This window comes from Carcharhinus amblyrhynchos, chromosome 26, assembly GCF_965287045.1.
Source record: "Carcharhinus amblyrhynchos chromosome 26, sCarAmb.v2.hapA, whole genome shotgun sequence".
Classification (NCBI taxonomy): domain Eukaryota; kingdom Metazoa; phylum Chordata; class Chondrichthyes; order Carcharhiniformes; family Carcharhinidae; genus Carcharhinus; species Carcharhinus amblyrhynchos.
The window spans coordinates 6,710,094-7,797,655 of NC_137349.1; the positions used below are offsets into that span (position 1 = coordinate 6,710,094).

Consider the following 1,087,562-nt stretch of genomic DNA (forward strand, 5'->3'; position numbering starts at 1 on the left):
TTTGATTTGATTTTGTTATTATCACATATTTTGAGATACAATGAAAAGTTTTGGCTGGAATGATCTGGCCATTCACATGGGGTTTCCAGCCAGCATCAACGGGAATTCTCAAGACAGAGGCAGGACCAAAGAATCCCGCCACTAGCAAACAAGGGAGGCCGGAGAACCTTGCCCACAGTTCCTTGCTTGCTATACAGACAGAGCATACCGTTCATAGAGTACATAGGGGAGAAGGAAAGGAGAGGGTACAGAATATAGTGTTACAGTCAGGTGTAGGGGAAGATAAGCTTAATGCATGGCAGGTCCATTCAAAATCTGATGACAGGGAAGAAGCTGTTCTTGAGTCAGTTGGAATGTGATCTCAGGCTTCCAGAACTGACAGACGAGGGCGAATATTCCAGGCTCCAAGACCGAAAATTCCCGCCCGAGCTCAGACGAGCTTTAAATGTTCCAGTAAAATTCCTGTCTTGCCTGCTACGATTGCCATGGCAGGTGAGACAGAGAATTTTGGTCCTAAGCACTGTCATTCTGCTGCATCCAGTTGTGAACAGTGGTGAACAATTACAGAGTGAAGGATGAAGTTTCATAAACATCCCCATGCTGTTTTCTCTGAGATAGAGTGCTATCCTGCATAACTCTCTCTAAATGTTTATCACTAATGCTGTGAAGTTATAGCTGAAATGAATAAATAATTGGGATACACCGACAGAGCAACTGACTAGAACAAAATAGAACCCCTACTGTGCAGAATGAGGCCATTTGGCCCATCAAGACTGCAGCAACAATGATCCCACCCAAATCCTATCCCTGTAACCCCATATATTTATCCTGCTAATCCCTCTGACACTAATGGACAATTTATCATAGTCAATCAACCTAACTCGCACATCTTTGGACTGGAAATAAAGAGGTAATAAACTAAGATGAAAGGGTCTATCTGAATTTTAAGGGCATGTACATACAAACATACTAATTAGGAGCAGGGGTAGGCCACTCGACCCATCAAACTTCTCCCCCATTCAATAAAATCATAGCTGACCTGATTGTAACCTCAACCCCACATTCCTGCCTATCCTCGATAATCTTTCACCACCCCCACCCCTTGTTAATCAAGACTCATTGCCTTAAAAATATTCCAAGATTTTGCTCCCACTGCCTTTTGACAAAGAGAATTTCAGAGACTCAAAACCTTCAGAGGGAAAAAAATTTCTTCCCTGTCTTAGATGGGGCAACCTCTTATCTTTGAACTTAAAAAAACTCCAAAGTATTTCGTCAAAAAAGAGGAGACTTCGTTCACAGTGTCCTAGACAATATGATTGACCGTATTCTTGTTCAGGGCCTTGGCTAGACCTCAGGCAGAACACTGTCTGATTTGGTCGCATGGTAGGCAGGGATTGAGGCTTTGGAAAGGGTGCCTTTAGGTTAATTATATAGTTACTAAGGTAGGCTCAGAGAGAGCTGGAACTGTGCATTTTAGAGAAGTACAGATTTAGAGGGTGATTTGATTGATGTTTCTACGTTGATGAAGGGAACAGATTGTGCTCACATGGATCTCTGTCCTGGGAAAAGAATTGAAGGTCATGCTACCTATGGTCCTGCTAAGCTGCGCAACTGCCCAATTGCTCAGCAACCCAAAAGCTCCAGCACAGGTCGGACTCAAGCCTTTAGATCACTGCACATGCATGACCAAGCAAGATAATTTAAAGGGATATCAATTTAAAGACATTTCCCATGTATTAACAAGAATGAGGAATGTCATTCCCTGGGTGTTTTTCCCAAATACCCTACCAAACTACAAGTTGCATTTTGGTAAATTGAACCAGGGCAGGATTGACTCAGTTAATGGTAGGGCGTTGGGGAGATTTATAGAACAAAGAGGTCTAGGGGTACAAGTTCATAGCTCCTTGAAAGTGGAGTCACAGTGGACAGAGTGGTGAAGAAGGCATTCGGCATGCTTGGTTTCATTGGTCAGAACATTGAATACAGGAGTTGGGATGTTTTGCTGAAGTTGTACAAGGCATTGGTAAGGTCATACTTGGAATACTGTGTACAGTTTTGGTCACCCTATTATAGAAAAGAAATTATTAAACTAGAAAAAGTGCGGAAAAAATTTACAAGGATGCTCCTCAGGCTTGATGGGTTGAATTATAAGGAGGTAGAAGGGACTCTTTTCCTTGGATCATAGGGGATTTTGGGGTGATATTGTAGAGATCTACAAAATAATGAGGAGATCAGTTATATAGTCAACATTTTTTCCCAAAGGTATGGGAATTTAGAGGGCATAGGTTTAAGGTGAGAGGGGAGAGATATAAAAGGGTCCAGAGGAGCAATTTTTTCACACAGAGGGTGATGAGTGTCTGGAACAAGCTGCCAGAGGTAGTAGTGGAGTCGGATACAATTTTGACTTTTAAAAAGTTTTAGACAGTTACATGGGTAAGATGGCTACAGAGGGATATGAGCCAAATGCGGGTAATGGCGACTAGCTTAGTGGTTTAAGCTTGTCCATGCCATGAACAAGTTGGGCCTAAGGACCTGTTTTCATGCTGTAAACCTCTATGACTCTAAGTCTTATTTGGAGCAGGGCAGTGGAAAAAAATACAGCCCCTAAAATCTAGGAATACGCATTTCAGCTTTGTGGGTTCAAGACTTTCTATCAGCATTTAATCCAGGCTGACACCCCAGCACAGTGCAGAGGTGGTGCTGCATTGTCTGAGGTGCTCTCTTTCAGATAAGCTTAAATAAATGCCCTGTCTGCCTGTTTGGTTGCACGTAAAAGACCCCAAAACATTTCTTCAGAAAATGAGCTCCCTCCCTCCACCCCATCCCCCAGTTTAACTAGGTTAATGTTATCTGATCTATTGTTTGTATGACATCATACTGCGCAAAATAGCGACTGCGTTTGCCAACACAATGGTGACTAGACTTTATAGTCAATTTGTTAGCTGTGATGTTGGTTGAGGGATAAGTATTGGCCTGGACACACAGGAATATAAGAACAAGAGTAGGCCACTAAGCCCCTTGGACCATGTTGTGTCATTCAGTGGGATTATGGCTGATCTGCATCTTAACTTCAACTGTCTCTTGGCTCCACTTCCTGCAAACCCTTTGGAAAACAATCTCTGATTGAATATGAATAATTGTGCTGGCATCTACTGCTTTTTGAGGGTGAGAGTATCACTTTTATTCATCTTTTGAGCATAGAAATATTTCCTGATCCTTTTTTGAATGGCCGATAACTCCAAGTTTAAGGTTATACCACCCTTGTTGTAGACTCCCCCACCAACAGAAAGGTTATTTTCTATTTATACGCTATCAATTCCTTTCAAAATCCAAAAAAAAACTCAATAAAATCCCACCTTAACCTTCAAATTAATTTGTTAGATACGGGGCGTGATTTTCCTATAAAGAAATTAAGTGCCCAGCTGGTGGGAAAACAGGACATGCCCCATGCGTTTTTTGAGTGTACTCAGGGGGATTTCCAACACTCTGCGCTTCACAGTATCTGCCGGAGGGTTTCATGCCAATAAGAGTGTGGGACACAGTGGCACAGCAATTAGCACAGCTGCCTCACAGTGACAGGGACCCAGGTTTGAATCCCAGCTTGGGTCACTGTCTGTGCAGAGTCTGCACATTCTCCCCATGTTGGCGTGGGTTTCCTTTGGGTTCTCCGGTTTCCTCTCACAGTCCGAAAGTTGTACTGTTAGGTGAATTAGCCTTGCTAAATTCTCCTTCAGAGTATCCGAACAGACAATGGAGTGTGGTGACCAAGGGATTTTCACAGTAACTTCATTGCAGTGTTAAAGTAAGCCAACTTGTGACACTAATAAATGAACTTTAATAAACTTTATATTCTGTGAAATACAAGTCCAGTTTGTGCTAATTGTCTTCATGATCTATTAAATGCCTAGTCATTCTAGGGAATCTATGTTGCACTCTTTCCAAGGCTAATATTTCCAAATAGAAAACATAGAAAATAGGTGCAGGAGTAGGCCATTCAGCCCTTTGAGCCTGCACCACCATTCAATATGATCATGGTTGATCATGCACTTTCAGCTTCCCATTCCTGCTTTCTCTCCATACTCCTTGATCCCTTTACGCAGAAAGGCCACATCCAGCTCCCTCTTGAATATATCTAACGAACTGGCCCCAACAACTTTCTGTGGTAGAGAGTTCCACAGGTTCACAGCTCTCTGAGTGAAGAAGCTCTTCCTCATCACAGTCCTGAATGGCTTACCCTGCCTTCTTAGACTGTGACCCCTAGTTCTGGACTTCCTAACATCGGGAACATTCTTCCTGCATCCAGCCTGTCCAGTCCCATCAGGATTTTATATGTTTCTATGCTATCCCCTCTCAATCTTCTAAACTCCAGTGAGTACAAGCACAGTCTCTATTCACATGTCAGCCCTGTCTGTTCAGTCCTGTCTGTTCAGTATTCCAGGTGTATTCTAACTAGTGTCTTCTATAATTTTAGCAAGACTTCCTCTTTTTGTGTGTTTGATTCTTGTTAAAACAAAGGCCAACATTCTACTTACCTTCCCAATTACCAGCTGAATTTGTATGCTAACTTTTAGTGATTTATGCACAAGGACCCTAAGTCCTCTGGCCTACTGCTTTCTGTAGTCTTTCTCCATTTAAATAACATTCTGCTCCTTTATTCTTCCTACCAAAGTGCATAACTTCACATTTTCCTACATTATATTCCATCTGCCAAATTTTTGCCCACTCACCTAACCTGTCTATATCCCACCGTGGACTCTTGGGACGGAATTTTCCCACCCCACTTGCCACAGGTCGGGGTGGACCATGCAAAGATCTGTTGACCTCAGGTGAGAGTTTCTGGTCTTGGGGTAAGCAAGACCAGAAAATCCTACCCTTTATGTCATCTTGACTGCTTGCCTTTCCACCTATTTATTCCCAAACTTGGAAATAGTACATTCATTCCCTCATCCAAGTCATTAATATATACTGTAAATAACTGTGGTCCCAGCATTGATCCCTGTGGCACTCCACTAATTACAAGTTGTCAGCCTGAAAATGCCCTTCTTATCCCACCTCTCCGGCCAGAATTTTACCAGAATGCTCACCCTGGAATTGGGACGGGCGAGGTGTGCAGAATGGCATTCTCCATTGGCCTTGGGTGGGATTCATGAACTTTGGCTGGACGAGGTGGTAAAATTCCAGGGTCTGTCTTCCTATCAGTTAGCTAATCCTGTCTCCATTCTAAAGGACGAAAAGCTTTAGGCAGATCACCACTCTCTTTCATCACACATTTCCAGCATTCTCTATTTTTACCCCTGAGAATGGATCCAAAAAGCCAAAGTCAGCGACTTATCTGCGAATGATGTAATCCACTCCTGACTCTAGGTCTTGCCAGATGACAATAAATAAACAGTTTATAAAAAGAAAGTGTTATCTTGCGCTAAGCTCTCCCCTTCACCTCATTAGCTTGTGACATTTTTCACTCCTCCCTGTGGTGTTATCTGTGAGATAAATACTTTTTATTGCATACCTGCATGAACTTCAAGTGAAATAGATTGCTTATCTCTGCAATATAGATAAGCAGGTATACTGTACCTGAGATAACACCGCACCTCTGAATGTCTTACTTATTACGGAACATCAAACAATCGACTTATTGTTATCTTAATGGCAATGAAACTCTGTGACACTCACTTCTTATTTGCTGGGCAGAGTACAGAACTTAATCAAGATTTAATCTTGACTGATCTCAAATTTTCTACCTAATCCTTTTGATGCAGCCAGAATGATCATTCAATATTTAATCACATGATGCCCCTCCTGTAAATGTGCCATGAGCAGAGTTAACCCCATAGATGCAACTGGGAACCATCCTATTATTAACCAGCTTTCAGTTCTGCTTCTCCCCAACATCTCGGGGGTCACCATTAACCTGAAATTTACTGGATCGTAAGGATGGTAGATTTGGCGTGGCTACAAAACTAGTTCAGAGGCTGGGTATGCTATAACAAGTGACTCACTTCCTGGACCCCTCCCCCCCCCCCAAAGCCCATCCATCATCGACAAGGCACAAGTCAGGAGTGTGATGAATACTCTCCGCTCGCCTGGATGGTTGGGGCTCCACCAGCATTCAAGAAGCTCAACACCACCCAGTACAAAGCAGCCTCGCTTTAAGATGCCACTGCTGCCTCAGAGCGCCAGGGACTTGGGTCCGATTCCCGGCTTGGGTTACTGTCTGTGCAGAGTTTGCACGTTCTCCCTGTGTCTGCGTGGGTTTTCTCTGGGTGCTCCGGTTTCCTCCCACTGTCCGAAAAGGCATGCTGGTTAGATGCATTGGTCGTGCTAAATTCTCCCTCAGTGCATCCGAACAAGCGCCTGAGTGTGGCAACTAGGGGATTTTCACGGTAACTTTGTTGCAGTGTTAATGTAAGCATATTTGCGACTAATAAATAAACTACTTTACTTTGGCAGCCCTTGAACATTCACTCTTGTAATCATTGGCACACTCACCATGAGACACTGAGTGAGAAGACAACAACAGTAACTTGCATTTATATAGCAACTTCACAGAAGGAGGTTTTTTAAATGGAGTGACCCCAAAAAGAGTATTCCTGAAACTCCTCAAGAGAGGCGATGGCGTAGTTTTATCATCACTGGACTGGTAATCCAGAGAGCCAGGGTAATGCTCGAGGGACCCGGGTTTGAATCCTACCATGACAGATGGTGAAATTTAAATTCAATAAAAATCTAGAATTGGGAGTGTAGTAATTACCATGAAACCATTGTCAGAAAAGCCCATCTGGTTCACTAATGCCCTTCAGGGAAGGAAATCTACCATCCTTACCTGGTCTGGCCTACATGTGAGTCCAAAGCCACAGCAATGCGGTTGACTCTTAAACGTACTTAGGGATGGGCAATAAATGCCCATCCAGCGGCACCTACCTCCTGCGAACAAAAAAAATAATCGCTGATGGCTAGAAGGTGTTTCTGAAAAAAACATCATGTATAAGGTGGGATGCGAGTCCAAATTATCAGGTAGTTTTACATCATTCACACCATCTCTCATTAAACACCCCACTTCACATCACCTCACCTGCCTTCAGTTATTAGGGTGTCACCTCTGAAAATCCCTTTCTAAATCTCCCTCTCCCTCTCCTCCTTTGAGAAGCTTCTTGAAACTTACCCAAGGGATCATTAGCTCAGTTGGCTAGACAGAGCATGGTACCAAATGATGCCAATGGCATTGTGTGCTTGACCTGGAGAGTTGCATCTCTGGCTACATAACCACTTGTCTTCAAACTAACAGACAGAGAGATGCCAATGGCCTCTTGTAAACTATGGTATACCTAAAATTCTTTGGCTAAGCTTTTAGTCTGTCCTACTGTCTAGTTCTTTATCTCTGCATTTCTTTTGTCTGATAACACTCCTATCATGTCTCTTGTGAGACTTTACTACTTTAAAAGTGCTTTATCAATGTGGGTGGCATGGTGGTATAGTGGTTAGCATTGCCACCTCAGAGCGCCAGAGACCTGGGTTCAATTCCAACCTTGGGTCACTGTCTGTGTACTTTCGAGTGTGTGCTCCTTGCCCTAGCTCTTTCTATAACTTTGTTTGCTTTGTTCTGAGTCCACACCTAGATTTAACTAATTGAGGATAGATCAGTCAACAGATACACATAATTACTGAACAACTGAACCACTGATGACTACTCTTCTCCTGGGGTTCAATTTCAAATTCTTTTGATATTGCTCCCATGAAACACTCTGGAGGTTTGATCTTGCATGGTGGCACAGTGGTCATCACTGCTGCCTCACAGCACCAGGGACCCAGGTTTAATTCCGGCTTCTGTATGGAATTTGCACATTCTACTCATGTCTGCGTGGGTTTCCTCCGGGTCCTCCAGTTTTTTCCCACAATCCAAAGATGTGGGGGTTAGGTGAATTGACCATGCTAATTGCCCCTTAATGTCCCAGGATGTGTAGGTTAGGGGGATTAGTAGGGTAAATAAGTGGGGTTACGGTGGTTCCGACTTCTGCTTATGCCCACTGACCGTAATATTACATGCGTTCTCGATGATGTCGAGATGCATACCTGACATCTTCTCACGCAATTTCACCTGAGTTCGGGTCAGGCACGCATTGGCTTTAATCATGCAAAATTCTGACCCCGCATTTCCACAGTATCATTCAGAGCCTCAGCACATACCCAAGCACTTTACACCCACTGAGGCATTTTTGAAGTGTAATCACTGTTATTTTGTAGGAAACACAACAGCCAATTTGCGCACAGCAACCTCCTGCCAACAGCATTCTGATAATATTCAGATAACCTGTTTCTGGTTGTGTTGGCCAGGAAGAATTCATAGAATCAAAGAGTCCTTACAGTGCAGAAGGAAGCCATTCACCCCATCAAGTCTGTACTGTCTCTGCCAGAACATTCTATCCACGCCCTATCCTCGTAACCCCACATATTTATCCCACTAATCTACTCATCTTGGGACAGTAAGGGGCAATTTAGCACAGCCAATCAACATAACCCACACATCTTTGGTGCGTGGGAGGAAACTGGAGCACCCAGAGGAAACCTACGGAAAATCATGCCTTGGGATCTTTAAATCCCCCGACAGGACATCGATTCCAAAAGATAGCACTTCTGAGCGTGCAGCACCCCCTCAGTCCTACACTGCGAGTGTCAGCCTAGATTTTACCCTCAAGTCTTATGTAATGGGACTTGAGCTTAACAACCTTCTGACTCTGAGGGGTGAGTGCGACCAACTGAGTCACTGGTGCTAACTCGAGAGGTGACACTAAAACAGGCCACTGTGAAGAACAGGGGAGCTATCAGTAGAAAGTCAGTGGGCTCCTGATTTCCTGATGTAAGGGGGAAGGGGGGGTGGGGGGGGTGTTGTTTCCTGGACTGCTGTGTGCCCTTATTAAACCCTTATTAAATCAACTCTATATTATAAATGGACAGAAGTGTTTTAAATGTTTCAACACTCCTTGCCAGCAGCTCCTCAACACACACACAAACACATACACAACATCCAATAACTAGTAAAATGAGTTGACAATAATGACTCTTTGTCTCCAATAAGGTGCCAACAGATCATGGAAACCGGACTAATTAACAGCTACTGTGCAAAGCAGACTTTGGCTCTTTGGGGCTTCTGGCTTTGGAAGTGGTTCAACAGATGTTGACAATTGTCAAAATGAGAAGTGTGGAGAAGACAAATGAGCAAGAACATTCTTCTTCCATGAGTCATACATAACATTGAGGCAAATCATTGAGGAAAAGTGACCTCACCAAGATGTTATAAAAGAGCCAATCAGATTTTGACTCAATTTCCCATGCTCCCTCCATCTGTCCAGGGTGGAAGGGCGGGGCCTTGTGTTAATAGCACACCGTTCGCCAGCTCAGGGCATTCCCGGTAAAGAGCAGATCCTGTTGAAACGTAAAGCTGCAATTCAGAGTCCTACAAACAAGACGCATTTTTATTTAATTATTTCGTGAGCTGTGGATGTCCCTGGCGGGCCCAGCATTTTGTCATCCCTAATCGCCCCTTGAGAAGATGGTGGTGAGCTGCCATCTTGAACCGCTGCAGTCCACGTGGTGTAGGTGCAGCCACAGTGCTGTTAGGGAGGGAGTTCCAAGATTTGGAACCAGCGACAGTGACAGCACTGCGATATAGTTCAAAGTCAGAATGATATGTGGCTTGGAGGGGGGATTCCAGTGGTCCAGTCGTAAATAGGTTTGGAAGGTGCTGTCAGATGAAACTTAGCAGGCTGCTGCAGTAGATGATGCAGACTGCAGGCAACTGAGCTATGGTGATGGAGGGGTTAAATGTTTAAGGGAGCGGATGGGGTGCCAATCAAGCAGGTGGCTTTGTCCTCATGAGGATGGTGAAGAAGTGAAGGAGTTTGGATAGGAAGGGGAATAAGTGCCACCCACTGACACATTCCGGCTGCCTCAGCAAAGCAACCAGCATAATTAAAGACCCCACAAACCCCAGACATTCTCTCTTCCATCGGGAAAAAAATACAAAAGTCTGAGGACACGTACCAACCAATTCAAGAACAGTTTCTTTCCTGCTGCTGTCATCAGACTTTTGAATGGGCCTACCTTGCATTCAGCTGATCTTTCTCTATACCCTTGCTATCACTGTAACACTTCTTTCTGCACCCTCTCCTTTCTTTCTCTGTGTATGGTATGCTTTGCCTGCATAGCACGTAAGAAACAATATTTTTCATTGTATACTAATACATGTGACAATAATAAATCAAATCAGAATGGTACAATCACCACTGGTGGGGAGATAGGGTTGGTTGGGAAGGTATACAAGAGGCTAGTGCGAGAGGAATGGAACGCAGGTGGGTTCTGGGAGGTAGTTATAGTGATGGAGAAGGATAAATGAGATACGAAGGAGTGAGACAATGGAAGGCTTTTGTTTTAAGAGAAATATTTTATTGCTATTCACATTACTAAGAATCAATTGCTGAGCAATGTGGTTATTAAGGGTCATGTTTTACTACTTTCGTTTGAAAGTATTTTCTGTCATTCCTGGGTTCTACTCACGGGGGCAATTTTGATCCAGCACACTCTGCGTGATTCATGCTGGTGAGTTTCCGAGTTCCAATCTTACTGGCCCCTAGTCAGCGGAGTGGTGTGAAACACATCGCTGGACCACAGCAATGTGGTTGACTCTCAACTACCCTCAGAAAACTAAGGCTGGGCAATAAATGTTGGCTAGTCAACGATGCCCACGTCCCATGAATGAATTAAAAAGAAAGAAAGTACATCTTAGTACATTGGCATGTCATTAGCGAGAACTCTTTCCGGGGCGTCCCCCCTTGCCGGGTATTCAGTGGGTGTTGGCATGATGTGGTGTTGGTGCCACTTTCAAAAGTGTAAACTTTTTGTAGGGGTCTCCCCAGGGACATAAAGGTAAGTATAACCCTCAGGAGAGAGGGACATAGCCAGACAGTGGCCTGTTAATGACCCCCGGCACTCTTCCTTGGCACAGGTTGGCACTATGCCACTCTGGCAGTGCCAACCCAGTTGTGCCATCCTGTGCCAAGCGGCAGACCCCAGTGGAAGTCTTATTGGTGGGAGAATGTGATTCACTCAGGTCTGGTTATGTCTGGGCAGACGGAGGAGCAGGGAATGCCTTGGGTGAGGAGTGGGTGCTGAAGGTGGGTGCCGACTCAGACTGTGCTGGGGGGTCAAGGGGTGGGGCTGAAGATGGGAAGGTGCTGATGATTGGGGGGGGGGGGGTGGTGTTGGAGGAGAAGGGGCTGATGCTCAGCGGGGGCAGAATGGTTGGTGGGGTGGGGAAGCCAGGGAGAAGGGATTGATAATCGTGGCAAGGATAGAGAAATGCCAACTCTAATCAGGGGTGGGGAAGGGGGCGTCCTTGAGACCTCTGTGTGGGCTGTGGAGTGGGAGGTTTCCTGAGATTCTGATTGGGGCATCCTATAAAGATAGCACCTTGTTTGCTGAGCAGTGGGGTTTTGCTGGCACGTTGAGCCCCCATCCCCCTTGATGTTTTTTTGGCAGAGCATCATAAGATCTGGAGAGAAAACCAACCAGTTTCTCTGGAGAGCAACACACCGGTTTTCTCACCAGAAGCAACACTCCACCATTTTTTGGTAAGATTCGCCTATAGTCTCACGCTTAAGGCATCAACGTTCCCCTGTACAGGCCTAGGCTCTGCCCTGGATTCTGGCCAGTGATCCAAAAGTTGGCGTGTGGACATTATGGCTGGAATTTCACAGTCCCGTCCACCATGGGAATCGGAGCGGGCGAGAGGCCGACCATGGAAAGGTCCATTGACCTTGGGTGGGATTTAATGGTTTCGGGATGAGAAAGGCAGTAAAATCCCACTGAAAGAGTGGGCTCAACTGTAGGGACCACAGAGTGACTGGTCTCCAAAAATAAAATAAAAGAAGGCTGAAGTACAAACCAAAAGGAAAGCAGAAGCCTCTTGACTGGAGCCAGTAATCCCTGTCAGAAAGGGCCTCGGGTCAGATGTGTTGCTGTTCCTGTTGACTACACATCAGTTTGGATTATTGACGGCAGTAAGTGCGTCCACAACTCGAATAAAGACATCGCCTGGGAATGTCAAATTCACAAAGGCCCCGTGGAACTAGGTCAACTGTCCTGAAGGTATGACAAATCAACAGTGGCAGCTGGAATGAGATTACAGGATCTTCTTGTCTCTGTCTTTCATAGGTTTGTTTCGTAGCTGTCCCCGTGTTCATCAAAGACTCTGATTCCAACTTTGCCCTTTATAAAGGCTCTGAAAAGGGATGATTCTCTTTCATTTAGTATAAACAAACACACCTTGCAGTACGTCTAATCCATCCACCAGTACAAATAATCTCCCCACAGGGCATTAACCTATCCATTTTGGGTGCGAGATTCCATCTTTTCAACACGTTTTCATTTCTTCCTCTTTTATGAATGTCTTTATACCAAGCCAGAGGAGAAGATCTTCCTGTGGACTTGGAGCAGTCAGTTCACACCAAAGTGGCAGTCATTGTCTTTCGTAAAGGAGGCCATTCAGTCCATCGAGTCTGCACCGACTCTCCGACAGGCAATATTCCAGTAGTACCACATATTTACCCGCTAATCCCCCTAACCTACACATCTTGGGTCACAAAGGGACAATTTAGCTTGGCCAATCCATCAAACCTGCACATTTTCTTTCTTTTTTTTCCTTTTATTAGTGTCTCAAATAGGCTTAGTAAGAAGTCTCGCAACACCAGCTTAAAGACCAACAGTTTATTTGGAATCACGAGCTTTTGGAGCGCTGCTCCTTCATCAGGTGAGTGATATTTCTTCTTTTATTAGTGTCACAAGTAGGCTTACATTAATACTACAATGAAGTTAGGGGATTTTCACATTAACTTCATTGTAGTGTTAATGTAAACCTACTTTTGACACTAATAAAAGAAAACAACATTCTTGGGACGCTAAGGGACAATTTAGCATGGCCAAGCCACCTAAGCAGCACATCTTTGGACTGTGGGAGGAAACCGGAGCACCCAGAAAAAATGCACGCAGACACTGGGAGAACATGCAGACCCCACACAGACAGTGACCCAAGCCAGGGATTGAACCCAAGTCCTTAGCACTGTAATACAGCAGTGCTAACCACTGTGCTACCATGCCGCCCAAGAGAGTCAAGCAGAAAATTTGGTGGGGTTTGATGTGGAGATGTGGTAATGGTGGGGGGGTTGCCAATGGTAATTGTTACTACCTCTGCCTGATGGAGACTTGTCTTCAGCCAGTTTGCTATGTTTCCGAGTGCATAGTGTCAGCCAACATGTTGAAGGCACAGAACTGACCTCTCAGGATCAAAGTGCGGACACAATACCCATGTACAAACAAAGCAGCTTCATCTCCATGTAATCAGTACAAGCTACGGGCAGTTAAGCAGTGGACAGAAAAGCTTCAGGTCGGATTAAGACAAGCTGGCTAATAGCCTCGGGTTTTAAGGATATTAATGTTCCTGACCAGTTGTTCATCCATTTTGAATGTTAGCTGGTTAACCTGCTGTTGATGGAGATCTGAGACTTCATTAGAAGAGCAGGAATGTTGAAAATGACTGCAAAGGAGGAGATGATGGCCTAGTAATATAATCGCTTGACTATTAATCCAGAATTTTACCAAATGTTCTGGGGACCCGGGTTCGAATCCCACCACAGCAGATGATGGAATTTCAATTCAATAAAAGATATCTGGAATTAAGAACCTACGGATGACCATGAAATCATTGTCGATTGTCGGAAAAACCCATCTGGTTCACCAATGTTCATTCGGGAAGGAAATTTGCTGCCCTGATCCGCTCAGGCCTACATGCGACTCCAGAGCCATGGCAATGTGGTTGACTCTTAACTGCCTCCAAGAGCTACTAGGGATGGGCAATAAATGTTGGCCAGCCAGTGACACCCATGTCCCACAGTGGTGGCATAGTGGTTAGCACTGCTGCCTCACAGTGCCAGGGTCCCGGATTCAATTTCTGGCTGTGTGGCATTTGCACATTCTCCCCATGCTTGCATGAGTCTCCACCAGGTTCTCCCACATTCCAAAGATGTACAGGTTAGGTAGATTGACTAAGATAAATTCTCCCTCAATGCATCTGAACAGGTGCTGGAGTGTGGTAACTAAGGGATTTTTACTTTATTGCAGTGTTAATGTAAGCCTACTTATGACTAATAAATAAACTTTAACTTTAAAAAATAGTCTAGCAATACCCTGACTCATTCTGCACCCTCTCCTTTCCTTCTCCCCTATGTACTCTATGAACGATGTGTTTTCTCTGTATAGTATGCAAGAAACAATACTTTTCATGTATCCGATTACATGTGACAATAACAAATCAAATCAAATCATAGAATGCCTACAGTGCAGAAGGAGCCATTTGGCCTATTAAGTTTGCACTGACCACAATCTTACCCAAGCCCTATTCCCATAACCCTGACAGTCAGGGGTAATTTAGTATGGCCAATCAACCTAACCCACACATCTTTGGAGTGCGGAAGGAAACCAGAGCACCTGGTGGAAACCGACACAGACACAGGGAGAACGTGCAAACTCCACACAAACAATGACCCAAGCTGGGAATCGATCCCAGGTCCCTGGTGCTGTGAGACAGCAGTGCTAACCGTTGTGCCGTCGTGCTGCCCCTTATTTTTTACCCAAAAGCAACCACAGGCGTGACTTTGTGTTAAGGCAAAAGGATTTGAACAAGTTGTCCCTGACTGAAAGTCAAGATTTCACTAATGAGGCAGGTGTTAACCCGTCCACTCTCAGATACACATCACCCAATGGTCTCTCGCTGATAGCCTTGGTGAAGGTGCTGCAGTAAGCTTCTCCTTTTGGTTGTGAATATTATAATGTATCACGTTACGGTGACAGTGTCCCATGAATATTATAATGTATCACGTTACGGTGACAGTGTCCCGTGAATATTATAATGTATCATGTTACGGTGACAGTGTCCCGTGAATATTATAATGTATCACGTTACGGCCACAGTGTCCCGTGAATATTATAATGTATCATGTTACGGTGACAGTGTCCCGTGAATATTATAATGTATCACGTTACGGCCACAGTGTCCCGTGAATATTATAATGTATCACATTACGGCCACAGTGTCCCGTGAATTATTGATCAACACACAGCTGTTTTTTTATAAAATATTTAGTTTATTTATTAGTGTCATTAACACTGCAATGAAGTTACTGTGAAAATGCCCTAGTTGCCATACTCTGGCGCCTGTTCGGGGACACTAAGGAAGAATTTATCATGGCCAATGCACCCAACCAGTACATCTTTTGAACTGTAGGAGGAAACTGGAGCACCCGGAGGAAATCCATATGGACATGGAGAGAATGTGCAAACTCCACACAGATAGTCACCCAAGCCAGGAATTGAACCCTGTACCATACTGCTGTGAGGTAGCAGCACTAATCACTGTGCCACTGTGTCACCCCAAGGAGAACAGCATAGGTGATTGGCTGCCTGTAACCTTGTAGAACTCCGTGATCTTTAACTTATTCCTTCACAGGATGTGGGTGTCACTGGCTAAGCCAGAAGTTAGTGCCCATCTCTAATTGCCCTTAAGAAGGTAGTGTTACATGCTCTTAAGCTGTCACAGTACACTTTTTTTTCCAAAAATATACTTTATTCATAAAAATCTCAAGTAATCCATTGCAAATGTACAGGGCTTCGAATAGCAAAGCAATGTGGAATCAAAACATTTTTACAGATCTGTCCAAATTACAGTGTCTACATTTCAATACTTAAAAAACTATATCCATGTCTCAAATATTTACATATTTGTACTAATTACAAGAATTACATTTCAGTTCTTAAAAATATATACATGCCTCAATAGATTTCTGTGTGCCGTTACTGCTCAGATTGGCACACAGTTACGCAGGTCGAGGGTATTCTGCAGTTCCCGGGCCCTCAGTCTGCCTCCGTTAGAAGGCCTTACAGTGTGGCCTTTCCCCATTGTGCCTTTGCGGCGGCTGCCCCAAGCTTCAGCCCGTCCCTCAGCACGTAGTCCTGGACCTTGGAATGTGCCAGTCTGCAACACTCGGTCGAGGACAGTTCTTTCAGCTGGAAGATCAGCAAGTTTCGGGCGGACCAAAGTGCGTCCTTCACCGAGTTGATGACCTTCCAGCAGCAGTTGATATTTGTCTTGGTGTGCGTTCCCGGAAACAGCCCGTAGAGCACAGAGTCCTGCGTCACCGAGCTGCTCGGGACGAACCTCGACAAATACCACTGCATCTCGCTCCAGACCTTCTTTGCAAAGGCACATTCCAGAAGGAGGTGTGCGACCGTCTCGTCAGCCCCGCAGCCGCTTCGAGGGCAGCGTGCGGTGATGTTGAGACCTCGAGCGTGCATAAAGGATCTGACGGGGAGTGCCCTTCTCACCACCAGCCAAGCCAGATCTTGGTGCTTGTTTGTCAGTTCTGGTGATGAGGCGTTCTGCCAGATGACGCTGACAGTCTGCTCAGGGAACCATCCGACAGGATCCGCCGTCTCCTTTTCTCTCAGGGCCCCAAGGACGTTACGCGCTGACCACTGCTTAATCGCCATGTGGTCAAAGGTGTGTTTGCGGAAAAATTTTTCTACGAAGGACAGGTGCTGCGGTACGGTCCAACTACTCGGAGCGTTCCGCGGCAGTGTGGCCAGACCCATCCTCCGCAACACTCGGGACAGGTAGAACCTCAAAAAGTAGTGGCACTTGCTGTTGGTGTACCGAGGATCTACGCACAGCTTGATGCACACAGTACACTTATTGTAGGTACACCCACAATGCTGTTAGGAAGACAGTGCCAGGATTTTGACCCAGTGACAATGAAGGAAAGGCAACACATTTCCAAGTCAGGATGGTGCGTGGCTTGGAGAGGAACTTCCAGGTGGTAGTCTCTCCATGCAGCTGCTAGCCTTGTCTTTCTAGATGGCAGAGGATGTGGGCATGGAAGATGCTGTTGAAGGAGCCTTGGTGAGTTCCTGCAGTGCATCATGTAGATGCTTTTGTGGGATCAGTAGGGGAGAGAGGGAACGTTGAAGGTGGATGGTGTGCCAATCAAACGAGCTGCTTTATCCTGAATGGTGTCACTTTTTGAATGCTGGTGGAGGCCCCTCCACCCCCACCCCCGCCCACATCCCCTCCCTCCATCTCCTTCTCACATAAACACTTCTTTTACTTGATGGAGTGAAAATGTAAACTATTGCAGTGACTGATTTCTCCTGCAATGTGCAGCGATGGTCTTGTTATGTAAAGCGTCAGGTTACACAATGGGTCAGTATAGCAAAGAGCTACCTTAGAATGTGAAAGATGTGTGGAATGCTCGGTCCTGCGCACACCTGCACGGACCATGGAGACTGGGATGAGGTGAGAAGATTAAATAGACAAGGGCCAGGGACTAGTGATATGTTATTTTTTAAGATTATTTATTGTATTGATGGTGAGAATGGGAGCTTCAGAAAAACAGGAGAGAATATATCTCAAGTTCCTGGGCCTATCACCAAGAAGGTGTCTGAATGTGCTGCCCAGTGAGATAGGAATGACTGCTGAGCTCTTCACAATTGAGTTTCCTCCCACAGTCCAAAGACGCGCTGGTTAGGTTAAGTATATTTATTAGTCATAAGTAGGTTTACATTAATTCTGCAACTAAGTTACTGTGAAAATCCCCTAGTCGCCACACTCCAGCAGCTGTTCGGGTACATTGAGGGAGAATTTAGCATGGCCAATTCATCTAACCTGCGCATCTTTTGTTCTGTGAGAGGGAAGCGGAGCACCCGGAGGAAACCCATGCAGACACGGGGAGAATGTGCAAACTCCACACAGACAGTGACCCAGGAATCGAACCTTGTTCCCTGGCACTGTGAGGCAGCAGTGCTAACCATTGTGCCACCATGCCGTCCCAATTAGATTGCCCGAGCTAAATTGCCCCTTAGTGTCAGGGGGACTAGCTAGGGTAAGTGCATGGGGTTATGGGAATAGGGTCTGGGTGGGACTGTAGTCAGTTCAGACTCAGTGGGGCAAATAGCCTCCTTCTGCACTGTGGATTTTAATTCTATGAATTGTAACGTGTTGAGGGAGTCTTTTTATTTGAACAGAAAAGCTTAGATCAAGGACCAAGGCCCAACGTGCAAATCTCCACCAAGATCAACACTGCGCTGAAACATTGGCCAAGAACAGAGTATGATTTAAACCCCAGCTTTCTGACCCAGGAAATGATAGTTCTCAGACCAACAGAGCCAGGAAGACACTCAACCCCTCCCTTTAAGCACTTTCTTCAACTTTCTAGATCTCCCTGAGCAACTCAGTCTAAATAAAATTAGAAACAATTTAAGAAAATCCACAGCCACCCTGGCTTGTGAGTGTTGATCCACCAGTCCATTGCCATTTCCAGCTGGTGTGCCTTGTCCATAAGGCACCAAGAAGGAACGCAGTCGGTCAGAGCAGTGGCAGATTGGCAGACCAACAAAACCTGAATCTCCTGTGCTACACCTGGGCAATGACCATAGAATCGTACAATCCCTACAGTGCAGAAGGAGGCCACTTGGCCCATTAAGCCTGCACTGACAACAATTCCATCCAGTCCCTACCCCTGTAATCCCACACATTTATCCTGCTAATCCCCCTGACACTAAAGTGTAATTTAGCAGGGCCGATCAGCTGGACAATTGGCCAGTATTGATATAAGCTTACTTGTGACTATAATAAATAAATTTAAACATTAAGATGGTTGGGCTTAGGACACTGCCCTGAGGAAATCCTGCAATAATGTCCAGCTATTGATTGAGATGATTGACCTCCAATAACTAAAAAGGGGGGCACAGTGGCACAATGGTTAGCACTGCTCCCTCACATCACCAGGGTTCCAAGTTCAATTCCAGCCTGTTTATGTTTGCACATTCTCACCATGTCTGCATGGGTTTCCTCTGGGTGCTCCGGTTTCCTCCCGCACTCCAAAGATGTATGGGTTAGATTGATTGGCCATGCTGAATTGCCCCTTAATGTCCCAAGATGTGTAGGCTAGGGGGATTAGCGGGGTAAATAGCTGGGGTGACGGGGATAGGGGCTGGGTGGGATTGTTGTTGGTGCAGGCCCGATGGGCCAAATGGCCTCCTTCCGCACTGCAGGGATTCTGTGATTCTGGCCATCTTCCTTTGTGATAACAATCACTCCAACCAGTTGAGGCTTTTCCCTCTGATTCCCACTCACTCTGGTTTTGAGGGGGCTCCTTGATGCTGAGGGCAACTTATGAAGCTGCCTAGGAATAAAATGTGATGACATTGTTGCTGACACTTCTCTTTCTCTCTCTATGTTTCCCTTTCAGGTGATAAGGAGCATGGCTGAACCCAGGCGCTATCCATTGCAGTAAGTTTGTTTTGACTCCCCCAGAGTTCTGCCTCGCTCTGGATTCCATGAGGAAGCTTTCAGGAATAAAGTTGCTGCATAGGATAGAGGGTGGGGGAAGTGATGTTAAGATGTCAAAGCTGAAATGACACACACTCCCTCCATGCATACATACATACTACCATGTACTCACATTCCCTCCTAATCTACTCACTCGAATGCAGCAGCAGAATGGTTTTATTACTGGATTCACAATCAGAGGCTCAGATTAATGATCAGAGACGTGAATTCACAATCCCAAACTGGGAAATTTAAATTCAGCTAATTCAATAAAATTGGAATAAAAAGCTAGTATTAGTAATAGTGACCGTATAGCAACTGGGATTGTCATAAAATCCCATCTAGTGTCACTTAGGAAGGAAACCTGCCATCTTTACCGGGTCTGGCCTACATGTGACTCCAGTCCTACAGCAATTAGGTTGATTCTTAGTGGTCCTCTGAAATGGCCTTAGCGGTGACTCAGTGAGATGACTGACATTGACATCGTTTGACTGAGTGTGGCATCAAGAATCTATGGGAATCAGGGGAAAACTCTCCATTGGTTGGAGTCATACCAAAAGGAAGATGGTTGTCGTTCTGGGAGTTCAATTGTCTCAACTCCAAAACATCTCTGCAGGAGTTCCTCAGGGGAGTGTCTTGGGCCCAACCATCTTCAGCTGCTTCATCAATGACCTTCCCTCCATTATAAGGTCAGAAATAGGGATGTTCACTTAGGATGGAACAACGTTTTCACAGTAACTTCATTGCAGTGTTAATGTAAGCCTACTTGTGACAGTCATAAATACATTTTTTTAATTTTAACTTAATAAACTTAAAACTTAAAACAACTTAAAATGTTCAGCACCGTTCATGACTCCTCAGGTACTGAAGCAGTCCGTGTCCAAATGCAGCAAAACCTGGATAATGTCCAGGCTTGAAGAGTGGCAAGTAACATTTGTGCCACACAAGTGCCAGGCAATGGCCATTTCCAACTAAAGAGGAACCTAACCATCACCCCTTAACATGAATTGCCATCGCTGAATCCCCCAATATCCTGGGGTTACCATTGATCAAAAACTGAACTGGACTAGCCATATAAATACTGTGCCTACAGGTATCCACAAGGCACAGGTCAGGACTCTCCACTTGCCTGGTTGACTGTAAATCTAATAAGACTTGTGAAGTTTAACATCTTCCAAGACAAAGCAGCCTGCTTGTTTGGCACCACATGCACAAACTCTCACTCGCTCCATCACCGACACACATTGCAGTGTGTACCATCTACAGTGGCACAATGGTTAGCACTGCTGCCTCACAACACCAGGGACCTGGGTTTGATTCCCTGCTTGGGTCACTGTCTGTGTGAAGATTGTACATTCTCCCTGTGTGGTTTTCCTCTGGGTGCTCTGGTTTCCTCCCACAGTCCAAAAATGTACAGATTAGGTGCATTGGCCATGGTAAATTGCTCCTTAGTGTCCCAAGTGTAGGTTAGGAGAATTAGTAGGGTAAATATGTGGTATTGGGGGGATAGGGCCTCAGTAAGATACTTTCTAAGAGAGATGTAGTCTTGATGGGCCATTTGGCCTCCTTCTGAACTGTAGGGACTCTATTTCTCTATGATCTACATGATGCACTGAAGGAACTTACCAAAGCTCCTTCAACAGCACAATCCAAACCCATAACCACTACCATCTAGAAGGACAAGGGCACAAACACAAGGGAACACCATCACTTGCAGGTTCTCCTCCAAGCCACTCACCATCCTGACATGGAACTATGTCGCTGTTCCCACACTATCACTGGGTCAAAATCCTGGAACTCCCACCTCAGCAGCACTGTGGATGTACCTACATCACATGCACTGCAGCAGTTTCAAGAAGGCAGCTAACTACCACCTTCCCATGGGCAATAGGGATGGGAACAAAATCTGGCCTTGCCAGCGATGCCCACATCCCATGGATGAATTTCAAAATGTTTTAACAAACAAAACCACGGTGACAGTGTGTGACAGAAATCGCTAGGTAACCAAGATGCCTGAAATTTGCGTTTCCACATGTTGCATAGCAGCATTCTCGATGTGGAAATAAATAAAACAGAAAAACTTGCATTTATACCATGGGTGGGATTTTCCGATTTGGGATTTCACCCCAAAACAGGAAAATCCCACCCGAGGTCAATGCATGGTCTCACAACGCTACGATTCTTGTGGCGGGTGGGACAGAAGAATTGTCTCTCATGTCTTTAAAGATCACAGAGCATCCCAAAGCGTTTGACAGCCATTAAAGTGCTTTTGACATAGAACCCTATAGTGCAGAAGGAGGCCATTTGGCCCATCAAGTCTGCAGCAAACACAATCCCACCCATGACCTATCCCCATAAACCCCATGCGTTTACCCTAGCTAATACCCCTGATACAAGGGGCAATTCAGCATGGCCAATCCACCTAACCTGTGAGAGGAAACTGGAGCACCCAGAGGAAACCCACACAGACATGGGGAGATTGTGCAGACTCCACACAGATAGTGACCCAAGCTGGAATTGAACCCAAGTCCCTGATACTGTGAGGCAGCAGTGCTAACCACTGTGCCACCCTAGTAGTCATTGTTGTTAAATAGGAAACAAATTGTACACAGCAAGCTCCCATGAGTAACCAGATCTGCTTTTCTCTTGGTTGAGAAATAAAAATTTTCCAGGACACCAGGAAAACTCTGGGGCTTTTCTTTGAATTGTGCTAGGTGGGATCGTAGCAAACAGGGCCACTGTTTAATATCACATCCAAAGGATGGTGCCTCCAACAATGCGGCACTCCTTCAGTATTGCACTGGGAGCATCATCCTCCACCTTTGTGCTCAGATTTCAGGGGGAGACTTGGGTGCCACAGCCTCCAATGCTGTCAAATAAACCACAACTGATACCAAAAGTTAGAGTTTCAAACTTCTCAGGAAATTCCTAAGGAGGTCAGCACGTCAGGACATTCACTGGATCTAAACACACATCTTGTGTCATGTGCCCAGTCTCCAACAATTTGGGAACTGGGAAACTTTCCCTCCATCGACTCTGTGACAAATTTCCACCGTCTCAAAATCTACTCTGGGTCACCTCATAACCCTCGGCTCCAAGAAGAACAGACCAACTTAGTTTGTTTTCATTTGAACTTTGGGGGCTGAGGGGTGACCTGATAGAGATTTAGAAAATCATGTGAGGCATGGATAGAATGGATGTGCAGAGTCTTTTCCAAGGATAAAAATGTCAATTACTAGGGGACAAAGGTTTATGGCAAGAGGGGCAAGGTTTAAAGGAGATGTGCGAGGTTAGTTTTTTACACAGAGGGTGGCGAGTGGCTGGAATGTGCTGTCAGGGAAAGTGGTAGAAGGAGATAAATAGTAACATCTAAGAGACATCTTGACAGATACATGAGGCAGGGGATAGGAGGATATGGACCACGCAGAGGAAAAAGGCTCGGAGGGCTGAAGGGCCTGTTCACGTGCTGTACTGTTTTTTGTTCTTTGTTTTTCAAACTCTCTCCTTGTAACTGAAGTCCCTCATCCTGTGTAATAATCTGACAAACCTCATCTCCAACCTTTCGAAAACATCTCCATTTTCCTACATCCTTCACACCAGCCGCCATCCCAACTCACCTCAGAGTTTGCAATCAATGCACATTAAGGAGGTTTATTCAACAAGATAAAACAAAATGTGAATGAGAAACAAAACATATAGGTAAAGTGGAAGATGAATAAAAGGGGTGATCGATAAAGATGATGGCACAATAGGATATTTGACAATTTAAAGTTTATTTATTAGTGTCACAAGGAGGCTTATAGTAATACTGCAGTGAAGTTGCTGTAAAAATCCCCTAGTCAAGTTTTTTAGATGTCCAGATCACCAACACCTTGTCCTGGCCCACCCCATGCCGACACTATAGTTAAGAAAGTCCATCAATGCCTCTACTTTCTCAGAAGACTAAGGAAATTTGGCACGTCAGCTACGACTCTCACCAACTTTTACAGATGCACCATAGAAAGTATTCTTTCTGGTTGTATCACAGCTTGGTATGGTTCCTGCTCTGCCCAAGACCACAAGAAACTACAAAAGGTCGTGAACGTAGCCCAATCCATCATGCAAACCAGCCTCCCATCCATTGACTCTGTCTACACTTCCTGCTGGCCTTGGCAAAGCAACCAGCATAAATAAGAACCCCACGCACCCTGGGCATTCTGTCTTCCACCCTCTTCCGTCGGGAAAAAATACAAAAGCCTGAGGTCACATACCAACCGACTCAAGAACAGCTTCTTCCCTGCTGCTGTCGGACTTTTGAATGGACTTACCTTGCATTAAGTTGATCTTTCTCTACACCCTATCTATGACTGTAACATTACATTCTGCACCCTCTCCTTTTCTTCTCAATGAATGGTATGCTTTGTCTGCATAGTGCTCAAGAAACAATACTTCTCATTGTATATTAATACATGTGACAATAATAAATCAAATCAAAATAGTTGCCTGTTCGGGTACAATGAGGTGGAATTTAGCACAGCTAATACATCTAACCATCATGTCTTTCAAACTGTGAGAGAAAACGAGAAGCTTATTTATTATTGTTAAAGTAAGCCTACCGTGAACACTGCAATGAAGTTACTGTGAAAATCCTCTAGTTGCTACACTCCAGTGCCTGTTCAGGGACCCTGAGGGAGAATTTAGCATGGCCAATGCACTTAATCAGCTCCTCTTTCAGACTATGGGAGGAAACCGGAGCACCCAGAGGAAACCCACGTAGACACAAAGAGAATGTGCAGACTCTGCACAGACAGTGACCTAACTCAGGAATTGAACCTGGGTCCCTGGTGCTGTGAGGCAGCAGTGCTAACCATCATGCCGCCATACCGCCCTGGAGGATCCATTGCGGTTAGAAAAGAACTATGCACAATCTTCCCTGCACCTGTTTATTTTAACAATCACTTCCTTATTAAATTTTGAAGAAGGCCGATTTCCTGTGAAGTACTTCCATATGGCTGTATCCAGAGATTTCATTATACTGTGGGGAGTATGTAACATAGCATTATCAATGATTTCTGCTCCTTCAATTTTCCTTGTGTTTCTAGGTGCCTGGAAACAACTGTTTCAAACAAATTTCCACTCCCTGTCTGTTTTTTACTGTCTAAAGATGTTAGTTTCCCCTTTTAGTTTTATAGTCAATTCCTGGGTTTACTGGACTTTGCTGTCAAAACCATTTCTGCCCCTCTAAAGCAAACCTTTTCCATCCCCCAGTTACTATCAGTTCAAGCATGTGGGGTTTGGCATCCATTTCAATCTTAGAATCACAGAATTCCTACAGTGCGGAAGGAGGCCATTCGGCCCACGGAATCTGCACCAACTGTCCAACCTCACCCAGGCCCTTTACCCATCACCCCACTAATCCCTCCTAACCTACGCATCTTGGGAAACTAAGGGGCAATTTAGCACAGCCAATCCACCCAACCTACACATCTTTGGATTGTGGGAGGAAACAGGACCATCAGGAGAAAACCCATGCAGACATGGGGAGAACCGACAATTTTGTCTTTTAAAAAGCATTTGGACAGTTATATAGATGAGATGGGAATAGAAGGATATGGGCCAAACGTGAGTAATTGGGATTAAGTGGTTAAAATATAAAGGCGTCATGGACAAGTTGGGCCGAATGGCCTGTTTCCATGCTGTAAATCTCTATGACTCTCTATGACCCTATAACATGTAAACTTCATACAGTTAGACACTCAAGGCCGGAATTGGACTTGGGTCCTTGGCACTATGAGGCAGCATTGCTAACCACTGACCCACTGTGATGCCCAAAATCTTGTTGAGGTTGGCCCCATTGATCCATGGATTTTCATGGATCGTCCTTTCAGTAGGATCCAGGAACCGTGTCCCATTCCCAACAATGCACAGTGCCTCTGCGGAACTGAACCTGTGGTGGTTCTGTTTGGTGTGGTCCTTAACGGATATAATTCACAATGATATCTCCTGGTGCTTCAGGCAGCCGCATACACCAAGATGCACATTTCTATTCCCTTTTCTTACTCATCAACTTTTCTAGTACTAATTTCTAAGGGTCTAAGTTGTTCACTTCCACCAGTTCCTGGTTATATCCAGTTCCACCTTCTAACCACTCTCTGAGTGAAAAGATTTCTCTCTACTGGATATATTAGAAATGATCTTGGATTCTTGGTCCCAAGGATTCCTCACAAGTGGAGAGATTCTTTTTTCACCTATCCTGCCCATTATATTTGTAAATTTTAAGGTCTCTATCAGATCTCCTGCAGGACCTAACTTTTCTAAAACAAAACTTCAATCTTTCCCAATATCTGTAATCATAGATTCATAGAAATTACAAATCGGAAGGAGGCCTTTTGGCCCATCATGCCACTGCAACCTATTTTTTTTATTCATTCGTGTCGCTGGCTGGCCAGCATTTATTGCCCCTCCCTAGTTGCCCTTTAGAAGGTGGTGGTGAGCTGCCTTCTTCAATATCTGCAGTCCATACGCTGTGGGTTGACCCACAGTGCCGTTAGGGAGGGAATTCCAGCAATATATTTCCAAGTCAGGATGATGAGTGACTTGGAGGGGAACTTTCAAAGGGTGGTGTTTCCATGTATCTGCTGCCCTTGTCCTTCTGGATAGAAGTTGTTGAGGGTTTGGAAGGTGCTGTCTTGGTCCCATATGCCAGTCACCCAAAGCTGGAATTGAACCCAGGTCCCTAGCACTGTGAGGCAGCAGTGCTAACCACTGTGCCACTGTCATGCCCACAATCAAGTTGAAGTTGATCCATGCATTTTCTGTTGTAAATTGAGTTTGTATCTATATATGCCCTGTTTGTGAACAGAATTCCCACTCATCTGATGAAGAGGCAGTGATCCAAAAGCTTGTGGCTTGTGCTACCAAATAAACCTGTTAGATTTTAACCTGGTGTTGTGAAACTTCTTACTGTGCTTACCCCAGTCCAACGCCGGCATCTCCACGTAATGTAGGAAGTGCAGCAGTCAATGCATGCACAGCAAGATCCCACAAGCAGCTATAGAATATTGGTCAGGACAATGGGTGAATCTCCTTGACTTCAAAATAGTCCCGTGGGATCTCTCTGAAATGGCAAGCGGGACCCTCAGGTTAACTTCTCATCCAAAAAACACAGTCCTCCAATACTCCATCATCAAATATCGGCTTGGATCATAGAGCTCACATTGTTTGAGTGAGACGTGACAACACCAGTATTACCCACTGGACCACAGCAACAAAGTGACTGGTCGGTATGCTTTGATGGTGTTAGTTGAGAGCTAACTTGTGATCAGGATGTCAGGAGATCTCAGCTGCTGCCCTGGGGAGGCAATGGCCTAGGGGTATTATCACAGCATGGTGGTTAGCAGCGCTACCTGACAACGCAAGGGACCTGGGTTTGATTCCTGTCTTGGGTCACTGTCTGCGCGGAGTTCTCCCCATGTCTGCATGGGTTTCCTCCAGGTGCTCCGGTTTCCTCCCACAGTCTGAAAGACATGTCGGTTAAGTTCATTGGCTGTGCTAAATTCTCCCTCAGTGAGGTCTAAGCACATGTACCAATTGACTCAGCAACAGCTTCTTCCCCGCTGTCATCAGACTTCTGAATGGACCTACCTCGCATTAAGTTGATCTTTCTCTACACCTTTTACTTGACTGAAGGTCTCAGGGAGGGAAGCTTTACCTGAGAAGAAGGTGAACAGGGAGCAGGAAGTGACCCAAAGCATGGTCAAAAATAGAGCAGTCATCCTGACAGAGGGAATGAAAGAGAGTGGCGGTGTGATCATTATCTCAGCCAACCAAAGGGTTAAACAATTGGAAGTGACCACTTTTCGGAGGCCAGTGACATTTCTGCATTGCTCTAGAACATCTGTGCTTTATGGTCTTCAGCAGATGGCTGTCGAGAGGTTTAAAGAGACAGAATCTCTTTTGTTTGGCCCACAGTGGCTGTTTGTTCCAAACTCATAAAAACAAATCTCTGTGACAGTCCCTCCCCTTGACATAATCAAACCTTTTATTTAATGCTTTTTTCAAAAAAAGGTAATTGAATATCTAAAAAACTTCAATTTAATTTGAAGAGTAATGTCCATAAATCTACAACAATTTTTATTTGCGGTTAAGAGCTCAATTTTTCTCAGTGGTTGGTTTCATTATGATAAGGGTAAGATGTGAGTAGTCAGGCGAGCAGGAGAACACCGTGCCTTTTAATTCTTAACCCCGACTCTAAGGGGGAAGTTTTACCAATAGTTACTGATTTCAAGCTGGTGCATTCAGCAACAGGGATTTGCACTTCCATGAGATGCCACGGGGAATTAGCTCAAATGGTAGAGTGCTCGCTTTGCATGTGAGAGACAGTGGGATCGATCCCCACATTCTCCACATTGATTTGGGTGGCACAGTGGTGCAGTGGTTAGCACTGCTGCCTCACCGCGCCAGGGACCCGTGTCGGATTCCCGGGTTCTGCATGTTCCCCCCGTGTCTGCATGGGTTTCCTCCGGGTGCTCTGGTTTCCTCCCACAGTCCGAAAGATGTGCTGCATTGACCCAAACAGGCGCGGGAGTGTGACGACTAGGGTAATTTCACAGTAACTTCATTGCAGTGTTAAGGTAAGCCTTACTTGCGACTAGTAAATAAAATAGAATAAAAATGCAGCCTCAGAATCCTTGCAAAGTAGTAAGCCAATGTGTCGCTTTCCAATATGTGGAGCTGGTCATATAGATTAATATGACACACATCAGGTGCATTCCTCAATCCAACTGTGCAGGGACCAGCACCTCCCCTCCACCCCCACCCCCTGCTTATTAAATAAACTGTTTTTTCTTTTGTGGCCAGTTAATGACTCGTGATACAAGGGCCCACCCCCCAGGGCTATTGGTAGCAAATTTTAAATGGTGCACAATCCTTCCCACTGCAGCCCCTATAACCCCTATGCACACTGTGTAATCCACTCCTATAGGGGAACGAAGGAATCTGAGCAAATACTTCCACAGACAACATCTGAATTTTTACGTCACACTTGCAGCAGCCTGCTTCGCTTGAAACATATCTTAACACCGCGACAAAGCATTTTCTTTTGGCAGGATAAGCAAGTGATATTTGGATTAATCCATGTTGAAAGGAGCAAAGAAAGATGTCACTTTCACCTTTGCAAAGTCTTATGGAATCAAGAGCGGATAGTTGAAGTTAAGGCACAGATCAAATGTGGAATCACTGAATATTGACAACTACCACTGTATCAGCAACACAGTGGCACAGTGGATACCGCTGCTGCCTCACAGCACCAGGGACCCGGATTCAATTCCGGCCTTGGTGACTGAACCTTAGAATCATAGACATTCTACAGTGCAGAAAGAGGCTATTCAGCTCATCGAGTCTGCACCGACAACAATCCCACCCCAAGCCCTACCCCACAACCCCAGGCATTTATCCCGCTAATCCCTCTAACCTGTGCATCCCAGGACACTAAAGGGCAATTTAGCAAGACCAATCAACCTAACCTGCACATCCTTGGACTGTAGGAGGAAACCTGACCACCCAAAGGAAGCCCACGCAGACACAGGGAGAACGTGGAGAGTCCACACAGACAGTGATACAAGCCAGGAATTGAACCCAGGTCCCTGGAGCTGTGAGGCAGCAGTGCTAACCACTGTGCCACCATGCCGTCCCACTGTCTGTGTGGAGTTTGCACGTTCTCTCCGTGTCTGCGTAACTTTGTTTTTGATAAGAGAGGGGATTAAGGGTTATGGGGAGAGGGCGGGAAAGTGGAACTGAGCCACGACAGATCAGCCATGATCTTATTGAATGGCGGGGCAGGCTCGAAGGGCTAGATGGCCTACTCCTGCTCCTATTTCTTATGTTCTTATGTTCTTATGTTTCCAATGGGTGCTCCAGTTTCCTCCCACAGTCTGAAGATGTGCAAGTTAGGTTAATTGGCTGTGCTAAATTGCCCCTGAGTGTGGATTAGCAATGAAAATATGTGGAGTTCCAGGGGTGCGACCTGTGTGGGACGCAATGTCAGCGGGTCAGTGCAGACCCGATGACTGAATGGCCTCCTTCTACACTGTAGGGGACTCTATGAGCATTCTTCATCTCCATGTTAAGAATATTTGGGTTGGCCATTGAAAATGCTGTCAGCCAACTCGTATTTTCCCCTTCACTGCATCTCATTGAATCTTCTGTCCGAAACAGCACTGAGCACCCTTTAGCTGGGGTCTGGAGGAGTGATTGTGGGTGATAGGGATATGGCAACAGGATTAAGCTATTCAGACCCTTAAGCCTGTCTGCCATTCATTGACAATGTGGTTGATCAGCAGCCTAGCTCCGTACATCTGTCTTTGCCCCACATCTCCTTTGGATGACAACGGTCTATCGATTTCAATTTTAGAACTTGAAATTCATCCAACATCAATTAGAAACTCCTGCCACCCTTCATTCCTGAAAGGTTAGATCATATCTAGGATATTGTGAACAGTTCAGGGCACTACCACCTTAGAAAGGTACAGTGTGGTGGGTGTACAGTATAAATTTACCTGAATGATCATAGAATCCCTCAGAAAGAGGCCATTCTACCCATCAAGCCTGTACTGACAACAATCTCGCCCAGGCCCTAGCCCCATAGCCCCACCTTTTAACTCTGCTAATACCCTGACACTAAGGGACAATTTAATATGGCCAGTCCCCCTAACCTGCACATCTTTGAACTGTGGAAGGAAACTGGAGCACCCGGAGGAAACCCACACAGACACAGAGAGAACATGCAAACTCTACACATAGAGCCACAGAGGTTTACAACATGGAAACAGGGTCTTTGGCCCAACTTGTCCATGCCACCCCTTTTTTTTAACCCCTAACCTAGTCCAAATTCCCCGCATTTGGCCCATATCCCTCCATACCCATCTTACGCATCTAACTGTCTAAACTCATAAAAGACAAAATTGTACCTGCCCCTACTACTACATTTGACAGCTTGTTCCAAACACTCACCATCCTCTGTGTGAAAAAAATGCCCCTCTGGGCACTTCTGTATCTCTCCCCTCTCACCTTAAACCTATGCCCTTTAGTTTAGACTCCCCTATCTTTGCGAAAAGATATTGACTGTCTAACTGATCTATGCCCCTCATTATTTTATAGACCTCCGTGAGATCACCCCTTAGCCTTCTATGGTCCAGAGAAAAAAATCCCAGTCTATCCAGCCTCTCTTTATAGCTCAAACCATCAAGTCCCAGTAGCATCCTAATAAATCTTTCCTGCACTCTTTCTAGTTTAATAATATTCTTTCTATAATAGGGTAACCAGAACTGTACACAGTATTCCAAGTGTGACTTTATCAATGTCTTGTACCACTTCAAAAGACGTCCCAACTCCTGTATCCAATGTTCTGATCCATGAAACCAAGCATGCCAAATGCCTTCTTCATCACTCTGTCCCCCTTTGGCTCCACTTTCAAGGAGCTTTGAACCTGTACCCTTAGATCTCTTTGTTCTGTAACTCTTCCCAACAGCCTACCATTAACTGAGTAGATCCTGCCCTGCTTCAATCTACCAAAATGCATCATGTTGTGTTTATCTAAATTAAACTCCATGTACCATTCGTCAGCCCACTGGCCCAATTGATCAAGATCCTGTTGCAATCCTAGATAGTCTTTTTCACTGTCCACTATGCCACCAGTCTTGCTGTCATCTGCAAACTTACTAATCATGCTGATTAAATCCAAATCGTTCATATAAATGACAAATAACAGTGGACCCAGCACCGATTCCTGAGGCAGAGACCTCCAGTTTGAAAAACAACCCTCTGCAACCACCCTCTGTTTTCTGTCATCAAGCCAATTTTGCATCCATTTGTCACCCAAGATTGGAATCAATCTCGGATCCCTGGCGCTGTGAGGCAGCAGTACTACCTATTGTGCCACCATGCTGCCCAGGACTCAGGGATCAAGTTATGAGGAGAGATTACAAAACTAGGGCTGTAATCCCTGGAAAGTTACAAAGTTAAGAGGCGACTTGATCAAAGTTTTCAAACCATTTAGGGAACATTTAGGTGATTCTAAATTGGCAGACAATGTAACCCAAATAAACAGTGCAGGCAATGGCTAGCACTGTTGCCTCAAAGTGCCAGAGAACCAGGGTTCAATTTGGCCTCAGGTCACGATCTGTGTGGAGTCTGCACATTCTCCCCATGTCTGCGTGGGATTTAAAGTATATTTTGTTAGTGTCATAAGTAGGCTTACATTAACACTGCAAAAACACTGTGAAAATCCCCTAGTCGCCACACTCCAGCACCTGTTCGGGTACACTGAGGGATGGTTTCCTCCAGGTGCTCCGGTTTCCTCCCACACTCCAAAGATGTGCAGGTTAGATTGTCATTTTCACAGTAACGTCACTGCAGTGTTAATGTAAGCCTACTTGTGACACTAATAAATAATCCTTTTAAAAATGACACTAGCTGAACTTTGACTACGAAAAAAACCACAAGTCAAAGGTCATGGAATACAAATATGATAAATATATATAATAAATACAAAATCGAGTGTATTCTCAGAGGCTATTTCCCAGGGCTGAAATGGTTGCCACAAGAGGACACAGGTTTGGGGTGCTGGGGAGGAGGTACAGAGGAGATGTCAGGGGTAAGTTTTTCACTCAGAGGGTGATGGGTGCGTGGAATCGGCTGCCGGCAGTGGTGGTGGAGGTGGATTTGATAGGGTCTTTTAAGAGACTTTTGTTAAGTACATGGAACTTTGTAAGATAGAGGGTTATAGGTATGCCTAGTAGGTAGGGACATGTTCGGCGCAACTTGTGGGCTGAAGGGCTGTAGTTTTTCTATGTTTTAAAATGTCATTATTTCCTCAGGGGGACTAGCAGGGTAAATATGTTGGGGTCAGGAGGATAGGGCAGTGCAGACTTGATGGGTCAAATGGCCTCCTTCTGCATTGTAGGGATTGTGATTTCCACAGGATTTGCACATGCCAGGGTCTGAGTAACACTGGGGAGCATGAATAAAACAGGCAGACAATCCAAAGATTTCAGCAGAATTGGAATCATTTTATTATTTATTTCATGGTGATATGGTTTGTAAGTATCTAATGGGCTTGCATCCCTCTTAAGAAAAGGTCTCTCGTTGAAAATAGAGACATGCAAAGTTTGCTCCAAGGCCCGCCTCTCAAAGCCTGGCAAACTTTTACACCTCAGAGGCCCCCAGTGCCTTTGAAGACACAATTGCTGCGATGATCGCCTCTCACCCAACAACCATCCTTGTCTGATCCTAGTCCTGATAAGGCGTTCGCGGGGGTTGTGTGCGCTTGTAAAATACTCAAAGATGGTGTTGATTGCACCCAATGGGCTCTTATGAAAAGCTGTTGAAGGGTGAGAGTTGTGGCTGTGAGGCGGAGACTGTGCAAGGAAAATAGAGGTCTCAGCTCCCTGAGCCTGAGCCTGAAGTGTTGGTGCCATCCCCAGTCTCCGCCCCACTTCACATCAGAGCCAGACTCCAACTCACAGCACTTAAAGGGACATCCCAACAAAACCCTTGCAAAGTTAGCAAAACAACATTCTTGAACGTCGCAAAAACCCAACATTACATTATTCTAAAATATTTGGGGAAATAATGACATTTTGTATTTATCATATATTTTTGTTTTTGATTTATTATTGTCACATTTTGATTTGATTTATTCCTTCTGCACTATTATGCATAGAATCCTCGTATCACTTGCATTAAGTTGATCTTTATAAGACCCTTGTCAGACCCCACTTGGAGTACTATGCGCAGTTCTGGTCACCTCACTATAGGAAGGATGTGGAAGCTATTGAGAGGGTGCAGAGGAGATTTACAAGGATGTTGCCTGGATTGGGAGGCATGCCTTATGAAGATAGGTTGAGGGAGCTGGGACTCTTCTCCCTGGAGAGACGAAGGTTGAGAGGTGACCTGATAGAGGTTTACAAGATGTTGAGAGGAATAGATAGGGTGGATTCTCAGAGGCTATTTCCACGGGCTGAAATGGTCACTACGAGAGGACACAGATTTAAGGTGCAGGGAAGCAAGTACAGAGGAGATGTTAGCGGTAAGTTTTTCACTGAGAGGGTAGTGAGTGAATGGAATCAGCTGCCGTTGGTGGCGGTAGAGGCGAACTCGCTGGGGTCTTTTAAAAGACTTCTGGATGAGTATATGGGATCTAATGGGATTGGGGGTTATAGATAGGTCTATGGCTTAGTAGGTATAGATGTGATTGGCGCAACTTGTGGGCTGAAGGGCCTGTTTGTGCTGTAGTGTTCTATGTTCTATGTTCCTTTACACCCTAGCTGTGACTGTAACACTACATTCTGCACTCTCTCCTTCTCTATGAACAGAATGCTTTGTCTTTATAGCACACAAGAAACGATACTTTTCATTTTATGTTAATACATGTGACAATAATAAATCAAATCCAATCAAAGAATCCTAAAGTGCAGAAAGAGGCCATTTGGCCACAATCCCACTCAGGCCCTATCCCCATGACCCCCATGCATTTTCCGTTGCTAGTCACTTTGATGCTAAGGGGCAATTTAGCATGGCCAATCCACCTAATCCGTGCAGCTTCGGAGTCACATGTATTAGTATACAGTGAAAAGCATTGTTCTTGCACACAGAACAGGCAAAGTATACCATTTATAGAGAAGTAAAGGAGAGGGTGCAGCATGTAGTGTTATAGCTAGGGTGCAGAGAAAGATCAACTTAGTGCGAGGTAGGTCCATTCAAAAGTCTGATGGCAGCAGGGATCATGTTTTGTGGTTTTCATCAAGTCCATTTTCAGCTAGCTTTCTTGTTTTAAAACTTTTAAAGTTTATTTATTAGTGTCACAAGTAGGCTTACATTTACATCGCAATGGAGTTACTGTGAACATTCCCTAGTTGCCTGTTTGGTACCTGTTTGGGCACACTGAGGGAGAATTTAGCCTGGCCAATGCGCCTAACCAGCATGTCTTTCAGACTGAGAGAGGAAACTGGAGCACCCGGAAGAAACCCACGCAGACATGGGGAGAACATGCAGACTCCACACAAACCGAGGCCAGGACAGGAACCCAGGTCCCTAGCGCCGTGGGGCAGCAGTGCTAACCACTGTGCCACCATGCCGCCCCAAAGCGCAGGATCCATTCCAATTTCCAAGCAATCCTAAACAGGAGTGGTTAAGCCGAGAGAAGCATTGCTTTTCTTTTTCTGTCCGCCCACAATTTGAAATGTCCTGGCCCTCCCCTTTAACGGTGGGATTCCCTGCTCTCTGTGATTTGCTGGGCTGGGTGTCTGTCAGGCAGGCCCTGCAGGTTGGGGGTGGTCCCGGGACCTTTGAGCGACAGGTTGGGGCTGACATTCTTGAACTTTTCTTCTTCACAGAACGGGTGCCGTTCACTTTGCCAAGCAGTCGATAGACTCAAGCTGCGCTGGATGGCTTGGTATGGGGAAAGGAAACCGCCACCCTTTGGTTAAAAAACTCTTCTCGTCTTTTTTCACCATGCTCATTTTCTCCCTGTGTCTGAATTCAGGTAAAACTACGACAAGAAAACTTTGTTTTCTCTCTCTTGTCGCGCGATTTTAAAAAAAAGTTGAGGACTTTGGCAAACGATTTGCAGCACATTGGCAAAACTTGTTTTCTCTTTTTAAAAAAAAAAGTTCCCTAAAATCTGCAGGCTTCTCAAAAGTAACAGAACCTGCAGAAGTTTCAAAGAGTTGGGGGGTTGTGGATTTCTAGTTGGGGTTTGGAGAAATTTTTAAAAACATACTGAATTTGTGGAAGTCCTTTTTGTTTTAGGAGCTTGGAGTTAGATGTTAAATGAGTTTTTTTAAAAAAAGTTTGTTGAAATCTTTCGAAATGAGTTTAAAAAGAATTCTACAAACTTCAAAAATGAATTTGTAGTTTGTAGGAATCTTTGAAAAAAAAGTTTGCAGAATTAAAGTTTGTATTTGAAAATGGTTTAAAGTTTGTAGACGTGTTTGAAAAGGGGAGTTTAAAGTTTCTGGAGTATTTGAAAAGGGGAGTTTAAAGTTTGCAGAAATCTTTCTTTTAAAAACAAATGTTTATGAAACTTTGCCACCTCCAGTTAAGATGTTTCTTTTTGCTAACTCTCTTCTTTGCTGCTCGCAGTACATTGCCAGCAGTGTAGGATCCAGAGATGTAACGCCGAGTTTGTGGCTGCCACTTCTCCGGGGATTGGATTGCAGGAGGAAGCGGAGGGAGGAGGAGGTGGAGGTGCTGGCGGAGGGAACGGTGGAGATTTCTGCATCGCTCTGCGAGCTTACTCGCAATGCACCAAGAAGACGGCCAAGTACTGCCGGGGGGACCTGGTCTACCACTCGGCCGTGCTGGGCATCAATGACCTGATGCTGCAGCATAACTGCTCCAAGACGGGACCCACGGCCCCGGTCAAGCCGGCGGCCACGGAGCGGAGCCCGGCCTCCGAGCTCTGCAGCTTCCGCAGCAAGGCCAACTCGCTGCGGGAGGAGGGCGGGCAGCCGCCCGAGTTTGCACACTGTGGCTTGTTTGGCGACCCGCATCTCAGGACGTTTCGGGACGAGTTTCAGACCTGCAAGGTAGAAGGAGCCTGGCCCCTGATCGACAATGACTACCTGTCTGTCCAGGTCACCAATGTGCCAGTGGTGGAAGGCTCCAGCGCTACAGCCACCAGCAAGGTAACTGTGTGTGTGTAAATATGCAAAAACATACCCATAGCCACTAACAAGGTAACTGTAAATATGCAAAAAAAACCCATAGCCACTAGCAAGGTAACTGTATGTGTGTATAAATGTGTCTACAAAAAATAGTATGTGTGTGTGCAAAAACATACAGCCACCAGCAAGGTAACTTTGTGTGTAAATATGCAAAAAAACCACACAAAAACACTGTGTGTGTGTGTAAAACTGTGTCTGCAAAAAAATATATAGCTACCAGCAAGATAACTGTGTGTGTGTAAATGTGCCTTCAAAAAAAGTCACCAGTGTGTGTGTAAAAAAAAATACAATCACTAGCAAGGTAACTGTGTGTAACTGTGGCTACAAAAAAACATACACAGTACCCTGCTGGTAGCTGTGTGTGTGTGTGTAAATGTGTCAGCAAAAAGCATACAGCCACCAGCAAGGTAACTGTGTAAATGTGTATCTGCAAAAACAATCAAACATTTTTTTCCACCACTAACACCTTCCCTCCTTCTCCCACCAAAAAAAACACATTTCTTTTCCTTTCCCACATTGCTTTGTTACCAAAGGAATGGATTAAGACTGCCCTCTACTGAATAAGTTTGGGATCATGTATCCCGAGGACATGGGTTAATTGGCAAAAGAACAGCTTCTTCCCTGCTGCCGTCAGCATGTATTAAGCTGATCTTTCGCTACACCCTAGCTGTGACTGTAACACTACATTCTGCACCCTCTCCTTCCTTTCTCCCCTGTGTATTCTAGGAATGATGTGGGTATGCCGGCGTTGGACTGGCGTAAACAAGCGTAATACTCACAAGCTTGTGAGTATATTATCAAATAAATAGGTTGGACTAAAACCTGGTGTTGTCAGACTTTTTACTGTATTCTAGGAATGGTATGCTTTGTTTATATAGCGCACAATACAGTCCACTATATCCCAATACATGTGACAGTAATACAGTGAGTTAGAAATAGCCCCCATGATTGGTGGTGGGTGGAGGGCAGAATGATTTGTGTCTTTTTTACATGGTGAAGTTATAGTCATCTGAAAATGATGGGATCCAGATCATAAGCAACTTTTCAAAGGGACTGAAACTTGTGAGAGAGGATTGCAGGACCGAGGTGGGCTTAGAGGTTGGAGCTAATAGAACAGCTTTTACGGAAGGGCTATCACAGCACACAAAGGGACAAATAGTCTTCTGTGGTGTGTGGTTCTGCTGAGGCGGGGGAGGGAAAATATCAACAGTTGTATCCCTGAGCAGAATAGAATTGGGAAGAGATTAGATTTTTCACTTTTCCCCTCTTGTCAATTTTAGCATCTAGCTTTTGAATATTAACCCTGTTGTGTTAAATAATTCTTGTCAAAAAAGTCACCCTCTTTTGACCATAATTGCAACTTGTTCAAGATTCTGCATTTCAAGTTACCTTCGGTGTTGATTCTAATTTTTTTGTGGGAAAATTAATCCAGAATTGTTTTTGAAGGTTGTGTATTTGAGAAGTCCTGAGAAACTAATTAGATTTCATTTGCCCAACCTTTTAAACAGCTATTTATTGTTGAGAATTTGCCTAAAGCACGGTGGCACAGTGGTTTAGCGCTGCTGTCTCACAGTGCCAGGGACCCGTGTTCACTGTCTGTCTGTGTGGAGGTTGCATGTTCTCCCCGTGTCTGCGTGGGTTTCCTCCGAGTGTTCCGCTTACCTTCCACACTCCAAAGATGTGCGCGTTACATTGATTGGCCATGCTAAATTGACCCTAGTATCGGTGAACTAACTTGGGTAAATTTGTGTGGGATTACGGGAATAGGGCCTGGGTGAGATTGTGGTCGGTACAGACTTGATGGGCTGAGTGGCCTTTTCCGTACTGTGCAGATTTTAAGACACTGTCTTAAATACGTTTTCACTTTGTATCTGAACAAATGACTCTTGCAGTGGGCTTGATTCTCTTTGGCTGTCTTATCCCCACCACCTGTTATCATTCAAAAATGTGACAAAACAGCTAACAGAACTGTAATCTTGAAGCTTTAATTGAAACTGTGACCTTGTACTGAAGCTAAACTGCAAAGGGTTGTGATGGGCTTTTTGAAGAAAACACTTATTATTCAAACAGCAAATGACTGCAGTTCCTATGCCACTTAACCCACTGATGTGGACACAGTTTGTTCTACACGCTTTGTAACTTTTAAATTACGTCAGGAGACTTGCTCCCAGCAAAGCGTGGTTGCCATGGGAGGCAGCGGCAAATACAACTAGTCCCTATCTAAACCCGAGGACTTAGAGAAGCCAGGGAAGTAACGGTTCCAATTTGAGGTTCTGCCTGAGAATTGGAAATGTGAAGCGTTCTTTTCCCGCAGCAATTTAGCCATAAACAATTCTTGAAAATAGTTACAAATGCAATCTTAAAACTATCCTGCTCTGATGATTTAAAAACAGTTCAAAGATACTTGTAAGGTACTTCATTCCAGGTTCAGCATCGATGTGTTTGGGTTTTTACACCAGCGAGTGTGACATGTTTTTATCCTCTTTTATTGACGTCTTACAACTTTTTTTAAGTTACACAGGTGAGGCCACACCCTGAGTATTGGTCAGTTTTGGTCTCCATATCTGAGACAGGATGTCCTTACTATAGAGGGAGTACAGCAAGTGTTTACCAGGCTGGGATGGCGGGTCTGTCATATGAGGAGAGACTGAATAAGTTAACATTGTAGTCTCCTATAATTCGATATAGTTTCTGGGGATCTGTGTTCCCCTTCAGACTGACTGAAGATTATCAGATAGGATAGTCCTTGGAGCGCAAGAGTCCTGAGATAGATTTGACAAAATCTTTCCCATTCTCTGAAATCATAGAATCCCTACAGCGCAGAAAGCGGTCATTTGGTCTATCAAGCCTGCACCAACAACAATGCCACCCAGACCCTGTTACCGAAACTCCATGTGTTTACTCTGCAAGTCTCCCTGATGCTAAGGGACAATTTAGCACGCACAATCCACCTAACCACCACATCTTTGGAGTGTGGGAGGAAATCGGAGCATACGGAGGAAACCCACGCAGACACGGGGAGAATGTGCAAACTCCACACAGGCAGTCAACCATTGCCAGAATTGAACCTGGGTTCCTGGCACTGTGAGGCAGCAGTACTAGATGCTGTGAGACAGCAGTGCTAAACACTCTGCCACCATATCTCCCATTTCTTTCCCCACCGCATATTTTGAAAAATACTGGAACGTTGAATTTAAATTTTCTTGGGGGATATTATTAGCAAGAGGCTTTGTCAAGTGGGGAAGAGAAGTCACTGAAGGAGTAACGTTTAGCAATAGCCTGACTAATGAAGTTTTAACAATGGGGCTATTTTATAGAAAATTAGCGTTTGAGAAGTGCTTTATATTAAATGCCTGATTTGAATAAAATCATTTTGTTTATAGAAGGGATTTGTAAATGTGACTAATTTGTAAAAATGTCTCATAATTGGGGGCCACAAAAAGTAAATGATTTATGCTATTGTGAAATGGTACTTTTGAAACAGTGTTGAGTTCTACCCAGGAGGTTTGATCCACCTTTAGTGGTGATTGCTATGATTGTAGTTTTTGATGTGCCATCTATCTAATTATCAATCTCGTAAAACAGTTCACACCTTGGTCAGAGAGGTAGCTGCTGAGAAACTTCTTAAAAGGAGAGGAGCGAGGTGGAGTGGCTTGGGGAGGAGATTTCAGCACCTGGGGTCCATTTAATAAGCAAAGTAATCTTCCCTTTAATTATTGGATAACACATATAATTTTAGAGGGACCGTTTGACTCCAGGGCAAGAGAGAAATCATTTGAACCAGTCTGGCATAATACGGAGGCATCTGAAATTAAAGGGGAGGTTTCTGGAGGGTAACTTCTCTGCTTTTCACTGTGGATGTGTTTTATTCATTTGTGGGATATGGGCATCGCTGGCTGGCCAGTATTTATTGCCCATCCCCAGTTGCCCAAAGGCAGTTGTGGGCATCTCTAGACCAGACCAGGTAAGGACAGCAGATTTCCTTGGGGTAAAAGAGTAAGTGGTTGGGAAGAGACATCAAACAGAATGGAAAGAGGCCATTCAGTCCATCCAGTTACCATTTGGTGGACCCAACTCATCAGCTGAATGGAGCTGAATTTCAGCTCCAACCTATTATTCTTGGCCCCAAACTGCCACAAAGGAGGCAAAAAACTAACACTTAGTTGAGGGTACATAGATGCAGACACAGACCATACAAACAATACCAACAGCAACTTTATATAGCAACCTTTTTTAATGTGGAAACATATCCCAAACAACTTTTTTAACGTGGAAAATCTTGGTTGGGGGCCAGGCTTCAGGAAAGAACTTGAGTCACTGCAGTCTCAATGGTCCAAATGGCCTTCTCTGTACAGGAGGAATTCTATGGTTCCATGAACAACTATAGTTTAAGGAAGGACTTCCAAAAGTTGGTACGTGGAGTTTGATTTTTGATTTCATTTATTTTGTCACATGTATTGGGATACATTGTTGCACTATACAGACAAAGTGTACCGTTGATAGAGAAGGAAAGGAGAGAGTGCAGAATGTAGCATTACAGTCACAGCTACGGTGAAGAGAAAGATCAACTTAATGCAAAGTAGGTCCATTCAAAATCCTGATGGCAGCAGGGAAGAAGCTGTTCTTGAGTTGGTTGGTACGTGACCTCAGACTTTTGTATCTTTTTCGTGGAAAAGGGTAGCAGAGAATATGTCCGGGGTGCCAACAGTGGGTCAAATTAATGTCATTCATGGCTTGAGTTGAATTGGATCGGAGAAATTGGAATGGAGTTCGAGGAGACTGATTCTAGAAGATGGCAACTCTGTACAACCTGGAGTTTAGCATTGGTCCCACTGTTCTTGAAACTAATGATGGTGTTTTTGCGTAGTGAAGATGAAAGTATTTTTGAGGAGTGTGCTGGATTTAATTGACAATTTGTCCACAAACTATATCATTGATTGCAGCAGATATCTGATCAGCTTGGTTATAATTAACCCTAGTTACCTTGGCATCCATATACACTGAAACCAAAGGACTTTTTATATTCTAGCATGGAACACGTGTGTATATAGCAGAGTTTACATGTATTGTGGAGAGCGAGCTTTACTAAATAGTTTTGGCTGACTTGAGCAGATACACCATAGAAAGCATCCTTTCTGATTGGTATCACAGTTTTGTATGGCTCCTTCTCTGCTCAGGATCACAAGAAATACACAGGGTTGTGAATGTAGCCCCATCCATTGGCTCTTCTACACTTGCTGCCTCCGCAAAGCAGCCAGTATAATCAAAGACTCCACACACCCTGGACACTTCCTCTTCCACCTCCTTCTGTTGAGAAAATGATACCAAAGTTTGAGATCAAGTACAAACCGACTCAAGAACAGATTCTTCCCTGCTGCTGTCAGACTTTTGAAGGGACCTATCTCACACTAAGTTGATCTTTCTCTACAGCCTAGCTATGACTGTAACACTACATTCTGCACTCTCCCCTTTCTTTCTGTATGAATGGTATGCTTTGTATCGCGTGCAAGAAATAATACTCTTCTTTGTATACCCAATACATGACAATAATCAACTTAGAAAATTCTCTGCTTTCAGCAGGCACAGTATTGTATTTTCTCTTGAGTTATTGGCTCCTCTGAGACAAATTAACTTTTTTTCTAAGGTGTCTCTCCTCTCTCAAGGCTAACCACCTCTGGCTGTACAACTTCCAATAAATTTAGGTTGTTGGGCATATCCTGGAGCTGGGTGGAAGCAGATGGATCTTTTTGGGAGTAGACTGGGGAGATCGTACAAGTGGTCTGTAATCACTACCCAGGAATCAAGGCTGGGGATTGGGGTAGAGAGGAGATTAGCAGAAAGAAGGCAATTGACTGGGAGGAAACCATCTACTATAACCACTTAGTTGCTGACTGACACTAGAAGATCTAAGGGTGCCAATGTAGGAACAGCAGGTTGTATTTCCAAGTGGGTGCAATTTGGGAATGGAGTGCATCCCAGATGTGATAAATACAAAATGTCAAGGATGCTGGAAACTGAAACTAAAACAGAAAATACTGGAAAATCTCAGCAGGTCTGACAGCATTTGTGAGGAGAGAGAATAGAGCCAACACTTTGAATCTAGATGACCCCCCAACGCTGCTCTTGACACAAGGTGATCTAGATTTGAAACGTTGGCTCTATTCTCTCCTCTCAGATGCTGTCAGATCTGCTGAGATTTTCCAGCATTTTCTGTTTTCATCCAAGATGTGTATTGATTTGATTTATTATTCTCACATGTTGGTATACAGAGAAAAGTATTGTTGCTTGTGCACTATACAGACAGCATACCATTCACAGAGTACAGAGAAAGAAAGGAGAGGGTGCAGAATGTAGTGTTACAGTCATAGCTAGGGTGAAGAGAAAGATCAACTTAATGTAAGATAGGTCCATTCAAAAGCCTGATGGCAGCAGGGAAGAAGCTGTTCTTGAGTCAGTTGGTACGTGACCTCAGACTTTTGTATCTTTTTCCCGATGGAAGAGAGAATGTTCGGGGTGTGTAGGGTCCTTGTTTCTGTTGGCTGCTTTTGAGTCAGTGGGAGGTGTTGACGGGGTCAATGGATGGGAGGCTGGTTTGAGTGATGGATTGGGCTACATTCACAATCCCTTGTAGCTTTTTGTGTTTTGGTCGGAGTAAGAGCCATACCAACAAACCGAGATTTAACGGGCCAGTGGTATTGTCGATCCACCCAAATCCCTGTCTGTACACTGCTTCTGATTCCACTCACCCCCAGTGAATGGGTCACATTGCGGGCTGTTCCTCTTCATTTGCACTTCCATATTGGCAAGTGGCAGCAATGCCCAGATGTGCGGAACTTGATTACACAGCAGCTGGAACACAAAACAATCTTGCAAACATTGGCTAAGACCGGTAAATCCCTTCTTTGAAGAAGAGGAAGAACCTGTTTGCTTTGGCAGGAAGAATAGAAACGGAGAGAGATTGCTGAACAAAAGTACTAGAGTATCCTGGTACATAAATCTCAAAGTTAGTGTGCAGCAAGGATTAGGAAGGCATACAGAGTGTTGTTTATTACAAGGGGAATTTCTGCTGTAGCTGTACAGGGCACTGGTGAGACCTACATCTGGAGTGCTGCGTACAGTTTTGGTTACCTTGAAGGATATAATTGCAGGAAAGGTTCATTGGACAGGTTGGGCCTGTATCCATTGGAGTTTTAGAAGAATAAGATGTGATTATATTGGAATGTATGGGTGTGGTTTGTGGGTGGTGGGTTTGGACAGGGTGGATGCTAAAGGGATGCTCTTTCCTCTCTCAGGAGAGATCAGAATTTGGGGGGGAGGGGGTGGGGGGGGGCGGCACCATTCAGAATGAAGGTGGAGATGAGAATTTTTTATATATCTTGAAGGTTGTTAGTCTGGAGATTTCTTCCTCGGAGCACAGTGGCAACAGGGCCATTAAATATTCTCAATGCTGAGTTAGGCAAAATTTGTTCAGGTGCACTGAGGGAGAATTTAGCATGGCCAGTGCACCTAACCAGCAAGCCTTCTGAGGGCTGAGTTAGCGTGAGTCGTCAAGGGGAGGTCACGTCTGACAAATCTGTGAGAGTTCATTGAGGGGGTAACAAGGACGTTAGTTAAAGGGGAACCAGTGGACATGATTTATTTAGATTTCCAGAAGGCCTTTGACAAGGTGCCACATAGGAGACTTAAATAAGTTAAGAACCCAGGGTAAGATCCTGGCATGGATAGGGGATTGGCTGGCTGACAAAAGGCAGAGATTGGGATAAAGGAGTCTTTCTCAGGATGACCGCCATTGACTAGTGGTGTGCCTCAGGGGTCAATGCTGGGACCACAAATTTTCCCAATATCCATAATGATTTAGAGGAAGGAATTGAAGACACTGTTGCTAAGTTTGCAGATGATACAAAGATATGTAGAGGGACTGGTAGTATTGAGGAAGCAGGGGGGCTGCGGAAGGACTTGGACAGGTTAGGAGAGTGGGCAAAGAACTGGTAGATGGAATACAATGTGGAAAAGTGCAAGCTTATGCACTTTGGAAGGAGAGATTCTAAATGGGAAAAACGTTTTGGAAATCAGAAACACAAAGGGACTTCGGAGTCATTGTTCAAGATTTCCTTAACATTGATGTGCAGGTTCAGTCGGCAGTTGGGAAGGCAAATGCAATGATTGCATTCATGTCAAGAGGACTAGAGTACAAAAGCAGGGATGCACTTCTGTGGCTGTATTAGATTCAGATCAGGCCCCATTTGGAGTACTGTGAGCAGTTTTGAGCCCCGTATCTAAGGAAGCATGTGCTGGCCTCGGAAAGGTTCCAGAGGAGGTTCACAAGAATGATCCCTGGAATGAAGAGCTTGTCGTATGCGCAACAGTTGAGGACTCTGGGTCTGTACTCGTTGGTGTCTAGAAGAATGAGCCGGGGGGGGTATTTTATTGAAACTTACAGAATACTGTGAGGCCTGAATAGAGTGGACACGGAGAGGATGTTTCCACATAGGGAAAAACTAGAACACGAGGGCACAACTGCAGACTAAAGGGACAATCCTTTAAAATAAATGAGGAGGAATTTTTTCAGCCAGAGAGTGGGGAATCTAAGGAACTCTTTGCTGCAGGAGGCTGTGGAGACCGGGTCATTGAGTGTCTTTCAGACAGAGATAAATAGGTTCTTGATTAATAAGGGAATCAGGGCTTGTAGGGAAAAGGCAAGAGAATGGGGATGAGAAAAATATCAGCCATGATTGAGTCCGCTCTGCCATTCAATGGGCTGAGTGGCCTAATTCTGCTCCTATGTCTTATGGTCTTACGGACGGCGAGGAAACCGGAGCACTTGAAGAAAACCCATGCAAATTCCACGCAGACAGTGACCCAAACTGGGAATCGAACTCGGATCCCTGGAGCTGTGAGGTAGCAGTGCTAACCACTGTGCCACCGTGTTGCCTGTTTCCTCCCACACTCCAAAGATGTGCAGGTTCGGAGGATTGTCCATGCTAAATTGCTCATTAATGCTCCAAGATTAAGGGTAAATACATGGATTATGGGGATAGGGGAGAGGGGGTGGGGGGGTGGGCCTGGGTAAGATACTTTTTCAGAGAGTTGGTGCAGACCCGATGGGCCAAATGGCCTCCTTCTGCACTGTAGGGGTTCTATGAGGAAAGTAACATTGACGCCACAACCCAAGCAGCCGTGATCTTTTCAAATGAACGAGGGGCCGGGTATCTACTAATTCTTTCCTTTTCTTGGCACACCTTTTTGCAGTTGTCATGGTTGAGTTAACTTTCTGTGGTTACACATTGGGCAGTGTGCTCAGTCTGTCTACGTGTAGCATGAAAAATTCCTTTAAAGAAACTTACTTGAATCCAAAAGAGAGTTGAGTCAGTATCTGTAATATGGAAGGAGGCAGGTACTGCCCTGTCTCAGAACTGAAGAACGAGTTAATCTGAAACGATCGCTGCAACAGAATCCCCCTAACACAGGGGAAACGCAAACACACGGATGCTGAAGCAGGAGACCTAGATGATGCAAGAGATAACTCCGAGACAATAAACAGAGGTTTAAAGGCGCAATAGGGCTTTCAAACTAATGAGGCACTCCCTTTTGGAAAAGGTGAGGAAAAAGTAGGGGGAGCAATCAACAAGAGGTGTTGGAATTAAATTTAAAATGGAGGTAGGGGGCTAATGTCTGAAGTTGCCAAAGCAACTCTGTAATCTCTCGTCTCCCTAATGAGCGAGTGAGAGGTGGGGGGATGGAATTTCGGCAGGCTGTTGAAACCTTTCTCCTCTTACGCTGCATGCGAACAGAAGCAGCATTTTTTACGACCGTGTCAAGGCAGAAACTGGATATTTGCCAATTTTTTTCTCCCCCCATTGGGACGTGGGACCCTGTGGTACTAAATTGGTAACACAAATGAGCTTCCAATTAGTGGTGAATAAGTAGTTTTGTGCTCTGGATTCGAATCCATTGGGAGTTGGCCCCACGCTCACTCCACTAAGAACTAATCTCTGTCTCAGTGCACTCAATCCAGGCTGTATTCATGTAGAGGGTCCCAGAAGCAAAATGGCAATGCATTCAAACTTCAGTCCTTTCCAGGCAAGGTTTGGACACAGATGTTTTCTGCTTCTTAATGGACCTTTTCAAGTGTGTTTTAAGAAAAATATATTTTCTGTGCCCGTATGTTGCTTTTAGCCTCATTCCCTCGTATCAAATATCTGGACTTTCTACAAGGGATGGAATTGCTTACCATGTTCTCAATGGCCACCACAGTCTACTGCAGATCAATCCAGTTTGAACTATAATGCTGGAAAGTTGTACGGGGTGGGGAGATAAATATGTTTACATTTCTTGAGAGTTTAAATTGAGAGGCGTAAACAAACTGCGGGATGTTTTTTTAAAAAAGAATGAAAACAACTTTTAAAGTTTTAATTCATACAGTTTAGTGTCTTTGACTGTAGTGTGCAGTGTAATTTGCTTTAAATCAAAATATTATGGGTGGTGTAAATTTTAAATTAAAAGTTAAATGCAAACTGGTTTGATGGACTGTCAGATGAAGAACCACTTTAAGGTTTCTGATGCCGTGGCTGCTCTGTACTACGTTCCATGGTTGAATAGCCCAGTGCATTATCTATGCAGCACAGATGAAAAATGGTCAGGTTCGTAGAATAGAATCTCTACAGAACAGAAGGAGGCCATTCGGCCTATTGAGGCCATCTAACCTACACATCTTTGGACTGTGGGAGGAAACAGGAGCTCCTGGAGGAAACCCGTACAGACGTGGGGAGAACGTGCAGACTCTGCACAGACAGCGGCCGGAGGCTGGATTTGAACTGAGCTCCCTGGTGCTGTGAGGCAGCAATGGTAACCACTGTGCCACCGTGCTGCCCAAGTGACAATGTGTTGGAGGGTGACAGACCTGTGGAACCAATGCTAGGGGACTGGTGATGGTTAAAGTACTGGTTACGATGTTGATTATAAGTAATTGGAATCTAATGGCAAGATTGGCTTGCTTTATGCAATTTTTCGACATCAAATTTGAAGCTTTAATTCTCCATCTCCTGTGGTTTTCAGGAATTTAAAAATCATGATTCATAAAGAGGAAAAAGTGCATTCCAGTGTTTCATAAACCACAGGCTATGAAGGAAAATAAATTGAAGGCTTTCCAAGTGTTTCTGGGAGGTGGTGGTTTTTTTATTCATTTATGGGTGTCACTGGTTGGCCATCATTTATTGCCCATCCCTTGTTGCCCTTGAAAGGCAGTTGAATCAACCACATTGCCGTGACTCTGGAGCCACATGTAGGCCAGACCAGGTAAGGACTGCAGATTTCCTTCCCTGAAGGACATTAGTGAATGGATTTTTTTTTTCAACAATTGACAAAGGTTTCATGGTTATCAGTAGATTCTTAATTCCAGAATTCAAATTGAATTTGAATTCAAATTCCACCATCTGCTGTGGTGGGATTTGAACCCAGGTCCCCAGACTGAGTTTCTGGATTAGTAGTTGAGCGATAACATCACTAGGCCATCGTCTCCCCCGTTGCAAATGAAGGTACAGGAAATGGCCATTTCCAGCTTGTCTAACCCTGTACGGCACACGAGGATAAAACCCCAGGGTCATAGATTCAAGGTAAGGGGTAAAAGGCTAAAAGAGGAGTTGAGGAGAAACTTCTTCGCTCGGAGGGTGATGGGAGCCTGGAACTCGCTGCCTAATGGAGGGTTGAGTCTACATTTAAGAAGTGTTTCGATATTCAGTTGCGCTGCTGAAACCTTCAGGGCTATGGGCCAAGTGCTGGATGTCAGATCTTTGTTCTTTGACATGGACCGAATGGCAGCCTCCTGTGCTGTGGACGTCTATGAATCTATAATAACAGGAAGTGGAACAGGGATAGCACTGCAGCCCAGCCGGTTTTGGTGTTTATCCTGATCTTGGGTAAATAATTCACCATGCTTATCCATCCTGCTCCCAAATCCTTTCATCCTTTCCCCTTACCCCACCTAACCTAACCTTGGATTTGCTTCAACCAGGAAGTCCCAGATGTGAATTTCAGAGCCTCCCATCTCGGAAGCGGTTTGCCCCTGTGCACTTTTCTAAATCCTGCAGTGATTCTCTGTGGCCTCCAGATCTAACAACTGGGAAAGGTTTGCCCCCATTCTACCCAGTCCTTTCAAATGTTTCTGCTATCATACACTGTCTGTCTCAACTTAGAGTGGATGTAGAATTCTGAAGTTTGTTAGCTCGCTTCATGACATTGTCGATTAGATTAATGTTCTGCAACATATATTCGTAGAATCCCTACAGTGCAGAAGGAGGCCATTCTGCCCATCAAGCCTGCACCAACAACAATCACATCCAGACCCTATCCCTGTAACCCACGTATATTTACCCTGCTAATCTCCTTGACAGTAAGGGGCAATTTATCATGGCCAATCAAAATAACGCACACATCTCTCGCAGAACAGGAGTGACACGGTGGCCCCACGGTTAGCACCGCTGCCTCAACGCCAGAGACCCAGGTTCAATTCCCGGTTTGGGTTTCTGGGTGGAGTTTGCACATTCTCCCCGTGTCTGCATGGGTTTCCTTCAGGTGCTCCAGTTTTTTCCCCGCAGTCCAAAGGTGTGTGGGTTAGGTGGATTGGCCATGCTAAATTGCCCCTTAGTTTCAGGGGGACCAGCTAGGGTAAATGTATGGGGATAGTGATCGGTGGGGACTCGATGGGCTGAATGGCCACTTCCTGCACTATGGGGATTCTATGATCTGTGATCTTTGGATCACTGGAGATCATAAGTACAGGAATTTTATTGTTATTAATGAAATAATATAGATGATTGAAAAGGAATTGTGATCTGGCAGTCAGGATGCTGCAGGGCGTCAGTGTATGGTATGGGGCTGGTATCTGTAGTGTTCTGCTGCATCTGGCCCACTGCTGCAGTGGTTTGGCAAATCGCCACAATCCTGTTCAGGTCCCAGAGTGAGATGGGAATGTGTTGGAAATGCGCTCAGCGATCCAATGGGATTGGTTAGGCCCCAGCTAAACATTTTCCCTCGATTTGGAATTCATAAAAGCAGCAGAGAAATGACCGTCAGCCACAGCCCAGATGGTAAATGTACGTCAAATACAAGAATTGCTGGATCTATCTGGTGTGTTCGTCTTGGGATTTGACTGGTTGAAAACCTACATAACAGTTGGGTGACCAGGGATTATTTAGCGCTAGTTGTGTATTTATTTCTCCTATCTACAGTGCCACAGTGTCCCTGGTGAGGTATTTGTTGCCCCTATCTAAACCTACAGTATAAAGGAGATCCCACAGTGCTCCTTGTGCTATGGGGCCATTTCTCAGCATGGTAGACACTCTGCCTCTGGCAAATGCTGCTGGTAGGGCTGCCTGCCCTTCTGGGAAATGTTGGGACTTCTGAGCTGGGTGTACCCTCTCTAACCCTCTATGTAGGAGGTCTGTCCCAGCCAACACCAACCATTCGTACGCTTCCTGAGGCACTCGGGGTTGGGGGGGCGGGGGGGGGGGGGGGGGGAGGTGGTGTTATCCTGTGCCCCCTATAGATGCTTCTGTAGAAGCTTCCTTATTTGGGACTGAGGGGATGCTGTACTTCAGCCAACACTAGTCATTATTCAGTGTCAATGAGGCATTGCTGGATCAGGAATTCTGCACTGTGGGATTTAATGGGAAGTGGTTTGACTGCATGGAGATTCTGTGTTTGGATCAGATAGGCAGCTATCTGGAGTTAATTCAAGTTGACTCTTTTTTCTCTCTCTCTCTTTGTCTGTCTCTCTCTCTTTTTGTCTCTCTCTCTCTTTGTGTCTGTGTCTCTCTCTCTTTGTCTGTGCCTGTCTGTCTCGCTCCCTCTTTGACTGTGCGTGTCTGTCTCTTTCCCTCTTTGTCTGTGCCTGTCTGTCTGTCTGTCTCTCTCTTTGTCTGTGCCTGTCTGTCTGTCTCTCTCTCTCTTTGTCTGTCTGTCTCCAGCCCCAGCAAGTGTTTTTTCATTCTCTCCCATGGAAGATGGTTTGTTGGACACTGGAATAGTTGTAATTTCATACTTTTGTGGAAAGATTTGTGAATCATTAAAGTGTCCCCCCCCCCCCCACCCCCTCTCTCTTCCACCACCACCCACCCCACCCCCAACACGCACACGCGCACACACACACACACATGATTCCAGCTTGGTCCGGTTGCTAGTTTTTAGCTGGTTGGGCTAAACTCCAGCAATAACAAGTGTCAGACAGGCCGAGGGTTGGAGAGGCACACTGGGGCTTTTCACAGACTTTTCAAATTCGTTACCCGTGGAAAATTTAGTGCCTGTGTGTGAACATGTTTACTGTTCCGAGGTAGCCCCGTGCCCCAGTCAATCAAAAGTTAGAACTGTAGAATTGTTCAGTGGGGAAAGAGGCCATTGCGCCCATAGACCCTCCGAAAGAGCATTCCACCCAGGCCTTCCCCTCCACCCGATCCCCGTTATCCTGCACACTTACCATGGCCAATTCACCTACGCTGCACCCCTGTGGGAGAAAACCCACACAGACACGGGGAGAATGTGCAAACTCCACACGGACAGTGACTGAGGCCAGAATCAAACCCAGCTCCCTGGCGCTGTGAGGCAGTGGTGCTAATCGCTGTGCCACTTTAGAAACAGCAACATCACACGTGATCCTGTGGCACCTGTCACCCTCTAGTACCTGCTGTCCAGTTATAAAGGTGGCGAGCTATTTGGACAGGAGTGACATCGCAATCAAATCAATTCCTTATTTGAAATCCAGAAGGAATTGGTGGATATTGGTGAGGAGTTCGTCCCCCTCACTCACTCTCCTGCCCATCCCCTGTCCAAACAGCTCATTATTGCCCGTGGAGCTTTGCTGTGGTCAGAATAGTTGCTGATTGGGTAACGTGATGCGTTGTTTGGGTGCTTTGAAGCGGTTTCTGTGGTAACTATAAGTAAACAGACTTTTCAAACATTGAAGCTCCTAGAATGGTGTCTGCATTGAGTAACGTTCCCAGGAGTAGCACATCGATTGGGTGCGCTGTTGGTTCATCTCTTGGAAGTCAATCCCATTCCGCTGGGATCCCACTGTCCCAGCCAATGAAGTCATTTTGAAATGTAATTGTAGGAAACATGGCAGCCATGACAGCAAGCTCCCACACGCAGTGCAGTGATAATGGGTGGGTGATCTGCTTTGGCGTTGTTAATTGAGGGATAAATATTGGTTAAACACCAGGGAGAATGCCTTTCCTCGTTTCACTAGAATCATAGAGGTTTACAGCATGGAAACAGGCCCTTCGGCCTAACTTGTTCAGGCTGTCCAGTTTTTAACCACTAAGTTAGCCCCAATTGCCTGCATTTGGCCCATATCCCTCTATACCCATCTTAGCCATGGGATCTTCAGCATGTGCCCAAGAGAACAGACTTTGCTTCAGTTTGAAGCATAGCAACTAGAAAGAAGCAGGAGTAGGCCATTCAGCCCTTCGACCATTCTCCGCTGTCATTATGATCATGGCCGATTGTCAAATTCAATGTCCTGATTCCTCCCTTCCACCCCATTATCCCTTGCTCCCTTTAGTCCAAAGAGCTATATTTAGTTTCCTCTTAAACCACTCACCTGACAAAGGAGCGAAGCTCAAAGCTCGTGATACCAAATAAACCTGTTGCACTTTATCCTGGTGTTGTGAGACGTCTTACTGTCCCACCCTAATCCAACGCCGGCATCTCCACATCATCATTTCCTCTTGAAATCAGACAATGTTTTGGCCTCAACTACATCCTGTGGTGGTGAATTCCACACGTTCGCCACCCTCTGGGTGAAGAAATCTCTCCTCACCTCATTCCTGAAAGGTTTACCCCTCATCCTCACTATGACCCCCCAGTTCTGAAGAACCCAGAGGATGTAAAAAGACCCAGTGGCCCTATTTCAAAGGACGAGGAAGAATTTCCCAGTTTGAAGTTGTGAATAAAAACGCAAATCTTTCTTATAGCTTCTTGATTTGCCCAAATATTGCACAAAGTACACTCGTAAAGCCAGAAAGATCGCCTTGTCCACATACAATCATTTGAGCTGACTGATCACAAGGCAATGTCCTGCTTATCCAGGATATTGGGTGGCACAGTGGTTAGTATTTGCTGCCTCACAGATCCAGGGACCCGGGTTCGGTTCCCAGCTTATGTCAATGTGTGGAGTCTGCACGTTCTCCCCATGTCTGCGTGGGTTTCCTCCCACAGTCCAAAAATGTGCTGGTTAGGTGCACTGGCCACACTAAATTCTCCCTCAGTGTACCCCACCGAATAGGCACCAGAGTGATTAGGGGATTTTCACAGTAACTTCATTGCAGTGTTAATGTAAGCCTACTTGTGACACTAATAAACGTAATTTAAACTTAATTTAGCATGGCCAATCAACCTAATCCACCCATCTTTGGACTATGGGAGGAAACCCACGCGGACACGAGGAGAACGTACAGACTCCATACAGACATTTATCCAAGCCCAGAATTGAAGCTTGGTCCCTGGCGCTATGAAGTAGCAATGCAACCATGATAAATGATAAGATGGTGAACATTAAATCAAATAAGGGATTGCCAGAGGGGCTCGTGTCCCCAGAGTGGTGAGAATGCAGAGCTTGCTTCCACAGGAAGTAGCATGGTTGCATTTAAGGCAAAGCATGGTCAGAGGCAGCACAGTGTCACAGTGGTTAGCACTGCTGCCTCACAGCACCAGGGACCAGGGTTCGATTCCCGGCTTGGGTCACTGTCTGCGTGGAGCCTGCACGTTCTCCCTGTGTCTGCATGGGTTTCCTCTGGGTGCTCCAGTTTCCTCCCACAGACCAAAGATGTGAGGGTTAGGTTGATTGGCCATGCTAAATTCTCCTTAGTGTCAGGGGGGTGTTAGTAAGGTAAATGGGTGGGGTTGCGGGGACAGGGCCTGGGTGGGATTGTGGTCGGTGCAGACTCGATGGACCGAATAGCGACCTCCTGCACTGTAGGGATTCGGTTCTATGAGCTCGTGAGAGGGATATGAGGAGAATCACGTGGAGCATAAATGCTAGGCTGTGCCATGTGGGCCGAATGGCCTGGTCTCCACTCTAAACGTGGAATAAGTCCGTGAAATCTGTTCTCACAAGCAGGCTAATAACAACATTGAGTTGTTCATGGTGCCCGAGGCCCCATAGCACACTCTGAAATCAACAACAATGATTAAGAATTAGTCAATCCTTCGGAGGAATACATTTGGAAACTTGAGTTCCCAGCACATTGTGTTGCTAAAACTGTTTTCTGCAGCAGTGTTTTTGTTTGTCGGGTGATGCTGTCATTCAGGAATTAAATGGCGATATTTAATCCTGAGCATTAATTAATCGCCCTGGGGCTACATCAGGAGGCTTTGATTAAATGCCATTGTGATCCGAATTTGTATTGAAGTCACTTAATCCACAGGCAATCTCGGGAGTGGGCAAATTTCATCTTCTTCACTTATTCCTGCCTGTCGTTCAATACAGGGTCCTGTTCTTCCTCCAACCCCATAGATTGGCACAGCGGTTAGCACTACTGCCTCACAGTGTCAGCGACCTGGGTTCGATTCCCAGCCTGGCTCACTACCTGTGCGGAGTCTGCACATTCTCCCCGTGTCTGCGTGGGTTTCCTTCAGGTACTCCGGTTTCCACCCACAGTCTGAAAGCCATGCTGATAAACTGCTGAATTCTCCCTCAATGTGTCCAAACAGAGACCAGTGTGTGACAACTAGGGGATTTTCACAGGAACTTCATTGCTGTGTTAATGTAAGCCTATTCGTGATGCTGAACTTTAAGCCAGGACTCCCCCTTCCAAATGTGGCCACGTTCAGGAGTCTCCCATTGCGAGTTGGGCAAACCAGAGGGTTTAACACCATTCCAGTTGGGTGTTTGAAAAAGCGATTAGTAATCACTGTGATCCCCTTTTATAAGAGGGAACCTTAGTTCACACGGACGTCAAGTTATCAGTGAACTGGGGCTCAGTTTACCCAAACAGGTGCCAAGGTGAGGAGATGTCAAGGGTAAGTTTTTCACTCGGAGGGTGGTGAGTGAGTGGAATCGGCTGCCGTCGGTGGTGGTGGAGACGAACTCGTTGGGGTCTTTTAAGAGACTTCTGGATGAGTACATGGGATTTAATGGGATTGAGGGTTATAGATAGGCCTGGTAGGTGGGGATATGATTGGTGCAACTTGTGGGCCGAAGGGCCTGTTTGTGCTGTAGTTTTCTATGACTAGGGGATTTTCACCAGTACCTCATTGCAGTGTTCGTAGAATCCCTGTAGTGCAGAAGAGGCCAGTTGGCCCATCAAGCCTCATCCACACAATCCCACCCAGGCCCTATTCCTGTAACCCCACATATTTACCCTGCTAATCCGCTGACACTAGGGTCCTCCTGCACTGTAGGGATTCTGAGTAGAATAGATGCATTTGAAGGGAGCTAGGAGAGAAAGGAATAGTAGGTTAACGATGGTAGACTTAGATGAGGAAAGAGGCAAGGAGGCTTGAGTAGAAGCAAAGAGCCAGAAACTCAGCTCATGTTCTAAAGACTTAGGTTCAAATCCCACCACGGCAGATGGTGGAATCTGAACTCATTAAACCATATCTGGAATTAAGAGCCTACTGATGACCATGAAATGGTTGTTGATTGTCGGAAAAACCCATCTGGTTCACTAATGGGAGGGGAATCTGCTGGCCTACATGTGGCTCCAAAACCACAGCCTTGTGGTTGACTCTCAGCTGCCCTCGGGCAATTAGAGATGGGCAATAAATACTGTCCCAGCCAGCGACGCCCGTGTCCCATGAATGAATAAAAAGACCAGGACTGTTGCCAGTAACTGAGATGGTTCATATGATTTAAATCATTTTATGATTTGAGGATGATTTATAGAACCAATTTGCTGGATTTTGTGGTTTGGCCAATTAAACCTCCGGGAACTCCCATGGGGAAGGGCTGCCTTCTGGGTGACACTGCGGTTGTTGGTCAGAATGGGCTCCTGTGGTGAGACTGGCACTCTCTCACATCATGGGTGTTGCTGCCCACTGAAACCTCACAATCTAACGGACCAGCTTTGTTTTCAGTTGGTGTGGAAGTTAGTGACGAAAGAGAGTTGGGGCATTAACATTGTTACTTTAAAAGCCCAAAAATGTTCTCCAGTCTCTTGCGCTTTGGAATTATCTTGTTTTGCTGCTTTTTTTTTCGCACAAAGTTTTGCACTCGGTAGCAATCCAGGTTGGTATTGTCTGCCCTCCCCCACCCCTACCAACTCATAGCATGTTTCCCTGTGGTGGGAGGCAGGCAGCCAGCCCACTGATCTTCCAGTCCTGCCGCAGTCGATAGGATTTCCTATTGACTTCACCCCCTGCCGTCAGGACACCCAAGGCACCCTTGGGTGCACCCTTGACGGAACCAGTCCAGGAAGAGCTGAGAAATCCACCCCCCTGGCTTCCTTTTCAGGCTGAACTCATTCATTCTCATTCCCAAATGGGAGCTGCTCCTTCATGGTGCATTTCCTTCCTGAGTGATAGGTTCAAGCCCCGCTCCAGGACTCTAACCGAATACTGAATGGTGAGAGGTCCAGGGTGGGTTATTGGCTTAACAAAGGGGTGCACTGTTTGTAATAAATATTTTAGACTGCTACAGATGCCAACTGGCCCACGTACCTCCACACCGTTCTGCTCCTATTTCTCAAAAAATAATTGGCCACCCTCAAGTGATGATGTGTCACTGTATGTCCCCCTATTGCATCCACATCTCAAACCTTTTCCAAATCCCACAACTGGCTACCGTATATAAAGGCAAATTACTGCAGATGCTGGAACTGGAACCAAAAGAGAAAATGCTGGAGAATCTCAGCAGGTCTGGCAGCACCTGTAAGGAGAGAAAAGAGCTGATGTTTTGAGTCCAGCTTTGACAAAGGGTCATCTAGACTCGAAACGTCAGCTCTTTTCTCTCCTTACAGATGCTGCCAGACCTGCTGAGATTTTCCAGCATTTTTTCTTTTGTTCTCTCCTTGGGGTGGGGACCTGGCAGCTTCTCCTCATTCTCTGGAATTCTCTCCCAGAACTTTCCACCTCCGCGTCTCTCCAAAACACTAACTTTGACCAGGTTCAACCCACTCTTCTTGACTTTCTCTTGGCTCCTTTGAAAGTGGAGTCACTGGTGGACAGAGTGGTGAAAAAGGCATTCGGCTCGCTTGGTTTCATTAGTCAGAACATTGAATACAGGAGTTGGAAAGTCTTATTGAAGTTGTGCAGGACATTGGTTGGGCCACACTTGGAGTGCTGGGTGCAATTCTGGTCACCCTAATTGTAGAAGGGATATTATTAAACTAGAAAGAGTGCAGAAAATATTGACTAGGGTGCTACTGGGACTTGATGGATTGAGTTGTGGGGAGAGGCTGGATAGACTGGGACTTTTTTCTCTGGAGCGTAAGAGGCTGAGGGATGATCTTATAGAGGTCCATAAAATAATGAGGGGCACAGATCAGCTAGATAGTCAATATCTTTTCCCAAAGGTAGGGGAGCCTAAAACTAGAGGGTGTAGGTTTAAGGCGAGAGGGGAAGAGACACAGAAGTGTCCAGAGGGGCAGTTTTTTTCAGAGGGTGGTGAGTGTCTGGAACAAGCTGCCAGAGATGATGATAGAGGCGGGTACAATTTTGTCTTTTAAAAAGCGTTTAGACAGTTACATAAGTACGATGGGTGTAGAGGGATATGGGCCAAATGCAGGCAATTGGGATTAGCTTAGAGGTTTCAAAAAAAAGAGCAGCATGGACAAGTTAGGCCGCAGGGCCTGTTTCCAAGCTGTAAACCTGTGTTCTGTGTTCATTTTGTCCAATGATGCCACTGTAAAGCACTTCAGAATCTCATGATAGGATATTGCAGTATACAAGGAGGCCAATCGGCCCATAGTCTGTCCAACTAGCTCTTCTCCCGAGTATGGAAAGGGCCAAGGAAGCGGTTTATGATGCACTTTGGTAAAGGTTGTCTCAAACTTTCTATTGTTAACTTTTAGTATTTCTTGTCTTTCTTTTAACAGATTACTATCATATTTAAGAGCTATCAGGGATGCACAGAGCAGAAGGTTTATCAAGCAACAACAGATGACCTCCCATCAGCCTTTGTGGATGGTACGAAAAGTGGCAGCGAGAGGGAGGGCGAGAAGAGCTTGCGAATACTTGAGAAAGCTGGCAGCCGCCAGGTTGAGATCCAAGCCCGCTACATTGGCACCACCATCATCGTGCGCCAGGTGGGCAAGTACCTGACCTTTGCCATCAGGGTCCCCGAAGAGACTTTGAACTACGCGGACGAGAGCGTGTGCCTGCAGCTCTGCCTCCACGGCTGCCCCAGGAGTGAGCTCATCAAGGAGCACACCCTGTCCAGGCGGCTGGCCAGCCCCCGGCTGCAGGGGCCCCGGCAGACGTACACGGTGGAGAGCGCCACGGCCAAGTGTCGGGAGATCCTCCAGGTGGAGGACGTCTACTTCCACTCCTGCGTCTTTGACCTCCTGACGACGGGGGACCCGGCCTTCTCCATGGCTGCCCACGGAGCCTTGGAGGACCTGAAAGCACTGCACCTCAATGTTCTCAAATTGCACACCTCCTCCAGGACTGAGGGGGGCAGAAATGGGGCTCCCGCCCATCGCCAGATAGCCCCCATTTACTTGGCATGTCTTGTTTTAGTACTAACCCTCATGTAGTGAATGTGTATACCCTCAGATTGCAAATTGTCTATATAATAATATATTGAAGTGTATATATGTGAAAATGATGTGTAAAGTGCCTGTACATATAGTTATATTGTATGTTGAGAGCCTTTTGTTAGTAACTAGAGTTTTTGTGTACTCCTGTTTTTAAAAACCTTTTTCTCGGAGTTGTGATCAGATGGGCATCTCAACTTTTGCCTATTAAAACATCCCTCCTGCTAAAGGCTTAAACAGGTTGTCCTGTGTTTAATTTTTACAGCTGCATGTGTTGAGGAGGCTATTGGAGGAGATACTTCTATTTGTCTCCATGTCGTATCTCTGTGTTCTTTTACCCGCACACTCCAGCCCTTCAGTATCTCCAGTCAGGGCCCCTGTTCTCTTTGAGATTTAGATTCACCAGATGTAGGTCAGAATTTTACCGTCCCCCCACCCCAGGGAACTGCACTGTCGGAGGTGTTGCCAAGTGGATGTTATCTTATAGCGAGGTCCTATTTGTCCAATTGGGTGGATGTAAAAGATCCCATGACATTATCTCAAAAGATGGGATAAGACATTATCCCTGCTAAAGTAAAAGTTTATTTATTGGTCACGAGTAGGCTTACATTAACACTGCAATGAAGTTACTGTGAAAATCCCTTACTCGCCACACTCCAGCACCAGTTTAGGTACACTAGTCATGCTAAACTCTCCCTCAGTGTACGTCACCAGCACATCTTTCAGACTGTGGACTAACCCCTGTGCCACTGTGCTGCCCCTCTGCATGTGACTTTGTGACAAATCCTTAAGAGTTAATTTTATAAACATTGAACATTTAACTTTTTTATTTTGTTTTCTTGCAACTGGCACTAACGGGCAGCACAATGGTTAGCACTGCTGCCTCTCAGCGCCTGGGATCCAGGTTCAAATCCTGCCTTGGGCCACTGTCTGTGTGAAGTCTGCACATTCACCCAGTGTCTGCATGGGTTTCCTCTGGGTGCGCTGGTTTCCTCCCAAGACATGCTGGTTAGGGTGCATTGACCATGCTAAATTCTCCCTCAGTGTACCCAAACAGGTGCCGGAGTGTGGCGACTAGGGGATTTTCACAGTAACTTCATTGCAGTGTTAAAGTAAGCCTACTTGTGACACTAATGAATAAACTTTACATGTGATGCAAGTACAGAACATACGAATAAGCATCAATTAATTGAGGAGCTGAGTTTAATTCGTCAATACCAACCGTACTTTAAAGGAGTGGCTCAGATTTACCCTTTGATTCTTTTTGATGCACTGCTGTTGACTCTGATGTTTTTAACATTGTGTGCCATTCCTTCATCTGGGGCTTTAGCGTTGGCCAGAATCGCCACGCTCGTTTCGGTGCGTAGCACCTAATTTAAAGCTGTAAATAATGGAGCTGAGGTATTAAAAACATTGTCAGGTGAAAAAGGCCATTCAGCCCAGTGAGTAATTCTATCACCCCTTGGCTCTGTGGAGAAGCTGCTGGAATTTGCGAGTGAACAGAGAAAATTGAGATTAGCCAAGAGTTGCCCAAAGACATGAGAGAGAAAACCTCTGTGGCCGAGGGGCTGGGAATCGGAGGACACCCGATCCTAGGTGCCTGCCAAAGAAACCATGAGAAAAAGGAACTTCTCACGCAGCTAGTCATAGAATCCCGAACAGTGCAGAAAAAGGCCATTTGGTCCAACTTACCTGTACTGACCACAGTGCCGTCCAGATCCTATTCCTGTAACCCCACACATTTACCCTGCTAATTCCTCACACTAGGGTCAATTTAGCGTAGCCAATCCATCTAACCTGCACATCTTTGGAGTGTGGAAGGAAACCAGACCACCCAGAGGAAACCCACGCAGACACGGGGAGAATGTGCAAACTCCACAAGACAGTGACCTGAGGCCAGAAATGAACCTGGGTCCCTGGTGCTTTGAGGCTACAGTGCTAACCACTGCACACTGTGCCACCCATTAGTGCCAGTTGTAAGAATGCAAAAAATAAAACCTGGTTAAGAGAGTCATTGAGGTTTAGAGCATGGATCAGGCCCTTTGGCCCAACTTGTCCATGCTGCCTAGTTTTTACCCCTAAGAGGGGTTAAGTTCTGGAACTCACTGCCCCAAGGGTGTAGTGGCAGCAGGTTCGATCGTAGCTTTCAAAGGGGAATTGGATAAGAACGTGGAATCAGCTTCACAGGGCCAGGAGACTGTGTATCTGTCAAAAATGTGCGGGTTAGGTGGATTGGCCATGCTAAATTGCTCATTAGTGTCAGGGGGTCTAGCAGGGGTTGTGGGGAGAGGGCCTGGGTTGATTTGTGATGAGTGCAGCCTTGATGGACGAAATGGCCTCTTTCTGCACTGGAGGGTTCTATGATTCTATGACAGGAGAGTAATCAATCTGCAACAACTACACTCCTGCACAAAGGGTATGATTTTCCGGGATGTGTGAAATGGGCAGGGATGAGCTGAGCTTTCGCAGCAAGACAATATGCCAAATGGCTCTCTGCCATGGTAACTATCCGGTGATTCTACATACATTCTTTTGGTTTGGAGATTAGAGATAGAACATGTACATACAAAAGCACACACTGGGAACAGGAGTAGATACGCTGCCTTCCACCACCGGGAAGCATGCGCCTGGGAGGCTGGAGAATCTCATCCTCTGATTCTGTAATGGTGACCATAAAACTGTCATTAATTGTCGGAAAAACCCACTTGGTTCACTAATTGGCCTCTAGGGAAGGAAATCTGCTGTCCTTACTCGGTCTGGCCTGCATGTGATTCCAAAACCACAGCAATGTGGTCAACTTTCAACTGCCCTCTGAAATAGAACATAGAAACACTACAGCACAAACAGGCCCTTCAGCCCAGAAGTTGCGCCGATCATATCCATACCTAATGAGTGAAACACCCAATTCAAGGGAGGGGCAATTAATGTTGGCCCGAACCTGCAGACTCCAGCCCTTCAGTATCTCAGTATCAAGGGCCCGGTTGTCTTTGAGATTTAGATTTACCAGAGGTAGGCCGGAATCTTACCACCCTGCCCACCATGGGAATCAGAGCAGGCGAGCTATGGACAATGGAAAGGTCCATTGATCCTGAAAAGTTACAGTTTCGGGACGAGTGAGCCTGTAAAATTCTGCCTGTAGTGTCCGCAGTGGCTCAATGATGGAGACCCTGGATGGGACTTTCCAGCTAAACTCGCCCCAAAGCTGGAAAGTCTCACCTGAAGTCAATAGACCTTTACATGGCCCACCCCTCGCCTGCAACAATTCCCGTGGCAAGTTGGATGAGAACATTCTGCTCCTTGAGTCAACTTTTAAAAAGGTGCCTCCTGCAGCAGTTATACAGTGCAGAAGGAGGCCACTCGGCCCATTGAGTCTGCACCGACTCTCTGACAAGAGTCTGCCCCACCCCATTCCCCATAACCCTACACATTTTACCATTGCTAATCCATCTAATTACACATTTTAGGACACCTAAGGCAAATTCAGCACAGGTAATCCACCCAACCTGCACATCTTTGAATTGTGGGAGGAAACCAGCAGCACCCGGAGGAAACCCACGCAGACACAGGGAGGACATGCAAACTCCACACAAACAATAATCCAAGCCAGGAATCGAACCTGGGTCCATGGTGCTGTGAGGCAGCAATGCTAACCACCATGCTGCCCTCAGGAAGGTGGCCCAAACCTCCTGCCTTACCAAGCCACTGCAGTACCTCCACTATCCTGCAGGTGGTGACATTGAGCCACCAGCTGCTCAATGGCACCACCTGCAGACACCAATAGGCACTGCAGTGCAGAATTTCAGTTGAACGAACAGCAAGACAAGATCCTCTCCAAAAAAATTCTAATTGTCAGATTCGCATCAAAACTGGAGTAATTCTTGCTGATTTTCTCAGTGGGAATTTCAAAATGAATCTCCCACACTCTGCATCACAGAGTGCTCCAGCATGAATCACGCTAAAAATCAGTGGGTCTATTCTTGCTCGGGAGGATGGCAGCATAGCGCTGAGTGAGCCATTGCGCATGTGCTGAACTGTTAGTGCTGATATCAGCACAGATGCAGTGGCCCCACAGGGGCTTTCCTCCGAGTGTGTGGAGTTTGCACATTCTCCCCGTGTCTGCCTGGGTTTCCTCCGGGTACTCCAGTTTCCTCCCACAGTCCAAAGACATGGTAGATTGGCCATGCTAAATTGCCCCTTAGTGTCAGGGGGACTATCTGAGGGTGAATGTATGGCGTTGTGGGGATGGGACCTGGGTGGGATTGTGGTCAGTGCGGACTCGATGGGCCGAATGGCCTTCTTCCGCACTGTAGGGATCCCATGAAACAGTGGCTGTCAATAAGGATTAGGAATCGGTGCAGGCTTGATGGGTCAATGGGCCTGTGCTTATGCTCTCTTCTCTGATCTTAGCTCTTCTTTGACTTATTGCGCTGCTGTTTATGGGATCTTGCTGTGTGCAAATTGGCTGCTGCATTTCCTACATTGCAACACCTCAAGACAATACCTGTCTGGGTATAAAGTGATCTGGGGTAGCAGTGTTCAAGGGAGCAAAGAGTTAACCTAACAGGCAGCAAGTTCCACGTGAGAATCCACGCTCTTATTAGCATTGGACCTCAATTTGATTCACTCGAGAGGTCAAACCCTGATCACATGACTCGGGAAAGAGGCAGAGGAGGGGAGAGGTCTAAACTGAAAGGCAAGCAAATAAGCAAAGAAACTTGTTCCATACCAATGTCCAGAGAGGGTGAGAAACTATAAAGAAAGCTTGTCAGCATTTGCCACGTAGGTGTCCCTCTGTAGTGCATCAGGATTGATAACCTTGTCAGTGTACAGCCTGATAACTGTTTCAGAATTACCCTTGTAACCTTGTCCTGATAATCCCTCTCCAACAATCATTGTTGAAGCCTGGTTATTATGACAGGCTATCAGAGTGTGTAGCCTTGCGACATCCCTGATAACTCAAAGCTGCCAAGTGTCACTTGGTTGGAAGTGACATTCACCCATTTTGATTTAGAAACGCTATCTGCTTTTAATGTGTCTGTCATTTTCTTTGGACGGGACAAAAAATGAACGCTGTCGCATTGCCTCAGGGACACCTTCCGGCAGCAATCAGTGGGCAGTGATCATCAGCAAAAAGCTATCCCCGAGCTGTTTTCAACAACATTCGCCATAGACCGAGCGAGTGTGGAGTCTGCACATTCTCCCCGTGTCTGCATGGGTTTCCTCTGGGTGCTCCAGTTTCCTCCCACTCTCCAAAGATGTGCGGGTTAGGTGGATTAGCCATGCTAAATTGTCCCTTAGTGTCCAAAGATGTCTAGGTTGGGTGGATTAGCCATGCTAAATTGTCCCTTAGTTTCCAAAGATGTGTAGATCAGGTAGATTAGCCATGGTAAATGCGTGAGGTTACAGGGTAAATCTGGTAAGAGTCAGGGGCAGGTGCAATGGGCTGAATGGCCTCCTTCTGCACTGCAGGGATTCTATGGACAGAATTTTACAGCCTTACTTGACCAAGACTGGAAATTCCCATCCGAGTTTAATGGAAATTCCCATTGTCCGACTCTTGCCCTCTCTGATTCCATGGTGGGCATGGCAATAGAATTCTGGCGCATGATTTTAAAAGGACTTGCATTTTTATAGCGCCATTCATGACATCCCAAGGCACCTGACAGCCAATGAAACACTTTTTGAAATGTTGGGTGGGATTTTCCAGCCACTCTCGTTGGTGGGATCTTCTATTCCTGCCAATCAATGGCATCCAACCCCACCATTCCCTACCCCCACCACCCCTTACCCCCCCAACCCACCACCTCCGACCCCCACCACTTCCCAATCCCCACCCCCACCAACACCCCCCACGCCCCGCCCCCATCATCCCCCACCCCCACCATCCTCTAAGGCCACAACTCACCACCCTCCCACATCCCACCCCCAGCATCCCTCATCCCCACCACGCCCTACCCCCACAACCCACCACCTCCCATCCCCCACCCCCACCATCCCCCCACCACCTCCCACCAAATGCTGCTGGAAATTGCATACAATAAACACTCACTAACAGCAACAGACAGTTGATCAAGTTTAGGTGTTGTCTGAGGAACAAATATTGGCAGAAAAACTTTTCCATTCCTCATTGCTTAGTGCCACTGGGCCTTGCGTGCCCACTTGCAGGCGGACCTCAGTTTAACGTTTCATCGCAAGACAGCCATTCAAACACTGCCTCCCTCCCCCGGTGCCGCAGTGGAAGGTCAGCCTGGCTAATGTGCTCATATCTCTGCAGTGGGAGTTGAACCAGCACGCTTCTGACACAGAGATACACGAGTGTTACCGACCTCAGCATCTTTCTCCACTGGCAACAGATCTTTTATTCCACATGCTAAACCAAGGCCCCAGATCCCTGGTCAGCTGGGCTCAGGGAGGCGATAACCTAGTGGTGTGATCGCTAGCCTAGTAATCCAGAAAGTCAGCTAATGTTCTGGGGACCCGGGTTCGAATCCCAGCAGGGCAGATGGTGGAATTCGAATTCAATAAAAATCTGGAATTAAATAGTAATCGTGAAACTATTGTCGATTGTTGGAAAAACTCATCTGGTTCACTAGTGTCCTTGAGGGAAGGAAATCTGCTGTCCTTACCTGGTCTGGCCTACATGTGACTCCAGAGCCACAGCAATGTGGTTGACTCTCAACTGCCCTCTGAAAGGGCCAGCAAGCTACTCAGTTCAAGGGCAGCGAGGGATGGGCAATAAATGTGGTGCTGTTTGCAGAGGAGGGGAATTCTCCCACAACCTGGCCAATGTACAAACACTGCCGAAGAGACATTTTAACTGGTTATCCATCTCATTCATGAAAGCAAAATACTGCGATGATTAGAAATCTGAAATAATAACAAATAACAGTAACTTCAGCCCAACCGATCCATATCGACCATGGTGCCCTGCCAGCTAGTTCCAATTGCCCACGTTTGGCCTCAGTCCCTCTAATCCTTTTCAATCTGTGCACTTACCCAAATGCTTATTAAATGTTGCTATTGTACCTGCCTCCACCACTTTCTCTGGCAGCTTATCCCACATACGCACCATCCTCTTCGTGAAGAAGTTGCCCCTCAGGTCCCTTTTAAATCTTTCCTTTCTCAAGATAAAGGGGGGGCGGTTTAGAACAGAGTTGAGGAGGAACTTCTTCACTTAAGGGTGGTGAATCTCTGGAATTCTCTGCCCGTTGAAGTGGTGGAGGCTGCCTCGCTAAATATTTTTAAGACGCGGGTTGATGGGTTTTTGATAAGCGAGGGGATTAAGGGTTATGGGGAGAGGGCGGGAATGTGGAACTGAGACACGACAGATCAGCCATGATCTTATTGAATGGCGGGGCAGGCTCGAAGGGCTAGTTGGCCTACTCCTGCTCCTATTTCTTATGTTCTTATGTTCTTATGTTCTTAAACCTACACCCTCTAGTTTTCAATTCCCCTTCCCTGGAAAAAAGGCTCTCATCCTATCTGCAACTAGCTAAAGCTGTATTGAACCAATTAGTCAATAATCTACAGGTTCGTAGCCAATTAAAAAGCCATGCAGTTGTCTGTTAAGCACAAAGATAAAAGATGTGGAGATGCTGGCGTTGGACTGGGGTGGGCATAGTGAGAAGTCTACAACACCAGGTTAAAGTTCAACAGGTTTATTTGGAATCACGAGCTTTCAGAGCACTGCTCCATCATCAGGTGAGTGAAGGAAGTTCACCTGATGAAGGAGCAGCACTCCGAAAGCTCGTGATTCCAAATAAACCTGTTGAACTTTAACCTGGTGTTGAGAGACTTTTTACAAAGATCAAAGTATTTCTAGAATGTGCAACTACCCAACAACAAATCACTTAGAATCATCAAAAACTTACAGCACAGAGTGAGGTATTCAGTACAATATGTCTGTGCTAGCTCTCTACAAGAGCAACTCAACCAATCCCACTCCCCCGTGCCTTTCCTGCCAATTTCTTTCTCTACAGGACACAGGTTTAGGGTGCGGGGGATACGTACAGAGGAGATGTCAGGGGTACGTTTTTCACTCAGAGGGTGGTGGGTGCGTAGGATTGGCTGCTGTCAGTGGTGGTGGAGGAGATAGATTCGATAGGATCTTTTAAGTGACTTCTGGATGAGTATATGGGACTTAGTAGTTTTGAGGGTTATAGGTGAGCTTAGTAGATAGAGATATGATCGGCGCAACTTGTGGGCCGAAGGGTCTGTTTGTGCTGTAGTTTTTCTATGTTCTATGTTCTATAATTGTCCAATCCCCTTCTGAAAGCCATGATTGAATCTGCTTCCACCACACTCTCAGGCAGTGTGGTCCAGACCTTAACCACTCGCTGTGTGAAAAAGTAATCTAAACTATGCCATCAAAACTATAGAACAACAAAGAAAGAAAGAAAATTACAGCACAGGAACAGGCCCTCCGACCATGCTGCCCATCTGAACTAAAGCCCCCTACCCTTCCAGGGACTGTATCTCTCTATTCTCATCCTATTCATGTATTTATCCAGACAGCCCTTAAAAATCACTATTGTATCTGCTTCCACTACCTCCTCTGGCAGTGAGTTCCAGGCACCTAACACCCTTGTGTAAAAAGTCTGTTTCACACATCTCCTTTAAACCTTGCCCTTCACACCTTACATCTATGCCCCCTAGCGATTGACTCTTCCACCCTGGGAAAAAGCATCTGACTATCCACTCTGTCCATGCCCCCCCAATAATCTTGTAGACTTCTATCAGGTCTCAATTTCCATCCTTCCAGTGAGAACAAACCAAGTTTCTCCAACCTCTCCTCATAGCTAATGCCCTCCATACCAGGCAACATCCTGGTAAATCTTTTCTGTACCTGTTCCAAAGCCTCCAGGCAAGTCACGGGGGTTACAGATAGTGCGACATGAACCCAAGATCCCTGTTGGTTGCCTGGGTTTGCAAAACCTCACTCACTGTACTGTCTGGAGACGATACACATCCCTTTAACCTGTGATCAGTGCTCCTTCCACTCACATTGTCGGCCACTTTAAGACTTGAACAGCAGGTTAGGTGCAAAGATTCGCATTCTAATCAGTAATCTCTAAACTGTCTGTGCTTTATATGCTCTGTCTGAGGCCAGAACTCTCCATTCACCTGAAGAAGAGGGAAACCGCTTGAAAGCTAGTGAGTTTACTATCAAATAAATCGGTTGGACTTAAACCTGGTGTTGTCAGACTTTTTATTGACTTGAAAACCCACAGTGGTAACTGATTCTGTCTGACTCTGCGCGACCAGGAGCCACCATCTTGAGGGTTCTCCTCACATCTTGGTGTTTTCCACTTGGAGGGGGCTGTTAGACAGGGTCTGACCACCTCCTGCCCAGAAAAGTATTTTGTGGCCCCTCGGACAAAAGGTGCGCTTTGGCCTATTTACAGTTTCTCCATTCCACTTTGTCCTTCTTTTTGGAAAGTGTGGCATCGGCAAGAATGGTGTGAGGGGCATTGTTGAAAAAAACAAATGATGCAGAATTTTTAAGCGTTTAGCAAGAGGCAATAATTCTCAACCATCACTGATACCATGGGGTTACTTGACATCCAGCAGGGTAAATGATCCGTGGCGTGAACAGGATGGTCTCATTTTGACCCCTGACCTTTACTCTGTTGGCCCAGTGGCATTCAGGTGCTATGGTTGACCTCAGAATCTTGGGTTAGAACAAAGAACGACGGACAAAGAACAAAGTCTGAGTTGGACAGAGTTTTGACTGACAAGCGAGTTAGACAAGAAAATGGAGTTGAGACCGCAACCAGATCAGCCTTGATCTTCTCAAAGGCGGAACAAGCTCAAAGGGCTGAATGGTCTACTCTTGCTCCAAAGTCCTACGTTCCTTTGCTCCTATCAGAGTAGAGAGAGACTACATGTATCCTGTACAGGAATGAAATATGAACAATGAAAGGACCTTCCCACATATACAGATTTTCAAGTGTTCAAGTCTTGAATCAACTCTGACCCTGTTCTAGAATTAGGAACAGTTAAATTACAGTGATTCACACATTGTGCTTGATAGATGTGACCTTATTGTTTGTCATTCCAGCAGACAGCCCAGAAGGAGGATGCTCTTCAGTTGTGACAAAAGTGTTGCTAGGCAACCATCAACGATTAGATTTAAAATAGGGAGAACAGAATGTCAATGAGGTAATAACAAGCCACGATTCATTTTGAATTCAGAAGTATTCTTTTTATTCATTCGTGAGATTTGGTTATCATAGGCTGGCCAGTATTTATTGCCCATCCCTAGTTGCCCTTGTTCAGAGGGCAGTTGAGAGTCAACCACATTGCTGTGGTTCTGGAGTCACATGTAGGCTATACTGGGTAAGGATGGCAGATTTCCTTCCCTAAAGGGCATCAGTAAATTCGATGAGTTTTTCCGACAATCGACACTGGTCTCTTGGTCATCAGTACATTCTTAAGTCTAGATATTTTTTATTGAATTCAAATTCCACCATCTGCCCTGGAGGGATTTGAACCCAGGTCCCCAGAGCATTAACTGATTTTCTGGACTAATAGTCCAGTGGTAATACTATTAGACTGTCAATGATTTAAGTTTAAGTTTATTCATCAGTGTCACAAGTAGGCTTATGTTAACACTGCAATAAAGTTACTGTGCCACCTACTTGGATTATGTACGTCAATCTATCATACAATTACATCATAATTTAGATGAAAATTTTAAAGATTTTTCTCCCCAGTATTAGGTCATACAAATCCATGTATAAGCATTGCCTCTACTTTTCCCAGGGTCATTGTCCTGTCTTGCACCCTCCTCTCCATATTTTCACTGCGCTGTTTGTTATATTAACATAAAGAGTCGTAGAGTCACGAAGGTTTACAGCATGGAAACAGGCCCTTCGTGCAACTTGTCCATTGCTGCCTCTTTTCTTAACCCCTAAATTAGTACCAATTGCCTGCATTTGGCCCATATCCCTCTATACCCATTTTACACATGTAACTGTCTAATTGCTTTTTAAAAGACAGAATTGTACCCACCTCTACTACTACCTCTGGCAGCTTGTTCCAGACACTCACCACCCTCTGTATGAAAAAATTGTCCCTCTGGTCCCTTTTGTATCTCTCTCCTCTCACCTTAAGCCTATACTCTTTAATTTTAGACTCCGCTACCTTTGGGAAAAGATATTGACTATCTAATTGATCTGTGCCCCTCATTATTTTATAGATCTCTATAAGATCACTCCTAAGCCTCTTGCGCTCCAGAGAAAAATTTCCCAGTCTATCCAGCCTCTCCTTATAACTCAAATCATCAAGTCCCGGTAGCATTCTAGTAAATCTTTTCTACACTCTTTCTTGTTTAATAATATTCTTTCTATAATAGGGAGAACAGAACTGTACAGTTTTCCAAGTACCAATGTCCTTTCTAATGTCTTGTACAATTTCAACAAGATGTCCCAACTCCTGTATTCAATGTTCTGACCAATGAAACCAAGCATGCCAAATGCCTTCTTCATCACTCTGTCCACCTGAGACTCCACTCTCAAGGAGCTATGAACATGTACCTCTAGATCTCTTTGTTCTATAACTCTTTCCAATGCACTACCATTAACTGAGTAAGTCCTGGTTTGGTCAACCAAAATGCATCACCTCACATTTATCTAAATTAAACCCCATCTGCCATTCAGCAGCTGATTGGCCCAATTGATCAAGATCCTGTTGCAATCCTGGACAACCTTCTTCGCGGTACACTGTGCGACTTATCTTGGTGTCAACTGCAAACGTACTAACCATTCCTACTAAATTCTCATCCAAATCATTAATATAAATAACAAATAACAGTGGACCTAGCACCGATCGCTGAGGCACACCATTGGTCACAGTCCTCCAGTTTGAAAAACAACCCTCTACAACCGCCCTCTGGCTTCTGTCAAGAAGCCAATTTTGTATCCATTTAGCTACCTCACCCTGGATCCCGTGAGATTTAATCTTATGCAACAACCTACTATTCAGTACCTTGTCAAAGGCCTTGCTAAAGTCCATGTAGACAACGTCAACTGCACTACCCTCATCTACCTTCTTGGTTATCCCTTCAAAAAACTCAATTATATTTGTGAGACATGATTTCCCATTCTCAAAGCCATGCTGACTGTCCCTAATCAGACCTTGCATTTCTAAGTGCCTGTAGATTCTGTTTCTCAAAATACCTTCTAACAACTTAGAAGTTGGCGGCACAGTGGTTAGCACTGCTGCTTCACAGCTCCAGGAACCTGGGTTCAATTCCCAGCTTACGTCACTGTCTCTGTGAAGTTTGCACATTCTCCTCGTGTCTGCGTGGGTTTCCTCCAGGTGCTCCAGTTTCCTCCCACAGTCCAAAGATGTGCGGGTTTGGTTGATTGGCCTTGCTAGAAAATTACCCCTTAGGGTCCTGGGATGTGCAGGTTAGAGGGATTAGTGGGTAAAATATGTAGAGATATGGGGTTAGGGCCTGGGCGGGATTGTGTTCAGTGCAGACTCGATGCGCCAAAGGCTCTCTTTCTGCACTGTAGGGTTCTATGATCTATGAACTTGCCCACTGCAGATGTGAGGCTCACTGGCCTGTAGTTCCCAGGCTCTTCCCTGCAGGCCTTCTTAAACAAAGGCACAACATTTGCAATCCTTCAATTTTCAGGCACCTTATCTGTGACTATCGATGATTCAAATACCTCTGCTTGAAGTTCTGTCCCAGAACCTCAATACTGTGTTCTTCAATTGTCTTGCTTCTCTCTGAAACTGCCAGCCTTTAAGACAATGGGTGTTAAAGCTTGTATTTATGTAATGCCTTTAACATGGTAAAACATCCCATCGGACGCTGAACCACATGGGAGATATTAGGACACCCAAAGCTTGATCAAAGACGCAGGTCTTAAAGAACACATTGAAGGGGGAGGTATAAAAATAGGGCAGTGTAGGAAAAGAATTCCAGAGCTTAGCACCTGGAAGACATGTCATGTTCAATGGTTTGATTGATCTATGTTTGATTATGTCAGTCTGTTCATTGATCCATGTTCATTGTGCTTGATTGATTAAGTCTGGATATAGCTTCTGAGTGCTAAATGGAAGCTTGCAAAAAGACCTGAGAAGCCAGGGCTGTGAACAAGTGTGGAGATGTTTTCTCTTTCAAGAAGCACATTCCACGTTATAAGGAGAGACCAGGGTAATGCTTTGGGGAACAGGGTTCGAATCCTGCCACAGCAGATGGTAAAATTGAATTCAATAAAAATCTGGAATTAAAATTCTAATGATGACCATGAAACCATTGCCAATTGTTGTAAAAACCCACCTGGTTCACTAGTGTCCTTTAGAGAAGGAAATCTGCCATCTTTACCTGGTCTGGCTTACACGTGACTCCAGACCCACAGCAATATGATTAACTCTTAACTGCCCTCAGGGGTGGGCAGGAAATGCTGGCCCAGCCAGCAGTGCCCACATCCTATGAATGAATAAAGAACTTACTATGTAAAAAAAAATCCCAACTCCCCTCTGGTTCTTTTGTCAATCTTAAATCAGTGTCCTCTATTTTCCAGCCAGCCTGCCGGTAGAACATGTTTAGTGTTTAGCAGTTTCTCTCTCGGTTGGATAGAAGAGAACCAATGGAATAATCTCAAAGAAGAACAGGGGAAGTTCTCCCTTGTGTCTTGGCCAATATTCATCCCTCAACCAACATCACAGAAACAGACAATCACACTGCTGTTTGTGGGAGTTTGCTGTGTGTAAATTGGTGCTGCATTTCCTGCAAAGGACTTAAAAAAACCAGTTCATTGACTACATCCAGCATTCCAGAAAGGCGCTACATAAATGCAAGCCTTTCATTCCTTTTCTCATATCGTTGAATCCCCACTGGGAGAATCCTGGCTGTTTTTCCACCTTTCTAACATAAGGAACTTACAGCTCGTCATATTGGAAAAGATTTGCAGGGTTTCAGGGAAAAGGTGGGGAAGTGGGGCCAGGTCCTATTATAGAGAGCTGGCACATGTAAGATGGATTGAATGCCTGTCTTTTTGAAGTAACAACCTTATGATTTGACTCCACTATTGCTAATAAAGTGACTATAACTATTGAATTGACAGCAGGAGTCAAAGTAAAGGTCACTGTGAGTTGCAGCATCAAGTAGCAAGTTCACTAATCAAGGGGATTAAGAATGCAATACCAGGGCAACATGGTGGCACAGTAGTTAGCATGCTGCCTCACACCACCTAGTAATGCTGCCTCACAGCACTAGGGACCTGGGTTCAATTCCTGAGTTGGGTAACTGTCTTGTGTGGAGTGTACGTTCTCCCCGTGTCTATGTGGGTTTCCTCCAGATGCTCCAGTTTCCTCCTACAGTCCAAAAGACGTGCTGGTTAGGTGCATTGGCCATGCTAAATTCTCCTTCAGTGTACCTGAACAGGCGTTGGAGTGTGGTGACTAGGGGATTTTCACAGTAACTTCACTGCAGTGTTAATGTAAGCCTACTTGTGACACTAATAATAAATAAACTTTAGATTGTAATGTAGGATGATGCATGAACGACAGAAAGGGGAAACTCCGTTAGGAGAGATTTTGATGGCAATCAGACTTCTCTTCTCTTCTTGGTAAAATATCTTTACCGAAAATATCTTGTCCTGAGGCCTTTCACCACCTAGATCAAGGACAATAAATACATGGGAACACCATCATCTGCAAGCTCCCTCCTTAGCCACTCGCCATCCTGATTCGGAAATATATTGGCCGTTCCTCTGCAGTCGCTGGGCCGAAATCCTGGAATTCCTTCTGCAATGGCATTTGTGAGTCAACCCACAGCGTGTGGGACTGCAGTGATCCGAGAAGGCAGCTCACCATCACCTGCTCAAGGGCAACTAAGGATGGGTAATAAATGCTGGTCCAGCCAGCGACACCCATGTGCCAGAGATGAATGGGAAAAAAGATCCAGTATGCTGGAAGCTGTTGGTCAAAGTGGCAGAGGATCTGGGCCAAGGACTATTCACAGAGGTGAATAATTGGGCAATTATCAACATAGTTGTAATGGAAAAAAATCACTGGGCAATTAAAAGCCGTGAAGGGAGGAATGTTTGCAGGAGAGATTTCCCGAGGGTCCTGGCCAATATTTATCCTCCAAACAACTTCATTAAAAATAAAATGAACGAACAGATCATTATCTCATTGCTGTTTGTAATCAAACTCATGACAAACTGTCAGCATGGTGTTTACCTCAGTAAATATCACCTCCATTTTAAGCATAAATGGAACATTTATTCAATGTTCCTGGGATGGAACATTTAAATTATGAAGAGAGGTTGGATAGGCTCGGGTTGTTTTCATTGGTAAGAAGTCTCACAACACCAGGTTAAAGTCCAACAGGTTTATTTGGTAGCACAAGCTTTCGGAGTCTCGCTCCTTCATCAGGTGAATGAGGAGCTGTGTTCACAAGCAGGGCATATACAGTCACAAACTCAATTTACAAGACAGTGGTTGGCATGCGAGTCTTTACAGGTAATGTGAGCGGAGTGGGGGTTAAACACAAGTTAAAGAGATGTGTATCGTCTCCAGCCAGGACAGTTAGTGAGATTTTGCAAGCCCAGGCTAGTCATGGGGGTTACAGATAGTGTGACATGAACCCAAGATCCCAGTTAAGGCCGTTCTCATGTGTGCGGAACTTAGCTATCAGTTTCTGTCTGTACTTTTAAGATTTGATTACTCGCATTCCAACCATTATTTTGTAAATTGAGTTTATCTCTATATTTGCCCTGTTTGTAAACACAGCTCTTCACTCATCTGATGAAGTAGCAGCGCTCCAAAAGCTTGTGCTACCAAATAAACCTGTTGGCCTTTAACCTGGTGTTGTGAGAGCCTTACTGTGCTTACCCCAGTCCAATGCCAGCATCCCCATATCGTTGTTTTCATTGGAGCAGAGAAGACTGAGGGGCGATCTGATTGAAGTGTTCAAGATTAGGAGGGGCATAGACAGGGTGGATAGGGAGCAGCTGTTCCCCTTAGTCAGGTATGAGTGGACACCAGTTAAAAGTGAGGGGTGTGAGGTTTAGGGGGAATTTGAGGAAGAATATTTTATTCCAGATGCTCTGGAATGCATTGTCTGAGAGGGTTGTGGTGGCAGGATGCCTCACATCCTTTGGAAAGTACCTGGATGACTACTTGACACGCCATAACATTCAAGGCTATGGGCCAACTGCTGGCAAGTGGGATTAGGTGGGCAGATTAGTGCAGACTCGATGGGCCAAAGGGACTCTTCTGCACTGTAGTATTCTGTGATTCTGAGAAAACAAGATTTCTTTTCTACTGAGGTATGCCGCTCGTTATATTTTATACAATTTCATACAACCAGCTTAAGATAAGACACACTGTGGTGGTACTTAGTGAATCGTTAACATAGTGAGATCGGATGACATGTCACTCTTAGGGTTATCAATCCTCCAGGAATCTTTTCTAGAGCCCCCAACAATTGGCAACTCTAGTGAGTAATCAGAGGAAGCATTAGTTTAAAACAAGACAGAGGTACCAGTGGAAAGGTGCGTTTCTGAATGGAGGGCTGTGAAAAGTGACATTCCTTAGGGATCAGTGCTGGGACATTTGCTGTTTGTAATATATATAAATGATTTGGAGGAAAATGTAATTGGATTGATTAGTAAGTTTGCTGACGACACATGGATTTGCAGATAGCAATGAGGACCATCAGAGGATACAGCAGGATATAGATCAGTTGGATTCTTGGGCGGAGATGGCAGATGGAGTTTAATCTGGACAAATGTGAGGTAATGTATTTTGAAAGGTCTAATACAAATAGGAAATATATAGTAAATGGCAGAACCCTTGAGTATTGATAGGTAAAGGGAACTGCGTGTACAGTTACACAGGCCACTGAAAGTGGCAATGCAGTGGAGAAGGTAGTCAAGAAGGCATACGGCATGCTTCCCTTCATCGGTCGGGGCATTGAGTTTAAAATTTGGCAAGTCATGTTGCATCTTTGTAGAACCTTAGTTAGGTTGCATTTGGAATACAGTGTTCAATTCTGGTTGTCACATTACCTGGAGGATGTGGAGACTTTGGAGAGGATACAGAAAAGATTTACCAGGATGTTGCCTGGTATGGAGGGCATTAGCTATGAGGAGAAGTTGGAGAAACTTGGTTTGTTCTCACTGGAACGATGGAGGTTGAGGGGCAACCTGATAGAAGTCTATAAGATTATGAGGGGCAGGAACAGAATGAATAGTCAGAAGCTTTTTCCCAGTGTAGAAGAGTCAACTACTAGGGGGCACAGGTTTAAGGTGCGAGAGGAAAGGTTTAAAGGAGATGTACGAGTCAGATTTTTTACACAGGGAGTAGTAGGTGCCAGGAGCTCATTGCCGGGTGAGGTAGTGAAAGCAGATACAATAGTAACTTTTAAGGGAGCGTCTTGACAAATACATGAATAGGATGAGAATAGAGGGATATGGTCCCTGGAAGGGTAGAGGGTTTTAGTTAAGTCGGGTAGCATGACCAGTAAAGGCTTGGAGGGCCAAAGGGCCAGTTCCTGCTTTGTAATTTTCTTTGTTCTTTGTTTCAAATTTATTTATTGGTGTTACAAGTAGGTTTACATTAACACTGCAACGAAGTCACTGTGAAAATCCCCTAGCCGCCACACTCCAACACCTATAATGAGAGAAAATGATGAGAGTATTATGAGAGGGTATAATGAGAGAAAATTTACCATAGCCAATGCATCTAACCCACAAACTTTTCAGTCTGTCAGAGGAAACTGGAGCACCTGGAGGAAACCCACACAGGAACAGGGAGAACATGCAGACTGCACACAGTGAACCATACTGGGAGTTGAATCTGGGTCCCTGGCACTATGAGGCAGCAGTGCTAGCCATTCCGCCACAATGCTGCTTTTTTAAAAAAGGCTTTAAAAATTTCCTTTTAACACTTCTTTATGAAACAAACAAATAGCCCCCTTCGAGTTGTATAAATAATCCAATGCAGGGCTAAATGCGAATCAGTTTTGGAGCTCTTCCTAGCATTCATAAGGAAGCTCTCTGACAAACAAAAATGTTTGGCCATCTGTTCAGCCTGTCTTTGCTGATACAGTTATCAGATGGCCTCATTATGAATGTTTCATGGAGCTTTAAGACTGACCAAGGCTCTGCTAGATCAACATAATGGGAACTGCCAGGTTTGTTTGATGGCTTGTAATAAGTTAATCTTCCTTTTAAAGTGATTTTTCACTGCTTATTTGTTTAGTTAGACAAGATGGAAAAGCGTTATGAGGATTAATGGTTTCTTCAATGGGACTTTCACTGACTGCTTGATTGACAGTTTTATGAGAATGTAAGAAAGCAATTTTTTCAAATGGGTTTATGGATGGCTGATTTTTAAAAATTTTATGTGCATTTCAGAGACTTCCAGTTCTATTCTATGGCTCATTAATCGTGTACCTAGTGAATTTGGATAGCACGGTAGCACAATGGTTAGCACTACTGCTTCACAACACCAAGGACCTGGGTTCGATTCCCTACTTGGGTCACTATCTGTGTGGAGTTTGCACATTCTCCTCGTGTCTGTGTGGGATTCCTCTGGGTGCTCCAGTTTCCTCCCACACTCCAAAGATGTGTAAGTTAGGTGGATTGGCCATGCTACATTGACCCTTACTGTCAGGGGGTCTAGCTGGGGTAAATGCATGGAGTTATGGTGATAGGGTTTGGATGGGATTGTGGTTGGTGCAGACTCGATGGGCTGAATGGCCTCTTTTTGCATTGTAGGGGCTCTATGATTATATAATCCAGGGACAGGGAGACATGAGGAAGCGGGGGGAATGGAAAGGAGCGTGGGCATCTGAGGGAACACGAAAGGACATGGAGTGCGATTTAGAGGCTGTAACGAACATTTGAAGACTGAGCTGGTGTTCCAGTAAATGGAGATAGGCCCTATAACCTGCAGGCCTCAACAAATTCCCACCTCAGCTCTGAGTTTGCGGGGTTTGTCTCGGGAGGCAGTGGCCAGCATTCCAGCCCATACCCAACTCCCAGAGCCCAAAATACCAGGAGAACGAACCATCATTTGGAAATTGGGACCACGGGTGTTGATTGGCCTTTTCTTCTGCTTCTTAAACTGAAGCTGAAGATCCAGCTCTGTGTCTCTGGATGATATTGCTGAGGGCCAGCACGTGGAAGGGACATGGGAGGTGTTGGGGGAGCAGGGTGAGGGAAGATAACTCCATCAGCACTGTACAGGAGGAGAAGGGGCTACTTAGAATATCGACTTGCATCAGGCCAAGGAACAGATGTTGGGTCAAAGAACAAAAAAACACAGGAACAGGCCCTTCGGCCCAGCGAGCCTGGGCTGATCATTATCTAGACCCATTGGCAAGAGGGAACCTGGGGTAGAACTCAGTGGGACAGGGAAAAACAGGGAAGTGGCAGAGGTAACTGAGCACGTGGTCCCAGTCATGTAGACAAAGTTCAGAGGCTCCTCTCTTTATTAGAAGCGTAGAGTCCCTACGGTGTGGGAGGAGGCCAATCAGCCCATCAGGTCAGCACCGACCACAATCCCACCCAGGCCCCATCCCCTTAACCCCACACATTTACCCTTATCATTTGAGATGAGAGGTGCGAAGGGCAGAGGTTTTTGGGGAGATGAGTGGCTATGGAGAAAATAATCTGGTGTTTATCCTTACATTCTAGGAGCTTTTGGGAATAGGGAGAAGTCTTGTGGGAGGTGGGACAGATCCCAGGATACTGCTCGATGTGGGCCAGCCAAAAAAACTCCACGGAATTGTTCCAGCACAGAATGAGGCCATTCAGCCCATTGTGCCTGCACCCGACCCTCTGAATCAGCAATGCACCAAGTGCCATTCCCCTGCCTTCTCCCCACATTTTTCCTTTTCAGATGATAACTCAGTTTCCTCTTGCAAGCCTCAACTGAATCTACTTCCACTATGCCCTCAGGCAGCACATTCCAGATCTTATCCACTCGCTCCAAGCTGGGGTTGACGACCCGAGCTTTGTGCACCAAATCTACATCCCTTAGATGTGAGGGAGCAAATTCTGAGGCTACATCAAGGGGCAACAGAAGACCCTCCCACCACCAAAACTCACACACACATAATCACACATACAATCCCAACATGGTACTGATAAAGAATTCCCTCTATCAAACCTGTTAATAGAGAGATTTTAGTGAGTCTATGAATTCTGGGAAAACTCTACCTCCATTGCCTTTCTGTTACTTTCTCAGCGTCTCAAGTCAAAGTAAGTACAAAGGAACACCTCCAGACTCTGAGAAGTCCAGGGAAAAAGAGAAAAACATAGGATATATGGGCAGCACGATGGCACAGCTGCCTCACAACGCCAAGGATCCAGGTTCAATTTCCAAGCTCGGGTGACTGTCAGTGTGCAGTTTGCACGTTCTCCCCATGTCTGCATGGGTTTCCTCTGGGTGCTCCGGTTTCGTCCCACAGTCCAAAAATATGTGGATTAGGTTGATTGGCCATGCTAAATTTACCTTAGTATCAGGGGAGTATTAGGGTAAATGTGTGGGATTACGGGAATAGGGGCTGGGTGGGATTGTAGCCGGTAGAGACTCAATGGGCTGAATGTCCTTGTTCTGTACTGTAGGAATTCTAACCTGATTTAACTGTTGGATGGGGGATAAATATTGGCCAGTGGAGACCCCTTGCTGTTCTTTGAATAGCGCTGTGGGATAGTACGGGGTAAAACACTATTTCGGAGAGTTGGTGCAGACTCGATGGGCCGAATGGCCTCCTTGTAGCCATGGCGGCCAATGTGTGCCACAATGACACAGTGGTTAGCACTACTGTCTCACAGGCGTCAGGAACCTGGGTTCGATTCCCACGTTATACATGTCGATTCTACACGTTCTCCCTCTCCAGGTGCTCCAGTTTCATCCCATGGTCCAAAAGCCATGCTGTTTAGAATCATACAATCCCTATAGGGCGGAAGGAGGCCATCCGGCCCATTGAGTCTGCACCGACCACAATCCCATCCAGGCCCTATTCCCCTCATGCCTCATATTTACCCAACTAATTCCCCTGACACTAAGTGGCAATTTAACACGGCCAGTCAACCTAATCCGCACATCTTTGGGCTGTGGGAGGGCACCGGAGCACCCGGAGGAAACCCACGCAGATACAGGGAGAATGTACAAACATCACACAGACTGTGACCCAAGCCAGGAATCGAACCCAGGTCCCTGGTGCTGTGAGGCAGCAGTGCTAACCACTGTGCCACCGTGCCGCCCAAGGTTCATTGGCCATGCTAAGTTCTCCCTCATTGTACCCAAACAGGCGCCGGAGAGGCGTGACCAGGGGATTTCCACAATAACTTCATTGCAGTGTTAATGTAAGCCTATTGAGAGTCATAGAGTCATAGAGGTTTACCGTATGGAAACAGACCCTTCAGCCCAACCTGTCCATGCCACCCTTTCTTTAAATCCCTAAACTAATCCCAATTGCCCACATTTGGCCTTTATTCCTCTATACCCATTGTACCCATGTAACTATTTAAATGCTTTTTAAAGGATAAAGTTGCACCCGCCTCTACTATAACCTCTGGCAGCTTGTTCCAGACACTCACCACCCTCTGTCTGAAAAAATTAGAACATAGAACATAGAAAACTACAGCACAAACAGGCCCTTGGGCCCACAAGTTGCGCTGATCATATCCCTACCTACTAGGCCTATCTATAACCCTCAATCCCATTAAATCCCACGTACTCATCCAGAAGTCTCTTAAAAGACCCCAACGAGTTCGTCTCCACCACCACCGACAGCAGCCGATTCCACTCACCCACCACCCTCTGAGTGAAAAACTTACCCCTGGCATCTCCTCTGTACCTACTCCCCGGCACCTTAAACCTGTGTCCTCTCGTAGCGACCATTTCAGCCTCTGAGAATCCACCCGATCTATACCTCTCAACATCTTATAATTGCCCCTCTGGACACTTTTATATCTCTCCCCTCTCACCTTAAACCTATGCTTTCTAGTTTTCGACTCCCCTACCTTTGGGAAAAGGTATCGACTATCTCGCTGATCTGTGCCCCTCATTATTTTATAGACCTCTATAAGATCACCCCTCAGCCTCCTACGCTCCAGAGGAAAAAGTCCCAGTCTATTCAACCTCTCCTTATAGCTCAATCCATCAAGTCCCGGTAGCATCCTAGTAATCCTACCTTTGTGACACTAATAAACTTTAAACATGAATAGTGTTGTGGGATAGTGCTGGGTAAGATGCTACTGTTAACAGTTGGTGTAGACTCGATGGGTTGAGTGGCCTCATCTGCACTGTCGGGATTCTATGATTCTGATATATCAACGTCGCTCTTGTGACGTGCACTGATTGAACCATGAACCGTGTTTCAAAGGGGAACCCTGGACTTGAGAATCTCACCTGCAAAGTGGTCCGAGTACATTGCTAAAGACACTCACACGCTGCTGCCTTTGTTATTTAAATTCCTTTAATGTATGATACAGTATTTGTCGTCAGCCTGAGTGAATAGAGCATTGTTTTGCTTATGTTTTTTTTCAGAATCTCATCTGTCATGAATATGTAACACAGAAATAATAACACATTATACAAATAATTCAAATATATTTATATATAAAAAAAGTACTGTATCATTGTCAAGGACAGCCAAGAAGTACCAATGAAATAAAGCTCTTCAGCAACTCAACCATTACAATAAATATATAAATTATAAAGAGAAGTCAAAGTATGTACAGAGATAACCACCCAGGTTAAAATATCCAGCTAATTACAAATTGAATGATGCGGTCTCGAATTCCTTGAACAACGCGGCAAGGGAAAACCCTCCCACAAACTTTCAATCTGCAGAAATTGTAACTCATAAACAACAGAAACTAAGCGGAATTCTCGGTGTAGCACTTTTCGGAGAACACCCAGTAGAGAAGTGAAGGGGGGAACGGTGTCAGCAGCCACATCAAGCTTTGCTTCACCCAACCCACTGAAAAATATCCACGGAAATTAGCTCAAATAAAAGCAGGCTGGCGGGGATTGGGAGGCCGCAGCGAGTCTGTCACTGTCCTTTTGACATCCAAGCTTGAATCTGGCCCGGTTGATGAGGACGAAACGCGTTGTTTGGCGGGCTGGAAGGGATGGCAGAGCGGATCCGACGGGCCGAATGGCCTAATTCGGCTCCTCTACCTTATAGGTCTGATGGAATCTTATTTCGGATGTTCTTGTGGACTCGGCGCAGGTCTCACAGTTAGGGGAAATGGTGGAATGGCGGACGGCAAAGGGTTGGGGAGGGCTGGCGGGAGGGGGGAGGCGGTGGAGGCCCAGAATCCATATTTAGCACTAAAATTGGCCATCTCACTCTGAGGGGCCACATAGATGGATGACGTGGCGACTGGGGGCAGAATCAATGTGCTACTTTGGGCTAGTATGTGAGTGTGATGCCCGCTCTTTAGACTGTGGCACACTGTCAGTCAAGGCAGAAGTTGGGGGGGACATTGTGCATAAACCAATGTGTGCCTGACCCAGGTTACATACCGAGGTTATTTGGCACCTGGAGCATTGAAATTGGCATCGTGGGTAACCCGTCCGTTATCAAAGCTGTCCAAATTCCATCTCCAACTTGGAGATGTTGGATTGGACAATCCTCAAAGGTAGGGTTTTGAAAACCTTTCCAGCCCTCCCTAACACTCGTTCGGACGAGTTCATTTCACTCTAGCTTATAGTCTTGTTGCCTCTTGTACCCTGCTGCCTAAGCAGTGAGTCCTCAGCAGACCCTCTTGGGGGTCAACTAAGCCCTGACAGGCACACAAAGAGAAACCCAGGAAGTGAGGCCGGAGAATATCTGTAAGTGTGCACACAAGATGCAATAAATCACAGAGTTAAAAAGCAAACCTCAGGGTTTAGCCACCAATTGCTTTTGCTTAGTCTTTACACGTGGGCATGGATCACTGATAAATTGCCAATGGCGTTCCTTGAGGGAATTTCCTCGGAAATGGGCTCTCCTTCAGTCAGTGTATCTGAGTGAGGTGGAGAACTCCAATCTCACGCCCAATGCAAACATTTTAATGACAGCACTACTAAATTTCACACAATAACCCACTAACTTTTAATTCGAGGAACACACAGTGCAGACACTCCGCTCCATCACCTTTCATTCCTTCAGGTGACCAGGGAACCAACGGGTTCTTGGGAGAACAGAAGCGTGCCCTCGGGGTTAAGACTGCTAGTGTAAGCGTGATACTTGCAGTCTCCCAAGACCATCCCTCCATCCCTCACATTCACACACCTATTCAAACCATCAGGTCACACACAGTGGACCGAAGAGACTTCCAAACACTTAAGATGTTATCAAAGGGAAGGATCACGGGGACCAGCATGCCAAGGGGAGAACAATTTCCCAGGTAAGTATAAAAGTGCTTTGTGCATTTCAGCTACAGAAATCCCTGTCCAACCAACTCTACTGGTTAAATAAATAAAGCCTCAATTCAGACACCAGAGAAAACTAAAAAGCTAAATACTCACTGAATTATGAAACTTTGGAAGGTGGAAGGAAATATGCCTGCAGCTCTCTCCTGCTGTTTAGTAACACGTTTGGAATAAGTGCAGTGGAATCAATGTCTAATTGGCACAAAGCTCAGAGTGTGAATGTTCGCAAAGAGTGGCACTCAAGAGGGCTTCTGCTTGCTCTGTTGTTACTCTTGACAGACTCTATCTCTACCTTGCATTCCCTCCTGAAAACACAGCATCATCCTTTGTATAACCCAAACACACAAAGTATACATTTATAACTCCCATTGTTCTTCAGCAATTCCTTGGGATATTACATGAAAATAGCTTGATTGGTCCATCTGCTCCATGTTAATGTTTATACCTCACACGAGTAATTGTCCTTGTCTCATGTACTCACCCTGTTTTCATGTCCCCCTCTCCTTTAATGATCTAGCATATCCGCAGCCCCAATTCGAGCCACTGGTGGAGAAAATGTACCAACACAACCTTGCATTCGTTTCATTTTTCATGTTGTAAAACACACCATAGAGTCATAGAGGTTTACAGCATGGAAACAGGCCCTTCGGCCCAACTTGTCCATGCCACCCAGATTTTACGATTAAGCCAATTGCCCGCATTTGGCCCATACCCCTCTATACCCATCGTACCCATGTAACTGTCTAAAAGCTTTTTAAAATACAAAATTGTACCGCCTCTACTACTGCCTCTGGCAGCTCGTTCCAGACACTCACCACCCTCTGAGTGAAAAAATTGCCCCTGTGGATCTCTCCAATTGTATCTCTTCACTTTCACCTTAAACCTAATACTCCCAACTCACTAAACTCTTATTTCCCAGTGTTTAAGCGGCCTCTGAGACACTGAGTGCCGTCCAGTGACTCTTGTGTAGGTTTCCTCAGTCTTAGATCTCTGACATTGATCCATTCCGATGATGTGCAGTTTAGGTTGATTGACAATTCCAGTAAACCGAGAGGGTAAAATCTGGTGAGGTGGGGTCTCTAATTAGATTTAAATTTATTAAAATGTATGCAAAAGAGGTTCACACCCCTGGCGAGGTGTGGTGAGAATCATGGTATTTGGATTTTGTTGGATCTGCTACCCCCGCTGCAATCCCACAGACGGAGAGTGCAGGCTCAAAATCCTGCCCAATGTTTCGAGTCCTCATGACTTTTCTTTAGGGCTGTTTTCCCTCTCCACAGATGCTGCTGAGTTTTTCCGGCATTTTCTGCTTTTATTTCAGATTTTTAGCAACTGCGGTATTTTGCTTTTATCTCAGCGTCCAAATGAAGCTGTGCTCAGCGTCCCACTGATGGTGCAGAAGACCAAGACCACCACACTACTGATCGCAAAGAACCCCCTCCCCAACCCTCACTTCCTCCTCCCCAACCCTCACTTCCTCCTCCACAATGTCCCACCCTGTCTTGTACTAATTTTGGCACAGGGCAGGGTCAGGGCTGCCCGTGATGCCCCACGTAGCAGAAGAGCACACCAACGCTCAGTGTCTGGCATGACACAGGAAGGGAATGGGCTCGGGGAGAGAGGAGGAAACCAAAAGAACTCAGCTCCAGTGGAAGTTGCTGCTTTCATGCAAGATGACAAGAAAGCACACAGAAATACCTGTGAAACATAGGAATATAGAATCTAGAAGTATGGGGAGACCATTCGGCCCTTCAAGTCTGCTCCACCATTCATTATGATCATGGTTGATCATCAAATTCAACATCCTGATCCCACCATCCTTCCATATCCCTTGATCGAAGGGCTAGATGGCCTACTCCTGCTCCTATTTCTTATGTTCTTATGTTCTTATGATCCCTTTAGCCCCATAAAATTTCTCCTCAGTTCAGTTCTAAAAGGTCCCTTAGCCTCAAACTATGACCCCCAGTTCTGGACTCCCCACCATTGTGAACATTCTTTTTGAATCTACTCTGTTAGAAATTTTATAAGTTTCTATGAGATCCCCACTCACTCTTCTAAATTCCAGTGAACGTAATCCTAACCAACTTAGTCTCTCCTCATATGACAGACCTGCCATCCCAGGAATCAGCTAGACAAACCCTCGCTGCACTCTCTCTATAGCGAGGACATCCTTCCTCAGGTAAGGACACCAAATCTGTACACAATACTCCAGGGTGTGGCATCACCAACACCCTATACAACTGCAGTAAAACATCCCTATCCTTTATCTCAAATCCTCTTGCTATGAAGGCCAACATGCCCTTTGCCTTCTTCACTGCCTGCTGTACCCGTGCATGTAAGTTCCAAATGAACTTATAAAAAGCAAATAGCAAAGTCATTAGACTTCGAGTGTTATTGAGGGAAACACGGTGAAGAGTGTGAGTCTTGGCACGATGGCACAGTGGTTAGCACTGCTGCCTCACAGCGCCAGGGACTCGGGTTCGATTCCCAGCTTGGGAGACTGCGTGTTTGCACATTCTCCCTGTATCTGCATGGGTTTCCTCCGGGTGCTCCAGTTTCCTCCCACAGTCCAAAGATGAGCAGGTTAGGTGGATTGGCCATGCTAAATTATCCCTTAGTGTCCAAAGATGTTAAATGGATTGGTCATGGGAAATGTGTAGGATTATGGGGATAGTGCGGGGGAGAGGGCCTGGATAAGTTGTTCTGTTGGAGGTCAGTGCAGGCTCCAATGGCCTCCTTCTGCACTGTAGGGAGTCTATGATTCAAATATGACACCAAAATAGCAAAAATGCTGGTTCAGTCTCAGGCAGTTGTTAAGAAGGATGAAGTCGGTGGCTATGGAAATGGAGTTTGCGATACGAGCAAAGAATGATGTCTTCCCAATGTTTAGACGGGAGAAATTTCTGCTCATCTGGTACCGGCGTACCCCAAACACACAGACTGCCAGCTTAGAAACAGCAGAAGAGGGAAGATAGCTGGCAGTGAGGTAGAGCTGGGCATTGCCAGCGTGAGTGTGAAAACCAAAGCTGGGGCAGCACGGTGGCACAGTGGTCGACACTGCTGCCTCACAGCGCTAGGGACCCAGGTTCGATTCCAGCCTCGGGTCACTGTCTGTGTGGAGATTGCACGTTCTCCCGGTGTCTGCGTGAGTTTCTTCCGGGTGCTCCGGTTTCCTCCCACAGTCCAAAGATGTGTAGTTTAGTTGGATTGGCCATGACAAATTAACCCGATGTGTGGGTGAGGGGGAGTAGCAGGGTGTAACATGGGGCTATAGGGATAGTGCCTGGGCGAGTTGCTGCTCTGTGGGAGAGTCAGTGCAAACTCAATGGGCCAAATGGCTTCTTCTGCACTGTAGGCAGCCTATCACACACATGGCTTAAGACAGGAAAGAGAAAGCGACACGTCGAGAGAATGCACACGGATGCATCACAGAGAGAAGGGAAGGAAAGGGAGACACAGCAATAAAACAGAAAGCAGGCACACAGCAAGAGATGCAACAATTAAAGTGAAATAAAAGCCAAAAATATAGAGAGACCGCGGGCAAAGGGAAATCAGTGGTGCACAGCAAGAAAATCCACAGCAATGAGGCTGATCTCACTTCCCCAAGCAAGGGAAGGGCATTCCAGGGATTTAGCAAAGGAATTGGTGACAATCAGCTTCTATTGTCAATATATTACGGAGCAATGTATCCTTCTCCTCAGGCAGCACCAATAGCTGCCCCCAACCTTTCCAGCGACACATTCAGAACCAATCATCGAGTACGACTATTAGCTTCATAATCCATTGTTTTCAACATGCTCCTGGGAAATGTCTTCACTGGGATAATCAAGTCCTCTTCCCAGGTTGGGCTCTTGAATCCGTCAACACCGTGGCAAAGTTAACTCCATTCAGCTAAACACTCAGGCGTTGCCCTGGAAACGTGGCTACTCAATGCTCTTGGGCTTGTCCTCCGCACAGGCTCGTGGACAGGATAGCGGAGCCCTCATTGTTTCCAAACGGAGACGTGACTTGATTCAATTGTTTCCATCTCCCTCGGGAAACGACAGCACCTTAATACCACAAACCGGTCATCACAAGTCGTATATCCAAAACCAGGAGACCAGGGATGGAATTCTCCGATCTCGCGTGCCCCACTGTCAGTGGCGCTCAGCCAAATCTCCGTCCACAGCAGCTTCAACCGGAGAATCCCAGCCTCGGGTGGCATCGGAGATTTCCCACCCGTGTAATCAGTTATTGAGGCTGCAACCCATGCTCCTGTGGTCGGCACGGTGGTTAGCGCCGCTCACAGCACCAGGAACCCGGTTCAATTCCCGGCTTGGGTCACTGTCAGTGTAGAGTTTGCACGTTCTCCCCGTGTCTGCGTGGGTTTCCTCCGGGTGCTCCAGTTTCCGCCCACAGTCCAAAGATGTGAGGGTTAGGTGGATTAGCCGTGCTATATTGCCCCTTAGTGTCAGTGGGACTAGTGAGGGTCAATGCTTCTGATTATGGGGATAGGGCCTGGGTGGGATTGTGGTCAGTGCAGACTTGATGGGCCGAATGGCCTCATTCTGATCTGTAGGATTCTATGTACCTGGCTGCTAGTGTCACAATATTGCGCTGGGTTTGTGTTTAGGTCGCTGGTCTTGGCTGTGGCTCAGTGAGGTAGCATTCTCCCCGCTGGCATCCTCCCAGGAGGTTGGCTTAACTACATAGAATCCCTACAGTGCCGAAGTAGGCCATTTGGCCCATCCAGCCCGCACTGACTCTACGTACCCTGGGCTGAAACTCCAGTTGCAAACTGAGGCTCTGTTTTTCAAATGAGATGTTAAACTTCACTCCTCTCTGCTAGATGTCTGACACTCTTTCAAAGAAAAGCCCTGGTCCTCCAGCTAATATCAGAGCATTCCCATTGTGCTGTTTATGGGATCTTGCTTTGCTCGCACTGGCTACTTCATTGACTGTATATAACAGACAGTAAAATCAGTAACAACTTGACAACACATCAGTAACAGTGCAAAAGACGTGCTGGTTAGGTACATTGGCCACGCCAAATTCTCCCTCAGTGTACCCGAACAAGTGCCGAACTAGGAGATTTTCACAGTAACTTCATTGCAGTGTTAATGTAAACCTACCTGTGATATGAATAACTAAACTTTAAAAGAAATGGTGGGGACTAGTCTTCTTCTCTTCCTTAAATGGAACTCCAATTCAGGCCACATTTAACTACTTTTACAAAGAACAGTACAGTAAAGGAACAGGCCCTTTGGCCCTCCAAGCCTGTGCCGAACATGATGCCTGCCAAAACTAAAACCATATGCACTTACGGAGTTCATATCCTTCCATTCCAATCCTATTCATGTGTTCACCTAGATGCCTCTTAAATGCTGCTGTCGTACCTGCTCCCACCACCTCCCCGGGCAGCACCTTCCAGACATTCACCACCCTCTGTGTTAAAAAACTTGCCTCGCCCATCTCCTTCTTTATAAATCGCAAACTGTTTTGCTGCGACGGGGCTCTATATAAACGCAATTTCTTTCTTCCAGTCGGCCACACGTCGGTGGACACGCAGTGACAGACAGGACAATCATTTTGTGCTGACGAATTGCTCGGCACACGGCCACTAAAGCTTCTTAATTCCATCCTCAATATTATCAGTTCCAGTCTCATTCACCCCCCCTGTGCCTTGCTGAAGAGGCAGCCCATTGATAAAGGCCCGAAGACTCACTGAGCTGAGGACCACGTTGAAACTGATGAAATGTAATTCACGAAAGGTCATTTTGCCCGACACACAGAGAGAGAAATCTTTCATCCCATTAGACTGGGCTGCAATCAAACACAGGCCCCAGAGGTAAAAGGACAATTTATCAATCTTGCTTTGTCAATCTGTCCCAAATAAAATGGATTCTTGTCCTCAGAGGAACCAGAATAACATCACATTAATTCCGAGCAACTCAGAGAAATTAAATGCTACCTACAAAGTCCCTCCTCTGATTAGTGGCTTCCACCAGGGAGCCGTTCTCTCCTCGCTCTGTTGCTGTCAATGATCCCACTGAGATGTGATTAAGGTTAGTCGCGACAGATAAAAAGAACACAAGCTCCATCGAGTTTGCCTCCTACCATCCTGGTGGACGGATGATGCAATGATAATGGAGTTGTTGACTGATCATTATCATCAATCTCTGTCGACGGGTGGGATTTTCCAACCCTGCCTGTCGACTGCATTGTCCAGTCCCGCTGAAAGTCAGTGGACGTTTGGGTGGCCTGCCACGTCCCCGCGATGGTGGGGCTGGAAAACCCCAGCCTACAATGGAGGGAAGCTCACCACTGGGGTCAGGTGCTGAGTGCAAATCACTCACTATTCCTACCTTAGGTAAGGTCTGAGATAAGAGCCAATCACTGCCCTTGCAGGGTGTTACCTGGTACAGGTGAGGATTTCACCAGGTATGTGGTTCAGGTAGTAACAGAGAGCAGGAGAAACAGTTCGGGCAGTATGGGTGCCAGTTATGGCCTGGAAATAGGAATGGCTTCTGGCTGGCTTGGTAAGCTTAATGTGTGAGGTTAGTTAATAGGTCTCGCAATCCAATTCAGATAAATAATAACAAAATGGCACGGTGGCGCAATGGTTAGCACTGCTGCCTCACAGCGCCAGAGACCCGGGTTCAATTCTGACCTTGGGTCATTGTCTGAGTGGAGTCTGCACATCCTCCCCATGTCTGCATGGGTTTCCTCCACACGCTCTGGTTTCCTCCCACAATCCGGAAGCCATGCATTGGCTGAGCTGAATTCTCCCTCAGTGTACCCAAACAGGCTCCGGACTGTGATGACTAGGGGATTTTCACAATAACTTCATTGTAGTGTTAATGTAAGCCTACTTGTGACGCTAATAAATAAGCTTTAAACTTTAGATGGGTGGCAGCAGGGTGGCACAGTGGTTAGCACTGCTGCCTCACTGTTCCAGGGACCCAGGTTCAATTCCGACCTTGGGTGACTGTCTGTGTGGAGTTTGCACATTCTCTGCATGGGTCTCCTCCGGATGCTCTGGTTTCCTCCCACAGTTCAAAAAATGTGCGGGTTAGGTGGATTGGCCATACTTAATTGCCCCTCAGCGTCCCAAGATTTGTAGGTTAGATGGATTAGCCGTGGGAAATATGTAGCATTGCAAGAATAGGGTGGAGGAGAGGGCCTGGGTTAGATACTCTGTCAGAGAGTCAGTGCAGACTTGATGGGCCAAATGGCCTCTTCTGCACTGTGGGGATTCTTTGAGATCCAAAGAATAAATTAGGAGTACCCCAGCAGTGGAGAGCTTTGTGAACTAAAGTTCTAAAGTCACCTATCCCTCACAAACTTGTTACACTTATCTTTCGCTGTCCAATTATTCATGTAATGTTTCCCAACACGTTAATATGACCAGTCCTTACCAATTATTCACACATTCTCAAAACAAACAGTAAAATGACATTTTAAGCTATGAGTTGGATACAATGGCTGTCTCAGCTGACAATTCTGACCAAGAAGTTCAGGAATATACCCTGGAATCAAAGTTCATCATTTAATGTACAACTCGCGTGTTGTACTGTTAAGTGCCGCATTGTTAGATGCTCTTCTTAAGAAATGATGTGAAAAAAGGGCCTCACCTAATTTTTCCAAGAGATTTAGAAGATGCTGTTCTACTTGAAGAAGTGCGAGACTATTGTCTGCACTGGATGTGATAATGGACTCGTAATCACTGGCTCAAATCCCATTATGTTAAATAGTGGAGTTGAACTCGATTATTTTGGTAATGTGTGGGTTAACCCCAGGAAACAGTGATGATGAGCCACCCGTTTACTGTACAGACTCAAAATACATCACTGATATCCTTCAGCGAAGGCAACCTGCCACTGCTACCCAGCCTGGGCCTGGTCTGGGCCTACACATGACCCTGTCTCACACTGTGGGGTAAAGGCATTTGTTTTCCCCTGCCTGCTCGGTAATCGGGCCGAGTAGATTGTAGGCAGTGTAGTGGCACAGGGGGTTAGCACTGCTGCCTCACAGCGCCAGGGACCGGGGTTCGATTCCCAGCTCGGGTCACTGTCTGTGTGGAGTTTGCACATTCTCCCCTTGTCTTCATGGGTTTCCTCCGGGTGCTCTGGTTTCCTCCCATAGTCCAAAAATGTGCGGATTAGGTTGAGTGGCTATGCTCAATTGCCCCTTAGTGTCAGGGGGACTAGCAGGATAAGTACATAGGGTTACAGGGATAGGGTTTGGTTGGGATTGTTACCGGTGCAGGCTTGGTGATCACTAGCAACTTCCCACACGAGTCATAACCACTCCCTACTTCCGCATCCACAAGGTGTCCCAGCTGACCAGATGTACAGCCCCATTTTACACTGTTAATTGGACAGTCTCCCCACCTGGCAACCCACATCCAATGCTTGATTCGCTGAACTGAGACAGTGGGACAGTGGTGGTGGTGGTGGTGGGTGGGTTGGGGGGGTGGGGGTAGTGTTTGGCCCAAGCAGACCACTCACTTCCCATTCTGTCTCCCGCACCCAGCCAAAAGCCATCAAATCCAGCCCATAGAATCAGACTGAGACAGCCAGGGAGAAGGCCATTCACCTCATCTTCCATGGCGGGGGTACTTTGACAGAACTATTCAATTAGGCTCACTGCCCCCCCCCACCTAACCCCACACCCCCACTCCCCCACCACCCAACCTGCTCCTTCCCCATATCCATGGAAAACTATTCCCTTAAAGCATTTATCCAATTCCCTTTTGAACATTATCACTGAATCAGTTTCCATCACCCTTTCAGGCTGCAAATTTCAAGTCACAAAATTCTCTTCTGTGTTCTCTGGCTCTTTCTGCAAGGACCTTGAATCTTTCTCCTCTGATTTCCACCCCTCCTTCCCATAGGAAGCCGTTTTCCCCGATCAACTCCATGTGATTTTGAAGATCTTTATCAGTAATCTCCTCCATGGCTTCTAAAGGAGAATAACCCGATCATCCAAAATAAATCTGACGTTTCAAGCCTGGATAACTCTCTGTCAGATCATCCAGACCCGAAACGTTGGCTCTGTTCTCTCTCCGGAGATGCTGTCAGACGTGCTGAGATTTTCCAGCATTTTCTATTTTCGATTCAGATTCCAGCATCTGCAGTATTTTGCTTTTATATCGGTAACAAATCAACTGGACAATTAGTTCATCGATGTGTGGCAGTGGCCTATGTAGCATCAAGAGCTGCACTTCAAGGATAATTCCTTACAATAAGCACTTCAAACAGATCAAACACCTCGGGTGGGATTTTCCAGCCCCTCCACCATGGCGCATTTTCCAGAAGCAGCAGAGGTGGTCTGCCATTGGCCGGCATTGGCATCTTCCAGTCCTATCGGTGTCTATGGGATTTTGCAAGCCCTGGACCCTCCGTCACAGGGAACACTGCTGCGGTGTTGGGGGGGGTGCGGTGGGGGGTCACCACTGATGGGACTGGAAGATCCCATCGCAGGAAGGGAAGGTCATTTTGGACCAAGTGGAAGATTGTCACATTACGTCAGAGGTTTGAGCTACAGGGCATGATAGATGGAGTGAAATACTGTCAAGGAACTGTCAATAATTAAGTAAAATGACCATTCTATCACCAAGCCATTCAGACTAGATGCAACCCAGTTTCCAAACCTGCCTGTACTGAGCTAGTTCAATCAGACAATGCGGGGTGAGGGGATGGTGAAAGGTGACACTGTTGGTCTCACTCCCTTACAAAGAGAAAGCAAAATCATTCCAACTTCCTCCTCTAGTCTACTGTCAGTCACTCATAGAGTAGAATCCTACAAGGCAGAAGGCCCATTGAGTCTGCACTGACCACAATCCCACCCAGTCCCTACGCCCTTAACCCAATGTATTTACTCTAGCTAGTCCCCCTGACACTATAAGGGCAATTGTAGCATTGCCAATTCACCGAACCCGCACATCTTTGGACTGTGGGAGGAAGCCGAAGCAGACACGGGGAGAATGTGCAAACACCACACAGACAGTGACCCAAGCCGGGAATCAAACCCAGGTCCCCGGTGCTGTGAGGCAGCAGCGATAACCAGTGTGCCACCGTGTCGCCCATGTCAAAGCAGCATCCATCACTGCCTCCCATGTCCCCGTGCTGCCCGACATCTCAGTGAACATCCCTCTGGTCTCAGGTTGTGAAGCTGAGTCTCACTGCAGAGAACTGAGCTCAGTGCAATACAGAAGAAGTGCTGCATTGTTGAAGGTGCTGTTTTTCCCATAAGGTGTTGAATCAAGACTCCCCCCCCGGCTCCTTGTCTTGTCTTCTCAGGCATGCATAGAAGATCCCAGGATAAGATGTTTCAAGAAGAGAAGAGGAGATGCCCCCAGTCATCGTACCAAATGAGTGCTGCATGTCCAACATTACAAGCGATGGGTGACTATCCCTTCCAAAGAAGAGCTTTGGGAATCTCCTGAAATGGGGAACGTTACGGTATAAATCCATCTCTCATTGTTTCCCTGCATGAAACTGGCAATAAGTTTCAAACTGAAGGTGACTTAATGGTGCTACTAATCATTGGATGGTGACAGACTGGGAATGGCGGATTGGGTGGGGCGGGGGGGGGGTGCGATTTTGGGGGGAGATACAGATCTCCAGACTCACTTAATGGAAAATTCTTGTGTGGGGGTTGAGGGTGGGTAAGGGAGAGGGGGTGGGGGAACGGGTGGGGGGGAGGTGGCTGGTGGGTGAGTGCGCATTGTTTCCCCTCATCTCCACTGCTGGACCGAAGCTCCCCCCCACCCCCCCCCCCCCCCCTCCGTGGAGATGAGAACGGGACGGAGGTGAAAGTTTGAGTGTTATAAACCACGACCTTGTCCGACAGGCAAACCCACCCCAATGACTCCTGTGTTCGCCCTACCGGCCAGAGGGGGTGAGCCGTTGCCCCTACACACCAAACCATCCTGCACATTTTGGTCACACCATTCGACGTTTAAATTCCTCAACGCTCAGAGATAGGGACTCCCCCCCCCCCCCCAACCCCTTGCGTCACCCCTCCCCACCCTCCCCAACCCCGCCAATTATCTGCAACAATGCGCTGTCACTCTGGGGATTACTCGCAATGGTTTGCTTTCCCCCGCAAAGCTTCACTACGAGGGATTCCAATCCCTCTGACCTTGTTTAAACCTACTCCGAGCTTACCCCTCGAGTTAAATCATCCAAGAAAAAAGGCAGAAATGAATTGATCCGGAGAAATGCGGCAGGAACAGGTCCTCAAATAGTTAATGAAAGCCCATATTCACCAAGAAAAAGGAAACAGCATTCAATTTCTCTCTCTCTCTCTTCAAAAGCAATCTTCTCAGAAGTATAAGGAGCAATATATCTATACACCATTATGTATAATTATATTTTCAGTCACATTTTGCATGCAGTACCACTGTGCCTCCTAAGCAAGAAATGAGGCACAAAGTACATCTTAGTCTTTGTTTTCTTAAAACTAACTCCTGTAAGGTTTCTACTGAAATTTGCTCTCTGTATAAATTTTCCCAGTGTATAATACTATTCTAAGACCACTGAAGCGTTGCTTTTTTTTTTAAATTTTTAAACAGTTTTAGCTCTTATTTTCCCATGTTTTCACTATCAAGATAAGTAAAGAAAGCTAAACTCATATATTATATACACAGGCCCCCATAATAAATAAAAAAAATCTGTTTGGTCCTTTTCATCCCTGAATATCGAGGATTGAGAGATAAAGACTCAATGTGTTCTGTGTAACCATGTCAACCATATGGATTCAAAAACACACACGCACGCAGACACGCACGCACACGCACACACGCACACACACACACGCACACACGCACACAAAAAAACCCCCAGCCATGGCAACCATCGCCTAGGAGACCCTAGCTGGGTGCTCGATGACACAGAACTGCGCCAAAGCAGCTTCCTCTGTTAAGACAGCCATCCTTCCTACATCGTTACATGTGCTATCGTCAGATCCCAAGTCTCCTTAAATAGCTGCAATGAAATTTCACATTTTCAGGGTTCTCGGAATGCTTCCCCTCCAAGTTTTGTTTTTCGTTGTCTCCTCCTCAGCGCTGAGATCTGAGGATCAGCCGTCTCAAAAGGTTACCTTTGCCCATTATCCACACCGTCACTGCCCTGGTGAGAGAGGAAAGCAGCGTCAGGGTTGGAGCCGAACATTGTCATCAGAGACTGCATAAACAAAGCACCCTGGGCTCCCCGCGGCCAGAGTTCAGGGCACGCACGGTGACACGATGGTTAGCGCCTCAGTACCAGGGACCCGGGTTCAATTCCCAGCTTGAGTGACTGTCTGCGTGGAATCTGCATCTCCTCCCCATGTCTGCGAGGGTTTCCTCCCACATTCGGAAAGATGTGCTGGTTAGGGTGAATTGGCCGTGCTAAATTCTCCCTCAGTGTTACCCGAACAGGGACTGGAGTGCGGTGACTAGGGGATTTTCACAGTAACTTTATTGCAGTGTTAAAAAAAGGATTATTTATTAATGTCACAAGTAGGCTTACATTAACATTGCAATGAAGTTACTGTGAAAATCCCCTAGTCACCACACTCCGACACCACTGAGGGAGAATTTAGCATGGCCAATTCACCCTAACCGACACATCTTTCCGACTGTGGGAGGAAACCAGAGCACCCGGAGGAAACCCACACAGACACGGGGAGAATGTGCAAATTCCACACAGACAGCGACCCAGGCTGGGAATCGAACCCGGGCCCCTGGCGCTGTGGGGCAGCAGTGCTAACCACTGTGCCACTATGCCACCCATGTAAGTCTACTTGTGACACTAATAAATAAACTTTAAAAACACTCTCTTCTTTCCCTTAAAGTTAATTTAAGATTAAGAAGAATAAATGTGTACAGTTTTAGTATTGATCATACGGTCTCACATATTGGTACATTGTTTGAACAGTCTGCTGAAAGGCCCCAGGGGGTTTGGTTGGATCAGGAAGTCTAACCCTAGGGGTCATTATTATTCAACACGTGAAACTGGGATCTCCGCCCTCACCCACTGCTGCATCTGGGCACATTGAGTGGAGTTCAGGATGAGAATTGGGGACCCTGGCTCAGTTTGCTGGGGCCCAGCCAAGGACCCCGCAACCAACAGCAGACCCTGGACTGTTGCCCAGGTTGAGACCATCGCATTGGGTAGTATCGGAACCTTCCCAGAATCCTTGCAGTGCAGAATGAGGCCATTCAGCCCACTGAGCCTGCACCGACCACAATCCCACCTAGGCCCTATCCCCACAACCCCATGTATTTATTTACCCCAGCTAGTTTCCCCTGACACTGAAGAGTAATTTAGCATGGCCAATCCATCCAACCCGCACATCTTTGGACTGTGGGAGGAAACCCATGCAGACATGGGGAGAACGTGCACACTCCACATAGACAGTGACCCAAGCCAGGAATTGAACCCGGGTCCCTGGTGCTGTGAGGCAGCAGTGCTAACCACTGTACTACTGCTTCATTCCAAGGTTGGCCTGGAATATGACCACTGCTCATTGTTGCAGACAATGTCAGATCAGTTTAATACCAGCCACGCACCCCTTCATTGTCCATCCTGAATCTGCTAATGTCCGCTGTGTGGAATTAGGGAGGAGAACATTCTGCAGGATCATTAAAACTGTTAGTCACACTGGTGCTAATTATTGGACAAGGGTGTTGCCCAGAAGGGCCCTCATGACTTGCACCATCTGAAGATGTCTACCCCATTGGTGGTTCCGTGGCCATTCAGTGCGGAGCTAGCATTTCCAGAGCCCAGTGAACAGTATCATAGAATCCCTACAGTGCAGAGGGAGGCCATTCGGCCCATCGAGCTTGCACCAACCACAATCTCACCCATGCCCTATTCCCCTAACCTCACACATTTACCCTGCTAATCCCCCTGTGCGACACCCTGAAAATGAGATGAGATGCCAGATATTACTCATTGAAATATTGAAGCAAATATACAGAAAGACAGTAGGCTGTCCAGCCCATCAAACCTGTTCCACAAACTAAGTAGGCCGACAGGAATGCTAAACCCATTTGTCTTGCTTAATTCTGGAACTCGCAGCGACTCTGCACTAATCTCAGTTTTGATGCCCTTGTTCCAGCCTCAACTGGTTATCTTTGGAAAGGGAGAGCAGAAAGATTCAAATTTCCCACTACCCCTTGGCTGAGAATAGGGCATACAAACAAAGGAATTAGGAATAAGACTAAGCCATTCAGCCTTCAAGCCTCCTCCACCAATCAATAAAATCATGGCTGTGGTCTCAACTCCACTTTTCTGTCTTTCCCCCATAACCCTCGGCTCCCTCAGAAATCTCTCTAACTCAGGATAAGTTCAGTGATCCAGCCTCCACTGTTCTCTGGGGAAGTGAATTCCATAGAATTGGTGCTATCTGGGAACGTGATGTACGCAGGTTGCCTCACATCCTTTAAAACTAGGGATGGCACGGTGGCCTCACAGCACCAGGATGGGGTCCCAGGTAGGGTCACTGTCTGTGTGGAGTCAGCACCTTCTCCCCGTGTCTGCATGGGTTTCCTCCGGACGCTCGGGTTTCCTCCCACACTCCAAAGGTGTGCAGGTTAAGTGGATTGGCCATGCTAAATTGCCCCTTAGTGTTAGGGGATTAACTAGGATAAACGCATGGGGTTATGCATATAGGGCCTGGGTGGGATTGTGGTCGGTGCAGGCTCGATGGGCCAAATAGCCTCCTTCTGTACAGTAGGGATTTTATGATTCTAAAGCACCTGAATGAGTACTTGGTACATCGCTACATTCAGGGCTATGGGCCAAGTGCTGGTAAATGGGATTAGGTGGGAGGTCAGGAGTTTCTCACGTGTCGGTGCAGAATCGATGGGTCGAAGGGCCTCTTCTACACTGTATGATTTTATGATTCTACCACTACTGAACCAACTGAGAGAAAAAAATTCTCCTCATCTCAACATTAAAAGGGAGGTCTCTTATTTTAAACTGTGTCTCGCCTGGTTCTTGTCTTCCCCATGGGTTCCCCAGGGTAAATTTTCCAATCCTGTCTGCTGCAGGCAGGATGGATGATTTAATGGACTGTTAAAAGTTCTGTTGATCTCTGGCAGGAATTTCCATTTCCTAGGTGGGCGGGACTGGAAAATCGCACCCTCCCTCCCTGGCACGCACCCTATTGAGATTCCTCAGGAATCTTCTATAGATCAATAAGATCACCTCTCAATCTTCTGAACCCCAATGACTATGGGGCTAACCTGTTCAACCTTTCTTCATCGGGTAAGCCCCTTCATCGCTTGGAATGAGCAGAGTTGAACCTTCTCTGAACTGCCTCCAGCACTGTTTTATATTTGTTCAAACGGGGATTGTATGCAGTATATCCGGAGGTGGTCTCTCAAATTTCCTGTGCAGCTGAATTGCTCCAGACAAATTCCCGCACACAACCTCGGTCAAATAGTCCTTCTTCTATTCTGGCTTTGTAGTAGAGGGGTCAGAGGTCAGACTTTTCATGCTAAAGGTAAAAGACAAGAACAGTTGGTGCCTTACCTAGAAAATCAGAAATTCTTGCCCTGAATCAGTCAGTCAGTCAGTAGGGGCGACTGGTATCCTTTGGCCGTTTTAACTGGACTTTTAACCTCTTCATGCCAATCTGAAAACCATTCATGGCCTGGATGGCAGCCTGGGCACTAGTGGGGTTATCAAAGCTCACAAAACCTTCAAAAAAAATAAAAAAAGATAGAAGCAGTTTTCAAGACATGTCAATGTGAGCTAAAGGTGAGGTAGGGGTGAGGTAGGGGTGAGGTAAGGGTGAGATGTAGAGTGAGGTCAGGATGAGGCAAGGGTGAGGTCAGGGGGAGGTCAGGGTCTGGTAGGGGTGAGGTAAGAGATGAAGTAGGGGTGAGGTAGGGGTGAGGTAGGGGTGAGGTAGGGGTGAGTTCAGGGTGAGGTAAGGGTTGAGGTAGGGGTGAGGTAAAGGGTGAGGCAAAGAGTGAGGTCAGAGTGAGTTTACGGTGAGGTCAGGATGAGGTAAGGATGTAGTAACCCACTACAGAAGGTGTATAATTTATTTTGCTCCCCCCCTGTTTTGTCCTCAGTACAACTGGAACTGGAGGTTGACTGTTTTCTCACTAAAGGCCGCACTGATCCTCCCTGTCTCAGTTCCACAGCCAGAAGAAGACCGAGGTCACACATCCCTCACTGGGTTCACAGGCCGTGCAGGTGCAATGGTGAATCCCAGAACTGCACCAAAGGGGGGACAGGAGGGTTCTTACTATTGCCTGAGGTAAAAACTGGGGTAAAATGTGAAAGAATATCAGACAGAGGTTATAAACATATTAACTAGAATCAGGAGAAGGCCATTCAGCCCACTCCGAATCAACATCCAGTGTCTTTGCTGCAAATCGGGTCAGGTGAGAGCCACTTTGGGGTTTGATTGTGATGTCCTGTCTAATTCTGCACCTTCCAAACTTGTGACTTCCATCAGCTAGAAGGACAAGGTCAACGGGTGCATGGGGACTCCACAACCTCTATGTTGGTCTCCAAGTCACGCACACCCTGACTTCGATGTGCAGCTCCGCTCCATCATGGCCTGCTGGGTTAAAATCCTGAAACTCCGCTCCTCACAACAGTGTGGGAGCAACTTCATCGCACCGAGTGCAGTGGTTCAAGACAGCGGCTCACCACCAACTTGTCAAGGACAACCAGCACGGATCAGAGCTTGTCACTGCCGCTGATGGTCCAAACCTGGGTGAGAAAAGTCAAGCAGCCTTGCTCATTGTTGAGCCTTCCACATCAGAAACGGGCCCTCGGGGAAGAAACAGGAAGTCTGTCGAGACTCGCTAACACACACCCAGAGAGGAAGAAGGTCAGACGGGAAATAAACTGGAGGAAAACCGCTAACCAATTATTCTCCTCCGCCTCCAACTCTGTCAAATTGGTTTGGCCTTGAAGACGGACCTTTTGAGATGATACATCACTCCCAGTGCTGAATGATAAAATGAGGCTGGGAATGAGGGAGTGCTGCACTGTCACGATACCAACCTTTCTGTTGGGACACAATGCCCTGTCTGCCTGAGGTCAGAGAACCCAATGGTCCAAAGATGTATGGGTTAGGTTGATTGGCCATGGTAAATTGACTGTAATGTCAGGAGCGTTAGCATGGTAAATGTGTGAGATTATGGGAATAGGGCCTGGGTGGGATTGTGGTTGGTACAGACTTGATGGGCCAAATGGCCTCCTTCTACACTCTCGGGATTCTGTGAATTACTCAATGGAGAGGCAGGAGCTTTCCTAATACAAAGGTCAATGTTTCACCCTTGGTCAAGAGATCAGAAACAGCACAGTGGTTAGTACTGCTGCCTCACAGCGCCAAGGATATGGGTTCAATTCCCAGCTTGGGTTACTGACTGTGTGGAGTTTGCACGTTCTCCCCCTGTGTCTGCGTGGGTTTCCTCCGGGTGCTCCAATTTCCTCCCACAGTCAGAAAGACGTGCTTTTTAGGTGCGCTGGTCATTCTAAATTCTCCCTCAGTGTACCCGAACAGGGTCCATGGCGTGGTGACTAGGGGATTTTCACAGTAACTTCATTGCAGTGTTAATGTAAGCCTACTTGTGACCCTGATAAATAAACTTAAAAGGAAAGAGAAAACCTGGCCATTGTGGGATCTTGCCGTGCACAAAATGGCAGCCATATTGGCCTAAAGGAGAGCCTTCTTCACTTTAAAATGATTGATTAAGTGTGAAGTGTTCTGTGAGATGTGACAGGGCACCACACAAACATAAATCCTTCTTTTAGTTAGCTCCAGTCTGGCAGTGAGCATCTTGCCCAGCTCATGGCTACATACTTTATGTGGAACAGAGCATCAAAGTTTTTTAAGTTTTTATTTATTAGTGTCACAAGTAGGCTTACATTAACACTGCAATGAAGCTACTGTGGAAATTCCCTGGTTGCCACACTCTGGCACCTGTTCGGGTACACTGAGGGAGAATTTAGCATGGCCAATGCACCCTAACCAGCACATCTTTGGACAGTGGGAGGAAACCCGGAGGAAACCCACGCACACACGAGGAAAATGTGCCAACTCTGCCCAGGCAGTGAGCCAAGTCGGGAATCGAACCCGGGTCCCTGGTGCAGTGAGGCAGCAGTGCTGACCACTGTGCCCGAGAGGGCAAGAAGGGAAACATATCTTAAACGGGAGAGAGGAAAATTGAGGGTATCATCTTCAACGTAGAAAGAGAAGCGTCGGATGACGCCAATGGACTCATGACACAGCAAATGAGGCCATTCAGCCTCTCTTTCCTGTGCTAGCTCTTCCCTGTTCTGTCTCCATTGCCTTGTAAGTTGGTCTCCTACAAGTTTTTATCCAATTCTGTCCTGAATGTTATATTTGAATCTGCTTTCAGGCAACGAGATCCAGGAAGATCTATCCTTGGTTCCGTTAATCTCCTCAGACGCCTCTGTCCTTGAGTTCCTGCACTTTCTGTCATTATTTACCCAATCAAAACTGTTCCTGATATTGAAACACCTCTGCAAAACCACTCCCAAAGCATTTCCTCTGGACGGGGTTATAGTAGAAGTGTAGGGGGTTGAGATGGCAGGGAAGGGTTTATTTTTGCACAGAAACAAGTTTTGTGGAATTCTTCACTTGTTACTGTTCTTCCGCATTTTTTCATCCTGAATATGATGTGGAGATGCCAGCGTTGGACTGGGGTGGGCACAGTGAGAAGTCTCACAACACCAGGTTAAAGTCCAACAGGTTTATTTGGTAGCACTGAACATTGTGCTGGGAAACTGAATCTTTAATCTGAAGTATTGTTTTACTGGGGTCTTATTGAAAGTGTATTCTTTAGTTGCTGCCTTCACTTGTCACCTATCTTAGTTTGAATTAGAACCGTAGAACATTACAGCACAGAAACAGGCCTTTTGGCCCTTCTTGGCTGTGCTGAACCATTTTTCTGCCTAGTCCCACTGACCAGCACCTGGACCATATCCCCCCCACACCCCCCTCTCATCCATGTACCTGTCCAAGTTTTTCTTAAGTGTTAAAAGTGAGCCCGCTTTCACCACTTCATCCAGCAGCTCATTCTACACTCCCACCACTCTCTGTATGAAGACCCCCCCCCCCACTTAATATTCCCTTTAAACTTTTCCCCCTCCACCCTTAACCCACGTCCTCTAAGTTTTTTTCTCCCCTAGCCTCAGTGGAAAAAGCCTCTATCCATACCCATCATAATTTTATACACCTCTATCAAATCTCCCCTCATTCTCCTACAGTCCAGGGAATAAAGCCCTAACCTATTCAATCTTTTTTTTGATTAAGCGAGCATTCTTTTTTACTGGCTTCCCCTTTTTATTTCTGGATATCGAGGCCCCTTGTTCAGACCTTGGCTGCCAAGCTGGCAGAGGAGGAGGGAGAATGTTTGCAACCGTGTCAGCCAGAACTGGACTCGCTCACCCCAGCCACCATCATCGGCTGGCCAACAGGAACAGGAAATCGCTTTCCAGACTGAAAACCCCCAACCTCTGATCAGTGTCCCAGGCGTTGGCTTATATTTTACCCCGTTAACTGTTCAAATGTGTAACGCGGGGGACCTCGGTCTGACGGCGGGGCCAGAATTCGCCGAGCTCGCCCGTCACCACTGCCGGCGGGAATCTGGCGCTCGGCCAAACCGCCACTCATGGCAGGCAGCAGGAACGGAAAATCCCAGGCGCGGGCGAGGCTGGAGAATCCCAGCCTCAAGGTTTGCATTGGGCTCAGTTTCTTCACTCTGCCACTGGGTGGCAGCATTGGCCGCGGTGGTGAAATATCCCAGCAGCGAAGTCAAGGTGTCTGACTGTGTGTGTGTGCGTGTGTGTGTGAGAGAGAGACCGGGGCAGAGATTGGAGCTGTGTGATGTGAGCAGGAGAGAAGGAGAGGGATAGATCGAGCAGCAGTCATGCAGGAATGCAGGCTGGTTACAGCGCACGAAGGAGGCCACCAGTGCCATTTGGCAACGCCAGTCTCAGATCTTAAATCGTCACTTGCAGCTCACAGATAAAATTAAAATACTCGTTGGCTGATGAGGGAGTAATTTTCTCACGGCTCAGCTAACTCGCTCGCCTTCGAGTCAGAATGCTGTTGATCCAAATTCCGCTCTTGGGGAATTAACACAGAAGAGCACCACGGTGACACAGTGGTTAGCACCGCTGCCTCACAGCGCCAGGGTTCGATTCCAGATTAGGTCACTGCCTGTGTGGAGTTTGCACATTCTACCTGTGTCTGTGTGGGTTTCCTCCGGGTGCTCTGTTTCTGTGCTGTAATGTTCTATGGTTCTAATCCTAACTAAGATAGGTAACAAGTGAAGGCAGCAACTAAAGAATACACGTTCAGTAAAACCCCAGCGAAACAATACTTTAGATTAAAGATTCAGTTTCCCAGCACAATGTTCAGTGCTACCAAATAAACCTGTTGGACTTTAACCTGGTGTTGTGAGACTTCTCACTGTGCCCACCCCAGTCCAAAGATGTGCTGGTTAGGTGGATTGGCCTTTGGTGTTGGGGGATTTGCTGGGATAAAGACACAAGGTTATGGGGATAGGGCCTGGGTGAGATTGTGGTCAGTGCAAACTCGATGGGCCGAATGGTTTCCTTCCACAGCGTAGGATTCTATGAAGGGCCACACGATGGCACAGTGGTTAGCACTGCTGCCTCACAGTGCCAGGGAGCCGGGTTCAATTCCAGCTTGTGTGGAGTTTGCACATTCTCCCCGTGTCTGCGTGGGTTTCCCCCGGGTGCTCCGGTTTTCTCCCACAGTCCAAAGACATGTGGGTTAGGTGGATTGACCATGCTAAATTGCCCCCTGGTGTCCCAAGGTGTGTAGGTTAGGGGGATTTGTGGGTGGTGTTACAGGAATGGGCTTGGGGTGGGATGCGCTGTTGGAGAGTTGGTGCAGACTCGATGGGCTGAATGGCCTCCTTCTGCACTGTAGGGATTGTATGATTCAGGGTGACATTACAATGCGGTGCTGTGGGCCTGCTGTACTATCAGGGATGCTGTGTTTGAAATCAGACACTAAACTGACCCTGTCTGGCCCCCCTGTTTTTTAAATTCATTTGTGGGACATGGGCATCGTTGGCTGGCCAGAATTTATTGCCCATCTCTAGTTGCCCGGGGGCAGGTGAGAGTCAACCACATTGCTGTGGCTCTGGAGTCACATGTAGGCCAGACCAGGTAAGGATGGCAGATTTCCTTCCCTAAAGGACATTAGTGAACTAAGTGGATTTTCCTAAAAAAAATCGACAATGGTTTCTGGTCATCAGTAGATTCTTAATTCCAGATATTTTTTATTGAATTCACATTCCACCATCTGCTGTGTTGGGATTTGAACCCGGGTTCCCAGAACATGAGCTGTGTTTCTGGATTAATAATCTAGCAATAATGCTCCTAGGTCATTGCCTCCCCAAATTCCCCTTTGGGTGGGGGCTTTCCATTCCCCAATCAGCATCACTGAAAAAAGAAATAGGTGATCTGGTCATTAGCCCATTACTGTTGGTGGGATCGTGCTGTGCACAAATTGGTTGCCAAGTTTGCTGCATAACAACAGTAACTAGACTTCAAGGCAGAAAGTGCTTCTTTGGATGTAAAGGGCTCTGGGATGTCCAAACGTTGAGGAAGGTGCTATACAAAAGCATGGTCAGGTTTGCCTGGATTCAGACCGATGCCAACATGATTCCCTGGAGTGAAGGGATTTGGTGATGGAACCAGCCACAGGTAGACACTTCACCGAGAGATGTCAATGCCAACCCAATGAAGCTGTCTCGAATTGGCCTTACTCTGGGATCGGGCCTGAAACACCAGTTGGTAGAGGATTTATCTTATTGCCAACTGAAGAGGAAAGTGTCCTGTTTGCCAACATCACCCTTACTTCTCTCAACTTGCTGAAATATTTGATCCCATTCCTTAGTGAATGGAGAATGTGGGACAGTTCTGTTACAATCTGCATACAATCAGTTACGGCGGCAACACAAGTTTGATACATTCCTGGGGGTCCCACCTCTAACTGCCTCAGCCCCTGCATTCCCGCTATTGATTTACTGTCCAAATGCATTGAGGGGCCATTCAGAAACCACCCCCTTCCCTCCCTCTCTCCCTCCCTCCATTTCACACTCTCTCATTCCCCCCCTCCCTTCCCCCCTCTTCCTCCCTACCTCCCTCATTTCCTCCTTCCCTCCATTTCTCCCTCCCTCATTCCCTCCCTCCCTCCCTTTCTCCCTGTCTCTTCCTTCCTCCCTTTCTCCCCTCTCTCCCTCTCTACCTCCCTCATTCCTTCCCTCCCTCTACTTCTCCCTTTTGCCACCTCTCTCTCTCCCTCCCTCCCTCCATCTCTCCCTTTCTCCCCTCTCTCTCTCCCTCCCTCCTTCCATCCCTCCCTTTCTCCCCCTCTCTCTTTCCCTCTCCCTCCCTACCTCCTTCATTCCCTCCCTCTCTCATCCCTGTTCCATTATTCAATCAGATCATTTCTAATCTGCCATTTCAACTCCATTTTCCAAGCTACTGATTGGTCGACCTCGGTCGTGAAGGCTTCTCATGAAGACCATAAGACGTAGGAGCAGAATTAGGCCATTCAACCCATCGAGTATCAATGCCACTCAATCATGGCTGATATGATTCTCATCCCCATTCTCCTGTCTTCTCCCCTTGATCTCCTTATTGATCAAGAATCTATCTCTGTCTTGAAGACACTCAATGACCCGGCCTCCACAGCCTTCTGCGGCAAAGAGTTCCACAGATTCACCACTCTCTGGCTGAAGAAATTCCTCCTCATCTTCTTTTCAAAGGAGCGTCCCTTTAGCCTGAGGCTGTGCCCTTGAGTTCTAGTCTCTCTCACTAGTGGAAACGTCCTCTGCACATCCATTCTATCTAGGCCTCTCAGTATTTTAAGTTTCTATTAGATCCCCCCTCATCCTTCTAAACTCCATCGAGTATCGACCCAGATTTCTCATATGACAAACCCTTCGTTGCTGGGATCATTCTAGTGAACCTCGTCTGGACCCTTTTCAAGGCCAGCACATCCATCCTTAGATACGGGGCCCAAAAATGCTCACAATATTCCAAATATCCCCAAGGGGAGAGAATGCCAGATTGCGTGTGTGAACTTGTATTTTCCTCATCTCAATCCCAGCCTTAACTTATAAAACCGGTGATCTCAGGCACACAGGAATTTCACTGCATCCGGTATAAAGTTGTTCATCGCCATGTTGACGCCACACAAGAACCCAACACGTCGACCGAGGGCCGCTTAGACTCACCAAAGCATTTACTCTGATTGGTCGCTCGGTCCATGAAGACCTTTGAGGAGATGACGGAGCCAAAGGGAAGAAACATTTGCATGAGCTCGCTGTCTCCAAACTCCTGGGGCAGGTGATAAATGAAAAGATTGCAGCCTTCCGGCCCTGGGAAAGGAAAAGGTAAAAACCCATATCAGCGTAGGCAGGAACGGGAGAGACGGCAGCGAGGAAAACAGCAAGACTGATCCCAGTGACAGGGGAATGAGGAATTCAAACATTGCGACTAAAACGGGACCCTCACTGAAATTTATAAACTGCTAAATAACGCAGACAATAAATCCAGTGTAATCTCCGTCCAAGGGAGAAGGGTCAGTCCATTCAATACATTCAATATAAACATTAAGAATTCTCATTCATTTCCTAATAGCCATGATAAGTTGATCCTAGTGTCAGGGGGACTTGTAGGGTAAATATGTGGGACTACGGGAATAGGGCCTGGGTGGGATTGTTGTCAGTGTAGGCTCGATGGGCCGAGTGGCCTCCTTCTGCATAGTAGGGGTTCTATGGAAAGCTTCAACAAGGGGAGTTAGGAAATTGGAGTTCAGTTGGAATGTTATACTCCTGGGCCAGGACTCTAAGTTTCTGGTAAGATCCAGTTAGGGACCAATAACTTTTTCACAGACAGAAACAGAAAATATCGGAAAATCTCAGCAGGTCCAACAGCATGTGTGGAGAGAGAGAATAGAGCCAACATGTCGCGCGAGGATGATCCTTCATCAGAGCTCAAGCAAAGGGTCATTTTGACTCAAAATGTTGGCCGGGATTTTCTGATCTCACTTGGGCGAGGCTTATAAAATCCCGCCTGAGGAGGATTCTATTCTGCGAGCCTTACCCACCCCGATTCTGGGGTAGACAAGCCAGTAAAATTCCGGCCATTGACTCTATTTTCTCTCACAGGTGCTGTCAGACCTACTGAGATTTTCCAGCATTTTCTGCTTTTGTTTCAGATTCCAGCATCCGCAGTATTTTAAGAACATAAGAAATAGGAGCAGGAGTAGGCCATCTCGCCCTTCGAGCCTGCCCCGCCATTCAATAAGATCATGGCTGATCTGAAGTGGATCAGTTCCACCTTCCCGCTTTCTCCCCATAACCCTTAATTCCCCTGTCTATCAGAAACCAGAAAGAAATTTTGCTTTCACCAATAATATTTTGCTTAAAGTAGGCAAAGTTTGAGATATGAGATACTTTGCTGAGACAATAAATATTTGGTGTGGTTTTGAAAGACAGTAAATTTTACTGTACAAGGTCAGGGAAGTAAAACTATTTCCAATAACTATCTTACACCCCGATATTCAGGGTTAATATGAGGTACATGTGGATTAATTGTGATCAAACACACTACACTGCACAATCAATGGCAAATGTGACCAAGACGGATTCCATGGATTTTTCAACTACCCAACCAGACATCAGTAAACTCTGTGGGTGGGATTTTACCACAAGCCTGCCTGAGGCCAATTCAGAACACCGCTCTGTGAGCCTCACCCACCCTGATTTCAGGGTGGGCATGCCCTGGGAGGTCATCCAATCACACTGAGACTCTGTCACTCTCTCTCTTTCATGAAGGATTCCAGTTGTCACCTTCAAAGGTTTCAGCTGGAATTTCACTGCCCCGCCTGCCACAGAAATTGGAGTAGACAAGGGACAGACCTTGGAAAAGTCCATTGACTTTGGGCAGGATTTTTGGGATGAGCGAGGCTGTAAAACCCTGCTTTCATTCTTGGAATTCTCTATAAAGGCACTGGAACTCAAAGCAGCTTCAACATCTGTCCACCAGAGTTTCAATCTTGTGGCTCTTTCAAGCGTTGGAGATTCCCAAGTCTACACACCAATACCAACTCACAAGCACATCCACAGCTTCCTGACCATACCAAATAGAATATTACTGCTCCAACCTTTGCCCCAGCAGCCTGCAGTTTGGAATCACCAACTGCTTAAAATTGTCAGGGCTTTTCCCTTCTATAATTCTCCACTTAAGATTTGCTAATCACAGTCCTCTTTTTGTTAGAGCCTCTTTCTCTGCTCCCCTTTTTAACTGGGATCTCTCCCTGTCCCCTCTTACTGTCTCCTGTCTTGAGTTTCCATCAGTTATGGTAATCTGCTCAAAGATCACATCGAGTCATAGAGTTTACAAAATGGGAACAGGCCCTTCAGCCCAACTTGTCCATACTGCCCAATCCTACCCATGTAACTGTCTAAATGCTTTTTAAAAGACAAAATTGTACCTGCCTCTATTACTGCCTCTGGCAGCTCATTCCAGACACTCATCACCCTCTGTGTGCAAAGATTGCCCCTCTGGATCCTTTTGTATCTCTCCCCTCACACCTTAAACCTATGCCCTCTAGTTTTAGACTCCTCTACCTTTGGGAAAAGATATTGACTATCTATCTTATCTATGCCCCTCATTATTTCATAGACCTGTGCAATATCACCCTAAGCCTCCTATGCTCCAGAAGAAAAAGTCCCAGTCTATCCAGCCTCTCTTTATAACTCAAACATGACTCCATTTTTATGCCATTTTCTTTTCTCTTCGCACAGGTGCACTGGGCCTACCTGAGGAACCAAGTGTCAAGAGTATGCATGTACGCCCACTCTTGGCCCACACATGAATGGAACCACTGAGGCTCATCGAGACTTGGAGACCCCCAACCTCTGCTCTATGAGAAGATAAGGTGGAGCTCACAGCACCTTACTTACACCCTTGGAGGAAAGGATGCTTCACCACAGAGAAAGTTTCTATACGATTTCTTTCCACGTTCTTTGCAAGACCTAATTAACATGATAAATATCTAACAGATAGTTTTTACTATACAGACAGTCTGTTCGCTTTGTTCTACATTTATATATATGCTAATATAGAAGTACAAAGATGTAACCTCAACACAAAACTAGCACACAGGATTTCAACAACATAGAGTTATCACAGCTCAGAACCTGCTTTTTCTTTCACAACCTTTCTTTAAACTGTGGACAAAATATTAACAACTGGGGTTTTCCCCTAATCTTTTCATAGTGAAGATACATCAATGTTTTCATTCAATGCATCTTGACGAGCTTGTATTTCTAATTTGTACCGTCTGTTTTCAGCCTTGTTGGTGTAACTGCAAACCTACAAACCATAGAAACCCGACAGTGCAGAGGAGGCCATTCGGCGCCCATCGAGTCATCACCAACAACAATCCCACCCAGGCCCTATCGCCATAACGCCATGTATTTATCCTGCTGTTCCCCCTGACACTGAGGGGCAATTTAGCATGGCCAATCCACCTAACCTATACATCTTGCTGGTTAGGTGCATTGGCCATGCTGAATTCTCGCTCAGTATGCATGAACAGGTGCCAGAGTGTGGTGACTAGGGAATTTTCACAGTAACTTCATTGCAGTGTTAATGTAAGTCTACCTGTGACTAATAAATAAACTTTACTTTATTAAAAAGACAATTGCTGCAATTCAGGCACCACCATGTTCCTGTATATGCTAGCCTAACAACAAGTCTACACTTTTAATAGCTAAACTGGGAATACTTCCCACACTAACAATTCAGTTCACTGAGTCACTTCATAAACTGACTTTACACAGGGGAGGATGTTTATAAGCCCCATGAATATCCCCTTTTAATACTTATTCCTTCATCAAACCATCTGGAGCACAATTATCTAACACATAATCGAGCCACATTATGAGCTCGACTGATTATTGTAAAAATGGATTGTTGGTGTAGTAATTAGCACACTCAGGATTGCTTAACCAGTGCTGCCCAATCATGGAATCACCTCTAACCCAAATGAGCCACGTTACGAGTTCAACTGATTCTCTTAATAAACCGTTGTTTGTGAAGCTATTAGCACACTCAGGATTGTTTAACAAGTGCTGTCCAATTTGAAACTGCATCTACCAGGAGATGTTTTGCTTTGAGTGTTGCGATCGTGGGCTGGTTGAGTGCAGTTTTACTACACAAAGGCTTGATTCTAAATGCAAGTTGCTGTTGTAACCATTATGAAGTACGCAAGCCATAGCTGAACTGTCTGGAGGCATCTCCAATGGTTTTGAGCTATTGATGAGGTAGGCAAGGTGTGAGGGTGTTGTTGCTATGGAGATGTGCTGGTTTAACTCACCTTCTCGCTGTTGTGTTATAACCGGAGGTGGCTGTGGAAATGCTTGGCTGATCTGAGCAATCGCTGTCGGATACATAGCTTTCCATTAAAAAAAGAAAAGAGATTGGTGAATAAGACTGACAAACTTCCTCTGCCAAATTATCACTAACCCATCCATGTTAATCCCTGTCCATTACTGCCTAACTTGTAAATGGCATTATCCCTCTATATAATCTCTCTGATGACATGGTGATACAGTGGTTAGTGCACTGCTGCCTCACAGTGCCAGGGACCTGGGTTTGATTCCCAGCTTGGATCACCATTTGTGCAGAGTCTGCACATTCTCCCCATGTCTGCGTGTGTTTCCACCAGGTGTTCTGGTTTCCTCCCACAGTCTGAAAGACGTGCAGGTTAGGTGCATTGGCCATGCTAAATTGCCCCTTAGTGTCCCGGGATATGTATGGTTAGAGGGATTAGTGGGGTAAATATGTGGGGTTACGCGGATAGGGCCTGGGTGGGATTGTTGTCAGTGCAGGTTCAATGGGCCGAATGGCCTCATTCTGCACTGTAGGGATTCTACGATTTCTATATTTTGCTTCTGATTTCAGATTACTCTTGCCTGACCTGGTTACAGGCAAGTCTAAGCAGTCCAGAAAGTGAATCTTCATCACCACAACCATTCTTCCTCCCTGTTGTCAGCTCCGTATTCCTGACAAACTGACTTTAAACGACATAAGGAACATATAAATTGAAATGACAAAATACTTTTTGCAACAGGAGTTCCGATTTAAAGGTTGAATATTCTCTCATTGATTAGGTGGCACAGTGGTTAGCACCACTGCCTCACAGCTCCAGGGACACAGGTTTCTTCCCACACCCCAAAGATGTGCGGGTTAGGTTGATTGGTCATGCTAAATTGCCCCTAAGTGTCAGGGGGACTAGCTAGGGTAAATACATGGGGTTATGGGGATAGGGTCTGGGTGGGATTGTGGCCGGTGCAGACCCGATGGGCCGAATGGCCTCCTTCTGCACTATATGATTCTATGATTGAATGGAAGCATGGTGGCACAGTGGTTAGCACTGCTGCCTCACAATGCCAGGTACCCAGGTTCAATTCCTGGCTTGGGTCACTGTCTGTCCAGAGTCTGCATGTTCTCCCCATGTCTGCGTGGGTTTCCTCCGGGTGCTCCAGTTTTCTCCCACACTCCAAAAGATGTGCTGGTTAGGTGCATTGGCCTGCTAAATTCTCCCTCAGTGTACCTGAACAGACACCGGAGTGTGGCAACTAGGGGATTTTCACAGTAAACTTCATTGCAATGTTAATGTCAACCTACTTGTGACCATAATAAATAAACATAAACTGGAAGTAAGTGTGTTAAAGCAAAGTTCTCAATTCTCTCTGGCTAAAAAATGCTCCAAATGGGTAGTATCCACTTCATAGGAGAGATGTGATAGCACTGGAAATGGTGCAGAGGAGATTCACTCAGATGACGCCTGGGCTGGAGCGTTTTAGTTATGAAGAGAGTTTGGATAGATTGGGATTGCTTTTCTTGGAGCAGGGACTGAGAGGGACATGATTGCGATGTATAAAATTATGAGGGGCATAGATAGAGTAGACAGGAAGAAATGTTTCCTCTTGTGGGAGGCAATCAATGAATCAAAGTTTATTTATTACTCACAAATAGGCTTACATCAACACTGCTATGAAGTTAATGTGAAATTCCCCTAGTCACCACAGTCCAGAGTCTGTTCAGGTCAATCATCTAACCAGCACGTCTTTCAGACTGTGGGAGGAAACCGATCACTGGAGGAAACCCATGCCAACATGGGGAGAACATGCAGACTCCGCACAGACAGTGACCCAACCGGGAATCAAACCTGAGTCCCTGGTGCTGTGAAACATCATTCTAACCACTGTGCCACCGTGCCATGCAGGGGCGGAGTTTTGAAGGGGATGTGAAGAAAACCTTTTCATTCAGAGAATGGTGGGAGTCTGGAACTCACTGCCTGGAAGGGTGGTGTAAGCGAAGACTCTCATAATATTGGAGAAATATTTTGATCTGCATTTGCAATGCCAACACATACAAGGTTATGGGTCAAGTACTAGGAATTGGGATCAGAATAGTTAGGTGGTTTGTATTTGACCAGCGCAAACATGAAGGGCCGAGTGGTCTTCCTCTATGCTGTATATCTCTATAATGATGACTATTTAAAGAATATACAAGCAAAATACAAATGGAATCACCTGTGTACTGCTGAACTCCAGTGAAAGCCTGCTGCAAAGCATCGGCTGCAGAAGGACTTTGTGCTGGAAATGAAATGGGAGAGATTGGGGGAAGGTGGGAGGCGGGAGAGATGGAGAGAAGGATGGAATGGGTAAGGTGGCGAGGAGGTGAGAGATGGGAGGTGTGAAGCAAAGGTGGGAGATGGGAGTGATGAAGAGATAGTGAGAGACAGAAAATGGGGAGATGGTGAGGGGCAGGAGATGGAGAGATGGTAAGAGACAGTGGATGAAGAGATGGTGGGAGGCAGGAAATGACGAGATTGTTGAGAGACAGGAGATGGAGAGATGATGAAAGACAGAAAATGGAGAAATGGTGAGAAACAGAGATAGTGAGAGACAGGAGGTGGAGAGATGGTGAGACAGGAGGTGGAGAGATGGTGAGAGACAGAAAATGGAGAAATGGTGAGAGGCAGGAAAGACGGAAAGGATGAGATCAGAGAGAGAGAGAGAGAGAAGATGAGAAGTGGGAGAGATGGAGAGATGGGCGACGTTAACAATGGAAAAGAGGTAGCAAATTGTAAAATAGAGAAAAAGGGAAAACGAGTGAAAGTAAAACGAAAGAGTAAAAGCCAGGAAAAAATAATGGTGAAAAGGGAGAATTCAAGAGCAAGCCCAAGGAAGAACAGGAGTGAAAAGGGGCAATAAGAGAGCAGGTGAAAAAGGAAGAGCGTGCGATAAAAGGGAGAACGTGAAAAAAAACAACAAATAGAACAGAAAATGCAAAAAACGGAAAGCATAAAAGATGGATAGAGAGAATGTGAGTAATGAAAGCAAAGAACCAGAATACAGGAATTTCAAACCCAGAACGGGAAAGAAACATTGTCCAGGAAAGAGGTTGGGGGAATAAGGAAGAGGAAAGAAGCAAGTTACAGCAAAGGCAGACAATAGAGGAGAAATGAGTGGGAGCGAGGAAGGGCAATGAGTGAGAAAACAGAGGACAAAAGGGGTGGGAAAGAAATGAAAATAAAGGAGGGAGCGAATGAAGATTGAGGAGGCAGGAAGATGAAGAGATAGATTAGTGTATGCCCCTGATTGTCATCAAGTCATTTATCTTCCGCAAACAGTGTTTAGACAACGTCTCATTCAATATAAAATTCGCAGACAGTCACATTTTTCATTGACATATCTTATATTACTGTGCATTTTTAAGACAGGCTACACAGCTGTTAGCTATTTTCCAATGCTAGAGTTCTCTGCAGAGAAACTACTTCACTGCACAAAGCTCACATGATATCACAGAAGCATAGAAACTAGAAGCAGGAGTGGGCCATTCGGCCCCTCAAACCTGTTCCACCATTCATTTTGACCATGGCTGATTATCAAATTCAATATCCTGCCCCCCCCTTTCCTCCCCAAATCCCTTCAGCCCCATCGGAGGGCAAATTGTTATATTGAGGCCGTGGGCTGCACTTACCTGGATACGGGTGAATGCCGTTAGTGTAGACAGCCTCGACAGCAGAGTGTCCGTTATGCTGGGCAGAAAGTCCAGTGTAACCATTGACCCCAATGGGAGAGACAATACTGGGCACAGCCGGAGCAGCGATCCCGGGAGGGGAAGACAAGCCTGAAGGTATAAACGGCAGTGATTATTCCGAGACCTTTCATCATCCCGGCTTTCCTTCACTCTCAGTGTTCCCCAATTCCACCTGGGACAGGGACCTCCCCACCTCCAACCGACTCCACATGCCAACCACCTCACACATACCAACCACCTCACACGTACCAACCACCTCACACGTATGAACCGACTCATGTTCCAACCAAATCACACGTACCAACCGACTTATACATACCAACTGACTCACACGTAAAACCATCTCACACGTACCAACCAACTCACACGTGCCAACTGACTCACGCGTACCGACCCATGCATACCAACCAACTCACACATGTCAACCAATTCAAGAACAACTTCTTCCCTGCTGCCATTAGACTACTGAATGGACCTGTGAGGAGAGAAAGGAGCTGACACTTCAAGACCCCCTTTTCTTACCTTTTCTCCCCCTTTGCTTCCCTTTTTCCCCCTTTTTCTCCATTTTACCTCTCTCCCACCATGTCCCCCCTCCCCCCACATCTTCCTCTGTCCCAGTTTACCCTCTGATTTCAGCTTCTCTGCCGTTTGGCCATTCTCACCTTCTATTCTCTCGATGGGCTGCCATTAGCAGCCTTTCCCCTTGTTTTTGTGGCTATGACTCATCTTTCATTCTCCTGCCCTACAGTATAAATATCTCCCACTTTCTGTGTTTTTAAGCTTTGACAAAGGGTTGTCCAGACTTGAAACATCAGCTCTTTTCTCTTTTCATAGGTGCTGCTGAGATTTTCCAGCATTTTCTCTTCTGGTTTCAAATTCCAACTTTGCTTTTATTTTGAATGGACCTACCATATATTAAGTTGATCTTTCTCTACACCATAGCAATGGCTGTAACATTATATTCTGCAGCCTCTCCTTTCCTTCTCACCTATGCACTCTATGAATGGTATGCTTTGTCTGCACGCAAGAAACAACACTTTTCACTGTATACTAATAAATCAAATCAAATCAAAACTTAAGGCCATACTTGGAATACTGTGCACAGTTCTGGTCACCTTATTACAGAAAGGATATTATTAATCTAGAAAGAGTGCAGGAAAGATTTACTACGGTGCTACCAGGATTTGATGACTTGCGTTCTAAGGAGGCTGGATAGACTGGGACTTTTCTCTCTGGAGTGTAGGAAGCTGAGGGGTGATCTTATAGAGATCTATAAAATAATGAGGGGCACAGATCAGCTAGATTCAGTATCTTTTCCCAAAGGTACGAGAGTCTAAAACTAGAGGGCATAGGTTTAAGGTGAGAGGGGAAAGATACAACAGTGTCCAAAGGGGCAGTTTTTTCACACAGAGGGTGGTGAGTGTCTGGAACAAGCTGCCAGAGGTAGTAGTAGAGGCTGGTATAATTTCGTCTTTTGAAAAGCATTTAGATAGTTACATGAGTACGATGGGTATAGAGGGATATGGGCCAAATATGGGCAACTGGGATTAGCTTCAAACTTTTAAAAAAGGGACGGCATGGACAAGTTGGCTGAGGGGTTTATTTCCATGCTGTAAACCTCTTTGATTAAAACCCCATCAGCAGGTAAAGCGTTGAAAGAAAATCTTAAGACAATGCAGACTTCATTTTTTTCTAATTACCCCTACGGATTTTTGCTCTTGGTTTATGGTGTTGAATTCTCCATTCACGGAGACTCCAGGGGAAGCCTCTGGAGAGGTGGCAATGTAAAGACCACAACTGGCAAGGGAAGGGCAACAGTAAGATGACGGGAATCGCCAAGAGCTCGAATTCCACTCCATTGTGCCGACGTGGGCACATCACAACATTCCTTCGTCATCGCTGGGTCTGTATCTTGGATTTGACCAGTCAAGCCTATTACAAACAAATTAGGAGCAGGAGTAGGCCATTCGGCCCCAAGAGGCTGGATCTGAATGGAAATCTTTGACTCCTTTCTTAGACTGGAACTCCTCACCCCATCCCCCCACCCCCATCCCCACCTCCGCACCACCTCCTCACACACCTTCTGACGGCAGTGACGGGCTTGCTATTGGCTGCCAGTGGGATCTTCCAGTCCCGCTGACGTTTTGTGCATTGTATCGTTCTCCCTCTCTGCCACCCATCGTGGAGGGATTGCGGGGGAGGGGGGAATCTCCTTCGGTACGGACCAGAAGATCCTGCACCTGGGAAGGGTCAGAAAACCCCATCCTTAGTCAAGAATCTATCTACTTCCACCATGAAAACATTGATTGACACTGCCTCCACCACTCTCTAGGGAAGAGAGTTCCACAGAGGAGGAAGGGGGAGAAGGGGGAGGGGGAAGTGAGGGTAATGAGGCGGAAGGGAACGGGGGATTTGGGGTGGGTCAGAAGCTGGTTGCCCTCAACCCTCTTTCCTGCCTGATCTTCCTGTCCTTTCCCTGAGAGGGGAGGGGTTTGGGGGGGAAGGGGTCCTTTGGCTGGGTCAACAAGCCCAAGATATGTCTGTACCCACAGCTATGTCCCTGAGGGATCCTATACTTGCTTCATCAATACAAAGACTTCATTTTTAGATATTTCTGTCTATGCAATTACATTTAAATGCTCAGCTTTTCAAGCTAACTTGACTACATTTTAAACTCAGCAGGCATGCTGGGATTAGCTTGAAAAATTGATTGCATTCTTTGAAATTACAATGCAAGCAGAAACAGATCTTTTCATAAGTCAGAACAAAACTTGCAAAAGCAGCATCTGCGTGTTGCTTTGGTAGTCATGGTGTGGAGATGCCAGCGTTGGACTGGGGTAAGAAGTCTCACAACACCAGGTTAAAGTCCAACAGGTTTATTTGGTAGCAAAATCCACTAGTTTTCGGAGTGTTGCCCCTTTGTCAGGTGAGTCCTGAGGAAGGAGCAGCAAGCACTCCGAAAGCTAGTGGATTTTGCTACCAAATAAACCTTTTGGACTTTAACCTGGTGTTGTGAGACTTCTTACTGTGTTGCTTTGGTAGTCAGAGACAGCATGTACCAAACAATTTCATGACACAGATGAGAATGAACATATATTGTAGTCACAGATCTATGTTATTAGGTCAGTCCACAGTCTGTTTTGAGACCTGTTTAGTATGTTTTGAGTTTTGGTGACCTGTACAGGATTGGCTTTTGCCAATATCTCTCTCTCCAGTTTCTTTTCGCTTTCTGCAATGTGTTTAGTTTAAGACCTGTTCAACAAAAGAAATTCAACTTCGTATCAGTGCCGTTTCCGTCTATTCAGAGGAATGAATGGACCCGACAGTCCCCAAGTAGGGTACAGGGGCCTCACCTGATGTGGGTGTGAGTGGCGCGGCTGCCAATCCATTCAGGTTGATGGCTGCCATGTGATGCATCTGTGCGGTTGGAAAGGCAGCGGTGGGGTTCAGGTACCCGGTGTGTGTGGTGGCTGCCATAATGGCTGCTTGTTGCTGCATCAGCTGCGGAGACAAAAATGACAAACACACGTTGACTTTGATCTTTCCTCGAAGATGTCATTGTAGTGGCATTAATCCTGCCAATCATACGGCATAGACGGGAACCATTCAGCCCATCATGTCTGTGCCAGCTCTTTGAAAAGGTGCTGCCTCACAGAGATGGGACCTGGGTTCGATTCCTGGCTTGGGTTACTGTCTATGTGGAGTTTGCACATTCTCCCCGTGTCTGCCTGGGTTTCCTCTGGGTGCTCCAGTTGCCTTCCACAGTCTAGAAGTTGCGCTGGTTAGATGCATTGACTCGAACTGGTGCCAGAGTGTGACGACTGGGGGAATTTCACAGTAACTTCTTTGCAGTGTTAATGTAAGCCTTACTTGTAACTAATAAGTAAACTTTATCCAGCTCATTTTTTTGAATTAGGGAAACCAAAAAGTACCAAATAACACCAGTGACTATCTTTTGCTCTCAAGATAAGGAAAGGTCAATTGGAAAATTTGCCCACCCAGATGCAGAACATTCAGACACAGACGCTGGAAATCTCTGCCCTCATCCGCAGCCGGAATTCTCCAATCTCTCACGTCCCATCACCCCTGCCAGCGGGAATGGAGAATTTGGCGCTCAGCCAAGTTTTCATCCATTCCAGCGGGACTGGAGAATCACAGCCGCAGGCGAGGTTGGAGAATTCCAGCCAGAATAAAATTTCTGCAACTCTGCCACAAAATGGAGTTTTAAGAATAACCAGAAAATGCTTCTTTTTAAAAAGTTTATTTATTAATGTCACAAGTTACTGTGAAAATCCCCTAGTTGCCACACTCCGACGCCTGTTTGGGTACACTGAGGGAGAATTTAGCATGGCCAATTCATCTAACCTGCACGTGGGAGGAAATTGGAGCGCCCTGAGGAAACCCACGTAAACACAGGGAGAATGTGCAAACTCCATACTAGACAGCGACCCAAGTCGGGAATTGAATCCGGGTCCCTGTGAAGCAGCAGTGCTAACCACTGTACCATCATGCCCATCTACTTAATCCACACCTCCCCCAGATCCATCATTTTTTTTTAATTTGGCCAATTAACATCTGCTTTCACCTTCATCCCTTTTATATCATTCAATCTCTCCTGCCGTTCGCTGATCACAAATCTTCCCTTTCGTTTTTCTCCACTTTCCCCGATCATTCTTTTGAAATATTGGGTGGTATTTCTGCTCCCACTCGTAGTGAGTTCAATTCCGAGACAAGATTCCGAGGGGCAATATTGGAAGTTGACAATCCAGGATGGAATAAGTTAGTTGAAGAATAGTGGTCAACTTTTGTGGCCATTTTGTGCACAGTAAGATCCCAAGCAGAGCAATAACCAGCAGGATGGCTCAGTGGGGGATCTTTTGAAATATTGACCTATACCTCTGGCCATAGTTTTTGTTAAGTTTATTGATAGTGCCATAAGCAGGAATCTGATGGCAAAGAAAGCTTGCTGTTGGGATCTTCCAGTGTCCCTTAGTGTCAACGATGCTTCGCTTTGATTGCTGGTTGTACCGACAGGGAACCGCACCCAGGGGAGGGGTTGCCATTGGCAAGACCATAAATTCACACTGGCAAGACGGACTGGAAAATTTAACTCTGTTCCTCTCTCCATAGATGCTGCCAGATGTGCAGAGTACAGTACCACAGCGTAGGAGGCTTTGAGTTTTCAACTCATCAGGACCTCTGCAAAATCAGACAGAGGAGAACTTCAAAACTGCAGTCTGGGCAGGTCCTAGGCAGCAAGGTGGCAGAGTGGTTAGCGCTGCTGCCTCTCAGTGCCAGGGGCCCAGTTCACTGCTTGGGTCACTGTCTGTGCGGAGTTTGCACGTTCTCCCCGTGTCTGCGTGGGTTTCCGCTGGGTGCTCCGGTTTCCTCCCACAGTCCAAAGATGCAGTGGTTAGGTGCGTTGGCCAAGATCAATTCTCCCTTGGTGTTACCCGAACAGGCAGAATGGGGCGACTAGGGGATTTTCACAGGAACTTCATTGTGGTGTTAATGTAAGCCTGTTAATGTAAACTTAACTAAAATCTGAGTCCCAGAGGTATAGGCCAATATTCCAAAAGATCCCCCACTGAGCCATCCCGCTCTGCTTGGGATCTTACTGTGCACAAAATGGCTGTCAAAATTGATCACTACTCTTCAAACTAACTCATTCACTCTGGGGTTGTCAACTTCCAATATTGCCCCTCGGAATCTTGTCTCGGAATTGAAAATTAATCTCCCGGACACTGCTGGAAAATTGTCTCCAGGCAACTCTTGGATGGATGAACTAACCAGGTGGGGGATGGAGAAAGTGGTGTCGTAGGCATGTCTCTGGACCAATATTCCTCCAGCCCAGGCTGAGGTTTGGGGAGATGGGCTGGAATTCCACCCCCACAGACACAACGCAATTTAAACTTCAATTATTAAAATCTGAAATCTTCCATACTCTTTCCAACGTGTGCACAGCCTGCCTGGAGAGTGGCGTTCTCATCTATCAGGCGTTGTTGGGAAGCTTGTGCGAAAGAAGCAGAACCAGGAGGGAATGGGAAAAGCATTTCATTTTTACACATTGTTTAATTTTGCCTCCTTATAAATATATTGGGAGAAGGATTGAAAAAAAAGCTGTTTAAGAACATAAGAAATAGGAGCAGGAGTAGGCCATCTAGCCCTTCGAGCCTGCCCCGCCATTCAATAAGATCATGGCAGATCTGAAGTGGATCAGCTCCACTTTCTCGCTTTCTTCCCATAAATGAGCCAGGCATTTACAAAACCACTCCCCCCCCCCCAGGAAACTACTGGTGGTACAGTGGTACAGTGGTTAGCACGGCTGCCTCACAGTGCCACGGACCCAGGTTCAATTCCTGGCTTGGGTCACTGTCTGTGTGGAGTTTGCATGTTCTCCCCGTGTCTGCGTGGGTTTCCTCCGGGCGTTCCAGTTTCCTCCCACAGTCCAAAGATGAGTGGATTAGATTGATTGGCCATGCTAAATTGACCCCAGTTTCAGGTGGATTTGCAGGGTAAATATGTGAGGTACGGGGATAGGGTGGGATTGTTGTCAGTGCAGGCTCAATGGGCCAAATGTCTGTATTGTAGGGATTCTATGATTCTTTGAAAATATTCTACACGCAGTTTGGCAACTGAAATTCTCCTAGAAGTGCCCTGAAACCTTTGCAGGAGCTATAAATACCAGTCTTCCAATTTTTCTTGCAGTTAATGATATTAATGTTTTTAGGAGCTATAGCTGGAGCCACTGTTTGATTTATAACAGACTTTGTCAAGGATTTATGTTACATGCTCATTAACTTCTAGCTTTTCTTTGTCCTAAATGATAGACTGAGTTTCACACGCATGGTTTTGGGGTTGAACCAGTCGGCAATCTTTGTGTTTTTGCCTGCTGATGTCATTCACTGAAAGTTATTAGCCAATGACATAAGTGATAAACAACAGATTTCCTCTCACCATGGCAACTTGTTAGCCAGTGAGTTGTTGTCTTGCTTATTGCTGCAAGTGTGTATAATTTTCAAATTCCTCCTGTATGCTTTTTCTCTTGTGTTATAAATTGTGATCTTTTCAAACCTAACATTCTTGCATTTGTCCTGATGAGTGTAAGCTGAAAAGCTTCGACAACATGTCTCTCTATTCAGAAAAGTAACAACAGCAAGTGGGTAGTGAAAAAAAATAAACAATAAAAGATGCAAATGAACCGACAGTGAGGACAGAAGCAAAATAATGAATATTCTAAATGACTATTTCTGCTTTGTGTGTGCGCGTGTGTGCATGTACATGTGGTGTGTGTATGTAGTGCGTGTGTGTTTGTGTGTGTGTGTGCATGTATGTAGTGTGTATTTGTAGTGTGTGTGCTTGTATGTGCGTATGTAGTGTGTGTGCATCTGTAGTGTGTGTGGTGTGTATGTAATGTGCGTGTGTGTTTGTGTGGTGTTTGTGTGTGTGCACATGTGTGTGAGTGTGTATGCATGTGTGTATGCATGTGGTGGGTGTACATGTGTATGCATGTGTGTGGTGTATGCAGTGTGCGCGCGTGTGTGTGAGTGTGTGTGTGTGTGTGTGCCATTCCAAATGTGAAGATTAGCCTTCCAACAATAACCTCATTAGCAGCTGTCAAAGTGCACTGAAAAAAGGAAGTTCTTTCCTGATCTGATTGTGTTTTCTGAACATTTTGGGGAAAATGGCAGCTGAAGTGGATTGTGGGAAACTTCTGTTGGGGCAAAACCTTCATTTCCAAAAGATTCTTGGCAAAGTTTCAAAGGAAAGTTTATTGGTTAAGCTAAAAGCTGGTTCTCAGCCCTGACATAGTTTGTTGGACGAATAGCAGAGTGCACTTTTCAACAGCAAACGGTGGCACAGTGGTTCGTACTAATGTCTCACAATGCCAGGGACCTGGGTTTGATTCTCAGCTTGGGTCACTGGGTGGAGTCTGCACATTCTCCCCGTGTCTGCATGGGTTTCCCTTGGGCGCTCCAGTCTCCTCCCACAGTCTGAAAGACGTGCTGGTTAGGGTGCATTGGCCACGATACATTCTCCCTCCATGCACCCGAACAGGTGCTGGAGTGTGGCAACTAGGGGAATTTCACAGTAACTTCATTGCAGCGTTAACGTAAGCCTACTCATGACACTAACAAATAAACCTAAAACTTAACTAACTGCATTCAGGTTGTACTGGGTGGGATTCTCTGGTCACACTCGCCTCAAAACTGGAGAGTCCCACCCCAGGTCAATGGACCTTTGCATGATCTGCTCAGCAACCCCCCCAACCCCCCACCCCTCAGCTACAATTCCAGTGGCTGGTGGGACGGGAAAATTCTGGCCACTTGTCTTTACCACAATGAAACAGTCTCAAGGAGCTTCACAACAATGTTGCAAGCAAAGTTTTTGAGGAGTTAGGTGAGAATGGAAGGCGAGGATCGAAGAGTACTGAGTCTTACCTTGGTTCTTTCGAAGAGTTGTGCCATGAGTCCCACCCCCCTGACCTGCCCCCATCTTCTGTCCACAAAAAATCCCTCCCGCGACCACCGGTACCTTTATTTGTTTCACGTTGAGTCGCTTTGTGAAAGACTAGATTCTAAACTGTGACTCTGTGCAGATTAGACCCCCTGCCTGGCACACGTGCTTGTGCACCGCATCTACAACGTGCATGCCCGCAGCACCCGACATGCGCCCATGCACATTACACCCCTGCAGCTGCTGCGCTGATTGTCAGGCTGTAACTTAAGCAGCTGGAGCAGCTCAGGCAACACAAAAGTGGGCAATCTTGTCCAGAGTCCAACATGAATATAACTTTCCTGCTGTATAACTCTCGGTCCCTTGTCGCTCAGCTGTGTTCGTTTTGGCTTTTCGCAAAGGATTTTGTTTTGCTGTTCTTTTCAAACCTTCACTCCGATTACACACAACACTATATTTGTCAAGGATTGTTAGGCAGTTGCTCACTGGAGTGTGCCTTGTCTTTGATTAATGGCTTCTTGGCAATTGTGGAAGGTCCTTTTTTTTTTAATATAACTGTCCTCATCATTTTTAAATCTCTTGGTTTTAATGGCTCTGTGCACTCAAAACTGCATCTCACATTGAGTTTCTTCCATGTAGGAATTAACTTTCTTACCGGTGCCAATATAATCTCTGGATTGCAGAAACTTGCCCTAAATTCATTTCTCTGTACCTCTCCTGTCAAAACCGAAATCTTTTTGAAGTTAAAGTTTATTTATTAGTCACAAGTAAGGCTCACATTAACGCTGCAATGAAGTTACTGTGAAATTCCCCTAGTGGCCACACTCCGGCACCTATTCAGGTCAATGCATCTAACCAGCGTGTCTTTCAGACTGTGGGAGGAAACCAGAGAACCTGGGGGAGACCCACGCAGACACGGGGAGAATGTGCAGGCTCCACACAGACAGTGACCCAAGCCAGGAATTGAACCCGGGTCTCTTGGCACTGTGAGGCAGCCGTGCTGACCACTCTGCCACTCTGCTGCCCCCTTTTTTCTTCTTCAAGTGTTTCTATCCAAATTAATGACCACTTTCGACAACGCGTGTAGGACAGCACAAAACAAAGCTTCCAACAGCATTCTGTTTTCCAACTTGGACAACGCAGGAATAGACTGAAAGCAATCCCCTTATGAACTCCACCGCAAAACTAAGTGGCAACAACAACTGTTGTCGAGGAAGAGGATAGAGAACATGCAGCAAGTGTCCTCAAATCACACAAAATGACTGCTTTCTGGATGAATTCAAATCATTTGACAGGCTTTTATCACACCACCTCCCCCCCCCACACACCACCCACTCCCCCCACCCACTGATTTGTAGGTTGAGGGGGGGGGTGGCAGGAGAGGGTGGGCAGAGGGATAGATGATCTTTCCACTGGGTTTCTGTCCAGCCTGAGCTCTCTGCAGTTTTATTTATTAGTGTCACAAGTAGGCTTGTATTAACACTGCAATGAAGTCACTGCGGAAATCCCCCTAGTTGCCACACTCCGGCGTCTGTTCAGGAGAATTTAGCGTGGCACGTCTTTCGGACTGCGAGAGGAAACCCACGCAGACACGGGAAGAACATGCAGATTCCACACAGACAGTGAATCAAGCTGGGAATCAAACCTGGGTCCCTGGCGTTGTGAGACAGCAGTGCTAACCACTGTACCATCGTGCTACCCAGACGGGTGATGCCCAGGCTGGCACGCCACCCTTACCTCAATTGAGGCCCTTAAATGGCCAATTATTGACCACTTAAAGGTGGTTTCCAGACTGTTGAAAGGAGTTCAGGAGAAGCTTGCCAACCGTACCACCACAGAACCTGCTAGCCAAGGCGGGCTTCTGGAAGTCCCACCGTAGGGGGCGCGGGACGGGGGGGAAGGATATCCTAGCCAAAGTGTCTTTTCTTCCAGTTTACCACCCAACTCCGCTGAAGATGACAGCTCTTGTTTTTGAATAGCTCCATGGACACGGTCAACATTCATACAAGAGTTGGAAACTTCCTGCTCCATATAATGTAGAACCACGCCCTGGAAAAATATCTGCCCACTAAACACCGCAAATGTCCACCTGAGGTTTAGTTTGGATGTTCGTGTCAATCTTGCTCAGTTTGCCCCAATGGATCATGGGTTAGGGCCCCACCCCAGCTGAGCACAAAGTCTAGACTGAAACTCCGAGGAGCGCTGCACTGTCGGAGGTGTCGATTTTTGGATGGGCGTTGGAGCGAGGGTCTGTCTCCCATTTCAAATGGATACTAAAGATCCTGAGGCATTATTTTTGAAAAAAGAACAAGGAACAAAGAAAAGTACAGTCCTTCGGCCCTACAAGCCTGTGCCGATCATGATGCCCTGACTAAACTAAAACAAAACCTTCTGTCCTCACCCGGTCCATATCCCTCTATTCCCTCCCTATTCGTGTACCCAACCAGATGCCTCTTAAATGTTGCTAATGTATCTGCCTCCACCACCTTCTCTGGCAGCACGTTCCAGGCACCCACAACTCTCTGCATGAGAAACTTCTCCCGCACATCTCCCTTAAACATTCCCCCTCTCACTTTAAACCTTTGTCCCCTTGTAACTGACACTTCCACCCTGGGAAAAAGCCTCTGACTATCCACCATGTTTACGCCTCTGAATATTGTAGACCTCTATCAGTTTTCCCCTCAGCCTCTTTCTTTCCAGTGAAAACAATCCTAGTTTATTCAACCCTCCTCATAGCCAACATCCTCCAGACCAGGCAACATCCTGGTGAACCTTCTTTGCCCTCTCTCCAAAGCTTCTCTAAGTCCTTCAGGTAATGTGGCGATCAGAACGGCACGCAACACTCAAAATACGGCCTAACCATTCTCAAGAAGAGCTTGGGAATTCTTCCGTGCCACCAGTGAATATTCCTTTCTCAGCCTTCATCACATAAAGAGACGTTGTGGCCACGATCACCTTGCTAATTGTGGGATCTTACTGTGCACAACTTGTCTGCTGAGTTTCCCATATTCCAACTCTTCTCTCCGGTTCACTTCAGATGTGAAGCACCTTTGGAAGTCCATAAGAAATAGGAGCAGAAATAGGCCATTCGGCCCATCGAGTCCGCTCTGCCATTCGATCATGGCTGATACGCTCCTCATCCCCATTTTCCTGCCTTCTCCCCATAACCTTTCAACCCATTCCCAATTAAAAATCCATCTAACTCCTCCTTAAAGTTACTCAATGTCCCAGCATCTGCTGCACTTTGGGGTAGCGAATTCCACAGATTCACAAGTTTAAGTTTATTTAGCGATGTCACAAGTAGGCTTACATTAACACTGCAATGAAGTTACTGTGAAAGTCCCCTTTCGGAGAAGTAGTTTCTCCTCAACTCTGTTTTAACTTTGCTGCCCCTTACCCTAAGACTGTGACCTCTCGTCCTAGAATGCCCCACATCCGCTCCACGTTTATCCATACCTTCTATCATCTTGTATATCTCAATCTGATTCCCCCTCATTCTTCTAAATTCTAGAGAGTGTAGAGTATTTTGGGATATCTGCGGTTACGGCTAAATGCTTTCGAAGTGTAAATCTTTCTTTCAGTGTTTTTTCTCTTTGAAGAAGTTTCTGATTTTGATATGCGGACCCTGGCAGGGGAAGCATCCCCCCTCCCACCCTCCCCGCCACCCCCACCCTCCCCCCTCCCCACCCCCCCACCCCTCCCCGGCCCCCCGCCTACCCACCTTCCCCCGAGAGCCCTGATCAACGTCTCAACAAACAGAAACCAGAGTAAGAAATGAGAAACAGATTAATCCCACAACAGAAAACAAAAAGCACAACAAATGGGAATCGAGAGCGAGCGGTTCCACCGAGAAAGCTTGAAGACTGATCAAACAAACAATAATGAAACAAGACATCGACAAATAGAAGGTGCCCGTTCCAGCCAATCAAAGGATTAGCCCACAGCTCATCAGAATACAAATACTCTTCAATTAACCAACACTCCAAACAGCTACAAATTCATCTTCAGGACCCCAGAGAATTCTCATCCCACAACGACACTGCCGTATGTCATTTATCAGATAGTATTTACAACACACAAACAGGCCATTCGGTCCAATTAGTCAATGCTGGTGTTGATGCCCCACACAAGCTCCTGCCCATCCAACCCATACAATCGCACAGCGCAGAAGAGGCCCTTCAGCCCATTGAGTCTGCACCGACACGTCAAAACCAACTGAACTCCTACCTAATCCCATCAGCTAGCACTTGGCCCATAGCCCTGAATGTTATGATGTGCTCATCCAGATACTTTTTAAAGGATGTGAGGCATCCCTCCTCCACCACCCTCCCAGGCAGCGCATTCCAGACCCTCACCACCCCCTGGGTAAAAACTTTTTCCCTTACGTCCCACTAAACCTCCTCTCCCTCATCTCGAACCTATGTCCCCTAGTGACTGATCCTTCAACTCAGGGGAACAGCTGCTCCTTACCTACTCTATCCACATCTTTCATAATCTTGTACACCTCGATCAGCTCACCCCTCAGTCTTCTCTGCTCCAACAAAAGTAACCCAAGCCTATTCAACCTCTCTTCATAACTAAAATGTTTCATCCCAGGCAGAATCCTCTGCACCCCCTCCAGTGAGATTACACCGTTCCGATAATGTGGCGACCAGAACTGCACAGAGTACTCCAGCTGTGACCCTCACCAAAGTTCTATACAACCACAAAATGACTTCCCTGCTTTTGTAATCTGCCTCAATTAATAAAGCAAATGTCCCATATGCCTACTCCTGCTCCTATTTCTTCTTATGTTCTTTTTCACCACCCCACCAACATGTCCTTCCACTTTCAGAGATCTGCGCACAAACATGTCGAGGTCCCTTTGTTTCACAGAATTTCCTAGTGTCCTACCATTTATTGAATACTTCCTTATTAAATTAGTCCTTCCAAAGTCTATCACCTCACACTTTTCAGGTTAAATTCCATCTGCCAATTATCTGCCCTTTTGACCATTCCGTCTATCCTTCTATTCCTTTCATTTTCATGTATTTATCTAGCTTCTCCTGAAATGTATCTTAAGTTAAACAAAATGTTTATCTTTATTCCATGGTTAGGTGTGCACCATGGAGACACAGAAACCCCCATGTGCAAAGTTTAACTTCTAAAAGTTCGTTGATAGGATGTGGGCATCTCTGGCTAAGCCAGCATTTATTGCCCATCCCTAATTGCCCCAAAGAAGATGGTGGTGAGCGACCTTCTTCAACTGTTGCAGTTCATGAGGTGTAGGTGCACCCACGGTGCTGATGGGAAGGGTGTTGCAGGATTTTGGGAACACAATGATCCCATTAAGCTGCAAAAATTAAGGACCCCACGTACCTCGGAAATACTCTCTTCCACCTTCTTCTGTCGGGAAAAGGATACAAAAGTCTGAGGTCACGTATCAACCAACTCAAGAACAGCTTCTTCCCTACTGCCACCAGACATTTGAATGGACCTACCTTATATTAAATTGTTCTTTTCCTACACCCTAGCTATGACTGTAACACTATACTCTGCATCCTTTCCTTTCCTTCTCTGCGAACGATATGCTTTGAAAGTTAAAGTTTATTTATTAGTTACAAGTAGGCTTACATTAACACTGCAATGAAGTTACTGTGAAAATCCTCTGGTCGCCACACTCCGGTGCCTGTTCAGGTACACTGAGGGAGAATTTAACATAGCCAATGCACCCTAACCAGCACGTCTTTCTGACTGGAAGGAAACTCACGCAGACACAGGGAGGATGTGCAAACTCCACTCAGACAGTGACCAAAGCCGGGAATCGAACCCAGCTCCCTGGTGCTGTGAGGCAGCAGGCTAACCATTGTGCCACCCGTGTATTGCGCACCAGAAACAGTACTTTTCACTGTATTCCAATATATTGTGACAATAATAAATCACATCAAAAGACATCTCAATTTGCTGATGCTAAAGCCTTTCAGTTTAGTGAGTTCAGATTCACCCACCAATGTGACACCAAAGAGCCGTCCTTTCAAACCTCCATCTCCACAAGCTTAAAACACATCAGTGAATAACAAATATAGCGGAAAACCTGCATTGAAATAGCACCTTTTCTGTCCTCAGGATGTCCTGATGTGGCACACAACCAACTGATTATAACCACCGTGGCTAAATTGGGCAAATGTAGGACAAAGCAAGATCCCATAAGCAGCGATGAGATAAGCAAGCAGATTAACTGTCTGGAAGATGGATGGTGTTGGAATGTTAACCAGAGAATTGTGAGATCTCCCTGTTCTTTTCCCAAAAACAACACTTTGAAGGGATCTTTATCTTTCACCTTGACAGGGCCTCCACTCAATATCCCATCCGTAAGGCAGTAGTTCTAACTGCAGAGGGTTTTGCTGTGTGCTGCATTGACATCAGCCCAGATTTTGTGCTCCAGCCCTTTGTTATTTTTGGTCTTTTTTTAATATATGTGTATGTTGGGGATGAATGTTTGGATGTATCTGAGGGTTGGCCAACCCATGGACCACTATATCTGCACATGCTCAAACATGATGCTAACAAGAGGATTTTCAGAGAAATCCAATTCCTTTTGCACGATTCTTTCTCTTTTATCATTTTCCTCCCCTCAGCCCAACATGTCTGAGACAGCTCTTGGCAAGAACAACAGAGAAAGATTCACTGTTTGGCTCCAAGTGCAAACCTTTCTCTGAATCTGCCTCTATTCAAAAAATTTTTGGCTCTTTAAAGGCAATGCAGATTCAGGTGCATTATTCTTTCCTAATTCCTTTTTTTCTTTGTGTGTTTATCTAGTTTCCTCGTAAATGTGTCCATATTTGACACGATGTTTATCTTTCACTCGATGGTTAGGCATGCAGTGCAGAAACACACAGACCTTGTATAACAGCGATGGGCAATCTAGGCTAGTGAGTGGGCCGTTGAGTGGCCCTCTTCCACCTCAAGCAGGCCGCTGGTTGCCCACCAAAGAACAAAGAAAATGACAGCACAGGAACAAGCCCTGTTCCTCCAATCCTGCACCAACCCTGCTGCCCAACTGAACTAAAACCCACTATCCTTCCAGGGACCATATCCCTCCATTCCCATCGTATTCATATATTTGTCTAGACGCTCCCATTGTTTCAGCTTCCACTACCTCCCCCAGCAGCAAGTTCCAGCCATCCACCACCCTCTGTGTAAAAACTTGCCTCGTACATCTCCTTTAAACCTTGCCCTTCGCACCCTAAACCTATGCCCCCTACTAATTGACTCTTCCACCCTGGGGAAAAGCTAATGCAGTAATTCATTAACTCAATGATCTGCACAGGGGTACAGCGGCACAGTGGTGAGCACTGCTGCCTCACAGCACCAGAAACCCGGGTTCAATTCTGACCTCGGGTGACTATCTGTGCGGAGTTCGCACATTCCCCCTGTGTCTGCGTGGGTTTCTTCCAGGTGTCCTCCCACACTCCAAAAATGTGCGGCTTAGGCTGATAGGCCATGCTAAATTGACCCCAGTGTCAGGGGGAACTAGAGTAAATATGTGGGATTACGGGGATAGGGTCTGGATGGGATTGTGGTCGGTGCAAGCTCAGTGTGCCAATAGGCCTTCTTCTAGACTGTAGGACTTCTGAGATTCTATCCTATTAATCTGCAAATATCTCAAGTTGCTGATGCGAATGAGTCTCAGTTTTCTGATCTAACTTTCAGAATTTCCTGATTGAAGCATTCTTTGTGGAGTAATTTCTCCAAATCTCTGGATTGGGAGTCTAGGATGAGGGGACAAAGTCTAAAAATTGGAGCCAGGCCTTTAGACAAGTGCAACTTGAACCACTTTAAAGCACAAAGTGGAGACCATAAGACATAGGAGCAGAATTAGACCCATCAAGTCTGTTCCGCCATTCAATCAAGGCTGATATTTTTTCTCATCCTCATTCTCCTGCTTTTTTCCTATAAGCCCTGATCCCCTTATTAATCAAGGGGGGGGAGGGGTTGAAGTTTGGAACTCTCTTCTGTAACAGCAATTGATGTTACAACAACACCTTATATTTATATAGCACCTTTACTTTTATAGTGAGTGGCACGGTGGCGCATTTGTTTGCACTGCTGCCTCACAGCACCGGGGACCCAGGTTCAATTCTGGCCTTGACTGACTGTGTGAAGTTTGCACATTCTTCCCATGTCTGTGTGGGCTTCCTCCAGTTGCTCCGGTTTCCTCCCACAGTCCAAAGATGTGCAGGTTAGGTGGATTGGCCATGCTAAATTGGCCCTTAGTGTCCAAAGATGTGTTGGTTAGATGGAGTGGCCATGGTAAGTGTGTAGGTTTGCGAGGATAGGACAGGGGAGAGGACCTAGGTAAGGTACTCTGTCAGAGTTGGTGCAGACCTGATGGGCTGAAGAGCCTCCTTCTGCACTGCTGGGATTCTATGAAAACACTTCAAGGTGTATCACAAAGCATGACACTGAACCACAGAAGGAGATATGAAAGCTTGGCCAAAGCAGCAGGTCTTTTGTTATGTGAGCTTGTTTATTATTGATTCTCACTCTGCTTGACTGGTTAAGCCTGGGTGTGGACTCAGAGAAAAGTATACAACCTGTAGATGTTGCTGGGAGTAAAGAGCTAGAAGCGTGGAACAGGCATTGTGAATAAAACCTGTTACACGCACAGAAACTGGTGTCATCTCTACGTAGATCCGGAGCATATAAAGTATACAACATCAATCAACGTCAGTTCTGACATTTTCAATTGACCCCCTCAGTCTCTGCAGTTTTTTTTGGGAGAGAGTGTTCCAGATTTCCACCATCCTTTCGTGTGAAAAAACACTTGCTGTTATCATCCCTGAATAACCTATCTCTGACTTAAAGATTATGAAATCTCATGGACTCCTCCCCCCTTCACCACCCACACCACACATCCCTCACCCAAGCCCTTCACCAGAGGAAATGTTGCCTTAATAATCTTAAAACGTATCAATGAGATCACCCTGACTTGGAAATATATCACTGTTCCTTCACAGTCGCTGGGTCAAAATCCTGGAATTCCCTCTCCAACGGCACTGTGGGTTAACCCGCAGAACATGGATTGCAGCGATTCAAGAAGGCAGCTCACCACCACCTTCCCAAGGTCAACTAGGGATGGACAATAAATACTGGCCTAGCCTGTGACACCCATATCCCATAAATGAATTTAAAGAAGTTAATCTTAGGATGGAATGCGGCACAGTGGTTAGCACTGCTGCCTCACAACGCCAGGGCTCCAGGTTCAATTCCAGCTTTGGGTCACCATCTATGTGGAGTTTGCACATTCTCCCTCTGCCTGCGTGGGTTTCCTCCGGGTGCTCCGGTTTCCTCAAACGGTCCAAAGTTGTGCGGGTTAGGTTGATTGGTAATATTAAATTGACCCTAGTGTCAGGGGAATCAGCAGAATAAATGCATGGGTTTGTGAGAAAGGATTGTGATTAGTATAGACTCGATGGGCTGAATGGCCTCCTTCTATACTGTAGAAATTCTATGATTCTAGTATGCTCATTACAGCATTATTTGCACAGATGTGGCATTACAAGGATTCTTGAATTGCATGGAACAGGAGATTAGTGTTAGAGGTTACTACGCTGGGATGATATTGCATTCTCGTGACAGCTTCCTTTCTCTATTACTTGAACAGATTTTAACCCCAAACTCTGTTGAAATGGCGGAGAGAGGAATTTGATGTCAATGCATTAAGCATTTTGACAATATCATTCCCAATAATAATATGCAGCACACAAGCTTGGGAACAAAGTCTTTGGTGGGGTTCTTGTTCCTTCACAAGAAACCAGTGAACACAATGGTTAGGGCATCTCTCTTTCCCTGGTAACTGTTTAACCAAAGTAACAACTTCTGTCTTGTCTCAACAGCATGTTACAAGAGGATTAAAAACACACAAAAGTATTGCCTCAAATTAGTGCCTTGTCTTCAGTAAACAATTACTTATGGTTTATTAAGACTGTCACATAAGCAAAAGAGACTGAGACTGAGAGAGAGAGAGAGAAAAAGAGAGGGAGTGAGAGCAAAAGAGAGAGATGGGGAGAGAGAGGGAGAGAAAGAGAGGGTGGGAGAGAGGGGGTGGGAGAGAGAAAGAGAGGAGAAGTGAAAGAGAGAGAGCGAGAGAGAAAGAGAGTGAAAGCGAAAGAGAGAGACAGAAAGAGAGAGGGAGAGAGAAAGAGAGAGAGATAGGGTGGGAGAGAGGGAGAGAGAGAGAGACTGGGAGAGAGAGAGAAGGGTGGGGGTGGAGAGGGAGAGAGAGGGAGAGGCAGAGAGAGAGCGTGAGAGCGCGAGAGAGAGACAGACAGAGACAGAGACAGAGAGAGAGGGAAAGAGAGAGAGGGGAGAGAGAAGTGGAGGGGGGGAGGAGAGAGAGAGAAAGTTGTCTGGTTTGTGCTTGACAAAACCATCATCTGCATTGTATCATCCATTAAAACAAGACGCGGTGAAACTATCTATAAACTCATTTATCATTTGCATAATTTTATCATCTTGATGAATGAGGGACATCCGTTGTCTATTTACCAAGATAAATTAGTGTGGAAATGGAACCTGATGGATCCGTGCTGATATGCATTTTAATTGCTTATAGGGTGATTGTTCCCTGGCTTGTCTCGATGATGTCAGCACCACTCCGTGGATCATTATGAAGTATGGATGTTTGTCATTTTTAATATGCATAAATAATGTTTGTTATAAAGCTGACAACAGGCAGCTCTCTATTGTTAAAAAGGGACAGGCCAATTAACCCTTTCTGCGCTGAGTCCCCCTGAAATCCTGCTTTTGGTTTCGTGTATTTGTCTGAACCCTCTTTGCTCACTATTCAGCAGAGACAAAATAGCCTGACTAAAGGGTTAAAGCCTTTGCCAGAATGGGAGAGAGAGACATTCAGGACAAAGGAGTCTGCTGCTCATACATTAGTGTCCCAGCACGATGCTAACACTAACATTTACATCTCCATAGCATGAATCCACAGCTCGAAACATATTTTTCTGTCCTCACATCCCTCCCCGCCGCCCCCACCCCCCGGTTCCCCTTCAGAGCCACTCCCTTTGCTTTCCTAAGAGGTCGCTATCTCAGGCCACACCTACTCTCAGTCTCCAAACCACAATTCACATCTCATCTCCAATAATCTGCTGATAAGCAAAAACAGAAAATGCTGGAAAGTCTCCGCAGGTCTGACAGCCTCTGTGGGGAGAGAAAAAGATCCAACATTTTCCGTGGCACGGTGGATGGCACTGCTGCCTCTCAGCGCCAGGGACCCAGGTTCAATTCCCGGCTTTGGTCACTGTGTGGAGTTTGCATGTTCTCCCAGTGTTTGTATGGGTTTCCTCTGGGTGCTCCCATTTCCTCCCACACTCCAAAAATGTGTGGGATAGGAGCATTGGCCATGCTAAATTGCACCATAGTGTCGGGGCATTAGTTAGGGTAAATGCATGGGGTTACGGGGATAGAGCCTGGCGGGATTGTGGTCAGTGCAGACTCGATGGGCTGAATAGCCTCCTTCTGTGCTGTAGGGATATGACTTTCGTGTCTGGATCAACTCTGACGAGGGGGCATCCATGGTGACACAATGGTCAGCACCGCTGCCTCAACGTGCCAGAGACCCGGGTTCGATTCCCGGCTTGGATCACCATCTGTGCACATTCTCCTCATGCCTGTGTGGGTTTCCTCCGGGCGCTCCCGTTTCCTCTCACAGTCTGAAATGCTGGTTAGCTGCATTGGCCACGCTAAACTCTCCCTCAGTGTACCCGAACAGGCGCTGGAGTGTGGCGACCAGAAGATTTTCACAGTAACTTTATTGCAGTGTTAATGTAAGCCTACTTGTGGCACTAATAAAAAAACTTTAAACTTAAACTTGAAATGTTGGCTCTATTCTCCATAGGTGCTGTCAGACTTGCTGAGGTTTTCCAGCATTTTCTGTTTTGTTTCAGATTCCAGCATCAGCAGTGTTTTATCTGCTGAAAAGCCTTTCTTTTGGCCAAATCTCCAGTCTTGACAAATCACTTTCCCTTTTCTCAGTTTTGTCTTGTTGTGCTGACTCCGACCATTTCTTAAAGTGAGCAGAATTACTGTTTTTTAAAAACCTGTCCTTGGGATGTGGGCAGCAGCAGCGAGGCATTACTAATGGCCCTTCCTTAGTTGCTATGAGGGCATTGGGAATCGAACACCTAACACTGGACTGAGGCACCCGACTGGGCAAAAGGTTCTTTATCCCACAGGTGAACCAGTTGGATTTTTTAACAACATCATTGCAAATATCATGGACACTTCCCACTGCCTCGGCAAAGCCACCAGCATAATTAAGGGCTCCACGCGCCCCGGACATTCTCTCTTCCACCTTCTTCTGTCGGGAAAAAGATACAAAAGTCTGAGGTCACGTATCTACTGACTCAAAAACAGTGTCTTCCCCACTCCCATCAGACTTTTGAATGGACCTACCTCACATAAAGTTGATCTTTCTCTACACCCTATTATGACTGTAATGCAACATTCTGCACTCCCTCCTTTCCTTCCCAATGCACGGTGTGCTTTGTCTATATAGCGCGCAAGTAACAATACATTTCACTGTATCCCAATACATGTGACAATAATAAATCAAATCAAAAATCAGGTTAGATGGATTAGTCATGGTAAATACGTGGGGTTATGGGGATATGGTGGCGGAAAGGACCTGGGTAAGATGCTCTGTCAGAGAATCAGTGCAGACTAGATGGGCCGAATGGCCCCTCTTTCAGCACTGTAGGGGAATTAGTGGGGCAAAGATGTGGGGTTGCAGGTTTAGGGTCTGGGTGGGATGATCTGTTGGAGAATTAGTGCGGTGATCTGTTGGAGAGTTGGTGCAGACTCAATGGGCCGAATGGCCTACTGCAAAAAAGAACTTCTTTTCCAACAACATCTTCGGGATCTTTCACATCCTCCACAGAGTGGAGACAGTTTACTGACCCACCCCCAAAGGCAACACGAGAGTATCAGTTTAGAATCTGTGTTCATGTCTCTGGAATGTGGGATTTGAACCCACATCCTTCTGACTCAGAGGTGAGCATGCTACCAACTAAGTTACAGCTAACAGCAGAGTGCCATTATAGCCCGTGCACTTAGCAAGTGAGCCATCTGTAAAATCACCTTTCAGCAATGGACCACACACACACACACACACACACACACACACACACACACACACACACACACACACACACACACACACACACACACACATCTACACTCTGAAGATTCCCTTCACTAGGCTGCAGTGTTTGTATTTCGACTCTATCCAACAGAAGGGTGTCAACTAGTTGACATTGAATTAACAGTTCTGACAAGGTAATCTGTTAGGAAAGAGACACACTGAAGTCTGCTTGTTATCATATTGCTTTGAATCATAATCCATTCATCATTATTAATTATACAATGCCAGATCATTCCATCCTGATCAGCTACAGCCTCGACTCTGGAATGAAAATCCCAACTCAACACACGACCTTGGCTCAAGTTTACCAAAGAAATTCAGCCTTGCATTTGCATTGCGCCTTTCACGCGCCCATTACACCCCCACAAAGCCGTCTGCAACCGGTGAAATACTTTGTAAGTGTAGCCATTGCTGTAATGCAGAAAAGCAGGCAGAGCAAGCTTCCACAAACAGCAATGTTGTAATGACAAAAAAAAACAAGCTTATTTTGTGGGGATGTTGATTCAGGGACAAATATTGAGCAGGACCCCAAGGATAACTCCCTGACTTTTCTTTGCAGTGCAGTGGGATTCTGTAGTGGGGGAGAAAGTGGAGGGGGCAATCGGCTGGGGCCACGATCAGGGGGGTTGGAGCAATGTCCGTGTGGCGGGGTGGGTGACAGATCTCCCAGTGCATTGGGTATATTATGTGCGCTGCGTACACAGTTTACTGGGAGATTGAGGCACCTACACAATGGTGAGCCAGAACTCAGCAGCCAGACTCAAAGGCAGGCTGAGACTCCACCTCCCCCTACTGGCAAGCTTTGATTTGATTTGTTTTATTATTGTCACGTATATTAGTATACAGTGAAATGTATTGTTTCTTGCGCACTATACAGACAAAGCATACTGCTCATAGGGAAGGAAATGAGAGAATGCAGAATGTAGTGTTATAGTCATAGGTAGCTAGGATGCAGAGAACGATCAGCTTAATGTACGGTAGGTCCATTCAAAAGTCCGATAACTTTAGAGAAGAGGCTGTTCTTGAGTCAGTTGATACGTGACCTCAGACTTTTGTACCTTTTTCCCAACAGAATAAGATGGACGTGAGAATGTCCGGGGTGTGTGCAGTCCTTAATTATGTTGGCTGCTTTTCTGAGGCAGCGAGAAGTGTAGCCAGAGACAATCATGGGAGGCTGGTTTGTGTGGTGGACTTTGCTCTGCTCACAACTCTTTGTAGTTTCTTGTTGTCTTGGACAAATAGGAGCCATACCAAGGTGTGATACAACTGAAAAGGATACTTTCTATGGTGCATCTGTAAAATTTCACATTACGGCTCCTGTTATGCACAGAGTAACAGAAATTACCACAACTTACCTTGCTGAATAAAAAATGGTGAGGAAAGCTCCCATGTTTTCGCCTGTTTTACATTTAGAATTTTTTGGAGAAAATTCTGCCAGCGCTAAAGTATCAGCTTCAGGTTTTTGTGCTCACGTCCTGGAGTCAGTGAGACTCGAACCCGCAAACTTTTGCCTGAGAGGCAAGTGTGCTACAAGCTGTTCCCTGGCTGGCACTTGTAACTAATGCCGGCATACCCACATCATGACTTGTAACTAACCCATTGTAATCTATAGGAACATTCTGACAGCTTTGAAACATTATCATTCACACTGAAAATAGAAAGTTAAAGTTGACTAAAATGATCATGCTTAAACGTTAAAATGAGAATTAAGATTCCTGATGATGTGGAGATGCCTGTGTTGGATTGGGGTAAACACAGCAAGTTGTCTCACAGCACCAGGTTAAAGTCCAACAGGTTTATTTGGTAGCACAAGCTTTCAGAGCGCTGCTCCTTCATCAGGTGAGTGCCTGATGAGGTGAGGCACTCACCTGATGAAGGGGCAATGCTCCAAAAGTTCATGCTTCAAATAAACCTGTTGGACTTTAACCTGGTGTTGTGAGACTATTTACTATTCTTGATGAAACAATGAGATAAAAGTAATTGTTTTCAACAGTAAATGCAGCAATGCAGGTGGAGAAGGTAGTTAACAAGGCATACGGCATGCTTGCCTTCATCGGCCAGGGCATTGAGTTTAAAAATTGGCAAGTCCTGTTGCAGCTTTATAGAACCTTAGTTAGGCCGCACTTGGAATATAGTGTTCTATTCTGATCGCTGCACTACCAGAAGGATGTGGAGGCTTTGGAGAGGGTACAGAAAAGATTTACCAGAGTGTTGCCTGGGATGGGGGGCATTAGCTATGAGGAGAGGTTGGAGAAACTTGGTTTGTTCTCACTGGAGTGATGGAGGTTGAGGAGAGACCTGATAGAAGTCTACAATTAAGAAGTCTAATTAAGAACACCGCACACCCAGACATTCTCTCTTTCACCTTCTTCCATCGGGAAAAAGATATAAAAGTCTGAGGTCATGTACCAATCGACTCAAGAACAGCTTCTTCCCTGCTGCTATACGACTTTTGAATTGACTTACCTTGCATTAAGTTGATCTTTCTCTGCACCCTAGCTATGACTGTAACATTACATTCTGCACTCTCTCCTTTCCTTCTCTAGGAATGGCATGCTTTGTCTGTATAGTGGGCAAGAAATAATACTTTTCGCTGAATGCTAAAACATGTGACAATAATAAATCAAATCAAATCAAATCTGATTCCCGGAATAGCAGGGCCGATATATGAAAAGAGTCTGGATCGACTGCTCTTGTACTCACCGGAATTTAGAATAATAAGAGGGGATCTCTTAGAAACATATAAAATCCTGATGGGACTGGACAGGTTGGATGCAGGAAGAATGCTCCCGATGTTGGGGAAGTGCAGAACTAAGGGTCACAGTTTAAGAATGCAGGATAAGCCATTCAGGATTGTGATGAGGAAGAACTTCTTCACTCAGAGAGTTGTGAACCTGTGGGATTCTCTACCACAGGAAGCTGTTATGGTCAGTTCATTCAACAGGGAGCTGGACGTGACCCTTGTGGCTAAAGGGATCAAGGGGGATTGGAGAGAAAGCGAGACCTTGATACTGAAAGTGCGCGATCAACCATGATCATATTGAATGGTGGTTCGATGGGCTGAATGGCCTACTCCTGCGCCTATTTTCTATGTTTCTAATGAAAAGTAATGAAGTGAGTTGATAATGATGGTACCTTTTAAAACACAAGGGTAGACCTTCTAATCGGCTGAGGTCACAGCTCAACAAACACATACTGCATTCCATGACGCATGACGTGTAGGTTGGAGAAAATTAGCACCCATTTAAAAATAGCACACACGCCAATATAGTATGAGCACTTTGAACAGTTGCTGGTTGGAATTCTGCCCTATAAATTCTCAGATAATTCCAGAAAAAACTTGATTGAAAATATGGAAAGCTTTAATAAATTGTTAGATTTTTTTTAAAAAGACACAGATTTTGGGAGGGTGATACAGTGGTGTTGGGTTAATTATACATTCCAGCACCTTCATCTCAGAAGCTTCACTGAACCAGAACACAGAAGAACCAATTCACTGCAGACCACAATCTCTGACCCATGTTTCCCTCAACTGTGGTGATTTGCTGGGAATTCAGGAACATATAAACATAGAAACTAGAAGCAGGAGTAGGCTATTTGGCTGTTCAAGCCTGGTCCGCCATTCATTTTGATCATGACTGATCATTGAGTTCAATATCCTGATTTCCCCCTTCTCTCCAAATCCCTTGATCCTTTTAGCCCCAAGAGCTATACCTAATTTCTTCTTGAAAACAGACAACATTTGGCTTCAACTACTTTCTGTGGTGGTGAATTCCACACATTCACCACCCTCTGGGTGAAGAAATTTCTCCTCACCTCAGTTCTAAAAGATCTTATCCTCAAACTATAACCCCTAGTTCTGGACTCCCCCCACCATCAGGAACATTCTTTCTAAATCTACCCTGTCTAAGCCTGTTAGAATTTTATAAGTTTCTATGAGATCCCCTCTCACTCTTCTAAACTCCAGTGAATATAATCCCCTTGTCAGATGACAGGCCTGCCCTCCCAGGAATCAGCCTGGTAAAACTTCGCCGTACTCCCTCTATAGCAAGGACAAGAATAAGAACAAGAAATTCTATCCTCCGCTGCCCCCTCCGGCCCACCAATGGTGCCAGCTGTGGCACAATAGTAACACACTTGCCTCTCAGTCAGATGGTTGTGTGGTGAAACCCCACTTCTACGAACATAACCTAGGCTGATGTTTCAAAGGAAGAGGCATGGCCCATTCAGCTCCATCTGCCATTTAACCAGGTCATGTCTAACTTGTGACGCAGCTCCATGTGCTCTTAACCCCATCTCTTAATATCTTTGGAGAACAAAAATATCCAACAATCACAGTTTTAAAATTAACAGTTAATTTGGCCAGTTTTTTTCATTTTTTTAATAGGATGAGAACATCGCTATCTGGCCCAGCATTTAATGCCCGTCCTTAAGTCTATTCTAGAGGGCAACTGACTGCCAACCACATTGCTGTGAGTCTGGAGTCACATGTAGGCCAGACCTGATAAGGATGGGTAACAATGCCAGACTGGGTAAGGGTGGCAGATTTGCTTCCCTGAAGGACATCAGTGAACCAGATGGGATTTTATGACAATCGACATCAGTAGACTTGTAATTCCAGGTTTTTATTGAATTGAAATTTCACCAAATTGCCATTTGAAGAAGAGGGTTCCAAATTTCTATCACCCTTTGTGAGAAGTGAGAAGGTCCACAGCAAAAACCATTTCCCTGGCCCTGTACTCAACCTTGGAACATCTAGATAACAAGGACACCTATGTCAAACTCCTATTTGTTGACTACAGCTCAGCCTTCAACACTATTGTTCCCACGAAACTCATCTCCGAACACCATGGCCTGGGCCTCGGCTCCTCTCTCTGTGTCTGGACCCTGAACTTCCTAACTCACAGAACACAATCAGTAAGGATAGGCATCAACACCTCCTCCACAATCATCCTCAGCACCGGTGCCCCACAAAGCTGTGTTCTCATCTCCTACTATGCTTCTTATACACCCATGACTGTGTGGCCAAATTCCCCTCCAATTCGATTTTCAAGTTTGCTGACTACACCACCATAGTGGGTCGGATCTCAAACAATGAGGTGACAGAGTCCAGGAATGAGATAGAGAATCTGGTGAACTGGTGCGGCAACAATAATCTCTCCCTTAATGTCAACAAAATGAAGGAGATTGTCATCAAATTCAGGAGGCATAAAGGAGGACATCCTGTCTACATCAATGGGGCTGAAGTAGGAAGGATCGAGAGTTTCAAGTCTTTAGGCGTCCAGATCACCAACAACCTGCCCTGGTCCCCCCATGCTGACACAGTAGTTAAGAAAGCCCACCAATGCCTCAACTTTCTCAGAAAACTGAAGAAATTTGGCATGTCAGCTATGACTCTCACCAACTTTTACAGATGTACCATTGAAAGCATTCTTTCTGGTTGTATCACAGCTTGGTATGGCTCCTGCTCTGCCCAAGACCGCAAAGACTCCAGGCTGTGGAGTTTGGAGATCTACAAAAAGTCATGAATGTAGCCCAATCCATCATGCAAATCAGCCTTCCATCCATTGACTCTGTCTGCACTTCCCACTGCCTCGAAAAAGCAGCTAGCCTAATAAAGGACCCCATTCACCCCGGACATTCTCTCTTCCACCTTCTTCCTTCAGGAAAGAGATACAAAAGTCTGAAATTATGTACCAACTGACTCAAGCTTCTTCCTGGCTGCTGTTAGACTTCTGAATGGACTTACCTTGCATTAAGTTGATCTTTCTCTATAGCCTAGCTATGACAGCAACACTACATTCTGCACTCTCTTGCTTCCTTCTCTATGAATGGTATGCTTTGTCTGTATAGCGCACAAGAAACAATACATTTCATGTATACTAACATATGTGACAATAATAAACCAAATCAAATCAAACCAAATTATATCAAGTGTTTTCTAATCTCACTCCTGAAAATATGGCTCTCATTTTTGATAAATGCCCCTAATTCTAGACTCCTAAACTGGCAGAAATGGGCTGGCATTTTCCCAAAACAAAACTAAGTGTCCAACAGGCAGCAAAATGGATATTTGCCAATGCTGATTGCCCCTTCTTCCCTCCCCCACTCATCCCAAGTATGCCCCACTCTCTCTGCCAGATGTGGTGAGGCCAACATCTGGAATGGTGATTTGATGCGCAATAGTGCCTGGGTGGCAGCAGCAGTGGCATTGCCTCACTTTGGAAGATCGCTTGCACAAGGATGAATAATGCAGACTGTAAAATAGGATGACTACCCTGGAGTTTGCCTGTCCAAGAGGAAAGGATGTTTTACTCAACTGTCGTCAGGAGATTAAATGGACTATCTGTCATTGAGCAATAATGACTGTGGAAGAAGGTTAATGAGCGAGTCACGTCTGTATGCCCCAGTGCATTGGCACTGAGTTACCCATCCACAGTATTGAACACTTTTAATTTTGTTCGAACGATACAAAGGTGACACTCAAATGCTCGAAGCGTTCAAAAATACAAACCTTGTCAAGTCATTGATTCAGCAACAGATCATTCAGCCCCTTGAGCCTGTCATATTATCCAATCAGATCATGGCTCGAATGTTATTGTTTTAATTCTCATGAAACAAGTGCCAAGGCAGTTTAAGAGGGGGGGTAAAGGACGGAGGTAAAGGAGGGGGGGGATAAAGGGGGGAGCACAAAATTACGTGACCCAATGAAGCAGAACAATTAAATCGGAAGTGAAACAAAGGACAAAGTAATTCACCAAGGATCCTTAGACAGCACCTTCCAAAGCCACAACCACTTCCATCTGGTCTCACCACCACCACCTGCAAGTTCTCCTCCAAGCCACTCATCATCGTGACTTGGAAATATATCAGCTGTTCCTTCACAGTCGCTGGGTCAAAATCCTGGAATTCCCTCCCTAACGGCATTGTGGGTCAACCCACAGCACGTGGACTGCAGCGATTCAAGAAGGCAGCTCACCACCACCTTCTCAAAGGTAACTAGGGATGGGTAATAAATGCTGGCCAGCCAGCGACATCCATGCCCCACAAATGAATAAAAAAGTTGACAGCAAGGCTGTATTGCTTGTTACTCATTTAGCGCACCATGTTAATTAATGCACGGTTATCCAGGTAATAAAATAATCACATCATAAGAAATCGGAGTAGGCCATTCAGCCCATTGAAACAGCTCGATCATTCAATAAGATCATAGCTGATCTGATTGTGGCCTTAACTCCACTTTCCTGTCCGTCAATTCCACCCCCCACCCCCCATAACCCTTGACTCCTTTGTCAATTGAAAATCGAGAGTTCAGCCAAGAGTATTTTCAGATCTAGTCGCCATTGCTGTCTGGGGAAGAGAATTCCAAAGATGACCAACCTTCTGAGAAGAAATTCCTCCTCATCTCCATCTTAATTGGGAGATTCTGCATCTTTAAACAGTGCCTCCTAGTGTTAGATTCCTCCACAGGAGGAAACATCCTCTCAACCCTGTCAACCGCCCATAATCTTATACGTTTCAATAAGGTCACCTCTCAGCCTTGTAAACTCCAATGACATGGTACAAATTAAAGAGTTTTGTCTACTCCACAAGTGAAAAATTTGGTGGCTAACACACATGGTAAATTTATGTTCTTCATTAGGTGAGGGATTTTTATCAATTGGACATTTGGTCCTATTCAACTGAGAACTCGCAGAACATGGGATGTGGTTGTCGCTGGCAGGGCTAACATATAGTGCCCATACCTGACTGTCCTGAAACCGAGTGGCTTGCTGGAAGGACATTTAGGAGTCAATCACATTGCTGTGGCCATGGAGTCACATGTAGGGAAGGCCAGACCAGATACGGACAACAAATTTACTCCCCTAAAGGGCACAATCAGCTTCCACATCAAAAGTGTGATGAGTCTTTAAGAAATGTATTTTAGTCATGTTTCTCCCTGCAGGATGTTTCTAGCAATCCCTGGCATTTTTCTCTGAGCCATTTTGTCTAAACCAGTATCCTCTATTGTTATTGGAGCTGTATAATTGATACCATGCTTGTTTTAAATCGGCACTAATGTTGTTTTAGTGTTCCCCTGGGATTGCAGAGTAGAGCTTGATTGGAAAGATTGACAGGTCAGGCCATATGACTGGGAACAGCTAGGCTTTCATAGGGAATTCCAGCTTAGTTGTTGTTTTCAGGTGTTGTTTGGAGTTGGAGGGAGCACAGACTCTTTTTTCCCCTCTCTGGAGCTGGAGATTCTTGCCGGAATTTTAATGCCTCACCCACCCAAGGCTCACAAGATCCCGCCCGAGGCCAATGGAGAATGTCATTCAGCGAGCCTCGCCCACCACGATTCCGTAAAATTCCAGAACCTGTGGCTGAGTGTGACTTCTTTGAAAGCTGCAGAGAGAGGGAGAAGTATCCTATTGTACCTCTGAAATCTGAAGACTGGAAGCTGCCAGAGATTGGGTTTACTTCTCCATTTTGTTGTCTTGAGGGTATATCCTCCTCTGAAAACTGCTGCTTGGATTTCTGTCCGTAGGTGATAAAAAATCTGGAAAGCTAGTATCACATGAGCATACTTGCTTTCAAGCTAACTAATTCTGAAGAAGGGTGTCTGTCTATGGAGAATTGCTTTAAATTGGAACAACAGAGATAGCTAGCTGTTCAGAATGATACTGTATGATGTTTAAGTCTTGTAATTGGTAACAGTTATGTTAATTCTTTTTGTTATATTCTAACTATGTTCTTAAACACATTTTTTTGATAAAAGCTTCCTAGTGCATCACCTGAATCATACCTGGAGTGAAACACTTTATGCTCATCCTAATGCTTATCCTAGCCAAATTCAAGAGGCAAAACTTATGGTTCGGGTGGGCTTCATAAAACACTTTGGAGTTTCTGATTAGGTATACATAGTGACCTTGGTTAAGCACTGGAATCCTACTGGACAAAACATTGAGCAGAAGTGAACAGGAGCCATGACAATTATCCCAACATGGCCTTGGGTTACCCAACAGTCAGGCTGAGCAGCAGTGGGCCGAGAAATCACGCACAAAGTAAAGTAAAGTTTATTTATTTGTCACAAGTAGGCAATGAAGTTTCTGTGAAAATCCCCTAGTCGCCACACTGTTCAGGTACACTGAGGGAGAATTTAGCATGACCAATGCACCTAACCTGCACATCTTTGGAGCATGGGAGGAAACCGTAGCACCCGGAGGAAACCCACGCAGACACGGGGAGAACGTGCACAGACAGTGACCCAAACTGGGAATCGAACCCGGGTCCCTGGCAGTGTGAGGCTGCAGTGCTAACCACAGTGCCACCATGCAGACACAAGCTGGTTATCAGGGACTGAGCAGCTGCGTCCCAGCTGGTGAATCCGTACGTTGGATCTTTGAAGTGTTAGGAATCCGAGCGAAGTGAAAATTACAGTGAAATTTCACTGCAGCAGTGTTGTGGAGGTGGAATGATAAAAGAGCAGGGGGCATTAGTTATTCTTTCTGTGTGACGGATGCCTTGTGCTGCCTTCAGAATGCCTAAAATGTGTATAATTTTCATACAGAACACATGCTTACACTATACTCTGTTACTCAAATAGTACTGCCTTCCTTTGACTGTCTAATCCTAATTCTGATAGCTCCAGCCTCAGGTTACAATGCATCTGTTTGTACTGCTCAGATTCAATGCATAAAACAGACCCTTCTCTAAGAATGATCCTTGATGGGGAAAATATGAAATGGCATCAATTTTATAATTGATATTTAACTTTACTTTTTAAACAGACTTTGAGGTAGCAATGCTGGCCAGGATTTTTGCAGCGTCAGAATGCAGAAGCTGCTTTTATATTACAGTTTGACCATTGCATTACATTGTTTTTTACTATTTTACCTCATAGAATTGGACAGCAATTGGAGTGTGTCAGAGATGACACTGTGAGATATGAGGAATGAAAGACTTACATTTATATATCGCCTAGCACAACATCAGGGTGGAACGCCTCATGTCCTCTGGAATTCAGTACCATGGACAGTGCAGTGCTCCCTCCGACTGCGCTGCAATGTTAGCAGTGATGAAGCTAACCACTGTACCAGGTCTCCCAAGGGTGCCCCAGAGCACCGCAGGGGCATATAGCCACAGCTGCCATTGCTGGCACCTCAGCCTACTCTGCGACGATGGGTCTGGGCAGGGGGCAGGTTGGCTTCCCAGGACCAACCAGGCACGTTAGCAGCGCCAATCTGTCTCAGCACTACCCCCACTCCCACCCTCCCTCACCACCACCAACCCCCCACCCACCCCCATCCCTCCCCGCTTCCCACACCCCCGATACTGAAGCCAGACTGGCACAGTTGTGAACAGAACATTTGCACAGGTCGCAGTACAGGCTCCATGACTCGCCTCGCACACGTGACCTGCTGGTGAATCCTCTCCTGCAGAATAAATGGCTTGGGTAATCGGCAACGAGAGAATCCAGTTAGAAAGGAGTTTGGGGTCCAATGGAACTGGTAATGCTCAGAATTATGGGTGGCACGGTGGCACAGTGGTTAGCACTGCAGCCTCGCAGCACTGAAGGCCCAGGTACAATTCCTGGCTTGGACCACTGTCTGTGCAGAATTTGCACATTCTCCCTGTGTCTGCGTAGATTTCCTCCAGATTTCCTCCCACACTCTGAAAGATATGCTGGTTAGATGCATTGGCCATGCTAAATTCTCCCTCAGTGTACTTGGACAGGTGCCCGAGTGTGGCAACTAGAGGATTTTCACAGTAAATTCATTACAGTGTCAATGTAAGCCTACTTGTGACACTAATAAATAAACTTTAAACTTTACATACAGGAAAGAAACAGGCCATTCGACCCAATAGGTCTATGCTATTTATGTTACACAAGAAGCTTCAAGGGTATGATAGGTTATGATGGAGTTAATTAAGAAGAATTTACAGCGCATTGACAGGCAACTTACCCATCCACGCTGATGTTTCTGTGTCACATGAGGCTCCACCTCACCAAATCTCGTCAGCATTCCTTGCTTGATGCCAACAGTGCGGGTTCAATTCCCATACCGGACTTTTCATAAAGGACCCGTCTTCTCAACTCTTGCCTGAGGCATAGTGATCCTCTGGTTAAAATCGCCACCAGTCAGCCCTCCCCCTCAAACAGGCAAGCAACCTCTGGTCATCTGGAATGATGGAGACTTTTTATTCCCTTCTCCCTCTTAGAAGCTTATAAGATTATGAGCGTTATAGAAAGGGTGAACAATTGGAAGCTTTCTCCCAGGACGGAAGTGACAATTACAAAGAGGCACAAGTTCAAGATAAGTGGGGGGGAAGGTTCAGTGGAGATGTGCGGGGGAAGCTTTTTACACAGAGGGTGAAGGGGGCCTGGAATGCACTGCCAAGTGAGGTGGTTGAGGCAGTTACCTAAGCCACATTTAAGATTGATCTTGATTGACTTCTAAGTTTATATATTAGTCACAAGTAAGGTTTACATTGACACTGCAATGAAGTGACTGTGAAATTTGCTACACTCCAGTGCCTGTTCAGGTCAGTACACCTAACCAGCACGTCTTTCAGACTGTGGGAGGAAACAGGAGCACCCGGAGGAAACCCACATAGACACGGGGAGAACATGCAAACTCCACACAGACAATGACCCAACTGGGGAATCAAACACAGGTTTCTGGCACTGTGAGGCAGCAGTGCTAACCACTGTTACACCCCGATTAATGATTATTATCACTCCATGTGGTAGAGTTCTAGATTAAAATGATGCTCATGTAAAGAAGTTCTAGTGAATTTCTGTTGGATTTAATGGAAGCCATCTTGTACCTTTGGCGTCTAGTTTTGGGTTGCCCTACAAGTGTAAATATCTTCTCTGTGACCATCCTTTGATCCAAATCCCTTTCATCATCTTAAAGACCTCTATCAAGTCGCCACTCACTCTTTTCTAGAGTCAGAGCAACGGCTGTCCAGCTTTGCAGGCAGAGTCATGTCTTTTGTATGGAAATTTTGGGGAGTTGTGCAGTGTGAGGCACCTCTCTTCCACAAACTCTTTGGGAGACTGATGCTGACACAATTCGTCCCCAGTTAGTGCATTTTCTGGAAAGACAATGACTTGAAAATCATCATCGCTTATTATCTGTGAGCTGTAATGCTTTGCAGAGGGATTTCTGCAGTTCCCAAAGTGCTTCCCTCCAAAGGTGGGGCTCAAACCAAGCCCCCCAACAATCTTCTTCTGATAGAATCCCTGCAGTACAGAAGGAGGCCATTTGGCCAATCAAGCCATCGCCAACAACAATCCCGCCCAGACCCTATCCCCATAACCCCATGTATTAATCCAAAGACGTGCAGGTTAGGTGTGTTGGCCATGCTAAATTTTCCATCGGTGTACCAGAACAGGCGCCGGAGTGTGGCAACTGGGGGGATTTTCCCTTCATTACGGTGTGAATGTAAGCCTACTTGTGACTAACAAACAAATTTTACTTTACTTTATTTACCCTGCTAATCCCCCTGACACTAAGGTGACATGGCCAATCCACCTAACCCGCACATCTTTGGACTGTGGGAGGAAACCGGAGCACCCGGAGGAAATCCACATAGACATGGGGAGAGTATGCAAATTCCACACAGACCCAACACCAGAATTGAACCCGAGTCCCGGGCGCCTTGAGGGAGCAATGCTAACCACTGTATCACCATGCCACCCCTCTCCCACTGGCTGACGAACGTGTACATGCTCCCAGGTAGGGAAGAGACACGAGGTTCCCCCCAGTCTCCTGGTCAGCATTGGTCCCACAACTAATACCCGCCAAAAAAACCCTGAACATCGTTGCCCTGGGATCTTGCCGTACACAAAATATTCTAGCGCATATTCCTCTCCACAACATTGCAGAAGTAATTCACTGCACCAGGTAAAGTTTTGGGGACATTTCCAAACAGGAGACTAAATCAGTGCACACAATTTTTTCCATAACTTGTTATTTGACACGTGTGTGGTTCTCTCTGTTGGCTGCTAGCAGTGATGGATACAGGATGTTGTTTTTCTGTTGAGTCTAATGGGCTGCATTTTGCCAAGTTCATGTCACAGCCCTGAATGGTTAGAGACTTCCATTCTCGTACGACGGGATTTTAGCCGCAAAAGCTGCAATCTTGGGTACGAGATTGCTTGAATCTTACCAGGCATCTGACAAGTGGACGCAATAATAAGCACACTGCTGGTGGCCAGAGTTAAGCAGCGAATGTTTACACAGGGATTAAATGATTGCTGACGAGCGTTGCCAACTATAACAAAATAACATCTGTTAGCCGCCCTGTTTCTTAAAGGCGCAGCCATCCAGCCATCGCTAACTGCAGTAATAAAAATAACCAAGTCATAATTTGAGAACATAGGAATTAGAAGCAGTTGTAGGCAAATTCAACCCTTCGAGCCTGCCCTGCCATTCAATCAGATCATGGCCGATCTTTCCCTGGACTTAAGTCTGAGGTCACGTACCGACCGACTCAAGAACAGCTTCTCCCCTGCTGCACAATTGCAACAACAATTTAAACTCGGGTATTTCATTAACTGCAGTCAAAAATCTTTTTAGGAAAAGTAGCGAGCAAGGAGATTAAAGATTATAGTATGCAGTTAGAACGATCCACTTTCAGAAACGTCATTAGTAAACAAAGGGTTTATTTACAGGGATCTACAAGAGCGACAACATGGTGAGTTCTGGAATCGCTCCTGCCTCAGAGAGCCTCCCCCCGCAACGGTCCCTCCACTCTAAGTCCCATTTGGACACGCATGCCAGGGTGACCCTTAGAATCAAAGGCGCACTAATCCCATTTTCCTTCACTTGTCTCATTTCTTTGAATGTTAGGATATTTCAAGTGCTCATTCAAATTTTTTTTAAAGGTCGTAAGGTTTCCAGCCTCCAATCGGGATTCAAGAGTGGAGGGCCCCAGGGGGAGGAGTTCTCTGAGGCAGGAGGGATTCCAGAACTCGTTGCAGACATGCTGCTGCTCTTGTCGATCCCAGATGAGACCTTCAAGGGCCCGAGGAACAAATCTCCCAAGGCACACGCCATCCTAACTTGGACAGATATCATGGTGCCTCGGTCAGATCTCGGCCCTGAGTCAAAGTCTCAGAAGTCCAGCATTGTGGGGTAACTTTCCCCACACGCAGCTGCCAGATTAGTGAAGAAAATGAATCGCTACCTCAACAGTCAGGTCAAAACCTGGGCTGCCGCCCCCGGTCTCAGGCTCCGGGCAATCTATGATGCACCCCGTGGTTGAATACCCCACCAATGATTACGATCATGTGAGGGACAGTTGCTTATGGAAGGCAGCGTAACCCCTGGCAGCCATGAAACTAGCAGCACAGATAAAGCCAGTATCTTCAGGGCAACACAAGGATTAAACCAACACTTCGTGTTTTGGGATGTGATAGGTTAGAGGGATGAGCAGGATAACTAAGCGGGGATAGGGCCTGGGGGAGATTGGCAGACTCGATGGGCCAAATGGCCTCCTTCTGCACAGTAGGGATTCTATGATTCTATGAACTCTTCAAGGTGCCGAGACTGGAGGTCATGGGTTCAAAGAACAAAGGACAAAAAACAATACACCACCATCTCAAGGGCAACTAAGGACAGCCTTGTCCCTCCCTATCTCTGCAACTCCCTTCATCCCTACAAACCTCCGAGACATCAGCGTTCCATGATGTGGAGATGCCGGTGTTGGACTGGGGTAAGCACAGTAAGAACCTGGTGTTGCGAGGCTTCTTACATCAGCGTTCCCCCAGCCTTGGCTGCTCGCCAGTTTAATTTTTCCACTATTGGCAGCTCCCTCTAGGCCTTGGGCCTTGCAACTCTCTCCCAGTACCTTCCACTCTCTCCCCTTCTCTTCTCTAATTCTGCGTCAAATCTTGCTTGATTACGCTCCTGTGAAGCATCTTGGGACATTTCACGGCATCTAGGTAATATTAGATAATATATAATACATATATACTGATTCCTGGGATGGTGGGACTGGCGTATGAGGAGAGATTGAGTCAGTTAGGATTTTATTCACCAGTGTTCAGAAGAATGAAGGGAGACCTCATAGAAACCCATAAAATTCTAACAGGACTCGACTGGGTAGACGCAGGAAAGATATTCCCAATGGTGGGGGAGCCCAGAACCAGAGGGCACAGGGTAGGCCATTTAGGGCAGAAATGAGGAGAAAATTCTTCACCCAGGCAGTGGTCAGTCTATGGAATTCATTACCACAGAAAGTTTGTAAGGCCAAAACATTGAATGTTTTCAGGAAGCAGTTAGATATAACACTTGAGCAGGAGGGGATATTATAGAGTAGTAGAAGTTTACAGCATGGAAACAGGCCCTTCGGCCCAACTCGTCCATGCCGCCCTTTATTTTTGAAAACTCCTAAACTAATCCCAATTGCCCGCATTTGGCCCATATCCCTCTACACCCATCGCACCTATATAACTATCTAAATGCTTCTTAAAAGACAAAATTGTACCCATCTCTATTACTACCTCTGCAGCTTGTTCCAGTTATAGGAGGAAACGCAGGATCAGGCTACTGAGTTGGATGATTAGCCACAACCATACGGTGGCACAGTGGTTAGCACGGCTGCCTTACAGGGCCAGGGAACCAGGTTCAATTGCTGGCTTGGGTCACTGTCTGTGTGGAGTCTGCACGTTCTCCCTGTGTCTGCGTGGGTTTCCACCGGGTGCTCCAGTTTCCTCCCACTGTCAGAAAGATGTGCTGGTAAGTGCACTGGCCATGCTAAATTCTCCCTCAGTGTACCCAAACAGGTGCCAGAGTGTGGCGACTAGGGGATTTCCACATTATCTTTATTGCAGTGTTAATGTAAGCCTTATTTGTGACACTTCAATCATAATGAATGGCGGAGCAGGCTCAAAGGTCTGAATAGCCTCCGCCTGCTCCTATTTCTGGTGTTTCTATATGTACATATACAAATTATTGATATTGATGTATGCCAATAGATGTCAGACTTGTCATTGACATTTATATCTCCAGTTCTAAAACAGGAGCTACAAGGTCCTGCAGGATCGTAAAGTCTAAGCATTCCCAAGCTGCGTCTATGAAAGTTACGCTGCTGAAATAACTAAGCAACTGAACATGAACAGACTGCGAAGCTCGCACGAGCAAGCAGTCATCAGCCACCAGATTAGGGAAGGAAATGAATCACCACCTTGACAGCCAAGTCAACATTTGAGCTGCTGCCACCGATCTCAAGACTCTGGCCAGCCTATGATTCACCCCGTGGTTGAATATCCCACCAATGATTACTATCATGTGAGGGACGGTTGCTTATGGGAGGCAACGTGGCCCCTGGCACCCATGAAACTAGTAGCACAGAAAAGCCAGTGTCTTCAGGGCAACTCTTCAAGGTGCTGAGGCAGAAGGCCACGGGTTCAAAGAGCAAAGAACAATACAGCACTGGAACAGGCCCTTCGGCCCACCAAGTCTGTGCTGTAATCGATGCCTCACTAATCTAATATTTTAGATTAGAGAGGCATCTAATATTTCCTTGCCTCTACGTGATCCATATCCCTCTATTCCCTGCCTGTTCATGTATCTGTCCAGGTGCCTCTTGAACGTTGTTATAGAATCTGCTTCCACCACCTCCTCCGTCAGTGCGTTCCAGGCATTCACCACCCTCCATGTGAAAAATTTGCCCCTTACATCTCTTTTACACTTTCCCCCTCTCACTTTCAACCAATGCCCGAGTAATTGACCCTTCGACCCTGGGAGAAAGACTCTGACTATCCACTCTATCCAAGCCTGTCATAATCTTGTAAACCTCTATCAAGTTCCCCTACATCCTCTGGCACTTCAGTGTAAACAATCCAAGTTTGTTCAACCTTTTTTCATAGTTCATACTCCAAACTAGGCAACATCCTGGTAAATCTCTTCTTTATTTAAAAGGTCTATTTACTTATTAGTCACAAGTAGGCTTACATTAACCTTGCAAGGAACTTACTGTGAAAATGCCCTAAGTGCCACATTCCGGTGCCTGTTGGGGCCAATGCACCTAACTAGCACATCTTTCATACTGTGGGAGGAAACCGGAACACCCAGAGGAAGCCATGCAGACAGAGGGAGAATGTACAAACTCCACACAGACAGTGACCCAAGCCAGCAATTGAACCCAGGTCCCTGGTGCTGTGAGGCAGCAATGTTAACCACTGTGCCACCATGCCGCCAATGCATCCCCTGCACCCTTTCCAATGCATCAACATCCTTCCGATAGTGTGGCAACTAGTTTTGTGAACAATAATCCAAATGCAGCCTAACCAAAGTCTTATACAGCTGCAACACGATTTTCCAATTCCTATACTCAACACCCCAACTGATGAAGACCAGCATGCCATCCGCCTTCTTGACCACCTTGTCCACCTGAGTTGCCACCTTCAAGTCCCACTCCAGAAATTTAGCGGACAACCTAGGATGTCACTGCAGTACCTTACATAGGAGGTGCTGCACTGTTTTAGGTGCTGTGGCGGTGAACTGAGGCCCCATCCGAAAGGACGCATGAGCATTAGAGATCCCACAACACTATTCAAAGAAGCAGGGCAGTCTCCCCTGGTCAATATTTATCCCTCACCCAACAGTTAAATCAGATTATTTGGTCCTCATTGCATTGCTGATTTTGGAAGTTTGCTGAGGTACAAATTGGCCACCTCATTCCCCACATTGACTAAAGCACATGATTGGCAGTAAAGTGTGTTGGGACATCTTGAATCATAGAATCCCTCCAGTGCAGAAAGAAGCCACTGGACCCATCGAGCCTGCACTGACTCTCTGAAAGAGCATCCCACTCAAACCCTTCCCTTCGCCCTATCTCATAACCCTGTGCATTTACCAAAGCTAATCCACCTAACCTACGCACCACTGACATTAAAGGGCAATTTAACATGGCCAATCCCCCTAACCAACACATCTTTGAATACTAAGGAACAATTTAACACGGCCAATCCGCCTAACCTACATATCTTTGGTTACTAAGGGGTAGTTTAGCATTGCTATTCCACCTACCTGCACATCTTTGGACACTAAGGGACAATTTAGTATGGCCAGTCCACCTAACCTACTCACCTTTAGGCATACTAAATTGCTCCTTAGTATCCAATCTCCCTAACCTACACACCTTTGGATGCTAAGGGGCAATTTATCATAATCAGTCCACCTGACTTGTACATCTTTGGAGTATGAGAGGAAACTGGAGCATCCAGAAGAAACCCAAGCAGACACGGGGAGAACGTGCAAACTCCACACAGGTTGTCACCCAAGGCCAGAATTGAAACCAGATCCCTGGCGCTATGAGGCAGTAGTGCTAATCACTGTGCCAATGTGCCATCCTAATTACAAATCTTTCCATCAGAACAGACGGTTACAGAGAACTGGGAGAATGAAAATCCTGCAGCATTTTAGCATCAGGGGTGTCTACATTCAGCACAGACAGGTTGACAGGGATACATACCGCATGCGCGTAGGAGCTGTAGGTGTTGTTAAACTGGAGTGGGATTGGATTGAACATCCCAAACTGACCCACCATGTGCTGCATGCGCCGCAGTGTGCGCTCCTTGTCCGTGTCCGCAAACTTCACCACCAGGCTGGAGGATGCTCCCTGAAAATACACACAAAATATCAACGTCAACAACAGGAGAGCCATGCATCCACCTTCCTGTCTCCAGGACTCACTCCCGACTAACAGAACCTACACAGCACAAAGAGATTTCATGCTCAGTTAAACCTCCCTCTCTCAGCCTTGGTTAGCTAATGCCGATTGTTTGTCTCTTTGTGGAAGCCACCACAACTCAGTCTATGACTGGGAATCATTCCGTACCCTCATCCTAGCTATGGTTCAGATCCATAAGCCTCAAAGTTCTTCCCACACAGCAGACAAGTGGCCAGAATGGCTGGGTGGTTGTTTCAACGCAAAGAAATCAGGGAATGTACCCCAACAAACCAGTTACACTCACTTTGGCAATTTTACCAGGTTTACCAGGCTTATTCCAGGGATTGCAGGGCTGATGTATGAGGGGAGATTGACTAGGTTAGGATTGTGTTCACTGGTGTTCAGACGAATGAGGGGGAAATCTCATTGAGACTTAAAAAATTCTAACAGGACTAGACAGGGTAGATGCCAGGAGGATGTTTCTGATAGTGGGGGAATCGAGAACCAGGAGTCTGAGGATTCAGGGTAGACCATTTAGGATGGAGGTGAGGAGACATTTCTTCACCCAAAGAGTGGTGAGCCTGTGGAATTCATTACCACTGGAAGTAATTGATGCCAAAACATTGAAAGTATTCAAGAGGCGGCTGGATATAGCGGATGGGGTGAATGGGATCAAAGGTTATGTGGAGAAAACAGGATTAGGCTATTGAGTTGGATGATCAGCCATGATTGTAATGAATGGCAAAGCAGGCTTGAAGGGCTGAATGGCCTTCTCCTGTTCCTATTTTCTATGTTTCCATGGTTCTATGTTTACAGGGTTATGAGGTGTGTAATTGCCCCATCGTGGAGAGTTTGGACACATCATTAACATATTTAAACAAGACTCCGACAGTGCAGTTGGAAGTCTGCATTCAATTTAACCCTGTGGCACTGAGGGCAACTGTCGCAACCGTGGGCACGGCACAATGGGCCAAATGGACATCATCCAAGCTGTGTCATCTTAAGTCAATTACTCCCCCAACACCCAAAACCCAGAAACCCCCAACACCCCGAAACCCCCCTACCCCAGAACCCCCCAACACCCAGAACCCCCAACACACAGAACCTCTCAACACCCAGAACCCCCCCCCAACACCCAGAAGCCCTTCCAACACCCAGAACCTCCCCCACACCCAGAACCCCCAACACCCAGAACTCCCCCAACACCCAGAACCCCCTCAACATGCAGAACCTCCCAACATCCAGAAGCCCCTCCAACACCCAGAGCCCCCCAACACCCAGAACCCCCCCAATACCCAGAACCCCCAACACCCAGAACCCCCCCAATACCCAGAACCCCCAACACCCAGAACCCCCCAACACCCAGAAACCTCCCAACACCCAGAGCCCCCCCAACACCCAGAACCCCCCAACACCCAGAACCCCCCCAATACCCAGAACCCCCAACACCCAGAACCCCCCAACACCCAGAAACCTCCCAACACCCAGAGCCCCCCCAACACCCAGAACCCCCCAACACCCAGATCCCCCCCAACACCCAGAACCCCCCAACACCCAGAACCCCCCCAATACCCAGAACCCCCAACACCCAGAACCCCCCAACACCCAGAAACCTCCCAACACCCAGAGCCCCCCCAACACCCAGAAGCCACCCCAACACCCAGATCCCCCCCAACACCCAGATCCCCCCCAACACCCAGAACCTTCGCAAACACCCAGAACCCCCCCAACACCCAGATCCCCCCCAACACCCAGAACCCCCCAACACCCAGATCCCCCCCAACACCCAGATCCCCCCCAACACCCAGAACCCCCCAACACCCAGAACCCCCCCCAACACCCAGAACCTTCGCAAACACCCAGAACCTCCCCAACAACTGGCACCTCCCTCCAACACCTAACTCCACCCCACGCCAACAAACGGAACCTCCCCCTCCTCCACATCAGTTGAGGAACATTGATTTGATTTTTGGTTTGATTTGATTTATTATTGTCACATGTATGAGCATACAGTGAGAAGTATTGTTTCTTGTACTCTATACAGACAAAGCACACCATTCATAAAGGAGGAAATGAGCAAGTGCAGAATGTAGTGTTGCAATCATAGCTAGGGTGCAGAGAAGGGTCAACTTAATGCGAGGTAGGTCCATTCAAAAGTCTGACGTCAGCAGGGAAGAAGCTGTTCTTGAGTCAGTTGGTACATAACAGAGAGCACAGACGGAACCTTCCCTTATTGTTATAGTTTAATTCCAACTGGATAAAGTACTTAATCAAAACCACTTTTTAACATAGTATTAAATTATTGACAATGTGAGCATTTGTTGCCCATCCCTAGTTGTCCTTGAGAAGGTGGTGGTGAGCTGCCTCCTTGAACTGCTGCAGCCCATATGGTGTAGGTCCACCCACAGTGTTGTTTGGACAGGAGTTTGACCCAGCGGCAGTCGCAAGTCAGAGCGGTGAGTGAGTTAGAGGGGAATGTGAAGGTGACGATGTTCCCCTGTGTTCGCTGCCCTTGTCTTTCTAGTCGCAGAGATCACGGGTTCGGAAGTTGCTGCTGAAGGGGATTTGACAAGTTGCTGCAGTGTGTCTTGTACGTGGCGCACGTCAGAGCCACTGCGCGGAGGGAGCGGGTGCTTAAGGATTGATGCACTTTGCAACGAGACACTTGCACTGTACAACTGTCCGGTTATCTAATGAGGCCGGGCTGCTCATCATCAACTCCAGAAGCATGAATGTCTTGGCTGCAGTCCCAGCTCTAAGGGGCAGCTCCGAAGGTGGAGGGAGTGACCTTACTTGAGAAGGATCTGGCTGCCTTCCCGCCAAGATGCAACTCATCCAGTCTGAGGTCAGGGGAGCACTGAAGCCAATGAACCAGGCTAGATACTGAGCAGCTATTTAATTAGTTAATGTGCTGCTTGTTGGTGTGTGTCCTGGTATCTTTAGCAGCCAATTGCTTCTCAACACTTGGGCTATTAAGCTGAACATTCTCATTTCAAAATATTATTCTAGGCTTTGCAGATTAAGGCTCATCCCTCTGTGGAAATAGGAATCCATTGAAATGTGCAGTATGCGGATAACAACGAACAACAAAAGGGTATGTTTATAATTGGTTTGGGTGCTGAAAGGCTGTAGGTATTTCGGAGCTTAGGCCCAGCTAAATGAGTTCATTATCACCGTGAGATTATCCGATTTGCATTCAACGTGAATTTTGCACTCCCGGATTATCTTCGTTTGGTTTTGAGTTGGGGGACTTGCGGTGCTGGGGGGAATGGAACGCCTTCTACTCCGAAACCGGAGTGCCAGCAAAGAACGCTGCCCGTTCCAGCATCCCTGCCTCCTCCACAGCCTTCCCCGGAAAGCCGCTCCCTTTGTTGAGTTGTCTTTTAAGAAAGAAGCATTTCCTAGCACCAGGCACTTAAAGTTGTCCTTCACAAGCTGCCAACAAGTGCCCCTGCCTTGGGGGAGGGGGCGGGGTGGGGGCATGAAAGTTTTGTTCCTCATTTATTTTTTTGTGACGTTGGTGTTTGTAAAGTTATTTTAAAAAGTCATAAAATGCTAAGTGTTGTAAAATTGCATGGTCCCTTTGAAAGGAGGTACAGGTACATGCAGTTCACAGACCGAAACATTATATCGCGAGGCCAGGCAGTGCTGTTGCCAAGACAACACTACTGAATTTTGTCCAATCAGGTTAAACTTGGCACTTTGCTAACAGCAGCCTATTAGATTTAAATTTGATGTTTTGTTAACCTGAGAACCAATCCTATTGTGGGTATGTCATCAAGTGTATAAGAGTCAGCTCCCAGCTCCAGAGAGACACAGCCAGCAACTGCTCTTTGTCACAGCTCACAGCTTTGGAAAGAGAAAGAGAAAGAAAGAAAGAAAGAGAAAGAGAGAGAGACAGAGACAGCTACTGCTGTCTGGCACAGCTCACAGCTTTAAGAGAGGGAGAGAGGGACAGCTACTGCTCTCTGCCACAACAACTATCCCTGCCACAGCTCATAGCTTTTAACTCAGAGTCTCATCTGACTAGAAATGGTACCAAAAGGAGCCAGAGATTCCATTGAGAAGAAAGAAGATGGAAGATTCCAGAAGATAAAACCTGGTTGTAGTTTGAGAGTGACTAAAAATATTCCTTTTTTTTGTTAATAAGTGGGAATTGTATTTATCTAAACAGTATTCCATTAGTATAGCGTTTTATGCAATTTGTAATAGTTTAGTTAACCTGTCCACTGTTAGGTAAATTAAATGTTATTTATTGATTTTATAGAGAGAATCTCAGGTAGTTATTTTGATTTAACCAGTAAAACTTGCTGAAGGGCCGATCGTAATACTTCTCACACACTCTTTAACGGATTATGAGGTAAGGTACTCCTATTTGAGTGGGTAGATGTTAGCTCTCAGAGAGGGCATCAACCTCTGCTTCATGACACTTACAAATGCCTTATCAACATAAAAATCACCCCCCCCCCACCCCACTCCCCCCAATAAAAAAAACAAACAAATTGAAAGACATTTTGAAACCTAGTCTTGTCAGCCATAGAAAATACCATCACACTGTCCTTTTATTTTATCTTTATTCATGGGAGGTGGACGTCACTGGCTGCGCCAACATTTATTGCCCACCCCTGAGGGCACTTAAGATGCTGTGAATCTGGAGTCACATGTAGGCCAGACCCAGGTGAGATTTCCTTCCCTAAAGGACATTAATGAACCAGATGACAATCTGATAATGGTTCCGTGGTTGTCATTAGACTTTTAATTCCAGGTTTTTATTGAATTTAACTTCCACCACCTGTCGTGGTAGGATTTGAACCCGGGTCCCCATTATCCTGGGGTCTCTGGATTACTAATCCAGTGACAATACCACTACGCCATTAATTTAGTTGAACAGCTGGATTACAAACAATAACTTTTAAAAACCATTTTTTACTCCTTCCTTAAAGTTACAAAGGCAGAATGGACCGGACAAACCCTATTCCATTCCTCTAGCTCCAAAAACCCAATTTAAATTCCAACTGAATCCAACTCATGGTCCCCAGAAGAAAGACAAACAAGATACAAGCTGACAAGATAAAGTGTTGCATCCCATTTTGGGCTTAATCTGACGCTTGATCTTAGCCAAAAGGCTAAGCACTGTGGGCGCACCTACCCCAACCGGCCTATAGTGGTTCCAGAAGGCAGCTTACCCACAACCACCTTCAGGTAGGGATGGACAATTAATGTTGGCCAACCAGAGACACCCACATCCCACAAATAAATTTTTAAAAACACACAGTAAGCTCACACACAACATCTCCTGATTTGCTATTAGTCCTTGCGAACCACTTGTGTCACCTACGCCTCATCCAATCACAACCTCCCAAGTTATGCTGTCTCCTTCAGAGCAGCTGATAGAGCAAAACTCACCGCCATTGTTTGACTGCCGTGTAATGCGTTAATGGCTGCCTGGGCTTCAGCATGCGTGGAGAACTTCACAAATGCACAACCTACAAGAGGGCAACAAAGGCAGAATTACATGGCATGTATGGCAGAGAGACAGGCCATTCAGCCCAAATGGCCTATGCTGGTATATATGCTCCATACCAATTTCATCCCACCACAAATTCACAAAAATAATCCCCGGAATGAAGATCTTGTCATATGAGGAACGGCTGAGGAGTCTGGGTCTGTACTCGTTGGAGTTTAGAAGGATGAGGGGGGGTCTTATTGAAACTTACAGGATACTGCGAGGTCTGCATAGACTGGATGTGGAGAGGATATTTTCACTAGTCGGAAAAGTTAGAACCAGAGGGCACAACCTCAGGCTAAAGGGACAATCCTTTAAAAAAGAGATGAGGAGGAATTTCTTCAGCCAGAGAGTGGTGAATCTGTGGAACTCTTTGCCGCAGAAGGTTGTGGAGGTCAGGTCATTGAATGTCTTTAAGACAGAGATAGATAGGTTCTTGATTAATAATGGGATCGGGGGTTATGAGGAAGAGGCAGGAGAATAGGGATGAGAAAAATATCAACCATGATTGCATGGCGGAGCAGACTTGATGGGTCAAGTGGCCTAATTCTACTCCTATGTCTTATGATGCCATGGTTTAAATTCACCCCCCTCTGTCAATGTTTACAATTGTTCCTCTTTCCTTCATTGTTTCTCCAGCTTCCCCTTCAAAACATGTTGCTATTTGCTGCAAACGGTAGCATGTTCCACACTCCTACTGCTCTCTGAGAAAGGAGGTTTCTCCTGAACTCCATTTTGGATTTGGCAGTGACTGTCTTACATTTATGGCCTTAGCTTTTGTCTCTCCCACAATTGCTGGGTTGGGTATTCCTGGCAGGAGGGACACCCCAGCTGTGTGCGAGCGTTAAATACAGCATGATAATGTTAGGTCATTCACGCAATGTCATTGCGCCAATCGGGGCTGAGAAATCAGGAGCCCAGCCGCCATTTTGAATCATCAATCTATAAATGACTCAGCTTGTTGAAGAGCCAATTGTACGCAACTGTTTTTGTTGCTCACTGCATTATGTGGGCATTGGTCCTGAAAAGGTTTGGGAGTGTTTTACAGCAGGTACGATGAGGCTTCACAAAGGGGGAGGAGCGGGACTAGAGAACTGGGACCATGGCTGTCTGTAGCAGCGAGATTTTGCTGGGGAAGGTGGCATCCTGTTTTGATATCACTGACTAACTTTCCTGAGCCTGCTGCAACACAGCTGGGCAGATTCAGAGGGCAGGGTCCCTTTAAATTTGTAACTATTACTGACTTCCTGTTCATGGCATTATCACCCCTCACCACCCCCCCACCTCCCCTCCCACTCCCACCCCTCCCCCACCCCCCGCATCCCCCCACCTCACCCTCTGCCGCATGACATTACACAACATGGAGCACTGCCCCCCCCCCCACCCGCCCCCACACTGTCAACTGGCTGCCTTCCCTCTGGATTGTCCCGATCAGCCATCCGATGCTTGATCCAATGATCCGAAAAGCTGGGGGAAGAGGGTGAGCAGTCTACCCACCCTCTGTTCCACCTCCCTCCCTGCTGACAAAAATGTAAAATCTTTACAATGGCCACCCCTGTTAGAATGTAACGGGTGACAACTTTGATTGGATGTAATGTGACCAAACGGAATAAGGTGTAAGAGTCAGCTGACCCAGTAAGCCATGGAACCAATTACAGATTGACACAATAGTCAGCTGATTCACTATAAATAAGGAACTACGTGGAATTATGGGGAGCTTGGAGTGGCCCAGGGCAAGGCCCCAAGTTTGGAGTAATGATGTTTCTTTATTAAACCCTTTCTTTGATTTATAAGTTGGAGTAAGTTTTGTGGTATTTTTGTTAGCTGCATGTTGAAGAGTTCCTTCTGAAGAAACAACCGCATCAAAGTTTATTTATTAGTCACAAGTAGGCTTACATTAATACTGCAATGAAGTTACTGTGAAAATCCACTAGTTGCCACACTATGGCACCTGTTCAGGTCAATGCACCCAACCAGCACATCTTTCAGACTGTGGGGGGAAACTGGAGCACCCGGAGGAAAACTACGCAGACACGGGGAGAATGTACAAACTCCACACAGTGACCCAAACTGGGAATCGAACCCAGGTCCCTGGCGCTGTGAGGCAGCAGTGCTAACCACTGTGCCACCGTGCTAAGGTGAGAGCCCGTTCAGTCTTTCCTGACAGCTGTAACCTCTCAAGCTCAGGTCGCGTTCTGACACACCAACATCCAACACTCAGTGATAATGGTCTCACCTTCACACTGACTTACCTTTGCTGTTGCCGTCAGGTCCTCGTAGAACTGTGCACTCTTCTATGACACCGAAAGATTCAAAGAGTCTGTACACGTCATCCTCTGTCTGTTGTTTGTTTAACATGCCCACAAATAATTTTCTGTCTTCTGAAACAAAGAGATATATTGTTTAGTGCAGTTCAGAGACTGCGGATCTGCATCCAGGGACAAGGCTGTTTATATCATTTTCTGTTAACTTTCTCCTCATCGAGGCAAAAGGCATCAATGGTTATGGCAGCATTTCTCATTTTTGGGCCGTTCATATACCAAACATTACCGGATCAATTTACCCACCCCAACCAAACTCTGGAACACAAATCATAGAATAGAATCACAGAACAGTTCTGTTCTGTGCAGAAGGAGGCCATTCAGCCCATTGTGTCTTCACCAGCTCTTTGCAAGAGCAACACACCTGATCCCTTCTTTTAATTTTAAGTTTTAAAGTTTATTTATTAGTCATAAGTAGGCTTACATTGCAATGTAGTTACTGTGAAAATCCCCTTTTCCCCATAGCCCTGTGTTTTATATATTTAAGTGGTTGTATGTTTGCTGTCAGACAGGTCACATGATTTGCTGGTGATGTCACTGGGTTATTTCACAGGCTCCTGGTTGAGTGTCAGTTTCTGTTCTGTGGAGAAAACATCTTCAATAAACCGACTCAAGAATAGTTTCTTTCCTGTTGCCATCAGACATTTGAATGGACTTACTTTATATTAAGTTGATCTTTCACTACACCCTAGCTATGACTGTAATACTACATTCTGCACTCTCTTCTTTCCTTCTCCCCTACATACTCTAAGAATGCTTTGTCTGTATAGTGCACAAAAAAATACTTTTCACCGTATCCCAATACGAGACAATAATAAATCAAATCAAAATTAAATCAAATCAAAAAAAAACTTGTTCTGTGTTATTGTGAATCTACATGTGCAACCCATATCTTTTCCTTTTAGTTTTGAACCCACAACCCCAAATACAGTTTTAGCACAATACACCCAGTAAATGTTTTCTCTTTGGATAATTATCCAATTCCTCTTTTGAAAGTTCCTGCTTCCACCACACTCTTGGAGAGTACAATCCATGTCCTGTAACCACTTGCTGTGTGAAAATGTTTTTAATCATGTCATAAGTGTTTTGTGTCGCAAGTCTATTGCCAATCACCTCAAAATCAATGGTTCTCTAGCAATCAGTCAGTGCCTATCTAGTCTGGCCAGACCTCTCATGGTTTGAAAATCTCCAATCTATTTCCCCTTAATACCCCAAGATACATCATAGAATCCCTACTGTGCAGATGGAGGCCATTCAGCCCATCATACCTGCACCGACAACAATCCCACCCAGACCCTATCGCTGTAACTCCACATATCTACCCGGCTAATCCCTCGACACTTATCATGGCCAATCCCCCTAACCTGTACATCCTTAGAATGTAGGGGGAAATTGGAGCACCAGGAGGAAACTCATGCAGACACAGGGAGAACATGCAAACTCCACATAGACAGTGACCCAAGTCCAGAATTGAACCCGAGTCCCTGGTGCTGTGAGGAAGCAGTGCTAACCACTGTGCTAACAGTGCCATCCACCATCCCATCCAGACTTTTATACTTTGCGGACTGTCAAACATTTAAAGTAATTCTCTTAATCTATTTAATACATGACAAAAGCCATCATCTAGGATAGATGGAACCACCATTTTGTGTAGAGACTGGGGGAACCGTATCCTAGAGAGAAAGGTCATGAATGCCAACAATCCCACCACTTTTTCATAGACTGATCCAGCCTCACACTTCCTCAGCAGGGTGTTAGTAATATTTCTGGGTAGGCGAATGTAGGACTGCTGAGAGCAGCACTGAGTGGCTATGGGCTCATCTGGATGGCCCTACACATCTGCAATGAAGTCACCACACTTTCGGAAGGATGTGAGGGTCCTTGAGAGGGTGCAGAAGAAATCTTACCAGAATGGTTCCAGAGATTGTGGGGATCTTAGAGAAGCTGAATTGTTCTCTTTGGAGCAAAGGAGATCTAGGGGAGATTTGAGAGAGGTGTACAAGAATTGAAAGGTTTTATAAAGTATAAAAAGTTTACTTATTAGTCACAAGTAAGGCTTACATTAATACTGCAATGAAGTTACTGTGAAATTCCCCTAGTCGCCACATTCCGGTGCCTGTTCGGGTCAATCCACCTAACCAGCACGTCTTTCAGATTGTGGGAGGAAACTGGAGCAGCCAGAGGAAACCCACGCAGACACGAGGAGAATGTGCAAACTCCACACAGACAGTGACCCAAGCCAGGAATCAAACCCGGGTCCTTGGCGCTGTGAGGCAGCAGCTCTACGCACCGTGCCACCATGCCGCCTTTTGATAAGGTGTGCATGGAAAAATGGTGCCATCTGCTGATTGTACAAGGATGAAAGAAGATGGATTTAAGGTTTTGGGCAAGAGATGAAGGGGAAATGTGAGGAAAAATACATTTTAAGCAGCAAGTGTTTAAGATCTGGAACTCACTTCCCATGTGAGAGAGGAGAAAATGAATGATTTCAAAAGGAAATTGGAGGTGTATGTGAAACCTGCAAAACTACAGGGATTGAGTGGGGAATTTGGGACTGACTGGAACACTCTGTAAAGAGTTAGCATGGGCTTGATCAGCTAAATTGAATCCTTCTATGACATAAACACCTCCATGGATGGCATTTTCCCAATTGGGACTAACTTTCATGAAGTGGGAATGTAGTGTTTCCAGCTGTGGAGGTTAGCAGGACATTACACCACATTAATTTGACAAAGAATTGCTCAATGAATGGTAGGACATCAGGAAGTTCTGTGGAACAAAGGGACCTTGGCGTTTTTGTCCATAGATCACGGAAAGCGGAAGGGCATGTTAGTAGGGTGGTGAAAAAGGCATCAGGTTCACATTCTTTTATCTATCAAATCATAGATTACTAAAGCAGGGAAGTCCTGTTGGAGTTGTATAGAACTTTGGTGAGGACGCAGCAGGAGTACTGTGTGCAATTGTGGTCGCCACATTATCAGAAGGATGTAATCGCACTGGAGGAGATTGACCAGGATGCTGCCTGGGATGGAAAATGTAAGTTATGAAGAGAGGTTGGGTAGGCATGGGTTGTTTTTATTGGAGCAGAGAAGACTAAGGGGCAACCTGATCAAGGTTATGATGGACATGGACAAAGTGGATAAGAAGGACCTGTTCCCCTTAGTTGAAGGGTCAGTTACAAGGGGACACAGGTTCGAGGTGAGGGACACGAATTTGGGGGGGGAATGTGAGGAAAAATGTTTTTACCCAGTGGTGATAGTCTGGAATGCGCTGCCTGGGAGGGTGGTGATGGAGAAGGGTTGCCTCACATCCTTTAAAAAGTATCCGGATGAGCACTTGGCACATCACAACATTCAGGGCTGTGGGCCAAGTGCTGGCAGATGGGATTAGGCGGGAGATTAGATGTTTCTAATGTGTCGGTGTGGACTCGAAGGGCTGAAGGGCCTCTTCTGCACTGTATGGTTCTATGATTGACATCCTGTGGCCCCAATCTCATTCACTAAGCAGCTTGGAGATTTAGCGGCGTATTCTGCGCCAGGGATCGCGGGCTCGTTGGGCCGAAGGGCCTGTTTCCCGCGCTGTGCTGTGTTGTTCTTTGATGACACGAGTAATCTCAGGGTGCCATATTGAAAAGACACTCAGCATGGCTGACCTACCGTTGAAGAAAAAAATGGACCTCCGCCACTGAACCTGCCAGCCGAATCATGGCAGAATTCCACCCTATAACTCTAAGCATTTATATTATGGTTATTTATTTGTTGGAGTGGCAAGTAGGCTTACATTAACACCGCAATGAAGTTACTATGAAAAGGCCCTAGTAGCCATACTCAGGCCCCCGTTCGGTACACTGAGGGAGAATTTAGCATGGCCAATGCACCTAACCAGCACGTCTTTTGGACCCTAGAAGGAAATCAGAGGAAACCCACGCAGACACAGGGAGAACGTGCAGACTCTGCACAGACACTGACCCAAACCGGGAATCGAACCCGGCTCCCTGGTGCTGTGAGGCAGCTGTGCTAACCACTGTGCTGTAAAGAAAGATATTGAAGTGCAGGCTAAAACACTGAGAACAACAAATCCTTAACTGCAATCTAATGTCTGCAAGAATAATACAACGCAGTAAATGTGACCACCATTTCTCACTCTCCTCCGATTGTCATTCATCATTACAAGTCCCAGTCGCAATGAGCTAAGGCCCCTCGACGGTAAAGACTGCCTCGTTTCTATTCCAATGTCACTAACCCCCGGAGCCTCAGTGAGGGCACCTCACTTCAATTTAAATCCTACATTCCAAAGCAGATCACACACACACACGCCATTAATAAGGACTGCAGACTGGGATCGCACCCAAGAGGCTTTTAACCGAGAACTTGCAACAAACGCCCACAATGCTGGACGCGCCAAGGTTGAAAATAGTAAAAGACAAGAACTTGGATCAGGAAGTGATATATAATCAGGCAATGTCATCCTCAAGTTTAAAGAGAGCTTCAGGATTTTCGGAGGGGAGACGCACTGAGGACGGGAGCTGCGGCTCAAGTCGTCTCGTAGAACAGCATCATCAATCTGCTCTACATTAAGTTCCTTTGACAAATAATATCGTTGGGGGGGGGGGAAGGGGGGGCATTAAAGAGCAATTATGATATAAGCACAGCTTATGCATACATTAAAGCAATTTCAGAACTGCGGGAGATAATTGAATGGCACTCAAATAGTCCCGATCTAATATCATGTGAATCAAATGGAATGGGATTTGGGATCAGATAACTCAAGTGGGATGATGTACAGCCTTTTATGCATTCATGGGATGCGGGCATCGCCAGCATTGATTATCTGTCACTAATTGCCCTTGAAAAGGCAGTAGTTAGCCACCTTCTTGAACAGCTGCAGTCTATATGGTGTAGGTACGCCCACAGTGCTGTTACAAATGGGGTTTCAGCATTTTGACCCAGTGACGGCGAAGGAATGACTATATAGTTCCAAATCAGGATGGTGTGTGGCTTAAAGGGGGACACGCAGTGCCACCATTCACAGGCATCTGCTGCCATTGTCCTTCTAGGCGGCAGAGGTCATGGGTTTGCAATGTGCTGTCACCACAAGACAGACTGGAGGGACCTCCTGTCACATGACTCAAGTGATATTAATCTAAAATTTTATTTGGCAGTTACACAACAAGGTTCAACAGAGCTGTCAGTGCACCACGCTCAGTACTTCAGTAACAGATCTCTACGGCACTCACCCAGGTTTACAGCACGGAAACAGGCCCTTCAGCCCAACTTGTCCATGCTGCCCAGTTTTACCACTAAGCTATTCCCAATTGCCCACACTTAGCTCATATCCCTCTTACCCATATAACTGTCTAAATGCTTTTTAAAAGACAAAATTAGACCAGAAAACTTAGGAGCAGAATTAGGCCACTCAGCCCATCGAGTCTGCTCTGCCACTCAATCATGGCTGATATTTTTCTCATCCCCATTCTCTTGCCTTTTCCTCATAACCCCTGACCCCCTTATTAATCAAGAATCTATCTATCTCTGTCTTAAAGACACTCAATGACCTGGCCTCCACAGCTTTTTGTGACAAAGAGTTTCACAGATTCACCACTCTCTAGCTTAAAAAAATTCTCCTCATCTCTGTTTTAAAGAATCAGCCCTTCAGCCTGAGGTTGTGCCTTCTGGTTCTAGTTTAGTTCTGGTCCTAGTACCTGCCTCTACTGCTATCTCTAGCAGCTCATTCCAGACACTCACCAAAAAATTGCCCCTCTGGACCCTTTTGCATTTCTCCCCTCTCACCTTAGACCTAAGCCCTCTAGTTTTAGATGCTCCTATCTTTGGGAAAAGATGTTGACTATATACCTTATCTACGTCCATCATTATTTTACAGTGAGATCACCCTTGGGTCTCCTATTCTCGAGGGAAAAAAAAATCCCAGTCTATCCAGCCTCTCCCTATAATCAAGTCCCAGTAGCATCCTAGTAAATCTTTTCTGCAAACTTTCTAGTTTAATAATATAACTTGTATAATAGAGTGACCAGAATTGTACACAATTGTGGCCTTACCAATGTCTTGTACAATCTCAACAAGACACCCAACTTCTGTATTCAATGTTCTGACCAATAAAAGCAAGCATGCCGAATGCCTTCTTCACCACTCTATCCACCAGTGACTCCACTTTCAGGGAGCTATGAACCTGTACCCCTAGATCTCTTTGTGCAACATTTTGCTGACTAGAAAATGCTGAAGGCCGCAGCTCAGATACTTGTTTATAATGAGAAAAAGCATTGAGATTACACTGAGAATTCCCATGGAAATATTTGTAGACTCCCCAGTGTATTCTCTCAGTCGTACCAGAACACGCTACCAATTACCTTGGGAATGGATTAAATACACAAAGGGGAAAAATTGGCAAGACTGTGAGGAAAAGAGCAGAGATGCAGGATTAATACATATTGTAACAGCAGGAGCAGGTCTTGAGTATCTCCTGAGTAACTCATCTCCTGACTCTCCAAATCCTGCCCACCAGCCACAAGGCACAAGTCTGGAGTGTGATGGAATATCTTCCACTTGCCCGAATGGATGAGGCTCCAGTAACACTCAAGAAGCTCCAAACCATCCAGGGCAAAGCAGCCCGGCTTGACTAACACTCCATCCATCATCTTCAACATCCAGTTCCTCCACTACTAATGCACAGTAACAGCTGTGTGTACCATTGACAAGACTCACTGCAGCAACTTGTCAAGGTTTTCTTTGACAGCAGCTTCCAAACCCGTGACGTCTACCACCTAGAAGGACAAGGGAAGCAGATACATGGGAACACCACCCATTGCATGTTACTCTCCAAGTCACTCACATCCTGACTTGGAACCACATCACCATTCCTTCACTGGATAAAAGATCTTTAGCTAACAGCACTGTGGGTGTATCTACACCATGGTCGGAATTCTCGAGCCGTTCACGCCGGTGGGATTCTCCTGTCCCGCCGGATGCGTACCCCCGCCTGCGGGTTTCCCACCAGCACAGAACGGCGTCTTTGGAAATTTCCATTGACGGCGATGTGACCAGAGAATCCCACCACTAGCAAACAGCAGCTCGGAGGCTGGAGAATCCCGTCCCGCATATCCTGCAGAGATTCAAGGAGGCAGCTCTCCACCACCTTCTCAAGGGCATCTGGGGATGGGCAGAACATGCTGGTCTGGTCAGCGAAGCTCACATCCCATGAATGATTCCTTTTAAAAATTGCATTGAGCTTCCAACAACCCAGCACAGGCATAAGGGCCAAATGGCTTCCTTCTGAGCTGTATCGTTCTGTTATTTTATTTCCCCGTTTAGCAGAAGATTGTGTGTCACTAAGATGAGATGGATTTTAAAATGTCAGTGTGACGTTAAACAGCAGCCCGAAATAAAACAAGACGTTTCAGAGCCCTGTTGAGTTTATTGCAAAGAAAAATGTGCTCACAACAAAGAGAGAACAAAGAAAATGGTTGCTAACCACACACGGCCAGTTCCCAAACTAACACCCAGAATTGCTCAGTGTCATTGGAGAAGTGTTGTTGAAATATCCACATGCAAGGGATAAAAGCTTCATGTAAAGCCCACTGTCTGCCCACCAGGGAACGTACCCTTCACAGATTCCAAATCGAGGTTCCCCCACAACACCTCCCTCTGTAACTCCAGTTGTGCCACCTCCCTCATTATGTCTTCCTCCTACAATTTACAGGCAGAATTCTCCACCCAGCTGTCAATGGTGTTTCATATTCTCCGCAAACCCCCCCCCGACCCGCGCTAAAATTCCAGTGGAGGGCGGGATGGGAGAATTCCATGGAAGAATTCCAGCCAATGTGTTTCTGAAATGCAAAGTTGAGCATCAGTCAAAAGGAAAGCAAAAGGGTGACTTGCATTCATGCAGCACCTTTCAAAACCTCAGGATATTTCAATGTGCTGTACGGCCATTCTTGAAGGGTAATTGCTGTCCCAGTTTAGGAAATGCAGCTGCCAATTTGTGCACAGCAAGCTCCCACAAAAAAGGACAACGTGGCAATGGGCAAGTCGTCTGTTTGTAGGATGTTGGTGTCGACGTCTAATTATTAATCGGGATGCCTGCTCCTCTTTGAAAGATTACCGTGGCATCTTTCACACCCATCTGAGCAGATGGTGGGGCCTTGTCTGAAAGGCAGCGCCTCCAAAAATGAAGCATTGGAGTGTCAGACTGGATTGTGTGCTCAAGTTTCTGAAACGGGACTGGAACCACAACCTTCTGGTTCCCAAGCAACCCAACAAGACACAGTTTGCTACCCTATTAATGTGAAGAACATAATTAAGGAAGGTTACAGCACAGAAGGCCATTTGGTCCATCGGGTCTGTAAAGCTCTCTGCAAGAGCAAATGTAGCTAGTCGCACTCCACTGCCCTTTCCACGTCACCCTGCACATTTTTCAGATGCTTACCCAATCCCCGTTTAAAAGCCACCAGTAAATCTGCTCCTACCATGCTCTGAGATGCATTTCAGACCCTATCACAAAATCCCCCACTACCAACATCCTGGGGGTTACCATGACCAGAAACTGAACTGGACTGGACTTGTCATATAAACACCGTGACTACCAGAGCTGGTCAAAGGCTAGGAGCCCTGCGAAGAGTAATTCACCTCCGAGCCAACACTATAGTTAAGAATGCCCACAACCCCTCTACTTTCACGGGAGGCTAAAGAAATTCAGCACATCCGCCACAATTCTCACCAACTTTTCCAGATGCACCACAGAAAGCATCCTTTCTGGTTGTGTCACAGCTTGGTATGGCTCCTGCTTCATCCAAAACCACAAGAAACTACAAGGGGTCGTGAACAAAGCCCAGTCCGTCACGCAAACCAGCCTCCCACCCATTGACGCTGTCTACGCTTCCCACTGCTTTGGAAAAGCAGCCAGCATAATTAAAGACCTCACGCACCCTGGACATTCTCTCTTCCACTTTCTTCTATTGGGAGATACAAAAGTCTGAGGTCACGTACCAACCGACTCAAGAACAGCATCTTCCCTGCTGCCATCAGACGTTTAACTGGACCTATCTCATATTAAGCTGATCCTTCGCTACACCCTAGCTATGATTGTAACACTATATTCTGCACTTTCTCCTTTCCTTCTCTATGAATGTTATGCTTTGTCTGTATAGCGCGCAAGAAACAATACTTTTCACTGTATCCCAATATATGAGACAATAAAAAATCAATTCAAAAATCTGTTGGGTAACAGATAAAAGTCTAGTTATGGAGCAGAGAAAGAAGATTGGAAGTTCCACCCGGGGGAGTGTTTTTGTGAATCTTTCCTGCATTCTTTCTAAAGTCTTCACATCCTTCCTCAAGTATGATGCCCAAAATTGAGCACAATGGGTGGGATTTTACAGCCATATTCCTCCCAAAACTGCCCCAGGTCAACTGATCTTTCCATGGTCCACTCCCTCGCCTGCTCTGATTCCCGTGGTGGGCAGGCGGGTGGTAAAATTCCGGCCATTATTCTGACTAAAGCAGGGTTTTTAATAGAAATTCCTCATAACTTCATCAGCTAACATGGCAACAAGCAGAATCTAGCCCTGGTACCCTGCTGAGTTGCACGTAGCACCCACCTGAGTGACAGGAGATGCCACTGTGGAAAATTATCCATAAGCTGCACAGTGAGAAAGGTTTGACTTGCTGTTGACAAGGACAAGGATATAATCCCTGGATAAAAGTCAATTCCTGCGGATGCTGGAATCCGCAACCAAAAGAGAAAACGCTGGAAAATCTCAGCAGGTCTGGCAGGGTGCCACAGTGGCAAATGGTTAGCACTGCTGCCTCACAGCGCCAGGGATTTGGGTTCTACTCCCAGTTTGGGTCACTGTCTGTGCGGAGTCTGCACATTCTCCCCGTGTCTGTGTGGGTTTCCTCCCACAGTCCAAAAGATGCGCTGGTTAGGTGCATTGGCCACGCTAAATTTTTCCTCAGCGTAACCAAACAGACACCGGAGTGTGGCAACTGGGAGATTTTCACAGTAACTTCATTGCAGTGTTAATGAAAGCCTACTTGTGACACTAATAAGTAAACTTAAAACATAAAAGCCTCTGTCAGGACAGAAAAGAGCAGCAGGATTTACTAGCTAAGGTAGACTATCATCTGTTTCTACAGCTAGTTTTTGATTTGATTTATTATTATCACATGTATTGGGATAAGTGAAACATTGGCTCTTTTCTCTCCATACAGATGCTGCCAGACCTGCTGCGATCTTCCAGCATTTTCTCTTGTGCTTTCAAGGATATAATCTGATGTCTAACTACATAAAGCCAAAATGAATTTACCGAGTAAAGCAAATAAGACACACAACGTCCCACCTCGGTCCCTTAACATCCTGTCAATCATAGCAGTCCAAAGCTGTTGACTCGCTCACTGGGATACACTGAAATCTACACTGCGTATAAATATTGCTAAGAGATTTCTGAAGGTGCTAAAACATTTTTTTTTTAATCCTTATTGCTTCTGACAGTATCAGAGTGAAATGTCACAGTGCGCATAAGCGGTTCTGGCTTCTGTCACACAGAATAATCAAAGATTTGTGTATCTGCATCAGGGGCTGAACTTGGGAATGGGAGGTCATCTCACAGAGTTAAAGCTGGGGTTCTGTGAAACACAAGTTGCCGTTAAAATCAAGGAGGAGTAGGAGGTTTTGGCTCTGATAATTCCCTTTCAGGAGCACTTACTATCAATCAGCTCCTTTGCTTATCTCCTGCATCTTTCAACATAACATTCATTATTGATCCCTCCTGACATTCCCTTCCTTTCTGAAGGCATGTGATCCTTGTTTCCTACAGACAGAATATTAAACCCACCCTCCTGAAAAATCCTGCCCCACACCGTCCCACACACCCTTTTCCCCTTGTCTCTCACCCCCGCCACTGGGTGTATTTTCAGTGGGAGGGAGAAGGTGGGGGTGGGGGGGGAGATTACATGATACGAAGGGTGACAAGCCCCCCCCCCCCCCCCCCCATTTCCCCCCGTAGCCCTGAGCTGTCCCCCATGACATGCAAGGTGGGCAAGCATCAAAATTGGCAGCCCAGTTGACAGGGAGTTTGCACTGCCCAAGCCACAGTATGGTGGGTGTGTAAGGAATGACTAGCTAAAGTAGACTTTTGTCTGCTTCCATAGCTAATTTTTAATTTGATTTATTATTGCTAGACGTATTGGGAAAAGTATTGTTTCTTGTGCACTATACAGACAAAGCATTCCATTCATAGAGAAGGAAAGGAGAGAGTGTAGAATGTAGTGAAAATGTCATAGTTAGGGTGTAGAGAAAGATCAACTTAATGCGAGGTAGGTCCATTCAAAAGTCTGATGGCAGAAGCTGTTCTTGAGTCAGTTGGTACCTGACCTCAGACTAATGTGACAGAGAACAGAGATGGAGCCTTTCCTTGTCACTACAGCTTGATTCCAACTGGAGAAGGAAAGGAGAAAGTATAGAATGTAGTATCACAGTCATAGCTAGGGTACAGGAAGATCAACTTAATGCGAGGTAGATCCATTCATACATCCTTGCTTCACCAGCAAGTCAACCCTTCTGACTGGATGGGCTATGGATAATTTTCCACAATCACACCTCCTGGGACTGAGCTGTAGGAGGGGCATATCATTTGGGGATCACCCTGTGCTCATCAGGAGCAATCCCCTGCAAGATGTCAACCCACTGCCTGCCCTCCAAAGCCCATCCCTCCCCTCTTTCCTTCCTTCCTTCACCCTTAGCTCTTGGATCCTGCCCCCTCCCCTAAAGATTTTCCCATCTCCGGCAGATACTGCACTTCTTCCTGTTCCTCCTCGCAGTCCCAGCATTGTCCACGACTGAACCCTGGCGCTGCCAGGTCTGCTCAAGCTGGCAGTCGATCAAGTTCACTGGCCGCTCTAGAGGGTGGGTCTCCCCCCAGGCTGAAGGGGGGGGGAGTCTCACCCTCATCTGGTTTGGGTCGCCAGTGTGTCAGTTACTCGCTGACTTTTTGGTGGGAATGGGGGGCAGACAGTCCACACACACCCCACCTCTAACCTCCTCTAACCTCCTCCACTCTCTGCAACCCTCTGTAAAAATCAACCATACGTTACAATAGTGACTGCACTTCAAAAAACTCTTAATTCACTGTAAAGGTCTTTGGGATATCTGAGGTTCTGAAAGGTAATTGCAAATCTTTCTTTTCATTTCATGTTTCTGTTTGGTTTTATAAAGGTAAATGGGGTCTGTATTGCATCAATATAACCACAGACTGAGCAATGATATAAACAGAGTGTAAAAAGTTAGCCAAAAGAGAAAATGCTGGAAAATTTCAGCAGGTCTGGCAGTATCTGTGAGGAGAGAAAAGTTTTGAATCCAGATGACTCTCTGTCAAAGCCAAAAAGCCACAGAAAGTGGGAGATATTTATACTGCAGGGTGAGGGAATGAAAAATGAGCCATAGCCACGAATACAAGGGGAAAGGCTGCTAATGGCAGCCCATGGAGAGAATAGAAGGTGTGAATGGCCAAACAGCAGAGAAGCTGAAATCAGAGAGACGGTAAATGAAGATGTGGGGGAGGGGGGAAATGGGTGAGAGAGGGTAAAATTGAGAAAAGGGGCAAAGGGAAGCAAAGAGGGAGCAAAGATAAGGAAACGGGATAAAATGGGGGGAAGAGTTGGGGGGGAATAAAAAATAGAACGAAAGACCAAAAGAAATAAAAGGTAGATTTGGGGCAGTTTCTCAAGCTCTCTTGGTAATGTTCTCAACAGAAACACACAAATAAACATAACTGAATATGGCAATGTTCCCAGATTTTACTGTACATTCATTCACAATTGCTAGAAATTCGATCCTAAAGGTTTGTCAACTCTGCCAGCCTTAACCTATTCAGCAGGGACACAGGTTTCAAGTGCAAGGGGCAAGGTTTAAAGGAGATGTACAAGGCAAGTTCTTTGCACAGAGGGCTTGGGTCCCTGGAACTCACTGCCGGGGGAGGTAGTGGAAGCAGATACGATAGTGACTTCTAAGCGGAATCTTGACAAATACATGAATAGGATGGGAATAGAGGGATATGGTCTGGGAAGGGTAGGAGGTTTTAATTTCGTTGGGCAGTATGATTGTACAGGCTCGGAGGGCCAAAGGACCTGTTCCCGTGCTGTAATTTCTTTGTTTTTGTTCTTTATTCAGACGCTCATATGTGAGTTGAGACAGTGGGGGTCTCTTTAGCCGTGGGGCAGGAATGTGAGTGGTCAGCCTGTCTGGGAGGCCCAGGTTATTTTCGAGTCTGGTCTCACTATCCTTCTGTTGGGCAATTTCAAGGGATGACAGCTGACAGACTGCTGAAATCCACTGCAGATGTCTTCAGTACTAGGGTAAATAATTAGTGGGGGGGGCAGCGGGGCAGGGAAAGATGTCAGATTGATTGGGAAGGGACTTCAGTTGGGCCAAAGGAAGGAAAGTCCTAAATGGAGGTCAATTTTTGATAGACAAAGGAGTCAAAGGTTGCAAAAGGCAGACAGGAAAGTGGCGTTGAGACCACCACCAGATCAGACGGGGTCTTATCAAATAGCGGTGCAGACTCAAAGGGCCAAATGGCCTACTCTTGTAGCTAAGTCCTATGGCAGGCCTAACATCCCCTCATGGAGACTGAAAGAGCACTTCTACCATAGAATCATAGAATCCTTACAGTGCAGAAGGAGGCCATTCAGTCCATCGAGTCTGCACTGACCAGAATCCCACTCAGGTCCTATTCCCATAACCCCACATACTTACTCTCCTAAATTCTGACCTGCTAATTCCCAGACATTCCTCCTATGAGCTTGGAGGAGAAGGAAGAGGTGGCTGAGGACAGCAGGTTGACACAGTGGTTAGCACTGCGGACTCACAGCCCCAGGGAATCGGGTTCAATTCCAGCCTCGGGTCACTGTCTGCATGGAGTTTTGCACATTCTCCCCATGTCTGCGTGGGTTTTCTCCAGCTCCGGCTTCCTCCCACACTCCAAAGAAGTGAAGGCTAGGTGGATTGGCCTTGGGAAATTGACCCTTAGTGTCAGGGGATGTGGGGTTACAGGAATAGGGCCTGGGTGGGATTGTGATCGATGCAGACTCGATGTGCCAGATGCCTCTTTCTGCATTAAAGGGATTCTATGATACTGTGGCTGGAATCTTAACACCATTCACACTGGTGGGATATTTCCCATCCTGCTGCAGTGGGACCGTGACGTGAACGGTAGGTAAGATCGTGCCCCATGTTTCAGAGGCAACAGCGATCCCAACTGAACCACAGCTGACACACAGATGAAGCCTCCTATTTCTTGTTTCCAAAATGCCGTGGGATCTTCAACACCCACTGGATGAGGTAGACCGGGCTTGGGGGGGGGATGCTCCAGGCTGGATTACGAGACTCTCTGATCATCTTTTGTTTCCAACACGCATTCTGTGGCGACGGCTGCAAGGTTCACACCTTGAATATTTAACAAATGTCATGCAGAAATATTGCTTTCTTTCTCTGCCTCAAACAGGTAGCATTTCTTTCATTCTCAGCTTTAACCTTCTCCCACTCGGCACATCAGAGTGTGTCCGTCACACTCAAATCCCCATAGGCCCCACAGATGGGCTTCCAGACGTCACCGTGCTTTTAATCTCCGTCCTGTTCCACATTTTCAATTTGACGTGACTGCAACACATGGCTTTATTGCTTTATTAATTTGAATCTGGCAAGGCCATCGTCCGGACAACACCGGGTTCAGCTCATCTGCTGGGAAGGAAGCCACGTAGCCACTTTGGGAAGTTGGGAGAAGGTTAGCTCGCCAACATTCCAAGGGCACTTCCGAAAGGATTGATTTATCACATTTGAAGATCAGCGCAAAAGAGGAGAAAAGAAAGAAATCTCACATTTAGACCTGTCTACGCTGCCCGCTCCCTTGGAAAAGCAGCCAACATGATCAAGGACTCCCACACACCTCGGACACTCTCTCTTCCACCTTCTTCCGCCGGGAAAGAGATACAAAAGTCTGTGATCACATGCCAACCGATTCAAGAGCAGCTTCTTCCCTGCTGCTGTCAGACTTTTGAATGGACCTATTATACATTAAACTGATCTTTTCTTCCCCCTATCTGTAACTGCAAGGACTCCCACGCATCCCGAAGATATTCTCTTCCACCTTCTTCCTTCAGGATAGAGATATTTTACACATTTATTTCAGTCACCCTGGGTCGGATTCTCTGACTTTGCCCGCAGTTGGGATTCTCCAGTCCTGCTGCAGCGAACAGAGACTTGGCTAAACACCAGATTCTCCATGTTCGCTGGCAGTGGTGGCAGGACGTGATCAGCCAGACAGATCCAGCCCCCATCTCAGTATCTCAAGGCCAGGTATGACATATGGTTTAGATGTTGAGTGAAACATCTCTCTGAAACAGCCTCCCATCCATTGACTCTGCCTACACTTCCCACTGCCTCGGAAAAGCAGCCAACATAATCAAGGACTCCCACACACCCCGGACATTCTCTCTTCCACCTTCTTCTATCAGGAAAAGATACAAAAGTCTGAGATCACATACCAGCCGACTCAAGAATAGCTTCTTCCCTGCTGCTGTCAGACTCTTGAATGGACCTATTATACATTAAACTGATCTTTGCTTCTCCCTATCTGTAACGGTAACACAACGTTGTGCATTGTCTCCTTTCCTTCTCCCCTATGTACTCTATGAATGGTATGTTTTGTCTGTATAGTGTGCAAGAAACAATAGCTCTCACTGCACACCAATACATGTGACAATAATAAATCAAATCAAGTAACGCCTATCACAGTTTAAAAACGGGGCTGATTTTAAACGAACCAGCCTTACAGGAAGCTATTTGACAGGAGAGGGATATCAGTGAGGGGTGTGAAACCTTCTTCCAACTCCAATTCCATTAATTTCCCAACGAATTGGAAGTTCTCAGTACTGGCATTTCAGGGTCTCCTAGACCAATACATGAATATGATGGGAATAGAAGGATATGGACTCCGTAAGTGCAGACAATTTTAGTTTGGGCAGGTACCATGATCAGCGCAGACTTGAAGGGCTGAAGGGCCTGATTCTGTGCAGTACTGTTCTTTGTTCTCGAATTCCTTGCTCAATGCTGCCCACCTCGCTATCTCTTCCCCACTTCAACACACTCCTTCAAACCTATTTCTCTGAACAAGCTCTCAATCATTGTGAATATCTCCTCATGTGGCACAGCATCAAATTTTCCCTGAATTATTGATTCTGCTTTTTCATTATTCATTTTTACATGAGCGTCGCTGGCTGGATCAGCATTTATTGCCCATCCCTAACTGCCCCTCCCTTTCAGAGGACAGTTAAGGATCAGCCACATGGCTGTGACTCTGGAGTCCTACGTAGGCCAGACTGGGTAAGGACAGTAGATCTCATTCCCTGAAGGACATTACTGAACTAGATGGGTTTTTACGACAATGGTCATCTGTAGGCTTTTAATTCCAGATTTTTATTGAATTCAAATTTCACAATCTGCCATGGTGGAATTTGAACCTGGGTCCCCAGATCTTGCTCTGGGCTCCTGGATTACTAGTCCAGCGACAATACTACAGCCTCCCCAGCTTGGGACAAATGTAAAAGGCATAAATAATCCCTCTGCATTATTCCAAGGAAGAATTCTCACAGTAACCTGACCAATATTTATTCATCAACCAAACTCAGTGAAAAAGGTTATCCTGTCATTAACACTTTGCTGTTTGTGAGATCTTGCTGTGTACATTTGGTTGCCATGTTTTCTACGTTACAACAATTTATTCTTTCAAGGAATGTGGGTGTCACTCGCTAGGCCGGTAGTTATTGCCCATCCCTAACTGCCCTTGAGAAGGTGGTAGTAAGCCGCCTACCTGAACCGCTGCAGTCCATGTACTGTAGGTACACGCACAGTGCTGTTAGGGAGGGAGTTCCAAGATTTTGACCCAGCGACAGTGAAGGAATGCTGATATATTTTGAAGTCAGGACTGCTTTTCAAAAAGCACCTTAACAACTGTCAAGCATTTTGGGAAGTTCTGGATCCCTAAAGTGCAGAAGGAGGCCATTTGGCCCATTGAGTCCGTGCCGTATCTCTGACAGAGTATCTTATCTCCACCCTCTCCACGTAATCATGCACATTTACCATGGCTAATTCATCTAACTTACAAAACTTGGAACACGAAAGGGTGATCTAGCATGGACCATCCACCTAACCCGCACATCTTTGGACTGTGGGAGGAAACTGGAGCACCTGGAGGAAACCCACGCAGACACGGGGAGAATGTGCAAGCTCTACACAGACAGTGATCCAAGCCTGGGTCCCTGGTGTTGTGAGGCAGCAGTGCTAACCACTGTGCCACCATGCTGCCCTTGAGATATATAAATGCAAATCTTCTTTGCCCCTTTTGCTCAGATATTTAAATGTGATGAACTGTCACATAGATTTAACTATGATTGATCTTTGTCTTTCCATATAGTTCTCGTCAAACGATCTTGGCTAAAAGCAGCAACCCACGTGCCACCAAGGCACCCAGACCAGTAGATCCAAATTGGGTACCTAATCTGTTCTAATTCTGATGGGACACATCATCACAGTTGACCTCAGTGCCAATGGGATTGTATTGTGGATGGGGTGTGGGGAATCCCCAGTTTTGGTGCCTGGATTCAGACGTTGGGATGACTGGGAAGGAGACAGAGGGCAGGCTCTGCAGTGAGGGCTCTGACAGTCAAATAGCCTGTTGACACTTGCTGTCTGGACCCAAGCTTTAGAGGTGGACACTTAAGGAAGGCACCAGGGAGCCACTGGGAACTTGTGGAACTGTAGGCCGCAAGAATCACACCATCACAAGAAAAGTACTAAAGCCAGCACTTATTCCATTTGCCAGGAAAGTATTAGAACAAAAAATTCTTTAACACTAACCTTGTTATATTTAAGGACTGTTTAGCGTTCATAAGATTACAGTTCACTGTCTTGCAGCCTTCAAATGGAACTGACAAAACCTAGCAGGCCGTTTGCCCATTTGTCAGTGGCAGTTGTCATGGTAACTTGCTACACCGTGCCTGTCAGTCCATAAGCAGAGTGTGTGAAACAGCACCATCCGTCTAATGCTGACTCATTGTTAAGGAAATTGATCTCTTTCTCTCAGACAGATACACATGTAACCAGAGAATTACCAGCATTAATTGACGTGAAGAAAGATTACACAAGCACATGGTTCCTGAGCCTCTGAGGCACGTACAATGCAATAGGGGCCATTTCCACAAAAACCCTACACGGTTCACAAAGCCTCCCATCGGGCCAGAGCTTTCTCTTCCTGCCCCCTCTCGAGGCACACAACCTTGTCGAAAACCACCAAGGTTTTCAGAAGGTGCGGCACGGTGGTTCGCACTGCTGCCTCACAGCGCCAGGGACCCAGGTTCAATTCCAGCCTTGGGTGACTGTCTGTGTGGATTTTGCGCGTTCACCCTGTGTCTGCCTGGGTTTCTTCCAGGTGCTCTGGTTTCCTCCCACACTCCAAAGGTGTGCTGGTTAGATGGATTGGCGATCTGTCCCAAGATATGTAGATTGATTGGATTAGAGGGGTAAATACATGGGGTTACAGGGTTGGGCCTGGTTAAGGTGGTCTGTCGGAGAGTTGGCCGAATGGCCACCTTCTGCACTTTAGGGATTCGATGATTTTGTGATTATTGTTTAGCAAGGGGAGGAAATGGAAGTTAAGGACTTTCTCGCTGGAAATTGAGGGAAGGAACTGTTAGAGGTTTTCAGATTATGGCAGATTAGGATGGAGGTAACTGCAGTGTATTTATCAGACTTCCAGCCGGACAACTCCCTATTGGTATCTCCGCTCCATATGAACATCCTCCAACCCTGCTCCATCTCACCCATCAAGACCTCCTTCTATTCCTATTCCTTCAGCTGTTTATCCATCTTCCCCTTAAATGAATCCATATTCTTCACCTCAAATACTCTTTGTGGCAGCGAGTTCCACACATTCTCTGAGCGAGGAAACTTTAGTGAAATTCACTATTAGATTTATTAGTGACTATCCTCTCTTTCTGGCCCCTTTCACAATCAGCAAACTCTTGATGTCAACTCAATCCCTGGGCTTTCCCACAACTGGAAACACTTTGACTGTGTTGACTCCGTCAAACATTTTCATAATTTGAAGGATGCTAGCGGGGCCAGCCCTCACTTTCTCTTTTCCACGGAAAATACTCCTCAGCCTGCTCCACTCTTCCCTGAAGTGAGAACCCCTCAGTTCTGCGTCATCCTTGCAAGAAATCAGAGTTGGAAGAATTGGCCTTTCAGAATTCCTCTGCCACTCAACAAGATTGATCTTTTATCTTAATTTCCCACAGGGCAGTACAGTGACACAATAGTTAGCTCTGCTGCCTCACAGCACCAGGGACCCCTGGTTCAATTCCCGGCTTGACTGTCTGTATAGAGTTTGCATGTTCTCCCAGTGTCTGCATGGGTTTTCTCTGTGTGCTCCAGTTTTCTCCCACAGTCCAAAGATAAGTGGGTTAGGTTGATTGGCCATGCTAAATTGCCCCTTAATGTCAGGGGACTAGCCAGGATAAATGCATAGGGTCATAGGGATAGGGTGTAGTCAGTGCAGACTCAATGGGCTGAATGGCCTCCATCTTTACTGTAGGGATTCTATGAAGAGAGATGCTTTACATATTAAAGTTTTTTGCTATTGTTGTTACGTATGATATACCGTTTGGCACACGATATGGCCTCCGCATTAATGATGTTAACACCCACTTCTGCCTTTCTACTTCCAGAAATTATTTTTCCACTGCCCCTGCACTGACCTATTCCCATTATACAGTATCAAAAGGGCCACAATTTCACCCAGCCAAAGACTGGGAAAACCAATAGGAAGGATGTTATTAAACTGGAGAGAGTGCAGAAGAGATTTCCAAGGATGTTGCCAGGACTCAAGGGACAGAGTTATAGGGAGAGGTTGGACAGGCTAGGACTTTTTCCTTTGGAGCGCAGGAGACTGAGGGATGATCTTCTAGAGGTGTATAAGATTGTGAGAGGCATGGATAGGATCATAGTCATAGAGTCATAGAGGTTTACAGCATGGAAACAGGCCCTTTGGCCCAACTTGCCCATGCTGCACTTCTTTTAAACCCCGGAGCTAGTCCCAATTGCCCACATTTGGCCCATATCCCGTTATACCCGCCGTACCCATGCAACTGTCTAAATGCTTTTTAAAAGACAAAATTGTACCCATCTCCACTACTACCTCTGGCAGCTTGATCCAAACACTCACCATCCTGTGTGTGAAAAAATTGTCCCTCTAGACACTTTTGTATCTCTCCCCTCTCACCTTAAACCTATGCCCTCTAGTTTTAGACTCCCCCTCCCTTAGGGAAAAGATATTGACTATCTAGCTGATCTGTGCCCTTCATTATTTTATAGACCTCTATAAGATCACCCCTCAGCCTTTTACACTCCAGAGAAAAAGTCCCAGTCTATCAAGCCTCCCCTTATAACTCAAACCATCAAGTCCCGGTAGCATCCTAGTAAATCTCTTCTGCACTCTTTCTAGTTTAATAATATCCTTTCTATAACGGGGCGACCAGAACTATACACAGTATTCCAAGTATGGCCTTATCAATGTCTTGTACAACTTCAACAAGACATCCCAACTCCTGTATTCAGTGTTCTGACCAATGGAATCAAGAATGCTGAATGCCTTCTTCATCACTCTGTCCAATGTGACTCCACTTTCAAGGAGCTATGAACTTGTACCCCTAGATCTCTTTGTTCTGTAACTCTCCCCAGTGCCCAACCATTAACTGAGTAAGTCCTACCCTGGTTCAACCTACCAAAACGCATCACCTTGCATTGATCTAAATTAAACTCCATCTGCCATTTGTCAGCCCACTGGCCCAACTGATCAAGATCCCGTTGCAATCTGAGATTGCAGTGGGACGGCGGCGCGGGCTCGTTGGGCCGAAGGGCCTGTTTCCCGTGCTGTGTTGTTCTTTGTTCTTTGTTCTTTGTTCTTTGAGATAACCTTCTTCATTGTCCACCATGCCACCAGTCTTGGTGTCACCTGCAAACTTACTTACCATTCAATCCTATACTCTCACCCAAATCATTAATATAAATGACAAATAACAGTGGACCCAGCACTGATCCCCGCTGATCACAGTTCTCCAGTTTGAAAAACAACTCTCTACAACACCCCCAACTTCTGTCAACAAGCCAATTTTGTATTTATTTGGCTACCTCACTGTGAATTCCGTGAGATTTAACTTTACGCAACAACCTACCATGCAGTACCTTGTCAAAGGCCTTGCTAAATCCATGTAGACAACATCAACTGTACTGCCCTCATCTACCTTCTTGGTTACCCCTTCAAAAAACTCAAATTTGTGAGACATGATTTTCTACTCTCAAAGCCATGCTGACTGTCCCTAGTCAGTCCTTGCATCTCTAAATGCCTGTAGATCCTGTCTCTCAAAATACTTTCCAACAACTTACCCACCACAGACGTGAGGCTCACTGGCCTGTAGTTCCAGGTTTTCCCTGCAGCCCTTTTTAAACAAAGACACAACATTTGCCACCTCCAATCTTCAGGCACCTCACCCATGACTATTCATGATTCAAATATCTCAGCTGGAGGACCCGCAATTTCCTCCCCAGCCTCCCACAATGTCCTGGGATACACTTCATCAGATCTCAGGGATTTATCTATCTTGATGTGCTTTAAGACTTCCAGTACCTCCTTCTCTGCAATATGTACACTCCTCAGGACATCACTACTTATTTCCCCAAGTTCCCTAACATCCATGCTTTTCTCAATGCACTCAGATTTTTCCCCCAGGGTTGGGGAATCAAGAACTCGAGGGCATAGGTTTAAGTTAAAGAGGGGAAACAATTAATGGGAATCTTAGGAGCAATTTTTCTACACAAAGTGTAAACTTTTTGACATGGTTGTACACATGTGAAATCAGCTGCCAGAAGAAGTAATTGAGGGAGGGACATTGACAACATTTAAAAGGCATTTGGACAGATACATGGATAGGAATATGGGCCAAATGCAGGCAAATGGGGTTAGCTTAGATGGGCATTTTAGTCGGGCCGATGGGCCTGTCTCTGTGCCGTAGATTCTATAAAAAAAAGTCTTTGGTCCGGTACTCTCAACACCAATCCCTTTCCCTGCCTCTAACCATCTATCAGCACCTTAAACCCCAAATGCTCTTCCTTTCAGAAGAATGCCTAAATGCCTAGCCCCGCACCCCCGCTAACCCCTCATCCCCATCACCCCTACTCACCCCACTGCCCTTGGAACTAACCTCTTTGACCAAAGGTCTCCTTCATTTGTTCATTGCCACTTCTTGCCCTTTTGTCTTTGTGAAGTGCCTTTGTGAAGGGAAATTGTGCCGAGGTTTCAGACGCAATGAAAATGCTGTTGGTGCCTGGGAATCAGATTGAATGGGGAGAGAAAGCGAGATGTGGGAAGGCAGAGATGGGGAGAGTGGGGAACTGGCTGATCTTTCACACTTAAGTTTTCTCTGGCTAACAGTTACCCCTCAAACCAACACCTACAACAGCTCTGAAGAACCACACAGACCAAAAAAAGTTAACTCTCGTAGAATCCCTACAGTGCTGAAGGGAGCCATTTGGCCCATCGAGTCTGCACCTACTCTCCAACAGAGAGCATATTACCCAGGCCCACCCCCTGCCTTATCCCTGGGATTCCCCCGAACCTACATATCTTTGGACACTAAGGGGGCAATTTAATGTGGCTAATCCACATAACCCAAGTGTGGGAGGAAACTGGAGTACCCGGAGGAAACACATGCAGACACGGGGTCATCCAAGGCAGGAATCGATCCTGGGTCCCTGGTTCTGTGAGGCAGCACTGCTAACCACTGTGCCTGTCAGAGAGCGAGATTGAACAGAAAGGAGAGAAACAGTAAAATAAGTAAAAGAGGGGAAGGGGGAATCAATGAAATAAACATGATGGAGAGAGAGAGATAAGGCTTGATTTTTAATTCACAGTCAGCGCAGAACTGGCTTTGCAGATCAGTCGCCCATTATAAAGGACACTTGATTTTCATTTTAATTGAACTGTGGAAATGAATATCGATCGGTTTCTATAAGAAGCAGCTGGTCACAATCTCAATTGAAAATCTAGCCCGTGGCAGACAAGTGGACAAAGGGCCAAGGTTCAACCGAGTGAGAGGCAGGCTGGACTGATTCCAGCAAGTTCTTATTTAAAGGAAAGAGCGTTCAGCACCCTTGGAGCGGACTCGGAGTAAAGGTCTCAGAAGCAAAAAAAAAGCTCATTTCAGGAAAAGTTGGCGTTTTTTCTGAATGAGTAAGCAAAGATGAGCAAAATGACGTTCCCCCCTCCCCACTGTATGGATCTTGTAACGATGAGAGGCTGTGACATTTTGGACGGGCAAAATAAATTAAAACCGGTATACGTCTCATAAGGGTGCCAGCCAATCTCCTCTCTGTCATATTTCAATGGCAGTTCTTGACCATGGTCTAACGTATGCAATGAGAGGGCATATTCTGGGATTGGGAATGATTACATCTTTGAGAAGGACAAGGATTATGGGCTTTTCCTGCCCATAATCAGTAGGTTTTTAATAAAAAAAGGTGTATCCTTTCTTAGTTCTGAGGAATGTGGAGGAACAGAGAGATCTTGGGGTTCATATCCACAGATCTCAGAAGTTTGCCACTCAATTGGATAAAGCCGTGAAGAAGGCTTATAATGTGATAGTGTTTACTAATAGGGGGTTTGAGTTTAAGAGTCATGGGGTTATGCTGCAACTATACAGGACCTTGGTGAGGCTACATTTGGAATACTGTGTGCAGTTCTGGTCACCTCACAAAAAGAAGGATTTGGAAGCATTGGGGAGAGTACAGAGGAGAATTAGCAGGATGCTGCCTGGTTTGGAAGGATGTCTTATGAGGCAAGGTTGAGGGAGCAGGGGCTTTAGAGCAGAGGAGGATGAGAGGTGACTTAATACAAGTTTATAAGATGATGAGGGGGATACAGTGGACATTCAGAGACTATTTCCTCGGGTGGATGTAGTTGTTACTAGGGGGCATAACTATAAGGTTCATGGTGGGAGATATAGGAGGGATGCCCGAGGAAGGTTCTTTACTCAGAGAGTGGTTGGGGTGTGGAATGCACTGCCTGCTGTGATAGTGGAGTCGGACACTTTAGGAACTTTCAAGTGGTTATTGGATAGGCACATGGAGCACACCAGAATGATAGGGAGTGGGATAGCTTGATCTTGGGTTTGGACATAGCTCGGCACAACTTTGAGGGCCGAAGGGCCTATACTCTGCTGTACTGTTCTATGTTCTATGTTTTATCTTTGGAATGCGTATTCCAATTAAATAATTCAGCAGCAAGCTTCTGTGAGTTTAAAATAAAGATTATGTATGCAATGCTGCACACTTGGTCTCAGGCACGCGCGCACGCACACTCACACACACATACACACATACACATACATACACACACATATGAATGCACACATGCACATGCACACACTACGGGTCGCACAGTGGCACAGTGATTAGCGCTGCTGCCTCACACCACAAGAGGCCCAGGTTCAATTCCCAGTTTGGGTCACTGTCTGTGTGGAATCTGCACCTTCTCCTTGTGTCTGCATGGGTTTCCTCTGGGTACCCCAGTTTCCTCCCACAATCTGAAAGAGGTGCCAATGCACTGTCCCCAAACAGGCACCAAAGTGTGGTGACTTGGGGATTTTCACAGTGACTTTATTGCACTGTTAGTGTTTAGGTTTTTTTTAAGTTTATTGTGAAAATGTAAGCCTACTTGTGACACCAATAATTAAACATTAACACACACATGCGCACACACACTTTATTGTTCTTTGTTGTATGGATTCAATGATTTAAGGTTGAAGTGAAGATCTTGAAAAGAGAAGGGTTGACAGCGGGTTGGCAAGGTTTCTTGCAGCAGAATGTCCAGAAGGTTGGTTCACAGGTTAACTTTGAAACTGGAACAGTTTCAGTACTTGGGTGGCTTGATGGCTTGCAATGGATCTGTAGGGGTGCAGTGCCTGAAACTAGCTTCAATCACATGAACATTGAGTCTACACTTCTGAGGCCCATTCAATCGAGTAATGGGGGAGGCCATTGTGATGCAACGGGAAGTTCAAAGTGGCCACTGAGTTTCAATCTTTATTTTTGTCCAGTGTGAAATAAGGCAGGCAGTCTGAAAACCCTGTGGTCCTTAGTTGTTGACCCATCCCTAAATGATGAGATGGGTGAATTCCATAAATAGCTGTGACGGGCCCTCCTCAATGTCCATATTTAATTAGGCATTCTCCGGAGACTTGATACTATCTATGGTCCAAATCCCAAAAGTCACATGATTTTCAGCAACCATCTAATTACTGCATTAATGTCCAACTTTTAGCAGTATTGACTGATAGTTAATAACGTGAAACCAAAAGAGAAAATGCTGGAAAATCTCAGCAAGTCTGGCAGTATCTGTAAGGAGAGAAAAGAGCTGACGTTTCGAATCCAGATGACCCCTTTGTCAAAGTTAAAAGGCATAAAACGTGGGAGATATTTATACTGTAGAGTGAGGGAATGAAAGATGAGTCATAACCACAAAAACAAGGGGGAAAGGTTGCTAATGACAGCCCATAGAGAGAATAGAAGGTGAGAATGGCCAAACAGCGGAGAAACTGAAATCAGAGGAAGACTTGGGGGGGGGTGCGGGGAGAGAGAGAGAGAGCGGTGAGGGGGGAGAGAGATAAAATTGAGATAGAGAGGGAAAGCAAAGAGGGAGAAAAGGTAAGGAAAGGGGGAGTAAAATAGGGGGACAGAGTTGGGGGGAAAGAAAGTTAGTTAACAATATGACATGTCTGTACAGGGTGAGGCATATTCGTACAAGGTGAACCATGAGCATAATCTTTCACCCCTAGAGTTGCAGGGAGACAAAGGGAAACACAAGTGAGAGAGACAATGTGGTAGAGATTGGCCTGCTCCGCCAACCTCATTGGTGTTGTTGGAAAAAATCAATGGAGACTCACAATGTATTCATCACCCCTCCTCCCTGCCCTCCAACCCTCCCAATAAAGTTAGAAAAGGAGAGGGAGAGAGCAGAAAGAAAGGGCAGATTTTGAATTCTAAATATGTGTCTTTTAAAAAAACTGTGATTTGCAATGCTTCATTAATGTACTGTTGCAATGACATTACATCAAACTGGAAATGAGCTGCTATGTTGGCTTACTACTAAATCCACTGTGCCAAAAGCAACCTCAGTGTAGGTGGACTGACTCAATATTATCACGACTGGTTGATTTACCTGTGTCATTCAATGATATTCAGAGGAACAGAACTTGGAACCGAGAAACATGTCAACGAGTCCATGCCACTGTTTATGCTTCACACAAACTTCTTCACCTAATCCTATTAGCATATCCTTCCATTCCTTTCTCCCTGGCGTTATCAACCTTTCCTTGTGTGCTATTCATCTCTGCATCAAAGCTTTTCCCACACTCTAACCACCAGCCCCCCTGCCACCTCCACCCCGGGTAAAGAGGTTTTCCCTGAATTGTATTTATGATACATCACTCTGGACTCCCCGTAAGTGGAAAAACATTGGCTGGAATCTTTGGTCCAACAAAATGTCCATTGACATTCTGGGAAGGATGGGGGTGTGGATGATTGCGGCAGTGGGCAGGGCCAGGAAAATCCCACCGATCCCAATCGGTGTAAAAGGTTTGTACCAGTATCCTTATTTCCCAGTTTTAACTGTTTGTTTTATTTCACATTGGGCATCTCTGTAAGTATTAAGGAGTTAGTCATCGACTTCAATTCATGCAGTGCAGGAAATGCTCCTGTCTACATCAACGGGGACAAAGTAGAAATGGTCAAGAGCTTCAAGTTTTTAGGTGTCTCAATTACCTACAACCTCTCCTTGTCCCTCCATGTGGATGCTATAGTTAAGAAAGCCCCACCAACGCCTCTACTTTCTCAGAAGATTAAGGAAATTTGGCAGGTCATCTACGACTCTCACCGACTTCTACAGATGCACCATAGAAAGCATTCTTTCTGGATGTACCGCAGCTTGGTATGGGCTCCTGCTCTGCCCAAGACCGCAAGGAACTACAAACGGTCGTGAATGAAATCTAATCCATCACACAAACCAGTCTCCCATCCACTGTCTCAGAAAAGCAGCCAGCATAATTGAGGACCCCACACACCCCACATTCCACCTTCTTCTGTTGGGAAAAAGACGCAAGTGTCTGAGGTCACGTACCAACCAACTCAAGATCAGCTCCTTCCCTGCTGCCATCAGACTTTTGAATGGATCTACCTCGCATTAAGTTGATCTTTCTCTACACCCTAGCTATGACTGTAACACTACACTCTGCACTCTCTCATTTCCTTCTCTATGAACAGTATGCTTTGTCTGTATAGCTCGCAAGAAACAATACTTTTCACTGTATACTAATACATGTGACAATAATAAATCAAATCAAATCAAAAAGCCTATCAAACCCTTTAATAACCTTAAAAAGCAATTAGGTCGCCTCTCAACCTTGTCTTTTTAATATAAAGAGCTCTGTGTTCAATCTTTCCTGATAGTTATAACTCCTCAATTCTGCTACTTGTGCTCCTTCCCTGGTGCCTCTATACTTCTCTCAGACAGAGGCTTCACATTGCTGCCACTGGTGAGAAATATTAAGTTTATTTATTAGTCACGAGTAAGGTTTACATTAACACTGCAATGAAGTTACTGTGAAACTCTCCCAGTCACCACATTCCAGCGCCTGTTTGGATCAATGCACCTAACCAGCACATCTTTCACACTGTGGGAGGAAACCCACACAGACACGGGGAGAATGTGCAGACTCCACACAGACAGTAACCCAGCCAGGAATTGAACCCGGATCTCTGGCTCTGTGAGGCAGCAGTGCTAACCATTGCACCACCATGCCACTGCATATTCCTCCTTACGACTATTCCCCACTCCCCCCTCAAATTGCCACTCCCCCAGTAAGACAATGGCTGCGATGTTCCGCCTGTTCAGGCCAGCAGGATCTTCTGGTCCTGCCAGCAGCGGGAACCTCCCCGACCACCCCAAATAGCTTTCCCCACGGCAGGTGCTGGATTCAATGGGAAATCCCATTTTGGTCCCACCACTGTGCCTCCTTCTGTCCCGAACTTATCATATGGAGAAACCAGAAAATCCACCCCCCACCTCCCGCAATGCTCCTTCAGACATCTTGAGTGAACATAATTCTGAATGAGAGTTTATTGTGCAGTCACCTTGTTGAAGCTAAGCCTTTTCTCACAGGCCTAACTCATTGCCAAGTGCACTTTCTTCAAAGCAGCCCTCATTAAAGAACTGCTAAACTGAACCTCACCAGTTGAGCAGAAATGTCACATATCATCGGTCATATCTGTCTGCTATTTTGGCTGTCGTACAATTATGAAATCATATTCGCTCCAGGAGTGTCATACAGCTGTTCGGATGCGGGCATGGGGTGGGGGTGGGGGATGGGCGGGGGGTGGTAACAGGAGGGGGAATGGGGTGGGGGTGAGGGGCCGGTGGTATGTGACAATCTTGCCTCTTGGTTGAACTTGAAGGTAATGGGATACAAAGCTGCCCAGAATGAATGCTTGACCGTTTGCGTATCACATGAGCAGTTAGGGTTGATGTGCTGATGGGGTGGACAGAACAGACTCTCACTCCACGAGGCAAATTGTCCCATTCTGCCCACCAATGGAATCGAAGAGGATGAGGGACGGACCATGGAAAGGTTCATTGACCTCGGGCGGGATTTTCTGGTTTCGGGGCGAACTTGACCGGAAAATTGTGCCCCACCTGTCGATAGTCTGGCAGGAACTCTTCAGTTGTCAGCAATAAAATAAAACAGGACTTATTCCAACTTATAAATCAAAGAAATAGGTTCGATAAAGAAACTTCATTACTCCAACACTTGAGGCCTCACCTTGGGCCATTCCAAGCTCCCCCCCTCCCCCAATTCCCAACAGCTTCTTATTTAAACTGAGTCAGCTGACCACCACACCATTTTGTCATTGGTTACGTAGTTTACTGGGTCGGCTTGTTATCATTGGTCACACTACAACAGATCCATTGTTATCATTGGTTATGTGCTAACACCACATGTTTCGCCAGCTGTGAAAGCAAGCCTTGCATTGAAAGAGCAACCTCAGACATCCCAAAGTGCTTTACGGTCTACAGAAGATTTTTGCAACATAGTGACTGTTGTAATGTAGGAAACACAGGAGCCAATTTACACTCAACAATCTCCGATAAACAGCGATGGGAATTTTTCTACTCATTGTTACGGGACGTGGGCATCGCTGGCTGGGCCAGCATTTACTGCCCATCCCTAACTGCCCTCCACTTCAGGGGATATTTGGGAGTCAGCCACATTACTGTGGTTCTGACGTCACATGTAGGCCAGACCAGGTAAGGAGGACAAATTTCCTTCCCTAAAGGGCATTAGTGAACCGGATGGGTTTTTACAACAATTGACAATAATTTCACGGTCATCATTAGACTTTTTATTGAATCCAATTATCACCATTTGCTGTGGTGGGATTCAAACCCGGGTCCTCATAGCTTTATCCTGGGTCTCTGGATTGCTAGCCCAGTGATAATTCCACTGTGCCACTGCCTCACCTAATGACCAGACAATCTGTTCCTTAAAGTGATACTGGTCGAGAGACAAATATTGACCATGGCACCAGGGAGGAATTCCAGACACTTCTTTGAAATACCAAGAGATCTTATAAGCCCACCTGAGATGGCAAATGGCTTCTCAGTTTAACATCTGTACCTGGAAAGTCCAAGTATCTCTGAAAAGTTAGTTTGTTGTATTTTATGTTTAATAACAACTTGCATTTATTTGGAGCCTTTAACATGGAGGGACGGCAGTGATGGGAATGTAGCACGGTCACAGCCAAAGGTAGATTTTCCAGTTCTGTCAGCGTTGGGCATCATCACAGACAGGACAGACAGATTTGGAGAATGGCCAGACATCTTTTGGTTGTTCTCCAAATTTTCCAGTCCTGCCCACTCGCCACTGACGGGATTGGAAAATCCCACTCAATAGAAGAACAACTAATTTTGGCACCGTATGAACCAGGTGAGATATGAACCCTCCTTCACTCTGCCGCAATCTCAGGCAAAACATTAATATTGATTTTTGCAAATTTCCCACATCAGCTATTCTGCGGCCTCTCCGAGAGGCTGACTATTTAAGGCCAATTAGTACAGGAAATATAGGCAGAGACTGCACCCATTAGGAAGTGGTTTGGAAAAGTGCCCCAGGGGCCTCTGTAACATTCTTATGACGGGAGTTCCATCTCATCAAACTGAGCACAAATTGGATGAAGATGTTTGTTTAATCCAAGGATAGGATCAATCCAAATATTGAACACACAGATTGTCAGTAAACTAATGACATTGGTTTACTGAAGAAAGCTTGACAGTGCAATAACTACACTGGGTCCTCAATGTCAGCATTAAACACTGTCACTTGTGTAGAATCTACTTGGGGTTAGTTTTTAATTGTGGTCAATATTTCAATAATAATGAGGAACAGAGAGAGGAACAGCATCCAGCTAATACATGGGTGACCTGTAAGCAAAAAGAGACTGGCATTTATATAGATCTCTTTCATGAGGGTGGCACGGTGGCACGATGGTTAGCACTGTTGCCTCACAGCACCAGGGACCTGGGTTCAATTCCTGGCTTGGGTCACCATCTGTGCAGAGTCTGCACGTTCTCCCCGTGTCTGTGAGGGTTTCCTCCGGGTGCTCCGGTTTCCTTCCACAGCGTGAATGGAGTGCCAGTTAGGTGCACTGGCTGTGTTAAATTCTCCCTTAGTGTACCCGAACAAGTGCCAGAGAGTGGCAACTCGGGGATTTTCACAGTAACTCCATTGCATTGTTAATGTAAGCCCACTTGTGACATTAATAAATAAACTGAAAAAGGATATTCAAAAGAACTTTAGAGCAAAATAAATATTTTAGAAATGTCGACACTGTTTCAGTGTAGGAAACACAGCTGTTAATTTGTGCACAGCTAGCTCCCACAAATAGCAATGCACTCAAGACCAGATAGACTCCTTTCCTAAGGTGATAATCGTTGGGGTATAAATATTGAGGAAGACACTGAGGAGGATGCCTCTGGTATTCTGCACAATAACGTCATAGGATCTTTCACACCCACCTGATGGATGGGTTCAACGTGGTGTTTGAAAGACTGCACCTCCAGCAGTATAGCACTCCTTCAGTGTTGAATTGGTACATCAACCAATAGGTACGCAAGACTCAGGAGTGGGTCCTGAACCAGTAGCCTTCACACTCAGAGGCAAATGTGTTACCCGCTGGTCCACAGCTGAATACCAGGAGCCAGACAACTCTGCCCCTTTAATGTTGAACTCGAAGGGGTGTTGGAGTCTTCTAAGAACTGGATTGAGATTTAAAGACTGCACGTCCAGATCCCAGAGATCTTTCCAATTTGCCACGAGAATATACAATCCCTACAGTGCAGAAGGCCCATTGAGCCCGCACCGCCAACAATCTCACCCAGCACCTATCCTCGTAACCCCACATATTTACCCTGCTAATCTCCCTGACACTAAGGGTCAATTTAGCTTGGCTAATCCACCTAACCTGCATATCTTTGGAGTGTGGGAGAAAACTGGAGCACCCAGAGGAAACCCGTGCAGACATGGGGAGAACATGCAAACTCCACACAGACAGTGACCCAAGCCAGGAATCGAACCCAATTACAAGCAAGCAACTAACAATGCCAGTTTTACACTCGGGGAAACAAGCTGAAAATCAGCTTTCCATTGTCGAGCCAACCTTGCCCCTAGAGAGGCAAGAAATAACTTTATTGAAAAAGACCAGGTTCTTTCCTCTGTCTTTTAGACACAAATAAGTTGCCAACTAAAGACACACACATTTTGATAATCTGCTCAAACAAGGTGAAGAAAGGATTTTTTTCACACTAATTCATGGGACATGGGTATCACTGGCTGGCCAGCATTTATTGTCCATCTCTAGTTGCCCTTGGAGGGCAGTTAAGAGTCAACCACATTGTTGTGGGTCTGTGGTCACATCTAGGCCAGGCCAGGTAAGGATGGCAGATTTAAGCATGAGAGGCTGGGATTAGAACCTATTAACCATAGAAACTCCACAGTGCAGAAGGAAGCCATTTGATCCATCTACACCAACAACAATCCCACCCAAGCTCTATCCCCATAACTCCACATATTTACCCCACCAATCCTGGGACGCTAAGGGACAATTTAGCACGGCCAATGCACCGAACCTGCACATCTTTGACTGTGGAAGGAAACCGGAGAACCCGGAGAAAACACACGCAGACACGGGGGGCATGGGCAAACTCCACATAGGCAGTGACCTAAGCTGAGAATTGAACCCGGGTCACTCGCACTGTGAGGCAATAGTGCTAACCCACTGTGCCGCCATGCCACCCATAAAGAGGAGTGGGGCTTGTCTGGGATTTCACAACATTCCCTAAGACGAGACGCAGATCCCTTGACCAAAGAGCCAATTAGCCAATCATCTTGATGGGAAGGGAGTGGGTGGTAGTCATACAAGGGAAAGTGGAATTCTAGAACGTTCATCACCAAGACATTAGGGATCAATTACAAATTTCAAACTGCGACTGAGATGTTATTGTTGGAGAAGGATATTGACAATTACAGAACAAATGTGGGTTAATGAAGAAAAGGTCCAGATTAGCCAATTCTGCTAACTCAGTTAACTCTGTTTCTCTCTCCACAGACACTGCCAGACCTGGGATGAGGTCCTAAAAGCAGAATATAGGGAGTTCAGAAGCAAACTGAAAAGTAGGACCTCAAAGGTAGTGATCTCAGGATTACTGCCTGTGCCACGTGCTGGTAAGAGTAAAAACAGCAAGATTAATAGGATGAATATGTCGCTGAAAGGATGGTGTGAAGGGGAGGGTTGCAGATTCCTAGGGCACTGGGGTGGATTCTGGAGAAAGGGCGACCTGTACAAACTGAACAGGTTACACACAGGCAAGATCAGGACTGATGTCCGAGGTGGGGTACTTGCTAGGGTGGTTGGGGGGGGTTTAATATAGCAGGGGGATGGGAAACTTTGCAAGAATTCAGAGCAAGGGGAATTAGGAGCAAGAGGAAAAGACAGTAAGGAAAATAAGGAAAGTGATCGGCAGAGAAATCAAGGGTCAGAGTCAGATAAGGACCAAGTAAAAAATAGTAAGAAAGAAAAGAAACAATTAAAGGGCTCACCTTAAAGTTTTGTACCTGAATGCTCAGAGTATTCAAAACAAAATGCATGAATTTGTTGCACAGATAGATGTAAAGGGATATGATATAGTTGGCATTACAAAGATGTGGCTCCAAGGTGGGAAAGGATGGGAACTAAACATTGAGGACAATTCGGTGTTTAGGAAGGACAGACAGAAAGGAAAAGGTGGTGAAGTTGCATTGTTGATTAAAGATGATATTGATATGCTATTGGGGAAGAATATTTCCACAGATGATGTGGAATCTGTGTGGGTCAACATTGCTGGGGGTGGTATACAGACCTCCAAACTGTAGTGGTAAGGTTGGGAAAAGCATTCGACAGGAAATCAGAGATGCATGTGTTAAAGGAACATCTGGGACTATGTGCGACTTTAATCTGCATATAGATTGGAAGAGTCAAATTAATCACAGTACGATAGAGGAGGAATTTCTGCAGTGCATACGGGATGGTTTTCTAGAGCAATACAGTGAGGAACCAACAAGGGAGCGGGCCATCTTGGACTAGGTGTAATGCAATGAGAAAGGATTAGTTGGCAATCTAGTTTGATTTGATTTGATTTGATTTATTATAGTCACATGTATTAACATACAGTGAAAAGTATTGTTTCTTACGCACTATACAGAGAAAACATACCGTTCACAGAGAAAAATGAGAGCGTGCAGAATGTAGTGTTACAGTCATAGCTAGGATGTAGAGAAAGATCAACTTAATGCAACATAAGTCCATTTAAGTCTGACAGCAGCAGGGAAGAAGCTGTTCTTGAGTCAGTTGGAACGTGACCTCAGACTTTTGTATCATTTTCCTGAAGGACGAAGGTGAAAGAGAGAATATCCAGGGTGCGTGGGGTCCTTAATTATGCTGGCTGCTTTGCCGAGGCAGCGGGAAATGTAGACAGGGTCAATGGATGGGAGGCTGGTTTGTGTGATGGATTGGGCTACATTCACAACCTTTTGTAGTTTATTGCGGTCTTGGGCAGAGCAGGAGCCCATACCAAGCTGTGATACAACCAGAAAGAATGCTTTCTATGGTGTATCTGTAAAAGTTGGCGAGAGCCATAACTGACATGCCAAATTTCCTTAGTCTTCTAAGAAAATAGAGATGTTGGTTGGCTTTCTTAACTATTGTGTCGGCATGGGGGGACCAGGGTAGGTTGTTGGTAATCTGGACACCTATAAACTTGAAGCTCTCGACTTTTTCTGTGTGAGCGAAACCTTGGGGACGAGTGAGCATAATATGGTAGAATAATAATGATGCTGAGACCAGGGTCCTGAATCTCAATAACTGTAATGATGATGGACTGGGAAATGTTACTGAGAAGAAAGACAGTGCACAGGCAACGGCAGGCATTTAAAGAACAAATAGGTGAACCAAAATTTGTTTATTCCTGTTTGGTGCAAAAGTGGTAAGGGAATTGTGGCCAAACCATGTCTTCCACCGGAAGTTAGAGATAGTATCAGATTTAAGAAAGAAGCATACAAATCGGTGAGAAAAAAGCAACAGGCCTGAGGACTGGGAGCAGTTTAAAATTCAGCAATGGAGGAACAAAGGATTGATTAAGAAGGGAAGAGTTAAGTATGAAAGTAAGCTGGGGGAGGAGCATAAAAACTGTCTGTAAAAGTTTCGATAGATATGTAAAGAGAAAAAGATTGACAAAAACAAATGTAGGCCCCTTACAGTCAGAAACGGGAGAATTCATAACAGGGAATAAAGAAAAGGCTGAGGGATGTACTTTGCGTCAATCTTCACAAAGGAAGACATGAATAATGCACCAGAAGTGCTGAGAGAAACATGTTTGAGTGAGGAGCTGAAGGAAATCAGCATTAGTAGAGAAATGGTTTTGGGGAAATTGACGGGATTGAATAAATCTCCAGGTCCTGATAATCTTACTTAAGGAAGTAATCCTGGAAATAGTAGATTTATTGCTGGGTATTTTCCAAAATTCTTTGGACTCTGGAATAATTCCTATAGATTGGAAGGTAGCTAATGTAAGCCCACTATTCAAAAAGGGATTTAGAGAAAAAACAGGGAACTATAGACCAGTGAGCCTAACGTCCGGACTCGGGAGCAGGAAGTTACTCGAGTCTATCATCGAGGATTTCATAACTCGGCATTTGGAAGGCAGTGGTACAATCAGACAAAGTCAGCATGGATTTACAAAAGCGAAATCATGCTTGATGAATCTATTGGAATTCTTTGAGGATATAACTAATAAAGTTGACCGAGGAGAACCAGTGGATGCAGTTTATTTAGACTTTCAGAAGGCTTTCGACAAGGGTTCACATAACAGACTGTTTTGTAAAGTTAAAACACACGGGATTGCAAGTGATGTCTTGAGATGGATGGAAAGCTGGTTAGCAGATAGGAAGCAAAGAGTTGGCATAAATGGGTCTTTTTCTAATTGGCAGGCAATGCCTAATGAGGTTCCGCAGGAATCTGTGCTCGGACCCCAACTATTCAAATTACATATTAATGATTTGGTAGAGGGAACTAAATGTATTATCTCCAAATTTGCAGATGATACAAAGTTGGATGGGAGGGTGAGCTGTGAGGAGGATGCAGAGATGCTTCAGTGTGATTTGGACAGACTGAGTGTGCGGGCATCTGCTTGGCAGATGCAGGATAATGTGGATAAATGTGAGGTTATCCACTTCGATAGCAATAATAGGAAGACAGATTATTACTTGAATGGGTGTAAATTGAAAAGGTGGATACCCAACGAGTCCATGTATATCAGTCACTGAGAGTGAGCACGCAGGTACAGCAGGCAGTAAAGAAGGCAAATGGTACGTTGGCCTTCATAGCGAGAGGATTTGAATATAGAGGTAGGGATGTTTTGCTGCTGTTGTATAGGACGTTGGTGAGGCCACACCTGGGGTATTGTGTGCAGTTTTGGTGTCCTTATCTGAGGAAGGATGTCCTTGCTATAGAGGGAGTACAGTGAAAGTTTGCTGGGCTGATCCCTGGGATGGCAGGTCTGTCATTTGAGGAGAGATTAAGTGGGTTAGGACTATATTCACTGGAGTTTAGAAGAGCGAGAGGGGATCTCATAGAAACTTATACAATTCTAACAGGGATAGACAGGATAGATTCAGAAAGAATGTTCCTAATGGTGGGGGAGTCCAGAACTAGGGGTCATAGTTTGAGGATAAGGGGTAAACTTTTAAAGACTGAGGTGAGGGGAAATTTCTTCACCCAGAGGGTGGGGATTGTGTGGAATTCACAACCATCGAATGTAGTTGAGGCCAAAATGTTGTCTGGATTCAAGAAGAAATTAGATACAGCTCTTGTGGCTAAAGGGATCAAGGTACAGGGGTGGAAGGGGGAAATCAGAATATTGAATTTGATGATCAGCCATGACCATAATGAATGGCACTATACTGCACTGTGGGGATGTTAATGTTAGGGGGTCTGGCTAGGGGAAATACATGGGGTTATGGGGATAGGGCCTGGGCGGGATTGTGGTTGGTGCAGATTTAGTGGGCCGAATAGCCTCCTCCTGCACTGTAGGATTTTCTGATCCTACTCTGCCTCACTTCCTCCAATCCCCCCGCCCCCTACTCCAACAGTAACATCCAACCCATCCCTACCTCTCTTCAGCTCTGAAGAAGAGCCACACGGATTTGAAACCTTAACTCTGCTTCTCTCCACACAGATGCTGCCAGACCATTGAGCTAATCCTGCATTTCTGTTTTTATCTCAGATTAGCCACGATTTAATTGAAAGGCAGAAAAAGCTCAGAGGGCCGAATGGCCTCATCCTGTTCCAGTAATCTGTACATAATTCCATCGCCAAAACACATGAACTAAGACAAAAGACCAAATGTAATAAAAGGATGCCAGAAATGGATGGTATTTGGAGAGAACGTGGGATTTGGATTCTCAGCTATTTCACATGAATGAAGATCTCTCTGGAAGAATTACAGTGGATGATAAAATATTAACGCCTACACTGCTTATGCCAGCCTTTGGCTGGTTTCGAATTTGGAAAATAATATTTTTATTTGCCTCTGTTTTTTTCTCCCCCAGTCGAAAAAGTCATTCATCACGGCTGAAAGAGAGTGAATTGCTACAAACAACACGAAAGGCTTTAATTTGCACTGTGCCAGTGAGCCCTCGAGGGAGATAATGAGTGCCCTAGTGTCTATGGAAACATGAGATTGCAGGAATGAAGCATTTATTCCTGGGATGAGCATGCTAGGCGGGATTGGAGGGGTGGGGGGGGGGGGGGGGGGCGGTGGGACGGGTGCAAGATAAGAACAAGGGATCTCATTGGAATTGCACTACTCTCAAGGTCTAATCTGATCGGGAGTGATTTGATTTGATTTGATTTATTGACACAGTGTGCAGTGAAAAATATTGTTTCTTGCACACTATACAAACAAAGCATACCGTTCATAGAGAAGGAAACGAGAGAGTGCAAAATATAGTGCTGCAGTCATAGTTAGGGTGTAGCAAAAGATCAACTTAATGCGAGGTAGGTCCATTCAAAAGTCTGACAGCAGCAGGGAAGAAGCTGTTCTTGAGTCGGTTGGTACGTGACCTCAGGCTTTTGTATCTCTTTCCCGAAGGAAGAAGGTGAAAGAGAGAATGTCCGGGGTGTGTGGGATGCTTAATTATAGAATCATAGAACCCTACAGTGCAGAAAGAGGCCCTTTGGCCCATCGAGTCTGCACCGAACACAATCCCACACAGGCCCTCCCCCCATATCTCTACATATTATACCCACTAATCCCTCTAACCTACACATCCCTGGACAGTAAGATGCAATTTCTTGGCATGGCCAATCAACCTAACCTGCACATCTTTGGACTGTGGGAGGAAACCCACGCAGACACGAGGAGAATGTGCAAAATCCACACAGACAGTGACCCAAGCCGGGAACCGAACACAGGACCCTGGAGTTGTGAAGCAGCAACGCTAACCACTGTGCTACCATGCCGCCCTTTTTCGCCAAGGCAGTGGGAAGTGTAGACAGATGGGATGGGATAGGAGGCAGATGGTGGTTCAGCATGTAGAGGTTGCTTTCTCCACACTCAAAAGTTACGATTGTGCAGCTGGAGAAAATCTTGGCTGGGACAGCAATTTGTGAAGCTGATAGAATCAAATATAAATCTAAGAACAGAATTACAAGGCCGGTTGGCTCAGTTGTTTAGCGGATGGTGTTTAGTGGCAGCGCAGGTTCACTCCCATCTGCCTCCCACCCATTGTTCACTCCCTGTATCAGCTGATCTAGTTTCCTGCCTCTCCTCCTTGTAATATCAGAGCCATCGTTGAGCAGTGATTAGCAAACGTCAGAGAATGAAGGCGCACACACAGAGAGAGGGAGAAAAATTAAAAATACTTTGAAAATCTAAGACTGACGGTCAATACACAATGTTCGCATTTTCAAAATTCCTTCCCACTCAATCCCTCTTGGCTCATAACGAGCTAGGAACTCTAGCTCCTTATGCTTGCATGATTTTACCATTGTTAGCCACCCCTTAAGCCCAGGGAGGTGGTGGTGTAGCTGTAATATCACTGGACTAATTATCCAAAGCTCCCGGCTGATTCTCTGGGCACCCGGGTTTGAAACCCACCACTGAATTTGAATTTGGTAAAAATCTGGAATTGGAAGTCTAATGATGACCACGCAACCATTGTCCATTGGTTTTTAGGGTGCAGAAAAGATTTACCAGGATGTTGCCTGGTATGGAGGGCATTAGCTATACGGAGAGATTGGAAAAAGTTGGTTTGTTCTGACTAGAACGACAGAAGTTGAGGGGCGACCTGATAGAAGTCTACAAGATTATGAGGAGCATGGACAGAGTGGATAGTCGGAAGCTTTTTCCCAGAGTGGAAGAGTCAATTACTAGGAGCATAGGTTTAAGGTGTGAGGGGCAAGGTTTAAAGGGGATGAAAAAGGTAAGTTTTTTACACAGAATATAGTGTGTATATTCTGTGTAAAATATACAGAATTTATATTTTGTATAAAATATACAAAATATATATTTTGTACCTGGAACTTGCTGCCGGGGGAGGTAGTGGAAGCGGATATGATAATGACTTTTAAGGGGCATCTTGACAGATACATGAGTAGGATGGGAATAGAGGGATATGGTCCTCGGAAGGGTAGGGGATTGAGTTCAGTTGGGCAGCATGGTCGGTGCAGGCTTGGCGGGCCGAAGGGCCTGCTTCTGTACTGTAATTTTCTTTGTTGTTTGGTGCATTAATGACCTCTGGGGGGGATGTCTGTCATCCTTACCCTGGTCTGGGCCTACATGTGACTCCAGAGTCACAGCAATATGGTTGACTCTTAAATACCCTCAGGGATGGGCAATAAGTGCTGGCCCAGTCAGTGACACCCACATCACATGAACAAATAATAATAAAAAAAATTCTCACCCTAAACCTCGCTGACTCTCTCCACTCCTTTAAATTCACCATATAACGTATTTCTTTGTCCAGGTTTTTGGTCAGTTGTCCTCATATCTCCTCAGGCAACTTGGTATCAATTATTGTTCAGTTACATTCCTGTGAAGTATGGGATATTTTGCTGTGTTAAAAGGCAGGGTGGCACAGGGGTTAGCACTGCTGCCTCACAGCGCCAGAGACCCGGGTTCGATTCCCGGCTTGGGTCACTGTCTGTATGGGGTTTGCACGTTCTCCCCGTGTCTGCGTGGGTTTCCTCCCACAGTCCAAAGATGCGTGGGTTAGGTGGATTGGCCATGCTAAGTCACTCCTTTGTGTCAGGGGAACTAGCTTGGGTAAATGCACGAGGCTATGGGGATAGGGCCTGGGTGGTGCAGACTCGATGGGCTGAATGGCCTCTTTCTGCACTGTAGGGATACTATAACTCTATAAATTAAAGTTGTTGTTGAGTGAATGTGAGTATTTATCTGAGTGTGCTGGGCTTGTGATTGTAATTCTGCTCCATGTGGTAACTGTGATCGATGACCTGTATTTAACACATAAATATTCAATCATTTGATTTGAACTTTAATGCTGCCTGTGATTACACTGATAAATTTTTCATCTGGAATGTAATGGCAAATTGGTTCAGTTGCACAGCAGTGTCTGAACAAGCTCGAGGAAAAGCCCAGGCACCGGCTGAGATCGCAGCAGCAAGGCCGTTTCCTTCAGGAAACTAAGGTCAGAGGTCAGGGTTCAGTGGCTGGCTGCACCTGAGAACAAGTTGGCCGCAGCCACTGTAGGTCCCACCACCGCCTACGGAATGACAGCTCTCGCACAAGGGGAGATTGGGATGCAGGGAAGCAGCTGTGACAGGCCACCGAGTCCTTCCACACTCAGTCATCATGCCTGTCAGATCATGATTTCTATCCGTCCACTCGAAAAGCGTTACCTTGTGGGTCACTATCCTGGGATTTTTACAGCCGTCAGGACAATGTTTCATTCCGTGGCAAACTGCTTTTGCCAATGAGCGCAGGAACCTATCAGCAGCCTGTGTGCTTGACAGAAGAAGGTGGGACTGGAGGTGTGTTTGCTGATCTACCTTGGCTCTTGGTCCACCTACGCCTCCAATTAAAAATCCTCAAACTTATTTTCAAATCTCTCCATGGTTTCTGCCACTGCAACCTCCTTCAGGGCTTTAACCCTCTAAGATCACTGCATTCTTCCAATTCTGGCATTTTGCATATTCCTGATTCCAGGGCAGTACGTTGGCACAGTGGTTAGCACTGCTGCCTCACAGTGCTAGGGACCCGGGTTCAAGTCCTGGCTTGGGTCATTGTCTGTGTGGAGTTTGCAGCTTCTCTGCATGGGTTTCCTCCCACAGTCTAAAGATGTGCGGGTTAGGTGCATTGGCCATGCTAAATTGACCCTTAGTGTCAGGGGACTCGCCATGAATCAAATCTGGGTCCCTGGCACTGTGAGGCAGCAGTGCTAACTATTGTGCCACCATGCCTTTTAACAAAGCAAAATATCCCATACTTCACAGCTACCTCACAGGGACCTGGATTTAATTCCAGCCTTGAGTGACTGTGCAGAGTTTGCATGTTCTCCCCTAGACTATGTGGGTTTCCTCTGGGTGCTCCGGTTTCCTCCCACAGTCCAAAGTTACGCAAATTAGGTTAGGGTGTCCAATGGTATATGTAGGTTAGGGGGTTAGCGGGTTAAATACATGTGGTTATAGGGATAGGGTCTGGGTAAGAGTCGGTTCAGGCTCGATGGGCCAAATGGCCTCCTTTTGCACTGTAGGGATTCTATGACTGTGTGATTTCCTTTGACTTCCATTGGCCCAAGTTCAACAAACAGTGATAATATCATCAGTGTAATTAATGTTGGTTGAGGGATTCATCTCGGCCAGGACAGAAGGCAGATCTCTCTTGCTCTTCTTCTCACCAGTGTAGAGGGAATGTTCCCATCTGCCTGAGAGTGCAGATGTCGCCTCGTTTTAATACCTGAGCTAAGAGACAGTACAGCCCTCCCTCAGAATCGACGCTGAATTACCCGAACCTACAGTTACGGCTCAAGCCCCTGGAGAAGGATTGCAAACACAATTTGCCAACATTCACCACCGTGTCTGCATGGGTTTCCTTTGAACATAAGAAATAGGAGCAAGTGTAGGCCATCTAGCCCTTCGAACCTGCCCCGCCATTCAACAAGATCATGGCTGATCTGAAGTGGATCAGTTCCACTTACCCACCTGCTCCCCATAACCCTTAATTCCCTTATCGATCAGAAATCTATCTACCCGTGACTTAAACATATTCAGTGAGGTAGCCTCCACCACTTCAATGGGTGCTCTAGTTTCCAATCACAGTCCACGGATGTGCAGATTAGGTGGATTGGTCGTGCTAAATTGCCCCTTAGTGTCAGGGGGATTAGCTTGGGTAAATGCATGAGGTTATGGGAACAGGCCCTGGGTGGGATTGTGGCCAGTGCAGACTTGATGGGCCGAATGGCCTCCTTCTGCACTGTAGGGATTCTGTGACTCAGTTATTGTTTCCATTGGATAATGCATTAGTTTGAATGGACTTGCTTTGCATGCTGATGTTTCAGTGACCCTGTTCATCAAACCCTTGGCCGGGGTTCCCTCCACTCCCCCCACGGAGTGTTCTGTGGCAGCTCTCAATGGGGATTTCCCATTCTCTGCACCCTCCGCCACTGGGGAACTGAGGCGGTGCAGGGGTGAGAGGCGCTGCCATTGGTGGGACCAGAAGATCCCACCATCAGGAACGACCGGAAAATTTCAGCCTTTAACTTTCTTTCCCCAGTGTTCGTGCCTTCTGCCCTCTCCTCCACACGCAAGCTGAGGCAGTGACCGACTGGGTGGTGAATGTTGGCAAATTGTGTTTGCAATCCTTCTCCAGGGGCACGAACCATAACCATGGGTTCGGGCAATTCAGCGTCGATCCTGAGGGAGGGCTGCATTGTCTCTTAGCTCAGGTATTAAAACGAGGCAACATCTGCACTCTCAGGCAGATGGGAACATTCCCTCTGCACTGGTGAGAAGAAGAGCAAGAGAGATCTGCCTTCTGTCCTGGCCGAGATGAATCCCTCAACCAATATTAATTACACTGATGATATTGTCGTTGTTTGTTGAACTTGAGCCAATGGAAGTCAAAGGAAATCACACAGTCATAGAATCCCTACAGTGCAAAAGGAGGCCATTCAGCCCATCAAGCCTGAACCGACTCTTACCCAGGCCCTATCCCCATAACCACATTTAACCCACTAATCTCCCTAACCTACATATATCTTGGGATACCAAGGGGCAGTTTAGCATGGCCGATTGATGTAACCTCCACAACTTTGGACTGTGGGAGGAAACCAGTCCACTCACCTGGTGAAGGAGAAGTGCTCCGAAAGCTCATGATTCCAAATAAGCCTCTTGGACTTTAACCTGGTGTTGTGAGACTTCTTACTGTGCCCACCCCAGTCCAATGCCACATCTCCACATCATCGCTCTTTAATAGTGTTGTGGGTGTGCCTACATCACAGGGACTACAGCGGTTCAAGAAGGTCGGGAATTGAACCTGGGTCCCTGGCACCATTGCTAATCACTGTGCCACCATGCCTGGTGTGAGTCGAGGGATAATTGTGAGTCACGACCTGGGGATCTTTGTTATTCACTGATCGAGTAGACGAGGCTTTGGTTCAATGTCTCCCGCAATATCTACAGCAACGAGTGACTAAAACAAGGACCTTTCCGCTGTGTGCAACCTCATTAGTCGCTGCCTCCACAAGAGATTTGTTTGTGAAAAATTATATCATCTTTATTTGTCAGCTTCTACCTGCAGCTTGGGCTCCAAATGCCAACATGCCCTCCCCCACTGTGGCACGAGGGCATTTTCACAGCAAGACCAAACACGCAGCTTTCTCAATAGGTAATCTTAATGTAGGCAAAATATTATATACTGCGCAGTAATAACATCACAATTACCATCCTGATTGTTAGCCTTGGTGTTGTCAGTGGATAGCATGTCATCAGAAACTGGTAATTAGAAATGTATTACACAGAGAATGATGTGTGGGGGCGGTGGTTGGCGGAGAGGAGGATTCAGGACACTTGAGCTTTTGATTCTGCAGCAGTCTGGCTCGGCAGCTCACTGCTGGCGTGGTGCCAGTGTGTCAAATGTCCCTCTGGCAGCTGTGCCAGTGACTCTTGCAAAGCTAGCAACAGCAGGCAGCCTTCTCAGTCACTGGGCACAGTTCCCCAGCAGTATACCGTCCGTGATGCCCGAGAACAGGGCCTTCTCATGGCGTTGCCCCATGCCAAGGTGGCCAGTGCCCTGCCAGCCTGATGCCAGTCCATTGGCTGATTGGTGTTAATAAATAGTCCCTAAATTGGATCTCCCTTAATCTGGCGCACATTTAATTCCCTGTGCTGTGTTGTTCTTTGTTCTTTGCGTCGCAAGTTTTCCACTGATGTAAATCGGAGGAAATTTTAGTCTCCCATGTCACCGTGCCTGACAGCACAGGAGGTCGGGAATGTTGTCCATTCGGCCCCTCAATCCTGTCCTGCCACTCATTGAGATTACAGCGTGCACACTCAGGAGAGTCTTTGAAAGATGGATAGAAGACTAGCATGGAGGGTACATCACCATAAATCTCTGATAATCTTCTGGTGTGAATGACCCCCTGCTTTTCCAAATCCACGGAGGCGAGAGGTGTAGGATGTCGGGCACTGCCACAGGGAGTTAAAACCTCCAGCGATGGAACATAGGGGAGAGTCGGAGGATATTCTTGCAGTACACTCAGTAACATGGAGTGTAGTTGAAGCAGGGCGCTGTGTCTCACTCATGTTTACGGATGAATGTATAGAAATTTACAGACACAAAAGGAGGCCAATCGGCCCATCATGAGTATGCTTGAGGAGGAATTGGGGGGCTGGTCTAGCACGGTTGACTGGACAGTTGCTTCAGGACTCAGAGTGATGCCAATAGCATGGGTTCAATTCCTGTGTCTGCAAAGGGTATTCATGAAGGCCCCGCCTTCTCAGCCTTGCCCCCTCGCCTGAGGTGTGGTGACCCTCAGGTTAAATCACCAACAGTCACCTCTCTGTCTCTGAGGGGAGAGCAGCCTGTGGTCACCTCAGGACGATGGCATCTTTCGGAGATGAACCATAGAATCCCGACAGTGCAGAAAGAGACCATTCGACCCATTAAGTCAATACTGACCACAATCCCACCCAGGGCCTATTGCCATAACCTCACGGATTAATCCAGCTAGGCCCCCTGACACTAAGGGGCAACTTAGCATGGCCAATGTACCAAATGAAATGCCCACCTTTGACCCTGGTATTCTATGTACATTTGTGAACTAAACTGGGTTACCTTAGAAACACAGAAACAGGAGCAGGAGTAGGCCATTTGGCCCTTCAAGCTTGCTCTGCCATTCAATATGATCATGGCTGATCCTTGACTCCATATCCCCACTTTCTTCCCATACCCTCCATGCTATAAAAATATAAAAGAGGATCTAGCTTTATCTTGACTATATTCAGTGACTTGTAGAGAATTCCCACATTGCCACAGGGGGTGGCATGGAGGGACAATGGTTAGCACTGACAGCGCCTCACAGCGCCACGGACCCAGGTTCGATTCCCAGCTTGGGTGACTGTCTGAGTGGAGTTTGCACATCCTCCACATGTCTGTGTGGGTTTCCTCCAGGTACTCCAGTTTCCTCCCACAGTCCAAAGATGCGTGGGTTAGGTGGATTGGCCATGCTAAAATTGCCCTTAGTGTCCTGAGATGCGTGGGTTAGAGGTGTTAGTGGGTAAATATGTCGGGATGTGGGGGTAGGGCCTGGGTGGGTTTGTGGTCAGTGCAGACTCGATGGGCCGAATGGCCTCTTTCTGTACTGTAGGCTTTCTATGATTTCTATGATGTTCACATGCTGAATGACCGGGGTTCTCCATTTTGGAAAAAATGCTTGAGAAAATAACAGGAGGCATCTTGATCATAAAAATGTTAGAGACAAATGGCATTTTTTACAAAAGGCTTTGCATGTACCTTAGAACCAGAGAAAAGTTACAGCACAAAACGAAGCCATTTGGCCCATAGAAACTAGAAGCAGGAGTAGGCCATTCGGCCCTTCGAGCCTGCTCCATCGTTCATCCTGATCACGGCTGATCATCAAATTCAACATCCTGAACCCCTCTTCCTTCCATATCCCTTGATCCCTTTAGCCTCAAGAGCTATATCTAATTTCTCCTTGAAATATCAGCCATGATTGAAAGGCAGAGCAGACTCGATGGGCCGAGTGGCCTAATTCTGCTCCTATGTCTTGTGGTCTTATGAAATCAGACAATGTTTTGGCCTCAACTATGTTCTGTGGTAGCGAATCCCACATGTTCACCACCCTCTGGGTGAAGAAACATCTTCTCCATGCCAGCTTGAAGGCACCCAGGTGCCCTTTCTAATCCCACTTTCCGCATCGGGCCCACAGCCCTGTAGCTTACAGCACTTACTGTGCAGATCCAGGTACATTTTAAAAGAGTTTAGGGTCTCTGCCTCCACCACCAACTCGAGCAGTGAATTCTAGGCACTCACCACTCGCTGCAAAATAAATTTCTTCCTCATGTCCCCTCTACTTATCTTGAATTTATGTCCCCAGTTCAAGATTTCACCATCAAGGGAAATGATTTTGTCCTTATTATGCATTTGGAAAAATTCTCAACAGAATGTCTTCCAGACTTTTTTCCCCTCTATAATACACCCCTTGAATCTGTACAGCACATCATCGAGGTTAGGAGTGGAGGTTGACCAGTAGGGCCATGGGTTCAATTTTTGGCCTGTGCTGAGTAAACTGATCTCAGCTGGCAGGTAGTACGGGTGATATATCTGGCCTCAGTAGCCAACTAGACATGCGTCAAGAAGATTCAGCCAGGATCCAGTACCCAGAGGTGCCAGTCTTCAGCCAATTTGATTCACTCCATGTGATATCAAGAAATGACTGAAGGCATTAGATACTGCAAAGACTACAGGCCCTGATAATATTCCAGCAATAATACTGAAGACTGGTGCTTCAGGACTTGCCATGCCCCTAGTCAAGCTGTTTCAGCACAACTACAATATTGGCCTCTAACCGGCAATGTTGAAATTTGCCCAGGTATGTTCCATATGCAAAATGCAGGACAAATCCAACCAGCCAGTTGCCTCCCAATCAGTCTATTCAATCACCAGTCAAGTGATGGAAGTGGTCAACTGTTCTATCAAGTGATACTTGCGTGGCAATTACCTGCTCACTGATGCTCAGTTTGCATTCCACAAGGCCACTCTGCTTCTAACCTCATTACAGCCTTGGTTCAAACATGACAAAAAGAGCTAAATGCCAGAGGCGAGATGAGAGTGACTGTCCTTGACATTAAGGCAGCATTGGACAGAGTGTGGTATCAAGGAGCCCCAGAAAAACTGGAGTCAATGAGAATCAGGGAAAACTCTTTGCTGGTGGACTCACACATCGCACAAAGGAAGATGGTCATTGTTGTTGGAAGTCAGTCTCCTCAACTCCAAGACATCATTGCAGGGTAGTGTCCTGGGCTCAATCATCTTCAGCTGCTTCATCAATGACCTTCCCTCCATCGTAACATCAGAAGTGGGGATTCTCACTGTTGATTACACAGTGTTCAGCACCGTTCAAGACTCTTCAGATACTAAACCATGTCCATATGCAGCAAGTCCTGGACAATATCCAGGTGTGGGCTGCTCATTGGCAAGTAACATTTGTGTCCCAAAAGTGCCAGTCAATGACCATCTCCAACAAGAGACAATCTAACAAACACAACTTCACACTCACATTACCATTGCTGAGTCCCCCATTATCAAATCCAAGGGGCTACCAGTGATCCGAAACTGAACTGGAGTAGCTATATAGGATGGCACGGTGGCACAGTGGTTAGCACTGCTGCCTCACAGTGCCACAGACCCAGGTTCAATTCCTGGTTTGGGTCACTGTCTGTGTGGAATTTGCACATTCTCTCCGTGTCTGCGTTATTTTCCTCCGGGCGCTCCGGTTTTCCTCCCACACGCCAAAGATGTGCAGGTTCAGTGGATTGGCCATGCTAAATTGTGTCACAGTGTCCCAAGACATGTAGGTTATGTAGATTGGCCCTGGTACGTGCCAAGGGCTGGGCCTGGTTACGATGCTCTTTCAGAGAATCATGGCAGACTTGATGCACTGAATGGCCTCCTTCTGCATTGTTGGGATTCTATGGTCAGTGACAACAAATAAATATAAATATATAAATACTGTGGGTATAACAACAGATCGAGCCTAGAAATCCTGAGGCAAACAACTCATCTCCTGACTCCCAAAGCTGTCCACCATCGACAAGGCACACAATGTAATGGAATACTCCTCACTTGCCTGGATGAGTGCAGCTCCAACAACATTCAAAAAGCTTGACACAAAGCAACCGCTTAATTGGCACCCCATCTACAAACATCCACTCCCTCCACCACCGACGCTCAGTAGCAGCAGTGTGTACTATCTACAAGAATGCATTGCAGGAACTCACCAAAGCTCCTTGCACACAATCCACAATCATTATCATCTAAGAAGGCAAGAGCAGGAGGTACATGGGAACACGACTACCTGCAGGTTTCCCTTCAAGTCACTCACCATCCTGACTTGGAAATATGTCTCCGTTCCTTCACCGTCGATGGGTCAAAATCCTGGAACTCCCTCCCTAACTGCACTGCGGGTGTTCCGACACTTCAGGGACTGCAGCGGTTCAAGAAGGCAGCTCACCACCACCTTCTCAGGGGCAACTGGGGATGGGCAGTAAATGCTGGCTTTGCCAGCGACGCCCACATCCCTCAGATGAATAAACCAAAATTTGGTCACTGCCAACAACTGGTACTGGTGAAGGAGGAAGGACAGCAATGCCCGGGTACTCACTGCGCAAGTTCACATATTAATCCTACTGTGGTAAGATGGATGGCATCGGTGGAATTATCCCAGAATAAGACAAGTTCCTTTAGAGAGACATGGGGGGGTGGGTGGGTAGGGAAAAAGTTGGTGCAGCATTTTTCACTCAACAAAATTATTAATTTGTTATTCAGATATTCATTCAATAGTTTCAATAATTTATATAAGAGTTATGAAGAAAGAATGGCCATTCAGAATTCACAATGATTTGGATCCATTCCTTCAGTTTTTTATCCTAAATAATTAATATTATTTTAATAATTCTTTTCTGCTCTCAGGGACAAAAGGGGTTTTCAATATCCCACAGCTCTCCGTAAGAGCCAACACAGATTTTGCCAGATTGTTCCGACTTTTTCCGATTCTTGCTCTTTTTTTTAATAATTTATGGGACGTGGGCGTTGCTGACTGGCCAGCATTTATTGCCCATCCCTAGATGCCCTTTCAGAGGGCAGTCAAGGGTCAACCACATTGCAGTGGCTGTGGTGTCACATTAGGCCAGACCAAGTTAAGTATGGCAGATTTCCTTCCCGATAGGATATTAGTGAACCAGAGGGGTTTTTCCAACAATTGACAATGATTTCATGGTCATCGGTAAATTCTTAATTCCAAATACGTTTTTATTGCATTCAAATTCCACCATCTGCCGTGACAGGATTCGAACCCGGGTCCCCGGAATATTAGTTAAGTTTCTCGATTAGTAGTCTAACGATAATACCACTCGGCCATCACCTCCCCCTTGAAGGCTGTTCTAGTTTAGATGGACATTAACAATGTCATTGATGGGTGGGTATCTTCTGGTAGATTTACATCTTGTTAATTTTGGCTAGGTGGCAAGTGGCTGAACTCCAGAAAAGGCCATTGATTATTCAAAACACTCTGAGATGTTGCTACAAAAGGAGACATTAGATCCAATTATTGCCAATTATAAACAATCCCTTTCCCACAGCATTTCCAATCTTAATAAAATTAGAAAAGTTATGCTGAATCTGTATTTAGTCTTGGTTAGATCACAATTAGGATGATGTGTTAGTTACCGTAGGCGCACTCTCGAGAAGATACAGAGAAGGTTAAAAGGAAGGTACCAAACTAGCATGGATATATCTATCTTAGCTGGGCCTTTTAGCTAAGAACAAGAGTTGGATCAAGCCCAAGACGGAGGCAAATGCCTTATCTTGTCAGCTTGGACCTTGTTTGCCTCTCATAGAATTCCTACAGTGCAGAAGGAGGCCATTCGGCCCATCAAGCCTGTACCAACAACAATCTATCCCTGTAAACCCTATGGGTGTTTATCCTGCTAATCCCCCCTGGCACTGAGGGGCAATTTAGATGGCCAATCCACCCAATCTTTGGACTGTGGGAGGAAACTGGAACCCCTGGAGGAAACCTACGCAGATATAGGGAAAACGTACAGATTCCACAAAGACAGTCACCCAAGGGCAGAATTGAACCTGGGTCCCCTGGCACTGTGAGGCAGCAGAGCTATCCATTGTGCCTCCGTGCCACCCCTATCAAAGGTCCAGTTCAGTCATAAAGTCCAGTTTCAAAATAAGAAATCGCTATATTTTTATAGAAACAGACAGAATTATGTTCTGTTCCATCAGCATGAAGAATGTTGAGAGGAGGCTCAAGTGGAGTATGAAAACCAGCATGGTGTGGGTTGGCCAAATGGCCTGTTTTCTGTATATCTTACGTAAAGCCTACGTAATCCATCAGACATAATCTGTAGACTCCTCTCCATTCTTCATGTACAGTTGCCAATTGAGTGTCTATCCTGCCCACAATATAGAACCACCTTCAAGTTCCCCTCTAAGTCACACACCATCCTGACTTGGAAATATATTGCTGTTCATTCACTGTCGCTGGGTCAAAATCCTGGAACTGCCTCGCTAACAGCACTAACTACACCACGTTATATGTGCTTGATCCTAACAACGGTTGCCAAAAATGATCGATCTTCTGCAGTGGCGTCTCTCACCTTGCCTGAGCACCACATAGAACCATAGAAAATTACAGCTCAGAAACAAGCCTTTTGGCCCTTCTTGTCTGTGCCAAACCATTTTTTGCCTAGTCCCACTGACCTGCACTTGGACCATATCCCTCCACACCCCTGTCATCCATGTAACCGTCCAAGTTTCTCTTAAATGTTAAAAGTGACCCTGCATTTACTGCATCATGTTCACCCAGAGAAACGTCATAACATGAATCGAGACCATTCTGCCCTTTGAGCCTGTTCTGCCACTTAACATTATGGCTAATTTGGATCCTAACTCTACGTACCCACCCCTATCCCTTAATATCCTCAAAAATCCATCAATCTAAGGTTTGATATCATCAATTGAGGGAGCAGCAATTGTTCATTAAAGTCCTTTAGAGAAGGAAATCTGATGTCCTTATACGGTCTGGTCTACATGGGGGTGGCATGATGGCATAGTGGTTCGCACTGCTGCCTCACTGTCCCAGGGACCCAGATTCAATTCCTGGCTCGGGTCACTGTCTGTGCAGAGTGTGCACGTTCTCCCTGTGTCTGTGTGGGTTTCCTCATTCAGTCCAAAAGATGTGCTGGTTAGGTACACTGGCCATGCTAAATTCTCCCTCAATGTACCCAAAAGGTGGCCCAGTGAGGTGACTAGGGGATTTTCACAGTAACTTCATTGCAGTGTTAATGTAAGCCTACATGTGGCACTAATAAAACTTTATGGATCTCCAGAGCCACAGCAATACGGTTGACTCTCAACTGCTCTCGGGCAACTGGGGATGGGCAATAAATGCTGGCCAGCCAACAATGCTCATGGTCCACAAATGAATAAAAAAAGGGAGAGAGTTCCACACTTCTACCACTTGTGTCTCCTAACCTCTCTCCTGAATGCCCAGGCATTGACATTAAGGAAAGGGTGCCTTGTCCCAAACCTCATCGCCAGCAGACAAGGTTTCTGTCTACTCTGCCTGGTCAATTCCTTTCAGAATCTGAAAAAAAATGTCAAGTCAAATCATCCCTCAACCTTTCCAACAAAGGGCAGTCTTTGCTTCTTGCGTACTTAGCTGTTGTCATCATGAACCGCAGCTCGTTTGGACTGCGATAGTCTGCCAATAATGTGTCAGCAGCCCAAGTAATTTACTTGTTTAATTGTCACAAGGGAGCTATTTACACCAAGGCCCCAAAAACAGCAGCATAAATTGGCCGGTGGCTGCTCTGTTGACTAATATTTTGTGATTGCCGCTTAATTCATAATTTAAGGGCATCACAGATCAAAGGAGAGTTTGTTTGCCAAGTGGTTTGCCAATGCCAGGGTTAGGTGCTGAAAACCCACCAGAGATGTTTGACGCAAACAAAATGGATGCTCCCCGAACGCTTGGGGTCACTTGGCAGTTCCACCAGAGTTACCTGCAATCATTGGTCAACATTCAACGATCCCTTATTTCCCTTCAATTCCAGGGACAGATTCATTTCGTGGCACTTTGGAAAAGAAATTCAACAAAATGTCTTCCCTGGGTGCTAAAAGACTCCCACATTTGTCTACAAAAGTTGCACCTTCTCAGCAGTTCAAGCACTTTATAATTCTGGAAAGGTGATAGCTGTGTAATGTACGCGATGGCAAAATCTTACCATCAGCACGCCAGCGGGATTCTCCCATCCCGCCGCAGTTAATGGAGATTTGGCTGGCCCGCCCAATTATCCCAGCCCACTGCAGTGGGAGCATGGCCTGAATGGCAGATTAGACCACGCCCAATGACTGCTTTATTTATCCTGGATTTTTTTGCCATTCCTAAAGAGACACTGACTGTTTTGCACACAGAGTGGGAGTTTCATCTTCGTCACGATTATTTTCCTCAACTTCTTTGAATGAGTCGGCACTTCAACTATAGGTGCCTCACATCCTTTCATCAAACTCCACACCTATGCATTTCAAACAGGAAAGGGGTGAATGTGAATGATTCTCTCCTCCCTGAGGTTGAGGCATTGAGGCCAATGCACACCAACACTCCAACTGGGGCCAGCTAAACACTTTGAAAGTCGATTGTTTGGTATATGTTGCCAGAAGCAAAGACACACAATGACCATCTCCAACACAAGGTAATCTAATCTTCTCCCCTAACATTCAATGGTATTACCATCACTGAATCTCCCACTATCATCATCCTGGGGGTTACCACTAACCAGAAACTGAACTGGACCAGCCATGTAAATACTGTGGCTATCAGAGCAAGCCAGAGAATGAATTTCTGTGGTGAGTGGTACAAGTCAGGGGTATGATGGGACTATTCTCCACTTGCCTGAATGAGTGTATCTCCAACAACACTCAAGAAGCTCAAAACCATCCAGGACAAAGAACTTAAGAACTAGGAGCAGGAGTAGGCCACCTGGCCCCTTGAGCCTGCTCTGCAACTATTCAACAAGATCATGGCTGATCTATTCATGGACTCAGCTCCACTTACCCGCCCACTTACCATAACCCTTAATTCTTTTACTGTTCAAAAATGTATCCATCTTTGCCTTAAAAATATTCAATGAGGTAGCCTCAAGTGCTTCACTGGGCAGGGAATTCCACAGATTCACAATCCTTTGGGTGAAGAAGTTCCTCCTCAACTCAGTCCCAAATCTGCTCCCCCTTATTTGGAGGCCATGCCCCTTAATTTCAGTTTCACCCGTCAGTGGAAACAACCTCTCTTCTCCTATCTTATCTATTCCCTTCATACTCTTGTATGTTTCTATAAAATCTCCCCTCATTCTCCTGAATTCCAATTAAAGCAGCAGCTTCCATGTTTTGGGAAAGACTTTTTTAAAAAATGCACCCGAACGGCACAGCTAATGATGTGCACGAACCCATTACAGCACCAAGCCATAGTTGAATCGCTGGCTTGCATTGTGAGTTGGCTGAATATTACAGGGGCATTAGAAGGGGTGGGGAGGGGGGGTGGTGGTGGGGAGGAGATGCAACAAACTGATCAAAGCCCCACAAAGTTGGAGGGAAGAAAATCAGATCTCTCAAGGCTTCCCTCTCTGGATTGTTGTCATGTCCGCCCTGCCAGGATGGGGGGCTGCGAAGACCTCTGCAGTCAAAGAGCTCGTCGACCAGTCTCGCACGTGAAGGAAGGCCTCTCAGGCGAGGGACTGTAGGCCCACTAGACACTGAGCAAGAGCAAGCACAAAGCAAAAAAATGGGCTTGCCAACCTCATTTTATAAGGCAGCGCTGTCCCTTTAAGAGCTGGGGCACACAGACAGTGAGTAATTCATTTAGCCTTTGAAAACGTTATAGAATTCCACGTGGGATCTCAGACAGAGATCTGTGTAATTCTGGGTATGCATGAAATTGTCTGGTAGCGTCATCCCATGCCTCAGGGATTGATGATATAATTGTCACAATGCCATACCTGATCTAAGAGCCTTTAATATTGTCACTGGATGTTAAAGTAGAAAATCTCGCACTGCCTATTACTATTGGCTGCCTTCCCCTTGGGAGCTGGGTTCGAATCTGTCCCAGACAGTGAGGATGGATGTCTTCTCTTTCTGGTGGCTATTAAGGTTCAGAAGTGAAATGAATTGTGGCAGTCTCAATCCAGTTGCAAATGGGAATCAGTCCGAGGAGTCTGCTGCACAGACATTGTACCAAACGCGCCACTAATTCAATGGCTTCAGCCCTTGGCAGGTGAAAGCTGGAAGGTCTGACTAATGCCCGAGGCCAGGTTTAAGGCCACGCGGGGCAGCACCACTACCACTGCGAATTGGCCAAAACCCTTCCTGCTCCTGCGGCAGAACGGAACACGGTTTGGAGGCTGGGCGCAGAGTTAAAACCCCTTCCGCTCTGCGCTGCTCTGACCATGGCCCCCTTTAAATGCTGGTCTCAGAGGGGCATGAGTCCAACGCTGTATTAATCATTCCGCGGCCTCCCTCAGCAGGATTAATCCCCACTGCCAATGTGTGCAACCAGATCACTGATTCAATGATGCTCAGGTGAACTATGGTATCGGTGTTCACTCGGCTTTTTGGAAGGCGCTGGGTTAATAGATGTAGGGGAGGGGGAGACAATATTTGCTTCAAGAAAAGAAGGTAATGTATTCTTATGACACCCGATCACACCATCAAAATCATTTCACACAATGAGTAACCTTTACAATGGCTCAAGGCAGAGGTCGGCAGAGTTTTGGGTACTGGCTTCACACACCATAAAAAGATACTGAGGCTTTAAAAAAAGATGCATTTAAGATTTCTTAAGCTGCTTTTTGCATCTGGTGAATATGACTTTCGAATCTTTTCTCATGCGGACAGAGTAATATAACAGAGGATTTTGTAATGGTGACAGACTCGGATTGCCTTGCATACCAAATTAAATAGCAGCCGACAGCTGTCAGAGGGTAAAGAGGGTTGTGCAAGAGGTGAGAGATGCAGAACTAAACGCAAGAGATTTATCATGGTCGCAGGGTAAGGGGTCGGCCATTTAAGACAGAGATGAGGAGGAACGTCTTCACGCAGAAGGTTTTGAAATTCTCTGGGTGCGACCTTACCAGCCGTTAGCGCCGCACTCCCACCGCAGCAAGGCCAAGTGAATTTAGCAGCCAGCCGAATCTCCGTTCACTGCGGCGGGAAGGGAAAACCCCGCCGGTGTGAACGGTGAAAAGATTCCGGCCTCTGTTCCAGATGCGCAGTCACTGGGAGGGATCTTACAGCCGCACTCGTCCCAAAATCGTAAAATCCCGCCCGAGGTTAACAGACCTTTCCATTGTCCGCCCTCTCACCCGCTCCGATTCCTGTGGCAGGCAGGGCAGTAAAATTCCAGCCACTGAGCAGATGTACGAGGCAAGTTTTTTACACAGAGGGTAGAACATAAGAACATAAGAAATAGGAGCAGGAGTAGGCCATCCAGCCCTTCGAGCCTGCCCCGCCATTCAATAAGATCATGGCTGATCTGAAGTGGATCAGTTCCACTTTCCCGTTTTCTCCCCATAACCCTTAATCCCCCTGTCTATCAAAAACCTATCTACCCGTGACTTAAATATATTTAGCGAGGCAGCCTCCACCACTTCAACGGGAAGAGAATTCCAGAGACTCACCACCCTTTGAGTGAAGAAGTTCCTCCTCAACTCCGTTCTAAACTGCTCCCCCCCCCTTATCTTGAGGCTGTGCCCTCTAATCCTGCTATCCTTTCTCAGCGGGAAGAATCTCTGTACCTCTACCCTATCCATCCCTTTCATTATCTCATACGTCTCTATAAGATCCCCCCTCATCCTCCTAAACTCCAACGAGTACAGACCCAGTCTATTTAGTCTCTCTTCATAGTCCAACCTCCTCATCTCCGGCAGTGGGTGCCTGGAACTCGCTGCCGGAGGAGGCAGTGGAAGCAGATATGATAGCGACTTTTAAGGGATGCCTTGACAAATGCATGAATAGGATGTGATTAGACGGATATGGTCCCGGGAAAGGTAGGGCGTTTTAATTCAGTGAGGCAGCATGGTCGGTGCAGGCATGGAGGGGCAAAGGGCCTGTTCCTGTGCTGTAATTTTCTTTGTTTTTTGAGTATATTCAAGATTTATAGATTGTTGGGCAATAAGGAACTCGAGGAGATGGGCTGGGAAAGTGGGGTTGCTATAAAACATTAGCCCTGATCTTATTGAATGGTGGTGCAGGTTCAAGGGGCTGAATGGCCTCCACCTATTGTCTATTTCTTGTGCTCTTGCACTCTGTCTCACACAGAACAGAGAACAGGAGAAACTTCATTACACTGAGAATTGTCAGGCTGTAGAATTCACTCCCAACATTAGTGATTGAGGCAGGAAGGACATCAACATTCCAGGTAAGCGGATGATGGAGAAATGATTCTATTTATTTATGTATTAGTCACAATTCGGTTTGTGAAAATCCCCTAGTCATCACACTCCGGTGCCTGTTCGGGTGCACTGAGGGAGAATTTAGCATAGCCAAAGCACCTAACAGCACGTCTTTTGGACCATGGGAGGAAACTGGAGCACCCGGAGGAAACCCACAGAGACACGGGGAGAACGTGCACACACAGTGACCCAAGCCGGGGAATCGAACCCAGGTCCTTGGCACTGTGAGGCAGCAATGCTAACCACTGTGCCACCGTACCTCTCGGCAACTATGATGAAAGTTTATTTATTAGTCATAAGTCAGCTTACATTCACACTGCAATGAAGTTACTGGGAAAATCCCCGAGATTAGAACCTAAACTCAGGTGTGTTGAATGCTATGTGTGCATATTTTAACTTCTATGGAGGAAAATGCGAGAGCTAAAACACGTACCAACTCTGGTCAAACACAATGAGATGGATTAGAACGGACAGTGCTGGGTAAATTCAGCAGGTCTGGCAGCGTCTGCTGAGAGAGAAGCTGAGCTGACATTTCGAGTCCATGTCACCCTCGCACAGAACTGAAGAGGGGTAGAAAGATGTGCTGGTTAGGTGCATTGGCCATGCTAAATTCTCCCTCAGTGTACCCAAACAGGCACCAGAGTGTGGTGACTAGAGGATTTTCACAAACCTAACTGTGACTAATACATAAATAAATAAAATCATTTTTCCATCATCCACTTACCTTGAATGTCGATGTCCTTCCTGCCTCGGTCACTAATGTTGGGAGTGAATTCTACAGCCTACCAATTCTCGGTGTAATGAAGTTTCTCCTGTTCTCTGTCCTGCATAAGAATGTAACTACTGGGAGCAGGAGTAGGACATCTGGCCCCTCGAGCCTGCTCCGCCATTCAATAAGATCATGGCTGATCTTTTTGTGGACTCAGCTCCACTTACCCACCCGCTCACCATAACCCTTAATTCCTTTACTGTTCAAAAATTTATCTATCCTTGTCTTAAAAACATTCAATGAGGGAGCCTCAATTGCTTCACTGGGCAGGGAATTCCACAGATTCACAACCCTTTGGGTGAAGAAGTTCCTCCTGAATCCAGTCCTAAATCTGCTCCCCCTTATTTTGAGGCCATAGTTTGGGGGGGGGGGGTGCGGGTGGAGCGACACAGCACAGAAGGACAGGGGGAGGTTCACAACTAGGACAGATTGACAAAGACATCATTGGCAGAAGGCAGAGGGGGTGTTAAAGGTGATATTAAAGCTGGAAGAATCTTAATAGCGGCAAAAGGTAAGATTTCCCAGCATCCTCAACAAAGCGATGGATGACCAATCGATCTGTTTTTGCAGTATCAGTTGAAGAAAGAAGTTAGCCAGTCTACCCAAGAGCTCACAGTTTCTCTTCCAATAGTATGGTGCAGAATCAATCTCCAGTCAATGTTTCATCAGAAGGATGCCGCTTGTGACAATGCAGCACTCCCTTGGCACTGCCCTCGGAGCATCAGCTTACACCGGGCAGCCAAGGCATAGGACTGGGGTTTGAACCCACACACCGAGGCTCAGAACTGACAAGTGTTCACTCAAACCAAGTTCTGTGTGGAGAGGGAGAGAAAGAGGGAGAGGGAGAAGGAAAGGAAGGAGGAGAGGGAGGGTAAGGGGGAGGGAGAGAGTGAGAGGGAGGGGGAGAGGGAGAGGCAGAAGGAGAGGGAGGGGGAAAGGGAGAGGGAGATGAAGAGGGAAAGGGGGAAGGGGAATGAGAGGGATAGGAAGAGGGAGAGGGTGAGGGAGAGAGAGAGGGAGAGAAAGAGGGAGAGGGAAAGGAAGAGGGAGAGGAAGAGAGAGAGGAAGAGAGAGGGAGAAGAGAGGGGAAGACTGAGATGGAGAGGGAAAGGGGAAGAGGGAGCAGGAGGTTGAGGGAGAGGGTGAGAGACAGGGGGAAGATGAGGGAGAGAGAGAGGAACAGGGCGAGGGAGAGGGAGGGGGAGGGGAAGAGGGAGAGGGAGAGGGAAAGGGGAAGAGGGAGCAGGAGGTTGAGGGAGAGGGTGAGAGACAGGGGGAAGATGAGGGAGAGAGAGAGGAACAGGGCGAGGGAGAGGGAGGGGGAGGGGAAGAGGGAGAGGGAGAGGGAAAGGGGAAGAGGGAGCAGGAGGTTGAGGGAGAGGGTGAGGGAGAGGAAGAGGGAAAGGAAGAGGGAGAGGAAGAGAGGGGGGAGGGGAAGAGTGAGATGGAGAGGGAAAGGTGGAGGAGGAGCAGGAGGTTGAGGGAGAGGAAGACGGGGAAGATGAAGGAGAGAGAGGAACAGGGCGAGGGAGAGGGAGGGAGAGAGGAAGAGGGAGAGGGTGAGGGAGAGGGTGAGGGGGCTGATTCTTCTTATCTCAAGGCAGCATGGTGATGGGACAACTGGCCTCAGTTCCTGAAGCTTGGGTGCAGGGAAATCTAACTTGTGCTCTTGTAACTACAGTGACCTCCGTCGCAGACCGAGTTTGCCTGGATATTGATCTGGGACTGTAATGCTCACATCAACATGAGATGAGTAGCTCACAGTCACACAAAAGGGGACAGTTTATCCTAATCTGTCCTTTGGGAAAATGACAGGATCAGATTAATGCTCATTTTACAACCTGTCCAATGAAGTCAATAGAGTCAATATAAGGCTAACTGGCGTACCAAACAACCCTGCACATTTCATAGTGACTTAGAAAGAGGAGGCGTGAAACACATTGGAAGTTTTAAAGTTTAATGTTTATTTATTCGCATCACAATCACATTCACACTGCAGTGAAGCTACTGTGAAAATCCCCAAGTCACTACACTCCGGTACCTGTTCGGGTACACTCAGAGAGAATTTAGCATGACCAATGCACCCAACCAGCACATCTTTTGGGCTGTAGGAGGAAACCGGAGCACCCGGAGGAAACCCACGCAGACACGAGGAGAATGTACAGACGCTGCACAGAGAGTCACCCAAGCTGGGAATCAAACCGGGCCCCTGATGCTGTGAGGCAGCAGTGCTCACCACTGTGCCACCGTTAATACCTCCTCAATGGACTCGACAAGGTAGGCGTTGAGAAAATATTTCCCTGGCTGGCAAAGCTAAAACATGGGGGTCACCATCTAGAATTAGAGGCCAGCTCAGTTCGGACTGAAATCTTCATGCAAAGGTCTGTAAACATGGGAATTCTCTACCTGTGAGAGTTGTGGAATCATTGAATGTATTCTAGGCAGAGGTTGATCGATCTTTGGGTACTAAGGAAATTAAGGGAGAGTGTGGGAAGTTGAGGTCAAAGATCTTACCATCAAAGAACCCCTACAGTGCAGAAGGAGGCCTGCGGCCCATTCAGTCTGCATTGAATATCCAACAGAGCATCTTAGCCAGGCCCTATCCCCGTAATCCAACATATTTACCCCGCTAATCCCCCTAACCTGTATATCTTGGAAAACTAAGGTGGAATTTAGCATTGCCCAATCCACCTAACCTGCACACCTTTGGAGTGCAGGAGGAAACCGGAGCACCAGGAGGAAACCCATGCAGATGCGGGAAGAACGCGCCAACGTCACATGGACAGTCACCCTAGGCCGGAATCGAACCCGGATCCCTGATGCTGTGAGGCAGCAGTGCTAACCATTGTGCCACCTCGCGGCGAAGCAGGTTTGAAGGGTCAAATGGCCAACTGCAGCTGCTATCTAATATTTTCATGTTAAACAGAACGTCGTTTCCGGGAAGATGTCACCGAGAGAAACCTTTTGAAAGTGAAAGTTTTGAAACATAGCAATGCAGATTGCATTTTCCAGATTGGTTTTGGCTTGAAATTTCTTTATCAAACTGTGTGGAGTTTGCACATTCTCCTCGTGTCTGCGTGTGTTTCCTCCGGGTACTCCGGTTTCCTCCCACAGTCCAAAGGTGTGCGGGTTAGGTTGATTGGCCATGCTAAGAAATTGCCCCTTAGAGTCCTGGGATGCATAGGTTAGAGGGATTAGTGGGTGTAATATGTAGGGATATGGGGGTAGGACCTGGGTGGGATTGTGTTCGGTGCAGACTCGATGGGCCGAAGGGCCTCTTCCTGCACTGTAGGGTTCTATGATTCTAATCCCCATTTTGGTCATTCCATAATACATCATCATGACCTAATATATACTGTGTCCAGCGTCATAGAGAAAGAGCGGTCCTGGTGAGAGAGGGTGGGGCGAAGCAATGTCTGAAGGGTGCCTTTGACTCCACAGGGTAGAAGAGACAGAGGTCGGTCAGGAGGAACAGGCATTTTTTTTCGATGATCATCACGTTAATCGTTCTGAGATTGCTCTTTTCCACTGGGGCATCTCAGGTTTTCTGACAGAACGGTGTAAGCAAGAAGGTTCTGATTTCAATCAGTAAAATGTCACTCTCGATGCAAACGGACAGCATCCGTAAGTGCTGGGAAATACTGAGGGCCACAGCTGCCAAACTAAACTGTACGTGACATAGATAAATGATTGTTGAATTATATATGTGATCTTATTATGTTTCAAGCAGTTGTAGAGTATTGGGCTGAGCCTCAGGCGTACACTGGTATTAGCTGTTCTCTTGTACAGGTTATTAATTGCTCGGAATTAGACAAATGCCTGAGGTGAGGGGACAGGATAGCTTCATCTAACAAAAAAAAATGTCTTCCGCAGCAAATATTACTTGTCAGGTGGCACACTATTTGTCTGAAATGCTATCCCACTGGATCAGACAGAAACTTTATTTTTTAATCTCTCTGCACTTATAATTTTTACAAAAAGTTCTACAGGAATCTTCCAAAGTTTCCGAATCAAAAAATTTTGGCATTGAACTCATACAAGAGGTGGCAACGGATGGTTTAGCACTCCATCGCGTGGTGAGGTTATTCATGAAGACCCCTGTTTCTACGTTGTTGAAACTGCACTCATCCAGGCAAGTGGAGAGTATTTCATGATACTCCTGACTGGGGACTTGGTTTAGCTCAGTGGGCTTGACGGCTGGTTCGTGATGCAGAGTGATGCCAACAGCTCGGGTTCAATTCTCGCACTGCCTGAGGTTATTTACGAAGGCCCTGCCTTCTCAACCTTGCCCCTCGCCTGGGGTGAGGTGACCTTCAGGTTAAATCACCACCAGTCAGCTCTCCCTCTCAGAGGAGAGGGTGGCCTATAGTCATTTGGTGACTTTACCTTTAAAGCAAAGTAATCTCCCATTGATGTTCAATGATATAACCGTTTCTGAATCCCCCATGATCAATATCCTAGGGTTCACCATTGACCAGAACTAGAAGTGGCAGTAGGCATAGATATAGAAACATAGAAGATAGGAGCAGGAGGAGGCCATTTGGCCCTTCAAGCCTGCTCTACCATTCATTATTATCATGGCTAATCATCCAACTCAATAACCTAATCCTGCTTTCTCCCCATAACCTTTGATCCCATTCATCCCAAGTGCTACATCCAACCGCCTCTTGAATACATTCAATGTTTGGGTCATACCATGACTGCACAAGCGCGTCAACGGCAGGAAATTCTACAGGGAGTGACTCACCTCCTGACTGCCCAAAAGCATGTCCATCATTTCCAAGTCAGGAGTGTACGGTAATGCCACCATAGTCCCAGATAACCAGAGACTGCTCTCCCCTTTTGAGACAGAGAGTTGACTGGAGATGATTTAACCCGAGGATCTCCACGCCTCAGGCAAAGTTGACAAGGCGGGGCCTACATGAATAACCTCAATCAGTACGGGAATCGAACCCGCGCTGTTGGTATCGCTCTGCATCATGAACCGTCCCTCCAGCCAACTCAGCCAACCGACTCCCCAGTCAGGAATGCAATGAAATATCCTCCCCTTGCCTGGATGATTGCAGCTTCAACAACATGGGAAATAGGAGCAGGAGTAAGCCATTTGGCCCTTCTAGCCTGCTCTATCACTCATTTTGATTGTGGCTGATAATTAAATTCAAAATCTGTTCCCACCTTCCCTGCATTTAGCTCCAAGAGCTGTATCTAATTTCTTTGTGAGATCACACAACATTTTAGCCTCAACTACCTTCTGTGGAAGTGAAATCCACACATTCACCACCCTCTGAGTGAAGAAATTTCTATGAGATCCCCTTTCACTCTTCTAAACTCCAATCAATATAATCCTAACTGATTTAGGCTCTCCTCATATGACAGACTGGCAACCCAAGAATCAGTCTGGTAAACCCACGCTGTACTCCTTCTATAGTAAGGACATCCTCCCTCAGATAAGGAGACCAAAACTGCACACAATACTCCAGGTGTGGCCTCACCAATGCCCTATATAACTGCAGCAAAACATCCCTATTCTACGCTCAAATCCTCAAACTCAAGAAGCTCAACACTACCCAGGGCATGGCAGCCTCAGTTGATTGGCAAGCTATCCATCACCATAAATATCCACTGTTCCCCAAAGGGAAAAACAGTCTGGGAGTGAGAATATGCTTAAAAAAAGATTTCCCTGGGTAAATCATAGATCATTTTTTTACATTAGAAAGAAAGGTGTAACATACCATGAGCAGTGGCAGTCATAAGAGTTGGATATTAAGTAGGATGGTGAAGGTTTAATCTGGAGCACCATTTTAATTAGGGTGGCACGGTGGCACAGTGGTTAGCACTGCTGCCTCACAGCGCCAGGGAACTGGGTTCAATTCCCAGCTTGGCTCACTGTCTCTGTGAAGTTTGCACATTCTCCCCATGTCTGCGTGGGATTCCTTTGGGTGCTCTGGTTTCCTCCCACACTCCAAAGATGTGCAGTTTAGGTGGATTGGCCATGCTAAATTGCCCCTTAGGGTCAGGGGGATAGCAAGGTAAATACATGGGGTTACAGGGAATAGAGCCTGGGTGGGATTGTGGTCAGCTCAGGCTCAATGGGCCAAATGGCCTCATTCTGCACTGTAGGGATTCTATGATTTCTATAACAGGACAAGAGAATGTGGGTACTAACTGGCACCAAGTAAATTTAGAGCTTTGATCAATACCTGGAAGGGATGGCAGAATAGCGTGGCACGGTGGCACAGTGGTTAGCACGGCTGCCTCACAGCACCAGGGACCCAGGTTCGATTCCTGGCTTGGGTCACTGTCTGTGTGGAGTTTGCACATTCTCCCCGAGTCTGCGTGGGTTTCCTCCGGGTGCTCCGCTTTCCTCCCACGTTCTGAAAGACGTGCTGGTTAGGTACGTTGACCTGGCCAGGCACCGGAGTGTGGCCACTAGGTGATTTTCACAATAACTTCATGGCAGTGTTAATGTAAGCCTTACTTTTGACACTAACAAATAAACTCTAACTGTAAAGAGAATTCGATGGGAGAGGACAATTGTAGGTCACTGCGGAAGGATGAAGTCAGTGCGAGGGACGACCTCTCTCATCTGCACTTAACCTTGTGACAGCCGTGGATGCCTCTATGCCGTGGGTGCGCTGGCAATTTTCTGCCTTCACATGAATACTCTTGTGAGAAGCAACCTTGACAGATTGGACAAGGAATGCAAACTGCAGTGAAGGCCTGTGTGATCTAACCTCTCAAAGTGTTATCTTGCTTTCCATTCAGAATTACAAAAGACAGTGCAAAGAAAAAGATCTTCAAAACAATCTCCTTACTGCAACACTGGACTGACAAAACTGTTCAATATAATGATGCATCGTCTGATATTAATACAGTCCCAGTAAATACATCATTCAGAGAGGCATCAAGCTCAGTATTGACACGCCAGTGTCCACTGACTGATCATCTGAGAGCAATAACGTCAAAACAAAATGATGCATCTTTTGGGGTGATGCATGACCAAAAAAAGTTGATAATAGCAATGATGAGAAAAATAGACTGGGTGTGCATAAAAAGAGAAGATTCCCACAGAATCATTCATTGTGGGAATCAATATAACCTGAACACTTCTCACTGCCCCGCTCCAGTGCGGGCCAGAAGCAGAATTTCTTGCTAATTTCCACGCCGGTTACTCAATCTCCGGCTTTGCGGCAGCAGAGTTTTTGAACAGCGAGCTCACAAGGAAACGCCAGACTAAACACAACCTCATTTCAGCAACTTAAACGTCACAGCCGCGCTCCAGATCACCCAGAAGCTGATGCTTAGATACAGAACAACTGATGTTGATGCTCCAGTTTCCTCCCACGGTCCAGAAATGTGCAGGTTGGGTGGATTGGCCATGCTAAATTGCGCCTTGGTGTCAGGGGGAACAGCTAGGGTAAGAGCATGGGGTTATTTGCATAGAGCCTGGGTGGGATTGTGCTCAGTGAGACTCAATGGGCTGAATGGCCTCCTTCTGCACTGTAGGATTCTACGATTCTATGTTTACAGAATATGGCAATTTTTTAGAAGACTTTTTATTTATTAATGTCACAAGTAAGCTTACATTAACACCACAATGAAGTTACTGTGAAAATCCCCAACTCACCACGCTTCAGATCGGGTACACTGAGGGAGAATTTAGCATGACCAATGCACCTAACCAGCACGTCTTTTGGACTGTGGGAGGAAACCGGAGTATCCGGATGAAACGCACACAGACATGGAGAGAACGTGCAGACTCTGCATAGATGGTGACCCATGCTGGGTGCCTGGCGCTGTGAGGCAGCGGTGCTAACCACTGTGCCACCGTGCCGCCCAATTTGGCCCATTGTGATGGTGCAATCCACAACCAATCTCAGGGGGAGATGGTGGTGCAGTGATAATGTCACCGGACTTCTAATCTAGGGACCCAGGCTGATGCTCTTGCGAGATGGGTTCAAATCCCACCACTGCAGTTGATGGCACTTAAATTCATTTGGTTAAATCTGGAATTGAAAACTGGTATCAGTGATGACCATTGTCGATTAATATTAAAACCCACCTGCTTCACTAATGTCCTTACCTGCCCTGGCCTACATGTGACTCACAGCAATGTGATTGACTCGTAACTGCCCCCTGAGTAAGCCATTCAATTCAAGGGCAAAAAGGGATGGGTAACAAATGCTGGCCAGCTAGTGGCGCCCATGTCCCACGCATGAATAAATTTAACAAAAGGATCTTCTTCTGATTGGTAGATGCTGAAAAAGGAGGCACATATTGTCCATCCTTGCTTGCAGTGTGAAGTTGGAGATCTCTGAGTAATTGTTTCCGATGTGGGATACATTGATAGAAAGAAAACTAAGGAAGTTACTTATTACTTAGAAAATATAAATCTAAGGAGGTGGAAAGGCAAAGGATCTGGGAGAAAATACAGGTTAACAAGGCCAAACAAAAAGGTTTATATCGAGAGGAATAGAAGTGGAAGGTAAAGAAGTTAGGCTAAACTTGTATCGAATCTTGGACAGACTACACATGGATAACTGCACATAATTCTGGTGTCACATTATTAAAAAAGATATAGAGGCGCTGTCAAGGGTGTCAGAGGATTGACAAGGATGATATCAGGGATGAGCGGAGATATTTCTGTCAGGAGACGATGAATTGGCTGGGTCTCTTATCTCTTTTCTCTGAGGGGTGACCTAATAGGGATCTTTAAAATGATGAATGGTTTTGTTCAAGTGGAGAAAGCGAGAACGGGAGGGATTTTGTACCAGTGACTGGGATCTCTGTCACCAGCCACACAGTTGGCAGGATCCCCGCATCGCCCCTTTCCAGGAAGGCTAACCGGCAGCAGGTGCCAATCGGGCAGTTGTCAGGCCAACTGCAGGCCTTTCCCCAGGATCAGGACCCCAGGGTGGAGAGTGTTTGGCCAATCAGAGGCAGGCAAGAGGCAATGGCTGCTGTCAGAACTCTCAGAATCAAGGAGGGACCAAAGCCACAGGTGAATCATAGCTGGACGGGGGGGAGAGGATGATGAGGAGGTCATGGGAAGACAGGCACTCAGCAGGCACCTCCTTTTGATGTCTTTCTGAGGGGCCCCTCCCCTCCCCAACCTCTGACTACCCCTGGAGCCAGCTAGCAAACACGTCAGGGTTTTCTTGTCATGCACATAACATGAAGCCCCCTCTCCCAACCCTGCCACCCGCCATTGGGATGGTATCTCTGGTGGCAGGATGAGGCCCTTAAATGACCATCAATTGCCCATTTAAGGGGCATCAATTAGCAACAGGGCAGGAAGACAAATCATAGGCCTTGCCACACTTACTGCCTGACTAAATGCCCTCTCCGCCACCAAACTGACCTTGGGGTGGGCACAAGATTCTGTCCAACATTTCCTCTCATGGCAAAGGAGGTACCTAGGAGCCATTACTATAAACATAGTCATCAAGTAATCCAGAAAGGAAATTCAGAATAAACTTCTTTATTCAAAGAATATTGAGGATGTGGAACTCACTGCCAAAGGGAATGGTTGAAGTGAACAGTATGGATATATTTAAGGGGAAACTAAATAGGAATACGAGGGAGAAGGGAATAGAGGGTTAAACTGATAGATTTAGATGGGAAACATTGGGAGGAGGCTGAGTGGAGCATATACACTCGGATAGAGGCCAAAACTCCTGCTTTAGTGCGATGTATCCAATGTAATCTTATGGAAGTTAAGAATAAACATATTAGCCAGATTATATGGGGTCTAAAGAATTGATAATACTTTACGGTACAATGGCACAGTGGTTAGCACTGCTGCCTCACAGCTCCAGGGATCTGGGTTCGATTCCTGGCTTGGGTCACTGTCTGGGTGGAGCTTGCATCTCCTCCCCGTGTCTGCGTGGGTTTCCTCCAGGTGCTTGGTTTCCTCCCACAATCCGAAGGACGTGCGGGTTAGATGGATTGGCCACGCTAAATTCTTCCTTACTGTCAGAGGGACTAGCTAGGGTAAATGCATGTGGTTATGGGAATAGGGCCTGGGTGGGATTGTGTATGGTGCAGGCTTGATGGGCCGAATGGCCTTCTCCTGCACTGTAGGATTCTATGATTACACGATAGAAAAGCAGTTGAGTTTGAACAACAATTTATCAGCTTTCATTATCAAATTTCTTGATGCCAATCCACAAATTCATTGAATTCAGTTTGTCTGGTGGGATTTGAACTCAGGATCTTTGGCTTTCCAACACCAAAGCCACTTAGTGCCATACAACCTGGGTGATGGTTTATCGACCAACAGGGAAGAGCCTCTGGTTCTCGTGTGCAAGATTCCAGGCCATTGTGGGAGAGGAGAATGAGTTCAGCAGGGGGTCGGCCAGTGGACCAGGAAAATTAGCATATCAGCAACAGCACCCTCACTGCAGAATGGCTGTAACTGCATATACATGAAATAGACAGTGCAGACAAAAGGTGGATGTTTCACTCTGTCTATCAACAGGATGCAGCTGATTGTCCTTGCAAACAGCACCAAAACTGTAATAAAGACATGATTAAGTGACCCATTGCCTAAATGGACATTCCAACCGTCCACCACTAAAGATTATGACATTATCGAAGGGACTTGATTAAAGAGCCAATGTCTCAGGCCTACCTTATTGTATCGTATGTAAATTAATTAACCAGAGTGCATGAGTAAAAACAATTATCTTTACTGGAAGTTGTGCTCTATAAAAAGATTGACTGTACACAATTGAGCAGAGCAGACTGAAGAAGCCTTAGAAATTCGCCAATTTTCCTCTCCTTATGGATTTGAAGGCAATAAAGGATCGATCACTCGCAAACGTGGTGTCCGAATATCTTTCAAGCCCTGACACCATGATCATCATGGTCAACATGCCCGTGATTTCAAGGTACCCCCCCCCCATCTCCCCGCCCACCCCATTCCCCCTGCCTGCCCCCCGCACCCCACCCCCCCCCCCCACCACCACCTCCCCTCCCCCGCCACCGTCCCCTCACTGACCCTGCTGTCCCAGCTCCACCGGCAGCATGCCGCCTGGCACAATGGGTGCCCCCTCGGTTGTGCCACGTCACCAGGGGACGTCGCCGGCACATCTATTTCGGCCACGGGCTTCGAACCGCCCACGTTTTAAACTAATTGCGAAAGGAGCGGCGGCTTAATGTTCCACGGGGGGGGGGGGGGCTACAAATGACTGACAAACGTGCCATTACTTCAGATTGATATGCCAAGTTTTGGATGCCCGTCGCCTCTGCCTCACAGCTGAAGTCACTGCTGCAGGAAAATAGCCAAAGCTGAAGGAAATGCACCAAAATAAAAATGTTGAAATAATCATAATTTTGTATTTGGAAGTGGAAGAAGCGATTCGCTGTGTAGCAGGCTACCTTAAATAATGATGGTAAACAATCATTTTGATAGCAATTGTCACCTCACCGTCGGGAAGAATGTTTGATGTAGAGTTGCTGATCTTTGAATGACATTTCCCTGACTGGCGTTGTTAATGGATCGCTGGCCAACCTATTAGGATTTGCCTGATATATGCGATGCTGCACATATTATTAAGCAGCGAGGGAAGGCGGCGCAATCAGAGGTGCCAGCAGCCTGGCGAGGATTCATCAGATCGAGGACATTTCTCCGCCGACAACTTCAAGGTTGAAAAGAATCTCTTTGGAACGGCAGCGAACTCAGTTCTCCTCTCGACATTGCTCCCCACTACAATCTGCTTCCAAACCCCCCCCATCCCCACCGCTCACCCTCACCCCCCCGGACCATTTCTGTTTTGGAGCTCAAAGGCAACTGGAAAATGAGAGACTTCTATGCAGATAGTGTCTTACTGGACCATGTTCCAAAGCACTGTGTGGTTAATGAAGTGCTATACCACTGTAATGTCAGATGTACGGCTGCAAATTTGTACACAGCAAGCTCCCATTAACAGCAATGTGACATTGACCGGAAGTGATGTTGACTGAAGGGTAAATATTGGCCAGGATACCGGCCATAACTCTTTAAAATAGTGGCAAATGATCTTTTAAATGAAAAGGTTTTTCCTCAAATCCCCTCTAAATCTCCTGCCCCTGAACTTAAATCCATGCCCCTGGTTATTGACTAAGGGAAAGCGTTCATTTCTGTTGCCCCTATCTCTGGCCCTCATAATTCGGTGCACCTCAATCAGATATTCCCCCGTCCCAGTTAGAATGTAACCAATCATGGCATTGGAACTGTTGTAGTGATCAATGATAACGTGCTGTAAGGGTCAGCTGACCCCAGCAAACTATGCAACCAATGACAAAATAATGTGGTGGTCAGCTGACTCAGTATAAATAAGAACCTGTTGGGAATTGTTAGGTTGCTTGCAATGGCCCAGGGTGAGGCCTCAAGTGATGTAGTAATGATGTTTCTTTATTAAATCTTGTTCTTTGATTTATAAGGTTTGTTTCATTGCCTTCTGCTGGATCAACCTTCCCCCCCCACTCCCACCATCAACCCTCCCCCCAACAATCCTCCCCACCCCTCACTCTCCCTCCAAACCTCCTCTGCTCTAAGGGAAAAATCCCCAGCTTAATCAGCCTCACTTCATAGGTACAACACTCCAGCCCAGGCAACATCCTAGTGAACCTCCTCTTCACCTTCTCTAGTGCAATCATATCTTCCTATAACGTGGTGAGCAGATCTGCACACAGTACTCCAGAAGCCTACTGAGTCTTTTATACAGCTCGATCATAACTTCCCTGCTCTTATATTCTGTGCCCCAGTTAACAAAGGCAAGTATTCCATATGCCTTTTTACCAACCTTGTCTACTTGTCTTGCTGCCTTCGGGGACCTTTGGGCACCCCAAGGTCCATCTGGTGCTCTGTATTTCCTTGTGACCGATCATTCATCGTGTATTCCCTTGCCTTGTTAGTCCTCCCAAAATGTATCTCCTCACGCTTTTCATTTGCAATCATTCCGTCCATCTGATCAGCCTGTCTACACCATCCTGTAACCTCAGGTTTCCCTCCTTGCTATTTACACACCACCAATTTTCGTGTCATTACGAACTTACTGATCATACCCCCACATTCATGTTTAGATCATTAAATGTACACTACAAACAGTAAGAGACCCAGGGTTGATCCCAGTGGAACATCACTGGATCCAGACTTCCAGTCACAAAAGTAATCTTTGACTATTACCCTCTGCCTCCTGTCGCTAAACCAATTTTGAATCTAATGCCCCCCAGATCCCATGTGTACTTACTGTCTTGATCAGTCTCTCATGTGGGACCTGATCAAAATGTCCTCACACAATGAATTAGATAGGACTATCTAGAAAGGACAGCACCCAAACATTCTGCTGGACAAATCTCAGTGTTTATACTCCACATGTGCCTCCTTTCATGTTATTCAATTAGCATATCCTTCCAAGCTTTTCTCCCTCGTGTACTTACCTAGCCTCCCGCTGAATCACCTAGGCTATTCTCCATTATGGCACCGTGATTAGCACTGCTGCCTCACAGCAACAGGGACCCGGGTTCAATTCCGGCCTTGGGTCACTGTTGGTGTTGGAGTTTGCACATTCTCCCCATGTCTGTGTGGGTTTCCTCCGATTGCTCTGGTTTCCTCCCACAGTCCAAAGATGTTTGGGTTAGATTGATTGGCTATGTTAAATTGACCCTAGTGTCAGGGGATTAGCAGGGTAAATGTGTGGGGTTATGGGAATAGGGCCTGGGTGGGATTTTGGTCAGTGCAGATGTGATGGGTCAAATGGCCTCTTTCTGCACTGTAGGGATTCTACAATTCTTTGATTACTCCATGCCTCAGTTGAAGCCTTTTGTCCATTTAAAAACGGTGACTAGTACCGTGCAAGCAATCCCAGTTCCCCAAACAAAAACAATTAGTTAATCTGTTTATTTTGCAGTGTTGGATAAAGAAGGGACATCGAACAGCAGGCCAAGAAAACTGCTGTTCCTCTTCGAATAGTCCCCAGGAATCTTCACTGCCCAGCCGACTCATTGAGACAGGCAGAGCGGACATTGGTTTAATAAGCCATCTCGAAGAGTGGCGCCTCCAATAATGCAGCACTCCCTCAATGCCAAAATGGACTGTCAGCCGTGTTGCAAACTCCAGCTCCGATGTGGAAATTGGACTCGCAACCTTCTAACCCAGAGGGGAGGGAGCGACCAACTCAGTCAAGGAAGGAAAAAAAAATCTGCGGGGCAGATTTGCAGAGAGGCAATAAAGACACTTGAGTGTGAATTGTCTTCCAATGCACAGCATACGCTCACAGCCATTTAAGAATTCTTCCGGGAATTCATCAAAGTTAGAAGCACTTGTAGTCACGAATGAGAAGAGCAGACACTATTGACTTATTTTGTTTTTATGATTTAAGGTTGCTTGGATACAATACAATTGTGTTTCGAAAGCTGTCTGTACTGAGTGTGTTACATTCACACATCTCTGTTAGACGGTGTGATGTTAAAGCTCGTCGCTGTATACTGTGACCAAGTGGTATTGCTTTCTTTCCCGAAGATTGCAATATCATTCTGCAGGAAACTGGGTACTTCCTCCAACCAAAGGACTACACTTTCTGCATGAGCACACGCATCTGGCGGCACGGCGGCACAGCGGTTAGCACTGCTGCCTCATGGCGCCAGGAAGCGGGGTTCGATTCCCAGTTTGGGTCATTGTCTGCGTGGAGTTTGCACGTTCTCCCCCATGTCTATGTGGGTTTCCTCTGGGTGCGCTGGTTTCATCCCACAATCCAAAGATGTGCAGATTAGGTACATTGGCCATGCTAAATTGCCCCTAAGTGCCCCAAGATATGTAGGTTAAGGGAATTAGCAGGGTAAAGGAGTTCGCACCTTCTCTCCCGTGTCTGTGTGGGTTTCCTCCGGGTGCTCTGGTTTCCTCCTACAGTCTGAAAGACATGCTGCTTAGGTGAATTGGTCATGCTAAATCCTCCCTCAATGTTACCCAAACAGATGCTGGAGTGTAGCGACTAGGGGATTTTCAGAGTAACTTTATTGCAGTGTTAACCTAAGCCTACTTGTGACACTAAAAGATAAATTTTAAAAACTGAGTATCACTGGACTACATGAGATAGAGATCTTTGTGCCAGGACGTCAAACTGACTGCTCTTCCCAGCGAAGGGGGTCACTGGGAAGCCTGAGTGAAGCCCCTAGTCTTGGGCAATAATGAATCACCACATGGTTTGTACAAGGTACTAGCAAGGGGTTCCCACCGATCTACACCCTAGGCCAGAGTAAACAATTTAAACAGGAGACAAGAACTGAAGGGAGAGGAACCACAGCAAGATGAAAAATAATCACAGTTTATTAATAGGATTGATTTTGCATTCTCTATGCCAAAGCAAGAAATCAGCCGTTAGATCAGCACTTGGCACAGTGTTTTATGCGTTAAATGTTCAGCTCTGAACACTTCTCAATCAGTTTGCCTATCCATCTCACCCAAGATATCTGGGGTTTGCTATCCCTCTATAACAGCCACGATCAGTCAACTCATAGGCAAGCCATGGTCACGTCTCTTCGAATTAAAGTCAAAGATCTTCCAAACCAACTGGATCTTCCCCTCACTGCAGTGTTCAGTAGAAGCTCTTGGTTTTGGAGAAGGTGAAGCTCCCCGACAGGTTCTGTTTCTTGTCCATGTGACGATCCCAATGTTAGATCTTTTGTTTGCGTGTGGCTCCTGGCAAAAGCAACCTTACGCTGCCCACTCCTTCATTTTCAAACTGTGGCTGCTTTCATTACCTAAGTTTCAGGTTTATTTATTCGGCTCAAGTCGACTTAACACTGCAATGAAGTTACTGTGAAAATCCCCTAATCGGCACACTCTGGCACCTGTTCAGGTACACTGAGGGAGAATTTAGCATGGCCAGTGCACCTGACCAGCACGTCTTTCAGACTGTGGGAGGAAACTGGAGCACCCAGAGGAAACCCACACCTTAAACCTGTAGCCCTTAGTAATTGACTCTTCCATTCTGGGAAAAAGCTTCTGACTATCCACTCTGTCCATGCCTCTCATAATCTTGTAGACTTCTATCAGGTCACACTTTAACTTCCGTCGTTCCAATGAGAACAAACCAAGTTTCTCCAATCTTTCCTCATAGCTAATACCCCTCCAGACCAGGCCCATTGTCAAACATTAATTCCAAAAATGGCACAGTTAGGAAACAACAATCACTTGCATTAATATAGCTTCTTATTGTGGTAAAGTATCCAAGGTGCCTCACAGGAATATAGGTAGCCACAAAATTGACAAAGGAGCGACTGCGTGATTGCTCAAAGTGACAGTGAGGATAGCAACCAACGTAAACCTGCTCAAGAAGGTGCAAAGTTCAGACGCGTAAAGCCAGGTCTGGAACTGGACACAGAAGAGGACAGCAAGATGGAAGAGCAGGAGTGGGTGTAGAGGGGAATATTGCACTGCAGTGCTGTTATCAAGTTGACAAATCCATCAAACTTGGGACACTACGGGCCAATTTAGCATGGCCAATCCACCTAACCTGCACACCTTTGGACTGTGGGAGGAAACCGGAGCGCCCAGAGGAAACCCACACAGACATGGGGAGAACGTGCAAACTCTGCACAGACAGTAACCCAAGCCGGGAATCGAACCCAGGTCCTTAACACTATGAAGCAGCAGTGCTAACCACTGTGCCGCCGTGTCGTCCCATTAAAGTATTCTCACAGACAGCAAATCAGGAAATGAAAAACATTCATAATTAAAGTACTTCTTTAAAAAAATGTCATTGCCTGAAATAAAGATTTGGACATATACGTAAAATTAAGATATAATCTTAAACATCATGAACAAAATTTATTTTAAAAAAGTAATTAATAACATCTAATTTAGAAATTATGGTAATTTATGATAATTGAGAAATATTCCATTCATTTTTCAGAAGTAGGATGATTTTTCAGCAGGAGTTCAGATTAACAATCCAGTTTCATCTTACAGATCAACATTTATCTTTTTATGGGATTTCTATCAGTGATACCAGAGCCGAGGAAGGAGTGTGCATGTTAGATCCACTGAAGTAACTGCTTGCTGGAGCTGGGGGGAGTTTCACAATGCGCCATGTGGCAGTACCATGAATGACAAACCCCAAAGTCAGGCACTCTGGGCTACCCTGGTTCAATTCCAGCCTCGGCTCACTGTCTGTGTGGAGTATGCACGTTCTCTCCGTGTCTGCGTGGGTTTCCTCCAGATGCTCCGATTTCCTCTCACACTCCAAAGATGTGCGGTTTAGGTTGACTGGCCATGCTAAATTGCCCTTTAGTGTCAGGGGAATTAGCAGGGTAAATGGGTTATGGGGTTATGGGTATTGGGCCTGGGTGGGATTATGGTCAGTGCAGAGTCAATGGGCCAAATGGCCTCCGTCTGCATTAAATAGATTCTATGATTTTTATGAATCTGCACTTACAACAAAATGCTAAGGTTACAGTAATATTCAGAGTAACCATGCTGACACTCAAATAGGCTTATTTTGCCTATCAAATCATAGAATTCCTACAGTACAGAAGGAGGCCATTCAGCCCACTGACCCACCAGGCCCTATCCTCACAATCCCTTGCATTTACCCTAGCTAGTCCCCTGACACTAAGGGGCAATTTAGCATGGCTAACCTGCACATCTTTGGGCTGTGGGAGGGAACAGGAGCACCCGGAGGAAACACATGCAGACACGGGGAGAACTCCACACAGACAGTGACTCAAGGTCAGAATTGAACCCGTGTCCCTGGTGCTCTGAGGCAGCAGCGCTAACCACTGTGCCACCCCCCGGCGAGTATTCTTTAAAATCAGGATGGGTCAAATAGCTTCTCTTTGCTGCAACCTCCAGATGCCACGGTTTCAGCTGCTCCTATGGTTCAGGATGAAGATGCAACTGACCCGATGCAGTAGGTGTGTGGGCAGAATGGCAATTCTCATCCAGTGCCAACACATGGTTCTGAATACCCATTTACAGCTCGATATGTGGCAGCTCCCAGTTTTGTTCAACAACCCCAGTGACCACAATGTAGAGAGATCAAACCTGCAGAGGACTGTTCAATGTATTAGCTTTAGAATTGGCCCGCAGGACAGGATGACGGGTTACTGGGAACTCAAAACATAGATGCAGGCCATTTGGCCCAACTGCGCTTGGCTGTTGTTTATGCTCCACAGAAGCCTCTTCCTACCAAATTCATCTAGTTCTAAGTGCATTCCCCACTATTCCTTTCGTCCTCATATGCTTATCTAATTTCCCCTTTAAGTTATCTATATATGTTGTCTCACTGGCCATGTGTGGTAATGAGTTCCACGTTCAAACCACTCACTTGAATCCCTTATTTGATTCATTTGTTACTATAGGCTATTGAGTTATTTATAGGCTATTGAGTTAGATGATCAGTCATGATCGTAATGAATGTTGGAGCAGGTTTGAAGGGCCAAATGGCCTCCTCCGGCTCCTATCTTCTATGTTTCTACCTTATATTTACAGTCCCTTGTTTTGGCGTCCCTTCCCCCCACCTTCCCCCCAACTCCAACACCTGCCAAGGTCTATCCTCCCAAACCCCTTCACCATCTCACTCACCTCTGTCCGGTCACCCCTCACCCTTCTCCTTTCAAAAGAAATGTGCCCTATAAGCCCATTCATTATTCCCTCCTCGCTTCAGCCCCTCAGTTCTGGTATCATCATTTTATAAACCTTCATTGCCCCTGCTGTGGATCAGATCAGTCAACTTAACCAGATTTCCACATATCAACATGAGGTGGCACAGTGGTTAGCACTGCTGCCTCACAGTGCCTGGGACCTGGGTTCAATTCCTGACTCGGGTCACTGTCTATGTGGAGTTTGTATATTCTCCCTGTGGCTGCGTGGGTTTCCTCCCCCACTCCAAAGATGTGTGGGTTAGGTTGATTGGCCATGCTAAATTGCTCCTTAGTGTCAGGGGGATTAGTGGGAAAACACTTGGGGTTACGGGATTAGGTTCTGGTGATATTGGGCTGAATGGCCTCCTTCTGCACTGTAGGAATTCTATGAGAAGTAGTATACCGGCAAGGCTCGATTATCTTTCAGTTGATTTAGTAAACAACAATTTTATAACTATGAAGTGTGGTGGCATTGTACTGGATATGTGAGTCTAAGATAAGTGCAAAATGTTGCAGACGCTGGAATCAAAAAACAGAAAAATGCTGGAAAATCTCAGCAGGTCTGACAGCATCTGTGGGAAGAGAATAGAGTTAAGAGCAGGGTCATCTGGACTCAAAACATTGGCTCTATTCTCTTTCCACAGACACTGCCAGACCTGCTGAGATTTTCCAGCAGTTTTCTGGATGTGTGTTACTGTCTGGGCTATCTAATCCTTCGCTATTTTTATCACATTCCTGGCACAGAAGGAAGATCAGTGGGGTAAGGTGGAGGTGAGGAGACATTTCTTCACCCACAGAGTGGTGAGCCTATAGAATTCATTACCACAGGAAATAGTTGATGCCAAAACATGTATTCAAGAGGCAGCTGGATGTAGCGCTTGGGGTGAATGGGATCAAAGATTATGGAGAAAAAGCAGGATTAGGCTATTGAGTTGGATGATCAGCCATGATCATAATGAATGGCAGAGCAGGCTCGAAGGGCCAAATGGCCTCCTCCTGTTCCTATTTCCTATGTTTCCATGTGAAAAATCCAGCCTGTTGCAAACAGCACCAGTCAGTAAGACTTGCATTCAAGTTTAGAAAATAACGTGTGATTGTAACGCACATTAGAGAGATCCCACCTCCTTTGCTTGTGTAAAATTGTCCAAACAGTCTCTCAAATCTTTGGACTGTTGACTGCACTATAACCAAACGATGCCTCCAGTCAAAGTCGCTGGTCTCTCAGAACGCCACACATCCCGCTGTGTTTCAATGCAATTTCACGCAATGTCATTAATGATATCATACATGAGTATTTGAAGACTGTTGTACATCAGTCAGCTGTGAAAAATCATTTCAGATTTCAGCACACACATGAGAGAGCTCCTGGACATCTCGGCCTGACATTTTACTTTCAGATACATCCCTCGGTTGGCTCCTGCACATTTGCTTTGTGGACAAACAGCACAGGTCTATGTCTCTTTCTCCTCCACCTTGTCAAGTAATTCACAAAAAGGATATCATCCCTCGCTCAGTCTGCCTGTAATATGCTCGGAGAGCACGGTGGATGGAAGTGGTTTTGAAGCAAGCTCACCACAACAGTGTTTAATTCTCAGCCAGATGGCCGTGGGTTAAAGGTCCTGGTCGATCTGTACAGTCCGCACTTCTTGGTGTGTGTGTGTGTGTGTGTGTGTGTGTGTATGCGTCTGTCTGCATGTGTGTCTGTGTGGGTGTCTTCATCTGTGTGTCTGCGTCTGTCTGTGTGTGTCTTTGTGTGTGTACCTGTATGTGTGTGCTTGCATGCGTGTGGGTCTGTGTGTGTGTGTGTGTCTGAGTCTGTGTGTGTGTGTCTGCATGTGTGTGTGTGTGTGTGATTGTGTGTGTGTATGTGTGTGTGTGATTGTGTGTGTGTGTGTGTGTGTGTGATTGTGTGTGTGTGTGTGTGTGATTGTGTGTGTGTGATTGTGTGTGTGTGTGTGATTGTGTGTGTGTATGCATCTGTCTGCGTGTCTGTGTGTGTGTCTTCATCTGTGTATCTGCATCTGTCTGCTTGTGACTTTGTATGTGTCTTCACGTGTGTGTCTTTGTGTGTCTATCTGCATGTGTGTGGCTGTGTGTGTGTGTGTGTGTCTGCATGTGTGCATCTGCATGCGCATGTGTTTGTCTGTGTCTGCATGTGTGCGTCTGCATGCGCATGTGTTTGTCTGATTCTGCATGCGCCCTGTAAAAGAAAACAGGCTCCCTATTCTCAGGAACACCAGCACACAAACCACACAATTTTGAAATGTGCAATTTCACTGGTGCTAGTGGAAAAATAGCACTTGCCAAGGAACCATTGGACGGGAATAAATGTCAAAAATAAAGTTACTTAACTGACTGTGGAGTGTGCAGTATTCATGGAGAACAGTTTGACAGTAATTATGAAGCACCTGATTTAGCAACCCAAGTCAGGCTGCACTAGCATTGGGGAGAAATACATATTGGGTGGGAGAGCAAGGTCACAGATATACCGAGGAGACACAAGGATTCCCAGCCATGCTTGCCCCAAGACTGGAAAATCCCTCTCAAAGTCCTGCCCGCTACGATTCCTGTGGGTGGCATGGGAAAATTCCGGGTTGGAAAACTAGAAGAAGATGCACAACTGAACAAAGGGTAAGTGCTAATAATACTTGTAATATTTATAGACACGCATGTCTGACTGATGGCTAAAGATGCAAACTCCAAACTTATAAAGGTGGCAATGTCGGAGAACATAGAACACACACAGAAGTGAAAGTAACAATTGCATTATAATGTGATGTCGCTGTGGAAACCCCTTCACCAGATTGTCTGAAGCGACTCACCACCACCTTTTCGTGGGCGATTAGGGATGGGCAATAATTGTCACCCCGTGTCCATGATGCCCACATCCCACAAAAGAATAAAGTAGAAAAGTGGGAGCAGGAAGATTTTGTAGCTAAAGCTGACAAATTCCAGATGTACAGAGCAGTATTATTGCTAGATTATTAATCCAGAAACTCAGCTCATGTTCTGGGGACCTGGGTTCAAATCCCACCACAGCAGATGATGAAATTTGAATTCAATCAAAAAATATCTGGAATTAAGAATCTACTGATGATCATGAAACCGTTGTTGATTATTGGAAAAACCCATCTGCTTTACTGATGTCCTTTAGGGAATGAAATCTGCCGTCCTTACCTGCTCTAGTCTACATGTGACTCCAGACCGATAGCAACATGGTCAAATCGCAACTGCCCTCAGGCAACTAGGGATGGATAATAAATGCTGGCCAGTCAGTGATGCACATGTCCCACGAATGAACAAAAAGAAATATTCTCTGGCTTCTTTTTCTATGTTCCCTTTTCTCCTCTCTTTTGCCTCACTGTCTTCAGCTCCTCTCTCATTCACTGTGATTTTGCCCATTCTGTTTATTATTCCTGTCTGAGATTCCCTTACATTTTCCACTCTATTTTTCCAGCATTGTCTTTCTCTCTTTCATATACTTCTATTTTTATTTCTGTCTCTTTTGCTCTTCTCCTCTGCCTTTCTCTCTGTATCCTCTTCATTAGTCTTTCTAACCTCTCATCAGACATACCTTCTTCCCCAGTTTTGTCTTTCTTTATTTTTCCTCTTTTCCTTCATCTTTTTTGTCTCCGACGTCTTTACGGTTTTCTTCCCGCTCTCCCCCCCGCCTTCACTGTTTCCCCTCTCTCCATCTCTCACTTTTCTTTATGTTTCTTTTTTTCATTCCGCATCTTTTTCTCCCATAGTCTTAGGATAAGGGACAGCAAATTTAAAACAGAGTTGAGGAGATACTCCTTCTCCCAAAGGGTTGTGAATCTGTGGAATTTGCTACCTCAAAGTGCGGTGGGATGATGGGACAGTGAGTAAGTTTAAGGAGGAGTTAGACAGATTTTTAATTGGTCACGGTTTGAATGGTTATGGGGAGAAGGCAGGAAAATAGGGATGAGGGGCATATCAGCCATCATTGAATGGCTGAGCAGACTCGATGGGCCGAATGGCCTAATTCAGCTCCTATGTCGTATGAAAAACTGTGAAATCAGTGGAATCTTGCAAAATTCCTGAGCTGTGTTGGTCATTTTAAATGTAACTCCTTTCCGTAACAAACACATTTTATGGGGTGGTTTCCTCCGTTTGCTAATTCAGGTGCTAGATAAATAAAATGATTGTCACAGTACAATGGCAAAATGCTTTCTATACGAGATCGTAAAATGAGAGATTCTTCCTCCCTCCTTCAAGTAGCCAAGACATCCCAGTAAATTTCCGCATATCTGTCACTTAACCACAGCAATTACTAACTCGGGAGATTACACACAAGGTCATCTTCAAATAGATCGTGTCCAGCCATCCCCGCTGTTTCGAGATAATTTGTACTTGGTCTCAACTTTGTACTTTTCAAAGACAATCTGAACTTTTCTCGCAGACAAATTAATTTGGTTCCAGTTCAGCACATAAGGAAGTGACTTTTCAATTAAAAATGATGAGGTGAGTTGCAAGGAAAAATGTTAAAATGTGTAAGATGACAGAGTGAGGTCCATCAAACAGGGACGTCTCCTGGTGGGAGGCATATTAAAGTTCACTCCCTCCTGCACTTTCACATCCACTCTGACAAAGTGAATCTATCTCCTCCGACTAATGAGAGATTCAGGTAATAGTTTTTAGATCATTTGGAAAGTTTCCTGTTCCAGTGGAACTTTACATTTTGTTTTTATCTCAAAGGTGCCAGTATACTCAAATCACGCTCTCCAGCCCACTTGTCTTCATCAGACCGTGTGAGTTGTCAGTAACCCAGAGGGGATTGTTTATTGCCTGGAGAAGAAGTTTATTCTTCAATTCAACTACCCCTCCCGGACCCATCACCTGTGAGATGTCCATGTCCATGTGAAATTCTACCCATACCAGAATCTTCATGTATTCCCTTCCAGTAAATTATGTACATGTATAGAAACTAGAAGTAGGAGTAGGCCATTCAGCCCTTAGAGTCCGCCCTGCCATTCATTTTGATCATTGAATTCAATTTTCTGATTCCCCGCTACCCTTCCATATCCCTCGATCCCTTTAGCCCCAAGAGCTGTATCTAATTTCTTCACAAAATCAGACAACATTTTGGCCTCAACTACTTTCTGTGGTAGTGAATTCCACACATTCACCATTCTCTGGATGAAGAAATTTATCCTCACTTCAGCCCTTACCTCAAACTGTGACCACTATTTACAGATTCCCATCTATCAGGAACATTCTTTCTCAATCTACCCTGTCTAATCTTGTTAAAACTTTATAAGCTTCTATGAGATCCCCTCTCACTCTTCTAAATGCCGATGAATATAATCCTAACCGACTTAGTCTCTCCTCAAATGACAGACCTGACATCCCAGGAATCAGCCTGGTAAACCTTCACTGTACTTCACTGTAACCTTCACTGTAGGGCAGCAGGATGGCACAGTGGTTAGCACTGCTGCCTCACAGTGTCGGGGAACGGGTTTGATTCCCAGCTTGGGTCACTGTACGTGTGGAGTTTGTATGTTCTCCCCGTGTCTCTGTGGGTTTCCTTCGGATGCTCCGTTTTCCTCCCACAGTCCAAAGATGTGCGGGTTAGGTGGATTGGCCATGCTGAATTGTCCCTTAATGTCAGGGGGATTAGTTAGAGTAAATACATGAGGTTATGGGCATTGGGCTTAGGTGGATTGCGCAGACTCCGTGGGTCAAATGGCCTCCTTCTGCACTGTAGATTCTATGATTCTAACCAATAAACGTGCAATTTAAAGTTAATCTCAGTAATGTAACCATGATAACAATCACCGATTGTTGTAAAAACCCATCTGGTTCACCAATATCCCTTTAGAGAAGGGATACTGCTGCCCTTATATGTGACTCCAGAGCCACAGCAATGTGGTTAACCCTTAACTGCCCTCTGAAATGGCCTAACAAGGTACTCAGTTCAAGGGCAATTAGGGATGGGTAACAAAGGCTGTCCCAAGCAACGATGCCCACATCCCATGAAAGAAAACAAAAATTAGACAAAGAGTGACAGAAGGAGGTTCATGTGGAACTTAAACGCTGGCAAAGACTTGTTGGGCCAAATGGCCTCTTCCTGTGCCTGCTCTCACGTTTTATAGAATCATAGAATCCTACAGTGCAGAAGGAGGCCATTCAGCCCATCGAGTCTGCACTGACCACAATCCCACTCAGGCCTATCTCCCTAACCCCATGCATTTACCCTAGCTGATGCCCCTGACATTAAGTATGGCCAATCCACCTAACCTGCGCACCTTTGGTCTATGGGAGGAAACCAGAGCACCTGGAAGAAACCCACAGAGACATGGGGAGAATGTGCAGACTCCACACAGTGTGGGAATCGAGCCCAGGTCCCTGGGGCTGTGAGGCAGCAGCGCGAACCACTGTGCCACAGTGCCGCCCTCAACCAAATCATCAAATACAGAATGTTCTCAGGACATTCCTGAGAGATAAGTTTCTATTGGTACTTTCTCTTTCACCTTGAACTAATGAATGGCATTTTATTGAAATGTCACAGTCATACAGAAAATAATCTTTACAACATAAATCTTTCTGTGTGTGAGGAGGAAGCGAAACAATTCCATTCTTCAGGGCCACAGCTCTGCAGTGACTGAACCTGCCAAATTCCACCTGAATTACACTGGGGTTTGGGGCGTTGGTGGGGATGCAGGAAGGGGAGGGGTAAATTCCCGCTGGGTCCCATTCCATCACCATTCCTATCCTTGCCAGACAGGATTCTCCAGCCTTCTCGCCGGTGGGATTTTTTTTTAAGAAACCTTTTTTTAAAAGGGGCATAGATCAGCTAGATAGTCTACATCTTTTTCCCAAAGGTAGGGGAGTCTAAAACTAGAGGGCACAGCTTTAAGGTGAGAGGGGTGAGATACAAAAGTGTCCAGAGGGATAATTTTTTCACACAGAGGGTGGTGAGTGTCTGGAATGAGCTGCCAGAGTAGAGGCGAGTACAATTTTGTCTTTTAAAAAGCATTTAGACAGTTACATGAGTGAAATGGGCATAGAGGGATATGGGCCAAACGTGGGCAATTGGGACTAGCTTTGGAGTTTAAAAATAAGAGCAGCGTGGACAGGTCGGGCCAAAGGACCTGTTTCCATGCTGTAAATCTCTATGACTATGAGTCTATACGATTATTTTTCTGCACATCAACAGCTTGCAAAATTTGTTTTTGCTTTTCCTCAGTGGAAATGCCCAAGAGTAATTCTGATTCCAGGATAATCTGTGATCGGACACTTTGTCCACTGTGACTCTCATCAACTTTTACAGATGAAGCATAGAAAGCATCCTTTCTGGATGTATCGCAGCCTGGTATGACTCCTGTTCTGCCCAAGGCCGCAAGGAACTACAAAGAGTTGTGAACACAGCCCAGTCCATCACTCAAACCAGCCTCCCACCCACAGACTCTATCTACACTTCCCGCTACCTCGGAAAAACAGCCAGAATAATCAAGGATCCCACGCACCCCAGATATTCTCTCGTCCACCTTCTTCCATTAGGAGAATGATACAAAAGTCTGAGGTCACGTACCAACCGACTCAAGAACAGCTTCTTCCCTGCTGCCATCAGGCTTTTGAATGGACCTACCTTATATTAAGCTGATCTCTCTCTCTTCACTCTAGTGGTGACAGTAACGCTATATTCTACACCCTCTCCTTTCCATCTCCCCTGTGTGCTCTGTATAGTGCACAAGGGACAATACTTTTCACTGTATACCAATACATGTGACAATAAATCAAATCAAATCTAATCAAGGGGGAAGCTTTTGATTTTTGGGAAAATTGCTGGCCTGTTCATTGGAATGATCACAGACAGGATCATAGATTCCCACAACAGGTTATCAAAATGATTACGATTTCCATAATCTCCCGAGAAATGGTTCTTTCTGAGTGTCACTCCCGATTGAGTGTAGCAAACTGCAAAAATCTATTCATTTTACCACTTTGCTGAGGTTATTTTGGCTACATGAGAGTATCAGAGTGTTTTCCCAAGGCAATGTTGTACGGCATCAACAAGCGAGTTCAGCATCACAAACAGCGCTGGCTGCCTTCCGACAAGAACAAAGGAAGAAATATTGGCAGGATGAGTCACAATCTCAGCTCCCAAACTAAACGCAGCACCAACAGCTAACGCATGGAATAATGAATCCTTCAGAGGTTCATAAGGAAAATAAAGTGCAGTTTTTAAAAAAAAATGTAGCAGCAGGATTGAGGCTGAACAGATTTAGCAGTCCAATTCACCCCTGCGTTTGAAGGTGTGCAGGTCCCTACACTTCTGTAATCCTTTGTGCGATTCCAGAGTCGGATTATTTTGGTGGAACACAATCTAAAATGTTTTGTTCAGTGGGCTTCAACTTGCAGCGAGATGTTAATCTCACTCTGGTTGACAACAATCAGTAAACGGTAGAAGTCACGGGGCTGGCTGGCTTCCTTTGATTCCTGTTAAAGATCTCTGCAGGAAGCCTGTGTTTATCATCTGCAAGAGCTCCTCATTTCCATTCAGTACACCCTGACTGAGTGTGCAACAAGCTTGCCGCTTCAGCAGAGGACCCCTGCCAGGCCGAAAATTAATCAGCGCACAATAGCTAGCGCTGGCACGGTAGCTATTGTTAGACTAACAGCTTCTAGCATGCATAAGCAGAACGTTAGGCTAGGATCAGGCAGGAGACCATGGCCTCTGAGCAATCAGAGTGCCCATGCCAGGAAGTTAGACAACTGATAGTTGCAAAGACCTTGGCGCAGAGTCCATCTTGCAGTGGCGTAAAAGGAGTAGCCCATTCAATATCGCCTGTATTGATTTGATTTATTATTATCACATGTATTAACATACATGAAAACTACTGTTTCTTGCACACAGAGCATACCGTTCATAGAGGAGGAAATGAGAGAGTGCAGAATGTAGTGTTACAGTCATAGCTAGGGTGTGGAGAAAGATCCATCTTAATGCAAGGTAGGTCCATTCAAAAGTCTGACAGCAGCAGGGAAGAAGCTGCCCTTGAGTTGTTTGGTGCATGACCTCAGACTTCTGTATCTTTTTCCCGAAGAAGGTGGAAGAGCCCCCACCTGAGGTGGATTTCTGCCCCCTTATTGTCCTCCTCTACAAATGGCTGAACAGTGAAAGGCTTTTGCAAGACTTGGACGGAAGTCAGACTAGTGAGGGGCATCAGCCAGGGCAATCCAGAGGAACACTGGGGTGTGGCAAGATTTTTTACACATTGTCGAAACCCATCTGGTTTTCAGGGTACAGAGAAGATTTACCAGGATGTTGCCTGGTATGGAGGGTATTAGCTTTGAGGAGAGGATGGAGAAACTTGGTTTGTTCTCACTAGAACGACGGAGGTTGAGGGGTGACTTGTAGAAGTCTATCTACAAGATTATGAGAGACATGGACATACTGGATAGTCAGAAGCTTTTTCCCAGGGTGAAAGAGTCAATTACTAGGGGGCACAGGTTTAAGATGCAAGGTGCAAGGTTTAAAGGAGATGTACGAGGCAAGGTTTTTACACAGTAGGTGGTAGGTGCCTGGAACTCACTGCCAGGGGAGGTAGTGGAAGCAGATATGGTGGTGAATTTTAAGCGCCGTCCTGACAAATACATGAATAAGATGGGAACAGAGGGATATGGTCCCCTGAAGGGTAGGGGGGTTTTCGTTCAGACGGGTAGCATGGTCGGTGCAAGCTTGGAGGGCTGAAGGACCTGTTCCTGTGCTGTAATTTTCTTTGTTTTTTTATTCCATTAAGCGACAAAGAGCCTGCGTTTATACCGGGGCAGATAGAGAATTTTACAAAGGAAGATCCCACATCCAAGTGTCGATTAACTTTTTATCAATTTTTTTAAACTTCATTCATTCGTGAGACACAAGAATATGAACAATCTCTTGTAGCAGCGATTTTTGACAGGACTCTCAGCAAATAACTTCCATAGTACTGTGACATGGGATTCCAGAGTACTCATTGCTGCCCCAACCTTCCTGGGCAATATTCCATTCTCAACCAACTCAACCATACAGATTTTTTTTAAATATTCATTTGTGGGACATGGGCATCATTGGCTGCCAGCATTTATTGCCCATCCCCAGTTGCCTGAGGGCAGTTAAGAGTAAACCACATTACAGTGGCTCGGGAGTTACATGTAGGCCCCACCAAGTAACGACAGCAGATTTTCTTCCCTAAAGGACATTCGTGAACTAGATGGGTTTTTCCGACAATCAATGGTTTCATGGTCATCAGTAGATTCTTAATTCCAGATATTTTTCAATGAATTCAAATTCCACCATCTGCCGGGGTGGGATTCCAGCCTGGGTCCCCAGAAGTTGAGTTTCTAGTTTAAGAATCCAGCAATAATACCACTAGGCCTTGGCCTCTCCTGAGGGAGAAATATCGAACTGGATACAAGGACAATTTCCCACTATTTGAATAGTGCCAAGAATTATCTAATGCCTTTTCTGATCAGACAGACAGCGCCTTGACGTAACGTCTCATCCACAATCCACAACCGACAGCAAAGATTACCAGCTTAGGTAACGCACTCAATGAGTAAGGCCTGTAGAACTCAGAGGCAGTGACACTGCTGAGCTAACCTGACACTTGCAGGCGTGCTAGTAATGAATAAGCGAAGAGAAAACAGAACTTGTTGAAAACAGATTATTTCATTTTCTCAAAACCAGCCGGTTTCATCACTTTTTAAGGTGCTTGCCAGAGGTGTCAACAGAAGTGAAGAACAGGGGGAAAAAAGCTCCGTGAAATAACTCGGCAAATTTCCATCATCTGCTCCCGTGCCCTGAGCCATTTTATATGGATGTAAATGTGATGAGTTAGTGCCCTTGGTACAGAGAGGAAGAGACGATGGGGCAATTCGTAGAAATTTCTACATGATGTGAACTGGGTGCTTTGGACTCCAATAACTTCCCAATATGCATTCCCATTGAATGCAGCTTTTGTTTCCATCGGGAAAGGAATTAAAGCCAGGATACTGGGCTCTCTCTCTGCAACTACAGAGTTGATGAGAGCCCTGGATCACCTTCTTTGGGGAAGGCCCACCATATTAAGCCCGTCAGTCGGGCACTTATCTCACCCGGGTACAAGAACCCCAGGGTGGAAATCCCACCATCCTGAGAGCTGCCAATCAGAGGCTGGCAGCTTTGTCATCAATGCTACCAAGGAAGTGCTGCACCCATCAGTGACCCAGGAGCAGCAGAGACCCCAGATGAGTAAGGGCAAGCTGGGGGCTCGTGGGGAGAAGGATCGCTGATTGGAGGGGGATAGGATTTCAAGATTTGGCTTTCACTGCCCCCCCACCCCGTCCTCGAAGTTGCATAGATGGCCAACAATGTGGAAATCTTGGAATCCTGCAAGCAAACATGAAATAGAATGAATACCAGTAGTGGCAGGATGAGTCCTTTAAGTCAGGATTAATTGCCCATTTAAGGATGACAATTGGCTTTGGGGAAACTGCCCATGAACCTTCCCATCTTGGACCTAACTGAGGCAGATGAGGGTCCTCATGTGGCACCATGCTGTTCCATTAAATGACCTCCTGCTTACAAACCTGCCTTTAGCAGAACACCAAATTCCAACCCAGTAGTACAAATTGGTAACATTTACTCTACAGTCTCTCTTGATAGTTATTCTCAAATCTCCACCTTTTGTTAAAAACCTTTTATTTGTTAGTAACTCAGATCAGCCAATAGCAGTTTTGTTGACAATCTATGTATTGCCCTCTTTGTGAGTTACGCCAAGTCCATTCTCAAAGGGGCCAAAATGAACCATTGACCCAAAGCCAGAGTTGAGAAAATTGGCACGTCTGACATCTCCTACAAGGACTTCACTTCAGCATCCAGAAAATTATTGGTTGACTTTTTGAATAAATGATTCATAGAACCATAGAATCCCTACAACGCAAAAGTAGGCCATTCAGCCCATCGAGTCTGAACAGACTCTCCAGAAGACAATCCTATCCAGGCCCACCCCTCTCCCATAACTCCGCACATTTTACCACAGCTAATCCACCTAACCTACACATCTGTTTAGACACTAAGGGACATCTTAGTTTGGCCAATCCACATCTTTGGACTGTGGAAGGAAACCGGACCACCCGGAGGAAACCCATGCAGACACAGGGGGCACATGCAGACTCCACACAGTGACCCAAGGCTGGAATCGAACCCTAATCCCTGGTGTTGAGAGGCAACACTGCCAACCTCTGTGTCATCATTCAGCACCCGTTTATACAGATGTTTGCACAGATGTATTTGACTTTCCAACTCTCTTCAGGTATTGACACCATACAATCAAAATTGCATTTCCATGCCACTTGTCATGGCTGCAGGACATGTCAAAGCACGTTCCAGACAAGGGAGTATTTTTGAAGTGTCGTCTTCTCCGCCAGTCCCTGGAGAAGGGTTTGTTTCCACTCTGATTCAATGGGATTTGAAATGCCTGATAAACCCAATGCATGATCCTCAGTTCCCTCACCACACACTGCACGTCAGCTCTCATTAATTACCCACAGACATCTAGAGGACAAGTGGGAAAGTTTTCAACCTATTCCGTCTTCAGACCAAAACTAAAATCACCCAACCTCAATCACAGAGGGTCAGTAGACAGATTACACTTTTGTGTGTGCGTCCACTCAGAAACTGAGCTCCAGGCCATTATAAACATCTCCTCCAAAGCATGTGAAAATGTGAACCATTTTCTGCAACTTGGAAGCCTCCTCTTTTGTTAGATATTCAATGTTGGTAATGCAGGAAACATGGCAGCCAACTTGTGCATAGGAAGCTCCCACATTCAGCAACATGATAATGGATAGCTTAGGAGTGTAAGAGACTTAGGGATGATCTTACAGAGAACTATAAAATAATAAGGGCATAAGTAAGGTAGATAGAAAAGTTGGGAATAGAACATCTTTTCCCAACAGTAGGGGAGTCTAAAACTAGAGGGCATAGGTTTAAGGGGAGAGATACAAAAGGATCCAGATGGGCAATTTTTTTCACACAGAAAGTGGTGAGCGTCTGGAACGAGCTGCTAGAGGCAATGGTCAAGGTGGGTACAATTTTCTCTTTTGAAAAGCATTTAGATAATTACATGGGTATGATTGGTGTGGAGGGATATGGGCCAAATGCAGGCAATTGGGGCTAGCTTAATGGTTAAAAACTGGGCAGTATGGACAAGTTGGGCCAAAGGGCTTGTTTCTATGCTGTTTTTGTGATGTTAGATTGAGGGGTAGATGTCAGCCAGGACACTGGGAAGAATGCCCCTGTTCTTCCTCAAAATAATGCCATTGTACGTTTTTCTAGACAGGATTTCAACGTAATGTCTCATCTGACACATGGTACCTCGAACAGTGCAGCACATCCTCTCAATATATTCGCATTTCCATCCTAGAGCAAAGGAATGAGTTTGTTTTCAGGGGTTCTGTAAGAATAGGTGTAATCAGGGAATTAGGAATATTGGCCCAAATGCTCTATTATATCTGAAGATGGAACACCCGTAAACCTGGGAAATAAGAATACTGGCCTGAACTGTTTATTTAATTTCCTGCTGCGGTGTCTGAAATAATTTGAAAAAGTTCTCTTCAAGATTCAGCTGGTTAAGAATAGAGGGGAGGAACTGAGGTAAATTGGGGAGAAATTAGTTTGAAGAAAAATTATTGCTTCAATGATAGGTTCATGGTTAATACTAGGGAGGCGATGGCCTATGGTATTATTGCTAGACTATTATGTTCTGGGGACCCGGGTTCGAATCCTGCCATGGCAGATGGTGAAATTTGAATTCAATGAAAATATCTGGAATTAAAAATCTACTGATAACCGTGAAACCGTTGTTGATGGTTGGAAAAACCCACCTGGTTCTTTTAAGGAAGGAAATCTGCCATCCTTACCTGGTCTGGCTTACATGTGACTCCAGGGCTACAGCAATGTGACTGATTCTCAACTGCCCCTCCGAACAAAGGCAACTAGAGTGGGCAATAAATGCTAGCCAGCCAGCAACGCCCATGTCCCACGAACATGGTGGTATAGTGCTTCACAGTGCCAGGGACCTGGGTTCGATTCCTGGCTTAAGTCACTATCTATGTGAAGTTTGCATGTTTTCCCCATGCCTGCATGGGTTTCCTCTGGGTGCTCTGAGCAGTGCTAACCACTGTGCCCTAAAGTACTGGGGAGACTGACAGACATTTAGCCCACTTAGAATAAAATTTCACATGTAGAAGATAACTTCACATTCCAGATTAAGAAAAAGGAAGACTGGCACCCCTTGTATATGCCAATCCCCCTGCCCCCCAATGAATATTGCCCCCAAGAAAAGACATTTACAACTCCAAACACTTTATAGCCAATTAATGTTTCTTTTTGAAATATAGTCACTTTTTTTTAGTTTCGAAGTTTTATTACATTTTGGTTTCATGTTTTAGAAAAAAAATTGAGGATTTTTTCTCCCGTATGTTTTTGCTTGGCTTATTCATGACCTGTGATGCCATTAGAATAAAGGACCCAAACTGACGGGAAGGCAGGAGACCAATCTGCCACCTTTCTAGCTCCTTGCTGTGAATGTCGAATCTGGAGCTGGTGGCACTGCGTTTGTCCAGTCTACCTGTGAGTTTGACAACTACTTTCTCACCCCTGTGGTCATCAATAATCTCAAGCTCACCAATGTAGCCATGCTTCATCATTACAGTTGAGAATCGCGCAATCACTTTGATGCATGGTCAGATGAGAACCTGCTATTTTCCATGTTTCTCTACATTGTCCGTGCTTGTCAGGACTTCAGCGAGAACATTCATGCATACAATGATGCCGCTTAAAATCAGGAATGTGGCAGCCAATTTGCCCGCAAGTTCCAATAAAAACAAGGAGATAATATGATGATACTATGCCTTTAAGGAGTGTATTTGAGCCATGCATCTTTTACAGGATTTTTTTTATGGTCTGTTCTAACCACTGGGTGTATAACCAGCATCCTCTACTGTTACCACGGCAGTATAATTGCTAGAATGTTTGTTTTAATCTGAACTGATGCTGTTTTTAGTATTCCCCTGGGATTTTGCAGAATAGGGTTTGATTGATGGAAAGAATCAGGTGACTGGGTGGAGCTAGGTTTACACAGAGAACTCAAGGGCAGTCTACTGTTTGGGATCTTTAGACAGAGGTCACTTTTTCTGTCTCTCTCTCTAAAGATTTAGAGACTGGAATCTGTCAGGACACAAGTCTCTTTCTCTGAGATTCTGCTGTTTTGGGGTGGATCTTGCTCTGGAGGCTACTGTGTGAGAATTAAAAGACAGCGGTCTGTCTGGATCTCTATCCAAAGGTGTTAAAAGGCTGGAAATACAGCATCCACATGAGCGTATAGGTTTATGGTGCTAACTAGTTCTAAAAAAGGAATTTAAGTCTATGGGAATTGGAAGTATATACATTGTTAACTGTTAAGAATTATACTTTGTCATGCTTAAGTATTTTAATTGATAAAAGTTATGCAAATTCTTTTCATTATATTTTAACTGTGTTCTTAAATAAAGTTGGTTTTGATAAAAGCTTCTTGTGGGTCAATTGAATCATAGGAATTAGGAGCAGAAGTAGGTAAATTCATTCCTTCGAGCCTGCTCCACCATTTAATCAGATCATAACTGATCTCTCCCTGGTCTCAAATCCACCTGTTCCCCATATCCACTTTTCCCTTTTGTTTATCAGAAATCTATCTATCTCCTTCTTGAAACCATTCAATGATTCAGACTCTACTGCGCTATAAGAACATAAGAACATAAGAAATAGGAGCAGGAGTAGGCCATCTAGCCCTTCGAGCCTGCCCCGCCATTCAATAAGATCATGGCTGATCTGTCGTGGCTCAGTTCCACATTCCCGCCCTCTCCCCATAACCCTTAATCCCCTCGCTTATCAAAAACCCATCAACCCGTGTCTTAAAAATATTTAGCGAGGCAGCCTCCACCACTTCAACGGGCAGAGAATTCCAGAGATTCACCACCCTCTGAGTGAAGAAATTCCTCCTCAACTCCATTCTAAACCGCCCCCCCTTTATCTTGAGGCTGTGCCCCCTTGTCCTACTGTCCTTTCTGAGCGGGAAGAGTCTCTCCACCTCTATCCTATCCATCCCATTCATCATCTTATATGTCTCAATGAGATCTCCCCTCATTCTTCTAAACTCTAATGAGTACAAGCCTAGTTTATTCAGCCTCTCCTCATAGCTCAATCCCCTCAACTCCGGTATCAGCCTAGTAAACCTCCTCTGCACTCCCTCCAAGGCCAAAATATCCTTGCGTAAGTGCGGCGACCAAAACTGCACACAGTACTCCAGCTGCGGCCTCACCAATGCCCTATACAGCTGCACCAAGACCTCCCTACTTTTATACTCAATCCCCCTCGCTATGAAGGCCAGCATCCCATTAGCTTTCCTGACCACCTGCTGCACCTGCAGGCTGGGTTTTTGTGACTCATGCACAAGGACCCCGAGGTCCCTCTGCACCGTCGCCTGCTGCAGCTTTTCGCCACGTAAGTAATAATCCTTCCTACCATTATTCCTACCAAAGTGGACCACCTCGCACTTGCCAACATTAAATTCCATTTGCCAGTTCCTGGCCCATTCGCCCAGCCTATCTAGATCCTTCTGTAGACTCTCCACACCCTCCGCACAATTTGCCGTTCCACCAATCTTGGTGTCATCAGCAAATTTCGACACCATAGACTCGGTTCCCTCCTCCAGATCATCTATATAAATGGTAAATAGCTGAGGCCCCAGCACCGACCCCTGGGGCACTCCACTAGTCACCAACCACCAATCCGAATAGCACCCATTAACCCCCACTCTCTGCCTCCTATTTGGCTATGGAGCAGCGAGTTCCACACATTCACCGCCCTCTGCGAGAAGCAGTTCCTACTCATCTCAGTTTTAAATCTACCGCCTCGCAACCTATACCTGTGACCTCGTGTTCGAGGTTGCCCCAGAAGGTCTACATACCTGGAGTGAATCACCTCATGCTCACCTTAATGCCAAAACCAAAAGGAAAAGGTAGTGTTTCGGCTAACTTCACAAAATACCTTGGAGTTCTGGTCTGGTCTTTAACAAGGTGGTGGCAGTAGGTACGACATTTAAGGGCAAGTAGACAAATACATGAATAGGATGGGAATGGAAGGATACGAACTCTGTAAGTGCTTCCTGTTTTAGTTTAGGCAGGCATTATGATTGGCGCACACTTGGAGGGCCGAAGGGCCTGTTCCTGTGCTATAATTTTTTTTGTTCTTTGTTCTTAATAACGACCAGATCGTGTGGTACAGTGAATAACTACAATGTTTGATTGGCTGCGATCCCTAATTCAGCAGATAGCAGGAGTAGACAAACGGCAATTGAACTGAAACAGGCGCTGCTCTCCCTGACCTCCTCCACATTTCCAGCATTCTCATTTCTCTGTTCCAGGAACTAATCTGGAGAACCACCAATTCTGTTTGACGTGCGACAAAATAGGTGGCTTTCTGCCCGTTGAATCATTGAATTTTCCAGCTATCAGGTTCTCGGGTCTAACACACAGGCATTTGATCAAAAAGGCAAACTCAAGATCGGGCAAAACCTATCCCGACACAACACAGAACACCCTCAGCCCCAAAGCGAATGCTGCCCTTAATAAATGTCATTGGTCTCTCTTTCCCATGGCAGTGGTCGCTGGTACCTGGCCAAGTTGGTGAGTTTTGATGTGTGATCGTAAAGAGGATCAGTAAATATTCACCTACAGGAGAGCAAAGTAACAGATAACCTGCATGCAAACACACCCAGGTCCAGGAGTGGGGGCAGGAGCGGGGAGTTGGGGGGTTGGGGGGGAGGGGTCACCAGCTTTCAGTTGTGGCTTAGTTGGTATCACCCTCACCTCGGAGACCGAAAGACTGTGTGTTCGAGCCCCCCCCTCCAATCACATTAACACAAAACTCTAGGGTGGTGCTCCAGTGCAGTACTGAGGGATCGCTGCACTGTCAAAGGTGCCATGTGAGGTAATAAAACCTCATGCAGTGGATGCCTTGGCACTGAGGAGCAAGAGAGTTATTCCCAGTAGAATCATAGAGTCTCTACAGTGCAGAAGGAGGCCATTCAGCCCACTGAGCCTGCACTGACAACAATCTCACCCAGGCCTTATCCCCGTCACCCCACATATTCACCCCATTTATCCCTCTAATCTATGCACCCCGCGAGACAAAGGGATAATTTAACATGGCCGATGCACCTAACCCTCTTTGGTCTGTGGGAGGAAACTGCAGCATCCTGAGGAAACCCGCACAAGACATGAGGAGAACGTGCAAACTCCACACAGACAACGATCCAAGACGGGAATCGAACTCAGGTTCCTAGCGCTGCGAGGCAGCAGTGTTAACTAGTGTGCCACTGAGCCGTCCAGTGTCCTGGGTCGAAATTTATCTCTCAACCAAACGTCATGAACATCTGATGACCTGATCATTATCACATCGCCTCTTGTGGGAATTTGCTACGTGTAAGTTGGTAACTGTGTTCTCTACATTACGACAGTGGCTACACTTCAAAAACGTTTAATTGTCTGTAAAAACCTTTGGCCAGAATTTTCCAGCCCTTCACACTGGCAGGATCTTCCAGACCCGCCAACATGAACGGAGATTTGAATGGCTCGCCCCTCCCCCACCCCATAGGTTTTCCCCGCGGTGGATGTGCTGGAAAATTCCAGCCTCTGGATCATCCTGAAATTGGAAAAGTTCTGTATAAATGTGTGTAAGTTTGAAGCACTAAGCGATCGCAGTACCCAGAGAGTGCTGAATTGTTAGAGGTGCCATCTTTTGGATAAACTGAGGCGCTGGTTGCCTTCTCATAAGCGTTCAAGGAACAGATAATGAGCCAGAACTACCGTCAGCAGAGGTGAACCCGCTGCCCTTCCTTTCTCGAAGGCTAGTGCATTTCCCACTCCACTCGACCATTTTACAGCGAGACACACTGAGGTAGTTTTATTAGGAAAAGATGCTCAGGTAAAAATGTTCCCGCAAAGCGACGCTGGCAATTGAGAAGAATACCACGGAATTAAGTGTTTAGTTAAATAGTAAATGGCTCATTTATTTTCTCCCCTCTATTAAGAATTGCTAACACGAGGGCCATTTTACAGCGAGTATGAAAACTGAATCAGAGTAGTGGTGAGTCACATTGCAGATTTATGTCACTGTTGCACTCTGTGCTATTTTGTCATACAAATTGAAGCTAATTATGATATGAGTGTTATAAAATGCACTTTGAGCTTGTAATGGCCCTTCCCCTGTATCTGCAGATGAAGCTTTAATGAAGGTTTCTCAATTACCCAGAGCTGCATGGTCTGCTAATGAGGGCTCATACTGTTCATCCATCTGCCAATGGTCCAGTACATTAGCTGCATGATATGTTTGGATAAGGCCGTTCAGAGTGAACTCCACCAAGCACCTCGCTTTTTTTCCCTCGCTCATTATTTAACTCTTTGAGTGAAACAAAAAAAAAATCCTAAAACCTCAGGGAATCTCCCGGGTTTTCTGGTCTCACTGTTCCTTTAAGAGGGAGCGAGCTCTTCCTTTCAACCTCCGGGGGCCTTTCCTTTGAAGTCAAGCCTTTCATCCTTTATCCTTTGCGTGCGTCTCATGAGTTTTCCTGCTATTCCGAGCCTTCAGTTCCGGACAAATCTGAGGCGAGAGGTTCTCAGTTGCGAGCTCCCTCTTGCCTCTCGGTGAAAAGAGACATGATTCCGAGTGGCTTTGACGTGAGTCACGGGGAAAGCAGCCAATCTACTCATCTCGCCTCTCTCATCCTCTTTTCCCACCTTTTTTTTTCCTTTTTGTGTCTCTTCACTTGCCTTTTCCCTCTATTTGTCGTCAGGGGCATTCTCAGCCACTCACCCCTGTACCCATAGAAGCAGAGAGTGCCTACAGTACAGAAAGAGACCACTCGGCCCATCAAATCTACACCGACTCACCAAAAAAGTATCCCACCCAGGCCCTCCCCTGTGTCCTATCCCCATAACCCTTCACATTTGGCATGGCTACTCCACCCACCCTGCACATCTTTGCCACTAAGTGGCAATTCAGCATGGCCAATCCATCCAACCTGCACATCTTTGGCACTAAGTGGTAATTTAGCATGGCCAATCCATCCAACCTGCACATCTTTGGATAGTGAGAGACAATTTAGCATGGCCAATCCACACAACCTGCACATCTTCAGATAGTGAGGGACAATGTAGCTGCGCAATCCACCTAATTTGCACATCTTGGGACATCGAGGGGCAATATAGCATGGCCAATCTACCTAAGATACATATCTTTGGGCATAAAAGAACAAATTAGCATGGCCAATGCACCCAACCTGCACATCTTTGGACTATAAGGGGCATAGTATCATGGCCAATCTACTAAGCTGCACATCTTTAGACAGTAAGGGACAATTTAGCACGGCCAATCCACCTAACTTGCACATCTTGGGACATCAATTGGCAATTTAGCATGGCCAATCTACCCATGCACATCCTTGGATACTAAGGGGCAATTTAGCATGGCCAATCCACCTAACCTGTATACTTTGGGACACTAAGGGACAACTTAGCATTGCCAATCTACCTAAACTACACATCTTTGGACACTAAGGGGAAATTTAGCAAGGCCAATCCACCTAACTGCACATCTCTGGGCACTATGCAGCAATTTAGCATGGCCAATCTACCCTACACATCTTTGGACATTAAGGGGCAAGTTAATATGGCCAATCCACCTTACCTTTTAACCTTGGGACACTAAGGGGCATCCTAGCATGGCCAATCCACTCAACCTGCACATCTTTGGACAACATCCTGACCACTTTCAGATGAGCTGAACAATCCCACTCCATTGTGAGCCCAAAAGTAGAAGTAGGATACGCCAGTGCAGTACTGAGGGGGTGCTGTGGGGTTGGAAGAGCCATCTTTGGGATAAGACATTAGGCGGAGTCCCCATCTGCCCACTACAGGGAATGTAAGGACCCCGCGGCACTATCTTGAAGAAGAACAGGAGAGAGTTAATCCTCAGTGTCTTGCTCAATAGTTATCTGTCAGTCAACGCACAAAAACAGATTATCTGGCTATCATACTGTTGTTTGGGGAAGCTTGTTTTGCGCAAATTAGCTTCCGTGTTTCCTGCATTACACACTGACTTCATTTCCAACAGTGCTTTATCTCGTTGACATGTAGAAAATTCTGACAGGGCTGGGACAGGGGGGAAGCAGGGATATTGTTTCCTCTGGCTGGGGGTGTCTAGAACAAAGAGTCAGCATCTCAAGATACTGGATAGGCCACTTAGAACAGAGATGAGGAGAAATGCCTTCACTCGGAGCCTGTGGGATTCTCAACCTCAGGAGACCAAATCACCGAATACATTGAAGAAAGAAATAGATTTCTCGATACTAAAGGTGTCTTGGGGTATGAGGAGGCAATGGCCTCGTGGTATCATCCATTCCTGGAGTATAAATTCAGAAATTCAATTAATATTCTGGTGATCCGGGTTCGAATCCCACCACTGCAGAATTTGATTTAATAAAAAAAATCTGAAATTAAAATTCTATTATGAATCCATTGTCGATTGTCAGAAAAGCCCATCTGGTTCACTAATGTCCTTTAGAGAAGGAAATCTGCCATCCTTACCTGGTCTGGCCAACATGTGACTCCAGAGCCACTGCAATGTGGTTGACTCAAAACTGCCCTCAGGCAACTAGGGATGGGCAATGAATACTGACCCAGCCAGCGACACCCATGTCCCACGAATGAGTATTGAAAAAATATCACAAGATGGCATTGAGATTGAGAATCAGCCATGTTGCATTTATCAGGCTTGATGGGCCAAATGGCCTACTTCTGCTCCTAGTTTCTGAGTCTTCATTTCATTGGCTATGAAATGGTTTCAGGATGGTTATGAAAAGCGCTATACAAATGTAAGTATTTCTTTTCTGCTTCCCCTTCCCAGCTCCCATTTGTAAAGGGGGGCTTTGGAATTTTAACACAGCATGTTTGCTAGCCATAAATTTAAGATTCCTTTCGTTCTGGACAGCCTGCATTCAGGAAATCCGATCGGCAAAGTGCGGAGATAAATATGTCGAAGGAAAGACATTGTAAAACTGCCCTCCAACAAGCCCTGGCTGGTCATATTACACAAAGTAACAAAGATTGGTGTTTACTTGAAGAATGTAAAAGATCAGGACGGTGTTCGAACTGATAAATGTCTCAAGTATTGCTTTTGACAGTTTGTAAGGTTGCTTCAATTCTTCTTTGTCAAACCTCGTAATGTGCTCCAAGCCATCTGGAGGAAGAGGAAGTGGAGAGATGTAATAAATTGGCCATTCTCCAAGAAGTGCAAACATATTGGGTGGGGTCCAAGCCAACCCCCCACCTCCCCGTTCCCTCATGGGTGGGTTTTGCCCTGTGTTTGGCTGGAGATTCTGCTGTCAACGGGTTTTCCCATTGCTTCATAGAATCATAGAAAATTTACAGTGCGGAAGGAGGCCATTTGGCCCATCAAGTCTGCACCAACAACAATCCCACCTAGGCCCTATCCCCATAACTCCACAAATTTAACCCACTAATCCCTCTAACCTATGCATCCCAGGATACTAAGGGGCAATTTAGCATGGCCAATCAATCTAACCCGCACACCTTTGGACTGTGGGAGGAAACCCACGCAGAACATACTAACTCCACACAGACAGTGACCCGAGCTGGGAATTGAACCTAGGTCCCTAGAACTGTGAAGTAGCAGAGCTAACCGCTGCGGGGTTGCCATTGACGGGCTGAAAGGATCCCATCAGTGGAAAAGGCCAGAAAGTTTCAGCCATTATAACTGTACACTGCAAAACATTCTCTAAAAGCTATCCCTTTGAACAAACTCATTGGTTCATTGGCTACTTTCTCTGTATAAATTTGTCTGATTATGCTCCTGTGATTCGCCTTGAAGCATGTTGGTACATTAAAGAGGCTACGTAAATGAAGGCTGGTTTTGTTGTAAAACTAGCATCACTGGTCTTTCTGTCACAGAGAGAAAGACTTGTATTCATCTCCCACTTTCACGACCATCGAGTGATTCATCTTAGAACAAAGAACAAAGAAAAGTACAGCATAGGAACAGGCCCTTCGGCCCTCCAAGCCTGTGCTGATCATGATGCCCTTACTAAACAATAAAAAAACCTTCTGCCCATACTCAGTCCATATCTTTCTATTTCCTCCCTATTCATGTATCCATCCGGACACTTCTTAAATGTTGCTAATGTGCCTGCTTCCACCACCTCCTCTGGCAGCGCGTTCCAATCATCCACAACTCTCTTTGTAAGAAACTTCCCCATGCACATCTCCCTTCAACTTTCCCCCTCTCACCCTGAACCTGTGCCCCCTTGTAATTGACACTTCCACCCTGGGAAAAAGCCTCTGACTATCCACCCTGTCTCTGCCTCTCATAATGTTGTAGACATCTATCAGGTCTCCCCTCAGCCTCCGTCTTTCCAGTGAAAACAATCCTAGTTTATTCAACCTCTCCTCACAGCCAATACCCTCGAGACCAGGCAACGTCCTGGTGAACCTTCTTTGCCCTCTCGCCAAAGATTCCTCCTTTGAGTTCGGTGACCAGAACTTCATGCAATGCTCCAAGGTTTTATATAACTACAACATGATTTCCCAACTCTTGTACTCGACGCCCCAGCTGATGAAGGCGAGCGTGCCATATGCCTTCTTAATTATCTTCACCACCTGTGTTGCCACATTTAGGGAACTGTGGACCTGCACACCCAGATCCCTCTGTGTGTTGATGTTCCTAAGGGTTCTGCCATTTACAGTATAATTCACACCTAAATTTGATCCTCAAAATGCATCATCTCGCATTTGTCCGGATTAAACTCCATCTGCCATTTCTATGCCCAAATCTCCAATCTATCTATATCCTGTTGTATCCTCTGACAATCCCCAGCACAATCAGCAACTCCACCAATCTTCATGTCATCCGCAAACTTACTAATCGGGACCCCAACATTTCCCTCCAGATTATTTATATATACTACAACCTCGGCACTATCAGTAACTCCACCAATCTTCGTGTCATCCGCAAACTTACTACGCAGTTCGTGAAGTACTTATAAATTATTGTCACTGTTGCAATGTAGGAAATACGGCCGTCAATTTGTGCACAGCAAGCTCCCACAATGTGATACCGAGCAGATAGTCGTTTTTTTGTGATGTTGATTGGAGTGTAAATATTGGTAAGGAGCAGCTTCTGTTCAACTTTGAAACTGCACTTTGGGGTGTCTTTTACGTCCACCTGAAAGACAGCACTCTCCATGCGTCGCTCCCTCAGTACCACCCCGAATATTATTACACCAAAGTTCTGGAGTAGGATTTGAACCCACAGCTTTCTGAGGCAGAGGCGAACATGCTATCAACCGAGCCATGGCTGACAAGTGGATTGCTCTTCTCACACGCAGCCCTGTTCCAGGGAGAAACGGTCACAGATCCTGCTCCTGATCATTATCCAATGAAGCTTGCTGCATACGTGGACGGAATTAGGTTCAGGTATAATCCGCTCCCAAGTAACTAATGGACACTGACTGCATTGGTTCACAGATGAGATACCAGGTGCTTAAGAGAACCCATAGAATTCTATTCTGGAGTCAGCATTTTCAGCACAGGAATATAACTTTATTTTTTAATTCTGTCCTCCAGATGTTACTTACAACCTAAACTCAAGACCGTCACAGCATCCCTATAGTACAGAAGGAGGCCATTTGGCCCATCTAGTCTGCACTGACCACAATCCCAGCCAGGCAATATTCGCATAATCCTCATTTACCCTGCTACCCTGACATTAGGGTCAATTTGGCATGGCCATTTGCCTTAATCTTTGGAGTGTGGGAGGAGACTGAAGCATCCGGAGGAAACCCACACTGGTAATCTTCAGTGTATAATCTTCAAAGAAAACTGTCACCGCAGGCACTTACCCCACCACCCCAGCAATGAGATCAGTGGCAGTGAAGAGAAAGGACAGTGAATTCGTACTATTTCCAACAGATGAAAAGGGTCGCACTTCAAGATTGAGGTCGACTGAGAATGATTACCTTAAGAAATCGGGGCAGAAAGCATAGGCTTGGAAAGCACGCTCCTAACCATTCCTCATCCTCTACGGACCACCTTGTTCCTTGGTGCCTCCAATCCTTCCCGGGCCCTCAAACATAAGAACATAAGAAATAGGAGCAGGAGTAGCCCCTCGAGCCTGCCCCGCCATTCAATAAGATCATGGCTGATCTGATAGTGGTTCAGTTCCACTTACCCGCCTGCTCCCCATAACCCTTAATTCCCTTATTGGCCAAAAATCTATCTACCTGTGACTTAAACATGTTTAACGAGATAGCCTCCAATGGGCAGAGAATTCCAAAGATTCACAACCCTCTGGGAGAAGAAGTTCCTCCTCAACTCTGTTCCAAATTGATTCCTTTATCGAAGGGATAAAGTTACCTGTCTGTAAGCTCTGGGGGCTCCCATCTGTTACTGGATGGTGCTGAGGTGCTCAGGAAGCCGATGAGTCACTATTGGTGCAAATTTGCTGCCCCTGTTATTTTTACTCCTGCCACTTTCACTGAATCTCAAATTCTAATCACTTCTGTCAGTCGTGTTTTAAAATTTAAAAGCTGTTGTGTCCTGACCCTGTCTGTCTACAAAGTAAATAAAAACTCATAATGGTTAAAGGTTGGTGGTGCACATGTTACCTGGCACGACAAGGCTTTAATGCTGTCAATCTTTAATCGCACCTTGCATCACCCTGTCAGCTTTTCCTCTTCGTCCTTTCCTAAGCACTGCTGCCTCACAGTGCCAGGAGCCTAGGTTCGATTCCCAACCTCGGGTCACTGTCTCTGTGGAGTTTGCACATTCTCCCCATGCCTGCGTGGGTTTCTTCCGGGTGCTCCGGTTTCCTCCCAAAATCCAAAGATGTGCGGATTGGGTTGATTGGTTGTATTAAATTGAGCCTAGTGTCAGAGAGCTTAGCAGGGGTTACAGGGATAGGGTGTTGGTGGGATTGTGGTCAGTGCAGACTCAATGGGCCGAGTGGCCTCCTGCTGCACAGTAGGGATTCTATGATTCTATGGACTCTATGATTAAAGAGCTCTGGCTCTTGCTATGGTACAGCTGACAGTTCCTTCATGCATGAGGCTGGACAGGGAGTGCCAATGGGTTTTTATTAATTAATGGCATTGCTCCTCCCCTCACCTGGCTGCTCACAACTAACCATACAGATGTGATCGGATGGTGAAGAGACACTGGACTGGATTTTCCTCCCCCATTAACCAGACTGATTGTAGGAGAGAGGTCATCCTCAGTGTCTAACTCAATATTTATCTGTCAGTCAACATATCCTGGACGTTATCAACTAACACCACAGCCAAAACCTCCGATCTCGCCCGTGGCTGAGATACTTCAGTACCGCTGCAGTGACTGGAGTTTACTTATTACTGTCACAAGTAGGCTTACATTAACACTGCAATGAAGTTACTGTGAAAATCTCCTAGTCGCCAACTCCAGCTCCTGTTCGGATACACTGAGAGGGAGTGTGTCGTGGCCAATGCACTAACCAGCACGTCTTTCGGACTGTGGGAGGAAACCCAAGCACCCGGAGGAAACCCACGCAGACACGGGGAGAATGTGCCGACTCCGCGCCAATAGTCACCCAAGCCAGGAATTAAACCTAGGTTCGTGGTGCTGTGAGGCAGCGGTGCTAACCACCGTGCCACTCACCAACAGCAGGGGCAGAAACGGATGAAATTGGAGATCTCTGCCAAGCCTGACAACGAAATCCAGAACTTTACTGATAGATACAGTTCAGTTGAACATTTGTGCTTTCATTGGCCAAGTCATCAGACACTGCGGGGTGGTGTTATTTTTAGCAAGGAATCCTTATCAAACTTGTTTACCACGTCTGTGTGGGGTTTGCACATTCTCTCCATGTCTGCGTGGGTTTCCTCCGGGTTCTCCAGTTTCCTCCCACAGTCCAAAGATCTGCGGGTTGGGTTGACTGGCCACACTAAATTGCCCCTTAGTACTGGGGGGACTAGCTAGGGTAAATGGGCATCGGGCCTGGGTGGGATTGTGGTTGGTGCAGACACGATGGGCTGAATGGCCTCCTTTTGCACGGTAGGATTCTATGATTCTACCAGCTTTCTGGGTTTTAGATGGAAACCTCCCCCCAACACCCCCCCCCACCAGTGTCTCACTGCTCACCACGTTTATGCTCAGTTTATGTCTAATGCGTAATTGTACCCTGAAAGCACAACCTACCCCATGACAAACATGAGAATTTGTTACAGGGCGGATTTAACCCAGAGGTTCAGGTGGATTCTGCACAGAATGGTCGACATCGACCAGTGATTACCGCCTGCAATCTATTCAAGGTGCTTGTGGGTGGGGGGAGGGGGCGAGAGGAGGAGACCTAAGAGTCAGTTACAGGCTGGAGTCTGATTGAGGAGCTGGGATTGTTTATTATTGGGATAATGGATGGGACTATTCCATGTATCTGCCAAAACTTGTACTGGTTGTAGAACTGCTCATTAGCTAACTGCGAATTACTGATTGCACAATCATCAATCCTTCAGCGTGATTCATCATTATGAAAAGAACCAAAAAAAAAGCCATAAAAAAAGGCATGCATTGTCCTCAAAAAATACTGCAGCATGGACTCACTCCACGCATTCCTCTTAGCATCAGCGCAGCACAAATAGAAGTCCTCGATTAGGTATCAGACTGCAACTCATTCCTCGCTATCCATTAATCTATATATAAATGACCCTAACCTCCAATTCAGAGGTACAACTGGAACTCACTCCCGATAACCATTGTTCTGTACATAAAGTATCTAAGTCCTGGATTCAATTCCATCATCCAACACACTGGAGAATCCGGTGTTCTACATAGAGACCATTAAAACCACCCCAATAGATTACAGCCCTAGTTCATTCCTAGCCACACATTATTTGATATATAAACAATCTGAGCCCTTTAATTAGTTTCCAGTTCAATACTTGCAGACACCCTCCACAAAATGTAGAAATCATCTTCACTTTTCGGTAAGATTTCAGAATGTCATCACTCCTTGGTGTCCATGATTTTATAGAAACACCACTGAACCTGCCTTGGGTTGAACTCCAGCTCGTAAGGGGTATCTATTACTCCACCTAAACCATGAACCTCTCAGTTAGAATGCAGTTTCAGGGAATTTATAAATATATGCATCTGGAGGGCCCCTCTCATTCCGGAGGGAACAACACACAGTGGCACAGTGATCAGCACTGCTACCTCACGGCGCCAGGGATCCAGCTTCTATTCCAGCCTTGGGTCACTGTCTGTGCAGAGTCTGAACATTCTCCCCTTGAATGCGTGGGTTTCCTCCGGGTGCTCCGGTTTCCTCCCACAGTCCAAAGATGTGCAGGTTAGGTGGATTGGCCATGATCAATGTGTAGGATTACGGGGTTAGGGCAGGGATTGGACCTGGGCAGGGTGCTCTTTCGGCGGGTTGGTGCAAATTTGATGGGCCAAATGGTCTCTTCTGCACTGTAGGGATTCATAAGAACATAAAAACTAGGAGCAGGAGTCGGCCATCTGGCCCCTCAAGTCTGTTCTGCCATTCAATAAGATCATGGCTGATCTTTTAGTGGACTCAGCTCCACTTACCCGCCCGCTCACCATAACCCTTAATTGCTTTACTGATCGAAAATGTATCTATCCTTGCCTTAAAAAATCTAATCCATGATTCAGGATCCATTCTCTTGTATTTTTACCATGGATTCCGAGATGTGGGGGTTATGTGTGTTGGTCATGCTAAATTACTCTAGGGAACTAGCAGGTTAGATATATGGGGTTATGGGATAGGGTCTGGGTGAGATTGTTGTCGTTAGAGACTCAATGGGCTGAATGGCCTCCTTCTGTACTGTAGGAATTTAATGATTAGACTTCAAATCTGCAACGCACACCCAAGAGTACTCTTTATTCTAAGGGTAGCTCATTCAAACCCCCAATTGTAGAATTCAGGCAATAACCTACTCCTGGTATCCACAATTCTGTCTACAAGTGATCACTCTGCGGCACTGCTCACCAGTGTTACACTGTCGGGTGACATTAGGAATGTGGAGCTAACATCATTCTGTGGCCGGGCTGTGTTTAACCTGACCCATTCCCATTGAGGCCACACAATCTCACGGCTGGGCGATCAGGATCTCCATTAGTGGTTGACCGCTATTGCGAACGAAAGTTGGCAGACTGGGGGATATTTGCAAATTCCCTGTTCCAGATCAGACCAGGAAGATCTGTCCCTATTTCCAATTTTCCGACCAGTGCAGTGCAACCAACTAGGAGCTTTTAGATAGGATTAGGTTCAAGGGATATGAGAGGAAGGGGGCACCAGGATATTGGATTTAATGGTCTGCCATGATCAAAATAAATGGCAGAGCTGACTCGAAGGGCTGGATGCCCTACTCCTGCTTCTATGTTTCTATGAGCCGGCACCGACAATGATCCCACCCAGACCCTGTCCCCACTACCCCATACATTTACCCCTGACACTAAGGGACAATTTAGTGTGGCCAATCCACCTAACCTGCACATCTTTGGATTGAATTAAATTGCCCCTCAGTGTCAGGGGGACCTGTGGTCGCTCCAGACATCTCCTCTGCCTCCAGGCATTAGATTACATTTTACAAATGTTTCATAGAATTATAGTATCCCTACAGTGCAAAATGGAGGCCATTCAGCCCATCAAGCCCGCACTGACAACAATCCCACCCAGACCCTATCCTCGTAATCCCATATATTTATCCTGCTAATCCCCTGACAGGGGTAAATGTATGGGGTTGTGGGGATAGCATCTGGGTAGGATCATTGGCGGGGCAGGCTCATAGAAACATAGAACCATCGAAGCAGGAGTAGAGCACTAGGCCCTTCGAGCCTGCTCCGCTATTCACTTTGATCATGGCTGATCAGTGAATTCAATATTCTGATCCCTCATTCCTCTCATATCCCTTGATCCTTTTAGCCCCAAGAGCTATATCTAATTTATTCTTGAAATCAAACAATGTTTTGGCCTCAACTATTTTCTGTGGTAGTGAATTCCACACATTCACCACCCTCTGGGTGAAGAAATTTCTCCTCACCTCAGTTCAACCCTCAAACTAGGATCTCTAGTTCTAGACTCCCCCACCACCGGGAACATTCTTTCTGAATCTACCTTGTCTAACCCTGTTAGAATTTTATACGTTTTGATGTGATCCCCTCTCACTCTTCTTTGGTTTGATGGGCTGAATGGTCTCCTTCTGCACTGTTGGGATTCTATGATTGAGTTTAGCACGGTCAATCTACCTAACCTGCACATCTTTGAAGTGCGGGAGGAAACCGGAGTACCTGAGGAAAGGTGCATGGACAGGGGGAGGTAGGAGAGAACGTGCGCACTCCACACAGAAAATCACCCAAGGCCGGAATCGAACCCAGGTCTCCAGCGCAGTGAGGCAGCAGCGCTAACCACTGTGTCACTGCGTTTTATATTATCCTCCATTGACGAAAACCATATATTTCCCAGACATATCATCCCACTGGAATGAAATATTTTTCCAATCTTACTTCAGTGGAAGGATATTAATTTTTCTCACACTACATAAAGTGGGATGCACACAGCTCTATCGCACCATTAGTCTTACGGCATTGCACTCCTGAAAAGCCATTTAACAGTTTCAGGCATGTTTTCGTCAACTCGAATCTTTGCATTGATCTGCACCGAATGACCTAGATGCTTTCCATCATGCAGAAAGAGACCTTCCGGAGAAACTGTCTCGAGTTTGGTAATCACCTCTATCTTCATCATTCCCACAGCAATAAGGTGCACACTGGTGTCCATTGATATTCCTGCCCCCAAACGGACTCTTTTCAAAGGATGAACGACAAGATCCTGTTGCACCCCTAGAAGCTATTAAGATTTATTAAAATGCCTCCCCAGCACAAACCTGGGCAATGTCTTCCATTATAGCTGGAACAGAAAACAGAAACTCTCCTCAAAATTCACCAACTGCTTGCAGAAAATAGTTCAACTGAGAGGAATCATTGGACTTGCTCATCCTTATTTAGTCGATCGCAATGCCTTATTAATCAGGCCTAATGCTTCTGCCTGTTCCTGAACCCCTGACCCTGCAAGGCATCACAGTCAGAAATAAGGCCACAGTCCCTCATGTCTGAGTCGCATCCCATTGTCTACACTAGTGCCCCAGTTCCTACCCTGGCCAAGTGTGCTTTCCATCTCCCGCATCCGCCGTCCCAGTGACCTGTTTGATTAAGACTATCAATTCTATTGCCACTTTGTGCTGAAATAGAAACAGCTCTGGGCCCAGCTCTCCGCAGGCACATTCTGGTGTGAGCAAGGCAGGAAACATGTATTGTGAGGCTTTGAGTCTTGATTCAGTTTCTAATGCCTCAGAGACATTTCAGAATAACAGAAGCTCATGGGAACCTCATCTGCCCCCCTCCTCCATCGTTTACACTTTAACACAAAGGAGGAGATCACATTTATACAGGGCCTTTTGTTTTCTCAGGATCATAGAATACAGTCCCTACCTACAGAAGCCATTCAGCCCATCAAGTCTGCACTGACCACAATCCCACCCGGGTCCTATCCCCACAACCTCACATATTTACCCTTTTAAATCCCCCAACACTAAGGGTCAATTTAGCATGGCCAATCCACATGTCCAGCACATCTTCGGATTGTGGGAGGAAACCGGAGCACCCAGAGGAAGCCCACTCAGACACGGGGAGAACATGCAGACTCCACACAGACAGTGATCCGAGACTGGAATTGAACTGTGGTCCCTGGCGCTGTGAGGCAGCATTGCTAACCACTGTGTCACCATGCTGCCTTACACCATTGCTCAGGGGGTGCAGTTCAACAAATAATAACACATAGTTAAATTTAAGATGAGTTTGGTCCAGAATTATATTTGAATGATGAAAAGTATCAGTTGTTCGGCGTTGAAAGACTCCCATTTCCATATCATCTTTCACAGACTAAAAGGCAATCCAAAGTGCGATGTACTTGTTGAAATGCAGTCATTGTTATAATGCAGGAACCAACAGCCTATGTGAATTCATGTTCTTACATACAGCACTGCAATAACCAGATTCTCTGTTTTTGTGTTGATTTACGGTTATCTGAAGAGAATTCCCCCCCAGCCCTTCTTTGAAATACTACCTTGAAATCTATTACAGCCATCTGAGAGGACCTACAAAACCTTAACCTGATCCAAAGAAATGGCTTCTCTGACAGTGCAGCACTCCATCAGTGCTGGTCTGTCAGTTAAGGTTATGTACTCTCGTCTCAGGAGTGGGACTTAAACTTACAATTTTCTGAGTCAGAGGTGAGAATGTCAGGCTATTTATGGTAATGTTAGCATTTATACCATAAACATTATATACCCCAGGCATTCATTTTGTTACGGAACGTGCATTTTAATCAAATCACAGAATCCCTACAGTGCAGAAGGAGGCCATTCGGTCCATCGAGTCTGCACTGACCACAACCCCATCCAGGCTCTATTTCCTGTCACTGCATGTATTTACCCCACTAATATCCCTGCCACTAGGGTCAATTTAGCATGGCCAATCAACCTAACCCACACATCTTTGAAGTGTGGGAGAAAACTGGAGCACCCAGAGGAAACCCACGCAGACACGGGGAGAACGTGCAAACACTGCACAGACACTGACCCAAGTTGGGAATCGAACTCGGGTCCCTGGTGCTGTGAAGCTGCAACGCTAACCACTGTGCCACCGTGTAAACACTATTGATAATTTCCAATTGTAGCAAATCTCCCAAAAATACCTCAAAGCTCCTCACACACAGGAGTTTGCATATTCTTTCCCCGTGCCTGCGTGGGTTTCCTCCAGGTGCTGCGGTTTCCTCCCACAGTCTGAGAGACAGGCTGGTTAGGTGCATTGACCATGTTAAATTCTGTCAGTGTACCCAAACAGGCGCCGGAGTGTGGCAACTAGGGGAGTTTTCACAGTAACTTCACCGCAGTGTTAATGTAAGCCTACTTGTGACACTGCTAAATAAGTAAAAAAACGAATGAAATCTCGAGAGCCGTGATGTGAACATAACACTGCTGTGAAAGGGTCTCTCAGCAGGCTTATCTTCAAACTAAACAATAAAGGAAGAGCCTAAATTCCTACAGGAGCTGTCTCAACCTCAGGAAAGCTCAAAGGCACTTTGACAGCAGCAGGGCGCCATCACTGCTGTAATGTAGGAAATGCATTAGCCAATATGCGCACAGCAAGATCCCACAAACAACAATGACCAGATGATTAGTGATGTCGATTGAGGAATAAACATCGGTCAGGTGACCGGGCACAATCTTTTATCAAAATGGTGCTGGACGTTCTACATCATAAACCTCCTGAAAGATAGACAGTAGCCGGAATTTCACCCTCTCATCAGACCCAGACTGGCAGAACGGAATTCTCCCGTGGCCCCCAGCGGGATTCTATGAGCCTCGCCTGAGCGTGGGCATAAAATCCTGACCATAGGCTCAGTTTAACGCCCAGTCCAAACGGTCAGTGGTTCAGCAGTCACTCAGCGCTGCCTCAAATCGATGGTGAGAGTCTGTGAACCTGGAACTTTATGACCCAGAGGCGAGAAAGAGAGAAACCATCTCTGAGAATGCGAAGAGATACAGAAACCAAGATCAGCGGTAACTACCGACCTTATTAACAATGTGTAGCATGGTGAGAAAGCAGCCTGAGTCAAAACAACTATTTCATATAAAATACAAACTGTGCTGCCATTAGAAAAGCTTCCTGGGACCTATTAGCAACAGAACAGTTCCAATTATCAACAGCAAAAGACCTTTTCTTTTCTGTTGGCAGCCCAGTGGCTACTGTTGGCACAGTGGTTAGCACTGCTGCCTTATAGTGCCAGGGACCCGGGTTCAATTCCAGCCTCGGGTCACTGTCTGTGTAGAGTTTGCACATTCTCCCTGTGTCTGCGTGGGTTTCCTCTGGGTGCTCCGGTTTCTTCCTACACTCCAAAGATGTGCGAGTTAGTTTGTCTCGCCTGAGCGTCAGGGGGCTAGCACGGTAAATATGTGGGTGGGATTGCAGTTGGTGCAGGCCCAGTGGGCCAAATGGCCTCCTTCTGTCAGGGTTTAATGATTCGATTCTATGAATTGTGCCTCCCTGCTTTGCTACCAGGAAAGGTAGAAAGGAAGTTCAGGCTTATTCTGAGCCTGCGCACACGCTGACGAATGCACCCATGGGTGATGTTGTCAACGGCTGCATTCTGTAAGTATATCCTAATATTCCTAGAATAAACGTTCCAAGCTACAGTCCAAAACCTTCAACACCTTATCATTAAAGAGAAGTGATCTCCATATTTGTGTCTATGGATGGAATCCCCTGTCCCCAAAGTCCAGCGGCGAGGATGACTGCCATTGATCCGCGGCAGAGGATCTTCCCATCCCGCTGATGTCTACAGGGTTACGTGTGCCCTGCTGCAGGGGAACACACCACAGTGGGGTGGGGGCTGCCATCGGCAGAACCGGAAGATCCCAGCAGCAGAAAGGGGTGGAAAATGTCAGCTACTTTATTTGTTTCGAATATACAGGAGATGTCATGTTTGGTACCCAACCTCTGATGAAAAACAAGAGAAACGTTGATCTGTTCTATATAAAATCTTGATCTGATTAGCTTGGAGTGAGGAATAGGATTAAAAGGACTGAACAACAGAGAGCAAGCTCCTTTAATCTGTCAATTTTGTATCTTACCTCCCCATCATTTTTATACCTATAATTCTTAAGAACATAAGAACATAAGAAATAGGAGCAGGAGTAGGCCATCCAGCCCTTCGAGCCTGCCCCGCCATTCAATAAGATCATGGCTGATCTGTCGTGGCTCAGTTCCACATTCCCGCCCTCTCCCCATAACCCTTAATCCCCTCGCTTATCAAAAACCCATCAACCCGCGTCTTAAAAATATTTAGCGAGGCAGCCTCCACCACTTCAACGGGCAGAGGATTCCAGAGATTCACCACCCTTTGAGTGAAGAAGTTCCTCCTCAACTCCGTTCTAAACCGCCCCCCCTTTATCTTGAGGCTGTGCCCCCTAGTCCTACTATCCTTTCTGAGCTGGAAGAGTCTCTCCACCTCTATCCTATCCATCCCATTCATCATCTTATATGTCTCAATGAGATCTCCCCTCATTCTTCTAAACTCTAACGAGTACAAGCCTAGTTTATTCAGCCTCTCCTCATAGCTCAACCCCCTCAACTCCGGTATCAGCCTAGTAAACCTCCTCCGCACTCCCTCCAAGGCCAAAATATCCTTGCGTAAGTACACAGTACTCCAGCTGCGGCCTCACCAATGCCCTATACAGCCGCAGCAAGACCTCCCTACTTTTATACTCAATCCCCCTTGCTATGAAGGCCAGCATCCCATTCGCCTTCCTGACCACCTGCTGCACCTGCAAGCTGGGTTTTTGCGACTCATGCACAAGGACCCCGAGGTCCCTCTGCACCGTCGCCTGCTGCAGTTTTTTGCCATGTAAGTAATAGTCCTTCCTACCATTACTCCTACCAAAGTGGACCACCTCGCACTTGCCAACATTAAATTCCATTTGCCAGTTCCTGGCCCATTCGCCCAGCCTACCTAGATCCTTCTGCAGACTCTCCACACCCTCCGCGCAATTTGCCGTTCCACCAATCTTGGTGTCATCAGCAAATTTCGACACCATACACTCGGTTCCCTCCTCCAGATCATCTATATAAATGGTAAATAGCTGAGGCCCCAGCACCGACCCCTGGGGCACTCCACTAGTCACCAACCGCCAATCCGAATAGCACCCATTGACCCCCACTCTCTGCCTCCTATTTGACAACCAATCCTCTATCCACGCTAACACCCTACCCCCAACTCCATGCCCCCTTACCTTCTGCAATAACCTCTTGTGAGGTACCTTGTCAAACACCTTCTGAAAATCAAGAAAGACCACATCCACCGGTTCTCCTCTATCCACCGCCCTAGACACATCCTCATAGAACTCTAATAAATTTGTCAGACACGACTTCCCCTTAACGAAACCGTGCTGCGTCTGCTCTATCAAGCAATTCCCCTCAAGATGCCTCGCTATTTCCTCCTTGATGACGGATTCTAACATTTTACCTACAACAGACGTTAAACTAACCGGCCTATAATTCCCTGCCTTTTGCCTGGCACCCTTCTTAAACAACGGCGTAACATTAGCCGCTTTCCAATCTTCCGGCACTTCCCCGGAATCCAGCATCTCCACTCATATTTATGGTTCTCTTTGTCTATTTCTGTCTGAATCTGTGACTCTTGACAAGCTCTGTCCTTTCTTCATCTACTATTTTCTCTCACTCTCCTTGTATGTATCTGTAATTCTTTCTGTGAGAAAGAGAGAGGAACTTGGAGGAAGGGGTTAAGGACAAGAAGCGAGAAAGCACAAATCCCAGCCAGTGACAAGGACCAGAGATAGGAGGAGGGTGAGACATAACTGCACATGGAGAGACTCACTGTGGGCAAGTTTAACTCAGATCAATGGTAAAAAGCAGATAATATCGATGATCATTAAACATCCATCACCTTTCTATAGAAATTATGATTGTCCCTTTAAGGGCAACACAGCAGAGTAAGGGTCACCTGGCTTGGAGGAACCAACTGAGACGCAGAGTGGGTAATCAATCCAAGGGGTGGAGCCCCCACTTCAGCAGAAGACATCTCAAAGATATGCAGGGACCTGGCCATCCAGGGCAGCCGGGAGTGGAGGAGATGGGGGGGGAGGGGGATGTGATTTTGCTGCCGGTCTCTGTACAGATTGTCCTTATTAATAAATAATTTTGATGTTCCTGGTGAAGTCTCAGTGTGCATCATCACAGAGGCACAACCAGGCGGGATGCGTAACGGGCAGTAAACTCCACATTGTCCACTTTACACCAATGACCCAGTTCAACTCATCTGCGGTGAACGAAACACTAACGATATACTCGGGAATCAACAGTAAGTGCTTTTTATCACTGACCGTCAAGAGTGGACATCACAGGAACAAGCTGCATGCAAAATATTTTCGCTCCAGAGTTTCGAGATCGAGCTCCAATAAAGTGTTGACGTCACTGAACAATGCCCTCTAATGGGCATCCAATTCGACATTTCACACTTGAGCGGTTCGATCTATTAGGATCCACCGTTAATTAAAGACCGAATTGGCAACCAGGCTCAGTGAAGCCATAGGAAAAACATAGTTAAACATGAAGTGGAGGTGCCAGCGTTGGACTGGGGTGGGCACAGTAAGAAGTCTCACAACACCAGGTTAAAGTCTCAGTGACTCACCTGATGAAGGAGCAGTGCTCTGAAAGCTCCTGATTCCAAATAAACCTGCTGGCCTGTAACCTGATGTTGTGAGGCTTCTTGCAATGGTTAAACGTCACACTGATACAGTAATATAGAAGATAGGAGCAGGAGGAGGTCATTTGGCTCTGAGCCTGCTCCACCATTCATTACGATCATGGTTGATCGTCCAACTCAGAAGCTTAATCCTGCTTTCTCCCCAGAACCTCTGTTCCCATTTGAGGTGCTTACGCAGTACCGAGGCCAGTGGGGACAGAAGAAGGAGGACTCTGAATCGAAACATGTTGTTGGGGGATTGCTGGCTCCATGCGCCTTGAAATGGAGATTCCTCCATTCCATGGCATTTCGAGAAAAGGTGGGGGAGAAATGTTCCCTCTGGGTTCTGGGTTGGGTTTTCTCATTCCTGGGCGGCATCTAGTATCTCACACTCGACAGAATTAGTTCTGCCCCCTTTCATCCTGTCGAAGCTTTCTTCCTTCGCGCCAGTCATTAATGACACTGTCAGCCACTGTCTCAGTGGATCAAAGGGAAGAGAGGAAAAAAAAGAGACAGAAGTGGAACACCGCCTGATTTCAGATCCACCATTAGGCCAGCGCAGACAAGAATCCGTTATATTTGCACTAATCTAGCTAATGAAGCTCTCGCGCGCAGGACATGGAGGGAAGACAATTACCTCCTGCAAGCTCCGAGATGGAAATGAGACTGACATGACAGATGGAGACATGAGAATTAACAGCAGCCGCTTCCCATTCATTGCCTCCTCACTTCAACCAATGTCATTAGCAGTGGGCACAGGGGAGGAAGATTTAACTTAAAAAACACAGTACTTCTGCTCCTGACCTAGATAAAAGTCTTTTTATGAGAGGTCCAATCAGTTTGCTCCCAATCACAGGCAAGACAGATGGAATAGCTAAATAGCTACATAAGTTAGACGAAGTGATTCACATAAGCAGTCTGACACTCCTTCTTGACAGCTGGGACCAGCTTGCCGCCAGCAAATCTCCCTTTACTTGCAGCACTGAAAAAATGATCAAAATCAATGCCGGTGACAGTGTTGATGAAACAGCGAACAAGTAGTTGGCTTGTAGATACATCGAGCAGTGAACTTTATTCAGAAGAAGTTTGTTGCTAATTAGAATCAGATACACACAAAAACAAAACACCCTTTCCAACCAATCCCGGCCCTATCACTGTAACCCCGCAGATTTAACACGGCCAATCAACTAACCTACACATCATTGGGCACTAAAAGGCAATTTTACATGGCCAATCCACCTAACCTGCAGATCTTTGGACACTGAGAGGCAATTTAACATGGCCAATTCACCTAACCTACCCATCATTGGACACTAAGAGGCAACTTAGCATGGCCAATCCACCTAACCTACACATAATTGGACACTAAGGTGCAATTTCACATGGCCAATCCACCAAATCTGCACATCTTTGGACACTAAGGGGCAATTTAACATGGCCAATTCACCTAACCTACCTATCACTGGACACTAAGGGGCAATTTTACATGGCCAATCCACCTAAACTGCACATCTTTGGACACTAAGGTGTAATTTAGCATGACCAATCCACTTAACCCACACATCTTAGGACACTAAGGATGCAATTTAACATGGCCAATCCACCTAACCTGCACATCTTAGGAAACTAAGTGGCAATTTAATATGACCAATCCAACTAACTTGCACATTTTTGGATACTAAGTGGCAATTTAGCATGGCCAATCCACCTAACCCTCACATCTTTGGACACTAAGGGGCAATTTAACATGGCCAATCCATCTAACCTGCATATCTTAAGGGGGCAATTTAGCACGGATAATGTAACTAACTTGTACATCTTTGGAATGTGGGAGGAAACACGGGGAAAATGTGCAAACTCCACACAGACAGTGACCCAAGCCAGGAATCAAATCCAGATCCCTGACGCTGTGAGGCAGCAATGCTAACCACTGTCCCACCACATTGTGGCTGTGTGATACTTTCTCTGCTGCAGTCTGTGTGACCCAGTCTACCAATTTAAGCAGTGTTGGCAAAAGTTGTCCCGATGATGAAAGATAAAGGTGAGAAAGAAAGTGGATAATAGGTAAAAAGTAAAAGCACGCAAGAAAATGAGAGAGAGGAACCCAGTGAGAGAGATGGACTTTTGTTTTATCCATTCATGGTATGTGGGCAGATGTGGCCAGTATTCATTGCCCATCACCGATTCAGGGGGTATTTCGTAGCCAGCCACACTGCTGTGGCTCTGGAGTCACATGTAGGCCAGACCAGCTGAGGATGGCAGATTTCCTTCCCTAGGGACATCAGTGAACCAGGTGGATTTTTACAATGGTTTTCATGGTTAGATTTATAAATCCAGATTTTTTAAAATTAAATTCAAATTTCACCATCTGCCATGGGATTCAAACCCAAGTCCATTATCCCGGGCCGTTAAATTATCAGTCCAGTGACATTACCACTCAAGTGAAAGGCAAAGTGGTGGGGTGGAAAAGTGGAAAGAGAGCAACCTGGAAAGAACATGCAAAGGAAACCATGGGAGCTTAATCCCATTCTTTTCACTTGTTTACTCTGAATCCTTGTTCTGTCTTCCATTGTTTCTGCCAAACTATTTTTCTCTCTTTCATTCTCTCCTTTGTTTTGCTTCTTTTAGCCTCCCCCTTGTACGCTCTTCGACACTAACACTCTCCACTCTTAACGTTCCACGGTTAACGTAACCCGGGGCAACTGTGTCGGCTTGGTCACCAGTTATGCGCCTCAGCCGATTTTCACTGCCATTGAGCCAAGTGGAAAGCTAAATTGGGTAGAGGGCACCATTGCCCATTTTTACACCATCCCTCAGTGATAGGGTTACACCCATCTCCCCCCACCACCACCCCTGAACTGCCAAGTAGCAGTAATGGTGGTCAGATTGATGTTGTTCTGGAAGACTCTCGCCAACCAGACATCGCTGCACCTTTCTTCCAGGATCTCCTCATTTGGCTTTCACAGGAATGCCGTGTTCTCCAGGGAATTCCACCAGTGGGCAGCGCAGTGGTTAGCACTGCTGCCTCACAACACCAGGGACCCGGGTTCGATTCCCAGCTTTTGGTTTTCTCTGGGTGCTCCAGTTTCCTCCCACAGTCCAAAAGATGTGCTGATTGAGTTGATTGGCCTTGCTAAATCGCCCCTTAGTACCTGTGATTGGCTGTGTGGAGTTTGCACATTCTCTCTGTGTCTGCCTGGGTTTCCTCCCACACTCTAAAGATATGCAGGTTCATAGAATCCCTATAGTGCGGAAGGAGACCATTCAGCCTGTCGATCCTGCACCGACAACAGTCCCACCTAGACCCTATCCCCATAGCCCCACATATTTACCCAGCTAATCCCTCTAACCTATGTATCCTGGGACATTACGGGGCAATTCAACATGGCCAATGCACCAAACCCGCACGTCTTTGGACTGTGGGAAGAAACCGGAGCACCTGGAGGAAAACCCACGCAGACATGGGAAGGCTAGGTGGATTGGCCATGCTAAAATGATTCTTAGTGCCCCAAAATATATAGGTTAGATAGTAAATGTGTGCGGTTACAGGGATGGGACAGGGGAGAGCGTCTGGGTAAGATACTCTGTCAGAGAGTCGGTGCAGACTCGATGGGCTGAATGGCCTCTTTGCACTAATAGAGATTCTATGAGTAGAATCAAACCATGCCCCCTTTTTATTTTTTACAGCACTAACTTTCAGATGGTAAGTTTACAGGTCCGATGTTAGTGTCTTGGGAGTGAGGGTGATCTGGCATGTAGTTACGCAGGTGTTAGACCCGATTTTAATCTGTCCTTGGTAACGATGGTATGTGCCACCCACAACTGTCTTATGGGTGGCATAGTGGCACAGTAGTTAGCAATGCTTCCTCACAGTGCCAGGGACCCAGATTCAATCCCGGCTTGGGTCACTGTCTGTGTAGAGTTTGCACATTCTCCCCGTGTCTGCGTGGGTTTCCCCCAGGTGCACTGGTTTCCTCCCAGGATGTGCAGGTTAGGTGCATTGGCCATGCTAAATTGCCCCTTGGTGTCAGAAGGACTAGCTAGGGTAAATGCATGGGGTTAGGGCCTGGGTGGGATTGTGGTTGATGCAGAGTTGATGGGCCAAATGGCCTCCTTTGGCACTGTAGGAACCTATGATTCTACGAAGTTTCCCGCTCTAGCTCAGGCTGGGAGGCCTTCATTGGGCATCTGGACGACAGGAGGATTGCGCCTCAGAAGTTTAAACTCAATTCCACCTGGGTCCACGCATCAGGACTTCCACGCGATCCTAGCCTCCATGCTCAGTGCTCGACAATCGGGAGACCAGAAGATTTGACCCAATGTTCACATCACAAACAACTAAGGAAAACCTTCAGGATGATCATGAAAGAGAAAGAACACAGATACAAAGCAGGGAGAAACGTGGCAGAGGAAATGCCTACCGAGAACAAGTGTAAATAATTGATATACTTCCTAACTCTTCCAAAAATCATGAAAAGTTCAGAACATGAAAGAAGGAGAAGAAAAGGCATCTCAAGCAGAAAATATCAATGCTAGAGGGGGTTTTAGTAAGTAGAGAAAGGATGGAATACATTGCTAAGAGTGGGTTCAGTGACTCTGAAGGCAGGATTTTCCCTCTGGACTTTTGCACCTCTCGACTAGACCCAAAAAGTGGGATGGGGAGATCGGAGATGCTTCACTGCAGCTGGCTCACTGATCTCACGGCAATGCTCGGAGATCTTCTGGTTTGATTTTGATTTGATTTATTATTGTCACGTGTATTAACATACAGTGAAAAGTATTGTTTCTTGTGCGCTATACAGACAAAGCATACCGTTCGTAGAGTGCAAAAGGGAGAAGGAAAGGAGAGAGTGCAGAATATAGTGTTACAGTCACAGATGGGGTGTAGAGAAAGATCAGCTGAATATACGGTAGAATCATAGAATCCGACAGTGCAGAAGGAGGCCATTCGGCCCATCGAGTCTGCACTAACCACAATCCCACCCAGGCCTTATCCTCGCAACCGCATGCATTTACCCTAGCCAGTCCCCCTGACACTAAGGGGCAATTTAGCATGGCTAACCCACACATCATTGGACTTTTCAATGGTAGGCCTATTCAAAAGTTTGATGGCAGTAGGGAAGAACCTGTTCTTGAGTAGGCTAGCACGTGATCTCAACTTTTGTATCTTTCTCCCCAGTGCAAGAAGGTGGAAGAGAGAATGTCCGGGGTGCGTGGGGTCCTTAATTATGCTGGCTGCTTTTCCGAGGCGGCGGAAGGTTGCAAGGCCAATCAGAGGCCGACCGGCTTGAAAGCTGTAGCCTCGGCAGGGAAATGAGGGGGAGGGTGTTTCAAAATGGACGCGCCCTCTCTCCAACACTCTAAATTATGATTGGGCTTTGCAGCCAGCACAATAGGTTAGAGGCAGTAACACTCGATAGGGCTGCGGGGGCGCTACTGAAGCCAGGCAGGCAGACAAGGCCCATCGGACTGCCTAGAGTAAAGGTACCCCGGATCTCCACCGGGAGACCACCTCCAGGCAGCCAAGCTCGCTCCAGCCGCCTGCAGAATCCTGGCTGGAAATCACAGTCAGCCTCTGTTGGCATCAGAGGTAGGAGGAGAAGGAGGCTATTCGGCCCATCAAGTCTTGTCCACCATTCAATGACATTATGATTGATTTTATATGATAATCCAGGCTTCAGGACTTTCATCGGGTGGATTGGCTGTCCAATGTTTGTGGGATGCTCTGCCCCCCACCGTCCCACCTCTGAGAACTAGGGTGCAGGTTGGTTGTGTGGAATTTCACGCAATGCCACCTCAATTCTGGGCCCTATAGTGGAAACTAAATATTCAACCCTGAGTTCGGTTTTATAGGTCAATGATTGTAGGAGAAAGGAAACCCAGGAAGGAGATGGACTGTTTCACAGTTCATAGAATTCCTACAGCGCAGAAAGAGACCTTTTGGCCCATCGAGTCTCTGACAGAATATTTTACCCAGATCCTCTCCCCTCCCTATCCCTGTAGTCCCCCACATTTACCATGGCTAATCCACCTTGGGACGCTAAGGGGCAAGTTAGCACAGCTAATCCACCTAACATCCTTGGAGTGTGGGAGGAAACCAGAGCATCCGGAGGAAACCCACGCAGACAGGGGGAGAACATGCAGACTCCGCACAGAAAGTTGGGAATTGAACCTGGTCCTGTGAGGCAGCAGTGCTAACCACAGTGCCACCAAGTTTGACCAAGAGAGGAATGGAAGAGTTACAAATTCAACACATTGGATGGTAGGGCAGAGGAAGGCAGTGCACTGGAAATGACCAAGTGAGAGAAGGTCAGAACATACTGGTGTGGGTATAGGTTTACCCTGTCACCACTATCTCACAATGCTTTGCCGAGGAATAAGGGAGAAAGCAGACAGGTTGGTTTAAATTGAGAAGCAAAGAATTGGGAGCATTTTTGCTGATTTACTTGGCAAGCATTTTCACAAGCTCAGCAAACCTGCAAGAGGCAACCTTTGCAAACTGTTTATGAATATCAATTTAGTGTCAAATGCAGTATATAAAAATAAAATCCATCCCTGGCTGATTGCATTATAGTCTCTTTCTGTCAGTTAACTGTAAGAGTCCAAACCTGAAACAGGTTCGTACTCATTAGCTGAGCCGCCAGCGAGCCCAGCGCTGCTTAAAGCTGGAAAAGGACTCCCTGCTTGTGCAGTGAGTGGGTAATCTCACTCAGTGAGAGATAAGAGTGCTGGGGGTGGAAACCGCAATCCCACTTTTTATTTTATCCATTCATGGGCGTCGCTGGCTGGGCTGGGTCAGCATTTATTGCCCATCCCTAGTTGCCCTTGAGAAGGTGGTGGTGAGCTGCCTTCTTGCAGTCCACGTGCTGTGGGTTGACCCACAATTGCCGTTAGGGAGGGAGTTCCAGGAATTTGACCCAGCGACTGCAAAGGAACGGCCGATATATTTCCAAGTCAGGACGGTGAGTGGCTTGGAGGGGAGCTTGCAAGTGGTGGTGTTCCCGTGTACCTGTTGCCCTTGTCCTTCTAGGTGGAAGTGGTTGTGGGTTTGGAAGGTGCTGTCTAAGGATCTCTGTTGGATTTTGTGCCAATCATGATCAACTGAGGTTGGGCTAAGGTACTTCATTGCAGTAGCACAGAGGGAAGTCTATTCTGCAAAGTGCTTGGCTATATGATTCAAGAAGAGTCCAATTCTCCAGTAATAGTATCTCTCACCCAAGACCCAGGTCCAGATGACATCCAATCCACCAGGCTAAATATTCACTCCTTCCACCAACAGAGCACCATGTGTGTGTATATCAGACCCTTCAAATTTTAAAGTTTAAAGTTTATTTATTAGTGTCACAAGTTGGCTTACATTAATATTGCAATGAAAGATGTGCTGGTTCGGTTCTTTGGCCATGCTAAATTCTCCCTCAGTTTATTCACTTATTATTTATTTATTAGTGTCATAAGTAGGTTTACATTAGCACCGCAAAGAAGCTACTTGAAGATCCCCTTGTCGTCACATTCTGGCGCCTGTTCGGGTACATTGAGGGACAGTTCAGCACGGCCATTGCACCCAACCAGCATGCCTTTCGGACTGTGGGAGGAAACCGGAGCACCCGGAGGAAACTCACGCAGACACAGGAGAGAAAGTGCGGACTTCACACAGACAGTGACCCAAGCCGGGGACTGAACCCAGCTGTGAGGCAGAAGTGGTAACCGCTGTGCCACCATCAGAGTGGATAAGAAGTAGCCATTCCCCTTAGTTAAAGGGTCAGTCATGAAGGGACATAGGTTCAAGGTGAGGGGCAGGAGGTTTAAGGGGGATGTGAGGGAAAACCTTTTTACTCAGAGGGTGGTGACGATCTGGAATGCACTGCCTGGCAGGGTGGTGCCTCACATCCTTTAAAAAGTACCTGGATGAGCACCTGGCACATCGTAACATTCAGGGCTATGGGTCAAGTGCTGGTAGATGGATTAGGTGGGAGTTCAGGTGGTTCTAATGTGTCGGTGAAAAACCAACGGGCTGAAGTGCCTCTTCCGCACTGTATGATTCTAAGTCGCACACCATCCTGACTTGGAACAATATCTTTATCCTTTCATTGTCACTGGGACAAAATGCTGGAACTCCCTCTCTAACCAGGCAGAATGCAGTGGTTCAGGAAGGCAGCTCACCACCACTTTCTCAAAGGAAATTCTGGGCAACAAGTGCTGCCGTTGTCATAGCAACACCCACATCTCATAAATGACTAAACCAAAGTACAAATGTTAACCAAAAAAAATCCAAAAATCTGACTGGTGTATTGAGAGCTTTGCGACGATAGGTCGCAGGAACAACTGTCGTTCTCAGAATGTCGATATAAAAATCAATCCACTCACACCATATACACAACACACACCATACACGCACACCACACACAGTCACACAAATATACACACACACCACACACAGTCACACAAATATACACGCACACCACACACAGTCACACAAATATACACACACACCACACACAGTCACACAAATATACACGCACACCACACACAGTCACACAAATATACACGCACACCACACACAGTCACACAAATATACACGCACACCACACACAGTCACACAAATATACACGCACACCACACACAGTCACACAAATATACACGCACACCACACACAGTCACACAAATATACACACACACCACACACAGTCACACAAATATACACGCACACCACACACAGTCACACAAATATACACACACACCACACACAGTCACACAAATATACACGCACACCACACACAGTCACACAAATATACACGCACACCACACACAGTCACACAAATATACACGCACACCACACACAGTCACACAAATATACACGCACACCACACACAGTCACACAAATATACACGCACACCACACACAGTCACACAAATATACACGCACACCACACACAGTCACACAAATATACACGCACACCACACACAGTCACACAAATATACACGCACACCACACACAGTCACACAAATATACACGCACACCACACACAGTCACACAAATATACACGCACACCACACACAGTCACACAAATATACACGCACACCACACACAGTCACACAAATATACACGCACACCACACACAGTCACACAAATATACACGCACACCACACACAGTCACACAAATATACACGCACACCACACACAGTCACACAAATATACACGCACACCACACACAGTCACACAAATATACACGCACACCACACACAGTCACACAAATATACACGCACACCACACACAGTCACACAAATATACACGCACACCACACACAGTCACACAAATATACACGCACACCACACACAGTCACACAAATATACACGCACACCACACACAGTCACACAAATATACACGCACACCACACACAGTCACACAAATATACACACACACCACACACAGTCACACAAATATACACACACACCACACACAGTCACACAAATATACACACACACCACACACAGTCACACAAATATACACACACACCACACACAGTCACACAAATATACACACACACCACACACAGTCACACAAATATACACACACACCACACACAGTCACACAAATATACACGCACACCACACACAGTCACACAAATATACACGCACACCACACACAGTCACACAAATATACACACACACCACACACAGTCACACAAATATACACACACACCACACACAGTCACACAAATATACACACACACCACACACAGTCACACAAATATACACACACACCACACACAGTCACACAAATATACACACACACCACACACAGTCACACAAATATACACACACACCACACACAGTCACACAAATATACACACACACCACACACAGTCACACATATACACCATACATGCACACCACACAGTCACACATATACACACACACCACACACAGTCACACATATACATACACACCATACACACACAAACGTACATGCATACCACACACAGTCACACATTTACACACACACATACAAATATACATGCAAAGCACACACAGTCGCACAAATATAGATGCACGCCATACATACACAAATATACAAGCACACCACACACAGTCACACATATATACAAACATTGTGTACGTATACATATATGTATACCACACACACACACACACAACCACACTGACGTGTATATATACACATATATGTATAGAAATACATACACATGCCATACACACGCACACATTCTGCAATGAAATAAAAACACAGACACCTAGGGCATCATTGAATATTAGTGACACAGGTCCAGTTCAGGCTATCAGCCAATAGCTGGCCACATTGGGCCTCCCCTGGCATTCAGGGATGGAAACCCCATCTGCCTAAAGCTGCCAGCCAATCCGAGTCCACAGCTCCCCAGTATTGGCAGCACCACCAGGAGGGATGGCAGCTGCTGATAGTGGAGCCCTGAGTGCAGTGGAATGGGAGCCATGGGGAGTGGGTCACGGGTCGGGGGAGGTGGGGGAGAGGCAGGACTAGGGGGTCAGACACAAGGGCAGACAAATGGCTTTCAGCAGCTCACTCCTCTTCCCATTGGCAGCTCCCTTGGTCAGGATTTGAAAGCCTTGAGAGACTCCACCCTCCCAGAAGGCCGCAGGCAAACACGCTAGTCTGCCCGGGGGGCCTTCGCGTGGCAGAGGAAAGTCCATAACTCCCACTTAACCACCGAGTCTCCGCTGAATCGCGGTGGGCCCAAATGAGACGCTGCCACAAGTGGGTGGATTCCCTCAGGGACCCTTTCCAGCATTAACAATCACAGGAGATTTACACGCCATCAGGAGACTGATGTACAGCCTCAGCCAGGATTAAATTGTTATGTTTCCTGCTGCAAAGAGCTGAATTAAACACAGGCCATAGAATAACGGAATGTGTACAGTCCACAAGTCTGGCCCATCATGGTTTTTACAGATTTTCTTTTAGAAAACAAAATCCTACAGTGCAGGCGGAGGCCATTTGGCCCATTGAGTCTGCACTGACCACAATCCCACCCAGGCCCTACCCCCATAACCCCATGACATTTACCCTACCTAGTCCCTTAACACTATGGGGCAATTTAGCATAGTCAATGCACCTAATCAGCACGTCTTTGGAGTGTGGGAGGAAACCCATGCAGGCACGGGGAGAATGTGCAGACTCCGCACAGACAGTGACCCAAGCCGGGAATCGAACCCAGGTCCCAGGTGCTGCGAGGTAGTAGCACTAACCACTGTGCCACCGCGTCGCCCCCTTTTGTTGGCTCTTTGAAAGAGCTATCCAAATAGTTTCCACTTCCCTATCTCCTCTCCATGTCCTTGCAAATGTTTGCCCTCACGTATTTATCCAGCTCCCTTTGTAAAGTTGGACGGGGATTTTCTGGTCTCCCCGCGGCGGGAGATGGTACATCGTTTGCCAGCGGCAGCATCTTCTGGTCACTCCGCTGACAATCAGGTTTCCCAATGATTTCCATGCTGGCGGGAAAGGCGAACAGTCTGAAAATTCCAGCTATTAAATCTGTTTCCACTGCCCTTTCAGGCAGCGCACTCCAGACTACGTCAACTTGCTGCTTAAATAAAAGTCTCCCTCACCTCGCCTCTGTCTCTTTAACAATTTTCATAAAGTCTGTGTCTTTTGGTTACCGACCCTTCTGCCAATGGGAACATTTTCTTGCATTCTCTCTCTCAGCACATTTCTGGTTTTGAATACATCGATTTAGTCTTTCCTTAACCTTCTCGGCTCAGAGGTGAACAACCCCCAGTTTGTCTTGTCTCGCCATGTAACCAAAGTCCCACATTCATGAATAACTGTGTGCAGTTTGCACATTCTCCCCGTTTCTGCGTGGGTTTCCTCCCGGTGCTCTGGTTTCCTCCCAAAAGACGTGCTGATTAGGCGCATTGGCCATGCTAAATTCTCCCTCAGTCTACCCGAACAGTCGCCGGAGTGTTGGGACTAGAGGATTTTCACAGTAACTTCATTGCAGTGTGAATGATGCCTACTTGCCACACTAATAAATAAAACTAAAAAAAAAACTAAACACTAACTCAGTGTGATCCCCCCACTCCCCCTTTCCCCTCCCTTGGTCAGGCTCACAGATCTATTATGAATCTCCTCATTCATCTTCATTCACAGACTCATAGAATAGAAAAGCTACAGTACAGAAGGAGGCTATCTGACCCATTGAGCCTGCACTGACAACAATCCCACCCAGGCCCTATTCCCATAACTCCACATATACACTCTATTAATCCCCTGACTTACAGTGATACTGTCTCTCTATCCTCGACTTCAGCAGACCCGCTGAGTAACTATGAATCCCCCTTCCCCCATGCTTTTAATCAGATGCAGTTATCCCCTGTCTCCCACCTCTCTTTGCAAGGAGCTAAGACTGACTGTGACACCCTTCAGGAACTGCATCCTGTGATGCTCTCCCATGGTTGCCACAAGCAGCCTTCACCTGCATGCAGATTAAACAAGTGAGAGTTTCCAAATGTTAAGATGACATGCAGTCATATCCAAGTGTCAGCAGGCAACTCTGGCTGGGTGTGATAGCGTGTACATGCACAATTCAGTTAATTAGATGGGAGAATTCTTTTGGACCGAATGCCTGCGAGGATGTGAGCACAGGGACCCCTGTAGATGAAGGCAGAGGATGCGAAAGGTAACCTATGGCATCTTGGTGTTCCATGCCAAGGTTTAGCAGTGCCTTTAGACAGTGTGAGCGGGGCGGTGGTGGGGGGGGTGGTTCGTGCTGTACTTGCTTAGGACAGCACAGGAAGGAGGGGTTATTGTGCTGTGCGACCTTGGCTGAATTGGTCGAGGCGTTCAACTTTTTCCTGGCCCTGATCTCCCCTCTACTATTGCAATAGGGAACATGCAATCTCAATGCTAACAAGACAGCCCCCAGCTTTGCTCTGTCTTATTGACAAATCTCTGCAGCTGCAATGGAGAAAGAGACCGCACCTGACAATATTTCAGTCCCTTCCGATGTAGCTTTTGTGTATAACTGCTGTCCACAACATTGCAGGTTTGTGGGGTGGGGTGGGTAGATGGTGGGAGGGGGAAGGTGTGGAGTGGTGAGCGGGCACAGGGTGAAAAATCAATTATTAAATTTTGTTTTTTTAAGTTTATTTATTAGGCCTACATTAACACTGCAATGTGACTAATAAATAAACTTTACTTCATTGGGTGTCACGATGGCACTGCTGCCTCACAGCACCAGGGACCTGGGTTCAAATCCTGGCTTGGGTCACTGTCTGTGTGGAGTCTGCATGTTCTCCCCGTGTCTGCGCTGGTGGCCTCCGTGTGCTCCAGTTTTCTGCCACCGTCCAAAGATGTGTAGGTGAGGTGCATTGGCCATGCTAAATTACCCCCTCAATGTATCTGAACAGAAGCCAGAATGTGGTGACTAGGGGATTAACTTTAACTTTGTTAATTTAACAGTCTCAAATAGGCTTACATTAACACTGCAACGAAGTTACTGTGAAAATCCCCTGGTTGCCACACTCTGGTGCCTGTTTGGGTACACTGAGGGAGAATTTAGCACAGCCAATGCACCCTAACCAGCACGTCTTTCGGACTGTGGGAGGAAACCCACACAGACATGGGGAGAACGTGCAAACTATGCACAGAGATTGACCCAAGCATTCGAACCCAGGTCCCTGGCTCTGTGAGGCAGCAGTGCTCATCTCTCTACCACCATGTCACCCAAGGGTATAGAGGATTCAAAGTGGGTCAGATACATAGGGAAGGAGTCGGGGGTGGGGGAGAGAGGGGAAAGAGTGTGAGGGGGTGTAATGTGAGGGTACAGGAGTGGGGGGGTGTAAGTAATGTACAGTGGGCTCTCATTTTCCGTAGATATTAGCGTCGCTCATTCAGTCAGCAAGATGGAATTAATGAGCTACAGTCCCCATGTGATATTCAGCACGGGCCAATGCTTCTCTCTGGCTTTGTGAAGACATCCTGCCCTTTTAACTTCACCGTGCAAATTTCTCTAAGGGCATCAAGAGAGAGAATTGATTGTCCTCTCAACTTCCTTTAACACTGCGCAAAGTTTAAGATCAGCAACTGCTGGTGAATTTACAACGGTCTTACACTGTGTGCCAGAACTGTCTGGGACAAGATTAATGGACCCTTTACAGATCAGCTCTCTGAGTAGACAGGCTAATTTCCCATCAGCCACTAGCTCAAACCGTGGTGGAGGATTTAGGCAGAAATCCAAACAAAATTGGATTTTGTTTGAAGAAAAACCCAGACCTGTTTCACATCAGATAATTCCAGGATTGTGTGGGGGTTTTTTTTTATCCTCGTCCTTCAGAAGGTTTAAAACCGCGAGGCCGTCAATCTAAAAGCCAGCAGGCTGACTGGTTCTAAACACACAGCAACAAAGTGCAGGAGATGGACACAAGTGAAAGGAAGGAAGCGTAAGTAAAGCCTGTTTGTCAGCGTGTCGACACAGCCGTTATTTCAGTAATGCAAAGCGACAGTTCCACTTAATGGTAACCTAACCCACCGCGCACCCCCCCCACCCCCCCACCGCTCCCGCAACACCCCCCCCCACCCCACCCCCCACCACCATTGCAGAGCTGATGGGATCAGCAGTCAGTGCCCATCCATTGCTCCCCACCCCCCTCCACACTCCCCTCCCCATCCCCACCCCTGCCTCCCCCCCACCCCCTCCCGGATTTGAACTTGACAGAGAACAATATTTATCAGGGTGTAAATCTAGCATTTCACCCAGTCCCCTGGGTTTTCCCACACAAAAGGTTCAGTTAACATAGGCAGCACGGCGGCACAGTGGGTTAGCACTGCTGCCTCACAGTGCCAGGGACCCGGGTTCAATTCCAGCCTTGGGTCACTGTCTCTGCGGAGTCTGCACACTCTCCCTGTGTCTGCGTAAGTTTCCTCCGGGTGCTCTGGTTTCCTCCCACAGTCCAAAGATATACAGGTTCGGTTGACTGGCCGTGCTAAATTGTCCCTTACTGTCAGAGGATTAGCAAGGTAAATATGTGAGGTTATGGGGATAGGGCCTGGATGCGATTGTGGTCGGTGCAGACTTGATGGGCTGAATGGCTTCCTTCTGCACTGTAGGAATTCTATGATTCTATGAACATAGCAGCAATCCCATGCCACAGCTACCTGCTAAAGTGTCCTGCAAAGAACTTTGACCAGGTTTGCGATTTTGGACAAATAATATGATCAGCAAAGTAATGACAAAACTATACAATGCATTAGCCCACCTGTTCAATCTGGAAACAGTGAGGCTAAATAAATATAAGATAATGCAAGTTCGAACAGGAAACAAAAAATATATGTACCTAACAAAAGAGTACCCATTAGCAAAGGAAATGGATTTCTCTGTAAATATTCCAAGGTGAACTTGTTAGCTTCTGGGGTCAGGGAGTATTTATACAGGTCTTTCCCTCTCCAGATTAAAGGGTCGGGGGAGGGTTGACGATTGGGGAGATTGTATTTCGTGAATTTGTTATGATTTTAGGTGAGGAATTTCCTCGAGGGAAACTGTTTCGTCGAATGAATATGATTCTCGATTGTCCCTACATGTCCCGGACGAGGTGGGAACGGGAAGTGGGTTCATCCCATGAAACACACAGTGAAAGTAGTTCCAGTGTTAAGAGCAAGAACCATCTGTGCCAAAGTGACTGTGTATCTGTCTCCTCTCTAACCCAAATCTTAAAGGAGATGTGTAGCATTATAATCCCAATACAATTTGGCATGATGTACCTGTATTAAAACTCTTTAATGCAGTTATTAAAGTAAATCTCTAACAAATAAATCATCTTGTCAACTGAATGTTCCTCTCATGTTATCAAAGACCTCTGATGTTGAACCAGGATGGCATGGTGGTACAGCGGTTACTACTGCTGCCTCACAGCGCCAGGAACCAGGGTTCAGTTCTGGCCTTGGGTCACTCTCTATGTTGCATGTTCTCCCTTTCTCTGCGTGGCTTTCCTCTGAGTGCTCTGTTTCGCTTTCCTACAGTCCAAAGATGCACAGATTAGCCATTCTAAATTGCCCCTTAGTGTCCCAAGATGTATAGGTTTAAGGGAATTAGCGGGGTAAATACTTGGGGTTACAGGGATAGGGTCTGAGTAAGATGCTCTGTCAGAGAAACAGTGCAAAGGCGATGGGCCAAATGGCCTGTTTCTGCGCTGTAGGGATTCTATGAGACCGACTCTCCGTAAGGACATTCCTGCTTATCCACCCTATCTTGGATGAAGAGCCAGAAAACATGTTAACAGTGCAATTTTCCAGTCGGAAGAATGTTTATGACAATGACTTCTCCAACATGAGAAAACCAAACCAACCCCTCTTCCTCTGATGTTCAATAGCATCACCATCAACATTCTGAGTATCAACATTGATCAGAAACTGAACTGGACCAACCACATCAATACTGTGGCTACAAGAACAGGTCAGAGGCCAGGAATTCCGCAGTGAGTAATTCACCTACTGGCTCTCCAAAGCCTGATCACCATCTCTAAGACACCAGCCAGGGCTGTGACAGAATAACCTTCTCATACCTGGATGGAGGCAGCTCCAGCAACACTCAAAAAGTTTGAGACCATCCAGGACAAAGCTGCCCACTTGACCCATCACCTTCACCAGTCACTCCCTTGACCACTGGTGCACAGTGGCAGCAATGTGTACCATCTACAAGATACACACCAGCAAGCCACCAAGGCTCCTTCAACAGCACCTCCCTTTTTTACATACGAGGGCAGAAGATGCATGGGGACACCACCACTTGCCAGCTCCCCTCCAAGCCACATAGCGTCCTGACTTGGAAATATATTGATGTTCCTTCATTGTGGCTGGGTCAAAATCTTGGAACTCTTTCTTTAACCTCACTGACTACAAGAGCCATTGGGGAGGGATAACATTCTCAGCACCAACACAGCTTTTTACACCTCACACTGTGTATCAGAATTCAGAAGACCTTTGCTTGGTGTAAGAAAATGACTTTTGAAACTTCAGTGAACCAATGCATCCCTGTTGCTATTGGAGATGAGAGCAGAGGTCACGCTACAGTTCCTCAGCAATAGCAAGATGGCTGCCAGTTGGATCTGCTGTGAAGAAAGGTAACATCACAATACATTCCAAATCTGTAATGTTAAAACTATTATTCAATTCCTCTTCTTAATTGGATTTTGAGAAGGAATTGAAGCATTGGCACAGTGGTTAGCACTGCTACCTGGATTCGATACCTGCCTTGGGTCACTGTCTGTGTGGAGTTTGCACATTCTCCCCATGTCTGCGTGGGTTTCCTCCGGCTGCTCCGGTTTCCTCCCACAGTCCAAAGATGTGCAGGTTAGGTTGATTGGCCATGTTAAATTGCCCCTCAGTATCCCGGGATGCACAGGTTAGAGGGATTAGCCGGGTAAATGTGTCAAGTCAGGGGAATAGAGCCGGGTTGGGATTGTTGTCGGTGCAGACACAATGAGCCAAATGGCCTCCTTCTGCACTGTAGGGATTCTATAACAATTAGTGACTGACTAGAAAGGGAAGCTAAATGAAGGAGAAATGAATGGAAGGATAGGGTGAAAGGAGACTTTAGCAGAGCATAGAATCTGTTGGGTTAAATGGCCTGTTCCTGTGCTGTCAATTCTACACAACAAAAAGATGAAACAAACTTTGTGGCTATATATCTCCGGGTTAACTGATCACAAAAGGCCAAAGAATGCAGACAACCTTGGGCTTTAACTTGTTAGTAGTGGTCAGAGTCTGCAGCCTTAATCTTAACCACTTTCAGACTGGAATTAAGTAGAAGGCTATATACAGTACCGGGAGATTAGACTGGCACTAATCAAGGCCTGTGTGCTGTATGGTTGGATGCTTCAATTTGTGACACTTAATGGATAGTCAGGACTTTAGCTTTTTTTTGAGGATTAGGTGGAAAAAAAATAGTCCGTTCTCACACTGAGCCTGAGAGGATTTGGTCGCCAAACACTAAATTCCCAGGCTGGCTAGTTTATTCACAACACATAAACTGCACATCAACCTTGGACAAAATCCTCAGCGGCCAATCTTCTTGAGAATTGCATGATTTCCGATTTGCTGGGATTTCAGCGTTTCACCTTTGCAATCTCCAGCTCCTCATCAAATCCCTAAGACTTTCAAGTTATCATTGGGAGTTCCATCTCTGTGGACCCAGGCACAACATGCACTGTGAACAAGCCTCCCTTCTTATGCTTTTTTCTTGGCTCAGTTGGTAGCACCATGACTCTGAGATCGGAATACTTTTAAGCTCAAATCCCGGTAATACTGATGGAATTCTCTCGCCTGCGTTCAAGCTAAAACAAAAATACACAAGTCCTAATCACCCATCAATACTCGGCCCCTTGACACATACAGGCTCCTTGTCCACTAATGCCTCATTTTTAAAATTCTCATCCTTGTTTTCAAATTCCTCCTTGGTCTCGCCCCTCAGTACCTCGATCTCCTCCGGCCCTACGCCACACCGAGATCGCCGAACTCCTCCAACTGGCATATTCCTCAATTCTCTTTACTCCATCATTGATGGCTTCAGCTGCCTGGATCCTACACTCTGAAATTCACTCCCTAAACCTCTCTGGCTCTCTGTGTCACTCACATCTTTTAAGATAGTCAATAAAATTGGGCAGCACAGTGGTTAGCGCTGCTGCCTCACGGCGCCAAGGACACAGGTTCGATTCCCGGCTCGGGTGACTGTCTGTGTGGAGTCTACACGTTCTCACTGTGTCTGCGTGGGTTTCCTCTGGGCGAACTTGTTTCCTCTACAGTCCAAAGATGTGCATGTTAGGTGGATTGGCCATGCTAAATTGCCCCTTAGTGTCCTGGGATGCACAGCAGGGTAAATATGTGGGACTACAGGGATAGGGCCTGCGTGGGATTGTTGTCGGTGCAGACTTGCTGGGCCGAATGGCCTCCTTCTATACGGTAGGGTTTCTATGTTTCTATGAAAATCTTTCTGTTTGGTCAACTGTACAAACATCTCCTTATGTGGTTTGATGTTAATTTTTTTTATTAATTCATGGGACATGGGCGTCACTGGTTGGCCTGCATTTATTGCCCATCCCTATTGCCCTCGAGAAGGTGATGGCGATGCCTATCCCTAGTTGCCCTTGGAGAGTCGATCACATTGCTGTAGCTCTGGAATCCCATGTACACCACACCAGGTGAGGACGGCAGATTTCCTTCCCTAAAGGGAATTGTCCAACAGCTCTGGAGTACCTTGGGATTTTTCACAATGCTAAAGTTTGCCACATTTTCTGGACTAATACAAATGAAGGTGAAGCCAGACATTGAAGTTAAACACGAGATGTTTCATGGAGACTGTTGCTACATGTGCCACTTACTGCGCAAACAAAGATGGCTGCCACATCACATGACATTGCATCACTTCCTGAAGACGTAACATAATCATATGTTTAAATGAGTATACTTTACATATTAGCAGGCCCATAATGGTGCCATATAAGTCCAAAGATGTGTAGGTTTGATTGATTGGCCATTATAATTGACCCTTAGTGTCAGGGAGAGTAGCTGTGGCAAATTCATGGGGGTACGGGGATAGGGTCTGGATGGTATTGTGGTCAGTACAGACCTGATGGGCTGAATGGCCTCCTTCTGCACTGTATGATTCTATGTTCTATAAATGCAAGTTGCTGTTGTTGTGAGGTTTTAGTTTATTTATTTGTGGGACATGGGTGTCACTGACTGGGCAGCATTTATTGCCCAACCCTGATTGGCCTCCCGAAGGTGATAGTGAGCTGCCATCTTGAAACATTGCAGGCCACGTGCTGTGGATTGACCCACAATGCTTTGTTGAGACTGCCATTATTTGAATGAGATGCTAAAACAGGAAATGACTCTTATCCAAGAGACTTGGGAGGTTGTTTACAGATCACAGGGTGAGCAGTTAATCAGGTGCCCTGTCCAACGTTCCTGAATCCAACAATCCAATCACCCCAAATTAACTGGTCATTCATCCCCTACTAGGGACATTCTGAAGTTTCTCAGCTCCTACAAAACCTTGGCAAACCCTCCATGTCAGTAGAAAGTTACTGAAAGTAAAGTAAAAAGTTTATTTATTAGTCACAATAAGGCTTACATTAACACTGCAATGAAGTTACTGTGAAATTCCCCTAGTTGCCACACTTTGGCATCTGTTTGGGTCAATGCACCTCACCAGCACGTCTTTCAGACTGTGGGAGGAAACCGGACCAGTTTCAAGAGGAAACCCACGCAGACGAGGTTGGGGGGGGTGGAGGAAGGAAGGAATGCAGACTCCACACAGACAGTGACCCAAACCGGGAATCAAATCCGGGTCCCTGGCACGGTGAGTCAGCAGTGCTAACCACTGTGCCACCGCGCCGCGCCACTGCACAGGTACAGGTCAAGAGGGAAAGGCAGATAGAAAGGGAAGAAGAAATTAGGAGAGGTGAAAGGAGTCAAATTATTCTATCAAACAAGCTGAAGACAAGAGCATGTGCCCAGTCCATCCAATAGGAACAATGGCAAATGGGAACCACGTGGAAGAGGTTGAAGCACAAATGATGGAGGATAGACTACGGCAGAAACTAGCATCCACCAAAGTATTAATTTTCTCTCAACATTTCAGTGGTTCAGTCAATGAGAAATGTGCTACAACTTATTTGGCAGGAGAGCAGATGCAATGGTCCAATTACATCATGGAACTGAGAAATTATGGGCTGAATGGCCTGATGCTATGTGATTCAATGACTCCTTGATACATCAGATTAGCGCCCAGAGACTGGAATTTATATCCAACCCAGGCTATTGGAAGAAAATCTTCCTCTCACAGATTTAGGGCTTTTAATAGCTTAAACACACTCCTTAGCATTTATGAGTACGCATATGAAATTAAAACAAAGATTTGCATATATATAATAGCTTAACATGTCTCAAAGCAATACTATCAACATGACCTTCTCAGAATTGCACCGACCATTATTATATAGACATAAGAAGCAACCATAGCATCTCAGGATTATTGCAGCACAGGACGATTGTATCTGTCACATTGGCCCATTATATCTGCAACAGTTCCCCAAATGAGCACTATTGCTTAGTGCCATTCCCCTGCCGTTTCCCCGTACCCCTGCGCATTGTTCCATTCAGGTAATCAACTAATGCCCTCCTCGACTGAACCTGCCTCTGCCACATTTGCAGGCAGTGCATTCCAGACCCCACCTACATGTTATGTGAACATAAGAACATAAGAAATAGGAGCAGGAGTAGGGCCATCTAGCCCTTCGAGCCTGCCCCGCCATTCAATAAGATCATGGTTGATCTGAAGTGGATCAGTTCCACTTTCCCGCTTTCTCCCCATAACCCTTAATTCCCCTTTCTATCAGAAACCTATCTAACCGTGACTTAAATATATTCAGCGAGGCAGCCTCCACCACTTCAACGGGCATAGAATTCCAGACATGCACCACCCTTTGACTGAAGAAGTTCCTCCTCAACTCGGATCTAAACTGTCCCCCTCTTATCTTGAGGCTGTGCCCTCTAGTCCAGCTATCCTTTCTAAGCAGGAAAAATCTCTCTACCTCTACCCTATCCATCCCCTTCATTATCTTATACGTCTCTATAAGATCCCCCCTCGGCCTTCTAAACTCCAACGAGTACAGACCCAGTCTATTCAGTCTCTCTTCATAGGCCAACCCCCTCATCTCCAGTGTCAGCCTAGTGAACCTCCTCTGCACTCCCTCCAAGGCCAAAATATCCTTCTGCAAGTGCGGCGACCAAAACTGTACACAGCACTCCAGTTGCGGCCTCACCAGTGCCCTGTACAGTTGCAGCAAGACCTCCCTACTTTTATATTCTATCCCCCTCGCTGTAAAGGCCAACATCCCATTCGCCTTCTTGATCACTTGCTGCAAGAAGTGTGAAAAAGTTGTTTCTCGTATCACCTTTGCTTGGGTCGACTGGGCCTGAATTCACTGGAATTTAGAAGAATTAGAGAGGGTCTAATTTAAGGGTATGATGCAGAGATGCTGTTTCCTCCAGCAAGGGAAGTCTAGAACAAGGGGACACATTCTTAAGATATGGGGGGGGGGGCGGGCACATTTATGACTGAGGTGAGGAGAAACATCTTCACTCAGAGGGTGGGTAACCTGTGGAAATCTCCACCTCAGAAGGCAGTGGAGGCCAGGTCACTGAATATATTTAAGGATAGATTTCTACATTCTAAAGATTTTACATCTTATGAGGAGAATGCGTGAATGTGGTGTTGAGATTGAGGATCAGCCATGATCATATTGAATTCTGGGCACAGTAAGAAGTCTGACAACACCAGGTTAAAGTCCGACAGGTTTGTCACGAGCTTTCAGAGCACTGCTCCTTCATCAGGTGACTTGGAGGGCAGTTGCTGCGGCTCTGGAGTCACATGTAGGTCAGACCAGATAAGGATGGCAGATTCCCTTCCCTAAGGGATATTAGTGAACAAGATGGGTTTTTCCAAGAATCAACAATGCTTTCATGGTTCCCAGTAGATTCTTAATTCCAGATTTTTTTTATTTCAAACTCCACCATCTGCCATGGTGGGATTCGAACCCGGGTTCCCAAAACATTAGTTGAGTTTCTGCATTAATAATCTAGCGATAATACCAGGCCATCACCTTCCTGTCTAGCTATGTGGCCTTAGATTGTTAGATGCTAAGGCAAAAGCAGTAAAGATTCTATTTCTCAGGAGGGATAACACTCAACTTGTCGAGTATTTCAGAAAAAGACATTAAGGAAAAGAATCCTATAACTTTTATGCATAAGTTTTGGAAGATATGTGACCAGAATAAAAGATTTAAATAATTTGCTCTCGCCCGGAACTTAGACTTCTCGCTGATACTATAATCGTTAAGCAAATCTATTCCATTTTCTTCCGATTGCGAGGTTTCCATCGTCCTGTGCAGTCACAGGTACACTGACACGACACACCATAATTATTCTTCACTGAAGAGACCTCCGGGGAAACATTTTTCAAGGGGTTGGTCCTTACGGAATACTTTCCTTGAAAAGATTTATTCTAAATGTCACAATAGTGATTTTACAGTACCCTTGGCAGCCTCAAATCCTATAGTTTTATTGACATTTTCTGTGATCAAATTTATCGTAAAGAGACATTACTCTTTCAAGCCTTCAAGTCGCTGGAGTTTAAGCTATTAAGAATCAAACCTGTGTCATTCTCTCAGGCTGTACTTTTCCAAAGAAAGTGCGCGCTAAGTTTTAAGAGGTGTTGGCGTTCCATACTTGACTGACTGCCTCAGATGAGCCAGGGTGAACAATGGATGGATTGGAACTCTTGGACCTAGTGCCCTTTAAGTTTGGACTGGTCTTAAATCTGTCGAGGACCCCACCCACATTAAAGAATCTGGAGCAGCTTTGATATGCTGAGGTGTACCTGTACATTGCCGATTCCGGTCATTGATATTGCAATAGGTGGGCTGAGATGCAGCAAATTGTCTTCCTTGTGAGACAGTCTTACAAACTCTCCACTGAAATGAAGCTACAAATAAAAAGAACTTTTAAAAAATCTCCATGCAGCTTGTTTAGCTCATTTGGTTGGACAGCTGGTTAGTGTTGCAAAGCGATGCCAACAGCGCAGGTTCAATTCCCATACCAGCTGAGATTATTTATGAAAGCTCCACCTTCTCAATTTGGGTGGCACAGTGGTTAGCGCTGCTGCCTGACAGCACCAGGGACCTGGGTTCAATTCCCAGCTGTCTGTGTGGGGTTTGATGTGGAGATGCCGCCATTGGGCTAGGGTAACCACAGTCAGAAGTTTGGCTTTTGCTATTAAATAAACCTGTTGGACTTTAACCTGGTGTTGTGAGACTTTTTAATGTGCGGAGTTTGCACATTCTGCGTGGGTTTCCTCCGGGTGCTCTGGTTTCCTCCCACAGCCTGAAAGACATGCTGGTTGGGTTCAGTGACCTGAACAGACACCAGAGTGTGGCAACTAGGGGAATTTCGCTGTTGCTTCATTGCAGTGTTAATGTAAGCCTTATTCATGACTAATAAACTTTTGCCCCTAGCCTGAGGTGATCCTCAGATTAAATCATCAGCAGTCAGCTCTCCCCCCTCAAAGTCAGGAGTGGGGTACAGTCATCTGGGACTTTACCTTGTAGTAATACAGAGACCCCGGGGCCCCAGGTCAAATCCCACTATCGCAGATTGTCAAATTTGAATTCAACGAAAGAAAATCTGGAATTAAAATTCCAAAAGTTGACATTGGAACCATTGGTGTAAACATCTATCTGGTTCACTAACATTCTTTAGGGAAGGAAATCTGCTGTCCTTATCCGGTCTGGCCTACATGTGACTCCAGGCGCACAGTAATGTGGTTGACTCTGAAATGGCCTAGAAAGCCACTCAGTTAGGGATGGACAATAAATGCTGGTACAGTCAGCCATGCCCTCATCCCATGAATGAATAAAAAGGATTGGTAATAGCATGGGGAAGATTGTGTCCAAGTTTCTCAGGAACCTAGTGTCGAGTACAGCTCATGTGTTCTCTTCAGCTGAAGAGTCTGAGATAGCTCAAAGGATCAACCCTCACTGAATGGTGACATCTCCCTCCTGAGTTAGAAGGTCATGGGCTCAAATCGCCCTCCAGTGACTTTGGCACATCATCTAGACAGTGGTTAGCACTGCTGCCTCACTGCGCCAGGGACCCCGGGTTCAATTCCTACCTTGGGTGACTGACTGTGCAGAGTCTGCACATTCTCCCCATGTCTGTGTGGGTTTCCTCCAGATGCCTCAGTTTCCTCCCACACTCCAAAGGCGTGCAGGTTAGGTGGATTGACCACCTTAAATTGCCCCTTAGTGTCCAAAGACGTGCAGGTTAGGTGGAATGGCCATGCTAAATTGCCTCTTAATGTCCAAAGATGTGCAGGTTAGGTAGATTGGCCACGCTAAATTGCCTCTTAATGTCCAAAGATGTGCAGGTTAGGTAGATTGGCCATGCTAAATTGCCTCTTAATGTCCAAAGATGTGCAGGTTAGGTAGATTGGCCACGCTAAATTGCCTCTTAATGTCCAAAGATGTGCAGGTTAGGTAGATTGGCCATGCTAAATTGCCTCTTAATGTCCAAAGATGTGCAGGTTAGGTAGATTGGCCACGCTAAATTGTCCCTTAATGTCCAAAGATGTGCAGGTTAGGTAGATTTGCCATGCTAAATTGCCCCTTAGGGTCCAAAGATGTGCAGGTTATACGGATTAGCACGGTAAATATGTGGGGTTACTGGGATAGGATCTGGGCGGGATGCTCTGTCAGAGAGTCAGTGTCAACTCAATGGGCCAAATGGCCTCCTTCTGCACTGTAGGGATTCGATGGATTTTATTAAATTGCCAGTGCAGTACTGAGAGAGTGCCGCACTGTCGGGTGTGCCACCTTTCAGACTGATATCTGCCCTTTTAGGTGGACATCAAAGATTCTGTTGCATTATTGCAGAGAAGAGTAAGGGGGTTCTACCTTAGTGCTCTAACCAATGTTTTCTGCTTCAAGAAACATCACTGAAAAGCGATTACCTGGCTATTATCTTGTTGCTGCATCTCTGCCAACAGCCGCACTCTATATTCATACATTCAGCCCCTCGGTGAGGCGCCAGATGTTCTAATAGCTGCAGGCAGGCAGACCCAAGCACAAGTCAGGCATCAGTCTGGCGAAGCGCCTCCGAGTGTTACATTAACGCAAGCTGAGTCAGCACATTCAGGAGACAGAAGGAATTGAGAAGGATTAGCTACCCCCACCCCGATCTCTACCCCACCGCCACGGCACAAGGAAATCAAACTGGAACACTGAAGAGTTCTTCAACAAACTCTCAAAGTCTTTACAACAACCTTGACGGCTTTGCAATGACCTGACTGCAGTGGCGTTTGGATTAAACTACCTCCACAGAGCAGCGAATGCACGCGCTCTGGAAATGACTCCTCAGTCCCAGCGTATGCCCTCGTGTCCCAAGCCATCTGCCACCCTTACGCAGCCTGTCCAGAGAAAGGATGGATCAAATCCGGCTCTGCGTAACCCCCCCGGAGGAACGGAAGGCGGTCTCTCGCAGGCTCGCGCCAGTTTATGCCTGGCTGTAACAGCTTCCCTCACGCACAGCCCCGGATTATCGATTACTGGCATCGATCCTCTTTGCTCAGAGGAGGCAGAAAGCAACACGAACATTTGCAAAGACAGGCACCTGTATCCTAACTACTGATAAGCAAGTGTGACAGATCTTTTGGGTGCTGTAATGTTAAAATTAGCACTCTGCTGATCAATTTGGACATCGCATCGATTTCCATTAATTGCATTTAAAAAAAAATCTTTCAGCAATTAGTCATCTGCAGTTGCCCTTTAATATGATTCTCCAGCCCCTCTTCAGTGTTTATTCTGTTTGCTCGAGTCTGGATGAATCTCATCAAATCTGGGATTTAGAAAAAGAAAATCGAATCACAGTCTACAGCTGCTGGCCAGACTCGCCGAGGACCCCACGCACCCCGGACATTCTTTCTTCCACCTTCCTCCTTCAGGAAAAAGATACAAAAGTCTGAGGGCACGTACCAAACAACTCAAGAACAGCTTCTTCCCTGCTGCCGTCAGACTTTTGAATGGACCTACCTTACATTAAGTTGACCTTTCTCTACGCCCTCGCTATGACTGTAACACTACAGTCTGCACTTTCTCATTTCCTTCTCTGTGAACGGTATGTTTTGTCTGTACAGCACACACGAAACAATACTTTTCACTGTGTTAATATATGTGACAATAATAATTCAAATCAAATCGAGTGTTTCCCACATTTTCCAGTTTTATTTCAGATTTCCAATGTCTGCAGTATTTTGCTTGTGTGTCAATGCTGGAAACACAGCCAGGAATGTTGGAAGATCCGCAACGATGTCAGGGAAATTGGGCAAATACGCTCTGCTTCTTCTCTGCAGCCTCTCCATTCCTAGCTTCCACCAACCTTACAGTTCTCAAGAGATCTATACATTCCTCCAATCCTAATTTCTTGCAAATTCCTGATTTTCATTGCTGAGATTCCGATCCTAAGCTCTAGAATTTCCTCCCTAAACCTTGGCACCTTTCTATCATGCCACTCCTTGACTATTCTCCTTAAAACTCATCTCTTTTGGACTGAGTTTTTGGCCCTAGCACCTCGCTCTTTGGATCGTCAACAGATTTTTGTCCAGTTGCATTTCTGTGAAGTACCTTGGGACTTTGTCCTACGTTAGGGGCGCGATGGAAGTGCAAGTTATTGTCATTGGCAATGAAGTATGAACCGTGCCAACCTCAGGAAGGGGAGGTTGGGTATGTAAGGAACAACACAAAGAAACTCTGTGGAGAATCCTAGAACAATGCAGCAAAGAAGGAGGCCAAAATGTCTCTCGTGCCTGTGCTGTCTCTTCAACAGAGCTATCCAATTAATTCCTCTCCTCTGCTCTTTCCCTAAGCAGAGACAGGGAGAGCGCTGTCTTGGATTACTTGTAAGAATTCTCACAACACCAGGCTCAAGTCCAACAAATTTATTTAATAGTAAACCCACAAGCTTTCGGGGTTTGCCCCTTCGTCAGGTGAGTGGAGAGTTTTGGATTACCTGTACCAGTTATAAAATCATCTCCATCCCCTGGACATGTTGTAATGTTGTTTGGAAGAAATGGGAAGATTTGTTGTAATGGGCACCCTGCTTGTATTGAGAAGGGTGGGGAAGAGAGTCCCTCCAATTACCACCAGCTCAATTTCCAAGCGGCCTTTGAGGTGAATCGACCGTTGTCCTGCCTGAGGCAGGTGGAAAACTTCTTTAAATATTTAAGTCTGTGTTCTCGGTCCATTAATGTGCTCTCCTTGTAGCAGCAGTGTACATTGTACCCTAAGACCCTGGCTGTTGAAGGGGTTTTCTTTGAGGCTATGTATTGCTAAATATAGAGACTCATAAAACTCAGTGTACTGATTTTAAGATGTGACTTTATTAACCAAATGATCAAATGGGTGAGTAAAATCGGGCTGCCCGTGTTCTCTGCCTGAAGTATCATAGAATCCCTACGGTGCAGAAGGAGACCATTTGGCCCATTGAGTCTGCACAGACAACAATCCCACCCAGATCCTATCACCGTAACCCCACATATTTATTCTGCTGATCCCCCTGACACTAGGGTCAATTTAGCATGGCCAATCCACCTAACCTGCACATCTTTGGAGTGTGGGAGGAAGCCGGAGCACCCGGAGGAAACCCACACAGACACAGGGAGAATGTGCAAACCCCACACACAGAAAGACAGCGACGCGAGGCCGGAATCGAACCTGGGGCCCTTGTGCTGTGAGGCAGAAGTGCGAACCACCGTGCCGCTGTGCTGGGCTTGTTTAGCGTGGCCAATCACCTGGGTGGGATTGTTTTTGGTGCAGGCTCGATGGGCCAAATGGCCTCTCTCTGCACTGTAGGGTTTCTATGATTTTGTGTTTTGTATTAACGGGCTTTGTTATTTCTCTTTCGAAAGGAAATGTGCTCTCCAGCTTTCCCTTTGTCTATCAGCAGCAGATAAACTCCCAGCAATATCTCCTGGCGAGAAAAACCCGTTAACAATCTCTCCTGAGCATTGTTGTCACAGAGAAGGGAAAAAAACAGCACATTTAGCACTTGTTTTCTCACCGAATGGATGAATAAAAAGTGAATATTTTGTGGAAGGAATTAGCCACAGCGTAATAACAGCAACATGGCATTAATGTTTTAAACATTAAACACATAAACACCTGGGTGTTTCACACAGGGGAAATGGCGTAGACGTCTACCTCCCAGACAGGGCCAGCAGCCTGAGCCACGAGGTTCAGGAGAGGTTCCAGAAGGCTGGGAGATGGGCAGAGAGTGTTCTAGGTGTAAGCCTCAGGGTCAGGGTCAAGATGGCTGAAGGCATTCTCACCAGAGGTGTATTCGAGGGATGTGGAGGTCAGATTCAGAGGACGACAGGACATTTATTTTGATCATCACTGAAAGGGAATAATTCTCAGAGCTACAGGAAAATGGCTCTCAATCAGAAGGGCTGAAGATGACTTGCTGCATATAATAAGGAGTCTCACAATGCCATCTTAAATAAGGAGGTGATGGTGTAGGTGGTGGGGCAGCACGGTGGTGCAGTGGTTAGCACTGCTGCCTCACAGCGCCAGGGACCTGGGTTCGAATCCCGATTTGGGCCATTGTCTGTGCAGAGTCTGCACATTCTCCCCGTGTCTGTGTGGGTTTCCTCCGGGTGCTCTGGTTTCCTCTCACAGTCTGAAAGACATGCTGGTTAGGTCCATTGACCTGAACAGGCGCTGCACTGTGGCGACTAGGGGAATTTCACATTGCAGTGTTAATTTAAGCCTTACTTGTAACTAATAAATAAAACTTTAACTTTAGTGGTGTTATCGCTGGACAATTAATCCAGAAATTCAGCTAATGCTCCGGGGACCTGGGTTCGAATCCCACCCTGCAGATGTTGGGATTTGCATTCAATTAAGAAAAAAATCTGGAATTAGGATAACCATGAAACCATAGCCAATTGTTGGAAAATCCATCTGGTTCACTAATGTCCTTTAGGGAAGGAAATCTGCCATCCTTACCTGGTCTGGCCTACATGGGACTCCAGAGCCATAGTAATGTGGTTGACCAGAACTGAGAAGATATGCTTGTCAATAAGAGTCTGGGCTGTCTGGAGAATCTTAAATTAAGGCGGTCATGAATATGAGATAAGAAATTTGGGTCAAACACTGTAGCTTAAAGGATAATAAGAATCTGGAACTCACTACTATGGGGTGGAGCTTAATGTACAGATACAGTTAAGATAATGTAATTTGAGCCTAATGAGAATAGAAGGATATGTCAAATAGATGTAAAGGAGTGGGAGTAGAATCCTATGGGTGGTGATTCTGTGGAACTCATTGCCACAGAGGGTGGAATGCTCTGTCAGAGAGTCAGTGCAAACTCGATTGGCCGAATGGCCTCCTTTTGCACTGTCGAGATTCTATGATTCTTTATTTGGACAGGAGACGGCACAGGACAGCACGGTGGAACAGTGGTTAGCACTGCTGCCTCACAGTGCCAGGGATTCTGGGCTTAGGTCACTGACTGTGTGGGGTTTGCACATTCTCCCTGTGTCTGCGTGGGTTTCCTCCAGGTGCTCCAGTTTCCTCCCATACTCCAAAGATGTGCGAGATATGGTGGATTGGCCATGCTAAATTGCCCCTTAGTGTCATGGGGATTAGCAAGATAAATGCATGGGGTTATATAGGAGCTGGGTGGGATTATTGACTAGATCCAAGCTGACAAGGGCAAGCATTACACTTTTAGCCAAATGAGAGTTACATGGACAATGCAACTCTGGCCATTCAGGTCAACTGGCCAATGCTGGTGTTTATACTCCATCCCTTCTATTCTATCCCCTTACTCTCACCTTTTCAACATATCTTCCAATCGCCTTTTCTCTCATACTTGATAAGTTTCTTTTGAAAAGTATCTGTGCTGTTTTCCCCAACTACTTCCTGTCTTAGTGAGTACCACATTCTAACCTCTCAGAGTGAAGACATCTCTACTTATTCCAACCCCCCTAACCCCCACCATTGAACTTATGAATCATTATTCCCATTTGTGGCTCCTACTTTACCTAATGAAATTACCAGATGCAAATGAGCGTGGAAATGACATAGTGAGCCAAGCAATGAACTCAGTTCAATGTTGTCCAGTGCATAAACAGATGTCCAAATGGTGCAAAGTACAACCCGGGGGGACTTTTTGGAAAGGAAAGTGGCCACAGCAGAAATTCATAAAAAGTTTGTGGGTGGAAATTGCTGCTGAATGTATCCGAGGTCGTTAAATCTGGATGAAATATAATTCTGCGAAATATTTCCATTTTAATGGGGCTCTTTCGCTTACAGGAATAACCCTGGCTGCCTAATAATATCCCACTGGCCTCCTCTTAAGGAGAGAATCGTGAATGGCACTGAATTCCAGATCACTCAAGATTCTCCCTGTCAGTCCTGTGCTTCTCCCTCATTTCCAGGGCAATTAGCTGGCTTCCTTGGCTGCGAGCACTACCTTCAGAAGCAAATTAGGTCAAGTTATTACACAGCTAAGTGATTCTCTTTTGACAGGTCGATGTGTGCAAATGTGCAGACTGGGTGAAATTTACAAAACTTATTGAGGATCGTTTGACTTTGGCCGAGAGGGCAGAACAGGTGGTAAGGGCTCACATATTGGTAGCCGATCACTGTCTCTCGATCACACAAGGACCCCCCGCACACCGGACATTCTCTCTTCCACCTTCTTCCGTCAGGAAAAAGATACAAAAGTCTGAGGTCACGTACCACCCGACTCAAAAACAGCTTCTTCCCTGCTGCCATCAGACTTTTATGTAGAAACATGGATGATAGGAGCAGAAAGGGGTCATTTGGCCCTTCAAGCTTGTTCCTCCATTCATCACAATCATGGCTGATCATCCAACTCAATAGCCTAATCCTGCTTTCTCTCCATAACCTTTGATCCCATTCATCCCCAAGTGCTATATCCAGCCGCCTCTTGAGTACATTCAATGTTTTGGCATCAACTACTCCCTGTGGTAATGAATTCCACCGGCTCACCACTCTTTTGGTGAAGAAATGTCTCCTCACCTCCATCCTAAATGGACTACACTGAATCCTCACACTGTGACCCCTGGTTCTGGACATCCCCACCATTGGGAACATCCTTCCTACATCTAACAGTCTAGTCCTGTTAGAATTTTATAAGTCCGTATGAGATTCCCCCCTCGTTTGTTTTGAATGGCCTTATCTCGCACTAAGTTGATCTTTCTCTACGCGCTAGCTATGACTGTAACACTACATTCTGCACCCTCTCCTTTCTGCCTCTATGAACGGTATACTTTGTCTACAGAGCACACAATTAACAATACTTTTCACTGCATGCTAATACACGTGACAATAATAAATCAAATCAAATCACACAGTCTTATCCCAACGTTGACCCACAAGTGCCACCGCCTTCGAATTGGAAAAGATATTCCTGGCGCTGGCATACACAACACCGTAAATCAGCAATATGAATGCTCGCCCCCCCCCCAAATCAAAAAGAGAATGAGAAACAGAAGAATGAGCGAAGAAGAATGACTGAGCGTAGCTTGGAACATTTTCCAACTTTACAATCTCTGTGTGTGTGTGTACAAAGAGGCAGACAACACTGGCTGCCGGCTGGCACACAGCAAAGCTGTCTGGCTCAGCCCAAGTCGCTCTGGGACAAGACAGGAGGAAATCTCTATCAGTTTTAAGATAGAAAAGCTTTGCTATAGACCCCAAGCTGTCTCAGCTCAAGCTGTGTTTGCCTGCCTCTATTTCACAAAGCAAAAAAAAAGCTAATTTACTGTGTCCTCTCGGGCTTTCAACAACAATAAATCATCTTGATGCTCAAAGGCTACAGGAAAGGAATAAAGGTGGAGAATAGCACCCCACAGAACCGCGTGGTGTACAAAGCAGCCCCGGTCCATTCTGTACCATCGAATAATGGCGCAAGAAGCGAGTGCGGTGATGAGGACGGCTCATTGGAGTTGGAAGGTCAATTTGGAAAGGTCAGAGCTGCTTCTTTCCATCCTGCCATCCCTCATGGCTGAATAAAGCTATCTGGGATTTTTATTTCTCCCTGATTTACAGCTGGTAACCGCTACCGCACACAACACACAGCTGCACACGCTGCTGCTCGTGGAGATAAGTACAAATTGTAATCTCATTTTCTTCTGGTAATAAAAGAGTTAGCCTGCCGACTGGCCTCCGCAGATACTTTAGCCGCCCACCCAATGAATTTGCTTTGTCTGGCTGCTAAAGCAAAATATCGCACTGCGCCCATCCCTGTCTCAACAATGTGAATCTGGACAAGTGTGACATCTTCAAATGCTGAAAATATGCACCTCGACTTATTACTTTACAAACCCTTTGAGAGGCGCGCTTCGGATTCAGGAGAAGGGAGAGTCATTCCTTTCTTTGGAAATTTTCATCCATTTGGGGGTTAACCATATTTCAAACCTCATCTTTGGTCTTGTGTCTGCGCTAGATACAAATCAGTGGGTGGAATTCTCCAAACACACTCGCCCCCTAAACCAGAGAATCGCACCCGAGGTCAATGGATCTTTGCATGGTCCACTTCTCACCCACTACTATTCCCAGAACTCCCCCCCCAGTGTTCCTGACTCTCCTCAATTTCCTACTATCTCAGCTAAACTCTTGGATAATTCAGGTCCTGAAGAAACTTTGGGGGAAGGCCATTAATCCAGAGAATCCCTACAGTGCAGAAAGGCACTGTGGCACAGTGGTCAGTGCCAGGGACCTGGGTTCGATTCCCGGCTTCGGTCACTGTCTGGACGGAGGCTGCACATTCTCCCCGGGTCTGCATGGGTTTCCTCTGGGCGCTCCAGTTTCCTTCCACAGTCTGAAAGACGTGCTGGTTAGGTGCATTGGTCATGCTGAATTCTCCCTCGGTGTACCCCAACAGGCACCGGAGTGTGGCAACTAGGGGATTTTCACAATAACTTCATTGCAGTGTTAATGCAAGCCGACTTGTGATAAGCTTTCAACTTAAAACTCTTTTGAAAGTTGGGGCAGCAAAAGTGAAAACAAAAATGGTTCCTGGCTGAGTGATATTAATTCCAAAAACTGCTTTTTAAAGTTGATCTTTCTCTACACCCGAGCTATGACTGTAAACTACATTCTGCACCGTCTCTCCTTCCCTACGAACAGTATGCTTTGTAAAACATGCAACAAAGAATACTTTTCACTGTATCCCGGTATATATGACAATAATAAATCAAATCAAAATCAATTCCAAAATGCCAAAGTGCAACATGGTTCCATTCAAACCATGGGCCTCATCCTGTATTTCAGAATAGACACACTGTGCCCTTTAGCAAGCAGCCTTGCCCACGGAACTGATAATATGTCTGAAATAAGGTGGATGAACTATTAGGCTTCAGGATTAGGCTCTGGACCCCAAGTGTGTGGAGCATTGGCTGCATACTTAGCTGTATGATGTTGATGTATCTACTCTTATGGTCATTGTGTGAGGGGAGCGGATGGTGGTAAACAGTGGGATGGATTTCACATGTCTTCACCAGGCATGTTTCAGGCATGTAAAATAGGTATGGTGGATAGCCTACCACCTCCCTGCCCAACTCTACACCCTTGCATCTCCCTCCGCTCCCCCCCTCCCCACTTCTAACCAGCCCCTCCCCTCTCCCCCCCACCCCTCTCCCCACACCCCTATCATAATGTCAGGCGGCCAGGTGCCGATATCTGCAGCTCACCCACCATTTATAAATAAATAATTAAGCGCCATTTGGGCTTGTTGACAAGTCAATTGATCTGGATAATACTCTGCCCTCACTAGTACACAATCAGCCTGGACAGTCGGGTGGGAGTGGACAGCCTGTTTCTAAAGGCCCACATAAACAAAGCGAAGGAAGCAGGAGAGGAGAGAAGCAAGTGCTTTGCACGCATCAGGGCAACCCCCCCAAAATATCATCCTCGCACCCCGTCCTTCCTTCCGTGCCACCTTCCTGACACAACATGGACCCCCGCCTCCCCCCATTCCCTTCTCCATGGGTTCTGGGAGCCCACCCCACCCGAAAGCCCTGGGGACCTGACATCTTGGGGTACCCATGACCCTCTTTGGCCTTCTTCCTGCTCAGCTCTCTCTGGGTTGCCGGGAGCGATGGAGCTGCCGGCCAACCTCTCACGAGCAGGACCTCCCCCCCCCCGAGCAAGGGGCGGAAGTCCCATTCTTCATCAGTTTGGCCTATCGGGGATGTGTTATGACTGGCACGGGTGGCTTCTAGCTGACTGCACTTCTGATGGGAGGTGGGGTGCGGAGAGGTGGTGGGGGGCGGGGGGGGAGGTTGCGGCGGGGGGGGGCAGTGGTGAACAGTCCATGCCCCCTGCCCCTCCCTACCAACCCGCCCTCCATAAGATGCAGTGAGTCAGAAAGCACAATTTGTGGCGTGAAAGGTAACCTAATATCAAAGCGTCCCATCTTTATTAATTCCTCCTCAAGCCGGTTTGAACTTCCTGGCAATGCGGCCGATTTCATCTGATTCAGGGGCCTTTTACTGAATAAAACACGGCCAGAATTCTCCGACCTCACCCGCCGCCGGGGAATCCGGTCCCGCTGCAGTGAACGGGGATTTGGCTGGGCGCCCAATTCTCTGTTCCCGCGGGCAGCGGGGGGGGTGGGGGCCGCGTGACCGGAGAACTCCGGCCCCCATGTTAACTCCTCAGTTGCAAACACACGTGTTGTGTTTTGCAATTGCGCGCGTTACCAGCAGAGGGCGGTGGCTAGTCCCTTGCTGAGGCCTGTGGACACAGCAGGTGGGAGAACATGGGATAAGGACGTACCTCACACAAACCCCCTGCTGCGTAAAGAAATCTAAATTGAAAAGCAAGTAACAGCGTGTTGAAAAGCCACAAAGTTGACTGAATTCAATACTTGGAGGATTGAATTGCTTGGACTTCTCGAAGTAACTTTCTTTCATTGGATTATAGAGTGGACGCAAGCAGGCTTTTTCCACTGAGGCTCGGGGAGAAAAAAAAACTAGAGGACGTGGGTTAAGGGGGAAAAGTTTAAAGGGAATATTGGGGGGGGTTCTTCGCACAGAGAGTGGTGGGAGTGCGGAATGAGCTGCCGGGTGAAAGTGGGCTCACTTTTAACATTTAAGAAAAGCTTGGATATGGATGAGAGGGGGGTGTGGAGGGATATGATCCAGGTGCAGGTCAGTGGGACTAGGCAGAAAAATGGTTCGGCACAGCCAAGAAGGGCCAAAAGGCCTGTTTCTGTGCTGTAATGTTCTACGGTTCTATGGATGTGGATGGGTGTCGCGGGTAAGGCCAGCATTTGTTGCCCATCTCTCATTGTCCTTGAGCTGAGTGTCTTGCTTGGCCATTTCAGAGGGCAGCTGGCATTGTGGTAACGTCACTCACAATTCACAGGCCCAGGCTAATGCCGTGGGAACACAAGTTCAAATCACTGCTGGTGGAATTTAAATTCCATTGACAAACCTGGAATTTAAAGCTAGTCTCAGTAACAGTGACTATGGAACTGTTGTTGATTGTTGTAAAAAAAAAGTCTGGTTCATTAATGTCCTTTAGGAAAGGAAATCTGACATCTTTATCAGTCACCCACCTTGCTGTGGGTCTGGAGTCACATGGAGGCCAGACTGGATAAAGACATTAAATCTTCTAGCCCCTATCTCATTAATTATGCAAATGGATGTTTTGCGCCATCTTCAATGGCACAGCAGGATTGATGGCTTGTGGTCCGCCATCCTATCTGGACGCCATATTGAAAAGACACCCAATATCACTGACCCACTATTGAAGAAAGAAAGTAGACTTCCGGAGAATGCAGATGGATTCTTAGGCCGGAAGATGGACCCCCACCAGAGCACTGAATCTGCAAGGCCCACCTGTAGATGCTCCCCACACCCACTGCTGTGGTGTTCCAAGGTGGCATCCTGCACTCCGGAGGCAATCCCAGGCATTGTCCAGGCAAGTCCCGATATTTGCTCCGGACATGTTTTGTACCAGAGCGTTTTCCCACTGGCGCTGCAGAGAATCGAGTGTGGGTGGGCAGGTCTTCATCTATCTCTAATTAGCGGGATGCAAATGAAGTTCACGTCACCCTCCAGTGGGTTTTCCAATCCTCTGTGGTGGAAGTTCCCATGGGAAATTCACAATGGCGTAAGACCAATTTTTGGGCCTGCTGCCAAATTCTTCCTTGTTAGAATTAACCGGTGATAACATTGCATTTCTTGTATTGTGACCAATGGTAACAAGCTGTAAGGTTCAGCTGACCCAGTAAACCGTATAACCAATGACAGAATGATGTGATAATCAGCTGACCAGCTGACTCAGTATAAATTAGAATATGTTGAAATTTGGAATGGCCCAGGATGAGGCCTCAAGTGTTGGAGTAATGATGTTTCTCTCATAGAATGATCAAATCCCTGTAGGGTAGAAGGAGGCCATTCGGCCCACTGAGCCTGCACCAACCACCATCTCACCCAGGCCCTAATTCCCGTAACCCACATATTTGTTCTGCTAATTCCCTGACAACAGGGTTAATTTAGCACGGCTAATCAACCTAACCTGCACATCTTTGGACCTTTTCTTTGATTTATAAGTCGGAGTAAGTTTTGTTACAATTTTATTGTGTACTCTGGATCAACATTCCTCTTCGCCCACCATTGAACCCACTGGTGGGAGCATGGGAGAATTCTCCCCAAGCGAACTGAACAAACTGACCCTGATTTTAATTCCAGGTAGATTTTGGGAAGATAGGTATCGAGGAATTCACGCGCAGCCCTAGAACTTGAGACCGGGGCTACTTTAACTCCAGGGCAATTGGACAAATACATCGATAAATCCCTATTTTGGGACAATTAATTGTTAGAAACTCAACTGACTTTGTGATGGTGCTGAATCCCTAGCTTGGAGTCAATGCTAGGCATGAATAAACTTACATCCCACATTCTCAACACCCTCTCTCTCTCAACACCGTCCATGTTCGTCATAAAAACAAAGTCCAATAACTCAAGCCCGTTAGCACAGTTTTGGTTCCCTTATTTGAGGAAAGACATATTGGCATTGAAGGCAGTTCAGAGGAGGTTCACTAGACTGATTCCAGAGATGAGGGGTTTGTCGTATGGAGAGAGATTGAACAGTTTAGCCCCAGACTCTCTGGAATTTAGAAGAATGAGGAGGCATCAAATTGAGGTATTCGAGATGATAAAAGGTACGGAGAAAGTAGACGTGGAGCGGATGCTTCTGTTATGGGGCATTCTAGGTTGAGAGGTCATAGTCTTAGGACAAGGTGTAACAAGGTTAACAAATATAAAACAGAGTTGAGGAGAAACTATTTCTCCCAAAGGGTTGTGAATCACTACCCCAAAGTGTGGTGGGTGTGGTGGATTTACAGTAAGTAAATCTGAGGAGGAGTTTAGACAGATTTTTAATTGTAATGGTTGCAGAGTTACAGGGAGAAGGCAGGAAAATGGAGATGAGGAGTATATCAGCTATGATTAAATGGCAGAAGACTCGATGGGCTGAATGGCCTGATTCTGCTCCTATATCCTATAAAACACAGCTAGGGGATAACACAAAAATAACTTTTCAACATCAACGATGTACACTCAGGAATCTCGGAGCAGAGTGAAACGGGCTTGTAACAAATTGGCAGCCTGTTAGGCACTGCACCAGCTGTTATTCCCCATTGACAAGATTTTTAATTTCAAACCAAATCAAAGAGACATTGAAGCCAGGGTAGGGTTCTCTGAATGGCAGGATTGCCAAGGACTCTGTGGGAAACACATCCCCATTGATCACAGCAGTTCCACAACAAATGAATGCTCCAAGGAGGGTTTAACTTGCTGGAGAAGGCCAGCAGGAGTGGGAGCATCTGATACGGATAGGGGACCCCACCCCAATCCCCCCAACTTGAGGCCCAAATACGGTGACCCGCCATGATTCACAGAACCCTGAACCCTTTCCAACACTGAGGCCGAGACGGAGACAGCCCGTGGGTAGCTAATAATGCGCCTCAACTGTGACGAGTGTGGGTGGTGAGATGACTCATCCCCCCCCCACCCACAACTGTGGCAGCAGGAAGGCCACCTGGGGAATTTTACAAGGACCCCCTCCTCCGACCCACCCACAAACCCTGACATCCTGCCGCAGGATACTAATCTCCAACAAAAAATAAGTGAGCTTCTGTTCTGTGAATTTGAGTGAAAGGAACATCAGCTGCCAGTTCGCCCTGAGCCCGTCCCACTCTGCTGATGCCAACTAATTTCACTACCTGGAAGATTTGGGATTGTAACCTTATCAAATAAACACCATGTCATTCTGAGAGATGTTTCCAGAAAGGACTAAACCCTCTAAAGCTGCCACACTTGCTTCTGTCAACAAATTTTGCGTTTAACACGGAACGGTTCAAACACTTCCTTTGTTGATTTCCAGATTAATTTAGCATTTGAAAGAAGGCTCTCATTTTGTTCAACGAGTCTTAATGTTATTACGTATTTAATAAGATAATCATCACGTCTACAGTGGGCATAAAAATTGCAAAGTCTGTATGCCCACAAAATACCCGCACCCCTCCCTAGAAAACCTGCGATCAAAATATTTTTAAGAAGTTGCTAAAGTCTCCTGCAAGACACTGTATTACATTCATCTAAATGATGTAAATAATTATGGAATACTGATGATAAAGTCCATCCTCAACAATGATTTGAAAACATCAGCCACGGCACGGTGGCACAGTGGTTAGCATTGCTGCCTCACAGCCCCAGGGACCCGGGTTCAATTCCGGCCTTGGGTTACTGCCTGTGTGGAGTTTGCACATTCTCCCCGTGTCTGCGTGGGCTTCCTCCGGGTGCTCTGGTTTCCTACCGCTGTCCCAAAAAATGTGTGGGTTAGGTTGATTGGCCATGATGAATTGCCCCTTAGCGCCAGGGGAATTAGCAGGGTAAATGGGTGGGGTTACGGGGATAAGGTTTGGGTGGGATTGTGGTCGGTGCAGGCTGGATTGGCCAGATGGCCTCCTTCTGCACTGTAGGGATTCTACGATTCTCCCTTTATTTTTGTGTCTGGCTCCAGCGCGTCCTACCCTGTGTCATGAGCTTACATCGTGGGTGCGTTTGTGCTATCTGATCATGCAGGAATCACCAAATGAAGGGGGTTTTCACATTGCAGTGTTAGTGTAAGCCTTACTTGTGACTAATAAATAAACGTTTTATACTTTAAGTGCAATCCAATCATTAATCCTGTTGCAATGTGCCTTAAAGTGAGAACATGCTTTTCTGCAATGGAATGTGGCCCCATCAAAGAGATTACAGACTTTGCTCAGAACAAACGGTATTTATCGATAAGGCAAGCTAGATACAGGCGCGGCAGCTCTAGCCTGCCCTCGAGTCAGGCTCCAGTCTTTAACTACATGACCACTGGATGATTCTGCCTGAGAGAGAACTCCACCCTCTGGAGTAATCACTCGCTCTCAGTTCCAACTGATCCCTCAAGTCAGGTGACTGTCATCTTCTGCACTGTCTTAAAGGGACAGAAACTGCACACAACAATACTGCTACCCCTCAAAGGCACATGTACGTTGTGGGCTCATTTATCAAGAACAGGCACATAGGAACAGATACAAATGGACAAAAAGCTGGAAGACATCGGACCTGCAGGGCTGTGTGTGCTGTGTTCTGCTCCAGGTCAAAATGGAACTGAGACTGAATCGTAGGACACACCTCTCTTAAAACGATGACACACTGCTACCTTTAGCAGCATATCATAACAAGCTCCAACTCCATAATTGGGCACTTTTTTTTAGCTGGGCGTCACTACACAGCAAAAACGACCCTTAACCCATTCCCCTGGTCAGGCCTGCAGCCAACTCACCACAGATCAGCAAATCCAGTATATCCTGATCCTGTCCCTGCATACCTTAGACACACAGTAGGACTGTGGAAGCAGGTTTGAAAGGTAAGATTCAAAAGGGAATTGGATTGTACTTGATGAAGATAAAACTGCAGGGGTATGGGGAAGAGTGAGCAGCAAGGAGAAACAGGGTGGGGTGGGGAAACAGGGTGAGGGAGGGGGGAAATCCAAGTTGTTAATAATTGGAAAACTCTTTCAAAAAGCCAGCATAGGTACAATGGATGGGCGAAATGGGCTCCTCCTGTTCTTTTTGCCAACGGGACCAATAATTTGCATTGATATTGCACTTTCAATAGAGAAAAACATTCCAAAACACAGCTTGAAACTTTATATTAAGTTGAATGAGAAATGATTATGAAATATGAATATCACAAGAGTTCAACTCCAGCAGATACATTGATGCCATTTCACTATGTCACTTTTCATCACGGATTTCGCCATTGCCAAAAAGAATGCACCTCAGTCGAGTAGTCGCATCATAAACTAAAAAACATTTGTCTTCGCTCCCATGGATCAGTGAGTAACACACTTCCTGCTGTCGGACTGAAACATGTCCAATCGCAAGAACTCACGGTGGATATGACCAGCGCTGGTCTGGCTGACTTCTGTTGGGTCTAACCTACGAGCACCATGATTGGTCTCATTGGGTGGGGAAACACCCCATGTTCCTTGTTCCTGATTGCCTGGTGTGATATGGCAAGAGGTGGAATCTGCTTAGGGCAAGGGGTTGGGGGCAGAAGGTGGGGTTGCTCCACTATAACTCCTCCAGAAAGGCCTGGCAGAGTGGGCAATCGGATAAATCACTGATGATGCCCCTGCCCCACCTCAAAAACCAACAAGAGATTGCACCCCTAGAGGACGGGCAGCACGGTGGCACAGCGGTTAGCTCTGCTGCCTCACAGCTCCAGGGATCCAGGTTCAATTCCGACCTCGGGTGACTGACTGCGTGGAGCTTGCACATTCTCCCCATGTCTGCGTGGGCTTCCTCCGTGTGCTCCGCTTTCCTCCCACATTCTAAAGATGTGCGGGTTAGGTGGATTGGCCACGCTAAATGGCCCCTTAGTGTTGGGGCCACTAGTTGGGGTAAATACGTGGGATTAAGGGGACAGGGCCTGTGTGGGATTGTGGTCGGTGCAGAGTCGACGGGCTGAATGGCCTCCTTCTGCAGGGATTCTATGACAGTTTGGAGATGGGGTGGGCGGGTGGGGTTAGCACGGAGCAGGGAAAGTGAGGTGGGGCAACGGGGAGATACGGCAGCACAAACATTTAAATCCACGCCCAACCCAATCCATTCAGTTTACTTCAGTCGTTGTCTAATTAGAATATTTAGGAAGGCCCAGTGACTGATATTCCCCCCTGAATAAAACATCAGTGACAATTACCTCCACGACTCTCACTGTCAGCAGGCTTCACCTGAATGGGTCGATTCATCTAGAAGATAAAATAAAAGAGGAATTGGAGATTAGAATTTCTATTGAAAGTAGCATCTTTAGCGTGTTATAAATCACAATGTCACTTCAAGGCACCAGCTACACATTTCAAGTCATTGACAACGTCTTACTTTGCAAAAAAAAATTAAATCAACAGTCCTTGCTGCACTGTTACATGCGAGACATTACTAGTCCCACTGGGGAGGAAAAGAACGAGATTTGTATTGAGTTAATAAATATTTTCTTCAAGGCATATTATCTGGGGCCTTCTAATCAGCTTCATTCGTGAAATAGTGATTGATTGGCACAACTGCTGGATGCCTCAGCAGCCATTCACTTCCCTCCTACACAGGTCTGCCATCTCCCCAGGCTCAGGAAGGATAAAGCCAGGTACCTGTTGCTTGGCGTTAAACATGAAGCCAGGAAGAATTGCAATTTCCCCTCGGAGCTCTGAGGCACGACTTGGTGCACATTGATGGGGGCGGGTGCCATAGAAGCATAGAGTCCCGTCAGTGCAGAAACAGGCCATTCAGTCCATCGAGTGCACCTGTTCCCTGGATGAGCATCCCGCCCAGGCCTATCCCTGTAACCCTGTGTATTTACCACGGTCAAACAATCTAACCTAAGGGGCAATTTAGCATGGTCAATCCACCTAACCTACACATCTTTGGACATTGAGGGGCAATTTAGCACGGCCAATCCATCTAACCTACACATTTTTGGATATTAAGGGGCAATTTAGCATGGCCAATCCACCAAACCTACATATCTTTGGACATTAAGAGTCAGTTTAGCATGGCCAATCCGCTTGACCGCCGCATCTTTGGACTGTGGGAGGAAAACTGGAGCACCCAGCGGGAACCCCCATAGGCACAGAGAGAACTTGCACACTCTGTACGGACAGTGACCCAAGGCCAGAATTGAACCCGGGTCCCTGGCGCTGTGAGGCAGCAGTGCTAACCACTGTGCCACCATGCCACAGATATCCAAACTCATTTTTGTGATCATCCTCCCTCTTTCAGAGAGGTGGGCTGGCTATTTTCCTCTGTTGGGTGAAGATCTGTTTCTGTTATCACCCTGCCTCAGTTTTTTTGGAGCAAAATTCCTTTCCCAACCCCATCCCTTGCACTCAAACACTCCCAGATAGGCCACTCCAGTTAGATAAAGAGTAAACCACCTCTCTCTTCCCCAGCAATGTGCCTCAGTTACAATCCCGGAAGAATGACCCTGGCTGCAACAGTTTGACATTGTTCCACTTCCCACACCAACCATCCCAGAATCTTCCTGTGCATGATTTCCTATTAGAAAAAGCTTTGCACTGTCTGGCCTAGCGATCAAATCAACCAAACTCATTCTGTTTTGGCGCAGGAGGGTCAGTAACCAGAGGTTACAAACTTCAGGCAATTGTCAAAGGAACCAGAGACGACTTGTGGGAGCGTTTGCGGCAAGATTTCCTGCCGGTGGAAAACACAAATTGGTCGTCTCATGAGACTTTCTTCTCCCGTCACCAAACCCGCCTGAAAAGGATGGAAACAGAAAATCCCAGTCTCCGAGTCCTTTCAACCCATTAGGTTCAAGCCCAGGTCCCACACCTGAAAAATCCATGCCCAACCCATTATATCATCTAATTCTCAGGCATATTCTTGCTGAGGAGAACAGTTTATGGTTCAGTACGCATAGAGCATTGGTAAACAACTTCAGTCTGATTCAGTGTCATCCTTGGGGCACTGATGGAATGCTTGCTGATAGGTGATAAGCTCAAACCTGACCCGAGAACTGGAGCACATACCCCAAGCTAATATTTCAATGGAGCATTGAGGGAGTACTGCACGTTGTTGCGATGTTGGGTACAGTAATTGTAGATTGATGTAGGTAAAATTCCAGGGAGAAAGCATTGTGTGGTCTCTTTAAAAGGTGGTGCTTTTTCTGTGCTTAGAGAGTTAAAAAAAATGCAAGTCCACAGAGGGCCCAAACTGAAACATTTGCATTGAAAGGCCAAGCAGCAGTGTTACCAAGACTGAATTTAGCCAATCAGTTTGAATCTTAGCCAATCAATATGAATCAGGCACTTAGATCCAAGAGAGAGAGAGAGAGCGAGCGAGAGAGAGAGAGAGAGAGAATCGTTGGCTCTCACACCTTCATCTGTGACTTAGAGAAAGTACCATCTAGATAGCAAAGTTACCAAAGAAGAAAGAAGTTCCAGACAGATGAATCAATAGAAAAGGCTCAGAATATTCCAGAGGACGCAAAACCTGGTGGTAATTGAGAGAGTGACAAAACTCTACTTCTTGTTAATGAGGGAGAATTGTATTTATTGGAACAGCTCCTTCATCAGGTGAGTCAACAATCTTTGCATAGCATCACTTGTATGGACTGGGGTAGGTACAGTAAGAAATCTCATCTTATGAAGGAGCAGTGCTCTGAAAGCTCGTGGTTCCAAATAAACCTGTTGGACTTTAACCTGGTGTTATGAGACTTCTTACTGTGTCCACCCTAGTCCAATGCCAGCATCACCACATCATGTTTATTTAGTGTCACACATAGGCTTATATTAACACTGCAATGAAGTCACTGAAAATCCCCCAGTTGCCACACCCCGGCGCCTGTTCAGGTACACTGAGGGAGAATTTATCATGGCCAATGCACCTACCAGCACGTCTTTCAGACTGTGGCAGGAAACCGGAGCACCCGGAGGAAACCCACGCACACATGGGGAGAACGTGCAGATTCCATGCACACAGTGGCCCAAGCCGGGAATTGAACCCGGGTCCCTGGCACTGTGAGATAGCAGTACTAAGCACTGTGCCACCGTGCCGCCCGCATGCTGAGTGTCACCTGGAGTTCAGTTGGTAGCAGCTTCGCCTCCGAGTCAAGACATTGAGGGTTAATGTCCCACTCCAGGAATTATGCATAAGAATCTGGGCTGACGCCATAGTGCTGCAGAAATGGAGGACTGAAGGAGTGCTGCACTGTCAAAGCTGCTGCCTTTCCCATGAGCTGTTAAACTAAGGCCCTGCCTGGTGCTGGTAAAAGATCAATAACACTCTTCCAAAGAAGAACAGGAGAGTTATTCCAGTTAAGTAGTCAGTGTTCAGCTCTTAATCCACATCCCAAAAACAAATCACCTGGTCATTATCACATTTTTGTACAAATTACCCACATTTCACAACAGTGGCAATGCTCTTCACTGGCTGTAAAGCAATTTTGGGACATCCAGAGGCTATGAAGGGCGCTATGTAAATGCAGCACTTCCTTCCATAGAACATAGAACAGTACAGCACAGTATAGGCCCTTATGTCCAAACCCAAGATCAACCTATCCCACTCCCTATCATTCTGGTGTGCTCCACGTGCCAGTCTAATAATCGCTTGAAAGTTCCTAAAGTGTCCAACTCCACTATCGCAGCAGGCAGTGCATTCCACGCCCCAACCACTCAGAATCTACCTTGGACATCCCTCGTATATCCCCCACCGTGAACCTTATAGTTATGCCCCCTAGAAACAGCTACATCCACCCAAGAAAATAGTCTCTGAACGTCCTCTTTATCTATCCCCCTCATCATCTTATAAACCTCTATTAAGTTGCCTCTCATCCTCCACCGCTCTAAAGAGAGAAGCCCCAGCTCCCTCAACCTTTCCTCATAAGACCTCCCTCCAAACTAGGCAGCATCCTGGTAAATTTCCTCTGCACTTTCTCCAATGCTTCCACATCCTTCTTATAGTGAGGTGACCAGAACTGCACACAATATTTCAAATGTGGCCTCACCAAGGTCCTGTATAATTGCAGCATAACCCCAACGGCTCTTAAACTCAAACCCCCTGTTAATAAACACTAACACACTATAAACCTTCTTCACGGCTCTATCCACTTGAGTGGCAACCTTCAGAGATCTGTGGATCTGAACCCTAATTCTGTCCACATTACTCAGAACCCTGCCGTTGACCCTGTAATCCACATTCAAGTTTCTCCTACCAAAATGAATCACCTCACACTTATCAGGGTTAAACTCCACCTGCCACTTTTCTGCCTAGCTCTGCATCCTATCAATGTCTCTTTGCAGCCTACAAGAGCCCTCCACCTCATCCACTACTCCACCAATCTTGGTGTCATCAGCAAATTTACTGACCCACCCCTCAGCCCCCTCTTCCAATTCATTGATAAAAATCACAAGTTTCCCTGTGGGCAAACTGGCCGCTGCGTTTATGAGGCAAGAAGACCGACCACATTCCAAAAATTACTGGGAAGAGACAGCCTGAGAATACGAGAGGTGCAAAAATAGAAAGTGTCAGAAAATCTCAGCAGGTCTGACAGCATCTGTGGAGGGAGAATAGAGCCAATGCTACAAGTCAGGATGATCCCTTTGTCAGAGATCATGAAAGGTGCACCTTATATGACTGTTCTTCAAGTATTGTCTGATTTATGGAGCAGTTCAGACTAATTTTGTTCAGTGATTATCAATGGCATTTTTTGCATGTTGTACAGTTGTGATAGTTTGGCTGCTTTGAAGAGAGGATCTCCGAGGATCATGTGATTCGGCCAGACTCTATGGAGAGGGGGGGTGGAAAGCTGAGCCAATTGGGAGCAAGAGCGCGCATGTCCTGGGTTAGGGAGGCTCCTTAGTTGGAGTCAGGGAGGAGAAGAGAGTAGATATGGAATCATAGAATCCCTACAGTGCAGGAGAAGGCCAGTTGGCCCATCGAATCTGTACCAACCATAATCCTACCCAGGCCCAATTCATGTAACTCCATACATTTACCCTGCTAATCCTCCTGACACTTAGGGTCAACTTATCATGGTCAATCCACCTAACCTGCACATCTTTGGACTGTGGGAGGAAACCGGAGCACCTGGAGGAAACCCACGCAGACACGGGAAGAACATGCAGACTCCACACAGACAGTGACCCAAGGCTGGAATTAAACCCAGGTCCCTGGTGCTGCGAGGCAGCAATGCTAACCACAGTGCCACCGTACTGAGTGATCACTCCAAACAGTCACCCGAGGTTGGAATCGAACCCGGGTTCCTGGCGCTGTGAGGCTAACCACAGTGCCACCGTGCCTACATGTATTGCAGTTCTGCCAGACACTAATTGTTGGTAATAGATCCTTTTTATAACTTGAAGCCACAATGAGTAGCCGCCAAAGTTATTGCAACAGTCAAATTCACGTGCCGTTCCCTCTGCCCACAGCATGTTCAGTGAGTTACGTAGGATAAACTGCAAAGGAGAAAAGGTAATTCAATCCATCAAGAACCATCACTTTTATCCCTATCTCCCCAAAGTCGACGCCCATTCTCAGTGCCACTAATTTTCACTTATTCCTCCAATTTCCCAAATTACAGAAAACTGAAGCATGAAAAGCTACAGTACTATTTTTAACTTTTATTGAATGTCATGCAACACAAGTGATTGACACAGAGAAAGCGGTAGCTCATTCACAGCCTCTGTGACAGGGTCTGTTAAAGGATTCGCAATTCCTTCCACCCGCACCCATTGCCCACTCCCCCACACTCCCCGGGCACCGTCTGTAAATATAACACACTCCCCGGGCACCCTCTGTAAATATAACACACTCCCCGGGCACCCTCTGTAAATATAACACACTCCCCGGGCACCCTCTGTAAATATAACACACTCCCCGGGCACCCTCTGTAAATACTGACACACTCCCAGGGCACCCTCTGTAAATATAACACACTCCCCGGGCACCCTCTGTAAATATAACACACTCCCCGGGCACCCTCTGTAAATATAACACACTCCCCGGGCACCCTCTGTAAATATAACACACTCCCAGGGCACCGTCTGTAAATATAACACACTCCCCAGGCACCCTCTGTAAATATAACACACTCCCAGGGCACCGTCTGTAAATATAACACACTCCCCGGGCACCCTCTGTAAATATAACACACTCCCCGGGCACCCTCTGTAAATATAACACACTCCCCGGGCACCCTCTGTAAATATAACACACTCCCAGGGCACCGTCTGTAAATATAACACACTCCCCGGGCACCCTCTGTAAATATAACACACTCCCCGGGCACCCTCTGTAAATATAACACACTCCCAGGGCACCGTCTGTAAATATAACACACTCCCCGGGCACCCTCTGTAAATACTGACACACTCCCCGGGCACCCTCTGTAAATATAACACACTCCCAGGGCACCCTCTGTAAATATAACACACTCCCAGGGCACCGTCTGTAAATATAACACACTCCCCGGGCACCCTCTGTAAATATAACACACTCCCCAGGCACCCTCTGTAAATATAACACACTCCCCGGGCACCCTCTGTAAATATAACACACTCCCAGGGCACCGTCTGTAAATATAACACACTCCCCGGGCACCCTCTGTAAATATAACACACTCCCCGGGCACCCTCTGTAAATATAACACACTCCCAGGGCACCGTCTGTAAATATAACACACTCCCCGGGCACCCTCTGTAAATACTGACACACTCCCCGGGGACCCTCTGTAAATATAACACAGTCCCCAGGCACCCTCTGTAAATATAACACACTCCCCGGGCAACCTCTGTAAATACTGACACACTCCCAGGGCACCCTCTGTAAATATAACACAGTCCCCAGGCACCCTCTGTAAATATAACACACTCCCCGGGCAACCTCTGTAAATACTGACACACTCCCAGGGCACCCTCTGTAAATATAACACACTCCCCGGGCACCCTCTGTAAATATAACACACTCCCAGGGCACCCTCTGTAAATATAACACACTCCCCGGGCACCCTCTGTAAATATAACACACTCCCCGGGGACCCTCTGTAAATATAACACACTCCCCGGGCACCCTCTGTAAATACTGACACACTCCCCAGGCACCCTCTGTAAATATAACACACTCCCCGGGCACCCTCTGTAAATATAACACACTCCCCGGGCACCCTCTGTAAATATAACACACTCCCCGGGCACCCTCTGTAAATATAACACACTCCCCGGGCACCCTCTGTAAATATAACACACTCCCCGGGCACCCTCTGTAAATATAACACACTCCCCGGGCACCCTCTGTAAATATAACACACTCCCCGGGCACCCTTTGTAAATATAACACACTCCCCAGGGCACCCTCTGTAAATATAACACACTCCCCGGGCACCCTTTGTAAATATAACACACTCCCCAGGGCACCCTCTGTAAATATAACACACTCCCCGGGCACCCTTTGTAAATATAATACACTCCCAGGGCACCGTCTGTAAATATAACACACTCCCCGGGCACCCTTTGTAAATATAACACACTCCCCGGGCACCCTCTGTAAATATAACACACTCCCCGGGCACCCTCTGTAAATATAACACACTCCCCGGGCACCCTCTGTAAATACTGACACACTCCCCAGGCACCCTCTGTAAATATAACACACTCCCCGGGCACCCTCTGTAAATATAACACACTCCCCGGGCACCCTCTGTAAATATAACACACTCCCCGGGCACCCTCTGTAAATACTGACACACTCCCCGGGCACCCTCTGTAAATATAACACTCTCCCCGGGAACCCCCTGTAAATACTGACACACTCCCCGGGTACCCTCTGTAAATACTGACACACTCCCCGGGAACCCCCTGTAAATACTGACACACTCCCCGGGCACCCTCTGTAAATATAACACACTCCCCAGGCACCCTCTGTAAATACTGACACACTCCCCGGGCACCCTCTGTAAATACTGATTCACTCCCCAGGACCCCTACAAATACTGACACACTCCCCGGGGATCTCCTATAAATACTGACACACTCCCCGGGGACCCTCTATAAATACTGACACACTCCCCGGGTATCCCCTGTAAATAGTGACACACTCCCCGGGGACCCCTGTAAATACTGACACACTCCCCGTGGACCCCCTGTAAATACTGACAGACTCCCCAGGGACCCCTGTAAATACTGACACACTCCCCAGGCATCCTCTGTAAATACTGATACACTTACCGGGGACCCCCTGTAAATACTGACACAGTCCCTGGGGATCCCACGCAAATACTGATACACTTCCTGGAGACTCTCTGTAAATACTCACAAACACTCCCTGGGGACCTCCTGTAAATACTGACACACTCCCCGGAGACCCTCTACAAATACTGACACATTCCCCAGGGACCCCCTGTAAATACTAACACATTCCCAGGAGCCCTCTGTAAATACTGACACACTCCCCAGGGAAAACTCTGTAGACACTGACACACTTCATGCGGTTACACAACCAGCTACTCACAAGTTTTTCCCTTTTTAAACTCTCCGCATCTGCATCTGTGCAAAAATATTTACGACACCGTGCATTCAAATAAACACTGCAATAATTTGGACGTGACAACACTTTGACTAAATCCTGTAAATTGTGACACTGTGGGTGGGATTTTATGATCGAGGCCAGAAATTCCCAGCTGAGGTCAACGGGCATTTCCATCACCCGCCCCTCACCCGCTCCAATTCCGTGGTAGGCGATGCGGCAAAATTCCGGTCAATGTGGACTGTCATGCAAACATTAACACAATCTTATGTGCCTCCTGTCAATATTAACACTCTCCCGGGAATATCCCATCAATATTAACACATTCCCGGGAATGTCCTGTCAATATTAACACACTCCCGGGAATATCCTGTCAATATTAACACTCTCCCGGGAATATCCTGTCAATATTAACACATTCCCGGGAATGTGCTGTCAATATTAACACATTCCTGGGAATGTCCTGTCATATGAACACACTTCCAGGAATGTCCTGTCAATATTAACACATTCCCAGGAATGTCCTGTCAATTTTAACACATTCCCGGGAATGTCCTGTCAATATGAACACACTTCCAGGAATGCTCTGTCAACATTAACACACTCCCGGGAATGCCCTGTCAATATTAACACTATCCCAGGAATGTCCTGTCAATATTAATACATTCCTGGGAATGTCCTGTCATATGAACACACTTCCAGGAATGTCCTGTCAATATTAACGCATTCCTAGGAATGTCCTGTCATATGAACACACTTCCAGGAATGTCCTGTCAATATTAACACATTCCCAGGAATGTCCTGTCAATTTGAACACTCCTGGGAATGTCCTGTCAATATTAACACGCTCCCAGGAATGTCCTGTCAATATTAACACATTCCCGGGAATGTCCTGTCAATATGAACACACTTCCAGGAATGTCCTGTCAATACTAACACACTCACGGGAATGTCTTGTCAATATTAACACATTCCCAGGAATGTCCTGACAATATTAACACAATCCCAGGAATGTCCTGTCAATATTAATACTCTCCCGGGAATGTCCTCTCAATATTAACACACTCCCAGGAATACCCTGTCAATATGAACACACTCATGGAATGTCCTGTCAATATTAACACTCTCCCGGGAATGTCCTGTCAATATTAACACACTCAGAGAAATATCTTGTCAATATTAACACACTCCCAGGAATGTCCTGTCAATATTAACACACTCCCAGGAATATCTTGTCAATATTAACACACTCAGGGAAATGTCCTGTCAATATTAACATATTCCCAGGAATGTCCTGTCAATATGAACACATCTGTGGACTGACACCCTGCAGATATTAACACACTCCTGGTAGCCCTGCAAATATTGATGCACTCTTATGGGCCCCAGTTCAACATTCAATAGAAGGCTTCATCGGCTGAATGGAAGCAGTTTACAGCAGAGGGTTTTATTTGTTGCAACAACATGGGTAATGTTCCAGTAAGTCACAAGATAGCAAAAATATATTAACTCAGACAATGAATAAACAGAATTGTGAGATGTGTGGAACTCCCAGCATCCTGCTACGGGAATCTGAGAGATACGGGGGAATGTTCTTTCTAAGAGGGTTGTGCAGATTTGGAACTCTTTGCCTCGGCAGGTGGTGGAGACAGGGGCACTCAAACATTTAAGGCAGGGTTAGATAACTTCTTACTGGACAAGGGAATCAAAAGTTATCGAAGGGTAGCTGGGGAATAGGGAACTCAACACAAACTGATCAGTCGTGATCTTATAGAATGGTGCAGCAGGCTCGAGGGGCTGAATGGCCTACTTCTGTTCCTATTTTGTAAGTTCTTACAGTCAGTTTTGAAAACTTGTGATACATTCATTAACAAATTCTCAAAGGGAAAAATAAATCGCAGGGCTTTGAGGGAGAAAGCAACAAAGTGGAACTAATTGGACAACTCTTTCCAAGTGCCAGCACAGGCATTGATGGGCTGAATGGTCTCTTTCAGTGCTGCAGCATTCTATAGATAATGATGAGACTAGATAGCAGAAAGACTAGCTCAGTTCACTAGATGGAGTGTAATGCAGGCTGGTGGCAACGTGTCTTGAACGAAATGGTAGTTGGTGGGCAGCACGGTGGCACAGTGGTTAGCACTGCTGCCTCACTGCGCCAGAGACTTGGGTTCGATTCCTGGTTTGGGTCACTGTCTGTGCGGAGTTTGCACATTCTCCCCGTCTCTGCATGGGTTTCCTCTGGGTGCTCTGGTTTCCTCCCACAGTCCAAAAGACGTCTTGGTTAGGTGCCTTGGCCACGCTAAATTCTCCCTCAGTGCACCCGAACAGATGCCGGAGTGTGGCGTCTCGGGGATTTTCACAGTAGCTTCATTGCAGTGTGAATGTAAGCCTACTTATGACACTAATAAATAAACTTTAAACATTAGTTCTGTGAGGCTGGCCTCCCTCGCCTAAGCCCCATGCTTGATGATAAAGTTTACTTATTAGTGCCACAAACAGGCTTACATTAACACTGCAACTAAGTTACTATGAAAATCCCTTAGTTGCCACACTCCGGTGCCTGTTCGGGTACACTGAGGGAGAATGTAGCATGGTCAATGAACCTAACCAGCACGTCTTTCAGACTGTGGGAAGAAACTGGAGCATGCGGAGGAAACCCACACAGGCACGGGAAGAATGTGCAGTCTCCACGCAGACAGTGACCCAAGCCGGGAATTGAACCCAGGTCCCTGGCGCTGTGAGGCAGCAGTGCTAATCACTGTGCCATCATGCCACCCCTCAAGTTAGCGTGCTGTCCCTCAAGATACATAACTACTTGTCTCTCTTTAACAGCGAGAGAGATGCTCGTGGTCCCTTGTGTACTCATTAGTTTGCACCATCAGGCTCCAAATCCCTACCAGTGATAACAGTGGGTGATGCTTAACTTATTTATTTAACCCGAGGTCCAGCACCTGAACAGAAATATTCCCCATTAAAAGAAAGAACGTTCGTATCATTGGTGCCCTTCACAGTCCCAGAACATTCCAGAATGATTCACAAAATTACTTTTGAAGTGTAATCAACAGTTGATATGGCAAAGTCAATTCCTCCCAGTAAGATCCCACACAAGGGAAACATTGAAAGAAGTGACCAGTTTATCTATTTTTTTGGCTGGTTTGGTTGGACAAAGAGTGCTGGTTGGCAGGACACTAGATAAATCTCTCCTGCTCCTCTCTGAGCAGCCTCGGGGGATCCTGAAAGTCCACTGGGGTCTTCAAACGGGATCCCAGTTCAACGATTCTTCCCCAGGACAATGTGGCAATGTTGCACCCGCTCCCTGCCCCACCAGCTTATTGTGAAGCACAGAGAAAGAACCTGCATTCATACAGTGCCTCTCTCAGCCTCGGGATGTCCCAGAGCATGGTACAGCCAACGATTGTTGTAATATCGGGGAAACAGCAAAGAGCAATGTGATAATTAGGTGGCAGTCAACGCTTGGTGATGCTGGTTGAGGGATAGATATTGGACAGGACACGAGGGAGAACTTCCCTGCCATTCTTTGCAATAGTGGCCATAGAATCTTTTCTATTCACGTGAGAGCGCAGAAGGGACCTGGGTTTTTTTTAAATCCTGTCTGAAAGACAATGCTGCATTAAAGTGTGAGCTTAGATTAGGCACTCAGGCTGTAGAGTGGGGTTCTGCTCACTGTTAGAAATAAGTGGGTTAATCTCTCCCTTAAAATAGCCCGGAGAGAAGCGTGCTACAAATACATTCACCGCTCAGCCAATATTATCTTCAGCTGACAATTTCCAACCGAGGTTTTTTCTTTGCTACACATCAAGCCACAGGAAAAACAAGTGCAAACCGTAAGTGTTTTTGTTAATCGAATTCAGCCAGTTAGTGGGAACACAAATCCCCACAATCAAACAGTTACGTAGATATGGACCTCAGCTGCCCTAAGGGAACACTCACCTACCCTCCCTGATGCTGTTTCACCCACACACAGTACACTCATGGAGAGGGTCTGGTTTACTGACGTTACACTCTCAATAAACACTTCTCCAAGGAGAACTCCATTAGGAGTTTTCGCAATGCCCTAATAATAATCTGGTAGATGTAAGAGGGAGCGGGGCAAGGGATGACTTCGCTTATAATGCTGATAGTATCCGGCCTCACCTTGGAAAACGACCAAACCCAGAGTGGGAACGTTAGCCCATAAATCCAGCCCACCATTAAATACTCACTAGGGCTGCCTGCGAGTGCAGCAGTGCTGACATTGCTGGGGTAAAGCTCTGCGCCTGCAGAGTGAGGACTCAGTCACGTCCTTCCTGATGAAACTGCTGTATCCTGTCACAGGCTTTCAGAGGCTGGGAGTGAATCTAGGGCTCGGCACTGTTGCTGTTGGCAATGAGTGCTGGCACTGTGTGGGCAATGACCCAGATACAAGCAACAGCAGCGACACTGTCTAGAAACGGGTTGTTTACAGAGTCAAGTTTCTTCTGTGTGTACGCTCGCTGACTTCAACCTTGCATAGAATGATGCAGCGCAGAGGGAGGCCATTCAGCCCATTTGTACCCAGTAACATCTTTAAAAGGGCTGCCCAGTTAAAAGTTTTCCAGTTTATTTATTTATTAGTTGGTGACTAGTGGGGTGCCCCAGGGGTCGGTGCTGGGGCCTCAGCTATTTACCATTTATATAGATGATCTGGAGGAGGGAACCGAGTGCAGGGTGTCGAAATTTGCTGATGACACCAAGATTGGGGGAAAGGCAAATTGTGCGGAGGGTGTGGAGAGTCTGCAGAAGGATCTAGATAGGCTGGGCGAATGGGCCAGGAAATGGCAAATGGAATTTAATGTTGGCAAGTGTGAGGTGGTCCACTTTGGTAGGAAGAATGGTAGGAAGGACTATTACTTACGTGGCGAAAAACTGCAGCAGGCGACGGTGCAGAGGGACCTCGGGGTCCTTGTGCATGAGTCGCAAAAACCCAGCTTGCAGGTGCAGCAGGTGGTCAGGAAGGCGAATGGGATGCTGGCCTTCATAGCGAGGGGGATTGAATATAAAAGTAGGGAGGTCTTGCTGCAGCTGTATAGGGCATTGGTGAGGCCGCAGCTGGAGTACTGTGTGCAGTTTTGGGCGCCGCACCTGCGCAAGGATATTTTGGCCCTGGAGGGAGTGCAGAGGAGGTTTACTAGGCTGATACCGGAGTTGAGGGGATTGAGCTATGAGGAGAGGCTGAATAAACTGGGCTTGTACTCGTTAGAGTTTAGAAGAATGAGGGGAGATCTCATTGAGACGTATAAGATGATGAATGGGATGGATAGGATAGAGGTGGAGAGACTCTTCCCGCTCAAAAAAGACAGTAGGACTAGGGGGCACAGCCTCAAGATAAAGGGGAGGCGGTTTAGAACGGAGTTGAGGAGGAACTTCTTCACTCAAAGGGTGGTGAATCTCTGGAATTCTCTGCCCGTTGAAGTGGTGGAGGCTGCCTCGCTAAATATTTTTAAGAAGCGGGTTGATGGGTTCTTGATAAGAGAGGGGATTAAGGGTTATGGGGAGAGGGCGGGAATGTGGAACTGAGCCACAACAGATCAGCCATGATCTTATTGAATGGCGGGGCAGGCTCGAAGGGCTAGATGGCCTACTCCTGCTCCTATTTCTTATGTTCTTATGTTCTTATGTAGTAGGCTTACATTAACACTGCAATGAAGTCACTGTGAGAAGTCCCTAGTCGCCACACTCCTGCACCCGTTCAGGTACAATGAGGGAGAATTTAGCACGGCCAATGCACCTAACCAGCACGGCTTCCCGGGCGGTGGGAGGAAACCGGTGCGCCCAGAGGAAACCCATGCAGACACGGGGAGAACATGCAGACTCCACGCAATCAGGGACCCACGCCGGGAATCAGACCCTGGTCCCTGGCGCTGTGAGGCAGCAGTGCTAACCACTGTGCTATCGTGTCGTCCCCACTTTGTCCCACTAAGTTAGTCCCACCTTCTCCAGTAACTAAATTCCTCTCGAAAGTTAACGTGAATCTGCTTCCCCCATCCTTCCTGGCAAGCCCACTCCAGATTGTAGCAACTCGCTGCATCAAATGTAACATTTTCCTTTATTTCCTGGCCCTGTTGCCAAATATCTTTAAACGAGCATCTGAAAGCCTAAAGGGCAAAGACCACGATTGGCTTTCATAAACAGAGAGTGCTGGAAAACCTCAGCAGGTCTGACAGTACCTGCGGAGGGAGAATTGAGCTAACGGACGAGATTCTCCAGCCTCCCAGTTGTGTGTTTCCTGCCAGTGGGAAGTGACGCATTGTTTGCTAGTGGTGGGATTCTCCAGTCCCGCCGCTGTCAATGGGAACTCCCACTGATGTCACCCCACAATGGCGGGAAACCTACAGGCGGGAGTGCGCTGCTGGCAGGACTGTAGAATCCCACCGGCGTGAAGGGCCGGAGAATTCCAGCCAACATTTGGAGCCTGGATAACCCTTCATCAGAGCTTGTTCCATTTTAGCTCTGACCAAGGGTCATCTAGACTCAAAATGTTGGCTCCATTCTCTTTCCACAGGTGCTGTCAGACCTGCTGAGATTTTCCAGCATTTTCCATTTTCGTTGCAGATTCCAGCGTCTGCAGTATTTTGCTTTTTCCATGATTGGCTTCAATCTTATCCCCTTTTCCTTCCCTCCTTCCTCTCACCTCCTGAAGGCATGTCACTGTACGGAACACGATGGCTAATCCTTACCCATGGTAGCCTGGGAGACCGTGTATCAATAAGCTACTTGACCCATGGAGTTGGCGAACCATTGTGTGTGCACCATACTTCAGTGCAAATATCATTGTGATTGCACGCAGACTCCAGTAGATAAAGGACAGAAACAGGCCTCTTGGCCCAATAGCCAATGCTAATGCTCCAGCCTCCTCCCTCTCTTTGTCTAACCCTATCAATATAACCAGCTATTCCCTTCTCCCTAAAGTGCTTATTCAGTTTTCCCTTAAGTGCATCCTTCCCACCTGCACTTGTGGTAACCTAACTAAACATTGCATTCAGATTAAGCAACTGAATACTCAGCAGTCTCAGGGCAGTCAGGAATAGAACCCTTATAGTGCAGAAGGAGGCCATTCAGCCCATCCAGTCTGCACTGATCACAATTCCACCAAAGCCCTATTCCCAGAGCCCCACATATTTATCCCGCTAATCCCCCTGATACTAGGGGCAATTTAGCACGGCCAATCAACCTAAACTGCACATCTTTGGGGAGGAAACCCACGCAGACATGGGGAGAATGTGCAAACTCCACACAGACGGTGGCCCGAGGCCGGAATTGAACCCGGGTCCCTGGCGCTGTGAGGCAGCAGTGCTGACCACTGTGCCACCGTGCCGCCCTGATAATGCAGGTATCCACTCAGCCTCTATGTTAGCTTTCTCTCTGTTCCTATTAGACACTTCTCCACAATGTCTGCCCTGCCGCTCCACCAGAGACAGTTAGCCCTAGATGTAAATCGCCAGACACATAAATCTCAACACAACGACTTGCATTTATATAGCGCCGTTAACATGGTACCCAGTGCAGAAATCGGACAAAATCTGATATCAAGCCACACAATGTGATACTTAATGCAACTGACAAAAGGCTTGTTTTTTTATTCATTTGTGGGACATGGGCGTCGCTGGCTGGCCAGCATTTATTGCCCATCCCGAGTTGCCCTTGAACTGAGTGGCTTGCTATGCATTTCAGAGGGCAGTTGAGAGTCAACCACACTGCTGTGGCTCCAGAGTCCCATGTAGGCCAGACCAGGTAAGGATAACAGCTTTCCTTCCCTAAAGGACATTGGTGAATCAAATGAGTTTCTTATCCCCAACAATGGACAATGGTTTCACGGTCATCAGTAGATTCTTAGTTCCAGATTTTTTAAATTGAATTCAAATTCCACCATCTGCCCGAGAGGCATTCGAACCTTGGGTCCCCAAAACATGATGTGGGCAACTGAAGACGTGACGCCAATGATGCCAGACCAATGCCAGCATCTCCACCCCATGGCTACCATCGACACCACAAACCACAGGCTCAAAGTGGAGGGGAACCTGTTGGAATTTAACCTGATGTTTGGGACTTACCTGATGAAGGAGCAGTGCTCTGAAAGCTCGTGATCCGAAATAAACCTGTTGGACTTTTAACCTGGTGTTGTGAGACTTCTTACTGTGCCCATGATGGGAGCAATGCAATGGAGGATGTTTGGATTAGAGGAATGTAGGGGTCTTGAAGGTTGTGGGGCTGAAATAGGTTACAAAGATATGGAGGACCGGGTGGCTTATATAAGGACACTTGCCTTCAAGAGATCACAAGAGCCAGCCCCAGGGAGTAAGGCTTCAGCTCCAACCCTAGATTCTGGGTTGATGTTCAGTGAGGGATGCTGGGGGTGACCACCCTCTCCCCACATTGTCCCCCCTCCCCACGCCACTTCTCATCACAGAGGATGTGACAGTCCATAAAACTCACCACTAGACAACATGAACAACTCCCCAAAGCCCATTGCAAGTACAAGAATATTATACCGCAAGGCAAACCAGTTAATCAGTTTGCAAATATTCCCCCCCTCCAACCCGATTCCACCACCCTCCCCACTCCCCCCCAACTTCTGTGTGTCTTCATTTTCTCCCACTCTCTTGTGCAGTGCCTCGGGGCACAGCCTCCACTCAGGCCTCCGCAGGACAGCTCGCTTCAATACTCAGACGCACGCAAGTAGATCCCAAGTGACAAAAAGAAGAAAATCCCCAGGGATGAGGAGACCTTCCCGACTCTGAGTCCTCACTCTGCCTTGCGTCAGTTTTGAACCTGCCTTTTCCCTCTCCGCCTGCCACCACAGTCTCGTTCGAACGCTTGATGTAGTTATTCCGGTTGTTGCCATAGAAACCAAGCTCCGCTGCTGAATTCTCCTCGGGGGGGGGGGTCCAATCGCTGTGGCAGTGATTGGACGCAAGTGGCATGGAGCAGAAAGCTCTCCGGTTTTGTTCTGCATTCTGCGCCAGGAGAGCTGACCTCCTCAGTCTCTCCCTCCGGGTTGTGGGCAGGTTAACCACCAGGGGACTTACCCCCTGATCGCTGCCCCCTCTGAGCAGTCAGCCTGCAGCGCTGGGCAGACACTGCAGGGCAAATTCAAGCCAGCTGTGACACCCCTTACAGTCAAATAGCTAGCCAGCATAAACCATCAATCTCAGCGCAATGATTCCTACATAAATAAGGTACTAGATGACTACAACAACACTGCATATGAACGTAGCTACAAACATATGTGCAAATTAATAGCAGATGTAGCAGGGGTAGGCCATTCAGCCCCTCCAACCTGCTCCAGCATTCATGGCTGATGTGATTGTAAATTCAGCTCCACATTTCGGGTGGCACGGTGGTTAGCACTGCTGCCCCACAGCATGAGGGGCCTGGGTTCAATCCTGGCCTCAGGTCACCGTCTGCCTAAAGTTTGCACATTCTCCCCATGTCTGCATGGGTTTCCTCCAGGTGCTCTGGTTTCCTCCTACATGTGCAGATGAGACGGATTGGCCATTCTAAATTGCCCCTAGTGTCAGGGGGACTAGCAGGGTAAATATGTAAGGTTATGAGATAGGCCTGGATGGGATTGTGGTTAGTGCGGGCCTGATGGGCCAAATGGCCTCCTTTTGCACTGCAGGGAGTCTATGTTTCCTGCCTACTCCCGATTACCCATCACCCCCTCGTTAATCAAGAATCTATCTAGTTCTGCCTTAAAAATATTCAAGTGAATCCTACACTAGCCTTCATGAAGTGGCAGTGCTGTTATCACAATTAAATAAAAAAGAAATTTGAAATAAAATCAGAAAATGCTGGATAAACTCAGCCGGTCTGGAAGCATCTGTGGAGAGAGAAACGGAGTTAATATTTCGAGTCCATATGACCCTGCTACAGAAGCTGCTTTTGACTCAGTTCTGGAATTACGCTAATTCTGGGTCCTACTACCTATCCGAACTGGCATCATTGCCCCTTTAAATATAACTACAATTCTGGCAAACTATTTGTTAAGCTGTGACTTCAGGTTTGCAGCAACTATTACCGTCTGATACGTGATGAATGAAAGGGTCCAGATTGCAAATGAAAGCACCCAATATTAATTAGCCTCAAAAATAGTAAAATTCAGAAGTCAATCTATCACAGACTATCGCTGAAACAGGTCTCAATTATAAACAGCTGGTTGAGGGCACAAGAAAAATAATAAAACAGGGAAGAAACCCAATGTTAAATAAAATGAATGTAATCAATTCACTCCAACCTGCATTTATGTAGCACCTTTAAATTATTCCAATCCTGCCTCCTTACGTGGCTCAGTGTTAGATTTTGCTTGAGAAAGCTCTTGCGATGTGCCTTGAGATGTTTTACATCATTAGCAAGGAGGCGATGGACTCGTGGTATCATCACTAGACTATTAATCCAGAAACTCAGCTGTGTTCTGGGGATCCGGGTTCAAATCCCGCCACGGGAAATGGTGGAATTTAAATTCAATAATATAAATATCTGGAATTAAGAATCTACTGATGACCATGAAACCATTGCCGATTGTCGGAAAAACCCATCTGGTTCATTAATGTCCTTGAGGGAAGGAAATCTGTCATCCTTACCTGGTCTGGCCTACATGTGACTCCAGAGCCACAGCAATGTGGTTGTCTCTCAACTATGCTCGGACAACTAGGGATGGGCAACAAATGGTGGCTAGCCAGCGACACCCATGTCCCATGAAGAAATAAAAAAAAAGAGATAGAAGGCTATGTTGATGGGATTGGGATGAAGAGTGGGAGGAGATTTGTGTGGAGTATGAACACCAACCATGGACCAATTAGGCTGAAAATGCTGCCCGATGACCAACAGCAAGCTTTGCCATACATATCGGGCAGTTGGTGGCTGCTTACACTCGCGATCACTAGGGGCAGCACAGTGGTTAGCACTGCTGCTTCACAGCTCCAGGGATCTGGGTTCGATTCCCGGCTCGGGTTGCTGTCTGTGTGGAGTTTGCACATTCTCCTCATGTCTGCGTGGCTTTCCTCCGGGCGCTCTGGTTTCCTCCCACAGTCCAAAGATGTGCAGGTTAGGTTGATTGGCCACGCTATAATTGCCCTTAGTGTCCTGAGATGCACAGGTTAGAGGGATAAGTGGGTAAATATGTAGGGATATGGGGGTAGGGCCTGGGTGGGATTGTGGTTGGTGCAGACTCGATGGGCCGAATGGCCTCTCTCTGTACTGTAGGGATTCTATGAATATACAATCAGCAACCACAGGCTCCCAATGTCTTCATGTGTAACATCAACTCCCTCAGCTGACCCTGCGCATCTGAAGGGGATGCTTCAATGAGCTAAAGATGTCTAGACTGTACCAGCGGGTTTTTTTTTAAAAATGTATGTATAATTTTTTTTCTGCTCTGCTGCTTTACAATCCCCACTTTCTCCTGAAGGCACTGACTTCTCTGCTCAGCTCCTGTTTTGCAGGCGTTGGAAATGTGTCCAATTGGGCTTCCTTACACCTGCGAGCTTGTAAACTTTCAACCGTGCAAGCAGGAGTAGTGAGGGGAGAGGGGGATGTGACTTCAGGTTTGCAGCAACAATTACCATCTGATATGTGATGAATGGAAGAGCCCAGACACAGTGAGTAAAAATTCCTATTAATCACGTATCGATTGCAAATTTCAGGTTGGAAGAATCTAGAATGAATTGCCTGACTTTCTCATATTCAGAATAGTTTTGTCACTGACAATGTGCATTGTTATGAATAGTGGGCAGTATCCCATCCTCGACAGGAGGATGTACCTGTTAGGAATGATTGGCATCCAACCTAGAAAAGTGGGCAGCTTGGCAGCACAATGGTTAGCGCTGCTGCCTCACAGCGCCAGGGACCCGGGTTCGATTTCCAGCTTGGACACTGTGTTGTGTGGAGTTTGCACGTTCTCCCTGTGTCTGCATGGGTTTCCTCCAAAGATGGGCAGGTTAGATGGATTGGCTGTGCTAAATTGCCCCTTAATTTCCCAAGCTGTGCTATTTTTTATTCATTTGTGGGACATGGGTGTCGCTGGCTGGCCAGCATTTATTGCCCATCGCTAGTTGCCCCTGGAGGGCAGTTGAGAGCCAACCACATTGCTGTGGCTCTGGAGTCATACGTAGGCCAGACCAGGAATGGGCAGCAGATTTCCTTCTTAAAGGACATTAGGCAACAAGATGGGTTTTCCGACAATGGGCCATCAGTAGATTCTTATTTCCAGATTTTTTTTTATTGAATTCAAATTCCACCATCTGCCGAGGTGGGATTCGAACCCAGGTCTGCAGAACATTAGCTGATTTCCCGGATTAATGGTTTAGCAATAACACCACTCGGCCATCGCCTCCCCTGTGTAGGTTAGATGGTTACAGGGACAGAGCTGGGGTAGGGACTTGGGTTAGATACCCTTGTCAGAGGGTCGGTCCACACTCGATGGACTGAATGACCTCGTTCTGCGGTATGGGGATTTTATGATGCAGCCTAATTCATTTTTCTCTCTATCCCAACAGCACTGTAAATGCCAATCACTGCTGTGCCATGTCCAAACTCAATCTGCACAGTCCAGAGGCTGAACCTTGGATGTGGACACTCAAGCCTGTTTTAAGATATATATTTGCTTCCATGCGCAGTCACCACAGCATTTAGTCACTGCATCACCACAAAGCAATACCACAGCCTCATTCTTATGCACATTAAGTTACTCATGTATGAGTGACATCTTCACACGTTGAAGAGTGAGGAACACATGATTAATAGGAAACTGTACACAATATTTTATATTGCATCTTACATCTATTATGTATTTTTCAAAGTTTATTTGTCTCTGGCACGATTCATTACAATGCATATTTCACCCGTTGTCAGTGACAAAACTACTTTGAATATGAGAAAGTCAGGCAATGCATTCTAGATTCTTCCAAACTGAAATTTGCAAGAGTTTCACTCGCTGCCAGCGATTCACGACTAACTACAGACCCATAAAAAAACCTCAATCCGGGACCCTAAAGCTAGCAGCCAAACCTCACTGCCGGGATTCTCCCACCTTGCCCACAGCTGGGATTCTCCGCTCCCGCTGCAGGGAATGGAGTCTTGGCTGAGCACCAAATTCTCCGTTCTCACTGGCAGCGGTGGTGGGGCGAATGGCATCGGAGAATCCCAGCCTCTAGGTGAGGAAGATAAGACTGACGCAACACAAAAGAAGGCCATTCGACCCATTGTGGCTGTGCAAGCTCATTGAAAGAGTGCCACTCCCTCGCTCTCCCCCCACAGCACTGCAACATTTTCCTCTCCCAAGTATTTATCCAATCCCTTTTTGAAAGTTACTATTGAATCTGCTTCAGGCTCTCATTCAGGCATTGCCTTCAAGATTGTAACAACTGCCTGCAAAAAGCACAGTCCTCATCACCCGACTGGTCATTTCCTCATTGAAGAAAATGAAAAAATAGAAGCAGGATTAGGCCATTTGGCCCTTTGAGCCATTATCAAAGATCTTTGGCCTCAATTCCACATTTCCTCCCAATTTCAGACTCTGGTGTTCAAACATCTATCTTGATAATCTTAAATAAACACACTAACTGAGCCCTCAGGAGTAGAGAACCCTGAAGATTTGTAACAATCTGAGTGAAGAAATTTCTCCTCATCTCAGTCCTAAATGACAGACCCCCTAATCCTGGTACCCCACCCCCTCATTCTTGGCTCTTCAGCCAGGGAACCAGCCTCTCAGCATCCATTCTTGTCAAACGTTCTCAGGATGGTGTCTGTTTTGATGAGATCACCTCTTATTCTTCTAAACTCCAGTGAATTCTACTCAGTCTCTCCTCATAGGGCAGCCCATTCACCTCAGGTGTCAATTAAATGGGGCTACATTGCAACTGTCGTGCATCAGTGTTCCCTACTTACTGGCCCACCTGTTAGAATGTAACCCATAATAACATTGGATCTGTTGTAGTGTGACCAATGGTAACAAGTTGTAAGGGTCAGCTGACCCAATAAACTATGTCACCAATGGCAAAATGATGCACTGGTCAGCTGACCAGCTAACTCAGTATAAATAAGAATGCATTGGGAAATGGGGGGAGCTTAGAATGGCCTAGGCTGAGGCCTCAAATATTGGAGTAATGAAGTTTCTTTATTAAATCTTTTTCTTTGATTTATCTGTTGGGAGTAGGTTTTGGATCATTTCATTGTCTATAATTGAGGAGTATCTTCTGCTGGATTAACACTACCTACGTTCTCCCCATCTACCCTAACAGGTCCCCTAATATTTGCTCACCATTGGAGCCTCCGTTGTGATGTGTTGGTCAATAAGTGGAGGTCTGGGATTAGAGATGTCATGCATAGAATCACACAGTGTAGAAGAGGCCCTTCGGCCCATTGAGTCTGTACAGACACACGAGAAACACCTGACCTCCCATCTGGGCGGCACAGTGGCACAGTGGTTAGCACTGCTGCTTCACAACTCCAGGTTCGAATCCCAGCTAGGATCACTACCTGTATGGAGTTTGCATGTTTTCCCCGTGTCTGTGTGGATTTATTCCGGTTTCCACCCACAATCCAAAGATGTGTAGATTAACTTGATTGGCCATGATCAATTGCCTCATTGTGTCAGGGGGATTAGCACAGGTAGATATGTGGGGTTATGGGAATAGGGCCTGGATGGGATTGTTGTTGGTGCAGGCTTAATGGGCTGAATTGCCTCCTTCTGCAAAGAGATCTAGGGATACAAGTTCATAGCTCCTTGAAAGTGGAGTCACAGGTGGACAGGGTGGTGAAGAAGGCATTCAGTATGTTTAGTTTCATTGGTCAGAATATTGAATACAGGAGTTGGGATGTCTTGCTGAAGTTGTACAAGACATTGGTAAGGCCACATTTGGAGTACTGTGTGCAGCTCTGGTCACCCTATTATAGAAAGGATATTAAAGTAGAAAGAGTGCAGAAGAGATTTACTAGGATACTACTGGGACTTGATGGTTTGAGTTATAAAGAGAGACTGGATAGACTGGGACTTTTTTCTCTGGAGCGTACAAGGCTGAGGGGTGATCTTATAGAAGGTCATAAAATAATGAGGGGCTTAGATCAGCTAGATAGTCAATATCCTTTCCCAAAGGTAGGGGAGTCCAAAACTAGAAGCATAGGTTTAACGTGAGAAGGGAGAGATACAAAAGGGTCCAGAGGGGCAATTTTTTCACACAGAGGGTGGTGAGTGTCTGGAACAAGCTGCCAGAGGTAGTAGTAGAGGTGGGTACAATTTTGTTTTTTAAAAAAGCATCTAGACAGTTACATGGATAAGATGGGTGTAGAGGGATATGGGCCAAAGCGGGCAATTGGGACTAGCTTAGGGGTTTAAAAAAAAAAGGCGGTATGGACAAGTTGGGCCGAAGGGCCTGTTTCCATGCTGTAAACGTCTATGACTCTGTGTAGGAATTCTATAATTCTAATTCCATTTACCAGCACTTGACTCATGGCCTTGAATGTTATGCCCAGAGTTCATGTAGATGAAGTGCCAGGCAAGGGTTAATAACCACAAGAGGTTGCAAGGCCCGGGGATGGATAGAGCGAAGATGGCAACATGGCCAAGAAGTCGAAAATTCTGGCAGGAGAGAATCGGGGACTGAGTGAGTTGAATTTGTGCTGCGGTATTTCTTGGGCTGCTGCAGTCATTGAAAAACTCAACTGTAATGGAAGCAGAAAAAAGAGACAGAAAGATGGATGCATCAGCAAAGAGACAGAGATAGATAGACGATTAGATAGATAGAGAGACAGAGAGATAAATAAACTGACTTGGAGCCAGAGAGGCAGATAGATAGATATAGAAATTGCAAGAGGAATTGGTAAACGGACAAGCAGTGCTCAAATCCCATTGAACTTGCTGTCTTCATGTTATCAGGGCGGCAATTATAACAGTTAAAATATTAATCTGAAAAATAGTGTTTATTCTGCAGAATAAGTAGCAGACTCAGGGACACATCCCATAAAGAGTTGCAACATTGGATGAATTACGCATTGTTAGTCAAGAAATACAGACGCATAATGTAAAAAGTATGAAAGACGCATTGACAGACTGGTAAATATATTCAAACATAAAACAACTGCCCCCTCTTTATTAACCCACACCTTTACTCCTGCCATCTTTCCCATTTTTTTAACCACATGAGATTTTTTCTGAAAAATGTTTGGGTTAAAGAAGGCATCTTAGACATTTTAGTTTAAGGCACGGTGGCACAGTGGGGCAGCACTGCTGTCTCACAGACCCAGGGACACCAGTTCGATTCCCAGTTTGGGTCACCGTCTGTGCAGTGTTGGCAAGTTCTCCCCATGTCTGCGTGGGTTTCCTCCGGATGCTCCGGTTTCCTTCCACACTCTAAAGATGTGCAGGTTACGTGCATTGACCACGCTAAATTGCCCCTCAGTGTGCCAGGATGCATAAGTTAGAGGGATTAGTGGGGTAACTATGTGGGGTTATGGGGATAGGGCCTGGGTGGAATGGTTGTCAGAGCAGCTTCCATGGCCTCCTTCTGTACTGTAGGGATTCCAGGGTTCTATCTAGTCTTAGGCACAGTGGTTTGCACTGCTGTCTCAGCCAGGGGCCCGGGTTCGATTCTGGCCTCAGGTAACTGTGTGGAGTTTGCACGTTCTCCCTGTGTTTGCGTGGGTTTCCTCCCATAATCCCAAGATGTGTAGGTTAGATGGATTAGCCATGGGAAATGTGTGGGGTTAGAGAGATAAGGCCTGGGTGGAATGCTCTGTTGGAGAGTCAGTGCGGTCTCAATGGGCTGAATGGCCTCCTTCTGCACTGTGGGAATTCGCTGAGTAAGATTTTGTGATTCCCCCGCCACAGGGATCATTGTGGATGGGTGGAAAATGTGCTGGACCAACAACAGGTCTGTTAACTTTGGGTGGCAGGAGGACTGGGTAAATCCTGCTGACTCTGAAATATCAATGAAGAACAACAGTTGTGGCCAGCTCCTCTGCTGACCCATACAACTCACCCAGTGATGATCACAGACTCACGGCTAATACTGAAACAGGTGAGGGAGAAAGGCTTAGCTCCTCATTATATCCCTCAGAATTGTCTCCAAGTAATTTCCTCCAGCTTAGATATCTGCTCTCCTCCAAATCTGGCCTCTTGTACGTAGCTAGTTTTAATTCCTCCACCACTGGGGACCATTACATCAATTATCTTGAATCCAAATTCTGGACTATACTTCTGGACGGCTCACTGCCTCTCTATCTCACTTTCCTCATTTTAGACACTCCGTAAAACTTACCTCTTTGTCCAAGCTTTTGATCATCTGACCAATAGGGTTGTGACCTCTGAGCTCCCCAGCCCCGGGTTTGGGTAGTACCCCAAAGGTACGCTGAAGAATGCTTGGGGGGTGGGGGCGGCGGTGGGGATGGCGGTGATTTGGTGGTGCAGAGAGTCCTGTGGAGATTGGTCTGGATATTTCCATAGTTACCCCGGAGATTGAAAGTAGCTTCAATTCTTCTAACGTTTTCTGGGTAACTATTGGTGTAACCGTGGTGGAACCATCCAGAGTTTCCCATCTAAGTTGCATTTTCAGATGGTCCCCAGTGCAGGAAGCTGGCGCTTCCCAGCAATTGACTGGCAAACTGTACTTGGACACATTTGAGGAGCGTTCTCCAGTGTATCTTTGGGGTATCCACATTATGAAGAGATCCCAGCCCTCTCCTCTCCCCTTCCTCCTCCCCCCCAACCCCCCTCCCTCCATGCCAGCCATGAAGCTTACACAATACGTAACGCAAGCGCGAAACACGTACACATAGCAATACAAAACTCTGGTGAAGAATCAGATCCCTCACAGACAGTTTAATGCAGGTATCTACTGAATTAGGGGAACAATGCCAGGCTGGTAAAAGCGGCCTTCTATATCTCCAGGGTCTCACCCAGCCTTGGGCAGAAGAGAAAAACAGTTTGTAATTTTCCCATCTCTTTGTGCTTTGCCTCCAGCTATTGAAGAAGTTTAAGACGGCAGAAGTGAGGCAGTCATGCGGAGGGGAGGGGTGGTGGGGGTTGCTGCGATATAACATTCTGCTGATGCGCTGAGCTATCCAGAGACCAGATCTGCTTATGAGCTTTTACCCAAAGAGGACTCATTATGGAGACATGCCAAAAGACTTCAACGTGACTCTGGCTTGCCTCCTGACAGTACAGTATGCCAGAGGCACACTACACTCTGGATGCAAACAGGAAAAAAATATTCAACTGAAAGTATATTTTTACATGGTGTTCAGATAGAGGATGCAGCCTGTCGTGTGTTGCAATGGTTTGCCAGCTATTTACCTTTGAAAGAGAAATTCTGGGGAGAAAACCGAAGATTTCCTCAATTACCTTCCTTCCTGCAATTAAACTAAGAATCTACTGCTGCCTAGACCAGCCATTGAATGGCAGAGCAGGCTCAAAGGGCTAAATTGCCGACTTCTGCTCCTTATTCCGATGTAAATCTCTTCTCATTCTTCCAACTAAGTCCCACTTTGTGAGACGGCCATTTTGGGAATTTTCAGCAGTCGACTTTGTCTCACTGGGGCACGCAGCGGCCTCACAAACACAATAACTTCGGCAAAAACGAAGGATCTGGATTTACTCAGCCCCTTATTGCAGCGCGCAGAAAGCGAGCAGCTTCCATGGCGATGGGACTTACTTGGGCAAATGTGGCAGCCATTTTGAGTGTAGGATTCACAAACACCAATGGGGATGACTCAACAACTAATCTGGTTGAGAGACAAGTGTCTGATCAAGACAAGTCCCAAATCTTTCTCACAGGAATTAGGAGCCTGCTCCACCACTTAACAGATCATGGCTATCTTATCCTGGTCTCAACTCCACTTTCTTGCTTGCCCTTTATTCCATTTTACATCAAAACATAGCCATCTCTTTCTTGAATCTGTTGATTGATTCTGCTTCCACCGCACTCTGGGGCAGTGAGTTCCACAGATTCACAACCCTCTGTGCGGAATAGTTTCTCCTCATGTCCATTTCGAACCTACCTCCTCCCCCTCTATATCTATGACTTCTTATTTTAGACTGTCCCACAAGGGGGACAATCTGTTCAACGTCCACCCTATCAATGCCCTTTAACATTTTATATTCCTCGATCAGGCACCCTCTGAGTACAAGCTCAAGCTATCCAACCACTCCTCGTACGACAGCCCTTTCATTCCTGGAGCCGATTTTATTCCGGCCTCGGGTCACTGTCTGTGTGGAGTTTGTACATTCTCCCCGTGTCTGCATGGGTTTCCTCCAGTTCTTCCCACACACCATAAATATATGGGTTAGGTTGATAGGCCATGCTAAATTGACCCTGGTGTCAAGGGGTTAGTCGGGTAAATGTGTGGGGTTACGGGAATAACATCTGGTTGGGATTGTGGGCGCTGCAAACTCGATGGGCCGATTGGCCTCTTTCTGCACTGTAGGATTCTGTGAATCAATCTTCTTTGGATGCCTCCAGGGTCACCACATCCATCCTCAAGTAAAGAGACCAAAAGTGGACAAAATACTCCAGATGTGGTCTCATCAAAGCCTTATACAATTTTAGCAACACTTCTTTATTTTTAAAACCTAGTCCCTTTAGCAATGTTGTGGGGTGTTTAACATGGAGTCATTGCAGCTCAGTAGGCTATTTGGCCCATTGTATCCATGCTAGCTCGCTGTAGGGCAATCCAATCAGTCCTATTCCCCCGCTCTATCTCCCTGCAAGCTTATTCCCATCCAATTTTCTTTTGAAATCATTCATCATCCCCGTTTCCCTAGCTGGAGGTCATTGCCATATTGTGAAAAAGTATTCTTCCTCACATCAGCCCTGCTAATCATTGGACAGAGCCACAGCTTACTTTATCATCGACAGGGCAGTGCCTCTGGCTATGCAGCGCTCCCTCAATCCTGCAGCAGAATATCAGCAGAGATTAATAAGTGCTGGAATTCCTGGCTTGGAACCACAGTAAAGGCACAAAGGCTGAGCCAAACTGATATCACACAAAAACAATCCAGAGAGTCAAAAGTTGGAGACAGAAGGAGGTGGCACAGTGGTTAGCACTGCTGCCTCACAGCAGCAGGGTCCCAGGTTCGATTCCCGGCTTGGGTCACCGTCTGTGTGGAGTCTGCACATTCTCCCCGTGTCTGCACGGGTTTCCTCTGGGTGCTCCTGTTTCCTCCCACAGTCTGAAAGACATCTGGTTAGGTGAATTGGCCATGCTACGTTCTCCTGGAGTGTGGCGACTAGGGGAATTTCACAGTAACTTCATCGCAGTGTTAACGTGAGCCTTATTTGTGAATAATAAATTAACTTTAAAGATGGGAGATATTTACCTGGATTTCAACTGCAGTGGGAAGAAATCCGACCACCATATAGTGAGAAAAACATGAAATAAAGTGAATACTGCTGCTCTGAATCTTTTATGTTTTGTTTTATTTATGCAGTGTCCACTTGCGCTGTGAACATAAAACAACCGGATGAGAGCGGAGAACATAAAACGGAAATGGAGATAAACGATTCCGTCATTTGTTGAATGAATACGGCCACAGGATTGCTGCTGGGTTTGCTTCCTAACTACTGGTACGAAACTGAAGTTCAACTTCACTATTTCAGGGACAATGTATGAGCAGTGAATCCGAACAATCTCGCGTAGCAGCAACTTACGACAGGACTCTCAGCAAATAAAGGCCACAAAACTGTAGCATGGAATTCCAGACTACTCATTGCTGCCCCAACGTTCCTGGCTAATGTATTCCTCCCTCAACCAGCCCAATCAGACAGTTCTTTTTATTCATTCATAAGACACGGGCATCGCTGGCTGCCCAATGTTTATTGCTCATCCCTAGTTGCCCTTGAGAAGGGGGTGGTAAGCTGCCAACTGAGTGGCTTGCAGAGGGCAGTCAAGTGTCAATCACATTGCTGTGGCTCTGCAGTCACATGTAGGCCAGGCCAGGTAAGGATGGCAGATTTCCTTCCCTAAAGGACATTCAATCTGCACATAAATACTATCCCAAACATTATCATATGAGACGTGGCCAGCTAGTTGAGAGGGCCGATAATTGCTAGATTATTAATCCAGAAGCTCAGCTAATGACCTGGGGGTTCCGGGTTTGAACACTGCTAGTGAATCAGATGGGTTTTTCCAACAATAGTTTCATGGCATGAGTACATTCTTAATTCTAGATTTTAAATCACGTTCCGCCATCTACTGTGGTGGGATTCGAAACTAGGTCCCCAGAACATTTCTGGATTAATAGACCAGTGATAATACCACTAGGCCATTGCCCCCCCTCAACTAGCTAGCCACATCTCTATGCTAGTGTTTGGGGACATTCTTTATGTGCCGATTAAATGCTGTCTTTTCCACTTAACAGAAGTGAGTGTGCTTCAACAAAGTAATTATTTAGCCGCGTTATACTAGGGACAACCCCAAGGACAGGAAAGCTGCTATTTAAATACAAATTATTTTTTCAGGGTTGGAACCAAAACTGTTTCCTTCTTGATTTCAATGAAGTGATTCATCCGTTTAAAATATAATGGAATTCTCCAGAATTCTCCAGTCTCGTGCGCCCTGCTACCACTGCCAGCGAGAATGGAGAATTTGGTACTCAGCCACATCTCCATTCAGAGCAGCGGGACCGGATAATCCCAGCCACGGGCAAGGTTGGAGAATCCTAACCAACAACAAATTTCAAGTTAGTGCATTAAGCACTCGGTTTCAGGGCAATATTTGAGGGTCGGTACTTTGTGATAGATATAAAACATCCTTTCTGTTTGTATCATAGCTTGGTATGGCTCCTGCTCTACCCAAGACCGCAAGGAACTACAAAGAACTACATGCAAACCAGCCTCCCATCCATTATCTCTGTCTACACTTCCCGCTGCCTCAGCAAAGCAGCCAGAATAATTAAGAACCTTACGCACCCCGGACATTCTCTCCTCTACCTTCTTCCATTGGGAAAAAGATACAAAAGTCTGAGGTTATGTACCAACCAACTCAAGAACAGCTTCTTCCCTGTTGCTGTCAGACTTTTGAATGGACCTACCTCGCATTAAGTTGATTTTTCTCTACACCCTAGCTATGACTGTAACACTACATTCTGCACCCTCTCCTTTCCTTCTCTATGAACAGTACGTTTTATCTGTATAGCGTGCAAGAAATAATACTTCCCATTGTATGTTAATATGTGTGACAATAATAAATCAAATCAAATCAAATCAGTTGGATACGGAATTCCTCTGAGATCTCCCAAAGTCACGCTATCATTTTTATCATTTTTAACTGCAACAAATCGTTTGCCTGAAAAATAATCCTGTTTCTTGGAAATATTATTCCTGCTCTTTTCTCACAACTTCCCCCTCCTCACCCCCTCCCCTCCCCCTTCCCGCCCCCCCCTCCCCCACATGTACATCTAATACATGTTTTAACACTTTGCACTTTCTATTCATTTTCCCCATGCCAGGCTGCTTAGGGCACAATCTTAATGGTAAAGTTTATTTATTAGTGTCACAAGTAGGCTTACATTAACACCGCAATGAAGTTACTGTGAAAATTACCCAGTCGTCACAATCCGGTGCCTGTTCGGGTAGACCGAGGGAGAATTTAGCATGGCCAATGCACCTGACCAGCACATCCTATGGACTGTGGGAGGAAACCTGAGGAAACTCATGAAGGCGCTGGGAGAACTTGCAGACTCCACACAGATTGTGACCCAAGCCAGGAACTATCCATCGTGTTACTGTGCACCCCTGAGTATTGCGTGCAGTTTTGGCGTCCTTATCTGAGGAAGGATATCCTTGCACTGGAGGGAGTACAGCAGAGGTTTATCTAGCTGATTCCTGGGACAGCAGGTCTGTCATATGAGGAGAGGTTAAATCAGTCAGGATTATAGTCGCTGGAGTTTAGAAGAAATCTCATAGAAATTCTGACAGGGTTAAACAGGGTAGATTCAGAAAGAATGTTCTCGATGGTGGGGGATCCAGAACTATGGGCTATAATTCGAGGATAAAGGGTAAATCTTTTAGAACTGAGGTGAAGAGAAATTTCTTCACCCAATAAGTCCAATAACAAACATTACCAATGCAACGACAATGATCACCAAAGACGGGAGATGGGAGTACCTGTCTTCAAAGAAATGGCCGTAGTTTTTAAAGGTGGATAACAAGATGGCTCCCACATAGGTGAGTCCAGACCCTGCAGCCCAGAAAATAAGGTGTGGAATTCATTATCACAGAAAGTAGTTGAGGTCAAAATGTTCTATGCCTTCAAGAAGAAATTAGATACAGCTTTCGGGGTTAAAGGGATCAAGGGATATGGGGGGATCAGGATATTGAATTTGATGATTAGCCATGATTATAATGAATGGCGGAGTAAGCTCGAAGGGCTGTATGACCTACTCCTGCTTCTAGGTTCTGTATTTCTACAACTTCCTGTCAATGGGGGCACTGCCAAAGACAGTAGGGAACAGTTGACATGGGACGATTTCATACGGGCAGTTTCCATTATAGGTTTGGACAGAAGAATCTCCGATGGGAGTGCCTATGGAAAGATTGTTTAGCAGGGACATCCTATTATGTTAAAGCGGGTCGGATTACGTCGCTGCTCTTGCCTTGGTGAGCGTCCATTGAGGCAACAAAGTCTGACTGGCCTCAATGGATGAGTTCAATCAAAGATTAAAAGCTATTTGGACTGGAGGTTGGGAATCTGGCTTTTGTTTGTGCAAAGGTCAATTGAAAGTGTTGCAGACACAGTGAATGTGGTACATTTCATTCTCTCCATCATTCAAACTGACTGCCGAGTCATTAGCCTCGATATTTTTAAAAAATGCACAGAATTAGCCAAACCAAATGTGAAATGAGGGATACTGCACCCTGCTGTGACACAGAAAGTGTGGTTCTTATAATATTCACGGAAGGTAAATTTTTTAAAAATCTTGGACATCAAAATCATTGGGATTGGGGAATATATTGGTGCTCAGTGAGTAAACATTAATTCAAATGTGGAATTCTCATCGTAAAGGATACTTTCTTTTCCTCATTCATCCATGGAAATCTTTCACTCATAAAATCCCCTTTTTTGTTTTCTTTTCCCTTTAATCACTCACCGTTCAAACTGACACGATCACACTACACCCAGAACTTCACTGTGAAGGGTGAACATATAACTTACACTGGACAGTGAGACAGTCTGTTACTCTCCACTAAAACCAGCTTTCTCACCACGATAATTTATTCGTTTGTTAGTGTCACCAGTAGGCTTACATTAACACTGCAATGAAGTTACTGTGAAAATCCCCTGGTCGTCACACTCTGACGCCTGTTCAGGTACACTGAGGGAGAATCTAGCAGAGACAATGCACCAAACCAGAACTACTTTCGGACTGTGGGAGTAAACCGGAGCACCCGGAGTGAACACACGCAGATACAGGGAGAACACACAGACTCCACACAAGCTGGGAATCAAACCCGGATCCCTGGTGCTGCAAGGCAGGAATGCTAAACATTTAGCCACCATGCTGCAAATTGAAAATCAGGATACGGGAATAAGAGACGCCTAGGTTACTATCGTCCGATATATCCCAGCACTTGAAAGTGAAAAGATGCCCGAGTTTGCACGTCCTCCTCGTGTCTGAGCGGGTTTCCTCCAGGTGCGGCGGTTTCCTCCCATAGTCTGAAAGATGTGCGGGTTAGGTGGATTGGCCATGCTAAATTGCCTCTTAGTGTCAAGGGGATTGGTTGGATAAATACATGGGGTTACAGGGATAGGGCCTGGATGGGATTGTTGTCAGTGCAGACTCAATGGGCCAAATGGCCTCCTTCTGCACTGTAGGGATTCTATGATTCAGTGCACAGGCGCAAATTTTGTCGACTGAATGTGACACTCTCGAATCTTTCCATTTGGAAGATTCTTGATCAGCACCTTGGCCGGACCATTTGGGCCTAGACAGAAGGCTTGTTGTAGTATTGGCCTAGCTTGTACTAAAGGGTCCACAGTAGGAACTGTAACCATCACTAATGCTAAAGGTGCTGGCTTCTGCTGGGCAACAGTTCCAGAGTTACCAAGTGCCCCGAGCATGGTCCCTTGCTCAAGTAAACATTGTTCATATGCAAGTCTAGGCAATGTATGTTGGAAGGCTATTCAACTATAGGACACATCACAGTGGAGGGTGACCCTGTTCCCACCCAATGTCTGCCAGGCCACAGGATAGCAATCAGGGACAGGACAATAATTGCAGTATTTTAAAGGCCACCTTAGCAAATTCAGCACAAAAACACAGAAACTGGTGTTGGTCAGAGCCCTGGCTCACTGACAGGAACTCAAGTATTGAATTTCTACAGCTCATCTTCCACAACTCCGATACAAATTACATCCCACATTTTCAAACTGGAGGATAAGCAATGGAATGGTTTGTGGGATCCAGGTAAGTTGGGTGGGATTTTGCAGCCCTTCCCACCAGTGGGATCTTCCAGTCCTGCCGAAGCCATCCCCTGCCACAGGTTCCCCAGTGGCGGGCCGGGGAGCCATGCAAATTGCCAGCGACTTTGGCAGGACTGGAAAATCCCAAGGGAGAGCTGTCTCCACGGGGGAGGGGCAGGGACTGGAAAATTCCAGACATTGACCGGGATTTTACATCCTCGCTTGGGCGAGACCAGAGATTCCTGCGTGAGGTCAACAGAGATTTCTGTTGTCGGACCCTTGTTCGCTCCAATTCCATGGCAGGCGAGGTGTACAGTTCCGGCCATGGTATCCCGATTAAATTGTGGAAGACACAATGTGTTTTTTTTTCCTCCTAAAGGCGAATAAAGTTCTAGCCGGTACGCAAGACTGAGATGACATTGAAACATGCGTTCATCAGCAGCCAATGCAATCAATTGCATCATGGTGTCTTTCATCCAGCAAGATCAAATAAACTTACAGCTCAGAGGCCTTTTCTAGGGTCGAAATATTGGAGAATTCTCTCACATCTTTCGTTCTAGCAATGCATTGGAATTACACACACACACATGCACACGCACACACATGCTCACACACAAACACGCATGCTCTCACACACATGCATGTTCACACATACACGCACGCACATATACACATGCACACATACATACCACACATGCTCACACATACATCTCACATGCACACATGCACACACTATACATGCTTACACACACATGCTCACACACATATGCTCACACACACCACACATGCTCACACATACACACATGCATGCTCACATACACACATATACACATACGTATACTCACACATATACACGCTCACACACACATACACACACGCATGCTCACACATGCTCACACACACACACGGTCTCACGCACATACCACACATGCTCGCATAAACACACACACACATGCTCATGCATGCACCACACTTGCTCACACACACCACGCATGCACACACACACACTTGCACACACATCACACATGCTCACACATACATGTACCACACACACACATGCATGCACCACACATACATGTACCACACACACATGCATGCACCACACATACATACCACACATGCACACACCACACACGCCACACAGATATGCTCACACACATACCACACATGCACGCACCACACACACACCACACATACCAAACATGCTCACAGACCACATATGTACCACACATACATGCACATGCACCACACACGCACGCGCACACCACACATGCACATGTGCACATCATGAAGGCCTGCGAAAGATGATATCATCCAAAAATTGTGTAACTTATTGAACTGTGCTGAAAAAAAACCTCCTAAGAAGGATAATTCAGCCCCAAGGTCTGATTTTATCGATATTATTCTTCCGTTTTCTATCCTCAGCATGTTGCCATTGGTGTTATTTTATCCGTCAGGGAATCAATTTGACTTTTTTTTTGCCAGTGAATTTTGGGTTGATGTTGTAGCTTCTGAGAGAGTGAGGGAGACATCTAAAGCACCCTCTGTGATTTCCATTGGCCCAGGACACAATTACTGGACATCTCCCTTATATTCTCGGTTACCTCATGGTCACAGATCTCATTCAGAGACATCACAGTCTGGGTCAAAAACAAAGGCTATATTGGCCATGGAGGGAGTGCAGCATTGATTTACCTGAACGATAGCTGGACCTCAAGGGTTCAGTTACAAGGAGAGATCACACCAAGTAGGGTTGTACTCTACAGAATTTGGAAGGTTAGACGGGGGTGGGATTCGATCAAAGTCTGCAAGACAACAAGGGAAACAGAGAGGATAGATCGGGAGAAACTACTCCGGTTGTTTGAGGATTAGAGGAATAGTCAAAAAAACACAGCCAACCTTCCAGGAATTAAATCAGGGAATATTCCCACACACAGGGAATGATAGAAGTTTGGAACACTCCACAATTGATGCTGGATCAATTCTTAATCTTAAATCTGAGATTGTAGGCTTTTGTTAGCCACAGGGACATGAGGCAAAGGCAAGTATAGAGTTAGGTCACAGATCAATCTGCGAATAGAGGAGGAAGAGGCTTGAGGGGTGAAATACTGTGCTTAACTGAAGGAGATTGCAACAAACATATAGCAGAGTTAGGAGCAAGAGATAGATGACCAGGTGTAGTGGAGAGGGGGCCAGGGGTGGGGGTGGGGCTGGGGGGGTGGGGTAGTGGGGGTGGAGTTGGGGGGGGAGCTGTTTGTGCATTGTGACTAAACTATATGGGACATTAAAAAAAGGGTCACGATGGATGAGAAAGGCTACAGCCCAAAGTTGTTGGACAATCTGATGATCTATCTCTTGGTTTTTGCCTTCATTGAGTGTAAAAATTGGTGGGTCACGTTGCAGCTGTACAGAACCTTAGTTAGGCCTCATTTAGAATATTGTGTACAATTCTGGTCGCCGCACTATCAGAAGGATGTGGATGCTTTGCAGAGAGTACAGAAGAGGTTTGTCAGGATGTTGCCTGGTCTGGAGGGTATTAGCTGTGACGAGAGGGTTGGATAAACTTGGTTTGTTCTCCTTGGAATGATGGAGGTTGAGGGGGCGACGTGATAGAGGTTTACAAGATTATGAGTGGCTTGGAACAGGGTGGATAGTCAGACGCTCTTTCCTAGGGTAGAAAAGTCAAGTACTAGGGGACACAGGTTTAAGGTGAGTGGGGAAAAGTTTAGAGGAGATGTGCGAGGCAAGTTTTTTATACAAAGGGTGCTGAATATCTGGAACGTGTTGCCTGGGGTGGTGGGGGGGAGGAGATACGATAGCGGAATTTATGAGGCAGCTGGATGAATACAGGAATAGGATGGGAATGGGATGGATACAGAGTCCATCACTGCACACGGTTTTAGTTTACGATGTGGAGATGCTGGCATTGGACTGGATTGGGCACAGTGAGAAGTCTCACAACACTAGGTTAAAGTCCAACAAATTTATTTGGAATCACAATCTTTTGGAGCGCCGCTCCTTCATCAGGTTTTAATGTAGGCTGGCATCATGACAGTATTTTGCTTGTTTTAACCACATTTTACCATCTATACTCCCTCTTAGGAAATCTCCAAATGCCCCGAGGGCCTTGTAAAATCAAGGTTTCAAATTTAGAAGGGTGTCGAAACAGGGAGAGGCCACTCAGCCCCTCGAGCGCCTTCAAGCCCTGCAACTTGTTAGTCAAAGGATGCTGAGTATGTAACGCCAAACTTTGATTTAAAAAGTCTGAGGATTTCGGGTGGAAGGAAGATAGAGGGAGCGGCACAATGGCACGGCGGTTAGCACTGCTAACTCACAGCTCCAAGGACCTGTGTTCGATTCCGGGCTAAGGTTACTGTCTGTGCGGAGATGGCACATTCTCCTCGTGTCTTTGTGGGTTTCCTCCGGGTGCTCCGGTTTCTTCCCACAGTTCAAAGATGTGTGTGTTAGATTGATTGGCCATGCTAAATTGACCCTTAATGTCTAGGGATGCGTAGGTTAGAGAGATTACTAGGGTAAACATGTGGAGTGACTGGGGTAGGGCCTGGGTGGTATTGTTGTCAGTGCAGACTCAATGGGCTGAATGGCCTCTTTCTGCCCTGTGGGGTTTCTATGGAAGAAAGATCATACATAGAACATAGAACACTACAGCACAAACAGGCCCTTCGGCCCACAAGTTGAGCCGATCACATCTATACCTACTAAGCCATAGACCTATCTATAACCCCCAATCCCATTAGATCCCATATACTCATCCAGAAGTCTTTTACAAGACCCCAGCGAGTTCACCTCCACCACCACCGACGGCAGCCGATTCCATTCACTCACCACCCTCTGAGTGAAAAACTTACCCCTAACATCACCTCTGTACTTGCTTCCCTGCACCTTAAATCTGTGTCCTCTCGTAGCAACCATTTCAGCCCGGGGAAATAGCCTCTGAGAATCCATCCTATCTATTCCTCTCAACATCTTATAAACCTCTATCAGGTCGCCTCTCAACCTTTGTCTCTCCAGGGAGAAGAGTCCCAGCTCCCTCAATCTATCTTCATAAGGCATGCCTCCCAATCCAAGCAACATCCTTGTAAATCTCCTCTGTACCCTTTCAATAGCTTCCACATCCTTCCTATAGTGAGGCGACCAGAACTGCGCACTGTACTCCAAGTGGGGTCTGACAAGGGTCTTTCCCATGATATAAGGGTCTTTTATCACGGGAAAGATTGGAAGGGGGATGATTCAAGGACTGGATTTCAACAATGAGAGGGTGAGGGGAGAAAGATGTTTGAGGGGGGAAACAGTGAGTAAGCCACACCAGTTCAAACAGTGCGTGCACACGTAGCTACCAATAGTTGACTTGGTAACACAGTTTATTAAATTGAAGGATTAACGTTTATAGAGATAGATGGAACATGACTTATAATCCTTTGAGTACTGTAATAGCATTTCTGCACCATTTTAATAATACAACAAAGCTCAGATGTTCCAGCATCCTGTTAAACTTCATTAATAAGATATACGATCACACAAAAACCCTGACTAAGCCCCTACATATAGTCAAGTGGATTATGTTACAACCTCAATAATAGAAATATTTAGCAATAAAAGGCAGGTCTGTGAAGTTGATAGTAATGAGATACATTTTTCTTCAAGTAATTCTATTTTCTCAAGATCTTATTTATTTCCGCGCTCTCCTCCCACACACACACACATACACACACACACTTCGTTTTACTTGAGTGCCACAGACAGTTCATTCAGGATATAAAACTGCAATGGAGAGGGGGAGAGAACATGAGAGGGAGCGAGAGACAGCAAATGTTCAGATGTTGGCATTCCATGAAATTCAGGTGCCAATGTGTGATTTGTAGCACACACTCCAATTTCCAACTCTACCCATCAGATACTCATCTTGAGCTACCCAACAGCTCAATGTCTCTGCCTCCGATATCCTTCCTCTACCAAGCTACTCACACCTTATTTCTTGTCCAAACCTCTCCTTATTCTCCTATTATGAACAGTTTTATTGCTAAACTTCCAACTTATCTTCAAAGCTGTGCAGGTTAGGTTGACTGGTCAGAGTCGGGAGTTGGGGGGGAGCAGGGTAAATAGTTTAAGTTTATTTATTAGTGTTACAAGTAGGCTTACATTAACACTGCAATTAAGCTACTGTGAAAATCCCTGAGTCACCACATTCCGGGTACACTGAGGGAGAATTTAGCATGGCCAATGCACCTGACCAGCATGTTTTTCAGACTGTGGGAGGAATTTCTCTAATAGAGGGATATGGTCCCTGGAAGGTTTTAGTTCAGTCAGGCAGCATGGTCGGTACAGGCTTGGAGGGCTGAACAGCCTGTTCCTGTGCTGTAATTTTCTTTGCTTTCTTAAACCAGAGTCCCTGGAGGAAACCCACGCAGATACGGGGAGAAGGTGCAGACTCCACATAGACAGTGACCCAAGTTGGGAATCGAACCCAGGACCCTGGTGCTGTGAGGCAGCAGTGCCAACCACTATGCCACCCCGGTGTTAGGGGACATAGATTCAAAGCCAATTTGTTGTTTTGTTATTGGAGCATTCCATCCTGAAAGGGAATATCCTGGTGGGACAGAGAGGCTATGAGATGTGGAAACCATAGTCTTTCCCCACACCCAAATAATAGACAGCATGGAAAGAATGTTCCCAATGGTGGGAAAGTCTGGAGCTAGGGGTCATAGTTTGAGAATCAGCAGTACACCTTTTAGGACTGAGGTGAGGAGAAATTTTTTCACCCAGAGGGTGGTGAATGTGTGGAATTCACTACCACAAAAAGTAGCTGAGGCCAAAACCTTGTCTGATTTCAAGATGAAATCAAATAAAGCTCTTGGGGCTAAAGGGATCGAGAGATATGGGGGGGAACAGGGATCAGGATCAGCCATGATCAAAATGAATAGTAAGCAGACTGGAAGGGCCAAATGGCCTACTTCAGCTTCTAGTTTCTATTCCACCAACACAATGTCCTCCCTATTTAAAGCAGGTGTTTTCCTTACAGGAGAATAAAGAAGCCTGTTTACATAGTGGGCTTTGAGGACGGAACCGTGACTTGGTTGCGATGGCCAAGCAGGCAAATATCCCATCAACACTTGGGCCAAGGTGTTGGTGAGGTGGTTAGCAACATTGGGAACTGTAACTCCAACAGGAGTCAGAGCCTTCACAGAGCAGGAGAAGATTTGCTTCTTTTAGTCAGAAGTGGGGTCAGGTGATAAACCCCAAGCGGCCAGGTTAAATCTCCTTGGTGGACCCACAAACTGGCCCCAAGGACACAAAGAACAAAGAACAGTACAGCACAGGAACATGCCCTTTGGCCCTCCCCAATCTACGCCAATCATGATGCCTGCCTAAACTAAAACAATATGTACTTACAGAGTCCGTATCCTTCCATTCCCATCCTATTCACGGATTCATCTAGTTGCTCCTGAAATGCCGCAATCTTACCTGCTCCCACCGCCTCCCTGGGCAGCTCGTTCCAGATATTCATCATCCTCTGTGTAAAAAACTTGCCTCGCACATCTCCCCTAAACTTTTCCCCACGCACCTTAACCCTGTGTCCCCTAGTACTTGACTTTTCCACCCTAGGAAAGAGCATCTGACTATCCACTCTGTCCATGCCACTCATAATCTTGTAAATCTCTATCAGGTCAACCCTCAACCTCCGTTGTTCCAACAAGAACAAACTGAATTTACCCAACATCTCCTCACAGCTAATACCCTCCAGAACCGGCAACATCCTGGTAAACCTCTTCTGTACCCTCTCCAAAGCGTCCACATCCTTCTGGCAGTGTGGCAATCAGAATTGTACAGTTTATTTATACAGCGTAACTTCTCCGCCATCACATATCTCACCTCTCCAAAATTACAAAATAAATAGCAACACCGAATGAAGAAGGAGCAGCAACCAGCTAATCCCCATCATTTATCTTCTAAGCTTATTGAGGAACACCTTGTTCGGAATGACTAATAGCGGGGGGATCACAAGACATTATTACAGCTCACGAGGGCTCCAGCTCCAATTATACTTGCCGTTAGTGCTATTTAGAAGCCTCTTAAGAGATGATTCCCCAAAGATTCCAAACCATTGTTGTTAAATTATCTTCACTGTCACTTCCTTACTTTCCACCCTAACTGGATATTGCCAATGATGTGTCATCCTGGGGTCAGCTGTGGCTCCGCCAGTAACACTGTGTCCTCAGGGCCAGGTTGTGGGTCCCACTCCCAGGACAGTGCCGAGGGAGTGCTGCACTGTCAGTGGCATCACCTTTGAAAAGAGATATTCTTAGCAAGGGCCTCAGCTGACTCTCCAGATTGACATAATACATCCTATCTCAAGTTTAAGTTTATTTATTAGTGTTACGTGTAGGCTTACATTAGCACTACAGTGAAGTTACTGTGAAAATCCGGGAGGCACGGTGGCACAGTGGTTAGCACTGCTGCCTCACAGCACTAGGGACCCAGGTTCAATTCCCAGCTTGGGTCACTGTCTGAGTAGGGTTTGCACGTTCTCCCCATGTCTGCATGGGTTTCCTCCAGGTGCTCAGGTTTCCTCCCACGTCCAAAGATGTGCGGGTCAGGTTGACTGGCCGTGCTAAATTTCCTCTTAGTGTCAGGGAGATTAGCAGGGTAAATAAGTAGAGTTAGGGGGATAGGGTCAGGGTGTGATGTGGCTGGTGCAAACTCAATGGGCCGAATGGCCTCCTTCTGCACTGTAAGGATTCTTTGATCTTATCCCCTGGTCTCCACACTCTGGCGCCTGTTCGGGTACACTGAGGGTCAATTTACCTTGGCCAATGCCTCCAACCAGCATGTCTTTTGGATTGTGTAAGGAAATCAAAGCACCCGGAGGAATCCCACGCAGACATGGGGAGAACGTACAAACTCCACACAGACAGTGACCTGAGCCAGGAATCAAACCTGGGTCCCTGGTGCTGTGAGGCAGCAGTGCTAACCGCGCCACCTTAAAGAAGAGCAGGGGAGGCACCCTGGTACCCTGTCCAACATCCGCCCCTCAATCAGCACCACACAAGTAGGTGATCTGGTCATTAGCTCAGTGCTATTTATGGGATCTTGCTGTGCTCAAAATGGCTTCCACATTTCCTGCATCATGACAGTGAATACACTTCAAAGTACTTCATTGGCTGTAAAGTGATTCAGGACATCCTGAGGTTATGAAAGGTGCTACATAAATGTAAGTCTTTCTTTGACCTTTCAATCTGTGGTAGGGGCAGCACCAAGTGTGGGGGAGGGGCAGGTGGAACCAAGAGGTCATGTGATCTCCACAAATCTGTCCAATCAGAGTAAACAAGCCTGGTCACTGGGAAAAGGCCCCAATGGGTCCCGTTTGCGCTGGACAATCTTATGTTCATCTCACAACCAATCCCACCAAGCCAGTAATTCACAGTAAAACAGAGCGCTAACAGTGCAGAAGGAGGCTATTCAGCCCATCGATTTTACATCGACTCTCCAGAAGCACTGGTCCCATTCCCCTGCCTTTTGCCCCGGTCCTGCAGTAGGGCAGCACAGTAGCACAGTGGTTAGCACTGCTGCCTCACAGCTCCAGGGACATGGGTTCAATGCTGCCCTCAGGTCACTGTCAATGTGGAGTTTGCATATTGATTTGATTTATTATTGTCACATGTATTAGCATACAGTGAAAAGTATTGTTTCTTGCGCGCTATATAGACAAAGCATACTGTTCATAGAGAACATTCTCCACATGTCTGGGAGGGTTTCCTCCCACAGTCTGAAAGATGTGCTGGTCAGGTGCATTGGCCGTGTTAAATTCTCCTTCAGTGTACCCGAACAGGTGCTGGAATGTGGCAACTAGGGGTTTTCACAGTAACTTCATTGCAGTGTTAATGTAAGCCTGCTTGTGACACTAATAAATAAACCTTCCTTTGATTAAGGAGCAATTCTCCTCTCCCCTGCCTTCTCTCTGCATGTTCTTCCTCTTCAGGTAATAATCCAATTCCCTCGCGAGAGGCTCGGTTGTACCTGCCTCAACCGCACTCTCGGGCAGCACGTTTCACATTCTGATGCTCGCTGTGTGTAAACACTTGTCCTCATGTGGCCTTAGCATCTGTTGCCAATGACCTTAACTCAGTACCCTCCCCCCTCATCGCCATCCTTCCACCCTTGGATGCAACCGGCAATCAAACTGCCTTTGTTCTCATTTCCAATGTTAAACAATTGATTAATAGGATTTAAACAGAAGCACCCAAAAAAATTTAAAGCAAACACATTTTTAAATGTCCCTGCAGTGTATTTTCCCAGAATTTTAACAGATCTAAAGGGCACAGCCTCAAGATAAGGGAGGGGGCAGTTTAGAATGGAGTTGAGGAGGAACTTCTTCTCTCAAAGGGTGGTGAATCTCTGGAATTCTCTGCCCGTTGAAGTGGTGGAGACTACCTCGCTGAATATATTTATGTCACGGTTAGATAGATTTCTGATAGGCAAGGGAATTAAGGGTTATGGCGAGAAAGCGGGAAAGTGGAACTGATCCACTTCAGATCAGCCATGATCTTATTGAATGGCGGGGCAGGCTCGAAGGGCTAGATGGCCTACTCCTGCTCCTATTTCTTATGTTCTTAATTTTTAAAAGTTGAAATGTATTTGTTTAAATTATTTATTTATTATTGGCAGATCCCCCCCCATGTATTTATCCTGCTAATCCCCCTAACATTATCCAATTGGATAATGTCTGACTGTCAGCCTCTTTTTTAAATACTCATTTTCAGTATTTCCACATTTGATAAAGGGAAACATTCAGAGGGTTTCTTTTAAACAAACTTTTCTAATCTCGGCATGATTTTGCTTCAGGTTTGAGCGCAGCAGTCTCCCGAAGACTGATCTTCATTCTTGGAGACTCTTAGCCCATCCCGGAAGGTTGACGACTCTCCACCAAACAGGCTGGCCAGAACATGGGGAATTTTAACAAAATGGCCACACCAGAGTGAACAAATCCAACTACAAGGAAGGAAATAATATTCAGGTTTTATAAAACACTGGTGAAGCCGCAACTGGAGTATTGCCTGAAGTTCGGGTCACCATGTTACAGGAAGGAGGTAATTGATTTGGAGAGAGTGTGGAGGAGGTTTACAAGAATATTGTCAGGTCTTAAAAAAGTGTCGCTACGAGGAGAGATTGGATTTGATTTGATTTATTATTGTCACATATATTAACATGCAGTGAAAAGTATTGTTTCTTGCACGCTATACAGACAAGGCATACCATTCATAGCGAAGGAAACAAGAGAGTGCAGAATGTAGCGTTACAGTCATAGCTACGGTGTAGAGAAAGATACGACTATAACCTCGTTTGAGTTTCTTCACAAGAATCAACCCAGGGGGTGGGATTCCTGTAACAAGTGGGCATTAACCTTTGTTGTATTATGTTTATTCGGAGGGTTTTGTGTCGTGGATGTTGGCTTCAGTCGGAGCGCAGTAGAGGTATTTCCTTAAGAGTTATACCATATCATGGTTATTGTGCTTCTTGTTTATATTTGTTAAAAGTTCTTGCTCATTGTCTTACTATACATGCCAACAATATTTTTCATTCAGTTTTGTTTTTGATAAAAGCTCCTCGTGGGTCAGTTGAATCAGACCTGGAGTGAAACTTCCAATGCTCACCCCAGCCAAATTCAATGCAGAATGTTACAGGTCGGGGGCCCGCTTCATAGAACAGCCTGGAGCATCCAACCTGACTTGCAACAGTGTGAAGGGGGCACGAGGAAGAAGTCTTTTACGCAGGGGGTGGTGGATGTCTGGAATTCGCTACCCGAGTCAGTGGTGGAGGCAGAGATCCCAAACTCTTTTTTTTAAGAAAAGTACCTGGATCTGCACTTTAAGTGCTTTAAATTACAGGAAGGCAGGATTAGAAAGGGCACCTGGATGTTGCTGGGCTGGCACGGACAAGATGGGCCAAATAGCCTCCTTCTGTGCTGCAACTTTTCTATGGTTCTTATTGATCTATCATTTCACTGTCTACCTCCAGCTCCCCACTCTCTCATACAATTGTATTAAAATAGTGTTGCATGAATGGGTTAACTGGTGACGAAACTCAACTCCATAGAGATATAGGAAAGTTGGTAGGTTGATGTTATTTACCGAGAATAGCTGGGACAGCTCTGAGACACTGTTTGCCTTGAGCTGTGTATCATTAGTTACATTTGTATGATGACTACATGGCCTGATGCTCTGCTGGTGGATGGCATCAAAGCAATGTTAGATAGAAGGGACTAACAGCTTCAGAACAAAAAAAACAGCTGGTAAACCCACAAATACTAGCTCCTCAATAAACAACCGTCAAGTCAGAGCAGCATGGATATAGGTCTGTGACTGATCTACTGCTGTACAACTAACTAATTACAATTCCATTCTCATTACCCGAGATTCCAATGTTTTTGGGGATCCAATTACACAATTTGTTCCACTTGCAAATCAAAAACCGTTGGCCTTATAACATGTCAAAACACATTATTACACTGACAGCTCCGGGAGTCAGCTTGTCATATTTTAAGATGCAGATATAGCTAACAGAAGTCAATTTTCAAACCTATGCAAATGCACTTGAAGAAGAAACAAAATAAACTGCAGGGCAGTGGAGAAAGAATGGAGTTGGGCTAATTGGGTAGCTCTTTCCAAAGGGCTGGCAGAGGGATGATGGGCCGAACTGCCTCTCCATGTCATGCGTTACTCCATGACTTTATCACTCAGTCTCCTATCTTCATTCCCTGTGGGATTGGCTTCCGACTGTGTTTGGAATATTTCCCAACTTCCGCGTGCTACACGCACACATTTTTTAAAAAAAATTATTTATGAATGTCACAAGTAGGCTTACATTAACACTGCAATGGAGTTACTGTGAAAATCCTCCAGTCGCCACACTCTGGCGCCTGTTTTGGTACACTGAGGGAGAATTCAGCGTGGCCAATGTAACTAACCAGCACCTCTTTCGGACTGTGGGAGGAAACCGGAGCACCCGGAGGAAACTCACACAGAGACGGAGACAACGTGCAAAGACGGTGATCTGAGCCAGGAATTGAACCCAGGTTCCTGGTGCTGTGAGGCAGCAGCGCTAACCGCTGTGCCACCGTGCCGCGTCCTGTAGCTGAATGATTTTGACGTAAATAAGGATAACTTTACAAACTCACCCGCTCAACCCAGATTATCGTCCTCTGTAATTGAATGATGGGAAGTCAAGTCCACATGTCAGTCAGGCCTTTGTCGAAGGTTTACCAGCTCTGGCTGGGTGGGTTCTAGAAGTTTCCCATCTACTTAGGTTTGGCTGCTATCGCAAAGCAAGATCCCAGTGAAACCATGGTGTAATAATTAGTACACCAATAAGATGATGGACAGAAGCACATGTCACCTTGACAATTTAAATGTTGGACAACAATAATTCAGGGGGTTATGGATAAGAGCCACGAGAAGCTAATGACAAGAAAAATCTGATTCAATATTGATTCGGCAAATTCCTTACAATTTCTCCGCCAGTATTGGCAAATAGGTTAAGTTTCAAGATTTCGCAATTCCAGGAAAGTTTGTTGGTCCGTTCCGTATTAAAGGGAAGGCTTATCGCAAACTGAACATCCCAATTCCCAATATCTATCATCACTGGAGCCGTCACCACTATCGGGATGCATCCCAAGAGAGCTTATCACATGACCTCTGGCCCCACCCACACTCCTGCAATTGGTCCTCCCACACATCTATCGTCCCGGTGTCCCATCTTCTCCAGGACCAATGGGAAAGTGAGCAGGACCTGGCGTTACCCCCACTGGTCGATTCACAGGAATATCAGGATTGTTACAGCAAGGAAGCAGGCCATTTGACCCGTCAACTCTGTGCTGACTCTCCAAACCGCCAGGAATATATTTATTCACAGTTGGCAACCCGTCGTGAAGGGGCAGGAGATGCGCAGACCTGGATGTCAGGTTAGAATTGCGTTCAACTGTGATGCCTTCCACAGTCAGATAGCCTGCCAACAACTATTGCAGGGATCTGATGGGTAAAACAATGTTGAGGTGTTGGTGGGAATGAAGGTGCCTGGTCTGCCAATTGTGATTAAGGAGCAATTCTCCACACCCTGGTGTCTGCGTGGGTTTCCTCCGGATATTCTGGTTTCCTCCCACAGTACAAAAGACGTGCTGGTTAGGTGCATTGGCCATGCTGTATTGGCCATGCTGTATTTCCCTCAGTATCCCTGAACAGGTGCCGGAGTGGCGACCAGGGGGTTTTCACAGTAACTTCATTGCAGCGTTAATGTAAGCCTACACGTGATTAATAAATAAACATTTTTTTCTCCCTGTGTAGCTCTGCCCATTCTTCCTTTTCAGATAATAAGCCAATTCCCTCGTGAGAGGCTTGTTTTAACCTGCCTCACCCACACCCTCGGGCAGCACGTTTCGGATTCTGATCACTCACTGCGTGAAAATCCTCATGTGGCCTTAGCTTCTGTTGCCAATGACCTTAACTCCGCACCTCCCCTCATCGCCAACCTTCCATCCGTGGATGGAACCGGCAATCAAACTGCCTTTGTTCTCATTTCCAATGTTAAACAATTGATTAATAGGATTTAAACAAAAACATCCAAAGAAATTGAAAGCAAACACATTTTTGAACGTCCCTATGGTTTATGTTCCCAGAATTTTTAAAAATTTAAATTGATTTATTAGTGTCACAAATAGGCTTATATTAACACTGCAATGAAGTTACTGTGAAAATCCCCTATTTGCCACATCCCGGCACCTGTTCATTTTCATAGGAGAATTTAAGCATGCCAATGCGCCTAACCATTTGGACTGTGGGGGGAAACCAGAGCAGCCGGAGGAAACCCACGCAGACACGGGGAGAACGTGCAAACTCCACACAGACAGTGACCCAAGCCAGATTCCTCAGCGCAGTGAATGCTTTATCATTAACTTCTGGGAATTCAGAACAAACCATGAAAGATTTGGAGCCCTAGTTACCAGGCTGGTCTCAATTAAATCGTAGAATCCCTACAGTGCAGAAGGAGGCCATTTGGCCCATCGAATCTGCACCAGCTCCCTGACAAAGCATCTTACCCAGGCCCAGCAGCCTGCCCCACGACTAAGCCATCTAACCTTCACGTATTGGGAAACCAGGGGGCAATTTCTCACGGCAAATCCACCTAGGCCGTGGGAGGAAACCGCAGCACCCAGAGGAAACCCACGCAGACGTGGGGAGAACGTGCAGACTCCGCACAGACAGTGACCCAAGCCGGGAATCGAACCCGGGTCCCTTTATTGCCCTGGAAGGTTGAGGCGTTCCCAAGGAGGCAGCACTCCCTCGAGTTGAGTGTACAGCCTGTGGGGAGCCTCAGAACATAAAACTCCAAGGCTGTTTACGAGACCAAAGAGGGGGAGATTCAGCCTAAAGGAACACAAGGTAGTAACAAAGAAAATCAGCTGGCCAGGAACCAAGAAATCATTGGAAATGAACAAGGAGTATTCTGGCCAAAATCAAAGGAGAAAAATGAAAGTGAGTAGGGCCGGTCGTGTACTCTGCTCCAGATCCCAATTTGACAACCCTTGTGTTGTTATTTTAAATTCTTTCACAGGATGTGAATACTTCTGACAGGGACAACATTCGTTGCTCAGCTGTACATTACCCTCGAGAAATAGGGTTACCAAACCCTCCAGGGGTGGCCTGACATCTCCAGGATTTTAAAAAACTTTTAAGCTTATTTATTAATGTCACAAGTAGGCTTAACACTGCGATGAAAATCCCCTCGTCACCACACTCCAGCGCCTGTTCGGGCACACATAAAAAATAAGAAATAGGAGCAGGAGTAGGCCATCTAGCCCTTCGAGCCTGCCCCGCCATTCAATAAGATCATGGCTGATCTGAAGTGGATCAGTTCCACTTTCCCGCTTTCTCCCCATAACCCTTAATTCCCCTTTCTATCAGAAACTAATTCCCTTGTCTATCAGAAACTGATAGAACACTGATGGAGGATTTAGCATGGCTAATGCACCTAACCAGCATGTCCTTTGGACTGTAGGGGGAAAATGTGAAGAGGGGACACACATAGACATGGGGAGAATGTGCAAACTCCACACAGTGACCCAAGCTGGGAATCGAACCTGGTGTCCCTGACGCCGTGAGGCAGCAGTGCTAACCACTGTGCCACCGTGCAGCCAACAAAATCAACCCCCAGGACAGCACTGTATGCAACCCTGGAGAAAAATCATGGGGGTATTAAAAATGATCGGATGATGCTTTATTATCCAGAGTGACAAAGGGGTCATCCAAACTCGAAACGTTGGCTCTGTTCTCCTTCACAGGTGCTGTCAGACCTGCTGAGATTTTCCAGCATTTTCTGTTTATGTTTCAGATTCCAGCATTCACAGTATTTTGCCTTTATCTTACGAGATCTGAAGCCTGAGTTGTGAGAAAGTGGAAGGATTTGACATGGCTGGAACACTTGCAAAATCCTTCCCACAGGCTTGGATCAGCGTGCAGCTGAGAGTGAAGGCACATGAAGCTCTGACGCAGGATCCCTTGCAGACTCTGGCACTCACACTGACAGTTCTTGTAAGCTCCTGTTAATGGCCATCTGATCCAAACTTAATTTAAAAGGTCTCTCTCTCTCTCTGCATTGAATTCTGTGCAAGTGGCCGGGGAAGATCTTTGAGGCAACAGATGAATTGTTCCCGTAAACTATTTTCATTGTAATTAGATGATTAAGTAAATGATGAGAATCAACAGACAGAAGATTAAAATGGAGATTTTAATACAAAACAGAATGTGTGGGGGGGTGGGTGGTTCACGGCAGAGAGGGGGGAGGTTTGGAGGGATGAAGGGATGAAAACAGAAAGACCATTTGACTAAAGGAAAGGATTGCATTTATATAGCACCTTTCGCTGCCACTTACTATCTCAAAGTCCATTACACCCAATGAAATGCCAGCAAGGTACAGTCAATGTCCCCATGCCATAACCAATTGAAACACAGCAAGCTCCCACAAACAGCAATGGGATAATGACTGGATAATTTGCCAGGACACCAGAGAAAACTCCCCCTATTCTTCTTCAGAATAGTGCTGTGGGATCTTTCCTGTCCATCTTATTGCAGAAGGTCAGAGGACATGGAGGTTATTGCAGAAGGTCAGGGGACATGGAGTTGGGGGTAGGGTGTTAGCATGGATAGAGGACTGGTTGTCAAATAGGAGGCAGAGAGTGGGGTCAATGGGTGCTATTCGGATTGGCGGTTGGTGACTAGTGGAGTGCCCCAGGGGTCGGTGCTGGGGCCTCAGCTATTTACCATTTATATAGATGATCTGGAGTAGGGAACCGAGTGTATGGTGTCGAAATTTGCTGATGACACCAAGATTGGTGGAACGGCAAATTGCGCGGAGGGTGTGGAGAGTCTGCAGAAGGATCTAGATAGGCTGGGCAAATGGGCCAGGAAATGGCAAATGGAATTTAATGTTGGCAAGTGCGAGGTGGTCCACTTTGGTAGGAAGAATGGTAGGAAGGATTATTACTTACGTGGAGAAAAACTGCAGCAGGCGACGGTGCAGAGGGACCTCGGGGCCCTTGTGCATGAGTCGCAAAAACCCAGCTTGCAGGTGCAGCAGGTGGTCAGGAAGGCGAATGGGATGCTGGCCTTCATAGCGAGGGGATTGAATATAAAAGTAGGGAGGTCTTGCTGCGGCTGTATAGGGCATTGGTGAGGCCGCAGCTGGAGTACTGTGTGCAGTTTTGGGCGCCGTACTTACGCAGGGATATTTTGGCCTTGGAGGGAGTGCAGAGGAGGTTTACTAGGCTGATACCGGAGTTGAGGGGGTTGACCTATGAGGAGAGGCTGAATAAATTAGGCTTGTACTCGTTAGAGTTTAGAAGAATGAGGGGAGATCTCATTGAGACGTATAAGATGATGAATGGGATGGATAGGATAGAGGTGGAGAGACTCTTCCCGCTCAGAAAGGACAGTAGGACTAGGGGGCACAGCCTCAAGATAAAGGGGGGACGGTTTAGAACAGAGTTGAGGAAGAATTTCTTCACTCAGAGGGTGGTGAATCTCTGGAATTCTCTGCCCGTTGAAGTGGTGGAGGCTGCCTCGCTAAATATTTTTAAGACGCGGGTTGATGGGTTTTTGATAAGAGAGGGGATTAAGGGTTATGGGGAGAGGGTGGGAATGTGGAACTGAGCCACGACAGACCAGCCATGATCTTATTGAATGGCGGGGCAGGCTCGAAGGGCCAGATGGCCTACTCCTGCTCCTATTTCTTATGTTCTTATGTTCTTATCTGAAAGATCAGATAGGGTTTCGGCTTAACACCATTTATCTGAAACCTTCAGCTCCGTACTACACGGGAGTGTCAGCCTCGGGCTACATAATACTTATTTCAATCATACCAACAACAACTTGTACTTGTGTAGCACCTAACATCCCAAGATTCTTCACAGAAGCTTTATAAAGCAAACTTTTACACCAAGTGGCAGAAGGAGACATTGGGGAAAAAGCCAAAAACTTCCCCAAAGTGCTAGTTCTGAAAGCGGAGAAAAAGAGAAATGGAGAGGGATTTCCACAACTCAAAGCCTTGGCAACTGAAAATCAATGATCATAGAATAGAAGACCATTCAGCCCATCAAGACCACACCGACTCTTCAACAGAGCATCCCACCCGAGCCCTATTCCTGTAAACCCATGTACTTATCCCACTAATTCCCCCTAACCTACACAACTTTGATACTAAGGGACAATTTACCATGGCTAATCCACCTAAAGTGCACATCTTTGGACTGTGGGAAGAAACAGGGCACCCAGAGGAAACCCATGCAGACACGAGGAGAACATACAAACTTCACACAGACAGTGACTCGAGGCATCCAAGGACAGAGTGGTTAAAATCAGAAAAGCTCAAAAGATTGGAATTAGAGGAGCACGGATAGTCAGAGGGTTGCCAGAGGAGATTAGCAGGAAAAGGAGGGTGTTGAAAACACAGATGAGAATTTCTAAATTGAGGCATTACTTAACCAGGAACCTGTAGCTGGTGAAACTAGAACTAGGGGGCATGGCCTCAAAATAAGGGGGAGCAGATTTAGGACTGAGTTGAGGAGGAACTTCTTCACACAAAGGATTGTGAATCTATGGAATTCCCTGCCCAGTGAAGCAGTTGAGGCTACCTCATTGAATGTTTTTAAGGCAAGGATAAATACATTTTTGAACAGTAAAGGAATTAAAGATTAGGGTGAGCAGGTGGTAAGTGGAGCTGAGTCCATGAAAAGATCAGCCATGGTCTTATTGAATGGTAGGGCAGGCCAGATGGCCTACTCCTGCTTCTAATTCTTATGTTCAATGTTCTTATCAACGTAGGTCAGTGAGGTGTTAGGAATGTGAAGCTTTATAAGATGGTTATGTTTTAAACTGTCTCTTTAAAGAGAAAACAAAGTGCCTTCCCTCAACAAAATGAGGTGCTGGGACTGAAAGCATGCTGAACTCAGCCTGGAAATGAACCCATATAATGTGGTTGCAATGGAGATTGAGCTTAAGGTAAAACTCATAGAAAATCAAGTGCCAGTTTTCACACCTGGACTCAGAAGAGGGGCAGTTGGCATTGCTGGACTCAGACAGACAGAGACCCAAGAAGGAAGATCAAAAACAGCTGATACTGTGCCAGACAGAATGAAAGTGTGTGTCTGTATGAAGCTCCAAGCAGAATGCTGGTGGGAATGGATTCTCTGGTTCAAGAGTCAGGACATGTAGAGATTTAAACACCGAGGAGTCATCTGAGGGTGCCTTGATGCTGGAGACCAGTTCAATTTTACTCAGCACATTGAGTGAAGGGACTTTCAAAAGGATACTAGAAGAATTGCCCTATCATAACAGGGAGAAGAGGGCCTGTTGAATAACAGGGAGGACTTTGGGACTTTATCTACACGGCTACATATCTGCTGAGAGTGTGACATAACATTAAATGTTAGAGGAGGGTTTTCAGTTGTGTTAATTAGTTCATGGCAAAGAACCGTTTCTGTTGTTACTGACTAAGAAATGTTTAGTTGTTACTGATCTTAGTTTGGACATTGCAGTAAAAGGGTGGCACAGTGGTGAGCACTGCTGCTTCACAGTGCCAAGGACCCAGGTTCGATTCCCGGCTTGGGTCACGGTCTGTGTGGGTTTCCTCCAGGTGCTCTGGTTTCCTCCCACAGTCCGAAAGACACGGTGGTTATGTGCATTGGCCATGCTAAATTCTCCCTCAGTGTACCCGAACAGGGTGTGGTACTGGGGGATTTTCACAGTAACTTCATTGCAGTGTTAATGTAAGCCTACTTGTGACTAATAAATAAACTTTACTTTAAAAGTCATAAAACATTAAATCTTGTGAGGTTATTTCGGTTGGTTGTTGGGAAATTTGTAATTTTTTTTGAAGAGTTATCAGTCTCTATGGGGATCATAACAGAGGAAATGGGATTGAATATGACTTGGTACAAGTTGGAACATGGCAAAGTTTTGGGTAATCTCAAGATTATATGAAGGATGGAAAGGGGGAGGCTGGCTGGGAGTGTTACAGGAATAGTCAAGTCTAGAGGTAACAAAGGCATAGCTGAGAGGTTCAGCAGCAGATCAAATGGGGTAGGGAGAAACACAGGAATACGGTGGCACAGTGGTTAGCACTGCTGCTTCACAGTGCCAGAGACCCGGGTTCAATTCCCGCCTTGGGTCACTCTGTGTGGAGTATACACATTCTCCCCATGTCTGCGTGGGTTTTCTCTGGGTGCTCCAGTTTCCTCCCACAGTCTGAAAGATGCGCTGGTTAGGTGCATTGACCTGAACAGGCACCGGGGTATGGCTACTTGGGGAATTTCACAGTAACTTCCTTGCAGTGTTAATATAAGCCTTACTTGTAACTAATAAATTAACTTAACATTGGAGCGAGAATAGGCCATTCAGCCCATCAAGCATGGAAGGAATCGAGTTATATTAGAGAAATGCTGGTCCTAGTGATGGAACTGATATGTGGTTAGACGCTTGCTCGAGGTCAAATATTACACCGAGGTTGCTAGTAGATTAGTTCACCTCAGACAACAGCCAGAAAGAGGGACTGACGGTTACCAAAGAAACAGAGTTTATGGCAGGAATTGAACACAATGGGCCTGATTTTATCATTTTCATTCTAAATCTGGGCATAATGCAGATCCGATTTGGAAATCCGCTTTCAGGCGCCCCCTTACGCACTCAGCCTGAAAAAAAAACCACGGTCTGAATCGCAGTGTGGGTGGGGTTTAGCGCGCCCAAAACGTTCCGAGCTCCGAACTGCGCATGCGCAGTTAGCAACAAATTTGAAAAAGTGCGTCTGTGTCAGATCGCTCCCAGGCTGCAGAGAGCAGAGAAAGCAGGTCGGGGATGAAGAACAGGAGCGATGGCCCCCACAGACATCATATTCCCCTACTCCACCCACCCCCTCCACCCAGACCGATCGCGACCCTGCTATCCCCTTTCCCCCACCAATCACCCGCAGAGTAGCAGCAGCCTGACGATGATCAGTGCTCCCCCCCCCGCCAGCACCAGACAACGATCGGCCCTCCCTCCCTATGCGCCCCCCCCCCCCGCCGATTCCCCACCAGAGATACATCTGCCCCGCCTCCTTCCCCCCCCACCACCCTCCAAACCAGACAACAATCTGGCCTCACTCCCCTTCCCCAACCCAACCAAAGAATGATCTGACCCGCCTCCCTCAACAACCCCCCCCCCCCTCCATCCACCACCGCCCCCCCCCGCCCACCACCGATCTAAGTCAGAGAGCCATTGGAAGCTCTGAACGTGTCTCTTCAGCAGCTGGAGCACCCGATTCACACTTTTATTCAGCAGGTTAATTTTGGTGCGATTCCGGCTTGGCGAACGTGACGGTAAAGGGGGAAATGTTGATAAAGTTGGGTGGGCAGTTCATTAACTTAATTGAAATACATACAAATGCATTTAAATCGCGAATCGGATCACCGCCATTCCCGAGTCTCAGTAAAGTGGCCACCTGCGTGGACACGGGCACGGATCATGCTAATGGCCTCACACCCGACTTTACCGTGCCCAAAAATGGGTGCCTCGCAATGGTAAAACAGGGCCCAATCTCTTCCCAATATTTAGTTGGAATAAGTTTCTGATCATCATGAACTGGATGTCGGGCAAGATTTAGAGAGATTGGTGGGGGGGTGGCGATGGTTGGGGGCTGTGAGGAAGGTGATCATGAGATAGCGTGCGGTGGCATCAGAGGGCATGTGGAAAGTGGTTTTGGATGGCGTTGCTCGGAGGGGCAGCCTATAGATGAGAAATTTGAGGGAGCCAAGGATCGATCCTTGAGGGACAACAGAGGGAACAAAACCTAAATCCATGGAAAAGATTATCCACTGGGCAAAACCAACAGCAGATGAACTGCTGCACTGGGAAAGGGCAAAACATCTAGCCCAACACCAGCGCGTTGGCATCACATTATTCTGCTCACCACTTTAATGCATTTGAAAGAGATTAATGAACACATCTGTCCAAATAACTGACTCAGACAAATAGGTCAAGTCTTTGCCCACTAATATGGCTGCAGGTAGCAGCACAAGTATTCCCAGCCAGAAGGGAGATGATTGAGTAAGTGTCCCAATCAATCTGTTGTAAGTGACTAGGATTGATTTTCCACACATCATTTGGAATATGTAACTATCCTGCACTCACTGCAGTTCACTGGAGTAATCACCCTGCTTTTATCAGGGAAGTTGCTGCAGTTTCAGACATGGGTTCTGTTTGCCATATTTTGTGGAAACTTTTCTTAAATGGATGCTGTAGACTGATTGCGGCAGTGCATTGTTTAAACAGATCAAGGAATTGTAGAATCTCTACAGTGCTGGAGGCCATTCGGCCCATCGAATCTGCACCAAATCCCACCCAGCCCCTATCCCCAAAACCCCAGTTGTTTATCCTCCTAATGCCCCAAAACTAAAGGACAATTTAGCATGGCCAATCTGTGGTTAATTTATGGTTAGGGTTTGGACACTAAGCAGCAATTTAGCATGACCAATCTCCCTAACCTGCATATCTTTGGAGTGTGGGGGGAAACCGGAATACCTGGAGGTACCCATGCAGACATGAGGAGAATGTGCAAACTCCACACAGACAGTGACCAGAGGCTGGAATGGAACGCAGGTACCTGGCACTGTGAGGCAGCAGTGCTAACCACTGTGCCACCATATCATCCCTTATGTTGACTAAATAAACGTTCTTCAAATTCTGCCATAAGTCCCATCTTGTCTCTAATTCTTTGGCTGACCTTGACACTTGCACAATAATAAAGTAATTTCTGGAATTTTATGAATGCTTATCTTCCTTATTGGCAAATAGCGTACTGGGACACAACTGATAGAATGTAACCTTGTGTATGTAATTCCCCACAAAATACCTTTTGCTATTCTTGCCACAACCCAGGGGTTCGCTGCAACCCTCTCCATTGCCTAAGGACCACCTTATACAGTCATCCTAGTTGTCATCCTCTTCCCTCAGTTTCTCATCCAGCACTCTTCTGAAAGAAGTAAGTTATTTAAACACAAACTGGGTGTGTAAAGTTGTTGCCGTCTTTCAGATAAGATACTATACCAAGATGCAACCTGTCCCCTCGGGTGCGCTATTTGGAGCAGTCAATTTTTTCCTGGTTCCTGCACCAGTATTTATCCCTCAACATTGATAAAACAAACAATCTGTTTGTTATCTCACTTCTGTCTGTGGGAGCTTGCTGTGCACAAACCAGCTGCTGCTTTTCTGATGTTACAACAGTGACTGCCCCTCAAAATATTTTCTTCTATTCATTCTTGGGGCATGGGCATCACTGACTGGCCAGCATTTATTGCCCATCCCTAGTTACCCTCACTGAGCAGCTTGCTAAACCATTTCAGAGGGCAGTTGAGAGTCAACCACATTGCTGCGACTGTAGAGTCACATGTAGGCCAGACCGGATAAGGATGGCAGATTTCCTTCCCTAAAGGACATTAGTGAACCAAATGGGTTTTTCCCACAATTGACAATGCTTTCATGGCATCAGTCAATTCTTAATTCCAGATTTTTTTTACTGAATTCAAATTCCACAACCTGCTGCGGCAGGATTTGAACCTGGGCTCCCAGAACATGAGTCTCTGGATTAATAGTCTAGAGATAATACTATTAGGCCATTGCTTCCTCTACTTGGCTGAAGCATGTCCAAGTTTGCAAAAGGTGTTACATAAATGCAGATCTTTTTGCCTCTTTCTCTTCCCAAGGTTCCACTGCAAAACCAACAAAGCAACACTATTGTGATATTCTAACCACTGGCTGGACTAAATCTCTGTGGTAGTTATATTGGCATAGCTCCTTAATATTACTCTAAACCCACATATGTGACGAATAATATTGATATTGGGGAGGCAGTGGTGTAGTGGTATTGTTGCTGGACTAGTAATCCAAAGGTAATGCTCTGGATTCGAATCCCACCACAGCAGATGGTGATATCTGAATTCAGTAAAAAAAAAACCTGGAACTAAAAGCCTAATGACGACCATGAAACCATTGCCGATTGTCGGAAAAACCCATCTGGTTCACTAATGTCCTTCGGGGAAGGAAATCTGCCGCCCTTACCCGGTCTGGCCTGCGTGTGACTCCAGATCCACAATAATGCGGTTGATTCCGAAATGACCTCTCAAGCAGTTGAGCGAGCCACTCAGTTCTATGGCAATTAGGGATGGGTAATAAATGCTGGCCCAGCCAGTGACACCCATATCCCATGGACTTGTACTGAGTGGAATTTAGAAGAATGAGAGGGGATCTCTTGGAAACATTAAAAAAACCCTGATTGGATCGGACAGGCTGGATGCGGGAAGAACGTTCCCGATGTTTGGAACTAGGGGTCACAGTCTAAGAGTAAGGAGTAAGCCAGTCAGGACTGAGATAAGAACTTCTTCACTCAGAGAGTTGTGAGTCTGTAGAATTCTCTACCACGGGAAGCTGTTGGGGCCAGTTTGTTAGCTATGTTCGAGAGGGAGCTGGACGTGGTCCTGGAGGCTAAAGGGATCAGGAAAGAAAGCTGGAGTGGGATACTGAAAGTGCATGATCAGCCATGATCATATTGAATGGTGGTGCAGACTCGAAGAGCCAAATGGCCTACTCCTGCTCCTATTTTTTATGTTCCTTTGGATGAATAAGGAGAGGATGTAAAGAAACAAAACTGAGGGAAAATGACAGGCTGTTCAGGGAGTTATTACTGCCTCAAAACAGTAGCATCCAACATTTTTAAAAATTTATTTATTAGTAGGCTTACATTCATACTGCAATGAAGCCACTGTGAAAATTTAGTTGCCACATTCTAGCACCTGTTCAGGTACACTGAGGGAGAATTTAGCACGGCTAATCCACCGAACTTGCACATCTTTGGAGTGTGGGAGGAAAGTGAAGCACCCGGAAGAAACCCACGCAGACACGGGGTGAATGTGCAAACTCCATACAGACAGTGACCCAAGCTGGGAATTGAACCCAGGTCCCTAGCACTGTGAGGCAGTAGTGCTAACCACTGTGCCATCGTGCCACCCCTTCTCAACAAGACAGCCAAAAGTCCCATTGGCTCCAAGTCTTTCACTTTTATTCAGCAGGTACAACCTACTTGGCATCACAAAAGAAACAACTGCTACCGCTACAGATTGGACTCAAAGGTACTGTCATTCGGAGGAATGTTCAGGCTGCAGGGACAATGTGTCTCTTCCAGCTTAAGCTCGTTCATTTTTATTATCATTGGATGCTTAAAGAGGGCTAAATTCAAAGTATTTGATGTTGAGGCCATTAAAAGAACAAGATAGTTTCCCTCGTAGCTGGTGGGCCTTTCTGGAGTTTGAAAATAAATCTCCAGAGCGGTTTCAAGAACCGTCTCTGTGAGATATCTGCAGTGCGCCGGCACACTCAATCTAATTTCAACAGCTTTAGGACTGAAATCTTTTATCTGGGTGGCACGGTGGCACAGTGGTTAGCACTGCTGCCTCACACACCAGGGATCCGGGTTCAATACTGGCATCGGGTCACTGTCTGTGCAGAGTTTGCACTTTCTCCCCGTGACCATGTGGGTTTCCTCTGGGTGCTTCCTGTTTCTTTCCACACTCCAAAGATGTGTGGATTAGGTGGGTTGGCCATGCTAAATTTAGTGTCGGGGGATTAGCTGGGGTAAATACATGGGTACGGGGATAGGGCCTGGGTGGGATTGTGGTCGGTGCAGGCTCGATGGGCCGGATGGCCTCCTTCTGCACTTTAGGGATTCTATGAATTGCTGGGAACTCCAGGCTAATCCTGGGGGTTTGGCAACCCTCGGCACCATATGTGAGAACATCCAACTAAGCTGACTATGGACACAATGAGGTTCATCCTTGTAGACATGCTACTGGTCGAGAGGCCATCCCTTCTCTGGCACCATGTGCAGAGGCCACCATTCAATAGAGGCAGCCTTCCTGTAGCAGGCTGAAGTCCCATCGGAGCTGGAGGCCACACACCCCAAACAGGGAACAGGAAAGGCTGCATCCAGGGCTGGAATGATTCACCTGGAGGGATTTTCCTTTCTGATTTGCAGGAACTAACAGTTTAGCCCTGTTAAGATTAATGAAAGCATATAATGGAGAAATAACACAGCACCTTGTCCTTTTACCTTCACAGATATTTATTCCTCAGTGGGATAACAAACTCCCTGTGGTTCTCTCCCCCATTCCAGCTGTGACCAATTATTCCCTTTTGGAGATTGAGCCAATGATCATCACCTGTCTTTAACAACGCAATTAGCTTATCAATGTAACTGTCCAGGCGTGCAATTGCTGATACACTGAGATGCCCCACAAAATGTATCACTTATCATCTCCCAGTGAGGTTTCCCGGAACCCCAACTTGGACCTGGCATTGAGTTCAGCCATAATCTAGTTGAACAGTGGAGCAGGCTCGAGGGGCTGAATGGCCTAATAGAAACCATAGGAAAATTACAGCTCAGAAACAGGCCTTTTGGCCCTTTTTGTCTGTGCCGAACCATTTTTTGCCTAGTCCCACTGACCTGCACTTGGACCATATCCCTCCACACCCCTCTCATCCATGTACCCATCCAAGTTTTTCTTAAATGTTACCGCATTTACCACTTAATCCTGCTCCTATTTACTTTTGTCTTGAAGCCCATGAGAAAGCCCAGGTTCGTTTCACATTTTTATCCTCTCATATAATGTTCTCTTGTTTTTCTTATTCTGTCTCCCTCATTCTTCGTTCCCTTCTCTCTCTCTCTCACTCAGTTCTTCCCTGACTTCCTGTTTTATTTTCTCTCCTTCTCTATCCTTTCATTTTGCTTTCTCTTTCTGCCTGTCACTTCTGGTCTCTATTTTCCTGTTTTGATGGCCTTTCTTCCTCTATGGTATGTGGCATGAGGCTCCAGCCCTTCCACACTGGATCTGTATCGGTCGTTACAGTTTCTGTGTTTAATTATCTCAATTTTACTTAATGTCTCGCTGAAATTACCTCCAGCAGTCCCTGTGGTTTAGTCACATGTGGATTGCTGGTTATGGCATTTCTCTCCGTTCCTTATGTCTCCTGTAACTATGCCACGGATGGTCAAGAGTATTAACAGTGCTGCCATTATACCATCTGTACTTCAACAGAAGGCTGTTCAATACAAACACCCTGTGGTGAAAAAAAATGCTTCACTTAATCTTCACTCTCCTCTTAAAGTGGGCTTTCACCATGTGGGACCACCTTTTCGAATCGTACAAGGGCTGGGAAATTTTTTTGAATGTCCTTCACTTTCCTTGCATTTGTTACTTTAATTTGATTTGGATTTATTATTGTCACATGTATTGTGTACAAACCAAGTTGCACGCTATACAGATAAAGCATACAGAAGGAAAGGAGCGAGAGCAGAATGTACCATTACAGTCATAGCTAGGGTGTAGAGAAAGGTCAACTTAATTCAAAAGTCTGATGGCAGCAGGGAAGAAGCTGTTTTTTTTAATTTGACTTGATTTATTATTGCCACATATATTAGTATACAGTGAGAAGTGTTATGTCTTGTGCCCTACACTGACAAAGCATACTGTTCAAAGAGAAGGAAACAAGAGAGTGCAGAATGTAGTGTTACAGTCATAGCTAGGGTATAGAGAAAGATCACTTCGTGTGAGACAGATCCATTCAAAAGCCTGATGGCAGCAGGGAAAAACCTGTTCTTTGATTTGATTTATTATTGTCACATGTATTAGTATATAGTGAAAAGTATTGTTTCTTGCGCACTATACAAATAAAGCAAAACATACCATTCACAGAGAAGGAGAGGAGAGGGGCTCAGAATGTAATATTACAGTCATAGCTAGGGTGCAGAGAAAGATCAACTTAATGCGGGGTAAGCCCATTCAAAAGTCTGACAGGAGCAGGGAAGAAGCTGTTCTTGAGTCGGTTGGTATGTGACTTTTGTATCTTTTATCCGACGGGGAAGAGAGAATATCCGGGGTGCGTCGGGTTCTTGATTATGCTGACTGCTTTTCCAGCTTCAGAAATGGAAAACTAAAAAGTTGGCCCAGTACGTCCTCAATGGTTCTGTCGCTGAATGCATCGCATGTCACTGAGCCATGACCCCTGACCTTTCAGTAAAGTCATGACATAGGCACAACTCAATTTGAATCTATATGCGTGGATTAATCATGGCAAACGCAGCTAGACAGCAGCTTGGAGACGGGGAGGGATAGGCTGGACAGGTTTATCCAGCTGGATTTCTTTTCCTTTTGATCTGAAAGAGCTTATCATCCAAAATCCAATTACGCCAAGTGATAGCTAGGTTTGTGCAGCGATAGGTACAGTGCTGTAATGGTTACAGAACTGACCTTGTAACCCAAAGGTCTGACTTAATCATAAAGTCAAATCATAAAATCCTTACAGTGCAGAAGGAGGCCATTTGGCCCATCGTGTCAGCACCAACCACAATTCCACCCTGGCCTCATCCCCATAACCCCATGCATTTACCCTAGTGAGCCCCCTCACACTATGGGGCAATTTAGCATGGTCAATCCACCTAACCCGCACATCTTTGGACTGTGGGATGAAACCAGAGCACCCCCACGCAGACACAGAGAGAATGTGCAAACTCCACACAAACAGTGGCCCAAGCCAGGAATTGAACCCAGGTCCCTGGCACTGTAAGGGAACAGTGCTAACCACTGTGCCACCGTGCCGCCCCATATAACAGTCCAGAGAACGTGGCAGTTTATGAATGTGAACTCAGTTTGAAATAAAAATCAGGTGGTGAAATGCTATATAAACGAGAATTTTAGTTTGAGGTAGCACGGTGGCACAGTAGTTAGCACTCACAATGTCAAGGACCCGGGTTCAATTCCAGCTTCGGGTGTCTGTCTGTGTGGAAAACGAAGAACAAAGAAAACAAAGGACAAAGAAAATTACAGCACAGGAATAGGCCCTTCAGCCCTCCAAGCCTGCACCGACCATGCTGCTTGACTGAACTAAAATCCCCTACCTTTCCAGGGATCATATCCCTCTATTCCCATCCTATTCATGTATTTGTCAAGATGCCCCTTAAAACTCGATCATTGTTTAAGTTTGTGTCTTTATATGCCCTGCTTGTGAATGGAACTCCCATTCACCGGACGAAAGGGCAGTTCTCCGAAAGCTAGTGACTTTTGCTACCAAATAAACCTGTTGGACTTTAACCTGGTGTTGTGAGATTTCTTACTGCTTCTTTATATGGGTGGTGGTCCAGTTCAGTTTCTGGTCAATGATAACCATTAGGACATTGATAGTAGGGGATTCAGCGATGATAATGCCATTGAATGTCAAGGGGCGATGGTTAGATTCTCTCTTGTTGGAGATGGCCGTTGCCTGGTACTTGCATGGCATGAATGTTACTTGCCACTTGTTAGCCCAAGCCTGAATATTGTCCTTGCCTTGCTGCATTTGGACATGCATTGCTTCAGTATTCAAGGAGCCAAGAAGATGTTGATCAATGCGCAACCATGTCACTTTGACCTTATGATGGAAGAAAGATCATTGATGAAGCAGCCAAAGATGGTTGGCCCTGAGAAACTCCTGCAGTGATGACCTGGAGTTGAGGTGATTAGCTTCCAACAACCACAACCACCTTCCTTTGTGCCAGGTACGACTCCAACCAGCAGAGAGCTTTCCCCCTATTCCCACTGATGCCAGTTTTCTTAGAGCTCCTTGATGCCATACTTGTCAAATGCTGCTTTGATATCAAGGGCTGTCATTCTCACCTCATTTCTGGAGTTCAGCTCTTTTGTCCATGTTTGAACCAAGGCTGTAATGAGGTCAAGAGCTGAGTGACTCTGTTGGAACTCAAACTGGGCGTCACTGAACAGGTTACTGCTGAGCACGTTTTGTTTGATAGCAGTGTTGATGACCCCTTCCATCACTATACTGATGATTGAAGGGAGGCGAGGGGCCTCGTGGTATTTGCAATCCAGAAACTCAGCTAATGTTCTGGGAACCCAGGGTTGAATCCCGCCATAGCTGATGGTGGAATTTGAATTCAGTAAAAAATATCTTGAATGACGAAACCATGAAACCATTGTCGAAAAAACCCATCTGGTTAATGTTAATGTTCTTCAGAGAAGGAAATCTGCCATCCTTACCTGGTCTGGCCTATAAGTGACTCCAGATCCACAGCAATGTGGTTGTCTCTCAACTGCCCTCCAAGGGCAACTAGGGATGGGCAATAAACGCTGGCCAGCCAGTGACACTCATGTGTCACAAATGAATAAAAAAAGATTGAGAGTAGACTGATGGAGCAATAATTGGTTGGGTTGGATTTGTCCTGTTCCATGTGTATACGACATACCTGGGCAATTTTCCACATTGCCAGGTAGATGCCAGTGTTGTAGATGTACTGAACAGCTTGTCTAGGGCAGAAGTCTGAAATGAAATAAATTTCAGAACTATTGCTGGAATATTGTCACGGCCCAGAGCATTTGCAATATCCAGCGCCTTCAGCTGTTTCTTAATATCACCTGGAATGGATTGAATTGGCTGAAGACTGTGATGCTGGGGATCTCCAGAGATATGATAAAATGGTCCTAAATATCTGACCATTGCTCCCTTATATAATGATGGGTTTTTTCCCCCATGTGTTAATGTAATTTCAGGTATCGTTCTAAATACTCATCCTATTTGATTTAGCACACTCCCATTGTAAATGTGTAAATTTATGTATGGCAATTATATGTAATTGCTAGGTTTGTTACATGAGGATTTGGTTTTCTGGCTTTTTTTCCTACTGACACGTTATCATTCACATAGTTTCCCTCCTTTTTCTCCTCCGTTTTCTCCCTGAAGGAGAGTCAAACATCAAGCAAACACTTGTGAAGTTTAAAGTTTATTTATTAGTGTCACAATCTCCAGATGTTCCAAACACACTTTACAACCAAGTGGTGTACTTTTGAAGTGTAGTCACTGTTGTAATGTTGAAAAGGGTTATGGGTTCTCTAGAGATTATATTTATTAGTCATAAGTAAGGTTTACATTAACACCGCAATGAAGTTACTGTGAAAATCCCCTAGTCGCCACAGTCAGGCACCTGTTCAGGTACACTGAGGGAGAATTTAGCATGGCCAATGCACTCTAACCAGCACACCTTCCAGAGGAAACTGGAGCACCCAGAGGAAACCCACGCAGACATGGGGAGAATGTGCAAACTCCACACAGACAGTAACCCAAGCCAGGAATTGAACTCGGGTCGCTGGGCCAGTGAGGCAGCACTGCTAACAACTGTGCGGCCAGATCTCCGCACCCCAAAGAACATAATATCAACAATCCATATATTCTGACGTGCATGAATTGCTGTGGATGACGATCATTTGTATTGAGTGTGAATTGAATGGAATAAATAAATAAGTACGCTAGCAGCTCATGCCAAACATACAGCAGCTGGTGGTGACCCATTTCCACCAGGTAAAACAAGTGGATTTGGACAATTTCAGAGCTCATCCACCTTTTTCACCCGTGGTCACTGGTTTGCCAGATCCGAGTCTGGTTCCAGATTTCCAGAAGGTTTCCAAATGGATCAGATGCCGGCTGTTGACACTTCACACCTCCACCATCGATGGGGAACATTCTGCGCTGGGACTTTGAACACTGGGAAGCCTACGATTTTTCACTAATGCTGCAATATAATGGTGGGTTCAAACAGCCAGCATTCCCACAAGGCAGCCTCAGTCAGAGGACACACAGGTAGGCAGATTCAACACAGAGTGTTGTGGTCTTATCCCCACTCCACAATTCCTTTGTTATATAGCTTGCTCATTGGAAAACTGTTGTAAATAGTCTACCATTATGCCCCTGGTCTGAAAACGATATTGTTTTAATTGAACTGAAAGATCTGTCTCTCTCTGTACTGCTGCAATGCAAACTGACTGCAGAGACCAGAAAAGCTGATTTTCCTCAGAGTCATAAAACCCCTACAGCCATTCGGCCCATTGAGTCTGCACTGACTCTCTGAAAGAGTATCTTACCCAGGCCCAGCACTCTGCTCTATCCCCTTAATCCTGTGTATTTACAAAGACTAATCCACATAACCTTCACATCTTTGAGCACAAACAGGCAACTTAGCATGGTCAATTCACCCGACAAGCATATCTGACCTATTCATCTTTGACTAAGGGTCATCTGGACTTTCCTCACAGATGCTGCCAGACCTGCTGAGATTTTCCAGTGTTTTCTCTTTTGGTTACCAATCCACGCGGCCTGTGCATCTTTCGACTGTGGGAGGAAACTGGAGCACCCGGAGGAAACCCACGCAGACACGGGGAGAATGTGCAAACTCCACACAGATAGTCATCCAAGGCTGGAATCGAACCTGGGTCCCTGGCACTGTGAGGCAGCAGTGCTAACCACTATGCCACCTCACCCAAGGCATAACTTACAGATCCATCCTCCCAGATACCACTACTATTCTTCGCTTTAAAGATAGATTATTGCCCGACAGTGCACTTTCGAACATAAGAAATAGGAGCAGGAGTAGGCCATCTAGCCCCTCGAGCCTGCCCCGCCATTCAATAAGATCATGGCTGATCTGAAGTGGATCAGTTCCACTTTCCCGCCCTCTCCCCATAACCCTTAATTCCCTTATCGATCAGAAATCTATCTACCCATGACTTAAATATATTCAACGAGGCAGCCTCCACCACTTCAACGGGCAGAGAATTCCAGAGATTCACCACCCTTTGAGTGAAGAAATCCCTCTTCAACTCCAATCTAAACTGCACCCCCCCCACCCCGCTTTATTTTGAGGCTGTGCCCTCTAGTCCTGCTGTCCTTTCTAAGCGGGAAGAATTTTGCGAATCCTCGTCATCTGTTCTCTTTGAAATGATGCCGAGTTGTTCAGGCGGATGTTTTAAGATATCGAGGGTGAAATTCACTGCTTGTTCACCCTACTTTTAGGCGGTGAGTTGCACAAACCTCTGGAGGTTTTTTCCCACAGTTTCTGCGGCTGTTTTCTTCCGAGGTTATCGCCGACAATCTTTCAAAATTAATTTAAAATGAGATGCTGTGGAAAATGGTGGTTGAACATTAGATGTGCGTTTTTTGAGTTGCCAAGTTGATTGATGTAAATTGGAAAAAAGCTTCTTTAATATGGTTAATATTTGGTAACAAATATATATTGGAGCCTAGCGGAGGTGGGGTGGGATTTGAAATTCATTTCCACTATTGCACTGTCCACAGGAAGGCAGTGAATTCCATGATAAATTATACTGCGGAAAATGAATTTTAATGTAGGCAAATCTCAGGCCATCCACTTTCCAAACTGAACGAGGAGAGGACAGGGTAATTTGTAAATGGTTAAATGCTAAAAACAATGAAGGAGTGGCGGAAACCGCTCACCAATAAATTGTGCGCTGTTATCCATAATGATCTCTCCAGGCATGGCAAGTAAACTGAAAATAACACTGAGTGTGTGTGACAGTTGTGCTTGGCGTATCGTGTAACTGTAAAATAATGGGGTACTTGGTAAAGTAGTCAATCATGATGATCATTTTCATTTATTTATTAGTGTCACATGTCGGCTTACATTAACACTGCAATGAAGTTACTGTGAAAATCCCCTGTTTGCCATGCTCCAGCAGCTGTTTGGATACACTGAGGGAGAATTTAGCATGGCCAATGCATCTCAACAGCACAACTTTGGACTGTGAGAGGAAATTGGAGCATCCGGAGGAAACCCACACAGACACAGGGAGAACGTGCAGACTCCACAGAGACAGTGACCCAAGCCAGAAACAGAATCAGTTTCCCTGGTGCTATATGCACATAGAATCCCTACAGGGCAGAAGGAAGCCATTTGGCCCATCTAGTCTGCACCGACAACAATCCCATTCCAGACCCTATCCCACAATGCCGCACATTTACCCTGCTAATTCCTCTAACATACACATCCTGGGACACTAAGGGGCAATTTAGCATGGTCAATCAACTTAACCCGTACATCTCCCAGAGTGTAGGAGGAAACCAGAGCATCCAAAGGAAACCTACACAGATACCAGGAGAATGTGCAGGCTCCGCACAGACAGTGACCCAAGCAGGGAATCGAACCCAGGTTCCTGGTGCTGTGAGGCAATAGTGCTAACCACTGTGCCACCCATGGCCATGGAGGAGTTGGATGTGATTTTGGATCAAGAATGGGTCGGATCTCCATGTGGAATACATGTGCTGATTTGGCACGTGCTCTTGGCATGCCTCACACCTCTTGACAAACCTTCAATGTCACTGTTCATACCTGGCCAATAGTCTATCTCTCTTGCAAATCTTCTCATCTGATCTATGTCTGTTTGTGATGAAGTCATGAGAGAATTTCAGGTCAGAAAGATCCTGGTGTGAGGAGCCATCTGCCTTGAAATATGACTCCCCAGCCGAGCTCATCACGGTCAAGCCAAAATGGTGTCATGTGTTCATGGACATGTTGGATTGAACCAGAGCATCCGTTGAAGATGGTGTTTCCCAGTTTCCATACAGTGGAAGATTTAGCCGTTGCTTCTTGCAGCTGCTGACATTTGCTTTGTACAAAGCAGACCAGATCAATTGAGGGACTTGCATTCTCCTCCAAGGGAAACTAATTCTTTCCGGTGTTCGGAATACAGGACACGGAATAAGTGTAAGTCTGATCAGACTGGGGCTCCATTTAAAAAGTAAATATAAAGCTGAGGGGTGAGCCTTTATAGCTTTCTAAAATTACCAAGAGGATTTGATGGGATAGATGCAGAGAAGATGTTTCCACTGAAAGTAAAATTTATTAATTAGTCACAAGTAAGGCTTACATTAACACTGCAATGAAGTTTCTGCGAAATTCCCCTAGTCGCCACACTCTGGTGCCTGTTCAGGGCAATCCACATAACCAGCATGTCTCTCAGACTGTGAAAAGAAACCAGAGCACCCAGAGGAAACCCACGCAGACACGGGGAAAACATGAAAACATCAGACAAGACTGTGACCCAAGCCAGGAATCGAACCCAGGATCCTAGCACTGTGAAGCAGCAGTGCTAACCACTGTGCCACTCTTGTGGACAAGACCAAAACAAGGAACCAAATGTATAAAATTGTCACCAATGAATCTAACAAGGAATTCAAGAGAAATTTCTTAACCCAGAAAATGGGGAGAAGGTGGAACTCACTGCCACATGAAGCAGTTGAGGCAAACAGCGTAGATACATTCAATGGAAAGCTCGGAAAGTTCAATGAGGAAGAAACAGTGGATTCTATTCTTGGGCTTGGATGAGTGGGAGGACACTCATGTGGAGTATTAACACCAGCACAGACAAATCTGATCAAATGGTCTATTTTGTGCTGTAAATATTATACTTTGAATTCTATACAAGATCCATGTATTATTTTATTCATACATCCCACCTCCAGCTGTTTATTGATAACTTTATCAGATGATACATAAATGCAGTGTTTTTTTTACTTGTTTTACACTGTAACAGAGACGATAATGCCAGTACTGAGTGTGATCTGGGTCTTCCAGAACCTGTTTCAAATACTTGCACTTTATACATGCCACCCAAGGATGGGCAACGAATTCTGGCATTGTCAGCAATGCCCACAGCCCCTAAACGAATACAGAGGTGAGGGGAAATCTAAGTTGAAATGGTCCAAGCTGACAAAAGACCTCATCGTGGGCAGCACGGTGGCACAGTGGTTAGCACTGCTGCTTCACAATGCCAGGGATCCAAGTTCTACTCCTGGCTGGCTCACTATCTGTTCTCCCTGTGTCTACCTGGGTTTCTTCCGGGTGCTCCAGTTTCCCCCCAAATCCAAAAATGTGCTGGTTAGGTGCACTGGCCATGCTAAATTCTCTCTCAGTGTACCCAAACAGGCGCCGGAGTGTAGGGAATTTTCACAGTGACATCGTTGCAGTCTTGATGTAAGCCTACTTGTGACACTGATTAAAAAATATACAAACTTTAAACCATGCCACAGTTGCATGTTGGGTCACAATGGGGGTGGGGCTGAAGGAACCTGCAATGTCCAACAGCCACGATGCAAGGTCATTCAAAAGGCACCCTTTGCTATTCCCTGGAGGAGCCAATAAAACAGAAAGGGTAAACAGCCGAGACAAGGCAAGGCAATAATAAGTACTCTCACACGCATATAGGTTTTGTCACATCCTAACTGGGAAACGTTCTGTAAAACAGCCAGAAGCATCAGAGCGATTTCTCTCTCTGCCTCCCGCAACGGTTGCCATTTGCTGCGGCTCCGGGCGCTGGGAGCCTAGATCTCTCGGAGAGGTAGGGATTGTCAATTAAGTGGAAGTGAAAATGTCAGACAAGACTGCAGGCAGCCCTGTGATATCGTGTTCCCATTCAGTGAGTCAGCTATCTTCTACACACACACGCCGTCCCCAGCTGAGGTACATAACTCATTCCCCAGACAAACTGCACTGCAAACACAAAAAATAAAGACCTCCTGACATTTTGCAGAGGAGCTGTGGTCACCCCAGCGATTCGCAGGCTTTCTGAAAGAAAACACCGGCTAATAATTGTCTCGTCATTAAGCTTGAAAAGGGACAGTTTGAAAATAACACGAATGTTTACCCTAAGGTAGACAAAACTGATATCTGCCTCACACTAAATTTATGTCCCTCGCTAATTTAGACTAGCGCTTAGGGTTGCAAAAAGCTGCCTGGACTTAGTCCTGAAGGCTTCATCGCAGTAAACCACCTCCAAATGCCTGCCTAAATTAAAGTCTTTTCCTCCTTGGAAGGTCTGAAAACTCATAACATCCAAAACTGGGACCGTTTTTTGTGAATCTCATCGCCATGTAGAGCAGGAAGTCTTGCTGTCTGTGCTGCTTACCTTGTGAATTTTAGTAGTGAACATCTCAAAAAGAAATGTATTACAGATACCCTGTATTTATTATTTAGGCATGATGTGGAGATGCCGACGTTGGACTGGGGTAAACACAGTAAAAAGTCTGACAACACCAGGTTTCAGTCCAACCGATTTATTTGATAGTAAATTCACTAGCTAGGATGTGTATGTTAGAGGAATTAGGGGCTAACCCGAAAGCTAGTGAATTTACAATCAAATAAATCAGTTGGACTGAAACTTGGTGTTGTCAGGCTTTTTACTTTATTATTTAGGGACACAGCTTACTTTTCCAGCCATTTTGTTTACTTTAGGCTTAGGCAATGTAAAGTCGATATGTGGCATCCAAAAAACAAAATTATCTGGCATCCAAAATGAAATTGGCCCCAAGGGTTTTGGAGGATACTCGACACTCAATCTATAGTGACAGAAAGATACAAGGAACTGTCACAGACAGAATTGATGTGTTTCCTTTCGCTACCCACGGTCGGTATGTTTGTGTAAGAGGGGTGTGCGTTCTTACCCATGAGGCGGGATCTTCCAGTCGCATTTGCCCCAGAACCCTACCCGAGGTCAACGGACCTTTGCATGGTCCGTAATCCGCCTGCTACGTGGCAGGCGGGATGGGAAAATTCCCCCCACGGTGTGATGGTATCTCAATGAAACAATTTCAACAGCAATGAATTAAAAAAAATAAAGGTTATTTATTGTCACTGGCTTATCCTGAAATGTCGCAAAGTTTCACTCATGCATCTCACGCATAAAGATTAGGTACAGCTGTAGGTAAGATACAGTTATAGTTCATAATTATCTCAGTCTACTTTGTGGCAGGGCTGTAGTTTCTTGGATGAAGTCTTGAATGAGTCCTTGTGAGCCAAAGCAGACTGTGGTGTTTCTTTTGGTCGTACGTTTAGAAGGTTGGTTCTTGGGCGAACTCAAAGTTGAAGCAGAGTGGGGGGAGTCCTTCTTTTGGGGTTCCACATTTGCAAGTTGTTGATTTTGATCATCTTGGCTGCCTGATGACTTGGAGCTAATTCATTTGCTTTTGTTGGAGCTGTGGTTATGGCCAGGATTTTCTGCCTCCCCCCAATGGCTCCTGCAGTTGGTGTCACTAAGAAGGGAGTTCCAGGATTTTGATGGTGATACTGAGGGAACAGCAATACAGTTCCATGTCATGATGGTGTGTGACTTGAAGGGAAACTTATAGGTGGTGGAGTTTCCATGCATCTGCTGTCCTTGTCCTTTCACATTGTAGACTGCTTGTTAGGAAGATGCTGTCAGTTGAGACTTGATGAATTGCTGCAGTGTATCTTGTAGATGGTACACACTGCTGCCACTCTGTACCAGGGGTTTGCATTCATCCAGGCAAGTGAAGAGGATTCCATCACACTCCTGACTTGAGCCCTGTAGATGATGGACAGGCTTTGAGTGGGTCGGGAGATGAGTTACCCAGTACAAAATTCCCAGCCTCTTCCCAGCTGTTGTCACCACAGTATTTGTATGGCTGGTCCAGTTTCCAGTCAACGGTAACCCCAAAAACTTTCCCTTGGGATTTGCATCTAAATCTCTAACTCCTGGAGAATCCAGGCCAATCCTGGAGAATTGGCAATCCTACCAACCTTTAACTTTCGGTCACTACCTACAGTTACCTTCAATGAAAACACAAATTGCCTTGGATGGATACAACGTCATTGTTGTCCATTAGGAAAACTGAGAGAAAAATCCAATGGAAGGTACAACACCACAAGATGTTGAAAAGTGTAGCAGACAAAATAAGATGATTGAAATACCAATAGTTAGGCAAATGTTAAGCTTCGTTGCTGATGGAAGGAATGTCCAAGGTGGTTAAGGAGAGATGTGAGATTGAAAGAGGAATTACACAGCATTCCAAAATCACCTTCCATCATAGAATTCCTACAGTGCAGAAGGAGGCCATTCAACCCATCAAGTCGGCACCGATTCTCTGACAGAGCATCTTTAACAGATCCTATCCCCATAACCCCACATATCCACCCTTGAATTCCCCTAACTTTTGAGCATCTTTGGAAACTAGGGGCAATTTAGCATGGCCAATCCATCTAACCTGCGCATCTTTGGAATGTGGGAGGAAACTGGAGCACCCGGAGGAAACCCACGCAGGAAGAACGTGCAAACTCTGCACAGACAGTGCAAGCCAGGAATTGAACCCAGGTCCCTGGCGCTGTGAGGTAGCAGTGCTAACCACTGTGCCACCGTGCCTAGTCCAAGCCAAATCGTCAAACTATTGCAGGTTTACAGAAACATTCTGCAAGTAAGAAAATTACTCATAACCCATCCAACAATTAATAATCTTGTGACTATCACTTATATATCTGTCACACCTCTAAACATTGCACATTTATACTTTGGCTGTCAGACCATATTATCCGCAGATGTTTGTCTCATGCTTGTACCAGATTTATGAACTTGACATTTGAACCAAAGAGCTCGGCTGAAGATTATGGGAACATTTGAGTAAATTGTGAAGAAGATAAGCTTTCAACGAAGAACCGCTAAAGATAAATAAAAGTAATAAATCAGGCATGAGTATCTGGCAGAAAGGGGAACAAATTAAACTGGCCCCAATTTGTCCAGCTTTGTCAAAGGTCCCTTCGAATCACAGATCGGTTACAGCACAGAAGGAGGCCATTTTGGCCCAGTGGGCCCATGCTGACCCTCACTCACCCACCCTTCCTCCAGATCCCTGCAATTCTCTTCTCTTCAGATAATTATCTAATTCCCACAACCGAATCTGCCTCCACCACTCTTTTGTGCAATGCAACCCAGATCTTAACCATACATTCCACAGAGTCGGGGCAGCACAGCGGTTAGCGCTGCTGACTCACAGCAGCAGGGACCCGGGTTTAATTGGATCACTGAATGTGTGGAGTTTGCACATTCTCCCCATGTCTGCATGGGTTTCCTCCGGTTTCCTCCCGCAGTCCAAAGATGTGCAGGTTAGGTGCATTGGCCGTGCTAAATTCTCCCTCAGTGTATTTGAACAGAGTGTGGCGACTGGGGGATTTTCACAGTAACTTCATTGCAGTGTTAATGCAAACCTATTCATGACTAATAAATAAACACTTTCCACAAAATCTTGGCTTCTCTGCCAGTCTATGGATTCAATGCATTCTATGATATGAAGATTCTATGAATTAAGAAATGGATACAGGAGATGTGATAAATTCGTGGGAAGAATGACAAGGCTATATGGTAAGTGACACTGTGGATGTTCTGTTCTTTAAACGCCTAGAACAGTGTTGCCTCTTGAAGGTCTTTGACTAAGCCTTCAAGCAGTTAGCCATGCACAGGAATTGCAGGTTTCTCCACTGCTGACACCAACTCAGGACTTTTCACATGACTGCGCTCGGCTTGTCGATTTGTGAGGCCCACCTACTTCGTGACTTTAGTGTAGCCCAGAACAATGATAACTTTCAAAGAAATACTCAGTGTGGGGGGCGGGGGACAATGTTTGCAGTGGGGGAAGTGGTAGGACTCACGGATAGTACTTTCAGCATGAGCAATCCAATCAATGCGAAAGAGAAAAAGGCCAGTCACTGGCCTCCCGCCTGAAATTTACAACCGGTTTATTGACCTTCAGTTGGCCTCACTCCTAGGAGCTAGAATTACTTCAATTCCCACAGGGAGTATGCAGAGTGCTTGAAAGGGTCAAGACAAATTTAGGGGCTAAACGTGTCACCACGTGAGGCAATTTTCACAGAGCAGGACACTTTCGTATTCGAAAACTGGCTGGAATTTTCCCATCCTGTCCGCGGCTGGGATTCTCCAGTCCCACCGCTGCTGCCAGCGGGGATGGAAGATTTGGCGCTCAGCCAAATCTCCGTTCATTGCAGCGGGATAAGATATTCCCAGCGGCGAGCGAGGTCGGAGAATCCAACCTATTGTGGCCTTTTTCAAACACTTCAGATTCACAGCAACTCAATTCAGATTCCCAAACTGGTCAGACTTGAACTCATATTCACTGGATGATATAACCACTGTGCTACCAATCCTCTTACCTCCTTCAACCCTAAAGCCTCAGCTCCTCTGATTCTTGTGTATTCCCAGTTTTAATCCATCCTTTATTGAATCACGGAGTCACAGAATTCCTACAGTGCAGAAGGAGGCCATTCGGCCCATTGAGTCTGCACCGACCACAATCCCACCTATTCCCGTAAACCCACCCTGCTAATCCTCTGACACAGTAAGAAGTCTGACAATGCCGGGTTAAAGTCCAACAGGTTTATTTAGTAGTGAAAGCCACCAGCTTTCAAAGCGCTGCTTCTTCATCAGGTGAGGTGGGATTTCAGATCCCCTGACACCCAGGGTCAATTTATCATGGTCAGTCAACCTAACCCGCACATCTCTCTGGACTGTGGGAGGAAACTGGAGCACCCAGAGGAAGCCCACCCAGACACCGAGAGAATATGCAAACTTCACACAGACAGTGAGCTGGAAGTGAACCCAGGTCCCTGGCGCTGTGAGGCAGCAGTACTAACCAGCCTGCCACCATGCCATTGGTGGCCAAACCTTCAGTCCCAAGCTCTGGGTTTTCTTCCGAAACTTGTCTCTATCTCTCAGAGGATCTGCAAGAAATCGCCGGCTTGGTAGCCCATCCAGCCCTTCCCTATCTCCAAATGTTAGTTAATCCCTTCCCTTCATTCCTGTTGTATTTGAGGACTACACATCTATTTACAAATATAAACCCTCACTCGAATTTGCAAGGATTGCACCTTACTGGGTACCAGCAGCTGTGATAAAGAGCCTCCCCCTCTGCCTTCACTCCCCCGACTCCCAAACATACACCAAAAACACAATGTCAACTTATCTAGCACCTTTCAGGGAAGGCGATGGCCGAGAAGGCTATAAATCCAGAAACTCAGCTAACGTTCTGGGGACCCGGGTTCGAATCCCACCAAGGCAGATGGTGGAATTTGAATTCGATAAAAAAAATCTGGAATTCCAAATCTACTGATGATGGTGAAACCATTGTCAATTGTCGGGAAAAACCCATCTGGTTCACTAATGCCCTTCAGGGAAGGAAATCTGTTGTCCTTACCCGGTCTGGCCTACATGTGACTCCAGAGAATGTTATGATTAAGAATTTTTGATGACACGGTATGAAGGAAATGCTACACAAATACCAATGCTCCACAACTGCTCTCGGGCAATTAGGGATTGGCAATAAATGCTGGCCAGCCAGGAATGATGTGGAGATGCCGGCGTTGGACTGGGGTAAACACAGTAAGAAGTCTCACAACACTAGCTTTCAGGCCTCTGACCCTTCATCAGGTGAGTGGACTCACATGAGTGGTGAACTCCACTCACCTGACGAAGGATCAGAGGCCCAAAAGCTTGTGGCTTTTGCTACCAAATAAACCTGTAGGACTTTAACCTGGTGTTGTGAGACTTCTTACAGCCAGGAATACCCATGCCCCACAAGTGAATAGAAAAAACCTAGCAACATGTCCTAAGGCCCTGCATAGATGCATTGACAAAATGTCACATAAGGGGATATTAGGACATGTGATTGGACGTTTGGTCAAAGGTGTGTCTTAAAAAGAGAAGTGGAGAGGCTTAGGGAGAATTTCAGAGCTCATCGAGGAGCCTGTGATGCCAGCGACAGCTGCCAATGCTGGAGCGATAAGAATCGGGCATGTGCAAGAGGGGCTAGCATTGGAAGAGCTCAGAAATCTCAGAGGATGATGGGGCTGCAGGAGATTACAGAGATAGTGAGCAACGAAGCCATTAATCTATATTTTCCCTTTCAGCTGATTGCCTTTGCTGAGCTGTTCAAGGATTACAGTAAATTATTGAGAAAATGGCCTTTGAGAAAGTGAAGAGAATTCGAGTGTAGTTGGGAAGTAAGCTTGGGTATGTTAACCCTCATCTAACCTTGAAAAGCACAAACAGGACAACTCCACCCTGTTCCAGCCCCAGTTGTGCAATAACTGGCAGGCACGCTGGCACAGTGGTTAGCACTGCTGCCTCATAGCGCCAGGGAGCTAGGTTCAATTCCAGCCTTGGGTGATTGTCTGTGTGGAGTCTGTACATTCTCCCCGTGTCTGCATGGGTTTCCTCCGGGTGCGCCAGTTTCCTCCCACATTCCAAAGATGTGCAGGTTAGGTGGATTGGCCGTGCTAAATTTTGCCTTAGTGTCAGGGGGATTAGTTAGGGTAAATACATGGGGTTATGGGGATAGGACCTAGGTAGGATTGTGGCTGGTGCAGACCCAATGGGACAAATGGCCTCCATCTGCACTGCAGGATTCTATGATTCTATGATTATCACTGGACATAAATTTATAACTTGCCCTGTCTGAGGGGAAAACTGATATTGTGAATTAACCCCCATTATATCTTTTTTTCTGAAACTTTGCCAGTTCCTGAAATAGGTGGGAGAGCTGCTCAGTGGCACAGTGGTTAGCACTGCTGCCTCACAGTACCAGGGAGCCAGGTTCGATTCCCGGCTTGGTTCACTGTGTGTGTGTGTGTGTGTGTGTGTGTGTGTGTGTTTGTGTGTGTGTGTGTGTGTGTGGAGTTTGCACATTCTCCCCGTGTCTGCGTGGGTTTCCTCCAGGTGCTCTGATTTCCTCCCACAGTCTGAAAGACGTGCTGGTTAGGTGGTTGGCCATGCTAAATTCTCTCTCAGTGTACCTGAACAGGTGCCAGAATGTGGCAACTAGGGGATTTTCACAGTAACTTCATTGTGGTGTTAATGTAAGCCTACTTGTGACTAATAAATAAAAATTAAGATTTTCAGGATGGGATTTTAAGAACATAAACATAAGAACATAAGAAATAGGAGCAGGAGTAGGCCATCCAGCCCTTCGAGCCTGCCCCGCCATTCAATAAGATCATGGCTGATCTGTTGTGGCTCAGTTCCACTTTCCCGCCCTCTCCCCATAACCCTTAATCCCCTCTCTTATCAAGAACCCATCAACCCGCTTCTTAAAAATATTTAGCGAGGCAGCCTCCACCACTTCAACGGGCAGAGAATTCCAGAGATTCACCACCCTTTGAGTGAAGAAGTTCCTCCTCAACTCCGTTCTAAACCGCCTCCCCTTTATCTTGAGGCTGTGCCCCCTAGTCCTACTGTCCTTTTTGAGCGGGAAGAGTCTCTCCACCTCTATCCTATCCATCCCATTCATCATCTTATACGTCTCAATGAGATCTCCCCTCATTCTTCTAAACTCTAACGAGTACAAGCCTAGTTTATTCAGCCTCTCCTCATAGCTCACTGTGTTCATCTCAAAACTGGAAAATCCTGCCCAAAGTCAGTGGACCTTTACCTGGTCCATGTCCTGCACATTACGGTTACCATGGTAGGGGAGAATCAGGAAAATTCCACTCTTAATGTTAGTTTTATTTACAAATGGCAAATTAGAAATTTATCCATGGTATCTTTAGAAGATAGGTAATAACTGTCTGAAGAAAGCTCCATTAGAAAGAAAGCTCTACCCTCTGAGCTTGGCTGACACCTTCACAGTACTGACCCACCTACACAGCTTCAAACCATGTAATCCTGTACACAGCAAGATCCCACAAACAGCATGAAAATGAACGGCCTCTTATTCTATTTTGCCAGTGATGGTTAAGGACGACCAAGGGCACTGCAAAAAGAAAATCCTGCCCTTTCTTTGACTGGTGAAGACAAGGATCTAAGGTTCCTGAATCAACTGCAGGGCAGCACCTCCAGTAATGCAGCACTCCGCCAGCACTGCAATGGTGAATTTAATCATTTATCTCGGCGTCTCCAGCCTGGGTCCAGTGAGATGAAAGCTTCCCCATCCAGGTTCTGACCCTGTGTGCTGTGTGTCTCACTCAGCCTAAAGAGGACACAAGGGCATGTGGCACAAAACTATCTGCCAACCTGGTATTGGTCCCATTGCATTGACAATCACACTCAGGAGAGAAACATTATCAAGGAACAGGTCAACACTTCACCTTGGGAGATAGGTTATAACAACCCAAAAGCAGACAACCAACCACTACCTCTGTGACATCCAGGGCCAAAATACATCTGTAGACCAAAGACTCCCAAAAAGTAGAAAGAGGCCATTCAGCCTATCCAGTCTGCAACAACTCTCCAAAACAGCATCCTACCCAGTCCCAACCCCACCGCCCTATCCCTGTATAAAAGCAAATTACTGCAGATGCTGGAATCTGAAACTAAAAGAGAAAACGCTGGAAAATCTCAGCAGGATCTGTAAGGAGGGAAAAGAGCTGATGTTTCGAGTCCAGGTGACCCTTTGTCAAAGCTAAAAGGCATGGAAAGTGGCAGATATTTATACTGCAGGGGGAGGGAATGAAAGATGAGTCCCACCCTGTAACTGTGCATTCACCATGGTCAATCCACCTAACTGACACATCTTTGGACACTTTGGGGCAATTTATCATGGCCAATCCACCTAACCGACACATCTTTGGACACTTTGGGGCAATTTATCATGGCCAATCCACCTAACCTGCACACCTTTGGAGGAAACCATAGCACACAGAGGAATCCCACATTATTTAAACAGAGAAGAGGAAGCTTTAACCCGAAGCTAACTCCCAGCGCTGTACATCTGATCTGAAACTGTTTACTATAATGAGTGGCTGTCCACAATGTGATGAGGCCCTGCCTTGTATGTCCACTGACTCTGAATCACTCCCTTGCTTTCTTTTTATCCTTTGTCTTTTCCTCAGATAAGGATAAAGGACTTGGATAAAAAGCGCTGACTTTTGTAAAGCCTTGTGCAATCTGCAGGAAAAATCCTTGGCTCTCTCTTGGTTCCAAATACACCCAGACCGAGATGAGACAAATTTATAAAAATGTTCCTGAACTTCTGTCAGACTTTGACTTTAACCAGTGGTTTGACTGATGTTTGTTTATAATCCTCTATTTAGACAAATGTCCCAGGCACACAGCATAGTACATGTTGTCGAATTTCTCATTAATTTGCTTTTCCTTTGCCAAGAACAGGTATTATTCAGATTTTCTCTCTTCCATCTGTCTCCTTTTGAGAAAACTGAAGCCCATATATTTGCCGCTGTGTAATACTGATCCTTGCTGGAGTGGGGCTCGCTTACTCTCTTTTACTGCAACTAAACAAATTGGAGGACAACTTCTAAAAAGCCCAGCAAAAGGCTTTGCCTCTGCAACCCCCTATGGAAATAATTTATGTCCAAAGATGTACAGATTAGGTGGATTTGCCATGCTAAATAGCCTCTTATTTTCAGGGGGACTGGCTAGGTTAAATGCATGGGGTTATGGGGATAGGGCTTGGGTGGGATTGTGGTCAGTGAAGACTCAATGGGCTGAATGGCCTCCTTCTGCACTGTAGGATTCTATGAATCTATGATTCTGTGTCCACCTTCATTTCTGACTGCTGCCTCACAGCAGCACCAGGGGCCTGGGTTTGATTCCAGCCTTGAGTGACTGTGTGGAGTTTGCACGTTCTCCCCGTGAACGCTTAGGGTGGACCAGTTTCCTCCCACACTCCAATGATGTGCAGGTTAAGTGGATTGACCATGTTAAATTCACCGTTAGTATCAGGGTAAGTGTGTGGGATTATGGAGATAGAGTGGGATAGAGGGCCTGGAAAAGATACTACTGTCAGAGAGTCGGTTTGAACTCAATGGGCCAAATGGCCTTATTCTGCACCGCAGAGATTCTGTGATTCTGAGTGTCCAGTTTCATTCTGAAAATTACTGTTGAATCTATTTCCTTTCAGGCAGTACGTTCAAGATCAAAACTCAACACTTTTCTCCACATCTCCCCTTTTGTCGACTCTCTTAAATCTGTGGCCTCTGATTACCATTAAGTGCAATAAGATGTCTTACTCCAGGGAGTCTCGCTTCAGTAAAACCTCTCACACATTCCCGGATGGAATATGTTGCTTTTGCGTGTTTCCATCTCCCAACTCAATCGCTCATGCCCCTTTCTGACCATTCTGAATTTGGTTGTTTCTGTATTTTGCCTACACTGTTATGATTATTGGTCCTCTGAATGTTGCTTTTTCCTTTTATCTATGCCTCATTCCATGCCCCCTTTTGCTTCCCTCCTCCATGCATCCACAATTTGTTGGCATTAAGATCCATCAAACTTGTTTCCCTGTTCCCTCTCAAAGCCTCAGAACCTTCCTCACCCTTTTCTCCATGTTCAGATAATTCTGTAAGGTTTATAAACCCAAATCTTAGCATCACCAAGTACCTACTTATTAATTTATCCTTTCTTCTCTCCAGATCTCATCAACCTTGGTGGCATCTTAATTGGCCCTTCAGACTTCAGTGTCCTTGGGCTAAGGAAGAGTAAAGACTACCATCGTCCTAATCAATATCCAATTATTCCTGTTAGAAGATGCACATCAAGTGAGGTCAAAATCAGGTCAACTGTGATGTCTTGCACAGTTGAATAACTTGCCTTTGTCAACACCGGCCTATTTCAAATGCATGTGGCCAATTTTCCGTCCTTAATAAACTTCAGTGCATCCAAACTGAAATGGCTGCATCCTCCTAAGCCCCCAAGGCCCCGTACTTACTTGCAGCATTAATCACCGCCTCTTGCCCCACTTGTTCATCCTTGCTTCCAAATCCTTTCACGAGCTGACTGCTGCCTACCCTCCAGCCCTGCGACCCTCCTCCCTCTCCAAACGCAAGTGGTGCCAGCCTTGCCTGGCTCTTTCCTCGGGTAGAAAAGTCAAATTCTAGGGGACATAGGTTTAAGGTGCGTGGGGAAAAGCTTAGAGATGTGCAAGGCAAGTCTTTTTTACACAGAGGGTGATGAATGTCTGGAATGTGCTGCCCAGGGAGGTATTGGGAGCAGGTACAATCGCAGCAATTAAGGGACAACTAGATGAATACATGAATTGGGTGGGGATGGAAAGATATGGACTCTGAAAGAGCAAACGGTTTTAATTCAGGCAGGCATCAAGATTGGTGCAAGTTTGGAGGGCTGAAAGGCCTGTTCCTGTGTTGTACTGTTCTTTGCTCAGCACCCCCCACACCCCCCCTTTGCCCCACCACTGGCGACCATGCCTCCAGTCCGCCCATGCCTCACGTTCTGGAATCTATCCTAAAAGCCCTTCGCTTCCTCCTCCTCCTCCTTTCACAACTCTTTGCCCGAGCTTTTAATAACATCTCCCAACCTTTCCTTCTTTAGTCCGGCATATTCCCCGCTCCCGTCAGTGGGGATTCCCATTGACATCACCCTGGCTGGTGGGAACCCGTGGGCAGGGGGAGGGCGCACTGCCGGCAGGACCGGAGAACCGATCTTCACTTCTCCCACAGGCCGACTCCCGCGGATCCCCGAGGGTTGACTCCCTCCAATACAGCTTGGGCTGCATTCGGGCCTGGTGTCTTTGAAGCGGGAAGAGGGTTTAGTGAGTTCCCCGAAAGCCACCCACCCCATTTAAACCGAGAAAGATCCACGTCCGCCAAAGCCCCATGCCGTGTGAGAGATACAAAGTGAGACAATGGAAAATACATCAAACAGATTAGATAAACTGAAGGTCCCGACCCCTGAGAAAATAAAGCTGATGAAGAGATTTGTGGGATATTGTCGTCGCTGCGTTGTGACCTTTCTATCTTTGAAGAATGAGCCTTGCTGACATGCTGCACTGAATCAGTACGATACACACAAGAAACAATATCACTGATCAGAATTCCACGACTTTAAGAATTCAAAAATCCGAGCACCGGTATGTGGCATTTGCCAATATCTATCGGGGAAACGCTGTGCCTTTTTTGTCTTGCTGCAGGACGTTTAAGATGGAGTGAGGGTCTCGTCATTATTAACTCTGAAAGGTTTAGCGGCAGCTTATGCTGGCTGCCTTCATAAAGCTGAATGAAACTGCATTGTGAAAGTTACTGTACAAAATAATAGGAGCTTCAAGTCAATGACCTAAGCGAGGAGGTCTGATAGCAGCTATAATCCGCTCACGATTGAGTCTTCCAGTTTATGATTGCATTCAAACCCTCGATTAAATCCCAGTCTATAACTCATTCCTTGGCATCCATCATTCCATATATAAACCAACCTGACCCTTCAATTAGATTCCAGTCTGTAATTCACTCCCAAGTACCTGTTATTCTATATATAAACTATCTAAATTCCTCGATTAAATTCCAGCCTGTAACTCACTGCTAGATATCCATTATTTTATATTTTAACCATCCCAACCCTTTTGATTCCCTTGTAACTCATTCCCAGCTATCGTTATTCGACATGCGGAATCGCTCGATTAGATTCAATAACACAACTTGCATCTACATTGTTCCTTTAACATCTAGCAATGCCCACCCCGCCCAGCTCCTTTGCAGAAGTCTAATGAGGACAACATAGGTACACAGACAAAGAGAAGACTCAGATTTTTCAGGGCCCTCTCCCACACACCACGGTGTGTTTTCTGGCAGCTAGCCAATGGCCACCAGCGAGATCAGAAGGTCCCATCAATGTCAAAGGTGTTCCGTGTGGCTTGCCTATCCTAAGAGCCAAAAGCTAGAAACGCAAACAGTGGGGCAAAGGAAATCAGAGATGGACAGACTTAGAGCAGCACAGAGATCTTGGCCGGTTGTAGATCCTGGTATCATAGAATCCCTACAGTGCAGAAGGAGGCAATTCGGCCCATCAAGTCTGCACCGACCACTATCCACCCAAGCCCTACTCCCGTATCCCCACATATTTACTCTGTTAATCCCCCTGACACTAAGGGGCAATTGAGCATGGCCAGTCAACCTAATCCGCACATCTTTGGAGTGTGGGAGGAAACCCATGTAGACACAGGGAGAAAGTACAAACTCCACATAGGCAGTGACCCGAGACCGGAATTGAACCCAGGTCCCAAACACTGTGAGGCAGCTGTGCTAACTATTATGCCACCGTGCAGCCCTTAAAAGGCATCACCTTTGACAGTGTGGCACTCCCTAAGTCAGTAAAGTTGCCATAGTCCCAGAAGACCATAGGCTCAAAGGGGAGAGCAGATTGGTAGTGATTTAACCTGACGATCACCACAGCTCACACGAGGGACAAGGTTGAGAAGGCAGGGCCTTCATGAATAACCTCAGCCGGTGCAGGAATCGAACCCACGCTGTCTGGGTCGCTCTGCATCACCAACTAGCCGTTCAGCCAATTGAGCTAAACAACCTCCCATAGATCTGGAGAAGGTTACAGAGATAGAGAGAGGAGTGAATTCATGAAGGGAATTGGACATGAAAGATAGAAGCATAGAAACAGCAGGAGTAGGCCATTCGACCCTTCAAGCCTGCTACACCATTCATTTTGATCATGAATTTTTAAATCAAAAGACTTTGGTGGCCCAGAAGTGAAGGTGGGTCCACGAGCACGGGGATGGCATGCAAGAGAGACTTGGTGTGCTTTAAGATACGGGTATCAGAGGGTTGAGAGGGTTGGTTTATGACTGAGTAGACCAGGACCATACTCATCGGAATTCAGAAGAATGAGGGGAAATTTTATGGAAACATGTAAGATTATGAAAGGAATAGATAAGATAGAAGCAGGGAAGTTGTTTCCACTGGCAGGTGAAACTAGAACTAAGGGGCATGGCCTCAAAATAAGGGGGAGCAGATTTAGGACTGAGTTGAGGAGGAATTTCTTCACCCAAAAGGTTATGAATCTGTGGAATTCCCCACCCAGCAAAGCAGTTGATGCTTCCTCATTGAATGTTTTTAAGGCAGGGATAGATAAATTTTTCAACAGTAAAGGAATTAAGGGTAATAGTGAGTGGGTGGGTAAGTGGAGCTGAGTCCACGAAAAGATCAGCCACGATCTTACTGAATGGCGGAGCAGGCTCGAGGGGCCAGATGGCCGACTCCTGCTCCTAGTTCTTATGTTCTTATATTATCAGAATTTTAGTGCTACCTGAGGCTAGAAGATAGGAGCATCGGTATAGTTGAGTCTGGGGAAGACAATCACTTAGATGAGGATTTTGGTAAGAAACAGGCTGACTAGCTTGTAACTCACGCCCAGTGTCCGTAATTCCACACATAAACCATCTGAACACCTCACTCCCACCCACTTGATTGGATTCGAGCCTGAAATGGACTCCATGGTATACACTGATTGATAATTATTGACTGAGAATAGCCAGGAGGAGTTATTGAGCTCCGGAGTGTAAGCGAGCTTTATCAGGAAGATTGGAGATTCAGTCATTAACCCCAGGTGCTTTGAGCAGTTATAATTTAAAGTGTGCGCATTTTAATTCACGCCTGCCCCACACCTTAGTGACAGCCCAGTGTTTACGGATGCAAGCCTGTAGTATCAAACTCAGTAAAAAGCCAGTCCAACGCCGGCATACCCACATCGTATCAAACTCACCCAGTTTGCAATCTTACCCAGGGTGGATTCTTCCAGCACCAAATAAGATGAGGGAGAATGTCTGCTCTGGGCTTCAGAGGGTTAGTTTGCACAGAACTAATCCTTACATGGGTCTTTACCGTGTAATATTTACGTGAGGTTCTGGTCAGAGACCTTTCTTGTAACTGACAGCTGAAACTGAACTTGCATTATTAAAGGGGGAAAAAAAATTGCTGGCATTTAAATTTGTTAAGTGGTTTGACAGAGAATTAGCAAAAGAAAAACTTTATCCCAGGGGTACAATGTCAGCTCCACCTACAACTCTGCACTATTGACCTGAACTGTGCAAGACCTTGCCTGCACTGCGGTCTGGGATCTGTAATATCAGCGTGAAACTCCCAATGCTCTAATGTCACGTGAAGTGAGGTAGCCTGGATAAATTCCCAACAGCACAACGTTTCTTCAACATTGCAGTCCGGTGAAGGGCTTTTGACAAAATTGGTATGAAAATGTAGGGGATCCCCCACCCCCTCACCCAACCATCCCTAGAGGGAAGTCGTAGGACAGTAGACAAAACTCTGCGTCCGCACTCTCCTCTCTGACCCAGGTGCTTGATACGAACAAAGGTGAGAGATCCTTGCCAGAAGTTTACCACCTCACCCGCTCGTGAGATCCCATGCGAGGCCAATGGAGAATGCCGTTCTCCGAGCCTCACCGCTCCAATTCTGGGACAGATGCGATGTTAAGATTCCAGCATCAATGTATGCTTAGTTCTGTTAGCTTCAGCCTATGCAAAGACGTCATTTGAAGATATTTCTGCCTATGTACAATTGCATTTAAATGCTAGACTGAAGGGGTTAACTCACACTGCTAACTTGACTACATTTTAAAACTCAGAAGGCATGCTGGGTTAGCTAGAAATTAACTGCATTCCTGAAGAACATACAGTGCAAGCAAAACAAGGTTTTCATAACAGCAGCTGCAAGACTTGTTTTCCTAACAGAGACAGCATATGAAGAACACCGATAATAACGGGATAAGGGTTGAAATATATTATGGATTTTAGTGTGTGTTTTCAGTTTCTAGATCCTAGAATCATAGATAGAATTATAGAAACCCTACAGTGCAAAAGGAGGCCATTTGGCCCATCAAGTCTGCCCTGACAACAATCAGGATGTGGAAGCTATTGAAAGGGTACAGAGGAGATTTACAAGGATGTTGCCTGGATTGGGTGGCATGCCTTATGAGGATAGGTTGAGGGAGCTAGGTCTTTTCTCCCTGGAGAGATGAAGGATGGGAGGCTATCTGATAGAAGTTTATAAGATGTTGAGAGGAATAGATAAGGTGGATTCTCAGAGGCTACTTCCCACGGCTGAAATGGTCGCTACGAGAGGACACAGGTTTAAGGTGCTGGGAAGTAGGTACAGAGGTTGGTGAGTGAGTGGAATCAGCTGCCATCGGTGGTGGTGGAGGCGAACTCGCTGGGGTCTTTTAAGAGACTTCTGGATGAGTACATGAGATTTAATGAGATTGAGGGTTATAGATAGGCCTGGTAGGTAAGGATATGATCGGCACAACTTGTGGGCTGAAGGGCCTGTTTGTGCTGTAGTGTTCTACGTTCAATCCCACCTAGGTCCTATCCCTGTAATCCCACACACTTCTCCAGCTAATCCCTCTAAACTGCACATCCTGGGATGCCTAGGGGCAACTTAGCATGGCCAATGCACCTAACCTGCACATCTTTGTGATTGCAGGAGGAAACTGGAGCACCCAGAGGAAACCCACGCAGACACGGGAAGAATGAGCAAACTGGACACAGACAGTGACCCAAGCCAGGAATCAAACCCAGGCCCCTGGAGCTGTGAGGCAGCAGTGCTAATCACTGTGCCACCGTGGCGTCTGTTCAAGCTCACTTCAAGGACTGGCTTAGTGGCCAGTCTCTATATTTGCTTTCTCTTCACTTTTGTCATGTTAATCTTCTTAAGTTCTGTTCAATGAAAGAAACTCATTTTAAAACTCTGTACCAGTGCTGTGCCATCACCTGTTCAAAGGAATGAATGGACCCAACAATGGGGTGAGATTAAAAAGCAATCCACTTCTCACTGGCATCAAATGCCCAGGCTCAACCCTTTATAGACTTCAGTAAGTACAGACTGCACTGCAGTGTTTATCCTGCTGGACCAAACAACGCAGAGTATAACACCCCCTGCCAAACATCGTACAATACATCCCAAAACAGAAAAATGACCACAAAAGTTTTCCAGATTGTGAAAATACAAAAGGTTCATCAATATCCTTCAAGGAATTAAGGGAATTTGTCTCTAGTTCTATGGTTGATACTTAACTCTCACTAGAGAATTGTGACACGTGAAATGTACTTTTATCGTGTTTCTGGTAAGGGGTATGTTTAGAATTTAGCTCTGTTTACTCGGTGCTGATTTGTCTGCACCAGGCAGCTCACATGCTGAGAATGCTGGCTAATAATTGATCTTTAGCTAATACAATGTTTGTTTTAATCCAAGTTAATACACTTTTGTTTATTTTTGTTTTTTTTCCCCCTGGAGTTTCAGAGCAGGGTTCGGTTAGGTTAGTTGACAAGAAACAGTCATGTGTTATTGGATGGAACTAAGCTTGCAGGGTAAATACAGTTCTCTTTGATTTGAAAAACTGTTAGTTTTCTGCTTGGTTCTGAAAGAAGCAAGAGGTATACTGCTCTCTCTGTCTCTCTTAGAATCTGCTGTTTGGAACCTGCTTGGAGAAATAGGTCTCTCTCTCCAGATGTGTTCTGGAGGGTTGGGGGCTACCAGCCCAAGTAAGCCTGTATTGTTTGCTAATTGATTTTGAAGAGGAGTTCAAGTCTATGAGGAATATTGCTTAAATTGGAACTAATAGACATAGGTTGGCAGTTAAGAATTGTATCTTGTCATGTCTGAGTATTTCAATTGGTACAAGTTAAGCTAATTCATTCATTACAATTAAACTGCATTGTTACAATGAAGTTTGTTTTGATAAAAGCCTCCTAGTGTGTCAATACCTGGAGTGAAACACTTTATCCTCACATTGATGCCAAAATAAAAATAATAGTTGGAGTCTACTCTAACTTTACAATATACCTTGGGATTTCTGATCTGATCCCTAACACAAGACTTTCGGTTCAAGTCTCACTCAAGGGGCAGGATTTTCTGGCCTTGCCCACCCCAAATCCCACCCGAGGTCAGCAGACTTTTACATGGTGCGCCCCCCACACCCCTCCCACCCCCCACCACAATCTGCTGTGATCCCCTACCCCCCCCCCCCACTATGATTCTCATGGCAGGCGGGACGGGAAAAGTTTGTACTAGAACTTGAGCACAAAAATCAAGGCCAGCTCTCCACTGTAGTACTGAGGGACTAAAAGTGGGAAGGAGTGTCTTTCCAATGAGACATCTGTGGCTCTGTCTGCCTCCCCAGGTGGATGTCAAAGATCCCACAGCATCATTTCATAGAGGAGCAAGGAATCCATCAGGCAATCAACATCACAAAATCAGATGATCTGGTCATTATCACATTGTTTATGGGAGCTTGCTGTGCGCTTCCTGCAGACACTGATGACTGTGTAGTTGATTGGCTGGGGTATGCGTTGAGGCAACTGGTGGTTGTGAAAAGTGCAACATAAAGTGTAATTCTTTCCGTCAGGGACAATTCTGGTCTATGTTAATCTCACTGGATAAGGCAGTGTTACAATTGGTAACGTGAGAGGGGAAAATCAGTCAGGGTTCCCGTTCTGGGCTGCTAAGCAATGAATTCTGCAGGAAAATGTACTTATGTGGAATTGGCCGAGGAAGAAACAGAAGCAGCTACGATGGCCTCCGGGGTCGAATAGCCTTCTAGCACACTACCATGTGGTGACTTTTGAGACATTATCAGCAAGGTGAGGGAGTGGGAAATAGAGCAGGCATGACTGGTCTCCATGAGATATTAATATTTCAGTGGAATGGGTGGGCATTCTCGAGTATTTCTCCCTTGTTTACAGGGCATTCATTGCTTAATCGCAAATAACCATGTATTTAAAATTCACAACATTTTTGTACAGAGGGTGATAGACATCTGGGGAGGGGGTGGTGCATTGGTATTGTCATTGGACTAGTGATCCAAAGGCCCAGGCTCTGGGGACCTAGGTTCAAATCCCAGTACGGCAGATGGTGAAATTTGAATTCAATGAAAGACTGGAATTAAAAGTCTAATGATGAAACCGTTGTCGATTGTCTTAAAAACCCATCTGGTTCACTAATGTCCTTTCAGGAAAGAAATCTGCCACCCTTGCCTGGACTGACCTATATGTCACTCCAGAGCCACAGCAATGTGGTTGACTTGTAACTGCCCTCAGAATGGGCAATAAGTATTGGCCCAGCCAGTGACCCCCATGTCCCATGAATGAATGAAAACAAATTTAGCTGCCTAGGTTGGTGGTTGAAGCTGGAACGCTTATCCCATTTTTGAAAGTTTATTTATTATTGTCACAAGTAGGCTTACATTAATACTGCAATGAAGTTACTGTGAAAATCCCCTAGTCACTCCAGCGCCTGTTTGGGTACACTGAGGGAGAATTTAGCATGGCCAATGCACCCAACCAGCACTGTGGGAGGAAACCCACACAGACACGGGGAGAATGTGCAAACTCCACACAGAGAGTGACCCAAGCCAGGAACCAAATTTGGTTCCCTGGTGCTATGAGGCAGCAGTGCTAACCACTGTGCCACCGTACTGCCCTGATTTAAAAGGTACCTGGATCTACAGCTGAAGTTTTGCAAGGCTACCGGTCAGGCGCTAGCAAATGGCATTAAAATGAGCAGCTAGTTTCTGCTTTCTCTTTTTTTGGCTAGCACAAACACAGTGGGCTGAATGGCCCCTTTCTGCACTGTGGTTTTCCTATGGTTCTATTTTGTTTCAGATTCCAGCGTCCATAGGATTTTGCTTTTATCTATGGTTCTCCTGAGATACTGAGAGAGAATTCAGCATAGCAAATGCACCTAACCAGCATCTTTGGACTGGGGGACAAAACCAGAGCACCCGGAGGAAACCCACGCAGAGTTTTTGGATTGATAGTCTGGCTTGCCCTGTCCACTGATGTCCCTCACCACCCCCCTGCACTGGTAAATCTATAGCAGGAAGGGCCTATTGCCACACAGGAAAAATGACAAACAAACCTGTGTGGGAATCAGCTAATTGTCCCACCCTGCATCACATGAACAATGACTGAGGGCTGAGTTAGACCTGGCTGCGATGCTCCTGTGGTTAAATAGCCCACTGACATTCACTATTCAGGGAGACCGCTCTGAATAACAGCAAAGGAATCAATGTGTCCAACGGCAGGGTGTTTAGCACTGCTGCCTCACAACGCCAAGGACCCGGTTCAAATCCAGGCTCGGGTCACTCTCTGTGTGGAGGTTGTACATTCTCCCCGTGTCTGCGTGGGTTTCCTCCATGAGCTCCGGTCTCCAAGTCCAAAGATGTGTGTGCAGGTTAGGTTGATTGGCCGCGTTAAATTGCTCCTTAGTGTCAGGGAGTTAGCAGGTTAAAATAGGTGGGGTGATGGGGGAATAGGGTCTGGGTGAGATTGTGGTTGGTGCAGGCTCAATGGGCCAAATGGCCTCCTTCTGCACTGTAGGGATTCTATAAATAGAAAGGGGGAGGGTGCAGAAAAATGAGGGAAGGCATCCTGGATGCGGCACAACGAGAAAGCAAGATGTCTGCAAGAGTCAGCAGGTTTAGCTGCGGGGAGATGATTAGGATTGGTGGTGGGGCGTTGATTTGGAATCACTGGCAATGCACTTATGTCAGAAAGATTGGAAATATTGTAAATTTCAGCGGAATTTGTAAATTTCACCCTGCCTCAACCTCGCGTTGACCCCAATTTGTTTACAGCTCCCATCGTCTCTGCTTCTAGATGTCACGAATATTTACTGCGTATCACACAGGATGTATCAATATATTATGAGGGCTGAGTTTACCGGTAAGCGCGCTCCCTGAGGGAGTTCTCATGGACAGTGGTAATTTGTCTGGACAGCACAAATCACCTCCATCCCCTCTTTTCAATTCTGATTCTAACCAGAAGCTGCCAGGGTCAAATAATCCAGGGGTCTGCGCGAGTTTTTGTCATATTATCCAGGACGGTTTAATCGCAGCAGGGGGGTGGGGGGTGGTCTGACACTTGCTGAATTACTCACTTACAGGAGCGCTGCCTCCATCACTGCCCCCGCGCTAAACACCCCGTTGAAAATAGCAACGCTCCTTAACGGCCTGAAAAGACCATCCGCGATTTGAATAACTGCTCCGACATCTCAAAGAATGTTACAGCACAGGAAAAGGCCCTTCGACCCACTAAGCCTGCACCATCTAGAAGCAGAGACAACAGGAGCTGTAAGCAAATTGGGGTCAACACGGGGTTGAGGCAGAGTGAAATTTACGAATTCTACTGAAATTTGCAATCTTTCCAATCTTGCTGACACAAATGCATCGCCTGTGATTCCGATTCAACAACGCAGCACCACGCCTTTGAGAATGTTCTTTGTGAACCTTTCTTATGTTCTGAGAATAGACGTGCAAAAAATCCATCCTCTGTTACAAAATATTTGGTCTCCTGATGACCATCACTGAGAGCATCATAAACACAGTGGCACAGTGGGTTAGCACTGCTGCCTCACAGCGCCAGAGACCCAGGTTCAATTCCAGCCTCAGATCACTGTCTGTGCAGAGTCTGCATGTTCTCCCTGTGTCTGCATGGGTTTCCTCCGGGTGCTCCGGTTTCCTCCCACACTCCAAAGATGGGCAGATTAGGTGGACTGGCCATCCTAAATTGCCCCTTAGTGTCAGGGGGATTAACAGGGTATATAGGTGGGGTAATAGGGATAGGGTCTGGGTGGGATTGTGGTTGGTACAGGCTCAATGGGCCAAATGGCCTCCTTCTGTAGTGTCGGTTTCCTATGATTCTATCTCCGATCGGCAGGGCACCACGGTGGCACAGGGTTAGCTCTGCTGCCTCACAGTGCTAGGGACTCGGATTTGGTTCCTGACTTGGGCCACTGGCTGTGTGGAGTCTGCACATTCTCCCCATGTCTGCGTGGGTTTCCTTTGGGTGTCCGGTTTCCTCCCACAGTCCGAAAGACTTGCTGGCTAGATGCATTGGCCATGGTAAATTCTCCCTCAGTGTACCCGAACAGGCGCTGGAATGTGGTGACTAGGGATTTTCACAGTAACTTCAATGCAGTGTTAATGTAAGTCTACTTGTGACACTAATAACTAAACTTTAAACTCACCCCTTGAAGCTCTTTGGTGTGTCAATTGGGTGGGAATTTCTTTGAGAATGTCTCAATGAATAAAGCAAACCTAAATTTGTTTTATTAATTCTATTGAACAAATCATAACCTTTCAGCAATGAGCCCATATATTTGGGGCTTGGTTGTAAGTCTTTCCTCCCAAGTGGTTGGGATCTATAAATGGTACCAAAATAAGGGCTGGGGAGGAGAGACCTCCTTGGGATCCATTCCTGGTCACGCAGTGACTCAGTCAACAAGCCACCCCTCGCCCGCCAATGGGAAGGTCAGCTCAGGACATCTGAATGGACGTGATCAGATTCAGCTCCGACAGAGGGATAGTCTGCTCTAGGCTCACACAACCACAATGGTAACATCAGGAGAGTCACAGAAGCCTGTGGGGGTCAGCCATGATCTCACTGAATGCAGACTCAAGAGGTTTTTATTTCATTTGTTCAAAGGAAAAAGCCTCTTGTGTCTGCATTCAACATCTCAAAGAAAGAACAGACCCTTCGGCCCACCAAGCCTGTGCCGACATGAGCATTTATTGCCCATCCCTAATTGCCTTCTTGAACATCTGCAGTCCATATGGTGTAGGTGCACCATCAGTGCTGTCCAGGAAGGAGTTCCAGGAATTTGACCCAGTGACAGAGAAGGAACGGTGATATCGTTCCAAACCAGGATGGTGAGTGACTTGGAGGGGAACCTCCAGGTGGTGGTGTTTCCATGTGTCTGCTGCTCTTGTCCTTCTAAGTGCTGGAAGCCATGGATTTGGAAGATGCTGTCGAAAGAGCCTTGGTGATTTGCAGCGGTATATTTTATGGTGTGGAGCAGTGGCACAACCGTTAGCATGGGGGCCTCAAGAGCGTCAGCATCCCAGGTTCAATTCCAACCACGGGTGACTGTGTGGAGCCTGCATGTTCTCCCCATGTCTGCATGGGTTGCATCCGGGTGTTCCAGCTTTTTCTCACAGTCCAAAGAGTGGGTGGATTGGCCATGTTAAATTTCCCCTGAGTGTCAAGGGGTTAACAGGGTAAATACATGGGGTTATTGGGTTGGGTGGAGTTGTTTTCAGTGGAGACTCAATGAGCTGAATGGCTTCCTTCTGCACTGTAGGGAGTCTATATGGTACACATGGCTGCCACTGTTTGTCAGTGGGGGAGGCAGTGGACGTGTGAGGTGATGGGTGGGGTGTTAATCATTTGTCCTGGATGGTGTCAAGCTTTTTGAGTGTTGTTGGAGCCACACCCATCCAGGCAAATGGAGAGTATTCCATAACACCCCTGACTTGTGCCTTGTGGGATGATGGACAGGCTTTGGGGATTCAGGAGGTGAGTTACTGGCCTCAGTAATCCTAGCCTCTGACCTGAGTGGCCACCTCCTGTTCCCTTCTTCTCAAGCGCAAACTCCAGCACAAAAAAAGCAAGCTGCAAATGTGTTGGGCATAAAGCAGTCCACAAACGTCAGGCCAATTACACACCTCTGCTGTAACAGCAAATCCAACAGGCTGAAATCCACTCACACAAATTAATACCTTTAAATGAAATGAAACTAAACGGCATTAATTCAAGGCTTCAACTGGGGAAATAGGAAAGCCAAATGAAAAATAAATGATTACATTGAGTGCAGTGTTGCTTGGGGCAATTAGCAGCTGAACCTCCATCTCTGATTGGCTGCTTTTATTCTTGTGCATTGATTGGAGGAAGTGGTGGGGGAAGCAGGGGCTGGGGTGGCGCGGTAGCACAGTGGTTAGCACTGCTGCCTCATAGCGTCAAGGACCCGGGTTCGATTCCCGGCTTGGGTCACTGTCTGCGTGGAATCTACACATTCTCCTCATGTCTGTGTGGGTTTCCTCCGGGTGCTCTGGTTTCCTCTCACAGTCTGAAAGATATGCTGGTTAGGTGCTTGGCTATGCCAAATTCTCCCTCAGTGTACCCCGAATAGGCACTGGAGTGTGGCGACTAGGGGATTTTCGAATAACTTCATTGCAGTGTTAATGCAAGCCTACTTGTGACGTTAATAAATAAATAAGGAAAGCATCCTATCTCAGACTCCTGACAACTTGCAGCCACAGGGCAGGGGCAGCACGATGCAAAGTAAGGTTCTCTCCGCCCCATCCCAACACTAAACCTAAAGAGTGAAGCTCAAATTCTACGTCTGCCCCAAATTTGCCACTGGCCTAAAACTGCCGCTCAGGGGTGGGGCTCCTGATTCTGATCCGACAGCAAACTGCCCTCTCACCTGTGCACGAGGAAACAGCGCCAGCTCCTGAATCACAGTGCAGGAGAACACCCTCGGTACAGAAATCCTCGCAGAGAGCAGTGAACATTGGTGGCACAGTGGTTAGCATTGCTGCCTCACAGTGCCAGGGACCCGGCTTCGATTCCAGCCTTTGGTGACTGTCTGTATAGAGTTTGCATGTTCTGCCCGTGTCTGTGTGGGTTTCCTCCGCGTGCTCTGGTTTCCTCCCACAGTCCAAAGATGTGTTTGTTAGGTTGATTGGCCATTCTAAATAGCCCCTTAATGCCAAGAGGATTAGCAAGGTAAATACACGGGGTTACAGGGATAGAGCCTGGGTGAAATTGTTATCGGTGCAAACTCGATAGGCCAAACGGCCTCCTTCTGCACTGCAGGTATTCTATAATCCTATAATTCTGTGAGTCTAAGAGAATCTATGCAGGAGACATATTATCTGTTTACAACACAAGGGAGAAGTGATGCTATAGTCAGAATGTAGTAGTCCAGAGGCCTAGGCTTTAGGGACACAGGTTCAAATCTCACCACGGCAACTGTTACAATTTAAATTCAATTAATAAATCTGGAATCAAAATCTAGTCTCCGTTGTAGTAACCATGAAACCATTGTTGTATAACCACACCTGGATTAATAATGTCCTTAAGGGAAGGAAATCTGCCTTCCTTACCTGGTCTGGCCTACATGTGACTCCAGAACCACAGTAATGTGGTTTACTTTTAACTGCCCTCTGAAATGGCTGAGGAAAACACTCAGTAGTATCAAACCAGTACGGAAAAATGTAACAGGAATGAAACGCACCAGCCAGTATTGACCCAGGCACCAGAAACAACAACAGCAAACTCAGCCCTGTTGACCCTGCAAAGTCCACTTTACTAACATTGGAAACCTGTGCCAAAATTGGAAGAGCTGTGGTACCTTTTAGTCAAGCAACAGCCTGACTTGGTCAAAGTCACACAATCATACCTTACAGATAATGTCCTAGGAACTGCCATCACCAATCCTGGGCATATCCTGTCCCAATGGCAGGACAGACCAGTGAGAGATGGTGACACAGTCATACACGCTTGGGAAGAGTTTCCCTGGGAGTCCTCAACATTGACTCCAGGCCCCGTGAAGTCTCATGGTGCCAAGTCAAACATAGGCGAGGAAATTCCTGCTGATTACCATGTACCTTCCCCACCCTCAACTGAAGGATCAGCACTCCCCCATGTTGAACAACACTTGGAGGAAATGCTGAGGGTGGCGTGGGTGCAAAATGTACTTTGGATGGGGGGAATTTAAAGCCCATCACCAAGACTGGCTCGTAGCACCATAGCAGACTAAGTCTGTAGCCAGTGGTGAGGGAACCAACAAGAGTAAAAAATGACTTGACCATATCCTCATCAACGTACCTTTCACAGATGCATCTGTCCATGACAGTATCAGCAAGAGTGACCACCTCACAGACTGTGGAGGTGAAGTCCCATTTTCAGGATACTGTGATGTTAGTGTACCTGTAAGAGTTTTTTTTAATCATGCTCACAGTCTTAAGGTGACGTCATTGTTGGGAGGAAGGGAAAAAGACTGTGGGCAGGACAGGTGACAGGGATTTCATTTTTAGTTTCATTTGGGAGCTGCAGGTTTGAATTTTAGTTTCCGAAGGGACAGCGAGCTAAAAAAAAAGTGTTTTCCCTCTCTCCCTGCTATTTTGAAAATTCTGATGGTTCACTGAAAAAAAATCTTGTTTTTCCTGAAGAGTGAAAATCTATTATTCTTCGATATTATCGTGGAGATAATATAATTTGGCACTGCCTTTCTATTATTCTTGGAGGCTGGACCAGATCTCTCTGTGATTTGGGAAAGCTGTCTTATCTTCAAACTGTTCTGAGTCTCAAGAACATTTGACTGCAGAATTCAACTAATGGCCTCCATCCCAGTATCACGTGAGCATTAGTCTGTGCTGTATTAAGCCTGTGAGAAGGATCTATAGAGATTGGTTTTGATTGGGACAGCTTATATATATTCATTAAGGGTTATACATTATAGTGGTTGTTTTGTTTCTTGTTTGCAATTGCTAATTTTCTTACTATACATGTTAACTATATTCTTAAATAAACTTTGTTTGATAAAAGCTCTCCAGGGGTCACTTGAATCATACCTGAAGTGAAACATCTCATGCTTAACCTAGCCAAATTCAAGATGCAAAATTTATGATTCAGACAGGCTTCATAAAACACTTTGAAGTTTCTAACCTGAACCACAACAATATCCACCATCATTCTCACTTGTTTCCTTCTCTATGAACAATATGCTTTGCCTATATAGTGTGCAAGAAACAGTACTTTTTACTGCATGCTAATACATTTGACAATAATAAATCAAATTAAATCAAAGTTGTATGGCATTCCCCTATATGAAATGGAATATATTTTTAAAATATCTAGCAACTCAATACTGGGCATGCATGGGGTGCTGTGGGCCATCAGCAGCAGCAAAATCATATTCAATCACAATCTATAACCTCATGGCCCCACTTATTCCCCCACTCTACCATTACCACCAAACCAGGGGATCAAACCTGGTTAAAAGAAGAGAGCAGGAGGACATGGCAGGAGCAGCACCAGATATACCGAAAAGTGAGGTATCAACCTGGTGAAACTGCATCACAGGACAACAGGGACAGGAGAAGAACCTTATTTGTTTTTTTTTAGCCCAGCTAGTTATTATGATCTGGAGTGCACTCATTCAGTAGATTCAATAGGAAGTTTCAAATGGAGTCTGGGTTTGCGCTTAAAATCTATTCCAATTCTCTTTGTGCACCTAGTGGTGAACTAAGGCAGACATTTGCCCGTTCCCATAGCTAGGAACAGGTCTCTAGTCTGTAACCAGAGGCTTAAGGCTTGAGGGGCACCACTCCACATCACGTGTGGCTGAGGAGGGGTCTCACCTGCTCTTACTGCCAGCCATTGGCGTGTTTGGAAGGATTTTGCAGGTTAACTGTTTGGCCACATTATGAATACACCTTCCTTGACCATCAAGTTCTGGGGTGGTACTCGAACCCCGAGCTTCTGGCTCAAAATGAGGGATGCTAACCCACTGCACACAAGACCTCCTATACGCTTAACGGAGAATGAAAATAATTGATAATTCTTCCAAGGATCTGGCACAGGCACAATGGGTCAAAAGGCACTAACTGAGTGACAAAATCTTTCAGGCAATTAAATCCACAAGAGAAATCAGGGTGTTCCCAGCTATGTACCAGGGAGCAGAAATAATCCAATTGGTCTGATATCCAACAACAATGGAGAGGTTCATGTGGTTCATCCAGTGTACCTGATCCTGCTTCCTATCCAGTGACTTGTGCTGGAATGTGTGGGTATGTGTGTACAGATAGTGGGTGAGGACAAGATCAGACCTGGCTATGGCCTGTCCAAACACTCTCCAACACTCAGTTAACAGCTGAAGAGCCAGCCACTTTTGGTAAGCTACTGGCACCAGCAGATGGACATCCTGACAAGAAGCTGTGCCACTGAGAAGAGAGCATCATCTTTGAAAACAAGAAGACATGATTGCTGAAACCTTCCTCACCCAAACTCACTGCAAACGCACTTCCACGACAAAGCATGGCTGAAAGAAATAACCCCTCACACTGGCAAATGGAGAGTTATTTGCACTAAAATGAAAGTAGGCTATCACTGCCCTGGCCCTGTCCATTCTGATGGCCGGTAGGGTAACTGTGGCACAGACAGATGCCAACATTGCCCTACTACTGCGGAACTGCCAGACTGTCAATAAGAAGGTCTCACATGTGCAGGCACAATGAAAGGTCTTAGGTCACCTTCCATCTTGATGGCAAAGATATCTGTCGGTGCAACAAAGGATGATTATCTTGAGGACAATCCCACAAGCTCTCAGATCTGCCTCTCAAATTCATCCTCTAGTTCACATCTCAGCATCACTAGCTTCCTTCTGTGGCCTAGTGAGCCACTGAACTAATGAACCACAAGCCTGGAACAACGCGCCACAGTTTCAGGTTCGAATCCCACCACAGCAGATGGTTAAATCTGAATTCTAAAATAAACTGCAAAATACGCTCCTGGACTGGACAGCTAATTAATCTTTGCATACTCAAAGAACAGCATATCCTCTCCTCCAGGGAATCAAGAGGGACACAAGGATATATACGACAAGGAAATTGTCACTCAGTCCAGTCAGTCTGTCTGTTTTTGCACTCAATCTCATCCAATTACAAACTGCATCTCACCTCCTCAAACTGCCTCGCTACTCCAAAGGATGTGGTTAAATCATTTTCAATCTCTTGCACCACATTTTTTTCCATTTGGTTTGATTTATTATTGTCACAAAGATCAAACAAAATTACAGCAAAGGAACAGGCCCTTCAACCCTCCACACCTCGACCAACCATGCTGCCTGACTGAACTAAAACCTCCTGCCCTTTTGGGGATCGTCTCCCTCTATCCCCATCCTATTCATGTATTTTTCCAGATGCCCTTTAAAAGTCGCTATTTTATCTACTTTCACTGTCTCCCCCGGCAGCAAGTTCCAGGCAAACTCTGTGTAAAATACTTGCCTCGTACATCTCCTTTAAACCTTGCCCCTCACACCTTAAATTTATGTCACCTAGTAACTGACTCTTCCACTCTGGGAAAAAGCTTCTGACTATCCACTCTGTCCATGCCCCTCATAATTTTGTAGACTTCTTTCAGGTCACTCCTCAACCTTTGGCGTTCCAGTGAGAAGAAACCAAGTTTCTCCAACCTCTCCTCATAGCTAATGCCCTCCATACCAGGCAACATCTTGGTAAATCTTTTCTATACCCTCTCCAAAGCCTCTACATTCTTCTGGTGACAGCAGGGTAGAAGCTGTTCTTGAATCGTTTGGTACGTGACCTCAGACTTTTGTATCTTTTTCCTGATGGAAGAAGGTGGAAGAGAGAATGCCCGGGGTGTGTGGGGTCCTTAATTATGCTGGCTGCTTTTCCAAGGCAGCAGGAAGTGTAGACAGGGCCAATGGATGGGAGGCTGGTTTGCATAATGGACTGGATGGACTATGTTCACACTCCTTTATAGTTTCTTGAGGTGTTGGTCAGACCAGAAGCTCTACCAAGCTGTGATAGAACCAGGAAGAATGCTTTCACAATGCACCCGTAAAAATTGGTGAGGTCGGAGCAGACATGCGAATTTCCTTAGCCTCCTGAGAAACAGGAAAAAGTCTCATAAGACCAGGTTAAAGTCTAACAGATTTATTTGGTAGCATGAGCTTTCGGAGTGCTGCTCGTTCATCAGGTTCCTTCATCACTCATCTGATGAAGGAGCAGTACTCTGAAAGCTCGTGCTACCAAATAAACCTGTTGGACTTTAACCTGGCATTGCGAGACTTCTTACAGTGGCTAGCCCAGTCCAACGCCAGCATCTACACATCATGGCTTTCTGAGAAAGTAGAAGGGTTGGTGGGCTTTCTAAGTATGTTGTTGTTCGCCCATCGTCATCGATGAGGACCTCGACACCATTAATCAATGGTGTCACCATTAGTCTTAAGTATAGCGCCAATGATGATATATAAATTAGCTTGGACACAATCTCATGTTTATTCTGTTGAGTGCACACTTACTGACAAGTTAAGGCTCAGTCACAACATAAAAATTTCCTTCTTAGTGTCCAAGCAACAGATTGCATTTCGAAAGAAAGAAACTGGGTTAAAATAAAATATTCTTTTAGCGACTTATTATTGTGTCATCAAAATTACGAAAATTCTTTTCAAGTAATCTAATACATTTTGAGGAGGGGGGTGTAACTTTCTTTATGTTGCAGGAATAGAGGAAGAATAAATGTACACCAAAAAAAGGGGCAAAGGACTGATAAAGCAACAGAATGTTAAACTTGTGTCACAAATAGGCTTACATTCACACTGAATGCAATTCCCCTATCGCCACACTCCGGTACCTGTTCGGGTACACTGAGGGAGAATTAAGCGTGGCCATTGCACATAACCAGCACGTCATTCAGACTGTGGGAGGAAACCGGAGCACTCAGGTGAAACCCACGCAGACATGGGGAGAAAGTGCAGACTCCACACAGACAGTGACCCGAGGCTGGGAATCGAACCCAGGTCCCTGGCGCTGTGAGACAGCAGTGCTAACCACTGTGCCACCCTGCTACCCTTAGCTGGCTAATTCAACAGTTAATACAGTAGACAAAGGAAGAATAATGTCTGTTTTGAATTTGGTTCCTATCTTCCCCACACCACGACCCTCTCGCTCAGGCGGAAGGTGTGTTTACTGGCACAATAAAACGGAATATGCTCAAAAACAACTAAATCCAAAGAGAAAATCTCAATGCAGAAAGTCATTGAATGATGACTTCCATTTCTCTGTTATTTCCTTTCATGTTACAGTGACGTTTATTTGTACTAATTTATTTATAAAGCCATATTTGATGATATATTGATTTAATGATTTCATTTTTACATTATTTATTTAATGACTTATTCATATATTCATGGATATTGTGATCCTCTGTTTTATAATTTATTTGACAACCTTAAATTTATTAAATAATTGAAAATCCCACTACACAGCACCTTTTTAATAAATATAAAACTCACTGAGGAATGTATTGTTCCCAAGTCTTTCTTTTTGTGAATTTTGCGCTCATTATGTTGAAGTCCTGTCAGAGATGGGTCAAACAACGCTCTGAACTTTCCAGTTCGCCAGGAAGTGATTATCCATGGGATTTTTCCCTGCTTGTCTGCCCTAACTTGGGCAAAGGGTAGTGGTGACTCCGGGATAATGGTGGGGAAACTGCTTCTTCACTGTCCACTCTTCTTCTGCAGATGTTGTGGGAGAGAGTCGCATGTCAATCTCTTCAGAAATCCACCGCCACATTTCCAGCATCGTAAACTCCGAACACAGGGATAGTGGGCATTCCTCAGTTATCCCAGAACCAGTCACAATTGATGCTCAGTAAGAAATCTCACAACACCGGGTTAAAGTCCAACAGGTTTATTTGGAATCACGAGCTTTCGGAGCACTGCTCCTTCATCAGGTGAGTTGCTGGATGAATGGGCAGCGCTCCGAAAACTCGTGATTCCAAATAAACCTGTTGGACTTTAACCTGGTGTTGTGAGGCTCATTATGGCGCCCACCCCAGTTTAATACCGGCATCTCCACATCACAGTAGACACTGCCACCAATTCTAAAGGTGTAGGATTAAAGCACTCAGATGAAACCCACGCAGACACGGGGAGAAAGTGCAGACTCCACACAGACAGTGACCCGAGGCTGGGAATCGAACCCAGGTCCCTGGCGCTGTGAGACAGCAGTGCTAACCACTGTGCCACCCTGCTACCCTAAGCTGGTTAATTCAACAGTTAATACAGTAGACAAAGGAAGAATAATGCCTGTTTTGAATTTGATTCCTATCTTCCCCACACCATGACCCTCTCGCTCAGGCGGAAGGTGTATTTACTGGCACAATGAAATGGAATATGCCGTAATGTGACTGCATATTAGCACCTAAAGCACTATATCAAACATTAAAACAGGGGAAGTGTAGTGATTGTGGGCTCTGTCTTAAGGGACGGCAATGGGCTGGTGGTATTATCGCTCGACTATTCATCCAGCAACTCAGCTACTGTTCTGGGGACCCAGGTTCGAATCCCACCACGGCAGATTTGAATGCAATTTAAAAAGTATCTGGAATTAAGAATATACCGGTGACCATGAAATCATTGTCAATCGTCAGAAAAACCCATCTGGTTCACTAATGTCCTTGAGGGAAGGGAATCTGCCATCCGTACCCGGTCTGGCCTACATGTGATTCCAGAGCCACAGCAATGTGGCTGACTCTCAACTGCCTTCCAAGGGCAACTAGGGATGGGTAATAAATGCTGGCCAGCCAGCAACACCTATGTCCCATTAGGGAATAAAAAAGACAGAGGGTTACGAGCTTGAGGGGTCAATGGGAACCAAGACTGAATGATCACCCCACAGGGTGGGGTCCTCTCTCAGGAAGAATATATTTGGAAGCCATGTAGTAAGCTTGTAAGGACTGGAGCAAGGCAGCCCAGGGCTGCAAACCCCTATATATTTCCTCTTATCAATAAACACCTTTTCTTCCTAATTAACCCTGGATTCTCTTGACGATGCTAGAAATGCCACTACATCACAGGAAGTTAGTGGAGTAGTGACAATGTCACTGGACTAATTATCCAATGACCCAGGCTAACGCTCTGGAGGATATGGGTTCAAATGCCCACCACGTAGCAGTTGGTGGAATTTAAATTCAATCAATAAATCTGTAATATAAAACAAGTCTCAGCAATGGTGACCATGAAACTATCATCAATTGGTGTGGAAGCCCCCTGGGGGAAGATGGTCTGGTGTACGTGACTCCAGACCCACAGCAATGTTAACTCTTAACTGCCAAGCAAGCCTCTCATTTCAAGGGCAATTAGGGATGGCCAACAAAGGTTGGCTTTGCCAGCAATGCCCACATCCCATGAACGAATAAAGAAAAAGAAACAGTGCCCTCAGAATTCAACGACAACATATCCTGTTACTCCAGAAGTTTAATCCTTGATGTCGGACTTAGAAATCAATATTCAATTAGTTTTTTGCTATCAACACATGAGAGAGGCAGCAGTTCAGATAAGGTGTGGCCAAACATACAGTAAAATTCTAATCATCGGCTTCAGGAAGCGTAGTGAAGAACATGCCCCTGTCTACATCAATGGGGCAAAGTAGAAATGGTCAAAAGCGTCAAGGTTTTAGGTATCCAGATCATCAAGAACATGTGCTGGTCCCCCCATGCCAACGCTATAGTTAAGAGTCCTTACCAATGCCTCTACTTTCTCAGAAGACTAAGGACATTTGGTATGTCCGCTACAACTCTCACCAACTTCTACAGATGCACCATATAAAGCATTCTTTCTAATTGTATCACAGCTTGATATGGCTCCTGTTCTGCCCAGGACCGCAAGGAGCTACAAAGGGTCGTGAACGAAGTCCAGTCCATCACACAAACCAGCCTCCCGTCCATTGACACTGTCTGCACTTCACACTGCCTCAGAAAAACAGCCAACATAATTAAGGCCCCCATGCACCCCAGACATTCTCTCTTCCACCTTCTCCTGTCGGGAAAAGTCTGAGGACATGTACCAACTGACTCCATAACAGCTTCTTCCCTGCTGCTGTCAGACCATCTAATGGATCTGCATTGTTAAGTTGATCTTTCTCTGCATCCTATCTACAACTGTAACTTTACATTCTCTCTTGTTTCCTTCTCTATGAACAATATGTTTTAGCTGTGCAGCATGCAAGAAACAATACTTTTCACTGTATCCCAATACACGTGACAATAATAAATCAAACCAAATCAAAGGATTAAAGCATCCACGTGATTCGGAGTTGTTTATTAATTCCTAAAGCACAACATCAGTCATTAAGATAGGGGAAATGTAGTGATTGTGGGGTTTGTCTCCTTAAGACAGGGGGTCACTAGCTTGAGGGACCAATGGGAACCAAGACTGAATGATCACCCCACAGGGTGGGGTCCTCTCTCGGGAAGAATATATTTGGAAGCCATATAGTAAGCCTGTAAGGACTGAGGCAAAGCAGCCCAGGCTGCAAACTTTTATATAGTTCCTCTTATCAATAAATACCTTTTCTTCCTCATTAAGCCCATTTTCTCTTGATGATGCTAGAAGTGCCACTACATCACAGGAAGTTAGTGGAGTAGTGACAATGTCACTGGACTAATTATCCAATGACCCAGGCTAACGCTCTGGAGGATATGGGTTCAAATGCCCACCACGCAGCAGTTGGTGGAATTTAAATTCAATCAATAAATCTGTAATATAAAACAAACCTCAGCAATGGTGACCATGAAACTATCATCAATTGGCGAAAACCCCCTGGGAGAAGGTGGTCTGATGTACATGACTCCAGACCCACAGCAATGTTAACTCTTAACTGCTGAGCAAGCCCCTCATCTCAAAGGCAACTAGGGATGGTCAACAAAGACTGGCTTTGTCAGTGATGCCCACATCCGGGCGGCATGGTAGCACAGTGGGTTAGCACTGCTCCTTCACAGCTCCAGGGACCTGGGTTCGGTTCCCGGCTTGGGTTACTGTCTGTGTGGAGTTTGCACATTCTTCCCATGTTTGCTCCGGTTTCCTCCCACAGTCCAAAGATGTGTGGGTTATGTTGATTAGCCATGCTAAAATTGCCCCTTAGTGTCCTGAGATGCGTAGGTTAAAGGGATTATTTGGTAAAATAGGTAAGGATTTGGGGATAGGCCTGGGTGGGATTGTGGTCAGTGCAGACTCGATGGGCCGAATGGCCTCTTTCTGTACTGTAGGGTTTCAATGATTCTTCTGTGATTCTATGATCCCATGAGAATAAAGAAAAAGAAACAACGCCCCCAGAACTCAACGACAACATATCCTGTTACTCCAGAAGTTTAATCCTTGATGCCGGACTTAGAAATCAATATTCAATTAGTTTTTTGCTATCAACACATGAGAGAGGCAGCAGTTCAGATAAGGTGTGGTCAAACATACAGTAAAATTCTAATCATCAGCTTCAGGAAGCGTAGTGAAGAACATGCCCCTGTCTACATCAATGGGATAAAGTAGAAATGGTCAAGAGCTTCAAGTTCTTAGGTGTCCAGATCACCAACCTGTCCTGGTCCCTACATGCCAACTATAGTTAAGAAAGCCCATCAGTGCCTCTACTTTCTCAGGAGACTAAGAAAATTTGGCATGTCTGCTACAACCTTCACCAACTTTTAGAGATGCATCATAGAAAGCATTTTTTTTAGTTGTATCACAGCTTGGTATGGCTCCTGCTCTGTCCCAAAAAACTAGCAAGGGTCATGAGCGAAGCCCAGTCCATCACGCAAACCAGCCTCCCACCCATTGACTCTTCCCGCTGTCTCAGAAAAGCAGCCAGCACAATTAAGGACCACATGCACCCCAAACATTCTCTCTTCCACCTTCTTCCGTCGGGAAAAAGATACAAAAGTCTGAGGTCACCAACTGACTCAAGAACAGCTTCTTCCTTGCTGCCTTCAGACATATGAATGGACCTACCTCGTATTACATTGATCTTTCTCGACACCCTCGCTATGACTGTAACATTACATTCTGTACTCTTCCCTTTCCTTAATTATGAACAGTATACTTTGTATAGTGCACAAGAAACAATACTTTTCACTGTATACTAATACGTGTAACAATAATAAATCAAATCAAATCCACACCACCCTGCCAATGAGTCTAGACCCTGCCTTAGAAAAATGCCCAACTTTTAATTACTTTTAATGGCCCATTAATTTACAATTCCTGGAGCATTGGCGACACTAATGACTAACCCAGGATCTATATGTAGACTTTGCTGATCTGTATGGCTCACTGGTGGTGCATTTAGGCCAGTCCGCTACCTGATGGCCTATGCAGTTTTCGCAGTCCGATGTACAGGACACTCTTAATCCTTTGAGAATCTAGCGGAACATTTCCGCAGAAAAACAAATGAGAGGATAACGAAGCACTGTGGTGGACTAAAACATTTGAAGGTTCTAGCACTCCTTGGAGATCACAAAAACTAAGCTGTAATGGAATATCTTCCAATGAATAGTATCTAAGTCTCTCACCTTTTCTTTCTCTCTCTCTGCATTCATGCTCGCACCCCCAAGGGCATTCGGTCTACACCTGGACTTTTTGAACTCACACCCAATTAAGTGCTTTTGAAGTGGAATCACTCGTCACAATGTAAACCCAGCAGCCAATTTGCGCAAATCAACTTCCCATACATTATGTTTAAATAATTTTCTATTCATTCATGGGATGTGGGCACCACTCACTGGCTGGTCTATCATTTACTGCCCATCCCTCATTGCCCATGTTGGGCCATTTCAAAGGCACTTGAGAGTCAACTACATCATCTGGAGTCACATGTAGGCCAGACCAGGTGAGGACAGCAGATTTCCTTCCCTAAAGGCCCAGATGGATTTTGACAACAACAATGGAGAATGGTTTCATGATCATCATTAGACTTTTAATTCCAGCAGTGCAATTTGACCTGCCATTCACACCCGCTGCAGCGAGGTCAGAGAATTTGGCAACCAGCCAAATCTCCATTCACTGCGGCGGGATGGGAAAATCCCACTGGCATGAATGACGATAAGAGGGGTCTGGAGAGAAAGCAGGAGTGAGATACTGAAAGTGCATGATCAACTATAGAGTCATTGAGGTTTACAGCATGGAAACAGGCCCTTTGGCCCTTTGTCCATGCCGTCCTTTATTTAACCACTAAGCTAGGCCCAATTGCCCACATTTGGCCCATATCCCTCTAGATCTGTCTTACCCAAGAAAATGTTTAAATGCTTTTTAAAAAACAAAATTGTACCCAATCTACTATTACCTCTGGCAGCTTGTTCCAGACACTCACCACCCTCTGTGTGAAAAAATTGTGCCTCTGGGCCCTTTTGTATCTCTCCCCTCTCACCTATGCCCTCTAGTTTTAGACTCCCCTACCTTTGGGAAAAGATATTGACTATCTAGCTGATCTGTGCCCCTCATTATTTTATAGACCTCTATAAGATCACCCCTCAGCCTCCTACGGTCTGGAGAAAAAACTCCCAGTCTATCCAGCCTCTCCTTATAACTCAAACTATCAAGATCCAATAGCAGCCTGGTAAATCTCTTCTCCACTCTTTCTCGTTTAATAATATCCTTTCTATGATAGGGTGACTAGAACTGTACACAGTATTCCAAGTGTGGCCTCACTAATGTGTCGTACAACTTCAACAAGACGTCCCAACTCCTGTACTCAATGTTCTGACCGATGATTATATCAAATGGGGGTGCAGGCTCAAAGCGCCAAATGGCCTACTCCTGCACTTATACTCTGTGCTTTCTAAGATTCTGGCCCAGAATATTTTTGAGTTCAAATTTCACCATCTGCAATGGTAGAATATGAACCTGGATCTCCAGGGCATCACCCTGGGTTTCTGGATTACTAGCCCAGTGACAAGAGACCCCTCTCTGGTAATGATATAAAGTTAACAGGCAGGTGCAGCAAGCAATTAGGGAGGCAGATAACATCTTAGCCTTTATTGCAAGGGGCTGGAGTACAAGAGTAAGATGTCCTGCTCTAATTATATAGGGCTGGTGAGTCACCATCTGGAGTCCTGTGTACAGTTTTAAACTCCTTACCCAAGGAAGAATAGATTCGACTCAGAGGGGTGAGACAAGGGTTTTACTATCTTGATTTCTAGGTTGAAAGAGTGACCCTGGGAGAGAAACCTTTGAGTAGAATGGACCCATATTCCTGGAGTTTGAAAGAAAAAGAGGTGATCTCATTGGAACGTTTCTAAGAGGTGTCAAGAGGTTGGATGTCTATTGTCCCCTGGCTGGTCGGCCTAGAACAAGAGTCGCAATATCAGGAGAAAGTGATGGGGCATTTAGGATGGAGGTGAGGAGAAATTTTTTCACTCAAAAGGCAATTCTCTACCCCAGAGGCCTGTGGATGTCCAGGTGGTGAGTACATCCAAGTCGGAAACTGACAGATTTGGGCTTGAAGGGAATTAAGGAATGTTGGGGGGTGGGGAGAGGCCAGAGGTCTGGCACTTCCAGACAGGCTTTGAGGCCTTCCCCATCTCCCTGCAGTTACAGATTGTCCTGTGGAGGGGCTCTACCTCCACGATGGTGGCCTGGCTGCTGAGAGTACTACTTATTAAATGCTGATGTTTCCAGAAAATGGAGAGGGGGGGGGCTGCTTCAAAATGGAGGCTCCCTCTCTCTCTCCGTCTCTGTCTGGGCTGCTGCTTCTCATTGTTGGAGAACCTCCTATTGGCCCTTCAGCTATGAGCGTCCACCTACTATCTCAAATTGGATGGTGAGATCGTCCTTTCATGGTCACTGACTGGCCAATTCAGGGTAAATGACTGTTTCTCCATACTATGTGGGGCTGAGACCCCCCTATTTGACACCGACATCGGGGTCCTGACACAGAGGCCAAAATCCTGCTCCCAGTCTGAGACCACATGGGGAGCGGAATGCTGGGGGAAGGAGTCCGACTTGAGGCTTGGACCTTGGCGCTTGGCTTGTCAATGACAAAAATATATATTAAAAATCTTAATGGGTTCACCTTAACAATGCCAGGGAAATAAATCATTGCTTTTGTCAACTGGTTTTCTCTCTTCAGCGTGTTATAATTCACCCATCCAAAATTGCACTGGTGGCAAGTGACAGGACTCGGTCCACAGTGAGTGGCCCAGAGTGATTTGCCCATCAGACAAAAGCAGTGAGGATTTACATCGGATGCTGGGAGCTCTGGAAAGCAGACCCACAATGTGTCAGGCCATAGTTAGAACCGCAACACAAGCCTCTTAAGAGTACAGAGCCCTAACTTGGGACTAAATTGCCTTCCCCCACCCCAACCCTGCTCAGACTGAACAGTACCCTTGCAAGGGCAATTAGGGATGGGCAATAAATGCAGGCTGAATAAGCAGCACCCACGTTCCAAGGAAGTGGCTCGCCATAAGCTAATTATGGACGAAGGGAGACATAGAGCGAGATTTTCCTGCCTCGCTCGTCCTGAAACCGCAAAATCCCGTCTGAGATCAATGGATCTTTCCATGGTACCCTCACCCGCTCCGATTCCCAGGGTGGGCAGGATGGTAGAATTCCGGCCATGCAGTCCATCGGAATGGCTGAAAATTTCCCCTCCTGCCTGCCGCTGGAATCACAAAATCTCTACGGTGCAGAAGGAGGCCATTCAGCCCATCGGGTCTGCACTGGCAACAACCCCACCCAGGCCCTATCCCCGCAGCTCCACACATTTAACCCACTAATCCCTCCAACCTCATCCCGGCATACGCAGGGGCAATTGAGCACGGCCAATCAACTAACCCCCACATCTTTGGACTGTGGGAGGAAACCAGAGCCCCAGAGGAAACTCACGCAGACACAGGGAGAATATTTAGGCTCTGCACAGTTACCCAAGCTGGGAGTCGAATCAGGGTTGCTGGAGCTGTGAGGCAGCTGTGCCAACCACTGTGCCACGATCGTAGCAGGCTAGACAGAAAATTCTGCGGGCCACTTAAAGATCCATTGAGTTCAGGGCGGTCTTGTGACTGGAAAATCCCGCCCATGCATATCCATCCAATAAGATCCAGCGTATGGACGTATCTGGTCCTTTCCCATTTAAAAAACATAAACTTGTACTTTTTTTTATTCATTAATGGGACACGGGCATCGCAGGCTGGCCAGCATTTATTGCCCATCCTTAGCTGCCAAGGGCAGTTGAGAGTCAACCACATCGCCGGGGTTCTGGAGTCACATGTCAGCCAGACCAGGTAAGGAAGGCAATTTTCCTTCCCTAAAGGGCATTAGTGAACCAGATGGAGTTTTTACGACAATGGTTTCAATGGTCATCAGTAGATTCTTAATTCCAAATAATTTTCATTGAATTCAAATTCCACCATCTGCCGTGGCGGGATTTGAACCTGAGTCCCCACAACATTAGCTGAGATCCTGGATTAATAGCCTAGCGATAATACCACTTGGCCATCGCCTCCCTTGATAAATGACAAACGAAAAATAAAACTCATAATTGGGCAAATTAAAGTCTGATTTAATAACCTGAGAACGATCCCTTGAAGCACCCACTTCAGAGTTTCAGGATAAGGGGATTAACCAGATGTAGAGAGAATTACACACTCTGGAAAGACCTGATTTTCCACGTCGAGGATGGATGGAAATCTCAATCAAGTTAAACTCAAGACGAAAACAGCTAACATGTGGCAATTGAACGTGTAATTTTTCTGTGGTGAGACCATTACTTGAGCTCTTTAGTCTCAATATTACGGATGAGCAAGTGTTCAGATTTGACACGGCCTTTAATAAAATACGGACACTTCCCAATATTTTCATTAAGTGGTTTGAAGGATCTCATGAGGGCCATCAAAACAGATAATGAAAACACTGCAAAGTATCATTGCTTTATCAAAACTGACAACGTACCCAGCCCAGAGAAGGAAAAAATCTGTCACGAGAAAGATTCAGTTTTGTTATAGAAACCAGAAGCAGGAGTAGGCCATTCGGCCCATCGAGCCTGCTCTACCATTCATTTTGATCATGGCCGATCATCCAACTCAATATCCTGATTCCCCCTTTCCCTCATATCCCTTGATCCCTTTAGCCCCAAGAGCTTTACCTACTTTCTTCTTGGCCTTAACTACTTCCTGTGGTAGTAGTTAAGGCCTCTGGGTGAAGGAATTTCTCCTCACCTCAGTTCTAAAAAGCCTTGGACTGCACTGGGCCCAGTAAGAAGTCTCACAACACCAGGTTAAAGTCCCAACAGGTTTATTTGGTGGCACGAGCTTTCAGAATGCTGCTCCTTCATCAGGTGAGTGGTTAGCACTGCTGCCTCATAGTGCCAGGCATCCAGGTTCAATTCTGGCCTCGGAACAGTGTCCATGCGGAGTCTGCGTGGATTTCCTTTCGATCCTCCTGTTTCCTCCCACAGACCAAAGATTGATTGGCCATGCTAAATTGACCCTAGTATCAGGGGGAATTAGCAGGATAAATATGTGGGGCTACAGGAATAGGGCCTGGGTAGGATTGTGGTCAGTGCAGACTCAGTGGGCCAAATGGCCTCCTTCTGCACTGTAGGGATTCCAGAAGAACCTGATGCCTCCTGCTGGACTTTAACCTGGTTCTTTAACCAACAGTTCTAAAAGGTTTAGCCCTTATCCTCAAACTATAACCCTTAGTTCTGGATTCCCCCACCATCGGGATCATTCTTTCTGAATCTATCCTGCCTAACCCTGTTAGAGTTTTATAAGTTAACAACCAACACTGTTACTGACAGTCAGAGATCGGAGTGTGTCTGTCATCTTTTAGCTGGTAGCCTGGCCTGTCCCGTTAAGTAAGAAGTCTCACAACACCAGGTTAAAGTCCAACAGGTTTATTTGGTAGCAAAAGCCACCAGCTTTTGGAGCGCTGTTCCTTCATCAGGTGAGTGGGAGTTCTGTTCACAAACAGGACATATAAAGACACAAACTCAATTTACAAAATAATGGTTGGAATGCGAGTCTTTACAGGTAATCAAGTCTTAAAGGTACAGACAATGTGAGTGGAGAGAGGGTTAAACACAGGTTAAAGAGATGTGTATTGTCTCCAGCCAGGACAGTTAGTGAGATTTTGCAAGCCCAGGCGGGGTTTACAGATAGTGCGACATGAACACAAGATCCCAGTTGAGGCTGTTCTCATGTGTGCGGAACTTGGCTGTCAATCTCTGCTCAGCGACTCTGCGCTGTCGTGTGTCACGAGGGCTGCCTTGGAGAATGCTTACCCGAAGATCAGAGGCTGAATGCCCATGACCACTGAAACGTTCCCCAACAGAAAGAGAACACGCTTGCCTGGTGATTGTCGAGTGGTGTTCATTCATCCGTTGTTGTAGTGTCTGCATGGTCTCCCCAATGTATCCTGCCTCGGGACATCCTTTCCTGCAGCGTATCAGGTAGACAACATTGGCTGAGTTGCCACTGTATGTACCGTGTACCTGGTGGATGGTGTTCTCATGTGAGATGATGGCATCTGTGTCGATGATCAGGCACATCTTGCAGAGGTTGCTATGGTAAGGTTGTGTGGTGTTGTGGTCACTGTTCTCCAGAAGGCTGGGTAGTTTGCTGTGGACAATGGTCTGTTTGAGGTTGTGCAGTTGTTTGAAGGCAAGAAGTGGGGGTGTGGGGATGGCCTTGGCAAGATGTTCGTCTTCATTGATGACATGTTGAAGGCTTTGGAGAAGATGTCATAGCTTCTCCGCTCCAGGGAAGTACTAGACGACGTAGGGTCCTCTGTCTGCCGTATTTGTCTTCTGAGGAGGTTGGGTGGTTCTTCGCTATGACGCTTCAGAACTGTTGATCGATGAGTTGAGCGCCATATCCTGTTTTTATGAGGGCGTCTTTCAGCGTCTGGAGGTGTCTGTTGCAATCATCCTTGTCTGAGCAGATCCTGTGTATACAGAGGGCTTGTCCGTAAGGGATGGCTTCTTTAGGATGGAAGCTGGAGAAGTGGAGCATCGTGAGATTATCTATGGGCTTGCTCTGTCCCTTTAAGGCCATTGCTCTGTACACTGCATTGGGAGCATGGTCTAAATAAGTTCTGAGATGAATTAGAGGCTAATTATTGTTGCTGTTGGATATTTCGTTATATTGGCAGCTATTTGGTTCCTGTCGTTACCTCGACAACCTTCTTCAGGTTATCTCAAGGTCAGCAACAAATCAGCAGGAGATCACACCCTCTATTTCTGCAAAATTTTAAAAGTGGTTGGCAGTTGTGATTTGTTTGTTTTTTTTGTGCAGAGGATGACGTCAGGAATGTTTCATCTGGAGTGTGATGATTTTTAGTGCCACAAATGCTTATAAATCTGGGCTTGCGGTAACTTAGAAGATACGTTGTGTGAAGAGGACTATGCAGAGGCTACACTAGATCGCAAGAGATCAGAGCAGGAGTAATTCTGATGTCCTGGCTAATCTTGGGCTTCAAATCCACGGCACGGTGGTACAGTGGTTAGCATTACTGCCTCATAGCACTAGGGTCCCAGGTTCAATTCCCAGCTTGGGTGACTGTCTGTGTGGAGTCTGCACATTCTCCCCATGTCTGCGTGGGTTTCTTCCAGGTGCTCGGGTTTCCTCCCACTGTCAGAAAGACGTGCTGATTGGGTGCATTGGTCATGCTAAGTTCTCCCTCACTGTGGGAGGAAAATGGAGCACCCGAAGGAAACCCACACAGACATGGGGAGAATGTGCAAACTGCACACAGACAGTGACCCGAGGCCAGAAATTGAGCCTTGGTCCCTGGCGCTGTGAGGTGAGGATTGTGAATCTTCGGAATTCTCTATCCCAGAGGGTTATGGATGCTCCACCTTTGAACACATTTAAGGATGGGACAGATAGATTTTTGGGGTCTCGGGGATTTAAGGGTTTTGGGGAACAGGCACGATGTTTATTTATTAGTGTCACAAGTAGGCTTACATTAACACTGCAGTGAAGTTACTGTGAAAATCCCCCAGTAGCCACACTCTGAACAGGCACCGGAATGTGACCACTGGGGGATTTTCACAGTAACTTCACTGCAGTGTTAATGTAAGCCAACTTGTGACACTAATAAATAAACATCAAACACTTTCGTGCCTGTTCCCCAAACCCCCTAAATCCTCAAGACCCCAAAAATCTATCTGTCCCATCCTTAAATGTGTTCAAAGGTGGAGCATCCATAACCCTCTGGGATAGAGAATTCCGAAGATTCACAATCCTCACCTCACAGTGGCACAGTGGTTAACACTGCTGCCTCACAGTGCCAGGGACCCAGGTTCAATTCCTGGCCTCAGGTCACGGTCTGTGTGCAGTTTGCATGTTCTCCCTGTGTCTGTGTGGGTTTCCTCCGGATGCTCCGTCTTCCTCCCACAGTCCAAAGATGTGTGGGTTAGGCTGATTGGCCGCGATAAACTGTCCCTAGTGTCAGTGAGATTAGCAGGGTAAATGTGTGAAGTAATGGGAATAGGACCTGGGTGGGATTGTGGTCAGTGCAGATTTGATGGGCCGAATGGCCTCCTTCTGCACTGTAGGGATTCTATGATTCAAAGTAAGGTCTCCTATCTCCATGCTAAATGATTATCCTATTTTGAGACTGTGTCCCCCTGTTTTAGGCTCAGCAGCCCAGAGTAAGCACACGATATCTACCCTCTCCAGCCCATTTAGAACCTTACATGTTTCAATGAGATCTTCTCTCATTCTCTTCCAGAAAGTATGGACTCAACTTACACTCATTGTAGCATAGGTCTCTCACTCCAGGGACGAATCTAGAGAGCCTCTACTGTGCTATCTGCTCTGCTGCCTCCCGTGACCCAAATCCTTCCCCAAACAGGGGGACCAAAACTGCATGACGTACTGGGGATGTGGTCTCACTAAAACCCAGTACAATTGGAGCGAGTATTATTCTGCTGTCCATACTCCATTGAGTAAACATTTAATACATTTAATTGCTGCTGTCTTCAGACTACAGGGTACAAGGTGGCACAGTGGTTAGCACTGCTTCTCCCAACGCCAGGGACCCGGGTTCAATTCCGGTCTCGGGTCACTGTGTGGAGTTTGTACGTTTTCACCATGTCTACGTGGGTTTCCTCCGGGTGCTCCGGTTTCCTCCCACAGTCCAAAACTTGTGTTAGGTGGATTGACAATCACCAAGCAAGACTGTTCCCTTCCTGTTGGCGAACACTTCAGCGGTCATGAGCATTCGGCCTCTGACCTTCGGGTAAGCATTCTCCAAGGCGGCCTTCACGACACACGACAGCGCAGAGTCGCTGAGCAGAGACTGATAGCCAAGTTCTGCGCGCATGGGGATGGTCTCAACAGGGATCTTGGGTTCATGTCACACTATCTGTAGCCCCCGTGACTTGCCTGGGTTTGCAAAACCTCACTTACTGTCCTGTCTGGAGACAATACACATCTCTTTAACCTGTAATCAGTGCTACTTCCGCTCACATTGTCGGCCACTTTAAGACTTGAACAGCAGGTTAGGTGTAAAGATTCGCATTCTAATCAGTAATCTGTAAACTGTCTGTGCTTTATATGCTCTGTCTGAGGCCAGAACGCTCCATTCACCTGACGAAGGGGCTAACCCCGAAAGCTAGTGAGTGTACTATCAAATAAATCGGTTGGACTTGAACCTGGTGTTGTCAGACTTTTTACTTTGGTGGATTGGCCATGCTAGATTGCCCCTTAGTGTTCAAAGACGTGTAGGTTAGATGGATTAGCCATGGTAAATGCACAGTGTACGGGGATAGAGGAGGGGAGGGGAGGGAAGGGGAGGGGAGGGGAGCGGAGGGGAGGTGGGCGTGGGATACGCTTTCAGAGAGTCAATGTAGACTCGATAAAATAAAGTTTATTTATTAGTCACAAGTAGGCTTACATTAACACTGCAATGAAGTTACTGTGAAAATCTCCTAGTCGCTACACTCCGGCACCTGTTCAGGTACACTGAGGGAGAATTTAGCGTGGCCAATACACCTAACCCGCACATCTTTAGAGTATGAAGATAGAAGAAAGAACAGTACGGCACAGTACTGGCCCTTTGGCCTTCGATGTTGTGCCGAGCTATGTTGTGAGAGGAAACCGGAGCACCTGGAGGAAACCCAGGCCAACACCAGGAGAACGTGCAAACTCCACAAAGACAGTGATCCAAGCCGGGAGTCGAACCCAGGTTCCTGGCACTGTGAAGCAGCAGTGCTAACCACTGTGCCATTCTGGTGCCCCAAAGGGTCAAATGACCTCCTTGTGCACTGTTGGGATTCCATGCTTCTGAGATTGGGATAACTAAACTGTTCTCTCTAATTTTTCCATTCCATGGCTGACATTGACTTTCTAATACCCTGTCCACACTTCCACATTTCGTGGGTGAATGTAGATAGCAAGTGTTGGCAGGCTGTTTGGCTTTGTGTGGCATCACAGTGCAACACAAACACCAACAGGAATCATCGATGGCAACCGGCGGGAGAAACAGCACAGAGCAGAGAATAATTAAATCACTCCTTCCAATAATTGCCTTCACCTCCTCCGTTTGTAACATGCATTTTCCCTTACCTAACATCTGCTTGTCATGTGGGGGGGCACAATGGTACATGTTAGCTGGCTCTTCAACCAGAGGAAGCATCACAATCAAGCCTGAATCTCAGCCATGGTTTATTTTTGACCGATGCACTTTTTAAAGTTCATTTATTAGTGTCACAAGGGGAGGCGATGGCCTAGTGGTATAATCGCCAGACCATTAATCCAGAAAATCAGCTAACGTTCTGGGGACCCGGGATCGAATCCCAACACAGCAGAGGGTGGAATTTGAATTCAATGAAAAATATCTGGAATTAAGAATCTCCTGACGACCATGAAACCATTGCTGATTGTGGGAAAATCCGGAATAGTCAGAAGAGGTTCATTAATGTCCTTTAGGGAAGGAAATCTGCCGTCCTTAACTTCATGGCCTACATGTGACTCCAGACCCACGGCAATGTGGTTGACTCTCAACTGTCCTCGGGAAACTAGGGATGGGCAATAAATGCTGGCCAGCCAGCGATATCCATATCCCACAGACAAATAAAAAATACTTAAGAATCTGCTGATGGCAATGAAACCTTTGTCAATTGCCAGAAAACCCATCTGAGTCACTAAAGAACTTTAGGGAAGGAAATTTGCCGTCCTTACCTGGTCAGGCTGACATGTCACTCCAGGACCACAGCAACGTGGTTGACTCTCAACTGCCCCCACCAGGAATGGACAATAAATGCTGGCCAGCCAGCAACGCCCATGTCCCACAAATGAATAGAATAAAAACAAAGTAAGCTTAACGCTGCAATGAAGTTACTGTGCAATTCCCCCAGTCACCACACTCCAGCGCCTGTTCGGGTACAATGAGGGAGAATTTAGCCCGGCCAAAGCACCTAAGTAGCACACCTTTCGGACTGTGGGAGGAAACCGGAGCACCCAGAGGAAACCCACGCAGACACAGGGAGAAGGTGCAGAATCCGCTCAGACAACGACCCGAGCTGGGAATTGAACCCAGGTCCCTGGCGCTGTAAGGCAGCAAGGCTACCCACTGTGCCACCCACTGACTGGAACAGGAATGCTGGCAGATCTTACTCCCTCCTAATCAGCAATGGCACCGCAGCCGTGATCAGCTATGTCAGGGACAGAGCGGGAATCGAACCGGGGGCCTTCCTGCCCGTTCCACTCCGCGAGCCGATGCCTCAACCACTCGAGCCGTCTGGGACACTGGTGCTCAAATTTTCGCAGCTTTCCTTCTCGACGCACTGGTGGTTAACTAAACCGGCTTGTCACTTAGAACCTCGCAATGTCTTCGTTGGGCACATGACATTTCCCCACTGTATTAATTAGGCAATTGCAGATGTACATATGCATTGTGTTGCCAAAGTGAGGAGAGATTCGATGACTTAAGATCAAGCCAAAAGGTCAGGGCTGTCAATCATCCAGTCTATCAGCCTGGCAATTAAGACACTACATAAGGAGTTTATTATTGTTATTCAATTAAAACCTGAAAGATTTTTCCATTTTAATTAGTCTCTCTTTTTTTCCCTCTCTCTCCTCACCGTCAATGTTCTCTCCTTCCTGTCCTGGGGGGCTTTGGCTCCTCACTCGGGGTAAAGTTCCATAGGAACTGGCTGCCTTCAGGTACCTCATCAAAGTGGCCGTCATTCATGTGTGAACCCTGTCAGGAAGGGTCAGGAGGCTAGTCAAACACAACGGGGGGGGGGGAGGGGCCCGATTATACACCAACGGCAAAGCATTTGCGTTTGTTTCAACTTTGTATTCAGTGCAAACAGTGGTACGTGGTGTATACACTGCATCTCTCAAACTGGAACTGTGCAGAAGGAGGCCATTCAGCCCAGCGGGCGTACACCTACTCTCCAACAGAGCATCTTACCCAGGCCCTCCCCCCACCCTAACCCTGCAGTCCCACGCATTTACTTTTGATTTGATTTATTATTGTCACATGTATTGGGATCCAGTGAAAAGTGTTGTTTCTTGTGCGTTATACGAACAAAGCATACCGCACATAGAGAAGGAAAGGAGAGGGCGCAGAATGTAGTGTTACAGTCATAGCTACCCCACTACTAAATACCCCAATAAGTCCCCCTAAACTACACACCTTTGGACATTAAGGGGCAATTTAGCATGACCTTCATTTTTTGGATGTGGGCGGAAACTGGAGCACTGTGTTGGAATACAGTGAAAAGTCAAAGAGTCATAGAGGTTTACAGTATGGAAACAGGCTCTTTGGCCCAACTTGTCCATGCTGCCCTTTTTTTAAAATCATGAAGCTAGTTCCAATTGCCCGCATTAGGCCCATATCCCTCTATACCTGTCTTACCCATATAACTGTCTAAACACTTTTTAAACAACAAAATTGTACCAGCCTCTACTACCACTTCTGGCAGCTTGTTCCAGACACTCACCACCCTCTGTGTAAAAAAATTGCTCCTTTGGACACTCTTGTATCTTTCCCCTCTCATTTTAAACCTATGCCTTCTAGTTTTAGACTCCCCTACCTTTGGGAAAAGATGTTGACTATCTCGCTGATCTGTGCCCCTCATTATTTTATAGACCTTTATAAGATCACCCCTCAGCCTCCTACGCTCCAGAGAAAAAAGTCTATCCAGCCTCTCCTTATATCTCAAACCATCAAGTCCCAGTAAGCATCCTAGTAAATTTTTTCTGCACTCTTTCTAGTTTAATAATATTCTTTCTATAATAGGGTGACCAGAACTGTACAGTATCTTTGCTGAAATGATCAGAATCAGTACTGCAGAGAGGCACATCAATGGTATAACTGCAATTTGTGAAGAGCAGGTTTAGGAACTCCGGGTGTGGGGAGGGGGAAGGCTGAGAGCTTTACAGCTTCCAATTTCATTCTTCCAGTGCTACCTCTGACCCAATACTCGTCGAGAGTCTGGCTACCAGAAGCTAATATCTGAATCTTTTTCATGGGGTCATCCATCATGGCAAACCTCGCGTGCACTTGGCCTTCCGACCCCATCTAAGGTTAATTGAATGCGTGTCATATTTTAGATTGTCAGCAGAACCTCCTCTGGGTCAGAAGCTTCATCTGTTTGGGCCCCTGCACCAAGGCCTGAGCTCCTGCTGGCGCATCTGTGGAGCTCTGCGGTGTCCTTCAGCTGAGCGGCTAAAGCCCAGTGTTGCCCGCCTGTCTGCGATGGTTGTCAAAGGAGAAGTTGCCCAGCCTATTGTTTTTGAAAGGACAAGACCAGATGGGGGTCATATCTACCTGGCAGTGATAGCAAAGAACTTACCACCCCATCACTAACATCTGGCACTGCTGCTTGTGGGATCTTGCTGTGCGTCATTTGGCTGCTGCATTTATTACATTTCCACAGTGACCACACTCAAAATGTGCTTTAAGAACTAGGAAGAGGGCTCGCACAGTGGTACAGTGGTTAGTACTGCTGCCTCACTGCACCAGGGACCCAGGTTCCATTCTGGCCTTGGGTCACTGTGTGGAGTTTGCACTTTGTCCCCGTGTCTGCGTGGGTTTCCTCCGGCTGCTCCGGTTTCCTCCCACAGTCCAAAGATGTGCGGGTTAGGTTGATTGGCCATGATAAATTGCCCCTTAGTGACCCGAGATGCGTAGGTTAGAGGGATTAGTGGGTATAATATGTAGGGATACAGCGATAGGGCCTGGGTGAGATTGTGGTCAGTGCAGGCTCGATGGGCCGAATGGCCTCTTTCTGTAGGGTTTCTATGGGGGGGGGGGCGGTGTATGGGTTCAAATCCCACTTAAGCACATAACCTAGGCAGACTCCAGTGCAGGATTATTGTACAAGGGATTATTGTATGAGCAGAAATTGAGGAGACTGGACTGTATTCTCTCGAGTTTAGAATAATGAGAGAGAGATGTGTATTGGATATTTTCCCCCTATCTAGAGGTTCTAGAACCAGAGGGCACAGACTCAGACTAAGGCCATTTAGGGCTGAGAGAAGGAGGAATTTCTTCACTCAGAGGATGGGGAATCTTTGGAATTCTCTATTCCAGAGAGCTGTGGAGGCTCAGTCACCGACAGAGATTGAAAGATTTCTAAATATTAAAGAAGAGATTTAAGAATAATGCGAGAAAATGGTGCTGACGTAGATCAGCCATGATCTAATGGGATAGCCAAGCAAGCTTGAGGGGCCGAATGGCTCCTGTTTCCTGTGCTCCTATTTTCCTGAGTGCTGCACTGTTGGAACTCCCGGCTTTTGGGCGAGGCAGTAAAGCAGGGCCCACTCAGGCGAATGCAGAAGGTCCACGGTGTTATTTCAAAGCAGAGGGGGGGAGTTACCCCCAGCGTCTTGGCTAATACTGATCATAACGTCAAGATCTGGTCATTATCTTGTTGCTGCTTGTGGGATCTTGCTATGTGTAAGTGCAGGCTGAACTCCCCGGCATCACAACTGCAACAGCACTTCAAAAGCATATTGAATTGGTTGTAAAGTGGTTGGGACATCCAAAAGTCATGAAATGTGCTATATAAAAATGCTAACAGGGTTAGACAGGGTAGATTCAGAAAAAATGTGGGGGAGTCTAGAACTAGGGGTCATAGTGTGGGGATAAGGGGTGAAGCTTTTAGGACTGAGATGAGGAGAAATTTCTTTACCCAGAGAGTGATGAATGTGTGGAATTCACTGCCACAGAACGTAATTCAGCCAAAGAGTTGTGTGATTTAAGAAGCAATTAGATATAGCTCTTGGAGCTAAAGGGATCAAGAGCTATGGGGGGATGGGGGAATCAGGAAGTTGAATTTGATGATCAGCCATGATCAAAATGAGTGGTGGGGCAGGCACGAAGGGCCAAATGGCCTAATCCTGCTTCTGGGTTCTATGTTTCTACATAAATGCATTCATTTCTTCCTCTCTCTCACAATCTCTGACCTCGTTATCCTCTCTTCCACTTTGCTGAAGCAAACTAAATGTCAAAGTGAGCGCATTTTGACTGATTATAGAGTCCCGCCATACACGAGGCTAACTAGATATTGAAGCGTGGCTCACCCACTGCAAGGTGTTGCAGTCTGGCCCACGCCCCCGGTCCAGTCCGGCCCACGCCCCCGGTCCAGTCCTGGACGGGTCAGCGGGACAACCTCAGAAGGAGAGAGGTACAACCAGAAAGTAGCAGCATGCATTAAAATAAGAATTAAGCCTCTTTGAAGATTCCTTTAAGATTCATTGTCACAGGATGTGGGCACCGCTGGCTGGGCCTGCATTTATTGCCCATCCCTAACTGCCCTCCACTTCAGAGGGTATTTAGAGTCAACCACACAGTTGTGGCTCTGGAGTCACATGTAGGCCAGACTAGGTAAGGACAGCAGATTTCCCCCCCTAAAAGTCATTAGTGAACCAGATAGGCTTTTACGACAATTGACAATGGTCATCAGTAAATGTTTTAATTCCAGATTTTTTTATTCAATTCACATTTCACCATTTGCCTTGGTGGGATTCGAACCCGGGTCCCTTGAGCATTACCTTGGAGCTCTAGATTGTGCCACTTCCTCTCCTAAGAGGGGAATCAGGGGTCACATTTTCCACATAAAGAGTAGAGGAAATCTGGAACCTGCTATCCCAAAAGGCTGTGGATTCAGCTGGATCATAGAATCCCTACAGTGCAGAAGGAGGCCATTTGGCCCATCGAGTCTGCACCGACCACAATCCCACCCATAACTCCACTTATTTACCCTGCTAATCCCCTAACACTAGGGTCAATTGAGCTTGGCCAATCAACCTAACCAGCATGTCTTTCGGAGTGTGGGAGGAAACCGAAGCACCCAAAGGAAACCCATGCAGAGACGGGGAGAATGTGCCAGCTCCAATAGACAGTAACCCGAGGCTGGAACTGAACCCGGATCCCTGGCGCTGTGAGGCAGCAGTGCTTACTACTATGCCATCCATTATCGGTGAATTTGAAAGCGAGACTGATACAAGTTCTGTTTTGTAAGAGAGTTATTGTGCGAAAGGCAGACAGATAGAGTGAAGGTATAAATCAGCCATGAGTGGTGCAGCAGACCTGAGGGGCTGAATGGCCTACTCCTGCCTTCAAGTTCCAGAGGCAAGGGCATCAAAACAAAAACAGGAAGAGTAAAGCACCGACAGGTTCAATCCCCATCCTCTCTCACTAGGGTTAACATTGCTGCTAAAGCTATTCCTTTGAAAGTTGCACAAGCTTCTTGATGGCTTAACGAAACCTTAGTCAGGAGTTTTCTTTCTCACCAGCCAGTCTCCTGGCTGATACAGCAGCACTTTCCACCTCTTACCCTTCACAATGCCATCAATCTTCAGAGGGAAATGAATTGTCTAGATTGCTTTCCCCATCTCAGGCTGGATTTTCTCTGTCAACATCACTCATTTGCATTTCCATATTACAATCCCGTCAGCATGGAAATACACCATCAGCCGAGACGGCTTGGAGAAGTGGAAGGATGAAAATGCTGACATGGTAAAACTATTCACATCACTTCTCACTGCCACCCTTCCCCCCCCCCCACTCCCTCCCGCGCACTTAAATTAATTGAACGTCATATTTCCACCATCTCCAACCAATCCTTCATCCCGTCCCCCCCCCTTTCTTTCCATTTTCTTCCACTGCCCCCACCCCCCCCCATCTTTCCCCAGAGATGCTCAGCCTTTGCTGGGGTACAGGGAGTCCTCCAGTGCCTCACCGTTCTTCCTGTGTGAGCCTGCACAATAGATGCAGGTTATCTGACAGCATGGGGCTTTGTAACCCAAACTTGGTCCTGCCTTTGGGTGGCATTTATGCACTGTCCAGCAGAGGTCGCTGGATAGCAGGAATCCTGCCCGGTTGTGGTTGGCAACTGGCAGGGGTGCACCTAATTGGGGATCAGATTGGATACGAACCATTCCTGGGGAACAATTCTTCATTAAAATAATGGTGGGTTCCGGCAACCGACCTAAGAAAATGAAGAAGGAATATCCGAAAGACGTGCTGGTTAGGTGCATCGGCCATGCTAAATTCTCCCTCAGTGTACCAAACAAGTGCCGGAGAGAGGCGACTAGGGGATTTTCACAGTAATTTCATTCTGGTGTTAGTGTAAGCCTGCTTGTGACACTAGTAAATAAACTTTAAACTAAAATTTTAAGGAAATAGATCTTCGACTTTTTATTGAAGCGTCCAATTAAGTTAAAAAAACTGAGACTCATTCAATTTGAAGAGATTTTGTGAATGTGAAGGCAGCATTTCTTTGTCTCTCTCTCTCTCTTTTTGCCCTCCATATTTCTTCCAACACACTGAGACACATCAATGGTTCAGGGTTATACAGCAGCAAGCAGCTCCTGCCAGTGTTATCCAGGTGGGATGAATCACAGTCATGGACAGGAGGTGTTAGAGAGCAGTGTGTAGTAACTGACCAAGGGTGTCATGCAGAATCCTCTCCGATCAGGACCACTGTATGTTGTTAGATGTTAACATCAAAACACAACAGGGACGGATCATCCCGATCGTATTTAAAATGCACGGCAACTATAATCTCAGTCCTTAGAGTCAGCTAACAAGCACCTATTGGTGAGGAGAAACTGTGTACCATTTATTGAAGGTTTCTGCCTACTTATTTACTGGTGCCACAAGGAGGTTTGCATTAACACTACAATAAAGTTAACGTGACAATCCCCGAGTCGCCACACTCCAGCACCTGTTTGGGTACACTGAGGGAGAATTTAGCATGGCCAATGCACCTAAACCAGCACATCTTTTTGAGTGCGAGAGGAAACCGTAGCACCCGGAGGAAACCCACGCAGACACAGGGAGAACATGCAGACTCCGCACAGACAGTGACCCAAGCCAGGAACCGAACCCAGGTCCCTGGCGCTGTGAGACAGCAGTGATAACTACTGTGCTACCCATAGTTTCAAATGTTGATGAATGAATTAAGTTGCCAACCTTTTATTTATTTTTAAATTAAGATTTGAGAAGGGGGGAACGAGAGAGTGATTTGATCAAGGAGTTTAAGATTATGAAGGGATGGAAGAGAAACTGTGTTTCCAGTGATCGAAGATCTGGAACCATTTGCTTGGATGAGTACAGCTTCAACAACCCTCAAAAAACTCAACACTATCCAGGACAAAGCAGCCCGCTTGATTAGCACCCTATCCACTGCCTTCAACGTTCACTCCCCTCTGCCATTGATGCACACTGGCACCAATGTGTACCATCTGCAACATCCACTCCACAAACTCCCAAACCCACGATCTCTACCATCTAAAAGGACAGGGGCAGCAGACAGATGAGAACACCACCACCTTGGAAGTTCTCCTCCAAATCACTCACCACCCAGACTTGGAAATATATCAGCTATTCCTTCACTGTGAGCGGGTTAAAATCCTGGAACTCCCTCTTCAACTGCACAGTGGGTGTACCTACACCACATGGACTGCAACGGTTCAAGAAGGCAGCTCAGCACCACCTGCTCAAGGGCAATTAAGTTTGGGCAATAGAATCCCTACAATGCAGAAGGAGGCCATTTGGCCCATCGAGCCTGCGCCAACAACAATCCTACCCCAGGCCCTATCCCTGTAACCCCATGCATTTACCCCACTCGTGCCTTTGACACTAAGGAGCAATTTAGTATGGCCAGTCAACCTAACCAGTGCATCTTTGGACTGTGGGAGCACCAGGAAGGAGGTGCCTCTACCCACTGGGGTTAGCAGAACGAGAAGTGATCTGATTAAAACATACAAGATCCTGAAGGGTGGATATGGGCGGCACGGTGGTTAGCACTGCTGCCTCACAGTGCCAGGGACCTGGGTTCAATTCCTGGCTTGGGTCACTGTCTATGTGGAGTCTGCACATTCTTCCTGTGTCTGCGTGGGTCTCCTCCGGGTTCTCCGGTTTCCTCCCACAGTCCAAAAGACGTGCTGGTTAAGTGCATTGGCCGTGCTAAATTCTCCCTCAGTGTACCCGAACAGGTGCCGGAGTGTGGCAACTAGGGGGTTTTCACAGTGACTTCATTGCAGTGTTAATGTCAGCCTACTTGTGAGACTAATAAATAAACTTTACTGCAAGTTCTTCTTTTAGAATGAGGCACAATTGAAAAATAAGAGGTCTCCCCTTCAAGTTGGTGATGAGGAGAATCCTTTTCTCTCTCAGGGCCATTACCCTGTAGATTATTTTACCCCTCAGAGAGCAATGGAGGCTGAATCGCTGAATTGATTCGAGGCTGAGATGGAAAGACTTTAATTGACAAAGAGTCCAGGGTTATTGGAGGCGGGGGTGGGGAGGGCAGTCAGAAAAGCAGAGTCGAGTCCACAATCAACACGACCGTGATCTTTTTGAATGGCAGAGCAGGCTAGAGGGGCCAAACGGCCTACCCCTGCGCCTAAGTCCTCTGTTCAGTGATTGGGTTAGGGAGATGATGGGGTGAGGTACAGATCAGCCAAGGCTCCTGTCTCCAAGCACCAACCCTGCTGAAAGATTACTGCATGGAGGTAGAATGAAAGCGGAGTCAGGAGCGGATGTGATGCCCCACAAGGGCGAATAACCCTCCAGCTCCCCCAGTCAAATACTCAGATGAAAAAATGTTGTCTTGGACAAGATACAGGGTCACTGATGGTGTAGAAATGTACCTCAGCACCTCTGGAAAGAAAATTGGAAAGATATAAATTAAATTTGACGTTGGTCTTGATACCAGGCACTTTCATACACACACCACTCCCTTCTTTATCCACCCCCTCCCCCCACACCACATACACACACATAGAGACACACATATACACACATATACACATACTCACTCACACACACATACTCATATACACACACTCACTCACAAACACACACTCACACACATACACACACACACAAACACTCACTCACATACACACTCACTCACATACTCACTCACATAAACACGCACTCACTCATACATACACACATGCTCATTCACATCCACATACTCACACACACACACACACACACACACACACCCCGAGTTAAGTCAGTAATGATTATTTTTTTAATATTTCCTCCATATCCAGATTATTGTTATGGAACTCATGATACATCTTGTAAAAATAAGATAAATTGCAGTGTCCATGCTAAAACTTTTGGTGAAAATCGCTTTCCATAAACACACGCACCAGCTTTAAGGCGCACTCAGGGGGAATGAGGCAATTCAGGCCTGGATATCTTTGTTCATCAATTAGGAGATGACATTTAATCACCTCCGAGCCCCGCAGCCAGTTACAAAACCAGTGAGATCTGTCAGCCGCTGGAAGAAAGAAAGGGACAGTAAATTTTTCACTTTCCCCAACATGATTACTGCCCAAGGGGGGGAGAGAATGGAAAGGGCACTTTACCGCCTGCTCCTCGTGGGGACCTGCCTCTCAGGTTGATAGATTAAACCAAAGCAAGACACGGGCTGAAAATAACCAGACCTCCACCCCCATCCCCAACACTCCCCTCTACCCCCCCACCCCCACATGCAATGAATTGTTATACTCTGACAGAAAGGGATAAGTTGCTCCCTGGATGATTCCATGGCTGTTGAGGCCTCTCACAGATCAGGAAGTCCGCACTCCGATTCCCAGAGTTAGCAAAGACAGAGGCTGCAGAAAGGGACAAGAGGGGGACGCACACACACACACACATGCACGCACTCATACACATATAGACACACACATATGTATACATTCACATGCACGCACTCATACACACACATATATATATATACACACACGCGCATGCACACACACACATATATATATATACACACACATACATATACATGCACATGCACGCACTCATACACACACACACACATGCACATATATACACACGCACACACAACATGCAGACAGCATGCAAGCACACAAACAAGGACAAGACACACACACATACACTCACACACACACAGACACACACACGCGGAGATACAGTCAGCAGGGCTTATTGTTTATCGGTGCGAGTTCAGTAAAGGACCAAGTGGCTTCTCCACATTTCTAATTCCTTAGCTTGCAGAGATATCACCGTCCTCACCGTCAGCTGTGGGTGTGTCAAACAAAGGATTTTACAGCCACCTTGGTGTAAAGCCCCTTGGTGGTGTGGCCTCTCTGATGAAGAAAGTTTATTAATCAAGCTGGGATAACCTGCCTGCTGTCCCTCCGTAGGAAGCTAAAATAAAGCCTGTAATTTATGCGGCATCTCTCAGAAATGTCTCAAAGTGTGTTACGTACAATGGATTTCTTTGAAATGTTTCTGCAAATGTGATCCTCATTCCCCTGCAAGTCCCCAACGCTGGCACAATAGTTATCACTGCTGGCTCACAGTACCAGGGACCCAGGTTCAATTCCAGCCTCTGGTCACTGTCTGTCTGTGTGGAATTTGCACATTCTCCCCGTGTCTGCGTGGGTTTCCTCCGGGTGCTCCGGTTTCCTCCCACAGTCCAAAGATGTGCGGGTTAGGTGGGTCGGCCATGCTAAACTGCCCCTTAGTGTCAGGGGGATTATCAGGGTAAATGTGTGGGGTTATGGGAATAGGGAGTGGGTGGGATTGTGGTCAGTGCAGAATCAATGGGCCGAATGGCCTCCCTCTGTGCTATAGGGATTCTATGATTCTATTTCAGCCGGTTCCACTCCAGTCAGAAATACTTTTGAGTTTCGTTCTTCACAAATCAAAATGGCCGGGGAGGGGGGAAAAGAAAGCAAGTTTAACAAAAGTAATTGCCATTGCTAACCCTTCCACTCTCCAATCAGGCAATCAATATCCCAGTTATTATCCTTTAAATTTCACGGTCTGTGTTTCACTTTTAAACAATCAGGAGTGTGCTACGCAGGCCATAAGAAAGAATTTATGTGCCAGTAGATTGCACTGGAATATTTCAAACCTGTTATTAAGCTGAAGGTCAGATACAACAATACCGCAACTTTCTTCAGAAACGCATTTGCTTTTGTAGGAATAAAATCAGTTCATGATACAGTCCCTGTTTTTCTTTCCTCCAATGATCTGCTGTCCGCCACTAGAGAGGTCCCAAATCCACAGGCCCTGTGGACACCTCTGATTTATCCGAGGGGCCTGGGTGTCGCTGGCTGGCCCACCCTTTATTCCCCATCTCTAGTTGCCCGAGGGCTGTTGACAGTCACAGACATTTACAGCGTGGAAATAGGCCCCTCGGTCCAATTTGTCCACGCCACCCTTTTCTTTAAACCTCTAAACTAATTGCCTGCATTTCGCCATATCCCTCGATACCAATGCTGTGGCTCTGGAGTCACAAATAGGCCAGACTGGGTAAGAACAGCAGATTTCCTTCCCTAAAAGACCAGATGGTTTTTTTTCCCCAATAATGGACAATAGTTTCATGGTCATCAGTAGATTATTCATTCCAGATTTTGTTTCATTGAATTCAAATTCCACTATCTGCTGTGGCTGGATTTGAATCCAGGTCCCCTGAACATCAGCTGAGTTTCTAGATTAACAGCCTAGCGATAATACCACCAGGCCATCGCCTCCCCTCATAAGGCAACCCCTTGATCCCGACAATCAGCTGAATGAATCTTCTCTGAGCTGTTTCCAACGCAAGTGTTTCCCTCCTTAAATAAGGAGATCAAAAGTGTACACAGGACTCCAGGAGTGATTTCAGAAATGCCTTGCAAAAATTGTACTTCCCCACCAGCCTTGCAATAAAGACCAACATTCCACTTACCTTCCCAATTGCTAACTGCATTGCTCACGTACAACGACACCCAGATCCCTCTGCCCAGTTCTGTATCACCAGGCAACCTTGGCCATCATTAGTGAGGGACCAGGCATCATGTCTAAGGCTGAACAAATGAATGTTGGCAGATTTACTTTGCTCGGGTAGAGATGGAGACGAGTAACAGATAGTAGTTGACCAATCCAGAGCTCGTAAATTTAGTTCCTACCATGGCAGCCAGCGATGTTTTGATCGGTAAACCTGTGGCCTGATGCTGGGAAAGGTCCGTGCAACAAAGAAGGATGCCATTTAGCCCACTATGTTGATGCCAGCCCTTCAGTAAAGATGTCCCATCAATCCCACACGACCTGCTGGTTACCCATTGCTTTGCAAATGTCGCCTACACACCCAGTTTTGTTTTTGGAAGTTACACTCGAAGCTGCCCTTTCAGACCAGAACAACTGGACATGTGAAACACAAACTCTCCCCACCACCCTCACCCCATCTCTCTTGGCCAATTATTTTACATCCAAGTTCTCTGGTGACTGTGGAAACATTCGCCTTATTTAATGCATTAAAAGCCATCTTTAACCCTCCCTCCCCCCCCCCCCCAACACTTTAACAATCTAACATCTGCACAGCTCTGTGTAACAAACTGAGGGGGGGGGGGTGCGTCCACACACCGAGGCATCGGAGACAAAGACAAAGGCTGGAAATCTAAACAGACCCAAGCGGCTTTGTCTATAGTAGGTCTTTAGTCTCAAATCAAGTAAATGTTACAGAGGCAGATAAGGCCTCAGAGCACAAAGGGGGAGGGGACAATCGCAGATAACAATCGGACAGTCACTGCCTCGTTACTCAGTGACGTTCCTGTTAGGAGGAACAGTTGGAACTTCCACGTGGCGAACAGAGCTGTGTCCGGAGTCCACTGCAGCATTCCCAATCCCTGGGAACGGAGGGGATGACTTTGCCGAATTCACAAACAAAACCCCCAGCAAATGGTCTGCAGCGCCAGTGTGACGGACAGATGGCACGGAGTAATGTCTGTAATCCCCGTACAGACCTCACAGCTGCCAAAGCAGCTTAATGCATGTATTTACTGTGGCGACTTAACCTGCTACACACGCTTCAGGGAGGCAAAAAACTAGCCTGACCCAACAAATGCCGCGATGGCATTAAAATGATAAAACTTGCGCCACACCCTCACCACCATCATGCACCCCCCCCCCCCCCCCCACCTCCCCTCCCCTCCCCTAGCAACCCCCACTTCTCTGCCAACCCAAGTCCACTCAGTGGGAAGGGATGGCAAAAGGTCACACAGGGGTCAGCTGGGATGTTTCCTTTCTCATTTCCGCAGATTGTAATGCGACCTGAAGGCGCCTTCCCCTCGCGGAATACACGGGGCAGGGATCCGCTCGCTCTGATTCATCCTCCAGCCCCGTGTCACTCACTCAAAAACCTTCAGAGAGCTGAAAACCCGACAGGGCGGCTCTCTCCCCGTCCACCAGCGACCGCACCCCACTGACGGGCGACCGAAGGTGGTGAGCGGGGCCGTTCGAGTGGCCCTCCGCCAACTCAGCGGGGTCTGAAGATTGAAATCGGGCTTGTTCACTGACCGTGACCCCGTGAACGAGATTAAACACATTCCAAACGCGCTGAACACTTCCAAGCAGGGTTGGAGAAAATGCTTAATCATTCATGCATTAATAGAAATGTCATCAACTTCAAATGGTGAAAGCAGAAGAAATATCTACGCTTTGGAGGCAGAGGGAGCGCACGGCTCTCACTGACAAAGTTGTGAGCACTCAGCACGCACCTCACTTCACTTGGCTTCCCCCACCCCCCCCCCAATACGCTTATCGCTTTAGGTAGGAAAAAGCTACAAGCACGGTGATCAGTGGAATGGGGTAACCATCCACCCTGGTAATGGTGAATAGAACGCCCCGTGGGCTGCACTCAGATACTGCATGTGCCCTCTCTAACCCACCCACCCCACCCAAGCCATGGGCTGCCCACCACTACGCTCCTGCCTCATTATCTCCCCTGCTGTGCTGAAAGACTAACTCACAGGCCTAAAGTTTAACCAAATGCTGGGGAGCGCCCCACGCCCAGTTGACCGCTCCTCATCAATTTAGCCTGGAAAGTGAATTTCAATTTGTCCAACTGGGGAGTGGTAGCAGCAGGGTGGCACACTGGTTAGCGCTGCTGTCTCACAGCTCCAGGGACCCGGGTTCAATTCCGGCCTCGGGTCACAGCCTGTGTGGAGTCTGCGCGTTCTCCTCGTGTCTGCGTGGGTTTCCTCCGGTTGCTCCGGTTTCTTCCCACAGTCCAAAAGATGCGTGGGTTAAGTGGATTGGCCGTGCTAAATTGCCCCTTAGTGTCAGGGGGACTAGCTAGGATAAATGTATGGGGTTAGAGGATAGGGCCTGGGTGGGATTATTGGCGGTGCAGGCTGGATGGGGTGAATGGACTCCTTTGGCACTTTATAGAATAGTTAAAGGAACATCATGATTCCAATCTCACCGACCCCATTCCCCCAAAACGCACACACGCACAAGAGCGGAACGGAAGGTTTAATCTTAATCAAATCCCGGCAGGGAAGGGGAAACTGGGCTGAGGAGTGATTAGACAGCAAGCACAAGTTAACTGACTTCAGTGTGGAAATGATACCTCCCCCACCTCACCCGCAACCGCAGGACAGCCAGGAACCCTGGGTGATCTTCCCAAAGGATTCGGGAGGTTAATTATAAGTTGGCAGCTGTTGCCCTGACAGGGAGCAGCTAACCGCGGACAGAACAGAGAATTTCCAGCTCATTGCAACTTCCTATTGGGACTATGTGTTTACCTAATGAGAGGCCTCATTGTTAATGGCTCCTCGTATAATCCCCTGGGTCCCCTTTGCAGGTTGTACTACCAGAGGCAGGACCTCCCCAGTGACAAGTTTATCCCAGCACATTCGCTATCGCCTTTAACATAGTTTTTGACAAAATGGCAGTTGAAATGTGGAACCCGCTACCAATGGGGGGTGTGGGGGGGTGGGGGGGAGGTTAGTTGAGATGAATGGTATAGATGCACTTAATACAAGAAAGATGGAATCATAGACTCCTACAGTGCAGAAGGAGGCCATTCAGCCCATCAAGGCTGCACCAACCACAATCCTACCCCAGCCCTATCCCGATAACACCATTCATTTTGCCCTAGCTAGTCCCCCAGCAATGTAGCCTGGTCAATCCACCCAACCCGTACATTTTTGGACTGTGGGAGGAAACCGGAGCATCCGGAGGAAACCCACGCAGACACAGAGAGAAAGTGCAAACTCTGCAGACAGTGACTCGAGGCCAGAATTGAACCCAGCTCGCTGGTGTTGAGAGTGCAAACCACTGTGCCACCCAAAAGAAACAAACCCAAAAAACCATCCTAGTGACCCCAGCATCGTAAAATATCATTTCCCACAATAGCTGTCATTTTCTGTCAATCTTTCCTCCAGCTGTTCACTCTCATTTCTAAATAACTACCAAGAATTTCCCAATCGGACCCCAGAACATTAACGGAAGCTCAGAAGAAACCCTGTTTCCACAGTTAACCCTTTATCGGGAGGGGAGGGGGATTCTGCCATTCTTCCACTGAAGCTAGGGTATTGAAGACATTTCCAGAAAGATGTTTACATTTCTGCCCATCCTTTGTACCCGGCCAACACACGGCCAAATTGACCATGTTAAAGTGACAATTAACCAGACTTGAAGGGTCATTGTTCTCTCTCCAGGTTTGTCGATGTATATTTATGTAGTAGTGACCACAAAAACTAGAAAGGATCACAAAGGAAGCCCAATCCATCACTCAAACCAGCCTCACCCATTAACTCTGTCTACACTTCCCACTGCCTTAGAAAAGCAGCCAGCATAATTAAGGATCCCATGCACCCCGGACATTCTCTCTTCCACCTTCTTCCATTGGGATAAAGAGACAAAAGTCTCAGGTCACGTACCAATCAACTCAAGAACAGCTTCTTCCCTGCTGCCATCAGATTTTTGAATGGACCCACCTCACATTAAGTTGACTGTTCTGACTGTAACACTACATTCCACACCCTCTCCTTTCCTTCTCTATGAACGGTATGCTTTGTCGGTTTAGTGCACAAGAAACAATACTTTTCATTGTATTCCAATACATGCGAACGATAATAAATCAAATCAAATCAAACCAACTGATTTAAAAGCTTCTTCCCTGCTGCCATCAGGCTTTTGAATGGACCTACCTTGTATTAACTTATCTTTCTCGACACCCTAGCTATGACTGTAACGCTACATTCCGCACTCTCTTGTTTCCTTCTCTATGTATGGTATGTTTTGTCTGTGTAGCATGCAAGAAACAATACTTTTCACTGTATCCCAATACATGTGACAATAATAAATCAAATCAAATCAGTGATACAACAGCATTTATGTCAAACATTCATACAACACCCCATTGCAGTGAAGCGTCTCAGAACACCTCGCTAGGATGAATTACTTGTGGTTTTGGAATGCAGGCTAATGTGATGCAAGCAGATTGGTCTCAGATCATGTTGTTCTAAATAGCCGCTATGCTCTGTACTCACACTCTGCCTTATTTACCTGATATTAATAATTCCAGTTCTGTCGATGGACTTATTAAATCTCGCCTTTTTCACAGTTCACAGACAGCGTGCAGGAATCTGCTCCCATGGCAGAAGGATCATTTTTATACAACATTATTTTCCAACGGGGGAGTTGAGGGACTTTCACCCCCGGGGATCTTTTCCATTTTCTGTTCCCTCATTAATGCGCTTTCTCCGTCACTCCTCCGCAACCTCTGCACCGTCAACTTGCATTTGCAGGAAAATGCCTCCAGGAGCTTGACAAAAGTTCCAGACGAAGGAGGCTGATACTTTTAATTCATTCGCAGAATGTGAGCATAAGCAGCAAGGGCAGTAGGTATTGTCCCTCACTAATCGCTCTCGAGAAGGTAAATCACCCTCTGGAACCTCTACAGCCCATGTGGTGTAGGCACACTCCACAGGGCTGTTAGTAAAAGTTTATTTATTGTTGTCACAAATAGGCCTACATTAACACTGCAGTGAAGTTACTCTGAAAATCCCCTAGTTGCCACATTCCGGCACCTGTTCGGGTACACTGAGGGAGAATTTAGCACGGCCAATGCACCTAACCAGCACGTCCTTCAGACTGTGAGAGGAAACCGGAGCACCCCCAGTTGAATTTGCTAAGCCAAAGTGTGGTGGATTTTGGAACAGTGAGTAAATTTAAGGAAGAGTTCGACAGATTTTCAATTGATAATGGGTTGAAAGGTTACGGGGAGAAGACAGGAAAATGGGGATGAGGAGCACATCAGCCATGATCGAACGGCGGAGCGGACTCGATGGGCTGAATGGCCCAGTTCTGCTCCTATATCTTATGAACACCTGGAGGAATGTGCAAACTCCAGACAGACAGTTACCTAAGCCTGGAATCGAACCTGGATCCCTGGTGCTGTGAGGCAGCAGCGCTAACCACTGAGCAGGGGAGTTCCAGTTGAGCCAGTGACAGTGAAGGGACAGCAATATTATTCCAAATTAGGAAAGTGTGTGACTTGGAGGGGAACTTCCAGACGGTGCTGTTCCCATGTATTTGCTACCCTTGACCTTCTAGGTTGCGGGGATCATGGGTGTGAAAGGCCAAAGCGGCGTGGATACAGAGCAAAATTTGGATAATATTATTAACTGATCAAAGAGTATAAGACAATGGGTATTGGATAGAAGGGTAATTTGAGGATTGGACACTATTGAGTGTAGTCCCCAGGGGCTTACTATCAGGAATACAACTATTTCTAATTTGCATCAATGGCCTAGGTTTAGGATTGGTTAACTTATGGGTGTCACGGTGGCACAGTGGTTAGCACTGCTGCCTCACAGCGCCAGGGACCCAGGTTCAGTTTCAATTTTCACATGTTCTCCCTGCGTCTGCATGGGTTTCCTCTTGGTGCTCCAGTTTCCTCCCACAATCCAAAGATTCAGTTGACTGGCCATGCTAAATTGACCCTAGTGTCGGGGGATTAGTGGGGTAAACATGTGGGGTTACGGGGATAGGGTGTGGGTGGGATTGTTGTAGGTGCAGGTTTGATGGGCTGAATGGCCTCCTTCTGCAATGCAGGATCCTATAGAAATCATAGAAATTCTACAGTGCAGAAGGAGGCCATTCGGCCCACTGAGTCTGCACCGACAACAGTGCCATCTAGGCCCTATCCCCACTTAGCCACCCTGCTAATCCCTCTAACCTATCACATCCTGGGACACTTAGAGTCAATTTAGGATGGCCAATCAACCTAACTTGCACATCTTTGGACTGTAGGAGGAAACCAGAGCACCTGGAGGAAACCTACGTAAACACGGGGAGAACTTGCAAACTCCAGACAGACAGTGATCCAAACCAGAATCGAACCCAGGTCCCTGGTGCTGTGAGGTGGCAGTGCTAACCATTGTGCCACCCATTGATTAACTTTGGAGATGGTTCCAAATTAGGTGAGACTGGGGCACCGGTTTGAATATTGGGGTGACGGGTAGGGAGCAGGAGTATATGTTGGTCCAGTGTGTTAAGCTGTCCCCTCTTTATTGTAAGGGCAGATGAGGCTCTTACAGCCCCACATAGGAGAAGGTATTCTGAAGATAAAACCCAGAGGAAGGGCAATGGGAACGGAGCTGAGCTACCCTTCCCTTGTATCTCGCTGAAGAATCTTATGTACTAGACTGGGATTGGGACCTACTCTGAAATTTGTGTACCTCAAATCCAACTGTTAACAAAAAGATGCCCTACACAAATTACATTGCCATCATGGAAAAGCGAAGGCCTAGTGGTATTATCGCTAGACTATCAATCCAGAAACTCAATTAATGCCCTGGGAACCTGGGTTTGAATCCCGCCACGGCACGTGGTGGAATTTGAATACAATAAGAAATATCTGGAACTAAGTTACTACTGATAACCAGGAAACCATTGTGGACTGTCGGAAAAACCCATCTGGTTCATTAATGTCCTTTAGGGAAGGAAATCTGCCGTCTTTACCTGGTCTGACCTACACGTGACTCCAGAGCCACAGCAATGTGGTTGGCTCTCAAATGCCCTCTGATCAAGGGCAACTAGGGATGGGTTATAAATGCTGGCCAGCTAGCAATGCCATGTCCCATGAACGAATAAAGAAAAACACATTGGGGTTTAATTAGGTGTGCAAGTGAAAACCTAAACAGATCGTTGGACATTGCCCGAGGAAGCAAAACGTCTTGATTCTCTGTCTGAGTCTTTTTAACAAACAAGAGCTGCTCAGTTCCTTTATACAGAAGACCCAGGCAACAAGGAAGAACACAACCAGGGGGGTCCTAGAATCAATGAGTGAACAGGTCAAATACTAACTCATGAAATCTGATCCAGACCAGTGCTGCACACAGGATGAAAAAGATCATTATGGATATTTCATTAACGGGATTGAAATAGATCAGGCGGAAACTAAAAGAGATCTAGCAGACTCCGTACTCAATACACAGTAACAATCAACAAGGCCAACTGACTGTTTGACTGCACAGTTCAGATCTGATGGGTCCAATTGCCTCATCTATGCAGTAACTACTCAATGACTGTACAATATGAGCGAGAAGCAGTCATAGTCAAACTGAACAGAAGAAGTTTGACACACTTCTTCACAGAACACACGTTCCGTATTGGTCACCAAGTAACAAGGAAAACCTTCAACTGCCGGAGGCAGTGTAGCGAACAGCCATGAGATTAATCCTTACTTAATGTCAGAGACGTGGATTATAAGGAAAATCCGTCAATCCTTTGCACTTTTGGTCAGAGCAGGAGAAGTTTGTGAGGTGAGAATTTGGAGATGGCCAATGATATGGGGAAGGTTAATCTGAAAAATGGCTTCAAACTAAAAAATGGGAGTCAGACAACACAAAGGTTCAAACCAGTAAAAGGGTAACTTGAGGGAGGTCATTAATTCTTCACATGAGTGATCAGTATGTGGAGTGGACTTGCAGACTGGGTTGTGGAGACAAAATACTGGAACAGTTCAAGGAACAAGGAGGGCAGCAGGGAGGGGAAGGGTTCTGGGTGGTTGTATCACGATTGGTCACATCATCTTCATCGTTTGTAAATATGATGAGATTTTTAAAACTTTTTTTTTACTCCATCCGTAAAGTTACAAAGCCAATGCTGAATGGACGAGCCCAAATCCATTCCTTACTTACTCCAAAAACCAAATTCAAAATCGAATTGAATCCAAGTGATGGTCCCCGCAAGAGAGACAAACAAGATCCAGGTTGACAAGATAAGCCTATCCCGGGCTTGATTCAATGCTTGATCTTAGCCAAATATGATGAGATCGTGTCCAAGTGTTTTACCTGAAGGAGCGCTGTGGATACTGAGCATAAGGGACTCTAAAGATTGAGAGTTTGGGAGACCACCTTTTGCCTGATAGTAGCCATGAAGCGTGTGGTTTGAAAAAGGCGGGGGAAGGGGGGAAGCAAAACAGATCCCATCTCATGGGTCACAAGTAACAGCCTGCTTCACTAGCAGCTGAATGGGAAACAGGTCCCTTGTGCACACGCATTGCCTCTGAGGAGAACTGCAGGAGTTGATGAGCACACAGCACCAACCCAGCTTTCATTCCTCCGTATTGTTGGAAATTCAGGATCTGGTTCATGATTCATAAGGTCATAAATTTATAAGATATAGGAGCAGAATTAGGCCATTCAGCCCATCATGGCTGATATCCTCATCCCCATTTTTCTGCCTTCTCCCCATAATCTTTCAACCCATTACCAATTAAAAATCTGTCTAACTCCCCCTTAAATTTACTCACTGTCCCAGCATCCACTGCACTTTGGGATAGCGAATTCCACAGGTTCACAACTCTTTGGGAGAAGTAGTTTCCCCTCAACTCTGTTTTAAATCTGCTACCCCTTATCCTAAGACTATGACCTCTTGTCCTAGAATGCCCCACAAGAGGAAGCATCCGCTCCACATCTACTTTATTCATACCTTTTATTATCTTGTATACCTCAATTTGATCTCCCCCTCATTCATCTAAATTCCATAGACCATGCGCCTAAACTGTTCAATCTCTCTTCATGTGACAAGCCCCTCATCACTGGAATCAATCTAGTGAACCTCCTCTGAAAATTGATGGAATGGTCACCCCAGCCCCGTAATGGGGGCATCCAGCAGGGTCAATCTGGTTTAGAACAAGAGCCCCCCCGCCTCCACCTTGCAATGGAGCCACCGACATGTCCTGGGGAGCACAGTGTCCCCCAGGACAAGATTCTGAGCAGCCCAGCAAGTCCGGGGTGTAACTGAAACAGCACACCCCACCTGGGGGTACTGCACCACCATCCCCCACTCCTGAGAGAAGGAGGCAATTTTTTTTATAGCATCCACAGCTGTTAGTGCTGAAGTCTATTTCCTGCTAGTGGCAATAAACTGCCGACTGTTGCACGCCGGAAGGTTCCGGAGCCTTCACTCCAGCCCGGCATGATTTTTCCAACCGCTCTGATGTGCCTCCCTGTGATTTTTAATGCTTAAACCTTTGTAACCTATCAACTGTAACTAACCTCGGATGCCAGGCACTTAATCAATAACTGGACAGCTATTGGCAAGATTTACTTCACTATTTATCCATGAGGCTTCAACATTTTGGCCCTTTGTTTTAAGGCCAGTATGTGACAATGTCAGCCTCAGTTGCACCTGGAAATGCATCCCTCAGGTATCTGATCAGCCTGTAAACAGTCAGGTTGCTGGGCTTATATACATTTTTCTTTTATTCTTTCATAGGATGCGGACATGGCTGGCTGGTCCAACGCAGATTACCCATCCCTTGAACTGAGTGACTTGCGAGGCCATTTCAGAGGGCAGTTAAGAGTCAACCACACTGCCATGGCTCTGGAGTCACGTGTAGGCCAGACTGGGTAAGGTTGGCAGATTTCCTCCTCTAAAGAGGCATTAATGAACCAGATGGGTTTTTATGACAATCAACAACGGTTTCATGGTCATCGGTAGACTTTTAATTCCAGAATTTTTATTGAATTCAAATTGCAGTTGCAGCCATTGGATCTGTCATGTAATTCACCCAACCTGTCCCTCACCAACCATTACAGATGCATCACAGAAAGCATTCTTTCTGGTTGTACCACAGCTTTGTTTGACTCCTGCTCTGCCCAAGACCGTAAGGAACTACAAAAGATCGTGAATGTGGCCCAATCCATCATGCAAACCAGCCTCCCATGCATTGACTCTGAATACGCTTCCCGCTGCCTTGGCAAAGTAGCCAGTATAATTAAGAACCCCACACACCCCGGGCATTGTCTCTTCCAGCTTCTTCCGTTGGGAAAAAGATATAAAAAATCTGAGGTCACATACCAACCGACTCAAGAACAGCTTCTTCCCTGCTGCCATCAGACTTTTGGATGGACCTACCTCGCATTAAGTTGATCTTTCTCTACACCCTAGCTATGACTGTAACATTACATTCTACACCCTCTCCTTTCCTTCTCTATGAACGATATGTTTTGTCTGTATAACGTGCAAGAAACAATACTTTTCACTGTACGTTAATACACGTGACAATAATAAATCAAATCAAATCAAGCCGTCTGCCACAAGATTTCACCAACAGCTGGAAGGGCAAATGCACTGTCCACCACCAACAATAACAGTTAATCATGACCCCATTAAGTCCATGGGTGAAACCTACTTGTTACACATTCGTATAGTTTCATTATTCCACCGCCCCACCCCCCCACCCCCCCCCCCCACCGCCATCCCCCACCACCACCCCAACCTCCGCCAAACACACACAACACCTCAATTTCTTCCCACTCCTCTTCTTATACTGTCGATTAATTCTGGTTTACAGTTGCCTAGATACCACTTGCCGCTAGTGCAAGAGGAGAGACATTGAGAGTTATTCAGCTACAAGGATAGTGATTAGGTTACCAGCGAACATGATAGTAAAATAAAGGCAAAATACTGCTAGAAATCTGAAATAAATTCAGAAAATTGTGGGACTGCTCAGTGGATCAGGCAGTATCTGTGAAGAGAGGAATGGAGTTAATGTTTCGGAGCATTTCTCAGACGCTGAAAGGTTAGCAACCCGTCTAAATTCTTTAACAAAGGTTAGCCCCCACCAAACTCCACCTCTCCGCTGTCAATTAGCTGGACTGCGCTCATCTGTTTGCGTCTAATTGTAGTAAGATGTCTCACAACACCAGGTTAAAGTCCAACAGGTTTATTTGGAATCACAATCTTTGGGAGCACTGTTCCTAACTCACCGGATGAAGGAGCAGCGCTCCGAAAGTTTGCGATTCCAAATAAACCTGTTGGATTTGAACCTGGTATTGTGAGACTTCTCACCGTGCCTACCCCAGTCCGATACCGGCATCTCCACATCACATCTAACTGTAGCCAGAGAATCACTCTGTAATAATTTCACTTCCTGCTCCCACCTCTTTGGCATTCCCTGAGGAACAAATGGCACAGTGGTTAGCACTGCTGCCTCTCAGCTCCAGGGACTTGGGCTCAATTCCTGACTCGGGTCACTGTTTGTGTGGAGTTTACACATTCTCCCCATGTCTGCGTGGGTTTCCTCTGGGTGCTCCAGTTTCGTCCCACAGCCCAAAGATGTGCAGGTTAGATGCATTCGCTATGCTAAGTTGTCCCTTAGTGTTCTGGGATAGAGGGATCAGCAGGTAAATAATGTGGGGTTACGGGGATAGGGCCATGTGTGGGATTGTTGTCTGTGCAGGTTTGATGGGCTGAATGGCCTCTTTCTGCACTGTAGGGTTTCTATCACAATATTTCCCCACCCCCACATTCCTCACGAGATGATGTTGCAGGACGACAGCGTATAGAAGGCATGGTGTGAGTTTACACACGCACACTGAGAATGCATAGCTCTACCTCACAATCTTCACACATCACAGCCCTACCAAACAACTAATCTGCTTACTGACACCCAGCACTGCATGAGCAGAAATTTCCTCCAATTAAATATTGGGATGACTGAAGCCACTGTTTTTAGACTCTGCTGCAAACTGGATGAATAATCTGACAATAATACCACAAGGCCCCCCCGATACCAATCTAACCGATGGAGCCAAATAGCCTGTTCCAGTTCCACCAACCTTCAGGAATGAAGCGGAGGGCGGGGGGGGAGATCATTCCAGGAAGTGGGAATGAGGAAAGGTTGCCATATGTCTGTGGCAGTTGCATATATCATTGATAATAAGTTTTCCATAATGAAAGGATACACAGACCACGTACGGTGTTTGTTACTTATTCACTTCCTGTTGCTTCAGCACGTTCAATTATACATGATTGTGTTGTTAAAAGTGCAAAATGATTTTATATTTTTGCCTCAAAGAAATCTGACTGTGTGTCCTTTTTGGAAACCAGCGTGACCTTTGACCTTACAAAACACCAAAGAGCCAGGACTGGATAAATATTTGACTTTGCTCCGATCAAAGACAGAAATCATCAATTCTCATCTTAACACTCAGTCGATTTTTTTTTTGAAATGTCACCTCTCTCCTTCCAGCTGCTGTTTTCATTGATCTAACTGGGTGCAATGTGCAGCCAAAACACAGTCTATACACAGGAGTCTCTGATAAAAATGACAGAGGACCCCATTCCTGGAGCTTGTGGATTAAGTGCTGTGAAAAAGTAATAAGAATGTCGCAGAATGCAATCACAGGAGCTTTTCTCCTTATTAAGCAGTGGTGTGGAACCTCTTTATCTTGTTTTCGCTGTTCCTATACGTGGCAGTTTACATCTGACGATACGTTGGAAGTGGCTCAGAGATTCCAGGGGGAAATATTACCATTGGCAAAATGTCATCAGACAAATGTTTGACACTGTGATGCCAAATCCGTCCCTTGGTGATTTTTAAGAGGCGCTTTCAGATAACGCAAGACCATCGTAAAATGTCTGAAACACTTCCTCGACTGTATTAAAGCCTCTCATAGCCTTTACAGAAATGGGCGGCACGGTGGCACAGTGGTCAGCACTGCTGCCTCACAGCTCCAGGGACCCAGGTTCAATTCCGGCCTCGGTCTGTGTGGAGTTTGCACATTCTCCCCGTGTCTGCGTGGGTTTCCTCCGGGTGCTCTGGTTTCCTCCCACAATCTGAAGATGTGCTGGTTAGGTGCACTGACCATGCTAAATTGATCCTAGTGCCATGGGGCTTAGCAGGGTAAATAAGTGGGGTTATAGGAATAGGGGCTGGGTGTGATTGTTATCGGTGCAGACTCAATGGGCCGAATGGTCTCCTTCTGCACCGTAAGTACTCTATGATTCTATTCTATGATTCTAATCTGAATAGTATTGCAACAAAAACAGAAAATGTTGGAAAATCTTAGCAGCTCTGACAGCGTGTGTAGAGCGAGAATAGAGCCAACGTTTCAAGTCTGGATGACCCTTCATCAGAGCCCTGACCTTGTAACCTTTTATCAGGTCGCTCCTCAGTCTCTGATGTTCAAGTGAAAACAAGCCAAGCTTGCCCAATCTCTCCTCATAGCTAATACCCTCCAAACCAAACAACATCCTGGTAAACCTTTTCTGTATCCTCCAAGTCCTTCTGGTTGTGTGGTGACCAGAACTGTATGCAATATACCAGAACTATACACCATATTAAATCTTGCAAGTATCAATCTTTCCATCAAAGACAAGATATAAATAAAATATAAATACATAGAAGGATCACCCAACCTCAAAACGTTGGCTCTATTCTCTCCCCACAGATGTGGTCAGACCTGCTGAGATTTTCTAGCATTTTCTGTCTTTGTTTCAGATTCCAGCATCCGCAATATTTTGCTTTCATCTGAATTTTTTTTTTGTGTGATGACATTTTGGAATGTTTGTAATGGTCTCACAGATTAATGAATAAAATATATTTTTGGGTAAAAAAAACACCTCTGTTGGAATAAGAGCGAGATGAAGGCCTTGCGAACTTCCTCCTCTCATCTCCTCCACCCTCATCCCCAACAATAAGTGTGAGAAGCTAAAATCAGGATTACCCACTCAGTTGGAGTAGCTCCATCCCTCCCTTCCATTAGTCAGCAGGGCCAATCTTTCTCTAAACATCGTTCCCTGCCCTATTCCTCTTCAGCTTTTCCACAATTTCCCCTCATGCCTTGTCCATGAGATCCACGTCCTGTTTCCTTGCCAACCCCACACCCCCCCCCCCCATTCACTGAACTGCTGACCACCCAATTCCCCTCCTGCACCCCTCACTTTGTTGATGGTTTTCTCTCCTCAGCTGTTCTGCACCTTCTTCAAGAGAAAAAACCCTTGGTTCCGCTGTTCTTGCAAACTATCGTCCCATCTCCAACCTCCCTTTCCTCTCCAAAGATTCTGAACATGTTGTCACTTCCCAAATCTGTTCTTATCTTTCCCAGAATTCCACATTTAAATCCCTCCAACCAAATTCCTGAAATGTCCTAAGGAACCTAACTCCAGCTTTAACACTGATTCCAATGGAAAGACAAGATTCATTTAAAGTTGTTTCACTTAAAGTTGCAAAGGAGAAAAGTTTAAAGGGAATATTGCGGGGATTCTTCACGCAGAGAGTGCGTGGGAGTGTGGAATGAGCAGCCGGATAAAGTGGTAAATGCGGGGTCACTTTTAACATTTAAGAAAAACATAGATGGGTTCATGGATGAGAGGGCTGTGGAGGGATATGGTCCAAGTGCAGGTCAGTGGGACTAGGCAAAAAATGGTTCAGCACAAACAAGAAGGGCCAAAAGGCCTGTTTCTGAGCTGTAATTTTCTGTGGTTCTATGATAAATATTGGCCAGGCCACTGGGCATAACTCTCCTCTTCTTCAAAACAGTCCCATAGGACCGCTCACACCCACTTGATGAGGCAGACGAGATTTTGGTTTAACATCTCATTGGAAAAACGGCACCTCTGACAGTGCCGCACACCTTCACCGCTGCACTTGAACATCAGCTTTGAGCTTTGGGCTCAGGCTCTGGATTGGGATTTCAACTCAGAACCTTGTGACTCAGAGGCAGGAATGCTAAACTAGGCCACGGCTGTCAGTGAGAAGGCACTACACATCATCTCGACAGAATGCCTCAAATCTCACAACCTCAGATTTCGGAACTTGCCAGTTTTCAGGAGAAAAGATTTCAGAACCCTTTCATTCAGTGAATAGGGAACGCAGGAGAACCAAATGTGCTTGCAAAGTAGTTTACTTTAATGGCCATTTCATTGCTGATATTAATTCATCTAAGAACTCTTCTGTGCCTCCTCCACTTCCCTACATTGATGCACCCTGCTAAAACGAGAAAAGATCAATCAAACTAAAATTCTGCTAAAGACCTGTAGTTTTTTTATTCCTGCATGATTGTAAAAAAAAAGTATAGTATTATAATAATATAGTAGTATAGTAATGTATAGCATAATTTAAAAATTCCCTTTGAACTGACTTGGGTCAACTACAAGAAGGCAACTTGTGCACATTGCAGAAACTCCCCAAACCTTTCCCAGCTGGGTCAGGTGTGAGTCAAGGTTCTCTCAAGCACTGGATTTGAGGCAGCCTGTCTGTACAGAGGAACGTACATCATTTGTGTATTCACTGAACAAATATCCACCATCATTCAATGTTAAACATTGCAGTCTCTCTCTTGTGGAATTTTATTCATTTGTGGGATGTGGGGCATGGCTGGGCCAGCATTTGTTGTCCATCTCTAGTTGCCCGGGGGGCAGTTGAGAGTCAACCACATTGCTGTGGCTCTGGAGTCACATGTAGGCCAGACCTGGTAAGGACGGCAGATTTCCATCCCTAACGAACATTAGTGAACCAGATGGGTTTTTCCGACAATCAACAAAGGTTTCATGGTCATCAGCAGATTCTTAATTCCAAATATTTTCATCAAATTCAAATCCCACTATCTGCCCTGGCAGGATTTGAACCCTGGTTCCCAGAACATTACTGTGTTTCTGGATTAACACCACTGGGCCATTGCCTCCGCAGTGGTGAGGGCTGGTGGCATGAATTTATTGATCACAGTTCAACTTCTAACATTCTGTTCAGCAATTACAAAATGTGGAAAAACATTTATACACAGAAAGCAGTGAGGATGAAGACTGAACTGCTCGAGAGCGTGGTGGAGGCTGATTCAATCCAAACTTTCACAAGAGATTTGGATAATTATCGGAAGGAAAGATAAATTGCGGGGCTATGGGGGAGTGGAAATGGATACATAACCATTGCACACAGCCATCACGTTCACTGCATGCCAAAAGGCTCCCTTCAAAATTTTATTAGTCAAAAATAGGCTTACGTTAACACTGCAATGAAGTTACTGTGAAAACCCTCCAGTTGCCACACTCCGGCGCCTGTTCGGGTACACTGAGGGAGAACTTAGCAAGGCTAATGCATCCAACAGGCACACCTCTCAGACTGTTGGAGGAAGCCGGAGCCCTTGGAGGAAACCCATGCAGACACAGGGAGAATGTGCAAACTCCACACAGACAGTGACCCAAGCCAGGAATCAAACCCAGGTCCCTGACATGGAGAGGCAGCAGTGCTGATCATTGTGCTACCGTGCCGTCTACTAGTGACCAGTGCTATGACCAGTTTATGATTCCCCGATTATAAACAGTACTTTGACTTGAACAATCTGATCACTGAGAACGGTGATTTGTAATTCCAGATGTATCAGACTCGTCCCCAGTCTCCATTCAGAAGAGAGAACAGAGCCAACGTTTTGAGTGGCCATCAAAACTCGAAACGCTGGCTTTAGTCTCTTTCCACAGAGGCTGTCAGATCTGCTGAGGTTTTTCGGCATTTTCTGTTTTTGCCATATGAAAAGATTAAACGTTTGTGTGTGTACGCGTGTGAATGAATGCTGAGATCGCTACTCAAAATGCAATTAGCCACATCTGGATTGCCAATTAGCCACATGTAGCGAGTGACTATCACATCAGCAAACACAATTCCAGCCCAGAGCTATCCACTGGAGTCCTGAACCCTGGTACTTCTGCCTTCAAAGCTGAGATAAGCCATTCTTAATTCCACATATTACTATTTTCTGACTTTCTTGAATTAAGTCCAGCTGTGTAGATCAGCTGTTTGTAATGCTGTTTTCTCATGACTGGGCTAAGTCCTAAAACAAAAAAGGAAGGCTGCGCTAAATATTAATTAATGGAACCACGACAATTAAAATTTAGTATTTAGCTCATGTTGCTTCATAGTTTGCATATATATGGTTTATGAAGATTGAGACATCCCTCTCTCAAAGATGTATAACCTAACTGTAGCCCTTCTTGTAAGCGGTCTAGGGCGTTGTATCAGACTGGGGAAGATAATACACCACGCCAGCCCAGCCCTGGTCACACACAATCCCATTGCCCCATGGTGGTGCTCACCACAAGTATTCCTCACCCTTGTTTTTCTCCTCAAAAAATGTTTTCATCTCAAAACACGCACTGATTGGGTTTTTTTTATATTCGTTCATGGGATGTGGGCATCGCTGGCTTGGCCAGTATTTATTGCCCATCCCTAACCCCTCTTTAGCTGAGGGCATTTAAGAGAACCCACCCAAGAACAGCTTCTTCCCTGCTACCAACAGACTTTTGAATGGACCTACCTCTCATCGTTCCCTACACCCGAGCTATGACTGTAACACTACATTCTGCAGTCTCTCCTTTCCTTCTCTATAAACGGTATGCTTTGCCTGCATAGCACACAAGAAACAATACTTTTCACTGTATGCTAATACATGTGACAATAATAAATCAAATCAAATCCACATTACCGAGAGTCAGGAGTCATGTATAGGTCAGACCAGGTAAGGACAGCAGATTTCCTCCCTTAAAGGACATTAGTGAACCAGATGGGTTTTTACAATAATGATTTCATGGTCATCAATAGATCCTTAATTCCAGATTGTTACTGAATTTAAATTTCACCATCTGCTGTGATGGGATCTGAACCTCGAATCCCCAGAGCATCACTCTGGGTCTCTGGATTACTAGTCCATTGACAATACCACTATGCCACTGTCTCACGGCGATGGGACTATTGAGTTATCTGTGACTGTACTTTGTCAAGGTCACTACACATTTGGACACCAGGAAGTTTGCTGTGAAGTGCATTGGCTTGTGTCAGTTTTGTTTTCTGTGGAGTTAATGGGGGAAAAAGTCTATGTAGAATTCTAAACGGTAGCTAGTTCATTATCAGCCCTTTATTCACACACGTGCTAACCAGTTTCATCACACCCTCAACTTTATACACTCACAGGTTCTCTGTACCTCATAGAGGTTTACAGCAAGAAAACAGGCCCTTTCAGCCCAACTTATTCATGCTGCCCTTTTTTTTAAACCCATAAGATAATCCCAATTGCCTGCATTTGGCCCATATCGCTTTATACCCATCTTACCCATGTAACTGTTTAAATGCTTTTTAAAAGACAAAATTGAACCTGCCTCTACCACTACCTCTGAAAGCTTGTATCTGCGCCCTTATGTCAGGCTAACATGTTTCAATCAGCCATGATTAGAAAAGTGACCATTGTTATATTTTTCATTAAGTAAAAACATGTTGGATTAGGCAAATTAAATGTGAAATAGCTGCTTCCAGCTCAGCTCAGTCCACTTCCATCCCCGTCGAACAGTCCAGATAGAAAGGTAACGAATGTCAGACTGAAATATCAGACACTGCTGTGAATTAGGCCTTCTCTAGCGTGGGTTGTGAAGTGAGCGCCATCACTACCACTCCACCTGGCCATCTTGTCAAAAGTAATTTTCACTGGAAATGCCCTGAAGACTCTTCAAGCCCCCAATTCCTTCCAGCGCTATTAGCGAGCCTTTGTCCAGAATGTGCCAAAAAATAAACAGTTTTATTTCCCTGCATGACAGTCTGGTCTCTCAGGACTTGCTGAATGTCACTGAGCAGCATGGAAATGAGCTCAGCTGAAGCAATCAAAACGGAAAGGGCAGATTTCTGACTGAAAGTGTCTGGGTGGATTCTTCTAGAACCTGGCTATGAAAGAAGAGACAGCTTTCGCCTGGAAGACTCTCCTTCTCTCATTTTGAGTGTCACCTTCTATTCATTTCAATGTTTTGTTGTCCTCTTTGCTCTCTGAACTCTGGATGTTTGAACCAAGAATTGTTACACCGTCTCCGAGCCTAACATCTAGCTTGGGCGAGATTGTAAAATCCCGCCCGAGATTCCCAGAACAGATTTCTGTTCTGGGAATCTCGTCCACCCCGGAATTGGTGCAGGTGAGGTAAAAGTAAAGTTTATTTATTAGTCGCAAGTAGGCTTACATTAACACTGCAATGAAGTTACTGTGAAAATCCCCTAGTCGCCACACTCCAGCGTCTGTTCAGGTACACCGAGGGACAATTTAACATGGCCAATCCATTTAACCAGCACATCTTTCGGACTGTGGGAGGAAATCAAGAGCACCCGGAGGAAACCCACACAGACACGGGGAGAACGTGCAAACTCCACACAGCCAGTGACTCAAGCCGGGAATCGAACCCAGGTCTCTGGCCTGTGAGACAGCAGCGCTAACCAATCTTTCTTGGGACCTAAAATTCCTTAGCTCTCTCTGCAAAACGGAAGTTTGATATATCCCAAAATATGCTGCTTCCTGATTTATTCCATTTCATTGAATATTTCACCAAGTTCACTCAATGGCAAGAGGAGATGAACGGTTTCATACTTGGAACTGGGATGGGGAGCAGATGGAAAAGTTCTGCACAGGGACGTAGAACTGTAAACATGTGCTGATCGCAGTCCAACCCAAATGACATTTACAATTTTGTTGCATTTGCTTTTTTTTCCCCAAGTAAAACCAAGTTACTTAAGAAAGCTACCCAACTTTGGAGCAATGGGTTCAGCCCATTACAGAAATCTTTGCACGGATGATGAATCTTACCCCATTAAATCAATTACAACTTGTATTTATTTACATACTACCTTTAGCATCATATCATGTCCCAAGGTGCTTCACGGGAACATTATAAAACACAATTTGACACCGAACCACACGAGGCAATATTAGAATAGATGGTCAAAGACTCAACTAAAAAGATGCTTTAAGGAGCATTTTAAAGGAGTGGTAGAGATGCCAAGAGGTTTTGAAAGGGATTTACATAGAAACATAGAAAATAGAAGCATGATGGCACAGTGGTTCGCAGTGCGGCCTTACAGCGCAAGGAACCCAGGTTTGATTCCGGCCTCGGGTCACTGTCTGTGTGGAGTTTGCACATTCTCCCTGTGTCTCTGTGGGTTTCCTCCGGGTGCTCCGGTTTCCTCTCACACCCCAAAGATGTGTGGGTTAGGTTGATTGGTCATGCTAAATTGTCCCTTAGTGTCAGGAGGACTGGATGGGTAAATATGTGGGGTTTACAGAGATGGGTGGGATTGTTGTCGGTGCAGGCTTAATGGGGCAAATGGCCTCCTTCTGCAGTGTAGATTCTGTGAGGCAGCAGGAGGCCATTCGGTCCTTCGAGCCTGCTCTGCCATTCACGTTGATCATCAAAATCAACATCCTGATCCCCACATCCCCCCATATCCCTCGATGCCTTTGGCCCCAGTAACCTCAGCCAGTACGGGAATTGAACCTGCACTGTTGGCATCACAAACCAGCCACCCAGCTAACTGAGGTCCTCACCAGCTGAAAGCCACCAATGGAGGGGATGTGGAGATGCCAGCGTTGGACAGGGCTAGGCACAGGAAGAAGTGTCACAACACCAGGTTAAAGTCCAACAGGTTTATTTGGAATCATGAGCTTTTGATTTGATTTATTATTGTCACATGCGTTAGAATACAGTAAAAAGTATTATTTCTTGCGCTATACAGACAAAGCATACTGTTCATAGAGAAGGAAACTTCAGAGCGCTGCTCCTTCCTCAGGAGGGCCATTAAAATGCTCAAGGATCAGAATTAGATTAGCGGAGAGGGCTGCAGTTGATTGGATCAGCGCAAGATGCCACACGTCATGCGTTAGTTATTGACCGAGCATCTGTCCAAGATAAGCAACTCATTGACTTGGCTCTTTGGAGCGGTTATTTGTTGATGCAGGGAAACGAGCAGATAAGGTTTAAAATCTCATCAAAAAGGAGGGTAGCCACACTGGCGCACCATCGTACTGATATTTCGGCCTAGCTCATGTTGTCAAGGCTCGAGGGTGGTGTACGGAACCGGTAGTGTGCGAGGGGAGATGCTGCACTGGATTTTGGAACCGAGCATCATCAGATAAAGGTTAGCGCTTCCTACCAGCAAATGTATTGTGGGGAAAGCTCATTTACTCCAAAGAAGAATGGGCAATAACACGATCTCTCAAACGACAAGTAGACTTAATAAGTGTCCTTTGTAGCAAGAAACCACTTTTCACTTCCCAACAACTCGAGGCAGTTGCAAGCAACAAATTTTCCTACTCTATTGATCGCTGACAGAGTTACATGTAAGTAAATGCCTGTCTGTGGTAAACCATCTCATCAAATAACAGACATCTGCACATTACAACAGATAGGAATGAAATGGAAAAAAACTATTTAATCTGCATTGGTTTCCACTTTGAGGGGGTGATGTTTTCACAGAATAATCAATACTTATCCAGTTCATCAGGAGCACTTATCTTTCTAATACAGCAGCTGTTTATGTTGTTCTTGGCTCTGGGTAAATCTCTGGAATGAAGCACCTTCCTAAGCCTTTTAAAGAAGACAATATCTGGTTTTAGAGGCCCGCATGTCAGCCATATCTGAAAAACCATTGAGCAATCATTTTTGTCCATCTGTGCTCAGCAAGGTGGGAGATGGAAAAGCTGAAGGAGTGATAAATTGCTTTGCAGAGTGCACCAGTACAATGCCACAATGGCAGCCACAGCTTGCACACTGCGTGTCACCTTTAACATAGATTCTGAGAAGCATATAAAGAATTTGTAAAAGGATATAGAAAGGTTCATACATTAGGCGGATTGGCCATGCTAAATTGCCTCTTAGTGTCAGGGTAAATGCACGGGGTTATGGGGATAGGGCCTGGGTGGGTTCTGGTTGGTGTAGACTTGATGGGCTGAATGGCCTCCTTCTGCACTGTAGGATTCTATGATATTGTTTATTAGTGTCACAAGTAGGCTTATATTGAAGTTACTGTGAAAATCCCCTAGCCACCACACTCTGGCACCTGTTCACATACACTGAGGGAGAATTTAGCATGCCCAGTGCACCTAACCAGCACGTCTTTTGCTGTGTGGGAGGAAACCAGAGCACCTGGAGGAAACCCGCGCAGACACAGGGAGAATGTGCAAACTCTGCACAGACAGTGACCCAAGCTGGGAATCGAACCCGAGTCACTGACACTGTGAGGCAGCAGTGCTCACCACCGTGCCACCATGCTGCCCCATTTAGATTCACTGGGCGGGTACACCACATGCCCTGCTGCGGATCAAGAAGGCAGTTCACTAGTAAGGGCAATAGGGGCTGGCTACCCATATCCTGTGACAAAATATAAAAGAAAGTTAAGTGTGTGGGCAAAAAACTTGGCAGATGGATTATAACATTGGAAAGAATGTGAGATTATCCATTTCGGCAGAAAGAATAGAAAAGCAGAATATTCTTTAAGGAGAATGAGAGACTGCAGAGTACAGAGGGATCTGGGCGTCCTGATAAGTGGATCACAAAACGTTACCATGCAGGTACAGCAAATAACTTTTCCTTCTCCCCTATGTACTTCATGACCTGTATGTTTTGTCTGTATAGTGTACAAGAAACAATGCTTTTCACTGTATACCAGTACACGTGACAATAAATCAAATCAAATAATTAAGAAGGCAAATGGAATCTTGGCCATTATCGTAAGTGGGATAGAGTATAACAATAGGGAAGTTTTGCTATAACTCTGCAATGCATTGGTAAGACAGCCTCTGGATTACAGTATGCAATTTAGATTTCCTTACTTAAGAAGGGATATACTTAGATTGGAAGACATTCAGGAAAAGATCGTAAGGCATATTCCTGGAATGAAGGGATTGTGTTAAGAGAAAAGGTTAAGCAGGTTTGACCTATACTTATTGGAGTTCAGAAGAATGAGAATAAAATGATTGAGACATATAAGATTCTAAGGGAGCTAGTGGAGCCCATGCCGAGAGGATGTCTCTCCTTGTAGGGGAATCTAGAAATAAGGGACATAGTCTAAAGATCAGCTGTCCCGTGAGGAGGAATTTCTTCTACTAGATTGTTAGTCTTTGGAATCCACCCCCTCCTCCCCAAAAGAATAGTGGAAGCTGGGTCATTGAATATATTCAAGATTGAATACTGACCTATAAGGGACTCAAAAGTTACGGGGGACAGGTGAGAATCATCATTGAATAGATCACAGAATCCTTACAGTGCAGAAAGAGGCCATTTGGCCCATCGAGCCTTCACCACCAACAATCCCACCCAGTGAAAAGTGGAGTTAAGGATCAGCTGTGATCTCATTGAATGGTGAAGCAGGCTTGAGGGGCTGAATGGCCTATTCCTGCTCCTATTCATTATGATGTTGTAAAAAGTTACAGGATATTCCACAAGGGATGACACAATTCCAAACAGTAAATGAGAACAGTTATTACAGCTTTCTTTGAGGAGGTAGCTGAATCTGGCAGGGTGAGGAATTTTGGAAGAGAATGCCACAGTGCAGCGATGTGCCATTTTATGGCTCTTCCATTGATGGTGGAACCCAATCCCAATCTTTGTTCATAGAACATAGAACCCTACAGTGCAGAAAGAGGCCCTTCGGCCCATCGAGTCTGCACCGTCCACAATCCCATCCAGGCCCTATCCCCCATCCCCCATATCCCTACACATTTACCCGCTAATCCCTCTAACCTACACATCCCAGGACACTAAGGGGCAATTTCTTAGCATGACCAATCAACCTAACCCGCACATCTTTGGACTGTGGGAGGAAACCGGAGCACCCGGAGGAAACCCACGCAGACATGAGGAGAATGTGCAAACTCCACACAGACAGCGACCCGAGCCGAGAATCGAACCCAGGACCCTGGAGCTGTGAAGCAGCAGTGCTAACCCACTGTGCTGCCCTTCAGTAAATGTAGATGCTTCAGTAAATATACACATGAAATACATTTACCTGTACTGAGTGTGTGTGTGTGTGTGAGTGTGTTTGTTCGATGTTCCTAACTCTTGCAGCACGCCTGAACACAGATCTTCTGGAAATACACTTCTGATCTCCACTTTCCATTCCCTCACACATTGTTTTCTGCCTTCCATTGAGTAATATAATGCCCACTGATCCCTGTTCCAAAGAAATAAAGATCATAGAATCCCTACAGTGCAGAAAGAGGCCATTCAGCCCATCATGTCTGCACCAACCACTATCCCACCCAGGCCCTATTCCCGTAACGGTGCATATTTACCCCGTTAATTCCCCTGAGACTAGGGTTAATTTAGCACGGCCAATCAACCTAACTCACACATCTTTGGGTTTACCAAACCTTATCAAACTTTTGAAAAGACAAAGTTGCTGAGGTGCACAAACAACTGGGATCTGGTACACAAATGAGGATGGTAGAGTTGATGTATTGCTTTAAATGGGGGTTTTGCGGTTAAATATTAAATTGTAATTTGAAGTGAAAATGACATTTCAGATTATTATCCCAGCTGGCATTAACCCAATTTCATCAGGGATTATTCCATCAGGGAGTATCCCCACCCTGTCATCCCCAACATTGGTAAGCGTTAGATTAAAATGTCATCTTTACTAACTGGGGGATAAGGAATAATAATTTGGTGGAGTGCGGAAAGTAAGATGGGTTGCGGAAGGTTATGGAGCCCCTCCCGACTGAACCCACCTGATTTTTCTCCTCCACTCACTTCAATAGAAGCAGGCAGCTGGATTCTCTAAACACTTCTCCCTAATTGCCATCCCTTCCCTTCGGAGCTCCAGCCTATGCTCGCTGCCCAGGTGGCAAAGTTAAAACTCCGCCCCATCCAAGCAAAATCCTGTGGGTGCTGGAAATCCGAATTCAGAAAAGAAAATCGCTGGGATAACCTCAGCGGGGCTGGCCACAGCTGTGGACAGAGGAATACGGTTACCGTTACGATTCCACTGAAAAGCCCTGTAGAAAGATCATTTGGACCGGAAACATCAACTGTGTTTCTCTCTCCGCGGATGCTGACAGCCCAACTAAGCTCATCCAGCATTTTCTGTTTTTATCCCATCAAATTCCATTCCTGATTTTCCCCAAACTGAAAACGAGCAGCATTGTTAATCCATCCTCAGTGTCAGCCTCCCTTCGAAAATTATCTCTTCCCAATTTACAACAGGAGAAGGAATTGACAGCGAATCAATTCAAAGCAAGCCACACTGCCATTATTTCTTGGAATTAAGTCAAACTGAAAATAGCATAAACTCAGTTTCAGCACTGGAAACAGATGGGAGAGCGACACGGGCGTCATAGTGGCACAGCAGTTAGCACTGCTGCCTCACAGCTCCAGGGACCCGGGTTCGATTCCCGGCTCGGGTCACTGACTGTGTGGAGTCTGCACTTTCTCCCCGCGTCTGCGTGGGTTTCCTCCAGCACTACAAAGATGTGTGGATTAGCCATGCTAAAATTGCCCCTTCGTGTCAGGGGGACTAGCATAGAGGAAATGCATGGGGTTGCAGGGGTAACGCCTGGGTGGGGTTGTGATTGATGGGTTGAATGGCCTCTTTCTGCACTGTAAGGACACTAAAAGGGAGGTTTCCATGCCAAGATTATTAGGGTGCAGAATATTTAACCATACGAGGCTCCTGAATCAGAATTAATCCTGACACGCAACAGGAAATTCAAAGGGTGATACATGAGAGATGGTCCACAAAAATAGACAAAGATGCACACAATTCAATGTTTATCTTCCTTACTTACAAATAATCCTCATTCCAGTTATATATTCAATTCCTCCATCCCTTTACTTTAACCCTTTACCATCATCTCCAATCTAATCTAATGCTGACACAGCTTCTGCTTCCAGTATTGATCCTAGAAATGTATTCCATCACAACTCTCTATGTAGTTAAGTCCCTCCTACATACTGTTTAGGGTGTCAGGGTGGCACATTGCTGCCTCATAGCGCCAGGGCCCCAGGTTCAATTCCAGCCTTGGGTCACTGTCTGTGTGGAGTTTGCATGTTCTCCCCGTGTCTGTGTGCGTTTCGTCCGGGTGCTCCAGTTTCCTCTCACAGTCCAAAGATGTGCAGCTTAGCAGGAATGGCCATGCTAAATTGCCCTTTAGTGTCCCAAATTGTGCAGATTAGGAGGATTGGCCTTGCTAATTTTCCCCTTCATGTCCCAAGATGTGTAGGTTAGGTGAATTGGCCTTGCTAAATTGCCCCTTAGCGTCCCAAGCTATGCAGATTAGATGGATTAGTCTTACTAAATTGTCCCTTAAGTGTCCCAAGATATGTAAGTTAGGGGGATTAGTGGTAAATACATGGGGTTAAGGGTATAGGGCTCAGGTAGGATGGCCTGTCCATGAGTTGGTGCAGATTTGATGGGCTGAATGGCTTCCTTCTGCACTGTATTCTATGAAATATCTTACATCTTGTATCTACAAACACTCTTTCTAGCTCTCTAAACCACTGGAAACATTCTGGTTCTATTTACCCTGTCCCCATCCTTCTGTAATTTTAACCATTTCTATCACTCCATAATCTGAATCGTTCCGATGTGAAAAGACATGATTTTTCAGATCCTTCTTAATATCAGTAATTCGTCTTACCCAGGGAGCATCCTAATCAATCTGTTCTGTGTCGCCTTGTTTTTTATTATCTGCTCTACCAATCTGAAGCGTGAACTTCTGCCCTCTAACTCCTCTGCCCTTCCATTTGTCTTTTCTCATTAAAAGAGTGTTGCTTTGGGATATTTTACATTCACATGAGAGGGAGCTTTGGTTAAAATTCTCAGGTGAAAGGTGGCACTTCTGACAGTGCAATGCTCCAAAAGTACAGCACTGAGGTATCAACTTCTCAAGTCTCCAGACTGGGATTTGAACCCATAACCTGCTAATTCAGAGGAGCAAACAACTGAGTATGCTTCTTCCAAAGGAAGCCTGTTAGTTTGGGCATTCCCTCAAAATTACTAGTGGGGGTAGGCGTTGGGAGGGGGTGAGAACTGTTAATCCCAGATTGACAACGCTCTGTTTTATGGCAATTGGTGCATCATACTGGGGATTGGGGGCAAACTGGGAGTTGACTGAATTCAGCAGTTAATTATTGGTCATTGAAATCTTTCAGCTTGTGTCCTTCCAGATTGATCTGCAGGTTGCTCTCTTGCACTGACTTCTGGGAAATGAATGTAGCCAAATTCAGGGCACGTGGATGGACACAGGAATGCTGGGAATTTTGGCAGAAACACTAAACAAAAGATTCAGTTCAATCTAGCCAATAATAGACTTAAACAACCAACAATCTGTTCTGGTCCCCCAATACCGACACTATAGTTAAGAAAGTCTAACAATGCTTCTACTTTCTCAGAAAGTGAGTGTGTGTGTGAGGGAGGGGTGAGTGTGTGTGTGAGGGAGGGGTGAGTGTGTGTGTGAGGGAGGGGTGAGTGTGTGTGTGAGGGAGGGGTGAGTGTGTGTGTGTGAGGGAGGGTTGAGTGTGTGTGTGAGGGAGGGGTGAGTGTGTGTGTGAGGGAGGGGTGAGTGTGTGTGTGTGAGGGAGGGGTGAGTGTGTGTGAGGGAGGGGTGAGTGTGTGTGTGAGGGAGGGGTGAGTATGTGTGTGTGAGGGAGGGGTGAGTGTGTGTGTGTGTGTGTGAGGGAGGGTTGAGTGTGTGTGTGAGGGAGGGTTGAGCGTGTGTGTGAGGGAGGGTTGAGCGTGTGTGTGTGAGGGAGGGTTGAGCGTGTGCGTGAGGGAGGGTTGAGCGTGTGCGTGAGGGAGGGTTGAGCGTGTGCGTGAGGGAGGGTTGAGCGTGTGCGTGAGGGAGGGGTGAGCGTGTGCGTGAGGGAGGGGTGAGCGTGTGCGTGAGGGAGGGGTGAGCGTGTGCGTGAGGGAGGGGTGAGCGTGTGCGTGAGGGAGGGGTGAGCGTGTGTGTGAGGGAGGGGTGAGTGTGTGTGTGAGGGAGGGTTGAGTGTGTGTGTGAGGGAGGGTTGAGTGTGTGTGTGAGGGAGGGGTGAGTGTGTGTGTGAGGGAGGGTTGAGTGTGTGTGTGAGGGAGGGTTGAGTGTGTGTGTGAGGGAGGGGTGAGTGTGTGTGTGAGGGAGGGTTGAGTGTGTGTGTGAGGGAGGGGTGAGTGTGTGTGTGAGGGAGGGTTGAGTGTGTGTGTGAGGGAGGGTTGAGTGTGTGTGAGGGAGGGTTGAGTGTGTGTGTGTGAGGGAGGGTTGAGTGTGTGTGTGAGGGAGGGTTGAGTGTGTGTGTGGGGGAGGGTTGAGTGTGTTTGTGAGGGAAGGTTGAGTGTGAGTGTGAGGGAGGGTTGAGTGTGTGTGTGAGGGAGGGGTGAGTGTGTGTGTGTGAGGGAGGGGTGAGTGTGTGGAATGTCCACTACAACTCTCACCAACTTCTACAGATGCACCACAGAAAGCATTCTCTGCTGGTATCACAATTTGGTCTGGGCTCCTACTCTTCCCAAGACCACAAGGAGGTTCAAAAGGTTGTGAATGTAGCCCAGTCCATCACGCAAACCAGCCCCCCTTCCATTGGACACTGTCTACACTTCCTGCTGCCTCGGAAAAGCAGCCAGCATAATTAAGGACCCCAAGCGCCCCGGACATTCTCTCTTCCACCTTCTTCTGTCGGGAGAAAGATACAAAAGTTTGAGGTCATGGACCAATTGACTCAAGAACAGCTTCTTCCCTGCTGCTGTCAGACTTTTGAATGGACTTACCTTGCATTAAGTTGATCTTTCTCTACACCCTAGTTATGACTGCAACACTACATTCTGCACTCTCTCCTTTCCTTCTCTATGAACGGTATGCTTTGTTTGGCATGCAAGAAACAATACTTTTCACTGTACACTAATACACGTGACAATAATAAATCAAATCAAAATGGAGTGAGGACTTGCAACATGCTGAAGTTTGCTGAACTTTTTTTTCAAGATGGCGCCAAAGCGAGGCGACTTCTTGCAAGCTGTGCCCAGCATACCTTCTAATTCTATCTTTTACTCTCACTCTATCCTTCTAAAATTTCATTCTAACTCTTTTAAACTCTCTGTAACACTACATTCTGCTCTCTCATTTCCTTCTCCATGAACGGTATGCTTTGTCTGTATAGTGTGCAAGAAGCAATACTTTTCACGGTGTACTAATATATGTGACAATAATAAACCAAATCAAAGCAGTTTAGTGTATCTAATACTTAATGAGACCAAAATAAACTGAGAAAGGGGCATTGGTTTAAAGCAGGAACGCAAACCAAAATGTTCCCCTGAATTCACAACATCTCCAAATAATTCCCGATACCAAGTACAATTTAACAAATTTGGAAATGAGAGATCCTGTGCTAAGGTTTGATTTTTTTCAAATGAAGGCACGTGGAACTTTACTAGTTTATAGAAATTCAGCATCCTAAGCAGTTTCACGGCACTTGCCAGAGATGCAACACCGAAACACACTTTCCTTCCACCCCTACCTCGAACATATGGTTCTTTCTCCCATGAGTTTTTTTGCAGGAGGCATTTCTTCACCCAGAGAGTGGTGAGCCTGTGGAATTCATTACCACTGGAAGGAAGTGATGCCAAAACATTGAATATATCCAAGAAGCGGCTGGATACATCACTTGGGGCAAATGGGATCAAAGGTTATGGGGAGAAAGCAGGATTGGGCTATTGGGTTGGACGATCAGCCGTGATAGTAACAAATGGCCTCCTCCAGCTTCTATGTTTCTGTGTTACTGTTGCAAATAAGTTACAATTGTCAATTTTAGAATGCAGAAGGATTCTAACTGATGCATTTTTACATGTTGCATTTAAAGGGATTCGGTAAAATCAGTACAGTCAAACTTTACAGAGTAAACAGTTTCAATTATCAAAGGACTTGGGATTAAAAATTAAGGAATAGGAAGTATGTTCAGGCCAAATTGCTTTTCATATAGGAAACTACAGCTCAGGGACAGGCGATACGGTGGCACAGTGGTTAGCACTGCTGCCTCACACTCCAGGGAACCATGTTTAATTCCAGTCTTGGGTGTCTGTGTGGAGTTTGCACATCCTCCCCATGTCTTCATGGGTTTCCTCTGGGCGCTCCGGTTTCCTCCCAAGCTCCAAAGATGTCCGGGTTAGGGGGATTGGCCATGTTAAATTGTCCCTTAGTGTTCAAAGCTGCGTAGGTTAGGGGGATTAATGGGTAGATGTGTGGGGTTACAGGGATAGGGCGCAGGTTGGGTCTCTTTGAGAGAGTCGGTGCAAACTTGATGGGCTTCCTTCTGCACTGTCGGGATTCTATGATACCATAGTTCAGGAGCAATCCATCAGGAGATACCAATAAAATGGATTATGGAAAGTAGTTAAGAGATGGGGAGGAAAGTGAACTTCTATCAGCCATGATCTTACTATATGGCAGAGCAAGTGTGAGTGACCTCTCTCTTAACTCCTCTATATGAAACAGATAATAGCCTTTGAATTTGACCATACAGCCCCTGTTTCTCAGCCTACTAAGCCTACACAAGGGGCCTTAGGCCTACATCAGGCCCACACTGCAAGATTAGTTTGCCTTAAAACATTCATCGCTGTGTAACCAGACAGACTGCTAGTCAAACAATACCACTTTGAAATGTATACAAACTGAATGTGAAGGTGGGAGCAGGAGGGGGTTCACAATCTTTGTGCTAAAAATGTATTGCGACCTGGAACTAAATTGGAGCTTTACCAAGATCACTTCAACTCTGGACACTTATAGCCTCCTACGCCAGAGGTAAGATCAGTCACAATATTCCAGGTTGGACTCAAACCAAGGCACTGATCATCTGGTTACATTCCCCACTTGCCTGACTGCCAAATCCTTCTCCAGTGTCTCGAATGCAGAAAGGTTATTTGCAGCATTGTACAGCACTCTCTGTCATCAGCTGTGATTTAACAGTTTGTGTATGCATTCAAACATAAAAGCACAAGAAAGACATTGTAAGTCTTTTATTCAGTTCAGCATCTCTTTGATCTGCAAACATAATGTATGTGCGAGGGAAAAAACTCTGAAGTTATATCTTAAGATGCTTTCAAGTCGGAAAATTAGAAAGGAACCCAATGGGCTGTAACCACTCCCTTTGAGATCCCGGCAAATATACAGCTATGCAAGGGAATATATTAAAGCTCTTGTGACCTATAAAAACAGCATGTGCAGATAGAAATTATTCCATATTGTTATAAAATCAGAATAGGTTATGGCTTATGGGATTTGGACTTTTCTCTAAACCTCTTTGGGATTTATCATCATATCGGTTGAATTTCTGGAGGAGTTTCCCAATCTAGTATGGAATTCTCCAGCCTCGCTGGCAGCTGGGATTCTCCAGTCCCGCTGCAGTGAATGGAGTTTTGGGCGAGCGCCAAATTCTCCGTTCTCACTGTGGTGGTGGAGTGTGCGACATCAGAGAAATTTCAGCCTTAATGTCCAACTGCAGAATGGGCAGCCCAGTGGTTAGCATTGCTGCCTCACCGTGCCAGGGGCCCAGGTTCAATTCCAGTCTTGGATGACCATCTGTGTGGAGTCTGCGCATTTTCAACGTCTCTGTGTGCGTTTCCTCCGGGTGCTCCGGATTCCTCCCACAGGCCAAAGATGTGCAGTGTAAATGGATTAGAACATAGAACATAGAACATTACAGCGCAGAACAGGCCCTTCAGCCCACAATGTTGCGCCGACCAGTTAAAAAACAATGACCCACTAACCTAAACCAATCCCTTTTCGTCCATAAACCTATCCACAGATCTCTTAAACGCCCCCAAACTAGGCGCATTTACAACCTCAGCAGGCAGGGCATTCCAATCCCTCACCACCCTCTGGGTAAAGAACCTACCCCTGACATCCGTCCTATAACTACCCCCCCTTAATTTAAAGCCATGCCCCCTCGTGCTAGCTTTCTCCATCCGAGGAAAAAGGCTATCACTGTCCACCCTATCTAAACCTCTAATCATCTTATATGTTTCAATAAGATCCCCTCTTAGCCGCCTTCTTTCCAGCGAAAACAATCCCAAATCCCTCAGTCTCTCCTCATAGGACCTCCCCTCCATACCAGGCAACATCCTGGTAAACCTCCTCTGCACCCTCTCCAAAGCCTCCACATCCTTCCTGTAATGTGGGGACCAGAACTGCACACAGTACTCCAAGTGCGGCTGCACCAGAGTTGTGTACAGTTGCAACATGATTGGCCATGCTAAATTGCCCCTTAGTGTCAGGGAGACCAGCTAGGGTAAATACACAGGCTACGGGTATAGGGCCTGAGTGGGATTGTTGCCGGTGCAGGCTCAATGGGCCAAATGGCCTCCTTCTGCACTGTAGGTATTCTAAGATTCTAAGATCACATGGTGGCATAAGCAATGAGGGGGAGGACAACAATGACGCTTGGAAAATAAATGAAAAATAAGGACAAAAATCGAAGGAGACATTAGGGAACGGTCCATGAGGTACCATGGATACAAAGACAGGCAAAGTTGTTCTTGAGGTGTAGCTTAAGGTAGGCATCAGGGAATCAGTAATTTATTTTACACTTATACTGATCACTATCGCCATTTTATCTGACCTCCCAAGATCAATTTCATCTCCAATTGGAGTAAGGGAACAATCATACAAAGTTGTGAGATTGGTGCCTGGGATATCGGAAAAGTATACAAGTATTGTGAGCGAGGAGGGTAAGTTAATAACACGCTCAAACAGGTTGAGTGCGTCAACGTGCGAATCCTTCCAAACGTGCCAATGGCTGGCAATAAGAATGGGAGAGGCTCCTGGTCGGCCACACTTGATGTGTAGTGGCCCCCCCCCTCAAGAATTAAGACCCTGGCCACAGTCTAGCAGGAATTACCAGCTATGAACTCAAGACAAAAGTCTGCTTTAGTGCACCACTAGGTGCAGGAAGAGAATCGGAATTGGGGTGCAAGCACTGAGCATGTTAATGTGACATTGTACAGTATAACACAAACCCATCCCCCAGTAAAAACCTTAACCTGAGAAAGAGTGCAGGATAATCATCAGACCAGCCATCCCATAGGCAGATCATCACAGTCTGAGGATTCAGGGTAGACCATTTAGGACGGAGATGAGGAGACATTTCTTCACCCAAAGAATGGTGAGCCTGTGGAATTCATTACCACAGGAAGTAGTTGATGCCAAAACAGTGAATGTATTCAAGAGGCAGCTAGATAGAGCGCTAGGGATGAATGGGATCAAAGGTTATGGGGAAAAAGCAGGATTAGGCTATTGAGTTGGATGATCAGCCATGATTGTAATGAATGGCAGAGCAGACTTGAAGGGCCAAATGGCCTCTTCCTGCTCCTATCTTCTTTGTTTCTATATTTCTATGTCTCTTTCAATACTGTAATGGGATTCAAACTCACCTCTTCCAGGACAAAGAACAATATTTCAAAACCTGACAGTAGCCACCCCCAGAATCATTAGCCACAATAATACATCACCTCAAGGCTTTTGTTTTAGATCTGGCCGGCCTATTTATACTAAGGCTTCTTATCAGTTGGGACTTGCTGCGATTAATTAAAAGGCAATAGGTTATTCCTATTGGTTGGCGAGATGCTCAGAGGAGAGCACCGAATAAAAATAATCCAAAAAGAGAAAAGAATTTAAGGGAAGTTTAGATGAAAAGGAATTCTTACAAAGTAGGTGGTAGAAATATGGAATTCTCCACCACTGTTGAAGCAGATTCCATAAGTCCTCTAAAAAAGTGAATTAGATAGCTGCTTGAAAAAAAAGGAATATTAACATGTAAAGGATGGGGAATAGAATAGATCACTTGCAGATGAAAAGATCTGATGAGGCAAATTGTCTCTTTCAATGCTGTGACAGGATTCGAACCCAGCTCTTCCAGGGCAAATAGCAATATTGCAAACCCCAGAATCATTACCCACAATAAAACATTACCTCGAGGCTTTTGTTTTAGATCTGACCGGCCTCTTTATATGAAGGCTATTAAAATATGAAAAATGTACAGAACCAGCTAGAAGCAAAATCCGAATTAAAAAATCATATATTCCCATTAAAAGACTTGGATATGAAGCGAAAAGTGAATTCTTAATACCTACCTGAATATTCCATCTTTTTCAAGATGTTTCTGGCATTTGACTACGAGGAATCCAGTTCCCGTTTCATCCCCAGCAACTTTCCTCTGATACTTTTTTCTGCTGGCAATCTTCCTTGTAGAGAGCTGACCGGCTATCTGCTATGACTAATATACGCAAATAGCCTGTGTGGATGTGTCTACTTCACGATATTCTGCCTTTGGCCTGCTTTATATGTCATCTGCACTCACTCCATCTGCCTTTTGGACACATACAACCTGCTAAATGTGGTTACAATCAGAAATCACTGGGACAGAGGAAGACATTTAGCCCCCCTGAGCCTGTTCTCTGTTCCAGGGTTTCCTCAAACCGTTTCAATCACTGAATTCTTTCAACCTCCCAAGAGAGTTTACAGACCCTTGAGAAACATTCTTATTGTAATGGAGAGCTCAAACACAAAACTGTTTTCGTGCAATAGATACAAAAATGTAAAATCTTAATTTTGAGATGTCTTTTCAATTTCTAATATGGATCTGTTTATTATAATTTAAAAGTTCCCTTATTTCAAAAAGTATTTAAGCCTTACCTTTTTGGGAGGGGTGTTGCTGGAAAACTGGATTCTTATACTGGATATACAGACACACACATTCACCTCCCTCCCCCTCTCACACACATACCCACCTCTCCCCCCCCCCACCCAACACACACACACTGACCTCCCTCCCCCTCTCACACACATACCCACCTCTCCCCCCCCACCCCCAACACACACACACTGACCTCCCTCTCTCCCACACAAACTCATCTCTCTCTCCTTCACACCCACTCACCTCCCCCACACACACACATACCCACTCACCTCCCCCACACACACACCCACCCACCTCCCCCACACACACCCACCCACTCGCCTCCCCCACACACACCTACTCACCTCCCCCAACCACCCCCCCACACACACACACACCTCCCCCCGACACACACACTCTCACCTCCCCCCCCACACACACACTCACCTCCCCCCCCACACACACACACACTCACCTCCAACCCCCCCCCCCCCCACACACACACACACACACACACACTCACCTCCACCACACCCACACACTCACCTCCCCCACACACACGCTCACCCCTCCCTCACATGCACACGTTCACCATTCCCTCACACGCACAGGCTCACCCCTCCCTTTTACACACATTCACCCCTCTCTGACACACACACACACACACACACACACACTCATCTCTCCCTCACACCCACACACACTTACCCCTCTCTGACACACACACACACACACATTCACTCGCTCCAAGACTCACTGCAATCTCACTCCTGCAACATAATGGCACAGTGGTTAGCACTGCTGCCTCATAGCGCCAGGGACCCGGCTTGGATCACCATCTGTGTGGAGTCTGCACGCTCTCCGTCTACTGGTTAGGTGCATTGGCCATGCTAAGTTTTCCCTCACTCTACCTGAAAAGGTGCCAGAGTGTGGCGACTAGGGGATTTCACAGTAACTTCACTGCAGTGTTAATGTAAGGCTACTTGCGACATTAATAAGTAAACTTTAAACGGCTCCCCAGCCTGCTCTCCCTATTGCTTCACTGTCTGTGCTCACCCTGATCTGGAGCGTTGAATTTTGTGCTGTTCCCATAGCTCCATAGCATTTTTCAAATGTAGGCTCGGCCTACTGCGGAATCGCTGGAAGCCTGCCAAATCCTGGCGTTCCGCAGATCCTGACTTGGGAAACCCTGATCTATCTAATTAGATGATGGCTGCTCTGTATCTCAATGCCAATCTTTCACCATTGCTCCATATCCGTATTGAATAATAAAATCTATTAATCTTACTCTGAAAATATCGATCGGCCCAGCATTCACAGCCTCCTGGGGGAACAAGTTCCAGACTTCCAAATGCCCTTTGTGTAAGGAAGTGCATCTTGACTCTTAAGATTCTGCCCCTTGTTCAGGATTCCACCCAAAGGGAAAACAGTCGAGGGGAGGGCAACAAACACTGGCCTAGCCAGCGACGTCCATGTGTTATATTCTATCAAATCTTACAACAAAGAACAAAGAAAATTACAGAATAGGAACAGGCCCTTCAGCCCTCCAAGCCTGCACTGACCCTGCTGCCCATCTGAACTAAAACCCCCTACCTTTCTGGGGACCATATCCCTCTATTCCCATCCTATTCATGTATTTGTCAAGACGCCCCTTAAAAGTCACTATCATATCTGCTGCCATTACCTCCCCTGGCAGCGAGTTCCAGGCACCCTCTGTGTAAAAAATTTGTCTCGTACATTTCCTTTACACCTTGCCCCTCGCATCTTAAACCTATGATCCCTGAATAATTGACTCTTCCACCCTGGGAAAAAGCTTCCGACTATCCATGCTCCTCATAATTTTGTAGACGTCTATCAGGTCGCCCCTGTGAGAACAAACCAAGTTTCTCCAACCTCTCCTCATAGCCAATGCCATCCTTACCAGGCAACCAGATCTTCTAACTCTGTTCCTTGTTCTGAGTGCTAATAGAAGCTAAGGCTACCCAGCTCCCATACATTGACAGGATCATGACTAAAATCAAATCAATTCATAGAATTAGGGGTAATTAACGGGCTTTTTCTTCTATCCTTATGAAGAACCACCAATGCCAACTGACTCAAATGGCACCATTAATTTAGAGCTGTACTTCATTTCATTTACAGGATGTGGGTATCGCTGGCCAGGCTTGCACTTGTTGCCCATCCCTATGTGTCCCTTGAGAAGATGATGGTGAGCTGCCTTCTTGAACCACTACAGTCCCTGATGAGTAGGTACACCCACGGTGCTGTTAGTGAGGGAGTTCCAGGAGTTTGACCCAGCAACAATGAAGGAACAGTGATATATTCCAAGTCAGGGTGGTGAGTGACTTTGGAGGGGAACCTCCAGGCGACGGAGTTCCCAGGTGTCTGCCACTCTCGTCTTTTGAGATGGTAGTGGCCATGGGTTTGTAAGGGGCCTTGGGTGAGTTCTGTGGGGTTGCAAAGTGCAGATACAAGCCTGTGTCCCATCACTTCATTTCTGAGCTTGGAGATCCGACAGGAAATTCAGTTGACTCTGACGAAGGGTCATCCAGACTCAAAACATTCTCTCCCCGCAAGTGCTGACAAACCTGCTGAGATTTTCCAGCATTTTCTGTTTTTGTTTCAGATTCCAGCATCTGCAGTATTTTGCTGTTATTCACTCTGTGGAATTGTCCAACCAGTTAAATTTTTTAACTCTTTACAAAGTTAAAGAACTGCGGTACTGCCATCAAACTATTACAGAACACATTGCAAAACAGCCAAAGATCTGTGTGGAGTTTGCACAATCTCCCCATGTCTGCATGGGTTTCCTCCAGGTGCTCCTGTTTCCGCCCACAGTTCAAAAATGTGCGGGTTAGGTTGATTGGCCATGCTAAAAATTGCACTTAGTGTCCTGAGATGCATAGGTTAGAGGGGTTAGTGGGTAAATATGTAGGGATATGGGGATAGGGCCTGGGTGGGATTGTAGTTGGTGCAGACTCAATGGGCTGAATGGCCTCTTTCTGTACTGTAGGGTTTCTATGATCCTATCTAATCTATGGTTACAGCTGTGGTTACCAAAACCCCAGATGTGGCCCTGAGTCTCAAAGAATTGAAGGTTCATTGGCCGATGTCATCAGCTGTGAGTAAAACTCAGAAGAAAAATCGTAAGAATAATTTAAGAATTATATTTAGGAAACAATTAAGTCTTTGAATAAAAGCAAATTGCTGTGGATGGTGGAATCAGAAACCAAAAGAGGAAATGCTGGAAAATCTCAGCAGGTCTGGCAGTGTCTGTAAGGAGAGAAAAGAGCTGACATTTCGAGTCCAGATGACCCCCTGTCAAAGCTAAAAAGCACAGAAAGTGGGAGATATTTATACTGTAGGGTGAGGGAATGAAAGATGAGCCATAGCCACGAATACAAGGGGAAAGGCTGCTAATGGCAGCCCATAGAGAGAATAGAAGGTGTGAATGTCCAAACAGCAGAGAAGCTGAAATTAGAGGGTAAACTGGGACAGAGGAAGATGTGGGGAGGAGGAGGAAGGATGGGTGGGAAAGAGGTAAAATGGAGAAAAGAGGGGAAAGGGAAGCAAAGGGGGAGAAAAGGTAATGAAACAGGGGATAAAATAGGGGGAAGAAAGATAAAGAAAGGCTATAAAGGAGTAAAAGGTAAAAAGCAGTTAAAAATGAAATGAAAACAAAGGGGTGGAGCTAATCATCTGAAGTTGATGAATTCGATGTTGAGACTGGTAGACTATAATGTGCTTGGCCAGAGTCTTTGAATATCTTTAGACTGTGATCTTCCTTCTCCATCTTAAACCTTTTCTTTATAAATCCCATACATGAATTGCCTTAGTGCAAACCACACGCGCATGCACACTTGTCTTCTGTTCATAACTTTGCTACATCTTGTTGCAATCCCTCCCAGCTATACTTTAATATTCAATGTGTTTCTCTCTCTCTTTAGTTCTGTCAAAGGGTCAGGTGGACTCGAAACGTTGGGCGGGATTTTACAGCCTCCCCCGTCCCCGAAACCGTAAAATCCCGCCTGAGTACAGGCCGCTGCATGGTCCGCCCCGCTATAATTCCCATGGCGGGCAGGAGGGCAAAATTTGGCCCGTTAACTCTGTCTGTCTTTCTCTCTCTGTCTCTACAGATGCTGCCAGACCCGCTGAGCTTTTCCAGCATTCTCTGCTCTCGTTTCAGATTCTGGCAGCGTTTCAGTTACTTTGACCATCTTTCTTCACCGGCGATGAAATAAAAACGGAGGTGCAGGAAGACGGTTGTTTGATGGCCGATTGGGAATCCTTCGATTGTTCGCGCCGGTGGGATCTTTCCCATCCCGCCGCAGTGAACAGAGATTTGGCTGATGCTGGATTCTCCATCCTCGCGGCAGCATGGGGTGAACGGCCGGTGAGAGCGCGCCCTGAGTGTTTATCGGATTGGAGTGTGAAGGCGGTGATGGATGATTGTGAGTGACCAGTGTGAGGCTGGTGACTGAAGGCCCCGGTGTAAGCTGCAGAGACCAGCCCAAGCAAGAGTTGGCAACTCCAGTCACAGCACTCAATTTAGAATTGATAGGGTTTAGAATCAGTGACCCATTTAATGTCTGTATAATGATTGGGGACACTGAGCATTATTCCAAATCGGACTGTTGATATTGTGGCTTACACAATATTAGGTCAGTTTAATCAGCAAGCTAATCCAATCAAATTTCTATTTCCATTAACAGCCAGGCACTTGAGCCGCTGCAGGTCATAACATAATCCTGTACTTTATCTTTGTCTGTCTCCCTATCTCCACTTCTCTCTCTCACGCACACGCACAGATCCACATTACTTAAGGCTAGTTTATTCTGAGGCTCTATTTTTGCCCCATCCCCCAGTCACTGCTCTTTGTTTGGAATTAAAACTACCGTCAGGAAATCAGCAATTCCACCAACGCGCTCTAAGTCACAGATGCCAGTTGCAATGAAATAAAAGCAAAGCTCTCGTGCAGCGCATTAGCAGAGTCAGTGGAGAGTAGCTGTCTGCTCCGGTCTCTGAGCGCTCTTCCTTAACATTCAAAGCATGTCCCAGGACTTTAGATCCACATTCAGCCGGCAACACCTCAGCCCAGCGATGCAGCGTCGCTCCTCCCAATCTGAAACAGCCAGGCTGATATCTTATCCCTTATTCAGGCCATGCATTTCGATAGCCTGCTGTAAACAAGCAGGCTTAAACACTGGCTGGTCACTGGGGTCTAGGCGTCTGTGCACTTTGGGACCCCAGGCCACCCCGGGGCGCAAGCATTATTTGGGTAAAAGTAAATTGTTGCAGACTCTGGAATCTGAAACCAAAAGAGAAAGCGGTGGAAAATCTCAGCAGGTCTGGCAGCATCTGTAAGGAGAGAAAAGAGCTGACGTTTCGAGTCCAGATGACCCTTTGTCAAAGCTGAAAGGCGTAGAAAGTGGGAGATATTTATACTGCAGGGCAAGGAAATGAAAGATGAGCCACAAAACCAAAGGAAAAAGACTGCTAATGGCAGCCCATCGAGAGAATAGAAGGTGTGAAAGGCCAAACAGCAGAGAAGCTGAAATCAGACAGTAAACTGTGTCAGATGAAGATGTAGGGGGAGGGGGAAGATTGGCAGGAGAGAGGTAAAATTGAGGAAGAGGCGGAAAGGGGAAGAAAAGGTAAGGAAAAGGGAAATTAAATAATTTATTCGCGTGCTGACTGCGTGGGTCGTGCATTGAAATTGGGACATTCCGTGCGGGTGGCTGTTGGACGAGTTCAAGGATGTGCAGAACACATTTCATGACGCCCCCCCACCCTCCCCCCCACCCCCCACTCCTCCACGCCCCCCTCTCTTTGTGAAAACATCAACAACAAATTGAATTTATATACAATAACCTTTCATGTGGCAAAACACCCAGAGGTGCTTTATAAATTCACAATGTTGTGGCCAAACCACAGATCCATGACCCTAATTATAATCCATGTCATAACAATGCCTGCCATAAGTTTTACTCTTTGAGTTCAATGCTTTTTTAATGCATGCTTTTCAATAAGCAAGTCTTCTCCAGTTGGAAACCTGGTGAAACTTAAACAAGGTTAGTTCCTGTTCACTCTTGGATCATTGAATTGGTGTAAGTAATCTTCCCACCAACTATCTAACCAGCAACATTCACCCTTCATGCTCCCGTCCCAGAGTGAGTCATCATTACACTCAAACTTTCGAAGGGACAGAGAGTTACAACACCCTCGATTCTCAGACCCATCATTCTTATGAATTCAATCCATTGGTTGGGAGATTAGTGAACTGACGCATCTGTACACACCTCTGGTGCCTTGTTCGAGTGACCATGGCTCCTCTGTGCCAACTTAGTCTGCATGTTGGAAGACTGTTTGAATGCAGAGAGTAAAGGGGTCAAGCACTTTCCTGGCCTCACCTGGTGTCTGCACACACAGCAAAGGGCCACAAAAATTCTCAGCTTTCTTCTCATATATTCCCTTCTTGCTATGGGCGGCATGATGGCACAATGGTTAGCACTGCTGCCTCACAGCACCAGGGACCCGGGTTCAATCCCAGCGGCACGGTGACACAGTGGGTTAGCGCTGCTGCCTCACAGCGCCAGGGACCCAGCTTCAATTCCCAGCTTGGATCACTAACTGAGTGGAGTTTGCACATTCTCCCGGTCTCTGCATGGGTTTCTTCCAAGTCCTCCAGTTTCCGCCCACAGTCCAAGGATATGCAGGTTAGGTGAATTGCCATGTTAAATTGCCCCTTAGTGTCAGGGGCACTTGCTACGGTTAATGTATGGGATTATAGGGATAAGGCCTGGGTGGGATTGTGGTCAGTGAAGACTGATGGGTCAAATGGCCTCCTTCTGCACTGTAGGATTCTATGATTCTATGACTTCTGTAACCTCTTCCAACCCTTTAATTTGAACATAGCTCAGTCCATCACACAAATCACCCTCCCATCCATTGACACTATCTACACTTCCCACTGCCTCGGACAAGCAGCCAGCACAATCAAGGACCCTAAATACCTCAGACAGATTCTGTTCCACCTTCTTCCTTTGGGAAAAAGATACAAAAGTCTGAGATCATGTACTAACTGGCTCAAGAACAGTTTCTTCCTTGCTGCAATCAGACTTTTAAATGGGCTTACCTCGCATTAAGTTAATCTTTCTCGACACTCTAGCTATGACTGTAACCCTACGTTCTGCACTCTCTCGACTCCTTCTCTATGTATGGTATGCTTTACCTGTATAGCGTGCAAGAAACAATACTTTTTACTGTATGTTAATACATATGACAATAATAAATCAAATCAAGTTCCTCTAATTCTGGCCTTTTGGGCATCTCCAATTTTAATTGCTTCAACATTGGCAGTTATGGAATTCCCCCTCCAAGCCTCTCCATTTCTCACCTCCTGCATGTGAAGCCCATTGAGATATTTTACTCCACTGAAGGTGCCACATAAATGCAAGTTGTTGCCAGCATTGCATTATTTCTAGATGACCCTTCACACAGAACTGTACAAAATGGTGGGGGAAGGAGTGCGGGAACATAAGAACATAAGAACATAAGAAATAGGAGCAGGAGTAGGCCATCTAGCCCTTCGAGCCTGCCCCGCCATTCAATAAGATCATGGCTGATCTGTTGTGGCTCAGTTCCACTTTCCCGCCCTCTCCCCATAACCCTTAATCCCCTCTCTTATCAAGAACCCATCAACCCGCTTCTTAAAAATATTTAGCAAGGCAGCCTCCACCACTTCAACGGGCAGAGAATTCCAGAGATTCACCACCCTTTGAGTGAAGAAGTTCCTCCTCAACTCCGTTCTAAACCGCCTCCCCTTTATCTTGAGGCTGTGCCCCCTAGTCCTACTGTCTTTTTTGAGCAGGAAGAGTCTCTCCACCTCTATCCTATCCATCCCATTCATCATCTTATACGTCTCAATGAGATCTCCCCTCATTCTTCTAAACTCTAACGAGTATAAGCCTAGTTTATTCAGCCTCTCCTCATAGCTCAATCCCCTCAACTCCGGTATCAGCCTAGTAAACCTCCTCTGCACTCCCTCCAGGGCCAAAATATCCTTGCGCAGGTGCGGCGCCCAAAACTGCACACACTACTCCAGCTGCGGCCTCACCAATGCCCTATACAGCTGCAGCAAGACCTCCCTACTTTTATATTCAATCCCCCTCGCTATGAAGGCCAAACACGGTACGACTTTAAATCTAGCTGGAAATGAATTTTCTGTTGCTCCGCAGACAGTGGGACGTTGTTCAAAACTCTAAAAAAAAATTCGGGTCACTCCGAGGGAGGAAAACAAAACCGAGACTGTTGACCAATTGCACGAATTTAGGAGTGAAAATGATCGCTGCAAACAGTAATTGGTGAGTTTTAAACATCATTTTTTTGTCATTAAGCTGCTCCTCTCCCACCCAACAGCAGGGAGGCCTGGAAACACAATTCTAATTGCTGATAATTTACATATATGCAAAATAAATTAGACATATGTCAAGATTTATACTGTAAACATGTCAGAAGGCAAGTCATGCTAATGGATATATGTTACGAGTTCTTTCCACTAACATGGATCAGTTTGCTGATATTGAACTGAACACTAAACCACAAACACAAAGGGAGATGTTCATTCCAGGTCTCATTCTGAAGATTTATTCTGGATGTTTGGTCAATGTGGCAGGATTCAAAAAAATGGCCAGAATTTGGCGTCATGTTTGACAGTAACTGGGCCAGTAGGAGTCAGTCTCCTTCTTGTTCTGGGCTTGCCGCACCTCCACCACCCCCCACAGCAAATTCCTAATGCCTCCTTTGTGGGGGGGTCACTAGGTCCTTCCTCAGATGATGGGGGGGAGATCATGGCAGGGGTGTGGAGCTGTCCCAGACCAGTCCGCAGGCCCCACGTTGCTTTCCCTTCCCTTGATCCTCACTGAGTTGCAGCTGAGGCTCCTCACCCTCTGAGTCAGATGGATGTGGGTTCAAGTCCCACTCCAGGATTTGGACACAAAGATGAGGATAAAGATACTGAGGAAGTGTTGGGGCTGCAGGATGAACATGGCATCAATCGGATCAAACGCAATTCCTTACCATTTCAACAGAGGGAAGCAAAGGGCCTGATTTTTGTTTAGTGGGATGTGGGCTTCACTGGCCAGAACAACATTCATCAGCCAGCCCAAACTGCCCTGAGAAAGTGGTGAGCTGCCTTCCTGAATGGCATGAATCATGAGTGAAAAGAAGTGTTACTCCCATGGAGGAAAGGTGGTGGCACAGTGTTGGTGCTGCTGCCTCACAGCGCCAGGGTTCAATTCCGGCCTTAGGTCACCGTCTGTGCAAGTTTGCACATTCCCCCCGTGTCTGTATGGGTTTCCTCCCACAGTCCAAAGATGTGCTGGTAGGTTTATTGGTCATGACAATTTGCCCCTTAGTGTTCAGGGGGACTAGTGGGGTAGAGGGAATAGGGTCTGGCTGGGATTGTTGACAGTGCAGGCTTGATGGGCCAAACGGTCTCCTGCGCTGTAAGGATTCTATGATTCTAAGGTGTGCGGCATGAAGAAGAGCTCGATCCTTCTCAGGCACCCACACCTGCTTTCAACCAGGTTCCACCCAGCCCCCTGCTGGCAATATGTGCCCTCCAGCCCCCAGGTCATTTTAGACCCTTAAACTTCATACATTTTCCTTTCCACTCCTCCTACACTTTAAAGCTTAACTTTACAATCTACAGAATAATATAGCATAAAAAATTGTAGAGATACGTGAAAAGGGCTGGCATGGACCAGATGGATTGAATGGTCTTTTTTTGCATTCTATTCATTAGATGATTCCATTAACAGAGCTTCTTCAATTACATTCTTTTCATACTCTTTTCAACTTACTCCGAGTACAGGCGTGACTGTGGTCCAAAGATGTGCAGGTTAGGTTGATTGGCCATGCTAAACTGACCCTAGCGTCGGGGGCTTAGCAGGGTAAATACGTGGGGTTACGGGAATAGAGCCTGGGTGGGATTGTGGTTGGTGCAGACTTGATGGGCTGAATGGCCTCAGGTCTGCACTGTAGGGATTCTATGATTCCATGTACTGGTAATGGCAGCTGGTGGAATTTATAACCAATTAATAAACCTGGAATTAACAATCAGCCCCTTGACATTCAATAGCATTCCAATTACTGAATCCCCCACTATCAACATCCTGAGGTTACCACTGAAACTGAGCTGGACTCGACACATAAATACTGTGGCTCCCAGAGCAGGTCAGAAGCTAGGAATTCTGTGGCTGTCATGGCCACAATTCATTGAATGTATCCAATTGCATCTGCGCTACAATTTTAAAGACAAGAGTTTTGGGAACTTCCTGATGGACAGATCCCATCACCTGGACTCTCCAATCAACAACAGATTGATGTCAAACATCAAGTTTAAATACCCCCATAGCCGCTCCACTCTCTACCATCTACCCCTCCAGAGGGAGAACCCACTCCTTCCCCAAAACTCCCTATGCTTATGTTACCCCTCCAACCGTGGTCCCACCATCAGCTGCTGTGCCAGGTTCCACAGTTTGGAATTTCCTTCCTAAATCCTTTAATCTCTTCCATCCCTCAATCCTGCTTCAAGATTTTGATTTGATTTGATTTGGTTATTGTCGCATGCATTGGTATACAGTGAAAAGTATTGTTTCTTATATGCTATACAGACAACACTATATCATTCCTAGAGAAGGAAAAGACAGAGTGCAGAATGTAGCGAGGTCATAGCTAGGGTGTAGAGAAAGATCAACCTAATATGAGGTAGATCCATCCAAAAGTCTGATCATCCTTAAAATCCACCTCTTTGACCAAATCCAACCCCATCTCGGACTCAGTTAAGATACTCGCAATATGAGCATTTGGCTCATCATTATAGTTTGAAGCTAGGAGCTAAGTCCTGGTAAATGGGATTAGGTGGGAGGTCAGGTGTTTGTTACATGTTGGTGCAGGCTTGATGGGCTGAAGGGCTTCTTTATAGGGTGGCATGGTGGCACAGTGGTTAGCATGGCTGCCTCACAGCACCAGGGACCCAGGTTCAATTCTCGTCTTGGGTCACTGTGTGTGTGTGTGTGTGTGTGTGTGGAGTTTACACATTCTCCCCATGTCTGCATGGGTTTTCTCCAGCTGCTCCAGTTTCTTCCCACACTTCAAAGATGTGCGGGTTAGGTGCATTGCCCATGCTAAGTTGCCCCTTAGTGTCCCGGGATGTGTAGGTTAGAGGAATTATTCCGGTAAATGTGTAATACGTGGAGTTGTAAGGAAAAGGCCTGGAGTGGGATTGTTGTCGGTGCAGACTTGATGGGCTGAATGGCCTCTTTCTGCACTGTGGGGTGTCCATGACCTATGACTTCTGCACTGCATGATTCTATGATTTTCCTGCATTAAATACATTCTCTATTAAAGCGGGTTTGTGTTTCTGACTGATGTTACAAACTGGACTTTCTAGAAATAAAATCAAAATTGGCAAACGGGCAAAGGGGAGAATGGTCAAAAATGGAACATGGAGCCAACATCAGGAGATTTTCCAGACCTAACAACCTCCAGGATTGTCCAGTCCCGCTGACAGTGAATCTCCCACAGTGGGTTCCACCACGACGGGGCTGCAAGATCCCAGCCACTGCCCCGGCTGCTGTCATTTTGCTGAGGGGCCAAAAATTCTTTGTCAACAGAACTACAGTCGCCATTACCCAGATCCATCCATTGCATTTATAAAATACCTTTTAAGATATTCCCAGGGGCTTCACAGGGGCATTATCAAACAAAATTCTACACTGAGCCACCTTGGAGGTATTAGGAGAGGTGATCAAAGGTTTTGACGAGTTACAGTGGAATCAAATTTATTCCATTCAGATGTTGAATTCTTATCGTGAGACAGTAGAACAATTAGGATGCCTGTATCTTCTTCTCAGACTGCAGAGTGACAAAAGTCTGTCCTTCAGAGCTGCCCCTCGCTCCGCATTTCCTTCATGACCGGATCGTAAGCATTTTTCTTTTGACGTAGCCAAACATCCTTTTGGTGGTGGAGCGTGGAATTATACAGATCTCTCAGCATTCTACTTCTGTTCCCATTCACCTGCCCTTTTCTCTGTGCCCTTTCCAATTTTCATTTTTCAAATATTTATCTAGCCCTAAAGCAAAGGCAGATTCATCTTCCAACACCCTTTGTGGAAAGATGTTGCATTCGTTTTTTAATAATTCTCTGCAGAAAACAAATATCAGCCCAAAAGCTCTCCATTCACGGTCCCCACCAAAGCTTCAATTCCAGACGTTTAAAATGAACCAATTGAATTTAAATTCCGACAGGTGTTAGGGTGGAATTGAAACCCGCAGCCGAGGATATTAGCCTGAACCTCCGGATTACTGGGCCAGCTTGGAGATATTAACAAATATTTCGTGGAGATATGACGGACCACCTCACTGACCAAACGAAATCCCTTTCTCACAATTTTGAGGGTAGTGTTTGGTATTCGCATAACTTTCTCTGTCCTAATTTTAAAGACAAGATCCAACTTAGAAAAGTTACGGCACAGTAGGAGGCCATTCAGCCCATTTTTGTCCATGCCAAGCCAAGGACACCTTGGTGCCCTCTCTGCTGCCTGTGCAGAGTCTGCACATTCACGCGGGTGCTCCGGTTTCCTCCCACAGTCCAAAAGACGTGCTGGTTAGGGTGCATCGGCCGTGCTAAATTTTCCCTCAGTGTACCCGAACAGGAGCCGGCGTGTGGCAACTAGGGGATTTTCACAGCCACTTCATTGCAGTGTTAATGTAAGCCTTGTGACACTAATAAACAAATGTATAAACCACGAACAAATTAACAACTATTTAAAACTGGAACATGGTGAGAAAATGTGTCAAGAGTTACAGTGACATAGGGGTTACTCACAGCGCCAGGGACCTGGGTTTGATTCCTAGCTTGGGTCACTGTTTGTGTGGAAAGTGCACATTCTCTCTGTGGGTTTCCTCCGGATGCTCCCGTTTTCTCCCACACTCCAAAGGTGTGCAGGTTAGGTGGATTGGCCATGATAAATTACCCCTTAGTGTCGGGGGGCTAACTAGGTTAAATGCACGGGTGGGATTGGGGTTGGTGCAGACTCAATGGGCCAAATGGTCTTCTGCATTGTAGGGATTTTATCGTGTATCCTGAGTTGTGGATAACAATGAACAAAGATTTAAAAATGAAATAAATATTCAGAAGTTGGACTTTGGTCCTTAAAAGAACCGGTGATCAACTTGAAACATATTTGTTTCAATAAAATTGACTTGCAATATTCTCATATAAATCTATTCAGGGAACTGTTAAAAAATTTATTCACATTCAAATCAGTCTGCTGCAGTTTTTTTTAAGAACTTTCCTTTCTGCAAATTGCTGTAATTTAATGGAAGAGAAATGTTGGGGGTAATGATAAGCTGATCTTCTATCAGAGAAAGGAGTTACTAATTATTTGTTTCCATTGTTGAGGCGCACGAAAATGCTCGCAATCATTATGGTCTTTGATGTAGGTCTTAATTAACTTTCCGTTACCTGGGCAACAGCAACGTGATGTAACAGTTGCCTTGACACAAACATTTCCTACTGCTTCCTACCTCCCTTTTATATTGTGTGGAAAGAAACACTTCTCCAACAGAACCACACAGTGCATGCAAATTGCTGCATATTTAATCGCTTGAAGATGTTCCAAGCTTTGACAGAATCATTGCCCTACTACATTCTGACAGCCTCTCTCAAGAAAGCCCACATGGGGAATTGCAAACTCAAGTGCGTGGATGGGAATTAGCAGACACTGAATCCCTGTCAATCCAGCCCAACCTGGAAGGAATTTTCCATGACTCACCGCTTAGAAGTCCTACTTACACTCCGGATAATAACGCCTTGGGTGTGAGACATGTTTTCGGCATGTTGTTCTGTGGTCATTAACCACTCAGGATTCACCGAGGAAAGGATGACATAGCGGTAATGTCCCTGGATCAGTAAATCCAGAGGTTCAGGCTAATACCCTTGGCTATGAGTTTGAATTCCACCTTAACACCTGAGGGAATTTAAATTCAATTGATTAATTTATAAAGTCTGAAATTGAAGCTTTGGTGGGAATCTTCTACCCTTGCGGAAGGTGAGGCAGGAGGCGGGCAAGGCTGCAAATATGCTGGATTGGCATCAGGGCTGATAAAAGGGGTGGCACGGTGGCACAGTGGTTGGCACCGCTGCCTCATAGCGTCAGGGACCCAGGTTCAATTCTGGCCTCAGATCACTATCTGTGTGGATTTTGTACATTCTCCCCGTGTCTGCATGGGTTTCCTCCAGGTGCTCCAGTTTCCTCCCACATTGTGCGGGTCGGGCTGATTGACCATGATAAATTGCCCCTTAGTCTCAGGGGGATTAGCAGGGTAAACATGTGGGGTTATGGGAATAGGACCTGGGTGAGATCGTGGTCGGTGCAGACTCAATCGGCCAAATGGCCTCCTTCTGCACTGTAGGGATTCTACGAGAATCCCAAACAGCACTTACCTATCTTTCATTCCTGGAGCACTCTGTAATCCCAGGATTCTGGGAGCATCGTTCTGGCTGAACCCACGGCCTCCTCCACAGCGTTGCCAAATGCAAGAGCTGCCAGTCTCTGATTGGCTGGCAACTCTTGGTAGGTGATACACGATATTCCAGGGTCCTTAGTCAGAAGGAAGGCCTGTGCTGCCCACTTAACTGCCTGATGGACAAGATCTATTCAGCCTTCTTCTTAAGAGTCAATGCAGGTTCCTCGCCACTTTTTCAGGCAACACACGAGACATCCACTTAGAACAGAAGATTTTATCCTGAGTCTCAGTAATAGTGAACATAAACTATCATTGATCGCTATAAAAGCCCATCTATTGTTCTTCTGGGGAGGAAATCTGCTATTCATGGATAACCTGGCCTTAGAACTACAAAACCATAGAGGCTTGGAATCCCTACAGTGCAGAAGGAGGCCATTTGGCCCATTGAATCTGTACCAACTTTCTGACAGAGTATCTTACCCAGGCCCTCTCCTCCACCCTATCCCCGTAACCCCACACATTTACCCTGGTTAATCCCCCTACGCTACATCTCTTGGGACACTAAGGGACATTTTAGCACTGTCAATCCACCTAACCTGAACATCTTTGGATGTGGGAGGAAACTAGAGCACCCGGAGGAAACCCACACAGACATGGGGAGAATGTGCAAACTCCACACAGATAGTGACTCAAGCCAGGAATTGAACCCAGGTCCCTGACACTGTGAGGCAGCAGTGCTAACCAGTGTGCACCTCGTGCCTTCACGTGGCTCCCTACAGGCAGCAATGTGGTTGACTCTTAACTGCCCTCAGAAATGGCCCAGCAATTAGGGCTGGGCAACCAATGGTGGCCCTGCCAGCAATGCCCACATTCCATGAAAGAATAAGAAGGTCCTAGAGAATCGGATTCAGCTAAAAATGCTGAACTCAAACTGTTAGCTTCCCGAATGCCAGAATATATTCAGGTCAAAACCATTCAAGAGACATGAACACCAATTTTATAAGAACATGAGAACAAGAGCAAAGGGATTCCTTGAGCTTACAAGATTATGAGGGGCATGCACAGAGTGGATAGGCAGAAGCTTTTACCCATGGTGGAACAGTCAATTACTAGGAGCATAGGCTTAAAGTGTGAGGGGCAAAGTTTAAAGGAGATGTACAAGGCAAGATTTTTTATACAGAGGGTGGTGGGTGCCTGGAACTAATCTAATTCTGGTAGTGTGGTGACTAGAATTGAACACTATATTCCCTGAGCCTACTTTGTCATTCAATGCAATCACAAATGATCTTTGGCTTCAACTTCACTTTCCTCCCTGTTGCCCACAGCTCTCGATTCCCTGAGATACCAGAAATCTGTCTCAGCCTCCAACAGATTTAATGATAGAGGATTCACAACCCTCTGTGATGGAGACTTCCAAAGGTTCAAAACCCACCAAGTGAAGAAATGGTCCTCACCTCAGTCCAAAATGATCAACCCCTTATCCTGAGACTATGCCCCTCCCCACATTTTCGATTCCCCAACCAATCTCTCCATGTCTACTCTATCAAGCCCCATCAGTTTCTGCTAAACTCCAGAGATTACAAGCCCCATTTTATTTAACCTTTGATTTGATTTGATTTATTATTGTCACATGTATTGGGATACAGTGAAAAGTATTGTTTCTTGCACACAATACAGACAAAGCATACCATTCATAGAGTATATAGGGAAGAAGGATTTGATTTATTATTGTCACATGTATTAACATACAGTGAAAAGTATTGTTTCTTATGGACTATACAGACAAAGTATACTGTTCATAGAGAATGAAAACAAGAGTGCAGAGTGCAGTGATACAGTCATAGCTAGTGTGTAGAGAAAGATCAACTTAATGCAAGCTAAGTCCATTCAAAAGTCTGACGGCAGGAAAAGAAGGTGTCCTTGAGTCGGTTGGTACATAACCTCAGACTTTTGTATCTTTTTCTTGAAGGATGAAGGTGGAAGAGAGAATGTCCGGGGTACATAGGGTTGTTAATTATCCTGGCTGGTTTCCAAAGCAGTGGAAAGTGTAGACAGAGTCAATGGATGGGAGGCTGGATTGGGTTACATTCACAACCTTTCAGCATCGGACAACCCTCTCATTCCAGGAACCAAACTAGCTTCCAATACAAGCACATCTTCCTTCTCCTGACAAGAAATTGATTGATCGCACAAGCTAGATGACAATCTCCTCTGTGAGAAAGGCCTACCCATCTTCCTGTTTCAATCTCCTCATGAAAACACATCCAATGGTGCTGGATTATTCTCAATACTGAAATACTGGCCCAGATTATTGCTTCTGATCCTGTTCTGAGGCTGGAATCTATAGCCCTCTCTCCCAAGTGAAAAACTATCACCCACAAAGGCAAGATTGATATACACTCAAACAAATCAATTAGGAGCAGGTTTAGGCCATTCAGCCTCTCTGGCTTGCTCTGCCATTCAATACCATCATGGTTCATCTGATGACTTAATTCCATATTCCCACCTACCTCTGAGAAGCCTTGACTCCTATCAAAGACCAGCTTCCACCCCGCTGGACAAGAGAGTTCCAAAAACTTCTCCTACTTTATTTATTTACTTATGAGTGTTACAAGGAGGCTTACATTAACACTGCAATGGAGTTACTCTGAAAATCTCCTAGTTGCCACAGTCCAGCGCCTGTTCGGGTACACTGAGGGAGAATTTAGTAAGGCCAATGGACCTAACCAGCACATCTTTTGGACTGTGAAAGGAAACTGGAGCATCCGGAGGAAGCTGAGGCAGACACGGGGAGAATGTGCAGACTCCGCACACACAGTGACCCAAGCCAGGAATCGAACCAGGCCCCTGGTGCTGTGAGGCTGACTACAATCAAGGTAGTTCCCGTTCTCAAGTACTCATCTCATTTCCTTTAGAAAAAATCTTAGCTATTTGCCTCGACCACTTCCTGTGATAGTGAGATCCACGTTCTAACTATCTCTGAAAAAAATGAGTTTTTTCCCTTATTTCTTCATTGGATATATGAATAAGGATCTTATCCTTATGGCTCACAGTTTTGGATTCTCCCACAAGTGGAAAAAAAATTCTCTCCACGTCTATCCTGTCCAACCTATTTATCATTTTAAAAGATATTGGGCCATTGGTATTTTTCTCCCTGCACCTAGTGGTGCACAGATTTTCAACTGTTTCCAAGACTAGTTTTTCCTGGAACAGGTTGCTAGCAGCTGATAGCTTGAGGGGTGCCACTCTTCATCAAGCATAACTGACCAGGGGTCTCTCCCATTCTTACTGCCAGCCATTGGCATGTTTGGAAGAATTTGCTGGTTGACACTCAACCTGTTTGGCTGTGTTATGAATGCACCATCCTTGGCCATCAAGTCCTGGGGTGGGACTCGAACCCAGAGCTTCTGGTTTAGAGACAGCGATGCCAACCCACTGCGCCACAAGACTTGCCACAGTCTTAGTTCAAGTGTGGTAAAGGTTAGGAACGATCTGAAAATTGGAGTAGAATATAGAACAAAGAGGAGGCAAAATGAATTAGGAACATTCCAATGAGATTGAATGATGGGCAGCGAAACACAGTCGTATGGTTGCACAGTGGTTAGCACTGCTGCCTCACAGCACAAGGGTTCCGGATTTGATTCCCGGCTTGGGTCACTGTCTGTGCGGAATCTCCCTGTGTCTGCTTGCGTTTCCTCTGGGTGCTCCGGTTTCCTTTCACAGTCTGAAAGACATGCTAGTTAGGTGCATTGGCCACGCTAAATTCTCCCTCAGTGTACCCAGACAGGCAGCAGAGTTTGGCGTCTAGGTGATTTTCACAGTAACTTCATTGCAGTGTTAATGTAAGCCTACTTGTGACACTAATAAACTTTAAAAAGACCTTGGAGGGGCTGAGTGGCCTTTTCCCATCCTTGATCCTTTTCACATTGCCCTACTCATTTTCCTCTTAAGTTACAGCATCGCCACATCTAGTAGTGATGGCAGGTGCTCAGAATTAGCAAACTTTATGTGACATCTTTTGAATCTGAAAGATAAACAGAGCAGAGAACAGCTCTGTTACTTGTGTTCTGATAAAAGCATAGCTAGGGTTTTAATCAAGCCTGAAGATAAACATGTGCCATTTGACATGTCCACTTTAAATGTAAAGATGCCCAGCTGTGCAATTATGGATTACATCTTCCCAAACAGGAGTTGTGTCTGGAGAGAGCAATTAGCTGTTTAATGCTAGTTGCTTAGTTGACAGTCTGAAACTGGTAGCAATTGAAGGTGATGCATTAAGAGGAATATACAGCAAATATTCTACCATAAACATGTGCTTTTTTTGTGAGAAATATTACGACTAATGCATTCAATTTACCCCATTGCTAAGAAAAGTACATCTTTAGCAAAGAAACAATTCCTACCAGAGAATAATTCTGTCAAAAAGAAATGTTTGAAGATTTCCCTTTTGGTGCCTTGATGCCAATATCTTTCCACATTGCCCACTGCCCCCAACACTGGAAGCTCAGAATTCAATCACAGAAAATGTACTTTTGCCAATGGATTAATACCCAGGATGGCAAACGTTTGTTCATCCAAAACTCTGCTGCCCCCTATCCTAGCTTCCCGCACATTCCATTCACCCACCAGCCCTGTGTTCACTGAAGTACATTGTCTCGCAGTCCAAAAACATCTTGATTACACAATTATCAAATTCCTACATGGCTTCTTTCCTCCCTATCTTGGTATGGGCCACACGGTGGCACAGTGGTTTGCAATGGTGCCTCACAACACCAAGAGGACCCAGGTTTGATTCCCAGTTTGGGTCACTGTCTGTGTGGCATTTGCACGTTCTCCCCGTGTCTGTGTGTTTCCTGCGGGTGTTCTGGTTTCCTCCCACGGTCCAACAATCTGCAGGTTGGGTTGATTGGCCATGATAAATTGACCCTAGTGTCAATTTAGGGGAATTAGCAGGGTAAATAAGTGGGGTTACAGGGATAGGCCCTGGCTGGGATTGTGGTTGGTACAGACTCGATGGACCAAATGGCCTCCTTCTGTACTGTAGGGATTCTATGATTCTCATATCTGTCTCTTTTCCCTTCTTCCTTTCTCTGTTCTATTCTATACTTTCTGTATTTACAGTACCTGATACCTCCCCATGTCAGATTAAACAATAGCTAACATCGTATCCAAGGAGAGCCTTGCCGTCAAAAATGTCAAATTATGAAATATGATTAGACTTCACTCTATATGAGTTTTCAGATTCAGGGATATATGCAGTGAACCCAAGAGTCTCACTGAACCAACCCATCTATTATGAAGGGTTTGTGATGTATAGAAAAATCAATCCAATAATTATATTTTTCTGCACAAGGTATTGCAGCTGAGTTGATGTAGGTGGACTGCTACAATCAATATTTCACATTAGTGCGAGCTTATATTGTTTCTGGAGTAACAGACATATAGTAAACTGCCCAGACCTCAAACACAGCAAGTGTTCCACACAATCTGCCCTTACAATTGTGCAGGTACTGGTAGCCTTGGAATACTTCACCTCAAGCTGATCTTCATGGGCAAGCTTAGGTTACAAGGGCTAGAAAATTGGGCAGAGGCACAAAACAGATGGTATTGGGATCAGCTGTCCATTTGTGGAGTGCCTGAGATTTAATTTAACTTAATTCATTGACAGACTGCGATGGAGCTAAACATGATGTTCCGCAACATGGGTGACCTATCCAAACCCTGGTGTTTGCACTTGCTTGCCCAACTCTAGCACTGAAAGTTAGCGAAGGGAGTTGTCTGTCTTCCAGGATTGTTCCGGCTTCTCCGAGAATTACAGATTAAATTCATGGACCCTACTCTGAGTTTAGTACAGGGGAAAAATTATTGGGGGATTTTAAAAAGAAAAACGGGTACTTTCTTTTTCAGTTTCTTTTGGTTACCAGCCCTAAATACCTTGGAGAACTGGGACATTAAAAAGGTTGTTTGACATCCAACTACATGCAAAAGAGTACAAGCATTGTACAGATGATGGTGAGGGTGCAAATGGTGATGGGGGGATTAATGGTTGGGGGGGTGGTTAGCAGGGGTGAGGGGGGTGTGGGTAGGGGTGGTGGAAGCGAGGGTGTTTGGATACTGGAGATCACAAGATGAGAACCCCAGGTACAAGTTCAATCAAAGTAAGCTAACAACCGCATTAGCACATTGGTTAGCACTGCTGCCTCATAGCACCAGGGACCCGGGTTCAATTCCAACCTTGGGTCAACGTCAGTGCAGACTCTGCCCATTCTCCCTGTGTCTGTGTGGGTTTCCTCCGGGTGTTCCGGTTTCCTCCTGTAATCTAAAGATGTGCGATTTAGGTTGAATGGCCATGTTGAATTAACCCTTAGTGTCGGGGGACTGGCAGGATAAATACATGGGGTTATGGTGATAGGACCAAGCTGGGATTATTGTTGGTGCAGACTCGATGGGCTGAATGGCCTCTTTCTGCACTGTAGGGGTTCTATTGTATTCTAAATCCTTTCTCACTAGACATCTCAGGATGATGGGGTGTGTTGGGGTTAGGGTGGTGACAGAGTTGTACTGTCATTGGACCAGTAACCCAGGGGCACAGTCCAATGTTCTAGGTCTAACTCCACTGCAACAGCTGGCGTCATTTAAATTCAATCCATAAATCTGGAATATAAAGCTAGTATCAGTACCGGTGACCATGACAACCGTCACAGCTGGCTGTAAAAATTCATCTGGTTCACTAATGTTCTTTCAGGGAGGGGATCTGTCATCCTTACACAGTCCAGCGTATAAGTGATTCCAGATTCACAGCAATGTGGTTGACTCTTAGCTCTCTTGTTAACGGCCTAGCAAGTCATTCAGTTCAAAGGCACTTAGGGATGGGCATTTAATGCTGGTTAGTGATGCTCGTATCCCATGAGAAAACAAAAAATGTATACACTTTGTCGCAGAGGATTACTTGTTAGCCATTATGTGTTTCTGTTTTTCATGGGGGCAGCATGGTGGTTAGCACTGCTGCCTCACAGCGCCAGGGACCTGGGTTCGATTCCCGGCTTGGGTCACCGTCTGTGTGGGGTTTGCACATTCTCCCCATGTCTGCATGGGTTTCCTCCAGGGTGCTCCGGTTTCCTCCTGCAGTCCAAAGATGTGTAGGTTTAGTGGATTGGCCACCCTAAATAGCAGGGTAAATACTTGGGATTAAGGGGATTGTACTGGACCGATGGGTCGAATGGCCTCCTTCTGCACTGCAGGGATTCTATCTTCTATTCTACACCTCTTAAGGTCATTTGCTTTTATTATTAATTCATGAGTTCTAAGCATCTCACAAAGGGTCATCTCAACTCAAAACATTGGCTCTATTCTCTCTCCACAAATGCTGTCAGACCTGCTGAGATTTTCCAGCATTTTCTGTTTTTGTTTCAGATTCCAGCGTCTGCAATATTTTGCTTTTATCTTAACTATGAGCAGCGTTGGCAAGACCAGCATTTATTGCCCATCCCTACTTGCCCTTAAGAAGGTGATGGTGAACCATCTTCTTGAAGTGCTGCAGTCTGTGTGCTGAAGATACTCCCACTGTGCTGTTAGGAAGGGAGTTCAAGAATGTTGTCCAATTTTTAACAATGAAGGAACAGCAATGTGTTTCCAAATTAGGATGGTGTGTGGTTTTGTGCTGCTGCTGTCCCTGTGTATCTGCTGTCCTTGTTCTTTTAGGCAGTAGAGGCTGTGGGTGTGGAAATTGCTGCTGAATGAACCTCGGTACCACCATGTACTGGTGGTGGAGGGAATGAGCATTTAACGGTGTGAACATTGGTTAGCACTGCTGCCTCACAGCTCCAGGGACTCTGGTTCAATTCCCGGCTTGGGTCACTGTCTGCGTGGACTGTGCGTGACTTTCCTCCGGGTGCTCCAGTTTCCTCCCACAGTTCAAAGATGTGTGGGTTAGGTGGATTGGCCATGCTAAATTAACCCCAAGTGTCAGGGGGACTAGTTAGGGTAAGTGCATGGGGTTATGGGGATAGGGTCTGGGTGGGATTGTGGTTGGTGCAGACTCGATGGGCTGAATGGCCTCCTTCTACTGTAGGATTCCATGATTAAGGTGCTGGATGAGATGTCAAATCAGTGCTGCATTGCCCAGAATAATGCTGAGCATCCTGAGTCAGAGCTGCACTTATCCTGGCAAATGAAGAATAAAGCTGTCCCACAGACAGCAGATCAGATCCAAACCCTGCAGTCCTGTCACATTCAGTCATGAATGTGATGGACAATTAACCAACTCACAGGAGGAGATGGCTCCACCAATATCTTCATCCTCAACGGCAGGAGTTCCCAACACATCGACGGAATGGACAAACCTGTGGCATTTGATTTGATTTATTATTGTCACGTGTATTAACGGACAGTGTTGTTTCTTGCTATACACAGTTCATAGAAAAGGAAAGGAGAGAGTGCAGAACGCAGTGTTACAGTCATAGCTAGGGTGTAGAGAAAGATCAAGTTAATGAGAGATAAGTCCATTCAAAAGTCTGACAGCAGCAGGGAAGAAGCTGTTCTTGAGTCGGTTGGTACGTGATCTTAGACTTTTGTATCTTTTTTCGGATGGAAGACAGAATGCACTTGGGGCCCTTAATTATGCTGGCTGCTTTGCCGAGGCAGCAGGAAGTGTAGACAAAGTCAACGGATGGGAGGCTGGTTTGTCTGATGGATTTGCAACCATCTTCAGAAGTGCCAAATGGATGGTCCATCTTGGTTTCCTCCATCACAGATACCCATATTCAGCTGGTTCAGCTCATTCCAGGGTATCAGGAAATGACTAAAGGCTCTGGGTACTGCTAAGGCCACAGGCCCTCCTAACCTCCCAGCTCGAAGTTTTCTGCTTCAGAATTTGCCCTGCCTCTTTGCCAGTACAGCTTACATCATGGGCATCTACCCGACAATGTGGAAAATTGCTCAGATATGTCCTCCCTACGAAAGAAAGGACAAATCTAATCTGGCTAATCACCGCCCTGTCAATCATCAGCAAAATGAGGGGAGATGTTGGCAGCAGTGCCTCGAGGTCAAAAGAAGATGCACTCACCTCATAGCCCCCGGACAAATCAGGCTGCAACCACAGCAATGATTGACTAACAGGGAACAGAATGAGGTTCCAATCCATGGTTACATGTTAATTGGACAAGTGAATCCAAATAGGACCAACCACAGAACTGAATACTATCAAAATTATTGCATTTATTTTGTGCTGATCTAATTTTTATTCAATTCAATTCACCTGTAACTTAAAGAAACAAAACTGTCTACCCTTTATCCAAAATATTTTGACATTATAAGGTCTGTGGAAATATATATGGGGTTCTTGCAAACCCTTAGCCTCCCAAATAAATTATATTCACTGGAATTATGGACTGGATAATGAGGCTAGAATATTGCAGCCATTTTTCTGACCTGCACACCCTGTATTCATGGGATTTGGGTGTCACTGGGTTGCGATAAGAGGTCAAACTCCTATTTTTCTTCACTCCTTAGTCAAGCAACAGGGATTCCAGCTGCCATCACCATTCAGTTCAGTAGTTCATAGAAACTTAGAGGAGGCCATTCAGCCCTTTGAGCCTGCAGTGCCATTCATTATGATCATGGCTGATTGTCCAGCTCAATAGCTTGATCCCACCTTCCCCCTCCCCATATCTTTTGGCCTCCTTCACCTCAAGTGCTATATATAACGGCTCCTTGAAAAAGTTCAATGTTTTGGCCTCAACTACTTTCTGTGGGAGTGAATTCCACAGGCTGATCACTCTCTGGGTAAAGAAATGTCTCTTCATCTCTGTCCTAAACGGTCTACCCTGCGTCTTCAGACTGTGACCCCTGGTTCTGGATAATCCCACCATTGGGAGCATCCTACCCTGTTCAGTCCTGTTAGAGTATTATAGATTTCTGAGATTCCCCTTCATTCTTCTGAACTCCAGCAAATAGAATCCTTACCTACTCAATCTCTCCTCATACATCAGTCCCGCCCTCCCAGGAATCAGTTTGATAAACTTTCTCTGCACTACCTCAGATAAAGAGACCAAAACTGCACACAATATTCTAAGTGTGGCCTCACAAAGGCCCTGTATAATTACATCAAGACATCCCTGCTCCTGTACTCAAATCCTCTCGCTATGAAGGCCAACATACCATTTGCCTTTTTTACTGCCTGCTGCACCTGCACGCTTACCATCAGTGGCTGGTGCACAAGGACACTCAGGTCTTGTTGCACATTCCCCTCTCTGAATTTATGGCCAGACAAGTAATCTATCTTCCCATTTTAATATAAGAACATAAGAAATAGGAGCAGGAGTAGGCCATCTAGCCCTTCGAGCCTGCCCCGCCATTCAATAAGATCATGGCTGATCTGTCGTGGCTCAGTTCCACATTCCCGCCCTCTCCCCATAACCCTTAATCCCCTCGCTTATCAAAAACCCATCAACCCACGTCTTAAAAATATTTAGCGAGGCAGCCTCCACCACTTCAACGGGCAGAGAATTCCAGAGATTCACCACCCTTTGAGTGAAGAAGTTCCTCCTCAACTCTGTTCTAAACCGCCCCCCTTTTATCTTGAGGCTGTGCCCCCTAGTCCTACTGTCTTTTTTGAGCGGGAAGAGTCTCTCCACCTCTATCCTATCCATCCCATTCATCATCTTATACATCTCAATGAGATCTCCCCTCATTCTTCTAAACTCTAACGAGTACAAGCCCAGTTTATTCAGCCTCTCCTCATAGCTCAACCCCCTCAACTCCGGTATCAGCCTAGTAAACCTCCTCTGCACTCCCTCCAAGGCCAAAATATCTTTGCGCAGGTGCGGCGCCCAAAACTGCACACAGTACTCCAGCTGCGGCCTCACCAATGCCCTATACAGCTGCAGCAAGACCTCCCTACTTTTACATTCAATCCCCCTCGCTATGAAGGCCAGCATCCCATTCGCCTTCCTGACCACCTGCTGCACCTGCAAGCTGGGTTTTTGCGACTCATGCACAAGGACCCCGAGGTCCCTCTGCACCGTCGCCTGCTGCAGTTTTTCGCCCCGTAAGTAATAGTCCTTCCTACCATTCTTCCTACCAAAGTGGACCACCTCACACTTGCCAACATTAAATTCCATTTGCCATTTCCTGGCCCATTCGCCCAGCCTATCTAGATCCTTCTGCAGACTCTCCACACCCTCCGCACAATTTGCCGTTCCCCCAATCTTGGTGTCATCAGCAAATTTCGACACCCTACACTCGGTTCCCTCCTCCAGGTCATCTATATAAATGGTAAAAAGCTGAGGCCCCAGCACCGACCTCTGGGGCACTCCACTAGTCACCATCCGCCAATCCGAATAGCACCCGTTGACCCCCACTCTCTGCCTCCTATTTGAGAACCAATCCTCTATCCACGCTAACACCCTACCCCCAACTCCATGTCCCTCGACCTTCTGCAATAACCTCTTGTGAGGTACTTTGTCAAATGCCTTCTGAAAATCTAGAAAGACCACATCCACCGGCTCTCCTCTATCCACCACCCTAGACACATCCTCATAGAACTCCAGTAAATTTGTCAGACACGACTTCCCTTTAATGAAACGGTGCTGCGTCTGCTCTATCAAGCAATTCCCTTCAAGATGCCTCGCAATTTCCTCCTTAATGACAGATTCTAACATTTTACCTACCACAGATGTTAAACTAACCGGCCTATAATTCCCCGCCTTTTGCCTGGCACCCTTCTTAAACAACGGCGTAACATTAGCCGTTTTCCAATCCTCCGGCACTTCCCCAGAATCCAGCGACGAGAGGAAAATAACCACCAAGGCATCCACTATCACCTCCGCCATTTCTTTCAGAACCCTTGGATGCATTACATCCGGTCCTGGCGACTTGTCCACAATCAGCCCCTCCAGTCTGTCGAGCACTGCCTCTCTAGTAACAGTAATGTCATTAAGACCCTCCAGTCCTACCACCTTTCCATCTCTAACACCCGGCAAATTATTCATGTCCTCCTCCGTGAAGACAGAAACAAAAAAGTTATTCAAGACCTTAGCCATATCCCAATCCCCTACCACTAGGTCCCCCTTCTCATCCTCTAAAGGACCAACGTTCACCCTAGCCAGCCTCTTCCTTTTTATATATTTATAAAAACTCTTGCTATTCTTTTTTATATTAAGCGCTAGCCCAGCTTCATAGTTTCTCCTACCCTTCTTTTATCAACTTCTTTGTCAATTTTTGTTGACATTTAAACCTCTCCCAATCCTCTTCTCGCCCACTACTCTTGGCTACTCTAAACGCCTCCGCTTTTAATTTAACACTTTCCTTCACCTCCTTTGTTATCCACGGCTTATTACCTCTCCTCCTACTGTCCTTTTTGACCATCGGAATAAATTTCTGCTGAGCACCAAGAAAGATCTCCTTAAAGATCCTCCACTGCTCCTCAGCAGACCTACCTTCCAACGCGCTCCCCTAGTCCACATTCGCCAATTCTTCTCTCATCTTACCGTACTCCCCTCTGTTCAAACAAAGGACGCGTGTCCAGGAACCCACTTTTTCCTCTTCCATCTGCACCAGAAACCCCACCATACAATGATCACTCTCCCCAAGAGGATCCTTCACCACAAGGTCCCTAATTCTACCCGCCTCATTACATAACACCAGATCCAAGATAGCTCGCTCCCTCGTCGGCTCCAACACACACTGTTCAAGGAAACTATCCCGGCAGCAGTCCAAGAACTCCTCCTCGAGCCCACCGCGTCCAACATGGGTCGACCAATCTATATGTAGATTGAAATCCCCCATAACTGCGGCCGTCCCATTCCTGCATGCCGCACTTATTTGCGTGTTAACAGCCCGCCCCACCTCCAGATCATTATTCACGGTTATCCAAATTATCCTGCATCTGCCATTCATTTGCCCACTCACTCAACTTGTCCAAATTATAGTGAAGGATCTCTGCATCCTCCTCACAGCTCACCTTCCCATCCAGCTTTACATCATCCACAGAGTTCAGTATTAACGTCAAACCTAGAACTTTTCTTGCAAGATAGATTGATGTTGCATTTACATGGCACCTTTCACATCCACAGGATGTTGCATGGCATCACACAGCTAAATCGGTGCTTTTCACATATTGGTAATGATGGTAGCTAATTTGCCCACAGCAAGGTTTGCCCACAAACTGCACCAAGATAAACAGCCAGATAATCTGCTCCAATGACATGGGTTGAGTGATGGATGTCAGCCAGGGCTCCTGCCACGTTCGTCTTTGACTAACACCACTGGGGATTTAGCATGAATCTTGGAGATGGCGCCACAATTTAACATCTCATTTGAACAATGGTGCCTCCAGCAGCACAGCCCTGCACTGGAGTGTCAGCCTTGATTCTGCACCAAAGGGGGCCTTGAACCCTCAACCGGCTAACAGTGGCACAGTGGTCAGCACAGCTGCCTCACAGCGCCAGGAACCTGTGTTCGATTCTGGCCTTGGGTCACTGGCTGTGTGGAGTCTGCACGGTCTCCCCATGTCTGCACGGGTTTCCTCCAGGTGCTCCAGTTTCCTCCCGCAGTCTGAAAGACATGTTAGCTAGGTGCATTGGCCATGCTTAATTCTCTCTCAGTATACCCACCGGAAAGTGATCATAAAATTATAGGATCCCAATCATGCAGAAGGAGGCCATTCGTCCCACTGACCACAATCTCATCCAGGCCCTATTCCCTTAACCCTCATTTACGCTGCTAACCCCCCCGACACTCAGATCAATTTAGCTTGGCCAATCCACCTCACCTGCACATCCTCGGATTATGGGAGGAAACCAGAGCACCTGGAGGAAACCCACGCAGACATGGGGAGAACGTGCAGACAGTGACCTGAGGCTGGAATTGAACCTGGGTCCCTGGCGCTGTGAGGCAGCTGTGCTAACCACTGCAAGAGCCCTTTGCGCCACCATGCGGCCCTAAACTAGAAATAACTGGGGGATTTTCACAGTAACTTCACTGAAGCGTTAATGTAAGCCTACCAAACTGAGTGAGGGCTGACACTCAACCTGTGCATCTCATGTCCCAGTGTCTAATTGGCCTCGACCGTACTATCCCATGGAAACAATGGCCTCCAGCACCCCCAGAGCTTTGGTAAATGAAGGTATCATCCAATAGAGGACAAAGCAGGCTCTGGAGATGAGTCTCTGTCCAGTTAACACAACTAAGCTGGCAATAGCTTGACAAATAGCAAAATGGCACCACATTAAGCTTGAACTTAATATATTATTTTACTAACATCCGTGGTATATCTTATGGCTGCACCAGCTTACACAATTTGCACAGCATTCCATACATATATATAAATATATATTCAAATCCAATCAGAATTTTAAAAAGCTCCGTGTTAATAAAGCTGGCGATTTGATTGACTAACTCCTTCAAGCACAATGTTCCTTTGTGTGTTCCTAGTATCCAGCTTTAGTTAATGAGTAATCAGTGCGTGAATTCACAGCAGTCTAATTATTCATGCATCAGAAGCTAGGAACACAATACATTTATTAAACTAACCCATCTGCCAACCCAGCTATCCAGTCAAAGGTCTGGCTGCTGGGGTTAAAGCCCTCACCCGTAATAATGCTAATTATCTTCATTCTCTCCTGCTGTGATTATCTCGCAATTCAATGCAACCCTCTCTCTGGCAGATGTCATCATTTTTTCCACAGAGACACAATCTCACCAGGACTCTCCAACAAAGACTAATCCCAGCTTCCTTTTCTTTTGGGGAAGAGGGATGCGGTGGAGGGGAAAAAAAATTGGGTGATTCAACTGAAATAAACCAAAATTGTCTTCTTAAGGGGATGCAGGAAGAAAGAGAGTCTGCGAAAATGCTGTTTTTAATCGATTGATTGCTGAATACAGCGCACGGGAAGGGAGGGGGAGTAAGATATTCCTGTTCTACATATGTTTAATTTGCTGTCAACAATCTGTAGCAATTCCTCTGGTGTGATTTTCGCTTGACTGCGAAGATTACAGACCCGCGATCCATCTCATGTCGCTCCCCAAATCCTAACGTGTTCCATTTTCACATATTGGAGCAAATCATTATTCAGCCAGGCTTGAATGTGGAACGCTCTGGGTTTTATTCAGCCTCTAATCCTCACACAATAGTCTCGCACGCGTCTGAGGAGTTTTTAACAACAGTAATATTAAATTGAATGCCAACCCTTTTTGTCAACCTGCTCTCGCTTATTTTAATTGCTTTTTACCCCCTCCTCCCTTCTCGATTTTTCACTTCCCCCGGGTGACCTGACTCTTTCCTCCCTAGTGCCTCATTCAGATCACTCATTCTTCGTCCGAGTGCCCAGGCAGCTATTTGAGCACGTGAGGCAGCACAGCAGATAGATCAGCCCCAGATCTCTTCCTAGTGAATTTGGTGCTGGACAGCAAGCTGGGGTAAGGATCATGGGGGATTTTCCTGCACTCTCTCTCTCTGTCTCCCCAGAAATCAGTACAACCCAGGGCTTAATCCTTCCTGGTTTCCACTGTATCTACGTGGATGGTATGGTGGCACAGTGGTTAGTACTGCTGCCTCACAGTGCCAGGGACCAGGGTTCGATTTCTGGCTTGGGTCACTCTGTCCTGAATCTGCATGTTCTCCCCGTGTCTGCGTGGGTTTCCTCTCAGTCTGAAAGATGAGCTGGTTAGGTGCATTAGTTATGCTAAATTCTCCCCCAGTGTACTCAAACAGGCGTTGGAGTGTGGTGACTAGGGAACTTTCACAGTAACTTCATTGCAGTATTAATGTAAGTCTACTTGTGACACTAATAAATAAACATAACTTAATCTATTTTACACATATCACTGAGGCCAAGTCTTTGTGGTGCTGTGTATTAATCTGGTTTGTTCTAAGGGATGTTGGATTAATAGGGATTCAAAATAAGTCTGGCAATTGTTGTTTCCCAATCCCTGCCGGTGTTGGGTAACAAAGAATATGATGCAGACATTAATATGCCATCATCAACAAACTTGCCCCTCAATCCTCTCCCTCCTGCTTTAAATCAGCCACTTCAGCTGAAACAAACCATCAACAACAATGTTCCATTAAACAGTGCAGTAATCAAAGAAAAAAATAGACATAACTCAAAAAAGGGGATGTGACAATTTTTTATATAAACTGGATAAATTGGGGGTGGCACGGTGGTGCAGCGGTTAGCACTGCTGCCTCACAGTGCCAGGGATCTGGGTTCAATTCTTGGCTTGGGTTACTGTCTGTGCAGAGTCTGTACGTTCTTCCTATGTCTGCATGGGTTTTCCTCCAAGTGCTCTGGTCTCCTCCCACAGTCCAAAGATGTGCTAGTTAAAGGCTAAACTCTTCCTCCGTGTACCCGAACAGACACCCAAGTGCGGCAACGAGGGGATTTTCACAGTAACTTCATTGCATTGTTAATGTAAGCTAATTTGTGACTAATAAGTAAATAAATGAAAATTTTTTATGGGGCGGGATTTTATGGCTTCACTCACCCAGAAACTGTAAAAATCCCACCCAAGGTCACTGGACCTTTCCATGGTCCACCCCTCGCCCGCTCCGATTCCCGTGGCGGTAAAATTTTGGCCTTTGCTTTTCCACTCTAAGCAGAGAATTGCTCATAGCTGCTGCTGCTGCTGGTTTCCATCTTCCGTCTTTTGGCTAAGATCAAAGTGTCAGATCAAGCCCAGGATTTGACTGGAATTTGAATTCAGTTTCTGGAGTGAGCAAGGAATGAATTCGGAACAAAAACAGAAGACGCTGGAGAAACTCGGCAGGTCTGACAGTATCTCTGCAGAGAGAATAGAGCCAACGTTTCAAGTCTGGATGACCCTTTGACAGAGCTCCACAGATGCTGTCAGACCTGCTGAGTTTCTCCAGCATTTTCTGTTTTTGTTTCGGATTCCAGCATCAGCAGTATTTTGCCTTACAGAACAGATTGGGGTTTGTCTAGTCTACTCCGAACACTGGCTTTGCAATTTTAAGACTGGAGTAAAACTTATTTACAAAGTTTCCATTCTTATCCTGGGCACAGTAAGAAGCCTCACAACACCAGGTTAAAGTCCAACAGGTTTATTTTGGAATCACGAGCTTTCAGAGCGCTCAGGTGACAGATGAAGGAGCAGCACTCCGAAAGCTCGTGATTCCAAATAAACCTGTTGGATTTTAACCTGGTGTTGGGAGACTTCTTACTGTGCCCACCCCAGTCCAACGCCGGCGTCTCCACATCATGATCCCCTGGGCAATGTGTGCCTAGGATGTGTCCAGGTACCCATTCATCGCACCCCCCCTGCCAACTCCCCGGCACCACCACCCAGAATATCAGGTGGTGAATCTCAGGCCTCCTCCAGATTTCAGGGCACATCACTGCACATTCCCTAGGGCCTTGCTCAGTAACAGCAGACGATGTTGTTCCCAGCGGCCCTTCCGTGGCAGTTGCTCCTTCACTCACGCAGGAAGGGATGCGTCATACACAGAAGACTCCAGATTATAACAACACTCTTGGCACCAGTACAGACGAGCGCCTAATGACAAGTGGTAAATCTGCAGCATTCATAGCCCCAGGGGAGCCAAGAACTCCCATGTCAACCCCATAGGTGACTGTTATTCTGCAAATCTTGCAGCTTGCGAAGCAGTTTTTGGTGACTATCCACCCAAAAGTAAAGGTGCACTCAGATCCCAGACAGCTGGGGGACATCTTGAAGTGTTTGGGAGGCAGGATTGGATGGGAAGCACCAGCGGCACAATGTGGGCAGCATGGTGGTTAGCACTGCCGCCTCACAGTGCCAGGGAGCCAGGTTTGATTCCCAGCTCGGCTCACTGCTTGTGTGGAGTTTGCACATTCTCCTCATGTCTGCGTGGGTTTCCTGCGGGTGCTCCAGTTTCCCCCCACAGTTCACAAGATGTGCAGGTTAGGAGGATTGCCCATGCTAAATTGCCCCTTAGTGTCAGGGGGAGTAACTAGGGTAAATGCATGGGGTAAAGGGGTAAGGGCCTGGATGGGATTGTGGCCGGTGCAGACTCAATGGGCTGGATAGCCTCCTTCTGCATTGTAGGGTTCTATGGTTCCAACAGAGGGAAGGACAGCAAAAAGAGGAGTTTTTAAGCATCTTAGAGAGATGTAACAAAGTGAAAGGGAATTTCAGAATGGCAAGGATTGTCATGCTTGAAGCTTCGGTTCAGTTTGGGAGGGAAGATGTGGAGTCTGTTGCAAATTGGGCCCAGTGCAGAGGAAGGAAGGTGAGAAAGAAAGAGACCAGGTTGACTGGGCCACTGGAGTTTAGGAGAAGGAGAGGGGATTTGATTGAAAAGTATAAAATTCTGACAGAGCTGGACAGACAGGGATGTTGATTCCTCAGATAGGAATGGTCTACAGCCATAGAATCCCTACAGTTAAGAATAGGCCATTCAGCCCATCGAGTCTGCACCTACACTCCAAAAGTGCTTCCCCCCCCCAGGCCCTTCCCTCTGCCCTATCCCCTTAATCCCGTGCATTTATTGGAGTTAATCCACCTAACCTATACATTTTTGGGCACTAAGGGGTAATCTACCACAGCTAATCCACCTGACCTATACGCCTTTGCTTACTAAGGAACAATTTAGTATGGCCAATTCACATAACTTGCATATTTTTGTGAGAAGAAACAAGAGCACCCAGAAGAAACACACAGAGACACAGGTGAACCATGCAAGCTCCACACAGTCACCCAAGGTAGAAATCGAACCCGGGTCTACGTGAGGCAGCAGTGCCTCCCACTGTGCCACCTTGACATGGGGATCACAGTCTCAGGATACAGGGCAGGCTACTTAGAACAGAGATGAGGAGAAACTTCTTCACCGAGGGGGTGGCGAACCTGTGGAATTCCCTACCACAGAAGGCTGTGGATCACTAAATTAAGGAGGAAATAGAGAGATTGAGGCTTCAAAGGAATATGGGGAGAGCATTAGAGGATGACACTGAGGTAGAGGATTGGCCATGATAAATGTTAAATGACAGAGCAAGCTCGAAGGGCCAAATGGCCTACTCCTGCTCCTATGTTCCATGTTTCTAACTGGAGGTGGCTGCAAATGTAAAGCGGATTCCAGGGATGACCAATCAGAGCAGCCAGCACTGGATACTGCCTCACCAGCCACAGTATAACTCCAGTTCAGCTACGGTTTAAAGCTCCCGTTGACTTTGAAACTTTCCGTGGAAGATTTTTAACATTACGAGAGGACAACAGCCCGCTGTCCACTTTATCTTAATGCCACAAACTGAGGGAGCAGAGATCTGAGCGTGGATCCAAGATTGCAAGCACAGAGCTCCTTTATAGCTAACCTTATTGGCACCTGAATAGAATTAGTAGTATAACTGCGGATTGTACATCACGCTAAGGAAGTACCAGTGTGAGGTTGGTAGCTGCAGTATAAATACAGCCTATAACAGTTCACTGCAAACAGTTTCAACTTACGTGAACTGAATCCCACTCCTATGAATTGAATATCTTGATGCTGTAAATTCCCTTTTAGGTGACTACTTCTTGCCCAGACTGAACATTTCACTATATTTACAACCCAAATTATACTAATCCCTTTCCCACTGCAGTGCTGTAGTTAGTTTCAGGACTTTTAATCAACATTCAAGTTGAAATTATAAGGACAAAGTTCACACATCAAAATTCTTTTGATATCAGCTCAAAGTGATTCTCGCCCTTTTTGTGCTCTGGTCGGCCCTATAAAGCGGTTTTATTCCCCTGCCTGGCTGTCAACCAAAACATCCATCTACAATTCTTTCAGACTCTGTGTTTGTAGCTCTTTCTATTTATATTTCCAATTTTCAACCTTCACAGTTTTTCCTCTTGTAGCTTGCGTGTTGGAACAGAGACAGATAACAAAGATACTTATGATAATAATATACATTTCATACACCCCGAATGCGGCAACTAGGCATCTATCTCAGACAGCGAAAGAATAACTATCTATTTCTCTTTCATTATTCCACCTCCACAACACTGCTCTAGTAAAATCCCACTATAATTTTCACTTTCCTCCTGTCCTAATTTGTCAATTTACACTTTACATAACAAAATGCACAAGATGGGAAAAAAAAATCTGTTCACCAGGTAAATAAACTTCTCCCTCCTCCTTTCCAGAGGATTGGCTTCGCTAATTCTTGCACAAAACCTGTTGCTCACCATACAGGTCAACAAGTTGCATCAGGCCTCAAAGTAGCTCCGATCCTCCCCCCTCAACACCACCATTCTCTGTGCCTGACCAACTGATAGAGGGGGATGTTAGTGGACACCTGCACCAGTGCTCTTTGGTGCTCGACTGTTCTCTTACATAGAAACAAACAAAAGCCAGATTCCCAATCTCCAGTCCAAATAGCTTTTAATCTTTGATTGAACTCATTCATTGAGGCCAGTCAGACTTTGTTGCCTCAATGGACACACACCAAGGCAAGAGCAGCAACGTAATCCAACCTGCTTTAACATAATAGGATGTCCCTGCTAAACAATCTTTCCATAGGCACTCCCATCGGAGATTCTTCTATCCAAACCTATAATGGAAACTGCCCGTATGAAATCGTCCCATGTCAACTATTCCCTACTGTCTTTGGCAATGCCCCATTGACAGGGAGTTATAGAAACATAGAAATTAGAAACAGAAGGAGGCCCTTCAGCCTTTCGAGTCTGCTCCACCATTCATTAAGATCATGGCTGATCATCAAATTCAATATCCTGATCCCCCTTTCTCCCCATATCCCTTTAGCCCCAAAATCTATATCTAATTTCTTCTTGAAATCACTCAATGTTTTGGCCTCAACTACTTTCTGTGGTGGTGAACTCCACACATTCACCACCCTCTGGGTGAAGAAGTTTCTCTTCACCTCAGTCCTAAAAGGTTTACTTACCCCTTATCCTTAAACTATAACTCCTAATTCTGGACTTCCCCACCATTAAGAACATTCTTTCTGAATCTACCCTGTCCAACTCTGTTAGAACATAAGAACATAAGAAATAGGAGCAGGAGTAGGCCAACTAGCCCTTCGAGCCTGCCCTGCCATTCAATAAGATCATGGCTGATCTGTCGTGGCTCAGTTCCACATTCCCGCCCTCTCCCCATAACCCTTAATCCCCTCTCTTATCAAAAACCCATCAACCCGCGTCTTAAAAATATTTAGCGAGGTAGCCTCCACCACTTCAACGGGCAGAGAATTCCAGAGATTCACCATCCTTTGAGTGAGGAAGTTCCTCCTCAACTCTGTTCTAAACCGCCCCTCCTTTATCCTGAGGCTGTGCCCCCTAGTCCTGCTATCCTTTCTGAGCGGGAAGAATTTTAAGGTTTCATGAGATCCCCTTTCACTCTTCTAAACTCCGATGAATATAATCCTAACCAACTTAGTCTCTCATCAAATGACAGACCTGCCATCCGAGAAATCAGCCTGATAAACCTTCGCTGCACTCCCTCTATAACAAGGACATCCTTCCTGAGGTAAGGAGACCAAAACTGCACACAATACTCCCAGTGTGGCCTCACCAACACCCTGTATAATTGCAGTAAAACATCTCTATTCTTATACTCAAATTCTTCTGCCTTGGTTATTACCCACCCTCTCCAACACAACTCTATCTCCTTTATTAGGTATTCTCCCTACCCTTAACCTTCCACAGATAAAGGAAGTGACTATGTGGACTGGGTGATACACTCTGTCCGTCAGTTGGCTTCCTCTATCCTGAAGCCAATCAATTCCAAAACTCTTTGGGAAAAGGATTTTAAGGATCCTCTTGCTTTCCCCATTGCTGACTTTGATCATCATCACAGGGAGTAATTTTAGACCAAAGGGAATTTTACACGACATTAGCTTTGTGGAATGGAGTATTGAGCCTGTACTTGTGATCCGAGTGTACTCCTTAGCCCCGGCAACATGGCCAACAGAGCCAAGACAACTCTGTCCTAATTTTGCACTTATTTCTCATTTGCCCCTGCGGCCTGGAGATTCGGAAAGGACGGCTTTTAGTACTGCAACCTCACTGGTAGATAACCCCAACTGAGAACACCATCGTGGCACAGTGGTTAGCACTGCTGACTCACAGTGCCAGGGACCTGGGTTCGATTGCCAGCTTGACTGTGTGAAGTTTGCACATTCTCCCCATGTCTGCATGGGTTTCCATCAAGTGCTCCAGTTTCCTCCCACAGTCCGAGAAACATACTGGTTAGGTGCACTGACCCCCAACAGGCGCTGGACTGTGGCGACTAGGTGAATTTCACAGTAACTTCATTGCAGTATTGAAGTCACATTATTAGTCACAAGTAAGCCTTACTTGTGACTAATAAATAAACTTTTTAATGTGTTCGCCTCAGTGAATTGAAACATATGCAAGTTAATACAAGGAGTTAAACTTACCGTGAATTCAGGGACCATGTGTGGATTTACACAGCTCGAGATGAGAAGAATGTGGACACTTCCATTCTGGGCTACCTTGTCAGGTTCCAACTTTCAACAATAACAAAAACCCATCAATAACTTGCAGCAGGCTTCATCACTGAGGCAAAGATTAGGATGCGGAAGAGTTGCTACAGAATTTGTTGTGGGAATAAGTTAAAAGCATCGATATGCCTTATAAATATCCCTCAAGACTCCCTGACAAGATGATTCTGGCTCAATATGGAACTTTTAAGTTAGAGCCACTGGCCTCTCTTCAAATTCTTCTGAAGCAGCTGCTACATCAAGTGAAACAGTGTAAAATCCTTAAAAATATTCTTGACTCTATTCACTAAAGGTGCAATTTTAACTTTGCCCACACAGCGGAATCTAGGCAGGCAGTTACAATTGCAAAGCAGCTCATCTGCTAAAGTCCCCACCATGGCATGGTGGCACAGTGGTTAGCACTGCTGCCTCACGGTGCCAGGGATCCACCTTTGATTTCTGGTGTGGGTAACTGTGCAGAGATTGCATGTTCTCCCCGTGTCTGCGTGGGTTTCCTCCAGGTGCTCTGGTTTCCTCCTACAGTCGAAAGATGTGCAGGTTAAGTGGATTGGCTGTGCTAAATTACCCTAAGTGTCAGGGGGATAGGGTAAAATACATGGGGTTATGGGGATAGGGCCTGAGTGGGATTGTGTTTAGTGCAGGCTTAATGGGTTGAATGGCCTCCTTCTGCATTGTACCACAATTCTACAGACTTTGATCATAACCTACTCTTTTGAGGGACACAAGGGAATCCCATTGGAATCGCGCCTGGTCATGTTTTAAACATAGGGATTAGGCTCTGATTCTGACATCAGGTTAAGTCTGCTGCTTTAACTGTTGTGATGTGGAGATGCTGGCGTTGGATTGGGGTAAACACAGTAAGAGATCTCACAACATCAGGTTAAAGTCCAACAGGTTTATTTGGTAGCAAAAGTTACTAGCTTTTGGCTCTCTGACCCTTCGTCAGGTAAGTCTCACCTAATGAAGGGTCAGAGGCCCGAAAGCTAGTGGCTTTTACTACCAAATAAACCTGTTGGACTTTAACCTGGTGTTGTGAGACTTCTTACTGTGTTTTAACTGTTGGTCAGAGAAGAGAAGCAATTAGAAGTTCCAAGGGAAGTCTTGTCCAGAAGAGGCTCAAACATGTCCTTTATTTTGACTTGCATGGAGAAAATTTAGACCACCCCTGCCCAGGCTGTCAGCCCACTCCTGACTGCACCCTCTAAAGGGCATCTCTCCACAGCTTACCCGAGCACCAGGCATCATTCTCTCAAACCTGAAGAATGACAGATAGATAAGTGCAGAAAGAGGCTGCTAAATAGATCTGGAGCTGGAAAGATAAAGCTGTAGATAGACAGATAGATAGAGAAGGAACATCCATAAATGGATGCCCCTTCAACTCAACTGTTTGTGAAACTGATTAGGAACATAAAAAAGATGACCAATGAATCCATTGGAGATGGAAACTATTCACCTTCACAGCAAAATTAATCCTGCCTCTTAGAAACACTTCTCTTGGGAAAGTCTAACAAATGAAACTTTATCCAATCTCCTCAGATCAGCACCAAGGTCAGCTCCTTTTGATCAGTTACTGCTTGAGGTTCTCTCCATCATTCACAAAGCCGGTGGATTACAGGCTCTTCTTAGCAATAACTTAATCAAAAAAGTCCCTGAACATTACTTAGCTCTGGGATCCTGTCTGTCAATCTCCAGAGGGTGGCAACCAGGCAGATTTTCAGAGCTCCTCTTCATGAGAAAATGGGAAAACCTTCTGAAGGGACTGGAATCCTTGGTTGTTGGGACCTTGGAAACAATTGCAGGATTGTACTATCGCTGAGGTCAACTGCTCGAGTAGGCCAGGCCAGAGAGCAGTCATCAAATGCACTGTGATACCAGGGTGATTGTAAAAGTGTCCACATAAAGACCTATAGATAGTGTGAGCCTCAGATTAACAACTGTTGTGCTCCCCACTAGAAAAAAATGCAGCAATGCCAGGGACCCAGGTCTGATCCCTGTCTTGGGTCACTGTCTGTGCGGAGGCTGCACATTGTCCCCATGTCTGCACGGGTTTTCTCCGGAAGCTCCAATTTCCTCCCACAGTCCAAAAGTGCTGGTTAGAATCATAGAATCCTAAAGTGCAGAAGGAAACCATTCGGCCCATCAAGTCTGCACTGACCACAGTCCCACCCCAGACCCTTTCCCCATAACCCCATGCAATTACTCTAGCTAGTCCCCCTGACATTAAGGGGTGATTTAACATGGCCAATCCACCTAACCCTCACATCTCTGGACTGTGGGAGGAAACCAAAGCATCCAGAGGAAACCCACACAGAGAACGTGCAGACTCCACACAAACAGTGACCCAAGCTGGGAATTGAACCTGGATCCCTGGCACTTTGAGGTAGCAGTGCTAACCACTGTGCCACCGTGCCATCCAATAGGTGCATTGGCCGTGCTAAATTCTCCCTCAGCGTACCTGAACAGGCGCCGGAGTGTGGTGACTAGGGGATTTTCACAGTAACTTAATTGTAGTGTTAGTGTAAACCTACTTGTAAATAATAAATAAAAACTGAAGTCAAACAATTTTTCTCAAAGTCCCTGTCTTTTTCCTCTCTAGGGTTTCAGACCCAAGTTCGAACATCCCATCTGCTTCCCCATCATTCCCAAGGGACCTAGTTCCAGCAGGGGAATAGCCATTTGCCCCTTCTAACTAGCTATACAAATCTCCATGTGTCCTTGACAGTATAGAACTCCAGTATTGGCGATAAAAGAGACATGTGTTGAAGATTTTCCTCATACACAGATGAGGACAGATACAAGAATACCAAATTTCAAAGGAAACAACAAATTTATACTGCATCAGAAGTGTGCTGATTGGTTGAGATGCTGCCATGGTGAGTGAACCATGTTCCCCATGCTTTTCTTTATTCAGAAAAGGTACAATTTTACATCTTTGAATAAACAAAAGCATTTGTGGGGGGCCAGGGCTGGAAACAATAGCTCTCTGATGAATTCACTATTATAATGGAGGAAGTAGTGGTTTTGTCACTGGGTGAGTAATCCAGACTCCCAGAGTAACACTCTGGGGACCTGTGTTTGAATCTACCAGGGCAGAATCCATGATAACTATGAAACCGTTGTTGATTGTTGTAATAACCCATCTTCTTCACTAATGTCCTTGAGGGAAGGAAATCTGTTGTGTTTACTTGTCTGACGTACACATGACTCCAGCCACACAGTAGTGTGGTTGACTCTTAAAAGTACCCACTGAAATGGCCAAACAAGCCATTCATTAGGGATGGACAACAAATGCTGACCCAGCCAGCAATGCCCAAATCCCCTAATGAAGTGTCTCAGTGAATCAGAATTCACTTGCCAATCCTTTTCTCGTGCAGTATAAATTGATATTTGAAGTTTGGAGTATTGTGTGCTACTGGAAGGATGTTGATGCATTGGAAAGGGTGCAGAAAACATTTACCAGGATATGGCCTGATTTGGAGGATATACAAAGAACAAAGAAAGGTACAGCACAGGAACAGGCCCTTCGGCCTGCCAAGCCTGTGCCAATCATGGTGCCTACCTAAACTAAAACCACTTAGGGGGTCCATATCCTTCCACTTCTATCCTATTCATGTAGTCACCCCTTAAATGTCACTATCGCACTTGCTGCCACCTCCTTCCCAGATATGGATATTGAAGAAACTTGGATTATTTTCACTGAAACGTCAGAGGATGTAGAGGGGACCTAACAGAGGTTTACAAGATTATGACAGGCTTGGATAGAGTGGATAGTCAGAGTCTTTTTCCCAGGGTCGAAGGGTCAATTACTCGAGGGCATAGGTTGAAAGCGAGAGGGGGGAAAAGTTTAAAAGAGATGGAAGGGGTACGTTTTTCACACAGAGGGTGGTGAATGCCTGGAACATGCTGCTGGAGGAGGTGGTGGGAGCAGATTCTATAACAACGTTCAAGAGGCATCTGGATAGATACAGGAATAGGCAGGGAATAGAGGGATATGGACCACGTAGAGGCAAGAAAATATTAGATTAGAAAGGAATCTGTGCCAACACAGCCTTGGTGGGCCGAAGGGCCTGTTCCTGTGTCGTACTGTTCTTTGGCATTCTTGAATGTCACTTCTTTCAGCAAACTTCAGGCCTTGACCTTCAGTGAGGCCAAAGCTTTGGCCATTCCCAACGTCAGGTTCCCTAAAACTGGCCCCACTCCCTTCCAATCAGGAGCGGGGAACCACATGTCATTTCTGTCCTCTTCACTGCACCCATGTCAGACTAAAGGCTTCTTGTTAAGCACATCAGACCAATATTCATTATAGAACCTGAATAAGATGCTGTGCAGGTTTCATCTGATTGACAGATTTTTATCCTCACCAAGGCAATATTATTTTATCATCTAGTCTACAACAATTCAATAGTTAACTTCAGAATTCCTCCATTCTGAGTTTTAAAAAACATCATTGCCCTTGAAATTAACTGTTACATAGAATTCATTTCAGCCAATAGGTTAGGACTGCCCTGAAGGTTTTGCCGGATTAAGGTTACGGCTGGGAAACTCACATTTATTGTCAATACCTGGTTGCCGATGAAGGTGGGTTTTCTGATTGAACAGCTTAACTCATTGTGGCAATGAAATTCACATAATTGGTGGGATTTTCTGGCTGTGCTCACCTGAAGTCTGGCAAATCCACCCGAAGTCAATGGACCTCTGCATTGTGCATGTCTCACCCACTATGATTCCCATGGCAGGCAGGATGGGAAGATTCCACCCAGTATGTTTTATAAGGCATTCCTAGATTTTGATCAGTAGTAACGGAGGACTAATGTATGCATCCAAGTTTAACTGGTATGTTTATTGGGGTGATGTTGTCCCTATGATTTTGCTCCTCTTGCCACTCTACGTGGTGAACATTGTAGATGTGCTGATGTGTTATTACAGTGCTATTAATACAGCTGTGCTACCTAAAATGATGGTCAATGGTAACTACATGGACAAAACAATTAAATAGAAGTCAGAAAATTCTGATCAAATTGTACAATGCTCTGGTCAGAATACACCTCAAGTAGTGTGAAGGTTCTGGTTATGGTAACCATAGAATCTTGCCGTATGGCCCATCGAGTCTACATTGACTCTTCAAAAGAGCATTCCACCCAGGCTCTACCCCATAACCCTGTGCACTGACCATGGCTAATCCACCTAATCTACATATATTTGGACACTATGGAGCAACTTAGCATGGCCAATCTAAACTGCACATCTTTGGAATGAGAGAGAAAACCGGTGCACCCAGAGGTAACCCTTAGGAAGAATGTACAAACACCAGAATGTACACAGCCACAGCCACCAGGTTCAATGCTCCGGAGAACAAGTTAGGGGTTCCATTCGTAGACATGCAGGGTAGAATAGGTGTAGGGTGATGCGGCGGCACGGGCTCGTTGGGCCGAAGGGCCTGTTTCCCGTGCTGGGTTGTTCTTTGTTCTTTGTTACGCTTAGTTGAGCCACGCAGATTTGACAAGTCACAGGTTTGCTGAGTTACCTGGTGTTGAGTTTGCTGTTTTATTAACTTTTGATATTAGTAAACAAAAGAAGGGAAAGATAGGCAGAAGGTGCCCTCCTGACAGCAATGCGTGCAAATCTTTCATGGACACAACCCCTAAATTGATTTTCTTGTTTAAGTTTATTTATTAGTGTCACAGGTAGACTTACATTAATACCACATTGAAGATGCTGTGAAAATCCACACTCCAGTGCCTGTTTGGGTACATTGAGGGAGAATTTAGCATGGTCAATGTACCTAACCAGCACGTCTTTTGGACTGTGGGAGGAAACCAGAGCACCCAGAGGAAACCCACGCAGACACAGGGAGAACATGCAGACTCTGCACAGACAGCGACCCAAGACAGGAATCAAACCCAGGCCTCTGGAGCTGTGAGGCAGCAGTGCTAACCACTGTGTCAGCCTATGGTCTGTGATAAACCATTACCTGTTTCTCTTTCATTTCAGAATAAAAGGACAGCTGCACAAAGTAAATACAATGCACTCACAATACCAACAGGGGCACAGGGTGTGTGTGCCAGCGACAGCTTTAAACTGGTACATACCATGTGGTTAATAATATAACTTGTGTCAGGGCCAGCCCAGTACCCAGCATCTTTGCTGCCACTCAAATTGCCCACATTTCCTTGCTTACACCAAAATCTGACTTTCTCCTCAATAATTCTTCCCTCCCCACAATGTTGGGATCTAAGGTTAAAATATTGTTCCCACATGATTCAGGGAATCTCTGTATATATTGTTCGAACACACTCAACAAAGTACAAGACTGGCAGGTGAAATATGGATAATCCCTCCCACACCTCACTTGCACCCCGCCCCCCCACCCAATTACAACCTTTCTAGTCATTCCTTATTGCTGATACTCAATGTAGAGCTAATCCACGCCCACAAGGGTTCAATTCCCTTTTATGCAGACCTATCCAATCTCAGTTGGACCAACAGTAAGGCCACTGCAATTAGTCTCTGCTGTTGGAAGGCTGCTACATTATGTTAGAACCATTACAGGATCCCTCCAGTGCAGAGGAAGGCCATTTGGCCCATCAAGTCTGCACCAGCTCTCCGAGAGAGCATCTTAGCCAGCCCCTCTTCCTGTAACTTATCCCGCAAATTTATCAGAGCTAATTCCTTAAACCTACACATTCTGGGACACCTAGGGGCAATTTAGCATGGCCAGACCACCTAATGTACACATCTTTTGGACTGAGAGGGGAAACTGGAATAGCCAGAAGAAACCCACAAAGACATGGGAAGAACGTGCAAATTCCACACAGTCATTGACCCAAGGCTGGAATTGAACCCGGGTCGCTGGAGCCAAAGACGACTGTTGGAATTAATCCCTGCTTGATGTCAGCAGTGATGCCCCCCCGCAGTCGAGCAGTCTGCCAGCATTCGTAGTCCAGGTTCACAACCAGCAGGACCCGGTACAAGTCAGTTGCATCGGGGAAGAAGAGTAGAAACAGGGGGTGGTTTTGTGAAATTGACAGTGGTTTATATTATTACAGCAGGGTCACTGTGCCATGACACTTCATCAATAGTCCCATCTTGTTTGAATTTCAAATCTCCTGCGTCCCAGGGTGGAGCCTCTGGTCAGTCAAAATTAAACTCTGGGTGCTTAAAAACTCTTCATTGGGAATCGATTGAGAAAGGGTTCTGTTTGAATTAAGGTCACTGTTAACTGACATCAAGGTATCTTCTTAACTAATCTCAGCCGCCAGCAGGCTCAGTCTGACAGCTACCCATAAAATCAACTCACTGGGGTGTGAACAGACATGGAATATTAGTTAAATCCCTGCATCGCCCTTTACAAACCTGACCCTCTGGACGCTCTCAGTTTTTTTGGTACCAGTTCGAGGTACAAACAATTGTACAAAAGTATCAGACAGGAACAAACCAGCTGGTCCATCTAGTCTGAGCTCACAATACAGTTGTGCAGCCTCCAGTATCAGAACACAGACACTCCCTAACCACCTGGAGTCAAGTGCTCCCCTGGGAGAGGTGAAAAAAAACAGATTAAAAAACTCATTTGGTGGTGCCGGGTCTAGTTTCTACTTCACCACTCAATTAATTTAGAACAAAAACATTGCCAGCGTTCTGAAAATGATGTAAAGGTGGCACAGTGGTTGGTACTGCTGCTTCACAGCATCAGGGACATGGGTTCGATTCCCGGCTTGGGCCACTGTCTGTGTGGAGTCTGCACATTGTCCCCATGTCTGCGTGGGTTTCCTCCAAGTGCTCCGGTTTCCTCCCACACTCCAAAGACGTGCAGGTTAGGTGCATTGACCAAGCTAAATTCTCCCTCAGTGTACCCAAACAAGTGTTGGAGTGTGGCGACTAGGAGATTTTCACAGTAACTTCATTGTAGTGTTAATGTAAGCCTACTTGTGGCACCAATGACTAAATTTTAGGTGTATTTTGCACACATAGCATTCTCACACAAATAACCCCAAAGCCTTGGGAGCATGACGCCAAGCAGAATAGAGAGAGATCACTGAAAGCATAGGGGAAATGACTGAAGAGGCTTCTGAAGCTGGGTAGAGAAGTAGCAAGGGAGGCAGTTCCAAGGCATAGAGACTGGGCACAAAAATACACTCAACATTCCCAGTATAGCCTGTCCACCATGTGGAAGACAAGTCAGGAATGTGATGGAACACCCTCCACTTGCCTGGATGGGCAGAGCTCCAAGAACACTCAAGAAGCTCGACACCATCCAGGACCTCCTTGATTGATACCCTTTCCATAAGCATTCACTCCCTCCATCACTGACGCACAGTAGCAGCATTGTGTACAATCTACAAGATGCACTGCAGGAATTCACCAAGCCTTCTTAGAGACCACCTTCTAAACCCCTCACCACCACTGTCTAGAAGGACAAGAGCAGCAGATACATGGGAACACCACCAACTGGAAGTTCCCCTCCAAGCTACTCACCATCCTGACTTGGAAATAAATTCTTCCTTCACTGTCACTGGGTCAAAAGTCCTGGAACTCCCTCTCTAACAGCACTGCGGGTGTGCCTACACCTCAGAGACTGCAGCAGTTCAAGAAGGCAGCTCACCAACACCTCCTGAAGGGCAACCAGGGATGGGCAATAAATGTTGGCCCAGCCAGTGACCCTCAGATCCCATAAATGAATTTTAAAGAACTTTCCTTGTCGAGTCCATGCATAGGCACAAGTTGTATAAAGACCCAGAATTTTTCTCAAGATATTTATGGATCTTGATGCTCCTCAAGAATACAGAATCACAAAATCATAGCGTGTATGGAGGCTGTTCGGCCCATCACCGCTGTGTCAGTTCTTTAAGCTTCACAATTAGTTCCAACCACTTGTTTTTCCCCATTGCCCTAACATTGTTACTCTCCAGGTAGTTATCCAATTTGGCCACAGTTACTGCTAGACCATTAATGCAACAAATTCCCAACCATAACAACTCATTACATAAAATAAACTCTCGCCTCATTTCTGGTTCCTTTGCAAGTTACTTTAAATCGGTGTCCTCGATTCCCAATCCTTCTGTCAACTGCAAACCTATTTCTCCTTATTTGCTCCATCAAGACCGTTCTCCCTTTTAATCTTCTTTGCTCAGCTTCTCTTGACATTGCAGAGTTGTCAATGAACTTTGCTTCCAGTTAAATGACACAGTGCAAGGACCAACTGCTCCCCAGTCGGTTAGACCACCGTCACTTGTCTAAAACTCTCTCCACGCTGTCCCATCTCGGGGAAATGTCGCTCCCCCACCAGAATGAAGTTACCAGCTGGAATTCTCTGATTCCGGCAGCCACGCACCCTCTGCCATAGGTTTCCCAGCAGTGTGGCAGGAGATTCGGCTGAGTGTCAATTTCTCCGTCCTCGCTGATAGTGGTGACGTGGTGTGAACGGCCGGAGAATTCCAACCAAGGTGCTGTGGAGCGAAAATTCAACCTGCCAGAAACACTTCACTTTGGATCCCAGCAGCCAGGAAAGAGAAGACAGTGTTACGGAGGCACAGTGGTTAGCACTGCTGCCTCACAGCATCAGGGACCCGGGTTCGATTCCCGGCTTGGGTCACTGTCTGTGTGGAGTCTGCACGTTCTCCCCGTGTCTGCGTAGGTTTCCTCCGAGTGCTCCAGTTTCCTCCCACAGTCCAAAGACGTGTGGGTTAGGTTGATTGGGCATGCTAACTTGACCCTGGTATCAGGGGGATTAGCAGGGCAAATATGTGGGGTTACGGGAATAGAGCCTGGGTGGGATTGTGGTCGGTGCAGACTTGATGGGCCAAATGGCCTCCTTCTGCACTGTAGGGATTCTATGATCATGATCCCACAGCGTGAACTGGATTGAAACTAAATTCAGGGAGTCAAAGGACAGAGTGTTAACATATTGCACTATTCACAGCGTTGCACTATTAAAAGTTTGAATGAACTCTTACCAATTTTTTTTGTTTATTTTCATTACATTTTGATGGAAATATTGTAATTTAAGTAGTGAGTAAAGATGTCATCCCCGGGGTCTTATATAGGAGTTGTTGTCTATTACATCGAAAAAAAATGAATTATGAATAAAGATGGTAATTCACCTCCTGAGCCTCAACAATTGCATCATGTATATTAATCTATTAAATCATCCCTATTAAATAGTGCACCAGCATTATTCACCCAGATCCATTTCTCCCAATGCTGTCGTCAGCATTCATTGTTTAAAGAGCAGTACCTAGAATCATAGAATCTGACAGTGTAGAAGGGGCTATTCAACCCATCGAGTCTGCACTGACCACAATCCTACCCAGACCCTATCCTCATAACCCCATGCATTTACCCCAGCTAGTCCCCTCGGCACCAAGGGGTAATTTAGCATGGCCAATCGACCAACACCAGGGACCCAGGCTCAATTCCCGGCTTGAATCACTGTCTGTGAGGAGTCTGCACGTTCTCCCCCGTCTGCGTGGATTTCCTCCGGCTGCTCAGGTTTCCTCCCACATTCTGAAAGTTGTGCTGGTTAGGTGTATTGACCGAATAGGCGTCGGAATGTGGTGACTAGGGGGAATTTCACAGTAACTTCATTGCAGTGTTAATGTAAACCTTACTTGTGGCTAATAAATAAACTTTACTTTAACCTGCACATCTTTGGACTGTGGGAGGAAACTGCAGCACCCAGAAGAAATCCACGCAGACACAGGAAAAATGTGCAAACTCCACACAGACAGTGACCCAAGCCGGGAATCGAACCTAGGTCCCTGGCGCTGAGGGGCAGCATCGCTAACCACTGTGCCTCCGTGCCACCCCAAATCTCACTTGGAAGTTAAGCAAAGACACTGAACAATATTATTACAATATATTTTTTTCTTCCATCCCCAAGTTTCCTTTCCTTTGGAAGAACCAATTGTTCAGCTTAGAATGGAATTGGAATGGCAGTTCTACACTGGAACGTTTGTCAGCATCCACAATAAAAGGGGAGTATTAGCTCTGGCCCAGTTGGTAGCAGGTTCATCTCAGGAGGCGGAAGACTGTGCATACAATTCCCACCCCGGAAACCAGAGAACAAAACTCCAGCTAACACTCCGTTGTAGCACCGACGGAATCCAGCACTACTGTGGATACTGGCTAGAATTCTCCAACCTCGCCTGGGGCTGGGATTCTCCGGCCCTGCTGCGGCGAATAGAGATTCGGCTGAGCGCTAAAATCTCACCGTAGCAGGTAGCGGGGCAAGCAAGACCGGAGAATTCTGGCTTTTTACTTCTGATGTTAAACCAAGAGATGGAAACAAAAGGGCCCATTGTCACTATTTCGGAGGAGTAGGGCAGCTAATCCTGCTGTTCTGGTCAATATTTAATCCCTCACCGACATCATTAAAGCAGATATCTAGGCATCACGACATTGCTGTCGGTGAGAGTTTATCTGAGAAACTTGGCTGCGATACAACAATGACTACATTTCAAAGGAACTTCATGGGCTGTAACGTGCTTTGATATATGCTGGAATCTTGAAAGATGCTATATAAATGCAAGTTCTTCCTTCTCTATTAATCTTGGGTTGATGCGGAGCTCTCCAAATCATAGAATCCCTACAGTGCCAAAACAAGCCATTCAGCCCATCGAGTCTGTTCCAACCACAATCCCACCCAGGCCCAATTCCCATTATCCCATGTATTTACCCTACAAAGGCCGCCTGACATTAGGACCAATTTTAGCATGGCCAATCAACCTAACCCACACACCTGTGGACTGCGGGAGGAAACCGGAGCACCCGGAGGAAACCCACGCAGACATGGGGAGAACGTGCTGACTCCACAAAGACAGTGACCCGAGGCCCCAACTGAACCTGGGACCCTGGCGCTGTGAGGCAGCAGTGCCAAGCACCGTGCCACCCTATTGATTAAGGCTTCATAGGGAACAACAGCAGATGTTAGTGTTGGGAGCAGCAACATCATGGACATTTCAAAGTTCTTCACTCCTAATAAATTTCTCTGAAGTGCAGTTGTTATGAAGTGAACATGACAACCATTTTAGCACACAGCAAGGTGCAGCAAACAGCAATTAAATAATTGAACAATTAACAACTGCAACAAATTGCATCAATATAGCGGCTGGAACTTTCCAACTGTTGACGCCAGTGGCGTGATCTTCTGCTCTCGCTAACAGTGCGCCCCTGCCCAGGGTTTCCTGACAACAATCAGGTGGAGTCAATGGGAGATCCCATTAGCAACGGGGGGGACCAGAAGATCCCAGCAACTGGCCAATGGTGTGCTGCCTGTCGCCACCAGAAAGGCTCCAGGCGCAGGCCAGAGAATCTCGCCCAGAATCTTTAACAGAGTAAAACATTTCAATCCACTTCCTAGGAGCTTCATCAAACAAAATTTGACAGCTAGCCACATGAGAACATACTTAAATCATAGAATCCCTACAGTGCAGAAGAGGCTATTTGGTCCATCCAGTCCGGACATACTCTCTGATAGAGTTACTTACCCAAGCCCTTTCTCCCGCCCTATCTCATAACCTCATACATTTCCCATGGCAAAGCCCCCTAGCCTATACATCTTGGGACATTATGGGGCAATTTAGCATGGCCAATCCACCTAACCTACAGATCTTTGACTGTGGGAGGGAACTGGACAACCTGGATTCTGGCGCCGTGAGGCAGCAATGCTAACCACTTGCCAGCATGCCTCCCTGAAGACATTTAGCAAAAGAACCTGAGGTAACACATGGAAAGTATTTGTTGATTTGCAATGCATTGCCTGAAAGGGCAAGATGATTCAATTGTAGCTTTCAAAAGAAAATTGGATGAATACTTGAGGGGAAAACATTTGCAGGCTATGAGGAAAGCGCAGGGGGTCATGGGACTTACTGGGTTGCTCTTTCAAAGAGCCAGTGCTGGCAGGATGGACTGAATGGCCTTCTCAAGTGGTGCACAAGTTTATGAAGTGCATGTTTCATGTGTGAGCTGGAATTTTCCAGCCACTCATGTTCCATTACAGCTGCAAGCGAGGACAAAGAATTTGACACTCAGCCAAATCTCCATTCACTGCAGCAGGACTGGAAAATCCTGGCGGCATGAACGGCCAGAAAATTCCACCCTTAGTTTATACTCACGCGTCAGTTTGAGAATCACAAAGTGTTCCCTTATCAGAAAAGGGCAAAGGAATGAGATTGAGGCTCAAGGGTTAGCATGGCATAGGCATGATGGGCTGAATGGTCTCCCCTGCTGTCATTTGCCTGATTTTAAGTGCACTAACATGCATTACAACAATTCTATAATTATGTAACTAGTTAGATCCACAGCAAATTCAATCAGTACATAAAAGATAAAGATTGCAAGCATATTTATAATACAATGATTCTAGCATGAACAATGTAATTAGGAAATGTTAGACCTGTTTACATCTGTAAGTCAGTGTATAAAAAGAAACATGGACATTAAATTTAAGTAATGCTCTTTTCAACCATAATAAATCTTGTTGCTTTTCATTTATCACTCCATTATTGAGAACCTTATAAATAGTATAACACAAGAACATCATTTAGTTAGGTTTAATGAGTATATCATTAATGATTATTGAGCGACGTTATGCTGCCGGGCTTAGCAATTCCTCGGATCCATTTAATGGTGTCAAGATTCACTATGTGCACACAACAAAAATAAAATAAGCGAAAAGCACAATTGTTATTAAAATTAAATCCCTGTGCCTTCACCTGCTTGGATCTTTAAAGAGAAATGACGCTGGGACTCACTCTGCATGTCCCAGAATAGCACAGGCTTTAAAAAGCAAATCAGTATTCAATGCCACGGAGATAAAAGGAACCTGAAGATTCCTGTGCTTGTTTATCCGTGAGCAGTATGTCACTCACGTGAGTGTGACTCATGAGCATCACAATCTGTCAACAGCCTGTAGCCTCACTCATGCCCACATAGCTTAGCGGCAGCTGTTTACACACAGTGGGCGCCAACTAAACATGCACGCCTGATCCTTGCAGAATGGCAAAGTACCCAGGCCCTCCCCCACACCCCTGTCCCCCCCCCCTTCCACCTGCAGAACTCCAAAGAGAAAAATCATCCCCGTTTTAAATTCCCTGCACACTAAACAAGGGCTGTCCACCATTCAATTTTACCCAAGGACTTGTAGAATCGCAGGATCTACAGTGCAGGAGGCCATTTGGCCCATCGAGCCTGCACCAACAACAATCCCACCCAGGTCCTGTCCTATCCTCGTAACCCAACATATTTACCCTCCTAATCCCCCTGACATGAAGGGGCAATTTATCCTGGCCTAACCCGCCCATTTTCAGACTGTTGGAGGAAACCGGAGCACCCAGAGGAAACCCACACAGACATGGGGAAACTGTGCAATCTTCACATAGACAGTCACCAGATGCCGGAGTTGAACCCAGGTCCCTGGCACTGTGAGGCAGCCAGTGCTGCTAACCATTGTGTCGCTGCTCACTGTGGAATTGTTCCCTGCGTAAAATATATTTTCATCAAGATTTTTCTGAGAGCATTGAGAATGAGCTGTTCGACTACAGATCAACTCGATCATTAAGATGAGCAATCCAAGGTCTTTATCTTTGGAAACGTCAATACAATCAGAATCGTCAGGTAAAATCTATTCTTTCTAAAACATTTAGTTTTGTAGATTCAGCTGACTACAAAAGGGATTGTCTTCATGGAAGTGTGCTGGGGCAATTGTGGGTTATTTTGACCGCAGGCATTCCCACTGACTCTTCATTTTTTTTCACTAATGAATGGAACAAACAAAAAGGGTTTCCAAGCAGATCCACATGAAGGTGCTGCCCTCCTGAAGTAAGAAATGGCCCGCAAGAGAGGCTATCTCCACTCGACGGGAGTCTGGCAGCTTTCCCACTGACCGCAGACACCACACAGGCAAAGCACTGGAGTGGAGGGGCTTTCCTCACTGCTGCCACACATTGACTGGTGTCGATAGTGGGCAACACGGATCAGGTAGATTTTCCTTAGACCATTAACCCGAGCACAATAATTGTTGCGAGTATGAAGCAGGTTTCCTATTGTATACTCGGACTGATGCTTTGAGTCACGTTAGTAACTGAAAGGAGACTTGTTCCCCACAGCTGGAAATATCACAACAATAACTTGGATGATGCCTCCATTTTAAAACCCTCATAATTTATTCAAATCTTGGGGATGATGGAATGATGTCTAGTTCCAAAACCTGCAAAGGGCGTTTCATAGCCTCTGGGGTTCATTTATATCTGGAAATGTCCTAGAATGCTTTGTAAGAAATAAATTAGAGGACATTTTGAGAGTCCCTTCAGACACCTGAACAAAGCTTCCTGAGCTGATTCTCTACGATGGAAGGAAGGAGTTTAATCTAAAACAAAAACCCCATCACCGTTCACAGACTAGGAACTGACTTCAAGTTGGGGCAATGGTAGAAGGCAAACATTTAAGAAGCAAAACTTTGGTGATCAGAACACTGAGGTGTTTTCTCTCAGATGGGGAGTGATGAGAAATAAAAGCTTGTATTTGTATAGCACCTCTCACAACTGTGGCACAGTGGTTAGCACTGCTGCCTCACAGCTCCATGGACCTGGGTTCAATTCCCAGCTTGGGCCACTGTCTGTGTGGAGTTAGCACATTCTCCCCGTGTCTGCATGGGTTTCCTCCAGCTGCTCCAGTTTCCTCCCACAGTCCAAAAGACATACAGGTTAGGTGCAATGGCTATGCAAAATTGCTCGTTAGTGTCCTGAGATGCATAGAAAATAGGGATTAGTGGGGTAAATATGTGGGGTTACATGGATAGGGCCCAGGTGGGATTGTTGTTGGTGCAGACTTGATGGGTCGAATGGCCTCCTTCTGCATTGTAGGGTTTTGATCATTCTATGACATCTGAAGTCCCAAAGCACCTATTACACAGCTAATAAAGGACATTTGAAGTCTTGTCACTGTTGTAATTCATCACCACAGAAGTAGAGGAGGCCAAAATATTGAATGTATTCAAGAGGCAGCTAGATCTAGCAATCGGGGTGAATGGGATCAAACGTTTTGGGAAGAAAATAGGATTAGTCTATTGAGTTGGACAATCAGCCATGATCATAATGAACGGCACTTCGAAGGGCCAAATGGCCTCCTCCTGCTCCTATCTTTCTCTGTAATGTAGGAAATGTGTCAGCCATTTTATGCACAGCAAGATCCCACAAACTGCAACACAATATTGATCTGTTTTTGTGATGTCGATAGAGAGATAATACTTGGCGAGGGCACAAGGATAACTCCCTTGCTGTTCTTTGAAATAGTGTCATGGGACCTTTTGCAGCCATCTGAGAGAGCAGGCAAAGACTCAGTTTAATACCTTATCTGAAATATAGCACCTTCGACAATGCAGCACTCCCTCAGCACTGCACTGGAGTGTTACCCTTGATTGAGTTAAAAATCCATCTGGTTCACTTTAGGGAAGGAAATCTGCCATCCTTAACTGGTCTGGATTACATGTGACTCCAGAGTCAGAGTAATATGGTTAATTCTCCATTCAAGGGCAACTGGGGATGGGAAACATGCACATTCCATGAATGAATTTTTAAAAATTCCTGCTTCACAATTGCAATTGGAGATAAGTCCATCTCCGCATAGTCAGATCACCTCAACAGCAACAGATCCACCCAAGCTTCTTATATTATGTTAAAATGAAGCTGTATATAGCTCTATATTCTTCCTCTCACTTTCCTGGTTCGGTAAGGACCCACCTACACATATATACACACACACACACACACACACACACACACACACACACACACCAATATACAAACATAGACACACCCCCACACACACACCCACACAAACAGTAGATGAAGCTTTGGGCCTCTAATCTGCATAGATCATTCTGTTGATCTATTGGGGAGAGCACATTGACAGCAGAGGAGGACAATGTATTAACAACATTGGCGAGCTGTGACAGAGCAATTTGGAAATATTAAATTGTTAATCACTGTGTTAGGAGTGTTTTCAGGCAGGGCTGCTGCTAATTGGATGCTGAAAATAGATAAGGAAGATTTACATACCCCCAGGATTTCCCAAAGGTCACTCCAGCCAATGAACTATAGTCACTGCAGTAATTAGAAATCACTGGAGCCAATTTGTACACAGCAAGCTCCCATAGAACAATGACCAAATTATTATTTTAGGGGCTGAATTTTACCAGTAGGTCTGTGGATGTAGGGATGGCCTGGTCATAACATTCATCGGATGGTCTCCTCACCAAGTTCCCACCCCCGACCTCTCCATGATTTTACAGCTGGGACAGGCCTGCCCACCCCCTTGCTCAACTTGATCATTTAAGGGCTATTTTTTGCCCAACCTCAACTGTTCTTCAGTTCCCATTGTAGGACTTTCCTTTTCCTTTCCCTCCCCCACCTCTGATGGGAGAATTTCTGGGGCTGGCGGAAGGTGCCGGGAGTGTCCCTGATCAGGCCTTGGATGGACAGGCAAGGGTGGGACTGGGAGCCTTGGTCAACACCCTCCTTCCAACATTGGGCACCACCTCCCACCTTCCCCCACCCCCCCTCACCCCATTTCTATAGATGCCCCCTCCCCTATTGGTCTCTCCACCAACATCCAAAAACCACTCCCCCCATCCCCGCTCCAAACTCCCTAAGCCTGTCCTGAGACCACCCCCCCACACTTACTTGGCCCTGGATACCCAGCAGTTGGGTTTTGGGGAGCTGAGACTGGACAGTTCCCAGCCAATGAGACTGGCTCTCTGAGGTGGGACTTACACCTGACTGAGGTGCTGAAGTCCTGCCTCCAGATGAGTCATAGAGGTTTACAGCATAGAAAACAGGCCCTTCAGCCCAATTTGTCCATGCCACCCTTTTATTTTTAAACCCCTAAGCTAGTTCCAGCTTTTGTCCCATATTCCTCTATACCCATCACACCCATGTCTAAATGCTTTATAAAAGATAAAATTGTACCCGCCTCTACTACAAACTCTGGCAGCTCATTCCAGACATTCACCACTCTCTGCGAAAAAACTGCCCCGCTGGACCCTTTTGTATCTCGAGTATCTGATGGTGGCAGCCCCAAGTGTTAATTAACAACAGAGCTGCCAGTATCGGCAGTGATGAGTTTGCTGCCTACTCCTCCGTGTTAGAATGTAGCCGGTGACAACTTTGTATTGAATGTAATGAGACCAATGGGAACAAGATGCAAGGGTCAGCTGACCCAGTAAACCACGGAACCAATTAGAGTGATGTAACAGTCAGCTTACTCACGATAAATAAGGACTATGTCGAGTTGTGGGGAACTAGGAGTGGGCCAGGACAAGGCCTCATGTTTGGAGTAATGGTGTTTCTTTATTAAACCCACTCTTTGGTTTGTAGGTTTTGTAGTATTTTCTTTGGCTGCATTTTGAAGAGTTCGTTCTGAAGGAGGAACACTCCAATGGCAGGAAGGCCCTGCTGCCATCCTGAAAGTGTTGACCTAGATATTGGGTGAGGCATAAATGTTGGCAGGACTCAGGCTGAACACCTCAGCTCTTCTTCAGAATAGGGTCGTGAGATCTTTTACATTCCCGTGAGGGGCAAGTCAGGACCTCAATATTCCATCCTCTGACAAGGCAGTCAGCATTTCTCTCAATACTGCAGCCTTTTGTGTAGTGCTCACAAATAGCTGAGCTACAGCTGGGAGTTCGGTGGAGCCAGAGCAATGGGGATAATGGAGAACTCACTGAGCTTTACGATTCATTTTAGCAAGCACGATAGTGAGAGATACCTAACTAATAGGGTATCGACAAACTGTAAGCACAGGCTTTATCATTGCACTATGAAGAATACAGCCTTGCAACAATACTATATTAGGTAGGGTCTCCAATCACAAAGGAAACTTCAATCTATAGCTGTGGGATTAATAATCTGAAACTGAAAAGCTAATTGTTAATTGTCATAAGAACCCATCTGGTTCACGATTGTCCTTTAGGGAAGGAAATCTGCCATTCCTACCTGGTCTGGTCTCCATGTTGACTGTCAAGCCCCTCAGTTCAAGAGCAATTCTGGATAGGCCACCACCCACATTCCAGGACAAAAACACAACACGTCCTTTTAACATCGCAAAAACGTCCCAAATCGCTTCACACAAAGTGTGAAAATTTGAAACTGAGCAAAGCAAGGACTGGTGGCTGAATATTTGGTCAAAGAAAGTTTAAAGTTTGTTTCTTATTGTTACAAGTCGGCTTACATTAACACTGCAATGAAGTTACTGTGAAAATCCCCTAGTCGCCACACTCTGGCACCTGTTCGGGTACACTGAGGGAGAATTTAGCATGGTCAATGAACCTAACCAGTCTTTCGGACTGTGGGAGGAAACCGGAGCACCCGGAGGAAACCCATGCAGACACGGGGAGAACGTGCAGACTCCACACAGACAGCTACCCAAACCGGGAATTGAACCCAGGTCCCTGGCACTGTGAGGCAGCAGTGCTAAACACTGTGCTACATAAGGAGGTTTTAAGACGTAGGTTAATTGAGGAGAGGAACTGGGGATAATTCCCGTGCTTTTCTTCTCTTGAGCAGAAACCAGAAATTGTTTTTTGCAGCTCCAGTTTGCACCATTAACTCTGCAATCCCAGTGCATTTTGACGTTTCAGTAACCACCTGTTTTCTGAGACTGGCAATGAAAAGCAGGAATGGGGTTTGCAAAGCGGTTGATAAGTATTCATACCCCATTATCCCATATGCAGCATCCCAGTCCACAAATTAGCAAGCCACTAACAGAATTAAATTCTGCCAGAAATCTAACCTGGTTAAATATGTTTGAAAAAGCAGTTAAAAGCAACATACAAAAGGAACGTTCAAAAAACAGTTACAAAGCACAGTTTCCACCACCTTTGGAATCATTACAAAGATCTTCACAAACAACAAGCTGCTTTGAAAGGCAACCCAACTGCTCTATTGGATTTGCCAGGTCTTTTAAGCATAGCAAGATCCCACAAACAGCGCTGAAACACAAAGCTGGTTTATTTAGATACTCCGGTCCTATCAATGTTGAGGAGGACACCAGGCGGATTGCCCGCGTGCGCTCTTTCTACAACAACCAGAACAGATAGATGGTTCCTTGCTTTAATGTCTTCTCTGAAGGATGGAATGGTGACAGTACAGCACTCCCTCAGTACCGCACTGAAGTGTCATTCCAGATTATCAACTCAATTGCTAAATTGGGGTTCTCAAACTTATTTTCTCATTGCAAAAACAAAGAGAAGCTAGTGGAGGCCAAAAACCTTTAAAAAATATTTGAATGAGCACTTGAATTTTTGTAACATTCATGGATAGGGAACAAGTGCAAAAAAAATGGGATTGTACACCTTTAGTGGTAGTTCTTATCAGTATAGACTTGATAGGCTAGAAGGTCTATTTTGCGCTATATGACTCTATGACACCTGTAACCTATTACTTTGTCCAAACATCACATATCACTGTGTACAATCAGTGATTTTGGGATTACAATGACTAATAAGAACATAATAAATAGGAGCCAAGGCTGGCCATTCAGCCCCTTCAGCCTACTGCCCCATTCAATAGGATCACGACCAATATGATCTTGGCTCAGCTCCACTTTCCTGCTCGTTCCCCATGACTGCCCTATTGTTCAAAAAGCTATGTGACCATCTCAGCCTAGTCCATATTGGGTGACTCCAACTGCACAGCTCTCCAGGGGTGAGAATTCCAATGATGCACAAACTCACGGAGAGGAAATATCCCACCAACATCCCCATCTTAAATGGTTACATCAGAAAAATGTCTACATCAACAGCAAAATTGAGATTGTATTGCTTGCAATGGAGAGAATGTATTGGACTATGGGGACCTAGATCCAACCATCCACTGACCAGGAGTTAGAGTCAAAATCAAACCACAAACGAGGAAGGAGACTGGTCCTTTTATTTTTGTGCATATGACACTAAATTGGTCTCAAATTGGTGGCACTGAAAAGTTGCAAATGCCAATAAAAAAGCAAAAGCAGTTGGCCTCAAAACAGCCCTTTAATCATAATCTCCTGCAGTTACCCAGACTAAAATTATCCCTAAGGGACATCTACTTTACATTAATTACAATGGAGCCTCCAGGAAAATACATATTCAAGCCACACTTGGCTGTAAACAAGTGATGGAGCTGGTTAAGGTCTGTTAACCTACAAGCTGCTTCACAAAAAAAAAGGAGTGTCAGAATCCGGTTTAGACAGCAAAACAAACAAATGGCAACAAAAGAAACGAGAAATAATATAAATCTATTCAACAGCGCGCCACACTTACCCCGGGCAATGTCTTCTGCTCATGTAATGCATTCTGCGCCTTGACAGCAGATTCTCTTGCACAGTATGTAAGGAAGGCACAGCCTGGAGGAATAGAAATATGGTATGAAAAAAAAACAAACTAGAATTTCATTCCCTACGACTGTGATTATAAAAACACATGAAAAGGAGAGATCACTAGGCCCATTCATTAGAAGGTGAAACCTCCTGTGACCCTTTGCCTTCTTCCGCACATCTGCACTCCTAAATCCTCGGAGAGGCAAAAGCAACCTCATCACAGGATTCTGGGAATTTTGTCCCCATTAGGGTACCAGATCAGAAACCCTAAGGTATCTTATGAAGCCAGACTAGATCCCAAGAATTTTTCTATTTTGACATTAGTTTGAGGATAGAATGTTTTACTCCAGGCACGATTCTAATAACAAACCAGGGAGCTTTTATCAAAACACATGTTATTTAACAGTTTAACTATAACAAATGAATTAGCCTAACTATTACCAAGTGAACAATGCTTAAACATGACAAGATATAATTCTTAACTACTAATCTATTACTATTTGTTCCAATTAAGTAAAATTTCTCTTATAGACTTAAGCCTCTCTTTATAAATAGTGAGCAGAACACAGTGATATATGCTTGTGACTCGGGTTAACAGTCCTAGAGCTCTGAGAAAACATCTGGAGAGAGCCCTTGGCGGGGGGGGGGGTGGGAAAGAGTGAGAGGGGGGGAGGAAGAGATAGAGACAGAGAGAGACTGGTTTCTTCTGGCAGGTCCAGGCAGCAACTGTTTGTACTTTAAAATGAAAATGAAACTGGTCTTTTCTGCAAGATTAGCTTCTTTCATAAATCACATGACCATCCATCAACCTAATCAAAATTTACATGACTCGGCATATCCAAAATCCTAAGAGAACCTAAATAAACAAAAGATCCATTAACTTTACAAAGTAACATATTCCTAGCTAAAATCAGTTATTGTTCTGCTCTCAGCATTTGAGCTGCATGGGTTCCCAGACAAATTGACTCCTGTAACAAAACACTCCCTCTTAAAGCAATCCCACCTTACATGAAATATATCAAAATAACACAGTATCATCACAGTGCCTAACTCCCTAAAGCAATGAGGCATACTCCAGGATGCTACCATTAGCTTCCATCACTTAGCTTACTTTAATTAATCAAACATCCACTCCCCGATCTTTATTTCAGAAATATAATGACAAATAGGATCAGAACAATCATACCCATCTACCTCTATCTCAACTGCAACAGAGTTCCAAAGAATGTTGATTTTCTTTATTTAAAGGAAACAAAAAAAAACTCCAGACTTTTCCACCCAGGAATTTCACAATTCCATGTATTTCACAGTCTTAGAAAGCTCACTCGGCTGATCCCGGGTACAGAGGGATTTCCTTTGAGGAGAGGATGAGCAGATTGGGCCTGTACTCAGAGTTTTGAAGAATGAGACATAACCTTATAGAGACATGTAGGATTCTCAGCAGATTTGACAGAGCGGATGCGAGGAGGTTGTTTCTCCTTGTGGGAGAATCTTGGACCAGAGGACATAATCTTAGAGTGAAGCACAGTAAAAAGTCTCACAGCACCAGATTAAAGTCCAACAGGTTTATTTGGTAGCACGAACTTTGAGTGCTGCTCTTTCATCAGATGAGTGGGTATGAGTGGACGAATCCATTCACCTGACGAAGGGGTGGTGCTCCGAAAGCTCGTGCTACCAAATAAACCTATTGGACTTTAACCTGGGGTTGTGAAACTTTTTACTGTGCCCACCCCAGTCCAACGCTGGCATCTCCACATCATTCACGAGAGAAACGAGGAGGATTTTTTTTCTCTTAGAGTATAGAATCTGTGGAATTCATTAGTACAAAGGGCTATAGAGACATCTCAACACTGAGACAGATTTGTAATCAGTAGGGGCATCAAGGGTTATGGGGATAAGCTGGGAAAGTGGAGCTGAGGATTATCAGATCAGATCAATCATGATTTCATTGAATGGTGGAACTGACTCAATGGGCTGAATGGCCTGCTCCTGGTCTGATATATTCTGCACATTGCACTTGAGTCATCTAGAAAACTACAGGTGTCCAAAAACAACATCCCCCACATTTCCCTCTCTGTATCAGTTGACTTTGTTATGATCACAGTGAGCATAGTGAAGAAATCAGGCCCCAGAGCAAAACCTGCTTTGATAGATCCTCCCTTTTTTTAAAGAAACCATGGGGGAAAGTTATTGAACAAATTCACATGAATCTGCTAGTGAAATTTTAATACAAAGAATAAAATATTTATTTAAAAAATAAAAATCGATTATATTACACTAGACAAGAAGGTTTAAAATGATCTCAATACATTCGCAAGAGAGATGATTCAAATTCCTTCTATTCCTCTATCACAGCAATATCATTACAGACATTTAAACCAGTGAAGCATTACCAGTCACTTAACACTAAGGCTTCTCGCTTGAGACTGGCACAGTTGCATACAATTTTCTTCCGGTGAACTCCTGAACATTTTCACCCGACTTGTACCTCTCTCCAACACACCCCAGACCATATTTGAAACTTGGTGTTTTTTTTTCCCAACTACAGAGAGTTCCTAAACTCAGTCTTCAAGAAGCACCTCTGCTAAACTGATCACTTTACTGAGTCCAATAACTGCTTATTCAGTTAACTACAGTCCCAATAGCCCTGTCTTTCTGAAACCTTTAGTGATCCAAACCCCCAGGCATCAAGGTTCATAAGCAAAACATTAACAAAGAGTGGCACAATGGTTAGCACTGCTGTCTCACAGCGGCAGAGACCCGGGTTCGATTCCAGCCTCTGGTCACTGTCTATGTGGAGTTTGCACATTGTCCCTGTGTCTGCATAGGTTTCCTCCGGGTGCTCCGGTTTCCTCCCACACTCCAAAGATGTGCAGGTTAGGTGGATTGGCCATGCTAAATTGACCCTAGTGTCCAGGGATTAGCAGAGTAAATATGTGGGATTATGGGAATAGAACCTGGGTGGGATTGTAGTCAGTGCAGACTTGATGGGCCAAATGGCCTCTTTCTACACAATAGGGATTCTATGAAAACCTAAATTAAATTGAATCCATTTTTACCTTGTCTAATACGAACATATAAATATATAACATACTGAAAATTAAACATTGTTCATAACTGTGCCTCAAAATTGCAAGTGTTCAGCCTTGACTCAGTGGTAGGGCTCTGGCCTCTTGATTTGGAAGGTTCAATGCCCAATTCCAGAGGCTTCAGTGCGTAACCTATACCGACACTCCAGTGCAGTACTGAGCGAGTGAGCTCTGCACACAGTCAGAGGTGCAGTCTTTTAGACCATCTGTTGTTCTACATATAATATCCTACCAGCCATCTAGTCCCTGTGCAACTGATAGCCAGCTGTCTAGTGCCCTGCGTGTAACTCTCTGCCAGTCCTCTAATACCGTTTGTACAGCTTGTTGCCAGTTTGCTAATGCCCTTGTGTATGGCTGATTGCCAGTGTGTGATTGCCTTGAATTTAACTCAATGCCAGTTCTCCAATGCCCTGTGTGCAATTCACTGCCAGTTCTCTCATTTCTTTTGAGTCCCTGCTCGCCCATGGCATTACACGAAGAAGAGCAGGAGTGTTGTCTGGGCAACAACCTAAAATGGATGATCAAGTCACTTATTGAATTGAATTTGGTTTGATTTATTATCACATGTATTAGTCTCCAGTGAAAAGTATTGTTTCTTGCGCACTTTTCTTTAAAAATTCATTTATAGGACATGGGTGTCACTGACTGGCCAGCATTTATTGCCCATCCCTAGTTGCCCTCGAGAAGGTGGTGGTGAACTGCCTTCTTGAATCGCTGCAGTCCACGTGCTGTGGGTTGACCCACAGTGCCGTTAGGGAGGGAATTCCAGGATTTTGACCCTGTGACTGCGAAGGAACGGCAATATATTTCCAAGTCAGGATGGTGAGTGGCTTGGAGGGGAACTTGCAGGTGGTGGTGTTCCCATTTATCCGCTGCTCTTGTCCTTCTAGATGGAAGTGGTCGTGGGTTTGGAAGGTGCTGTCTAAGGATCTTTGGTGAATTGCTGCAATGCATCTTGTAGCTAGTACTCACTGCTGCTACTGAACGTCAGTGGTGGAGGGTGTAGATGTGGTGCCAATCAAGCAGACTGCTTTGTCCTGGATGGTGTCAAGCTTCTTGAGTGTTGTTGAAGCTGCACCCATCCAGGCAAGCGGGCAGTATTCCATCACACTCCTGACTTGTGCCTTGTAGATGGAGGATAAGCACTGGGAAATCAGGAGGTGAGTTACTCACTGCAGTATTCCTAGCCTTTGACCTGCTCTTACAGCCATTGTGTTTAATGTAGTGAGTCCAGTTGAGTTTCTGGTTAATGGTAACCCCAAGGATGTTGACAGTGGGGGATTCAGTGATGGTTACACTACTGAATGTTAAAGGGCGGTGGTGAGAGAGTGTCTCTTATTGGTGATGGTCATTGCCTGGCATTTGTGTTGTGCGAATGTTACTTGCTACTTGTCAGCCCAAGCCTGGATATTGTCCAGTCCATGTTGCATTTAAACATGGACTGCTTCAGTATCTGAGGTTATACAATGCTATACAACAAAGCATCCCATTCATAGTGAAAGAAAGGAGAACGCAGAATATAGTGTTACAGTCACAGCTAGGTTGTAAAGAAAAATCAACTTAGGTCCATCAGATAGGTCCATTCAGAAGTCTGATCACAGCAGCAGAGAAGAAGCTGTTCTTGAGTCGGTTGGTACATGACCTCAGACTTTTGTATCTTTTTCCCGACGGAAGAGACAATGTCCGGGGTGCGTGGGGTACGTTGGCTGCTTTTCCGAGGCAGCAGGAAGTGTAGACAGAGTCAATGGATGAGAGATTGGTTGAGTTATCGAATGGGCTTTGTTCATGACCCTTTGTAGTTTCTTGCGGTCAATTGTTGGACCTTGCCGTGCACATACATTGCCACATTTCCTCACGTGCTATAACTCAGAACAAAGGATTGGAAGAAATTTATTCATTCAAATGGTTACAAATCTTTTGAAGTTTCTGCACCAGGTGCGGATGTGGATGTTCAGTCATTGAAGATATCCAATCCTGGAGATGGATAAATGCTAACAGAGTCAAAGGGTGTGAGGATTGGAGAGATTGGAGTTGAGGTAGATCATCCAAGATCTTACTGAATGCCAGTGGATACCCAAAGGGTTGTACAGCTACTCCTGCTCCTACTTCTTAGGTTTTTATGTTTGAACTATGATTACGATCCTGACTTTCAACCTTCAAGGTCTGTCAATCCTGGAGACTGATTTCAGTGTCCTTCAGCCAAGACCAAGGCTCTGCCTTGCCTCTGTGGACCAGTCCACAATGGTGAGCTACTGCAGCTGCTATCTTTACTTCAAACCTGTTACCTACCATGCACATAGAGGCAGCCAGGAATGTGCCTATTGCCTAAGATGGTGGTGAGCTAACAGGTGCAACACAAGAACACAGTTGACTGGTGCTGAACTTTGGATTTGGATAGCAGAAGGCTAGCAGTGAGTTGTATGCAGGAAACGAGAGAACTGGCATGACTTATACACAGGGCATTGAAGTACTGGCATTGAGTTAAATGCAAGGCAATCACACACTGGCAAGCAATCATACACAGGGCATTGGCAAACTGGCAACAAGTTATGCAAATGGTATTAGAGAACTGGCAGAGAGTTAGACACAGGGCTCTAGACAGCTGGCTATCAGTTGCACAGGCACTAGATGACTGGTAGTGTAGTATATGCAGAACAACAGATGGTTGGCAGTAAGTCATGCACAGGGCATTGGATAGCTGGCAATGAGTTACACAGGGCAAGAGAGTTATACACAAGACACCAGATGGCTGGCAGTGTGTTACACGCAGTAGGGCACCAGATGCTGCCACTGACTCATATGCAGTGCACTAGATGTTTGTTAGTCTTTAATGCACAGGTCACCAGAGTCTGGTAATGAGTTACACACAGGACACCAGCTACGAAGGGCAACAGAGAGCTGGCAGTGAATTTCTCACAGGGTAACAGACAGTCTGCATTGTGAATCATGAAGGACAGCAGACAGTTAGCATCAAGATACACACAGGACACCAGATAGTTGCCAACTTATATCAAGGATAACCGAAGACCAGCACTGGTTTATATTGTTATATTAGGAAAACAGGGGGAAAAGGCGTAGAATGTGCACACAAGTGGAACGGTCTCTCTCTTTACATCCCCTGAATTTAAACATTGGACTCTGATCAGCTGTTTGAGATTTTTAATGTGTTATCAGTAAGAGGTGGGACAATAAAAGTCATAAGGTGATAAAACTGATGCATTCATTTCTTTGGAACAGCTCAGTACCCGACACAGGCAGAGTTAACATTTCTGCCCCTCTCAGGCTCTGAAGGAGAGTCACGCAGACTAGAAATGTTAATTCTGTTTCTCTCTCCCTCCACAAACTCTGCCAGACACTTCCTCAGTGTCACTGGGAAGATACTGAATCTTCCCAGTGTTTCCTGTTTTTATTTCAGATTTCCAACATCCGCAGTATTTTGCGTTTATTGTACTGGCACGCGCAGAAACCCTTTACCACAGAGAGAAATTGAAATCCTCAGAGGGAGAGTGATTCTGCTTGTTTGATGCAGAGTGCACTCTCACCCCTTAGAGAAACAGCACGCTTGCCAATAGCCAGGGAGCTTAGACATGTCAGTAGCCTGATAGGCTTCCCACCACACCTCCAGCCAAGACCAACTCTATCCCATGGCGTGTTGACAGTACAAGTTCTCCAAAGTGGAGTATCATAGAAGAAGAATCACAGAAGGCCTACATTGAGTGTGCACCAGCAACAATCCCACCCAGGCCCTTTCCCAATATTTACCCTGCTAGTCCCCCTGAAACGAAGGGGCAATTTAGCATGGCCAATCAACCTAACCCACACATCTTTGGTGTGGGAAGAAACCAGACAACTGGAGGAAACGCACGCAGATACAGGGCAAATGTGCACACAGTCACCCATCCAAGGCTAGAAGACTGCAAGAAACTACAAAAGGTTGTGAATGTAGCCCAAGCCATCACACAAACCAGCCTCCCATCCATTGACTCTGTCTACACTTCCTGCTGCCTCAAAAGCAGCCAGCATTACCAAGGATCCTGACATTGTCTGTTCCACCTTCTTCTGTCAGGTGGAAAAAGTCTGAGGTCGGGTACCAAGAAACTGTCATGTACAGGTTTCTTCCCTGCTGCTGTCAGAATCAAGTCTAACCCCAATTACAACTGGAACCCACTAGGGTCACACTGGTGAGCCTGGCTGGTTAGTTAATCGTTAACAGGCACCTGGGCTACTGCAGACCTACCTGTTTTGGTTCATGTATCATATGACAGTGGTTATAGTAAGAGTAATATTTCACTCCTAGCTGTAGACTCTCTCCTATATATAAGCACAAGAGAGTACAACAGAGTTTTTAAATCAAATCCAGAATTGGACTGCTTTTAATCTTCAACCAAATTGAAATAAAATGAACAAAACGCTGCTTGATGAAGCTCATTCTTCTGGCAATCACCATGATTGATAAATTACAGCCATATTGATTCTGTCCGGGGGATTGGGGGTGGATGGGTGGTGGGGCGTTGGAGAGGTGCATGGGTGGGCGGGGGGAACCAAGCTGCTCTGCCAAAGTAAGACATGCTGACCTTTGAACCCAATTCCTCACCGTAGCAGACAAGTAATGACTATTAGCACTAAAGCAGAACACTAATGAAGGTGGGTTATTAGACGAAGGTTATTGACCTTTTAACACACTCAAATCACACCCTGAATGCTAATTCAAGATCTGCTTAGTCCAGTAATTTCCAATACAGGGCACTGACTGAGCAACGACCACCAGCTGTGTAATGAAAGTGGCAACAGTTCATTTATTACACCACTCACCTCCACGCACCGCACCCCCCCCAATTCCCCAGCTAACAAAGTCTTTTTGCTCCCCTATCCTGACGACCCTGACATGCTGCAATACAGGCTCACGGACACCAGTAATTACAATCGCTCCCTCACAGGGGAGCCTGGATAATGGGTAGGAGAGGTTGTTTGGCTGGAAGCCAATCTGGTCCTCACCCAACACTCACACCCTTGCATTTTGGTACTGGAGTTTTGGAACACAAGAGCGATTGGGGATGGGGCACTTGGCTAATTTCCTCTCCTGGTGTCCCAACTGAGAACAGGTAATGTAGCACAGGCATCAAGTTCAACTTGGGAACCACTGATTTGCATGGTTCACTTTGAAGCTCACAGCTTACAATCCTGACTCTGACCTCCTTTGCATCCTCCTTCCCTATTTTTGTTGGCAAAGTGTTTCATGATGTGAAGCTTCTTCCTTTAGTCTCCTTAACTTGTCTCCCCACCTTGACATGGCTGATCTGCCACCTTTCATAGCTCTTCAGTTCCTACTCAAAGTAGAATCCCACAGTGCAGAAGGGAGGCCAGAGTCTGCAACCACTACTATCCCATCCAGGCACTATCCCCATGCAATTACTTTAGCTAGTCTCCCTGACACTAAGGGGCAATTTAACACGACCAATCCACCTAACTCTCACATCTTTGGACTGTGAGAGGAAACCAGAGCACCCGGAGGAAACCTCCGCAGACACAGGGAGAATGTGCACACTCCACATAGACAGTGACCCAATCCAGGAATCGAATCCAGGTCCCTGGTGCTGTGAGGCAGTAGTGCTAACTGTGCACCATGTCCATGCTCTCCTATATGTAGCACCTTGAGAAGGCGCTATTTAAATGCAAGTTGCCACTATTCCATATAAGGCAGCAAATTAAGGAAAACCCAATTCAATTTTTTTTTTAAATCCCAATAAAGAAAATCGATAATTGTGGCACCAGTAATAATGTGTCCATCTGAAGGCATACAGACCAGATTGGACAAGTTTTACTGGTGCTTTTCTTTTCCAAGTTTTATAGGTTTTCCTTTCAGAGCTTAACGATTTTTTGTCAAAGATTTAAGCTTTTCCTAATAGCTCAGCAGCTGAAGGTACTGCCTACTCTGTGCCGGGACAGGATGAATTAAGCCGTTGACTTCAGTGGCTAACATCTCCCAAGTCCATCTAGAAGGGCAGCTGATGCATCTAAACACCCCCACCTTCAAATTCCCCTCAAAGCCACACATCATCCTGACTTGGAAATATAATCGCCATTTCTCCGCTGTCACTGCGTCAAAATCCTGGAACTCCCTCCCCGTCCACACTGTCATTGACTGCAGTGGTTCAAGAGGCAGCTCACCACCACCTTCTCGAGGACAATTAGGGATGGGCAATAAATAAATAAATAAATAAATAAATAAATAAAAAATAAATAGTGGTCTCACCAGTGACAACCACATCCTGTGAAAGATAACAAAATGTGGTGTTCCCAATTACTTATTCCACATTGTACGATATTTCTTTCATTATGACCCATCTTAATTGTATTCTTTCAAGATAGAAAGACTAGGGCACTTGTATCATAGAATCCCTGCAGTGTAGAAAGAGGCTATTTGGTCCATCGAGCCTGCACTGACAACAATACCACCCTGGTTCGATCCTTGTAACCCCAAGTATTTACCCTGCTAATCCTGCCGATGATGTGGAGACGCCAGTGTTGAACTCGGGTGGGCACAATAAGAAGCCTCACAACCCCAGGTTAAAGTCCAACAGGTTTATTTGAAATCACGAGCTTTGAGCTCCAAAAGCTCATGATTCCAGATCTTTACCTTAATCCTACTGACATTAAAGGGACAATTTAGCACAGCCAATCAACCTAACCTGCACATCTTTGGAGTGTGGAAGGAAACCGGAGCGCCCGGAGGAAGCCCACACAGACATGAGGAGGACATGCAAACTCCACACAGATGGTGACCCGAGGCCAGAATTGAACCTGGCTCCCTGGCACTGCAAGACGGCAGTGCCAACCAACTTCAACTGCTGCTTGCAACTCAGTCCTTTGAAGTTTGGAGTTAATCTCCTGTTCTTCCTCCTTGAACTCCTTGTCCCTTAGCGCCCTAGAACCGGACACTGTAATCATGAAAGCATTGCCTGTGCAGAACAGTCAAAATTAAAATGAAAGAAGCATAACAAATCCTAAATCACCCACAACAGGAGATTAAGAGCATATGGATTACTAGAGGCTAAAGAAAAATCAGATCGTTTAGTACCAGCCTTAAGACACCCCACAGCAGAATGAATGATTAGGCTGTAAACTAATGGAGACAGACAAAAAGGCTACAAGCAAATGTAAAATTGTTTTTACAATAAGGTGCTAAAAGCTTTTTACAAGAACAAGGCAATCTGAAGTGATTTTACAACATACTGCAAAAGACCTAAACTATTGCTAAATGACTAAGTGGCTTTTACTAAAAGAACTAAGTGGAGTTGAGGATCAAATTAACCTTTTAACCTATGGCATGGTAACAGATACTCATAAAATACAAGATGTATTAAAGTCTCGGGAGAGGACTCTGGAAGTTGAGAGGAGATGAGCCGCAGCTTGGAGTTAGTTGGCTCACACATCACCCCAGAGAGGGACAGGTTAGACAGACTGGTGAGAAAAGCAATTTCATGCTGCCTGATCCCAGATTCAAATGTTTTTTTCTTCCTTCCAACATCTCAAAAATAATGAAACCTTGAAGAAGTTTTGAAAAGACAACAAACATGAAAATAACATTAAATTTGAGGCTCCTGTGACTATTTGGTGAATTCAACTAGTGAGAAACTCAGCCATTAATAACCAGAAGGGTCCTGGTTTCCAACTCTCTCGGTTTTGGGTTATTGATTTGGTTTATTATTGCCACGTGTATTAGTATACAGTGAAAAGTATTGTTTCTTGCACTCTATACAGACAAAGCATACCATTCATAGAGAAGGAAAGGAGAGAGTGCAGAATGTAGTGTTATAGCTATAGCTAGGGTGCAGAGAAAGATCAACTTAATGGAAGGTAGGTCCATTCAAAAGTCTGATGGCAGCAGGGAAGAAGCTTTTTTTCATTTGATTTGATTTATTATTGTCACATGTATTAACATACAGTGAAAAGTATTGTTTCTTGCGCACTATACAGACAAAACACTGTTCATAGAGAAGGAAAGGAGAGAATGCAGAATATAGTGTTACAGTCATAGCTAGGGCGTAGAGAAAGATCAACTTAATGCAAGATAAGTCCATTCAAAAGTCTGATAGCAGCAGGGAAGAAGCTGTTCTTGAGTAGGTTGGTACGTGACCTCAGACTTGTGTCCTTTTCCCAACAGAAGAGGTGGAAAAGAATAACCAGAATTTTACTGGCATGCCAGCCCTGGAATCAGTATATCCGGGGTGAGTGGGGTCATTGATTATTCTGGCTGCTTTTCCAAGGCAGTGGGAAGTAGAGACAGAGTCAAAGGATGGGAGGCTGGTTTGTATGATAGACTGAGCCTCATTCATACCCCTTTGTAGTTTCTTGCAGTCTTGGGCAGAGCAGGAGCCATACCACACTGTGATACAATCAGAAAGAATGTTTTCTATGGTGCACCTATAATAGTTGGTGAGAGTTGTAGCAGACATGCCAAATTTTCTCAGTCTTCTGGTTGACTTTCTTATAGTGTCAGCATGGAGGGACCAGGACAGGTTGTTGGTGATCTGGACACCTAAGAACCTGAAGTTCTTGACCTTTCTACTTTGTCCCCATTGATGTAGACAGGGGCATGTTCTCCACTGCGCTTTCTGAAGTTGATGACAATCTCCTTCGTTCTATTGATAGAGGGACTTTCAACTTTGAATACAAAATCAGGGACTTCCTTATGGCAAGGATTGATATGGATACAGTGAATGATCAGTAAAGGAGCATTGTGTCCTCATGGTAACAAAAGCAAACTACAATGAGTAAACAGCACAGTTCAAACATCATACAACAAGGAAAGTTTCAGGTGATACCTTTTTGAGATGTGCCCTGATCCAGAGAAGTTTGTTTGACAGACTGGATGCAGTCCAGAGTTTTGAATGACTTTGTCTTTATGGAGGGGAGAATGTGGGAGAGCAGACAGGAGTGCGTTTATTGATATATATTCTGTACCACTCCCCACTCGACACAAAGAAGAGTGGGGACTCAGCCTATTCAAGTCAAATCCCAAATCCTACCCCAGTCCCTGAAATTGGGGGCTTAAAACATGATCTTCACTTCTGATTCACGCAGCAGGAATTTCCTTGGAGCTTCAGCTCTTCTGTCACGATAACTTTGACAGATGTTTGACAGGGTGGGAGGATGCACCACCCCTGACCCTGCTGTTGTTGACCTTTTATGTTGTCCCCTCCTCATTGTTCTGGTCTAAGTGACCTTCTGCAGTGATGAAAGATACACGGCCAAAAATTTTCTCTCAGATACAGCCTGAGCTGAGGGGTAGGGGTAAGGGTAAGGGAGTTAGGGGTGGGGGAGGACCCCCTCCATCACAAAAGCACATTTATATTTTCACAAAAAGCTTAGCCTCAATGTCAATATCAACAAAACTAAAAAAAGAGATAGTCACTGACTTCAGCACACGCAGTGGAAGAAATGCCCCTGTCTACGTCAATGAGGACAAATGTAGAAATGGTCAAGAACTCCACATTTTTAGGTGTACAGATCACCAAAAACCTGTCCTGATCCCCCATGCCGATGCTACATTTAAGAAAGCCCACCAATGCCTCTACTTTCCCAGAAGACTAGGGAAATTTGGCATGTCCACTATGACTCTCACCAACTTTTACAGATGCACCATAGAAAAAATTATTTTTGGTTGTTTCACAGCTTGGTAAGGCTCCTGCTCTGCCCAAGGCCCCAAGAAACAGTTATGAACGAAGCCCAATTTCCATTGGGAAAATGATGCAAAAGTCTGAGGTTACGTACCAACTGACTCAAGAACAGCTTCTTCCCTGCTGCCATCAGACGTTTGAATGGACGATAGGATCTTGGCACCAGCGAGCAGTGCACCGCCTCTTGACGTCACACTGTGGAATGGGAGGAAAATCCCTCCCTGCTTTTTGTTCAATTTTCCATAGCTTTGACAAAAGAAGAAAATGCTGGAAAATCTCAGCAGGTCTGACAGCATCTGTAGAGCCAATGCTGAGTCTATATGATCCTTCAACAGCACCCTGATGAAGGGTCATCTAGACTCGAAACGTTGGCTCCATTCTCTCCCCACAGATGCTGTCAGACCTGCTGAGATTTTCCAGCATTTTATGTTTTTGTTTCAGATTCCAGCATCCACAGTATTTTGCTTACTTTTTCCTTATGTCTGAAGTTTATTGTTCTGATCTGTGATTTTTTTTATAATAAAAGCTTATTATTTCAATGGGTATTTCTGTCATAAAAATTGATTATGGTGTCTTGTGACTTTGTCCACTTATCTATTAAGCAAATCCTCTTAAGATACTGAAACTCAAACTAATAGCAATCCATTTTAGTCCATTTGTAAGGATTGCTTTATTAAAGGAGGACTTCTTAAGGAGAACAGTCATCATTAAAAATTCCACAGGAACCAAGTTTCCCACAGGGTTTACCATGGTGATGGCCTTTACCCTCCAAGATTTCTGCACTTTGGTCCCAATTCTGGTGTCACGCTCACTGCTTCATCATTGGCACTGAAGGCATGATTGCCAATGCCCTAAGTTCTGGAATACATCCCTAAGCCTCGCTCTCATTTTCTCTAAGGTGAACCTTAAAACCTACTTCCGTCATATCTGCTCCTGTGATACATTGTCAATTATGTCCTGTGATGCACTTTAGAATGTTTTACAATTTTAAAGCCCTTAATAAGTTATTGTCTCATTTAGCAAAAAAGAGGAAAGATTTGTATTTATATAGCACTTTTCACAGCCACCCGACATCTCAAAGCTCATTACTGCAAATGCATTATTCTTGCAGTGACTGTTGCAATTGCAGGAGATGCAGCAGTCAACTTGCACACAGCAACCCCACCCCCCCACACACAAACAATAACCACAATTCTCCACAAAAATGACTATGGCCGGGATTCCCATTTGCCCTGCTGCCACTGCCAGTGAGAACGGAGAATTTGGCACTCAGATAGGGTCCTATCAAAACATAACTATTGAACAGAAACACTGGACCTGGTTATTTCTGCGAGAAATTCACGGCTTGAACTTAATATGGATGAAAATGAAAAACTTGTTGCATCAGGTGCAGGGGCAAACCAACATCCTTTACTCTTTGCTATGACATTCTTTAGACTGACCTTCAAGATGGCAGTAGATCAATGGCCCTTAACCAAGACAGATTATATCCTTAAACTGTTCACTATCTTCCCATTTTGTGAATAATACAGAGGTTGAGTTGTTTCACTTTATCACCTTCCATCTCAGAGACCTGTGCTTCTATTTAATCCATGCTGAGGTTCTGTGATTCCACCAGTCTCAGAGAATGTTCTGACAGAAGGAAACATCTTCCAGATCACACATTACCCTCCATCATCCAGAGCCTGGGTGTGATTTCTGACTTACAAACACTCGTTCTTCATTAAGTCAGGGCGTTATCTAGTTTGCCTCTGAATGTACCAAATGAGAGTCTGTCCAGTTCCTCTTGAATGCAAGCCCCCAACAAAATCTTTGAAACTGCCTAAATTTGGCTCTGGTTTTAAGAAATTATGACTGAGAGTAAGGAAATAATGATCCTTTTAAATAGAGCACTGATTAGGCCACGGATAAAATATTGTAAGCAGTTTTTGGCACCCATTAAAAAAGACATTAAAGCCACTGATATACTCCAACATAGACTCAGCAAGATGATAACAGAAATGGGAAACTATATACTTACGAGGAACAACTCAATATACCGGAACAATTTCCACTGAAGCAGAGAAGACATGGGGAGATTTAAGAGGCATCTTTAAAATTATGATTTCAATGGAGTATAGGGAAAGACATTTCCTCTGGCTGGGAAGTCATCAATGAAAGGTCATCAATTTAAAACAAGAGACTTCCCCACACTGAAGGTTGTCAGAGCTCAGAATGCTTTGCCAAAGGGAGTTTGAGCCAGAGACCATTGCGTCATTCCAGAGATATCGGATAAATATTTCAAGCAAAGGGGGAAAAAGAGAGAGAGAGAGAGAGAGATTAATGTTTATTTATCAGTGTCACAAGTAAGCTTACATTAACACTGCAATGAAGTTACTGTGAAAATCTCCTAGTCGCCACACTCTGGCACCCGTGGGAGAATTTAGCATGGCCATTGAACCTAACCAGCACGTCTTTGGACTGTAGGAGGAAACCGGAGCACCCAGGGGAAACCCAAACAAACAGGGGGAGAACGTGCAAACTCCACACAGACAGTGACCCAAGCCAGGTCCTTGGCGCTGTGAGGCAGCAGTGCCACCATGTTGTCCAGGGCTCTGGGGAGAAAGGAGAGCAGGAAGATTAGTTTTGGTGTACATTAGTGAACTTAACATGGGAAATAGTCTTGCTCAGCACGGTAAGTTCCAATGGTTCTTTCCAACAGGCTGGTTGGAGACATTTGTCCCACTGCATTTGGCTGGGAAAACAATCATCCCACTAATCCCTTTTCTCTTCACATTCAGGGGCCCATCCCACCGGACTCGGTGTGTAAAATGGGGAGCCAATTGCAAATGGGACAAATTGGCCCCTTTCATTCAACAGCACATTTGTAGAGCTTACAAGAAGTTACAATGTTGTTCATTCTGGAAGTGTTGGGTTGATTAGCTACAATAGAAAGGCCTGCAAATGTTCCACATTAACTGCAATCTCAAAAATAAACAGGAATAAATCAAAATGTAGACTTAATGGGCCAATTATGCTGTAACTCTCTCTCTAAGGATATGAAAAGAATAGAATAGAAGCCCTCCAGTGCAGAAGGAGACCAGTCAGCCCATCAAGTCTGAATTGACAATAATTCCACCCAGGCCCTATACCCACAACCCCACATATTTACCCTGCTAATCTCCTGGACACTAGGGTCAATTTAGCATGGGCTAATTGACCTAACCCCCACATCTTTGGACTGTGGGGGGAAACCAGAGCACCTGGAGGAAACCCACACAGACACCGGGAGAGGGTGTAAACTTCACACAGACAGTGACCCAAGGCCAGAATTGAACTCGAGACCCTGGCGCTATGAGACAGCAGTGCTAACCACTATGGCACCATGCTGCCCAAATATATGAGTGATATGAGCTGACAAAATACTGTGTAGTCTTCATTTCATATTGTACATATGCAGAGAGTGAAACCTGCACATGTTTGTAACATTAGAATCTATCAACACTCGTCTTGAAATTCACCACCACCTCCAATGTGGCAGCTCAGGGAAGAAGAGCACTTGAGAGTCAGGATCACAAACCTGAGGCAAAGGACATGGTTTACCAGGCAGCAAAGGATCCCCACATTCCTAGATGCTTTGGAAATATAGACAACTTTCAGCAAGAACTTCAGAGCATTGGAGATGCACCACCAACTTTTGCAAAATCCTCCCGATCCAGTGGCGAGGAAGGTAGGGCCATCAGCAATTCCTCTCCCAAGCCAACATGCCCCCCATTGAGGCTCTAATCACTCAATATCAGCTCCGTTGGCTGGGACATTTTTTTCATATGTTTAACACCGGAATCACTGGAGGCAATACACCTACTTGGAACTCAGCAGAAGATTCCCAGGAGGATAGTGGGAAAGCCTTAAGAATGTCCTCAAAGCACTTCTGGAAAGGTTAGCCATCACCGACTCATGGTGAGTTGTGACCAATTCAATTGGAGAAGGTAGATTCTGGAAGGCACCAAGCACATGGAAAGGCTTCATTGGGAGCACACAGAGGAAGTTGAGGAAGAGAGAGCACACAAAACCTCTAAACAACCCAACTACCCATCCCTTCAAGCACCTCCTACCCTACACATGTCCACAGATCACACACACTTAGAACTCATCAACTCAGAGCAGAAGCAAAATCATCCTCAATCCTGAGGAAATGCCTGAAAAGGAGAAAAGATTCACCAACAAATGCAAAGAACGAAAAAGGGACCCAAGGGGCAACTTTTTCACACAGAGGGTGGTGTGTGTATGGAATGAGCTGCCAGAGGAGGTAGTAGCAGCAGGTACAATTACAGCTTTTAAAAGACATTTGGTCAGATATGTGGATGGGAAAGGTTTAGAGAGAATGGACCCAACACAGACCAACAGGACTAGTTCAGTTTAGGAAACTGGTCAGCATGGACGAGTTGGGCCGAAGGGCCTGTTTCCATTCTGTATATCTCAATGACACTATGAACCACATAAAGGCTTATGGTCCAAGAACAACGTTATTTCATCATTCTTACTTACTTTTTATTAATCAAAAACAGTCATGAATTTAAATTATTTTGATTTGATAGCGACTGAAACAGAAAAGGAAATAAGACAATGAAACAGTGCTGTTAGCTCAGTAAATATGTACAATATTTATATGCAATATGTACAATAAATATGTGCCCAGAGCAATGCAGATCAGGAAGTTACCAGATTCAATCATGTGGATATAGTTAGTCAAAGTGGGAAGTGAATACATGTGCTCCCAGCTCCCTATTACCATCCAGCTGGGAATAGGTGTGTCTGAATGTTGGCTGTGGTACGGGATTATGAAAGAAAAGGATGAGGTTCATCCACTGAGATTCTCTATGTTGCAGCCTGTAATTAGAACAAAGAACAAAAAAAAAATTACAGCACAGGAACAGGCCCTACAGCCCTCCAAGCCTGCATGACCATCTGAACTAATACCCTCTATCCTTTCAGGGACCATATCTATCTATTCCCATCCTATTCACATATTTGTCAAGACGCCCCTTAAAAGTCATTATTGTTTCTGCTTCCACTGCCTCCCCCGACAGCGAGTTCCAGGCACCCGCCAGTTTCTGTGTAAAGAAATTTGCCTCGTACGTCTCCTTTAAACCTATTCTCGGAAATAATTGACTCTTCCACCCTGGGAAAAAGGCTTTTGACTATCCACTCTGCCCATGCCCTTCATACTCTTGTGGGCTTCTATCAGGTCGCCCCTCAACCTCTATCATCCCCAAAAAAATCCCAATCCCAAAAGAAAAGTACATTTATGTATCACTTTTCACAACTGGAGGACTTCCCAGAGGATTTTGCAGTGAAGTATAATCGCTGAAAATATAGGGAAATACCTTGACCAGCTGCTGTACACCACATGAGTCCCACAAATATAAATTACACAAATGACCAGATAATCTGTTTTAGTGATATTGATTGAGGAATATGCATTAGCCAGGACACTGGGGAGAACTACCTTGCTCTTCTTCCAGTAGAACCATGCAAACACTTACATCCACCTGAGGCAGATGGAGCCTTGATTTAATATCTCTTCCAAAAAACAGCACCTCCAACAGTGCAGCATGTCCTCAGTACTGCACTTAAGTGTTGGCTTGGATCATACACTCAAATCCTGGAGTGGGACTAGAACCTACAACCTTCTGACAAAGAGGCATGAGCGCTACAACTGAGCCAGCCCGCCTGTGTTGGAAGAATGACCACTTGCTTGAATCACAAGAGGGCTAGTGGAACCTGTGGAAATCTGACCAGGATTCTCCAAGTCCATTTGCTTCAACCTAGAATCCCAATGCTCCATTGAATCGGGTGAGAGGTCCAAATTGGGATTTCTACTGGGCTTCAATCCTGTCCCGATTTTCAAGTGCTTTATAAACATTGCGGTTAGAAAAGAGGAAGTGAAACTTCATGGCTACCAGGCAGTCTTACCAGCCATTCAGGCTACGCTCCCACTGCAGCAAGGTTGGAGAATTTGGCACCCTATCAAAATCTCCATTCACTGCAGCAGGTTAGGAAAACCCACTGGTGTGAACGATGGAAAATTCTGACCAGAGTGTTTATAAACATTTTTGTTAGGAACAAAAGCAGTGCTTAAGATGCATTCAGTTGTGAAGAGGAAGAAAAGCAAAACTCCTCACTGGTGGGTAAGTGATCCAACCTGTCAATCAAAGCACTTCAAAAAAGGCACTAGGCACAAGATACTACTCTTTCAATATTAAAAAGGGGATCTTCCAAGTGAAGCTCAGTCCGTGGGTCCATCAAAGCACTCCAAAGGGGCCAGGTAGAAGAATGCAGATCTCTCCAGTGAATCTGGAAGCCCTTTGTCCATCAAAGCACTTCAAAGAGGTTTCAGAGTGGCTGGACCTCAGAGATAGCCAAGGATCTCCCTGGTAAAACTGACAGGTCCTTTTTATCCAAGCACTTCAAAGAGGTCACTTAACACCTGCAGCTTATGACATTAACAAAGGCCAATCTTCTCTGTGGTATGGGGTGCTGCAGTGATTTTGACCAGTTCTGGGTGTCCATGGGGTATGGACATCAAAGTAACTAGGATACTTCAAAGGTTTTAAAGGACAGAGACAATAATCTTTACTAGAATAGTATCTGAAATCTCCATCCTGAAAGTGATCACCACCTTTCCCAAACCAACAAGGACAAGTGCAGCCACCACCCCAGGGGAGAGTACTGAGGTCAACAACTTACCCCCAGCCTGAGCCACCCAACCCTCAGTTCCCCTTTGGGACCCTCTCTCTGCAGCTCAATAGCAGCAGAGGGACACATAAACACACCAATTATCAAACTGCTTCTCTGAGAGTCCAAGGTGCCAGGTCAGACTGTCACTGCCAGGGGCCAGTCAAGGTTGGCACTGCCAAGGAGCAAAGGGACCCCCATCTCAGAGTGTCTCTTGTGGAGAAGGGTGGTTGTAGGGTGTGGGGGAAGGTGAGGTCTCTGGCTGGAGTGTAGGATGGTGAGGTCAGGTCACCCTCATGTCTGCATGATATCCGGGGGGGGGTGGGGGGGGTGTGGTGGTGGTGGTGGTGGTGGTGGTGGTGGTGGCAGTGATCCATTCTCAGTGGTGAGGGGTTGGGGGTGCTCTCCTTGTCAGCAGGGTCACCATTTCCATTATGGGTTGGGGGGGGGGGGGGGGGGGGGGGGAGGTGGGGAAGAAGGGGGCCTGTCTCTCAGCACTGAGGCCATGGTGTCCCACTCTCTAACACAAGGCTGGCCAGCATGTTTTACAACATGAATATTCAAGGTGGGAAAATCCCACCTGGCGTGTTGCTAATGCCTGTAGTTTCATAAGTTCATAAGATATAGGAGCAGAATTAGGCCATTCAGCCCATCGAATCTGCTCCGCCGTTTGATCATGGCCATTTTCCTGCCTTCTCCCCATAACCTTTCAACCCATTACCAATTAAAAATCGGTCTAATTCCCCCTTAAATTTACTCACTGTCCCAGCATCCACTACACTTTGGGATAGCCCACTTCACATTTCCCGCTGGCAGGAGCAGTTAGAAGAGCATATTGAGGTGAATTGAGCCCATAATCCCAACGTAAGTAACAACTTTCAATGACAACATTTGGAGGGAGGAAGAAGTTGAAAATTCACGCAGTTAAAACCATCTCCAATCGAGTGGAAGGGTGGTTAGATCACTGAAACAGGCTTTAGGCCCGAATCCCACCATGGCAAATTTTAAGATTTCATAAATCTGACCGGATACCAGAAAAGTAAATAAGCTGTGAAAGTTTCTGGCTTGTGAGGATAAAGAACCCAGCTGATCCTCCGAGAACCTTCAAAGAAGGAAACTTGCTGCCCCAGACTGACCGATATGAAGTCTAGTTTACACTGCTCAGGGAGTTTGACAAGGTCGATGCTTTTTTGGGAGAGTTTAGGGCCAGAAGACAATTTCAGAGCAAGGGTTGGCCCATTGAAGACAGTTGAGGAGGAATTTCTTCTCCCAGTGAATCTATGGAATTCTTTACCACAGAGGACGATAAAGGCTGGGTTGTTGAGTATGTTCAAGGCTGAGATAGACACATTTTTAATCAGTAAAGGAATCAAGGGTTATGGGGATAAGGAGTGAGGATTATCATAGAATCCCTACAGTGCAGAACGAGGCCATTAAGCCCATAGAGCCTGTACTGACAACAATCCCACCCAGGCCCTATTCCCATAACCCAGCGTATTTACCCTGCTAATCTCCCCTGATACTAAGGGGTAATTTAGCATGGCCAAACAGCCTAACCCACACACGTTTGGAGTGTAGGAGGAAACCAGAGGAAACCCACATAGAACGTGCAAACCCCACACAGACAGTCACCCGAGGCTGGAATTGAACTCAGTCCCTGGCACTGCGAGGTAGCAGTGCTAACCACTGTGCCACTCTATCATAGTGAGAAGTCTGACAACACCAGGTTTAAGTCCAACCGATTTATTTGATAGTAAACTCGCATTGGACTTAAACCTGGTGTTGTCAGACCTCTTATTGTGTTTACCCCAGTCCAACACCAGCATCTCCACATCACCACTCTATCAGTCATGATCTCATTGAAATGGGAGAACAGACTCGATGGACTGAATGGTCTACTTCTGCTCCAATGTCTTATGCAGTTAACTCCCAATAACTTCTGAAATGTCGCTCAGTTGTACGCACCCAGGATGTGCAATCAACACAGTGTTGCTCTCATCCTGAAAGCAATGAACTAGAAGATTAAAATAAAATACATCTATGCTCCCAAATTCATACCTTTCCTGCTAAATCCCACATCCTACGTGAATTATTTTCCGGAGCCTCAGAAGGTTTTGTTGTGAATAGAATATCACACTCACAGCGGTGCCTTATAAAGACATTACTCATACCAGGCAGATTCCTAATTAATGCACGCCCACAATGTTCCTCATTGGCAAGCTTATCTCGCCCCCTCCAAAACATTCCCGGCAGCCATGGAAAGGAATCAGGAACAAAAGTTTTATTTACCGTTCAGAATGGATTTTCAGAGTTTCCATTGCCAATGGGACACCTCATCCACTAACCCAATCTGGCCGCTTCATCATAAATAGGATATGGAGGGACACTGGAGGAGGCGCAGATAACAAAAGATTTACAATGATGATATCAGAACAGTGATGATGTACTGATCAGGGAAGAATGAACAGCCTCTGTCTCTTTCCCAGAGAAAATTAAGAAATGGCTGATAGGTGACCTAAGTGGATTGCATGGTAGCACAGTGTTTAGCACTGCTGTCTCACAGCACTAGGGACCCAGGTTCAATTCCCAGCTTGGGTCACTATCTGTGTAGAATCTGCATGTTCTCCCCATGTCTGCATGGGTTTCCTCCAAGTGCTCCAGTTTCCTCTCATACTCTAAAGATGCACAGGTTAGGCAGATTAGCCATGCTAAATTGACTACTTTCAGGGGATTATCAGGGTAAATATATGGGGTTACGGGTGGGAATGTTGGCTCCATGGGCCAAATGGCTTCCTTTTATGTTATAGGGAATCTATGATTCTATTTTATGAAATGGAGCAGGGAGTGTTGCTGGGTCCAGAAACTGCTCCCAAAGGGGAAAACAGTCACTGGAATTTTAGGTGGGATGCCCCATAATTGGCATGGCGACAGGTTGCCTGTCCAGTTAAGAGCAAGAGGTGGGTTCTCAAAGATGGAGGTCCAGTCAAAGGTCTTCCAGCTTCAGAGGAAGAAGGTAAGTAACCCACCACGAAGGTGCCCTCTCAGCAGCTTCTTAAAACTTCAATTGAAGAATATGAAAGGCAGCCAGGCCACCGTCGTGGGAGGTGATGCGGGGAGGGGATAGCTGGCACAGAGGGCCTGCAGGCCTGTCAGGAGCAGCCTGCCTCTGGGTGCCTGACTCCACGCAGCCAAACTGCTCCATGCTACAGCGGGAACTGGGAGACTAACCGGAAAATTCCAGTCAGCCTCCTTGATCCCTGGGTAACAAGGCTGTCAGCAAATTTAATTTTCCTGCCCATCTCATGACGGCGAGCAGCCTACCCTGGCCCAGCTTTAACCAACAGCAGGGGCGGAATCAAGGAGCTGGCTTGTCTGCTGGCCTTGTAATTTTTGGGCCCTGGCTGCCTTCACTGCCAAGCTCAGGAAAGCCCAAAATTTCCACCCAAAGCATAGTTTCCTTTTTTGGGGAAGAGCAAAACTAAAGGGCATGAATATAAGATAGTCACCAAGAAATCCAGCAGAGAATTCTGAAGGAACATCTTTACGCAAAGAGTGGTGACATTGTGGAACTCGCTACCACAGGGAGTGTTTGAAGTGAAAAATATAGATGATTTAGGGCGAGGTTGGACGTGTATACGAGGGAGAAACAAATAGAAGAGTTGTGTTAATAGGTGAGGAATGGTGAGATATGTCTTTTAAAAAGACAAGAGACAAGTTGGGCAAGGTGGGTATAGAGGGATATGGCCCAAATGCGGGCAACTGGGACTAGCTTAGGGGTTTTAAAAAAAGACAGCATGGACAAGTTGGGCCAAAGGGCCTGCTTCCATTCTGTAAACCTTTATGACTCCACGACATGGCTTCAAGGCAGCATTAATGCTAGCACAGAATGGTTGGGCTGAATGGCCTATTTCTGTGCAGTTTCTCTCCAGTAACATTGCTGGAGTCTTCAGAAATCAAAGACAGACTTCCCGAATGTTGCAGTAGACAGCACAGGAGAAAAATCAGAGCTGCATGCTTTAATCTTTAAGTACTTTGCTTTATTAGAGATAAAATTATAAGAGATTGCGAAAAGGGCTGCTTCAGCCAGCAGGGCTTTTGGAGGAAGGAGATTGTGTGATTAAAACCTCCAGGAACACATCCAAATGGAGTTCACAAGACCTACTCACAGGCTGGCGAACTGGGCGGAAATGTAACAGATGAAATTCAATGTCGGGAAGTGCGAAGTGATTCATTTTGGTAGAGAGAACAAGGAGGCAAAATAAAGTGAAGGATAAAATCCAAAAGAGTGTAGGAGCAGAGTGAGCAGGGGGTGTATATGCACACATACACATAGACTGGGGCCTTTTTCTTTGGAGCATTGGAGGCTGAGGGGTGATCTTATAAAGGTCTATAAAATAATGAGGGGCATGGATCAGCTAGATAGTCAATATCTTTTCCCAAAGGTTGGGGAATCTAAAACTAGAGGGTGTAGGTTCAAGATGAGGGGAGAGATACAAAAGTGTCCAGAGGGGCAATTTTTTCCACACAGAGGGTGGTGAGTGTCTGGAATAAGCTGCCACAGGTAATAGTAGAAGTGGATGCAAATTTGTCTTTTAAAAAGCATTTAGAGAGTTATATGTGTAAGATGGGTATGGAGGGATATGAGCCAAATGCAGGCAATTGGGATTAGCTTAGGGCTTTAAAAAAAAAAGGGCAGCATGGACAAGTTGGGCCAAAGGGCCTGTTTCCACGCTGGAAACCTCTACGACATCATTACAGCTGGTAAGGCAGTTGAGGGAGTGGTTAATTGAGCATACGGAATCCTATAAGTGATAGATTAGCCTTTTTAATTAAAGGTATAGAGTACAAAATCAAGAGAGTTATGGTGAACCTTATGAAAAACTGATTCAACCTCAACTCTATTACGTCAATTCTGGGTACCACATGCAAGAAGGATGTGAAGGGTTAAAAGAGGATGAAGATACGATCACTGAGAATATTTTATAACTCTCTCATGGGATGGGAGTCTTACTGGCAAGGTTGGCATTTGTTGTCCATTGCTAATTGCCCTCAAGGTGGTGGTGGTGTGTCACCTTTATGAACATCTGCAATCCAGCTGATGCAGATACACAGCGGCACTGCTGCCTCACAGTCCCAGGGACCCAGGTTCGATTCCCAGCTTAGGTCACTGTTTGTGCAAAATCTGCACGTTCTCTGTATGTCTGAATGGGATTCTTCCTGGTGCTCTGGTTTCTTCCCACAGTCCAAAGATATGAGGGTTAGATGGATTGGCCATTCTAAATTGTCCCTTAATACCAGGGGGACTAGCTAGGATAAATGCCTGGGGTTATGGGGATAGGGTCTGGGTGGGATTGCGGTCAGTGCAGACTCGATGAGCTGAATTGCCTCCTTCTGACTGTAGATTCTATGATTCACCCATTGTGCCATTAAGAAGTTCTAGAATATTGATCATCAAATTCAATAGTCCAAGGATTTTGATACAGTGAAAGAACGACGGAGATGGAATTTTAGGTCAGGATAGTGAGTGGCTTGGAGGGGAACTTACAGGTGGTGACGTTCCCATGCATGTGCTGCCATTGTTCTTCTAGGTGGTAGTGGTATGGATTTAAGGTGCTTTTGAAGAAGCCTTGGTGTGTTACTGCAGTGCATCTTGTAGATGGTACACACTGCTTCCACTCTGCATTGGTCATTGAGGGACTGAATGGTTAAGGTTCAGTCCGTTAAGTAAAGCATTTACTCTTTCCACTGCAGAGAATGGTCTCAGGGAATGAGGAATTTCACTTGTGGGCAGACCGGAGAAGTTGGGGCTGTTCTCCTTGTGGAAGGGAAGGTTGAGAGGAGATTTGAGTGTTCAAACATCATGAAGGGTCAGAACAGAGGGGATAGGAAGAAACTGTTCCCATTGGCAGAAGTTTAAAGTTTACTTATTAGTGTCACAAATAGGCTTGCATTAACACTGCAGTGAAGTTACTGCAAAAAAAAAATGCCCTAGCCGTTGCACTCTGCTGCTGTCTGGGTACACTGAGGGAGAATTTAACATGGCCAATGCACCCAACCAGCACATCTTTCAGACTGTGGGAGGAAACCAGTGCACGTGGAGGAAACCCACACAGACATGGGGAGAACGTGCAGACTCCGTACAGACAGTGACCCAAGACGGGAATTGAAACTGGGTCCCTGCTGCTGTGAGACAGCTGTGTTAATCACTGTGCCACCATGCCACCCCATCAGCAGTAGGTCTTCTTGAAACACTGCATTATAGTGCACGCAGCAATGTTGGGCATCTATTTATTCTGCTCTTTGATGTCTTAAATGAAATTTTGGCCCTTGGAACAAAGCTGTCATGTTTTTATAATAGTATAATCAGCACCAGTAACTCAAAGGACTGTATAACCATGTTGTGGATCCATTCATTTAGACACAAAGACATATATCCATGGATAGAATGCTTGAAGACATAAGCAGCTGTGCTGCGTGTGCTGTGTTCTGCTCACAAGCTAAAGTGAAACTGAGCTGGATCACATGACACTTCCCTTCAAGTGATGACATGCTGCTATCCCTTAGAGGCATATAACAACACCAAGGACATCCATTTATAGTAACAGTCAACAAACCAAAGGTGGCATGAGGAAAAATTTGTTTTACATAGCAAGTGGTTAGGGGCTGGAATATACTGCCTGAGAATGTGGTGGAGGCAGATTCAACAGCAACTTTCAAAAGGGAAAAAGAATAATTAGCTGAAGAGAAAATACTTGCAGGGCTAAGGAGAGGTTCTAGCTGAGTGGCAATAGCAGGGAACTAACACAGACACAAAGGACTGAAAGGCTTCCATCTGTGCTATAATTATTTCATGAAATGGAAGCTATAAATATGTTGCCTTCCATTATCCATAATCTTGGAAAATTGGCCCTCAAAAGGTGCATTCCCCAACCTAATCACAATTAGCCGGGCACCACTTAATTGCAAATCTTAAAAACAAGTGACAAGAAGAATAAGAGAACAGTAATTCTCCGCAGTGTTATGATCAGGCTACCCCTTCAGGCTGATTCTCCACAATCAGGGGGAGCTTGTGATACGGAGGTTCACACCCTGGCTGCATATGTTGTGGGCATGTTGATGGCAACTTTCTGACCAATCGGCAAAACTCGCTGCTAAAAATTACTCCCCCTTAAGTGCAATGTTCAGTTTCAGTCTCTGAGGCGCAAGGGAAGCCATGTAGAGGCGTTGAGCGACTGATTTACGAGGGAAAGCTGGACAGGCTGGGCCTTTTTAGTCAGACAGGCCAAGAGGAGACCTAATAAGAATAAACAAGATATTAAATGGCAGATAAAAACTATATCCAGAGCACTACGTCACATTAAGGTGAGACACATAGGCCTGAACATTGGATAATTTAGCAAAAATATTGTGCCCAACTGGTCCAAACATTGATTATGTTTTACATCAGCCTTCTTCCTATCTTTCTACTCCTTTCTCACCCCTATGCCCATCTAGTATCCTCTTAAATGCATCTGCACTTGTCTCCTCAACAAACTGAGTCTCTGAGAAAGGAAGTTATCTCTAGTTAAAATCAGGATGAATTATAAATCAATTCCATGTACAGTACATTGCTCTTGTGGAGAGATTGCAAATTCTTTTCCCTCAAAAGGGTGGCACAGCAGTTAGCACTGCTGCCTCACAGCACAGGGACTCAGGTTCAATTCCCAACTTGGGTCACTGTCTGTGCTGAGTCTGCATGTTCTCCCCATATTTGTGCGGGTTTCCTCCCTAGTCCAAAGATATGCAGATTGCTATACTAAATTAACCCTTAGTGTCAGGGGGATTTGGATGGTAAATATATGGGGCTACAGGGATAGGGCCTGGATGGGATTGTTGTCAGTTCAGGCTCGATGGGCGAAATGACCTCCTTCTGTGTGGATTTCCTCCATGTTCTCTGGTTTCCTCCCACAGTCTGAAAGATGCACTGGTTAGGTGCACTGATCTGAACAGGTGCCTGAGTGTGGCAACTAGGGGAGTTTCACAGTTACTTCATTGCAGCATTAATGCAAGCCTTGCTTGTGACTAATAAATGTGGCACAGTGGGTTAGCACTGCTGCCTCACAGCACTAGGGACTTGGGTTCAATTCCTGGCTTGGATCACTGCTTGTGTGGAGTCTGCACATTCTCCCCATGTCTGCCTGGGTTTCCTCCCACAGTCTAAAAGATGTGCTGGTTAGGTGCATTGACCCAAACAGGCACAGGAATGTGGTGATGAGGGAAATTTCATAGTAACTTCATTGCAGTGTTAATGTAAGCGTTACTTGTGACTAATAAATAAATATCTTTTAAAAATTCCAATCTCTCCTTTTCATTCTTTGGAGTTGTCATCTTAAATTTACGCTGTCTTGCTATCCTGAGCAATGGAAACTGAACTATTGCCCTTATTCAAAGTAGCAACTTGGAAGATGTGAAGAAAGTGAGGTTACTAAACAATGGTCAGCCCTCTGTGAAAATGTGCCCCAGATTTATTCAGGGGAAAACTGAATGGAGAACGAATTCTACACAAAACAGAACAAAGACCGGACAAAACATGCAACACAACCCCATTGCTTTTTAAATCGGCAAACGTAAAGTTTAAGCTAATTTAACTAAGTGAAATGGTTAGTTGGAACTAACATGGATACAAGAGCTTTCTCTTTGAACAACTGTATAGGCCAGAAAGAGTGACAAGTTTAATTGCTGATCTAAGTGATTGTGTGTCTGCTGTCCACTCTCTGTTCTATGTGTGCAATTAGTTCAGCCTGGTGTGGTCCCTGGGAGGGAAAAAGGAACTAAACCATCAGCAAGTAGCTTGAGAGCAGACATTTTAAACAATCGGATAAAACTTCTGCTACAGACATATAACCTGGGGAATCATCTTTACATAATCTGAGGTATAAAACACAACATTCATGTCAATCAGGATACCAGGGAACAAATACAGACAATGCTGGAAAATCTCAGCAGGTCTGACAGCATTTGAGGAGAGAGAATAGAGCCAACATTGAGTCTGGATGACCCTTTGTCGGCTGATGAAGAATTCAACTTTGTCAGCCAATTCAGCATCTACAAGGCACAAGTCAGGAGTGTGATGGAATACTCCCCACTTGCCCAGATGGGTGCAGCTCCAACAACACTCAAGACACCATCCAGGACAAAGCAGCCCACTTGACTGGCATCACATCTACAAACATTCAATTCCTCTGCCACCAACGCTCAGTAGAAACAGTGTGTACTATCTACAAGATGCACTGAAGCAATTTACCAAAGATCCTTAGACAGCACCTTCCAAACCCATGACAGCTTCCATCTAGAAGGACACCACCAACTGCAAATTCATCTCCAAGTCACTCACCATCCTGACTTGGGGGGAAAAAAAAAAATCACCATTCCTTCACAGTCGCTGGGTCAAAATCCTGGAATTCCCTCCCTAATGGCGTTGTGGGTCAACCCATAGCACATGGACTGCAGCGATTCAAGAAGACAGCTCACCATCACTTTCCTCAAGGGCAACTAGGGATGGGCAATAAACGCTGACCCAGTCAGCAACGCCCATGTCCCACAAATGATTAAAAGAAAATCTCCGATGAAGGGCCATCCTGACGCAAAACGTTGGCTCTATTCTCTGTCCACAGATACTGTCAGACCTGCTGAGATTCTCCAGCATTTTCTGTTTTTGTTTCAGATTCCAGCATCTGCAGTATTTTGCTTTTATCTAGGATGACCAGGATGCTGCAATTGGTTCAAAATCTGAAGGCTGGAGAGGGAAACAAACAGCCAAGTGTTCTTGCTCTCAATTATCATCCAGCCATTGCTGCTGAAAAGTGGATGAGTGTGGCTACCAAGTGAGGAGGAGAGGGTGGCAATTTTGACAGCAGTGCCTCCCTCAGACATTCAAATGGTTTGCTGGCAGAGGGTTAACATGATGTGTGGTCAACATAAAGAACTCTCTCCTACCTGTCTCCCCCCACATCCTCATTTGTCACTCTACTTTTTATTTCTTTGTCTTTATTTTTCTTTTTCCACCCCCCACATTCATTCCTTCTATTTATCCCCCTTTCTCTCAATCTCCCCGACATCTTCCTCTGTCACAGCTTACTCTGATTTCAGCTTCTCTGCCATTTGATCATTCACACCTTCTATTTTCTCCATGGACTGAATCATAGAACCCCTACAGTGCAGAAGGATGCCATTTGGCCCATCCACAATCCCACCCAGGTCCCATACGTGCAACCTCTCATTTATCCTGCTAATCCCCCTGCCACTACAGTTAATTTAGCACAGCCAATCAACCTAACCCACACGACTTTGGACTGTGGGAGGAAACCCACGCAGACACAGGGAGAATGTGCAAACTCCACACAGCCAGTGACCCCAGACCAGAACTGAACCTGGATCCCTAGCAGGGAGAGACAGCAGTGCCAACCACCTTGCTGCCCCAAAACCGTCATTAGCACCTCTTAGCCTTTCCCTTTGTTTTTGTGGCTATGACTCATCTTTCATTCCCTCACCCTGCCGTCTAAATAGCTCCCACTTCCTATGCATTTTAACTTTTATAAAGTTTCATCAGGACTCGAAACGTCAGCTCTTTTCTCTCCTTACAGATGCTGCCAGACCTGCTGAGATTTTCCAGTGTTTTCTCTTTTGGACAAAGAACTGGAAAGTACCCAAAAGCTGCAGAACCATAACCCAGAGCTCCCAGGAGAGATGGAAGGGAGACTATTTTGAGGGAAAACAAACAACTTCAGATATTCTTCGTCACTATTTAAATTCAATGCAGCATCAAATTAGTGAAAAATAACCATTTCTCTGAAAAGTGATGAAACGATTGGATTTCAATTGGAGTGCACAGCACACAAACAAGTCTCATTAAACCAACCCTTTATTACAACATTGACTATACATCAAAAGTACTTCATTGTTAATTGTATATCAATTGTGTTTAATGATATGCAGGTGGAGGGCAATTGGGGAGGTGATGGCCTTGTGGCATTATCGCTAGACTATTAATCCAGGAAGTCAGCTAATGTTCTGGGGACCCAGGTTCAAATCCCACCACGGCAGATGGTGGAATTTGAAGTCAATAAAAAATATCTAGAATTAAGAATCTACTGATGATTAAGAGACCAGTGTTGATTGTTGGAAAAACCCATCTAATTTACTAATGCTCCTTTAGAGAAGGAAAACTGCCATCCTTACCTGGTCTGGCCTACATGTGACTCTCAACTGCCCTCACGCAATGAGGGATGGGTAATAAATCTCTCCTTTTCATTCTTTGGGGTTGTCATTTTAAATTTGTGCTGTCTTGCTAAACTGAGCAATGGAAACTGAAATATTGTCCTTATTCAAAGCAAGAACTTGGAAGATGTGAAGAAATTGAGGTTACTAAACAACAGTCAGCCCTCTGAAAATGTGCCCCAGACTTATTGCTGGCCAGTGATGCTCATGTCCCACAAGTGTATATTAAAAAAAAAATCAGAATTTCCCTTGAGCATATAAAAAGAGAGACTTACTGAAGCTGCGGGTGAGGCTGAGTTTGGAGGTAAACATTTCTGTAAATAACTATAAGATGAATAAAGATGGGCTCCAATATCATCCATAACCAACTGGCTTTCTGGAACAGAATATTCATTGTTTGTAAAGTGCTTTGGAATGTCCTCAGGTCAGGAAATGTGCTGGATAAATGCAAGTCTCTTCCTTAGTTCCTTTGCTCCAATAAAAGAAAAGTTTGCCAAGTACTTTTCATGAAGACAGGACAGAAAAAAAAAAAAATTCATTCGCAGCATAAAGACATCACTGGTAAGGGCACCTGTTTAGCTCAGTTGGCTGGATGGCTGGTTCATGACGCAAAGTAACACCAATAGCATGGGTTCAATTGCTGTATCAGCTGACATTATTCATGAAGACCCCACCTCCTTAACTCTGCTCCCTGCCTGAGGGGTGGTGACCCTCAGGTTAAAATCACCAACAGTGAGCTCTCCCCTCAAAAGGAGAGCGCAGCCTATGGTCACCTGGCACTATGGTGAATTTACCTTCAGGGCAGCATGGTGGCACAGAGGTTAGCACAGGTATCTCATAGGGCCAGGGACCCAGGTTCGATTCCTGGCTTGAGTCATTGTGCAGACTGCGCACACATTCTCTCAGTATCTCCGTGGGTTTCCTTTGGGTGCTCCAGTTTTCTCCCAAAGTCCAAAAGACATGCTAATTGGGTGGATTGGCCATGCTAAATTCTTCCTGTGTACCCAAACAGGCAGCAGAATGTGGCGACTAGGGGATTTTCACAGTAACATCACTGCCATGTTAGTGCAAGCCTACTTGTGATGTTAATAAACTTCAGAACTGATTTTTTAAAAACTCCTGTTATTTAATTAAGTTAAAATTTCCCAGCTGCCACAGTGGGGGTTTGACCTCATGATTTCAGATTATTAGTCCAGGCCTCTGCAATATTAGCCCATTAAGAAAACTACAGTGCTATCGTGCCTAGCAGGCGATTTTAGAACCTGCGGGTTAAATACAGTTTAGGAATAAATTTTCCAACCTTTCGGGTAGTTTCACAGACCAGCAGCACTGATCAGTAACTTGCCAACCACCCTGTCCAACAAAATGTTCAAGGGCTCATGTCACTGTTCAACAAAGAGCCAAGTATTCTCCCAGTGTTCTGGCCAACTTCCCGCCTCCAAATCACAGCCTTAGGAACTAACTATTCATCATGTTATTAGTTCAGGAATCTTGTCGTGCACAAAATCTTTACCAACATAACAAAATAAAGCACATTTCAAAATAATGCAACGCGTGTGAAATTGGGATGCGAGCTTGTGATTTCACCCCATTGTTGTGTCCAAATGATTTGTTTTGTTTATAGAAGCCGGGGGGGTCATTTTCATCTGACTTTCTGAGCAGGGATATCATGGAGTTAGCTGCCATGCAGGTTTCATAACAGCACAGAAACAGACCCTCCCGCCCTCCAAGCCTGTACTGACCACCTGAACTAAAAGCCCCTGCCCTTCCGGGGACCATTTCCCTCTATTCCCATCGTATTTGTACAGATGCCCCTTATAACTCACTATCGTATCTGCTTCCACTACCTTCCCCGGCACCCACCATCCTTTATGTAAAAACTTTGCCTTGTACATCTCCTTGTCCCTTGCACCTTAAACCCATGCCCCCCCCATAACTGACTCTTCCACCCTGGGATAAAGCTTCTGACTGTCCATTGTGTCCACTATAACGATAGCAGGTATTATGGATTTGGGAGCAGACGTTTGCACCCCATGACTTGCTGACCTCCACACCTGCATTCCCGATAAATGCTGCAATTGTTGTAAGCAATGTGCCAGGAGCATCAAATTTGCCCGTACCACCATTTCAGAGTCATGGTCCCATAAGGAAGAAATAGCTTACATTTTATTTAGCCTTATCTCATGAATATTTTGAAACCCAAGTACTTCTGATGTTGAAAACACAATGACATCTTACAAATAGTAACTTGTGATGGTGGTTGAGAGATAAATATTGGCCAATACACTGTGCAGAATTCCATCACTCTTTTTTCGATAAAGCTCTGGGATCATTTACATCCACCTGAGAGGGCAGACAGGGGCTCACTTTAATACCTTATAGGAAAGTCCTCCTCCTCCTGCAAGTACCGTGCCCAAAGAGTGTATTGGCAGCCATGGACCTTCACTGGATTGCTCCACAATTACACTCGGCAAGGTACTGCAGTGGTTTGCCATCACTTTCCATAGTGTGGATGACCAGGAAACTCTCCCACTCTTACCATGTGCCAAGAGATGTATTGGAAGGATTTACAGGCTTATGATGCATCATCTGCTTAGCCATATTATCACTCAGCTCACAGAAAAGATAGCTCCTCCAAACGTGCCATGCTCCCTTGGTTCTGCACTCAAATATCAGCCTCAATTCTGCGTTCGAGTTTCTGGACTTGAACCCACAACCAGAGGCGAGAATGCTGATAACAAGACACAACTGACACCTATGGTCTGACTCAGAGCTGCAAATGTTACCACTGACGCACAGTTGATTCCTACACCCAGTTTCTACTCCAGTCTAGTTTTATTCACCAAGTATCGCTTATTAGGAGCGACAGTCACACATTTTGGCTTTAAAATGTGATGTGTTTTGATGCGTTTCATATTTTAAAAAAAAACAGACACATGCTCCGTGTTTAAGAAATTTGCAATCTGGATCAGTCTCTCTGATTATTGGTGTTACTCCCAGCTGCTCTCCGGTGTTGGCAGTTCAGAGAAGATAAGCCCCAAGCCTACCATCATTGTTCAGCTTTTGTGGCACGTACCCTAATGCACACTCCCAGTGTCGAACAATGGGAGTAGCGACATCCAAACAGTACGCTTGCAGGTTCCTAAAACTTGGTTCTGTGAGCTTATTCCTAAATCCCTAGATTTAGAGAAGTGTGATGCTTCCTTATGGAGAGAGACAGCACACTTCAGGTAAACAGATCTTCACAGGTGTACATTTCTTAGCATTTTATAAAAGTTTATTTATTAGTCACAGGCAAGGCTTACATCAACACTGCAATGAAGTTACTGTGAAATTCCCCTAGCCTCCACACTCTTGCACCTGTTCAGGTCAATGCCCTAACCTGCACGTTTCAGAATGTGGGAGGAAATCGGAGCACCCGGAGGAAACCCATGCAGACACTGGGAGAACGTGCAGACTCTGCACAGACAGTGTGGAGCTGGGAATTGAACCCAGGGTCCCTGGCACTGTGAGGCAGCAGTGCTAATAAACTGTGCCACCATGCTGCCCCCATGTTTGAGGGCAACTTCAATGTAATGATGGATTTCTCCATGGACAAGATGCCTAATTAATCAAAAAATACAAGTAAGCTTTGCTTTCAAAACAGGTTTAACACTGACAATCAGCTTTTGCTCTCAACCTCACCTATCTTGGACAAGAGCACGTATAACGTTCTAGTGCACAAACCATTTCAAAATACAGGGATTAAATAAATAATTATCCAGATTCAGAAAGGGGGCAGGTTCTTAGAATGGTGCCAAGCACACATCCTCCAAACCAATCTGGAATCAGAGACGAATAATCAATAAAGAATCTCACTTTGTAGATCTTAGTCTATCTGATCAATGCAATCCATAAAAGTTGTTTCTCTTAAAAGCAACAAAATGGGTTAAATACATTTAAAACGGCAATTTAATATGATATAGTAAGGAAATATGCTTTCCAAATTAATAGGTACTTGAACTGATAGTCAAACATTTCAAGAATTGGCATTCAATTGAATCAATAATTTTTTTTGGGGTCGGAAACTGTGTTGGTCCCCCAGTGACAGAAAGAGTTTTTTTTTATTCTTTCATGGGACGTGGACAGCGCTGACAAGGCCAACATTTGCTGCCCCAGGCTAATTGCCCTTCAAAGTTGTGTGCCACCTTCTTGAATTGCAGCAGTCCATGTGGTGTAGGTACACCCATTTTGCTATTAGGTGTGGAAATGTGGGGTGAAATTGGTAGCTGCTTTTATATCTTGCCCGATTTTCCATTTCATTGACTTCACTTGAAAAGAAAAATCAGGGAGGGTGTAAAGGTTAACAATTAATTGTTGTTCATTTTACAGTGCTATTAAAGGCCCATTTCAACCACGATGCTTCCTGAGAGTGGGCCACCAATATGAATCAGATCGTGAGGAGTTTAAGCTACGAGAAAAGGTTACGCAAGTTGAGATTGTTCTCTCTTGAAAGAGAAGAGCTGGAGGTAATCTAATGGCAGCTTCAAGATTACAAAGGCAATAAATTGTCTCAGGGAAATTGTTTGTGGGGCTAAAGGGAGAAGGTTGGTCAATTAACAGAAAGTCAGATGTATCCAGACTGTCAGACAGAATCTTTTCATCCAAAAATTTATTAGTGTCACAAGTGGGCTTACACTAACGCTGCAATTAAGTTATGTGAAAATCCCCTACTTGCCACACTCTGGCGCCTGTTTGGGTACACTGAGGGAGAACTTAGCATGGCCAATGCACCTAACCAGCATGCCTTTTCAACTGTGCGAGGAAATCAGAGCACCCAGAGGAAACCCATTCAGACATGTGAGCATGTGCAATCTCTGCGCAGACAGTGACCCAAGCTGAGAATCAAACCCAGGTCCCTGGTGCTGTGAGACAGCAGTGCCAATCACTATGCCACCATGCTGCCAAAGGGTAACAAGCTTGAGGAACTAATTACCACAATGCCAAAAAAGAATTTATACATGACTTCATGTATTTTTGTTGATGGAAAGGGTTAACGGATAGATCAAGAACACACTTAGCAAGCTTTGTCCATCAAACGAGGAGCTAACGACATTCCTCTTCCTACCATGGAACACAAAAAAAACAAATCAGACACAGCAAAAGCACTGATATACACAATACTTTTGCTGTTCCCTACCACAGTTACATCTGTTCTACTCCAGAAAGCTGGAGCCTAATCTTTACACATCCTTAATTTACAGCGATATAAAGTGGGGTTGGTTAGCTGGCAAGCATGTTGTTCAGAATAACGCCAGCAGTAAGGGTTTGTCGGCCATGGCAGAATTGGGACCTGCCTCCTCATCTAGCCCCTGAGAGTAGAAGGCACATAGCAAACCACCACTGACAAAAACTGCCATGAAAAATGGTACAGAATGGAGCATCAGCAGGTAGTAAACCAAGACCGCGTTTAGACCAGAGTACACATTACAACCTCCAAACCCCCAAAAAAATTGTTTCAACCTATATATATATATATATATATATATATATATATATATAGGGCCACAAGTGAATCCCCAGTTAATGCCTGCCACTTGGCTAAACCCTCAATTAATATAAAATTAACAACATTTTAAATACAAAGATACAAAAACCAAACACGAGTAATATTGGAAAGAGTTGCAGATTGCGGTAATTGGCAAAAGCTTAAATATTCTCCATGTGAAAATCAGTTCATTGTAAAGGGAAGGGAGCCATCAGTGCATGGGTATTATTCCTACAACAATCTAATTCCCTATATTACTTTGGTCTTTCTATTCAAAGCAAAGGGCCAGGCCCTGATAGTACAGGACATCACCAAGGCAGGAGAAATAGGGAAGATTGAGTAAATCAAGCAGGGGCTAGGCGGTGCTGAGTCTGCCCTTTTTCCTGTAAAAAGGAAGTGTTAACTCCAACACATAAAATTGGGTTTGCAACAAGTACAATTAAAAAAAAAAACTTTTCTAAATCTTTGCAATAGGACAGCGATTATTCATAAAACCTTAAACCCAAGGAGAGAGACAGGACAGAGTCATCAACCCGACTATGTATAAATTGCAAAGTGGGTCTGAGCGAGCACATGAAGAAATCAGCTCAGCTGGGTACAGATGTCACAGGATGAATCATCAGATTCAAACGTTCAGGGGGAAAATAATGAAAGCCTTCTCCCAAATTTTAGGGGGAATGTCCACAGAACTTTGCTACCCAAAGGGGAAGTGGGTCAACCCTGTGCCTTCCTGAAATGGTAAGCAGCTTCCCGTAACATAATCAAGCAAGGGATAACAATTGTGCTGTCGTAAAACGGTACATTTTTGGGCTCTGAAACATGCCTGAAGCATCTTGTTTTAAAAACGGCAGCAATGGGAATACAGATTTTCCTGGCTGCTGTCTGGATCATCAGATCTACCGGCCAGACATCCTTGGCAAGTCGCCCCCACCCCCTTCCCTCAACATTGGCACACAACTCACATACACCTTTCACACCAGATCATAAAGTCGTTTGCTTCCTAACTCAAAACCGTGACATGAAGGAAATGAGTGCCCAGATTAAACATCTAGTAGGTGCCCCTCCTCAAATGGTAGGTGACATGACATAAAGCAATAGAATGGGAGAGACATTTGGAATGCTGTTTGTGTAAGTGTTTTCATGCAGGGAGCTCATTACTATATATTGTACCATTTGGTAAATCAGGGTTTTTTTTAAAAGCAGAAAATTGGCTTAAAAATTACACCACGTTGAATCACCCTGCAAATGTTTATCTGTAATATATCACATTGTAAATGTTCTGTTGCAAGCTAAGACAGTAACCCTGACCAGGACTCCTAGCTCACAGTTTCACAGTCCAAATGCTCTCTGATCAACTACAACCTTGGATGTAACATGTTGTTTATAACCAGTCTTGAATACAGGAAACAGACAGCACAGGTCCGCCCTATAACACACCCCTTTGCTCTAATACACAGGTACCACAAGCAATCTCCCCAGAGCACACATCATTTGTGGCTTGGGTTTGTAGGAAACAAAATTTTTTTTTAAGCTCACCTTTCTTAACAACCTCCAACATAACATGCAAATCTTGTCTGACCGGGAAGGAAGCTATGTATGAATTTGAAAAAAAATGAGATAAACGGCTGTAATGTGTTCCAATTCTTATTGTTCAGCCCAGAAATGCATTGCTTAGCTTTTACATTTAAAAGTTGAGCCATGCCTACATGCGCCCTTGCCTTTTCTTCTCTATGTAAGTCTGTATAGCCTGCAAGGAACAATACTTTTCACTGTATACTAATACATGTGACAATAATAAATCATATTAAAATAAACCTCCCCAAGCTTCGGGCAGGAAGGGAAGTGGAGGACAATATAAAAAGCATGCATTCAGATGCATTTTATATATATATTCCCTTTTTGATTTAGTATAATTCGGCAATGTTGGGAAATACATTGCGCCGAATACTGTGGCGTTGATAACACAGCCCCGAATCCTGCCGGATCTCACAGGCAAATAAAGGAATAACGCTCCCGACTGTTCTCCCACCGACTAAAGACGCTACCCTCGAAACTAAACTGCGATCGTGATCCCGGCTTCCCCCCCAAAAATGCAACTTGTAATCCTTAAAAAAATAAGAACTGTATAATGCGATTGCAGCAGTGTCCGTTTTAATAGCCTCAAAATTCATTTAAAATCACCCCGATTGAATTTACTATAACCGGGAGAAATTATTCCTTGGGGTTAAAATGTGATCCTTTTGCCATCTGCACCCCCTTTCAAACAAAAAGACTCATTCTGCAAATGGGGTTCAACTTGAAGGAAACCCCAACTATCACTTTAAATTAAATGAAAGATACAGCTGGAAATAAATGGCAGATGTGCAAAAGAAAAAAAAAATCAGTGGCGACATTTTAATTATAATTTTAATCTAATACCTTTGTGTCTTGGCTAATTCAAGTCTGACAATTTGACCCTCCTCATTTCTCACTGAATAAATACAGGTTGGTCAATATCGCCAATTAAAAGGAAAGCAAAAGAACAAGAAATGCTAAAAAAAAAATGTGTAATAATAAGGAATTATGTTTAAATCCATTAATACCAGCCCCTCTTTATGTTTCCCATTAACTGCCTTGCTGCCCTGTGCTGTAGGTGGTGCTGATGTTGATCAAACCTTTGTGCATTCCTGTGAAGCGGTCCTTTAGGACAGTTAACTCATATATCTTTCCAAATTCCTCGAAGAGGGGCTTCAGGTCATTCTCCTCCAGGTTCCGCGGGATTTGACCAATAAACAGCTTAATAGCGTCCTGGTCCTTCATCTGGCTGTAGTTGTGCTGGAGATCAGCTCCGCTCATGGGCTTGAGTTGGTGGTGGGGCGGCTGCTGCTGAGCTCTGACTGCTTCTCTCAGTCTGGCCATCGCTAACCAACAGAATGAAGAACACAGGAGGCATCACTCAGCTGTAGAGAGAGAGAAAAAAAGACTTCCTGTTCCAGCCTGTGTGCTCAGTGGTGACACCCCTTGAGGACTGGGGTTGTCTGCAAAAGCAGTTTGTATAATTCCCCTTTCAGTTTAGCAGCAAGCCAGGGTTTAAAGAGATCGCTGTTAATTAACCCTTAGACGCCAGAATTGTTCTCTTGTTTTGTTCGTCTGTTAAGCACGTGCACCATGTGCACCCAAGCAGGATAATAAATAGCCTGGCCAGGAATGCCAACTACAATATTAAAAACCAACAACAGTGTTATTATAAAATCCCTACAGTGCAAAAGGAGGCCATTCAGCCCATCGAGTCTGCACCCACTATAATCCCACCCAATTCATACCTCTTTAACCCCGTGATTATGGGCAGCACGGTAGCACAGTGGTTAGCACTGCTGCTTCACAGCTCCATGGATTCCTGGGTTCGATTCCTGGCTGGGGTCACTATCTGTGTGGACTTTGCACATTCTTCTTGTGACTGCGTGGGTTTCCTCTGGGTACTCCAGTTTCCTCCCACAGTCCAAAGATGTGTGGGTTAGGTTGATTGGCCATGCTGAGAAATTGCCCCTTAGTGTCCAGGGATGTGTAGGTTAGAGGGATTAGTGAGTATAATATGTAGAGATATGGAGGTAGGGCCTGGATTGGATTGTGTTTGGTGCAGATTCAATGGGCCAAAGGGCCTCTTTCTGCACTGTAGGGTTCTATGATTATCTCTCTCTCCACTCACACTGTCTGCACCTGTAAAGACTCACATTCCAACTATTATCTTGCATAATTCTTACATTATCTTGCAGTTCAGTCACTGTCTATGTACGCCGTGTTTGCGAACCCAACTCTCCACTCACCTGATGAAGGAGCAGCACTTCAAGAGCTCGTGATACCAAATAAACCTGTTGGATTTTAACCTCATGTCGTGAGACTTCTTACTGTGCCCACCCCCAGTCCAACATCGGCATCTCCATATCAATCCCACCCATACACTAAAGTTTAAAATTTATGTATTAGTGTCACAAGTAGGCTTACATTAACATTGCTGAGAAGTTACTGTGAAAATCCCTTAGTCACCACATTCTGGCTTCTGTCTGGATACACGGAGAGAGAATTTAGCACCTAACCAACTCATCCTTCTGGAAACTGGAGCACCTAGTTATTCCATAACCCCAAGCATTTACCCTAGCTGGGCCCCTAACACTAAGGGACAATTTATCATGACCCCAATGCACCTAACTCGCACATCTTTGGACTATGGGAGGAAAACCAGAGGAAACCCACGCAGACATGGGGAGAACATGCAAACTCCACATAGACAGTGACCCAAGCTGGGAATTGAACCTGGGTCCCTGACACTCTGAGGCATCAGTGCTAACCACTGTGCCACCATGCGGCTTCTTTATATAAAAGCAGACACCATGGACACTTGCATAGCAGGCTCAAGATACAGCAGCCAGTCAAGCAGGACTACTTCAATTGCTTGCCCATGTTTATATATTTAATATACACCTGAGTGATCATGGAATATGATCATGCGATGTCCGGTTCACTGGAAGCCTTATGGACACCACAGGATGCTGAATGCTTCACTGATCCAAATTTCAACATTGCGATTTAAATTTGTTTTACGGTCACTGCCTTTTAGTTCGGGCGAGCTGTCCTCAACAAGAGGGTTTGCTTGTAGCTGTTCTGGTGCTGTTGGGCAATGCCATACTGCTTTGCACAGAATAGGACCAGGGAAATCTCAGAGAAACTTCATTGCAGTGTTAATGTAAGCCTACTTGTAAGACTAATAAAAATACCTACAAGGTCTCCAAAATATCTATTCGCAATCCACCTTTTTTGTTTGTAGCTGTCAATCAATGTTTACATCTTTGCACCAATATAGTTGTTATCCTCTGGTACACATGGTGCAAAAAAAAAGTTCTTAATTGACGGATAAAATAAGGAAGCAATTCTGGTGCCTAATGGCTAAGTAACAGCTATCTTTTTAAACCTCGCCTGCTGTTAGTCACCTTTGGATAGGACAAGTGGCCTCCTTCTGAATAAACTAGGATTGTTTTCACTGGAAAGACAATGGCTGAGGTGAGACCTGATAGAGGTCTACACAATGTCCGGTGATGTGCAGATTAGATGATTGGCCGTGCTAACTTGAACCTTGTCAGGGGGTTGGCAGGGTAAATATGTGGAGTTGCGGGAATAGGGCCTAGGTGGGATTGTAGTCGGTGCAGACTCAATGGGCCGAATGGCCTCCTTTTGCTCTGTAGGGATTCTATGATTCTGTGATTCTAAGGTTATGAGAGGCATAGACAGGGTGGATAGTCAGAGGCTTTCTCCCAGGGTGGAAGTGTCAATTACAAGGGGGCACAGGTTCAAGTTGAGAGGGGAAAAGTTTAAGGGAGATGCGTGGGGGACGTTTATCACTCAGAGAGTGATGCGTGCCTGGAACGCACTGCCAGAGGAGGTGATGGAAGTAGCCACATTAGCAACATTTAAGAGGGACATGAATAGGAAGACAATAGAGGGATATAGTCTAAGTAAGGGCAGAAAGTTTTTTTAAGTTTAGTTAGGGCAACATGGTCAACACAGCCTTGGAGGGCCAAAAGGCCTGTTCCTATGCTGTACTTTTCTTTGTTCTGTGTTATAATTATTCCATTATTGCATGAGTTGCTCAGTACCTTCCAGTTTAAGTTTACTTAGTAGTGTCACAAGTAGGCTTACATTAACACTGCAATGAAGTTATTGTGAAAAAGCTTTAGTTGCCACACTCCTGTGCCTATTCGGTTAAACAGAGGGAGAATTTAGCATGGCCAATGCACCTAACTAGCACGTCTTTCGGGTTGTGTAGAGGAAACTGGAGCACCCGGAGGAAACCCTCTGGGGAGAATGTGCCGACTCTGCATAGACAGTGACCCAAGATGGGAGTCGAACCCAGGTCCCTGGCGCTGTAAGGCAGCAGTGCTAACCACTGTGCCACCTTGCCATTCCTTCACACCCTTGTTCCCTCCCCCACCTTTCCCTTCCTCCCCACCCGACCACCCTAACCCCTAGGGGTAACCAAGAGGAAAGAACATAAACAATAGAAAGACAGATTATGAGCAGAGTAAGGGCAATCCAGAGTCCCCGAGGAGGGAAGGGCGCAGGACAGTAAGCTCAATTGAATTATATTTGCAGTTTTCAAAATACACATGGTTGATCTGTTATAATTTGCTAAGTTTCCTTTGTCTGAACATAAAGAAAGAAATTGCATCTCCAATCAGTTTTTCTCTCCGTTATTTTACACTGACCTAGTCGAGGGATCACACTACTTGGCAATGGTGCCCTTTTCCAATTTCAGATGCCTAACATCAGCAGCAAGTAATCCTCAAAGCAGCAACTAAAGCTTTCACCACTCTGATCCAACAATGTGCCTCTGTACTATCCCTTAAAAGTATTTCCTGCATCATTATGGCTGTTCCATTCTGAAACGCCAGCAATCTCTGTGGAATATTATCGACTCAATACCATCCCGACTAAGTTCAGGGTTGAGACTGCGCAAACCTATCCCATACAGGACCCTTACAGCCAGCAGACTTTTATCAGTTTGGACCAGATTTGAATCCTAGCGCCAGGGATAAAGCGAGAATATCTGACTAAATGAACCATTAAATCCTCCTACTCTATTCCCAGCAACACTCCAGCTTGGACAGGCAAATCAGGCTTTGTCAATACCAGAAGGCGGCGGGGAGGTGGTGGCCTAGTGATATTATCGCCAGACTATTAATTTGGAAACTCAGCTAATGTTCTGAGGACCCGCATTCGAATCCCATCACGGCAGATGATGCAATTTAAATTCAATAAAATAAATCTAGAATGAAGAATCTACTGATAGCCATGAAACCATTGTCGATTGTCAGGAAAAGCCCCTCTGGTTCACTAATGTACTTTAGGGAAGAAAATCTGTCATCCTTACCCAGTCTGGCCTACATGTGTCTCCAGAGCCACAACAATGTGTTGACTCTCAACTGCTCTCGAAGGGCAACTAGGAATGGGCAGTAAATGCTGGACAGCCAGTGACGCCCATGTCCCATGAATGAATAAAAGAAAAAGAAGTATATTTCACAGAATCCCTACAGTGCAGAAGGAGGCCATTTGGCCCATCAAGTCTGTACCATCTCTTACTGTAATCCCTTGTATTTTATCCCATTAGTCCCCCTAACACATGTATAAGGGGCCAATCCACTTAAGCTGCGCATCTTTAGACTGTGGGAGGAAACCGGAGCACCTGGAGGAAAACCATGCAGACATGGGGAGAATGTGCAAACTCCGCACAGACAGCGACCTGAGGCAGCAGTAGCAACCACCGTGCTGCTGTGTCATCTCTTTAAACCTGTCGTCCTTTCAAACTTTACCTTCTCTTTCTGAAGAAAGTTAGTATTTGCGCAAAGTCATAATTTAGCTGGATTTCACACACCTTTGATGGCATCTTTGATGTTTGAAGGAGTGGGGTGGAGGTGGCTGGTAAAATGCAGCATGCCCACTAACACCTTGCCCAGCCTGACCCATCTCCCATTTTACAGGGAATGGTGGAGGCAATGGGGGCAGCCTGCTCACCCATGGACCAATTGAGACCATTAAGTGGCCAATTAATGGCTACTTAAATGTTTCATCCCACCCTTTGCTGCTATTTTACCCACCGCTGGGGAGGCCCAGGTCAAACGAGCAGCCCAGCAGATTTTTTTTTATTCATTCATGGGATATGGTGTCGCTGGCTGGCCCGCATTTATTGCCTATCCCTAGTTGCCTTTGAGAGGGTGGTGGTGAGCTGCCTTCTTGAATCACTGCAATCCATGTGCTGTGAGTTGACCACAATGCCATTAGGGAGGGAACTCCAGGACTTTGACCCAGTGACTACAAAGGAACGGCGATATATTTCCAAGTCAGGATGGTGAGCGGCTTGAAGGGGAACTTGCAGGTGGTGGTGTTCCCACTTATCTGCTGCCCTTGTTTTTCTAGATGGAAGTAGTCACGGGTTTGGAAGATTGCTGTCTAAAGACATTTGGTGAATTGATGCATCTTGTAGGTACTGCTGCAACTGAGCATCGGTGGGGCTTTTACTGGTGGGGCTGGTGTCAGGCACTCCCCAAGTATCACATCCACTCTCACCTCATACATGCACAGAAAACTATTAGTTTTTTTAAGAATGCAGAATTGAAAGAGAGGAGGTGGCAGGTGTAATTGAACTGGCTAATAACCTTCTTCTGATTGTATATGGTCCCAGTGGGAAAAGCAAAGGTAAGTTTTGTTTATGAAGCAGAGGCCAATTTGACACAACTCAAGTCTGTACCAGCAGCCTCAAGGTAATATTTTGGAAAATTACATATTTCATTCCAACTGGCAGTTGTGAATATAACACAAGGTTAATTAATATAATGGCACTGCTGCCTCACTATGCCAGGCACCTGGGTTCAATTCCTGCCTTGGGTGACTGTCTGACTGGAGTTTGCACATACTCCTCATGACTGCGTGGGTTTCCTCCGGGTGCTCCAGTTTCCTCCAACCGTCCAAAGATGCGTAGGTTAGGTGGATAAGCCATGCTCCATGGCCTTTTAGTATCCAGAGGTGTCTGGTTCAGGAGGATTAGCCATGGTAAATGTGAAGGGATACAAGGATAGGGTGGGGTGGGGGGATGGAGTAAGGCACTCTTTTGAAGGTGTGGTGCAGACACAATGGGCCAAATGGCCTCCATCTGAATTGTAGGGATTCTGTGAATAATGTTTCAGTTGTAGATCTTCCATCCATTTTTTTGAATGAGGTGCTAAACCAAGGCTGTATCTGCCCCCAAAGGCAGATATGAAAGTTTATTATTTAATAGTATCGCAAGTAGGCTTACATTAATACTGCAATGAAGTTACTGTGAAAATCCCCCTAGTCGCCACATTCCCCAGTGCCTGTTCAGGTATACTGAGGGAGAATTTAACATGACCAATGCACCTAACCAGCACGTCTTTCGAACAGTGGGAGGAAACTGGGGCACCCAGAGGAAACCCACACGGACACGGGGAGAATGTGTAGAATCCACACAGACAGTGACCCAAGCCAGGAATCGAACCTGGGTCCCTGGAGCTGTGAGGCAGCTGTGCTACCACTGTGCCATCGTGCCACCCCCACACTATCAGTACCTATGGTACTGCATCAAAGAGCAGGAGAGTTCCACTATCATACTGGACATCCTAAAACTGGTCAGTGATATTGCTGTTGCTGGGGCTTGCTGTTGGCTGTTATGTTTCCTACAATCCATCAGTGACTACATTTCAGTGAAGCAGTCCTTCATTGACTCTAAATGCATTGGGACATCCTGTGGACAAGAAAGACTTATATAAATGCAAGTCTTTCTTCCATCAGAATTAGAACTTTTGTGAAGAGTCTATTCCCAGAAACACTGAATTATCACTGACATACAGCGTGTTTCTAGAATCTTCTCTTTTTTATTTTAGTAAAGGCATGGCCCAGAAGTCAACATTGGTCATATCCAGCGGTTAACTGTGGTGACTGCAATTTTTTTTAACCTGTAATAAAGCACAATAGCTAAGCCCACACATTGAAAGATCAACAAAATAGGGAAAAAGCACCAATCTCTTTGGCAGCTGAACAGATAGTGGGGCTATCCTAAGAGCCACCAGGAGGGGTGGCTATGAGAAGTCCAGCATCATATGTGTCCCTTCTAGCTGAGCTGTACTAGGAAGAAGATGTGTACTAACCTTTGCTGAGAACTGTTTCTGTAAAACTGAGTTTCATGGAATGAAGATGTTTTACTGGCCAGACATTCCAAACCCTACTGCAAGAAGCCAGAGAGAGAAATCAATCCACCTTATAGATTTGCCAATTAGAGAGGTTGGCCAATCAACTTGGACCAAGAAGGCAAGTGGTATGTTGGCCTTCATAGTCAGAGGATTTGAGTACCATAGAATCGCTACAGTGCAGAAGGAGGCCATTCAGCCCATCATAAAACATAGAAATATAGAAGATGGGAGCAAAAGGAGGCTATTCAGCCCTTCAAGCCTGCCCCACCATTCATTACAAACATGGCTGATCTTCCAGAGAGTCGGCACTGACCACAATCCCACCCAGGCCCTATTCCTGTAACTCCACATACTTACCTTGCTAATCCCCTGACACTAGAGGCAATTTAGTACGGCCAATCAACCTAACCCACACATCTTTGGACTGTGGGAGGAAATCAGAGCACTCGAAGAAACCCACTCAGACACAGGGAGAACGTACAAACTCCACACAGACAGCGATCTGAGGCTGGAATTGAACCAGGTCCCTGGCGCTGTGAGACAGCAGTGCTAACCACTGTACCACCATGTCACCCCACATTGTCAGTATAGGGATAGGGATGTATTGCTGCAATTGTATGGGCCATTGGTGAGGTCACACCTGGAGTATTGTGTACAATTGTGGTGTCCTTATCTGAGGAAGGATGTCCTTGCTATAGAGAGAGTGCAGCGAAGATTTACCAGGCTGATTCCTGGGATGGCAGATCTATTATATGAGAAACAAAGTCAGTTAGGATAATATTTACTGGAGTTTAGAAGAGTGAGAGGGGATCTCATAGAAACATAAAATTCTAACAGGGTTGGACAGGGTAGATTCAGAAAGAATGTTCCCAATGGTGGGTAAATGCAGAACAAGGGGTGATAGTTTGAGGATATGACCTCAAACTATGAGATCATATCCTCAAATAAGATATTTTAGAACTGAGGTGAGGAGAAATTTCTTCACTAAGAGGGTGGTGAATGTGTGGAATTCACTACCACAGAATATAGTCAAGGCCAAAACATTGTCTGATTTCAAGAAGAAATTAGATATAGCTCTTGGGGCAAAAGGAATCAAAGGATATGGAGGAAGGGGGGGGAAAATCAGGATATTGAATTTGATGATCAGCCATGATCCAAATGAATGGTGGAGTAGGCCCGAAGGGCCGAATGGCCTACTCCTGCTTCTAGTTTAAGTCTTAAACATTAATTGGTTGGATTCTTTCAACGCCTTGTCTCATAGTTCTGAGTCCAGCTGACCCACCACCGCAGTTTGAGGGTGTCCAGTCAGGTTTCAGTCTTGTCCTTGCTGTAGTACCCTGGCTCTCAGTTTCCCCAGTGATCCCAATTTAAGATTCTCCTCCTTATTTTTTTCAATTTTTCCATGGTTTTGGCTTTCCTAAAATCCATAACTTCTACCAGTCCTACAAACCTCCTCCAATTTTCCATTCCTATGCACAACTTCTGAGCTTCCCTGCCTGCCCCTTCCTCCCCACTATGGTTAGCACAGTGGTTGACACTGCTGCCTCACAGCACTAGGGACCCAGGTTTGATTCTGGCCTTGGGTGACTGTGTGGATTTTGTACATTCTCACCATGTCTGTGTTGGTTTCCTCTGGGTGCTCTGGTTTCCTCCCACAGTCCAAAGATGTGCCGGTTAGGTGAATTGGCTAAGCTAGATTGTCCCCTAGTGTCCATGGATGCATAGCTTGGGTGAATTGGCCATGGTAAACACATGGGGTTGCAGGGATAGGGCAAAGGGGAGGACATGGATATGATGCTCTTTTAGATAGTCGGTGTGGACTCAATGGGCTGAATGGCTTCCTTCTGCACTGTAAGGATTCTACCTCCTCCAACCAATCAAATTCCCTTGTTAAATTCTCCTAATAATCCATAGTCCTACCTTCAGTATGAACCTGGAAGCCTATTTTTTAATTACTTTTTTGTCATTTCCCTGCTCCCATCCCTTTCTTTGGTTTAGAATTCAATTTTTTTTGTAAAAGGTGCTAAATAAATTCAAATCATTGCTGATATGTTATTGCCTTCAGAATACAAAGCCAAAGATGCTTTGAAAGTTGGTTCATCCATACTTTTGATTTCATTATTGGGCATTAAAACCTCCACTCAATCCAGGGTCTATACCTTTCGCAACCTCAAAAGTGCTTTACAACCAGTGAAATACTTCTGAAGTGAAGCGGTCATGTAGGAAATGCAGCAGCCAAATTACACACAGGAAGTTCCCACGAACGACAATGTGATAATGACCAGTCTTGGTGTTGTTCCATCCATCATCTCGTCCATGCCTACAGATACATTAGGCAGGCAGAGAACACTCAAAGTATGTCCATTCCCACAGCTAAAATTTCCGTGGACAAGTTGCTAGCCTGTCACCCTTAACCATCAAGTCCTGGGGTGGGACTCAAAGCTAGAGGTAAGAGCATTCCGGCCATGCTCATCCCAGTGTTGGAAAATCCTGCCCAAAGTCAAACCTGTTTAAAATATATCTGTTAAAGTCAACATTAAAATACTATTAGATGAGTTCACAGGAGCCTGTTAACCGCTGGGAGAGTTATACAACAGACATTGGATCTCCAAGTAGAGAGCTTGCAGGAATTCCCTGTTTTATTGATGTGTGTGTGTGTGCGTTGTAGATGAGATGGGAAAATTCCACCCACTATTTCATAGGTAGGGATCATAAGAACTGCAAGAACTATGAGCAGGAGTAGGCCATTCAACCCATTGAGCCTGCTCCACCATTCAACATGATCATGGCTTATCTCATCTTGGCCTCATTTCCACTTACTGTTTACCACAGCCCTTCAGACCTTATTAAAAATCTGTCCATCTCTTCCTTAAACTACCCAGTGCACTATTAGACCCCCTCTGAGCACTATTGATTGATAGGTATTGGCAAGGACACCAAGGAAAATGCCCCTATTCTTCTTTAGAATAGTGCCATAGGATCTCCTGCAGCTACCTGTGTTTGAGTTATAAGGAGAGGCAGGATAGACTGGAACTTTTTCCTCTGGAGTGTAGGAGCTGAGGGGTGACCTTATAGTGATCTATAAAATAATGAGGGGCACAGATCAGCTCGATAGTCAATATCTTTTCCCAAAGGTACAGGAGTCTAAAACAAGAGGGCATAGGTTTAAGGTGAGAGGAAAGAGATACAAAACGGTCCAGAGGGGCAATTTTTTTCCACACAGAGAGTGGTCAGTGTCTGGAATAAGCTGCCAGAGGGAGTAGTTGAGACAGGTACAATTTTGTCTTTTAAAAAATGTTTAGACAGTTACATGAGTAAGATGGGTATAGAGGGATATGGGCCAAACACGGGCATTTAGTACTAGCTTAGTGGCTAAAAAGAAGGGGGCAGCATGGACAAGTTAGGCTGAAGGGCCTGTTTACATGCTGTAAACCTCGATTACTCCATGACTCTACCTGGGAAAGGCAGGCAGGGCCTCAGTTTAGCTACAGGGAAAGGAGCAGAGTTCAGTTGAAACATGTCCTATGTCATTACCTTGGATTACCACAGCAGTAAATGCCAATAGTAATCTCTAAGTTGTAGATCCTGATTAGTGCTGGGCTTCTGGATCTCAGTGGGGTTGGTAACTGGGAGCGCTGCTATTGGCATCAGAGCCCCTGTGTAAGAATGGAAAAACGTCAAGTGAATTTTCATCTCCAGCATCAGCTGCGATGCTGTCCACAGCTGAGGAGCTGGAGGACATTCACTGTCTGGGCTGACAGTAGCTTTATAAAGAATGATCAGCGCTTGTTCTTTAGTAATATTCGGGAGGGAAAAACCAGAGCACAACAAAGCTAAGGCCTTCAAGTTTGACAACCTGCGATTATGAACGTCAATGCTGTGTGTGCAGTGGAAACGAGAGTGAAAAAATATGACTGTTAGAGTTGGGGGTGGGTGAGCAGGATAAGGAAAAGGATTAAAACAAAGAAAATTACAGCATGGGTACAGGCCCTTCGGTCCTCCAAGCCTGTGCCAACCATGCTGCCCAGCGGAACTAAAACCGCCTACTCTTCTGGGGACCATATCCCTCTATTCCCATCCTATTCATGTATTTGTCAAGACAGCCCTTAAAAGTCACTATTGTATTTACTTCCACTACATCCCCCAGCAGCGAGTTCCAGACATTCACAACCCTCTGTATAAAAAACTTGCCTCGTACATCTCCTTTAAACCTTGCCCCTCGCACCTTAAACCTATGCCCCTTAGAAATTGACTCTTCCACCCTGGGAAAAAGCTTTTGACTATCCACTCCGTCCATGCCCCTCATAATCTTGTAGACTTCTATCAAGTTGCCCCTCAATCTCTGTCGTTCCTCCGGAAGATTGTTGATATCTTCATGAGCGTAGGGGCTTTCTTGATGATTCAAAGGAATTGGACAGGAAAAACTAGCTATAAATCTGCAAATGAAGTTTCCCTCCCAGAAATGTTTGTCCTTTACCCACTGCCTCCTCTGAGGGCCTGGTCGATAATGGAAAATAGCCTCATGGGGAGTGACAGTACATGTTTTGCTGGCTATTTTGGATAACATTATTGTTCTATCTGACCTTAATGAGTGGAACAAAAATCACATTAAACAATTTCATTGTCTAGAGTTCACTGTTTTTTTTTCATATCTTCTGACGTTAAGACTGCTCCTCCGGGTGACTCAGTGGCTTAATGGACAGTGAGTGCAGTGAGGTATTGAGTCATAGGTAAAGAGCTAAATTTGACATGATCTTTGCTGAATGAGCTGATATTGGCAGCAGCAACATTGCAAAAACTACAATTCATCTCAGAATTGCAGTGCTTGTGGAGTGGTAGGGGGAGGGAGGGGGTGGGAGAGGGGGGATGGGGGCAGGAGAGACAAAAGAGTGAAAACTAACATTCTCCTCACGATAACTAAACAGTGACCCCTACTGGAAAGGGTACATGATTAGCAAAAGGAGATTTTGTCCATTAGGTATAATAAAATCACCATTCTCTTCCTGAGACTTCACATTAAATCAGTTCCTTCTGACGCACAGGGAATCTTGTCCACCCCCACCAGGGAGAAGAGGATAACATCCGATTGGACAAAGGAAAAAAGGCGAGTACAGGCCATCGGGTTCATTAATGCTCACCCTCGTGCATCATCCGCTCCAGAAATAACTTCTGGGAGAAACAAAACACAGAGGAAGACAAAAGCTGACCAAGATAATGGAAAAACAAAGATTCCTCCACAAAACACTCTTGAATGAGTCAAGAGATTACTCCCCCTAACATCACACTGGGCACATTTATATACAGATTTGAGACGTGCAAATGCTCTTAGGGCCTAAAGGGAGGGTGGGGGGTGGGATTTTCGTCATATAACAAGACTGCACAACCCGTAGCTCGTAATTTTCTGTTCATTAATGTCATTTCTGATTCTTGTCTGGCCCAAAAGGCAAGGCAGCTGCTCCATTTCCTCACTCATATCCTTCACAAAAGATTTGTTTTGGTTGTAATGTTCCCTACAAATCTAATCACTCCCTATCCTGGCTCACACACCAAATATCACTCCCATGTGGAGTGCTGCTTATGTTGATCACAATTTTCATAAGAGGAAGAAAACTTGATAAGTTGGGGGGGAAATATAGTGTAAATATTGTCCAAAAAAGGAAAGTCTTGCATTTATCTAGTGCTTTTCATGGTCATTGCATGACTCAAAGGGTTTTACAGCTGGTTAAGTACTATTGAAGGGTAGACGCTGATGTATTATGTAAGAATATAGGAACTGAGGTAGGCCATTCAGCCCATCGAGCCAGCTCCACTATTCAATACAGGAAAGAGATAGAGAATCTGGTGAACTGGTGCACCAACAATAATCTCTCCCTCAAAGTCAATAAAATGAAGGAGATAGTCATCGACTTCAGGAAGTGTATTGGAGGACATGCTCCTGTCTATGTCAATGAGGACGATGTACAAATGGGCGAGATTTACATGTTTTTAGGTGTCCAGATCACAACAACCTGTCCTGGTCCCCCCCCATACCAACACTAAAGTTATGAAAACCCACCAAAGCTTCTACTTTCTCAGAAGACTAAGGAAATTTGGTATGTTCATTACACCTCTCACCAACTTTTACAGATACACCATAGAAAGCATTCTTTCTTGGAATGGCTCCTGCTCTGCCCAAGACAGCAAGAAACTACAAAAGATTGTGAATGAAGCCCAATCCATCACTCAAACCAGCCTCCCACCCACTGACTCTGTCTACACTTCCCACGGCCTCGGAAAAGTAGCCACCATAATCAAGGACACTACGCACCCCGGACATTCTCTCTTCCACCTTCTTCCGTCAGGAAAAAGATACAAAAGTTCAAGGTCACGTACCAACCGATTCAAGAATAACTTCTTCCCTGCTACCATCATGAGTTTTGAATGGACCTACCTCGCATTAAGTTGATCTTTTTCTACACCCCAGCGATGACAATAACACTCCTTTCTTTCTCTACGATTTATCTGTATGGCGTGCATAAACAATACTTTTCACTGTAAATTAATATATGTGATAATAACAAATCATTCAAATCAAAATTAACATATTTATTGCTGATCAGACATTTCAGTGCCTTTTACCCACACCATCCCAATGACTGTTGATGTCATTGATGATTTCTGATTAACAATCTCTGCTCAGTGATTGTATTTCTACAGCCCTCTGGTGTCAAGAATTCCAAAGATTCACATCCCTCTGAGTAAAGAAATTTCTCCTCATTTTGGTCATGAGTGGCTTAGCCCTTATTTGGAAATTGTGTTCTCTGGTTGTAGTCTCCCCAACCAAAAGAAACATCTTACTCTCATCTACCTTGTCTTTTCCATTAAGTATTTTGTAGGTTTCAATGGGATCGTCTCTTATTCATCAAAACCCTAGAGAATACAGACCCAGTTTGCCCAATCTCGCAAGGGTGGCATGGTAGCACAGTGGTTAGCACTGCTGCTTCACAGCTCCAGGGACTTGGGTTCGATTCCCAGCTCGGGTCACTGTGTGGAGTTTGCACATTCTCATGTCTGTGTGGGTTTCCTCTGGGTCCTCCAGTTTTCTCCCACAGTCCAAAGATGTGCGGGTTAGGTTGATTGGCTATGCTAAGAAATTTCCCCTTCGTGTCCTGGGATGTGTAGGTTCGAGGGATTAGTGGATATAATATGTAGAGTCTGGGTGGGATTGTGTTCAGTGCAGACTCAATGGGCCGAAGGGCCTCTTTCTGCACTACAGGGTTCTATGGTTCTATCTCTCTTCATAAGACAATCTCGCCATCCTTGGAACAAATTTTGTGTTTGTTGCACTCTCTCTATGGCAATAATACCCTTCCTGAAGTAAGGGGACTCAGTACTCCAGATACAGACTAACCAAGCTTCTATACGATTGTAGCAAGACTTCACTACTCCTGTACTCAAATCCTCTTTCAATAAAGACTGAGCTTTGACAAAGGGTCATCTGGACTCGAAACATCACCTCTTGTCTCTCCTCACAGATGCTGCCAGATCTGCTGAGATTTTCCAGCATTTTTCTTTTGGTTTTACATTCCATTATCCTTCCTAATAGCTTTCTGCTGCTGATTAAAAAAAAAGAACATATCAAAAAGACATATTTTCTAAACAACCTGCTTCTACAGAACAAGTGTTCAAAAACAATGAGAGAGGTTTGTGCGGTTTTGTTTGGTACAATGAGAAATACATTATTTATAAACCATAAACAGATTCTTCAACTTGTTAATTTCCTAGACTTTCTAAACAGCATTAGGTGTCCAGATCACCAACAACCTGTCCTGGACCCCCATGCCCACACTATAGTTAAGAAAGCCCACCAACGCCTCTACTTTCTCAGAAGACTAAGGAAATTTGGCATATCAGCTATGACTCTCACCAACTTTTACAGATGCACTGTAAAAAGCATGCTTTCTGGTTGTATCGCAGCTTGGTATGTCTCCTCTTTGCCCAAGACTGCAAGAAACTACAAAAGATCATGCATGCAGCCCAATCCATCAGGCAAACCAGCCTCCCATCCACTGACTGTATCTACACTTCCCGCTCCCTCCGCAAAGCAGCCAGCATAATTAAGGACCCCACACACCCTGGACATTCTCTCTTCCACCTTCTTCCATTTGCAAAGAGATGCAAAAGTCTGAGGTCATGTTCCAACCGACTCAAGAACAGTTTCTTCCCTGCTGCCATCAAACTTTTGAAAGAATTTACCTTGTATTAAGTTGATCTTTCTTTACACCCTAGCTATGACTGTAAAACTACATTCTGTACTCTCTTATTTTCTTCTCTATGAACTGTATGCTGTCTGTATAGCAGGCAAGAAACAATACTTTTCACTGTATGCTAATACATGTGACAGTAATAAATCAAATCAAAGCATTCAATCCCAGCTTTCTAACCAGGGCTGAATTTTAAAAAAAGACCAGGCTTGAAAACAACTCAATTTATAGGAGTTTCAGACATCTGTAAACGTTTTCTGTAGAGTTTGAACTCTGGAGATGTACATGGTTTTCCAAAGTGGCCGTTGGAGTTTATTGCTTTCACCCAATTAATAATGATTGAGCGTTGCTGCACTGACTGAGCGGATAAACAGTCTAACACAAAATCCAACCTGTAGACCACCAAGTCCTGCCAATCTGGCTCTCCAAACTCAAGCAGAATGGCAGTAGTGTAATTATTTATTAATTGGTTTGTTCTTTCATGATTTTAGTGAGCCTAATGAGCCTGGAGATTTGGAAATGGCTGTTTCCAGCACAGTTATTGGTGGACATATGCAAAAAAAGTCACACGCAAATGCAACTTGAGATATGTGCAAACTAATGAGAACAAGACTTTCAACTTTATACGCAGCCCATGAAGACACTCTTGATTTCAACTAAAAGGTCCCAGGGTCAACATTTAATCTGTGTTAACTAATCTCAGCCATGGCATCAATTGGAGTTTTGCAATTTCTTGCAGCAGCCCACAGGGGAGGAGGAAGGGAAGAAAAAAATCATCAGTCTTTTACTCCTGATTGCTAAATAGTGATGGCTGATTCTACATGCGTGCACTGACCTACATTAGTTCCCAGTCCAGCAAAGGCTTGATTTTAAAAAAATCTCATCCATGTTTTCAGATTCCCTCATGGCCTCACTCATTCCCATCTCTGTAACCTTCTCCACATCTACAACCTCCCCTCTTCTGACTCTGACCTCTCGAGCATCCCAACGTTAACTGCTCCACCGTTGGCTACTGTATGTTAGCCCAAAGCTCTGGAATTTCTTTCCTACGATTCCCCGCCTCTTGATATCACAGCTAAAAATCGACTGCTTTCACCAAGTGTTTGGATGCCTTACTCGGCTTTTTTCTTGGAGAACGTTCTGGTGATGTGCCTCGAGATAGAATAGAATCATAGAATCCCTACAATGCAGAAGGAGGCCATTTGGCCCATTGAGTCTGCACCAACCACAATCCCACCCAGCCCCAATCCCTGTAACCCCGCGTATTTACCCTACTAATCCACTGACACTTGAGGGCAATTTAGCATGGCCAATTCACCCAACCCACACATCTTTGGACTGTGGGAGGAAACCAGAGCACCTGGAGGAAACCCACACAGACACACAGAGAACATGCAAACTCCACACAAACAGTGACCCAAGCCCAGAATCGAATCCAGATCCCGAGCACTGTGAGGCCACAGTGCTAACCATTGTGCCACCGTGCCGCCAAGATGTTTTACTACATTAAAGGCACTCTATAAATGCAAGTTGTTGTTGTATGTATGTGATAGTTTGATTAATCTCTTTGGTTAGGCATTCCAGAATCTGATTCTAACTATTTTTGAAAGGGATAAGAACATAAGAATTAAGAGCAGGAGTAGGTATCTGTCCCCTCGAATCTGCTCTGCCATTCAATAAGATCATGGCTGATCTTTATATGGAGTCAACTCCACTTACCTACCCATTCACCATAACCCTTAATTCCTTGCCTTAGAAACATTTAATGAGGCAGCCTCAACTGCTTCACTGGGCAGGGAATTCCACAGATTCACAATCCTTTGTGTGAAGAAGTTCTTCCTCAACTCAATCTTAAATTTGGTCCCCCCTTATTTTGAGGCCAAGCCTCCTAGTAATAGTTTCACTTGCTGGCGAAACAACTTCCCTGCTTCTATGTTATCTATTCCCTTCATAATCTTATATGTTTCTATAAGATCTCCCCTCATTCTTCTGAATTCCTCTGAGCATAGCCCCAGTCTACTCAGTCTCTCCTCGTAAGCCAATCCTCCCAACTCCGGAATCAACCTAGTGAATCTCCTCTGCACCCCCTCCAGTGCTAGTATATCCTTTCTCAAGTAAGGAGACCAAAACTGTGCACAGTACTCCGGGTGTGGCCTCACCAGCACCTTATATCCTCTCTATTTTTAAACTCCAACTCTCTTGCAACGAAAGACAAAATTTCATTTGCCTCCCATTTAAGAGAGTGCCCACCACCACTACAGAAATAGATCCCAGCATTACATAGTCACATTTGTATATCTAAATGGTGTCTGTTCCAGCCAAAAACTTCCAAGGATTCCCTCACGACTTGATGAATACAATACACCCAATGTTCTCCTTTCCTGCGTTCTCGAAATTCCAGCTCATCTCCTATCCTATCCCAAGTACATGTCTCCAGGTCTCTTTTGATCTCACTGATGAACGTTGGCCCCTAGTTCCCAGTGGCTCAAATTATCAAAGGTCCAGGGAAACATCCCTGGCCCAACCATCTTTATTTAAATACTTCAGCTACTTCAATGACCTTCCCTCTGATCCTTCAGATCATTGGTTGGGTTCTAGTTGGGGCTAATGGGGGGTTAATGGGTGCTATTCGGATTGGAGGTTGGTGACTAGTGGAGCGCCCCAGGGGTTGGTGCTGGGGCCTCAGCTATTTACCATTTATATAGATGATCTGGAGGAGGGAACTGAGTGTATGGTGTTGAAATTTGCTGATGACACCAAGATTGGGGGAACGGCAAATTGCGCGGAGGGTGTGGAGAGTCTGCAGAAGGATCTAGATAGGCTGGGCGAATGGGCCAGGAAATGGCAAATGGAATTTAATGTTGGCAAGTGCGAGGTGGTCCACTTTGGTAGGAATAATGGTAGGAAGGGCTATTTCTTACGTGGCGAAAAACTGCAGCAGGCGACGGTGCAGAGGGACCTCGGGGTCCTTGTGCATGAGTCGTAAAAACCCAGCTTGCAGGTGGTCAGGAAGGCGAATGGGATGCTGGCCTTCATAGCGAGAGGGATTGAATATAAAAGTAGGGAGGTCTTGCTGCGGCTGTATAGGGCATTGGTGAGGCCACAGCTGGAGTACTGTGTGCAGTTTTGGTCGCCGCACTTACGCAAGGATATTTAGGCCTTGGAGGGAGTGCAGAGGAGGTTTACTAGGCTGATACCGGAGTTGAGGGGGTTGAGCTATGAGGAGAGGCTGAATAAACTAGGCTTGTACTCGTTAGAGTTTAGAAGAATGAGGGAGATCTCATTGAGACATATAAGATGATGAATGGGATGGATAGGATAGAGGTGGAGAGACTCTTCCCGCTCAGAAAGGACAGTAGGACTAGGGGGCACAGCCTCAAGATAAAGGGGGGGGCAGTTTAGAACGGAGTTGAGGAGGAACTTCTTCACTCAAAGGGTGGTGAATATCTGGAATTCTCTGCCCGTTGAGGTGGTGGAGGCTGCCTCGCTAAATATTTTTAAGACGCGGGTTGATAGGTTTTTGATAGGCAAGGGGATTAAGGGTTATGGGGAGAGGGCGGGAATGTGGAACTGAGCCACGACAGATCAGCCATGATCTTATTGAATGGCGGGGCAGGCTCGAAGGGCTAGATGGCCTTACTCCTGCTCCTATTTCTTATGTTCTAACCCCCAAATTTCAAATTTATCTTTGAGAAAATGTGTGACCTGTCTATCTCTGCAATTATTTTACAGATATGGGGTGGAATTTTTCAGCCACACTCACGCCAAAACCAGAAAATCACGCCAAGGTCAACAGACCTTTGCATGGTCTGTACCCACCGCCCCCGCCACCGCCCCCCCACCCCCCCGCTACGACTCCCGTGGCAGGAGGGAGGGAAAACTTCCCCAAAGAGTAATAATTTGTGCTTCATTTGTTAGTCACACACCCAGTCAAAGGAGTCTTGAGAGCCCTGAGATTAAAGGGGGCTGCTTGAAATGAATTCAGTTATACTGTTCTACTCCAAATCTTGCAACTTCACCTCAACTTTCTCCCATTAAAGCAACACCACTTGACAACATAAAGCAACAAGAATGGGTGATCGCTTTATGTAACACTTCCACCCAGTCTGCAAGCATGACCACAAGCTTCAAGGGTGGAATTTTACTGGCATATCCACCCGAGGCCAACAGACAATGCCATTCTCTGAACCTCGCCTGCCCCCAGAATCCGGGTGAGTGTGCTGGTAAAATTCTGGCCTAAGTCTCCCGTCATTTTAATTCTCCACCTTGCACTCATGCCGACCTCTCTGTCCTTGGTCTGTGGCAACGTTCTGGTGAAGCTCAACATAATCTCAAGGAACAGCGCCTCAACTTTTACTTAGGCGGTCCAGACTCAACGTTGATTTTAACAACAGAAAATGCTTGAAAATTCGGCAGGTCTGGCAGCATCGTGGAGAGAGGAAGGAGAATTGTACTGGACTTGAAACATAAATCTCTTCCTCCTTCAAAGATGCTGCCAGACCTGCTGAGCATTCCAGCATTTTCATTTTTTAACATGTCAGGAATAACAGACCTGTCAATGTGCAGTGTAAACTGCATATCCTTCAGCTAGCCTTTGAATACACAAGAGAATTCACTGCAAATAGCATCTTCTGATGTTGGCATATTGATTGTATGTACTGCTGAAGAGTGTTGTAACATCTGAGCTGTATCTTGGCCATACAGACTTTTATCTTGCTGATATATACATCTGCTGAGCTCGCTTGCTTGTGAGAGTCAACGGGAGCAGATCGTTTACCAACTGCTGGAAGCGGCCTTCATTTCTCAAATGGAAACAAGTGGATCTACATGTGGTAGAGCTTCATGAGATTCAGATCCAGCAACAATGGATTGGTAACAGGTTTTGGCATTAATGCCCTATGGATAGCTGCAACAAACAGCTTGAAATTGTACTACTGTTTACTCATTGCTGCTCGCTGAACTGATGATATGCTGTTGCAGTATGGTGAGTAAATATGAATCGGTGTCTGCAGAGCAGGATACAGGGGATTTGATTTCTGCAACTTACTGTGTGTTACGTCAATTGGAATATTTTATGAATATGTACCGGGTCTACAGCTGGCTTGGGGACAGCACTGGGAGATTTGATCATTTTACTACAACACATTCTTTGTCCACTGCTGGATCATCACCATTAAGGGAACAATTTTCACCACAGTCATAACACACTCATTTAGTCAATTGTGTCTTGGCTGATCGTTCTCTAAGAACGATGCTTAACATTATTCCCATTGATAAAGGCTTGTTGCTTTGTTCCCAATTCCATTGCACGTCAGTCAAATAAATTCCATGGGTTAGTCAGTTCTAAGAGCTCAACAAAGATGTGCTCAGGTCTGGACAAGTTTAGATGATCATCCTTCCAACTGTGATTTGATGTCAAAATTTGCATCTTACATTGCATTACAAAATGCTCATCGGTTTAAATGGGTACAGAAGATACCTTCAAGCTCATATCTTGTACTTTGCTCATAAGTGAAACAATGAGTTAGGTTTCACAAGTCATTGTACCCTGCATCAAAATAAAAAAATTTATTGTTGTCACAAAGAGGCTCACATTAACGTTACAATGAAGTTACTGTGAAAATCTCCTAGTTGCCACACACCAGCACCTGGTCAGGTACACAGAGGGAACTTAGCACAGCCAACGCACCTAACCAGCACGGATTATGGGAGGAAACCCATGTAGACACAGGAAGAATGTGAATCGCAAAAACCCAGCCTGCAGGTGCAGCAGGTGGTCAGGAAGGCGAATGGGATGCTGGCCTTCATAGCGAGGGGGATTGAATATAAAAGTAGGGAGGTCTTGCTGCAGCTGTATAGGGCATTGGTGAGGCCGCAGCTGGAGTACTGTGTGCAGTTTTGGGCGCCGCACCTGCGCAAGGATATTTTGGCCCTGGAGGGAGTGCAGAGGAGGTTTACTAGGCTGATACCGGAGTTGAGGGGGTTGAGCTATGAGGAGAGGCTGAATAAACTAGGCTTGTACTCGTTAGAGTTTAGAAGAATGAGGGGAGATCTCATTGAGACGTATAAGATGATGAATGGGATGGATAGGATAGAGGTGGAGAGACTCTTCCTGCTCAAAAAAGACAGTAGGACTAGGGGGCACAGCCTCAAGATAAAGGGGGGGCGGTTTAGAACGGAGTTGAGGAGGAACTTCTTCACTCAAAGGGTGGTGAATATCTGGAATTCTCTGCCCGTTGAGGTGGTGGAGGCTGCCTCGCTAAATATTTTTAAGAAGCGGGTTGATGGGTTTTTGATAAGAGAGGGGATTAAGGGTTATGGGGAGAGGGCGGGAATGTGGAACTGAGCCACGACAGATCAGCCATGATCTTATTGAATGGCGGGGCAGGCTCGAAGGGCCAGATGGCCTACTCCTGCTCCTATTTCTTATGTTCTTATTTCTTATGTTCTTATGACTCGGCACAGAGTGACTCAAGTCAGGAATTGAACTGGATCCCTGGCACTGTGAGGCAGCAGTGTTAACCACTATGCCGTTAGTATTAGAATAAGATGACAGGATGCCATTTCCTGCATTAGAAGGATGTCAAATTTATCTTGACAATGTGCCCCCTCACTGCCCACCACCTACCACCCCCCCCCCCCCCACCCCACTGTTATAAAGAATAAAAATCGCAATATCCATTCACATTTTACTGTGATATCAAAAACTTGTCACGAAACACTCTTTTTCTCCCATGTTGAAGGGATTGGAGTTGATTGGGGATAAGTGAGACAATCGAGAGGCTATATTACTAGTAAAACTGTAGTTACTTAGATGAATGCTGACACACGAGATGCAGGAGATTTATGGCTATTGACTCATTCAAGACATATACAGGCAATATCTAAGCAAGGCTGAATACCTTATGGGAATTAATCAATCATATTCACACTTTTTGAACTAATCTTCAAGTCCTCCTAAATTATCCATGAACCTCATTAATATTCATAGAATTTTACAGTGCAGGAGACTGCTCAGTCCATTGTATGAATGTGGGTGTTCTCAAAGAATTATCCACTCACTCTTATCTACTTAGAGTCAGAGGCTTACAGCATGGAAACAGGTCCATTGGCCCAACTTGGCCATGCCACCTTTATTTTTTAAAAACCCCCAAGCTAATCCCGCATTTGGCCCATATCCCTCCATACCCATCATACCCCTGTAACTATCTAAATGTTTCTTAAAAGATAAATTGTACCCGTCTCTACTACTAGCTCATTCCAAACACTCACCATCCTGTGAAAAAACTGCTCCTCTGGGCACTTTTGTATCTCTTTCGCACCCAGAGGAAACCCACGCAGACACGGAGAACGTGCAGACTTCGCACTTATACGTATAGGAAGTTGAAGTCTCTGAAATATCCAAAGCTCCAGGTAGTAGCAGAACTTGGCAATTGTAGGTATGACTGTGAATAAAAGTAATAGAGTGGCCAAGAGAGTCCAGTGGTGGGCAACCTAGGCTAGTGAGTGGGCTGCATCAGTGGCCCTCCTTCATCTCAGTGGGTCGCAAGATTGAAATCAGGCAGTTCACTAACCAAGATCCCATGAATAAGATTAAATACATGCCGAACATTTCATAATGAGTTATAAATAATGTTTAATCATTCATACAATAATAGAACTTTTAACTTCAAATGGTAAAAGCAAAAGAAGTATTTATACTTTGGACACAGAGGGAGCACACAGCTCCCAGTCAATGTCGTGAGCAATCAGCACACACCTCACTGCACTTGCCCTTGCCCTACATGCAAATCACTTCAGTCAAACTGGTTGGGAAAAAAGCTACATGGACAGAACCCAACGGAATGTGGCAACCTTGCGCACGGACATCGGCCAACAAAATGTGTCTCAGCCACACTTAGAACACTGATGGACTGCATTTAGCCCCTGTGTTACAGTTTGCCCACCACTGATAGAGCTTGTTTCACAATTCAAGTTACCTCAACTCCACTGTCACTGATTCCCCCAACCAACCCGCCCCCGCCAACTATTCCCTTACCCCCGATTCCCTTTGTGACCAAAGAGAGTTCTGTGTTTTCCTTCAAAATGCCACAGTGGAATCTTTTGAAGCCTCATTTTAATGATGTTTCATCCAGATGTCAATAACCCCAACAGTACAGGAATCTCTTAGTGCAGCATTGGCATGTCAGCTGAGATTGAAGTTTAAGGATCCGGCGTGTACAAGGTTAATAAGGAGCTGAGTACAGTACCACCCACACAGCAATGTCAGGTAATATTTTTTTTTATTCCTTTCTCAGAGTTACAAAGCCAATGTACAGAGTGGACAAGGCAAGCCCTTAATCCACCCCCTTACTTGCTCAAAAAAAACAATTTAAATTCAAATTGAATCCAATTCATTTCATGGTCCCCACAGGGGAGAAATACAAGATCCAAGCTGACAAGAAAGTGACCCCAGACCCAGGGGTCAGTGTGGTGTTGAGCAGAAACAGGTGAAGACTCAAACATGGAGACAGTTGCTCAACTGTACCCTTCACTGCACATGTGTAAATAGTTCTAGTAGTTAATGAAGACTACAGTTAACCTACTGAAGACTACAAAGATTATATGCTCAAGTTTCTGGAGTGAGACTTGAAAAAACTAAGAGGCCAAAGAGCCACTGACTGATCTGCCGCTCAGTGGTACAACTGTCTACTCAATTTGCACAATGATACATCCAAACAAGGAGTGCATGTTTAATATATCAGAGATGGAAAAGCCCACTCCTTTAGCATTTCCTCACAAGTGTCCGCCACTCCTTGTGTAACCTCAAGCTGCATTTACTGCCAAAATGTCATGGTTGCTTTTATCAATATGAATTATTTATTTGCGCAAAAAATCTTTGGTTATAAGTGTGATACTTCATTCCAACAAAATAAAACTTCAAGTTCTGCCTCTAACGTCTGGATGACAGCGACTTGATAAGAAAAGTTTAAAATTTAAAAAACGTTTGAAACAAATTGGAGTTTAAAATATTGGATTGCAATAGCAAATGCAAAAGTTTGAGAGAAGGCAGCAAAACATAGATCTGATTTTCAATGGTTCTAATGAACTAACCCCTGGTGATGATAAAACTTAATGTAATGTGATTTTTACAAACAGGTTTACTAGCAGTCTTTAATCTTACTCATAATTACCATGATGTAGGTCTGTGAAAGCAGTTTTTGAGTCTAGCGCCTGTCAGCTGCAACCAGATTTTGCAAACCAACCTGAATTATTGACCGAGAGCTTGAAATTTACAACTGTTCTGATTTACTCTTTACACAAATAGAGTAATAAAGCAACATTAAATTTATCTCAGCTATTTAGAGGTAATTATAATTGCCTGAATCTACCCATTTACAGCAATAAAAAGGAACAGATCGTCTAAAGAAAGGCTTGCATCTATATAGCACCTTACATGGCCATTGGACTTTATTCATTAGTCACAAATAAGGCTTACATTAACACTGCAATGAAGTTACTGTGAAATTCCCCACGTCGCCACACTCTGGCACCTGTTCTGTTCAATGCACCCTAACCAGCACATCTTTCAGGCTTTAGAACCAGTGAATAACTTTTGGTGTCGTCACTGTTGCATTGTGGGAAATGTAGCAGCCAATTTACTCACAGCAAACTCCCACAAACAGTTGTGTGATAATGACCAGATGATACGTTTTTTCCTGAAGTTGATCGAGGGAGAAGTATTGGCGGGACACTTCGGAGAACACCCTTGCTCTTCTTTGATCTAGTGTCTTGGGAACTTTTACGGCAACTCTAAAAGGGCAGACAGGACCTCGGTTTGACATCTCATCCGAAAGGCAGAACCTCCAATAGTGCAGTACTGATGTGTCAGCCTAGATCTTTGTTTTAACTCCATCAATGGGATTTAGAGCCAGAATCTTCTAATTTATTCATCCAAATGATTGTACCTTCAACAGTGCAGAAGTATCTCAGTCCTGCACCGGAATGCTAGCTGAGATTATAGTACAAGGGTCCGGCACATCGAGGTAATGTCCATTCACACAGCGATAAAAGATGACACAGGACTGAGACCTGGGGGTCAGTACGGCATTGAGCAGAAATGAGAATCCCTCCTAACTCTCTTCATCTCTCCCAATCTAAGAAGTCTCAAGTTTAAAGTTTATTTATTTATTAGTCACAAGTAGGCTTACATTAACACTGCAATGAAGTTATTGTGGAAATCCCCTAGTTGCCACACTCCGGCGCCTATTTGATTACACCAAGGGAGTATTTAGCATGGCCAATGCACCTATCCGGCACATCTTTTAGACTGTGGGTGGAAACCGGAGTACCCGAAGGGAAGCTATGTGGACACTGAGAACTTGTAGACTTCGCACAGACAGTGACCCAAGCAGGGAATTGAACCCAGGTCCCAGGCGCTGTGAGACAGCAATGCTAACCACTGTGCCACCCCTGGTGTCATCTCCTCAATCACATCAGAATCCCCCTTTCCCCCCTGCAGTCTTCTCCCAATAGTACTCAACTTACCATTAGTTTTTCTGAGAAGGGCCTTAATATCTTTTAGTGCTTTAAGATAAACATTTATGTCTGACTTAATTAATAAAAATAACTTCAAATTGAAAAGTCTATGTTCTAAAAAACATTGTTAAAATTGATTTTAACTCCCAATATTTCCTCAGTGGACGTATTTACCATAAGAGAAACCTACTGCCTGAAAAACAAACAAATTGGATATTCCAACTCCATATGCTTATCTACCATATGCATTTTACAGCAAAACAGACAAGGCACTTTTCTATTATTCTATAGTGCAAAACAGATTGGCACTTAGAAAATAAAACTAAAAATGAATAATAAAGTAGCATTAAATACCTAACTGGAATATTTCAGTTGTTTTATTGTATATTTATGCAACAAAAATTCAGAAAGCATCATTTAACTTTCCCTAAATCACAGTGGTTAACTTAGTTTATGAACAGGCATTAACAAGGTAACACAATTTAGCCATACATCTAGTTTATGGCAAGTCTCTACAATGCACGTAAATTTAACAAGTAATGACATGGAGATTAATACATTAGATTGTGAATAAAATGAGGCACAAATAGTACCTCATTGGCAATTTAACAAGACAATATTGCATGTGTTGGTTTTTTTATGAATCTGTAAGGTACCATTTGCTTGTACAAAATATAAACTTATCAAGTTGTGGGGCAATCGATAACGCAAGTGCTTTGCGCACATGGCAAGGTTGTATAACCAAAAGAGAAAATGCTGGAATATCTCAACAGGTCTGGCAGCATCTGTAAGGAGAGAAAAGTGCTGACATTGAGTCCAGATGACTCTTTGGCAAAACCAAAAGTCATGCCCTTTTAGTTTTGACAAAGGTTTATCTCGGCTCGAAACGTCGGCTCTTTTCTCTCCTTACAAATGCTGCCAGACCTGCTGAGATTTTCCAGCATTTTCTCTTTTGGTTCCAGATTCCAGCATCCGCAGTAATTTGCTTTTATTCAGGAGTATATATGTGCCAAAGATGGTCATTTTTGTGCATCTCAGAATAAAATTGGCTGGACATGTCCGAAAATTAAATAAAGTTTAAAATTCATTTATTGTTGTCACAAGCAAGCTTACATTAACACTGTAATGATGTCACTGTGAAAATTCCCTAGTCACCACACTCTGGCGCCTGTTTGTGTAAAAGTGAATCTCAGTGGAACTTGAGGCAACCAGGAGATGAAAGGACAAGGATTAATCAGTTTACACATTCCCAATCTTATGGTCCTCTTCAATGATACAAAATTTCTCATGTTAACTCTTCTTTTAATACTTGGCAACCCTCAAAATAGGGTGCAAATATTAGAATCCAAGATATTGCTGTTGGAGTAAAACTAGAAATATATTCTCCACCAAATAGAAGAAAATCCCCATTCTCAGTTCTTCTTGTTAGCCAACCTCAGTTTATCTCAAATGCTGACCAAACGCACAAATACTTAATTGGTTTGAGTACCAGGCCTCCATCAAAAAGATTGCATGTTCATTAGCCTCGATAAGAACTATGTTAGAAGTTGTCTTGGCTCTGGATGCAATTATAGTTTTCAGCTCTGTGGCTTCATGTTATAACCAAAACTTCCCATACATATAGAATTAATGATTTTGTTTCTGACATACCTTCCACAAGCCACAGCAGTATCCAAACATGCCTGAGGGAGTGATGTACACCCATTCCTTACAATGGGCAAGATGTCCAAAAAATTATTTTCTGATCGTCTGAAAATTAATTTCTTATACAAACTGTTCTCACTAAAGAAATAAATTATTCAATCAGCAATCAATTTGCTAACTTTGTTCCCAAAACCTCCTGGAGCAGCCACAAAACTATCGTACAAAACATGCTTATTTAATATTAGAAAGCTGTACGACCATTCAAATTTCAGAAAACAGCATGGAATGGGTTGCAAAAGGTAATGTTGTTAATGTTGTACTCATGGTCTTCCAAAAGGTGTTTGATAAAATGCCACAAGATAGACTAGGTCAGAAAACGTGAAACCCACTGGACTAAAGGGAAGCCTGGATACAAAGTTGACGAAAGTAAAAGTTTATTAATTAATGTCACAAGTAAAGCTTACACTAATACTGCAATGAAGTTACTGTGAAATTCCCCTAGTCCAGCACCTGTTCAGGTCAATGCACCTGGCCAGCACGTCTTTCAGACTGAGGGGGGACACTGGAGCAGCTAGGGGAAATCCACACGAGCACAGGGAGAACTGCAAATGCCGCACAGTGACCCAAGCTGGGAATCAAACCCAGGTCCCTGCGCTGTGAGTCAGCAGTGCTAACCACTGTGCTGCCTAAGAAAGAGAAAGTAGTAGCGAATAGTGGTTTTTCATTCTGAAAGTAAGTGCACAGAGGAGTTGCTTGGGGTCAGGACAACTACTCTTTCTGATATATAGTGAAGACCTGGATTTGGGTATACTGGGCACAATTTCAGATTTAAGATAACATGAAATTCAAAAATGTTGTGATCAACGATGATGATAGTACAGGCTTCAGGAGAAAGCAACTGGTGAAACAAGTAGACAGATGGCAGATTAAATTTAACGTAGAAAAGCCTTTTAGTAGGAAGAATGAAGAGACAATATAAAATAAAATACAGAATTTTAAAGAGGATGCAAGGATAAGACTGAGTTTGAGCACACAATTTTTTAAACATGGCAAGACAAACCACAAAAATTGTTTAAAAAGTATATCTGGATCCTTGGTTTTATAAGCACATTAAGGAATTTATGCTAAATCTTTACATAAAAACACCACTCAGGCATCACTTGGGAGTACTGGGTTCAGCTTCAGAAAGGATGTCACGACCTTGGAGAGGGTGCTGGGTAGATTTACTTGAATGGTATCAGAGATGCAAAACTAGTATGGAGAGACTTAAGATCAGGTTGCCCTCCTCTGGGTAAATAAGGCTAACAGGAGATTTGAATGAGTGCAGTTTTTAAATGGAGTAAATATAAGAACAAGGAGGCGGCCATTTGGCCCCTTGAGCTTGCTCAGCCATTCAATAAGATCATGGCTGATCTTTTCGCGAACTCAGCTCTACTTACCCGCCCGCTCACCATAGCCGTTAATTCCTTTACTGTTCAAAAATCTTTCTATCCTTACCTTAAAAACATTCAATGAGGTAGCCTCAACTGCTTCACTAGGCAGGGAATTCCACAGATTCACAACCCTTTGTGTGAAGAAGTTCCTCCACAACTCGGTCCAATATTTGCTCCCCCTTCTTTTGAGGTCACGCCCCTAGTTTCACCTGCCATTGGAAACAACCTCGCTGCTTTTATCTCATCTATTCTCTTCATAATCTTACATATTCCTAATAACATCCCCTCTCATTCTTTTAAATTCCAATGAGTATAGTCCCAGTCTACTTGGTCTTTCTTCATAAGCCAACCCCCTCAACTCAAGAATCAACCTAGTGAATCTCCTCTGCACCTCCTCCAGTGTCAGTATATCCTTTCTCAAGTAAAGAGACCAAAACTGTGCACAGTTTTCCAGGTGTGGCCTCATCAGCACCTTATACAGCTGCAACATAAGCACCCTGTTTTTAAACTCTATCCCTCTAGCAATGTAGGACAAAATTCCATTTGCCTCCTTAATTACCTGCTGCACCTGCAAACCAACTATTTGTGATTCATACGGGGGAAACTATTTTCAGTGTCCGACGAGTCAGCAATTAGAGTACATGGATTAAAAAGGAAATTGGCAAAGAACCCTATGTGACACAAGGGAACAAATAAATGAATGCTCCGAATTGTCGTGACCAATGCATTTCTTGAAAGGGTGATGTAAGCAGATTCTTTCATGGGACGTAGGCATAGCTGGCAAGGCCGCCATTTGTTCTCCATTGCTAACTGTCCTTGAACTGAATAGCCTTCTAAGCCATTTCAGAGACCGACTTAAGAGTCAACTGCATTGCTGTGGGTCTGAAATCACATGTAGGCCAGACTGGGTAAGGACAACAAATTTGTTCCTTAACCAGGATGGATTTTAACAGAAATTGATGATAGTTTCACTGCATTACTAAAACGAGCTTTCAATTCCAGATTTATTAATTGAATTGAATTCCACAAGCTACCATGGTTGGATTTGAACCCAATGTCCCCAGAGCATTAGTTTGGGCCTCTGGTGACTAGCCCAATGGCATTACCGCTACACCATTAGCTTTCAAAAGCGAATTGGATAAAATGTGAATGGAGAAAATGAAAGTGCCAGAGAACAAAGAACATTATATAGCACAGGAACAGGCCCTTCAGTCCTCCAAGCCTGCACCGACCATGCTGCCTGACTTAAGTAAAACCACTATGCTTCTGGGGACCATATCCCTCTATTCTCATCCTATTTATGTATTTGTCAAGACGCCCCTTAAAAGTCACTACAGAACCTGCTTTCACTATCTCCCCCGGCAGCAAGTTCCAGGCACCCCCCCACCCTCTGTGCAAAACATCTACCTCATACATCTCCTTTAAACCTTGCCCTCGCACCTTAAACCTATGTTCCCTATTAGTTGAATATAGAACTATGTGGAGAACGCTACCAAAAGAGCTGAAAGAGGCACAATGGACAGAGTGGCTTCCTTGTGCATTATACCATTCCATAATTCTATTAATAACCTGCTCCCACCAGACACTCATACCTAAAATCTACTGCTTTAAAGCAACTCAATTTCTGGATCTTTTTCTTTACAATAAAGTAAGGAAATCATGCTTAATATGAGCTTGGTCAAGATTGCACAGCTAGACAAGCTTTAAATGACAGCACAGGGTAGTCAACTCTTGAATGTTACAATTTATGGCAGGCGTATATAGTCACTAGTCCCAAAGCTGTTCATGCTCAAAATGCCATGGATTTAGTTATGTGATGACAAAGGTGGAGCCTCATCCCATCTTCAATTTTCTTCAGTCCTATAACTCTCATGGACTTCTGCACTCCTCAAACATGGACCTCTCCAGCATCCCAGGTTTTAATTGCACCAATGCTTTCAGCTACCAATCATAAATTCTAGAATATCCCTTCCTAAACCGCTCCAGCTACCTTCTATTTTTGACTTGAAGACCCTTCTTGACCAAGCTTTATATATTGTGCCCAAAGAGCTCCGTACAAGACTTAGACTATAAGAAATAGGGACAGGGTGGGCTGTTAGGCCTTGACTGATCCAAAGTTCCTCACAAAGTTTATTTATTAGTGGCACAAGTAGGCTTATATTAACACTGCAATGAAGTTATCATGAAAATCCCCTACGACCACTTTCCTGCCCTTTCCTTGTAACTCATGATTCCCTTACTGATCAACTTACTGGCTTGGTGTCAAATGTTATTTGATGATGCGCCTGTGAAGAACTTTGGTACATTTTAAGCTAAGTGCACTATGCAAATACAAATTGTTGTTGGAGAACTGAATCACTCCAGCTTTAAGTCAGTCATTCATTAAATAATGTACCAAAACAGAGAATAGGTCATAATGGGAGCAGGTTATAGCCAAAATTCCAAAAAGGCATTATTTCATTCTCCGAAAACATGCTGGAAAATCCGATTAGAATAGTACCAGAAAAGCCTAGTGGTTAAGGTGTTGGACTTAAGATACAATAGATATATGCTCGAGTTGGTTTGAACCCCACTCCTGGTAAATTGATTTTCTTTTCTCAAAGGAAGGGGAGTCTAAAACTAGAGGGCATAGGTTTAAGGTAAGACACACAAAAAAGTGTCCAGAGGGACAATTTTTTCCACAGAGTGTGGAGTGTGTCTGGAATGAGCTGCCAGAGGTAATAGTAGAGGCAGGTACAATTTTGTCTTTTAAAAATCCATTTAGACAGTTACATAGGTAAGATGGGTATAGAGGGATATGGGCCAAATGCGGGCAATTGGGACCAGCTCCAGGGTTTAAAAAAAAAGGACAGCATGGACAAGTTGGGCCAAAGGGCCTGTTTCCATGCTGTAAACCTCTATGACTATAACAGTTAAAAAAAAACTACCCTTAACTGGGACAGACATGATCAGCTGAAGGGCTTTTTCTGTACTGTAGACCACAATGACAGCAAAGGAATGGCGATATACTTGCAGTTGGGACAGTGTGTTCAAACTTGCTTCCTTCTCGGTCCTTATGACGCAGCAACAGACTGCCTTAACCAGCTGAACCCTAAGGAAGACTCGACATTCTCCCTTAAATCATTGCTGTGGGACCAGTCCATACTTGCTTGACTTAGGAAAGCTTAGCATTAGATTATTTAAGCAATATGATGTACCACCAAGATGGATCAGTCACCTTTGGGACTAAAAGTATTAGAAAACATGCAACAACTTGTGGCCTTGGGGGTACCCAGTTTTGAGGGAATTTTAAATACGAGTAGCTCGGCATTAACATTTCACCTCTTAACTAGGTGGTGGTTTTCTAATGGAATCTGCATCAAGCTACCATAACAAAGTTACTTCAGTGTTTTCAATATCAACCGACGTCCGTTGGGATCTTCATTCCGACTATGCAGTAATGCAATCTTTAACTTTTAGAACTATCATCCAATCAGTCAAAGTGACTTGAACCTCAGGCTGCTGCCAATTTGGAACCCATCACCACAGTGACATTTACAAGCTAGTCTACAAGAAACACACCAGTGTTTGCAGCTATAAAATATAATTGGATGTGGATTTTCACAAGTTAGAAAACAGAGTAATGTGGAATGTGGTAGGTCCAAATAATTTTTGAATTTAAAAATGATAAACTTTTTAGATGGAGGTCTGTTATACTTCTGAAATGTTGATTCTTAGAATCTGTTTTTGCTTGGAGTTTTTGAAAGTCGGTATTTAAAAAATAAATTCAATTATTTAGGCTTACATACAAGGAATGCAGGTACAAGTGAGATACTGGAACTGGTCATAGAGTCAGAGGTTTACAGCATGGGAACAGGCCCAACTCGTCTATGCCGCCCAGTTAGTCAGCTCAACCTATACTAGATTCCAGTACAAGTGAAGACTTTAAGTTTATTTGTGTCATAAGCAGGCTTACATTAACACTGCAATGAAGTTACTGTGAAAATCTCCTAGTTGTCACACTCTGGCACCTGTTCGGAGTACATTGAAGGAGAACTTAGCACCTAGATGGGGAAAGGGGAAGTGGGGTGGGTAGTTGATAGTTTGAAGGACAAACATCGAAGCACATTTACTTTTAATAAGCTGACTCGTGTCAGGGCAATGCACCCCAGAGATGCTTGATACAACATGTGGAACATGATGCAAAATGAAAATATTGAAACTAGACCGAAGTATAGGGACAGAAAGAATAACTCACACCATTCTATATACAAACAGCTCCCTCAAGAGGCCAAAAGGAAAAGGGATTCACAAAATCTTACGTACCAGAGCTGTATTATGTATATAACATAAATTCTAATGTTAACTGATTAATATTGAAATAAGGTTTTCCACGAAGTCCGTCAGCTGAAACAAACTGTGGCCTGCTATACAAGGACGGACCCAAAACTGACCAAGAAAACCGTCAAAATTGCACATTATAAAATGTGACAACTACAGTAATTACTCTGTAGTGAGATGGCTTATTACAAATTGAACCACCTTTGCCTTCTTAGCTTATATCAACCAAACCCCTGGAGCTTACAACTACATCACTCATGTTCTTTATGCTCTTTGCAACATATTACATCAAGTAATTTTTTTCTACTTACTTTCAATACGTGCTGCAAAAACAATTAGCATTAATAGTTGATGCTCATCATAAGTGCCATTTCTAGTTCTGTTCACCTCAGCAGCCACCCCCTTCAATTTGTCTCCTGTTCTCATTCCTGCCGCCTTCCACAGGCACTTCCAGCCCCTACCTTCAGCAATTGGCTAGACGGCTCCCCTGCCAATACTGAAACCAAGGCTGCCCTGGGGCTCCTACAAAAGGAAAATTGGCAATTACTGCGGATGAAAGACGCTGGTGCCAAAAGTGATAAAATTCAACGTGAGGTACAAGCCATTACCAAGCTGTAAAAACTGACCACCAAAGTGCAAAATGCTCAAAATCTGTATGAAAGCTGATTCAGATGAGATTTTTCCTTTGTACTCTGGGATACCAGGCTCTGCTTTATGGCTAAGGCACTTATTTCCACAGTACCAATACTTACTTTTAAACATTCATTCATCTACAACTCAATTATTTAGTTAGTGGTCCGGTATTGAAGTATTTGCAGAATGTTGCCTGTAGGAATGGAGCTGGAACACCTACACATTATAAAATCAATTAGGAAGAGGAAGGTGTCAGCCCCTGGTGGTATGGTCATTAAAAAGTGTTTTCTAAAAAAAAGGTGTTGATAATAATCCCTCAAGAAACAGAGATAATTTCTTTTCTACAAGTTAAAAATATGGCAGAATTTCATTTGATGGCCTATTTAGAAATGGCCTTTCCTAGCCTGGAACGGCGTCACAGGGACAGATGGTCACAGATTCAATTCCTGCTTGCAGCTAGCTGATTACAGCCACGCAGCAACAGAGGGGAACCTTAGATTAAAATGATGCAGCACTGAAGGAGACCATTAGACTCATTGTGCTTCTGAAAAAAAACCATCCCACTCCCTTGCTCACTCCCCATTGCCTTACAAATTTTCCCTAGACAAATCACAGAAACCCTACATTGCAGAAGGCCACTTGGCCCATCGAGTCTGGACCGACAACAATCCGACCCAGGCCTTATCCCCGTAACCCCACATATTTACCCCGCTAACCCCTCTAACGTACACATCCCAGGACACTAAGAGGCAACTTAGCATGGCCAATCCACCTAACAGCACATCTTGGTCTGTGGGAAGAAGCCAGATCAAATGTTTATCCAATTTCCATTTGCCAGTTAATATTGAATCTCCTACCACTACTCTTTCAGGCAGTGCATACCTGATTTTAACAACCTGGAGAGTATTTAAAAAAAATTCAAAAATAAAAACTACTGTTTAACTGAATGCAACTGGAACTATCAAAGGATTTAAGACAAAGTGCAATTAAATGCAAACAAAGATGTAATTACTATCAGTAATCTTTAAGGACACATGACACAGGAATAAAACAGCTTTATTGGAGATGGGGAACAACTGAGAGTTGGGAAAAACAGCAATTTCTTAAATCTTGCAATCCATTGGAGGGATTTATTATTTTGTCCGGGTCATGTTGGATTGGAAAACAGACATTTATGCTTCGTCAAAAAAGCCCATGGGAATTTGGCATTTCTCTATAGAATCTTATGCACCTAAAAAAAACCTATCAGATTAAAATAAAATTTTAAATCACGTTTTGCTCATAAACCAAGGAGTATGAGAGTGGGATTAGCAAGTATGCAAAACAGGCTTTCTTCTTAAAATGTTCAGTATATATCAGTCTCCACCTTGAGCTCACTGTTAATGAACTTTTCACACTGGAGATGCAATTACTGAGAAAGCAAGGTGCATAGAAGGTGAGCAGCAAAAACAAAAACAAAATCAAGGAAAGATATAGGCCATTGAATAGCCATTATCATTACATGTTATACATGTACACTTGCTGACTTCTCTCTAATCTAGTCAGTCTCAGTTTTAAAAAACAACTAGTGGGGGGAAAAGGCAGGTTAGGAGATGCACTAGTGCAACTCCCTGACGCAAGTATCGTTAACTTTCATTTGGCTGAACTTTGTGTTTAAACTAATTGACGAGCAATCTCAGAAATAGCGTAGCAAGAGATCATTGATGAAGTGAAACATGATGCCCGAAAAATACAACAATTGTTTTCACAAAATAAAATTCATTGCTTCAGCCCACACATCCTCCCCAAGGCATGCATCATTCCAAAACAGGGGGAATGAGATAATCCAATTCAGAGGGCATTGGAGTATTATTTTTTGCAAGGAGACTGCCTGGGAATGCTCCACTGAGCTCTTCCCTCCAATCCCATGGGGAAAATCATCAAACTCCTTTCCCTTGGAACCAAGTGGTAAAAACCAAGGAACGCAGAACTACATGTTACCAATACATTGCAATGCCAACTTTTACACAGATGAATAATCTGTAAAACGCTCACCTTAAACGATCATATACAAAAAAATGGAAATGTTATGCAATCTGTCGACAAATGCAACATGATAGATTTTATTACACATATATGAAATACTGTTTATAAAAAAGGGGTCCAGTCTATATGAAGATCCCCTTTGCTGATGCTTTCATCCCCAAGGCTTCTTCATCCAACTCTTGATGTATTAGAGTAGTCTCCCTGCTGATGCAAGAGGCCAATTCTTCGATCATCGTGAAGAAGCTGTGAACGTAAACAAAAGTTTATTTATTAGTCACAAGTAAGGATTACATTAACGCAGCAATGAAGCTACCATGAAATTCCCCTATTGGCCACAGTCTGGTGCCTGTTTGGATCAATGTATCAATACACTCAGAACGTGGGAGGAAACTGCAGCATCCGGAGGAAACCCGCGCAGACACAGGAAGAACGTGTGAACTCCACACAGACAGTGACCTAAGCTGGGAATTGAACCTAGGACCCTGGCGCTGTGAGGCAGCAGTGCTAACCACTGAGATAAATGGTAGATATGGGTTTGTGTTAGCATCCATCGCAAGAATTTTGACATCTTTCACAACAAGCAAAGAGCTGGTGACCCAGAAAGCCATTCAACCTGCACTGCAACATAGTGGGTGGATCAAGGTCTTTAACATATTCAGGAGGCTAGTTTTACACTGCATCAAACAAAAGTGTTAGTTTCAATATTGTTGGCATTGATTTCATTTATATCAATAATGTCTAGTATGCTGATAACTCCAACAAAGTTTATTTTTATATAAAAGGAACTTTGTCGTAACTTTATCCTTTCCCTCTAATGTTCTCCCATTCTCTTCTAAAGGAGGATAAGGCTTCAAAAACATTGGCCAACCTCCAGTAACTTGTCCAAGTTTACGAATAATAAGCATGGTCAGATCAGTCAACCAAGGGGGAAAGGCGACTTCCATTTTGATTGATGGGGCATTGGCATCTGTACTAAGGAAAGTGGAAGCTGTAACATTGGCATGGCTGCGACTAAATCATGCTGTGACCAATGCTCTGGCAAGTCTAACTACATAAACTGGTATAGCTAAGGCAATAGAAAGGGCTTCAAGTTAATAGTGGAAGCAGGAGATCAGATGGGGAAAAGATGTGATAAATTAGAGCAGACAAGTCCAGAGAGCAAGGAGGAAATTACTAGTCTGAGCACGGCAGGAAGAGGCAGAGAAACGTAGACAGCACCAGCGTACAAGGCTAGAAGATGTGAAAATAATAAAAAGACGGCTAGCTATCTGAATGTACTCAACATTCACAACAAGGTAGATGAATTGACTGGACAAATGGAAGTAAACAGGTACAATCTAATTGCCACTACGGTGACATGGCTGCAACGTTCCATTTCATAAAATCCTGACAGTGCAGAAGGAGGCCATTCAGCCCATCAAGTCTGCACTAACCACAATCCCACCCAAGCCCTACCCCCGTAATATTTTTACCCTGCTTATCTCCTGACATTAGGGTCAATTTAGCATGGCCAATCCACCTAACCCGCACATCTTCTGACTGCGGGAGGAAACTCATACAGATACGGGGAGAACGTGCAAACTCCGCACAGACAGTGACCCAAGCCAGGAACCGAATCCGGGTCCCTGGCACTGTGAAGCAGCAGTGCTAATCACTGGATACACAAAGGAAAAGGGGTTGGATAGTGCTGATAATAAGGGACAAAACCAGTAGATTCAAAAAAAAAATAGGATCTTAGCTCTCCCCCAACAGATGCTACATTTTGATCACTTGATCCAAAACAGCAAAGGGGGGCAAACATTGTTTAGAGTTGCTTATAGGCCACGAACAGTGTTGGTAACGTAGGGCACTGCAAAAATCAGAAAATTAAATGGGCGTGTGACAAGCGTGCTTTGGTAATCATGGGTATTTCAAACTGCATATAGACCGGCTAAACCTAATTAGCACTAACGCTATGGTGGACGAATTCCAAAAATGTAGACAGGATGGTTTTCCAGAACAGTATGCAAAAGAACCAACTAGAGAAAGGGCTATCTTAAGATATAGTATTGTATAATGAGAAAGGGCCAAATAATAATTTATTTGTAAAGATTGTAATCTAGGGAAGCGTGATCCTGATATGACGGAAATTTACATTAAGATTAAGAGAGATACAATTCAAAAACTGGTCTTAAACTCAAACAAAGGAAACTACAAAGCTATGAAGGGTAAATTGGCCATGGTAGGCTGGGAACCTACTTTAAAAAGTATTACAGTACACAGATGATGGTTAGTATTTAAAGAATACGTGGTTGACAAAATAAACACATCCCTCGAGGTAGAAAAATGCAGCAAGAAAGGTGATCATATCATGGCTAACAAGTGAAGTTAAAGATTGCATTAGATTAACATGCCAAAAAAAAATCACATGCCTGAAAATTAGAAGCATTTTAGAATTCAGCAAAGGAGGACCAAGAAAGAATATGAAAGTAAACTGGCAAGAAACATAAAACTGACTGCAAAAACTTCTGTAGATACGTAAAAGGGAAAAGATTAGCAAGACAAATGTGGGCCCGCTACAGGAGAATTTATAATGGGAATAGAAAATATCAAACCAGACAAATAATATAGATTGTAGAATCCTTATGGTGCGGAAGAGGCCGTTTGGCCCATCGAGTCTGCACCAACCAAAATCCCACCCAGGCCCAATTCCTGTAACCCCACATATTTACCCTGCTAATCTCCTAACACTAGGATCAATTTCGCATGACCAATAAACCTAACCTGCACATCTTTGGAGTGTGAGAGGAAAGCCATGCAGACATGGGGAGAATGTGCAAACTCCACAAAGAGAGTGACCCAAGGCCGGAATTGAACCCAGGTCCCTGGTGCTGTGAGGCAGCAGTGCAAACCACTGTGCCACCGTGCCCCCCAACATGTATCTGCCTTCACAGAGCAAGATGCAAAAAAAAAACTCTTTGGAATACTAGGGAGCATGGTGGACGAAAAGAAATTAGTATCAGTTAAAAAAAAAAGGACTGGAGAAATTAATGGACTGTAGATTAATAAATCGCCTGAAGCTGATGATCTACATCTTAAGAGTGTTGAAAGATGTGGTTGTAGAGATAATGGTGGTCATCTTACAAAATTCTATAGATTCAGAAATGATTCCAGCAGATTGGAAAGTTGGAAATGTAACACCACTATTTAAAAAAAGAGGGAGAAAGAAAATGGACAATTATAGAGCTATAAACTTGACATCAGTAGTAGAGAAAATGCTGGAATCTATTAAAAAGGATCTGATAACTAGACACTTGAGAAAATAATGCAAGGATTGGGTGGAGACATGTAATAATGAAATCATGTTTGACAGACCTGTAGGGAGTTTATTCAGCATGTAACCAATAGAATAGATAAGGGAAAGGTATGTGGATTTTCAGAAGGCTTTCAATAAGGTCCCCACACAGGAGGTTAGTAAGGAAAATGAGTCTGCACGGGATTGATTGGGGACAGTGTGCAAGCATGGTGTTTAGGTTGGCTGTAAATAGTGGGGTACTGCAAGATTCAGTGCTTGCACCCCAGCTATTTACAATCTACATCAATAATTTGATGTAGGGACCAAGTGTAATATTTTTAAGTTTGCTGATGGCACAAACAAGGTGGGAATATGAGCCGTGAAGAGGTGCAAAAGGGGCTTCACGGGGATTTGGACAGGCTAAGTGAGTGAGAACATGGCAGATGGAATATAATCTGGAAAGATGTGAAGTTGGTAAGAAAAGAAGAAATGCAGAGTAGTTCTTAAATGCTCGGGGGTTGCAGAATGTTGACATCCAAAGGGATCTGGATGTTCTTGCCCATAAGTCACTGAAAGCCAAATGCAAGTGCAGCAAGCAATTAGGAAGGCAAATGGTATGTTGAGCTTTACTGCAAGGGGGACTTGAGCACAGGATTCTTGCTGAAAATTCATGGTGAAACCACACCTGGAGTACAGTGCACAGTTTAGTCTCCTTATCAAAAGGAGGACATACTTGCCATGGAGAGTGCGCGATGAAAGTTCACTCTGATCCCTGGGAAGGCAGATTGCCCTATGAGGAAAGATTGAGGAGACTGGGTCTGTATTCTCCAGTTTAGAAGAATGAAGTCTCAGTGAAGCATAAATAATTTGTAAAGGGCTAGACGGAATAGATGTAGGAAGGATGTTTCCTGGTTGGTGAGGATATAATTAGGAGGACAGTCTCAGAATAAGGAGGCCATTTAGTATTGAGATGAAGAAGAATTTCTTCATTCAGAGTGGTGAATCTTTGGAATTCTCCATCACAGATGGCTGTGCAGGCTGTCGGTCATTGAGATTTCTCAAGACACAGATCGATAGATTTCTAGATAAGATCTCAATGGATACTGGAATAGTGCAAAAAAAATGGCCAAGTAGGCTTAAGGGGCAGAGTGGCCTCCTCAAGTCATTTCCGCTACAGCACCTCTTACGCAGTAAAATGCCCCATGACATTTCACAGAACACTAATCAGGCAAAAGTTGATACCAAACCCAAGAAGGAGTTGCTAAGCTCGAGGAGAAGCTTGGTCAGAAGATATTTTAAAAAAGTATTAAAGACAAAGAATGAAACGTACAGCTGCACAGTTAAGGGAGGGGATTCCAGAACTTGGAGCCAAGTTGTCTGACAACACTTCCTCCAATGGTGAGAAAGGAGAGAGTGGAAAGCATAAAGAGTTAGAAGAACACAAAGTTCTCGAAGGATTTTAGGGTTGGACCAGGTTTCAGGGATAGGAAGAGGTCAAAGCCATAATGACATTTAAAAAAAAACTAGGATAAGAATCCTGAAGTTGACATATTTTGGGACCAGGATAGGATAGGGAAAATTACATCCTTATGGGTTGGAGCCTGGTCAGGTGAGCATCAGAATATTCAAGTATGAAGGTGAACAAAGGAATACATCAGGGTTTCAGCAGCAGCCAGACTTAGGGGAGGTGGAAGTAAGTGGTCTTTATAATGAAGAGGTTTAGCTCCTGATCAGTTTTAAACTAAGACAGTGGATAGAATCGCTGGCAAAGATACAGATGTCGGACGGTGGTGGTGGTGGTGGTGGTGGTGGTGGTGGTGGGGGGTAAAGATTTCCATCTGTCTACCCAATATTTCACCCAAGGTAATACAGCTCCTTCAGGAATCGACATTTGTGAATCCAACAAGCAGTGCCCAATCCTGTCCACAGCATGCATTATTTTCCAGGACTAGTAAGATAGTAAGCTAGTCAGAGACAGCCAACATATATCACCAATACTGATGCCCTCTGAGACCAAGGAAATGGTTCATTTATACCTCAGTTGCAATTCTCAGTATGGATGCATCACTTATACTCCACTTTGTTATCCCTTTCATGAAATCATAGGAGCTGATCTCATTATCAGTACCTTGCCATACTGTGACAATAAAAAAAATCACAGCTTCAGTGTCACAATCCAATTCATTTTGCATTTAGCTTAGCAGTTAACTTAGTCTTAACAACCATCTTTGGGAAGAAGTACAGGCAGTTCAGGTTCGTTAGTAGATTGCTGGCATCAATGTCAACCAGCTATTCTGGATACCAAGACTCTCTACATAAAACAAACAGTCTTTGGCAGATTTCAGTGTATAAGCAAAATCATATTGATCAATGCAGAAAACTTCTTAAAGGCCAGTTAGTGAATTTTGTGGGAATAGAAAATACACATGGTTTAAGCGATCAAAACTAACGTGAATTCAAGTTTCAACACCAGGTATGAGACCACACATACCCCCATCCCCACACTAACTGTTCCACGGCAGATGAAAGCACTTTAATACATTTCATGTTAGTGAAGAATTAAGAGGCCATAATAGCCTGTTCTATACTACCTATTAAAATAGTCCTCCATGAATTGGTTCTCCACATTATTTAAATATACATGCATAATCCTCTGGGTTTCTCTCTCCTTCACCCCCCTCCCCACTTTAAAAGCCAGTATACAGTCAGAATTTAACAAACTCAGCACCTGGTTCCCACAGTTGGTGGGGGCTTACTGGTATAAAAAGTCAGTCTTTCGTGATCATTATTGCTCCATTTGTCCCACCAGCCACTGTGCCAATGAGAACCGGGTTCTCAGAATAGGATCCACAACCTGAAGCTTTTTCAAACCTAACTCGTCATTCGTAAAGCTTTAAGTAAATTGAGGTCAGTGCCAAAAATGGAGCATACGAGATGAGCTATAGAGTATGATGTACCGCTTCCAGCGCATTAGGTTTGTAGCTAAAATTAAAATTACAAATATTAGTTTAAAAAAAATGGAAATAAGATGTCCAAGTGTCACTCCAATATCTCTTTGAACTGTGCAATCATGCCCCAGCTTTGCAGTTGAGATATGCTAAGTATTAAAAACGATAAGTATTAAATGATATTATATAAGTATTAAAAATTCAATTTTACGTATTTATCACGACAGTACCTGCTCACTAACTATGAAATCACCAGTGAGATAATGAAAATCTAGATGATCAAATTTTCAGAAAAATAAATAAGTTGCTCGCAAGTTCCAATATTTTCATTAAGGTATAGAGACATGTGGAAATTTAATTAAGAGCAGGTTTATTATTTTATTAAGAGGCTGCAGCAGGGAAATGTTCCTTTCAGAATTGGTACTTACATATCAAGTCTAATTTAACACAATTACTTTACATCATATGGACATCCTTGCCAAGGATGATATAGCTGACGCAATTCACAAATGTGCAAGCAAAGGTGATAACGAGCGCAGGAAACAAAGACACTCTGTCTAAAAAATCAAAAATCTTTGATTTTTTAAAACATGACTGTCATTAAGAACCATAAAATTACTATTGAATAGACAAGAAGGAGAAAATGCAGAGGAGAAAGGCTGTTCCAGCTCATTCACCCAAAATAACCTACGATTTCTTAGTTTTTGACCATTCCTTAAGTTATTCCAAGGTTTCTGCCAAAATTGCTCCCCCGTCCCCCATAATTCCATTTCATGTGGATAACAGCATTTAATATATTCCTAGTATTTGTTCGGAATTTGAATTTTGTCTATTGATGCGGTAAAACTTTATTTTATTAGTGTCACAAGTAGGCTTACATTAACGCTGCAATGAAGTTACTGTGAAAAACCTCCAAGTTGCCGCATTCCGGCGCTTGTTTGGGTACAACGAAGGAGAATTTGGCATGGCCAATGCACCTAACCAGCATGTCTTTCAGGCTGTGGGAGGAAACTGGAGCACCCAGAGGAAACCCACGCAGGCGTGGGGGGAATGTTCAAACTCCACAGAGACAGTCAGCCAAGCTGGGAATCGAACCTGGGTCTCTGGCATTGTGAGGTAGATCACTGTCTGTATGCAGTCTGCCTGTTCTCTGCATCTGCACGAGTTTCCTCCGGATGCTCCAGATTCCTTCCACAATCCGAAAGATGTGTTGGTTAGGTGCACTAACCATGCCAAATCTCTCAGGTGTACCCAAACAGGCACCAGAGTGTGGCGACTAGGGGACTTTCACAATAAAGATTGCTGGCATAGTGGAAAGTGAAGAAAGTTATCTCCAATTGCAATGGGATCTTTTGGGCCAGTGGGCTGACAAATGGCAGATGGAGTTTAATTTAGACAAATGCGAGGTGATGGATTTTGGTAGATTGAACCAGGACAGGACTTCCTCAGTTAATAGTAGGGCACTGGGGAGAGTTACAGAACAAAGATCTAGGGCTACATGTTTATATCTCCATGAAAGTGGAGTCACAGATGGACAGAGTGGTGAAAGTGGCATTCGTCATGCTTGGTTTCATTGGTCAGAACATTAAATACAGGAGTTGGAACGTCTTGTTGAACTTGTACAAGACATTGGTAAGGCCACACTTGGAATACTGTGTGCAGTTTTGGTCACCCTATTATAGAAAGGATATTATTAAACTAGAAAGAGTGCAGAAAAGATTTAGTAGGATACTACCGGAACTTAATGGTTTGAGTTATAGGGAGGGACTGGATAGACTGGGACTTATTTCTCTGGAGCATAAGAGGCTGAGGGGTGACCTTATAGAGGTCTACAGTATAACGAGGGGCACAGACAAGGTGGATAGTCAATATCTTTTTCCAAAGGTAGGGGAATCTGAAACTAGAGGACCTAGGTTTAAGGTGAGAGGGGAGAGATACAAAAATGTCCAGAAGGGCCAATTTTTTCTCACAGAGGGTGCCGAGTGTCTGGAACAAGCTATCGGAGGCAATAGTAGAGACAGGTAGAATTTTGTCTTTTAAAAGCATTTAGACAGTTACATGGGTACGATGGGTATAGAGGGATATTGGTCAAATGCAGGCAATTGGGATTAGCTTAGGGGTTTTAAAAAAAAGGGCAGCATGGACAAGTTTAGGCTGACAGGCTGTTTCCATGCTATAAACCTCTATAACAGTAACTTTGTTGCAGTGTTAATGTAAGTCTGTGACACTAACAAAATAAAGCAAACTTTATAAGCTGTAGTTTTGCAATTAAATCAGGTAAAAATATAAATCTAAAACATAAGAACATAAGAAATAGGAGCAGGAGTAGGCCATCTAGCCCTTTGAGCCTGCCCCACCATTCAATAAGATCATGGCTAATCTGAAGTGGATCAGTTCCACTTTCCTGCTCTCTCCCCATAACCCTTAATTCCCTTGTCTATCAGAAATCTATCTACCCGTGACTTAAATATATTCAGCGAGGTAGCCTCCACCACTTCAACGGGCAGAGAGTTCCAGAGATTCACCACCCTCAGAGTTGTTCCTCCTCAGCTCCGTTCTAAAGTGCCCCCCCTCCTTATTTTGAGACTGTGCCCTCTAGTTCTGTTTTCCTTTCTAAGCAGGAAGGCTCTCTCTACCTCTACCGTATCTAGCCCCTTCATTATCTTATACGTCTCTATAAGATCCCCCCTCAGCCTTCTAAACTCTAACGAGTACAGGCCCAGTCTATTCAATCTCTCCTCATAAGCTAACCCCCTCATCTCCGGAATCAGCCTGCGAACCTTCTCTGTACTCCCTCCAAGGCCAATATATCCTTTCACAAATAAAGGGACCAAAACTGCACACAGTACTCCAGTTGTGGCCTCACTGGCACCCTGTACAGTTGCAGCAAGACCTCCCTGCTTTTATATTCTATCCCCCTCGCTATAAAGGCCAACATTCCATTCGCCTTCTTGATCACCTACTGCACCTGCAGACCGTGTTTTTGTGATTTGTGCACAAGGACCCCCAGGTCCCTCTGCACTGTAGCATGCTGCAGCTTTTCACCCTTTAAATAATAATCCCTCCTACTATTATTTCTACCACAGTGAATAACCTCACATTCGCTAACGTTATACTCCATCTGCCAGGTCCTCGCCCACTCACTCAGCCACATCCACCCTGATGAAAAGCAAGTTCCAAATGGCTGTTGGGCTAACCATCATTTTGAATTAAATTAGTACACAACGGAGCTAAACCTCCTCTTTAAAATCTTCCTAATTTGGTTATTAACAAATTTGTAATATAAAGCTAATTTCAGGACATGATACCACCATCGATTGCTGTAAAAATACATCTGGTTCATCAAAGCCCTTTAGGAAAGAAAACCTATCTAGCCTGGTGCATGTGCAACTCCAGTTTCAGAGCACATTACTGTTTTGTAAAAATGGCCCAGCAAGCCACTCAGCTCAAGGGCAATTAGGATAGACAATTAATGCTGGCCTTGCCAGTATTAAAAAGTTAGGTTCCACATACGGAAGGTGAACAAACATACAAATGACTTGCTTTTGGTATCGTTGGCTTAAGGAGCAATATTGGTAGTAACGCATTCTCCATGCCTTGGGACCCCCCCGATCATAGACTGGCTTAACATTCCCTTCAAAAGACAGCACCTCCAATCATGGAGGATTCCTTCAGTGTAACATTCAAGTGTTAGCTCAGATGATACACTCCAAGTGTATGTAGTAAAGCTTGGATCCATAATTTTCTGATTCACAAGAATACTAATAACTGAGCTAAAATGTTATTTAACCAAAGAGACCTGGTGGTTAACGCCAGGAAAATCCATATTAAAAAACTCTGGTTTTCAACTTACAAAAATAATGGATTTGTGGTGTGATCTCCAAACACTAGTAAAAATCCAGACATTTATACATTCACTGCAAGTCACCAGCTAATATTTTTACAAATTCTGCATAGCTAACATCTGTACTACCCATGCCTTTAAACATGTGGCTGTAAAATGCATTATTTGTAAATTATTCCCTCCCCAAAACAGCTAATTTCTAAATCAAACCCGATATCTTTCTCGTGCTTTTGAAGCTAGCAATGAATGACATGTTCATTTCTTTCAGCTAGATTAGTGATTCAATATTCGAAATTGTCACACACATACCATATCTTTCAAGTACACAGTACACACATTCATGTTACCTTATATACATACACGCATGCATACATCTTTAAATAAAACTGGGATGAAAGTCACTAAAATAAAACTTAACAAAATCCTATGATTAGCAAAGTCAGGGAAAGAGTAAGTTTGAACCTGTAGGAAGAGCAGACAATGCCATGAATAAATACATGACTCCAATCTGATTTTTTACAAGTGGATTGAACACAATACCTCTTCATCTCTGTATCAGTCTTTGCAGCAGTCTCTCCAAGCTCGATTCCAGCTTTTGAATTACTTCTGTCTGATCTGAGTCCAAGTCCATCCAGCAGTTGATGTGTCGTCTTCAGATGAGTTTTCAACTCCTCTGCAAAGAGAATGTCACTATAAGTGTCTCAAAAGACAAAACTACTGATAAAGATGTGAGCCTCAGAAGAGGAACCTTTGATTCTTCCTCCTTGTGGGAAAACACCTGGTTACGGAGTGATGTTCCACCCCTCTCCTTGTTCTTGGAAAAATTAAATCTTAAACTGCATTCTTATCATTAAGTCACTTGTCTGAATTTAATTTACATAAACAGCCCAATATTTTCTGTAATTTATCCAGCAAACCAAAATGGTCAATTCACAAACAGCACATGTTAGCATGTCAGATCTACACCCCCATCAAAAAGCTTCAGCGTACCGTGTGGTGCATTAGGTCAACTTCTTTTTCCATTTCTGGTCCACGAGTTAAGATGTGGACGAAAACAAGATAAAAAATGGCCTGTGTGTGAAAAAAACCAATATGAAAGGAGTTTCCAGCTCAAACTGAGAACGGGGCATCAGTACAGGACTGTCCCCGTTGAAGAACTTAATTAGCAATCTTACACAGCAATGTGGGAATTGGTGCATTATTATTTTAGTGCGCAAGAAGTGCTTTACCAAGATTGAGGCAGAGACACATACTGAGGTAACAAGCTGTATTGTGCAATCAAATAGTCTGGTACACCCCAGAACAAGCATGCATCTGAAATGAGAATGGTGACAGATGTAGGCCTCCCACACTACAAGTAATCAACCATTAGCAATTAGTAAGAGAGGAAGCTGTAGAAAGTCAGCTCACACCACCTTTGTGTATGTCCTTGCAGCTCCACTGGCAGGGGCTGATAACTGACCATCTATCTACTGCTTGGCATTGACAAATTGTAAGTACCCCATAAGTTAAAATGTAATAAAACTTCTCATGATGTATTGCCCTCCAACCATGAAAAAAAATAAAATAAATGCACACAGTTTAGAATGGCAGGAAGATCCAGCATTAATACAATGTTGCTTTGCATCAAGGTAAAATTTATGTGATTTTTGACAAGTGTCAAATTAAATCAATGAATGCAAAAAGCTCGAGAGGAAACCAGGCTGCCTGAGCCAAATCCATTCCATGACTCAGCCCACTGGAGGCAAATTTAATGAAAGTCAGCGCAGTTCTCCTCTCCCTCTCCCACTCACCAAATAAAAATAAATTCCTTTCTGCAGCTTATCATCAGCTGAGCATTCTATCTTGCAGTACAGCAGGAAAATAACATTACGGTATCACAAAGACCTCTCTCACTTGCTCAGCTGATCAAACGAAATACCCAGTGTGGGAGTAGACAGGTTTGTCTGCGCTCAATCTTTTGACTGAAACCAAAGCAGATACTTGTCCTGACAGCAAGCCAACCAACCGTACAAGAAAAGTGAACATCACGAGATTCAGAGAGAAAGCCAATGTACTGAATTACAGGAGGTTTGCCCATAACAGTTCTCAACATTCACTAACAAACATCAGAAGTGAAGAGGATGACATTTATAACTGCACCCCAATGTGAATCAGCACCATCGATACTGAAGGAGAAGGGGGATGCAACAGGACAGAGGTGAATGCAATAAAGTTTATTTGTCACAAATAAGGCTTATATTAACACTGCAATAAGTTACTGTGAAAATCCCCTAGTCACCGCACTCTGGGACTGCATGGTTACACAGAGCATGGCCAATGCACCTAAGGAAACACATGCAGACACGGGGAGAATGTGCAAACTCCACACAAGCAATCACCCAAGGCCAGAATTGAACACGGGTCCCAGGAGCTGAGGCAGCAGTGCTAACTGCTGTGCCACCACATGGTGCAGTGATCCAGAGATACTGGGGAGCTGGGCCTGAATCCCACCACAGCAGATGGTGCAATGTTGACTATAAAACCCTTATTGATTGTCACAAAAATCTATCCATTACTAATGTCTTTTAGAGAAGGAAATCTGCTATTACCCAGTCTGGCCTACACGGGACTCCAGACTCATAGCAATGTGGTTGACTTTGACCTAATGGCCTATGAAACCAGTCGGTTCAAAGGCAATTAGGGATGGGCATTAAATGCTGGCCTAGCCAGTGTCACAACAACATGAGTTTATTATTAATACAAGTGTAAAATACCTAATCGCAGCATTTAACATGAAGGTCCTGTAGCTGATTTGAATTCAGCTTGTGTCTTGGAAGTCTCACTATATGCAGCTGATAGTGGAGTTTATTTTACCTATCCATGAATGAATGAATAGCAAAAAAAAAAGTTGAGGCAACCCCTGTGCAAAATAAATTCTAAGGTTTTAGTTGAGTTTTTTTTGCTCAAAGATGCACAGGTTAGGTGGATTGGCCATGCTAAATTGCCCTTTAGAGTCCCAAGCTGTGTAGATTAAATGGATTAGCCACCGGGATAGGGTGGAGAAAGACGTGGGTAAGATACTCTGTCAGAGAGTCAGTGCAAAAGCAATAGGCCAAATGGTCTCTTCTGCACAGTAGGGATTCTATGATACCTTCATGCACCATAGAATAATTGGCTCCAGACTCCAATTTTGCAGTGGGAATGCTGCTTGCCACAAAATCAATCTTTCCTTCTGAGTATCAAAAATATGATATATACCCCCTTTTGCACCTGGCTTGTTTTCCACTGCCCTCCAAACGTTCTCCAACAGGAACACGTAACTCGGGTAAGTGGATATTAACAAACATCACTTAGCCTTAGTGATTATTTACCAAACTTCGCTGAATTCCGGGGAAGTGCCAGAAGATTGGAAAACGGCTAACGTTACGCCGCTGTTCAAAAAAGGTAGCAGGCAAAAGGCAGGGAATTATAGGCCGGTTAGTTTAACGTCTGTTGTTGGAAAAATGCTGGAATCCGTCATCAAAGAAGAAATAGCGAGGCACCTAGAGAAGAATTGTTTGATAGAGCAGACACAGCACGGATTCATTAAGGGGAAGTCATGTTTGACAAATTTATTGGAATTCTATGAGGATGTGACTAGTGCGGTAGACAGAGGGGAGCTGGTGGATGTGGTGTTTCTCGATTGTCAGAAGGCGTTTGACAAGGTGCCGCACAAAAGGTTGCTTCAGAAGGTTAGGGGTCATGGAGTTGGGGGTAAGGTGTTAGTGTGGATAGAGGATTGGCTGTCTAATAGGACGCAGAGAGTTGGTATCAATGGGTGCTATTCTGATTGGCAGTTGGTGACTAGTGGAGTGCCGCAGGGATCGGTGCTGGGGCCTCACCTATCTACTACTTATGTACATGATCTGGAGGAAGGGGCTGAGTGTAGGGTGTCGAAATTTGCTGATGACACAAAGATGAGTGGAAAAGCAAATTCTGCGGAGGGTGTGGAAACTCTGCAGAGGGATCTAGATAGGCTGAGCGCGTGGGCAAGGACCTGGCAGATGGAGTACAATGTTAGCAAGTGTGAAGTTATCCACTTTGGCAGGAATAATAGTAGGAGGGATTACTATTTAAAAGGGCGAAAAGCTGCAGCATGCTACGGTGCAGAGGGGCGTGGGGGTCCTTGTACATGAGTCGCAAAAACCCAGTCTGCAGGTGCAACTGTACAAAGTAAATCGGAACATTCCAGGTCTGATCCCTGGTTTGTGCTGAGTTAGGTGACTTCAGCTGGAGAGGCATATGGAGGTTCTACAACTGGTTTTGGCAGGCATGCATTTCTCCTACCCCCACCCTGCCAACTCTCTTTCCTGTTTGCTTTCTAGGGATCACTGCTGGAAATCAAGGTGATCAAGAAGGCGAAAGGGATGCTGGCCTTCATAGCGAGGGAGATAGAATACAAAAGCAGGGAGGTCTTGCTGCAACTGTACAGGGCATTGGTGAGGCTGCAGCTGGAGTACTGAGTGCAGTTTTGGTTGCCACACTTGCGCAAGGATATTTTGGCCTTGGAGGGAGTGCACAGGAGGTTCACTAGGCTGATACCGAAGATGAGGGGGTTGGACTACGAAGAGGGACTAAATAGACTGGGTCTGTACTCGTTGGAGTTTAGAAGGATGAGGGGGAATCTTATAGAGACGTATAAGATAATGAAGGGGATGGATAGGGTAGAGGTAGAGAGATTCTTCCTGCTCAGAAAGGACAGCAGGACTAGAGGGCACAGCCTCAAGATAAGGGGGGAGCAGTTTAGAACAGAGTTGAGGAGGAACTTCTTCACTCAAAGGGTGGTGAATCTCTGGAATTCACTGCCCGTTGAAGTGGTGGAGGCTACCTCGCTAAATATATTTAAGTCACAGGTAGATAGGTTTTTGGTAGGCAAGGGAATTAAGGGTTATGGGGAGAAAGTGGGAAAGTGGAAGTCAGCCACTTCAGATCAGCCATGATCTTACTGAATGGCGGGGCAGGCTCGAGGGGCTAGATGGCCTACTCCTGCTCCTACTTCTTATGTTCTTATATGTTGCTATTGGACATACTGACAGTCTTGGTAAACTATCCAACCATAGAATACATCACTGACATTCACATGCATCCATTTTCCAGCAGTGATCCCTAGAAAGCAAACATGAAAGAGAGTTGGCAGAGTGGGGGTAGGAGAAATGCATGCCAGCCAAAACCAGTTGTAGAACCTCCATATGCCTCTCCAGCTGAAGTCACCTAACTCAGCACAAACCAGGGATTAGACCTGGAATGTTCCAATTTACTTTGTACAGTTGCACTTTGCCTTGATAACTTAACCTTCAAAGAAGCCAAAGCCAAAATTATTGCATCCTTTACATGAAAAGGTCAACTGGCCCAAGATCTTAAACCTACCCAAATTCTTCCTCGGGTCTTCTGATCTGTAAATATTCTTTGTTTGAAGGCTGTGCCTCGTCGTATCTAGAGCCTGAGCGAAGGATCTGTACTGAATTTCGAACTGCTGGTTAGACGCCACCACAGGTCTTAAATGTTCCAACTGCAATGAGAACGAATTGAATCCATAATTACAAAGCTAAGTGCAAAAGCTACAATTACATTGCAGCAGAATTTGAGCTCAATACAAGAACTGTGAAACTTATGAATGCATACAGATTGTGCAAGATTAAAAAATTTTAAATCATAAAAAAGAGCAACTGTTTCCACTTTTTACATTCCATTTCCTAAACAAACATTCCCTCCCTATTAATTTTATTACAGGCTTGTCCAATGTACAAGAACAGGAAATGCTGGAAAATTTCAGCAGGTCTGACAGCATCTGTGGAGAGAGAATAGAGCCAACGTTTCAAATCTAGATGACCCTTTATCAGAGCTGAGAGCATCAGTGGAGATTTATACTAACAGGGTTGGGGGGAGGGGGTGGTGTTGGAATGAGACAAAGGGAAGGTGAATGAAGATACAGAAGGCTGAGAAAGTGCTATAAAGTGACCCTCCACAGCCTCCAACTTCAGTCTCCCGACCCCAGAACAGCCCGCTTCTACCTCCTTTCCACAAACAGGACTGCCCCTGTAGGCCCATCGTGTCAGTCTGTTCCTGCCCCACTGAGTTCATTTCCTCCTATCTTGACTCCCACTCTCTCTCCTTTTGTCCAGTCCCTTCCCATCTACATCCACAATTCCTCCAATGCCCTGCGCCATATCAACTTGAGTTCCCTGGTCCAAACCGCCTCTACCTCACTATGGATGTCCAATCCTTTTACACCTCCATTCCCCACCAGAATGGCCTCAAAGTTCTTCGCTTCCACCTCAAACAGAGGTCCGAACAATCCCCATCCACCACCACTTTCTTCCATCTGGTTGAACTGGTTCTCACTCAACAACTTCTCCTTTAACCCGTTTCACTTCTTTCAAATAAGAGGTGTGGCTATGAGCACCCACATGGATCCCAGTTATGCCTGTCTCTTTATGGGTCATGTGAAGCATTCCCTGTTCAGTCCTACTCAGGCCCCCTCCCACAACTCCTTTATCAGAACATTAATGACTATTTCAGTGAGCCTTCATATTTGCGGCTGGACCTGGAAAATTTATCAATTTTGCTTCCACTTTCCACCCTTCTATCACTTTCACATGGTCCACCTCTGACACTTCTCCACATTCAAGGCATCATCCTCTGCCATTTCCACCAACTCCAGCATGATGCCACTACTCAACATGTCTTCCCCTCACCCTGTCAGCATTCGCTGGTACTGTTCTCTTTGGAACACCCTGGTCCACTCCTCCATTATACCATCACCTCACCACCTAACCACGACACCTTCCCATGCAATCGGAGAAGGCGCAACACCTGCCCCTTTACCTCCTCCCTGTTCATCACCCCAGGGCCTAACAACTCCTTTTAGGTGAAGCAATACCTCACATGCACCTCCTTCAAGCTGGTCTATTGCATTCACTGCTCCCAAGGTGGTCTACACTACATCGGAGAGACCAAACTGGGTGATCGCTTTGTTGAACACCTTCTGTCCACCCACAAGCAGTACCCTGACTTTCCTGTTATTTGCCATTACAACACACTGCCCTGCTCTCCTATCCACACGTCCGTCCATGGCCTTTTGCAATCTTCTAGTTAACCCCAGCACAAACTGGAGGAACAGCATCTCACCTTCCAATTGGGCACTTTACAGCCTTCCAGACTGAATATCGAGTTCAACAACTTCAGAGCACAAATTCTCCCCTCCACCTTCACTCCATTTCCATTCACCTGTTCTATGTAATAAAATGTATTGGTCAAGGACAAATTACCTCCTTACTGAGGAACGATTCCACCTATACCCTCCGCTTTTAGTCAAGCTGCAGTGTAGTTCCCTTTTACTTATAATGTAATCATCTCAAAACAAGCCTGATCTTACCCTGAACAGGCACCCATATCTGCATACCACAGGGAATTGTCACTGAGTAAAACAACGCTGAGAAGGATGTCTGTCCAATGACTATTCTTTCCGAACCTCAACAGATATATCACTTCCTAATATCTGTCAATTGGTTTAAACGCTCTCTCCTAAGCTATTTGAATCAAAAGTGCTGCAGAAATATGTCAACTGCATCAGGAGGTTTTGCTGCTGCACCACTTGTAAAGTTTATTTATTAGTCACAAGTAAGGTTTACATTAACACTGCAATGAAATTTCCCTAGTCACCAGTCCAGTGCCTGTTCATGTCAATGCACCTAACCAGCTGCACTTGGAAGGGTGGTGCTAAATCACACACTCCTTGACAGTTCTTAGCACCTTCTCAGCCTTCTATATCCTCATTTACATTCCCTTTTCCCATTCCACACCACCATCCCCACCCCCTCAGAATAAATCTCCACTGATTCTTTACTCTCAGCTCTGACGAAGGGTCACCCAGACTTGAAACGTTGGCTCTTTTCTCTCCCCACAGGTGCTGTCAAACCTGCTGAGATTTTCCAGCATTTTCTGTTTTTGTTTCAGATTCCAGCAGCTGCAGCATTTTGCTTTTTATCTCAATTGTTCAACGTACAGCCTGCTGTCGGGGGCTCAGAGCAATGCTTTATTCCATTATAAGTAGTCTCACAACACCAGGTTAAAGTCCAACAGATTTATTTGGTAACATGAGCTTTCGGAGCGCAGCCCCTTCATCACCTGACTTTAACCTGGTGTCGTGAGACTACTTACTGTGTCTACCCCAGTCCAACGCTGGCAACTCCACATCATTTCATTATGGATGGTATTGCTGAGAGTTACCACCTACCCCGAATCTCAGTCAACACATTTACATAAGGGACAGGATAGGGTTTTCAACTCTCGTAAAACAGACAGGTCTCAAACCAAACTTTGAAAGACTCTCCTACAAGGCAAAAAAAACCGCTCCAACTACATGGAAGCTTGTGCCATAACAAGTTAATTCAAACTTGCATTAACACAAGTATTCAATAAATAGGCAAAACTCTTTTCATTCTTAACTTGCACATCGTGTTTTATGGATTTGCCTGGTCGCAAAGCAATCTGAAGGTTACATTCCAATATCTGCATGAATAAAACAAAACAACTAAATGTCAACTAAAGAAGTATCATAGGAGTAAGCAAATTTACACTTGCAAGTCAGCGATTTACGCTTTATTTTACTGGCCATGGGCATGAATTGAACATATTACTTTATTGGCAGCAAAGAAAATTAAGTTACCAAAAGTCATTTAAATACCTATGGCTGTTTGAAAAATAAAATCTAAAATTTCAGAAGCTATGTCTTGCCCATTTCCATTTTAATAACTTTTACCAAATGCAGCCCATGTCAAGATCCAGGATATCAAATCAGGTTCACGATCAAATGCATATAACACCCTTGTTTTATAATCTTGTTCTCTTCCTTCTCAACTCTGTTCCATTGTTGGTGCTTAAAGCCTGACATACTATTTGCTTTGCTGCCACCTTTATCCCATAAGAAAGGCGCTCATGAAACAGCCTAGGGCTGCTTGCAGCTAATTGCTTTTTCAACATGCTTCCACTTGCACCTTGGATTGTGGTTGCGGTGGTGGTGGTGGCGGTGGCGGTGGGGGGGTTGTACAAGTAAAATTCTTCCTCCCAACATTCCCGCCTCAACTTTACAATGGAATATTAAGACATTAAAGGAAGTATTGAGAACTATTCATTCAATCCTCATTCCCAAACCACGTTCTTCTGGTTTTTAACTCTCATGATCACCCAAACCACTTTCGCTGCTAGTTCATTGAGACACAATGAGCATTAGACAGATTTACAGAATCGAAGTCTTGAAATGCCATTGACTTGCACCTGCCAACAGGACGGCAAGGTAGCACAGTGGTTAGCATTGCTGCTTCTCAGCACCAGGAACTTGGGTTCGATTCCTGACTTCGGTCACTGTGTGGAGTTTGCACGTTCTCCCTGTGTCAGGACAGGGACTCTGGCTCCCCCCCACAGTTCAAAGATGTGCTGGTTAAGTGCATTAGCCATGCTAAATTCTCACTCATGTACCCGAACAGGCACTGGAGTGAGGCAACTAGGGGATTTTCACAGTAACTTCATTGCAGTGTTAATGTAAGCCTTCTCTGTGAATAATAAATAAACTTTTACATTAAAAAGAACACACTCACTCCATACTCCAACAGGACCCAATATTATAGCCGAGGTGGGAACAGATGAGCACTTGTAACATTATCGAACTGCAGAAACATGTCTCCATTATTTCTTGTAATCTTTAGCATAAACACATGCCACTTCAGGTACAAGAGCATCACAGCTTTTACAAATTTGCCATCAGGTAAAGTTTATCCCTTCCTTTCAACATGATCACAGTTAAAGGTTGGCCTGATGTCTCTACTTAGGGGCTATCAGCTGTCCGCTTGAAAGGACAGCCCGCACGACAAACTATTAAGAAGTTTGGGGGATGGTAGGAGAAAAGTGAGGAGGGTTAAAAAAAGCAGAAGTTATTTCGCCTTAGCAGGAAATATTTACAAGTGAATAGGAAAGCAACTCTAAAATATCATTCTCTAACTTGCAGAATGGTGTAGAGCAGATGTGCAAAGGATAGGGTCTTAAACAGCAATGTGGAATGTAATCTTCTCTTCCCCTCGAGGGCCAGTTAATGTTGACTCACCTGCTGCTCTACCATTCCATCCAGTTGCTTGTTCTTCTTCCGCAGAATGAGCTCCTGTTTCTGCTGAAATATTGCTCGCCGCAAGTGCTCGTTTTCCTCTTCAATCAGAAGCAAGCACTCTTCTGCCTTTTCTTGGTATTTTGCCAAATTATTTTCTCTCTACAAATGGAGTTTTAAAAAAAACAATGTGGAACAGGTTCACTGTCTCCAAACCTCAGCCAACACTACTGTAATCTTAAAAATTACTTTGAATTTTAAGGTAACAAAGATTCAAGATGCTAACTCAGAGGGAAAGAATATTTTCTATTTCAGAAACCAAGCCCAGCACAGGGACAGGTACAGTCCTGAAGCTGGAGGTATGGATCGAGTCTATCTGCTCTGGAGTCCAACTGGAACCACATTGACTGACACACCCAACTAGGTTGACTCTAAATAAGGAAGGCACCCAGGACAAAAGACAGAGATGATTGGAGGCAAAACTCAGTTTTCTGATCAAAACACTCTCCCCACATAACTCACCCTGCTAACATCCAGATGAAAGGTACAAAGTCAACTCAAATGAATGCAAGAAAAGGGTGTTAACATGGGTAAACTGAAGAAAGAAAAACCGGAAAACTTTAGAAGCCCTCAACAGGTTTGTCAGCATCTGAGGAAAGTAGAGTTAATATATTTCAGGTCAACTTTATCCCAAACTGCAAGATATGACAGATGAATAGTTCAGAAAGAAATTATGAAAATGGAGGTGGGGTTGGTGGGGGGGGGGGGTGGGAGGGAAAGAGAGCAAGAGCAATAATTATGTGAAAAAAAAGCAAATGATCTGATGCTTGACAACACTTTGATGTCCTCTTCTCAGGGTTTGACCCAAATGCTGAACAGAGGGAGACTGCCTGGCCACACCTGTCATTTGCGATGGGAAGATCAAGAGATGCAAGATGGATGGCACAGTGGTTAGCACTACTGCCTCACAGCACCAGGGACCCAGGTTAGATTCCAGCCTTGGGTGGCTCTCTGTGTGGAGTTTGCACGTTCTCCATGTCTGTGTGGGTTTTCTCCAGGTGCTCCAATTTCCTCCCACAGTCTAAAAATGTTCATGTTAGATGGATTGGCTGTGCTAAATTGCCCCTTAACATGGGGTTATAGGGATAGGGCCTGGGTGGGACGTTCTGTTGGAGAGTCACGGTAGACTTAATGAGCCAAATGGCCTTCTTCTGCACTGGAGGGATTCTGTGAACTCAGAGGAGTCCAAATGAAACAGGAATTCTAAAGAGACAAGAAAGAATCCTCGGTGCAGATGGAAGTATCATGGATTGAAAAAAAAACAGTAGGTGTGAAGGTGACAGAAGAACTTGGCATGGCGTTCAGTTGGGTATTTGAGTTGAGATAGGAATATGTAAGAATGATCAAAGAGTAATTGAAGCTTGCAATCTTTGCCACATGAAAGGAAGAAAAAAGATATTATAAAGACAGATGAGGTAACGGGTGAAATGGAACTCAAAGATCTGGGCAGCTCTAAAATAAGTCAAGTTGAACTGAAAAGGAAAAGATCAAGAGCATGCATGAAAAAGACAAGTTGGCCTTTCAGGTAGGATGCACATTAGAACACACTCTTTCTCAGACCAGCACACTTACACCACTTTGTATTGGAATATAAACGGAAACAAACGTCAGGGCAATCATCTCATCTCACCATTAAAGCCAAGTAGGAGTAGAGCAATGCATCAAAATTATGCACTTCAACTGCATCTTCTTCAGGGAACGTAGGAGACTACATAAAAGAAATGAACTTATTTTAAAAATGTAAATTACATCTGGAGGAGTTAAACCAAAGAAACACCTAGAGTTAAAGCATTAAAGAAATATAACACCATAGGCCGTTCATTCTTTTTAAAACTTCTATAAACATTTGGTGTTATAGACATTTATATAGATAACAATGGTGACCACATCTTCAATTGCCTTAAGTTCTGGAATATCTTCCCTACACCAGTCTCTTTAGCTCACTTTCCTATTTAAAAGACTCTTTAAAAGCTACCTCATCTGAGCGAGTATCTCCTTTTATTACTTGACATCATATTTTGTTTTTCTCATGTTCTGATGAAGAGTCTTGGGATGTTTTATAATTATATAGATGCCAGTGTTGGGCTGGGGTGGGCACAGCAATAAGTCTCACAACACCAGGTTAAAACCCAACAGGTTTATTGAAATCATGACCTTTCGGGAACGCTGCTCCTTCATTCTCTAATAGGCAGAAGGAAACCCTACGTCACTTTCCTAACCACTTAATCCCTTTAATAGGTTGCTGAAGTTAATTGGATTGTACTAAACTTCAGCCCAATTTGAGCTCAACTAAACAAAGTGGAAACTGTAATTGTTTTCAGCACATCCTGTTGCTGTATGTTGACTTACCAAACTTATGCATCAAGGCCATATTCAGAGTATCAACTTCGACTCAGTGGTAACTGTCAGCCCCCAGTTAAAAGGTATAGGTTCAAGTCCCATTCCAGAGACTTGGGTACAAAAATCTAGGCTGACACTCCAGTGGAATACTAAAGGAAAGCTGCACAATTGGAGGTGTTGCCTTTCAGATGTGACCTTAAACTGAGAGCTTGTCTGCCTTTTCAACTAGATAGAAAATCCAATGCTCCTATTCAAAGAAGAAGAGGTGTCATCCCTGATGTCCTGGCCTTAATTTATCCCTCAATTCAACGTCACATTGCTGTTGGTGGTTAAGAAAAATGCTTTGTAGATGTACTTTGTCTTTTTATTGAAATGGTGGGCAGATCAATCACTCCCCTTATGGGGAAAGAGGAATAAAGTGGGGCAAAATATTTGGAAGAGCACTCAACAGGCCACAAGTTACAAGACAGACCATAACAGCATTTATATTTAATGTAATGCAGTACTAAAAAAGATAGGACTATTATAGTCTTAATGTTAGTGTTAGTCTTAATGCTTCCTTCAAATTAATATCAATTTACTAAATCTAATTAATTAAAATATTAGAATGTTTGGGTTTCAATCAATGTTGAGTGGGTCAGGCAATCACGTTCCTTTTACCAGCCCCACAATTCACGGCAATTCTGATATTGAGTAGTGAAGACACAAACTAAAAGAGGATTATTATTTCATTATCCGTTTACTGTTTAGTTAGGATGAGCTTCAGACCAAAAGCACACAAGCTGATTACATTTGCACCTAATTTCAATGTTGATAAAGGATGATGTGGTTGATACAGTGTACATGGACTTCAAATGCATTTGATAAAGTGACTGCCAGCAAAATTAAAGCCTTTGCAATAAAGTGCACTGTGGCAGCATGGATACATGGATACAAAGCTGTCAGTGTGACAGGAAAGAGCGTGAAATCTTCTTTTCCAGATTGGAGGAAGGTTTACCTGGAGGGGTTCCGCAGGAAACGATGTGAGAACAGTGGTTTTCTTGGTGTTATATTAATAATATACACTTGTATGTGCAAAGGCACACATTCAAAATTTGAAGATGGCCCAAAACTTGAAATATTGTGAACTGTGAGGAGGTTAGCAATAAATTCAACAGGAGATTTACAGGACAGTGGAACAAATGGACAAGTAGCAGATGAAATTCAATGCAGGGAAGTGATTCACTTGGTGGGAAGAATGACAAAAAGCAATATACACATCTGGCCGAACGGCCTCCTTCTGTGCTCCAACCATTCTATGATCCCATCCAACAAGAGGTGTGTTAAAAATAAAGCAATTTAGGACTTGTGTTAGCTCACTTTGTAACAATGAGTGCTCAGGTGTTATATTTCAAATTGTATGTCCAAACTATATTCATCTTATGGCAACAACTTACACTTATATGGTGCATTTAGAACAGCAAAATGTCCCAAGGTGCTGAACAAGAGCGATAACAATAATAACGAGCCGCATGAGGAAGGTCGGTATATAAAGAGACATCAGACACAGTCACTAAATACATTATTCATTGTGCTTTGCTAGAGTTCAATGTGAAAAACACTAACTTTCTGCTTTCAAATCTGGGTTATAGCAGAAAACAACTTTCAACTCTTAACATAATAAGTATAGCCCAATCCATCATGCAAACCAGCCTCCCATCCATCGATTCCGTCTACACTTCCCGCTGCCCTGGCAAAGCAGCCAGCATTATTAAGGACCCCACACATTCTCTCTTCCACCTTCAGGAAAAAGATATAGAAGTCCGAGGTCACATACCAACTGACTCAGGAACAGCTTCTTCTCTGCTGCTGTCAGACTTTTGAATGGACATACTTCGTATTAAATTGATCTTTCTCTACACCCTAGCTATGACTGTAACACTACATTCTGCACTGTCTCCTTTCCTTCTCTATGAACAGTAGGTTTTGTTTGTATAGTGTGCAAATAATACTTTTCACTGTATGTTAACGTGTGACAATAATAAACCAAATGCTGAAGAATTGTCAGCTGTATGCTTATTCCAAAGATTGGTAAAGCTGGGAGGAATACTGTGTACAGTTTTGATCATCTTACCTAAAAAATGAAATAGCAGCATTGGAGTCAATCTAAAGGAGATTCCCCCGGCTAGTTCCTGGGATGAGTGTACTGTCCTATCAAGAAAGACTAAATAGTCTGGGTCTGTATTCCTTGGAGTTTTGAACAGTGAGGGTGACCTTATTCAAATATAAAAAATCCTGAGGGGCTGGGCAAGGTAAATGGCGAGATGTTTTCACTAATAAGGACAGTCTCAAACAAGGGGACATAGTTACAACATTTAAAACTGAGATGTGCAAAAACCTCTTCGTGGATGAGTACATGGAACTTAATAGAATTGAGGGTTATAGGTAAGCCTAGTAGATACGGATATCATCGGCGCAACTTGTGGACTGAAGGGCCTGTTTGTGCTGTAGTTTTTCTATGTTCTAAGGGTGGGGAATCTCTGAATTTCTCTGTCCCAAAGGGAGTGGAGACTGAATCATTAGAAGTATTTAAAGCAGAGATGGTTAAATATTTGATAGATTGAGGAATAGAGGATTGTGGGGAAATAGCACAGAAAAGGAGGCTGGCAGTGGTCAGCCACGATTGCCTGGTGGCTGACTCCTGCTTCTAATTTTTGTGAATGACGAGAATCACCCAAACATCTAATTTGAAGTACATATTGGTGGGGTGGTTTTTTTTGCCCAACATATTGATATCAATTGTCTAATGGTTTCCATTAAATAAAACATATATTTTCTTACCAGAGCAGGTTCTAGAACAGAGTTTGTACATTCTGGCACTTGAATTGCAGAAAATTCCGCTGAAATCAGAAACAGGCAATAATTTGGAAACTTTTTCTGTGCCAGCGGCAACACAGAGGCAATTGTCAAGACACTTTTATTTAAATGCCAATAAAAGCTACACTGCAACAGCTCATCATCATCCTTCCATTGGTACCAATACTGGCTACACAGAAACCCTACAGTGCAGAAAGAGGCCATTTGGTCTCTGCACTGACTCTCCAAACGAGCATCTTAACTAAACCCACCATGCTTCCATACCTGTAACCACACACATTTACATGGCTAATCCACTTAATGTACATATTATTGTGGCCAGTCCATCTAACCTGTGCATCTTTGGAGTGTGGATGGGAACTGGAATATCTGGAGGAAATGGCCTCAAAATAAAGGGGAGCAGATTTAGGACTGAGTTGGGGAGAAACTTCTTCACCGAAAGGGTTGTGAATCTGTGGAATTTCCTGCCCAATGAAGCAGTTGAGGTTACTTCACTGAATATTTTTAAGGCAAGGATAGATACATTTTTGAGCAGTAAAGGAATCAAGGGTTACGGTGAGCAGGCGGCTAAGTGGAGCTGAGTCCACGAAAAGATCAGCCATGATCTTATTGAATAGCGGAGCAGGCCCAAGGGACCAGATGGCCTACTCCTAGTTCTTACATTCTTATTAAATCCACACAGACACGGGGAAAACGCGCAAACTCCATACAGATGGACACCAAAGGCCAAAATCAAACCCAGGTCTCTAGTGCTTTGAGGCAGCAGTGCTAACCACTGTGCCGCTCAGCCTGGTTCACCTGCATTGGCTCAACAGCCATTCACGATCTTAGTCAGCTGACCCATTACAGGACACAATCAATATAACATTTATAGGTTTCTGCATGTACATTGAGGAAGGGATGCTGATGCGTACATAAGCTTTTATCCAGTACATGCTAGGTATCAGTGAGTAAAGACACTCGCTTTCCTATAATTATTAGGCAAATTAACTTTGACATGAAAGAAAAGTTGAAAATTGTCCAAGGCACCAACAGTTCAAATCCAACTTTACTCATCTTTAGTACGAAGATATGTTTCTATCCGTCAAAATATTTAATTAGCGAAAAGGAGGTAAACAGGAAAGAATTCTGCTCTGTACAGAAGGATAAAATCTTACGTTTCAAGGCTGATACATCCCAGTTTAAAGATGGCAGAAATGCACTTTCTTCAAGTCCTGTAGAGTGGAGGTCTGAACACTTTTTCTTTACATTTAGTCCTATTGGTGCAAGTAAGAACACATCAATATAAATCACTGAACGTTATTAGGCATAGCACTTCATCTGAAGCCCCAGTTGTTACTTGTCTATCTTTGGAATGTGGGAATTATCTGGCAAGTGTTAGATGATGTTACATTCTCTGTAGAGTTTATTAAAGAGAAATTCAAACTTCTAGTTATTAGCTGAAAGGATGACATGTCAAGCTTTTACTGTATCAAAGACAAAATATTATCTAGATGGTATATCCTTTCCGTAGGCAAAGTATACTTTAGACAACCAGAGTTTGCCGCTTTCTACTTCTACTGGCAAAAGAAAACCCCCAATTGTATTACGTCACTCAGTCTCTCAAGTAAACATTCACTTCCCTGGAACCAATCCAAATGCTTTGCAGTTTCTAAGGGTTTTACTTTTGTTCGTTTTCTTTTTCCAATACTATCTTGTACCGTGAGAGCTTTCCTGAATATTCTCCCTCTGGCTTCAACTGGACAAACCCACCAAGCCCCTACCTGCATTCTACACGCTGAAGATAGCATTTGCATTTTCTTTGTTTAAAGGTGCAGGTCAGGCCAAAAATCACTCTCCAACTCATTTGTGTGGGGGAGGGGGGGGGGGTTGGTTTACCCAAGTCAAAAACTGCCACTACCCTTCTTTCTGTGATGTGCCTGGGTTTAGAATAAAGCTTTATCTTAATCTTCATAGCAATGGGAAACTTATTAGCTTAGTGTCCAAGTAGAAATGTTAATCAGCTGTCCTAATTATTACTGCTTTTTACCTTAGAAACAAAAGGGACAGGTTCAAACTCAACTATTTGCAATTTGATATCTAGGTTACTTTCTGGGTTTCAGGAGACCTGGGGTCTGGTCTCCTCGTTGTGAACTTAGAAACAGCTACCATTGTCCCCAGTTATCATCCTTTGGCAGCTCACTTTCAGTAACACAATCCGATTCACATTGACAGTAAACGTAGATGGCTTAGCTGTTTGGTCAGATAGATTCCAGCATAGGTCACACGACCATATTTCATTTAACCTACATTTAAATACCATTCTAAACCATGAAAATCCTATAAACCAAAAGATATAGTCCTCACTTGTAACAGTCAGCATTTCTTAAATTGAAAAGCAGCTTAACCTTTTGAATTCAATTTAAAATTTAAGAAAACATTAAAAAAAAACTGCAAGCTAGTTACTGGAATCTGCCCTCAGTGGCAGCTTCTTGTCAATCAGTCATAAACTTTTGCCTGAATAGGTACCAATTATTGTGAGCAGGAAGTTGAGTGAACACTTGTAATTTAGGAAAGGCTCAAAGAGTTTTATAAAAATAAACAGGACCTACTGACACGGTGGTTTTAAAGGGAGTGCAATGGAAATGAAAACGTAGAAGTTGGGAATTTGGTGAAAATGGGAAATCTATGCAAGTGGAGAGTAGGTGCCGCTTTCCAATACCTATAATGATTTGTGTAAACTTCAGGCAATAAGTATTTGTCTGGTGTTTAATGCAAACCTCCCATCCATCGAGTCTGCCCACACTTCCCACTGTAGACAGAGGGAAAAGCAGCCAGCATAATCTTGACACACGTGGATATACTTTTTTTTCCACCTTCTTCCGTCAAGAAAAAGATACGAGAGTCTGAGGTCACGTACCAACTGACTGGAGAACAGTTTCTTCCGTGCTGCCATCAGACTTTTGAACAGACCTATCTTATATTAAGCTGATCTTTGTCTCCCTCTGACCGTAACACTACATTTTGCACCCTCTTTTCCTTCTCTATGAATGGTATGCTTTGTCTATTTAGCATACAAGAAACAATACTTTTCACTGTACACTAATACATGTGACAATAATCTTGTCACAACATTGTATAATCTAAGCTTGTTATAGACAAGGAAATAGACAAGTTGCACAAAAAAATGTTTTGGATTGGGGGAGAGCGGATTTTAGTAAAATAAGACAGGATCTGGCCATGGTAGACTGGGAACAGCTACTAATTGGAAAGTCTACAGAAGAGTACTGGAGGGGCATTCAAAAAGGAAGTGGGGAAGATGCAAGCCCAGCATATGCCCTTTAGGGTGATAGGTAGGAATAACAAACCCAGAGAACCATAGGTGACCAGAGATACTTAGGATACAATGAGAAAGAAAAGAAAGACTTTTAAAAAGTGCAAGGGGAGCAAATCAGTGAAGGGATTAGTGAGATATAGAAAGTGCAGGGTGGAGCTTAATAAAGCAATTAGGAATGCAAAGGAGGAATATGAGAAAGCTCTGGCTGGTAAAAGTAAAATCGCAAAATATCCTATAAGTATATCAATACGAAGAAGATAACCAGGGAAAGAGTAGAGCCCATTAAGGATAAAAGGAGAAGCCAGAGGACATATGTAGTGTTGAATGAATACTTCACATCCATCTTCACCCAAGAGAATGAGGACGATGGTATGGAATTCACGGAAAGGGACTGTGGGGTTGTCGAGCAAATTGACATAGGGAAGGACAAGGTACCGGAGATGTTAGCAGCCTTAAAAGTGGATAAATTTCCAGGCCCAGATGAATTGTGCCCTAGGCTGCTGTGGGAGGCAAGGGAAGAGATTGGAGGAGAGCTGACCTCAATTCCTCTCTGGCCAGGGAGGAGGTGCCAGACCACTGGAACCACAGCTAATGTGGTTCCACTGTTTAGAAAGGATTAGCGATAAACCAGGAAACTACTAGCCTGCGAGTCTCACGTCAGTGGTAAAGAAACTACTAGAGAAACTTTTGTAGGAGAGCATCTATCTCCATTTGGAGAAGCAAAGCTTGATCAGTCAGCATGGCTTCATCAGAGGGAGGTCATGCCTAACAAACGTGATTTAATTTTTGGAGGCATGACCGGGTGTTTAGATGAGGGTAGTGCAGTCAATTAGTTTATATGGATTTCAGCAAAGCATCTGACAAGGTCCCACATGGGAGACTTGTAAAGAATGTAAATTCACATGGGGTGCAGGATAATTTGATAAAGTGGATTCAAAATTGGCTCAGTTGTAGGAGACAGAAGGTTGCTTTAGTGATTGGAAGTCAGTGTCCAGTGGCGTACTACAGGGATCTGTGTTGGGACCCTATTATTCGTCATTTAAATAAATGACATTGATGACTACGTTGGGGGGGGGGGGTGGTGCGTATGTGTGTGTGTGGGATTAGTAAGTTTGCAGATGACACAAAGATTGGAAAGATGGTTAACAGTGAGGCGGAATGTCTTGGGCTACAAGAAGACATAAATGGAATGGTCAAGTGGCCAGATAAGTAGAAAATGGAATTTTACCCTGTAAAGTGAGGTGATACACTTCACTGTAAAGTGAAGGTGCAATTTGACAAGAAACTATTCAATACATAGTAGGATACTAGGAAGTTCTGTGGAACAAAGGCACTTTGGTGCATTTGTCTGAAAACAGAAGGGCACATTAATAGTGTAGTGAAAAAGGCATATGGCACACTTGCCTTTTTCAATCGGGGCACAGATTACAAAAGCAGGGAAATCATGTTGAGTTGTACAGAACTTTGATGAGGCCACAGCTAGAGTACCGTGTGCAGTTATGGTCACCACATTATCGGAAGGATGTGATTGGAGGGGCTGCAGAGAAGGATGCTGCCTGGGACAGAACATTTAAGTTATGAAGAGAGGTTGTGTAGGCTTGGCTTGTTTCGTTGGGTTAAAGTCCAACAGATTTATTTGGTAGCAAAAGCCACTAGCTTTTGGAGCGCTGCTCGTTCATCAGATGAGTTCATCAGGACTCACCATCATGGAGGAGCAGCACTCTGAAAGCTCGTGGCTTTTGCTTCCAAATAAACCTGTTGGACTTTAACCTGGTGTTGTGAGGCTTCTTACTATGCTTACCCCAGTCCAACACCGGCATCTCCACATCATTGTTTCATTGGAGAAAACCAAGGGGCAACCTGATGGAGGTGTATAAGATTATGAGAGACATAGACAAAATAAGGAGCAACTGTTCCCCTTAGTTGAAGGGTCAAAAGGACATAGGTTCAAGGTGAGGGGCGGGAGGTTTAGGGGAGATGCAAGGAAGAACCTTTTTACCTAGAGGGTGGTGACAGTCTAGAATGCGCTGCCTGGGAGGGTAGTAGAGGCGGGTTGCCTCACATCCTTTTAGAAGTATCCGGATGAGCACTTGGCACATCATAACACTGAGGACTATGAACCAATTAGGTGGGAGTTGAGGTGTTTCTAATGTGTCGGTGCTGACTTGATGGGCCAAAGAGCCTCTTCTGCGCTGTATGATTCTATGAATAAATTGTGTGAGGGAAAAAAAAGCAAATTAAAAGAGAATTTCCCCCATTCCCAAAATGAATTTTAAAAATTTTATTTAAAACTGAAGAGGTCAAACAAGAAAATCTTATTCCAAATAGTAGCATCGACCATGCAAGTCTTTTTTTTGCTGGGTGATTATTTGAGTATTGATCATTGATTACAGTCACTTACGTTTCAGCCCAGGTTCTGAACTTTTCTCATTACCCTATTAAAAAAAAAGAATTTAGGTTAGCCTAGCACTTACAGGAACCACTCAACTGTTGTAGAAAATCGCTTTGCCCAACAAAGTCAAATGACATATCAATAAATTTGGGACCAAATTAACTCCCTGATGCTGCTGCAATCTCTAACACTTTACCAACAGACACTTTCACTCATTGTTGGGGTACGGTTCCATACCAATCACTTATCTTGCAGCAACTTGTTACTACTCTTCACATGTTCGTCCATACAAACACTTTCCACTGGGCTGGGGAGAAGGGACGTGGGGGGTGGTCACTGGTTAGTGATCAGAACATGAGGCGGAGAGGGGCAAAAACTGCTGATTTTCCTCTTCCACTGCTCTGAAGCACTGAGACCAATTGCAGAAGTCTGACAGTCACCCCAGTGGAGATCAGTGAGTGCAGCAGAGCCAAGAGGCTTTTGATAGAGGTTAAGATCCTGTGGACCCACAGCTGAAAGAAGCAAACACCACTCTAGTAGGCAGCACTGGATGCTGGGTGGCATTTTGCAAAGCCCAGCCACCGCTAGAGCAATCGTCTAACTGAAGACAGTGCCATAGAGTCATAGAGGTTTCCATAGAGGCATGGAAACATGCCCTTCAGCCCAACTTGTCCATGCCACCTTTTTGTTTTAAAAACCCCTAAGCTAGTCCCAGTTGCCTGCATTTGGCCTATATCCCTTTATACTCTGCAAAGTTTTTAAATGTTTATTTATCACAAGTAAGGCTTATATTAACACGACAATGATGTTACTGTGAAATTCCCTTGTGCACCATACTCTATCCAGAGTTATCAGCCCGATCGGACAGCTAGTAGCTCAGCAGCATCACTGCTAATGTCCTTTCACTAAAACCTCACAAAGTCTCCATACAAATGATCATACTTCCTTTGACTCTGCTGACATCAATGGATGCACTGTTGCTGGGGAATGACAGGAGCAGCAAGTAAAACATATAGAGTAATAAAATGTCCAAAGTGCTTCACAGAAATGTTCTAAATCAAAACCTGACAGCCAGACACACAAGGTGAAATCAGGGTAGATGGTCAAAAGACCACCACAAAAATCAACAGACTTTCCAAGTGAGACACTGGCACAAGGGTCACTGGATGACTAATCCAGAGACCCAGGGTAATGCTCTGGTACCTGCGTTCAAATCCAATCACGGCAGATGGTGAAATCTGAATTCAATAAAATCTGGAATTAAAATCTAACGACAACAATGAAACTATTGTCGATTATTGTAAAAACCCATCAGGCTCACTAATGTCCTTTAGGAAAGGAAATCAGACTTTTGAATGCACCTACCACACATTAAGTTGATCTTTCTCTACACCCTAGCTATGACGGTAACACTACATTCTGCACTCTCTCCTTTCCTTCCCCATGAACGGTATGCTTTGTATGTATAGCACACAAGAAACAATAATACTTTTCACTGCACACTGTATGTGCTAATAATAAACCAAATAAATCACAACTGTTGTTCTGGTCTGGTCTACTTGTGACTCCATACCCACAGCAATATAGTTGACTCAAACGCCCTCAGCGATAGGCAATAAATGCTGGCTCAGCCAGCGATGCCCAGATCTCTAATTAATTTTTTAAAAATCCACAGAACGGAACTAAGCTTCCTTCCCTCATCCAAAAACAAAATGGGAATGAACTCATTATTCCCCCTCTGAATTAACACATAGATTTAGTCGTATACAGATTTGTGTTTTACCTAACTAACATTAGAATCAATTGGGAAAAAAGATGTCCGACCTCTTACCTTACTGACCACTTTCTTTTTCATGGTTGCAGCTTCGCGAAATCGAGACGGTACTACTCGAGCCCCTACAAGAGAAGGTGGGGGAAAGCTATTTCAATAGTTCAACTGCACCATAGCAATATATTAATTTTCTCCTGATTTTAATAATTAGATCCCCCCCCCAGTTAAAAAAAGTAAATGATTCATAGTAGACGTGGAGGATATAAAAGCAATGTAAAGCTGAGAAGGTGTGAAATGATGGAGTGGTACTTCTGAAAGCTGAAAGACCAAATCTTAAGCCGCCCCCCACCACCCCCCCTCCCCCGCAACCCCTTTTGTTTCTCTTCAGCCAAACCATCTGCATAATTTCAATACAATATCACAGACATACGAGTTTAGTCTGCAAATAACTGCTCTCTATAAACTTACCTGAAGTGCTGCGGACATCTTTTGGCCTCCTTCCTTACGGAAACAGCTCAAGTTCAGAGAAAGCTCACTTCAGTTTGAAAGATATGCTGGTTAGGTGCATTGACCATACTAAATTCTCCCTCAGTGGACCCAAACAGGTGCTGAATGTGACCACCAGGGGGATTTTCAAATAAGCTTTAACTTTAGGCTGATTCCAAGGATGAAGGGGTTGCCTTACAAAAAAAGGTTGAGCAAGTTGGGCCTATACTCATTGATGTTTAGAAGAATGAGTGGTGATCATACTTAAACACATGAATCTGAGGAGGCTTCTTAAGCTATATGCTGAAAGGACACTTCCACTCATGGGGGAATCTAGTATGGAGGATGGAAGGGGGGGGGGCGGAGGGGGTCACTGTTTAAAAATAAAAGGTTTCCAATTTAGAATGGAAATGAATAAGGCATTTATTTGCCCAGAAGTTTGTTAGTCTTCGGAATGTTCTTCTCTAGAGAGCAGCAGAATCTGGGTGTTTACGCATGTTCAAGGCAGAAATAAGTCAAGGACAATGAGGGAGGCGCAGACAGAGGCTTTTTTTTAAATTCATTCACAGAATATGGGAATCGCTGGTTCAGCCAGCATTTATTGCCACAATCAGATCAGCCATGATCATACTGAAGGCAGTACAGGCTCGAGCTCCTAAATAGCCTATTGTTGCACCTAGATATCCAATAACTCTCCAATCTGCTTCTTCTGGCTGCAATATTCAGAATTCAGACATGGAAGGAGTCTATTTCAAAAGATTAATAAATATCTGTATGGATTATCTAAGGCACACCAAATACTTACCCACAGGTTTATCAAAAAATAACTTCCCCTTACCTTTCATCTTCCCACTACACTCATCCATTGAAGATCCTCTGGGGGAGAAAAAACAAAACAAACTATCAAAGCCCAAACTACTGACTTGTTGAAAACAAATAATTATTTCTGGATGAGATTAGATGGCACTTAAAGAAGGATTAAAATGTCTAGAAATGCATACAGTGCTCTGACTACAATTTCAGTGAAGTGTAATGGTATCTGTGTGAAATTATATTATTCCAACAAAATACCCAGCAATAGATTACAGACTTTGTCTTTACAAACTCCTGCTGCTAGGAGAGTATTTTGAGCGACAGTGAAGAGAGCAATATTCTGGCAATTACACGTTTGTGACCATCATTGTGCAGATCAACAAACAGTAACAAAATAAAATTGTGCAACATTGGCTCAAGTTTGTCCTATGGCATATTGATGATAGTATTTAGATGCATTCAATGGTATCAGCAGGTCAACATAAAAAGACACTGTACATCAGAATGTGCTTATTCCAAAATAATTTGTTTTTTGTACACAAGAATGAAATGTAATAAAGGTGCAATGTTTTCTTAATTCACAGACGTCACAAGTAAACAACATCTGGAACACCTTTAAATGTAATAAAGAATTCCGAGGAGCTTCACAGCAACATTGTAAAGCAAAATGAGATACTGAAACATAAGGCAACAGTAAAGCAGATGGCCAAAATCTACTTCTTTGACCAGGCTTTTGAGGAGCATTTGAAAAGGAGAGAAAGGGGTAAAGAGGTGGGTTGGGGGTGAGCATTTGAAAGCTGGAGAACTGGGTCACCAATTGTGGAGGAAACAAAGTGGGCATTTGTAAGGGGCCAGAATTGATCTCTCCTTATCTCAGTTGTAGAATTCCAGTTAGCACTGTTATTCAATGTTCTAGATTCCAGAAACAGAGGCAACATTTTTTTCAGCATCTCACCCATAAAGACCCTGAAAGATTTTGTATATTTTTAATGAGATAAGCTCTCATTCTTTTAGCTCCATGGAATATTGGCCAAATCTACTCCATCCCCCCTCGCGTAGAGAACATTCATTGCACTTCCACAAGGAGACCAAAATTGCATTCAATGCTCCATGGGTGGCCTCCATGACGTGCTATAGAATTGGAGGAAAATTTTTTTACTCTTGCATGTAGTAGGAAAAGTTAACATACTATTTTCCTTCCCAATTATTTGTCGTACCTGCACGTTAACTTCCTGCGGTTCATGTACAGGGACAACCAGGTCCCTCTGAATGCAAATATTTTTCAGTGTCACCATTCAAAAAATATCCTGCGTTTTAATTTTCCTGATCTAAATGGATGACTTCACACTTTGCATTCTATCTGCCAAGCTTCTGTCACTCACCAACTTGTCCAAATCCCTGTGCAGTCCCTTTGCATCCTCATCAGTATTTACTTTCCATTTTAATACTTATTCAAAAAGAAACTGTTAAGAAACACAAATAGACTTAGCCAGTCACATTAGCTTATAGAGGACAGACACAAACTGCTCATTTTGCCAGACCGGACAACACTGCTGTTCAAGCAGAAAGGGAAGGAATGTGATCCTTGATTGATCGTAAGGTTAACCATCGTCAGATGTGACTTACTGTGGTGAGGTGTGTGTGTGTGTGTGTGTGTGTGTGTGTGTGTGTGTGTGTGTGTGTGTAGAAGCCAGCTGCACCAAAATATCCAAATGTTGCTCTACATGATCTAGGAATACATGGTGCCAGTGCAATAAAAGTTTCACCCCGCCCCCACCAGTGATCACCTCACTGCTTGACAAGGGCAAAATTTAGCATCGTTTGGAAGGCTGATTTATGAAATTGTTTTTCTTACTCACAGAAGCCTCATAAAATATGCCAGTAAGACTGTCATCTTAACGGTGGAGTTCAGAGAACTGCAGGAACAGCAGAACACAAAGCCAAGTGCAAATTCAAGAATAGTTTACGTCGAGGAGTCTATTGCTAATTAAAGCGTTTACAGTCAATGTGATAAAAATCCAAAAGCCACAAAATTTCTGAACTCCATTTCTGCATGCAAAATAATGGAACAAATATTCTGGTGTAATTCAGCTGTTTTTCTGACGCTTAAGAGGCTCATTGATAAAGTATTCACCACTTCAGGGGACAGCACCACATTTTCGTAGCAGCATCCTTTTTATATTTCCCTCTCCAAGATTCTTAAGGTGTGTATCCTCTTACATCTGCAAATAACTTTGCAGCTTCTTGCATGAGAAATCAAACAGTTTGTGCAAGTGCCAGTTGTGTCAACTTGAGGAAGCCTGCCCATTACCTCCCCAGTTTCAACCAAAGACATTGATGCAGCTGACTTCATAAAGAAAAAGCCTCATAATGCATCAAAGAAACATTCTTAACTACGGACTTAACATCCAATTCAGTAACAAGCAGGTGGCATTAACAGGGAAACCACAAATACTTACATATCTGATCCTTTGCTTTCATCTTTATTTACTGTAAATAAGATAGAATAGATTAGTATACTGCGCTCCTCCTGCTGTTATAAAGGCAAAATCAACAGGCCCTAAATATACCAAAGATTGCAGCAGTAATTTAGTCTCATGTGCAACTTTTACACTCAGCTTTTTCCATTTATAAACCATCACACCAGATGTCACCTTTTTTAGATCATAAAATTTGCCTCAAGATACAGTTTATAAACAAATTTTACTAGTTCCAGCACCATCTCATCAAAAGAGATCAACAAGATTCGGGCAGGAATTTCTATACAAAGGTAACAGTTTTAAACTGATTTGGAATTGATGTTGTTCCCAGGGGTCGTTAAGTCTGTGGCATTCTCTTCCACAGAAGGCAGTGGGAGGCTGAGTTGTTGAATTTATTCAAGACTGAGTTAGACACATTTTTGATAGATATGAGAGTAAAGGGCTGTGGGGGCAGGCAGGAAAAGATGGAGCTGAGACCAGAACCAGACCAACCATGATCTTATTGAATGGCAGAGCAGGCAAAATGGCCAACTCGTACACCCAAATCCAAAATTCCCCAATGAAAACCATTTTGAGATTACTGAAAGATGCCGTTAAGTGGCAGTTTCTTCTACCAACCCAGTAACCCCATCTAATCCCCAACCCTACTCCCCCAGAGTACCTTCTGGTATTGCTCTCAGGCCATGCTCAATAGGGAACAATAACAACGTAGTGGTAATGTCACTTTACTAGTAATCCAGAGTACCAAGTTAATGATTTGGTGTTATGGGTTCAAATCCCACCACAGCAACTGGTGTAATTTAAATTCAGCTAAAAATCTGGACTATAAAAATCTAGCGGCGACTATCATTGGGAAGGCAATCTGCTATCCTTACCCAGTCTGGCCTAAATGTGACTCCACACTCAAACTAATGTGACTCTGAACTGTCCTCAAATGGCCTAACAAATACTCAGTTGTAGCAATTAGGGCTAAGCAACATCAGCTTTGTTGGCCTTGCAGCGAAGTTCACATTCCATTACAGGTATAAAAAGGCCTAACTGCTTTCAGAAAATGGGAGGAGCTGAGGGGGCTTCATGTTGATAAGAAAAGTCTGTTTTGTAACTGAGCGGCTGGCTAGTCCAGTGGATGGTATGATACTGGAGACATGTGTAGGTCTAACCAAGTAAGGGGTGACAGAGGTCCTACCCGAAAAGATGACATTAACAAACCACTTTACAACAATCCAAGACTTAACCATTATATTTTTCTAATATTCACCAAATGTACTAACTTCAAACTCAAATTGCTGGATTGCTATTCCAATACAATAACCAAATACCAGATCATTACAGGCAATTGCCAGCAAACCCTCTTTTAAAAGAAAGCCTGAGCTTCTTGAATTCCACCCAGTAGTAGCAGCAAAGATGGAACCATCCACTGGTGATAACACTGGGCAGCATGGTGGCACAGTGATTAGCACTACTGCCTCATAGTACAAGGGATTCAGATTCAATTCTGTCTTCGGCTAACTGTGTGTGGAGTTTGCATATTCTCCATGTTTCCCCAGGTGCTCCAGTTTCCTCCCACAGTCCAAGGGTGTACAGGTTAGGTGGATGACCATGCTAAATTGCCCCTTAGTGTCAGAAGGACTAGCAAGATAAGTGTAGGGTCAGGGCCTGGGTGGGATTGTTGTCGGTGCAGGCTTGATGGGCCAAATGGCCTCCTTCTGCACTGCAGGGATTCTATAAAGTAGGAGAAAATACACCAAATAAATGCAGTCAGTAAAATTAAGTATGAAGCACTGTATATGCAGAGTGGATGAGTCAAATACCGCCAGTTTTGTGCCACTGCCCACAATTAATTTCCATCTCTTTTTGAGAAAAATGAAAGGTTAAAAGTAATTGAGAGAATTAAAATAAGCTAATAAACTTTTGTAGCATCCTCTACATCCTAAGACTGTGTCAAAGCCTTCGAAGTACTTCAGATTTACTGTTGCATGGTAGGGTAATGCAGCAACCAATTTGCAAACTATTAGATAAATAAGCAGACAATAGATTTCACCCCTATTGGTTGAAGAGTTTCCCAGTACTCGATTGGATTGTGTGCTCAATTCTGAGGAGTGGTTTATGAATCCATGTTGTTCTGGATAAGAGCTGAGCAAGCTACATGCAAGGGCAGCATCCACAGAAAGTACAGATTTGCTTCTGGAAGCTGGCAGATGTTTACATATTGCATAAGAGCAGAGATTGGGTAGTACCCTGAATTGTAAAACTTACATTTCTTGCAAGATGTGTTTTGAGAAGCAGCATGTGGTTTTGGTGTAACACGTTGAAGTGTGTCACACTGGCTCAGTTTTTGCCTTGGAGTGTGTGTTGGTCTTGGTCTCGGACAAGGTGTTGCAGGCAAGGGCGACTTAGGTATTGTGCACATATTCCGTGAATCACTCAGATTCGGCACGCTTTTTGAGCTCTTTAGCAATCTGGAAAGAAAGAAGCGACGCTTGATTTTGGTAAAAGTTTGAGAAACCTTCTTATATCAAAGACAAGTGACCAGCAGATCTAATAGGTGATGCAATTGGAAAGAGTCGTCCCCCTGTCCCACCCCAGCTGTCCATTTCTCCGGAAAGCGTTGACTCCTGCAATACTGTTCAGTCATCCTCTAGTACCTCATGTAAGGCACAACGGTTAGCACTGCTGCCTCACAGCACTAGGGATCTGGGTTCAATTCCAGCCTTGGGTGACTGTGTTTGTGGAGTTTGCACATTCTCCCCATGTCTGCATGGGTTTGTTCCAGTTTCCTCCTGCAGTCCAGAGATGTGCATTTTGGTTGACTGGCTGTGCCATATTGCCCCTTAGTGTCAGGGGCACGAGCAAGGTCAATACGTGGGGCTATGCAGATAGGGGCTGGGTGAGATTGTGGTTGGTGCAGACTCAATGGGCCCCGAATGGCCTCCTTCTGAATGGCAGGGATTCTACGTAACTATATTGGAATACAAGATAAAATGCAATTTGCAAATACAGCTGCTAAAAATCATCTTAACCTTGTAAAGGAAGTGGTTACCGAAGTAGCATGGTAAAAAGGTTCAAGTTGATTTGATATGGTATACTTAATAGAATCTAACAAAATACACATGAAGGACGTTCCAATTAGTGTTATACAAACTCAATACTGTAACAAAAATCACTTGTTAGCAATACACTAGAAAAATGCTATCAAACTAATCCATTTTATTATTGCAGCCAACATTCTGACATAAATGAATGCAATGTTTCATTCTGTTCCCACTAACCATGTAGCCAGCAGTACTGCCCCTAGTGTTAGAGTTTGAATGTTCTTGCTAGTGTAACTAAAATCCATATTTACACTACAAGGGTGCATGAACATTTCATACTTAGCTGATTGAAACCTGTGCTCTGCGAAATCACCCCAAAGTGTGAAATATTTTAGAAATCAGACTATAAAGAGATTGGTGATGGAACTTTACTTTCAGTAACGTTATCTCTCCTACCTTTTGTTTCTTAAGAACCGACTTTAACATTAACAACCAAGATTAATGCAAAATAGTACAGATTAAAGAATGAAATGCCCAGAGAATGAAACAACTGACTTAATACTCACATGCCTGATCCACATGAATCATCAATAAAAGCTGCAATTTAATGATAATCACCATTACATTGATTCACTATATTTTTCAAAAAAGAATCATATATAAACAATTCAACAGATTTAATAATTGTAACCAGAACAACAAAACAGAAAGAAAAAAACATTTAGAACTGAATTGATAACCAGATATTTTCACCGCAAAATACAAGTATTGGAGAGTTGCACATAGGACAATTATCAGAAAATGGTCAGTGTTAGCAATCTTCAAAACAAAAGGCATGACAACTTCAATGCTGAATACGAAAGCACAGTATTTTGTAACCAAAGCTACTATATCAATTTTTTTCCTTAGTTTTGATCTCAAGCACATTCATTCTTCAAAATAAGAGATTTCATAAGAAGGAAGTCTCTACTGATTTAATAAATCCTCCCATTTTAAGAAGTTTCATCATAAATTGCCAGATGCATACTTCACATCAAGATCCAGGTACATTGTCCTCTCAATGCTATACCATTGCCTGATACGCTGAGCACTGATGCACTTCCGCTGAATGCAGAGTACTCAACCTGTCTTTCTTCAGATCAGGCAACTCCATATTGAGAGTGCTTTGTAGGCCAGGTTCAATGTCAGTGCCTTCCCCCCTACACCCCATATCCTTCCAATATAGCAAAGAAGCACATTCCCATATGGGCCATTCACTTTTGGGGGTGGCATGTGGCACAGTGGTTAGCAGTGCTGCCTCACAGTGCCAGGGACCCAGGTTCAATTCCTGGCTTGGCTCACTTTCTATGCGGAGTGTGCATGTTCCTCCTGTGCCTGCGTGGTTTTCCTCCGGGTACTCCAGTTTCCTCCCACTCTGAAAGATGTGCTGGCTAGGTGTATTGGCCATGCTAAATTCTCCACCAGTGTACCCGAACAGGCACCAAAGTGTGGCGACTAGGTGATTTTCACAGTAACTTCATTGTAGTGTAAATGTAAGCCTACTTGTGACTAATAAATAAATAAACTTTACACCCAATGACTACAATACTGGATCGTGGACACAGAGGTCTAGAATTCATCTCACACGAAAGTAGTGATAAAAAGCCTTAATGACCACTGCAGAAGGTAACTTGTCATCCCTGCATTATCTGGACTACTCAAGTTACACAATACTTAGTTGACATTTGTTAGATATTTTAGAAGAAAAGATACATACCCCCTTATATATTACCAATATAAAAATGGTCTTAAAAATTCCCTTAAATAAAAATCTATCTTCACCCATGATTAAGTTGCATTGTTAGAGCACACGTTTACAACATGAACTAGGCATACATGCCCATTGACATCCCAGGTGATATGCTCCTTCCTTTTTTTTGCGTAGTCAGCCAAGGTACAAGATGCTGAGAACACCGTTCACATGCCTGTAACTGCACCAGATTGTTCTACCATCTAATATTAAGAAGTAGTGAGTGACATTTCCCTAGAGTCAGCAGCATTTTTTTTCCCCACTGTGCTATCAGCTGAATGATCCATTGACGCTGGTACACGTAGGTTGCTGAAGTTGTAAATCGGGGCTGTTGCTGCAGATTTACAATGTTATTGAACCTATTAGTCATAGTTACAGTTCAATAGCCGGCAGCAATTGAAGTGCGCATATTGGACCGATTACTTGAAGATAACTTAACACAAAAAGTTCCCAAACTGAGACAGAGACGCACATCAATAAAAATTTAATCATTCATAGAACATAAGTCTCAGTTCTCATCTCCACTGACAGATAAAGCTTCTAATTTCAATATGCTTCCCTGAAGGTGTTAGTGCTCGACTGGTTCCATAAATACAGACAGCTCAGCAGTACCTCACCGATGCAGCTAATCTTCATACTTGAGGCTAGAAGGAGAGTTTTATCAAGCTAGAATAGGTCATCGATCAGCAAATAAGGAGTAGGGGCCCTGGCTGATCATTCTTTTTTCCTTTCCTAAGGGTACAAAATGCAACAAATATCCAACTCTCGTCCTGGCAGAGATCAGCTCACGTACTGATTTTTTTTAAACTGTTGTGCAGCAGAAGGGTGGCCTGAATGCATGACCAGGAGTTATATTGCTGCAATAAGCACAAAGATTTGGAACTTTTCACAAAGAGATCCTCAAAACTTTTGTATAATTTTCATTGCAGACCTTCAGGAATTGAAGATCTGATGGTCGCAACCACAATACAAACAGCTGTTTAGAGCCTAGTTTTGCAATTTCACATCAAGGTGGAAGGACACTGCGGGTATATGAACACACATTCCATTTTAAGCTTATTTTTAAAACATCTCCCACCACCATAATCGACTGTTTGATGTGGAATGAGAACATTATGTGTGGATTCAATTCGCACACATTTAAAAACAATGACAAAAAAGTAATAAAAGTGGGGCGGCCCAGTGGCACTGTGATTAGCACTACTGCCTCTCAGCAATTCCAACCTCAGGTCACAGTCTGTATGGAGTTTGCACATTCTCCCTGTGTCTGCGTGGGTTTCCTCCAGTTGCTCCTGTTTCCTCCCACAGTCCGATGATGTACGGGTTGGGTGGATTGGCCAAACTAAATTGCTCCTTAGTGTCAGGGGGACTACCTAGGATAAATGCATGGAGTAAAGGGGATAGGGCCTGGGTGGGATTGTGATCGGTTCAGACTCGATGGACCAAATGGCCTCCTTCTGCACTGTAGGGATTCTATAAATAACTGATGATGAAGAAAGCTGCGCAGGAAAAACATTGAATAAGTTGGGGTTAGGTGCATTGATCACACTAAACTGCCCCTTAGTGTCCTGGATGTGTACATGGAAGGGATTATCAGGGTAAATGTGTGGGGTTGTGACAATGGGACCTGAGGTGAGACATTGTCAGTGCAGACTTGATGGGCCGAATGGTCTCCTATGTACTGTAGGGTTTCTACGATTCTATATAATGTGGGTGGTGGGGAGCAAAGATGAAAAAAAAAGTTATGGAAATGGAAACTATGAAATATTGGCGCATGAATGAAAGAAATATATCAACAAGCCCAAAAGTCAGTATTTTGAATGTAGGAGAGAAATTTGCTCAGATTATTTGTTGGGGGGAGGAGGGAAGCTTTGGGAATCTTCTAGTGTATCAATGATTTGGCACTTTAAAGCAGGAATGCTTTGGTTTATGTTAATTGAGACAAAAGCAAGTGAACAAATTTAATTTCAAACAATTCTGCATGTGTACAGTTTGCAAATGACTTAAAAGATACTATCAATAGCGTGGGATGGGTTCTGAGCCAGTATTGGATAAAAATGTTACTACTTTTTAGGGGAATACAAGTGTCTAAAGCTTGACATTGAAATGATCAGATTTATTAAAAAATAAATTCAGCCAAATCCTCCAATTTATTTCTTGAAAAATTAATATTTGAGACACAAGCTGCCTCAGAGCTTGGAAAGCATGTACAGCATTCATGAGTTGGTGCAGGGGACATATTCCAATGGCTTCCCTCCTCCTTTGCCTGCTAAATGATGGTCTCAGGTGCCGTTTTCTCCACTGTTGAAGAGATTCACTTTCAGGACCCAATCAACTATTTCATAGCACATGTCACTAACTCAACAGCGGACAGGAGAAGCCAAGGGTCAGGGAAGGGGAAGAGGGAGAAGCATGTTGTTACTTACATTTACGTGAACCGAAAGAATCTCTCCGCTTAAGACTTGGTGTAGTGGGCTTGATGAACAACTGCTCTGGTGCAACCTGCACAGTTTTGTGTTGAGAAGACTGCACTGATGTATTGTAAGGTGACTTTGATTCAGTCTCAGGTTTCAAATGTTTACTGGTAGGCAGGTTTGTTGATTTTTTAGAGGCCCTTTTGGAATAACAAAGTCACAAAAGACAAGTTAGATTACAAGGCGATGGTTACACAACCTGGCTGCGTGTGATGTTAATCCATGGTAAATGCTAATTGCTCTATTTTAAAGGAAACATTATTTATTGGGTGGTGCGGGGAGGGGAGAAGACTTATAAGTCTGGGCAACATGATGGCACAGTGGTCAGCACTGCTGCTTCACAGCACCAGGGACCGGGGTTCGATTCCCAGCTTGGGTTACTGTCTGTGGAGCTTGCACGTTCTCCCCGTGTCTGCGTGGGTTTCCTCCAGGTGCTCCGATTTCCTCCCACAGTCCGAAAGACGCGTTGGTTAGCACTGACAGTGCTAAATTCTCTCTCACTGTACCCAAATAGGCACCAGAGTGTGGTGGCGACTAGGAGATTCATTGCAGTATTATTATAAGCCTACTTGTGACACTAATAAATAAACTTTAAAAGTATTTAACCAACATTACCGAGCACTGCAATTACTCAGCATACATATAGACTGGTAGTGTTTTTTTAAAGCCAGTTATTCGGCAGCAACCACAAAACAGTGACAACGGGCTTAAAAATAAAAACGCACCTTTTATATATTATCTACGCACATTTATAGAAAATTCCCAATGGGCCTACTGCATGGAGATTCCTGCAGCAAAGTGGCATTGCAAACTAACGCAGTCTGCAGAACAGCCCTGAAAACTGCTGGACACATTACCCCAATGTGGGGCTTCCATGGGAGGATGCTGAAGTAGCACATTAGAGCTGAAAAGACATGACCTCCCTTTTTGTTGTTCATTTTAAAATATTTGCCATTGGATCAGGTACAGGTGGGCAGATTGATTTTCTGTCATTATATCTGCTCAGAGAAGACAATCTCATGTCAAAACCAATAGAACAGGTACAATGGGATGAGTCGTCTATTTCAATGCCTTTTTTGTGCCACTAGAGGTCCACATTGAACTACAGTATATAAATACAATGACCTGTCCAGTGACAAAAAAGGTGAACACTACAAAGTGCCATGAATTCACACAAATCTAGCACAATCTTATGCAGCTGCCACACACCTAAAGCTATTTCAGCCATTGTGCTAAAAAATAATTAAAATATCTATCTATCTCATGCTTCAAACAAAGCATGCATCCAGAAATGCAAATTGTACTGAAGGGAAGAGGACACCACTGCATTCACAGGTGTGGCCATATAACACACAACAACTCTATAACAGCAGTATGGAATGCTTTGGGTCAATCATCACCAGATTAACGGACTGAACATGATCTAATAAATAGCGCACGTACATGCACTGGTAGAAAGGGACTGGAATGGCAGGAGAATTATATCAATGTTGTCCTGGCTGGCCACCCATCTTCCATAAGTCTGAGCTCATGCAAACCTCTGCTGCCCATATCTTAACGCACATGAAGTCCCAGTCATCCATTACCCTTACGCTCAATGACTTACATTGACTGTTGGTCCATGAACATTTCAATTTTAAAATTCAAATGTTTGTGGTCAAATCTCCTTGTAGCCTCACCCACCCATACTTCTAACTTCTTCAAGCCTTATAACTCACCATGTTTCTCAAATTATGGCCTCTTGTGAATGCTTGACTTTTTATTTTAAATTGCTACAACTCTAGTATTTTCTTCCTAAGCCTCTCCATCATCTCAGTGTACTTCCCCTCCCAGGTTGCTTCTGAGGTATTCTTAAAACCTACCTCTGTGATCAAGCTTTGGTCATATTCCATTATTTCCTTATGTGACTCAGTCTTCATTTTGTTTATGGCTGTGAAGCATCGCGGGAGGTTTTTCTACCTTAAAGATGCTAAGAAAAATCCAAGCTCTATTTATTCTAGTGCCTCTTTCACAAACATTTGCTGGGCCTTCAAGTACACAGTCAGTTCTGCCACAATCTTGTAAATAATACTTTGCCAAGCAGGGACTACTTCGTCTTTTATGAGATCTCCATTATTGCAAAAGTTACTGAACATAGCCATAAGGAAAAACCATTGCATTCAGTAACACATTTTTCTGCAAAAACGTACTGAATATAAAATGGGCAAACAGTATTTGCTATTCCATAATTTTAATCATCAGGTTTTCCCTTCAGATTCAGCAGGATGTTGCCTCGGCCGAGGTGTTCAGCTATGAAGAGAGGCTATTTAGGACAGGTTGTGCTCCTTAGAACAGAGGACCTGATGGAGGTTTACAAAATAATGAGGGACAGTGTTATAAAGCAGAGGTTGATTCCTCTTCCTCCCCCCCGCCCCCCCTGCAATGAGAACTAAAACCAAAATACCCAAAGAAGGAGTACTATGCCTTATAATCTGTAAAGTGTGTGTGTGCGCGTGCACACAAGCATGCACGAGAAGTGGTGTGACCTGCGCTTCAGCGACTTCTAGTGGTTAAATACAAAATAAATCCCTGACGCATTCTCTAAAATCAACACAACTATTTATCTAATTGTGAACAAATGAATTAAACTATTAAATCAAATAAATCCCATCTAACTATTCCCAAATAAAACAAGATTCTAATGGTATAATAACTACAATTTACACTCATTAGCAAAAAAAATTTAGTTAGTCTCTAAATTACAACCAGGTTTTGTGTCTTCAAGAATATTCTGGGCCTTCTCTGTTGATTCTTCTATCTGGAACTTCTTTCTTCTTTGGTACCTTTGCGATCTAGATGGTGCTTTGAGCTGAGAGCTGTGGTAGGTGCTCTCCTTTTTGTCTCACTGCCCTCTTATTTTATAACTGTGATGACATATCACTATTTCCCATAATAGGATTGGTTCTAGGTTGTCAGAATCATCAGTTTTAAATTTAATAAGTTCTTGGTACCCAAGTGCCTGATTCAAATTTATTGGCTGAATTCAAAATATTCAAAAGCCTGTTGGTAACACTGCTAGTTGGCCTTTTGATACAAACATTTCAGATTGTGTCTTTGTATATACACACACTTGTATTTTTTTTAATTTTCTAAACGCAGAAAAAGCACCACCTTTTAAAGGGACCAAACAATGCTTCCTCCCTAGAATGTTACCAACACCAATCTACAATTACTCTACCCAACTTCACAATAATAGGAGGGTAGATAGGAAGAAACTTTTTCTCCTTAATATAGGGTCAATAACCAGGGGGCAGGAAATTTAAAAGGGATTTAAGGACAACCTTTTTCACCCAGAGGGTGACGGGAATCTGGAACTTACTGCTTGAAAAGGTGGTAGAGGCAGGAACCCTCACAGCATTTAAATGGGCACTTGAAAGGCCATTGTATACAAGAACAAAGTGCTGGGAAATGGGATTAGAATAGATAGGTGCTCATGATGAGCCAAAGGGCCTTTTTCTGTGTTGCAAAACCTTACGACTGCTTCCCCAAAGGTGATAATTCCCAAAAGGTGGTTACTCCAAGAAAAGGGATCCCCACACATTCCAGCATCATTCACTCACTGAATACAAATGTGACCAACATCTGCACTATTTCTCTTTACTGCAAAAGCCACTTGTTTGTAAAACAAATTATATCTTAAAATACCATTAAATTCCTATCTGCTAGTTGCTGAAATCTAGTAGCCCCATCCAGCTCACTGATAGCCATCACCACCTGTCTAGTGGATGCCAAAAGTCTGCATTTCAAAATTCACTCCTCCTTTTGCCTGCAATGCAACAGACTTTAGGACGCAGACACAATTGGCACTCTATTCATCATTTCTTGGTCAGCCCCAGGGCCGAACAACATCTGGCAACTCTGTAGTAACTGTCAAGATACTAAATACTCAAATCTAAACACCAAAGGATATAAAATTGTAACAAAGGCAGAAAATGCTGAAAAATCTCAGCAGGTCTGGCATCATCCATGGAGAGAGAATAGAGCCAATGTTTCAAGCCAGGATGACCCTTTGTCAGGGCTGTCAGATTGTAATTGTAAAATGGAGGGCGGGGGGGGGGTGGCGTTTCTGTGCTGGTAGAATCTGGAGATAAGCCTTCAACAAGACTAGTGGAGTGCCCCAGGGGTCGGTGCTGGGGCCTCAGCTTTTTACCATTTATATAGATGATCTGGAGGAGGGAACCGAGTGTAGGGTGTCAAAATTTGCTGATGACACCAAGATTGGGGGAACGGCAAATTGTGCGGAGGGTGTGGAGAGTCTGCAGAAGGATCTAGATAGGCTGGGCGAATGGAATTTAATGTTGGCAAGTGTGAGGTGGTCCACTTTGGTAGGAAGAATGGTAGGAAGGACTATTACTTACGGGGCGAAAAACTGCAGCAGGCGACGGTGCAGAGGGACCTCGGGGTCCTTGTGCATGAGTCGCAAAAACCCAGCTTGCAGGTGCAGCAGGTGGTCAGGAAGGCGAATGGGATGCTGGCCTTCATAGCGAGGGGGATTGAATATAAAAGTAGGGAGGTCTTGCTGCAGCTGTATAGGGCATTGGTGAGGCCGCAGCTGGAGTAGTGTGCGGTTTTGGGCGCCGCACTTGCGCAAAGATATTTTGGCCTTGGAGGGAGTGCAGAGGAGATTTACTAGGCTGATACCGGAGTTGAGGGGGTTGAGCTATGAGGAGAGGCTGAATAAACTAGGCTTGTACTCGTTAGAGTTTAGAAGAATGAGGGGAGATCTCATTGAGACGTATAAGATGATGAATTGGATGGATAGGATAGAGGTGGAGAGACTCTTCCCGCTCAAAAAAGACAGTAGGACTAGGGGGCACAGCCTCAAGATAAAGGGGGGGGCGGTTTAGAACGGAGTTGAGGAGGAACTTCTTCACTCAAAGGGTGGTGAATCTCTGGAATTCTCTCCCCATTGAAGTGGTGGAGGCTGCCTCGCTAAATACTTTTAAGACGCGGGTTGATGGGTTTTTGATAAGAGAGGGGATTAAGGGTTATGGGGAGAGGGCGGGAATGTGGAACTGAGCCACGACAGATCAGCCATGATCTTATTGAATGGCGGGGCAGGCTCGAAGGGCTAGATGGACTACTCCTGCTCCTATTTCTTATGTTCTTAAATCCCCTCAAGGAGGACTTTTATTTTCCAAAAGAAAAAAAACTGTAAATGCAGAAAATCTGCAATGGAAACAGAAAATGCTGGAAACAATAGTGGCACAGTGGTTAGCGCTACTGCCTCACTGCGCAAGGGACCCAGGTTTGATTCCCGGCTTGGGTCACCGTCTGTGCAGAGTCTGCACTTTCTACCCCACGTCTGTGTGGGCCCCCCAAAAAAAAAACATGCTGGTTCGGTGCATTGGCTATACTAAATTACCCTTCAGTGTACCCGAACAGGCGCCGGAGTGTGGCGATTTTCACAGTAACTTCACCGGAGTGTTAATGTAAGCCTACATGTGATACAAATAAATAAACTTAAAAACTCACCAGGTCCCAAAGGATCTGTGGAAAGACAAAGTTAATGTTTCAGGCCTACGATAGCTCTGATAAAGCCACAGACCTGAAAGATTAACTCTATTTCTCTCAGACCTGCTGAGTGTTTCCTGCATTTTTGTGCTTTTCTTTCAACACCCTTACAGGCTGTCCTAAAGTTTTAACTGAACAGGACAATCAGTTCCATACAAGCAAACGCAATAAGAAAACACTAATCAACTATTAACTGTTATTGTTAACTCACAAGATACTCCTTCGGCTGCAAGCCGCCATCTTTTGTTCAAAAACTGCCGCTTACTTCTTTAAGAGAGGAAGTCCCGCCTTCCACTATAGCCATTGGTCAATCATGCACGCGTCCCTTCCCTGTCTCTACTGTCGATTGGTTAATATACATATCAGTCATCAGCGAAGCCACGCCCCAGTCGCCACGCCGCTGTGATTGGTCCTTCCTCCTCCAGCCCGTCTCCTTCCGTTTATGATTGGATTAATTAGATGTCATTCATTGGCAAAGCCCCGCCCCGGTCTCAGCGAGATGTGAATGGTCCATCATTACTGGTCCCGCCCCCACATGTCCGCTTCTGACTGGACTACCCAGCCGTCAATCATCGCAGGGGCAGGCTAATTATTGCGCAGGCGTATTCCGCCACTTCCACGGCGGATCCTTGCCGCAATCAATCCCCAGCTAAATACTCCTCGTAAAAAAAAATCAACCTCGCCGATTCATTTCTGGGTTGGGAATCTGGATACTGTTCTCACTGACGCCGAGCGGAGAATAAGAGTTTTGACTGTTCAAGGAGAGGCGGACCGGGGAGGATGAAGGCGGTAGATAATTGACAGCAGCAGCAGCCAATAAGATGCCGGTCTGCCGTCTGATATGCTAATATAGATGGTCAACAACCAATCGGGAGGCAAAGGAGGCGGGGATAGCGCTTAGGGCCCCTGGGAGGGCTGTGCCCTGCCTGAAGGACCCCCCCGGCATTTAGTGTCAGGGAGAGTGAGCGTGTGGTGGAGGCGGGGATTGAATGATCAGAGATTTTATTTTCCAAAAGAGTACTATTTAAGAGTTTTTAAAAAATCACACATATATATTATATAAAGTAGAATTGTCGCGAAGAAAATTCCAGAATGTTCGAAGAAGCGAGCGAAGTGTTTGACAACATGTTCAAGGGCTCTTTCCCACTGACTTTTATAGTCTTCATCCCGGCAGTGCTGATCCTGGTCTCCCCCCTGCCCATAGAGGCGGCCCATGAGTTCACAGTGTACAGGATGCAGCAGTATGACTTGCAGGGACAGGCCTATGGTGAGTATCACCCTCTCATTCTGTCACCATCAGAATGGCATTTTCACCTGGTCGATTCATTGGAATCAAAAACAGAAAATGCTGGAAAATCTCAGCAGGTCTGACAGCATCTGTGGGGAAAGAACAGAGCCAACGTTTCGACTTGACGAAGGGTCATCCCGACTCAAAATGTTGACAGGCTCTGATGAAGGGTCATCCAGCTTCGAAACGTTGGTAAGCTCTGGTGAAGGGTCATTGAGACTCAACATTGGCAAACTCTGTTCAAGGGTCCTCCAGACTCGAAACATAGTCTCTGTGGAGAGATAGTAGAGCCAATCAGTCCTGCTGAGATATTCCAGCGTCCACAGTATTTTGTTTCTGTCGATTCATTGGAAAGTTGAGCTAGTGAGACTGCATTTTTCTTTGTTGTGTGTGCCAGGAACTTCCAAGGGCTGTTCGGAGGGCCAGTGAGAGGTGTACCACTGTTTTCCTTGCCGTTTGGTTGCACTGCAGACACTTGAGCATGAAAACAATCTAGGCTGATGCTGTTGGATGACAGAGGGTCTGTCAGCTGAGTATAATTCTGCTTACAAGTTAGGAGCAGAAGTAGACAAGTCAGCTTTTCGTTCCTGGTCTGCCAGTCAACCAGATCATGGCTGATCTCTTCCTGGTCTCAAATCCACCTCTCTACCTGTTCCCCACATCCCCTTATCCCTTTACTTTATTAGAAACTCCTTGAAGCTGTCAGGCTCCACAGCGCAATGGGGCAACGAGTTTCACAACTCTGCGAGAAGGAGTTCCTTCTCATCTCAATTTATAAATCGCTTCTCAATTATACCTATGACCTCTTGTTCTACATTACCCCACTGGAGAAACATTTGAGCCGCAATTCTCCCATCCTGCTGCGTTAAAAACATTAGCACAGCAGGCCGGGAGTTTCTCACGTCAGCAGGTTTGCATATAAGTTTGAACTGTTGCTGAACCAGGAGCCAATTCAGGTCAGTGAGCAGAAATGGCTGAATAAAACTTAATGTGAATGAACAAAGTTTTGGTTGAGCTGAAAGGCACAAAAGTTGGAAGATGAGAGGAGAACATTGGAATAGTTGGTTCTGGAAGTTAGAAAAGGAAAAAGATTTTAAGTTTATTTATTAGCGTCACAAGTAGGCTTACGTTAAAACTTCAATGAAATTATTGTTAACGTCCCCTAGTAGCCACATTCCAACGCCTGTCCAGGTACACTGAGGGAGAATTTAGCATAACCAGTTCACCTAACCAGCATGTTTTTCACACGAGTGAGGATTTCAGCATTACGTAGAAAGGAAGATTTCCTTTTATATAGTACCTTCATTAACAACCAGTGGGGTCGAAACACTTTACAGCCAAAGAAGTACTTTTGAAGTGTAGTCAATGTTGCAATGTAGAAAGTGTGACAATCAAAATCCGTTTGACAAGATCCCACAGAGGGCAATATGATAATGACCAAATAATCTTGTTTTTTGTGATGTCGACTAAGGGATAAATATTGGCCAATCTCCACTTGGAGAGGCAAAGATTAATCAAAGGTCAGCATGGCTGTGTCAAGGAAAGATAATGTCTGACAGTTGACTTTTTCAAGCAGGTGACTAGGTATGTAGCTGAGGGCAGTACAGTTGATGTCGTCTGCATGGACTTCAGTAAGATTATTAACTCCCGCATGCGATAGATCAAGAAGATAAGAGCCCATGGGTTTCAGGGCAATTTGGCGAATTGGACTCAAAATTGGCTTAGTGGCAGGACACAGAGAGTAATGGTCAAAGCTTATGACTGGAAACCTGTGTCTGTAGGGATCAGTCCAGCATCCTTTCTGTTTGTAGTGTTTGTTAATGATCTAGACAGGAATGTGGCGGTATGATCAGTAAGTTCACAGATGACACGAATATTGATAATGTTGTAAAAAGCGAGCAGGAAAGCCTTAGATTACAGGATGGTATAAACAGGCTGATTAGATGGGCAGAACTGTGACAAAAAGTGTAAGGTGATGCATTTTGGGAGGTTGAACAAGGCAAGGAAATACACAATAAATGGCAGGCGCTACGAAGAATAGAGACCCGAGGGACCTATGTTCATAGGTTCCCAGAGACAGTAGGACAGGTAGATACGGTGGTTTTAAAAAGGCAAGTGGGATATTTGCTTTTGTGAACCAAGGCATAAAATACAAGAGTAGTGAGTTTATGATGGAGTTGTATAAATTGCTTGTTAAGTCACAGCTAAAGTACTGTGTGCAGTTCTGGTAGCCACAGTATAGGAAGGATATGATTGTAAAAAGGGTGCAGAGGAGATTCACCAGGATGTTGCCTAGGCTGGAACGTTTCAGCTATGAAGAGAAGATGGTTAGTCTGGGGTTGTTTTCCTTAGCAGAGAAGGCTGAGGGGACGTCATCAAGATGTACAAAATTATGATGGACACAAATAGGGTGGATAGGAAGAGACTTTTCCCCATAGTAGAAGGGTCAATAATCAGGGAGCATAGATTTAAGGGAAGGGGCAAGAGATTTAGAGGGGATTTGAGGAAAAACCTTTTCACCCAGAGGGCGTTGGGAATCTGGAACTCTCTATTTGAAAGGGTGGTAGAGGCGAGATAGCTCGCCACATTTGAGAAGCATTTAGATGAGTACTTGAAACACCATAAAGCATGAAAGGCTATGGACTAAGTGCTGGAAAATGGGATTAAATAGATAGGTGCTTGATGGCCAGCATAGAGATGATAAGCTGAAGGGCCTCTTTCTGTGCTGTACAACTCTGTGGCACAGGAACTTGCCTTTTGAGACTTCCACTTAGTTCTGTCAATGCCAGTGAAGTTAAAGAACTGTACTTGGCACCACTTGAGTTATTTTTGCTATTTTGAGTCAACCTGCCAATGGACTGACCCCTTGTCTTGTCCACACATGTTTGCAAAAGCAGCTTTAGCATTCCTGGCTCACATGGGCTTAATACTAAATTGGAAGATGTTCTAACAGTGTCAGTGATCCTGGCAGAACTGTACGTATTGCTTCACTCCTTTTTGTTCTGAAAAGGTATATCCTGGTTTTAGCAACTTGAGTTGTTTGCTTCAGTGTTACAAGCATCATCAAGACAACCATACAGTTAGTATTAATGCATAACCCAGATCAGTTAAGGTAGCATGTTCTGTCCTTCGAAGAGCATCAGTAATGCACTATAACTTTTATCACAATCTGGCAATATTAATAGTCAATGTTTTGATGCCAGTTCAATAACTTGCCATGGTTGAGTTGGAATTCTCAAATTGTAGTTGATTGCTGGCCTTCTACACTACCAACCCCCACATGAAATAATCCTGCTGTCCATTGTTACCTATTGTAGGTTGGAATTCTCCCACTTTGAGTAAAGTGCCATAGCAAGGGTGGAAACATGGAATGTTTCCCACTGCATAGCCCAGTGAGAAAACACAACAAATCTTTTGGCCCTCGCCTAATTAATTAGGTGGGGTTCACACCATATTTAGTACTGGGGCAGGCCTGGATGGCTTGTTGGGTGGCATCTTGCAAAAGCGCCAAACATCCCTCCCCACTATTGAAGAAAATGCAGTTTGATCTCCAGAAGCACTCTGAGACCAGAAGCTGGACCTTGTGAAAAAGAAAATGGACCTTCAGAAACATTCCCACCATACATAAAATATCTGGAATTAAAAGTCCTAACGATGACCATGAAACCAGTGTCGACTGTCGTAAAAAGTGCAGTCTGGCCTCATCCAATCGTGAATGGTGGTAGACAGTTAAACAACACACTGGAGGATGATGCTCCACAAAGATCTCCAACCTCAATGGTGGAGGAGCCAAGCACATCAGTGCAAAAGATGAGACTGAAGCATTCACAACAATCTTCAGCCGGAAGTGCTGGGTGGATGATCCATCTTGGCCTCCTCCAGAGGTCCCCAACCCCTGATGTCAGTTTTCAGCCAGTTTGATTGCCTCCGTGAGATATCAAAAAACGGCACTGGATACTGCAAAGGTTCTGGGCCCTGATAATATTCAGGCAATAATACTGAAGACTTGTACTCTAAAACTTGCTGAGCCACGAGCCATACTGTTCTAGTACAGCTACAACACTGGCATCTACCCAGCAATGCAGAAAATTGCCCAGCTATGTCCCCTACACAAGAAACAAGATACATCCAACCCAGCCCAATTACCATCCTATCATTTCGATTATCAGCAAAGTGATGGAAGGTGTCATTAGCAGCATAATCAGCAGAACTTGCTCAAGGATGCTCAGTTTGGGTTCCATCAGGGCCACTCAGCTCCTGACCTCATTACAGTCTTGGCTCAAACATGGACAAATGAGCTGGATGCCAGAGGTGAGCTGTGAATGACTGCCTTGTCATCAGGGTTTGACTGAGTTTGTCATCAAAGAACTCTAGCAAAAGTGGAGTCAGTGGGAACGGGGGGAAAGCCCTCGGCTGGTTAGTCTCACCTGGCACAAAGGAAGATGGTGTGGTGATTGGAGGCCATTCATCTCAGCTCCAGGATATCACTGCAGGAGTTCCTCAGGCTAGTGTCCTAGGCTCAACCATCTTCAGCTGCTTCATCAATGACCTTCTTTCCATCATAAGGTCAGAAGTGGGTTGTTCGATAATCGCTGCACATTGTTCAGTATCATTTGCAACTCCTCAGTTACTGAAGAGTTCATGTCCAAACGCAGCCAGATCTGGGCAATACCCAGGCTTGGGCTGGCAAGCAGCAAGTAATATTCGTGCCATACAAGTGCCAGGCAATGCCCATCTCCAACAAGGGAGGATCTAACCATTGCCCCTTGACATTCAGTTACATTACCATCACTGAATTCCCCTACTATCAACATCCTGGGGATTGCCATTGACCAAGAACTGAACACGACTAGCCATTTAAATGGTACAGCTATCAGAGCAGGACTAAGGCTAGGGATCCTGTGGTGAGTAACTCCTCTCCAAGGCACAAATCAGGAATCTAATGGAGTATTCTCAACTTGCTTTGATGAATGCAGCTCCAATAACACTCAAGCAGCTTGATGCCATCCAAGGCAAAGCAGCCCATTTGATTGTCAGCCTTTCCACAAATGTTCAATCCCTCCACCACCGGTGAACATGGCAGCCATGTGTGCACTGCAGGAACTCACCAAGGTTCCTTAGGCAGCACCTGCCAAATCCTCAACTGCAACCATCTGGAAGGAGAAGAGCTGCAGATACCTGGGAACACCAGCATCTGAAGATTCCCCTCCAAGTTACTCATCATCCTGACTTGGAAATATCATGCCGTTCCCTCACTGCCGCTGGGTCAAAATCCCTCAAAGCACTATGGGCGTACCTACATCTCAGGAACTGCAGTGGTTCAAGGCAGCTCACCAGCACCTTCTCAAGGACAGCTAGTGATGGACAATAGATGCTGACTTAGTCAACTATGCCCACATTCCAGAAATGAAAAAAAAATCTAAAGCTGGAAGATGGACTCCCTTCAGATAATCTAATCTGGAAGGTCCACCTGCAGATATACCCCCAATCCACAGCTTTGATGTCCCAGGGCCCAACATTATGGGCTGCCTCCATCGTGAACTCCAGAGACAGCCCCAGGCATTATTCAGGTGAGTCCCGACAACTCCACACCACATTGTTACAAATGTGTTTCACACCAACGTGTTTTCCCGCCAGCACTGCGAAGAATCTGACATGGGGGGATCGAAGCTTCATCTGAATTCCATTAACACGATGCAAATGAAGTTCACGCAGGCCCCTGGCAGATTTTCCAACCTGCCATGGCAGGCACCAGCCAAAGGTCCCACTGTAAATTGATGGTGACGTTAAACCGATTTCTGGACCTCCTGTCATGATCTGCTCTCATGCTTGCCATTGAACAAGCTGGCAGGGCTTGGAGAATTCCACCAATAAAGTCTCTTCTACTTCAGCAGCAGGCAACTGAGATTCTACACTATAAATAGGATATTAGTGAAATTCTCCTGTGTTTCTTGTTTGATCTTTTGTAAATTGAGTGAAATGATCCATCATTATATTGCACTCTTTAATTGTAATCATTGGTTTCCCAGTTGATTTTTTTTTTGCCCGTTGGAAATTTCTGGCAATTATTCAATAATCTCTCTTGGAAGTAAACTTGAAATGAGACATGGAGCCTTGAAACAGCAGATCTAACTGTAACGCACCAGAATTGCGACAGATCTGTCATTGCTGGGAACAGTTTGAAAGATATTGCATAAGTACTGTATTGTATTAAGGCATATTAGCTTAAGTATACTATTTTCCTCTATAAACTTTTGGTGATATTTTAAAAAGGCTCGTGACAGCATTACAATATCTCTTGCAGATGTTAATGTTCTTTCTAAAAGAGTTGCAAGATTGGGGCAGCACGGTGGTAAGCACAGCTTCACAACACCAGGGACCTGGGTTTGATTGTGAGTTTGATTGCAAGTGTGAGGTGGTCCACTTTGGTAGGAAGAATGGTAGGAAGGACTATTACTTACGGGGCGAAAAACTGCAGCAGGCGACGGTGCAGAGGGACCTCGGGGTCCTTGTGCATGAGTCGCAAAAACCCAGCTTGCAGGTGCAGCAGGTGGTCAGGAAGGCGAATGGGATGCTGGCCTTCATAGCGAGGGGGATTGAATATAAAAGTAGGGAGGTCTTGCTGCAGCTGTATAGGGCATTGGTGAGGCCGCAGCTGGAGTACTGTGTGCAGTTTTGGGCGCCGCACCTGCGCAAGGATATTTTGGCCCTGGAGGGAGTGCAGAGGAGGTTTACTAGGCTGATACCGGAGTTGAGGGGATTGAGCTATGAGGAGAGGCTGAATAAACTAGGCTTGTACTCGTTAGAGTTTAGAAGAATGAGGGGAGATCTCATTGAGACGTATAAGATGATGAATGGGATGGATAGGATAGAGGTGGAGAGACTCTTCCTGCTCAAAAAAGACAGTAGGACTAGGGGGCACAGCCTCAAGATAAAGGGGAGGCGGTTTAGAACGGAGTTGAGGAGGAACTTCTTCACTCAAAGGGTGGTGAATCTCTGGAATTCTCTGCCCGTTGAAGTGGTGGAGGCTGCCTCGCTAAATATTTTTAAGAAGCGGGTTGATGGGTTCTTGATAAGAGAGGGGATTAAGGGTTATGGGGAGAGGGCGGGAAAGTGGAACTGAGCCACAACAGATCAGCCATGATCTTATTGAATGGCGGGGCAGGCTCGAAGGGCTAGATGGCCTACTCCTGCTCCTATTTCTTATGTTCTTATGATTGCTAAATTGCCCCTTAGCGTCCCAGGATGTGTAGGTTAGGGGTATTAGCACAGTAATTATCTGGGGTTAAGGGGATAGGGTGTGGGTAAAATTCTCTGTCGGAGAGTCGCTGCAGATTCGGTGGGCTGAATGGCCTCCTTCTGCACTGAAGGGTTTCTTTGATTCTATGAATTGAATAAATATATTGGCAATATAGATATTGCCGAACATTATTAATCCTGGAAATGTAATCCCGGTGTCCGAGTGAGAAGGTTTCACATGATCTTCTTAACCCATTTTTCATTAATCCATCACAATTACTATAATAATGGATTACTGTATCACAGTGTGAAAGGTGGTGCTCAGAACACCTGAGGGAAATTAAATGAAATGGTCTCCCTTCCCATTGTGATCTGTGTATATATAGCTATAAAATAATGCAAATTTGCACCATTTGAAATTATTGAAAAGAGTGGCATAAACATTAAAATCTGATGTAGTCTACTGTATTTATTTTTGATAAATTGGTTCAGAAGACCAGAGCTGATTCTGCAGGACATGAAGGCGATGGACAGGTTAGAGGTAGAGAGATTCTTCCTGCTCAAAAAGGACAGCAGGACTAGAGGGCACAGCCTCGAGATAAGGGGGGGGGGGGCAGTTTAGTTCAGAGTTGAGGAGGAACTTCTTCACTCAAAGGGTGGTGAATCTCTGGAATTCCTGCCCGTTGAAGTGTTGGAGGCTACCTCACTAAATATATTTAAGTCACAGGTAGATAGGTTTTTGGTAGGCAAGGGAATTAAGGGTTATGGGGAGAAAGCGGGAAAGTGGAACTGAGCCACTTCAGATCAGCCATGATCTTATTGAATGGCGGGGCAGACTCGAAGGGCTAGATGGCCTACTCCTGCTCCTACTTCTTATGTTCTTACATTGCTGTGGTTAGAATAATTACAGAGAAGTTTAAGTGAATGAAAAAGTAGATGATGTGAAACTTGGACATGAAAAGGCTGCGGACTTTGTTAGTCTGAGGAGAGGTTTGATTTGTTATTGTCATATGTATTAGTATACAGTGAAAAGTGTTGTTTCTTGCGTGTTATACAGACAAAGCATACCTTACAGAGAGAAGGAAAGGAGAGGCTGCAGAATGTAGTGTTACAGACATAGCTAGGGTGAAAAGAAAGATCAGCTTCATGCGAGGTAGGTCCATTCAAAAGTCTGATGGCAGCAGGAAAAAAGCTGTTCTTGAGTTGGTTGGTATGTGACTTCATACTTTTGTATCTTTTTCCCAGTGGATGAAGATGGAAGAGAATATGTCCAGGGTATGTGGGATCCTTGGTTATGCTGGTCTTTTAAGATTCTGAAAATAACAATGAAGTTGAAGGAGCAAACTGCATTAGAACATTGCTAGAAGCACAGTGTGTAGGGTGAAAGTGCAAAACAGTGTGTTTGGTAATTGTGTGGAAGAGGGAGGTGCAAGAAAGCAATGATTAATTTAGTAGGCAGTAAAAAAGGGTTGTGAAGGAGAGAAGGATGCTTATCCAGACAATTTTGTTTTGTCCTGATAATGCACCTTTGTAGCAACTTTATTTTTCTATTATTCAAAAACTTGTGTGGGTAACCATTAATTTTGGATATAAAACTTGTTATGACTTTTGGATGCTTAACTTGTTTTATTACTGTTAGTTCATTCACCCAAGAAATAGTGACAAGATTTACTCTTGTGGGAATTCAGTTTCCATTTAAAGTGGAGATCTTTGCCAAGAATGGCATATTGATGTTCCAAACATGACTACCGCAATTTCTTGTCCAAGAATGGACATCCTGAGGTAGTTCGTACCTTCTTGCTATCTTAGACAATGCAGTAGAATTAAGGGATTAAAATCTTTCAAAATGTCAACCTTGATGATGGTGTTTTCACCTCAGTCAGGAGGTTGTTGCTTTGAGCATAACCTAATCTGTCTCCAGTGTAGGCCTGAAGGAGTTCTGCCCTATCAAATTAGGAACGTAGGATTGTAGAAACTAAACATAGCAACCAGGAGCACAAATAGGCCATTCAGCCCTTGGACTCTGCTCCACCATTCAATATGAATTTTTCCCCCTACACCTTGATGCCATTAAAATCTAAAGAAGTTAGCTACCTCTTTCTTGAATACATTCAGTAACTTGGCCTCCACAGCCTTCTATGGTAGAAAATTCCAGGCAAAATCAGGAGTAAGCCATTTGGCCCTTTGAGCCGTCTGCACCATTCAATAAGATTATGGCTGATCTGATTGTGGTCTCAGCTCCACTTCTCTGTCAGCACTACCTCTCATAGCGTCATTGGCAAATTTAACTACCCTACCCTACATTAGCTCCTTTCATCCAAGTCATTGATGTAGATTGTAAATAGTTGAAGTCCCTGTGGCACTCCTGTAATTACAGTTTGCCAACCTGAAAAGCCCCATTTATCGTTATGTGAGTGGAGGCAACTGCCAATTTATATCGGTTTCTGGGAGCCACATGTCGAGTATGAGTTTTGTTGGATGCCGAGGAAATTGTCACTGGTTTTGGATAATGCATTTCAGTGCAAAACTCAACTGCTTCCAAATAATGGGGCAGCAAAGTGGTTAGCACTGTTGCTTCACAGCACCTGGGACCCAGGTTCAATTTCCAGCTTGGGTCACTGTCTATGTGGAGTTTGCACACACTCCCCATGTCTGCGTGGGTTTCTTCTGGGTGCTCCAGTTTCCTCCCACAGTCTGAAAGATGTGCTGGTTTGATGCATTGACCTGAACAGGCGCTGGAGTGTGGCGACTAGGGGATTTTCACGTAAGTTCATTGCAGTGGTAATGTAAGCCTTACTTGTGACACTAATAAATAAACTTTAAAATCTTTGATATTACTTATATGATGGGTGTTAATGCATTTCTATAAATGAAATTATTTTAGGCATTTTTCTTGGTCTGAAATGGATGACATGCAGTGCTGTATGAGTCCATCACCAGCACACTCCACCCCAAACTGGAAGCCCGGTACTGACCTAAATTGGGCCTTTGGCCACATTTCACATTATTTAGCTGAGCTGTTGGGAGGCACGGTGACACAGTATTTAGCGCTGCTGCCTCAGTGCAAGGGACCTGGGTTCAATTCCAGTCTTTGGTGACTATCTGTGTGAAGTTTACATGTTCTCCCCATGTCTATGTTGGTTCCCTGCGGGTGCTCTGGTGTTCTCCCACACTCCAAAGATGTATAGGTTAGATTGATTGGCCATTAAATCACTGCCCCTAAGTGTCGGGGATTAGTGGGATGAATGCTTGGGGTTGTGGAGACGGAGCCTGGTTGGGATTATTGTCGGTGCAGACTCAGTAGGCCAAGTGGCCTCCTTCTGTACTGCGGGGATTCTGTGATTCTCTCTGCTTTCTGTTAGCTGACCAATCCTTGATTCATGCTAATATGTTACTCCCCAACAAAGCTCTTAACTTTGTACAGCAAAACATGAGTAGTTTGTATTGGTTCTGCATGGTACTTGTCTCTGAATCAAGAAGTCATCAGTTTAAATACCACAGCAGTATTGAACCTTAAGAATAGTGAACAGCTGAGGAAACAACAGCAATGTCTTCTTCCAAGTTTCCCATTTTTATAAAAATGGATCTTCTCTATCATGGTATGGAGTGAGGTGATTTGTCAGTGATTCAATGGCATTGATCATGTTATGTGTATGCAATTCTCAGAAAAGGTTGGCAACATACAATTTGAAGAAAATGATACCTTGTTAACCAGCAGAGGGTGGACTATATTTTTTAAATTCTCTTTGTTAAACCTTTCACTTAATAGTGACCTTTTTACACAACAGATCCTTATATAACGTATTCTGTTCCTTTCTGCAGCTTCATTCCTTGCAAACTTAAATGTGTGTTGTAAAAGTCAAGTTTCAGTTCTGTGGTTTAATGGATAAAAGCACCACCTGGTGTGATTCTGGAGCATCCTGTGTTCAGCCCTGTCTTTACTGTATTAGCTGGTGTCAGCAATCAGATAGCTTGTCTGCACTTACTGTTTAAGCTCACTTGAACAATGCCCAGTCTGACAGGGAAACAAGGGGCTGCTAACTGCCTTGCGAATTGTACCCCAGCAGGGAGAATTGAATGGCAAAGAAGCAAGCTTTTGTGACAAAATGAAAATAACAATTAGATCATTAAAGAATCTTTGGGGTGGGAGGAAGCCATTCAACCCTTTGAGCTTGCTCAGTTAGATCATGGCAACATACCCCAACTTCATTTAAGTTTAACTTTATTAGTGTCACAAGTAGGCTTACCTTTGTAAACTGCAATGAAGTAACTGTGAAAATCCCCTAGTCACCACACTCTGGCACCTGTTTGAGTACACGGAGGAAGAATTTAGCATGGCCATGCACCTAACCAGCACGTCTTTTGGATTGTGGGAGGAAACCAGAACACCCAGAGGAAATCCACGCAGACACAGGGAGAACATGCAGACTCCGCATAGTGACTCAGCTGGAAATCGAACCCGAGTTCCTAGTGCTGTGAGGCAGCAGGGATAACGACCATGCCACCGTGCCTGCCTTTGCTGGGTACCTCTTATGTAACTAATATCTATCAATCTTTGTCTTAAAAGTATAATTTACCTCTGCAACTACAGCCTACATGTGGAAATATTACTTCCTAAGTTTCACTCCTGTGTGGCATAATTGATTCTAAGATTGTACGCTTGCATTCTTGATTTTCCCAAAGGAGGAAACGTAGGCTGAAATTTCCCAATCTCTCACTCTCCCACTCCCATGGCAGGGGTTGGGGGTCAATGTGGTGGGAGCTCAAAAATCTCTTTCCTCCTGGCATTAAATGTGGGCAGGATCTTCCGTCAGTGCTGCCATTAAGGGTCGCACTTCCCACCAGAGGCTGACGTTTTGCTAATGAGATGCAGATAAAGGCCCAGTCGGAGTTGCCACACTCAATTGTCTGCGCTGCCAGCAAAAAAATCACACCAGTCCAGAATAAGTCTGGACAGGGACACGTCTGGTCCAAATGTTGCAACTTACTTTATGAAGTCCTGTGGCAGATCGCGGAGGTGAGGAGAGTTTGGAGGCCTCCAGCAACTGGACCCAGAACACCACGTATTGCAGTTGGTGGGTGGAACATCAACCACATGGATTTTCTGCCACTGGGCTGCCTGCTCCTCAAAATCGTTCAGTTTTTTCAATTGTGGCCCTCCCATCTTGTCCCTCGCTCTCCAGTTATGGCTTAACTTCTGTGCAAAGAGAGAAAATGGGTCTGAAAGCAGTTGGGTTTCTGGCATTTTTCCCATGCTGCCAGTTTGACAAATAACCCACTGGATTGTGTGCCATCTGATTGAGGCACTGCAGGTGGTCCAGAAGGGTTCTAAGTCAGTGCCCTCCAGAGTGCTGAGCCAATGTTGATATAAGGATAAGGTTCAGACAGCCATGTCATTAGTGCTGCTTGCTGGTGCCCTCAATGCTTAAATCCCATTTCTTTATCCACCCAGTCAACAGGTCAGCTCTCCATGTGGAAGAGTGAGGGATCCACAGTCTCTTCACCTGCAGAGTAGGTGGACTGCAGTGGGGTTATGAGGCATCACTTTATTGTGTTGCCACTGAGGCCAATATCCTCTGTATCTTTCATTTGAGGTGAGTGTGAGAGTTAAGCATTTGCTACCCAGATGACACAGATGAAGTCATTTATTCTCATTTAGCATTGCAGGACAGTTCTCTTCTAGAGACCCTAGGTACTGACTTTCCTGGAGACTTGCACCCAGGCCAGTTTTGTAATCCTGTTTGGCCTCCTCTTCCTATCTAGTGGATAGGGGCTGCGTTCCTTGTTTCCACTTGATCAAGCAGAACACCCAAGGAGGCATTGCTGTATTTGGGTGCTGGAGCTCTCTGACCTCTTCTGGCCATCTCCTTAATCAGCTTGGTGAGTAAGTTGCTGTCCGGTGCCTTTTTAGCATGACAATCAGACCTGACTGCATATCGTGCACCATCGAGCCTGCCCCACCACAAAAGACATCAGGAAACCCCAACTGCAGACTTAATGGCATTGGGGAGTCAGGTGATACTGTACTAATAACCCAGCAGCCTCCGTGGTGGAAAACACTCCACATCCCTGTTCTCACAATGGAAGGGAAAATTCCATCTGTAGTTTCACTGTACCAAATCTATCTTAAACAGCACTCATCCCTCAACAACTTAGATTTATGTAGCACCTTCAACATAGTTAAATATCCCCAAATGCTTCGCAGAGGTGTAATCAGACATAATTTGACACTATGTTACAGGAGATATTATAGAAAGTATAAAAAAGCTTGATTGGAGAGGCATATTTTTAAGAGCATCTTAAAAGAGGCAGACACTTCGGGGAATACCAACCATGTGATGCTGCCTGTCATCCTGCTTGAGCTCCCTCAACCTGGTATTCTGGTGAAATTGTGCAGCATCCCTTTCAAAGCCAGTGTATCGTCCTGTGGTGTGATACCCAGATCTGGGTGCAGATGAAATCAGAATCAGAAAATCCAGCATGCAAACCAGCCTCCCATCCATTGGCTTTGTTTACACTTTCCACTGCCTCGGCAAAGCGGCAGCAAAATTAAAGACCCCACGCACCCGGCTCATACTCTCATCACCTTCTGACAGGAAAAATATACAGAAGTCTGAGATCACATAGCAAACGACTCAAAAACAGCTTATTTCCTGCTGCCATCTGACATCTGGATGGACCTACCTCGCATTAAGATCTTTCTCTGCACCCTCGGTATGAATTTAATATTACATTCTGCTCTCTCATTTCCTTCTCTATGTACGCTATGCTTTGTATAGCAGGCAAGAAACAATACTTTTCATTGTATACTAATACATGTGACAATAAATCAAATCAAACAAGGCTCTGTACAACTGTTGTAAAGCTGATTCCTGTTTGTATTCCAGTCCCTTTGAGTTAAAGGCCAATATTCTATTAGCCTTTTTCATTATTGTACTTGTGCATTTGCTTTTATTGATTTGCATATTTGACTCCCAAGATGTTTCACTCCTCTACTGTTCTTGATTTTACCATTTGGTGAACAATCTGATTTTTCTTTCTTCGTATCAAGGTGGATGGCGTTTGCTCTTGTACAGACTGAGCTCTCATCTACTTCAGTTTGTTCCATTCACTTAATGGGTAGTAGTGGTGTGGTGGTAGAATCACTGTGTTAGTGATCCAGGGTAATTCTCTGGAGACCCTTGGTAATGCTGTGGTGACCTGCATTCAATTCCTGCCACAGCAGATGATGAAATTTGAATTCAATAAAAAAAAAATCCGCAATTAAAAATCTAATGATGATCCTGAAACCATTTGATTGTCATAATAAGCCATCGGGTTCATTAATGTTCTTTAGGGAAGGAAATCTGCCATCTTTACCCTGTCTGGCCTACATGAGACTCCAGTCCCACTGTGATGTGTTTTGACTCTTAAAATGCTGTCTGAAATGGCAAAATAGTGAGGGTAATTAGGGATAAATGCTGGCCCAGCCAGTGATGCCCACATCCCACGAATGAATAAAAAAAAACTTAATCTGTGTCCCTGTTACACTCTCCTGCTTGTATCTGTCCTCTTTACGCCCCCTCTTTTTTGTCACCTGTAAATCACAAATATTCAATATATGCTATAGATGACTGAGTGATAGCAATGGTCAGCAGGTGGATTCCAGTGAGGTGTTGGGTTCATCCCAGCTATTGATAGATAAAACTATAAAAATGCCATTGGGCAGCACTGAACAATACTGTAAATATCCTAGTGTTTTGAAGTGTTTCACAAATGGCCTTTGGTTATGTAGTGGTTGGTTGCAGTCAAAGATTAGGAACAGTCTGCACTGATGCCAAGATAGTTCATGCTTTTCTAATTGCTGTGTTTACTAATGGACTAGTGATCATAACAGCAGCTAATTACTTCCTTTAGAAATCCATGTGCCAATGTACAGGATGTTGTCTTTCTAGGACAATGATGCAATTTAAATCTTGCCAGTGAACAATTTCTGCTGCTTAAGCTCAATGGGTGCTGTGAGAATGTAATTGACATTCCACCGTAACGTCTGATGCCAAAGGAGAGTTTCATGTGCCCACTCAGCACCAACTTTGTCCGGCACTGCATGCATAGTTTTTCCCACGACTGAGATAATTCTTGTGCACCTAAGAGCCCAGGAGAGGGACGGTGAGTGGCTGATGACAGGAGATTGAGAGAGAGTTTGTAAGAACAGTGTAATTCTCTGACTGAGTTTGGAATACAGCATCTTTTGCCTGTGTTAAATCCTCAATGTCTCCTCAAGAAGTACTCCATACTAGGTGTCAGATCTTTATTCATTCAGTCGCTCCACACTCCAAACATTGACCTTACCAGTTCACCCTACACACCAGGTCACATGACCTGTTCCTCAAAGGGGCTATGCCCTAATGTACAGCCAGGGTGTGAACCTTCTACAGTTACAGGGTCAGCGAATGCCACTTTTTCTCCCCAGTTTCACCCCCTGTACTTGATTGTCTTTACTGAGTGGCTGAACAGTGTCTTGCCACCCTCTGGCAACTTCAAATGATCATTAATGTGGGAGCCCTGGAATTAATTATTGGCAAGTTGTACCAAAGCGCTCAAAATCAAATAAGGTGACAGGATCAACTTTCAGTCGTCTAATGCTGAAGAACTGAAGTTTGTTTCTTTGACCTATTCTCATGTTTCAATCCATTGACAAGGTTAAGAAACCCATAACGTTGATCAAACTGAGTGTGCAGGACAGCACCAAGGTTAGAGGTGATAGTAAGTCAATCAAGATTAACCTAATTCTTCCCAGGAGAGAGATTTTGTTTAATCAAAGTATATTTGTCTCCTATAAAATAATTACTCAAATGATACCCTATTCAAGCTGGTTCAAATTTCTATGATGTGGAGATGCTACGTTAAACTAGGGTAAGCACAGTAAGAAGTCTTACAATACCAGGTTAAAGTCCACTCACTCACCTGAGGATTAGCTTGAGACTCTGAAAGCTAGTGCTGTCAAATAAATCTGTTGGACTTTAACCTGGTGTTCTGAGACTTCTTACTCCAATTTCTATCCCATTGCCTTTAGGAAGCTGAAACAGTAGGCTGAGGACCTGCTGATCATAAGCTCCATGGATTGGCAGCTACCAAAACACTCACTCGCTCGCTGTCTCTTCTTGACAGGTACAAGAAATGCCATGCTGAATACAGAGGCTCGAACAATTGAAGCAGACGTGCTGAGCCGCCGGTGTGTGATAATGAGGCTAGCAGAGTTTTCCTTTGAAAAGTTCCAGGAGGCCATACGACAAAGCGCAGGGGCGGTGGTGATCATTCTGCCCCAAAACATGTCGACAATGCCTCAGGATGTCATCCAGGTAAAGCAGCTTTCTTGTATTACCCTGAAAGAAACCATTGTGGGTCAAAGGCTAAGGCATGACTGGGAATGGTTACGCCAGTGTTTTTCTTCGTCAATGGGTTAGGTTAGCATTATGGCAGATGAAAGTGGGACACAAATAGGTGTCGGAGCATTATTCAGAGCCCAGGTAGTGATGGGTACCACGATGAATTTACTGGCAAATGGATTTTGTTGAAACATCCACCCACAGGCCATCTCCAGTCAGTACTTCACAAGACATCAATCCAAAGTGATCAAAACAGTGATGAGATGAAAGTCTTTTCTGTCTGTTGGCTGTTGCTGACCTACTTGAAAAGAGGTGGGACTGTTTTGTTCCCATCCCTAGTGGGCAAGCACCCAAAGCATAAAACATTTCTAATTTGGAACAAATTTGCCATTTCCGTCAGAAGCTAGTGTGGGTGATTGGAAAATGTTATGCTGATCCTTCTGAAGCTGAAAATCAGGCAGGTTGCCGTGACAATAGGAGCAAATTTTAATCTCCACCAACTAATACTCATTATTGAATGTACCTGGCTGCGCTAGATTCCTACACGGGTGCTAGCAATGGCAATTCCCCAACATTAACATCCTCCACATTTGAATACAAAATGTTTCACTAAAATGTAATCTGTTATTTCATCGAAGTTGCTGCTGAAAAGATAAATGGAACTGAGCTACATGCCACACGTTCCACAGTTTGTTCATGAAAATATTTTGGAATTTGTGGGGAGAAATTGAACCTTAAGATCGAAAGGTCAATGCACTTTAAAATACTTTTGATCTCTGGGATCCATCTCTGGTTCAGTAGGTAAGTGTAAAGGATGATGTAACAAGCCATAGGGATGAGGAAGGTCTCTGATGTGTACTATGTTTGCTAGTGTTACAATCCGAGTTGGTGTTGCAAATGGATAGGAGGATCCCAGAATAGAACTCTAGCTCAAAAGATCATACATTTTTTTTATTTTGGTTTTATCAAATACAGAGGAACCAGACTCACAGCACCACTACTTTGCTTTTAACAACAAAAGAAAACATTTATTAAGCACTTTGTCATCATAAGATAGGGCGGCACAGTGACACAGTGGTTAGCACTGCTGTCTCACAGCGCCAGGGAACCAGATTCAATTCCAGCCTACGTGGAGTTTGCATATTCTCCTCTGTATGAGTTTCCTCCGAGTGCTCCAGTTTCCTCCCACACTGCAAAGTTGTGCAAGTTAGGTGGATTGGCCATGTTACATTGTCCCATAGTGTCAGGAGGATTAGTAGGGTAAACAAGTGGGGTTACGGGTATAGGGTCTGGGTGGGATTGTGGTCAGTACAGACTCAATGGGCCGAATAGCCACCTTCTGTACTGTAGGGATTCTATTCAATTCTACAAAAATAGAATCCCTACGGTGCAGAAGAGGCAATTCGGCTGATCGAGTCTGCACCTCCTCTCTGAGTACGCCCTATTCTCATATATCCACACGTTTACCATGGTTAATCCATCTAACCTACACATTTTGGGAACTAAGGAGCAATTTAGCATGACCAATCCACCTATCCTGTGCATCTTTGGACTGTGGGAGGAAATCACGCAGACTTGGGGAGAATGTGCAAACTCCACACATGCACTCAGCCAAGGCTGGAATCAAACTCAGGCCCCTGGACCTGTGAGGCAACAGCACTAACCACTGTGCCGCCCAATTTATATTAACCTTAACTCTGCGTGTAAGTGTTTCCTAACACTAGTTTGCATTGAATGTTCTCTACACACTCCAGCATTAGTGGCCATATTCAGGAGAGACTGGGAAAAACATTTTCGGGTGGTGAAACTTGAGCATTTTCTCTAATTTGGCAGTGCATACTAAGCTGGCTGACTTTTTTTAAACTTGCAGCAGTTTATGGAGATCGAGCCAGAGCTGTTGGCAACTGAGACAATTGTGCCAGTATACTTTGCCTTAGAGGATGATGAGCTCTTGTCAATACACGAACAAACAAACTCAGCTTCTGTCTCACAAGGTACTGCCTCAGCTGCAGAAGGTGGGTTGAACCTTTCTTGCCTGATTTATGAGTGAAATGTGACAGTCAGAGATTCAGTCGTTTGTTCAGTTTTATCTGTTTCCCCATTGCCAATCTAATATTTTTGTGAATGCAAGTGGTTCCTGCTCTGCAATAATCCTCTTAAATGACCAAGTTTTATTTCACATTGGGAGGTGAAAAGGATCCATTTCAGTTCACTTTAATTTCCTGTGACTATCAGTGAGTTATCTGTTTATTTGCTACCTCCCTTAATTGACAATTATAAAACGTGTTCAAGCTATGCTATGTCAATGTTCTTAAACATCATTCCAGCCTCTATAACACTCAGGGGTAATTCTCCCAAAATAGGATATCTGAGTCTGGAGTAGAATTAAATGTGTGCCATGCCAAATGTGTCAGCATGGTCTTGATCACTCGTTATATTTTGTTGATTTTAGTGCCGTCTCTCACTTTTTCACCTCATTCTTACAGCTCAAATAACCAATTTTCAAGCAAGCAAACTTTCAACACCTTCAGATTTTTATTAGCAACCTTGTGTCTCAGTGCCAGAGCATTCTGTTGACATAGAATTGGAGAATTGGCAACTACAAGTCATCAATTCTACTGGATTTTGATGATGTCTTAAATCACAGGCATGAACTTGCATGGTTTATAATCAGCAACAGAGGATCCTGTTTTCACTTCAACCTCAATCCCAGATTTGTTTTTTAGTAATATATGACAGTAGTTTTCAAATCTGTTTGTAGGAACCGTATATTATCACGCTTCAGGGCTCTTGGAAAACCTTGGCTTGCTTCATTGGGTGGTTCATTCCCTTGAAGTATTGATAGCGTTCATGATCCTCATTTGATAAAAATCTTGAAATATTTCTCGGTGCTCTACCAGATCAGAAACTCCAAGGTCTGTTATGAAGTTAGCCTAGACCCTAACTTTTATGATTTTGGCATTGGTGTAAGCATAATGTATTCCACTCCAGGAATGATTCACTTGACCCATTAAGAAGCTTTTATCAAAACAAACTTTATTTAAGAACACAGTTTGAATATTACAAAAAAAAATTAGCTTAACGTTTACCAATTTAAATACTTAAACATGGTTATAATTCTTAACAGCTAGCTATCTCTATATCCCAATGTAAGCAGTACATCATAGACATAACCCCTTCTTCAAAAGTTATAAATGTATTTATTAGTGTCACAAGTAGGCTTACACTGCAATGAAGTTACTGTGAAAATCTTCTCAAGCCAGTTAGCACCAAAAACAGATATGCTTATATGAATGCTAGCCTTTTAACAGATCTGAACTGAGATCCAAACAGATACCTGTCTTCTGACTTTCACACAACCATCTCCAGAGAAAGATCTACCCCAAACAGCAGAATCAAAGAGAAAGAGACTTGTTTCTTGCAGATTCCAGTCTCCAACTCAAGAAAGAGACAGAGAAAGCAACCTCTCTCTTAAGATCCCAGGCAGCAGACTGAACCTTATTTCTCTGTGTAAGCCTATCTCCACTCAGTCACGTGATTTTACTGTCAATCAACCTAATCAAGTCCTACTCTGCAAAACCCCAGGGGGGAAAACAAAAACCAAAAGAGCACCATTAGCCCAGATTAAAATGACCATTCTAGCAATTAGGAGCAATTATGCTGCTGCAGTAACAACACAGAACTGTGGGATACAGACCACGTGGCACCAGTGTTAGAACATACTGTTTAAAACAAACCTGTACGAAATATGACAAATGCATTTCTTCTAGACACAGTACCGTCACAAAGAAAACCTGCACTATCACAGCATTAAAGGTATACCATAACTGAAACAACAAAGACTGCTAGAAAGACAACAAATGCAAAATGGTAGAAGAACTATTTCCTGGTAGATTAGAGGGGGTGCTTCATGACACCTGTCACCACCACCCTCCACCGTCACTACCAATCTGTCGACTCTACTTTGAAAACTTCTGGCTCTGGATTACAGGAACAGTGTGGCTCAAATTGTGAGCATACTGACCTTTCCCTATTAGTTCAACTCCAGTTCAAACTGATGGGCCACATTTATTGCGAATCCCCTATTGCCCTGGATGGTGGTGGGACTACTCCTTGAACTGCTGCAATCCTTGCGATGGCAATGCTGTTCCTACAATGGTGTTAGGTGGGAAATTCCAGGATACTGATTTGAGTGTTGATGAGGTAACTATAAATAACCTGTGGTTTTGCTGTTCATACCACTACAAGGCTCCCAAATGAAATAGTGCAGGATAGAGTATGGAACTCAATACTTATTGCTGTTTAATTGATATGCCTTGGGGGAAAAAAAACCACAGTGGAACTGAGCAAGAGGTCACTGCTGTTATAGCCGATGTGTGAAATGTGATTGGCGTTACTGCAGGTGAGGTTGGGGTTAAGATGATGCATTGTAAAGTGAGCAGTAGTGGTATTATTACTGCGCCACAGAGCAAGGATAAAGCTCTGGAGATACAGATTCGAGTTTGACCATGGTAGATAGTGAGATTTGAATTCAATATTAAAAAAAAATCCTGGAATATAAAGCCTAGTGCTGACCATAAAACCATTGTCAATTGTCATAAAAGCCCATCTGATTCATTAATTTTCTTAAGGAAATCTACTGTCCTTACCTGGCCTGGCCTATATATGACTCCAGATTCTCAGCAAGGTGGTTGACTCTTAAATGCTCTGTGAACTGGCCTAGCAACCCATTCAAGGGAAATTAAGAATGGGCAATAAATGGGCCTAGCCAGTGATACCCACATCCCATCATGAGTAACGCCTCTGCAACATGAATTTATTTAAAACTCAAGACATGAACCATTTCAAAACAATATAAAACATGTTGTGGATATCTATGTCACAAAATGTCTTAGTTGTTGATTTTTTAATTGCTCAAGAAATAACCAATAATGTGTTACAGTGGTGTTGTAAAATTGTAGCTCATGCAGTAATATATTCATTTTTGAGGCCTGAACAGAATTGTGTTGAGGGAAAATACAGGAAGAATCAGGTTCTGATGAAAGCCCATTGGCCTGAATGTTAACACTCCTTTTCTCCACAGTTGCTGCCTGACCTGCTGAGTTTTCCCAGTTGTTTTTGTTCTTATCACAGGGAGCTTCATCTGTTTCTGAATTTGTTGCATTTTAATTGGAAGTGCTTGATGCTAATGCCGGTCAAATGAAACGAAGAGTTTAATTTTTCAGCACTAATATCCCTCATAAAACATATCTAATAAAACAAAAAGAAGCCAAAGAGAAAAGGAATAAAATTCTCACTGAGTAGCTCAACTTCAAAATCAGACTATTTATTCTTAGTTTCTTTTTGTCCTAAAAGCTTTGATTCCCTCTGGAATCGAGTTCCACAACCCTGATTAGCCTCATGCATCTTGCTGTTTGACTATATGGAACCTCCTAGCCATGCAAAATCCAATCATTAGCTGATATGCGCACAAACACAACAAGACTCGCTGAATGGCAGTTAGGAGCTGCAACACTGGCTGACTTGCTTCACCCCTTCCTAACTGACTGTCACAAGATAAATTCTAATATCTCTAACTCCCAACCAGTGTCACCAAACTCGACACAAGGCAGGAATTGAGCATGATGCAATCTGGTCTACAAAGCGCTATCCATTAGAGACTTAATATAAGTATGCAGATAAAAAGTGATGCCAAAACAAAGCCAGAATCAATACACCTCCGATCCATCAGCAACTGCCATTCTTGATAAATCTCTGCTTAAAGTATTACCTAGTCCTGTCTCCCCTAAGTTCTGATGGGCCTGCTGAATAATTAGAAATGGTTCCTGTTTTTAATAAATATAACATCATTTGTTCTTCATGTTAGTGTTAGGATGTCAGTAAGATATATAGTGGCAGATATTTTCTGGTTGTTCATGCCTCGCTGCTGCTACCAGTGACAGCGGAGAATTTGATGCTCGGCCAAATCTCCGTTCGCTGCAGCAGGATTAGAGAATCCCAGTTGCGGGTGAGTTTGGAGAATCCAACCCAATATCATAGTAATCGTAGAATCCCAAAGTGCAGAAGGAGGCCATTCAGCCCATCGAGTTTGTGCTGAACATGATCCCATTCGGGCCCTATTCCTGTAACCCCACATATTTACCCTGCTAACCTCCTGACATTAGGGTCAATTTAGCATGGTCAATTAGTCTAACCCACACCTCTTTGGACTGTGGGAGGAAACTGGAGCACCCGGAGGAAGCCCATGCAGACATGTCAAGAATGTGCAAACTCCACACAGACAGTGACCTGAGGCTGGAATTGAACCTGGGTCCCTGGCACTGTGAGGCAGTAGTGCTAACCAATGTGCCACCATACTGCTCTATATGCGTCAAATTTCATAGTTTATCCACTTAAAATTGTAGAAAAACTCCCTATCCTGCCAAGCTAAAACATTCTGAGCTTTATTTTGGTCTGTTTGTGGTGGGAGCAGTTTGAAGCAGTGAGATTTTTATTTTTATCCCCATGAAGTATTGGCACCAAAAGGCCTTGTTGGCATTACTGTGTATGCTGTGTTTCTGTCAACTCCACCAGTATCTTGAATGCATAGAACAAAATATATTTGTTCCTCTCCTCTCCAGTCCTCTTACACACAGCCACAGCCAATGGCTTCCAGATGGTTACAAGTGGGGCCCAAAGTAAACCCATTAGTGATTGGTCAATAACCAGCCTTGAGGTAAGTTGAAATCGTTCTTCTCTGTTGTAATGATTGTTAAATGGTCGGAACTGGTATTACGATGAAGACTGCATAGGCTCAATGGCATGACTCTTGGGCGTTTAGCAGAACTTTATTGATTTAATTTGATTTTTATTTGATTTATTATTGTCACATGTATTAGTGTACAGTGAACAGTATTGTTTCTTGAGTGGTACACAGACAAAGCATACCATTCATAGAAAAGGAAACAAGACAGTGCAGAATGTAGTGCCACAGTCATAGCTAGGATGTGGAGAAAGATCAAATTCATGTGATGTAAGTCCATTCAAAAGTCTGACAGCAGCAGGGAAGAAGCTGTTCTTGAGTCGGATGGTACATGATCTCAGACTTTTGTATCTTTTCTCCGACGTAAGAAGGTGGAAGAGAGAATGTCCAGGGTGTGTGGAGCCCTTAATTATTCTGGCTGCTTTTCCAGGCAGCTGGAAGTATAGACAGAGCCAACGGTTGGGGAGACTGGTTTGATGGACTGGGCTGCATTCACGACTATAAAGTTGTTTGCAAAGAATCAGAGCAAAAATATAGGCATGAAATTTATGCACGGTTTCAAATATTGATCTTGCAATTTTTGAAGAAAGACACAGGGTTGAAAGTCCACCTCCATTTCTGGCTTCAACTGGTTTTCAAGTCTTAACAAAAATTTGAATTATCTGCAACACTGCCTTCTCCAGACCTTCGGTGCTGGGGAATGACTGACTCTGCAGTGAAGCTTTGTGAGTGCCAATGAGTTGAGATGTTTCTTGTAGAATCCAACTCAAAAGTTCTGAAAATTGGGATCCAGCACCAGGTAAATTTTCTTGGGCTTTTCGGTCTCCTGCAGCAACATCCAGCAATTTGTCATTGTGCCTTTGCTGTCTGAAAAATCCTTGGGTAAAATGGTTGAGGAGAATTTGGGGAGATGACTGAAAATATGTTGTAATGATAGATATGGGATTGATTCATTAGGAGGGAAGATAAGGAGCAAGATGGAAGGGTTTTAGGGAGGAAGAATAACATTAATGAAGCAGAGGAAGTGGTGTTTGTGCTATGAGAATTGGAGAACCAAACATCGCCAGGTGGCAGAGGAACATGAAGGCTTTTAAAACTGAAACATACAGTTATCTCACTTTTTTTGATTTATGCCATGTTTTCTGCTGATTTCACAGTATCCTTACAGTGCATTTGGCCCATCAAAACTGCACTGACCCACCTTTGGAGCATCTTACCCAGGTTCCCCTGTCACCCTATCCCCATAATCCCACATGTTTACCGTAGCCAATCCACCTGACCTATACATCTTTCGACTGTGGAAGGAGACCGGAGCACCTTCAGGAAACTCTCAGACGCCAGGAAAACATGCAAATTCCACAGACTGTCACCCAGGGCTGGAATTAAACCTGGGTCCCTGGCGCCATGAGGCAGCAGTGCTAACCGCTGTGCTATCCTATTTCTGTCTTAACTTCCCTCTGGACTGTGGGCTTTTACCCTGGTGATAATTTAATACAAATAGTACAAGGTGAGACAGTAGAGTGATTTGTCTTTGGAGGTGCACATAAGAACAATTCCTTCAGTTAATGGTTTTAAAGTGTTTATTTAGTAAATAATATGTTTTTGCTTCTCAGCAAGGTTAGTGAAAGGAATTTGGCTCTTGAAAGTGTGGGATCTTTATATTCCATACTCTTGTTGTTCCTTTTAGGGCAGATTGACTGGTCTGGGTGGAGAAGATCTTCCCACCATTGTAATTGTAGCACACTACGACTCCTTTGGAGTGGCTCCCGTAAGTACAACCCTTGCTAATCACTGGATAATTAGTACTGTGAGCGGCTTTTTAAAACCTATTTTGTAATTGTTACTGTCACAAGGATTTAATTGAAGTAAAATGATCGTATGAAATTTTGTACCACAGCCTGTTAAACTGTAACAAACACTAAGGGCTTTTTGCCGTTCCAAACTTTGAAACATCAGAGCATTGCACAACTGCCTGGTTAATAAAGGGACTACCTGATGCAGCACTGAATCATACTACCCACACTGCGAACTGATCTCAGGCAGGGCTTAGTAAGGTAGCAAAAGCCTGAAATGTAGGAGTTGGGACAGGAGTGAAATCCAGCTCCTAATCTATTCATTCCTGCCAGAAAACATTTAGATGTGGAAATTAGATTTTAAAAATGTTGTACTCGGCAATTAATATACTTTCCTATTCTCAAATAGCCTGATGGCATTTGTTTGAGGCCTGGATGTAAAAAGTGACTGATCAGGCAGTTTGCCAAAGGGCTGCTTTAATACTTAAGCAAGGGTAAATGTTGGACATGAGCTGATGATTACTGTCACGAGTTTAATTCGTAACTCTTAGTCCACCCATAAACCTATACGAGCAAGGAGTGTGTCCTGTACATTTTCACAAGCTGTTATTATTTTGTTCTCAGTAAGTTTATTTCTATAATCGTACTTGGCTTGTAACTTAATTGGTTGCTCGTGAGAAGGGTGGCCCCTTTTTGGTTTAAGCTGTGCAAAGTACACAGACTTGTGCTGAGTGTGATCACTTTGAACTAAGCTGAATTATCCAGTATCAACTGAAATGTTACAAAGATGGCTAATTGAGAGTATATTGCCATGTATTGACCTAACTGCAAGGCAAGGCACTTGTGAAGCTGTGATGGACAGGAGAAAATCACATTTGCATTAAACAGCTGAGGTTAATATGATAGGTAATAAATCCACTCGGACAAGAAAAAGCTTTATCATTGTAAAAAGCCAAAACTACTAACTTTAATTGTGCTAACCAAGTATACATTGGAATGAGATATTGAATTTCAGTGGACCTGGAGTGTTTCAGCATTACCAACTCGAAGAGTTGATACAGACTATTATATTAAAAATTCTTTATGCAAACAGTAGTGTAGTTTTGGAATAGCTTAGTTTATCAGGCAATACCATGAAGTCAAAGGCATTGGGGAGTTCAAAATGTAGTTGGTTGTTAGGCAAATTAAAATGAGACCTTAGAAAAATAAACTGCATGTGCCTTTTTTTTGTCTGAGGTTTTTATACATCTATGCAGTAACCTGTGTGTAATAAATGTTTATTTCTCCCCCTCCAATCCTATTTCCCTCTTGGCAGTGGCTGGCTTATGGTGCTGATTCAAATGGCAGTGGCGTAGCAGCTTTACTAGAACTGGCTCGACTATTTTCCAAACTCTATACTTATAAGAGGACACATGCTGGGTAAGTGCAAAAGGGGGTTCCAAATAAATCAAATGCTTGATTATGAAATCCATAGAATCCCTGCAGTGTAATGTGATGATGGTAGTTGCTATATATATTTGTTTTATGTTTAAGGAGAATGTTTTAAAATTCAGCTTTTTTTCCTACAGGCGGTATTTCTGGAGGGAATACAGTGCAAGTGTAAGATAATTATTCATTTTAGCCATGTAGTGTTTACTTAGGGGAGAGCAAATGGATTTTTGTTTATAGACAATAATTTCGCCTGGGGTTTTTGATTAGGTTGAGTGACAGGATCATGTGATGTGGTTAATGGGAAGAGCTAAGTATGTAGCAGAGAAAAACAGCTTTCAGTTCTGGTTGGGGTTATTTAAAGACAGGTCTGCAAGCTGCCCTGAAAATTAATCTCTCTCTGAAAGCTTCAAGACTGATCAAAGCCCTTATTGCAAGTATCTTTATTGTTGCTAACTGTATCTAATAAGGAATTGTAAGTCTGAGAGAATATCACTTATTTGGAACTGAAACAGTGGTAAGTTAGAAATTAAAGTAATTTCCTTTCAATTTCTAACTATTTAGCTGTTGAGAGTTTAGCTACTTCATTTTGTTAGAGTTGTCTTTAAACTGTGTTATGAAGTAAAGTTTGTTTCACTTCAAAAGATCCCTAATTTGTCAGTGGAATTACTCACAAAGTGAAGCATCCTGTCTCCACGTATGCCAAAATAGAAAAATATATGGGGGCCTAGTCTGACTTCCTAATGTAATTTGGGATTCTGTCCAGGATCCTAACAGCAGAAGAAGGCCATTCAGCCCATCAAGTCTGCACCAACTCCAAAAGAGCATCTTATTTTATTTCATTTTTGTTTTTAGTTTATATATAAATAAATGAATGAAAACCTGTTTTTCGTTTATAAAAATAGAAATGAGAGATTTTTCTGACATGCTCTGCCTAAGCTGCACAGAGCACACTGCAATTTTAATTTTTATCAGTGCTCAATGTACAGATCCACTTACAAATGATAAGTATACCGTGAGTGGGTTTGCTCCTCTTTTTCTCGCCCTCCAATTGATCCAGGATATTGTGTGCGCAAATGCGGACCCAGGGTACTGTGTGTCTACACGCGCACACGCATGGAGTGAGTATCTCTCTCCTACAGCTTTCATTGTTGAATGTAACTTCAGATTTTTCATGCACTCAGGTTACGTCAGTCCTCCCTGCAGCACTCCATTCTAAACAGCTAGTTTTTTGTTTTCGCGCTTTTCTAAAATCCCAATTACTCTGCAATACCTTTTCCAGATACAACATCCTGTTCTTTGTATCCGGAGGAGGAAAATTCAATTACCAGGGCACAAAACGCTGGCTGGAGGATCACCTAGATCACACAGGTACGGTGAAGGATTGCGTCTCTGCCTTGGGGGTAGGCAGCCACTACCCTAGTAAAGTTGTGAATCACAATGAAGAATGTGGCCTGCACACATCCTTTGGACATGAAATGATAACTGTTACTCCCAAAACTGCCTGTAAACAGCAACGCAAATGATACCGCGTAGACCATTAATAGGCTGTCCCCTTAAAAAAACCACTTGTGCAACCACACAAATCATTTAAATGGACTGCACATTCAGGCTTCACACAAATGGAAAATATTTACAGATGACATTGCTCACCAGTTAAACCAACTTAAATCCAGTATGTGGCATGAGCCATTTACCATCACCACTGTGTGGTTTACCATGTTTTTGTTTGCACTGTGTTAAACATGCCTGCTATTTCAAGCAGATGCAGATATTCAGTAAGTAGTTTCCATCTTGTTACGGTCCAGGTTCCTATTCTCAATTACTCCCCATTTGAACAATTCTGCTGAAGGTAGACAGAATTCAGTGATCTGTATGGGCAGCATCGGCCTAGAAGCACAATTCTGGCTTCGTGTGCCTCGAATCTAATTACTCCATCATTTGGTGACAATGCCTTGAACCGTCTCGGCCCTCAGCTATGGAATTCCTCTTCTCAACCTCATTGTCTCGCTCTGTCTGTAAAGGACAGACCTTAAAGCCGACCATTTTGAGTAATTCTTTGGTCACCAGTCCTAATGTAGCTCGTAGTCAAATGTTGCTTGATAATCATTCTTCTGATACCCCTCAGGTGTTTTTACAATGTTATGGACATTATATTATAAAATTGTGTGTGTTGCAGTTGCAAGCAGGTTAACATAATTGAACGCTCATTTTCCATTAGTGCCTCTCATCACTAATATAGCTCAGGTATAGCCTGCAATGGCAAAGATAAGCAGACTTTGGACAAAACATTTCAAGTAGAAAGCATCTGATGAGTCCAGCAGACACATCATGCTAACACCAACATAACCGGGAGGTGGACTGTACCTCAAAAGATGCACCTGATGCAGACTCATTCATGGTCTCTGGATTTTCTCCTCATACAGAATGGGTTTCACTAGCTAGGCCAGCATTTTTTGCCCACTTCTAATTGCCCTGGAGAAGGCATTATTGAACTGCTGCAGTCCATGTGCTTCAGGTACACCTATATGATGATCCAGGATATGATGTTCCAGGATTTTGATCCAGCGACAGTGAACGAACAGGGAATTTGTTCTGAGTGAAGATGGTGTGAGACTTGGAGGGAAATTTGCTGGTGACGGTATTTCCATGCAGCTGCTGCCCTTGTCCTTCAAGGTGGTAGCGGGTGAGTGTTTGGAAGGTGCTGTTGAAGGAGCCTTGCTGAATTGCTATAATGTATGTTGTACACACTGCTGCCATTGTATGATGGAGGGAATATTTGTGGTGTCGGCTGTTGTGCCAGTTAAGTGGGTTGCCCTGGATGATGTCAAGGTTCTTGAGTGTTGTTGGAGCTGCACTTAATCCAGCCAAGTGGAGAATATTTCATTACACACCTGACTTCAGCTTTGTAGATGGTGGACAGGCTTGAGGCAGTCAGGAGGTGAGTTACACATTGCAGAATTCCCAGCTCCCAACCTGCTCTTGCAGCCCGGTTTCTGGCCAGTGTAATCCCAGAATATTGATAGTGGGGAATTTTTTGATGGTAATGTCAAGAGAGTTTGTTAGAGTCCCTGTTACTGGAGATGGGCTTTGGCCAGTTCTTGTGTATTACAAATGTTACTTGCTGTTTATCAGCCTAATCTCTCGAAGGCTTTCCCAACACTGTCGAGAAATATGAACTGACAAGACTTAATTCAAGAAAAAAACATTTTTGATTAGAGAGTGTGGGAAAGTGGAGCTTACTGTCTGGTGTGATTGAGGCAAATAAATGGTTGCATTAAGTTTAAGATTCAGGGGCACGGGTTTCAGGTACAAGGGGCAAGGTTTAAAGGAGATGAACAGGGCAGATTTTTTTTACACAGAAGGTGGTGGGCACCTGGAACTTGTTGCCACGGGAGGTAGTGGAAGTGGATACGGTAGTGACTTTTAAGGGGCATCTTGACAAATACATGAACAGGATGGGAATAGAGGGACATGGTGCCCAGAAGGGAAAGGAGTTTTAGTTTAGTCAGGCAGCATGGTCGGTGCAGGCTTGAAGGGCCGAAGGGCCTGTTCCTGTGCTGTAATTTTATTTGTTCTTTGTTAGTGGAGGTTAGATAAATAGAAAGGAGATAGATGTGGAGGGATAAATGGAAGGCAGCTTGTGTGAATTAGAACCACCTAGAATGTTCAGCTGAGTCACCTGTTTCTGGACAACAAAATTTGATGTAACAATTCCTTGTAAACTCCAGTTAAAATCATTAATTTCGTCCCACTGTGTGAAGAGAGTCAAAGTTCATCAGAATGACTGTACCAGGCTATAATCTTGTGGCTGGGTTCCATGTTTTCCAGATTCCAGCCTTCTCCAGGATAATGTTGCTTTTGTTTTGTGCCTCGATACCTTGGGCAGTGGTGATAGCCTTTATCTTCATGTTTCAAAGCCACCGAAAGAAGCCACTCCACAGCACACCTTCCTGAAGGAGCTGGAAACGGTAAGTGTGTTGCCACACCCAGCTTAAGTTTCCAGCAGAACTTGAGGATCTGCCAGAGGTGCAATTGTAATGTATATCAGGACAAGACCCTGGGCTCACACCCTATTTTTCCATCTTGTCCAGTTCTCTTTGCCCCATTACCTTTACATATAATGTTTTATCACATCATTAATAACTTCCAAGGCACGTCATGCAATAAATTGTCCTGTTTATGGGATATTGCAGGTGTGTAGGTATGGCTGTCACATTGACCTACATTACAGTGACTTAGTTCCCATTTTTTTGGTGAACTATGTAGGTGGCCATCGACCTTCCAACCCTCCATCATTGATGTTTGGAACCAGCTATATGTGGTGTGCTTTAGAGGGATTTGCTCATGAGACAGCGAGACAAGCCTCCCCCTCATGTCCAGCACACCCCAGACGGCCAGAACGAGATCAGAAACTCACTTGGAAAATGGCCACTGCATTTGCATAAAATTAAAATTTGCAGTTCAATTAGTAAATACAATCTACCACAGGCATGAAGGAATGGCCAACTAATAGAAGACAGAGTTGGGATGCGAGGGGCATTTTAATTAGCGGGGTGCCACAGGGACCAGGACTGGGGCCACAATTGTTTACAATATTTATTAATGATTTGGTCGAGGGAAGTGAATGTAATATTGTCAAGTTTGGTGATGACACAAAGAAAGATGGGAAGGCAAATGATGAAGATGACACACAGAATCTACAGAGTGATAGGGTCAGATTAAGTGAGTGGGCAAAAACTTGGCAGATGGAATATAATGTTGAAAAATATGAAGTTATGCACTTTGGCAGAGAGAATAAAGGAGCTGAATGTAATTTAAATGGAGAAGGACTGCAGAAAGCAGGGGCCAAAAGGTACGTTGGCCTTTATTTCAGAGGGAATGGAGTATAAAAATAGAGAAGACATGCTAAATCTGTACTAATTAGACCAAGCCTAGAATACTGTGAACAGTTCGGTCCCCACATGTAAGGAAAGATGGACCGGCATTGGAGCCAGTCCAGAGAAGATTCATTAGGTTGGAGCTGGGTACAGAGGGATTTTCTTATGAGGAGAGGTTGAGTAGGTTTGGGCTTGTACCCATTGGAGTTTAGAAGAATGAGAGGCGATCTTATTGAGACGTATCAGATCCTCAAGGGGGTTGACAGGGTAGATGCTGAGAGGTTGTTTCCCTTGTGGGAGAGTCTAGGACCAGAGGGCATAATCTCAGAGTATGGAGTCACCCATTTAAGATAAATGAGGAGGAATTTCTTCTCTCAGAGCGTAGTGAATATGGAATTCTTTATGGCAGTGGTCTGTAGAGACTGGGTCATTAAGCATCTTCTAATCAGTCAGGGAATCAAGAGTAATGGGGATACGGTGGGAGAGTTGAGGATTATATCAGATCAGTCATGATCTCATTGAATGGCAGAGTAGACTCAGTGGGCTGAATGGCCTACTTCTGCACCTACATCTTATGGTTTACAATTTCCCCTCTCATTTTCCACCCCCACCTTGAGAGGGGAGGTCCAAGATTTGATCCTTGGTATGTTCTTAATTGATTGTTCTTATCCAGGGTTCAGTATTGTTTGCCTTGATGCCCGGAATAAAAGGAGAAAATCAGTCAGTGCTCCAATTCCTGAAAATGAGTAGAGGAGATCTAACTCTGCTGTGTGGTCCATGTTCGTTTAGTCAGTCTCATCGACAGGCTATGATTATCCTCAATGCTGTAAAATTCATCGACCAGAGTCCCTGCCATTGACTATCCATTATTTCCAGTGGGAAATCATAGAAACCCTACAGTGCAGAAAGAGGCCACCTGGCCCATCAAGTCTGCACTGACCACAATCCCACCCAGGCCCTACCCCCATATCCCTACACCTTTACCCACTAATCCCTCTAACCTACGCATCTCAGGACTCTAAGGGGCAATTTTAGCATGGCCAATTAACCTAACCTGCACATCTTTGGACTGTGGGAGGAAACAGGAGCACCCGGAGGAAATCCATGCAAACATGAGGAGAATTGCAGACTCCACACAGACTGTGACCCAAGCTGGGAATCAAACCCAGGTCCCTGGTGCTGTGAAGCAGCAGTGCTAACCACTGTGCTACCGTGCTCTGTAGATGCATAGGCAAGAACAGAAAATCAACCTTTCCTGACTTACTGTCCAAGGTCTAGACTCATACATGAGGAGCTTGGGAGTTTTGGGGCTAATCCCAACATGAGATGGTGGGATGGTTTGGGGGAGGGGGGGGGTTGCACTAGGTTGTGTGTCCAAAATAAAAACCCTGTCTGTTTATTGAAATACAAAACTATTTTGAATTTGAAAATGCAGGTGACCTCCAGGTTTCCAGAAGTTAAGTTCTCCATGATCCATAAGAAAATCAACTTGGCAGAGGACATGTTAGCCTGGGAACACGAACGATTTGGAATTCGCCGATTACCGGCATTCACGGTATCCCGTCTAGAAAGCCATAAAAACAGTCTTCGGACCAGTGTTATGGACATGAGGTGAGCAGCCTCCTTGTTCCTCTGCTGCGGTGTGTTTTGCTCTAGAAATGAAGGGTTCAAATTCTGGAGCATGGAGCAAGAAGGGAAGCGAAGAGCAGCACAGTGGTTAGCACTGCTCCCTCACAGCACCAGGGACCCTGGTTCGATTCCCAGCTTGGGTCACTGTCTGTGCGGAGTCTGCGCCGTTCTCCCTGAGTCTGCGTGGGTTTCCTCCCACAATCCAGTGGACATGCTGGATAGGGGGGCATTGGCCATGCCAAATTCTCCATCAGTGTACCCAAACAGGCACCAGAGTGTGGCGACTAGGGGACTTTCACAGCAACTTCATTGCAGTGTTAATGTAATCCTATTTGTGACACTAATAAATAAAGTTTTAAAATAAAGTTTACCGTCAAAAAAGAATTGTGGAAAAATAATTTCTCGAACGCAAAGGTTTCTTCACACAAAGGCTTGTGAATCTGTGGAATTCCTTGTCCAGTGAAGCAATTGAGTCTACCTCATTTTTTGTTTTTAAGGAAAAGAAAGATAAATTTTTGAACAGTAAAGGAATTAAGGGTTGTGGTGAGCAGGCAAGTAAGTGGAGCTGAGTCTACGAAAAGATCAGCCATGATCTTATTGAATGGTGGAGCAGGCTCGATGGGCCAGATGGCCTACTCCTGCTCCTAGTTCTTCAGTTGTTCTTATGACTGTTGAACCTGAACATGACCAGTGAGTTGCATGAAAAAGAAAGGATTATTCATTTTTATGGGATGAGGGTGTCACTGGCTGGGCCAGCATTTATTGCCCATCCCTAACTACCCTCTGATTCAGTAATGAGGGATATGATGAGGATACAGGTTTAATTTATCAAAAAAGATCAGGTTTGTTCCTAAAAAAACAATGGTATTCACTGCAGGCTAATCTTGCATTTTGGAACAGTTGTTGAGCAAAGATTTTAATTGTTTGTTTGCCTTCCAACTTTAGGTCCCAGATTAATATTCAGAAGTTAAGTCGTAATACCAAAGTAATTGCTGAGGCACTAGCCAGGGTGATTTACAACCTAACAGAGAAGGTAAGAATTTTTTTTTCAAGTTTCTTTGTCATTATTTCTGTTTTCTTTCTTTTTTTTATTATTCGTTCGTGGGACATGGGGATCACTGGCTGGCCAGCATTTATTGCCCATTCTTACTTGCCCTTGAACTGAATGGCTTGTTCGGCCATTTCATAGAATCCTGGAATCCCTACAGTGCAGAATTGGCACTGTGAGGCAGCAGTGCTAACCACTGTCCCACCATGCCACCTAGTGGGCAGTCGAAAGTCAGCCACATTGCTGTGGCTTTTTCCGACAATCAACAGTGGTTTCATGGTCATCAGCAGATTCTTAATTCCGGATTTTTTTTATTGAATTCAGATTCCACCATCTGCCGTGGCGGGATTCGAACCCGGGCCCCCAGAACGTTAGCTGAGTTTCTGGGTTAATAGTCTAATGCTAATACCACTAGGCCATCACCTCCTCCTCAGTGAAGGAACTTATCTCCCTGTGATGATGCAGTGAGTCAAAAAAAAAACGCTTGGTTGGGAAATGTGTTTATGTCAATTGAATAAATAGCTATTTTCAGTTGAAAGATGAGCTTTGGGATGGCAGAGTCAGTGGTTTGATGTTCCCCTGTACTGTGTAATGAGGTGCATACAAGCATTCGAATTAGAAGCAGGATGAGGCCACTCAGCCCCTCGAGCGTGTCCTGCCTCTCAATAAGGTCGTGGGTGATCCGCTTGTAAACTCAACCCCACACTGCTGCCCACCCCCCCAATACATTTTCACCATTCCCCCTTGTTAATCAGGAGTCTATCCGGCTCTGCCTTAAAAGCATTCAAAGACTCTGCTTCCACTGCCTTTTGAGAGAGAGAGTTCCAAAGACTGTCAACCCTCGAAGAGAAAAGATTTCACCTCACCTCTGACTTAAACGAGCGACGTCTTACTTTTAAACAGTGACCCTTAATTCTAGATTGGGCAGCACGGCTACCTCACAGCGCCAAGGACCCTGGTTCGACTCCTGGCTTGAGTCACTGTCTGTGCAGAGTCTGCACCTTCTCCCCATGTCTGCGTGGGTTTCCTTCAGGTGCTCTGGCTTCCTCCCACAGTCTGAAAGGCGTGCTGGTTAGGTGCATTGGCCACGCTAAATTCTCCCTCGGTGTACCCGAATGCCAGTGTGTGGGGATTTTCACAGTAACTTTATTGCAGTGGTAATGTAAGCTTACTTGTGACGCCTATAAATAAATTAAACTTCAAAGCTGAGGAAGCATCCTCTTCACATCTACCCTGTCAATACCCCACAGGATCTTAAAGGTTTCAATCAAGTCACCTCTAATAAGAAATAAGAACATAAGAAATAGGAGCAGGAGTAGGCCATCCAGCCCTTCGAGCCTGCCCCGCCATTCAATAAGATCATGGCTGATCTGTCGCTGCTCAGTTCCACGTTCCCGCCCTCTCCCCATAACCCTTAATCCCCTCTCCTATCAAAAACCCATCAACCCGCGTCTTAAAAATATTTAGCGAGGCAGCCTCCACCACTTCAACGGGCAGAGAATTCCAGAGATTCACCACCCTTTGAGTGAAGAAGTTCCTCCTCAACTCCGTTCTAAACCGCCCCCCTTTTATCTTGAGGCTGTGCCCCTTAGTCCTACTGTCTTTTTTGAGCGAGAAGAGTCTTTCCACCTCTATCGTATCCATCCCATTCATCATCTTATACGTCTCAATGAGATCTCCCCTCATTCTTCTAAACTCTAACGAGTACAAGCCCAGTTTATTCAGCCTCTCCTCATAGCTCAACCCCCTCAACTCCGGTATCAGCCTAGTAAACCTCCTCTGCACTCCCTCCAAGGCCAAAATATCTTTGCGCAGGTGCGGCGCCCAAAACTGCACACAGTACTCCAGCTGCGGCCTCACCAATGCCCTATACAGCTGCAGCAAGACCTCCCTACTTTTATATTCAATCCCCTTCACTATGAAGGCCAGCATCCCATTCGCCTTCCTGACTACCTGCTGCACCTGCAAGCTGGGTTTTTGCGACTCATGCACAAGGACCCCGAGGTCCCTCTGCACCGTCGCCTGCTGCAGTTTTTCGCCCCGTAAGTAATAGTCCTTCCTACCATTCTTCCTACCAAAGTGGACCACCTCACACTTGCCAACATTAAATTCCATTTGCCATTTCCTGGCCCATTCGCCCAGCCTACCTAGATCCTTCTGTAGACTCTCCACACCCTCCGCACAATTTGCCGTTCGCTAGTGTATACAAAACGTAACCTCTCTAACATTTCTTCATAAGACAACTCACCCATTCCTAGCTTAGTAAACCTTCTCTGAACTGTTAATTTACAAGGCTTTGGGTTTTCACCTGCATTAGACTGCCCTATTTTGGTCATGCAACTGCACATGCACATTTCCCTGCATGATAGGAGTTCCCAGAACCCTTTTCTCTTGCAACCTTTCTCTTTTTTTTCACCCAAACCCTCTTATAAGCCTTTAATTCTCCCCCAGCTTCCTGCTGTGCTATTCCCTCACCTCCTGCACAGTGTTCACCCCTCCAGCAGTAGATGGAGTGCAAGGTAAAGCTGTCTAGCTGTTGTTGCAGCTATTGTCTCCACCTAGTGGCTGGCTATAGATTAGCATGTGTAGAACTGGAAATAATCATATTGTAGAACCCCTGCAGTGCAGAAGGAGGCCATTCAGCCCATCGAGTCTGCACCAGCTCTCTGACAGAGAGGTGCTGATGTCTCCAAAATAGGCGGATAGCGACTTTTAAAAAAAGAAAAGGATTCAAAATTGAATTAGTACACTGCTTAAATTTGAATTAGGGAATGTTAAGTTTTAAGTTTATTAGCATCACAAGTAGCCTTACATTAACACTACAATGAAGATACTGTGAAAATCCCCCAGTCACCACACTCTGGCATCTGTTCAGGTACACTGAGGGAGAATTTAGCATGAACAATGCACCTAATCAGTACATCTTTTGGACTGTGGGAGGAAACAGGAGCACCCGGAGGAAACCCACACAAATACGGGGAGAACATGCAGACTCCGCACAGACAGTCATCCGGGGATGGAATTGAACCCGGACCCCTGGTGCTGTGAGGCAGCAGTGCTAACCACTGTGTAACCATGCTGCCCTTTTTTATATGTAGATTAATATATATTGGATAAATAGAGAAACATCGTGTTGAAAATGTGAGGTAAACATATGAGCTTCTACTTTGAAAACAAGTCCGTCTTCTTCTTTTAGAGTCTGATGGACCCGATGAGCTTTCAAAACTTTTCTGTTTTAATTTCAGAATGTTAATATTGGTTGTAAAAGGCTAACTGCCACGGTATTCACTAGTAGAGCAAGATGCGACCCCATGTTAAACTGTAGTACTTACAGGTTATTGGAGGGAGGATTCGGATACCCCACACCCATGGCACGGTGGGACTCTGATCTCTCTATGATTCCAGTTTTGATCATACTGTTACAGGGTGTTGCTGATTCATACCTCCAATGCTAGAACAGCCTGTGCCTGTTACTAAGGCACTTGAGGCAAAGGGGATCAAAGGATATGGGGGAGGGGGGGAGCAGAATGGATCAGAGTATTGAGTTGGATATCAGCCGTGAACATAATGATTGGCGGAGCTGGCTCAAAGGACCGAATGGCGGAGCTAGCTCGAAAGGCCACATGGCCTCCTCCTGCTCCTACTTTCTATGTTTTTCTCTTGTTTGTCGATCACTGAAGTACAAATGTAAGAAAGGGAACACCACTGTATTTTCAGTCCAAACAGCACTTCGAAGCCAAGGAGGTTGTAAACCAAGCAACTAATCTGCCGAAAGCTGCCAGTCAGATAGAGATGGGCCACAATTGGCCTTTGACCCATGTCTTTGTGCTTGGTGTTATACAACGTGTCACATCCAGATCTCCCCCGTCCTTCCCAACTCCTGCCATCTGTTCGTTCAGCCTTTTACGGGATTCTTTCTTTATAAGTTTGCTTTTCTTTTCTTTAGGGTGCCCCTGAGGACCTTCAAATCTTCACAGAGCAAATGGTAAGCGGAATGCCTCTTAATTTCTCTAAACTTCACTTTCCTTTTGTTTTAAAGCAAGAGACGTTCCAGCTACTGTTTCCTGCCCAAGTTGAGGTGCACAGTAGCTGCAGTGAGTTGTGTAACCTGCTGCTCTAAGATAATGTTTTCTGTCTTGACACTCAACAAGAGGGTGAGGTTAGTGGTGAGATGTTTTTAAACAATGGGATTGGTTTCTGGTTTTCCATGCATTCGAGGCCTGACCTCCAAAGTATCATGTAATTAATTCTGGCTGGATTATAATTACACTGGAGCAACAGAATCAATTTGCCATTCATGACAAGATAATATTTATTACCTGGCATCAATCACAGACATATTAGCTGGGGCGAGCTCCACATGTGCATGCAAAGATCCACACATTCAGGATTTGTTTTGATGTACTGCCGTACTGAAGACTCACAGATCATAGAATCCCCATAGTGCAGAAGGAGGCCATCCGGAACACCTAGTCTGCACCCACCGCAATCCCACCCAGGCCCTAACCCTGTGACCCCATGTATTTACTCTGCTAATCCCCATGACACTAAGGGGCAATTTTAGCATGGCCTAACCCACACATCTGGACTGTGGGAGGAAACCCACTCAGACATAGGGAGAAGGTGCAAACTCCACACAGACAGTGATCCAAGTCGGGAATCGAACCTGAGTCCCTGGCGCTGTGAGGCAGCAGGGCTAACCACTGTGCCACCATGCTGCTCTCTCTCAGATCTCTTGGGGACTTTTCAGACCCTGCTTGGCCCCTTGATCATGTGAAATGGCCCCTCCCCAGGTGTTGGGCAAAACAATGGAATAGAAAAGTGCCAGTAGCAATGCACCCTTGGATTGCCTTGATTTTCAATCGGATTGTCTGTCTAATCGGCAAATTTGCTGTGTCTTGTTGCTTACTGAGCCTCATGCACCAGATGGTCCAAAAACCAATCTCTAGTTTGTGGTTTTAGTTGATCTAAGCCGAGGCTGCATTTAATAGGCTTTAACTGATCTCAGTACCACTGACCTAGGAGAAGAGAAAAAAAAGGAAATGACTTGGAATTTCTGCTTCTGCTTCTGCTTCGCTGTCCTGTGCTGAAATGTATATTTGTAAGGCATTGAGATGAGGACAGGGTCAAAGTGGCTGTAGTCACCCATTGCCTGATTACAAAATTATCTATCTGATTTCCTATGAAGAACAGCCACGCTGGCCAAAGTACTGTTGATTGTTCATAAGGTTCCACAAGAACTAAGAATAAAGAAAATTACAGCACAGGAACAGGCTCTTCAGCCCACCAAGCCTGCACCGACCATGATTCCCGACTGAACTAAACCCCCACCCCACCACCCTTCTGGGGACCATATCCCTCCATTTCCATCCTTTTCATGTGTTTGTCAAGACGCCCCTTATAAGTCACTATCGTATCTACTTCTATTACCTCCCCCAGCAGAGAGTTCCAGGCACTAAGCACATCGTCCTTTCCAGGATGGAAAAGAAAGGTATAAATGTAATTTGTGTTTTATTTTACCCAGAGTGGTTGGAGTGTGGAACTCACTATCATTAGGAGTGGTTTGAGATGAATAGGTGAATTGTACAATAAATGGCAGAATCCTTAAGAGTATTAATAGGCAGAGGGATCTGGGCATACAGGTACACAGGTCACCGAAAGTGGCAATGCAGGTACACAAGGTAGTCAAGAAGGCATACGGCATGCTTGCCTTCATTGGTGAGGGCATTGAGTTTAAAAATTAGCAAGTCATGTTACATAAGAACATAAAGAGGAGCAGGAGTAGACCATCTAGCCCTTCGAGCCTGCCCCGCCATTCAATAAGATCATGGCTGATCAGTTCCACTTTCCCGCTTTCTCCCCATAACCCTTAATTCCTTTGTCTATCAGAAATCTATCTACCCATGACTTAAATATATTCAATGAGGTAGCCTCCACCACTTCAACGAGCAGAGAATTCCAGAGATTCACCACCCATGTTGCAGCTTTATAGGACCTTAGTTAGGCTGCACTTGCAATATAGTGTTCAATTCTGGTCTCCACACTACCAGAAGGATGTGGAGGCTTTGAAGAGGGTACAGAAAAGATTTACCAGGATGTTGCCTGGTATGGAGGGCATTAGCTGTAAGGAGAGGTTGGAGAAACTTGGTTTGTTCTCGTTGGAACAACGGAGGTTGAAGGGCGACCTGATAGAAGTCTACAAGATTGAGGAGCATGGCAGAGTGGATAGTCAGAAGCTTTTTCCCAGGGTGGAAGAGTCAATTACTAGGGCACACAGGTTTAAGGAGCGAGGGGCAAGGTTTAATGGAGATGTACAAGGCAAGTTTTTTATACAGAGGGTGGTGGATGCCTGGAACTTGCTGCCGGAGGAGGTACTGGGAGCAGATACGATAGTGAATTTTAAGGGCAAATCCATGAATGGGATGGAAATAGAGGGATATGGTCGTCGGAAGGATTGGGGGTTTTAGTTCAGTTGGTTAACATGGTCAGTTCAAGCTTGGAGGGCCGAAGGGCCTGCTCCTGAGCTGTAATTTTCTTTGCTCTTTTCTTTGCTCTTTGAGTAGCATAAATGTAGGAAGGAGAAAGGACTGAAGCTTTGACCGTTGTCAAAGCTTTGTCAGCTTTGATAAAGGGTCATCTGGACCCAACATCAGCTCTTTTCTCTCCTTACAGGTGATGCCAGACCTGCTGAGATTTTCCAGCATTTTTTCTTTTGGTTCCAGATTTCAGCAACTGCAGTAATTTGCTTTTATCCAGTGAATTTGCAGCAGATGCTCAACAGTTTAAGACTAAAGAGCAAGATGTTTTGGAACATATGGACTGTCCTTTTCAGTGCCACCTGCTCACCATTTATTTGTCTGTCTGTTCATCCCCCACCTCCCCCAATACAGCAACTACAGGAGGACCAGCTATCATCAGTACTCGACTGGTTAACAGCCCAGCCTAGGGCAGCACAGCTCATCGATAAGGACAGCATCCTGATCTCCACCATGGAGTATTACATGAGTCGATACTTAAAAGACGTCAAACGCCATCATGTGAAAGCTGATAAAAGGTACTTTGTGCTTTTAATAAAGGAAGAATACTGAACTGATACTGTGTAAGCCACACCAGAAATATGGACCATTCATGATGGGAATCTCCTCACTTATTGGCTACGCCTTTAAGTTTTTTGTGGTTGTGAGTATTGAGACCTTTGTATAAATTAATGCACTGATTAAATGCTGGATAAATTGGCATTGATTTTGTCAGTTGTTAATCTGAGTGTGGCCACAAAATGGCATGGAGTTTTCAGGATATCCACAGGAGATAGGAAATGCAGAGTGATTCATTCTCTGGCCTCCATCAGAGCAAATTATACTGAACTGGGAGTGATATGGCAATGACAAACTTAACTCTACAATCTGGTGTTGGTTGGAAAGATGAGTTCAAATTCACAAGAACTAAAGCTCCCTCGTTCTATTGATGTGGGTCGGTGATGTAATCTGTTTGCTCTGGATTTGCCCGAGAGTGACTCATCATTCTCGATGATTCACCTTGCACCCATTACTGAAATGTCAATGGTATTCTCTCCAGATGACAGTTTCAGATCTCACTCCAGGTCCTGGGCACATAACGTAGTTTGGCAAGCTGGTGCGCTGCTGTGTGGCCATCCTTCAGATGAGGCGTTAAGGTCCTATCTGCTTATTCAAGTAGACGTTAAAAATTCCTCGCCATCTTTCGAGGATGAACACAATGTCCTCCCAGTGCCAACACTTTGGCACATTTGAAAGCTTCAGTAAGTTGCCGCCTAAAAAGTGATATTTGCTTTTACTGGTGCTTCCTAGCCAATAGGGGTGCTGTAGCTGGAGTTCAGTTGGCTGGCCTTTATCATCCCAAAGTTGACTTGCTTTGTTATAACAAGATTTCACACGATATTAGTTAAAACATATATAACGGGTCAGTAACTAAAGGTCTCAGACGTGTGAGTTGTGCAGCTGGAATTTTAACTGTCACAAGAAAAACACATTTTCTTGAAGTTTTGATGAAATGGGTGAACAAGTATTTTTTTTTCCCCTGTTGATTGCAGAGATCCGGAATTTCTCTTCTACGATCAGCTGAAACAAACCATGAATGCATACAGGTATGAAATACGGACCACATGGGTTTCTCAGCCCTAAAGTTTGGTGGGTGCTGTTGTAGTACAGAGTCTTTGTAGCAGAATGGCTGTGGGCTGAGTTGGCTGGTAGAGAAAGTTTGATTTGGCTTTCACAAGCATTTGTTGGGGGTTGGTGAAATTTGCTCAATTTGCTGGGTGGCACAGTGGTTAGCACTGCTGCCTCACAGCACCAGGGATCAGCGTTTGATTCCAAGCTTGGATCACTGTCTGTGTAGAGTTTGCACATTCTCCTCATGTCTGCATGGGTTTCCTCCAGGTACTCCAGTTTCCTCCCATAGTCCAAAAGACGTGCAGGTTAGGTGCATTGACCATGCTAAATTCTCTCTGTGTAACCGAACAGGCGCCAGAGTGTGGCAACTAGGGGATTTTCACCGTAACTTCATTGCAGTGTTAATGTAAGCCTACTTGTGACACTAATAAATAAACTTTGAAATGATGAACAGTCTGTGTGAAGTAAGTAATAGATCCGACTCGGTTGTGAAATCATCGAATAGCCTTGCCGAGCTTGCTATTTGGACTTGAATATTGAAGATTGAACACTTAGGAGTGTCAGCAGAAGAATCTATATATTCAGAAGATAAGGCACTGGAGGACTGCCAGTGCATATAGAAACATTTCCCAGCATACCAGTGTCTGTTAGAGATGAGCAGAAGGAAACAAGATTATAGATTGAGCAATAATAAATTCTGAACCAATCAGTGTACCATCATCAACTATCCCATTAGAGGCATTTATGATTGATTTAAGGAGCATTATGATTTATTCACAGTAGACTAAATTGGTTGTTTACTAGAAGTTAATACAAGAATGACATCTGTTTTAATTTTATTGTGATTTATTAAGGAACAGTATCTGCATACTGGCTGTTGTGTTTCATATTTAATATTTAATACTGGCTGATTGATCACAGTCGCTGTAAATCTTTTTCCTGTTCTTCAAATCTAACCTTCCCTCCAATGTAAATAATTAGAAATAACCTCTCCATAATCCTTCTGTCTTATATAGTTTGGTGTTTTTTTTTGTATAGTACAATGACACAGTGGTTAGCACTGCTGCCTTAAAGCGTCAGGGACCTGGGTTCGATTCCCGGCTTGGGTCACTGTGTGGAGTTTGCACGTTCTTCCCCGTGGCTGTGTGGGTTTCCTCCGGGTGCTCCGGTTTCCTCCCACATTCCAAAAGACGTGCTGGTTAGTTGGATTGGCCATGCTAAATTGCCTTTAAAAAAGTAAAGTTTATTTATTAGTCACAAGTAAGGCTTACATTAACACTGCAGTGAAGTTACTGTGAAATTCCCCTAGTCGCCACAGTTCAAGTCAATGCACGCTAACCAGCACGTCTTTCAGACTGTGGGAGGAAACCGGAGCACCCGGAGGAAACCCACGCAGACACAGGGAGAACGTGCAGATTCCGCATAGACAGTGACCTTAAGCTGGGAATCAAACCCAGGTCCCTGGCGCTATGAAGCAGCCGCACTAACCACTGTGCTGCCATGTCGTCTCAGTGTACCCGAACAGGTGCTGGATTGTGGCGACTAGGGGATTTTCTCAGTAACTTCATTGCAGCGTTAATGTAAGCCTATTTGTGACACTAATAAATAAACTTTACTTTATTAGCATAGATTGAGTTTTCAGACCAGGGTAATTGAAACAAAATCCCTCGCATAATTTGAAGAAATGATTGGGTGATATGATGGATGAACTAGCATAAGTTGAATGGTTTTCTCATTCATCTTATGGTCATGGTGAAGTAGAACCAGGCTGCAGATTTAAAAATATTAAATTCTGTTAACATATTTGTTGAGCTGAAATGAGGTTCTTTTTGAGGGGCGTGAGTAATGCTTCATAATCGGGGCAGCACAGTAGTTAGCACTACTGCTTAATAGCGTCAGGGACCCAGGTTCAATTCCGACCTCAGGCCACTGTCTGAATGGAGTTTGTATGTTCTCCCTGCATGGGTTTTCTCCAGGTGTTCCGGTTACCTTCCACAGTCCAGAGATGTGCAGGTTAGATTAATTGACTATGTTTTATTGATCCTAGTTTCAGGGGATTAGCAGAGTAAATCTGTAGGCTAACAGGGATAGGGCCTGGGTGTGGTTGTGGTCAGTGCAGACTTGATAGGCCCAATGGCCTCCTCCTGCACTGTAGGGATTCTATGATTCTATATATATGGCAACACTTTCAACAAGAGAAAACTGAATGAACAGCGAAAATCTCCAATTTCTCTCACTTTTTACACATAGGTCTCTCTTCGCCTACTCTTGTCACTATCGCTATAACTTGTCACTATAAGCAAAGCATGTTAACTCCTTGTTAGTATTCCCACCTGTCATGCAGGGTACCAGGGTTCCATTCCCTGGGGGGATTTACAAAGTTTACCCAACAGCACGCCAGTGGGTGTCTTTTGTGGTGGCGCTGTGTCACAGTGGTTAGCACTGCTGCCTCTCAGCACCAGGGACCCGGGTTTGGTTCCTGGCTTGGGTCACTGTCTGTGCAGAGTCTGCATGGTCTCCCCATGTTTGCGTGGGTTTCTCCAGGTGTTCCGGTTTCCTCCCACAGTCCGAAAGACGTGCTGGTTAGGTGCATTGGCCATGCTAAATTCTCCCTCAGTGTACCCAAACCAGGGGATTTCCACAGTAACTTTATTGCAGTGTTAATGTAGGCCTACTTGTGACACTAATAAATAAATAAACTAAATAACTTAGGATTATTATATATTCTTCCCCTCTGCTGTCACCATTGGCTGAAGAGTATTTGCGTCCATAGCAAAATTCTTTCCTTAAGACACTCCTAACTTTCTTCTCGACCCATAGAGCAACCAGCATTTACGTAGAGCCATTAACCTAGTCAAAAGTCCTGAGGCATTTCATAGTGGCATTGCCAGACTGAGTTCGACATGGAACCACACGAGGCGATATCAGGAAAGCTTGGTCTCAAGGGGTCTCCTCTTAAAGGAGGAGAGGGATAGAGAAGCGGAGAGGTTTAGTGAAGGAATTCCAGAGCCTGGGGTGAAGGTGCAGCAGCCAATGGTGCAGCAAAGAACAATCTTGATGAACAAAAGATCGATTTGGAGACATGTGGAAATCTCCAAGAGTTGTATGGTTGTAGGAGCTTAGAGCGGTAGAGTAGGGCCTGGTCATCGAGGAATTTGAGCACGTGGATGAGAATTTAAAAATTGAGGCACTACCATTGGAGCCAATATAGGTTGTTGAGTACAGAGGTATCAGCTGAGCAGGACTTGGTCCAGGTTCGATTGCAGGCAGTAGTTATTAATAAACTGCAAAATGTCCAAGCAAACTTTCAAAATCTGACCTAGTTTCAATCACCTTTTCCCCTTCTAAGTTTTTGCTCATTGCCTGATTAACTTCCTTACTTGCAACTCCCACCCCATGAAGTATGTTGAGATTTGGATGTTACATTAAAGGTGGTACGTTAATGCAAACGTTTAAGATGTTTGTTAGATGAGACATATCTATGAATATATATGGGTTTGTTATATGAGATAATCTGTATTACTACACTCAATACAAAAATGGTTCACTTTGCTGTCTCTTTTGGATTTTGAAAGTGTTATGGCCACTTCTAAATCTAATACTAGCCCAGTTGAGAAACTTGTGTTTAACTAGTGAATCCAGCCCCTCTTTCCATTAGCCATTGAAGTGACACTTCTTCAATATGTTTTCTTTGCAGAGTGAAACCTGCCATCTTTGATCTACTGTTGGCATTGTGTATAGCAGCATATCTAGGAGTTACCTATTTTGTTGCCCAGGTGAGTGTATGACCTGTATGGGGACCAAATTGTTCAGCTTTACACAAGTGGGTTAGCCAAACAGAGTGTGGGGTATCTGTCAGTGAGAGTCATTGAAACTTTCCCACTTTGCTATCTGCATGCCAACTCAGTATTGAAGCCATTGCTTTTGGGCTCTGCTGCCAACTCTGTCCTTTGCTACCGACTTCATCATCTCTTTGACAACAGTCTGACAACAGCATATCAGGGTGAGCCCTATTCCTTTTCCCTTATGTGTTTAAACAGTGTCCCCTTAAATGGGTGGCACAGTGGTTAGCTCTGCTGCCTCACAGAGCTAGAGACACTGGCGTCGGGTGACTGTCTGAGTGGAGTCTGCTTGTTCTTCTGTGTCTGCGTGGGTTTCCTCCAGGTGCTCTGGTTTCTTCCTACAGTCGAAAGATGTGTGGGTTAGTATGTTGGGATTTGGATGATCGGCCATGCTTAGTGTCGGGGATTAGCAAGGGAAATGTGTGGAGTTACAGGGATAGGGATTGTTATCGGTGCAGGCTGGATGGGCCAAATGGCCTCTCTCTTGTGGGGATTCCAAGATTCTAATGCATTGGTGCTTCCATCTAGGAAAGAGCAGGCAATGATTTTTGTAGTATTCTTGACATAAATGTAGGAATGAATTCCCAAAATCCCACCATTTCATGGATTTGAATGCACCCTGAGATTAAGTCAGTCTGCTTGCAACCTGAGTGTCAATTTTCGTTCCTGAGAAAAGCTTTTGACTGCATTCGTGCCATCACAAGACTGCCTGTTCCAACCTCTGGGCTTGATTTCACCCCAGTCTCAGTTCACCTATTGCTGAATACCTCATACATGCCTTAATTACTGCAGACTCGACACCCACATTCTACTGTATATAAACTTGAGGCCATTCCAAACTCTCTTGCCGTGTCTTCACTTTCAGCAAGTCCCATTCCCCAATCATCCCTTTGCTCGCTGGCCTCTGTTGACTTCTAGCCAAGCAACATCTTGATTTTAAAATTCTCACCCTTGGTTTTCAAACCCCTCCAAGGCCCTGCCCCTCCCTAGCTCTCTAACCTCCTCCAGCCCCACAACCCTCTGAGATATCTGTACTCCTTTACTTCTGGCCTCTTAAGTGACCCTTTTATGATGGGTGCTTTCAATTACCCGGGCCCCGTACTTTGGACCTATTTTCCTCCTTTAACACCCTCCTTAAAACATACCTCTTTGACCAAGCCTTCAGTCATTTGACCTAATGTGGTTCCGTATCATACTTTGTTTCCCCATGCACCTTGGGACATTTCATTATGATAATGGCGCTCTGTAGGTATGAGTTATTGTTGTAGTGGATGTCAGCATAGAGTAAGATTTGATATTTGGTTATGATGCTGTCCACGAGTTCATAGAATCCCTGCAATTCGGAAGAAAGCCATTCAGTCCATCGAGCCTGCACCGGCGACAATCCCACCCTGGCCTTATCTCGGCAACCCCATATTTTTACCCTGCTAATCCCTCTGACATTAAGGGGCAGTTTAGAATAGCCAATCCACCTAACCTACACATCTTTGGTCTGAGGGAGGAAATCAGAGCACCTGGAGGAAACCCATGCTGACACGGGGAAAATGTGCAGAGTCCACACAGACAGTCATCCGAAGCCGGCATTGAACCTGGGTCCCTGGTGCTTTGAGGCAGCAGTGCTAACCAAAGATGTGCGGGTTAGGTGGATAGGCCATGCTAAATTGTTCTTTAGTGTCAGGGGGACAAGCAAGGGAAAATGCATAGGGTTATGGGGATTGGGCCTGGATGGGATTTTGGTCGGCGCAGACTCTATGGGCCAAATGGCCACCTTCTGCACTGTAGGATTGTATAACCACTGTACCACTGTGCTGCCCTGGGTTGTCAAACTGTATCCCAAAGGGGGCCAGCAACTTCAGGTTAGGAAGGAGAAGGGGGAAGAACTCTCAATTTATATATATATTTATATTTTCTTTTAAGTGGCACTGCTCTTCTTTCCTTGCAGAATTTTGGTTTTATTTACAACACGGTACGGCGAATTACTCTGAAGCCGAAGCAGCACTAACGCCAGAGTCCTCTGCTCTTGGTACTTTCACATGGTAGAAGGATTCTTCCGAAACAACCGCCTTATATTGGCGTGGTGGGATCCGACTACAGCACTGAGCCAAATATCTCTGATTATGCAGAATCAGCAACTTCCGAGGGGTTGGAAGATGTTCCATAACTAACGGCACTATTGCTATTTCACTTCCACAGCATAAAAAACTATTACACTTTAGCCCAAATACAGTCCATTTTAAGCACTACCCAAAACTTGGTCACCTGTCCTCCATTATACTGTTCACATTATTAAGAATCCCCTCCACAATGAAGTCAGTCCAGGTTTGAATGCATGGATATATGTTTGTTGGTTGTAACTTGCTTAACTCTATCTGCTAGCTGTTCGAATCCTGGTAAATTAAGTTAGCGTGAGCATAGGACAGTCAGTAATCCAGCACTAATTGTTAATTACCTTCAAAGTAGCCACATAGACAATTGAATGGGAACTGTCTGAAGATGTGTTTATCAAAGCCTTTTGCCTTCATGGGTCATGTGCTTGGAAATACATGTAATGTTCAAATTCACACACTCTTTAACTTCACCACATCTCAAGTTGCTGACACGAACAGATCTCAGGATGAGGAAAAGCCTTGACAAATGTTTGGAGCCAGAAAATTGAAGGGCGATTAAATCAGCAAAGAAGAACCAAGTTGCTGGGTTGTGTGGAAGTGCTGGATTTCCAGTTCTGAAAGGCTGTATGTGGCACTTGGTCTGCAGTTTGGGCCTTCCTATATTACTGGGGATAGCATGGGGCAGTGGTGTTGGATACTGTTCTGAGATTGGGACTGAGGCATGCATGCTGACACAATAAGGAAGCTTTGTTTTGTGTCTAGTCATGGGATACCTAACTAGGTATCTCGTTGGCTAGTCAAAATGGGAAGCATACCTCTTCCCAACATCCAGGCCCCTTGCATGCCTAGAAATCATGAGTTTTTGTCCTTGAGTTTTAAAATAACCTTTATTATTTATTTGGACTTCCAATTGAAGGCTGAAAATTAGTTAATCTAAATATTAACCTCTTTTAAATATCCCAATATCTACAAATTGCAGTGTTTTTGTTTTAATTCTTTCAGTATTTGTAGATGATCCATGCAGAAAAAAAACTTGATGTGGAGATGCCGGTGTTAGACAGGGCTAAACACAGTAAGAAGTCTGACAACACCAGGTTGGATTTAAACCTGGTGTTGTCAGACCTCTTACTGAAAAAAACTTGCACAGGTTTAATTGAGTGTCAGCTCATAACTCAATCGAATGGCTGAATCCATTCCCAATTTTATCTGATGTCGGTTTTGAGAGCAGAAACCCCCTAGCCAGTTTCCATAACATCTCCCAGCACCCACTGCCCCCCACCCCCCGCCCCCAACTCAAAATCCACAGACACCAAAAGCAACTGTTACCAGAAAACACAAGCAAAAAAATTAAAGATGTTAGAAATCGAAATTTATAAAGAACGGAAACACACTCAGCAGGTCAGGCAGTGTCTGTGAAGAGAGAAACAAAAGTTAATGTTATACCCAGCTCCACGTTGCCCAGGTATTGAAGCTGGGACCCCTCTGGTCTATGTCTCTATTCGTCAAACCATCCTGAGAATGAGTTAAATTAAGTAACTGCGATGTTGATGAGTACCTTCCTAACAGTCCCCCGAATAAGTGAAGACAACCAAAACTAACTTTGAACCAAAAACACAAAACCTCAAACATATCTTCCTGCCTTTCAACCCTAAAAACACGGCAGCTCCTATCCAGCATCGCGATGTACAATTTCATTCCGAGTCATGTACTGCGGTGAATGCAGAACCTCGAGTATTTTCTTTTGAAAGTTGATGGGACATTTCTTTTGCATTTTAATTGCTGCCTCTTGTCCTGAACTTTATTTATGTCTGTATTAGTTATTTGTTGAAAATCATTGACATTGATGGGTCTCTTTTTTTCCTGATGTGTAACAAAATGGATTATGGGATAACAAGTGGAACTGTATCGAGCACCCATTCATCATGACTGTTCTGTACAGGAGGAAGGAAGAGAAATAAAATGGGGAGAAAACCTAGCAGCTGGATGGAATTTGTACTTTTGAATATTGCTCTGGTATATTAGATTTTCATCCTTTTAAACTCCCTCCCTGGCCTAGCCCCTCCTATCAATGTTAACTCCTCCAGTCCTTTAACCCACTTAAGATTGCTGTACTTCTCCACCTTTGGCCTCCTTCACATTCCCCTAGACATTTAGGGCGGCAAAGTGGTCAGCACAGCTGCCTCACTGTACCAGGGTTCCAGGTTCAATTCCGGCCTCGGGTCACTGTCTGTGTGGAGTTTGCGCGTTCTCCCCATGTCTGCATGAGTTTCCTCTGGGTGCTCCCACAGGCCAAAGATGCGCGAGTTAGGTTGATTGGCTATGCTAAATTGACTCTCGTGTCAGGAGGAATAGCAGGGTAAATGTGTGAGGTTGTGGGAATAGGGCCTGGGTGGGATTGTGGTTGGTGCAGACTCAATGGGCCAAATGGCCTCCTTCTGTACAGATGGGATTCTGTCATTCTATCCTTGATTTTAATCACAGCATCAGTGGTGGTTGTGTCTTCAGCTGTGAATATCTTAAGTTCTGGAATTCCCTCCCTGAACCCCTCTGCCTCCCTGTCTCTCTCTTTTGACACCCTTTAAAAGCTACCTCTTACCAAGCTTTTAGTCACCTATCCTGAGTTTTCAGTAATGTGACTTGGAGTCAAAGTTTTCTTTCATAACTATCTTGCAAAACACCTTGGTGACATTTGACTACATTAAAGATACTGTAAATATGAAAGTTATTGTAAACCTCCAGAACTGCACCATCAGTTTCTCTTATTGACTCTGGTAAGGGGCAGCATGGTGGCGCAGTGGTCAGCACTGCTGCCTTACAGTGCCAGGGACCCGGGTTCAATTCCTGACTTGGGTCACTATCTGTATGGAGTCTGCACGTTCTCCCTGTGCTTGTGTGGATTTCCTCCCATGGTCCAAAGATGTGTGGGTTAGGTGGATTGGCCATACTAAATTGTCCCTGTAGCGTCAGAGGGACTAGCAGAGTAAATGCATGGAGATAGGGCCTGGGTGGGATTGTGGTCTGTGCGAACTTAATGGGCAAAATGGCCTCTCTGCACTGTAGGACTATATGACTTGTATTGGGATACAGTTTCACTAGTTGGTGCTGTTCATTTATCAACCTAAATGGTGAGTATCGACAGGCCTTTAGACCAGAAGACTTCACTGCCGAGGTTCGATTCCGCCCTCAAACAACCATGCTTCAAATCCAGAGCTTCCATCCAGCTAACTATCAGGAGCCTCCCATCTCCTTGTGAACAACAAGCTTTGTGCGAATCCACTCACTGCTGTGCAGATGAACCACCTCAACACTAGTAAGGAACTGCAGCTAGTCTGGTCCATATGGCTTGGTGCTACATAACGATGGTTTAACCTTCCTGGAAGATCCCAAACTTTGTTGGTCAAAATCACAATACATGTAAAAGATCTGATTTTTCCTTAACAACAAGTATTTCAAGAATAGGAAAACCAGACATCACTGCAGTTTTTTTCATTTGCTCCATCACATCACCCCAATACCTGTTTTACCCCATGCTAAATTACCCCTTGGTGCCCAGTGAGAGCCTGGGTAAGATGCTCTTTCAGAGAGTGGTGCAAACTTGTTGAGCCGAATGGCCTCATCTCAATTCTCAATCTTGCCTTTGACTCCAACCCCCCTGATTTTTGTTTTAATTCATGTTGATTCTCTTTCCTTCCTGTATGCTCTACGTGAGCACCATAATGATTCTGATCTCGTGAAGCTTACAAGACTCTTTATTGGAAACAAAATCACAAGAACTGCTGTAATTGGAGGAATTAAGCCAATGGAAGATCACTTTATTATATATTTTGATGATGTAGTCAGCAGTGATGAGGCTCTTTTTCTTTCACTGTCTTCCTGGAGTTGCCCTGAAGATGACCAACTATTTTCCTTGGGTTAATGATGGTATTGGAACAGGACATTCCAAGATTCTATCCCAGTGATGGTGAAGGGCTGGTTGTGCATAGACAAATGAAAATGGTCTGTGACTTTGAGGTGATGCAATTCCCACGATCTTGTTGCTCAAGTTCTTTGTCAGTGGCAGATGTGGTGTGGGCTGGGAGCTGCTATAGCATCATAGAAATATACACCACAGAAGGCCATTCAGCCTGTCTTGTTCCATGCCAGCTCTCTGCATCTAGTCTCAATCTCCATCTCATCCCACTCCCTTACCTTCTACCCCCTCCTTGTGCTGCATTATTATTCCCTTTAGGTGCTTACCCCCAATTCCCTTTTGAAAGCCACGATTGAAGCTGCCTCCACCACTTTCCGGGTAGTGAATTCCTGATCACAGCAAATCAAATGCCAACCCTGATTTTACAGGCAGGGCAAGATTGGGCTCAAGGCCAACAGGGAATGCCATTCTACGAGACTTGCCTGCCCCGATTTCAGGATGGCCTTGTCAGAAAAATTAGGGCCACTGTTTCCGTAACCTTGCAATATTATGATAAAAAGCAATGTGCAAAGAGTTAGTTTGAAGGGAAGGGAAGTTAATGTAGGGGCAACTTTATTAACCTGTGATGGGAGATGTTCAGATAAAACACATCAGCTCCATCAGCTTGATCCCACATTAGTTCTTGATTATTACACGCTCCACGCTGCTTAATTGTCTGAAACATGTACTGTTTGCTTCAACTGCCCCCTGCAACTTATTTCATAAAACTATTACCACCTAGGGATCCTGCTGGCCCCTGTTGTTGCTCATCCTAATTTCCAGATGTAGACTTTAACCTAGCATCTCTACAGTACAGAAGGAGGCTGTTCAGCCCATTGAGCTTGTACCGATCCCACCCAGGCCCACTCCCCATAACTTCAAATACATACCTTGCTAATCCCCTAATACTAAGGGTCAATTTAGCATAGCCAATCCACCTAACCTGCACATCTTTGGATTGCGGGGGGGAAACCGGAGCACCCGGAGGAAACCCACACAGATACAGGGAGAACATGCAAACTCTACACAGTGACCCAAGCTGGGAATCAAACACAGGTCCCTGGCGCTCTGAGGCAGCAGTGCTAACCACTGTGTCATCCAATTTGTGCAGAGGCTTTCTGAAAGATATGGGGCAATTTTCCCATCCTGCTGTGCTGCTTTTTTTGTGCAGTGGGTTGGGAGACGCATGGAGGCTGTTTTGCAGCCCCTTCCTGCTGGGTGTCGTGGAGTGGGGGGCAGTAATCGAGGCCCCCCCCCCACCCCCAAGAGGGTCGGGCAACTTGGTTGTCCCCTGGGTGTTAACACCCTGGCAGTGCCCTAGGGGCAAAGAGCCAATGCCTGGGGAGCATCTTGTCACTGCCCACCAGGCATCAAGCCTTGAGGGGGTGGGGGGACTGCCATTCTGCACTTTGGGCTGAGCAACAGAGTGAGGGAGCCCAGTGATTGGGGCTGGCCATTGGGATGGGTGGGGAGGAGCCATCAGGGAGACAGGGGAGGGGAGAGATTGAGGCAGGCCAGGAGGCGTAGTTCAGGGCTAGGCCAGGACACGTCTAGGGAGGCTAGCAATTGGGCCATGGGGGCAGGTCGCACATCCAGCGATGCGGGGGTTGTGAGGCTGGCCAGCATTGGGAGGCCGGCAGACAGAGGCCACTGCACATGCACTGATATTAGTGCTGACAGATTGGTGCATGCTCAATGGCCCACTCAGTGCTATGCTGCCGGCATCTCCAGCGGGAATAGGCCCTACCCACTGATTTCTGGAGTGTATCACAGTCGTGCAGTCTGCAGAGCACTGAATTTGATTTTTGATTTGATTTGATTTATTATTGTCACACATATTAACACAGTATTGTTTCTTGCATGCTATACAAACAATGCATGCTGTTCATAGAGAAGGAAATGAGAGTGTGCAGGATGTAGTGTTACAGTCATAGCTAGGGTATAGAGAAAGATCAACTTAATGCAAGGTAGGTCCATTCAAAAGTCTGATCGCAGCACAGGGAAGAAGCTGTTCATGAGTTGGTTGGTACGTGACCTCAGACTTTCGTATCTTTTTCCGAACGGACGAAGGTGGAAGAGAGAATGCCCGGGGTGCGTGGGGTCCTTAATTATGCTGGCTGCTTTTTCAAGGCAGCGAGAAGTGTAGACAGAGCCAATGGATGGGTTTGCATGATGGATTGGGCTACATTCATGACCTTTTGTAGTTCCTTGCAGCTTTGGGCAGAGCAGGAGCCCAGACCAAGCTGTGATACAATCAGAAAGAATGCTTTCTATGGTGCATCTTTAGAAGTTGGTGAGAGTCGTAGCTGACATGCCAAATGTAGCAGATTCACTTTGAAATTCCCACTGAAAAAGATCAGCGTGATTTACTCCAGCTTTTACACAAATTCAACACTTTGAATTCTTTTGGGAGAATATCCCCCATTCTGTTGTCGTAGAAATGTTTGCAAATTCATGTGGCAGGAGACCAGACAAACTGTATTTTTTAATAAAGAGCCAGATTAGTTAAGTACTTCACACTGGCTATCATGCATTTAATTTACTCTCTGTTGCATTATGTGGGAGGCAGGGAATGAATCGACTCAAGTCATCGCACCAGGACCTCGCTTTATCTCAGCCAGGGGGAGAAGGCTGGCTAATTCTGGTGTCAGATAACCAATGATGTGTTTGCTTATTGAAAAACCTACATAAACTGATCATTAAAAGTCCAGCGAGTCGCAGGGAACTGCCCACCAACTTGTGACAAGTGGAGATTCGTGATAGGTGAGGAGGTTCCATTCCCACGTGAATGTGTCTCTTATGTAACCCGATCTGTCTACAAACAGCCCACATCTAAAACAACAGGTTCAAATTCCAAATGCAAACACAGGAAAGCAGCAAATTTGTGAAAAAGCCTTCATTCAGTTTGTACATACTTTACAATGGCCTGACCTTAAAAGATCGGAGCCTTGCACTGAAAAAGGTTGAGAGTTCATAGAATCCCTAATGTACAGAAGGAGGCCATTTGGCCCATTGTTTCTGTACTGACAACAATCTTACCCAGGCCCTATTCCCGTAACCCCACACATTTACCCTGCTAATCCCCCTGCTCCATTAAGCATAGCCAATCAACCTAACCTGTACATCTTTGGGGTGTGGAGGGAAACCAGAGCACCTGGAGGAAACCCATGCAGACATGGGGAGAATGTGCAAACTCCACACAGACGGTGACCCGAGGCTGGAATTGAACTCGGATCCCTGGCACTATGGGGCAGCAGTGCTAACCACTGTCCCACTGTAACTTGAGAAAACCCCCTAATCCTTCTAGGTCTTTGGACACTTCTGGGTTACCAAGTTCCTCAGTTCAAGATTGGACTGTATGTGTGATTGGATTATCTCTCGTTCTGCTGTGTAGCATATGGCATCGTTCCACCTCCGTCTGAGTTTCTATGGTTTTCTCTGCTGGACCATAAGACTTTGGAGCAGAGGCAGGCCACTCAGCCCATCAAGTCTGCTCCACCATTCAGTGAAATCACGGCTAATCTGATGTGATAATCCTCAATTTCACTTTCCTGTCTTATCCCTATAACCCCTGATTTCCTTCCTGATTAAAAATCTCAGCCTTGAACATATTAACGACCCAGTCTCTACAGAGTTCTGTGGTAAAGAATTCCACAGATTCACTACCCTCTGAGAGAAGAAACTCCTCCTCGTCTCTGTCTGAAATGGGCGACCCCTTACTCTGAGGTTATGCCCTCTGGTCTAGACTCTCCCAAAAGGAGAAACTCGCTCAGCATCTACCCTGAGAATCTGATATGTCTCAATGAGGTCACCTCTGACTCTTCTAAACTCCAGTGATCACAGAGGCAAACATTCTCAACCTCTCCCCATAAGAAAATCCCTCCATTCCCAGAATCGACCTAGTGAACCTTTTCCGGACTGCCTCCAATACTGATACATCTTTCCTTCGATGAAAGAACCAGAACTGTTCACAATATTCCACAACAGGGATAACTCAACATCAGCTTCAGTCAGCCAAACCAGCAAAACAGCCTTCCAAATCCTCAGCTGTGTCTTGGGGTCTCTCCCACTATCGTCAGCTCTCATTTTCTTCCCCATTGCCCTTGAGATTTTCTGACAGATTTAGTAGCCCTGGGCTGTGTCTGGTACCTACCTCAATTCTACTGACATATACCTCCTTTCATTTGATTAACTTTCTGAAATAAGCAATTAACTGACTTCCTTTCGGTTTAATATGTCTCCTTCTTTTACCTCCAGGGAGCTACCTTGGTTTTCTTGGTTTAGAATATAATTTTCCAAGTTGACGTTCCCAGTAAGGAGCTTGATCTGTCCAGTGCAATGACAACGGATACACACACAAAAAAAAAACACACACACACCCCCGATTTCTTGGCGCTAGGGACATAGATTCAATTCTGGCTGGGGTCACTATCTGTATGGAATTTGCACGTTCTCTGCGTGTCTGTGTGGATTTCTTCTGGGTGCTCCGGTTTCCTCCCACAGTCCAGAGATGTGCGGGTTAGGTGGATTGACCATGCTAAATTGCCCCTTAGTGTCGGGGGATTAGTAGGGTAAATGTGTAGGGTTACAGGGATGGGGGCCTGGGTGGAGTTGTTGCTGGTGCAGATCCGATGGGCCAAAGGGCCTCCTTTTGCACTGTAGGATTCTATGACTTGAGCACAATAATCTCTCCCTCAATGTCAGTAAATCAAAGGAGATAGTCATCGACTTCAAGAAGCAGAGTGGAGGACATGCCTCTGTTATATCAACGAGGATGAAGTGGAAGTGGTCAAGAGCTTCAGGTTTATAGGTGTCCAGATCACCAACAATCTGTCCTGATCCCTCCATGCTAAGTTGAGAAAGTATACCAGCACCTCTACTTTCTCAGGAGGCTAAGGAAAACTTGGCATGTCTCCTATGTCTCTCACCAATTTCTACAGATGCACCATAGAAAGCATTATTTTCGGTTGTATCACAGCTTGGCATGGTTCCTGCTCTGCCCAAGATTACAAGAAACTACAAAGTGCTGTGAACGTAGCCCAGTACTTCACACAAATCAGCCTCCCAACCATTGACTCTGTCTACACTTCCTGCTGCCTTGGAAGAGCCGGCAGCACAATCAAGGACCCCACGCAGCCTGGACATTCTCTCTTCCACTTTCTTCTGTCAGGAAAAAGACCTACCTTATATTAAGTTGATCTTTCTCTACACCCTAGCTATGACTGTAGCATTACATTCTCCTTCTCCCCTGTGTAGCCTATAAATGGTATATTTTGTCTGTACAGTGTGATAGAAACAGTACTTCTCACTGCATACCAATACATGTAACAACAGTAAACCAAATCGAATAATAGCCTGTAGGGGGCAGGAACTGTATCCCTGTAAAGATAAACACTTCCAGGACAGATGGGATAAATAGGTAGGATTTTACGACCTCGCTCAACCTGAGACCAGAATATCCCGCCCAAGGTTAATGGACATTTCCATTGTCCGCCTCTCGCCCGCTCCGATTCCGTGGTGGGCGGGGCGATGGAATTCTGGTGAACATGAGGAAAAGACTAGAAAGGTTGGTTCAGCTATCGATGTTTTTACTCCTCAGATGTAAGCTATAAAATGCGGATTGTTACAGTGTGACCAGGAGAGGGAGCAATCCATTGAGACATGTTTCTATTGGGCGACCTTTGAGCTGAGTGAAGCTTCAGCTCAGTGACAGAATAATCCTGCAGCTTTGTACACTTCTGATGAGGAAAGATTAACATTCTTTGGAGAAAGGATTAACATTCTTCGGAGTGTGCAAAGTCTGGAATTCACTGAATCATTCGGAGGATCGCCAAATTCCAGATGGCATTACCTGGATGGTAGCAACTTCAAAAATGGGTGGACACATCTCAAAACTTCCAATCAAGACCAAAAGCTCGGACCCCTTTCACGCAGTTGGCCTCTCAGTCACAGATAGCTCACAACACTGGGAGGCCAACAAAAGAGAAATGAAACAAATATAGTTACAGTTTTTAAAGAATGTTTATCAAACACAACCACAGCATCCTGCTGCACCATGACCATTTCTCATGCACATTCAGTCACAGTGTTGAACTCAAGCATCCTCCAACCTTCCTCAGGTGGGCGTCAGCCCCTGATGGTAAGTTTCACAGACAATGGAAGTCGTCTTTGGGCAGCACGGTGGCACAGTGGTGAGCACAGCTGCCTCACAGTGCCAGGGACCTGGGTTTGATTCGCGGCTTGGGTCACTGTCTGTGTGGAGTTTGCACGTTCTCCATGTATCTGTGTGGGTTTCCTCCGGCCACTTTCGTTTCCTCCCGCACCCCACAGATATGCAGGTTAGGTGGATTGGCTGTGCTAAATTCCAGGAGGAATGGCAGGGTAAATGCATGGGGTTATGGGGATAGGGATTGTGGTCGGTGCATACTCGATGGGCCGAATGACCTCCTTCTGCATTGCAGGATTCTAAAACTAATGGTTATTAGAGTGAATCTAAACTGTAAGTGTTGGCTCGTTCTTTCTCATAGCCCAATAATTGCCCAAGTTCATGCAATTTTCAGAATAAGGCATGGCTCATGGTTAGTGATCAGGAATAAGATTTTTCCATTCCTTCACCAATGTTTGAATGTCTGCCACCCCAACCCATACCAGACTGGGCATTCATCCCAGTATCTATTGACTTACTTATATATACGGAGACCTCACTTCAAACCGCCTGGACCCCTCAGTTAGACTTCAGCCTTTGTTATCCTCAGTGAAATGTAGGGTATACATATATGTGTATATAAATATAGCTCTTATTATATAAATAATCTATCCTGGTCCCAGGATTAGATTCCAGGATAACATTCAGTTTTCGATATTCCACACTAACAACATTCAGTATTGGATATCTAATAATCTTGATTCATTGTAGTTTAGGTGGCGTTAGACGTAATGTCCTGTATTAGGGGCTGTGGATTTTAACAGAAAGAGAAGACTTGGGAGCACATTCTCCCGTTCCACCTGCCGCGGGAATCGTAGCGGACAAGGGATGGACCATGGAAAGATCCATTGAACTCCACGTGATTCCTATAGTGCAAAATGAGGCCATTCAGCCCATCGAGTCTACGCCATCAACAATCCTAACCAGGCCCTATCCCCGAAACCCCACATATTTACCCCGCTAATCCCTCCAACCTACACATCCTGGGACACTAAGGGGCAATTTAGCATGACCAGTCAACCTAACCCACACATCTCTGGACTGGGAGGAAACCGGAGCATCTGGGGGAAACCCACACAGGCACAGGGAGAATGTGCAGACTCCACACAGACAGAGATCTAAACTGTGAACCAAACCCAGGTCCCTGGAGCTGTGAGACAGCAGTGCTAACCACTGTGCCACCATGCCGTTCCCCCCTGCCTCCCCGTCCCAGCAGGATTTTCCAGTTTTGGGCCAAGCGCAAAACTTGGGTGTACAGGTACACAAGTCACTGAAAATGGCAACGCAGGTGGAGGAGGTAGTCAAGAAGGTATGCTTGGCTTCATCAGCCTGGGCATTGAGTTTAAAAATTGGCAAGTCATATTGCAGCTTTTAGAACCTTAGTTAGGCCACAGCGGGAATACAGTGCTCAATTCTGGTCGCTACTCTACTAGAAGGATGTGGAGACTTTGGAGAGGATACAGAAAAGATTTACCAGGATGTTGCCTGGTATGGAGAGCATTAGCTATGAGGAGAGGTTGGAGAAACTTGATTTGTTCTCACTGTAATAATGGAGGTTGAGGGGAAACCTGGTAGAAGTCTACAAGATTATGATGGGCAGAGTGGAGAGTCAGAAGCTTTTTCCCAGGGTGGAAGAGTCAATTACTAGGGGGCATAGGTTTAAGGTGTGAAAGGCAAAGCTTAAAAGACATATACGAGCCAAATACTTTACACAAAAGCTGGTGGGTGCCTTGAATTTGCTACCAGGGTAGGTAGTGGAAGCAGACATGATAGTAACTTCTAAGGAGTATCTTGATAAACTCACGAATAGGATGGGAAAATAGGGATATGGTCCCCAGAAGGATTGGGGATTTTAGTTCAGTTGGGCAGCATGGTCAGTGCAGGCTTGGAGGGCCGAAGGACCTGTTCCTGTGCTGTAATTTTCTTTATTCTTTGTTCTTTGATGCCAAAAAGCTATTCACACAACATGATAACAGATTTTGCCCTCTTAAAGCTTCTATCTGTTTCAAGGATTGTATAAACCTTTCAGGTAATCCATTGGCTGATGGATGATAAGACGTGGATTTTATTTGCTGAACACTATTTACTTTGACGTAATGCTCAAACTCTTATGAAGTAATTTGTGAACCATTGTGAAGTTAGTGAATCTTTAAGAAGCGTTTTTTTTAATCATGTACTCTTCAGTTGTAAGCTAACTTTTTCAGTGTGTTTTTCTCATTGTTGCCGGGCTGTCTACAAGACTCTTTTTATTGCTACTTAAATGGGGTTTGTTTATTTTTACTCTGGGATGTTTATGACTCTGTATTGTTGGGAGAAAAAAACTGGTTAGCAGGTATAGGAGTTCTTTCATTTTCAGTTTGGAACAGCAGTTTGGGTTTTAGTTTTAGAAGGGGCATCAAGCTGAAAAGAAGTCTCTCTCTCTCCCTTTCTCTCCCTGGTTTTGGAAATTCTGCTGATCATTTGAAAGCAAGGTTTTGCCTTTCTGAAGGATGAAATCAGCTTTTGGTGGATTGCCTAGAGTCCCTGGTGTTTTGGGAAGTTATCCTGACTTCAAACTATTCTGAGTCTACCCAGAGAACTGGAGGCTTCATCCAAAGGTCTCAAGTCCAGTATCACGTGAGCATTAGTCTTTGCTGTGTTAAACCTATGAAAGGGGTCTTTTGTCTATAGGATTGGAATGCATTGGATATATTTGTTAAGGGTTATAGTAATTGTTTTGTTTCAAGTTTGCAATTGATAAGAGTTCGTGCTAATTTTCTTACTATACATATTAACTATATTCTTAAATAAACTTTGTTTGATAAAAGCTCCCCTGTGGGTCATTTGGATCATACTTGAAGTGAAACATTTCATCTTATCCTAGCCAAATTCAAGAGGCAAAACTTATGATCCAGGTGTGCTCCATAAAACATGCCATGAACCATAACACCATTATTGCTAACAATCTGTTCCGGTTTACCAAATCTTACATCAATTTCATCAAGTTTTTCAATGGTTTATTCGGATGTGATAGATTTCATCATAACAACTTCTGGCGATTTTGAATGTGCATCAGTTATGACGAAGAACAAGTTGGGAATCAAGTAGATAGGGTTGTTAGGAAGGCACACGGTGTCTTGGCGTTTATTGGTAGAGGGATTGAATTTAAGAGCCGCAGCGTCATGTTGCAACTGTACAAAACTCTGGTGCGTCCGCACTTGGAGTATTGTGTGCAGTTCTGGTCCCCACATTATAGGAAGGATGTGGAGGCTTTGGAGAGGGTCCAGAGGAGGTTTACCAGGATGTTGCCTGGTATGGAGGGGAGGTCCTATGAGGAGAGACTGAGGGATTTCAGGTTGTTTTCATTAGAAAGAAGGCGGCTGCGAGGGGACCTTATTGAAACATATAAGATGATCAGAGGTTTGGATAGGGTGGACAGTGATAGCCTTTTTCCTCGGATGGAGAAAGCTAGCACGAGGGGGCATAGCTTTAAATTAAGGGGTGGTAGTTATAGGACAGATGTCAGGGGTAGGTTCTTTACCCAGAGGGTGGTGAGGGATTGGAATGCCCTGCCTGCTGCGGTTGTGGATGCGCCTAGTTTGGGGGCGTTTAAGAGATCCGTGGATAGGTTTATAGATGGAAAGGGTTTGATTTAGGTTAGAGGGTCATTGTTTTTTAACTGGTCGGCGCAACATCGTGGGCCGAAGGGCCTGTTCTGCGCTGTAATGTTCTATGTTCTATGTTCTATGTTCTAAGTAACCCTCAAATGGACCAGCAAAATCTACATGTAATCATTGCCATGACATTTTAGGCCAGTCCCAAAAATGTAGAGACAACAATGGCGTATTTCTTTTTCATAAACAGGATTGACACTTTTTCTTGGATTTGAGCATCCAGATTTGGCCACCAAAAATAACTGTGTTCTAATTCCTTCATCTAGACTATATTAGGATGTCCTTCATGTAGCTGTTCAAGAAGCCTTCTACATGGACTAGGAGGAATGATCACACAGATACGATCTTGGACGGTCAACTCAAGCTTTCTTGACGCATATGGTTTCAAATCAGGATGCAGACAGTGCATTCCAGCTTTCACTCGCTCAGTACCAGATCCAACACCCTCCCCATACAGGATCAGTTCTGAAGAATCTGCCACAGAGAAATTATCTACCAGCGAAACATAAGGAATATTAGCAAAACTAGTTGATGATATCTGTTCAATAGCTAAAGGAATGTGTGATAATGCATCAGCATTAGCTTGGCATTCTGATGGGTGAGACTTTGATATCATAGGAGTGTGTAGATATGATCAGTGACCATCTTTGCAACTGACTAGCAACTGACACCAACATGCCTTTATACAGTCCAAAAATAGTAAAGGGTTGAAGATTAGGTCATCGTGTGAAATGACGACCACATAATAATAATGAAAACTCCTCATGTCAAAAACTACACCGAATGCTTCTTATTTTAGCTAAGCATATTTAGATTCAGCACTAGTCAGAGAACGCAAAGCAAAAACTATTAGTTGTTCTTCTCCCAAAGGCATAACACTGCTCTTACTCCATAAAGTAGTAGGAGTGTGTACTATCTACAAGATGCACTGCAGCAATTCACCAAAGACCCTTAGATAGTTCCTTCAAAACCCATGACCACTACCATCTAGAAGGACAAGGGCAGCAGATACTTGGGAAGCCCACCACCTAGAAGCTTCCCTCCAAGCCACTCACTGTCCTGCCCTGGAAATATATCGCCCTTCCTTTGTAGTCAAAAATCCTGGAATTCCCTCCCTAACAGCATTGTGGGTCATCCTACAGCACGTGGACTGCGGCGATTCAAGAAGGCAGCTCACCACCACCTTCTCAAGGGCAGCTAGGGATGGGCAGGTGGACTGACAGGCAGAAAGCAACATTTGTGCCACAGAAATCCCAGGCAATGACCATTTCCAACAACTGAGAATCTAACCATCGTTCCTTGATATTCAGTGGCATTCCAATCGCTGAATTCTCCCCAATATCGACATCCTGGGATTACCATTGACCAGAAGCTGAACTGGACGAGCCTTAGAAATACTGTGCCTACAGTAGCAGGTCTAAGACTTGGAATCTTGTAGTGAGCGATTCATACTTCTGACTCCCTAAAGCCTGTCCACCATCTACAAGGCACAAGTCAGGAATGTGATGGAATACTCCCCACTTGCCTGATGGATGCAGCTCCAACAACACTCAAAAAGCCCAACACCATCCAGGACAAAACAGCCTGTTTGATTGACACTCTATCTGCAAACATTTACTCTCTCCACCGCCGACACTCAGTAGCAGCCGTGTGTACCATCTACAAAATGTACTGCAGAAATTTAGCAAGGCTTCTTAGATGGCACCTTCCAAACCCATGACCATCTAGGACAAGGGCTGCAGACGCTTGGAAACACCACTTCCTGCAAGTTCCCCTCCTGCTCTGCCATTCAACCATGGCTGATATTTTTCTCATTCCCATTCTCCTGCCTTTTCCTTATAACTCCTGATCTTGTTATTAGCCAAGAACCTATCTATCTCTCGGCTCCATTCTCAATTATTGTGTATCATAATGATAGCCTGTTGAACCAAAAATGTACTTTTCAAGCAACAGCAGTCATAGCAATAAGGTCAAAGTGATATTTTGAATCAGTCATCAGCGCAGAGACTAAAACAAAGGTTTATATTTACACATTGAAATAATGCCCTTGTTGACCCTTTACAAAGCACTTTACAGCCAGTGAAGGATTTTTTAAGTGTAGTTGCTGGTGTAATGCGGAGTAGGAAGGCCATACAAGAGGAAGATGAAGATATTTTATTTATAATGAGTGGGCTTCTGGAATCCTAAGGGTTTGGGATGATCAGAGAGAGTGCTCCTGAATTAACTGCAGCTCGCAGTTACTCTGCCTCCTGTAGGAAGTGGGGAAACATTTGGGAAAGAATCCATTTGAACACTGTTTCCCTTTTATCTTTCTATAAAACATAAACCTCTCCCCACTGAGGCAACCATCAGGATCTTTCTGATATGTTATTTCTTCCCTTCCTTCAACTCTTGATTATTTTCTTCCCTCCTTCTCCCCATGTCAGGGAGGCAGTGAGGTAATGGTCTTGTTACTGGACTAGTAGTCCAGAGACCCAGGGTAATGGGGACTTAGATTAACACTGCAGTGAAGTTACTGTGAAAATCCCCTAGTCGCTACACTCTGGACCCTGTTCAGGTGCACTGAGGGAGAATTTAGTATGGCCAATGCGCTTAACCAGCATGTCTTTCAGACTGTGGGAGAAAACCAGAGCACCCGGAGGAAACCCACGCTGAGATGGGGAGAGCATGCAGACTCCACACAGTCACCCGAGGATGGAGTTGAACCCCGATCCCTGGCTCTGTGAGGCAGCAGTGCTAACAAAAGATGTGCGGACATGGGGAGAACGTGCAGACTCTGCACAGACAGTAACCCAAATCGTGGAATTGAACCCAGATCCCTGGCACTGTGAGGCAGCTGTGCTAACCACCGTGCCACCCCGTTAAGTATAGGGAAGTGGCTACAGCTCTTGAGGGAGGATGACAGAATCATGGGACGGTTAAAGGGCAGAAAGAGAGCATTTAGCCCCGTGAGCCCATGCTGACTCTCTGCAAGAGCAACTTAGCTAGTCCACTCCCCCAAGCTTTGCCTGTGACCCTGCATTTTGTTTCGTGTCAGACGCTTATCTAATTCCCTTGTGAAAGTCACCTTTGAATCTGCCCCCAAGGCCAGCGCAGTCAAAGCCTTCCAGATCCAGCCACTCGCTGAGTGAGAGTGCTTTTCCTTCCCGCAACTGCTATCATGAGCTTCTCCCCCCTCTTCCTTCCTGCCCCCGTGTCGCTTTCCCTCTCCCTGCTCCCTCTAAAGTTTGTAAGTCTCAATCCACTTTCCCTTCTCGCTGACACTGTTCCTGAGCTGTAACTTGCTGCCTGTTCCTGCTGTGATTCAAGGCTGTAAAGGGATTGGGAATCCCCAACCACAACGTACACCACAGTTGGAAAATAATGTAGTCAGCAGCTCAGGGCAATCCTTCGGGATGGTGCCTGGTCTGTGCCAATGTTGGGCCACAAAACAGTCCTCAGAACCATGACTACCTGCAGTGACTCAAACCAGGAATTGAACCCACTTCCCTTGTGCTGTAAGTCAGCATTGCTAACCACAATACCACTACACCTTCCCCCAGCTGCTGAGGAATGAGGCCAAGGACAGAGAAGGACAGGGACTTCACTTTAGAAGCCCAATTACTCGTTGACTATCAATTAAAGTCGGGAGTAACCTGTATGAAAAAAAGTGCAAGTTCATTCATTAACAAGGTCAAATTACAGGAGAGGCTGGACAAGCTAGGGTTGTTTTCTCTGGAAGGGCAGAAGCTGAGGAGAGATCTAACAGAAGTCTATAAAATTCTGAGAGGCATAGATAGGATTGACAGAATCTTTTTCCCAGAGTTGAAATGTCTAATACTAGGGGGCATGCACTTAAGGTGAGAAGGGGCAAGTGCAAAGGAGATGTGAGGGGTCATTTTTTTACATACAGAGTGGTAGGTGTCTGGAACGAGCTGCCAGGGATGGTAGTGGAGGCAGATACGATAGGAGGCATTTAGGGGGTTTTTAGATAATGACATGAATATGCAACAAATAGAGGGATATGGACCGAGGGCAGGCAGAAGAGATTAGTTTAATTTGTTTAATCATGTTCGGTACAACATCGTGGGCCGAAGGGCCTGTTCCTGTGTTGTACTTGTCTGTGTTCTGTGTTGTATGACTTCATAATATCCAACTAAGGCTGGCTAACAAAAGGTACACTGTCTCCTCTGGGACCACGGCAAGCAAGTAATTCAAAGGTTAAATGCCATTGAGCGGCATTCTTTTTTGTTGAGTTTTTTTTGTTATCTTCTTTAATCCTGCAAAAAGCAGCGATTCCTCCCTACGACTGTGTTCCACTGACAGCTGCTCCATTCAGAGATCAACTCCCTTCACTTTGCTCCCTTGTCTGTGCAAATGCCAACTCAAATTGGATGAAGGGGAAGCTTAATTTCTAGCTGCTAAGGCAGTGCTCCAGTCACGCAATACACCTACGGGGAATTTATGTACTTAAAAGGGCTTGCTGCCTGTAAAAACACAATAAGAACCTTCTTTGAATGACTCATTGGAACGGAAGGCTGTACTGCTGAAAGGATAAAATGAACTGTTTATAATGATATAAATGGATGAATAATGGATGGGTGATGTTGGATAATGTGACTTAATGGAACTTGGCTTTAATTATTTCCACACTTTGTCATGTGAGCAAAGAAAAGAATCATGCAGTGAAGGACAATAAAAACAAAGCCCTGTTTCAAAGATTGTTCCTGGGGAGGGTTCCGATTTTTCACAGACTCCAGTTCAGCTGTGTTTGGAAACGCACCCCACCCCAGCCCCCGCATGAAGCCAAGGACAAGGTTCGAATCTGCCCAGTAATTAGCTCAAACGGTCGACTGTCAGGCATGAACCTCTGTTGGGACCTCAGGCATCAAAAGAGAGCCTGAACTGGATCGGTTAAGCCCAATGTCCACAAGATGGGCAACATGGTGGCGCAGTGGTTAGCACTCCTGCCTCACAACGTCAAGGGCCTAGGTTCGATTCCTGGCCTCGGTCACTGTCTGTATGGAGTTCGCACATTCTCCACGGGTCTGCGTGGGATTCCTGCAGATGCTCTGGTTTCCTCCCACAGTCCAAAGATGTGCGGGTTAGCTGGATTGGCCCTGCTAAATTGTCCCTTAGTGACAGCGGGATTAGCTAGGGTAAATGCATGGCGTTACAGGGGTAGGGCCTGGGTGGGAGGGCAGACTCGATGGGCTGAATGGCCTCCTTCTGCACTGTAGGAATTCTAAGATGTGAAGGCATGAGGGAAAGTGAAGATTCATGAGAATGGTTCCAGGGATGAGGAACTTTGGTTTTATTGACAGATTGGAGAAGTTGTGATTATTTACCTTGGAAATGAGTGGGAGATTTGAAAGAGATATTCAAGATCATGAGGGGTCTGGACAGGGTTTGTTTTATTCATGCATGGGATGTGGGCATCGCTGGCTGGCCAGTATTTATTACCCATCCCTAATTGCCATTGTTTAAGAAGGGTGCCAGGCAAAAGGCGGGGAATTATAGGCCGGTTAGTTTAACGTCTGTGGTAGGTAAAATGTTAGAATCTGTCATTAAGGAGGAAATTGCGAGGCATCTTGAAGGGAATTGCTTGATAGAGCAGACGCAGCACGGTTTCATTAAAGGGAAGTCGTGTCTGACAAATTTACTGGAGTTCTATGAGGATGTGTCTAGGGCGGTGGATAGAGGAGAGCCGGTGGATGTGGTCTTTCTAGATTTTCAGAAGGCGTTTGACAAAGTACCTCACAAGAGGTTATTGCAGAAGGTCGAGGGACATGGAGTTGGGGGTAGGGTGTTAGCGTGGATAGAGGATTGGTTGTCAAATAGGAGGCAGAGAGTGGGGGTCAACGGGTGCTATTCGGATTGGCGGATGGTGACTAGTGGAGTGCCCCAGGGGTCGGTGCTGGGGCCTCAGCTTTTTACCATTTATATAGATGATCTGGAGGAGGGAACCAAGTGTAGGGTGTCGAAATTTGCTGATGACACCAAGATTGGGGGAACGGCAAATTGTGCGGAGGGTGTGGAGAGTCTGCAGAAGGATCTAGATAGGCTGGGCGAATGGGCCAGGAAATGGCAAATGGAATTTAATGTTGGCAAGTGTGAGGTGGTCCACTTTGGTAGGAAGAATGGTAGGAAGGACTATTACTTACGGGGCGAAAAACTGCAACAGGCGACGGTGCAGAGGGAACTCGGGGTCCTTGTGCATGAGTCGCAAAAACCCAGCTTGCAGGTGCAGCAGGTGGTCAGGAAGGCTAATGGGATGCTGGCCTTCATAGCGAGGGGGATTGAATATAAAAGTAGGGAGGTCTTGCTGCAGCTGTTTAGGGCATTGGTGAGGCCGCAGCTGGAGTACTGTGTGCAGTTTTGGGCGCCGCACCTGCGCAAAGATATTTTGGCCTTGGAGGGAGTGCAGAGGAGGTTTACTAGGCTGATACCAGAGTTGAGGGGGTTGAGCTATGAGGAGAGGCTGAATAAACTGGGCTTGTACTCGTTAGAGTTTAGAAGAATGAGGGGAGATCTCATTGAGACGTATAAGATGATGAATGGGATGGATAGGATAGAGGTGGAGAGACTCTTCCCGCTCAAAAAAGACAGTAGGACTAGGGGGCACAGCCTCAAGATAAAAGGGGGACGGTTTAGAACGGAGTTGAGGAGGAACTTCTTCACTCAAAGGGTGGTGAATCTCTGGAATTCTCTGCCCGTTGAAGCGGTGGAGGCTGCCTCGCTAAATATTTTTAAGACGCGGGTTGATGGGTTCTTGATAAGAGAGGGGATTAAGGGTTATGGGGAGAGGGCGGGAATGTGGAACTGAGCCACGACAGATCAGCCATGATCTTATTGAATGGCGGGGCAGGCTCGAAGGGCTAGATGGCCTACTCCTGCTCCTATTTCTTATGTTCTTATGTTCTTATGCCCTTGAACCGAGTGACTTGCTCGGCCATTTCAGAGGGCAGCTAAGAGTCACCCACATTGCTATGGATCTGGAATCACGTGTAGGCCAGATCGGGTAAGAACAGCAGATTTCCTTCCCGAAAGGACATTAGTGAACCAGATGGGTTTTTATAACAATTAATAATGGTTTTATGGTTATCGTTAGTCTTTTCATTCCAGATTTTTATTGAATTCAAATTTCACAATCTGCATGGTGGATTCAAACCCGGGTCCCCAGTACATCACCCTGGCTTTCTGGATTAGTAGTCCAGTGACGATACCACTCACTATCCTTAATAAATAGGGACAAAATGTTCCTATTGGAGAACAGGGTCTCGGGTTCAATTCCCAGCTTGGCTCACTATCTGTGTGGAGTTTGTGCATTCTCCCCGTGTCTTTGTGGGTTTTCTCTGGGTGCTCTGGTTTCCTCCCACAATCCAAGGATGTGTGGGTTAGGTTGATTAACCATGCTAATTTGTCCCTTAGTGTCAGAGGGACTGGCTAGGGTATATACATGGGTTATGGAGAAAGGGCCTAAGTGGGATTGTGGTTGGTGCAGACTTGATGGACTGAATGGCCTCCTTCTGCACTGTAGGATTCTATGATTCGTACATCACGTGTTTAAGGTCAGACTGCACTGTGTGAGAATATGGTAGAGATGCATTCAAGAGAAAATTGAATTATTATCTAAAAAATCGAATGTTCCTAGTTATGGTGAGGTGGTGGAGGGTAGCACGGAGAGTTGGAGCAAACATGAGGGGCCAAATGGCCTCCTTGTGTGCAACCGCAATTCTGGATCAGGCTGAATTTACCCCATTCTATTTCAAGAGTGTTGAGGCAAACAGGAGTTCCTGGTGGCAGCAGTAAATATATAAAAAGGAAGAGGCTGGCTAGGGTGAACGTTGGACCCTTAGAGGATGAGAGGGGGGACTTAGTGGTAGGGGATGGGGAAATGGCTGAGGCCTTGAATAACTTTTTTGTTTTGGTCTTCACGGAGGAGGATGTGAATAATTTGCCGGGTGTTAGCAATGGAAAGATGGTAGGAGTGGAGGGTCTGAATGACATTATTGTTACTAGAGAGGCGGTGCTCGACAGACTGGAGTTTAATGGAATTTAATGTTGGCAAATGTGAGGTTGTCCACTTTGGTAGGAATAATGGTAGGAAGGACTATTACTTACATGGCGAAAAACTGCAGCAGGCGGCGGTGCAGAGGGACCTCGGGGTCCTTGTGCATGAGTCGCAAAAACCCAGCCTACAGGTGCAGCAGGTGGTCAGGAAGGCAAATGGGATGCTGGCCTTCATAGCGAGGGGGATTGAATATAAAAGTAGGGAGGTCTTGCTGCAGCTGTATAGGGCACTGGTGAGGCCGCAGCTGGAGTACTGTGTGCAGTTTTGGGCGCCGTACTTACGCAAGGATATTTTGGCCTTGGAGGGAGTGCAGAGGAGGTTTACTAGGCTGATACCGGAGTTGAGGGGGTTGAGCTATGAGGAGAGGCTGGATAAACTAGGCTTGTACTCGTTAGAGTTTAGAAGAATGAGGGGAGATCTCATTGAGACATATAAGATGATGAATGGGATGGATAGGATAGAGGTGGAGAGGCTCTTCCCGCTCAGAAAGGACAGTAGGACTAGAGGGCACAGCCTCAAGATAAAGGGGGGGCACGGTTTAGAACGGAGTTGAGGAGGAACTTCTTCACTCAAAGGGTGGCGAATCTCTGGAATTCTCTGCCCGTTGAAGTGGTGGAGGCTGCCTCGCTAAATATTTTTAAGATGCGGGTTGATGGGTTTTTGATAGGAGAGGGGATTAAGGGTTATGGGGAGAGGGCGGGAATGTGGAACTGAGACACGACAGATCAGCCATGATCTTATTGAATGGCGGGGCAGGCTCGAGGGGCTAGATGGCCTACTCCTGCTCTTATTTCTTAGGAGTTACAAACAGCCCTCTGGGAATGGGATATCCAATTGGATTTACACCACCATCCTTATCCAGCTTGGAAATAGGATTTTATATTCACTTCAGTAGTAGCACAGTGGCACAGTGATTAGCACTGCTGCCTCACAGCACCAGGGATCAAGATTTCAATTCCTACCTTGGGTGACTGTCTGTGTGGAGTTTGCACATCCTACTCATGTCTCAGTGGGTTTCCTCCAGGTCCCCTGGTTTCCTCCCACAGTCCAAAGATGTGTAGGTTAGATGGATTGGCCATGCTAAATTGCCCCTTAGAGCCCAAATGTGTGTAGGTCATGGGGATTAGCGGGATAACTGTGTGGGGGTAACAGGGGTAGGGCTTGGGTAAATGCTCTGTCAGAGAGTTGATGCAGACTCAATGGGCCGAATGACCTCCTTCTGCATCGTGGGGATTCTATGGTGAACGCACACTCCATCCTTTTACTAGCTGGGAAGAGTATGTAACTATCCTTGGACAGGATTTGCCCTGCTGTACTGGTTGAGTAGTGTAGCGGGTCGGGAAATTGCAACGGGAGGTTAAAAATGGGAAGCCAGTCACAATCTTCCCAGGCCATTTTTATTGACAGAATCAGCCTTGTGTCCTTCCCAGGTGCTGATGTCCATGGGGGATTGACGGATCGCCCATATACTGTGTACACTTGTACAGAGTATATGGGAGATCAGGGCACATGCTTTTCAGTCTGCGGCCTGCTTACCCAGTGAGCTTAGTCTCTGTTCCCCGCTACCAGAATCGAATCCAGGTCCCTGGAGCTGTGAGGCAGCAGTGCTAACCACTGTGCCACTCTGCCGCCCAATCTTTCTGGCATTGGGATCTACACCTACCTTTACACTGTATCGCTGAGTATTAGGTCCATGCTTGTCTTCATTCTACTTGGTGACAGGAGAAAATTCTATTAGCTTCCCTAGTTACTTCCTGTACCTGTATAATAGCCTTTTGTGATTCATGCACTAGGGCACCCAGATCCCTCTACACCTCATAGTTCTGCAATCTCTCATCATTTAGATAATTAGCTTCTTTTTTATTCTTTCACAACCTGAATTCTGCATTGAAGTGTCAACCAAGATTTTTGTGCTCAAGTCCTTGAAGACGGATTTGAATCCATCTCCTTCTAATTCAGAACAAAAGATGCCCCCCACTAAGCCACAGCAGACAGCTCTGTAATATTATCCTTGGTGACAGATCTGCAGCCGGATACAGCAGCACAGGCATAATAGCACGTTCGCATGTGCTGCCTCTTTGATTCTGCAAATGCCATTTTCAAGAGACGCAGTTGAAAATAAAGCCGTGTTTGTGATTTTTGTGAGTGAGGTCACTAATTTTCAGGGACAGGCCCAGCATATGGTTGGTCTACTTTCAGTCTGTCCTCAGTCTTGCCCACAGTCAAACCCAAAAGGTCAAACTGATGCCAGCCACAGTTCATGATACTCATCCAACTAACCAAACCCCGTGGCAAACACAGCGTCTTCTCCAAAAGCATCAGAATTCACAGATATCCATCTGTTTGCAGGTTTACACTCAAGCCAACGCTGTTATAATGTTGGGTATGCATTTGTATAGCGCCTTCTCACCTCCTAAGGAACTCCCAGAAAGCATTTTACAATCAACGAAAGTGCAATTTAGGAAATGCAGCAGCCAATTTGAACACAGCAAGATCCCACAGATAACAAAGCAATAATACAGGTGGCACAGTGGCACAGGGATCCGAGTTCAATTCTGGCGTAGGATGAGTGTCTGTGTGGAGTTTACAAGTTTTCCCTGTGTCTCCCAGGTTTCTTCCAATGTTCTGGTTTCCTCCCGCAGTCCAAAAGTTGTGCAGTTTAGGTTGATTGGTTATGTTAAATTACCCCATAGTCAGGGAAATACTTGTGGTTATGGGGAAAGGACCTGGGTGGGATTGTTGTCGGTGCAAGCGCGATGGGTTGAATGGCCTCCTTCTTCACTGTAGGGTTTCTATAATTCTATGATGGCTAGATAATTTGCTTTCATGGCATTGGTGGAGGAATTAATACTATCAAAGTTTTAAAGTGTATTTATTAGTCACAAGTAGGCTTACATTACTTGCAATGAAGATACTGTGAAAATTCCATCGTTGCCACGCCTGGTGCCTGTTCGGGTACACTGTGGGTGAACTTAGCATGGCCAATGCAGCTAACCAGCACATCTCTCGGACTGTTGGAGGCAACTGGAGAGGCCAGAGGAAACCCATGCAGACACATGGAGAACGTGCAGTCCCCACACAGACAGTGACGCAAGCCGGGAATTGAACCCAGGTCCCTGGCGCTGTGAGGCAGCAGTGCTAATCACCGTGCCACCGTGCCAGCCACTGGCCATGGTAATGACATTTCGGATTTTTCCCACCTTATGGAACACCGACTCTATGCTCACAAGCTCGTGGAAACTATCCTCACTGGTGGTTAGTGAACAGCCAATCATCAATGAACTCCCATTTGTGGAATCACTATCTTTGTTTTACCGCCCGGAATCAATGACGTCAGTCCTGGAACTCAGTCCCAGCTAAACATAATGCACCACCCACGAGGAAGGGAGCGGAGAAACTGAAGGCAACAATGAACGAGAATTCGATTGACATCAGTAGGGATGCATTCGTTAACTGGAGGAACATTTCGGCAATTATGTAACTTGAGCAATGTGCATAAATACAGTCTGACTGCACTTAATGTGATTGTGTCTCCATGGATCCAGCCTACAAACTCCCCCTTCCCCTGCATCAGCCTCTTGTGGAGTTGCTTGTTAATTTTCCTGCGGCCACTTTTGATTGGTATTATGTCTGATTGATCCACCCTTGAAGCAGCCTGGACCAGCAACATCACCACGAGCCCACACTTTGCAAAATATTCCATATCTCCCTCTGCGCGGGCTGGGATTACAATCAGGAAGCCATGGTAAGGGATGAGAGTTGTACATTTGGGCAGGATTGAGTTGTAGCATTTTCATTAGGACTATTGTCACTGGGAATTCAGTGAAGTGTAATGACATACACAATCTCTGTCTTGCTTCCACTTAAACTTTGAAGAGATCCAACAGTACAATTATGGATTCTGTAATTCCAAATCTGAGCACGGCCTGGAGGCAACAATTTGAATTGCGTAACAGTAAAATCGGAATCTGCATCCCCGTGGCACCTTTCGCATCCTCGGGATGTTCCAAGGTTGGACGCAGCCAATCTATTATTTTTGCAGTGGGGTTGCTGGTCTTCCACAGGCAGCCAAATTGGGCACAGCAAGATCCCAAAGCTAGCAATCCTGGTCATCGAATTCAAATGGCCACTTGAGCATGGAAGCAAAGGATGGAACTGTGAGCCACTGAGAGGCAGCATCTTGGTGAAGAGGACACGAGTGGCGGAAATATAAAAATGGGACTGGATTCTTAAATACAAGGCCACTAAGCGGGTAGGAACTGGGTGCAGGAACGAGATGGAAAGTAACTTATCTTAATCATGCCATTAGCTGGATGAGCTAGATGTATTTCCTTTCTCCGTTTATGAAGTAACTATCAACAGGAGGGTTCCATTAACCCCCTTCCTTAGCTGTTTTATTTTTAATTCATTCACGGAATGTGGGTGTAGGTGGCGAAGCCAGTTATTACCCACCTATTAAAAACAAACCTACAATGATACTGAATCTCCCGCCTTTCAACATCCTTGGAATTACCACTGACCAGAAACTCAACTAGATTCACCACATAAACACAGTGGCTATAACAGCAGGCTGGGGGCTAGGAATATTGTGGTGAGTAACTCACTTCCTGACTCTCCAAAGCCTGTCCACCATCGACAAAACGCAAGTCAGGTGTGCAGGTTAAGTGCATTGGCCGTGCTAAATTCTCCTTCTGTGTACCTGAACAGGCACCGGAGTGTGGCGACAAGGGGATTTTCACTGTAGCTTCATTTCAGTGTGGATGTAAGCCTACTTGTGGCTAATAAATAAATTTCTACTTTAGGCGTGTGATGGAATATTCTCCAGTTGCCTGGATGGGTGCAGCTCCAACAGCACTCAAGAATCTTGACACCATCCAGATCAAAGCAGCCTGCTTGATTGGCACCATATCTACAAACATTCAATCCCTCCAACACTGACGCTCAGTAACAGCAGTGTGTACTGTCTACAAGATGCACTGCAGTAACTCACCAAAGATCTTTAGACAGCATCTTCCAAACCCACGACCATATTCGAAGGACAAGGGCAGCAGATACATGGGAACACCAGCACCTGAAAGTTCCCCTCCAAGCCACTCACCGTCCTAACTTGGAAATATATCACTGTTCCTTCGCAATCACTGGGTCAAAATCCTGGAATTCCCTCCCTAACGGCATTGTGGGTCAACCCACAGCACGTGGACTGCAGCGATTCAAGAAGGCAGCTCACCACCACCTTCTCAAGGGCAACTAGGGATGGGCAATAAATGCTGGCCCAGTCAGCGATGCCTATATCCCAAGAATGAATAAAAAAAGTACACCACAACATCCAATTGGTCCTTAAATAACCTCAGGGTTTTTGTCTGCCCTACTCTTTGGGGAAGCCCAGCCTGGCATTAATCATTCTTGGTAAGCCATTCCCACCCATTTATAGTCAGCAGACGGGGGAGGGAATTATTTCTGCTTCCATCCTCCGATAGAGACATTCTGGGTTGTGTAACATTGGTTGCCAATCCCCACTTTGAACCAGTGGTCCTATTCATGAGAAATAATGTTACGGATTCACATTTACTTTTTTTGACCAAGAGAGCGCCTCTTGAACAAACACTTTGTGGTGAGATATATTTTTGGAAGGGTAATCACTCAAACCAGGCAGTATTATGTTACCTCCTTGTCAGACAATGCCCCACCCATTATCAGGTTCACTGATTTCAATAAAATCTCCAACATCCCACATGATCATAGGCTGTGACTGGTGGTGATTTAACCCAAGGCTCATCACACAAGGTTGCATAATCTCAGCCAGTAGGGAACTGAACCCTCGCTGGTGACGCTGCTCCGCATCACAAACCAGCTGACCAGCCAAATGAATGTCAATGTTGGCAAAGCCACGTACCTTCAAATGGATGACTTTAACTGAACCATTTATTGTTCAGATATTAAATATGTAAATCATTGTGAATTGTCAAAGCCAGCGTAGCCTTCAGCAATCATCAAACATCAGCCTTGGCACAAAGAGGAGTAAGTCTTCGGGAACTGTAGAGCAGTGATTCTGCCCATTCTGCTGTAGACATATCAAACCTGGACATGTACCAAGGTGCCCCAACCACTCTCACTTATGCCACCTTCAGAAGCTTCTGAAAATCAGATGGCAGGGCTGCACGGTGACACAGTGGTTAGCACTGCCGCCTCAGTGCTAGGATTAAGGAAATTCGCCATATCCGCTATGACTCTCACCAATTTTTCCAGATGCACCATAGAAAGCATCCTTTCTGGTTGTATCACAGCTTGGTATGGCTCCTGCTCTGCCCAAGGCCACAAGAAACTACAAAGTGTCGTGAGTGAAGCCCAGTCCATCATGCAAACCAGCCTCCCATCCATTGACTTTGTCTACGCTACCCGCTGACTCAGCAAAGCAGCCAGCATAATTATGGACCCAATGGACCCCAGACATTCTCTCTTCCATCTTCTTCCATCAGGAAAAAGATGCAAAGATCTGACGTCACATACCAACTGACTCAAGAATAGCTTCTTCCCTGCTGCCATTAGGCTTTTGAATGGACCTACCAGATCTTTCTCTACATCCAGCTATGACTGTAACACTACATTCTGCATCCTCTCTGTTCCTTCTCCCCTATGTACTCTCTATGTACAGTATGTTTTGCCTGAATAGCGTAGAAGAAACAGTACTTTTCACTGTATCACAACACGTGACAATAATAAATCAAATCAAATCAAAAAGCTATGTTCAATTCCAGCCTTGGGTCACCGCCTGTGCAGAATCTGCACATTCTCCTTGTGCCTGCCTGGGTTTCTCCCACACTCCAAAGATGTGTAGGTTAGGTTGATTGGCCATGCCAAATTGACTCTTAGGGTGGAATTTTACCAACACATCCTCCCAACGTTTGTATGATCCCACTTGAGGCCAACGGAGAATGCTGTTCTCTGAGCCTCGTCCGCCCCCGCAATCGGGGTGGGCATGCTGGAAAAACTCCAGCCTTAGAGTTCCAAGATGTGTAGGTTAGGAGGATAGGATCTGGGAAGGACGCTGTATTGGAGAGAGTCAGTGCAGACTCGATGGGCCGAATGGTCTGCTTCTGCACTGTGGGGAATCTATGAGCACAAAGTGGGAGGCATGGTGGCACAGTGGTTAGCACTGCTGCTTCACACTGCCATGGACCCGGGTTCAATTCCAGCCTCGAGTGACTGTCTCTGCAGAGTCTGCACATTCTCCTTGTGTCTGTGTGGGTTTCCCCCAGGTGCTCCAGTTTCCCCCTACAGTCCAAAGATGTGCAGGTTAAGTTGATTGGTCATTTTAAATTGCCCCTCAGTGTCAGGGGGATTAGCAGGGTAAATATATGGGATTAGAGGAGATAGGATTTGGGTGGGATTGTTGTCAGTACAGACTCGATAGGCCAAATGTCCTTCTCCTGCATTGTAGGGATTCAATGAATTCCTTTGATCCTACAGTAGCTGGTTCATAGCAAAGGTGCCGGGAATTAGATCAGCCTCTCCAAGTTTCACAGCGCAGTGAGGTGCTTGGTGCCAAACATTGGGAAAAAATATATTTCAGGAGTGAGATTGAATCATAGAACCCATGGAATCACTAAAGGAGTCCATTCAGCCCACTGCACCCATGTTAGCTCTTTAATGGAGCTTTCCAATTAGTCCCACACACTTGCCTGTCGCCGTAGACTTGCCAATTTCCACCTTCAAAGGCTTCTCCCTTCTCCTTTGAAAAGTATTCGTAAATCTGTTTCCATCACAATTCCAGATCATGATGACAGGCTGAGTAAGAAAATGCTTTCCTCATGTCACTTCTGGTTCTTTTGCCAATTGCTTTAAATTGGCGTACATTACTGTTTCACTCCCTTCACAGCCCTCCCTAGAATAGTGTGAAATAGTGAAAGAATTCACAGATTGGTTAACAGTGACTGTTTCTTCCACAGCCATAACCATCCTGATTGCAGACGACTGGTGTAATCAGTCCCAGATGGGAAAGGTCCATGGAGTCACGAATGTTAATGTCATGTCAATTACATTGTCAAGGTTAAGAGAAACGGCTGATGGGTATTAATTATCTTTGAACACAGGTAAATAGGACGTTGCTCTGCAGTTTTTGGTTAGTCTTCAGCCCCATGATCCTAACTTTCAGTCACTGGTGTGGAGGCGGAGTGGGGGGTGGGCAGCGAGTAGCGAGGAGGACCTCCTCATAAGCCTGCTTCTGGGCCCAGCAAAATTAGCCATCAAAATGTCCAGGCAGCGGACAATTGTCCGACCTGACTGTCTGTCCCTCCGCCGTGACTACATTCACAGTTGGGTGGCCTTAGAGAGGGAGTGTGCAGTGCCCACCAGCAAGCTTCAGGTCTTCTGTGGCTAATGGTCTCCATGAGGGCTGGAAATGCATCATCACTGCCTGGGAAAGACATTTTGGTTTAGCTCATTAAGTTTCCTTTAAGGTTTTCCTTTTAAGTACAGCGCCCCACCAGGGGGAGGGGAGGTGCTGGCCGAATGGTATTATGGCTAGACTCTTAATCCAGAAACTCAGCTAATGTTCTGGGGACCCGGGTTCAAATCCCGCGATGGCAGATGGTGGGATATGAATAGACAATCTGGAATTAAGGATCTACTGATGAACATGAAGCCAGTGTTGATTGTCATAAAAACCCATCCGGTTCACTAATGTGTGGGCAGCACAGTGGTTAGCACTACTGCCTCACAATGCCAGAGATCCAAGTTCGATTCCCGGCTTGGGTCACTGTCTGTGTGGAGTCAGTATGTTCTCCCTGTGTCTGTGTGGGTTTCCTCCGAGTGCTCCAGTTTCCTCTCACGAAAGACTTGCTAGTTGGATACATTGGCCACGCTAAATTCTCCTTCTGTGTACTTGAACAGGCGCCGGAGTATGGCAACTAAGGAATTTTCACTGTTACTTCATTACAGTGTTAATGTGAGCCTCCTTGTGACACTAATAAGTAAACTCAAACTTAATGTCCTTTAGAGGAGGAAATCTGCCTTCCTTACTTGGTCTGGCCTACATGTGACTCCAGAGACACAGCAATGTGCTTAACTCTCAACTGCCTCTGAAATGACCTGGCAAATCATTCAGTTTAAGGGCATCTAGCGATGGGCAATAAGTATTAACCCAACCAGTAACTTCCATGTCCCATGAATGAATTTTTTTTTAAAAAGCTGTCACCCCTGGTCAAGTTATTTGATTCACTGATTTTTGTTTACTCAATAGAGGGGATAGACTGGGACACTTGAGGCACTTGGGGCTTTGAGTACCTGATCAACTCCAGGAACACCAGTTCAATTTAAGTTTCCTTTGAAAGTTTTGATATTGTTCCATTCCCCATCAGGGGCTCTCACCCCTCCTAGTTGTTAATTTATTTTTATAGATCATTAGTTTTTCTTAAAAGAGCATATACACAGGGGATGGCTGGGACACTGGGTTGTGTGGGAGGAAAGCTACGAGGCTGAACAGGTCGATAAACTCTCTCAATGAAGAACAGCTCTGTGTATTAGTTTCAGCTGCACCAACCAGCTAGGATCTTACTAATAAATTGAAGGCACATGCTAAGCAAATGACATACAGTTCACCAAAGGGGATCCTATTGTTACTACCCCAAGTAGCACCAGTGCTGTTGTTTAACATTTTTTCCACAGTCTATTGCAAAAACCGTAACTCATCATGTGAGAGCTGTGATATTTAATGATATTTCATTGTGATATTTCGAATATACGTTGAGGTATTTGCTCCAATCTCAGACTTTCAGTGTCTCTGGTTTTCCAGTATCTCAATGAGGAATACCGCAATTAATTACTGTGGCCCTGGGTTAGGGAGGTTGAAAAAGAATCAGCCAAGGTTCATTATCCAATGATTCCGCAACTGGAAAAATCATCCCTGCAATTTGATTTGATTTATTGTTGTCACATGTATTGGGATACAGTCAAAAGTATTGTTTCTTGCGTGCTATACAGACAAAGCATACTGTTCATAGAGTACATGAGGGAGAAGGGAAAGCAAAGGTGCAGAATACAGTAAACTCAGTCATTTTGATTTAATTTGATTTATTATTGTCAAATGTGGTGGTATATAGTGAGAAGTATTGTTTTTAACATGCCACGCAGTTAAAACTTACCGTTCATAGAAGAGAGAGTGCAGAATGTAGTGTTAGAGTCATAGCTAGGGTGAAGAGAAAGATCAACTTAATGCAAGGTAAGTCCACTGAAAAGTCTGATGGCAGCAGGGAAGAAGCTGTTCTTGAGTCAGTCCGCACGTGACCTTAGGCTTTTGAATCTTTTTCCCTACTGGAACAGAGAATGTCTCGGGTGCATGGGATCCTTGATTATGCTGGCTGCTTTTCCGAAGCAGTGGGAAATGTAGACAGGGTCAATGGATGGAAGGCTGGGTTGCGTGATGTCCTGGGCTACGTTCACATGCATGTTGTCAGGAACAGAATTAGAGTCAACCATGATGCCCTCTAAAGAGTAGGCTCGCATGTTGGCCACCTAAGACACTGAACTGCGCAGGATGTCTGAGATCATTGCATAGTACAAGTCAGTGACTTCAATAAGAGGGGAATATATTTAAGGTGGGACAGAGATATCTTCAGTGTCTCAGGGAATTAAGGGGAGGGGTGGGAAAATGGAGCCACGAATAGTGGAGGAGGATCGACAGGCCCTGTGGCCTACTCCTGCTCCTATTTCTGCTGTTCTTGTGAAGAGACAGGGGAAAAGTGGAGTAAATCCATAAAGGTTTCTGGGAGGCCCCTGGTGCTAAGAATGCACGTCCTGCCCAGGTCTCTATGGATTTTGGCTTACGTGACTTTCTTTTGAATGTTGCCCCAAGTCTAAGACGAAAGCTAACCAGAGTGGGAAGCATATGTGAGAGTCTTACGTGACAAGCGAGTTCTGATAATGAACGGCAACTAACCTCCTACCAACTGCTCCTGATCTGCAAGGCACCATGAATGGATTCATTTAGAAAGGCAGACATTGAGTAGGAAATTTGGGTCATTAGTTCCAGATTACTAATGGCATGTACAGATTGCTCTGTGTGTGCGGATGTCAATTGCTGATGCCCCCTCTGAAAGAAATGACAATAGGTTAGTGTCTCAATTCTGCTGCTGACTTGAGAATGTGAATTTATTGCTCAGCGCTTTGAGACGACGAATCCATATGCTCGTTGTTTCTCTTCAGTCGAGAGTAAGAGCAGAGGTAGGATAATCAACCCCCCCCCCAAAAAAAAATCTTATCAGGAGGGTTTTGCAAGGAAGAAGGTTGCAAAATATAGAAGAATGATAATCTGTTCAGCCCAACAAATCCACTGGCCAAAGAGATCTCTGAAAGGCAGCTCTTTCATGGGTTTCACCGCACCTATTTAACCCCCGGGAGAAAAAGATTCCACAAGATTTGTCCCTGCAAATCCTCCTCTGAAGAATGTGCTGGTTCGGTGCATTGGCCACGCTAAATTCTCCCTCGGTGTACCCGAACAGGCCCCAGAGTGTGGCGACGAGGGGAGTTTCACAGTAACTTCATTGCAGTGTTAATGTAAGCCTACTTGTGACACCAATAAATAAACTTAAAACCTAAACTTCTCGAAGGTAAATGAAACAGACAAAAGCAGAAAATGCAGGAAAACCTCAGCAGTTCTGACAGCATCTGGGGAGAGAGAATAGAGCCAACGTTTTCAGTCTGGACGACCCTATGTTTTGGATTCCAGCATCTGCAGTATTTTGCTTTTCTTTTATGTAAATGAAAGAAAGTTCTTCAGCGCTGGGCTGTCCCACGATATTTCAATGATCAAGTGTGGAGAGGGTAGATAAGTTTGATATTCAGGTGTGGCGACTTCATCAGTGCAGATAAAGCCTTTTTGGAAATTAGTTTCAAGGGAAGAGGTAGGAAGTTATGGGGGGAGTTGAAGAGAAACTCAGAGGGTGGTGGGAGTCTGGAACTCACTGCCTGATAGGACGGTTGAGTCAGACGCTCTTGTGACATTTAAGAAGTATTTAGAGCTTCACGCTCGCTGCCGTAATCTCCAGGACTATGGGCAGCACGGTGGCACAGTGGTTAGCGCTGCTGCCTCACAGCTCCAGGGACCCGGGTTCGATTCCCGGCTTGGGTCACCATCTGTGTGGAGTTTGCACATCGTCTGCGTGGGTTTCCTCCGGGTTCTCCGGTTTCCTCCCACAGTCCAAAGATGTGTGGTTTAGGTGAATTGGCTGTGCTAAACTGCCCCTTAGTGTCAGGGGGACTAGCTAGGGTAAATGCATGGGAATACAGCCTAGGTGGAATTGTGATTGGTAAGAACATAAGAAATAGGAGCAGGAGTAGGCCATCTAGCCCTTTGAGCCTGCCCCACCATTCAATAAGATCATGGCTGATCTGAAGTGGATCAGTTCCACTTTCCCGCTTTCTCCCCATAACCCTTAATTCCCTTGTCTGCCAAAAACCTATCTACCCGTGACTTAAATATATTTAGCGAGGTGGCTTCCACCACTTCAACAGGCAGAGAATTCCAGAGATTCACCACCCTTTGAGTGAAGAAGTTCCTCCTCAACTCCATTCTAAACTGCACCCCCCCTCTTATCTTGAGGCTGTGCCCTCTAGTCCTGCTATCCTTTCTAAGCGGGAAGAATCTCTCTACCTCTATCCTATCCGTCCCTTTCACTATCTTATACGTCTCTATAAGATCCCCCCTCATCCTTCTAAACTCCAACGAGTACAGACCAAGTCTATTTAGTCTCTCTTCATAGTCCAACCCCCTCATCTCCTGAATGGCCTCTTTCTGCATTGTGGGGATTCTATGATTCTAAGTGCTGGAAAATGGGGTTAGTGGAATCAGAACCTTATTGATTGATGTTGATGCAATAGGCCGAATGGCTTCCTGTACAATAAATAAGTATGAATCTATGAAAGGATGAAGGTAGATAGAAGAAAGAGAGGATTTAGGATTGTTTTTGTTCGTAAAATGTTCATAGAATCCGTACAGTGCAGAAGGAGGCCATTTGGCCCATCAAGTCTGCCCCGACTACAATCCCACCCAGACCCTATTCCTGTATCCCCTCATTTTTACCCTGCTAATCCCCCAGACACTAGGGTCAGTTTAGCACGGCCAATCCACCTAACCCACACATCTTTGGACAAGAAGTGAGCACAAAGTGATGAAAAAGCAGAGGAGAACCTGCCTATATATCTCACTTGGTAACCTCAATGTCCGATCTGTAACACGATCATGCAAACCAGGTTTGATCCACAGCCTGATATTTATTTTTTATTTATTTATGGGACCTGGGCATCGCTGGCTAGGCGATGCCCAGCATTTACAGCCCATCCCTGGTTACTGTTCAGTAAGTAGGAATGAACTGCGTTCTTGAACTGCTGCAGTCCCTGAGATGTAGGTATACTCACAGTGCTGTTAGGAAGAGAGTTCTGGGATTCTGACCCAGTGACAGTGAAGGAACGCCGATATATTTCCAAGTCAGAATGGTGAAGTGGCTTGGAGGGGAACCTCAAGGTGATGGTGTTCCCATGTGTCTGTTGTTTTTGTCTTTCTAAATGGTAGCATTTGTGGATTTGGAAGTTACTGTCTAAGGAGCCTTGATGCATTCCTTGCTCCAGGGATGACAGTATCGTTGCTTTAGTTCTCCTCGGCTTCAAGGAGGGAGGAATATTGGCTGCAATTCCTGCATTTAGTTACTGTGCAGTAACCCAAACCCTTCTCCCCGCCCTTGTTTAGGCATATTCAAATGCTGAATGTGTGTGAGACCAGGGATCAGCGCTGATCCCCGTGGAACAAAGGAATCAGCAGCGGAAAGAGGCCATTCAGCCCCTCCACCCTGCTCCGTCACTCAACAAGATCATGGCTGATCTTCTATCTGAATGTCATTTTTATTTTCAGCTGGCACTTACATCCCAACACGAGGCAGCACTTTTAGGAGAGCTCAACAAACATTGGAGGAGGAAATGAAAACACACAGAGGCTGCGGCAGAGTTTTATTGCAGGAAGCTGTACTGCATCCACCCACCTGCCTTAGAAGATTGGAATATGTTCATTTTGCAGTTATGGGGTGATGGTGGCATCGCAGTAACGTCACTAGATTGGTAATCCAGAGGCTCAGGCTAAATCCTGGGCACATAGGTTCCAATCCCACCACAGCAGCTGGTGTAAAGAATTTAAATTCAATGTTACAAATTTGGAAAATCGAGCTAGTCTCAGTGTCGGTGGCTATGAAACTATCATTGATTACTATATCCTTTAGGAAAGGAAATCTGCTGTCCTTACCTGGTCTGGCCTCCGTGTGACTCCAGACCCACTGTAGTGTAGTTGACTCACAACTGCCCTTTGAAATGGCTGAGCAAGCCACTCAGCTTAGGGGCAATTAAAGGTGGGCAATAAATGCTGCCCTTGCCAGTGGAACCCACACTCCATGAAAAATTCTGTAAAAGTTTCCTGGTTTTAATCACCCCATTACTGGGAGACCTACCTGGGCTCCAAGTTCTGGAATTTCCTCCCTTCGCCTCTGTCCCTCATTGTCATCCTTTGAGACATTCCTCAAAACTTACCTCTTTGACCATGTTTTTTATTACCTGTGCTAATACCTGTGCTTGGTGTCGTGTGGCTTTGTCCATCACAGTGGTTTGTAGCATTTTGGGACATTTCATTATGTTAAAGGCATTATACAAGTTATGGCAGGCGGAAGGATGGATGGGGCTTAGCTCTGGTCTACTGTTCTCTCTTGCTGCCCCCAACTGGCAAATCACACTTGGGCAAGTTACTAGACAGCTAGCAACTCCAGTGGAAGCGTGTCCAAATGAAGAAGTCAGAAGTCTTCAAAGGAAAAGGGGCAGGAAGTGAAAGTGCCGGCTCTTGACATCAAGGCGGCAACTGAGTGTAACATCAAGGCGACCTAGCAAGACTAGAGTCAATGTGAATCAGGAGGAAACCCCTCCACTGGGGTCATACGTGGCACAAAGGAAGATTGTAGTTCTTGAGGTCAATCACCTCAATTCAGGACATCACTATAGGAGTTCCTCAGAGTATTGTCCTAAGCTGCTTCACCAATGACCTTCCTTCCATCATAGAGCCAGAAGTGGAGATGTTCACTGATGATTGCACAAGGACTGCTTCATCATCAGAGGATTGTAAATGATGCTGAACAATGTCCAGATGCAGCAAGACATGGACCGTATCCAGGCTTGGGCTGACAAGTGACAAGTAACATTCATGCACTCAACTGACAGACAAGGACCATCTACAACAAAGGAAAACCTAACCATCACCTCTTGACATTCAATGGCATTACCATTGCTGAATCCCCCACTATCAACATCTTGATGGTCACTGTTGGCCAGAAACTGAACTGGACTAGCCATTAAACCAGGATAATTTTCACTGGAAAGACAGAGGCTGAGTGGAGACCTGACAGAGGTCTACAAAATTATGGGAGGCATCGACAGGGTGGACAGTCGGAGGCTTCTTCCAAGAGTGGAAGTCTCAATTACAAGGGGGCACAGATTCAAGGTGAGAGGGGGAAAGTTTAAGGAAGATATGCAAGGGATCTTTTTCAGACAGAGTGGTGAGTGCCTGGAACGTGCTACCAGAGGAGGTGGTGGAAGAGGGACATTCACAACATTTGAGAGGCATCTGGATGGGTAAATGAATAGGGAGGGAATAGAGGGATACTGATCGAGTAAGGGCAGAAGGGTTTTTTTTCAGTTTAATTAGGGATTCATGATCAGCATGAGCTTGGAGGGCCAAAGGGTCTGTTCCTATGTTGTACCTTACTTTGTTCTTTACATAAGACCATAAGACATGAGAACAGAATTAGGCCACTCTGCCCATCGAGTCTGCTCCGCTATTCAATCATGACTGATATTTTTCTCATCCCCATTCCCCAGAAATACTGTGTTCATAAAAGCGGGGCATATGCTTGAAATCTTGTGGCCAGCATCTCACTTCCTGACTCCCTAGTGCCTGTCCACCATCTACAAGGCACAAGCCAAGAATGTGATGGGATACATTCCACTTACCTGAATGGTTACCACTCCGATAACACTCAAGAAGCTTGACACCATCTAGGATAAAGCAGCCTCACTTGATTGCTACCCCTTCCACAAACATTCACTCCCTCCCCCATCAACGTGCAGTGGCAGCATTGTGTACCATCCACAAGATGCACTGCAGGAACTCACCTTAGGCAGCATCTTCCAAACCCATGTCTGTTACCTAGAAGAACAAAGTCAGCAGACACATGGGAACACCACCAGAAGTTCCCCTCCAGGTCATTTACCATCCTAACTTGAAAATATATTACCTGCGCCTGAATCAAAATCCTGGAACTCCCTCCCTAACAGCACTGTGGGTGTACCTACATCAGATACAGTCACAGAGGTTTACAGAATGGAAACAGGCCCTTCAGCCCAACTTGTCCATGCTACCTTTTTTTTAACCACTGAGCTAATCCCAATTGCCCATGTTTGGCCCATATCCATCTATACCCATCTTACCCATGTAACTGTCTAAATGCTTTTTAAAAGCCTCTACTACCTGTCTCTGACAACTTGTTTCAGACCCTTCATGTGAAAAAAATGACCCTCTGGACCCTTTTATATCTCTCCCCTCTCACCTTAAACCTATGTCCTCTAGTTTTAGACTCCCCTACCTTTGGGAAAAGATGTTGACGATTTAGCTGATCTATGGCCCTCATAATTTGTAGCCCTCTATAAGGTCACCCCTAAGCCTCCTATGCTCCAGGGAAAAAATTCCCAATTTATCCCGCCTCTCCTTGTAACTCAAACCATCAAATCCCAGTAGCATCCTAGTAAATCTTTTTACTGGGATGAACTGCAGACAGTTCACCACCACCTTCTTACAGATAATTAGGGATGGGCAATAAATGCATGGTCTAGCTCCCATCCCGTAAATGAACATACAGCGGCACAGTGGTTAGCACTGCTGCCTCACAGCACCAGGGACCCAGGTTCAATTCCAGCCTTGGGTCACTGTCTGTGTGGAGTTTGCACATTCACCCCGTGTCTGCGTGGGTTTCCTCCGGGTGCCCCGGTTTCCTCCCGCAGTCCGAAGGATGTGCAGGTTAGGTGGATTGGCCGTGCTAAATTAACTATTAACGTCAGGGGGACTAACTAGGGTAAATGCATGGGGATGTGGGGATAGGGCCTGGATGGTGCAGGCTCGATGGGCCAAATGGCCTCCTTCTGCACTGTAAGGATTCTAATGATAAAGCATGGTGAATTCTGATAGACGGAAAAGGGTTAAAAGCAAGAGGGAGGGGGGTGTTCTTACAGCGAAAATAAAAGATTGCTGCCCACGTGTTCTGATTGTAGCTGTGACCTATTTCCTGAAGGAATCTGAATACTCAAAAAAAAGCACTCAAAACTCCATAAACAAAATGATCCTGCAGCCTGGGGTGCATTGCACGGCGGAGCGAGCCTCTCCCAGTCTGTGTGTTCATTCCACCGCAACAAACAAGGGAGGGCAAGCCTCCAAGGAGCAGAGGCGATGGTAAATGGGACAAGGGAGGAGGGTACGGTGCGGCCACCCAGTGTGAGTGAGTGAAACATTGCAGCTTGTTGTCTCTGTGGCTGCCTGCCCTCCCCAGAGCTGGCAAGGTAGATGAAAGTGTTCCCTGCTGCGTGAAAGCGGACTGAGTGAGCAAGAACTGGCGGCTCACCTTTCCATACGGCTTGTTAACATAGATCTTTTTTTTTGAAACGGTTATATGTTTTGAAGCGACGGCTTCGCTGGTTCCAGAGGGCTTTCCGACTTTGTTTCACGTTGCATCGAATTCGAGATGTTGATTAATTCCCTGGTCGGGCTGATCTTGTGACAGTGACAGGTAAATCTCATTTTCCAGCATGAGAATGTACTGTTTCTGCAGTAAACTTGCACATTGTCTGTCTGGGATTTATCCCAGTGTGGGTGGCTGGGTGGGAAATTGAAAGCGGAATGCCAATAATTGGAGCGTGTTATTTTCTTAAAATCCACCTCTCTGTCTGCCTCCACATGTTATTGTAATCTGGCTGTAAGTAAATAACTAGGGACTGATTTGGGGTGATTATCCTGGTTTGAGTTAAAATTGGCATTTGGGATTATTGAACACCATCTGAAGGATGGGAGGGAAACCTCCTCCCAGTGATAATTTCTTAAGCAAGTTCTTGAGATGGACATTTTTCAGCAAGAAATACAAATTGAGTTGTACTTGAATGTTTGAGAAGCTTAGCTGTAGTGTGTGTTTTTCATTTCTTGACAATACATTTATTTATCCACTTACTTGCCACCGACTCCCCAGTATTCTCTTTCTCTGCTAACAATTCCGACTCTTGCCACTGGATGTTGTTCACAAGAGGAATTAGTCTTCTTCAGATTTATATTTAACACCAAAGAGTTCCTCCTCCCCAGGGAACATTCAGTTCTGGAGCAATCTTCCCTAATTAGGAATATATAATGTGGCCAGTGTATTAACGCTCACATCTCCTCCCTCACATCTCAAGGCTTGACTCCTGTTTTTCCTTTCATTCTTTTCCTGTTTTCCTTGGCTTCCTGCAAAGTTGTCTTCCTCATCGGAGCCGCTGTGATGATTAACTGATTAATGTGGATGGAGGAATTTCTCATCTGATATTCGCACTAGCCCACGGTGGGGAGGGGGGAGAGACCTGCACTAACTAGTGAGGGGTAGGGGGCATTGAACAGCAAGTAAGGATCGGAACCCTGGGGGCATTTGTTCCCCCCCCCCACATCTCGGTTAGGATTGCCAATCTTCAGGCATTGAAGATTAATCTCTGGAATGCTGCTGTGTGCGACTCTGGAGGTGTTAAAAAAGATTGTTTTGTTTTCTATCATTTTCTTTGAATGTTTCTCTTTAAAAATCTTGGATATGGGAAGTGGAGCTAGGAAAGGTTGACAGTCAAACATCACTCAACTGAGTAATGAGTCTATTTGCTTTCCAGTTGGCGTAGGAAGATTGTAGGTTGCAGGGATGGGTGTGTTCGCCGACTAATGGCTGGAGTGTGGGGGCAAATCATGTGAATTAACCTCCAGGAATGCATTTAATCACAGTTGGCAAACCTACTTCCTGCGGATCACCGTGGACGGTGGTCACAGCTGAGTTGGCCTGGCATTGAGCGAGAGTCGAAATCAGTACCTACATGGTTCAGTAGCACACGCAGCAGTCATTACATCCGCTGAACCGTTTGGGGAATGTGCTGTTAAAAACAGAATGATATTTTGGAGATGGAAAGGGCCCAAATGGCCAGCAGCCTGGTCAGGTTTTAAGGAGCCTGTTAAAGAAGGAGGGAATGGCACACCTCGGGGCTCCGGCAATTGAAGGCACTGCCACTGATGATAGAAAAGAATTAAAAAATCATAGTCTCCTACAGGGCAGAAGGAGGCCATTTGGCCCATCGAGTTTGCACCGACTACATTCCCACCCAGGCCCTATCCCTGTAACCCTGCGTATTTACCCCGACACTAAGGACAATTTAGCATGGCCAATCAGCCTAACTTTCACATCTTTGGAGTGTGGGAGGAAACCGGGGCACCCAGAGGAAACCCACACAGACATGGGGAGAAAGTGCAAACTCCACCCAGACAGTGACCCAAGCCAGGAATTGAACCCAGGTCTCTGATGCTGTGAGGCAGCAATGCTAACCACTGGGCCACCAAACCGTCCATCGAGGATGTGCAAGAGGCCAGAATTGGAAGAGTATGACAATACTTAAAGTTTATTTATTAGAGTCACAATGTTAACACTGCAATGAAGTTACTGTGATAATGTTGAAGGGTTTTAAGGTTACAGAGACAGGAAGGGGCGAGGGTATGGTGTGATTTGAACACAAGAATTAAAATTTTTAAATTCGGGCATTGCCAAACCGGGGAGCTAATGTAGATCAGTGAACATGGATTATGCAGGACCAGGAATCGGCAGCAGAACTTTGGATGAGTTCATGTTTTAGTTTAGTATATTTATTTATTATCGCAAGTAGGCTTACGTTGGCACTGCAATGAAGTTACTGGGAAAATCCCCTAGTCGCCACACTCTGGTGCCTGTTCGGGTACACTGAGGGAGAATTTAGCACCTAACCATCACGTCTTTCGGACTGTAGGAGGAAACCGAACACCCGGGGGAAACCCACACAGACACGGGGAGAACGTGCACACTCCACACAGACAGTGACCCAAGCCGGGAATCGAACCAGGGCCCCTGGCGCTGTAAGGCAGCAGTGTTAAGCACTGTGCTTCTGTGCCATCCATAAAAGCAGAGGTTAACTCCAAGAGATGTCAAAATCCAATTCCTTGGTGATTAGTCTCGATATTGTTTGTGGGACCTTGCCTTACTGTAACTTCCGCTGCACTTTAAAGTAATTTAATTGTATGGCTTTTTGAAATGTTTCCCAGCGATGTGATGCTATAATTACTAACCATCTGTATTTAGCACAGATAGTCATGGTTCTGAGGACTGTTTGTGGCCCAACATTGGCACAGACCAGGCACCATCCCTAAGGGTTACCCCTGAGCTGCTGGCTACATTATTTTTCTAACTGTGACTTGACTGTGGTGTACGTTGTGGTTGGGGATTCCCAATCCCTTCACAGCCTTGAATCACGGCAGGAACAGGCAGCAAGTTACAGCTCAGGAACAGTGTCAGCGAGAAGGGAAAGTGGATTGAGACTTACAAACTTTAGAGGGAGCAGGGAGGGGGAAAGTGACATAGGGGCAGGAAGGAAGAGGGAGGAGAAGGTCGCGATAGCAGTTGCGGGAAGGAAAAACACTCTCACCCAGCGAGTGGCTGGATCTGGAAGGCATTGACTGTGCTGACAATGGAAATGGATTCAAAGGTGACTTTCACAAGGGAATTAGATAAGCGTCTGATATGAAACAAAATGCAGGGTCACAGGCAAAGGATGGGGGAGTGGACTAGCTAAGTTGCTCTTGCAGAGAGTCAGCATGGGCTCACGGGGCCAAATGCTCTCTTTCTGCCCTTCAACCATCCCATGATTCTATCATCCTTTCAAGGGTTGTAGCCACTTCTATATACTTAATGGGGTGGCACCGTGGTTAGCACTGCTGCTTCACAGCGCCAGGGACCTGGTTCGATTCCCGGTTTGGGTCACTGTCTGTGCAGAGTCTGCACGTTCTCTCCATGTCTGCGTGGATTTCCTCCCACAGTCCGTAAGATATTCTGGTTAGGTGCATTGGCCATGCTAAGTTCTCCCTCAGTGTACCCGAACAAGCGCCAGAGTGTGGCAACTGGGGGATTTTCACAGTAACTTAACTGTGGTGTTAACGTAAGCCTACTTGTGACACTAATAAACAAACTTTAAACTTAAGGAATGTTGGGCATTCCAGCAGCTTGCAGTTGCAGGTCCATGCCCCATGCACTTTCATGCTTTTGGGACTTCCGTGTACTGGAAAAGGAATGTAATGGACATTTGACCTGATATCACCTGTTTTACACCATCATCCAAAGTTACAAACACCCCTAACAAGTGAGAGCAGAAATTTGCTCCAGATTTAATATTTTATTTCAAAATGTTTAACTTCCTGGGCTTTTGTGATTGAATTCTTTTATCACGGAGAACAAAGCTAAAGCTTTCTGTGTATTGCATACATGATACGACTCCCATGTTCTATATTTCCATCTTTAAAGAGGATCTAAGGAATTACACACCCAGGAATCCATCCCTCTTGTTCTGCTTAAGATGTTGCCAATTTAGAAGAGCGAAGGAAATTTCCACTCAAAATATCTGATGTTACTGGGGTAGAGTAGTGATATTGTCGCTGGACTAGTAATCCAGGCACCCAGGGTAATGTTCTGGGGAGCTGGGTTCAAATCCCACCATGGCAAATGAATTCAATAAAAATCTGGAATTAAAAATCTATTGATGGCCATGAAACCATTGTTGTAAAAATCCATCTGGTTCACTAGTGTCCATTAGGGAAGGAAACCTGACATCCTGACCTGTTCTGGTCTATATGTGACTCCAGACCCACAGCAGTGTGGGTGGCACAATGGTTAACATTGCTACCTCAGAGCGCCAAGGACCTGGGTCCAATTCCAGCCTTGGGTGACTGTGTGGAGTTTACATGTTTTCCCCATGCCTGCATGGGTTTCCTCTGGGTGCTCCGGTTTCCTCCTGCAGCCCAAAGACGTGCAGGGTAGGTCGATTGGCCATGCTAAATTGCTCTTTAGTGTCCAAAGATATGTTGGTTTGGGGGATTAGTGGGGTAAATATGTGGGGTTACAGGTAGGAGTGGCTAAAAGTCAGCACAGATTGATGGGCCAAATGGCCTCCTTCTGCACTGTAAGGATTCTGTGATTCCTAAATGCCCTCAGGGATGGGCAATAAATGTTAGCCCAGCCAGCGACGCCCACATCCCATGAATGGATAAAAGAAAACTAAAGCCCATTCATTCCACGAAATACAAACATTAGGGATTCAGAAACTACTTCTGTTCACAAGCCAGTAACTCTGTGCTGTCAAGTCTTCACAGGTAAACCACAGGTGCTGCTTTCCTGCTCACTACACATTGAACGGGCTTTCCCAACCTTGCTAGAATTCCCAGCCACATCGTACATCATGGTCAAGTTATATGGTTAGGACACCATTCGGCAGCAACTCAGGAGCACTGCTTTGGGCTGGGACCTGGTGAGGATTGAATCAAAAACAGAAACTGCTGGAAAATCTCGGCAGGTCTGATAGCATCAGCGGAGAGAGAATAGAGCCAACATTTCGAGTCAGAGTTACCCTTCATCTCTCTCCACAGATGCTGTCAGACCTGCTGAGATTTTCCAGCATTTTCTACTTTTGATTCAGGTTCCAGCATCTGCAGAATTTTGCTTTCAGAATCATAGATGTTTACAGTATGGAAGCAGGCCCTTCGGCCCAACTTGTCCATGCCGCCCTTTTCTTTTAAAACCCCTAAGTTAATCCCAATTGCCCGCATTTGGCCCATATCCCTCTATACCCATCTCAGCCATGTAACTATCTAAATGCTTTTTAAAAGATAAAATTGTACCCACCTCCACTGCTACCTCTGGCAGCTTGTTCCAGACACTCACCGCCCTCTGAAAAAATTGCCCCTCTGGTCACTTTTGTTGTCTCCCCTCTCACCTTAAAGCTATGCCCTCTAGTATTAAACTCCCCTACCTTTGGGAAAATATATTGACTATCTGATCTGTGTCCCTCATTATTTTATAGAGCTTTATAAGATCACCCCTCAGCCTCGTATGCTCCAGAGAAAAAAGTCCCAGTTTGTCCAGCCTCTCCTTATAACTCAATCCATCAAGTCCTGGTAGCATTCTAGTAAATCTCCTCTGCACTCTTCCTAGTCCTTTCTATAATAGGGTGACCAGAATTGCACACAGTATTCCAAGTGTGGCCTTACCAATGCCTTGTACAACTTCAACAAGACATCCCAACTCCTGTATTCAATGTTCTGACCGATGAAACCAAGCATGCTGAATGTCTTTTTCACCACTCTGCCCACTTGTGACTCCACTTCCAAGGAGCTATGAACATGTACCCATTTACCTTATATGAGGATTGAATCAAACTCACTGTGGTGCTGTCAGCAGTCAAATAGTTGGCTAAAGTTCACTGCCAGTGTTCACTTTGAAAGATGAAACACTGGATGATGATCTCCGCTTAAAATGGATATTTTAAAATCGATGTGCAGTGGTTAGCACTGCTGCCTCGCAGCACCAGGGACCCAGCTTCGATTCTCAGCTTGGGAGACTGTCTGTGTAGAGTTTGCATGTTCTCCCAGTGTCTGTGTGGGCTTCCTCCAGCTGCTCCAGTTTCCTCCCACACTCTGAAGATGTGTGGGTTAGGTGGATTGGCCATGCTAAATTCTCCGAGTGTCAGGAGGACTAGCTACAGTAAATGCATGGGGTTATGGGGATAGGGCCTGGGTGGGATTGTGGTCAGTGCAAACTCGGTGGGCCGAATGGTCTCCTTCTGCACCGTAGGGATTCTGTGATTCTATGAAAGGGGACATTCAGCTCATCACTGCCCCTTTCATCAAACACAGTAAAATAAAATTTATTTATTAGTGTCACAAGTAGGCTTACATTCACACTGCAATGAACTTACTGTGAAAATACTCTAGTCACCACACTCCGGTGCCTGTTCGGGTACACTGAGGGAGAAGTTAGCATTGCCAATGCACCTAACCAACACGCCTTTCGGACTGTGGGAGGAAAGCAGAGCACCCGGAGGAAACCCATGGAGACACGAGGAGAATGTGCACCCTCCACACAGAGCCAGGAATCGCACACGGGTCCCTGGGTGCTGTAAGGCAGCAGTGTTAACCACTGTGCGCCAAATATTTATTCATCAAATTACATAAAATTTAGATAACAGGAACAGGCCAATGGGATAAACTGGTCTATGCTGGTCTTAATGTCCCGTTTTATCTAACCCCATCAGGAAATTCGCGACAGTTTTAAAAATGGATTCTGCTCCTACTGCTGCTTCTGAGAACATGTTCCACGTCCTAACATGTATCTGCAAACATAAAACATCTCCCAACCTCCCACTTTGGTCTTCTATTAATGTTCACTTTATTCCCTTGTAGTTACTGACTTTCCAAAAACACTTGAGAGGGGGAGAAAAAGGGTAACCCTTGATCCACACCCCTGACAGTTAACACGAGTGTTCATAACTATATTTCAGAGTGAATCAGCACCTTCGGGAGAGGAAGGAAAAGAAGGGAGGGAGGCAGGGGGAGGGGCGTGCAGAGGTGAGGAGAAAAACTTAGAACTCACGAGCTGAGCACAAAACTGGAAGCAGAATCTAATAAAACAAAAGGTTGAGAGATAAGATTATTTTTCTGTGGTGTGAGTCCAGATGTCCAGTGGGCTGTTTAGGTAGACTGGGGACGGGCCTGCAGCACTGATGCTTTTGAACTGAATTCAGGAATGAATCCTTTTTGAATAAAGCCTGGGGTGTTTTGGGTTTGATCGACCTTTCGAGTCAGGAATCCCGACTTTCTGCTGGAATTCCTTGTTCAGAAAATCCACTTTCATTCTTACTCTGGACGTTTCCTCGCGGAATCTTGGAACGCTGGTAAGAATTCCATTTTCTTTTGAGCAAGGAGTGAGGAATTTTGATTTAGAAAGGAAATAAAAGGTCTGCCCCACGCCTTTAAATTGTTTTTTTCCCATTATTTTAATCCTGTTTCCCCCTCACTAACAACAAGAGTTGGATGGATTTCAGCAGGGTCTCCCTGTTCAAGTACAGGGTTGTGAAGGACAAATTTAAGATAAAAAGCTTCGATGGTATTTATTTACAGAGCAAGAAAAAACTTGTCTTTATATAGTGTTTTTCTGTAGTACTTAATTGGATATAATGCAATGTAGGAAGCCAGTTTGCACACAGCTAAATCTCGCAAACAGCAAGAAAATAAATGATGATAGAATCTATTTTGGTTAAAGGAATGTATATCAGCCAGGAAAAGTCGCCCATTACGTGGAGAAAAACTGCAGCAGGCGACGGTGCAGAGGGACCTGGGGGTCCTTGTGCATGAGTCTCAAAAACCCAGCTTGCAGGTGCAGCAGGTGGTCAGGAAGGCGAATGGGATGCTGGCCTTCATAGCGAGGGGGATTGAATATAAAAGTAGGGAGGTCTTGCTGCGGCTGTAAAGGGCATTGGTGAGGCCGCAGCTGGAGTACTGTGTGCAGTTTTGGGCGCCGCACTTACGCAAGGATATTTTGGCCTTGGAGGGAGTGCAGAGGAGGTTTACTAGGCTGATGCCGGAGTTGAGGGGGTTGAGCTATGAGGAGAGGCTGAATAGATTAGGCTTGTACTCGTTAGAGCTTAGAAGAATGAGGGGAGATCTCATTGAGACGTATAAGATGATGAATGGGATGGATAGGATAGAGGTGGAGAGACTCTTCCCGCTCAGAAAGGACAGTAGGACTAGGGGGCACAGCCTCAAGATAAAGGGGGGGGTGGTTTAGAACGGAGTTGAGGAGGAACTTCTTCACTCAAAGGGTGGTGAATCTCTGGAATTCTCTGCCCGTTGAAGTGGTGGAGGCTACCTTGCTAAATATTTTTAAGACGCAGGTTGATGGGTTTTTGATGAGAGAGGGGATTAAGGGTTATGGGGAGAGGGCGGGAATGTGGAACTGAACCACGACAGATCAGCCATGATCTTATTGAATGGCGGGGCAGGCTCGAAGGGCTAGTTGGCCTACTCCTGCTCCTATTTCTTATGTTCTTATGTTCATGTAAAGATTAAAGTTTGTATTAGTGTCACAAGCAGGCTTACATTAACACTACAATGAAGTCACTGTGAAAAATGGGGAGATGTCAGTGTCAATTAGTGTCAATGTCACTGCGTTAGTAGTGCAGATGCAGGTTCCCCTAGTCACCACACCATGGCGCCAAACAGGTGCCGTAGTGTGGCAATGAGGGGAATTTCACAGTAACTTCATTGCAGTGTTAACATAAGTCTTAGTTGTGACTAATAAATAAACTTTTGTAATCCAGTGGCTGAGGCAAATGCTGTAGAGGTCATGGGTTCAAATCCCACTGCAGCAACCTCTGGAATTTAAAGTTTATTTATCCGTGTCACAAGTAGGTTTACATTAACACTGCAATGAACTTACTGTGAAAATCCCCTGGTCGCCGCACTCCAGTGCCTGCTGGGGTACACTGAGGGGCAGCTTAGCATGGCCAATGCACCTAACCAGCATGTGTCTCGGACTGCGGGAGGAAAGTGGAGCACCCGGAGGAAACCCCGTGGTTGGGGGAGAACATGCAGACTTCACACAGACAGTGACTCAAGCCCGGAATCGAACCCAGGTCCCTGGTGCTGTGAGGCAGCAGTGCTAACCACTGTGCCATCAATTAATAAAAATCTGGAATATAAAGCTAGTCTCAGTAATTCATGACTATCAGCAATTGTTGTTAAAAACCCATCTGGTTTCCACATGTGCTTTAGGGATGAAAATCTACCGTCCCTATCTGGTCTGGCCTACATGTGACACCAGTCCAACAGAAAGATGTTGACCCTTAACAGCCGTCTGAAATGGCTGGAAAAAAATGGCCTGAAAAGCCACTCAGTTCAAGGGCAATTAGGGCTGGGTAACAAATACCGATATTGGCAGTAACATCCAGGTCCAACTAAAGGGTAGATGGGGAGATGAAAGATCCCTGGGACCAATTACAGTCACCAAAGGGAGAGAGAGATGCTTTGGTTTGTAATCGTGTCCAAAAGACAGATGGTATAAATACATTGAGACATTGGCAGAGATTACCTGCTCAAATTTTTTTTTATATTGGTTCATTAGATGTGAGCGTTGCTGGCTAGGCCAGTGTTTATTGCCCTGGAGAAGATGGTGGTGAGCTGCCTTCTTAAACTACTGCAGTCCATGTGGCATAGATAAACCCACAGTGTTGTTAGGGAGGGAGTTCCAGGATTTTGATCCAGCGACAGTGAAGGAACAGTGATGTATTTCCAAGTCGGGGTGGTGAGTGGCTTTTTTATTCGTTTGTGGAATGTGCCCATTGCTGGCTGGGCCAGCATTTATCCCTAAGGGTATTAAACAGCCAACCACATTGCTGTGGATCTGGAGTGACATGTAGGCCAGACCATGTAAGGACAGTAGGTTCTTGTAATAACTCAGAAAGCCTCACCGGAAAGGGACATAGTTTATTACAGAATGCAAAATAAAACCACAACTCTGATGTACACACACTAGTCCCTGCCTGGGGTTGTAGTTCAGCAGGCTCAGTCCTGGGCCTGCCTTGTAAGAGACTGAAGTACTGAGTTCCAGCTGGGCAGGCCAAGGGACCTTGTATTCAACGAGTCCCACAGGGAAATCAATCAATGATCTAATGGAATTTTTTGATGATATAACCAGTAAACTTGACGGAGGAGAACCAGTAGATGTGGTTTATTTAGACTTTCAGAAGGCTTTCAACAAAGTCTCACATAACAGACCACTTTGTAAAGTTAAAGCACATGGGTTTGCAGGTAATGTCTTGAGATGGATAGAAAGCTGGTTAGCAGATGGGAAGCAAAGAGTTGGCATAAATGGGTCTTTTTTCTGATTGGCAGTCAGTGACTTGTGGAGTTTTACAGGGATCTGTTCTTGGACCCAAACTATTCATATTATATATTAATGATTTGGAAGAGGGAACTAAATGTATTCTCTCCAAGTTTTTCAGGTGATACAAAGTTGGATGGGAGGGTGAGCTGTGAGGAGGATGCAGAGATGCTTCAGCTAGATTTGGACAGGCTGAGTGTGTGGGCATCTGCTTGGCAGATACAGGATAATGTGGATAAATGTGAGGTTATCCACTTTGATAGCAATAATAGGAAGACAGATTATTACTTGAATGGGTGTAAATTGGAAGAGGTGGATACCCAGTGAGCCCTTAGAATCCTCATGCATCAGTTGTTGAGAGGAAGCACACAGGTACAGCAGGCAGTGAAGAAGACAAATGGTATGTTAGCCTTCATAGCGAGAGGATTTGAGTGTAGAGATAAGGATGTTTTGCTGCAATTGTATAGGGCATTAGTGAGGCCACATCTGCAGTATTGTGTACAGTTTTGGTGTCCTTATCTGAGGAAGGATGTCCTTGCTATAGAGGGAGTACAGCAAAGGTTTACCAGGCTGATTTCTGGAATGGCAAGTCTGTCACAGGAGAAGAGACTTAAGTCCATTAGGATTATATTCACTGGAGTTTAGAAGAGTGAGAGGGGTTCTCACAGGGTGACAGGGTCTGACTCTGACAGTGTTCGACAGGGTCAATTCAGAAAGTATGTTCTCTCTGGTGGGTGAGTCCAGAACTAGGGGCCATAGTTTGAGGATGAGGGGTAAACTTTCTAGAACTGAGGTGAGGAGAAATGTCTTCACCGAGGGGGTGGTGAATTCACTACCATAGCTTGTAGTTGAGGCCAAAACATTGTGTGATTTCAAGAAGAAATTAGATGTGGCTTTTGGGGCAAACCTTCACATCCACATCATAAGCTTCCAGTTTCCCAAACAGCGGCATTTTCAATATCTCGCCATCACTCTCTTACCGAGTTCATTAAAAGACAAGACTGTCTGAAAATGTTTCTTGTTCCTCGTCGCCAGTGTAATGTCTCAGGAAGCCTGACTGGAAAGGAACATCGTTTATTACGGAATAAAAAGTAAAACCACTACCGTGGTGTATGCACACAGGTCCCTGCCATTCGTTTTGACCAAACAAACTAAATTAAACAAACTGAGAGGCAAAGCAAGGAGGGCAGCCCCTTAAAGCAGGAATGGCCCAAAGGAAAAACAAAGCATTAATGAAACTTAAACCGGGCCCGGGACTGGGCCTGCCTTATAAAAGGCTCAGATAATGAGTTCCCTTTGGGCAGGCCATTGCCTGTTGCCAGGGGAACTCACACTCAACGAGCCCCACAGGGTGATCAATTGGTGATTCCCCATCACCTCATGGGTTATCACTCTTCCCTAAAGGACATTTGTGAATGGGCTTTTACATCAATGGACAATGGTTTCATGGTCATCATTAGACTTTTAATTCCAGATTTTTATTGGATTCAAATTCCACTATCTGCCATGGTGGGATTTGAACCCAGGTCCCCAGAACATTACACTGGGTCTCTGGATTATTAGTCCAACGACAATATCACTATGCCACCACCTTAGAGGGGAACCTGTAGTTGGTGGTGTTCGATGTGTCCACTGCGCTTATCCTTCTAATTGGTAATGATTGTGGGTTTGGAAGCTGCTGTATGAGGAGGGTTGGTGAGTTGCTGCCCTGTCGATGGTACACACGGCTGCCACTGTGCATCGGTGATGGAGGGAATGAATGTTTATGGATGGGCTGCCAATCAAGTGGCTGCATTGTGGATGGTGCCAAGCTTCTTGAGTGTTGTTGGAGCCGCACACGTCCAGGCGAGTGGGGAGTGTTCTATCACGCTCTTGAATTGTGTCTTGTAAGTGGCAAGTCAGGAACATAGAACATAGAACATTACAGCGCAGAACAGGCCCTTCGGCCCACGGTGTTGCGCCGACCAGCTTTTAAAAAAAAAACAACACTAACCCACTAATCTAAACCAATCCCATTTCGTCCATAAACCTATCCACAGATCTCTTAAACGCCCCCAAACTAGGCGCATTTACAACTGCAGCTGGCAGGGCATTCCAGTCCCTCACCACCCTCTGGGTAAGGCAAGTTACTCCCCGCAGAATTCCCAGCGCCTGGTCTGCTCTTGTGGCCACAGTGTTTATATCATCCAGTTCAGTTTCTGGTCAATGGTAATCCCCAGGGTGTTGATATTGGGACATTCAGCGATAGTAATGCCATTGAATGTCAAGAGATGATGGTTAGATTCTCTCTTGTTGAAAACAGTCTTCCCCTGGCAGTTGTAAGGTGCAAATGTTATTTGCCACTTGTCAGCCCAATCTTGGCTCTTTGCATTGGACGTGGACTGGTTTAGTATCAGAGGCATCACAAATGGCGCTGAACATTGTGCAACCATCTGTGAACATCCCCCTTTCTGACCTTACAATGGAAGAAAGGTCTCTGACATTGGGCTTAAACCCATAACTCTTTGAGATTAGAATGTTACCATTGAGCAAACACTTAAAAAAGAGGTATAGTCACCAAATTTATTCGTTAGGGAGGATAGTTGAGGCCTGAACGCCAATACAGTTGTAAAGCAAGAAAGGTGAGCTCAAATGGTCGTAAAGTCATAGAGCGGGATTCTCTGGGAGTGAGCACCCCAAGATTGGAAAATCCCACCTGAGGTCAGCGGATCTTTGCATGGTGTGTGTCCTGCCCACTACAGTTCCTGTGGCGGGCAGGACTGGAAAATTCCAGGCGTAGACCTTTACAGCATGGGGCAAGGTCCTTCAGCCCATCGTGTGCATGCTGGCCATCAAACATCTATCTTAATCCCCATTTTCCTGCACTTGCTGTGTATGCTATGATATTTCAAGTCTTTTTCAATATTGGAAGCAGAGGCAGGGGGTGGGTTGGGAGAACATCCTCACTGCTAATCCTGATCCTTCCTTGAACCAGATGTCTGCACGTGCACACGTTCTAGCAGGAGCCACTGAATAACAACTGGGAGTAGGGAACGTTTCTAACTTTCTATTTTACCTTCCCTAGCACAGAGTTGTTGGGGTAAGTAAAACACCTTTAATAATGTCTTAACTGGGATCTAGTGAAGATTAGGTTAATATAGCAAGTGTCTGTTGCAAGTCCTACCCATTTTCTTATGGGCCCATGCTGAGAAGCACATTTAGCACATCAATGTCACACAATCACGGAATGGTTACAGAGCAGAAGGTGACCATTTGGCCCATTGTGTACACACCAGCTCCCCGAATGGGCAGTGCACCTCGTGCTTTCTCCCCGTAACCCTGCACTCTCCTCTTTTTTCAGGGAACAGTCTAATCCCCAGTTGAACCTGTCTCCATCCTGACCCTCCGGCAGCGCATTCCAGATCCCCACCACTCGCGGTGTGGAAAAGCTTTTCCTCGTGTTGTCTTTGTGGCTGCTGACGGTTACTTTAACCCTGTGCCCTCTCGTTTCACAAGTGGGAATGGTTCCTGTAGAGTTTTATTTTAGGTTTAGTCCCTCAGCCCCACACATGGCGCACTTCATGTCCTCAAATGACATATCACCGAGGGACTGCATTTCTCTTCCCTTCCCTCGTGCTCTATTAAAGAACATATCCAGGATTAGTGAAGCAATGTGTATCCCTGTTTATTTATACAGCCCGAGCGATTGACTGTACAAGGCAATAAATGTTAAGTGCTGTTGAGATGCTTTTTCCATTGAGGACTTGACATTGAGGATTAGGCAAGCAGCCATTGTTTGTTCCTGGCAGGAGCTGGAAAGACAACTGGCCTCTCAATTAATGGTGATGAATTATTTATCAACAGACAGTCTCACTGACCAGAGGAAGCTTTGCTGGGACCTGCCCAAGGATGTATTTGCTTGAGCAATCATTCTGCCATTACCTATCTGAGCTGTTGAAATTGTTTTAGTTCTCGTCAAGCCTTTCAATTATTAAAAATGCACAAAATTTGTTAAAGGTTGGACAATGAGAATTTTCATGTTCTTTCACTATTAGGCCTGATTTTAACTCTGCAATGTCAGAAAACAGACTGCACACCCATTACACTCTCAGTCTACACGGGGCAGACAGCACTTAACACACTAGAATGTGCTCTAGTATGCAGCCACTCCACTATTCGTCCACAAATTGATTTGTAAGGTCACAAATTTGCGTTCCCAGGACTTAAGCACACAGTTTAGCCAAATTTCCAGAGTCTCAATCTCAGTTTTTATGTTGTTATCCGGTGGTAGAAGCAGATACAATAGTGACTTTTAAGGAGCTCTGGGCAAATACATGAATAGGATGGGAATATATGATTCCCGGAAGGGTGGGGGATTTTACTTCAGTCGGACAGCGTGGTTGGTGCAGGCTTGGAGGGCTGAAGGGCCTGTTCCTGTGCTGTAATTTTCTTTGTTCTTTAAACTTGCATCTCTTTCCAGGTACTTAGTCTAGTATAGCAAATCAAAGGACAGGAGTCAACTTAATTTCAATTAAACTTTTATTTATTCAACACTTTAGGTACCAAAACTCACAACAGTTGCAACACTTTCTCTTACGCTTCAACTCCCTAACTTTAACTCATTAACTGGAAGTGAATATTACCCAGTTTCATTAGCAAACTGGCCAGGTCTGTTTCCATTGTAGATTCTTCCTCCTGATTCCTTTGCCTTCTCAAAAGATCTTCTCCAAGGCACACTTGCGATGGTTGGTCTTGAGTTATCGTTGGAGGCCAAACTTTCCCAATCATCTAAAAAGTTCTCTGGCACTCAGCCAATTATATCATCAAAAAACAATCACAATGTTTGATTATAGCTAATTGGGTTTCTCATAAACAACTCCCAAATGTTTATACCAAGCTGCATGTATATGACATCACCTCTCCATACGCGGTAACAATAGCTCCAGTGTGTCCAAACAACCACCTTAATTTGGTCAACACATGAAGTATCAGGTCACAGTTCACAGGCCAGGTCCTTCCTTGAACCAGCTCTGGGTAATTAACCACTCATCCCTGCTCTTTCCCCTATCACACGCCCATGCATTTTTTACTTCTGGTAAATGTTTGTGATCATCGTCAAGGCAATGGTTTCTCAATGAAGTTATCAGGCAACAATGGGGTGGCACGGTGGCACAGTGGTTAGCACTGCTGCCTCACAGCACCAGGGACCCAGGTTCAATTCCCGGCTTGGGTCACTGTCTGTGTGGAGTTTGCACATTGTCTGCGTGGGTTTCCTCCAGGTGCTCTGGTTTCCTCCCATGGTCCAAAGACATGCGGGTTAGGTGAATTGGCCAAGCTAAATTGACCCTTAGTGTTAATGGGGATTAGTCGGGTAAATGTGTGTGGTTACGGGGATTGGGCCTGGCTGGGATTGTTGGCGGTGCAGACTCAGTGGGCCGAATGGCCTTCTTCTGCACTGTAGAGATTCTACGACTCTAATTACAAGCAGCAGAGTTTACAAATCTCCCTATTCTATCCAATCACACGGCTCCACTCCAACCTGATTGCAGTTTCTTCTGTTACTCCAAGCTGAATTCTTACTCCCACCTTTTGTATCTTTCTCAATGAGATGGTTTGTTGTCTAGGTTGATAGATTTCTGTCGACTCAGTGCATTGAGAGGTAATGCAGAGAAATGGAATTGAATTACAGATTCACTGGGATCTAATGCAATGGGTGGGAAAGGCTTGAGGAGACAGAGTGGCTTCTCCAACAACAGCAGCCTGTCTTTATATAGAAATGAAAAGCAAAATACTGCGGATGCTGGAAATCTCAGCAGGTCTGGCAGCGTCTGTGGAGAGAGAAACAGTTTAGACTGTGAGTCCAGATGAATCTTCTTCATTTTATTTGCAACCTTTAAAAGATCTCCAAGGCGATTCACAGAGGTGATATCGAACACAATTTGATGCCATTATGTAAGGAAGTATTTGAGCTGAAGACCAAAAATTTGGTGAAAAAGCCAAATTCAAAGGAGCATTTTAAAGGAAAGAGAGAGAGAAATAGGAGGGTAGTGGGGGGGCGGGGGGAGAGAGAGAGATAAGTTGGGGGGGGAGAGGGAGAGGGTGTGGGGATGGAGAGAGAGAGAGAGAAAATGGCAGGGGAAAGAAAGAGAGGTGTGGGGTGGAGAAAGAAAGAGGATGTGGGAGGAGTGCAGGGAGGGCGAGAGAGGGAGGGTGTGGGGGGAAGAGAGGGAGAGGGTTGGGGGGGGAGGGAGACAGTTGGGGGTGGGGGTGCGTTGGTGGGGAGGAGGTGGGAGAGAGGTGGTGAGGGGGAATTCCAGAGCTTAGGAGGTAGCCAGCAACAGTGACGGCAATTGAAATAGAGGATGCTTTAGTTAATCTTATAACAGTCAGAGAGTTGTTGGGCTGGAGGAGATTACAGTTACAAGGATAGAGACAGCTGAGGCAGTGGGTGGAGGAAACAAGAATGAGAATTTTAAAATCGAGGCCAAGCCAGGAGCCAGTGTAGGCCAGTGAAGGCAGAGCTGATGGGTGAGGGAGTCTCACTGCGAGTTAGGTTCCGTGTGACAGAGGTTTGAATGGCCTGGAGTTTACAGAGGATTGAAGATGGAACATGTTACTATAGTCTAATGTGTGGCAGCAAAGGTATAGACGAGAGTTTGTAAAGCAGATGAGCTGAGGCTGGGATGAAGTTGGATAGTGTAATGCCAGTCGGAATAAATGGTCTTATTCATGGAGTGGATATTCACTGCTCCTGAGGATGGCAGAAGTGGAAACAATGAATAATTTCAAAATGAAATAGTTGAGTGCCTGGGGGAAATAAGCTTAACAGGGTGACAGTGATGAGGTGAGGGAATGGGACTGATTGGATTCCTCTGGAGAGGGCTGACATGGACTTAACGGGCTGTATGTCCTCCTTCTGTTCCTTATGACTGTCAGACAGTACTGAAGTAGAGCTAGGGGCTGTCAGCGTACACGTGAAAAGCTTTGATTTCAATTTGATTTATTGTCACATGTATTAACATACAGTGTAAAGTATTGCTTTTTGCGTGTTATACAGACAAAACATACCATTCATAGAGAAGGAAAGGAGAGGGTGCAGAATGTAGTGTTACAGTCGTAGCTAGGGTGTAGGGAAACATCAACTTAATGCAGGCTAAGTCCATTCAAAAGTCTGACAGCAGCAGGGAAGAAGCTGTTCTTGAGTTGGTTGGTACATGACCTCAGAATTTGTATCCCTTTCCTGAAGGAAGAAGGTGGAAGAGAGTGTCTGGGGTGCGTGGGGTCTTTAATTATGCTGGCTGCTTTTCTGAGGCAGCGGGAAGTGTAGACAGAGTCAACATTTTGATGATGTTGTTGAGGGGCAGCATGTGGATAAGAAATCGATAGATCCTTGTGAGGCACTTAGAGAGCAGGGAGAGAAGCTCTTTGTGTGATTCTGTGGCTGGATAGAAAGGAGTGGGAGCACTCGAGCAATCCCACCGAGAGGTGTCAGGGGAGCTGGTAGCATAGTGGTATTGTCACTGGACTAGGAATTTAGAGACCCAGAGTAATGCTCTTGGGAACCTGGGTTCAAATCCCACCATGGGAGATAGTGAGATTCAATAAAAATCTGTAATTATTTCAATGATGTCAATTATTGTAAGAAATCATCTGCTTCACTAATGCCCTTCTACAGAAGGAAAGTTGCCGTCCTTACCCACTCTACACTGGCATGGCCTAGCAAGCAAGGGCAATGAGGAATAGGCAAGAAATACTGGCCAAATAAAACTGAAGGAGAATCATAGAATCCCTACAGTGCAGAAGGAGGCCATTTGGTCCATCGAGCCTGTACCAACAGCATCTTCCCAGGCCCTATTCCCGTAATCCCACTGAGCCTCAGGGGGTGCATGGCCAATCAACCCAGCCCACTCATCTTTCAGACTGTGGGAGGAAACTGGAGCGCCCAGAGGAAACCCACGCTGACACAGGGAGACGGTGCAAACTCCACACAGTGAGCCGAGGCCGGGTTTGAAGCCAGATCCCTGGCACTGTGAAACAGCAATAATAGCCACGGAGCCACTCTGCCACCCCATGTTGTGGTTCACCGTGCCAAAGGTAAGGAGGGGTAGTCTACTTTGGTCATCAGTAATGTTGATAAGAGTTGTCTCAGTACCCGAGGCAGAAACCGGATTGGAGGGATTCGAACATGGAGTTCCAGGAAAGATGAGAAGCTCTTTGGGAGAGGAACAGGAGATTGGAGATGGGAAGTAGTTTGCAAGGATGGAGAGATTAAGCGTTGTTTTTATATTGAGGAGAGAAAAGATGCTGGTAGATTCTGAGGAGAAGGGGACTGTGCCTGTGGAGAGAGAACCATTATCCATACTCCAGTTCCTGTTGTCAGATGAAGGGCTATGCTCGCAGGTGTTGCAGAGACAACGCCAGCTCATCTTCTAGCAAAGAGGCAATCTTTCCTCCGGTCAGTTTCTTAGGGATTCACACTCTGGAGTTAGAAGCAGCCGTTCATAGTGCTGGGGACCCAGGTTCGATTCCCATCTTGGGTCGCTGTTTGTGTGGCGTCTGCACTTTCTCCCCATGTCTGCATGGGTTTTCCTTCATATGCTCCAGTTTCCTCCCATAGTCTGAAAGACGTGCTGGTTCAGTGCATTGGCTAAATTCTCCCTCTGTGTATCCAAACAGGTGCCGCAGTGTGATGACTAGGGGATTTTCACAGTAACTTCATTCCAGTATTAATGTAAACCTACTTGTGACACAAATAAATAAACTTGAAACTTTAGTTTGCCACCGGGGATGAGGGGGTCAAATAGGCAATGGGTTGACTTGTTCTGCATTTGCCAACTTCTGGTTAAAATTTGGATCCCCTTAGAATCCACTTGTAGCCCCCTGTGGTTTGATGCTTGGGGCAGGAGTAGAACACGGTTTTCTTTGCATTCAGCAACTTGTCTGGCTTTGCTGATTCTTTTGCCATTGCAAGTTTTCTCATCCCCATTGTGCTGTGCAAGGACATTTCCAAGTTGAGATTGGAGAATTGAATTCCATACCCTCGTCTCAGCCCCTTTCACTTTCTGCTTATTTGTTCCTCAAGGTTTGGTCTCATTGGCAAATGCTGGATGGAAATCCACATCTGAGCATTTCCAGGGCAATGTGCATTGCAAAAAAAGAAACACTGGCTTAGAAATTTGGGCATATTTCTTCGAGAGTGAGTGTGAAGGTGAGACCATCCTTGCACCTGAACGGTGAGACCTTTATCTGAAAAGGACCCAAGACCAATTTAAGGTGTGGTCACATGACACCCATTTCCCTGGTCTTTGCCAGCAGGGTGGGCCACCCCCGCCATTTAGCAGCCAGAAGATAGAGACTGAGAGGATGGTGTTCCAGACCGATTCATATAATGTTTGTTATTTTGTTTCTGTTTTATCTCTCCAGTTTTCTCCCCTTCCTTCCTTCTTTCCTGAAAGAATTGGGCAGAAATTGATGACCCTGCCATGGCAGGGGTGGGGCTGGAAAATTTGGCGGGACTGGAAAATACTGCCAGTGAGCAAGGCTAGAAAATTCCACCCATTCATTGGATAGCTCTAGACATTTCACTCAAATTGCCATTGTCTACGTGTGCATTCCTGTCCTTGCTCAATTTCTACAGTCTTGTTTCCAGGTGAGTATCGAGCAACATTAGGGACACTGAAAAATCTTACGATAATGCAATGGAATCTCCACAATGAAGTCGCAGGCCATTTGGCCCATTAGGTTTGCACTGACTCTCCAAAAGGGCATCTTTGCCAGGCCCACCACCCAACTCAATCCCTGTAACCCCGTGCATTTACCACACCTAATCCATCTCACCTACGCATCGTGGGGCACTAAGGGACTAAATTGTCCACCCAACCTGCACATCTTTGGACTGTGGGAGGAAACTGAAGCATCTGGAGGAAACCCATGCAGACACATGGAGAACGTGCCAACTCCACATATAGTCGCCCAAGGCTGGAATCGAACCCGGTTCCCCGGAGCTGTGAGGCAGCAGTGCTAACCACTCCGTCACCCTTTTCAACCCTGAATACACTGAGGTTAACTTGGATCAGCTAAGACAACAAATGCCAGGGATTAAATTTCAATCGCATGCCTGGGCTATCTACATTATGAGCCAGCTCTCTTGTGTTTAATGGTATCAGTTGAATGTTGTGAGTTTACAATGTGTACAAAGCTGTATTGATGGTAGGAAAGAACATATGATCATACAAATTAGGAACAAGAATAGACCATTCAGTCCATCAAGGATACTGCAGCATTCAATAAGATTGTAGCTTGTCAGGTTGTGGCCCCCAACTCCAAATTCCCCCTCTCCCTGATGACCTTTGACTTAGTCTTAACCTGCCTCTACCACTCTTTGGGGAAAAGATTCCCAATTACCGAAGAGAAAAATATTCTTTTAATTGCAGTCTTAAATTGGAGACCTGTAAACTGTGTCTCCGTGTTCGAGTCTCTCCTACAAGAGGAAACATCCTTTCAGCACCCACTCTGTCAAATCCCCTCTGGATCTCGTATGTTTCAATAAGATCACCTCTCATTCTTCTAAACTCCAATGGATACAGGTCCAACCTACCCTCGTGAGATAACCCCTCCCCTCCATAACTCCATCCCAGGTACCAGTCGAGTAAATCTTCTCTGAACCACTTCTAATGCATTTATATCCATTCTTAAATAAGGAGTTGTCTAGATGTGGAAAGGACTAAGGAAGCATTCACAGGATTATAGATGAGTCATATTTACCAAGAATGCAGAATTATAATATCACCTCGAGCGATTCTTGACAAGACTGCAGAGGAGGGAATCCGGAATGATCCAAGAAATGAGCTACAAGTTTTGAGAGGTGCAGTAGAATAAACCTTGCGTTTTCTTCACTGAGTTCTTGCCACTCTGCTAAAGGCAGGATCTGACCCCAAATCTCTCTTTGTACGAGTGGAACGTTGGGTTCTCATCTAATTTTAACCCAATGTGCAAATGGCCCTTCATCTGAGAGGCCGCCTGACTATCCGCTTGAGATGAGGTCTGATCACACATGGCAAGGGTGGCACAGTGGTCAGCACTGCTGCTTCACAGTGCCAGGAGCCCGGGTTCGATTCCTGTCTTGGGTCATTATCTGTGTGGAGTCTGCACATTCTCCCTTGTGTCTGCGTGGATTTCCTCTGGGTACTCCAGTTTCTTCTCGCAGTCCGAAAGATGTGCTGGTTAGGTGCATTGGCCATGCTAAATTCTCCCTCAGTGTACCCGAACAGGCGCCAGAGCAGCTAGGGGATTTTCACAGTAACTTCATTGCAATGTTAATGTAAACCTATGTGCGACTAATAAATAAACTTCCTTACTTAAGGCTTGTATTCCTTTGGGTATAGAAGTTTTAGGGATGTTCTCATTGTTTAAGGTGATTAAAGAAGTTGATAGACAGAGAGAAACAATTTAATTGGATGTGGGGAGTCCAGAGCTAGAGGGCCTTAACATTGGAGCTCGGATGTCAGGAAGCACTTCTCCACATAGATGGTAGCAGAAGTCTGGAACTCTGTCCTTCAAAAAGCTATTGGCATTGAGCGGGGAAGAGGGGGTGCAGTGAGGAGTCAACTGAACATTTGAAAACTGTTGGGCAACAGGATAAAGGATTATGATTCCGAGGTGGATATAAGAGATGTTGGGGATCAAGGGTTACGGGGAGAAGGCAGAAGAATGGGGATGAGAATCATATCAGCCATGATTGAATAACAGAACAGACTCAATGGGCCAAATGGCTTAATTCTGCTCCTATATCTTATGGTCTTGTAGTGTTAAAGTGCATGTCGACCATACTGTTCACAGATAGAAGGAGCTGAATGGCTTACTTTCTTTCTAATGATATCAACTGGCTGAAAATAGGCACTGGGAAGAGGGAAATTCACAAAGGCTCCTGTTCTCGATCATTATCCAGTGAACTATGTTCGATGCCAACAGGTGTGGACTAGGCAAAAAATACCACCAGGGTCGAATAGCCTGGTGACTGAAGGGCATCTGGTACCCCAGGAATCAAACCCTAACAAGTGGCAGTGTGAGGGAAAAGGAACAAAATTGAGGGGAGCATACTGCTCTATATAAAAAAAGGCTAAAATCGAATCATTGTAAAATGGACTCCATTATATTTCTCTTTAACTAAATCTGTTTGTTACATTATCAGCAAGGAAGTCTGCTTAAGTGCAGTCTGGATTTGCTTTCCATCTGTCAGTATGTCTCCATAGTATTCCCAAAAATGGATGTCTCTCCTCCAAAGGAACTCATTAAAAAATGAGACTGTGTATCTCAGCAAATTGACCTAATGCTCAGACTGATATCCTTGTAATTGAATTGAACTCACTAAGTGCTTTTCTTTTCCCTTCTTCCTGCGCCCACAACACCATTAACACAAAATTTATATTTTCCTCAGGATCCTCTGTTTAGACATTCACATTGCCTTTTCTTTCTGTAGTGTTCAACCTTACTGAAAATTGGATATCCTTTTAACAGTAGTTAACATTGCTGCCTCACAGCACCAGGGACCCGGGTTTGATTCCCGGCCCTGGGTCACTGTCTGTGTGGAGTTTGCATGTTCTCCCCGTGTCTGCATGGGTTTGCTCCAGCTTCTCCAGTTTCCCCCCCCACAGTCCAGAGATGTGCGGGTTAGGTTGATTGGCCATGCTAAATTGCCCCCAGTGTCAGGGGTTTTAGCAGGCTGAATACGTGGGCTTACAGGAATTAGGCCTGGGTGGGATTGTGGTCGGTGCAGACTCGATGGACCGAATGGCCTCCTTCTGCGCTGTAGGGATTCTGTGATCTATCTCTGATTTACAATCCTCGATGCAAAGGGTTCCCTATTATAAAGAAAGATTTGCCTTTAAATCATGCCTTTTGTGACCTCTGGACATTTTGCAACTCAAGAAGTCCTTGAAGTGTGGTCAGTGCTGGAACATGGCAACCAGTCTGCAGGGAACAAGCTCCCACAAACAGCATCATGATAATGGATAGATCATCTGTTATTTCTGTGAAGTTAATTGAAGGGCAAATATTAGCCAGGACACTGGGGAGAATTCTGCAGCCCGCCCTTGACCAGTGCTATGGGATGTTTTAAGTATACTGGAGAGGGGATTTGGTGTAACATCTCGTCTGAAGAATGTATTATAATAATTTTTTACTGCCCTCTAAAATGCTGACAGTTCCAATGGCAAAATAGATGGAAATTAAGCAATTCCCAATCCATTACATTCCAAACCAAATGGAGACACTATACAGTAATCTCTTACAGTTTATATGGTAATGTAATGTTATGATACTGGTGAAGCAATCTACCAATCTTAAATTGAAAAATGACAACATTGAATTGTCATTGTCATAAAAGACCCAGCTAGTTTGCTAAAATCCTTCGGGGAAGGGAACCTGTCAACTGACACCCTCCCAGGTTCACTGGATTCTCAATTCTCTCTGAAGTTTAAAAAATCTCAGGATAAATGTCACTTTGTCAGTGACACCCGCTTCTTCAGAACAGATTTTTAAAGAACAGTTATGAACCCCTTTTTTTCCTACCAGGCTTGACTAGCTTCTGTTCTTGTGCAAGTTTGATCATAAGGTGTACAGCAAAAGTAGTCCATTCAGCCCATCAAGTCTTTTCTGCCATTCAGTAAGATTGCTTAACGACTGAATTTCTTGTCCACTGAGTGATTTCTCTTCCGCCTCCACCATCTAAAATTTCTATCTACTTCTATCTCTTTAATCTATTGATACAATGGCTGGAATTCTCCGGCTGGTCAAGCCCCACTGCCGCTGCAAGCAAGGATGGAGAATTTGGCGCTCAGCCACATCTTCATTCAGTGCTGTGGGACCAGAGAATCCCATTGGTATGAACAGCTGGAGAGTTCTGGCCAGTGACTAGTCCGCCTTTTAAACACTCGTGTTTCCATCTTCGTGTTAAAATCAAGATTCGTTGCCCCACCACCATCTCCTCTGACTACCTCTTTCTCTGAACGCTGAGAGCCCCGATTCTTCCGGAAGATTCCCCATCTCCCAGCAGTGTAGAAGTTTACAGAAAGCAACCTTGGTGTCACCTATGATGAACTGTGCTTGCGTGTGTTATAATGTAAGGTGCCCAGCAGAGCAAGGGTTAATGTGAGATTGGAAAGTGGCACCGCCCACGGTGTGATGTATTTAGGTGATCACATGGCCAGAGAAGCATCTAGAACACAACTCTGTCAGCAGCGTGCCTGCATGGTGAGAATACCACCATGCAAGATCATACTTGCAACTGTAAATAGTTAAAGCCTCCAATAAATGTTTTTATGTGCAAGTATGAGCCTCAAGACTTCATCAATTAGCCCTACCACAGTGACAGAATGAATCCATAATATGGCACAAGCTAACAAGTATTCTTTAATTTACCAGGTCACTCCTTATACTCTTAACTTTAGACAAAGGGATTGAGACTTGGAAGCACGGAGGATTTGTGGAGGCCAGTGAGTGTGGCCGCATGCTCAACATTTTGTACAAGGAATGAGTGAGGAAACTAAGAAGTTGACATCTTCAGGCTACCAGACATAGAGCCTTTCTGGATACAAACTCACCAATCACCCTCCCTTCAGATTTCTCCTTGCTTTCCTTGTTTCTATGGTTACAAATCTTCAGTAGTTTTGCATGCACCCCACCTGCCCAGTCTCACCCCACACTCCACACCACGCCCCCACACCCACCCCCCACCTTCCCCACTTCTGCAGAAGGTACTGTCCTATGATGAAGTACGTGATGGGTGGCACGGTGGCACAGTAGTTAGCACTGCTGCCTCACAACCATAGGGACCTGGGTTCGATTCCCAGCTTGGGTTACTGTCTATGAGGAGTTTGCATGTCCTCCCTGTGTCTGCATGGGTTTCCTTCGGGTGCTCCGGTTTCCCCCCACTGTCCACAGATGTGCTGATTAGATGCTTTGACCATGCTAAATTCTCCCTCCGTGTACCCAAACAGGCGCTGGAGTGTGGTGACTAGGGGATTTTCACAGTAGCTTCATTGCAATGTTAATGTAAGCCTACTTGTGACACTAATAATAAACTTCAAAAGTACGGATCCAGGACAAGCAGGGAATGCTGGCACCTCTATGTTCCATTAAGCACAAATTGAGTCAAGGCTGGGCAGTAGACAAAGCACTGCCATCATCAGTATCTTGAAGTGTCTTAAAGAATAAGGGGAGTGAGCAAAAACACCAAGATTCTGCCAAAGGATCATAAAAACTGTAGAATGATGGAATTTTTGCAGCCCATCATCCTCACCCCAGCCAAAAAATATCTATCCAGCCTAATCCCACTTTCCAGCTGTAGGTTACACACATTCAGTGAACATTGAGGTATGTTTTCATTGTTCTAAGGGTTTGATAGAGCAGACGCAGCATGGATTCGTTAAGGGGAAGTTGTGTTTGACAAATTTATTGGAACTCTATGAGGATGTGACTAGTGCGGTAGACAGAGGGGAACCAGTGGATGTGGTGTTTCTCGATTTTTCAGAAGGCGTTTGATAAGGTGCCGCACAAAAGGTTGCTTCAGAAGGTTAGGGGGCATGGAGTTTGGAGTAAGGTGTTGGCGTGGATAGAGGACTGGTTGTCTAATAGGAGGCAGAGAGTTGGAATCAATGGGTGCTATTCTGATTGGCAGTTGGTGACTAGTGGAGTGCCGCAGGGATCGGTGCTGGGGCCTCAGCTGTTTACTATTTATATAGATGATCTGGAGGAGGGGGCTGAGTGTAGGGTGTTGAAATTTGCTGATGACACAAAGATAAGTGGAAAAGCAAATTGTGCGGAAGGTGTGGAAAGTCTCCAGAGGGACCTAGATAGGCTGAGCGAGTGGGCAAGGACCTGGCAGATGGAGTACAATGTTAGCAAGTGTGAGGTTATCCACTTTGGCAGGAATAATAGTAGGAGGGATTACTATTTAAAGGGCGAAAAGCTGCAGCATGCTACGGTGCAGAGGGACCTGGGGGTCCTTGTGCATGAGTCACAAAAACCCAGTCTGCAGGTGCAGCAAGTGATCAAGAAGGCGAATGGGATGCTGGCCTTTATAGCGAGGGGGATAGGATATAAAAGCAGGGAGGTCTTGCTGCAACTGTACAGGGTACTGGTGAGGCTGCAGCTGGAGTACTATGTGCAGTTTTAGTCACCGCACTTGCGCAAGGATATTTTGGCCTTGGAGGGAGTGCAGAGGAGGTTCACTAGGCTGATACCGGAGATGAGGGGGTTAGATTCTGAAGAGAGACTAAATAGACTGGGTCTGTACTCGTTGGAGTTTAGAAGGATGAGGGGGGATCTTATAGAGACATATAAGATAATGAAGGGGATGGATAGGGTAGAGGTAGAGAGATTCTTCCCGCTCAGAAAGGACAGCAGGACTAGAGGGCACAGCCTCAAGATAAGGGGGGGGGGCACAGTTTAGAACAGAGTTGAGGAGGAACTTCTTCACTCAAAGGGTGGTGAATCTCTGGAATTCTCTGCCCGTTGAAGTGATGGAGGCTACCTCGCTAAATATATTTAAGTCACGGTAGATAGTTTTTTGGTAGGCAAGGGAATTAAGGGTTATGGGGAGAGAGCGGGAAAGTGGAACTGATCCACTTCAGATCAGCCATGATCTTATTGAATGGCAGGGCAGGCTCGAAGGGCTAGATGGCCTACTCCTGCTCCTATTTCTTATGTTCTTATTATAATATCACAAAGATATTCAACCTAGAATCCCAATAAGAGAAAGAACTTTAAACTTTATTTATTAGTGTCACAAGTAGGCTTACATTAACATAGATATAGAGATGCCAGATATTGGTGTCCTTCATGGAGGAGCAGCACTCTGAAACCTCATGATTCCAAGTAAATCTGTTGGAATTTAACCTGGTATTGTGAAAGTTCTTACTGCACATTAACACTGCAATGAAGTTACTGTGAAAATCCCCTACTCGCCACACTCTAACATCTGTTCGAGTATACTGAGGGAGAATTTAGCATGGCCAATGCATCTAACCAGGATGTCAAAGAACGATACAGCACAGGAAACAAGCCCCCTTTGGCCCCCCAAGCCTGCGCCGCTCATGCTTCCAACTAGACTATTCATTTGTATCCCTCCGTTCCCAGTCTGTTCATGTAGCTATCAAGATAAGTCTTAAACAATCCCAGCGTGTCCACCTCTGCCACGTTGCTTGGCAGTGCATTCCAGCCCCCACCACGCTCTGTGTAAAATACATCCCTCTGACATCTGTGTTAAACCTTGCCCCCCTCTCCTTGATCCTGTGACCCCTTGTGTTCGTCACCTCTGACCTGGGAAAAGGTTTCCCACTGTTCACCCTATCTATGCCCTTCATAATTTTAGGTCTCTATTAGGTCGCCCCTCATCCTCTGTCTTTCCAGGGAGAACAACCCCAGTTTACCCAATCTCTCCTCATAGCTAAGACCCTCCATACCAGGCAACATCCTGGTAAACCTTTTCTGTACTCTCTCTAAAGCCTCCACATCCTTCTGGTAGTGTGGCAACCAGAACTGGACGCAGTATTCCAAATGTGGCCTAACCAATGTTCTATATAGCTGCAACATCATATGCCAACTTTTGTACTCTATGCCCCGTCCTATAAAGGCAAGCATGCCACATGCCTTCTTCACCACCTTCTCCACCTGCGTTGCCACCTTTAAGGATCTGTGGACCTGCACACCCAGGTCCCTCTGTGCGCCTATACTCCTGATAGTTCTGCCATTTATTATGTAGCTCCGCGCTACATTAGTTCTACCAAAATGCATCACTTCGCACTTATCTGGATTAAATGTCTTTCGAACTTTGGGAGGAAACCCACACAGATACGGGGTGAACATGCAGACTCCGCACAGACCAAGCCGGGAATCGAACCCGGGTCCCTTCGGGCTGTGAGGCGGCAGTGCTAACCACCGTGTCGCCATGCCACCTGAATCAGAGCAGAACTGAAGGACCGGGTGCTCCTAATTCCTGTGTTCCTGTGATTTCTTAATCACTTACCATGTGCCCAGGACTCCTCAAAGCACTTGACAGATGACTAAGTTCCTTTTGAAATGCTGTCACTGTTATGATGTGGGAAATGTAGCAGCCAGCTCCTGCACAGCAAGCTCCCACACACAGCCACTCAATAATAATCAGATCATCGTTTTCTCGGTGATGTTGTTTCTATAATGCCAATGGCAGCAAGAGTCTACGGAGAGAATCGATGCAAGTCTCTGGATGCTGAAATTCAGATTATTTATTGCAATGCATTTAGCAAATTACACATCAAATAACAGACATTCTATGCAGTATAAGGGCTGCCACTCCAACTCTTTGTGCCTACAGTAAGAGCAATGGTCGAATATATCAGTCGGAGCCACTAATCGTGAGTCACCTAGCAACGCTCTTTAAAAAAAAATCAACAGTTATAGTAAACATAATAAATACAAAATACTGGACAGTTGGCAGTGAGCAATGGCACAATGATCCACTCAGAGTTGATTTAGACCTCAAGGGTAACTCAAACGGTTTACAAACTAGAAGATAGCAGCCCCTTCAGAGATTCAATTACCACTTGACATAATGTCGTTTTAAAAGAAGTTATAAATCTTTACGTTGGCGCAGTGATCTGGGATGCCGGGAGGGGAATCGCACTCGACCTGTGTTAAGGAAGGGAAAAGCCAGCCGTGATTCCTATTGCTTGATGATTTTGCGAATGTGAAAATCAGGTGAGAACGGCGTCAGCCCTGACTGATCATTCCGCAGGATGATTTCATCGATTTAAGGGTCTATTGTTTTACTTTGCTGAATGTAAGACCGTACAGATAAAATATGTGCATCTATCTCTGATCCAGTGATCTATGAGATCAACGCCATAACAGATTAGAACATATAGGGCAGCTGTATGTCGCGGTTAACACTGCTGCCTCACAGCGCCAAGGATCCAGGTTCAAATCCTGGCTTGGATCACTGTCTGTGCAGAGTCAGCATGTTCTCCCCGTATCTGCATGGGTTTCCTCCAGCTGCTCTGGTTTCCTCTCACACTCCAAAGATGTGCAGGTTAGGTGGATTGGCCATGCTAAGTTACTCCTTAGTGTTCGGGGTTTCGTGGGGTAAATACATGGGGTTATGGGGATCGGGCCTGGGTGGGATTGTGGTCGGTGCACTCTCAATGGGCCGAATGGCCTCCTTCTGTACTGTAGGGATTCTATGATTCTCACGGCGCCAGGGACCCAGGTTCGATTCCTAGCTTGGGTCTGTCTGTGTGAAGTATGCATGTTCTCTCCATTTCTGCGTGCGTTTCCTCTGGATGCTCTGGCTTCCTCCCACAGTCCAAAAAAAGTGTTGGTTAGGTGCATTGGCCACGCCAAATTGCCTCTTAGTATTCCCAAACAGGTGCTGGATTTTCACAGTAACTTCATTGCAGTGTTAACGTAAACCAACTTGTGACACTAATAAAGAAACTTTACATGAACAACTTTTACTGCCATTTAATACCAAGCTCAACATTAAGAGGCTAACTTTATATTTGTGCTCGGCCCCTTCTCAAGATAACCTGGTGCAATTATTAGCAAATCTCCGGTGGCTGAGGGAAGAAAGCGGGAGTTGGGAAAGTGGAGGAGTCAGAGGGGAGGATAGAGGCACAGAACTGAGGGCAGGGTGAGGGAGAAGGTGAGGAGAGAGAGGATGGCAGCAAAGGGGGGAATGGGTGAGAAAGGAGGAAATGTGGAGAGGAATGGAATGTAGAGGGGAGTTGGGAGGAGGAGGAAGTTGAGGAATGAGATGCACGAGGGGATTTAAAATCCCCAAGTGTAGGTGTTTTTGAGCAGTATCTCCATGGAGCCAGCACAACGCAGACTCTAACATGTTGGACGGGATTTTATGGCCTCGCTCAGATGAGACTGGAAATTCCCACCGGAGATCAACGGACATTTCCGTTGTTGGATCCTCGCCCGCGTTAATTCTGTGGTGGGCGGGGTGGTAGAGTTCCGGCCATTGTGTCCTTGGCCATCCAGTCAACTTCAGATTCACTCAGGTCAATGAGCTCCTTTCTGATTATCTGATTATTCCCTCATTGCTGATTGTGGGATCTGGCTGTGCTTAAATGACGGCTGCACTTCCTACTTCTACCATTCATTTGTAGAATGTGACTTCGATTGGCAATGTTTATTGCCCATCCCTAATTGCCCTGGGGAAGGTGATGGTGAGCTATCTTTGGTTTTTTTTTTGTCACATGCATTCGTATACAGTGGACAGTATTGTTTCTTGCGGGTTATACAGACAAAGCAAAGCATACCATTCATTGAGTACATAGGAGAGAAGGAAAGCAGAGGGTGCAGAATATAGTGTTACAGTTGTGACTAGGATGTAGAAAAAGATCAGCTTAATATAATCCAAAGATGTGCGAGGGTTAAGTGGATTGGCCATGCTAAATTGCCCCTTAGTGCCAGGGGGACTAGCTACAGTAAATGCATGGCGTTATGAGGGGATAGGGCCTGGGTGGGATTATGATTGGTGTAGACTCGATACACTGAATGGCCTCCTTCTGCACTGTAGGGATTCTATAAGGTAGGTCCATTTAAAAGTCTGAGGGCAGCAGGGAATAAGCTGTTCTTGAGTTGGTTGGTACGTGACCTCAGCTTTTATACTTTTTTCCCGATAGAAGGTGGTGGAAGAGAGAATGTCCGGGTGTGTGGGAAGACAATGAGAGTGCAGATCGAGTCAATGGATGGGAGGCTGGTTTGAGTGATGAACTGGGCTACATTCACGACCCTTTGTAGTTTTTTGCTATCTTGATCAGAGCAGGAGCCATACCAAACTGTGACACATCTGGAAAGGATGCTTTCTATGGTGCATTTTTCTTCTTGAACTGCTGCAGTCCACATAGGATCGGCACACCCATAATGGGATGGAATTCCAGGATTTTGACTCAGCAGCAGTGAAGGACCAGTGGCGCAGTTCCAACTCAGGACGATGGGTGGCTTGGAGCCAAACCTGCAAACAGTGGTGTTCTCAGGCATCTGCTGTCTATATTCTGCTAGGTGGTGGAAGTCCAGGCTTTGGAAGGCACTTTCAAAGGACACTTGGCGCGTTCTAACTGTGGCTGCATTCCAAGCATGTTTCGTTGGCTGTAACGCATTCTAGGATATCCTGAAGTCATAAAAGGGACAATGGAAATCCAAATTCTTTCTCGCTTACCCGTGTTTCCTACATTACAGCAGTGACTACACTTCCAACAGTATTCCATTGGCGGTAAGATGCTTTGAAACCTCTGGTGGTCGTGAAAAATGTGATAAAAATGTAACTCTCTTCCTCCAAACTAAGTCTACGCTGTAATCTATACTATTGCAATTGTATTTGTCTGCCACTGATGCAATAAGTTAGACCATAAATAGAGAGTCTTGTCAGATTTGATAGATTAGTCACCAAAGGTACCAACCTCCATCAACAATCTTTCTTCCCAAGGATGACCCCACAATGGAAGCAGCTGCCAAAGGAAATAGCCACACCCCATCACTGGAAATTGTCAAGAGCTACATAGATGACTTCCATTTAGGAATGTTCAATTTCAGGACCTCCACCGCAGCAGCCCAAGCCTGGTTTAGCTAACATGACCATATGAATGTTGGTGTAATATGGGCATTAGCCTGTGATACCGACACAACAGAAGGGAAAAGAATGGACAAGGGATGATGGCCAGAGCATAGTACCTCTCAGGGTTGATATCTCTCACATCTACGTGGATGTAAATAATGATCACTTGGCCAAGAATTTGGAGAAACTCGTAGAACCTGTCATCTGAGTAATGAGTTAACACCTTCCGGAGAGGCAGGTATCAGGGGAGGTATGTTAGAGGGGGGCGGAGGGGGTGGGGAGGGGTCTATGTGGGTGGGATGAGGGGAAGAAGGAAAGAAGAGACTTTTGATAGTACAGAACCAGAGTATTGCTTCAAAAAAAAAGACATGCTGTCGAAGTTTTTCATCTTACACCCATCAGGACCAATGCACAAATGCCAAATTTCAAAGGAAAGAATAAATTATCTGGTAACCTCCTCAGCAATGACACCTCAACCAATTAGAATTAACTTCAAAAATCAGATCCTTTTTCTCAGGTAGTATAGATTATTCCTCCCTTCGCACAGTGGTTAGCACAGCTGCCTCACAGCACCAGGCCCCTGGTTCAATTCCAGCCTTGGGTCATTGTCTGTGTGAAGTCTGCATGTTCTCCCTGTGTCAGCATGAGTTTCCTTTCGGTGCTCCGGTTTCCTCCCACAACCCAAAGATGTGCAGCTTAGGTTAACTGGCCATGCTAAATGGACCCTAGTGTTGGGGGGTGAGGGGGAGGTGGTTAGCAGGGTAAATATGTGGGGTTACAGGGATAGGACCTGGGTGGGACTATGGTCGGTGCAGACTCAATGGGCCGAATGGCCTCCTTCCTCACTGTAAACTTCCTATGATTCTTTTGCAATTTGATATTCTTGTGTCTGTCCTGATTGAGTGCAGGATGCGAGGCCTTCACAGCATGTCTCTTCCTTCAATAATACTTCTGCTTTTTGCGATAAGTTGAGAATGAAGCTTGAAGTTTATTTATCAGTGTCACAAGTAGGCTTACATTAACGTTGCAGTGAAGTTACTGTGGAAATCCCCTAGTCGCCACACTCTGGCGCCTGTTTGGGTACACTGAGGGAGAACTTAGCACGGCCAATGCACCTAACAGGTTCCACCTTGGACAAATTTGTGATTGATTTTTCTGTGCTTAGAAACAACTGCAATAAGTGTGCCTACAAGCAGCTCACATGTGTCACATTGCATCTTTTGTCACTAAATCATCGCCCCACCCCCAACCCTTCAATGAAAATTCTCAAATTTCCGGTGCTGTCTTTTTATGTTGCTGCTTTGGGATTTGATATAATGTTTTTACCCACCCTTGTTGTGAAATATTCCTGGGGAGGCATTAACTGAAGCGAGGGAGGTAGACACAGTGTGCAAGCATGATGGGCTGTGGGAGGAACGCTGTGGGCGTGAAATCGTTTTGCTCTAATAAAGACAACATTGGCACAAGAAGGGTTCTTTACACTTGTGCCAAAATACTTTGCCAAGTATTCACTCAGAGGAATTTAACCACTGCTGCAGGAGACCTAGAGGGAGAACCTCACTTTCTGGGAGGTGTAATCGAGGTGGAAAGGGAAGCTGTGATGGGTGACAGGGTGGTTTTAGAAGTGCGATGCCCCATCCTCGACACCATGTTGCTCTTTCTTCTGCGTCGCTTTCTCATTCAGCCCATTTGGCACTGACTAACCCATTGAGTCTGCACTGGGTGATAAGATGGCAAAACAGTTAGCACTGCTGCCTCACGGCTCCAAGGACCCGGGTTCATCCATGTCAGACTCCTATTTATTGACTACAGCTCAGCCTTCAACACCATTATCCCAACAAAACTCACCTCCGAGCTCCGTGGCCCGGGGCTCGGCTCCTCTCTCTGTGACTGAATCCTAGATTTCCTAACCCACAGACCACAATCAGTAAGGATAGGCAACAACTTCTATTTTTTTTTTACTGTTCTCTACCTTTTATTTCTTTACTGTCTTTCTTCATTTTTCTTCCCCCCCCCCAATTTCATCCCCCTTCCCTTACCTTTTCTCCCCCCCACTTCCCCTTTTCTACATTCTATCTCTGTCCCATCTCCCCCCCCACCTCCCCCATCTTCATCTGTTACAGCTTCTCTGCTGTTTGGCCATTCCTACCCTTTATTCTATTAGCAGTCTTTTCCCCTGGTTTCTATGGCTATGACTCATCTTTCATTCTCTCACACTGCAATATAAACATCTCCCACTTTTTATGCCTTTCAGCTTTGACAAAGGGTCGCCTAGATTTGAAACGTCAGCTCTTTTCCCTCCTTACAGATGCTGCCAGACCTGCTGAGGTTTTCCAGCATTTTCTCTTTTAGTCACCTCCTCTACGATCATCCTCAACACTGGTGCCCCACAAGCCTGTGTCCTCAGCCCCTCACCATCCTCCTTATTCACCTATGAAAATGTGGCCAAATTCTCCTCCAACTCAATTTTCAAATTTGCTGATGACATCACCATGGTGGGCCGGATCTCAACCAGTGACAAGATGGAGTACAGGAATGAGATGGAGAATCTGGTGAACTGGTGCGGCAACAATAATCTCTCCCTCAATGTCAACAAAATGAAGGAGATTGTCAGGATGCAGAACGGAGGACATGCCCTTGTCTACATCAAGTGATGAAGTGGAAATGGTTGAGAGCTTAAAGTTTCTAGTGTCCAGGTCACCAACAACCTGTCCTGGTCCCTCCTCGGTGATGCTACAGTTAAGAAAGCCTACAAATGCCTCTACTTTCTCAGGAGGTTAAGGAAATTCAACATGTACACTACAATTCTCACCAACCTTTACAGATGCACCATAGAAAGCATCCTTTCTGGACGTATCATAGCTTGGTATGACTCCTGCTCTGCCCAAGTCCGCAAGGAACTAGAAAGAATTGTGAACTTGGCCCAGTCCATCACACAAACAGCCTCCCATCCATTGACTCCATCTACACTTCCCACTACATTGGGAAAGCAGCCAGCATAATCAAGGACCCCAACACTCTGGACATACTCTCTTCCACCTTCTTCCATTGGGAAAACAATATAAAAATCTGAGGTCACATACCAACCTCCTCAAGAACAATTTCTTCCCTGCTGTCATCAGACCTTTGAATGGGCCTACCATATATTAAGCTGATCTTTTTCTATACCCTGTCTGCGACTGCAGCACAATACTCTGCACCTTCCTTTCCTTCTCCTTTATGTACTCTATGAACGGTATGTTTTTGTCTGTATAGCGCACAAGAAACAATACTTTTTACTGCATCCAAATACATGTGACAATAATAAATCAAATCAATTCTGCATGTTCTCCCTGTATCTGCATGGGTTTCCTTCAGGTGCTCCAGTTTCCTCCCACAGTCCAAAGATGTGCAGGTTAGGTGGATTGGCTATGTTAAATTACTCCTTAGTGCCCAAAGATGTGTAGGTTCGATGGATTATCCATGGTGAATGTGTGGGGTTAGGGGGATTGGGTGGGGAAAGAGTCTGGGTAAGGTACTCACAGTCGGTGCAGACTTTGATGGGCTGAATGGCCTCTTCAGCAGATTCTACAGTTCTATAATTTTATGACTCTCCAAAAGAGCATCTAACCCAGGCCCAGCAATCCCTAATTTCCCTTGAACTGAGTGGCTTGCTAGACTATTTCAGTGGACTGTTCAGAGTCAATCTGGAGTTACATAAAGGCCAAACTGGGTAAGGACGGCAGATTTCCTTCCCTATGGGACATTAATGGGTTTTAATGACAATCAACAGTGATTTCATGTTCATTATTAGACTTTTAATTCCAGATTTTTATTGAATTCAGTTTTCACCATCTACCATTTTGGGGTTTGAACCTGGGGTCCCAGGGCATCACCTGGGTCTCAAACCCACCATCTCCCACTGCCCACACTCTAGCCTTTAGTCAGCCAACACATTCATCCAGGTAACGCACAGCCTTCCTACCACAGTTAGAAAGCAAAAAGACTCATTACTTAATTGGATGATGCTTGACTATCTGTCAAAAGGCTTTTCTTTTTACAATTTTTATATCTGATAAAGAGAAATGATCAAAGGAAACGGAAGATAAAACATTTTTAATGTCTCGATTTTTCTCCAGGACCTGGAGGTTGATCTACAGTTCCTGGAGACTCCAGGCTGATCCTGGAAGGTTGGCAACCCCAGGCGGGTGGCATGTTCAATACCTGGTGGCTGCTACACTTGTCATAGCGGGCATGACGATTGGCAGCTAGACTGGCTTTGCAATGAGGAAAGGCGGCTGCTCCTGATCGCTATCTGTTGCTCCCTGCTGGGACGTTGAAGATTCCTGGTAAGGAGTCACCCTGTCGAGGTTCAGTAGCCTGGCTATGCTGGATCACACACAGTGAGGGTTCATTGAGTAAGGTCACAGAAACTGATCACCTTGCCTGTGGCATCGAAACCAGCAAAGAGAGTCCATCTCCAGGAGTGGAGGATAGGGAGCGGAGGTGGGGCGGGGGGGGAACATTTTGTAAAGGTAAATACATAATGCCACAAAGAATTAATTAACAAAAATGCTGTTGAATTCTAAACAGTATGAAATTAAGACAGTACTTCTTGCATACCATATCCTACGCTTTATTAACAGGGACATAGAGCACAAGAACAAGTAAGTTATGCTGAACTTATACAAGTCACTAGTTAGACCTCAGCTGGAATATTGTGTATAATTCTGGGCGCCACATTATAGAATCATACAATCCTACAATGCAAAAGGAGGCCATTCGGCCCACTGAGTCTTCACTGACTACAATCACACCCAGGCCTCACTGTCATAACCCTATGCATTTACCCTAGCTAGTCCCCCTGACACTAAGAGGCAATTTAGCATGGCCAGTTCACCTAACCCGCACGTCTTTGGACTGTGGGAGGAAACCAGAGCATCCAGAGGAAACCCACGCAGACACGGGGAGAATGTGCAAACTCCACACAGACAGTGACCCAAGCCAGGAATTGAACCTGGGTCTCTGGCGTGGCGGGGCAGCAGTGCTAACCGCTGTGCTGCCCAGTGTGCCATCGTGACACCCAGTAGGAAGGATGTGGAATCACTGGAGAGAGCGCAGAAGAGGTTTACAGGAATGGTTCCAGGGATGAGAAACTTGAGTTGTGAGGGTAGATTGGAGAGGTTGGGACTCTTCTCCTTAGAGAGAAGGCTCAGAGGAGATTTGACAGAGGTGTTCAAAATCATGAGGGACAAATCGTTCCCGCTCGTAAAAGGATCAGGACACAGATTTAAGGTGATTTGCAAAAGAAGCAAATGTGATGCGAGAAACATCTTTTTCACCCAGCGAGTGGTTGGGGTCTGGAATGCGCTGCCTGGAAGTGTGGCAGGTGGAGGCAGGTTCCAACAAAGCATTCAAGAGGGCATTAGATAATTAGTTGAATATAAATAGTGTGCAGGGATAGAGGGGAAAGGCAGGGGAATGGCACTGAGTCATGATGCTGGTTTGGAGAACTAAATGTGGAGATGCCGGCGTTGGACTGGGGTAAACACAGTAAGAAGTCTCCCAACAGCAGGTTAAAGTCCAACAGGTTTATTTGGTAGTAAATAAACATGTTGGACTTTAACCTGGTGTTGTGAGACTTCTAACTTGGAGAACTAGTGCAGACATGATGGGCCAAATGGCCTCCTCCTGCTCTGTAATAACTCTAATTAGTAGAGCTGATGTGGTGCATTTGAGTAAATATAGAATCCAAATTGACATGATGAGCTGGATGGCCTATGATTTTGCGTTGTATGGTTTTATAAACTTCTGCAATGAACTTCCCTCTCACTCCCCCCCCTCTCTCTCTGCCTTTTGTTTTCTAGGTTCTATTGCAACGGGGGAGCGCTGACTGTCATCAGATGGAGGTTTAAGGGCTCTTTCTACTGAACGATGGATAGCAGCCCACTCACCTCTTGCTGTGATTGCAGGGGTTCCTGGCATTGTGATTTAATGATTAAATAACAGTGAAAAATCACATTGCCAGGGATTACCACGGAGTCACAGGCCCAAGCAGCTAGTGAGGAGCTGAGAACAAAAGATGAACACTTGAGGATTAACAGCTTCCTGTAGTGTGAGTCACTGGAGTTGGGATCATTCTCTTCCTCTTGTCACCCAGCAGAAACTAAGCATTTTGTTTCACATTTTCAAATATGTAGACAAATTCGATGCAATGGCCAAATGAGAATGGAGTCAGCAGGAAGAGATCTCGTTACCCCACTGATCATCTTCATCCTGAAGAAGTAAGTATTAAAACAAAATTAAATTGGGTTTTTAAAAAAACCTTTAAAAGGTCAGTACGGATACTGTTATTGCTGTTTGCAGGCTCTGAGGTGACCACCCATTCTTGGGATGAGAGCCCACAGTTACTGGGATGAACTGGAGAATCAGAGAATAGGATCATAGAATCTCAACAGTGCATCGAGCCTGCACCAACGACAATCCCACACTGGCCCCCTCCTCCTAACCCCACATATTTACCCTGCTAATCCCCCTGACACTAAGGGTCAATTTAACATGGCCAATCAACCTAATCCTCGCACATTTTCTTTTATTAATTTGTGGGACATGGGCGTCGCTGACTGGGCCAGCATTTATTGCCCATCCCTAGTTGCCCTCGAGAAGGTGGTGGTGAGCTGCCTTCTTGAATCGCTGCAGTCCACGTGCTGTGGGTTGACCGACAATGCCGTTAGGGAGGGAATTCCAGGATTTTGACCCAGCGACTGCAAAGGAACGGCGATATATTTCCAAGTCAGGATGGTGAATGTTTGGAGGTGAACTTTCAGGTGTTCCCATGTATCTGCTGCCCTTGTCCTTAGAGGTGGAAGTGGTCGTGGGTTTGGAAGGTGCTGTCTAAGGATCTTTGGTGAATTGCTGCATCTTGTAGACAGTACACACTGCTGCTACTGAGCGTCAGTGTTGGAGGGATTGAATGTTTGTAGATGTGGTGCTAATCAAGTGGGCTGCTTTGTCCTGGATGGTGTCAAGCATCTTGAGTGTTGTTGGAGCTGCACCCATCCAGGCAAGTGGCGAGTACTCCATCACAGTCCTGACTTGTGCCTTGTAGATAGTGAATTGACTTTGGGGAGGCGAGGAGTCAGGAGGTGAGTTACTCGCCGCAGTATTCCTAGCCTCTGACCTGCTGTTGGAGCCATTGTGTTTATGTGGTGAGTCCAGTTGAGTTTCTGGTCAGTGGTAACCCCGAGGTGGTTGACAGTGGGGTTCCAGTCATGGTTACATCATTGAATGTCAAGGGGTGGTGGTTAAGACCATCATCTCATTGGTGATGTCATTGTTTGGCATTTGTGTGGTGTGAATGTCAGCCCAAGCTTGGATATTTTCCAGACCTTGTTGCATTTGAATATGGACTGCTTCAGTATCTGAGGAGTTACGAATGGTGTTGAGCATTGTACAATCATCGGCAAACATCCCCACTTCTGATCTTACGATAGAGGGAAGATCATTGATGAAGCAGCTGAAGATTGTTGGGCCTGGGACACTATCCTGAGGGACTCCTGCAGAGATATCCCGGAGCTGAGATGACTCACCCTTCGTCTTTAGACTGAAAGAAACCAGAACACCCAGAGGAAACCCATATAGAAATGGGGAGAACGTGCAAACGCCACACAGTCACCTGAGGCCGGAATTGAACCTGGATCCCCTGGAGCTATGAGATGGCCGTGCTAACCACTGTGCCACTATGCTGCCCACGGAAGCTGCACTTGTCCTTGGAGAGGATTGAGAGGAGATTTGATCCAGGTTTTTGAAGTCACAAGGGGTCTGAACAGGGCAGATTGGGAAGCATAGTGGCAGTGGGCTAGTAACCCAAAGACCCAGTGCTCTGGGGACCTGGGTTCAAATCCCACTACAGCAGATTTGGTTGACTCTAAAATATCCTCTGAAATGGCCTAGCTAGCCACTCAGTTGTATCCAACCATTACAAAGACAACAAAAAGGAATGGAACTGGACCATCTGGCACTGACACAGGAAACAGCAAGGGCAGAATAGAATCTGTATCCAACTGTGTTTTGGATGGATGAACCGTCTCGTGAAAGAATTGTTAGCGACCACACCTCAAAGTTGCTTGGGCCAAACACCACTTTTCTGGTTTTGTGTCTTCCTGAGTCATCTTCCAATCTCCGAGGAAGTTCCTCTTTAGACTGGCCTAGAACTTAGCTGTTTGGAGAGCAGTTGCCTTCATTGAAATCCTGTTCACAGTGGCTAAGTTCAGTTCCTCTGAAGAAAAAGCTCATTTTTTTTACACTTTTATATTTAATCATTTTCATGCTGAGTGTGTCTCAGGAGTCATAAAACATTTGACAATTTGTCACCTGTAATAGGCCAAGCAGCTAGAAGCTTAGGTGAAAGGGTTGATTTTAAGAGAGGGGTGGAGGTGGGGGCTTGTTAAAGAAATAGAGAGAGGTGAAGAGACGGAGAGGGTTAAGGAGGAAATTCCAGAGCCAAGGACACAGGCAACTGAGAGTATGGGCACCAGCGGTGGGACAATTATAATTGTGGACGTACAAATGGTTGGGATTGGAGGAGTGTCGCTTTCTTGGGAGATTTGTCAGTCGAGAGGAGGGCACAGAGATGGAGCGTGCAGGGGCCATGGTTTTGAAAAGTATGAGGATTTTAAAATTGGGTTGGTGGTTTGTGGATTGGGAACGAGTGTAGGTCAGCCGGCACGGGAAGATTGGCCGGGTCTTGGTCAACTTAGGGTATGGGCTGTAGAGTTTAGATGAGCTTAAATAGTTTGTGACTGGTCAGGAGTGCATTGGAGTATCTAAATCCAGAGATAAGAAAGGCGTGGGTGAGGTTTTAGTAACAGGTGGGTTGAAGCAGGGGCAGAGCGGGGTGGTATTACACTACTGGAAGTCGGTGGTCTTGGTAATTGAGAGGTTATGGGGTTGGAAACTCAATTCTGGGTCGAATTGGATGTTGAAGTTGCAAACAGTCTGATTCAGCCTCAGGAGAACTGGCAAGTGTGGGGATGGGGCGGGGGAGAGGATGGTACTGATGGCTAGGGAACAGAGTTTGTGGCTGGCACGGAAGATGACGGCCTGGACCTTCCCAGTGTTTAGAGGACTGTCGGCACATCAGGACTCCGCAAGAATAGGAGAACCTCGGATCTGAGCCAACCACTTCCCCAGTTGGCCACTGGGAGGCGGTGGGCAGGCTGTGAGGATGGACATGTTGGAAGATCGATGAGTGTCGGGGTGGTGCAGACTGTCACGCAAGGAGCCAATGTTGGCACAAGCCGGAGGGATTGAAGAACGGTTCTTGTTCCTGTGCAGGGGATACGTCCGACCAGCTGTTGGCAACTTTCCATTGGAAAACCCGTCTCCTGCCCGCAGATCCTGGGGGTGAGCCTGGTCTCGGAAGCCTGGAGGTGACAGCAGACAGGCCCTGATCTCCTGTGCCTACTGAACTGATATCAGTGAGTTGTGAAGTACTGGCTCAGTTCAGCAGGAACTGGAGTCGGGCCTAACGATATCCTGTGGAACATTAACAAGTGAAGCAAAGAAGCTGTGTTCGTATAGCGCCTGGCACAGCCTCAGGACGCTGTGGTGGGGGAAGCCTGTGAGGGTGGTGGAGGCAGATCCAGTTTCAAAAAGGGAATTGGATTAAGCATCTAAAGAGGAAATTTGCAGCTTACAGGGGGAAAGGGTGGGGAAATGGAAATAGTTGATTTGTCTTGAGGACATCCAACATATAGAGAGGATGGGCCAAATGAAAGGACAATAGGACTAGGGAGCACAGCCTCAAGATAAAGGGGGGAGCGGTTTAGAACGGAGTTGAGGAGGAACTTCTTCATTCAAAGGGTGGTGGATCTCTGGAATTCTCTGCCCGTTGAAGTGGTGGAGGCTGCCTCGCTAAATATTTTTAAGACGTGGGTTGATGGGTTTTTGATAAGAGAGGGGATTAAGGGTTATGGGGAGAGGGCGGGAATGTGGAACTGAGCCACGACAGATCAGCCATGATCTTATTGAATGGCGGGGCAGGCTCGAAGGGCTAGATGGCCTACTCCTGCTCCTATTTCTTATGTTCTTATGTTCTTATGTTCTTATGACCTCCACCTGTGCTTTAACATGGGGGCAGCATGGTGGTGCAGTGATTAGCACTGCTGCCTCACAGTGCCAGGGACTCAGGTTCAATTCCTGGCCTCGGGTCACTGTCTGTGTGGAGTTTGCACATTCTCCCCGTGTCTGCGTGGGTTTCCTCCGGGCGCTCCAGTTTCTGCCCACAGTTCGAAAGACGTGCTGGTTAGGGCGCATTGACCCGATCAGGCGCCAGAGTGTGGCGACCGGGGGAACTTCACAGTAACTTCATTGCAGTGTTAATGTAAGCCTTACTTGTGAGTAATAAAAACAAACTTTAACCAGTCAGTGCTTGGATAGAAGATGGACAATGAACAAAAATTCCAGTCAGTTCATAGTGACGGTGCAGCAGTGAGCTCCCTCTGCTGGTCATTCCAGAATTGCATTGCACTGGAGAATTGTCAGAAGCATCTTTTCATTTCTCCTCCCCAGCCAATGTAATAATGGGCTTCCTGCCATGAGAGGTCAGGCCCCTCATTAGCATACATTTAATTATCAATAGTGGGCCTCCCCGTTGTATCATTCCACCATCACGTTGCCGGGGTTTACAATAGCTCTGGACCAACAGGGACCTGGTGATGAGAGGGTCATGCCCAGGGTCATGCACTGCCGTGGGGCACTGCCACTGGGGATTTCCCTGGGGAAGGTGATAGTCTAGTGGTATTATCAGTCGATTATTGATCCAGAAACTCAGTTCTGGGGACCCAGATTCAAATCCCACCAAATAAGGTGGTTGAATTTGACTCAATTTTAAAAATCTGGAATTAAGAATCTACTGATGACCATTGTCGATTGTCGGAAAAACCCATCTGGTCCACGAATGCCTTTTAGGGAAGGAAATCTGCTGTCCTCACCTTGTCTGGCCTACATGTGACTCCAGAGCCACAGCAATGTGGTTGACTCTCAACTGCCCTCTGACGTCACCCAGCAAACCACCCAGCAATCAAGGATGGGCCAAAATGCTGACCCGCCCAGCGATGTCCACATCCTACGAACGCACAGGGGAAAAAAAGAAGTTCTGGGTGGGGGCCTTCCCTGGGGGAGTCCTGTATCCATAGGTGGGGTCCCATTCTTTGGGAGTGAGGATGGTCTCGTGTCCATGCGGGGAGTGGGGTGGGTCCCATTTTTGTTTTTATGAGAGGGGTGCCCTTTGAAAATGGCGCGCTGATCTGCCGGGGGCCGAGGTTGCTGGCGGGCAGGGCCCGCCCACCAGCGTGGAGCCAGATTCCCGGATTTCTTCTGATTTTTCTATCCAAAAATATGGCGGGAAAATCCGGCAGTGCACCTAGCGAGCTCCACTCTGCTTTTCACACCTCAGCTGTCACACTGTCAAATTGAGAGAAGATTCCACCCAAACACTTGACATAACATTGGACAGAATTCCTTCATGGTGGGAATTCATGGAAAACATAGAAGATCCAGAAGATTTACAAGGATGTTGCCTGGATTGGGGGGCATGCCTTATGAGGATAGGTTGAGGGAGTTCGGTCTTTTCTCCTTAAAGAGATGAAGGATGAGAGGTGACCTGATAGAAGTGTATAAGATGTTGAGTGGTATTGATCGGGTGGATTCTCAGAGGCTTTTTCCCAGGGCTGGAATGGTCGCTACGAGAGGACACAGGTTTAAGGTGCTGGGGAGTAGGTACAGAGGAGATGTCAGGGGTAAGTTTTTCACTTAGAGGGTAGTGGGTGAGTGGAATCGGCTGCCGTCGGTGGTGGTGGAGGCAAATTCGATAGAGTCTTTTAAGAGACTTCTGGATGAGTACATGGGACTTAATAGATTTGAGGGTTATAGGTAAACCTAGTAGGTAGGGATATCATTGGCGCAACTTGTGGGCCAAAGGGCCTGTTGTGCTGTAGTTTTCCTACGTCCTATCTAGAAGAAGAGGAATTGTAAAGAGGTTTGAAGGGCCAGGTACATGGATCATTAAAGAGTTTAATCAGCTTTGACAAAAGGTCATCCAGGCTCAGAATGTCATCCCTTTTCTCTCCTCACAGATGCTGCCAGACCTGCTGAGATTTTCCAACATTTTCTCTTTAGGGATCATTAAAGAGTCATGGTCAAAATCATCAAAAGGTGAATGGATGCTGACTTCCTTATTTAGAGGAATAGATCACAAGTGTGTTGAAAACATGCTTCAACTGTACAAAGCCCTGGTTAGACCACACTTAGGATATTGTGAACACTTCTTGGCGTAACATGTTGTGACGATTCTGCACCTTTAAGAAATGTATTTGAGTCATGTCCTTGTGTAGCATTTGTTGTAGCAGTTCTATGCGCTTGGAACCGTCCTGTCTACAATTGCCATCCTGTATTGTCACTACAGCAGCATAATTGCCTCTAACTGGTAGAATCTTTGTTTTACCATGAACTAATGCTGTTTTGCGTGTTTTCTCCTGGGATTTTGCAGAGTAGGGCTTTATTGGGATGATTGACAGATACAGTCATGTGATGGGGTGAAGCTAGTATTACACAGAATATTCAAGCTTAGATGCTGCTTTTGAGTTGAGAGAGAGAGCAGTGCTTCTCTCTGAAGTTGAAAACTGGAATCTGCTCAGAGATTAGTCTCTTGGAGATTTGCCTGTATGAGTGGATTTTTCTCTGAGAGTTGCTGTTTTGGAAGCTGCAGAGAGAGGGAGATTTCCCCTTATGTCTCTAGAGACTGGGAGCTGCCAGAGACCTGAAGTTTTGCTGTTTTGAGGATATATCCTTCTTTGGAATCTGCTGTCTGGATCTCTATCCAGAAGTGTTAAAAGGCTGAAAATCCAGTACCCATTGAACATACATGTTTCTGTGCTAACGAAATCTAAAAAAGGGTGTATGTCTATGGGGTCTTGTTTTAAATTGGAACAATAGAGATAGCTAGCTGTTAAGAATTAGACTTCGTCATGTTAAGTATTTTAATTGGCAAAAACTATGCTAATTCTTTTTGTTTTTTTAATATCCATTTCAATCCAATCAAAGTCCAATTCAAAATCTCAGTAAGTGAGACATTCCCGATCCAAGCTGACAAGACAGGGCTCTCACCTCCTGTATTGGGCTTGATCTACATGATCCAAGCTGATTGGAGTAGGTATAGCTTCTCCTCCGAGGCTTGATCTCATTTGCACCTTAGCCAAAAGGCCGAGATGCCGCTTTTAAAAATTGCTTCAAATGAAGCTGAAATGTAACCTAATGACTTCAACCAAGTACAACATGTTAATATTACCCTTGACCTTAGCCAAAAATAAAGTTTGTTTGATAAAAGCTTCCGAGTGGGACACTTGAATCATAACTGGAATAAAACTCCATATGCTCACCCTAATGCCAAAATCAAATGTAAAACTTAAAAGTCTTGGCAAACTTCTTAAAATACCTCGGAGTTTCTGATCGGGTCCTTCACAACTTTAGGAAGAATGTGTTGGTCCTGAAGGGAGTGCGGTATGGGTTTACCAGAGTGATATGCACATTCCTCATTCAGAAGGGTAAGAGTTGATTTGATTGAAGTTTGCAATGGTTTGAGGGGAACTGAGAGGTCGATGGACAGAAACTGGTTGGGGGGATTTAGAACTAAAGGCATTGGGCAGAACTTCTCAGCACTTCACACTTCAGGCAACGCTTCCCATCCTCCATCCTCCCCCCCACCCCCCAACAACACCATCCCCTCCACAACACCACCCCTCCAGCAGATTCCCCAACAGTGGGGTGAGAGAGTCACAGAAAACATTGTAGACATTAGCAGGTGGAAGTCTCAAAGAACCAGACATTCCAGGAATTGAACAAGGAAAGACTTCCACAGACAGAAGGTGGCATTAGTCTTCTTCAGGTTCCAACTGATGCTGAAACATTTATTAATTTTCAATCTGAGATTGTAGCTAATCTGGGGAAGAGGCGGGTATGTGGAGTTCAGCCACATGATCTTGTTGATTTGCAGCAGAACAAGTTTGAGGGGCTGTAAATGAGGAGAGGGGACTGCGCAGTGGGATCTGGGTGTCCTTGTGCACCAGTCACTGAAGGTTAGTATGCAGGTGTAGCAGACGGTAAAGATGGCAAATGGTATGTTGGTCTTCATTGAAAGAGGTTTCGAATGCAGGAGCAGGGATGTGTTATTGCAATTAAACAGGGCCTTGGTGAGGCCACACTGAGAGTATTGTGTGCAGTTTTGGTCTCCTTTTCTGAGGAAGGATGTTCTTGCTCTCGAGGGAGTGCAGCGAAGGTTTACCAGGCTGATTCCGGAGATGTATGAGGGGAGGTTGACGAGGTTAGGATTGTTTTCACTGGAGTTCAGATGAGTAAGGGGGGATCTTATAGAGACTTATAAAATTCTAACAGGCTAGATGCAGGGAGGATGCCTGAGGATTCAGGGTAGACCATTTATGAGAGAGGTGAGGAGGCATTTCTTCACCCAAAGAGTGGTGAGCCTGTGGAATTCATTACCACAGGGAGTAGTTGATGCCAAAACATTGAATGTATTCAAGAGGCGACTGGATATAGCACTTGGGGCAAATGGGATCAAAGGCTATGGGGAGAAAGCAGGATTAGGCTATTGAGTCGGATGATCAGCCAAGATCATAACGGATGATGGAGCAGCCTTGAAGGGCCAAATGGCCTCCTCCTGCTCCTACCTTCCGTGTTTCTATGCTTCTATGAGGAGCAGTGAGTTCTCCCACTCCCCTGCTCAACCTTTCTCAACTGGAACTGCCCAGAACAGATTAACTGGTCACTTGGTCTCTATGGAACTAAAAATAGTGAAAATGGGGAGTTATTTGGTTGACAGTTGGGCATCATCCTGTCCTGTCTGGGTTTGGTGGATGCGCCATGTTAAACTAACCTTAGTGTCAGGGGGATTAGCAGGGGAATATGTGGGTTACGGGAATGGGGCCTGAGTGGAATTGTTTTTGGTGCAGACTTGATGGGCTGAATGGCCTCCTTCTGCACTGTATGTCTTCCATGAATTGGCGTAGGAAGGCAAAGCTGGCTAATGGCCAGATCGGGGGGGGGCAAGTCGTAAGATGAAAACTCCCGACATGTGTTGAATCGCAGTTGGCAGTCCTATCCATACTGGGCCCTGGGCCTAATTTACCTCGGGTTGCCAGCACATCATGACTGAAGCAAGCCATGGATGAGAGAAAACTGTTGGGAGTAATTCTGCTCCCCGCGACCCCATGTTTGGGTAAACCTTATCTGGATATGCACATGAGCAGGCGGAGCATAGAGGGGGTTGGGCATGGTAGGATAAAGTGATTGGCGCAGGCTTGGGGGCCGAAGGGATGTTCCTGTGCTGTAGTGTTCTCTGTTCTGGGGACCCACTCATGCCACCCTGTTCTGTGTGCATTTAGCAGAACCCACCCTCCCTTTGCACAGAATTTCCCACGCAGTCAGTTAAAAATGACAGTTAATGAATCTCTCGAACTGTACAAGGCACATCTGCTTCATCTGCAGTGGAAGATTTATGACTCACATTAGGACAAGGTTAAATTGACAACAACAAGAGTCTTGTGATTACATTCAAAACTATTTATTCACAGCTTAAAAACCTGATTAACAAGTTAACTGCGGTTTGAGGTGCTAAACGGAAAAGTGACAGCAATTGCGTTGTATAGTTAATTCATCTTGTAGAGAAAGTATACTCCAGTAATACTTGGCTCAGTCTGCTAAAACTTTGCCATGTTTCGTTAACAGTTTGACATTTTCCATTAATACTGTGGTGCACTCCACCAGTGCCACAACCATTAATACATCAGCAGGCCCTGTCAATGTTTCAAGGGACAACTCCAACACTTCAAGGAAAATCTTGACATTAAGGAAATATTTGCTTTGCTGTGCAGAGTTGTATTAAGTTGCGGCCGTATTGCAACAGTAAGTGAGACAGGAGTGACAAAGCAGCCAGGGATTTTAATTTGCCTAAAATAGCATCAACACATTTGCAGACCCTCAGGTAAATGGTCACATTGGAAATCTTGCAGGCAGTTTATTTCTCGTTTAAACCATTCATTCACAGGATGTGGGCGCCACTGACAATTTGAGTATCTCCGTGTCCGCCCCTCGTTACCCCGCTTGCGAAAGTGGTGGTGAGTGAGCCTCCATCTTTAATTACTGCGGCCCAGGCGGTGAGGACACTCTCCACTGTCAGTGGGTTGGACGTTCCAGAACCTTGACCCTGTCACCCCCCCCGCTCTACACCAATCCCATCACCAATGAGGAGAAACAAGTTTTTAAGAAGCTAAGTTTAAAATTCATCTGTGTGTTTAGGTCGCTGGATGTTGAAGGAATGAGTAGATTATGTCCAGCCAATAAACAGGGAAACAGTTATCTCTGATTCACATTTAGTCGGTATTTTGATCCATATTCACATCTTTGCTAAAATTGATATATATTTTATTCATATTTTAGCATCCGTACAATTAAAAATGTGTATTCCAATTCTAGGGTATAGGGTCTGTTTGACACCGAGCAAGAAAATCTTTTAATGAATGACTGTCGTAGAATTAGATTTGACGGGCAACAGGCCATTCAGCCCAACTATCTCATGCTGGTCTTTATGTTCCGTATCAAACTCCTCCCACTCATCAGCATAATATTCTATTCCTTTCCCTTATGTGCCTAATATTTAGGTTTTCCACAACTGCATCAGTAGGGTGGGCCTTAACATGGCGAGGCCATTTAAGTAGTTTGGACAAGTCTCCAGCAGAGTACATCAGTCTTATAAAGGCTTAGAGGATTGACAAATGCTTTTCATTTCATACAGACTCATTGTAATGATTTTAATCAGACAATTGAGGTGGGCCTATTAGAATATGAACTCCCTGATAAGGGCGCTGGACACCACAGGGACCGGGGTGTATTATTTAATCACATTTTAATTGGATGTTTTATGTTTCCTTCCCGCTTTGTTTTTTGTTTTGGGCGGTTCCCTCCCTTTAGGGAGCTGCCCCTTTTGAGTTATCCCTAAGTTAATTTGATTTTGTTTATTTGTTTGGGGAAAAAAAGGCTTCCCTGATTACGGGTCAAGTTGATGGGCCAGTAGGGAGCCTCTTGCTTTGGACTGAACCAGGCGTGTCAGTTCCTCTGGAACTCCACGTGTAGACTGCTAACTGAAAGCACTGTGTATGCTGTTATCAGACTTGTAAATAAAGGGGTTTTGGTGAAGGGACTTCTGCCTCCAAGGACTTATTACACTAATCTCTCCCTTAGATTAATGTTTAACTGATATCCTTTATTGATAAGATTTCTTGTAAGTTCTTCAATCATTCTTTAAGCAAACAGATAGGATTCGTTAAAACTTTAGAAGGCAAATAAGCAAGCTGCGATGGTAAAGAGGCAGAATTTCAAATTTCCTATTCTTACAGAAGAAGGCCATTCAGCCCACCTAATCCGGCTCTTTGAAAGGACTATCCAATCAATCCCCACACTTCTGCACTTGCCCCGTAGCCCAGCAAGTTTACACAGCTTCAACTATTTATCCAATTTCCTTCTGCAAGCGCTTCTCAAATAGTTCTGCCGAACACATTGGGTGTGGCAACACACTTTGTGTCAAAACATGTTATGAAGCAAGATCAACATTGCTCCACCCACCTGCAGTGTCAGCTGTGATGGTAAAGATTGCCGATGCACTTGAAATGTTGGGATGGGCAAGAGAAAAACAGACAGGTTTTCGCTGGGTTGGGATGTTAAGGAGATCTTGAGCAAAGGCAAGATAATGGATTTGATGTGCAGATCAGCCATGATCTGAGCAGGCCTGAGTGACTGAATGGCCTCCTCTGAACCTTGAAATGACAGTGAAAGTATCTAATTCTCTAGCTCTCGTTCTCCAAGCGTAAAGGCTTTCTAATATGCAAACATGGTACTTTTCGCAGTGGCAAAGAAAGGGTGCAAGGTCTTCTTTCTCTTCCTGCGCCTAGTGGCGCACTAAGGCTGGCTTTCATCTGTTTCCATGGCTAGTCATTCCTGGGACAGGTCACTTGTCTGTCACCACAGGCTTATAGTTTGAAGGGCATCACTCTACATCAAGCATGTAGAGTCCCTCTCGCACTTAATGCCACCTATTGGAAGGGTTTTGCAGATTGACACTCAACCCATTTGGCCGTGAATGAATGCACCTTCCTTGGCTATCAAGTCCTGGGGTGGGATTCGAACCCAGAGCTTCTGGCTCAGAGGCAGGGATGCTAACCCACTGCACCACAAGATGTCCTGTGCAATTTCTTACTGGTGTTTGTCATGAGCGCTTACATAGTTTAATGAAAATACATATATTCTGGGACCAGCCAGTGCAGGGTTCCAACTGGAGTTGGTTCTAATGTGGTTTATATTGGCTTATAAAAACCAAAATCAGTTAACAATCTGCCTGAGATCTGAATGATCGGATAAAGATGAAAATATGATCCCTATCAGTTAGACTTTGAAAACCACAAAGCAACAGTCGCAAAAACTTATCTGAGCTGCAAGTGAATTGAATTTTTTTTTAAACAACGGCACTTTCTGAGGGAACAAAAATGAAAAGTAATTTGCATTTTTGCAGCATTACTCATGTCCTTGGCCAATTAATTTTTTTCTGCATATATGCACTGTTGGTAGGTAGGCAAACATGGCAACAAGTTTACCCCCAGAACATGATAATGAAGAAAAGCAATGAGATTAATAACTAAGGTTTATACATGATTCCAGGAGAATTGTCCTGTCCTTTGTCACTGGAATGTTTCAACAACAGAAATGTAGAAGAGCTCACTGTCAGATGAAATTTCTGTAAGTTCTTTTATGTCCACCTGAGAGGCAACGCCTTCACTTAGTGTCTCATCTGCAAGTTATGCAGGATAGCACCTCTGACAGTGCAGCACGCCCTCATTACTGTGCTGAAGCTTCAGCCCGCAATAGGTGCTCAGGTTCCTGACGCACCGGCTTGTGACCTAGAGGTGAACTAGGCTGAAAGTATTGTCCCCTGGGGCTGGGGAGTTCCTCGATTCAATCTGGTTCTGCTGCTGTATTGTCACCAGAAGGAATTGTAATACATAAGCAGGTGCACGCAGGGAGAATGCAAGCAGCTCCCAAGGAAATTCCCAGCCGGAATGTCCGCTCCAGCTTTCGAGACGAGCTCTATTGTCCTGACTTGGGCAAAGTTTTCTTTGGGCTCATCAGTTTGGAATTTCGAAAGCTCTCCCTCAGTCTGTAGGAGCTGTCCGTGGAGGCTCCGAGGGCAGACTCACTCCTGCTCAGGAACGGCAAGGGTGCACCAGCTTTGATGAAGCAGCAACACAGCAGCTTGAGAATGGCCCGTCTCACCTCCTTACTGCCAAAGGAATAAATGACTGGGTTAACGGCCGAGTTGATGACAGCCAGGGCAATGGTCCATTCCATGCTGTGCAGCTTGCTACAGGACGGCGAGAAGCAGAAGACGTCCAGGAGGAGAAGCACAAAAAGGGGGCTCCAACAGATCACAAAAGCGGCTACAATCATGAAAACAGTCTTAAGGAGCCTGATGGATTTCTGCTTGCTTCTGCTGCTGGACACGGACTTGGCACTGTTCCGGACAAGGTGGTAGATGCCACTGTACAGCGCCACTATCCCGACAATGATGATACTGAACATCACCACACAGAAGAGGATGTAACTCTTGGAGTACAGAGGCAGCAAGGTGGAACACTCCTCAAAGTTGCAGATGCAGTTCCATCCCATCAACGGCAAAAGACCGATGAGGGACGCCACCAGCCAACACAATCCGATCAGGAAGTACACCCGGTAGGTTTTGCGGGCTGAGGCGTAAGGTACGGGCCTGACCATGGTGGCGTATCTCTCCACCGCCGTGATGAGTAAGCTGAACGTCGAGGCAGCCAGGGCAAAGAATAAGACTCCCTCCCGAATGAACCAAAGCGTGGGGGTGATTTGAAAGGTTCTTTGACCGGACAGGCTAATGTTCCCAATGTACACGATTCCAGTCAACAGGTCGCAGAGAGTAATGTTGGCAATGCAATAGTAAACCCAGCTCCGGAAGCGAGTGTTGTTCAGGATAGCCAAGAAGACCAACAGGTTCTCTACGACGATGAAGCAACTGATCACCATGAAGATAATTCTGGCAGTGCCCATGCCATCGCTGGGTAACTGCCTGTTCTCCAACTTTCCAGTGTAGTTGTAATGCAGCAGAATGATGTCCACTTGCTGTCTGGCCAAGGAAAACAGGCATTCGCTGTTGTTATACATTTTGACAAGAAGCATTGACTCCAAGAAGTGTTTGGACCTCAACTAAGGCTCAGGGGCAGTCAACCAACTTCCTGGAGAGAATGTCCAGCATGATATTCTGCTTTCAAAATATCTGGAAAGAAATTGAAGAATGTATTATTATTCTCTTATTCCATCAGTGTCTCACTTTACTCTTGCTGTGCATTTAATTAAAACCTGTTCATCTCTAACACTTATGAGTTCAGATGAAGGGTCATTGATCTGAAATGTTGGACAAACTTTTCCCGTCCTACTGCAGGAATTGTAGTGGGCTGGACATGAGCCACGCAAAGATCCATTGAGCTCGGGCAGGATTTTCCAGCTTTGGGGTGAGCGTGGCTGGAAAATCCCACCCGTTAACTCTCCTCCTCCCTTCACAGGTGCTTAAACTAAACTCCCAAAGTAACCAGAATGCAAAGGACCACAATATAGGTGCTTCTGAAATACTGTAATCGAGGTTCTTGTGTTCAGGAGAAGAGACTCATCCCAGGGATTGGGTGATCCACTGTGGTGACAGGAGAAGAATCAAAGCCGTATGCCACACAATAACGACAAGGATGAAAGAGATAATGTCCGTAATCCTCCGGATGTTCACTAGTGGCGGATTCTCTGGTCCCACCCGCAGCCCACCCCCCCTCCCCCTCACAGATTTCCCAGCAGAGTGAGGTGGGACCAGAAGATCTTACCACTAGCGAATAGCACACCAGCTCTCGCTGCCGAGGAACTCGGTGATAGGAGGCCAAAGAATTCCGGCCTATATTTGTATAGCACCTTGGACAACCTCAGGACTTCCAAAAGCACCTTCCAGTCAACGATCTGTGTCAGAACGCAAGAAAAAGGGGGACGAGCTCCTCAAGTCTGATACGACATTTAATTTGTAGCCGGGCTTTTACCTTCAACCCTGCCTTCCTACGTGTCCAAAGATCTGTCAGGAAGGCGATGGCCCTGTGGTATTATCACTGAATTATTAATCCAGAAATGCAACTAATGTTCTGGGGGCCTGTGTTCGAATCCCACCACAATAGATTGGGGTATTTGAATTAAATTTTTTTTAAAAATCAAAAAAAAATTAAGAATCATGAAGCTGTTGTTGTAAAAACCCATCTGCTTCACTAATGCCCCTTTAGAGAAGGAAATCTGCTGCCTTTACCTGGTCTGGCCTACATGTGACTCCAGAACCACAGCAATGTGGCTGACTCTCAGCTGCCCTCAGGCAACTGGGGGTGGGCAATAAAATGCTGACCCAGCCAGCGACACCCATGTCCCACAAAGGAATAAAAAAACAAATTAGGTGGAGGAGCCATGGTAAATGTGGGAATGGGGCGGGGGGGGGTGGCGGTGAGGGTCTGGGTGACATGCTCTTGTGGCAAGTCGGTGCAGACAAAGAGCCAAATGTATCGACATTGGTGAGAACTCTCCTCCTCTTGCTCAAGGGAGTGCCGCAGGAATATTGTATTTCCATTTGAGGGGGTGGGGGGGGTCATCAGACAAAGAGAAACAGCACCTTCACCAGGGCAGCACTCTCTCAGTGCAGCACTTGCAGTATCAGATTAGATTTACTGACTTCTGATTCAGACAGAGTGGCTATCCCACTGATCCTCAGCTGACAGCAAGACTCGCACCAAAGGGTAAGAATTCCGTTTGCTTTAAAACGTTTCGTCTGTCAGAAGACTGTCAAAAGGAAAATATTGCAACAGCTTTGAGATCACAGATGTTTTAAAAAATGCTACTTGTTGTGCAACAACTTCTGTTAAGAGTAAATTGTCGCCAGCAGATTATTTTATGTATTGTGCTCATGACTGGCAGCTTTGAAATGCAAGTGACAATTTTTTTTTTCATTGCGCAACTTAAACTTCCCCTTTAACAGCTGTTATTGACATTGTAATCACCTGTTTTAGACACTCTCACCTCTCGCACAATAACTCCTCACTGTCACCGGAGCCAAGAGAGCTCTCCCCAGCTTCTTTCCATCCCATTAGCTCTATAATCCGTAGGGATGTTGTTGGAGAATAGAGAGTTTTCCACCTTTGCCCATACTGATTCCTATTCCCTTGCGGCTGCATGGGCTATGAGTGCTGCGTACAATTTTGGTCGCCTTACTTGAGAAAGGATACACTGGCACTGGAGGGGGTGCAGAGGAGATTCATTAGGTTGATTCCGGAGTTGAGAGGGTTGGCTTATGAGAGACTGAGTAGACTGGGACTATACTCGTTGGAATTCAGAAGAATGAGGGGAGTTCTTATAGAAACATGTAAGATGATGAAGAGACAGATGGAAGCAGGGAAGTTGTTTGCACTGGCGGGTGAAACTAGAATTAGAGCCATAGCCTCAGAATTAGAGGGGAACAGAAGCTATATCTGAGGTTGCCCATTCAAATTTAATTGGAGTTTAATTTAACTCTCAGTTATATAGAAAGAAATGACTGGCATTTATATAGCAACTATCAGAAATCAGGAGGGGCGTGGACGGAGTGGATAGGGAGTAGCTGTTCCCTTTAATTGAAGGTTCAGTCATGAGGGGACATAGATTCAAGGTAAGAGGTAGGAGGTTTAGAGGAAGGAAAATGATTTATATGGTCTTGAATACGCTGCCTGGGGTGGGTGGTGAGGTGGGTTGCCTCGCATCCTTTAAAAACAATCTGGATGAGCACTTCACACATCATAACATTCAAGTGCTAGTAAATGGGCTTAGGTGGGAAGCCAGGTGTATCTTGCGGGTCAGTGCAGACTCGATGGGCTGAAGGGCCTCTTCTTCGCCATGATTCTAACAATCAGAAGTCAGCACATCCCTAAGCACTTTTCAGACAATAGGGTTCTTTCTGAGCTGTAGTTACCATGTTGTACTGTAAGTAAACAGGGCAGCATGGTGGCACTGCTGCCTCACAGCGCCAGGGACCCAGGTTCAATTCCAACCTTGGGTCACTGTCTGTGTGGAGTTTGCACATTCTCCCCGTGTCTGCGTGGGTTTCCTCTGGGTGCTCCAGTTTCCTCCCACAGTCCAAAGATGTACAGGTTAGGTGGATTGGCTGTGCTAAATTGCCCCTTGGTGTCCTAAGATTTATAGATTAGGAGGATTAATGGGTAAATGTATTGCGGTAGAAGGATAGGGCCTCGGTAAAATGTTTAAAAAGTTTGTTTATTAGTCACAAGTAAGGCTTACGTTAACATTGCAATGAAGTTACTGTGAAATTCCCCTAGTTGCCACAGGGGTCAATGCGCCAAACCAGCACATCTTTCAGACTGTGGGAGGAAACTGGAGGTAGGGTCCATTGGAGGGTCTCGATGGGCCAAATGGCCTTCTCCTGTACTGTAGGGATTCTACGATTGTATGATAAATGCAACAGCTAATTGGCGTACAGCAAGATCCCAAGAGCTACATGGGAACAATGAGCAGATGAAGCCAGCTCCCCATCAGACAGAAAAGCTGCCAAGAGAGGAGTGTTGGTTGGGTTAGTTAGTTACTCCCACAGCTAGCAGTAAGAAAACCTACCCCTGAGCTGCTAACTCAGTGACGCCCGAGTGATGATGCTGAGCCCCACTGGGGTAGTCCATTATCCTGCAATGGGGCCAGATTGTGTTTTATTTTACATTCCCTTCTTGTCCCCCCTCCCCCCACCACCACTCCTCACTTTCATCTCATTTACCCTCTGTTTGGCCCCAAGCTTAGCATTACCATGACTTCCTTTCAAAGCTGTTTTCAACCTTTGTGCTGGTTTGCACAAAGGCCCTTGAGTTTGTTCAGCAATACTGCTTAAAATTCCCTGACGCTGTCCTCAATCCACCTAAATTGCACATTTTTGGACTGTGGGAGGAAACTGGAGCACCCGGAGGAAACCCACCCGGACCCTGTGCAAATTCCACACAAACAGTGACCCAAGCCAGGAATTGAACCTGGGTCCCTGGTGCTGTGAGGCAATAGTGCTAACCGCTGACCACAGACAGAAATGGAAAGGAATAGAAGGGGGGAGGAAAGGAGTGAAAGAAAAAAGGAGGATTGAAACAGGGAGGAGGATAGAAAGAGAACTGGGGAAAAGATGAGGGACAACAGCAAAGGATAGACGGGGAGAGAAAAGTGGGGGGAAGGAAAGAAAGATTGGAAGAAAAGGGCAGAGGATGAGGTGGACAGATGGAAGGGTAATGGAGGGGCAGGAAAGAGGGAAAAGAGAAAGGGAGAGGAGGAGAGTGAGGGTAGAGTGAAAATAGGGCAGGGGGGGAATGGAAAAAGAGAGAGCAAAGGGGAGAAGAGAAGAAGTGAAGAGGGATGGAAGCGATAGGGAAGATAAGGAAGAATATAAGAACAGGAGCCTGTTCCTCCATTCTATGAGACCATGGCTAAATCTCTACATCAACATTTTCCCATCTCATGTAGATGTCCCTTGATGGAGAACCAGGCTTTGTTACTTAGTCTGCCTTGCTATATGTTCACACAGGATTTATAAATGACACTGTATCAAAACAAAAATATGCCCTGAATAGATACAAACTGGCAGATTTTCCCAAGGTGCATATTTAGAACAAAGAACAAAGAAAACTGCAGCACAGGAACAGGCCGTTCGGCCCTCTAAGCCTGTACCCATCATGATGTCCTAACTGAACTACAATAAAAAACCCTCCTGCCCTTAGTCCGTATCCCGCTATTCCCTCCCTATTCATGCACCCATCCGGATGCCTCTTAACTGTTGCGAATGTGCCTGCTTCCACTACCTCCTCTGGCAACGCGTTCCAGGCACCCACCACTCTCTGCGTGGAAAACTTTCCCTGCACATCTCCCGTAAACTTTCCCCCTCTCACCTTGGACCTGTGCCCCCTTATAACTGACACTTCCCCCCGGGGAAAAAGCTCCCCCCCTGCCTCTGCCTCTCACAATTTTGTAGGTCTCTATCAGGCCTTCTCTCAGCCTCCATCCAGGGGAAGCAATAAGAAAAATACTATCTAAATACTGACACTTGCATGAAGATGATGGGCTGAATGACCTCCTCCTGTGCCAGAAATATTCTTTGTTTTTTTCCATCTTTGGATCAATAGTTTGCCTTCAAGCTGGAGATACAAATCCACTTTCATTCATTTTTGCACTATGGTAAGAAGTCTCATAACACCAGGTTAAAAGCCTTGTTGTGAGGCTTCTTACTGTGTTTACCCCAGTCCAACGCCAGCATCTCCACATCATGGCCTTTTTACACCATACCAATATATTTAATGGCAATTGAAATGGAACACTGCAGGAATAGTATTTCTGATTTGTGCATTATTTGAACTGACTGCTCTGCCTGCACATGAATACAAGCTGTTAAATTTCCCTACATGGCGTTTAACTCACTTTTAACCAAAGTTTATCTTTGTCCAGTGAGATGCAATAAAGTTAACTTAAACAGCAACAAATTCTGCGTATACTCTCTCACCCCTGCCTGGTGTAACGCTAAAGGTTCTACTTACTGTGCTGATGTAGTGGACTTGTCCTCTCTTCGGTTAAGTTGCTGTGCCTGTGGTTAAGTGTCTGCCTCTCTCTGTGCCAGCGCACATGCTCTCAGCAAATTACAGAAGTTGCAACTAGACTTGTTGTGATCGGTTTTGCACCACCCACGATGACACGGCAGACAGAACGAGCTGATAAGACTCTGCAGCAGCAGATGTATTTGAGCCTTGTGAAGCAGCACAGTGCAGGGGAAGAAGTTAATGCCCCTCCCGATCACGTCATCTTAAACTACCTGGCAATGGCAACACTGTCCCTGCACTGCAACACCAACCCCATACAATTTTCAATTTTTTTCTCTCAAGCGCTCCTTTAAATCCACGATACAGTGGCACGCAAGATGGAATAAATTGGAGCGGCATGATGGCACAGTGGTTAGCACTGCTGCCCCACAGTCCGAAGGGGACCCAAGTTCGATTCCTGGCTTGGGTCACTGTCTGTGTGGATTGTGCACATTCTCCCCATGTCTGTGTGGGTTTCTTCCGGGTGCTCCAGTTTCCTCCCAAAACCTGAAAGACGTGCTGGTTAAGTGCTTTAACCACCTTGTGCAATTCTCCTGCTTTCTCCGCGTAAAGCCGCACATTCTTTCTTTTTATTGTCAGAGACACTGCTTTTTGGAATTAACACAACACCAAGTTAAAGTCCAACGGGTTTATTTGGTAGCACAAGCTTTCGGAGCGCTGCTCCTTCATCCGGTGAGTGGGAGTTCTGTTCACAAACAGGGCATATATAGACACAAACTCAATTTACAAAATAATTGTTGGAATGCGAGTCTTTACAGGTAATCAAGCCTCAAAGGTGCAGACAATGTGAGTGGAGAGAGGGTTAAGCACAGGTTAAAGAGATGTGTATTGTCTCCAGCCAGGACAGTTAGTGAGATTTTGCAAGCCCAGACAAGTTATGGGGGTTACAGATAGTGTGACAGGAATCCAAGACCCTGGTTGAAGCCGTCCTCGTGTGCAGAACTTGGCTCAGCGATTCTGCGTTGTCGTGTGTCGTGAAGGCCACCTTGGAGAATGCTTACCCAAAGATCAAAGGCTGAATGTCCATGACTGCTGAAGTGTTCCCCGACAGGAAGGGATCACTTGTGCCCGGTGATTGTCATTCATCCATTGTTGCAGCGTCTGTATGGTCTCCCCAATGTACCCTGCCTCGGGACATCCTTTCCTGCAGCGTATCAGGTAGACAACGTTGGCCAAATTGCTAGTGTACCGTGTACCTGGTGGATGGTGTTCTCACGTGGATAATGGCATCCACGTCGATGATCCGGCATGTCTTGCAGAGGTTGCTGTGGCAGGGTTGTGTGGTGTTGTGGTCACTGTTCTCCTGAAGGCTGGGTAGTTTGCTGTGGACAATGGTCTGTTTGAGATAGTGCGGTTGTTTGAAGGCAGGAAGTGGGGGTGTGGGGATGGCCCTGGCGAGATGTTCATCTTCATCAATGATATGCTGAAGGCTCCGGAGAAGATGTTGTAGCTTCTCCGCTCCGGGGAAGTACTGGAGGATGAAGGGTGCTCTATCCACTGTGTCCTGTGTTTGTCTTCTGAAGTTTATCTTCTGAGGTGTTTGTCTTCTGATCAAGACCTTTGATCCAGACCTTCAGAGCACCCTCCGTACTCTCATCCCATGTATTTCCCATGTTGGAGGTCTCTACTGCCTCCCGAAGATACACAAGGCCAACACACCCAGCCATCCCATCGTATTGGGCAATGGGACCCTGTGCAAGAACCTCTCTGGCTACGTCAAGGGCATCCTGAAACCCATTGTACAAAGAACTCCCAGCTTTTGTCGTGACATTACGGACTTCTACAGAAACTCAGCACACATGGAGCAGTTGAACCAGGAACACTCATCATCACACTGGATGTCTCGGCACCCTCCACTGGCACCCCCCCATAACGATGGCATTGCTGCAACTGCCTCAGTACTCAACTGCTGACAGATGCAATTCCACAACTCATCTGCTTCATCCTGGACCACAATGTCTTCGCCTTCAACAACCAGTTCTTCATCCAGACACATAGAGCAGCCATGGGGACTAAATTCGCACCTCAGTATGCCAACATCTTCATGCACAGGTTTGAACAAGACCTCTTCAATGCACAGGACCTTCAAGCAATGCTATATACTAGATATATCAATGACATTTTCTTCCTTTGGACTCATGGTGAACAATCACTGAAACAACAAGTTTCAGTGACATCAACAAGTTCCATCCCACCATCAGACTCACCATGGATTACTTTCCAGAATCGGTTGCATTCTAGGACTTGTGCATCTCCATCAAGGACGGTCACCTCAGCACTTCACTGTACCGCAAGCCCATGGATAATCTCATGATGCTCCACTTCTCTAGCCTCCACCCTAAACATGTTAAAGAAGCCATCCCCTAAAGACAAGCCCTCCGTATACAGAGGATCTGCTCAGATGAGGAGGATCACAACAGATACCTCCAGGCGCTGAAAGATGCCCTCATGAGAACAGGATATGGTGCTCGACTCATCAATCGACAGTTCCGATGCGCCACAGCGAAAAACCGCACCAACCTCCTCAGAAGACAAACACGGGACACGGCGGACAGAGTACCCTTCGTCGTCCAGTACTTCCCTGGAGCAGAGAAGTTACGACATCTTCTCTGGAGCCTTCAACATGTCATCAATGAAGACGAACATCTCACCGAGGCCATCCCCACACCCCCACTTCTTGCCTTCAAACAACTGCACAACCTCAAACAGACCATTGTCCGCAGCGAACTGCCCAGCCTTCAGGAGAACAGAGACCACGATACCACACAACTCTGCCACAGCAACCTCTGCAAGACGTGCCAATCATCGACACGGATGTCATCATCTCACATGAGAACACCATTCACCAGGTACACAGTACGTACTCTTGCAATTCGGCCAACATTGTCTACTTGATACGCTGCAGGAAAGGATGTCCCGAGGCAGGGTACATTGGGGAGACCATGCAGACGCTACGACAATGGATGAATGAACAGCGCTCGACAATCACCAGGCAGGATTGTTCCCTTCCTGTCAGTGAACACTTCAGCAGTCGTGGGCATTCAGCCTCTGATCTTCGAGTAAACATTCACTATGGCGACCTTCACGACACACGACAACGCAGAGTTGCTGAACAGAGACTGATAGCTAAGTTCCGCATACATGAGGACGGCCTCAACCAGGATCTTGAGTTCATGTCACACTATCTGTAACCCCCACGACTTGTCTGGGTTTGAAAAATCTCACTAACTGTCCTGGCTGGAGACAATACACATCTCTTTAACCTGTGCTTAACCCTCTCTCCACTCACATTGTCTGTACCTTTAAGACTTGATTACCTGTAAAGACTCGCATTCCAACCATTATTTTGTAAATTGAGTTTGTGTCTTTATATGTCCTGTTTGTGAACAGAACTCCCACTCATCTGATGAAGGAGCAGCGCTCTGAAAGCTTGTGGCTTGTGCTACCAAATAAACCTGTTGGACTGGTATTGTGAGACTTCTTACTCTGCTTACCCCAATCCAACACCGGCATCTCCACATTTTGGAATTAAGCCATGGTCCTGCTTTCCCTCTTAAGGTAGGTATGAAAGACCCCAAGATACCATCTCAATGAAGAGCAGGGGTGTTCAGTATGGCCAATATTTATCTCTCAACCAACATCACTAAAAGTCTGAAGAAGAGTGACACGGACTGGAAAGCTTAACTCTGTTTCTCTCTTCGCAGACCTGCTGAGTGTTCGGATTTCTGCAATATTTTGCTCTCAGCGCCTTAAGTCAGATTTTTTTTGGTTGTTACCACACTGCTGTTCGAGGGAGGTTGTGGGTGCAAATTAACTGCTGCATTTCCAACATTATAACCGTATCTCAAAGAGTCTTTCATTTGGCTGGAAGTTATTTTGGGATTTTCCCCTTTCATTCCAGGAGGTCTGTGAATTCCAATCGCGGAGACTGGCAGAGCGAGAAGCAGGGGAGATGGAAACAAACAAAGATTGGAATGTCTTCATACCCCTAAAAGATAGATTAGGGTGAAATCGGTGGCAACTCAGTGTCAGTGAGAGTCATTTTTAACTGAGGTTTTATTCTGTATTCCAACAGAGTTTATAGCAAACGTATCCCCATGGTAGAACGCAGCGTGAGTGCATTTGGTGGATGTAAACGTGGAAATGAAGGTGAACACGTGGATGGGGTGGCACAGTGGTCAGCACTACTGCCTCACAGCATCAGGGACCCGGGTTCAATTCCGGCCTTGGGTCACTGTCTGTGCGAAGTTTGCACGTTCTCCCTGTGTCTGCGTGGGTTTCCTCCGGGTGCTCCGGTTTCCTCCCACAATCCAAAGATGTGCGGGTTAGGTTGATTGACCATGCTAAATTGACCTTGGTGTCAGGGGATTAGCAGGGTAAGGATGTCAGGTTACAGGAATAGGGCCTGGGTGGTCAGTACAAACTCGATGGGCGGAATGACCTCCTTCTGTACTGTCGGGATTCAATGGTTCTGTGAATGTGCATGGTGAGATTGTATAGTGTATGGATATGTGCATAATGTGTGTGTAACAGTGAGTGTGCAGTTTATCTATGTGAACATCATGTTCCGCTTATAAATTTTCATTGTCATTGTGGCAGGCCATGCCTGGTTTAGCCAATGCTGCCCATTTAAATGTTGACAGAACCTGTGATGGTAACACAACAAAAGAAGAAGCAGAGGTGTGTTTGTGTCAGTGTGCACAATGAGTGTGTTTGGTGAATGGGCCATGTACATGATGAAATTTCTGCTGCACACTTGAAAGGCATGTGGCACCGTGGGCCAGCTCCCAACGCAGATGCGAATCAGATGGAGGAATGCTGAACTTAGTTTTTAATTGGCCAATTCTTCTCCGCTTTTCTGACTCCATACCATTCTCTTGTGGCCTTTTGGTGGGTCAGGAAGCCCTTTGATGCAAAACCCAACTTACGTGGACGTGGTGTGGACAGAGTAGACAGTCAGGTGCCCTTTCCTAGGGTAGAAAAATCATGTAGTGGGGACGTGGGCTTAGGGTGCAAACAGTTTAGAGGAGATGTATGAGGGAAGTTTTTTACACAGAATGTCTGGAACGCGCTGCCCAGGGAGGTGGTGGGAACAGCTACGATAACCGCACTTAAGGGCACCCAGACAAATACATGAATAGGATGGGAATGGAAGGATATGGACTCCGTAAGTGCGTACGGTTTTAGTTTAGGCAGACATCATGATCGGGGTAGGCTTGGAGGGCCGAAGGGCCTGTTCCTGTACTGTACTGTACTTCGTTCTTTGTACCTAGGCTCCGCATTGTGAGGACCAGAGGAAAATTGTGTTTGTTCCCGCATACCATTTTCGTGTGCGTTTTGGAATCCCTTAGGAAACACAGCACCTTGGAGAGTTTGTGACCTCTGAGGGGTGTCTACTAGGGAATTCTGAAAGGTAGGTGTAACATATTTTGACATCTTTGAATTAGGTGTTGTATTGGAATGTGGGTGTGTTTTTAATGCAGTGATCTATCATGGGGATCTGAACTGCAAAGGTAAGCTGACCCTTACATTGAGCAGCATTGTGTGTGGTTCTCATTTGTTACAGCACTATTCCAATAATGAAAAGTGCCACAATACATTAAAATTGTAAAAAAAAAAGTTCTGTCAGCCTCTACTGTCATATTCTATGCTGTGATTTAAATCATCTGACCATTTTGGCTTTGGTGACTCACTTGATGAAGGAGCAGTGCTCTGAAAGCTCGTGATTCCAAATAAACCTGTTGGACTTTAACCTGGTGTTGTGAGGCTTCTCACTGTGCCCACCCCAGTCCAACGCCGGCATCTTCATATCATGTTTGAAATAAGCCTGTTTTTGACACCTACTTCCCTCTATTGATTGACAGACATTCTGCCTGTTCTGTTTTGTCAGTGTTAGGCAATGTAGCTGGAAGCTTTTGTTATTACACCTCTAGCCTTTATGAATGTTTGGCTGGGTTTCAAAAACTCTGTGATAGACTCAGCTCAGGGGCTGGTCTTTAAAGTTTATATGTTTATTTATTTGTCACAAGTAAGGCTTACATTAACACTGCAATGAAGTAATTGTGAAATTCCCCTAGTTGCCACGCTCCGGCACCTGTTCAGGCCAATGCACCTAACTAGCATGTCTTTCAGATTGTGGAAGGAAACTGGAGCACCCGGAGGAAACCCATACAGACATGGGGAGAATGTGCAGACGCCGCATAGACAGTGACCTGAGGCCGGAATTGAACCTGGTTCCCTGGCACTGTGAGGCAGCGTACTAGCCACTATGCCACTGTGCTGCCCTAGTCTAAAGGAATCTGGGGAAACTGAGGGAGCGTGGGGTTTTTAGGGGAGGATGATGGGGTAAGGAGTGATGTTTCGGGAGCTTTTAAGTGATGTTGGGAGCTGGGCTGCTTTGTTGGAGAACTGAGGCTGCCCTTCCAATCGGCCAATCCCCACATTCGCAATCCTCCATCGTGACTCACAAAACGCCCTGTGGACCTGACCTCAAAATCCAGGGCAAGGTCGCAGAGGGGTCAGGTGTGCATTTTGGAAACTATGCAGGTCGGGTTTTCCCAAGGCTACATGAAAATCCAGCCCCATCTGCAGTGATGACAGGTTCAATCGAGTTTCCAGCGGAAACTGGGGAAGGAAGAATTGTGCAGGGCTGTACACTCGGTGAATTGATCCATCAGAGAACCAGCACTGACATAACGGGATGAATGGCCTTCTTCTGTGCTGTAACCACTCTATAATTTTATGATTCAGTGTGTGTTGAGTTGTATGTGTTTGTGCGCAGTTAGTGTATAACATTGTGTTTGACGTTGTGTACGACACTGTGTGTGATGCTGTGTATGGCACTGTGTGTGACATTGTGTACAGCAGTGTGTGTGACACTGTGTGTGACACTGTGTGAGACACTGTGTACGACGCTGTGTGTGATGCTGTGTGTAACAGTGTGCATGACATTGTGTAAGGCACTTTGTACGGCACTGTACGTGACACTGTGTGTGACACTGTATATGGCACTGTGTGTGACATTGTGTACAGCACTGTGTGTGACACTGTGTGTGACACTGTGATGTGACACTGTGTGTGACACTGTGTACAGCACTGTGTATGGCACTGTGTATGGCACCGTGTGTGACATTGTGTATAGCACTGTGTGTGACACTTGTGTTCAACACTGTGTGCGACACTGTGTGTGATACTGTGGTGTGACACTGTGTGTGACACTGTGTACAGCACTGTGTGTGACACTGTGTTCAACACTGTGTGTGACATTGTGTGTGACATTGTGTATGGCACTGTGTGTGACACTGTGTTCAACACTGTGTGCGACACTGTGTGTGATACTGTGATGTGACACTGTGTGTGACACTGTGTGTGACACTGTGTATGGCACTGTGTGTGACACTGTGTGTGACACTGTGTATGGCACTGTGTGTGACACTGTGTGTGACACTGTGTATGGCACTGTGTGTGACACTGTGTGTGACACTGTGTATGGCACTGTGTGTGACACTGTGTGTGATACTATGATGTGACACTGTGTGTGACACTGTGTACGGCAGTGTGTGTGACACTGTATGTGACACTGTGTATGGCACTGTGTATGGCACTGTGTGTGACATTGTGTATGGCACTGTGTGAGACACTGTGTTCCACACTGTGTGTGACACTGTGTACGGCACTGTGTGTGACACTGTGTTCAACACTGTGTGCGACACTGTGTGTGATACTGTGATGTAACACTGTGTGTGACACTGTGTACGGCACTGTGTGAGACACTGTGTTCCACACTGTGTGTGACACTGTGTACGGCACTGTGTGTGACACTGTGTTCGACACTGTGTGCGACACTGTGTGTGATACTATGATGTGGCACTGTGTGTGACACTGTGTGTGATACTATGATGTGACACTGTGTGTGACACTGTGTGTGATACTATGATGTGACACTGTGTGTGACACTGTGTGTGATACTATGATGTGACACTGTGTGTGACATTGTGTACGGCACTGTGTGTGACATTGTGTGTGATACTATGATGTGACACTGTGTGTGACACTGTGTGTGATACTATGATGTGACACTGTCTACACCACTGTGTGTGACACTTTGAAAGTATGGAAGAGTCTCTACTCCTGGCTGCTGCCCCTTGTCCCTCAGCAGGGGGTGCTTGTGCATGGATGTGAGTTGAGGATGAGATTGGTTTCAGCTCCAATTCCCTTCACTAGTGACTGGCATTCATTATCGAGGCTCCCAGTTGAGGAATTTTCCCTTGGCTTGGTCCTAGGGGTAAACCAGTACATATCCAGCCAGATCCTTCGGGGGGGGAGGGTGAGGAAATGGCAAAGTGAATGAGTGTGTCAGCTGCAGCTGAGTGGATAATGTTGATCCAGAGGGAACTCTTCCAGTGTGGACAGTAAAAATATAACAAAACTTACTCCAACTTATAAATCAAAGGTTTAATGAAGAAATGGCGTTACTCCAACTTAAGGCATTCCCCGCAATTTCGAATATGTTCTAATTTATGCTATGGCAGCTGGTCAGCTGATTATGACATCATTGGCTCCATGGTTTACTGGGTCAGCTGACCCTTACAGCTTGTTACCATTGGTCACTTTACAACAGATCCAATGTTGTCACTGGTTACATTCTAAGACTTAGCATTCACGCCTCAGAAGCAGGAAGTTGTGGATTCAAGTCCCACTCAAGACATGGAGAGGATGTATATCCTCTTGTAGAGCAAGAGGTCATCATTTTAGGATAACGGGTGGCAAATTTTAAACAGAAATGAGGAGGAATTACTTCTCTCAAAAGGTGGTGGCTCCGTGGAATTCACTATCCCAGAATGCAGTGGATGCCGGGACTTTGAGTAATTTTAAGGAAGAGGTGGACAGATTTTTAATTAGTAAGGGTCTGAAGGGCGGTGTGAATGGGCAGGAAAGTGGAGTTGAGGTCAAGATGAGATCAGCCATGATTGTATTGAATGGCAAAGCAGGCTTGAGGAGCTGAATGGCCTATTCCTGCTCCTAGTTCTTATGATTCAAGAGATTGGAGCACCAAATGTCATCTGATGCACCCAGTGCAGTACTACAGGAATGCAGCATTGCTGGAGGTGCTGTCTACCAGAGAGGATGTTAGACTTCACTTTTTCCCCAGCAATTTTGAAATAATTCCCATTGTTATTAACTCCTGAGGAATGTAACACAGCGTGTCTTAGTTGAGTGACCATGGAAGGGTATGAATGGCATGGGAAATCTGAGCGGCCATGAGACGGCATGGGGTGGTGAGGGATGAGCAGTGTGGTTTAAGATACCTTTAAATGGGTGACATGGTAGCACAGAGGTTAGCTCTCCTGCCTCACAGCACCAGGGATCCAGGTTCAATGCCCAGCTTGGGTCACTGTCCGTGTGGAGTATGCATGTTCGCTCTGTGGGTTTCCTCAGGGTGCTCCGGTTTCCTCCCACAGTCCAAAAGACATGCTGGTTAGGTTGAATGGCCATGCTAACTTGGCCATTAGTGTCAGGGAGACTAGCTAGGGTAAATGAATGGGGTGTGGTGATAGGGTCTGGGTGGGATTGTGGTCGCTGCAGACTTGATGGGCCAAATGGCCTCCTTCTGCACTGTAGGGATTCTATGATCCTAAATGACGTTGGGAGTTGGGCTGCTGTGTTGGAGAACTGAGGCTGGCATTCTAACCGGCTTCACTTTGACCCATACTCCTCATGTACCCCATCGCAGCTCACAAGATGCACTGTGACCCTGGCTCATATATGAAAAGACAGAAGTAAAGTTTATTTATTCATCACAAGAAGGCTTGCATTCACATTGAACATAGAACATAGAACATTACAGCGCAGAACAGGCCCTTCGGCCCACGATGTTGCGCCGACCAGTTACAAAAACAATGACCCACTAGCCTATACCAATCCCTTTTCGTCCATAAACCTATCCACAGATCTCTTAAACGCCCCCAAACTAGGCGCATTTACAACTGCAGCAGGCAGGGCATTCCAATCCCTCACCACCCGCTGGGTAAAGAACCTACCCCTGACATCCGTCCTGTAGCTACCCCCCCCTTAATTTAAAGCCATGCCCCCTCGTGCTAGCATTCTCCATCCGAGGAAATGCAATGCAGTTACCGTGAAAATCCCCTCGTCGCCCCTCTCTGTTCGGGTACACTGAGGGAGAATTTAGCATGGCCAATTCACCTAACTGGCACATCTTTGGACTGTTCCAGAAACCGGAGCACGCGGAGTAAACCAACGCAGGCACGGGGAGAATGTGCAAACTCCACACAGACAGTGAGCCGAGGCCAGGAATTGAAGCCCGGTCCCTGGCGCTGTGAGGCAGCAGTGCTAACCACTGTGCCACCCTGCAAAAATCCCTGGCAAAGTCACACAAGGGTCAAGTGTGTATTTCAGGTGGCACAAAGGTGCACAGCCTGGGTTCTCCCGAGTCTGCATGAAAATTTGTGGAGGATGCAGGCTCAATTCAAATTCAGTGAGATGGGACAGGGAAGGAAAAGATGTGGTTGTTTAAAACAAGGAGCACTCGTGAAAAACTGCAAGGAGGAAGTTAGTAATTCGAGTAAACACCCTTATTGCAGCAACACACACGTCAATCCTCTTACAAAAGAAAAATATGCAGAAAACAGCGTTGAGATTTTCCTGTTTACTCTCTTCACCGTCTGTCAATGATGGAGATGGAGATTGTTGATTTTTAATATCTCGTTTTCTGGCCAACCAAATTCCACCCTGTTCCTGTTCAGAAGACGTTAGAAATTAAGTAATACTTCTTCACACGCAGAGCGGTAGAAGTGTGGAATTCAGTTCCACTATAACACCATAGGAACAAAATTAGGCCACTTGGCCCATCAAGTTTGCTCCCACCATTCAATTATGGCTGATTGCTGTAGACACTTGCCCCACTAATAATGTCACATCTAAGAATGGTAGCTTTTCATTGGTTATTTTATGGGCCGCACGGTGGCACAGTGGTTAGCACTGAATGGTCTCTTCTGCATTGTGGGGATTCTATGATTCTGTGACAAGAATAAAAGGACGTGAAGTCAAGAAGTAAGTCTATAGAGCAGCCTTGGTCTCATGAAATGATGGGATAGGCCTGAGGGACTGAGTAGTCTGTTTCTGCTCCAATGTTCCGGTTAAAATGCTGTAGGGTTCCAGTTGCATAGCGGTGGTTGTTAATCCCTGGGTTAAAAAGTCCTTTATTTATTTGTGTGGACTTTGACGATGATTGCTGATAAGAACATAAGAACTAGGAGCAGGAGTAGAACATCTGGCCCCTCGAGCCTGCTCCGCCATTCAATGAGATCATGGCTGATCTTTTCATGGACTCAGCTCCACTTATCCACCCCCTCACCATAACTCTTAATTCCTTCAATGTTCAAAAATGTATCTATCCTTGCCTTAAAATCACTCATTGAGGTAGCTTCAACTGTTTCACTGGACAGGGAATTCCACAGATTGACAACCCTTTGCATGAAGAAGTTCCTCCTCAACTCAGTCCTAAATCTGCTCCCCCTTTATTTTGAGGCCATGCCCCCTAGTTCTAGTTTCACCTGCCAGTGGAAACAACTTCCTGCTTCTATCTTATCTATTCCCTTCATAGTCTTATATGTTTCTATAAGATCTCCCCTCATTCTTCTGAATTCCAACGAGTATAGCCCCAGTCTACTCAGTCTCTCCTCATAAGCCACCCTCTCAACTCCAGAATCAGCCTAGTGAATCTCCTCTGCATCCCCTCCAGTGCCAGTATATCCTTTCTCAAGAAAGGACACCAAAACTGTACACAGTACTCCAGGCGTGGCCTCACCAGCACCTTATACAGCTGCAACATAACCTTGCTGTTTTTAAACACCATCCTCTAGCAATGAAGGACAAAATTCCATTTGCCTTCTTAATTACCTGCTGCACCTGCAAACCAACTCCTTGAGATTCCTGCACAAGGACACCCAGGTCCCTCTGCACTGCAGCATGCTGCAATTTTTTACTATTTAAATTACAGTCCATTTTGCTGTTATTCCACCAAAATCGATGACCTCACATTTACCAACATTGTACTCCATCTGCCAGATCCTCACCCACTCACTTGGACTATCAATATCCCTTTGCAGATTTTCAGCATCCTCTGCACACTTTGCTTTCTCACTCTTCTTAATGTCATCTGTGAATTTTGACACGCTACACTTGGTCCCCAACTCTAATTTTGTAAACAATTGCACTCCAAACACTGATTCTTGAGACACACCACTCGTCACTGAGCGCCAACCAAAAAACACCCATTTATCCCCACTCTTTGCTTTCTGTTAGTTAACCAATCCTCTATCCATGCTAATACATTACCCATTACACCGTGCACCTTTATCTTATGTAGCAATCTTTGGTGCGGCACCTTGTCAAATGCCTTCTGGAAATCCAGATACACCACACCCACAGGTTCCCCATTGCCCACTGCAAATGCAGTGTTCTCAAAGAATTCCACCAAATTAGTCAAACATGACCTGCCCTTCATGAACCCATGCTGCGTCTTACCAATGGGACAATTTATATCCAGATATCTCACTATTTTTTCCTTGTTGATAGATTCAAGCATTTTCCTTACTACAAAAGTTAAGATAACCAGCCTATAATTACCTGCCTTTTGTCTACCTCCTTTTTTAAACAGCATTTGCTGTTTTCCAATCTGCGGGAATTTTGGTAAATTACCACTAGTGCATTTGCTATTTCTCCCTCCATCTCTTCTAGTATCCTGGGATACATTCCGTAAGGGCCAGAAGACTTGTCTACCTTTAGCCCCCATTAGCTTCCCCAACACTACCTCTTCCGTGATAATGATAGTTTCTAGGTCCTCATCTGCCATAGCCTTCCTGCCAAATATTTTTGACATCTGATGGATTGTGCATGTGTAAAATTGTGGATGAACCTTCATCCACTGACTTTACGTTGTTCCAGCAGGGATTACTGACCAACTTTATCTCTTCTCCTTCCTAACCTGGGCTTGGGGGAAGCCAGGTGCAATCAAACAGCCCAGAACAGGCCTGGGATGGTCTCTGCTGCCTTCTGCCATCCTTACATGGCTCAGGTGCATCATCTGACCCACGCATCAGCTGGCAGATACAATGATGGAACCAGAGACATCTCAATAGAGTGCTGAACCAATGTACAACTGTGCCTACACTTCAGAAGTACTCCTTTGGCTGTAAGGCAATTTGGGGTGCTCCTGATGTTGTGAAAGGCACCATGTAAATGTAGGCCTTTCTTTATGTTTTGGATAATTTGCCTTGTCAAAACTCAATAAAAAAGGGATTCATTATATAACAATTGTTTTTGTCTGTGCAGTTCCCATTCCATTTGGGGGTGGGAGTGCAGAGGGAGCGGAATCCCACCCATTGTAAAGATAATAAGGAATGAGTTCTATTGAAAAGCTTTAATGTCTTCACTCTTCACCGTTCCATTCACTTGGTAAACATCTACCCAAAAGATTTCACAATATTTGAGTCGATGAAACGGCAACTGATATTGGTTAACTCTACGACTGTCTTGGCTCAAGCATTTCAACATAGATTTCCCTTTAATGAAGTGCCTACAACCTCCTACCTAAACATTGCAACAACTTATCGCTTTCTTGCAAGCCTTTATCTCTCTCGCTTCATCCTCCTGAAGCTGTCAGTCTGGTTCTGGGCAGCGTTCCAAATTGTCCCATGTTTCCTGCACTGCTTCTGCATTTGCCATCCTGGCTTGTGAGCGTGCTCGGCCATGGGGGAGGTGGAGGAGATGAAAATGTCGTAACCGAGGCCCTCCCCATCCCCATCCAAAGCCCATCTACAGGAGCAAGATCCCAAGCTGGACATCTCGGCCATGCTCCCACCTCTGAGTCTGAACGTTGTGGGCTTATAGTCCTCGTCCACATTCTTGAGCTTGGTATTCTAAATTGGAAATCCCTGTTCAGTACCAAAGGAGGGCTACACAACTGGCAGTGCCATGTTTTGAAATTTGGAATTAAATCTCAACCTGCCACGCTCCCAGAGGAACATCAGACATGTCATGGCACCACTCCAAGGAAGGGCAGAGGGATCCTACTTGATGTTATGGCCAATGAACATCCCTAAACCAATATTGCTATGAACAGATTATCTGGTCATTACCACATTGCTCTATTGGCATCTTGCCTGCTCCATTATAACAGTGCCAACACTTAATAGAATCCCTACAGTGCAGAAAGAGGCCATTCAGCCCATGAAGTCTGTACCAACTCTCTGGCACAGTGTCTTACATAGATCCTCTCCCCTACCTTATCCTTTAACCCTGCACATTCTAACCCATCTAACCTACACATATTGGGACACTTAGGGGCAACTTAGCATGGCCTTTCCACCCAACTTGCGCATCCTTCAACTATGGAGGAAACCAGAGCTTTCGGAGGAAACCCATGCAGACATGGGGAGAACATGCAAACTCTACATGGACAGTCACCCAAGGCTGGAATCGAACCCAGGTCCTTGGCATTTCGAGGCAGCAGGGCTAACCACTGTGCCATATGCCATGCTTCAAATATAGGAGGTCTTAAAATGCAGTGCATAGTGTCCCTGCCTCTGAGTCAGAAGGTCTGGGTTTGAGTCACACCCCAGGGCTTGATGGCCAAGCATGATCAAAAAGGTTGCATATCAACCTGCAAATCCTTCCAAACACATCAATGACCGGCGGTGAGAGTGGAAGAGACTCCTGGTCAGCCTTGCTTACTGTGGAGTGCATCCTTCAAGCCATAAGGTTTGAGTGACCTGTTTCAGGAATAACTAGCTATGTAATGTCTGCCTTAATGCACAACTAGGTGCAGGAAAAGAAGCAGAATTAGAAAACTGCAAAAGTACTTGGTTGGTATTAAGAGTTCCAAAATGATGAAAGGTGCTAGATAAATAATTTCCTTGAATTGGAGGCAGTAGGATCTGTTGTGCAATTTATATGGTTTTATATGTCTTGATGAAAATGGCTAATCTATTTTATTTTAACCTCAGGAAAGGAAGAAGAGAAAGAAATGAGTAAATATCATCGCAAAGACACCTTCAAACTGCCAAGGCAATTTACATTTCCATGTTGCTCCTTACAGAAAGAAAATGTTTTTAGATGCACAACAAGTCAGAATAAATTGGATATTGAGGAGGAAAACACAAGGGGAGGTGAAGATCAAATCAGTGGTCAAACTGAAGACTTCTTATGAGGCTTTAGAAGACAGCAAGCTGCAATAAATTTGGGAAAAGAATTCAAAGGCTACAATTCATAGAATCATGGAATATTGCAACATGGATGGAGGCCCATTATGTTTGTTCTATGTCTTCTTGAAAGAACCATTGAATTAATCCCACCGGCCTCTGCTCTTTTCCCATATTCCTGCAAGTAATGGCAAACAAAGAGTGGAATTTTCCCAATCAACCCACCGTGGGAATCGTAGCATGTGGGACAGAAAATGTGGTCGACAATTTAAAGGTCCGTTGACCTCAGGTGAGAATTTCTGGTCTTAGAGTGTGCCTAGCTGGAAAATCCCACCTTGGAGGCACAGTGACACAGTGGTTAGCACTGCTGCCTCACAGGGCCAGGGACCCAGGTTCAATTCCAGCTTGTGTGGAGTTCACACGTTCATCCCGTGTCTGCGTGGGTTTCCTCCGGGAGCTCCAGTTTCCTCTCACCGTCCAAAGATATGCAGGTTAGGTGGATCGGCCATGCTAAATTGCCCCTTAGTGTTGAAAAATGGCCAATCCACCTAATCGACACATTTTTCAACACTAATGGCCAAACCACCTAACCTACACATCTTCCGACACTAAGGGGCAATTTAACATGGCCAATCCACCTAACCTGCACATCTTTTGACACTAAGGGGCAATTTAACATGGCCAATCCACCTAACCTGAACATCTTTTGACACTAAGGGGCAATTTAGCACGGCCATTCCACCTAACCTGCACGTCTTTTGGAATTCCCCTTGAAGATGCTTGACTGAGTGTACGCTGCCTGTTCTGCCAAACTTTTGGACTGTGGACTATGGGGCTGCTCAAATTCCTATGCATTCAGAGAGTTTCTGAACTCAATGGGGGTGAATTGGTGAGTGTTGCCTGTCAAGATTTGTGCCATTAAGTTACGGCCAGAAACTTATATGGGTGCGGGGGTAAAACATCCGCAAGGAAACCAGGGATGGGGTTGGAACTATTGGTACAATAAAATATGGAGGCAGAGACTCTGCCTACATACAGCACTTTGACCAATACTTTTGTTTACCTGTGTTTCTGACTCTTTATGTGGTTTAGTGTCAGATTTTGCCTGATTACACTCCTGTCGCAATCAGCATTTTACGATTGTTAAAGACGCAAGATTAGCGCAAACTGTTGCTTTTCATTTTCTGAGAATCAGCTTGATTTTTATCACTTGTTTTCTCCAAGTGGTCGCGTGGTTATCAGCATTAACTAGAAATTCTCAGAAAAAAAGGAAAGTTAGCTTCCCACGAAACATTACATTAGTGTTTTGTAAAAACAGGTACTTCCTCTTTTGTAATAACGATGGCAGCAATACATAATGATACAAAGATACATGGCTATGGGGAATGAGAATCAAACAAGTGGGAATAGCTCTGGACTGTGATAACAACTTGCGATCGTGGCTTTTTGTTTTTTCAAACCCTGGTTTTAATGTATTCATCTGAATATATCTGACCTTTATTTTTATTTATGGAATACAGGCGATTCTGACTGGGCCAGCTTTTATTGCCCAGTCCTAATTGCCCCTTCAGAAGGTGGTAGTGAGCTGCCTTCTTGAGCCGCTGGAGTCCTTGAGGTGTAGGTACACCCGCAGTGCTGTTAGGGAGGGAGCCCCAGGATCATGATCCAGCGATGGCGAAGGAGCGGTGATATATTCCCAAGTCAGGATGGTGATTGACTTTGAGGGGAACCTTCAGGTGGTCGTGTTCCCAGGTATCTGCTGCCCTTATCCTTCTAGTAGTTGTGAGTTTGGAAGGTGCTGCCCAAGAAACCTTGGGGAATTCCTGCACTGCCTCTTGTAGATGGTCCACTGTGTGTCGGTGTTGGAGGGATTGAATATTTGTGGAAGAGGTAGCAATCAAGCCAGCTGCTTTGCCCTGGATGGGGGGTCAAGCTTTTTGAGTGTTGTTGGTGCTGCACCCATCCAGGCAATTGCAGAGTATTTCATCACTCTCCTGATGTTCGCCTTGTAGCTGTTGGACGGGCTTTGGGGAGTCAGGAGGTGAGTTACTCGCCGCAACTTCTGACCTGCTGTGGTAGACACAGCATTTATATAGTCAGTTCAGTTTCTGACCAATAGTAACCCCTGGGATTTTGATAGTGGGGGCATTTGGTGATGCTAATTGAACGACAAGGAGTGATGGTTTATTCTGTCTTGCTGGAAATAGCCATTGCCTGGCACTTGTGAGGCAGCAATTGTTACTTGCCACTTGTCAGTCTTGGCCTAGATATTGTTCAGGTTTTGCTGCATTTGGACATGGACCACCTCAGTATCTGAGGAGTCGCAGTGATGCTAAACATTGTGCAGCCACCTGCAAACATCCCCACTTCTGACCTTACAATGGAGAGAAGGTTATTGATGAAGCAGCTGAAGATGGTTGGGCCTAAGACACTGACCTGAGGAACTCCTGCAGAGATGTCCTGGAGCCGAGATGATTGACCTCCAAACCCTACAACCTTCTTCCTTCGTGCCAAGTATGACTCCAACCAGCAGAGAGTTTTCCCTCTGATTCCCATTGGTACCAGTTTCGCTAGGGCTCTTTGATGCCATACTTGTCAAATGCTGCCTTGATGTCAAGGGCAGTCACTGTCACATCCCCTCTGGAATTCAGCTCTTTTGTCCATGTTTGAACCAAGGCTGTATTGAGGTTAGGAGTTGAGTGACCCTGGCAGAATCCAAACTGGGCATCACTGAGCAGGTTATTGCTGAGCAGGTGCTGCTTGATAGCGGTGTTGGTCACCCCCTTCCGTACTTTGCTGTTGTTCGAGAGTGGACTGATTGGGTGGTAATTGGCTGAGTTGGATTTGGCCTGTTTCTTGTGTACAGCACATGCCTGGCAATTTGCCGGATAGATCAGTGTTGGAGCTATACTAGAACAGCTTGGCTAGGGAGCATGGTTAGTTGTGGAGCACATTTTGTCAGGATTATTGTCAGAATATTGGCAAGGCCTTAGCAGGATCCAGTACCTTCATTCATTTCTTGATATCAGCAAATCAAATTGGCTGAAGACCGGCATCTGAGATGCTGGGGACCACTGGAGGAGGCCGAGATGGATCATCCACTCGGCACTTCTGGCTGAAGATTGTTGTCAGTGCTTCAGCCTTATCTTCTGCACTGATGTGCTGGGCTCCTCCATCACTGAGGATAGAGATCTTCGTGGAGCCTCCTCCTCCAGTGAGTTGTTTAATTGTCCAACACCATTCTCGACTGGATGTGGCAGGACTGCAGATCTTAGGAGCATACACGCCGTGGGTCGTGTGAGAGCTGGTCTTGGATGTTGCTTCGAGAGTTGCCTAGTGCTTCACGTCATTGGTGTATGCTTAACCTGGACCAACTGATGGGCAACACGACAGCTCAGTGACTATCACTGTTTGCTGTGCAGATACATGGACCTGGGTTGGATCTCCGACTTGGGTCGGTGTCTGTGGGACTTTGCACATTCTCCCCGTGCCTGCGTGGGTTTTCTCCTGGTGCTCCGGTTTCCTCCCACACCCCGAAAACGTGCTTTTAGGCTGATTGGTGTTAACAAATTGTCCCTAAATTAGACCTCCCCTAATCTGGCATAGAGAAAAGTCATAGGTCGAAGAAGGTAGATGAGGCACTCACTGAATGTTAAAATGGCGGCGCGGGCTCATTGGGCCGAAGGGCCTGTTTCCTGTGCTGTGTTGTTCTTTGTTCTTTTTGATCTGTTGGTTGTGGAATTGCTTAACTCTATTAATTGCTGTTTTACATGCAAATAATCCTGTATTGTAGCTTCCCTAGGTTGACACCTCATTTTAGGTGTGCCTGTTGTTGCTCCTGGCATGCCCTCCTGCACTCTTCACTGAACCATGTTTGATCCCCTGACTTGCTGGTAATGGCAAAGTGGGGGATATGCCGGCCATGAGGTTACGGATTGTGGTTGAGTACAATACTGCGGCTGCTGATGGCCCACAGCACCTCATGGGTGCCCATTCTTGAGTTGCTAGATCTGTTCAGAGTCTATCCCATTTGGCACGGTGATAGTGCCATACAACACAATGGTGGGTATCCTCAGTGTGAAGACAGGACCACTGTGTTGCCACCTCTGCTGGTTCTGACCTGCCGATGAGGCAGGAAATACCCAGGAATGGTGATGGTGTTATTGGGATATTATCTGTAAGGTATGGTTCCAGGAGTATGACTACATCAGAATGTCGCTTGACTAGTCTGTGGGACTGCTCTCTTAATTTTGGCAAAAGCCCCCAGATGTTAGTAAGAAAGATTTTGCAACATTGACGGGGCTGGGTTTGCCTTTATTGTTTCTGGTCTCTCGGTTAATGTTGGGTGGCCTTTGTGATTTCCTTGTAGCAGTTAAAAATGACTGAGTGGCTTGCTAGGCCATTTCAGAGGGCATTTAAGAATCAACCCGTATTGCTGTGGCTCTGGATCCCCAAAAAAATCCCTAAAGGATCACCCTGAGTCTCTGGTTATCAGTCCAGCGACAATACCACTACACCACTGCCCCCTGCTTCCGCTTATATTGTGAAAATAGTGGAGCAGATTAGGAAAGCCATAAGAAATTGCTAGAAACACACTGGGGTTCATTTCCAGATGAATAGTATTGAAAAGAAAAATATATAAGGTTTGAATTTACGTAGCACCTTTCCTGACCACTGGCACCTCAAAGCACTTTGCTGCCAATGAAGTAATTCTGATGTGTCACTTTCGTAACGGAGGAAGGATGTAGCAAATCTACACACAGCAAACTCCTACAAACAGCAATGCAATAATGACCAGATGATCTGTTTTTTATGATGTTGACTGAGGCAGTAATTTTGATCAGGACACCAGGGCTCTTGATCCATAATCCATCTTTTATGGATTAAAAGATTCATAATGTGAATGGAACTTTTACATCCATTCAGACAGGGAATAAGTTTAACATCTCATCCAATAGGTAAGAGTCTCTGACAGTGCAGTACTCCCTTTGTACACTGAGATAGAGAATCTGGTGAACTGGTGCAGCAACAATAATCTCTTCCCCAACATCAACAAAACAAAGGAGATTGTCATCGACTTCAGGACTAAAGGACAACATGCCCCTGTCTACATCAATGGGGATGAAGTAGAAAGGATCAAGAGCTTCAAGTTTTTAGGTGTCCAGATCACCAACAACCTGTCCTGGTCCCCCCATGCCGACACTATAGTTAAGAAAGCCCCACCAACGCCTCTACTTTCTCAGAAAACTAAGGAAATTTGGCATGTCAGCTAGAACTCTCACCAACGTTTACAGATGCACTATACAAAGCATTCTTTCTGGTTGTATCACAGCTTGGTATGGGCTCCTGCTCTGCCCAAGACCACAAGGAACTACAAAAGGTCGTGAATTAGCCCAATCCATCACGCAAACCAACCTCCCATCCATTGACTCTGTCTACAGTTCCCGCTGCCTCAGCAAAGCAGCCAGCATAATTAAGGACCTCACGCACCCCAGACATTCTCTCTTCTACCTTCTTCCTTCGGGAAAAAGATACAAACGTCTGAGGTCACAAACCAACTGACTCAAGAACAGCTTCTTCCCTGCTGCTGTTAGATTTTTGAATGGACTTACCTTGCATTAAGTTGATCTTTCTCTACACCCTAGCTATGACTGTAACACTACATTCTCCACTCTCTGGTTTCCTTCTCTATGAACGGTATGTTTTGTCTGTATAGCGTGCAAGAAACAATACTTTTCACTGTATGTTAATACATGTGACAATAACAAATCAAATCAAATCACTGGGGTGAAAACATTCAAATCCTGGAGTGGAGCATAAACGTTGTGACTCCGAGGTAAGAGTTCCATCACTTGACAGTGAGTGGCTTTTTCCTGGGATGGTGATGGCTAACACAAGGGGACATAGCTTTAAATTGAGGGGTGATAAATATAGGATGGATGTCAGAGGTAAGTTCTTTACTCCGAGGGTAGTAAGGGTGTGGAATGCCCTGCCTGCAGCAGTTGTGGACTCGCCAACTTTAAGGGCGTTCAAATGGTCAGTGGATAGGCATATGGATAACATTGGAATAGTTTAGGTTAGAGGGTCATTAGATTTGTTCCACTGGTCGGTGCAACATCGAGGGCCAAAGGGCCTGTACTGCGCTGTAATGTTCTATGTTCTATCAGCTGGCTAATAGTTGACACAGAGGATATATGAAACTTTCCTGACAACTTGGTTTGACCACAGTTCAAGTATTGTGCAAAGTTTTGGTCTCTATGTTATTAAAAAGGACATAGATACATTGGAGAAGTGGCAAAAAAGCTATTGACAGTTATAACACGATTGAAAGGCTGTCCTATCAGGATTGATAGAATGGTCTGGGACTCGGGGAGGATCAGAGGATTACCAGAGAGATCTCTTTGACATGATGGAAGAGAAGGTGAGTGGAATTCCCCATTGTTTCTCTAAGTACAATGGCGGGCAGTTCCGGCCAGCAGAAACAATGCCGCAAGGTTGATGAGCCTTCACGTCCCAATTCCACATGGGAGCCTCATTATGTATGCCTGAGCCAGTATCTCTCCGAAACACACGGTGGGTCAGGAGCTGATTTGTCCGCACGCTTTCAGCTTCGAAGGACCCTTCACCATATTTAAACACCAGTCCGGCACTCTCATATCTCACTCTCCAGCCACCTGTTGCCAGGAGACCGTGCAGGATATCCGGAGCACAGAGGCTAAGAAATCAGTGCCCTGATTCAACCTCCATGCCCTCGAGGCCTTGATTTGAGAAGTCCAGGTGCAAAAGCACGTCCTCTACCTCCAGGACCTCCTAGGAGGCCATTGCCCAGAATACCAGCACCACTGGCAAACACACCAAAAGCACCATACACTGCAAGAAAAAGAGAAATGATCTGACCCGCTCCACCAAGTAAATCCTCTCTCAGTTCCCTTCACTATCAAACTCTCATCATGGCATCATGTACCCAAACAGTTATTCTCTTTACAGATCTCACATCCATTGCAGAGGGATACATATCAACATTCCTTCTCTCACAGAAGCTTACACAGCACCACCATCCCATCTGTTACACAGCACACCCTCCGTCCTCTGGCCATTCTGGAGAGGGCCCAAGGGTCATGCCCACCAATCTCTGCTCCATCCCCTCTGATCAAATGCCCTTCCTACAGGCCAAGCTGATACAACACGCAGGAACGAGCCCAGACTGGGAGAGGGACAATAGAGACGATCACCCTCACTGAATCTGAGGAGGCTGCATACAAGCCTGCTGAGGAGGACAGGGGTCAGTCCTGAGCTGAAAAGGAACTGGACATGATGGCACAGTGGACCCTGACAGGTCTGCTCGAGAAACTCACAAACAAGAGGGTCAAAGTAAAATCACATTGTTTACTGGAAGGGGATACACACAGAGTCTAGAATGTGAAGTGGGGGCTTGTCAGTGTGACGCTTAGGGATGGATTTGATAAAGTGATGTAGTGGAGATCTGTACTAAGTTTTTTTTTAGTTTATTTATTAATGTCACAAGCAGGCTTACATTAACACTGGGCAGCACAGTGGTTAGCACTGCTGCCTCACAGTATAGAGACCTGGGTTTGATATCTGGCTTGGGTCACTGTCTGTGTGGAGTTTGCACGTTCTCCCCATGTCTGCGTGGGTTTCCTCTGGGTGCTCCAGTTTCCTCTGACAGTCCAAAGATGTGCGAGTTAGGTGGATTGGCCAAACTAAATTTTTAATCCGGATAAATGTGAGGTGATGCATTTTGGCCGGAATAATGTAGGGGGGAGTTATATGATAAAGGGTAAGCCCATAAGGAGTATAGAGTCGCAGCGAGACCTGGGGGTGCAAGTGGACAAGTCTTTGAAGGTGGCTGTGCAAGTGGAGAGTGTGGTGAAGAAAGCCTATGGTATGTTAGCCTTTATAGGAAGGGGTATAGAATATAAGAGCAGGAGTCTAATGTTGCAGTTGTACAGAACATTGGTTAGGCCGCATTTAGAGTACTGCGTCCAATTCTGGTCACCTTACTACCGGAAGGATGTGGAGACTCTGGAGAGAGTGCAGAGAAGGTTTACCAGGATGTTGCCTGGTATGGAAGGACTGGGGTATGAGGAAAGATTGAATAAATTGGGGCTCTTTTCCCTTGAAAGACGGCAACTGAGGGGGAATCTAATAGAAGTATATAAGGTTGTGAAGGGCATAGATAGAGTAAACAGAGGTAAGCTATTTCCTATGATAGAGACACACAGGACAAGGGGCCATGGGCTTAAGGTGAGGGGGGAGAGGTATAACACATATTAGAGGGAGGTTTTTCACTCAGAGGGTAGTGGGGGTATGGAATGCTCTGCCAAGTAAGGTAGTGGAGGCAAACAAGCTAGAGCTGGTTAAGAGTAACTTAGACAGGCACATGAGTGGGTTGGAGATGAGTGGATATAGGAGATTGTTTTAAATAAGGGTCATTAGCATTGGGGCGTCCCTGGTAAGGTAAATGGATACGGTACAATAATAATATTTTTTTCTCTTTTTCATTCACAGGTTTTAAGTCGGTCCATCTTGTGTCCAATGAGGGGCAAACACACGATGGGTCGTACTGGGGCTGCTCTTGGTTGTTCGAGATTGGCCTAGTGCTTCATGTCGTTAGTGTGTGCCTAAACTGGACCAGATACTGGGCAAGACGACAGAACAGTGACTATCACCGATTGCTGTGCAGACACATGGATTTGGGCCAGTGTCTGTGGGAGTTTGCGCATTCTCCCTGTGCTTGCGTGAGTTTTCTCCAGGTGCTCTGGTTTCCTCCCACACCCCAAAGATGTGCTGTTAGGCTGATTGGCAGTAATAAATTGTCCCTAAATTAGTTTCCCTCAATGTGGATGGCCATAAAACATTAGATAGGGGTCATGGGTGGAGGGGGGGACTGGTGGTGTTAAAATGGGCCGAAGGGCCTGTTTCCCGGGCTGTTTTTGTTCTTTGTTCTTTGTAAATTGCCCGTTAGTATCGGGAGACTAGCTAGGGTAAATGCTTGGGGTTATGGGAATAGGGCCTGGGTGGGATTATGATCGGTGCAGACTCAATGGGCTGAATGGCCTTGTTCTGCATTGTAGGATTCTATGATAACACTGCAGTGAGGTTACTGTGAAAATCCTCTTAATGCCACACTCCGGCACCCTGTTCGGATACACTGAGGGAGAATTTAGCGCGGCCAATGCACCTAGCCAGCATATCTTTTGGACTGTGGGAGGAAACTGGAGCACCCAGTGGAAATCCAAAGTTCAAAGATGTGCGGGTTAGGTTGATTGGCCGTGTCAAATTGCCCCTTACATGTCAGGAGGACTAGATCGGGTAAATGGAGATCGGGCCTGGGAGGAATTGTGGTCAGTGCAGACTCGATGGGCCGAATGGCTTCCTTCTGCACTGTAGGATTCTAATGAAATCCACGCAGACACGGGGAGAACATGCAGACTCCACACAGACAGTGACCCAAGCCAGGAATCGAACCCGGGTCCCTGGTGCTGTGAGGCAGCAGTGCTAACCACTGTGCCACCGTGCTGCTCCCACAGATGAGCGCCAAATTCTGGCTTCAGGGCCTGAACATTCGGAAAATTCCAGTCAGGATTGTAAGGCCTGATGAGATTTAGATGGGCATCTCTTTTAATGAGAGTTTATAGGATGCAAATTGCATTCACGCCACCCGACAGCAGGAAAACTGACCCAAAAGGGACGGTTTTTACGCAGAGGGTGGTGGAGGCCTGGAATGCACTGCCAGGTAGGGTGCTGGAGGCAGACACGCTGGCATCATTTATGGATAGTCACATGAGCAGACTGGGAATGGAGGGATACAAACAAATGGTCTAATTGGACCAATGAGCAGGACAGGCTTGGAGGGCCGAAGGGCCTGTTTCCTGTGCTGTACTAACCTGCCAATGGGAGAATTCCAAACTGTTTTCACCTCGGCGGGATTCCGACTTTTTGATTCCCACTGGATCATCTGGTCCTGCCTGCCATCAACCCCACCGCAGGGACAATGGGACAATTCCATCAAGTGTTTCCATTTGTGGACGAGATCAAAACTAATCCACAATTATCAGCAATAAATCCAAAAGGGAATTCTTGAAAACGGCCTTTGGATTATGGAACTCACTATTGCAAAGACTGGTTAAGATGCCGGGAGAAGATACATTTAGTGGAGAGCAAGATTAACCCATGACATTGGCCATGGTAAATTGCCCCTTAGATGCGTCGGTTAGATGGATTAGCCGTGGGAAATGTGTGGGGATACGGGGATAATGTGGGGGAAAAGCCTGGGCAACATACTCTGTCAGAGAGTCAGTGCAGACTTTATGGGCTGAATGGCCTCTTCTGTGCCATAGGGATTCTATGAGTAAGAAAGAAATGGAAGAAATTGAAGAGATTGGACGAAGGAGAAGGGGGCAGGGTTGGTGGGAGGAAACTTTTTTGTGGCTTGAAGCAGATGGGTAAATGACGCGATTCTCTAGTGCAAGTCATTTGTAAGGAACACTGTGCTCTGGTCTTCTGCTGGTTACTGGCAAAGCCTCATTACAAAATATTAAGGAACTGTACACTGCTTCTTCTTATTCGATTGCAAAACCTCAGCGCTGAAGCCTGGGCAGATAGAGGAATCCAGGCAACGTACATCAAGTCCTCAGCTGGTTTTAAATTGTGCCTGTGAATTGCACCACACGCTACCTCGGAGAGCTTTGCACACCCGGTATCACCCCTGGGTGTTAGGGTTTAGCTCTCAGTGTTACGGTTTGCCAACCTAACTGAACTGCTGGAAGCAGATTCAATAGTAACTTTCCAACGGGAAGTATTGAAGAGCAGGAAGAGGGTCCATTCAGTTGAAGGGAGCCACTGCGTGTGTGGGGAAGATTGTCCCAAAAGGAAAAAAGAACAAAAGCATTCGAGAGAGGAATTTTTTTCATTACTTCATTAAGCCTGTCCAAGGTGGAATGGCAAGATAGGACCCAGAGACGATAAGCTCTGTCAGTACTACAGAGCCTAAAAATAGTCTGCTCTGTAAACCACAGCAACCCACAGGAAGAGACAGTTAGGGTGGGGCAGTTCTAATGTCGTTCATGCAAATACTTCTAAACTCTGTGACAATCATTATTTAAATAATTATATTGAGTGAGCAAGCTATGTTGGGCATGTCTCCATGATCCTGCACCCTATCTCACATGTTGAAAGAAAGACAGTGCTGCATTTTCCCAGCACTGTGGTGGTGGGCTCGGGCAGTGGTGATGTGGGGAGGGGAATATGGAAAGGCCACATTCTCCAAAGTGAGGGGGCTACAGGCTGACCTCCTTCTGGCTCCAAAAACCCAACCAGAGGGGTTTCCCTCCAATTCAAATGCGTTTCCCCCTCTCTGAGATATTAATTTAGTTTTATGCCTCTGAGGCCTGCTCTATGTTGATGTGCCCTTAAGATCTCTGACCTGCCTCTCCCAGTGGGGACTGCTTATGGCTTTGGATTTGCCAGTCCTGTGATTGGGAATGCCGACAAGTGTCAGGACGCTGAAGCCCAGGAGAAAATTCTGTCCGAATACTTGTATTATGTACAGACATTAGGAGAATGAGAAGGCCATTCAGCCCATCAAGCCTGCTCTGCTATTTGCTAAGACCATGAGCTGACTGTGCTCTCAACTCTCCATTTCTGCTCTCCGCCCCCCCCCACCCCCACCCCCCCGATACCCTTTGACTCCCTTGTCAATCAATCAAGAATCTATCTGATTCAACCTTAGAAGTATTCAATAGAGAGAATGCGGCGAAGATTTACCAGACTGATTCCTGGGATGGCAGGACTGATGTGTGAGGAGGGATTAGGATTGTATTTGCTGGAGTTTGGAAAAATGAAAAGGGGGTTCTCGTAGAAACCTAGAAAATTCTAACAGGATCAGACAGGAGTAGATGGGATGGTTCAGAACCAGTGGTCATAGTCTAAGGATACAGGGTAGACCGTTTAAGGATGAGATGAAGAAAAGTTTCTACACCTGGAGAGTGGTAAGTCGATGGAATTTGCTACCACAGAAAGCAGTTGAGGCCAAAATATTGTATGTTTGGAAGAAGAGGTTAGATATAGCACTTAGGGCGAAAGGGATCAAAGGATATAGGGGGAAGGTTACTGAGTTGGACAATCAGCCATGATCATAATGATCGGTGGAGCAGCTTTGAAGAGCCGAATGGGTTACTCCTGGGCTTATTTCCCACGTTTCTACGTTTCAGCTGTTTCCTTGGGAAGAGAGTTCCACAGACTAATGACAGGCGGAAAAAAGCCTCCTCATCTTCACTTTAACTGGGACAACCTGGGGTGTCCCACAGCCCGTCACAGATAATGAATTCCTTGTATAAAATTGCAGGCGTGTGAAGCAATGTGTGCAGAGGGTAATATTAATGTAAGAAGAAACTAAAATGTATTTAATACGTTATCACGTCCTTAAGACAGCCAGAAGAAATGTTTAACAGCCAACGGCTTGCACTTGATGTGTGGCCATTGCGTTGGAGACCTAGGAAATGGGGGTGGCACAGTGGCACACTGGTTAGCACCGCTGCTTTGCAGCGCCAGGGACCTGGGTTCGATTCCTCGCTTGGGTCACTGCCTGTGTGGAGTTTGCACATTCTCCCCGTGTCTGCGTGGGTTTCCTCTGGGTGCTCCGGTTTCCTCCCACAGTCCAAAGATGTGTAGGTTAGGTGGATTGGCCGTGCTAAAATTGCCACTTAGTGTCAGGGGGACTATTGCAGGTAAATGCACAGGGATTGGGGATAGGGCCTGGGTGGGATTGTGGTCGGTGCAGACTTGATGGGCTGAATGGCCTCCCGCCGCACCATAGACTTCTGTGACCCTGTGAAGGTGTCATCATCATAAATATGTTTGCTGCACGTTCAAGTGTAAACACAAACCCTATCAAAGCCACACCTTCCTCTTTACGTCAGGAGCTTGTTTAGTTTCCCCTTTTCACACAAACATTTCTTTCCACTTCATTAACTCTCTGTCAAACCTCAAAGGTCCTCTGGTGTGTGAACCTGGAGACTCCAGGTGTACCTGTCACGCCCCTCAGACAGGACACAAGCAAAGAGTAGCCAGCTGATAAGATTTAAAGTTTATTTATTGGTGTCACAAGTAGGCTTACATTAACACTGTAGTGAAGTTATTGTGAAAAACCCTGAGTCGTCACACTCCAGTACCTGTTTGGCTACACTGAGGGAGAATTTTGCATTGCAAATGCACCTAACCAGCATGTCTTTTCCACTGTGGGAGGGAACCAGAGCACCCGGAGGAAACCCACGCAGACACAGGGAAAACATGCAAACTCCGCACCGGCAGTGACCCCTGCCAGGAATCGAACCCAGGTCCCTGGTGCTAACCCACTGTGCCACCATGCTACCTGAGATTGGAAGATGAACATACTCTCGCCTCCAATCTTACCATCAGCTCTCAATCCTCCAAAACTTCAAGTACACCACCATAAGCAACAGTCGGTAGACAGAGGGGAACTGGTGGATGTGGTGTTTTTAGATTTCCAAAAGACGTTTGAGAAGGTGCCTCACAAAAGGTTGCTGCAAAAGGTTAGGGTGCATGGAGTTGGGGGTAAGGTGTTAGCGTGGATAGAGGATTGGTTGTCTAATAGGAAGCAGAGAGTTGGAATCAATGGGTGCTATTCTGGTTGGCAGTTGGTGACTAGTGGAGTGCCGCAGGGATCGGTGCTGGGGTCTCAACTGTTTACCATTTATATAGACGATCTGGAGGAGGGGGCTGAGTGTCGGGTAACGAAGTTTGCTGATGACATGAAGATGAGTGGAAAAGCAAATTGCGTGGAAGGCGCGGAAAGTCTGCAGAGAGATCTGGACAGGCTGAGCAAGTGGGCGAGGACCTGGCAAATGGAGTTTAATGTTAGCAAATGTGAGGTTATCCACTTTGGTAGAAATAATAGTAGGAGGGATTATTATTTAAAGGGCAAAAAGCTGCAGCATGCTACGGTGCAGAGGGACCTGGGGGTTCTTGTGCACGAATCGCAAAAACCCAGTCTGCAGGTGCAGCAGGTGATCAAGAAGGCGAATGGGATGTTGGCCTTTATAGCGAGGGGGATAGAATATAAAAGCAGGGAGGTCTTGCTGCAACTGTACAGGGCACTGGTAGACCTGCCAGAGGCCGCAACTGGAGTACTGTGTGCAGTTTTGGTCACCGCATTTGCGAAAGGATATATTGGCCTTGGAGGGAGTGCAGAGGAGGTTCACTAGGCTGATACCGGAGATGAGGGGGTTAGCTTATGAAGAGAGATTGAATAGACTGGGTCTGTACTCATTGGAGTTTAGAAGGCTGAGGGGGGATCTTATAGAGACATATAAGGTAATGAAGGGGATGGATAGGGTAGAGGTAGAGAGATTCTTCCCGTTTAGAAAGGATAGCAGGACTAGGGGACACAGCCTCAAGATAAGGTGGGGGGCAGTTTAGAATGGAGTTGAGGAGGAACTTCTTCACTCAAAGGGTGGTGAATCTCTGGAATTCGCTGCCCATTGAAGTGGTGGAGGCTACCTTGCTGAATATATTTAATTCATAGGTAGATAGGTTTTTGGTAGGCAAGGGAATTAAGGGTTATGGAGAGAAAGCGGGAAAGTGGAACTGAGCCACTTCAGATCAGCCATGATCTTGTTGAATGGCGGGGCAGGCTCGAGGGGTTAGATGGCCTACTCCTCCTTCTATTTCTTAATGTTCTAATTCCTTCATCCAACATTGAGAACAAGGCTCATTCAGCCATTTTTCCACTGGAGTCTTAAAACATAGAAACATAGAAATTAGAAGCAGGAACAGGCGATTCAGCCCTTCGAACCTGCTCCACCATTCGTTTTGATAATGGCTGATCATCGAATTCAATATCCTAATACCCTCCTTCCCCCCCATATCCCTTGATTTGGAAGAGGGAGTAAGTGGTGCGATCAGCAAATTTGTTGATGACACCAAGATGGCTGGATTGGCGGGCAGTGAGGAGCAGTGTCTGGCAATACAGCGGGATATTGATAGGCTGGTTGATTGGGCAGATACATGGCAAATGGAGTTTAATCCAGATAAATGTGAGGTGATGCGTTTTGGCTGGAATAATGTAGGGGGGAGTTATATGATAAAGGGTAAGCCTATAAGGAGTATAGAGTCGCAGCGAGACCTGGGGGTGCAAGTGCACAAGTCTTTGAAGGTGGCAGTGCAAGTGGAGAGTGTGGTGAAGAAAGCCTGTGGTATGTTAGCCTTTATAGGAAGGGGTATAGAATATAAGAGCTGGAGTCTAATGTTGCAGTTGTACAGAACATTGGTTAGGCCGCATTTGGAGTACTGCGTACAGTTCTGGTCGCCTTACTACCAGAAGGACGTGGAGACTCTGGAGAGAGTGCAGAGGAGGTTTACCAGGATGTTGCCTGGTATGGAAGGACTGGGGTATGAGGAAAGATTGAAGAAATTGAGGCTCTTTTCCCTTGAAAGATGCTGACTGAGGGGGGATCTAATAGAGGTATATAAGATTATGAAGGGTATAGATAGAGTAAACAGAGGTAAGCTATTTCCTATAATAGAGTCACGTAGGACAAGGGGCCATGAACTTTAGGTGCGGGGGGAGAGGTACAACACAGATATTAGAGGGGGGTTTTTCACACAGAGGGTAGTGGGGGTATGGAATGCTCTGCCAAGTAAGGTGGTGGAAGCAAACACGCTAGAGTCCTTTAAGAGTAACTTAGACAGGCACATGACTGAGTTGGAGATGGGTGGATATAGGAGAACCTTTAATTAAGGGTCATTAGCATTGGGGCGTCCCTAGAAATGTAAATGGGTATAGTATGATAATAATGTTTTTCTCTTTTCATTCACAGGTTTTAAGTCGGTCCACCTCGTGTCCAACAAGGGGCATACACGCGATGGGTCGTACTGGGGCTGCTCTTGGTTGTTCGAGATTGGCCTAGTGCTTCATGTCGTTAGTGTGTGCCTAAACTGGACAAGATTCTGGGCAAGACGACAGCGCAGTGACTATCGCTGATTGCTGTGCAGACACGTGGATTTGGGCCGGTGTCTGTGGGAGTTTGCGCATTCTCCCCGTGCTTGCGTGGGTTTTCTCCGGGTGCTCCGGTTTCCTCCCACACCCCAAAGATGTGCTGTTAGGCTGATTGGCAGGAATAAATTGTCCCTAAATCAGTTTTCCCTCAATGTGGATGGCCATAAAACATTAGATAGGGGTCATGGGTAGAGAGGTGGTGTTGAGATGGCAGAGTGGGCTCGTTGGGCCGAAGGGCCTGTTTCCCAGGCTGATTTTGTTCTTTGTTCTTTGTTCTTTCTTTGATCCCTTTAGCCCCAAGACTATATCTATTCTTGAAATCAGACAACATTTTGGCCTCAACTACATTCTGTGGTAGTGAGTTCCACACATTCACCACCCTCTGGATTAAGAAATTTCTCCTCACCTCAACACTAAAACGCTTACTCCTTCTCCTCAAAGTATGACCCCCTAGTTCTGGACTCCTCAACCATTGGGAACGTTCTTTCTGAATCTATTGTGTCTAATTCTGTTAGAATTTTAGAAGTTTCAGTGAGATCCCCTCTCACTCTTCCAAACTCCAGTGAATATAATCCTAACCGGCTTAATCTCTCCTCATAAGATAGACCTGCCATCCCAGGAATCAGTCAGGCTGTACTCCCTCTATAGCAAGGACATCCTTCCTCAGATAAGGACACCAAAACTGCACACAATATTCCAGGTGTGGCCTCACCAATGCCTTATACAAATGTAGCAAAACATCGCTGTCCCTATCCTCGGTCTTCAACCCAATCGAAGGGATAGACCCGATCCAAATACATATGTAATTCGAGCAAAACAAGTTAGGGAGGTCCAGGGGATGTGAGAATTATTTAATAAGATGAGGAAATAAAAAGCAGGAGAGTGAGATTCATTTCGATAAATCTTGGGCTGACACAGGTATGATGGGCCAAATGACCTCCTGTGCAGCATCATTATCTGAATCCGGACGTCAGAAGGAGGTTCTTTTTGCTGAGTCAATGATATATATAAAAAAAACAAGCTGCCAATCCATGCAGCTCGTTCAAATTCACTGGGAAAATTTGAAAGGAGCTGGAAGTGAACCTTAGAAGTATTCAAAATAAAGGGGGTGCAGCAAAGGTTTACCAGACTGTTTCCTGGGATAGTGAGGAGAGATTGAGAGCATTTAGTTTTAAATTCTCATCCTCATTTGCAGAATGCTCCCATTCCTATTTCTGTAACCTCTCCCAATTATTTGTGAATGCAACACTTTATAAGATGATTATGTTTTAAACTGTCTCCAATAATTTAAAGTGAAACCGAATATCCGAATAGGGGATGATGTTATCACACTAACCCTGCTTGGAAACCGATGGAAAATCAGGTTGACTATTTTCATAACCTTATATAAAAGAGGAAAAGCTGGTTTCCTGGACATTGCCACACACAGACACAGTCAGACAGACAGAAACAGCTAATGCTGGGAAGATCAGAGGAATAGATTGTTTTTTTTGTGTTAGTCACCAAGCAGGATGCTGGTGAGAATTGGTTCGCTGTTCAAAGTGACAGGACATGGAGGTTTAAGGACGAAGGAATGATCCTTGCTGCTGGAACTCGGTTTACGGGTACTCAGAAGACTGAGTGAAGCAAGTCTCTAAAAACACTGGAGGCATTGCCCTGATATGACAAAGAGAAGGAAATCTGTAGAAAAGTCAGGAGGAGTTTGAAGCATTACACTTAAGGCTACATGTCTGTTGGAAGTTGGTGTAAAGTAAAAAACATGTCATAAAGAATAGTTTGATCTGATTAATTACTCAATGGGAAGTACTTTTGCCGTATTTGTTGCCTGTTAAATAATGTTTAGTCGATACTGATGTTATTTTGTTCGTTATTGTAAAAGTCTTAAAATGTGAACTCCTGTCTTAGTATCAATGCCTGGAAAATTCATATCAAAGTTATTTGTCTCGACGGGGATCATACAAATCCAAAAAACTTCTGAGATCTCCATCATGGAGTGGCACAGTGGTTGGCACTGCTGCCTCACAGCATCAGGTTCAATTCCCGACTTGGGTCACTGTCTGTGCAGAGTCTGCACTTTCTCCCCGTGTCTGCATGGGTTTCCACCGGGTGCTCTGGTTTCTTCCCACAGTCCGAAAGACGTGCTGATTAGATGCATTGACCGTGCTAAATTCTCCCTCACTGTACCCAAACAGGCGCCAGAGTGTGGCGACTAGGAGATTTTTGATTTGATTTATTATTGTCAAATGCATTAACATACAGTGAAAAGTATTGTTTCTTGCATGCTATACAGACAAAACATACTGTTCATAGAGAAGGAAAGGGGAAAGTGCAGAATGTAGTGTTACAGTCATAGATAGGATGTAGAGAAAGATCATTCTTTGGAATAAATGGAGTAAGTCTATCCAAAAGTCTGATGGCAGCAGGGAAGAAGCAGTCCTTTTCACAGTAACTTCATTGCAGTGTCAATGTAAGCCTACTTGGTGACTAATAAATAAACTTTAACTTTGTACTCTACTTCTTTCCTATCCAAAACTCCACTAATTTTAATTTCAGTAGTAATCCTGCTTAGTACGAGAGGAAAAGTGGGTTCAGACATTTGGTGTATGTGCTTAGCTGAGGAGTCAGTGGTGTGAAGCTACTATCTGTGGGATTATGACTGAATGCCTCTAAGTCGGAATCCTGCCTAAAAGTTAGTGGCTGGTCACACATTAAGGGGACCTGAAGAAGCACACTCAGAGGGTAACAGCTTGGGATCAGAGTGCATTGTTGCATCTTCCATTTTCAAGGATATATTTCATTGCTAGTAATGTTCCTCACTGGGAGTATTTGAGACGGTGGCACATTGCTGCCTCACAACACCATGGGAGCCAGGTTCAGTTCCTGGCTTGGGTCACTGTCTGTGTGGTGTCTGCACATTCTCCCCATGTCTGCATGGGTTTCCTCTGGGTCATCTGATCTCCTCCCACAGTCCGAAAGGTGTGCTGGTTAGGCGCATAGGCCATGCTAAATTCTCCCTCAGTGAACCCGAACAGAGGCTGGGGTGCAGCGACTGGGGGATTTTCACAGTAAACGTAAATCTACTTGTGACTAATAAATAAACTCTTATCGGAATCACTCACTCCCTTCCCTGCCTGGAAGCGACAGTGGTAATCACTATTCACTGACTATAGTCTCTCTCTAAGTTGTCCATTTGGGTATGTCATCCAAGTGTCTGGATCGTGAGGTCCCACCAAGGTGGAGAAGCAGCGAGCGTGATTATCAGTTGATTGCAGACATGAATTTTCTATTTCCAGTTAACTGATAGCCAGACTTTACTTAACAGACATAACATCAACTTGTAGCAAACACCCCTGACTGGCAGTTATCTCCATTAGCAGACCCCTGAGCTCAGCTACAGCTAATCTAAGCACTGAGATGATGTCATTATCTTTTAAGAATTTCTATCCTGTGTTTTCCAATTTTTAAAAATTTAATTCTCGCGATATGGCTGGCATTTATTGCCAATCCCTACCTTGCAGAAGAGGCATTTGGCCCATTGGATCTGCACCAACTCTCTGACAGAGTTTCTTACCAAGGCCCTCCCCTTCACTCTATCACCACATACATCTTGTCTGTCTAACCTAAGGGGCAATTTAGCATGGTCAATCAACCTAACCCACACACACACACACATCTTTGGAGTGTGGAAGGAAACCCACACAAATACAGGGAGAAAGTGCAAACACCACACTCAACCAAATCTGGAATTGAACCTGGGTCCCACATGCTGTGAGGCAGCAGTGCTAACCACTGCACCACCACAATGTTCATGCTTAAGGAACAGTTTTGAGAGGATAGGAGAGAAAGTGCACCCATTTGCAGCTGGGACAGTTCAAAGTGGACCCAGAGATAAGAATATTGGTGAAAGAATAGGGGGTGGTGAGAATGTTTGCAAGTAAAGCAAGGCCAGCGCTGTGGGTTGTGAAAGCAGATTCAAAGCAACTTTCAAAAGGCAGGTGGTTAAACACCTGTAACGTTGCAAGGCTCTGGAGAAAGAGTTGTGGGGCTTTTTCGAAGAGTGTGCCCAGGGACAGTGGGTCAAATGCTACCCCCGCACTGTGCCGTGGGATTCTATTCCATGGTGAGTGCAGCCAGGTCGGTGATAGTGACTCACGGACACTCTTAAGCTGCAGAGTCAGGTTCTCCAGTGCACAGTGGATGGAGATAGGGCCTGGGTGGGACTGTGGTCGGTGCAGGCTCGATGGGCTGAATGGCGCTGAAGAGATTCTATGATAGAATCAGAACGATGATAAACAAGAGAGCTGGCAAGTGCTGCAGTTTCTATGTGGACCAGTGGGTGGCGGTGCTCTCTGGCAGGTTGTCAGAGGGGAATCTAACAATGTTCAGTGAAAGTTTGCACATTTCCCTGCTGATTGCTCCCTCTGCTGTTTTAACTCTGCCGTTTTAACTCTGCCATTACGCTGCTTATTTTCAGTAAGTTAGTGCCATGACACCTTCACTGGAATGGCAACCCAGACAGTGAGTGAGACACTGAGGCCCTGACAGAGTCATCCTTTCCTCAGTGGATAGCACTACTCTGTCTCGAGTCAGAAGGGTTGCCCCATTCCAGCAAACAATCCAGGCTGACACTCCAGGGCTGTACTGGAGGGAGGTGTTACACTGTCAGAGGCGCAATCTTTAAGATGAGGTGCTAAAAATGAGTCACTATCTGCCCTTTTCAGTTGGACATGAGGAAAGAACAGGCACAGTGGTTAGCACTGCTGCCTCACTGCGGCAGGGACCCAAGTTTGATTCTGGCCTTGGGTGACTGTCTGTGTGGAGTTTGCACATTCTCCCCGTGTCTGCGTGGGTTTCCTCCGTGTGCTCCGGTTTCCTCCCACACTCCAAAGATGTGCAGATTAGGTGGATTGGCCATGCTAAATTGTCCCTTAGTGTCAGGGCGATTAGCTTGGGTAAATGTATGGGGTTATGGGATTAGGGCCTGGGTAGGATTGTGGCCAGTGCAAACTCAGTGGGCCAAATGGCCTCCTTCTGCACTGTAGGGATCCAATGATTTTACCCCAGGAGTTCAGTACGGGGATGAGGATCTAGAGGATCAATAGGAATGTAGATAATGTAGACTTTTTAAAGTTGTCTGTGTAAAAATAACAAAGCAACTGAGATAAGATTTTTCAATATTTAGAAGGAATGAGGCCTTTGTCAAAACACCATTAAACAAAGTGGCCGGTAGTTTACAACCTCGGTCGGGCAAGGTTCGTAAAATCCTGTCCGAGGCCAGCAGGGAATTCTGCTCTGTGATCTTCGCCCTATTCCGGGGCATTCCGTGGTAAAATTCCAGCCAGCGAGCAACCAGAGGGACGCGCAACTTTCACCAAAGCCAAATGAGAATCTTCATTCCTGCTGCACAACAGCACCACCTGGGACCGGATCCCAGAACCACCCCCCCCCCAGGGCCTCAGTCAGTGAGGGACATTGGTGTGGCCAATAGACATCCTGGACTCGTTTGTCATTTCCTGTCCCACCCCGCCACGTTTCGGGGCGGGAGAAAGTGGGGGAAAGGCTGTTCAGGAGGGTGGAGCTGAGGAGAGGTTTGCCAGTTGGATCAGTGCCAGGGCCCCGTGCCACCGCTCCTTCTGCTCCTGAAGGTGCTTCCCAGAGCAGCCGTGCTTCCTCCCCTCCTCCTTCTTCTCGTCCTCTGGGTGGCGGCTGCTTCTCGGGTTTTTCTGCTCCTGGCCAGGTTTCTGAGTGGATGCCTCTCCCCTGGCGGAGGTCGGACGCTGCCCTTGGCACTGCCAGTACCTGAGATGAATTACATGGTTAAGAATCTCGAGCAATAGTAAACCCAGTGCTGGGTTTTAAAGCACTGTCCCCTCCGCACTCTCAATTCATAGAAATTCTCGCAAGCCTACAGTGCAGAAGCAGGCCATTCGGCCCATCGAGTCTGTACCAACTCTAGAAGAGTATCTTACCCTGGCCCACTAGCCCACCCAATCCCCGTAACTCCACATATTTACCCCACTAATTCCCCCTTACCTCCATACTGAAGGGCAGTTTAGAATGGGCAATCCACCCAACAGTTGAGTATGTAATTTTATTGGACAGTATTGTTGGTATATTCCTCTCCCAGTGCAGTGTCAACCTGAATTCCCACAATTTTCATTTATTCAAAGAACAGAGAACAGTACAGCACAGGAACAGGCCCTTCAGCCCTCCAAGCCTGCACTGATCCCATTGTCCTATCTAGACCAACCACTTATATCCCTCTATTCCCTGCCTATCAAGATAAGTCTTAAATGTCACTAACATGTCTGCCTCAACCACCTCACTTGGCAGTGCGTTCCAGGCCCCCACCATCTTCTGTGTAAAAAACCTCCCCCGCACATCTCCATTGAATCTTTCCCTCCTTATCTTGAACCCCCTTGTAATTGTCATTTCTGCCCTAGGAAAAATGCTTCAACTGTTCACCCTATCCATACCTCTCATCATTTTATAAACTTCTATCACGTTGCCCCTCGGCCTCTGTCTTTCCAGGGAGAACAATCCCAGTTTATTCAGTCTCTCCTCATAGATAATACCGTCCATACCAGGCAACATCCTGGGTAAACCTTTTCGATACTCTCTTCAAAGCCTCCACGTCCTTCTGGTAGTATGGTGACCAGAATTGGATACAGATATTCTAAATGTGGCCTAACCAATGTTTTATACAACTGTAACGTAATTTGCCAACTTTCCTACTCGATGCTCTGTCCGATGAAGGCAAGCATTCCATATGCTTTCTTCACCACCTCTTCCACCTGTGCTGCCACTTAAGAATCTATGGACCTGTGCTGCCTGATCTCTCTGTGTGTCTATGCTCCTGATGGTTCTGCCATTTATTTTATCGCTCCTACCTGAATTGGATCTACTAAAATGTCATCAACTCGCATTTGCCTGGATTAAATTCCATCTGCCATTTCTCTGCCCAATTTTCCAGCCTATCGATATCCTGCCGTAATTTCTGACAATATAGCACCTATATAATCATTGGGAAAGCAGAGGCCAATGCGAAGGGAGAACGTGGAAGCTTCTGGAAATATCCAGAAGATTGGTCAAAGAGGTAGATTTTAAGGAAGGACGTAAAGAGGCAGGGAGGGAAGTCGGGATAAATAAATTCATTGAAGTAGCCTCTGAGAAACCTCTTACCCAGAGAGTGGTTAGAATGTGGAACTCGCTACCGCAGATAGCAGTTTTGATGACTACCACTGATTCATTCAAGGCGAGCTGGATAAATACATGAAAGAAAGAAGGATAAGAAGGCCGTGTTGTTGGAATTAGATGAGGAGAGGGTGAAAAGAGCCTCCTGCGAAGTAGAAATACCAGTATAGACCAGTTGGGCCGAATGAGATCTTTCTATGCAGTGAGATGCTCCGTGCTGTAGGATTCGATCCCAGAAATGGTGTCTGCCACAGGTCAGGAATCTCTAAGCTTCAGCTTAAGAACACTGTGAGAGAACCAACACCACATGGAGTGCAGAGGCTCAAGATAGTGACTCACCGCCACCTTCTCGAGGGCAATTAGGGATGGACAGTACACTCTGGACCCAGACAGCAACACGCACATCCCCCGAAAGAATAAATTACAAAACTTCTCTGGGATGACTTTGCTTACCTTGATATTGATGATATACAGTCATAGAGGTTTACAGCATGGAAACAGGCCCTTCGGCCCACCTTGTCCATGCCACCCTTTTTTTTAGTTAATGATCTTGATCTTGGAACAAAATAATTTTAACACGACCCCATATATTCTGGGTACTGGGCAAGATGTTTATTTTTTTCATTCCTTTGGGTGGCACATGGTCAGTAGTGTCACGGTCCCAGGGTTAATTCCCATGTTGGATGATTCTGTGTGGAGTTTGCACATTCTCCCCATGTCTGTGTGGGTTTCCTCCGGGTGCTTTGGTTTCCTCCCATGGTCCAAGTGTGTGTATGTGTTAGGTGGATTGGCTGTGCTAAATTGCCCCTTAGTGTCAGGGGGATTAGTAGGGTAAATACATGGGGTTACCAGGATAGGACCTGGATGGGACTGTTGTTGGTGCAGGCTCGATGGGCTGAATGGCCTGTGTAGGGATTCTATATCAGTGTCACTGGTAAGATCAGCATTTGTTGCCCATCCCTAATTGCCCATGAACTGAGTGACTTGCTTGGCCATTTCAGAGGGCAGCTAAGAGCCGATTACATTGCTGTGGCTCTGGAGTCACATGTAGACCAGACCGAGTAAGGACGGCAGATTTCCTTCCCTAAAGGACATTAGTGAACCAGTGTATTTTAAAACAGTCAACGTCATGGAAACTATCCTAGCTTTATATATCCCTGATTTATTAATTGAATTTAAATCCCTCCAGCTGATGGTCTCTGGGCCTGATCCCTATCCTATGAATCTGTCCCAAAAGGAACCGGGTCTGCTTATGGGCAGGGCTGTCACAGCACTGACCCCACCATGATTCAATTGCCCATCAACACTCACAACCTGAACTTACAAATGAGGAGTGTACAGGGACGGACAAAGAAATACTTAAACTCCATTTTATGGAGCAGATTCAGCCACAGTCAACTACATCCCAATGGAGAACCACCCAACCTTCATTTATATAGCACCCTAACAGCAGAAGTACCTTCACCGCATGGACTGCAGGGGCTCCAGAAGGCAACATATCACCAATTTCTTGAGAATGATTAGTTGATGGACAATAAATACCAATCTTCATAGAATCCCTACAGAAGGAGGCTGTTCGGCCCATCAAATCTGCACCAACCACAATCCCACCCAGGCCCTATCCCCACAACCCCATGCCTTTATCATAGCTAATCCCGCTAACATTAAGGGGCAATTTAGCATGGCCAATTCCCCTAACCCGCACATCTTTGGACTGTGGGAGGAAACCAAAGCATCCGGAGGAAACCCATGCAGACACAGGGAGAACGTGCAGGCTCCACACAGACAGTGACCCAAGCCAAGAATCGAACCCGAGACCCTGGCGCTGTGAGGCAGCAGTGCTAGCCACCATGCCACATCCGGAAACAAACAAAACAGTATTTGCAATGTGGTTATAAGACAGTAAGAAGTCACCCAATATCAGGTTAAAGTCCAACAGGTTTATTTGGAATACAAGCTCGTGCTACCAAGTAAACCTGTTGGACTTTAACCTGGTGTTGTGAGACTTCTTACTGAGCTCACCCCAGTCCAACACTGGCATCTCCACGTTAGAGGATAAGACAGTGAGTTCAGTGACTCACCTTGCGAAGCACTCCACCACCATCTTATCTTCTTCAGCTGCTGTGACCTCGCCCTGGTCTGTCGCAGCCTCATGCCGCCTCAGCCTGGCATGTGGGTGTTTCGGGCAGTGCCTATTGGCATGAGTAAATTTGCTGGAACAACCTGGAGAGAATTAAAATAAAATTCTGACATTACTAACACACAGGTCCTTAATCTGATTAAATCCAACACCACACAGACTCACATAGACTCAACCAGGTTGCATCATTTATTCAAACTGTGCTGCACTGGAGTAAAACGGTGCAACATTTGATAAAAGCTCAGATCATTTTGTTGCCTCCTGAACTTGCAACATTTCACCTACTGTCCTGTCTGGAGACAACACACATCTCTTTAGCCTATGCTTAATGCTATCTCCACTCACATGGTCTGCACCTTTAAGACTTGAATAGCAGATTAGCTGTAAAGACTTGCATTCTAATCTGTAATCTGTAAACTGTGTGTGCCTTTATATGTCCTGTTTCTGACGAAGGAACAACGTTCCAAAAGCTTGTGGGTTTACTGTCAAATAAACTTGTTGGACTTTAACCTGGTGTTGTGAGACTTCTTACAGTGTTTGATGGGGGACATGTAAAGAGAGCTTTACTCTGTATTAACCCATGCTGTACTGTTTTGGGAGTGTTTGATGGGGGACAGTGTAGAGGGAGCTTTACTCTGTACCTAACCCCATGCTGTACCTGTCCTGGGAGTGTTTGATGGGGGGACAGTGTAGAGGGAGCTTTACTCTGTGCCTAACCCCGTGCTGTACCTGTCCTGGGAGTGTTTGATTCAGACAGTGTGGAGGCAACATGAAGTAATTGAGGTGAAAAATGTAGATGTATTAGGAGAAGTGGGATAAGGAGAAAGGAATGGAGTTGATGGAATGAATGACAAAATTGTTACAGGCAGAAGGAGACCATTCAGCCCATCATGTCTGCACCAGCTCTCTGAATGAATAACTCATTCTCCTGCCATCTCCCCACAATATTCTTCCTTTTCAGATAAGAATCCAATACCTTTTGAAAGCCTCAATTGAACCTGTCTCCACCACACCCTCAGGTAGTGCATGCCACACCCTAACCACACACTGTGTGAAAAGATTTTGCTCACATCGCTTTTGCTTACTGTGCTAGTTTAAATCTGTGTCCTCTCCTTATTTTTGACAAGTGGGAACTTGTTCTCCCTGTCTTCCTCAGCCTAAACCCATGTGATTTTGAGAGGAAGCAGAACGGGAGGAGGCTTGTGAGGAACATAAAAACCAGCATGAACCAGTTAAGACAAGTGGCCTCTTTCTGTGGCTCTAGATGGGCCAAAAGGCCACAATCTGATTGAATGGTGTAGCAGGCCAGATGGGCTGAATGGCTTTGTCTTTTTCAAAAAGCCAGCACATGCACGATGGACCGGGTGGCTGTACAATTCTATGCAGCTTCCGTATCAGTCAATCAAAGACCAGTCATACCCTCCCCCATCCCTCCCCCCTCCTCCTCCCCCCACGACATCCCCCCAACCTCCCACTTCACTCACCTGGCTCAGAGCAGAGGAAAGGTTTCTCTCCCGTGTGGAGACGTTGGTGTGTTTTGAGCTGTCCACTCTGCACAAATGCTCTCCCACAGCTTGGGTAGTTACACACATACGGTCTCTCACCTGAAGACCAGTCAGAGACAGAGCAGAGGAAGAAAAATGAAAAATCTTAACAGAAGATTTTCCCCTCCCAAATGCAAATAGACAAATCTCTACAACCATACACTCTTAGATATCTCGTAAAGAGTAAATAATTTGACACTTGTTTTTGGCTGGAGCTCTTCAATTTGATTCCGTGCAGAACAGGTCAAAGCAAATAGATAAAAGCAAATTACTGCGGATGCTGGAATCTGAAACCAAAAGTGAAAATGCTGGAAAATGTCAGCAGGTCTGGCAGCATCTGTAAGGAGAGAAAAGAGCTGACGTTTCGAGTCCAGATGACCCTCTGACAAAGCTTTGACAAAGGGTCACCTGGACTCGAAACGTCAGCTCGTTTCTCTCCTTACAGGCGCTGCCAGACCTGCTGAGATTTTCCAGCGTCTTCTCTTTTGGTTTCATAGCAGATAGGAGCAGGAGTAGACCATTCGGCCCCATGAGACTGCTCCACCATTCGGTTAGAGCATGTTTGATCTTCTACCTCAATGCACTGTCACCGTAGCCCTGGCTACCTTTAATAAATATGTTCTCAGTTTCGAACATACCCAAAGACAGAGCCTCCACAGCCGCTGGGATGGAGAATTCTAAAAGACAAAACCATCAATGTGTTTGCTGGGCACAGCTTCCGGCCAAACCCTATGTGAAAGGAACCCTGATTTCGTTGTTCAAAAGGGGCCTGTTGCCTGAAACAAGTGAGCCTTTTGGGTAGGCCCCTTTCAGAAGAAGGAGGGAGCTACATCAGATAGCAGTGCTAACAACCCACTTTGAAATTGTTAACAGGCTGATGGCAATGAGAGAGAAAAAGTATTGATGTTTCATTATTGAGAAGACTGGGCAAAGGCCCAAAGACCAATGAGTAGAGTCATAGATGGTTACAGCATGGGAACAGGCCCTTCGGCCCAACTTGTCCATGCTGCCCTTTTCTTTTTAACCACTAAGCTAGTCTCAGTTGCCTGTGTTTGGTCCGTATCCCTCTATACCCATCTTACTCATATAACTGTCTAAACGCTTTTTAAAAAACAAAATTGTACCCGCCTCTACTATTGCCTCTGGAAGCTCATTCCAAATTCAACACCCTCTGTGTGAAACAATTGCTCTTCTGAACCCTTTTGTATCTCTCCCCTCTCACCTTAAACCTATGCTCTCTAGTTTTCGACTCCCCTACCTTTGGGAAAAGATATTGACTATCCAGCTGATCTGTGCCCCTCGGTATTTTATTGACCTCTATAAGATCACCCCTCAGCCTCCTATGCTCCAGAGAAAAAAGTCCCAGTCTATCCAGCCTCTCTTTATAACTCAAACCATCAAGTCCGGGTAGCATCATAGTAAATCTTTTTTGCACTGCTTCTACTTTAATAATATCCTTTCTATGTAGGGTGACCAGAACTGTACACAGTTGATGGAAGACACCAAGTTGATGAGGAGGAATGAAGGTCACACCCAGGAAAGGATAAAGGCCCTAACTGATTTTTCTTTCAAAAACCACAGGCTCAGCAGTGTAGGTTGGAGATTCCCCATTTAAGATCAACTAACCTCAGCACAGACCAGAAACCAAACTGGCAACCCTCCACAGTGCATGACTCAACCACATTCACCAACTGAGCCTCGGGAGGGAAATTCCCAACACCAATTAACAAAAAGCAGAAGATGCTGCAAATCATAAACAATAGAAATTCGCTGTGAAAATAGTGGACACTTCAGCCAGAATCTGTGGAAAGACAAATAAAGTTTCAGGTCATTGACCACTCATCAGAACATCAAACGTGGGAGGCAATGGCCGAGTGGTATTATCACAAGACTATTAATCCAGAAATTCAACTAATGCTCAAAATCCCTCCACAACAAAGGGTGAAATTTTGTTTTGATTTATTATTGTCACATGTATTAGTATAAGTGAAAGGTATTGTTTCTTGTGTGCTATATAGACAAAGCTTACCATTCATAGAGATGGAAAGGAGTGAGTCCAGAATGTAGTGTCACAGTCATGGCTAGGGTGTAGAGAAAGATCAACTTAATGCAAGCTAAGTCCATTCAAAAGTCTGATGGCAGCAGGGAGGAAGCTGTTGGTTGGTACAGAACCTCAGGTTCTCTACCTTTTTCCCAACGGAAGAAGGTGGAAGAGAACGTGTCCGTGTTCCATGTGCGTGGGGTCCTTAATTATGCTGGCAGCTTTACTGAGGCAGCAGGAAGTGTGGACAGAGTCAATGGATGGAAGGCTGGTTTATGTGATGGATTAAGCTATATTTACGACCTTTTGTAGTTCCTTGCAGTCATAGCTAGGGTGTAGGAAAAGATCAACTTAATGCAAAGTAAGTCCATTCAAAAGTCTAACAGCAGTAAGGAAGAAGCTGTTCTTGAATCAGTGGAATTTGAATTCAATTAAAAGATATCTGGAATTAAGAATCTACTGATGTCCATGAAACCACTGTTGCTTATCGGAAAAACCCATCCTTGTTCACTAATGTGCTTTTAGGGAAGGAAATCTGCCGTCTTTACCTGGTCTGGCCTACATGTGACTCCGGAGCCTCAGCAATGTGGTTGACTGTCGACTAACTTCGGGCAACTAGAGATAGACAATAAATGCTGGCCAGCCAATGGCACCAATGTCCCATGAGTGAATAAAGAGAAAGCTAAATTGACCCTTAGCATCCAAAGGTGTGTAGGTTGAGAGGATTAACAGGGTAAATACGTGGGATTATGTTATGGGGGCAGCACAATGACACAGTGGTTAACACTGCTGCCTCACAGCGCCAGGGACCTGGGTTTGATTCCTGGCTTGGGTCATTCCCTGTACGGAGTCTGCACGTACTCTGTGTCTGCATGGGCTTCCTCTGAGTGCTCTGGTTTCCTCCCACAGTCTGAAAAACGTGCTGGTCAAGTGCACTGACCCGAACAGGCGCTGGACTGTGGGTGACGAGGGGAATTTCACAGTAACTTCATTGCAGTGTTAATGTAAGCCTTACTTGTGATTAAAGAATAAATACAGGACGGGGCTGGGCCTGGGTAAGATGCTTTGTCGGGGAGTAGGTGAAGACTCGATGGGCCGAACGAACTCCTTCTACACTGTAGGGATTCTATGAATTCTGTATCATCAGTTATGATTATATAGATGATCTGGAGGAGGGAACCGAGTGCAGGGTGTCGAAATTTGCTGATGACACCAAGATTGGGGGAAAGGCAAATTGTGCGGAGGGTGTGGAGAGTCTGCAGAAGGATCTAGATAGGCTGGGCGAATGGGCCAGGAAATGGCAAATCGAATTTAATGTTGGCAAGTGTGAGGTGGTCCACTTTGGTAGGAAGAATGGTAGGAAGGACTATTACTTACGTGGCGAAAAACTGCAGCAGGCGACGGTGCAGAGGGGCCTCGGGGTCCTTGTGCATGAGTCGCAAAAACCCAGCTTGCAGGTGCAGCAGGTGGTCAGGAAGGCGAATGGGATGCTGGCCTTCATAGCGAGGGGGATTGAATATAAAAGTAGGGAGGTCTTGCTGCGGCTGTATAGGGCATTGGTGAGGCCGCAGCTGGAGTACTGTGTGCAGTTTTGGGCGCCGCACCTGCACAAGGATATTTTGGCCCTGGAGGGAGTGCAGAGGAGGTTCACTAGGCTGATACCGGAGTTGAGGGGATTGAGCTATGAGGAGAGGCTGAATAAACTAGGCTTGTACTCGTTAGAGTTTAGAAGAATGAGGGGAGATCTCATTGAGACGTATAAGATGATGAATGGGATGGATAGGATAGAGGTGGAGAGACTCTTCCCGCTCAAAAAAGACAGTAGGATTAGGGGGCACAGCCTCAAGATAAAGGGGAGGCGGTTTAGAACGGAGTTGAGGAGGAACTTCTTCACTCAAAGGGTGGTGAATCTCTGGAATTCTCTGCCCGTTGAAGTGGTGGAGGCTGCCTCGCTAAATATTTTTAAGAAGCGGGTTGATGGGTTTTTGATAAGAGAGGGGATTAAGGGTTATGGGGAGAGGGCGGGAATGTGGAACTGAGCCACGACAGATCAGCCATGATCTTATTGAATGGCGGGGCAGGCTCGAAGGGCTAGGTGGCCTACTCCTGCTCCTATTTCTTATTTTCTTATGTTCTTAATATCTTAGACCTCAAAACTTAATTTTGTTTCTCCTGCACAAATGCTGAGTATTTTCCAGCATTTTCTGCATTATTGAACAGAATTGCAGAACGGTTACAGTGCAGAAGGAAGCCATTTGGCCCATTGACGTGTGCCAGCTCTCTGCGAGAGAGCCAAATCCCACTCACCTACCTTCTCGCCGTTACCCTGCAAATGTCACTTCAGTTAATTGTCTAATCTTGAAACCCATGACTGAACCTGCCCCCACCAGACTCTCAGGCAGTGCGTTCCAGTCCTAACCACTCGCTGTGGAAAAATAACTTTCCCTGCATCGCTGTTGCTTGTTCTGCCAATTACCTTTAATTGGTGCCCTCTGCTGCTCAATCCTTCCACCGGCAGGATGTTTTGCCCCATCTTACTCTGTTCATGGCCATTCCTCTGTCAAATTCCCTCTAGATCTTATCTTCTTCAAGGAGAACGGCTACCCCTCCACCCCCACCTAATTCTCCAATCTATTATTGAAACTGAAGTGGAGTCGAGTCACTCTGGTATAATATTTTTAATTGAGGTACCCAGTTGGGGGAGTTGTGGAGATGGTTCTCTGGTGCAGTGGGTAACGCCCCTAGCTCGAAACAAAAGCTGCATTTTCCAGACCCACCCCAAAACCTGATGGGCCAAGATGGGGTGCTACCACCTTCTTGGGGCTCTCCATCACCTCCTCAAGGAGGTGGGCAATAAATGCTGGCCTAGCCAGTGACGTCCACATCCCATAAATGAATTAAGAACAATAACGCGGCCAAATCGATGGATTATCAAACTGTACATCCTCACTATACGCCAATGGCAGGCTGTAAGAGTGGGAGAGATACCTGGTCAGCCATGTGATAGACAGAAGATTGGAGCCTCTGCATCACTATCTATAGCTCCAGACTACAACATGCGTGAAAAAGTGCTTGTACCATCACACAGTGGCACAGTGGTTAGCACTACTGCCTCACAGTGCCAGGGATCTAGGTTCGATTCCCGGCTTGGGTCACAGTCTGTGCAGAGTCTGCACATTCTCCCTGTATCTGTGTGGATTTCTTCTGGGTGCTCCAGCTCCCTCCCACAATCTGAAAGACATGCAGGTTAAGTGCATTGGCCATGCTGAATTCTCCCTCAGTGTACCCTAACAGGTGCCAGAGTGTGGCCACTAAGGGATTTTCACAGTAACTTCATTGCAATCTTAATGTAAGGTAACTTGTGACATTCATAAATAAATACACTTTAAACTTTAAACTCAGACTCCAGATGGACAAAGACACATCACTGTCACCATCAAGGGGGCAGGAGAGACCAAGCTCCAAAGTACAGATTGCAAGGGAGAAGCAGTGGTAAATGGAAACATGCTCTTAGGCAGTATCAGACTTGGATATTGAAAGCCTATCGAGGATCAAACACTAACCTCCAAGAAGTTATTTATGTGAAGCACCTTGATACAAGTTACATAAGGAACTTTGTAAATTGAATTAATTTTAGAATACAAAAGGAAGACCAGACTGAGAGAGTCGAGGTTTTCCTTAACTGAGACGGCAGGAAGGAATAAACTCGAGCAGGAGATATTGTTACAATCCCAGCTGATGTTCCACTGGACAATCAAGTCCCAGGATGGAACTCTGGCTCAATAGGCAATAACTTTTATTCTTTTTAGTGACATGGATATACAGAGTCACAGAATTGCTGATTAACTTTGAATCAAAGAATAAAACATTTAAATATCAAACATATAATGATTGACTGTAACATAATATTCCTTCACTCCACCTTTATCTTCTCAGGTGTACACATTTTTAAGGATAACACAAGTATCAAAATATGACTTATAGTCTAATATATTGGTACGTACACAGTCCATATAAATTACAAGCCAAATGTGGCCAGATGCACTACACTCTGAATTCAAGTGATGGATGCTACCTAATATAACTTCTGTGGATTTGTCTTCAAATCCCCCTCCAGATACTTATCACACTACGAGCCACCTGGTCACACTGGAATTCTGAACTTGGAAACTGCCTTGGAATCTCTTCCTAAACAACATTTTCCCTTTTCCAAGGATCCATTTCCAGGATTTCAATCCTTTCTTTCAGTATTCATCTGCCTTAGATTGCTTCATGCATTCCACATGACCTCTCATGTGGAACAGAATGCTGTTGCTTCACAGCTGTATTATGGTATCACCAACCTTAGGATTACTTCAGATGTATGTCGTCTCGCCAGCCAGTTTCACCAGGTCTAAACCTTTCAGCACTGTCTTCAATTGGGATCCTCTCTCTGCCCCTCCTTTATCTTCAGTGAACAGTAACTAGTCCTGATTCCAGTTCCCCTTTCTTTTGATTTTAGTCTCCCTGGGACCTTTTCTTTTCATCCTTTGGTTTCCAGATCTATATGCTCTTTAGCTTCTGGGATTGCTGCCTTTCTCTTACTCTATTGTGCTGTTTCATTGCGCTGTGAAAGATGCCTTCTTCTCAGGTACCTGATTCCAACTGAGCTACAAGTGGTTATACATTTCAGTGTGTGTCCTGGCTGCTAAGCAACAGGGAAGTTTTTCTTTAAAATCTTCTTCAATGAAGGCACAGTTTAAAATGAAACTCAAACCCACAGACATGCAGGCACCTTTGTTTCACATGAGCTAAATAAAGTTTTAACCCTTTCTGACGAAGAAACACAAAATTAAACTTACTTAAAACTAAACCTTGTCTCTAATACTCTCTCTCTCTCTTTCCATCAATGAAGAGTCTTGAGTCTTGAGTGAGTGAGTGAGTGAGTGCGAAGATGGGGAACAGTGAAGATAGTGATGATAACTATCACAAAACATACACAGATGGGAGCAATGAGATGCTAATGTTCTCCCCTTCAGTGCTTACCAGTGTGTGTCCTTGTGTGTGCTTGCAGTGATTTCTCCCTTGGGAAAACCCGACTGCAGGTGTGACAGCGGATCCGGCTGGTGGATAGTTTGCCCTCAGTGATCAAATCCCGGACTACCTCTGCTCTCGGACGGCCACGTCTCATCCCATCCTGCAACACACAACCCAAGGATGTCACTTCTGGATCGCCACATTTCCGAACCCTGTTGACATTGGCACAAATCCTCCCAACTAGGGAGGCCTGGGGTAGTTGATGCATTGCAATTGGCTCAGCTGCATCGAACCAAGTGTAATCATATCATTAAAATAATGGCCAGGTTCCCTGTTCCTGCTCGCTATTCAACTACCTCTGATTGAAAGGGAATTATGGGCTTCGAGAGCCCTGAATGTATTTGGAGTACAATATGCTTTGGTTTGATTTGGTTTTGATTTTGATTGGATTTGATTTATTATTGTCACATGTATTGACATACAATGAAAAGTATTGTTTCTTGAGCACTATACAGATAAAATATACCGTTCATAGAGAAGGAAAAGAGAGGTTGCAGAATGTACTATTACAGTCATAACTAGATCAACTTAATGCGAGGTAAGTCCATTCAAAAGTTTGACACTAGCAGAGAAGAAGCTGTTCTTGAGTCGGTTGGTTCGTGACCTCAGACTTTTGTATCTTTTTCCCAAAGGAAGAAGTTGGAATGTCCGGAGTGTGTGAGGTCCTTAATTATGCTGGCTGCTTTGCCAAGGCAGCGGGAAGTGTAGACAGAGTCAATTAATAGGAGACTGGTTTGCGTGATGGATTGGGCTACATTCACAATCTTTTGTAGTCCCTTGCAGTCTTGGGCAGAGCAGGGGCTATACAACCAGAAAGAATGGTTTCTGTGGCGCATCTGTAAAACTTGGTGAGAGTCGTAGCTGACATGCCAAATTTCCTTAGTCTTCTGAGAAAGTAAAGGTGTTGGTGGATTTTCTAAACTATAGTGGCGGCATGGGGGTACCAGGATAGGTTGTTGGTGATCAGGACACCTAAAAACTTGAAGCCCTCAACCCTTTCTTCTTTGTCCCCATTGATGTAGACAGGAGCGTGTTCTCCTTAACACTTCCTGAAGTTGATGACAATCTCCTTCGTTTTGTTGACATTGAGCGAGAGATTATTGTTGCTGCACCAGCTCACCAGGGAAAGGGTAGTGGAGAGCACTGTACAGCAACACACTCTTTATAGTTCAGTGGTAGCAATCCCAGATGTGTTGAAGGGTTCTTGCTCCCAAGTCCTGTTCCGATATATAATCAGTGTGGTTTGAGGGAGTGCTTCCCTGTCACTGATGTGAATGTAAAAGGTGGCACTTCTGTGAAGGGCAGGAAGTCATTTGGTGTTCTGATCTCGGATGATGCAGGAAATTGGGAGATTTCCCCAGAGTCCCACATGAACTCATGAACAGTTGAGCAACATTGTATTAGGGTGACCACGTTCCCCCCCACCCTGCCCCCCTCCCCGACATTCCCCATGTGAAACCCATGGAATTTTGGGCTGATGGGGAGGGTAATATAGAATTCTCAGTATGAGGCCCTTCATTTCAGTTTCACTATAATAAATACACTAGGTTAAGGTAATTGTAAAGCGCTGTATACATAGTGAGAATTCACAATGTGCCTGGAACAAAATATGCAAATTATAATAAACTGCAAAGGTATTAAGTGTAAAATCACACATTAACCAAGTATTATAAGCTTAAACAATGTTTTCAATATATATGCATTGTGCGCCTTGGCCAACTTCTTCTGAATGCAGCATGATGGGAAACCCAGTGGTAGACAGACCAACTTCTTTTAATACAATGGGTTGTAGAAAGGCAGCTTCTCTTATCTGTTTTTGGATACATGAAAGCAAGTTTAATAGGCCTAGTATGGAAGGGAATGGATTCGTTCTCCCTCCTGATGCATGCATTAGCAAATAAATTCCTTTTCATTCTTTACCTGTACACTGTCTTTATTAGTCTATGTAGTTGTTGGGTGAGGTCAACCAAATACAGGGCATCCCAGTGAGTCACCTCAGAAAATTCCTCTTACCATGGGCCTACCCATTACAGCTTCTGGCCAAAATTCTCCTGCCAACAAGTCAAAAGTAATCATTCCTTTTCATTTTTGTTTGTGAAACGGTGCAGTGCACGAATCATCTGCCACATTGATGGTACAACGGTTATGTTCCTGGATTAGTAATTCAATAACCTGGATTTGTAATCCATTAACCTGAACTAGTAATCAATTAGCCGGGGCTAATAGCCTAGAGAACACAAATTCAAATCATTCCATTAGCAGTTTGAGGATTTGAAAACAATATTAAATGACCAAAAGCTATTTGATTATCAATAAACCTCACAGTTTAGGAGTGGAATTCTGTTGTTACTCAGTCAGGAGTAAGAAATGACTTCAATCCTCACCAACATGGCTGACTTTTGACTACTCTCTTAACTGGCCTTGCAAACAACCCAGCTCCATCAAACCATTGGGGGTTCAAGAAGGTGAACCACCAACACTTTTGCAAGGTTAACTGGGGAAGCGCACTAAACGTTAGCCGTGCCTGCAACATCCACATCCAGTCATTTTAACACAGAAGGAGGCCATTCAGTCCACGCTGCCTCTCTGCAGAGGGATCCAATCAGTCCCATTCCTCCCCTCTATCCATCTAAGCCTCCAAATTTACCTGCCTCAAGCTGGGCGGCACAGTAGCACAGTGGTTAGCACAACTGCTTCACAATGCCAGGGACCTGGGTTTGATTCCTTGCTTGGGTTGCTGTCTGTGTGGAGTTTGCATGTTGTCTCTACGTGGGTTTCCTCCCAGTGCTCCGGTTTCCTCCCACATTCTGAAAGATGTGCTGGTTAGGGTGCATTGACCTGAACAGGTGCCAGACTGTGGCGACTAGGGGAATTTCACAGTAACTTAATTGCAGTGTTAATGTAAGCCTTACTTGTGACTAATAAGTAAACTTTAACTTTTATTTTATGTAATAACTCCACAGTGGTGAAAATGTGTCATCACTAAGTTACTTTATTTACATCATACATCTGTCCATGGCCAGCTCTCCAGTTGCTTCCTGCTGAATGCAGGCTGGGAGTCTGACACACCTGCTTTAAATAGGGAGCATGAGGCTCCTGATTTAACCATCAATTAGGATTCATCAGGTATTTCTTTTCAAAAAAATGTATCTGCTCAGAAACGGCAAGTATTAGTTGATCAGGTGGCAGGAAATGCACTTGCCAGTGTTGGACATTCAAGTATTACAACACCTCAGACCAGGCTCGGACCCACAGTCCCTGGATTAGGAGGCCAGTGCCTTATCCATTAAGCCGCTGCATGTGGGCCGAGGACTCCTCATACTCTAACAAACCAACCTCATTAGGCTGGCTGAAGTCATCAGATTTAACTCATGCCCTTTTCTTTTGAAATCATCTCCACATCCGCCAACCTCGTAGATAGCGAGTAGAAAACAGCTCATCCTCTCATCTCCACCGCATCTCGTGACCAAAGCCTTGAAACTAGATCCTCTTAATCCATGTAGGATTTTAGTTACGTCTGGAGGACGGTAACCCCTGCTGTAAAAGTGGCTCTGAAGATTTAAGAAGGAAACATATATGCATTTTTTTTGTTACCCATTTGACTGTAGTGGAGAGGGAACATGTGTGTGTGGAAGGTAAATTTAAGGGAGACTTGGGAAGCTACTTAAGGTAGCAGGTGATTGTGGAACATTAGGTTCAGCAGATTACGAGCCCCTCCCCCCAACTCCATATCAGTCAATCGCCTGTGCATAGACACTTCTATCAAAGAGCATGAGGGGTGCGAATTAAAGAAATGGTGAACAGTTAAATATTAAGGATGAGGATTTATTTAAACTAGTGTTGCAGAAATCCCCAGGATTTCCTCCACTTTACAGCTGGCTTGAATAGTGAATGTAGCAAATCAACAGCGGCCAATCACAAATGAGGGGCAGGGCCACCCAATGTCCCATCTCCATGGAGATAGAATTTTGGCAACTGCTACATTTTTGGCAGATTCCGCCTGGATACTTGGCATTTCAGGCTATTCAGAAAGAAAAGTTTGGAAAGACGGCATTACAATCAGCAACAAATCTCAAATTATATTTATCTATTTTTTAAATACCCTTGCCTTAAACTAAGAGTGATTGAATTAAACAAAGTCATATATATGGGGGGAAGGAGGAAATATAACGACCATGACTCGTAAATTAATTCAATAAGACCATAAGACACTCGTGCAGAATTAGGCCATTCGGCCCATTGCATCTGCTCTGCCATTCAATTATGGCTGATAAGTTTCTCAACCCCATTCTCCCATCTTTTCCCCGTAACCTTTGATCCCCTTACCAATCAATACCTACCTCTCTCTGTCTTAAATATATTCAATGGCCTGGCCTCCACAGCTAAATTCACCTCCTCTAGCTGAAGAAATTTCTCCTCATCTCAGCTCTTAAGGGTTTTTCTTTTAGACAGAGGCTGTGCCTTTGAATCCTAGTCCCTCCTGCTAATGGAAATACCTTCTCCACGTCCACTCTATGCAGGCCTTTCAGTATTCTGTAAGTTTCAAGGACATCCCCTCCTCATCTTTCTAACCCCCATCAAGTACAGACCCAGAGTCTTCAAATGCTCCTCATACGTCAAGCTTTTCATTCCTGGGATCATTCTTGTGAACCTCCTCTGCACCTTCTCCAAGGCCAGCATATTGTTCCTTAGATACAGGGCCCAAAATTGTCTGCAATACTCCAAATGTGGTTTGACCAGAACCTTATAAAGCCTCAGCAGTACATCCCTGCTTTTGTATTCCAATCCTCTCAAAATGAATGCTAACATTGCATTTGCTTTCCTAACTATCAAGTCAACCTGCAAATTAACCTTAAGAGAATCCTGAACTAGGACTCTCAAGCCCATAAAGCTCCCATAAAAATGTGTTGCATTCAAAAATGAGGGGGAGGAAAATGATTCTTATAGATCCAGAAATCAGCTGTTTCATAAACATTTGTTAATTTTTTAAAAAACTGCAGAAATCCACGTTTGTCTTAGAGAGAGAGCAAAAAGCAAATGATTTCCAGTAAACCTGCGCATCACAAACTAAATACCATTTGAATTTGGAGGAACACTGAACCTTTCAGCTAAAACCTTACAAGGCTGCAATTTCATTTATTGGTTATAAGCAGTGGCTGAACTAGTGGATCATGTCAGTTTACTGTAAATGCAATCTTGTTTTTTCCTTCTTGGCATTATTCACTGCATTATGTATTAAGAAACGAGTTGCCAGCCTTTTGTCCGTCCAGCACATCTCCTCGAAGTTCAGCAACAAGGAACACAGCCTCCTTTATCTTAGAATCATAGCGCCACACAGCGCAGAAAAAGGCCCTTCGGCCCATCAAGTCTGCACCAACAATAACTACCACTAAAGGCGTGCTAATCCCATTTTCCTGCACTTGTCACAAAACTTTGAACGTTAGGTTATTTCAAGTGCTCATCCCATTATTTTTTAAAGATTGTATGGTTTCCTTCCTCCACTACCTTCCCAGGCAGTGCATTACAGATTTCCACCATCCTCTGAGTGAAAGCATTTCTTCTCAGATACCCTCTGAATCCTCTGCCCCGTACACTAAAACTATGCCTCCTTGAGATAGACCCCTTAACCAAGGGGAACAGCTGCTCCCTCGTCACCCTGTCCATACCCCTCATAATGTTATACATGGCAAACATGTCCCCTCTTAGCCTTCTCTGCTCTAAAGAAAACAATCCAAATCTGTCCAGTCTCTCCTTATAGCTCAAATGCTTCATCACAGGCAACACCCTGGTGAATCTCCTCTGTGCCCCCTGTAGTGCTATCACATCCTTAATATAATGAGGTGACCAGAACTGCACACAGTTCTCCAGCTGTGATCTAACCAACATTCTGTACAACCTCAACATTATCTCCTTCCTCTTATACTCTGTGCCATGACTGATGAAAGCAAGTGTCCCATATGCCTTCTTAATTATCCTATTCACATATTCTACCACCTTCAGGGATCTATAAATAATTACCCCAAGATCCCTCTGTTCCTCTGAGCTACCCAGTGTCTTCCCATTTATTAAATACTCCCTCATCTTGCTACTTCTTCCGAAGTGCATCACCTCGCACTTATTAAGGTTAAATACCATCTGCCACTACTCTGCCCACCTGACCAACCCATCTATATCATCCTATAACCTACAACCTTCTTCTTCACTACTAACCACCCCACCAATCTCATGTCATCTGCAAACTTGCTTAACAGTCCCCCCACATTTCCATCTCTATCATTTATTTATATAACAGACAATAAGGATCTGAATACTGAACTTTGTGGTACACCATTGGACACAGGCCTCCATTTACCCAAACAGCTTCCTACCACTAGAGTCATAGAGGTTTACAGCATGGAAACAGGCCCTTTAGCCCAACTTGTCCATGCCACCCTTTTTTTTAAACCCCTAAGATAATCCCAATTGCCTGCATTTGGCCCATATCCCTCTATACCCATCTTATCCATGTAAATGTCTAAATGCTTTTTAAAAGACAATATTGTACCCGCTTCTACTACTGCCTCTGGCAGCTTGTTCCAGACACTCACCACCCTCTGTGTGAAAAAATTGCTCCTATGGACACTTTTGTATTTCTCCCCTCTCACCTTAAAGCTATGCCCTCTAGTTTTAGTCTCCCCTGCTTTTGGGAAAAGATATTGACTATCTAGCTGATCTGTGCCCCTCATTATTTTATAGGCCTCTATAAGATCACCCTCAGCCTCCTACGCTCCAGAGAAAGAAGTCCCAGTCTATCCAGTCTCTCCTTAACTCTAACCATCAAGTCCTGGTAGCATCCTAGTAAATCTTAATAGGACACACTACCATTTGTGTCCTATTACTAAGCCAATTTCTGATCCATTACGCCAAGTTTCCCTGTTTGCGAGTTGTTACCTTGTATGCAGGGATGTCAGGACTCTGCCCGGGTGCAGCTGACCCTTTTGATCCAATGCTGGGAGTTGGGCTCAGGTTCACCCTGTTGGAGTTTTCTGGCCATTTGCAGGGAAAAGCCATTGAGAAATTCCCCAGATTTAAGTCTTCAGCACTGCACTTGGATGGGAACCGCGTGGTTTTAAACACAGGGACAACCATCCACTTGGGCAAATTGCAACTCTCGCTCCCAGACATAATATACATTCAACTTTCCTTTTCTAAAACAAAAAGAAAAGGAGATGGAAAGTCCAGTTCTTCTAAGTGTTTTTTTCCTCTGACTCCTTTCCCATGTAATTTTGCCAGCTTGGAAATTAACCAATCAGACCAGAGGCATGAGGGAATCCCCAGGCTTTCCATCCAATCAGCTGCTGTGGCGATGTGTGTCAAGTCAGGTATTTAAACTGAGTTTAAAGCTAAATCTGTTTAAAAAAAAAGATATGAAAGTGACTCAGGCTCTGGCAAGACGAAGAGATCATTGCGGAAGCATTGCATCACTCTGAGTGTACTTAGTGTCAGTAATAAGAAAAGAATGCTCTTAAGTAGTAATCTACTTTACAGTAAAGTCATACAGTAATGTCTTGTCTACTGATTTAAGTGCAGTTATGTTTAAAGGAGTTTTTTTTCTTGCAGATATAATGAAGAGGGGGGCGGTGAGGGATCTCATAGAGACTTATAAAATTCTAACAGGACTAGACAAGGTAGATTCAGGGAGATGTTCTTGATGGTGGTGCTGTTCCGAACCACAGGTCACAGGATTTGGGATAGACCATTTAAGACGGAGATGAGGAGACATTTCTTCACCCAAAGAGTGGTGAGCCCATGGAATTTATTACTACAGGAAGTAACCAATGCCAAAACAGTGAATGTATTCAAGAGGTGGCTGGATATAGCACTTGGGGCCAATGGGATCAAAGATTATGGGGAGAAAGCAGGATTAAGCTATTGAACTGGATGATCAGCCATGATCATAATGAATGGCAGAGCAGGCTTGAAGGGCCAAATGGCCTTCTCATGCTCCTATCTTCTATTTTTCTATAACTGACCTACATTTTCCTGCTTAGTGGAAGTGAAAGATCCCATGTCACTATTCTGAAGGACAATTGAGGTATCCCCAATGTCCTGGATAATATTGATCCCTCAATCAACATGGAAAAATAATCTGGTCAATCTCACATTATTCTTTAGTGTGGGAGTTTTCTGCGCACAAATTGAAAATTCCAAACATAATTTGAAACATATAAATAAGTGGCCTTTAAGGTATCCAAAATGCTTGGGTTTGTACAATGGAACTTGCATCACGCCAACACAGTGAGGGAAATGCCACACCGGTAATTGTTTACTAGACCACACTGAGATTACAACATAGCCGCTTAAGGCACATGCACTGCAAAAAAAAACCCTCCATAAGAAACACTGAGTGGCTATTTTTGTTACAATTACTTGTGAGGTCCCAAATGCTCCCAGTTGGTCATCTCACAAGGCTAGCGTCACCTCCAAAACCAAAGAAAGGCCAATTGATTGTCACACAGTAAGAAGCCTCACAACGCCAGGTTAAAGTCCAACAGGTTTAGTTAGAGGCGTGGCAGAGGGACCTGGGGGTCCTTGTGCATGAGTCGCAAAAACCCAGCCTGCAGGTGCAGCAGGTGGTCAGGAAGGCGAATGGGATGCTGGCCTTCATAGCGAGGGGGATTGAATATAAAAGTAGGGAGGTCGTGCTGCGGCTGTATAGGGCATTGGTGAGGCCGCAGCTGGGGTACTGTGTGCAGTTTTGGTCGCCGTACTTACGCTAGGATATTTTGGCCTTGGAGGGAGTGCAGAGGAGGTTTACTAGGCTGATGCCGGAGTTGAGGGGGTTGAGCTATGAGGAGAGGCTGAATAAACTAGGCTTGTACTCGTTAGAGTTTAGAAGAATGAGGGGAGATCTCATTGAGACATATAAGATGATGAATGGGATGGATAGGATAGAGGTGGAGAGACTCTTCCCGCTCAGAAAGGACAGTAGGACTAGGGGGCACAGCCTCAAGATAAAGGGCGGGCGGTTTAGAACGGAGTTGAGGAGGAACTTCTTCACTCAAAGGGTGATGAATCTCTGGAATTCTCTGCCCGTTGAGGTGGTGGAGGCTGCCTTGCTAAATATTTTTAAGACGCGGGTTGATGGGTTTTTGATAAGCGAGGGGATTATGGGTTATGGGAAGAGGGCGGGAATGTGGAACTGAGCCACAACAGATCAGCCATGATCTTATTGAATGGCGGGGCAGGCTCGAAGGGCTGGATGGCCTACTCCTGCTCCTATTTCTTATGTTCTTATGTTCTTACATCAGCGAGACCATGCAGACCCTAGAGCAATGTATGAATGGACACCACATGACAATCACCAGGCAGGAGTGTTCCCTTCCAGTCTGGGAGTGCTTCAGCAGTCAAGGGCATTCAGCCTCCAATCTTCAGGTAAGCATTCTCCAAGACAGCCTTCAAGACACACGATAGCGCAGAATCGCCGAGCAGAAACTGATAACCAAGTTCTGCACGCAAGAGGGCAGCTTCAACCGGGATTTTCGGTTCATATCACACTACATGTAACCACCAGCATTTGAACTGAGTTTGCAAAATTCTATTAATTGTACTGGCTTGAGACAAATTTCACACCTCTTTAACTTGTGATTATCCCTCTCTCCACTCGCACTGCCTGTACCTGAAAAGACTCGCATTCCAACAATTATCTTGCAATTGTGTCTCTGTCTATATATATGCCATGTTTGTGAAACTCACTTCTCCACTCACCTGATGAAGAAGCAGAGATCCGAAAGCTCATGTTTCTAAATAAACCTGTTGAGTTTTAACCTGGTGTTGTGAGACTTCTCACTGTGTCCACCCCAGAACAACGCCAATTTCTCCACATCATGACTGATTGTTGACCTACTGCTATAAAATTTTGAACAATTAAGTATTCCTGAGCAGTACATTAAGCCCAAGAGTGAGTGAGCGTGAAGGGTTCATAACCAAAAGCTCCGACTATATATACCCCACCATCCTTCCTTTGCTAACTCATCCCCCCAGCCCCCAGTGAAGGACTGGACAATCTTCCACAAACCTTAACCCCCATGCCCCCTTTAGGGATTCATTAAGGAATTTCTTTTCAAGTTTTTAAAAAATTAATGTTACCATCGACTGCACACCTACTGAGAAGTCTGATGGAAACCCTAACCAAGAACAGTGACTGCAGTTGAAAAGCACTTAAAATGGTTTTGCAGCTCCTTGAGACATCTGGTGGTCATGAAAAACACTGTTTCAATGCGAGTCTTTCTTTTCCTTTATGTGAATCTTGAATCCACCACCTTGTCCATGCAGAGGCAGGAGTTCTATCTTGGTTTAACTCAGGCATGTTCTGATCCTCTCCAGATGCCTATTCTTCATGTGTGAGTGTAATAAGTGAAAATATGCAATTTGGCTCCTGCTGGCAGAATCTCAGACAAGTGGTCCTGCCCTTTGCTCAATATCCACACAAGTACACATCCTGATATAGATCACTAGACAATCTGACTGCCTGCTTTCCTTCCTCAGGGACTGGAGTGCATCATAGATATTCAGGACTGGATTTTAACTTGTAGTGCTAAATTTTCCTTTAAAGTTCTTTTTTTTTGTTACTGTTAGTTAGTAGAAATATCCAATTGGTTGAATATAAAAGGGAGAAATCTGCTTGCCTTTGCAACGATGCCATTGAATTAAGTTACCTTTAAAGTTTGTTTTAATTCATTTATGGGATATGGGCTAATCTAGCATTTATTGTCCACCCCTAATTGCCCCTTCAGAAGGTGGTGATGAGCTGCTTTCTTGAAACGCTGCAGTCCCTGAGGTGTAGATAGACCCAGCTGTTAGGGAGGGAGTTCCAAGGTTTTGACCCAGCGACAAAGGAGGAACGTTTCCAAGTCAGGATGGTGAGTGGCTTGGAGGGAACCTGCAGGTGGTGGTGCATCAATGTATCTGCTGCCCTTATCTTCTAGATGGTAGTGGTCATGGACCTTGGTGAATTCCTGTAGTGCATCTTGTAAATAGCACACAGAGCTGCCACTGTCTGTTGGTGGTGGAAGAATTGAATGTTTGTGGAAAGGGTAGCAATTAAATGGGTTGCTTTGTCCTTGATGGTGTCAATCTCCTTCAGTGTTCTTGGAGCAGCACTCATCCAGGCAAGTGAAGAGTATTTCATTACACTCCTGACTTGTGTCTTGTAGATAGGCCTTTGGAGAGTCAGGGGGTGAGTTACTCACCACCACAGGCTTCCTAGCCTTTGACCTATTCTCATAGCCACAGTATTTTAGTGGCTAGTCCAGTTCAGTTTTTAGTCAAACCAAGATATTGATAGTATTTTTAAGTTTATCAGTCACAAGTAAGCTTACATTAACACCGCAATGAAGTTACTGTGAAAAACCCTCTAGTCGGCACACTCGGATGCTTGTTCAAGTATTCTGAAGGAGAACTTAGCATAGCCAATGCACCTAACCAGCACGTCTTTTGGACTATGGGAGGAGACCGGAGCATCCGGAGGAAACCCATGCAGACATGGGGAGAGAAGGTAAACTTCGTACAGTCACCCAAGTCAGGAATTGAACCTGAGTCTCTGGTGCTGAGGGGCACCAGTGCTAACTACTGTACCACCTATGTGAATGATTCAGCAATGGTATTGCCATTGAATGTCATGGGATGATGGTTAGATCCTCCCTTGTTGGAGATGGTGCATCGCAAATGTTTTTTGCTACTTGTCAGCCCAAGCCTGGCTATTGTCCAGATTTTGCTTACCGACTGCTTCAGTATCTCAGGAGCCACAAATAAAACTGAATATTGTGCAGTTGTCAGCAAACACCCCCATTTCTAGCTTAATAATGGAAAGAAGGTCATTGATGAAGCAACGAGACCAGGTTGGAGGATTCTTGTGTTTCAAGTGATCTCAAGCACTGTGCTGTGGCAGGGAGAGGAATATAATCCAGATTCCTTCTCAAGTGCTAACAAGCATATTCTTCTGGAAAGACAGCATGTCAAGAGCGAGGTCAAATTCAACTATGAAAGTAGCTGTAGTTGCATAACTGACAGCTGCTGGTGTGGTTTCACAAGAGAAAGGAAATTCTATCATTGGAATTGAGGCGGCACAGTGGTTAGCACTGCTGCCTCACAGTGCTAGGGACCCGGGTTTGATTCCCAGCATGGGTCACTGTCTGTGTGCAACTTGCACATTTTCCCCATGTCTGCGTGGGTTTCTTCCAGGTCCTCTGGTTTCCTCCCACAGTCTGAAAGATGTGCTGGTTAGGTGCGTTGACCTGAACAGGCACCAAAGTGTGGTGACTAGGGGAATTTCACAGTAATTTTATTGCAGTGTTAATGTAAGCCTTACTTATGACTAATAAACAAACTTTAATTTACCGCTGCTCCCACCCACCATGGAATCGGAGCGGGCAAGGGGTGGACAGTGAAAATGCTCGTTGATCTTGGGGAGGGAATTTCCCAGCATCAGGTTGAGCAAAGCCATAAAATCCCGTCGTATAAGTCACTGTGTTCCGCAAAGCTGAGGTGAAATGAATGGGAAAACAAAATATTGCAGCTGCTGCAACACAAAAACAGAGACTGCTGCATTCAGCAGATCAGGCAACAGGAACAGAATTTTCCACTTACCTTTCAGTATGTGGAATTTACTGGCGGTTATGAGTCTTACCCATCCTCTGAAGAGCCAATGAGCCCCACATCACAGTGTCATATGAGGGTACCTTTAAGAAAGTTTTTTTAAATCATGCAGCTTACAGCTTCAGTGATGTCATTGGGAGTGGAGCTAAGGCTGTGGCAGTCAGGTGATAGGATTTTTTTTTCCTTTGGGCTTGGAGTTTTGTTTTGGGCAGTGTGTGTTTTTGGAAGCAGTTTGGCAGCAAACCAGAAAACAATTTCTCTGTTTTTCTCTTAGTTTGGTTCTGCCGTAAAGAAGCTGTGTTTTGGGAAACAGATTCAACTACCTTCTTTTCTAAGTTTCTTCACAAGGGATTTTCAGCTTTCAACCAGGAGGCTGGATTCCTGTAACAGGTGGGCATTAATCTATGCTGTATTGTGTTCATTTGGAGTGCTTTGTGTAGTGGATGTTGGCTTTGGTTGGAGTGCATTTGAGATATTTCCTTAAGTGTTCTACATTATCGTGGTCGTTGTTTCTTGTTTGTAATTGTTAAAAGTTCTTGCTAGTTGTCTTACTATACATGTCAACAATATTCTTCATTAAACTTTGTTTTCAATAAAGGATCCCCATGAATGAGTTGAAAGACACCTGCAGTGAAACTGCTCATGCTCATCCCAGCCAAATTCAATGTAAAATGTTACGTCAGACAAACTTAATAGAACACCTTGAAGTATCCAACCTAACTTGTAATCACTTTTAGGGAAAGTCTGCCAAAGTGCCATGTAGGCACTTAACTGGAAAGCAGCCAACCTTCCCAAGGATCCTTCATCAATGGGGCAGTCATCTGGCCAACCAAGACCTACTGGTCAGAGAGCAGCAGCTCTACTTGAATGGTCGCACCATGATGAAGATGGTGGTGAGTGATGGCAGGAGGGTGGGGGTTGGCAGCAAGAGGTGGCTTCCAGGACTGCCCCACTTTTCCCAATACCAGGTCTGTCAGGCACTGTACCTCTGAATGAGGGTTTGTGCTTGTGCTCACTACGTGACAATGGTTATCCACTTAAGGGCTTTAATTGACAGTAGGGCTGAAAGGCTATCCATGGACCTTCCCTCCACAGACCTTTTCGGAGTGAACGCTGAGCTGGTGAGTTGTGACACCACTGTCCTCCAGTGACAAGCAGTCGAAGCATATTGTAAAGAATACATATGATGAGATGGCCCACACCCGTGTTGCCAATTGCACTGGAACCAAAGCACCAAAGAGTAGAATGCACTAACAGAGAAGAAACAAACCAGGTCTATTTGCCTTTATTCTCATGCTCAGATACAATTCCACAGGTGGCATAGGCTTTCCTCCCATCACTCATGCATCAGATTTTAAAATATGGCTATTAGATATCAATCAGGAGCAGAGGAATTTCCACCTCCTCCCAAACCAGGTGCAAAGCCAAATGCAGCGTCTCGACTTCTGGATGCACAGACTGGGGATGTTCCTAATTGATGTGGCTCAATACCACATGGGCAGGCCATTGGGGAACTTTACCAAAGGTTTCAAATCACCAAGGGGACGTATAGTCAATCTACATTCCATTAATACACATTGCATCTTTTTATCGTGGAGCAAAACTTAAAGGGGGAAAATGGTGTATAAAACAAGGACACTTAACAAAAGACGTTCCCTTAGTCTTAGTGCCTGTAATAGAATATTTACATTCTAATTTTAGGCTATTGATTTGTTCACACTAACATTCAGAATTGTTTCATGTTTTGTAAAAGGTGAATATTACTAAAAACATGTGGAATTTCTTTCTAAACATGGCGAATTCTCCTACTGGTGTGAACACTGCTGTCTCTACCCATGTGCTGACACAGTGAGCAATGGCAGACTATCCTAATTTGGAGGGCTTCAAAAGCCTCATCTTGTCCATACTCAGTGCCCTCATACAGAAGGGCTGGAATTTTCAGCCATGCTGGAAAATCCCATCCAAGGTCAACAGACCTTTGCATGATCTGATCCCCTGCCTGCTACGATTCCTGTGGCAGATGGGGTGAGAAAAATCCCCCCCAGCCTCTCTAGCAGTGAAGGAAATTCCACCGCCCAAATGTTACAGCAGAGGGTCTAATGTGTGAAAATAACTGATCTCTGGCACATTTTTCCACCTTGATTATGCAGAGATTACAGTCAAACATTTCACCTAAATTATTATACTTTTTTTGGATTAAAAGCAAGGTTTGGTTAACCCTGTTGTGTGATACATTAAAATTTTGGAAAAAGTTTGTTTGGAGACCAGTCCATTGGTGATACAAGGAGAGATTCCTGTGCCAAAGTGGAAGGAGATCGGCGCTCACACAATATAGTGAAATAAAGAATCTCAACAGGCAGAAGGAGCAGAGTGTTTGTCCTGATCTATTCTCAGCCCTTTGCTCAAAAGGAAGGCTTCCTGCTTTGGTTCACGTCCCAAGAAACTTTTCAGCATTTCGTCAGCATCCTGAGAACCACCTGGTTTGAGAATAAAGTTTCGGTAGTCCACACCAACCTAGATGTACAACAAGCACAAAAACGGGTAAGTCAAGGAGTTATTTTAAAAGAAGCAGATAGGTTCTACTTTCATTAATAGTTCATCACAAGCTTCTCCATTGGGAAAGTTTATAACTGGAGTGCAGAAAGAAAAACCAGGTCCTGGCTGTGATAGTATTGTCTTGGGGAATGTTAGCTTTCGAGTGTGAGGTGCAGTTAGCAAGTCCTATATTAAACTGCTGACCTGGGTTGCCAACAAACCACCCTGTAAATGGGGAACAGTTGCAGCAAACAAAATAGATGCTTTTCATGGGAAGCTAGAAAATCACAGGCAGGAGAAAGAAATGGAAGGACATGCCGAGATTTAAACGAAATGGAATGGGGGGAGATGGCGTGGAGTGAGTGTGTGTGTGTGTGCGCGCACGAACTTTTTTTTTTAAATGTTGGAAATAGGAATTCTCAAAATATTAAAAATTATGTTTTTATAAAAGGTGCCAAGATCATCCAGCTGGAGACAAGAGCTAACAAAAAAGTGAGTAGAAGCAGGCCACTCAATAAGTTCATGGTAGATCTTCTACATCGTATAACCTTTTGCACTATCCACATATCATTTAATATCCAAAAAATCTGTGCCTTTTAAAATTATTTTGGAATCGGACTGGAGTTATATTTCATACGATGCTAAACCCGATGTAACATAGCCTTCTGGAATGGGGAGGGGGAAGGCTCATATCACTTGGTTTTAATATGTTCAGACTGGGGGACTTGACAGAGTAACGTTGCCACTTCCATGCCAAAATGCACCAAACTGATTTGCACTGATACAAAAGTCTAATGTAACTGTGTTCATCAACTGCAACCAGGCTACAGATTAAGAACACAAATGGGGAAAGAAAACAGCAGTTTAAAAAAAATTGACAACGTTCAAAATTTACAAGCAAAGAATGAGAATAGAAGCTTTTAAAATTACAAAGGATTTTAGAAGATTCCAATTGGGGTGTCAGTAATAAGGGTCACTAATTTTTCTTTTAAATTCAGTCATGGGACATGGGTATCACTGGCTGACCATCCCTAGTTGTCCTGGGAGGGCAGTTGTGAATCAACCACATTGCTGTGGCTCTAGAGTCACACACAGGCCAGACCCGGTAAGAACAAAAGATTTCCTTCCCTAAAGAACTTTAGTGAACCAGATGTGTCTTTACAACAATCGACAATGATTTCATGGTCATCAGTAGATTCTTAATTCCAGATATTCTTTATTGAATTTAAATTCCACCATCTTATGCGGCGGGATTCAAACCTGGGTTCCCAGGACATCAGCTGAGTTTCTGGATTAATAATCTAGCGATACCGTCGCCTCCCCTAAATGAAAACTATCACAGGCTTGGGAGAGTGAGGGGAGAGTTAAGAAATATTTCTTTAGAGAGTTGTTGGAGCATGCTTTGTCAGAGATAATAGTTTCATTAGAAATCACAACAACCTTTTGGATAAATTGGAGAAGAATACAGGACTATGGGGAGATAGATGGTGCGGAGCTTGGTTTTGGATTGCTCTTGTAAAGGATCGGCACAAATACAAGGGTCGATTAGTTCTCTTCTGTGCTGTAAATCTGCCTACTCCCCATTCCTGAAAGTGCTCACTTGGAGACAATCTAACCTGTCCGAGCGGCCATGGCAAGGGAGGGAATATTTTAAAAGCGATAAAATTCAGCCAGGGTTTCTCATCACTATTTAGTAACACACCTTGTAAACAAAATGGTTACAGATTCCAATTGTGGTTATTTCAAAATCAGAACTTAGGAATAAAAATTGGTCAGTACCTTTGAGTTCATGATGCCCTCTTGTCGAAATCGGGTGTAGAACATGTCCATCGAATAGACCTCACTCCAGAGATAACCATAATACTGGGCATCATATCCCCCAGCCAGGTGTCCAAATGTGGCTGGCATATTAGTTCCTGAAAAATAAATACAAATTACATTATCCTCCCACTCCCTATTTATTTTTAAATGACTAAACCAGTGCCATTTATTTTGATTGCATTTTCGCAGTTAGATCCGGACAAGTTTGTGTCAGGTTAGTACCTTTGTGTTAGTGTTAGTTTGTACCTAAAGAGTACGTACAAAAACAGTAGGTACAAACATACATTGCTGCATGTGGTTAATTGTTTAGCTGGATCACAGAGACTACTCTTGTTTGTGGGGGTGGTGGGAGAAAGAGAAGGACGGGCAGAAAAACAACACAATAGCAGCTCACTTGATAACTGTGTTGACAAAGCCACAGCTTATACAATAGAGAGAGTTGGGAAAACTCAGGTGTGGAGATAGAAACACTTAACATCGAGTCCAGTATGACTTTTCCTTGGAACTGAGAAGAGCTAGGAAGGCAATGGGTTTTATGGTGTTGAAAATATCAAGTGGAGCAAAAGAGTTGGTCAGGGATAAGTTAGAGGGCAGGGTGATTAAATGACAAAGATATCATGTAACACAAGGCAAAGGAAGTGTATTGAGAGTATTAAAGACACAAAGTATTGAATTTTCCTGACCTCCCAATTGCTGACCTATTTTGCTCCCCTTTCTCAACAGCATAAAACCTGCCTACATCTTTTCAGTCTGAAGAATTGGACTCAAAACATCAACTCTGTTTCTCTTTCCACAGATATTCCCAGACCTGCTGAGTTTTTCTGGCACCTTTTTTTTTATTTCACATCTCCAGCATCCGCAGTATTTTACTTTCATCTGTACAATACAGAACAGGAGGATTTCAGGTTTAAACCCCAGTCTATGCTGAAGTAACGTATCTCAAGACAAAGTAGCAGTGAAGACACCAGGGGATGGCACAGTGGTTAGCACTGCTGCCTCTTAGTGCCAGGGACCTGGATTCCATTCTCAGCTTGGGTCACTGTCTGTGCAGTGTTTTGCACATTTTCCCAGTGTCTCAATGGGTTTCCTCCCACAGTCGAAAGACATGCTGGTTAGGTGCGTTGGCCATAATAAATTCTCCCTCCGTGTACCCGAACAGGTGCCAGAGTGTGGCAGCAAAAGGATTTTCATTGTAACTTCATTGCAGTGCTAATGTAATAAACAAACTTTACAATTGGTCTTAGTTCATCTGAACTGATGGCTATTTCATGTGGTGATATCTCCCTGTCCGCCCTTTGCTTCAACTCTGGAAAATAATTTTTCTTTTCAGTTACCTGGTGATGCTGGAACTCCCATTATCTCTTTACACAGCCTGGCATACTCTTCTTTAGCATCCACATCCGAGTTCGTACACATGTGCAGTGATTGATCAACTTTCGCCAAAACAATCTGTCGCAAATTAAAGAGACCTGTGGGATAAAGACAGAGAGAAAAATTGTATGTACATTTGCAGTGCATCAGTCAAAAACTGGTAGCTCTATGACCAGAATGTCCACAAAGATGAAAACGAAGTCGACTCTGATTTTAAAAAGTCTGTTTTATTCACTTCTTAAATTTGCTGCAAGGATACACAGATGTGAAAAACTGCACCAATATTTACCAGTGTTAGCTAGCCTGGATTTCAGGAGTTTTTCTAGCAGATCTTGTGGAATCGCGCTCCCATCCTTGTAATGCTTTGACATCCGGAGTAGAGGTTCCTTCTCCCAAACCCAGTTCTCCAACATCTGAGACGGAGCCTCCACAAAATCTCTCTCAACGTGTGTTCCGCTGAACATGGCAAACTCAGCCTGTGAAGAACAGGATCACTGCATCAACTCATTTCATGGAACACAGGATTCAGCTCAAACATACAGAGAATAATTGATCCTGCATTGCCCCTGACATTATCTAGACACTGAATTCAAACACAACAAAAGCACCCCCAACATGGTCAACTCTACAAAGTTCTCCTCAGCTTTCTAAGAATCATAGAATCCCTACAGTGCAGGAGGCTGCCATTCGGCCCATCAGGTCTGCACCGACCATAATCCCAACCAGACCCTATTTCCGTAATCCCACATATTTACCCTGCTACTCTCCCTGATACTAGGATCAATTTAGCAAGGCCAATCAACCCAAGTGTTTCAGATTCCAGCATCCACAGTATTTAATTTTTAACAATTGGCCTTCATTTGGTAAGTGAATGTGTAACCATTGGAGATCATATTCAAGCACAGCTGTACATTGCAAAGTCTAATAACCCACCAATAAATAATATCTGGCTCACATGATGAATGGCAACTTGGCTAAAGGATTGGAAGGCTGCAGCACAACAAGAAATGGTTGGGGGAAGGGGGACAATTGGGAGAAAACCGCAACAGGAGTTTCACACTATTGATACCAATACCAGCAATAATGGCAGTCATGAGGATAGGGAGTTCTTACTTGGGAGCAGATCTGATGCATCACGTGGCCAAACTCATGGAAGTAGGTCTCAACCTCATCATGTTGAAGTAGTGATGGAGCACTGGGCGTCGGTTTGGTGAAGTTTGCCACCATAGCAGCCACTGTGATCTGCCTTGTACCATCAGGTAGCAAACATCCTGGCTGAAGCCCAAAGCAAGCAGCATGTCCATACTTCCCCTCCCTGTAAAACAAGTATATCAACATCTCTGTGGTTAGTATTAGTAATTAAATAAATGTACTCAAGGCCTTAAATGCCTCAAGTAGTTTGTGAAAGTCACACTTCAATTTGGTTTTGTTCATAATAGGCGTGAATGGAATTCCACTCTTGGATTACATTGACTGTGTGTAAAATTTATATCGAGACTTAAGCATTACTGTCATATCAAGACTCCAGTCTTGTCTCTCCTCTAATTTTAGGCAGGATGCAAGAGAAAGTTCATCAACAAGTGTACCATTCCTATATTGCCATTCGGCAATGAATTCCTTCTTTTACCTTTATCTTCTTCCATTTTTTAATACTATTTGTCACCTTACTGTGTTGCAAGCTGAACTTGCACATCATTTCTTACTCTGGTTCATTTAAAACTTGAAACTGTTACAGTGTAGGAGGAGATCACTTGACCCACCAAGGTTGCAGCAGCCCAACAGCATTCTACCTAGCCCCATTTCTCTGCAATAGTACACATTCTCTCTTTTGAGCACTTCAATTGAATCTGCCTTCATAACTCTTTCCAGAAGTTTGTCCAAACTCCAATCACTCACTGGGTGAAATGAATGTTTGCTCACATTACTTTTATTTCTTATGCCAATTATTTTGAATGTAAATAATTGTTTAGTAGCACAGAACTTGAATATTGCTGAAAAAAAATGTGACAAACAGATAACTGCCAAGCATCGTTTGTAGTTTAAACCAGGCAGATTGACCCTGACTGATTCATTCCTCAGGGCAAGGCCTAGTCCAATGATAGGCTATCATTGATTTAAGTTTAGCTGAAACAGGCACTGTGTACATGTTCTTTCTGTCTGCAAGTAACAGGGCCTTTGATCTCACGAATAATTCTTATGAATCTCCTTTGCTCTCTCCAATGCTTTCACATGCTTCAAGTATGGCACTCAGGATCCATTGCAGGTGAGGCCTAACTCGTGTCTTATACAAGTTCAACATACCTCTGTATGTCCCTATTAATGAAGCCTAAGATACTATATGCTTTTATTAATTGTTCACTCAACATGTCCTCTCCTCTTCAGTAAATTACAAACATATAAACCAAAATGTTCTCGCACCTCCTTCAGAGTTTTGTCTTTTATTTTGTACTCTCTCTCCATATTCTTCCTGCCTAAATGAATCACCTCACACTTCATCTGCCACTCGTCTAACCAATTCACTAATACATGTCCATTTAAAGTTCAAGACGATTCTCATCGTGGTTGACAATGTTTCCAATCTTTGTTTCATCCCTAAATTATGCCCGGAACACACAAGACAAAACACTGATGCTCTTATCAACCTTCTGTTACCCCCCTCAAAAAATTCCAGCAAGTTAGTTAAGCATGATTTTCCTTTAATGAATCCATGCTGGGCTTTCCTGAAATGATCCTGCATTTGTCTAATTAACTATTAATTTTGTCCTGAGCTACAGTTTCCAAACGTTTCCCTACCATTGAGGGTTGATCTGCAGTTGCTGGCTTTATCCTTGCACCCTTTTGTGGACAAAGGTGTAAGATTCCCACTTTTCCAATCCTCTGGCACCATTTCTGTGTCTAACAGAGGCACTCACTTCCCTCAGTACCCGTGACATAACCTACACTTTTCAATCTTGTGATCTGATCTGAGAGCTCTTTTCCTGGTGTCTCACTCATATTCTATGGTCTTGACATTATGTACTGAGCAGTATAGCTTTCCTGTCTTCCTGAGCAGCACCCTGTACCATTTCTCAGATCAACTGGCAGTGGGGTGTAAAGTCCAGTCCTCGAGATTCAGTTTACATTTGAGAAAGCCCTGGACATTTTATCAAAAATAAATGTACGCGTCACTATAAAAGTCATTTGGCAAAAATACTTTCTCTCTCCTCTAACTATACAATTTAACAAGCCAGTGCCAACACACCCAGTTGCTTAATATTCTTAGATGTACCCATACAAATTTTGATCTTCATTTGTTGAGCTTTCTGTTTAGGGCCTATTATATTTGAAACCGCAATGCTGAATAAAACTGAAAAATATTTTGTTTTGAAAAAGCTATCTAATTACTTCATTTCATCTGTTCTTTTCCCATAGACCTACAAATTCCCACAGCAATTTTCCTGCTAGTTATTTGAAGCCAGCAGCCAAACTGTAGTACTGAAATGGCCATTTTTTAGTCCATAAACATAGAGGGAGTGCTGTCTGACTATTCCACAATGGGACCAAAGCTCAGTTCTATCCAGAGCTCACCCAGCATCGTGCTGAGAGAGGTGTCTTCATACAGACTCAACTTAAACAAGCTCTCTGTGTCAGTGTTCAGGTGGCTGTTAAGAGATCCCCTGGCATTACACACACGTTCTCCTGGCCGGTCTGCAATTCTGCTGTCGGATCCCAGTCAATTAACTGTCTTCAACCAAGACCATCCAAAAGAAAGACTAACTTGTCGTTCATCTAATTTGCTATTTGCAAGTTTAACTGATTAGCTTTGGTGGGAGAAACATAAACTGCCTCCAACCCCATCATTTACAATTTGAGATCAATACAAGTATATGATCTACAGCTAATGCCTCCCCTTTAAAATCTGTATTTCACTTGCAGAATAAATGAAACATTATTTCATTATTTTTTTTCACTGAAAAACTGAAATCATGAGGCAGGACACCCCAAGATTTAAAAGAGTGGGAAAGAAATGAGGCAAGCTCGGCTGCCAACCTTTAAATCATACAAGTGGGTAGGATTTAGGGGACTTTGTGCCATTCAGGTTCTGGGAAAGTTTTTTTAAAATTGTGAAGGGTTTAGTAAAAGAGAAAGGCTAATGACCAGAGGGCACAGATATAAGGGGAGCAACAGAGATGGCATGAGGAAAAGCTTTTTAATTCAATAAGTGGTTAAAATCTGGAATTCTGTTTGATGGTTACAGATTTAGTAGTAGTTTACAAAAGGCAACTGGATAGATACTTGAAAAAAAGAACATTTCAGACTTATGGGAAAGAATGGAGCTTTGGGACTAACTGAAGGTTAGGCAGACTTGATGGCTGAATGGCCTCTTTCAATAGTGTGCTACTTTGATTTTATAACCATGCACCAAATAGCTAATACTTTTGCTCACAAAACAGTGGGGCAGCACGATGGCACACTGGTTAGCACTGCTGCCTCACAGTGCCAGGAACCCAGATTCAATTCCGCCCTTGGGTCACTGTGTGTGGAATTTGCACATTCTCCCCGTGTCTGCATGGGTTTCCTCCAGGTGCTCTGATTTTCTCCTACAGTCCAAAGATGTGTGGGTTGGGTTTGGTTTGGTTGGTTGGCTGTGCTAAATTAACCCTAGTGTCAAGGAAATTAGTAGGGTAAATATGTGGGGTAACTGTGCTTGGGTGGAATTGTGATCAGTGCAGGCTCAATAGGTCAAATGGCCTCCTTCTGCACTATAAGGATTCTATGATTACACTTATTGTATGTGAACCACTTTTAGATGTTTCAGATGCCATAAAAATTATTTTGTTGACATCCATACAAGCAGAGTCCATTAAGTTACTGCATACTAATGAGAAACAGGAACCCCACTGATTTAATTTTTCTCTTCCTAGTTTAGAAGCATAGACTAATTGTGCTATCCCATCTAATAACAAGGTGACATCAGCAATCACCAAGGATGAAACACAGGATTTCCTAGTCCATACTAAGCCATTTCACAGTGGACAAGATATCTTAATATTAGAGGACCACCTTAACGAACCGTAACTTGATGCAAGGCTGCTTTTGAACAATTACATTCCCTTCTTAATAGATTAAGGAATCACCTTGGATATAAATCTAAATAGAATTGTCCCATCAACTCTCCAGTTGCCGTGTCTTTCACTGAATACAGTTTCACATCCTCATGCCATACAGGCACATTCTCAATGAGTTGAAAGGTCAATCCCAGCAATTCCTGGTAGATTCCCAGTAAGCCAGAGGTTACAATTTCCATCGGAAAATATTCCTTCAGCAGATTCTGATCCACGGAATACTTCAACTCCTCCACCTGGTTCATGTAGTATCGCAGATCCCAGGCGTTTATGACGTTATCAAAATCCAGCCCTCGCTTCTCACACTCTTCTTTCTTCAAATCTAAGATAATTGCCCTCTCCTCGTCACCAAGTGGTTTCAGCTTCCGTGCTAGTTCATCTGAAAATGAATTTGAAAGATTTAGAAGAACTGATACTGTTCCCAGCTGGATGTAGAACTTCTTTATGAGTCCCAAGTTTCATTTCCCCATTCACATTGAGCTGTGAGTGACTTGCTTGTGTCCATTGGTCAGGAATGTCAGTATGGAGACATGGTGGTTCAGAACATCCTCCCTTCTGATCCACAAAAACTAACAAATGCAATTAAACCAAACTAAGAATTTCACAACCACATTCTTTCAGAAGCAGCCTGCGCTGAGCAGATCTCTAAGAACTGCTGGACAAACTACTTATCCCAGATTTCAATGGACTAATCCCAACCAGAATGGCAGCAAGTAGGAATGGGTAGTAGGTGAATTCTTAGAATTTTGGAAGCATTATTATCCTACTTCTGAGTTGTTAAAATTATTTTCTCGCTCAAGCCAATCTGTATAACTGTCCAGATTGCAGGCAGACAATTCTGTTTTAGGAAACAATAGAATCTAACCTATTACTGACCTTATCTAACATATGCTTTACATATAATTCCAACCACTCAAGAGCCCCCAGCTTTTGCACCACAGCAGGATTTTTAAAACTATTTTCCACAACAGCAATCCATTGTTCCAGAGTGCCAATTTGTGGACGGTTCCATGTCACAGTACTGGACCCACTAAAAACGGAATCAGACTGTGAACGTTAATGTTACGAAGAACTATCAGAATACAGAGGCTTTCACCCCCACCAGACTGGGCTGGTATCAAATGTGGATTCTCAAGTTGAAAAGACACGATGGTAACTCACTTCATCCAGGGCAAATATATGGCTGTAAACTGACATTCATTACCCAGAAAGTTATTGACATTTTTGCTATTCTTAGCCATGTTCATTTCGAGTACGAAATCCGAGTGGGTCTTAAAATCCAGAAGACCTGACTTCTTCGTCCGAAGTTCCACTAGTTCTTTAAGGATTTTTGTGTTTTCCTAGATAAGCAAGAGAAAATTATTTCATTTCAACATTGTTTCCAACACTCAGCAATATTTCTTAAGTATAATCACATTTTGCTGAACTGTGCACCAATCCTCAATGCAATAATAGAGATGCAGGCAGTCCTTGGACTTGAAACATAACTGATTCAAGAAAACCACATTCTAAGTCAAAACGGCACAAGTCGGAACAAACTTTCCCCATAGGAACAATGGTATAAATGGAGAATTGGTTCCTGAACCAAGATTGGAAATCGTTCACGGGATGCCTGGCTCTGTAAAATGCTTATTTTCCAGACGTCGCTGGATTCCGGGGAAGTGCCGGAAGATTGGAAAACGGCTAATGTTACGCCGTTGTTTAAGAAGGGTGCCAGGCAAAAGGCGGGGAATTATAGGCCGGTTAGTTTAACGTCTGTGGTAGGTAAAATGTTAGAATCCGTCATTAAGGAGGAAATTGCGAGGCATCTCGAAGGCAATTGCTTGATAGAGCGGACGCAGCACGGTTTCATTAAAGGGAAGTCGTGTCTGACAAATTTACTGGAGTTCTATGAGGATGTGTCTAGGGCGGTGGATAGAGGAGAGCCGGTGGATGTGGTCTTTCTGGATTTTCAGAAGGTGTTTGACAAAGTACCTCACAAGAGGTTATTGCAGAAGGTCGAGGGACATGGAGTTGGGGGTAGGGTGTTAGCGTGGATAGAGGATTGGTTGTCAAATAGGAGGCAGAGAGTGGGGGTCAACGGGTGCTATTCGGATTGGCGGATGGTGACTAGTGGAGTGCCCCAGGGGTCGGTGCTGGGGCCTCAGCTATTTACCATTTATATAGATGATCTGGAGGAGGGAACCGAGTGTAGGGTGTCGAAATTTGCTGAGACACCAAGATTGGGGGAACGGCAAATTGTGCGGAGGGTGTGGAGAGTCTGCAGAAGGATCTAGATAGGCTGGGCGAATGGGCCAGGAAATGGCAAATGGAATTTAATGTTGGCAAGTGTGAGGTGGTGCACTTTGGTAGGAATAATGGTAGGAAGGTCTATTACTTACGTGGCGAAAAACTGCAGCAGGCGACGGTGCAGAGGGACCTCGGGGTCCTTGTGCATGAGTCGCAAAAACCCAGCTTGCAGGTGCAGCAGGTGGTCAGGAAGGCAAATGGGATGCTGGCCTTCATAGCGAGGGGGATTGAATATAAAAGTAGGGAGGTCTTGCTGCAGCTGTATAGGGCATTGGTGAGGCTGCAGCTGGAGTACTGTGTGCAGTTTTGGGCGCCGCACCTGCACAAAGATATTTTGGCCTTGGAGGGAGTGCAGAGGAGGTTTACTAGGCTGATACTGGAGTTGAGGGGGTTGAGCTATGAGGAGAGGCTGAATAAACTAGGCTTGTACTCGTTGGAGTTTAGAAGAATGAGGGGAGATCTCATTGAGACGTATAAGATGACGAATGGGATGGATAGGATAGAGGTGGAGAGACTCTTCCCGCTCAAAAAAGACAGTAGGACTAGGGGGCACAGCCTCAAGATAAAGGGGGGGCAGTTTAGAACGGAGTTGAGGAGGAACTTCTTCACTCAAAGGGTGGTGAATCTCTGGAATTCTCTGCCCGTTGAAGTGGTGGAGGCTGCCTCGCTAAATATTTTTAAGACGCGGGTTGATGGGTTTTTGATAAGAGAGGGGATTAAGGCTTATGGGGAGAGGGCAGGAATGTGGAACTGAGCCACGACAGATCAGCCATGATCTTATTGAATGGCAGGGCAGGCTCGAAGGGCTAGATGGCCTACTCCTGCTCCTATTTCTTATGTTCTTATGTTCTCTCAACTTTAAAGTTGCTGAGGGAACCGGTGATGTCTGCACACCTTAGCACAAGTTCCTCAGTTAGTTTTTGGTATAATGAGGCCATTCAATCAATTTCCTGTTTAACTCTGAACATGTCCTGAAAACAACCCAAAAGTATAAATGCATTAAAAATTGTGGCGGTTGCAACAATTCTTTTTTAAAAACAGAATAAAACAGTTGTTTCAAACTCAATAAAGATTATTCAACATCAATGTGCATGTATGAGCATGCTGGCATGTCATTGTTAAGTTAAAATCAACTTTACAAAGCTGAAATGGGGCGTCAATTTATAAACATTGTAAGTGTGGCTGTCATAACTTAAACATTGTGAAGTCAAAGGACTGCCCGAACTTGTACACTCGGTGTCCTACTTCATACATTGGAAATATCCACTGAGCTTCTGCAAGGAATAGCTGCATCAGATACTGTGGTACTGAATCATACAGACCGTTAAAATCCCACACTTGATTCCCCCCATTTGAACCAATCTAGCTGATCTCAGCTGGGATGGTGGACATCTACAGATTTGAGGGGGGGGGGGGGGGTGAGGTGTCAATACAATTCACCTCTCTTCTCTGAAAAAGTGGAAGATAAAACAGAAATCAGCCCAGTTTCCTGCTGCTGATCACTAAACAGCAACTCCTGCTAAGGATCAGGCTTGGCAGCAATATACACGCTTAGGTTATATTCTCAGCTGATGAGGAGGTTAAGACATGATCTTAACCAATTAGTATCATGCAGGAAATAAGAATGTGTGAATTGGAAAATACTAAAACATTAAAGGTTCTTATTTTTACTTGGCAGAAGAGATAAGGATTAAAAGATATTAATAATAAATTCAACTAAAACTTCTGTACTCAGACCAATGAACATATGAAACTCACTACATTACAGAGTAGTGAGGGAAATAGTGTAGCCTCATTTAAGATGGAGCTGAATAAGAAAGGATCAGAAATATGTTCTGATGAAGTGAAACGAAGTAGATAGTGTGAGAGGATGTGCATGTGGATCATAAATCCTGGCATAGACCAACTGGGTTCACGGGCAAGTTTTTGTACTGTAAATGCTATGCAAAAGATAAGAGACTGTTTTGACTCACCTCCATGCAGCGTGAGTTAAATGCATGCTCCATCCTTTTCCTGGTTTCTGGGACATAACATTTCTTCATTAAAGGAAAGTAGTGGGGATACTTCAGAGTTACCTTCAGCTTCCCATCATCACTTTTTTCCAGGCTATCAATAAAATCATCAGGAAGACCACCTAGTTGCAAAATGTCAATATGATCAACATCACAACAAAAAATTATTTAGATAGAACAAAACTATTCATATCGCTGTCACCAATTACAGATTGAAATGAGGAATTGAGGCATCTCTCTTCTGGCTAAATTTGTAAATGCAACTTGTAATTTAGTCAGAGTGTGATGATCCATGCTTTTCAGAAATGTATTTATATCATGTTCCTTGAGAGAGATGTGTTTAAAATTCAACTCTGTTTACATGGTGCTGATTTGTCTGCATCAGGCAACTCCATGCTGAAATGTTGCAGAAGAATTGGTTTTAGATATAATGGGGTGTTTGTTTTAATCTGAGTTAATGCATTTTTGGTTCTTCCCTCTGGGGTTTGAGAGTAGGGTTTTGATTAGGTTGATTGACAGAGGAAGAGTTGTGTAAGGAGGGGGAGCTAGGTTTACAGGGAAAAGCAGGCACTTTCTGCTTGGTACGGAAAAAAGCAAGAGATGTCTCTCTTTGGAGGCTGCTGATTTGGAACAGTCAGAAGACAGTTGTCACTGTCGTGCTCTCCAGAGGTGTTCAAAGACTTTAGTACTGTTAACAAGGGCAAACACGCAAGTCTGATGTTTGCTAGCTTATTTTGAAGCCTACAAGAGTTAAATTGCTTAAATTGGACCTAACAGAGGTTGGGTAGCTGTTAAGAATTGTATCTTGTCATGTTTGACTATTTCAATTGGTAAAAGTTAAGCTAATTCATTTGTTACAGTTAAACCATATTGTTAAATAAAGTTAGTTTTGAAAAAAAGCTCCACAGTTTGTCATAGAATCGAGCCTGGAATGAAACATCCCTCTCTTCATAATAATGCTAAAATAGAATTATTGAAGTGAGGTATCAGAGTGTTTCCAGAACCCAAAGAACCATCATGTCAATAGAATCCTATTCTTTCAAGCCTGAAGGTGAAAACTGGCAAAATAAAGAAACGGGATGATGAGTGGTTTGGAATTAGAAGCTGACATGCAGAGTCAAGGATCTCTTACAGTCACCATTTCAGCAAAGCCAGAATGCGTGTGTGCAACCATTCCTGACAGCTTGCCAGTCGGCATCAGGAGTTAATGTTTTGGCAACGTTTAATGCCGAGTTATGAATTTTTCCTCTGTTGATTTCAGTTACGAATAGCACCTAACGGTATTCTAGACTGTCACTGTGAACCTAGTTATATCTGCAGAGAGAATGCCGATTTGTTCACTGCAAAGATATAATTAGCAATAAAGGAAGACCTTCTATTTATGGACTGCCGTTCATACCATCAGGAAGTCCCAAACCACATCACAGTCAAAGTACTTTTGATGGTTGAGAGATAACAGTTGGCAAGGGTACCAAAAGAACTTTCTTGCTCTTTTGAATAATGCCATGGGCTCTTTTATAGCCACGTGAGAGGGAAGGCAGAACCTCAGTTTAAAAGCTCATCCAAAAGATAACACTTTAGATTATGCCGTCCAGTTTCTGGAGTGGAACTCAAACCCACAATATTCTGTTTCAGCAGCATGTGTGCGAGCACTGAATCACGACAGACAGCCTGCAATACTTTCACTAATGATAGCATGCTTAGGAGCAACTCCAGGTGATGAATCAAGAGCATTATACAAGAAGCACGTTAGCCATGATCTCATATTTTGCCAAAAGGGAAGAAACATTCAGCAAGGAGAAACTACAGGTTCAGAAAATTACTCAACTTGTTTTTCAATTTGGCAACACTGAGCATGTGGGATTGATTTTAGTCCAATGCCTCTTTATGAATATTTGCCAGGCAATTTCTGTCATCATCTTTCCAGAGAACAGGACAATTGCCAAGACTAATCGTAAATGAATCACCTGGTGTCATTTCATCTAAGATTAGTCGGCTAAAATGACCAATTTAAACTTTATGGTGACAGGCTGTAACTTGCAGCCAAATACCCAAATTCAAAGACAATAACTGTGTCTTAAAAAGCTACTTAGCTGCACAAACAGACAATGTTTCATTCTAATTTACAGGGCCAAATTCCATAGCACTTTTCACCCAAAAATGAACATCTCTTACCCAATTCATCCCGTGTAAACTCCAGAAACGTAGTATTCTCATTCAGGTTCTTGCTGAAGTCTATACATAAAGTGCTGATTCTCTTCTTGATGGCTTTGATTTCCTAAAGCACAGAATAAACGAGTGGTGAATCCTTTTACCACAAGCTTATAGTTTATCTCCATTTGTGGTGGAGAAAGTGCAGGGGGGTATTATGCACTTCTAGAATAAGGAGTTTAGATACAGAATTAAATACCACTGAGAGGTCTAAGGCATCTTTACTGAACCTCTATTCGTTACATGAACCTAAAAGGCCCAAGTTCCATCAAAGGCCTAGTGGAAATGATGGAGATATAATTCAGAAGTTCCCAGATTGCATCTCTGTTCCATATTCAGTCAAATGGTCTCAGTTGGCACCTGAAATCACATTGCTGTAAGGAACTATGATTTATTTTATGCAAGAGGTCTGTTTATTGGAGTTGTAGAGGTTCTTCTCAAATGAACTCCTGATATAGAATTTGATTTATTGTCACGTGTATTGGCATACAACGAAATATATTGTTTCCTGCGCATTATATAGACAAAATAACTTGTTTATAGAGTACATAAGGGAGAAGGAAAGGGTGCAGAATGTGGTGTTACTATCATAGGACTTAATACAAGATAGGTCTGTTCAAAAATCTGATGGCAGCAGGGAAGAAGCTGTTCTTGAGTCGGTTGGTATGTGATCTCAGAATTTTCTATTTTTTTCCCGATGGAAAAAGGTGGAAGAGAGAATGTCCAGGATGCACACGCTCCTTGATTATGCTGGCTGCTTTTCCAAGGCAGCAGGAAGTGTAGACTGAGTCAATGGATGGGAAACTGGTTCGTGTGATGGATCAGGCTACATCCACAATCCTTTGTAGCTTCTTGCAGTCTTGGTCAGAGCAGGAGCCATACCAAGCGGTGATACGTTTATTTGCTGTTTGCTAAGTAGATAAACAGAGTTTTATTTGCTTTAAAAAGATCCACTATCTGACTTTGGCACACAGTCCCAAGTCATGCATTGGGACAGTTGGGTCAATAGAAATTTCAGTACAACTAACTTCGGCACTCAAGGAACGGGGAGATGGACAAAGAGTCCAGACATGGCATGAGAGGGAGAGATCAGGACTTGAAAGTTGGCCTATGGGGGTTGGGACTGGTGTGGGTTAAATGTTCTCCTGCAACTCCTAGTCCATGAAGAGTACTTCAAAAAAAACACTTGCTGTTAGAGCCGACTGCTCCTGTATCCACTTTGCTGTCACATTTTCTGGGTCTTAAGGAACCTGGTTGACAACTGTCAAGTTTAAAATCAAGCTGCCAGTTACATTGGTTTAACAATAAGTGCGGGTGCCTTGCTCCAAGCCACATATACACACCATGATATTCACTGCAACAAAATTTGGTAGATTACAAGTTTAGACTGTTGACACATTCTCATATTTTTAATGTTTTAACCCCTACAACCTGACAGTTAGTATAATAATGAACCCTCAGTGCATTTTCACCACTTTGTTGGTACCCACTTACAAATGCCATTTTTACTGCTACTTACATCTTGCTTTTCTTTACACAGGTGGAGTCCATTTCTCTTTCCCAGTTTCAGTAGCCTTTCCATGTAGCGTTTAACCTCTGGCCGTAGGTCTTCGGCCTGACTCTTACCCTGAAAGAGCAAATTCCAGAGTGACTGCACAGCAGCAAGAAAATCTCAAATATATTTCTTTTCCTGATCATTCAAGTGGACAAAAGATCTGGGTGTATGTAAAAATAATTTTCCAGGCAAACAGGATTTAAATTTCCTACTCTGATTTGTCAGTCAGCACAGTTAGAGCATCTCACTTCAAAATATGGCCTTTCTGGAGTGGGGCAGCACAATGACATAGTGATTAGCACTGCTGCCTCACTGCGCTGGGACCCAGGTTCGATTTCCGGCTTGGGTCACTGTCAGTATGGAGTTTGCAAGTTCTCCCCATGTCTGTTTGGGTTTCCTGCCACAGTCTGAAAGACATGCTGGTTAGGTGCATTGACCTGAACAGGAGCTGTAGTGTGGCAACTAGGGGAATTTCATAGTAACTTAACTGCAGTGTTAATGAAAGCCTTACTTGTGACAAATAAACTTTTTATTTTAAACTTTTTACATCACAATGTCTGCAAATCTTTTGCATCAGTAATTACCAATGGTCGCATTAATCACGTTGTCAAATTATACACATCTTTTGACAGGATGGGCAATAAATGCTGGCCAGCCAGCAATGCCCGTGTCCCACCAATGAATAAAAAAATGTAAAGGATAGAAGGTATTTATGCCAGTGGAACAAAATAAGATGAATGACTAGTTAATGCGTTTTTGTTTTATTACTTGATGAAGAGATGATTGTCAATGAATCACGGGAACTTTTTTTCTTCAAACAGGGCCTTAAATATTCAACTCAACATCCGCAGAGGGCCTCAATTTGACATCTCATCTAAAGAATGACACATCCAACAGTGCAGCAATTCCCTCAGTACAGCATTTGAATGCCAGCCTAGTTCAAGTCCAGGTGAATCCCAGAGCCTTTTAATGTAGAAGCACAAAATGTGCTACCAACTTAGGCAAGCCAATGCTTTCAAACTGTTACCCATTTGTCGGATTGCAGCAAGTCAGCTTGCTTGAAGAGTACAATGAATGCAACAGGATAATTAGAAATAGATCGATATGATCTCAGAAACATGACTAATTATGGCTTCTGATATTGGAACAATTTAACCCCAACTCGTCAATAACTATATTCACGATTTCAGCTTCTCCCCCAAAATATGTCTGACCCTTTTGTTGCGCTATACTGAGGCGGAGGTTTCACAGCTGTCAATGATTGAATTCATTCATGGGATAGAGGGAATTGCTGGCAAGACCATCATTTTTGACCTATTCCTAATTACCCTTCTCAACGCCCTTTGAAACGGACTCAAATAAGTCAACCACATTCCAATGGGTTTAAGAGTCACAGATAGGCCAGACAAAGTATGGATTGTAGATGTCCTTCCTATAACACATTAGTGAAGCAGATGTGACAAATCCAATACTTCCTTGATCACCATCAATGATATTGACTTTTTATTCCAGACTTAATTGTTAGTTAATTCACTGAATATAGATTTCCCAGCTGCTGAGGTGGAAGTTGAACTTGTGTCTAGAGACTATCAGTCCAGTAGAATAACCACTCTGGTACTATACCCTCATTCTCCAAGTGAATGGTGAATATTGGTGAGCTATTCAATCACAACACATTTGACCCCAAGGTTAAGTATTTGGTAGTAGGAATCACCAGGAGCAAGCACTTTGATTTTCTTTTCTTCACCTTAGCCTGAGAAGCTGAAGTCAATCATACTAGTGCAACTGCTAGGAGTGGTCTGCTGACAGTTTTCAAATTCATATTCTAAAATGTCAGAAGGATTTCAGCAAGATTAAAGTGGCCTTGAAGATGTTGCCATTTGCCTCACAAGCTTCTCTCTTCTTTGTTCAGCTAGTATCAATTCTCACCTGAAGAGCGACAATCCTCTTGTAAACGTCTTCTCTCATACTCATCTCCACATCAAACTCTGAAAGTTGTTTGTCTGCCTCAGTACTCGCAGTCCGAACTTCTTTACAAGGAGAGACATGCTGGGGGAAATCTAGAATATTCCGTTGCACTGAAATATCAAACAACAGAGACTTAGTCTGAAGCAATGTTTTTAGCAGATCAATGTACGGACAGGTCTAATCTAAAAATGATGGTACCACATAGAATCCCAACAGTACAGGAGGCCACCTGGCCCACCTAGCCTGCACTGACAACAATCCCACCCATGTCCTATTGTAACACCACATATTTATCCTACTAATCTCCCTGATATTAAGGGGCAATTGACCATGGCTAATCAACCTAATCCACACATCTTTAGATTGAGGAGGAAACTGGAGCACTCAGAGGTAACCCATGCAGACCCAGGGAGGCCATGCAAACTCCACACAGTCTCCCAAGGCCAAGGAACCTGGGTCCCTGGCGCTGAGACAGCTGGTGCTAACACATCAAGAAGGGCTCTCTACTTTTCCCCTCTTCTGTATTTCAAAATTTTTACTTCTCATTTTAAAGTTATTGATTCATACTGCAGTAAAAGATTGCCGATTTGCATCACTACCCAACATAGCTTATCTGTTGCTGAAAACCTTATCTGTGCCACTGCCGCCCCTAGAACTGATGATTCTTTCCTGTAAGGTTCCCACATTCTATCCTCTGCAAACTTAAGGTCAATCAAATTTCTGCTGAATCCTAAATCACACCAAGTCTTTCTTACTCATCGTCATGTTTGCTGATTTACGTCAATCCCCAGCAACACCTCTTCAGATTTTTATCCTCATTTCTAAATCGCTCCATAGCCCTGCCCCTCCTATTTCCTCTATCCCGATAGCCATTTTGGATCTCTGATTTTCCAAATCTGGTCGCTTGAGCATTCCTGATTTCAATCATTTCACCACTGGCAGATGTGCCTTCAATTATCTATGCCCCAAACTCTGCAATTCCTCCTCTATATCTCTTTGCCTCTCTTTCTTCCTTTAAGGCGCACCTTAAAAGCTACTACTTTGACCACAATTTTGCTTATTTGACTAAGCATCTTCTGATGCGGCCCATTGTCCCACAGTACTCCTACAAAAAACTTGGGTGATTTTGTTATGTTAAAGATATTGTACAAATAGAAGTTTTGTTGTAAAGATCCATGGGTTTTTTATTTTATGTTCTTCTGGCTCTGTAAAAGGCATCACAATGTAACCCAATCTCACTGTCAGTTAACATTCACATATGGACATTTTCCAACATGCCTTACTGGGTTACAGCTGGAGCAGCCTTTCTTACAAAGGAAATAATCAATGATCTTTTTTAAAGATAAAACACTGAAAATAATTTTATATTACTGGAATTAGTATTTCAATTTATGACGCACTTAAATTCCAAAAAAAAGCAACTATACGGATCTCTTCCATGAATGTGTACAATGTATTTAGTTGACTAGACAGTTTATAATTTTAGTGTGACCTCTAGGTTCTACTGTACCATTGTGGAAACTGACATTATCTCAGAATTATTAGTTCAACAAAGCCATGGAGAGAGTAAGGTAAAACCTCCAGTCAGCAGCTATTCCCTCACAAAACTGCTGAATGTTTGGACTATTGCTTACATCTGCTTACAAAGGCTTTTCCACAATACATAGTGCTCTGACCAGTATTTTCTAGATACAACGTTAGTCAGTTTGAAGGGGCCACCAGAGAAATTTCTTTATGCTTCATTGTCAGTTCAGACAAAGTGTGGCAATTTCCTCATTCCCCATTCAGCTTACAGAATTTTATTTAGAAATCAGAAAAGTGCAGTTTTCCATTCATATTGTTTACGGATCAGTCTCTGCAATTATAATAATAAAAAGTGCGCTGAACATAAAAAAGGGATTTATCATCGTCAACTGGCATTTGGGGCACGAAGCAAAAACATCAATTCGTCCAAGTGGTGTCACAGTGGTTGAACACATTTAGCTGCCATTCTCCGCCCCCCTCACCCCCTTTCATCTCTGTGACTTAGAAACTACAAGCAGGAATAAGCCATTCAGCACTTTGAGCCCGCTGCACCATTCATTTTGATAATGGCTGATCAAATTGAATATCCTGTTCCCCATTTCCCCCACATATCCCTTGACCCCTTTAACCCCAAAAGCTATATCTAATTTCTTTTTGAAATCAGGCATTTTGGCCTCAACTACTTTCTGTAGAATTCTACATACACTTACTGTTCACTGGGTGAAGAAATTTCTCCTCACCTCAGTCCCCTTATCCTCAAACTCCAACCCCTAGTTCTGGACTCCCCTACTGTTGGGAACATTCTTTCTGAATCTACCCTATCTAACCCTGTTAGAATTTTATAAGTTTCAATGAGGTCCCCTCCCACTCTTCTAAACCCCAGTGAATATAATCCTAATCTGAAAGAAACGGCGGAGGTGATAGTGGATGCCTTGGTGGTTATTTTCCAGACGTTGCTGGATTCCGGGGAAGTGCCGGAAGATTGGAAAGCGGCTAATGTTACGCTGTTGTTTAAGAAGGGTGCCAGGCAAAAGGCAGGGAATTATAGGCCAGTTAGTTTAATGTCTGTTGTAGGTAAAATGTTAGAATCCGTCATCAAGCAGGAAATAGCGAGGCATCTTGAGGGGAATTGCTTGATAGAACAGACGCAGCACGGTTTCGTTAAAGGGAAGTCGTGTCTGACAAATTTATTGGAGTTCTATGAGGATGTGCCCAGAGCGGTGGATATGGTCTTTCTTGATTTTCAAAAGGCGTTTGACAAGTACCTCACAAGAGGTTATTGCAGAAGGTAAGGGGGCATGGAGTTGGGGGTAGGGTGTTAGCGTGGATAGAGGATTGGTTGTCAAATAGGAGGCAGAGAGTGGGGGTCAATGGGTGCTATTCGGATTGGCGGTTGGTGACTAGTGGAGTGCCCCAGGGGTCGGTGCTGGGGCCTCAGCTTTTTACCATTTATATAGATGATCTGGAGGAGGGAACCGAGTGTATGGTGTCGAAATTTGCTGATGACACCAAGATTGGGGGAACGGCAAATTGTGCGGAGGGTGTGGAGAGTCTGCAGAAGGATCTAGATAGGCTGGGCAAACGGGCCAGGAAATGGCAAATGGAATTTAATGTTGGTAAGTGCGAGGTGGTCCACTTTGGTAGGAATAATGGTAGGAAGGACTATTTCTTGCGTGGCGAAAAACTGCAGCAGGCGACGGTGCAGAGGGACCTCGGGGTCCTTGTACATGAGTCGCAAAAACCCAGCCTGCAGGTGGTCAGGAAGGCGAATGGGATGCTGGCCTTCATAGCGAGGGGGATTGAATATAAAAGTAGGAAGGTCTTGCTGCGGCTGTATAGGGCATTGGTGAGGCCGCAGCTGGAGTAATGTGTGCAGTTTTGGTCGCCGTACTTACGCAAGGATATTTTGGCCTTGGAGGGAGTGCAGAGGAGGTTTACTAGGCTGATACCGGAGTTGAGGGGGTTGAGCTATGAGGAGAGGCTGAAGAAACTAGGCTTGTACTTGTTAGAGTTTAGAAGAATGAGGGGAGATCTCATTGAGACGTATAAGATGATGAATGGGATGGATAGGATAGAGGTGGAGAGACTCTTCCCGCTCAGAAAGGACAGGACTGGGGGCACAGCCTCAAGATAAAGGGGGGGCAGTTTAGAACGGAGTTGAGGAGGAACTTCTTCACTCAAAGGGTGGTGAATCTCTGGAATTCTCTGCCCGTTGAGGTGGTGGAGGCTGCCTCGCTAAATATTTTTAAGACGCGGGTTGATGGGTTTTTGATAAGCGAGGGGATTAAGGGTTATGGGGAGAGGGCGGGAATGTGGAACTGAGCCACGACAGATCAGCCATGATCTTATTGAATGGCGGGGCAGTCTCGAAGGGCTAGATGGCCTACTCCTGCTCCTATTTCTTATGTTCTTAATCGATTCATATTGGCATGGTGGCACAGTGGTCGGCACTGCTGTCTCACAGCACCAAGGACTTGGGTTCAGTTCTCATTTTGGGTCACTGTCTTGTGGAGTTTGCACATTCTCCCTGTGTCTGGGTGGGTTTCCTCCAGGTACTCCAGTTTCTTTCCAAAGGTGCGCAGAATAGGTGGATTGGTCATGCTAAATTGACCCTTAGTATCAGTGGGACTAGCTAGGGTAAATCCAAGGGGTTATGGGGATAGGGGCCGGGTGGGCTTGTGGGTGGTGCAGACTCGATGGGCTGAATGGCTGCCTTCTGCACTGTAGGGATTCTATAATATGACAGTCCTGCCATTCCAGGAATCAGCCTGATAAACTTTTGCTGCATTCCCTCTATAACAAGGACATCCTTCCTTAGATAAGGACACCAAAACTGTACACAATAATCCAGGTGTGGCCTCACCAACGTCTTATGCAATTGTAGCAAAATATTCCTATCCTCTCACTATGAAGGCCAACATACCAGTTGCCTTCTTCACTGCCTACTGCACCTGCATGCTTACTTTCGGCAACTGATGATTTATGAGAGTGTTTGATTCCACATGCGTTTGCTACCTTGTGGGTTGCTGATCTTTACAAGTCTCAACAACAAACTGCTGACATAAAAGACAGCAAGAAGTCTGACAACAAACATCAGAAGACACACACCATTAACCACTAACAGTAAGGAAATTGAGTTCAGGACAGTGTGTATTTATTTATAAAGCATTCCCCAAGGAGTTTGCTGGATTATATTCAACCCAACCTGTCTCCCTCAGCAAGCACAACCCAAACATTCATGTGTGAAAGTCGCAAATGTTACGATCCCAGCTGATGTTACTACTGGCCAGTCAGATACCAGTGAGCAACTCTGGCCTAACAGACCATAACTTCCAATTTTTCCATTTAGTGATGTGGATGAAAAGTCACAGGGCTGCCAATTAACTTTTAACCAAAAATTAAAACATTTATTAAACATGAAACTGTTGACTATAACACAATGCTCCTTTACCTCACCAATATCTTCACACGTGTACACAGATTTTTAAAGGATAACACAAGTTACAACATATGTTCTTGATACGTACATGGCCACGTAAACAAATAGGTCAACTGTGTCAGACACATGACACACTGAAACCCAGTATCATTCGATATAACTTCTGTCAATTTCTCATCAAATTCCCCACTGATGCTTGTTACGCTGTAAGCCACCTGGTCTCACTGGAACTCTGACTACCACACAAATGTTTTCAAACTCCACTCAGGAAACACACCTTGGAATCGTCTTTCAAATAACGTTTCCTCTCAGGTGCCTTCACCAAGGATCCACTTCAAGGATTTCAATATTCCTTTGTCTTGGATTATCACATGCATTCAAGTTGACACACAATTTTGCAGGTACCCAGCCATGTCACCAAACTTTTAATTTATGTTGGGTATCTGGCTTCTCTCTTTAAATCTGGTTCTTGCGGTTGTCTCCAACTTCACCCAACGTTTTGGTTTTATAGGAAGTATTTCTATTATAAAACTGCATAAGGATTGTCACAAAATAAACAGAGCAACTGACTTTCATCCACAGCTCAAGAAATGACAAGTCAGTTTTATTATTCTTCCCTACAAGGTTCACCTTTTGTCATCAAACAGAATACAGTTCCAGCAGCCACAACGACTTTAAAGTCTAAACATATTCCAGAAACCTTTTCAACATAATGGGATATTATAGATAAGCCAATTCTGTCAACACTAGAGTTCACTTCAGCAGAATCTTCAGTGTTTGTTTGCTGCTGAGGCCTTCACTCGTTATTTTGTTACTTCCAGCTTCACTTATTCCAACTCATTCTGTAAACTTGTGGTCATCCAAAACTCTCCTGCCTGTGTCTTTACGTAGAAAATAGAAGCAGGAGTCGGCCATTTGGCCCTTCGAGCCTGCTTCATCATTCATTTTGATCAGAGCTGATAATCAAATTCAATATCCTGATCCTTCCTCCCTCCCATATCTTGATCCCTTTAGTCCTATGAGCTACATCTAATTTCTTTTTGAAATCAGACTACATTTTGGCCTCAAGTACATTCTGTGGTAATGAATTCCACAGATTCATCACTCTGGGTGAACTCGCAAAGGACTTGTTGACACATCACTTCCTGTCCATACTGACTAAAAAAGGCTCTTAGTAAAGCAATGTGTTGATTTTAAAATTCTCATCCTCATTTAATGTTTCAATCTCCAGGAGAGAGGCTAATTGTTCAAAATAATAGATACAGATTAACTGTAGGCTAAAGACAATGGTGGGACAACTTCCAGAGATAATAATTCAAGGAAAAAATAGTCACTTGAAGGAGCATCTTTTAATAATTGACACTAACGTGGATGTGGAGAATACAATCTGTACTCCAGTTGACACTGTGTTTTTGAACTTTCAAATGGCATTCGATAAAATGCCACATAATAGATTGGTTAGCAAATTTGAAACCCATGGAATTTAAAAGAGTAGTGGTGGTCTGAGTGACTTATGTCTGTGCTGTAAATATGTGTGGTTCTAAGAATCTGACGGGTAAGTCTTAATTTAGGTTACCTGTGTTTACAGGTTACTGCACTATGACCAGACTTCAAAGAGTATCAAAGTGTGCATTTTGGTTTAAAAAAAATCCAAGGACTCACAGAACAATAACAGAACTGTATTGCTAATTTGTCTTAATCTGCTTATACTCTCTCTATACTTGAGATTCAGAATGGTTACAGTATAGAAGGAAACCATTTAGTTCCTCATCCCTGCAGGAGATATTTCCTGGATAAAGAAACTAAAAATGATTTGTTTGTTTGGAAATGATGTCAACCACAGCTGATACATCTTCTAAAATTATATCAAATTGCATTGCTAACAAAAAGCTTTCCTTTTGAACTAACTATTTTCACTAGGACTTCAGTTTTGAGTGCTATTATTTATATGATTGCACAGCATTGATGGAAATCATCGTACCTGTGTGCACTGGCAGTTTGAAAGAGTAATCCCATTAGTCCTACCCCCTGCTCTTTCCCCTAAACACCCGTAGTTTTTTTCCTTTTTCAACTGTAAATCAAGGTTGAAACTACTGCCACTCACTGCCCTTTCAGAACTCATCGTGACAATTCTCCTCGTGCTCCCTGGTTCTTTTACTAATTATCTTAACTTTGTGTCCTATGATAGCTTACCTGCTGGTGGAAATACGACTCCATATCCACTTTATCAATATCCTTGATAGTTTTGACCAGTCCAATTAAAGCTTTGCTTAATCTCTGCTCTAATGAGAACAAATCAAGTTTCCTTATTCTGAAATCCCTCGTTCCTGTTACTACATGAATGAATCTCCTCCAAATTCTTCTCAATTCCTGCCATGTAGTGTACGTAATTAACCACCGGACTTCAGCTGAGGTCTAACCTAAAGCTTTAAGCTTGCCAGTCTATCCTGAAGTCTGCTACTGTTCCTTCTCAATGTTTACTGTATTTCCAACTTTTTGCCGTCTACTGACTTTGAAATTGTGACATCTCTTTTCCAGACAATGTAATGCATATATTAAAAACAACGATGGATTTAATACTGATCCTTTGGGGATACCAGTTTATAGTCCCTGCCAGTCTGAAAATTAGCTGTCAGTTACTTTCTGTTTCAAAGCCAATTTTGAATCCAATCCGCCACTACTCTTTTAAATTCCATGGGTTTCAAATTTGCTAACCAATCTGTTATGTGGCATTTTACTAAATGCCATTTGAAAGTTCAAAAACAGTGTCAACTGGAGTACAGACTGTATTCTCCACATCCATGTTGGCTGTCAACTATTAAAAGATGCTCCTTCGAGTGCCTTTTTTTTTCTGAATTATTATCTCTGGAAGTAGTCCCAACCATTGCCTTTAGCCTACAGTTTATCCATATCTATTATTTTGAACAATTAGCCTCTCTCCTGGCGGTTGAAAGATTAAATGAGGATGAGAATTTTAAAATCAACACGTTGCTTTACTAAGAGCCTTTTTCAGTCAGTATGGACAGGAGTGATGTGTCAACAAGTCCTTTGCAAGTGGTCTTCATTAGAACAATCTAAAACTAATCCTATTAGCCTGCTTGTCTTCTCAATAGGCCTGTATCTTCAAACATTTATAAAACAAAAGAGCATAGAAGGAAGTCTTTCAGCCCATTATGCCTGTACTGGCTTGTGTAAAGGGTTGTTTCATTTCTTCCAACACCCTATCGTTTCCCACTAGGTGTGCAACTTCTTTTCTATCCAAATATCCCATTCTCTGACAGTGATTAGCACGGCTGCCTCATAGCTCCAAGGGCCCAGATTTGATTCCCAGCTTGGATCACTGTCTGTGTGGAGTTTACACGTCCTCCCCATGTCTGTATGGGTTTCCTCCAGGTGCTCCAGTTTCCTCCCACAGTCCGAAAGATGTGCAGTTTAAGTGGGTTGGCTGTGCTAAATTGCCCTTTTGTGCCAGAGGGATTAGCAGAGTAAATGCATGTGGTTATGGGGATAGAGCCTGGATGGGATTGTGGTCAATGCAGACTCGATGGACCAAATGGCCTCTTTCTGCACTATAGGGATTCCTTTGAAAGTTATTATTGACAATGTTGCCCTAGCCCACTCTGCTCAGGGTTGGGGGGGCAGGGTCTCCCCTGGCCCACTCTGCCCAGGGTTTGGGGGGTGGGCAGGGTCTCCCCTGGCCCACACTGCCCAGGATTTTGGGGGGGGGGGGGGGGGGGGGGAGGGTCTCCCCTAGCCCACTCTGCCGGGGGCAGGGGAAGGGTCTCCCCGAGCCCGCTCTGCAGGGGCGGGGGGGGGGGGGGGGAGGGTCTCCCCGAGCCCACTCTGCCAGGGGCGGGGGAGGGGGGGAGGGTCTCCCCGAGCCCACTCTGCCAGGGGCGGGGGAGGGGGGGGAGGGTCTCCCCGAGCCCACTCTGCCAGGGGCGGGGGAGGGGGGGGGAGGGTCTCCCCGAGCCCACTCTGCCAGGGGCGGGGGAGGGGGGGGGAGGGTCTCCCCGAGCCCACTCTGCCAGGGGCGGGGGAGGGGGGGGGAGGGTCTCCCCTAGCCCACTCTGCCGGGGGCGGGGGAGGGGGGGGGAGGGTCTCCCCAAGCCCACTCTGCCAGGGGCGGGGGAGGGGGGGGGAGGGTCTCCCCAAGCCCACTCTGCCAGGGGCGGGGGAGGGGGGGGGGAGGGTCTCCCCGAGCCCACTCTGCCAGGGGCGGGGGAGGGGGGGGGAGGGTCTCCCCTAGCCCACTCTGCCGGGGGGGCAGGGTGGACTACTCCACAAACTGCACCCCGTCCCCCGCCAGACCAGCCTTACCCATGTACTCCACCTCGATGTCGGCCAGCTCCTTCAGCGTGTTCTCGTAGTTCACCTCAGCCAGCTCCAGCGAGCCCACTCGGTCGTATACCTGCTTGGTGCGGCGGATCAGGGCCTCCACCTCCTGCTCCATCTGCTGCCGGCTGAGGTTCCAGCGCAGCTGGTTGAGGCCCTCGGGCTCACCGCCACCGCCGCCCATCAGAGACTCGCCGGTGGGAGACATGGCGCTGAATTTTCTGTGGCTGAAAGGAACGAAGGCGGGTGGATGGGGGGAGACCCGGAACACTTTGACGGCCTTCCGCACTGACAAGCCGGCCACGATGCTGTCACGCCGCGATTCAAACCCCAGCCGCCTGCCAACGGCAACAGCCAAATCCCGCCACCCTCTCATCGCGCCCGCACCGCCCTCTCATCCCTATTGGTCAATTCGCCAACACAGCCCATTACCCACCATTTCGATTGGTCCACAGAACCGTCAATCACACCAAAGGGCCGGGAACAGCGCACCTCTAACTCTGACTGGCTGAATGTATTCCATTAGTCCGCGCCTATTGGTTATGTCTGATGTCAATCACATATGATTGACGGGGGTTATTAGCATCTTTAAAGGTATACGTGTGACTTAGATTCGCACCTGTCCAGCAACAACAACAAGTTGGCTTATTCCTGCTCCTACTTCTTATAACCTTGTAACGTGTATTTACGTAGCTCCTTTAATGCTGTCAAATGTTCTAAGGTAAACAAAATTTAACTCTGATGAGAAGTTTGATCAGAGTTTTCTGATTTGACTTCATTTATTGTTGTCACAGTGCCAGGGACCCGGGTTCGATTCCCGGCTTGGTCTGTGTGGAGTCTGCACATTCTCCCCGTGTCTGCATGGGTTTCTTGCGGGTGCTCCAGTTTCCTCCCACAGTCTGAAAGACACGCTGATTAGCTGCATTGACCCGAATGGGAGCCTGACTGTGGCAACTAGGGGAATTTCACAGTAACTTCATTGCAGTGTTAATGTAAGTCTTATTTGTGATGAATAAATAAACTACTTTTGCTGTACTTTACATGTATCGGTATACAGTGAAAAGTATTGTTTCTTACAAGATATACAGCTAAAACATACCATTCACAGAGAAGGAAAAGAGAGTTTAAAGTTAAGGTTTAAAATTTTAAAAGTTAAAGTTTATTTATTAGTGTCACAAGTGGGCTTACTTTAACACTGCAATGAAGTTACAGTAAAAATCCTCTGGTCACCACATTCAGGCACCTGTTCAGATAAACTGAGGGAAAATTTTGCATGGCCAGTGCACCTAACCAGCACCATCAACATAAAAGCAAAATACTGTAGATGCTGAAATCTAAAACAAAAGCAGAAAATGCTGGAAAATCTCAGCAGGTCTGACAGTATCTGTGGAAAGAGAAAAGAGCCAATGTTTTGAGCCTGGATGACCCTTCGACAGAACACCTAACCAGCATGTCTTTCAGACTATGAGAGGAAATTGGAGGACCCGGAGGAAACACACACAGACATAGAGAGAACATGCAGACTTCACACAATGACTCAAGTCAGGAATTGAACCTATGTCTCTGGCGCTGTGAAGTAGCTGTGCTAATTAAGAACAACTTCTTCCCTGCTGCCATCAGATTTTTCAATGGACCTACCTCACACTAAGCTGATCTTTCTCTACACCCTAGCTCTGACTGTAACATGAGATTCTGCACTCTCTCCTTTCCTTCTCTTTGAACGGTATGCTTTGTCTGTATAGCGTGCAAGAAACAATACTTTTCAATACATGTGACAATAATAAATCAAATCAAATCAACCACTGTGCCACTGTGATGTGTGACTTAGATTCAAATCTGTCTAACAACATTTTAAAAATTGGCTTACTCCTGCTCCTACTTCATTTGACCTTATAACCTGTGTTTATATAGCTTCTTTAATGCTGTCAAACATTCCAAGGTAAACAAAATTTAACTCTGATGAAAAGTTTGGTCAGTTTTTTTTATTTGATTTGATTTATTGTTGTCACATGTTTTGGTATTCAGTGAAAAGTATTGTTTCTTGCACTATACAGATAAAACATATCATTCATAGAGAAGAAAAGGAGAATTAAAAGTTAAGGTTTAAAGTTTTAAAAATTAATGTTCATTTATTAGTGTCACAAGTGGGTGTACTTTAACACTGCAACAAAGTTATTGGGAAAATCCCCTGATCGCCACACTCCGGCACCTGTTCAGGTGTATGGAGGGAAAATTTTGCATGGCCAGTGCAGCTAAACCAACACCATCAACATAAAAGCAAAATACTGGAATCTGAAAGAAAAACAGAAAATGCTGAAAAATCTCAACAGGTCTGATAACATCTATGGTGAGAGAACAGAGTCAACATTCAAATAGTGGCTCATTTCTCTCTCCACAGATGCTGCCAGATGTCCTGAGATTTTCCAGCATTTTCTGTTTTAATTGAATTTAACTACATTAGACTCTAATCCCTGCATCCATTTAGTTTTCTTCCACTTTTGAAGGTTTCGTTTTACACTCATTTTTGCTTTTGAATGGCATCTGTTCTTCACTCACTCTTTGTCCTCAAGGCAGATCTTTGTTTTCTTTACTTGTCCCATTATCACTCTTCTGGCCCCACAATACCAATCCTTTTACTTCACCTCTCCTGGCTTCCACCCTATCACACACCTTTTCTTGTGTTCCTTTCCATCCTTTCTTGCCTTTCACTTGCTCCTGTTTCTAACTATAATAACTCCAGAGACAGTTGTGATGGAACCATGCTTTATTGCACAAAATGAAAATAAACATTAACCACAAAGGTCCCAACTGGGACTAAAAGGTTAATGGACTCTCTCAGAGTCTTGCTTAATACAGGGCTCAGTTTACAAAGTCCACCTGGTTGACTAATAACCAATCCCCAAGGAGCTTGTATTCAATAAGTCCAACTGGAAGGTCAATTAGTGATTCCCCATGCAGATCAGGGAGGTTATCACACTAACTTTTCCCAGTTCTGATGGGTCAGGATTGCTGAAGACACAGCTGTAGTAAGATAGTAAGATGAAGGCCTTAGAGGATGCACAAGTTGAGAAGTCAGATCAGAGAAAGTCAGATTATGCAAGAGATTACAAGGATGGTGTGTGAGGGCAAGAATTTGAAAATTGCAGTGTTGCTGGAACGTTAAACTTCAGAGAAATAAAGATCACACACTTGATTTGTTAATTCAATTTCTCTCCCCATAGATGCTGTCTGACCCGCTATTTCCAGCATTTTGTTTTTCATAGAATCATAGAAACCCTACTGTGCAGAAAGAGGCCATCTGGCCCATCGAGTCTCACTGATCACAATCCCACCCAGGCCCTATCCCCATATCCCTACACATTTATCTGCTAATCCTCTAACCTATGCATCTCAGGACACTAAGGGGCAATTTTAGCATAGCCCATCAACCTAACCCACACATCTTTGGACTGTGGGAGGAAACTGGAGCATCCAGAGGGTACCCATGCAGACATGAGGAGAATGTGTAAACTCTACACAGACAGTGACCCAAGTCGGTAATCAAACCCAGTTCCCTGGAACTGTGAAGCAGCAGTGCTAACCACTGTGTTACCGTGCCACCCATTTTTATCGTGAATGGTTACATCCATTGGACTGCAGACTCTGTTTTCTTGAAAACTAATTAAAAACTGAGAGCTGACTAATCATCTTCAAGACTGTGAAAGGGGTTGACAGAATAGACATAAAGGACAGGATTTTCTGCTCACATTCACCACAAGATCGGAAAGTCCCACCTGAGGTCAACTGAGCTTTGCATGGTCCGTGTCTCGCCCACTACGATTCCTGTGGTGGGCAAGATGGGAAAATTCTGCCCAAAGTATTTTTGGTTTCTGCTAGGCATACCAAAATTAGGAGCCATAAATATAAGGTAGTCATTACTAAATGCAGGAGAAACCTCTTTACACAAATCGTGTTTAGAAAATGGAACTTACTTCCACAAGTTTTGAAGCAAATAGCTTGGCTACAAATAAGCATAAGTTCGTGTAATTATGTACATTTGGAGGCTACTTTAGTAGAATAAAAAGAGGTTTAATTACAAAACAGTTACACGAACTGCATATTCTTAACTGCATATTCACAACTAGCCCAAAATACCTCTATCTGAAGAGATGTTCCCCCACCACTGCGTCTTGATTGGCTGTTCAGACAATGTGACCCTTACTCAGTTATGTTGCTCTTAAAGGAACAATCACCACATTCCTTCCCCTTTAATTCTTTTATAAAATCATTAACCAATTTACTTAGTCGTAAATCCTAACTATACATTATATACACAATTCAGACATTTTTAAATTGTGACTTTAAAGTTTGTTTGTTAGTGTCACAAACAGGCTTACATTAACACTGCAATGAAGTTACTGTGAAAATTTCCTAGTGCCACACTCTGGTGCCTGTTCGGCTACACTGAGGAAGAATTTAGCATAACTAATGCAACTAACCAGTACATATTTCAGATTGTGGGAGGAACCTATGCAGGCACAGGGAGAACGTGCAGACTATGCACAGGCAGCGACCCAAGCTGGGAGTCAACTTGGGTCCCCTGTGAGCAGCAGTACTAACCTCTGTGTCACCATGCTGCCCAAGAGGGTATTTGAGGGCATTTTCTGTTTCTTGCAGTGCAATCTAATTCTGTATTTTGAGATGCTTCCAGTGGATCAATGTCAACTGGAACTACAATAAAGGGTACCCCTTCTGGCACAGGCAGTTCATCACTACTTGCTTCTACACAGACTCTGATATGTCTATAACAGGTCAATCAGGTGCTGCGGTGCTTACAGATTCAAAAACATTTCTTGACGGCAACATTGACTGATGAAACACCTCTCTACTCAGGAGGTCCACATGTTTACAAACAATCTGTCTGTCCATACCCATTGGGTATAAAAGGAGTCCAGTCTCAGGGATAATAATTCTTGGGATCCAATATGGTTCATTACTAAAGTTTTTCAGATATACTGTCTCATCTAACGTAAGTTCCCATGCTCCACTGTGCAAATTATGGCTTGTTTTCTTATTACTTTGGCTAGCCTCTATCCTCCTCAGCAAACTTGGAAACATAAGGCTCAGTCTGGTTCTGTGATGATGTATTATCAGCATCTCTGCTGTTCGAACTCCCATTGTTGCATGTGGAGTGGTACAGTAGCTAAGGAGGAAGTGTGAGATTTTGGTTTCCAAGATTCCTCCTTACATTTTCTGTAGGTCAAACTCGAAAACTCAGCTAGTCCATTTGATGCTGGGTGATAAGATGCAGTTCTGATGTGTTTTAATACCATTGGTACTGCTGAAGTTTTGAAATTCAGCATTTGTAAATATGATTCCATATTCCATATGAGACAATGAATTCACGCAATCTGTGAGTTGAAAAGCATTGGCGTAATCTTTCGATGGTAGCATGCAATGTTGGTGACTTTACCTCAAAAATCTCCATTCATTTTGAATGTACATTGATCACAAGCAAAAAACATTGTGCCCAAGAATGGACCAACATAATAGCACTTTCTAAACCCATGACAACTTCCATCTAGAAGGACAAGGGCAGCAGATATATGGGAACACCATTACCTGCAAGTTCCCCTCCAAGCCACTCATCATCCTGACTTGGAAATATATCACCATTCCTTCGCAGTCACTGGATTAAAATCCTGGAATTCCCTCCCTAACGGCGCGGCATGTAGACCCACAGCACATGGACTGCAGCGATTCAAGAAGGCAGCTCACCACCACCTTCACAAGGGCAACTAGGGATAGGCAATAAATGCTAGCCAGCCAGCAACATCCATGTCCCACGAATGAAGAAAAAGAAAATCAACAGGTATTGGTATACAGTGAAAAGCATTGTTTCTTGCACCCTACGCAAACAAACAAAGCATATCCATATCATACATAGAGAAGGAAAGTAGAGATTATTGAATATAGTGTCATAGTTAAGGTGCTGAGAGAGATCAACTTAATGTGAGGTAGGCCCATTCAAAGGTCTGATGGCAGCAGGGAAGAAGCTGTTCTTAGTCAGTTGGTAAATGTCTTCAAACTTTTATACCTTTTTTCCGACAGAGAAGATGGAAGAGAATTTGTCTGGGGTGCATGGAGTGCTTGATTATGCTGGCTGCTTTTCCGAGGCTGCGGGAAGTACAGACAGTGTCAATGGATGGGAAGCTGGTTTGTGTGATGGACTGGGCTTTGTTCATGACTGGTCTTGAATAGAGCAGGAGCCATACCAACCAGAAAAAATGCTTTCTATGGTGCATCTGTAGAAGTTGGTGAAAGTTGTAGCGGATATGTCAAATTTCCTGAGCAAGTAGAGGCGTTGGTGGGCTTTCTTAACTATAGTGTTGGCATGGAAGGACTAGACAAGTTGTTGATGATCTGGACACCTAAAAAACTAAAGCTGTCAACCATTTCTATTTCATCTCCATTGATGCATCCTGACAATTCAATTCACTTTTCCAGGCAAATGATAGTTTCATTTCCTCAGAAACTGGCTCATTTACCCATCCTGTAAGTATCTTGTCTTTCACCTTAGATAAAAATACATCTTGAATATTCCAGTTCCTGGTCTGCTTCACAGACTAACATTGTGTCTGAAATGTTTAATGCCATGATGATTTAATCTGGTACTGGAGAACATGTGACATTTTCTTGCAAGGGTAGGCAGATGGAATTTAATCCTGACAAATGCGAGGTGATGCATTTTGGAAGGAATAACGTAGAGAGGAGCTATGTGATTAAAGGTAAACAAATTAGGAGTATAGAAACACAGAGGGACCTGGGAGTGCAGGTTCACAAATCCATGAAGGTTGCGACACAAGTGGAGAATGTTGTCAGGAAGGCTTATGGAATGCTAGCCTTTATAGGAAGAGGTATAGAGTTTAAAAGCTGCCGTCTAATGCTTCAGTTGTATAGAACATTGGTTAGACCGCATTTGGAGTACTGCGTCCAGTTCTGGTCACCTTACTACCGGAAGGACGTGGAGTCTCTGGAAAGGGTGCAGAGGAGGTTTACCAGGATGTTGCCTGGCATGGAGGGGCTGGGTTACGAGGAAAGGTTGGAGAAACTGGGACTGTTCTCCTTGGAAAGACGGAGATTGAGGGGGGACATGATAGAGGTATATAAGATACTGAAGGGAATAGACAGGGTCAATAGTGAGAGACTGCTCCCTAGATTGGTTACAAATACAAGAGGACATGATTTAAGGGTGAGGGGGGAAAGGTATAATTTGGATATGAGAGGAAGGTTCTTTACGCAGAGAGTAGTGGGGGTGTGGAATGCGCTACCGAATGGGGTGGTGGAGGCGGGAACGTTGGACTCGTTTAAGGTTCAGTTAGATAGACACATGAGTGAAACGAGGATGGAGGGTTATGGTCGGGGTTATTAAATAAGGGTTAGAACCTCGGGAGACACCGGAAAGGCAGGCTTGTGATTAACGTTTTTGTCTTTTGATTCCGCAGGTGGAGGTCCACCTCGTTGTCAAACGAGGGGCATGCACACGGTGGGTCGTGCGTGGGCTGCTCTTGGAGGTTCCGGGAGTGGCCTAGTACTTCGTGCCGGTGCGTGTGTTTGATCCTGGACCGATAGACGGGCGCCGCAACAGCTCGGTGACTAGCACTGCTAGCTGTGCAGATACATGGATTTGGGCCTGTGTCTGTGGGAGTTTGTGCATTCTCCCTGTGGTTGCGTGGGTTGTGGTTTCCTCCGGGTGCTCCGGTTTCCTCCCACACCCCAAAGATGTGCTCTTAGGCTGATTGGTTTTACCAAATTGACACTATTCTCCCCTGAATCTGGCTAAGGGGTTCTATTTGTAGATACGCAGGGTAGAATAGGTGTAGGGTGATGTGGCGGCGCGGGCTTGTTGGGCCGAAGGGCCTGTTTCCCGTGCTGGGTTGTTCTTTGTTCTTTGTTCTTTGTTAAGGGCATCTGCATTCACTATGTCTGTCCCAGGTCAGTGCTTGAAAGTGTGTTCATAGGTGGACAGAATTAACACCCATCATTGAATTCTTGGCAAAATGATCGGCAGGATTGCCTTGTCGTCTTTGAAAAGACCAAACAGCGGTTTACAGTCAGAAAAAAACAGTTTCTACCATAAAAGTAAAGAATTTCTTGGTGCCAAATACTATTGATAGTTTTTTCTTCTCGATTTGTGAGTAACCTTTTTCGGACTCTGAGGGGGTTCTTCAGACATATTTTTGTTTTGACTTGATTTATTATTGTCACATGTATTAGCATACAGTGAAAAGTATTGTTTCTTGCATGCTATACAGATAAAGCATACTGCACATAGAGAAGGAAAGGAAAGAGTGCAAAATGTAGTGTTACAGTCATGGCTAGGGTGTAGAGAAAGATCAACTTAGTGTGAGGTAGGTCCATTCAAAAGTCTGATGGCATCAGGGAATAAGCTGTTCTTGAGTGGGTTGGTACGTGACCTCAGACTTCTGAATAAAGTATATTTTTGGGAAAAAAAATCTTTTTCCCAACGGAAGAAGGTGGAGGAGAGAATGTTTGGGGTGCATGGGCTCCTTAATTATGTTGGCTGCTTTTCTGAGGCAGCAGAAAGTAGACAGAGTCAATGGATGGGAGGCTGATTTGCATGATTGATAGGGCTACGTTCACGATCCTTTGTAGTTCCTTGTGGTCTTGGGCAGAGCAGGAGCCATACCAAGCTGTGATACAACCAGAAAGAATGCTTTCTATGGTGCATCTGTAAAAGTTGGTCAGAGTTGTAGTAGACATGCCAATTTTCCTTAGTCTTCTGAGAAAGTAGAGGCTTTCTTAATAATAGCGTCCACATAGTAGGGCCAGGACAGGTTATTGGTGATCTGGACACCTAAATCTTGAAGCTCTCGACCATTTCTATTTCATCCCTATTGATGAAGTCAATAACCATCTCCTCCATTTTGTAGACATTGAGGGGGAGATTATTCGCTTCACACCTGTTCACCAGATTCAGACTATCGAACATCTTATGGGATAATACCAACCAACACCAAATGGAGAGGCATCGCAAGTCAATATCTGTTCTTTAAGTGGGTCGAAGGGCACCAACAGGTTTGAGGGATGCAGTAATTGCTTCAATCTGTTGAACTTTTCCTCCAGGTAAGCCTCCTAAGATGAACAATGATGCTTCATTAGCAGACTCTGCAAGAGGGCCAGTACTGTCGCTGTTGGGTAAAAACATCAATTGTCTTTTTCCATCCCCAAAAACTCTTCAAGTTCAGTTATGTTTGTGGGGGGAAGTGCTTCCTTTATCATCTGACCTTATCTTCCACAGGGTTCAATCCTTGTTTGTCTACCTGGTACCCTAGGTGGTTCACCTCAGTGGCTTGAAAGGTGCACTTCGCTTTCATGAAACAAATTCCAGTCTTGTGAAATGTCTATTATATTAACACCTCCTCTATTATAGGTTTGCTAGATGCTCAGCCTCCGCCAGTTCTAAGGAAACCATCAGTGGTTTCTACAACCCATGGTAGACACTGACGTAGACTCTCCATTATCCTTTGAAATATTGCACGTGCCAAAAGGCAGGCACGTGTACTGGCCTAGGCCTTTGTGTATGTTTATTGTAATTTAACCCAAGAAAGTGTCATCTAATTCACGTTGCTGGTACACATGACATAAAGTGTAAGATTGACCTCCGGCCAGCTTTGCATACAGGTCTTCAATTTTCGGGATATTTATCCAGCTTGGTGGCCTGATTAACTGTTAGCTTATAATCGCTGCAACTGTAGATGGTTTTGTCCAGTTTCAGTACAGGGATGATGGGCACTGTCCATTTCAAAAAACTGAACCGGCTAGATGATGTCTAGTTATTCCCACCTGCTGTACTCAGCGATCACTTTTTCTCAAAAGTCATAAAGTATTATTCTTGTTCTAAAGAATTGGGAAGGTGTCTCTAGGTCAATGTAAATCTTAACTTGCAACCCTTTGATTTTGCCTAATTCATCATGGAAGACATTGTCGTATTTTCTTAGCCATTTTGGCAGTTTCCTTGGCCACACTTTAAAGATTTCAGCCAAATTCAACTTACTTAAGCCCAACCCACGGTCCTTCACCCATCACTATTATTATTCTGAGTTGGACAGACTGCTGCCCATAGGTAACAGGTACTATTTGATTTGATTATTGTGGTGCCTTTTACTTTTATTACTTCTAAGAACATAAGAACTGGGAGCTGGAGTAAGCCATCTGGCCACTCGATCCTGCTCTGCCATTCGGTAAGATCATGGCTGATCTTTTTGTGGACTCAGCTCCACTTACCCGCCTGCTCACTATAATCCTTAATTCCTTTACATTTGCCTTAAAAGCATTCAATGTGATAGCCTTAACTGCTTCTCTTATATACGTCATCAACTTGGCAGAAGCGCTCTCTAGCTTCAATGGTTTGACACTTTCTGTCAGGTACTGAAATCTATGTTCACCCATCGCAGTTGCTGCTGCCCCTGTATCCACTTCCATATTGTATCTTACCATTTATATAGCATGTTACAGTAATATGGTCTGGTTTGCCTGTTTTTAGATTAAAGAGTGAATATCAGAATTCCTAGTGTCAAGCTCTTCCACTTGTAGCTTCTTGATTTATCGATTACTTGGCGGACTTGACATTGCCCTGCACTGCTTTATCAAATGACCTCATTTCTGCCAATAATAACATAGTTTCCTTTAATCCTACATGAGTGAGGAGTATGGTTATCTCCACATTAGTAACGTTCCCTTTTAATCATTGTCTAATTGCTTCCATTGTATCTTTTTGTTGTGTGGGTGACTGAAATTGTTTCCTGCTTTGTGATTGCTTTGGTGGTTTTGGCACCATGGCTGGCGGCAGGTTTCCACCCTAACTGGTTAACCGTGCCATTTTATGTACTTTCCATGGCCAGCACCAAGTCCATTCCTTGATTAAAATTTATACTGACTTCTGTGAGCAATCTGCATTGAATAGTGTCATTGCTCACGCCACAGACTAACCAAAACCATAACATGTCACTTAGGGTCACTCCAAAATAATAGTACCCCAATAATTTCTTCAATTTAACAATGTAAGTCATGATCGATCTGCCTGAGGCTCTCACCCTCAAATTAAGTTTGAATCTCTGGAGTATGATTGACAGTTGAAGTTCACTGAATGATTTGGAGTGCTGTAGCTGTAAGAATCATGAAATCCTACAGTGCAGGAGGCCATTCAGCCCACTGAGTCTGCACCGACCACAATCCCACCCAGGCTCCATCCCCACAACCCCATGCATTTACCCAAGCTAGTTCCCCTGAAACTAAACGGCAATTTAGCGAACAAGGTTATAGATCTGAGTTCCACATTCAGGAGAATCGCTTTACATTTGATCTCCTCCCCTATTTAATTTGCTTGGATATATAAAGGCACTTATTGTATTGTGTCCAGTCCTCTATGGAGGAGTTGACTGGGTCTGTTTGCCCAAAGAGAGGCTTTCTAGTGAGAACATTCTTTAAATTTTTCTCAGACTTTGGTTTCAACAGGATAGTAAAAAGTCTGACAACACCAGGTTTTAGTCCAACCTATTTATTTGATAATATTCTCACTAGCTTTCGAGGGGACAGCCTCTTCGTCAGGTGAATGGAGAGTTCTGGCCTCAGACAGAGCATATAAAGCACAGACAGTTTAGAGATTACTGATTAAAATGTGAATCCTTACACCTAACCTGCTGTTCAAGACCTGAAGTGGCTGATAATGTGAGTGGTAGGAGCACTGATCACAGTTTAAAGAGATGTGTATTGTCTCCAGACAGTACAGTAAGTGAGGTTTTGCAAACCCAGGCAAGTCACGGGGGTTACAGATAGTGCGACATGAACCCAAGATCCCTGTTGAGACCGTCCTCATGTGTGTGGAACTTGGCTATCAGTCTCTGTTCAGCGACTGCGCTGTCGTGTGTCGTGAAGGCAGGATACTCAGAACAGAGATAATGCCAGGATCATTTATTCTTGTCAACAGATGAAATTGTATACTTTTAAGAGGCTTCTTTAGCACAAAAAGAATTTTATTTACAAGACAGTTACATGAGCTGCATGCTTACAATTCGTCAAAAATACCTCTAGCCTCGAACATAAGTATTTTGATTCCCTGTGCTGGGTTTTGGCTGGTTGTTCAGACCACGCAACCCGTATGTTGCTCTTAAAGAGACACTCAACACAGTTAGATAAACAACTAAGGGCAAAAGGGAAAATATGTGAATGGGATTAGAGGAAGAGGCTCGGGTGGGGCATAAACAGAGCCTGTTGAATCGAATGGTCTCTCTCTGTGCTTTAACTCCGATCTCCCAAGTTGTTTCCTAAATGGAATTACTGAGCCTAACGAGAGGCATCCATAATTAATTATGCATTATTATGTCGATTGTCAGTTTTACGAATTAATGAACTCGGCTAACTTATAAACAGACTAAACATTATAAATGTTTTTTCATTTCTGCTCAACATCAAAAACTGACAGGACCACATCGAAAATGAATTAGATAAAGACTGGCTCCTGGATCGGAGCATGCGCACAATGAATCCCATGTAACAGTGAAAGGCAACACGTGGAGAAGCGCATGCGTAGTACGATCCGGCCGTCACTCCTGGACCGCGCCTGCGCAATTCTCGGATGACGCATGCGCTGTCCGATCCGGCCGTGATTCTCGGACAACGCATGCGCCATCCGATCCGGCCGTGATTCTCGAACGACGCATGCGCAGAGACGTGCCGCGTTTGGTGGTGTAGGTGGCTGTATTTAGTGTCATAAAACGGTGAGTTTAATGAGAATATTTCTCCATGAAGATCGTGTGGAGCGAATGCCAGGAAATCGGCATGTGTCTCCTGGTTTACTGACAAGGGACAGTTATGGTTTAGCCCCTGTAAGTTGGGTTATTTCACTGACGGCTAAGTGTTGAGTAGAAGGCGCTCAGGGATGCTAGGCCCAAACTGGAATGTTCTGTCCTTGTGCTACTCCGGCTTGTGTTTCCTATGCTTCACTGTGTCATCTGGTGATGTGTGGCACGTTCTTCGCAGAGATCACTGCACGGCCCTTCTTCTGTTTTCACTGACGTGCCTTCCGAGAGTAGGTAAAAATTGGGTGATAATTCAGTAGATTTAATGATGTATTGGGACTAATATGGCATAAGGACAGTTAATTCTCATTGAGTTATCAGCTGTTTCATTGCTCGTTTACTATTCCCTCAAGTTACATTTGGTGCCCAGAATAGAGATGTTCCCTTCAACCACAGTTCAGCTTTGAAAGAACTGAGACTAAGCGACATGGTGGTACAGTGGTTACCACTGCTGCCTCACAGTGCCAGGGACCAAGGTTCAGTTTCTGGCTTGGGTCACTGTCTGTGCAGAGATTGCATGTTCTCCCAGTGTCTGCATGAGTTTCTTTCTGGTGCCCTGATGAAGGGTCATTTAGAGTTGAAACATTGGCTTTATTCTCTGATGCTGTCAGACCTGCTGAGGTTTTCCAGAATTCTCTGATTTTGTTTGAAAGGTCTGAATTGGGCTGCTTGCCCTACATAATTACAGGACACTTGTTAGCACTACACCTCTTGTTAATTGTCATATTAAAGGTATATGTGTGCTGGGGATTGATTTGATTTATTTTGTCACATGTATTAACATACAATCAAAAGTACTGTTTCTTGCGTGCTATACAGACAAAACATACCGTTCATAGGGAAGGAAACGAGAGAGTGCAGAATGTAGCATTACAGTCGTAGCTAGGGTGTAGAGAAAGATCAACTTAATGCGAGATAGGTCCAGTTAAAAGTCTGACAGCAGCAGGGAAGAAGCTGTTCTTGAGTCGGTTGGTACGTGACTTCAGACTTTTGTATCTTTTTCCCAAATGAAAAAATTTGAAGAGAGAATGTCCACGTTCCATGGGGTCCTTAATTATGCAGGCTGCTTCGCTGAGACGGTGGGAAGTGTAGACAGATATATATTCTGCTTCCTATTCTAGGGTTTGTACAGTCAGTTGCAATAGGCAGAATAGCAGCATCCTTCCTTTAAACAAACTTGTTAGAGATAAGTTTTCCAAAATTTATTTTGCATTGATACAGAATTATCTCATGTATTAGATATAAATTTATTGTACATTTGATTTTCTTCTTTACTGTTTGTGACTTTTCCTTTTCATATTCTTTTTTCCAAACCCTTTCGGTTCCTTTATTCTACACATTTGATTTTTCTTTTCTGATTCCTCCTTTGTTACATTTATCTGTCTATTGTTTAAAGAACGCTTATTGACTTAGAATCATAGAAACTCTACAGTGCAGAAAGAGGCCATTTGACCTATTGAGTCTGCACCAACCACAGTCTCACCCTGGCCCTACCCCCTTATCCCTACATATTTACCTGCTAATCCCTCTAACCTACGCATCTCAGGACACTAAGGGGCAATTTTAGCATGGCCATTCAACCTAACCCACACATCTTTGGACTATGGGAGGAAACCAGAGCACCTGGAGGAAACCCACGTAGACACAGGGAGAATGTACAAATTCCACACAGGCAGTGACGCAAGTTTGGAATCGAACCGAGGTCCCAGGAACAGTAGTCCTCACCACTGTGTTACCATGCCATCTTGTATTGAATTTGTAAATAACCTTACTGAGAAGCAGACCAAATTCCTCTTGTCTGTTTTTACCCTTTCTCCTCAATCTTAATTCTATCTCTAGTCAGGGAAATTAACTGTTATTGCACTGTGACGGAGGAAGGGATAACCTTGTTTCATAGGAACAGAGGAATTGGGAGCAAAAGTAGATAAATTCAGCCCTTTGAGCCTGCCTGCCATTCACACAAGTCATGGCTGGCCTCTCCCTGGTCTCAAATCCACCTCCATGCCTGTTCCCCATATCCTTTAACCTATTTTATAAAATCAGAAGTATATCTAACTCCTTCTTGAAATCAATGATTCAGAATCTACCGTGCTATGGGGCAGTAAGTTCCACAAATTCACGACCATCTGCAAGAAGTGGTTCCTCTTTATCTGTTTTAAATTTACCGTCTCTCAACCTATACCTGTGACCTCTTGTTCTGGATTGACCCACAAGAGGAAACATTTGGTGCACACTTACTCTATCAGTTCCTCTTTGAATTTTATACTCGATCAGATCCCCTCATCCTTCTAAACTCCAGCGCATATAAACCCAAACTGTTTAATCTCTCCTCATCTGTCAACCCTTTCATCCCTGGAATCAATCTGGTGAACCTTCTCCAACTATCTCCAAAGCCATCAAATCCTTCCCCAAATATGAGATCAAATCTGCACGCTACTCCAGGTGTGGTCTCTCCAGGACTCTATACAATTGCAACAACACTTCTCTACTTTTATACTCCAATCCTTTCATAAGAAATGATATCATACCATTTACCATTTTTATTGCATGTTGTATCTGAATACTTACTTTCCCAGCATACTCGCCTGATTTTTCATTCCACGAACAGGAAAACGTAGTGGAAGATAGACAAGGACGTTTGGGTGGGGATCACTACTTCATGGTGCTGCATGATCTAGATGCAAACTGACTATGAATTCAAAGATAGTTAGCATTTGGTAGCTCTATACTCACTTCCTACACTTGAACAGTTGGTGTCATTTCCACAATAATTCTCTGATTAAATTGTTCTCATTTGCTGTTATTCTTAATAAGGCATTTTTGCCTTTGATTTTTGTTGATATTTCAGAATCAGTACAATGTAGCATTGATTAAAAAAACATCAAATCAATGCTGTGTTTATCCTATGTGATATCCAGCTTATTTTAAGTTGTTAAACACACTTCTTCAAATAGTTATAAAACGTTAGGTACTTCTGAGATAGATTAGCAATTACATTGCAACTTGAAAAGATCCCCAAAAAAACAATTAAATTTACCTCCCAGTTCTTTTGATTTATAGAAATTAGACTTTTTGAAGTCTTTTTGGATGACCTGCCAGCTTAAGTGTGGCTTCAGCCTAGAAGAACAATGCACTGTACATTGCACAATATACTGCTCTTGCTGTGAAAACACATTACCTGTTTTACTCAGCAAAACTGTAGGAGATCTGTGCATATTAAAACATGGAAGCTATTTCCATTAATGAAACTGAGCTAGACAGATCACTGGTTTGATTGCCACAGTAAATTAACTAATCTTTACAAAATTGGCGGGAAAATCAGTAAAGAATCTGGAAGTATCCATTGATCCTCCCCCTCGCTGCAAAGTGTGAAAGTGTAAATGTTGGGTAAGGATAGGAGCCATCGAAGATGTGATGTACTCAAAAGCCAAGTAGCCTGCCAGCACTCAGGTTTTCTGTGCATATGTAAAGAATTGCTTCTTGAAAAAAAATACTGCGGGATGAACGTAAGATCACAAGAAATAGGAGTAGAAATAGGCCACTCACTATCAAGCCTGCTCCACCATTCTGTAAGATCATGGTTGATATTGTGGCTGGCCTTAGCTCTGCTTTCCTCCATAACCTTCAATTCTCTTGTAAACCAAACACCTCTCTAACTCAGTCTGGAATTTATCCAATGAGCCACCTCCTCCACTCTGTAGGAGAGAATTCCAAAGGTAAATAACCCTCTGAAGGAAGGAGTTTCTTCTCAACTCCATCTTCAGTGGGAGACCCCTTAATTTAAAATGGGTTCTCAATTCCCCCACAACAAGGAAAAATGCTCCTAATATCTACCATGTCAAGCCCCTTCAGAATGACACAGCTGGATGGGAAGGTGAGCTGTGAGGAGGATGCAGAGATGCTTCAATGTGATTTGGACAAGGTATATGAGTAGGAAAATGCATGGCAGATGCTGTTTAATGAGGATAAAGGTGAGTTTATCTATTTTGGTAGCAAAACAAGAAGACAGATTATTATCTGGTTATAAACTAAGAGAGGGGAATGTGTAATAAGATGTGGGTGTCCTTGTACACCAGCTGCTGCAGGTGCAGCAGGCAGTAAAGAAGGCAAATAGCATGTTGGTCTTCATAGGGAGACAATTTGAGTACAGGAACAGGGATGTCTTGCTGGGCCTTGGTGAGGCCAAACCTGGAATATTGTGTGCAGTTTTGGTCGTCACGTCTGAGCAAGGATTTCTCGAGCCAGGAAAGATATCCAGTGTCCTGGCCAATCCACATAATTTAAAAAAAAAATTACCTAGACATTATCACAGTGCCGTTGTAGAAGTCGCACCTGGTATTCCCAAGCAGTCTCCCAACCAAGTACTGGCCTGAGTCTGCTTAGCTTCCGAGATCAGGTGTTTTCAGACTATTTGGCTGTAGGCAAAGCATAAGAAGTTGTGCATGAGGTTCTAAATAAATCATCAAGGAACTGAGCCTGAGTCAACTGCTTGGAAAGTAGTTATGCTTACCTCTATACCATTATTGCCCACTAAGCCAGCATTTATTGCCCACCCCTAAATGTCCTTGAGAGGGTAGTGGTGAGCTACCTTCTTGGACAGCCGCAGTCCATCTGATGTTGCCTACATGTAAGTAATTGTCACAATTATTGGTACAGAATTATACTGAGCCTCAAAATACCTTTTATAAAGCTTAATAGCATAGGCTTTCCAGGCTACTGTTCATATTTTGTTCACTTTTTAAATTTATCTGAATATTTGTTATGCTCCCTCTTTATCGCTGTGCCTTTCTGGACTAGCTCTGTAAAAAGATGTAGGATGGATAGAGGAAAAAACCTGGAGCCAATGCGGCAGAGCATTCCTCAGTATGAAAATGTATTTGGCATGTTGGCTTTAGTTGTAAGATATTTGCTTTAGTGTGTTTTTGACTCGGCAACCTTTCAATAAGCAGTTCATCTATTGCAGACCTTTGCAACTGAGAAGTTGCAAACTCTGGTTGCTTGCCCATAGGTTTGCTTTTCTTCTTCCCCCAAACCTCCTTGGATGGAAAGATACTGTCTCTGCCCTTCCTATCATTCCATACCACGTGCAACTTCAGTGTGTTTCAACGTTGTCACTAATCTTCCTCATCAAATCCTTTTTATCATTGCAGTCCTACAGTAATTTTAAGATTGTTGCTAAAGCAAAGTTTATTTATTAGTCACAAGTAAGGCTTACATTAATACTGCAATGAAGTTACTGTGAAGTTCCCCTAGTCGTCACACTCCAGCGCCTGTTCGGGTCAATGCACCTAACCGTGTCTTTCGCACTGTGGGAGGAATCCGGAGGAAACCCATGCAGACATGGGGAGAATGTGATCCAAGCCAGGAATTGAACCCAGGTCCCTGGTGCTGTGAGGCAGCAATGCTAACCACTGTGCTGCCCCTGTATCAATGAATGGTGATTACAAAATCAGGGAAAAAAAACTTTCATAAGTCATCCATTGATGTAGTTGAATAGAAAATAATAGGATCAAATTGAACTGTTCCTCTGGAGAAGTCCTAAGCCTCAGGAATAGCACGCAATGCGTTAGAGCAATTATCTGAATCTCAGTTCCAATCTTAAATTGGAATGGTGAGACTAATTTAGTTCATTTAAGAAATGATTTCATTAGTTTTTTTTATGTGTGAAACTCATAAAGAACAAAGAAAATTACAGCACAGGAACAGGCCCTTCGGCCCTCCAAGCCTGCATCGACCATGCTGCCTGACTTAACTAAAACTCCCTAAGCTTCTGGGGACCATATCCCTCTATTCCGATCTCATTCATGTACTTGTCAAGACGTCCCTTAAAAGTCACTACTGTACCCGCTTCTACTATCTCCCCAGGCAACGAGTTCAAGGCACTCACCACTCTGTGTAAAAAAAAACACAACTACCTTGTACATCTCTTTTAAAACTTGCCCCTCGCACCTTAAACCTCTACGCCCTATTAACTGACTCTTCCACTCTGGGGAAAAAGCTTCTGACTATTCACTCTGTCCATACCTCTCATAATCTTGTAGACTTCTATCAGGTCTCCCCTCAATCTCCATCACTCTATTGAGAACAAACCAAGTTTCTCCAACTCTCCTCATAGCAAATGCCCTCCATACTAGGTAACATCCTGGTTAATCTTTTCTGTACCCTCTCCAAAGCCTCCGCATCCTTCTGGTAGTGTGGCGATCAGAATTGAACACTATATTCCAAGTGTGACCTCACTAAGTTCTATAAAGCATCAACATGACTTGCCAATTTTTAAACTCAATACCCCAGCTGATGAAGGCAAGCATGCCATATGCCTTCTTGACTATCTTCTCCACCTGCATTGCCACTTTCAGTGACCTGTGGACCTGTACACCTAGATCCCTTTGCCTAGCAATACTTCTAAGGGCTCTGCCATTTACTGTATATTTCCTATCTGTATTAGACCTTACAAAATGCATTACCTCACACTTGTCATGTAGGCTGAAACGTACATCTGTCACAGTTGTCAACAGACATAGGTTGAGGCAAATTCTTGCAAAAACCTAATCGTGAAAAGAAAATATAAAGTAGCTGTTTGGCTTGTATTGCAAAATGGCATCAACCCTGCTCCCTTTCCACGAATGAACAAGAAATACCTATAATAATCAAAAAATATCAAGAAGTGGTCAGTGGACAGCTCTCTGGAAAACAAAGCTCATAACATTTTGGATATGTGCCCTTCACCAATCAGAGCAAGGTTATGATCTCACAGCTTTTTTTTGCTTCTAACCATTGGATCCTGTGGGGTGGATGGCTACATATATAGAACAGCAGTAGTTGTGTTGGTAATGGCCTGTCTTGTGCTTCAAGCTTTAATGGTCAATATGGTAATAAACATATATTTTTAGGACAAAGTTATTTTAAAATGAAACTGCGTCTGTCTCTCTAGATGTCTTATTCGGAACAGATATTTAATTATTTTAAATCCTGGTGGGAAGCAAACTAATTCTGAGTTCTACTGAAATTTGTAAATCAGCTGAGTTTCACACCTATAGTTCAATTAAATGGAGATGTGGAGTTTGCTCCAAAAGGAGTGATTGAGATGAATAGCATAATGCATTGAAGGGAAAAAAAATGAAGGCGAGAAGAATAGACAGTTATGGAGAAAGAGTTTGATAAAAGGCTCATGTGGAACGTAAACATGGCAGGAACTAGTTGGACCAAATGGTTTTGTACATTCTATGTAACCATCTGAACCTTTTGATTTAAATTACTTACCAGTCTCACTCTGTAGTGTCTAACTGTTCTCACACCTAAAACATTGGTAGCAGTGTTTGTTTCGTGTTGTAGAAACAGAAAATGCTGGAAATTTTCAGGCCAGAAATCTTAAGTGGAGAGAGAAAGTTTACATTGCACCAACCTGAAACATTACACCTGTTTCTCTCTCCACAGATTCAGCCTGGTCTTCTGAGTATTTCCAGCATTTTCTGTTTCTGTTTATATTTCAAATTTTTCACATCCATATTATTTTGCCTTTATACATTTTTGAATGAGTACAACTAACAATTCGTTGATATTACCAAATTAAGTGGATATTTTGGTAGCTAAAAACAAAAAACAGTCTTCAGGATTTTAAATGTTACACTGAGCAATATGAAGCTTTCTTTAGGATAACTTTATCATGACAGGCTCCACTTGTTGGCTTGTTCCTTAGCTAAGAAAGATGGTGGAAATTTATAACACAGTTGGAGGCTTTTCTGCCTACCACCACTTTTGTTTTTAACTAGAACAGCTCACAACTAATTCTATTCTTTAGTCAAATAGCATAATGCAACCTTAGAAGTTTTAAAACTAGCATTTTGCAAATCTTATTCCAGGCAAATGAGTGAGTGTGTACAAAGGTAGTTTTTTTTCCCCACTGTCCCAAATGGTCTTGGGCATTCCGTTTCTAAAGTTATGTGAAAATGATGGATTTGATGAGCAACCCACATAATGTTTCCATGTCAACATATTTATATCCCTTACCCAATGTACTACAAAGTGAATATTACATTTCCCACCCTGTTATGAGGTTGTGCATAAATCATCTAGTGCAAGTCTTCTACAAGTATTTATATATAAAACTTTAAGCAAAGTTTCTGATGTGTCTTGGAAACATTTTTCCATGTGAGCTGAATGAAGTGAGCACTTATTGCTATGCAATCTGTCAGTCACACTCCCACAGACTTCTGTGTGACTAAATATAATGATTTTGTTCCAGCAAACTGTTGTTTAATTTTGATCTATGACTTAATGTTAGAATTTAAGCTCTAGCCTTTCATAAAATTTTGAATAAGCAAAGACAGGAATTGAAATCAAATTGTCACCAAGTTTCACTAGGGAAGAATTTTTTTAAAAGACTTTATTCCTGAAGTGTTTTGGAAATAATCTCATAGCAGTTCTTTGGATTCGGAAGACTAAGGTTGAGGCTGAGCTTCCCAATTAATTTTAGATAATGAGATATAGGAGCAGAATTATGCCATTTGGCCCATTGAGTCTGTTCCGCCATTCAATCATGGCTGGTAAGTTTCTTAACCCCATTCTTCTGCTTTTTCCAATAACTTTTGACCCCCTTACCAATCATCTATCTATCTCTGTCTTTAAAAACTCTCAAGACCTGGTTTCCACAGCCTCAGTGACAGTGAATTCCATAGATTCACCACCCTCTGGCTAAAGAAATTCCTCCTGATCTCGATTCTAAAGAGTTGTCCCTTTACTCTTGAGGTTGTGCCCTTGGATCTTAGTCTCCCCTTCTAGTGGAAACGTTTTCAGTGACAACTTATTATAACTGTGTAGCATCTTCAACATAATAAAACAATCCAAGACATTTCACAAGAACATTATACAGAGATAAATAGCTATAAATAGTTTAAAATGGTAACTGAAACATGATATCAGACAGTAGTTTTCCTTTACATTGTACCCCAAAAGTGTCACAAAGAAGTAAGGATATTGGCGCTCAAACCAGGAAGTTAGAAGAAACCAATACAAAAGCAAAATACCACAGATGGAAATCTAAAATATAAACAGGAAGTGTTGGCGTTATTCACCATGTCAGGCTGCATCTGCCGCGAGAAGAACAAAGTTAACGTTTTGGGTCAGTCTCACTTAGAACTAGGAAAAGTTTGAAATGTACCAAGTACAGAGGTGGGGAGATACCAGAAACAACAAAAGGGAATGACTGATGTGGTAGAAGGAAAGAGATTAAATTACATGGGATCGTGGTGGAAAACAGAAGAGGGTGGTGACAGGATGAGTTTAAAGTGATCTTGAATGAGAGAAAGAAGTTCTGAAAAGGCCTGCATCAGAGTAAACCTGGCTAAAGCTGGTTGTCAGTAATGACCTTCGAACATAGTATTGCAGGGCAGCTGTTATTATGGAACAATGTCAGTTGAGTTCTTTTATTTACAAGCTTAACCCAGACGATTCGTAGCCCTTGGAATGGGCAGTAGCAGCTTAGCATACAGGTATGTGTATTTGTGTTTGTAAATATTCTACATACACTATTATTAAAGACTATTGGGAAATAAATATTTTATATTTTTCAAGTTAAAATGTAATTCTTAATGAATTTTCTTGGTAATTAGCAGATAATGCAGTTTAGTCCATGGGGGATCTGGTCAGGGACAAGTGGCATTTTAACAGCTTTTGCCTTCCTTCCATGACTCCCTTAGACCATAAGAGACACAAGCAGAATTAGGCCACTCAGCCCATCAAGTCTACTCTGCCATTCAATCATGGCTGGTATTTTTCTCATCCCTATTTTCCTGCCTTTTCCCTACAACCCCTGATTCTCTTTTTAATCAAGAACCTATCTGCCTCTGTTTTAAAGACACTCAATAACCTGGCCTCCACAGCCCTCTGTGGCAAAGAGTTCCACAGATTCACCACTCTCTGGCTGAAGAAATTCCTTCTCATCTCTGTTTTAAAGGATCATCCCTTTAGCCTGAGGTTGTGCCTCTGATTCTAGTTTTTCCTACTAGTGGAAACATCTTCTCCACGTCCACTCTATCCAGGTCTCGTAGTATCCTATAAGTTTCAATAAGATTCCCTCTTATCCTTCTAAAGTCCAATGAGTATAGACCCAGAGTCCTCAATTGTTCCTCATACAACAAGCTCTTTATTCCAGGGATCATTCTTGTGAAGCTCCTCTGGACCCTTTCCAAGGCCAGCATATCCTTCAATCTGTCAAGGCCACAGGAATACAACCTTTAGTTGGTGATTTGATCATTCTGGAGAACGTTATTATTCTCAAAGCATGTGGGCGGCATGGTAACACAGTGATTAGCACTGCTGCTTCACAGCTCCAGGGACCTGGGTTCGATTCCCGGTTCAGGTCACTGTCTGTGTGGAGTTTGGACATTCTCCTTGTGTCTGTGTGGGTTTCCTCCTGGTACTCCGGCTTCCTCCCACAGTCCAAAGATGTGCAGGTTAGTTTGATTGGCCGTGCTAAAAAATTGCCCCATAATGTCCTGGGATGCGTAGGTTAGAGGGATTAATGGGTAAAATATGTAGGGATATGGGGGTAGGGTCTGGGTGGGATTGTGTTCGGTGCAGACTCGATGGGCCTCTTTCTGCACTGTAGGGTTCTATGATTCTACTGAGGTCATAGTATAAAAACATATTGAAGTTGATAGTTTGGGAACATGGGTATGTGAGTTTTCTGTGATTATTGAACTAATCAGAGTATTTTTCAGCAAATTTACATGTTAAAATAAATCCTGTGCACAGAATCTTAGATCATGGAAAGTGCCATTTGGGTCATTAAGCCCTTTGGAATGATCCACCCAGTTAGTCTTACTGTGCTGCACTTTATACTTCATTTCATTCACTTCATAATTTCATTTTGCTTTTGTTATTTTTGAATCCTATTGAACCTGCTTCCACCATTGAAGTAATGCATTCCAGATCCTTGCAACTGGATGTCACTTTGGAGCAAAATATTGAAGGATCTTTACTTCCACAGCTGCTAACTAACCTCTGTATTTCCAGCTTTAAAATAAAAACAAAATTGCTGGAAAAAGTCAGCCTGTCTGGCAGAGTAGATAGAAGCAGAGATAGTGGTTTGAGTCCAACACGACTCTTCAGAACTGAAGAGAGATAGAAATGCAATGGGTTTTGCTGTTGGAAAAAGAGTGAGGGGCAGGTGGAATGAAAATGAACTTCAAGGATAGGTTAGACAGTGGGGAAATTAAACAGCAAGATGTCATGGAACACAAGGCAAAGGAAATAGTGGTGATAGTATTAATGACACAAAACATTGGTCCAGAGTACATGTTAATAGCAGAGTAAATCATTTCAGAAGGAGGCCATTCAGCCCATTATGCCTGCACCAACAACAATCCCACCCAGCCCCTATCTCCACATATTTACCCTGCTAATCCCTCTGACACTACATGACAATTTAATTTGGCTAATCCACCTAACCTGCACATTTTTGGACTGAGCAGAAACCCACACAGACACGGGGGAAAATGTGCAAACTCTGCACAGTCACCCAAGGCCGGAATTGAACCCGGGTCCCTGGCACTGTGAGGCAGCAGTGCTAAGGCCAGCACACTGTGAAAGCAAAAATGAGAAGATACAAAATGGCACTTGAGAGATGCAATTCAAAATGGAGAACAGCTGTGAAGTTGCTTAACTCGATGCCCTCTATTAAGGGGGAAAGGTTCTTCCTATCTATGTCCTTCATAATTTTTATATATGTCATTAAGGACCCACTCAATCATTTCTTCTAAGGGGAACAACCCCAGTCTAACCAACCTCTCTTCCTAGCTGAAATGCTCCAGCCCAGGTAACATTTCTGGTGAATCTCCACTTCACCCTTTCTAGTGCAATCACATCCTTCCTATAGTGCGGTGACTAGAATTCCAGCAGTAGCCTAATGAGCATTTTATGCAGCACCATCATAACCTCTGTGCCTTATAGTATATGTTTCAGCTCATAAAGGCAGATATTCCATATGCCTTAACTACCTTATCCATCTGTCCTGCTGCCTTCAGTGACTATGGACATGCTCCCCAGAGTCCACCTGATTCTCTGGTATTCCTAGCATCCTAATGTTCATTGAGTATTCCTTTACCTTGTTAGACCTCTCAAAATTTGTCACCCCGCACTTTTTAGTAAAGGGTGAATGCATGGCAAGGTGCCATAGAGAAGGATGTTGAGGTGTGGGTGTGATGGAAGAGCAGATCAGGGTGTCATGGAGAGAACAGTCTTTTGGGAATGCTGATGGGAAGCAAGGGGAGGATGTGTTTGGTGGCATCATGCTGGATTGGTGGGAATGGAGGATAATCCTTTGAACATGGAGACAAGTGGTGTGGAAAATGAAGGTGATAACTCTATTGTGGTGCCGAGAGGGAGGAGAACGGATAAGTGCAGAAAGTGGGCCGGACATGATTGAGGGCCCAGTCTACCACAGTCGGGGAGAATCCTTGGCCAAGGCAAAAAGGAAGCACATGTTAGAAACCATTGTGGAAGATGGTAACATCAGGACTAATGTAAAAGAGAAACTGGGATAATGGAACTGGCGTGAGGCAGTGTAGTTGTGGGAATCAGTGATTTTGTCATTAATGTTGGTAGATAGTCTATCGCCAGAAATTGAGACAGAGAAGTCAGGGAAGGAAAGTGTTGGAGATGGATCAAGTATGAAGTGTGGAAAATGAAAATGATTGGCATTTTGCAGCCTTCTGGACTCAGCACTGAATTCAACAACTTCAGACCATGAGCTCTGGCCTCTATTTTGAATATTCTTCTCCAAAAGCCAATCTGTATCTTGTTCTCATGAATTTTGCTTTCAGACAGCACTGATCTTTATTCAGCTATTGATAGCTTCTCTGGACTAGTGCTTTGTATTTTCATGGTACCATTACCTCTTCCATGACCCCGTTTCATCATTTAATTTCCTCTGCCCTTTACCCTTTCCTTGACCTTCACTTTTGCTCCACCTGCATCCCCCCCCCCCCCATTTCAACAGCATAAAACTATCACTTTCCTACCTGTCCTCAGTTCTAAAGAGTTAGATTGAACCCAAAATGTTAACTATCCTATCTCCACAGATGCTGCCAGAACTGCTGAGTTTTTCCAACATTCTGTTTTTATTTCAGATCTGCTTTATTTTGTTTTTATTCCCAGCTTTACTCTGTGATTGAAAAGTGCTGTATATTATTTCAGCTTCTGGGCAGCACAGTTGATAGTTCTGCAGCCTCACAGCTGTGGAGTTTGCACATTTTCCCAGTGTCTGCATGGGTTTTCTCCAAAGTCCAACACATGCAGGTTAGGTGAACTTGCCACTGTGTGTGTGTGTGTTGGCTACTGTCCCAATGTATCACCCTGGCTATGTTTTTGTGTTGTATTTTGGGATGGGTCCTTGGGAGACATGCTTTTGTCATCTTATGGACAAGCTTGAAAAAGGAGGGGAAAAAGCATTTAGGTCACCATAATTCTGTTCCCCAAAATGCATCACAGGCACTTTGTGAAGAAATTACTTTCAGGTGGAATTATTTTCTAGATCCGTACAATAGCCATATTATGGAAAACAGTGTCTCAGTCAGCAGAATGCAGCTTTGTCCCAGTTGCCTGGGATGTATTTGAATTTGGGTTCAGAAGTGAGAGGCTACTGCCTTATTACTGTGTCATACAGTTCAGCAGATGTTTGTTCATTGAGCTAGGTTGTGTAGTCAAATGGTAAATTAACAAAGTTAAGGGCCCGCAGAAAGCACCTAAAACTATATATAGTGCCTATTAATTTTGGTTCCAGGGCAGTGCCATCTGTGCACCAATCCTAGGTGTTCATATTGCTGAATCTGAATATACTACCCAGGTGTAAACTAACTCGTCTACCACAGGGTTGAGGATGGTTTTTAACTGTGAAAATTATGGGAGCTATCACACCATTTCCCAGTGTCGGCATAATTTTTTTATTCATTGGCTGGTCAGCATTTATTGCCCATCCCTAGTTGCCCTTGAGAAGGTGGTGGTGAACTGCCTTCTTGAAGCGCTGCAGTCCATGTTCTGTGGGTTGACCCACAGTGCTATTAAGGAGGGAATTCCAGGATTTTGACCCAGCGACTGCAAAAGAACGGTGATATATTTCCAAGTCAGGACAGTGAGTGGCTTGGAGGGGAACTTGCAGGTGATGGTGTTCCCATTTATTTGCTGCCCTTGTCCTTATAGATGGAAGTGGTCGTAGGTTTGGAAAGTCCTGTCTGAGGGCCTTTGGTCAATTGCTGCAACGCATCTTGTAGATAGTACACACTGCTGCTACTGAGTGTCAGTAGTGGAGGGATTGAATGTTTGTAGATTTGGTGCCAATTATGCAGGCTGCTTTGTCCTGGATGGTGTCAAGTTTCCTGAGTGTTGTTGGAGTTGCATCCACCCAGGTAAGTGGGGAGTGTTCCATCACACTCCTGACTTGTGCCTTTAGATGGTGAATAGGTTCTGGAGAGTCAGGAGGTGAGTTACTCGCCGCAGTATTCCTAGCCTCTGACCTGTTCTTGAACATGGACTGCTTCAGTTCTGAGGAGTCACAAATGGTACTGAACATTGTGTAACCATTGGCAAATATCCTCATTTCTGACCTTATGATGGAGTGAAGCCAGTATTAGCCAGGTTTGTACACATGCAAGACCAGTAGCGCAAGACTTGTAAAGCTTTAGTTGTTAATGTCATCTGCTATTGTTAAATTTCAATTTCATTTAATAAAGGACCTCAGTCATCAGTGTTATACATTACACTGTTTGAATAAACTGTGCTTGACTATTCTTGCAAATGCAACAAAATCCTAAGGGCAAGAGTAAAGGTGAGGCTAATTGAATATTGGACTCTTGTGATTCATATAAGTATTATTAGTCAAATTCTATTTTTACGTATAGTTTCTTGGTATAATACTTTTATGTTAAACCCATCATATCCTAACCTGATTAAAATCTTGCACAGATCTTAGACTTTTTGTTCTATGTCAAATCATGTAAAAGTAATTAATGGCAATAAATTAATTTCTTTCTACCCTTCCTCCATAAAATCATAAAGCTATCAATCCCAAAATAAATGTATATGTGCATTTGTAAATGTTTCTGGAAAAATCGCTGTTCCCCAGCTACTGATATTTTTCTAATTTTCCCAGTGTCAGATAATTTAGTATTACTAATTTGTGTGGTCAGCTTTCACTTTTATTCTACTATTGTGAACTCAGTGATCTTATGCACGTCAGAAATATCTTTTCTTTGGTAACTGTGTTTATTTTTAAGAAGATAATAACTAGGAGAAACCTTGGGGGTGGTAGCAATTTTTTTAGTGACGTTAAGAATTTGGTGTTGCAGCTTTTTATGCATCATCTAGAGCCTTTGTTATTTTCACAAACACGATACTTATTATAAATTTAAAAATCAAGCTTCACTATTTAAACTTGAGGGAAAAATAAAATATGCAACCAGAAGGCTATGATTTATCCTTCTGCATGTTCTAGGTACGTCCTAATAAATCAGTAAAGAAATTGAGGGGAGGCTGCATTTGGACTTGCTGTATTTGAATTTGCCCTTCATTCCATTCTAGCGCTGCCCAAGCTAAAATATGTTGTAATTGATTTACTCCTCTGTTTTTCCCCTCTCAGCAAACAAAGATCATTCAATGGAGAGCTAAAGTGAATTATTATTTCCCTGTGGATAATTAGAGAGACAACTCCTTGAAACCTAACCTCAGGAATACAGAGCAAATCTGAATTAATTTGATTGAAAGTCAAATCTGGCAATGAGGCTAGTTTTCCCTCTGTAAATACATGTTATGGATATTGACTTTCTACAGTTTCTGAATATTTGGATTAAATTTGCATACAATTGTGAACGAACATTTTTAGGTATCCTTGTGTTGGTGTATCTAGAATACCAGAGTTCTTAAAAGATGTTTGTACATCGGCATTTATTTAGTTAGAGCCACGGGCGAGTCATTGCAGAAGTTTGTCCTCACATTCTGTCAGTACAATCTTGGATGCATTCTCTCATGGGCAGTGAATCTCCTAAAGAACTTAATGGGGTAAAGCAATATCTGTTGTAATGTTGGGTTATACCAATCAGAAATTCTCAGGTTCGATTCCATTCCACTGAGTGAAAATGGCACTTTGACTTCTCTATCTTCTACATTTCTCCTTGCCAAGCACAACACATGTCCTATCGACTGCATGTCATCATCTTCCTAAATCTTCATGTCTGAGCATAAGCATAATAATTTCACCTGTGGTCACTTTTAACTACAACTGTAAATGGGGCATGAATCCATTCATATCTGTCAGGTGGTAGTCGATTTTTGCTTTGTGAATCTTTCATATGGGAACAATTTTGATGGAAGATTCTGCTTCCAGCTGACGTGTGACATCCAGCTTTGCCTACGTGGCTTCATGCAAACCCTCCACTGCATTGTCCAACTGCTTGTCCAATATCCTGTTGAGCCACATAGAGAAGTTGTATCACATCTGTGGCCCCCCACTGTAAATCTGTACCCTTCCTACCAAGTCCACCCCGCCTTGGGTAAGCTGCGTAAGTGAATTAGATTTCTTGACCCTTGGGCTCAATTTGATCTGAGTTGACTAGCTAAGCTGCGATCTGTTCCAATACAAAGGCAGCCTAGTACCAGTTCTGTAAAATCTTCCGCATCCTCCTGTCTGCAGTTAAAAACCTCTTTCTATGCATATGTCACCTTGAGACTCAGCTATTTTAGTTTCTCCTGGCCACCCTCTCATCTTCCAGAGGTCAGCTGTCAATAATGCTGCTGTTCTATCTCTGTATCACTTGTGGTCACATCCTCATTGACTTGTGTTTGTTGGCTAATAGTCTACCAATGGCTATGGAAAAAAATCAGTCATCTTTATACCCCTTCACGGCCATGCCCTGACCTTTGTCTCTATAATGTCCTATGACCTCTACTATGCATTTTTAGTTTTTACTGTTTTGATATCATTTCAAGTTTCATGCCATTGGTTACCATAACTTTAGCTGCCAGGACCTCCTAGTCTGGTGTTTTAGCCAAGATTTAACCCTCAACCAACATCATTTTTATTATTAAAAAAAGACGTCATTATTTTGTTGCTGTTTGTGTAACTGTGCCAATTGGCCTCTGCTTTTCCTGCATTATAATCGTGACTGTAATTTAAGCATTGGTCCCTTCCTTACACAGCTAATAGTAGGTGCACTCTCTCTGAAATTCTTTGTGACTTTTTTTTATATTAAAGATGCTGTATAAATGAAAATTGTTAGCCTTTATCTTTTCCCTCATTTTGAAACAGGTTGACCCTGCCATGTGTTCCTAGCTTTTACTGTTTCTAATTCTTGCCAAATCTCCATGCCTTTCCAGTGCATCTGATAATAGTGTTAAAACTTTTTGATGAAAAATGTAATGACTTTTTCCATTTCTCCTAATTAACAATTCAAATCCACCTTCACTGCATTATCTCAAATTCGACCTAACAAATATGCGTAGAGAGTAAAAATAACATTGATCATTGTTTGTTTCATCTTGTTCTTTTATGTCTTCTTTGCCTTATTGTGATGTTTTAAATGATTTAAGTCATTCTTGCTTCTCTGAACAGTTCACAGGTCATTCAACCCATTAACACTAATAGCAGAGCATCTGGAATGCTTAGAATAGATCCATAGAATGACCTCCTTCTGCACTATAGGCATTCAGCCCATTGAGCGACACCGAGAACAATCCCACTCAGGCCCTATCCCCATAACCCCGTGTGTTTATCCTGCTAGTCTTCCTGACACTAAGGGGAAATTTAGCATAGCAAATCAACCTAACCTCACATCTTTGGAGTGTGGGAGGAAACCTGAGCACCCGGAGAAAACCCACACAGACAAGGGGATAATGTGCAGACTCCATACAGACAGTGACCTGAGGCCAGAATTGAACCCTGATGCTGAGAGACCTTGTCACATACACTTCTAATAATTTCTGTTTTTTTAATTTGCTTTCCATTGCTTGAATGTTTTTCTTTATTTTTCCTGTATGTTGGTTCAGATCCTAGAAGCTAATAGTTCCCAGCAATGTAAAGCAAAATGAAAGCATGAAGATTGCTGTTTATTTAATCGCCAAAATAATTTAGTGCAGTGTTGTGTTTATAGGAATGGTGTTTGCTTCAATTCCTTTTGAGGCAGTATCTTGTGACAATTGTGCAAATTAACTCAACATGCATGGTTTTGAAACCCTTGTCTAATTGAGTAATTGATGCATTTGTGTGTTTTCTTTTAGTGCTTTGTGCTGACCTTAAATTTAGCCGAGAAAATCAATAATGACAGACAATAAACGACTCGCGTATTCCATCATTCAGTTTTTACGCGACCAGCTCCAGTCTGGGAATCTGACTTCAGATGCTCAAGAGAGTTTGGAGGGTGAGTGAAAAATATTTGTTGGGGAAGGGAAGTGAGTTATATACTGAAGAATTAAAATTGAGCGCTATAGTTGAACACCAGAGAACAGGGTTTTATATATTTTCAAATTATTGATTATTTAGGATCAGGAAAAAGCCCATTCCTTTATTCCAGTCGGTTTTGGAATGTGTATTGAGGTATCAATAGAATAGTTTCCCTGCATTATCTTGCACTGAATAGAGGTTGTCTCCCAAGAGAGAGGCAGAAAATAAACCGATGCATATGAAACCTGAATTACAATTGCTGTTGAGCAATTTTTGTTTTCTTTTGGAGTAACATTGGTGAAGAGCTAAAATTGGGTTCTTAAATAACTAATAACATGGGGAAGTGAAATCTAATAAACCTGAAGATGGAGGGAAAAGACAATTTCTAAAGTAGTCTGCAAAATTAAGAAAACTAACTTGCATTTAAGTATAGCATATGAGTACCCAAATATGAACAAATTTAAAACTGTTTGGGCGCCAAATATATTGAGTAACTTAAGTATCTGGGGGAAAAGGTGAGGTTTTGGAAAAGATCCCGATTTGGTTTGAAGTTGGAAACGGTTAGTAGACTAAAATTAAATGTTTAATCAATGATCGTATTTTAATGGTGGCCTGTGATCTTGTCCCCAGTTGCGGTCCAGTGTTTAGAGACTGCATTCGGTATTTCCATGGATAATGAGGATCTTGCCGTGTCTCAGACACTTCCAGAGATTTTCACGGCTGCTGTTGGTGAGGTAAGACTGAATTTGAGAGAAAAAAATATTCATAAGTGTACACCTTTTTTACTTTGATATTTACTCAATTGATTATGTGGGCTTTCATTCCAAAAAAATTGTTTGTTATTTCTATCAATTAAACACTTATCCATGCCTTGCCTTTACAATTCATCTTGATAGGGGATTTACATGGCTTCTTCCAGATGTATAGGTTAATTCTCATTTTGCTGATGTCTGAGCACTATTGCACCAACTAAAACCTAGCGTATAGAATCAGCACGCCATAATGTAGGGAATTGTTAATATAAGTACTATGTGCTGACAATAATTGTTTGGAAGTTTGTGTTAAATTTGGCAACATAGAAACTAGAAGCAGGAGTAGGCCGTTCAGCCCTTCAAGCCTGCTCCGCCATTCATCTTGATTATGGCTGATTATCGAATTCAATAGCCTGATCTTCTCCCTTCCTCCCATATCCCTTGATCCCTTTAGGAATGACAGCATCTGTCAAAACCATGTACAGTAGGCAATTTCTACTCCATACTATTTGGTGGCCTGGACTAAGTTGACTGTAAGCATGCTATTGTAGTCTTCAGCCTGCCTCTGAATTAGAGAAAAACATAATCAGTGTGTTCCCACTTTTAATCTATCAGGGAGCTGGGGCAGTCACTCCAGTTGTTTAATGTTTTGGATCATGTAAAATCTGTGTTCAGGGCCACTTGCTGCAAATGCAATTGTAGCCGCATGGCCACACAATCAGAATAGGAAGGCAAAAATTGGAAGATAAAACATGCTTTAAAAGATATCCTTAGTCATTTAACCAATTTACTTCGTTGGCAGTTTTGACCTTTTAGAATTAGTAACTGTGTATCATAAGATGCTTTTAATGTATTAGTCATTTAACGTGGTACCATTCTCTGAACACTAATTATTGCAGTTGAATGACCTTTTAATAATAAACAATATTCTAATTTTGCACGCCTTCCTCCATTTCTCCTATCTGTCATGTCCAGGCGTAAGCTTTTCTTTGTTTTATTCACATTTCCTCTTCGCTGTTGTGACTTCCAAGTGGTGGCATAGTTTGTGTGATCCACAAACTAAATGCATCAGTGAAATAGAGGTTACTTGAAACCAAATAAAACATATGTTTCTGTATTTCCTTCCTGATTGGATCTCCTTCTGTTCAGTCATGTAATATTGAAAGTGCAGTGGTGTTTGAATAAAACTTGGATTACCTCCAGCATACTAGAGGATCCAGCATCAACATTACATTAATATAAAAGCACGATAGTGCGGATGCTGGAATCTGAAACATAAACAGAAAATGTTGGAAAGTCACAAGAGGTCTGACAGCATCTGTGGAGAGAGAATAGAGCCAACGTTTTGAGTCTGGGCTGTGACAAAAGGTCATTCAGACTTGAAATGTCGGCTGTATTCTCTCTCCTCAGATGCTGTCAGACCTGCTGAGATTTTTCAACATGTTCTGTTTTTGGACCAAGATTACATTGTGTGGGCTGAAATTTGTCTTTTTAATCTGTCATTTATAAAATCCTAACTGAGTTTCTTCCACCTAGAAAAGCATGTTTAAGATTCCTTAATCCCTGATATAGAGGCTGAATTTTGAGATGTGTGACACTCTTTTCCATGTTTATTTACAGGAGATACCTAACGTGATTGTGGATTCTGTGCCTACTTCCCCAACTGTTGAAGACATCTCAAAAGCTGAGCAGCTGAAAACTGAAGGTATAAATAATTGCTTGCAATGTATATTTGTTAGAATGTCTGTGTGTATTTCATTTTCCGTGCCTAATTTACTTACTACATTAAACAGTGGCTTCTTGCCAAGATTTTTGCTGAAGTAGTTCACCTTTCAGTGTTTGGGCTAGTAAATCTGGTCGATTGGCAGGTTAAAATTTTCACCCGCAGCAGGCAGTCAGCAGAGTTGTGACTTATCAACACAAACAATCTTTGTCATAAATCCCTTTTTGATGAGCAAAAATTACTGCATGCAGCATCTGTTTCAATAGGAAGGTTCAGAAAAAAATATTGTAAGACATTGGGGAAAGACCAGGGGACTGAGATTAATTGGGTATCACAGAACTGGTACAGGCAGAATGGGCCAAGTGCCGCCTTTCTGTGCTGTATGATTCTGTAATAAGTTTGCTGTTTCCAGTTCTCGAACAGGACTCTGGTGGTACTTTGATGTGAGACCAATTGCTAGCTGGATTGTCGAACCTTGTGTAAATGGAAGTATTTGAAAGAAAGCTTTTTCATCTTTGAATATAGACAACCTATGGTCTCGACTTTGTCCTTCAGGTTTATGATCATTTGATATTTACTTAAAGCACCCTAACTCAACTATTCTGTTTTTGTCTCAATTTTTAATCTTAAGGTTCACATGGTCATACTTTTGTTGGAGCCATTCCCAATTATCCAAAATGTTCTGAAGCTTTTGAGCACTGAAAGTTGGGAATTACAAGCTGTATGAAGAGGAGGAGGGGTGGCAGAGCATGAAAACAATTTGGAAAAGGCAGTGGTTCAGAATTAGAAGTGTGCTCGACCTTAAAAGTTTCTTTGATTACAACTTGGTTATCTGGGCTTTCTTAAGATGTGTGTAATTGATTCTGATTCTCTCCTTTTTATCATTTAGGAAATGAGCAAATGAAAGTAGAAAATTACCAGTGCGCTGTAGATTACTACACAAAAGCCATCGAGTTGAATCCAAGCAATGCAGTTTATTATTGCAACAGGTATGATGGATGTTAGTTTTATTTCCTTTTATTCTGTGTCAACCTTTTAGATACACATTCCAATTATACATGGAGCCTTTTATGCGAGCTGTGGTCTTCAGCAGAAAGATTACTTCAAAGTGAGCTATTTAGCAATTAGCAAGTTGGGTGTCATTTATTATTTTGTACAACTGTAGGCTTTGCCAACCAGTTAAGTGCAGTTATATCTACAGATTCCTTGTCACCAAAGTCTTGTATGATCAGTCCAAGGAGAGAAGAGCTGAATGAGGCAATTGGGAATTAAATTGAGGCCTACCGTAGCAAAATATTTGTATAGAATCAGTTATGAGTCTGCTGGGACTCTCCACAAACCACTTTTACACATGTATTTTGTGTACAGTATGCCAGTGTCATATATTTGGTTTAATACCAACCGAAAAATAATTGTTTTATTTGTTGTCTTGCCTGTCAGCTGAATAATTCACTGAAGCCATTGGGGTCTGCCATGAAATCTAGTGACAAATCAAAAAATGATAAAAGCACCCTTACCAATGTTATATTTCAACAAGGTTAAATTTAGTTTTGATATTTAGATGAACATTCCCAAGCAGCTTCTAACTGCTTGGGAATAATTCTTCTGAATTATTTGACCAGGCAGCTGCTGTACAATCCCTACTAAGCATTCTTTCTGCTACATCTAATTATTAGCTGTTTAAAATCAAGGCCAAGAACAGATTCTGTTCGTCCCCGTTGTGCCTTTCAAAATCAAGTTCATGCGAGGACATGACAGTGGACTGAGTAAATGCAGAGCACTAGTACAGGAGCTGTAGACTGAATGGATCCTTCTGTTATGTAATTTTTTTAAAAAAATAGTTAGGGTAAATTGAGGATAAACTTTAAGCTGAAGTATAACAGGAGCAAAGTGGGAGCAGATTCAAATTAATGAGGAAAGTTGAAACGAGAAAGAACTTCGATTCGTGATCACTGCCATGTTACATCCTCAGGCATCCCACAACTCTTTAATAATTTCTTCATGCTTGGACTACATTTATGTTTATGTAAGCAAATGTGTCAGCCAGTTTACAGTTGGGAGGTATAGCAGTGGCGTCAAGGAATCCATCACATGAAGACTGATTATTAAATACACTGAATGGGATCTGAAATGTACTTCCTGAACAAGATTGTGGAAACGGATTCAACAACAACACCCAAAAGAGAATTGGATAAGTATTGGAAGTGGAAAAAATTACAGGGCTACAGGGAAAGAGCAACATGGTGGGACTAATCAGGTGGCTGTACCAAAGAGCTGGCATGGATACAATGGGCCAGATGCTATGCTGTTGCATTCTATGGCATGGGCCCCCACACAAGGTGATAACAAAAACCTTGAAATTATTTCCAAGTGGTCAGGTCATTGAACATGTTTAAGACAGATAAATAAGTTCTTAATTAATGAAGAGATCAGGGATTGTGGAGGAAAAGGCAAGAGAATGGGGATGAAAAAAATATCAGCCCTGATTGAATGGCGGTGCAAACTCGATGGGCCTAATTCTGCTTCTGTGTCTTATGGTCTAACTCGATGGAATAATTGGGATTCTATTGAATGCTTTCCTTATACATATATATCTAATGAATGTCGCAACGTGAAAAATGGGGAGAAATGATATTGATGTTCAGACCTGAGATACGGATTAGTGGCAAAGAAAGGATCTTCTGAAAACTGTTAGTTGATGGTCATTATATGAGAGAAAGGAAATCAGTGAAATAGAAAGCCAAGCTCAAAGTTGGATCGAGATGTATGAAGGTTGCAGCATCTAGATCAGTAATAGCTGGGCAACTCATATTTTTGCTAACTACATGTGTATAAGGTGATTCAGATGTCTCCAACCTGCTTCATTACAGCAAGATCAAATACTATGATTTTTCAAGCTCTATCAGATGTAAAATGATCTGATTTTTACTGCTCACTATTTTGTGTTCTTTTGCAGGGCAGCAGCATTGAGTAAATTAGGAAACTATACCGGAGCAGTGCAAGACTGTGAAAAAGCAATAGCTTTTGACCCGAGCTATAGCAAGGCTTACGGCAGAATGGGGTGAATAGATTTTTTTCTTTTCAAACACAATTCTCCCCTATTCCAAGCCTGATTGTGCTGCTTCCAAAGATGAAGATTCTGGGCACCTTCTACTCAAGTAGTCACTTTTCATTGACCAACTTAGGCTAGTCAAACCCGAGAGGGCATCACCAGCAAGTTTGATCTCATCCTTATGGGATGTCTGCATGTTCACAGGAGATTACAGGCACGGAAACAATAACAGGAATCCTGGGCTTCCCTTCACTTATCCAGAACATTGAAGCAGTTGTGGCTCTGGCCAAAGTAATTAACTTAACTAAATTGGCACAGGCCATGGATAAATCCTGGTTTGTGTATTTGTTCACTAGTTAAGCCTTTGGAAATGCTGTTTAAAATGAATACCACCTGCAGCTATGGGCCTGTATGTATTGGAGCTCAGAAAATTGGGAGGCAATCTTCTTAAAACATACACCATCCTCGGGGCTGCTTGACAGAGTGAATGCTGAAGGATGTTTACTATTGTGGGAGAGACCAGAATTAGGGTACACCATTTAAAAATGTGGGGTCGTGATGAGAATTTTTTCTCTCTGTGCATTGGGAGTCTGTGGAACCCACCTCCCCAGCAAATGGTTGAGACAGTGACATTGAATATTTTTAAGGCAGAAGGAGATAAACTTTGATTCCCTTGTTAGTCAATAATCTATCGGGGGTAGGCAGAATGTAGAGCTGAGGCGTCAATCAGATCAGTCATGACCTTGTTGAATGGTGGAGCAGACTTGAGGGGCTGAATGATCTACTAATCCTAATTAGTATGTTTGGATAGGATTAATATTTTTAATCAGTGCTAACAGTTGAGAACATTTATTGTACAGATGTCCTAAATTTTATGATTTAAGCCACAAAACTAAGCAAAGAATTTTCCTTTGTATTCTGTAATTAGAGGCAGATTTTTGCACTCACCCCAAGGTGGATTCTAAAGTCGGGAGGTGGGGGAGGATGTAAAATTGCATGGCCAGGATTCATCCCAGGATCCTCCTCATGCAACGCAGATGCAATTTCACGGACGGGCAGGCAGAAGCTTGGGCGAGAGCCCAGGCCTTTCATCTATTAAGGATATTAAGTGGCCTATCTGGGACCTTGGAGCTCCTGCTCTGGCCACTGTGCTTGGATGGATTGGGGAGCTGTTAGCCAATCTGTTTGGCTTACAGCACAAAAGGTTGACAGAAGTTTCACCCACTGCCAATCAACGCTCAAGTGAATGTTAAATGGCAGTGGACTTCTGAGTTGGCAGTTGCATGTTATGTGCCAATTCTCACTGCCATTCTTAAAATTCTACTGTAGAATCTCCAGGAGATGCTTGTTTGTGACCTTGAGATTCCCACAGGACAGTAGCTAAGAAACCAGGTGGCAGTAGTGAAATAGCAATGCCGTCAGAGAACCCAGTGTTATCTCTTCTGCTTAAATTAGCAGTGATGGCCGGATAGGTGTTTTACATTTAACTAGGGTTTGCTTTATCACCTCCATTATTTCTATTTTCTTTCCCCACTCCCATATTTGCTATTCATACCCAAGCCAGTGAAAAACTGAAGCACCATCTAAATTTGGCTATGAGTTTCTGCTAGGATAGTATTAAAGATTTGACATGTAACTAGGTAAATTGAGAGACTATGGGGAAGGACGGTAGATATGTATTGAATTCAAACACAGCATTACCTTGGGTCTCTGGATTACTAGTACCATTCACCTGACAAAGGGGCTAACCCGAAAGCTTGCGAGTATATTATCAAATAAATAGGTTGGACTAAAACCTGGTGTTGTCAGACTTTTTACTAGTACAATGACAGTATCATTATGCCACCACCTCTCCTATCACCTGTGCCTTTGACCTACTTGAAACACCTACAACACCTCATCAGAAGTTGTTATTCTTGTGTTTAAATTTGCCCCTTAAGCTCCAGGTCATCAACGAAAGGTTTTGTCCCTGCTTTTGTTGTTCCTTTATCTTTCTGGAACATTTTAGGATATTTTTCAATATTTAAGGATCCATAAATGCCTTTTTCATTCACTGAAGCAAAGGAGAAGATGTTATCATGTGAAATTTAGCAGACAATACAATTCTTCCAAATAGCTCTAACAATGGACTGGGCTAAAATCCTGTTGTTTCTACTAGTAACTAATGGTTTCAAGACTGTTGGGAAAGCAATAAAGCAAGGATTCAAAGTTCAGCATTTCAGTTTGCGAGCCCTTCAATTTACAGGCTGCTGATGTAACATAATGGCCATGATTCTCCCATCCCACTGTACTAATTGCAGGAGATTGTTGTGTCGGCTGATTCGTGGGGGTTCACGTGAGCATTCGCGCCCCGCTTTTCTAGCGCTGGATTTCTGGCGGTGTCTGCTCCGTGATGGAAATCGGCAGGGCAGTGTAAAGATCATTTAGATGGTCATTGCAATTTAAATACAACTAACAGGCCCGGAACTGACGTCTCCAGGCCTGCTAGCAACTCCCACCTGCCAGAATATTTCACTCCAGGAAGAATTATGTAGCTCCCCACTTTCGGGGAACTAGTGGCCCAACCCAGCTGGAATAAAAGCGGGGGTGGAAATCAAAGGGTTGGGTAGCTGGGTGAGGAGCCCCTGGGCATTGGCACCTTAGTGCCAGCCTGTGCCCCAAGGGGCAAAGTGCCAATGCCCAGAGGTCACTTGGCACTGCCCACCAGGCATGAGGCAGGGCACATGGCAATAGGGCCTGATGGGGGTTGACCTAGGGGACGATTGGTGGGTGTGGGGGTCCTAAAGCCACTCTACATAGGGATTGCTGGGAGAAGCAGGAAGGCCAGCGATTGGGGCTGGATGGGAGGGGAGGCGTAGGGAGAGCCAGTGTTGCAGGGCTGGCCTGCGATTGGGAGGCAGTCACTGCAAGGCCACTGCACGTGTGCCGATCTCAGCACTGACAGCTCGGCGTGTGTGCAGTGACCAGCTCGGCACACTGGTTTCAGCCTCTCCAGCAGGGTTAGGCCCTGCCCCCTGAAATTTAATTATATTCAGGCTGGTGGCCTCTGCAGTCCACAGTGAGGGAGATTCTTCTCTGAACTCCCACTGAAAAAAACCAGTGTGAATTATTCCAATTTTCATGCCAATTTGACAATCAGAAATTTTGGGGAAATTCTACAGACTATCTTTTGTAATGTCAGGGGTACCCTGGTTTGAACTTTTTTTTTTTCCCCATCCGCCTCTACATCTGCTGGCATTCTATAGATTCCCACAGGCAGAGTTACCCATTTCAGTGGAGAGTTTAGACTTGGCATGAGGGAGAGAAAAGGTTCCAAGCTAAGAGTAATAGCTTCTACTTCAGCACTTGCTGTCACCTGAACCAAAGTGCCCAGTTATAATCATTTGATCTCGGTTGGAAATCTGTGAAGGGTAAAAGTATATTTGAATCTTATAGCGTGTTAAAATAATCTGTTTGTCATTGATGTCTATCAGGCTGCCACAGAGCTTATGACACGAGTGTCACCTTGACTGACTTTGTGCAGCGTCCATCTCTTGAGACATAAGATTTGGTGGTTAAGTCGTGGTATGGGACTTCAGTATCAAAAGAGCATCAAAAATCTGTCATTTTTTTGTATCTTATAGCATCTGCCTGAAAACAAAAGATTCGATGGTGCAATATTTCCAATGTCCTGGCGAATGTTCTTCCCTCAACATCATTTGGTGGAAAAAACGAATAGCAGGCCATTAATTGCAATGTTAGTCAGTCCTTGCTATAATTGATTGGGTGTGAAGGACTTTGAGTGTGATAAAATGCCATATAAGCCTACTTTCACTCAGTTTTTGCTGGCATGCCCTTCTTGAAATTTGAACATTTTATAATTTCTATATGGTTCTGCAGTGATATTGTATGTTCTAAGGGTGCAAAATGTGTTGGTACCTGCATAAGTTAATTAATTTGATTCATTTCAGGTTGGCCCTGGCTAGTCTAAATAAATACAATGAGGCAGTTAATTACTACAAGAAGGCACTGGAGTTGGACCCTGAAAACGAATCATACAAAGCAAACCTTAGTATAGCAGAACAGAAGATCAAGGATGCACCAAGTCCAGTAAGTGCTGAGAAATGAAATAGGGATCCACTCATATTATTTTGTAATCTTGTGAGCATGCAAGATTTTAAATTTGTACAAAAGCAGGATATTGTCTGAAGTCCATTTTTGAGAACTTTTATCTGTAGCAACACGAGTACAGTTTCATTTCTGCAGTGATCTACATTCTAGAATCTCAATTTCTCTGACTTTGTAAATCATTGAATTTTTTTTAAAAGTAGAATCTAAACTGCTGTATTTTTTTCTGAATGGGGTTACCCGGATAACCAAGTCCTAACCACTTATGCTGTCACCAAAGAGAAACTGCCCAGAGTAATTCTGTTGATTGAAATGCCAATTCCAGATTGGCCTGGGAAGTGCTCTAGGACCGAGTTCATCCAGCTGGCAGCGCAGAACAAATACTTAGCGTACACACACGGTTTCATGTGTCTCTTTTTGAAATAGCTGTTAGAATTACTCAGAAATGCACTCTATAGCTGCTGTACGATTATGTGCATGCTTTAGGATTGACAAAGGAATTTTAGAAGGTTGACCACTTTAGTTGTGTTTGCTGCATGCAGAAGGGAAACAAAGTAGAGCTGGTCTTCATGACAAATTTAAAAGCAGGGTTCTTCATACTCAACAGGAAAATCCTCTGTCCAATGTGGCACTTGATAACCAGCAAATTTCTGGGTTTGATCCCTAGTCTGTGCTGAGGTAGCCAATTTTAGCAAAGATGTTGTTAGGTGACACGATTATTCAGTGGTTGAGCGGGGCACAATAATCACTTGTTGGACTGTATTCCAGCACATCCGAACCTATTTTATTGTATTGGAAGGTTGCTTCTGGTAGGAGAACTAAAAGATGCTTTGAAAGGTCAAAAATTAAATGAGGTAGAGGAAAGAAATATGTAAATATAGATCCATAAAGAATTACAAGCAGTAATGCAAGCTGATGCTATCACAATTGCAAATATTTACTTGGGTTCATTTCTAGAAGAGCAGACTACCGAAGCAGGCAAATAATCATGGAATCCCTACAGTACAGAAGAAGGCCATTCAACCCATAGAGTATATACTGACCTCAATCCCACCCAGACCCTATCCCTATAACCCCACGCATTTGCACTGCTAATCCCCCTGACACTAGGTCAATTTAGCATGGTCAATCCACCTAACCCATACATCTTTAGAGTGAAGGAGGAAACTGGAGCACCTGGAGAAAACCCACACAGACTCGGAGTGCAAACTCTGCACAGACAATGACCCGAGGTTGGCATTGAATCTGGGTCCTTGTTGCTATGAGGCAGCAGTGATGTCTTGGTTAGACCACACATAAAGTATAGTCTCCACAGTGAAACGATATTGAAGGATGGAGGAGGTCTAAAAAAGATGTATAGGGATGTTTCTATGAGAGAATGTAGCTATGAGGAAAGATTTAAACAGGCTGGGGCTCACTATCCTAGATAAGAGGGGGACCCGATAATGATGATTTGTAACCATGAAGGAGTTTGATGGGATGGATTTGGAGCAGGTGTTTCCAATTATAGATGAGTCCATGACACGGACTCATGTGCCTATAAATTATAAGATGATTACCAACAAATTGAGTAGATTGGGCCTGTACTCGTTGGAGTTTAGAAGGCTGAGGGGGTACCTTATACAGACATACAAGATAATGAAGGGGCTAGATAGGGTAGAGGTAGAGAGACTCTTTCCAGTTAGGAAGCCAGAACTGGAGGGCACTGTCTCAAAATAAGTTTTGGGGGGGGGGGGTGGGTGGGTGGGGGGGTGGGGGGGGGGTGGTGGGCACAGTTTAGAATAGAGTTGAGGAGGAACTTCTTCTCTCAGAGGGTAGTGAATCTCTGGAATTCTCTGCCCATTGAAGTGGTGGAGGCTACCTTGTTGAATACGTTTAAGTCACGGGTAGGTAGATTTCTGATCGATAAGGGAATTAAGGGTTATGGGGACCAGGCAGGTAAGTGGAACTGATCCACTTCAGATCAGCCATGATCTTATTGAATGGCAGGGCAGGCTCAAAGGGCTAGATGGCCTACACCTGCTCCTATTTCTTATGTTCTTAAATCAAATAATGAACTTTGGTGGCAAGAATGGAACTTGCCACAACGTGGAAGAGGTTGAAGCAGAGACTTTCTAACAGATGCTCAAAGTTTACATAGGGGACAAAGAAATATCGGAAAGGTGCTCAGGCTGAGAGGTAATTAAAGTGGGAGGAGTCTCCTATAGAGTATAAACACTGGCATAGACTAATTGAGCTAAATGGTGTATATCCTGCATTGTGCATTCCATATAATACTTTTCAAATTGCACAAAATCTGCATGGAACATGCAGAGTATTAAATAATAACTTTATTCAATTATTTCAAAATTTTTTGGGTGCCACTGGGGACCTGAGCAACTTTGTTTGGCCCAGTCATGTCGGAGGTAGATTCCATTTTAACCAACTAACCATTTCTGGGTGGCATTAATATCACAGTTAAATTCCAGAGCTACGTTCTGCATTAGGCTCTCCGCATCACTTCTGGCTCAAAACCAATCTTGTTATTGAAGCCTTTAGTCACCTCTCATCATTTTATCCCTTTTTATTTGTTTTGTTGTCCTTTTCCCTTACCCCTTCCAAATGTGCTTTGGGCATTTGCTATTTGAAAGGTGTTATATAACTAAGTTGAATTAATCTTGAAATCTGCAATCTGTAACTGGAAGAGGAGTCAACACTTTTTTGTCATTCCAGTAATGACATAAACACTGCTACTACTTTGCGATCAATCTCGCCTCTACTTTTCTTTTGTCATCTGCAACCTGCTTATTTAAGTGTGGTGGGAGGGGGTTAATTTTTTTTTTGTATGTCAGCAGATGCACAGGAACTGAATGAAGCCAATTTGTATTTGGTTGCTATGTTGCCACGCAGCTTTAAGGGGAATATTGACTGCCGCTTTTTTTTGCAGAAATGCAAATTTTACATGTGCTGTTCTTTTAGTTGGGAGCAACAGAGTGGGGGCGAATATAGAAACATCACCGGACAATAGATGGAATTGAAGTACCCTGCAACTCATTGAAAAGGAGTTGGAAGCTCTTTTTCCCCCCCCCCCCCCTTTCCATAATGGGATGGTTCTGTTTGAGAGTAGCAGTGAATAGTTCACTATTGCATTTCAAGCTTGGCAGCTGATCGGCGACTGAACTGGGAGATGGTTTCACCATACAGTTGAGTTGAAGTGTCCTCCAGGGTGCATGTGCCCTCAACCTGATGTCAGTTGTCCTCCTCCATTCCACAGACAGACACGTCCTCTCACTTTACCTCATGGAGTATTTATTCTTTTTTCTCCCCCCAGACAGGAGGCAGCGGTGGGTTCGATCTGGCAAGTTTACTGAATAATCCAGGCTTCATGAATATGGTAATTTTGTTGCTTGGTCTCTCTCTTTACCTACTCCTTTTTATGTTTATAATTTATTTATCGGTTGTCTATTACAAGACCACTTGCCTCCAAATAAGAAATTCCATGCCACGTATATATCCCGCTACTGCTCTGTGGCCAGCATTCTGGCTGTTTTCTATTTGGCCGAGATGGACAATCTGCCTGATTACTTGCCAGCCTTGCAGAGGAATCATTTCTTTCTTGGTATTCCTCCAGGCCTTGGTGGGTGATGCTGATGGGAAATGTTGTCACTAGGATTTCAGTTCGGTGCGAGTGTGGAATTTTTCTGTTGTCTGCTTATACTTTCCGATGCTGTTGCCGCTTGATTTCATTTTATTCCTTCTAATTTTGGGTTGCATCTGGGGTCGAGTACTAGTCCCAAACTACAATAGATTGAGGTACTGATATGCACAAGTGGGTGGGTTGTTGGGAGTAGCTCACGGTGATAAATTGAACATATTGTCAACACTAAGCATGTTGACTTAAGCAACATGCACTGGTTCCAGTATAGCCTAGTAACAATGGATATCTCAGCAATGTAACAAAGAGGCTGACTCAGCATTCAAATTAGGTTGGAAGACCAGCCCTACAAATAACAAGCTCTTCACTTTGAATGTCATTTGTATCATTGTATTACGCAAAAACTTCAATTTGCAAATAAGTTATGTAAAATATACCAGAAATCATTTTTAGTTGACTTGAGTGATTTCAGAATGATTTCCTTTTTTTAGGCATCAAATCTAATGCAGAATTCACAAGTACAGCAATTGTAAGTTTTCCTTTTAATAGTTTCTCTCCGAGTTACTCCTACTTCTGACGTTCTTGTGTTCATTTAATGATTTGTGTCCAAATTCTGTTGGACAGAATGTCTGGAATGATGTCTGGGTCCTATGGTCCAGTCGGCGGTGGTGGGGCAGGTCCTGGGACAGGAGCCAATGATATTGCAGGCCTCATCCAAGCGTGAGTTTGCTTTTCGTTCTTGCCCTTCCTGACTTCATTACAAGTCAAACAAATCTTTCGTAATAAGCTTGCAACTTCTCTCCACATGACTGAATTCCACTTGCTGCTTTTATTTATGTCCTTGAAGGATTCTAATGATTTACTGATCACCCTTCACCTCCTACCACTTTATCCTTGCTGTTTTAAAAAGGAAACACAGATTGCACCTCTTTTCTATTGCCAATTTTATGCACATTGGACTGTCTCCAGGGCTACCCCATGAGATAAATTAGTTTTCTCTTTATCTTATCTCTGGTAGTTTGGTCCCAAAAGCCACAACAAAGGTAGTCAAATACTTTGTGATATCAACCTTCTTTATTTATTAACATGGAAATACAGTGCAGCACAGAGTCAGAACCGGAGGCAACAGGATACGCAGATCCCACGTGGTACGACTAAACCCTCGAAAGCCCACGCTACTGATGATGCCACTCCTCACGCACAAACCCACTGTATACATTCAAATGGGAAGCTACTTGCTATAAACACTATCAACTCCTTTAATCATAAACACATCAATTATAGCACTTCTCAATCTTTTGTGCTTAGAATCATAGAATGATACAGCAGCGAATCATCAGTATGATTGGAACTTGCCTCTGACAGCTTTGTGACTGTGCCATTAATAACCCACCCCCTCTTTTCCAGTAGCCTTGCAAATCTTTTACATTTGTTCAATTTACTTTTGAATGTTATTGAAACTACTTCCAACATCCTTTCAGACAGAACATTCCAGATCACAGCAACTTGCTGTATATTTCTTTAAAAAGGTTGTCTCCAATTAACTCTTGTTCTTTTGCTAACCATTTTAAATCTGTGGCCTCTGGTTACCAGTCCTTCTGTATTTCATTAAATGTGAAGTCCTTTGAACCCTACTGAGGATGCGAAAGAGCCCTATATAAATAGAAACTGTTTCTTAGCTTGTAGACTCTCCTGCGTTAATTTGAAACTGTGTTGAATTGTAAAATGAGTACCTGTGATAGCTGCCTACTCCCATTGTTTTGTCTGGATCACTTACTATTTCCGGATACCTTGGACTGCCATGAAAGATTACCTGTTGCAAAGAAAGCTTTGTAAGCTCAAGTTCAAAATCTGTCATGTTGACTGCCTCTGGACTTGTGCACAAAATTGTAGCACTTGGTGAGCAAATCACAGATTGATGGGGTATTGACCTTTATCAGATTGCATGGTTCCCAGCTGTTGGCAGTGTTATTTTCAGATGTCCAATGGGAAGTATGTTTGGGGGAGGGGGGTGAAGATTGTCTTGAATGGATGCATGGCATGCAATCCATAAAAATCATGTCCTATTTCTGTTGTGACTATCTTTGTTTATTTTTTTTTCCTTCAATCCAGAGGACAGCAGTTTGCACAGCAGATGCAGCAGCAGAATCCAGAGCTAATTGAACAGTTACGGAGCCAAATCCGGAGCCGAACCCCCAGTGCCAGCAACGAGGAACAGTCCTAACAGGAGACAATGTGAGTGTTGTTTGATACCGGTGATGTAGGTAAATACAGAAGCTAACTTCAGGAATATGGGAAAACAGCAGTGTCAGTCAGGAAGACCGAAAGTTTTCATTGTTTTTTTTCACTTAATTAAAACACTTGAGGTATATTTTTAGTCAGTTTGCAGTTAGCAATTAAATCAGTGTAAATATAAAGTACTTTGTGGGTAGCAGTGAATCAAATGACAAAAGCCATTGCAGCTGTAGGCCTTTATCCAGGCAAAGATCAAACTAAGGGAGAAGTTTCTTAATTCTACTATCTGGAGCTCTATATAAACATACGGTCCCGATATTTCTCCCTGCGTTTTAAAACCAGTCTCCATGACCAAGTATTTAGTTGCTTCTTAGCCCTTGCACAGGGCTATCTATTCCACTTCAAAACAGTAAGGATATTTTTACCTTTTAAAATATTACATCAGTGTAAGTTGTTGACAGATAAACTTACACAAAGCATTTTATTAACTGAAGAGATGAGGACATGCCTTATCTGAGACTTTATCCTTATTCTCAAGTGCCTTAAGAGAATCCATTGTCATCATCTGTTTAGTGTCTTCTTGGACTGTTAGAAGTAAAATCACTGTATAGTACAAGGACAGCCAGTGTAATCTTCAAACACACTGGAAAAGCAAGAGAGAAAAGAAAAGGAAGCATTTAAGGGGGTAGTAACATGAAAATCCTGAGGAATTACTGTAATTTGGCATTTGAGAATTGGAAATGTTGGGGCTTTAAATGCTGATCACCAGTGCATTTCCAACTTTTTCTCATTTCACTGACTCATGTCTGAACTGACTTAGCTAGTCACGGTCACAATAGTGGTAACATTCTGTCCTTGCCCCAAGTATCCTGTTTCTGATTAGCTCCCCCAAAAGCTGGAAAGTGGACATTGTGCTATTAATATATTTTAGATTTGGAGTTGGGGGGTGATGGTAACGCTTTAAGAAGTAGTGCTTTGTTAAAACCTGTTGGTTTGCCTGGTAGGAATGCAGCAGATGCTGAGAAAGATAGCTAATTACTCATTTTAGACATGTAGTGTTTATTAAGTGGAAGACTTAATGGAATTTTTAAAATTAAAGTAATGGAAGTTATGTTAGATGCATGGACAATGTCATGTGATATTAGCCATGGTGTGGAGTTGTTGATGTTGGACTGGGGCAGGCATAGTAAGTAGTCTCGACACCAGGTCAAAGTTCAATAGGTTTATTTGGTAGCACGAGCTTTCGGAGTGCTGCGCCTTCATCAGGTGAGTCAATTCTCCTTCATCACACAACCGAAAACTTGTGCTACCAAATAAAGCTGTTGGACTTTAACCTGGTATTGTGAGACTACTTAATGTGATATTAGGTTAGTGGGAGGAGCTTGACTTATAACAGAGAATCAGTTTCATTTTCATTTTTAACAAAGAGTACTTGTTGCCTGGAGCTGACAGAAAGAAGAGGCTATCTCTTGCTTGCTCCAGAAGTTTTCTGAACGCTCCAGGGCTGTTAACCCAAGTCAAAGCACATATGCCTGGATTTAAAATGGAGTTCTTGCTGGGAATTGCTGAAGTCAGAGGTCTTTTGCAAGCTGCTAAAACTCATTCTCTCTCAAACTCCAAGACTATTAATAAAAGTTAAAGCAAGTATGCCTGTGCTTTGCTAACAATGTTTAATATATGGTTCAAGTGTGTAAAAGAAATAATGTTTGATTGGAACTGATATAGTGATATGTTATAAATTAGAATTGTTTCCTTTCATTTTAAGCATTATTCAACGGTTGAAAGTTAAGCTGATTCATTTGTTATAGTTAAACAGTATTGCAAAATAAAGTTTGTTTTGATAAATGCTCCACAGTTTGTCAGGAGAATTATGCCTGGTGTGTAACATCCTATTCTCACAATGCCAAATAGAAAAATTGTTGTGGTGTAGTCTGACTTCATTACATACCTTGGGTTTCTGATCTGGCATCCTAACAACATATATGGCCAATGAATGAGGGCACATTGAGTTTGATTGTGATGCCCTCTGCAGTTAAATGGTCTGCAGTCTTTTGCTAATGAAGAAATAGCCCAATATACAGCATGGAACAAGGTTGCTAGTGGAACTGCACTATCAGGATGGTGGGAGCAAAGAATGATTTTTCTTAATCAGTAAGATGATCTTTTTGTTACTGGAAACCTGAAATCTTCAAATAAGATTTGGTATGTGAATTAATTTTTGGATATTAATTTACAGGAGGTGTGCATCAGTCCAACCCCTACAACTACAAATTGAGGTCGTTTGTTCTTCATTTTGCCATCAGGAACTTGAAGTAATGATTTGTACTGTCACTTGCATGTTCAGGCGGATCCTTAAAGTGGAAAACTGACAACTTGTAAATACGGAATTTAAAAAAAAAACTGGGTTTCAAGCTTGCAAACACCACTAATTGACCTTTTTGTGGAATTTATGTATTGAGCTTTCTGTGATTCTCTAAGTTTGTTTGATCAGAATGTTCACGGACGAACACCTAGCTGCTCGATAGGTTATCCAGAACGTCTGTCATCATGTAAGATTCTACTATTCTTCTTTAAAAACAACAGAAGCTAACAGCAATGGCTCCATATCTCGCCTTCTCAATACTGACATTTCCCGTAAGAATTCTTTTTTTTGTCTGAAACATTTTTTCCAATGTTTAGTCTGTGCAGGAGAATGGAACAGCAGAAGCCATATATATAAATACAAACTAATTCAGCATACAGTATGATCAACATCACTTGTGTTTTTCATTCATGTAGGCTGTTTAATGTCACAGAAGATGTTATGAAAATAATAGCAGAAGAATTTGTGCGTGGTCTTTTTAAACTTAATTGTTTGAAAACGAGAAGTGAACATGAATTGGGAGTAAAATGGTGAAACCTTTCTCGGTAGTAGTTTTTTGAAAAATCACTAATATTACCAGCTCACCTGACTTCCACTTCCAGTTTGTAGTTGATATATTTTAGGGAATACTTTTGCAGTGTGGACAACAGAAGCTGTATGTGCCAGGGGAGGTGGGATTAATTCGTGAAGCGTGCTACTGTGGTAGTATCTGCTACTGTTGTAGCATATGCCACACTGTTTGGGACATCGGAATTGTTTTTGACACTACCAAAACCTCACATTTTCTGAGGATTGAGCATGTGTTATGCATTGTTCTAGCTATAGGAATAAAAGGTTTTTATTAGCAGCCAGCTTTTGTAGCCAATACTTGCTCGTGAAAGGAGAGGACAATTGAACGGGAAAGCTTCCACTTCGATCATTAAGGTATTGAGCTTAAATGTCTGTAGTCACTTGGGAGTGCAGAACTTGAGTATTGCTGAGAAAAAAGAGACATGCTGTCGAAGTTTTTCATCTGAGACTCATCAAGAAAGAATCACAATACCAAACCTTAAAGAGAACAGCAGTATATACTGCATGAGAAGGGTGTGCTGATTAGTTAGCAAGTGGATTCTGGTAGAAGTATTATGGAGAATGTACTAAGGAACAATTAACTGCCAATCTTTTGTTTAAATTCAAATCCAGCAAATCAACTCTAGTCAAGGCATTACCATGGGGAATGAACAAAGGAATGGCTCTACCCATGTCTTTGTTTGGGTGAAAATCGCACAATGCGTGGACAGGGTGTCTCTGTCTAAAAACGACAGATCTTTTGTGTGAATATACGTAGTTTCTAGCACGTGTAAGAGAGTGGGTGTGACTGGGTGATCTTAAATAGTTACTATAATTCTTAGCATAATTGTTTTGTAAGTGTTGCCCAATCACGGAATCACACCTAATAATGGAAACTTCTGAGTGAAGGCTCCTTGACTACAGTCAGAACTTTACCTATTGCAAATAGTTGAAGTGACATGCTGTTTGATACAATCCAGCAGTCAATACCTGGCATTACACCAGCACTGAAATTCATGTACCACGTTTGTGTGGAAGGCAGAATGTCTTTTTCGCTTGATGGCAGCATTCTGTTGGTGGAGAATACCACTCGTGTTGCTGTTGCATAGTAGCAGCTTGACACAGATTGCTTCACCCATTGCTCAGGTCTACCTCGTATTACCCTGGAAGGGTAAGGTGTCAAAAGTTTTTACGAAGCTCGGACAGCATGTTTCTTCTTTTTTCCAGTAATACTTGGATTTCTGTACAACTATGAAATCTACTTTTAAATATGCATACGGTATTCATGGAAGTGTTTTGGTGCCTTTTCTGTGCACATATATTCACCCTATGGCATATGGCCAAAACCGCTTGTTTGCACTTTTGATGGAAAAATAGACCATGCAAACACAGTGTCAGTGCAAGTCACTGTAAATAAATTTATCCAGTCAATAGTAAACTAATGGCTCTAATTAATTCATTCTAAACTTACTGGATCATAGGATGTAATCAGTAATACATTCGTTCATAGAGGAAGCCTGGAATGCCATGTCATAACAATTGAATTTGACTTATTCAGTCACCATACCTCATAGAATCATATAAAAACCCTAAAGTGCAGAAAGAGGCCATTTGGCCCATCGAGTCTGCACTGACCACAATCCCACCCAGGCCCTATTCCCATACCCCTACGTATTCACCCGCTAATCCCTCTAACCTATGCATCTCAGGACAGTAAGGAGCAATTTTATCATGGCCAATCAATCTAACCCGCACATCTTTGGACTGTGGGAGGAAACCAGAGCACCTGGAGGAAACTCACGCAGACATAAGGAGAATGTGCAAACTCCACACAGACAGTGACCTGAGCTGGGAATCGAACTCAGGTCTCTGGAGCTGTGAAGCAGCAGTGCTAACCACTGTGCTACTATGACACCCTGGTTCTGTGAGTAGGGTCTATCGCAAGACATGGGTGTCCCAAATATTGAGGATATTATTAAACTAGAAAAAGTGCAGAAAAGATTTATTGGAATGCTACCTGGACTTGATGGTTTGAGTTATAAGGAGAGGCTGAATTGATTGGGACTTTTTTCTCTGGAGCACTGGAGGCTGAGGGGTGATCTTAGAGGTCTATAAAATAATGAAGGGCATAGTCAGCTAGATAGTCAACATCTTTTCCCAAAGGTAGTGGAGTCTAAGACTAGAGGGCATAGGTTTAAGACGAGAGGGGAGAGATACAAAAGAGTCCAGAGGGGCAATTTTTTCAGAGGGTGGTGTGTGTCTGGAACAAGCCCTGAGATAGTAGTAGAGGTGGGTACGGTTTTGTCCTTTAAAAAGCATTTAGACAGTTACATGGAGAAGATGGATATAGAAGGATATGGGCCAAACATGGGCAATTGGGACTAACTTAGAGGTAAATAAGGGACAGCATGAACAAGTTGGGCCAAAGCGTCTGTTTCCATGCTGTAAACCTCTATGATTCTGACTCTAAATATTTGTCATCTTGTTATGCCACAGAGTCTCGGGGGCCCTCAGTAAAGTCCATGGTCTCCATAACTTTCAAATACTAATCACATCTGATGTTCTGGTCTAGGATTTATTTAGCAAAGGAACACAGTGCTGCAACTCTGCCTTTCACAACTATCTGGCTCTTAAAATGCAAACAGGACAAATCAGCAAAGAAGAAATAATGAAATGCAGAGTTGCTGGGGAGGTTTTGAATGGCAGGCCATGGACGTTCTTCTTCCACAGTGCTTTAATATTATTTTCTCATTTAACAAAGACACACGTATTCCTGAGAACTGAATCCAAACAACTTCTTCGGTTCTTTGATATTATTTAAGTGTAATTAGCAGTTAAGTGCAGCCACCCAAAGTGAATATTTAAGCAGACTTTTAGCCCTTTGATGGTAGGTAGTTTTCCATTTGTATATATCAAAGTCATACTTTGTCATGAACATACTACTAACCCTGAGTAATCTGTCTGTATAGATTTGTATTATTTTTAAAGAAAATGTTGGGCAGAGAAGTGCAATGTTTGTTTCATCCTCACAAGAGTCCAAAGTATAAAATATCAAATGTTTGTCATCAGTTAGGCCCTCATTATGTACAACAATAACAGATAACAACCTGTACCTCAGTTTGTTGTGGTGTTAGTGTTTAGAAAACTTCCCTTTTTTGTCTAGGATGTAGTTTTGAATGCTAACGCAAAGTGACAGACCAACAACACACCTCATATTTTCCCCTCCAATTTTCTTGCCTTTACAAAAAGCAGTTATGCAATAAAATGCATTGAACAGAGCCACAAACACAGGGTTGTCATAGGATCACAATAGTGCTGAAGGAGGTCATTCAGCACATCGAGTCTGCACTATTCAGACCCTATTCCTGTACGCCACATATTTCGCCTTGCTAATCCCCTGACACTAGTGTCAATTTAGCATGGCTAATCAACCCAACTTGCACATCTTTGGACTCCAGCATCCAAACCTAATTGCCACTCTCCAGATTGCAATCCTGCATTGTTTGGAACCTATATCTATGTTTTTTAAGAGTGGTTCATCAGATCCTGAGTAAGAATGCTGACTGCTGGTTCTCCTTTTCCTTTGTACTAAGGCTAATGAGAGGATTCGAATTCAAATGTGACTAAGTGATACTACAGTCCATCAGTTTTGGTCACTAAATCACAAGACGAACAGGCAGTCTCTGGAAGAGTTATGGTGTCAGTTCACTACAACGATTACATCGGGTTATCATAGATTATGTAATATGTGCAGAAAGAGATCAGTCCAATTTAACTATGAGCCCATGTGGCATGATTTGCCTTGCGTTCCCTTAATTTTGGACAATTGAAGAGTACTTAAAGTGATTTAGGGATTTGATAATTTAGAAACGGAGAAGTAATTGCCTCCAGTGGAGGGGTCCAGAATAAGAGCATTATCATAAAATTAGAGTGTGAAATCAGGAAGTTTTTTTTCCTCAAAAAAAATCTGGAGCTTTTTTTTAATCCCTCCACAAAGATGTGGATGCTGGATTTATTGATATATTCAAGATTACACCATTTATTTTGGTTAAATGTTTAGAGATTTGGTACGCAGGCAGAATAAATGAAGGGGAGGTATAGATCAGCCATGATTTACTTATAAGCTGGAATAGCTCAAGGGGCTGTATGGTCTACTCCTGTATCTATGCTACCAATTCAAGCGCTCCAACTAAATAAGCACAGATTGGGAAGCCAATACTTCACTAGCCTATGTGGCTCAGTATCATTTTGGAGAATATTTCTATCCAATGACCAATGGGGTGGCTGCTCTAATGGCTTTTAATGGCCACCATGAGACGATCAGCCAAGGATGAGACCCACAGTTATTGAAATACAATGCAGCTTGTTATGGCAATTGATAAATCATACACATAACAGCAGTGGCTCAGTCATTTGAAGGAAATGCCTACACTCTAGGGGATGGGTCTTTCATCTGAAACTCCATCCACCACAACTGCCATATAACAAATTTCAGATCAATAAGCAGAAGACTCCTTTTACTGTGGTTGATTAATATAATTTTTTTTTAAATATTCGTTCTACTTTTGAGCTGTGAAGTTTGTGCTAAATCGGTGTTTTTGATTTAAGAGGAGTAGCTGTAACAGTGTGTTATATTGAGAATTTTGAAGCCTGCATTAAAATGCAAAATTGTGAAGAAACAACTTCTACGCTTGTGTTTTACAAAAATAATGTACAGAAGGAATTCAAATGTTGGATGAGGTAATTATCAGCTGTGTAGAATTTTATTGTTGGGCCCACTGGTCTTAACTATAGTAGTGTATATGGAAACTGAGTTTAGTGACAGTAGGAAGGCATCACGCCTTTTGACTATTGTAAAAGATCTCTTAGCAAAAATTAAAAATACTCAAAACTACTCAGGACAGGCGTCATCTGTGGAGAAAGTAACAAGGTTAACATTTCTAGCTTGTGAGCTAGATTATGTTCATGAAGGTTTTAAATAGATGGGGGAAAGGAGGAAGATGTGTGATAGAATAGGAAGCAGAGTAAAGTAAATCAACAATCATTACAATCACTGCTGTCAGGGGGGGAAAGAAGGGAGCTATGGTTATGGTTCCCCCATTATTAAACTCGATGTTGAGTTCTGAAGGTTGGGAAGTGCTTAATCAAAAATGGGGAGGTACTGGAGGGGAAGATTGATTTTTATGTGGAGCTTTGAAGTTCAAGAGGGTTATCCGTTGATTAACACAAGCTCTGCCGCTCTGCAAGGCACCACCTGATGAGTAAAACAATGGAAAGAAGCTCCTCCGAACCTCTGCTACAGATATCCAAATGGTGGCTACAGTCCTGCAGTAAACGTCAACTCCTTCACTATTCCCTCACTCAAATCTGTAACTAAGAAGCTAAAGCATTCTTCATTTCATCTAAACATTTAAAGTATATTAACTCTGCACAGTAACTTAGTGATGATCTTGAGGTCACAGTAAATGGAGGGAAAGTTAGCAGATGGCCCAGGAGTTATATCACTCCTTGAATTATCTTTCACGTTAAATACTGCTAACGAATTAATACAGGCAACTTGGAGTATCCTGATGTATCCCTGAATAAAATTCACTAGATGCCTCAGGTCTGTATTTCTGATCACTTCCTTACTGTTATTGGAGTCACTTATGAGTCTGTACTAAGGTCAGTTACATACTGTGGAATAGTTCAATGCACAATGTCAAGCAGCTGTAGAAAACATGGAATGCATCAGTATACCAAATCTGATACAAAGCATACATTACAATCAAGCATTTGAGACACAGGCTAGATCAATACACCACAACCATCAGTTGCATACAAATGCCAGCCAAAGCAGACGTGTTGCACAGATCTACTGCATAAAAGTGACAAGAAGGCAAAATAGAAGAATTGTTATTTTAATTTCAGCTTTTTCGTCTTTTATTCATTCACGGGTCATGGGTATCACTGGCTGGCCAGCATTTATTGCCCATCCTAGTTGCCCATGAGAAGATGGTGATGAACTGCCATCTTGAATCGCTGCAGTCCATGACAATTTCAGCACAATTATTGTAGTACTAAGGCCTATTATAGCATACTGGCTATGTTACTAGATTACTAATCCAGAGACCTGGAATGATGACCAGAAAGAAAAGTTGAAATCTCATCAGAGCAGCTGGGGAATAAAAAGCTAGCATCAATAACGGTTTGATACATCTCCTAAATTGTTGTAAAAACTCAAACTAATTCGCTAATGTCCTCGAAGGAAGAAAATCAGTTGTGTTTATTTGGTCTAATCTGTCTGTGACTACAAACCCACAGCCCTCTGAAATAGAGTCACAGAGGTATACAGCATGGAAACAGGCTCTTTGGCCCAACTTGTCCATACCGCCCTTTACTTTAAATCCCAAAGCTAGTCCCAATTACCCAGTGGCTGAGCCATCCAGTTATATTCAAGAAGCTGGATTAGAACCCACTTTCTCATTGGGCAATTGGGGGTAGACAAATTCTGGCCTTAATCTGGGGAAAAAAAATTACTTGGCCAAAGAGATTGAATATCAACTTGTAAATCCTTCTAACAAACATCAATGGCAGGTGGCAAGAGTCAGTGGGATTTTATATATTTGTTTATGGGTGTGGACTTTGATGACCAGACCAACATTTGTTGCCCTTGTTGCCCCCAAGAAGATGGGTGAACAGCCAGCATAATTAAGGACCCCACGCACCCCAGACATTCTCTACCAGCTTTTTCCATTGGGAAAAAGATACAAAAGTCTGAGGTCATGTACCAACTGACTCAAGCAGCTTCTTTCCTGGTGCTAACAGACTTTTGAATGGACCTACCTCGCACTAAATTGATCTTTCTCTACACCCAAGCTATGACTGTAACATTTCATTCTGCACTGTCTCCTCTCTGAGCAGTATGTTTTGTCTGTATAACGCACAAGAAACATTACTTTTCACTGTATACTAATACATGTGACAATAATAAATCAAATCAGCTGCATTCTGAAATCGCTGAAGTGTAGGTACAGTCACAGTGCTGTTAGGAAGGGAGTTCCAGGATCTTAACCCAGTGACAGTGAAGGAATGGTGATATATTTCAAAGTCAGGTATGGTGAGTGACTTGGAGGGGAACTTCCAGGTAGTGGTGTTCCCTGGTATCTGCTGCTCTTGTCCTTCTAGATGGTGGTAGTTGTGGATTTGGACGGTGCTGTCTGGGGAGCCTTGGTGAGTTCCTGCTATGCATCTTATAGATGGTACACATTGCTGCTGCCATTCGTCAACGGTGGAGAAATTGCATGTCAATGGGAGTGCCAATCAAACAGGCTGCTTTCTCTTCAATGGCGTCAAGCTTCCTGAATGTTGTTGGAGCTGCACTCATCCAGGCAAGGGGAGAGTGTGAAATCACATTCCTGACTTGTGCCTTCTAGATGGTGGACAGGCTTTGGGGGAGTCAGGAAGTGAATTACTCACAGCAAAGTTCCTAGCCTTTGACCTGCTCTGGTAACCACAGTATCAGAGCAGATGGACTAGTTCAGTTTCTGGTCAGTGGTAGCCCCCAGGATGTTAATAATGAGGGATTCAGCTTGATAAGCCATTGAATGTCAAGGGGCAATGGTTAGATCCTTTCTTGTTGGAGATAGTCATTGTGCAACGCAAATGTTATTTGTCACTTGTCAGCCCAGGCGTGGATATTGTCTGGATCTTGCTGCATTTGGACATGGACTGCTTCATTATCAGAGGAATTGCAAATTATATTGAATAATGTGCAGTCATCAGTGAACATCCCTGTTTCTGACTTTATGATGGTAGGAAGGTCATTGATGAAAAACCTGAAGAAGGTTGGCCCTCGGACACGATCCTGAGGAGCTCCTGGTCAGATTACTGGCCAGTCTGTGATAGAATGAAATTGGAGTCTCCACCATCACTATTCATGGCTTCCAGACAACATGAATGACAAAGTCTATGTTGCCACAGCAACTCGGACTCCTTGAGGTCAGTCTGTTAGCTGAACGGTCGGTGTGGATCAGATAGCTGCCATACCAGCATTGGGTTTGATCCCTCTTCCAGCTAGGCTGGGCTTGGGACCTGCCTTCTGCCCTGCCTAAGATGAAAATGGCAGCACTGTGTGTCAGATGTGTCTTATGTAGAGAACGCAAGAAGAAATATCAGGGATGAGCAGAGATCTCAGAGGGCAGTATGGGGGTTACAGAGGGAGGGATAAGGCAATGAGTGATTTAATAATGAAGATGACAATTTTAAAACTACCATTCGCAACTTGTCCAAACTTGTCTTTCTGTGTGAGTGCAAGATCCTGTTATTTTTACTCAGCCAAGCAGCTTCAGTGAGCACACCGGCAGTTAACACTATAACCATGGGATGGTGCTATTGCTTGACTTCACATTGCACCAATATATTTTCAAGAGCTTTAAGCAGTTTATAAATCTTCTTTTATTTCTGCTCCCAATGCATTATCATTTAGTTTTTTTACTCCCATGGTTATAGTTTCATGTTCCACTCTGGATCTGTGCACACACAAAAAGAAAAACTTGGAAATAAAAATGGAACTCCAGCTCAGATAAATATCAGGTTTTTTTTCCAAGTTTCCTGCCAGACTGCTGAGTGTTTCCAACATCCTCTGTTCTAGTTCCAAGTTTTATTGTTTTTCCCTTCTAAGAAGAATCTTAGCTGATGGTAAGGGACAGACTTGTGTGATACGGATTTCCTCCCACCCTCTTTCACATAACTATTACAATATATCTTTTGACACTTCATCATATACATATCCAGCTTCCTCTTAATTGCATACCTACCATCTACCTCAACCAGTGCATCCACATTCTAACTACTCAACAATAATCTCTCCCTCAATGTCAACAAAGTGAAGGAGATAGTCATCAACTTCAGGAACTGTAGTGGAGGGCATGCCCCTGTCTACATCAAAGGAGATGAAGTAGAAATGGTTGAGAGCTTCAAATTTTAGGTAGCCAGATCACCAACAACCTGCCCTGGTCCCTTCATGTGGACACTATAGTCAAGAAAGCCCACCTATGCTACTACTTCCTCAAGAGACAAAGGAAATTTTTCATGTCTGCTACAACTCTCACCAACTTCTACAGATGCACCAAAGAAAGCGTTCTTTCTGGTTGAATTACAGTTTGCTACGGCTCCTGCTGTGGTCAAGACCACAGGAAACTACAAAAGGTTGTGAATGAAGCCCAGTCCATCACTCGAATCAATGTACCATCTATTGACTCTATCTATACTTCCCGCTGCCTCAGAAAAGCAGCCAGCATAATCAAAGACCCCATGTACCCTGGAACATGGTCTCTTCCACCTTCTTCTGTCGGAAAAAAGATGCAAAAGTCTGAGGTCACATACCAACGACCCCAAAAACAGTTTCTTACCTGCTGCCATCAGATTTTTGAATGGACCTACCTCCATTCAGAGAAGGAAAGGAGAGAGTGCAGAATGCAGTGTTACACTACATTCTGCACTCTCTCCTTTCCTTCTCTATGAATGGTATGCTTTGTCTGTATAACGTGCAAGAAACAATACTTTTTACTGTATGTTAATACATGTGACAATAATAAATCAAATCTAAAGACATTTCTGCTAATTACCCATGATAAAGGCAAAATATTGCAGATGCTGGAATCTGAAACCTAATTCCTATTGGATTTATTATCCACTTATTACATAGCCATCTTATTATGACCTCTCCCTGCAACCAGTAAGTGACAACAACCTCTCTATGTCCTAACCCACAAACACCTTCATAATCTTAAAGACATTATCAGATTACCTGGCAGTGTGCTGGACTGAGTGAAAAATGTTAAATCATTGGGTGTTAACTGAGTTGTGATTCAACTAGCAGACTGGACTGCAGTCAGAGAAAGGAAAGCTTAAGGTCTTGATGAACAAATAAATGCATCCTTGACCATTGCAGTGACTTTTTAAAAATAAAAGTTCAAAGATATGGCTGTCATCTCAGGTTTAAGGGTGACACAGTGGCACAGTGGTTAGCGCTGCTGCCTCACAGCATCAGGGACCTGGGTTCAATTTCAGCCTCGGGTGACTGTGTGGAGTTTGCATGTTCTCCTTGTGTCTGCGTGTGTTTCCTCCGGGTGCTCTGGTTTCCTCCCATAGTTCAAAGATGTGCTGGTTAGGTTGATTGGCCATGCTAAATTGCCCCTTGGTGTCAGGGGGACTAGCAAGATAAATACGTGGGGTTATGGAGATAGGACCTGGGTGGGATTGTTGTTGGTTCAGGCTTGACATGCTGAATGGCCTCCTTCTGCACAGTAGGGATTCTATGAATATTAATTACAATGTGGATAAATGATCTAATGAAGTTAACAAATTTGGTTAATAGAATTGAGTTTTATGTTGAAAAGAAAAATGAGATAATCAATGTATAAAATTTGAATAGATGATTTATGTAAAACCCCAGCAATATACGGCAGACCCTTCAATGTCCATAAAAAAAACTGGGCCAGCATTTTCTCAGCCTTCCTGTTGCTGGTGTTCTCACCTCTGATTCAGAAGGTCATAGCTTCAAGTACCACCTGAGATTTGAGTATGTATGATCTTGGATCATATTTTAATGAGGATGTAGGGAACACTACAGTCAGAGGTGCCAAAAATGCCAGGAGGCAAAGGGCATTCAACATGATTTTCCATCAGGGAGACGGTGATGTAGTGATAATATCACTAAGCCAGTCATTGAAAGGTGCAGGTGAATGTTCTGGGAACATGATTCAAATCCATGGAACTTAAATCCAATTAATAAATCTGGAATTGAAAATTAATGATCATGAAATTACCATTGACTGCCATAAAGTCCATCTGGTTGACAAGGAAATCTACCATCTGTAGGCCTACGTGTGAATCCAGGCCCACTGGAGTCATTGATTTCAGGAAACACAGTGGAGGACATAACCCTGTCTACATGAACAATGATGAAATGGAATTTTTTTTTATTCATTCATGGGACATGGTGTCACTGATTGGCCAGCATTTGTTATCCATCCCTAGCTGCTTAAAGGTGGTTGAGAATCAACCACATTACTGTGGCTCTGCAGTCACATATAGACCAGACCAGCCATCACTTCCCCTATCGTCAAGAGCTTCAAGTTTCTAGGTGTCCAAATTGCCAACAATCTGTCCTGGTCCCTCCACGATGACACTCTAGTTAAGAAAGCTCACCAACGCCTCTACCTTCTCAAGAGGCTAAGCAAATTTGGCATGTCCGCTACAACTCTCACCAACCTTTTCAGATGCATCATAGGAAACATCCTCTCCAGATGTATCACAGTTTGAGTCCTGCTCTGACCAAGACCGCAAAAAACTAGAAAGTATTGTGAGCATAACCCAGTCCATCACGCACACTAGCCTTCCATCCATTGACTCCATTTACATTTCCCGCTGCCTCAGAAAAGCAGCCAGCATAATCAAGGACCCCAGGCACCCTGGACATAATCTCTTCCACCTTCTTCTGTCAGAAAAAAGATACAAAACTCTGAGAGCATATACCAACCAACTCAAGAACAGCTTCTTTCCTGCTGCCATCAGACTTTGGATATTAAGTTCATCTTTCTTTTCACCTTATCTGTAACTGCAATGCCAAATTCTGCACCCTCCCATTTCCTCCTTCCCATGTACTCTATGAACAGTATGCTTTGTCTGTATAGTGCACCCGAAACAATATTTTTCACTGCATCTCAATGTATGTGACAATAATAAATTGAATCAAATCCAGCAATGTGGTTGACTCTTAACTGTTCTCTGAAATGGTCCAGCAAGCCCCTCAGTTCAAAGGCAATGAGGGGGGTCGGGGAGGGGGAGGGGGGTGGAGTAACAAATGCTGCCCTTGTCAGTGGTGGCCACATCCTATGAAAAAATAAAGAACAAGTACTCCTTTAAATTACACACATGGATGATCTGTATAATGATGGGGGTGGCATGGAGACATAGCACCAGAGACCCAGGTTCGATTACTGGCTTGGGTCACTTTCTGTGCAGAGTCTGCACATTCTTCCTGTGTCTGCGTGGGTTTCCTCTAGGTGCTCCGGTTTCCTCCCACAGTCCAAAAGACGTGCTGGTTAGGTGTATTGGCCATGCTAAATTCTCCCTCAGTTTACCCAAACAGGTGCTAGAGTGTGGAGACTAGTGGATTTTCACAGTAACTTCATTGCAGTATTAATGTAAGACTACTTGTGACACTAATAATAAACTTTTAATGGTGGCACAGTGATTAGCACTGCTGCTTCACTGCCCCAGGGACCTGGGTTTGATTCCCGGTTTGAGTGAATGTCTGATGGAGTTTGCACATTCTCCCCGTATCTGTGTGGGGTTTCCTCCGGGTGCTTCAGTTTCCTCCCACAGTCCGAAAGACATGCTGGGTTAGGGTGGATTGGCCATGTTAAATTCTCCCTCAGTGTACCTGAACAGGTGCCGGAGTGTGATGACAAGGGGATTTTCACAGTAACTTCACTGCAGTGTTAATGTAAGCCGACTTGTGACACTAATTAAAAAAAACCTCTACCATGTGGGCAAAGAATTTGCTGCTCCTTCGTCAGGTGAGTGGGAATTCTATTCACAAACACGGTATATAATGACACAAACTCAATTTACAAAATAATGGTTGGAATGCGAGTCTTTACAGGTAATCAAGTCTCAAAGGTACAGACAAGGTACAGGGTAAAGAGATGTGTATTGTCTCCAGTCAGAGTCGCTGATCAGAGACCGATAGCCAAGTTCCACACACACGAGGACGGCCTCAACCAGGATCTTGGATTCCTGTCACACTACCTGTAACCCCCATGACTTGCCTAGACTTGCAAAATCTCACTAACTGTCCTGTCTGGAGACAATATACATCTCTTTAACCTGTACTTAACCCTCTCTCCATTCACATTGTCTGTACCTTTAAAACTTGATTACTTGTAAAGACTCGCAGTCCAACCATTATTTTGTAAATTGAGTTTGTGTCTTTATATGCCCTGTTTGTGATCAGATCTCCCACTCACCTGACCAAAGGGCAGAGCGCCGAAAGCTCGTGGTGTTTGCTACCAAATAAACCTGTTGGATTTTAACCTGGTGTTATGAGACTTCTTAGTGTGTTTATCCCAGCCCAACACCAGCATCTCCACACCAGGACAAAGGATTTGACAGCGGAACTATTCTTCAGTCCTTGTGAGGCTGGGTCGGAAACATTTCGCTGTTACCAGGCGCTTAGGAACGCAGGTAAAGATTACCACACGGGCGGCCTCACGATTAATTATTTCGCAGCTGCAGCCTTTTAACACTTCTTGTTCTTTAAAAGTTCCCATTTTAAGCTAATAACGGAACTGAAATCCGCCGCCGTTAATTAATTAATTATTTTGAAGGGCGGGGAGGGAGGGGGAGGGGATGAAAGGCATGTGGGCGGGATCGAGCCGATGATTGACGGACGGACCGACCAATCGGCTTCGAGAATCGACTTCCGGCGCCAGTGAGTGGCCAATCAGCGCGCGGTCCCCTGGGAGGCGGTCGGTGTGGGGCTGAGGGCTGTTTGGCTGCGGGAGGCGTCGCAGAGGAGGGTGCTAAAGTCACTGGGATGCGGGCGCCTGACTGACTGACCCCTTGAACCAAATACAATTAAATCACAGAGTCAACTGGAAAATGAAATGGTTTCTGGTAGCCTTTAGTCAGAGATTGGAGCACAAGAATGAGCCAGACCTCCCACAAAGGTAGTGGAGTAATTTTTAAAAATTGGGGATGTCCCATTCAAGGAGGACAGTGTTTTTCATGTGGAAGAGTCATTACTCTGTGGAACTCCTTGATGGAATCGAATCCCTGTGGTGCAGGAGGCCAGTCAGCCCATTAAGCCTGCACTGACAACAATCCCACCCAGGATTTATCCCCGTAACCCCACATATTTACCCTCTTAATCCCCCAGACACTAAATGGCAATTTAGCACGGCCAATCCACCTAACCTGCACGTCGGCACGGGAGCACAGTAGTTAGCACGGGCTGCTTCCTACCACCAGGGACCCGAGTTTGATTCCTAGCTTGGGTCACTGTATGGAGTTTGCACATTCAACCTCCACATACAAGGTTGAACGTACCAACCTTGTCTGTGTGGGTTTCTTCCTATATTCTGAAAGACATGCTAGTTAGATGCATTGACCTAAACAGGCTTCCATTTTAGACTCAACAACATTGGTTTGGGTCTGGACTCTCATGTAGGGTGGCACAGTGGTTAGCACTGATGCTTCACAGCACCAGGGACTTGGGTTTGATTCCCGGGTTGGGTCACTGCCTGTGAGGGTTTACTCTGGGTGCTTCGGTTTTCTCTCACAGTCCAAAAGATGTGCTGGTTAGGTGGGTTGGCCATGCTAAATTCTCCCTCAGTTTACCCACACAGTCGCCGGATTGTGGTGACTAGGGGAATTTCACAGTAACTTCATTGTAGTGTTGATGTAAGCCTTGCTTGTGACTAATAAATAAACTTTTAAAAAATCTTCTGGACTGTGGGGGGAGCCCCTAGCTCTGGACTCCCCCACCACTGGAAACATTATTTCTGAATCTACACTGTTAGAATTTTATCAGTTTCTGAGATCCCCTCCCAACCCCAAAAGGGTTGCTTCTTTACCCTGTGGCCTCAGATCCAAGTCTCTCCTACTAATGGAAACACCATACCCAAATCCACTCTATCCAGGCCTTTCATTATTCTGTAAGTTTTAATGAGATCCACCTTCATCCTTCTAAACTCCATGGTTTAGACCCAGAGTCCTTAGATGCTCCTCATAGGTCAAGCTTTTCATTCCCTGGATCATTCTCATGAACCTCCTCTGGACCCCCTCCAAGGCCAGCACATCCTTCCTTGGATACGGGGCCCAAAATTGCTCGCAAATCTCCACAGAACCTTATAAATCCGCAGCAGTACACCCCTGCTTTTCTTTCCTGTCCTCTTGAGATGAATAACAATTAACAGCAGTGCCACATATAACAGTTATCAAAGAATATTGCAGTTTGTAAGCTCTCATTGTTTTTCATTGCATAGGTGATGGTATTTCCCCTCAGTCCCCTGGAGTTTGAAATGAAAAGCGATCTTCCTGGTTTCCATTTCCAATTAGTATCCAGCAGCTACAGCTTGAAATGTGCTGATATCAGGTTCTGTGCACAGTAAAGTGGAATAGCCAGTTGGCAATTCCCACTTAGATGTGAGCTCAGGAGAAATTGTCACTTTGCCTGAAGGTTAGCTGACACTAGTGGAAATATATCTCATTTTGAGTAACCGTCATCCAGCAGGGGAGAAATGGGGAAGCACCTTGGGGTCGGGAGCTTCATTTCTTGTTGGATTTTATTGTAAATATTTTTTGATCCATGTTGGTATGATGTTTAATAAATAAGTTGCAGACTGGACATTAAAACTGAAATTAAAAGTCTATTGATGACCATGAAACCATTGTTAATTGTTGTAAAAATCCATCTGGTTCACCAATGCCCCTTTAGGGAAGAAAATCTGTCATCCTTACCTGGTCTGGCCTGCATGTGACTCCATATCCACAGCAATGTGGTTGATTCTCAGCTGCCCTCTTAAATGGCCTAGCAAGCCACTGAGTTTAAGAGCAATTAGGGATGGGCAATAAGCACTGGCCCAGCCAGTGACACCCGCGTCCCCTGAACAAACTCTGGAAAAAGATGTAGTGGATTTGTAATCCAGAGATTTCCACAACTGAGCTGAAGACGAGTTCAAATCTTCCTATGGCAGCTGAGGAAAGAGAAAGCAAGCATCAGTATGACCATGAAACTGTCACTTTTTTGTTTAAAATAACACCACTTCACTAATGTCCATTTAGGGTAGAAAATCTGCCCTCCCTATTCTGGTCTGTATGAACGGACCCATGACAAAATGATTGAATCTATGAAATGGCAGAGAAAACTTGTCAGTTATCAAGGAGGTAGCTCACCACTACATGAAAAATAATAATGATGGACAGTAAGATAGGAACATCCAAATCCCCATGACTAAATTTGTATTAAACATCCACACCCATCAGAATATACTTTTAATTCCAGTGTAATTATTGTTCGCAATTGACAAGACTGAAATTAGTTGAGTCATCCCATGTGCTACGCTCCCTCCTATAGAAGTTAGTAGCTAGTAAGTTTAACAAACTTTTTCATTAATTTACCAGCATAGCTGGTGGCACAATAGTTAACACTGCTGCCTCATAGTGTCAGGGACCTAGGTTCAACTCTGACCTTGGGTCACACATCTGTGTGGAGTTTGCACATTCCCTCTGTCTCTGGGAGGTACTCCAGTTTCCTCCCATTGTCCAAAAGACGTGCTGGTTACGTGCATTGTCCATGCTTAATTTTCCCTCAGTGTACCCGAACAGGCACCGGGGTAGCGACTAGGGGATTTTCACAGTAACTTTGTTGTAGTGTTAATGTAATTCTACTTGTGATACTAATAAATAAATGAACTTTAAACTTAAACATTGCAATAAGGAAAAGAAACTGATAGTGTCACTATTTGTTTCTCTCCTCAGGTACAATGAATTTGGAGATATTCACAAATCATCAGAGAAGGTGTTCAATGGGACTGTTCTGCCATTTTTTCAGAGAGTGAAGATGAGAGTACAGAAGTTGACATATAATTGAAAGTCGTGACTTCCACCTCGTGTGTCTTTGAATCCACACTCCTGAAAGCCAATACCACGTAACTCGGATTTGAAGATGAATATTTTCGTGATTAAGCTCCTCTGCACGGCTGGGGTCTTCATCCTGATGATGTTGGGTGCACTGCTGCCTGTCCGAATGATCCAAATTGACTATGAGAAAGCACGCAAGTCCAAGAAAATGCTCTCATTTTGCAGTACGTTTGGTGGTGGAGTATTTCTAGCTACCTGTTTCAATGCTTTGTTGCCAGTTGTAAGGGAAAAGGTGAGGACTGCCTGCTTGTTAATTGTCTTTGTTGGTGGGAGAGAAATATGCAAAGGCTTGGCCAGGATCTTTTGCAGGTCAAAACTCTTTGAGTTAAACTATGAGGAAGTAATCTGATTCAGCTATTAGACAGGCTGCTGTAACATTATGGTTCACCTATAAATCTAAAGGAGTCTAATGGTTGAAATGGTAACTTGTTACATCTTAGGTATGATATCACCAACACAAAACTGTTTTCTTTACACATATTTGGTGTTCTCCAATGAGTGTGTTTGGTGATGTTACAATTCCCTTTTGAACGGAAACAGATGAGCAATATCTGCATTGTTTTCTTTAGAATCATAAAACTGTAAGATATAGAACAGAGAACATTGCAGTACAGGCCCTTCGGCCCTCGATGTTGAGCCTACCAGTGGAACCAATCTAATGACCCTCTAACCTGAACTATTCCAATATTATCCATATGTCTATCCAATGACCATTTGAATGCCCTTAAAGTTGGCGAGTCCACTACTGCTTCAGGCAGGGCATTCCATGCCCTTACTACCCTCTGAGTGAAGAACCTACCTCTGACATCCGTCCTATAACTACCATCCCTTAATTTAAAGCTATGTCCCCTCGTGTTAGCCATCACCATCCGAGGGAAAAGACTCTCACTGTCCACCCTATCTAATCCTCTGATCATCTTGTATGCCTCAATTAAGTCACCTCTTAACCTTCTTCTCTCTAATGAAAACAACCTCAAGTCCCTCAGCCTTTCCTCATAAGTCCTTCCCACCATACCAGGCAACATCCTGGTAAATCTCCTCTGCACCCTTTCCAATGCTTCCACATCTTTCTTATAATGTGGCAACCAGAACTGTACACAATACTCCAAGTGGGGCCGCATCAGAATTTTGTGCAGCTGCAACATAATCTCACGGCTCCGAAACTCAATCCCTCTACCAATAAAAGCTAACACAATGTACGCCTTCTTCACAACCTTATCAACCTGGGTGCCAACTTTCAAGGATCTACGCACATGTACGCCGAGATCTCTCTGCTCATCCACACTACCAAGAGTCTTTCCATTAGCCCAATACTCTGTAACCCTGTTACTCCTTCCAAAGTGAATCACCTCACACTTTTCTGCATTAAATTCCATTTTCCACCTCTCAGCCCAGCTCTGCAGCTTATCTATGTCCCTCTGCAACTGTAACATCCATCCGCACTGTCTACAACTCCTCCGACTTTAGTGTCATTTGCAAATTTACAAACCCATCCTTCTACACCCTCATCTAGGCAATTTATAAAAACGACAAACAGATAAAAATGACAAACAGGAGCAGGATTTGGCCATTCTGCCCATCATGGCTACTGTTCTGTTCAATCACAGCTGATAGGTTTCTCATTCCCATTTTCCCACCTTTTCTCCTGTAATCTTTAATTGTGTTACCTGGCTATCTCTGTCTTAAATACACTCAATGATCTGGCCTCCATAGCCTTCTCTGGCAATGAATTTCATAGATTAACCACCGTCTAGCTGAAGGAATCCCTCCTCATCTCCATTCTAAAGAGTTGGTTACAACATGGAAGCAGGCCATTCAGCCGTTTCTATCTGCGCTCACTCTCTGATGGAGCAGCTTGGATAGTCCCATTCTCCTGTCTGCCTTTTATTATAGCTCTGCAACTAAGTTGCTTATCCAGTTCCCTTTTCAAAATCATGATTGAATCTACTTCACTGCATTCTCAGGCAGATAATGACCATTCGCTGTGTACCTAAAAGATATATTTTCCTCACATTGCTGTTGGTTCTTTTGCTGTTCACTTTATATTAGTGTCCTCCCATTCTTGACCTTTCTGACAATGGAAACAGTTTCTCTCTCTTCAGACTCATCATAATTTTGAACACCTGTATTAAATCTACTTTTAATCTTTTGTCTGTTAAGGAAAACAGCCCTAACTTCTTCAGTCTGTCCATGTAACTGATCCCTCGAACTGTTCTTGTATTCCCTTTCTGAATCCTATCTAAAGCTTGTTTTTATATCCTTCCTAAAATGTGGTGCCCAGTGTAGTCCAATTAAAGCCAAACCTGTATCTTTAAAGAATCATCATGACTTCCTTCCTTTTGTATTTTATGCCATTATTAATAAGGTTCAGGATCCCATACACCTTATAACTTTATAAACCACTTTCTCAGCCTGCTATGCCACCTTCAACAATCTGTACCCATATATCGTCAGGCCTCTCTGTTCTTGCAGGCCTTTAGATTTGCACTTTTTTGTTTTACATTGCCTCACTTCGTTCTTCATACCAAAATGTATCACTTCACACTTTTCTGCAGTATTTTCATCTGCCACGTGTATGCCTAAGTCTAGGTTATTAATATATATCAACAAAAGCAGTGGTACTGGTACCAACATCTAGGGAATGGCACAGTATTATCTTCCTCTAATTCCAAAAGCAACCACTCACCATTCCTCTGTCACTCAGCCAATTTTGTATCTCTACTGTCACTGACCTTTTTAATTCATTATTCAGCTTTGTTGGCAAGTCTATTTGTGACACTTTATCAAAAGCTTTTCGGAAGTCTGTGTATGCCATCTTGATGACCACATTATCCTCATCTGTCATCCCTGTTACTTCATCAAAAAAAAGCTTAAGTTAGTTCATTTCCTTTCGGTGAAGCTGTACTGGCTCCCTTAACTAATCCAAATTTGTCCACGTGATGGTTCATTTTGTCCCAGATGATCATTTCTAAAAGTTTTCTCACCCAGCAATGTTAAATTGACTGGGGTTATCTATGGTTGCTGGGATTATCCTTACATTACTTTGAACCAAGATGTGACATTTGCAAATTCTGCGAGTTCCTCCCATTTTCCCTCCGTGTCTTCAGATGCATCTCATTTGATTCTGGTAACATATCAACTTTCAAAGAGCCAGCCTTTCTAATCCCTCTTCCTCATCAATTTTTAGCCTATCCTGTGCTTCACTTTCACAATAACTTAGACAGCATCTTTTCTTTGGTAAAGACAGATCCAAAGTACTCATTTGGTACTTACTCATGCGTTCTGTTTCCAAGCGTAGGCCCCTTCTTTGTTTTTCACGGGTCCCATCCCTCAAGTATTAGTACCATTTTACTATCTATTTGCCTACAGAAAACATTTGAATTCCCTTTTATGTTAGCTGTCAGTCATACTTCTTCTTTGCCTTGCATTTATTTTTTTCGCTTCCCCTCTGAACTTTCTGTATTCAGCCTGATTCTCACTTCTGATACCATCCTGGCATTTTGTCACGTACCCTACTTCTGCTTCACCCTACTCTCTTTCGGTTTCGTCATCTAGCTTTGGTTTTGCTTTACCCAGCTTTCCCCCTGGGGAATGTACCATGACTGTATCCAAACCGCCATGCCTACTTGTGACACTAAGAAATAAAGCAAGCCATAATTTTGTCCCTCAGTCTTTGATTCTATTTTACCTGGACCAGATCTGTTCCCACCCCACTGAAATTGGCCCTTTTCCAATTAAGTACTTTTACACTAGATTGTTCCTTGTTTGAAAGCATTGGGATGATGTTTCATTATATTGTTTACTGTTCTGTTAATCTCCCACTCTCTTAAACTTAAGGCAATGTCATATTTTCCAATATAGGCTTTCATTTATACTTTTTACATGCTGTACTCCGTTCTTTATTGCTGATGTTAAGTAATCTTAAAATATTCTTTACTCATTTACTCATTGTGCATATTGACCTCCAAAATGAAGGCCCAGGCCTAGTCAACAAAATTAGGGCACTTGGAGTTGAGGGTAATATACTGCAATAGATTGAAAATTGGTTAACAGACAGAAAACAGAAAGTAGGAATAAACAGATCAGTCTCAGAATGGCAGGTTGCTATTAGTGGCAACGATTAGTGCTTAAGCCACAACTGTTCACAATGGTTTGGATTTTTGGATGTGAGGATCAAATGTAATATTTCCAAATTTGCTGATGTGCCAAAATTGGTGGAAATGTGAGTTGTAGGAAAGATGCAAAGAGGCTTCAAGTGGATTTGGACAGGCTAAGTGAAAGAACAAGAACATGACAGGTGGAATATAATGTGAATAAGTGTGAAATTATCCACTTTGATACAAAAAACAGAAAGGCAGAGCATTTCTTAAATGTGAGAAGTGTAGATGTCCAAAGGGACCTGGTGTCCTTGTTAATGAATCTCTCAAAGCTAGCATGGAGATGCAGCAAACAATTAGGAAGGCAAATGGTGTGTTGGCCTTCCATTGCAAGCACAGGAATAAATATGTCTTGTAGCAATTGGACTTGGTGAGATTGCATTCAGAGGATTATGTCCATCTTGAGTGCCCATGTCTAAGAAAGGATATACTTTCCATTGAGGGAACACAGTGGAGGTTCACCATCCCTGGGATGGCAGGATTATCGTGACGAGAGATTAAGGAAACTGAGCCTGTATTCTCTAGCGTTTTGAAGAATGACAGGATGTTTTCCCTGGGTGGTGAGTGCAGAACTAGGGGACATAGTCTCAGAATAAGGGATGGGCCGTTGAAGATTGAAATGAGAGATTTCTCAAAGAGTGGTGAAACTTTGGAATTTTCTACCTGAGAGGGCTGTGGAAGTTCAATCATTGAACACGTTCAAGACATAATTGATAGATTTCTGGACACTATTGACATCAAGGGACATGGCACTAGTGGGGAAAAATTGTGTGAAAGTAGATTATCAGCCATGATCTGTTTGAATGGCAAAGCAGGCTTGATGGGCTGAATAGCCTACTCCAGCTCCTCTTTTCCTACATTTGCCTACCTCATAGCGTCTTTTTGTTTTAAATACTCATCAGTTTTCCCTCCATGGATTCACCCCTCCCTATTTCTGTAACCTTCTCCAATCCATGTGATATCAGCACTCCTCAATCCTGGCCTCTTGTGCATCCCTGATTTAAATCACTCCACCATTGGAGTCATTTCTTCAGCTGCCTGGATCCTAAGCTCTGGAATTCCCTCTTGCCTTCCTACTTCTCACTCCTCCTTCAAGACGCTGCGTCTTTGGTCATCTACTCTGATGTCTCCTTATATGGCACAGATTTTGTCTGGCACCTATGAAGTGCATTGGAATGCTTCATTACATTAAAGGCACTATATAAATGCAAGTTGATATTGTATAATGTTTCAGTTCTGTTATTCCAAAAATGTACAGGTTCCACAACTGCATTGATCAATCCACTAAACAAAGCTGCAATAAACAAACTCTTAAGAAAACTCAAAGAGAAATTGTACCCAACTTTAAAGATATGTACACCTGCATTCAGTTTTGTGTGGAATAATTTTTCCCTGCCGTTGTTTCCTGACGATTCCAAATTTTGTCTGGTAGCACTTATCTTAGTGGTGTTATATAAATGCAAGTTGTTCACAGAAGAAATCATAGAAACCCTACAGTGCAGAAAGAAGCCATTTAGCCCATCAAGCCTGCACAACAACAATCCCACCCAAGCCCTGTCTCTGTAACTGCAAGAATTAACCCTGTTAATCCCCCGATACTAGGGACAATTTAGCATGGCCAATCAACCTAACTCACACATCTTTGGGTTGTGGGAGGAAATCGGAGCACCTGGAGGAAACCCACGCAGACACGAGGAGAATGTGCCAATTCCACACAGACAGTGACCCGAGGTCAGAATTGAACCCGGATCCCTGGCGCAGTGGTGCTAACCACTGTGCTGCCCTTTGTTGTTGTAAAAGAGAACATTCTTTGCTAATGGGCAATGTTATTTGCTACCTACCAGTGAATTTGAGCTGCTCTGTTGAGAGGTTGTATTTGCACAGAGGGCGGACGCTGATCAAGCATTGAGCAGGTAAATTAATTGAGGAATATTAATTGTGTCCTGTGTACTCTGTGAAGATGGTCTGATTGATTGAAATCCATCTTTTCCACTCCTGGCTATAGATGCATTCCCTGTGCTATGAAGAGTGCCTTCTATTGTGACAGATCTAAGTAAGACGGGATTATAACGCTTATCATGGTGGGAAGTAGAGGATACAAGCACATTTCCAGTGCACATTTTGAGTACTCCTAGGAGATAAAATAGACATTATCACTCAAACGTGAAACTCCTAACACGTAGAAATATGCGGACAGCAGGGAACATCACCATCTGCAAGTTCCTCTCCAGGCCTTACAGCATCCTGGTTTGGAACTATAACACTATTCCTTCATCATCACTGGGTCAAACTCCTGGAACTCAGTACCTAATGGCACTTCTCCCTCAGTGTACCCAAATAGGCGCCAGAGTGTAGCGACTAGGAGATTTTTGTAGTACCTTCACTGCAGTGTTAATGTAAGCCTTCTGGTGATTAATAAATAAACTACTTTTACTTCACTGTAGCAGTAGACGCCACATACTGACCTCAGCGATTCAAGGCAGTTCACTACCATCTTCTCAAGGGCAGTTAGGGATGGGCGATAAATGATGACTTTACCAGCAATGCCCACATCCCACGAATGAAGACATTTTTAAAAATTTGCTTTAATATCCACACAATTGCCTTTATTACTTCCATTGCCGGTCACCCTTTATAGTTTCTCTGAGTGAGGCTGCCATTGTGTTAACAGTCTGCAAAGTTGATGAGGCCTAAAGTGTAGTTAAAATGCAGAACTTGCCACCACAAGTAGCATTTAAAGTGAATGCCGTAGAAACTAAATGAACATATGAGGGGAAAGGAAGAAAAGGATATACTGATTGGGTTAGATGAATAAGGAAGATGATAACACAAGAAAGTGATGTTGAGGTAGCTGATCAGTTATAGAATCACTTGAATCATCGAACCTCTGTAGTTCAGAAGAGACCATTCAGCCCAACGAGTCTGCACTGAAAGAGTATCTTATCCAGGCCGGCTTCCCCACTCTATCCGTTTAACCCCACAAATTTACCAGAGTCAATCCATCTAACCTGCACATCTTTGGATCCACTTGAATGGTGAAGCAGGCTTTCCAGCGCAAATAACCTGTTCCTGCTCCTATGTTCCTAAGGGCAGGAGAGGGTTCATGTGGAGTGTATTTTTTTTTGTTCGCTCATGGTACATGGGTGTCGCTGGCTGGGCCAGCATTTATTGCCCATCCCAAATTTTCCTTGGAGGGCAGTTGAGAGTCAACCACATTGCTGTGGCTCTGGAGTCGTATGTAGGCCAGACCACGCAGATTTCTTTTCCTAAAGGACATTACTGAACCAGATCAGTTTTTACGACAATCGACAATGGTTTCATGATCATCAGTAGATTCTCAATTCCAGATTTTTAAAATTGAATTCAAATTCCACCAACTGCTGTTGTGGGATTCGAACCCAGCTCCCCAGAGCATTAGTTGAGTTTCTGGATTCATAGTCATATTAGATTTACAGCCTGTTTCTGTGGTAAATTTTATGGAAGACCAGTTGCCATCATAAACTTGCAGCAAGTTAGAAGTGATTTGAGAATATGTTACCTCATTTGCTTCTCTCATTCACCTAGGGAGAATTGACTAGGCTGGATTGATAGCCAAGGCACAGCACCAATCAGTCTCCCAGTACCCATGGTCAACCAAGTTTCATAAGAACATAAGAAATAGGAGCAGGAGTAGGCCATCTAGCCCTTCGAGCCTGCCCCGCCATTCAATAAGATCATGGCTGATCTGTTGTGGCTCAGTTCCACTTTCCCGCCCTCTCCCCATAACCCTTAATCCCCTCTCTTATCAAGAACCCATCAACCCGCTTCTTAAAAATATTTAGCGAGGCAGCCTCCACCACTTCAACGGGCAGAGAATTCCAGAGATTCACCACCCTTTGAGTGAAGAAGTTCCTCCTCAACTCCGTTCTAAACCGCCTCCCCTTTATCTTGAGGCTGTGCCCCCTAGTCCTACTGTCTTTTTTGAGCGGGAAGAGTCTCTCCACCTCTATCCTATCCATCCCATTCATCATCTTATACGTCTCAATGAGATCTCCCCTCATTCTTCTAAACTCTAACGAGTATAAGCCTAGTTTATTCAGCCTCTCCTCATAGCTCAATCCCCTCAACTCCGGTATCAGCCTAGTAAACCTCCTCTGCACTCCCTCCAGGGCCAAAATATCCTTGCGCAGGTGCGGCGCCCAAAACTGCACACAGTACTCCAGCTGCGGCCTCACCAATGCCCTATACAGCTGCAGCAAGACCTCCCTACTTTTATATTCAATCCCCCTCGCTATGAAGGCCAGCATCCCATTCGTTTCAGTTGGTAATAGTCTCACCTCTGTCCTCAGAAAGCTGTGGGTTCAAGTTCCACAATGGACTTGAGTATAAAAAATCTATGCTGATACTCCAGTGCAGTATTGTGGGAATGTTGCTTTGTCAGAGGTGCTGTGTTTTGGAAACGACGTTATACCAAGACCCCGTATGCTCTTGGGTGGATGTAAAAGATCCCATGGCATTGTTTCACAGAAGAGTAGGGGAGTAAAACTTGATGCCTTGGCCAATATTTATCCCTCAATCAAAATCACAATCCGATTATCCGATCCTACATTATAATAGTGACTGCACTTTGAAAAGGTAAAGGCGCCATATAAATGCAATTTTTTTCTATTTTACACCCCCCACCCCCAATTATGCATTGGACACCATGGTGAGCATGGCTGCCTCACAATGCCAGGGACCCGGGTTCAATTCCAACCTTGGGTCATTGACTGTGTGGAGTTTGCACATTCCCCCCGTGTCTGCGTGGGTTTTCCTCCCGGTGCTCCGGTCTCCGCCCACGCTCCAAAAATGTGCGGGTTAGGCTGATTGGCCATGCTAAATTGACCCTAGTGTCAGGGAGATTAGTGGGGTAAATGTGTGTGGGTTAGGGGAATAGGGCCTGGGTGGGATTGTGGTCGGCATAGAATTGATGGGTCAAATGGCCTGCTTCTGTACTGTAGGGATTCTGTGATTATAACAGTGATGATCTCCCTAATTTTAATTCCTGGCGGGCAGGCTATTTATAAGTATGTGGTCCCTTTAAATTTTCTTTTGCACATCCGTACATGGATGCCAGTTTGTGCATGGCTCTTTTGAGTTAGTGTGACCATGCAGCTTAGAGGGAACATTATTAACTTCAGAACGTACTTCACTGGCTGTGAAATGTTGCATGCTTTTTTATTCATTTTGAAGTACATGAGACAGATGCAACTCTGAAGGAGTGCAGACTTTGTATTGATTTCATCGTCTAAAAATGTACATTGTATCACTTTAGGCTGTTATTGCTGGAGGGGAAACGCCAGTATCATTTACACCACACTGTTATTCACAGAGGCATGATGTAACCTGCCTTGAAAAAAGTAACAAAACCTTTTGGGATCTGTTGCTGAATGCCCTCACTTAGTCATCCCTCAGGTGGCTATAATAGTTGACACTGAGACTCCGATACAGTTCAACATAGTCAGTGCCCACTATGATTGAAAATGTGGCTGCCAGGGTTCCTCAACTGCTCCACTGCTTAATGTGCTGACTCTTGCTGGGGTACAAAGAGCAAAGAAAATTATAGCGCAGGAACAGGCCCTTCGGCCCCCCAAGCCCACGACCAACCATGCTGCCCAACCCCGTACTCTTCCAGGGACCATATCACACCATTCCCATCCTATTCATGTATTTGTCAAGATGTCCCTTAAAAGTCACTATTGTATCTGCTTCCACTCCCCCGGCAGTGAGTTCCAGGCACCCACCACCCTCTGCGTTAAAAATTTGCTTCATACATCTCCTTTAAAACTTGCCCCTCGTACCTTAAATCTGTGCCCCCCTACTAATTGACTCTTCCACCCTGGGAAAAAGCTTCTGACTATCTACTGTGTTCATGCCCCTCACGATCTTGTAGACTTCTATCAGGTCGCCCCTCAACCTCCGTCGCTCCAGTGAGAACAAACCAAGCTTCTCCAACATCCTCATAGCTAATGCCCTCCATATTCAGGCAACATCCTGGTAAACCTTTTCTGTGCCTTCTCCAAAGCCTCCATATCCTTCTGGTAGTGTGATGACCAGAATTGACCATTATATTCCCGGTGCAGCCTAACTAATGTTCTATAAATCTGCAACATAACTTGCCAATTTTTAAACTCAGTATTGTTAACTCATCCTAACTGCTGTCCCGTGTCTCACCCTAGTGGCTATCATTGATGTGTGTATGCCCAGAGAACACCTGCTCTCGCTAGATAGCCCAAAAGTATTCCCTTCTTCCCCCAATCCCATCTTCCCCTGTCCAATGTCAATTTCAGCGAGGTATCACCATTTAGAAAATTAGAAACCTGAAGCGTGAAAACTGGATAATTTTTAATTTCCTTTTTCCTCATCCAGGGGCATAAAAACAAATTGGATCAGCTTTCCTGTCTCTAGCTGAGATCAGCAAAGCTGCAGAGTCAAATCTGAAACTCTGGTTAAATTATACTCTGAATTTACCAACAAAATCAACAAGAGAGCCTCAAAGTGAAATGTTTCCCACTAGATTTTTTTTCCAAACGAAGTTACCATGAATGTTAAAGTTTATTTATTAGTCACAAGTGAGACTTACATAAACACTACAATGAAATTCCCCTAATCTCCACAGTCCGGCAGACGTTCGGGTCAATGCACCTAACCTGCACATGTTTCAGAATGTGGGAGGAAACCAGAGTAGCCCCACACAGAGAGGGGAAGAATGTGCAAACTCCACACAGACAGTGACCCAAGCCAGGAATCGAACCCAGGTCCCTGGCGCTGTGAAACAGCAGTACTAACCACTGTGCTACCATTACAAGGTGTGAAATAAACCAACAAACATTTCTTGTGGTGAATAGTTCACGAGTCTTATTCATCATTCTGTTTGCTGCCCAATTTAAAACTTTGTCCTACAGATTGTTAACTTCCTGTTGCAGGTTCAAGAGATTCTTAAAAGTGGAAACATATCGACTGACTATCCACTGGGTGAGACAATGATGATGATGGGATTCTTTCTGACGATCTTTGTTGAGCAATTAATTCTGACGTTTCGAAGGGAGAAGCCATCTTTCATTGATTTGGAAACATTCAATGTGGGGTCAGAGGGCGGCAGTGATTCTGAGTATGAGAGCCCCTTCATTTCACCGGGACGAGATCAAAGCAATCTGTACGGCCGCAGTTCCCACTCACACAGCCATTCCTTGAACATGTCCGATGTGCACCGCTCCAGCCCTTTGCGCTTGCTCAGTCTGGTGTTTGCCTTGTCCGCCCACTCTGTGTTCGAGGGCTTGGCCTTGGGTCTTCAGGAGGAAGGAGCGAAGGTCATCAATCTGTTCATTGGAGTGGCAGTTCACGAGACACTGGCTGCTGTTGCGCTGGGAGCAAGCATGGCAAAAGGAGGTCTCCTCATGAGAGACGCAGTGAAGCCGGCCCTGATGGTCAGTGCAATGATACCAGCTGGGATAGGCATTGGGATGGGCATCCAGAGTGCTGACAGCTTCGGCAGCCACATTGCATCCGTCCTGCTGCAGGGTTTTGCGGCTGGGACCTTTCTGTTCGTCACTTTCTTTGAAATTCTGGTGAAGGAGTTTGAAGATAAGCACGACCGTCTTCTGAAAGTACTTTCTCTGATCCTGGGCTATGCCCTGCTGGCTGGGTTTGTTTTTTTAAAGTGGTAACATTTTGCCTTGGTTCAGTTTTCACTACAATTAAGGCACATGATCAGGGTGTGTTATTATTATCTCAGATCACAGTTTTACTATTTTCTAATCTATTATTACACCTATGGATAGTAGTACGATAGCAGTGTCACTGTAAATATCTAACTGAATTTATGTTTGCTCACAGTATGCTGTACAGGCTTGACACTGGGTTTGAGTGCCAGTAAGCAATAGGGATTTAAAGAAAACAAGTTTAAACATTGCACTATAATAATGTGCCAGTATATCTCATGTTATTCTTAATTCAGCTGAAATTGCTTCCATCAGTATGTCAACCTAGTGTTAGCCCTAGGGTTGGGTATCACTGCTGATTGTTACAACTGTTCAGTTCACATGCCCATCATACTTAGTGAAATCCTCGTGACAATACTACTGAATAGTTCTATGTGTGTCTACTATATAAGGTGCAATTTATTGCTGAGATTTTCAAAGCTTACGCATTGAATTCCCTCTGGACTGCAGTGGAATTTATGCAGAAAATTTATTTGCAAGCGCTAAAATAATGTCTTCAGGGTTGTGTTTTCAGTAGAACAAGGTCTTGTGATCCACTGTGTTTCTACATTGCTCCTTCACACTAAAAGGGAGTCCCAGTTTAAAAATTAAGAAAATTGACAGATATTGACTGGAATTCTCCAGCCGTTCATGCCAGCGGGATTCTCTGGGCCTGCTGCAGTGAACAGAGATTTTGCTGAGTGCTAAATGCTCCATCCCAGTGGAATGGTAGTGGCGGCTGGATGTTAATGGCTGGAGAATTCCGGCTAGAATTTATTTTGCCCGCTGCACCATCAGCAGCAAGGTCCTGTGTTCTTGTGTTGACTTCGCAGATGTCAGTCAGGTTGGGGATAAAGATATAATGTGTAGCCAACACTAAAGGAGGGGAAAATTCCTATTGCCTATTAAAAACAGCTTCCTTTTATGGAAGTTGTGTGAGGAAAGGATTGGGTCAGACTATTATTTTTCAATCCCCACCCCCTCCCCCCCATAGCCTGCTGTCATTGAATTACTGAATAAGCCTCAATGAGGTACACTTTTGTTGGTGATTGTAAAATTGTGCCCTGGTACTTAGATGGGGAAAAGTTGACAGGTTAGCTGGATGAAAGCAAACAGCATAATTTCCTACTTTTATCCTGGCTTTGTTTGAACACTGTTACTCATTTAAACAGCCTATGCCAGTATCTTCACTGAGGAAAACTTGAATGGAAGACAACACCCATCGAGCAATGTGAGCGAATTAACTTTCCGCCCCTAAATGTACTTTTGTTAAATCAATTCTCCTCATGTGATCTTGTGATCAACCTCGCTGAGCATCCGAGTCAGTTCTGCTTGTTAGTGCAACTCAATGGTTTTTGTTGGACTGTGTTATTATGCTGTGTTAACTATTCTTCCACAGCCTGGGGCCTGTAATTGGCTTCAGTGCTACAGGGCTGGGATGAGGACAACTCTGGTCAGCAAATCTTGCTCCTGATGACATTCCAGTGTCCCTTACTGAAAGCCTGCACATCAGATGAGAAGAGAATCAAATTCTGCTCTGCTTTGATTGCACCAGCACCCACCAAGAGATAGTCTGGCGCACCATGTAAGGCACTTAAAAAAAAGACAAGCTTATCAGGATAAGGTACTAGAGAAAATCAAGCACCTGTGAAAACATGCACTAGCAGCCAGTAAGACAAAGGGTTGCTTGTTTCTTTTTATTACAGGATGACTGCTGATGATTTTTTCTTCTGTAAACAGTAGGAGATGTACAGGAAATAGTCCTGTCAGGCACGCCAGGAATTCCGTGTGTGCTTTGAAAAGCTCGGGAAGGACACTGTTTCCTGTGGATGGGATTGGCAGAAGATTTGTGGAGCGTAATTACCCCCTTGGGCTAAAAGCTGTTGCCTAAGACCTGATCATGGTGAATAGGAGCTGTTTTGTTGTTGTTTTGTGAATTCCTGAGACATGTCTTTGATCTATAAATGTTTCCACTTCCTTCAGCATCATGAGCCCGAGAAACTTTCGTCCTGATGTATTCTATTTCCTCCTCTATCTTTCCTGAAATCTTTTACTGAAATTTCCTTTATCTTTCACCGACCCTTGCAGGGGTATAGTCCCAAGGGCAGTGAATTGCCCTCCTTTGTGAGTCTAGATAGCATGTTTTAGTAGGCTGTCCTTCCATGGGGACTGGATGAATTATTTGCTGCTTGCAATCACCTGAGCCTCACCCAAGTAAATATGAGGCTCTTTGATAGAGAAGATTGCTGGAATGATATAACTGTAACCACACACATTTTGCTCAGTAACTTCTTTAATGGAACACATTTTATAATTATGGCAACTCAGTTGAATTTTACATGACGTGTGCTAATGCAGCAGGATGAGGTGGAAATGTGGAGTATTGAGTCACGTCATTAGTAATGTTTACCCAATCAGTTCATTTCAAGCAGTTTTTTCAAAGTTGCTGCAGAAATGTTAACCTATCCTTCAAACAATATAAAATATGTTTGCAAGATGGTCTTGCCATTTAAAGTCAATCATACATGAAGCACTTTGAGGCATTTAAGACATAATAAAGTGTGTATCAATGCAAGTTTTTTTTCAATGCATTTCCATTGGGGAGCACTTATTGTGGCCTGTTTGATTTTGATAGACTTGCATTGCACATCTTTTACTTTTACTGGAGGTTTGGCAGCACCTTCATGCCTAAATATGAACTATAATATTGGGTTATTTATTTGTGTTAAGTTCAGCTCACTGAGAGAGCTGTATGGAAACTGGTATTTATTTAGTATGATATGCTATGTTTTGGGCCACTGCTGTTTTAGGTTGTACTTCAGTTGAGATGCACTTTCTTTGCTAAATATTGACACGATAGCTGGTGGCTGGAAAACCTCAATCTGCTTTACTTTAGAGGTTTGGATTCTGATGTGGACTGGAATTGCAACTGTCTGTATTCTGTTTGGCAGGAGGTATGTCCATCCACGATTAAATGAATCTTTGTAACCATGTAAGAAAGACTCACTATGCCACTAGTGCAGCGGGTGTAGAACAATTCTCCCTGCTTTCCTGATCGTTTAATGGGTAAAAGAAAGACCCAGATCAATGTAGACAAGGCTGGTCCTGGGTTCAATCCCAATTTCTGCTGAGTTGGATCAGTAACACAGCCACTGCACCCCTCAAAAATTGCTAGGTATCGTTGCGGTACGAAGATAAAATGTAAAATATTAGTTACTCAATTCCAATCTTCCTGCTTTTAATGGGAGTGGAAGGGTGGCAACTTACATGGAAGATGGGGTGGGTGAACATGGACAGACATCCAGTCACTTGAGGTAGCGAATTACCAATTTAAATATAATCTGACTTTGTGCCTCAAGTTTAACCACCATTTTAAATTTAACCATGACCTCAGGAAAACAAACAGCTCACCCTAGAACCCTCTGACCCTTCACAACCTCTGACCCCACAGCTCCACTCTTTGTTGCAGCTGGAAAATGGCTACAAAAAGTGCTGACTTACCTGATGGAACAATTCTTCCACATTTTCTGACCTCAATGTAGGACTTCTTTACCCTACCATTGCCTAAAGTGATGAGGAAATTTGCACCTGTGGGCATTATTTTAGCAAACAAACTTAAGGTTGCACTAAATTGAATATAGAGAACAAAATCAAACCTCTGGTCTCTTGCAACCAAATTTGTAGTTTTTAAAAAGTATTTGTTCTTTCCCTCCACTTTTTTTCTCTTGCACGCTGCTGTCACTTAAGAGTGCTCCCAATTCTGTGCAGTAGCCCTGTACCCAGTTATCCTCTGATGGGTGTTGTATACCAGGACTGCGTATTGTTATTCGTTCTCAATTGCATAAGACTGCAGCCAGGTTTCCAGCTGGCTGGAACGGAAGAAGAGAAAATGCTGGAAATACTCAGGAGGCTTAGCATTGCCTGTTGAGAGAGAAACATAGTTGACTTTTAATTCCATAATCTTTCATTTGAGCTGAGTCAACTCTTTTCCTCTCCACAGATTCTGATGAGTATTTCCAGTTATGTTCTGTTTTTATTTCAGGTTTCCAGCGCCTGCAGTACTTTGCTTTTGTTCCAGATGGCCGTGCCACATTCCTTCCCAGGTGGTGTTGTTACTAGGTTTATTTTGGTGCCAAGAATCTGCAGGAAAAATCGCATAGTATGCTTTAACGATATGCCAGCTGAAATCTCACGGGATATTCTTAATCAATCTTACTTTACCCTACCATCATCAGTAAGCTACTGCAATCACCAGCCCTGCTGCCTGTTCAGTGTCGGGCACCAGTGAAAATTCTCTAGCCATTGCCCAATTTGACTGGCAAAATCAACAATTGCACAGTGTTAAGTGGAATGTAATATAAACATTTTATTCAGGATGTGGAGATGCTGGTATTGGACTGGTGTGGCAAGATGAGAGATCACAAGAAACCAGGTTATAGTCTAACAGATTTAAAAGTAAAGTTAAAATTTATTTATTAGTCACAAGTAGGCTTACATTAACTTTGCAATGAAGTTACTGTGAAAATCCCCTAGTCGCCACACTTCAGCCCCTGGTCAGGTACACTGAGGGAGAATTTAGCATGGCCAATTCACCTAACCTGCACATCTTTGGACTGTGGGAGGAAACCAAAGTGCCTGGAAGAAACCCATGCAGACATGGGGAGAATGTGCAAACTCTACACAGACAGTGACCCGAGCCGGGAATCAAACCCAGGTCCCTGGCGCTGTGAGGCAGCAGTGCTTGAAACCACAAGCTTTCAGAGTGCTGACCCTTCGTCAGGTGAAGTGGAGAGAGGCACACAGGCACGGAAAATTTAGGCAGAGTGACAATAGCCCAACACTCGCAGGTAATCAAGAGTGTCAACGAATATGTACAGATATATTCTGTGGAGCTTGTGATTTCAAATAAACCTGTTGGACTATAACCTGGTGTCATGTGACCTCTCATTTTATTCAGCTGATATTATGCTTTACTGAAATTCCAGTGACTGGGAAGCCTGTTCCTTCTCCACTTCATGCAATCTGCATTGTCTCTTCTCAGCTGACAAAACACAACATCAATCTCCAGTTTCCACCACTGCACTTTCTGGAGCTGGGGACCAGGTATTTTGTATGAATCCAAATTTAAGGAAACAAGGTAATAAGTTGAAGATGATCCAGACTTGAATAGAGGCAGCTTCACCTTTGCATACAATAAAACTACTGACTAGTGCACCGAATACTTGTAAAATAAAATGGCGATTATAATTTGGTATATGAAGCAACATGGATCTGAGATAGGAATGAGATGGGTGAAATGATCAATCCCAGTTCCTAAAAAAGACCAAGGATTAGGGTGCTAATACAACTTGAGGGAGCCATGAGACCCCATTCATAAACACCCTTCTTTGTGGGCCTCAGATCGTGGCCCTGCGCCTAGGGTATGGGTGCAGCAGAGAAAAAAGTGCAGGTAGAGAAAGAGAGAAACTTTGAAGAGAAAGGCAACATTACAGTTTCACAAATCATTGTATGGTCTTTCTGCAGCTTATGATTTCGAATTGTGACTCTCAACAAACTGGAGTACGCCTGATCTAATGGATGTGGAAAACCTTGATTGATTGTGAGGTTTTTTTATTTTCTGGCAAATGATCCTTTAGTTTTTTTTAAGAGCTTGGAGAGTTGGGCTAGGGTAGCATGGAAAGGGCTGAGAGGTCAGCTACCTTGGGATAAAACCACCATTATGCAGCTCCTGATTGAATATTAAAGTAGGGAGGTCTTGCTGCAACTGTACAGGGCACTGGTGAGGCCGCAGCTGGAGTACTGTGTGCAGTTTTGGTCGCCGCACTTACGCAAGGATATTTTGGCCTTGGAGGGAGTGCAGAGGACGTTTACTAGGCTGATACCAGAGTTGAGGGGGTTGAACTATGAGGAGAGGCTGAATAAACTAGGCTTGTACTTGTTAGAGTTTAGAAGAATGAGGGGAGATCTCACTGAGACATATAAGATGATGAATGGGATGGATAGGATAGAGGTGGAGAGGGTCTTCCCGCTCAGAAAGGACAGTAGGACTAGAGGCACAGCCTCAAGATAAAGGGGGGGGGCGGTTTAGAACGGAGTTGAGGAGGAACTCCTTCACTCAAAGGGTGGTGAATCTCTGGAATTTTCTGCCTGTTGAAGTGGTGGAGGCTGCCTCGCTAAATATATTTAAGACGCGGGTTGATAGGTTTTTGACAGGCAAGGGGATTAAGGGTTATGGGGAGAGGGCGGGAATGTGGAACTGAGCCACAACAGATCAGCCATGATCATATTGAATGGCGGGGCAGGCTCGAAGGGCTAGATGGCCTACTCCTGCTCCTATTTCTTATGTTCTGATCATCAGACCAATACTTTTTCCAAAAACAGATGCTTGGTATCACTTGAAAATAGAACTAAAGAGATTCATTATTGCAGCAGACTTTGTATGAGAAAGCAGGCACCTCTTTGTGTATTGTAATCTGAATGTATTATTGTCACATTATGTATTGTTTTGTAGAAATACTAACTTTTTAAATCAAGAACTGTGGAGTATATTACAAAAAAAATAAAGAATCCAGATATTATTGTAAGTTAATGATTTCAAAATTGGTTTAATTCTTTTATGTGTTTAGGTGAGTTTCCACTAAGGACACAAACACATTTGGTATTCAGATCTTCTCTATGGTATAAAATCAATACATCAGGAATGATTGTCTTTTATCCTGCAGTTAGTTTTCCCTTTTGATTCATGCTTGGGATGTGGTTGTCACTGCTCAGGCCAGCACTTGTTGTCCATCCCTAATTGCCCTTTAGCTGATGATAAGCTGCCTTGAACTGCTGCCAGCCATCTGGTAAAGGTACATCCACAGTGCTGTCAGGAAGGGAGATGAGGATGTTGATCCCATAACAGTGAAAGAACGTCGATATAGTTCCACGTCAGGATGGTGTGTGGCTTGGTGGGGGAACTTGGTGGTGGTGTTTCCATGTGTCTGTTCTCCTTGTCCTTCTAGGTGATAAAGGTCACAGGTTTGGAAGATGCTGTTGAGGGAGCCTTAGTGAGTTGCAGTGCATCTTGTAGATGGTACACAGTGCTGCCATTATGCATCGATGGTGAAGGGAGTGAATGTTTATGGTTATGATCATGCGGACTACTTTGTCCCATAAGGTGGCAAGCTCCTGGAGTGTTTTGGACCCTCACTCATCCAAGCAAATGGAGAGTATTCCATCAAACTCTTGACTTGTGCCTTGTACATGCTGGACTGGCTTCAGGCAGCTAGCATCTGACTGATACTCATCTCCTGAATCAACGACTCATGGTGGGCTCCAACTCCTTCTGTGCTGGCTTTTCCCCTCTGATCCCTGGTTGAATCTCTTATGCAAACTTGGGTTGTAAATGCTGTTAAACATTTCAACCGTGCCATCCAGCATAGCCAAGTCTGTCACTTCCCTCAGTTGCTTGTAAGACAGACACAGATGAAGGAGATTATTAGACTATTTTACCCACTATTTGCTTATCCATCCATGGAAGAATCTGCATTTTCCTGAAGAAATGGGCACTGTGATTCTCCCATCGCAACCCACAATTTTTCTGATGGGTTGAGGTGGGAGATGCGTGTCACCAGCCTTGAGCCAGGAACATATGTGCACCTCCCAGAGTACGTTCCGCATGAACTGAAATTCCCTCCAATTAAATACTGGGGAGACCACGCCATTGTTTTTGGACCCCGTCACAAAATTCCTTCCCTCACCACCACATTGTCTGTGTGGAGTTTGCACACTTTCTCCCAGTGTCTGTGGATGCTTCAGTTTCCTCCCACATTCCAAAAATGTGCAGGTTAGGTGAATTGGCCATTCTAAGTTGCCCCTTAGTGTTCCAAGATATGTAGGTTAGGGAGATGAGTCATGGTAAATGCACAGGGGGATAAGATGCTCTTTTGGAAAGTCAGGGCAGACTTGTTGGGTGGAATGGCCTCCATCTGCACTGTAGGGATTCTGCAATCTAGACAGAGTAGATAGGAATCTGTTCCATGGACAGTTCCATTCTCCTCTCTGATTTGTGTAAACCTACAACAATCTAGAATATTGTGTGCAATTTTGGTCTCCTTTTCTGAGGAAGAATGTTCTTGCTCTCGAGGGTGTGCAGCAAAGGTTTACCAGGCTGATTCCAGGGATGGTGGGACTGATGTATGAGAAGAGATTAACTAGGTTAGGATTGTTTTCACTGCAGTTCAGATGAATGAGGGGGGATTTCATAGAGACTTATAAAATTCTAACAGGACGAGACAGAGTAGATGCAGGAAGGATGTTCCTGATGGTGGGGGAGTCCAGAACAAGGGATCACAGTCTGAGGATCCAGGGTGAACCATTTAGAAAGTAGAAAAACTACAGCACAAACAGGCCCTCCGGCCCACAAGTTGCACCGATGATACCCCTACCTACTAGGCTTACCTATAACCCTCAATTCTATAAAGTCCCATGTACTCATCCAGAAGTCTCTTGAAAGACCCTATCGAATTTGCCTCCACCACTACCAATGGCAGCCGATTCCACTCACCCACTACCCTCTGAGTGAAAATCTTACCCCTGATATCGCCTCTGTACCTACTCCCCAGCACCTTAAACCTGTGTCCTCTCATAGCAACCATTCCAGCCCAGGGAAAAAGCCTCTGAGAATCCACCCGATTTACACCTTTCAACATCTTATACACTTCTATCAGGTCACTCTCATCCTGTGTCTTTCTAAGGAGAAAAGACCAAGCTCCCTCAACCTATCCTCATAAGGCATGCCCCCCAATCCAGGCAACAGTCTTGTAAATCTCCTCTGCACCCTTTCAATAGCTTCCACATCCCTCCTGTAATGAGGCGACCAGAACTGAGCACAGTATTCCAAGAGGGGTCTGACCAGGGTCTTATAAAGCTGCATTATTTCCTGACTCCTAAACTCAATCCCTCGATTGACGAAGGCCGGTACACCATCCGCTTTCTTAACCACATCCTCTACCTGCGAGGCCAATTTAAGAGTCCTATTGACCCAGACCCCAAGGTCCTTCTGATCCTCTACACTACTAAGAGTCTTACCCTTGATACTCCTTCATTCCATTTGACCTGCCAAAATGGACCACTACACATTTATCTGGGTTGAAGTCCATCTGCCACTTCTCCACCCAGCCTTGCATCCTATCTATGTGACACAGCAACTTCTGACATCCCTCCAAACTATCTACAATATCACCAGCCTTTGTGTCATCAGCAAACTTACCAACCCATCCGTCCTCTTCCTCATCCGGGTCATTTATGAAAATTATAAACTGCAAGGGTCCCAGAACAGATCCCTGGGGCACTCCACTGACCGTCCTCCATGCGGAAAAACCCATCTACAACCGCTCTCTGCCTTCTACAGGCAAGCCAGTTCTGGATCCACAAGGCAACAGCCCCTTGGACCCCATGCCCTCCCACTTTCTCAAGAAGTCTTGCATGGGGGACTTTATTGAACGCCTTGCTGTAGTCCATATAAATCACATCTACCGCTCTTCCTTCGTCAATGTATTTAGTCACGTTTTCAAAGAACTCAACCAGGCTTGTAAGGCAAGATCTGCCTTTGACAAAGCCATGCTGACTACTATTGAGCATACTAAACTTCCCTAAACGTTCATAAATCCTGTTCCTCAGAATCTTCTCCATCAACTTACCAACCACTGAGGTTAGACTCACTGGTCGGTAATTTCCTGGGCTATCCCTATTCCCTTTCTTGAATATAGGAACCACATTCGCAATCCTCCAATCCTCCGGAACCTCTCCCCTCTCCATCGACGACGCAAAGATCATCACCAGAGGTTCTGCAATCTCTACCCTGGCTATTCCCCCCACTAATCTCAGGCAGAGTGGCAGCAGACCTCCCATTTCCCCACCCACATGTACCCCAGAATTATACCTCCTTGAAAAGTTGAGAGTCTACAGCAGTGCAATTTGCAAGGGTTTTGTGCATATCCTTCAGCTGGCAGAGTGTTGAGTGCACTAGGACCTAGCAGCATTCCAAAGTGCTGAGATCCGGATCCATGCTGCAGATTGGACATCCTGCTGAGCAACTGCTCCCCACACCCCACACACTCGCAGAACCCCCATAGACTGGAGGAACAAAATGCCCACAACAAAATGACCCCTGTAAGCAGCTGTCGGACACTAGGCACTTACCTCCTCACTAACCCTCACTGATGGAGCACAGGAGTTGGACTTTTGTGGACCATGTCTATTTCGCGCCAGTTCTGGATGGGCAAACACGGTGGTAAAGGGGAAAGTGCTGGTAAAGTTGGGTGTCGAGCCCATTAATCAATTTAAATGCATGCAAGTACAGTTAAATGGCCATTATGATCGTTTCAGGCGAGGTCCCCATTGCGGCCATTTTTGGGCCTTGGTAAAGGGGGAACTGGTACAGAAGCGGGCGTGGATCACGCTACTCACATCTCGCCTGATTTTACCAAGTTTTCACACCTGCAGATGGGCACAACTTGTTGGTAAAATCAGGCCCTCAGTTTCTTAAAACTTCTTCCTAAAGGCTGGTAGCAATGCTCATTGAGAATTATGAGAATGGAAGCGGTGAACTTAAGAACTCACAGCCACCAGGTTGCCAATGACATCATCTTCAAAGCCGTGAACCAAAATATGATGTACCAACTATTTTAACGTAATCCTTCAGAAGTAAAAATGAATAATTACAGTTCATTTTTTAAATATATTAAATGCTGACCTCCCCCTCCCAATCTAATTGTTGTGAAGTGATGTGCAGCCTCTGATTAAACAAAGGGATGAATGTGTTTCTCGCTGTAATGAGCTATTGCAGATGTTAATTGCTGTGTTTAAGTAAGAATGAGTCAGTGGTTCTGCTCTTGGTGACCTGCAGGAATCTCCAGGGAAGCTATTCTCTTCTCTCCCCAAATGCACCATAGTATTTGGTGATGCTGTTGATAATTGCAGATTGTTTACGAGGTAGTACCGCAAGAATTGTGGAAGGCGAGCTTGCGCCATCCCTAAGGTGTAAGTTCCCTGGTTACCTTCTGTCACAGTGAATAAATGTCAAGCAGACACCTGGCACTTTGATCATAGCGAGACTGGTAAAAATCAGAAGTGGTAATCAGCATGCTATTAAAGCCATCTGATGCAGTGAAACAATAGGATATTGTGAGCAACAGACTGCACTAAAAATAGATGTCTTGTCTGGAACTGTGCTGTGGAATCCTAGTGAGCAAGGGTAAAAAAATTTCCAAAATTACCCCATCTGTTATTTCAGTAGAGTGACCAAACCTTCCAAGATTAACCTTGAGTCTTAAAGAATTAAATATTAATTTGAGCCCTAGTTTGATTTGATTTATTATTGTCAGATGTATTAGCATACAGTAAAAGTATTGTTTCTTGCGCGCCATGCAGACAAAGCATACTGTACATAGAGAAGGAAAGGAGGGAGTGTAATGTTACAGTCATAGCTAGGGTATAGAGAAAGATTAACTTAATGCGAGGTGGTCCATTCAAAAGTCTTATGGCAGCAGGGAAGAAGCTGTTCTTGAGTCAGTTGATGTATGACCCCAGACTTTTGTATGTTTTTCCCATAGGAAGAAGATGGAAGAGAGAATGTCCAGGGTGTGTGGGGTCCTTGATTATGCTGACTGCTTTTTCAAGGCAGTGGTCATAGAACCCTACAGTGCAGAAAGAGGTCCTTCGGCCCGTCGAGTCTGCACCAAACACAATCCTACCCAGGCCCTACCCCCCATATCCCTACATATTATGCCCACTAATCCCTCTAACCTATGCATCCCTAGACACTAAGGGGCAATTTCTTAGCATGGCCAATCAGCCTAACCCGCACATCTTTGGACTGTGGGAGGAAACTGGAGTACCCGGAGGAAACCCACGCAGACACGAGCAGAATGTGCAAACTCCACACAGACAGTGACCCGAGACAGGAATCAAACCCAGGACCCTGGAGCTGTGAAGCAGCAGTGCTAATCACTGTGCTACTGTGGGAAGTGTAGACAGAGTCAATGGGTGGAAGGCTGGTTTGTGTGATAAACTGGGCTTCGTTCATGATCCTTTGTAGTTTCCTGTGGCCTTGGACAGAGCAGGACCATACCAAGGCGTGATACAACCAGAAAGAATACTTTCTAAGGTGCATCTGTATAAGTTGGTGAGAATTGTAGCTGACATGCCAAATTTCCTTAGTCTTCTGAGAAAGTAGAGGTGTTGGCGGACTTTCTTAATATAGTGTCAGCATGGACGGACCAGGACAGGTTGTTGGTGATCTGGACACTTAAAACCTGAAGCTCTCTACCATTTCCATTTCATCCCCGTTGATGTAGACAGGGATCTGCCCTCCATTACGCTTCTTGAAGTTTATGACCATCTCCTTTGATTTGTTAACGATGAGGGAGTGATTATTGTTGCCGCACCAGTTCACCAGATTTTCTATCTCATTCCTGTACTCCGTCTCATCATTGTTTGAGATCTGACCCACTACGGTGGTGTTGTCAGCAAACTTGCAAATGGATTTTGGAGGGGAATTTGGCCACACAGTCATAGGTGCAGGCAATTAGCCGAAAAAAATTATAGCTGCAGTAAGAAAACTACATGTTTGTTTCTTAACAAAAGGCTTATGCTTATTCCAAAAATATTGGAGATGTAGGGAGGTTGGCGGGGAGGGGGCAGCTGGGGTGGTGGCAGGAGTGGTGGCTTGACTAGCAGTTAAGAATCTGGTACAGCAGAATCTGTTCACTTTGCAATTGATAAAAGCAGATTCCTGCGGATGCTGGAATCTGAAACAAAAGCAGAAAATGCTGGAAAATCTCAGCAGGTCTGACAGCATCTGTGGACAGAGAATAGAGCCAATGTTTTGAATCTGGATGACCCTTCATCAGAGCTGAAGGTAATAGGATAGAGGATATTTATACTGCTAAGGTGAGGGAGGGGTTACAAAAAGACAAAGGGTGATCTTTTGAAAAATTATTTCTTGGGACATGGGCCTTGCTGGCTGGCCAGCATTTATTGCCCATCCCTAGTTGACTGAGGGCAGTTGAGAGTCAACCACATTGCTGTGGCTCTGGAGTCAGATATAAGCCAGACCAGGTAAGGATGGCAGATTTCCTTCCCTAAAGGGCTTTAGTTAAACCAGATGGATTTTTCCAGCAATGGTTTCACGGTCATCAGTAGATTCTTACTTCCAGATATTTTTATTGAACTCAAATTCTACTATCTGCATGACAGGATTTGAACCCGTGTCCCCAGAACATTAACTGAGTTTCTAGACTAATAATCTAGCGATAATACCACTAGGCCATCACCTTCCTATGGTGGTTAAGAGGGATGCTGATAGCTGTCATTAAGAAATCAAAATGTGAAACTGGCAGTTCAGAGGTAAGCAGGCTGCCAAAGGAGAACCCGAGACATGTACCAGATGTTCCAAGTGGAGTCTTAAAGGGGAGACAGTGGTGGAGGGAAAATGATGGAAAGCGAGATTAAAAACATGTGGAAAAATGAAAAGATTAAAGAAATGAAAATAAATAAATAAGATGAAATAAAACGTTAAAAAGAGAAGTGGATGAAGGTAGAGGAGAGAGTCTGTGCTCTGAAGTTGTTAACTCAATGCTAAGCCTGGAAGGCTGTGAAGTGTCTCAGTGTTGAAGTGGCAAGCACAAGAAGGTCTGGGTCATGCTTGCAGACAGGGGACCAATGGCATTCTGTTAAGCAGTCACCCAGTCTCTCTAATGTAGCACAGACCAAACTGGGAGCAGCAAATGTAATAGACCAGATTAAAGTGATGTTTCACTTGGACTGAGTGTTCGTGCCCTTGGATGTGAGCAGGGAGGAGGTGAAGGGGCAACTGTTGCACCTTCTGTGCTTGCATGGGAAGGTGCCGTGTGCAGGAGGCTGAGGTGTCGGGTGTGATGGAGGACTGGACCAAGGTATCCTGGAGGGAATAATCCCTGCAGAAAGCTAACTAGGAGTGAGGAGCAGATGGGTTTAGTGGTGGCATCATGCTGGAATTGGTGGAGGATGATTTTTCGAATGCGGGGGTGGGGGGGGGGGTGGGGGGGGGGGTGGCGGAGGGGGGCGGTGGGGGGATGGGATGAGAAGCGAGACAAGGGGGACCCTCTCCTGGTTCTGGGAGGGAGAGGAGGGGATGAGAGCAGTGGCCTGGGGGATGGGTCAGACATGATTGAGAGCCCTGTCAACCACAGTTTGTGCAAAACCACAATAATGAAAAAGGAAGACATATTAGCAACATCTTTTTGGGAAGTGCCATTATTGGAACAAATACAAAGGAAGCAAAGGAACTAAGAGAATGGCATGGAGTCCTTACAGGACATGAAAGGTGTAGTCCGTTTACCTCCTGATGTTTAACAAGGTGTTTACCAAAACCCACTTTCAGGGGCGGCACAGTGGCACGCGTTGCTGCCTCAAGGCACCAGGGATCCAGGTTCAATTCCTGGCCCTCTCACTATCCATGTGGAGTTTGCACATTCTCCCCATGTCTGCTCCAGTTTCCTCCCATAGCCTGAAGGACGTGCTGGTTAGGTGCATCAGCCATGCTTAATTTTCCCTCAGTGTACCCGAACAGGTGCCGGAGTGTGGCAACGAGGAGATTTTCACAGTAACTTCATTGCAGTGTTAATGTAAGCCTACTTATGATAACAATGAATAAACTTTAAGCTGAATATTTCCTTCCTTAGGGTCTGTCTCCGTCTCTGACTTACCCCCTGTGGAATCCTACTGAAGTTCCACCCCTCATGCTTTGAATCCATCCAGGATTACAGATACCTCCAGGACCTACAACATTCCTCAGATTGCTGTTCTCAGCACTTCCTGACATCACCATCAGGATGGCCTGCGAGCTCTTCGCTTCTTCCTCAAACAGAGGCCTGAACAATCTCCATCCATCACCACTCTCCTCCATCTGGCTGAACTGGTTCTGTCACTCAACAATTTCTCCTTTAACTTGTCTCATTTCCTCCAAGTAAGAGGTGCAGCTGTGGGCACCCAAATGGGTCCTAGGTCATGTCTATCTCTTTATGGGGTATGTGAAACATTCCCTGTTCCAATTCTTCTCTGGCCCCCTCCCCCAACTCTTTCAAAGAACAAAGAAAATTACAGCACGGGAACAGGCCCTTCGGCCCTCCAAACCTGCACCGACCATGCTGCCTGACTTAACTAAAACCCCCTATGCTTCCGGGGACCATATCCCTCTATTCCCATCTCATTCATGCACTTGTCAAGACGTCCCTTAAAAGTCACTACAGTATCCGCTTCCATTACCTCCTCCGGCAATGAGTTCCAGGCACCCACCACTTTCTGTGTAAAAAATCTGCACCTCTCTTCCACCTTCTTGCATCAGGAAAAGGCTACAAAAGTCACATATCAACCAATGAGATCTCACCAAATGGTGGAGTAAGCTTGAAAGGCATGAGATCACATATCAACCAATGCTAGAACAGTTTCATTCCTGCTGCCATCACATATTTGAATGGAGCTACCATATATTAAGCTGATCTTTCTCTACACCCTAGCTGTGACTGCAACAGTATATTCTGAACTCTCTCATATCCTTCCCCCTTATGTACTCTATGAATATCATGTTTTGTCTGTACAAAAAACATTATTTTTCACCGTTTCCCAGTACATGTAACAATAATAAAACCAAATCAAGTATAGCATGGTGCAGATGATAGCACTGGTCTTGGTGACTTCCTCAGCCCTCAGTTACATGTCCTGTACATTGCACCATAAGGGCACAGTGACAGTAACTTTAATGACAATGAAAGAAAGATTCAATACTTGCAACTCAGATAAACTGCACAAGATCTTTTTCATTCTATTGAAGAATTAGATGACTTTCTGCTTCGCTGCATGGTATTATTCAATGCAATTATTCCATAGAAGAGGCGTAATTGGATTCTGTTTTATCAGTAATCTCATAGGATAGAAAGATCAAATAACTCTTGAACAACAAATTGGGATGATTGGACAACATAGGTCTCCACTGTCAATGAGAAGCCCTCAGGTCTCCCTGTGCAACATAACTTTTAAGGGGCCAGAAGATAAAGACTGATTCACAATTTACTTCCTTGATCAAGTGTGAAGGCTCTGTTGCATCTCACTACAGTATATTTTCAATATCTACTATGCAACATTATTCTATCACAATAGTTCATTCCTCAAAAAAACACTGGAATAGAGTGGGATGATGGGTCAATAGACAAAAGAACCAGATTGAAGTCAATGGAAATGACACAGCAAGTGGCACAGAGATTAACACTGTTGCCTCATAGCTCTAGGAACCTGGGTTCCATTCCTGGCTTGGGTCACTGTCTGTATGGAGTTTGCACATTCTCCCTATGTCTGCATGGGTTTCCTCTGGGTGCTCCGGTTTCCTCCCACAGTCCAAAGATGTGCGGGTTAGGTTGATTAGCCATGCTAAATTGACTATGGTGTCCTGGGATGTGTGGGTTAGAAGGATTAGCAGGGCAAATTTGTGGGGATAGGGTGGGATTGTTTTTGGTGATGGGCCGAATGGCCTCCTTCTGCACTGTACGGTTTCTATGATTCTGTGACACTTAAGAATTATGTGCAGTGCAAAACAGGTTACCAAATTCACCATAAGCCTAGTACAACACTCCTGACCTGACAATTTCGATCCACGAGGACTGTTCACAGTAAACTTAAATTAGTAACAAAATAACATAAGAAATAGGAGCGGGAGTAGGCCATCTAGCCCTTCGAGCCTGCCCCGCCATTCAATAAGATCATGGCTGATCTGAAGTGGCTCAGTTCCACTTTCCCGCTTTTTCCCCATAACCCTTAATCCCCTTGCCTACCAAAAACCTATCTACCCGTGACTTAAATATATTTAGCAAGGTAGCCTCCACCACTTCAACGGGCAGAGAATTCCAGAGACTCACCACCCTTTGAATGAAGAAGTTCCTCTTCAACTCTGTTCTAAACTGCCCCCCCCCCCTTAACTTGAGGCTGTGCCCTCTAGTCCTGCTGTCCTTTCTGAGCGGGAAGAACCTCTCCACCTCCATCCTATCCGTCCCTTTCATCATCTTATACGTCTCAATGAGATCCCCCCTCATTCTTCTAAACTCTAACGAGTACAAGCCCAGTCTATTCAGCCTCCCCTCATAGCTCAACCCCCTCAACTCCGGTATCACCCTAGTGAACCTCCTCTGCACTCCCTCCAAGGCCAAAATATCCTTGCGCAAGTGCAGCGCAATAAACTGAACTTCAGCCATGATTTTTCCTCTGTTCATAAGGTAACTATGGATGATAAAGACCTTCTAATCCAAATCATCTCATCCATCCAGAATGACATACAAACGCACTATATTGTGCACCAACATGGAGTAAACCATTCAGCCTTTCAAGCCTGCTCCACCATTTGATAATACTGCCTACGTTATAGCAGTAACAACTCAAAAGTAAAACCATTTAAGGCATTGTGAAAGGTATTGTATAAATATAGATCCTGTCTTTCATTCCACCTTCACACAATAGGCAGAGTGACCTGTAGTGATGGTGAAATTGGAGAGCCAATGCTGATTCTCTCAGGATAATTAATCACAGTACAATCATCTGATGCCAGCAAAGTGACTACAAAGAAATCACTGCATTTACAAAACAATTCTACGCTGCGGCTAATACAACTGTAAAATGTTGATTTCTCTGGTGCCAAAACATTTTGAGTATAAATGGCATCTACCCCGTTTATGCCAATAATACTATCCCCAGGATTCATCAATTAACATCAACCAGCAGCTCAGCAAATATGTGGTTTGAATTGCTGATCTGAATTTTTCAGAAAAGAATGATACAAAAAGTTCAGAGCAGCAAATGTTGTCCTTGCCAGCAACACTTCACATTCCAGCATGAATAATATAAAAGTGGCACCAAGCCTTTAAAAGCCTTCGTTGCAGAAGGAAGAAAAAGGTGAGGAAATATACAATTTGGAGGATCTGGAAAGGTTTAATGGGCAGCACAGTGGCACAGTAGTTAATTCTGCTGCCTCAAAGTCCCCCTTAAACGTCGCTGTAGTAACTGCTCCCATCACCTCCCAGGGCAGCACGTTTCAGTCATTCACCACCCTCTGTGTAAATCACTTACCTCGCACTTCTCCTCTAAACTTTACCCCGCACACCTTACACCTATGTCCCCAAGCATTTGGCTTTTCTACCCTAGGAAAGAGCATCTGACTATCCACTCTGTCCATGCCACTCACAAGCTTGTAAACCTCTATCAGGCCACCCCACAACCTCCATCATTCCAGTGACAACAAACCAAGTTTATCCAACCTCTCCTTATAGCTAATACCCTCCAGACCAGGCAACATCCTGGTAAACCTTTCCTGTACCCTCCCCAAAGCCTCTTCTGGTAGTGCGGTGACCAGAATTGCACACCAATGTGTGAACACTTCATCAAGCTCCTGAATTTAGCTTTGTTAAAGGCGTATAGGCTTGAGAAAAGAATGAATGTGGTCAGGGATGGACTATTTGGCAAAGTATCCAAATCCACTATGGTTATTGGTGGTGTCCACCATGCTGATGGTGGCTCACTCTGCAATGATGGTGCTGCTGGAGGTCAAGCTTTTTGGACCTTCTTGGAATTAGTCATTGCGTGGTACATTGACATTAGCTTTCACTTATTAGCTCAAACCAGAATGTTGCCTACCTCCTGTTCCAGTTGGCATAGCTGCTTCATTACACCAGGAGCTTTCAATGGATCTAAACATGAGAACTATAAGCTGATATAAGGAAGATCTTTTGTTCATTCATGGGATGTAGGTGTCAGAGGCAAGACCTGCATTTATTGTGTATTTGTATATAACTGGGTGACTTCCTGGGCTATTTTAGACCCAACAACATTGATTTGGGTCTGGACTCTCATATAGGTGGCACGGTGGCACAGTGGTTAGCACTGCTGCCTCACAGTGCCAGGAACCTGGGTTGAATTCCCAGCTTGGGTCACTGTGTGGGCTTTGCACATTCTCCTCGTGTTTGCATGGATTTACTCTAGGTGCTCGGGTTTCCTCCCACAGTCCAAAAGCCGTGCTGGTTTTAGGTGGATTGGCTATGCTAAACTTTCCCTCAGTGCGCCCAAACAACTGCTGAAAAGTGGCGACTAGGGGAACTTCACAGTAACTTCATTTCAGTGTTAATGTAAGCCTCGCTTGTGCCTGGTCTGGAGGGTATTAGCTATGAGGAGAGGTTGGATAAACTCAGTTTGTTGTCACTGGAATGACAGAGGTTGTGGGGTGACCTGATAGAGGTTTAGAAGATTGTGAGTGGCATGGACAGAGTGGATAATCAGATGCTCTTTCCTAGGGTAGAAAAGTCAAATGCTTGGGGACATAGGTGTAAGGTGCATGGGGAAAAGTTTAGAGGAGATGTGCGGGGCAAGTCTTTTACACAGAGGGTGGTGAATGACTGAAATGCACTACCCAAAAGGAACTTAGTGAACCTGTTAGATTTTTATAATAATGTGCTAGTCAAATGGTAACCATTGTTGATAATAGATTTTTAAAAAATTTATGGGCTGTACCATGGTTGATATTGGGGATGTTCATGGAGCTTCTTTCTCCCATTGGTGAGTGACTTAAGTCCTGAAGTCATTGAAGAGGAGTGTACACATTGATTTACAGAGGATATAGTGAGGGAGTGAAAGGAAGCACAGAAATTTAATTCATTTGCAAGTGCGTGTTTGTAGAACTCTTTACCTCATTGGTTTATCATTACCATGACCTACCCCATGTGCCGCATTCTCTGTTGACCTGATGTTGCTCCTTTATCTACCTTGTCAACTAGCACTTTAACAGTTACTTTAATTTCTAATGACATTGAGCCCTAATCTGCTGTCCTTAATTAAACACAGAAAATAAACTGCAGCCGAAATTGAAACTAATCCTTGTGCTCTGTGCACCCTTTTCACAAAAAGGATAACACCAGAATTAACATCTATTACCCTGAGCGCAATCTAATTTATCAACCTCAACTCCATCTAGGTCAGAAATATGCAGCTAATTTAATCATCACATCAAAGGCTTTCATCGCATTTCTTCTACAGCGTTCATCAGAATACAGGGTCACCCTCACCCTCTCGAGGCTTCCCTCTGCCGTTTGAAGCAAGACAGAATACATAAGCTTTCTTTGAAATTCAATCCTCAAATACTGAGCTGGAAAGGAAATTGTTGTAAACGCCTGTTTTTATTCCTTTCTGAGTTTCCACTGACTCTCACCCTTTTAGACTCATGTGAGATTGAAAGTTTGCTAAGCATCAAAAAAAGATTAAAGGTAAGTTCCCCTTGATAAATTTAAAAAGTTTATTTATTTGTCTCAAGTAAGTCTTACATTAATACTACAATGAAGCTACAGTGAAATTCCCCTAGTTGCCACATGCTGAGGCCAATGCACCTAACCAGCACATCTTTCAGACTGTGGGAGGAAACCAGAGCACCCAGAGAAACCTGTGCAGACACGGGGAGAATGTGCAGACTCCACACAGGCGGTAACCCAAGCTAGGAATTGAACCCAGGTCCTAGCACTGTGAGGCAGCAGTGCTAACCACTGTGCTGCCATATCTCTGGACTTTAATGGCAGTCATTTGTCATTGACATGTTATAATTTTGGTAACTAAATCTATAGGTTTATCAAATGATATAATCAGTGATAAGCTGTCTTTCCTATCAGCCAGGATGTTTGGCAGGATGAGAATATAAAACTGGTCAGTCTAGAAAGGAAAAAAAACAAATGTTGTTCTTCAGAAAGTTCAAGGTTTTCACTATTAAAAGATCCCATGGCACCATTTTGAAGACAATCTGGGGTGTTCCCCCCTCCCCCCCCAATATTCTGGTTAATATTTATCCTTCAACAACACTTTAAAAACAAATTACCAGATCATTATCATATTGCTGTTTGTAGGACAAATTGTGCTTAAATTGACTACATTGGTGGCACAGTGGTTAGCACTGCTGCCTCACAGTTCTAAGGGCCCAGGTTCAATTCCTGCCTTGGGTCACTGTCTGTCACAGTTTGTACATTCTCCCAGTGTCTGTGTGGGTTTTTTCCAGGTGCTCCGGTTTCCTCCCACAGTCCAAAGACATGCTGGTTCAGTGCATTGACCATGCTAAATTCTCCCTCAGTGTACGTGAACAGGTGCTGGAGTGTGGCGGTGGCAGCTAGAGGATTTTTGCAGTGTTAATGTAAGCCTACTTTTGACTCATAAATAAGCTTTTTCTTTATTCTTACATGTAATGTGAATGTCTCTGGCAAGGTCAGCATTTGTTGCCTATCCCTAATTGCCCTTGAAACTGTGTGGCTTGCTCCTTCATTTCAGGGCAGTTAAGAATCAACCACATTGCTGTGGGTCTGGAGTCACACATAGGCCAGACCAGGTAAGGACGACAGAGGGTAGTAAGGGCGTGGAATGCCCTGCCTGCAGCAGTTGTGGACTCGCCAACTTTAAGGGCGTTCAAATGGTCAGTGGATAGGCATATGGATAACATTGGAATAGTTTAGGTTAGAGGGTCATTAGATTGGTTCCACTGGTCGGCGCAACATCGAGGGCCGAAGGGCCTGTACTGCACTGAAATGTTCTATGTTCTATTTCCTTCCCTAAAGGGACATTTGTGAACCAGTTGGGTTTTTACAACAATGAACAACAGTTTCAAAGACACCATGTCAGAGATTAGCTTTTAATTCTAGATTTTATTAATTGAATTCAAATTTCACCAGCTACTATGGTGGAGCCCATGCCCACAGATCCAGGTCTCTTGATTACTAGGCCAGTGGCATTACCACTACACCACTGTCTCCCTATAATCTCCTTACAACAGTGACTATACCACAAAAATACTTCATCAGCTGTGAAGCACTTTGGAGCACCCTTGGGTGAGAAGGGTGCTAATATACATGTAAGCTTTTTCTTGTTGGGACATATAGGGTGGGATTTTATGGCGTCGTTTGCCCTGAAACTGTAGAATCCCATCCAAGGTCAATGGACTTTTCCATGTTCAGCTCCTCGCCTGCTCCAATTCCCCTGATGGGCAGGGTGGTAAAATTTCAGCGCTAGAATCCCTACAGCGCTGAAGGAGGTCATTCAGCCCCTCAAGTCTACATCAACTCTCTGACAGAGTATCTGATCCAGGCCCACCATATCCCCTTAACCCCATGCATTTACCATAGCTAATTCCCCTAACCTACACATCTTGGGACAGTAAGGGCAATTTAACATGGCCAATCCACCAAACCTGCACACCTTTGGACTGTGGGAGGAAACCAAAGCACCCAAAGGAAACCCACGCAGACACAGGGAGAACATGCAAACTCCACACAGACAGTGCCCCAAGACGGGAATCAAACCTGGTTCCCTGGCACTGTGAGGTGGCAGTGCTAACCACTGTGCCATCATGCCACCCTAATGGTATGATGGAAGGTATTAAATGTAGTTTTTGTTCTTTCATTAAAAGCCAAGATAATCTCAGATGCTTTTGACCAAAATATATGCACCTCGCTCACCTGTTGGGTGTGATTTATTAATTATTTGTTGTGTGTCAGTGATATCTTGAAACCCAAGAGATCCTGCAACATGCAACTACAAAACTGATCCACAGCCTTGAAGCAGGGTTTTGAGAAAGAACTGTGAAACCTGGGACTTTTAGGCCTTGAAAGAAGGGGCCAGGAACTAAATAGGGATAGTAAGCAACATTGAAAAAATAAATCCAGAACATTATTTCAAAGTAAATTCTGACAACGTGATAGGGAGTCACAAGTTCAAAGTAGGAAAATGCAAATTCTAGGCAGATAGATAGACTCCTAGAAGTTTTCAGCATGTAACCGGGCTTTTTGGTCCAACTCATCTATGCCGCTGCTTTTTATAACCCCTAAGCTAGTCCCAATTGCTCACGTTTGGCCTATATCCCTCTATACCCATCTTACCCACGTAACTGTCTAAACGCTTTTTAAAAGACAAAATTGTATCCGTCTCTACTACTACCTCTGGCAGCTTGTTCCAGACACCCACCACCCTCTGTGTGAAAAAATTGCCCCTCTGGACCCTTTTGTATCTTTCCCCTCTCACCTTAAACCTATGCCCTCTAGTTTTAGACTCCCCTACCTTTGGGAAAATATATTGACTATCTAGCTGATCTGTGCCCCTCATTATTTTATAGACCGCTATAAGATCATCCCTCAGCCTCCTACACTCCAGACTATCCAGTCTATCCAGCCTCTCCTTATAACTCAATCCATCAAGTCCCGGCAGCATCCTAGTAAATCTTTACTGCACTCTTTCTAATTTAATAATATTCTTTCTGTAGTAGGGCAACCGGAACTGTCCACAGTATTCCAAGTGTGGCCTTACCAATGTCTTGGACCTCTTCAACAAGACGTCCCAACTCCTGTATTCAATGTTCTGACCAATGAAACCAAGCATGCCAAATGCTGCCTTCACTACTCTGTCCAACTGTGACACCACTTTCAAGGAGCTACGAACCTGTACCCATAGATCTCTTTGTTCTGTAACTCTCCCCAACACCCTGCCATTAACTGAGTAAGTCCTGCCCTGATTTGATTGACCAAAATGCATCACCTCACATTTATCTAAATTAAACTCCACCTGCCGTTCGTCAGCCACTGGCCCAATTGACCAAGATCCCATTGTAATCCTAGATATTGGATTGCATGTCTGAGGATGTCTGAGAATTCTTCACACAAAGTGTAATCAACAGATAGGATGGGGGAATAATGATGGGAAAAACAATGAAATATATTAAGAAAAAGTTTGCCACTGTAATGGGTGAGACTGTGGTTTGCTAGATTGTAGTTTCTAGATGGATAGGCTACGAATGGACCAAATCTCCATTTAGTTATCTGTCAGCTTTCAACTGTTAACCTTGTTCAGTCTCTCCAAGATCTTGAATAAATAATCAATACTGACATCCCAGTGAAATGCTAAGGAATGCTTCATTATCACACATTCTGTCTCTTGGATGAAATGTTAAACTGAGGTCCTGTCTACCTGTTCAAGTGAATATAAAAGACCCCACTACACTGAAGAAGAACAGTAAATTCTCCTTGAGTCCTAGCCAATTGGGTGGATGGCAGCACAGTGGTTAGCAGTGCTGCCCTACAGTGTCAGGGACCCGAGTTCACTCCCCGGCTTGGGTCACTAGCTGTGTAGAATTTGTATGTTTTCCCCGTGTCTGCGTGGGTTTCCTCCGACAGTGCAAAAGACATGCTGGTTAGGTACAGTGGCCGTGCTAAATTCTCCCTTAGTGTACTTGAATAGATGCTGGAGTATGGCAACTAGGGGATTTTCGCAGTAACTTCATTGCAGTGTTAATGACACTAATAAATAAACTTTAAAAAAAATTAATTATGGAATCAGAAGATGATACAGCCCAGAAGGTGGCCACTCAGCCTATTGTCCCTGTGCTGGCTCTTTGAAAGAATTTCCTGTCCTGCTTTTTCCCCTTTGCGTTGTAAAAATGTTCCCCCTCAAGGATTTATCCCATTTTGAAACATATTATTGAATCTGTTTCCACCACCCTCTCAGGTAGCGCATTCCAGATCATAAAACTTACTGCACTAAAATAAATCCTAATACTACCTCTAATTCTTGTACAAGTTTTCTGAAATTTGAGTCCTTTGGTAATTACTTTTCATGAGGAATAAATTGTCTTTATTTACTCTATCAAAACCCTCCAAAGCTTTGGACATTTCTATCAAATATCTCTCTAACCTGCTCTGTGAAATCATCCTCAGTTTTTCTGATCTCTAAAGACCTTTATCCTGGTAACATTCTTGGTAAATCTGTTCTGAATCCTGTCAAAGGTCTTGATATTCTTCCTAAAGTATTGTGTTCTAGATGGAAGTTGTTGTGGGTTTTGGAAAGTGCTGTCTAAGGATCTTTGGTGAATTGCTGCAGTGCATCTTGTAGATACTGGACACTGCTGCTACTGTGTCGGTGGTGGAGGGAGTGGATATTTGTGGATGTGGTGCCAATCAAGCAGGCTGCTTTTAACCTGGGTGTTGTCGAGCTTCTGGAGTGTTATTGGAGCTGCATCCATCCAGGCAAGTGGAGAGTATTCCATCACACTCCTGACTTTGTAGATGGTGGACAGTCTTTGTGGAGTCAGGAGGTGAGTTACTCATTGCAGTATTCCAAGTCTCTGACCTGCTCTTGTACCACTGTGTTTATGTGGCGAGTCCAGTTGAATGTCTGGTCAATGGTAACCCCACGGATGTTGACAGTGGGGGATTCAGTGATGGTTACACCATTGAATGTCAAGAGGCAATGGTTAGATTGTCTGCTATTGGTGATGGTCATCATCTGGCATTTGTGTAGTGCAAATGTTACTTGCCACTTGTCAGCCCAAATTTGTCTCATTTGCTATATGAAGGGATCTTGCTGTACACAAATTAACTGCCACATAACAATGGGCAGCACTTTATAAAAAGCATTACCATGGGGTGTTTTAAGGGTATGAAGGATTCCATATAAATGCAATTTATTTCCGTTCAATTTTGTGCTCTTGATAGATCAGTGCCATTTTCAGCGTAGAGTGATTGAGGCAAAGCTTTGAACTTTCCTTGATTGAGGAAGAGTGGAGGGCATAGCCTTGAACTTGTCTTACAGCTCTACATTTTGTGTCACTTCATTCCTGTTATCTGCCAGTTTGCAGCTTAAGCTGTCCATTCTCTGCCTCTGGTTTATACCTCTTTTCATTTCATCTTACCTGGAGTGGACTGTTCTATTTACAGCAATCCTCTTTAAGCTTGGGAATTTGGCGTAAAATCCAATGCAGACTGCTGGACTGAAAGTTTCATATCTCTAATACTTCCAAACAAAATGGGTTTGACTGTTTTAATTAAGTTTCTGATAGGTATGATTCCACAGTGTAATGACTGCATACATTTTAGCTCTAATTGCTACTAAATTGTCAACTTCGATCAATGAAAGCTTAACAGAAAGAACAGCGCAATCTTTCTAATCATTTGTATTGAGATTAGACTGGATCCCAAAAAAAGCATTATTAGCACAAATAGGTTTAAAGTTTATTTATTTATTAGTCACAAGTAGGCTTACATTAACAGTGCAGTGATGTTACTGTGAAAATCCCCTAGTCGCCACATTCCAGCACCTGTTCAGGTACACTGAGGGTGAAATTAGCATGGCCAAAGCACCTAACCAGCACATCTTTTGGACTGTGGGAGAAAACCAGAGCACCCAGAGGAAACCCATGCAGACACGGGGAGGATGTGCAGACTCCACACAGATAGTGACCCAAGCAGGGAATCAAACCTGGGTCCCTGGAGCTGTGAGACAGCAGTGTTAACTACAACTTAGGGCACCCCTTCAATTTTCACTCCACTAGTTAGGGGGGACCAAGAATACCTGAGTGGTGCATTGGCGCACTATCCTGCAAAGGTTGTTATGGATGCTTACTGCAAAGTATAAGAAGAATTAAAAAACAGCCACCTACAATCACTAGAACTTCCTTTCATCAGGGAAGTAGCAACAGGGACTTACCAAAAGTGGGCCTAGCTCCAAATTCCAACCTCACTGCCCAGCATTAAACCATGTTCTACTCTCCCCCAGCCCAAACATTTTTGGCCCAACTTTTATCCCACACTGTAGGATAGTCATGCGCAAACACAGAATTTGTCCTTCAGAAATGTCTTCCTCTGCTTTTTAACGTGGAGGTCACAGTGTAATGTGGTATTCATTCACCATTATCCTAAACACCAGAATATTGAAGATGATTTGGGTAATTGTCGCTATTTTAAGTTTTATTTGCTGTTTGGGGGGGTTTTAGTATAAAGTCATTATAACAAAACATAATCTGGACTAAACTTTACTTTCTCCACCTGTAAATTTGACAGTAAAAATGCTCAAAATACTCGGCTAGTCAGGCAGCATCTGCGGAGAAAGAAACAGAATCAGGTCAGTGACCATTCACCAGAATTGGGAAAAGTTAAAATGTACAGGAATGGGGTTTGCGCAAGTGAAAGAGAGAGGGGTGGGAAAAAGAACAGGAGGAAAGGCCTGTGAGGCAGCAGAAGAGATTAAATAACAGAGGGAATAATGGTACCCTGGTCAAATGGAATTGGAATGGGATGAGGAAAGTTAACTGTTTCCACAGATTCCGACTGATTTGCTGAGTATTTCCAGCATCTTCTGTTTTTAATTCAGACTTCCAGCATCCTGCGTAAATACTATGGATGCTGGAAATCTGAACCAAAAACAGAAAGTGCTGGAAAAACTAGCAGTCCTGGCAGCATCTGTGGAGAGAGAAACAGGATTACTGTTTCAAGTCTATAAACAGTCATATGGACTTGAAACGTTAGCTTAATTTCCCTCTCCGCAGATGCTGTCAGACCTGCTGAGCTTTTCCAGCATTTTATTTATTTAAGTTTGGCAAGACTGGTTTTCAAATTGTACTCACATTTCTCATTAAATTCCATTGTATTTATAGAATAGAAACAGACTGTTCAGCCCATCTGATCCATGCTGATATTTATGCTCCATACATAGAAGCATAGAAAAATTACAGCACAGAAGGAGGCCATTCGGCCCATCTTGTCCATGCCAGCCTGAGGACACCAGGTGCCCTTTCTAATCCCACCTTCCTGCACCCAGCCCATAGCCCTGTAGCACTCTATTTCATCAAACTATATCAACACAACCTACTACCCTTTTCTCCTTCATGTGTTTACTCAGCTTCCCTTTAAATGCATCAATCCTATTTGCCTGAAGTTATGGTCAAGGACTTATATTCTCCACTAATCTTGATGGGTCTTACAGTAGCTCAATTAATTCTCTAAAGCCTTTTCTAATAAACTCAAAAGGAAGCATGTTTGAAGCCAATGAAACAAAGAGAGTGGGAATAAATCTATTTATGTAAGAGCTTCAAGAGTCTCTATCACACTCCAAGCATTACACACACACACACCAGATGTCACACATTCTATAAAACACAACCGAACAAACATAAACAGCTACTTCTTGCTGTTTTTCCTCCGTTCTTGAGATAATGTGAAAATGGTGAGATAACGAAGTGAGGAGCTAAGCAGCTGCCAGTCTAGACAGCCTAGCAACAGCCCCAACAACGACCCTCTCCTTGAAGACAAATCACTTCCCTAAACGGAGATCTGTATAGTGGCATTAAAGGGACAGGCAAAGCTAACAGCTAACTTTGCAAAGAATTCTATGCCTTCAGACTACCCATGAGGACAGGAGCAGAGGTATCATGGAACAACCATGCCCTCCATGTTTTCCTCCCCAGTAAGTCACTTACTGCTCAGACTTCATTCATAGAAACATAGAAACAGGAGTAGGCCAGTTGGGTCTTTAAGCCTGCTCCACCATTCATCTTGATCATGGCCAATCAGTGAATTCAATATCCTGATTCCCCCTTCCTCCTATATCCTTTGGCCCCTTTAGCCCTAAGAGCGATATCTAATAATCATCACTGGTCAACTTGCAGGAATCCTTACCTATCACAATCACCACACAGACTGCAGCAGTCCAGTGAGAAGAAACCTTTTCAGAGCAATGAGGGAAGGACAATCAGTGGAGCGTTGTGAAGATCATTTCAAACATCCACAAATTTAAAAATACATGAGGAACTCTGATGAAAATCAGCTGAAGAAAATTAAAAATGGAACCAAACAAAAGCTATCTAGAGTAAAACCTTGAAAACATTATTGTTTATTTAGTCATGTCATAAGTAGGCTTACATTAACAGAGCAATGAAGTTACTGTGAAAATTGAGGAGGTCTTGCATTTATATAGCATCTTTCATGACATCCCTAAGCACCTTACAGCCAATGAGGTCATTTTGAAGCGTAGTGACAGTTGTAGACAAGGTAGCAGCAATTTCTAAATAGCAAATGCCCACAAACAGTAAGATAATAACCAGATTGCCTGTTTTTGTGAAGTTGATTGAGGGATAAATATCAGTAGGTCACTGAGGCTTGACTCTTTGAAATTGTGCCTTGGAATCTTTTACATCCACCTGGGATGGCAAACAGGTCCTCAGTTGAGCAGGTCGACAGTGCAATACTCCCTTAATGTTGAACAGGAGAAGACTGTAGCAATAGGGGTTTAGCTCAGTCTGCTAGATAGTTGGTTCATGGTATAGAGCAACGCCGACAGCGTGGGTTCAATTCCTGTACTAGCTGAGGTTATTCATGAAGACCCTGCCTTCTCAATCTTGCTCCTCACCTGAAGTGTGGTGATCCTCAGATTAAATCGCTACCAGTCAGCTCTCTCTCTCAAAGGGAAAGCAGTGCATTTAGATGAACACTTGAAATGCCATAACAAACAAGTGCTGGAAAATGGGATTAGAATAAATAGGTACTTGATGACTGGCGCAGTCATGATGCATCATAGAATCCATACAGTGTAGAAGGAGGCCATTCGGCCCATTGAGTATACACCGAGTCTCCGACAGAGCATCTTACCCAAGCCCACCCCCTCCAATCCTCGTAACTGGATGTACTTGCCCCACTAATCCCTCTAACCTATACATCTTGGGACACTAAGGGGCAATTTAGCATGGCCAATCCACCTAAACTGCACATTCTTGGACAATGGGAGGAAACCCATGCAGACACAAGAAGACATGCAAAGGTAGTCACCCAAAATTGGGATTAAACCTGGTTCCCTGGTGCTGTGAGGCAGCATTGCTAACCATTGTGCCATCGTATGGCCCATTTTGATCATGGATGATCATCAAATTCAATATCCTGATCCTGCCTTCCCCCCAAATCCCTTGATCCCTTTAGCCCCAAGAGCTACATCTAATTTCTTTTTGAAATCAAACAAGCCGAGTCCATCACGTAAATCATCCATTGGCTCTATCTACACTTCCCGCTGCTTCGGAAAAGCAACCAACATAATCAAGGACCCCATGCACCCCGGACATACTCTCTTTCACCTTTTTCCATTAGGAAAAACATACTAGTGTATGTCTGAGATCACGTACCAAACGACTCAAGAACAGCTTCTTCCCTGCTGCCAGCAGACTTTTGGATGGACCTACCTTGCATTAAGTTGATCTTTCCCTATAACCTAGCTATGACTGTAATACTATGTTCTGCACACTCTCATTTCCTTCTCTATGTACTGTATGTTTTAGTTTAATTTATTAGTGTTACAAGTAGGCTTACGTTAACATTGCAGTGAAGTTACTGTGAAAATTCCCCAATTACCACGCTCCAGTGCCTGTTCAGGTACACTAAGGGAGAATTTAGTATGGCCAATGCACCTAAACTGCACGTCCTTCGGATTGTGGGAGGAAAATGGAGCACCCAGAAAAAACCCACACACGCCCAGGGAGAACATGCAGACTCCGCACAGACAGTGACCCAAGCTGGGAATCAAACCTGTGCCCCTGGTGTTGTGAGGCAGCAATGTAACCACTGTGCCACCATGCTGCTTTGTCTGTATAACAGGCAAGCTACAATACTTTTCACTATATACAAATACATGTGACAATAATAAATCAAATCAAATCACAACGTTTTGGTCTCAACTATTTTCTGTGCTAGCGAATTCCACAGATTCACACCCTCTGGGTGAAGAAATTTTCTGCTCACCTCAGTCCTAAAAGATTTTTCTCCTTATCCTCAAACGATAACCCCTAATTCTGGACTCCCCCAATAACCTGAAACGTTAACTCTGTTTTTCTCTCTCTCCAAAGGTGCTGCCTGACCTGCCGAATATTTCCAGCATATTCTGTTTTTATTTCACTCACTACCTGCCTTTGCCATGTCTAACATACGCATGCATTATAAGTAGAATGTATGTGTTATAATTAAAATGCAATTACAGGAAAGATTTGTTTTGTGTGTATTTTGTGCTGAATACACATTCCTAAAGGGCATTTTGTAACTTTCACTGAGAAATGGCCTGGGCAATTTATGAATCAGGTGGTTATGAAATAGCAATAAAATTATCTCGCAAAGGTAACTTATTCGTGCTGGTTTGTCAAGTGACCTGAGCCCAGCCATTAAATCACACCCCCACGTAGCCATCGTTCTACATATAATTTCGAAACCGCTTTGTGAACACTTGCAGTGCACGTGTTTCAGAACGAAAGGACCAACACTCGGCTCACTCCTCCACTTGATTTGGGATCTGCAAGAGGTAATTCTGTTTAGTGTTGCAGAATGTAATTAGCGGAACCGTAGGGAGGTCACAAATATACTTTCTTTTAGTGTAAACGCTGTGTAAGTAATGTGATATTGGGCATTGTGGCTGCTTGCTCTACAAATACTGAAAAGAAGCTTCAATCTGTTTAAAATAACGGGTCGAGGAATTGGGGAGATGAGCTAGCATCAAACGATGTCTTTTCCAGGTTAAATTTGGGCTGAAGAAAATGATGCATGCGGGGGTCAAAACAAAATGGGCAAATTGGAACCAAGTGTCACAGAGGCGGTTTTCGTTTTGGAGTGAGGAGGAAGTCTATCGGGCATTGAGGAGTCACTGTTGGGAGCTTAAAGGTTGGAGAAGTTACTAACTAGGGGGAGTAAAATGGAAGGGGCAAAGTGTTGTGAGTTCAGAATGAAATCCCCCTAGGAAAGGGTTGGAGCTTTATCGCCCAGGAGAAAGGTCCCAGGAGCGTTCGGTTGCCAATAAGTTATTGAAAAGCTCCCCCCACCCCACCCACCCACTCCCACCCCAAGACCTGCCTCAATCAAACGAGGGGGAGACTCTGCAGTCGATGAGAGCTACAAATCTCCCTCTGCCTTCCCGTTTACTGCAGCGACCCCTCCTCATTCAGGACAAGATGCTCTCCATCCCCCCGTGAGGCGGTGGACGGGAGAGAACAAAGCAGCAAGTCGGTGGTCGGTGCATGCTTTCACTGGAGAAAAAGGCGTTCGATGGAGGCGAACTGCGTGTAATGCGATAAAATTCACGGATGAATGGAAACTGGTTTGTGTGGGGGGTGGGGGGTGGGGGGCGGGTGGAGAGAGAGAGAGGACTGCCTTGCATTCATGGGACAACTGTAAGTATCAGCACTTTTCTGCTTCAGCGTAGAATTGTGCTTATAATTACTACAAACTAGGGTCAGGCAGGACAAGTACACAGGGCGCTCTGACTGTGAGGGATTATTGTTGTTTATGTGTGTGTGTGTGCTGTGTGTGTAAAAATATATAAATAACTTCAGTTGCAGGAGGCTGGTGGAATGTGCTGCGTCCGGGAGCTGTCCGCGCTGTTGTGGTGCTGAACGGAGCCAGAATGTGAAGGAGACTCACATATACACACACACACAAGCCGACAGGACAATACACTGACTGGATCTGGGCAACATCGCGCTATACAAACAGATACTGAAGGTAACTGTTATTGTGCTGATGTGTGGTGCAGAGGCACTTTCTCCTTCTATATGTCGCGCTGCTGACACTGACACTTTCTGAAATTGTGTGCAATGCATTCATAAGGAATTGTATGAGATTGCTCAAAGGAAGCTGCTCAGAGCCAGACGCTAGGGCGGGAGCCCACGGTTCCCCCCCCCCTCCCCCCCCCCACCCCCCGCCACCCCCAACCCCTCCCAATAGGAGCCTGGAAAGGTAGGATTCAAAAATAAATTGGATCATTGTGAGTTGGTGCTCAATATGCAGAGAAGAAAAACGTTAGTGGGGGGGTGGTGTGGTGGGGGGGAGTAAATCTTCCATCGCTTAAGATACATGTACACGTTTGTGCAAACGAGTGATTTAATCCATCAATGAACATGTTTTTGCCTATGCGTAAGCGATAGTAAATGGCAAAATTGTGTGTAATTGTGAATCTGTAAGCGTGCAAGGGATAACGTTGGATAGTGGTGTGATCAGATCACAGTGTACAAATGTGTAAGGAACCGTGTATGGCTGTGAGTGCAAGTGTATCAGGGATAGCGAGCAAGTGTGCAAATGATTGTGTGTGTGTGCCAGGAATAGGGAACAAGTGTGCAAATGATTGTGTGTGTGTGAGAGTGTGCCAGGAATAGCGAGCAAGTGTGCAAATGATTGCATTTGTGTGTAAGTGTGCCTGGGATAGTGAGCAAGTGTGCAAATTATTGTGTGTGTCAGTGTGCCAGGGATAATGAGCAAGTGTGCAAATTGTTGTGTATGTGTGTAAGTGTGCTAGGAATAGTGAGCAAATGTGTAAATGATTGCACGTGTAAATGTGCCAGGAATAATGAGCAAATGTGCAAAGTGTGTGTAAGTGAGAAGGATGCCTACAAGTCATCAATGTCTTCAGGTTCAAGATGACAAAAGTGGATTCAGGTAGTTCTGGGACTCTCCAGCTTTACAATCCAAGCAGTTTTCAATTGCTTAAAAATTGAAACCAGGGACTGAAAGTTTTACTGATACTGTAAACGCAAGACGATCATTTAGTTGGCCCGGCACAGTGTCTGGAAAATCATATAAAAGACAGTCGATTTCATCCCAAATACATTCTGGTTACCGGAGGACAGATAGCATTCAGCTCATCTTGGACATGGTCTGTTGTACCTGGATGATTTCAAATGAGTTGGAAATTGAATAAGCTGAATAATCAAATGCTGTCCGTGGGTGTCAACATTTTTTCAAACCATTTGAGCCTCGACCATTGTTCTCTTGGCTCAAATGACGCTCAATGCAGTTACCGAGTGGGTTGAATGTTCAAGTGGTTTTATTCAAATGGTGTTCATTTTTCCATGGTCTGAGGGGAATTTGACGGGATTGGGCTGAGTTTGTTACGAAGCACTCACAGCAGCCAGAACGTAAAATGCGAAACCACAAGTAAGCACTTCCTGAATATAAAGTGGCTTTAAAAAAAAGTTTTCATTAACCGGCTGGACTACTTTTTTTTGTTTGTATAGGAGGTAGGTATAAGTAACGGGGGAATCCTAACAGCCATTCTTAATTCCAGGGATCCAAGATAATTTAACAAACTGTTAGCGATGAAAAAAACAGAACAAAAAGGAATAGCAACCATGGACTAGGGGACTTAATATATCCATCATTACACAAAGCAATTCTCCTTTGTGTCTGATCAGAACACGCCTTTGAACTAGATAAGTGTTTAGGCTTACGCTGCACTGTGAGGAACAGTGAGACTCTAGTCGGCAATAAGTTTAGATCCTCCTGACCTGTAGGTTACACCTAAAAGTTCAGAGTGGTCCCCTGGAACACTGCAGCACCCTGCACTCTGTCATTCTTGTCCTGTCGCAAAGAAACAGGCAAGGAGGTGAAAAGGTTTAATCACAGATTATGAAACTTTATATCTTACAACACACGCATCTATATAGAAGCAGATCTCTTTGAAGAGAAGATCCAACGAAGTTCAAAAGTCAGAACATGATTATCTAAGTGCCATGAAAGATGGAAAAAGAGATAGAAAAACAATTTGTTCTGAAGGTGTGCATTGTCATCTCTTCACAAGTTTTGGGAACATGCGCTGCAAAACCTTTCTGCCCATGTTTTTGGCAAGGGTTTGCACGTTCGTGCTTGTGAAAATAAGAGATATCAGCAGGTGTGTACTTACTCGCATCATGCTGTTCTGGGGAATTTAATATTCATGGAATCATAGAATCCCTACAGTGCCGAAAGAGGCCATCCGGCCCATCGATTCTGCACCACCTCTTCAAAAAAGCATCCCCCAGGCTCTCCCCTCTGTTCCACCCTATCCCATAACCCAGCGCATTCATCATGGCTAATCCATCTAACCTTCATATCTTTGGACACTAAGGGGCAATTTAGCATGGCCAATCTACCTAACCTGCACATCTTTGGACTTTGGGAGGAAATTGGAGCAAATACAAGAAGAACATGCAAACACCATACAGTCACCCATAGCAGGAATCAAACCCTGGTCCCTAGCGCTGTGCGGCAGTTATTCTAACCTCTATGCCACCAAGCTGCTCATGTTAGACTTTCAGTAGCAACACCAAAAACTCTGACTTCAAATGTAATACAACCAGATGGGATACAAAAACATTCTTTCTATACCTCCTTCTCCACTTCCCCTTAAAATCTGGATATCCAATTCTTTGAAGAAGATTTTCTCATCTTGCAGCTGAGCAAAATTGTTTATTTACTTCCCCTTTGTGGGTACGTCTGGGCAATGGATCATTAGGAATTGGGTTGTTGAGATTGTCCAAATCCACAATGAAATAAATACTTACATTTCATGAGTCTATCCTTCCCCTCACTGCCACTTCAGTCCATATCCATAGTGAGAGACAGTGAGATGGCCAGATCAGAAACAAATCTCCCCAGAAAACTATCTTTTTGATTTCAAATTGGCCGTGGTTGGAGGGAGGCCCTGAAGTTATGGGATATAAAGTATTTTCTAATGAGGATGTACTTCAGGGCTGTAACATAGATCAGTGTTTGCAGATTGCATTATAGATGTATGCACATGACTGTAAGTACATGTGACACTAATGTATGGTTCAGTCTGTTTCTTAACCTTAAAATCTTTTGCTTGCATACTGTGCTGGGCTAAATGTTGTTCATAAGATGTAACAGAACTTGTCTATGACAATTAACTTTAGACTATCTTCAATTAGCTTTAATAATCCAGTTGTCATATGGCATTGTTTCTTTGATTTGATTTGATTTATTATTGTCACAATTATTAGTACACAGTATTGTTTCTTGTGCATTGTACAGAAAAAGCATATCGTACCTTAGAATCATAGAATCCCTACAGTGCAGAAGGAGGTCATTCGGCCCATCAAGTCTGCACCGACAACAATCCCACCTAAGCCCCATCCCCACAACCCCACATATTTAACCTGCTAATCCCTGTAACCTATGCATCCTGGGATACTAAGAGGCAATTTAGCAAGGTCAATGCACCTATCCCAGATTGGTACATAGAGTAGGAAAGAGGAAGGTGCAGAATGTAGCGTTACAGTCATAGCTAGGGTGTAGAGAAAGATAATAGTGCATTGCTAGCGTTTAAAAGAATTAGACTAGAACTTTAGAAACATAGAACAAGATAGAATTAGAGGGTATTGTGGGCACAACTCTCAAGAAGTCATCACACCCCAGTGCCATCTTGAATCAAGATGCTAGTCTGATTCATTAGTCTATTTTTGTCAACCAAGATAACAATGATGATTGACCCAGCAAAATGAAGACTCTCTGAGACACTCCACTGGGTTCTCTCTCCTGTTACATTGGACATGATCAATTTCATATCTTACATGACTCTGTTTATTTTCAAGAGTTGAATTACACTGGTTTCATTATTTTTCTTCCTCAGATGCTGGAAAGGTGAGAATTAATATTGCTAGCACATCAAAAAATGCTTCCCTCGAAGCTTATGAATGAATCAGCTGTACTCTGTTGGTTACAACTGTAAATTGCTGTTCAGATAACTTCTTTAGAAAGTACTTGGAGTGAAAACCCTCAAGTGAAAGACAAAACATCAGTTCAACTCAATGATGGCTCTTTTGAGGACTAACATTTGGAGCACACACACTTCATTTCCAAATTTTAGAAGACCATAAGAAATAGAAACAGGAGGAGGCCATTCAGCCCTTCGAGTCTGTTGTGCCATTTAATAAGATCATGGCTGATCGACCACTCACTCAGTCTACTTTCCTGCCTTATCTCCGTAACCTCTAATTCCCCTACTGATTAAAAATCTATCGTTCTCAACCTTGAAAATATCCAAGGACTCATCCTCCACATCTTCCTGGGATAAAGAATTCCAAAGATTCACCACTCTCTGAGAGAAAAAATTCTTCCTCAAATCTTTAAATGTTCACTGACTGCATATAGCTACCTACCCGCTTATTGAAGCACAGATTGAAGAAACATTGGTGCTTCCTAATTAAAGCATGTGTCTTGGCTAGCATGCTCCCCCACAAAACCTCTTTGTAGCAATTCACACGTAAAGTAATGTCTAATCACTGACATATGAACATTCCCTCTCTGAAGTTACTGTCAATGAATATTCTGATAGTGATAAAGCAACAGCTTAAAGCTCCAAGCTGTCATGTTGCAATGTAAGCTAGTGGCTTTAGGTATAGGCAAGACTACTTCAATTTGTATTCTAATTTATTTTCCTAATAGGAAACTTTATTTCAGTGCATTGATAACCAGGTCTTTTTTAAGGATAGCCATGGAAAAATGTTTATATTCCTGACATTTGATTCTTGTACAAGCGTTTCAAGAATACTTGAGCATGTATTAGCACTTCAACCATAAGAGTAAGATAAGAGTAAGAGATATATTCAGCTAAAAAGCAAAGATTAGCCTATACCAAGGAGTCAGTTTCAATATCCCTAAGCCGCAGGATTTTTGGAAAATCGAACAAAAGGAATATGTTACATGAAAGCACTAACAATCTCATTGAAGAATGTAGTCAAAACTAACAGTGTCCTCGTGGAATGATGAAGCTCATTGTGAGAATGTTGTTCAATTTAAGATATTAACTTCTAGATACCCAAGACAGAACTGAGGTAAAATTATCAAATGATTAAATGAGGACAAGTGAAAGAAAGAAATGCTTATATTACATTCATACATTGTCCAAAGATGTGCAGGTTAGGTGGATTGGCCATACTAAATTAACCCTTAGTATAAGGGGATTAGCAGGACAGATGTCTGGGGTTGTCGGGGGGCCTGGATGGGTTTGTTGTCGGTTCAGACCCAACGAGCCAATTGGCCTCCTTCTTCACGGTAGTGATTCTTTGGGTGAGATTTTATGGCCTTGTATGATTCTATGATAAACCAATGGTCTATTTAATGAAGAGAATTAGGGCATCTGAGTCGAGACACAAAGCTTCTTATGATTTTCTGTGAAGAAGCTACTAATTCAGAAATAATAGTTATTGACATTGGAGATGATAAATTATATAAAAGGCAGTACTAAAGAACATTCTTTCTGTCTGTATAGTGAGAGCAAATTCCTACATCAGTCCTGATTGAACGAGATAAGATTAGAATGGAGTCAGTTGCTGAGGGTGTAATTTAGAGAGGCGATTGGTTCTCAATTCTAAGTAGCTTGGCAAACAACGACTTGGAGAGACACAGTTAGAAGGAAGAAAAGACTTACATTTAATTAGCACTTTTCACGACCATTGGATGTTTCAAAACACCTTACAGCCAACAAGTACTTTTTTTGAAGTGTAGTCATTATTGTATAGAACTAGGGACAGAATCACTGCAGATGGGCAGAAAAAATATTTTGACAAAGGATAACTGAATGAAAGGGAACATTGTTATAAATATGGCTGACTCTAATGATGAGATACAACTATAACAACTACTCAAGAACACATGTGAAATAAAACAACCTCACTGGTTACTGGGAGAAAACAAAAGCTACAGAACATTCCAACCAATATTCAACCAAGGGCACGAATTTATTGATGAATCCTATTCTTACAACTACAGAGGGTTTAGCAATGGAAAGAACCTGAATACAATGGAAATACAGTCAACCTAGTAAGAACAGAGATAAAGGAATTGGCAGGAGATGGAAGCTTGAGAAAAATCAGTTGTCGTTTCTGACACATCAGTTTTCTCATTGCCAGGGAATTGAATGTGCAAACAACTCTGGGATAAGTTTGCCAACTTACACTGCTGCTACTGATGTGAAACTGACAGCTACAGTTTAAGCTTTGGCCAGGCAGAGCTAGTTTCACATTGCTTGGCTCCGAGTCTCTCTGGTACTCTTACAGTCCTGCCTGTAAAAGAGATCTGTGCACACCTGAAAGAGCTCTGTATAACTTGAAAGAAATGTAAATGTTTAGAGGGTAGGAAGTGGAGAATCCTAAATATTTAAATTGAGATCAGTTGAGTTTACAAATGTCTAAAAGGCTTCTGTGAAGTCAATAAACTGCATATGACACAACACTGGAGTTACCCTCAGACAATTGTGAAACTACTGCCTTTTCCACATTCCCCTACAAAAATGTATTTTCAAATATTTATTCTCACTTTATTTTTTAAAAGTTGACATCCACCACAGTTCCTGATATCATGGCCCTCCAACTCTATCTATAATTTAAAAGTTTGCATTGATGAGTGCCTCAGGTTACCTCAGAACACTTTACAATGAAGGCAGTATTTTGGAGGAAGGTCACTGTTGTAATCTGGCAAATGCACCAGCCAATTTGAATGTAACAAGGTCCCGCAAACAGTCTGCAATAATGACCAGATAACCTGTTCTAATGACATTGGTCAAGAGATAACTGTTGGCAGGGCACTGAGGAGAACTCCTCTGCACCTTTTCAGAAGGGTTCAATGGTACCTCCATCAGTACTGAATGAGAGAGTCAGCCTGGATCTTATGTTTAAATCTTTGAGATGGGGCTTGAACCCACAACCTTCTCTCTCAGAGGTGAGATGCTACCACTGAGCTGACATCCAACCACTTCCTTCATTGTTTTGTTGATGCTCTTAAAAGTTATATCCTCTGGTTACCAATTGACTGTCCAGCAAAAATTAACCTCTTGTCCCAATGAAAAGACCCTCGTAACAAAGTGGAACAAAATTGACTCCACTTAGAATCATTTTTCTTTTGGAAAGTTATTTGAGCAGCAAATATGTTTCCACTGATGGTTTGGACATTAATGAGTTGCATCAATACTCACTGGTGGGATTTTTCTGGCTTGCGTACCAGAAACAGAACTCTTTCTTTTGCATAATACTGCAACTTATGTGTGTGTTAAAGGTTCTCTTTATAAGCAAAAGAAACTCAAAGGTTGCCTTTGCCATGGTCTAATTAAACTAAATAAAATCGTTGGGAAGTTATGTGATGATCCACATTTTGCACTAAAATTGGCTATTGGTAATATCTGCTGGATTATTGTTTTGTTATTATTTATTTGTAGGTAAGAAGACTCTGAGAAAATGCCTGAACAGAGTAATGATTATAATGTGGTGGTGTTTGGGGCTGGGGGTGTTGGAAAAAGCTCTCTGGTGCTACGTTTTGTCAAGGGGACATTTCGTGAGACTTACATTCCCACTATCGAAGACACCTACAGACAGGTAATCAGCTGTGACAAAAGTGTCTGCACTCTTCAGATCACTGACACCACAGGGTCCCACCAATTCCCAGCCATGCAGCGCCTCTCCATTTCCAAAGGACACGCTTTCATCTTGGTCTATTCAATCTGCAGCCGACAGTCCCTAGAGGAGCTGAAACCCATCTACCAACAGATCCTTCAGATCAAAGGCAATATCGAGAACATCCCAGTCATGTTGGTGGGGAACAAGTGTGACGAAACAGTCAAGGAGGTGGACAGCAAGGTAGGCGAAGCCATGGCTAAGGAGTGGAAGTGTGCCTTCATGGAAACCTCAGCCAAGATGAATTATAACGTCAAGGAGCTTTTCCAGGAACTGCTTAATTTGGAAAAGCGCAGATCCATGAGCCTGAATATTGATGGGAAGAAGTCCAAACAGCAGAAGAGAACAGAGAAATTAAAGGGAAAGTGCAGCATCATGTAGACTTCAGTAAAATGGGTGGCTTTGCTTAACTGAGTAAGACTGTTAGAACAACTCTAAGGAAAACCATCAAAACTGCACCATCCTCTGTTGCTCACTAATGCTACATCTGTCCTCTATAAGCTTACTGGAAATCTGTACCTCACCAATATCAGATTTCATTTCTTTCATGCATTGCACTTTCTTGATATTTACCGTTAAGGCAATAAAACTTCTTAAACATTCTGCGCACATAGATTACAAATAAACTAATCAAAGGCAAAGGTCTGTGACTCAGACTCAAGCAGATGAACTTTCGCTGGTCACCCCTGGAATCGCTCCTCAATGATCTCAACATAAGACTTCTTTTGCGTGTCCATTCTTTCAAGTATCTCCTAGCATTGTGAAGTTCTAGATAGAATGGTGATTGCACATATGACCCTGGTAGGTATGTTAGTTTGTGTATTCTCAGTCTCTGTGGCTAATTACCCATGCCCCTTCATCACAATGTAATTTACTGAATGTATTAACTTTTTAAAACTTAAATATTTAAAAAGCACACACTCTAATCTCAGTAGACTTTGTGGCCTGTGGTACAAATTGCCACAAACAAGTATAATAACTGTAACCATTCGATAGTAGTTACATAATTGCCATGATATTCAGTTTAGAAGTTATCTATATTCAACTTCACTTAAGTAAATTGTTAGTTACTCATCACCTCAAATCTAATTGTGGTAACTGACGGTTACCAGGATAGGGACAAACAATGATAATAGAAGCACAATATTGGGCAGGTGGAAACAAGCCAAACAACACACAAACCCTGCATCAAATCCCCCACAGATCTAAAGCATGGTACAAGTGCCTACTGAGGGGCAGAGGTAATGGTAAGAGAGCTTTTACTATTTAACCCAACGATGTTTTGCACTCGAAAGCCTAGTTTGGTTTGACTTACTGCCATTCCTACGTTAAAAAAAACCTTTCTATATATGGTTCAGAATTAAGCACTTGTCTGCTCAGGAGTTTGTGGAGTTAATAGAATGCACAGGGGCACAACTCACTGTACATATCAATGCTCTTTTAACAAACCACTGTTCACTTGATTAAAAAAAAATCAGTTATGGTGTAAATTAGGATAGAGAAAAAGCTAAGAAAAGATGTAGCACTTAATACTTTTTTTTGATAATGCATCATTTACCATTCTATATTTAAGCATAACCTCATGAGCTATAAAGCAACAAAACCACTAAACATACCAACAAACACATAGCTTGCCTGATTATGCTCTATTCTTGCAGAAAAGTTGTTTTACTGGTAAATTTTGCTGAGTTTTCTGCACTTTAAGTAATGCTATTATTGGAGCTGTGAGAATATCCCTATATGTATAATTGCATTGCACAAAACATTTGTCATATCTACACACAGGGTGCTTATGTTCTTGATTTATTTTGGTGTTTGTGTTGAATTATTATTGCATGTACCATCACAAATGTCCTTCCAATTTTCCTGGATGGATCAATAAATCCCTCGGCGTCTTGATAGCAGTATTTAGTCACCAGGTATTCTCACACTGGGCATCGTGTCCTGACGGTGTAACCTCAGCACGTGGATCAAAACGCAGCAATTTTTCGGGTCAGAGACATTCACTCTCCACACACTCAGTTGCAGGCTTTATCAGAGCTGAGACTGTCAAATCACAGACAATATTGTACAATTATGCTGTGCCCAGTGGAAGAATTGTACAAAAGTCATCTTGAAGGACTCCGTTATGTGGAAAACTTCATGACCTAGATTTTCAAATTCCCATTGCAAAGTTGGAATACCAGAACTAAATATAATTTACTCATTGATATCTTGGGAACTTCCTGTCTGCTTCCAGTTGGCTCAGGAACATCTATTGATTTACATCCTGTTGTCAGCAGGACCTCAACAAGAGTTTCCCTAGTTTCCCACCTTTCACTCGTTCAAGCAGACTCTTTGACTCCTGTTTGATAACCATTTGCCCTGTGGAATCATGCATGGAGAATTTACAGAGCATTTCAGTCCAAGACTATGTAACAGCTTTTCATAATACCATGAGCGTGAGTAAGTTAACTTACAAAACATAGTTCAACACATGGGTTAATGCATTAGTGAACATAGGCTTTACTTAGAGGCGCATGTGAAACTGGAATGCCAGCCAGACTGAATCTCGCAGGCTGACCAGTTATCTGCATTATATGCAGTGCAATAGAGTTTAGGCGATGGGTACCAAGATGTTCACCACAACAGAGTAAATGTTTGCATCATGTCATCTATTTACTCGAATGCATGAAGGGACATCATTTGACAATGCAGCTTCAACAGGTTAGAATTGTACAGGATAATTTTTTTTGAAACTTACCTTTTATTGTAGAAGATAGTCTTCCTTTAAACATATGAACTGCCATTTCTCCTCTCTGTAACATGTTTGCTGAATGTGTTTTTACAAATAAAATGCTGGCAATAAGACTGCTGTTGTTTTGTATGAATAGGAAGAAATTAAACTGCACTACACACCATGGTTAAAATTGCTGAACCAAGGGTCTCTAATAGTAGGTACTCTGTCTTCATAGAATAGAATCATAGAATCCTACAGTGCAGAAGGAGGCCGTTCAGTCCATTAAGTCTGCACCAAACACAATCCCACCCAGGCCCTATTCCCATAAATCTGCATATGTACCTTAGCTAACCCCCCTGACACTAGGGTCAATTTAGTATGGCCAATCTACCTAACCTGCACATCTTTGAACTGTGGGAGGAAACTGGAGCACCCGGAGGAAACCCAAGCAGACATGGGGAGAACATGCAGACTCTGCTTAGACAGTGACCCAAGGCCGGAATTGAACCTGTGAGGCAGCAGTACTAATCATGTTCTTGAATGGAAATGATCCACAGCAGAGCAGAGGTTCAAGTTTTAGCTGTTACCTTCTTCGGAGTTGGCTAATCTCAGCTGGGAAGGCAACATTTAACTTCCGATTCTTCCACCTGCTTTCTAACCTGTGATGCTTGCTGAAAACTGCAAAGAAAAAAGAATTTGCACATCTGTAGGATGTCCCAGAAATCTCACGGGATGCTCACCCATTCAACAACTTGTGTAAGGTATCAGATGGTGTCAGAAATAATGAAACTATATCCCAGCATAGTCAGGGGAAAGGATAGAAAACTGGGGTGAAAACTATAAATATTTCACTGAGCTGTGTTACTGGTATCTAAATATAAGGGCAGAATGGAGCATCTTGACAAATACATTAATAAAGTTTATTTATTAGTCACAAGTAAGGCTTACATTAACACTGCAATGAAGTTACTGTGACATTTCTCCAGGATGGGAATGGAAGGATATGGTTCCTGGAAGGTTAGGGGATTTTAGTCCAGACAGGCAGCATGGTTAGTGCAGGTTTGGAGGGCCGAAGGGCCTGTTCCTGTGTTGTAATTTTCTTTGTTCTTTGTTCTAATTCACACTGACAAAATTCAGGTATGAATATTTATTTATAACACATTCCTGTATGTGTTCTCTTCAGACCTAACGATCAGGCTGATTAAACAAATTCCCCTGAATCTCAATGATCAGAAGATCAATCTTGTGTTGCAGGATGTCCATGCTGGGATACCCCAGTGTTTTTCTGTAGGAAGTCTGGAACTATCTCAAGCCAGATTCTGGAGTCTGACTCAATCATAATTATCGCATATATTGGCATATACGTCAACCTTCCAAGCCTTGAAAAAAAAAGCCCAAAACAGGGTTAACTTATACACCAAATATGGAAGCGTAAAGCTGATGTGTGTGCGGTGGTCATCATTTTTAAACGTCATCTGCTCCCAACACAAAGATTGGTCGTGTCTTAAACTCCTGCACACCTTCACAACACAGCCATTATCAGGTTTGAACCCTTACACCCAGTTATAAGCTACTAGGAAGCAAAACAAGCATTTGTTGGCTGAATAATTGGGGCAGGCTGCTCATGCAGATATAACACATAGCAGCTGGAAGAAAGGTTCAACTTATACGGAAAGTATATGCAAAAATATGATCTCTTGGATTGCAAAAATGGGGATGTCTTATAGACCATGTCAACATATATGCTGCAAATTATGGTAGACATCTTCTATTCTCATTCTTTCAGAGTAAGAATATCTATTTATTTCCCTTGCATAAATACTATCTTAAAAGTAACAGTGGTCAAATTCATGAAATAATTGTTTCCAACAATATCCAAGAGATAGATTTTGCCTTGTCAGAAACATTTCTAATTAGGGATTTTCTGGGAAAGGGGAGGAATTTTTCGAATGAAGAATCTGAAAGGTTAGCATCATGTCTCAAGGTACAAATAGAGGAGCACATTAACCTCCACCGTATAAACCTCCACTGCACAAAATCTCCAGTTCAGCAAGCCTCATTAACCTCCATAAACCTTCAGCAATTAACCTCCAGCATTGTTAATACAGCTTTCAAACAGCATGTTAAACTCACACAGTGTAAACCAGGTGAATTGACACTAAAGTGAAGCAGGGTGATGCTCCCAGAGTTGGCCTAATGGACGGGTGAGACAGATGATGGTCCGTGGTGGGGGGGGGATGTGGGGAAGGATGGCAGAATATGGGGAATCCTGAAATGATGGTTAAATAATTAGTTGATTCAGTGATTATTTCTCCACACTAATCATAAATGTCAGTTTGAGCAGCAATGTGCTGTGCAGTCAGATCACGCAGAACCCCCTCACTCACCACCCCCACCGCCTCCCCCCCCACCCTGCTCACCCCCCACTCCAATACTGCAACAGGAAGATCCAAACATGGGCTGTTAGCCTGCTTTGAAGAATGTGTGTTCCCATTGGGAATGTGGATCGGACAAGTAAGTGAAAAAGCAGCAGTTGGAGGAGGTCTTTTTTGCGAGTGGTAGGAGGGAGCTGAGTGTGGTAGCCACAAAGGCAGTGTCGAATCGCCAAGGGGAGGGCACAAGGGGAGAATGCTGAGAGGGGCACCAGGAGGTAGACCTGCAATTACCAAGGCTATTGCTGGGCACCAGGTGAGTTCAGGCGGGTTTCTAACTAAAGCAATAAATCTGCAAAATAAACAAAAGAACCTCTGCATTTATTGCACTAACCTTTACTCAACCTTGTTCAAGAGAGGGAATATTATGAAACATTTCGAGTGTTTAATTAATTGGGGGTGAGGCCTTCTGTTTACTGATAGTCTTCAGTGAAATCTAGAGATCCTAATCTATGGAAAGTTGACTTTGGTTTTATTGGAGGCCAACGAGTTCAGACATTTAGAAGCTTCTTCTTGCTAATAATATCACGTACAAAACTCAAAGAAATGGTTTCAAATTGCAAGTTTGTTCAGGGCTCCATTTTCCCATAAAACCAGCCCTGGATCCACTCACACTGCTTTCTACAGTGTTAGGCTAAGCACTGATTCTAGATGCAATCTGAGTTTACAAGATGTACGCTCATATTCTAACCCACGCCAACTATCACCATTGCACTTGCTGTCATTTATTGGTGTCCAGTCTGGCAATGCCACAATTTTAAAATGCCCATTCTTGCTTCAAATCCCCCTGTGATCTCATTCCTCCCATTGTCTGTAACCAGCAGCCCTCCGATTCTCTGAGATCCCTGGGCTGTCCCAATTCTGACCACTTGAGCATCCCCAATTTCAATTGCTCCACCATTGATGGCTGTGCTTTCAGTGGCCTGGGGCCCAAGCTCTGAAACCACTCTATATCTCCATCTCTCACACTTCCTTTGAAGACACATCTTAAATCCTACCTTGTTCACCTTTCCTTACATTTCCTTGTGTCACTCACTCAAATTTGGTTTTGATTGTGCTGCCATGAAGGATGTTTTGACACTTTAATATGTGATTGTTGTCAGTACAACAACATTGGAGAAAAGCAGAAGTGCTTCTCCTCAATGCTACAGCTGTTGGTAAATCCACTCTCAAGTACTTTAGACGTTGAACTGAACTAGCCATACAAATACTGTGGCTACAAGAGCAGGTCTGAGGCTGGGAATTCTGTGGTAATTCATCTCCTGACCCCCCCCCCCCAATAACCAGTCCACAATCTACAAGGTAAAAGTCAGGAGTGTGCTGGAATACTTTCCATTCGCCTGGCTGAGTTCACCTCCATCAACATTCAAGAAGCTCAACAACAGCCATGAAAAAGCAGCCCTCTTGATTGGCACTCCTTCCACCACCAATGGCAGCAACTTGTACCATTTAGAAGATACGTTGCAACTCACCAAGGCTCCTTCGACATCCAAACCTGTGACCTCTACCACCTGGAAGGACAAGGACAGCAGACACATGGGAACATCAACACCTACAAGTTTCCCTCCAAGCCACACACCATCCTGACTTGGAAATGTATCACCATCACCTTCTCAGGGGCACTTAGGGATGAGCAACAGAAATGCTGGCCTAGCCAGCAATGCCCACATCACTTGAAAGAATAAAAAACACACTCTATGTCTCCACTGATCCTTCCTCTGCTCATTTCACAGTCCTGCCCAATGCTGTTGCACAATTTTCAAGATTATTTCCGCAGGGCTGACTGACTCTGATTGAAGATAAGATGTAGATCAGCCATGATCATATTGAATTGTGGGACAGGCTTGAGGGACTGAATAACCTTACCCTTCTTTCTTTGTTCCTCTGAGGGGAAAAGTTGCTTTGTGAGCTCGTGTGGTAACGTCTTACTGGGCAAGACAGTTTGACACCAAAAAGCTTTTGCAACATTCTGCTTCATGGCACTGCACCATTGCCGAACCACCACCACCATCCCACCCCGCTGCCCCCGGTCCCCTGGCCATCTGGAAGTTGAAGAGGAAAGATTGCGAATTGAGCAAAACTGATTCCAGTGAGGAAGATCCTTCTTGGCAAATCTGGAGTTGTTCGAAGAGATGATAGAAAAGTTAAGGATGGAATGAAGTAGATGAGATTTGCAGGACCTTTCAGAAAACATCTCACGTACACACAGAACTACTGGAGAACGTTGGAAACATGGAATTAGAGGAAGGCTAGCAAATTGTTTGGGAGGAGACAGAATCAAGGGCAGTTTCTCGAGAGTGCTGGGAATAGATAGAAGTGTCATTTGGTTCTGTGCTGAGGTGACTCCAATTTATTGTGTATGTCAATGATTTAGATTTGTGAGAGGTGGAGAACTGTCCAAATTTACAGAAAATACTAAAAAGATTAGGCAAAATAAATAATTCTGGAGATCTGGGAAGCAGTGAGGTGATAGTAATGAGATGGTGGAATGGTCAGAGAAGTGGAAAATGAAATTCATTGTCAGCAAATGTGAGGACATAGAGTCACACAACACAGAAAAGGCCCTTTGGCCCATCAAGTCTGCACTAACAATAACTACCACTAAAGTTGTACTCATCCCATTTTCCTGCTCTTGTCCCATATCCTTGAAAGTTAGGCTGTTTCAAGTGCTCATCAAAATACTTTTTAAATGTTGTAAGGTTTCCACTATCTCTCCAGGCAGTGCATTCCAGATTCCCACCATCCTCTGAGTGGAAAAGGTTTTTCTCAAATCCCCTCTGAATCTCCTGCCCCTTATTCTAAAACTATGCCCCCTTGTGATTGACCCCTCAACAGAGGATGCGATGGTCTAGTGGTATCGCTAGACTATTAATCCAGAAACTCAGCTAATGTTCTGGAGACCCGGGTTTGAATCCCGTCACGGCAGGTGGTGAAATTTGAATTCAATAAAAATAATTGGGAATTAAGAAATTACTGATGACCATGAAACCATCACCGATTGTTGGAAAAACCCATCTGGTTCACTAATGCCCTTTAGGGGAAGGAAGTCTGCTGTCCGTACCTGGTCTCACCTACATGTGACTCCAGAACCACAGCAACTTGATTGACTCTCAACAGCCCTCTGAACAAGGGTAGGTAAGGATGGGCAATAAATGCTTGCCAGCCAGTGACACCCATGTCTCATGAATAAATTAAAAAAACATTGGGTACTGCTGCTCCCTACTCACTCTGTCCACACCCCTCATTAACTTATACACGTCAATCATGCCCCCTTTAACCTTCCCTGCTGTGAAGAAAACAATCCAAACCTATCCAGTCTTTCCTTGTAACTCAAATGCTCCATCCCAGGCAACATCCTGGTGAATCTCTCCTGAGGTTATATGTTTGATTTTCTTTAAGATAATAATTATACTTTGAATGAGGGAAAGCTGAGTTATATAGAAGAGCCGAGGGATTTTTAAGGGTCCAGATTCTTAAAACATTACAGTAGCATCTCAAATGGATAAAGCCATAAAAAAGTCTAACAAAATATTTGGTTTTATGCCGGGAGATTTCAGAGTAAGATGCAACAGTTAGTCTACATAAAAGCATAGTAAGAGTACGGTTGGAGTGCTTTGTGAAATTTTGATCTCCACATTGTTTTAAGGGTGTTGAGGTGATAGAGGGTAAGAAGTCTCACAACCCCAGATTAAAGTCCAACAGGTTTATTTGTAATCATGAGCTTTTGGAGCACTGCTTCTTCATCAGGTGAATGTGAGATTCTGACTGTGTCCACCCCAGTCCTATGCCAGTATCTCCACATATATAGAAAGGGTACAACACAGACTACAATTCTGTCTGGCATGGGAAAATACAGATATGAAGGGAAACTTGTTAACTTGGAGCTGATTCTCTTAGGCATTTATGAGTTGATCTAATGGAAGCATTCAAAATCTTGAAGAGGAGGGACATGGTAGATAGAAACAGACTGTTAGACTGAGAGTCTGTGAGACTGATATGTGAGTCAGTTGGGGTGAGTGGCTGTGTTATAAATATTTTAGAATGCTTTGCAATTTAAAAATCAGTTAGATAGCTGGTTGTAGGAAAGAGAATAATTTGATTTGATTTGATTTATTATTGTCATATGTATTAACATACAGTGAAAAGTATTGTTTCTTGCGTGTTATACAGACAAAACATACCGATCATAGAAAAAGAAAGGAGAGAATTCAGAATGTAGTGTTACAGTCATAGCTAGGGTGTAGAGAAGGATCAACTTAATGCAAGCTAAGCCCACTTAAAAGTCTGATGGCCGCAGGGAAGAAGCTGATCTTGAGTCGGTTGGTGCATGACCTCAGACTTTTGTATCTTTTTCCCAAAGGAAGAAGGTGGAAGAGAGGATGTCAGAAGCGCATGGGGCCCTTAATTATGCTAATAAGTGAATTAATAAAGTGAGATTAGAACTAATAATTGTGGGCAGCAAAAACAGCCCAATTTTAACCCACATCCAATGAAGACAGACCACTGAACGAAGAGAGGTGATGGTTAAAATTTTTACACTGATCTACTGAACAAATACTTGTTGGCCATCCATCAATACTCTGGTACTATGCATTTTTATAAATATTCTTTCTTAAAAATGAAAGAGGTTTTCCATGTGGACCACAGGTTTCTTTTTGGGCCTCACATGGACATTTTGGCACTTTCTCTCTCATCCCCTGAATGTTAATTCCCCACTCCCTTCCCACCACCCAATTCCCTCCACCCCACCTTCCAACTGATAAACTGAGATCCAGGGGGAACCTTGTGGATTTTTTAACTTGTCAGTCCCTGGAGCGGAGGCAACTTGTAATGGCCTCCCACTGCCCCAGCCATGATCGATCAAAGGCGGTAGGTGGGGAATTCAAGTAAAGAGAACAAAGTAAGATCTGTCATCCAATCAAATTTCCACTCCATATTTAAGAGAAATTGATTAGCTTAAATTCACTCAAAAGTAAGCAGAAAGGTAATTCACCTCTTGACCCCCAAACCTCCCATTATCTACAAGGCACAAGATTATTTGCCAGGATGAGAGCGGTTCTGAGAACACTCAAGAAGCTCAAAACCAGCCAGGACAAAACAGTTTGACTGATTCATCCACCTTAGACATTCACCCCCTCCACCACTGATGCACAGAGGCAGCAGTGTGTACCATCTACAAGATGCACTGCAGCATCTCACCAAGTCTCCTTTGACATCACCTTCCACTTAGAAGTACAATGGCAGCAGACACATGGGGACACCATCATCTGCAAGTTCCCCTCCAAGTCACACGTCATCCTGACCTGGAACTGGATTGCCATTCCTTCACTGTTGCTGGGTCAAAAATCTGGAACTTCCTCCTAAACAGCACTGTTGGTGCAAAAAACCACATGGATAGCAGCAGATCAAGCAAGCAGCACACCATCACCTTCACTCAGACATTTATGGGTGGGCACTAAATGCTGACCTAACCAAAAATATCCGCATCCCATGAATGAATAAAAATTACTGGGTAAACGAATGAAGGGGAAAGGAGTAGAAGAATACTTTGATGGGTGTTAGATTTGATTTGATCTGTTTTATTATTATCACATGTATTGGGACACAGTTAAAAGTAATGTTTCTTGCACACAATACAGACAAAGCATACCTTTCATAAAGAAGGAAAGGAGAGGGTGCAGAACGTAATGTTGCAGTCATAGCTAGGGTGTAGAGAAAGATCGATGGAATATAAGGTAGGTCCATTCAAAAGTGATAGCAGTAGGGAAGAAGCTGTTCTTGAATCAATTGGTACATGACCTCAGATTTTTGTATCTTTTTCCTGATGGAAGAAGCAGAAGAGAATATGTCTGAGATGTGTGGGGTCCTTGATTATGCTGGCATTTTTCTGAAACAGCGAGAAGTATAGACACTGTCAATGGACTGGAAGCTGGTTTGTGTGATGGACTGGGCTTTGTTCATGACCCTTTGTAGTTCCTTGTGGACTTGGACAGAGCTGTAGCTGTGATACAACCAGAAAGGATGCTTTCCATGCTGCAATCTGTAAAGGTTGGTAAGAGTCATAGCAGACATGCCAAATTTCCTTAGCCTCCTGAGAAAGTAGAAGTGTTGGTGGGCTTTGTTAACTATAGTGCCGACATGAAGGGACAAGGACAGGTTGTTGGTGATCTGGACACCTAGAAACATGAAGGTCTCGACTATTTCCACTTCATCCTCGTTGGTGTAGGCAGGGGCATGTCCTCAACACGCCATCTGAAGCCAATGACTATCTCCTTTATTTGAAGCGTTAAATGAAGGGCTGGGGGGAGGACTGTGTGGAACATTATCACCATCGTGGACAAGTTGGGCCGAATGGCCTTTTTCAGAGCTGTGAATATTATATAATTAAGTAAATACTAAAGATGCAAAGGGTTGTTACATTTGTTCAATCTGTTATTCGTGAAGCAAAAGGCACTTGATTCATGTGAGCAATTTCATGTCATTTAAAAAAATTCCATAGGTTTTTATAAATTCCTTCTGTAAGTTCAATTCCGCTCTGTTAATTCAGATTTTCAGCTGTTTAATGACGCTTGAGTAAGCAGAACTGGCTCCCTTGGGATTGACAAGATTGTAGCTTTTACTGCAGTAAATTCCATCCTATCTTTTCAGCTCAAAATACTAATTTATTACCAGAAAATTCTTCAAGAATTGTAGTTATTTAATCACACAACTGTTCATTTTTAAAAACATTACTAATAGCAGGGCTCCCACCCCACCCCCAACAGGGGATAATGTACAAAACCAAAATACTGCAGATGCTGGAAATCTGAAATAAAAACAGGAAATGCTGGAAAAACACATCTGGCCTGGAAACATCTGTGGGGAGAGAAATGGTTCAACTTAATGACTTCTCGATCCCCCATCACCCAGATTTGCCATAATAAATAAAATCAAAATGACCCTTTGTGCTAGCTGTGGGATTGAACCATGGAATTCTGAGCCCTGCTCCCTGGTCTGTGCAATGTGAACTGATCCCTTTTCGAGGCCCCATTCTAATTGCAGCCGTTCATTTGGCCTCTGCATTCCAACGTTCAAAAGGGACTCAACCCTGCCAGGACTCTTGCTCCCTTGACCACCCTCCATTACAGGTGGCACGGTGGCACTGTGGATAGCACTGCTGCTTCACAGTGCCAGGGACCCGGGTTTGATTCCCGGCTTGGGTCGCTGCCTGTGTGGAGTTCACACATTCTCCCCGTGTCTGCAAGGGATTCCCTCGGGCACCCTGGTTTCCTCCCACAGTCCAAAGATGAGCAGATTATGTGGATTGGCCATGCAAAATTGTCCCTCATTGTCCCAAAGTGTAGAGGTTAGGGAATTAGTGAGGTAAATATGTGAGTTTGTGGGGATAGGCCCTGGGTAAGATTAAGTGGTGAGTCGGTGCAGGCTTGAATAGATTGATTCTGGTTTCCTTCCACAGTCCAAAGATGTGCAAGTCAGGTTGATTGACCATGTTAATGTCCAAAGATGTGTGGGTTAGATAGATCAACCATGGTAAACGCATGGGGTTGCTGGGATGGGGGGGAAGGAAGTGGGGGGGGGGGGGAGGGCAGGGGTTTTAGGCAATATGCTCGGTCGGAGAATCGGTGCAGACTTGATGGGCTGAATGGCCTCCTTCTGCTCTGTAGAAGTTTGTGAGTGACCTCATCTGGTCAGGGTGTGCAAAAGTCAGGCAGAGATGGCCGCAGCTGTGAGACACACCCAGCCTGGGTATCAGAGTCACATATGGAAAATAGCGACTTGGCTAGAGTACAGCAGGGAGGGGGAGCTCCTGGTTGGCGCACAGGGGACCCTGTCCAAGGACAGCTTGGAGAGAGTTAAAAAGAATTACAAAAAGAAAATCACTAAACGTGATGAATAATTCCAAACATCTTGGGTAATAAATGCAGTCTATTTTATTTCTGTTCGTTTGGACTCAACAGAAAAGAACGAGGGCTCTGGGCTTTAATGTGTTGGTAATAGGCTGTAAAACACTATTGCGAAGGTCATTAATTAACTCATTGATTAATTATCCAGGAATCTCTCAGCCATCAAAGCTCAGAGAGAGAGAGAGAAATGCCAAGCCAATAATGTGTTTTAAAAAAGTAACGGGGAGAAATTGGGTATTTGCTACATTTATGCAATGACTTGTCGACAGTGTTTAAAATACTGTTGCACATCTCCTTGGTTTTGATCTAATGGAAATGATTTAGAAGTGCAGATACAGGGATTTTTTTTGCCTCGCTTGACTGATTCTCTCTGAATGTTAATATGGATGTAGCCGTGATGGAGTCTAACAAATGGAATGCGATGAAAAGATACTCAGCAGTGTAGGATTATAAATTGCGAATTCTCCTTTGGGGGATTTGGGAGCATGGTAAATGCGTCATTGCTGCGTTGCCCTAGCAACCATCTGCACCTTTGATATTTTAAGCTCTCGGCTGTTGCCTTGGGAGAGTGCGCTGAGAAGGACAAGGCTGGAATGCACAATGGGACAGGAGGTCTTCTCAGCTTGATGATGACTGAATTCACCCCTTGCTCACACACACACACACACACACACAGACAAAACTGTGGGCTCGTTGACCCTTTCACTGCTGAGCTCCCTGCTCAATTCACACATAGTCCTCCACTGTCGCTGGAAATCATCCCTTTCTTAAAGCTGTGTTCTCACTCACCCCCACCACCACCCTGCTGTCTTTTGGGTGATGTGTATAACCTGGAAGGAACTCCTCCCATTCCACTGGTTTGACCGGATAGTAAAGATTCCACAGCACTTTATGAGAAAAAGACTTGTATTTACATCTCGGGTGGAGTCTTACACCGAAGTGTTTTTGAGCTGACAGTTCATTAGTATTATTTTTTATCTTCACGCCTGTTTAACGGCATGTTCGCTCTGATTCGCCCACCGTCTAACAGCTTTAACTGCTAGGCACTGTGAGGTCCATATAAACAGCTGCCCAGCAGTTCCCAACACTTGATCTGTAATGACAGCAGCAAATGGCAGCCAAGGTCACCCCAGGCAAAAGGGCATTGAAGTCAGCAGGGTGCCTCAACTTCAGCTGTGGATCCTGGGGGGGACATCTGGGGGTAGGTGGGTGGGTGGCAGTCCCAGAATCGTTATTTCAGGGAGAGAGGTTGGGAGCGGTCACTTGCAAATCTTCTCTACTCTTCATGGCGGGATGTCTCTTGCTCTAAAGGAGTAGTGAAGGCTGGTGCACAGACAGTGCTTCCCGTGTCCTCCTTCCTGAGTTCCTGTTCATATTGCAACTGAGGGAGCGCCGTTCCTTACATAGGCAAAGAAACATAGGAGATCGGAGCAGGAGGAGGCCATTCTGCCCTTTGATCCTGCTCCGCCATTCATCACCATCATGGCTGATTGTCCAAATCATCCTGCTTTCTCCCCATAACCTTTGATCCCATTCACCCCAAGTGCTATATTCAGTTGCCTCTTGAATACAATCAATGTTTTGGCACACAGCAAGCATTTGGAAGGGACACAATACTGCCTTCCTCACCCTCTGCAGGGATGAGGTGCTGGGTGAATGTGATGGTTCCCCCAGGTTTGGTGGCACGAATGGACAGGGTTGAGGCTCTGTGGGAGAACAAGGTGGGATTTATTGCCAAACATTCAGAACCAAATGGTGACCCTCACTAATGACATACCAGTGTATTCAAGTGAGCTTTCTGCGGACACCCAGCATGTTTCAGACCATTCCACCAGCGAGATGCTGGAAAGTAGAACTTGGAAACATGCCGGTGTGAATTGTGTCCTTGGGATTTTGAGCCAGCGCCATTCCGGCAGACGGAGAGTGTGGACTCAAAATCGTTCCCAATATCTTTCAGGACTTCAAAGAGTTTCACAGAGCACTTTTTAAAGTGCAGTTACTGATACAATGTAGGAAACTCAGTAGCCAGTTTATACGCAGCAAGCTCGCACAGCAACAATAAGAGCCCCTGTTACTTGTGATGGTAGTTGAGGGATAAATATTTCTTTTACAGATGCACCATAGGAATCATTCTTTCTGGTTGTATCACAGCTTGGTATGGTTGCTGCTCTGCCCAAGACCGCAAGGAACTACAAAAGAACGTGAATGTAGACCAATCTATCACGCAAACTCCATCCGTTGACTCTGTCTGCCCTTCCCACCGCCTTGGCAAAGCAGCCAGCATAATTAAGGACCCCACACACCCCAGATATTCTCTCTCCCACTTTCTTCCTTCGGGAAAAAGATACAGAAGCCTGAGGTCACGTACTAACCAACTCAAGAACAGCTTCTTTCCTCTGCTATCAGACTTTTGAGTGGACTTACCTTGCATTAAGTTGATCTTTCTCTACACCCTAGCTATGATTGTAACACTACATTCTGCACTCTCTCATTTCCTTCTCTATGAAAGGTGTGTTGTGTCTGTCTGGCGTGCCGGAAACAATAATTTTCACTGTATGTTAATACATGTAACAATAACAAATCAAATCAGAGACTTTGCCTAGTGCAAAAACAGAAAATGTTGGAAAATCTCAGCAGGTTTGAATCTATTCTGTCCCCACAGATGCTGTCAGATCTGCTGAGATTTTCCAGTATTTTCTGTTTTTGTTTCAGATTCCAACATCTGCAGTATTTTGCATTTAAATTTGCCCAGTATCGTGGGACCTTCTACATCCATCTGAAACAACATAGACCAGCTGGTCAGATGTGCAAAAGTGGGAAATGGAATTGAACTGTGAAAAGTGTCAGGTGATGCGTTTTGGGAGGACTAACAAGGCAAGGGAATACACAATGAATGGTAGGATGTAGGAAGTACAAAAGACCAGGGGATTCTGGGATGCATGTCCAAAGATCCCTGAAGACAGCAGGACAGGTAGATAAGGTGTTTAGGAAAACATATGGGATACTTGCCGAGGCACAGAACATAAGAGCAAGGAGGTGATGATGGAGCTGTATGAAACACTTGTTAGCAACAGGTAGGGTATTGTGTGCAATTCTAGTCACTGCAGTACTGGGAGGATGTGATTACACTAGAGAGGGCACAGAGGAGACTCACCAGCCTGGGCTGGAGCATTTCAGCTATGAAGACAAGCTAGTTAGGCTGGGATTGGTTTCCTTAGAGCAGAGAAGGCTCAGGGGGAACCTGATTGAGGTGTACAAAATTATGACGGACATAGGAGGAAGAAACTTTCTCCTTAGTAGAAGGGTCAATAATCAGAGGGCATAGATTTAGGGTTAAGGACAGTGTGAATTAAAGACAGGGCATAAGGACTTCAGGGATTTGAGGAAAAAACCTTTTCACCCAGAGAATGGTAGAAATCTGACTCTTCTTCAAAGCAGAGGTAACTTTGTCTCACACAGCACATAGAGATCTGAAAGAGTCTTACAGATTCAAAACACTAATTCTATTTTTCTCTTCTGTCTTATGGTTTTATTAGGTTCCTGATTAATAAAGGGATCAGGGGTTTTGGGGAAAAGGCAGGAGAATGGGGACGAGAAAAGTATCAGCCATGATTGAATGGCAGAGCAGACTTGATGGGCCGAGTGGCCTAATTCTGCTCCTATGTTGTGTCAGTCCACCTTGTTGTCTAACGAGGGGCATGCACACAGTGGGTCGTGCATGGGCTACTCTTGGCTGTTTCGAGAGTGGCCTTGTACTTCGCGTCATGTGTGTGCTTAAAACTGGACCAGCAGATGGGCACCACGACAGCTCAGTGACTATCTGTGCAGACACATGGATTTGGGCCGGTGTCTGTGGGAGTTTGCGCATTCTCCCTGTGGTTGCGTGGGTTTCCTCCGGGTGCTCCGGTTTCCTCCCACACCCCAAAGATGTGCTCTTAGGCTGATTGGTGTAACAAATTGTCCCTAAATTATTCTCCCCTGAATCTGGTTTCCACTGGGGGTACCATTCGCATACACATGGGTCAAGGTAGGTGTAGGAAAATGCTTTGTTAAGATGGCAGCGTGGGCTCGTTGGGCCGAAGGGCCTGTTTCCCGTGCTGTGTTGTTCTTTGTTCTTTATGTCTTATGGTCTCTCTCCAAAGATGCTGCCAGACCTGCTGAGTTCCTCCAGCATTTTCTGTTGTTGACTTAGTAAGAGCCATTTAACTTTCTTTACCAAGTCCCTTGTCCTGCGGCAGTAATCTTACCACCGTTCACACCGGTGAGATTTTCCCTTCCCGCCGCAGTGAACAGAAATTTGGCTGGTCACCAAATTCTCTGATTTTGCTGCGGGGGGAGCGAGCTGTGAACGGTGGGTAAGATCAAACCCTGGGTGCTTTGGTAAAAAAGTCCTACTTCCCATAATGCTTTTTTTCGAATCCCTTACTGATTAAACAACGAGCTTTAGCTGTGCTGCTCACCTCTCCAGTGCTGTGTGAAGTACAGTGAATGATTAACCGCGGAAGAGGCAAAGTAAAGTCACAAGAAAGATAAGTAAAAAAGGCGGGTGAAAGGGAAGACAAAGGCAAAAATAAAAGTAAGGTTAGAAGGCCAGGCAAAGATAAAAGAGGAGAGAGATGGAAATAAGGGAACAGAAAAACAGATATTGGAGAAGTAAAGTTTAATTGAGTGAGAAGGTAATAGATAGAGCTGACTGGGATCATGTGTAGTTTTGCTGTCCTACACTTGATTGAGGTCATGAGGTTACACTGAGGCTTCACTTGAAGCAATTTTTTAAAGCGGAATCTCAGCCTTTTTGTTAAGATGCAAATGAGATCAAGCCTTGGAGAAGGTGCAATGCCTGCTCCAATCCGCTTGGGTCATGTAGATCAAGCCCAAGACAGGAAGTGGGACGCCTGTCTTGTCAGCTTGGATCTGGAATGTCTCACTTACTGAGACTTTGAGTTGGACTTTGATTGGATTGAAATGAATATAAACAAACAAACAAAAGGCAGTAAAAGTGGACAGACATATGTGAGGGAGGAGAGGGATACATTATTTTGTACATTTGGTAGCCTTAGCTAGAGGAAATTATTAGGCTTTAGTTGAGTCTAACTCAGAATTTGAGGACCAGTAATCCATAGTCCCAGTGCAAGATTTCAGAACCCAATGTTTGAGCCCCACTATTGCAGATAGTGATGGAATTAAACTCTAATTATGACCATGAAACCATTTTCAATTGTTGTAACAATCCATCTTGTTCATGAATGTCCTTTAAGGAAATAAACCTTACCCAGTTTGGCCTGCATGTGACTCCAGATCCACAACAATGTGGTTGACTCTCAAATGCCCTCTGAAACGGAGGGCAATTAGAGGTGGGTAATAAATGCTGGTCCAACCAGCAACACCCACATCCCATAAATGAATTTTTAAAAATCCAAAGGCTCAGGCTAATGTTCTGGAGGCAGGAATTCAAGGGTAGACTGAGGGATCTGGGTGTACAGGTAGACAGGTCACTGAAAGTGGCAATGCAGGTGGAGAAGGTACTCAAGAAGGCAAATGGCATGCTTGCCTTCATCAGCCGGGACACTGAGTTTAAAAATTGGCAAGTCATGTTGAAGCTTTGTAGAACCTTAGTGAAGCCACACTGGGAATATAGTGTGCAATTCTTGTCGTCACTCTACCAGAAGGATGTGGAGGCTTTGGAGAGAGTACAGAAAAGATTTACCAGGGTATTGCCTGATATGGAGGGCATCAGCTATGAAGAGAGGTTGGAGAAACTTGGTTTATTCTGATTGGAGGTTGAGGGGCGACCTGAAGAAGTCTACAAGATTATGAGAGGCATGGATTGACTGGATAGTCAGAAGTTTTTTCCCAGGGTGGAAGAGTCAGTTAGTAGGGGGCACAGATTTAAGGTGCGAGGGGCAAGTTTTAAAGGAGATGTATGAGGCAGATTTTTTACACAGAGGGTGGTAGGTGCCTGGAACTCAATGCTGGGGGCGGTAGTGGAAGTGGAAAAAGTAGTGACTTTTAAGGGGCATCTTGACAAATACATGAATAGGATGAGAGCAGAGGGATACGGTCCCGGAAGTGCAGGGGGTTTTCGTTCAGTTGGGCAGCATGGTTGGTGCAAGCCTGGAGGGCCAAAGGGCCTGTTCCTGTGCTATAATTTTCTTTGTTCTTTGAATGGTGGAGCTGGCTTGAGGGGCTGAATGGTCTCCTCTTGCTCCTATTTCCTAAGAGACTCCTGACCCACAGCAATGCGGTTGACTCTTAACTGCCTTCTCCAATGATGCAGCAAGACACTCAACTCAGGGACAATTAGAGATGGGCACCAAATATTGGCAGCACCATTGACGGAGACATCCCATGAAAGAATAAGGAAAAGAAATAGATTCAGCATGCATTTGGATCCAGCAATATATGGGTCACCCATGCATAATTGTGAGCTCCAAGATATCATCATTGTGCCAGTGTTTGTATCTGTATGCACATGCAACAGAATTCAATAAATATCATCTGCATTCAATGCAAAAATATGCATTAGTTTTAAGTATCAGAAGGAATATTTAGATGTTTTATTGCTTTTCTCTGCTTTCTCTCCTTTTCCTTTCTTGTTTGAGTCCCTGGATATTGGCGGTTCAGAACTTAAATCTCTCCTTGTCTTCCTTGTTTTCCGTGTTCCTTGGAATGTTTACCTCCTGAACCAACAGTGGGGGTAATTTATGTTGGTGTAAGTGTCAACTGTGGCTCAGTGGGTAACATTTTCACCCTTGATTCAGAGGTCAGCAAAAGACATAAGCAATAAATCAAGGCTGACACTCCAGTGAACGGTTCACTGTCAGACATGATATCCATCAGGTGAGATGTTAAACCAAGAGAGAGTCTGCTGTCTTGGGTGAACATCAGAAACCTCCTGGTGCCATTTGAAAGAAGAGCAGGGGAGTTCTCCCTCGTGTCCTGACCAAGGTTTATTCCTCAACCAACATTCATTCGAAAAACAGATTATCTGGTCATCGCTGTTTATGGGACCTTGTGTGTACAAATTGGTTACTCCTTTTCCAACATTATAATCATGCCAACATTTCAAAAGCATTTTGTCGAGGTGTTTTTAAATTATGAAATGTGCTTCACAAATGCAACTTCTCTCTTTTAATACAGCTGATTTTAAAAAAACAAGCAATGCAGAAGGTGTTACAAGAGCAGGGAAGGCATCTGCCACAGTGTAAATTCATCACGGAAGTCATTATCTGAGCACAGTGGTAGAGTTTTCACACGCTGCCCCTGACTGTTCAACACTAACAACTGCGTCTGAAACAGCAATTTGAATTTTCACACAGTGAAATAACAATCCTCTGGACTCACATTTTAAAAGGCAACAACTCACTCATCTGCTGTTAATAATGAAAGTAAAATGTTAACCCAGGATCATCTTGAATTAATTTATAAGCAGCAATATACATCTGAACCAAACACTTCCAGTTCACATATCTTTTCTCCTGTTGCTACTTCCTTGATAAAGCTTTTGTGTTAATATGAACCGTTATGAATTACCATTTAAGTCAACATTTTCCATTTTTTACAGACAGGATGGGGTTAAATTTAAAGAGCCCTGCTTTCTCCTCTTGCCACCCATCCATAAACAGAAAGGTGCTTTGGTTTGATTTGCTTCCACTTTTATAAGTGGTGGGGTATTTGCCAATTTTCCTGTTCTGGTGTAAGGATGAACACAGAGGTTAGTTTAATTGCACCCACTCAAACGCAGGTAGCAACTTTGCTAACTTTGCCTCATTCAGTCAAAGTGGGATAGAATAAATAAATATTGACAAGAAAAAGACCACAGATAAAATAGTACTTGTTTCGTGTGAGCCCAGAGCCCAGAATCAAAGTCCAATGAGGTGTCCCTTCACATTAATTCCGCAGATTGAAAACCAATGCTGTATCATTCACTTTTTCAGCAGAGTTGACTTCACGCGAGCTCACAGAGGTGGACCAGGTGGTACAGAAGTTCCAGCAGAAACACTGAGTATTGACCAGGTATTCAATCTGGGTGGAGGCCCTTTTCTGAGCAGCAGTTTGTAGATGGTAAATTGGCAGTGAGTTTTCAGTATAGCAAAGCAATATAACTAGTTTCACCAGTTAGAGGTTCATTCACGTGACTCATAAGAACATAAGAACATAAGAAATAGGAGCAGGAGTAGGCCATCCAGCCCCTCGAGCCTGCCCCGCCATTCAATAAGATCATGGCTGATCTGTCGTGGCTCAGTTCCACATTCCCGCCCTCTCCCCATAATCCTTAATCCCCTCGCTTATCAAAAGCCCATCAACCCGCGTCTTAAAAATATTTAGTGAGGCAGCCTCCACCACTTCAACGGGCAGAGAATTCCAGAGATTCACCACCCTTTGAGTGAAGAAGTTCCTCCTCAACTCCGTTCTAAACCGCCCCCCCTTTATCTTGAGGCTGTGCCCTCTAGTCCTACTGTCCTTTCTGAGCGGGAAGAGCCTCTCCACCTCTATTCTATCCATCCCATTCATCATCTTTTATGTCTCAATGAGGGCTCCCCTCATTCTTCTAAACTCTAACGAGTACAAGCCTAGTTTATTCAGCCTCTCCTCATAGCTCAACCCCCTCAACTCCGGTATCAGCCTGGTAAACCTCCTCTGCACTCCCTCCAAGGCCAAAATATCCTTGCGTAAGTGCGGCAATCAAAACTGCACACAGTACTCCAGCTGCGGCCTCACCAGTGCCCTGTACGGTTGCAGCAAGACCTCCCTACTTTTATATTCAATCCCCCTCGCTATGAAGGCCAGCATCCCATTCGCCTTCCTGACCACCTGCTGCACCTGCAGGCTGGGTTTTTGCGACTCATGCACAAGGACCCCAAGGTCCCTCTGCACCGTAGCATGCTGCTGTTTTTCGCCATGTAAGTAGTAGTCCTTCCTACCATTATTCCTACCAAAGTGGACAACTTCACACTTGCCAACATTAAATTCCATTTGCCAGTTCCTGGCCCATTCACCCAGCCTATCTAAATCCCTCTGCAGACTTTCCACACCCTCTGCACAATTTGCCGTTCCACCAATCTTGGTGTCATCGGCAAATTTCGACGCCATACACTCGGTTCCCTCCTCCAGATCATCTATATAAATGGTGAATAGCTGAGGCCCCAGCACCGACCCCTGGGGCACTCCACTAGTCACCAACCGCCAATCCAAATAGCACCCATTGACCCCACTCTCTGCCTCCTATTTGACAGCCAATCCCCTATCCATGCTAATACCCTACCCCCAACACCATGCCCCCTAACCTTCTGTAACAACCTCTTGTGCGGCACTTTATCAAACGCCTTCTGAAAATCAAGAAACACCACATCCACCAGTTCTCCTCTATCCACTGCACTAGACACATGTTCTCATCGCTCCACTCTGGCTTTGAGAAAGGAAGTGTTCCCCCTTTGTCTGGGCCCCTGAGATTGTTAAATGTTTCAACCATTAAGACACAAAAAGAAGATTGTGGGGTCCTTTGTCCTAGCAGATGAATAGGCTGTGGTTGGTCGGCCTGTCATGTGAAATGCAAATTGCCTTTGCATGGTTCTCTTTGAATTTGGCCTCTGAAGCCCACAGGGGTCTTTAGTGTCTCTTCAGAGATAACAAGGTGCAGGTTTCTATCATATTGCCATGGTAGCTCCTTTTGTCCAGGCTCACAGAGAGAGACTTAGTTCTGCCATTTTAAGGACTTTGTCCAGTTTATAAGACTTTAGAAATTAGCCATGGGGAAATCTATGTATATATATTTTATAAAATTATGTAGCCTGAGGTCTTGGGCTCCAAACACAGTAAATTTTCCTGGGTCACTCTAGACTATGGCTGCTATCGGCCTCTGTATCCAAGTTCAGCAATCTCTCTAACTGTGGCCAATCCTGGAGATAAAATATTAATCACACAAAAGACTTTGCATATAGTATATAATTATTTTAAGCTTCACATTTATTTCCTGCCAATATTTTCTCTTTCACATTTTGTTATTATAGCACAGCATTACGTCCAACTCCCTGTGAACAATGTCATAGGCGATCACTTGGCATTTGTACATATAAAAGTTGTCTTTCTGCTGCAAATCTACTATAATTCATTCATGTGTCCTTCTTCAAACTGCCGAAAGGTACAATGAAAGAAAACCAGAGATTTACTGTTGTATTTTTAGACCTTGACAATTTGTTCTCCTTCAGCAGCAGAATTCATAAACAGGTGCTGATCTACAGAAAGGTCCCTTAACGATTAGCCTCTTAATGGCCTCCGACTGTCGCTATTCAGGCAACCTCACCTGTCGGACCTGCACGCAGGTTCAGATTGATGGATCAAGTTTACTTTGTTTATGGGCCATGAGGCCCCCTAGTGGACCTACAATGCAACCCACTACCCCTCTCCTTCCCCACCTGACCCCCCCCCCCACCTCCCCCCACCCCCCCCCCCCCCCCCCCCCAAGACCCCCCACCACTCCCCCTCCATCTATGTAACCCTAATTGGCAATGTCATTAAGATACTGGGTGTAGGAAGTGTGAAAAGTGGCAGATATAAGATGTCTTATCCTATGTCTGATTGCATTGTGCCTGACCTGGGTGTGCAAACTGCACACTGTTCCATTTCCCGATGGAATAACATCCTTCACCTTAGCGAGTACAAAGAAAATACCTTGAAAGGGATTAAATTTACAGGAGACTTAAGATCACAGATGATCTGTACCTCAATTCAATCGACTCATTTTAGCTCCATTTTCCTTGATATTCCTACCTAAAAAGAACAAATCTCAAGCTTGAAAGTTTCAATTGGAAAAGCACCCATTAAGAAGAGAGCTCTAGATTTCTCCTACCCTGTATGTGAAGAAATGTTTCCTGACTTCACCTTAGAATAATCACTCTCTTATTTTAAGGTTTTGATCTTTTGTTCTGAATTCCTCCACCAGCGGAAATCGTTTCTCTTCATCGACCCTTTTGAAAACTTGGCTCACTTCAAAAATCTTGATTCTTCCATCTCTCAGTCTTCTAGAATCAAGGGAATACAAGGTTGGGTGGGATTTTACAACCTCGCTCATCCCAAAACCATAAAATCCCACCCAAGGGCAATAGACCTTTCCATTGTCCACCCTCACCTGCTCCAATTCCATGGCGGACAGGGCAGTAATATTCCAGCTGTTAGATTTACATAACCTGCCCTCATAATTTAATCCTTTTAGCCCAGGATCATTCTTGTGAACCTGTGCTGCATTCCATGGAGGGCCAATATATCCTTTATGAAATTCAATGCCTAGAAATACTTCCAATACTCCAGGTAGAATCATAGAATCCCTACGGTGCAGAAGAAGGCCATTCTGCCCGTCAGGTCTGCACCAACTCTCCGAAAGAGCATCCCACCCTGACCCTATCTCCTTAACCCTAGGTATGTACCCCACTAATCCCTCTAACCTACACATTTTTGGACACTAAGGGGAAATTCAGCATGGCCAATCCAACTAATCTGCACATCTTTAGATTAGATGGGGTCTGAAAAAGTCTATAAACAACTGAGCTCGAGGTGCACCTCCTCCTCCTAGTGCTTAGCACTTATGTCACATTGGAGAGTTTATATATCAGCTTTTGTGTCTCCCATTCCAACTGACACTTAGAAAGAAAACAATAATTTAGTTAGCAATTTCTGAGATACTTATTGATTCTGTACAAATATGAACATTTTAGTAGTCCTAGTAAATAAGGTTTGACGGTCCTGTAGGCAACACAAGACTGAGTGGATGAACAAAAAATGCTTGGACGCAGTAGGACAGCAGCTTTCGCACAGAGGGAAGAAAAATAGTGAATGTCTCAGGTTGATAATCTTCTGTCAGAAGTGGAAAATGTTCAGTTGTGATAGGGTGGAATTCTGGTTAAATGACACAAGGGACAATGGTGGGAGGCAAATCAATGGTAATGGGGCAAGTAAAGAAATAAAAAAATAATCTAGAGAAATCATGGTTAGCAATATGGCCTCATATTGCCAGGGACCCAGGTTCAATTCCAGCCTTGGGTGACTGACTGTGTGGAGCTCGCACATTCTCCCTGTGCCTGCATGGGTTTCCCCAGGGTGCACCGATAACAAAGAACAAAGAAAATTACAGCACAAGAACAGGCCCTTCGGCCCTCCAAGCCTGCACCAACCATGCTGCCCGACTGAACTAAAACCCGCTATCCTTCCAGGGACCATATCCTTCTATTCTCGTTCTATTCACGTATTTGCCCAGACGCCCCTTAGAGCTCACTATCGTATCTGCTTCCACTACTTCCCCCAGCAGCGAGTTCCAGACACCCACCACTCTCTGTGTAAAAAACTTGCCTCGTATATCTCCTTTAAACCTTGCCCCTTGCACCTTGGACCAATGCCCTCTAGTAATTGACTCTTCCACCCTGGGAAAAAGCTTCTGACTATCCACTGTTTCCTCCCACAGTCTCAAAGACACGCTGGTTAGATGCATTTGCCTTGCTAAATTGCCCCTTCGTGTCCTGAGATGCGTAGGTTAGGGGGATTTGCAGGGTAAATATGAGGGGTTACAGGGATAAGGCCTGGGTAAGAGCCAGTGCAGGCCAGATGGGCCAAATAACCTCCTTCTACGCTGCAGGGATTCTATCATTCTATGACAAGAGAACCAACACCTGTGATCCAATGAAACGGGAGCAGTGGTTATGATTTGAAACTGTTGAACTTGATGTCGAGTCTGGAAGGTTATTCAGTGCCTCCAGAAAAGCTCCTGCTTTGGTATTGGCAAGCATTGGCTGATCTCAGCAATAGCAATGCTGCAATTAACATCAGTACCCCAGGCTAAGGTGGGGAAAGTCAGGCAGGATTCCTACTCTCGATCATTATCCAACAGTGCAAGATTGCGTGAATGAGGATAGGCTTGAACTTGGCTCTGATGAAGTCACTAAGGAATACAAAGGGGAGAATGATAAATCCAACCATACAGAGCTGGTGAATAACCAGTTGGCAATAGATTAAGTATTATCTTAATGTTGTCAAGACTGACCTCTGATCTGAAGGACTGTCAACATCCACTCTATTACGTTCCCAGAGAGAAATTAGTAATTTCAGAAGACAAGAGAAATGAAAGCCAATATTGGGAGCCTTCCACTGCTTGATGAGCTCCTGTGTGATCATCATCCAAGCAATTTTTAATGATATGATAATTATATCTTCAAGGTTAAAGGATCCACCGGTGAAGGGCATTAATTAATTACTTGACGCACATATAAAATAAATATTGTGCTCCTTTGAGGGACTTTCAATTAATTAGTTTCGTTGTTCATTAGTTTATTGGTTTTTAAGTAATTATAAATGAAAAGTTTATTCACTGTAAAGGAAGGACTTGTGGGTGCTAATAGGTAAGAAGCAGACGTATGCAATGCTGCCTTCTGTAAATAAATCAACTACCAAGAAAAAGATTTGCATCTAGTTTTGTACTACACCATCTGAGTTGGGAACCAATTAACATAATGATGCTTAGTAGTCATTGAAAAGCATTTGCTGAAAATATTCTTCAGGTGTGGAGATGTACTTGATGTAATACAAAAGATTTCAACACCTTTAATTATGGTTCATTACACCGTTCATTATGGGCACAGTGGTTAGCACTGCTGTGTCACAGCGCCAGGGACCCAGATTCAATTCCAGCCTTGGGTGACTGCTGTGCTGAGTTTGTACACTCTTTTGTGTTGGTCCTCTGGTTTCCTCCTACAATCCAAAGGTGTGCGGGCTAAATGAATTGGCTGTGCTAAATTGCCCCTTGGTGTCCCAAGATGTGTCAGTTAGATAGATTAGCCATGAGAAATGTGTAGGGCTTTGGGGTTAGTGTGGGGGAAAGAGCCTAGGTAAGATGCTTTGTCAAACAGTGCAGACTTGATGGGCTGAATGGCCTCTTCTGCACTGTAGGGATTCTATGATTCTTCAACTAGAACGATCAGAATTTTCTGCTCATTTTAATTATTAAGTGCAATGTTAAATAAACAACATGATGAACAGTTACAGATTCCATTTTGCTCTTGTAATTAATTTTAATACTTTTCAGCTAAACCTTTCTCTTCCCTGGCTTATCCAAATGGTTCTTTGGGCAACTGCCAATTTGCAGCTGAGACGCATACGTCAAGAAGGTCCCGTGTTCCATGTTGAATTGACTCATATCATCAATGAAGTAGAACATTGATGATGTTCCAAAAAGCTGATTGAACGGCTGGTGAAGTCTCAGCACTGCTGTTTGCTTAGCAATTATACCAGCCAATTAATAGGCAGCAAAACCCTATCAACACCAATCATCAATTAATCTGTTTTGCTGGCTCTAATGGATGGGATAATGATCAGGACACTGGGAGAATATTCTATTCTTCACTGAAAAAGTACCCTGGGATCTTTTCCATCCAAGTTAACAAGAAGAGGTGCCATGGTGCATTTTCTCATTGCAGAAAATGCTACCTCCAACAATGGAGCACTGTGTGCAGGTTCAGCCAAGATTAAGTATTATCTTAACGTTGTCAAGGCAACCTCCTGCTGATTACCACATACCGTCCCCCCTCAGCTGGTCAATCTGTATTCCTCCATGTTGAACTCCACTTGGAGGAAGCACTGAGGGTGGCTGGCTGTAGGAGGTAAAGATAGGTGCAGGGCTGGCAGTTGGAGGGATTGGAGGTGCAGGGCTAGTGGTCTGAGGGAAGGTCAGTGCAGGGCTGGTGGTCAGAGGGAAGGTCAGTGCAGGGCTGGTGGTCGGAGGGAAGGTTGGTGCAGGGCTGGTGGTCGGAGGGAAGGTCAGTGCAGGGCTGGTGGTCGGAGGGAAGGTCAGTGCAGGGCTGGTGGTCGGAGGGAAGGTTGGTGCAGGGCTGGTGGTCGGAGGGAAGGTCAGTGCAGGGCTGGTGGTCGGAGGGAAGGTTGGTGCAGGGCTGGCAGTTGGAGGGAAGGTAGGTGCAGAAGGTACTCTGGGTGGGGCACTTCAATATCCTTTATTAAGAGTGGCTCAGTTGTATCATCACAGACCAGGCTGGCCAGGGTCCTAAAGACAGTGAGAAGTCTCACAACACCAGGTTAAAGTCCAACCAGTTTATTTGATAGTAAACCCACAAGCTTTCGGAAACGTTGTTCCTTCGTCAGGTGATACAAGTGCCCATTTCTCATGTACAGCCTCAACTATGGATCAATGTGTTGCACTCTCACCTCTGAGACAGAAGATTGCGCATTTAAATTCCCCCTCCCCAGGGTCCTGAGTGCAAAAACCAGGCTGTTATTCCACTGTAATTCTGCAAGAGTGCTGCACTGTGTGGAAGTGCTGACTTTTAGATGTGATATTACACTGTGGCCCCGTCTGCTATCTCAGGTGATATAAAAGATCCAAGTTGCTATTTTGAAAAAGTGCAAGGGGTGTTAACTCTGAGGTACCTAACCAATGTTTATCCCTCAGTCAAAATCATTAAAAATCAGGTTATCTAGTCATTATCTCAATGCTATTTGTGGGAACTTGCTGTATACAAATTGATTGCATTTTTCTTACATTACAACTGAGACTGTATTTCAAAAGTACTTTATTGGCTGCAATATGAAGTGTTGGGAGATTTTCCTAGGCTGATTAATAGCCTGAATTGAGCTGCAGGAACATTTTAGGCTGCAGTCTGCAAGGTCAGGAGTACGAATCGAACCCAGGGCACTCTGACTCAGAGGCAGGTGCACTTTACCAGCTGAATCACTCAGGCTCATGTATTAACTTGACACCTGATGAACCGAATATTCCACCTCCCAGAATAAGTTGAGCTCTTTCCATATCTTGGCAGTCACCTCTCTCAAAAGGTCACCATTAACAAGGAGATTCAACACCGGATATAGCAGTGAATGTTTGAAAATAATAGCATCCACGAGGCAGTATGGAGCCTATAGTACAGAGCGGTTGATGTCACCACAGTCCTGTTCTGCAGTGAGATCTGGACTCTGTATCAGTGACACAAAAGAGTGTTAGTGAAATTCCGTCAGCAATGTCCCCGCTGCATCCTCCAGACTCAATGAGAGGACCACAACAAACAAACATCAGTGTCCTCCTTGAAGCTAACTCCACGAATATACAGGAAAAACCCCTGCAAAATCAACTTCAAACAATTGGACACTGTGATGGAAAACCGTCTCCCTCACCAAGTCCTGCTGTATAATCTCAAAGGGCCAAGGTTCCAGGGCAGGACAAAGAAAATGCTTCAGAGAAACTCTGAAACTCTTCTTGAACTGAGGCAGGATTGACCTGAATAACTGGGAGGAGTTTGTGATCAATTATTCAGAATGGCAGTAACTTGTCCACCAAACTGCATCATGTTTTAAGTCACAGTGTCTTCATGATGAGGTGATGGGGCGGCAGAGAAGGAAAGGTAACAAATCCTGTACTCCAGATCCCATTACCTCGTGGGAGGGACATTCTGCCCTATGTGTCCAAAGATCTCTGCGGTTGAGTCAAATGAAAACTTATGACCCTGAGCAGTCATCATCCTCAATGAGAGGTGACCAGTGATGATGGATTAGCTAGAAAGTGCTTCCGAGTGTAGTGAAAGGTATTATATAAATGCAGGTCTTTCTTTTAGAATATGGACTGACAAGCCATTCACATTTGAACCAAAAGGTGTGATAATTCATAAATTTACCTAGCAGAAATTTCATTAAATATATCTGACCAGAAAAGTTCTCATTTTGTTATTTCTGTGTTAGGGACAGGCTGATGACTGGCCCTTTTGTTGGTCTGTGCTGCGATAACTGAGTTTGGTAGGGCTTGAGGGTACAAATGATCTTCTGCGTCATGTTAAAGAGGACAACATTCGTTGAACATCTCCTGTCCTGATTGCTGTCCATTCCCGGCGCTGGATCATACACAATCCCGGACACTGGATGATGACCGGTTGTATTTGTCCATCCCCTCCCCCCTCATTTTCTCTTCTATCCCCACTAATCCTGGTTAAATAACTTGACAGCAAACCCTCTGGAACCACATGTGAAGATGTGTAAGGTACCAGAGTAAGAAGCACCAGCAAAATCCTATTTCAGCAGGAAACAGTGGCCATGGGGTAGAAATTTGGGCAAATATGTTTGGCCGGCTCCTATCATCTATTCTCTGCCATTTCCCTGAGACACTTGTTATGTTATCCTGAAAAGAGTCATGCTGTTCACCAGTGTGGGGGTGTTCCAAAGGTCTACGTCCCAAATTTTCAAAATTAAGTGAGCTTCTGGTTATTTCCTATCCCCAGATCATGTTCATAAAAGTGATGGAAAGCTCTGATGCACCATGGGAAATCCTGAAAGGGTTGGCTAGAGTCATTTTGCATTTCTATGATGCCACTGCATCAGAAAGGAGCGAGGAATATAGTGTGGAATCATACTATTTATACTTAGAAGGAGCCACCTTGAGCCCACTCTTGCCAATGGAGGCTCAAGTTCTGGAAGTCACAGATCTCACTAGCGACGGTCATCAGGTTCACCACCAAAGCGTGAACAGATTTTCCACCAGGGATTTCTGTTTCTTCCCCTGTAGCTACTGAAGTTAGTTATACTTCCTAATAGTGATTCAACCAGTTTTCCAAATAGAAATTACAAAGATGTGTGGGGTAGGTGGATTGGCAATGTTAAATTGTCCCTTTGTGCCAGCTCGTATGGGGTTATGGGAATAGGGCCTGGGTAGGATTATGGTTGGTGCAGACTCAATGGGCTGAATGGCCTCCTTCTGCACTGTAGGATTCTATGATCCTATGAACCCTATAGGGTATCTCTGATTGAGCCTCTGTCCTCATTAATAAGGCTTCAGCAGAATAGCAACAGTATCTGGAATAAATACAGCATCGTGTAATTAAAAGCAGAAAAATGTTGGAAATACTCAGCAGGTCAGACAGCATCTGTGGCGAGAGAAATACAGAGTGATTTTTCAGGTTGATAATCTTTCATCAGAACTGCTTGGGTAAAGGTCGTATTTCTGTCTCCTGAGTAATTGGTTAATAAAAGCAAAATACTGCAGATGCTGGAATCTGAAACAAAAACAGAAAATGCTGGAAAGTCTCAGTAGGTTTGGCAGCATCTGCGGAGAGAAAAAATAGACTTAACTTTCAAGTCCATATAACTCTCCTTCAGGATATTAGTTAACTGCCTGCACACGATGTGAGCACTTATCAGTTCAAAGGAACATTTGGAACATACTTAGGACTTAACAGCCCTCGAGCTCACTCTGCCATTGAATTAGATCATGGCTGATCTGCATCTTAACTCCATTGATTACTTCATTTTCATCAGTGTATCTTCACACACACACACACACACACACACACACACACACACACACACACACACACACACACACACACACACACACACACACACACACACACACACACACACACACTTTCCCTCTGAGGAATACTGGGGTAGGGATGGAAGGATTTCCTAGCTGATTCTCAGCCCATTGAACCTTCCACAGCCAACAGGTCCTGGCATTGGACTCAAACCCAGATCTTCTGGTCCAGAGGTAGGGAAGCTATCCCTGCCCTACAAGACCTGTCCTTAATATCCTTACTTAACAATCTGTCAATCTCAGTCTTATATGTTCCAATTGTCTTGAGTATACACAGTCTTTTGGGGAGATAATGCCAGATTTCTACTACCCTCCTACATGGCCCAACTCAAATTTTGAGATTATGTCATCTTGTTGGTGAAAACCCATCTGAGGGTGTAATTTTGCCATTTACACCCCATCAAATCATCTTTCAGTCACTCCCTCAATCTTCTTCTAACTGCATGGGTTGTTCGTTGTCTTTGTATAAATAACAGTGACTACACTTCATGAATAATTCATTGTCTGTGAAAATGCTCCGAAACATTCTGAGGATGTGAAGGGCACTATGTAACCTCAAGCTCTTTCTGACAGCCAGTGAGTGAGGCCAGTTTTCAGCACTTTATTGGCTGGAATCAGACGGTAACAGAATTACTAATGCTTTAGACAATGGGCAGGACTTCACAGCCTCGCTCATCCTGAAACTGTAAAATCCCACCCCAGGTCAATGAACTTTTCCATCGTCCGCCCCTTGCCCGCTGTGCGGGCCAAGCGGTAAAATTCTGGCCAATGATTAAATAATGAAACGCAGAAGTCAACAACACAGATCATCAGTTAGCTAGCAGTCTGAAAGTTGCAGTGTGAGGTTACAGTAGCTCTTGCCTTTAAAAAATTTTAAAATGTTATTGCCTTGGGGGGGGTGCGGAATGGTATGATGGCACAGTGGCACAGTGGTTAGCGCTGCTGCCTCACGGCACCAGGGACCTGGATTCAATTCCTGGCTTGATCACTGTTTGTATGGAGTCTGCACAGTCTCCCCATGTCTGTGTGGGTTTCCTCCGCGTTCTCAGGTTTCCTCCCACAATCCAAAGACTTCCTGGTTAGGTGGATTGACCATATTAAATTCTCCCTTTGTGTACCCAAACAGGCACAGGAGTGTGGCAACTAGGTTGCCACATTTAAATTCCAGTCCAGCACACTCATATCGCTCTCTCCAGTCACCTGTCTTCACCAGACTGTGCAGACTGACACAGTAACTTCATTGCGGTGTTAATGTAAGCCCACTTGTGACACTAATGAATAAACTAAAAAACGTAAAGACTAAATAGCCTGTGTGACAGGCAATGGCCATTTCCAACAAAAAGGAATTTAACCATCTTCCCTCGACACTCACAGACATTACCATCACTGAAACCCTGTCATCAACATCAATCATCTGAAACTTAACTGGAACAGTCATGTAAATACTGTGGCTACAAGATCAGGCCAGAGGCTGGGAATTCTGCAGCAAGCAACTTACCACTGCCCACTCCTTAACCAGGGACAATTGTAGTGTCACCCCGACTGTGATTAACTCATCAAAGGGATCAAACCAGATGTTTTCCTGATGCTTTGCAGACTGTGGTCGGATATCTCCCATTTTAAGGCTAAGTGCGGTCCCAGCCACACCTATCCCATTAGCCAGAATGGCAGATCCCCACCAGGTTCACTGATTGGAAACCCATTAATGATGCACAGGAGAGTTCCCCTCCAACCCTCCTGGCAGCTGACTGCTGATTCGTCCATCTGCTGTCAGTTGGTAGGTTCAAATGTCCCAGTGCCATATTTAAATACCAGTCCAGCACCCTTATATCACTCTCTCTAGCCACCTGTCTTCACCAGAGTGTGCAGGGTGTCAGCAATCCAGAGGGAAAAGGATAGCAACCTCAATAAGAAGTCTGTTCCTTGATGAAACCACACTCCTCCTAAGCCCATTATCTGCAGTGTGCCCATGCCCCACCTGGGCCTCTACCCACTGCAATGGGAGTCTTCTTGCATCCCCTTCTGATAAACTGTTGTGGTATCTTTTTAACTGTTTTGTTTGTGAACTTTTCATGCAGGTTTTTTGGGATCCACTTTCCCTCCCTTCAATTGTCCCTCTGCCTTCCATTGTTCACCTGCTTCATCCAATTCCTCATCCCTCTACCAGGCATCATGAGCCTTCACCATTCCCCACCACTCCTTGCACAGCCCACCTTCCGCTGCCCCCCGCCCCTTGTCTTTGTCAGGCCACCAGAAATCCACACCCCACTCCTCGCATTGCACCCATGTTTGACATGTGCAGCTTATAAAGAGAGAAAGAATCTTGGCTGCATGAGTCCCACAGTGCAGTGCTCTCCAGATAGACACTACTATGTGGCACCCTTTTACTCCCCAACCTCAAGCACAGTACTGATTCCACTCAGTGACACAGGAGGGTCGATGAGTCCAGGAGCACGAGGCTGTCCATGAAGGCCAGCTTGGCATGGAGATGGAGGCAGGAACTGGTCTGATCTGGCAGAGTAGTAAACAGTACATCCAGAGCAACGCAGCGCTATGGCAGTGTTGCATTCACCTCAAAGTCTCTAATGAACTGTGTGTGCACGCCAGCCTTTATTGACCAGGTTTGATGCCAATTTAGTTTCTCCCTGACTGGAAAGCCCAGTGGGACAATGGCTTTTCTGTTTTAATGAGCATTCATGAGATGCAAATAAATGCAAATTGCATTCATGCCAGTTGCCGGCAGGAAGACAGACCCACCGTTCGGAGAATTATAAAGGTGAATTTTCACCTTTATAACTCCCGTCAGAATCTCTGCGCCCACCATCAAACCCACCGAAGGGGATTCCGGTAATTCCGCCACGTGCTTTTACTCACAAGTGGATCATTTGTGATGAAGTATCATTGGCAACATTGTGTGTTGATGGCAATAGCATTGGTGACGTTATGTCTGAGCTGGTTTATCAAAAAGTCAAGAAAGTTATTGTAGCAAGTCCAGAAACTGCTGTGTTTGCGAAGTCTGCTATGATACTGCTCTGGAAGAATGTTTAAACCAAGAACTCTGTGAAGTGACAGGTGAAAATAGTAATTTCTTAGGGTGAGTGATTAAATTGGAATGTAATTACGTTAATTACAGAAAGATATGTCATGACAAAGCAATTGAGGCAAGCAACCTAGGAATTAAATGAACGAGGCAAGAATAATTTTGGAGGGACAATGTACAACTGGGGAATGAGAAAGGCTTCCTCACACCATACTGATGTCCAAACCGATGAGAAACACGATAATAGAGTTCAAGTATGAGAATGGTTTGCATAAACTTGCCTCAGATTTAGAATGCTGAGAGGCAATATAATTATAGAATTTAAAATGATTATGGAACTTCATGGGATAGATACCAAGAGATTATTTCCTTTGGTGCAGTACTTGCTGCAGGAAGGATAATCATAAATTAGACCTGGGTCATTTGGAAGCAAAATAAGGAAATTCTAGGACATATAAAAGCTGATGAAAAATCTCAAAGCCTCCCTTCCCCCTGCACTCCTGTTGCTGTCCCTCTGCCCTTTTCTCTTGGTTCTGTCTGTCCTTATTAGCCGCACATGTGCAACATTTTCCAGTTCTGATATATGCTTTTATTCCACTGATTTGTACCCTTTGGCTGCGAGAGATTTATGAAACCAGCTGTCACTTTAAATTACTGGCAGTTTCAAAGATTAAGCATTCACCTCATACTGTTGGCGAATCCTGCCACTTAATAAAGGTGATGTCGTTCACATGTATAAGCATTGTTAATAGTATTTCCAACTTCATCTCAAAGGTGGTGACCAGAATCTGAAGGCAGCAGTTAGGATGAAGATGAGCTTGTTCAATTGCGTTGCTGCCCTTCAAAAGGTTCAGGATAATGGGGAGTATCCGGAAAGTACTCTGATGTTGAGGAGATAGAGATGAACAGTTCTGCTAGAGTGCGGGCAACATTAACTTTGTCTGTCGTGAACATAGGAAATCCACCTTGCATATTTTAACGGCTTCAGGTTTGACATCAGCATCCTGTGCAATAATTGCACAAGGTTCAATCTGTTCAGGTAATTATTAACCTTATCACCTAGAGTATTTGATTGGGCTAAAATGAATCAGGGTCTCATTAAAATATGATTAAAACCCTGTGGCATTCTGTTATAGAACCATCTGCTTTCTTAATCATTTATAGTTTCTGTTCAACAAATCTACTTAGCTTCCTTCTTCAGATGCTACACAAAACTAAACAATCTTCTCCTCTCTACCAGTTCAAAGGGAATGTTAAAGATGCCATAGAAATTCCCAAAAAAAGGGTAAAGAGTTCTCGCAATGCTCAACTGATATCATCAAAATAAATCACAGATTAACTGACCATGCATTCATTGTCGTTTGTGGGAGAAACCTGCATTTATATTGCATTTTTTTTGCAACCTCCAATACATTACACAAATATGTACCTTTTTGAATATTTATCACTGTGGAATGTAGGCCTGGCACAGTAACACAGTGGTTAGCACTGCTGCCTCACAGCACCAAGGATCTGGGTTATAGAATCATAGAATCCCTACAGTGGAGAAGGAGGCTAATTGGCCCATCGAGTCTGCACCGACCACAATCCCATCCAGGCCCTATTCCTGCAACCCCGCACATCCACCCTGCTAATCCCCCTAATATTAGGGTCAATTTAGCATGGCCAATCAACCTAACCCACACATCTTTGGACTGGGGAGGGAAACCGGAGCACCCGGAGGAAACCCACGCAGACGCAGGGAGAATGTGAAAACTCCACACAGACGGTGACCTGAAGCTGGAATCAAACCTGGATCTCTGGCACTGTGAGGCAGCAGTGCTAATGACTGTGCTACCTCAGCTTGGGTCACTCTCTGTGCAAAGTTTGCATGTTCTCCCCGTGTCTGCGTGGATTTCCTCTGGGTGCTCCAGCTTCCATAAGACATGCTGGTTAGGTGCATTGGCCATGCTAAATTTCCCCTCAGTGTACCTGAACAGGAACTGGAGTGTGGCAACGAGAGAATTTTCACTGTAACTTCATTGTAAGCCTATTTGTGACACTAAAAAAACCTTAAAACTTTAAAGGAACTGCAGCAACCAATTTGCACACAGTTAGGTCGCACAAACACTTCTACAATAATGCCTTGCTCAGCTGTTGAATGGGTTGAGGAATGTGTATTAGACAGGATACTGGAAAGAACTCACCTGCTCCTCTTTAAAGCTGCACCATGAGATCTTTTATTCCACCCAATGGGGCAGAAGGGGTCTTAATTTAACATTTCCTGCAAACGGCAGCACTTCCAACACTCCCTCAGTACAACAGCAGCCAGCCAAAACTTTTGTAGTCAAATCCCTGGAGACTTCACAGGGATTTCTGACTCGGGGGTAAGTGCTACTACTAACCACAACAGACAACTTAACTATCTATTTTGTTAGCTGATTGTTAAATACTGGCCAGCACCAACGGCAGAGGGCAGGTGGGAAATCTTCTAAATAGTACTTTGGGTTCTTTCAGATTCACCTGAGACGCTCAGACAGAGCTTGGGTTTCTCATCCCTTCTGAACACAATGCCTCCAACAATTCAGCACTCCTCCTCATTATTGCAGTGGAGCAATAGCTTGGATTGTGTAATTAAATCTCTCAAGTGGAATTATAAGTGGGACTCCTCAAACCCTGTCCACCATCTAATGCTAAAAGTTAAAATTTATTCATTAGGCACAAGTAAGGTTTACATTAACACTGCAATGAAGTTACTGTGAAATTCCCCTGGTCGCCACACTCCAGCGCCTGTTTAGGTAAATATACCTAGCCAGCACATCTTTAAGGCTGTGGGAGGAAACTGGAGCACCCAATGGAAAACCACACTGTCAGAGGGAGAAGGTGCAGACTCCGCAAAAGCAGTGACCCAGGCTGGGGAATTGAACGCAGGTCCCCGGCGCTGTGAGGCAGCAGTGCTAACTATAAGGCACAAGCCAGGAGTGTGATGGAATATATTCCCCTTGCCTGAATGAGTGCAGATCCAACAACTCTCAAAAAGCTCGACACCATCCAGGACAAAGCAACTCGCTCAGTTGGCACCCCATCCATCGCTTTAAACATTCGTTCCCTCCATCACCAGTGCACAGTGACAGCAGCATGTACCTTTTACAAGACGCACTCCAGCAATTCACCCAGGCTTCAACAACTCCTTCCAAACCCATGATCTCTACCAGCTTGAAGGACAAGGGCAACAGATGCATGGGAATATGAATGCCTGCAAGTTCCCTCCAAATCACACACCATGCTGACTTGGAAACATAGCACCATTCCTTCACTATCACTGAGTCAAAATCCTGCAACTCCCTCCTTAACAGCACTGTGGCTGTACAGATATCACATGGACTACAGTGGTTCAGGAAGGCGGATCACTACCACCTTCTCAAAGGCCGTTAGGGATAGACACCAAATTGCTGGCCTAGCCAGCAATGTCCACATCCTATAAAACAATAACAACAAGAAAAAAGAGAAATAAAGCACAGCCCTCTGATTCCCAGTAAAAGGGCTACCCACTGAGCCGCAACTGTAACAATGTGGAAATTTACTGATGCAGAATTGCTGCTTTGTTTTACCAAACAGTAGTCACTCTAATTCACTCAGAAACACAGAACATTGAAATAGTATTGCCCAGAAGGGAGGTTATTTGATCCATCGTATCTGTACTGGCAATGAAATAGCTATTCTGCCTAATTGCACATTCCAGCTTTTGGTCCATATGCTGTTAGGTTATAGCAATCCAAGAGGTTTTTTTTTAAACATGTGAGGGTTTATGCCTGGTTATTTTCACCTCAGCTAAAGGAAATAGATCCTTCCAGCCACCCTATCTAGGTCCCTGATTATTATACCCTTCAATTCTAACAGGGTTAGACAGGGTAGATTCATGTTCTCGATGGTGGGGGTCTCTGAACTAGGGGTCATATTTGAGGATTAGGAGTAAACATTTTAGGTCTGAGACGAGGAGAAATTTCTTCACCCAGAGGGTGGTGTATGTGTGGAATTCATTACCACAGAAAGTAGTTGAGACCAAAACACGGTGTGATTTCAAGAAGAAATTAGATACAGCTCTTGGAGCTAAGGGGATCAAGGGATATGAGGGAAACAGGATATTGAATTTGATGATCAGCCATGATCAAGCAGGCTTGAAGGGCCGAATGGCCTACGCCTGCTTCTGCTTTCTATGTTTCCATGTTAATATTATCAAATGCTTTAAAATATCAGATTTTTTTCTTTTTATTTATTACTTAATTTGAAAATCATCAATGTTCCTGTTTTAAAATCTATCCTTTTCCTTTTGATACAATCTCTCTTCACCTGAACCAGTTTATAAACCTGACATTCACACAAAAACCAAATTAAACACAGTCAGTACCTGTGGCTACAAACACCTCAACCGCACAAAGATCAGCTCAGTCACTAGGGAAGGAAAGAGAGCAGGGAGAGCTTTTCCAACACCAACTTAGACTGTGAGCATCGATACGAAATTACAAAGACCAATAAGTTTGAAAGAGGGTGTGATTTTTATTAAAGACCTTATTGATGGCGAAGAGTAAGTAAGAAGAGGGGAGAGCAGTAAGAAAGAACAGCAAGGAACTGATTGAACGAAAAGCAGATGAATTGAAACCAGGCTTCCACATTGCAATGAATGGAGCAATCACTGTGTAGTCCCAGGCTATACATCAAGTCAAGCTAACAGCTGTCAGTGCCTGTCTTCCCCTGGGCTTTGCATGAAGGGCTGGCATCTGACCAAGATTTTTAGTATTCTGAACAGAGACGGAAAAGGACAGAAATGTTCTGACATTCAATTTTTAACCAATTGCGATGGTGCAGATATTCAATTTGCATTACTGTCCTCATCGCTTGAATTATTAATTTTATGCAAATATCAGTGGTTAGCTTGTTTTGCTTTTTGCAGGTTTTGCAGTGTCCCCATTACCTGTGATACTGTGCATTGGATCTGGGTCTCTTTCCAGATTCCATCAGTTTTCTGTCTGTTTCAGGATATCAAGTATATACATGCATCCCAAATATAATAAGAACAAAGAACAAAGAGAACAAAGAACAATACAGCACAGGAACAGGCCCTTCAGCCCACCAAGCCTGCACCGATAAGCAGTTTCTATCCCTCTGTCCACCTCCCGTTCATGTGTCTATCAAGATGCACCTTGAATGTTACTGATGTGCCTTCTTCCACCACTTCCACTGGCTTTGCGTTCCAAGCACCCACCACCCTCTGTGTGAAAAACTTTCCCCGCACGTCTCCCCTAAACTTATCTTCTCTCACCTTAAACCTGTGCCTTCTTGTACTCTGGGAAAAAACTTTTGATTTCCACCAGATCCGTGCCTCTCATAATTTTGTGGACTTCTATCAGGTCGCCCCTCTGCCTCTATCTTTCCAGTGAAAACAATCCAAGTTTATCCAACCTTTCCTGATACCTAAAACCCTCCAGAATAGGCAACACCCTGGTTAACCTTATTTTCACCCTCCCCAAAGCATCCACCAGGTTTTTTTTTAACAAAGGATAAAACAGACAGGGTACTTTGTGAGTGATATTAAAATTATCATGCAGTATTCAAATACTCTCCAGACCAAATCAATCCATGTCATTAAATGGGCTTTTCAGAAATGTTGTGTTCAGCAAGATATTTGATGCATCTACTGTCAGTATGAAATGCACCCGAATAAATCTCTGTTAGATGTTGAGCTGAATAAACAACTCAAGAAGAGACAAGTGAGGAGCTTGATTAAGAGTGCTTTTTTTGTATGGATGTGAGACTTGGATCTGACAGAAGGAGGAGACCAATGTGCTTTGTAACTCTTGTAAATGTGGGTTTGGAGGAGAATGCGGAGATCTGCTGGACAGAAAAAGCAACGAACATGAAGTACTGTGTCGAGTGAATGAGCACTGACACTTACTGAATGTAATTAGGAAAAGGCAGAGAGTTTGTGTAGGGCAAATCTTCAGAGGAAACAGACTTGTGAGAGATGTCATGAAGGGAAGATTTCTATGAAAAAGCAGAAGGGAAAAGAGGAGAATATCAATGTGGGATGACTTGAAAATTGAATGATATTATTGGCAAATGAGGCCAATGGCGCCGGATGGATAGACAGAGATGGAAAGATTACTCTGAGCCAAGGACCTGCCATCAGGCAGAGCACACATAATGATGAGATGTCGACTAAAACTCCCTAAATCCTGTTCTGCTATTCCATTAGATCATAGCCAATCAAGAACTGAAATTCTTTTACCAGCCTTTGTTCTTCATCCAAGCAATTGCTAGGTAGTATACAATTTCTAGACACTCTTTTACTCCTGCTCCTATTTGCTATGAATGTTGCTGAAAAGAAAGACAATCTGCCAGGACAGATGGAAATATGTCAACCTGATGAGTGCAAGATGAAAAGCTTCAGCAAAATGCCTTTCTTTTATTTAATATTCAGGTTCCATAACCCTTAATGCTCTAACCCTAACAAAAATCTCTCAATTTTCATTTTGAGATTTTTAACAATGATACCCCAGTCATTTCTGGGAGAGAGCTCCAGATTTTCTTTCTGTGAGCAAGTAATTTCTGATATCACCCTGAACAACCTATCTCAAATTTTAAGATTATTCCCCCTTTTTCTGTACTCCCCCACCAGGGGAAATTGTTTTTCTGTAGCTCCCTATTAAATTCTTTAAGTAGTTTAAGTATCTCTAAACCAACATTAGAATAGCATTCCATCTTCATCAGTGTGACATTTTCCATCTATGTTATGAACCAGCCTGTATTTTCTCTGAAGGAGACTGCTTAACTCTGGGAAATGGTTGAAGTGGGGTGGGAAAATGCTCTAAGGAACTAGACTGAGAGAATCGCAAAACTCATTTCAGTTAGAAACTGGCAGAAGGTTTCACTGAACAGCTGTTAGGACCTGAATATTTGTTAAACATGCAGAAGAAAGCTGGCTGCAATCGGATGACCCCAGGCGAGCAGATATACTTGCAGGAAGGTGTTTCAGGAAATCACATGCCCATAGCCCAGATATGCCATCCAATATCATGTGCCTATTGTTTCTTCTAGCATCTAGCAAGACCATACATGTAGGAGGGAGTTTAGAATAACTTGAGACTAAACAATCAGAGTGAATAGAGTACAGAGAAGTCACAAAGTGACTGGAATATATTTTACAAAGTTACTATTTGCATAAAGACACATATAACCACTGTTAGAGAATTTAAACATGTAGTTTTGAAGACATATTATATTCTGTATTAAAAGCATACACCTTGGCTAAAAGCACACTGCTCTAAGGCATGATGGGATGTAGTCAAGTGAAAAGAATCACATTCTTCACAACAATACAACTACTGAGTGAAGGGAGAAAACGTCTCTTATCAATGAGCACTCCAGACAGTCCTAGAGATTTCAGATAGGCAAATGAATAGGTTTTACCAGGTAAGAGTTATCTAGTAAGCATCATAAGACTGTAAGAAAGACTCTGAAAGTTCACAAATCCACATAACGTCATGCTGTCAGAAGGCAAATGTTATTGGCCAAAGTAAGTAATTCATACTAATAATGATCGGCTCATACCCAGCTGGGGTGAGTCGAAAGGTGGGCAAATGGCTTTTGAAAATTATTTAATTGAATACTGAGGGAAATGTAGGCTGCGATTCTCCTGAAAGTGCTGAATTGGTGGGAAACTGTTCTAGATCCCAACTGTTTTGTCAGTTCAACTGCTCACCTGAATCTCCATGCTGTATGCACTGCAGAGACCCCAGTTGTGAATTTCGTTAAAAACCCAGGGAGTGGTGCCTATTCAACCAGGGTCTGACAGTTCAGGAACTCTGCACATGCGCAGTGGCTCTAATTTGTCACATGCCCCATTTGCTGGCCAGCTCGATTGTTAGCCAGCCCGGGAGCCCCACAGTGCTGCCCCTCCAGCCCCCTGCACGGTCTAATAGCAGCCCCCACAATAATTCCTGAGCCAGCCATGACCTCTCCCAGCCCAAATGCCCTGATATCCAGCTCACCGACCCCCCCCCCCCCCAGCAGTGGTGATCCCCCCACCCCCCACAGTCCGGCAGACCACCCCCCCCCTGCTGACTCCCCTCACCAGGGATCAGAGCCCCTGGAGGCAGGTCACACCCCGGCAGATAATTGCCCCCCCCCCACCCCAGCCCACCCCAATCGCTGCCCTCTCTTCATCCCAAACCAACCCTGCCTGCAGAGTGGCAGCAAGGCTCCCTACCCCCACCGATCGGCCCATAGGCCTCACCCACAATAGGCCCCGCCCCTTTGGCACTGCCCAATGCCTGATGGGCAGTGCCAAATGTGCCTCCTGGGCAGGGGCTCTTTGCCCCTTGGACAGTGCCAGGGCACAGGCTGGCACTGCCAGGGTGCCCATGTCCATGCCGCCTGACCCCCTGGAGGGCTCCAATTGCCCCCCCTTCATTCCAGTGGGATCTTGCGCTAATTCCCCGAATGTGGAGAGCTAGTCTGAATCCTGCTGGAATGAAGTACTCCTGGTGGGTGGGAGATTCAATCAGGTCCCAATAATTAACTCATATACATATTTAAAACATAAAGAGCAGATTGAAATAACTTACCTGCCTTCCTGCCAGTTTCCAGCACATGGTCGGTGACTGTTCACTGGCTCTAGGAGATGAGCATGCGTTCCCAGCACATGCACAAATCCCTGCTTTAGGCCGAAGATGCGCATCTCCCACTGCGACCCAACAGAAAAGTTACAGGTTGCATTGGGAGAATCACAGGCGTAATTTCAGAGTGATTTGGAAACTGTCTCAAATCACCCCTCAGCATTCACTGACCAGGCCTGGACAATAAAGAAACATCTTAACCAGAATATTGTCACCGTGAGTCTTTGTGTTAGCTGAACGATAGATTAATACTTGGCCTCTTAAAAAGCTTCTCCAATACCTCTTGCTCGATGCCTTACTACAGAATCAGAGCTAAAATCTTAAACTAATTCAGGCTGAACCATCTACAAAAAGACACAGTAGAAGGAGAAACTTTCAGTTCTAAAGACTGCCTTTGAGTCTTCAAGACATAAAGACTCCCCTCTTGGTTACCGCATCAAGAAACACCATGGGACAAATTATGCATTTTGTTAATTTTCTTTTAGTAAATTCATTTATTAATTATAGCAATATTGGAAATGGGAGAAAAGGGCTGTTTAATCAGAGGAGATAGAAACCTCCAGGAATATGTCCAGCTAGATTTGGCAATTCTATTCATGCCTTTGATTCTCCCTCCCCAATCTCACGATGAGCTGCCAATCTCTGTTATTTAACAATGTGACTGAGAAGAGACCCAAAAGCAGGCATTCTGGCCCAGCCTTTTGAATCTCAAAATGGAATTGTTTTAGCACCTGAAGTTGTTCCTACAGAAAGCCAGCCCCACACAAGGCTGAATGGCCTCCTTGTGCACTGCATCCATTCTATTTTTTTAAATTCATTCATGGGACATAGGTGTCGCTGGCTGGCCAGCATTAATTGCCCATCCCTAGTTGCCTGAGGATAGTTGAGAGTCAACCACATTGCTGTGGCTCTGGTGTCACATGTAGGACAAGCCAGGTAAGGCCAGCAGATTTCCCTCCCTAAACAACATTAGTGAACCAGATGGGTTTTTCCAACAATGAACAATGGCTTCACGGTCATCAGTAGATTCTTAATTCCAGATATTCTTTATTGAATTCAAATTCATGACAGGGATTTGAATCTGGGTCCCCAGAACATTAGCTGAGCTTCTGGATTAATAATCGAGTGTTTATATCACTAGGCCATTGCCTTCCCTATGATTTACAGTTATTTATTTTAAGGTGCTGGAGCTGTACTGATGGCTACAAAATATAATGAGGCAGTGATTTCCCATGGCATGAGATACTATAACATTTTTAAAATTTAATTCCAATCATTATACGATTAAAAAAAATGTCATTTCAATACGACCCAAAAATATTAGCTCAGAAATATATATATCTTCAAAAAAAACCAAGTATGTGGGAGATTAGGTAGGGCATGAATTATTCATCATTACTCCATCAAAGTGAAGAGAAATCCCATCATAGTTCTGTTGTCAGTATCTTCTCCGCCTGCTGGGAACTAGCTCTGACGGAGCGCTCAGGCTGACGAGACATACATGGCACTTTGATGTGGTCTGGAAATAAGCAAGTGTTCCAGGCAGGAGCCCACAGAATGGATTGTTATCTCTGTGTTTTTGAGGACACGGTGTTCTTGCCAAAAGGTGTAATAAGACTCTGGGATTAATAAAAAAAAACATGTTTCTCTTTTTTCAAAATCTTTTGACTGCATTTTGTCTCTTCCTCTCCTGGATTGACTTCTGCTGGGGACACATTTCCAAGGGCACCAGACGCCCTTGTCTGGTCGTTTAGTGAGTGGTAGCCAAGTCCCATCCCGCACCTACGTGTGTACCTCCAATAGGTGAACAGGAGTCAGAACCCTGACCAGTTTACCACACTCCAACCCAAGGTCACCGTGTAGTTGCGGCAATCAGAAGTAAGAACACTGGCCAGTTCACCCCTCTCCAACTCAAAGCCACCGAGGCCAGCTGTCCTGACCATTGCCTTTCCTGAGGTCAGCTAACAATGCAGACAGTGGGTTGCTTGGATCAGAGTGATCTGTGTCTCAATGCTACACCAAGTGCTGCATTTTAAAATAATAATTAGCCTTTTTCGCCCATCTCCAATAATGTTATAATTAATTAATTAACATATTCAAAGAAAATTAACAAAATGCTTCCTTTTTAACAGCTCCAATTTTTTTTGTCCTGTGCTTTTTCTTGCATCTGTCACAGAACAAAAATAGAAACAGAAAATAGGAGGAGGAGCTCTACAAGTCTGCTTTGCCATTCAATATGATCATGGCTGATCCTCTATCTCAATGCCACGCTCTGCGCTCTTCCCATACCCATTGGCGATTTTAGTGTCTAGAAATCTATTTTTACTTCTGAGAGACTCAAGGACTATCTTAGAGGTTCAGTTATCCCAAGGATGAAGGTACCTCCCTCTATTGTTGTTGGTCCAACCTGAAACTATTTAAGATTTTAACTCTGATTCTCTAGTTAGACATCCAGCACAGGGTATGGTCTAAAAGATAATAAGCTTTTATAATGGATTTGATTTGATTTGATGTATTATTGTCACATGTATTAACATACAGTGAAAAGTATTTTCTTGCGCACTACACAGACAAAACATACTGTTCATAGAGAAGGAAACGAGAGAGTACAGAATGTAATGTTACAGTCATAACTAGGATGTAGAGAAAGATCAGCTTAAAAGTCTGACAGCAGCAGGGAAGAAGCTGTTCTTGATTCAGTTGGTACATGACCTCAGACTCTTGTGCCTTTTTCCCGTAGGAAGAAGGTGGAAGAGAGAATGTCCAGGGTGCGTGGGGCCCTTAGTTATACTGGCTGCTTTGCCGAGGCAGTGGGAAGTGTAGACAGAGTCAATGAATGAGAGGTTGGTTTGTGTGATGAATTGGGCTACAGTCATGACCTTTTGTAATTCCTTGCAGTCTTGGGCAGAACAGGAACCATACCAAGATGTGACATAACCAGAAAGAATGCTTTCTACGGTGCATCTGTAGAAGGTGGTGAGACTTACAGATGACATGCCGAGTTTCCTTAGTCCTCTGAGAAAGTAGAGGCATTGGTGGGCTTTCTTAACTATAGTGCCAGCATGGGGGGACCAGGACAGGTTGTTTGTGATCTGGACACCTAAAAACTTGAAACTCTTGACCCTTTCTACTTCATCCCCGTTGATGTAGACAGGGGCATGTTCTCCTTTACATTTCCTGGAGTTGATGACAATCTCCTTCGTTTTGTTGACATTGAGGGAGAGATTATTGTTGCCGCACCAGTTCATTAGATTCTCTATCTCATTCCTGTACTCTGTCTCGTCATTGTTTGAAATCCAACCCACTACGGTGGTGTCATCAGCAAAGTTGAAAATCGAGTTGGAGGGGAATTTGGCCAGACAGTCATACAGAATATAAGGAGTATAGTAGAGGGCTGAGAACACAGCCTTGTAGTGCACCACTGTTGAGGATGTTCGTGGAGGAGGCTTTGTTGCTTATCCTTGCTGATTGTGGTTTGTGAGTTAGGAAGTTCAGGATCCAATTACAGAGGAGGTGCTGAGGCCCAGGCCATGGAGGTTGGAGATGAGTTTCGTGGGAATAATAGTGTTGAAGGCTGAGCTGTAGTCAATTAATAGGAGTCTGACATAGATGTCTTTGTTTCTAGATGTTCCAGATTTGAATGCAGGGTTGATGGCACATCATAGCATCATAGTCTTAGGATAAGGGATAGCAAGTTTAAAACAGAGTTGAGGAGATTCTACTTCTCCCAAAGGGTTGTGAATCTGTGGAATTTGTTACTCCAAATTTGCGGTGGATGCTGGGACAGTGAGTAAGTTAATGGAGGAGTTAGACAGATTATTAACTGGTAATGGGTTGAAGGGTTATAGGGAGATGAGGAGCACATCAGCAATGATCGAATGGTGGAGTAGACTCAATGGGCCGAATGGCCTAATTTGCCCCTATATCTTATGAATTTATTATTATTTGGGCATGTGATTTCCTGAACCATTTTCCTCCAGCATATCTTCTCATCAGGAATAATCTAATGGCAGTTAACTCTTTTCTGTGTGTTTAGCAAACGTCCAGATCCCAACAGAGTTCACCAGCTTCCCCTGTATGTCTGTGGTCACATACATTGCAGGGTGTTGTAATGAACCACAGAGACCAGGAGACCCTGGGTCTAATACTTGGTCAGGACTGAATTAAATGGTAATTGTAATAAATTGAGGCAATTTGATGTGGCACAAAGTAACAAAGCATTTATTGCCAACAGTAAATAGATATTTACAGTGAAGGGTCAGACAGAATTAACTTAGCGATTATACAGCTCTCCTCCCCAGCTCCAACTCAGGATCCTCCCTGACTGGGATACACGCCCTTGCACCCGATTGACTTGGCTTCCCACTTCGACAGTCCATATGGGTTCCGCCCGATCATGTGGCCCTCAGGGAACGCCCCCTTAAAGGGGCCACACTACCACAGTGATTGGAAACGTCGAATCATAGAATCCCTATAGTGCAGAAGGAGGCCATTGGCCCATCCGATTTGCACTGATAACAACCCTACCCAGGCCCTATCCCCTCTGACACTAAGGGACAGTTTAGCTTGACCAACCCACCTGAACTCACATATTTGGACTGTGGGAGGAAACCAGAGAAATCCATGCAGACATGAGGAGAATGCGCAAACTCCACACAGATGGTGACCCAAGACAGGAATTGAACCTGGGTCCCTAGCACTGTGAGAAAGCCATGCTAACCACTGTGCCAGTGTGCTATGGGGATGGCAGGCAGGGGGTGGTCTGCTGAGGGGGGCTGCCCCAGGGAGTTATTGATCTTGGAGGTGAGGGGGTCAGCAGGAGTGGGGGGGGTCTGCAGGGGTTAGGGGGGTGGAGGGATTGCTACTGCTGGGGGGTGGGGCCTGGGCCTCAGGGTGCTCCGGGATCGGGGGGGGGGGGGGGGGGGGTAGGCAGGGCTGGCCTGGGAATCGTTGTGGGGCCCACGATCAGGCCATGGGGGTGGGGGGGCTAGAAGGCCAGCACTGTGGGGGTCCCGGGCTGGCCAGCAAACAGGAGATTGATGACCAGAGTTCTAGAACTATCAAACTCTGGCACGAATAGGCCCCACCCCCTCGGGTGTTTAATGAGATTCACGACTGGGGCCTCTGCATTGCACAGAGTGCGGAGAGTCGGGTGAGAAGCTGACCTGTCAGAACCGTCACAGTCTAGATCAGTTTTGCTGTCAATTCAGTGCTTTGGGAGAATCGCCCCCTCGATGTCTAATCCCTCTTCTTCTGCTGCCTTCGTCTCCATGCTCAATTCTATGGGCAGGAGTCCTCCCCCCATTCAGTAAATTCTTTCACCAGTTTTCTCCCTCGACCTGGACCCCTTCCTCTGGTGACTTACCTGCGCTCCTTTTCATCGAGAACTGTCAGCGTGACATCATCTGTCCCAATTTCTCTGCTCCTCTCACCCACTTTAACCTGTCTCCTTCTGAATTTGCTGCACTTCGCAGTTTCCGGTCTAACCTTGGCTTTGTCAACATACCCGCTGACAAGAGTGGTGCTGTTGTTGTCTGGTGTATTGACTTCTACCTCGCAGAGGCTGAGCGCCAACTCTCAGATGCTTCTTCCTGTCTCCCCCGGACCATGACCGTGCTATCGAATATTATCATTGTTTCCAGAACTGTCAATGACCTCATCTCTTCCAGAGATCTTCCCTCCACAGCCTCTAACCTTCATCTCCCAACCCCAGAACAGCCCCTTCTTCCTCCTTCCCAGAATCCACAAACAGGACTGTCCTGGTAGGCCCAGCGTGTTAGCCTGTTCCTGCTCAGCTGAGCTCATTTCCTCCTATCTTGACTCCACTCTCTCTCCTCTTGTCCAGTCCCTTCCCACCTACATCCGCGATCCCTTTGATGCCTTAAGTCATACCAACAACTTCCAGTTCCCTGGTCTAAACCATCTCCTCCTCACCGCGGATGTCCAATCCCTCTATGCCTCCATTCCCCCTCAGGATGGCCTGAAAGCTCTTCACTTCTTCCTCAAACAGAGACCTGAACAATCCCCATCCATCACCATGCTCCTCCGTCTGGCTGAACTGATTCTCTCATTCAGCAATTTCTCCTTTAACTTGTCTCACTTCCTCTTAATATAAAATATGGCTAAAGGCACCACATGGGTCCTAGCTATGCCTGTCTCTTTATTGGGTATGTGGAACATTCCCTGTTCCAGTCCTACTCCACCCCCTCCCACAATTCTTTCACCCATACATCAACAACTATTTTGGTGCCATTTCATGCTCTCGTCTAGACCTAGGAAAATATATCAACCTTGCTTCCAAGTCCCATGCCTCTATCATCTTCACATTGTCCATCTCTGACATTTCCCTTCCTTTACCTTTCTGTCTCCATTTCTGGCAGTAGACTGTCCACTAGTATACATTACAAACCCACCGAGTCCCACATCTTCCTCAACTACAGTTCTTCACAGCCTTGTAAGGACTCCATCCCATTCTCTAGGTTCCTTTGACTTTATTGTGCCTGTTCTGATGATGCCACTTTCCAAAATGGTGCTGCTGATGTGTTTTCCTTCTTCCTCAATTGCGCTTTCCCACCCACTTGAGGTTGACTCGGCTCTCGACTGTGTCTGACCCATCTCCCACGCCACTGCTCTTCACCTCCTCCCCTCCCTCCCAGAACCAAGATAGAGTCCCCCTGCTCTTCATCCCACCAGCCTCTGCATTCAAAGGATCATCCTCCACGATTTCCGCCAACTTCAGCATGATACCATCACTAAACACTTGTCCCTCTCATTTTCACTGATAATGGGATGGTGGGTGCAGTAGGATACAAACTACGAAAGAGTCAGAAGAATAAAGCAGGCAAGCCACTCAGCTTTATCAAATAGCAAGTGACCCACCATCACCGGTGTGGGGAAACCAGGGACGGGTATTAAATATGGGAGACAGTCAAATGCTTGGTAAAGAGGTAGGTTTTAAGGAGTTTCTTACTGGAAGTAAAGGGGGTAAAGAGTTTTAGGAATTTCAGAGCTCAGGCCCAAGGCAGTTGGAAGCATGGCTGCTAGTAATGGAATTATTCAAATCAGCGATATGCAAAAGCTCAGAATTAGATCAGCACAAATATTTTGAAGGATTAAAAGCAAAATACTGCAGATGCTGGAATCAGGACCCTGACTTTGCCATTTTAACACACGATCCTGCTCCCATGCCCACATGTCTGTCCTTGGCCTTCCTCAATGTTCTAATAAGCTCAACACAAACTGGAGGAACAGCATCTCATCTTCTGGCTCGGCACTTTACAGCCTTTCGTCTCAACATCAAATTCAACAGCGCCAGATGATTTGCTCTACCCCGTCTTGGCCCCTTTGTTTTCATTCCATTTTATTTAATTTTTTACTGTTCTCTACCTTTCATTGCTTTATTGTCTTTCTTCATTTTCCTTCCCCCCACTCTTCCCCATTACATTATCTCCCTTCCTTTATCTTGTCTCCCCTTTTGCTTCTCCTTTTCTAAATATTACCTCTGTCCCATCCATTTTCCTCCCCCACCGCCTCCCCCAACATTTTCATTTTAGCTTCTCTGCCATTTGGCCAGTCACGCCCTTTATTCTCCCTATGGACAGTTATTAGCTGGTTTCCCTGGTTTCTGTGGCTATGACTCATCTTTCATTCCCTTCCCCTGCAGTATAATTATCTCCCACTTTCTCTGCCTTTTATCTTTGACAAAGGATCGTCTGGACTGGAAACGTCAGCTCTCTTCTCTCCTTACAGATGCTGCCAGACCTGCTGAGATTTTCCAGCATTTTCTCTTTTGGTATTTTAGAGGATTGTAGGGCTTGAGATGACAGACATGGAGAGGAGGGGTGAGATCCCTGAGCGACACGAAAACAATGTAAATTTTAAAAACAAAGCACTGCTTAACAGGAAAGCAATATCAGTCCGTGAATGCAGTGCGATAAATGATCGGGACTTAGCATGAGATAACAGACAGGCATCAAAGTTTTAGTTGAGCTTAAGGGCAGGATTTTACAGCCTTGCTCATTCCAAAACCGTAAAATCCTGCCCGAGGTCAAAGGACCTTCTCATGGTCCGCCCTTGCCCTCTCCAATTCCCATGGCAGGTGAGCTGATAAAATTCCGACCTAAGTTTATGAAGGGTGGAAAATGGGAGATTAACATTATTCCTGTTAAACTGTATGGATGTGTCATCAGGCAAGGCCATACAAACGTATGAATTAAGAGCAGGAGCAGGCCACTCAGCCCCTCGAGCCTTCTCCACCTAACAGTAGATCACGACTGATCTGATTGTAACCTCAACCCCACTTTCCTGCCTCCCCCAATAACTTTTTACCCTCTTGCTAATCGGGAATCTATTGAGCTTTGTTTTAAAAACATTCAAAGACTCTGTGCTTCCACTGACTTTTGAAGAAGAGTCCCAGAAACTTACAACCCTCTGAGAGAGACGATTTTTCCTCATCTCTGTCTCAAACAAGTGACCCCTTATTTTTAAACAGTGACCCCTAGTTCCAGATTCTACCACAAGGAGAAAAATCCTTTCCACATCCACCCTGTCAACACCTCTCGTTATAATTGCATGTAATAATTGAGCAAAAGGCATCCCTTCTGCATTGTTCTTTGAGTTACCAAAGATATAACGGTTTCTCAAGATTTCAGGAAACTCTATTTGCCACAGGAAAGCTGGGGAACCTTTTGAGCTTTTTTGACAACATCTTCCAAGCTGATGATCTCTACTGCTTACAAGAACAAGGACAACGGGTACGTAAGAAGGTCACCAACTGCAAGTTCCCTTCTATGTCATACACTATCCTGACTCGGAAATACACGATTGTTCCTTCATTGTCTCTGCGTTAAAGTCTTCAAACTCTCTACATAACACTTTTGGTGTATTACATGGGCTGATTCCAGGGATGGCGGGACTGGTGTATAAGGAAAGATTGACTAAGTTAGGATTGTTTTCGCTATGAAGGGGGGGATCTCTTACAGACTTATAAAATTCTAACAGGATAGATGCAGGGAGGATGTTCCCGATGGTGGGGTAGTCCAGAACCAGAGGTCACAGTCTGAGCATTTGGGGCAGACCATTTAGGATGGAGATGAGGAGACATTTCTTCACCCAAAGAGTGATGAACCTCTGGAATTATTACCACAGGAAGTAGTTGATGCCAAAACATTGAATATATTCAAGAGACAGCTGGATATAGCAGTTGGGGCGAATGGGATCAAAGGTTATGGGGAGAAAGCAGGATTAGGCTATTGAGTTGGATGATCAGCCATGATCATGATGAATGGCTCAAAGGACCAAATGGCCTCCTCCTGCTTCTATCTTCTATGTTTCTATGGACTGCAGCTGTTTAAAGAGGCAGCTCTGTGACTTCACCACCATCTTCTCAAAGGCAATTAGGATTGGGCCCTCAGCTCTTGGTTAAAAATGGGTACAATGTTTCAGTTCACATCGTGAAATCTTAAAGCTAAAAATGTATTTATTGGTAACAAGTAAGGCTTACATTAACACTACAGTGAAGTTACCGTGAAATTCCCCATGTCACTACATTCCGGCGCCTATTTGGATCAATGCACCTAACCAGCATGTCCTTCAGACTATGAGAGGAAACCGGAGCACCTGGAGGAAACCTACTTGTCACTTTTTTCCATCATTATAAGGTTCCTCTCTGTATCTGATACCTTAAGCTCATCACAGTGGGTTTTTTTTTGCGATACAGATTTTTCACGTTGCCAATTCCAACGTCCCTTGATTGTCTTGGCTGCTGAAATCAATACGTAGCTGAGCTGCACAGAACTGGAGGCTACATTTTTCCGGCTGGAGATTTGGACCATGTTGGTGTGTTATTTATAGGTATACAGTTTGTGAATTTCATTTATTGAAGGGAAATAAAGAAACTGCATCTCCTGCCCCAGCTGCGAGTGTTGAGACTCTCCAGAAGGAATCCTGTTAGAGTAATGAGTGTAAATAGGTGATTAAAATTTACCAAACTCGAGGGACAGTTCCCCACTCTCACAGTGCAACGCTGACAGAAAACACTACAGCTTGGGACGAGCATGTAATATATAATTAGAAACATTAGGGCTATTTGTCGGTGGGTTACAGCAGGAACAGTTCATTCCCTGTTCACAGACAACGGGAGGTTCGCTCTTAATGGCCTCTTTAACCCCATCCCTGGTTAAAAAAAAACCTCTTTTATTGCAAAGTGTCTGAATGGACTTTGTGAGAAATTATGAATCCTTTCAAGTACCTTTTGCACACGCCGTGACCAGAGGAAATTTTTGTTGCAGGTTTGAGAGAAGCGATCCAATCTTCTTTAGAAATCCCGGCCTCATGATGTCCAAATTGTAGCTCAGATCTGGCCCTGTTATAATGCATTATTATCTTGCATGGAAGGCATTTTTGATAATGACGAGGTATAGAGTGATTTTACACCCAGACCCTCAGTTTTTATTTCAAGTCTAACTTGCATTTAAAAAAAAATTTAATCTCAGCCCTGCCCTCCAAATGTTCTCCTCTCCTGGAGACCTCTAAAAGGCTACAAATACAAAGACTGTCACTGTCAGGGTTGGAGCAAGAGTATTAAACCTCCCAGCCTCCTCCTCCCCTTACCCTACCTCCTAGCACCCACTCCCCATTAACTTGAGAAAATAAGACCATAAAACATAGCAGCAGAATTAGGCCACTCAGCCCATCGAGTTGGCTCTGCCATTCAATATTGGCTGATATTTTTCTCATCTCCACTCTCCTACCTTTTCCCCATAACCTCTGATCCCCTTATTAATCAAGAACCTATCTATCTCTGTCTTAAAGACATTCAATGACCTCGCCTCCACAGGATTCTGTGGCAAAAAGTTTACCACTCTCTGGCTGAAGAAACTCTTCCTGATCTCTGTTTTAAATGATTGCCTCTTTAGCTTGAGGTTGTGCCCTGAACGATTGAATGAATAAGTATGAATAAAAATTCTGTGTTTATAATTGTGGATTTATTTTAGATTAAAAGGAGAATATGTACAGTCTCATTGATCTATACCTTTCCTGTATATTTACTGGGAGAATTAATAATGTGTAATAAAGCTCATCCTGCAACATGATTTTATGTCCAATTTGTACAATCAATAATCATTTTGATAGAGTGGGCTAGATTCAATTAAGTTCTTTGATATTATTTACTGGTTTGCAGTTTTGAAAAAGTCATGAGGATGCACAAATTTGTAAAACTTTGCATAAATAGAATGAGGGATAATATATAAAATTTAGGGGATGATTGCGATGTAAATCCATTGTCCATAGTGCTGGATAAGGCTGGGTGGATGAATGAGTAGGTGCTCGAGAAAGCAAACATTAAGAGGAATTTATTTAAGGCATATAAATTTGAGGAATTTATATGCGATATAAGGTATTTTTGACACGTAAGGCCCGATTTTGCATGAAAATGTGGTAAAGTCAGGCACGAGGCCATTAACACGATTCATGTCTGCGTCCATGCAGATGGCCATTTTACCGATGCCTGGGAATGGCCATGACCTGATTCGCACCCAAAACAGGTGCAATGGCAATTTAAATGCACTTGCATGCATTTAAATTGAATTAATAAACTGCCTGCCCAACTTTATCAGCATTTCCCCCTTTACCATCGCATTTACCCATCCAGATTTGGCATGAAATACATGCTTGGCAAAAGATCGGTTTCAGGCACTCCAGCTGCTGCAGAGGTAAGTTCAGAGCTTCCAATGGTTCTCTGACTCAGATCGGGTGGGGTTGGAGGAGGGGGGGGGAGGAGGAGGAGGAGGAGGAGACGGGCCAGAGCATTCTCTGGCGAGGGGGGTGTGGGAGAAGGGAGGCCTGATCATTTTCTGGTTGCGGGGGGAGGGAGGAGGGAGGGCAGATTGTTGTTTGGTGACGGGGGGGTGGGAGGCCTGAACTTTCTCTGGTGGGGGTGGGGGGGGAGGCCAAATGGATCTCGGGGTGGGGGGTGCAGGGGGGGTCCACTGCCACTCTGCGGGTGATCGGTGGGGGGAAAGGGGACAGGGGGTCGCAGTCAGCCTGGGTAGCGGGGGGGTGGGCGAATAAATAAAGGGGGCAGTTATTTTGTAGGGGTGGGGTGATGTCCACGGGGGCCATTGCTCCCAGGCCGCTTTATCAGCTTTTTGTGGCCTGGAAGCAATGTGACAGTGAGGAATTTTGGTCAATTTGTTTTTTGCTGTGAATGTGCTTTATGGCTTTAGGACCGGATAATGATTGTATAACAGGGTTGAAAAATGTAACATCATCAATACCAGTTCATTAAAATAATATACTGTAATTGATTCCTGGGGAATAAGTCTTTGCTGACTCCATATCATTTCCGCATTCTGATTATCAAATTATCTGTCTCTGTGTTGTTTTGCTGTTCTATTTTTCCTCTTGCTCTGCATCTCCCATCTCTCTGTTACCCTTTCTACAGAGGCACTCAATTCAGCAGCTCCTTGATTTTAAAATCCTTATCCTAATATTCATGGCTTGTCCCTCTTGTTTTCCATAATTCCCTCCATCTCTACAACCTTCTGAGTTAACTGTGTTCTTCCAAATCTGGGCTTTTAAGCATCTCTAATGGCATTAGTGGTATTATTGCTAGACTCTTAATCCAGAAATTTAGTTAACGTTCTGGGACTATGTGTTCAAATCCTGCCACAGCAGATGGTGGAATTTGAATTCAATAAAAAAAATCTGAAATTAAGAATCTACTGATGACCATGAAATGATTGTTGATTTTTTTTATTCATTTGTGGGCCATGGGCATCATTGGCTGGTCAGCATTTACTGTCCATCCCTAGTTGCCCTTGAGAAGGTGGTGGTGAACTGCCTTCTTGAATCGCTGCAGACCACGTGCAGTGGGTTGACCACGATACTGTTAGGGAGGGAATTCCAGGATTTTGACCCAGCGACTGCAGAAGAACGGCGATATATTTCCAAGTCAGGATGGTGAGTGGCTTGGAGGGAACTTATAGGTGGTGGTGTTCCCATGTATCTGGTGTCCTTGTAATTCAAGATGGAAGTGGTTGTGGGTTTGGAAGGTGCTGTCTAAGGATCTTTGGTGAATTGCTACATGCATCTTGTAGATAGTACACACCGCTGCTACTGAGCGTCGGTGATGGAGGGAGTGAATGTTTGTAGATGTGGTGCCAATCAAGTGGGCTGTTTTGTCCTGGATGGTGTCAAGCTTCTTGATTGTTGTTGGAGCTGCACCCATCTAGGCAAGTGGGGAGTATTCCATCACAGTTCTGACTTGTGCCTTGTAGGTGGTGGATAGGCTTTGGATAGTTACTCGCCAGAGTATTCCTAGCCTCTGACCTGCTCTTGTAGCCATTGTGTTTAGGTGGTGAGTCCAGTTGAGTTCCTGGTCAATGGTAACCCCAAGAATGTCGACAGTGAGGGATTCAGTGATGTTTACACCACTGAATGTCAAGGGGCAGTGGTTAGAGTGTCTCTTACTGATGATGATCATTGAGTGACGTGAATGTTACTTGCCAGGTTGTCAGCAAAACCCATCTGGTTCACTGATGAGAAGGAAATCTGCCATCCTTACCTGATCTGGCCTACATGTGACCCCAGAGCCACAGCAACATGGTTGATCCTCAACTGTCCTCTGAACAAGGGCAAATAGGATTGGGCAATAAATGCTGGCCAGCCAGTGATAACCGTGTACAACAAATAGATAAAAAAATTCTCTGCAGTTGGTGGCCATGCTTCCAATTCTCTAGTTGTGAAGTTCTGGAATTCCCTTCCTCAATCTCGCTACCTCTCTTTCCACCTTTAAGAGCATGCTTAAGATCTACCTCCTTGACCAAGCTATTGAACGTCTGCCCTAATATTGCCTTGTGTGATTTGGCGTCAGGTTTTTCCTTTTATGCTCCTGTGAAGTGCAGGGGAACCTTAATTGTATTACAGGAGCTATACGAATACAAATTGCTGTTGTTGTTCCTTTCCACCTCTTCCTATGTCCCTGTCTCTCGGCACACTGTTATAAATGCTTTAACAATCATTTCATGATGCAGTGTGCTTGCCTGCAAGTCTAATGCTTAGCTTTTTACTCTAAAAATGGATGATTAATATCTACTGCCTGGTAGTTTACAGCTGACTGAATCTGTTCAGATTAAAATGGACTGGTACACTCACCAAAGTCCTTTTCACAGGATTTCAGTTCTCTTGAGAAGAGCTCAGTGCATGAATAAAATTAAACAACTCAATGTGAAGAAAATAGCCCATAAATCTTTTTCTTTTACATCCCCTGTCAATAGTCTTTTAATAACCTATTTTTATTTCAGGAAGATCTCATTGGCAGTTTTTTGTTGAATTATCCGTGAAGATCCAGCAATAGGCTTGTCAGTCTAGATAACTAGTGTCAATTTTAACTTCAAGGTGATAATATGGTCTATGGGTGACCAGTAACTTGGAGCAGCAGTGGGGACACCCAGCTGACTAGCAGTCTGGATTTCATTATGCTGCCACTCGTTGACTTCTCACCTGAAATGGAGATGTGTTTTCAGAAAAAGGATGGTGGGAATCTGGAACTTGCTCCCCACAAAACATTGCCGGGGGTGGGGGGTCAATTGAAATTTTCAGGAGTGAGTTTGGCAGATTTATGTTAGGTGAGACATCAAGAGGTATGGAAGAAAGGCAGGTAAATGGAGATAGTCATAGATCAATACGGTACAGAAAAGGCCTTTCGGCCCATCGAATCTACACCGACAATAATTACTGCTAAAGGCACATCATCCCAAGTGAAGTACAAATGGGCTATGAGCTAACTGAATGATGGAAAATATTTGAGAGGAGGAAAGACAGGGGTTGCTGTCAGTAAAGGGTCAGGGCATGCTGGGATAGATTTGTCCTGGATGTTAGCCTCCTGACCTTGATGATTTATCTCCTAACAAAATTACGAGTGACCAAACTACTCAATTGGGCCATTAAGATGGAGCAGGAGACTTTAACTTCCAATTCTGATCCTATTGACTTTAATTTTAAATCCTGTCTAAACCCAATGCAAAAGCTTTGGACCTTTCCTGTCCAAGCCTTCCCGCCTTCTTCCCTGGGCAAAATAAATCAAATGATCTGTTTTTAAAATTTCCGTTGGTTCAGCATCAACAGCATTTTAAAGGAGCTAGTTCCATATCTCCACTCCCCTTTGTGGGAAATTGATCTTCCTGTTTTTTTTATCTGTTGATAATTTTAGGATTATGTCCTTTAGCCCTGGATTCAGGGAATAACTTCTTTCTATCTACCCCATCAAATCCCTTTACAATGTTAACCATCTCTTAAATCATCCAGCTAACTTCTACACTCTAGGAAATACGAGCCCAACTTTATGCAACTGCTCCTCATAGTTTAAGTCTTTCAACTCCAGTTGGCACCATTTTGGTGAACCTGGAGGTGGGTCAAACATTTTTGGAGGACATCATTTTTTATTTTTGTTGTGGAATCTCAATCCCCCTGCTTTCCAGCCTGGAACTTGCACTTGTGTCGACAACATTTTAGAGTTTCCCTTTCGTATTTCAGGTTGCCTTTACTAATTACATTTCAAAAACAAATAAAGTATTTCTCGAGTTCGTTAAGCAAACTAACTGGCCATCAGGAACAGTTAAACATTGCCAACGCGGCAATGTGTTTCTTTTTAATATGCAAATTAAAATCTGAATGCACTGGAACTTGAACTTTGGGAATGCTGGGTGAGGAGCAGGAAGGAAGACTCACGTCGGAGGAGTTAGTAAACAGCATCATTTCATACCTCACATCCAAGATTATGGATGGAAACTTTGGTCTTGGCAGAGCTTAATTTTGGCTCAGGATGGATATAAGTGCTCGGCATATCCATTTCCTATGGATTCTGAACTTGCTGGGACTGCTGAGAGACTGGGAAATGGAAATAACAATGGAATAGGAATGTGTCTTCATGTTTCTGATGTTACACTTGAGTTCTCCTGTCAAGATAATTTATGGGATGCTGTGCATTACATCTACCCCATGGGCCTGAGTTACCTGCTGGTGCTTTCATAGTGTGAAATATCTTTATTTCCATACTGGACATTCCTCACCTCAATGAATAAAATACTGCGCAGTGTACAAAAGTGTACAAATATACTGACATACAAAGGCACACTGATGTGCATACCCACAAACATGTCCGCATTAATATACATTCCCACGAATACAACCACACTGATATACACTGGTTTACGGCCATGCTGATATTTGCACCCTAACAGCATTGTTGCAGTACCTGCTATACAAGAATGGCAGTGGGTAGAGAAGGTGTCTCAGCACCATCTTCTCAAGGGCAATTAGGGATTAGCAATAAATGTCAGTATTGCTAGGGATGCCCACATTGCAAAAATGAATTAAAAGAAAACACATTCTGCACAGATTTACGTGGCCAGATATATACCAAGTTGATATACATGCCCGGATATGCATTCAAACCGATTGCCACTGACCTCCTGGCCTTTTTGATCAGAACGCCAGCAAGGGACAGGGTGATGATGACTAGCAATTAAAATCTGCTGAGATTCACTGCTGCTGCTCCCAGGCTGACTGTTCACTGGGCTTATGTACATGAAATAAAATTTACCCCGATGGATGGGACTGGACTCTTCATTAAAATGTTTCGGATGTATTTTGTTGTGTCAGATAAATATTTTGATTGAAAAAGGAATGTACCGTGGGCTAAGGAAACAGACTGAAAAGCTGAGTGCAATGTTCCACTTCAGGCACCACATAAAATACTTTCCGAACAGCTTGCTTTGCAGACACTTGAGTTCACATCGTTGAAGTAGCTGGAAATGTCTGGCCTAGAGGGAGTGATCAGCTGTCAATCTCTTTAATTTCAGTTCTGCTCCTTCTCTTTTTCTCTTTAACTCTTTATTCTCTGTCGTTCTCGTTCTGCTCTATTCCTCTGTTTATCAATCCTCTCTTCCTTTGCCCCGCACCCTCGTTATTCTTCCCTTCTTTTTCTCTCTCATTTACCCTGTCCTCCCTTTCACTCTTTTCTCTTGCATTCATTTTTTTCATTTGCATTCTCCTTGGCCTTTCTACCTTCCTGTCTGCGTATTCATTTCCCTTTCTCTCTCATTCTTTCCATTTGTCTGTTTTTCCTCTCTCACTAGCCAAGCTTTTTTGCATACCTTTATTATTTTCTTTCCAACTTCTGAGTGCTGATGTGGGTGAAAAAGTGTACCTAAGACATTAATGCATTAACTTTCTCCCTCTGCCACTTTACCCCATTTACAAATTGAATGCAATAGACAAAATGGAAAATGTGGATGCAAAAATATTACTTGAGGCTAAATTATGAGATTATGATAAAGGGGTGCAGGTTCAAATGAATAAAATATAAATTTAAAACTGAAATTGGGAAGGTTTTTTTCAGAAAGAGTTCTTGACCCATTCAAGTGGTGGAGGCAAAATAACAACAACCTGCAGTTATATATCATCTTAGCCATCATTACACATTCTTAGGAGGTTTACAGGAGCATCATCAAGCAGAATTTGACTGAGCCACATAATGACATTTTAATACAGATAACCAAAAGCTTGCTTAAAGAGATATGTTTTAAACTGCTCCTTAAAGGAAAGAGATGGAAAGTGTTAGGGAAAGAATTCCAGAGCTTAGGCCTTCAGCAACTTTTTAAAAATGCATTTATTGTCACAAGTAGGCTTACATTAACAATGCAATGAAGTTACTGTAAAAATCTCCTAGTTGCCACACTCCGGCACCTGTTCAGGTACACTGAGGGAGAATTTAACATGGCCAATCAACTTAACCAGCATGTCTTTTGGACTGTGGGAGGAAACCGGAGCACCTGGAGGAAACCCATGCAGACATGGAGAGAACATGCAGACTCCGCACAGACAGTGACCCAAGCCGGGAATTGAACCCAGGTCCCTGGCACAGTGAGGCAGCAGTGCTAACCACTGTGCCACCCCACTAAATTAATGGGGTAAAATTCTTAAAGGGATACAGGAGCAGAGGTGCATATGTGCATAGATCATTGAAGGTGGCAGGACAGGTGGAGACAGCAGTTAATTACGTGAATGGTATTCTGGGCTTTATGAATTGGTGCGTAGAGTACAAGAGCTAGGAGGTTATGCTGAACTTATACAAGACACTAGTTAGACCTCAGCTGGAATATTATGTACAGTTCTGGGAACCACACTGTAGGAAGGATGTGAACACATTCGAGAGTGCAGAATCAATCATGATTCCAGAGATGAGAAACTTGAGTTATGAGGACAGATTGGAGAGGTTGGGACTGTTCTCCTTGGAGAGAAGAAGGCTAAGATGAGATTTGATAGTGATATTCAAAATCAGGAGGGAGCTGGACAGAGTAGTTAGGGAGAAATTGATCCCCCTCATAAAAGGATCGAGAATAAAAGGGCATGGAGTTAAAGTGATTTTCAAAAGAAACAAATGTGATATGAGAAAAATCTTTTTCACACAACGAATTGCTCGGGTCTGGAATGCACTGCCTGGAAATGTGATGGAGACAGGTTCAATCAAGACATTCAAGAGGGCATCAATGACTACTTGAATAGAAACAATGTATAGGGATACAGGGAAAAAGCCCGGGAATGGCACCAAGTCATGATGTCAATTTGGTGAGCTAGTGCAGACATGATGAGCCAAATGTCCTCCTTCTGCACTGTAACAGTCCTGTGATTCTGTGGACTGAGAACACTGCTTTGGGACATGGTAATTAGGGATGCACAAGAATGGTGATTAGTGATGGAGAACAGAGGAATGCAAAGATCTCCAAGTGTCGTTGGGCTGGAGAAAGTTACAGTGATAGGATGGGCAAGGCCATGGAGGAATGTGAACACAAGGATCAAAGTTTTCAATCTGAAACATTGCTGGGACTGAGATCTATTGTAGATCAGTGAGTACAGGGTTGATAGGTAAATGTGACTATGTATGATCAGGATACAGGGCAGCAGAATTTTGGATGAACTGAAGTTTATCATAGACTAAAGGTGGAAGGCCAACACGAGGGTTTCAGCAGCAGCTGGGTAGAGGCAAGGACAGAGATGGTGTGGGGGTAGAGGGGCTGTAGTGTGCGAGCTCAAGGTCATGCTTGAGAGGTATTCCCCAGACCAGTCGTTCAATCTGTGTTTGGGTTCTCCAATGTAGTGAAGCAGTGAATCCAGCACACTCAATTGAAAGGGGCACAAGTAAATCACTGCTTCACCTGGAAGGAGTATTTAGGGCCTTGGATGATGAGGAGAAAGAAGGTAAGGTGGCAAGTGTTACACCTCCTGCGATTGTACGGCAAGGTGCCGTGGGAAGGAGGTGAGGTGTTGGCGGTGATAGAGGAGTGAATCAGTTTGTGATTCCTTAATATGTCTCCCTTGTCAGTTTATTCAGCAAAGCTGAGTTTATGTTTCTGTGTGGAAAATTACTTGCGCACAATGGATCAACTAGAGACAGGAAACCCTCACAAAAACCCTGGGAGGTTGCATTCAATTCAGGTCATCCTTATGTGCATTGAATGCAATCTCTTCAGGGCATCGTGTGTGAATGGAAGTATTTTTTCTTCTTTTCTTCTGGTTTTATGCCTCTTTCTTTCATTTTAAACTCGGAGTACGAAAGCAGCAGTTTTTATAGCCAGCAGCACATTTTACACTTAAAGTATGTAGTTTCATCCTTTGTCTCAAAGGAGCAGGAACCAAGCACAATGGCAATCCTATGACAAAGGCAACTTTTTGTGCTTAAGGGTCTTAGATCATAAAGCTTCTGGAACACAAAAGCTTCACCACTGGAGCAGAAATTAATATTTAGAATTTGGACATCCCAGATAGACATCAGCCAGAATTCTTTGACCTCACCTGAAGCTGGGATTCTTCAGAATGGCGATTTGGCTGAGTGCCAAATTCTCCCTTCTCGCTAGCAGAGAATTCCTGCCATCTACTTTTAAAATCTGGCTTATTGATTTGAAAGTGACAGATTAAATAAGAACATAAGAAATAGGAGCAGGAGTAGGCCATCTAGCCCTTCGAGCCTGCCCCGCCATTCAATAAGATCATGGCTGATCTGTCGTGGCTCAGTTCCACTTTCCCGCCCTCTCCCCATAACCCTTAATCCCCTCTCTTATCAAAAACCCATCAACCCGCGTCTTAAAAATATTTAGCGAGGCAGCCTCCACCACTTCAACGGGCAGAGAATTCCAGAGATTCACCACCCTTTGAGTGAAGAAGTTCCTCCTCAACTCCGTTCTAAACTGCCCCCCCTTTATCTTGAGGCTGTGCCCCCTAGTCCTACTGTCTTTTTTGAGCGGGAAGATCTGGAGGAGGGAACCGAGTGTAGGGTGTCGAAATTTGCTGATGACACCAAGATTGGGGGAACGGCAAATTGTGCGGAGGGTGTGGAGAGTCTGCAGAAGGATCTAGATAGGCTGGGCGAATGGGCCAGGAAATGGCAAATGGAATTTAATGTTGGCAAGTGTGAGGTGGTCCACTTTGGTAGGAAGAATGGTAGGAAGGACTATTACTTACGTGGCGAAAAACTGCAGCAGGCGACGGTGCAGAGGGACCTCGGGGTCCTTGTGCATGAGTCGCAAAAACCCAGATTGCAGGTGCAGCAGGTGGTCAGGAAGGCGAATGGGATGCTGGCCTTCATAGCGAGGGGGATTGAATATAAAAGTAGGGAGGTCTTGCTGCAGCTGTATAGGGCATTGGTGAGGCCGCAGCTGGAGTACTGTGTGCAGTTTTGGGCGCCGCACCTGCGCAAAGATATTTTGGCCTTGGAGGGAGTGCAGAGGAGGTTTACTAGGCTGATACCAGAGTTGAGGGGGTTGAGCTATGAGGAGAGGCTGAATAAACTAGGCTTGTACTCGTTAAATGGTGGCAGGTTTTGCATAAGAAAAAATGGGACAACTTTCTTTAAATTAGAGAATGTGGACTTAACTATACTTGAGATGCGTTGGTGTTTGATGGATAATAAACCCCAACAGTCCATCCCTGAAGCCCAAGGAGCTCAGTACTAATTGTACCTGCTTGTGGTTTATCCAGTCCATGGCCACCAATGTTGATGTGATTAAAATTGAGGATGTCCAAGAGGCTGGAATTTTATTTTTATCCATAAGCCACTCATTTATTTCTAGATCAGATGAAGCTCTTCAAATGTCTTCAATTCATAGGTCACACATGGGCAAACATATTGGCAACACTCATCATTAGAACACTCAATTGCTAGGTTTTATGAAGATTGGGCTTTAGGCTGCAATCAGAGTAGTGAGGGTGATGAAAGTCAGCAACCTGCATTGATTGCAAAGATGGTTGTGGGAAACTATTGGAGGTAGCTCATCTATCCATCAGGAACAAAAGGAAACAACACTGAATAGTTATATATTTTTCTTTCTGACTTTGGGGAACTGGAGCTCTGCTACATTCTGGGAGTTCTAGCTTTGTCCTCCTTCAGGTACTATGCTCTAAGATGGCATTGGAAATTATGGATGTCCATTAGACTGGACCATGATTATTCATGGGAAAGGACTGTAGTGGCTTGCTTTTCCTTCCTGTGATATGGTTGTCCAGGAAACTCTCCCATGCCTGCCGTCAGGCATATTGTAAAGATTTAGGGGCTGATAACCAAACTGTTTGGTCACATTATGCTAACATCTTCCATGGCCATCAGGGGCTTGAACCCAAACCTTCTGGGCCAGAGGTATGGATACAGCCACAAGATATCCTCATCAGTTCTAGAATAGATTTTATGTTATGGACACAGGGTGAAAAAAGCCAAATCAGCAGAGATTGTTAATATCATGTTTGTATCACTTTTGACCCTTCAACTGATTCAAACTGATTGGATCAATAACTATAGTGATGAGAATGTCATTTGTAGAAAGCGTACACCTATGCAACATTTGAACAAAAAAGTGAAAGTAACATTGCTAAAAAATACAAAATTGTTCCAACAGGAGGGTTGGTAACCAGAATTTTTTTTAGTTAACATTTATTCACTAGTGTCACAAGTAGGCTTACATTGGCACTGCAATGAAGTTACTATGAAAAGCCCCTAGTCGCCACACTCCATCACCTGTTCGGATACACAGAGGGAGAATTTAGCATGGCCAATGTATCTAACCAGCATGTCTTTTGGACTGTGGGAGGAAACCCAAGCAGACACGGGGAGAACATGCAGGCTCCTCACAGATAGTGGCCCAAGCCAGGAATTGGACCCAGGTGCTTGGCGCTGTGAGACAGCAGTGCTAACCACTGTGCTGGGACTTGTTATGATCTGACAGCCCTGTCTGTCAATGTGATGGAAGCAGTTTCCAATGTAACATTCAACAGTCAGTTGGGCATATACTTGCAAAGAGTTTTTTTTAAGGTTTGGGGAAAAAGCAAGGAAGTGGGACTAATTGGACAACTCTTTCATAGAACCAACACAGGTGCAATGGACCAAATGACCTCTTTCTGAACTGTAAGGTTCGACTGAGATGATTTATTTTAGATACTTTAGGTGTGAAGGAACTCCCCATTGTGCCCAAGATGGGTCTTAAGGCTAGAAGAACAAAAGGATTTGGGGTGGAGATAAAAACATTACTAAAGTAGCGTTGCATAAGTCAATGCCCCTGACAGCTGCATCACCATCCCTTTTATGTCCGGTTACAACACCAGAACAAAACCTATCCTCACTGTACTGTTTTCGATGCAGGTTTATCCTGCCTTAAATGTGTAGGTCAAAACTGCAAACAGTATTCGAGGTGTGGTGACTCCAAAGCTCTGTACAATTGCACCAAGACTTCTTTATTCTGTACTCCAATTCCCTTACAGTTAAGGCTAACATGCCATTTGTGTTCTTAATTGCTTGCTGTAACTGCATGTTAACTTCCTGTGTTCTTTGCACAAGCACACCCAAATCTTCTTGAATTTCAACATTTACAAGTTTTGTACTTTTTAAGAAATAGTCAGTTTTTCTATAATTTTCAATCCAAGTGAATAACCCTTACATTTCTCCACATTATATTTCATCTGCCATCTTGTTGCCTACTCACTTAAGTTGTCTTTACCTCTTTACAATCTTCCTGCGCCCTCCTCATGGCTCACATTTCCATCTATCTTTGTATAGTCAGCAAACTTACATACATTATTCTCCATCCCTTCATCTCAGTCAGTAACATATTGTAAAGCCCCAGCACCGATCCTTGTGGCATTCCACTAATGACAGCCTGCCAACTTGAGAAGGTCCTAATTATGTCTATTCTTCACTTCCTGTCCATGAACCAATCTTCAACCAATGTTAATATATGACACCCAACTCTATGAACCCTTGTCTTGCTTATTACCTTTTGTGTGACTCCTTATCAAATGTCTTTTGGAAATCTTTGAATCCTTCCATCCTGGAAGCTTTGAATGAAACTATATGCGAGGTCACCATTGCAGATGTCAGAGCAGCTTTCTCAAAGGTCAACCCATGGAAAGTGACTGGCCCAGAAGGGGTGCCCGAATGAGCACTCAGATCCCCACAGATCAGCTGGTGGGAGTATTCACAGACATTTTCAATCTTTCTTTGCAACAATCTGAGGTCCCAATCTGCTTCAAGAAGTTGACCATCATCCCAGTACCAAAGAGAAGCCAAGCAGCATGCCTTACTGAAATCAGCTGGTGCTTCAAAAGGCTAGTCATGGCACAAATCAATTCCAGCCTCCCGGACTGCTACAGTTCCACTACAGTTCATCTACCACCACACAGGCCCACAGCAGATGCCATCTCCCAGGCCCTGCACTCAACCCTGGAACACCTAGATAACAAAGCCACCTATGTTAGACTCTTGACTATAGCTCAGCCTTCAACACCATTATTCCTTCGAAACCCATCTCCGAACTCCATGACCCGGGCCTCCACTCCACCCACTGCAACTGAATCCTGAACTTCCCAACTCACAGACTACAATCAGTAAGGATAGAAAACAACATTTCCTCTACAATCATCCTCAAAACTGGTGCCCCACACGGCTGTGTTCTCAGCCCCCTACAATACTCCTTATACACCTATGACTGTGTGGCCAAATTCCCCTCTAACTCAATTTTCAAGTTTGCTAACGGCACCACTGTAGTGGGTCGGATCTCAAACAGCGATGAGACAGAGTATAGGAATGAGATAGAGAACCTGGTGAACTAGTACGGCAACAATAATCTCTCCCTCAATATTAACAAAACAAAGGAGATTGTCATCGACTTCAGGAAGCATAAAAGAGAACATGCCCCTGTCTACATCAATGGGGATGATGTAGAAAGGGTCAAGAGTTTCAAGTTTTTAGGTGTCCTGATCACAAACAACCTGTCCTGGTTCCCCCATGCTGACATTATAGTTAAGAAAGCCCACCAATGCCTCTACTTTCTCAGAGGACTAAATAAATTTGGCATGTCGGTTGCAACTCTCACCAACTTTTACAAATGCACCATAGAAAGCATTCTTTCTGGTTGTATCACACCATAGTATGGTTCTTGTTCTGCCCAAGACAGCAAAAAACCACAAAAGGTTGTGAATGTAGCCCAATCCATCATACAAACCAGCCTCCCATCCATTGACTCTGTCTATACTTCCCGCTGCCTTGGAAAAGCAGCCAGCATAATTAAGGACCCCACGCACCCTAGACAGTCTCTCTTCCACCTTCTTCTGTCAGG

The 1,087,562-nt window shown here is 44.8% G+C and overlaps 9 protein-coding genes, 1 long non-coding RNA gene and 2 pseudogenes across 20 annotated transcripts; 6 read left to right on the forward strand and 6 right to left on the reverse strand.

Moving 5' to 3' along the window:
* Nucleotides 1-34,786: 34,786 nt before the first annotated feature.
* On the forward strand, nucleotides 34,787-58,055 carry rgmd (RGM domain family, member D). Its single transcript, XM_080212680.1, has 3 exons — nucleotides 34,787-34,949; nucleotides 35,549-36,093; nucleotides 57,159-58,055. The coding sequence occupies exons 1-3, from the start codon at nucleotides 34,862-34,864 to the stop codon at nucleotides 57,816-57,818; spliced, it is 1,293 nt and encodes a 430-aa protein (XP_080068806.1). The 5' UTR covers nucleotides 34,787-34,861; the 3' UTR covers nucleotides 57,819-58,055.
* A 35,199-nt stretch (nucleotides 58,056-93,254) lies between these two features.
* LOC145358793 (CUGBP Elav-like family member 4) lies at nucleotides 93,255-577,422 on the reverse strand. 5 transcript variants are annotated; one of them, XM_080213087.1, is made up of 13 exons: nucleotides 577,124-577,422; nucleotides 538,145-538,227; nucleotides 316,797-316,845; nucleotides 161,442-161,567; nucleotides 159,090-159,169; nucleotides 153,486-153,632; nucleotides 116,716-116,863; nucleotides 113,303-113,452; nucleotides 111,850-111,912; nucleotides 109,626-109,703; nucleotides 105,472-105,615; nucleotides 97,733-97,900; nucleotides 93,255-94,339 (listed from the first exon to the last, which is right to left on the reverse strand). In XM_080213087.1, exons 1-12 carry the CDS (start codon nucleotides 577,365-577,367, stop codon nucleotides 97,773-97,775), a joined length of 1,440 nt encoding a protein of 479 aa, XP_080069213.1. In that variant the 5' UTR covers nucleotides 577,368-577,422; the 3' UTR covers nucleotides 93,255-94,339; nucleotides 97,733-97,772. The 5 variants fall into 5 exon arrangements, with proteins under 5 accessions (XP_080069213.1, XP_080069212.1, XP_080069214.1 ...); XM_080213086.1 differs by having other exon boundaries at nucleotides 161,442-161,570; XM_080213088.1 differs by lacking the exon at nucleotides 97,733-97,900 and having other exon boundaries at nucleotides 161,442-161,570.
* Nucleotides 251,867-252,249, reverse strand: LOC145358782 (small ribosomal subunit protein uS8 pseudogene; annotated as a pseudogene).
* LOC145358794 (uncharacterized) lies at nucleotides 328,857-347,323 on the forward strand. Its single transcript, XR_013889505.1, has 3 exons — nucleotides 328,857-328,968; nucleotides 345,582-345,717; nucleotides 346,923-347,323. It is a non-coding gene; the product is annotated as an uncharacterized LOC145358794 (long non-coding RNA).
* Nucleotides 577,423-612,031: 34,609 nt separating the features above from the next.
* On the reverse strand, nucleotides 612,032-662,815 carry haus8 (HAUS augmin like complex subunit 8). Its single transcript, XM_080212776.1, has 15 exons — nucleotides 662,773-662,815; nucleotides 656,961-657,148; nucleotides 653,312-653,342; nucleotides 651,970-652,172; nucleotides 649,693-649,723; nucleotides 647,259-647,296; nucleotides 645,995-646,059; nucleotides 644,173-644,206; nucleotides 639,613-639,711; nucleotides 638,420-638,478; nucleotides 634,890-634,967; nucleotides 633,203-633,361; nucleotides 628,471-628,612; nucleotides 623,623-623,755; nucleotides 612,032-613,259 (listed from the first exon to the last, which is right to left on the reverse strand). The coding sequence occupies exons 1-15, from the start codon at nucleotides 662,799-662,801 to the stop codon at nucleotides 613,139-613,141; spliced, it is 1,410 nt and encodes a 469-aa protein (XP_080068902.1). The 5' UTR covers nucleotides 662,802-662,815; the 3' UTR covers nucleotides 612,032-613,138.
* Nucleotides 662,816-663,160: 345 nt separating this feature from the next.
* ncln (nicalin) lies at nucleotides 663,161-714,233 on the forward strand. Of its 2 annotated transcripts, none has more exons than XM_080212840.1 (15): nucleotides 663,161-663,828; nucleotides 680,239-680,429; nucleotides 682,330-682,471; nucleotides 687,077-687,171; nucleotides 688,886-688,966; nucleotides 690,307-690,410; nucleotides 691,702-691,790; nucleotides 694,251-694,390; nucleotides 696,735-696,910; nucleotides 697,874-697,961; nucleotides 701,923-701,961; nucleotides 704,867-705,030; nucleotides 706,045-706,098; nucleotides 709,821-709,899; nucleotides 711,908-714,233. In XM_080212840.1, exons 1-15 carry the CDS (start codon nucleotides 663,654-663,656, stop codon nucleotides 711,965-711,967), a joined length of 1,677 nt encoding a protein of 558 aa, XP_080068966.1. In that variant the 5' UTR covers nucleotides 663,161-663,653; the 3' UTR covers nucleotides 711,968-714,233. The 2 variants fall into 2 exon arrangements, with proteins under 2 accessions (XP_080068966.1, XP_080068965.1); XM_080212839.1 differs by having other exon boundaries at nucleotides 663,162-663,828; nucleotides 682,327-682,471; nucleotides 711,908-714,232.
* An 84,956-nt stretch (nucleotides 714,234-799,189) lies between these two features.
* s1pr4 (sphingosine-1-phosphate receptor 4) lies at nucleotides 799,190-809,469 on the reverse strand. The gene is made up of 2 exons (XM_080212920.1): nucleotides 809,329-809,469; nucleotides 799,190-803,990 (listed from the first exon to the last, which is right to left on the reverse strand). The coding sequence occupies exon 2, from the start codon at nucleotides 803,891-803,893 to the stop codon at nucleotides 802,778-802,780; it is 1,116 nt and encodes a 371-aa protein (XP_080069046.1). The 5' UTR covers nucleotides 803,894-803,990; nucleotides 809,329-809,469; the 3' UTR covers nucleotides 799,190-802,777.
* A 34,869-nt stretch (nucleotides 809,470-844,338) lies between these two features.
* LOC145358627 (zinc finger protein 367-like) lies at nucleotides 844,339-865,969 on the reverse strand (annotated as a pseudogene). The gene is made up of 5 exons (XR_013889496.1): nucleotides 865,574-865,969; nucleotides 858,593-858,743; nucleotides 851,467-851,586; nucleotides 849,924-850,065; nucleotides 844,339-846,447 (listed from the first exon to the last, which is right to left on the reverse strand). The product of XR_013889496.1 is annotated as a zinc finger protein 367-like (transcript).
* Nucleotides 865,970-872,536: 6,567 nt separating this feature from the next.
* Nucleotides 872,537-901,796, reverse strand: LOC145358638 (thimet oligopeptidase-like). Its single transcript, XM_080212857.1, has 12 exons — nucleotides 901,430-901,796; nucleotides 892,108-892,256; nucleotides 890,143-890,250; nucleotides 888,588-888,690; nucleotides 886,374-886,534; nucleotides 883,316-883,451; nucleotides 882,124-882,490; nucleotides 878,120-878,321; nucleotides 877,296-877,482; nucleotides 876,970-877,104; nucleotides 875,594-875,730; nucleotides 872,537-873,793 (listed from the first exon to the last, which is right to left on the reverse strand). The coding sequence occupies exons 1-12, from the start codon at nucleotides 901,650-901,652 to the stop codon at nucleotides 873,629-873,631; spliced, it is 2,073 nt and encodes a 690-aa protein (XP_080068983.1). The 5' UTR covers nucleotides 901,653-901,796; the 3' UTR covers nucleotides 872,537-873,628.
* A 12,344-nt stretch (nucleotides 901,797-914,140) lies between these two features.
* Nucleotides 914,141-951,136, forward strand: LOC145358855 (small glutamine-rich tetratricopeptide repeat-containing protein alpha-like). Of its 4 annotated transcripts, none has more exons than XM_080213192.1 (12): nucleotides 914,141-914,223; nucleotides 932,569-932,708; nucleotides 933,362-933,465; nucleotides 935,104-935,188; nucleotides 936,096-936,195; nucleotides 938,163-938,267; nucleotides 942,209-942,347; nucleotides 945,676-945,738; nucleotides 946,491-946,528; nucleotides 946,624-946,719; nucleotides 948,112-948,234; nucleotides 950,471-951,136. In XM_080213192.1, exons 2-11 carry the CDS (start codon nucleotides 932,609-932,611, stop codon nucleotides 948,221-948,223), a joined length of 942 nt encoding a protein of 313 aa, XP_080069318.1. In that variant the 5' UTR covers nucleotides 914,141-914,223; nucleotides 932,569-932,608; the 3' UTR covers nucleotides 948,224-948,234; nucleotides 950,471-951,136. The 4 variants fall into 4 exon arrangements, with proteins under 4 accessions (XP_080069318.1, XP_080069322.1, XP_080069319.1 ...); XM_080213193.1 differs by lacking the exon at nucleotides 914,141-914,223 and adding an exon at nucleotides 914,262-914,331; XM_080213194.1 differs by lacking the exon at nucleotides 914,141-914,223 and adding an exon at nucleotides 923,775-923,792.
* A 13,203-nt stretch (nucleotides 951,137-964,339) lies between these two features.
* Nucleotides 964,340-986,279, forward strand: LOC145358608 (zinc transporter ZIP3-like). Its single transcript, XM_080212814.1, has 3 exons — nucleotides 964,340-964,378; nucleotides 967,676-968,069; nucleotides 978,939-986,279. The coding sequence occupies exons 2-3, from the start codon at nucleotides 967,863-967,865 to the stop codon at nucleotides 979,677-979,679; spliced, it is 948 nt and encodes a 315-aa protein (XP_080068940.1). The 5' UTR covers nucleotides 964,340-964,378; nucleotides 967,676-967,862; the 3' UTR covers nucleotides 979,680-986,279.
* A 24,534-nt stretch (nucleotides 986,280-1,010,813) lies between these two features.
* Nucleotides 1,010,814-1,022,652, forward strand: LOC145358530 (GTP-binding protein Di-Ras1). Of its 2 annotated transcripts, none has more exons than XM_080212666.1 (3): nucleotides 1,010,814-1,010,891; nucleotides 1,011,916-1,012,084; nucleotides 1,019,568-1,022,652. In XM_080212666.1, the coding sequence occupies exon 3, from the start codon at nucleotides 1,019,587-1,019,589 to the stop codon at nucleotides 1,020,181-1,020,183; it is 597 nt and encodes a 198-aa protein (XP_080068792.1). In that variant the 5' UTR covers nucleotides 1,010,814-1,010,891; nucleotides 1,011,916-1,012,084; nucleotides 1,019,568-1,019,586; the 3' UTR covers nucleotides 1,020,184-1,022,652. The 2 variants fall into 2 exon arrangements, with proteins under 2 accessions (XP_080068792.1, XP_080068793.1); XM_080212667.1 differs by lacking the exon at nucleotides 1,010,814-1,010,891 and adding an exon at nucleotides 1,011,565-1,011,645.
* Nucleotides 1,022,653-1,087,562: the final 64,910 nt, after the last annotated feature.

What these genes read in the sequence shown, in the direction of transcription:
- rgmd (XM_080212680.1), top strand. Translation starts at nt 34,862, where the DNA reads ATGGGGAAAGGAAACCGCCACCCTTTGGTTAAAAAACTCTTCTCGTCT. An exon ending in CTCCCTGTGTCTGAATTCAG is followed by an intron (nt 34,950 to 35,548) that starts GTAAAACTACGA and finishes TGCTGCTCGCAG; the next exon opens with TACATTGCCAGCAGTGTAGG. An exon ending in GCGCTACAGCCACCAGCAAG is followed by an intron (nt 36,094 to 57,158) that starts GTAACTGTGTGT and finishes TTCTTTTAACAG; the next exon opens with ATTACTATCATATTTAAGAG.
- ncln (XM_080212839.1), top strand. Translation starts at nt 663,654, where the DNA reads ATGTTCGAAGAAGCGAGCGAAGTGTTTGACAACATGTTCAAGGGCTCT. An exon ending in ACTCCTTTGGAGTGGCTCCC is followed by an intron (nt 688,967 to 690,306) that starts GTAAGTACAACC and finishes CCCTCTTGGCAG; the next exon opens with TGGCTGGCTTATGGTGCTGA. An exon ending in ACCAGTGTTATGGACATGAG is followed by an intron (nt 696,911 to 697,873) that starts GTGAGCAGCCTC and finishes TTCCAACTTTAG; the next exon opens with GTCCCAGATTAATATTCAGA.
- LOC145358530 (XM_080212666.1), top strand. Translation starts at nt 1,019,587, where the DNA reads ATGCCTGAACAGAGTAATGATTATAATGTGGTGGTGTTTGGGGCTGGG.
- LOC145358608 (XM_080212814.1), top strand. Translation starts at nt 967,863, where the DNA reads ATGAATATTTTCGTGATTAAGCTCCTCTGCACGGCTGGGGTCTTCATC. An exon ending in TGCCAGTTGTAAGGGAAAAG is followed by an intron (nt 968,070 to 978,938) that starts GTGAGGACTGCC and finishes TTCCTGTTGCAG; the next exon opens with GTTCAAGAGATTCTTAAAAG.
- LOC145358855 (XM_080213192.1), top strand. Translation starts at nt 932,609, where the DNA reads ATGACAGACAATAAACGACTCGCGTATTCCATCATTCAGTTTTTACGC. An exon ending in AAGGCTTACGGCAGAATGGG is followed by an intron (nt 938,268 to 942,208) that starts GTGAATAGATTT and finishes GATTCATTTCAG; the next exon opens with GTTGGCCCTGGCTAGTCTAA. An exon ending in ATCCAGGCTTCATGAATATG is followed by an intron (nt 945,739 to 946,490) that starts GTAATTTTGTTG and finishes TCCTTTTTTTAG; the next exon opens with GCATCAAATCTAATGCAGAA.
- LOC145358638 (XM_080212857.1), bottom strand. Translation starts at nt 901,652, where the DNA reads ATGTCTCCCACCGGCGAGTCTCTGATGGGCGGCGGTGGCGGTGAGCCC. An exon ending in TGCATCAGATCTGCTCCCAA is followed by an intron (nt 877,483 to 878,119) that starts GTAAGAACTCCC and finishes TGTTCTTCACAG; the next exon opens with GCTGAGTTTGCCATGTTCAG. An exon ending in GGGAGTTCCAGCATCACCAG is followed by an intron (nt 875,731 to 876,969) that starts GTAACTGAAAAG and finishes TTTATTTTTCAG; the next exon opens with GAACTAATATGCCAGCCACA.
- s1pr4 (XM_080212920.1), bottom strand. Translation starts at nt 803,893, where the DNA reads ATGCTTCTTGTCAAAATGTATAACAACAGCGAATGCCTGTTTTCCTTG.
- haus8 (XM_080212776.1), bottom strand. Translation starts at nt 662,801, where the DNA reads ATGGCGGCTTGCAGCCGAAGGAGTATCTT. An exon ending in GTGTAGTGGGAAGATGAAAG is followed by an intron (nt 646,060 to 647,258) that starts GTAAGGGGAAGT and finishes CTTCTCTTGTAG; the next exon opens with GGGCTCGAGTAGTACCGTCT. An exon ending in AAAAGAAAGTGGTCAGTAAG is followed by an intron (nt 644,207 to 645,994) that starts GTAAGAGGTCGG and finishes TTTTTTTAATAG; the next exon opens with GGTAATGAGAAAAGTTCAGA.
- LOC145358793 (XM_080213086.1), bottom strand. Translation starts at nt 577,367, where the DNA reads ATGGCCAGACTGAGAGAAGCAGTCAGAGCTCAGCAGCAGCCGCCCCAC. An exon ending in AGCAGAAGACATTGCCCGGG is followed by an intron (nt 316,846 to 538,144) that starts GTAAGTGTGGCG and finishes TTTATCTTCTAG; the next exon opens with ATGAATCGACCCATTCAGGT. An exon ending in GCCACTCACACCCACATCAG is followed by an intron (nt 113,453 to 116,715) that starts GTGAGGCCCCTG and finishes TTATACCTTCAG; the next exon opens with GCTTGTCTTCCCCTCCCGGG.